The sequence below is a fragment of the Pezoporus wallicus genome, unplaced genomic scaffold (genome assembly GCF_028554395.1).
Source record: "Pezoporus wallicus isolate ANWC-B61680 ecotype Strahan unplaced genomic scaffold, APGP_CSIRO_Pwel_v1 contig_6789, whole genome shotgun sequence".
In the NCBI taxonomy this organism is placed as follows: domain Eukaryota; kingdom Metazoa; phylum Chordata; class Aves; order Psittaciformes; family Psittacidae; genus Pezoporus; species Pezoporus wallicus.
The window spans coordinates 1,905,435-3,058,867 of NW_026637361.1; the positions used below are offsets into that span (position 1 = coordinate 1,905,435).

General features: G+C 39.6%; 5 protein-coding genes across 30 annotated transcripts; 1 reads left to right on the forward strand and 4 right to left on the reverse strand.

Moving 5' to 3' along the window:
- Window positions 1-261,502: 261,502 nt before the first annotated feature.
- SOX5 (SRY-box transcription factor 5) lies at window positions 261,503-905,410 on the reverse strand. Of its 23 annotated transcripts, none has more exons than XM_057405224.1 (19): window positions 905,215-905,410; window positions 744,507-744,593; window positions 711,693-711,755; window positions 611,736-611,903; window positions 598,762-598,905; window positions 514,938-515,169; window positions 481,735-481,945; window positions 421,775-421,861; window positions 408,173-408,345; window positions 405,665-405,733; window positions 361,616-361,739; window positions 349,453-349,538; window positions 318,972-319,118; window positions 295,362-295,539; window positions 290,338-290,510; window positions 274,572-274,680; window positions 273,504-273,677; window positions 265,551-265,767; window positions 261,503-262,176 (listed from the first exon to the last, which is right to left on the reverse strand). In XM_057405224.1, the coding sequence occupies exons 6-19, from the start codon at window positions 515,166-515,168 to the stop codon at window positions 261,873-261,875; spliced, it is 2,283 nt and encodes a 760-aa protein (XP_057261207.1). In that variant the 5' UTR covers window position 515,169; window positions 598,762-598,905; window positions 611,736-611,903; window positions 711,693-711,755; window positions 744,507-744,593; window positions 905,215-905,410; the 3' UTR covers window positions 261,503-261,872. The 23 variants fall into 23 exon arrangements, with proteins under 23 accessions (XP_057261207.1, XP_057261209.1, XP_057261210.1 ...); XM_057405226.1 differs by lacking the exon at window positions 905,215-905,410 and adding an exon at window positions 904,794-904,903; XM_057405227.1 differs by lacking the exon at window positions 905,215-905,410 and adding an exon at window positions 904,816-904,839.
- A 106,945-nt stretch (window positions 905,411-1,012,355) lies between these two features.
- On the reverse strand, window positions 1,012,356-1,070,369 carry BCAT1 (branched chain amino acid transaminase 1). 2 transcript variants are annotated; one of them, XM_057405241.1, is made up of 12 exons: window positions 1,070,244-1,070,369; window positions 1,053,231-1,053,302; window positions 1,037,925-1,038,125; window positions 1,036,382-1,036,438; window positions 1,034,206-1,034,316; window positions 1,033,189-1,033,308; window positions 1,028,884-1,029,047; window positions 1,027,232-1,027,374; window positions 1,021,739-1,021,824; window positions 1,019,464-1,019,604; window positions 1,018,216-1,018,290; window positions 1,012,356-1,012,680 (listed from the first exon to the last, which is right to left on the reverse strand). In XM_057405241.1, the coding sequence occupies exons 1-12, from the start codon at window positions 1,070,250-1,070,252 to the stop codon at window positions 1,012,639-1,012,641; spliced, it is 1,221 nt and encodes a 406-aa protein (XP_057261224.1). In that variant the 5' UTR covers window positions 1,070,253-1,070,369; the 3' UTR covers window positions 1,012,356-1,012,638. The 2 variants fall into 2 exon arrangements, with proteins under 2 accessions (XP_057261224.1, XP_057261225.1); XM_057405242.1 differs by lacking the exons at window positions 1,036,382-1,036,438; window positions 1,070,244-1,070,369.
- Window positions 1,070,370-1,084,279: 13,910 nt separating this feature from the next.
- GOLT1B (golgi transport 1B) lies at window positions 1,084,280-1,097,149 on the reverse strand. Of its 2 annotated transcripts, XM_057405244.1 has the most exons (6): window positions 1,096,936-1,097,149; window positions 1,092,462-1,092,553; window positions 1,090,549-1,090,727; window positions 1,088,273-1,088,354; window positions 1,087,257-1,087,290; window positions 1,084,280-1,086,902 (listed from the first exon to the last, which is right to left on the reverse strand). In XM_057405244.1, exons 1-5 carry the CDS (start codon window positions 1,096,958-1,096,960, stop codon window positions 1,087,282-1,087,284), a joined length of 387 nt encoding a protein of 128 aa, XP_057261227.1. In that variant the 5' UTR covers window positions 1,096,961-1,097,149; the 3' UTR covers window positions 1,084,280-1,086,902; window positions 1,087,257-1,087,281. The 2 variants fall into 2 exon arrangements, with proteins under 2 accessions (XP_057261227.1, XP_057261226.1); XM_057405243.1 differs by lacking the exon at window positions 1,087,257-1,087,290 and having other exon boundaries at window positions 1,096,936-1,097,144.
- A 1,050-nt stretch (window positions 1,097,150-1,098,199) lies between these two features.
- On the forward strand, window positions 1,098,200-1,114,884 carry RECQL (RecQ like helicase). Of its 2 annotated transcripts, none has more exons than XM_057405246.1 (15): window positions 1,098,200-1,098,285; window positions 1,099,467-1,099,542; window positions 1,100,911-1,101,108; window positions 1,102,929-1,103,108; window positions 1,103,962-1,104,068; window positions 1,105,012-1,105,210; window positions 1,106,342-1,106,508; window positions 1,106,995-1,107,076; window positions 1,108,139-1,108,287; window positions 1,108,373-1,108,490; window positions 1,110,075-1,110,213; window positions 1,111,086-1,111,177; window positions 1,113,346-1,113,565; window positions 1,114,249-1,114,378; window positions 1,114,611-1,114,884. In XM_057405246.1, exons 2-15 carry the CDS (start codon window positions 1,099,527-1,099,529, stop codon window positions 1,114,797-1,114,799), a joined length of 1,986 nt encoding a protein of 661 aa, XP_057261229.1. In that variant the 5' UTR covers window positions 1,098,200-1,098,285; window positions 1,099,467-1,099,526; the 3' UTR covers window positions 1,114,800-1,114,884. The 2 variants fall into 2 exon arrangements, with proteins under 2 accessions (XP_057261229.1, XP_057261228.1); XM_057405245.1 differs by lacking the exon at window positions 1,098,200-1,098,285 and adding an exon at window positions 1,098,336-1,098,510.
- Window positions 1,114,885-1,119,455: 4,571 nt separating this feature from the next.
- Window positions 1,119,456-1,137,230, reverse strand: PYROXD1 (pyridine nucleotide-disulphide oxidoreductase domain 1). Its single transcript, XM_057405247.1, has 12 exons — window positions 1,137,112-1,137,230; window positions 1,133,681-1,133,761; window positions 1,131,506-1,131,625; window positions 1,129,984-1,130,112; window positions 1,128,019-1,128,092; window positions 1,126,922-1,127,082; window positions 1,125,902-1,126,002; window positions 1,124,498-1,124,627; window positions 1,123,448-1,123,560; window positions 1,120,609-1,120,731; window positions 1,120,251-1,120,388; window positions 1,119,456-1,119,745 (listed from the first exon to the last, which is right to left on the reverse strand). The coding sequence occupies exons 1-12, from the start codon at window positions 1,137,190-1,137,192 to the stop codon at window positions 1,119,497-1,119,499; spliced, it is 1,500 nt and encodes a 499-aa protein (XP_057261230.1). The 5' UTR covers window positions 1,137,193-1,137,230; the 3' UTR covers window positions 1,119,456-1,119,496.
- Between the last annotated feature and the right edge of the window lie 16,203 nt (window positions 1,137,231-1,153,433).

The following is a 1,153,433-nucleotide window of genomic DNA, read 5'->3' on the forward strand; positions in this document are numbered from 1 at the left end:
TAGAAAGTTGATTTCAGTTATATAGGATATATATAGGTTTATAGGTTAATAGCTATATTAAATATAAGGCTTTATTTCTATTGTCAAGCTGCACAAGAGTGTCCTGGAATCTCATACACATATCCATGAGTGTGCACTGCCAACAGTCTCCCTTCAGAGTCAGTACTTGCTCCTGAACAGGTGGAGAACGGTTTGTCTTGTAAAGTGTGCTTTACTGGTGACACATAGCAGCAAAATCACCTGTTTGATTGGAAACTGGTTTTGAGACAGTTGCATAAACCTCTTGTTGCATGCTCTTTCAGATGCCTTCCTTGAGACTCCAGACCAAAGCTGCTGACCATAGCATGTTCCCTGTTAACATTTTCTGTGATTCATCTGCAGTCCATCCTCATCCTGGTATCTTCCTTTGCTCTTTAGAGTAAAGCTGCTCATCTGGTTTTTAAATTTTTAGGAGTGTGAAAGAAGCAATGCATTAAATTGTTAAAATAATAGCAGTCACCTGACAGGCCAAAGATGGTGTCTACTTCAAATGACTCTATGACTAACCAGGGTAAGTCGGAAGCGCAGCTCTTAATTAGTTATTATTTTCTATTGATACCTTTATTTCTCTGTGCCCTGGGAAATAGAGCAGGATGATCTGTGGGAGATGTCCCTGCCAGTGGCAGGAGGGGTGGAACTAGATGACCTTAAGGTCCTTTCCAACCTAAAGCGTTCTATGATTCTGACAGACTCCAGCACTTGCTCGCAGGTGGCAATGGAACCGAAGACTGTGTCTCATTGTTGAAGAAGCTGTTTCAAGACGGCTTCTTTTTGTAGTACAGCATGTTGCACATTGAGTTAAACAGGAAAAAGGGTATTCTTTTATCTCTCAATGAGTTGCAGCCAAGATCTGTAATTGCCTGGCTCTTAATATTGCGTAACTGTTAGCAAGATTCAAGCCAAGTATTAATGAATTTCATCAGAACTTAATTTTTTAATGAGCATCATTAATCGTTAGTCATGTGTGCTACAACCTACACTTCTGTAAAGTGAGGGTTTGCCAGTCGTGTTGCACTATAAAAACAGCAACATGTTCTCCCCAGATTTTATCAGTAAAATAACAAGAAAAGTCTGTGGAGGGAGTGAAACCAAAAAAGCTCATTTATTTGACCTTTTAAGTATTTAAGATGCTCTCTGAAAGTTGGTCCGAAACCTCATCCTGTGAGCAGCTGCTGCCCCACTTTTCTCTGGGCTGTGGTCCTACTATGAGAGATCACCTCTGTGATGTGGTCATACTGTGAGATTTCACATACTGTGAAATCGATCTCACCTACCAAACCTGCGTTGTTACAAGGTACATTGCTGATCTGGCCTCTTAAGATGGACTAACTGGGATAACTCCGGTTCATGCCACAAAATTCAGTTAAGCTTTTAAAGTAGAAATGGTGACTAGTAATCTACTGGTTAGTCTTTACTTTTTGGGTTGTGCAACTGGATGTGTCTGAAAGATACAGAAGGAGCATCAGGCTCCTTGTCTGGATTCAGCAATTCCAGTAACTAGGCAGTAGTGATGTTTTATCTACGCCAAGCTGTCGTGCGGTTCATACTTCCTTGGTATAAAATGGAGCTGGCTAACTCACAGAGATTGTCTTGCAGGTGTCACGCTGGCAAAGTTTTACAAGAAACAAAAGCTTTTCCCTGTAGTGTGTATCAGAGACACTTGACGCCTCATAACTCTGGCCCAAATAGGGGAGTGTCTCACTGCGGATGCTGTTTGGTACCAGATTTGTCTAATAATATTGCACAACAATGAAGAAGTATTTTCTCTAATTATGCCCTAGACCAAGAAAATGTTTTACCCATGATCGGGTAAAATGATCGGAACCTACGTCAATACTCACGTTCATGGTTAAAATGGGAGCTGTCTAAGGAAGCGGTAAATAGGAGGAAGAGTAAAAGAAGGGATCTTCATTTGCAAGGATCAGAAATCAGAGTGTGCCTCTGATGAGAGGAGGAGGAGGTGCTAGCACCATGGAGGAGAAAGACAAGGAAAGGATTATGGGAAAAGAGAATGGAAGAAAGTGATTAATGAAAAGGTGTGTTGACATGGGGGATGGTGGGCTAAAAAGTGGGGACGTGAAATAAAGGTGGAGCACTGAAGCTGAGAAGGTACTGAATTGAGTGTCAAGAATAACTCAGAGCTTTGCTGCAAACAATTGGTTGCAGCTGAGAAAAAATATTGACACCTCCTTATAAAGGTGTCGTAGTAAATTGACTTTATGGTTTCTCTGGCATATAATTTCAAAAGCAGTAGTGACTTTGGATATTGTTGTTTGAATGTTTTGTTTGAATTGGAGATCCGGCAGTGTGCAGGGCAGCTTGCTACAGTGTCCCAAACCCATGTCTGCTTGCAAGATCTGAGCTTTATGTTTTGGAAGCATCACTTCTACTGCTTAGGATTCTATAGGACAAAAAATTGAGAGTCAAAAGTAAAAATCATAGAATCCCAGGTTGGAAGAGACCTCAAGGATCATCTGGGCCAACCTTTCTAGGCAAAGCATAGCCTAGATGTCCCTTCACCCTGCCAGCAAAAGGAAATGAAAGGTAGAAGAAAATTCTCCAGTGTGAGTGCACATTTAGTCCAAGCACTACTCCTTGGATAAAACTCAACTGCTGCTATTTATGTTGTGTTAGCATGAATCTGAAGGTCTATACTCAACCTTTACCTAGCCCAGCCAATGATGCTTGCATCATTGAGGAGGAAATGGAGTTTGAGGAGGAAAGGCAGAAAGTAACTTCATAGGTCACCTCAAATAAGACTATTTGGGGTAAAAGGGTTTCTTTAAGTGTTTAGCTGGTTTTGGCTTGAAGTGCAGGGGAGCATTGCAGAATTCCTCCTAGCCTGTTTTCTATGGCTAAGATTGGAAAAACCTGCTGCAGTTGGCTTTTGTGTTGTGAATCAGACTGAAATTTGTTGGTTAATACTTTTTCTGGAGGGGTTGTGAGAGAGATGTAAATATCACCTCTTACTTTGTATAACCTGGTCCTCAACAAAGGAGACTAGAGAAAACTGGCAGGGGGAGATGGCAGAGAAATTCAGCTTATAAGAAATAATATATGGATTGCATCAAAGGATTGGTGAGGTGGAGGCTACTGAGATCACTTCTTTGCACCGAAGTTTTGTAGGCAGTGTCATTCACTATCATGATTTATGGCTGTTCCACCTGAGAAGTACGTGCTTGTGTTAGGATATTGAAGGTGGAGAATTACTTTAAGTGGCAAAAATAAGTCGTATGTTAAACTTTGCCATTGAGTAATGTTATTGTTATTATGTATGTTTCATAATGCTGGAATAAATAGGGTGTTACTGTTGCTTCAAATCTTCCTTTGGGCTGTGAACATACATATTAAGAGCTGGGTTCACTAGCAGAAGTATGTATTTCTCTGAGCAACTGATTCAACTGAGCAACTGATTAATACCTTGCTCTGCCACTAACCTGTTAACTAACCTGAATTGGGCCCATCTTGTTTTCTTTTTTTTTCTGCCATATTTTGTGCATTTAGATTTGCCAAGGTCCTAGATTTGTCCTAGATACTGGCAAATAATGGCTGGCATCCCCTGTGTAATAGATGCAAACAGCTATTACTGTCACAATTAAAACAAGCAAATCCCTTAATATATAATTCTATATAAAAATATAACAAAAATTGATAAATGTAAACATACATACCTATAAATACATTAAATACTATTAAACTATTAATATATAGAATAGAATATATATTATTTTGCATGATACACTATTAGTATGCATTGTATTTTGCATAATGTTGTGTATTATAATAACATGTAGTTAAATTTATTAAAAGCTATCTTACTCTAAAAGCAAAACAAAGACTTCTAAAACTGAAAAGCATGATTAGGTTTTAGAAACTGAAAATACCAGAAGCTGATACATAATTTTCTATCATTGTATCAGTTATAAGGCTTAGTTTTGAAGAATGTTCTAGTAAAAACATCAGTTCTAACCAGTATGTATCATGTGTACATTAAAGTGAGCAAAAAACTCAGCTGGCTGGCAAATGTAATTTCCTTGCCATGGGAAATGATCTGAAATTGCAAAATGTTATCTTACTGTCACATTGTTCTGCAAAGAAACACATGGCATACAATAATTCCCTTCCTTCAGATAGTTCATTATTTTATTTAAATATATAATATTCAAGTAGTGGATGGCAGATAATATCTGTAAGTTGCACTTTCTAACTGTTGACTATATTTTTTAAATAGAGCAGTAGAAGGACAGACATTCTCTATGCTACAAATGAGTTGAAAACCCAGAGCTGTTTTGCTATTTATTTTGCATGTAAATACACACTAAGACACAGTCTTCTCCCCAAGGACCTTACAATAGAAATAAAGGTAGAAGAAGGTCATTTGCCATTTTACAAGTAGAGAAGAATATAATAGAAATATAAATTACAAACCTAGCTTCACACAATGAGTTTTGTAGCATGAGCAGGAATTAAACATAGATATTAAATTGACCAAGCTTTTCAAATACATCTTATTTTCCCCCTAAGAAAATGGTGCTTGCTGAGAATAATAAGGTTCTCTATGCTGAAAATTTCCTGAGATCTTGGGCAATGTCTGAGCCACCATGGAAGCTTTGAGTTGGGAAGGAAAGCAGGTATTTCTTGCATCTGCATGAGGCCGCAGGGCAGTGATTCTAGATAGACTCTCTTCCTCACCTAAAATGAAGGTTAAAAACTCAGTCTTGTTAGAGATAGTGCCAAAATTTTGAAAGTTGGAAATGCTTTCGTGAAAGGATGTCCTGGACAGTATTTAAACCGAAACATTTGTCTGCCTTGTATTCCTTTTTGTAACTCTCTGCTTAAAAAAAATGACCTTTTAACCTCATTTTTCCCCCCTTCACCTTCCAGTTGCTTTTCTGACAGGCAAAACAATGACACACACTAACTCAGCTTATACTTTCCTCATCACACTTTTCCATGCTTACGGTTTTACATTGCTGGTACCAGAGCGGGACGCCATATTCCACTATTGGTCCTGTCTCAGTATCCTGCTTGTTTCTCCCCTGCTTTCTTTCACTGCTTAGTTATTTATCAGTTAAAACTCATCGATCCCTTCCTGCCAAGGCAGAGTTGCTGTCAGGCAGCAGTCAGCATCTTTGCTTGTGGGGGCAAGGTCTAGATTTTCCTAGATGAATATGGTGCGATGTTTGAGTCGCCAGTCCCCCAAGGTGGTCCCCATCACACTGCCATGGCCACTCTGCCAAGCTCCTTATTACCTAGAATTTTTTCAAAAGAATTTTTATATTCATTTCAGGATCACATATGCTAATATTAAATAGCACTGGGCAGAGAACTGATCCCGTTCACCATGGATCTGGCACACGGTAATAATTTACCACTGACAACTATTTTTTGAGCTCTGTGAGTTAGCCAGTTTTTAATTAGAGCTCAGTGAAACAATTCTTCAGTAAAAAAGAATTCTGTTTGTCAAAATCCAAATGTTTTGCAAGAATGTGTCAATTCTGACAAATATTTTTAACGAGAAAAAGTCAAAACATTTCATTTTTACTTTCTTGATTTAATAATATCAAAAGATTTTGTTTTGATATAAGATAAAATTGTTTTGACTTTATCATGTTTGCATTTCATTTTCTTTCTATATTAAAATATCTTTAACATGCTTCATATTAAATATACCAGCTAACACATCATACTTAAGAGAAGCTCAAACGAGATGGATAAACGTTATCCAAATGAACTATTGGAAACATGTTGGTGGTTCTAAATCAAATTGGATGCAACTTTTAATCCAAGTCACAAAATTTTGCTCTGATTTGGAAACGTTTTCAGCCCCTCTCCACAGCTTTGCATTTTCTGTAAGGTCAGTTTGCATTCTGGATCTATTTAACATCCATTCTATAAATGAAAAGCAGTAAGAGTGTTTTAATTATAAAAATAATATAATTGCTTCGGTTACTAAAGTCAGCCCATTTTGTCACTCTAAATGGAAAAATATGTATTCTAAAGGGGTGGATTTTTTGAGTTTTATCTATGCAAGCTGTCTTCCTAGAGTTCTTGGCCTGGGAAGATCATGGTTTAAGATGGTTGGAGCTGAGGCCTCACACAGTATAATTACAGACCAAGCGTTGCAAAACTGGAGCCATTTCAATGAAACACAGCAATAAGATGGGGGAGTTCTCTTTCAAATCTCCTGCCAAATGCATGAACAATGTGCAGCAAAGGCTAGAGCTGTGCTGCTCACAATTTCACTGCGAAGACCTCAGTATCAATGTAGCCTCATGTGTACAGTGGGGTACCTGGTGAATGAGCCTGAGCAGGAATAGCCTGACCCCAAAAGTCAGCTTTCAGGAGTGCTTAATTTTCAGCCAGGGCATTTTCTTAACCTGACTTATGGTGTGGCTGTGGGACCGAACATGCAGGAAGGGCACACTGTGAGACTGGCATCCACAGTGGGACCAAGGCTTTGTTTTTGGTCAGCAGCCTGCAGCTAATGTTGGGCTGTAAGTCTTGGTGGTGGCTGCCATGCTGCAGCAGCTTTCTGGCTTATTTTGTAAAATACCTAAATATTCCAAGAAAAGCCTCTGTTTGCCTAGTAAATAGCAACAGCTAGAACCAAGCTGATGCTGTCTCTTGGTCCATCTACCCAGGTGTATAGCTGTGGCTGGCCCAGTGCACGCCCATCATGGGCAGGATTCAGAAATACTGTAGTGCCCATGACATCTCAGAGTACCTCACCTATCTAAACATCTGTGTATTTTCAAAGTAACAAATGAAAGCCTTCCAAATCAGTAGGGATGTTAAAAGCTATTCCCTTTACCTGGAGGTTAGATAGCATTTATCATTTTGTGGTTAGTGTATGGGTAAAGAGAGGCACAAAAGGTAGGTGGTTTGCCAAAGCTCACTCCATGAAGAAGTACAAACTAAAAGACAAATTCTGGCACAATGGGGAGCCCATGGCAAAACTCCAGATAACTTTAGGCAGGCTGGCTCACCTGACATCCCCTTGCAGTCCCTTCCCTCCTCTTTGGATGTCTTCCCTTTCCTTAGGCCTAACAGAGCACAATCATTTTTGTAATGAAGGGCCAGGTCTTCAGCTTGTGTTCAGCCACTAAGCTGCAGAGAAATCACTGGAGATTGGTAGGCTTTGTACCAGCTGAAGCTCCAATACCTGTCATTTCAGGCCCAGTGCTCCTGAAATGAGAGGAGTTGGAGCTTCAGCTGATACAAAGCAGCTGGAGACCAGTGTTGCTGGTTGGAAGGCTAAGCAGGAGTAAAACATGGTGATTTGCAATGTTCTCTCCATCCCATGACTGGCTCAGCTTATAAGCCGGCACAGTATCCTTACCCAAACAACCCATCGGATTCTTGTCAGCCAATTTAAAAATAGACTGTCAGGCACAATCCTGCCTTTTCCTGCAGTTTCTGGCTTGCATATAGGTTCTTTATTTCAACCTCTCTTTCCCCCACTGTCTTTTCTCTTCTGCTCCCTTCTTCCTGTCCCTGCTCAGTGTGGCTGAATATCTGCCCATGTGCAAGAGAATAATTCCATTATTCTGTCCACATAGGATGGTGGCATCCAAATCCGTCCCTGCACAGCTGGTGCTGGCAGGCAGCCACTCAACAGCCTCCCGGGTGCAGTCGGTGCACAAAGAACCCCAGTCACCTCTTTTCCTACCTCTGTGCAACATGGCTGGAAAAAGTCAGGTGAAGCCACTTGTGGGATAGCTGACTTGTTACACATGGTCCCATAGCTGTCGAAAAGCACAGTGAGAAGAGAGGCAGCACAGTACCTGCTTTTCTATAGTAAATGGCACTTTACATGACCAAGTGGCATTAGGAATTGAGTGAAGATTTTGCTCATGCATGCAGAGGAGCTGAAGGCATCTGCTTGCTAATAAATGTGTGGAGGAAACTTATATCTAATTGTGGTGGAAGACAGCACTCTTTAAAACCAGTAAGTTGTAAATGAGCCTTGAGTGAAGAATTTTTTTGTCCCCAGCAACTAGCAGGCAGGTGCCTAACCCCAATGAGGTGGGAGCAGGTAGGACTGCTGTAGCTCCAGCCCAAGGTGGGTATAATATAAAGAAAAAGAAAGGATAATAGAACTAATAGAAAAGTGGTCATAAAAATCCTCCCCCACCTTGTGTGTAGAAAAACAACTGCTTGGTAAAAATGGAAAATTTGATGAAATGGCCATTCCTAAGGGAAATGTCTGTTTTCAATTTTGTATCATGCACAAAGACTTAAATCTGTTGCTGCTTTGGTTTTCTCAACAAAAAATATTTTCTTAAGAAAGTGCTTTTAAAAAAAAACAAAACATTTTCTTTCCAAAGTACAGCTAAACTTTTAAACTTTTTAATAATAATAATTTTGTATCCAACCTGGTAAAATATTTGGCTAAAAAATTACACGCTATTTTCAGCTTTAGCTTTTCAGTTTGTACATGTCCAAACCTTTATGGTCTGAGATTTCGGACAAGGGAATATTTAAGAAAAACTATTGAAATGAGTTTGTCTTCCCTGTCAACATTTCTTCTGAAAAAAATATTGAAGAAATCTTTTACCACATCTATGCAACTGCAGTCCCTGTGTAGCAGGAAGTAACTTTATACCCAAAAATATACTTTCCGTATTGTACAGTGGTGATGTTACTGGCAATGACTAATCTAGCTAGAACTCAAAGTCCTTTCTCCATCTGTAAAACCCAGATGTCACCCCTTAAGGAGAAATAATCTTAACCCAGGGTACTTTTGAAATACAAACACAGTGTTCCTAAACTCCTTGCAGGCTTACATGCTTACATTTAAAGTGCCATTTTACTTCATTAAATAACTACTTAATTAAACTAACAAAACTCCCCTTTCTTAACTAGTAGATCTTCTGTCTCTTATTCTGAGTCATATTTCCAGTGACAAAAAGTTACTGCTTTTTCTCTCATTAACACTGCATAGAAATAGTATGCTGAACTAGATGCTCAGGAAAAGAATTTTACTAAACTTTATTCTATTTCTTTCAAGCAAATTCTGTAAACCCCTTTTTTAACAGAGAACCTATTTTTGCTTGAAGAACCTTTAATGTTAGTGGTGCGTAAGGAAGATGATTTGCTTGCAGCACTCGGGACAGTAAAAAACACTGATAGGACAGGGTAAGTGGTTACATTTTGATTCAGGTTGGGATAGGTTCCTGAATGCTTGGTCCTTTGTGTTTAAGATAACATCTTTAGGCCTGACAGCAGTATGCGTGAGCTGACACATGCTGACAAACTCTGCGCAATTTATAAATACACAATACTGTTTCTTTCTTTGTTTTACAGAAGAGAAGTATACTTTTAGTACAAATCATGAACATGACAAGGGAGAAAAACATTTTGCTGAGAAATGTGTGGGGTAGATATGTGGAAAAAGATATAGTACAGATGTATGGAAAAGTATTTTATGTATGTGGACTATAGTACGTATAGTATGGATGTTAAGAGAATTGGAGAGTATCTCATGTTGGAAGGGACCCATAAGGATCATCAAGCCAACTCCCTGCTCTTTGCAAGACTACCCAAAACTAAACCATAGGACTAAGAACATCATCCAAGATCTCCTTGAGGTCTGACAGGCTTGGTGGCATGACCACTTCCCAAGGAGCCTGTTCCTGTGACCGACCATCCTCTCAGTAAACAGCCTTTTCCTAATATCCAATCTGAACTTCCCCAGATGGCAGCTTCATTGCATTTCCTTGTGTCCTATCGCTGGTCACCAGAGAGAGCAGATCAGTACCTCCTCCTTGTCTGTCCCCTTGAGGAAGGTCACTCAAACCTTTTCTTCTCCAGGCTGAAAAAGGCAAGGATTCCAGCCCCTCCTTGTAAGTCTTGCCATAGAGGTCTTTCACCATCTTGGCCACCCTCCTCTGGACACCACTGTTAGTAGTTTGATGTCCTTATATTGAGGTGCCCAAAGCTGCACACAGTACTTGAGGTGGAGTCACACCAGTGCAGTGTAGAGTGGGACAGTCACCACCCTGAACTAGCTAGCTATGCTGTGCTTGATGCACCCCAGGACACAGTTGTCCCTTTTGGCTGTAGGGCGCATTGTTCACTCATATTCAACTTGCTATCAACCCAACCCCCAGATCATTTTTTGCAGAGCTGATCTCTGGCCTCTCATTCCCCAATTTGTATGTATAACCATAAGATGATAAGTCTGTATAACATCTTCACAACTGATCTTTGGTTATTTTTCACTTTTCTGGTATATATTTTATGCCCTGTCTGGAAGTATTTTTCTGGCTTGTATTCAAGTTCAATAAAATGTTGACTAAGAGTTTTTCATTCCTTCGACTAAATTAAGTTTGTACCCAGACTTTGGAGTTCTTTAACAGGTAGCTCCTATATCTGAAGAGGATGCAAGCTCTGCTTTTCAAGCCATGTGTTACAGAAATAGATAAAAATATATTTCACAATATTTCCTGCTTTTTTTTTTGTGTCCCATAAAGCAATGCCTAATATAAATTGAGGAGAAGTAAAGAGTGAAGGGGTTAAAAAACCCCACAACCTAAACAAAGCAAGCCTCTCAATAGGTACTGAAGAAATGCATCAGAAAATAAGTGCCAGCAGCAAGATAACATCAACATCTGGAGGTGTTACACCTATGAAACCAGTGTGTATTATCCAGCTTGTGCTTTAGTATAACTTGAGCACGTAGATATCGTTTTCTTGTTCTATTCAGGAAAAGAGGTTGCTGTTCTATAGCAAGGCCTTCATGGGTGGCCATGATTCCATTCAGTTCACTACTCCATCACCGAAGACCCAATAGGCAGCCTGTGGTGACGCTGTTATCTATCAGTTGTACACTTAGAAACAGTGATTCTGCTGCCTTTAAGCCTATTGAACCTGTTCTAGGAGAGCAAAAAAGTGTGAAACAGTAATATAAAATTAATTCTAAACAGTAAATCTGCCAGATGCTCCCTGAGGTCTCTGGGCAGTTTAAGAACAGAATTGTTTTCAGACGGACACAGAAGAGTTACAAATCAGAAGACATTTTCAGTTTAATCAGTCTGAAATGTTGACCACATCTGCATTCAGAACACTGTGATTGTGTGAGACATGAATACATATGGAGAGCTGGTGTGCAAAGCAGCTGGTTTCAGAGTGTTCTTATATATGCTGAGGGCTGCACATAAGAACTAAAGCTTTTTGAGCTTGGGCATGGTGTGTGCATGCTGCATAACTGACAATGTGCTGACCTCACCTGGTTCCAGCTATAGTTACCAGGTCTAAGAGAGATAGGTGAGCAGCAATCTCAGCAAAGGAAATACTCATTTACTGTACAGTATGTCTACCTCTCTTGTTAGCCTCCATGGCTTGGCAATATATTGGTTGGTGTCCACCAGAGAAAATGGGTTTAACACCCATGAATGAGAGGACCGGTTGCATCTGCCTGAGGTAGGTTTGAAAACCTGGCTTCATCTATAACCCCCTCATTTCAAATGTGCCTAACTTTCTCAAACTTTCACTGTTTGGACTGGAATTTTCCTTGCCAGCTTTGCATCCAAAGGCAATTAGATATTTTTGAATATTGTTATAATCAAAGAAAAGGAGATGTTTTTCTGTTTGTTTGATTGTGTTTTGGTTTTTTTTAAGAGATACTAGATTACTTTTACTTTTTGAGTCGATAGCTCTGTTCTCTGAGGAAGAACACTACATTGTTCTCCCTCTACACGCAGACTTTTCTGGAGTTATGTTTTTCACAGCCTCTCACTGCTAAAGCTGGTTCAATGTGATGATTAGTTCAATGTACTCTAGGAGAATATAGGACTAAAATCGGATGCAGACTGGCTGCACCCCTAAACTTCTGCAACACTGAGACAGGATTCTTTCTTTCTACCTAATTTAGGATGTGACTCTGAATGTGCTTCTCAGATGAATCTTTTATTCTACTCTGCATATGATCTGATACTGGTGTGTGTCCTGTGGTGGTTTGAACGGCATGTAGGAGGACTGTGCTGGGCTAATACTCCCCTGTATTCATTTTCTCATGTGGCTTATTCACATTTCTTACCTATCATCCACATGCCTTTTAACTGGAAGCCTCCAGAGTATGCTGAACTTATGCATAGCAAGTGGCACAGCAAGGTCCCTTCTCAATTATTCTTTTGCACGTTCATTGTTATAGTTGAAAGTTATATGGAAACACAATCAAAAATATAACGGTCTGATGCCTTTCCACAGTAGTTTCTGTGGGGTGTTAACTAATTGCTGTTGTCACATATGCTTTTTTTTGGTAAGTCCATTTCCTCTGTGAAGTTGACTGCAGCCACTTCAGTGGCTTTTTGGCCAGTGTCACAATATTGATGATAGGTTTACTCATGACATACACATTAAATGTGTAGCCCCTCCTCTTTAGCTACTATGCTTTTTAATAGATTTTGTTCTTCCTCTGAAATATCATGCTCTGCTAGATTGCTTCAGAATGAAGTTGTGTCCTTTAGGTATCTATGGCAAAAAAACATTCATTCAGAACATCATATGAAAAATTACCTAAGTCTGATTTTTAAAATTTGTTGTAAATTTTCAGAAAAAAAGGTTTTTCTGATGCAAAATACAACCTTAAAAAATTAGGAAAATATTAATATTGCAAAAGAAGTTGAAAACCATCAAAATATGGTTTTAGCTGGTTTGATCCAAGTGGAAACAGTTAATGCACAACATTACAAAGAAAGTTTACCTTTTTTCCTGCAATAAAAATCTAAACTATATTTCTCTTTCAGCACATTGTCTTATTGAGACTTTTGAACTCTCTTCTATTTTATGAGCAAAGCTTCCTAGAGGACCACATGTCCCACAACATAATACTTTCCTGTGACAAAGCTAGCTGGTGAATGACAAGCAGGTAAACCCCATGAGGAAAATGGAGGCACTGGGCTCCTGAACAATTCTCGTGTAGACACTGAGCCAAAGAAGGCAAACACTGAATACCCCAATTTGCCTCAGAATGACAGGTCATTACAGGTCAGCTGAATGAAGTGAAATGAAACAGTTGATATGGAGTAAGTCAGAAAAACTGTGATTTGTTTCTAAAGACATATGAAACCACTGGAATTTTCTTGGGTGTATTTATTCTACATAACCATCAGCTTTGCTCTGACTCCTTTTCTTTGGACTTGGGTTCTAAGAAGTGCAACTCGCTCAGTGTTGCTTGATCAATCTCCCCAACTCCTTTGCTCTGACAGACACGTTCCCGGCAGCCTTTATTCTTGAACTTCATATAACTATAAGGGGCTTGATAGACATAATTTTTCCTGTGTTTTCCCTTGTGTTACTTCAGACCATGAGTCAGAGTTTTCAATAGGGATTTTAATTTGGCTTATTGCAAAGCACCTCTCTTTCTCACAGTAATTTCTTGTTTGCCATTTCCCTGTAACAGTGTGAGCAACCTTCCTTGTGAAAGACAGAAAAATCTTTGTATAACTGAGATATAAAAGACACACAGCATATCCTGCAGAGCAATGGGGACAGGTATGTCTGGAAGTGAGTTATAAATAGGAGGTACAAATTTTTTTCCAACAGGTCCCTCAGGGTACAACCTGCAATACATCTGGGTCTCAGGACAGTCCAGCAGCCTGGCACAAGGTAATTCATGAATATTGGGACAGCAGTGTGATGTCAGAACAGATGACACTTCCTGCCTCCTGTGGCAGTTTAAAAAGGGAGGGCAGGAAGAGGTCTAATGTGTCATGAAACTTTCCTCCCTCCTGTTGCTCGGGAACTTTCTGAGCTGGAGACTTCTGGCTTTGTGTTCAACAACCCTTGATAGATTTTCCTCCATGAATTTGTCAAATTATGTTTTAAACCAATTTATACTTTTGGCTTCCAGAGTTATCTGTACTTGAGCTTAATTATGTGTCGCATGGAAAAGTGCTTCCTCCGCTCATTCCAGTTCCGTTGCAAGATTAATTCATTTAATGTCCTTAGGTCTTAAGATGCTGAGAAGGAGGTATGAATTTTACCCTCCCACCCTTTGCTGCAGCCACCAGGACTTTGAAGACCAAGTTCTTTCTTCTCCAGGCTGGAGGGTCATAGGGCAGCTCTCTGTTCCCCTCACAGATGCTGCCCTATAACTGTGATTGTCGCTGTTGCCCTCTTTCTATGGCCTTTGTGTCATTTTTGAGAGGAATGACAGGGACTTGAAGAGATGCAGTCACAGTGTGCAATTCTCCTTTCTGTTCTGTTTTCTCTTCCTTCCCTCATGGTTCCCAGTCTCCTATTTGCCTTTTCGATCATTATGAAGCATGGCCTTGTTGTTCCTGTAGCACTATCTGCAGTGATGCCAAATTCTTTCCTTAGCGATAATTAGTGACTCCATGCCTGAGCACAGTTCTTTGCTTTTCTTAATGTTTATGTGCTTTTCCTGGCTACCTTATCACCTACTCACCCAATAACTTTCTCCCACATATGGACCTTTGGATTTCAGAGATGCTGCCTGTGCCAAATAGTTGTGCTGCTGGCTTCTGTCACAGTCCCAGCGTGGGAGCTTCACTTGAGATGTTTGGGAGCTAAACTTGGCTTCCACTGCCCTAAAAGAAGTTTCCACTCTGTTTTCACTCTTAGTTTTGAAATGAATCTCAAATATTTCTTAAACCCCCTAGGCACCAAGTAAGTTCTTATATGTGCCTCCTTGCTGTTTCCTCCCTCACAGCTCTCCTGCTACGGTAAGAAGACTTTTTCACAGTCTTCTGTATTGTCTCCTTTGATAAAGCATGGCTGTTTGTTTTGTGTTTGCTTAGGTCTGAGTGGTTTCCTTTTCATGGCACAAATTAGCAAGCTGACTTATATTCCTTGATTGGTGAGTTAAGCTTAGCCAAGATTCAAAACTCAGTCTTGAACAGAACTGAACTTTGACATTTTTTTTCCAGCTGCTTCTCTGAGTTCAAAATGCCATGCTACCATAAAGAAGAGTTCCAGAATAGAACTGGTTTCTTCTAATGCTAAACATGACACTTTACTAACACAGGAAGAAATGGTGGTATTTGTAAAATTCCTCTTTCTGTCCTTCAGGGTAAAATACTCCACAGACTCCTCTGTGCAGCAGTGGATTACTCTGCCAGGCAAACACTGTGTGAAGCCTTGGGCAGAGACAGCAGAAGTTGTCGTGCCCATGTGTGAAAGATTATGTCTGAACTCTCCATATCCGTTAGTGCTCACAAATACGCAGAATCACTTGCACTGTAATATCAGAGTAGCATGTACTTTAGTTGTCTTACCCCATGGCATGATGATTGAAAGGAAGGCACTGGGGAACTGAAGTCAGGATGTTTTCTGTTACTACCTGCCATCACATCTCATGGGGACACACAGATAGGACAATGACTATTTTTATCCTGTGGCCTCCTTTTCAAAAAAGAAAGAAGTGGTACCCATAGAGTTGTTTTTGTTTTGATCCACAAAACCTTAGACTTAGGTGCTGCCCACCTAATACTGAAGGTACAGTGTACAAGTTACTGGGGATCTTGCACTTCCTTAACCTACGTGCAAAACCAGACTCCCTTAAAGAACAAAAAAGTCGTAACGATTAATTCACTGCAGCTGTAATGTAAAAAATCCTACTCTATGTGTTAAGCTCATGGCGTGCCTCTGCTATTGCTGGTTTCCCACATTCCAAAAACAATATAACAGTCTGTCTTCTTGTTAAGCACAATAACGGTGCAACGTTGCCATGACTAGGAGCAATTGTCAAACAGATCTCCTTATTACATATAATTGCCTCACTGTCTAAGCAAACAGCCACACAGAGCAGCTTAATTTTTCTTAAATTTAATTGAAACCTGACAGTATTACAAACCGTAGAAGCATGTAACAAAGGGACTTGGTATTCATAAAGTAATTTGTTGCTAATTTTGTTCAGTGCTTTAAAAGGTTGCTGGAAGTAGAGGACCACAAAAGCGAATGTACTGCTCTAAGCTGGGATTTTTATCACTTTCTAAATGACACAGTGAATGACAGGGAAAAGCTGCACGATAGTGGCTGAGTGGGTATTGATGGCTGCTGCAGCGCTAAATGATGCATTGGCACTGAAATACAGTGAAAGAACAAATCATCACTGATTTTTCTATTTTATTCTTTCAGGAAGAAAACCCCACATCAAGAATTGCAAAACCTGAATTAGATTTGTTAAAAAAAAATTAGCTAAAGAAAACACGCAGCAGACAAGCCTGGTTGTGTGCCCACACTCTCACCCATAGCTACAGCAGCACAATAGGCAGGGGGCTCTGACATCTGAAAAGTGCAAGAACAGTGTTCAGGAGATCCAGGTTGTGCTTTTCACAAATCTGACAGGCTCTGGAGCATGGCTGGAAAACTGCTGCAGGGAAAAAAAACCCAAACAACAGAAAAAATTCATAGGAAGAGGACAGGATTCCTTCTGCCCACCTTTACGCACCCAGCTCTGGAGCCTATACTGAAAAGCTTCCTCATCTATGGATGGGGACAAACTCTTCCAGCTGCTTATACAGAGCAGGCAGGAAAACCAGCTCCTTCTGATCTCTGCTGTCCAAACCAGAATGCAATGCATGCTCCATAATAAGCATAGTACCTGGTAGTTTGTCTAATGGTAGGGCAGTGAACTGAGGACCTCCCAGAACACTACACAGGTATTTCTCCATTTCACGTTAATACAGTTTGGGTCTGAGAAGTGTGACTGATCTACTTGCCGTGTGGTTTATGCACCCAGAGGCACCTAACCCACACTAACCAGACACTACCAGTGCATTCACTGGTGTTTGTGGTTCAGATTCCCAGGCTGGCCAAGTTCAGCCTTGTAGTGCATCAACAGCACAAAATGTGCAGGGAGTAGGCGGATCTAGATTTCTCTTTAAGCAGAGAGGGTCCAGGGACTTATAAACATTGTCAGCTGGGGGGGCGGGCTGGACCAATGAGTGGTCAGAAATTCCTGACACTCTGAACCCCTTGGCTGGCAGGGCTGAGCTCTGTTCCTGCTAAAACCACAGCATTTGTGCTCCAAAAGTACGAAGAGTGTAGGATTAGAAAGGAGATGACCTCACTGATGAGATCTGGACTCCACCCTCCTTTCTCCATGGGGGGGGATAGCTGCCGTGTGAATGACTGCAAGTTCCCTGCATCCCAATGCGGTCTGGACATGATCAGTGACCTCATGGGCTTGTTACTGCTTCTTACTTCACTTGCATTTTTTCACTTGAGTTTCTCATTTACCCATCCAATATTTTAATTTTCTCAGTATTTCTTAAGCCACCCTTGGGTCCTATTATCAGAAAAAAAAAAAAAAAAAGGGGATCTAAGAATAATTTTGCTTACACTGCTAGGGTAGAGGTCAGTCTTTGGCAGCAGAGATGTTTGTGGTTCCACTAATACAAAAATTACTTCAAAAAAGAAAAAAGGCAATAAATCAGATCTCATATGTCCTAAACAATATGGGAGTTCATCTCTAACAGCCCCTGTCTAAACAGGTCTGTTTCCTGGCAGACCTTTGAAGGGACATCACGGCTTGCTGTGAGAATGGTCATAGACTACATGTGGGGAAGAGCCAAAAAAATCTATCAATCAGTCCCTATATTCCAGGCTGTCCTTGGGGCAGCAGCTAGAGTGATGTCTGAAGTAGTCTAAGGAGCAACACTGATACAATGCGTACACTGTTAGTAGCAGCAAACTGAGAGATGTAAATGAGTATATCCAGGCAAGCACTACATTGCTGCCTGTGCTCTGTGTAGCAGAACCATTTGGACAACTGTGGAACACATTCAGCCAACAGGAATGAATGGGAATAATGCATGGAGAGAAAAAGAACTACTTCTGTAGTACAGCTATGACTAGAGAAATGAGTTCTAGAAATTGGTTGCTTCTACAGGGTACTCTGTTTCAATTAGGCTCAGTTAACCAATGTCCTCACAACAGAAATTCAGGGTACACGTCAATAAAAATGAACAAACACCTACAACTTGGGTAGGTCCATAAACCTTTCATAGATAAATCACTGGAGTTGCTTCAGTAGCATGTAGCAGCTCAGATGCTTAAAAAGCAAAATGCTTTGCTTTTAAGAGGTACACAGACAAAGGAGCCATTGACAACCCAGGAATGCATGAACCAACTGCATTAATAAAAAGTACTTAGCGCCCTTAGCCAAGTCAATGCATATCAGAACAGTGTACCTCAGGTCTGTCTTTTCATGCCTCTTCCTGTGTTGTGAGGACACCAGAACTCTGCATTTGTGAGACCAGCATGCCTGTCTGGGAGAATAGGTGTGCAGTCACAGGATATTTCTGTCTTTTACTGGGTTTACATTTTTTAGATAACTTTTTAACTTCATACTTTCTTATTCAAACGCTAAAAGGGATAGATTTACCCTGAAAGTGAGTTTTCTGCCCTGCAGTTAGTACCATGCAGTTGTAAGGCAGCAAGGGCTCATAGCTGCCATACCCTGCCCACAGCAATGAAGGGGTAACTTAAGGGATGAGAAGTGGAGCATTTAGGAATCATGAGTGTGCCTCCTTTCCTTGTTTCCTAGTGAATTCGTCATCACAGAATCTGTAACTAGCAAGTCGATTCAGTAAGCAAAACAAAAATGAGTCAAAGCTGTTGGATGGCGGTGCCACCATCTTGGCTCCAGCTAGAGGAAGACTTGACTCTAAAAAAAACAACACCCTCACTTTCCAGAAAAGAGAACAACAACAACAAAAAAAGAAGTAACACGTAAGTTAGAAATTAAATACCCCCACGCCACAAACACATATTCGTGAGGCTAAAAGCCTGACACATGGGTAGCAGGGCAGAGCACTGCACCCCCTGGGTTCTTCAGGTATACACGCTAATACTGAGGGGCTGTATGTGTGAGGTGAAACAGATGATGGCATTTAGAGGCTGCTTCAGGGAGCAGTGGGGAAGGAGAGGTTTTATGTAGGTTGTAGTGTGGTCTTTCAGATACCACACACCAAATCAGCTCTCTCAGGGCTGCCACCAGGAGCCTTCCTCTGAAAAGCCTGTGCATAGGTTCTTGAGGTAATACGTGTACCTGTGAGGGTATGGCTGCTGCTTTGCTTCCAGAGAGGGGGTGTTAGGCCGGCCTGGCATAGGTGAAGCTGCTGGGGAGAAGCAGCAGGAGGCAGGCGTGTGTCAATCAGCGGCTGGCATTGCAGTATCATTAGGCAGAAGAGGTTAAAAATAGGATTTTGCAATCTAGTGAGCGGAAATATCAACCAGATGGCAGAGGAAGGAAAGAGATGCTATTCCCACCTCTAGGTAAGGATTTCTGTTAAATTATTAAGTATCAAAAAGCTGGAGAGGATGAAGGCACCACGCAGCCCTGTGCCAGAGCAGCATGGGGGTAGGAAGGTCCATAAGCCTGAGCTCTCTGGTGGGCTTGATGTCTGTCTGTTGTCTGCAGTGTGGCTCATGGAGAGTACTGTGGTCCTACTGAATGTTGTGGTAGAGGTGTGAGATGCAGCAAGCAACTTCTGCCCACTGAGGTGGGGTGTTGCGTCTGCTGTGAACGGCAGCTGGCGGCAGCTGTGCTGAGGGAAGCAAATAGTGTCCACTGCTTGCTTGGTATCTGTGGGCACTGCGCTCAGGGTTGAAGCTTTGGCTTCCACCTCAGGTGTGTGTGTACCTTCTTAGCCAAATACTAATAGACCTGAGGTTGCTCGGGTCAGGTGCCGTTCATGTTATGTGCTGTGTACTGATACATACAGAGAAAGGCTTACCTGGGGAGCCCCAGTGCCAGGCCTCTTCCCACTAGCAGGATGAGCTTTTGGCCAACCGAATGTGCATGAGAGAAACCTCGTGTTGATCTTTGTATTGCCAAGTTGATAGCATCTTATTCTGTGGCAGAGGATCAGCTGCTGTTATTGATGGTGCTGTTGGGTTATGGCAGTGTCATGAGACTGTTCCGTCTTGCTGTGAGGAACGGGGTCTGGCCTGCTTCCATGCTCCAGCTGGGATAGCCTGTTGCTTTGCTCTGGGCTGAATGAGTATGGTGGCCTAACTGCCTGGCTGAAATTAAACCTATGACTGCTGCCATGGAGAGGGACAGGGTTTCTGTGTCCATGGCCCCTTCTTCCTTCTGACCCTGCTCCTGGCCCTGAGGCCTCACCTTCTCAGCTGCAGTGCTTCCTGCTAAGCAGACAGTAAGTATATTCAAAAAACTATTGTAGCAGGAGGGTCACTTTCTTATCCAGTCTGATTTGTGCTTTAAATTAAGATTCTCAGGTGAAACTTTGGACCTAGTGTTTACTTAAAATCCTTGGGATAAGGAAGCTCTTTTTATAGTAGGAAAAGTTGAAAAAGGAAATTGCTAGGTGTTAACTCCTACAGCTTTATAAGATGCTGTATCTCTACATCATTCAGACACTTGACTCTCACTTCCCCCACCACCCCTCCAGTATGAAATAACGTATATGGTCATGATGTGAACTGCTGAGATAGTGGGGGATGAGGCTGTTCTGGGACTTGTTAGTTGTGCAAAAGGGTGGCAGTCAGAACGATAAATTAGCTTATATTTTGAATGTACTTCTTATGGCTTTCTTTTAATTTATAATGGATTCTCTCCATACAAATAAAACTGTATAGCTGTGTGTGAAAAGGTGTTCTGATGAAATGAGTGTTTCCTAATAGAATCAATACAAAAAATATCTGATACTAAATTTCTAGCTACTATGATGGAAAATTGTGGAAGGAGAAGGCATTCTTTTGCAGATGGGCAAACCCTTTGACTCCCTTAGTTATCCCCCACTTAAAAGCTATCAATTTAGAGCTGTCCTGTGTATTGCCCTGTGAATTGAACAAGTCTTTTCAGTCTTTAATTAAGGGTGACAAACTCTTTGAACATCACAGCATTCATCTGTTCATGTGTGGAAAGCCTGGTGTAACAAAAGAATTTAATCAAACTACAAGCCTAATAAAGACTACATTGCCTGAACTAAATGATGTTATTGCTGCTGCAGCTCATAGTTTTACATTTAAAAAAGCGGGTCAGAGTGTTCATTCATCTTGATTAGCAATGCCAACCTAATTACTTCTGGAGGAAACAGTAATTAGCTGGAGTCTCACCTCATTAATCATGACATTCTTCTAGCAGACTATTTTTATCTGATAAATGGCTTGGATTGGAACAAGGTGTATATTTGAATTCTAGTTAATTGTACACAGCTTGCTGCATAACATTTCACATTTTTATCATTTAACTGCTTCCTTCCTGTGAACTTCTCAGCCATTTTTGCAGGCTGTTCATGTTGAATAAAAGGTGAATGGCCCACATAAGATATGTCAGCTTTAATTATGTATAGAATTAACTGAAGGTGTGTTCCAACAGCAGGGGAATGGTGGAGTCCCTGCCTGCAGAGGAGACTAAAGGAATAATTTCTCAGACAGAAACTGGTGCACAGCTACTGTTGCATAATGGCTGATGCTGGTTACTCTCAACAAAAGACTGGACCAAGATTTTCAGTGGGGACTGGTGATTAAAAAAATAGTTTCTCCTAAAGCCAAGTTCTTGGTGGTGTCTCTAGGCACCTTGAAGTAGGCACACTTAAGTTGACAGTCACTTTCTGACAATGTTGACTACTATACGGTTTCAAAACGTGTATTTTAGAAAGCTTTGCTTTTATTAAAAGCAATGAAGAAGCACATACAGGTTTTTTGGGGGGAGGATGTTTTTTTGAGCAGTTACTTCAAGTAATAGAGATGCTTCTTAATTTTACAAAGCATGATTGCCTTATTTATTCGAAGTGGAAGGACTGGAAAAGAGGAAGAATCTGGAAGCCAGATTCAGTTTTCTAATAAAACTAACAGGTTCTAATTTTCTAGGGAGGATGATAACGAGTGTGTTAATCTGGGAACATCAGATTTCAGAAGCAGTAAAACAAATGGATCTTTGGATGCATGCTTTAAAACCTGTGTTCAGTGTATCCTTATTACTGGTCTACCATGAAGACAGTTCTGCATAATGTATTGTTTCATATATTTAAAAAACAATGAAATAAAGGATTTATGCTTTCGTTAGCCACAATCTTTTGCTTTTAACAAGCAATATGTTAACCTGAAACAATGACAGAAGATTGATAGAGAAACATAGGAAAAGTTATTCTTTCATTTTAAGTAACAGATATTAAGTTTATACTTGGCATTAGTTTATACAATGTTTTACGTTTTCAAAGCATGCAAATGTTAACATCATCTTTTCATTTGCTTTGAGTAAGTAGATAAATTGGCTGTATTTTGGGAGTTGATCTGTGCTCTAGAAGTAGCTTGTTTTCCATAATCAAGTAAGTTTGCTTTTACTGGTAACAATTGAAAGTACTAGCTATTTCTGAATGCTTCCTACAGGAATCTTTAGCTATAGCTGCCCCACTGACTGAGTGGTAACCCACCAGCCCTTGAAGTACTGTTGGAACTTCCCAATAGAGAACAAATATTGTTGAAAATTTTTGAGAAACCATCAACTTATGTCTAATAATTGAGTACTCAGCACTTTTATGCAAACGTGTTTTTAAAAAGGGTTATTTTGGTGCTCATTCCCTGTTTTCAACTACAAAAAGGAAATTGAAAAAAACCTGAGTAGAAAATTCAGTATCCGTAAAATTAAAATCACAGCACCCCCCCACCCAAAACCCTGAAAAAAAATTTATAAAAACATGTTCAATGTGTATTTTTATCTCCCAGGGGAGGGGAAAAAAGAATAAAAAAAATAAATTATGGAAGACACAACTTCTATTCAAAAGAGATGTCGCATTACAATCAGCTTCACACAGTCCTGATATAACAAAAAGCTTCTTAACTTCTCTGGTAGAAGAACACATACTTTTTGTAGATGTGAAATATCTGCAGAAAAGATAAGTATTATATCTGCTACATGTAAGTGACTTTGATATTCAAATTATTAATTTAAAAGCCTGTTTCAATAACTGGTATTGTTTCTAATCATTAACTTTGTTATTAGGATCCATTATGCTCTAGGCTGATGTCTTTGATTGTAGGTCCCAGTTACAGTGTAACGCTAGAGGCAGTACTTGTCAGATGTTAGAAATGTAGGAGTTTTGCTAATGAGTATATACTTACAAATTAATGCAACCTTAGTAAATCTCTAATGAAAATCATAAACTTGTTTGCCTGCATATGAGACATTAGTGTAGATAACACTAATGTCTCATAACTTCAGTCACAGGTCTTCTAGATGGTTCTGCATATTTAGAGAAAATGACTTTCTGACTTCTACTAGTGAAGGAATTCTTACTAAACTCTTAATATTTAAGCAGTACTTCTTCAGTCCCTTGCAAGTTATGTTCTTTCTGGGAGGCCTGCAGTACAAAACACTCCTATCATCCTAGTAATCTGTCAGTTACAGCATACAAGTGCCATCTTTCGGTATATTATTTGGGACATAGTAAGTTTTGCATCTATCATTATCTCAGTTATAGTGTCTCATTCAAAAGGTGGTCCAGGCTCAGGTATTGCAGTCTCACATAGGCTTTGCCAGCATCTCATCCTCTGTTTGTCTTGAAAGGTTCTTTAGAATATCTGCAGGGGAAACATTTAAAACTCCAAATTCAATTACAAACTCCATAAAAATGTTCCATGTTACTACTGATTGGTATCTGAAAGACAAAAGCAAATACAGAGTTTCTAGTTGTCAAGAGAGAAAGAATGAGTCTGGACTCAGAAATAAAGGCAGGGGACATGTGTGGCATATTTTGTATCACTGTCTATACCCTAAGATAGTGCTCTTTTTCAGACTAAAACTGACTACATGGCCATTGAAGGATTCTTGCAGGTCCTTACTCTTGCTCATTTCCATAGCTGTCCAGAAAGCCAGCCAAAGCTAGAGCAAACTTTTGCACAATTTCCTTGTTTTAAATTTAATAAAAAACCCAAACTGTTGCTCTTCTGTTGTTTTTTTTTTTTTTTTTCTAGCAGCATAAGGTGGATGAAATATGGCACAGAGCAGCTGACTTGTTAGAAAAACAAATCACAGTGTAGAGGCAGCATGACTACACATTAAGAATGTGGATGTTCTTCAGGTAAAGCTGTACATTGGCATGATGATAATCAGACTTTCAGTATGAGACGCTCTTCTGGAAATGGCAAGTTATGTCATATTTCTGCTTGCTGAAGACTAACTTGTGTATCCTAATCTTGTATTAGTTTTAAGTTATCTAACCCACATCACAAAATACACATAGTAAAACAGATATATAAAAAGTTTCTAACACATTTTAAAATAAAATCTAAGGCACAACCTTATGATTGAAAGATTAAATCCTGCCCTAGGCAGTAAAAATAGACTAAAAAAAGTGCAACTATTTTAAGCACAGTGTTGGCTGTACTAGACAATTTTAGTTAGGTCTATGTCTCAGTCTTGTCAAAGATTAGCATAGTCCAGAAGGCTGCAGTCAGTACACCAAAAAAAATCATAACAACAAGGCTGATAAAAAAGTATTAAAAAAATAATAGAAAGCCAATGTCTATAAATAAAAGGAGACAGTAAACCTGTACCTGGAATCCAGAAGTGAGGTAAAGATAAACCTTGGAAACTTGTCGCAGATGGAAAATAGATGAAACTCTCAAGGACAGCATCCAGGCCTGTTGAATGCAGTGGGAATTCTGCTGCTTACATCTTCTGGGCTAGTTTTAATTTTTTTTTTTTTTTCATAAAGAATAGGCCCCCAGCTGGCACACACTGTTCCAGTTTGGTGGTTTTCCATGGAATTATTGTTTTTAACAATATGAAATAGACTTGTTTTGAGGCTTTCCACCTTCTGCAGTCAATGTGAGGAAGTTCAATCAGTGAAAATTTTACAGAAGGGAAAAATTGACATCCCCTTGTTGCTGTATTGGCTTTCACTGGCAGCAAAAAAAAAAAACAAAACCAACAAAAAACTAGGCTAAGCTTTGAATGCTCGTTACTCTTATTTTTCCTCTTTTAATTTTGCTTGTTTGCTTTTATGTATGTGATTTAAAAGAAACCCACTAATTTGTGAAGAATTTGCAAGTGATCTCCGATGTCTTGTTAACCACTAATGGTATCCAAACTGAAAATATTGCCGCATGAGAGCATGCATGTTGTAATAGACTAATCTGTAAGTAGATCCTTATGGTGTACACACTTAGGAAACAAATGTGGTCTCAGTCCCAAAGTCTTGACAGTTGCAGTCCAAGAGTAGAGGCAAGGATGTGTCCAAATAGTTTGCAAGGGCAGAAAAACTCAATATGAGGTTAGATGTATTCAGCTGAGACCACAGTCAGAATTAATTGATTTTTTTAAATAGTGGCATTGAGAATATACAGCAGTTTGAGAAAAATTTTGCAATCCAGACTTGTGAAATCCTGAAGAGCTGTTGCCACTGATTTCTGCTGTTGCACCATTCTTGAGGACAAATATATTCATTTTGATTCAGACATTAATTGTGGAGGGCATGTTGTCACAGCACAAACTGTCAGGACAATTCCTGCTGACTGTTTCTCTTTGTGTTTCTCTTTGTAGTAGTATATCTTGGCTTAGGCTTTCTCTATGAAATTAGGTGTATTTTCAGTTTTTCCAGGAGAGGTAAGGGATAGTGATTCTGCTGCTTTTTACTTGGCTTAAATGCAAAACTCTTCCATATGTCTTTGCTCTTTCTGACTTAGAAGCACCTCAGAGCCTCTGCCACAAGTTGGAATTTGGCTTGATTTGGTTATTCTGTTCACTTGTAGACAGTATACTGTGATTATTCTTTGCCCAGGGGTTTGTTTGTACTGAGTCACTGAAGCTGAATAGCTCTTCCTTATGCATATTTCTTTGCAGATATAATTTACTCACTTGATTTATTAGCATGTTTATGCTACTTATGTTTGATTTTGATTATAAAAAAAGCTCTCATTGTTGTCCTGAGTTGTAGATAATGCTTGGCATCCATTAACCAGCTTAATTTAAAGTGTAATTTTAGACTGATCTAGTAAATAGATAGAAGAGGTGGTGTAGTCTCAAGTGAACACCTTTTGCTTGGGATTTAGCACACTAAAGAACATGCACATGACCAGTACTCTCATGCTGTTGGATTAGCTACTGCTTGTTAACTTGTTTGCTGTTGACTGTATGTTTGAACCATAAAAACACTTGGTAAGGAATGAGTGGGACAGAAGATCTAAAGGAAACCACGTTTTACTCTGTACACTGGGTAGTCCTACAGGGCTTTGCACTTGTTTAAACTGTATTGCAAAAATTTGGTCTTAGGCTGTGATTTAATGGGCAGCTTTGTTTGCATCTGCTAGCAGGAGGCCTTGGTGCCCACAGCTGCTGCTATGCCTTTACCCCACAGCATCTCCCAGTGAACATATGCTCTTGCCTTTTCTTCCTGCTGTGTCTGGGGCTCATGAGAGCTCACTATCCTGCAGAAAGCTTTGTCTTTTGGCCAAGTTATTTTTCTTTCAGATAAGTGATGTACTTTGGATCCTGGAAGAGGTCTGAGCATCTATGTAAGTAAATGGGAGATGGGCAACAACACCTGAGAGTGGGGAAGAAAGGTCAGTAACACTTTTGGGTGGAAGCTCATCCTCTCACTCTGGCAGCAGCAAGCTACTGGATCAGCTCAGTGTGTTGCCCCTGTAACTTCATCCCAAGTTAGTGCTGGGCTGGATCAGCAGGTGCTCAGCACCTAGTCAAGGCTGGTGGTACATCGCCGATTCAAATTCTGGCACTGTGAAAGGATCACTAGGGACAGGAAGATGAGGCTCAGACTACTGGAGTCCAGCACTGGGAGTTATTCACCTCTGAGAGAACTCTACTGAGTTACAGGAGCAAACTTGACCTGGCAAATTGGTCTCTTGTGTGCAGTAATGCTGCCTCACACAGCTGTGGCCTCTTTGCAGGGCTGGAGAAGCAGGAAATGAAGAGGAGCAAAAATGAGGATAAGGCTCAGTGTGTACAGATTTGTGTATCTTTGTACACATCTGGTATAACTAAATCTTTGTGTGCAAGGCACATATGATTTTGAAGTGTCATTTTTACTTTGGGTAACATTCAATAATCTCTTTTTATTCCCTTTTAATATCCGGCTTAATTAAAATGTACAGAATGTTCCCACAATGAGTATTGTTTCTAAGCTGTGTGTCTCTTCCAAATTCCCAGTATAAACAATCGTGTAAATAGGTAATTAAAGCCATCTGCCTCTTGATAACCCAGTTACCTTTGCGGCATCATTTATATTTTTCTACCTTTTAACTCAGGGAATTAAACTGCCATAAATTCTTACTTTAGTAGATAGATCATCACAAAATAATGCTTGTGGCACATAATTTGTCAAGAAGGAAGAGGTAATTTAATTGAAAATGTCTTTTCAAATAAATTGTTCTTCATGGCCACACAAAAAAGTGCCTTCAGATGATGGACATACCCATAAAATTTAATCCTGCACAAGATACGTAAAACAATGCAGTTACTGTCTGCAATCTTATATTCCTCCTTTTCTGTGAAAACACTGATTTTTATCTTGTTGCCAAGGATAAGTATTGATGTTTATGAAGCTATTTGGAGCTAAAGATCAAGCTGAGGTTTTAGACCCATTTCACAGAGAAGTAAACAAACCCAAATTTTGAAATCATTCCTTGACTCTGGTTTTACCCATTCTGCTTCTCAGTCACCTCTTTTCAAATGAGAGAGAATGAACCTAGTTCGCAGCAATTCACTGATAACCATAGAATCACAGAGTGGTTTGGGTTGGAAAGGACCTTAAGATCAGCTAGTTCCAACAACCCTGCCATGGGCAGTGATATGTTCCACTAGACCAGATTCCTCAAAGCACCATCCAACCTGACCTTTAACACTTCCAGGGGTGGGGCAGCCACAGCTTCTCTGGGAAACCTGTGCCAGTGTCTCACCACTCTCACAGTGAGGAATTTCTTCCTTTTATCTAATCTAAATCTCTCCTGTTTAAGTCTGAACCCATTACCCCTTGTCTGATCAATACAGTTCCTGATGCAGAGACCCTCTCCGGGTTGTAGCCTCCCTTCAGATACTGGAAGGCTGCTATGAGGTCTCCACGTAGCCTACTCTTCTCCAGGCTGAATAGCCCCAACTTTCTCAGCCTGTCTTCACACAGGAGGTGCTCCAGTCCTCTGATTATCCTTGTGGCCCTCCTCTGGACTTGTTCCAAAAGTTCTATGTCCTTCTTATGTTGAGGACACCAGAACACATTTCTCCAGGTGGGGTCTCATGTGAGCCAAGTAGAAGGGCAGGATCACCTCCTTCCACCTGCTGGTCACGCTCCTTTTGATGCAGCCCAGGATACTCTTGGTTTCTGGATTGTGAATGCACACTGCCAGCTCATGTTCAATTTCTCATCAACCAGCACCCCGAAGTCCTTCTCTGCAGGGCTGCTCTGAACCACTTCTCTGCCCAACCTGTAGCTGTGCCTGGTTGTAGCATTTAAGTGCTCTGAGGTAGCTGCAGTCCCAGAGGTGCTTACTGAGGCCCTGAAAAAATATGTGCTCGTCAGCATGGATGTGTGGACATAGAAGCACACTGTGCTGATGCGACCATACTGGTCTTTATGGTGAGCTAGTTGTTGGAGGTTAGTGCTAATATTAAGCTGTGTTGCTAGCAAAGCAGTTTTTTATTTTTCTTAGACCATGTAGGACCTGTGTTATGTGACAGGACTTAGTGAGTGGGACAAGCGCCATATCCTTGTCGGATTGATTTTTGTTGGGCAGGCTTAAGTAACTGAAGACAGAAACAAGGCTGCCCTAGTTCCTATTGGCTCATGGCTTAAGGGAAATGAAAGGGAGAAGAGCTCTGGTCTCCTGTCCCCTAAGGAGGTGGAAACAGAGGTTGAGGAGACAGAGGAACTTCGTAATGCTCTAGCTAAAAACATCACGAGGAGGTATTTGCACCCTCTGAATGGGTGTTTTGAGTTGCTTTCTCCCAATAGCTGAAGAGGAGAAAAAAGAAGTTTATTTCTGAGTGTTCTCCATGTTATTTGGGAACTTCTGTGCCTTATTTCTCTGAGAGGAGAAATGTTCTCTTCTCCCCGCCCCCTGGCTTCAAAATAGCAAGTTCACTGCTAATTATTCACTTGTAAATTCTGGATTGACACTGTAAACAGTGGGACATTGCCATAACTCCATCTGACTGATATGTTTAAGAAGCAGAGTCTGCTTAAAATGGAGCAGAGTCCACTTGTCATCACAACCCATGCAGAAACCTGGTAATTAACCCTCAATGTCTCAATGGCACTTCCTGAAACCAGCGTGCAACAGCCCAATGCACTTTCAACCGCAAAGGAGAGTTATTTGAGCTCTTTAGTTACTTCTTTTAGAGAACAAAGAAAGGTATGTTGTTGCAACACTTGCTATTAAGAAGGTTTATTTAAGCAAATAACATTGTTGCAACATTTGCATTAATTGTGATTTATTGTGAAACCGGGGCGGGGGGGTGGGGGTGGGGGGAAGGGGGGAAGCCCCAGTGAGAGCAACAAGGTTCTGCTGAACTTGGGTTTTCTTTAAAGTCAAGGTGAATCTTGCTGGTAAAGGGAGCTGGTTGTGTGTATGTGGAACAAATAACTTATTGCCAGTCTAGGGGAAGGCAACAGTGGGGAAAACAGTATCAAATGTCTGTGGGATTTAGGAAAACCATAAATCACAGAATGGTTGAAGCTGGAAGGGACCTCAAAGATTTTTCTAGTCCAGTCTCCATGGTCAAAGAGGAGCCAGCTATAAAATTGCTTGGTACTGTGTTCAGTCAGATTTTGAATATCTCCCTCTGGAAACCTCTTCCAGTGTTCGATTATGCTCATATTGGAAAAACAACAGCAAAAAATCGCTTATGTTTAAATGGAATTTCCTGTATTTCATCACACCCATTGCTTCTTGCCTCTTTTTCACCGGCTGCTACTGCAAAAAGCCTGACTCAGTTTTCTTTACTCACCTCCTCAGGTACTTGCACAGACTGATTATACCCACTCCTTCAAGCCACCTTTTCTTCAGAGGGAATAGTCTGGAACAGGGGGAACAGGACTGGAACCAGTGCTCCAGATATAAGGCTACGTGTGGCCTTATATCTGGGTTCTGAACTGAGGGGGAAGGATCACTTCCCTCCATCTGCCAACAACATTCTGCTTAATGCAGCCCAGGATACTGTTGTTGCTTTTTGCAAATGTATGTTCATTGCTGGCTCCTGGTAAATTTGTCCACCAGGGTCCCAGGCCTGTTTCTGCAGATCTGCTTTCCACACTGTTGGTCCTTACTCTGTACTGGTGCATGGGGTTATTTCTCCTTAGGTGCTGGAAGACTTTGCATTTCCCTATGTACTTCATGGGACTCCTCTTTGCCCATGTCTCTTGCTTGAGGTCTTTCTGAATGGTACCACTACCATCTGGTGTATCAACCACTCCTCCCGGTTCTGTATCAACCGCAAGCTTGCTGAGAGCAGCGTGCCCTATCATCCAGGTCATTAATGAGGAGGTTAAATTGTATTAGCCTCAGTAGTGACCTCCCTTGGACACAGCCCTAGCAACTGGTCTCCATCTGGATTTTTGAGTTGCTAACTCCTTGAGCCCGACAGTTTGACCAATTTTCAGTCCACCTCACTGTCTGTTTATGTAGCCTGTACTTCATAAATTTGCCCAAAGATTTTATGGGACACACTAAAAGCTCTATGATGAAGTGACTTTCCTTTTTCATTCAGTATGTTCTTTAACAAAAGGAGACGCCTGTTCTTTATAAAGTATGAATAATCCACTTCACCCAGGAACTAAGATGGGAGTACTCAGACTCTAATAAGCAAATAGAACGTCACTTCCTATGAACATATAAGGGGGAACTGGGTGGGTTGGCTGCAGGAATAGAACTACCATTCGGTGAGGATCTAAAATATTGTATTTGATGTTATTTGAATTTTTTCACTTTTCTGAATTTTTTTTTTTTTTTTTTAGCCTGCAAGGCTTATTTCCTGACTCAGTCATTTCGCAAAGTTGTGCAGATCAGAGTCCTTACCAGGTTAGACCAACATCACAGATGGAAGTGAGCAGGACCCTTGCTCTGGTGGTGTGTGTTGGGTCCCTGCTAGTGCCTAGATTCCTATATGCTGTGAGTCCATTTCAGGCTCAGCCTTCCACATGAGACATGTGTATGGTTTACTCTGTGCTCCATGGTTACTCTCTTAGGTATCTATTGCCTTCTGTAATAGATTGTTGGCATAAGTTATCAAAGACTTTGCTAATTACGTAGCCTCAGCTCAAAGTCCCTCACTTTCTCCATGCCTAGGGGCATACAAGGTTTGTCTGTGATTTCTATCAGTCTTTTTCTTTGGCCCAGATGTAATCCAAAAAAGCATGAAGTTAATGTCACTTACATAGCAAAGTTCATCTCATGCTTGCTTTTCCAGCTCATACCAGCTTAGTCTAGTCAGCTAGAGCTGAGTTTATTCAGCCAAGGTCTCATTTGCTTGGGAAGCACTTTTGGGTATGCAATGCTCTGTAATGGTCTGTAAGTCAGAATGTGCTGCTGCGGTACCTGTGGTGTCTATACATCTGGAATGATAAAGTTTGAAAAGTTGTCTTTCAGAATTAGGTCCTTACCACAAGATTTGTGTAGCAGAGTCAGTAAAGTAGAAAATACACCATGCATTAATTCAGTGGTGGTACCATGCGTGCACTTGAAACATTGCAGTGTTGTTGCAATCCTCTCTCTAACAATGAGGGTTAAAGTCTTCCAATTTTTCTCTTGCCTGTTTGTTTTCAAGCCATGATTTTGCGAGCAATATTCTGGGTCACCTTGGCCCATGCCCCCTTCATGTTCCCTCTGTTTCTGTGTCTGTAAGTTGGATATAATGATGATTTCTGCTGTTATGAATTCCTTTGACATCTCTGTGTTAAAAGTGCTAATTAAACAGTAGGTGTTACTAATAATCTTTCTAGTATTTTAGAAACCAAAGCATGACATACTCTGGTTTTAATTATTTCATGCTGTAGTTTGTTAATGGTATGCTTCAAATGAGTTTTTGGTTTTATTCAGTAACTACTTAAGGCACCTAAAATGTGATAGTGGGTGAATACCTCTAGGAAAAGAACTTAGTAATGCTAATTATAGTTATTGTCGTAGGACGGTGACACGAGCAGGCAAGCTGAATACTTATAGTCTTAATCCTGAGTTAGTAAAACATTCTTTTAAAGAACAAAATTGGGAAACTATGGTTAATTATTTCTATTAAATAAGGAATCCCATAACAACCTTTTTATGGGTTTACGTAGTTGCATCACTGAGAGATTTTAAAACACGTGTAGCGCATTATTGTATGAATGAGCCATTAATCCAGCATTGTACAATAATATTCTGTATTTGGTGGGTTTTTTTTTTTTTGTTTTTGACCAGTTGATATTAGAATTATTCTTTGCTTGTTATGCAGGTAATGCAAACATAGTTTCTGGATTTGCATTTTAAGAGCTTGTTCAGAAATTTTTAGTCTGGCAGTCTTTCTGTTCCATATACTATTTTCTGTAAAAATATATTGTCTTGTTCTTTTAAAGAAACTTGATCTTCCTCAGTTCCAATGGTTATGGTTTAGCTTAGGAATAGGTGGGGAAGAAAAAGCTCACCAGGCTAAAAAAGAAATGCAAATGCTTTTGACATTTAACTATAACAGGGAGAATGATTAGTAGAGGGTGGAGTTTTGCCCAGGAGAACAGGCCCATCGTTGGCCTTTGCTTGTGCAAGGATCAATTGCAGGGTGGGAGAGAGAGGAAAGCGGGGGCAGAGCTGAGCTGGCTCAGAGGTTCTGAGGAGGAGCCTCCTCTGAGAAGGAATAGTGCCACAGACTGTTAACAGCTCTTGAAACGCATGCAGGCGAAAGGATACTTATTCCACACCCTCCACATCCCCCCTCCCCACAATTTTAGGATCCATGTCCTTGAAACATAATCTGTATTAAGAGAGAAGAGCTGCTTTTACTGGCAGTACAGATAAAGAATTTGTAATGAGGGACTGAGGGGTGCTCTCTCAATGAACGCCACCTCTGCTGGAGAAGATGTGTTGGGACTCTAGAAAAGAGCAAGTAGAGCGGAGGCTAGGTGCTAGAGGTGTGATCTTTAAAAAATCAGGAAACAGTGTTCTTGATTAACAGGGAGGAATTTGTGTACATTTGCATATGTAAACACACTTTTATTTTTGTCAGGCCTGGCAACATCTTCCTTTTATATTCAAAGATGAGAGAACACTGGAAATGTAACCAGGTCTTTAGTTACTTCAGGGTTATTGGGAGAAGTTCATAAAACACTCTGAAAGTTCTTTTGTAAATCCTATCTCCATTGCTCTCCTCACCAAGAATGCTGCTGAGATTGCTGTCCAGATCTTCAACTCCTAAACACCATCAGAGCTATGTGCTTTCCAGTGAAGCTACTTTTGATTTGCATCTGCAAAAGATCAGGCTTCCTTGATTCAGTGATGCTGGAAGCTTCCTTTGACCCATTGCTGTTTAAAAGCTTTCTCTTGGATTTATAGCCAAAGAATTTGTTTTGTTCATGATATATGCAAAAATATATGGGCAATATCCTGCCTTTATGTTACCCCACTGCGAATCATAGTCATTGTATTGCTGTCAGTAGATTTCATCTGCTGTCCAGCTGTGTTGCTGAAGAGAGCTTGATCCTGTTTGCAGAGTTTCCAGTGTGGGCTTCTGCAAACATTTTTGCTTTGTAGCCAGAGAGCATTTGCACATTGGTTCACTAACCCTGACTCCAGTAGGGTTATGTCTGTTTACAGTTACTTGCATCAAACTTGTGTAAAGATTCTCGATATTTTATAAACATAAATGAGTAGGTTTTATAACTAGAAAAGGGATAAATTAAGATTTCTTACATGGGAGCCCTGGCTTCTTTGGTGTGGGAGTTATATGATTAAACTCACTAGTATAAATTGTATTGTCTTCTGTATGTAAGAGAAAGAGACACTTTTTCTGACAGTTCATATTCAACATAATTTTCCACTAAGGAGACTGCAGCAGCTTGCCAGAGTTGTCACACGCCTTGATGTCTTTGAACTTCTTCCTTGGAAGCTGCTGAAATCCTTCATGCAACTGCTCCACTTGGGCACAATCCAGGAAGAGCTTTCTCCAGCTGCTTTGGTTTATTATGTATCCGCTCCCAGAATTTGAGATCACAAGTCAAGCAAAAAGGCTAAATGTAGATGCATACAGAACAGCCGGCACTCTGAGTCTGTGCTCCAGGAAACCCCCATGACCTGTTCTCAATGCTAACGCTCCTCAAGTTGCTTTCAAGACTCCTCGGATTTTGGCTGTTGATGATAACAGACCAACAAATGTCATGCTACATTTACAGGACAAAGGAAAAGCAAGCAGTCAAACCCCCTCCTTTTCCTCCATATTCACTGTATGGGGAAAGGAGCCCATTCTACATATCCTCCCTCTCAAGCTAGAAATGAAGTGCTAAAGCTAAAATCTTGGGACTTAGGAAAACAGGAAAGAAGGCCGAGGTCCAACACAGTGAGATCTTTGACTATGCATGCTATAAGTCTATACCTGCTATTGCTTTCAGTCATGAATATCCATTTGAATGCTTTTATAGTTTTCTGTTCTGCAAATTCAGGACATTAAAGCTTATCAAAGCTTCCTTATAGGAGGGAAGCTCCTTCTTTCAATTTGGTAAGAAAGAGTAGCTTATTCCAATAGCAGAACTGTTAGGTGAAGAAGTACAGCTGGGGTAAATAAGGTTTATCCAGGTCTGAGTGGGCTCCCTGTTGCTGTAGCTAAGGTATAGTGGCTGTATGTCTCCAGTCCCCTACTGGCAATGCAGGAGGTATTTTCTACCAGGCTATGGCATCTTCCAGCCTCCAGGTGCTGGCATTCACGTCTGCCTCAGCTTTGCCATCTGAGATAAAGGTTAGTTAGTCTGGATTTTATTTCTCTCTCTCCATTTCTGCCTCCTCTGTTTTGCAGTGGAATGTTGTGGGATCCACCAGGTGAAAAATAAATAGTTGAGAGCTATGACTGATATTTATTCTTCATTGCATCAGTAATCCAAGCCTGAGGTAGTACAGAGAAATGTAACTGAAAGGCTAAAGTTGGGATGGCGATGTCTGGGTGTGGGAGTCTCAGAAGGGAAGCACAGCAGGGAAAGGCTCTACTGGTGGCTTGTAGGCCAGCAGCTGGTTAAGGCTCCACCATATCTACCTGCAGATGTACATTCATGCTGGTAAAGAGCTGTGAACGAATCCCAATGACTTGCAGAGGTGGGACAGGATGGAGACTGATCACTTTCAGCTCTGGAAGGGTACAAAAAGGAACAAACCCTGCATGCACATGATTGCCCACCTGAGAAGAAACCTGGAGGCAGAGGGAGGGCTTAGCTGTCCCTTGTCCTCCCTCACATTACAATGGATTCTGGACCTAATAGCTGGATACCACTTCCTGGCACTATCCACCCTCTTGTGTTTCTGAGTGTGAGAGAGTGAAAACTGTTTCACTTCAGTATTCATAATAAAAGAAATCATCTTACCCTCCTATATTGCTGATACAGTTACAGCAGTATTTCCTGCAAGATAAGGACCATCAGGAATGGAAGATCTCAGGATTACAGAGCCCCAGGACTCCAGCCTAGTCCAGCTAAGTGTTTAGGCAGATGCCTATTGCAGAAATGAATAATCCCAATTAATTAAGAAGATTCTGAAGTGCTTTCCCGAAATGCATCCTGCAGGATCAAATACACTTTCTTCCTGGAGCTCTGATTTTCTTTTTTCATTTTATTCTATCTTTTATGATTTAAGAACAACACTTGAAAAACAGCTGCTGTGAAGACTTAAAGATTCTCTATAATTCACATGTTCTAAACTCAGCAATCCTAGGTTACTTACGTTCTTTTACAAAGCAGGGGGAGGAAAGGACATGCAAAAATCTTTAAGTTGCTATTTAAAAAGAAGACTTCAGAAGAAAAGGGAAAGTTTTATCCTTTCATAGCTTGGAAAAATATGCTGGATTTATGCAGATAATCAGACACCTTCTCCGCACTTTTATTTTTTAAGATATCAGACTGTGACTTCCTCTTTCAGTAACATCTGAACACTTTCTAACTTGAAAAGCTATTGTCATGTTTTATATGTATCATGGGGAAGCTTAGGAGAGTTAGCCTTAAATGGTGTATGTATACTTTATAACTAAACAGTATAACATCTCATATAACAAAGTCAGTGGCTGTCAATTGTGCTCTTCAGTGAATGGTATTTTAAGTGCAACTGACAAAAGGGACAAGTCATGCATAATCTTGCAAAAAATATTTTTATTGAGTGGAATTGGGGAACTTTATATATAGTATTTTTATTTATTTATTTATTTATTTTTTGTATAGTAAGTGAAGCAGTTCTGTCTTTGGGAAAATACCTGCTTTGGGAATGGTAGTATTTTCTGACTGTAAACAAGAGTTTTGTATGGGCCATCTCTGCATCCTAGTCTGACCTGCTACCTATTGCAGTTCTGCTGCGCCTAGGAGCTCACATACAAATTGCATGCCTACCACGCATCCTAGTTCCCTATTTGTCAGCAGCAGCAGCAGCTCTGGAAGAACTGGGCAGTACTGTCTCAGAAGAAGGGAGGTGAATGTGACTGGAGGTGGGAGAGAGAGGAAGGGTGATTAAGGATGATGTAAACCCTGTCTTCATGGGCATGCCCTCCAATTGCCAGGGAAGATACCTGTGCTTAACTCTGGCAGGGAAGCTTAAAAAACAATATGATTGAACAAGTCCTTTTTTTATCATCTTCCCAAAAGAGGGAGCTGCAAAACATACTATCGTGCTAATGTTGACTCTGGGGAGGTCAATGGGAGTTTTGCAGAGGCTTCTTTAGAACTAATTTTTGTCCTTTCTGTGTACTTGTCTGACAGTATTTTCTTTGAGACTTATATATCCACAGTTACACATTTGTGACGGTAGCTCATGTGTTGCAAAGTAGTTTAAATTTTCTCACTTTGTAGTTATTAAAGTACTGCCTAGAATTTGGAAATTTGAACTTCTCTGCTGAAGATATTTTCTCATATATCACACCAGGGACAGACAGTATTTTTTTCTACTTGACAGTTATGTTGAAGAGCAGCAGGTCAAAAACCCAAAAACCCAAGTCCATTTATCAGCTAAATAATCTCTTAGTTGTCCCTTGTGCTTGTCCCACTGACAGTGTGACACAGATCTGGCATCTAAGGACAATGAAGAAAGACGTCTTTCTATATCTGAACTTCTTTCATCACTTCTGATTTTGATATTTGCATCCTTGATCAGATGAAAAGACTTTGCCCCTGGGTAAATAATATCTTGCTGCTAACTGATGATTCTCACTCAGTGTCAACATTGCTTTTTTGTTTCTGTTTGCAGTTGTTCCGCTTCTTTTCCTATAATTATTTTTCTCTGTTTATGGGGTTGAGTTATCTTCTTGTAACTAATATCTCACAAGCTCATATGGTAATGTAAATGTGCTAGCTATTGTTTTTTTCCTACTTTACTTTACAAGATAAGGCCATACCTCTCATCTTTTTTCAAACTATGCTCAAAGCACATTCTGTGTTGATGTGTGCTTAGTTTTTTTAAAACACTTTACATTTATGAGAAATACCACAATGTAGAGGACAAGCACAGATTCTGAACAGGTGAATACCCACATTTCCACCAGTCTTGCTGCTGATGGACTATTGCATCTTTGGCAGTTTTAGATCTCTGTCATGATTGTTTTATGTGGAAAAGGCTTCAGATTTATAAGCTGCCCAGGGTCCTATAAACACTGATTTCTATACTTATTTATGCTTCACTTCAATGTGTGGAGACAGTGTGCACCAATCATGGAATTTATCATTCCTTAAGTTTAAAATCACTGTATGTTGTTACTGAACTTCATTGTTACAGGATTGAAACATTTATCTTATGTTCTTTAAAATAATTTTAAACATAGATTATTTGAAATGGACACCTGTTTTTTTATTTATTCAACACTTACATAATCAGACTCAGACCTTTTCCAGTACACTTGAATCCAGTGCATAGGGTGGTTAATATGTGTTTTAGCTGTTAGTTTTGCTTTCCAAATCACTTATTGGTTTCGCATGTTCCAATACAGAAACAGAAGATACTTTTAAGGTTGCTCTGGGCTCACTAATACTTCTCTGCATAGAGGCTCCTGGAAGCGGGAATTTTGCACCTGTTTTGCTATATGTTCAAATATTTCAAGATGCATCTCAGAACACACTTGTGCCAGTTCTGCAATGAGGGTTTCAAATTATGAGGATTAAAAGCTAACTGTGAACACCTTATTTACTGTTCCCTGCTTTATTTGCTAAAGTTGGTTCAACTTTTGCCTTCACCTTGAACACTACTTTTACCTGTGCTTATGCAACCAATCCTTTTCTTCCACGTGGTTGGCAGAATAACTAAAAAGTATAATGCTGCTGTATATTAAGACAGTTGTTTCCAGGGAGGTACTTGTAGCATTCCCTTGTTGTCATTCTTGATGAGACTGTCTTTGGGGCTGGAAATTCTTTCTATCTTTAGTGTAACTAGCTGAAGTGGAACAAGCATCATATGCTGTATTTAGTTTAAAAAAGTTCTTGGTGTGTTATCTTTGTCACTATTCCTTCTGTAGCGTATTTTAAATGTAAAATTGTATTAGGAAATCAGAAGGACTGAAGAGTCCATAAAGATAGAAGAACTGTTGCCAGAAGCAATGAGGAAAGCCTTGTGGGTGAGGCTTTGCAAACCCTGGCCCTGTGAACTTTCATCTTTCTTTAGATGACAATAGAGGATGAAACTCATGCTATCTGACTACCTGGGGACCCAGGGAAAGAATCCATTGCCAAGGGATAGAGCTGGAGTGGGCTAAACAAAAAATACTTTAGCTGAAACTAGTTGTAGTTAGCAGTTAGCTTTTCTCTTTTGGCTTGGGCCTAAAGGTGTGATTCTGTACATAAAATTTGCTTGCCTTGTGGGTAAAAAAATAAAACAAAGATGTTTGATGTCCATTAATAATGGATAATGTTCAGCTCCCTGGCTTGTGAAAATGTTATGCAAAACATTTCCTGTTTTCTGACTAGCTCTAGTTCTGAGCTTGGAGAAAGCTTTTGGCACTCCTCATCTGAGGAATTCAAACAGCTTCCCAGCATGCTTTTATGACCTGCTTAATACACAGGGACTTGGAAGCAAAAGTGGATGTAAACCAGGTTTTAGGGAACATGGTTTTACATATTATTTTTTTTTTCTTTTTTTATTGCTTAGTTTGCCTGAATTTCAACAACTGATGTGCTTTCCAGAGTCTGTTACTGCTTAGGTCTTGTATTGGCTGCTGTTGATGGTAGCATACTCTCCTCCATTTCAAACAGAGGTTTCAGGTATCTCTAGTACAGCTCTCAGAAAATAAGGGATATCCTACCTCCTCCTTCAAGTAATTTTGAAAATAAGACACCTAGCCACTGAATGAGTTGGGATTATGGTGTGTATATGTGCACTTTTAAAGAGTTCTTTAGCTTGTCCCTTATCACTATACAGCAACTTTTTGTGATACAGTAATTCTAGCCCTACTTGAACCACAAGAACAGAAAATCCCAGTCTTATAAGAAATGAAGGTTTGCAGTATTCCTGCGTTGATTTCTAGAAGAAAGCTGATGTCAAGAACATGCTCCATTAAGCTTTTAGGTGAGTATTCAAGAAATTAGGAACATTCATGCTTGGTTCTGACCAGCAGTCCATTCATTCTGGGGTGCTGCCATGGCAGGGCAAGAACTAGGCATTTCAGCAGCAATTCCAGAAACTCCTAAAGAGAGAGTTGTTACACAGTCTTGCCCAGAACAAACTGCATCTCTTCTTCCTTACTTGTGAGTGATGGATGGCATAAACCACAAGACTTTACTTACTCATACTGGTTTTAACATCTGCGCCTCAGTAACACTCATGGCAATGAACCCTGCAGAATAATGAAGTATTTTCTTCTGCTTACTTTACTGTCTGGGTGCTTTGCCACACCAAACCAAACATGTGGTTCAGCCCCATGTAAGACTTGCAGATGTGACTCACTGAGATGCTTTCAGCTGTGGTGAACCAGAGGTGAGTTTTGAGGCTGCACACGTTGTTCAGGAGGCCAGAGAAAATAAGCTACTAAAAGCTTTCTAGGATAAGTATGAATCTTGGGCTGAAATTAAGACTTGGAAACAATGCAAATCATTTCAAGTTGAAAATGAAGAAGGCAAAAGTAGCACAAGCTAGTGATGGATACAGTACATATTCCTGCAGCTGTGCTCTAGCTGATTGCAGGTTATTCTCTTTGTGTAATTTTCTAATCTTATTACACAGCTGACCTATCAAGCCAGAGTGATCAGTTAGAGCTGATGCATGGATCCTAAAAGTGGTTTAAAAACAAACCAAAGGAAAGAGCTTACACTGTAGTTTTATTGTAATGGGCCGGAAAAGAGGAGTGCATGTGGGTGTGCAGTGGGAAAACTGACACTGAAGGTGTAGGTTGCTGTTGCAGTGCAGTCCTTCTTCCAGCTCCCTCAGAGCTTCTTCAGTCTCCCACAGAGACCCTAGTATTAATTTGCATAGTTCAAAAGAAGTATGATCTATTCCACGCTACCCATTACTCCTGAATTTGGCCCCTTGAATCACAGAATCACAGAATCCCAAGGTTGGAAGGGACCTCAAAAGATCATCTAGTCCAGCCCCCCTGCAAGAGCGGGGTAACCTAGAGTACATCACACAGAAACTTGTCCAGGCGGGCCTTGAATATCTCCAACGTAGGAGACTCCACAACCCCCCCTGGGCAACCAGTTCCAGTGCTCTGTCACTCTCACAGTAAAGAAATGTTTCCTGATGTTCACATGAAACCTCCTATGCTCCAGTTTACACCCATTGCCCCTTGTCCTATCACTGGACATCACCGAAAAAAACCTAGCTCCATCATCCTGACACTCACCCTTTACATATTTGTAAACATTGATGAGGTCACCCCTCAGTCTCCTCTTCTCCAAGCTAAAGAGACCCAGCTCTCTCAGCCTCTCCTCATAAGGGAGATGTTCCGCTCCCTTAATTATCTTTGCTGCTCTGCGCTGGACTCTGTCAATCAATTCCCTGTCCTTCTGGAACTGTGGGGCCCAGAACTGGACACAATGTTCCAGATGCGGCCTCACCAAGGCACAGTAGAGGGGGAGGAGAACCTCTCTTGACCTGCTAACTACACCCTTTCTAATGCACCCTAGGATGCCACTGGCCTTCTTGGCCACAAGGGCACATTGCTGGCTCATGGTCATCTTCCTATCCACCAGGACCCCCAGGTCCCTTTTCCCTTCACTACTGTCCAGCAGGTCAGCCCCAACCTGTACTGGTACATGGGGTTGTTCTTCCCCAGATGCAGGACTCTACACTTGCCCTTGTTGAATTTCATCAAGTTTCTCCCCGCCCAACTCTCCAGCCTGTCCAGGTCTCGCTGAATGGCAACACAGCCTTCTGGCGTGTCAGCCACTCCTCCCAGTTTAGTATCAGTCCTTCTAAGAGCTTTGATTTATAGGGATGACTGCTGCAAAGAGGCTATTTCTCCTTCTGTGGAAGCTGTCCCATGCATGGCACACTGTGCAACAGAGCTCAGTGCCCTACAGTGGCTAAAGCAGGGACAAGTGGGGAAATCTTTCCCCAGTTCTGCTAAATCTATTGTTAAAAAACACGCTGTGACAGCCCTTCTCAGACATATATGCACACTGGGGATACAGGCTGATCCTGTGGGTTGCTTTACTCTTTATGGAAAGTTATTGCCATTCTGTCACATTTTAATCTTTATTAGTATTCTCTGTTTATGATTTTTAAATGCATATTATTAAGGCTAGGACTCTCTCACACCAGCCTGTGCTTTCACCCGGAAAGACTGGCATAGGCAGAGAAGTGTGTCACAAGCTGCCTGAAAACGAATGGCCCCCATTGCCTCTGCCAGGCTAGGGGTAGGGGTCCTCAGGGAGGCCCAGAGGATGTCCTGATAGCTTGATCATCAGTATAAATATGGTTTTTAGAAGTTAGTGTTCAAGTGATGAACATGATAAATTATGAAATATCAATGGAGTCAGCAGAGAGCAAAAGTTCTTAGGACAGGTATGAGCTAAAACCTTGCAAAAATCATTCATGAAAACATTGCAAAGTAGACGGGTTGCTGTTCCTGGGGATCATTTTCAGCAGCATGTGAGTAGCTGTAAACAAATCTTGGTGGCTAGAGCAGATAGACTCTTGTTTAAGAGCAGTATAACATTAGCAATTATAATCCATGCCTCTGCCTGGTAAGGGGCCTCTGGGACTTGTAAAACTGTTTTCTGAATGTTGCATGAGAAAAATCATAAATCAGCTGTGCTGGTGTAAGATGACTGTTACAAGTCATGAGATGTTTTTATAAAATTACAAGCATGGAGTTTTCCTCATTTGCCCTTTGAACTTGAAATGTTGCTATTCATAGTGGGCTTAGCATCTTCCCATTTAACTTTCTGATCATGGAGTGCGAGGGGGGAGTGTGTGTGTGTGTTTTCTTGTAGCCCCTGCTATTCCCCCCCCAAAATCTTGATATGTTGCATGCTGGGGCTTCAGGATGAACACCCCCATGTAAGGTTTATTATAAAATTGAAGGAAAAGGCAGTATTTCAAAGTCCTTTGAGACGATAGACTTTAAAAGCTCTTATTTTTGTGTAAGATTCCTTTTAAGAGGCTTCTCCAGTGACCTCTTAAGAGGCTGGGATATGTATTATGGTTTAGTTTTTGACAGTGAATTTTCAGTTATTAAAATACTGATTTTTTTAAGGTCATTGTAGTCTGCTGTAGAAATGCTAGTTTGGAGTTTAAATGAAAACTCAGAGTGGCAGCGAAGTACCCATCAGGCAGCTGCCTGATTTCTGGCCACTTGGAAACCCCACTCTTTCTACCTTAATTTTTCTTGCAACTCCATATATATGTGTGAGTTTTACTTTACTGAAGTTCAGCTTTCTAGCATCCAGTCTAAGATGGTCAACTGGATTCCCTCTGTAGTTAATAGAAAAGGATAAGCACCTCCAGGTGAGATAAATCAGCTTTTGGAGATGCGTATCCCTTCCCATTGACAATAGAGGAATCCTAGAGAGGTAGTTCAGACTTGATGTCTATCTGTTGATGGCTGAAGTTATGCGGGATGTTTACTACTTGGGTGTTTTTGAATTGAACTTTCTAGCTAAGGACTGATAGTTAACAAGGGAAGCAGTTCCTCTAACCCAGTACCTTGGCAAACTATTGACCCTGAGTGAAGCTGCAGGTGTTTCTGCAAAGGCTGTCTGAGCTGTAAAGTGGGCTGGGAGGCTTGCTGTGAGCAACAGCTTACCAGAGGAAAGGAAGATGTTCTCATGACTGCAGCACTGGTTTAGAGAAATGTGTGTTCAGCTCCACTGTGCAATTCCAACCTGACCTGGGGCTCAAGTCCCACATCATTGCCCAGGTGGACAGTAATATTTTCCCTTTCTGAAAGAGTTTTTTGAGGAGTTAAGACTCTGAGGTGCTAAGAGCCCATAAAACTGGGAAGAGCATAAGTAACTGGAGAGGCAGAAATAGGAGTACTGTGAGTGGGCAGGAGCTGTGTGTCGCTAGCCGAGACTTGCAGATGCTTTTTAATAGCAGGGATCACATCCTTATAGAAATGAGAGCCTCCCCAACCCATTTATAGCCCACCCCTATTACAGCTAGAGATTGCTTGCAGCGAAATTAAGAAAAGATGACTTTGAAGCTGCCCATAATGGGAGGCAGCCACAGTTGACAGCAGGTTGCATGTGGCGCTTTGCATCAGATCTCCATAGGCACTGGGCATGTACCCCCTTGGCTACCACCCCTCAGTGCCTGCACTGATCTCGTGCCCAGTTATCTCTGTGTGTGCCACGAGGGAGTGTGTTAGCCTGAGAATGCTGCGCAAGTGATTATTTTTTTAATTTTTTTTTTTTTATTATTTCTTAGTGGAGAAATAAACACAGGCTTTTCTTCTTAAGGATATAATAAGATCAGAATACATAGAAAAATAAGTGTGTGAGTACGTAAAGATTACTACCGTATATGCATCTGCTCCCATTTTCTCTTATGGTTGAAGATTATCAGCTCTATATCCCATGACATTATACAGTAGAAAGAACATTTTCACACATTATTTTTTCATGTATTCTTTTTATCATCAGGACCCCTGTAAGCCAACGAAGCTGCTGGAAACAGATAGATTCTTTACAACTTCTATATATTATTCTGTAGTCACAGGAAATAAAGGGAGGGGAAAAAAGTGAAAGCAAGAATGTTTTAAAGACTGCTTCTTCATTTTTATTAACGTTAAAGCAAGACTAACTGCCTTGTAGAGTATTAAAAAAGCAAAACGAAATCCAAACAACCCCCCCCCCACTACAAACAAACAACATCCCCCTTCCGCACCCTCTCCCAATCTATCATCCTGCATTATCCAGTAATGCCTTTTGCTTCTCTGTAGATAATTTAAGGGTATCCTTGACATTCAAGAGGTGTGTTTTCTGAGGAGGGGCAAGTGCAAAAGATTAAAGAATCTCAAAAATGAGAGAGTCTAAAGGCTGGATCTCAGACCATTTAAAGGTGTTTCCAAACTCAATATAATGTGAGAGAAATGCCATTTTTTGCACTAATCTTGACAAATATACAAAAATGTGCAGTAAGAAATTAGTAAATTCAATATGTAAGAGCAAAAAATGTCTAACATGACTGGCAAGAAGAGTATGCAAAAATACTCAGTCTAAAATTCTGGATCACATCACTAATAGCATACCAGCCAAAATCACAACTCCTTCTTTGTAATTAAAATACCTAAGTGATACCGGTGTAATCCACTTTTTCTGTACTAGCAGGAGATAACACAGAGCGAGCATTTATGGGGATATCAAACCAGTGGCAATAAGTACAACTGCCCACTAGATGTCACTCCTAACCCGGCAAAACAGCTGCCACTGCCGAGCCTCTAGGCAGCATGCTATTAATTTATAATAAAAGGTATCTGACAGCTTTATTCTGATGAATTATGGGAATCTAAAGCATAATTCCTAGTCTTTGGTTTATAAATTGTCGTTGATTTTAATGTTCTTTGTAAAGTTGTGGCACGCAACAAATTTTCCTGCCAAAACCTGTTAAATAAAGTCATCCTTTGCTCCGAATAGTATATTGAACTTGTTAAAGTGATGAGCAGAACGAATTGACGGTTGTCCATAAACCATTTATGACAGAATGCACAGCAGCAATTCAAACAATTACTGAATGCATTTATTATAGTGTTGTGTTTTGTTGTTTTTTTTTTTTAATGCTAAACTGAACCGAGAGGAAAGGCACAGGTAATAGACAATGGCAATTCCACACTGTTCTTTGCTTGATGCTTCGTCTTGAATGACACGTGGCTGGGGCTGCCGCGGGATTTCTGAGCAGCACATCTGCCTCCTCCTTGGGTTTGTCTTGTTTCCCGGCATAGGAGATCTGGCACTATTAAAGTGCACTTCACACCCGCTGCAGACAGACTGTTATTGTAAAGACAAGCTTATTTTCCTTTCTGAACATTAACTACAAACTTTGTATTTTCTTGAAAAGCTTACAAAATTTATAATATTTACAGTTAATTTTTAACTCAAATTTCTATTTTTTTGGACAATGTTATCTGTTACATTCCACAGCCAAGGCTGTGGAAAATGTACTTTTTCTTATGTAATATCCATCATTTAACCTAGCAATCACACAAATTTACCTATGGGGGAAGAACACCCCGACAAATCACCAACAAATGCATTTCCAAACCTTTAGCCTTTATTTATCCCTGAAATGAGACCAAATTCTTCTCAGTGAGTTGAACAGCTAGCAAGTGTGCAAGCAGTTTGGACATGGAAAGACATGAAGACTGTTTTAAAAACAAAAATCAGGTTGCTTACATGATACTGCTGTCCAAAAATAGAAGCTGGAGGTGCTAGAAATCTTGCAAGTAAGCCTGGTAAAGTTTTGCAGCACCATTTTGTAGAGACAGGGACAGATCCCTAGATTATATAAATCGATACAGTTCAGACTTACGGAAAAGAAATAGTTTACAGAGTTGAACAGAGGGAGCTAAGTATGTTTTATCAGTTCACTAAAGCTATACGTACACATTCTGCTATGCTTGATTAAAGGAATTATAATCTTAAACTTTGAGAACTATGTCCCTGTTTTCTGAAATTGTGGCAAGGTTTCAGTTTGTATGTGGAAAACCAGATGAAGCAGTTCTTGCCTGGTATTTTTGCTTTTTGCAAAAGCATAACCGAACAAGGAATTTTCTGAGTTTTACTTATTCACAGAACTGCCATTTACAGATATACAATATCAGCCTTAAATTTGAATGTGTTTGGTCCGAGAAGCTGCCACAATGTAAGTAATATGTACCAATTTTTTTTTCTGAAGAAAGTATAACGAAAAGGTGGGAACAGAAATAAAGGAAAAATTAGGAAGTTTTTATAAAGCTGACTCCTACTGACAGCTTCTCTGGAAGCATTGAGGTCTGACATATAAACACTGTGTTTACCAACATTTCAGAATGCAGCCTATAATCCATGTATAGTTGTTATTTTAATAATGCTTTTTATTGCAAGTTACAGACAAACAGACAAATGCTTGAATGAAGGCTACACAATGTGGCTCGTCGGTATGGACAGATGTTGATACACTTCAAAAGCTTTTAGTTGTATAGCTTCAAAATACATTTGGATTTCAGTTCTGCCACACTACAGCAGTGAGGGGGAAAGATTTGTCAGTATACATTTATGCAAATTTTTAGTGTATGGGAGGTTTTGGTAGATATGTATTAGAACTGAAGTTTTTGAATGCACTGTTACTGAAGGCTGCTTGCCTTTTTCTGGTGCAAATCCTAGTTCTAGCCCTCAGCAGGTACCTCTGAGCACTGGAAGGTACTGCAGTGCCGGGAAAAGGGAGACGCTTTGTTGTTCTGGGGAGAGGGGAAAGTTTGCGCTAACTCCGAATGCTTTGCCAGTAATTCTTCTGCACTCGGAATTGCAACAGAGGGTAGGTTTGTGCAAACCCTTTCTGAAATCCCTGCAAGAAAATACAGCTGATTCTCCAAATTTAACATCTGAAAACTAAATAAACAGAACCTTCAAATCCTTAGACATCTAACCATCGCTGGCAAAATAAACAAAACCCACTAAGCAGACAGGTTGAGTGAGACACGTTTTCTAGAATCTGTGTCTCTGAGGAGTACTTGGAAGTATTAGATCTCACTTCACTGTGCAGCTTTTAAAGGAAATGGCTAGGGCAAGATCAGCTGGTGGTGTAAATCATCTTTGTTTCTTACATACTGGTGGAGCTAGGATGATTTACTCCAGCCAAAGCTCTGGTTTCCCTGAATACAGTCAGATTTGTTTGTAAAGTCTTTTAAGTTAAGGACCAAAAAAAAAAAACAACTTAGAATCTTTTTATACGTGTTTTTCTATTGCATGTGGAAAAAAGGGAGAAAAAAAAAAATGAAAGGACCCTCTAACCCCCCAAAAAACCTGAAAAAATGTTCCACACAATTTTTATGGGACCTCTGAGGACCTTGAATTTTTAAGTAATCTTTTTTGATGATTTTAGACAGACCATTAAGCTGAGGATAAAAGTCCCTCTGTTCAATATCTGGATACATTAAGCATTAGGCTTAAAATTTACAGCTTTCATTTTGACAAGGAAAATGGCACGTTTGGTCTCAAGTGCTACCTTGAACTGTTTTTCAACATTAAGACAGGTTGTCAGTCCGAGGGGAGGTTTGTGCACCAGTGGCAGCTGCTGCTGCTCTTGCTGTGTGTACATGCAGAGATAGAGAGATGTGGCATCGCTGCCCGTCAAGAGCTGCAACTTGAGAATGCTTTGTATTTTTTAAAGAAAAAAAATTATGCTGATACAGGGGAAGGCAGAAAGCAAATGGGGCGTCATTCTGACTGCAAAATGAGCTCTTCGTCCAAACATTTGAAAGAATCAAAGACAGAGGAAAAGGAAAATCAAGAATCATATTTCTGAGAAAGCTGTGGGGATTAGAGTAATGAGGAGTTTGACTTCCAGTTTTCCTGGTGCTGTTATTCCAGAACTACTTTCTCTTCCTAACGTCTGTGAGGGTATTTTACCAAGCAGAAACTGTTTTCAATTTTGTCCTCTGACTGAAAAAGAGACATAAAAGCAGGCACATTTATTGGAGGTGTCTTCAGTTTGTTAATCGGGAAGATTCATCAAAATCTGGTTAGGAATTGCAGAGGGATACTTCTACTGCATTATATAAGACACAACTCTATACAGCTGGTTTTAGTAGTATTTCACATGGGGAGAAAAGCTCGCCAGGCCACTCAGTAATGGAGGACCACATTTGCTGTCTGTATTTCTTCTTCTGAGGTTTACCAAGTACTTTTGGTTTGGAAGATTACTAGGACCTTGAATAATCTCACTAATTTTACTGAAGGAACAGGGAAGTAGTGTCCATTCCATGTGATGGTAACCCCATGCAGGATCACATACTTGCCTTCGGAGAGGAGCAAGTGTCTCTGTTGAGGAGTGTGCCCACCTTGCATGCAGGTGGCAAGCCAGGCTTGGTAGACAACATCACAGTATGATGACTTTTTCTGTTTTAGTGAGGCAAGTTTTGAAGCAAGTTTCCAAAAAGTTTAGGTATTTGATGGTACTGGTGAAAAGAAGAGTCTGTTCCAAGAAGAGATTAGCCTTTCATCACTTGGCTGAAGTCAGTGGGTTTAAGCGAACAGAAATGCATCCATTGAGTGACCTCCATCCAAATGAAAGTAGAACTTGAAAGTAAAGTAACTGTGAAAATCGCCTCTGGGGTTTTCCCGTGTGAATAGAACTAGCAACAATGGCCAGCATATATGTTCTGGTAGTGGTCACAAATCTCAGGGCAAAAGCCCTTTGATAACCACAGTATCTCGGAAAGATCTCCAGTACCTACAGAACTGCATCTTATTTAGCTGCAGGAGGCAACACATGATGAGGCCACAAAAGCAAGAAGCATATGACTGGTTTGCTGGTATTACTCTGGTTTTATTGTCCCTGTGTCTTGTGATATAACCAATACTTGAAAAGAAGGGCAGGGAACAAAAGGGGTGGTTGTTTGTTTATTTGTTTTTATTTTTTTTTCTTCAAGGCAGTGAAATATTAACTCAGTACAAGTACACTAGGCTGTTGTCTGTGATTCTTCACACAGTCAAGAAAGAGCTGACCTACCACCACAAACACCACTCACATGTTTTTCAAAGACATTAAATAGGAAAATATAATCTCTCAAGTCACAAGAGAGCTGAGAAAGCGAGCCATAACAGGGTCATTAAACAGGCTAATTACGATGGAACTTGTGAGCGCTTGCCACCCTTTGGGTTCAGGCTTGCAGTCCAATTCAGGATTGCAGATTGGGTCAGATGTGTGAATACTTCCATGCAAAAACTGCGATTTGATGATCAATAATTCAATGTAAAGATCACTTGCTGTGTTTCCTTTATTTCTAAAACACGTGAGAAAATATCTAAATGTTTTTAAAGTCAGCTGGGCTTGATGGACTTCTTCCTGGGATGGGTGAAGTAGTCTCAGGGCTATCACTATCTTGTCTTTGAGAACTGGATGAGACACCGAAGTCTTGGGGCAGCCATGTGCTGTGTCAGTGTTTTCATGGGAAGAGTAAAATTGCTAGAGCATTTTGGTCCTGTTGTCTTTCATCTAACTCCCAGAAAAATTCTGGAACCAATAACCAATGAAATTGTAAGCACAGTGAAGTTAACAAGATGAATAGACACCAATGGATTTGTCAAGAACAAATCATGTCAAACCAATCTAATTTCCTTTTGTGAGAGAGTATCAGATCCTGTAGAAAAATGAAAAACAGCAGATGTCACATTTTCACTTTTGTTAAGCTTTTGACACTCTTGCTTGTGACATTTTGATAAGTAAGCTAGGGAAATCTAATATTGGTAAAATTACTGTAGATTGGGCACAGCATCAATTAGAAAGCTGAATGCAGAGAACTATCAGGGGCTTGCTGTCAAAATAAAAAGGTGAATTGAAGGTGTTCTGCAGGAGTCTGTCCTGAGTTCAGGACTATTCAATATTTCAATTGCAATTTGGGTGACAAAACAGAACATGCTTATTAAATTCCCAGATGACGTGGTGCTAAGGGAGACTAAGAGTACTTTGGGGAAATGGATTAGAATTAAAAAATAACTCCCATCAAAATGGATTCATAGTTTGAGAGAAATTAATTGCCTTTGATAGAAGTTCTACAGAACAGGATCCGAGATACACGGTAGAGCATAAGCCAAACAGAAGCCAACACCGTTATGCTGTTGTGAAAAAGGCAAACGTCACAGTCAGATGCATAGAGGAGTAAAGCCTACGTGACCTATGAAATTTTCCTGCTTTATTTAGCATCCATAACACCTCAGCTTTATTGCTGTTTTTGCCTTTAAGTAGTGTAGTTCAAGAAAGTTGTAGACTGACTGGAGAAAATCCAGAAGAGTACAGTGATAGTGATCAGAGGTCCAGGAAATGTGACTGGCAAAGAAAGAGTAGATGAATTCTTTTCTAAAATGAAACAAGGATTTGGGGTGCATGTCAAGTGTATGGAACTACATAAAAGCAGAGGGAGCATGCAGGAGATGTGGAAACTCCACCATTTGGTCTCTTACAGAAAAGTTAGGCAAACATCAGGAATGATACGGGAGGAGCAGACCCTGACTTGAGACAAGAAAAGGAGCAAGATGACCCTGCAAGGTCCCTTCCAGCTCTGCTCCTCCATGATTCTTTGAAAATGAGCATGGCATAGTCAGGAAATTCAGAGTCAGAGTTAAGTAAAAAAGGAAGCAAAGATATGGAGAAAGAAGAATATTCTGAGCAAAATCATGATGACCGAAGGCGCTGGGAGAATGGCAGGAAAGGAAAGGGCAGTTTAATGGGTGCCATCATGGCTTTAAGTAAATTGGAGCTTTCCAAGGTCAGCCAAGATTTTGCCCTCTGTCAATGATTGCTCTAACTCAGAAGACAATAGCTGATATTACAGCTTTTTTTTTAAGGCTTACACAGGTCTCGTATCATGCTGCCACTGCTGAATTCCTTTTCTGTTAACACTATTTGAAATGTAAGTAACCTTTTTTCTTCTGGGTGTATCCATTCTTCAGACACACACAGGTTCATACTTCTCTTTTTGCTAGGTAGAAGATACTTGTCTGACTTCAAAATATGTGTAAGATGAAGCATGACTCATTTTGCTTTTTCTCCCACAAGCAATTGTTATCCTTTTTTTTTTTTAACATTCAAATTTCAGCTACATCTGAAAGCTGTTTTGTACATTGTTTTTTGTTTTGTTTTGTTTGCTTTTTTTCTTATTCTGTAAATCTTCATACATCACATAGGAGCTAGCTTCTCATCACTATCTCACCCCAAACAGTAAAATTAGTATGGAACACCTGAGATAATCAACAGGATATGGATTTGGGGCAAGCCTACGTCATTTCCCTCAGACTTACTTTGGCACTTAGGTTCAGACCAGAACAAGGTGTTTTTCCCTGTCTAGGGATTTTTGTCATGAGCCCTCTCCTGCTGCTTGCTGGAACTTTGCCAGCCTTTTTGTTTAGCAGATTCAAAAAGGGATTAGACGAACACGTGGGCACCAGGTCTTTAAACATATGCACAAGGAAATGGTCTGGTAAGTTCCTTCTAACCTTGTTGGTACAGTAGTTAGCAGTGCCAGGAGAGTGCAAGGAGTGTGGGTGGCAGTAGTGGCCCAGCTGGCATGCTCTCCCTAAACAACATCTACTCCTGCTGCTGTCCGGGGTTTCATGGACCACAGGGGGTCCCAGCAAGTCATTTCTTAGGCTCTCATATCTCACCATCCTTGAAAATTCAAGGGAGACCCTCCTTCTCTCCCACATTTCCTCAGCACACAAGCTGCAGAATGAATTAGAGCACTGAGCATGGCTGAGATGAACTGAATCTCAGTAGCTATATTAACTGCGAATATAGTTCTATAGAAGACACAAAGGTGGCTTTCCTGCAGCTCAGCAGCAGAGTGTTTATCCCGGTTGTCTTAGGTAGCTTGATTTGGTGATTATGCTCTTAGGAGATCTGCAAGCATGGGACCTCCATGTGAAATAGGCATGTTCCCTGGCAAAGGCTAGGGACTACAGCATTAGATGGAAGCCTCGTAGAGACAGGATTTCAGTTATGTCTAATTGTTGGTCATTTTAGTATTTAGAAAACCTTTGGATTGACTCATTTGAGGATGACCCAAGTTCACACAGGTAATGCAATAGGAGTCATTATGTACCACTGAAAAATCAGGGGCACAGTGACATATAAGACACACAGGGGCTAACAGTAATCTATTATTTCTAGAAAGAAACCTTTAGGTCTGGCAGGTCTCTATCTAAAAGCAGAGTTTGGAAGTTTTAATTTAGCACATTTAATTATTGCAGAGTGCAAAATACTATTGAGTAATGTTGATATTATTGACTGTGCAATTGTGGTCATGGGTCTGTCCTACTCTCTGATTATGAGCAAGGACAGAAAAATAGGATCCCTAATCCAAAGAGGGTAATATTTAAAAAAAACCAACTTCCTAAATTCTGTTTTCAAAAGTGAGTCAGGTGCTTAGGAACCTACACTCCATTGAATTTCAACTCCCTTCTGAAAGCAGGATGGAGATGTATTATCATCTTATAATGTATTGCAAACAGTGGGAATAAGTTCAAACACTCCATTTAAAAGCAAGTGCTTAGGTGTCCGGAAGTTTGTATTTGCCATCCTATTCCAGACTGACAGTTGCAGGAGAATAAAATAATAGAGAGTGTTAGATAGAAGATGAGCCTGAGTGCTCTAAATCACCAAAATCAGTGACGTAAAACAAAAAGTATGAGTAGTTATTACTGTCCAGCTACCTATGCTTTACTGTTTGACAGTTTTGTTCCAGACAGTGTTAAGACAAGTGGCCTCACAGGGAAAGGCAACTGGAGAGGCTGGAAAAGATTTCTAGATCCCAAAGGATATTTCATAAGAAAAGACAGGCTTGGAGATAAAGCTAAGCAAAAACTGGCAGAAATGGTAAACTAAACTGGGTGTAAGGAGGGCAGGGTATGACAATGCTGAGAGCTGAAGGATCATGATTTTCTTTTAACTGTGGGTCTCCATCATGGTAAACCTTTCCATGCTGTAAAGGACAGGAAAACAGGGGCAGGGGAAATGGCCTGTAAGTGAGAATGGACATAGAAATGGTAGAGTCAGAAAAGCAAAGACAGATTTTTCAAGGGACAAGAATACAAAGAAAGTGGGAAGCTGAGATTTTTACCTAGAGCTGATTATGTTGAGATGGAAAAAGAATTTGAGAAAATTAAAGAGGAGGAGAGAACTTAGAAAAAGAAGGGAGGTTTATGGGAAAGTCAAGAGGAGAGGAACTTGGAGCTGAATAATTAAGTATTGGAAACATGTAAGTTAAAATGATTGACATATAACTCAGTGAGTCAATCCTTGTCTACCTTCACTGGGGTTTAAATATATCATGACACATGTCCTTCCTGTATTCTATTACCGTTGTCTCTTCATTTGATGAATTGAACTGCTGTGATTATTCTAAAATTTGACCAACGCCAGATTATTAAAACCAGAAAATAAATATCTGTCTCACTTACAAGCATGGCAGCTTGTAAGACTGTTCTTACAGCAACCAGCATGAAACCCTGATGCTTTTTAGGAGATGTTTACAGTACAGATTTGTGGCAACTCTGGACAAGACAGCAGAAACAACAGCACATACCCTCTAACTTGCATTTGCACAGTTGGTAACTACCACCCTGAGCAAAGCATTTGCTTGCTTTTCTCTGTGGCTTTATTTATTTTTTTTTATAATGATTTCATTGAATACAATATGTTTGTGCTTTGGACAAAAAGCTGGGGTCAGTTGGAGAAGTTTTAGTGGGCTGACCATCATAGCATAGAAAAATAGCATAGATAAATAGCAAAGAAAAATCAACTTCAAAGCAAAATGCATTTCGATAAAAAATTAAGAGGAAAGACATGAAGAGTTTACTGAGGAGGTAGAATGGGAGAGAGAAATAGCTAAAGTTAACAATGCATTGTTTGTGGTGTTTTCCAGTAGGTAAATCCAAAGTGTGGGAAACTGAAGTTTTTAGAAGCTGTGTCCTTAATTAGTGGGAAATCATTATTATACAAGCTGAGCAATTTAGAGCGCTATTACGTGATGCAGGTCTCCATCTTAGTGATTGGCTTAACTCCAGGTGATTATGTGAGGAAAACACGACCTCACATATTGTAACTAATTAAACTTTACAGTATAATTCTGAAGGAATAGAAAAAAATGTATTTATTTTAGGTGTGTACGAACTAAGGAAACACACTTGTATATTGCCTGTGGTTGCACAGTGATTCAGACAAAGAGTCCTGAATGGAAATTAATAATGGTGACTGCTCTATGATCCTCTTCCAGTCACTAAGCAGTTTTGCCTCTCACTAGTGCTATGTAGTATCTTCAAACAAATCCCAGTTTTGAATATTATAATAGGATTTTCAAAGAAATTTGTAGGAGTTAAGCATTCATAACCCAAAGAAATTAAAAGACTCTGGCAGCTTTGAAATTCCAGCTCTCACTCCTGAAGACAGCAGCTATGTCATTCTTTCTTTTAAAATGCTAAATGGGAGTTTGTGAATCTGGGTAGTGCACCAGGCTGATAGACTATTTGAACCACTTGTTTGTAAGCGTTTCTGCCCACTAAAGGGGCAGGGCTTTTATATCTTTTGAGGAAAATTTTTATTAGCTCAATACTTTTTATATTGCATTAGTACTTTCACTGGTGCTATTGGATCTTTAATATTACCCATTTCATTGTTTTAGTGACACGGTGAATCTCTTCTGATGGAAATGATAACAGGAAAGATAACAGCTTGTACTGCAAGGGACATATTTAATGATTCAGAGAGTCTCTCCCAGATCAGTTTAGTGCCTTATTGGTGGGTGCAAAGCAGAGTAGTGTATGTGAGTTGATACTATTTATAATGGCTCATGTCGATGTATTCAGAAGCTGGAGATGTCAGCTTTTCAACAGATGAAAGGTGGGTCTGTATATGTATATATATGTATATATATTTCTGTTTGGCTCAGTAAGAATATAAATGCACTGCTTTTTATTCTAGACTTTGGACAGCAGTAATAGAGAAACCTTAAACAAAACAGAGCCTTTGCTTGATGGCAAACACTGCTCCTGGAAGCATGACTTGCCTGAAGAAGGACAGAGAAGGAAAAAAGTTGCTTCTGTAGGAGCAATGAAAGAGAGATGAGTGAAGGGATGAGTCTCCTGCAACCCAGAGAAGGCTCCTAAGTAGCCTTTTTAAGGAATTAATCATTGGCAAGCTGGTACACATGCTGTTTGAGGCAAAAGAGTTGGTGGGAGAAACTAATGTCATAAATAGGTTGCTTGTAGAAAGCTCCAGCGGAAAAAATTATGTGGAGCAGGAAGAGGCAATAACTATGGACACTCTGAAGGAGCACACAAAGGCCGTGCTCTGGTAAGGAGCAGCAAGCCTACCTGCACAAGTTCAACATTTGTGTACTTCTCATTTCCTGTGCATGCAGCTGTCTTTAATGACACATTTATGACTCATTCTTCTTTGGCATTGGCACCTACACTGATTGCTCCAAAATCTTATTCGTGAGAGATAGTTTTCCAGGTCGTGTGTTGTTCTAACTTTACACCCCTACCTGCAGTAAATGTTTCTAAATTGGGCTTCCTGCTAAGGAGCAGAAAGTACAGATAGGTAGCTAACAAGTTTTGCAGGTGGTTTACAGGTCAACCTTGGTATTGCTCGTGTTTCATCTCACTGGTTGGCATATCTTTCTCTTCCATTTTTCCCTTACATGAAAATATTTAAGTGACTTTTTATCTTCAAGCAGGTTGAACACTGTAATATCGTTTCTGTTCATGGACCAGTGAGCACTCCAGCTTGTCAGTATTCAAATTACTATCAAACTGTTTAGTACCTGTCTAATTAAAACAGAACTCACTTGCTGATCTCTTCATGCTAGACCAAATTAAATCCTAATAGGAAAAGTGATATATCACTTAGATCAAAAGAAAATGAATAACTATAACATAACCATCTCTTTTCTACCTTGTTTCCTCTCTTTTTCTAGAAGTGGGGGAGGGGAATGGCAGGCAATTCCTGTTTTCAGATAAAAACATATGTACTGTTGCAGTCTTCTTATGATTCCCTGTACTAGCAAAATCCTTGCATTTTACTTTAGAGAGATGGAAATTTCCATAGCTGAAATGAAGCAGAGTTCTAGGGTTGGAGCATGGGGGGTGAGAAAAGGAGGTGGCTGGCAAGTAGAGGAAAAGAGCATACTGGGGAAAGGGAATGTGCCCCTAGAATATTTTCAGCCAAATGGGGGGGACAGCTTTTGCAATTGTTTTGTCAATTAAAGCAGGACCGATGCTCTGTGGAAGTCCCCGGTTCTCTAATTTGGTTCTATTAAATTGTTCAATTATCCTAGGGGAAGGGGCTGTCCTAGTCTGTCAGATACTCTTGGGTTATTGATAAAAATAGAATCGAAAATATCTCTGTGTTTTCAGTCTATTTGCACAGCTTTTCCTAGAGCAGAATTGTCTGTTCTTCTTCCATCAACAAAGGGACCACTTGTCTCGGGGTACTGACTTGTTCTATGAGGCCTTCAATTCTTTTCCCTTCTTTTTACTTTTTTCTTTTTCCCTTTCCCTGACCCTTCCTCTCACTGAGTTGTAGCACACTTGCCTCTGGCTAGGAATATTAATGAGCATTTTTTTTTCAAGAGCTTATGCAGATTCCACTCTGTGAATCAGCTGGCAAGAGGTGCTGTCCAAGTAACTTACCCAGAGTAGTGCCCAGGGGCAGAGTGTATGAGTCCATGGCATGCCTCATTCCCAGCCTGAGAATAAAAGGTCAAAGAGTCGACTTTCAATGTGGGGTGCCTTGTACAGTATGGATGGCTCAGACAGAGCCCTTCATACAACAAAGGTTATTTAAATAACTATAAATTAGGAATGGCTCCTAAAAATGTAAATTTGCATCAGGGCAGGGAACTGAGTGGCTCAGGTGGTTCATTATTAACTGTATGAGCCTTTTTCTTTTGCTAGTTCAGATCTGCTCAAAGTCAGAAAAGACACAGTGTTAAAACTGTCTGTGTAGGGTTCACTAGCAGGCATGATATTAATTTACTTGGCTAAATGGGAATGCATTTGCCAGTAGAAGACTCTTGATCACATTGCACACTTCCACTGTAGGTAGATAAACTCAGTTAATGAAAATTTAAAAATCCTGAGCAGCCTAGATGACAGAAATGGAACTCCTAGATAAGATGGACCACTTGAGATGAGGGATGTCAGGGTGTGAAATGTACACTGCTTTGTATTTGAATACAAGTTGCTCTCTGTTCTCTATTGACATAAAGCCATGCTTACTGTCCTCTGGATCCTCGTGTAATCTTGAGCTTGGTGGTGGTATCTCAGAGCATCAGTCTCTATGTTACAGACCTTTTCTCAGGCGGTGGCTTCTGCTAACAAGACTCAGACTTAAATTTAATGAGATTTCTCCTAATATGTTATTTCAAGCCCTATACTGAAACCAGTAAAAATTAAACTTCTGGTACTAAATGAGTTAATTTTTCCCAACTCACAACCATGAGTTGTTTGGAGGGGAGGAAAGAGAACTTTGTGAAATCTTTGTAGCCCAGCGCTGGAAGCTATTGTCCGTTTGGATGACCACTCCTCGGGCACATTCACACAAAATTTCTTGACCTAAAGCTCATTGCACTTTTACAGTTAGCAGGCTTGCTTCAATTCATGGCATGTCTCCTTCTGTCAGAAATGCCTCTCTGGTCCTTTCCACTATTTCTCCATCACTTTATGAGCTGGCAGCACAGGGCTCCTCTGATTTTGGGAATCTTTGCTCTGGGCTCCTTCCTGGGCTTTATGGTTACACTGGGCCTTAGTTGCTTTCACCGCCTACTCACAGTAAAGGCTTTGTGGCTGGATGCTTGGGACATAGGGGCATCCAACTTTGCTAGGATGAGTATGTGAATAGATGACTTTTTTGTTCTCGTAGAGGCATCTTTGATGAGTTACTTGGATTCCCTTCTGTTTCTGCATTTCTAAAATGAGGGAAAAGTTTTCACAGTTTGTCACAGTGCTTTGCTGGGATTTTCTGCCATTCCCATATTCTAGAAATGAAAACTATCATTATCTCAGTATTTTAATAAAATTTACCAAATAGCCTGGATAGACACAGCTTTTAAAATAGTAAATATTTAGAAAATATTCAGTAGCCATGTCTTTTGTGGAGAATAAGTTTTTAAAATGCCTTTAGTGTTAGTTTAATGTTCTGACTTTTGCTGGAGCAGGGCTAAGCTAACATAAAGAACTGATTACACTAAAGAAAAATAATTTCTGGATTGTAGCTATAATAGAAGGTACAACAAAAATGTAAGCAAAGTGACTTAAAAAACACAGTGGGAGTTCAGTGCAGCATGTAAAATTTGGATGTCTGCTGGAAAGGTAGAGATTAAACATATAAGTAGTAAGACTATGGGAGAAATATCCTTGATGTAACTAGCCCTTTCCTAAGCTGATTTTGTTCTTGTTGTACTTGAAAACCTCAAACTTCCTTCCCTGACTTCAGGACGTAGTTCTCTAAGGAAAATGGTTTCTTTACTCCTACCCCAGATTCTTCAGTCTATGATTCAGTTAGTCTTTGTGGAGTGCCAGGAGCATCTTAACTGAAAGGCACTTTTGTAGGTGCTATGGATTTTAGCTGTCAGTGTAACATACCAGAATGGAATGACTCTAAAAATATTTCTTAGCATGACATAAATATACTGTAACTGATCATGGCACTTGGGTCTCTGAAGTTACTGTTACTTTCTGCCAGGGTCTCTGAAGTTACTGTTACTTTCTGCCAGGGTCTCTGAAGTTACTGTTACTTTCTGCCATTTTGCTGAAAAGCAGTAACAAGAAAACTGACCACTCCGATGTCTGGAAACATTTAAGGGTTGTATTTTATTTTGATTCACACCCTAATGCCAATTAATTTCAGCTGAATCATACAAGTTAGAGACAGAAAGCACCTATTGGATAATGGCAGGGCATGACTGTTCTCCCAGTGAATTCTCAAGTGCTTTGTCTCATCTAGTTTTAAATTACTCAAGCAATTGAGGTGTCTCTGGGGAGGCTATTCCACAGCCTAACATACCTTGCCATTAAGAAATATTCCATACTATTCAGACTAAACTTTTCCTTTTCTTATCATATTGCTGCTAATTCACCCCTTGCTGTTGCTAAACTATTCCCATTCCTCTCATGAGTTTACTCTTTTCAGATTCCAGTCCACAAGCAAACATTCCCATCCTTATATGCCCATATTCCCACCTACATTTCTTTCCTTTTGTGTCATATCATAATACAGATTATCTTCTTCTGGGACCTCTTTCTGATGTCAAGCACCCCAAACTGAAATGGTGGTTGTAGGGGCAGTGTCATCAGTGCTCTGCATAGACAATCATAGTTTGTGGTGAGATGCCATTCTGACTGATGCTTGCATTGCTTGCTCTCTTATCGCTGCTGAACATAGGGTCTGTTCCATTCCCTGCTGGTCATACACTGAAGGACCCTGATGCACTGTTGTTAGACATATGTGAGGAAGAATAAGTATTTTATAATTTTATGGAGGATGTAGGGTTGGTGACTCAAACTGTACAGCTGAGGTGATGAACAGGATAGACATCTCTACAGCTCCTTTCGCTGAAAAAAACTCAAGCTATTTAAAGCATAAATCAGTTGTGAAATAGTTCAAATGTTCTCACGAAAGAATTAAGCATAATTGTGTAGAGATTTCTGCCAGTGTTTGCAAAGAGACTAGAAATATTAGGTGGCTGATTGTCTGCATGCTGAACTTGTCTTGGTCTAGACACCTAGAAGTATTCTGAAGCTCATTTGTCTGACACCATCAAAGATAAGGAGTGGGATTCAGTGCTGGATTAACCCTAAACTGTCTACATTGTACAACACATAGGGATAATAAGCTGGCTTCTGTAACTGAAAGACAGCCTCTCTTTGCAACCCAATGAGGCTATGCTAGCATGGCAGAGTAGCTGCACCACACACAGGGCTCTGCGCTGGCCATCTCTTTCTTCAGAGTGCTGTGTTACGCAGGAACCATCTGTTTCATTCCTGAAGGCTTTACTGAGCTCTCCTGCTCCCCCTTGTCCCCAGTGATAACACCTTTAATTCTTTACTATTAATTCTTTAAAATGCAACCAACCTTCAGATTCAGGGTGGGAATCTTGAACCAGCTGTCTCTGTGATTAGAAGAGACTGTAGTCAGCCCCTGATGTGACAGCTAAAGCTAAACAGCAGGTTAGGGCTATTTTTTATTAACCTTTTTGTTAATGCAGGATACATGTTTGTGAGTCATATTTCTTAGTTCCCTAGATCCCAGAGAAGGTTAGTACTTAGCTGATTAAAAAAAAATAAAAAATATCCAGGATAAAAAAAGGAGTAGTAGATATTTTGTCCCACTTTTCTCATGGTAAGAAGGAATGTTCTGTCCTACATTCTTTGTCTGACTTGTCTGTTCATCATTCTGTCTTTCAGAGTGAGCAAGATTCTTCTGGACCTATGAAACAGATACTATGTTGTCCTTAAAATATTAAGGCTGGGTAAATGCTTGTGTGCATTGTCTGCTAGTCTTTTAATCTTTTACATATGCAAAACTCCTCTAAAGTTAAGAAAGAAATTATTATATATATTTAAAAAAATGGATCTCTTTATCTTTTTTCTTTTTCACTAACTTTATTTCCTAAGAATGTCAGCCAGTTAGAACATTTCTAAGGAAGATCTCAAATGCTTTCTCAGGCCATAAGGCCACAGTGGTGGTGTAAAGTCTGACACCTGCATTGGTGGTGGTGAAGCATTGCTGTTATGGGGCCTCCGAAGTTCTTCACCCTGGGGCAAGAGCATGGTGGGAGGCTGTGGGGACCTGCTGCTCAAACCTTCAGTGGGCGGTGGCTCCACAGGAGCGACACCGGGGGAGCTGGGCTGGAGGAACTTGCGCCTTTTCTGACCACCTGGACAAGGAAATTCTGCTTCAAGAAAAGGGATGGGGAAGAGTTGTAAAGGGTATAAAATTGTGTGTTTTGCTTGTGCATAGGATGAAGAACACTTTTGGTTTTTGTCCTCTGACTAGATGCTGGAAAAGGTCTGGAAAAGTCTGCGTTTATAGCAAAAGGTGACTACCAGGGTTGAATGCGTACAGTTTACTTTATTAAAGGAGAACAAATGAATCTTCATTAATTTAAATTTCTATCTGAATGCAGGTACCTTCCTGCAGATCTTGAGAAACTCTTATGACAAGTAGAGTGTTTTGCTCATTGTTGTGCTTAATTTAGAAAGAGTATTTCATGACTCTCAACAATAGTAACTTCAGCTAAATGTAAAATTCCTCAAGAACAGGAAGAGGCTCAAATAAAGTGAATGAGCTCTGGATAAATAAATTCACTTCTAGTTTATGACCCAAGCCTACCGCCATCTCTGACCCCTCTAGATTTGTTTATCACTTGTTCTTACATTTCAGAATTAAAGGGTCTTAAATTATGTTTGTTGGCCTGGTTTTTGGTTCAGGCAGATATGACTGTGTGCAGTGTTGCTAACTTCAATACTGTAGAGTTAATGGAGAAAGAATCCACATTGTTCCCTGCTCTTGGTTTGCACTTCACGTACTTCATGTGCTGTGTGGAGACTATATCTAAATTCTGCATCAAGGCCCTCTTATTCCTGGAACACCCTGGGGAATCCTGTTATAAAATGGGAGTTCTGTGGCAGCTACAAATAAATTCAAGTTCAGTTCTTTTTCACTGAATTAAATATGTACATGAATAATACAATTGGTACAGTAATCCTTGTAGTTTACATTATCAAATGCACTTTTTTTAATGTGTTCCCTACATTTGCAACACACCACCAAACTTTGTTATGGTAATGTATGTCTGCACAGTAAAAGTTTTCACCAGAAAAAAAATCAAGGTTTTGTGCAGAATATGTTTCAGGTTCATTACCTCCAGTTTGTGACATAACTTGGGGTTTGGACACCTGGCACATGTCCTCTCCCCCTCTTTCATTTGCTTTAGGCCAAAAGCTACTTGTGTGGGTCTGCATGAATTTATGAAACCCAAATGTTCCAGCTGCAGCATTCAATACTGCATCTTGAATCAACAGTTTTCTAACTGTTCCTGAAGGTGAAAATAGTTAGTCCTGACGTTCAAATAGCCATAGTTCACTTATGGACCTAACACTATCTGTATTTTGCAGGGTTTTTCAGAGACTATTGATACAATGCTATGCAGTGTAACATGCTGATACCATACAGAACTCAAGTCAGGGTAGACCTTGATCCCAGGAGTGAACCATGGATAAACTCACTTCCTATAGACAGTTTGTGTGGAAAAGAGAAGTAATGAGAAACACAATGACTTTTCCACAGCTGAGCAGAAACAGAGGTGACTAGGCAGAGCTGGTGGTTTCAGAGGCTTTCAACGTGCAGTAGAGTGATACATCCTTTCTTGGATGGTTGCTGCTCCCCACCCACACTTTTTTTAAGAATAGGTGATGTCTTTTACAATTACTTCATTAAGGATAATTCTAGAACATGTTTTGCAATGTAAATTGCAAAATACATAGGAATATGCTTAAAAACTATCAAAGTATCTTTGTGTATTTCCTAGTGAAGCAGATACTTAATATCTTCTGAGCTTAGTGGGTGGCCATGTAATTAATGAAATCTTTCCAGGACTTTGTAATGGGGTCTATGATTTTCTTTCTGCTTAATAAGAAAATGAATGAGCTTACAATAAATTCGGCTGGTGACCTCTGAAACTGAAAGGCAGTTTTGAGTCCTCTTTTAATGTAAGCATGAGTTTCAATGAAATGCAAAAGCAGAATGTGTCAGTCCCAGCAATGTGGTTAGTGTTTTGCCTTGATCTTTTAAGCATTAGACTAGTGTCATTCTGGTCCTAATTCTTATTCCAGGGCAAATTACCCGTTTAGGTTTCATTGTTCAGTTTTCTAGTACCTTGGAAACTAGAAATGTAGTTGGTTCAGGTCCAATTGTTCATCCTTCTTAATGTGAGTAGTAGTTTTTATGGTGGATGTCATACTTGTGTAAAGAAATCAGCCTCTTTTTTTTTTTTTGTGTATCTTTTTTTTTTATATTACCATTTAAAATGTATCTTTAATTATTAGAATTAAATTTAAAGAATGAATACAGATGGAGTGTTGAACACTCCAAACAGAAAAGAGGAAAATTTCTTTTTTTTTCAAACAGAAAGCAGGAATGGAATATTGTTTGATGTATCAAACAATATCATGGATGTCTATATCAGGGTTACATGTATTCTGGTCAGGATGCCTGGGGTCCTACCCTGGTGGTGCTGTGAGTCACTGGCTTTATACATATAGCTAGTTTGAGCAGCAGCAACCTTTATCACTGGGGGCAAATTCATCCTTCTTCTCAGTGGGTGGAACCTCCTATGATTTCAGCAGGAGTGCCCCATGCCTGTGAGTGCATTTCCTTCTTGGAGAGGAAGTTCTGGCACAGAGTTTCAAAAGTGGTTTCTTAACAGAGCTTGAATAACATTTTAAAACTCATTTCCCAACATAAAAGATGATGCTAGGCAATGGTACTGGCAGGACTTGCTTACACAGATGCTACTGGTAGTTTAGATAAACAGTAACACCTAGGATGCCAGATGTTGTGATTCATCCCTGGCTCTTGCCAAAGTGTAATTCATACTACATTAGGGGCTACTGCTTATTTATTTTTCAGCCCACTAGAAGTCTAATTGACTAATCCTCCACTTCTTTTTTGCCCCTTCTCCCTCTACTCTTTCTTCCTTTCATTTACTTTTCTTCCACCTGCGTTAATACTCATTTTGGCCTGAAGCATGGAGAGATCCTATTGGTCACCCAGGGATCAGGTACCCAAGGCCAGAGTTATCCTAGTTTTACCTAATGGTGAGTGATGGCATCCAAATAATTTCCCATTTTCCTATTGAGAGGTGGGTGAGGGGAAAAGCTGAAAACCTTTGCCAAGAAGCACTCTGTGGTGGATACTAAAATAAGTCAGGTAGCAGATGTCCAATCCAAACTTTGGTGGGTAATTAGCTGATTCAATATCCAAAAGAAGCAGGTAATTGTTGTGATTTGTGAATCCTCTGCCAGGGCAGATAGTTTACAGCTTGCAGATATTTCTCTAATGAGGGAGGATATAGTGAGCTCTGAGCAGTAAAATACTGTTTTCTTAGTATTCAAAAAGAATGGCTGTTTTTTTTCTCTTTAGGGATGTTCTTGGCATAGACTGTTCTTGTTCTTTTCTTTGTTATTTCTTGGAAGTCTTCTGAAAACTATTGATGCAGTATGCAAATTCAATGCAGGAAATGTAACGTTATATAAGTGTAATTGGCTTTTTATTCAAAGGCGTTTTTATTCCTCCCTGCATATTTTAGTCCTTTCTTAAAAAAAAAAAAAAGAGAGAGAGAAAAGGATGAAGTTTAAATGCAATCATATTTTTTTTTGTTTTTGTATTTTTTATTTTTTTTTAAATTGAGAGGAAGATGCTATAAGAATCAGACCATAAAAAGAAATTGAGAAATTAGAGAAACAAAAACACAGAAATCATTGGCAATGCACAGAATGGGACTGTTTCAGGAATTAAAAAAAGTGTCTGACTGTTGCCATTCTAGGAGAACTAGGCAGGGAAAGAAGAGAATGGAAAATAAGAGCAAAGCTCTAAAGCCATCTCTCCTCCCTTCTCCTTTTCAGCGTCATTTCATATGTAGTGGGGGGGAAAGGGAGAAGTAAGGGAAAGGGGGCCAGGAATCCTAGCAACCAAAATACTAGAGATGCAAACACCTCAGAAATGTGCAACTGATAGCAAAAGTTTAAGAGGGTAGGTTCACTACTTCCATTCCTGAATAGACCCATGTATGCTAACAACAGCATTGCAAGTCTCATTTCTTCCACTTCCTAAAATGGAAAGCTATTGTTTCCATGTTTGCAGTATTTTGATATACAGAAGTGCTTAGGCAGTGTTGGGAAATTAAAAGAAAAACAACCAAACAACAACATTACCTAGGGAATATTGCTTGGATGGAGTTAGTTTACAGAAACAGCTGGAGCAGAACATGAGAGAGGGAAACAGCATCTTGGGTTATTTTTTTATAATATCAGGATTTCCTTTTCCTTTCTAAACTTTATGTACTGTCTTCCACTTTTTTTTTTTCTTTCTGTGAACCTCTCATTATTTTCTTTAAAAACAAAGGTCTGAACAGAAGTAACTCCACTGAAGTCAGTGGACTTTCTGCGGTGTAAGAGATCAGATTTCCTTTGTTCTTCATCGTTCTTGTTCAATCTGCCCCATTTCTTTCTGTCCACACATGGCATTCCTTACTGAACTACTTCTCCCTTCTCTTTTTTCATTCTTTCTCTGTCTTTTTTTCCTCTCAGCACTTTCCAGCTAGCATCTCTGCTCGTTACTGTGAACACAAGTGACAAGCAACTGTTTATTCCTTCCATTCACCAACAGGAGGCACATTTTACAGAGCCAAAACCTAACCAAACAAGAAGCCCTCGGATGAAATAATGGCCGTCATAAGCACCAGTGACAGTGAGCATCATGCCAGGTATCCAAAGTGGTGGACTTGGAAGGAAAATGCTAAGCCATAGTTCATCACTTGATTTCAACCTGACACATCTGGCCCCATAAATTTCTTTACTGGGGCCAGTATTTTAGTAATGGAGCAATAACATATTGTTGTCTGTAGCTGTGCAGAAGAAGCTAAGCTATACATACATTGAAAATGGATATTGTAATTGTTGCTTACTTTAAACAGGGCTCCAATTGTACTTGTATAAATGAAATGACAGTAGCAGATTTATGTGCAAATCATTCCAGTTCTGTGTGAATGTTGATTTACTGAGGCTAATAAGAGTTCAGCAGATTGTAACAAAGAATAATGGAAGAAATTTCTCCTGGAATGACAAAATTGAAATCTGCTCTAAGCCTTCTAAGGTTGTGTAAGCAATATTTGCCATATCGCTAAGCTCCTCACATAATCTTCCAATCTGAATCCTAAAATTTCTTATAGAACCGAAACCCTATTTCACTCCTAGTAATGCTCTTATATTCTCTAATTGCAGAAAAACACAAAAACCACAGAACTCCAGTCACTATATAAATTAATCCACATGTTTAATGCAACTCACCTATCTAACACTTAGGTAAGTTATTTAGTGTTTGTGCAGTATTATTCAGTGAATGATCTGAAGAAAAGGACAAGTAGTCTTAGCTGAGGTGTCCTACTGCCCTCCAGTCTATTGCAAACAAAAGTTTACCAAAAGCTAATTTTGGGAAAGTTGCATTAGAGAAGAAAGTGATGGTATTATTGGAGGCTGTCTGCTTTCCTTGCTTTTCTGCCCCCTGTGCAGAAAGGTCTTCTGCATGTCACTCAGGGAAGGTTAAAAAATTACTGCATTTTGCCTAAACCAGCAGTGAAGGGATAATATTGCAGAAAAGAAACATTGTGGACAACATTAAAATCTAACAGGACTAAGGAGAAATGAGCAGACTGAAAATAGATGAAATGCAGGTGTGGATTTAGAGTCAGCCATACTTTTGTCTTGTGACATACTTATTGATAAAAGCCTCAGCTTTCCATTTTTTATCCATTCAAAGTGCCTGGGAAAGAGGAGTTGTAAATCAACTGCAGCACAGTCGACATCTTGAAGGCACAATGCCTCCCAAATAGGTTCCATTGCTGGGAACTGTGAAATACTTGCAGCTTTTAGTTCAACCCCAGAATCAGCAAAACAATTTTAAGAAAACAAATGCAAAATTTTGGGTTCCTTTTTGATTTTCAGAGTGCAGAAAAAGAGGGCAAAGCAGCTCTGGGTTAATACCGGGTCTGCAGAATAAAGGTGTTAAAAAGAAGAGGAGAAAAAAGGGGTTTTGATGCTATTTTTCTCCAAAAGTGAGTATTTCCATCACTAGCCTTCTATGTGGAAGATACTTTTCAAACTGTGATGCACTAAAATACTCTAAGGGTATCAGCAGGATGGAGTTACTCAAAAGCAAGCCAATTTTGTGTCTGGGGGAGTTGAAAAGTAGAATAGGGGATGAGGGGAGTTGATAAACCCTCTATTGACAAGCTTTGCCAGGACAGTCTGAGGCTGCAGGGGAAAGCCAGAGCACCAACACCATGGAAGAGCTTCCTGTTCCCCTAACTCACCTATAGAGGTAGAAGTGTGCTTTTCAAACAGCTTTCTTGGCTCAGCGATCATTGCTCCCCTAAGAATGCATATCAAAAATCAAGACAAAACTGTGCTAACATAATTTTCAGTTACAAGCATAGATTTAGTCCACACTGGGCATAAACCTTATTAAATTGCATTGTGTACCCATAATCAAGTCGTAGCATGGTTTCTAAAGCACTGACAATCTTCCTTATGTAGATCAGATCTTTGAAGTTGAAGTGTAGCTGACAGATATTTCTATGTACACAGTTATTATGTGCATGATGAGCATGATTACTGCTTGGATACACTGTTTGCATTTTGCAGTGCTATGTGTAGGATTTACAAAGCCCAGACTATCTCATGCATAGCCAAAGTCCAAATAAACTTTGGTTTCTCTGTTTCTGAAGAAAGAACTTTGACAATAGAAGAAACAATTGCTTAGAAACAGTATACACTTTCTAAAAGATGTGCTGACATGCGAAAGAATATTTTTTAAAGTTTACACTGCTTTTACAATGCTTTTGATATTTTATGCAAGCTGTCATCTAATGGAAATAATGACCTCAGGGACATGTGTTTATCTTGGTTTTAGCCCACTTAAAATACATTTAGCCTTTAGCTTTTCCTTGGGCCAAAACCACATCAAATGGGCCAAAGATGGAATAAACACGCAGACACTCCTGAGGTTATTATCACTTCATTGTCGTTTTGCAGAAGAAAAGGAAAACAAACTCTGTCTCTTTGCATTACTTTTGAGACTCAGCATGCTCAAGTGATGGTGTATACACCATTTTATAAATGTTTTCTTTCTCGGGATGTGCTTCACTTCTCTTTGTGCCCCTGCGATTTATTAACTGTAAACTCTTTAGACTTTAAATTAATCTCTAAAACTCTGGAAAGCTGGAATTGTAGAAATTAGAGCTGTAGTTGCCAGAGTACGGTATTAGTAACTGGCATTCTCCATGAGCAGAGATTCATAGATGGAAATATTTTAAGATGCAGAAGAGGAGTTAACATTGAGAGTCTATTCCTTTTATAAAGGGAGTCCTGGAATACTGCATCAGTAGGTCATAGATGGAGTTTTGTTTGTGAAACAGTAAATGAACTCTGCACCTCAATGCCACCAGTGAGTTACTGACTAGTTCAAAATATACAGCTCAATGCTTTTCCTACTACTCTCCAAAAAATGGTAGTAACAAACTCTGCCAACTTACTGTGTGAAAAAGGTCACTTTTTGTTTTGTCAAGCACTATTTTTAACATGAATGTCATATAGCTCACTTCTGTCATATTCGGACATAGTGGCTATGGACTAGACGTGGTAATAAAATTTTGCTTTTATTTTCAGAAGCTGTAGTTTTTTTCCTAACATTTGGTTAGGAGGGGAGAGAAAAAAAGATTTCTCTCTGAAGAATGAAACTTAAAAACAAAACCCCAAATATTTGTTCACTTAAAATCACTGATAATTAAAAAAACATCTTTAACATGGTGAGGACTTAATCCTAAACCCAAATGCTGTAAAACAGAAGTTGTTTGTGGAATATTTCAAACCTTGTCTCTGCAAAGCCACCCTGAACTACCAAAGGTTTTGACGGAAATGAATTTCAAATGTGCTAAGCTTAATCACACACTTTAGGTTAATAACATGTTTAAGTGATTTCCAGTTTTGGAGGTTTAAAGGTGGAAATAACATGATTTGAATTCTGGGCAGAGAAGGTGATCCTGGCAGAGTGCTTTAAATGGAAAGGATGTGCTGTGTGCACATGTTGGTGCTCATGGTTGACACAAATGAAGTATCTCTGAAGCTCTGTGCTGAAGAGGCCAGTAAGTTACTGATACATATGCCGAGGGACCAAAAGCTGCAGGGAGGTGGGGACGTCTCTCCAGGAAGAGCCTAGAAGCAGCACAGAGGAATTTGAACCAGAGTCACTGCGAGGTTGCACCTATTGTAATCCTAGTCGCTTTGAGGAAACACACACCAGTAGCAAATACGCCAGCTGGTTTCTCTTGCTGGTAATTGCTTGTCAAAAGAGAAGGCTGCATTCAAAGGGCAAGGGGCAAGGATTTACCAAGAGAAGCCCAAAACAGCTGTTTGTCCTTATCCATGCATGCAGAAATAGCTGTTGTTCTTTCTCATTGCCCTCATGTGGTGATGACAAGAGTTCAGGCAATCTTGGCTTGAGTCTCTCTTTCTGGGTGTTTTAGACTTGCAAGCTGTTTCCTGCATTGCCTTAGCCTCAGGTCTGCTGCTATCATTTCCTCCAGTGATGAAATTGTGAGCATAAAAGAATTCCTTGAGAGCTAATACCCAGTTTAATGTGAAATGTTCAAATTCATAATAGGAATGCTGGAATCAGGCAATGTGTGGTCTGTGGAGTACAGACAGCAGAGGTTGTATGCAGTGCTGTGCTTACCTGGATGGGAAAAGACTTCCAAGCGAACTTTTCTTCCCTTCTAAAAATCAGGCAACATATACTTTTGTAGTGGGTTTACATGAGTTTGCACATAAACCCAGTGCAATTTTTTAGTTACTATGTATTGCTGATATCATAATTTTATTTGTAGAGGAGCTTCCCATTTGATTTGAAAACAATGTGACTAATGTGGTAGGTAAAGGAACAAGCAGGTCCGTGAGTAGAAACAAATAGAAGTACATGGGTGGAAACCCCAGCTCTTTTTTTTCCCCCAAAGTCATATACTGCAGAACCATGGGTCTGGCTGTCCCACTTGGTGTCCATATGGGGCAGCTCCTTCCCCTGTGGGCACCCTCTGCTCCCCATCTGCATAACCAGAGCTGGTCTCCATCCCTCTGCTTTCTGCCTCTCATTTGACCATGGGTCTCTTATCTCCCTCCTTCACCCACCTTTGTTTTTCAAGGCCACCTGTGCCAGGCTTGCAATGGACAAGAAGAGGGTGCTGGCCAGGCAGGCAAAAAGGGCTTGTCCTCCTGGATGACAGATGGAGGGAGAGACCACAGTGTGCAGACGCAGCTGAGGAGGGGAATCGGGGACTCGGCCTGCAGAGCTGCTTGGAGCTGTGGGAGGGTTTGAAAATGTCTTTACACATTGGGCTCATTTTCATTTCCAAAATTCAGTGTTTCTGGCAGTACTTATTTTTAGTTTGAAGTTCTATTTAACAGTTTTCAAGATTGGGCAGTGTAGTAATTTAGCAGCCCTTATGTGAAGGAGAGAAGGCTGCAGCTTCTGTGCCACTTTTAATATTTGTTTACCATTTCAATTTTGTAGCAGGCCGACATTTAAATGTTCTGTTTGCTGTCATTTTGACACCTTCCCTTTATTTGCTTATTTTTAATCTGTGAAAGTTAATACTTAGTGCTTGCTATTTAGGATCTGGGAATTAGAGTTGAATTAACTTTGAGAGTAGGGTTGAAGGTACCTGTAATCTGGGTGAAAAAAATGGGCTGGATATAGTTGGAGATACCTTCTTAGAGGTGATCAGTCGGTATTTTCTTCCTTCTAGCTAAAATGCATTTCAAGAACAACTTCTCCTCTAGCACTTTGTTTGAGTTTCTCTGGTATAAAAGAGAAAATCAAGTAAAAATTATCGTTGTCCTGTAATAATTAAAGGCTTTCAAAAACCGTGAATAAGTAGACAAACAATTTTGTCCTAAAATAATTAATTTATACTTGAGAACTCCTCTTACTTGACACAAACCCTAATATATTATTTACACAGAACCCTGTAATACTTTGACAGTAGTACATGAAACCACATACCAATAGAAACCTGAATCTCAACCTGAATCTTAAAAAATATTTACAAGCTATAGAGCTTGGTGTAGTTTTGGTTTAGGTTATACAATTCCAAGTGAGACCAGGTAACCTTCAGAAGAGGAAAATTAGTTTTCTTCATGATTTTTTAAAATCAAAATTCAAAGCAAAATTCAGAAGCCTGAAGCTCACTAAAAATCTTATGGTGAAGAAAATATTTACAGAGTTCCCCAGAATGATCTGAAAGCAGAATTATGCAGAACTGTGTTTGTGAAAAGCTAATGACAGGATCTTTAAAGGCTACCAGGTATATTACCCTACAGGTAGGGAAAAACCCAGAAGACCATCTTTTTCATTATTTGTTTCATTTTTTCCTCTTGACATACATTTTTCTGTGGAAATCATTACTATGTTATCACTTTTTGTTGATTTCAGTGTTTTATAACGGCTCATCCATGAGCCATCTCTGCCTTCTTTCAGAGAAAATCTCCCTTATGTTCAAGCACTGTTATAACCTACATCTGCCGCATATGAACAAATGAGTGTGAGCAAGCACAGTAGTGTGGTCTGGCAGGATTGCAGTGCCTCATAACAGGCTATATCAGTGCACATCTTTTATGTGGTATTTAGCCATAGCTGCAAAATTATTGCATACAAACCCTAGTTTCCTATCCTGCACAGAAAGTTTGTTAGAGTGATGAAGTAATTTTTTGGTCTGTGGCCTGTAACTTAAAAACATGATTTCCTCTTCCCAGAGAAATTCTGGTGCACAGAAAAGAATGATCCTCTGTGAAAGGATGATGGATGTTACTGTAACTTTTATGATTTTATGAAAATGAATTTTAATGCTATATGGTTTTCCACAAGGCAGTCCACATCTTTAACACCAAGATCAGCTGACACCTTTAATCTTCTTTAGGGATATGTCGTCAAAGATTCACTTGGGGTTTTAGCTGTGTGGCCAGTGAAGAGACAATAGGATCTGTACAGTTAGATCAGCTTGCTGCTTTGAAAATTTACCCTGTCTTGTTTTAAACTATGGTGTCTCATTACACAGAAATGAAGAGGATTTTTCTGATACCTTATTGAGATAGCAGATGTGGGGTTTTGTGTATTTTTGTTTTTACTGCATCTTCTTTTGATTAGCTGCCTATTTCTTGTTAAGCAATAATAGGAAAACATTTCTTCAGGTTTTTTTTTTTCTTTTTTCAGCTTCAGTTTTCTCTGTGAAAGTACAAGAGGAAGAATTTTAAAGATCTGTCCTGTGAAACTGTTATCTCTTTGATTATCATTCAAAATTCTGCTGCTTGGTTTATCAAATCAATGTAACTTTGAAGAAAGGAAAAAGGCAATACTGATTTGTAATAATATATTTTAATTAGGATGAGTGTTTGAGTCTCAGGAGTCTGTCCCTTGCGCATTTTCAGATCTCTCATCCTCCCAGTGTCAGAACTTTAATTACCACCCATACAGACCAACTTGTATTTGGAAGATATCAGAAAATACATCATGAAAGATTCGTCTTTTTAATTGCATCCTTATACCCCCTGCTATATGGTTTCTATTTCCATCAATATGCCTCCACTGCTGCTTCTGTGTTTTTACTTCCTTTGTTACAGGTGAGCCTGTTGGGTTGCATTTGAGAGAGGATCTGCGTTTAAGTCTCTATCTGTTCTCCTTCAGCGTCTAACAGAATTTAAATTGTCAGACTCCCTGTGTAATGCCTGACACACATAAGGCATTAGATCAGTATAATCCAGCCTTGGCAGCAACAGGGGCCATCTCGGAGTATGTAACTCATTGCAGGTTAGCACTGAGTACCTCAGACGTGGCTGCTCCTTGCCTCCCATAGTAGCAGCTCGCATGGACAGCGCTCACCCCAGCACCAAGTGCCAAAATCCTTGCCTCTTGGTCACTATGGTTAGTGCAGCAGGAAGAGGGTAGGAAAGGAGGGCTGGTGATCTCCAGTGAGGTAGCTGGGATGAACGAAAAACTCGACACAGACCCAAGGGCTTGTGCCCCAGATCAGATAGGCCAGGGTCTGTTGGGGGTTTCTCCCTCTGTTGTGCAGTCACAGTTTTGGAAGCACAGAACTTAAGACTCAGTTGCTTGAGGCATTAGTAGATATTTTTCATCCTGAATAAATGTTTGGGACAATTGTCTGTTGGTGTTCCTTCCTCCATTTTCCTTTCCCATTCAGAAGCAGGCTCAGCACCATGGTGCACTGGGAAACCTTTCATTGATGACTACAGAAATTTACTATTAACAGCTTTTGGTTAAGCTCCGAGTGAGAAAGTCTGGGTCAGCAAGGAGTTGGAATTAAATTCACCCCTTCACATGCCGAAGCAGAAATGCCCTGGATATCATGTTCAAGTCTGAATAAGTGATATCAGTCCTACTTTGTTGCCTCACGCTCACACTGCTCTGCTGTTTTCACAGCAGCATCTACCATCACAGCTAGACTTAAAGTGCCCATCAGAGTGGGCTCTCTCTGAGTAGACAGGCTTGGAGCATGCAGCTCTCCACTTTTGCTTGTGTGGTGCTATTCGTTGCCAGTCCAACATGTAGGGTGAGCTGGCTTCAGAGCTAAGCAGGCAAGTCTGTTAATTTCTTGAGAGGTTTTTAGCTCTGCATATAGATTTAGTACCTTGTAAAGTCCATCTACTGACACTTCAGTGCCTGCATTCATTTTTTAAATGAATCTCATTGATAATGAGGCTCATTAGCTGGAGAGGCTTGTTATTTAACAGTTTTCACCTGACGTCCAGAATCTCAGATGATAAGGGATAGTATCTGTGAGAGATGTTCATACTGCCAATTGTCATTAATTTCAGAGCTGGGTGAGATGTATTGACATGAAGTCCCATGCTTCTCTTACTAAGAATTTCAGTAGATGCAGAAGGGTAAGCCTACACTAAGCCACATTTATTTTCAGCAGCACAATGTAGAAAATTAATGATGCTGGATAAACTCTTAATTTCCTTTCAAAAGCAAATGAGGATGTCTGAAAGAAGTGAAATTATTGGTTTAGTTTGATCCTTGTCTGCAGTGCTATGATCAGCAAAACTTGACGGTAACAAGGAGTACACTGCCTACACTACAGTGCAGGATCCTGAGCTCCTTAGTGGGCTCTGTGACAGGGATGTGGCCACATTCACTAACCCGCTTTTGCTAAGGACTAGAGTGGCTGCAGATTCAGTATCCTTGAATTTGTTTCCTGGTTAGAAACTCTTAGAATATAGCTGAATGCCAGAAAATTCCTAACATCCATTTTGTGAAAGTCAGTCATCTTTTAGAAGTCTTAAAATGGGCTGGACAAGAGCTAAAATCTATTGTTAACTATTAGCAGCTAGAAAAACTTGAGTTCATACCTGAAAAATCTTGGACCATGTTATTGAGACACTTAATAGGAAACTAGAAAGTGTAATTTTAAGAGAAATAAAGTTTTCTTTTTTTTTTTTAAATCATAGTATTTAGATGCTAGATGTACTTTTAAATGCCTTAAGTAATGCAACTACGGTAGTTAAACTTTCAGTATGTTTTGTTGGAGGTTATTTTGCCTTTTAAGGCTGATGTCAGTAAATACTAATGTAATTTCAATATGTAAAAATTCAGAAAGATTTTAGTTGCAAACTTGATAATGAAAAGTTTTGGTTTTTTTTTTTTTGTTTTTTCTTCTTGAAAAGCGTTTACAGAACAATCATGTCAAGGGTGGCTATTTTTTTGTACAAAAATAGAAGCGCAGGCACTTTCCTGGATAATAAGCTTCAGGAAGAAAGTCCTCCCATCAGTCCTCTGCAGCAGCCCTGACTGCTTACCAGCATCCACAGAGCATCCCAAAAGGAAGAACCTGAAAATATAATATAAAAGAGTTTTAGAAAAGACAGAACTGATAAGCTTTCTTATTTAAGGCAGGCAAAGATCTTTATTTCATTTTATATCTGTATAAACTAACTAACCCAAATATACAGTTTACAAAACCTCTTAGTAGCTTCCTTTCCACAGGTTTTTTGACTAAATATATTTCTCAGACCCAGGGACCATCTAATGCTCCCCAGAATCAACAGGAATACCATGGAGTTTGCTAATCATTTGTCTTGCTTTCAGTAAACTCCTTAGAAAAAAAAAAAGTTCATCTGTTTTCCTTTAACATAAGTTCTACTTTTCTCTGGTATAATCACCTAATATCCATAATGCTTCTCATATGCTTCACTGGGAGTTGCACTTTGTTATCTAGAGGCAAAATCTGGCTCTTAATTACTGCACCACATACCTGCCATAGTAATCTAGTAACCCAGAACAGGACCAGTTGTGCATATTTAATTCCTCATGTTGAAAATCATGTTGGGGAAGATCATTTTTCAATACAGAGAAAATAAAACTTTATGATTTTCTTAAGTTATTTCTAGCAGTCAATATTTGTGCTTAAGAAGTAGCCTATAAGGTTTTAATTCATTTATTACATATTGAAATGTTGCAAATCTGTCATGTGCTTTGGTTTTCTGACAATGTCTATTTTCTGTGCATTTAATGATATCTCAAAACTGCTATGATAGTTAAATACCTTTTGATTCATATGGAGTTTTCCTTTCTGTCTAGATCAATATGGTTTTCAGAATATCTTTTTCTTAAATAGGAATTCTTGGGGTTTTATTGATTTTTGTATCCAGTGTTTTGGGGACTTTTTTCTTAGTACCTTAGTTAACAGGGAGTCGGGACTGCACAGTTTTGGTATTGGGGTGATGACAGTGATCTCAGCCAGCCTACCTAGTCCCTAGGAAGAAAACAACACATTAACTTTTTAAGTGCTGGCAGCCCTTAAGGACTTGCTATTTCCGTACTTTCTCATAGCCTGCCAAAGAGAAGAGTAGGGAACGAAATTGTCCATCTGAGTAGATTAGGAACACTGAAAGGTCAGAGTGAATCAGGTGAAGTGCCGTTTTTCACAGAAAGAAAGAAGGATTTAAAAACCTTACTCTAGAGGAAAGGATTGTAAGAAGGACAGGAAATGGCACAAGATTTGAATCTTGAGATAAGGTTTGTAAGAGGAGATTTAAAAAAAAAAGATGAAACATCACAGGCAAAGACCAGCAATGTGTGTCTAACGGCATTTCAGAATTGGCACAGTATAATCAATTTTATGTTGGTTGGTAGGAGAAGCCCAGCTTTTTCATTTGAATTGATAACTAGAAAGTGGCAGTGACCGCATTGCTTCCTCCATATACGCTGAACTGTGTTGTAACAAAACAGTAAAGTTATATGTGAACTTCTTACCATGTATTCTTGTTCTGTAAGAATATCTAGGTATGATTTACTTACTAGAAGATCTATGATAATCACAATCCTTGGACTTTTTTCAATGTGTGATTATTAGTTCTTAGGTGACTATGATTCAGATTTCCACATACCATTTACAAGTGGATGCATTTCAAATCTACGGATCAATTTCAGTAACTTACCTGAAGTCTGTATTTGGCACAGAGAGGAATTATTCTATAGACTTGAGAGAACTTCGTATCAGTTTTGGAATTCTAATGAGGGCCATGGATATATATAGAAATAGATAAACACACAAACATACATATGTACACACATACATATATATTTATGTTTTTAGCTGTAATATTGACTTGCTACCTGGAGGATGTTGTACAGATTCTCTTATTGGACTTCCCCAGAGAAGCAGTTTTTCATAAGTAGGATTATTCAAGTCACTTACTGAACTGAGAATGCAGAATTGCTCAATATAAATTGAAAAATTGGCAGACTCTAGTGGCAATGATCTATGTACACCTCAAGCCAATGTGGAAGAAATGCACTTTAAATTCTTGGCCTTAGTGGAAGTCAAAGGCTCTAGCTAGCATAGAAGCCTGCCTTCAGAAAATGTTAATTAAAATTCCCTAAATGAAAATTACAAGAAGGACATTGAAAGTATTCATGTCACATTGTTTTCCAAGCTAAAATTCATTCAGATGTCTGTTTTCAAGGGAAATAATTCACAACAGGTTTGACTAATGATTCAGTTATATGAGCTCCCCACATTTTACATTGTCAGCTGCCATGTTAGTCTTATTTTGTAGATAGCAGGGAAGAAACAGCTCTTATAGCATGCTATGAACAGCACCAAGCACTTTAAACATGCCTAATGCAGTTTGTTCCTCTAGTGACAAACCTCCATTGCACGAAGGAGCTGGGCATGTCTGAAGAAGCCAAAATGGAGAAAGGGGAGAATTTTTAAATTCTCTTACGAAGGACCAATATACCTGACACACTTAGGTGGGTGCTGAAGAAATGGAGGACTGAATCTGGAGAAAAGGACACTGTAGTCTCATCACAGAGCTTCAGAGACTTTATTTTCTACCAAGGTTGCTTTGTTAGGTCTGTACATTGTGCCAAAATAAGCCATCAGAGATACTTTTACTGAATGAGCAAATGACTTTATTCATTATATCATAGAATCATACAATCATAGAATAGTTAGGGTTGGAAAGGACCTTCAGATCATCTAGTTCCAACCCCCCTGCCATGGGCAGGGGCACCCCATACTAAACCATATCACCCAAGGCCTCGTCCAACCTGGTCTTGAACACCACCAGGGATGGAGCATTCACAACCTCCCTGGGCAGCCTATTCCAGTTCCTCACCACCCTAACAGGAAAGAATTTCCTCTTTATATCGAATCTAAACTTCCCCTGTTTAAGTTTTAACCCATTACTCCTTGTTCTATCACTACAGTCTCTAATGAAGAGTCCCTCCCCAGCATCCCTATAGGCCCCCTTCAGATACTGGAAGGCTGCTATGAGGTCTCCACGCAGCCTTCTCTTCTCCGGGCTGAACAGCCCCAACTTCCTCAGCCTGTCTTCATACGGGAGGTGCTCCAGTCCCCTGATCATCCTCGTGGCCCTCCTCTGGACTTGTTCCAACAGTTCCATGTCCTTTTTATGTTGAGGACACCAGAACTGTACAAATACTCCAGTGAGGTCTCACAAGAACAGAGTAAAGGGGCAGGATCACCTCCTTCGACCTGCTGGTCACGTTCCTTTTGATGCAGCCCAGGATATGGTTGGCTTTCTGGGCTGCAAGCGCACACTGCTGGCCCATGTTCATTTTCTCATTGACCAACACCCCCAAGTCCTTCTCCACAGGGCTGCTCTGAATCTCTTCTCTGCCCAACCTGTAGCTGTGCCTGGGATTGCTCCAACCCAGGTGCAGGACCTTGCACTTGGCATGGTTAAACTTCATGAGGTTGGCATCAGCCCACCTCACAAGCGTGTCGAGGTCCCTCTGGATGGCATTCCTTCCCTCCATGGTATCAACTCAACCACACAGCTTGGTGTCATCAGCAAACTTGCTGACAGCGCACTCAATCCCACTGTCCATGTCAGCAATGAAGATGTTGAACAAGACCGGTCCCAACACCGATCCCCGAGGGACACCACTCGTTGCTGGTCTCCAGCTGGACATTGAGCCTTTGACCACAACTCTTTGTGTGCGGCCATCCAGCCAGTTCTTTATCTACTGAGTGGTCCATCCATCAAATTGATGTCTCTCCAATTTAGAGACAAGGATGTCGTGTGGGACAGTGTCAAACGCTTTACACAAGTCCAGGTAGACGACATCAACTGCTCTACCCCTGTCCATCAGTTCCGCAGCCCCGTCATAGAAGACCACCAAATTGGTCAGGCAGGATTTCCCCTTAGTGAAGCCATGCTGGCTGTCACCAAGCACCTTGTTGTTTTTCATGTGCCTTAGCATGCCTTCCAGGAGAATCTGCTCCAAGATTTTGCCAGGCGCAGAGGTGAGACTGACTGGTCTGTAATTCCCCAGGTCATCCATTTTCCCCTTCTTGAAAATGGGGGTTAGATTTCTCTCTTTCCAGTCATCGGGAACTTCACCTGACTGCCATGATTTCTCAAATATGATGGCCAGCAGCTTTGCAATTTCATTTGCCATCTCCTTCAGGACCTGCGGATGGATTTCATCAGGTCCTCTCCTTGTCGGCTCTGCTATTACTTGCAGAAGGAAGTTGTCTTCCACACAGTCGAGGAACCTCCTGGATTGCTTGTGCCGGGCCGTACCGTCCTTCCAACAGATGTCAGGGTGGTTGAAGTCACTCATGAGAACAAGGGCCTGTGAGCATGATGCTTTTCCTATCTGTCTATGGAGTGCTTCATCCTCAGGTTCTCCTTGATCAGGTGGTCTGTAACAGATCCCCACAGTAATGTCTCCCATCGCTATATTCCCTTTAATCCTGACCCACAAACTCTCTGTGGACTGCTCACCTGTCCCCAGACACAGTTCCACACTCTCCAGCCTATCCCTAACATAAAGGGCAACTCCCCCTCCCCGCCTGCCAGGCCTGTCTTTTCTAAAGAGCCCGTAACCTTCCATTCCAACACTCCAGTCACAGGAGCCATCCCACCATGTTTCAGTGATGCCTATTATATCATACCCCCATAGATGTGCACACATCTCTAATTCCCCTTGTTTGTTCCCCATGCTACGGGCATTTGTATAGAGGCATCTGAGCTGAGCTCCAACTGAAGCTGGCTCATCAGCTGGAGCAGCTGGGATATCTCTACATTGCTCCAAGCATTGTTATAGGTGCTGGCAACTGACTGGGTGTGTTGGGATGGAATGATGCCCCCCTCCCCCAGCACAACTAGTTTAAAGCCTCCTTGACCAATGTGGCAAGCCTCCTACCAAAACTGCTCTTTCCCTTCTTTATCAGATCAGCTCCACCAGCCCCCACTAGACCTGGCCTACAATGTCCTTTTACTGCAATTTTTTCTGACTGCCTTGTTGGATTAAGTTCTATGAGAACTTCCAAATGAGACATACAGATTTCTGGGCTTGCCAGTAAGAATTTCTTGCACAAACATAGTATTTTCATAGATGAAGTCAAAGTATTGAGCCATGTGGGACATTTCTGAAGTTCTCCCTACATCTCCAGGAGGTCGATGTACATGTCAGACTCTTGAAATTAAGAGGTATGCTGAATACTAAACAAAATTTAATAGCTATGATAAGGCAACGTATGTGCTTCATCAAGTATTTCAGAGAGTAATGAGCTGCTAATACCCACTGGACTTGATTCCTTTTAATTTTTTATTCTCCCACTAACAGAAAGTAAATGCATTTTTTTTATTTATTAATCCTCCTTTCAAAAGGATCCTTTTGAAAGGATCTTTTACCTTCTGCAAAAGTTTTTTGTCCTTTCACTTTTTTATTGACTGAAAAAACAAGAAGCTGCTACATTTACCTTGAGGAGTCAAAACCAAGCATTGAGGTCAACAGAATTACAGAAAAGATGCACTTTCCCTAATATGTTGGTAGTTTTTTCTGTTATCTGATTTGACCATATTGATATCACCCATTTATGGATGTACTTGTTAAGTAAGAGTATATCCACAATTTTAGAGCCTTTATAAGAAGCAGAAACAGCTGTGTTTCAGATTTAAGCATTTTTATCTCTATAGCTTCAGAATTTGAAACGTACTATCAAATGGTTGTCTAATTTATTGACTTCAGAGTTCTGTTGATAAGGAAATTTTCTACTTCTTGGTGTTATTTTGTTGTGTTGGGACTTTCACAGGAAGTTTGAAAGGGGAATGTTCCGTAAAATCAGAGGTGGAGTGGAGAGTTCCTAGTATTAATTAAAGTAGTGTGCCTCAGTTTGGCTCTTGTTTTCATATAGTCTAAGATACTACACAGATGGTACTGGCCACTATCCAAACTGGCTATTGCTTGAGTCCCTCTGGCAGATGCTGGAGGGGTATCTCTAGGATGGTATTCTTTCTGTCTCCTTTTCTGTCTTACATTCCATGCCTTTCTCTCCACTTCAAATATTTTTTTGGCAGATCATGTCCAACATAATTAATAATATTGTTTATGTCATGCCTAAACTTTTTCTTTGATTCGGTGTTTCATCTTTTGAAGGGTCTTATGTCTATCCAGTGGCTTTATTTGGCAAATCTCACTGCCAAGAAGATGACTGAATGTCACCTCTTACCCATAAGGCCCGAAGGGCATCTCTGAAACTTAGCTATGTAAGGAACTGAGATATGCCAAGAGTGCCACAAAATTCCAGTAAATTCAGTTTTATGATCAGTAGGTTTTTTACTTCCAGGCTTTTAACAAACTTGTTTCAAGATGTTTTTTGTAATCTCTTACTGTGTTATACTCTTGCTTCCTAGACTAATTAATAAAGATAACTTGGAGCTTTGAAAGTTATTTTCTGTTTGGCTAAAAAAAAAGGTGACATGGAGTCAGTATATTTTCTTAGTATAAATGCCATATATTTAAAATGTAGGGAGAGTCTGATCCTCTGAACAGAAGCAGCACATTTAGCTCACAGATGGTTTTCTTTTTGCCAAAGCCTCGGGCTAGGCATCTTTCCCTTATCCTACCAGACCTATGCTGCCTATCTTGCCTTGCTTTCTCTCCAGAATCCATGCAGGCCATGTGAAAAAAGTGTATTTGGTGATTGTTCACATAGCAGTGTTTGAACCTTGGGAAACTCAATTAGATTTGCTTTCCCTCCAATCCGTGTGCTCATTCCAAACATCAAAAATTTACCTGCTTATTGATTTACAGCTTTATTCAGATAGGCCTACAATCCCTTCTGCTGTCAAGAAGACCTCAAAGTGCAAAAATTCTTTTATATGAAAATTCATCCCTTTAAGGAAGCATGGGACAGTTGGCATATTCAAGAGCACTTGATGCATTGCCAGTATTTTTGCCTATATGACTTTTTGACCTGCAAACCAACACAGCATTAGTTGTTTTGAAATAAATAAAATCATCTCCATTCCAAAAAGCTCTTGGCATTGTATCTTGATTTTATTTATGTTTTTATGCTAACTTGGACTGTTTTACTCTTGTAACTTGGGAATTATCTGTTTGTTTCATTGTAAAATGTCTAAGATACTAGATAAGTGAAAGATAAATATTATTATCATAGATCTTTGTGTATTTCTGAGTGCAAACTCGAGCTTGCATTTGACAAAGAGCATTTTGTTCTATCTTCTTATGCTATTTGTTAGTATTTTCTGTATATAGAATTTTGTAAGAACAGTTAACTCCTAGTTATTACACAAATATTAGTGAATCATAACAATGCTGGCACATGCATATAATTTAGGGTGAGATAGCTTAGGTAAAACTAAATCCTCTTCCAAAACTTGAACTAGGTTTTGCTTTAAGTTCAGAAATGTGTATGACAACACTGTTTTCCTTAGTGCATGCTTCTGTATCATTGGGTAATGATTGGACGGAGAGAGAACCTTGATTAGAGACATTAAGACCGCTTGAACTTAAAATGCCCATGTAGTCTGTGAGGTTTTGTATTACCAGTTATTTCTATCTTTTTTTCTGTTTTCCCAAAAAGCCCCTACTTTGAATCATAGAAAATGGTTTGGATTGGAAGAGACCTTAAAGATCGCTCAGTTCCAACACCCCTGCCATGGGCAGGGACACCTTCCACTAGAACAGGTTATTCAAAGCCCCATCCAACCTGGCCTTGAGCACTTCCAAGGATGGGGCATCCGCAACTTCTTTGGGCAACCTGTTCCAGTGTCTCACCAACCTCACATCTACCTCTTACTACACTTTAGCTAATTACCTCATTCACTACAACTGAGTGCAATCTGCTGGAGAATCTGTGGAGGTGCATGGCCTGTGGAGGTCACCTTGTGCACCTCCAAGGGGCAGCTCATCTGCCAGTGCAGCTCTCTGGTGCTCCCCAGAGATCTGAGACGCAGACAGGTCAGTGCATGAAAGGGTGAAAATATAATGAAGTTTTCAGATTTATTTTTGTTCAACAACTTTAATTGTACCAACAGTGAACCCTCAAAGCTGCTAATGTCTGGGTGTCACCAGTCAGCATCACTTGTTACTCTGTGGTGTCACAGTGGTGCACCATAACTTAAGAGGCTTTGCCAGAAGATACATAGATGAATTTCAGTATAGAGTCTCATCAGAAGGTAGTAATCACTTTACGTTTTTCCTGGAAACCACATGAATGAACCTCAAATCCAGCCTGATTTTCACTTTTGTTAACTTGGAGAAGTTTTCAAAGTTGAATTTGCTAAAAATAGTGACACCTAAGAGTACCTGGAACTAATTCATGCTGTTCATTTTACTGGTAACCAGGGGAGAGATACAGGGAAGTATTGCCCCTCAGTTACACAATAATTCAGTGTAACTAGAAAATCTGTTATTTAGGAGATAATTTTAGTTTGCCGTTGAGGTTATAAGGCAATAAACGGGTCCTTCTTGTATCCTCAGATTTTACCCAGGACATTTATGAGGCTATTTGTTGCCCAGTGTACTTAGAACCAAGTTAAAATATCACTACTGTATCAAATCTACATTAAACCCCCCCAACATTTTCATTCATCCTTTCCTTTATTTCTTTAATTTCTCTTTCCTTGCCAGATATAGCAGAGAGCTTTTTCTGTATTGCTTTTTCAAATAGAATTAGAGCAAATCATATTAAAAGGGCAAAACATTTTGCATGTTAATTGCTGCTGGATTTTATTAGTTCCTTGATTTTAATTGGTTAAAATTTCGTAGGTCTTTTTTTCTTTTCCTTAGGGAGAAAAATGTGTTCTTGCCACAATCAATTTTGTTAAAAGGATAATTAATTGCTCTAGTATATAAAATGAAGTGGTTCACTTACTAAAATGCTCAGTTTTGGATCACAACCAACTTATAAAATCCTATTTATATGAAAATTATCCAAACTTAAGATTCCCTTATGATAGTGGAAAATATTGTTCTAGAAGTCCACATATCTTCGCTTTCTCTGAAGTTGGATAAACACTGATACAGTGTAGGAAGGGTTGGGAAACTTTTTGAATTGTACTGTTACAACAAGTTTCTTATGTAATTTGAAAAATATTTTCTATATTTTTTTTCTACTGTGTGGTACAATCATCTGATCGGATTTGTATAAGTGTACTTATGCTTCTGCTTGCATACCATAGATTTACAATTTCAGCTTACTTGGTGTCATAGAATCATAGAACGATTTGGGTTGGAAAGGACTTTAAGGTCATTTAGTTCCACCTCCCTGCCATGGGAAGGGGCACCTAACACTAAATCATGTCACCCAAGGCTCTAACCAATCTGGCCTTGAGCACTGCCAGGGAGTGTCCCACCTATTTGCTCCTTATTTTACATGCCTTTTAAGAAGGCTGCCTGAAACATGCATATCTAACATATCCAATAGATACCCAAAATATAACTAATTTTGACAGGTGTTACAGAGCAAGCTGTCAATTCTGTCCCAGCCACAAAGCTGTGTATATGGTCTCTGCCATCCTCTAGGGCAGACCACATACTCAGAGAGAACCAGCAGCCAGGAATTCTGTGTTTTAATTGTCATTTAATTGTAAAGCTGAAGATCAGGACACCAGGAAAGCTGTGGGAGTGCTAACATCCATGAGGGACAGAAACAAAAGAAACTAGAAAGCATGTAGTGTTGAGCAAGTTTTGTGGCTTGTGATAAATCCTGCTGTAGGATCCTGGCCTTTGGGTCCAGACTCATTTTCTTCTGGACTGGAATGTCAGTGTTGCTTCTGGCAGAATGCAGCACACGTATCAAATCATACCCTCACCAAGGAGCCTGTCTACAGGGCTTTTTGTTAAACATATGCATGTGGCATATCCAACACTTCCGTTTAATTTCTTCTTTCCATCCTCTGAGGTTTCTCATGAAGCAAGAGTGATGGGCATTAGAGCAGTGCCATGGCAGTATATTGAAGTGCTTCATGAGTATAATGCCAAAGCTATCAGGTACTGGTAGGATCACAGTAGTCATGGTGCTGCTTTCATTCTCTGCTCTGCCCCTAGTCAAATTCCTTTTCATTTATGGAGTCCTGTGTATCTTCCTACTTCCCTTCCCTTTCACAGCCCATACCTTCTCTACCCAAGTCAGCATTCCTTCTTCTTTTCAGCAATGTATTTAGAGCTGAGAAGAGCTCTGGGGGCATCCCTGGGCCCCAGGCAGTGTATGAGAAAGCTGGCTGGTCTGAGATGGCAGGACCTGGGCACCAGGGAAATGAGAATCCTAGCAACTGCCGTGGGAAGAAAAGCCCAGGAAGGCTGGTCTCTCACTAGCAAGGTTTCATGATCTTCTGTGTAAAATGAACTCCCAGCAACAATCCTCATGTCTTGTCCTCTTCCTTGTTTATCTGTAATGTTTCCCAAAGTGTTGTTACTGTGAAAAATACATCTGGGATCAGTCATCTCTAAGTCATAACCTTTTATTTAGGAGTATACCAGACCTCGCTACCTTTCTCTGAAGGCAAAAATATTATGCTGGCTTTTTTTTTAATTTTTAAAATTTATTTAAATACTTTCATTTTTAATTTTGAAAAAAATAAAAAATTTTAAAAAATACCTCCTCCTTATCATCTTCCTAAATCAGTTCACATCTGTAAGTGATTGCAGCAGAGCTGCAGCTGAAACCCTGACACCTTAGAAGCCTCCAGCCTGTTTTAAAGCAGCTCTTAACTGAGTTGGATGATGATGATCTTGACTTTCGTAATATACTCCTCACATTCAGTAAGTTCCGGCAACTAATTTGTAAAAATAGGTCCTTTTTAAAAGTCTGGTATTTAAAGTAACACACTGTAATTACACATCAGGTGGAAACAAGAATCAGGCACAGGCTTTCAGGTACTTCAGTGCAAAATATAGAAGCTCTTTCCAAGGGGATCTGAGATGAAGTATGTCAGTGCCACCTTCCCAATTTCCAGATGCTGCCTATATTGTCACTCATGGTTACAGATGTTTTTTGTGTGCCCATTTCTTTAGGTAAGAGCATAGTGACTTGAATTTAGTAAATTTGCCTTCATAGTTTGCGGACTATGACAACTGCAACATTAAACAGATGTGATATATTTTGAACATCATTGATATGCCACTGGGATATGTTCCTAATGTGAATATGTGTTGTCAAATACTCTAACTGTTAAAGTGCTCATAGACACAGCTAATGTGAACTCTCTGTGTGGGAGGGCATTTCTGTTCAGATATAGAAGAGAATAAACTGAAAACACAGCAAGGATGCTATGTCGGCACGTTATAACCTCTCTATTTTAATAACACTGACCAGCTAATATCAGACATACACTCTATAGTGTGCCTATGGAACAGACACAGCTTTAATCACAGTATGTGATTTGGAGGCATGTGTTAGCAATTATATTATCTCATTAGACTGCAATATAACTTTAGCAACAATTCAAATTTATGTGAAGAGTAATTTGTTTTTTTTTTTAAGGGAAGTGAAGAAATTCTGATTTGTAGAAGATTCATTGAAGGGAACAGTGGACTTTGTCAGGGTTACTAACCCATATTCTCCCATTGTCCAATCTTCTGGATAAAAAAGACTTTCTCTTAAGCACCTCAAATATAAGATGAAGATTTTTCTCATTTCAAAACAGCTGAAGAAAGGATGATGCGGCTATCCAGGAAGACATATACGGTAATTGTTTTAAATTCTCCAGCAAGATCTTCCCTAAATTTCCAAAAGCGATGTCAAAATCTGCTGGAAAAATTTTTCTTAGAAACATTTCTATTTTCATGATAAAGAGGCACAAAAAGGCAAACAGTGGCTATGATTTAGGAAGTAACTTCAGAGCATTGTATATACAAGCTTAGTGATATTTTCAGAATTGCTAACAAAGATTGCTTTGATGCAGAGTTTATTGTTATTGCATAAGCAAAAAATGGGTGTTTCTTGGTTGTAAGTGCAATACCCTCAGCTCAGGGATTGTCAGGATGGTAGATCTCTCCTTCCTCAGTATTTTCATGTTACTAGTCAAGGGTAACATGATACTGGCAGTTGACTTTAGCACATAACTGTTTGCTAAAAGGATGTTTCGGTCGATACTCTGGCAGTGTTTTTTTGTAGTCTAGTTATTGCAGAGGAAATGGGCGATTCTCTATTGGTTATAATATGGAGTTGGCAGAAAAGGAGGAGAAGCCATTTCAGGATACCTTTGGGCTCCTTCAGAGGGGCCCAGCTTAATGTCTGGGAGTCATTCCCATCAGGCACTATGTTACTATCACCAAGGCATATATATTAGCATGATGGCAGTCCTGGGGTAATGGTTGGACTTGATCTTAAAGCTATTTTCCAACTTAGTTGAGTCTATGCTTCTATAGATCCTACTATGGACCTGCCTGAAAGAGCAGCCTACTAATTGTTTACAATAATCCCTTGATTTACATGGTGTTTTACAGAAGAAAAAGGAGACTAATGGCAATGTCTCTGTACCAGCGCTTTAAAATATATCCAGTAGGGTGGCTTTGAATTCTTTTCTGGGACCATAAAGAGGAGATCCTAATTTGCAGTAAGTTTGTGCAACTCTGATGATGTTAATCAGGTCAGGCTTGCAGGATCCCATCATTCCTACTTAGTAGGAGCGGGATATTCTCAGATTCTGGGGATGTGGATCACCTAGACAGTGAATAAAAGATCTTCAGAATTGCTAACAGGCAGCAGAGTATGCAGCTGGCTGCATACTCGGTTCCTACTCCATTTCTTAAAAAATGGGTGTGATTAAGAGAAAGCGTAACTGCAGGAAGACTTTCAGCAGCCAGTGGTGGCTGGAGAGGCTGCATTCCAGAACACAGGCATGGAGTTTTTGTCATGTCCCTGTACTCTGTACTTAAATTTTCACTGAATTGCTGAGTCTGACTATTATAATATAATCACTTACAACTCTCGCATGTAATTTATTAGAACAATAATGAGTTCCGGTGAACAGGCTCCCCACCAGTGATGAACTCTGAATGATTTCTATGATAAAAACTCATTTGAAAGGGTGGCAGATGTAAGGCAGACCATGGTATGCTCAAGATCTGTGCACACCTATGTATAAATAATAGATACATCTCAGGCAAATGTAAAATGTTGCAGCATTTTGTGAAGTCACTTGGAGAGGAGCTTTAATGCATATCAGTACTTTAAAACAAGAGCTGCCTCAACACTCAAGCTGTTTACATTTGTGCATATGTTATTTACTTTGCCACAGCTTTTGATAACAAGATTTTCAACAACCATGGAGCCAACTCTATAGTCTTCATCTGGATTTTCAGATAACAAATCCTGTAACGGACGCAGAACTTACCAGGTGGACTGACTGCCTTGCTTGCAGCTCCCCCATCCTGTTATCTTTCCTCTAGTGTACCAGTTTCCCATGACTGTTGTTACCTGGGTTCTATGCTCCCCAAAAGTAAGGAGTTCAGCAGCCTGCCATCTGGGCAAGCAGAGCCAAAAAATCTGATAAACACTTTTCTGTTCAGATTTTTCCTACCTTGGGAACTTTTTTGAATTTCCAAACTGAAGCTGTCTTGAGCAGGGGCAGAGGAGGAGTAAAAAAGGAAAAAAAAGAAGTGTTTGGCTTTTCAGCACTTTTCCTGAATTGAGAGTTCCATTTTTATGCAATCTCTGTGGTTTAATTATTAATGCCTTGGCAACGCAAACTTAGGAAAAGATCAAGAATGAAAACTACAAGAACAGTAATTTTTTTTTTTTCATCTGGTCCTCTTTGATTTTGCCCATAAAGTACAAATGAACTATTTTGTAAAATAGGTGATGTTGCGGAAGATAATCTCTCTAACACATTTTTAAAGTTTCTCTGAAAATCCCGAATTTGAAAGCTAGGAATGTATACATTTATAGGTTTTTCTACAGAAAAATTTGAGTTTTGTTCTCTGCCTTGACTTGATTCCATCAAAATATAGTGAATATTAACCACATAATGACAGTCTCATAACGCAGAGATCTGTCTTTCTAAAGGATTATGAAGTCCCATAAAACCCTAAGAGCAGACATCAATTGAAGAACATACATCACTTCTGTTTTCATAGTCTGTGTTTCAAGATGACAGACAACTTACCGTATTGCTTCCAATATTTGGGGGCAAAATAAATGTTGAATGAAGCTGGAATACTGCACCCTGTATTTAGAGGGGACTGGATTAAATCCCTGTGCCAGCATCTGTCCCCAAAAGATTTAGCTCATGTTCTCAAGCAAAACCAGAGAGTGCACATTTTCTCCTTATAGTTTCAAAATAGGTATTGCTTCTTATGTGTTGTTATTGATTACTAGCTTTTGCACAACAAAGTGAACATTAAGATATAAGGGTGTTGCTGATGATAGTGTAGAAAACAGGAACTATGTTACCAACCATGAGATGAAGGAAAGGAAGCGTTTTGAGGCAACTTTTAAAACACTTCTCTATCCTACAAAGAAATGCTGTATTACTTTGTGGCTTGTGTGTTGGAAGTTTCATGATGCTATCAAAAGGTAAGTTTCTAAAGCTAGTAGTGTTGGCGCTGCATCCAAGTTGTGACATTCCTAATGTCCCAATCCTAATTCCATATTCTGACAGATAAAGATGAATTGATCACTGGACGAGATGGTTGCCTAGGTGCAAGCAATCATGATCTAATTTTATTTGTTTTGTGTAAACAGTATTATATTCTTGGTGCTTTAAAAAGGCCAATTTCCCAAAGCAGAAAACAATCGTGCAAAATTGAGTGGGAGGAAAAATTTAAACACAAGAATGTGCATGATAATTAGGAATTGTTTAGGAATGCTTTATTAGATGCTAAAAAAAAGCCAACTCTGCAATCAAGAGAGGTTTCTATGGTTGAAAAAAATATTGCTAGAAAAGGAAGACAGTTAAAAACACCCTCTGAAAATAAAGAAATAACCCTACAAAACAAACATGTAACAAACAAAGAAAGGAGAATCTCATGGCACTGAGGATAAACCAACATTTAGGAAATAAAAGCAATAAATAGAGAAAATTAAATACAAAAAAAAAGTCTCTGCCGAAGAGAGTACCAAAACCAGGAAAACATTTCTAAAGCACATGAAGAACAAATCAAATCTTAGTATTGATATATGTCCGATATAGGATAAAGATAAATTTTTCCAGCAATATACATAATAAGAAGAAAGAAGCAGGATTATATTTTAGCATGATACTAATACATGATACAGCTAATACTGGGGAGATTATACAGTAATGGTTTAAATGAAATATTTCCAAATCTACCAATTCTATTAAACAATTTGCCAAGAGGTGCCTTAAAGTACAATTGTGGAGATAATCTTTAAAGGCTGGCAAAATGCCAGAGTACTGGGAAAAAGAAAATGTCATTCCAATATTTAAAAAAAAAAAGAAAAAAAAAAGTTCGAATACCTGAGCAGGCTACTTAAGATAGGGATTCTGGAGCAAAATATGGAAAAGTAGAAGTGGGTATTTCCATTGAAGAGTGGAATGAGGGATGCCTTATACTGCCTGTTGGAATGATTGTACAAAACAAAATGTTTTCTCAAGCGTACTTGATGTTCTCTTATTTTGTTGTATATTAATACAATGTAGCTGTGTCAATATTATAAGTATTTGACATAGTCCTGCAGAAAAAATAGAGCAAATACTTGAAATATATCAAGTTAAATTAATTGCATCTACATTAATTATAATCTCATAAAATTGGTTCAAAAGGAATTGTAAGTGGAAATTATGTCAAGAAGACATTTATAACGTCAGATCTGGTTAGTCAGTATCTTTTGTCTGGAAAACACACAACTCTTGGCTGACTTAATTTTGTGAAGTGAAAAGCTTTAATAGAAGCAGATCACCTGTTACACTGGATTGCCTGACATAATGGGCACATTTAAACAAACATACCTTTTAACACTGTTAAATATATGTTCATTTGTCTAAAACTAATGTAAACCATGTTTGTAATTTAAAGGTTTGTGTGCAGGATTGAATAGGAATAAGAAGTCTTTAGAACTGAAAATTTGCTCCTAGTATGAAACTTGAGTAAAGAGGACAAAGTGATTTTTGGCTGCATGTGCTGAAACTGTTAGGTAAAAGTAGGAACGTAAAATTGCCATTGAGTTCAGAATTAGTGAAGCTATTTAAAGAAAACTGTGTGAACAGGAACACTAAAACTGGAAAAAAAAACCCAACCTAAAATGTGGTCTGGAAATCATGCCTCTTAGTTTATGCTTCTGAAGTTTCTATCAGGTTATTTCACACAAGGCTAGGGGTGATTGTTGGCTCTAAGCATCTGCATAAGGAAAAGACTTCCAGGAGATAACTGTTTAAGCTAGTACACCAAAACACAGAACCAGAACACAATATACAGCAAGATCCAGTAGCTAGAAAATTCAAACCTAATATTGAAGAGGTTTTTATGGTTAGAGGGTCAGCCATTGCAACAGTTTACATAAGGATGTAGTAGTTCACCACCTGAAGTTTTCCAGTCAAAAATGTCTTTATACTTGCAGGTTATAGTTAAGGTTTACTGAACAAGTTTCTATGATCTGCGTAATCCCAGAGGTCATGGTAATATCTTCTCTCCATTAAAATATAACAAGACTGTATCTTGAAAAAATTTGGCTTTGTTCCAAAACCTTGTGGAAGTCTAATCCTAACATGAACTTTGCACTAATTTCATGGATCATGCAAACCTTAGGGAAACAATGCACACTCACATATGGAATTAAATGGAGTTCTTTATCTGGTTTCTTTAGTACACACCTCTTTTATCTTTGTAACTCCAGTGACTATCATGAGTTTCAGCTTAGAACTTGAGCTCACCAAAATGAGGAAGCTGTCAGACAAAATTTCCTTTTGCAGCTATTCTGCAGGTAGAAGAGAGAAACAAAAGCAAGGCAATGATTTGTTTGCCTTATCTCCATCTAGCCAGGAGCTGCTCCAATATTGTGACTGCATAAAAAATTATGTAAATGTTAAAAATCATGTATGGGTTGCTCTTGTATGTAGCTATGTTTTTGTGGCCAAGTATAAAGGCAGTTAAGGTGATGCTGAAAGAAACAACTCCTGAGGTATCAGAAGTCTTGATGAACAAGCCTGCTGATACAGAAATGTTATCATTATAGTTATCCTGTGCAGAAATGGAGCATATTCTTCTGGGCAGAGCTTTGATCTGTTTGCTGCCCAGTGGAGTTCACAAAACCTTGTTCTGATGTCCCTGCACAGTGCAGATCTGAGGGTAGCTTAAACATACAGGAATTATGAAGCTTTTTTTTTGCAATACACTATTCTATAATATACAGATTTTTCAGGACTGAGAGTGAAAACAGAGACAAGTGAAAAAAATATAATTTGGTGACAAGAGTACAAATCAGTTTAATATTTTCTCACTCTACAAAGCTTTTCTACAGCAGCATATTATAAGAATTTACTTTCCTTACAAAAGATATGATTTTCTCATTATGTGTCTGGGCAGTGCATATCCTGCATTTTTCTATGAATTTCCCTGGAAGTGATATGTCACGTGACTGCCAGCAGGGATTATCCTGTAGTCTGTCTCCACCACTCTCATCAATGTGAACATTCGTAGTTAATAGTGTCTTCATATGAAATCAAGCCACATGCTTCTTTTGACTGTGGCAAAGTCCCATTATCTTATTTCATGTTCATTTATGTATTGAGTGAACATGAAAACATATCGATTGACTTCTTTCTGTCCTTCCCTGCTAGTCTACTGTCTGCCAGTTACTGTTATATCCATTTGAACCTTGGTCTTGCAACTAGGAAAGCAATTCATGCTGAATCCATGGAGGTTTTTGCACAAAGAGTTCTTGCGCATACTTACCAACATGACTAAGACTTCAAACAACATAATTCTTAAATACCTGCCCATGTTTTACCAGGTATTAAATTATCGAAGCCACCAGACTGCTAGGCTTACATGTAAGGACTGAAATTCATCACACTGATGGTCTCTCCTAGTTCCTGTGAAGTCAGAGGGACAAAGATGCTTGCATGAAATTAATCACAAATACATGTTTAAATGCTTTGTTGAACTTAAATAATGAGCAGTTAGGGAAGGAATTTGTTATTATTTAAAATTTCTAGTGTTTCACTCATCTCTATGAGTCTGCAGTGCACCTCCAAGAAATAGCAATAGAGTATACTCTATTCTGTAGACTGCTGGTATGTTTATAAGAGTCTGGTCAGATTTCCATTATTTTAGAAAAAATACCGAAGCAGATCCATAGGCCTAGGAGTTTCTGGTCTATTTAGTTAACTGAAAGCCAGAACTTTACTAAGAAAAATCAAGACAGAACTTTACTAAGAAAAATCAAGAAATAAAGCAAGCAATGAAAAAACCTTTTTTTTGCACTGAATTCCCATAGATTTTGTAAAACCAAAGAGTTGAGAACTAAAGATCCATTTTAGGAACTCCTTCTTTAGCTTCTATGTCAAATAGATCTTTTGATAATATTCAGAGAGCTTTTAAACTCTTTTATTTTCCTTTCAGGTCAATGTAAGTTTTGCCTAGTGGTCAGCTTTCTAAGATATTGCACTTCATATTTAAATGTGAACATAATGATCATTACATTGCAATTGGCACACATTAGGGTTCCCTGATATTCTACCACCAGTTGAGATTTTAGAGATTTTTGAGCTGATCAGGAGTTGAAAAGAAACCCAAAAAAATCATTTTATCTAGCTGAAGATAACTGATTTTTTTCCACAGGAAAGGTAAATGAAAAGTATGCATTTTGCATAATGAAACAGGTGACAAACTGGGCAATCTGATCTATTAATGAGCTTCCTGTAAAGCAAGAATGCAGGAGAGTGAGCAAGGAGCAGATAGAATCCCTCTGATCTTAAAATATAACAACCACTTCTAATCAAACCAACTTCTAGGATATGTGAATTCTTCAACTCCCTCCAATGGCCAGCACTATTTAAGTTAAAAAAGACATGGTAAGGTTAAAACGTAAACCTCATTACAAGCAGCTTATTCAGGTATGCGATATTATTATTTGGAGGAAAATTTATCTGTCAGGTGTCAAAATACTGTGATTTAGAGATGGCAATTTGCAATGCTAAGAAAGAAATGAGGGCATGAAACAGTGAATCTGATTGATCTGGCTACACGAAATACTGTGTTCCTTCCTCCTTTGAGTGTTTATTGTTTTTGTGACAGTTCTTTGACATTTGCCTTACTATAAGCTATCTCTAAAAACTGAGCCAAAAACTGCTGAAATGAATAGGGGTCTTGCCCATTAGTCACGTGGGCTTTGCATCAGGTCTGTATCATTTTAACTTGTAATCCTGTCCTTTAATGAGTGCTTTTATGGAAGCTTCTTTAAATGCTGGTGCTGTTTTCTCTTGGCTGGGGCAGGGAGCACTCTGCCTTTCATCCTGTGGGGGATGTGCAAGACCATGTCTTCAGCAGGGGACTGTATGTGTTCAGTGTTGGACTGTGAGCCTGTGGGCATATATTTGCAAACACCCTTTGCTTATGGAGCAGCTGTACTTAGCTTTGCTCTTTGCACCAAAACCAGCTGGAGCTGCATGCCAGCTTTGAGCCCTTTTGATTTCATGGTGAGCTGTCACTTCAAGAGGAGTTTGCTGGTAGATGTGTACTGATGGCCAGTTATAAACTACTTCTCATCTAGGGTCTGAGGTCCCAGTGTTGCTGGCAACCCACTGTGCTCTGCGCTGCAGAAATATATGGTAAATGATATTTTGTGGCAATGATATTGCAACAGGGAACTTAAAACCATTTAAATAGCCATGATACTCCCATCCCTATGGCATCCGAGGATCATCTAGAAAATAAGGCTATTGAGCTGATAAATGTAATCATCAGCTTCCTTTAGAAGAGTGGGAAAACCTAATACTAGAAATTCCTGACACAGAAGTTAAGTTTAAATACAGAATGGGCCGTTACTGGAAATACAGACATTAGAGAGCTTGATTCTTTGGGAAATTGTACAAGCAAATTAAGTATCAAATAATGAAGACTATAACAAAGATCAATATCTTTAAAATACTTCCCAGTATGTTGTTGCCCAAGTCAGCTACCAGTCTGTCCATAGAAGCAGTAAATGCAATGTGAAAATTAAGAAAGGAAGGAAGAAGTCAGGTAATGCTGTTTTTAACTTACAGCTATATGCTGTGTTGGCTGCAGTTTTCACCCCAGATGTGGCCTTCTGAATCCTTCGTGAATACAATCTGGATTTATTTGGGCTGATATTTGATCTATATGTTAATGCTTTTATTTCTCTGTTTTTTTACACTGATAAGGTCTTCCATGCGTACTTCACAATATTTATAGCAATATGAAATATCCCAGATTTCCCAATGGCACCCAAGTTTGTGCCCTGCTCTGCATGATTAGACAGCCAAAAAAAGCAGCTTATTTAGGGTCACTCAGCAACTACAAACTCCCTTTACCTATTTCTCTGCAAGTGATGCTACTAGAGGGAGCAGAATATAACCCATGATTCAAGTAGAGAGCATGGAGTTTCTATTGACCAGAGCAGGAGTCTAAGGAAGCAGGAGAGGGTAGATAATTTGAAGGTTAGTGATAACAAGGACAACGAAGCCCAGCCGTGTTTGATGTTATACCTGTGTGGCAGTGTAATAGTGAATTTTAACTGAAGATTTTTGCCATTGGAAGAAGAGCTATGCAGATTATTCCTTCCATTTAGAAAGAAAAACAACAGTGGAAATGGCAGGATATCTTTGCAGAACCATCTGCTCTATTGGAGCTTTTGCATAAGGTGAGAAGAGGGGGAAAGGCTTTGGCCATGCATCTTCCCAGAATGAGATTTTGAGAATTCTCACAGGAGGCAAAAAAAGCCCCAGAGCAGCCCCAAAGCTCATATCCTGTCCTTAAAGCACCTTGAAAGCAAATGAGAGCCTTTCAATTTAAAACCAAACTGCATATAGAGGGTAAAATAGAATATTTCTACCTCTTATACAAACACATATGTATGTAACCTTAAATTCTACCAGTTTAAATATTTAACTTAAAAACTCAGTGGGGAACTGCATATCCTCAGATGCGGAGTGGTCACATCTAAAATCTGGATGTGTTCCTAAGTCTTCTTAAAATGGCACACCTTTCGTTGTGCTTTCCTTGCATGTACATATAATCTTTGGATTAAAATTGAAGCCATTGTTAGACAAAAGGGATATGATATAAATAATTTGTAATATAGGCTGAGATTTTACTCCACAATATCTTGAGGGTCAGATATTAGAAAACTGTGAAGAAAAAAACATATTAGTACTAGTTGGTGTACTAATAATTCAGTAGTAAATATTGTATTGGTGTTTACCTTGTGGTATAGTCTGTTATAGGGGAATGAGGGGACATAGTATCATGTTAATAAGAGAAAGTAGTTGCTTAGAGGGACACGATAGTTCAGCTCATTTTTATTTACTGGTTACATCCAGAAGATACAATAATTTTTCTTCTTGGTCCAGTTAACTTCCAGAAAAGAGGTGAGGTATGAATAGTTTCTAGTATTCAGATAGGATTTGGGTGGTTTTTTTAATAAGCAACTGCATTTTTGTTGACTGAAGGGTAAACAACAGCAGCAACAATAATAATTTTTAGTACTAGAAAACTAAAAGCCATTGTTTTTTCCATTACCCAATATTGATTCTGCTAATAACTATCCCTTTGTAAGTGCAATGCTAACTTAGACAGTAGGTGCTCCTGTACACTGCAGGGAAATTCTAGCATATTTACAAAACTGTGAAGGATTACAACATCAGATGCAGTTCAGGTTTCATGCTGGTTTTAGTGTGGATTTGAAGAAGTACTGCTGTTCATGATTAAAACGGAAATGGAAATATGGTTCATAACTAGCTGAAGTTAGATTGTGTTTAGCCAACAACATGCCAAACATGATTTTTCCGTACCTATATGAGCAAAGTCATACTCATGCCATGTATATTGTCCTTATACAAAAGGGAATGCATTCCCTGCTCACATATCTTTGAGTGTTTACTTCAGAAAAACCAGAGTCAACTAAGCAAATTTCAAAAAAGTTCAGCTTTTGATTTCCTTTAAGTTTTGGTGGTGGGATTCTTTTTATTTGTGCTTGTGTGCATGTGTTTGGTTTCTGTTTTGTTTTATTCAGTTTTTCCAGTTTCCTTTAAGCTCTCCACAGAAAATCAATTGACTTTTTTTTTCCTTAGAGTGAATTTTATGTCTGCACACTTACATATACTAAAATATTCTTATTAGAGAATTATTATTTTTAGAATTATAATGCAAATTGAATCTCAGTTTGGTCTGAGCCTCTAGCATAGCTGCATATTGAATGAAATGCCTCTGCTTGCAGTACCGCATTTGAATATATCTTAAGCTTTGTATGCGTTTAATTCTGCATAGGGAAGACCTTGTTGCTTGAGGGTGAAAGTAAATCAATTTTTACAGTGTTTCCTTCATTAAAGACAGATTTATCAGAGGTCATTCTAGATCCATGTGCTGTCATTGTTTATTCATGGGAGATAAGGTAGTTCTTAAGTTAGGAGAGAAATTTTCCATTAGGACTTAATGCAGCAGCTCAAGATATAAAAGCCTGGTGTCTTAGTGCACTCTGGGAAAGTGGGGAATTTAAGTCATACAGAATCACAGCAAGGTCTTCAGGGCCTCTGTCACAATGACTTGGCGTCATCTGAGGTAAAATGGGAAACAATCGTTCAGGGAAGAACAAAAGAAATTAAACTCTTGTTACCAATCTATACTATCAAACATTAATGGAAAGTACAGATGAGGAACTCTGGCCCAGCTCATCCTTTGAACCTCAGTGGAGTAATTCTATTTCTAAAATCTGATTTTTTCTTTTATTCTCTCCTATTCTTTATATCTTGTTGTTTTGTTTTTACACTTACAGAAAAATTAAAAAAAAAAAAGCTACAACAACTCTTTCCAGTCTATTTGAAATAGCACACAGGTCATAGACCAAGGAGCTTTATTGTTTCATTATTGCTGAATCTTATGAAAATTAATTGAAAAACTACTTGAAATGAAATAAATAAGGTAGAACTTGCTATGAGGTTTCTAAAGAGGAAATCTTACAGCTAGCAGTGACTTTGAAGTTTTATTTCCTATTTTTTATTACTATTATTCTGTGCTGATATGCTGGTGTTCGTAGTCCATGACCTACGTACAGTCCCTTGAGGATGTCAGAGATCTGAGAGCCATTGCTGTGAATGTCTTCACTAGGTAAGAAGAAAAAGATACTGATCTAAATGCAATGGAATGTCAAACTACTCCAGATTTTGCTTTTGTTGCTGTTAAGGACAGAGAAAAAAACAGAGTTGGTAAATTTCTGTGCTTTGTTTCTGCAGAATAAAATTACCTATCTTTGCTGAATTACTTTGCTGAAAAATTCAGAAACCAGCTGTTTTTTTGGGGGATTGATGTCAATAGCATTAAAAAACATGTAAATGAAAAAAAAACATATTGAAATATAATGACTCTTAGGAAAGTCCATGGCAAAACTAAAAATATTTTAGGAAAACACAGGCTGGACCTAATTGTTGTTGTTTGTAACGATACCTTTCAAATATTCAGTGTTGTACAGTAACTTATCTAGAAAAGGTCCCTGGATATAATCATACAGGACTGTTATTGGTATTTCTGCTAATTTCCCCCTTTTTTTAGGCATAATATACAGATAAAATTGTAGACAATATGTGCCTCAAAGGACATAAATCTAAGTGGATATGACAAATGGAGGGAGTATGATTATCCTTAGATTCCAGCTATAAATGTGAGAGATAAAGAAAGACTCTGCCACGAAAAACAATGTGTGAGATCACCACCCACAGTCCTCAATGGTATTTAGGTATGTGCTCAGTTCACACAGAGATAAATGGAAATTTGGTGTCATTGAAGTGTTTTGGACACTTACATAACAGATTCAGGAGCACACAGGGACAGAAAGAGGTCATTTTGCCTTGTAATTTGTATTAGCTACATGGGTTTACCCACAGGTCTGTCTGAGTGCCCCAGCTCCCAAGCAAGCCACAGTTTTTGGTTTGGAGTGCTTTCAGCCAATTAAGGGAAATTTACTTACATTTTTCAACTGTGTGATATGCATCATAAGCACTGATATTTGAATATCTGTCTAGCTCACTGTCTTCTAACTCCTTTGGATGCACTTATTTCTTATGTTGCTCATTAAAATAAAATAATCCCAATTACTCAATGTAAACAAATGAAGAGGAAGTGCTGCGCTTCAATACAATTTACTTGAACAGAAGGTAGGAAACATTAGTATTGACGCATTCCAGGACTTGCTAGCAAAGCACAACTAAATTTAGCAGCCAGAGATGTTGATTTGATTAAAAATGGTTTAAGACTTGTAAATGTCACTGGAACTTAGCAAAATGAACATTATTAAATCCTTCTGGTGATGGGGAAAACTAACAAAGGGATTTGCAGCGGTTTCTGTAATTAATTGCTCTGTCATGATTTATATTAACTTACAGTACAACTCCATTAGCTCAGACCTGTCATCTCTGCTCAAGGAACCACCAAGTAATCACTACCACATTAAAGAATAAATTAGTTTTTGGCTTGGAGCCTAGTTGTAGAATGTTTCATTTGTGTCTGCTGTAGGCATATGTACCTAATAAAGTTGGGAAGCATGAGTTAAAGTATGTATATATCAATGTCTGCTGACTGTATTTTAGAGATGATATGATCAGCATTGTTCATTAGGCCTAATGAATCACTTAATTTCTGTTGCTTGCCTCTTGTTTTGGTGAACACTTTTTGAAGAACTGTGAAGCAGGATATGACTGAAAATACGTAGGTCTCCGGAGATCCTCCTTCTTTCACATTCTGCAACCTCTGGTTGTAGTAATAACTTCATATGGTTTTTGTTAGCACTTCATTACCCCAGACTTGGATAAATTATCCTCCTGCTTCTTCCCCAGTTGCAGACACATGGGTGAAGCCAAAGTCTTAGCTACTGCTTACAGTAGATTATGGGATTTGTGAGCTCCTATCAAATCATCTCTGACTTTGATAGTGTGAAGATGTTTGAAGTGGTTTTTCTGTTGGTGTGTTACAGCTTGCGCAAGAAGTTGTTTTACATTTCCACATATGCTGTAATGATCTTAGGAGTCTGCAAGTTAAGTTTTCAACCAATTTCTCTTTTTTTTTGTTTTTTTTCTATTTTCAATTTTTTTTATTTGTCCCTGGATCCTGGATAAACCCCCTCAGTATGCTTGAGGCATGTCAGTGCATGGCCAGGAAGGCAGCAGTGGCACTTTGAACATGCAGCTGGCTGTTCTACTGAAGTGTCATGTCGTTAAGCAAGTGTTCTGGGCAGACTTTGTGACTTGTGAATGTGCATCATGTGTAAACCCTCAAAGGGTTTGTCATGCTCTTGAAGCTTTCTGTCATTTGACTAGGTACTGAAATGCAAAATGTGTCCTTTATTAGCTCTGTTGTTTGAACTAGTACATTATCCCCACCCTTTAACCAGCAATGGAAGCCACACTGACAGCCTTGCTGGTTTTACTATTTCTTAGTATTTATGGGGTGTTGAATGGTCTCAGTGCTCCTCCCTGACCTCAGTGAGAGTGTTGCTCTTGGAATCAAAATAAGGACCCGTGTGTCAAAACAGTAAGCAGGACATGCATCTGCTACCAATGATGCTACTAGGTCCTAGACGCTTTTGTAGCTGGGAGCAGTTTGGACCTAAGCTGGTCAAGAATACCTGCCACACCTGCAAGCAAGCTAGAGTCAGGACAGGGGGTAATAGCTTTAAACTGAAAAGGGTAGATTTACCCTTTCTTTCTATAAGGAAGAAATTCATCACTGTGAGGGTGGTGAGGTACTGAGCAGGTTGCCCAGAGAAGCTGCAGAGGCCCCATCCCTGTCAGTATTCAAGGCCAGGTTGGATGGGGCTTTGAGCAACATGGTCTAGTGGAAGGTGTCCCTGTCCATGGCAGGGGGGTTGGAACTAAATGATCTGTAAGGTCCCTTCCAACACAAGTCATTCTATGATTCCATGAATATGCACAAGCTTTGGAGCAGGAGATGAGTCAGCATGGCAACACAAGCAGACAGAATAAACTGACCAGAAAGCAGAGATGTGAGCTATTAAGTGGGTATTTTGATGAACAGTCATGGATGCCTGTCATGGATGCAACTGATGGCTTGAAGTGATGTTGTGGTGTTCCCTATCAGCTGCAACTTGAGATAGTTACAGATGCAGTAGGGTCAGCCACAGGGCGCATATACACTGAAAGCGCTTCTAAAATATGCAGTGTTTTCACAGGTTCCACTGGACACTGATTATAGGTAATTTTAAACAATTATATATTTTTATATAAATGGTAATTTCCTAGTGTCCCAGAGAAAAAGCAAAAGCTATGCCTGGCATGTTCACAGAAGTGGTCAGGGCACAGATTTTTGTGAGCCCTCCATCTGTTGATGCCAACACAAGGACAAGAAGGAGTGTGAGTTTCATACCTCCTTTCTACAGAGGGGTCTATGCCACCCCCTCACTGTTTTTAGTAGATACCTACAGTAAAATGTAGCATTTTTAACAAAATCTGTGAGTTTATCAGATCTCTTGGCATGATGTGTGCTATGCCTTTATTTGAATACCATAGCACAAGCATTAGGTTCAGTGGCAAGAGACATTGTCATTTGTAGTGTCCCAGACTGCTAATCTTCAAATATTGTTGCATCAGCCAGCTCTTTTCTACACATGCCATCATGACTGGCAGTGCCAATCTACTATTTATGTGGATTATGTTCAAACCATCTGTTTTAAAATAATAGTAATGATCTCTTGAATAGAAATATGTATGTTGACGTAAAACTACAGGGCAGTGTTAGAGAAGCATTATAAAACGGATGGACATTAATTTATAAATACACAGGGGTGGAATAGATGTATATCTATTAAGTAGTCCCAAGAGGAAGAAGAAAATAGGCCAGTAACACCTCCCCTGCCCCCCATTATTTTGTTGGATGTAACTTGGATCAGAGCATGTTGCAGTATTTGCAGAGAAGCCTAGTTTTAGTTTTCAGTTCAGACCTACTGGGGTTTATTCAAAGCAGAGCACTTGTGATCCTAATACCCCCCACAAAGTTGCAGAAAGTATGGATCACTATCCAAACTTTGTGGTTGGTTCTCACGTTTCTTATGCAAGTTTTCAAAACCAACCATGAAATGAGATAGTGCTTTTGTACAAACTTGATGGAAACTGGGAGGTAGAAAATCTCAAAGGAATATCAGTTGTCAGGAGATTTCGGTATATTCTGAATTTAGCAGGAATAGAAAATCTGTGACAATAGCTTTTCTTTTAAAGATCGATCTAAACCTCTAGCTTTAAATCTAGTCTTCTAGACTTCTGGCTCAGACCCATCACAAAATATTTTAGCGCTTCCTTTCCTTGTGCCAGGCAAAATCAGGCACTGTTGTCTAATTTGCATTTCTAAAGAACCTATAACTGCAGTCTCTACAGTGAGTGTTGAAGTGCAGAGACATACAAAAACAATTTTTTTTTTTTTTTTTTAACAGATCTGAGACAATATCATGATCTAGTTTTGGTCACTTCTTACTTTATGTGAACATACTCATTTCTTAAGCCAACATGGTTCTTGGCTGTACTTTTTTATTGCTAAAGCTAGCTGTTTAAGTTTGGGAACATACTTGCTAAATTAGTGACCAATATATTCATAACAAGCCAAGGAGCTATATTCTCCTCTTAGATATCTTCCATTAGTATCAGAGCATTTCTTCAAGTCAAGGGAAGCTTTACCTGAAGAGGGACTAAATAATGACCAAAGGCTTTGTCTGTGGTAATTTATAGTAATTTAAACTGTTTGAGGTAGAGGATGTACTTAGGCTCACCATGCTGTGTAGTCAACTCTCTCCTGCTGTTGTGACTCTTCATGTTACCTTGGAAGATTTCCTACAAAAGCAGGTTCCCATTAGCCTGGAATGATTAACTTACCTTTTTACCTCTCATGACAGCACTGGGCCAAATGGTGGGTAGTAAGAAGGGGACAGGACCAACAAATACCTAAAGTTTCTAGTATGCAGGGGTAAAGTGTTGCTGCTCCCCATTCTCTCTGCATTGCAATAATCTGTTGCAAAGACAAATCTTTCTTTTGAGTTTTCAGAGGTCAAAAGGAGGCTTCTCTTTCTGTTGCTTGTCAGGACTGTTCCACTTTCATCTTCCCTAGGACTGTCTATATATGGGGATATGGCAAAATCTTATATGGGTAGCTATTTTATTCAAGCTTTCCTTCAAAATCATAAGGATTGAAATTAAGGAGAATGAAATGTGAGACGGTGAAATGACTAAACCTGCTGAAATGACAGTGCCTTTGACCCCTACACTTAAGCAAGAAACTCTTAATAGGTGTCTTGGTTTATGTGTTAGGTCTTTCGCATCAACTGTCCTTGGGAAAAAACCCACAGCTTTCTCAGCATTCAGAAATATCTGTGCTAAATGTGTGGTCAAACAAAGGTATGTTTTAATGTTAACAGCAAGAACGAAAAATATCCTAGCGAATTATCCATACGTGCATCTGTTTTGCCCATTGCTCTGAAAACAGGATTTAGTTTGTTCTCTGGGAATCTGTTGCATTATTTTACCCATCCAAAGTTCTTTTTTGGATTCTCTCCCTCTGCAGTCTTGCTCTAATTCCAGCTTAGTTACTGGTAGTGAACCAACACAATGTTGAATTTAGTGTAGTTAGTGGTAAAATTTCAAAATGAGTAATATTTACATTGGCAGAAGTGTAGCTAGATAGGACTATAGAAAGCTTTTACCCCTTTCATATATGCTAGTGCTTGAGTCTTTGCAAACACAGTCTTAAGTAAAAGAGCATATACTCTTAGTTCTTACCTCTCACATTCATGTTTTAGTGTGAGAATTGTTCTTATAGGCAGAATAATTGATATTAATACTGCTATTATAAATTATTATTCTACAATCATTGCCTTTGAAGAATGGGCTGATGATTTATGCTTTCCATATAAGCATGGGTTTCTTTAAATGAAAACAGTCAGTGAAAGTCAATCAGATTTTGAACATATAAATTTATCACTCATTACACAGTAATTGATAATCTCACACATAAATATGTCATATTACCTGTTCAAAGATGCAAAGTACATATGGCAAAAGAAATAGAATCCACATATGGAGCTTTTAAAAATTAATTGAGATTTTAAATATTCCTCAATGATCCTACAGTCCAATAAAATCTCTGGCCATAACCTGACACCAGATCCTTTTCTCTCTAGAGATTGCTCATTAATGGAGCTTAATAGTTTTTGCTACATGATACTGAAATACGTTATAAGTCTTGTTGGATGCTTCCTCCCTTCGAAGACCAGTATCCTAATAGCTCAGAGATGAAGATGTTGCTACTTGCCCAGAGCTCTGTCGTCTATTTCAATCGCTTCTTGAAATGACATTGTGTTTCCACCTTCCTCATTTTACTTCATAAAACCAAGCTTTACTCCTAAGAAAATAAAATCCATGTGTCATCTCAATTAATTCCTTTTGCCATTCCCTGTTCCCCCAACTGTTTCTCCAGTTCTACTTAATGAGTAGAGACAATTTACTGTCCTTAATTAATTATATGGATCTGTTAAGTGTCTAATCTTGATCGGAGGATCTCAGCAGCTAGAGAGCTTGGGGATATGGTGCACAGTTTCAGAGTAGCAGAACTAGAAAGGGTACACCCATATGGCTCGGTGCAGAGCATTTGGAAAGCAACATTACCGGCAGCAGTGTTAATTCACCTTACTCTATACCACTCCAATGTATCATAGAATCATAAAATAGTTAGGGTTGGAAAGGACCTAAAGATCAGCTAGTTCCAACCCCCTTCCATGGGCAGGGACACCTCACACTAGACTACGTCACCCAAGACTCTGTCCAACCTGGCCTTGAACACTGCCAGGGATGCCAAGGCATTTACCACTTCTTTGGGCAATTATCATCATCACTTCTGGTGCTCAGTTTGTCTCATGGTCTTATAAAACTTTCTAATGTACAGTCTAGGTAACCTTGCTACCTCTCAGCCTCATTGGTCTGTCTTCAGGCTAGCACATCTTCTTTCTTTAGGGGCTTGAATTAGTTATTGCACAGACCCAAACACTCCTGCATGTTCTATGTACTTCTATGTGCTGAGTAATCTGTTTTCTGGGGATACCACTACCTCTCCATTCTTTAAAGAACTAGTCTAGTTCTTTGCACTGAGAAGATGGCAGGTCTCTGCCATAAAGAGCTGTCAGTCATTTTAGAAAAAACAGCTGGGGTCAAATGCTTAGATCCCAGCATTTCCAAACTTTGAACTAAACAGGGAACAAAAGCTGTAAATCACGCAGACACTCCTGAGTTTTGTGGAGGCATTTCTGCAGTGTTCTACCAGAGCCTGTCAGATCAGATATTTTTGGACTCGATCTTGGAAAAATGAACTTAAAAAAATATTATAGTAACCCAGGACAGAAGCCTAAAGCTAAAATAACTGGGAACACGATGGCAAGGAGGACTTTTAACGGTGTGTTTTAACATTGCTTTATATGGATAATCTTTGGCTGGTAAAGTACAAGGGAAAAAAAGTTGATGCTGAGAGGCATGTACATAACCAAAGCACAGAATCTCTGCAGAGCAAGTAAGAAAAAAAAGCTACAAGTGGTTTGGCAAGTGATTGGGCAGCAAAGCAGTGGCAAAATTATGTGAGATGAATTCTGGAAGGCCAGAGGGAAATCAGTAAGTGGGGAGAAGCTGTGCCCTTCCAAAGCAGCAGCAGACACAGATACAATGGTACTGGGAAAAATCATAATAAGTTTGAGAGACTGTGGCTGCTTCTGCTGCGTGGAAAATAGTAGCTGTCTGGGAAAGACATCTGTGAGCAGAGAGTAAAGGGCAGGAGACTGACAGAGTTGTAGCCAGCAAAGATAAACTGACACTTACAGTATTGTGGGAGCTATTGAACCAAGAAAGCTGTGGCAGACTAGGAAACAGCTCTGTGTTGATTAGGTTGCATTGAGGATACAGAGAAAAAAGTATATTTTTTTGGAAGTATGCAAAAAAATGTGTGCATTACCTACTGAACACTTGTTTAGCGTACACACTTCTGTGTAAAAGAGGTGGGTGCACCAAAGCTCTAGGAGCTCATTTTTGCCCACATAAATGCTGACCAGGTAAGTCCTCACAGTTCTGGCTTGGATTTGCAAAGGAACAGGTAACACCCTCTACTTCAGGGGTACAATATGTGTGTGTGTACACCAGCACCCCTAGGACCAGATGACAGGGGAAGACGGGAATATCACAGGAAAATGCACATGCAGTGCTGTAAACCTCCTGCATTCATTGTGATATGCTGCTCTTTCTTACTGCTTTTATTGAAAACAAGCATACTCTTTACTAGCAGAAGAATAAGGGCAGCATATGCTACAACTTTTTCTGATGTGGTTTTTTGGTGTGAGGCATTGCTAACTCTAGAAATCAGAGCTGCAAGTCAGGACTAGAAACTGACTCACCTAAACATTTCAAGGCCAGTTTAAAAGTTATGGGTATTTACAGTGCTGGTTAGCTTGGGAATTTTGTGTATTTGTCATTTTTTGTCTTTTACCCTTCCACATATTTGCAGATCACACTTGTAACCTTTTGGTCATCTCAGGGCTAAAAATCCAGCTCATAAGAAACTGGAAGTATAGGTCTTCATATCACCCCTCAACTCCAGGCCTTGGAGCTTGAAATTCTGCAACATTGAAAGTAGTCAGCCAAGCTTATGCACTTCCTGGGGATGTTCCTGCTTGCCTCTGCCACCCTTCTCTGTGGCTTAGGGCTGACAGAGGCTGGTGGCAGCTGGTTGAGCTCTGTTTGGAGCTTCCCAGTTGTGGCTGTGTCTCACAGGGTGACGCTTGTGGACAGGGCAGAGGTAGCAGGGTAGCACCATCTGCCTCTGGGTCCTACATCTGCGCTGGGTGTCTTCTCCCCCACACTGACAGCCAACCAGACAACCATTTGCCCAGATACCTTGGGAAAATAATAGTGCAACTTCCTAAACCAGATTTTGGGGCTTTTTAGTTTTTCTTTTTCCTCCATGTTACAGTAAGAATGAGTGGACTCAAATGACTCATACTGCCTTTATCAGCAGCCATACAGTTCTTGGAGGGCATGTTTCTGAGCCCCCCAAAACTGGCGCATTAGGCCTGTTTTAGTTTCAAGTAGCAGTACCGACTTGTCCCTTCCTCTGTCTCCTGGCCAGCACAGACATATTTTCTGCTGTCTCCTTGCCCCTGCCAGATCATTTTTTAACTGTGGGGCTCCCTTGGCCGGGGCAGCTCCAAGCTCTCTTTTTGGCTGTCCCAAAGGGCAGGGCCATCTCCCTTGGGCTGGCCATGTCCCACTCTTGCCCAGCCCCACTGCGGCTCCAAACATGGGCAGAGGAGGCCAGGGGCGGCTTTCTGGGTACAGACACCCTGCAGAAGTGTGTGCCCACTCCAGGGAGACACGGGGGTGTTCTGCGGTTTGTGGCTGGCCCCCCTCCACGCCGGACGACGCCAGGGAAGGATGGGGAGCCAGAGGTGTGCCTCTGAGTCACTGTGTCCTCTGGTCTCCTTGGGGCTGGCACAGCTTAGTCACCACCGCTTGCCTGGAGCCGTGCCCCAGCTTCCCCCTCAGCTGTTGGCATCACTCATGTCTGCTTTCCCCAGCAAACGTCATGTCATGTCGTTGTGTCTCGGGCCGGGTGGTGGCACAACTGTGGGCCTCAGCGAGCAGCCCTCTGATTTCAGCCATCCTCGTGCAAGCCCGCCATGGCCTGAGGGGTTCGCTGGGAAGGCCTAGGAGGCCATCCCCACCTCACTGCCCAGGCCCTCCTCGGGTGCCAGCCAGTGGGGTGGGGGGAGCCCAGCCTCGGCTTCCTGCTTGAATACCCCGTGCATCGTGCTAAAAGCGTATCTTGTCAGGAAACTTGTAGCAAGCCGTGGGAGAACTTGGCACTGGGTATTGGAGTGGAAAATATTAACAGCCTGTAAGAAAGTCTGGCTTGTGCTGCTGCGGGGAAATCAGCAACTGGCGGGGGTACAATTAGTGTAGGAAACTCCTGAGCTCCTCTGTTAGAGGGCTGCACTCACACTGTGCATCGGGATGGGAGTTATTGCAAAATAATGTTAGCTTTTGTATCACCCAGAGACACTGGCTGGAGCCAAGTTGCAAAAGAGCACTACGCTAACTGTTTCTCTGGTCCAAAAAAGTCACATTAAAAATAATATCAAAGTAAAGCAGAAAAAAAAACAAAAGGGGAAAAAAAAAAAAAAAAAAAAAAGGAGGGAAAGAAAGCCCAGCTCTGTAAAGATGGCACCTTAGAAAATCATGTTAGCAAACTGGCGCTGCAGTGGTCAATCTAAATGTAAACCACTGCTCTTCTCCCACCACAGCCCTGCTCAGCATGTGTGAAGGGCAGGTTTTCAGAGGTGTTTGACTTTGGCCTAATTTTGCTCCTACTGGTTGCATGAAGTCTTAGAAGGATTTTTGTTTTAATGGGAAGTTAAACCAACACAGCATGTTTTTAAAGAATCCCGCTCAGAATTATTTGGACCATAAACCATCCATTAAAAAGCTTAAGGCAAGAGTGCTCAGTGTGACAGAGACTGTGGTACTGTTAGATGTCTGGCTGGCTGCATTCGCTCCAGGGCTCTGATCAAGCAGCTTGGCTGGATGTGGCTGTGTCAGCAAAAGACCATCACTCCCCAGTTATGTCCCTTACCTCTGTGGGAGGTCACCTCCACAGTGGCTGAACTGGGAGAAAGAACCCTGTCTTTGCCACTTCTCCATGCATAGAAGTAAAAGGAAGATTATGGCATTTTCCATTCATACACCTGGCAGTGACCTGCCGTGGGTGAAAAGAGTGTACCCTGAAGGTTCCTCACTGGCTGGTGACCTTTGGCGCTGAGTATGTCTGACAGTGATGGCAATTGCTTCAGCTGCATCCAGGCCAAAAAAAACTGTGATAATTTTTTTCCTATGGTGCTGTTCTGAGGAAGAACTTAGAGCTGTTGCTGTTTAGCTCTGACCACCATCAGCAAGCTGCTCCTAAAAGAGGGAACAATGCAGACTCAGACTTTTGTACTTTTTGAAAAACTTAGTAAATTGACCTAGGAACTCTGGGTTTGGCATATTGTTTTCTCCCTCCTAATGCTAAATGCTATCAATATATGCAAAATGTTGAGTCAAATATTTGAGTTATTTGGCTCTTTTCATTCTGTTGCACATCCATTGCAGTTACTAAAGTTTGTTTCCTGGTTATGGATTACTTTGTAATTATAAAAGTGCTAATCAATGGATGATTCAAGACAAGAAGAGTTTTTGAAGTCCTCATGTGACCTAGTGGTTTGCGAGTCCTTCAAAAACGCCTTCAAAGTACATACTGTATATGAATACCAATCTATAATATGTTTTTGCTGATGTGAAGACATTGTTTTCACATACTGTTATAAAAGTTGCCCTCAAAACAGAGTCCCAGTTAAGAACTTTATTAAAATAAACTTCAGGTTCTACATAGACCGTTGGTGCACAGTGACATTCTAGTGTTGCATTAGATGCATAATATATACCTGAAAATTGGAAAATATTAGTGCTAAAGTTAAAAGTCAACAACCCAAAACTGTTAGCAGGAAAGCTGGGACGTCGACTAAAAAAAAATTGTCTGGCAATAGTCACTTGAAATGCAAACATGAACTTTAACAGTACTTGCAATTCTAGCCTAATTAAGATTTTGTTAGGTAATGCTAATAGGCACTGAGCCAATAACTTCATTTATCTAAGTGGGACACTGCAGTTATCCAATGTAAGTTACACTCTTGTAACTTCAAATAAAGTCTGAGGGAAAAAGCCAAGCCTGGAGTGCTGCTGTACTCCAGTGACTACTGGATGTTTTAAATTGTCCTGGAGTCTGGAGCATGTATCTCTTGAAGTCCAGGGACTAAGTAGGGCATCATGACGTACAGATACTTTTGTCTTCCCTCTCATTTCTGTGAAAGGTATCTCATGTTTGATACCTACGGAGAAGTGTCATGGCCTGGATGATATCCAATCCATACTCTCTGCACCCTTTTTTCCCTCTGGAAAATAAAGCTGTAGATACTCATTTTGTAAACATCTGTCTGGTGAATATGTTATGGGCTTTCTAGGTGCTTCAGAGGCTGCCTACCAGCTGTGAGCTCTCACTTTCACAGTCTTGCCAGGAGAAGCCAATGTGCAAATGCACCCTGGTCAGCCTCAGTGCAGACTCAGCAAGGTCAGCTCAATCTGTCTTCATTAGTAGATTAAACTAATCTGTCTAATTCTGTGCTGAAACAAATGAAAACCTCTCATAGATTCCCTACCACTAGGCCTGCTGTGGGGTTTGTCACCACCAGAAAAATGATAGCAAGAAGAGAGGAAGTATTCATGTCCTAAGTGTCGCTGACTGATAAACTGGGTGTATACCAACAACCTAAAAATCTCTTTATGACAGCTGGTATGTAGTGGTGACTCTCAGGTCTCTGAGTATGTACAATTTAATGTGGATTATGCCATCTGCCTACTCCACCTGCCCCTTTGCAATCCCCCTATCCCATATATAAGGAAAATTGTCAGAGTCAGGAACAGATCCAGGGCTTCTTACTCTCCTGCTGACAAATCTATAGATTAAGTAAAAAAATGTGTGTTCTTCACCAGCCACTCTTCTTCACTTGCACAGAAATAACAGCTCATGGAAGTGAAAAAGCAATTTCTATTACTATTACTGATGAAGAAAATTTATGGATAACGTTCAGATCACATGTTATTAATTCTGAATGATCCAAGGACCTGTCTGAATGTACTATTGAAAGCTCACACTTTTTTATGACACATACTTGCACATTCACAAGGATTTTAATGATTTGGTTTGGTCCAGTCTGCAAGACTGTCATGATCTAGGAATAACTCACAGATATGACTAGCTGAATATGTTTAAATAGTCTACTTGAATTTAAAGGGAGTATTTAATTTCTGTGCCAAAACCTTTCCAAAGTGGTGTTTATATTTGTTTTCATTCTAGCAATTATAGAATAACAGATCAACTACTAGTTTGAAGATCAAATCTTTGGAATAATGATGAAGTTTAGTTATAACAATACATTGGGAGAAAGATTGTTTCTTTCAACAAAATTTGCTGAACGCCTGAGAATTGATACTTATACCTGAGAGGAACAGGGTGGTAGAAAACTTGCAAACCCTTGCAAAGTGTAACCATGAGTTGATAGATAAGTGAAGGTTCGAAGGTTCAGTCCAAAAAGACAAACTAATTAATATAGCTTTTTAAATTATTTGGGCTTAGAAACTATGGATTTCAATGCAAAATAAATTTAGACTCTAATCCACATTTCATTGTATCTCAGCAAAAAAAGGAAACATCATCTGACAAAATAAAAAAAAAAAAACAAAAGAAAAAAGTGCCCACTACTGTGGAGTAGAAATAAGCACAAAACCTAGGAGGAATGAAAAAGTAGAATGAATGGCTACAAAAATGATATCTAAAAGTTAGGAACTGCATTGATAAAGCAAGAATTGCCAGTTGCAAAGCTACGGTATGGTTTGCAAAGAACATTAAAACAAATAGTAATTTTTTTTTTTACCTAAGCTTAGAAATAGGAAGAGACTAAGTGAAGACAAAACAGTTATTCCACAGTAGGATGGGATAGAAATGAAAAATAGTATAAGGCCCCAAAAGGAAGAAAAAGAAAAAATTGTATTTTGTCATTAACCTAGTAATATTTAATATGGAAAGCAAAGGTAGGTCAGCTGTTAGGAACAAAGGTATGAAAATGAAAGGGAAGATTATCACATAGAAGGTGACAAGACTCAAAGAGTTTAACCTGTTCAAGTCTTGGGGAACCAGATAACTTGCTCTCCAGTACTCTGAAGAAATGACATCTAATTTCTCATGTGTTATGGCAGAAGCAGCTGACAAGTCAGGACAGTACTATGTGAAAAGAGAATAACTATGTATGCATATGCATACAAGCATATGCACATATCTATTTACATACAGATTTGTAATACACATGTATACTTAAGAGTAAGAAAAAGAGTATCTGGACAATCATAAGCTCAGTTGCCTGGCATCAGTTGTGAGTCAGGCTTTAAATCAAAATTTGTGGAATAGAGTAAAAATGTAGGTAAATAGAAAATGAGATAGAATACAACATGAGTTTACAAAAGATGGTTTACGCCAGACTAAGCTAATAGCTTTCTTTCATAAAATAGCTGGTGTTCCAAGGAAAGGAATAGTGATATATTCAATCTATCTGGACTGATGTATGGTACTGCAGTACCTAATGCTGGCATAATTTAATCTCTCCTGGTAAAATTCTGGTGTTTCCATTCAGGAAAAACTAACTCAAACCGGAGAACGTGCTCAATCAAACTGAGACTCTGTCTTAAAAGGCACTTGCCTGTTTTGCTTAGAGAAACAAAGGCCAAGAAGAAAGATTTTTCTTGCTGAGCCATCACATCAGGAAGTGTAATGTCAGGGAGGAAAAGGAATTGCTTGAAACCCTAAGTTAGCACACATGCAGGTGATACAAACTGACTGTGACTAAGTGCTTGAAAGAAACTTAAGGATGACAAAGAAATGTAAGCACAAGGAAGCTTGTAAGTACTGATAAGCAGAGGCACCTGAAATTGCTGTGCTATAGAACAGTTGAAACTGGTGGGACTGGATGGAAGAGTGCAGTGTAGGGAAACATCCAGCAGCTTTTCAAAGAATGCCCTACAGTCCCAGCATCTTTTGAAAAGAGAAAGGTTTGATATCTTTCCTGCCTAACAGGCTTTGCTTTGAGGTAGTGTTTTTTTTTTTCCTTTGGCGAAAATAATGTGGCCATTTCTGGTTATGTGAAAGAAATAAGGAATAACGTAGAATTCACTGTTTCATTAGGAGAAAAAAAAGTATACCTAGGTGTGATTCAGTAGATAAGACCTGGATGGAGAGATTCATGCCCTTTTTCTTTGTTTTCATTTAAGATGTAAATATTTTAAGTGGGTGGTTTTGATTTATTTACATTTTTTAATTAAAAGAAAATTGCAGATAAAAGATGCTATAGCAATCATCCCCCTACAAAAGCAAAATATTGCAACATAATTAAAAGGAGTCCTCAAATTATAATTAGATTTGAAATTTAATTATGACTAGAATACTTCATCCCTATGAGCAACTGACACCTTATTGATATGTAACCTTTATTGTAATTTTATTACATTTCTGTGGAGATCTTAATCTATGGACTAAATAAGATCATCAGATTTCCGTAAAGGCTTAGATTTAGGTGAAGAAAGCAACACAATATTTTCTTCTCTATATTATAGTGTAGTTTTGTATTTGCGTATTTCTGTTGGATCAAATTCCTTGTTTTTCACTTGGGCTCAGCTCCTCCAGACAAAGAATTGGCCCCTGGTGTTCAATAACTGCAGTACTCTGCCTTCAGCTACAAACTAAAAAAATAAGGAAGAAATGGCAGCTGAGATGAAACTGGTTTAGCTCCTCTCCCGCCTAACTCCTTACCATTTGTTTTGCTGCCTCCTGTGGTTAAATCTCATTGTCACAATGTGTCTACATCTGCTCCACACACATTTTTCTTGCTCAAATTCTTTAAAATCCACACTGTCTGTAATCATCTCCACATATGAGGTCTTGTATTCATTGTCAAACGTGTCTTCTGCTGGGAAGAGCAGTGCAAGCTGTTGAGTAGACAACTCTCAGGTGGTTTCTGATGTCTTCTAATTTTGCTCAGAATTATATCCATATTAAAGATTATTCTTATGTTAGCAATTAATTAAACCAGAAATGAAGGGCCCTGGCAATCAATTAGATGTCCAGTTTGGGCAACTGAAAACACAGCATGCGAGAATGTCTCTTCTCATCAGTACAGCAGTCAAACTGAGGATCCCTGGATCTCAGTAGCTCCAGAAGGAAAAAAAGCTGTTCAGTGGAAGAGATTACAGTCCCAGTGTATGTCCCTCATTCTCCACTAACAACTTACAATTTGTTTTAGCATCCTTTTAATCAGCTTTTGAATTGACAATTAGTTTACTTTTATTGAAGAGTCTGTTCATTTGAATAGAAAGTATTGAAAGTGCCTATTAAATAACATTCAGCTACAAATTTTGGAGTAAATACAGGTGCATATTCATTAGTTAAACACCACAATCAAAACATGTCTGAGGAACATGAAGTGAAATAGAGCTGGTTGATAGGCTAAATTTATAAGCCTTTCTCCCTCAGTTAAATTTAGTACAGATTAACAGTATCCGGAGAAAAAAAACATGTCTGATAATCTGGTTAGGTATGTCATGTTCTTTGGGTGGTATGTTGGAGCTTGTCCTCGTGTAGACAGATATACTGTGTTTGGAAGGGTAGCCATAGTCATGGGCACATGGAAGCATGGACCTCTGTTTGGATAAGCACATGAGTTGGAGCAGGTTACTAACCCTTGCTTATCTTGTGCAAAAAATTGTGACACTATCTCTACATTAGTCACTATCTAAAAGAAGTTTAGTAAGAAAAGACTTCAGCATGTCAAGTAGTAACTACCTATTCAATCATACCATCTCTCAATTTAAAGTAAAAGCTATCCACTTTCTTGTCTTACTCATAGACATTAGTATTTCTTATGACTACCAAACGCAACACTGACAACTGAAGCAGCATAACTCCTGCCACATTAAATATAATAGAAAATTGTTAATATGATTAATAAGTTGATACTGTAATAATGTAAACATAATTTATTGCTAACTAACACAGGATTTTACTTTCTATTGTCTGTGTTATTAGCATTTTCTTCATCAAATATAACACCTATGGTAAATTATAATAATTTGTATCTATTTTTATGTGTATCTTATTCAGATATGGAAAGGTAACTTTTTAATGATATCTAGCTAATATTCAACAGTTGCGACTAACACTGTAAGGAGTTTCTTTTCTAATACTATTATTCCATGTTTCTTCCTTAAGCTAAATTATTAGCTATAAATATCAATTTTATTTTCTTTTTGTCCAATCATATGGATGCAAAAGTGAAATATAGCTGTGTTCAGCAGTAGATCTGAAAGAATTTTATGTAACTGGGTTTTATTTCTTTAATCCATTTACAAACTGGGGAGCATAAGACAAAGACCACCAGCTGTCAGGTCCATGGTAGAGTAGGAAGAAGTTCTATTGAACACTAGACACAGCCTGAGTGCTCAAGGACCAGCACGCTCCTGGGATATTATTGCAATCCTGTGCCCAGGAACTATGGCAACAGTCACACTGGTAGTGATAATAACTCTATTCCAGTATATCAGGGGCAATTACCACTTTATAAAAAAAGCCCAATAGCTTCATATATAGCTGTATGAAGAAACTTGTTAAGAAAGTTATTAAGCCTGAGTAGAAAGAAATCACAGGATAGTTGGCTAAAGAGCCATTAGATCCTCCAGTGAACCCTCTATGGGCCACCACAGAATGATTCCCAGGAATACACTCTCCATTACTGTACTTTGTCTAGGACCAAGCAATGACTCTGCTCCTTTTGAAGAACTCTTCATATGTTTAGTAAATATATCTCACTGTCATGAAAAGTCACTGACATATAAGAAAATTTGTCCTTCCTGGTCCTTTATCTTCTTTGCCTCATGGTTGGTTGGTATCATTATGAGCCTCTGGAGAACTGAGGATCCCATATCTGCAACTCTGCCCATTTGTTTGCTCTATGCTCAAGACCACCATCCCTCTGTGAAAACAACTTAGTTTGAATATGAGGGGTGACAGAAGGAGCAGTATGATTTTAGACAAAGTCTCATTTAAAGACTGGCAACTTGCCCCTCTGAGGGGAATGTGAAAACATTGAGCCTTAGCTTCTGCCATGCTACAGTTTAGAAGGATTATGCTTTTTTTAAAAAACAACATAAAAACTCTCATTGTTGAAGTTACCTGATGGAAAGTTGTGAAAAATTACTGTTGTTATACATTGACAAAATAAATTTCAGTATTACTGTTTCCGTTATATCAGAGTGAAGTATGCTACCAGATTTTTAATTTAATTTAATTCAAGTTTGGATACTGATGCAAAAGGCTTTGTACACCTTTTACACTAAGGACTTTCAGGTTACAAGATGGTTACAGAATGTAATTCCTGGGTAGCCATGCTAATCCCTTCACACTTGGTTTAGTTTGTCCAGCCATCTCAATTCTCATTAATCTCTTTCAAGTAATCCAGAAAGCAGAAGCAAATGTATTTTGGGAGACCAACCACTATAAATATTGAATAGCAAACTGTAAAAAGTAATACGCTCAGCAAAAAGCCCCCAGAAGATAGACTGAAACATATTTTTCACAACTTATTCATCAGACAGCATCAAATAACAAACACATAAATGAAAAATCATTCAATGGCAATTTGCAAACAGAAGAAAGCGTGACATTTACCAAACATACTATTTACAATAGTGAGTTCTCCCTGCTCCACACAGAGAACATTCTCTATACACTCAGCTTGATTGGACTCAAGGGCTGAATCTAAACTGTTAAATAAAACAGGCCACAATGCTAATAGGAAGTAGTCCTTCCACATGCTATGTCATAAGGTATACCTAGGTATCAAATGGAACATGCTAGTGGGACAAAGCTGTGGTAGGGAGTACGGTAACAGAAGACCATGTTGTCTGATTTTTGAACATGCCTTTGCACTATTTCCTAGCAGAGGTGCAGCCTTGGTGACCCAGGAGCATTTCATTTCTAATGAGCAAGCTGCTCCTAATCACAAACAGTTGATGTGGGAAGAGGCCTTTACTCCTTTTCACCCCAGCCAGTGTCACCCAGCTGATCTTGTATTCCTCCCTTCCCATATGAAAAGCTTTTCTTTTTTTCTTTTTTCAACAAAGCGAAAGAGCTGACGTTTTAATCTTCTGTCTTCTACATTCCTGTTGTATCTGATAACACCTGTATGCTTAACTTTACTTTGCCTTACATAAGGCTCATTAAAACGTCCTTTCAGTCAACTGTACTGCAGTGGAGAAACTGAGTCTCCAAAAAAAGTGGCTTCATTGATCTTAGCCCACCTTTTAGTCAGTGTGCTAGCCATGGGGAGCATTACCCTTTGTTATTTTAAACGCTTTCTGTAGGCTTTTCTCAAACCTGTTGCTGGATCTTTATCATAATATCTGCTTTATAATTCGGGATAACCAACCATTAGAAATGATACTGCCCTAATTATAATCTATTTGTTTTCTCTTTTTTCTTCCAATTGCTCAAAAATTAATGAGTGTTCCTTTCAAAGATAATATATTGACCTTATTTTAGTCATGTTTTTTGGCCTGCTGCATTGCTCTTTTCAAGGTAACCTTGGTATTGTTATAGACATATATTCTAATTTTTTATGCTCGAACTATCTACATTGATTTGACTGTGGCCTTTATTCCAATAAATCACAACATATTGCTACCTATGTTTCCCTCAATTTGGCTGAGTTTAACTACAGTAGAATAGTTTTCGGGCTACATTAGAAAGCAAACACTAGTAATTTTTTTAATGGTGCTGAATCTGAGGTGAAAATGTTACATGAGAAGTTACCTCAGGAGCTAATTAGAGGGCTTTTAATTTTGCAGTTTTTATTAATGACCTGTCGACACTGTATAGTTCACGAAGTATTCTGTACATCTACATGCTGATGATGTGACCTTGTACACAGTAAGAGCACAGATAAGGTATCAGACCTTGACTGTTCTAACTCAGAATTTATGGAGTGATTTTCACAATTTAAAGATACAGTCTTTCTGCAGAAATAAATTGGTTTAGAATATTAGAAAAATATAAAACATGTAATTAGAGGGGTTGTCTCTTGTACTACAAATTGACCTAGGTGAGCCAGTGTGGAAAATAAGATTTCTCTCACCTCAGAAAATAAATCAACCACTGAAAAAGCCAAAGCTACCTTTTACCCCTCCTCAAAGGAAATACAAATAAAGCTGGAAGGATCTTAATGTTTCTAAAGACTGTGGTCCTCGAGATCTATGAATATCTCTCTACCTACTACATGGATGGTAGTTACTACACAATAAATACCTAAATACAAAATATATTAAACCTCAGGAGTGCAGAGTAAGGCTGAAGTCTCAGCCTTCAAAATGTTTAAATAATTTAATTTTGTGCCCAAACTTTGGTTCAAATTCAGTTCCAAGCTATAATGCTGTTACCATAATAGTTCAGATAGCCCCAGCTGGGCAGTGTTTTAGATCAGAATTTGCTTTATGCATTTTGGAGATATCCAGTGTAATGCAATTTACCTATTTTGACACCAGCAGATACTTTGCTGTTGACTTTAAGGCGTCAATCAACTTGCTTAAACGGTCATTTAATGCCATTTTAGATATTCTTGGTTTTCCTGTTAGACCTCCACCTGCCATTGAAGAGGCAGGTGGGTCTCCTATGTCATATCCTTTCCTATGATAGCTTCAATAAACAAGCATGTCTCAAAAAGCTGTGGTGACAGTGACACATTATGAGAAATGTTACAAGGACCAAAAAGACAAAAGTGGATATTTAAGTGTGTAAGAAGGAATAATAAAAAGGATTGCTATACCTTGTAGCCTTCCTGATTGATGCTTTTCAAGTTGTAACTCCTCTTTTTTTTGTTGCATAAATTACATTATACAACATAAGGTTGCAATATAATCATAGCCAAAGGTCAGCTATGAACCAGACCTGAATTTGGCCTGGCTCTGTTTGCCATTATAGCAACAGTTGTGACCACAGAAAACAGCCAAGCACATGCTTGCAAAATTGTTTTCAAATCAGCCACATTTTAGTGTTAGAGGATTTTGTTTGTTTTGTGTGGGGTTTGGTTTTGTTTTTGTTTTGCTTTTTTTTAAATATAAAAATCTGTAGTGGCAGCATTATCAGTATTTGGCTATTCTGTTTTCAAGAATGCCAATGATTTAGCTTGTCTTCTTGCAATATTTGTTTCATTGTTTTTAGACAGTAACATTGGAAAGTTCCTTATTAACAAAACCCATAGTCTTTCATTCTTGGCCTAAACTATGTACTATGCAAAGAATCCATTATGTAGATAGGGGAGGATCATGTGCTCCCCATGTTTGAGAATGGTACTTGGAGTTCCAAACTCATTTTGTGAAACTTGTGTGGAAGCTGGATCGTTCTTTAAATCTGCTGATGAGCAAATCGTTTAACCATGCCAGGTTGATTCCTCTCCTCTTTCTTTCTGCCATTCTTCCTTTCCCCTGCTCATCTGTTTTTGGTTTGGTTGTTTTTTTTTTTTTTTCAGAACGTTAAATACTTGCTTCTCTAGATTGAGATAGAGTTATTTATTTTGTCTCCGAGAGTGTTTGAAATTGAACATGTGCATATGTTTTTCCTTAAGCATTCAGAACCTCTGGTTGCATTTTCTGGCTAAACAATTTAGGAAAGTACATTTTTAAATGATACTTTTCAGTTGGACTTGTATTCCAAAGACACTTTAGCAATTTTGAGAATTGTGTTTGATAGCTGCTTGTACAAGCCTGTACTGCTGATGAAGGGAATTCTTTATTTAAAAAACAATAGGCCAGTTCATATCTTCTCATCAAGGGATGAATTACTAACTTTCCCATCTCTCCCTGGCCACTTGGATTATGTATAAAACTATACTGCTTTATATGACTGCAACCCAGGATTCCTGTTGCAGGCAGTTTGTAGGCTCAGACAGGCAGAGAAGGGAGAGAGGAACACCAGGCAGAAGTGCTGGAAAGTAGCACTTGAGGAATGGGAGAATGGAAGCCTAACAATTATCTCTTTTTCATTGACAAAAAAGCTCATCCTCTAATATTTTCAAATTACTCAGCAGGTCTTGTTGAGATATCCTCAACTTCAGCCCGCATTTTTTCCAGCATCACAAGTGAAAGAATATACTTTTATCTACTGACATGATCTTGGACACACAGTCTTCTGTGACTTTCAGACTGCAGTTCAGTCCCAAACAATGGGAACTCCAAAAAAGTTTTCTTTATTCCAGGAAAGTGTTATCTTGTCACATTGGCAGTACTAACTTTCAAGAACTTTAGAGGGTGAAAACCACTTCTTTGCCTTACAAAGTGCTCATTCCCAGAGCTGCTGTTAAAAAGAAAAAGAAAAAAAGGTGGGGGAGGAAGAAGAGGAGAAAGCATATTGAGGATGTGGTTTAGGTACTAAAGAAGATGAGGGAGGGGAAAAAACCTGTAGGAAAGGAAAGAGCAAGATGTAAATGTGTAAGTCAAATACATGGTCAAAATGACTGAGTAGAGAGAAACATTTGACCTCTGAACAACCTGATAATGTGTTATCAGCTCTTGAGAAGCACACTACAGCAGGGAGCTGTCATAAGGACAGAGATCAGTTCACTTCAGGAATAGTGCATCTGGCTCTTCACAAAACATCTTTTTTATGTTGCGTTATTTCTTGTAGTTACTCACTCCATGGCAGTAAATCCTAGAAGCTCTGTTCTGGATAAAACCTCTAAATGCTACATGGATGCATGAAAAAACCCAGGTTTTGCTTCAAACACAGTTCAACTTGTAAAGCTCCAGACACATGATTAAGTTGCAGTGGTCTTACAAGTTGCCACAGTGACTCACTGCATGCAAACTCTTAGTTGTTGTGATGTAAACTTAATGTTCTTAAACCCATTTCACTGAGGTTTAAGTTAGTGCATTTTAACTTGCATGTGCTGTGGCTTTAAACTAGGAAAATTACTACTTTGGCTCAGCTAACACGTGGTAGTCATTAAGCTGTGGCAATTTGATTATGCATCTGAGCCCAAGACAAGAGACAACATGTGGCTGCAGACATAACTGAGGGTACTTCAGGAAAACCAAGGTACAATATAGGTCAGCATGGTAGATGGTGGTCTCAGCACACTGTCGGTTTAACCACTGACAAGTTTTTCCAGATTTCAGGGAGAAAAAGTGATTTAAGGAGAAGTTTGAAGAAGAACACTGAAATTATATTTATTTATGACCATGAAAACCTTTTGTTTTGAAGACTGTGAGGACAACCTATGAGACTAACCATGAAAGCGTTTGTTTGAAATTTTAGTAGGCCAGACAGGAGTAAACAACTCATTAAGGAAAAAAAGTGTGAGTGAGATCAGCTATGATGTTCCTTTAAAATAGCAAGTAGTTTCATATTTGATGTAGTAAGGAAAGGATGCCAACAGAAGAACATGAAAAGAGGGAGTGAAATGGTTAAAAGAAACAAGCTAGAAAATCATTTTTGCCAGGCATATTCTTAATGGACATGAGGGTGATTGCTTTTGTCAAGGCCAGAGAAAAGTATGTTTCAGTAATCATGATGTGCTGTGATTAGTGGATGGGAAGAGCTATATATTAGAGCTCTTATGCAGCAAGAATCTACTGGATAGAGACATGACCCAAAGGGGTGGTTTAGAGGAAGATTCAGCTCTAGAATGAAGCCATCTAATAGAAGTTTAAATTTACAGGTAAAATATAGGTTTGTATTTATGCTGGCTGTCCTAACAATCCTGATAAATCTTAGTTTAATATGCAACAGATATTTTTTCCTGGTCAAACCTGAGTTTTGCCCTTAGGTTAACCAAAAATAGAGCATGTCAAAGTTTATTTCTCTATTTTTTCCTTGCTTCCTTTGTCTCTTTATAAACATCTGTTTCTCCTTTTATCATAAATTACAAGGAAATTTTCTTTGATGCTGCTCCTTTAATATCAGTCATGTTGTGTTAAACACGTGATGTGTGCAGCAGTGCTAACTACCTGAAGTGTAACCCTCCTAGCGTGGGTGAGCTCAGGTTCACCCTTAGGACGGCGTAACACATACAAGAGGTTTGGATTTATGGTTGCAGGGCACCTCTTCCCAGCAAGCTGCTTTGTCGCAGGTCTGGCAGGATGCAAAGGGTAATCTGTCTGCATTCCACATACCAGCTGCTACATGATAAATACAGTCAGATCATGATAACTACAGTCATGCACAGCCTGTGTGCTGAAGCTACCACTTATCAGTTGCCCCCAACTTGTTGTTGCCTCTATCACTATTTAAAATAGTGATACTCTTCTTTCAAGTGAGGCTGTTGGGCTAGTGGAGGGAGATTTTGGGAGGAAGAGGTGTGAGACAGAGAGAAAGATGAAGCTGGTGGAGGGAGCTGTGGAGCTGTCAGGAAGAGTGAGGAGGGATGGAGATACACAAGGGCTTGAGTGGGGCACCAGTTTATTGTGAGAAGAAATGGGCCGTGTGTGGGGAAACCCCATCAAAGATGGGCCTTAGTTGGCTCCCAGATGACAGAAAAGGAAACTAAAACATTAAAAAAAAAAAAAATGAGATTTCTGCACTAAAACTAGTTTAAGGCTCTGATGGAACTGGTGAGAGAGGCATGTATAAGTTGCACTAGGATTGGGACAGCAGAGTGTGCTGTTAGGGTTTCACAGCTCTCGAGACCCATAGCCAAAAGTCAGCCACTTGGAGATTTTTGACACAGCTCTCAGCACTTTTTACTCTCAATTTCTTCAGTGTGGATATCCACATAAATGCTTTTTTAAGTGTGTCTTGATTTCATTTATAGCTCTTCGGAAGAAATTGTGTGGGGAAGCTCATGCAGTACACAGAGACCAAATGTCAGTCCTGGTCCCTTTCCTGTGAAGATCACCAATGCTCACAAGGACAAGCTGTGCCTCTCAGTTCATTGTGCTAGTCACATATAACAGGGGTGTTATTAAACATTCAAGCTGTAACTTTCTCTGACTCCAGGAGCCAGAAATATGCAGAAATCATTTGTAGCAGGGCAGTTTGAACAGATCTGTTTTAGGTAGCACTGCTGAGAAGCTTATCTTCCTAGAACTGGAATAAAAGCACCAGTGTGGCCAGAGCAGGAACTAATTTCAGCACAAATGTGGAAGAGCTGTGTAACATTTAACATACTGAAATTCAATGAAAACATGAAATCATGAAATGTAAAGAATACCCTAAAATTACACAATTAAATGAAGCAAAGGTTTAGTTCTCTAGAATTTAATTGCTAACATCAGAGGCCTAGAACCACTTCTCATGCTTGATAGGGATTACTTTCCATGAATCAGACAAGCAGGATTTCAGCCCATGAGGGTGAAAACCAAACTGTATAACCATAAAAATGTGTAGGACTACTTATTTATAGATATGCATATTAGAAATGCAATAAAAAAATCACAGTGCAAACTTAGTAGACAGGCTTCAAACACCAAAAATGGCCAGCAATATGTTGTTTCTGAATTATGGTGAGCCCTAAAGACAGCCTAAATCCAATTAACTTTTTTAAAAAAAAAAAACAAACCCTCTTTTTATGTTTTAAAAATGACCAAAGAGATCTCTTTGAAAATATATTGCCAAAAAAAAAAAAAAAAAGGCTCCTGGAATTAAACCTTTTGTGAGAAGCTTCAGCCTGGAGCAAAATTTAATGGCTGAGCTATAAAGCACTGAAAACTTTCATAAAGGGGTTCATAAAGAAACACCAACTGACCCTGAACCCAAGGAGGTCTTGCAAGCTCCACTGTAATAAACACAGTGCCTAGTTAATTTTCACTTAAGGGGTGCATGACATTTGAGTAAAATACTTTATGTTCACTTTCAGCACATATGTCCAATAGATATAAATGACAGAGGGATATACCGCAGTCAAGAGGTCTACTGTAAGTTAAACCTAAATGAGGTTATAAACTCCGTTAGCCAGGGACTTTGCCTTTTCATGTGTTTGTAAGGTGCCTAGTTTGACTGGACAGTCTGACCCTTTTTATCTACATTTCCTACTTCTGTGCCTCTCTAGACTAGAAATAGACTGTGTGGGATGTGTGTACAGCTCATTGCCAGAGCAGTTGCATTAAAACATAAGAACTCCTGTTGTATCTGCTTCATCACTTTAATGTTCATCACATGGGAACTGCCAAAATCTAGACCATGCTATATCCTTACCTGATTAATTGATTTAAGTTAGATGTAACATTTAAAAAGAAATTTCCATAATTTGGATTAAATACAGGTAACTGTATACCTGTCGACTCTCTCTTGAAATCCATATGTTATCTGTTTGGAAATACTCTATTCCTGTGTTCTTTTGCATAAACACATGCAATGTACAAGGCATGAGTATGAGGCAGAGAAATCCATTGTCTGTAATTGCTCAGATATCATCTGTACTTTTATAACACATTTTCTTACATCTCAAAGTGTTTTTTTGCTACTGGTGGCTTCAGGATTAGTATTTCATTCAGAAGAGAGGCAAAATCTACTCTAGGTCATTGCCTCCTCTTGGCCAGCGAGGGATGCTCTTGCACTAACAAGACACCCATGCAGGGGTTTAGTCTCATCTCCTTTCATCTCCACCCCTCTCCCCTTCACCTCCTTCTTCTCCCCTTCCAACCTCAGACACTGTTAGCCTACAGGCTAGATCTCCCAGTGCAAGTATGATAAAGCTTAAAAAAAGATACAACTTTTCAAGCATCCTACATTTAATTTTAAATTCATCATCTTAGCACTGGTCAGAATTCGTTCCAAAAACAGACAGGAAAGTGAAGGAAAGGCAGATGTTTGTCAAAGCTATATTTAGGAAGCCATTGCTTAAATGTGAAAATCAGTTATACTTTAACCATGAGTGAGAAGTACAAAAAGTATATTCTTTCCTCTACATGTGTTTGCAGAACACTTTTCTTCACCTGCAATAATGATACGTTCCTTTACATTCTGCCTCTATTTCATTATCAGTAATGTATTGTGGGTCTAACAATGGTGCCTGTTTTCACAATACTTTGTGGAATAATGCCATCCATCCCCATGGATTCATGAAGGTATTGCTGAAAGGTTGGATAGATTTGCTCAACTTTTCAGCATAATATTGCTATTGTTCACTGCTAGGGCATGCATAACGAATGGCCTTTAGTGTAAACAGCTCAACCATTGAGCATAGTGATTACTATGAGGGGTCTGTTTGAGGTGGGTATTTCTAGTTCTTTGATATAGGACTCATTAAACCCACTCTATGTAAGTATTGTTTACAGTGCTTGCTGTGCTGGTAGCTTGCATCTGAGTACTTGCATTTAATTTGAAAGGTATTTTGCCTACACTTAGAAAAAGTCTATAAGTGCCTAAACCACTCTTACATTTTTCATTATAAGCCGTGTGCAGAGGAGTGGGAAGGGGCTGGGAGTTTCTTATAACAAGAGAAATGATCCTTTGTCTTTACAGACTTCCCTCTGAACTCACTAACCTCCTGTCAACACAAAGCAAACAGTAGGATAATAGTCTCTTCTCAATTTCTCTAGCCTTTTGTCCTCCCCAAGATGCAATGGTTAGCTTTGCTTCTGGGTGCTTGCCTTGCTAATAGGAGGCAGAGCTTGGAAATATAACTACAGAAGACTATCATGGCCTAAGTTTATTACATATCCTAAGTTCATATTAACTCTTGTGCTTTGACACCTGCACTAAAATAATCTAAATTACAGATTGCCATTTTTTTTAAATGGGCTGTGATTCCACAGGCCCATTGCTTTTACTCAGGATCCAAACTGTTCAGATCATGATGGAGCTGTAACAACAGAAGAATCCATTTAATTGGTGCCTTGTTGAAATACACTCTTCTGTCTGTGACATGATTGCTGTGGAGCAGAGCCTGCACCATTGATTTAATTCCAGCAATCAATGGGCAAATGGCACACCTAGTCAGTTTTAAGTGGCATGCTTGTTGTATATATTTTATTTACAGTGGTTAACAGCAATGAATCAATGGCTGCTACAATAAACTTCTCTTAGCTTGGCCTTTACTAGTTTCATTCTGCTATTTTACTTGAGCACACCTTTAATGTTGCCTTTGCAGTCACTATTTTTATAAGTTTAAAAAGTGGATTGTTGTCTAGGATAGCGAGTAAAAACATTAAAGGAAGGTGGAATGGTTGAAGACAAAGAGTAGAAATCATATTAGAAGGTCTAGTTCAGTTTCTGTCTTTCGTGGTCATGCTACTGGACATAGATTTGATCCTGGAATACCTACCTTCTGTACTGCCTCCTACCCTGATTCTGATTTCAAGGCTAGTAAATGAAGCCCTGGAGGAGTCCTCCTGCTTTGCACATCTTTACTAGAGACAAATTCCTTTACCATTCCCCAGTTCAAAGAATATATCCAGCTACATAAGAGGTAAGACCATCCTTGCTTCCTTTGAGACACAGTTCTTGGAACAAGCCCATCTTCACTTACAGCAGAGAGCTGACTTCTCTACCTTGGATTAAGTCCAGGTCTCTGTCCCCTGTTTTCTTCTCTATGTATGCACCCTTCTACTCTTCACTTGTGTGCAGTTTTTGTGGTCATTGAGCTGGAGGTACTTTCAGAGCAAGGATAAGAAGAAAATTTTATCTTGCACACGACATTGTTCTATCAGTCTCTAAAACAGGACAGATGCTTCTTGTAAGCGTTGTAGAAAATTTATAATCACTGGATAGAAGAGATGTCATGAGTTCAAGATATTTTTAAGTGTTTTGTATTCTTCAATACTGCATAGATTTTAGAAAGCTTGAATATTCTTTCACTGATATGTTTGTTTCCTAGACAAAACATTTATGAGTTCTTCTTTATATCACTCATACTAAATGAACATATTTGTACATTTGTGATAGTTTCTTCCCTCCCAATTTTATTTTCTCGCCTGAAATTATTGAATAGCTTGAAAGGTTCCATATAGGAATTAGATATTATTAACACTATGTTTGTATACCAGTGTAAGCATTTTTATTATGATGATTTACTGTTGCAACTAGTCACAAAGGCCCCTGTTCAGGTAACTTGGGAATAACCTGTTGAAACTTTGGCTAATAACTCCAATACATCTGGAAAATTTGTCAGCATGGATTAATTGTTGTTCAGGAGAATTGTTAGCCAAACAGAGCACACAATTTGAGGGAACATTCAGAAGATAAAACCTCGCCTTAAAATAAGTTTATGTTTTCCAGCCTTAAAATCTACAAACTTCTGAAACCCTTTTTTAAGTTGAATCTTGTATATCATTACTAACTTACCTTGCTTGCATTTCTGATGAAGTTAATATGCATTAACATTGTTATCAAAGCAGTAGTTCTTAGGAGTGAAAGATTTTTTGCACAGCAGTTCCTGGGCACAGGTCATAAACAGGGCACTGTTTGCGTGAGTCTCTGTGTGAGAACTGTCACCTGTGACTGAGCATGCCAGTTGTCACTGGACAATCCCCATTTGTTTGTCATTAATGCTATTTTATTTTATATTATATATTATATTATATTAATATTATAAATTACCTATTCTGGGACTTTCCAGTGCCCTGAGTTAATACAGGATGGATAAAACTGTATGAGACAGGTTTCTAGGTTGCTTCATCACTATAGAGCAATGCTTACTATTTTTATAGCCAGAAATAGTTAAAACAGGTCAGACAACATTTTTTTTTTTTTTCATTTGAATGCAGATGAACTCATTGAAGTTCAAAGGCTTCCCAGAGGTGAACTGTAAATTCTAATGAAGCCCAGGTTAAATTCTATCTTGGATGTCTTGCTGGGATTTTTGTTCTTCTTTTAATTTTGCCACTTCTGTGCAGTGTTCCTCAACAGTCTGCTCCTGAATCAGGAATAACAGAGTTCCTAGGATTTAATTCCTCCTCCTCATACAGAATTTATGGGTTTTCACGGGTTTTGTTTCAAATTTTTGCAGAAAAGAAATGTTGAGTTCTCAAATTCTGCCTGAACCACATTTACTTTTCTGTGGTCAACTTGAATTATTACTCAGCCTAGGTAGAATACCTGTTTATCAATACTGTTATGCAAAAGTTGGGATGCAAAAACATGAATCTATGAATAGTAGTTGTAGTATGTAGCTGTATAACAATAACACCTAGAGACTCAGCACTTCATTCTTTATCATGTCACAGCCTGTAGACGCACAACAGCAGTCTCTGTTGCAAGGACATTGCAGGAAAATTTTCAGGCAAGAACAGGGGACATATCTAAGGCAGGTGGACACAAAGAGGTGTTTTAGGATTACTACAGAGTAAACAATGCATAGAAAATATTTATTACTGATAGAAGTTTACATAATCACTTTTATTCATTAAATATTTAGATGGTCTGTGTCATGCAGTTTTCTCTGTTTTCTGGTTTGAGAAGTACATAAGTGGTGAATGCACATCAAGATAATTCCATCAGCTATTTTGTCCATTTTATTGGAAGATGAGATACAGAGGAGGTTGTGACATACAGAATAATGAAGACTCAGAGCAGAATATAGCAACCAAGATGCATATTTTCTTGCTCTCGCACCAAGATGCACATCCTTCAGGGATTTGTCTTTGTGCTTTCATGTTCGGTTGGCCAGAAACACTCAAAGACGCCTACATGGTAGACTGCCAGAGTGTAAGCAAGCAACAGAGAAGAAGATGGTTCTTCTTGTGGTCATCAGTAATAAACTGATGAGCTCTTGAGCCCCACTCTCAAAGAGAGCAAATTGTCTGTACTGGAGTTCATCAGGTCAGCAGGGGTGGTGGGCACCCGTTGTTCTGCAGTTTGTTCTGAGTTCAGAGTAGGTCCCATATTTATTCTGTTATGGCTTATGGTGGCAAGAGATTGGTGCTTGATAACCTTTGGTAAGACTTGGTAACCCTACGGACCTCTTAGAGTTTCTGTATTGCTAATGGATTTGTGTCTGCAGTTCCCTTGTACTGGCAGAAAAGCCAAATCACCTTGTTTCACTGCAAACTATAAATCAGAAGCTGTCTCTATGGAGGTTTGTGTCATTGTTTTACTTTATTTTTCCATGGCTTTCCCTTTTATTTTTGTTTTGCTACCACTGAATAATATGCAGTCCCACAGCCATGGCACAGAGAACCTGATGAAAGTGAGCATATAAGAAAAATATTAGTGGCTGCACTCTTCATTGCAGAGGTAATGGCCACCGACATTAATGGGAATTATGCATGTGTGGAAGAAGAGTATGGCCCCTTTACTTAATAGAGCCCTTAATATGTTTTAGTGAGGCATGGTGGTCTAAATATCATGAAACCCAAAGGAGATAGAGAAAACAGCCTCTAGCACTGATGAGCTGGATTCATTGCTCAGAGGTAGATGGCTTTTCAGGAATATCCTTGTTTCTTCTCCTCTGGATATAGTTGTGCATGCACTATTCATTGACATAGAGGAAAAATGTAAGGAGAGCAGATAGAAAACTGGGAAAGGAAATAAAAAGTGATCCAAGTTGTCAGATGTCGGACTGTCACATAAAACCATAGAAGTCTGAAATTAAGCATGATACTCTCACACACATGTATATATAATTTTACGCATACAATATTTTTGTCTGCTTTTTATTCAAATGCTGGTCTAGCCCTGCATTACACTATGTTCTGTTTTGTGAAAGTAAAATGTGAAAATCTACTGATAAGCCAAAATAATAAAAACTTTATGGCATGTCAGGGCTATTTTTTTATTATTATTTTTTAACCTTGATCGTGTTATAATAGTGAACATATGTATCCTTGGCCTTAATCACCTTGTCGAGTTAAAGTGTATATTCAACTTCATTTACATGACATATGATCTAATGCTGGAGAACAACAATACCATTGTAGCGTTAATTGAAAACTGTGAGCTGAGAGCCAGAAGAAACCACTGGTCTGATTGCTGAGGGTCCCAGGGAAAGGGATTTATTCCCACACCTGCAGTTGGTCCATAACACTAACATTGTTACCAACATCTGGGTCTAATCAGCACAGAGGCCTTGATATGCTGCTCCTGTGGCACATAAATTTAGCATTATATTCATTTTAAAGGCCCCCTCTTTCAGTTTTTTAAGGACAAGATAGATTCATGGCTCCACAGAGTCTAACAAAGTAGAAACCACAAGCAGAGTAAGTTACTGCTAGGTTTCTTAGGCCATACCTACCTAGTATATGCCACTTAAATAATGGAATTTTATGCTCAGCTCTGGTTTTCAAAAATGCATCTCCATAGAATTCAAAGTTCAGCTGAAAAACCATATTTAAGGTAAAAAGCAAACACTGCCAATTTGCATATATCAGTTTTTACTGTGACATCTGAGCTAAATCAGACACAGGGATGGCTACAGAATCAGTGATGGCCCCGGTGGGTATTAGGAAAAAGCACAGCACTGCTTCCATTAGTGTCCACCCCCTGGCCCAGGGAGAGGCCGCTGCCTGAGCCAGCACTGTCCCTGTGGGAAAGGGTACCACGGTCTTTCCAAGTGTCAGTCTGGTTCAGAGCAAGACAAATTGAATTCCCTGTCTGCAGCTGGGATCTCAGGCTCATTTTTACAAACAGTGAAATGCCTTTGTGATACCATCTTCCTGAATGTGGCCTTGTGCATACGACAGGCATTGGGGAGTGCAAAGGCAAGATGCTGCTGGAACACTCTTGAAGGCTCAGCTGGGCACTGATGGTTCACTCCTCTCACACGTGATAACCCGTGGTACTCTTGAGCTGCAAGAGATCATAGAATCATAGAATGGTTTGGGTCGGAAAGGACGTTAAGGTCATCAAGTTCTGACCCCCCTGCCATGGGCCTTACACTAGACAAGTTTTTTCAAGACCCTATCCAGCCTGGCCTTGAACACTGTCAGGGTTGGAACATTCATAACTTCCTTGGGCAACCTGTTTCAGTGTCTCAGCACTTTCACAATAAAGAATTTCTTCCTTATATCTAACCTAAATCTCCCGTGTCTAAGTTTGAACCAATTACCCCTTGTCCTCTCACTACAGTCCTCGACGAAGAGCCCTTTGCTGTCATCCTTGTGGCCATCTTCATGTACTGGAAAGTTGCTATGAGGTCTTCAAGCAGGTTTCTCTTCTCCAGGGTTAATAGCCTCACCTTTCTCAGGCTGTCAAATATGGTCTTGTGCACAGAATTCTGCTTTGGCATGCAATAAAACTGGGTCTCTTGCAACTCAGCTTCTGTGATTTAAGCTTGAAAATATACTGTGCCTTACTTTCTTAATTCTGAAAGCAGGCTTGCTTTACAGGCTACTGTGAAGTTAAAACCCCATTCATAAAAGTGATGGAAATATCCAGAGCAAATGGAAACTCTACAAAATTGAGAGAGAGAAAACATAAGACTGAAAGCCAGGCTGCCTAGGCCAAAGACCAAAATTTAATTCTTCATTTGGTGAGGATAACCAGTCATTATTTTTGCTAATGCATCCCTTGGCTGTCTCTATAACTCTATCACTAACTGGCTGTTTGCCTTTGCATCTTCATGTATTTTCCTGGAAGATCTATACAGACAATGGAACAGACATGGATACCATTACAGAAGGCAGGTATTTTCTTCTGTCATTTTTCAGTATCAACATATCTTTAGTATCTGTAAATCGTGATTTACACATAAATAATGACACAGAGAAATTTTGTTAGCAGATCCATAAATCTGAGACTTTTGATCCTATCTTTGGCACTGATCTTTTGTAGCAGCAGGCATTTCATTTAACTGTTGCCTCTCCTACCTACTGTTTATCTAAGCTTTCAAGGTAGAAAAATGCCACAGGGGCATAATGGAGGCTTAACATTGTACCACTGACTAAAGTGTAATTACATAAGTTGGCTGAAACATAAGGTTTCCTCTTGGTCACTCTACTGTCAAGAAGAATGTCTGTTTCACGAGGAAACCTGTTTATTATAAAGCCACAAAATCTGTAGGTTTGAAACCTCCACAGGCTTCTCAATACCAGCAGGATGGTGGAAGAGAGAGGAATTTTCTTTTGTTACTAATAACTCCAGGTGGAATTTTTAAACTGAGGCATCATAACTTAAAACCAGAAGATGTCAATGCAGATATTAACGCACTGAACTAGATTCTCAGCCACTATAAATCCAGGTAGTGCTATTAATTTTGGTAGAACTACATTTCACCCCACTTGAGGAGAAGGTACTTTATTTATGGTATGACTGCAAAATCTGTCACTTGATTTACCATAAAAATGTGTTCTGGCACTAGCAATTGGTTTTGGTAGTATGCCAGTTTGCTGGCTTTGAAGGATTTCCAGTAGCCAAAGGGGAATTTTAGCACTCACCATTGCCCTACCCCTGTGCTCCATTTCTGTGGGTCCACAGTGGATTTGTTCTCTTCCCTTTCCAGCTGCATCAATCTGTTGTCAAGTTCCACTGTTGTTCAGCATGATGCTTGTGAATCCACATGCCTGCAGCCCATGGAGCTGCTGAGTCTCACCTAATGCAATCAGCAAAAGCTGCACTTGCGGGGTCAGGGATGCCATTCAGAAAACTGCAAGGTAGACTTGTTAGAGACTTTCAGTTTGTACTCTACCTTGTCATTCTTGTTTGCCACGAGAAGAGCAAATGCCTTCTATACTGTTTTTCTGTACTCCTGACCAACTTTGTGACCAGAATGACAAATCTGAATTGCAATACCTGTGGTCTAACCACAGCTTCCACATGCAGGAAAACCTCCCATGCTACCCATGAGAGATACACTGGAGAAAAAAATGAGATTGAGGTCTCCCACTGCCTGTGTGAAAGGCTCACTTTCTGCTGCTGTTTTGACTTTTTAATTTCTCTGCATTGTTGTAAAATGCAAAGTGAAACTTAAATGAATTAAACACTAACTGTTTTAAGAATTAACTGGTCGATTACCTTATAAATGAGTGGAGTATGGCAAAGTTAACAAAACAAAAAACGTCAGAGTAGTGTAATTTGCTGGTGTGGCTTTTTTAATACAGCACCTAAGCCACACAGAAATCTCACGTTTGTGTTGAACATAGTAAAAATGCATAGGCATACACCCAGGTAATGTAACTGCATGGCCACTGTGTGGACATTATAGAGTCCAGGCTTGTATTTTCAAGAACCTTACAGCCACATTACTGAAAGGGTATTGTATCTGACTTCATTACATATTCTTCACGATGATGCAAGGAAGATACAACATGTGTATTAGAGAAATTTTAAATAATAATCAGACTATGGAGAAGGCATCTCAAGTCATTTCATGTTTCTCAATCAAAGTGTAATTGGTGGTTTGTCACACGTAGAAAAAAAAAGGAGTTAAGCTTATGCCATTGGAATGTCCTGATCAGTCATATTTATTTTGATGTGCGAAATGCAAAAATATGATCAAATACAGGTATGTTATTATTTCAATCATAATATCTTCCTGCATTTTATGTAGTTCCGTCTAATGTGATACCAGCAGATATAATGAGCTGTTTAGGTTTTTTTTCATTTCAAAGCATGACCTCCTAAAAACCAGGATATTTCTTTCATCCAGGATCATTTTGTTGAAAACTGCCCAACTTTTCAAATATTAACATATATTTGATGTCGAAAGAGACATTGGACATATCACAACAAATGAAACAACTTCATTGTAAAATTCATCTATAAAATGAAGAAAAATTCACAAATATTGTTCTGATACATTCTCAAAGCACTTGTGACGGCAGTATACAGCTAAGCCCGAGTTCTGCAAGTCATAATATGAGAGTCTGCTGGGCACAGTAGTATACCCATATGGTGCTGCTTGCAAACCTGAAGACTTTTCCCTGAGGTGTTTTCTAAAAATCATATTTTTTTCATTATAACTAAATTATCCATCCTTTTTTTTCTATTTATGAATCATTCATAAGCTGAGGCTAGTTTCTGTGGCTCTGTTATGTGCAACTGATATAAAAAAGTTAATGTGAAGAAATATTTTACTATATTATGTTCATAAGTTGTATATTTCAGTTATTCAGTGTGGCCAGGTCTTCAAAAGGAATGGGGATCATTGCAGGAATGTTGCTGGTTTATTATATATCACCCTTTGAATTAGGAACCTGCTGCTATCACCTATTTGCCCTTGAAGAACAGAGACTGTTGTGCACAACTGTGATGATTCACCTAAAACACGTGATTCGGCTTCTTAACCCTCCTCAGTGGATGACTGAAATATTTTAAGCATTGAAATCAGGAACAGGAAGAAAAAAAAAAAACAGTGAAGTTTGAATATTCAAGTAAGGCATTCAGCCCTTACTAAATACTGGGATGCTCAGGCATCCAGTTCCTCTAGATTTTTGAAAATCCTAGTTGCACTGTTGATATTGCAGTGGGCCATCTTTAGACTCCAAACATTAGTGCAAAGAAAAGCAAATGACAGAAGTTTTAGAAGTAAATGTTAAGAGGTATAAGTATGAGCCTCATTCAAATATCCAAATACAAGTTCAGACACAGTTTTTGCAGGTATTTACCCACTTCTAAACTTTTCATAAAGGGGATATCTATATTTATGTTCTTTACAGCTCAGTGTCTGTTCTGCTTCACAAGATTGTAAACTTCTTACATTACTTACCACTATTCTGTTATCTACAGCCTTACTTTTCCTGGAGTATTCCAACAGGTACTTTTTTTTTAATACAGAAAATGACACATTGTCTTAATTTGCACTGTCAGTCTTCTTCAAAATTCCACGCTTTCAAGATGAGCAGATGATTAAAGGCTGAAAGACCATAATGAATAAGATCTGCACTATATGATTTTTGTGTTCCTCAGAATGGTGTATAATGTGTAAATGATGGCTGATCTAATATATTGATAGAAGCAGAAGAAAACACATGTTTCCATGTGACAATAATTCTTAAAAATGTTTTGCAGTACCTCAAAAAGCCCATGCATCAGAGCTTTCATTGGGGTGGGTTATAGGAAATGTTGCATGCTTTTATTGCCAGTTTATTATGTAGCAGTTTTACTTGCATCATATGTTTAATTACCACATTAAATCATGGTTTCTAAATATCAGTTCACAGCAGGATCCTTCTCTGAAATCTTTTCTTCTTTTTGCTTTAACAATGTAACCAATAACAAAAAAGGTTTACTCCTTTTCCCTTTATAATTTACATTCCCATTTTGTGTCTGCAACACTATCCCTGCTTAATGCAGCAACTCACAACTTAAAAGAGCACAGAAGGAAAAGTCCTTTTTTTCCTTGAATGTGCATATTCCTGGTGGAGCTTAAAAACTTCCATAAATCAATAAAGTAATTGCTGCATAATGACCTATTGTTGGTGAGCGTGCCCAGAATGATGTCATTGGGGGGTAATGGAGCTACTGAATCAAAAAAATGGCAGCTGTTTCCAATTTATTTGAGAGTCAGTTGGACAGAAAATTAAATAAACACATAGACAAGCAGGACAAGGGCAAGTCCTTGCATTATTCTTATGATAGTTTTAATTCAATCGCAGAAGTCAGCAGGCAGCTGATATTGTGGCCCAGAGTTTCAGTAATTGCCTGTCTCCGATCTCAGTCAGACCGCACATGCTCATTTCATCATTTTAAGCTTTTGTGACTCAGATTAAAAAAAAAAAAGACCAATGAAACAAAGATGAAACTTAGCTCTTTTTTTAATTCCGTCCTCTCCTCTCCCTTCGCAGCATATCAGGCTATCTAGGAGATGTATTAATAGAGAGAAATTTTCATTTCTTCCTCCATCTGCCTCTATGGGGCCTCTACCCTCCTTTCCCTAGGATATGAAGGAGAGTTTTCCTTTTTTTTTAATCACTCATATGTCCTTTGGGAAGCCTCCTAAAGTTTCATACTCACTGGGGAGAAAAAAAATGCCACCCGGCTTCACACTCTCTTCTCCGCTGTGAATAACAGCTTTGATGTGCTCCTTTGAAGTTACTGGCTCGAGGCTGCATTAGGAAAGCATCAAATACAGCCTTAGCACTCTGTGTGGAAGCTGGTAGCATGTAGTGTTTGCACACTGGACTTGGGGGCACCTAACGTGCTCGTGGCAGCCAAATGAATGCAGGGGATCACAACAGCAGGTCTCCATCACAGTGTACTCTTTTCTTTTGCAGCCCTTCTTCCCATTTCCTACTGTCAATGCACTGAGAACACATCAACATCCTTGATATTTTCCAGTTCTTACAGCTTCTCATGACACACTTGTACCCTTTAGAAGCCCTCGTATGGGTCATAGGATTGGAACCTCACATGTAACTTTAGTCAGATGCAGGGAAAATTTGGGTTTGGTTCTCTGTTTATTACTTCAGGGCAATATTACTTGAAATCCTGCTTCAACTATTGTTGTTGCATTAAAATAAAGTGATTTCTTTTGATACTAAAAGAAATTTGGGTAAATGATCAGTTATTTGGCTTATGGTAAGAATTAAAAGGTTTATTTCTTAGTATTTGGACTCTTAACATGATGGTCTTCACATTTTTAAGCAAAGTGTGGGTTTTTAAAATCCTTCTTCTTTCTTCACTTACAGATGGATTTGTGTGTGTGTGTGTGTTTTCTGTGTCTGCATAACCAGGCATAGTGAAGTTGATGTTCGTCTCCAAGATGGAGAAGTGCTTTTCCATATTTGTCATCACAGATCTCTTCAGATCAGACATCTCTTTGATCATTTTAACTGTGTGTTATATGCTTCATAATTTCCTTATTGAGTACCTTATGTTGCATGTTACTTTATAAATCAATAAATAATGGCAATAATTTAAAGGGTGTTCTGTAGTAGGGAACTAGATGAAAAAATAGGTTATTCCATTAACCTTTTACCTCTGGAGACAGGAATTTCAAATTTGTGTTAGGTCACACGAGCAAATCAGTTGGTCTCCTGTGAACTTCAGTCCACATCACTAACCACTGCATCACTTCTCACAGACCCTCTTGATTGACAGCTTTAGTCTGAAAGAATAACAGATCTTTTGCAGCTTGTAAGACTGAGATGCGATGGCAACGCCAGCACCCACGCTTACTGTGCCTTGTTCTGCAGAGAACCATTTGTGAAAAAAAAAACCTTCCAATGCCTGTTGTCCCTACATACAGCTTGAATAAGCTAAGCTAATACTTAACTATCAAAATTGTAAATGGTAGAAGTAGAATTTAACTTGTGCAAGTAGGAAGGTTGTGTTTTGGAGAGGGTTTTTTTGTGTGTGTGAGCACGAGTTTAGTTGGTTGTTTTTAATTGTTTGGTTTTGTTTAGTTTCAATCCTGTCCTAAAAAATAGCTCTCAGAGAACACAAAAACTTTAGCAAAAGAAAATTTAGGGGGAGTTGATAATGGTGTGTCATTGTATACCCAAGTGTAGGCAACATATGTATTAGAGAAGTGAAGAGATGCCAATTCCGTCAAAGATCTGACTGACTATATGAACTAACAAACAAAACTTTAGATTATCATTACTCTCCTCTCCTTTTCCAATTCTGCCTTCCACCATCAGTTCTTGAAGAAACTGTTGTATATACTCTGAGGAAAATAAATGAGTTGTAAATCAAACAAATACTGAAAATTCACAATTAGATAGTATCACAATTAGATAGTATCACAATGCGACAGATTTTTTTGTGAATTACTCTGATACCAGGAAGGCAAAGTATTAAGTGGAATCTCAGTTTTAAGATGGAAGCCCAGTTTAAAAATTGAAGGTAGCACAAATTTGTGAAGAATGTTTTTTGTGTTAGAAAACCTGCGTTTATGCAATCTGCTTGTTTGTTATAGACAGAAAGAATTCAAAAAGCATATTTTTTCTGTTATTTATGTCATTTGATAATAAAAGGATGTAAATTATATTTTTCATTAAAAAATGGAGGAATTCTAAAAATTCCAACAATGCTAAAAATTTTATTTTTTGGCCAAGCTACTCCAGCCATACCTACTTTGAACAGTATTCACTGCCAATTCTCATTCTTTGTCATTGTTCCTCAATTCTTTTTTCACTAAAATGCCTTGGGTAGCTATTCTGTGTTGTAGGTGAGACTGCTTTTGTTGAATAAAGGTGTTCCTGATATTACAAGCAGTATTAAGATGATATTTTCATTAACCTGGACCTTGTAATCTATATGTATGAGCCATTACACATGGTGTTTCCTGAGCTTTAAAAATTTGTATGAATTTTCTTTTTCCTGCATTCCTGGAATTATCTGTTTTTTTTTTTTTTTCCAGTTTTATGTAAATTGAAAATGGAAAATTACTGAAATGTTATCAGTACAATACCTTCAGTGACTTAATCTCTTCCTCCTATCTGTAGTTCCTATTTTGCATGTATGACAATGAACTGGGAAGGCCTTCCAAGGACACTATTTTATGGCTTATGTTGTTGGACACTCCGATGGTATTCTTAGCAGAAACCAATCTTAGAAGACTTAGTAGACAAAATCAATAAAAATAGACTTTCTATGTTTCAGTCCTCAGCATTGAAACATTGACTGAAATAAGCATACAAAGATGTTTATGCTGGGAGGAGAGTCTGGGTGTGTTGTTGGAGGTTTAAGTAACGACTAACAGGGATGTGAAAGGAGAAGGAAGTACCGAGATGTAAATATGGAAGTTGATAGAAAAGCATGTTTAGGAGTAGGAAAACAAGCAAGTGTGGCTATGAAGCTTGACTGTTGTACCTTCACAAAAAGTTTTTTCCTAAGAAAGCAGTATCAGTTTTCTCATAGTGTTACGCAGGAACACAAAACACCCCTTAGAGGGGAAAGACTTTTTCAGAAGAAAGATTTCCAGCATTCCTTAAGATGGTCAGGTGCTGGATAACACAGATATTTCTGGAAACTGGCTTCATAAGTGGTCTTTACGAGAATATATTTTTTTATGTTGTTCTGTGCTTCATGATCTGCATTGCTGCAGAGGGATGCATCTACCAGTTTGGTTCAGAGGTCAAATTTCATGTGTGCATGAAATTTGACGTGAAATATGCATGTGAGTCATGCTTTTGAGGGCTGAGACCAGAGCATTAAACAAGCATTAGAAACCAACCACAGGTGGCAGTTGCAGTTGATAGGAGAGTAGACTTGGCATAGCTTGGCATGCGGATAAGGTAGGCAGCTCCTTCTCCTTCCTGGAGAAAATGTGGTGCTATTTTCATTTTCGGCTTCAGTCACAACACCGAAGTTACTGATAGAAATCCATCCTAGAGAAAGGTGATGCCAGAGTCTCCCAGGGGAGACTCTTCACACTTCTCATCCTGATTGAAGGTATTCCTGGATATCCGATCCCCACGTTTAGTAGTGAGCCAAATGCGCCCTGTGGCTTTAGACCCTCCAGTGAGCGGAGAAATAAATGACTTCAGTAAAGACATTATTTTGTAGCTCTTCACAGCACTTCCATTTCTGAGCAGAGTGGCACCAGTCTTGTGTAGATTCAGTTCTGTTTTGCTTCATCATCCAGACATTATTGTCAAGCCCTAAGGATGTCAGAAACTTACTGATGACTCTTTTCATATGTAGTTTGGGGAGCAAGGGGAAACTGCAAATGGAGCAGTAATGAAAAAGGGTCTGGTGAGTGTAATTTCCTTTCGAAGAGTGTTTCTGAGAGAAGCGCAACCTGTTCCCCTTACTGATGTAGGTTGTTGTTCTTTGCTACCTTTTGTCAGGCACATAGGTATATAGAGGGTAACTGCAATATATTTCAGTATTTTTCAAGGATTCTTAAGCTTCGTGATGTGGCTTACATTCAGCCATACATGATGGGGCAGACAATACATTTTATTTGCAGCTGGGATTTTCTTTCCCAATTAGTTCCATATGTATTCAGCTGACCTAATCAGTGAAGCACATTGACAGATGTTCATAACAGCTGATAATGTGTATCAGCTTAGTATCAACTAACAGTTGATACAAAGTCTATCACTTTGGTTTTGAAGTCTAGGTTGATTAGTCTGGGTCTTTGTGTGAAATAGGTCTGTTGCATTGATTGTAGAACAGCATGAGGTTTATATTGCCTCCTTTCTGGAGTCGTGTGGTGCTCTAAGTATTGGTCCTGAATCTAGTGGTGAAACACAGAGTTTCATCCCTGCAGACTTCTCTGTGCACAAGGTTTATATACTGCAGTCTATCTATGAGCTCTTCTTTTTGCCATGGCTGCTTATTTTCTTTCAAGGTTAAAAATATGTACATTTAAACCAAAGTTTCTCTTTAGCTTAAAATTATAAATCCTGCATGTGAGATTTCCCATTTGTCAGCCGTGCCAACATTTTCCTGAAGAACTTGTGAAAAGTAAGTGCGTACTGTTTTGCATAAAGACAGGCCCATTTGTGGGGGGTAACTCCTCAACCAAAGCTGCTCATGAAACCTTTAACAGTAGCTTAATTTTCAGCTGAACCTGAAACTGGAAGAAAAGGTTTTCCTTCAGATAGAAACCTGGTAAAGTAGCGATGGGTATCTTCCCTGGACTCTTTTGCAGTACTTGTGTAGAAAAGGCATCTTGACATCACTAACTTCTGACACTACCAAGCACTGGAAGGACAGTCACAGAGATATTTTGACAGACCAGTGCTGGTGCTGGGGATCTTGCTCTTCTTCTCTCCTTGGTCCTCTCTACAGCTCCCCTTAGGGCCTCACCCTGGAAATCCTTACCCTGGCCCTAAAGCAGAAGTGGCAGTGAGAAGTGTGAGACCTCCTGCTGTTCCTTCCCTGTTGGGTTTGAGATGTCCATGTACTAGCACAAATGCTATCCAGGCTGATTCCTTGTACCCTACGGTGGATACAGGCAGCTGTTCTGCTCTGGGGCAGCAAATTCAGGAAGAGAGGGAGCAGCACTGTTGGCTGGAGATGGGGAATGGGAAGTGTTTCCCTCAGCTCCTCCTCTCTCCTTCTCTTTCTTGGAGCAGAAAGACTCAGCAGGGAGCACTCTTCCATTCTCCAGGAAGAACTGGAAGAGAGAGAAGGAGGTGGAGCAGCACACAGAAATATTTTTATGGTTACTGTATTTTTGTGGCTAATGTGGTTGCACATATTGGCGTCACATTATGTATGCTCAGTTTACTGGCCGTTACAATTAATGAGATGGAGAAAAGTCACCAGAGAACACGAGTATCAGTCAAAAACTAGGAACTGCCACACAAGCTAAAAAAAAAGGAGAAATGGGGGTTAGAGGCAGAGCGGCATTAAGGAATCACAGAAATCACACAGTGTCACTGAAACACTGAGGCTGGAAGGGACCTCTGGAGGTCATCTGGTCCAACCTCCCTGCTCAAACAAGGTCTCCTAGAACCAATTGCCAGGGTTCATGTCCAGACAAGTTTTGAATATCTCCAGTGATGGAGACTCCATAACATGTGACAGCATTCAGTCACCTCACATAAACAAACTAAAGGGCAATCTGAGACCATCTCTCCTTTCCTATGCCTTGGGGAAATCAAAGTGCCATGGCCATGGCATTACCAAGGATACTGGGAAAGGCTGCTCAGGAAAAAGTGTGCTGAGACAAAATCTGATGATGATGACAAGGAGCCAAGAATCTAAAGATTTTATAAGGATGTCAGAGAAAATCTCTAGCTAGAGGCAAGCCCCTGGGACACTTACCCTGACAAAAAAGCTATGAAGCATCTGAATTTCTGACTCACCCCTGAGCCAGGATTTGGTGAGGTGCATTTGGATAGCTTTCCACACTTTAGTACCATTCTCCTCCAGGTATACACATGTCTGGGGTGACAGTTTCCCAGTCCTTCATGCATACAAGATAGGAAAACCTGGTAAGCAAACGTTCAGCGCAGTAATTGTGCAGCTAGAAAGCAATTGGAATGGAAATGGGGACCCATTCACTGATTTTAGCAGACATTTCCTGTAGGTCTTCAGTTTGGGATTTTTCATTTCCTTTCTTATTCTGTGTGTTCTTTCATTTAGGATTACAGCATCTCTTCCATTGCTGCAAGGAGGTTATAAACATAAAATTTACTGAGCAAATAAGGCCCTGCAATCAAGATATAGCTAAGACAAGGGACTTTTAAAAAAATCATACCAAGTTATCTTATGGATAACTGTGAACTCGAGCATACCATTTAAAGCCTTTAGTTACGTGTTAAAAATAGTCAGATTTCCTTGAAAAGACATTTTAAGAGTAATACTGTGTGTAATCACCCCACATACGATACATCATCCGGAAGTTTCGAAAACTCTTTGGTCGAATTTTTAACAGCTCTGCTTAATACTAAACAGCAAATACTTTCCAGAAATACCATCCAGTGTAAACCTGTCAGACTATTACTTAGTTATTAACCTTTCTCGATGAAATTGTAATAGTGATGCTTAAAAGAATGCTGAATATCAGAAACATTTCAGTAATACATAACAGATGGATACCATATCCAGAAATATTTGTACTGTAAACCAAAGCACTTAGCAGTTTTACGCTGAGAGGTCAAAGATGGGCAGGAAACAGTTTTCCCATCCCACAAGAATTTTAGTTTTCATATTTTCCTACTCGAATATACAGAATATTAAAGAAGCTGGAGTTTCTCATAATAGAGTAAACAAGGCCTAATTTTTCTAAGCTTTTATTTGTTTGCTTTTTAATCCAAGCACATTACACACTTATCTAACTTATCCACTATGCATGTTACATATTTGTGTTTTACACATCTTTCTTGGGTACAAACATCCTGCCCTTAGAGGGCTTCAGATTCAACAGCCGTAGCTTTTCTTTTTCATCTCCATCATCTCCATTTCCTTGACTGAAAAGTATTTTCCTAGTAGGTTAAAAGACTAAAAGAAAGTGTTGGAGCAAAACTGTGACCTAACTGAAATACAGATTCCATATGTCACATACCTTTTATAACTCTCCCTGTGTGAGATTAACTGGTTTTTCCATCCTGTTTACATGGCTGATTTCACTGTTGGACTTGGTCCTGGGTGTAACCTTTATTTTTAAATAAATGAAGTTTGGGAAAACTTGGAGTTGCTGATTTCCAACCAGTTTTATGTATGGGGAGGGGGACACCAGCATTTGGAAAATCATTGTGAAGATGTGCTTTTTTTTTCATCTCGTATAATAGTTATACCTGTGGCTTTAGCTGACAATCATGTTCTTATAAAAGGATGGAATGTATTTCCAAACAGTGTCTTAGTTCAAAGTAGTTGGGCACTTCTTCTGAAATGTAACTGCAGCTGAAAAAAAGTACACTGTCTTCCATTTAAGAACTAGTAGACACCCTGCTAGAAGATTATGTCATTGAGCCTGAAGATTTGGATGTAACAGAGAACAAACTATTATCATGTGTCTATCTGTAATATGCGAAAGTAGTATATTTTATGATTTATTTTTAATGACCATGAAGCAGTATTTTCAGAAAATTTTGATTTGGTACAATGAAAGCAGAAACCTTATGTTCAAAAAAGGTTTCACCCTTCTATTATGCGAATCTGATGTAGCCGAGATGTTTTAGCAATGATTTTCTACCACTGGCAGTTTGTGCAGAGTATCTTTCCCGATAGTAAGAAGAATGCATTGCCTTGATTTTTTTCTTTTTTTTTTTAATTACCATGATAACTTCCCTTCCAGATTTACAACCAGGACTTTTCATTAATTAAAGTAAAATTTCATGTAAATTTTCTTTCTTCTAAATGAAGAACTGTGTCTTTTCTACCCCTGTTTTTCATGAGGTGTAAATTCTACTTCGTGAGCACTGAAATGATGAAGCAAGAGGTGTTTGTAACTTTTCTGTTAATTAAATGCTTTAAATCCAGATGGGCATCTTTATAAATATATCTATACATTTGCATAGATATATATTTGACTTCATTTGTACCTTCTATATTTTGATTCAAGAATCGCTACATAAAATTATATTGCCTATATTATTCCGTCAGTCAGTCTAGTTTTCCTCAATAATCCCTAAAGTTACGAATTCATGTTAAGATATTTTACATTTTTGTGTAACTGGCTTGCCTCTATTAATTATTTACTACTTGTACTATTAATTAGCTGTAGGGATGTAATTTGGTTAAAGTTGTTCTTTAACATTTTGGTTTTGACTTTTTTTTTCTTAAACCTGATTTTTTCAGTGACAAGAAACATTCAAAATTGCCATAGAGACTGTTCAGCATTTTAAACTAAAGCAGCCCTGGATACATTATTTCAATAGCCAAAAAAAACCAACCAAACAAACAACAAACAAACAAATGAAAAAACAAACAAACAAAACTATTTAAATTGAAATTTAAAATGTTTCAAAAATTTTGCCTGGGGAAAAAAAGCTATTTAGAGACACTACTTCCCCACCACTGCCCTGCAACATAAAGAACTCTTACAAAATTCTTTGTGAAGACATTTAAACTTAAACAAGAATATATTTTCTTCAGATTATTTTACCACAGTAGGCACTGTTATAAAGAGTCAACCTACTGAGAAAAGGTTGTTTTAAAGCTGAAAAGCTATTCCATAGTAGGTTGTAGGGTTTTTATTATTTTTATTCTTATTGCACGCTTTTATTTCATAATAAAAACACCCTTGGCAGAAATACTTAATTAGATATACTTTCATCAGCTTTGTTCATGGTGGTGCACAGTAGTTGTGTCCACATGTGCTGATGGTGTAGAGTTGCTGTTTCACAGTAACAGCCAGGAAACGCTCATTCAGGTTGAACACTCAACATTCACGGGGACATGCTCTGGGATTACAGTGCCTCAGAAGCTGTCTTAGCCACCATTAAAACTGTGCCTGATTTATGTTAACTGAAATTTAGACATAATTCCCTCTTGCTGATTGAAGCTACCACTTAGTTTTGTTATTCCTTATGATCTTTTCCTGCACTTTTGGATGGGATCTTCACATGTGAGTGGGAAATGTACCAGTCATATAAAACCTTTGCAACAATCTCTAAATTTTTCTAGCAAATTGTGGGTGCATTTTCTGCAACTCCACAAAGTTGTTTTTCTGAGATTTGTTGGTTTTCTGCCTTACCTAGTTCAGCTATCTTAAATGCATATCAATGTATTGTATTTTCCCCCCTTACCACACCCAAGTGCATTCATCCCCGACATCCCCAAATCTCTTCAAGTATGAGCTCCTCAGTTTCCAGGCTGCCTCTCTCCCCTCCTGCTGGGGTGGTTGCCTCACCTCCCACTTTGCTCTCCCCAGAGCTCACCCTTCCCTGACCACCTCTCTTTTCCCACAAGAGACTTTATAACCTCTTCATTTATTAGGTTCCAACATGGAGAGAACATCACACAATGGCTGGGATAGACAAGGAGAGATAAGGTTGTATATGTAACCTTGGTGGTTTTTAGGAGGTTGCTTGTGTGTAGCTGATTTTGTTGCTTCCTTCCTTGATTTTCTTCCCTAGTTTTCTGTTAAGAAGCAAGTATACATTTATACAGGGAAGTTTTGCAATTATTTTCCCTACTTCCGTAGCAAAACATTAACAAAATGCTAACACAGCATGATCCATAAAATTGCCAGTAGTTGCAAGCTTTTAATCTGATGTTGTAACAGATATTGGTCCTGCCAATTCCAGCTAATTTGCACTTTGCATGTTTCCAGTATTTATGAACACAAGGAATGCTCTGCCATGCTTTTCTATCACAATGGATAAGGCCTTGTGATAAATCCATGCTGAAACACGTCTGTATGCTGTATTGTAATTGAATAGCCAAGAAAGATTTTAGCTGTTCCTGGCCAGCCTTGTTACCTATGTTAATCTGGATGGCAGCCTAAGAAGGTCTCAGATTCTTGAATGTGGGTCACTTTTAAGGCAAGTTTTCTTTGTAAATGAAGAACGAAGTGCACAATCTCTTTGCAGCAGCATGGATTGCTAATTCCTTTTTTTTTCATGTACATACATAATTTCTCTCATGCTTGTGAGTGCGTACACACACAGACACTGTAAGCTTTTTATAGTTAATAGGGCCCTTGGCATTTTTAAGCCTTAGTCTTGACTAGACTAATTTGTTTTATTCTGCTTTCCTTCTGTTGCAGTTTGGTAAGCATTTGGGCTTAGTTTAAGTGAAGTTCCTTGTGATCATTCTGCATGAAGGGCACCACAGAAGTAACACAACAATGACTGAATTGATTGAAAGAATATACTCCTTCCTGCTATGTTCTCTTCATTGATATTTAAAAGGAAGAGGAATGGAGAGCTTTGTAAACATTATTTGGAATGCATATTTTTTGTTGTGTGGTCTTTCTACCATTTCTGTAGTTAAAGCATTAAAATATTTAACCAATGGAGTCATCATGAAGCATCACCTATCTGTTATTTTACAGCTTATTTTTGAATTGGAGAGAAACCACCACAAAAGTAAAGGGAGTATCCTTAATGATCTTTCTCAGGACATCGTGTAGTGGGTCACTATAATCTGACAGGAGAAGACAAAGGTGAATGATGGTCAATCAAATCTTCCCATAGCTCCCTAAGCTCCAGGAAATGTCTTTTATATGTACCTATAGACTCCAGTAAACCAAACGCAAGAGACTGAGCACGGCTGTATTCTCAGGGCAATATGGGCAGCAAGAAGAATAAGTGGGCTCTTGCCAAGTAGCCCAAAGGAGATAAGGACATATTAGCGTGACTGCAAATGTATAAGACCTTACCTGATGAGGTCAATCACATTCAAGAAAGGAGAACTCAAAGCAAAGGCATGTTCAGAGGACCATCAAGAGAGAAGCAGAGTACCTATATTTTGAGAGAATACTAAAACCAACCTGCATTTTATACCCTAGGAGAGGAATGTCTACGAACGTACTAGGAAAGCATATGCCAGGGAGGGAGAAGAGATAGTTAAACTCAGTATCAAAATGAAAGATTAAATGCATTTAAGTAGTTACAAAAACTGCAGGAGGTCAGAAGACAAAAGAAAGTCCCAAAACATTAAATTATTGAGGCTTTGAATGGCATCTTCAGAAACATAGTGGGAATAAAAATGAAACTGCTCATGAAACACAGTTCAGTCAATCTCTGTATAAGAGATGATGTGATGTGATTGCTTATGATTCTTGGATAGTTGTCTGGCCTTGATGACTCAAGAGGTCCCTTTCAATCTTACATTAATGGACACATAAAAGAAATCTATTTCATAAAATTGGTCCCATTTGGAGTAATAGAACAAATGGAACCTTCACATTTATTGACAAATTATGCATTTTTTATCCAGATACTATTAGACTGTTAAAATTATGCTTTGAATATTATTAACTCTGATTAAAAGTTATGTTCAAAACATTTACAACTAACTGAACACCTCTAGACTTCTTCTGGCATCCATCATACTGTTCTAGGTGGTTATCCCATCTGAACTCGTAAACGGACCAATTTTGAATGAAGGTTGAAGTTGGATAATGGACATAGAGAATTGCCAAGTGAATCCTTGGCCTGCCTTCTAAATCAGTAATAAACAAATGTTTTGCTGAACAAGTTATATCAATGGATCTGCAACTGCCAAGAAGGTACATTTCCAAGAAAAACATAAAATGGACTTCTGTTTTTTTTATGGTTATTGGAAATCATGGGATGCTGGGACTTCCTACCAACCTGGTCAGACTCTGTCTTAGGAAATATTATTCTGTGTATGTTCATGTAGTTTCAACTGTAAGGTATTCCTCCTTGTTCTTCTCCTAAGCCTGTGGCTCTCAAGTTTTTCGGACTGGTGCGTCACTTCTCAGCCTTGGTAATGCTTCAAGCACTTACCTGCATTAAACACATTTTCCATTTTTAAAATACCACCAGGGTAACTATGGGTCTGTACACTGCTTGTATACCACTTTAAGAGTCAGTGTTAGCTGTTTTGTCGCATTGCTGGAACTATTAAGAAACAGTTATTTTCTTTCACAAGGTGACTATAATTTGTGATTGGCTGCAGTAGTCATACAGTCAATAATTTTTGCTATTTTTTGGTATAAGTTTACATACAGTGTTTGTTGCTTATTCTCTTATTTTTATAAATATGTTCATTATCTTTGTTGCTGCTGGTTTTATTGCACCATTCGATTAGGTGGCATCTTTGGGATTGCTCACAAATACAGTCTGTTTTGTCTGTGGTCTTTCCTACCTTGGTGAGCAGGGCCATTTTTATGGCTTGGCACTGTTCTTTTCTCCAGCAGGCTGAGTATAACTGCATAAAGACAAGTAAGGCACAGTTCGGTCCTCAGACCTTTGATATGCTAAAAAAAGAAAGGGAAAGTTTCTGGCATTAATGAACCAGGTCTGTGAGAGCAGAGAATACTTAGTACCTATTTTTAAATTGTCTTTTCCTGTCTACTTGAATCAGGCTTTGCCAAACACACCACTGTTAGAAATATTAGGCTATTGTAACACCAGAGACTGTGGTCAGATGTAAAATTAATTTTCTCTCACCTCATTCAAAGTAATTTTCTATGATGCATGCGTGTAGTTTCCCTGCCACAAAGGGTTAGGCCAAATCCTTGCCTGGTGTATTTAATTTCCTCAATTAGGTAGGTTTTGTGTGGTCCTCACCATGAAGGTGCGGTCACATACTAGTGTCAGTCGAATTCAGTTGTAGCTGCAGACCATAGCGATTTTAACTGTTAACGCTGTTATTAAGCAACATGTGCCGCTGTATAGTCACTGATATTTCAGACTGCCACATGCATTCAATAGATTTCCTCAGCTTTCTGCCCTTCTTATTTAGCACAGAACTTGTGGCAAAATGTTAGTGTCGGTACAGAAACACTCTCAGGAAATGCATATTTAGACATAGAGATGAGTCTGTGCCTAGTCAGGCTCTGAGTAATGTGAAGGGATCCCTCAGGATCTTTCATAAGTACAAGCTATTAATGCAATACTAAGATCCATCAAATTTGCACTTCTAAGACAATAATGATGATAGTTTAAAAATAAAAGTGAGTACTATATAGTAAGTCTATTATTTCCTAACCAATATTTAAAATTGATTCGAAGGACTCATTTCTCAGTAAGCATATTTTTATTAAAGAAAAACAATAATGACTGAGAACAGTCTGGTTCTAGAAAGATAATCATGGACCACCCAGGCATAGTTTTTACAAGGCCAAATTTACTAAGGAGTGCCAGAATGTTATCTCCTGGGGTCATTGAAGAAGAAATTAGTGTCTGTGCAGTAGAGGCTGTTTCTTAAGTTATAATTTCAAATGAAAAAAAAAGGGGTGGAGAGTGGGGAATGAAGGATGGCAAATTAATATTATTATAGTTAAACTATGATTCTAAATTGCCTTTGCCAAAATCTTTTATGGAAAGTGCAGTGTTACAAATAAAAATGCAGTCAGTAGAAAAAGCCACGCTACCATGAGTATACCCATATGGCATGTTGCAGTATAGGCAAATACATAGATCTTACTGAAAAAAAAACCAAACCACAGAAGCTGAATGATACAAGAGGCAAAGCTTATTCTTCTGTAAGGATATATTCTGAGAATCAGCTATCCAAACAATGATGCTGCCACAGATGTTTATGAGGTAATTGACAGTCATGATGCACAAATGATACTTAAATGGTATTACAGAGTAAGGATAGAAGTGGCCTTTTAAACTTGCATGGCACTGAAGCAGGGAAGCAGGCAGTGCAGAAGAACAGACGGGATTTCTTACTGCTGCATTTTACTTGCAGCAGTGGCTTCTCTGGTGAAATTTTATGAGCTTTCGTGCTGCAGTAATGCTGACAAAGAGCTGGAGAGGGTATTTATTATTTTTGTTTGGCATTAATTTGGAGTTTTTTTCTTTGTTTGTTTATAAATAAAACTCCCATACATTTATGAGTATCCACCCTGCCCTGCCTGTGCTTAACGGACTGAGGAATAGCTTTCCTATGCCTGGTTTGCAGTTAGACAGTGCCTCCCAACCCCATCAAGTATCTGACAGATTTCTCTGGAGTGGCTTTCTTCCACATGGGGTGTCCCAACATGTTTCAGGCAGTTGCACAGTCTGATAAATGGCTGCTTCGAAAAATAATCTTTTTGAATTCGTAATAGAAAGTGGCTTGCTTTTTTTTTCTTTTTTATTCTCATGTCAACAACTGCCCGGCTTATAAAAAAAATTCCTTTTGAGGTACAACCATTTCCTGGAAAATTTGCACATTACAAGTGTAATGCTGAATAAGTTATGAATGACGGAAAACCAGGAGTTCTACTGAAAACTCTTTGACAGCTTTAACACCAGCAGTAACTAGCATCTTAGTTATGTATAGTCCTCTACTGTATCAAGAACTGGGTCTGCTGGTACAGTAATAATAGCCTATAAGCACCTGCATCCAACTTCTCATAAAATACCAATCACGGAGCATTATCTAGTACATTGTTCAAGGCACACAAATGAAAGAATGACAATGAAAGCCAAAAAAATCAACCCCCAAACCAAACTATACCTTTCCAGTCACTGTCCAGTTTAAAACATTCATTACAGAGAATGCAGCCAGCTCTACAAGAGCATGCACAGAACACACTCCTCCCTGCAATAACCTCCACCAAAGTTTTATTACTACCCTGTGCAGAATTAAAAAACAAGAAGAGAAAAAACTACACAGCAAACTTAAAGAGCACAGGGATCAGTCTCATTAAGGAAGAAAGGAAAAGTTTATGAACTATATTTACAGAAAAGAAGGCGAGAAAAGGAAGAAAAGAGTACTGTACCAACTCCACTAGGGAAATAAAAGAGACGACCAGCCTTATACCAACAGAAAGAGGCATAGAATTACTAGAAAAACAACTATAAAGACATCGTAAATCAAACAGCATAGAGTTTAGAACATCAAAAAAGCAGAAATTTTCATCTATTATTAATTATGATAAAAAATTCTATCTCAGAATATTTTACACAGCAGCTGTTGCCAAGAAAATCTACATCTTCTTGAGCTGAGAAACTTTAAAATCAGAAGCAAATCTTTGCATAACCAGTGGAGATAGCATAGATATTAACACAGTATTTCAATATCTTCTTTCAATTTTTATGTCAATTAAAAATACATATATGAAATACAAAAACTCTATTAATTTTTTTTTTATTTTATTTAAATATCTAACTGAGCCCCAATATCCTGGTGTCTATTTTGTGTGTGCATGCATCAGGAAAATCTGGTCATGTCTCTGAAATTGAGTTATGGCTGTTAATCCATGTGGGTAAGTAGTTCTAGAAAGTAATTTACTAGTTTTATTTTTTTTCTTGTGGTAATTTGGATGAGGTTGGGAGCCACTTTTGAAGATGGTGTCAGAGTTGGGATACAACAGATTTGCTCCCTGAGTTTGCTTCACTAATAGTATTGGTTCAGGACTTGGATTCGAAGTGTAGATGCTTGACTACATTTTCTGCAGCAGGACTTTGACAAGGGATGGGATTGCATTTAACGCAGCTTGAGACTTTGGCCTCTGTAAACCACTGCAGCTCTTCACATGTTTTTTTTGTCTGTTAATTTAGATTGCAAGTTCCTTGGGCCAGGAACCACATCAGTGTTTGTGTGCTATAGGTATTAGCAATACTTAAAAAAATACATGGAATAGACTATTTCAGTAGGAAAGGACCTACAATGATCATCTAGTCTGACTGCCTGATCAATTCAGGGTTGACCAAGTTAAAGCATGTTAAGAGCATTGTCCAAATTCCTCTTAAACACTGACAGACTTGGGGCATCAACTGCATTCCCTGTTTCTTCTCAAACCAAACTGCAAATAGCAGAAATTAAGCTATATATAGGTATAAGTGAAATGTCCATGTTACCCTGTCCATCTGTTTCAGTGTGGAGTAAAAGGATCAGTTTTAATGGTAGGAGACATTCTAGCCTCCATATGCACTCAGTGCTTGGCTTCTTGTCAGGGAATCATTTACAGCCATTTAAGTGGCAAATTATGGTTCTTGAAACTGATTAGTTCTTATTTGTCTAGATAAAAGGTAAGACATACAAAAACATTATTAAAAACTAACTTGATAAAACAGAATACTCCATTTGATGGGTGGGAGGAGAATTTTTCAGGGGAAATACCAATTACAGCAAAAAGCAATAGCCAAGTCAACTCTCATGGTTAGTATTTGTCAACAGTGTAACACATTTACATCAGTCAGGAAAGTCATCGAAGCTGTTCACTTGGAAGAATTGCAGTCTCTTGTTCTTGAAGCAGCAGCGAAATGACAACCTATAAAATGCTTGCAAAGAGTTGAAAGGAAACATTTCAGGCACTGCCTAGAAAACGTGTGACTAAGGCTGTGAGAATAATTGTTTTTTTTCAGCTAGAGTGCCGAACCTAAAAAAGAGGGAGAGAAAATAAGTTAGAGTCAAACCAAATGGAACTTCGTTTTTTGTTTTTCTTGCCAAAATGGAAATCTGAAAACATTTATTTAGTGTAAAATGCAAACATACATTCCACTTCATCCAAAACAAAAATGTTCATTTTGAAGCATGAGGAGGAAAAGCAAAGGAAATAAAAGGCTGGGATGTGCCAGGTTTTAAGAGGTGGCAGTGCTTTTTACCTAGCAGCCGGTATGGGGAATATTGTATATACATATGACTTATTTGAAAAATGACCCCCCAGCTCATTATGTGACCTTAGCACAGGGACAGAAAGCGCAGGCTTTTGCAGGGACAAAAGGCTCTTCCCTAGCTATTTTTATGCCCACAACACAGTAGGGAGAGGGTAAGGTTCCTTCCATACCTAATGTAAACCTAGATATCCTGTGAGCACCCCTGCTTCACCTGGCTACTAGCTCTTGTGAAAGCAGGAGTGCTTCACGCTCTGTGTGTGCATCTCTTCTTTTTCATGTTGGAGACTGTGTGGAGCTGGATGTTGAATGGAGATGCCTCAGCCATGAGGCTAAAACATATTTTTCTCCATAGCTCTCTTGCTTTTTGCCACAGTGATTATTTAAGTACTTGGTAATACTTCAGCTTCATAATAACGTGCAACAGTTCTCTTGAGATGGATTTAGAGCAAATTAAGCTAAACAAGAAGAGGTGGTTTGTCCTAGAGCACACAAGAGGTCAGTTGTGCAACCAAGAATAAAACTCAAGTCATCTTAATCTCAGTCCAGTCCATGACCTAAATTAAGTATGTCTAATTTTCAGTGAAAGTTAACTTTTAGTCAAGTATTTTGTAGCTGGAAGAAGAAAAAAAACCACCAAAATATGGACCATGTGGCACATTCCCAGCAACCACTAACAGCCAACATATTTGGAGAATGCTTATGTTAAATCAGTGAACATTTCTTTTTAGAAATAAATGGCCAGCGTCACTTGATCTTTACATTTCCTAAACTGCAAATGGCTTAAAAGCTTTGAAAGTTACACTCAGGTTGTGATAACAATAAAGAATAGAAGGATCACTTTTTGTGGTTGTAGAAGGAATGAAGTGTGATGTGTAACTGCCAGCACATATCTAACACAGAACTCGATTTGTGTAAGCAATTGTTAACCTTAATACCTTAAAGTTCAAGAGCATGATCTTTGCTAGTGAGGTGGGAAGCCAACAGATCAGAGAAACAAAAGAGAAAATATGCTTAATGCGCTAGAGTGACAGACTGCTGTTGATCCCCACAGGTGGACTCAGATTTTCAGCAGAACTCTTTTGGCCCAGCAATTATTTTGTGAGGTTTGGGGCCTTACTTGTGAGAAAACTATGCCTTGTTTTCTTGTCCCTTTTGAAGATCTGACAACTTCTTTTTTTGTTGTTGATTTGTGGGTGGGTGCTCTTAAAAATTTGTCCTAAGGAGACCACTGAAAACTGACTCCTGACTGATATCAGGAGGATGAAACATATTTTATACAGGAATACAACTTGTATTGGAAAGTACTGCTGCTTTCCCAAAGAACAAGACACAAACAGTCCTTCCTTGGTGGGTCTAAGCTCCTGTTTGAATGAAGCCTTTAAGAAGGAATTTTCATAGCTGTTGAGTTTCACGCATGAGGAGTAATGGCTATCTTATGTAACCTTTGGGCCTATTGTGACACCACAGCCAAAGAGGCAGAGGATTTGCAGTTGGACTTTTTCAGTGAGCTGTAACGTTTGAGTGACGGATGCACTGAAGTCCAGGAAGAATTTCCAGTCAATTTAGTATGTTAAGAATTCATCTCTACCATCTATCTTTTAAGCCTTTATTTACTTGTTTGTTTGCTTATTTATTTATAGCAGGTAGCTCATAAAATAACTGCATATTAGATCAGATTAGTGTGGTCACATACTTATCCTATTATTTAGTGATCATGAGAGCTTCCATTACACATAAAAATTTCCCAAAACTCTAGTGAAAAGCAGTCTCCCTGTACCTTGGGCTGGTAGAAACATGTTATCTCAGATCAAGATTGTTTCCCAAACTTTTGAAAACTAAGTTCTGCTATATTAAGAGAAAAATGATTTTGCTTCTCTGCTATATATCACATGTTGTTAAATACACACCCATTTTAATGTATTCATCTTCTGTGACCCATTGTTAGCTCTTCAAACGCCACAAGGGGATATGTCTCAGACTTTAGGAAACAATGATCTGTTTTGACTCATCTTCTTAAACATTTTCTTCATTGTTTTCCATCACACAGTTAACCAGTTGCTATATATTTTTTGTTGGCATTAATAATAATTGAATAAATAGTAGCTTATGATGGGTTAAGCCATAAAAAATTCAGCGGTTTGAATGGCTTTCAGTAGACATCTGAAACCTACTTACTGCTATAGGTAGGACATCAAAAAGGGATCTGTAGATTATATGTATAAAACTAGAACAGTCCTGATTGCAGCAGGAATGGAAATTTGAAAACTGGTTACCTAATTCCTCCCACCCACATAGAAATACAGTTACTACTTCTTAGCTTCTTACCTTCTTTTTCTTAGGAGTGAGGCAGAGGGAGAATTATAGAAAGAGAAGGTAAAAAAATTGGAGAGAGTGAATATTGGAAATAGATATACAGAAATACCCTGAAGAATGTTTTTGGTATTTCAAATCTTCCATAACTGAGAGCCATTAGAAATGTCATTCATCAGTCTGTTCATGCAAGGATTCCCACTCAGTCTGAAGAAGAAGAAGTTTTACAAGTTTGAAGAGCACTAGAACAGGTACTGTCCTACCTCAGTGTCTGTGAAATTTCATTGCTACTGAAGTTGCAGAAGGTATAAGTCAAACCAGGACTTGGCCCACTTTCTTGATGGTAAACCAAAGCTTTCTATGATCTTATCATTATGCAGAAAGAAAAGATTGGAGCGGGTTTCAAACCACCCATGCAAACTTTCAGTGAAACACATGAGCGACTGGTTAAATGATCAGCCTTTTAGCACCAGCATTTTTGCTATGCAAAACAGTATTTTGGAACAAAGTCTACATTTCCCTGCAAATGTTTCTAATTCCAATATTCATGAATTCTGACTTTATTCTTAGCATTTAACACTGTTTTTGGTAGCGTCTGAAGACTAGCAGGGTCAGAGACCCAATCCACACTGTGCAGTTCTGTAGTAAGTTACTCTCCTTCCCATATGCAGATTCACAGAACAGTTTAGATTGAAAGAGACCCCCAGAGTCCATCTAGTCCAATGTCTCACTCAAAGCACTTCTGTTTAGAACAGATTGCTCAGGAGTGTGCCCAACAGAGTTTTGAATATCTCAAAAGATGGAGATCCCACAGCCTCTCTGGCCAGGAGTTCCAGTGGCTAGTCACTTCCATTTTGAAAAAGTTTTTCCTTAAATCGGACTGGAATTTCCTATGTTTTACCTTGTGTCCAGTAACTGTCTACCTACCACAGCTGCGAAAAGTCTAGATCATTTTTAAAATGACTGGAATAATGAAAATGTCTGTAGTTAAGCCCAACAAAGCTACTGCTTATCTAATGAATCCTGCATGTGAAATCAAGTGAAAATCCTTTGCAATTGGCGGCAAAACTTCTGTAGATCTCAGGAAGGCTGAAATTTTGTTCAGTCACATTTGTGGCAAACCAGGTTTGGGTTTTTTTTTATGATCTCTTTGAATTTTATGATTTCTGAATCATCAAAGTAGCTGTGAAAAATGTGCTGGATTCTAACTTTGTATTTTGACCCTTTTTCAACATCAGTACATGTATGAACATGAGTGGAAAAAAAAATCAGAAAGAAACTGGTCTGAAATTCAACACCCCTAGTAAATGTGAGCTGCTAAAGAAAGATAGGTGTGCAGAAAGAGGGATTTTTGTTGCAAAGTCTTTGGTAGAGAATGAATATGTCTCTCCCCGTCGTCATCATTAGAGGTACCTTTCCTTCACTGTAACCTCTTCTGGAGTAGCTTTCATTTCATTATCGTAAATGCCCTTATGATAATGGCATGCACCAGACATGAGTCTCTAAATAACCGTTTGTGCTGTGGAAAATTATTAAGAGAAAATCTAATTCTGTCAGATTGGTATTTTGCTTATCAAAGAAATTAAATATGGAAAAGACTTGTCAGATCATTAAGCCATTCCTGTTGCAAAGTGGATACAATCCCCAGCAGAGAATGTCTCTAATTTTCAGATGAAAATGCCTTTGCAGGAGTGAGTGCTCTAGGACTCTTTCTCTTGGAAAGCTGGCAAGCCTCATGGGCTTAAAAGAGGGCTCTGGCTGGGGAAGTGGAGACAGGAGACTGACAGCCACTGGGAAGCCTTTTGGCAGTGCAGTGAGGAGTGTGCAAATAATGCCACATCCTTCCCTGAGTGCTCCAGCACTCCCCTGAAGCAAGGCAAGGCAGTAAATCTTGTCTTTGTGTTGTAGCCCATATAATTTCTAACTTCACTGTCTTTCCGTGCTTGTCCAGCTTTTACTGAGTCTTTCCTCAGTTTTCATGCTCTTCTAGTTTTTTTTCTTTAGTCTTCCACTGTGCAGCTGCTGGGCTTGTGGGCCCACTTATACAGCTCTTCGCAGTGAACTTCTCCCTCTTTTCCTGGTCCTAGTCACAAAAACAAAGGAAGATGAGGCGAAGCAGGCTTGTTGCTAAGCCCACTCTTCTGTTGCAGAGGTCTGATGTCTGAGGTGTTAATCTTGTTCTTTTGATCTGAGGAAGGATAATAGGTCGTTTTTCAATATTGTTTCTGTTTCATTAATATGTATGTTGTCTGCTCCTTTATTTTTTCCCCCCAGAAAACCCTTTGAAGATACCTTTGTAGCCTCTCTTCTGCTGCAGGCCTGACTTTGACTTTTCCGCTGTTCATTGTTTTCCTCTGCGTTTCATGTTCTCACTCTATTACAGCCACTTGTCTGTTGCAGCCAGGGCTGAAGCATCATCCTTCTGCTTTCTTTCCATCTAATGCAACAGCACCTTCTGCTGCAACCTCATTATGTGTAGAAAACTACATCAGGACAGAATTGGTCCTAGAAATAACACTGATGTCTCAGGAGGTATCACTCTTTTTTCATATTCTCTCATCCCAGATGAGAACTGAGGATACAGTGAAGCAGCTAGGGCCAAAGGGCCTGAGACTCTCACTATAATGATGGCTGAGAAAGCAAGATGCTAGCATGCAGTGTTTTTTTTAATAGGGTACGTAAGACCTATTGCACTCATGCACCACAGTGTATCTCTTCCAAGCACAAAGGACTCCAAACAGCATGTAAGGTAGCCTTTAGTTCCCCTGATACATGGTGCAATTCCTCTGGGACTCGCTATGTGTGAGTGCTGCCTAAGTCCCCCTGGTTTCTGCATGTGGCCCTGGTGAAGCAGATGTCAATAAACAGACTAAAATAGGAGCCCATTGCTGCCAGGCAATGATGCCTTTTAGGCATCCATGTTTCTCCCAGCAGTGAGTATTGGACAAACCATCCTTCATTTACTGTGCTGGTACTGTTTTCAGGCACATTTAAATAGTTGTCATACTGAACCCCATGAAAGGGTGAAACAATCACTATCTAGTTTTGAAGGCTGCTTGTGATGAAAAGAGCATTAGATCACTTGATTGCTATGTTTCTTTGGAATACATCCTCCTACTCATCACCCTGTGGGCATCTATACTCTCTTTTGTTGAAGTTGTTTCTGTTCACATGATTTCATGTGCTTTGGGGCATTTCAGTATTCCTACTGATAATTTTTTTCTGCTTGCCTTTTCTTCCTCTGTACCTTCTCCATATTTTTGTGGTATATTTGGCAAAGCTGTGGGTTACACCCATGTTTCATCTTGTTTTTGTCATTTATTCACCAACTGAGCTCAGAGGAATGATTTGTTTTTCAGTAAAATCTGGGGACTTTTTGTTTTTTGTCTTTTAATAATTTTATAGTTCTGTTGACTAAATCAAGAGAAAATTGAACGACTTGTCCATGGTCACACAGTGAGTCATTGCTTCTGTCAAAATAAGAATCTGCTTAGAGCTGCCATAGTTTGCGTCTCTTCATGCCAGCCATTAGAGAAACTCAGCTCTTCTGTGAATTTGTCACAGATCTAAATGCAAGCTATTTTTTACATCACCTGTTTCTATGGCACTGAATAAGTTTCACAGGCGTATCTATCGACCACACCGTGTGGTAGACAGTAGCAATATGAAGCTCTGAGATAAAACAGATGCTGGTTCCTGACCTCCAAATAATAGATAAATAAAGACCTGCAAAGACTCCTGTGAGAAAAAGTCCAGGACAATGAAGGAAGGGGTTATGGAGGTCTCGAAATTTTGCATTTATCCTAAATATTCACATCTTGTCACAGCCCAAGACCGGAGTTCCTGCACGTGGTGTGAGCCAGAGCTGCTCCCTCCACTCACTATCAGGCTTTGGGGAGCTGAGCCCTAAATGGAGACAGAATTTACTAGTAATCACTGCTTCAATGCTACTTGTAGCAGCAAATAAGAGAACCACATTGCCTGCAGAGACAGAAGAAACTCTGTAGAAACAGTATCTGAGTTTATGGTTTTATAAAATAAACAGGGAATACTGGGTGGGAAACATTACCCATATTCCCACTACTCCATCACATTACTGGCTGGGAATGCAGTCACAGAAAAATTAAAACTATCTTCAGGCACAGAAGGCTATTTAACAGGAGGACTTTTTTTTTTTTTCTTTTTTTTGACAATTTAGCTCTGTTCAGAGTCCTCCAGTGATTTTCCAGTGATGGTGCTGCTTTTGTACAACCTGACAGTATATTTGTCTTTCTTCATTAACTGTCATAGACACTCTGACCCTCAGGGGTCCACAAACCACAGTTTGATGGTGCCTGCTTCAGAGGGGTTGGACCTGAGGAAGAATAACCATCTGCACTCAGTGTAGTCCTTTGCTGCTACCTCCTAAGGCAGCTGAGAACGTCTGCAACTGAGCTAAGAGCTAAACCCACCACCTCTGACTACCATTTCAGTGTAAACCCGTAAATGTTTACAATATTTAACAATGAAAGCCAAAAAAGCCCACCCTGAAGTGGAAAAGAGTACCAATGTCCTCACCTTTTTTTATAGGCTGAAAAATAATCAGTCTCCAGTACTCCTAGTCACACCTCTTGGTGGTGAAGAACTGCAGGAAGACAAGACAAAGAAACTAGAATAAGGCAGCACAGATAATAGAATTACCATGGGCCAAATGAAAGACTAATTTAAGTCTTATTTATAGACTGTGAATAACATTCAAATTTCACTTCATCTTCTTTAAGCCTTTTATTCACTAATTCTTTGAAAGGAAGACTAATTAAGAAAAGGATCCACTTGGCAACTTATTAGTTTTAAAATCCTTCTTCTTTACAGCTTTGGTCACGACTGCTTCCATAGTCTTTTGGAAATTTTTCTTCAGTTTATTGAAGAGACTTCAGTTGCCTCAAACCTTTTTATTTGAGCTCATTTAAATATATCAGCTAGTTTCAAGACTTGATAAAGATGAATGCAATTAAGCTTAGAGGCCTCATAAATGCTAGGCAAAGAGCTTTTATTTTGACAAGACGGCAGAGCCAAATTAAAATAATATCTGGTAACCCTCTGAAAATACAAATGTAGGAATTTTTGACTGTAATTAATTTTGTATGGGGATTATAATGACTTACATTTACGTACAACAAGTAATGTTAAAGAACTGATGCAACAGAATTGTGTGAGTCTGTATTTGTGTGTGCATACATATGTAATGCAATATTATAATGCGGCAGTGTATGTTTTATTATTTAGTTTGGTGCTGAGTTTCCATTGTCTCTATCCACCCTTACAATACTACAGAAGAAGTGAACACTAGCAATAAAACTAGTAGGCAAGCTAAACCCTGCACACACTTTTCCAGCTGAACATGAGGTTGGCTGTAATGGCAGATCCAAAATTGTCATATTCCATGAGACAATACCTCTGTGAAGTTGGTTTTTCAACACCAAATTCAAGCTGCTGTGTAACGCAGTTCATTAGTATTGTACCAAAGAGGAAAAATGGAATAGCAGAGGTAGAAACAGAACCTGCAATCTTTTAAGCCAGAACCTTTCATTCGTACCCACCTAGAAAGCCACACTACCTCCTAACCCAAGTTTTCCTCAAACAAAGCCAATCAACTGGTCGCTGATTTTGCACTCTCAGCCACCTGAGAGGGAGGAAAAAGCAGAAAAGAGGATTGAAGTGGGGGGATAGGCGTCAATGGGCTTCATTAACTGAAGTTTGAGGAACTTCATTAACCGATGTTTGAAGGGCAAAGATGATTTCGGTATACTCTGATTTTTGAAATCAAAACGTTTTTGAGAACCAAACTATGAAATAGCATTCATAATCAGAAGTGCCAGAAATAGTAGATGTAATCTGATGGCGACCTACTTCATTTTATTTATTTTATTTTAATTATTTTATCAAGTTTTTATTATCATTGAATTATTTTTATTATTTTATTTTTATTAGGAAATAATGTCTATAGCAGTTTGGTTAAGACAAAACAGAAAGACAGTGGTCTTTTTTTTTGGTTTCTTTTAGAAATAAAGGACAGTTTTCTCAAGAAAAATATGCTTTTCTTTTGACAACATCTGGTCAGAATTCACAATATAAAGTAATAATTAGGAAGACTTTCCTCATTGGAAGAAATTATGAAATCAGGAAGTCTCATCAAACTTGGGTGGGAACATCTGTCCCTTGACAAGCCCAAATTGGATTATAAAAAGACCTAGAGTCTGACTTGTTGGTTATTTTTTCTGCCTCCTATGAGTTTCAAGTGGCTTATGATCCAGTCTGAGCTTGTTAAGAGTAAAGCCTTATAGAAAAAGGGCTCTTTGGGGCCTGAAGAGCATCCTTAAGCTAAATTGCTGTTCACTAGCTTTCACACAATTTGTTAAGCACATAGTATAAGTATTATGGGAACAGTAGTAGTAATGTCCGGCAACTAGAGAGGAGAGGACTGAAAGCCAGGGGCTGTATGCTGTTTTCTCTACTCTGCTGCTCAATAACTTTGATTGTAAGTCAAATCAATTCTTTTCCACACCTCAAGTTCTGTAAGTCTGATCCTCCTGACATACATCACAAACTTGCACCTCTGTCTCTGCAGTTATACCAGTAAAATTACATCTTCCCCCATCTTCTGCGAGCATGCATCCATTTCAGAGCCCTGTTGATACAGGGGCTTAAGTCATTGGCCTACTTTTGCAGATGCTCATTCAGGTCCATGAATGTAGGGTGCTACCTTTTCAGAGGAACACGACAGCAGCATGAAGCATTAGGATTTTTTCTGTTTGCCATTTGCCTGCTTATTTGCTTGCCTTGACTTCACAAATTAGCAACTTGATTTATAACTGAAATATGAAAACTCGGGGAGGGAGGTTGCTGGACCAGAGTGCGGAGCAGATCTGACCTTGAATGAGACATGCCAGCCCTGCAGAGAGCATACAAATGTGTTACACTGTATAATATGCAGAAAGGTCCTGAGGTCGCTCCCCTCTCTTTAAACATCAAAGGTGGGAATAATGTGTTTTCATCCTTCAACATTAAACATTCTGTAACAGTCTTGGCAAAGGCGGAGAATTGTCTCCGGGATCTGCAGCCACTGGAGGTCACAAGGTCAAACAGTATGGCTGGATTTGAAAATGGAGAGGAATAATTTTGTGACCAGTAATAAAATGTGTAGCTACACACACTAAAATAATGATAGGGCCATAACCTGAATGCAGAGAGATTCAGGGAGGAATTCCCCTCTGTGCCACATGGAAGCACATGTAAGCTGGTGGATTTGGGGGTGAAGGGGTGGTGTCACCTTGTCTTGAGGTAGCAGATAAATCAGACTTGATGGACAAGACCACTTCTAATTTCTGAGAATATTTGTCTTAAAGTGGAAAAGTGCAAAATAAGAGCTCCTGGTAAAGATTTGCAATGAAGATGTCCCCAGGGACAAAAATTGCTTTTGTAAGAGCAGGACATTTCAGGGGGGTGGACTGAAGGTTTGATTGTTTTCTGTGGATGTATAACAATTCTGAAATGCTTACTATTGCGTCTGGATGTTTGTTAGAAATCAGGAGGTGGGAGTGAATTCTTGGCTTTACAACTTTATGAAAGAGTTTGGCTGACTTACATCATATCCAAGTTAGAGAAGCATGGAAAAATTGTTTCTTTTCGACAGAGAATTGAAATGAGATGGCTATATGGTGAAAAAGAACTGCATGCTTGAGGAAAAGGGGCATTTGCAAAAAACATTGCTATTCAGTTTTGTAAATCCATGTAGCCGCATGCTAAATAAGCAGTGATGACTCCATCAGGCACTTTGCTGAGTGTGGCCAGGAAAGGATTTTGCTGCTCAAGGCAGGGTGGTGGCCATGAGTGGGAGTGGACAGTGTTGATCTCTTGTTCCAAACTACATCCCAAGTGAAGCTTTTCTATTGTTTTCCTTCCAGACCTGTTGGCAGCAACTCTAGCAGCTTTATGCCCTGACATAATAGTGATCACATCTTCTCCTTGAGCTGAAGTAAGTTCTTCTCCTGTCCGCTGGGATTCAGTACTAGATATTTTGTCAGTCTGATAGTGTTACCATACATTTTTAGACCTTAATTTCTTGGAGGGCTGCTTCCAAGAGCTGTAACATTCTGTAATTGTTCGGCACACCTGTTTCCAAATACCTCAGTGTGAAACTATTTGTTTTTTCCTGTGAGAAGACTATAGTACAAGTTCTGTTAAGTCTTTGACACCTAGCCAAAAAATACACCATTCATTTAAACTTGAGCATTAAAGGCTCTATTCACACACATACAAAAAAGGATATTTCACACTTTTCCAGTAGAATTTTAAATGGAAATGAGTGCATTAAAATATCACCTAGTCCAGCACTGCAATAGGTAACTATGGGATAATGTGTTGAAACTCAATGCACAGAAGATGGAAGAAAACGAATATTGTATGTATAATATTTATTCTGTATAGCTTTAGAAAAAGTGACATGAAATATGAGGACAAGACTGTAGCCTTAAGCCTCTGTCTGTACTCAGGGAATACAAAGAAGAGTAAAGTATCTTTCAGTGACAACTTCTAAAACCACTATAGTGGCTTGTGGTCTGGGAAAGATCACACAATATTACCTCCCCATCACAAAGAAAGTCCTGCTGTACAGGTTATAGAGTAGCACTAGTGTCTCCATTAAGTGCCAGGCTTGCTGTGCATCTAATGGAGTCTTCCTTTTACACACCAGGGTTGCCTCAGAAAAGTTCAGTGATAAGTGAAATTATCCTTATATGCATATTGGGAAGTTTTTAGATCCTCCCATGCAAAAGATTTCACTTAAACATAAGGTGGCTATTAGTAGTAGCAATACTCATAAAGTTATCCAGCCTTTTCAATATTCAATCGTGCTGTTTCGTTTTATCACCTCCTAATATAACAAGAAAAACTGTATCTGAGAGGATTACAATTACAGTTTCTCCAATGTTAGGCATGCTGATGGCCCAAGGACACTAAAGGGGTTAAATACCTGCCCATATTTGCTCCTTCAACATGAAAGAAATGTGAGCTAATTGGCTACCAACATTGCTTAATAGCAGGAGTTGTTTGTGCAGCAGAAGCTAAACCAGGTTGCATCTGTAATGTGCTTGTTAAACACATGCATTTCTTCTGGCTGAGAGGGTGACTGTGTATATGATGCATATTTATATGTGCCCTGAAGCTCGTCCTCTTGCATAGGGGGGTATCTTGTAAGCCATCCTAAACCCAGTTACTTCACCCTGGGGGAATTAGTTTTTCCTCTATGTTCAGTAAACATATTGATATTTCAGTCAGTTTTTGAAGACATCAAACATAAAAGGAATGAGGAGCTGAAGATCTTCTGTCTTCTTAGAGCATAGACACTCTACTGTTAGGTACATAAAGAGCACAATACATATAGCATCACTTGAAGTGACCTTTCTTTTAGGCTGAGAACAGAAAAAAAAACCCAAACTGAAAGAAAAAGAGTATAAATGTAAAACTTCTGGGAAAGAGTATAAGTATACATCTTTTGCAGTCCATGTTGAGCTTTGAGAATAAAATGGCTTCCCAACTGATTAGAATTGCAGTGCATAAATACAGAAACCAAAAGGTGTCACAATCTGACAACTACATAATCCTTTATGTATAAAGAGAATCAGCTCAGGTTATGAACCAAAATGTAATAGAATAGCTCAGTCTGATTTGGGCATTATACTGTATAAATGTTTAGAATTTTCCTAATAGATATGTGCCTGCCAGCCAAATTTCATTTTCAGGTGTTAGTAAAGTCAGCACACCCCCATTGTAGCATAACCTCTCAAGATTATGGCTGCACCCCAAAACTTCAGCTCATTTTTCATGTATCTTGAAAGTAGTGTGGTTGGGTTTGGTTGCAAAGAAAACCATGTAGAATTTGAATTGAGTGTAACCAATGTGGAGTTGAGCTTTAAGAGAGATTAGAATGTGTTTTACATTTCTATCCATGAGGTTTTAGCTCAGATGATCAGTACGTTAAAAATATCTCATTGATAACGAGGTCATATCTTTTATAAGAAATTAGAGGGATGATTGCAGACTTGCATAACATATTGCGCCTGGAGTTATTTTATGATACAAGAAGCTGGGGGAAGGGCAGATCTGAGACATTGTGCAATTATTTTCTTGACTAAACAAGAAGGAGTCAAGCTCATGGAAAATATAAGAGGGGACCAGATTCAGGGGACTCAGGGCAAAGTTTCCAGCAGTACTAACTGCACAGCCTGAAATTTGGTGGGTGCATTGCATATGTCTATACAATGTGGATGCAGCTTACTTTTCAGAACTAACTCCTCCTTTTTACATTTTTGCACCCAGGAGAGTCTCAAATACTAATAAAAAGATCATATTTACTAGTCCAAATCAGCATCTTCACTCTCTTCTGCCATATTTTTTAACCCATTCTTAAAATATTTTGAGGTTAGAAAATACAAACTCACTCCTAATAGCATGTATTTCACAGCAGTGCTTTTCAGAAACAGTCCATCCCAAACAAATCTCCAGTAGGGTGGAAGCCATTTAAGGGTAATTAAAGCCAGGCTGCATTTTGTGAAAGGGTCCTGTGCCTGCTTCCAAAAATTCAGTGAGAAAGCATAAGGGAAGTGGGAATCTTTTAGACCCCAAATGCTGCTGGAGATAATTCCCAGTCTTCTCTTACATGTCCCCCTGTTTTCTAAATAAGTGTAAAAACTACAGCTGGAAAGAACGCAGTTTTCTTAACAAAACTTTACAATCTTTATTAAAAAAAAAACAGAAAGAAAAAAGAAAAGAGTAAGTCTTGAAAAGTTTTGGCATGAAAGTGATGAAAACTGAAGTCATTTGTTTAGCCCCAGAACAGGTATGGTACTGCTCCAAGAGCATACCTCACTTCTGAGCTGGAAGGACCACCTGTGGGGATGAAAGGGCACTTCAGGACCCAGGTCCATTCGGCCCTTGGCATCCCCACTGAGAATTCCTATATGGGTGCCAGTGAGTGCCAGTCAAGCTAGAGATTTTATGATGTGGACAGGCATCCAGCAGGAACTTGACTGAGTTAATATTGTTTTAATAACATTCTTCTGGTATATAAAACTCTACTAAAACCTCACAGTGCTATGGAATCAGCACTTTGAGTCTTGATGGGTCTGTGGAGAAATGAGTGTTAGTACAATAGGAAAATAAGCTGCAGTCTGCTGATAATCTGCCCAACTTAGGATCAAATTGTCTGCTCTACACCTTTATCAGATGAAACTTACATAAATTCAATATGTTTTCACATTGAAGCAGGTAATTTCTTATATGAGAAAGGCCATTAAGTCATCTTGCCATTACCAAATGACAATACTTTGTGATGCAGCAGGAGACAGGAAAAAAAGATGAAACAATAGAGCAGTTGGGAGGAAAAAAATGATTCTTCCCAAACTCTAAAACAATCAACACATACCCTATAGCGTGGACTTGTCTTGACTTCTGTCAAAAACTAAAGTTGGTTATCAGAAAATGCCTTCCTCCCACATAATACAAAGTTCATAACTATTCCAGAATTCTACTCAATTCCATTAGCTTGCAGTAATCCTAAATAATACTACTCAGCATTTTTCATCTTTGACTTATTAGTAAACAATTGTTCCTTTGTCTTGATATGATGTGTGTATTCTTATATCCAGTAGGGAAACTGAGGCATATCAGTTGTCATTCCAGAGGGAAAAAAATCATAGAGAAGAGTCAGAATTTAATGCTTATCCATCTCCCCTAATTCTCTCTGAAAAGCAGTGATTACAGGAACACAACAAGATTTGAGCATTTTACTGCAATGACACTGAATTGATTTAAATTCCATTGTTCCAACTGGATGCCTGTATAATTTCAGTCAGATCACCAAATTTAGCCCTGCTGCGAGCTTGTGCAACTCCCACATAAGTCACTGGGAGTTATGGCTGGGTTATACCAGGCCTAGACTTGGCACCGAGAAAACATCCCTCATGATAATGAAGCGAACTGATTTCAAGCGAATGCTAAAAATTCCTGGCAAAGTAATGTTTCTCTCCTCCTGCCAAGCGTCATCAACATAATTTTTTTGGGTGGATTCAAATCTCTGAGAGCAGAGTTTTCCATTACACTTTCCTAATTGTTAAAAATTGGGCCTGCTATAATACTTGAGAACTAGTCTGTTTAGTTGTACTTGTTACCATAACACCAGGGTGAAATACTGCTTTTCTCTCAGCTGGTTAAGCTGCAGAATACAGTAGCAGCCATCCTAGCAATGTCAAGGCATTAGAGGAAGGCAAAGCAATCCACAGTTAACAGAATGAATGGAACAATTCACACTGTTGTACATAGATATAGAGGTTAAACCCAAACACATGAAAAAGTGATGCTGGAAGCACTTGGGAACAGCTGGGCCAGATGAATAACTCAATTGGATGCCATGAGGAACAAATTAAACAACTGACTGGAGACCAGGCTGCTCCTGTGACAGACACTTTAATCAGGAAGTCAAAAGCTGATTGACAAGATGAAAAGCTGGATGACATGAAAAATGGAAACAGAAGGAACAACACAAGAAAAGGGCACCCTGGGTCAGCATGCTGACAAAAATAATCAAGTACGACAGGCCATAATCCAATCTTCGAATGTTTGGCATGGTGCTAGTTATGAAAGTCTGCAGCCAAGAGGAAAGAAAACTATTATTAAGTGAAGGAAATTATCTGCCTTTCTAGAACTCACTAGTATGTGCTCATCAGAGATTCGCTTTCTACCCACAATATATTATAAATATATACTAGAAACAGCTTGAGTTGAATAACATGAAATAAAATGAAAAGAAATCATTTATGTAGAAATAAATTACTTTTTCAGCAATATTAAAGTAAGTCATTGTTTTTTCAAAAACCTTCAGCTAAACAGGTGTTGACACTGAGTAGGTGCGAAAAGTGAAGGTTATCACAGTCTATGGGCTTTTTTTTTTTTTTTTCCCTACAGCTGAATGTAAATCTATTGCTTTCAATTTTCTGTAGGGACCTGTTCTGACTAAAGCTTTGAGACTGGCTGTGTCTGGTGTTATACCTGCAAAACGGAGGGAAATTCAAAACACCACAATTGTGTACACTTAAGAAGATGCTCAGCACATGCAGTTGAGTTATGTGCCTCCCAAGACCAAGGGGCTGCAGTGTGATAATCAAAGGTAAAATTTAGTATTCACTGGCTCAAGACCCAGAAGAAGAGCATCCTGAAGCTGGTGTCATGAATGTATAATTTGTTACTTAAAAATGTGGTTTTTTTTTTTTCCAAAATTGCCAAAGAGTTTGTGGCAAAAAGCAATTTTGTGTTGGTGGTACTTCTGGAAATAAGGTTACTTAGGAACCTTGTCTTGCGCACATATTTTCTCCCCCAGAGCCTCCAGCTATAGAAGGTTTGTGTTAATTGCTTTGAGGGTATATAGACTCAGATTCTGTCATAAACAGGATAAATCCCAGTGAGTTTACACAGGTATGAGAGGCGAGAAGGTGACAACTTCAGTGTGACTTCTCTCAAAATCAGGATGAAGAGAGCTTCTATGAGGGAGTATTAGATATTGCGCTCTAATATTGAAAATGGGGAACCAGATGTCAGATTAGGTGGCCTTGGCAAAGAGAGCTTCTGTACATCGTTGTACACAGAGGCTTGTGTATATTTGCAAATAAAGAAACAATAACCACAGGAGGGCATGTCTTGGTAGGTTCTTTTATATTGTTTTCGCTTCTTGCCTTTTGTCTTCTAATTGAGCTAATGACATAGCCTTTTGTTACTGAAGTACATCTCCCTGTTTTAAAGCACAGTATTGAAACAATACTCTGTCAGGCTGAACATGGAGAACCTTCTGCTTGAAAGAAAACTACCAGTAAAAAACCCTGCCACCACCAAAAAAATGGTCAAAAAGGAAAATTCTGAATTGGAGATTAACTTTGCATGTGTAGGTCTTTCTTCTCCTATCTGCTTCCTCTTTCTTGCCTGTGTGTTTGGGATTTTTGTTACACTTTTGTGGCCTTTTGTGTCTCTACCTTTTTCTTTACTTTCCTTTTTTTAACACTTGTCTTCTGTTTCAGAGACCGCATAGATCCAGGTCCTGGTTTCCTCAGTTCCCCATTTGTTTTCCTATACAATGGCAACAATCGACAGAACAACAGATCTTCTAGTGATATTGAGCTGTGATGAGGTTGATGTTTACCACAAAACAATGGCATAAAGATTCCTGGAATTCCCAAAACTGCTGTTGAAAGAGATAAATCTATGTTTTAGAGGGTGTGGTAGGCTTAATGTTCTATTTTCTTTATTCTTGTCAGCTCTTATCCCAGAATCTGCCTTTGTGATGTCTTTAAGGCTTTTTATTCTGGCCTTTTGTGTAATGTGTTGCAGAAGCAGGACATGCTGTGCTCTCCTCTAGGAACTTGTATTTGTTCTTTTCTTGTTTTGCTGCTCTCTTACTTGAAGATAAAGGTCATACTGACAGGAAGCATAGTATATGTTTGCTGCTAGTGTTGGTAGAACTTGTGATAAATGAGCTTTGTTCCTGATTCAAATTCTGGTAGACAGATGTTTCTGCATTAAAGAGTCCCACTGTACTCAAGACAAGATTTTTTCCTTTCTGCATGAAGAAATTAAAGACTTCATATATAGAGGGCGTGAAATAAGCTGTTAGCCCCTACAAGCAGATCTCTGAATGCATGTCCATAGTATAAGAGAAGGGATTGTGAAGTGTTGTGCTATATATGCAAGGTGAAAGAAGACTGTAGGAAGACTTTTGAAAGCAGGGTTTATCAGCCTGTAACATATCCTTATGAGACAAACACAGCAGATTTTTAAACGAGGTATACATAAAATTATTTTGGCCAAATGTCTGGTAAGTTTATGCTGTAATAAAAAATAATACATTGGCTGGACAGAGGGCAGAATGTCAAACTCCCATTTCACAGGGGTTAGGGTTATGAGTCCTGTAGCTTAAATCATCATAAAATTTGCATTTTAAAAAAGTGAAGTCGGGGGGTATGTGTGTGTATATATGTGCTCCTGAAAGAGAAGGAGGGAAGGTGTTTGTGAAGTTCTCACAATTCATCCAAGGCTTATTCACAAGAAAGAAAGGCTCCTCACTACGATGACTTCAGGTTAGGTCACGCAGCTGATTTTATCCAGTTAAAAAGACCTATTTTATATGAGTGCTATATTCCAGTATTTTTACTGTATGAATAGTTGTATTAGATGAAAGTGAATAAGTTCTTAATATATGATGATATTTTAAAGTCATTTCCAAAAGAGAGGAGAGGTTTTATTAAATTTTGGTTTATAATACATTTACTAAAATGCATGTTTCACATACAAGTAAGTTGTATAAAGGATGCAGATCCAATGACAATCCAGGCTTAGTCCATAACTGAAATCCTTGCAGCATGGCCTAAGTGCAGGATCAGAACCAGAGAAGTGACCCAGAGCCAGGAGACAAACCAGTGCTCAAAGCACACAGAATCTGTGACCAGCTCAGATTAGCACTGAGCTTGCAACCAGCTGTGTTGTTAGCAAGCCACCGGTGTTCACACAGCAAGCAGGTGAAAATGTGACAGTCAGAGAAGAGATGAGGTGTCAGGGCAGCACAGCCCTGCACATCTTTCCTTTGATTTACAGGTGTTAGGGGCAGCATCCCCAAGTCTAACTCAGCCGACATGTAATGAAAAATGTTCTAGAGATCAACATTCTCTGAAGTGAGAAAACAGTATTATCCTCTAAAGACAGAGATAGTTTGATATCTTAAGATCTTTTTTACATTTTGAAAAATATGCAGAAGCCCGTATTAAGCAATGGATGGAGAATTATTGCAAGAGTTGTTGCAAAAATTGAAGTTTTAAGTAATCATGTTTAATTACAAAAGATGTCTCCCTCTCTGTCTATCTATCTATAGATCCTTGCTGGCATTAGGCAGTGTTGTTAACATTAACCATGAAGGATGTAGGAAGACATATGTTTTCCCCCATAAGAAAACAGACACCTCTTTGTTAGACTGTATTCACAGCAGGGCTGATTCATAGCTCTCACACAGCTTAGAAATGAAATAGAAAAGTGTGTGGTATCTAAGCTAAGGGAAATACAAATAGCCTTTGCCCTAGCTGCAGTTTGTTCAAGACCTCATTTTTACAGTTTTTAAAGGAAGTTATAGTGTCTGTTTGAAGAGACCTTGTGGCCAGACCCCCAAAAGTTTAATGTTTTCAGAGAGCAACCAGTATTCATCCCTGCTTCTAATTTCAGCTGTCTGGTCTAGATACCAGGTACTAGATACTAGGAGCAACCTCTATTCTTCCTTTCTGATAATGGGCATCTACAATCTGGCTACCACAGCATCTGGCCTAGGTGCTTGCTGTAATGCCCCATACCCCATCACAATCGCTTACATGCTGGATGTTCCAAAAACTCCAAAAGGTGTGAACCTTTTGATATAGTCTCTCTTAACTAAAACAAAGTAGATACAAAGAAACAAAACCTGCAGATTTTACAGAATAGTCATGTGTACCACTTACTCTGCTTTTGGCAATGCAAGAAATATATCGATGGTTATGTTTTACCACCTCTAGCCCTGCAACATGACAGGGTATTTTTTAAGCTGAAGATAGCACTGATGGGGTGCCTTTATATTCTATTGCAGAGCACTATTGGCTGATAAATAAAACTTGCCTTTAGTTCTGCATACTTGACTTAACGCCTGGTTTTATTCTCTTGACTTTTATGTTCATCTTGCATGGCCTTTGTCCTGCAAGTCATTTATTTTAAAGCCACACACGTTCTGCTCTTTGTAACTATCACAAATGCATAATAACTAGTCCACCTGCGTTCAGTTGTTCCTGCCATACCTGTGTCTGTTTGTCCATGCAAGGTGAAAGACTGGATAGTTTTCAGACTGACAACCTTGAAAAGTCAATCATGATTCATAAGCTGCATGATTATAGATACCCCTCCCTAAAACATTACAACCACTATGAAATAATTTTGAAACTCCTAGCAACATTATCACTTCAATTTTCCTCTGAACTCGCCCATCTGCTTATTAGATAGGCACAGATCTGCCTAACTTGAGAAGTCAAAGAAAAAGAAAGTATGGGCCAGAATTTAGGACTTTGCTTGGCTTAACAGAGTCGTCTTTAGCAGGTAGCTTTGAGTTGGATGCGGGAAAGACCTCAGGCAACATAGGATCCAATGTTAATTCAATGTAATGGCATCTACAGTTTTGCATTAGGTTCCTAGGTGGCCCGTGCAGTACTGCCCATACACTTGGGAGGAGACTTAGGTGTTTGAGGATGGGAACCATGAATACCAGCTCACATTGCAAGGCTGTCTGGTAGGTACTGCTGAGGAGAAAGCATGGTGGTGAGAATTTCATCTCTCATTGACCCAGAGTCACTCAATCCATAGAGTGCTAACCACCAGGTTATAGGAGACTGCAGGGCCTGAAATCCTATCAAGAACTTTTCACTTTGGCTGGAATAATTAAATGTTAATTGGCCAGAGCAAGTGAGCGTGAGAAAACAAGTATGACTTCATAGTCCAGCAACTATAACACCCCCTGAAGACGAGGTTAGCGGAAGAAATCTGGGTCCTGGGTCCCAGATCCCACATTAATGACTATTTCACATTTTCTTTACGTACATGTATGTGGATGTAATATAAAGTATATTGATATAATATGGTATAATCTAATGATATAACATTAAATAGCCATTAGAGCAGGGACAAAACTTATGTTTCCTCCCTTGGGGAATGTTCTAATCACAAGGCAATGGAGTCATGCTTATTCTCTCACTTGTATTCTCTGTAGCCCAATGAATACTTCATTAGTATGAGTACACTGGAACTGCTTCAAAAGAAGTTTGCAACAGCCCTCCTTGTGTATACAATCTGGTCCCATGGTTAGAGAATTCACAATGGGAGATGTGGGTTCCAGTCTTCACAAACAGAATATGGAATTAAATCTAAACCTACTAAAGCCCTGGTGGATTCCCCTAACCACTGAGTTATGGGGTGTTTGGGGAAAGGTCAGACAGGGTTTTCTTTTGAGCCTTCCTTGGCGTTGTGTGGGAAGGCTTAATCTGAGAGGAGTGCTCCAACATGCCATTCCAATTCAAATCTTGAAGGGCAGGGCAAGGAGGTGTTCTTTAGCCCTCAATCCCATAAGGGGACTGATTATTTGCTGCTGTGAAAACTTGGAAGTCCTAAGCAAGTCTAAAGCAGACTTTCAGATACCTGGTAGGTTTTCTGGGAAAAAAACATAGGCACCCTGTGTGCCTTCAAATTGCATAAGGACTAGTAGCCAACAGGAGATGGGATAGAGACTTCATCATTCACAGAGGAAATGAGGCAAGATTTAAGCAGCTTAAGTCTATTGAAAGTCTACCATTATGCCATGGACAGGGATTAATTTAGCAAAAAACTGTGTGCTTTAACAGATTGCATCATTCACCTGTGCACTTTTTCTCTGTGCCACTGTTACCACCCTGATTAGTTTCTGTGAGCCCTTCTTAATCTGGAATAGGTAAAATTAAAATTGTAGAGCTTTAAGAAGTGGTTTCAGATAGTGTGACTGAGCTTAAATGCCATAGGAAGTATGAACAACCAATCATCCAGTAGTAACTTAGTAGTTTAGTGTGTTAGAGCACCTGAGGTACGGGGTTAAACCACATTCAAATCAGAAGGAAGCTGTCTGTCTAGAGCCTAACTCTGTCTCTTAAGATCTTTCTTCGCAGAACAGGATAATAGATCTTTCTGATTTCTTTTCCTTTTGATAGGTGTTAGAATAAGTAAAGTAAGAATTTTATGGCAATAATGGAGACCAATTTTTAGGACAAAAATGGATTATACACTTCAGGCCAGCGTGGAAGGAGATATTTTCCATTGGGAATAGCTTTGTATATTGTGGAGTCTTGTGCCCTCTGTGTAGAACAGTTACAACACAGGCATCAGTAGGACAAGCTTTCCCCACCTAAATTGCCACTGCAGTTCAAAAGTTTAGTCTAGGAATCCCTTCTGAGATGCTTAAAACAGTTCAGCACATTGCTTCTTCTATCACAGTGCCTGCTTACAGCCAGCCTAGCTGCTGACGAAGTGCCTAGTGAGACCAGGAACAAGGGAGCTGTTTGTTTCTGATGGGCTCCCAGAACTGCTAAATGACTGAGATTTTCAGTCACTTTGAAATAATACCAGCAAATGTGGAGAAGTTCCCTGGCAGAGCTGTTCTGGAAAAGCTTCCTCTGCAAATGTGCTATACTGAAATAGGCCTGACTTTCTTCTGGAATAATGACTCCACCTGAGGAGCTAAATATAGCAGAATATGTGAATAGTCTCAATAACCTTGTAAAGTCAATGTCCTAAATGAAAAAAAATCTTTTTCTCTGATAATATTTTGAATAGACACATCATCTCATTAAAATGGAGAAGCATGTGGCCATTGATTTCAATGAAGGATCTTGTGTTTTGCCTATATTATGAATTAGCATTAGCAAAAGTTCTGGCTGATGCAGAATGGTTACAGGAAATGCTACTGGATGTTAAACAGAGTTCTGCATTATTTTAGGCATTTGCTGTGATGATTTTATAGTCTTTTGATCTTAAATGGAACTAACTGAAACACAGGGCACAAGGGTAAGAGAAGAAGTACTCCAAAGGTGATATGAATGCTAGCTTAATGAGCTGCCTTGACAAGTTTCCTTTGTTACTGTTGCTGCACCTTCTCTATACAGAGGACTGCTTCACTCATTCTGTTTTACAATAATAGATTACTGGAGAAACTTGTGTATTTTTAAGAAAAAAAAAAAGATCAGAAATTATTTCTGCTTTGGAAGGACCAGCTTGAGATACATTGGGCTTGATTTTGAAAGTGCAGAGATCCCATCAGTCCCCACAGTCACGTATGAGCAGTGCAGGATGAGGCCCTCAAGAGATAATTATCTCTTGGGCTTTTACCTCTCCTGAAACTACAATACTGCAAAATCGTGGTAACCTTTGAGATTTTTGCAACAAACTGACAAATTAAAGGATTGCTGAATGAAATCAAGCCAAATTACTATATTACTTACTCTCCAAAGCGGTCTGAACACGCAAGGAAGATGAAACTGCTTTGGTCCTAGTTCTGAAAACAGGTTTCTTAGTTATCCATTGCAATGGAGTCACTATTTAATTAGGTCAGATAAAAGTAACACTATATAGTTTAGGAGAATGAATATAAAATTTAAATTGAAGGAACAATGAGTGTGGGAAGGCAAAGGAAACAATCTGAAGTGGAATTTTGGTGAGGACAGCTTAAGCTAACAGCTCTTTTCTTGTGAAAAAATACCACAGGACTTCTAATTACTATTGTTGGGAGGAAGGTGATGGGATGAAGTACTCATAATCTTGTGCCTGTTCCAAATCAAGACATATCCACCCTGTTAGCATTATGCTAGGGTAATGGATCAATACCGACTCAGGCATTACAACATCAGTCAGCACTTGAGGGCCTATATGCCAGCCTGACAGACAGTTCTCTCTTGCTTCAGACTGTCAACAAGAGCTATGTGTTACTGTGCTTGAAAAGTTTTTGCAGAAAATCACAAGTAGTGCAACACGCATTGGGAATGCAGCTTAACCACAAGATGTGCAGTGTTTTTTTCAGGAAAAGGTGCTGGGCAGATGCTGTAGCTGGGAGTGGTGGCTGTGCAACATTTACCTCCCTTGTCACTGCCTGAAACAGCACCTATGATGCTTTTGTGACATTACAAGTATGTCAGGAGAGGTACACTGGACCAGTGACTGTTTTGCATCTTCTGACAGGGTTGGAGTAGTGTTGCTGCCATGGCTCGCAGAAGAAAACTTTTGCCAAAGTTTCAGCTCAAGCAGAAGTTCCAACTTGTCAACACATCCTGTTTCTGTATGCCTGTGAGGGAATATTTATGAAAACAACCATTCAGGAGTTTTCCAGTTATAAGATGGCCTAAAAGTTACTTATGCAGTTCAAGAAGCTTTCTGACTTCAGCAGCTATGCAAGGCCTATTTATTTTTTACTTTTTAACACAGATTTGGCAGTTGATTTGCTCATCAGATAGTATGGTCTTTTATAGGCACTCTTAAACATTTTCTTAGTGTAAACCACCCCTACCAGACAAAAATGTACAAGCCACTTCCTCCCACAGCAGTTGTTTACATAGAAAGGGAACATTAGGAAAGTATTTAAGGTATTTTTAGCTGCCTTTTAATACAGTTTAGAAGCTGGAAACAAGGAGCACTGTGGTCTAGCTATATAATGTTGTGAGCTGATGTATAGCCATGCAGCTGCAAGTAGGCGGAGATGGCCAAGGTCCTTGGGCAAGTCTCATCTCCAGTTATTTGTTAGCAAAGCAGTTTCCAAGTGGTGAGGCAGCTCACTAGGGAAGCGTGAGCACACTCCAGTGGGTGCATGGGGCAGGACCTGCAGCTGGGATGAGCCTGGGTCTTGCCCACGGCTCCCTGAAGGGGACCAGGGTGCCGGCTCGCCCAAGCAGCTCCAGAGGATATCACTGTGGTCTGGGTGGGTACATTTGGTCTGGTTCAGCTCTAGAGCTCTCTGAGCAGACCGCAGATCTCATAAGAGTGAAGGGAGGTGATGAGCATCCCAGGGAAGAGGGAAAAGGCAGTCACAGTGGCATGTTCAGAGTCTATGAGGAAGGGAAGAGAGCTGAAGCAGTCAATCCATTCAGCTTTTTTGCCTAGTGAGGCCTAGCTACATATCACTCATCTGCATGTAATTTGCATTGGGGAAGTTTAGCTGTAGCAAAATCACGGGGATTTCTTAGCAAATGTAAGTGATCAGAATATATACATATGGAGGAGAAGAAGAAAGGTAGACAAGTCCAAAGCTAAGAAACCAATTTGCGCATTAATCTGAATGCAACTCCACCTCCACATCTTCCCCAGCACTTTACAGTAAAACAGTAGAACATACTAGAAGGGAAAGAAAGACACAACAGAAACTGAAAATGGGTATTATATTGGCAAATGGAATTGCCTGTGCTGGAACTGACTCATAAGACTCATAAAATGACTCATAAGATGTTTTTTTCCAATTCTCACCACAGCAGCTGTGACATCCTTTTGTCATGGTGGCAAGCTCCGGCTGCATTGTTTCACATCCCAGAACATTGCCAAAGGTGTTCAAATTTTTAAGTTGGTTTCTGATGAGTTGGGAGAAAAGCTTAGTGATGATGGAGTAATCCAAATGGCTCACCCAATATGTATTATTCTTTTGTTGTTGTTGAATCTCACAAGTTTTGAGATCAACTGCACAAATTGGAGGAAGCTAAGCCTGTCTTTTTTGAATTCATGACCGTACTCATAGAAGCTAAGTGCATTTGTTTTTCTGTTCTTCTTAGACAATACTAGCAGCCTGACATTTAATTCACTCATGTCAAACGTTACTGAGAACATCGTCATGGTGCTATTTAAGCTTCCTAGCACAGTCCAAGGGATTTTTATTCAAATGCAAGAAATGTTAATGTTTACTAAATCACCAACACCCCTCACTGTGACCCCCGAGGTACCTCAGAGTCTCCTCACCAGCTTAGCTGTGGAACTTTGCTAGGATAGCAGCATATGGGGGTAATGGGCTCAGAAACGCCTGCCTTAATGCTTATGAGCAAGCATTACAGGTACCACTGCTCTGTATAACACAGTGTCTGAAACAACAAAGCTTTAGTATCGATATAAGCCTTCTATGAGAAATGGAAAGTTATACCACCCAGAATTTACATCTGTGGTCTTTTTTCATGGAAGTTTTCTATCGTTTTCAAAGTAAGAGCTGTTTTCAAAGGAAAGAAGTGCGCTACTCTTAAAATCATATGAAGGCTGAAAGCTCTTGAAGGACCTGCTACAAGGTGTATACAAAGAGACGTTTCCTGGGGGTTTCCCTGCCAATAATCTGTGCAGAAGCGAAGCACAGTCAAGCGGCAGCTTTTATGTTAGAACAAGTACCTCATTATTGTAAACTCTGGCACTGAAATTATAGGAGTTGATAGATCAACAACTTTTATCAAGCTGCAACAGCTTTTTCTATGGCTGTCTGAAATGTGATCAACACGAATTGCATGGGGAGGGTGGGATCACATATTCCAACAAGTTAAATTTGTCAGCCTGTAATGCACATAAATGACATAAAATATAATTGCTTTTGAATTTGGGCCCCTTCAGGCTTCATGTTGATTGAAGAAAAAAGAACCAGATGTTTCTTCAGCAGGAATCACAGAGGCAAGATAAATATTCTCTGGTCCATGACGTTTTATAGAGTTTCCAAAAGAAACCAATTCATTATTTAATTATCGGGTGTGTTGATCATGTAAAATATAATTGGCCTGGGGCAAATAGCAGTACAACCCTGGGAGCTGGCTGACTGAGCTTGTATAATATACTTTTTGCCAACTTTTTTTTCTGCTGTGAAAACATTGTAAGACAAATTAATGCTACTTAATCTTTCTTCCAGTGTTTCATAAATAAAAAAGGCCCAAAGCACAGACTTTCCTCCTTTCCGATCACCACCTTGCACTAGCAAGTAACTTGGAGACAGAAGAGCTAGTAGCAAGCATAAATATTGTGATAGGAAATGATAGCTTTGTTTAACTAACATCACTTTAAAGAAAAAGCAATCTGTTTAAAACAGCCACATTTAATCCTCAGCTCTGTGAGGAATTCCTCACGGTACAGACAGCAAAGAACCAGTTCTTCCCCTGTCAGCACCAGTGGGGTGGGTCTGGAAAAAAGAACGCAGTACAGGATTTACTGGAGCGGTATGAATATCCAGGTAATTGAACCTATTGCGTTGAGTCGAATTAGCAAGCTGACATAGAGTTTTCTTTTTATCATGTTTTATAAGCAAATATACAGGAAATAATATGTAATTTCTTTAAATCAGCAGCTACTTCTTAAATATCTGTTGTGTTCCAAGCTTTCTTTCCGTCTATGGATGTTCCTGTACTTACTCTGTGGTAACTATTTTCCTGTTACGGGGCAGGAAGTAATTGAAATGAGGATTGAAAGAAATTCATGACTCATGTCCTCATGACTCTACCATCCTAGCTTTCTTTTGTGCTTGTTCAGCAGCTTCTGACATCTGGGAGAGGCACGCTGCTTCCACTGGGCTTGCTATGATCAGATCTTCAGGCAGACTGCAGGGGGAAATCCACTTGTCCAGACAGTGGGGAAAGAAAAAGTGAGAAAATGTAAACTGTGACCCCTGTAAAAAGCACTTTTCTTTGCTATTCCTGCCAGAAATACCCCGAGTACTCTTTCTTTTCCTGGTAAGAGGTCAAATCATTCCCTTACCTTTCTTCCAGTATCCTTTCCATATCCAGTGGTTCTTGCTGGATTAGATTTGTTCTGTATTAAAGAAAGGTGCAAAGCTGCAACTGTTTTAAAACAAATCAGCAGTCCCTACCAAATAAAGGATTGGCTTCTGAGCTCCCCCTAAGACAGACAGAAAGCATTATCTGCCTGACTTTGCCCACCTCATGCCCATTCTTGATGTAATCTTGTGGCTGATTTCAGCAGCCCTAAACTGAAAGCCAGATCTAGTTATTCATCTGTACCCAGGGCAAATGCCGGCATTTTTCTCAAAGCACTTCAGCTTGGAGGAGGTTGAAGACAAAGGATTTAGACCAACTGAGGGCTTAGATGCTCAGCTACAACCCGAGGGCCAAAACTGAGACCTTCAAAATCCCCACTTCATACTGGAATATGCACAAATACTTTCCTCCCAACACCTGGAGTCACACACAGAGATGACACAGACTGAAGACCTACATTTTCTCATTGACGGGCACTTCTATTCCCCCACCACTACTTTTAACATTCTGATCCTCCCCAGAGTCAGGGCACTCACAAGTTGGAGGGACTAATGCCAAACCTAAATCCCATTTGTGAAGCAAGCCCAGGGATTTTCAATTTACTTGCACTGTTTCTTCACAGTAGCCCCTTCACTATGAATATGCAAGTACAGTGTTTTCGGTGGAAGACCTCTTTCAGAATGCATTAAAATGTGAAGTTCTGCCTTCCACAAGACTGAACTTTACATCTCAAATAGCTTTCATTGGCCATGCAAATAAAATGCTTCCAGTGTAACAGCTTTTTTCAGAACATATAAACAAGATGGAAGCCTGCCTTTTACGTGACTGAATTTTATTCTCCACCTAAAATGGCTATCATTGACTACATCATCTGCAGCTATATTGAGGAAGGAGCTGCTCCTCATTTCACCCTATATATCACCTTACAGGGACATTTTCTTAGCTGGAAATTGCTTGGTGATTCGCCAGCAGACAAATCAGTGCAGGAAAGGGATAAATTGATCACATTCATCCAGCTCTGGAGGTAAAACTCAGATCTCGGCCAGAGTCCTGTTCACATTAAAAACTTGTCTGTCCACCCGGTAAAAATGTGTCTGAAGGAGCAAAGCATATGAGAGTGGGGTGGATAAAAAATATAATTCATATTGCTATAGCTAATCTTCCTCCTTAAATTATAGGTCCAGCAGAAGATATTTATGAGTTTTAAGCAATAGTTCATGGCACTGGGCCAATTTTCTTCTTTTCTACAAATCCTTCTTCAGAAACCTCAAAGAAATGACACTGAGTTTACTAACTCAATGCCTCTCTGTACAACTGGACAGTAGGCACAGAGCCAGATAGAAATAATAGCTGTCTGTAGTCATTTAACTGAAAATGAAAGTTCAACCAGTTTGAGGATAAAAGAAAGGTATCAGGTTTAAAAATCGTAGGTGGTGTTACCATTCACAAGTAATAGTTTTTCAGTCAGGCTTTGGTCACTAAAATTCACTAAAGTTAAGAAAAAAGGCAGTAATTTAAAGGAGAATCTGTATCACAAATTGTAGCTGCACCTGGTCTACTTTCTGATGCTTTGTGCTGATTCAAACAGTCTTGTTAGTAATTAATGCTTCTGAGGGATTTTGCAAATGTAATTCATTATTACTAGTCCTCTGCACAGTGGGTAAAATGCATTGAGTCCAACTGGCATGCAATTACACCGAGGAACAGTGAAGTTCAATGATTTGCACGCAGTCCAACAGAAGAGATACTTCTAGAAGGCAATTATTCCTAGGCTTCACCAGTGATGGTAAAATTTGTTACTATTAGTAGGTCTCTAATCACTTTATACAGTTTCATCATCACAAGTGTTCAAGCGCAGAAGCTGAGCCAATTTGCAAGGAAAAGAGAGGTCTAAAATTGCTGTAGTCCAGGGACAAAGCCAGGCCAGGAGCTGAACGCTCCCAAATCTCAGCTCGGTGCTTTGTCAACATTTCTTTACAAAACTCCTTTAGCTGCTAGATTAATATGCTTTTCTGGAAAAGTTCGGCGTATGAGATTTGCATGGTCTCAGCAAAGCTTTAAATCTTGTGTTTCTGCGGTAGTTGGGGATGCAGTGATTTTCCAGTGGTTAAAGGGTTTATTTGCAAAACAGCCTGTTGGAAAGAATGGTTCTGGTTCTTCAGCTTGCTGCCGGTGTTGTGTGGGTTAGCTGTGACTCTCCTGGCATCACGGGAGTTTTGCCGGTGTACATTCACCATAATACAGTCCAGGATCAGGCCCTGGAGCATTCAGTAAAACAAACTGATAACAATTACCAAATCAACATGGCTTCACTTGAGCAAATTGAGCAAGTAATCTATTTGAACTGGGAATTAAAAGAAGTTATTAAAACATTCCCTCTGGTATTTTTATTTTGTTTACTCATGAGACCTGGCTCATGCCCCTCCGCCTTGCATTGAGTCCATATTTGGAGAACTCTGCACTCGTTAGCATACTTCTGCTCAGGCAAATTTTAGAAATTTTTTTTTTTTTATACACAGTGTACTTTTCTTACTATTTTTCATTTTTCTTAAACAATTCAACTCAGAAGGTTACCCCTTTTGTTTCACTTTCAAAACATGACCAAAAACGGATTGAACTGCTTGTTTCAAATACTTGAAGCTAACATTTCTCTCCTACTTGTTATTGCTCCCTGGCTATCACATCCTATCCCACCCCACATCTTCTCTCAAAAGGAAGAAGCCCATGCTGCCCTCAAGCTGCACTGGGATGGGGGAACCTCAAAAGCTTGAATTTGGGTCAGTTCAAAGGAGCAGCCTGCAGCCTGGATGCTGCAGTGAGATGCAGTCCCATGGGGCTGGGCAGCAGGTCTCTAGGGAGGATGCCGGGTACGTTTCCAGGACTTTCTATTAAGGCCCCAGGGGTGACTAGCCGAAGCTGCCACTTTCATCCAGCAACGAGCCTCCCTGTATGGAAGAAAGGAAAATTAAGAATTCTGCTGGATTTTTTTTGCTCTGGTGTGATGACACAGCTCTAGTTACCTTCTGTGACCTCAGTGTTACAGCTGATAATGCCTCATGCAAGCTATTCCCAACTGTTGAAGATACCACAACTGTATTCAACCTGAATAAATTTAGGATCTAAATCAATAGGCTTCCTTAAGAGGTAAGCAAACTGCTTCATGTGAGTGTATGGGCAGGGCTATTGTGACTGCAGTGCCAGAGTGGCATTGTCCTGCAGTCAAGAAGGTAAGTCACAGGCCCCATAACCTGCCTCCTGCACAGATATTTTCCCAACCTGCCTCCTCCATGGTAGGGGAAAGGAAAAAAGAGGTTTTGGAGGTGCAGCTGGCAGGTGTTGCTCAGGAGTGAGCTGATGTGACTCAGTCAGCACTCATCTCTCAGCTGTCCTGAGCAGTGCAAAGGGCCATTCAGGCAGGAGGGACCTGTAAGTCTCCTGCCCAGAAGATGAGATGGGGCTTCAGCATCACCAGTGTAAAATCCTGCCTGTCACCACCACTGAGGCCCTGGAGGAGAAGGTTGAGCTAGGGAGCTGATAGAGGGGCTTACCTTACCCTGCAGGCACCAAAACTCTGCAACCAAGTGCCATCTGGGTAGGGTACAAGGGAAAGGGATAAGCATCAGCTGATTGCCTTTCTAGGAGCCAGCAAACCTTGTTACAACATGAGATATGGGTACATCTCAATCTCATTGACACATCTATGCACAAGAATTACCTAGGGACATAGATACCCTCAGTAAGATCTTGACATTTACTAAGCTCTCACTTAGCTGCCACTAATCTCAGATGTAGCCCTGGAAGCACCTTTGTTTTCATCATTGACCTTCATATGTCCAAATTTAGCTTCTTCTCAGGCCCAGACACTCCTGAGTTTGGACTGGGCTTACTTGCTTAGTACCTATTTGTCCTGAGTTCAGCAGTAGCAGTCATTTTTCTCCTTCTTAGTAGCTGGTGCAGTGCTGTGTTTTTGACTTTCAGCCTGGGAACAGAGCTGATAACACCGATGTTTTTAGTTGCTGCCCAGTAATGTTTACTCTGACCAAGGACTTTCTGAGTCTCATGCTCTGTCAGGGAGGAGGAGAAGCTGGGAGGTATCAGAGACAGGACACCTGACCCAAATTAACCAAAGAGGTATTCCATACCACAGTACATCATGCCCACTCTATAAACTGGGGACAGTTACCCAGAAGGGTTAGATCACTGCTCAGGTCAGGCTGGGTATCGGTTGGTGGGTGGTGAGCAGTTGTAGTCTTTTCCCTTGTTATTTCCCTTACCATTATTATTATTGGTGGTAGCAGTAGTGTTTTGTGTTATACCTTAGTTACTAAACTGTTCTTATCTCTACCCGTGGGAGTTACATTCTTTTGATTCTCCTCCCCATCCCTCCAGGAGCAGGGGAGAGGAAGAGGGGAGAGTGAGAGAGTGACTGCGTGGTTCTGAGTTACCAGCTGGACTTAAACCATGGCACTATTTCATTCCTAAACTGAGACCAGAGTGCCTGCCAGAGGTGTGTGTAGAGATGCTCCCAGCAAGCAGCTGGGGATGTGAGCTGAGTGCAGAGCACAGCCATGGAGGCTGCTCTCATCAAATGCCAGTAAAGGAAATGCCTTCCCCCTTCCCCCTTCCACTCCCCAGGTCAGGATCTAGAGCACTCAATCATGGGATGGGAAACTTATTTTCATTTTTGTTGTTATTCTTAAGGGATTTGAGCTCAAGCTCTCACTTCTAAGGAGAGGTCCTGCCTTATTATCAGGGGCACATTTGTGGGCAGTTTAAAGCTAGCAAGGGAATAATAAAAATAAAAGCAACTGGGAAACAGAGAATGACTCTCAATAAGCAGTGCACTATACATATATTTTTATATATCTATCAAAGAGAATAAGAGTATATATGAGAATTTACCCTAAAGGTTAGGATGTTTGGCTGGAAGGAACAAATCCTGCCTCCAGGAATAGTTCTTTATTCAATATTAGATAATGTGTTTCTGCAAAAATGCTTGGAGTAGGGGCTTCAATCCAGAAGCTCCTGTCTGCTTGTCTAGAGGGTTGAAATCCTTCCTTCCTTCTCTTACTGTGTGACCCAATGGATCTTCAACTACAGGGAACAGTGTGAAAACTCCAGCAAGATCAACCTGATGAGTTTGTCTTATTCCCATATATCTTTCTAGAGCTCTGGTATTCAGAGGTCTCTCTCGGCCCGTATAGACACGAGTCCCTACAGGCAAGGGGCTGTAGGCAGCTGCCCTGGCTTTTCCTCCTTAAGCAGTGCAACTCCTAAAGAGAGGTAAGCCTTCCTCCTCCTTCACTGTGTCTCCCCTTGCCCCTTTTTTGGATGAAGAGGCCAGTGTGCATGCCTTACTCCAGGGCAGGAGCCCAGGTTATGAGCTGGAAAGGTGTGTTGCTGCCTAGCCTCTTATTCAAAACAACTCCTGGTGTAGCTGGTGTGTTGATACTGGATAAAAGAAGAAAGGTGAGTGCTAGAACCATCTACATTCTCCTGCTGTGTTTGTGGACAGCATAATACCTCACCTCCTTTGAAAATGCTATCTAAAGTGTCCCAGGTATTCTGGAAAGCAGAATTTGACCTCCAGAGTTTTTACTATTCTTCAGCTGAACTTTTTTATCTGTAGGGAAGAAGAGCATGCGTAACTGCTAATAGCAAGTAATTTTTAAAATTTATTTCTCTATAGAGAAAATTTAAGCTCTTAGGTATAGAGGAGCTGATCACTTAAGCTGTTCAATTACATACGGATATATAAATACAAGCAAGGCACCTCCTCCATACTGTTAGTATAAGGTAGCATCACACTTGGTCCAAGCAAAGAATGTGCATATCGTATTTTCAGATGTGTTTTAATAGACTTTACAGCTAAGACTGTTACAGCTTAGACTGGTTATTTAATTTGGTACTTATATATTGTCATTACAGTAATCTCTGTTTACCTCACAGTTTTGAGTATGTTGTTCTTTTTGTTCTGCAGAAAGCATTTATGACTTCTTATAAAGCTCATGAGGTTTCCCTTTACCTAGTCTGCTGCAGTCAAGAACGAAAACGTCTGAAATATTCCTATCTATCTTCTTGTCTAGGACTAAAGATGGAAAGAGACTATGATCAGTCATAAACAAAGTTTCTGAAAGAGTAGGGTATGAATTCAGCTCTTCGGAGTTTACACTAGTCTGCTAGGGTGAGCTGAGCCATTTTCTTTTTTTCCTCTTCCAGTTTTTTTCTGTGATGTATAAAAAAATCTGATTAATACTCTTTAATGGAGTGTTCTGAATGATTTAATAAGTATTGTTTCTACAGCATCTAAAATAATGTAAGTGACTCAAAGGGTAAGGAATGGCAGAAAATCATGAAGATACAGATGTAGATACGAAACTTGTCATCCTATCTGTCTCTGGAGTGCATAAAAACTGGGAACTGGAAGTTGCTTTTTTTTTTTTTTTTTTATAGCCTGGCATCTGAATGTCATCCAAGGAGAAAAGGAAGGAATTAGAGAAGGAGATAAATTTTCACTGCCACATTCATGCTTTGTTTCCTTCTTGTTGAAAACAGGGCAGGACTGTAAGTGAAAAAATCATAATGAGAAGGGAAAGGGTTAAAACTACCAATGAAACCCTTCCTTCACTGTTCACTCAGTCTTTCTCCACTTTTATCCTTTTTCCTTTCTTAGAGCAATACAGAGGAACATGTCCCAGTGTGACTTTTAGCACAGTAGTGTGGGAGAAAGAGAAGTTTGTTGTATTATCATACTGAATCAGTACAGGATTTAACCTGTCTATTGCCTAGTGCCTTTGTTTTCAAGGGAAACTTGAAATTACTTATGTCATGGAAGCTTTCATCCCTCCTCTGAAATTGTGTTTTGGATGGTCTAAGTTATTTTTCTAAGTTGTTCTTGCCATTACAGCCGCATTTCATTTAGGTTTTGGCCACCGTTGTCCTAAGCCAATAACTTAGTCAAATCCCTACATGGTCTTAAAACTGAAGTAGGTCAAGTAAGTCTGACCAAAAAGTGGTGAAAATTATTCCCTGTAGGAATTGAAATGTGCAAATTTTTGTACTGATAGTGGTGCAGAAAGGCTGTTTGTACTTGTGCACACCTCTTACTGCATCAAGCTGTATTGCCAAATGTTCATCATATTGTGCGTGGCAAGCTATTGCTTTGGCATGTATTTTACTGGGGACCCTGTTGTGTTGTATGATGCTCAGAACACACAACACAAATTATGAGGCGCTAAGGTAAGTGCTCCAAGCCCTTATATCATTTTCCTTTCCTTCATCATTTTATAAAGCTGCTTAAACCCAGGTTTAGAAGAATTCTGAGCTGTGCAAAGATACAATAGGTGTCTAATAGATATTAGGCTAAACACCAGTTCCCATAACTTTCAATGGAAGTTAGGCATCTCCCATACTGCTTCTTTCTGTAAATCTGACTAGACAATTATTTGCACTTTTAGGCATATATGATATGTAAAATTTCATTTAAATAACTTGGGAGCTTTAACAGCAATTTGAATCAGACAGATGCTTTTGCAAATGCTACCTACTGTCAGATAAAAATAGACAAGGTGCATTAGTAAAGATCAAAGTATTGTTACAAAATAGTATTAACTGACTAATTCCCCACACATACTCAAGGGATCCTGACTGGTTTCACCAAAACTATTCTATAAATTAGCATTATAAAAGTGGAAGGGGCTATACTGTACTGTGATCATGTGAGGCAAGGACCACCTTTCTTTTGTGTTTCTGAAGTGTCATAATACAGCTGAGCGAGAGTTCCTACATTTTTGAGGTCTGCATTATGCTTCAGAGGACCCTAACATTTAAAGCTAAAGCATTTAAAATGTAGATTTGCATGATAAGGTGATATAAAAAATCAATGCCTAATAAAATCACTTACAGAGCTTTAGTACAGCAGAAAACCGTGATTTCAAAACAAAACTTCAATTAAGGATAAAAATAATTCTGCAAATAATACTGTATTTGCATGGGAAATATGCAAAATAGCATCATGCAATTCTTAATCAACCAGAGAGCTGTCAGACATACAAACATAAGTTAATTCTGCTGTTGATATTGCTGCACGTTATACATATTAATTGAATGCCATTCAACATTAGTTTCATTATTGTTGAGCAACTATTTTAACTCTCCCCACCTTTTAAATTGTCAAATAATTGGCTTTCTTCTGCTCACGTCTGTTCTCAATAAGTGGATTAATGTTGGGAAAAAAAAAAGGAAAGATCATATAAAACAACTTAAAGCACCAAATAATTATTTTTCTAAACACACTGTGAGACTGCCCTTTTTACCTAAGTTTGATAAACTGTGAGGCAAAGTTTTGGACTGCTGGTCAACCTCAGTCTGGCTCTAAGCATCCTTCTGTAGCGAGGAAAGTATCTGTCACCCTGCGCACCTACTGTATATCATGGGCACTCTGACCAAAATTCGTGAAATGCCTGCAGAAAGCTGACAGACTGCCTGTGGGAGAAACTGTCTGGTTTTCTCATTAGCAAGAGCTAAAGGGTCTGTATCAGGGCCTTTCATGTGGTAAAAAGAACTCATTAATTGCTTAATTTTGTGGTTGCTATTTATGTCATTATTTATTAATATTCTAGATTCTGACACTGGGGCAAATTCTAGTCTTAGTTAAATTAGTAATTTAATAGTAAATTTAAAAAGTGGCTTGATTCACTATTGTTCTTTTGGATTTCTTCTAATTAAAATAAAATTTTAGCCCATTATATGGTTTCTTCCCCACTATCACAAGTGCATGTATCCCTTTTTGTGTAAGCACAGTATTACATTGCACTGCTATAGTGCAAATTCCTTTACAGATATTAATGGCTTTGTATTGAAGCAGAATGTGAGCTTGAGGAATACAAATCCATTTTACAGATACAAAGATGAATGTACCTAGATAGTAAGTTTGCACATTAGAAGGCACCATATTGAGCCTGTGCAGAACCTAGAAAATAAACCAGAATACCAGCCCTTGCTGTAATCACCAATGCATTTTCTTCATCACTGAGTTTCATTAGCTCCTCAGCATTGATAGTCGCATAGACCAGCCTTGTACAGTGGTAAACAACTTGCGTCTTATTTCAAGCACATGGAAAATATGATTCAGGTTATGTATGTTTCTATGTCACTGAGACATCCGGTCATCACCTTAAAGTATGGGTTACATTTGTACAACAGTTCAATCAGTTGTTCTTAGACCTCTAGAGACTTAATCCAAAGTGTTGAAAAAAAATGGACACGTTAAGAACAACCACATGTGAGTCAGTTGGTGTGAGGTTAGTTGGTCCCTTGTCTCCAAGTAACAAGCAGAAATCATGCTTTAGGCAAACACATGTTGTTGAGTGCCACACAAGAGTAACTAGATGAAAACATGGTACAGACTAGTGGTCTTGTTGTTTCTTTCCCCCTTCAAAATCATGAATTGATTTTGCTTTTGCTCTATGAATCTGAGAATAGAGATTAACACATAGTTACACATTAAAAAAAAATCAGTGCTTTTACCTTTACTTATTTGTTTCATCTAAGTTCTTTCACCATTATAGTAAAATATGTAAGTAGCAGAGGGACAAAGGCTAAGGATCCCCAGGCTCAATGAACTGGCTTCTCTAGAAAATCAGGCAATCAATTTCCAGGAACTGTTTAAAAAATGTACCTGGAGTCTCACTGCTCTAAGAGTTAATAATATCTTCCCATTTTCAGCCCCAAACTATTCAGGCCAGACTATAGCAACTTTCCACTGTATCAGTTTTATCATTTACCTAATGAGCTCTTCTCTCTCCTAGTGTTTATCTTCAGACTTAGGCAGAAAGGAGTCATCACCCTTACAGAATTACTTTGCTATACAAAAAGAATTAAGATGTTAGTGTCTGTTCATATGGTGTTCTCTTCATTTCCCTCACCTTCCTGGCAGTCTTTCTGTGCTTGTACTTTGGTTCATTTTTGTAGACCTTTGATGGCCAAAAGATGTGTCCTGTATTCCTGATGGAGCCTTCTACAATGGCAATGATAATTTACTATCTCTCCTGGAATTCACTCCCCTCCCTGACACATCCAGTGATTATGTTCACTGTCCATCACCTTGCACATGTTGTCAGTCACAACCTGCTGTTTTTCTTACAAGTTGGGATGGGATTATATGGTAACACCAGCTGCCTTGTTAGGACAGTAAACACCCTTTTGAGTGGCTGCCAAGGTTCAGCACAGTAACAAAGTCTGACAGGATTTCAGATGGTCATTTTATATTTCTTTAAAGACAATACAGGCACATGCATGGAAAGGTAAGCACAAGAGAAGGAAGGAGAGCAGTTGATGCCTGATTAACAAAAGTTACTTGTCAGAGAAACTGAGCGGTACAGAAATTGATAGGTATCTTCTCTCCTGAACTGTCAGCCCTTGCTTGAATGACACACTGATTATTATTTTAAGCACAGATGGGTATGGATGGCTGCTTCAGGGATGAGCAGGCTGTGGTGAGCAGCAGTGTATGTAGTGTGCACAGTGGTATTAGCACGGAATTGGACCAATGGAGGCATAGTGCTTCTGCGAGCAAAGTTATAGCACTTTCAGAAAGATGTTTAAAACACACAGAGGTATTTCTTACACGTATCTATTTGTACATCTATAAGTCATTCACTGTGCAGCTCTCTGTGTAGTGTGCTCAGTGGCTGCAAGAGTTAAAGGTCCATGTGACCAGCATGTTTGTCAATTACAAACTGAAGACTTTGTCTCCTTCTCTAAAAACAAGAACAGAGAAACTATAGTTAAGGCAACAAAAATAAACACCTCAGCAACTGCACAGTTTTCATCATTAGTTCTACCAAAGCACAATGCTACTTTGTGCATATATTTTACTATTCACTGGCTTGTGCTTTCATCCTCTAACACGCAACGGGAGTGCAAACTGGTGAATGTTAACTTCAGCAGCCACCCTAGCTGCCAGCGTTATCTGAGCACTGGCTGACCAGTGCATGCCCAGCACAGAGACCTTCCCTGATGAAAGGTACACCCAGATCAGGGTGTATTGGTGCCACATAAATGCCAGAAGGTTTCTTCTTGAGGATTCATGTAGAAACCCTGATTTGGGAGACACGTAGTGATGAGGATGGTGAGGGAATGTCTGAGTTAACTGCAGCAAACAGCACTGAGAAATAATCTGAGTAATACAGAGACCTGGAGGAAATTTAGAAATGCTACCAGTAATGTAAATATCCCACAGAGCAGTGTGGATTTCAGTGGGATAGATAGTCCTCTTCAGAAGTTCTTCATTTTCTCGGGGCTTCTATACTTACAGAAGTGAGGCACAGATGCCATTCTTACTTTGCAGGTAAAGGTATCAAATACACAGAAAACCCCCAACAATCTGGAAAAAAAAAAGAAATTAAATGAAAAGACAATAAGATGCCTATTTAAACCTTCTCTGTACTAGTTATTGTGGAATCAGATTTGCCTTAGATTTGAGGTCCTTGAGCTTTTGTTTTGCTTGTGGTTGACCCTGAGCATCAGCATGAATCTCTCCAGATGAGCTGGTCTAAAGCCGAGTGAGCGGGACATGGCACATATCCCAGCAAGGCCTGGCAAGGCTTGCGAAATGCCTCTTCCCTTTCTGAGGGTGCTCGGGTGGGAACAGCTGGTAGTGAGACTCCCAAGCCCTGATGCCACAGCCTGCCCTTTTAAAGCATCAGGATGTGCCATGTGCCCTTGCCTGGGTGCTGTTCTCAGAAACAAAGTATGCCTGACGCCAGAGCCAGATCCATACTTGGAGTCATAAAAGAAGAAAAGAGTCAACGAACAAGCTCAGAATGTTTTTCTTTATGGAGAAACATCATTGATCTCCATTGCTTGTGGCAGGGGAAGAGGGGGGAAAGCCAACGTGGGATCGGCATATGGTGACATGAAGCAACAAATAAAAAAGCTGTTGATGTACTGGGGAACTATTCTCTCAACTCCCAGTTAAGGACAATGAAATTTTATTTTGCTTGCTTTAGCTCCTTGTATTTTTTTCCATCACACACTTGTTAGCAATATTTGCAAAAACTTTAAGGCAATATCGCTACAAATACATATTTAAGATTTGATTACTCATTCTCATCCACTATCATGTGCCAGACATGCAGCCTACTCTAACAGATTACTGTTTTTAAAGTTGTTACAGGAAGGTTAAATAAAATGTTACTTTTATGACACTGAATATCTTTATGTTGTTTTAGCTAAATCATAGGCTGTTTGGTAATGCCACAGATGTGCCAGGTATTAAGATCAAACTGGCAAAATATCATCAGTCCTTCCCTCAAGCTATCATGTCTCTGATCTCGTAAACACCTGCCATTTGCTGTGATTACCTCAGGAGCCTGTCCCTGCCACACATCCTCCTGCACATTTAAGGACACAAAGCAAAACCAAAACATGCCAAAACTGCTCCAATAGTAAGATCAAAGTCTGAACTGAAGCCACCAAAAGTCTTGATTTTTCGAATTCCCCTCTGCTGTGGTTATTAGCCATCCCCTTTCAGGTGCCCCTTCACAAAGTTATGTCACTTTTGAATTCTTGTAAAAACTTGGATTACTGTCCTAAAGTGGTAGCTAAGGAGATATATATATATATATATATATATATGTATGTATATAATATATGGAGAAAAATTAAAAGTAAAAGATGTAGCTTCCAAGGCAAAAGTAGTACCATAAAAAGGATGACCAATGCTGCAATCTTTATGTAAGAACAGGAAAAAGCAGAAAAAGAGATGGAGAGTTCAAAATCTCAGTATTACATCATTTACCTTTGAATAATGTCAGTAAGAAATTACAAAGAAAATACTTTAAGGAGTTTTAGGTCTCAACAAGTTTTGCAGAGTAATTCAAGCGCAAAGAAAACGAACTGTTTTTAAATATTTTGAGATCTTGATTTTTTCAGTATTGCAATCTATTTTTCAGCACATTTGAAAAGTTTCAAGAGATGAAAGCATCTCATTTTTAAATCATTCAGATTCTTGTGCCAACCTCTTTTTTTTTTTTTTTTCAGGACTTAAAGGAAAGCCTGGGCTGAAGCTAGCCAGCTATTTAAAAAACCATGTTACGAAGGTACCAATAAAAAAAAGAGAGATTTCAAAGTGGTTTGATATACATTATTTAGAGAAGAATTGTCAATGTATGCATAGATTGCAAAGGTCTTGGACCCATTTTCAACCCCTTTCCTTTGATGTACTGGTGTGAATTGGCCCCAGTATGGACTAAAAAACAGGTCAAAGATATTTATTTGCCAGCCTTAACTTAGTCACCTCTGTTGTACTGCCATCAACTATTTGTGATTGACCCACAGTATGTACTTTCTTCCGCCAAATAATACAGAAATATACTTGAAGCAAAAAGTTGAAAGGGGAGAAACATTTTCTACCTGCTGCACTGAAGTTACACCCAAATCACTCATTAATGTTAATGCCAGTTGTGCAGCTAACTTTTCACATGGCACCTTGTAAATCTGCTTTTAAGACTCCAGAAAAGAGAGAGGAAGCCTCTCTTTTATAGGACTTCTGCCAAATTTAGAGCAGCGGAGCAGAGCAAGGTTAATCATGCTTCATGTTTCAGAGTAGAAGAAAATTGCCTCACAGTCTCAAGACCATGCTTTTTCCCCTCAGGTATTGCACATTTGAGCAGCAACATTATGGATTTCTTTCTCTGAAGTGCTAAGTACTTGAGAGGTGGGCACCATGCAAACCACAATGGGGAGTTGACAGACCAAGGTGAAAGCCTCAACTTCTGAATATTTGAAGGCTGTTTTTTTTCTTGGTTTGCATGGAGAAATAGCCCCAAACATCTTTTTCCTGGATATGACCAGCTGTCCTGAGTCACCCAGGACACCCGCTTCATTTCTGGCAGATGGCTGCAGAGGGTCATGTGCCAGCTTAACTCCCTACCCATCTACAAAACTGCAAAAATCCTTTTAAAGGGTATTTCATTGTTTTTACTCCAGCTAAGAAAAAAGATGTGGGCAGGCGGAGCCCCCTTCCTCTTGCAAACCAGGAAAAAGCTTTCCACTGAGTACAGTCTGAGGGGCAAGTGAACACTGACAGCTTCATCACCATTGGAAGCTTTACCTAAATGACAATGCTGCAATATGGAAACTATTTCTGGTTAAATAATGGGTGATCTACTTTTCCATTATGTAATCAAATTGGTGTTCAAGTTGCTAGTGGCTGCAAGTTGGAACTAGATAATCTTAAGGTCCTTTCCAACCCTAAGTATTCTATGATTCTATGTTTCTATGATTCTATGATACTTGTTTTCACAGAGGATCTTTACATTTAAATAAAATTAAGAGAGAGAAAATCCAGTAATGAGGTGTTAAAATTCAGTCTTAAACTGCTTGGAATTAACAAACCTATGAATTTGAGATGTACTGAAGATTCTATCTGCATATCAGAAAACTCTTTTTTTACTGTGTGGGTGGCTGAGCACAGGAACAGTTTGTCCAAAGAGGTCATGGAGTCTTCATTCTTAGACATACTCAAAAGCTGTTAGGACATGGTCCAGTCAACTGATTTAGAGTGGCCCTGCTTGAGCAGATGGTTTGGACCAGATAGCATTCAGAGGTCCACTCCAAACCTCCTTCTGTAATTCTATACATGTCACAGCAATGCTTAGAAATGATTTTGATATTGTTCTAGGTTTCAACTAGTGTATTTCTGTACATAGAGTAGGCTTTAGTGATTTGGTCTTCTCTTTACTTTTTTCCATTTTGATTATCTTTTGTTTTGACTTTACATTAGAAATCCATGTTTTAAATAACTAAAATGCTAGAACATCAATGTGAAGGTCCAATTTATGGGAGAGAACTTCTGGCTTCTCTTGTTATATTTGTATTGCACCCCCATTGAACTTTATGACCGCAGATCTTGTGAGTTTACGTTCAGTCTCACAGAATTCCCAAACTAATTTTAAAAAAGAAAAATATGAAGAAAAAAAAAAGCTATCTTCAGTTAACTATGAAGTATAACCTCTTGCTTTTTCAGAAGGGGCAAATAACTGCCTCTTGCTCTAATACAACAAAGATGCATATTCATAGCTACCATCAGAATGACAAAAAAAGGAGATGAGGAGAGGTAAGGCTGCTGAAGCAGACATCCTTTGTTATTTGCAAGCAAATTTTCTCAATTTTCAGCATCTCACACTGCATTATTAACTAGAAAAGACTTAGAAAAACCACAGCTATAACAGATAATACTTTGTACTTAGAGCCTTTCATCCGAGACTATCAAAACACTTCAGAAAGGCAGGCTTTGTTACCACCAGAACACAGAGGAGGAAACCGAGTCACACAATTTATGTGGCTTGATCTTGAGTGTAACATAAACTCAACCATAAATTGATGAATCTTTAGAGTTTTTTGGTTTCCAACCTACCTGACTTATCTTCATGGTGTAACTGTATTTATACCGACACTAGTATGTAGATTTAGGGCTTGCTGAATATCTAACATAGTATCTAATGAATAGGAAATTATCTGTTGAATTACAAACAGTGGATACAATAATAAATGGTAGTTAATTATGTGTATTAGATCTGATCATTTATTACTACAGGATGTCAGTAATATAAATAATTTTAAAAAGCTAATCAACTTCATAATCTTACAAAACAAAGCATATTAGCTATCCATTACTTCCCTTTCATGTTCTCTTATTAATTTTCTGTTGTTATCTGAATGCAGGACACATCATAACACACAAACCATTCTTTTCCATTTAGAAAATGGCCTTGAGTTTCAGGTAGGTACCTGATTATTGAATATTACTAAACAGAATGAATTTTCAGTGATTTTCCAGAACAAACGAAAACACTGAAATAAAGGGGAAGGGAAAATGGAAATCAAAAACAAGAAAAAACCCAAGAATCACCAATAAGTGATTAAAAACAAGTGGAAAGCAATGTAATATGCAGTATCTCATTGTCTTCCAAAGAATCATTTGTGCTATAAATCCAGCAGATGGATTTTCATTTTCACTTCAATCCTGTAAACTTCTTGGGTCAAAATTATACTTACCTGAGGATGCCCTTAGTCAGGAAGCTAGAAACCGATCTGCTTGTAGGCAAGAAATGAGGTCTGAAAACTGCAGATTCTCCAGGTCTCTAGAATCACTGTCCAAAGATGTCAGCTGAGTCAGAAATTTGGGTCAAATCAGCAGTTGTCTTTCTACCTCTTCAGCAGTAGACATTTGTTAAATGCAGTACTACCAGTCTATGAGTGCTTTTTCCCCTCTTTTTTTATTATTTTTATTTTTATTTTTCATTTTAATAATGTCTGACAGCTTTTGTTACAGAGTTTTTCAAACAGGAGTTCAAATTTGCTGTGATTTATAGCAAATAGGACTAATAAAGTGGTGTGAATTTACCCAAAGAGCTGCCATTTTATGTTGAATATCTCTGGTTGTCCATAAACACTTGGAAATGAATTTAGGGAGACCTATGAATGAGACAGCAACTAATAGTGTAGACCTGCCCTATGCTGGCTTGAATCACCTGATTAAGTGCTTTTTACTTTATAGTGTTTCAAGTGAAAAATGTGTTGGTCACAAAATTTGGACAGTTTTCCCATTTATGATAGAAATCCTATTAAAATTAGTCAGCCTGTCAATTTAAAACATCCTGATAAAAATTTAAATCATGAAAATGCTATGCTACATTTAAACTATTATTCAGTTAGCTCATTAATGAGATCAAAAGTTACCACTTTTTGTGACACTTGGTCATTTGAAAGCATGTCAAGAACTTAAATCAAAGACCTTTCAAATGCAGTACATTTCTATGGAAATAGTCATATCTGAACCAAATTTAATACCTTCTTTCTCAAACTGGTGCATTTGTCCAGAAAATAAAATACTGAATGGAACAGAAACTAATTCTTCACCCCAAATCCACAAGCGCTCAGCACAATGAATATATGGCCTGAAAGTTATACACAGTTTAAAACAAGCACATCTGGAGCACAGCTCCTAATCAGGTCTGGTTCTATAAAGAGATTCAAATGCTTTTTCTCTTACATAACACATTTACTATCACAATACTATGTGACTACCACAATACTCATGTGTAGTAGCCATCATTATAGGGGTAATTAGATGGTTTCACTATGAGGAACAATCAGAGGTTACTAATAAAAGTCTTCCTAATCAAATGATAATAATAACTTTATACCTCATTGTCAAATATCTTACTTCTGTTATCAGTCTTCTATTTTGTCATATCTCCCTGAGAGTTTCACCCTACTTATTCCCTATTTAAAATGCATTCACTACTAAAAAATTCTGCTCTGCTTCAAAAAGTTCTTTATTTATTGATTAAGCAGCAGTTAAAATGTATCACTTAAAGTGTGTATAGGTGCCAAACTCTGATCCAGATGAATATCGACATTGCACTGCTGTGAATATCTTTTAATGAAAATCCAAACCAGAGATTAGTTTTTCAGTTAGGGGCATCAGTTTTCACATTATTCTACTCTCAATGAAGTACCAGTTTGTGTATATCATTGCACTTGGGTTTGGTTACCATTTAGTATTTGTGGGGCAGAACTAGGTTTCCTGGCAGCCAAGGTCCTCCAGACTTGAGTAAAGTTGATCAAGGGGTATAATTTCCTCAACCTGCCTCCTTATTTTCCCTCTACCTGGGTGGTGAGAGGTAGAAGAGCCCCAAAAAGGAGGAAACAGAAGCCTGTGGGAAAAGTAGGGGCCAGGAAAGCCTAGGGGGGACATCAGCCCCATGGTAGAGACGACACAGGGACACTCAGGGACTTGCTGACCAGGGAAGCAGATCCCTTATGACAGGCAGGTTGAGCATCTGCTTATCACCTGTAAGAAAACCTCACTCTTGTCCCCATCCCTCTGGTCATGATGCAGCGATGGACCAGGTTCCTGAAAGCCAGTAGGACCTGCAAGCCAGGTTATAAGGGCACAGCAGGCTGTCTTCACAGGCCAGAGGAACCCATCACTGAGCTGTTAGGGTAAAAAGAGGGAGGTGTGAAAACCAATAGCATTGCCCAGTATCTGGGTTTTCCAACCTGTAGATAGATCTTTAACGTTTTCTGTCATAAGTATGCAGTGAAGCCTTATTCACTGTCTGCAGGGCACCCTCGGATTCTTCGAAGTAATGCAAAATACTATTTCTGGGAAGAATCAGAGTGTTCACATCCTAAAAGAAAAACCAAAAAAACAACAAGCTACAAAATATGCTATAATTTTGACAAGAAATCACTAAAACCATGCATTTGTCTTGGTTTCCCTCTGGAACACCTTACAAGAAACAAAATATGCAGCTGATTCCTAAAATGCAGGCTCGTACCAGAGCCATGTTGTTCAGTAGGTTTGTTTATCTTGGGTTCAGTTGATTTGTTGCAGAAATATGCTAGACCCTTAATCCCAGTAGGAAACTGAAACTGTGAGAAAGACAAAGTCTGGCTGACCCCCTACAAGAACAAGCAGCAAATCCTGCTGAGAAACAGCAGTAGCAAAAACAGAGGGTATTACCAGAGAGTTTTGTCTTGGAGGATGACAACTGTTTAAAAAATGCAATGACTGAAGAAGTAATTCTTCTACACCCTCCCACTTTGTCTGTATTAAGCATGTAACAAATGGTGAATTGAAATCTATACTGGTAATAGTGTCAATGAGGGATCAGGATTATACATGATACTTCCGCAATTTGCTATGCCTCATTAGCATTGTGGCTTATTGCAGAGAACGACACAGTTCCCAGGCATTCCCTCATGGCCTGTCCTGATGGATAATGGAAATAAAGAAAGGCAAGGCACGGGTGACACACTGCTCTCATAACATTCATCAGAGACATAGTTAGCTGGGTTAGGTATGCCTCACATTCTCCGTCAGAGTCACATATTGATCTGAATTAATAGTTGTGCTCGTTTGGTACTTTTCCAAGGAGCACCCTGTGTGGAAGGGGCCATGGTGCTAATGAATACACAAGTTTATTCTCGGAAAAAATATTTATGGTGCCACGAGAAAAAACAGCAAACATGGTTCTTTGCATCAGACCTGCAAACTCCCCTTTGTTTAAGCTCTTCCCACTGCCCTGGTTTCACCAGAGGCAAAATTTCTGCTTGCATGCAAATTAAACAAATATATTTGTCTTATCTGAGCTTAAACTTTAAGAATGGTTAAATGATCATTTTAAAAGATGGGTTTTTTGCAGCTCATGTGGAAAACAGATTTAATTTCTGTAGCTAGTCTTTGCCACGCCTTGGCGCATGAGCTAAAAACCAGCCTCCGTAAACATATTTTCAATCATGAAGATTTCAAGCGAAATGTCAATTTTAGGAAGAAGTCAGGGATGGAAGTCCTTCATCAAACAGAATGATGCTGAAAACTAACTCGAGGTGTGTTCACACCATTAATTAGGACCAGGCTTCTGTCCAAATGAGAACCTGAGTTTTCTGACCACCCAAACTGCTCTGATTGTCTCCCAGGTTGCTCCCTCTGCTTGGAAATCCATCAGGAGGTTGCCCAGCCTTCCCAGAAAAGCACCAGCAGCATCACAGGGAAACTCCCTCCACTGATATACTGCACTTCGCAGTCTCTTTCTGTTCTTCAGCTGAGATGAATGCCCAACTGTATGAGCATTTATCCTTCTCTCCTTTGCTCCAGCACAAAGCTAAACAGTGTAAACTCTGGTCAGAGAAGCATGGCTCCAGCTGCTGGGATCAACTGGCAGGTAGCTTTAAAGTCATCTTGCATCCTATCTTCTTCTTCTCAGACGAGAAGTCTGCTCAATTTCATTGGAATGCAATCCTAATTGCATCCTAGCTTTTTCCTAGTGGAAGTGAGCCGAGACCTTAATTTAGGGCTGGGCCAACCATGCAGGTGATAACTGAAGGTCTTAAGAACTGCTGAAAATAAGGTTTAGGGCTGGATTTCTTTTGGTATTAGTTATGCCAGTAGAATAATTTTATGCCTCTGATTTTTGTAATGTTAGCTAAAGTGACTATCATAGGCATAATAGCAAGCTAGGACAAGATTTCCTATTTGAGTTTAGCACTTTTAATGCCAGACCCAGATATTAATGAGTCAAGCCACTCTCAGAAAATGTACTTTGCCTTCTAGCTAAGGTTGTGGTATATACTATTTTAATAGCAAGTTACAATGCAAAGGATTGAGGTTTAGGAGAAAGGCAATTTCATCTGCCTTCTCAAGATTTTGGGGAGAACCAAAACTTGAAGCTCTTAATTATTAAAATGAGTCAGAGGAAAAAAAAAACCAAATTAACGAAAAGAACAGGTTCATTAATTAATGCTAGCTACCAGTAGACATCATGTAAGAGAAATAAAGTGGTAAGCAGTTTTTGCCTGTATCTGTCAAGAAGGCAAAGAACAAGACTGGTACAAAAGTCACTCTGGAGCAACAGAAACCAACCAAAAAAAAAAAAAAGAAACCCCCCCTTTCATTGGCACACAGCCTGTAAGGGAAAGAATGGAAACAAATTGAATGTATATGACAAGTGGGTACAAAAAGGACCTGTGCTCAGGTTGTTCCACAGGATGGTTGTTTGACATGTAGAAACCTCTCTTTTAACTAGGTTTTCAATACTCAGATTTCACTTCTATTTTTTTAACAACCAAGAAAATTGTGATATGTTCTTCTGATGTCAGTGAGATCTTAGTACTGATGATACAAATGTCAGAACTATTATCTGTTCTTTACTTCAGTGAAGCAAAGGGTAGGCATTTGGGGAACACCATCAGTGAAAAAGACCAGTCCTTAGTTAAAGACATATATGTATTTAATGTCCAGCTACTTAAGAGCTGAGCTTAACCTTAAGTAGATATACAATCATAGCTCTACAGGGACTCTGGGGATGCTGCTTCTTTTCAATGACCTTCGTGGGTGAAGCTCAAGTAGCAGAAGATGCTCAAAGTGCAACAAATCCACCCATCCCATCATTCATGAGCTTTGCTGAGGCACCAAATGCTTGAGGTACTTCAGCAGTTCAGCTGATTACTTACACCACATGCCTTTTGATGTCAACATCTCCTACAACCCTGAATACAGGTTGGGATATTATTATTTCTGGGCTAGGGTGTTTGCAGTTTTCCTTTTGAGACACCTTAGAGCAACACCTGAATCTTTGCGACAGCAAACCACATGTTCTTGGCACTGACCGTACCCTGGGAGTTGGTCTGCCAGCAGCTGGGCTGTGCTTCTATGATCCAAACTGCAAAGTTTCAGAAAAGGTAATTAAAAAAATCCCAACTAAAATCGGAAAATGTGGACAGTGAAAAATCTTTATTGTGCTAGAATCATCATTCAAAGCCAGTTCTAAAAGTAGCAAGAATAGCATTAAATGTATATCTATATATCTTTTTAACCTTTATACAGACAGCAGGAACACTGCAAGCTAAATTTGCATTTCATAGTGGGAAACAAAACCATCCCACAAAGATATGATAAATCATCAGAGGAACAACGAGGTGCCCTGACACATGCATATTTTTTTTCTAAAATCACACAGAATGAAGATAAGAGACACACAACCCAATCTCCATCTCAGAGGTTTATTAACTATAACCAAGCCTGACTACCTCAAGAGCAGTCTCACTGAAATTTGAAATACAGATCTGTTTCAAACACTTATTTCCTTTTTCTTTTTCATTATTATTTTTTGGACAATTAACTGACCTAATTTTCAAATCACAGGAATTCTTCAGACAGCCTTTTTTATATAGGTGCAATGGCAACACAGATTTACTTCCTGTGACATTTTTGATACAGGGAGGAAAAAAAGGTTGTCATTCCTGCAAAGCATGTCATGTAAGAGGATTATTCATCCTAGTTAAACTTTTTGGACTTCCATAAATCTATAGGAGGTACAAGTTTGGACAAATAAGTTTTTAAAGTGAAATGAAATGAAAAATTTCTATAGAAATGTTATTTTGAAGGAAGAAGCAAATTCTACAAGAGAAACATACACTGAAAAATTTGCAGGTGAGAATTCCAACTCATATTTTGAAAGTCTATTTTTTCCTATAGAAAATAAAAAGGAAACATTTCAGTTTGGCTTTGTTTGACCCAAATTAGAGTACTGGGGAGAGGGGGTTGAAAACCAAGCCAGATTGTTTTAAATCAACTGACTTGGCATAAAACTGCATTTCCTACCAACGTATTTACTTTGCCAATCATAGTTTCAGTCCCCCATTTCTTTTGGGCTAGCCTTCCTAGAAGACCACATATCCTATGAAGTAATAAACGGATTTCACTGACACATGGCTTGTCTACAAGATAATTAATTCTCAGTAAGCAAGAATATGAATTTACAGTGTACTAGCTATGCTGCACTGACTCTCCATATGGACGTCCTAATTGCATTGTGGCTTACTCTATCTAAAGCACATTAAGGATGTAACTACACAGACTTGTTACTGGGAAGAAAGCGAGGATAAGGGTTTAATACTCTTCTATGGCATTAGCTGATACACTTGAATTGCTTTGGTGAGCTCTCCTTTCTTGCAGTAATGCAAGAGAGCACTGAGTGTCCAAGCTGGACTTATTGCAAACTATCTAATACACTACAAATTCACATACTGACTCTCTCTGACTTCATCAGCTCTTCACTGAAGTGCTGATCTGTGTGATGCATCACACTCCAAATCTTCAAATAGATTACTTGGTCTGCACACTTTGAATTCCCTCCTGTGTGGCAACATATGGAAGAGAGACATCCATACAGCATCCCTTGTCAAGATGCAATTCTGTATGTGCGCGCCACCCAGTATTTTCATTTTATCAGCATGTACCGCATGAGGGCTGTGTTCACCACTAATGCCTTTAGTCCTTACTATGGTTTGATCTTGGGTATAATGTTAATGCCAAAACTATTTTGAGCAAACCTCAAAAGAGAACTGATTAGGTAATTCAGCCTGGATACCATATACTGACATTACTCCAGGCTTCACAGCTGCCCTTTTTTCCATCTGAGTTGATGTAGGGAGGTGGTAATTGCCAGCAGGTTTGGTAAGTGGCATGTACCCATCAAGCTCAGGACTTTCACCACTGCAAGCACAGCTGTAGAAGCTTAGGATCCAAATGCCAGGTTATATATTGGCACTGTTCTTTCTCTAACAGTTAGTGTTTGGCTGTGTGACTGGTTTGTGCTGTTGATGTCATCTTATTCCACCTCCCCTGAGGAGGGGTAGAGGGCCATTGTACAGGGGAATCCAGCTCACCTGTACATTTCAGACTATCTGCAGTTATTACTGAATTGTTTTAGCTTTTTATGACTGCTGTATCTGTTTCTTGTGAGACTTCAACAAATAATGGATTTCAGCCAGGACTAAACCATTCAGGAGCAGACTTTATTGCCATTGAAGCCCACAGCTGCTGCAGAGAGTTCAGAGGTGTTAAAAATGGGGAAGTGTCACCTATTGCCACCTTTATTGTGAGCCAAGGAACAACAAAACCCAGAATTTGAAAGGTCTGTGTCTACCCCCTTGTGTTCCTTCCCTTCTAAACATGGAGTCTCCCCTGATCTCCAGGAACTGCCCCTATTGTCCAAATGCCTCCAGACAGGCTGCAAACATCTGTGCCACAAGGATATCTTTATTCCATGCACGTTTTCCTTTCTCTTGCTCAGATACACATTAATGTCCACAGTTACTTCCAGGCCTCCTCCGTGTCTGTTTTTCCCTGACACTTAAAGGGCTGTGGTGTTGGATCAAGTTTGAAGCTTGCTTTCCTGTATGTGTGTCACTCTTTGCCTTGCTAGCCTTACCATGCTATTTGTGGCATGGAAAAGTGAAGTGTTTGCTGTATCTGGTAGTCAGCGATAGCTCCTTTTACCCCACTCCTGATTTTCACTATCACAAGATCTTTAAGACTTTTGACAGATTAGCCTGACAGGAGGTAACATGTTCAAAACTTATTGGGTAAAGATGTGGGGGTAGTGACAGACAAACAGCAGAACAGATTCACATATGGGACAATGCAATAAGCCCCATTTTCCTAGAAAATTAGATCAAAAGTTTCCTTGTTCGTTCCATGTGACTTTCTTTGTACATGCTAGGCACTTTCAGAATTATGTGCTTAGTTCAAGGGCATTTTTATTTCTAGCCAGCAATTGACATACACTATCCATGTAAGGAAAATGGACAAATAGCCCATTGAAGTGTATTTACAGTGAGTGGATAGCCTAAACATACAGTTAGACTCCAGCAAATACGAATTTGCAAGGTGCTTTAAATCTAAAATTAGATCTGAATTTTATAAATGTGTATATGTATGTCTGTATGTGTGTGTGTATATGTAAGTGTGTGTATACATATCTATATAAGTAATACCTACTGTCAATTTATGAATAGCATAAACCAGCATTTCCAAACTTTAGGTCAGCAGCCTGGTATTGAAAAAATAAAATAAAAAAAAAACGAAAAAGATCTGCAGCCAAATTCCTTGGCATGAATTCATCTCAGATTTAGACCACCTAAAGCGTGCAACACAATGCTGGGGAGACTTGATCAGATGTAGTCATTTGATACAGCAGAGGTATGATATCTAATCTTAAGTTTTCTACTGTAAGTAGACACTTTTAGTTGTAATGGATTGTAATGCTGCGTTGTTTTATGGGAATAGCCTACATAGGGACTATTGTACTTAAAAGTTAGGATTTAAACTAAGAGATTCTCAGAAATTAAAATGTTTTATTGTTTGGTGTTGGGTTTTGTTGTTTTTTTTTTTTTTCTTTTTCTTTTTTTTTCTTGCAAAATTTGGCTCTTCAGTTTTTCAGGCTGAGGAGAGAAAAGGAGCCTCCAGGAATTAATTTCTAATGCACTTGAAGAAATTTCTGTTCATGATTCATTCATAGCGAAAGAAAGAGTGAAAACCTTTTTCCACATCCACTTGCAACTCCATTCATATTTATCAACCAGTTCTTAATCCATTTAATCCAGCCAGAGTGCCTGTGAAAAGGAGAGAGGTATGGTGTGAAATGTGACAGCCACCAGAGCAGCAGGAGGAATCTGTTATTTCATACCCATCCTTCCATGCCGCAGTAGTTTTGCAGCTCCCAGAGAGGAGTTGGGTAGGCGCCTGCACAGCAGCAGTTCCCAGGGAGCTTGTGTCTGTCTGCAGCCACACCTCAGCGCTGCTTTCTCCATCGCTTCACCTACAGTTTTCTGCCCCAGGTGCGGAGGCAATGACAGGCATGGGGCAGGTGGAGGGTGGATGCTTGGAGTCAAGAAACATTTGCTTTCATTAATTTGTTTTTTTTTGTTTTTACTCAGGGTTGCTACTTCCCTTACCTTTTGACTTTGGAGGTTTAAGGGGATGGGTTTGTCCCTCTGCCTGTCCCATGACCTTTACAATGACATACCTGTACAAATCGGTTTGAAGGGTGGGCTTGATGTGAGCAAAGGACAGTTGCAGATTCTAAATTTCACAGCTTTTGAATTTTACGGATGTGTATATTTGAAGCACTTGTGTTAATAATGTGTTTGAATCATGAGCCTCATCTCAAGCTGTAATGCTGCTGTGCTTGGCTCTGTGTTTTGATGGCACTGCAAGTTTCATTCTAGCCTCTTAGCTGCAGTAGCTATTTTCTTGGCATTAAATGTGTGAACAAATTTTGGATTTGGTGGGATTTTTTTGGTGGAGAGGTGAACTTCCTCGGTAAGAGAGGAAAAGCTAAAAGTGACACTTGCTAATAATGGAAACTCATTAAATTTGGATGTTTGCTGTGGAATTTTGGATTAAACTTTCAATTCTCCAAGGCGGGGCAGGGGGGGAGGAAGGAGAGGGTGGAAAGTTATTCTCAGCCGTTCAGATTCTAGTCATGGCTAGCATGTAGAGTTGGTAAATGCTTATCACAATGGTACAAAATAGTTGCAGTGTATGGGCTATGCCAGGCACACAAGACACAAGTGCATACAGCACAGAGGAAGAAGCTCTTACTGATTTTTTTTTCCAGTTGATTTTTCTAATCCCCAAACCTCACAGCAGAGCTCCTTGGGACACCAGGGTTAACCCTCCCACCCTTCCCACTCCTCTTATCTCCTCTTTTGATGGATCCCTTTGCTGTCCTGCTTCTGGTCCACCATGGAGGAGAGGACACTGGATCCCCAGGCAGAGAGGGAAAGCCATTGCTTTGCCTTCCCCCAGTCCTCTGCCTCAAAATTGGCCCATGAAAAGGGGTAGCAGAAGGAAAAAGGTAAAAACTGGGCCAAAAAAAGTGGAGGAAAGGGAGAGGTTATATGGGCAGCCTGAGCTCAGCAACGAAGGTGAAGGGAGCTGCACCTGGAAGGAAAACATGCATTTTTATCTCCTACTTGGTGGCAATAACTTCTGAGGTGTGGACACTTACAAGAGAGACTTCATTTCATGCAGGTGTGCAATGTCTAATGCTGGTTTTACAGAATTATGTGTAAACTCCATGCAAATATGCCTTCAGCTTTTCTGTGGCCTCACACAGGCAGCTCTTCCTCCCTCATTTCAATGTTTAGCTACTTACATTTTACTAAAAGACATAGATGAATTGGTTTATCCAAACTCACTGTCAACTGATTTCAGTGCACAACTAAATTTTGTTTTACATGCGAGCAAAAGATACACAGGTGCTTGAAATTTTCACCTGGGCTGCTCTTCCACTAGTACCAGAAGGCTTAAGTGAGAACCACTGCTTGCAGCAAAGAGCCAGAATGATTCCAAGTGCTCCTGACTTACTTCAATTAGCTAGCCTAATAACAAACCCTCACTGAACATTTCTGATCTTCAAGGTGTCACATTTGCAAGAAAGCGAGAGTCAAGAGGAGGTATCTTTGCTTGGCAGATTAAAGAAACTAATTAGATTAAGCATTTTTTAGTACTTAAAAAACAAGAAGTGGGTGTTACTTCCATGTCGTGCTGCAAAACATCAACATGGTGACCTCATTTAATTATTTCCCTTGTTCGCACAGCTCCTAGATCTGCAAGACTTCTTGCATTTCACAGGGACAATGGAATACTCCAAAGACAAAAGATGATATGTAAAAAGAAAATAAATAATTAGATGTCAAAGCTTTACTTTAAAAATGCTCAGTGGAAAGTTAGTGAATGATTTTTTTTTCTCAGATGCAAACAGGAAGTATATCCTATTAATTGCATACTTCCAATCAATATATCCACTCAGAATGTAGTCATTTCACCTATGAGCCAGGCAGGATTGCATTAAGTGGGGTTCAAAGTCCAAGTCAGGGATATATATTTGTATGGCTTACCATACCATTTTTTTATTTGTGGTAACTTTTCTGCATGAGTAGCTTTCCTAGGATGATTTCTGAAATGAAAATTTGATACCACACTATCAATCATTCTGTATGTCTGCCACTAGTGCTTCTACTTCCTTAATGCTGCTGAAGTTTTGTTTGTAATGCAAACATTCATGCAGTTTTCATTAGAGCTCTGAAGCAAAGGTAGAGAGAACTGGAAAATAAGAGGGTACCAGTCAGCACCTTTCCAAGCAAGCACATGCACTATGTGTAATTCAAAATCTTAGTAAGACCCGAGTGCCAATCTAATATCATTTTAAGGCATAACATCATGGTACAGTTTTCCTTAATATTCAACACGTACTTATGGAGGAAACTTAAATGCTGATGAAGTGCCACATATCAGCAGTTCTGCAGCATAGTTAGAAGGAAAACCTTTTGCATATTATTACATCAAAAGAGCAAACCAGCAGCTTCCGGATTCAAAAAAGACACTCTAGGAAGTCACCAAGAAAATCTCCAAGTGGAGGAACAACATATAGCTTGAATAGTATCTCTTTCAGGGAAAAAACAACAACAACAACAAAAACCCACAACCCAAACCAAAATATAACAAGTGCTTGAGACTAAGGACTTGTGAAGTGCTGGTAATACACTACATGCAGATTCAAAAGTGCAAAATGCTACTAGGTAGAAGATGATGACAGATCTTTGCTCTTGTCAGCAGAGAGACAGTGACTATAGCAAGTCATTATCACCCAAGTTGTTACTGTGAAGTGTAAATAAAACAAAAATAACAGTGCAGAAGATTGTAAGATTGTTGATCCAGATTCTGGGTATTTGAAACCAGCAACAGAAGATTCAACCAAGAAGCACCTTCTTCATAAACTGGAAGCAGAGTTTAGAAGAGTGCTATGTTTTACCATGAAAAGAAAAATCATCCTGTATCCAGACAGCTTGTGATAAACCTGACACAGATAATCTAGCACTAAAGACAGTCTAAAGCAGCCAATTCAAAAGAAAAATACCTTCAAGTGGTTCTGAGTAGAACAGCTTTACAGATGAGAGATGACATCAAAGTAGAAACTGTGAAAGAGTTGTTGTCTTCTTGAAGCTGAGAATTCAATCATGGTTCACTAATTATACCTATTTCAGTCACAGTCTTTCCTGCACAGCATTAGCAGAAGAAAGATTTAAGCCCATCAACCGTAATACTTCACTCACTTGAAGTTATACTGCCAAGATTTAGTTTATGCAGTTACCTGCTGAAAGAAATCCATCCACCAAAGCACGTTTTGCTGCTATTTATTGTTCTGTCTTTAAGCGGCAATGTGGAGCTTATTTGACTCTGCTATGGCAAATTTCAAATGAAGGAGGGTGATACAGCCCTTTTTTTCTATAAGCTAGGAGCAGCCTCACAAGGGGAGCTGGTACAGTCACCATACATTGTCTGCCATGTGTATGATGTACTGGCTTGTGATCATGTTGATAGACTTGAGGAGACAGTGCACAGAGATGATACATCACTGCTTCTCATGCTCTATTCACTAGGTAACAGCAAGAAAAGCCCCTGGGTAATGCTTTCAAGAGCAGCAAAGAACAATTGCCATTGCTTTGAGAGACAGTATTGTCAGGTGAAGGACAATGACTGCAGTGCTTGAAGAGCCTAGTTTGGATGCTTCCTTGCTCACACACTAAAACAGCCTTCGAACACTGACACTACCTTGAAATGCTGTTTGTACACATGCACTTTTATGTATGCTTGTTGATCTACCATGGACAAGTGAGTCTTCTGTTTATTTGCTATTCATTTATCCATCTTTACCACAAAAGTGGAGATTTCTTGGTTTAGGCTGGCTCCCTAACACTCGGGGGGGGGGGGGGGGGGGGGGGGGGGGGAAGCAACAGTATACTAGATCTTTAAGGAGAAATAAATAAAGATACTCAGATTCACTACTAAATCAAGGGCAGTCAGTGAGTACAAAAACAGAGAAACATAGCACAACTTTATAATTGCAATTCAACTCAAGCTTATTTTTAGACACCTAAGGTTCACTGAGACTGAGTAGATGATTGTTGTGGTTTAAACCCAGCCAGACAGCTTTTTCACTCACTCCCCCCCAGCCCCCTTCTTGTCCTCCCCCTACTCCCAGAGGGACGGAGAGGAGAATCAAAAAGAATGCAACTCCCGCAGGTTGAGATAAGAACAGCTTAGTAACTAAGGTATAACACAAATCACTACTGCTACCACCAATGTTAATAATGATAAAAGAAATAACAAGGGAACAGAATACAACACCTCACCACCAGCCAACCAGTAACTCGCCCCCCCTCCTCCCAGCCCGACCAAGCTCCGACCGATACCTCCTCCAACCCTGCAGTCTCCCAGCCCTTCTGGCTAACTCCCAGTTACATCCTGGGCATGACATGCTGTGGTATGGAATACCTCTTTGGCTAGCTTGGGTCAGGTGTCCTGTCTCTGCTTCCTCCCAGCTTCCCCTCCTCCCTGGCAGAGCATGAGGCTCACAAAGTCCTTGGCCAAACCAAAACATCATTGTTATCAGCTCTGTTCCCAAGCCAAAAGTCAAAACACAGCACTGCACCAGGTACCAAGAAGGAGAAAAAGGACTGCTACTGCTGAACCCAGGACAATGATGAATGTGTATTTGTGTTCTTGAGGATAGTTGCATTATGCACAGATCATGTTAATTGGAAAGGTTTAGTTTGTCTCTCAGCTGGTCAGCTGGCTTGCAAAATACAGTCGGTAGCCTACAGATAGCTACTGACAGCACAGAGAGAAGCAAACATAAACTGATTTGAAGAAAAGACTGCATTAATAATTGCTTGTCTTCATAGAAATGTTATGATCAGTTGTCCAAACAGTAATTTTAAATGTTTCAGACATCAATGGTGAGAAATGTATTACTAAGATCTCAGGAGAGGCACACATCTTCTGAGCAGACAGGAATTCATCTTGCAACTTGACTGTTGCTCAAAGCAGAGGATTAGAGACCAGAGAAGTACTGTCATGCCCATGTAGACCCTGTTCCCTGAAAGCTGGTAATATGGAAGAACTATGAAAAAACAAGTGCAGCAACTTAGGTACAGAGGAAAAAACCAAAATGTGGACCCTACTGAAACAATCCTCAGGCCATCTCTCTGTGTTTCAGTGAAATGAATGGTTAATATGACATTTGCAGATCATGTCCCATGATTAGCTGTCCCTGGCAGTGCAGAAAGCTATGGAGTGGATGCACTTTTTGTTATATCCTGGAAGATACTACAAAAGGTCTGAGATAAACAGCAGAGGATCCAGCATAAGAATTAAAATGAAGGATATAAAGCTGGGCACAGTATCCAACAGGAGGAAGTCTTTGGTAGGGCATCAGTAGTAATTCTTTGCTAAAGAATGACAGAAAAAAGATTGCAAAGGTAAGCTGCCCCACAAATGTTGTCCCTTTCCCATGAGATCTGTATTCCAGATATACTCTATGTTTCAAATGACGAGGACAAATAAGACATAATCGTTTCTGAAGACAAATCTCTTTGTACTCCTGCTTCCACAGACAGCTTTATCCTCTCTGATACATGAGCAGGTTGGACCTCGGGTGTAAACAAGTCCTGCTTCACTCAGCAAAACACAGTACAACACTGAAACAAGTATGTAAAAACCTATGCACAAAGTCTGAGCACCTTTTCAATGCTTTTACTATTTTTAGTGGCAGGGGAGAGGTGGAATTCTTAAATCAGCTGCAAAGAGAATATAATTATTAACAAATCTCTAAGCTTAGCCAAGCACAGGAGAAACAGATTTTTGCTACAGTTAAAAAATTCATGTGCTATCTGTCTGTCCCTAGAAACACAACAAGCAATACTAGTGAATGTTGTTACCGATATTTCAGTGCCAACTGGGGTTAAACTCTTTCCAGCCAGCTTCCCAATGTGTTCACTCTTCTCCAAAAGGCTCTGTGTGCATATTCTCAAGCAGGAATTTAAGATAATCTCATTTAACCCCCTTGTGTTGTGCTCAGCAGCACTGGCCAGACAACTGCCGTAGGGAAACAGAACCATTCAAAGATGTCCTGAAGTCTAGGGAATGGAAGTCCATTCTTGTCCATGTCACACCAAAGCATGCAAAGTGCTTGAGCTGTGCGCTTATTGAAGCTATACTAAAGGTTGAAGAAGAGCTCTAGAAAGTTGTTTTAATTAAGGTTTAAATGAGGAAGGAACAAGTGCCTTCAGGAGTACACATCCATTGTCTGGTGTGCTCCTTGCACTACATCTGGTATTCTTTATCTAGGGTAAAGACTCTTTCTTCATGACAATTTTACAAAAAGTGTTCCCAAATAATAAATAGGTGAAGTCTCACCATGCAAAATTAATTATAAATACATATGTAATTTCTGGATGGTCATTAAGAACAACATTGCAACTACAGAGGTACCAGTCACAGATTATCATACTTAAATGAAAGTAAATGGCTATAGATAACTTCAAAAAATATTAGAATTTGCCACCTTACATGGCAACAGCAACATGCAACAAGAATCTCAGCTTTTTTCAAAAGCTTACTTAGCAGAGAATTTTTAATGACAATTGCATACATAGAGTAGTTAAAAGACATGAATATCCCTAAGTCAGGAAAAAGTAATGTTGATGTTTTGAAGACAGAGCAGAACTAAGGAGAGAGGTATACCATACCTACGCAGTAGCCTCAGAAGAGTTTGAATTAAAAGTAATTTAATTTCTTGAAACACGGAGGGGTTTCAAGATTTGTGTTCAAAATAAAATGAAGACACTTTGAATTTAAAATACACCTATATTTGCAAGAGACTGTCATAGCTCCTAGTAGCAACACACCCGATGGCTAGATTTGAAACCTGAACTTTGGCATCCTATATCCCTGAATAATACTCCAATAGCTAGCATGACAGTTGCTGTCAAGAAGGGTTTGAGGCTTTTTCCCTTCTCTCTGCCTGTCCTCTTCTCCTTTTTCTGTATCTTGGCCTAAGGAAAACTTCTCCTTGGATGTTTTGTCTAAACTGAAGTGGTTTGGTATTAAAACATACTCCCTCTCAATAAAACTCTTCTACAACTCATATGCCTCTTGCCAGTTTTGGATGACCAGAGACTTAGGCAGAGCCTGGAGCCAGGTGGCTCTGCAATGCTTTGAAATGCTGGAATAGCCTCTTCTCGCTCGAGAAAGGCCTGGCTGAGGTTTTGTCCATTGCTCATCCAAAGGCCAGCAGTACCTTCACTAACATTACTCTACACTTCACAGTTCCTCAATGTTCATACCACAGACAGTGATTCCAGGTGATTCTTCCTGGATGAAACAATGAAAATGTTTTCTGAAATGGAGCAGACAGTGAAAACCTGCTTTCACATTTTGGAGTGACATTCAAATCCATGTTTTTAAATTTTTCACAGATTTGTGACTTAGTTCTGGTCATGGCAAAGTTTGCTAGATTTGAACAGCCAACCTAGTGATAAAAAGATTGTTTGCTCCTTTTAGTACATTCCTGGTTTATCTTGAGCATCAACTATGATTACCTATAAAAATTAAGATGGAAATAAAAGATTTATGCTATATTATGAATCAAATCCCAAGTAATAGAGAAGTCTGACCAGGCCAGTTCAGTGGTAATACCACCAATTTCAACACTGAAAAAGTCAGAGGTAGGAGTGCAGGAAAGGAACATTCTACATTAATTTCTAACCTGCAGTAATGCCACTATGAATGAATTTTGAAACCTCTAGAAATTCAGGTCAAAAGTAATAAACCAAAGTTTTGTCATTGAGAATGGTCTGCAAGCAAAATTATTGTAGAGGTAGTTTAATACAGTAGAAGTAGTCAAATATAGAAACTAACTTTTTTTTTTAAGTCCTATTCAGTCTAATTCAAGACTTTCTGCATTTCTCCTAGACAATCCTTTGAACTACTATAAAGTATATTTACTTGGAATTTCTTCAGATTTTGCTGTGCCTGAAACCAAAGGAAAGTGAACTTTCTGGGTTTTATTTTGTATTTCTTTCAAAGAAAACTTTTACAGTCTAATGTATCTTCATTGAAAAATGTGTTGCAAAGAAAAACAGCTATCAAGTCCTACTCTCCTCTAATTACTTTCTCCAGCAGCTGGTGAGGTTATTGTCTTCTGTAACATTATCTACTATAAACTACAAATAGCACAGTTGTAACTTAATATGACATGAACATTAGCACTCTCTCCTGATGTTCTGATTATTTTTTTTCTTTTAATAACTGTAAGAGTAGGGGACAATAGAGTCAGGAGCATAAAGTTTAGTTTACTAGCTACATAGCTGAGATAGTTTACTTCATGCATCGTACATATGCAGCTCATTAGCCTACATATTAGAGTATTAACAGTGTATATTATAATTTCTTACTTTAGGGTAAACAAGTGAATGGAATGTATGATCCCAAGTTACAGTCCCTTCATGTGATTTCAAGTTAACGTTCCAAACCTACAAATATTACATCTAGAGTAACTTCCTTTCAGAAACCTCAAAGTCAGTAAGATGATCTTTGTCCCCAGAGTTACATATAGATAGAAACCCCAAGAACTTCTGAACATGTCTAACTTGATATCCCTGGCACTTTTTGGGCTTTGCAAATGGGATGTGAGCTTTTTGTTTAAATGGTAATTATTCATAATAACAGAGCAGATTTTAAACTGATTTACGGCTCAGCACTTCAACACTAGATCTGGTGTTGAACCATCAAACAACCATGACAGCAAAAAGAGATACAAGGGTGCAGTGGGAAGATGAAAGTATCTGTTGAAAAACTTAACTCTCTCTCTCTCTCTTACGAAGGGCATATTCCAACTTTGGCCAGCCAAAATCAGTTACGAAGTTCCTATTTTAAATGATACAGCTTCTTACTGTATTGCAGTAAAAGAATTGCACTGACTGGGGTGTTCAAAATCATCAAAGCTCTTTAAAAAATGTTGAAGAATACTCAGTAACTTAAGCACGCAGACAAGCAAGTTCCTAGCCTCATTGTTTATGAAGGACACAGCTGTGAAATTCTCTAGAAGATACTAATGGAAAGTTGTAGTAATTGCATCAAAATTAATCATTGGTTACAACTGCAAACTTCATTCAAAGACCATCATAAAGGATGTAAAGTCAAATATTAAAAAGCTAGGAGATGCCAGAATTAAGGCTGTCCGTGTAACCTCAGTTTAGCCCCCATGATGAACACACCATATAATGCAATCTGCAATTATGTGATAATGCATCATTTTCTGTAGGATCACTGCCTCATTCAGTTCACAGCAAGGATTAAGTACGTGAGAAAACCAAAAGGAATAGGATTTGAGATCTTTCAGAACTTGGTCCTGCTTCAGTTGAACTCAATGACGAAACTTCAAGATTTCACCCCAGAAATGTTCTTAACGGGACTGTTAATTTCGCTGTGGAAGCACAGCTAGCAATCATTTGGAAAAAAAACAAACAAACAGACACTGAAGGAGGGACACTGCCTGTTATCCTTCTCCCTCTGCTGTTTTTGTGTCCCCTCTGCTGGAGTTGTCTCCTCAATTAAAATGAGCTTTATTTGACATTGGGCCCATGGAGGAGGCAAAAGCTTTGGAGGAAGTGCAGGGGCACGTGGCTGGAGGTGGGGACCTGCAAGAGTCAGTTTGGCTGTTCTGCCAAGCGAGGAGCTCCTCCTACATCAGCAGGCAGCAAGCATCCCCTCTCCCCATCAGCCACTCATTTCCTGACCTCTTCCTCCCTGACAAGGTTTTCACACTCTCAGTCATGCCAAACGTAAATCATCTGTTTGTGTAGCTGCAGTCTATTGTTGTGGCATCATCTTGCCGCAGTAGGAATGAGCAGCTGGGGCCTGGAGCTAGGCTGTAACCTCTCTAAATAATAATGCAAATAGTCTACTTTGTAAAAACAATAATCAGTAGACTAATTGCTATTTCACACTGCTTTCAGCTACCACAAATTTCAGAAATGCAAGTTCAGAAATGCAAATGTTGCTGTTGTATTGCACTTTTGGAACAGTACACCAGGAAATATGGTGCATTGGCTTGCACTGGTACAGGTAGGACATCAGACTTGACTGCTAAAAATAAATCTATCTTGTAAAGAGTGAATCTTGTCTATAAAAAGCAGCATGGCATTTTTTTAAAGGAGATAACGCTGTGAGCAAATAGAGGTGAAGTTTTGCTCATAATCTGCTTGGATTATGAAGATTAAATGGCATTTGACATACTTCTGCATCTTACACTGGCACATAAGGTCAGGAAGTGCAGGACAGAGAGCACTGTCCTTGTCTGCTTGCAAAACTGCCCAGAGACAGATCTCCCTGATTAAAGAGTTAAGAGTTAATAACCCAAAGAAAGCCAGGGACAGAAGTGGCACAGTTAAATACTGGTTGGCAAATTTTGCAAGTACCTCTTTGCCAGGGTGGACGGGAAACAGCAACTCACCACCAGAAAACCAGCTGGGAAGGCATGACAGCATGATGTGCTGTCATTGTGGTCAATGTTTGGGAATAAGTAACCTGTTTGTGAGGAGCTGGCCTCATGGGAGTATGCTAGCAAATGCTGCACCAAATGCCAGACAGGACATCTCCCATTGTAGTAGCAGTGTCTGGCAGAGGAGTGGCTGTCGTATCCCTCCAGCTGCACTACATCGACAGAGGGCATTTGTCTCTCCATGGGCTACAGAAAATTCCCACCAGGCTGAATACAAACCTACTCAATGGCTAAAATACCCTTACTCTTTACTTCCCACCCTTTTGTTCCAACCACCCAACACCTTTGTGCTCCTCTGAAGACTCCTCAAGACATAGAAAAAGCTGCAGTGTATGTTGTACAGCTTAGTGGATTTCTTTGCATTCAGAGGAAGAGCAAATTATTCCAGAGAAAGGGATTAGATCTTGAAATACTTAAACAATGAAGTCAAACCACTCATAGGTTTCATTACCTCCATGCAAGTGGGATATTATATGGTTAGGAAGGGGATCTGAAAGGCAGACAGTGTATCTGCTATACGATTGCGAAGAGATTTCCAGCAACTAGAGAGAAGAAAGCCCCTTAGAATGACAGGAAGAACAATGTGAAATCAAGGAAAATTAAGGGAAAATATAGGGATATCAGAAAATGTGCCCTGTTTCCTAAGGGAAACCATAAATAATGCTCTACACTCATCCTGGGCTGTTGCTCTAGCTGACAGTGTCTGTCTCATAAGTCAGGTACATGCCAGTGTTATGAAGGAGGTGGATCTCCTGCAGGCTGCTGGACCACAGAAAAAGCTATGACAAAAATTTTGCAAGTGGAAGCTTTAAATTGGATTTACCATTAATCCTCAGACCAGCACAAGCAGTGAGAGGCAGTGAGAATGCAGCTGCCCGAGGCAGCACGTAGGCACCCAACAGGTTTTCAGAAGGTCTACATCTCCATGGTTTTCCCCCAGAGCATGCTGGAAGCTGGCAGATACCCAGCTCTTGTGAAAAATCAGGCTGCTTCTTAAAAGTGTAAGAAACTAATTTTAAGTGGCCATTTTTAGTAATTTGGCCTTTGTTTCTCCACCAGTTTTTCATTTCCTCATACATCTTTAACAACAAAATATGTTTAGCAGCAAGAAAGAAAAAGATTCTCAGCAGTAGATGGGGATTTTTCCAAGATCATTTCAGTGACAACTATGTATAGTCCTAAACAGTATGAGGGCATGATTCAGTGATCCAAACAAACTTTTGGGTTGAGACCAGCTGCTACGAATACTTTTTTGCTCTTTTTAGGAATAAAAAGAATCTATGTGTATATTACACTCGGGCTGAGACTTGAGCTGCTTCTTTGCTTTTCATCATGTTCATGCTTATTCTCATTGTTATTGTATTGCTTTCATCTTCCATAAACAGAGGATTTTTTTTTAAAAAAGCCCAACGCCTCTTGTATCTGTAATTCAAGATTCCTTATGACTTGGCATAGCTCAAAGAACTGCAGTCTACATCGCTGACCTACCTCAGATCTGCCTGCTTTCTGGTTGCTGCTTGTATTTTTCAGTGGTAGGAAAGTGATAGTGATATATATAACCTGAGTTAATGTGTAGCTTTTTCATTCTGCTCTGATAGTTGAGCTACCAAACAGTGAGTGACGGGGAGCAAACAAAGCTAACAAAGGAAAGAAGGTATGGCATAAAGTAATAAGAAATGAAAAAATATGAAATTCAGGCAAAAATAATAAAAGCAAATCCTAAAATAAATGGCAGGATTTGATTTTGCCGTGCTGGCTTACAGCCAGGTAACTGTCTGAAAAGTAAAACAAGTGAAGCAGATACACCTAAGGTAAAAATAATGTGTGTATTCTTTTGAGAGGGAGTTGAACTAGAAGAAAATAAAAAGACCCATCAAGAATGATAGAATTGTGTGACTTTAACCCCCTCAGCTCCACTCTGTCAAAGAGCTGCTTCCAGTTCTCCCTGTTGCTTTTGAAAGGGGCAAATCAGCAATAGCATGAAAACAGTAGTATGTTGTAAACAGGGGGAGGAGCTGGAAAAATTTGAAGTTTGATCCTACCTCCTTTTGTGCCCTTCTATGATTTACTGTGAGGCATGTCCTCCCAGTTCTGCTCCAGCTCTGACTCCTCTGGTCCTCTCAATCTGGTCACAGGCCTTGTGGAAACATTTCAGAAGGTCAGATGAAAAAAGATCTGCTCTTCTACAACTCAAGTACTTTCTCCTTCTTCCAGGAAGCCACATAAAACAAAATGTCTGCTGAACTGGATCATATCAGCGCTCTCAATTACATGGGTGAAAACAGAATCCGTCCTCATAACAGCAGGAGCCATTTCAGAGGATTTTTCACCCACAAACTTTCAGTAGTAACTTGTATGAATTTTAGCACAAATACTTTAATTTTAATCTTAATTCCTTCCATCCCACAGGGATTTTATTTATTTATTTATTTACCACTTGACTGGGAGCTGTATTTCCATGACTACACTTCTTGCAACGCTTTTAAAAGTGTTTGAAATTAAATGGTCCTCATGATTTTTCTAGTAAAAGCCAATACTACCAGGATTGATTTCTACGGCTGGGAGAATTCCTCTCCTCTAATCCCTGGAAGATGTGAATTTTCCTGCTGGTACTGTCAGCTGTCAACTGACAGGAGTAGACTGTCTAGAAGGAAGAAGGTAAAGATGAATAAGGTATTCTTCAGTCATAAACTCATCCTTTATGTACATGTCAATAGAAATAGAAACCATCATTCTCAACAGTAAGTTTTAACTCTTATGTTCTGGGTGATGGCTGGCCACAGCTTTTATGCACAACAGACACAAATCCCAAATGAAGTCCTCCCCTGAAGGAGCCTATACAAATACCCTTCTGCAATGAACTCTGCCTGTCATTTTTTTTTACAGAGATAACAGAGGCCAAAAGAACTCTTACAGTCTTGTTAAGCTTATATGAAATAAAAGCTACTTATATGTCTCTGAAACCATTTCATAGCAAAGATGGGTAAACATTGGCTTTTTTATGGTTACTGCTTTATACGTTTTTCCCCTTACCTTAATGCAGATTCTCAGCATATCAGTGTATAAATAAAGGCAACCTATCCATTTCCCTTCCAGACTTCCAAGAAAAGTTACAAGCCAATTAGCTTTGTATCATAAGCTTTATTGGCAGCAGAAAGCCAGAATCACAGGAACATTTGGTTCACAGGAATTTGGATCTCATAAGAGAGGGCCAGTGCCAACACTAACCAGAGTGTCTGCCAGTTGTTGTTCTTCACAGCTACAGCTGGCTGCCATTTCCAGCAATGCTGTAGATTAAAGATCAATACCTGATCAGATTCACTTTCTGAGAGACATAGCATCAGTGGGACATAAGGCTGTTTATGAGAAAAAGAGGTGACAGCCACTCCACAGCCCTCTAAGGACAGAATTTAGAGATGAGCAATACTCCAAAACCTAGAGGGGATGGTGAATTTGAAGGCAGGATTGCAGGGTCCCCTGGCAAATGATGATCTGTAATGTATATTTGTAATGTACAGATCATGAAAATATATTAATTTGTTGGAAATGAGATCATGGTGTACTCGAGAATGAATCCTGCACAATTTGCATCCTTCTACCCTTATCTCAGGATCCTTTCTTCCTCCCTCTAGTCTTATTTTCTCACAATCAGAGTGATATTTCTGAGGCTGTCTTAGCCCTGAAACATGTCAGAACATTATTGCTGTAATAACTGCATCTCAATATTCCTCCTGTGCTGTCTCCCAGGATATAGAAAATACTGTCTAGAAATCCTTATTTATGTCTCTAAAGCAAAAGGGCAAGGTTACAGCTTGGATACACGAAGCACCCTTCTCCTTTTGCCTTTAGCGTCCCCAGCAATTGCCTTAATAGAGAAGCAGAATAAAACATTAAAGAAATATGAATGACCTTGGTCTTGTTAAACTTTTTTGGTCACTCTTTGTAATATCGTTATATTCAAGAGAGCATTCATCTTTGGTCCATGAGGCCCCCTCCAGCCTTGCACTGCCTGAGTAATTGGTGTCTCTCATCTGTGAAAAGGGGGTAGTAACTATTCTCCAACTCACAGCAATGTTGCAAGGGAAAACGTATGTGGCATACTCTGAACACAAAGATCTTTGTGGAAGCTGAAGATTATTAGTATGTGAGGATATTGTTGTTCCACGACACAGTGCTGGTCTGAAAGAAAGCATTTTTGTTTGTTTCCATAGTTCATTTACTGCCAGACACAGCTAAGACAATCCAGCCAAGTGGCATTTGAGTTGTGCAGTTTAATGCAGATTTTAGGAGGCCTTACTTATCACTCCTTCAAGCTGGGTTACTTCAGTGACTTCCAGGGATCCCATCTGCCTCTGTAGCATGGTTTTCTAAATCTCTCCTTGAGCAGCCAGGCCACCGGCATGGAGCAGGGAGCAGAAGAAGCATGCCATTTCCCAAATGCAGTAATTGATTTAGCAGCAGTTTAGAACAATGTTGAGCATTGTCAAGGATGTTCCTTTGTGGCACTAAATCAAGTTCCTCAAGATGGATTACATACTAACCACATACTATCTAAAAATCTCAAGGGCTGTTTACTGTTCAACAATTTATGATAGCCTTGTTAGAGTACTGCATATCAGGTATCTCTGGAGTATAAGAAGAAACAGAGACAAATAGCATACAAACTATATTGAAAAATTCATTACATTATATTGTCGAAACCTAAGCACAGCATGCAGATAACCCTTTTATGCATGCTGCCTTATTGAACAATAATCACTCTGTAATGTTTCAGATATTTAAATCATATTTATAATCACACAATTTAATGCAACATCCCTCATAAAGTTCTCAAGGCATTTTACAGGATGCATAAAGCATGGAAAAATACAAAATTTTAAAATGCAGATTCACCTACCGCAGGCCCTGAAGGCAGGCTAATGAGGTAGATATACAAAACTCAAAGCTGACAGTTTAACTGTTTAAGTAGTGTATATAATAATTCAAACATGTTTTAAGATATCCTTAGTTATAAACCTGTTCTTTAACTAAATATTTGGGCTAGGTTGTATAAGTGCTTATTTTCAGTTTACAATTATGGTGAGAAACAACAACATTTTTTGGTTCCTTATTTAGCATCTTCTCCTTAAAAGCCTTCACGGATAGCAAGCTGAAACATAAATTACTGGGGGAGGTTTCCAGTGTATTTGCTGAGCTGTGTTGTATGTAACAACTCTTCCCCAAAGTGGACAAAAACCCTTGGCTTACTCCATGGGCCACAGGACTGAGAGTCACATCTTCACAGCAGCACCTCCATTAGTTATGCCCTGCCCTGGCTGAAGCACATCATCCTGTGCCTCAGTTTACCAGAGTATTTAAACAGATTTATCGATGCCTCTGTTTCAAGCTTTTGATACACCTGTGTGTATGTGTGCATGGAGCATTCCATATTCATGGTCATTGATGCTATTCAGCCAAGGCTCCAATTCATTTTTGTCTAAAACAGCACTTCAGGGTGCTTTCTTGAACTGCTGACCAGCACAGCTGGTGCTATACTGAATATGTGAAACATGTAGTCAGACAATGATCTTTAATGCTCCACAGCATACAGGCACCTGAGGTGGACTTGGTTTGCCAATGATATTTCGTTCATATTCTAGAAGTGCTGTTCTACCTACCAGGGCAGGTAATAGCAGGACTAATAGCAAATTAATTCCTTCTTGCTTATTTACATTCCTTTTGAGAGATCAAGGCTTCTAAAAGTCAAGGTTGGATTAAGGGACTGTCATGGAAGATTTTCTGAGCAAGATTTGTTTTAAGTCTGTGCATCTGCCTGTAGAAAATTCTGGAGGTACTTCCAACTTCATAGGGTTTTTTTTTTTGTTTGGGTTTTTTTGTTGTTGTTGGGTTGGTTTTTTTAATTATTTTACATATTTCACTATGACCAGAATTATTTTTTAATATGTTGTAATGTGCAAGAAGTGTGGGAGGGCTGGTATATTTTCCTTGATGGCACTCTGTGCATGTGTCTGTATTCTCATGCCATATTTGTGGCTTGGATTCAAACTATAGATCAGTTCTCATGTCTCTACTTCCAGACGTTTCCCCCTTCTTTTAAGCTAGCACTTAAAAATAAGGATCAAATGGCAGGGTACTTTAAATAAAAATGTATGGTATTCTGATGTTTAAAGATCTTGAAAACAGTACCTCATAGTTTGATGGGAGATAATTAAACAAATAAAAAGAGAGGAGCCAAAATCCCTATGGGAGAAATAGAGAGTGAAACCCCGAAGTGGAAAAAGACCTGGCTAATCAACACCTATGAAGAGGAGCAAATTTGGAAGATTTTTGATTCTTTGTGATTTTTAAAAGATTTTAATTCTATTTTTGCAAACCCAATGAGTTATGGGACATGTGTTTTTTGCTAAGATCCAAAGGACAGCACCTACCCCTGGCTACTTTCACAGCTGGACAGTCAGTGGGGAAGGCAGCAGCCAAGAGCAGAAGGTGAGGAAAGCTGGTCAAAGCTTTTTCTAGTTTACTACAAGCTCCTGAGTCAGGCATGAAGAGCAGTGGTACACAGCATTGAGCCACACTGCCACATTTTCATCTTGAACTTCAGCATGTACCTTGTTTGTTTTGGAAAAGTCTTGTGTCTAGTGTAACAGAACAAACTCAGCAGGAGTCACTGCTGTGCACCCAGGCCAGGTACATTCAGTCAGCAGCTTGCACTGGTTTCCTGCAAGCCCTGTCAAGCTTGGGAGACGCTATCTTTCACAAGGATAAAACCAATCCAGTCTGCAAACAGTAGTGCAAACTGTTACCGCCTAGAGAGACAGCAACCCTGGCCCACAGGTCTTCACGTATTCAAAGCTCAGCAGCAGCCGGGATCCCCAGTCAGGGTTGTAACTTCTACTTATGCCTCAGCCTTTTCCAAAGGCAGGGTTATAACCTATCTGCATTCCACTTCAAATGCTGTTTCAGAGAAGCATTTTATCATCCTTTCAAAACATCTGTATTCAAGCATATAGTGGAGAGAGAGAGAGAGAATATCAACTGAGTGAGAACTCAGTGGCACCCAAGAAAGCAAGCTCATGCCCTTGGATCACATCAGCTCAGGATATCCTGAACTTGCCCATGCTTAAGAATCCCTATAAAAATGCATAAATGATGTTGTGTTACAGACAGCAAAAAAGGGCCGGAACGACTGTTTCTCTGTCGGCATGAAGGTACAGCTGGAACTAAAACACAGAGCACTAGTCATGAGCAGGGACAAACTACAGAGAGTCTCAGATGACTTTCCACATCATTGTGCTGACACTTCCTCATTTCTATCTGAGTCAAAAAAATATTGCTCTTTTGGATACAAACCTATATTGAGCTTTCTCTCCTACTTTTCTACAAGTTTTTGTTGTATCTTTTCTTGTCTAGTCATAATTTTCACCAAAAACAACATGTGAAGATCAGTTTTAGTTAGTGGCTTGAGCACATGGTAGGTTATAGAACTGCGAGCAGTCAGAGACTGTCAGCCTTACCTAATAGAATAACAGATAGAGGGTGAGAATAATAGCTCCCTTGTCTGGTAGTCTATTAATAGAGGAACCATCAATATTGCAAAATGACTGGTAATAAGAATATTTTAAGGAGGGGGGTGAACCTTGGAAATAAATGAACTTTCATTGCTAGCAGGATTGTTACAGCATAAATTAAACGCTTTGAGAATAGTTTGCTTGGTTACTGGGCAGAAATATAGGATCAAATGTTAGTAATTGTTGTTATTTTTTATTATTCTGCTTTTTTAATGTTTAGTCATTCTTTTTTCCCTTTAGCATCCATGTCCAAAAAATACATAGAACTTCTGACCTAGGAGTATATTTATACAACATCACAAAGCTTTTCCATGGCAACAGCCCTTGTCAAGCTGTCACAAACACCATAATGACAGATTTCCAAGCAGTTCCCAAATAAACATGATCCTAGCTTGCAAATGGAGAAAAATGCTTTTCCTAAGTGACATGTAGTTCGAATCACCTGGGCCCTGAGGTAGGGTGCAGGTAGAAGAGTTAAGAGCCAATAAAACACAATGAAAACTAGTAGGAGATTCAGTATTCAATTAAGAGTAAGGCTTATACATTTGCAAAACAAAGGAGAATAAGGCATGTTCTTGAGACCTTTTGTCACAAAACCAAACATAACCGACCTCAGTCAAGGGGACTTCTCAAATGATTAAAGACCACTTCTCAAGAGCTGAAGGACTGGTCCCTGCCAAGTGAAGAAAGACCGCACTGGCTCTTAAGTGCATAGATCTTCAAAAGTCCCCAGAGAAGTCAAGGAATTCAGGAATGGGCACTCTGATCTAAAAAATAAGCTGGAAGTCAGGTTATGACTCTTAGATGTTTTCTGCTTCTTGCTGAATTCCATCCTGTCAGCAGTACCAGTAGGAAAAAGGACCTTGGGAAAAAAATTGTTTTGAAATGAGCTCCAGCTATTACTTATGAGAAGCGGGTTTAGGCTGTCCCTCCCTGTGACATTTTATGAGCACCTGCATTTAAATAAGATGTCTCTTAAGGAGGCATACTGTCATCCACCTATCTGTCAACTGAGTACTGGAGCATCCCAAGGGAAGCCAGATGATATTCTATGTATTATTTTAACTTAATGATCATAGCAGTGGAACTCTGATACTGTTTTTGCTTTGTTCTTTTTTATACTACTGTACGTGTCTTCTTCCATCTGCCTTCTCATAACACCCTCCAATAGCCTTACCTTGCTCTTTTCCTCCCTCTACTCACTCTCAGCTTTATGCCCTCACTTGTGCTGCTTCCTAACACATTAAACAGTCTCCATGACCTCATGCGTCAAACACCCTTTTATTCACATCCAAAAATCTCTCAAAACCCACCTCTTCCAGTAAGAAAGTTTTCTCCTTTTATCATTTATACTTCTGTCTCTTTTTTTTTCTTCTTGTCTCTCTTTATTTTTCACGTTGCAACAGACAGAGCTGGTAGTATCATCAGTAGCTAAAATTGCCTGACATTTCCCATTACAAGATTTTGGTTTTAGTTGCTTATAATTTTGCAGCTTTAAATTACTTGGACTGAATTTTTCCATGCCAGGTGTCTCAAGCAAAATTTTTCTGGAAAGTTTCAGCTAGACTAGTTTAGACAGTTCTGAAAATGCAATTAAGGGAAAATGCCATGGTGTAGCCACTTGAAAGAATTCTTATAGGCAGTTGGCTCAAAAGCACTAGCAACTCCATGTTTTGGTGTAGAGATTTCAAGGATTCAGTGAATCCCTTTCTTCTTTCCTGGGGTCCATCTTTGTCCGCACCCCCAGAAAAATAACAGCCAGTGGCCCTTCCCAAAAAACTCATTTAAACTTGTGCTTAGTGGAGAATTGTGAGACTTTGGAGGCTAAATTCTCTAAAGCAGTAGAGGCTGGAGTGGAAAAAGTTAGAAAATTCTAGACTTCAGGCTGTTTTGGTAGCTGTAATTAGACCCCCACTTTGTGTGTAAGCCTTAGCATAAGATATTTTATGGCACAAATCACATACAGATTTTTTTTTCCCCGCTGGATCCAGTCTTATTCTGGACACAGGATGGGCCTGTACAGCCCATAGTGAAGATGGGCTGATTTGTTGTCTGAATCTAAAAGGCAACCACTCAAGAGGAGTAGACATGGGAATTAAGAAATGCTTGTACTTTGCATAGCTGAACCCTTCTTGGAGATTTGGATGTTGCCTCTGTCCCTGCCAAAAGAGGGAAGATTTTAAGAGGTATTTAGCTGGGTAGCTCCATGGAAAATATTCAGTACCTACTGCTCAGTGAATGAAGTAGGGATTTTAGAAAAACTGGAATCTGATTATATATATGAAGACAATATAAATGTATACACCGGAAAGAGGTCTGAATAAAGACTGCAGAGGCTTATTATCCAGGTTTTGCACGTTATGCTTTATAACCTTCACCCTTCTTTTCAATTACAATAATGTGTATTACACTGTTAACCCTCCACAGCAAGTTAGACTGGGACTCTACCTCTCTAATCCTGGTCAAAGTAAATCAGGTAAAAGCTGCATTTCTGAATGACAGTTTCACTAGTGGGGCAGCTCACACACCCAACATATGCACAGGGATTATTATTTTCAGGATCTGGACCATGTTTATGATGAACTCCCACAGCTGGTATTCAGAAAGCAGATCATCACAAACAGCAGATAACTTCATCATTTTCACACAGAATTAAGGGCAGAGAGGGAGGTATCAAGATGTCACAGAGATTGAAATTAAAGGCTCATTCTCACCTGGGCAAATCCAGCTCTGGCTGTGGAAAGGGATGCTGAGGTGCCGTGGTATTGCAAGGACAGTGGGATGAAGCCTTTTTTTGTAAATGGGAAACTGTGCCATAGACACAAAAATGTTCATTTCAATAAAACACTTGGGAAAAGAAATAAGGGAGATGCTTGGCACAATGGACGAGTTTTATCAAACTACAAAATTTGTCAAAGTTTTCTGTGAGTCCCTGGGTGTGCTGCATATGCAGTAAAAGAAAAAAACAGCTCATGATGTTTGGTCAGAGCAATAGCTATATCTCAGTAGATACCAATTCATTGCCAAAACCCTGCTATATATATATGGCAGAGGTTAAAATAGCTCAGAAGGTTTTATTTCTGAAGCTGGTCTCTTTATAACATAATTTATTACTCATATCCAGTTAACACTTCCTTAGAAGGGAACTCAACATCATCACATTAGGAGCTGAGAGCAAAAAGGATAATTAAGCAAACAACTACGCAGTTTCCCACAATTGTTGTTCAAATTCTTAATAAAGGATTTATGCTTCTTGAAACACAGTCAAAGCCTTTTATCTTGAAGTATTTTTTTTTTATGGAAAAGTAGCACAAAAAGCTTCTATATGGGTCAGAATCATTGCACTGAAGTCAGCTCCTCATTTTAGGAAAACGTGGGGATTGATATACCCCTCAGTCACCTTTCTGTACACATGAAGGCAGAAGAGCTCACTTTGAATTAAGAAAAGGTAAGCCTTATTCATGAAGGCAGAAGTTTTATAAATCTTTGAATTTATTTCATAAATATTTTCTCTGTAATTCTTTTTAAGGATTTCAAAGACAAAAGAAAGTCTTAAAGTATCCCCTGAAACTCCATCATCAAATCAACTCAGAACTGCAGGTTTGCTGTAGAACAAATATCCCTTATAAATACTAGACATTTTGAGAGGGGCAGGTCTTGTAAGGAAATTATTCTTACTGTGCTTAATATGACCTTTTCTTGGCCAACATTTTTTCTTGCATCTTATGCTTGTTTTCATGAACCTCTCCTGTGCAGTCTGAGAGCTCAGTATAGGCTGAGCAATGCCTTACACTCTGCAGTCTTCCAAAGTTTCTAACTAGGTTAAACATGTTCACCCACCCTTGTTCTGAATTGCCATATGCCTGCAGCTTCAGTGAGCTTTGATGGATATAGCTGTGAGGAGGCATTTCATAAAGACTCTCAGATCTTATGTTCAGCTAATTCCCCACCAACGACCACACTGTTTACCCACACAGCATTTTGCAGTTATTGAGAATTTTTGATCAACTGTGTTAAAACTCCTGGAAATTTTGTTCATTATCCCCATAAGCAGGGGATGGGAAGTAAAAAAATACATTACCCGTGCTTTACAAGTGACAAGAGTAAGATGCAAGCAAATTAAAAGTCGTGTGCAGAACCATGTAGTGAATCCTTTTTGCCATCACCCCCAAGACTTTGGACTTTCAGGACTAGACTTCAGGACTGCTACATAATCGCATATTGCAACTTGTGTCTGTCCTTTTATCAAGGTAAACTAGCACTCCTGGCAAGCACAGATTTTGTTCCTGTATTCTTTTTCTCCAAAGATGACACAGAAATGAGGTATTCTAATTCCAGCTGTGACAAACACCTGTTTGTGCAGGAGAACCCAAGGTAAAAGCAGTTAATCCAAAAGATGGTTTCACAATCTTGGATTATGAGCACATGGTGCTTTTGGATAATGGATTATTTCAGACGATGTTTTTAAAAAAATGTTCCATATGACACAGGGACCAAAGTTCACATAACCCCTTCTCTGGATGCTTCTGTCTATCACATCACGTTTGTTGTCACCATAGTGTCTAGGGGAAAGTGGTAGACGCTGCGGTGTTTTGTGGAGCATTGCATGCATGTCGGGGAGGAGAAGAGAATGTGACACAGCTCATGTCTCTTTGTCTGTGGTGGCTTATGCACAACTATTGCTTTACCTAAGGGGTGGAACATTTTTTCTGCCTGACACAGTCTTCCTTTCAACAGATTTCAAGACAGTAGAAACCGCATTTGTGCTGTGAGCTAAAAGTGCCAGGCTTTTGCCTGGGTAGATATTCTCTAGGAGATTTCTGCAATCCATGCATCATTTCTGCCTCCTTATCTGGAATGCAGAAGAGTCTGGAGATGCCACATTTCCATGAAGCATAAGAAATAGGCTATTAAGGGCTTGCCTCACATGAGCTATGTGGAAAGGATTTTGACTTTAATGAATCAAGGCAAAGCATGAATAGCTGAAGATCTAAGTCGCTGCATGACATGCCCTCTAATACTTCTGCCCATGTCCTCAACAAGTACACTATTCTATAGAGTCAAACAACCATCTTAAACCCTACCTCTGCAAGCCTCCAGATATTCATGGTGAACTCTCTCACAGGACTCGGAGATCAAGGGCTGTGAAGTTTCTGTAAGGCCTATACACTGACCCCAGACGGTGCTTTAAACATGAGTGCCTCTTCTCATCTATGAAGATGCCTCTTGCATGCCCATAGAAAAGCTGATTTGCCTGTCATGCTTCAGGGATAAAATGCAAATGCTGTGAAAATTGTTTTCCTCAATAGAGTGAATATTTTCAGTAAGATTATGATGAAAGATATCACAAAACAGTGGTGGGAGATGCTGTGCTACCAAAGATGACATCCTCTGTGCCATAAAAGTTGTGTCCCATCCATGGGCTGCTTGTGCATTGTACTTTTAGCACATGTCCTCCTACAGCCCCATCCACCTGTGAGCAGATGCCTTTTCAAATATCTTTGCCAGTAAAATGCCCCCTCACATTTGTGCTTTTGTGTCCAACATCGCTGCGTGGTATCACCGAGCTCCTCCAAGCCACACTCAATAATTACAAATCAGCGTCTTGTCTTCAGCAAACACTGACTAGATGTGTGTCAAAATGCAGCCATGTATGCTAATAGATACACCCCTGCTCTCCTCTTTCTGCCCAGCCCCATGCTGGCCCCATGGGGTGAGCCTGGACCAAGCCCCAGGTGCAGCTCTGCAGCACCTTCAGGTCTGCCTCCCCTCCCCATCCAGTCCTGCTGCCTGCTGCTATTCAGGCAACATTTGTGATTGTTTCTGGGATTTTTATGCTAGTATGCTTGTAGAAAAAGGTTTTGTGGGGTGATTTTTTTGAGTGTCTGCCTTTTTTTTTCATTTTCAACAAGACCTTTCTTTATGCCTCTGCAACCTCCAAAGGACAGGCTGGTCCTTTAAGTGGACATGGTTAGGCAAGTGCCTCTCCCCTTTGGTGCTGCACCCAAGCAGACACATTCTACTTTCTGCCTAGTCTGGGATGGTCTGTGGTCTTTTCCCAGCCAATTTTAGTGTGGAAAAAAAGTTTTTTTCACATTTTCAAGGCATTCACCAGGAGAGGAATTCCATCCTAAATTTAAGCATGAAATACAATTGGGCACTGGCAGAAGACATACATACCACAAATATAGTTTTGAAACTGACATCCATTTCTTATTTTTTGTAATGGTCTGGAAAACATGCCACATATGGACCACAGTTACCTTAAAAATATACATGTGCATGATGTATTTTAAACCCAAACAGCCTTCTCTGCAGAGTGAGCTCTGATGAATGTCCTTCCTATATCCTCAGACAGATGGATCATTGTGCTTTCTGGATACTCCTGGAGCATCACTGGAGGTGGACACTTGTCACCAGCTGTCTTCTGCTTGCCCCCTCCTCCTGCCCTAGCAGGGTCCTGCAGGGTCCAAACCCCCATGGGGATACAGGGACAGCCCCTGTCCTGAGCCCTCCATCAGCAGCGCTGGAAAGGGGTAAGTGTGATAGGATGGGGAGTCCCTCCAACAGAAAAGCAGCAGTGGATACTGCTGGGTCTTATACTCCCCAGGAGAACTATGTCGGGAACCACTGCATACAAAATAGCCAAGCTGGAGGCTCCACACAGAAGAAACACATATTTAATATATATATTCTTTACTGTAGAATTCTTCTGTATTAATGCACAATATATTGACATTTAGTGTGAGAATTCATGCTTCATAAACACGGAATCATTCTGTTTTCTCAATTTGTGCCAGTTTCCTATAAATACAGAAATTAGGTAGTTATCCCTAAAGCTATCTGATAGAATTCAAAAATAGATAAATAAAAAATAGCAATGCAATTCAGGCATTAAAATTAAAAAAAAAAAAACAAACAAAAAATATATCTGCCCATTATCCTTTTGACGAATTTGGCCTCTTGCCTCAAACCCACTACCAATTTCAGCTGGCATAAGAGGCACATTTTATGAATACTACCCAATGTTCATTGCACTGAACTGGAAATGCTAGTCAATAACAGCTCATTATCATTATCCAGATGAGAGGCAAATTAAGCATGGGAACACTATGCTAATGTAATGTAAAGGCTGAAATGCAAAGCAGCAAAAGCAAGAAAAATTTGGGCTAAGATTCTTTACACAATGACTTAAGGACTACTGTGGCTGGATCTGCGTTTGTGTTTCTTTTTTTACCACACTGGAGCATTCTTGCTCCAGATATAGGTGGAGCACCAGATGTATTCCTGCAGAATTTATATTTTCCAAAGAATGCTGATTATCAAAGTAAAAATGTTTTGCAGGAAAGATGGAATACAGTCAAGGCTCTGTCTAAAATTGGCCTTCTTCCTCGATAATTTACCGTCCCACTGCTTAAGCAGCCTACTTGAATGGCCTAGTTTCCAAGATTGTATCAAGCCCTCCTAACAGTTATTGCTGAGATGCTGTCAGTTTTGCACTTAATGACTCAGTAGACCTCAGTCCCTATACCAGCCAAGCTTTCAAAAGTCTAATTTTTCAGCCTTTCAGGTGAGAGAAGAAGGAGCCAGTTTGCATCTCCCCAGAAATTTGCTCTTCTGCTGCTTTGAAGAGCTTATGCTCCAGATCTACAAAGACGCCTCTGCATTAAAAAGCCCAAGTTTGGAGACTGGTGGTCCAACATAAGTGCACCAGGTAAGTCAACTTTGTGACTCTTTTTCTCCACAATTTCAAAATCCTAATTTGGAGTCATCATGGAACTGGCTATTTTTAAAAATAATCTTTGAAATGGAGGCTGCACCTACTTCTGTGTATTGAGTCAGAGTAGTAGCACTGATACTCAAAGCAAATTCCCCATTTTCCCCTATGTGCTGCATATTGGTTAGGTTCACAGCACTGCCAAATGTCTGTGTGGAATCCCATGGGGAAGCAGTTAACCTAGATGACCCTTTCAGGTCTGTGCAACAAATGTTAGTGTCAAAATTGTGACTTTTGGGAAGTCAAAATCCCACAGATGCAAACAAGAAAGTGGGCTGTGGAAAGGCTGTGAGCCACACACATGAAAGAGTCACTTGTCAAAGGGGATCAGACTAAATCTCATCCAAAGGGAAAATATCCACCACATATAGCATAGCTGCATGGATCTCACCATTGGCTGCTTCAGTCCACTGATCTGCACTGATTACCCCAAATTACCTGCTCATACAGGTGTAGGTAGACTTGCCGGTGGCCAGAACCAAAACATTCTTAAGAAGGGAACACTGAATGCAATAATGTCAGCTGTAACTGGGCTGAAGAAGGCACAGAGCTTCAGTGCTGTCCTTGATTGATTATAATTTAGGTAATTACATATTATATTTTAAAGCCTTTCATCAATAAGTACAGATACTCTGCTTTGCAAAGTAGGGTTTGTGGGGAAATTTAACCTTTAGAGCACTGGGGCTGCTGGAAGTTGAAGTGAGCTGTGGTTTAGTGAAGAGGGCAGGCTGGGCCCAAAATACACAGGAAACATTTCATTTCCTTAAGCAGCTGAAACATCACTGTCCTAACAGAAACTACCTGATAGGATGTGAAGGTTTGACTGACATTAGGAAGACTGTAGAGAAAACTAGAAAGTACTTAGACCCAAAGTCTAAGAATGCTATACTTCAGAAAAATAAGGAAATATATATAAATTAAATTAATTTGGATGTAAGGCCATATTTTACAGAAGTGTAAATCTTGTGAGGTCACAACTGGAGCTTTTTTAGGCAGAAATGCCATACAATTATAAAAAAAAAATTAAAATTGATCTACTTGTCCCTCAGTAACATTATTTCCCCTGATCAGAGGTGATTAGAATTCTGCCTGGGCACACATGTGTGCATATGTATATCCATGTATTCTATAGGCAATTTTGTTTTATTTCTCTCTGTGAAATTCAGTAACAGGATAGGCATCCAGTTCTTGGAACTGCTAATTCTAGTGTGGATATGGCTGGTGTTCTTTCACTGGGGATTTTGGTTCAAATTTGGTTTTCTTTTACACAAAAATAATCTAAAGGTAAATAAGTCAATGGCAATGGGTTCACTTATGGCAAGTAAAGGAAGTGTAAATGTGGGAAAAATTCCAGATTAGACTATAACTCTAAATGAAAAAAGACAGTCAGTGTAAAAAATGACAACACATCACTGTGGAAGATGGGAATCAATGCAGTTATTTTACATGACAGATTTTCTATTCAGACTAAATATATTCTTTCTTGAGCATATTGTGTATTGCCCTGACATCGTTTTGCCTTTATTCACATACTGTAGTAATGCTATCTACAGCACATAGACTCCCATTGACAGCATTTTGCCTTTCCTCAAATCATAACATTGTCTATGCAGACATCCACTGACACTGTTTTGCCTCTATTTTCCACTATAGACTCACAGTGACATTGTGTGGGATTTCATTATGTTACACCTCAGCAGGATTCTGCAGGATTTTACACCAATTATTAGAAGCTGTTTCAGGCCCTGGAGTGCCCTAATAACATAAGTTGGCTTCCGCTTCTTTTGAAGGATCACAGAATGGTGCTTTCTCAGGTATTTATAGGTTTCCTAATTTTTAGACAGTGAAGGAAGTAGGTCCCACATGAGGAACTGGAACTTCTTATCCTCTGGATGAAGAGAGTGGCCTTCTCTGCTGAGTATTGCTTCAGGTGCTTGCTGTCATAATCCCTACACTGCTTGAATTACCGAAATACAGGTGCCAGGCAGGGCATCTGCTGTGACACCGCTCTCATGTCCCCAGATTGGGAACAGGAAATTAGTAGCCAAATGAATGCATTTTTAGACAGGGGTCTGCAGGTGGAGAGTCTTACTGGTTTCTGTGCATTTCCCTGTGGCAGTCAGGTGAGCTGGGGCAGGTGAGTCCCATTAAGGCTGGGGGCTGCAGACCCCAGCATGCTTCTCTTCTCTGCCTGACTGGGCAAAAGCCACTGCTGCACGACACAGGCTGCTTAGATAGACAGGGACTCTCTCTATTTGGTGGCACCAATACTGATTACATTTCTACTTTTAAATATAGAATTTTCCAGGTGCTTGAAAGTGTTTTGCTTATTTAGGAGCACTTTAACAGTACAGTTAATGTGACCATCAAAATATTGCTAGTTCAGATGGAGTTAATACATATATAACTGTGCTCTTATTTAATAAATTTCAACTTTTATTGGTGTACGCCTAGGCAAAAGAAAAAATTACCAGCACAGACTGAGTAACAACAGTGAAACTCTGGTGTCTGCTGGTACGTACCCTGTGGGATGACAGCTCTTCTGCCAGCTATCTAGGCATACCTGTCCATGCAAATAGATGCAATGTAGACCTAGTTTCAATCTGTAACAGGTGTGCAAACACTGAATGTAAAATAAGGAATAAGATTAATACTGTGGCACATCCTTGTGTCCTGATGTTTCTGACATCACTGGAATCCCTTGTGACGTACTGTGTGTAAATGAAGCAAAATGGGGAATATGAATTTAGTGGAGGCAATGCAATATTTTCAACTTGCCCTATTTTTATTTTGTAATACACATGAAGTATTATCATGTTTCAGAGATGTGTGTATCCATGGGTTAAAGAAAAGCTAAAATAATTTTATTTTGAAAAGACTTCTAGGGTTCTATAATGCACTCATTCTATGTATCTGGTAAAGAGCAAAGCGGTGTTACTTCTTTTTATTTTCTCTAAGTAGGGAGGCCTTTCCAAGGTATAGAAACCATTTATCTGTTTTAGTCACGCTGATTTCCATACCAAGGCCATTGTCCCTCAAATGAAACTTTGATTATGTGGAAGGTAGTTGTGTGTGTGCATGTCTGTATACCTTCATATTGTTTCCAGAAAAAATTAATGAAAAAGCCCACAGTGAATACAATGAAATTCATTCATTGAAGGCAGCATTAGTATCTACCTAAAATTTTAATAAATTACGGGGCTGTGTGAAAGCTGTACCTGTCCATCGTTTGCTGAGCCAGTATGGCCTTCATTATGCTTCATTATGCATTTGCTCCCATAAAATGCAATGTAGTTTGAGACGCTACCATCATCAGTAGCAAAATAAAAACTTGTCATGTACAATACTGATGGCAAAATGGAAATGCTTGGAAAAGACTATTGTCTATTGAAATATATATTCCAGAGGGCAAATGTTCATTCAAAACATTGACAACAAACACGTAACGTCTTTTATGAAGGCTGTCTTTCCAGTTCTCTCTGTGTCTTTGAATATCTCAGCATATATATGGGGCACTTATTTCATCTATCAATTCAAATCCTGAGCCAGTGGCACGTGCCATTGTTCTTCAGAGCTTGTGAATGCAACTGTCTGACAGTGGTTAATGACAGTGCCTGGTGTTTGTGTCCTGCAGGATACAAACTTTTAATTTCTAATCTAAACTTAATGTTAGAATTAAATTTGTTTTGCTGCTTGCTTGTTTTTCCTAAGAACACTGCCATTATCGAGACAGTGCCCTTTTAGTTCTCTCTCTAACTTGGACTGGAAAGTTTTTAAATGAATTTTTCCACACAGTAGCATGAGGGCCAGGAGAAGAAACATTGTGCAGTAGTATTTTTTTTATTACTTTTTTTTAGTGCAGCCACATGTGACTGTGGCAGAAAAATTTTAAACAAAGTGAAACTGTCAGACTTTAAATTGGGATTTAATTTCTTCATGAGCTTTGTCTATCATCTGATTTGTAATTATTTTATTTCATACTCTCATCTTATGAGAACTTGTCAAAAAGCTTTTGAAATCCTAATAAGTAGGTTCACACGGTCTTCTTTAGCCACAGTTTTGCTAACCTTTTCAAAGAAGACAGAAAGCCTTAAATTAAACTGATCTGCAGGCAGCTAATTTTTCTAGCATCAAAAAATCATCGACTTCTGTAGTTTGGGTTATTCTTTCATATATAAACATTAGAAAAACAAAACTGAAACAGTTTTTAATGCAATCTGTGTTTCCTAATACAAGCTAAGAAAATCACATAATGTTAGTTTGTATTGTGCTAATGAGTATTACATTATGCTATATGAATGTTATATTAATTGAATCTATACCTCACTGTAGCACTTGCTGCAGTGGAAGAACAGAGGAAGAACAGTTCTTGACTGCTAATACAGTAGATTTACCAAAGCTGTAAAAACCTCTGGAGACACAAAAATATGAAAGAGGTATTGAAGAGGTTTTTTTGCTTTGCTTGTTATTGCATTACATTAATTTGAATTCTGTGTTACCTATTTGGGAGGTCCTAGAGACACTTTCATGTAGCTCCTAGGAGCAAAATCTACCCCTCAACCTGACATAGAATCATAGAATCATAGTATAGTTAGGGTTGGAAAGGACCTTAAGATCATCTAGTTCTAAACCCCCTGCCATGGGCAGAGGCACCTCATACTAAACCATATCACCCAAGGCCTCATCCAACCTGGTCTTGAACACTGCCAGGGATGGAGCATTCACAGCCTCCCTGGGCAACCCATTCCGGTGCCTCACCACCCTAACAGGAAAGAATTTCCTCCTTATATCCAACCTAAACTTCCCCTGTTTAAGTTTTAACCCGTTATCCCTTGTCCTATCACTACAGTCTCTAATGAAGAGTCCCTCCCCAGCATCCCTATAGGCCCCCTTCAGATACTGGAAGGCTGCTAGGAGGTCTCTACGCAGCCTTCTCTTCTCCAGGCTGAACAGCCCCAACTTCCTCAGCCTATCTTCATACAGGAGGTGCTCCAGTCCCTGATCATCCTCGTGGCCCTTCTCTGGACTTGTTCTAACAGTTCCATGTCCTTTTTATGTTGAGGACACCAGAACTGTACTCAATACTTCAGGTGAGGTCTCACAAGAGCAGAGTAAAGGGGCAAGATCACCTTTCATCACGGTGAAAAGGTGGGAGCAAAGACAATGATTGTCCTTTTGACTTTTATATATGTATGTATGTATGTATGTATACACACACCCCCACATGTATATAGAATAAAAAATATATGTATAATATATATAATGTGTAGAAATATATGTATGGATGCATAATCTCCTGTATGTATATATCATATGTCATATGTGCATATGTTTATACACACGTGAATATACATATGTACATAGATACATATATATATATATATACACACATGATGTGTCTATGGCCAAATATCATTTAGTCTTGCCAGCTTGGGTACTGTAAACAGAAAAACTGCTAGAAACCACAAGCTCAGCGCAGGCTGCAAAACCCTCAAGAAGGGGTGGAAAATACATTGACATCTTCTCCATTCTGGGTGGGATGCTCCTGCAAGTCCTCAGTTATTATTCCCCAAAAGAACTAGTGTAAATTGAGATGAGCTCTACTTTGGTGAGCTGCAGTGCTTTGAGGATAGAAATGTCCCATGGCTCTGTTCATCTTTGTCCTCAGATTTGGGGCAATAACAGAGGGATACTGAGATTTTACAATGACCCCCTAACATGAATAAGAGGATTTACTCTTCCTTAGATGAAAAGGAGAGCAGGACAAAAAGGTTCAATTTGAAAATTTCTCAGCACATAGATCTCTCAAAACTCTGACTGCAAGCTTTAGCTGCATTTCGGGTGCTATAGTCAGAAAGAAACAAGTTGAAGGAATAAAGAGCTGGGCCAGGCGTAAAATTATCTCAGTCATTAACATAGCCTTCAACCCATCAGATAAAACTTAAGCACCATAACAATTATATTTGCATTGAAGCTTGGCAAGGACAGATTGAACCTAGGGCAAGAGATGAGTTCAGATTAAGCTTAATAGGAAGGTAGTTACCTTATAGCATCATTTTTTTCAAGCTATGTGCTGGAGAAGCAGCAATGGGCCAGGAGAAAGAGGTGAGAGTCGAGTGCCACTGCAGGCTTCTGTGTAGAGCAGAGAAGCTGGTGAGGGCCAGAGGTGGACTTCAAAATATCACCTCCATAGGGAATCTCAATTTATCATTGCAAGAATAATTTAAAAAGAAAGAAGGAACAAACCTCTTGCACTTTCTCATCTTTCTGAAGGAAAAATTGGAAAAAAAACCAATAATCTAAAATCCGATGCAGCAAAATAATGATTGTTACCTCAAAATAAATCAGTGTTCACCTCCCAGTAGCAAAGGGCAGAGGGAAACTTTGTACATCAAAATTTAAAGACTATGGAGTTGACTTAAATCTGTTTTATAACCCCTGCTGAATTTCTATACTGTTTCTGTTTTGTGGGTTTTGAGCAGCAATAGTTAAGTAGGCTTTTCTGAAATTCAGTATGAGTCTCATTTAAATGCAATGTTGCACTGAACAGGGTTTGAGAGCTCCTGAAAACCTACGATGGCAATGATGTAACCTGACCTATTACCTTAATAATTTTATGTATGTGCCCCATGATGCAATTCATGTATGGAATCAGTAGCAACAATTACAGGAACATCGGGTGAGATATAAAATGATGCAACATGACAGCTAAATGGTAATTTTGTTTATTATCGTGAAGAGTTTTTATTGAAAAAAACAGGCTTTCCAGTTTCGTTGTGCCTAGAGCAGTTGTGACACTCAGCATCCACTTGGATCCATGCTTTGACCTGGATCTTTAGCTGTGTAGTGGCTGCCTGACATGTTTGACATATCTCAGAACTTAAAATGGGCGTTGGTTTTACCCTGTTATCTTACTGGCAATACTCTGCTGTAATGACTCCATTTTAGTTCACAGGTAGTTTTACTGGGTGGCTTCCTGTCTTGGTTTAAACCCTGTGGCAAATCAGCCACACAGTTTCTCACCCTTTTTTCCCTCCCCTTGCTCCCGGAGGGATGGGGAAGAAAATCAAAAGAATGCAACTCCCGCAGGTTGAGATAAGAACAGTTTAGTAACTAAGGTATAACACAAATCACTACTGCTACCACCAATAATAATAATGATAAAGGAAATAACAAGCGAAGGGAATACAACACCTCAGCACCCGCCGACTGATAACTCACCCCACCTAGCCCAACCGAGCACTGACTGATACCTAAGCCAACCCCGCAGTTCACTCACCCTTCCGGGTAATTCTCAGTTACATGCTGGGCATGACATGCTGTGGTACGGAATACCTCTTTGGTCAGTTAGGGTCAGGTGTCCTGTCTCTGCTTCCTCCCAGCTTCCCCTTCTCCCTAGCAGAGCATGAGGTTCAGAATATCCTTGGTCAGGATAAATATTTGAGCAGTAACTAAAAACATCGGTGTTATCAGCACTGTTCCCAGGCCGAAAGTCAAAAACACAGCAATGCCCCAGCTACTAAGAAGGAGAAAAAATGACTGCTACTGCTGAACCCAGGACACTTCCTGCCAACTGTTTAATCTTACATCTGGAACACAAGATTGGCAATATATATCAAGGTGTGCAGTTCATTGATTAACTCCACAGCTGTGTAGTATTCTCCTGTAATTCTATCTAAATATTTAAAGAAAAGGAATAGCATGCCACCTTTTACACTTTCTAGATACTGTCTTCAAGAGTATTTAACCAACATTTATATTTTGTTTCAGGTCACAGGCAAACTCCACTACTTTTTTATTACCTCCTTCTAGGGTCCCGGAATGTTGTCATGCTTGAAAGACATACAAGCTCCCGACTCAAGACGTCTGCGGAAGACAGCTCTACATGAAACAGGACAAATATGTATTGTTGAGATTCCTGGATGGACAAATGTCCCTATGTACAATGAGCCCATTTCTGGTAGATGTCAGACTCGCCGCACTTGTACCACCAAGTTATCTTCATAGGCACATTAATCTTAGTGAGCCTGTGTGTTGTCAGATTTACCACACCACACCACAGCAGCACTGTTTGTTACTTCTCTTGAAGAGTCCAGCTTCCTGAACAGGTGTAGTAGGGTCGCCTCGCACACCTGGGACCTCTGAATAGTCAGCAGTGCAGTGGGAACAACTGTTCTGGCCAAGCTGATGGACAGCCATGTGAAACCCTAGAATGCTAATATAACACAAGTTTACAGTAAGTCAAAAGGAAGCACCGTGACTACGAAGCCCATCTATGTGACAGGCCTGAACTGTATGGCACAGTGCTTTCACAAATCCAAAGTCCACATTCTGGGGTATCAAAATATTTTAGCCACCTTCAATAAGCACAAATTCCTACACCCCAGAAAACCATTATTAGAAAGATAAGTATGTCTAAATACCTCCAAATATCTACTATTATTTTTTAATTGCTTCAGTTTCTCCTCCCCTTTTGGCAAGAATGCTGTAATGCAGTGCTAGCAGATAAGGATTTGGCATCTCCAGTGATAAAACACAGACCTTTTCTAATTCTGTTTAGCTGTATATTATTTGGTGAAGAGTAAATTGATTTTGCAGCTCCAGATCAGAGATCAGATGAGTGGCAGTAAGGAAACCACAGAATCTTTAAATCAAGGAATTATTTTTCTTTAAATATGTACTCTATGAAAAATACAAATGCTACCTTCAGAATGGTGATTCACACTTATCCAGATGTCCTTATATGTATCAGAAAATATGACTTTCCTCCCAACCACACTAGCTATTTACTGTGTGCATTTTATGGCCTGGGTCCTGGTACTGGAACTGTTATGGGGAAAAGAGGTAACCCATAGGCAAGCACTGATGAATTTGCATTAAAAAACAGGATGGAGCCTAAACTTCTTCTCCACACACATCAGTGTGCATCAATCAACTTTGTTTCTCTAGTGTGAATATGTGTGTGTTCAAGTTGGGCACTTCAAGTATACTCAGCATCTGTAATGTTCCTTCTTTTAAACAAGCTTAGGCAGGAAACAAAATTGTCCTTTACTTTTGAAGCTATCATGGTTGTATTCAAGGGTCATACCAGGAAGCAAAAACTGTACCCAATAGATGGATAAATAATAATATGGAAAATTGCCAAGTAATAGCTGATTAATAAGCAGAGGGATTTATTCTGCAGCTGCTGGGCACATACAACTTCCATGAATATCGATGAGAAACGCATGCATGGAGCCATGGTAGTGCTGTGAGCAGAGCCCCCACTCTCCAGCACTGATAGTCCTTCCAGACTGCTAGCACAAATTTTTATCTCTCCAAAAGATACATTCTTTTAGCTCTCTCAATCATAAGTTCAAGACACACATTGCTCAATCTCCCTTCCAGAAAATATTAATTCCAAAGTGGTTTGTTTTGTTTCTTTTTTTTTTTTTTTTTTAATGAAAAGAAAAAAATAAAAGGAACATTGGCTGTGGACCAATGAGAGCAAGTGAGCTAAATTAATTTGAGAAACAAATTGTGTTAAGGGGGGGAGCTGATAGATAAGCAGTCATGGGAAATCTATCTAGAGGGAGGACAAACGAGCACAACTTGACTTTCATGTAACCCTTAATCTATTTATAGGAAGAAGAATCGGGAAATGAAGTACCTCTCAACAGCAGTTTAAGTCAACAGCTAAAATTAATTGCCTTCACTTTCAAACTACAGTACTTGTGCAGGCTGCACATGAACAGCCAATTTCACACTCCCAGACTCCGGCAAAACGTTGACAAAACAGCCTCCCTTCAGAAACGGAGAAAGTCAGCCCTGCCTTTCCTAGCCTTTAATAAGCCTCCTGTTTGTCAAAGGGTGCAGAAAGTGATCTTGTGCTGCAAAGGCAGGAGACCATCATTAAAATCTATCCAGTTTTGCCTCTGCAGCTGGAGGATACAAAGTGCAAATGTTTGCTCATACCAGTTTGTACAGAAGGTCATGTTAGCTTTATGCCAGCGTGACGCTGCACACCTCACACCTGAGAAGCCCAGCAATGCCAAAGGAGTGGCTGGGAACGTAACTTTGACCCTGCCCATCGTGAAAACATGTGGGCCCCAGCCCACATTCCCATCCTCTGGTGAGGTGTTGGCGTGCTGGGCTACCCAACCTCTGCACCTAATCCTGACACTGGAGGGCTCTGGCCAGCACGGGTCAGACCACTCCTCTCTGGGAAGCTCCAGCCCTTGTCTTTGGGCTGTGATTCCTCTACCAGCTCCCACAAGCCTCAGGTCTGCTGCAGGCAATCTCTGAGCTGTGGCTGGAGCCATGCAGCTGGCAGCTCTGCTTTGCCTGAGGTCACCTGCCTCGTGCTAGGCCAGCCCCTTGCTGCCTGCCAGCCCTCAGCACCCCGGCACCCACCTGCAGGGCAAAGCATGACTCAAATCAGTTCATTAGTCTCACTGCCTTCGGTGGATCTGATTTAATAAAAGCAGATTTGTACTATATACCCCTCAGTATTATTATTATTTTTCTTCGTTTTTATTTTGGACTGAGCGTTGGGACAGTCACTAACTTTTTGGATTTTTCTGTCTTTGCATAGCCTGATGGCATATCCACTCTGTCTGCATGCTCATCCCACTGTTGTTGAGGGTATTTCTCATTCACAGTGATATTTGTCTCTTCCAAACATTTCAGGTAACAAACAGGTAAGCTGAAAGCACAGCAGTCAGCAGCCCAGACCCTTGGTGCTGCTGCTTACCTACTGCCTAACCTTGGCCAAATCGCTTAAAGCTCTGTGCTTCATTTACGACAAATGAAGACTGAGGCTTGGTCATGTTAGTACTGCTCTTGAACCCAATTTTTATACTGTGTGCATTTATTTCTGCAGGCTGAGGAAACACAAGCTGGGTGTAAAATAAGACCTTTTTCATTTGGCTGTTAGATGAGATCTTTTTGATGCACCCACAATCTGCAATGGTAAGAAAAAGCTTGTCTGTCAGCTTTAGCCCACCTCAGATCTACTAAGTAACTCTTAAAATAAATGGTAGTAAATATGGGGTATGTATATGCTTATTTATATGCTGTGTTTACAAGAAGCTTTGAATTCCATCCCATTGTTTGTAAATATTCTATATAACTCATCTGTTTTTATGTATTAATTTGTATGTGTTCATTTATTTTTGGTAGCAACCTGTTTTATGGAAATATTTTAATAAAAATCTGTGAACATGAGGAAAAGTAGAGCACAATACAGATGCACAAACAAACACTCGCTGCATGACTCTGAGGAAAAAAAAAGTGTACATGGAATTCACACATCATCTAAATAGAGAAACGTATAAAATAGAAATGCAGAATGAACTGAGCGTGTAAATAAGGGCTAAACAGGACCCTTGGCAGCCCTGCTTTCTTGCTGGTCTATTATGCCACAGAAAGAAAGGGTGGGGAGCCAGCAAGAGAGAGGCAGGTGTGGGTCTCTATGCTGCCAGGTAAACGCCTGTGAGAAGCAGGCAGGACGGCAAGCAGCTGAGTGCTGGGTCTGGCCCAGCACTTAGAATTCTGGGAAAGCATCATTGGGCAGAGAGAGGCTTCCCCAGGAGCCACATCAGAGGGACATGGTGGTGATACTCTGGCAGTGCACTGTTCCAACCCAACAGCCTTGCTGCTGCGCCACTGCCATCCAACATGCTTTGATTTGTCAGTTTGGCTGGGTTTAATATGGCTGTCATAATATTTCCAGACTCACTGGGCATCATGTGTCTTTATTAAAGTTTGCTGAGCATTTTGAGATCCTTTGATGAACAATGCTAAATGCCAGGTGTTATTTTCACTTTTCCCCAGTAGTAGTTAATACAGTTGTCTGCTGTTTTGCTGATTGCTACAGTTACCGCAGATATAAATACGTGCTAAGTAATAAGGCTATCGATCAACTGATGCATGGAAAAGCTCAAGGGGTGCTTCAAAAAGTACCAGAGACCGTTTCTGAATTTGCTATGACTTAACCTGACACGTGAGGAGAGACAAGAGGTAGCAGCTGGCTTCCTTTGTGCTGCAAGCAAGTGGCATGTGAAGCTCCCAGAATGTGTGGCTGGCCTCAGGATGGCTTTACCTCTCCATGTGGTATCCTGCCCTTGGCCTTCGACCTTGGATTTGGATCACATCAGTTCTATTTAGCAGGACTCCTGCCTCCTTTCTGTCTCTGCCCATCCCTCACACTCCTGCGGGACCCCCGGAAAGCTCTTGGAAAGCCTTGAAGGGCAAAGGAGGGCCATCTGACCCAGAAGAGGCATTTGCTCTTTTTTTGTTCCTATTCAGCAGCATGATGTGGAAATCCTGCTCCGGATTTCCTCAAATGAAGCCCTGTTGCCAAACTGTAAAGCTGGGTGCAATTTCTGGAGTGCTGACTCCTGTGGTTTCAACATCTCCCTTTCCCATCTCTGGTGCAATGGAGGAGGCTCCACCTGGAGTGGAGTGACCTTCAAGTTTATAGTAAGGAGTGTTTTGGAGCACAATGGTGAAATTTTGCAATGAAATGCCAGAGCTGTTTACACTTCAGAGAGGATTTTTGACCAAGTTCCACATCCAAGATTAATAATAATATTTTGGATGCAGGAGTTATGGAATAAGTAAAGAGCTGGCTCAGAAATTAATGATGAAGAATGGGAAAACAAAGAAAAAAAAGTGATATGAGATGAATTATAACAGAGGGAACTGTAAACTAGACCAGAAACTAATGCATGGAGATACAGAAGATTGCAATCACATTAAGGCTAACAGATAAATATGAGTCCTTCAGCATGCTTGTTTGACATTAGCCTGTGTGTGCCATGAAGCACTGGAGGGGGAAAAAAAGAAGTTAAACAGTCAGGACTATGGCTTCTGTCAGTATAAGTATATATCTGTTTAAAAAAAATCTATTTGAACCTTTGCCCAGAACTTAGAATAAACCCATCTGCAACATTTGTGAGCTTCATGCAGTTAGGTAATATTTTTGTTTTGTTTTTCAGTTCCTGGGTGATAACAGAGGTGATAAATGAAGTGGTCTACATCACTAATGAAGAGGGGTGCTCTGGCTGCTGGCATTAAACAGAGAATGCGATACCAGGTCAGCTGAGTGTTTCTGCCTCCCCTGAAACCACCAGCTGTGGACACCTACATGTTTCTTGATATTTGGCCGCTGATGTCCTTCTAACTACATTTCAGGTCCCCTTGGAAAGTTCAGTTAGTTTTGTTCTGTGCTGAAGTGCTGAGATAACCCAGTATCAGCAGACACAAAAGTACTTAATGCTAACAGAGAGAAGTGGGATGTGCCTACAAACTTATGTGTGAGTGCAGATACACAAGCACAGGCAAAGGCATGTAAAGGCATGAGACTATACTCATGGTATAGCAAAATCCCTTTGCTATACCAGAATGCAATCTCCCTTTTTAAGAGCATTCAGATGATGATACAGGTAACACTGTAAGCTTATCCCAAAGATTTGCAATTTTTCACCTACTGCTGCAGTTCCCCATGGTTGTGGTTTCTAATAAGTGCCAGTTTTCCCCTTCAAAGAGATGCATTGCCTGAAGTTGAAACCTGTGTGAGCTGGCTGCTAACGCAAGGTCACAGGTGGGATCAGGGGAAGAGGCTGTGCTGACTGGGTACAGAAAACGTAGATCCTCCTATGCAACTCTGCTACTTCAATAACATGAACTCCTCTCTTTTTAGAAATTCTTTGTAAAAATAGTAAGCTACATCTTGGAGGAGGTGATCATCCAAAAAAAACAGGAGTTGTGAAAAATGATTTTTTAAAAAGTTAGCATTGAAAGGTAGAATAGGCAGATGGTTGAAAACAGAAAGCCCAATTTCTACATTAACCAAGCAGTTAAGAATTTGACAAGAAAAATAGTAACTGAGAATTTAAAAGATTTTGTTTACCATCACATGGTAAGCATTTCTTGCCTATGCAGTCCTAGGCTTGCTATTTTTGTGATTTTATTAATGAGCTTCAATCTCTGTAGGCCAAGACATATGTTCTGTAGTAGCTTTCTGTCTATACTGGTCTAATTCACTGTGGAACTGGAAACTCTGGCAACATCAATCATGAAGGCATGGGATGGTTAAAAGACTAAAAGCAGATGATGCTTTCCCACACCATGCTCAGGTGGGACAACCTAAGCCACTTTTCCATGTTACCAAGTTATGGTAACTTTTGAAGCAACATGGGTTTTTTTGCACTGAAAATCCCTGTAAAGACATTTCTTTTTAATGCAGAAATAACCTTTAGGAAGATACCTCTTGGAAGGGCAGAATTGTATGTTTCAAAACTACATACCTTTTTTCTTTCTTTCTTTCTTCCAGAAGAATGACTTACAACACACAGTCACCTTTCAGCCACCTTTCACTTGGGAAGGCTGTGGCCTGCAGCATGTATCACTTACAGCAGGGTTAATCAGGAGCTACTCTACTGATGTTGGTACTTACATTGGTGTAAATCCCGTATAAGTAAGGCTGAAGTGATTTCAGAGTAACAAAGAATGTGACAACAGCAGCTTTCACCCAGTGCCTACTGGTGGCCCCTACCACATGGGTTTTTGGGAATGAAAGCCCGGTGTGTTTGAACCTGTGTCAACTTGGTAAAATAAAGCAGCCTTTCTAGTCTGTTTCCCAGCATGATAATGCTACCACAGTATTACTCTAAGGTCTTCTGAGTAGCTGCATTTAATAATGCTTTACAGTAAGGTTCCATTTATAAACACTTCATTATTAATAAAGCATGGCAATTTGTAGCATGCATAAAAATTATTTATATTCATGTGCTAACCAAGCCCATAGATTTAATAATATTGACGTCTTATAACACGCGTTGTAACAGCTTGTCACAGCATCATCTGTTAAGCATTTCTTACTAATGCATTTCATACCATGCCTTATAATAATTTGTTAAAGGATGCAGCTGCATCTATTAAGCCTTTCATAAATATGAATAGCACATTTTCTAAAATGGCACTATATATTAAATTATTACTGGATGTTCTAACTGGAAACAGAAATTCTCTTTCTCACTTTCCCTCTTTCCTGATTTCCTTCTTTCCTTTTCTGTCTCTGTCTCCCTGCTCCCCCTGCCCCAGTCTGTCCGTCTGTGTCTCTGTTTCTTTCTTAATTCAGCTAAAACCTCAGTTTTCAAAGCCTGACTTTCTCCTTATGTGTGGTGGGGAGCTGTTTCAGCTTAGTAGGGTTTTCTTATCTGCTGTACCATATAATTTGGGCACCTCTGTTTGAAAGCAGCATGGGGGCAACTTCAAAAAAACAGTGAAGTCCATGGAGGTACCATACCTCACTGGGACCAACAAGAGACCCAGCTGCAAAAGGAGATGAACAGCCCTGATTTTCTTGCAGATGTGGGATCCTGGCCTGCTCCTGAGCCAGGAAGTAAATGAGAAAAATCAGTATCAGTGATTCCTTTTTGTTTCACCAATGCTTAGCCACAGAATAATTTCATGAAGAAAATAATAATGGAATTAAAAATTAGTATGATAATAAATTAATATAATAATAAATCAACTGGCTATCATGAAAGTCCAAGCCCAGATGTCTGTGATTTTCTCAGCAACAACAGGGTCCTGTGCCTCCCTGGGTTTTAAGTAGCAGCAAGAACACAGTGCATAGCAGGACCTTGTGTGGCTGCTTGGGGTAGCTGGCCTGTGAAAATACTTGTTTGGTTCCAGAGGTTCCCTGGTGCCTCTTAGGTAGAAACTTCCACCCAAGCTTCTTACCCCAGCTCTGACCGTGGTCTGTTGCCTTTTGTTCCTGATGAAATCTTGTTAAATGCTGCTATGCAGCACTTGCCCATATTGCTATGCACAAGTGTACAAAATGCCAGGTTATGCTTTGCAGCAGTTCACGTCTGCATATTATTTCTGTTCAGGTAATACACCTTTCCTTTTGTTTCCCCCTTTTTTCCTTCTGTGATATAATCTAAAAATGTGGCACCCTGCAATGTTATTAGAGATTAAATTCTTAATTATGAATTTCCTTGCTTTTGTGAGTTTGCCTCAGATCCTTAACACTTTTAATGTCATTTTTATGCGAATTTCCATGCTATTTTAATTCATTAGTCATGGGCTATCATTTTTCGATGTAATTACTGTAATTTCATCAAGTGACATAATTACAGTAAATACTTCGAGTAATTACTATTCATATGGAAAAAGATATCTGGAGGTGTAATAATGTCATATAATAAAATATTTATGATGTGTAAAGACAAATTATGATCACATATTTACATCACGTAATGGCATGACAGCATTTCATATTTTCCTTGGGTGAGGATAATGACATAAAAATAAGTTTCAGTGACATCATCTGTTGGTAACAATTACAAAGAGTTGTGCAGCATCCAGGTACAGAAAATTCAACAACTCTTGCCTTTAAAAATAAATAACATTCCCTCACCCCCAGAAACCCCACAAAAAGCCAGTGGGTTGATTTACTCCCAGTGGAGGTCAAAGGAAGGATTTATGCTGACGCTGACATTCGATGGTACGGTGCTGGGCTGGGAGATTTTTCTGTTGAAGGGCAACTGTCTGCCACTTGCAGCAAATGTAGGTGTATAGGAGACATTTTGAGATTAAAAAAGAAAACTAACATCAAAATATTCAAACACAGCATGAGGAGTGCGCACGGATATTTGTGGGTACGTATGATATTTCCAGGTTGCGTAGAGATGTTAAAAAGCCCTATGAAGCTCAGCAGGCCAGGCCTTCTGCAGTTAGGAAATACCAGGTTTTATTGATAAAGGTTCAATGTAACATTTAATCCACAACTTCTATTGAGTGCTAGCAGGATGACATCTTGTTTCACTGCAGTTGCCCTGCCTTGCTCAGAGACTGCTTCAGCTGAGCAGTGAAGGAGTTACCTTTCAGTGAGACCGCTGCCTCCTGTATTGCAGAGTGTGGTCACAGTACGGTTTAAAAAGCAAAGAAGACCTTCAACAAGTGAAAGAATAAAGAAATAGACATCTGAATTCTCTACTTACCTGGGCTATTATTGACAAAAAAGTCACAATTTGCCACTGGTTGTATAGTACCCATTTTCTGATCTGCCTGGTGGAAAAGTTCGGTGCTTCGGGTAGCAACTGAAGGTCAAAGAAATGAGGCTGATACTCCTAAACTGCTCTAACCAAGAGGCAGGTTTGGGGCTTATTCACTTCAATTCTTAAAATTAGTTGAGTTATTTGATCTTAAATTCATTATGCCTTTGCTGTTCATCAACAAAACAATGCTTATCCTACCCTCTGACCTTCCAGAGATCTGGTGAAGACAACAAACAATGGAGAAGAATGCAAATAATGCAGTGGTGCCTGCCAAATGCAGTTAACACATCTGCCTTCGTGGCAGAGCTCACACAGTGGGCTGGGAGGCACAGTCAGCGCAGTGAGCTTCAAGGAAATACTGGCTTTGGGTCTATGTTGAAGTCAGTTTATCTTTTGCTTTGTACCAAGCTGAGACCCAAGGAAGAAGAAAAGACAAATAATCATATAGTTGGAGACTAGAGCATACTACATAAGTGTCCTGGGTTCAGCCATTGGCCTCTAAGGAGGCCTACATGAGGTTGCACAGATAGTCCAAGTTTTGAAGCTTGACTTTTGTCATTGTAGGCCTATCCTCACAGTAGCATGGTTGGGGCACTATGCGCACCTCATGTGCATGCAGCACAGTGATATTTGATTTTACAATAGCTTGTCTGTACATATGCGGCACTCCTCTGCATGTGCTACAGTTGTCTCCCTTTTACACAGTGGTTGCATGGGACATGACTCCTGGGACAACTTAGTTTGATGACATATAAGCCACTCTGTGTGGCATCCTGCTTATATCTCAGTCCAGGGCCTGTGAGCAGCATACACAATTTGATATTGAGGATTAATAAAGTATCATGGAGGCCGAAAGCTTAATAACGAAAGAACCATTTACTGATATATTGCAAATTACAGCAGCCTTCATTTTCCTCTGTGGGTTACAGATGACTTTTCCTGCTCTGCTGGGTTAGATCTTAGTGGGACCTTACTGTAAAACAATATTTTTTCTTCTTGATCTGGAAGAAACACCCTAAAATTGGTGTTATCCTTTGCACATCTGTGAGTCCTCATAAAGACCCTTGGGACAAAAGAAAAAAAAAAGGAGGGGGAAGTGGGTTTGGGAGCAGAGCAATTCTTCAGGAAATCAGCCGGAATTAACACTGATGCTGTACTGTAGGTATTTGGGATTTGCCATGTGTTAGCATCTGTTGTCAGCAGTGTTACTCCCTTTCAGAGCAGAGAAGCATAGGGCCTGGCTGCTAAGGTCAAAACAAAAAAAAAAAGTCTGCTGTAAGAATATTAAGTCTAAGGACCTGATAGACTTTTAGAGTCTGATAGATGTCTTACTATGGCTTTAACTTGGTAAGTCTAAATGCTATTATGCCAAACGGCAAATACTTCATGTCACTTAAATGTAAGTGCATGCATGTCATATACACGCGTTACCATAAATACATGCAATTTGTGTTTGCATACATTAACAAAACCAGACCTTTTTTATTTATGGAGAATGAACCACTGCTTGATTTACAAACTTGCAGAGGTTTTGAAAGGTGTCAATAAACTTCAGTGCTCTGTAGACAATGTTAAATTGCCTGCCAAAGCCCCAGGCTAAGTTGGTTTTGTAAAGCTTAAAACTGATCATTGGAACTTGCAGTTAAATCTAAAGACAAAAAAAAAGAAAAAAGAAAAAGGAAAAAAAGATTAGAAATCAGATGCTCAAGAGAGAATATTCTTGCCAGTAACATGACAGAGTCAAGTTAATTCAAAGTGATTCAAACAAGACAATTTTTTTTTTTTTTCCTTTTTATGATATTGCTGGCCAGTTCTGCATCCTGAATCTGATTGACATATGATACTACTAGGCTGAACGAAGACATTTTGCACATGTTTTTGCTTTAAAGAGCAATTGCTAGGGGTAACACTGATTAGTTACAACGTGGAGACATGCCAAACTGTTCTGAGTGAGAGTGGATTGCTGGCTATCTTGTGCTTCAAGGTTTGTAGGGCTGGGTGGATAATTAAGCATTCCTAACATTGCCATGTGGTCACAGAAACTCAGAGGGTTGGAGAAATTGATGTGGAAGCTCAGGTTCCTATCGGGTGTGCTGTCGAGTTCTGTAAAAGGGGATTTCCACTACAATAAGTTGAATGAACTCCACAGTAGACTTTATGGAAATATCTGACTATTATTGAATATTTGCCACAGAAATTAATGGTTTAATGTAATTTTTTGACAGGGCTTTTTGGACTTTTTTTTCTCCTAATGACCTTCTCTTTCCAGTGTGGCCTTTAAATCTATTCACCAACCTTGCCACAGAGATAGATATATTATTTTTTAACAATCTATAGCTTCCAGAATATAGTTTCCATATTTGCAGGTTTTGGCAAGATTTTTCTGAATGAAAGCTCTTCTGCCCCACAAAGTGTTGATACATCATTGCGAGCAATAGCAAATTAGCTCATTAATTCTTAACAGAAGTCTGAGCCTGCAGAAGCAAGCTTGGGTGGGAAAGTCCGTAAATCTCTGTCATCATTTAAACTCTTTGTTTTGTTTGCTTGGTTTTCAGCCACCATGGTTAATCCTCCTGTTAGAGCGCCTGTTCACACTTTTGAGAAGCTTCAGTTTTTCCCAGCCTGTGTATTTTGCATCAAATAATTCAGCAACAAAATGCTTCCCAAGTTCTGTTTAAAAGAAACCAACAAAACAACCAACCATAAATCAAAACTGAGATGATGCTACTTGAGTTTCATAGAATCACAGAATAGTTTGGGTTAGAAGGGACCTTCAACAGTCATCTAATCCAACCCCCTGCAATGAACAGAGATGTCTTCAACTAGATCAGGTTGCCCAGAACCTCATCCAGCCTGGCCTTGAACGTCTGGATGGCGCATCCACCACCTCCTGGGCAACCTGTTCCAGTAATTTACCATCCTCATTGTAAATAATTTCTTCCTTAAATTCAGCCTGAATCTCTCCTCTTTCAGTTTAAAACCATCACCCCTCATCCTGTCACAACAGGCCCTGCTAAAAAATCTCTTCCTGTATTCCTTATTGACCCCTTTTAAGAACTGAAAGGCTGCAACAAGGTTTTCTTGGAGTCTTCTCCAGTCTGAACAACCCCAAATCTCTCAGCCTTTCCTCACACGAAAATTTCCATCTTATTACACATAATATACCACAAGTTTATTCCCAATCAAGAAAGCAGAATCTAAATTTCCGAAATAACCACTTTCCTGAGGATTACATAGCATTAGCACAGAGAGTGAGTGGGAGAAAAACCACACAAACTAGAACAGCTGGCTCTAACGTCACCTGACAAACCCACTAATGTCTGAGACTAGTTAATCTAAGTTTCCAGTGTTCAGAATGGAAATTTTCTAGCCTTTTCCAGCCACTGATTTTATGTTATAGTGGACAACTCAAGCTCTGAGTTATGAATCCATATTTTCTGCAGTGGATATTCAGCTTTACGCTGTTTTGTTAGACATTACTTATATTTGATCACTCTGTGTACTCACGCATGCTAGTGCATCCTCTATTTTTTCCAGGGTAAATTGAGAAACACTCCCAGCGCTTCTGAGATCAGGCCACGGCCCAACATCTCCAAGGGATTATTTGCCTCAGCATACACAATGTGTCAAAGCATCATGTCTTAATCTGGTGAGTGCAGTGACAGGGCTCACGATGTGACAAGGCAGATCAGTTGATGCTGCAGATGTCTTGCCAGTAGTGGCTAACCGGGGTAACAAACACAGAGGGGGATGAAGAAAAAACAGGATGGAGAAATAAAGATATCCCTTCAGCACCCCAACTTGTGCCCACTGTGTAGACACTACCAAGCGGCTTGGAAATATATCCACATTTTAGCAGTGGATAGTGCCCATCAGGCCATTAACACTTATCTCTAGTCTATTCCAAGTTGCAGTTTGTTAACTAGCAACTAGAATTTAAAGTAAAAAAGTCTAAACATCTATAATTGAAATAAGTCAGCACTATAACTGAAATAAGTCAATAAACTTAAAATGTGGAATTGCATTTATTTTTTAGTATTGTCTTTCATGAAGGCATTTGCTTCCAGACTGTATTAACAAAATACGCTGTTTGACAGATATTATCTAAACAGACAGGTTGCCTAATCTGTTTTATTGACAAATTGACTTATTATTTGATCAACTTGAATATAGTCTTCAAGACATATTTCTATTATAAAAAAGTAGATGGAACAGAGAATAATGTGTTTAGTCCATCATCGTCTTTCAGCTGTCATTTAAACACTGGTGTGTCTGTAAGAAAAGAAAAGAAAAGTTATACAGTTGTTTTGATCATGCTGTCAGAATTGTCTTTATTGTCTGTGGGGGAATCACCTATGTAATTTTTTCTTCCTTGATACGATAATATATTGACCTCCATCATTCAGTCAGAAGAAAGCAGGTTACGATGGCTCTACCCACCACCTACATGAAGTTTCATATTCTATCAGAAGCGAAACAAAGCATCTCTGGGAACCAGAATCATACTTCACTTCCCCTGTTCTCTCTTTCAATGGGACCTGGAAACAAAGTGAAGTTAAAAGGTTTTCCTCACTAAAGTCAGAAATGCTTTAAAATAAAAACCCAAAATAAATTTTAGGCTGTTCTGTTACAGTCTTTTCCATAAGGGGGGGGGGGAGGGTGGGGGGGGTTGGTTATGCTTATTTTTAAGTCAGTAAGTTGCACTTAAAAAGTTTCAGAGATATACAGACTATGAAAACCTTAAAATCTGGATTAATTTGGTGAACAAGGTAAATGTGACAGCTTTAACATTGCTCTTCAGATGATTGTTTTAGGAACCTTGCTTGCACCCTCACCATTCTGCCTGGTTTTGACGGGAGAAATCCCATACACCCCTGTCCTGGGGAGCTACATTGAGCCTCAAATTAATGCATAGTGGCTGCCACCACATAAGGTGAATGGTAAGATCAGGCATGATTTAAATCTGGACCTACAGAAAAAACCTGCTGTCTTTATTTGTTTGCTTTTAAAACTTAGCATCAGAAAGAAATTGATACTTGGGACCAAGGCACTCATAAGAAGTTTCCTTCCATTTAGTCCATTTGTGGATGTCCATTGCAATTTGTCCATCTGTAATTGTGCTAATAGTAGGTGGATCAGCTCTATGGGGAGTAGATAAAAGGCCCTGATTTGTGTGTTGTGAATCCCTCTGGATTCAAAATAATTGCCAATGATGAAAATTTTACCTCTTTTAAATCCAATGGAATAGAGTTTTCATTGGGAAAATAAATGCTCAAATGGAATTAAAAAAAAATATGTGGTCGATGCAAGGCAGTATTATTTTCTTCTTCTCCTTGTTTAATTCTGTGGGTAAATACATCCTTAGGGGGAAGTTGTACAAGCTTTTCAGCCACAAAGTTGGGATTTTGCTAAAAAGAAGCCCTAAATCAAAATACTTACGTTTGCAATATATAAGCTCTAGCAGTGAGAGCGAAACTGGGTCTCGAGCTGTACCACCTCTGGCCTTGGTTTAGCAAAGCACAGACCTGTCTCATGGAAACCTGGTCACAGAAAAAAAACAAAACCCAAACCACCCACATTTTGCCCATCTTTGGTTGCTTTTTTTTTCTTACTATTTTTTTTAAACCACAGACATTTAATGCCATGCTTGCTTGAGAGCTTTTTCCTGTAGCTAATAATACTTCGCACTGCTGTAGTGCCTTTAATCCAAAGATCTCAAAGTACTTTGCAGGCATTAATGAATTAAGCCTCCTAACACCCCCTTTGAAGTAGGTATTATTATAGGAGTCTTAGAGATGGGCTGAATAATTTTCCTGAAGTTGTAGAACAAGCCTTTGACAGAGTCAGGAATAGCCTGACGAAGTCCCTGTGTTGCAGCAGCTTCTCTCACCACCACACCATTCTCCCACACTAAGTCTCTTAAATAATTTTAATTTTAAATAATTACTTTGATTTACTTACTGTATTTAAGTCATATCTCTGTTAAATACAAGGGGAGGCATTGATTTATCCTTGGTGGGTTAAGCATTCAGTGCCCGTGAAAGTTGGGCTGATAACATGAAGTTAAACCGACACAAATCCCTGTGTGGGGATGCTCTTGCGGGGGGATAGGAGGAGCTTTGCAAGGCTTAGTTTGAGCCCCTGTCTTCACACACTTAGTACTGTACAGCTACATCAGTGCGGCTGACACCACCCTAGTTGATGGTGCACCAGCACAGCTGCATGAAATTACCAATGGCATCTTCTATGGGCAGTAATTTGCACTGTAAATGGTGCTTCATATGGCTAGAACAGTACCTATGCGAGCAGTTTACATTATTTGATAGACCAGCCCTCATCCCTCCTTCCTCACATTGTTAACTAAGACTAAGCATATAGTCAGAACTCAAACCAATTCCAACTTACCTCAAAAAGCCAGCTTGAATTGCCACAAAGGGCTGGCAGAGTTTTAACTAAAACTTAAACTTGTGCTTTTAATTGCATTTTCAATTATGCATGTACCATCCTAGTTCAATTAAGACCCAGCTCTACAGAGAGGCTCTGTGCTTTAAGTATGTTAGATTTTGTGGAGGGGTGCATTTTAGTGTTTTAACCTTTTCCTAGTTGACTTGGTCTCCACAGGGACGGGGGAAGGGGGAAGACTGATTCTTGGCACAAGCAGTTTTCCGGACTGCCTCTGGCAGCAATTTTAGAAGTGTCCAAACACAGTAAATTGGTGCAAGCCTGCAAACAACCAAATCCATAATCAGTAACTTCATAATCTCATGCCAAGCACTTTGTTTTAATTAGGTTAATGGGTCAGGAATGGCCATTCCTTGGCAGCACTGTCATGTGCCCTTCAGCTGTATGGTGGTGGTGGTGACATCTGAGTTTCCTGGGTGTACAGCTGAATCTGGTCTGAGGTGGAGGAGGACTCTGTGTGCTGGGTGCTCTCCCCTCTGCCCCAGCCCCAGGCCCCTGCTATGGTCCAACAAGGCTGATTCACCAGTAGGGAAAAATCAAACCCCAAAAAACCCCAAACCAATAAGCACTGGCTAATCCCTCAAAGCGTCATATGCAGATAGTCAGTTCCCAGTGTTAGGTTTTTGAGTAGCCATGCCAGACATGGCATGGAATGAGCAAGGGTGGGAAGGAAGCTGGAATGGGGAAGTGAGGCTGCCACCCCCTGCCTTGTATAGTCACGTTAGCATGAAGGTGTTGCAGCTGGAGTGTAGCCGATGCTCAGAGAGCTGCCAACACCACCAGCCTTTCTGAATGATGCCAATGATGCTGGGATGCAATTTTCTTTTTCCTGTCCTCAGCAGCCTCTGATTTCAGCGCATGGCCATCAGTACTACCATAACACCAACAGATATACGAGTGTAAGCCTGCCAGGGACTGAAATTAGCTACTCCAACCATCTCAAGACCACCAGTCTCAGGCACTAGATTAGTCTGGTAAATACGTTCACAAGTCTTTCTGTACCTTTTCAGTATGTGCTCTCCACTGGTTGGCCTGACAGACACTGCATATTCTTCTCCCACGTTGCTTTCCTACAGTATTGCTGAATATTTATTAACTGAAAGCTTATTGACAAGCTCCCATGCACTCTTTCTCACTGATGCCAAAGTCACAGCACTGTGCTTCCTCGTGAGGCACATACGCTTTCCATAACCTTTCATGGCTTCTGTGGGGGGTCTTTTCACTTTCCTACACACATATAGCTCTGTATGTTACTTTCTTGGTAGGAATGCGCTAATTGTCACACGTCTTTCTTTTTTAAATAGATTAATGTCATAATTATCCTCATTTTCTTCCTTCCTGCTACAGGCAATTGCTGGAATGCTTTAGTATTTTTTTGCAAAAAAAAAAAACAACCAACCACCAAACCCCAACCTCCACAACTTGTCTAGGGAAAGAATTGTCACCATTCCCAAGTGTAGGCCATAAGATCACTTAAGCACTCTAGAAACCTCTTCTTTTACATCAGCTGCACACTTAGGGTTTAACTGGTTTTTGAAAAACTCAGCCTGGTCCACTCAAATTACAGTTTAGATACATCTTTAGCATAGATTGTCTCATGTTGTCCTAGATGCTTTTTCCCCACTGGTTTAGGTAACATTGGTGCTCCTGTTAAGTCCCAGCCCAGCCACAAAGAAAGAAGATACCTTATGTCCCTTGATCTCAGTGTAGGGCAGTGAGAAGGCCTACATGTTCAGTGATGCCTCAGGACCGGGTGGGCACTGTGTGCCATGCAAGCTAAGGTGTAAGCAGGGTTTTGGCAGTGGTATACCTTGTCTTAGAGTCATATTTGTTAAAAGGGCAAAAGAAACAATATACTTTACTTGGCTTAAGTTGCAGGTAAGGGGTCAGGCACACTGACTGCAAATTACACCCTCATTTGACAGCCACATTGCCCAGTGCGATCGTGTTTGTTTCCTGGCCTTTCACGTAGACTGGCGCTTCCTTCATCACATCTTGATGACAGTAATGGATAAAGGGATTTTAAAAGGTTAAAGGATGCTGACATATATTGGCTTAAGTGTCACATTATGTGGTTCTGCTCAGGTTCATTTCTACTTCCACTGGACAGGTGCTATATAGGTGCTATAAGCTTTGTCAGGAAGCTGCCAAAATAGACCTCTGGTTTGCTGATGGGCTGTTTCAGGTATCACCCTGCTCTCAGGAAGGGCACAGAGGACAATCTGGCAAGCAAGATGAGCACAGGCAGGTTCGTAGGACCACCAGCAGCTACCTCCTGCTTTCCCAAATATTGCCTTTTCCCTTTAGGAAATCTGGAACCATAAAATGGCATCTGTCAAGCCGTAGGCACTTGAGAGTAAGCACCCATCAGAATAACTTACTGTCAAAAACAGGTACAAATTCATTTCATCCCACTTTGTGCCATATGCTGCTGTCAAAACTTCATGAACTGTTTAGGCAGCATGTTGGGACATTTTGACTAACTATGAGCAGAGCTTTTTTTTTCATAGCTTTGTGTCATCAGCGTTTATAATTGGGTATTTCCCTGAATATGTTTTCATCTCCAAACAGATAAGGCTGTGGAAAGTGAATGTAACCCGGGAAGATGGGGACCAGCCAAACCTCTGGATTCAGCCATTCCCATTTATGAGGTTCCCCAACTCTGAACTGGAAATTGCACTATACTACACTGCTCAAGGAGAAACTTCTTCTGTTTTAATGCTGGTATTTTAAATAAAGGTGAATTTTTTCTTCTGTGATTTGATGAAAACCTTGAATTTTGAAGCAGACTGGTAAGCTGAATCTAAATCTCATTTTCTGCTCCCTGAGCCCAGCCGCTTTGTTCTCCTGACAAGAAAATTAACTAGCACACCCTTTGCTATAATAAGTGGGAAGCAGACCACAGGATAGGTAAAGAACACATTTGCTGTTTTATTGGTGCCTTGCAGGGCAATAATACTGAAAAAGGGGAATGCAAAAGAAACAAAAAAACAAAAACCGAAACCAAAAACCCAGGATGGTGGCAACCCACATTGTATTTTTTTTAAAGAGTACATCAACTCCTGTTTTTTTTTATTTATTGTGGCATGAATGATAACATAAAACCAAAACATGAAAATATACAACTTATATTACACTATGTGTTATGAACAAAATATAAATCTATAACTCTATGTTATATTTACATAATTATTTATTTTATTAAATTTCAAGTGAGATGGTAGGTTGCACATACTTTGTTTTAAGCTCCAGGCATTTGATTGTCTCTATTTCTTTTCTATTTTCATTTCACTTGTAAAATCCAAAACGTTAGAAGGAGTAAGAGCTTTAGAGCCAATGGAGCTATATAAATACTGTTTCAGCAAACCAGTGACAAAAACACTGGGGAGTAGAGAAATCAGTCAGTAGAAAAAACGAACTTGACATGTTCTTCAATCTGGGAAACTGACAAGTTAAGATAAAGTCGAAAAAATGTAAATATAAACCAAGCTAAACAGCCAGCCCATGCCCTGTGAATTGAGGATACACTTGAATCCACATCTAGCCAATTGCACACAGTTCTTTGCAAAACTGAAGGTATGTTTCTATCCAGAACCGGGCAGACAAAAGTACTTCCTATCCGATACATCATGCCCTTGAACATACGAGATACCAATATAGTTGCCATTCATTCTAGCAGATGAATTCTGGCTAAGTAAGGTCTACATTTCCATGGAGTAGAATAATTTTTGATGTTAGGAATGTGATGTCAGAGGCTTCTTCGGGGACAATAACAGCTCATCTCTTTGGATTAAAAAGAAAAAGCTCTGAAAATGTGCTGTAAAAAGGTTAAAGACAATTTACTTTCTAAAAAATGATTTAATTAAAGAGAGAGTCTACTGCAGTAACCAAATCTTTGAAATAATGTCTTCGAAGAAAGAATTTCTTCCATATGCATTCGTAATAAGAGGATTTGGTTACAAAACTAATTAAATGCTATAATAATAGCTAGTGTTCTTTTCTGGGGGCCTGATTAATATAGCGGAACGGTTAAATAAAGATGTTAAATGCACTTAAAAATCCTATTTTACTAATATAAGGCATGAATAAATTGAAAAAGGATATACTCTGTGTTATTTAATCGAGCTTAGAAGCAAGTGCCTCAGCTTTTTTTTTCCCTTTCCCCCACTGCTGGTGGTGTTCTTTTGTAACCTCACGAGATGCAGCATAAGCAGCTCCCCCAGTTTACGAGGAGATGGCTCATATGCCCCCCCCCGGTAGCTCCCCAAAACCATCCTCACTCGCCAGGTCCCCAGGGAAGAGGGTAATAAGAGGGTAATGAAGCCCACCTTGGCATCAGGGCCTTGGTGCACTTTTAGTTTAATATGATCCTAATCTCTTCTAACCTGGCTTTTCTACATGCTTCAGGGCACAGAACCCAGGTAAAAAAAAAAAAGAAACAACACAAAAAGATCTTTTTATAAATGTAGGTTTTGTTTGTTTGTTTTGTTGTTTTTTTTTTTTCCCTAGGAAATTAAAGAAGGACAAACAGGGCCTCATTTTCAAATCTGGTCTTCTACTACCAAAGGATATATGGGTGCTCATCCTTGGACCCAACAAAAAATTAGCACAGGCGTTAAGTATTTTTTTTTTATCATTTTTTGCCTTTTTTCTTTTTAACATTGCTGCATCGGTTTCAACATCCAAATGCAGGACGTGGGTAGTCTGCTAAAGCTACTCATTTGCAAAGCCTGGTTGAACCCCAGGCTTTAGTGTAGTCTCTCAGACAGAAAGTGTATGGTAACATAATTAGCGTTCATGTGAGCCCTAGTCCAGACCAAGGCAGTGAGCAATGCAGAGCACTCCCAGAGAAGGGCTCTGTTGTGCTGTGCGCTGCCAAGAGCAGAGCTTGGTCCTGCAGCCCCGGCACAGGTGCTCCTCTGGCACAGGACAGACCCTGCCCATGAGATGGGGCTACCTCCAGGAGCATATCCTGCACTGCAGCCCGTAGCTTGGGGCTGAAATTCGGTCACGCTGAAGTCAATGGGCCTTTTTGCCATTGACCTCCCCGAGGCCGGCTTTCCAGCCCATGCCTCTATGACTTGCTCCAACCACGCCTGCTGCAGTGGCACCTACCTGGAGCTAAAACAAAGTATTCTGGTAGTCCAAAGTGACACAATTATTAAACCAGAGAGTCTCTTTAACGTGGTGGAAATCAAGCATCCAGCAAATGTGAGGTGAACCCACAAGAGTCAGAAGTAATTTGTTCACAAAGACAGGGAACAAATTTAAAAGTTAAAAAAAAAGGAGCAAATATCTGTTTTCACATTGTACATAATAATGATATAAAAACAATTGTCTATTTTTTTTCCTTCTTATCCAAACAGAGTGCTTCAAAAAAAATTGGCTCTAGATGACTGGTGTAATTAAATAACTAAAATGAGTGATGAGAGAGCAGAAGTTAATTAAGATTGAAAACAACACTCCCATTAATTCACTCCATCATAATAAACATCAGAAGTTGACATGGCTGGGGCCAAAAATAAAATAAAAGAAAGAGAAATGGTGTGAGCAGAAGAAGAAGCAATTTGTTTTCATATGTATATATATATATTTATATATATATAAAAAGGCAAGGTGGGGAGGGGTATCCATTTTAAATAGCCTAACAGCTTCATTTGCTGCACTGCCGAATTAGAACAGAATAAAATAAAGTTAAAAAAAGGGGGGGGGGGGAATAAAATAAATTATACATAATTTACTAATCTGGGAACAGCTGACCATTATTATTATTATTATTATTATTATTATAATTACCATTACAACACTAGCAAGAAGAGGCAGTTCAACTGAAAAAAAACCTCAACACAGTCATAAAATACAAACAAAAAGAACCCTCTCTGACATGGAGGGTATGATCAGCTACTCCAAGCATAACTTCAGAGCAAATCTTTTGAGAGAGAGAAAATAGGAATTTTTTGAGGCAGAGGCAGAAATCAAGAAAGGGAAAAGAGGAGAACAAAACAGATGTTTCAGGGTAAAACTATCACACGTCCAAACCGCTCATTGGAGTATTGTCTTAAGTCTTCAATGGCATTTGCTTGTTTGCTTTCCACAAGGTCTGCAGAGGTCAAGTTATACTTCAAGTAGGATTTCAAGAGCAAAAGAAAGACCCCCCCCCCCCCCCACATACTCCTTCCCAGTCTCTCCTCCTACCTGCCCCTTTCATTCTGCACCTGGGCTCCTTACATGGCTGATTGCAACAACAGCTAAATTTTTCAGAATAAGGGACCATTTCCAAAATCAATGTTGCCAGGGCTATTTTTTCAAGTTAAAACAAGAGCAATGAGTTTCTCTCTAAGAATAGGAATTTACCAGGGAGCAATATAAATATAAGGGTGGCATACTCAGTCAGAAGACCAACTCAAGAGGAAGGCATTTGTCTCAGTATGATCCTAAGACTTTCTTTCCCAGGCCAGAAAGCAACTCCTGGATAGCTGCTGTTTGAAATTAGGGATAGCCTTTTTAGTTGGTTGGTTGGTTTAAATGTAGTGCTTCTGTCTTGCTACACAAATCTGGGTCCTTTCCTCCTACAGGAAGAGTGAGGAGATGAAAAGAGACTTTTTGATTCACTTGTATTTACATTCTTTTTTTTTTTTCTGAAGTGAAACATTCAGGTACCTTACTGCAAATGCAAGAAGCTAACTTCTACTCAGGTTTATGCTCGTGTAAAATCACCTTCCTTGCTGGTTGCTGTTTCCCAAGGAAGGCAAAACTGCCCAACGAACATATCTAAGTGCTCTAGAACAACACAGAAAGTATTTAGCTCAGGAGAAAAATTTTTCACTTGCGAGAGGCAGCAGAAAGGGAAACTTGGTTTGGGTTCTTACTGCCCACTTTGACTATAGAAATCTCTTCATAGCTATTAGTCTTCCTTCCTACACAAACATCCCATTGATAAAAATGGATTTCTGCAAGTGCAAAGGAGAAAAAAAAAGTCAGTTTAAAACAAATCGTGTTCTGAATCAGAGATCAGTACTCAGCCACCCTGAAAGGATGAGTTCATCAAAAGTAGACATCATGGTAACCTAATTACACTCAGTGAGGAGGTAACATTTCCAGTTGCTCTGTCCTGTGCAGAACAAATCACGTTTTGTGATGCTGCCACTTGAAGTGTAAATTAAAAGCAAAGGTTCCTTACAGACCAAGTCATTTGGAGGGTGCGGGACTTAATTCTGGAACATGCTTTTTTGCTCACAATAGTCCAATATTATTCTTATTAGTACCATAAACACGCACACATGAAAATCCAAGACCATAAAATATTTTTTCTCTAGATTTCTTATGTCTTTCTCTCTCTCTTTTTTTCACCTGAGAACGGCACCTACAGTTTCCTTTAAAAAGCAAAACCAAACCCAAAAAATATATGTCTAATCTCACCAGCTGCTGGTATATCAGGTTCTTCAAGGGATTGTCTAAGATACAACACTGTCCTAACTTAAGACAGAGCAGGAAGCAAAAGAAAAGCAAAAGAAAAACAGAAAAAGAAGAGACTAACCAAAAGAAAAAAAAAAAAGCAAATTGGACTAGTTCAGCGCTTTAGTACAAATTTGGCACTTGCTCAAAGACTCAGTATGGTGTGCAACTGATGAAGAGAAGTCCTCTCTTGAAAGGAAATAATTGCTTGTTGGGGTTAACAGAAACAGACTCCCCACTTCCTTCCTTGCCAGCCACGCGCACAGGCACGCATGCACACACACACACACTTCTGACCCAGATTTGCCAGGGAGGAGGAGGAGGAGGAGACAGAGGGGACAAAAGGAATTTTATCTTTTTTCTTTCCTGTCAGGTGCATTACCAAAAAAAAAAAACCAAAAAAGGAAACTAAAAAAAAAAGAAAAAGAAAAAATTATTTCTCTTTAAACTGTAGCACAAAACAACAAAACACATTCACAAGCCACTTGTTGGCACTGTGTACCTGAGTGAGAATTTCTAGAACATTGTAGAACAAACAGCCATAAAGTTTATTTGAAAAAAAAAAATAATAATAATAAAAGGTCGACGGGTAAGACTTCAGTGCTTGGGTATAGCAGCTGAATTACTGGCATTATTTTACCCATAGCTTATATCATTCTGTTGTTGTTATCGTTGTCTTTGTTTCCTTTCTTTTGAGCCTTTTTTCTTTTGATGCAGGCTGATGTCTATTAGTCAGCTGATGTCCCAACTAGTTAAGACTAACAGTTAAAGTAACAGTCAGTGTATGAGAAAGTTAATGTGCTTGGCCACTGGCAAAGATAAACCAGGTGGGGCTTTATTTATTTTTTCTTTTTTCCTTGAAGTCCTGTAGGTCAAGAGATATTTGGACCCTGATCAGTTGGCTTGCCCCGCAATGTGATTTTCACTGTCACTGCCATAGTCCGCATCAGGGTCATCCTCTTCCTCATCGTATTCATCGTAGATTTCTCCATTGACATCATCGGTCTGCATCTCTTCCTTGATATGAGGCTCCTCACCTTTGATGCCGTAAGTGCTCTGGATGACGGGCATCCCAGGCTCCGGGCTGCTGGACACACTTGAGTGCTCGGAGGGCAGATGTGGGGAAGGCATTCCTGCCATGGCAATGGCTCCTGGATAAACTACACCCGCAGTGGCAATGGGAATCTGTGCTTGTTGCCTGTCACAGAGAAAAAGTAAAAGGACAGCTGAATATAGGAAAGAATAAAGGGAGCACAAATACAACAGCAGTTTGCAAGACCATAGCATATGCTCTTGGGCAGGCAGAAGAAGCACCTAGCTGGCCCATGCATGGTAACATTTACAACAATATTTCAGACTCTCCAACTGATGCCCTTGAAATGAACATCAAGCCCAAACCAATTTAACTGATAAGAAAACCCAATCTCTTTAAAAATCTCTAGCTGCACCCAAACTACACTGCTCCAGCTTGCCTGCTTGCGATGCATCCTTTTTACTGGGTAAACTGGGTGTCCCATCCGCTGCTAGCCAAAAAATAAACATCCTTTCAACTGTGGTCCAACTTAAAAACCATGTATTTTGAAAATTTTGCTTTTAAATAACCCAAGCTGCTGGCAGGACTAGATATAAAAGTAACACATTGCCAACAGGAGAGATGCAGTGAGCGCTGGTTAGTTTGCACAGCAATGGGGAGGTGCTGTACAGGTAGATGAGGATAAAGCAAGGTAGGTCTCTCCAAAGGGGCAATGTTTACTCCATATTCACCCAGAGACGTGGCCATTACTAGGGAGAGGAACAGTGGGCTTTCTGGGGCCAAGAAGGGCTTATAGGATGATCACTAAGGGCCTCCTACTGGAAGGTGATAGTTTCCACAGCAAGCGGCATTTGTGAAAAGCAGAACCTTTGAAGGAAGATGGATAAAACTGGAAAAAGGCAGACTTAAAACGGAAGCATGCATTATTTAAAAATAAATAAAAAAGCAAGCAAGCAACATGAGCATTTGAGAAAATCCTCTACAGGATGCCTTTATACGGCTTCTAAGCCTTGGAAACCTGTCTGCAGTAATGAAAGAGGAATTATTCCAGGCTATAGAAATTCCCTTTGCATCAAGAACACTAGCTGTGTTATACTAGTGTTTGTTTCCCTGAGAAGCTTCAGGGTCCCAACAAGCCTAGAGGTTTAAAATTCATGCTCCTTTTGTTTCCTTGCTGCATGAAGTAATTCCATTGCAGTAATACTCTTCAGTACATGCTGCACATTGTAATGTCATCAGCGGTGTGTCCATCTGCACGGAAAAGCCTTGCCACAGGAGACAGGGCTGAGTCTCTTGAGATGAACATTCTTAATTAAGAATGAAACCCTTCCCTGTTCTCCTGCCTGCCTATGCCCTGGCTGTACAGTAAGCCTTGCACAGTACAGTGATCCTGAAAGACTTTCCTCTGCCAAACAGCTTTACATTTGTTTGGAATTGCTTGCTGCATTTTCAGATACTTCCTGCCTGCCATTCGAGGGAGGCCTCCCTCTGCATACAGTCCTTATTTCCCTATTTCTGAAGCAAGCAGAAGTTGTCTCAGCTGAAGATATAGCTCTTAAAGTAGGGAGCGGATCTAATTTGCATTTTATTCTTAATTCAGTAGGAAGGCTTTTGTTTTCTGGAGTCAGCATTTCTGTAACAAGATTCAGCACACTTAAATTGCTTTTAATATTTAACAATAGGAACATTTTGCACTTAAATGGTGCTTTTCAGAGGGGTTTTCAGATATTAAATAATTTAAGAATAGTGTTCTTCCACTTCTATAGGATGTCCACTCCAGAGCATCTCAAAGAAATGTATTAGGGCTCTCAGCAGCCCAGTGAGGTGAGCTTGCCACCCTACCATTAAAGATGAGGACACTGAGACAGGGAACCATTAAGTCCAGAAGTTGCAAAAGAAGCCAGATCCTTCCCATTGTGATGTCTTCAGACACACTTTCAGCATGCCCAAGAGCTGGCATAGCCACAGCTCTTGTAAACACCATCACATGTTTGGTGGTCAAGCAGGAGCTGGACTGGTGTTTAGAAATATAGCCTTAAATGACCTGTACCAAGTGATGCAGCAAATGGGGGACTAAAACCAGGAATGCAACTGCAGTGCTGTGGCTGCCAGCATCAAACACTGACCCCACCACAGTCATCGGCTGCACTGTCAGTAAATTCTACTATGATTTCACCCCAGGTTCTGCGCTCTAATGCCCCAGTGCAAATCATCTCTAGAAGTGTCTTGATTTCAATGTCAACCTTGTCTGGAAAGCTAAATAATATGCAGAATGTTACAAGGTTAATTTCTTTCCCCATGATGAAGCATGCATGTTAACCAGATAAGCAGTGTTTTGGGGGCTCTGTAGCCACCTATTCTTTTTCCAGAAGGCCCCCCTCCTCTTTTTTAATCTCTTGATGCCAAATGTTGGCTGACTTCCCTGTGTTTGTTTCAGTGCTTACCATAGGGATCACTGGACCTGCCAGCACCACAGGGTTAAGCAGCTCAAATTTCTCTGCTGAGCGGCTTATTATAACAATGCACACTATAGCTGTTTAAAACACAGTCTGATGACACTTAACAGTTGCTGGACAGATATTCTCTCCTTTATTACTCCTTCTAGCCATTAATTAGAGAGATGTGCAACTCAGTTAATATTAAAACGATTCCAAATTCAGATGAAACAGAAAAGAAATTCCATTGTTTCTGAGGGTTGTTCTTGCTGCTGGTTTTGTTTTTTTAAAGAGTACTGCGTAGCTTTTAATTTTCTGAAGTGAATACAGAAATATCACAGAATATTTGATTACTTCCAATTCTTCCGATCTGCTGCAACCAAATCCAAGGAGTCTTTGCAGAAGGAAAATACATGCAAGTTTTCTAGGCAGATTTTAATCTAATCGCATCAAGCTGATCTATTAGCCGTTTATCAGAACCAGTCTTCTTGAAATTTATGCTCAACACAAAGCATTAGCTTAATGTACTGGAAGACACTCCCTAGCATGACAAATGCTGTCACAATGAACAATGCAGACAACTTCATGCCTGATATGAATTAACTGAGCCGAGTTCATATTCCAGCTCAAGTTCAGTATGTTCAGCAGTCCCTTTGCAAACCATATGCCACACATCGTTCCGAGGGCAAACTTGTATTTTTTGCTTCTAGATTAAGAGGCAGTACTATAGATTCATTCAGATATATACTCTCTGAGACCTCATAATACTTACTAGTATCAAGGCTCTATCAGAATGACTGTGTTTCATTGGAAAATCTTAAGTTTGTTTTTTTGACCTGTGCATAATCAGAGTGGAAGTGAGACAGTTGGCCAAACCTGTAAGATGAGTACATAGCAGAGACAACAAAAAAAATCCTTAACTGCCTAACTTCCTCCTGAACCACACTGTTTCAAAGTATAAGATTCATATTCTGTTAGCATATATATTATGCTTTTGCCAATAAAATATAACATTTACCACATTGAAATAAGAATTCTCCCTGAAAAGTTTGGTTGTTTTTTTTTTTTTTCTGATATGAGCAGTAGTTTTTAAAGGTCCCATACCCAACATTAAAATACTGCCTCATCTCCTGGCGTCTGTTGCGCATGATAGCCTTGTACTCGCCAATGCGCAATTTTTTGCCATCTACAAGGCAGGTGCGCTTCGGCCTTGGCTTGTATTTGTAGTCTGGGTATTTCTCCAGGTGCTGTTTGCTGAGTCGGGCCTGCTCCTCATAGTATGGCTGCTTCTCTAGGTTTGTCATAGCTTTCCAGCGAGATCCTGTCACAGAAAGAAAAAAAAAAACAAAAAAGAATGAGAAATGGGTTTCTACTCATCCACAAACACTGAAAGGCAGAGAAACAAGTAGGTCACCCAGAACAAGATACCTACGGTCACATCGCTTTGGGCTGGGAATCTGTCAGAGCTTCCACAGAGGGGTCAGGTCTTGTTTGTATTTGACTAGTAAACCTCTTGGGCCAAGAGGCAGAGAGAGATGATACTGGAAGTTCTGACTCAATATCTTACTGAAACTTATCTACATTATAATGTCTTTCAAGTGGGAAGTAAACCCATCATCCTGATAATGAGCAATCCCTGACATTTTGTTTCAGTGAACAAGGCAATGTATTTTAATGGAATGGCCAAAGACCCTTAGACACACAGAGTCTGCTTTGCTATGTCTCCCCACTTTCTTTCGACCATGGACCTGTTTCCAAAGGAAACACCCATGCACTGTGATCTAGTCATTGTGCTTCACCGTTACTGGACCAAGGCATATGCTCTGGACAGGCATGTGACTACAGCTTAATCTTTCTAGCTTCCAAGTTTGTGAGAAGCAGAATATGAGCTGATCGTAAACGCTATGATGCTGGGTACAGGAGCCTGCAAAGACCCTGAAGCAATGCCTCTAAAAGCTATAAACTATCCCATATGTCTCCGTGGGGTTTTAACTTCAAGACCAAGTCCTGGTGAACAGTGCCAGCTCCATCTTAAAGAATTTAGTGTGTGTCATGAAGGGAAGAGTTCTGGGATACAGGCACACCTCTCCACGGAGTTGCACTGGGGCTTCATTGCCAGCAGCCTTGTTTCTAACACTCTCCCTTTGTTAGTGCAGATGTTTGAGCTAGGGAAATAATGAAGACTTTACAACTGTTTTCAAATACCTCCTGAAATTTATATATTATTATTTCTTAAAGGACATAATATGGGAGCAGAAAGTAAAATTTCTTGAATCAGTTACCCTATTTTATTTTTCCATGAACTATGTAAGTGCTTCAGGGTAAGATACATTTCAAATAACAGGAATGGTCCAAGCTCTGAAACATGTGGCTTAGAAGGAAAACTTTATTGGAAAATAGTAAATTTTCCCATTGGAAAAAAAGTTCAAATAGTTTCTCAATTTAATGGCTTCATAATGTCATATGTCATTCTTGACTTCCTCTTGTTCTTCATTTTTTATGGTTACTCATACTGTACTTAGCTCATGCTATTACTCAGGCTGGTCTTAGCTCAAGACTTGCCCCTAAGACTTGCAATATAGAGAGTGCAGTTAAGGAAAGAAAAGTCCCAGGAAAGAAAACAGTCTGCTTCCTTCTAGAAAGGCCCCTTCTGATTATTGACACCATTTTCCCCATTGCTCTTTGAATCCTTATTCCAAGCTGCAGTTCAGACTTCTGCAGTTCAGGGCTAACAGGCTGCTACAGGCTGACCTCACACCTAGAGATAATCCATTTGTAAACAACGGCGTCTTTGCTCTGAAGAGGAGCAACGGACATCCATTTTTAGAAACATTACTTTGGAGTCAAACCGATCATTTTTCATGACGTTTATAACACGTAACATGCAGAGATCCTCCAGATAGTTCTAGAATGGGAAACAGTTTAATGACATTGTTACTAGCTTAGGTGCAGCACCATATTGATGCAACTAGATGGTTTCTATGATCTCCACTAAGCTCTTGTGCGGCACTTTGTATGTCATCCAGAGGTAGCGTCTGTGCATGGGGATCTGTGGCAGATTCACTGTGTTACATAGAATCCTGGTCAGCAGCTTTGTCTCCTGCAGAGAAATTATTCAAGCTTTTATAGGCAAAGACAGTGGCTACTAAAACTGACACAAACTTTCCAGACATACTGGCCTCCTGGATTTCGGGCTAAATGACACAGTGATAAACATGTGGAGACTGCCAAAACACTCAACACCTATTAATGTTCCAATAAACGGAAACACAGAGCCTGTGTTGAACAATGTTAAGAATTCAGGGTATAAAGCATATGAGCCCTACTGAAGATGCCCAGATGCAGGTTTACTTTCAAATTCTACTTCATAGTCACAAGCACACTGGTATTTTAGCATATGAAGAAAATCTTAAAGTTAGTCTAAATCTATAGCTGTCTACAGACCTGCTGTAGCCCCAGTCCCACTTCTGGCTGATGAATCCAGTCTTATTTATGAATAATAAAGTTGAAAATCTCAGTCTTTAAACAAATCTTGACATTTGATTTACATGCTGTAAGAGAACTTGCAATGTAGGAACTCGGATATACTTTGAGACAGATGGACAGACAGAAATGTAGAAATTAAAATCACTTGTTGCAGAATTGCCATGAAAATGCTCTATCCCAGCACAATTCCTCTTTCACTGTGTTAGTGTACTTGCTGCAACCCTACAGTCAGATGTGGGCAAGAATATTCCTACCCCCTCATGTGAAAAGATCTGTAAATAGTGGGGGAAGTTATGGAAACACATAAGTCTTTGCAGGATCAAGGCCACAAAACCTGAAATTTTGAGGCACAGTATTCATACATACAGATACACATACAATATCTATACATAAATGTAATTTGTTATGTTTTTCCTTCCTAAGCTGCAAACTCAGTACAATAAAAATCCTGGCAGTCTCACCTCTCTTCCTAGCAATTTTTTAATAGCTGCCTTCTGCAGTGATACCTCCTCTTACTCTGACTTTACCATTTTTACAAAATATACTAAATACAATTTACTAGTATGTTTTGAAGTATCATAAATAATGAAACAAGCAATGCTGTCAAACTAAATTTTAAAAAAGGGCACATTTTCTGATGATAAACCTTTGGTTTTTACAGTTCATAATTCTCACTTGTTTTCTTAGTAATATTCAAAATTCAAACAGCTCTCTGGTCTTAATTTGAAATTCTGAAAGTCTGAAGAATATAGAACTCTGATCTTTGGATGTGCACCCACAGGCAAGCTAATAAGCTATGAATGAGTATTGTCAATCAACATAATGAAACTCATTAAAAATACCTTTTGTTTGGACAAACGTAATACTTTATATGCCATTGTTTTTTGTGTCTATAAACACACACAGGCAGTCGTGGGTACCTATGCGCAGTGCCAAGCCCAAGCCCAAACAAGGTGCGACTGAAGAATCTTGAAAAATCTTTCTTTTTAAGGCAAGATTTACACTCTTGGGTGAGCTTTCTGCTCACCATCTGTGTTAGAAAGATTTGAGTGGGTCAAGTACACAAGGCTTTTCTCCTTGACTATGAAAACAAGAACCCATTCCCCTCCCTAGATGCATACAAAATGACAAGCAGGATTCCTGCACAATTCTTCCTGATCTGGTGGCTGAAGTATTTAGAAAATAAAATAAATGAGAAAACTATAAGATTTTGCAGCACCGCAGCACCTAACAGGCCTCCTGCCTTCAAACTGGGCTAGGGCAGTTAGAGCCATGCCTACACAATGACTGTGAACACAGTTAGCTGTAAGTACAAAGCAGAAAAGAGATGTCCCTATGTGTGCCCCAGCACTTGCATGCATTAGATGGGGTTAAGAGCTCTGCTCACAGATAATTTTAAGTCAAATTTCTCTGACAAGAATTTTCAGCTGTTTGTAATATTGCCTAACTTTTAGTCCATTAGACTGACATTTTTCTATCCATGTACCTGAATCAAGTGGATTTTTAATTTAAAAAATACTCTCACATACACAAACACTTGTATAATACATAGGTATGTGAATAGGGTTTTACTGACACACTGACACATCCATGAGAGAATTTCTGAAAGCAGTATCTAAATTAATCTTTTCCTAATTTCTTTATGTAGATTCATCAGTGAAATGAATTAAAATATTTACAAAAATATCTAAACAATGCATTATTAAATTGATAGGGTCCAGCAGACCCATTTTAGCACTTTTTTAACAATTTACTAAAAAAAAAAAATCATTATCCACAAGTTGCAATGAACAGATGGATGACAAACGTATGCACAGATGAATTTAGTGACAAATCCATGTATCTAATTTTTATGCTCAAAACATAATACCACAGTGTCAAACATAATCCCTAGAGAATTTTAGTGCTGCGAAGGGCACCTCCTCTCATTTTACTATGAAAATGTCCCTTGAGCAGTGACAACTCTATCACTCTATCTAAGCTACTCTCCATGACAAAGAGCTCCCTGACCTCAGTGTGTAGCACTGCTGCTAAAAAACTGGTAAGGGAAAATTGCGGCTTTCAAATAAGGAGACCCTAATACCTGGGTAACAGTAAGCTTCCAGTTGCTCACCCTATGCCAGTTAACAGAAAGCTCCCTGCTGACTTCAAAGACTGGCCTTTTGCAATTGAGGGAAGACCTTTGTAACGTTCCTGTCAAGAAAGATGTCAGGACATCCCTCTCCATTGCATAGGTGGAATAAAAACTTAAATGTGATGCTACGAAGAAATAGAAACATCATCTCTTACTGCCTTGAACCTTGCTTTTCCCCATATCTGGCAGCAAAACAGAAAGAGTTTGGAGTCAGCTATACTGTCTGTCACCTCAACAGGATCTGTAATGAATTTGCACATTTTACTCCAACTACTGTATATCTAATCAGAAAAAGATGTCCCCATATCTCCCTGATCTAGCGCCAAATAGTAAAAGGTGATTCCTTATGTTAACAATTTCAGCAGAATGGCTTATTAAAACCAGATTTTAGGGTATTATAAAATGCTTAGAAGCCCTTTAAAATGTCAACCAGGATCCCCAGAGACTGCGTAAAATGTCAGCCCAGCTCAAGCGCCTGTTTTAAGCAGAATGAATTAGCAGCGTGCTGTCGGAGGTTGTTATCCAAAACAATCAGTTAAGAAGGAAAACATCAAGCTCTCTTTGTACTTTCTATATGAAAAGGGCCATTCAGAATGATCTTGTAGATTTCTGAAGCTGATTATTTAAAAACAGGTTTAACCAGGTCTCCTCTCAATTTAGAAACAGACCAAAACTATTATCACCCTGTCCTCAGTCTAACCATATCACACGCTTCTGACCAGTATAATCCCTTTTAACCTGTATAAGGTTATTTTATCATCAACATAACCAATTTAACTTTCTAATCCTGTTCCCATAACTAATCTAATAATTTCATACCACCCTTTTAATCATGGGTTAATATTGTCACATCTGCCATCCACAGCCGATATATTCTGCCTCTCCCACCAATTTACCTCATTTCCACTTGCCCCCTGCTAACATTTCATGATACCAAGCTAAACCTCAAACTTCTGACCAGCTTAAACCCTGCACAATTTACCAGCCCTGCAGCTGGTTAATGCTGCCATTACAATTGCACTACATCTCTCGAGCTGTCAGCAAAACCGAGACCTGCAGCCCAAGTAAACATGTCCCCTATTTAAGCATTTACCCACTGGCCTGAGGGACACTTAGCTCCTATAATGCAGCCTTTATCAGTAAAAATGCAACATCTCCAATTTGGTAACAGGTTATTTTTTTTTCTTTCCTGCAGAATAGTAATTCATTGGCCTCATAGATCCTCACTATTCACCTCTTGTATCATTCAGCATGTCACAGAGGAGTAACCTGGGACGGAATGTGGTCCTGAGAATTTGAGCAAGTAGGGAAAATTTGGAAGACTATGGCATGAAATTCAGTAGATTATGCTCCTGACAAATACTCCTTGGGCTGTGAAGAGTAGAGGATATGAAAATGATGTTTCTTTTTCTGATTTCAAGATTCTTTTTAGAATATCGAACAATGAAGAACTGTCCACTGTTAGGAGAAGCTCAGTTTCAAGATCATCTAAGGAACCTGAAGGTGCACAAATCTATGGGACCTAATGAGATGCATCCACGGGTCCTGAGGGAACTGGCAGATGAAGTTGCTATGCCACTGTGCATATTTGAGAAGATGTGGCAGTCAGGTCAACTTTGTGATGACTGAAAAAGGGGAAACATACCCCCCTTTTTTGAAAATGGGAAAAAGGAAGACCCACGGAACTACAGGCCAGTCAGTCTCACCTCAGTGCCTGGCAATATCAAGGAGCAGATCGTCCTGGAAACTATACTAAGGCACATGGAAAATAAGGATGTGATTGGTGACAGCATGGCTTCAATAAGGGCAAACTGTGCCTGCCAAATCTGATGGCCTTCTATGATGGGATTAAAGGCTGGTGGATAAGGGAAGAGCAACTGATATAATCTACTTGTACTTGTGCAAGGCATTTGACAACATCCTGCACAGCATCCTTGTCTCTAAACAGAACTGGCTGGATGATTGTACTCAAAAGAATTGCAGTCAATGGCTCAATATTCAAGTAGAAACGAGTGACAAGTGATGTTCCTCAAGGGCTGGTATTGGGACTGTCACTCTTTTAACATCTTTGTCGGCAACACAGACAGTGGAACTGATGCACCCTCAGCAAGTTTGCCAGTGATAACAAGCTGTGTGGTGCAGTCAACACACTGGAGGGAAGGGATGCCGTCCAGAGGGACCCTGACAGGGTGGAGAGGTAGGCCTTGTGTGAATCTCATGAGGTTCAAGAAGGCCAAGTGCAAGGTCCTGCACATTGGTCAGGGCAATCCCAAGCACAACTACAGGCTGGGCAGAGACTGGATTGAGAGCAGATCTGAGAAAAAAGACTTGGGGTTGTTGCTTGATGAAAAGCTCAGTGTGAGCCAGCCACGTGTGCTTGCAGCTTAGAAAGCCAATAGTATTCTGGGCTGCATAAAAAGCAGCATGACCAGCAGATCAAAGGAGGTGATCGTCCCCCTCTACTCCGCTCTTGTGAGACCCCACCTGAAGTGCTGCATCCAGCTCTGGGGCCCCTAACACAAGAAAGACATGGACCTTCTTGGAAGGACATGGAGTGAGTCCAGAGGAGGCCACACAGATGCTTGGAGCTCTGGAGCTCCTCTCCTAGCAGGACAGGCTGAGAGCTGGGGCTGTTCAGCCTGGGGAACAGAAGGCTCTAGGGAGACCTTAGAGCAGCCTCCCAGTACCTAAAAGGGCCTAGAAGAAATCTGGAGAGGGACTTCTTATAAGGGCATGTAGAAATAGGACAAGGAGTAATGGCTTTAAACTGAAAGAGTGTAGATTTAGATCACATATTAGGAATAAATTCTTTACTGTGAGGGTGGTGAGACACTGGCACAAGTTGCCCAGGAAAGTTGTGGATGCCCATCCCTGGAGGTGTTCAAGGCCAGGTTGGATATGGTTTTGAGCAACCTGGTCTAGTGGAAGATATCCCTTCCCACGGCAGGGCAGTTGGAGCTAGATGATCACTAAGGTCCCTTCCAACCCAAACCATTCTAAGAGTGGGATTTTAGGATCTTTTCTCTATGATCACTGATTTGAACAGAAACTGCTATGGCAGAAATCAAATACTGTGGTGTGCTACCCAACAGAATCTAGTTAGATGAAGCACATGCACAATTAAACAACAGCAGTCATTTTGTGCTTGTTCAACAGCCTAATGAAATGAACTGGTTTTGTCTATTCAGTTCATGTTTTCATACCAAAACTACCACCACAATCTCAGTAATTATAAAGACACAGGAATATTTCAGGTTATGGTTAATGTATACTGCTGGGCAGCACAGTGGAAGCTTGTATAACTGTTGTCCTCGGTGCAGCCATAAAGTAACAAAACGGATGTTTTAGAGACAGTAATTCTGCTGTGTCAGGTGTTCAGCCCTATTAAGTCGAAGTTTTTTTAGTTTAGCTACTGAAAGAAGCTTTATCATTCTTACCTAGTATCTTGCTGATATTGGAGTTGTGCATGTCAGGGAAGGCTTGAAGGATCTTCCTCCGTTCATCTTTAGCCCACACCATGAATGCATTCATTGGGCGCTTGATATGGGGCTCATTGCTACCACGCCCTCTTGATTCCCGGTAAATTCTAGACTCTGAAACTCCTGCACTTCCTACAAAGAAAGAGAAAAACATTCCCAGCTTGTGTTTCGTTATGCAGCTTCTTCTGCAGTCAGTAACCTATCTACGGTGCTGCACATTCAGTCAGTGTTCACAATAGGTTAATGGTGCTTCTTTCTACTTGAAGCATTAGGAAATACCATCTATTGTACAGTCTAGTTTTTAGCAGTTCTGTTGAGTCAGTATCACATAGTGTAGTCTTGATAAAGTTTCAACTGTTTTTTTTTTTCAACAAAAAGCTTTTATAAACCACCTTTCACTACTTAATAATGTAAACCCAACACTTATCAATGTAGATTTTCCTTTTACCTTCTTCCTTTCTTGCTTACAGAATTCTGGCCATATTGTGTTACCTATCTTCTACCTTCTTTGTGATGGGAAGGGGATGATAAACAGCAAGACCAGGCATTTCTTCTTAAGCAATTCTCTAACTAACAAGTGAACTTTACAAATCTGCCTGTTTTTGTGCTGTTTACAACAACAGCAATAACAGAGAAAGAAATGGATATTAAGCTTGCTTCTTCAAACCAAGTAAGTTCCTACAGGTGCAGAGCGTGCAACACCTATGGATGATCAGGACTATAAATCATGGACTCACTCTGTGAACTCACTCATCCCACATCTATTTGCCTCCTCTATTCCTTTCACCATCAGAAATACATTCTTGGTCCAGTCTTAAGAACTGCAGCATACAGAAAAGAAGGCTAAAAATCACCTTGAGACTTTAAACACCACACAGTGAATCATTTTTTCCTGCCTTGTTTCATAGCCACTTATTGCTAATCGCTCTTACTCCTCATGGGCCTCCAAAGCACTTGGATTTTCCTCCACATCCCATTGATACGTTCACACAAACCTAGAAATAAGGATAAGCCATTTGTACTGACCGTCAGAATCTCCACTCATGTTGAAATCCATCATTGCATGGCTAAACTTCCCGTCTTCACTCTGTTTTACTGCCAGTTGCTGAGTCAGGGTCTCCAGTGTTGTTTTGTCCTATACGGACAAGATGATAAGATTTGGATCAGGAAAATAATTAAACATTGTAACTGAAAAGTCCATAGGTAATTCAGAAGGTTGATAGTGAAGCTGGGTAACAATGCACTCAGAAGAGTTTACTAAGCCAGGTATTTAGGAATATATATACTATTTTTTCTGGAAGGGATATGGCTGCAGATGCTACCAAGTCTTTTTTGAAACATGCTTATTAGCTAGTGATGAGCAAAATTCATAACTGGTTTAGTTAAGAAGATAAAATTGGCTGCATATCTGAAGAATACTTCAACTCTTTATGTCCCTGTGACCACAAAACTGGACTGGAAGTTTAGATGATACATGCTCTTTTGCAATATATTTATTGGTTTACTCTACTTCCAGCCTGCAATCAAATTGCAGAGACATGGGTGACTGTCCTTTTTCTTTTTAAAAAGGCAGCATTTTAGAAAACAGCCCATAAGGAAAAAAAAAATAAACCCATGCCTGTACTTCAAACTTATTCAAGCCTTGGGAAAGGGTCAGCCTGAATTAAGCATGATATTTGGGCAGCAGTTTGTGTTCCTGTCCAGACTGTTTTGCCCAAACTAACTAACACCCCATCCGTCATTCACCTACTCAGAACTATCTGTGAACCCTGGATTGCAACAGGCTAGTGCGTGCTGCCAATTAATCTGTCAGGCTGCAGCGGTGTCTAAAGACACTGCCAGAACAACATGCCAGGGCCATTAATTCCAATGTTCTCTTCAAACCACCTCGCTTCCCCCTGAATTGTTTGACTTTACAAATACAAAGGTGTTCCATTTTCCAACTGTTTTTGTTTTCCCGATGACTTTTACCCATAAACATTCTATCTTCCTGACAATCATATGTTTAAAAATAAATCTTTCAGGAAAGCAATACTAACATTTCAAAATGTTAGGCACTGTGCCTTCTGCAAAGCTAAGAAAATGACATGATATGGCATGATAATAAAGTGGCTCCAGTTGAAACAATTCTTTTGAGCTTCTTCCTGAAAGAAAGACTGCTGTTTTGTTGCTCTATTCCACTCCTGATGACTGTAAAAGATCAATAAACTAAAAAAAAAAACAACTTTCAGATTTCACATGGCAACTGGAGACTTTACACTATTCTATGTAGCCCAATAATGTCACTGGGTTGTATTATAGAAGAAAACAGAAAAGAGAACAATGTGAATACAGAAACGCTTCCTGCAATGTGATGTGCCCGCATCTGCAATTCAAAGAATAGTTCAAATTCATGTAAGCCATTTCACAAAGATCTTCTTGAGAGAGTTAGCAACAAAGCTAACCTGCTCAACTTCATATGCTCACACAGTTTAGGGAACATTAGGTTAACTTTCCTACTCCTCACATTCATTTCCACTGTGGATCCCTTTTGTGCTCCTGGTGCGTGGTCTGTAACCAGACACATCACCACCAAAAGAATGCAGGATGAGTTATCCGCTGATTTTTCAGGAAAAGCTGATGCAGCAGGGTCCGCCTATCACAAGCAAAAAGTTTTCTGCAACGTTACCAAGCACAGCAGATCCAGAAAGCTTGGAGAAGCTTTGAATAAGCACCTGAACTATTCAGGCATTTAGCTTTACCAAAGTCTTTTATCTACCAGTTTTAACTCGGCTTTCATTTCCAAAGCAGCCTGTCAGCAGACAGAAAGTCAGGAGTAAGTTCTTCTTCAGGAGTAGTTCTGCAAAATGGATCTCAGATATATAGTGGAAATCAACAGTTTTTCCTTGGAAAAAGATTTATTGTCATCTTCATAATGATAAGAGTTCAAAATTTTTATGCCAGAAATCAGTTAAAAATGCTGCCACCAACCTAAAAGATAACAGAACATCTCCTCTTGTTGGGTGTATTATGGGGGAGGGGAGTTATTCTGTTGCTGACTTTTCTTGAATCATGTATAAACCTCTTAGAGAAACAGAGCTGAGAGCACAAAGGGCACAGGCTTAACAGCTTCTTCTTTATGCCGTAAACGCAGCTCTTGAAGTTAGAGGCAGTTACATTCAGAACCACACTCTGCCAACATGATCTGATTGAGTCTTAAGGTCAGCGAATACTCCAGCATGCTGTCTGCGAGGTACACACCGGCCATGGCTCGTTTATCAGAGTTTGACTTAACAAGCTTACAGATGCTCTGCCGCTATCCCTCTTGGGCAAAGTTTTGCATTTTGAGGTAAAGCCACATTAGAAGTAGTGAGAATCTGTGAGGGAATGCCAGATGAGTGCTGAGCTCCTGGGCTGCCCTGCCACTTGGAGGTGGCTCTCTGGACAGCTGAAACATGGGTGAGTGGGGACACCACCCTTCCAACATAGCGACAATTTACTCCCTGCTACTTGAATGTAGAGAATCATAGAATCATAGAATCGTTAGGGTTGGAAAGGACCTTAAGATCATCTAGTTCCAACCCCCTGCTGTGGGCAGGGACACCTCACGCTAAATCATATCACCCAAGGCCTCGTCCAACCTGGCCTTGAACACTGCCAGGGATGGAGCATTCACAACCTCCCTGGGCAACCCATTCCAGTGCCTCACCACCCTAACAGGAAAGAATTTCCTTCTTATATCCAACCTAAACTTCCCCTGTTTAAGTTTTAACCCGTTACCCCTTGTCCTGTCACTACAGTCTCTAATGAAGAGTTCCTCCCCAGCATCCCTATAGGCCCCCTTCAGATACTAGAAGGCTGCTATGAGGTCTCCACAATGTAATGACAATGTAAATCGATCAGCAATGAGAAGGGGGCAGTTAGAAAGAACTTCTGCATGATGTTGCTTTTGAAACAAGATGTCAGAACTGCCAGCTGTACTCTTCTGTGTTAATGTTTAGAAACGTTTAATAAGTACTCAGGCAAAAGTAGGACTAAGGCCTGCTCATTCATAAGCTTCTGCAACAGTCTTAGGAGAGCAGAAAGAGATCCTGCAAAAGCCTGACTACACCTAAGTAGTGTTCCTATTTCCCATCCCACGCTCCTCCCATTAAACACATGACAGCAATCCTGGCCTACAGAAATGCTTTTACAATTACAAAATATTCAAAAGGGGCTATAGATTATTCCCATCTTGTTTTTCTTGAAAGCATTCATTTGATGACTTGCTGCTTTTGGTTTGATGGAAGCATCTTTATTTTTCCTACAATCTTTCAGTTTATGGAGAAAATATGTATGGAAGATCCAAAGAAACAAATGAAAAAAATCCTTTCTTATCTGACACCAAACAAACTGTCAACCTGCTAGCCCAGCCTTCTCTTACAGAACCTATTTAAGAACTTCAGACAAGAGGTCCACAATGGTTTCAAATTTCTACAAAAATAGCACCTATTTATCATCATAATCTTATTTCAACAGCAAACTACTCATTCTCAAAACTGCTACCACTCTGATGTGTTGGATTAGATGTGTTAACAGTAGCAAGATGTGGCACCATTCAGTCACAACAGGTGGAGCACATGCTTGCTGGGCTCAGCAGTACAATCTAATAAGGCAGTTGTGATACAGAGCTAGAATTCAGGAGGCAGTAGCATATTTCTGCACACTATGTTGGACTATGCCTTAATCTTATTTTATCATTTTATCAAGCTCTACATCCAATTGTCTTGCCAGGAAGAAAGTTCAGCTGATGAAATTATACATGCTTTCAGGTTTTTAAAGCTACAAGAAAAAGAACCAGAGTAATAAACCCTTAATTTAAAATGTGTCCCATATCCCAAAGTTATAAAATGCTATTAATCCTATAAGCAATCAACTGAGTGGCATCAACTGCAGACCAATACTGCCAAGAACAGGCGAGGCTGGTCCAAATCTGGGGAAGTGGTGCAAAGAACTGGTTGTGAGACCTGCTAAAAATTAAACTGCACAAAGCAGTGAAAACAAATGCAAGGAAAGATTCTGCTCTTGCAGTAGAAGAAACATAGGGACCTTGCTAAAGATGAAGTGATTATTTTTCTTTTAAATTTCTGAATTTTGAATGACGCCCAAGAAGACTGAAAGACATTTCATAAACATCTTTTTCCTCTGTGAAGAACTTCAGCAGAAGATTGAAAAGGTATCTTAATGGCAATTTCTACTGGACTGTAGGAGATACTCTCCTTGGGTACTAAGAGCTAAACTGTCTGGATCGTTTACAATTGTAATGGGCAAACAAGAGAAGATAATACTGTAGAGAGCAATCAATCCCACAATAGCCCACAATAGTTGTTCAAAGTATAAATAGAGAGGTTTCATCAATAGCCATAATGTGATGAGAAGTTTCTAAAACTTTATTAATCAAAGAAAGTAATCTGCTGGAGAAGATTAATTTTTACCACAGCTCTTAGCAATGCTCTAGTTATATTGAAAAGAACAATGAAAAACACATACACACATGGAATGTGTCATGTAGAGAAAATATATATAAAAACTGACTAAGCACTGCAAATCAGACTCAGTTTTGCGGTCAGCTGCAAAAGTTACTTGGCTTTCTGTCATGGATAGCTGTCGTAGTTTAACAAAACATTGATCTAAAAATGACAAGAACTTGGTTGCAGGCTCTTTCATAGAAGAAACATAAAACAAGAAGAGTCAAAACATATGTAGAACAGCCTGATAATATTTGCCAGAACTCCTCCCACTACTGTACAAACGTGAAGCAAAATCTTGGAAGGTTTGAGAAATAAAGACATTCTGATATATTTGCCTACCCCCCTCGGACTTCACTTCCTGTCTTGTGTTAGATCATGGTACCAACACACAGCGTGTACCTGAGACCATGCACATGCTTCCACTCCTGAAGGCCTCCACAGTTCTTCCAGAACACTGTGAATGATGGGCATATGGCAACGGATCCCTCCTCCCCCTCTTTGAGACATCCTTTTGGCTGGGGCATTTGGCAAACACCGACAGTACTCTGAACTCCGTCAGAATTGTATTTTGGCAAGAGCTGTTTTTCCGATTGCATAATTCAAGGTTAGCAGTTTTACTGACGCAGTTCACTCTTCACTTTTCTACTCCCCTATCCCTACCTCCATTTCCTCCACTATGAGTATTTTTCCTCTCAGTTTGATGCCTGCAGAGATACAGCCAGTATAGAACACCAGAGGAGGAGCATTCAGGCATATCTCTTCGCATTCCTGCTTTTCTTATTCCATGTGAATTGAAAGGCCAGGTGAAAATAATGCTTTTGTAGAGGAGGTGGAAAGAATCAAACATGGTTACCTATGGACTATGGACTGCAAGGAGAAACTCATCGGTTCTAGCACCTAAGAATTATAAATATACTGACAGACAGAGTGCCTGCTACCTTTGTTCCCTTCAGTGTCAGTATGTAAAAAGAAACAGATGGCTGCCTGTTATTGTCCTTTTTAATGTTCCCCCCTCCCTCTCCAAATGCAGTTTGTCCAGCTATCTATCATCCAGCTCTGCAGGAAAAATTCCCATATCTAAACTCTAAAGGTGGCATTTTCAAATAGATTGAGCTTTGATAAGCTAGTTTTTATCTTAGATTGTTGAGAAGGGCCTCAGATGTGACAGCATCTAATGCAGTTTTTGGTGATGAGACAGAAGTCTTCTCTCAGCAAACTCCAGCAAATATCAACCATTCCGACAAATACCTTGGTCAATATGCACCAAATCTTAAAGCACTTGGCAAATTAGCTGCTAGATTATGATCCCGCAATGAAAGTTAACTTCTGCTTATTACAGAAAAACATCTTTAATCATCAGACACAATGGTGGTGCCAGGTGTCATCCATTTAACATTATATTTTCCTTAGCTCTCCAAAAAATGAAGTCTTATCCTATATCTGACATGAATGAAGACTTTGTAAAAGTAATCTTTCTGTGCAATTCCTCTGCCTCTTGCAATAATAAACATCAGAAAGCTTGTGTTACAAAATCTTAACCCACAGTCTTTCAAAATGTGGAAAACATGAGGCAGGTAGGCATTATGGATGACAGAGAGCTGGAAGAACTTGGAGGAACCACTGGCAGTCGTGAGAGGTGTGCCCAGAGGTTTGCACATGATGAATTATTTGCAGTCCAGGCTCTACTCCTGCATATTAATGCCATGGTACTTCAAAACAGGTACTGTGCATACTGTGCATGTAACCATGTTACAGTCCAGATCCTGTTACAACTATAACTGCTGCAAGAGAATTTCCATCTCTCTTCAGAGAGACCTTCTACTTAGACTTAGGTTTTCCTGTGTAACAGATCACATTGCCCAAGTGTTCTGCACTCATCAGTGAATTTAAACCATGAAATTTCACAAAGAAAGGCAGTATTGTTAACTGTTTACCAGAGTCACATATGATGCGACTTGCCAAAGGCTCCTTAGTAAGGCTGGTAGTTTTAGGAACAGAAACTAGTATTCCTGAATCTTACCTAAATATAATAACCTCAAGCTTGTAATTTCTTTGAGAGTGTGGAATTGTGGCTCTTGCTGGTGGCACGTTACAAGAATAAAACAAAATAAAGCGCAGTTAGAGATTCGCCATTACAACGGACCTCGCTTAAGTAATGCTTGCAGGGCTCGAAAACTCATAAAAAGCCCATGCATAAAATGATAAAATAGAGTGAGACTTTCAAATGTTGACTCAGTAATTGTTAAACCCCTTCTGGCTGCACAATTTTATAGTCTTCTACTGTACTAATGAAAAGGGAGGAAACAACAAAGAAGGGTTTTAGCCTTCCAATTATATAAACTCCGTGGACCACCAAAGAAGATGAAAGATTATTTATAATGTAACAGCAATTTATCATTTGGGAGAGTTTTTTTGTTGTTGTTGCATCAAAGTTGAGTATGAAGCAACAATGCATTCACCACCCCCTCAGCTCTTTCAGTCCTGCTTATCTGAGATCTCTCTTTTCCATGGAATAATCCACCCACAGAACCTAAAAGCAATGTTAGAAGCAGAAAAATGAAAGAACATTCTTTATTTGTGGTTCTTCCTGATTTTATGGTGCTTTTTTCAGAATTATTATATTCAGTCTTAGTTGGGGCTACATCACTTGGTAAAGGAACTGTATCTTCTGGATTACAGTATATACTGAAATCCAGATTGGTTTAATACTGCTTAGAAATCATTGCATTTGATTTGCAATCTATATGAAGTGCTATTTGGAGTCAGCAAAGAGGTGCCTTGTGAGGTGTTACAGGATAAAATCAGATGGATCAAGTAAAACCAGACATTTAACTACTTTCCTCTTCACAACAGGCATCCAGTCACAGGGGGAATTTGCTGAAATTTGTATAGTCATTTTCTTTACTGTATATTGTGGACATAGGTCTTTGATTTCTAAGGGCTCTCAAGTCAGTATCTTTCAAAGCACTGAAGGCAAGACAGAGTCCACAGAAGAATAACTCAGTAACTTGGCAGGGCTTAGGTCCCTAGGTTGTTGGGCTTTTTTAAAATTCTTTATTTGAATAATAATGACTCCCTCAGTAAAATGTATTATTTTACTTGGAAACAAACTGATGGGAAGTACCAACTCTAGAGGAAAAGAGGACACTTAAGGTCCTCTCTTGTTAGGAGCTCTGAGAAATAATGCAACTCAGGATTTTGAAATTAAAATGTAGGTAGGACTAGCCCAGCCCATTACTTTAAAGAAGAAGTAAAAAGAAAATAAAAAGCAAAGCAGAATGATGAGACACTGCTTCCTTTCTAAAGTTTTTACAGTGTGGACATAGGTATTGACCTAAACCAGGTCCAGCTGTAATCAATCCCCTGACTGCAGCAGACTAAGAGTTACATGACACAGTTTCTCATCTGGACTTCTTTCTGGGCTGACATGGCCTGTATCTTTGTATTAATTGTTCAGTCACTGCATCTTAGTTTCCCCAACTAAGCAGGAAGGAGATCGTGACATTTTCCTATCATTGTGAAGTTTTGAGATCTCTGGTTGAAAACTGCCACATTAATGAAGGATTTCACAGTGAGAAAGAGCTGCTTCAGCTGACCAGTGAGGAAAGGTTAACTGCAGAAGAGAGGTGGCACACCAAAAATGAAACATGAAAATCACAACCCACGCAGGATATCCTAGGAAAAAGCTTCTTCACACTCTTACAGAAAAGCAAGAACAGAGTCTCTGTTTTCCTGGTTATTAAACAACTGGTGACTCAACTGCACAGCAGCAGTGCAGATACGCAGACTATCATCTTCCATTTTTCTCTAGAAGGTATTCAAATTATGAATGCTGTTGCACCTTTGAGAACATTTCTTCCAGCCCTAATGAGGAAGTTGACATTCTGTCTGGGCTATCTCCTAAGAAACAAACTATTACATTTTTCCAGTCATGAAGTAAGGCCTAGCTTGCCTACTCCCTACTCCCCATCGTCACCATCAACACAAATAAAGGTGAAGTTTAGCACCCTCAGAACACATTAGAGGCTGTTTGTCACTCAGAAGTCAACACCTGCATAATAGGATGGGCAGAAAAAGATTGGCTGATCCCCCAGGAGACTAAATGGACACAATTCACAGAAGAATCAGGCTCAGGCTGTATAACTGAAGAGAAGTATAGCACTGATGATGGTGTCCGTGAATGTGCTGCAAGCCCTACCTATTGGAGGCTTGTGATTATGTAAAAATAATAAAAAAAATCTCAGGAAGTAATTATCCACCATGGCTGTAGGGCACAGCTTAGAACTTCAACCTGAAGACTCAAAAAGCCGTAACAAAAACTCCAAATCAACTTTCAGGAGGAAGCTGATCCATCTTTATTGGGCTTAATAAAATTTCCGCTAAGGTATAAACAGCTGCAGTCCTCCGTGATCCCCGCTAGCCTGTGAATGTTTCCAATCTCTGCCCTTTGGATTGAATGAAGACTTAAATTCCCATTCAGACTTTCAGCAGCTGCAGGAATCCAGGGTTCTTCCCTGCCTGTTGTTCAACTTGACTTCAATGGGAGTTTTATGCACACATCTGTGGGCAGAATTTGTTCCTCCCTCTGTATATTTCACTTCTATTAACTAACCCTGACCATGCATTCTATCCCTGCTATAATGATGCACTAAAACCACATACAAATATACACAATTTTTCTTTGAAAAATGTATTTGAGCATTTAATAGATGATGGCCAATCAGGGGGAAGCAAAGAGGGCATTTTAAAAGAGCAAGCTAAAATCCTTGGAAGAACAGAAAAATACCCTCATTGCAGAATCTCTTCCTCCCGTGCACAGGCACTTGCTAACTGAGAGTAGTGGCATTGTGACAAAAGTAGCAAAACCAAAGGCAGACTTTACTAAAAGAAAAGGGGGAGGGGAAGTCTTCCACTGGCCATCTGTGAAAACAAGGCATGTGGCCATTAAATGCAGAGGCTGTAAATATAAATATACAGAAGCTCCACAAAGAAATGGTAAAAAAAAAAGGGGGGGGGAGGGGAGAGAATAGAGATGAAAAAGGAATAAACTTTCAGCTGAAGCAAATCAAAACATTTAATGCTTTGTTACAAATGCTGGGCAAAACCAATTCTGGTCTTTTCAGTGTGCAAACTTGACATGTGTGGTTAATTAAATTTGAGGAAAGTTTCAGGAGAAATGACAATGGATAGAATAGCCCTGTCGAACAGAGGACTCTCTGGATATGAATGATCCTGTTGAGTGTGCTGACTGGACTTACTGAAAAGGCTGCCATACAGGGTGATGGGTGGGTGATGACATAATACCTGCTCACCTTCTTGTCATGCTTTTTGAAAACTGTCTGCTCTGTGTTGATAGCATTAACAAAGAGGACTGCAACCCTCATACAAGAACTCCTGCTGGCAAAGAACCTCAGAGAGACAAAATTAGGAAGATGGTAAAAAAAAGGGTAATAAGAAGTGGTTATACAATTGTTAGGATGTAAACTTTTGTGTTGTGGGACTGTTATAGTCCGTTGTCTGCAAGAAACTCCCTGGTCCTCAACACTGTACAATTCCAAAAGGATCTCTACTCACACTGTGCAGATAGAACAAAAAATGTTATACTGATCATCTTCCTTTGGGCTTTACAGGCTGGTGAGGAATAGAGGGGGCTACAAATTGCAGGACATATCTATTAGTGGTCTGCTAAACTTGAAGGGATAAATGCGAGTATATGGAACGTCTGTGGGTAAGGTAGCCTCTGCTAGTCACAAAAAATGCTAAATTATTTTTCCATTAAAATACTATGGAGATTATGAAAATGGGCAGGTTTCAACTCTTACAAACTGATTTGGTTTATGATGTTAGACTTATTTCCAGGGGGTTTCTCCCATTTGGGCAGCCTGGCTTGCCCCAGGTCCTGTTCTTCCCAGTTTCAATCATTACAAGTTACAGAACCCAGTCTGACCCAGGAACTATCACTATCTGCAGGCAGCACAGGATCAGAATTTGTTTTACCACCCCTTCTCTTGCCCTTCTCTCCTTGTTTTTTGTTTTGTTTTGTTTTTTTTCTTGATTTTCTGGTTCAAATCTAACCATTAGGGGAAAAAAAAAAAAGTTATTGAAGGAAAATTCTCTACTGCAAGATAAATTTAAATCCCATGTGTTAAACCAGCTACTCCTTATGCCTTTAGTAAAGTGAGCGCCAGTGTTTTATTTCTCAAAGGCAGCAGGATCTGCAGGTTTGAGATTCTTAATATCCCCCTCCTCCCCTAGGGGAGAGCAGGGACAGAATTCATTTCAGCTCAGCAGATCACAGCAGTTTCTTAAGGGTTAACTCTGCTATCCCCATCCATCAGGCAGCCAGCGAGGCATCAGGAACGAATGATGGATGTAAAATTATTACAGGGCTGCCACCCGATACACTTACTGCCATTTGTAACTAACGCTGGAACTGACACACTTTTTTCATTATTAAACATTCACATTAAGTCAACATTGGTCACTGTCATTTCATGTTTGGCACTCTCTTAAGGGGAAGAGGGGGAGGTGGGAGGATGCTGGGAGGAGGGGTGGGTGGGAATGGGAGGAAAGACATCCTGAACCCAGTGTTCCATGAGCATGAGTAATAAATAGGCTCCTGCTTACAATGCTGGAATAAATATTGTTACAAATAGCTCTTTAGTTACAGCCCAGCAGACAAGTACATGTCAGGGTCTTTTAAAAGGACGCACTCCAAGCAATAACAGGGAGAACTTGCATCACAGGTTAAGAAACACTCAGCACAGGAGGTACACGTATTCGGATACGCTCATCTCAAGTGTGCTATGAGGAAGACTGTGTCTGTACTCATCTGAAATGCTTGTGTGGCTATGTATACTTACACAAGTGTCCCAGCCACCAGCATCTTCAGCAGGTGCCAGCATCTGGAAACCAGTATTTGTGATTGCACCAGCGTGCGCAGACACATGATCAAATACCTGCTTGTATTCCTCCTTTTTTACAGCCACCAGGGTACATGCAGGAATGCTTGAGAGTCTGCCTATAGTCAGAAAATTACTGGCTAGCTCAGTTCGTGTTTGTGCTGTGCATCTCTGAAAGAGTGCTCTGTAGGCTTGTATGCATGCACACACATGCTGGCTCTTTGTGTTTGTGTACATCTCCTTTGCAGAGGAACAGGCAGTTTTGGGGCAGAACAACCAGAGCAGAGTCCACTTGCTGATGTTGCCCACTTGTTGCATTTGCACTAGGTGACAATCTGCGCTCTAAACTACATGTCTAAAAGGGAACACTGTTTATGCATAGTACCTATCAAGCTATAATTAACTGTAGATGACAATTACAAATAAAACTATGCTCCCGGGTTTCCAAGAAACCAGAAAAACATACACACACTTTTCATTTATACACGGAAATGTTTCCAAGAAAAGTAATGTAAAAATATGTTTTATTGCATTTGCAATTAAAATAGGTTTTAGTAAAATCCATGGTCATCATGATGCTCACAGTTTTTACTGCAATCCTCTGAAAATCAAATCAGTCAAGATAGTCCAAGTTGGATGCCCATAAAGTGACTCACACAAATCATCCTAGCCATTTTCTAAAAAGCTCTTAGCTCTTTTCATTTATGACTCGCTTTATACAGTTTCTCTAAAATACCACAAAATTCCTGTCTGACTACTGCCTTACAGCTGGCAGGTCTGGCTGTCCTCAGGGATCAATCCATCTGGGAACACAAGCCAGATAACAGGTCACGCACATGCATGGAGGAAAGCCCCAAGAGCTTTAATAGAGACTCACAAAGATGATTTCCAGCCTTGAGCCTGCCCAGCTACTTCTGGCAGATGAATCCCTATCAGGGGTCTAACACATGTGTTCAGAACTGCACAGACACTACCTTTACTGGTAGGCTGCAGCAGAAATTAATGAAGAAAAAAACTCAGCATGTCTCAGAGAGTTGTAGGTCTCCATAACTATGCTAGCCACTGCAGGAAAGAGAGGAAAATTTGGGATAGCTCTAGTCAAGTGTCTGTTGCCCATACAGACTGAGATCACTCTACAGGAAGGAGAGCATTTCTTCTGTACATAATTATGGTCAAAATGTGCATTTCTAAGCATGGATATGCCCATGGACACATAGCTACATTAGGCTAACCCTCTTTTAATTCCTTCCTCTGCCTCAAAATCTCCCTATCAGGAAGCAACCAGGGAGCAAAGGAAATATCCCAAATATCAGGGAGCTGCCTCTAAGTCCCCTGATAGGACCCTGAGCTTCTGCAAAGAAACCCTCAGTGGTAACACTGCAGCAGTCTGTTCCACAAAACCCGCCTTCCCAACTATCTCTTTTTCTTTCCACTGAAAATAGGGAAAAACAGAATAAAATTTAACTCAAAAAGGCAACATTTGTCTTCCTATCAAACCTTGCTCTTAATACGAGAGAAAACTTTAAAGTCCTAGATCGAATGGACCCAAGCTTCACAGCTGCATAGTTGGTGGATGGCCTAGAGCACATATGGGGAAGGAGAACAAGTATCTGAACTTTACAGCCTATGCCTTGTCCTCTGTTGGGTCAAAGGCAAGAGACAGCTCAAGAGACCCTACAAGTTAAAATGTGTAAGCTCTTAACTAGTGCTTAGTGGCTTAACTGGTCACCCTAGCAACCCAAATGCTATTATAGTCTAGAGAGCTCAGATTCGGTTCTGTCCTTTCCTGTCTCCCATTTAAAAATAAAATAAAATAATGGATAAATAAATGAAAATTGATGTGCCCTGATAAAGTTTTGGCATTTATTGTATCAAAAGCCCCAAACCCTACAACTGCTTAAGAAAAATTTCCCATTGATTTTTTTCTTCCTGCTACCTTGTAAAAGAACTTCTCACTGCCCTCCATGAGCCTACCAGGCGGCATGAATTAGAGAGGAAAATAAACTTCAACTAGGGTTGAGGGTGAGAAGTGAAAACAGAAGGGGTAAGGAGAATCCCAACAATAGGAAAGTAATAGAATAAAGTGAATACAGATGGTTCCACTCCTGTTGCTTAATCAAAAGGCTGTGCAGAGTCACTAGAGCCAGCATAAAGTCATGTGTTAGAACAACAGCTGATCTGTATTAAAGAAGATTAACTCGCAATGCCATGGTGGAGGGCCTGGGATTATTTTATGTGCTTCCATTGCTGAACAAGCCGTCAGCACAATTACTGCCCTCCGATGTGAATGACTGATCTGTAACCACAGCTAAACAGCATGCTGCTTAGGGGCCTGGGTGCTTCATGAAGATGAATTTCCATACCATCAAAGTGCTTTTAACGGGCTTCCTGATCCAACCACAAGGCCTGCTTTGCAAGTATATAGAACTCAGGATGAAGGCTTCCTGTCCAAAAGGATTTGGCCGGTTGTCACTTGACAATTCCCAGCCAGCACAAGGGAGGAGAGGGGGGAGATAGGTAGAGTTGTCTCTGCTTTGGAGGATTAAAAAAAAAAAAAAAAAAGGAAAAAAAGAAGAAAAAGAAAAGGGTACAGATGCTTTCTGAATGCAACCAACTGCTGTATCCACAGCTGAATTCAATGCGCTTAACAAATAACGGCAATTTAGCTATGCTTGCGAGGAATAGCTTGAGTCACTTTGCATTAGCATCTGGCTGAGTGTTAAAGTCATTTCTACATGGGGAGCAGAGAAAAGAAATTTCTGCTCCGAGCATCCTTTCAAGAATGCTTAAATATTTGAATATAAATTCCTTTGTGCTTGTGATCACTTCTTCTTATATCTGACACTCTGCTCTTCCCTTTTCCCTTCTGGTACTCTTCTATGTGAAATGCCATAAACATGCTTCATCCCTCTCTTTCTCTCTCCCCATACCAGCGCTCTTACTCTTCTTAGAGAGGTTGTATGTACTGCCAGATACCTATTACACTGACCTCTTTTTCCTTCCCCTTCCTCTTAAGAAAGTGCATGAAATTGGAGTAATTTCTACATCACTTACACCCAGGATAGCCTGATGAAAAAAAGTACAGTAGTGAGAGACTCACACGTACATTTAACATTCATTACCCAGACTGCTGGCTTCTCACAGCTTATTGATCAAACTCCATCTAAAAATGGGGAAAATGGAAAGCTATCCAAATTAGCAATCTGCTCATTCTGGACAATATTGTTTGACTCACAAGCTTCCTAGGATGACTGACTTTCAAGTTTCTGCTAAATAGCTGATCATTTTTATTCATCTTATTTATCTACCTCTTTCAGTGATTCACACAAGGCCTTACAGTGAAAAGCCACTAGAAGCGGTTTCAATAAAATTCAGTTTATACCAAATGCAACTATGATCACCTTTGTTGTACTACATGACGAAGGCTGTCTCACCTCAGAAAATATTGCAGGGGAAGAGAAGAATGAGGAAAAAGTCTTGCTAAGCATATGATGTCGAGACGCACACAAGAGTTTGGATGTACATCTTAGGTGGCAGTATTATAAGAACAGCTCACTATAAATGTGTCAGCAAGGACTGGCAGGTCTATTTATCCTCCGTAAGCCAGGGCAGTGCATGGAAAGAGATCACGTATTTCCAGAGAAAAGCAGCAAATCTCAACCTCTTTGACATACATGACTGTTAACAGTACATACCAATTTTACTAGAGAATATTCACTTTGTCAATATTTTGTTATAACAGAGCTTCATAGGCCAGTTCAAAAGTAGAATGTGGTAAGGCACATACGTTCCCGCTGCCTTGAAGTTCCACTCCAAATATTTGGTGCAGTTTGTGTTGTCAATTCTCCATATCTTCAATTTTGTTAAGTCATCTAATGTGACATGGCAGTGCTACATTGCAATGGTCACAAAATATCACATATGACAACCTCACAAGGCTAAATACCCAGAAGCTGAGCCTGAGTATCAGCAAAGCTTATGTTCCTAAAGAAGCTTGATTATTTTCAAATCCAGCTCATCTCGCAAACACATGTAAGCATTTCCATAAAGCAAGATTTCCACTTAGACCCACAGATTTCCAAGATCACCTTCTCGTAATACACACTGACAGGCTGGAACAGAGAATTAGCGGCCTCCAAAGTTCTCATAAGGGCTTTAACTATCTCTGCCTCCATCCCACTCTCCCCCCAAGGGTCTCCGGATCTCTGTCTCGTGTCATCTTTTGGTTGTGCTTTTCATTTTATCTTTCCCCTTTTTAAAAAAAACCTCTTCTGTTTAAAAATGTGGAAGAAGAAAACAAAGCAAGAAAAAGGAGGAAAAAAAGGAGGAAGGACCTATGTATCTGTAGGAAGAGCCTAATGCAACCTCAGAACCTTCGCAAAGGAAGTCTCAGAAACTCACCTTTTCTGTCCTGCAGTTATTGAGACCCAGGCTATTTACAACAGCCACCTTCCCGTCCAGCACCTGTTGTTCCCTCCGAAGTTGCTCCTTCATCTGTCGGGCCTCCTGGATTGCCTTCGTAACAGCATCATGGTCATTTAAATAACCTGACGACGTGATAGAAGAAAGGATATCTTAAAAAAAGAAAGTTACAAGAAAACACTTTAGCTTTCATTGATTAAATGGACCAATAGTTCATCATTATTAACGAGAAAGAGCTAGAAGATAATGCCCATAAACCCATCCGTGCTTTGGAATTCTGTTACTGTTATGATAGAGCCACCTGGACAGAAAACATGAAAAACCTCAGTGCCAAAATCCTTGTCCTGATATGTGATCCCATTAGTTTCAATATTTCCCTGACTCGGCAGAGGTTAGCCCTGTGGTTTGTAGGGGCAGCAGGATGTAACCGGATATGAGTTAGGGGAAGCTTTGATCATACCAGAAATCCCAAACTCTTAAAAATAGACCACTTCATTCTTCCTCTTCTTAAAACTTGTGAATATATTAAAATAAACCACAGGTGGCGGTGGTTTGCTATAGATATGAAATGCATAATGGCTGGGAAGAGAAACCTCATCCACTGAATGCTCCCCACCACCACCTGTCATTCAGAAATGTATAAGAAACCACAGCTACATGGACCTACATTCCCACTCCTATTCATGCTGCTAATAGTAGGTCAAATGTCCACTGTTTTGCTGCAAATTCACAGCCTAGGGCTTAGCCTTAGTAGTCACTGAATTATTTCCTTTTAAAATGTTACAAGCATCACCCGCACAGCTAATACTATTTAATTTTGAATGTGACACTTTGTCATTTTTTTCCTTTAGCGTACTGTAGATTATACTTATTATGATCTGCATGTGATTTGCAGGATAGAATACTGATGGGAGACTCCAAGCCCCAGTCTATTTTTCAAACATTAAAGGAGAGGCTAATATCTATCAATCTCCCTCCCCCTCTCCACATCCCCACACGCGTGCGCACACACACACACTCCTTTCTGTCTTTTAACTAGGGCATAAAAATGGCATAAAATGAATCTGTAATATGAAATTGCCCAGAAAAGGGACTTCTGTTTGTGACATGAGGCTAAATCTAACCAGATCCATTGGTGAATTGTGACAGATGGAGGGACTGTGAGACAGAAGGCAAGCACTAATCACACACAAAATGACCGGCTTGCCTCAACATGTTCCATGGATTCCAGCAAACTTTACACCCTAATCCATTTTTAGAACAAAAAACATCTGGGCCATAAATCCTCTAATCTGCCAAAACACGCTATTAAATCCCATGATTTGTTGAAAAACACTAAGATTAAAGAAAGGAAATATAAAATGGCTAACTGCCGTGTTAGGAAAGTGTTATTAATACTCTTTCTTTGTCTCAATTATGAATGTTCTGTTCCTAAAGAGCCTTGTCTAATCATGTCAGATTACACATCCTTGTTGTATTGCTAGACTCTTCTATCTGATCTGCTGATTGCCAAAAAACGTAGGATATTGTCTTGCTGCTTAAAACATTTCAGGGGAAGAAGCTGATGTCAGATTAGTTCAGTGCTGTGCTGCTGTCAGGATTTTAGTTTGGTTTGGGTTTTGTTGTTTTTTTTAGACTGCAGGCAGAATAGGACTGGTGTTCTCATCTTCCTCACTGCACAAAAACTAGAAAGAAAAGTTCTGTGTGGTTTGACTGCTGTTAATTGTACTAACAGTTAGCTTTTGGCTACATACCCAGAAACCCTGAGATTTTTGTATGAAATAACTTGATCCACATTGCTTTTATCAAATGACCCAGTTCAGTAATTCCCAGCCAATGGAATTCCAGCAATTCCAGCCTTCCCAGCATAAGGAAGGATATATTCTGCACCAGCACAGTGCTACCAGCTGATTATTTTAATTTTTTTACCTCCATTTTATCAACTTGCTTGGTTTCTTCTCCACTTTGCATCTGTTACTGATCAAGCTTGCATGTAGTCAGAATAAATTAAAAAGGAAGCAAATAAACAAACAGTAGTATTACTGCTGGTTCTGCTCTTGATTAGGCTAGGTACAGTACTTTCAACTGTAATACAGACAAATTTGCCTAGGAACTGGAATTCATGCCCTTCTCCAGACTATTTGGCTTTTCCTGAATACTGCTATCTTTGAGACAGTTTGGCACATGACAGTGAATAAAAGCAAGCACTCCTTATGTTTTTCAGTAGCTGCCAAGATGCTGGTGTGCAGGGAAATGATTAATATAGAAGCGAGTTGAATGTAAATTATTGTTGTTTAGGGTAGGTGGTGAATTATTGACAGAGAGGGGAACTGCATTACATAAAATGCACTTAGTTAAAAGGATTGCCAAACTAGCATAGAGATGTTGCAGATAATGGCAAAGGGCAGAGAGAAGTTGTTTCTGTTTTTAGTTCACGGACATATGCCTGTTCCCAAAAAGAAATGCTTGGATTTAAAGTCATGCATGAAGCCACGACATTTGTGACTGCTCAGTCTGTAGCATAATTTATACACTATAAGGATAGCTCTAAAAAAGCACTGATCTGTATGCCCGAATGCTGCTTTACTGTTAATCACAGGAGGCTGTAAGTTTGCATCCTCCAAAAATAACTGAACAATACATGAGCATTTCTCATGCCATGGGATCCAAGAAGCCTGAAGAACTGCTTTCAGAGAACAGTTTTAATTTGAAGCTAGAGGTGGTGCAAAGTGACAGCTCAACTGCACCCCAGCAAGATGGGCTGCGCACACCTACCACAGACAACCTGTGCCTTGCACTGACAGCTCCAATCATTCCAATGGTCAAAGCAACTGTATGGCAAATTACTGCATGTTTCCCAGTGACTTTTTGTAGAGGGATTAATCTCTCGAGATAAAGAAGCGATACAGTTTCTCTATCATTTTTAGGGCCTTAGTACCTTTGATAAAATGCTATCCTTTTTTATTTATTTATTTTTTTTTTTGTCATAGCTCCTACTAGAGGGTGACTTGAAACTTCATGCTCACTTTCTTAAGACCACCAAATGGTTTCAACATGGTAATGAGTTTCACTTGCTGTAACTTTGGTTGGATCTGACCTAGCAGTTAGCAGAAAATACTCCATAGAGCGTTCACCAGTCTTTCATTCTTCTAGAACTCTACTAAAGAATAAACCTTTGTTAGAAGTAGGCTATGTCTGCCCAGCCCTTGCACCAGTTAAAGACTGCTTATCTTATATATACAGTATGCACCATGGTATTGCTCAGCAACCTCAAAAAGTCACTTTCTATATTTGTAGCTAAGAGATATGCAGCAGAGAAGTCTGTGTCATTAACAATAACTTAAGTATGTTATCTTTTGCTCCACAGTTTTCCATGGTTTATTAATGGTATAACACATTAATTCTTCTTATAAGAGTGACCTTTAAAGCTCCATTCATCCTCACAGCTTTTATCCAATTACATTATCACTCATTACAGGTACAGCATTTCAAAATCTGCATCTTGTTAAAAGAAGTAAATTGCAGGGGTCTCAAACCTACGAAAAATATCAGGTGTGTAAGGAAAGAAAATTGGACAGGAGAGAATAAGAGATGTCCTGACACCGAGATGCAGGGCAGATGTTTAACTCCACATCTAAATGTGATGCTCACTCTATCAAGGATAAAAAATTTAATATGAAAAAAATTGAAACTCGATGCATTGTACATGGAGAGCAGTAGGGCCAAGCAGATTAAAGATAAGAGTGTAGGGTTAATAATAATACATGTATTAACAATTAACAATGTGATATTTACAAAATATTTATATAATTGGGACATACCATACCAAATAAAGTTATTTTCTTTTCTAATAGTCATAGAAGCATATTCTCTGTCTGATACACATAACTCTCATCAACATTAACAATAATCATGTATGCAGAGTGAGATGGTAATTTGGTGGGAGCCAGACCTGTTCCAATCTTTGGACATAACTATGGTTCTTCCTGGTGTCTATGTAGGTAGAATATGGACTACAATGAGCTTGGGAGAAACCCATGAAGACACAAAAAGATTTTACGATGTAGCTACGATGTAGCACTGAGATTTCACAGAAAAGGCTTCTGACAGGTTTGACATATGGCTTTTTTTGGCTTTTGGGTCATCCCTGAAGGTGGCCAGCAGGAGATGCTTTAGGAGCAGTAAGACAGAGTAGCAGAGTAGGTGCAACTACCTGCCTCACTTAATTCCTTAAACAAAGCTTGATTTGCATGCTGAAATCTTAATTCAGGTTATATTCAATCGCACTTCATGGTATAAAATTTTTCTGTTACAAGGATGATGAATGAGGTGTGCATACATTTTACTTATACACACAAAGAGCAGTCCCTTTAACACATCAGACTTGCAAAATCACTTAGACCGTTATTATTTAGATGATCTTTAGGCAAAGGGGTGATTTTGCCAGGAGGAAGAATTAACACTATTTTCTGACAATGTTAAAAGCAGACCATCAAGAGTTTTTGCAAGATACATCAAATCTGGTGATTGATTTATTTATTAAAGAGAAATAATGCTCCATGCAGCTTTTCAGCAGACTCAGGATTAAACCTGTAATCTTGCAAAAATGCATTTGCATATGTAGACTTTTAACTTAAACGGATTTTTATTTTAATTTATCCATCACTTTTAGATAGCATAGTACAACATCACAGGTCTTTAATGCCCGCCATTAGATAGGTCACTGTCTTTAATGTATGCCATGAAACAAACAGAATTTATTCACTTTTATTGATAAAGCAGTATCTGAACTAGAACAGGTCTTTGTTTTCTGAGTCTGTAAAAGTTAAGATACTCCTGAAATGGTAAATCTGTGGGAGTTTCTCTACTGACATCAACAAATGTAGTATTATGGTCAACCCGTGACAGCTCATAGACCAGTGTCAGCCACTGGCTGATAAATGCCTACTTTCCATTAACATCTATTAATTGTTATAAAGAGGGACAGGTAAAACTGAGCTTACCTATTGTGTTAGCTCTGGCTGAAGGACTAGCTAATGTTGCTGGCACGGAGGACTTTAGTGAACTGGCCCCACTATTTATTCTCAGAGTTGGCATATGAGGAGAGGTGGGTGATGTGGGAGACTTGCCATCAGATGTCTTGGGTTTGGCTGAAAGGTTCAGAGGCTGGGCCACTTCATCCTACAGTGAGCAAAAGAGAAAAAAATGTTATGAAAAAACTGCTGTTGGCACAACACCATCCAAGCAAAGACAGTTGTTTTCAGCTCATGTGAACTTCTAAACCTGAAAGGTTGTGTGATATATATTAAGATCAAATGTGATATCATCTTGTCATTCCAGTCTGGAACTGAAGTGACTGATAAACTGGGAAGTTAGCATGACATGATCAGAGAACATCCTCCATTTGCAGTTCATGTGTAAGAATTGTCTCTGCAGAAATTATTCACATCAACAAGATATATGCTTCTATGATGAAAATAAAGAGCAATTGTAAGGTTGTATTTTTGTTATTTTAAACTTGGTATGGATAAATTAAATAAGACCTGAAAAGCATTTTCACTTAAAATTCAACCACCACCAATCAAACTGGGCAAATGTGTTTGAGTGAATGGGTGCTTTCCTCTGAACTTCCCAGGCTTAGAATTCCAAGCACAAAAAATATCACAGGAAATAAATGCTTCTCTTCCACTACCACAAGAAAGCAGGGAGAACCTGCCTTTTCATTCCACAAAATTTGAAACATCTGGATGATTGTGCGTAAGGCCCTAGATTTCTTCATATTCTGTGGAGCTGGACTTCCATATTTAGGTAATTATTATTATGCAAAAATAGAAAAATGTGTGACATTTTTTTCAGGGTAACTGGAGTTATTTCTAAGCCTGGCTTGATTACACACAGTAACAGACAGGGCTATAAAGGACATAAAATTCTAACTGAAGTATTTTAGTTTGAACAAAATAAAAAAGAGAAAAAAAATCAAACCAAAACAAAAAAACAGGGAAAGGAAAAAAAAGCTTTTCAACAAGCAGCATATTTTAGAAGTGATCTTAACTGACTTTTAAGGGGATATGGCATTAGATCCAACCATCGCACATTAGCTTAGCTCTGCTCTGACACTGTGACTTAGGAAAGCCGTCCTTTAGCTACAGGAAGTGTTGTATCACGCAACCGGGTTTCAGCTCTAGGCACCAAAGAAGCTGATTCTGATCTCCCTGAGTTGTAAGTACATTCAGTTTTATAGAATTATTCTTGACTTACAGCAATGCAAAGCTACTGGAATTAGACTCATAATGTTTGAGTGTTTTACTGTTACCACTAAGGTATCTGTAACTACTATCATATAATACTGATTCTTTTCCACAGAGGATGGTGTGCTGCAGTAAAGAAGGAATTTTATAGTTGCCCGTCACTTGTGGAAGTATGATGTAGATGTATGTCTCCAAACACAGGACAATTCTGCAAAGCACTGTCATATAACTTTTCCATTACCTGGAAGAAGCAACCTCTGAGCAAAGCACTTTTGTTATAATTGATTATTTCTACATTTTTGTACTAGTCACAGTTAAAAATAAAATAAAGCTTAGCAGACAAATACAACAGAGACACCACAGACAAAGCTGTCATCCTTAAAGAGTTATTTAAACTGTCCTAGATGTAACTTGTGTATAAAATAACAGGGCAAAAAAATCGATGCTTAAAATTGTCTTAGGAGCCTAAATTCTGTATTCTCAGAAGCAACTTAGGCACCTAGAAGGCAGTTCTGTTATCTTCTAGGAAATTTAGGACTCAGGGTTTAAAATGCCATGCAGTTCAACCAGCATTTGACATTTTATGAAGGTATTTGTTACTTTATACAAATCATTTATAAATCCATTTGTATTAGAACAAAATAAATTAACCTACTATGGAAAAGGAATTGCTCTGTTGTTCTACCAATTTAAATTAAAAAAAAAAAAATAAAATCCCACGACAGTGCAATGATAGTATTGTAAAATCAATACTGAGTTAGTGGCATAAAAATGTAAGTACAAACTAGCCAACCAACCAACCACAGGGACCCTGTGCCAGACAAGGATCCCTGAAGAGCAAAGTCATCTGTTTGGAAGACAGCATCAGAAGCAAAGCAAACCTGCCCACAGACTTGTTTTGGCTCAATACAAGAGGGGTTGGCTTCCATGTATATTCAATACTTGACCTCTGCTGTAAGTCTCAACAAAAGGGAATGATTAGTTTCAGGTATGGTACTAAAAGCTGCAGTGTGCTATCTGGCCACTGGAAACTGACCAAGAGCAGCACTTCAGCGCATACAGAGCAGCAACCAGCCCCTGATGGTAATGGCTCTCACTCCCTGCAAAATCAGCCTTGATGACAACCTGCATCCTTGTGCTGAAAGGGTTTTTTCATTCTTGCCCTCTTGACTCAATCCTTTGGCTATCCTGCCCCTATAAAGTTTATTTCCTTCCCTTCTCTTGCTCATTCTCCCTTTTCTCAGTTCTTCAGTTCCCTTTTTTTAAGTCTGGTGTAAGCAAGGCCATGTGCAAGTCCACTACAGAACAGTGGTTTTGGTCTCATTTAATGCAAGTTAAAAATGAGGGAGGTGATTTTTTCCCATCGCAGGCATCCAGCAATGGAGCTGTCTGTGCTGTAACTATTCTTGATAGTAAGAATGCTCTTCTTCATTCAAGTCAGCACAGCCTTCTCTGGAGCCAAGGAGTATAAGGCCTTGTGGAAATAATAGAAGTCGACAGTTCCAGAGCTGATAAATGTCATTCCAAATTGCCCCTTTACTCACTTTCATTGTGTGTTTAGGCTAATGGTAAATTAATCTGAGGTCACAGAAGCTTGTTTCTCATAAAGGAGGATAAGTAAACAATTTTCAGCTATTATATGTATTTACAAAATTACTTCACTGTTTGGTCTTTGCAACATTTTTACTTATGGTATTTCAAAGAGCACTTGCTGGAAGTGAAATATATTAAAAATGCAGTCAGAGAGTTTAGAAATCCTACATTGCATCATGAGTTAATAATAATTTAAGTAATTTCCTTTACCACAGTGGAACTACACTGATTTATTCCATGGGAGTCTAAAAACTATCTGGGAGACAGGTAATAATATACAATTGTGTTAAGTGTGAAGATGACTGTTAGGATCTCCACTCCTATAGTCACTGAGCCATTTTACTCTTTTTTCCTATCTGCAGACATAAATTCAAAATTCTCTGATCTTCCAGTTTAAATTAAGAGCTGTACTGTCTTCATTATTGATTTGTGGCTGCATAACCATGAGAAGAGTTAAATGTGGCCCTTACTTTATTTTTTAACTATACAATCTCCCAGCTGACATTCTGACACATTATAGATTAGGAGGCTTCACTCTCAATCATATCAAGGCTGTGTATAAGTGCAGCGTGACACCCAGTGAAAATAAAAGTAATAAAGAAAAAAAAATAGATGTAGCATGTTCACTCCAGGTAGATGGTTGTCTTTCAACAGCCAGGAGATTCGATTTTATACAATGGCATCACAGAATTTAGAACTGCTCCCTGCATTTAGTTTTTATTAGAGAGAGGTCAGTATTGATTGGTCTCTGTCTTTTTTTCTGACATGCAGTTATTCTAAGCCATTGATAAGGGTGATTTTTTTCAAGTCAGTATTTTTCAAAGAGTTAAACAAAGTCAAACATTTATTTATATATCAGCCAAAACGATTAATGCTTGGACCAGAGGATGTAAAGACCCAAAAGGCTTGTAATAACATAAACACAGATGTGATGAAAGTAAAATATGATCTTGATTAAAGGTTATGAAATGTTTCCTTTAAAGTAGCACATTTGTCTAGCAAAACGAAATACACACACACACAAAAAAAATAAATGTAGAGAATAAAGCATAAGCGAAAACACATGACAAAGGGCTAATAAAATGAAGCACCCACTGCAAGAGCAAGGCATTGTAAAGAGTTTCCCCATCACCTGTATCAGAGTACTGTCAGAATAGACACTATTTTAGGGAGAGCTGGTGGTCTGCTTCCCAGCATTGGAAGACTGCCACTAACCAAAACTTTGGAGCTCGAGGAACCTGAAATCCCTGAATTGCTCTATTTTATTTATTTTTTTTTTCCAGATGATCTTTAGACATACAAGGGAAGAAAGAAGAACGCTTCATCTACACTAGAATCTGGGGAGTAAACAAAATCCTCAAGAGCTGCATTTTGTAGCTTCACTTAATCTGGATTTGTGTAACTTTGAGCTTTTATATTTAGGTATCAGACATTGTAAATCTCCAAGTATAAGTGCCTGAGAAGCAACACTTAAACATGCTGATAAGTGGAGTGTGCATCACACTGCTTTTATAAGGCTTGTATGGCCCTTTGAAAAGGTAAAATGCTAGGTAAAAACAAACTGCTTATTAATATGGGAGGAAAAAATGAAAGAGAGAGAAAAGGAAAGGATTTGGCCACAGTCACACAGTAACATAGCAGCAGAGTTTCAAACCCAGGAATTCTGACTCACAGCTGCCAACATTGCAAATAGTTGGCTGAAATGGTGTATTTTCTAATTTTTCAATCACATTGTCTCTATTTACTTCCTAAGATAAAAGGTTAGTTTACCTCTAAGGAGAAGGTATATGGAAAAAGAAGAGAATAAAATCTGATTTTGATAATCTTTCTAAACTATTTATTAAAAATGGCACTATTTCAACATCAGAAGCTGAATAAAAGACTGATAGCCCAGATGAATGAACCAGTCTCAGAGAAAGAAAAAAATGGGGCATGGTAGGGAAGAACCCAGACAATTAATTCGGATTTCATAATCTCACTTCTTTTCACATTATTTTTAAGATTAGTACACTATTAAAATACAGTTACTGAATTACTGCACTGTCATTTAAATCCAAGCGCTGTATCCCACTGTGGCACACACTGACGGTCCAGGTTGCACAGTTTATTACAAAATCATGAACTGCTCTGTGTATCATCTGACTGGCAATAGAAATGTGCTTAAATGACCTGGCGTAAGCACAGCCTAGCATGCTGTACTAAAGAGGCTTTTCAGGACCTCTGGGAACACATCCGCCACATCTTGCTGCCTATTTAAATGACCTTGACAGTAGAAATTACAGCCAAATGAGTTAGAAATGAGAAGCCAGAAAGGAGTTTTCTAAAACAATGCCTCTGCCACCTCACCAGAAACAAAACCTCCTTCCCCCACCCTGGTTCTGTTCCATGGAGATCTTAGTTTCAACAGAAATGCAAAATATGGAGCACTTACTGGCATGTCTGGGCAGAAGACAATGATGCTATTGTTGCCCACTGAACAATGCAGCCAGTCAGTGGCTTATCCATTCAGTCTCGTGCTTATCCAGAAATGCCTAACCAAAATATATCAGAAATCGAGGTGCAACAGCATATATGCAAAGAAAATCCTTTGGCATCACTCTCCCTCAAGACTACAGTTGTCCACGCAGACAAAGATACTGGTAGCTTCCTTCACATCCCCTCCCCTTCCTCTGAAGCCACTCATGGTGAAATTATCAGTAGTGATAAGAAGCTAAGAGGTAAAGGCAGTTGTGAAACATGTATAAATGAATCATGCTGCTGATATTATCCTCACTGATGAAATAATTGTATTAAATTAAGCAAGGATGTTCACATGACAGGATGGGTGAATTAGATAATGCTCATCTGCAGCTGTACCTCCTCCTGCCACATTCTCAAGTTTTGATTAAGAATAATGCATCCCTTCCTGAAAAGGTGGAAATTTCTCTAACTACATAGAAAAAGAGATGAAGACATAAAAACAGGCTTCTTGGTTAGGATATGATAATAAACACAACAGAATTATTCTTCAGGTTCAAAGAAATCAGTTTGTTCTACTTTTACCCATGAGTTTTTGCATCAAAAGGTACAAACTTCTTTTGTTGCACAAGAAAGCATGATTACACTAGTTAGAAAGGAAAAGGCACCAAAGACAAGGCAGAGGGCAAATATTAGGAAGAAGTGCTTGCTTTCTTGATACTACAATGGGCACAGATGTTTCCTTCTGTGATAGATGCAGAAACATCTCAATCTGGATTTCTATCCATACTCAGAGCAGATATTTTATGGTGTTCCTTTGCTGAGTATCTTCTTCTGAATGTGCTGCTCTCAGAAGACAGATACTTTCTGGACTCAGCACATGTAACCCAACCAAAGTTAGTATTTCCAGGCTTTAAGGATATTGGGCAAATACTCTTAATTCATGGGACTCAAAACAAAGGGGGGAAATGAGCTGCTTTATATTTGTGACAAATATTCTTTTTGTTCTCTCATCTGCTTCTTTCAGGGGAGTACTCACGGAATAAATTACTCCCAAATGCCGATTTACACAGCGGGAGTATTCTTGCATATCGCCGTTACTGTTCATTCGGAAGACTAGTGCAGGAACACACCAACTTAAACTGTTTTTTAGTACCAAGGACAGACAGGATTTTTCCCCAACAATACTATTCCCCAGTTTTTACAACACTAGGGGCTCTCAGTGCAGACATTCTCTGGAGACTGTATCCTTTCAGAAAGATCCCTAACATCTCCCCCTTTCATTTTTCTTTACAGGAAGCCTAGCTGCCAGGAAAGAAGACTGCAGTTATAAGACTAATTTGCTGCCCTGGAAACCCCAAGCTTTGATTTTTCCTAGTCCACATGTTGTCACAGTAAAATAAGAGAGCCACTGGGTGGTTTTCCATTGTATTTAGCACTGTTGTTTCCTAAAATTGTACACAGGATTCACAAACACATATTGGAAGAACAAAAGAGGAGTGTGGACAACCTGTCTATAAACACGTAAGGCCCTAGGAGCTGGATGTCTTACCCTGCTCCCCATAACCTTTTTATCTGGTGCACAGCGCTTATTATGTAGTACTGCTCAATTCTATGAGCCACAGAATACTGAAATAGCAAAGGGCCAAATGTCAAATACGTCAGAATCATTTTAGTCCTCCAGCTAGCACAGACATGGAAGGGTGTGGGCTGTTTCAGCTTCAGGACAGCCTAGAAGTGGTTGTCTGCGGAGAGAGCTATGTAACACCTCTTCAAAGTCTACATCCAATGATGACCTGGGGCAAAAGCCTTAATTTTTTTGTAGCAATTGAGCAGACCTCCACACACAGAGCCCTAAAAGAAACTCCTTAAAAGTCTTCAGGAAAGGCAAGTGCTGCACTGGGATCTAGCCCTTTGGGGTTTCATGGAGCACAAGGCAGGATGTTGGCCAACAGAATACACATGGGCATGCAGCTTAGCAAAATGAGCAGACTGGTATGTGTTTACCCAAAATTCATTCATTTAGTTTCACAAATCCTCAGAGAAGCATCCTCCAAACCATACTTGCAGCTTCTGGCTGGCTTTGGACTGCCAAAACGCCCACCATCCTTGTGAAGTCTCCTGGTAATCTCCACAGACAAACAGCACAGTGTGTTTTGAGGAAAGCGGCTGCTATGAGATTTCTAGGCTATTTTTGCTTGATCATGAGTTTTCAGTCACACCAGCCTCTAGGGAAACCTGACTACTTATTGATTCTTAACCCAACCCAGATCCAAATTTCAGACATTCATTTTCATCTATACCAAAGTAACTGACAAACTCCTATTGCCATTATTCTGCTGTTTGGGCATTTGCTCTTCTGTTAGGCTGAAACAAGAAGAAGTATGAGTTGCTCACCACACTGCTGAGGACCCAGTATGTGAATTTTCAGTACAGCATGAAACAAAACTGCAGGAACAAAGTGCTTTTAGCATTTGCTTGCACCTCATAATGAAAAAGCTCCTTCTCATTCTGCATCTCTGAGTGAGTGAAAATTTAACTCAGTAGCCTCATTTACAAAAAAAAAACTTCAGTGAAGCTTGTTCTGAACAAATCCTGCCAAGTTTGGCTTGAAATGAGAAGGGTCCATGTTGAATAAAGATAAAATGTGAACCCGTGAAGAGAAACTAGCCACTTGGGATTCTGCTAGTCTACACTTTATGCAAAACTTAAGTCCTGTTGTTAGTTTTTACTCTTAATAATTATTATCCAGTTGTATTTCTCACTTCACTCCTGTACCTATTTATTTGGTACAAGGCTATTAATGAAGTGCTTCTCTAGGAAGGTTCAAGTCAGCTGCCAAGCAGGAAGAGTGACTTAGGCCCAGCCATCAGTGACTGATGCAGATACTGTGAATCTCCAGGGGAAGACAACAACTGATTTTTCATGCTTTTAACCACGCAAATCACTTTAACATGAGGTAAAAATCGTTAGAGAAGATCACAAAATTGTGGGGGACAAGAGGGGAAAGGATTCTTCCTAGAAAGAATGCTTCTTCTAAACTGCCCCCACTGAAATATATGGCAAAGAGTAAAGTGCAAGAGAAAAAAAATCACTTCTCCAGTGTACCACAGGAATATTAATTAATTAAAGCTCATAATTACTCTGACAGCTTTTGTCTTATTTTACAAATGGGAAGAATAAAGCACAAAGTGACTAAATGATTTGCCTAATCTCACACAGAGAGTAAACAGCTGAGTCATAAGGAAAACTAGAGCAATTGCCACTCTTAGTCAGACCAACAGTTTGGGCTTGTTTTGAACTGAGCCTCCTAAAATGTCCATCTGCTTTGAAAGAACTTGCAAGAAAAAGCAGATAGTTGTTTGATCTGTCTCATGTATTCCTGAACTTGTGCTCAGTAGAAACTGGAGTGGCCTGTGTGCCGAAGCATGATGCCTTGTAGCTTGGGTCTTGGTTAGATTATTTATTTTTTTTTTTTAAACCTTGCTACATAATTCCGTTCAAATAAAACCCTGAAGTCTAAACATGAGGCAGCATGTTCTTAATAATGCACTCTCCCACCCATAACAAGACTGTTTAAAATATGGAAATAGCCATCAGACTGGATATTGTTTGCTGCCTAAATTGAACTTGGAGTTGCTACCTTCCAACAAATAATCGCCAGTAAATGTTTAGCAGAATGAACAGCAATGAAAACAACAAAACCTGAAAGGATGAGGAAGGACTTGGAAGGAAATAAAACAAGGACCTGCAAAGCCAAACAGCATTATAAACTGGTACATTTTAAATGAACAACAAGAAAACAGAAGCCACACTGATCAAAGCCTCCCACCTCCTCTCTGTGGTGGATGACACCTTCGCTGGGAGCACACCACCACCTCTAACCCCACACCTGCAAAAGGAATTAATTTCAAAAAGAATACAGACCAAAGCGTACCATATCAAAACAAATTAGCAACAGACCGCTCCTCCTGCTGCGGTCAGGCAGGAGAAGCAAAGATGCTGCATGGATTCTAAGATTCAGGGGGAACAAAAAAAACAAAACCAAACCAAACCAAAAAAACCCAGCTGTTGAAAACTTTAGAAGAAACAAGTCAGAAGAGCTTGAAAGAAAAGGGATTTCAAACAGCTTGGACACCTGGCAGTGGGCTAAGAAATTCCTTTTCAAAAAACACCTGTGCTTTCTCTGACTTTGGGTATCTATGTAGTCTAGGTAAATTTTTCACTAAGAGAGGCAGAAATGCATGCAGCGCTACAAATAAAAAGTGCAAAGATAACGTGTACTGGTTTTATTCATAGATACACACAACTGTAAGAAAAATGTCAAAATATATTTTGTAACTGTAGATATGACCTGCTTGACAATTTGTTTTTCCAATTAATAGCTTTCCAAAGGGAAACACAAAACTCATCTGTCTTTAATGCTTGCATGCTGTTAACAACACCCCAGATCACTAAAATGAAAATGATTTCACAACTCTTGTCTTGCTGGATATTTTTTTCGTTTCACCTCCTTTTAGCAGTAAGATGAAATCTAATCAGCAGTTCCATAAACTGGAGGGAGTTTAACGTACTGTAGGGAATGTTCAAAGCAGATACATGCTACATCACTGAGTACTGCACTCATAGGAGAAGAATTTATTACATATTTATCCATAATCACATACAGGGGGTTAACTGCTTGCAAGCACACCTGTTGGGAAGGGCTGTTCCTTTTCCTAAGCCACAGTCATGCCTTTTTTTGTTGTGGATTCCTTGGGTCATGTCAAAGAGACTTCTGTTCAGTTCCTGACTTTTCAACAAACTTCCTCTGCGAACTTGAATGAGTCACTTATTCTCCAATCTTCTGCCCACGGTCACTGACATCTTCGCAAAGTTAACATGAAATATTATCAAATAGAAACTTTATTTTTTTGCACAAATGCAAATGGTTGCAGAAAGTAAAGGGCCACCTCTTTTGTCTCAAATCTCTACTTACAAAATTGGAGAAAATACATCCTTTCAACTATGAAAAGGGTTTCTTCTAAGCACACTGGGCATACAACATATATATGTTTATCTAACTGCATGGGGACACCACCGTTTACAACCCTTTAAGTTAATAAGTACTACTGATATTATATAATTATCCCAATGAACATATTAATCAACCATAATAATCATAATTAAAATCAAAATATATTGTAGTTCCTTTTTTTTAAATTTGTTGCTGTCAGTACTGAATGCAGATTACAAGCAGAACAGCGTTGAAGATGTATTCAGCCCCCCTTGGTGAATAGACTTCAGATCTTATTCCTGATTCACACCAGCAAAAATGAAATCACCATCAGGACCGCTATCGGGGCCAAATTGCTGGCAGGCACAATGAACCACTAATTGCTGGATTCATTAGCAAGGCTCATAGTTTGTCCCCATGAGATGCTGAACACTTTCAGCTCCTTTTAAAACCTAGCATCTTAGAAATTAAAATTAACAACTGCAACTAGTATTTGTGTTATACTGTAGAAACTCAGCATGAATTTGAAGTCAGATCACAAGAATGCCAAAAATCTATTATGCAAAATTAGGCAGATTTTTGTCTACCATTTTTCTGTTAATTCTGTAGAACATGCACGCATCCACACACAATAGATATTCCATGGTGTTCCTCAAGCCTAAACAATTGGTTAAAACAGTTTTTGTAAAGCTGAAAGAAGACAACTGCCTTAAAAATACCTTTCAAATAGTCCCAGCATCGCAGTGTTAAGATTGGCCTATTCTTTTCAGACATAAAACAAATGTCTATTTAAGAACACATCCAAATGCATTTCCATCACTCAGCCAGAACACATTCACTTCCCAGAAACTAACACTGTAAGAGATGGAAAGAGAGAAGGAGAGAGAGAGGAGACCTTTAGTCCACCTACTAGCTTCACTGAAGGCAATGAATCCAGCCCTAGCTCATTTCAAGTAGGTTCAATTGTGTCAGAGGTTACCCATAAGCTATTTCTTGATGATTTATAGCTGATGTCTACAGATCTCCTTTTATTTTAATGATGACTCCAATACAGATGTTAAGATATTCTTTGTCTTCACAGAAGTATAGGAGAGAGAAGTTGACATCTTAAAAAAAATTCCAAGAGGCTTATTCGCTATTTCTGAACAGGCCAGCTCTGGGCAGTTTTTATATCTCATCCAGAAGGAAAAATGGGAGGGGAAAAAAAGCTCCCTTCATCCTTTTCTCCCATACTAAACCTGCTATGTTTTTGTGACTTATTCTGGGCACAAATCCTAGAGCACTGACTCAACATGTATGTCACCAGTTAATTATGATCAAGACAAGACACTGGGATACTTGGTAAGCACAAGATAATTTTATCGCTTCTCCAGTAATAACATGTATTTATATATCATTATTTTGCTCTGTTTGAGCCCAGAGCAATTTACAAAGTGAGTCCCAAATGATACTATCATGGGAATCCTTCCACCCAGCACTGAACTGTAATCATTTGGGGGTGAAGAACAACAGAGCAGGAAAAGCAGCAGCAAGACATACTGCATCATTTGAAATTTAAAATGTCATGCCAGTAAAACCCATGAGAGTTGTCCAAATGTGAGATTGTTTCAGCCTCAAAATTAGTCTCTGTATGTGCATGTATGTGAGTGTCCACGAGATCTATGTGGATGTATCTATGTATGTTTGGCAATCTTCATCTCTATGGACATTTTGAGGCACTGGCCAGCCTCCATCAAGTTTGATGAAGTCCTCAAATGTCCCATATCATTTGTGTAAAAGGACAATAGGGTGTGTGGGGGGTCACGCTCTAAGCCTTTCCCCTCAGGAGAAGACTCCAGTGCTTACCCACACTTTAATGGACACCAGGGGATCCCTTGGAAAGAGGTACTCTACATTTCCAAATATTGTGAGACTTCAAAAATGAAACTTCTGGCACTCTTGGAGCACCTTGCTCATTTTAAAATGAACGCAGAAGAGAAAGTATCTATTCCGTTTGTTTTGCTCTTCAGGTCTTGGAATATCTGTTCTTTCTGCTCATCATTAGGCTAGCCAAAATGATGCGGCCGTTGTTTTCCTCACCCACTAGCCCCAATAAACTCTAGTTGTTTGGTACAGTAGTGATTTTCTCATCTGTTACACCACCACATCATTCTGCCTATAAGCTGCAGATTACTGGAAGGACTCATTTAGTGTAAAGAAATTGGTATTTCTAAGGCTTTGAAATTACAAACTGTAAATCCAGATAGGAAATGTAATGGGCAAAAGTCATGTGACACCATTTTTACTTCCAATATCATGAATAAAATGCTACTTGACATGCATTTCCCAGCCAAATGTATGTGCTGAATTTCCCTGACCCCAAATTAGGTCTGTGCCTTTTATAGCAAATGTTGAAAGCACAGGCTATTCACACAAATATGATGAATAATAAGCAAACAGAGATGAATGAATACTTCCTAGAGTTTTAATTGCAGATTCTATTTTCAGTGGGCATCAGAAACTAGGATAGGAGTATCCAGAAAGGGAAAGAAAATAACTTCAGAGAAGACTAAGAGTATTGGAAATGGGCACAAAAGGAGTCATTCTGATCTGCAAGCAAAGCAGAAAACCCAACAGAATTTAGACTAGAAGGACTCAAAATTTATTGAGGCAACCAACTGCTAAATTCAAAATATGTTAATTTACAGCTGTAACCTGAAGCCCATACAGTTCTTAGCATGGCTCAAGATAAAAATAATCATTGATCTGGAATGACTAAAGCCCTGAGACAGCTACCTTTGGGAAGAAATTCACAAGAACCCAACACAACAAAAACACTCTCCAGTTTGTTATATACTTATATTTTCTTCCTAATTGTACACTGAATTAAAGTTGCTTTAGTAATTCTGTCACTACATTGCTCCCTTTTCCAGTACACTACTTCGTAGTTTTCTCTGAAGCATTCTGGAGACGAATAAATGTACCCCTGAAACCCAAATTTAAGAAGCTTTTTGTGCCAGTTTTCCCATGGATATGTCATGTTGGGTTGTGCTTGTCACTATGTAACTCCTGTTGTGTTCTGTTAGCTTGAAATCACATAACACGATGTGGCTGATTCATGACGTGACATGTCACTGCCTGGCATGTAAGCTGAAAGCCTGGACGAACCCATGTGCTACATCTCCATACACACATAGCTGTCTGAAATGACCACCTATTTTAAATCTACAAGCAGGTGCTGGCACATTCACTCAAAAAAGTTTAAGAAACACCAGTAACTCATGAAATACTCAAAGTTATATCCTTTCAGTAACATCATGATTGGAAATCGAAAAGCCTCCTCTCCAGTGTTCCCATTAGAGAATGGGAGTCTTCCCCTCCATGCACTCCACATGCCAAGATACTGAGCAATCTTTTTATCAAAGACTTTTTTCCTAATATTTCTCCCCCTCCCCCAGATACTAGTCATGGCATTAGCTTATCTTTCCTTTAAAAGCAGCAAGGAAAAATGTACGAACTGAAATGAAGCAAACAGAAACTAAAATCATTCATTAGCACTAAAAGTACACATTTTAATTCAGTCTGTCAGTATTAGTGGATAAAGGCACATGATCAAGATCAAAATTTTTAATTGGTTTCATATACTAAACCCTGTTGAATTACATGAAAAACCAAAATGGTTTGTTCTGTTAGTTTGCCTGCCTCTGCTGTTCTTGGGATGCTCTTGACTGTTCTCTCTGGATACAACTGAAGTACTTTTACAGATACATTATAGTGAAAAGTCCAATTTTGCTGAGAAATATTTATGCTGTAGCAGAATTGCCAACACGAAGTCTTACTGTGACTTGAGACTGAAAATTAATCCCGCTTAATTAAAACAGTACCTCACAGGTTCATTTTGTTACCTGTTTTCTAAACCTTTGAGATACATTTATATCAATCTGTAAGCTCCAGCCATGACAGCCTGAAGCTTTTTGTTTAAATAAGATTCTCACATAGTCACATGACTCTAGGATCTGGGACTTTAAGGAAGCTATCCATTATAAAATCACAAGATGTAGTCACGCTGCTTTGAAAAAAGCGTGTGAAATGATGAATTCCACATAATTTCTCTGAAACCCTTTTTTGCACCAGTTCATTTTACACTAAACAATTTAAACTGCATTCTGCACAACATATGGGCAGTTCTGAGAATATTGACTTATTTGCCAAAGACTTCATATAACTCTGGAGTTAATACTAACCTACAAGAAACCGTCTCTTTGAATTTGAAAATAAAATAGATTTATTCTCCATTCTGCTGCTTACATGTTGCTCCTCTCCAGCTATCCACAGCTACCAGGGATTACAGAATAAAATGATTCAGATTAAAAAATTTGTAGAGCTCCCTTGTTAAATGATAATGATTCAGCTATGGGAACAGGAATACTTACTGCAAAATATATTTCTTTGATGCTTAGTTTGAACTGCATTCTGCCTGAATGTGTCAAGAGGAGCTAATTTCAAATCTAGCATGTAATGTGGAAGCAAACCACACTGCTGCAGACAAAGCAAGCAGTTTCTGGAAGCCGCTAGACTAATCGCATTAGAATTTGATTCAATCACCTCAGAAATTTACTTTCTATGTTGAAAAAAAGTTCTACATTTGGTAAAAGATGGCTCCGTTGCTGTCTAGTATACAGCCCTGCCAACGCAGCCTATGCACTTTACTTTTGATTATTAACACATGCCACAAAATGCCCAAACACTTCAGATGAAGCTGCAAAAGGGAACATTTAATACCTGAATTACCTGTCTCCTTTCTGGAAATACGCAACAGAATGAGAGTCCTCTGCTCCATTTCAAGCTGACTCCTAATGCCTAGAACAGGTACGTCACTACAACACTATTATTTTGCACAAGCTCCTGGAATAAACACATTCCTTGATTTAGAGAGGCAAACAGCTCTGAGTCTAAAAACTATATCCCTGGAATAAAGCATGACCTTATTTTAGAGAAATTTTATATTATGAAGGAAACTAGAAATTAAACTTATACTGGTACAACTGGGTGGTTTGTTATCTTTATTTAACTTAGAGCTCATATTAGTCCATCTTTGCAGTACTGTGATACACGGAAGCCCTCAGTAAAGAATGTTATATATTTCTCCTCATGGCTTTTTCCCCTTCCTCAGCAGAAAGACCCTCTCCTAAGTGTTTTCCAACTCCCCTCACAAACAAGCCCAACCAAAAGTGAGGAGGATCAAAGAAACCCCCAAAACAACAAAACCAAACCCTGCAACAAGGAACATCTAATTTTTCACTGTTTCATTATGCAGCTCCAGATTCCATGTTCTCCTAAAGTCCCTTTACTGCTCTTCTTATGACTGTGCGACCAATTTGCAACATCAGCTCAACAGCTATCTCAGTGTCACTAAAAAACCTTGACTTTGTGACACATTTTTTCTTGCTTGGGACTCTTCCATTTCCTTCTTCCAAAATGCCGCTCCTTCTCATTAAAGCTTTTTTTCCAAGTGACACTACATGGGCAGTTTTGTCAAAAAATCTTCTGCAATGGTCAATGCATAGGCATTTCTAAGTAACAGAGTAAGATGTAGAGCAGAAACAAAATGTCAGGGGCCAGCATACCTGAATACTGAGGAATTCTGTAACTGGACCTGGCTTTAGTAGCTACCTCCTGAAATTAAGAGTGCCTGGTGTAATAACTTGGTCTATCAGCCTAAAGCCAATGCTGTGGATCATTTACCTAGAAAGAATGAAAATTACTGCCTGCTGCCCATGTCACCAAGTTTGTCACTTAGGAAAACATGGTTATTCGATTTAGTCATACCACGTAAGGAAGGTACTAGCACTAAGGAACAGTAGAGAACTACTAAGAAGAATACACTATGTTTGTCATTACCACTTTGCTTTATGTCTCCGTTATTCCCTGATCTCTGAAGACCTCTCTTTCAGAAATGCAGTGGTCTTGCTTAAACATATCTCACTTTTGTTTTGTAATCACAGGTTTCCGAGAGTTTCCCCTCCTCCCTCTCTTTTTGTTATGTTTTCTTCTGAGTTTTCATTCTAAAACATGCCGACTGAGCCTGACAAGGACAGACTTCCTGGAAACTCTGCTTGAGAGGCAGGTTCCTGTCAGAGAGACATGGTATCAGGAAACAGAACTGTGGAGAGTTAATGTGAAAATGCACCCTAGGAGCCCCTCCATGTATCTAATTCCTTTTTAGAAAGGAGGGAGGGGTGGGAGACAGGCAGAATGCTGTGCAAGTCCCTACTGCTGCTGCTTTTTAGATATATTAACACTGTTTTTATTGTTTGAAAAATATTCTCTATTTCTAGTTCTACTGAGCTCTAGAAAATTGTTTAAAAAGTCACTGTTTATATGCCTGGATGTCATACATAGGAAGAAGAGTAAGAGATAGGAAAATAGTTTCAAAGGTTGTGTCACCAACTCCATATTTTACTGCTTGCGATTAAAAGCATGAGCAGCAAAGGAAAAACGCTTCCAAGTACAGTTATAATTAGCTACAGGGTCTCCATTAAGAATGGACAGGGATACTAAAGAAGTGGCATAGCACCAAGTCGCATAGCAGAGATAAGGCAGATGAGGTCTCGATTTTTTTTATACTTCCTATACACTCATAGAATGGTTCGGGTTGGAAAGTACCTTAAGATCATCTAGTTTCCAACCCCTCTGCCATGGGCAGGGAGGCCTCACACTAGACTATCCCTGCATCCATACAGGGATTTTATCCCTATATACATCTGTAAACTTTTCCTTAATTATCTTACCACCATTTCTAACCTGTCTGATGCACTGACAAGGGGATTGGGAAATGCAAGCACTGAAAAATGTTTTGAATTTAATTATATTCTAGTGATAAGCATTACTATGATGCTGAAGAGTTTAATAGATTAATTTACAAGACTTTTTTTTGCTTTTTTTTTTTTTTTTTTTATATCAGTGGCATATAAAGAATTGTGTCCAGCTTGGAAATTCTCCAACATAAAAGAGCCTTGCAAATCTTGGAGACAAACTTTCTGTAAACATTGCCTTGATGTTCTAACAGGGATTATGCATCTTACATTATCTTAATAAGAACTCTCGTTCTTCACTCTAAATACCAAAGTACTCTCCTTAATAAAAATAAGGATGCCTTAATTTTCTGCTGCTTGGATAGATGTTCAGCATCTGCTGACCTCTTCAACCAAAAGAGGACAGTAACTGCCATTAATATATGGGGCCTAACATGTGCAGTGGGTTGGTTTCAGATAGGTTCTTCTTCTCTATCCTTCAGGAAAAAAAAATGGCAAACACAACCAGTCCTGCCCTTTGATCACCTGTATACAGCCATGATCAGTCTTCTTTATCAGACAGCTGTCCTTTTTATACCTGAAATACTTTCCAGTGCTGTGCAGAACAATTAGCTCATGTTTCAAAAAATATTTGGTATTACTGAATAAAAAGTGCTATGAAGTGGGATACACCAGTATCTTTCTGCATTTGCATAGCAATGCATCTAATCATCTTTACAGCTGAAAATAAATACTTTCCTTTAACATGTTAAAAAAAACGGCAGCTCTGAGGTACAAGGAAACTATATCTCCACTTACCAGCTAGGCTTCTCTGATACTCATTGCTTGATGTGATAAGCAACCTGATGCAGCTATGTACACAGTGAAGATTAATGTTTTCCCCAAGACCCCACCAGCATTACATTCTGAGCTATCATACAATAGAGAAAACTGAGGGAAATGGAAACAAATATATGCAAGCTAACAGGGTGGCTTAGGGTAGTCACCTACAATGAAGCTCAAGTCAATAATTTGCCTGCAGTAGAATGAGAAATATCATCTAGGTGGATTTTCTTATTACCAGGCCATTTTAGAGACTTTTTCTTTCTCCTTCCCTTCAGATGCTTTTCCATATCTTTTTTTCTTTTTTTTTTATCATGCAGGATAAAAATCATAGAATCATAGAATAGTTAGGGTTGGAAAGGACCTTAAGATCATCTAGTTCCAAGCCCCCCTGCCATGGGCAGGGACACCTCACACTAAACCACATCACCCAAGACCTTGTCCAACCTGGTCTTGAACACTGCCAGGGATGGAGCATTCACAACTTCCCTGGGCAACCCATTCCGGTGCCTCACCACCCTAACAGGAAAGAATTTCCTCCTTATATCCAATCTAAACTTCCCCTGTTTAAGTTTTAACCCGTTATCCCTTGTCCTGTCACTACAGTCTCTAATGAAGAGTCCCTCCCCAGCATTCCTATAGGCCCCCTTCAGATACTGGAAGGCTGCTATGTGGTCTCCACGCAGCCTTCTCTTCTCCAGGCTGAACTGCCCCAACTTCCTCAGCCTGTCTTCGTACGGGAGATGCTCCAGTCCCCTGATCATCCTCGTGGCCCTCCTCTGGACTTGTTCCAACAGTTCCATGTCCTTTTTATGTTGAGGACACCAGAACTGCACATGATACTCCAGGTGAGGTCTCACCAACACTAACTATTCTGTGATTCTATGATTTTTATCCTGAGTCAAGAAAGTTTTCCTAGTGAAACTGGGAAGTATAGTCCCATCATCAGTTTTGACTGGAAGAGGAAAATCCCCAACCAGCTCCCCATAGTATATAGTTTACTTATTTTCCCTAATAACACAGCCCATGGTGTGTCTGAATTAAAGTTCCCATTTCCAAAGACCCTTTTTCTTTCTTTTGTCCCTGGTATCAGATGTACTTTGAAAGGAAGTCGACAGTGACTCAGTTGTAGTTTCATACCCAGGCTTGCCTTGCCTAGGTGAGAACAGAACAAGCACACTGTTGGTCCTCTTTCTACCCTTCGTATACTATAAACAGGATGCAAGACACAGGTGGTGCATGTGGCAGCAACTGTAGCATTATCAGCAGATATTTCTCAAAAATGGAAGGATTTCCCCTGGAGAGTCTCTGGCCATTTTAAGGTCAGTCTGTCCTGGCAGAGAGGCAAGCTTTAAGTCGTTCAAGGGTGATTCTATTGCTGACTATAGGCAATATGAGAAACTTTCAATTCGATGTTTACTTTGGTGATCAGAGGATCAAATAACGTGAAATAAGGTACCATACTCGGTTAAGGATTCTCACTGATATTTATCTAGATATTGTAGTTGAGGAGAATTTGATTGTGTATATCCAACTTCTTAGTGCTGTTTCTGGCCTGTCTGAAACACATTTTCTTTCCTTGTCACAACTCCCAGGTGCTACTGCTGAGCAAATAGTAGTATCACTGCCAGAAGTATTTGAAAAGAACAAAAAAAATTGATTTGAACAATCTGCGTGCTGTTGCCATTGATGGAAACACAACTGTGAGTAGGGTTACGGCTGAGGTCATAAGAAGGTTAAAAGAAAAGTGCCCAGGAATCCTCTCCTGTCACATTTCACACTGAATTGCTCCTGTTTTTCAGCAGATGCTACAGACAATGCACTGCGCTCTATTAAATATGGGGAATCATTTAGGTACATTTACAAGCTACATTGAAAATTCACTCCAGAATTACTGTACTTGAAGGGCTACATAGAAAGGGCTAGAATATTGCATCAAGCTGGCACCAGATGCTATATTTATAAGTACTACACAAAAAGAACAAAGGCAGGATGAACAGGGCCCTGGCTGTTTACAAGTGAGGGCAATGTAGCCATCCTTATTCAAGAGTGTAATGCACCTCATCTGAAGTCAGCGAAGACTGTAGCTATCAGGTGATAATCTTGGTAGCACAGTATAGGTCACAGTTCAGATAAAAGTATTCTCTGTAACACTGCTTTTTCAATCGCCTGCATGGCACTGCCCAAGCAAGAGGCTTGAATCACAAGATGGACTGGTAGGTTATTCTGCCTAGTTCTTATCTGCACCTGTGCCTGTTCTCTCCTACTTACTTGGGAGCATGTAACTACCTTGAACACCCAACAGAGCAGCATGCAAGCTTTTGCACGATCAAAGGTAAAATGTGCTTAAGACAGACTTTGGAAATCCAGCACAATTTGGCAAACTTCAAAGATAGTTGCCTTTCAAATGGGTTGTGGAGGAGGCCTTGGTAAATTTGAATGGTATGATTAGCATACCGGCTGTTTTTAAAACTGCTCAAGAAGAAGCTGTGTTAAAATCCATTTCCGCAAGACACACGCATTTTCTTTTGGACAGGCTCCACTAGCTCTGTTTCTTAAATCAATTTTTCTGGCACCGACTTCTTCTTGGAAGAATGTACGACACCAGCTCAGTTTCCTAACCAAAACTTGACAGAATGTGTGCAGCACAGCATAATGGCATCTCTACTTCATGGTTTCCTAAAAGTTACAGTACAGAAACCCAGGAAGTGAATTTGACTATTCCAGGTCACATCTGTTGAAAGTCGAGTAAGACAACAGAAGATGCCAGGGTAGTCTGCCCAGCACAGTGTTCAAACACTGGTGAGGGCCACTGATAAAAGGTTTGCCAAAACAGGAGTTGCCAAGGTCTTAGAGGAGTTTCAGGGATGTGTTCAAGTCTTACTAGATTTAAAGGATGATCCTTGGCAAACTCCCCCTGATGCTTCTCAGCATTTCTAGAGCCAACAGTTGTTCCATCTGCTGCTGAGGCCGACTTTGAAGAATCCTTGCAAAGAGCAGCACACTAACTTTAACACTATACAATAAGGAAAAATACACAGCTTTTCAGAAGTGACCTAGATGTTTGCCAGTAGCTTGACACACTCTCAGGTAAGGCTGTCTCCTTGTCTCCAAACACTTGAGTGTATTACCAAAGCTGCGCTAGTGTAAACTGTGGGCTGAAAACAGAGATTTAGCAAACAGTATTTATTGAAAGATTGTCCAAGACATTAGCTGTTCATCTGCGGAAGTCTGACGTACAGTAGCAGTGAGAAAGACCACCACGCACTAACTTCAAGAACCAAGTTACTGCTGGGGGATTCAAAAAAGAGAAAACTAAAAAATGGTTGTGAAACTCAAGACAGACACTCCTTGACAACAGTTAAAAAAATTAAATTAAAATCAGCAAACACAGCAAACTTTTGGAGCTGCTGAACACAAACAAGCTTTGAAAAAGGAAAGGAAGGTCCACACAGACACGAAGGTGTTTCATTTCAACATTTAAGCTTCAGTTTCTGCCGCTGTGATAGATTTGCCAGCGTGTTTTCTGAGCGAGGCCACTGCACTATTGTATAAGCTTTATTCTAATTACTGTAGGCTGTATAAAGGTTTCTTTATCATTTAGTATTATAAATAATTGTGCTTCCAGGCTGGAGTTCAAAGCTCAGTACAGCATTCGCACAACAGCACAGGCAGGTCAGATGACCTTTCTCCAATTCTCCTCTCTGGTGCTGAGGACAGACAAAGTGGTATGTCTGTCATACGCCATTACCATTAGAACAGAATCTTGTTCTTTTATTACAACTGAACTCTGCCGGATTTCTCAGCAGGAATGCTAAGCGAAATCAATGTCTTGGATTTCCAGGCTGAGCTTGGAGGTCACAGCCACTCTATCATTTCTCAGCATTACCCCTTCTCTTTCTCTCACTCTCTCTCTGAGCCTCCAACTGGCACACAGCAGATTGAAAACAGCATGCATCACAGGGCTCACGCTGCACAATTTTACAGCCTTTTGGAGCCCCCTTCCTTTCCTTTTGGCCCACTTTTTTTCCTTGTTTTTTTTTTGTTTTTGTTTTTTTTTTCAATTTGCAAATAAGTTTTGTTTGTGTCCTACAGATCTGCAAGCCAAAGGCATTGGAACACCTACAAATACGAAAAAGCAGTAACACACACAGGAGAATAGAGCTGATCCTGACAGTTGCCAGTAAGATGGTTATCCTTGATGTTACCAGTAGATATGGCAGACCTTCTAATTCCATGATCGCCACAAAATAAATACAGTATCCCCTTAGATCTCAGCAGACATTCTGCTTGCGCACAGAGATCCAAAAACACTGGGATTTTAAGTATAGTGGATCTTGCAAGCTGCCAGCCACACACAAAAAGACCCTTGTAAAATGCACAAAAATCTCTTATTAACCACAGACATGACTTTTTTCTGGGGGGAAAAAAAACCCCGAACCATCAACAAAAAAGAAAACCAAAAAAAACCAAACTATCATTCAGCACTGCATGGCTTTGTGATTCATTGCTCCATACTATATAAAAGAAGAGGCCAAGCCAAGAATAAACTTTGGGAAGTCAGGAAGTGAGAAGAAAGAAAATGTAGACCCAGAACTTGATGCTCTAGCACAACAGCTACGAGTTTCACACCACTTATTCTGTACTTTGAACATGCATCTCACTGAGCTGACAATGGTTTTATTTATTTGTCTGGTTATTTTTAATCTGTGCTGTTTTACTGTTAGGGTAAAAACAAGACACTGCTGTCAACTCAAGGAATCTTTTCTGATGTGATAAAGGACACGGACAGCATGCTAGAGGACACTAACAAAAAGAAAGGATACATTTTTATCAAGCTCTGTCACCTAAATGGGACTGCCTTTTCCCTTCATCCCTTAGCTAAATTGTTCCCTCATGTTTTTTAACACCTAAGATGTGCCATTCAGTCTTGACCCATTGCTTTTGCTCAGCTGTGGCATAAGCTGAGCTCACCTTATTCTGGTGAGCTCAGCTTATGCCACAGCTGAGAAAAGTATGTGCTACCAGACATATTCTGTGTGTTTTTTTCTATGTATAACTTGTGTACTGGTTGCATTATACAGCTGAACTACAAGCTGTTAGCTTGATCTCTTAAATGAGTACAGACCTAATTGCCCAGCTATGACCAAAATTGCTAACCAGAGCCCATCACTTGATGGACAGAATCCAGCCTTGTTCTATCACACAACAGACATTCCTTTGGAGACTTGCTCCCCCACAGACTCCCACTGAACCCCAGGAGAGGACCTGGTCACAAATGAGATAGACGTCCTACTGCTTCCCATCTCTCACTGACACACTGCTAACCTGACTCCGGTCTAGAGTTCTGAGAGAAAAGGCCAGCTGTGTGCTAGAAAAGAAGATGATCACCTCAGCCTGCCACCCGTTACTGAAGATGGAAGAAACAGCAGCGTGATAGCTAGGACACTGCAAAGGAACCATGGGTTCTCAGCTGAGGTGGTGTGTGCTACTGTCACTGTTCATAAATGGTTGTTTGGTTTTTCTGTGCTGGGGTTCTCCCACTGGAAAAACTGCACTACAGGCATCCTCCCATTTCAGGAAACCATCCTGAGAACAAAGCTGCCTGTGTCTGACATGCACACACACACCCTTGAGAAAAAAAACACACATGCAAGTACCCTCACTGTGAGGAACACAGCGCTGCAGGGCCCCGTACAGTACCTTGCTTTTGGGTGGAGGGCTGTTTGTGCTCTTGTCTGTGTGGATGCTGGTAGGGGATACAGCAGCACCAAGGTTACCCTGGGGTATGCCAGGTATCTTGCCTCCTGGAGACACTTGCATTGCAGCAAGTTGGGCAGCATACAACTGCTGTAAAAACAAACAACAAATGCGGGGGTGGGGGGGAGAAGAGAGGAGAGACATCATCAGTAAATAAATAATTTTCCCAGAAATTCTTCTGCTGCAGATAATATATTTTCCTTCTGATGGGTATTCTTTTAATTGAGCACGCTGGTATATTTCAAAACAAGAATGTCAACATGAGAAATGTCCCAGCTTCCCTGTGTGTCCAGGGATTCAAAACAAGGAACAAAACATCATCTTCATGGTTTCTGTGAGCCACTGGGCAATCTTGCTTTTCCTGAGACTACTTAAGCATTAAGAGCATCTCCACTGATCATATGCATTGACCCCTGTGAAATTCACATAATGTTTGATATGATGATCTCTGTGCTACCACTTTATGTTTCTTTATTTTACTTGCTATATTTTTCTTGTTTGTACAGGCCGTAAGTTGTTCAGGACAGGAATGCCAAAATTTTGTTTAGCACTTACTGTGAGAGTCCACTTTCAGTTGGGTTCTGGGAACCACTACAGTCAATATAAATACATACAAATGGATGGTAATGTACTGTCCATTAGCAACTAGAAGCTCCAATTAGACTAAGAACCCTTTCTGTGGAACAGGTATTTCAGTATTAGCATGTGAATACTTATAATCACAGTCATCTGTTTAAAGTAAAGCACTACAGTAAGAGTATAATTGACAGAGGTCAAAAGCAGAGAGAAAACAGGCAAACTGGCAGTGCCTGGAAGCTCCCCTGACCTGCAAAAAAAAAGTGAAGAAAATAAATACGGTGGGCAGGACAAGCAGCAACTGCTGCTATTCTGCAAACAGAGGAATTTAGGTGAAGCCTAACAGAAGTCAGATGCCTGAGAAAGCAGGTAATGTAGTAAAAAAGGCTTTACCTCCCCGGTCACAATATCAGTTTCAAAGACCGATGCGACATATTATTTGTGCTGTACAGTACATGTGTAATGTGTAACACTGCATGATGGTGCTCTCTGCCTGCAGGTGCTAACAGAGCTTCTGAGACCGGATAACACGCAGGAACATGGTACTGGATGTGAAAAAAACAAGGAGGCTTCAATATGACTAGTCCAAGGAGTCTTGTTAGTGGTGCCTAGTTGCTTTGCTTCTGTTTGTTTAGTTAACTGCATATGCTGATAAAAGAACAAAGGTCAGGCACCAGACTGGAGGGCACGAAGAAATGCTAATACAAACCAACAAGTTTTAAAGAGGAGAATGGGGATTTGTATTCAACACGGAGCTGTGTAAAAGGTAGAGAGACACTGTTAATGTGAGTTCAGAGTATATAAACCCTGTAGCATACACTTAACTTGATCAAATGGGCAAGATCTACTGCTCTGATCTTGGACAACCCCAAACATTGTCCCGTGGCTCCCTGTACAAACTCTTCCCTTCACTGGTGCACAGTCCTAGCCCTTTCACATAATTAAAAGTAACCTATTTCTGTTCTTTCAGGTGTAATCAGGCACCAAGTTCTTACTTATTTCTCTTTTACTCTTTCTATTCTTTTCAGTTTTGAATCCTTTTTATTTCTTTTCTCTACTTTGATCACTGCTTGTTCCTTATTTTTCTGTACTTCTTAATCACCATTTATCTATCCCTTTCTGTTTAGTCTCCCTCTCTTTCCCCATCATCCATTCATTCACCTGTTTTGTCCTTGCCTCTCCCTCAAATTTATTTATTCATTTATTCTATGTGTTACCCCCAGCGAGTCTGAGCCAATAGATGCAAATCAACTACAGATAAAAGTCATCAAAAACAATCCAGCCACAAATCAGTCACAGATTCAAATGTATGTATTTATCAGTTGAAGTTCATATCCATTCATTCTTTCAAAAGACTAAATCCAGCAGGGAGAAAGGAACAAGGGTCTGTGTCAACCAGAGAAGAACTGCAGCAGGCAGTTCAAGGAAAACCAAGCCAGATTCACGTATGAATTAATACATCAGAAGGGCAATAGTTGTTTAAGAAATAGGATCCATGTCTAGGGAACAGCTCAAACATAATCGGACTTTGGTAATGACACAACAGATCTAGGAAACGCTTTTTCTTTTATTTTGCTCCCTAATAAAAAAAAAAAAAATGGCAAAAGACATCCAGGCAATTATGGGAAAAAGACAAAAGAAAGTCAAATAACCACTGAGCAGGAAAGGTTCAAGCCTGCTGCTAAACCGTAGATTACCTATCAGAGAATATGCCTAGTCCACACATAAAGGTAAAAATAACGTAGCCAGTTTGGACACGTAGCAGTCCTGAACCAACTGGAGATCACTGACAGGCCATACAGGAGGCCACCTGTGGAGGACTGAACCTCCCAGAAATTTCTGTGAGCCTTTGAGAAAGACTTTTCAAACAGAATCCTTGGGAATGGAAACAGAATGAGAAGAGAGAGAAATCTCTACCTCAAACATTGTTCTCAACCTTCTGTTGAGGTCCAAAGAGTAAAACAAAAGAACTAGACTATATGCAGAACATGGTGTCTAAGAATGTGTAGCATCTAACACCCATTTAGTGGTCACTGCGAAACGTGTTGGAAGTCATGGCTCTTCCTTACAGTATTGTTATCAATCATCTTTTTGGCACTGCATCCGAAGTAGATGATGACTAAATAAGCAAGGGGAATGAATTTCCCTATGCAACAGCTCTGGTGAAAGCCATTTTTAAGTAATAAATGGAATATATGGAATTTCAAATGTTTGCCTTGCACTCAGTTCAGGGACAGATACACCTCAAGAGAGTGAAGCACAAAGTATAGTGTGCATTAAACTGTAAGGAGGGGTCTAAGGCTATAAAGCCTTCATTCATGCTTTGTAAAAACTTATGTTCTCCTGTTATCAGATTTAACATATCACCTCTTATTTAATTCATTTTGAGAGTTATAAACAAACATCAAATAAAATCTTATGAGAAGCCCCTTGTTAGAGTACCCTCTTAAAAAGTCCCTTCTTGCAACAGAAACCAACTATTCTATGAAAAGCAAAATCAGGCACAGCTCTAAAATGAAAACCATGTAGCTTATGAACTTGCAAGAGTCTGAATCCTATTTAACAAGCAAGATTGTTCCTGCATTTCCCCTCTATTTCTAAAAATGGGCAGAAATATACAACATGCAGCACATTTCTCAGACTGTCAATATGTTTGTGTTTTGACATTACTGAACTTGTCTATTCTTATTTAGTTGTTTTAGGACATGACGACCTTTAGATTATACCCAAGGAAAGGGCAATGGTGTGACCAAGTGCTGTGAAATCAAGACAGCTAAATGACAACAAATTATGTATTCATTTCACAGACAAACTCAACTCCAACAAAAGAACATTTCTACCCCTGCTTTCCCAACAGAGTTTCAAATTCTAGGACAGTGTATGAATTGACGCAGTTTAAACAGTAAACCATCACCTAAAATGCACCCTTATACTTTTCACAGTAATGAAACACAGACCTCAAAAAGTGCCATTTAAAATGTTACTCTGTATCATTGCTGTAATACACTGTTCTTGAGCCTTTTAATTTGTACCCCAAACACAGACTCCTGAATTCTTGCTATCTCTAACCTAAAGGCTCAACCTCAAATTCTAGTACTCAAGTTCATTTTGCTGCACTACAACTCATACAAGAATTTCAACCCATACGGTTTTGACTGGTTTATTGTGACCAAGGCACTCACTTGAAATCAATGAAGCACTACAGCTTTAGACAAGTTTATTTTTGCTATACATGATAAATAAGTGCAATATTCTAAATTTAGTAAGAAGGTAGAACAGGCTTCTGAAAAAAAACAATTAAAAAGTAACATCTATTGTTTGTTTATAACTAAAGGACTATTACAGTTTATAACTAAATGACTATAAATAGTTTCAGCTACCCTGCCCATGTGCAATATTGCATGCCTTTTTAATGTTTTGTCATTAACCTTTTATGAAAACCTCTATGGAAGCAAAATCCTCAGAACTAAAGCACAATATGATACACTTTTAAATGAGCAGGAGGTATAGTTATTTTTTTAATGTTGCTCCCCTGTTCTTAAGCTATTAAACAAAAATTCCCCTCCTCCCTAGGTCATCACCTAAACCACTTACAATTCTTCCGATATATTAAGCAGAAGTATTCAGCTGAACTCTCCAAATGGACTAGCTCTAACAGCTCTTGACTTGATGACTCTGTACTACATCAATAGCAAAGCCTTAAGGTTAGACCAGCTTTGAAAACCTTCCCCTTGGGCATTGTTGTTACATGTTAACAATGCTCATTACTGCTTTGAGGGTACACTAAAAATGAATTCTTGTTCTATTAATATCGAAAATGAGAATGAGATTTAATAGCAATTTTAAAAAGGGTTGAACAAATTGTTAGCAATTACATACGCAGAGATAGTTGATTCAAACATCTACAGGCATTTTGATTAAAGTATTATTTCTTTTTAAAATACTTTTATTAGTGAACAATAGAGACTAAGAGCTGTTATTAAAAAAAACAGAGAGAGATAGAGACAGGTGAGACTGGAGACTGAATTGGTTATTGCAATAAATTTGTTTCTGACATAAACTAGTTTTTCAGTGGAGTTACCACAGCGATGAATTTACAAACCACTGTGTCTAAATGTCTGAACTGTTGACTGATCCAACACTTCAATTTCTTTGTCATTTTGAGACCCATCATTAAAAATATACACATGAATGGCCCTGTTCTTTGATTTTTTGCATAATCTGGGGGGAGAAAACGGTATAAATTGAGATTCTCTCATTCAGAATACATTAATTGCATTTTCTTTACCTCAAAATTTATGCTTATATAAGGCATGCAAAGTGCTTGATTACAGCAGAAAGAATTAATTTTGGATCTGTTCATTTAAAAGCAGGACACAAGGGATTGGAAAGAAAAAGGAATTCACTTAAAACAAACATTTGACATGTATCTGTCATGGTTTAAATCCAGCTGGTAACACAGAACCACGCAGCCGCTTGCTCACTCCCCCCATTTTTATTTCCCCCCTGTCCCTGGCGGGATGGGGAGGAGAACTGAAAGAATGTAATTCCCACAGGTTGAGATAAGAACAGTCCAGTAACGAAGGTATAACACAAACCCACTACTGCTACCATCAATAATAATAATGATAAGGGGAATAACATGGGGAGAGAATACAACCGCTCACCAGCCGCCGACTGATGCCCAGCCTGACCTGAGCAACAACTGGTCCTTTCCGGTAACTCCCCCCAATTTATATACTGGGCATGATGTGCTGGGGTATGGAATACCCCTTTGGCCAATTTGGGTCAGGTGTCCTGTCTCTGTTTCCTCCCGGCTTCTTGTGCCTCTCCTCACTGGCAGAGCATGACAGACTGGAGTCCTTGATAAGGGTAAAGGTTACTTAGCAATAACTAAAAATATCGGTGTGTTACCAGCATTGTTCTCAGACTAAAGTTGAATACACAGCATTGCACCAGCTACTAGGAAGGAGAAAAATGACTGTTACGGCTGAACCCAGGACAACATCCTACTGTAGGATTATTTTTTAAAGGTAGTGGCAACATAGATAAAAACTACAGAAATCAGAATTCATGCTGCCCTCCTTAGCGATTAATGGCAATGCTTTCTAGATCTACCATGAAAAAAGTTCTTCATTTAACTCTTCATTACATATCTGAAAGGTTGAAATGCCAGATTTTTAATTTTTTTTAAGTTTCCTTCAAAGATAGTCAAACATTTCAAAGGGACTCACTAATTTGTACATTCAAAACTTCAGCAAAGCCTTTAAAGTTCCATTTGTTTGCACCAACTGGGGGATTTTCAGAAAACAAAGATAATATGTGAACAGAAATTCAAACAGCTCCTTTAAAACTGTGCCCAAAGGTAATTTTATTCAGCTGCAGTGCTGAAGTTTGCTAGCTTTCACTTTGGGCCAATTTCAGGTAAGGACACTATAGTTTAAGATCCTGAGATGCACTTAAGAGTATTTTGGTTTATTTTGGGTTTATTTTATTTTAATTTTTTTGCTTAGAATTCTGAACACAGTTGGATAATTATTACTGATCTACCTACCGTATGTCCTTATCACACCCAATTCCTAAAAGAAATTGACTTGACTCCCAGTGCTGAGGTACGCATATGTCCCACAGACACTCTTTCTGGAAGGGAACCTTGCCTGAACTAGCTTTTCCTTTATTCCCCAAGCAAAAAATAGCATGCTGGATGAATTCACCCCCAAATTGTGGACCACACAGAGACTAGACAAGATACATTAAATGTTGAAAAGCTACACTGTTCTTTCCCATGGCCACAGAAACCAGCTAACCTCCTTTGAAAACTCTCATCCTAGCTTTGCTCTGTATTTAGCCCAAGGGAGAAAACCAGGTAAGTGTATCATGAATCAAGGAACAATTACAAGTATTTGAAAGTTAAGACTGAGCAAATTAATAGATATGCAATATGCTGCTTTCAATCAGAGGACATTGGTAAATCAGAGAGCATTGGTAACACTCGGAGGAACTTCCCAGAGAAACTGTGGCTTTTGATTCATGGTGTTTCAGTCAAGATCAGATGTGTTTCTGGAATACGTGCTTTAAACAAAGAGTTCATTATGCCAAATAATTTATTTTACATCTTGTTTTGTCAGACTAGACAACCTAGTAGTCTCTCTAGCCTTTAAAACCCTAAGCCTTAGAAAGAAACATTAAGAAAAACAAGTTCTCAATTAGAAAAACTGTAAAGCATTCACGAACAAAATAAGGCTACATTTATATATTTCTTGCATGCAGGTTACAAGCACAGCCTTGTAATCACCATCTCTCTCGTATTAGAAAAACATCACTTTTAGAATCAGTAACCACAAGTCTCCATAAAATATGATTCTGGTAGCTGATCTTGAGGGTTCCAGGCTCGCAGGCCTTATTCCTGAGAATAATCTCACTGTAGTCAACAGGACAGCTTTGCCTGTGCCAGGCTGAATGCACTAGTTCTTTCCTCATTTGGAACTTGTATGCTATGACCAACTGGGGATCCTTGGCATCCAGAAACAAGGCTGGAGTCCAGATCACTGAAAACCTAAATGAGCTTTAAGTCTGCATTTGAAATAATAAAGACTTCTATCGTCCACAGTACAGCCACATCAATGCTTGCTTTGCTTGTAGAACAGTGAATAAAGTAAAATCTGTAGGTACAATTTATGGTAGCTCTGAATTTTGTCAGAAACTAGTGCACTTTCAATGGATAGGACAATGACTTTAGCTGGAGTACAACTATGTTTTAATTTATAGAGGTGTCTATAGGAAACACGCTAACCATAACACTCTACAATGTTAAGAAATTCAGTTTTCCCTGAAAAGCAGTCTTTAATTCTGCCAATGGATAAATGCTATTCAAATATTAGCAAGGTGAGAATCAGCACCCCTGACATCAACTGACTGTTCCTGGTGAAACAGGAAGACTGTAAGAAACTCCTGATTAGAACCTAGACCTCACGGCTCCTTTGTCCCATGCCTTAACAAGAAGACAATCCTTCTACAGGATGCAACTGTGGGAACTTATCAATAGACACTTCCTATCAGAGGCTAGTAAGATCTGTTAGTTTCTGTGATAAAATACCATTGTAAACTGTGTATTTAAGATTGCCTCCTCTTTACAAATGAAGAGTCTTTAACTGGAAAACTGCCCAACTGGCCTACATATCCATACATACCATATTCACACCATATGACAGTAATTGAAATAGAGTGACTATATGGAAAGCATATTGGAGGGGAAACTTGATAATGGCTTCTGGAAAAAGCTTGTTGGATGAAATGTTGCAGATGAACAGTGTCCCCTTCAAGGAAAGTAATTAATATTGTACATATTTTAAAAAAAATATAATTTGGCAACCATTTATTCCTATAGTTTGTTGTGCAGCACCAGAATATAAAGTATTTTTGTCACCATTACTGTTATTTATTTTTATGCCAATGGAACTTCTTTTGTTAGAAAAAAATATAGATTAAAATCTTTAAAGTAAGGACATACTTTTGACAGCATACTCTTTAAGAAGTATACAGTAAGACAAGCAGTCATAATGCAGAAGACCACCAAAAACAGGGATGTGTAACTTAAGAGTGGGCATTTGTTTTGTAAGCTGCATTCGCTTTATCACTGACTATTCTGTAATAAAGAACAGAGCTGACTATTATGTAATGAAGTGTTTGTATGAAAGTTCCATGTGGAGACTTTTGTCGCAGTACAGCTTCTCCACATCAGAAGCCTGAAGTTAGTAAAGTGGCCCAGACATTATATTCTTGTAGGAAAAAGCTCACTACTGCCTATTTGTTTACCACAAGTATGTTTCCCAGGAGCTTGTTTTTTGACATATCCAGATTTTTGGCAACTAGCTCAGAGCACCTGACTCCAGTAAGTGTAATTTCCCATTTGAGAGAACAAAATTCTATGAGTGGCCATTTGACAAAACACTTATTTCGTATTACATTGCTTTACTTGACTGGTACTGTATATAATCATTCATTGTTATCCATTAAGTGACTAGAGTAGTTAATAAGCGAACCCTTGCAGCAGAATTACTGTAAATAAGGTTCTATATATTTCAGATTGCTGAGCTATAATTAAGGCATTTCACTATTTTATACACATCTCCTCAAGCGATTCTTTCTCCAGTTCTTATTTATAGATTTTCTGTTTGCATTTTAAGTTGTTTTATTCAACAGGAAATTAAGTCAGGGAAACTCTGTGTCTGCTTGAGGACTGATACTGAATTAATTATTTCAAATCTGAATACTCTGTTTCTCCTGAAGTGCAGAGCTCATAGTAGAAAGATTAAGGTCAACTGAATTTCTTATTTTGAGAGCATGGATTTGTTCACTTGAATGACGATACTGGAGAGACATCAATTTGATGGATGCACCACTTGGCGGATAAAGAACCGGCTGGATGGCCGCACGCAAAGAGTTGTGGTCAATGGCTCAATGTCTGGCTGGAGACCAGTAACAAGTGGTATCCCTCAGGGATTGGTGTTGGGACCGGTCTTGTTCAACATCTTTGTCGCTGACATGGACAGTGGGATTGAGTGCGCCCTCAGCAAGTTTGCCGATGACACCAAGCTGTGGTGGGAAGGAATGCCATCCAGAGGGACCTTGACACGCTTGTGAGGTGGGCTGATGCCAACCTCATGAAGTTTAACCATGACAACTGCAAGGTCCTGCACCTGGGTCGGAGCAATCCCAGGCACAGCTACAGGTTGGGCAGAGAAGAGATTCAGAGCAGCTTGTGGAGAAGGACTTGGGGGTGCTGGTAGATGAGAAAATGAACATGGGCTGGCAGTGTGCGCTTGCAGCCCAGAAAGCCAACCGTATCCTGGGCTGCATCAAAAGGAGCGTGACTGGCAGGTCGAAGGAGGTGATACTGCCCCTTTACTCTGCTCTCGTGAGACCTCACTTGGAGTATTGTGCTCAGTTCTGGTGTCCTCAACATAAAAAGGACATGGAACTGTTGGAACAAGTCCAAAGAAGGGCCACAAGGATGATCAGGGGACTGGAGCACCTCCCGTATGAAGACAGGCTGAGAAAGTTGGGGCTGTTGAGCCTGGAGAAGAGAAGGCTGCATGAAGACCTCATAGCAGCCTTCCAGTACCTGAAGAGGGCCTATAGGTATGCTGGGGAGGGACTCTTCATTAGAGACTGTAGTGATAGGACAAAGGGTAACGGGTTAAAACTTAAACAGGGGAAGTTTAGATTGGATATAAGAAGGAAATTCTTTCCTGTTAGGGTGGTGAGGCACTGGAATGGGCTGCCCAGGGAGGTTGTGAATGCTCCATCCCTGGCAGTGTTCAAGGCCAGGTTGGACGAGGCCTTGGGTGATATGATTTAGTGTGAGGTGTCCCTGCCCACAGCAGGGGGGTTGGAACTAGATGATCTTAAGGTCCTTTCCAACCCTAACTATTCTATGATTCTATGATTCTATGATACGGTATCAGGCTCTTGATGATGGTAAGATTCCTTGGTGACTTGTCCCTCTTCTTCTTCAGGAATATAGTGAAACAGGTACTCAGCAGTACATGTGGACCACAGCACCCAGCCTGCTCTAGAAACCCTGACGTGACAAGCTGCAATAACAACCGAGCTCTAAAATATTGAAGTTCCTTCTTAAAGATCGCAGGAGAACGGTAACCACCTACCAGAAGCAAGTATCATATTACCAAATTATAGTGTGTGGGAGGGGACAAGAAATAAACTAAACAAGAAAATAAGTTGAAAAAATTTCACTTGGATATTTTTCCCAGAGTATTTCCTAAAACTCCCAAATGTTTATATCTTCATTTCTTAATTATAATCTCAAACAGTGAAATGAGAAACATATTCTTTCTAGTCTGGTTCCCTCTTGACATTAGGAGTATTTCTGAAGCTGAAGTACCATGCAATTGTATCTGTTGTCCTTGGAACTACAAATTAACATTGTTCCTTGGTTATCTGACATGTACAGGAGCTCAGTGACATCTACTCAGCTCATTCAAAAGCTTAATTTGCTCTTTGAACTGAGTTGTATTATGTGGTAAAGGGTCTGGATAAAGGCACAGGAGACAGAGTGACAAACTCTTAGTCCATCGTAAGCGACTTTCAACAGAGCTCACATTCACAGGCTGAGAGCCACTTAGGGCAGAGAGGAAAGAATGTGACATTGGTGCCTTCAAGGGGAACTAAGGACTGCATTTGAGCTGCTTCCCTTGTGCCAAGCCTCCCTGAAAAGAACACATAAAGGAGGAAATACAGGCAGAAGAGTACTGAAACGGAGAGACCAGTGATGGATAGACCATCAGAGCTGCAGAAGAAAACATTCTGAGAGCTAAACTAAACCAAACTGATTCCTAGAACAGTTCTGAAGAGGTTTTTTCCTGTTCCCTTTTTCCTTAGCTAGGAGTACTAATAAGATGTGACACATGGCATCTTTATTTAGCTGCAGCAGTTGTTTTATTTTATTTTTGGGGGTGGAGAAAGTAGAGCAAGCTTCGTGTTTTGAGGGAGAAGAATGTCAGTCATGCAGTGCTAGTTTTCCCGTTTAAGGGTTTCTATACTGCAGAAAACTTTCCAACAAGTTCTATCAGAGTTCAACAGCAACTGGTTTACCTCTCATGTAATGGCTGTTCGTGATCATTGCCTTACATGGTCATTACTCAGGTCCTACAGAAAGCTAACAAGTCCTGTCTTGTCCTATGGGATCCCATTGTGAAGTCATTATATCAATACAAGACATCAGTTCTCCTTCCCAGCAGCACACTGTGATCCCTTTCCATAAGAGCAAGAATACACAAGAACTGAGGAAAGCTCCATCTCACATGTACTCTTCCTTTGGCTTTTACTCACAAGGAATCCTTTCTTCTTCTAAAACAGTGTTTGTGTTTTAGGTATTAGTAAGACAAAGCTTGTAGAAAAGGTTGAAGTCAACCAGACCTGGGGAAACTGTAATTCCAACCAAGGACACAGAAGTTGGCCCAACTTTGATCTAGAACATTTTGAGCCCCACTGAATCAGAGCAAATTTCATCTGTCTTCCAAACCAGCAATCAGCTGAGTTTCACTCTGTTCAGGCTCCTCCTAATGTTTTCAACATTCAGTCTCATCCCCTTTAAACTCAAAGAAGTCCCTCACTTTAAACTAGCCCCTATCCTATAAGCTAGATAACTTAGATGCTTAAAAAAACAAATGCATCTTTCTTGAATTGTGATGCTTTGTAACAGGCTACAAAGAGGAGACGTTAGAGTACATGGAGGAGAGTGCCATTACTTGTTAACAAAATTGCGGAGGAGACTTGAGAAAGTAGAAAACTACTCAATTAATTTCATTATTTTGGAGTCTGCTTCATTATATAAAAGTCCCTCTTTAACAAAATGACAGCAGAAACAACTCAATAGCTGTTCAGGCTTTTTATTCTGTGATTTTACAATAAAAATGGGTGTGGTCTGTAAAACTCCCCCTCCAATTGACTCTATAAAGCTCCAGAGAGCCTGAAACCTCTGTGAAGCTTTGGCAAACTTCTCAGGAAATAATATAAGCTGCTTTCTGGTTCTTCTCATTATTTCCATGCTTACACTGATGTAATGGGAAGAGTGACACTTTGCATATTCCATTAGGACATACACAGAAGTTTAATTCTTAATTCTTAGAGACTTTGTTCCCCCAAAAGTGGTCCCTGAAAACATCTAAAATCCCTCAGGATTTAGTTTTTGACTCTTACTACAATGAAACCGCAAACACTAAGCTCCAATGGCACCACATGGTCAGACTTCAGCCCACGCATAAAAAGCCCCAAATCTACCCTGAAACTCACGCCAAAATCCCTCGCTTGGCACATGCTGTACTCAAGGCTTAGGAAGCTGTAGGCACAGTAACATGATTGAAGGTCACACGCTATGCATCACCCAAGCACAAGAAGAGCTTATACAGTGAACTTTGGAACTTTCCATTCAGCTAAGAGGAACATGATGGCTGCTTGTAGTTTTACCAGTCCAAACATATAACAGAGAGCTGAGCTTTCTACCTTTTAGTAGAAAGTAGTAGTAGTGACGAAGGAAAATGCAACCTCCTCCATTTTTGTCCACTGCCACCTTTCTGTCTGCATTAAAGTTGTGATATCCCACACTCTTCCAGCTTGTCTGGCGATCCAATGGAAGTGTCCACTCGCTCCTTTAACTCTTCATCATTTTGCTCTTAGGTATAGATTGGGTGAATGCAGAAATACATCTCTCTGAACTTCTGTTTCTCAGGCAAAAAGGATGCCATTCACTGGCAACAGGGCTGCAACCTCTTAACTCATCTCTTAAAGGATTCTACATAGCCACATATTCTAAACCAGTGATGTGCACTATATTAAGACTATTTAAGCAGTCACAAGCTTTATAATCCATTACTACATCTGCTCTGTGACTATGTATTAAAGTTCATTTTCACAATTTTTGAGGCATTGAGTAAATGTTTTTAAAAAGACATTAAAAATGTAGACTACTAAGTGAAAAGAGTGCTTTTCAAAAAATGGCCCTTCCCACTGATTTTCAGTATGAATGTTTTTATAACATAAAGGTGGATCCGTTTGTCCAAAACCATGAAATACTGAAATTACTGTACATGCTTAGGAGACATTTTTCAATTATTCATAATGTGGCTGAGTTATAAAAAGAGCTAATCCGTATTTTCAATTGTTCATCTGGAAATTCGGATCAGGAGGGAAAAAAAACATCAATTTTTATGTTTAGAAAGCAGTATCAAGACACAACTCTTTTCAGTTCAAAACAACAGCCAAAATTGATGTAAAATCAAATTTTAAACTGTTTCTGGCTGAGTAGTTGTCTGCAAGGCCGAAGGGGTGGAAGTACCAAAGAGTTTGCAGTGGAAGTATTGAGAAGTTCTTAACTGTAGTCACGCTAACAAAAGCTGCTATCATGAAGTAGCAACGTTATCCAGAAATCTTTGTTCATTACCTCATTCCTAATGCCATCTCATTTTACTTGAGTTACTTCGGTCTGACGATGGGGTTAACGAGCGAGGAGGTGTTTGAGTGGGTGTGAATTAGGGGCACTGCTAAAATAGAAACTATTTTAACAGTTCTGTGTTTAATATAATCTGAAACTCTGTAATTCTTTTTTTCAGGTAAATTACTCACACATTCCAACGCTAACACTGACTTTGGCAGAGCACAGATAATACCTAGACGTAGCCATATTACATGTAGTATTACAGAGGGACTTATGCATCTACTCCTTTTTGCCTCCATCATTTTACCCACAAGACTAAAGTAGCGGGAACGTTAACACTTTGATTCCTGCCTTCAGAAGTTGTCCTCAAAAATCTGGATACTTACAGTGACCATGACAGAAAACATTGCTGATAGCTTCCCTCCCCCATCCCTGTACTCCACAAGCCATCTTCACATACCACACAGCAATCCATTACAATATGTTCTAACATCTGCCTCCTCATATGATGTACGACCTATCTGACTGACCCTTTTTATGCTGCTCCAAGACTGCCTGTTCATTACAGTGGGAGGGTGAACAGTACTCACTGCTTCTTCAGCTAGGAATTGGTAAATAGATTTCCATTTCAGGAAAGAATGGGAATGTCAAGCAGGGATCCTCTTCACTTCCCTTCATAAAGCAACAATCCACTCCATACATTGCCTTCCTTTATTGCTAATTATTTGTCATATCTCAGTCCAAACAGGGAAGGTCTCTGGTGGGCACTCCCATCTATCGCTAATATATTAAACATTTCTGACGATTAGATTTTTCCATGACAAGTACTAACATTACCCAACGTTTGTGACTCCAGCGTGGGAAGCATGAATAATGCAAGAAACAGTACAGTCCTCCATTACGCAGGGACACATCTTGTTTTTGCCAAAGTCAGCAACTGTAAAATATCTCTCAACTTCTCCAGTTAATATCATAGCATAGCATAGGCTTCTGGTCAAAGTAATCATATTCACTACAATAAAAAGAGCATCTAAGGTAACATTAAAGCACTTCCAATATCACAGACATTAAATACAATCCTTATTCTCACCATCCATCTTTCCATCATGTATTTAACAACATTAACATATTTCAGGATCACTGTCTATTGTCCGAAGTTATCTGGCATGAAATAGCATGAATACAGCTATGAAAACACAGAAAAGCAATGCACTGACCAACACAATGGGTACCTGGCCAGGATGGAAAACTCAATTGACCCAGGGAAGATACAACTGATGGTTAAAAAGCTGCTTACACTGACTCCAACTGTGTCTTTCACAAATTCCAGTCTCTACAGAAACACAAAGTCAGTGGTCTAGAGTCTCCATGTCCCATCAGCAACAGAAATATTCTGACTTTATTATCCACTTTTTACTTGCTTAGTCACTGGAACTGCCTGGGCAAATGAAAAAGGAAACTGGAACACAGTAGGAAAGTGACATGAAGTGGAACTATGCACAGAATCCACCTGACTAGGTCTGAAATAATCACCCTCCGTTCCTTTTATAAAAACTGGTATGGAACCTGCAAATTTAGGCCAGATGAATTATATATATGTTAGACATCCATGGCTAAAGATGTTTATCATCCCACCATCCTGAGTATAAACCAGGAAAAAAAAAATAGGTAGTCTGTGCTCAGCATATCTCTATAATTTTTTAAATTTTGTGTTAGCAGCTGAATCTTTTAAAGTGAAATATATCTGTCCTCTCTGAACTTCATGAAAAATACAAATTTCCTTTTTTCTTGTTACACAAGTAAGATGGAAAGTGACTTTGTCTTCCTCAAAGCTGCACAACTGGTTAAGGCATACAGCTACATTTTCAGCAGAGAACATGTGGGAAAGGGCATATAACTCTCCCAAAGTTGCCTTCAAATTACTTTGGATTTGTGTGGAGAACATATATGTTAACATAAAGTAGAGTGTGAACCCAAGGAAAATGAAGACAAACACTGACAGCTGGCCAATCTTGCCCTTCTTTACTGTGTTTGCCTCAAATATAGTATGTTTGTAAGAATGTGTGAAATACTTCTGAAAATAACAGTTATTCTCCATTTAGTTTTAACAAGCAAAGGAACACAGAATTTACAATCCTCTTCAGAAGGATCTGATTTACAAAAATTCATGGAGAGACATCAGCAAATTCCCAGGAGGAGTTAAACATCCAACTTATTCAATATCTTGCAAATTATGGCACACAGGTGTTATGTGATTTTTTTCTCATATGTCCAAAGTTACAATGATTTTATATAATCATTTCTTTAAAAGATTAAAAGATTATCTTCAATTTAATGTTCCAAAATTAACCAGACCAATGCTTATAGCATACTTCCTAACTTTCTTCCAACAGTGGGGTGTTGTCAGAAGGACAACGATCACCAACTACAATTTATTTTTCCAACCAAGCTATAATATAGAAGAAGGAATCTTTGCTGCCTGCATCCCAGTAGTGACTGGCAGACAGCCTCTCTCATCCTCTTTCTTAGGGAATTCTGAGAAGGAGATTCACACCATGAGGATATAATGGACATATGCTGCCGGGCTCATCCCCAATTAAGACAGACCAATTATAAGTTAGATCTTTGTCCTTCAAATATACTTCCATTATGCAACTCTGAGCCCTGTCCCAAATATTTAATATACTGCAAGAATAGGAAGGATGCACTGGAGCTTCCCATTGCAAAACTAAGGACTATGACTGGAAGACAACAGTTATCCTGAAAGGCCTTTTGCTTCAATTTACTGTGTACAGGATTATACCAAATATAATGAGCTTAGGCTAATGTCCTGGAGGATGTACATCATAGATTTTCTCATAAGACTGAAAATATCTTACCTTCCAGTATTATTTATAATTACTATCATTGGCCAAATTCCCTTAGAATCATTGTTCTTATAGCTGTTATCACTGACAGCTTTTTAGTCTTTTGATTCTCCTTGGAAGTAAAGAGAAACTGCAAATTGTTTTTACTAACGAGACTGGTAACATGTATGAAATGCTCATGGATGGTGTAATATGTACCAGCAGGATTACATGGTATTTGCAGACACAGGGGGAATCACTTGTTTTAGACTTCCACAGTTAACTGTAACCTCTTTAAACTGAATTGCCATTTCTGCAATAGCAGAAACAAGCAATCCCAAAGATAGTTATCTATTAGCACTGGCCTAGAGGAAATCTAAGAAGTTGCCAGTGGCATTATCCTTCTTCTTTCTCTTCCCTCTACCCACTGCTTGTCTTTCGTATTCTGATGGCTGTTTATGAGCTCAGCTGTCATTCTTTGCACCAGGGAAAGATAGATGGGACACACCAACCCCAACTTAAGTGACCTTTGGATGTGACAAGATTTTTAGGTCAGTCCCACTAAATGGAAGCCTTGGTGTATAGAGGCTTGCCTCAGGGTGAAATTTCCAGTGAATTTATTATCTCCCAATGCCCTTTGGACTGCTTCCCACCATCAAACACCATGGCAGCACTCGGAACAGGAAGAAATACATTAACTGGAATCTGATCGTTTTAAAAGGTTACAGCTGCCCAAATATAATTTAATTTCATACTTGCCCTTTGAGGGTTTGGTGTATATTTTCATTTTATGACTGCAAATGATAAAGCTCTTAAGATTCCAGGCAATAAAGAGGAAAAGGGGGGAGAAAGTATTTTAAGGGTTAGAAGTCTATTCAGTTCATAGCCAATGAGCAAAATGACAAATCAGCTTTTTTTTAATCTAATATTTCCCCATTTTTTTAGTATTGATTTCTTTCTATACTTGATGGTGAACAATACCTTTTAGTGAAATCAAACCTGTAATGCCACCCAGTGTGATATGGAAGAAACATGTGACATGCAAGCACCTACCTATCCTACATCCTTTAAGGACCTGATTCAGAGCAGGAATGAATGTGAAGTGAAATGAAGTTATCTATCTGAATGAACTTAAAATCAATCTACTTAAAGTCAATCACACTTAAGAAAAGGCGCACTGCAAGTATAATACTTTGAGTTTTGACTGGGTAGGCCATGGCTTCTTTTAGAATATCATCTTAACTTCTGTCTAAGCTCAGGTCATGAATACCAAGTTCATCTACCCATGTCCACATAGTATGATAAAAATCAGTTACCCAACACTGCTTCTGGGGAAGTCCAACACTTGTACAATAATGAGATTCCAATGCATAAGTATATGGGATATGACATCCTAGTACAGAACACAAAATGCTGGGAAATTACGCTCATTCTCACTTTTTCCCCACTTCAAGTGAAAGCAAGCACTACACACTGAAACACAAGCTACCACACAAATGATAGCTTGGCCACCCTGGACTAGAGGTAGGAAATGTTGAGTACTCATGTATTTCATTGCACCCAACAAAAACTGAGTTCCTAAATGAAAGTCACCTCACCATCAAGCATTTTGATACAATTCTGATTACCTTCTTCCTTTCCACAAGAGAAATCATGGGAAAAAATAAAACAGCTGTGGAAAGGAGGAAGGATTAAGTGTGAATGTTGCATATCCTATATTTAAAGCCACCACAAGAAAGTAATTATTGATGGGCTCCTAAATCCCTTCAGCCCTCTTTAAAAATCTTATCCAAACTTACATTGATATATACTGTCCAAATTGCTTTTGCCACATCAGACCAGTGTGCAGCAAGAAGCAAGACTGCCATGATAATGGGAATGGGATAAGTAGTGTTGATTTGCCTAAAAGGAATTATATTCCAAGCAGCTATTAGTAACAAGCAGGACAGTGAGTTAAACATGAGCTATACATAGCATACTGCTTACCCCAAACATCAATAAACTCCGAGTTTGCAAAGTAAATACTGGAATATTGAACAAACACCGATAGCAACAGATACTTAAAATTCAACCTACTACAAAATGTAGCACACCTATTCATGTTTCTATTGTGAATTTTCTCATTTTCAAAAGTTCAGAGTTTAATGGCAAAATCAACATCAGAGATAAAATAGGACTTCAGCCACGTTATTTTGCCAAATTCAACTAGATCCATTTGGTTCCCTTAATGAAATAAATATGCTGCTGTATTCTACGGTAATGGCCCAAAACACTTTAATAACACTATCACAATCTGTAATGTTTTGGTGCATTAACAGAGAACACACTGTTGTAATTTGTAGAGTGTTTTGAGCCATGAAAGGGATAAGAAAAATTAGGAAAAGAAAAAGACAACACTTTGTTGCCAGATGTTATTTTCACACTCCCACATGGAGAGGAGTATAACCTGCAGAGTAGACGCTCCAACTTCAGAAGGGCAGTGAGCTGCTGGCCCTGATGCTGAGGTGTGCTGGGGACAGCTGGCCTTCCCCAAAACAGCACCCATGGGGAGGCATGTGGAGATGCTGCTTTTTGGGCGCCTGAGCGCATCAGGCAGGGAAACATATACAACCCCTAGTGGCACCTCACATCTCTGAGGGATTAACTTCATTCCCTTGCACACAAACTGGCAGTCCCAGATTCCTTTGGGAGAAACAGACACTGTACCTATAGGAAGGATCTGAAAAAAAAAAAAGAAGCCACTCCACAGCAGTCCCCAAAGACAATTTAACTCCTTCAATATGCCACAAACAGATTGGCCCTGTCAGGCGCCGCTGGTGCAGTATGTGGCACAGCTGTGGCTGCTAGACCGAAGTACAGTTCACAATACGGCTACAAGATTCTGCTGTAGTGCAGATTTTAAACAGAGAGAGCAATCACTTTTAACAGCAACACACAGAGGTGCAGATATAGCTGCAAAATGCTTTTCTAAATCTCAGTTTCTGCTACCACGGGAGCATCTGAAACTTCCTTACTGCTTTCCTGTTGTATTGATAATCATAGGATACTTAAAAACACACACTGACTTTTTTTTTTCTTGTATCCATGCTTCTGATTTTGGTATTTTGCTTTTTAGTTTGATTTGTGTGTTTGTCCATTAGGGAAAGACAGTAGTTTGCTGACAGCCCTTCTCTCTGCAATTCTACAGTTTCTCAGTTTCTGAGATAGATGACTTTAAAAATAAGCAGTATACTTCTGGTTGAGTAACTCATCTGTGATGTGACCAGTGTCCATGGCTAAAGAGTCAAAGAATCTAAATCCTAAATCTAAAGTAGTCTGCAATAATCTTTCTCCTTAGCTATCTAATGAATGGACAGGAACAGAAACAGGCCATTGGTAAAAATGGCAAACAAATGAGTTATGCAAAGTGAAAGGGAATACGCAGAAGCCAGCCTCAGGATTAAGACTCTAACTCAAGACACCAACAGACCTCACATAGGTTACAAACTTAAAAGCTAGTGTTGTAGTAGGAGCTACAGGTACTGTTGCCTCCAAATTTTCTTGTTCAGATTCATTTGACAAAGCCCACTGTAGCGGAAAACATTAAGCATCTCTGAAAGGAGAAAAGGAATTTGAAGAAACTCAGCCTAGATACTGGTAAATCACTGCATTCTGACTTAAATCTCAGGAACAGGCTTATGCTATCCAGGCACAACAGAATAATTAAGTTTAACACTTAATGTAAATTAATGTAAAAAAGTTACATCTCCAGATACTATGGTATTTTCTATTGAGCTTGGTTCAACTGATGACTTTGGAAAGAAAACCAACAGAACAAGCATTCTGACCTCAGCAGTTTGTTGTCTAATGCTTAGATTTATAGTTTATAGTAACTAGGTATTTCACAGTTTCAAACTGTGCCTAATATTAGCCTCCATTCATAAAAGGTGCTTGAATATCCTGGCTGGTAACAGTTAACCATAACAAGGAATCGGACATAAGAACGACAGGATGAGAATAAGAGCACAAAAACTTTTAACGGCTTCCACTGTTTTTGCCACATGCAACCTATATCAACAGCCAGTGATACTGCCCCCATGTACAGATTTACTTGCTCTTTATTTCTGTCCTATTCTATCTTGTGAATTGGAAATAACCTAAACATTTGGAGAAAAAAAGGATATAAACAAGACTGAAGTAAGAAATAAGACATAAATCAAAATTCTTAGACCAATCTGCATCTGAGAACAAACCATGTCATATGACCTAGGTACAACAAAGCAGCATGATTTCAAGGGAGATTCTCTTGTGCTAACTTTTGGGATGCATGCAATGATTTGTGGACCTACAGGAGTGAGTGTCAGTAAGCAGTTTTGTGCAAATCTCCTCTCCTCACCGTTGTTATTTGTTATTTGTAGCATTGTTCTGCAAGCTCTGAAGAGTGTGCATGTTAGTGATTTGCAGTTTTCCTGTGTGTTTGTCACAACGTTCTGCTGAGGCACACTGTAAATACACACTATTGGCAGAGCTCAGCATGAAGACAATGAATTCCAAAAATATCTAGAAAAAAATCACTAGTATGACTGCAGCTTTCATGTTTTATAGGAGGCCCATAAGTCCCCAGTTTATGGCTTCAGAGCAAGTCCCCCTGCAACCAGCCAAGCCCCACTCAGTGTGGTTTCCTGTCCCCGTCTGTCCCCATCCTCCATCCCCACCTCCCCAGACGGTTTGCTCAGGATTATACAATCTTATTTGCATGATTATATAATCTTCTTTTCAGCAACATCCCTCTAAAAGAGCAAACAACGTAATAGGAAAACCAGCAACATAAGCCAACTATTTCAAAACCCAGTGTCTGGAATGCACAAAGGGCACAAAATGTGTGTGTGGGGAAGTTGTTTTGGTTTGTTTTGTTATTTTCATACAGACCTTTACAGGGAGAATTAATTCCAAACAAATATAAGCCACCAAACACCTCGTTCTGTGAAACAGAAACACTTCACAGGTTTGCTCTGTTGCAGGTGCAGGGAGGAAGGCATTGTTCCGGTTATTGCAAAGTTTATGTACAAAGGCGGTTTTTTACTTCTTTCTCAATAGAAGCTACTTCAGGGCAGCCTAAGTTAATTCTCAGGTGTTTTCCCCACCTGGTTTAAGACTCTGGCAGACAGGTGTTGCCATTGCTGCTACTTTTGACGCTGACTTTGTCCCGCAGCTAGTCAAACTCGTAACATTGACACCACCATTCCAACTATCCAAAGGCCCGGTTATATCACACAGAAGAATAAACAAAATCTTAGCTGATATATATGCCTCTGCTCCTCGAGTTTTCTTTCATACACTTCAGGCTTTGACCTAGACAGGACGTTGTGTAAGTGAAGACTGTCATACTCCAATCTACAAACAGGCTCTTCTGCTGGCTGCTAAAACTACTTATGATGTCAGTTACCTCAGCAATATTCATCTAAAATTAATGCCTTATAAATAATCAAGGAGTAATCTGCTTCCGTCTGTCAGGCTAACCCCAGAAAAAAAGAAGTGTAACATTTTTGCAAGAGAAAAGAAATTAAGGATGACCTGACCTCTCAAGTATGCTTGCCAGACAGTTGTGCACTCTTTCTTGCATGACCTATTTTTCCCTCCTCACACCACAGAGACATTTCAAACAAAAGGCCAGTAAAGTAATTCAGACTACCAGAAACACAGAGGGTTGAACACAGAGGGTTGCCACCCAAACAAGACAGTTGGGCATCTTAAGGGCTTTGTCAGGTTTTGTCAGGTTTCCAAAAGGTTTAGTGACTTGTTATCTCTTCAAGTAGAAATAGAGCTCTGTTTACCTACTCCATGAAACACAGTGTCTAATGTCACGCTTTTCCAGAAATAAGTGCAGTGGGTATGGGCCATAGCCTAATATTCTGCTGTGTATCACACTGTGCGAATGGCTCACGTGAAGAAGTACACCGAGTACATATACCTAGTATACCTAGTTTTTAGTTGTAACTAACATAAGGAATAGCTTATTGCCAAAGAAACTGTTTATAATTTAAGTAAGCCTTCATATTGCCTTAGTTCCAATGCTGGAAATACTTTCAACATGCTTTTGAAAGACACTTAAAACTACTGCCTATTAAATTCCCACGAGATTTAGAGAACATCTGTTTCTACTACTAGAATCGGATTCTGTACCAGTTCGTATCTATAATATGAACCTATAGTATGAACTGTGATTTTCAACCTTTTCAGTCTGAAAACTCCACAACCTTCTTAACAGAGATGAAGACCAATGTATCATAATATAAAAGCCTACCTACAACAGGTTAGCTATTCTGAGTCACTGAATTATACTATTATCTGATATTTAAGGTCACTACAAGAAAAAGGCACAGAAATGTCCATCTTTTGCTAATCACAGAAGTTAAGAAGACAAAAAAATTACAGAATGTTTTTTGTTGGAAGAGACCTTAAAGATCATGTAGTTCCACCCCTGCTGCCATGGGCAGGGACACCTTCCAGTAGACAACGTTGCTCAAAGTCTCATCCAACCTGGCCTTGAAAAAGAGATTAAGAGAAAGGTTGAGATAAGAGAAAGACAACAGAAAATGGAAACAACACAAAAGATCAGATGAAAGAAAAATAAAATAAATGTGTGCATATGGAAGATGAGGTGAAGGACTGGGTTTCTTCACGCTGTGGCTTATATGTAAAGAGACAACAGTATGAAGCTGAAGGCTTCATGTTATACAAAATAACATGGAAAAGACACTACTTGCACTATTCCCACTGTCCAAATGTCAAACGCCCCCTGGGAACCCTGGGGGTGGAGGGAGGAGTAATAGCTGTATAAGCATTTTGTAACACGTTCTTCTTACAGGGGATTTCTTGAAAACTGCTAGGCTCTGATGCTAGCCCATATGGGGTCAGGAAGGCTGGAGAAAATGCTGGCTGCACTTTTTCCAGGCTATTTGCATATGTTCTTTAGTATGCAGAATGTCTCTGTATGTAATTGAATTGTTGTTTTTTCCTCTATTAATACATATGCAAATGAGTCACTACTGCAGCTGTGCTGTATTAATCATATGTGTGCTTCTGTCTGTCTGCCCTGCAGGCTCAGGGTCGGAGGGAGGAGGAAGAGGGAATTCAGTCTCTTTAACCTACAAGGAAACTCACTCATACAGACAGAGGTCTGCTAGCAAACAGCAGGCCCAAGTTACAACTGGAAGGAAGATAGGCTGATCATTTTTCAGTCTTTTTCATCTTTCATAGATATGGATGGAATCTGAAAGTTATGCAGAAAGAACTGTTAATCTAGATAAAACAAATATGTTATCACTGCTAAATCTTTCCCCTGGAGGCTGAGGAGAGAGTTATAATCTGACAACCCACAGTGTAGCCATGATATTGTTTTACCATGTGTATTTAATGCCTGCAAATGTCCACTGTGCGTACGTTTAGACACTCACAGTACTCAATAAAATACAAAGCATTTATATATAGTCTCTCATAATGACTGTCTTTCGTAAATTGAACGGATTCCGATAAAATGACGTGATCAAGCTTTTCATTCAAATCTATTTTGATAGAATATATTGAGTTTACCCATAACATTGTATAAGATTATATCAAAGGCAAGTACGGGCTACTTAGATGCCAACTACAAATCATATTTACCCACCATGAACAAGATTTATTTGAGCTGATATGTTCAGTGGTTCATGCTTTTACACAATCTATCACAATCTCTAGCTCTCAGCAGGTAACCAGAAAGTGAGGACTAGTTGCATCGTGGTGTTGTGAAGCTTGCTTTTGAGGGAGGAGCTTTTTACATTTAAAAACATAGGGATTGCTCAAAAATGCTCTTGGCAACCTAGGGCCCTTCACCCCACACCTTACTTACCTACTTTGACAAATATTTTTAAATCATCATTAAGACTTTATAATAAATAAGAAATCTTGGAAAGTTCAAGTGTTTGAAGACAACTTACCCCACACTCACACAGAGATCTTCACCCTGTTTAGATAGTTGTAGCTACACTAATATGAAGAGTACTATGCCCCTTTTTTTCAGATGAAGAACTGGACCTTGGTCTTCAGCGATCTCTTTTAAAACTCTCATCTTGGCTACTTATTTGCAGAACAGGTGGTGAATATCTAGTGGCCAACACATTCACTCACAAAGCCAGGAACAAGTGGTGGACAGAAGGAGGGAACACACAATCTGCATAACATAGCAATTTTAAAAGCTATTTAAAAGGGCATCCAACAAAAATGTATACATATTATGTTGTTTTATTACTCCTATTATTATCATTATTTGTGATGGCCATCAGAAACAGCATAGCAATACACTGAGCTAACAGCAGATGGACAACTGCCATCTTTTGGTTATGCTAATGAGAAATGTCACTTTTCGCATAGTTGGCTGTTTTATTCCCCAGATGTGTGCGCTCACAGTGAAAAACTAATTCTACTTTTTTATGCTTAAGTGGATTGCACAAGTATTATAATACCGTAATTAAACTATGCACTAATGATTTATTCCTTACAAATTAAGTCAGGGTCCTCTTAATGAGAACAGGTAAAGTAGAAATGCAAATAGTGAAAGGATGCCGACTCTCACTGCTGAAAAGCTATTTCATATGGTATTTAAAGGTAAACACTGCCCAGCAATAGAAGGAAGACCACTGCACTGCTAAGAAATGGTTTGCCTTCTTGTAGGCAAAGAATTGGTTACAGTAATATCTCAAAGAAGTCATGAATGTAGATTGCAGAGTAAATGAATAATGGATAAAGTATTGCCATCTCTTGGCCACATTCTGTAGAGGCAATACTGGGGCATCAGACTTTTTTTCCCAATCAGAAATACTTAATACAGCTCTGGCAAATTGGCTCTCCCATACAAAGAAAGAATTAATCTTGCATTATTCAGATGTATCACTACCATATCCATAGAGTTTTTTCAGGGTGTTCTTTCACAGATTTGAGGCATTGTAACACTGGAATGCCAACTGTTTAATCTGGTCAAAACTGCTTATGTCTACACATTATAGCAAGAAATCAGAAAGAGATACTCCAAGGCAAAAGAAAAAGTGCTTGACAATTAAAGCACGAAAATACAGTGCCATTTATTCAAGAGGAAGAGAAAGTTCTGTCATCAGCAACATTTCAAATGAAACTTAAGGAGACACTTCAGAGAAAGAACCTGAACTGGCAAGTGGAGAGATGTAGCTCATTCCCACAGTGGCACAGAAGCCAAAAGGATGCTAGTATGCAAGGAAAAAAAAAAAAAGTATCTGACTGAGCAGGCAGTCCTCATGCTTTACTTTAATTTCATAGGCAACAGATGTTTTATGTAATAATAGTAGTATGGCCATTGGAACAGTCTATCTTCTGATCAGTCACTGTATGCTTGTTAAATAGATCTATCCTTCCCATTTCCTTAAAGTAAAACAAACATGGAGACCACAGATGATTACGTGACCCTTAAGATATCTAGAAGCAAGGTTTTCCAAAGGAAAATTTGTAATGAGTCAGACACCTAAATAATAGCAAGATGACAATTTTCAGAAGCGCTCAAAATCCAAGTGGGATTAACTTTTCTCAAAATCTAGCCACTTATGTCAGTGCCTGCATGTGGCTCAAATTCTTCTAAAAATGTGGTCCAGACTATGTGTGCTGAATTCCACTGAAATTCAGTCCTTGGTATGCATTTACCACACCACTGAAAAGAGTAGGTTTGTAGTATGAAAAAAAAATAAATTACCTAAGTACTTAACAGAAAAAGGGCAGATTAAAAAACCTGATCAAATTATTTTTTCTGATATGTTTGAGGGCCAAATCTGCTCATCATCTTGATACAAATAGCCAAAGAGAATCAATCAGGATTCTTCAAATGTCTGGTCTTCAGAAGTGAGACCCAGTTAAAATGCTTTCATACTCGTATGCTGACATGAGGTTCTCTTGATCTGTATAGTGACAGGTTTGGTCATAATGCTGAATGTAACCACCCCACCAATAGCCATAATGTCCTGTTTCATGCTAAGATGAGAAGGGAAGAAATTTTGAACGTGGGCACTCAAAACCTTCTGGGGTGTTTTTCCAAGAGCAGATGTTTGCAGGTTGTCTGTATTACATCAGACTGCTGTACTGTTTTGACAGTACACAAAATGTCCATATAGTAACACTACACGGGCAGCTGTCTTTATACATCCAGCATCATCTTTCAATACAGTTATGGTTGTACACAGCATTTGTATTACTGCCAATTAATCAGTCATTGTCACTATCTGGTTATCAAACAAACAGTCTGGGAGATCTGAATCATTTGCACTCGCAATGGTGCGGATTCCTCTAAGATCAGGTGATAAAGTTCTTTGTTTCCTAGTGGTCAGAAAGCACTCCGGAATTGTTTTTCTCAGAAAATAAATTACCAGATATCATTTTATAATGAATTTTCTCAGACTTCTGGAACCACCTACTTCGTACTAGGTATGCCCAAAATGACCAGTATTAGAATAATCACTTCAGTTTTACTTCATGTAAAGCTTGTTACATGATATCTATGCTTACAGCTTTGAATGCTGATCTTCAAGATGGAGGAGTTTAAAATCCCTTATCTGCTGATAAATAAAACCTCAAACATCATCTTCATTCTCTGGAAGTGTTTCAGGTCAGGTCAGCTGAGGCTTTGAGCAACCTGATCTAGCATAAGTTGTACCTGCCTGTGGCAGGGGGTTTGGAACTACATGACCTTTAAGGTCCCTTCCAAATCTAACCATTCTATATAAGGCAGGTAGCACCACTTTCAGTTCATTAGCCTTATTCATAAACACAGCAGCTACGTTCGGTTTTGTTCTCCTTTACTTGAAACAGAATCACCATGTTGCATCACTACTGAAGAGTAAGACCATATGAAAGTTACACGAGTACAAAAACAATTTAGGAAACTCATGTGGTAACCATTAACAGAGGAAAGCTAAAACCTTTTTTTTTTCAGTTGGCATTTATGTCATTAAACGTGGGTATGTCTGAATATGCAGAATGGTGAATATGTATCAGACATGACCAAATATGCATCTTGTTAGTTCCAGGTTCTCCAATATGGCTCCATCCATCCACTCCTTCTGTGACATCTAAGAATGTCAGTTTTAGTTTCCATTCTTACTGAGTCCTCAGTCTCTCTGTAGATACTGGAAATAAAGGCAATTACGTATGGCTAATTGTGGCAGATATCAGATGACACAATCTGTATATCCCAGTGGGGATTCTAAGGCAGGGAGAGAAACAGAGGGCCTCAGATTATGAACCCGTCAGTTGAAATCACAGTGGATTTCTAACTGAGAGATTACATTTTCACTGACAGAGTATCTTTGCCACAGGAAAACAATCAGGTGTTAGTTGTTCCTTTATAAATACAGTGTGCAGTTCATTTACAAAATAAAAATTCAATTTTGACAACCAGGGATAAAAAAAGTACTTCCTGTTGATCTCCCAGTAAAAAGCCATGCCCGACTTCAAATTCTCTAATGAAATAACAAAGACATGTTTATCGCTATACAAACAAACAAGAAAAATTCCTTGGCTTTGTCTTTACTAAGATAATGCTGTGTACCAAATTCTGCTGGGAGCAACAAACTGAGCATTGTGTTAGATTCTTTGATCTCCCTTGAAAACTATTGCTTTTAGTATACAAAGCCTGAAAGATGAGTGACAGGAAGGACAGAAAAAGAAAAGAAAGAATGTTCTACTTTTCTGACCTTCTACTGCCTGATGACCAGATGATACAGGCTTTGTAGGGAACTCTATCTGTAACTAAGTGGAATGTCTGAAGGAAGAAGAGGTCCTCCCTGAAAGAGACTGAAATGGCTGCACATTCACTCATGCCACTTGAAGGTGGTTTTGGACCAGTTCTTCACAACAATCATCCTTAATGTTTCTTCATAACCAAAAAAAAAAAAAGTCATCACTGAGCTAAACTTCATTTGGAGCTAAACAGAGTTTGAAAGGCACAATTCTTCTAGGCTGGCAGCTACGCTAGATTCAGCTCCACTCATGGGAGCATGGGTGAGAGTCCATTCCGAGTACTGTATCATAAAACCTTTCTCAAAGGACATCTAACCTATCTGACTCTCAAATTTCAATTTTTTTCCAGCATATACGTACCCTTAAAGACCAAGTCTGAAAGATTCGAAGGAGTTTACAGAGTTAGTAATTTGAACCAATCCCACTGACTGGCTGCCAAACACTCCCTTTAACTCCAGACTAAATAACTTGTAGCAAAACAACATACGTGAATTTGGCCAATACTTCCTTTTTAATGTTCTACTTCATACAGAAACAAGAGGCCTTTGAGGTTTTCAAATTTTCCACAATCTAAGCTCATCTTAAGACATTTATGAAGTCAGTCACATTTGCACAAAGCGCATCTTTATATAAGAAAACTGTCACTGTGATAACGCCTATTTTAATCAGAATGCTTCAGCCCACCACATGCAGAGATACAGCCCAAAGCTGGTCCTGAAATGAAAGTAAACCATCCTTCCATCTTTCTGGAGCACTGATGCATTATTTTAGGACCAGCTTGAATGACCATAAACATAAGGAGAATTAGAGTCATGCCTCTATTTTCTCATTGCTAGCTAGCTCCAGTTTTTTTTGTTTACCCTCCTTCTTCCATATGTGTGTTCATGTGTGTTTGGCTATTATAAGCACTTTATCAATACCACTATTGACTCAAAATTCATTTCAGAGGGATGATTTTTATGGCTTCCATGATTCTTAAGCTGCCTGTGGTATTTGTAACTTACAGAATCAGAAACTAACACACAGACAGTGTAGCTTTTCATACAAAGGCACAATAGGAATGAATGTATTAACCTCTGTGGTGCATGGAATGTGTCAGCTTACACACTGGCTGCTATTTCTGTGAAACTCAGTTAACTTCCTCTGCTGTGTTAAAATAAAAAAATTAGAAAACTCTTCCCCAGAACTATGTCCCACGCTCTCGTATGCTGGCCAAACAACTGAAATATCTGATGCTGCAGAGAGTCTACTTCCTACTGATGCTGGCCAAACTGAATTTCAAAATGCACTTTACATGTACTGTTTATAAATGCCAAGCTTTTCTAAGCAGGTATAAAGCTCTGCTGTTCCATGTGACTTGGCAAATATTAATGAGCAGGGAGACGAATTAGCAATGGAGAGTATGGGATTATTTTGCTTGTTTTTACAAAAGAGTGTCAATCCAGGTTTTGCAGAACCAGAGATGATTTGGATCTTAGTCCCAGATTCTAGCCAGCTTCATCCTACCAGCAAAGCATATACGGCAGGTAACAAAATTCAAACTCTGGAGATGAACATCACGTTTTCTTAATTCCAGTGATTTGACAAGGGTTCTGGGGCTGGTCAGGAGCACCTGAGGAACATTTACAACTCTATCATTAAGACACATGAACACCATAATACCTCCAAAACTTAGTGATATTGGAAGCTTTGAATCAGATACATCTGGCAACCAGGCCAATGCTTTTTTACATAGCCCAAAAAAGATTCTTTATTATCTTTCCACCTGTTTTCTAATTGCCTATGTTAAATTAGTATAATCGCTAATTATCTGCACTACAGCAGTGCCTAAGATGTGCCGGGTACCATAAAACACTGTAGGAGGGGGTGGTCATTGCTCTGAAGAGCTTACAGCCTAAAAGGACATAATCATGTTAAGGATTTTTAAGTAGTTTAAAAGTGCTTGTCAGGACAGAGCTTGTCTGCCCAGCAACATGTTTCCTTTTGCTGGTTTACACCTAGACAGCCTTTACAGCCTGATTCAGAGCTAGCTAATGGGAAAGACAAGCAAACACACTGCTCTGAGGAAATGTGAAGTAAAATTGACAATAAAGGCACAAAATGTAACAAAAAGTTCCCGCAAGGAGAAAAGAAAATGCGTATGATTTGATGATTGTTTTGCTTCAGATGCAAATTGTAAGCGAACAGACTTTGCATTGTGTTCAAATGGAAGAGAAAACTGGTTTTCATATTTACTTAACCTTTGCCTCTTCTACATTGTTTTCCGACTTACCTGCAGTTGGAGCGGGCCTAAGCCTGGTGTTGCTGCGGCAGCAGCTGCCATGGTAGTTGGGATCAGCTGAACGGGGTAAGGGTCACCTAAGTAAGAGAATAATAGAGGCGTCAGCACCTTTTATCTACTCTCCACCTGCAAATTAAAGTCCTGCATTCACTCTTTCCAAAAGCCTTCTTTTGTGTGCCTTGTTGAGGCCTAATGAAAAGCTCTATTGTGCAGCCTTTTACTAACACTCTTTTCACAATTCTGGCTGAGAGAGGAATGTGAATAAAAGGCACAAGCAATTAAGGCGGAAACCTCATCCTTTTTCATGATGTATTTAGGGAAATGGAAAAAAAAAGTGCACATTGATCAGAAGGCTGCACTTCAATTAAAAAAAAAAAAAAAGAAAAAGGAAAGAAAGAAGATGGGGGTGGAGGAGAAGAAAAGGAAAAAGGAAAACAGTACAACCTTGATAAGATCACAGCATCAGAAGGGGACAAATTTACAAGCTTGTCCAGAATATGAAGTTAACCAAACTCTGCTCACTGTTAGTAAACTGAGCCTCACACAGATCAGAAATGGCACTCCCCTGACTACAGTGTTTTCTTTTAGGTGAGAAAAAAATATCTTGCTTTAGTTTCAGGGTTTGATCCTACAACAGCAAAAAGCATGTGAAGTTAAGTAGATCAGATATAAGCCTCCAAAATCTCTGTGCCAACTCCACTTCATAACTTGTGATTCAATTTTGCTGCTGAGGGAAAACTACTTCACTTCTAGTAAGAACTGCATTGCGCTGAATGAGATAAAGGGACATGGTAAAGGTTTAAGAAAAAGTCGCAGGCAAAAAAGGTCTATCTAAATGCTCCTGTACATTTCATTAGAGAGGCAGATTAGAAGTTTTCCTCCTTTATTGTGCAATTTTTTTGGAAAAAAGACAAATTAAGAAGGCAATGCAGGCTGTTCTGACAATTATTGTTAATTACTATTGGATTTAAATCTTTAATGCTATCAAGCCTAAGTTACAGGAAACAGAAAACAAAGAAAGTTCTCTCGTGTTTTTGAAATGTTACAAATAAGCTATGTTGGTGTATACATGTTCAGGAAACCTGGTAACATTTATTTTTCCCATTTATAATGCAACCTTGTTTAGAGAGATCTCTTCATTCATGAATTTTGATCTCCTGTTAAGTACTGTAACTTCTAGAAATGTTATGGCCAGAAAAAAACTGGGCTGGCAAAGCATCTTAACAGATATTTAACTTCAAGGAATGTGCCTGCTTATTTTTGAGAACATCTTAAATAATGCTTTGCCGACTGAAGTCTTACAGTCTTTCAAGGCTGGCCAGCCAAGCAATGGGACTCCAAAGATCTACCCAGGCATTCCCCATTCTTTGCACCAGCACAAGGTTACAACTTCTCTATTTATTTCTTTCTTGTCAGTGGGCAACACATTTCCTGACTTGCTTGGTTGTTGTTTTTTTTTTATCCCAAAGGATGTGATTGTTTCACTTTTTCCAATGTTCCTTTGCCCACTTTTTCTATTTCATATCATCGACTGAACTAGAAATTTTTGGACAGTTATCTTGTGACCCAAGCAGTGGGCCTTAAACATGTGAAGGCACAGAGAAGAAAGACAGTGGTTCAAAGACTCAGGGTCAATGGTATTTAACTGCTTCCATGCCACTAGCAGCTCAAAAACTAATCCCAGTATCATTCTGAAAGACTCCTATCTAGAAGAAGATATTTTGTTCAAGAACCAGCCATGAAATGAATAATTTCTAAATGCAAAGAAAAGAACAGGGTTTCATTAAAAGAAAGGCTTTCACTAGAGTGTTGATTCTACAGCCCCTTAAAGCTTTTAGTTATGAATTACCTGTATTAAAATGAAGATATTGAAAGTTTAAGTTCCACACACTGTCCTACATTCCTCTTCTCTCCACATACATGTATAAATCTCAGCCCATCTTCTCACAACCTCATGCCAATTCATAAATCCCACTATTCTGAACTTCCTAACCAGCCAGGCAGATTCTCATACTCTCAGCTGTTGTGGTAATTCCCACCCTGTAATGTTGTTTTGGTAGATGTATCAAGGAGACACTTGTGAGAGAACATGCTGAAATCCATGGCCACCTGCGTACCCCATGGCCATGTGCATGGTCACAACCACTGGCTTTCGTGGTGTAGGTAATGCCTCTGGGGCTGTTTAGGAGACACCATATTAGAAAGCAACTACTACAGCAATATGTGCTAATATTTTTCAGAATTCTAAGGAAATAACTCTGTTTCATCCTAAAAACAGATTCTAGTTGCGCAGAGCTAAGCTGTCCTGTTTACCGGGCTGGCTTTTCGTTAGCTCATTCTTTAATGGGTTTTACATTTTTCTAGTGCTCCAACATACTTTTAACGAAAAAAAACAAAATTGAAAGGCATGTGTAACCCATCATGAATCTTTGCATTGTGATGCTTTGGTAATACCCTCTGTTATCTTCTGCTTATCTTAGGGGTTTAGCAAAGTTCACCCTGCCTCTGCTGCTACTCTTTCACAAGGGCTACTCATAGACAGCATACCCACATTACTACTCCTATAGTACAGACAAGGCAGAAGCCTTGTTGCAGTTGTTGAAAAAGTTAGAGGAAGGTACAACAAGCAGAGACACCATCAGGGTTAGCAGTATGCTGGGTTTGCCCTGGAACAAATGTGTAACTAAAGATCACCTCTGTCTGGATGTGCTTACTGTCCACAGGAGACAAAACACAAGAAAGCAAGGAATACACTCAAACTCCATGCCATGCCCCAGGTCACTCAACAGGACAGTGGAAGAGCCAAGATTACAGCCCACAGACAGCTCCTTGGGCAGTGCCCTTCCCAGGCCCTGTACCGGAGAGGAGGTCAAGCACGTATGTACTCACATCACATGGTGCAGGAACAACTGCCACCCCTCAAAATACTAAGAAAGGTCAGAAGTCTCCTTCGATAAAAATATACCTGCTCATTCGTTGTTGTTAAATCTAGAACATGAAGCATTTTCCTACTGTCCTTCAATTTATTGCTGTATCAGACTGAAGGTTTAGTTAGTTCTGAAGTCTAGGAAATGCAGGTCTTAACTATTTTATTACTTCTTCAGTAAATATCTTATTTTCAGACATAAAAAGTCGCTACATTTTCTTCCCAAACTCTAGGAACATCTCAGGAATGTAAGGCAAGATATACAGTTATTAGAAATAGATATTTCCCAAGCCATTAAAAGTTTGTATCACTGAAAACACCAATATATTCTCAAACAACTATATTACATTCCAATTTACAGAATTCACTATTAATCTTCTAATCCATGCAGGCAGGATTGTAGCTCCCTGCATTTTTCAGCTACCAAAAGAAACATTTTGTGCTGTCCTTTCATGTTACAAACTGTCTCTGGTTATGTCTGGGCTTTTCTTATAAACAAAGCGTCAGAAAGGTTTTGTTGTTGCTGCGTTTCTTTAGTACACTATATAGTAAAATCTGGAGCAGGTCAAAGGTTGGGATTTTTATTGAGAGAACAAGGTAGAAATTATTTCCTTAGCTGACATATTCTTCTCTAAAATATAATTATTCCCAGAGACTTGGTGACATCATTCTGAAGAACAGAAGTACTTAAGACTGACTACAGAAGGACGTGCTACAGCACCTAAAGAAGTGAAAGGGACATGTCAGCCTGGCGGAGCTGATGAGGTATATTAGAGGTGTCAGTGCACGGTGTGAGCAAAGGAGAGCACCAGTGACTCAGGAAAGAAGGAAGGCAAGGCTGAGCCCTCAATATGCCAACTCAATAAAAAATGCCAATTCTTTATTTCTCTACCCTTCTTTTGGTCCGTCTTTCACAGACATACCCAGAACCTCTTTCTTGATAATTTATGCGCTGCAACTTCTTTCAATTTCAAATCACACCTTCATCTTTGCCCAAAATAATCTTCCAAGATCTTGCTTACAAGAGGATTTTTCATGAAGTACATTCACTTTTAAACCACTCTTTCTATGAACTCTCCCTATCAGCCTCCACTGAAAACACTTTTCTGTGAAAGTAAGTCATGGTACAGAGCCAAGTGGACATCCTGTCCCAAAACACAAAATAACAACCCTGTGTTTAGGAACCTGGTTTTCAACTGACTAGCTACCAGGCTCGTGTATATTAAATGACTGTATGCTTGTGGAAATACAACAGTGGCTCTTAAACCGTTTATATGTTTTGCAAAATTTTATCAAAGGACTTCAGTAAGTTAAAAAACATTAAAACTTCTTTTTAAAAGAGAAAAGGAAACATAGGAGCTAACATTATGTGTGTTACAACATTCATCTAAACTCACAAGATGTTTTTTGTATTCCTTTTTCTGTCACTCATCTCATTTATTTCCCTTCATGGTGTAATCCCCCCTAGCGTCTTGTCTTGTCTCCTGACAGGCTGCAAGCTCTTCAGAGCAGGCACAATTGTCTTACTTGCTATATAAATCAAGTTACATGCTAATGTTAAATTATAATGTTTTGACAGGAATTTTAAGATGAACCTGATTATATGAAACAATAGAACACGCTGATATTTTTCCTGAAATTTTCTTCTTTTAAACAAAAAAGATAACAGAAGAGGCAAAGTAAGGGGTTTATTTCCTATGATTTTTTTAAACTTATTGTATCCTCAAGCCTGTCTTTCAAGGACAGCAAATGAAAAAAGTTGGAGGTCATGAAAGAAGAAGAAAAAAACAGTGCACAGACTATAAAGAGTAGAAAACAAAAACAAATTCTTAAATTATAATTTCTAAAACCAGTATGCTAAACTAAATTCCATGAAAAATACAGGAATAAACATTTCCTTACAGTAGATTCTGCTGAATGAAAAGGAATTCTACATTATTTTCCCCCCATTTTTGACAAGCTCTAGAAAAAGCCACAATAATTTTACACTCAATTTATCACTTAAGTGTATTTAAAATGAATAATCACAGCTGATGGCTGACAGGTAAGCCACTGCATCTCTTCACTCATTCATTCTCATGCTCATTACCCCTTCCCTTTCGTTTTCTTTGGTGTGATGGTGGATATGTAATAAGAGTAACGGGAGACTGTGAAAGACATAATAAGTGTTTCCTGACATCTGGCTCTAGGCTTTAGAGATTTAGATAAAGTATGAAAAAGATAACCACCACTGGCTTCCAAAACTAAATCTAAACTGGTTCCCCGATTATCTCCGAGGATAGTTCTGGACAGCATCGACCTAGAAGGGATTAGCCTATTTAGTATTTTAGAGAAACAATTCAGTCTACAGAAGGGATGGCTTTGGAGGGACCTAATAGCAATGTTCCAATTCCTATAAGGATGTGAGCAAGACAGGGCCATACTGCTCAGTGTTAAGTTGGAGGATAAAAGCCAGTGGACATGAAGTGAATCAGGACAGTATCAAGATTTTCCCCATGTGGACAGCCAGATGTTGAAACACAGTCATATTGTCTTTGTCCTCAGAGGTTTTCAAGCCCTGACTGAATAAAGCCCTGAGTAACGTAGTCTTCTTTCCTAGATGATCCTGCTCAGAGGATCAGGTTGGACTACAGACCTTCTGAAATCCCTTCCAACCAGAATAACTGTATTATTTCCAGGGTGCCTTTTATACATAGATGGACAGATAGATAGATAGACAGACAGACAGAGAGACAGACACACACACACCCTTATACACACCTGCTGAATCACAGACTCATAGAATAGCCAGGGTTGGAAAGGACTTTAAGATCATCTAAAGGACTTTAAGACCATTGGAATAGATTACAGTTATTCAAAAGCTCTGAGTACCAAGGAAAGACAATGTATTTCCAGAGAGGTTTGTACATGCTCATGAATTTAAAAATTGGGAATTTTATTTAGTTGCCCAGCTGTGCATAACAGTGCCATAACATTAGACATCTTTTATAGCCTAGAAACGGAACTGAAATGATCAGCCTGTTTTCACAAGAACCCATTATTTTGCTTATCTATTTTGGTTTTATTAGCATTATTGTGAGAAGTCACACATAGATCAGGGGCTATGAGATTTTTTCAGTTAAAAACAGTCCTTAGTTGTGTTGCTATTTTTTTGCAGTCTTGATGCCTTCCGTTGCATTTGCAGCATTACAGAAGTGACATTCTCAAGTATGCTAAAAAGCAAAGTTGTTACCAAAAATTCCTCTTTCTTGCTGTTTCTATCCACAATGCTATTACTCTTTTCTTATCCTGGGGGGAACATGAGCGTTTAGTCATATGCTCATTCTTTATCAAGTCATAAACAGTAGCCCTGAAAGATGACTAGCATCTTTATAAAGAAGCTACAGTATGTGGTCCTCACAACACATGGTTCCTATTTTTGTCATTCTGATAAAAGCATAGCAATGTCAATATTTTTTTCTTGTGATTTGGTGATTGTCAGTGACCTGTATGTCAGCTGATACAGCTGACACAGTTAAATCACAAATTAGAGCTCAGTTTCTTTAGAAGCCAGACACATGAACACCAAGCACAAGAAAAATTATAAGACAGTCCACATGATACTCCATTAAACAATGAAACATGTGACTGACTGAAAAACAGAGATACATCAGCAACTTTCCCTGAGGAAGTTTATGGTATTTAATTCCTAAACATTAATTTTATTGTACTGTATGAGGAACCAATTAACTGAGAGTTTCATTTTTATCAGGCATCAGAATTACTGTTCAGAATATAGACGAATAGTAAGTTCAGCATATTTTAATTTTACAAGGCTTGGCTTGTTCATCTCACACATTTTTGCCAATTTTAAAAGGTAATTAGATATTTCATCAATAACTCTGTGTGCATTATTTTATTTAGAAGACTTCCAGCAGTAATGAGCTGATATGTAAGACACGTACAATGTACCTATTGTATTTTCAGATTCCCCCCCCAATTGGATATGGTTGAAATAGCGATTAAAGCGCTTTCAAAAAACCTTGTGTTGATGACATCTGACTGGGAACACAATATCATTTGTTACTACAGATTATTCACATGGGAGAGGAGAAATGGGCAAAGAAAAGCAATTCTTGTTCCCAAATTTTGGCACAAATCCACAAAAATAACACAGGTATCAGCAAATAAAGGACTATGCAGAAGCTTTCCAGAGAATATGTGAATAACCTGGAAAATATATTTGGGCTAAATCTCACTTCCAGAAACACAGACTTGGTAACTACTGTTATCTGAGTAAAGTAAACAAATTCAATCTCTTGCACACCTCTGTTTAGAAAACAAAGTATGTTGTTCTTCATAGAATTACAGAATAGTTATGGTTGAAAAGGATCTTAAGTTCATCTAGTTCCACCACCCCCCTGCCATGGGCAGGGACACCACACGCTAAACCATGTCACCCAATTCAACAGCTTCAATCATATTGAAAAACCTCAGGACCAAGACATCATACTACTGTAAAGCGGCTAATCAACATTTCATTTCCTTTTTAATACGATCGTTAAATGGTTAAAGAAGAGATGGAATGCAGTTTCCAAAATGAATCTCAGCACTGTTAATTGGGGAGGACCCATCTTCTTTATGAAGTTTGGGCTATTCAGTGACTTTTAATGGAAAACTAACTGTAAAACAGTGCTGCAATTGTAGAATAGAAGCAGCATGAGGGAGCATTCTGTGCTGGTGCATTCTGATACTTACATTGTAGAAGAAGACCACTCCTCTCAGCCTAACTCCTTCTGCCTTTTCCATAAAAAGAACCCCAGAAACAGCCCTTTTTGCTTTCACAAATCTTTCTTTCATTCCCTTTATTAACTCTTACACAGGAGAGACAACCATGCCTTAATATTCCACATACAAATCTGTACATATGTGCATTAATAAAAGGATCACACTACCTACAACTGAAGAGCAGCCTCCTCTGAGGTGGAACTAGGCAGTTTTTTAAGGGCACAATAGAAAATTTCTTCTCTTCTTCACTTACACTGTTTTTTATACTTTCAAAGCACTTCACAAATATTAATTAGTTCTAAATAAATTCTAATTATTTCTAAGAGTGGCCCTAGCGATCTGTATCATCTGGTGTGAAATCTTACTTCAGTGAAGTCAACAGCAACAGCTCCTCAGACCTCAACAGAACTGACATTTCACTTGCTATTGCTAAAATGCTGAGAGTCATGTATATTATCTTGCAAGTACCACAAGAGGAGCTGAACTAGTAATAGTAGTAGCAAATGACAGGATTAAGGAATGCTGCTGAGAATAAAAGAAGGAGGGTTAAATGACCTGAGCCAATTTGCATAGGCTAAATGTGGGAGAAGCTTTGCCACAGTTTGGGAAATGCAGTATCAGGCTCTGGTTGGTTTCAACGTCAGCTGAAACAGAAGGCACTCACCTGCTGCTAAAACCAATTCATATACCTGGGATACTGGGCTCAACTCCTAGCACCAACTCATGCCAGAGGTCACCAACTTAATTAACACTCCATTCCAAAACATCAACTCCTTATAAAGAGATTTGCATTATACAGCTATAAAAATATTACATATTATATATATAATAAAATACATATAAAGAGACTTGCACAAAAATCAAAATACTTAAATCCCAAATAGCACTTAGTGAATGGATAATGAGGTATATAGCAAATAAGTAGGTAATCAGTACTCTTCTTGCTAATTGTGGACAATATAGTCCATGACATATTGCCAACTTACTTTTCTCATGTGAAAAATACACTCTGGTTGCAAATAATAGTATTAAATATTTTACACACCATGCAATTATATCTAGGTGTGGGGTTAAAAATCAATCACAGATTATGAATCTTTTTCTCAAATAGATATGTAATCCTAATAGAAGTTCCTCCCTCTTTCTCTGCCAACTTTACCACCACACAATATGCCATAGAGAAAAGAGGGGAAGTGTCAACTTGTGTAAATTGTCCCTTATGTAATGCAAACCATCTGTTTTAAAAAAACAAAACAAAATGAAAAAACAAGCCACTCCCAAGCATGATCCGCTATGAAGAAAAAGAAAGAAAAAGAAATTTACTTCATCAAATCGGAAGCCAGAGACCATGACCTGGCATGTTAACTACGGAGAAAATATTTACCCCTGCCCTCCCTGTATTTACCTGATTTTGAAAATTTTTTGAGAAGTGTCAGTGGATAATTTCCTCTGCACATATTAGAAACTGATACCGCTGTATTCTTTTGAGCATTTCAGGTGCTTAGAATGTTTCCAATCAAGTAGGAATCCAAACAGAGAAACCTCCTTGTTTTTAGTAACAGACAGAATAGCTCTCACCACAGTGATGCCATCAATGGGGCAGAAGGTCCCTGAGTCCCCAGCCACTCAAACCTGGCAAAGTGAGGGGAGATAAAGTATCCGTATATTCTTTCCCTGTTCTTCTACTCTTCTTTAGGTGTCTGTCATGACAGGAATCTAAACGGACCCCTGCTATGAACTGTTATGATTATTTTTGTGTTATCTTCATTCAAATCCTCATAAAAGGAAGTATGTGTAGAGAAAGCAGTACTCTTCCTTTCCACAGTCTCTCTCTGGATTAAGTCATTAGTCCACTAGAAGCATTGGCTGAGGAACCCTAGCACATACACTCTCTGAAACCACTAGGAGATATACATTTGATCCTCTGTTGCTCTAACGCAGACAGGTGAATCAGAAAGCACTGAATAAGATTGGTTTCATTATCTAAGCTGAATGAAAGAAAAACAGCAGTATAACCAGGTACTCATCATTTAACTCATCATTTTTTCTCTTTCACTGACCTCATGACTTGATCACACATTCCCTTCCAGCTGCAGCTGTGCTGGCTGAAGAGGCCACCATCTCCAACCACAGCCTGTTGCCAAAAGTTACCACTGTGACCAAGCTGCTTATTTAATCACTTCCCAACATGTTTCCATTAAAATGAGCCAGTTCAGTTTAAGCAATTTTAACAGAAAGTCTTTTCTATCCCAGCCTGGGCAGAAGCAAGTTAGGGAGAGCTTAATCAAGAATCTCGGCCACCATGTCAGAAGCTAGAGGCAAAGTCATGAGCAACTGAACGGTTCTCTCTACAGCTACTTGGCATGCAGACAGAAGGTGGCAAGTAACCCAGTCATCAGGTGTGACCAACAGCGCAAATGACGAGGGATCTAGTTACCTATTGCAGTGCTATGCTGGTAGCCATTTAAGCTCAGTTCAAGCAAGCATATAAAGTTTACCATACAAACATTTGCTAAATATCCCTGAGGCTTAGATCCTAGTGCTTTTGTCACTCTTCAGTGAAGCCTTAGTCTCCTAAATCACTCAGGTGCTTTAGAAAATTTTATCCAGAGCTCTAGTTTACAGTCTACCACATCTTTGCCAAGCGGACTGATACACAGAAGCGCAAGCAGAAAACTGGGAGAAGTATGTTTTAATGGCCTCTCAAAAACATTACTTGATGTTATAGATTTAGGGCAGCTATGTCTTTCATTGCTACAAGCTTTCTAGGTGTAGCTAAATCTGTATATGCTTTTTTGTTTATACTAAACTGTGAGTGAAAAGAAAAAATCCTTTGGACTACTTATCACTTTTCCTCAGCTTCTCAGTTAAATTCAGTCAAACATGCCAGGGAATCACCAAACACAGAGCTGTCTTTTTCCCCCGGCTTCTGCTCAGCCCTAGACCTTTTCATGCTGTTGATTCCAAGCCTTACTGCCAGGAGCAGCGGCAACTTTACTCTCTTTCATTTTCAAGGTTACACGAACACGCAAGGTCATATATACTTCATGGATGCGAGGAACTACAGGACTGTCTTACGGTTAATGTACAAGCAGCAAAAAGAAGGGAAAAAACCAACCTCAACTCTTTCTGTACAAACCAGACTTCAGTAACATGGAACTAATTTCATCTGCCGGATACATCAAACAGGGTGCTTTCCTGACCTTTTCCAGGCCTACAGTTATGGTAGCATTCATATTCAGTGTGGCTTTCAGTTAAACATTCTGTAATGTGAATCATTACTTCTCCCATCTGAAGGAGACTGAGTGTGAAATCACTGGAAGAACTGAATGAGCCTATGCTTTGGCACTGCAGCTGCTGAGGGATGTTAGGTGTTTTGAAGACTAATTTTCAGCAGTGGTGCCAGCCTATAAAATATTAGGAAAAGGGATCAGTGGCCAAAGAAACTCAAGTTTGCATTCAAGTACTGTATCTACAACGTTACAAAAACTGAAGAAATCTGAAATCGTGGGTTAAGCCAGTTTAACTAAAGGAATCTTCGTGTTCTAATTTTATGAAACTGCTGCAGCAGCAAGTGCTCAGTACCTCAAGAAACCTGATGAATTCATGAGTTAGTCAACAGTACAGATGGATACACTGACATGGACATAATAAAGCTAAACATCCACGCCAGAGACAGAGAAGAGTAGAATAAGTGACTCCTAAATAACTCAGTTCAAAACTGATGTCAGAAGACTTATACAAGCACAAATGCAAGAAAACAAGGCTATGGAATTCATGCTCTTAGTGAAATCTATTCATGGAAATAGAGTTCCCTGTTTATTCCTTAACTTGTATTTATTATCATCCTGATGACAGCAACATTAAATACTATATAAGGCTTAAATAAAATTTAAAAAAATCTGGGCAAGGTGGAGAACAATACAAATCTTTCAAAGATTAAAAAAGTAGATGCTATATTTTTTAGTGTTAGGCTCTCATAAATATAGTTTGTGTTAGTCCATCATACTGAAAGGCATATGCTATCTTTGATCTCTGTGCAGAACCCCCGTTGAGATTAATGTGAGTTTTGTGTGAAGAAAGAGACAAGAATAGGCCCTCAGTTCACAAATAGTAAGCAGGCTGCTTCAGGAAAAAACATGCTTTTTCTTACAACAGTGTTGAAATTTATTGGGAAGTTTCAAATAGCTTCTTTTCTGATGTATGTATGCATGTGTGGTCATGAGCATGTTCACTTGTCAAAAAGATCTGTCAGAAAGAAGGTGCACAAATCTACTTGTTCTGAGATTACTTTGAAACACAAACTTTATCTCTGACAACCTTTTCTCATACAATAATGACTAATCCTCTATTTTACAGTTATCTCTGCAAGTTCATTGGGCTAGAGGTTATATCTTTAAACAGATGGGCATGAAATTGTACCCTATACCCACTTCCAGCTAAAAAATCTACAGCACTTACTGCATCCCGCTTTGTAGCTGAAACCAGGAGGAAGAAGAAATCCTTGCTGTGCAGCTGCTGCTAGGGTTCGTTGGTCTGGAGGGAATACGGGAATCATTAATGGAGGCAGCTGACCCTGGACCTGCTGAACAGGAGAGGGAAAATCAAACACAGAATTTTTTTCTGGGGGAAAATGTCTGCTTAAATGATTTCTCTTACTTCCGGGCTGAGAGCTTAGGTTTGAATACGCTCCTCCATAATGGGGTGTTCCAATATCATCAACTTTTCAAACTCATTCTAAATACCAAAGCACTTCATATGAATTACATTAGCCCAAAATAGATCAAAATATGCCACTAATGCATATCCCAATTAATGATTTCCCCTGTGATTCCATAATGCCTCACTTCTTTTTGACTGCAGGGTGGCTTTTTTCTTGCACTGTGTAACAGTATCTCTGTCTCAGACAGTACCTTTCACCCTGACTGAGCCCGAACACAAAGATCCACACACTCAGAAGTACAAATAAGTATGTGCATAAGTACATTCGGTACTATTTTTCTGCCCATATGCATGCATGCACTTGTACATGTGAAAAGAGAAGTCTCTGAGATGGTAAGAAAAATGCTGAGACACTTTATTCACAAGTAAAACACAGCTATGTCTGAAGTGTTAGCTGTTCAACTTTGCACAGCAACTGTACACAACCATTCAAGTCAGGAAATGGAAAATATTATATTGTAAGTGGATACTACAGGGGACTTAAGACATGCAGAAATTAGTCATCAAAACTGGAAGCTGGCCATGGCAAAATGTCTAATACTGTTGCTTTTACCCAGTTCTGTTGGCGTTTTAATTGCTAGCAATGGACATCGACTTTGCATTTCACGCAGATGAGAAAAAAAAAGTTGGCAAGATTAAAATGTTAAATGGGTAGTTTTAATTAAAAAAAAAAAACACTGTACTGACCATATCAATCAGTGAAGGGAGACTGACTCAGTTTCTGAGAGGTCATCTAGATTTTTAATGGCACTGTAACACTGAGGCATCAGGGGTAGTGTTATCAAAGACTAAAATTCAGTTTGTGCTCTGTAGCTTTGAGGAACGTGAAGAATTAGGGTATTGATAGACAACCTTTTTTTTTTGCCAGAGGTGTAAGAAGGTATTGCTCCCTTTATTATTGCCCGCATTGCAGAATTGGCAAAGGAGAACCTGTGCCACCTCCTTGGCTGCCACAGTTCAGAACACAGCATCTTTAATCTCCTGAAGATCCAGCAGATGTCTTGATTCACCCAACGCTGTTACAGAGCAGAAGGGTGATAAAAAATTTGTGCTGGTAACCTCTTAACTTATGCCAGGACCTGTCAACACCTGTGTGAATGCTGACTGCAGCCCTGTTGCTGGAAATTCTTACAGTGGAAAATTAAGACTGGGACTGAAGCTAGAGTAGATGTAGCTCCATTCACTGAAATAAGTTGATCCATTTGTTTTTACTTCAGTATTCTCCTTTCTATTCTGACCCTGTTAACAAGAAGACATACGTACTTTTAATTGACTCGCTGGAGAAATAAGAACATGTAAAATTTGATCTGTTCTCTACCCCTACTCTTTCACCCTAGAACTGCCCAATGTTTGTTTTTTCTTCATGTGTGTGTTGTGGGGTTTTTTTTGGTTGTTTTTTTTTTTGTTTGTTGGGCTTTTTTTTTTTGTTTAGGTTTTTTTTTTTAAAAGACAAAGACAAAGTAACTGTATTCTTTTAGAACAAAAATGAACAGCCGTGTGGAATTTTTGCATAGTACTCTTCTTCGGCAAAAAGCCACAGAACTTTTTTTTTTAAATGGTTTCCAAGGATGAAAGTGACTTTGCCAAGCAAAGAAGCTTCAAAACAGGACTCAAAAACACTAATAGAAAGACAGATGGTTCTACTAAGAGCTTTGCTGCCAAAAAAAATGTTAAAAAAAAAAAAGTGAAAAAAATGGAGTGATGTTATTGAAGCTGACTGCAAAGTTCTCTGATGACTGCAAATACTCTTGTCCCACTGCAAGTGTTAACTCTGCCTCCAGGGCTAATATAACTAAAGCACCACACACACACAAATTGTCATTGCCAAGCCCACAATGTAGCACAAGTCTGCACTTGATTCCAAGTGACTGCCAAATACATGAGCAAAACACCACACTGAAAAATTCCCATTTAGGAAAACATTTACCAGGAAAATGCCCTTTCTTCTTAACTCTGACTGCTGCATTTCATTTTTTCAAATCATTGCCTCTCTTTATTGCTCCAAGGGGCCTTATACCCACTAATTTCAAATGACACAACCCCGGTCACGTTAAAGAGGTAAGAACTATAGAGTGATGAGGATGGTTTGCATGGATACAGAAATAACGCAGTCAAAACAATGCGATTTTCATTCCAGGATGGAATGTATGTAGCACCAGTCAAACAGCTACACTTTGTTTTCTCCCAAATACAAATAAGTGCAAACATTAGTTTATTTTAATCCGATAACCTGACACAATACGATACAAATTATGGACTCTTCATTTTTATGGCTCATTTAACTACTGTATCTTAACTCTCATTATGTTTATTATTATTACCTAGAATTGCTAGGATACAACTGTTTCAAGTGGCACAGAATGCAGGCCCTCTTTCTGAGTTTTACACGAAGGGTTTTTTCCTCTTTTTTTTCCTTTATTTTTTTAATCTATTACTATGTAAGTTACACCTCTCACAAATGTTTTATGCTATATAATTTGCATACCTTCCAATGTTTTCTTGACAGTAACTTCTTGATACTGAATTCCTAATTTGATCATAATGGACTGCAATTCAGAGCTACTTTTTCAGATCCTTCAATTTGTTGTGCTAATGGACATAGATGTGTCCATAGAAAGAAATGCACCTTTAACAATCTAAAAATGCATATAGCTGTCAAGATTCTCCACTTGCCAGTCTCTCTGCATGAGTACCCCCTTTTAGCTGTAATTTCCTAAAGGTGAAAATTGTAGCTTAAATCCTCACAGAATTCCCAATGGAATTAATGAGCTACAGTTTCACCTTGCAACTTCTTACCCACTTTATAATGTTAGTCTGGATGATACAGATACAATCTTCCAAGGGCCTGTTTTTTCACTACACATACTATTGCCACGATGTCAACAGACCACACGGTTCCTTCAACTTTCTTTTAATTTGAATGTTGGCACCACATACAGGTTAACCAGAAGTATTCTTGCACTGTATGACAAACTGCAGCAGCATGGTATGCAAAAAAAGGCATACAACATACATAAACCAGCAAAGAAACAAAGTGAATGTCATGAGAGCCATAATATTCTATACAATCAATTCACTAGGTAAGGAATTCATACTTCCATTCACATATCTCTGAAAAGTAATGTGGGGTAAGAGGGAAGCCTTTGCTGCAAAGGCATAAAGCCTTAGCATTTAGTTTATGAGAAACAACTCCCCTTAAGGAAGCAGATACACAAGAGTTCAAACAGTCCAAGAAAGTAAAGGTTCCCTAATACATAATGAGGACAGTAAGTCGCCTTCTGTAATGGAAGAAATTGCAACAAAATTTAACCTAGAGTCCAAACCAAAATCTGGGACCCTTTATACTTGGCACTGAAAATCCATAAAGGAGATTAGCCTTAAAGAACTTATCAAGATAAAAAACCAATATGAGTACATGAGAAACAACTAATCTACTGTCCAAGTGGGAAACTGAGGCATCCAGAGTTGCCCATAAAGATTTTCAATTTTGGGAAGTGCCTCACTGTATCTTTACTTTTTTCAGTGCCTTTGAAAAATCTGCCCCTAGAGGACTTATCAAAAGAAAATTTGTTAGTAAATTTGGAACTGATTCAAGTTGTTAAAGCCTGGGCCAGCATCTTCACAAATCTGTGCATGTCCTTTATGACTTAACCATAACAAATCCAACTGCACAAAGATGTGCATTCAGTGTAGTCACAGCTAGATTCCCAGCTTCATTATAATTGTAGTACATCCGCCTAAATTCTGGTCTCCTACCTACTTTTAGGAACATACTATGGTTTCCACAGCTACCTAAGCACTAGCAGTATGTTTTTTGCAGTTACCCCTACTGTTTGCTACTAGCTCCTGCTATGACATATAAATTTAGATTGCAAACACTTCACAACTACAGTTCTACTCTTATTTTCCGTGAAATGTCACGTGAGCTTTTGGTCACTATATTAACAAAGACAAAATAGTTTAAGGTTGCAGAGTTAGGAACTGCCAGAATCAGGGTAACATATGTGACCTTATTTTGGTCCTTTATGCCCATGCATCCTGACAGAGTCTTCAATTAAAAGTTCACAATTCTTGCTTAAGCTAGCAGGCTTATAGTATTTCTCAAGTAACATAAACCCATGCTTTCAACAAATCTAAGCCCCTAATATAGCAGCTGCTACCAGTTTTATTTATTTTCTCTTTATACCCTTCCACCAATTTAATTTCTGTAGTTGCTCATTACATGTTTACTAGCATAAACTTTTACGTAAGTTTTCCTCTCTCCAAGGTAAGTATCTAAATGCATTTCCCAGTATCCATATATATACCACTTTCCACTGAGGGGTGAATACTGCTCTTCCACCCACCTCTAGTTCTTCAGAAGCAATTCTATCCCTTTCAGTGAGACTGGTGACAGAGTAACAAATTACTCAGTGTGAATAAGAATGGCTGCTAAAAGCAACACTCTCTTCTCTGCAAACTGACAAAACCCCGAGCAGTACTTTACTCTTGAACTCTTTAGAAGATGCCCTTCAAGAGCTGTATGCGCATCCTTGCTGAAATGATCTCTTACATGGCTTCTTCACGTAGAAGTGTGGCTAATTTTTATTTTCATTTGAGTTATTCTCAGCTGCCTCAAAGAAGTTCAGATTTCACAATCCGAGAACAGTGGATGCACACAAACGATTCGATCAATTTCAAACTGTTGTATGAATATCTTCTTGCCTGCAACTTGTTTATAAGTTAAGCATCTCTTCTACTGCATATGAAAGACTGTAATGTACATTAAACATGCAATAACATAAATCTGTCCCTCAAAAATGACATGTTTAATTGCATCAGACCCCCTTCCTCCAGAAACATTTGGCTCATGGTGGCACACACAATGCTGAAGGACTGGATTCTTTAATTAGAATATGTGTTGGCCATCTCTTTCTCTCTCCCTTATTCCCCCCCCCCCCCATCTATCTTAAGGGAAATAAAAATATATGTCCTCATATAACTACAATCTGCTATTTTCCCTTACAGTGACGTTTAAAATAAGAAAATGTTGTTCTCATTTTCTTCCCTACATCAGTTCCCTAACTGATATAAGTGGGTCCTAAATCTATATGCAAGGGAGCCCCGCCTATTTCAGTAATGCAATGATCACTCTCCTCCTGAATCTGAGGTAGTTTTTAATGGGGTGCTGAGTGAGCGCTTAAGACACAAAAGAGAAGGTGGATGCCAAGAAGCAGAGAGGAAGACACGGATGAGACAGACAGCAGACCCATTCCACCCTATGCTCTGACCGAACTTTGCTTTTATTACTGAGAAATGCACTCCCTTGCCAGACATACTGGTATATGGGATCCTGGCAAAGTATTTTGTGAATGCTTTTTCTTCCTCATCTCTACCTGAAGATTCTTCTGCAGTGGATGATTTTGGCCCCAAATATTATTTTTCCCTTTGCTGCACTGGAGGCTTATACAATTCATACCAGTACTTACCAAAATTTATCCTGTCTGAACACTTCAGCTCATGCAATAGTAGTGTTTGTAAACAGGATACCAATTGTAGAAAACATGCTCTATAGCGGCAATCTTTTAAGAAAATAAAAAAGGCTATTTAGGGAGACACCCTCATCCCCTACCCTCCCCATTACAATTCCACTAGCGTCAGAGAGCTCAACTCGGAGTGACAATCTGAAAAAAAAAAAAAGACGGAATATGGAGATAACCCTTAACAGGTAATAGCTGGCATGTATGCCACTTGGCTTATGGAAAACACAAGAAAAAAACTTTCAGGGAAATTGAAATGCACCTCAGGGAATTACATAAACATTTTTCATAAAAAAAAAAAAAAGCAAGGCTTTTCAGGCTGGAAATTTTCTTTCTTTGCTCAGTCCTTCAAGAGTATTCAGGAGTCATACCAGCACTGATCTCAAATTCATCTCATCATGAAGTTTGGAACCAAACACAACACATAGAATAGAATGGAATGGAATAGAATGGAATAGAATAGAATAGAATAATTAGGGTTGGAAAGGACCTCAAGATCATCTAGTTCCAACACCCCTGCCATGGTCAGGGACACCTTACGCTAAATCATATCACCCAAGGCCTCCTCCAACCTGGCCTTGAACACTGCCAGGGATGGAGCATTCACAACCTCCCTGGGCAACCTATTCCAGTGCCTCACCACCCTAACAGGAAAGAATTTCCTTCTTATATCCAATCTAAACTTCCCCTGTTTAAGTTTTAACCCGTTACCCCTTGTCCTATCACTACAGTCTCTAATGAAGAGTCCCTCTCCAGCATGCTTAGCCTTTTTAACTAAAGTGCAGAGAAGTGCCTTGAACTGCCAAATAATACAGACACTAGCTGTTTCCACGTTGACAACTTGCTTACAAAGGCTCCCCTCCTCCATTTTATACTACAGAAGATAATGCACTGGTGAGAGACACCTCCAGCAGCGCTTTGAAGGAACGACATAACCCAAAAGGACCTTTTGCATTAAGGAACACCTCTCCAGTACTTCTAAAGGTAAAAAAAAACCCAAAACAGTATTACTTATCCATTTATGAACTAAAATAAAGAACTTTAAAACACTTATATTTTATATGACATAGAAAAAGCATACAGAGGAGGGAAAAGCAGTAAGATTACTTTTTCCTATTTGGGATGATGTGTAACAAGACGCATTCAGGCTTGTGCCACTTAGCTTTTAAGTTACCTACAGGGCAATTTTGCCACAAAGGCATTTGAACAAATAGCCGAACTGGAAAGCAAGAGACAGCCTGAAATAAAAAGCACATAAACTGGAATTCATTCCAATATGCAGCTGGTTTAAGTCAAAAGCATTAGACTTCATGCAGGAATGGCAGTTCCAGACTACACAACACCCCAGTGTGTGGAGTCCTCTGGCAAAACCAGGACTTTCAAAGCAAGCTACTGTAATTCAGGTAAGAGCTACACTGGAATGCTGAAGTGCACTCTCAAAAGAGCCTTTTCTAATCCAAGCCTAAGAGCAACACTCAAAATAATTTGTCCTTTCCTTTTTGTAGAAGAAAAAGATCTGCTGTTTCGTTGATTGAGCCATTTGTTTTATGAAGAGGATAAAGCTAGCAGAGGCCACAAAATTGACATCTGAGGTATGCTGACCAGTGTTGGGCCAAACTGACTTATTTCACCTTACTTAATATTCACACAAATACTATGATTCTATATACTAAGTTGTCTCTGAAAATTTTATTATTAATCAATGGGTAGACTATAAGAACAAGCAGGAATGGGAAGCAAGGCTCAACACTAGTGTGAGATGTAGGAAGGCAGGGAATCATCCTAAAAAAGTGACTTCAAGAACTGTGAATGCTCCAAGTCAACAGACTGATGTAAGGAAATAAATTGTAGTATTACATGTCACCACAGGCAGCAAGTCTGGCTCTTTTCTGACTGATGAATTCTGTGATCTGGGAGAAAGGCTCCACCTTCCTCTCTTCAGCCCCTTTGAGGTGCCTTTGGGCTCACCCGGGCACTTACATACTCTTGTGCATGTTTTCATGCAAGGATGCAAACAGGATTATCAAATGCTTGGCTACAAACCTGCCCAAGATGGTTTTCAGGTTGAGAATGCAGCTTAGGTGAAGAAACATACTTATTTTGATTGTGGTTCCTCTGCCTATGTAGACTCAATTGATGCAGCTTTTGGGATACGAATCTACTCACTAAGGATTTCTTTGGTGCATTTGCCCCAAAAGATCAAGAAATGGGTGGCAAAAGCAAGGCTGACACCATTATACTTAAGCAAGGATGACTGGTATTTTTTGTCATATACAGAGGTATCTGTGTTAAGGCAAGCAGCTACAACTCCCCCTTTACTCACTGTTGATTTTTCTATAACTTATTCAAACACTAGTAACTATAATCACTTTGATATATAAATTGCAGTAAAATTTATCCTCTCTACTGTTACAAAAAGAGAAGTTTTTAACCTCTGAAATGAGGAGAACAGTTCCAATATGGAAACAATTGCATTTAAGATGGTATATAAAGAAAGTGGCATGAGCTCATTTTAGACACAATGGTAAAGTCTAAATTCATTAATAGATCAATATCTAAGGCCTAAACTACTAATATGGACTGTCTTCTTTAAGAGACCTTTTATTTTACTAAGGACTCCAAGGCACTCCTGGAGAAAAACTCTGCATCAAGTGTAGTACACCTTCATTGTTCAAATCCTGCTTGATGAAATGAGGGACCATAAAGTAAGAGAAGACGAAATATGAAGGAAGAGGGTATACTGTGGTACTTCAGTGGAAAGTAAAACGATTGCAAAGCAAGCCCATCTCTCATCCTGGTCTTCCTTCATCCCCACCATGGTAGGCATAGTAGGTACCAGTAAGGGAAAGTGACAGCTCCCTAAAGCTTTCCTCCATCCTTGAAGCGATACCACCCACTCTAACACTTGCATTGCAGTATCATCGCAATCTGGCCTTCTATTTCAACTCTTCCACCGCCACTCACTATGAGCCACCCATGACACGTTGCTTGTAACGATTCTGTACATAATTACAGTAAAATACTTAAGTCTCATCAACTAATATGAAACCATTCTTTCATAACCCTTGACATGGAAATCTTGTTTACTAAAATTAGTTGACACAGAAGTCAAGGAGATCTTCAGAATTTTGCCTTATAATAACTATTTCTTGGTTTGGTTTGGTTTTTTTTTTGGTGCAAATTCCTTTAATGCGATTTAAGGTAATATTACTATATGCAGAGGAAGGGGTATTCTTTCGAACAAAACCCTAAGGTTTCGAGATGGATTTTTCACTCTGTATCTCTTTGACAAATGGAGTATCATTAATTAAAACAAACACAACAATTTTAATGTGTAGGCGGTGGGCAAGAAACAGGGGTTATTTAATATCATGTAGTGGGAAGAAATTAAAAACCCATTCGGCTGTTGAACAGTGCAATGCTATAAAAAAAATGAAAGTCTTATCAAAGTAATCCACTTAAAAATATACTATGTATAGGAATCTCTCTCAGAAGAGAGAGAAAAGACAGACATACAGGAGTCAGAAAAATATCACAGTAAAAGTCTGTACCTCCTCTTGCTTTCTTTAAATTGAAATTTGGAGGGATACAATTAATAAAACTATAAACAATCTAATATAGAGAAAGAAACATTTTTCGCAGTGTGATCATTGTAGACTTTGGCAGAATTGGGTCTGCTCAGAAAATCTTAGACTTAAATCCACCAATTAGACTCTCTGAATGCCTTCTCTTTCTCCCAATTTTACTATTATCACACCAGATACATGTTTAGTATAAGTCTTGTCTCCAGTGACATCAGTTTCAGAGCACTAGTTGTTACAACAATTCAACGCAACTCTTTCCTGAAGACAGTATTATTATTATTATTATTTTCTACTGAGTTTTATTGCTTTCTACATTATCTTAAAAACCTCTGCACTTAAACATGACGGACAAATGTCCAGGAAAACTAAGACCAAATGTTAGTAGAAACCTCTGTGGAAAACACATTTCTAATACTGGATAGCCTCTAATTACTGCCCAGGGAAATGCACAATAAAGACCTCTTTTCAATCTTTCAGCTGTTCAGACTTGTTTCTGACTGTCCCTTTTCCAGTGGAATTGTTCCTCAATGAAGTTCAGTTTTACCATCACAAGTTCAGTTTTAAAAGTGAAATGGATTCAAGTTGCAGAAAAAAGACTATTTAAATAGATACACAGCTACTCTTCCATTCATGTCCTGATGCTTTTTTTTTCCTTTGCTACCAAAATCCTCATACAAAAATGTTTTTCACAAGTTTTGTCTGGGAACATTTTTTTAATAGGACTGAAGACAGTCTCTCATTTTGTGCCTACAATTTGGTGACAGCAATACAGTTGAAGCACAATTAACTGTTGATACAGGGAAAAAAGTTTAGACATCTCATCATCTGATTTCTGTGTACAGCCAGGTAGCAGCTATCCAAATCCTGCACTTTGTTACTGCATTGAATTGCAGGCACAAAACTTTTGATCGCCGTAAACGTTTTGTCTTTATTTTTTAATTTACTGCCTCCTTCAGTTCTTGCCTCCTCCTCCTTTATTGTTTAAAATATGAGAATAAACAACAAAAGAGAAAAAAAAAATGCAGACTAAATGTAATTGTTCCTTTAACACTTCCAGATATGGACCATGCAATGGAGCAGAAAATGGTCTACTTCACAAGAAAACACCATAGATCAGTTTTTAATTTTACTGGTGGATTACAGCAATCAGCTAAATATTTGGTATGTGCCTTGCCTGTATATTGCTCTTTGAATCGGTTTGGCACAAGATTTAGTTAGGTGTAGGAGTCCTATGTACCTTATACCTCCCAGTATGGAGGTATGTGGTCAGGCAAAATATAACAGCATTCACAAAGCAGAATACACACATAATATATGAAGTACAGGGATCTCACAAGAGGGGGAAAAGCACAACATAATGAAAATGAATAATTTTGGGGCATTTTCTTCCTAGTCTGAAGTAGTTCTTAAATGTACAATCTTATTTTTTTCTGGCTTGACTGCCTTTAAATATACACATACCATACTCCCAATTCAGTTTTTTAGCCACTATAGGTATAGGTATTAGAGGACTACTTACACGTGATTTGCATTTTTTTTTCTGTGCCTGTGGTTTTGGTATGTCTTCCAAACCTAATGACTGTTCTTTTGGCCAGCAACATAAATGCTGTAATCACACAATTATTGTGCTGGGAACAGTTTAATTCAGCATTTTGTTCTCAACCACAGAACAATTACTCAACAATTTTGGTTAACCATACTAGCTCACTGCCTGGAAAGGAAGCAGAATATTCACAAGATCTATTGTCTCACATAAAGGCAGTCAGTAGATTCTTATCTATTACAACTTTCCAGCATCACTTTCCTCTTTCGGGTACCTCCACAGACTCCCAGTTGATGAAAATAAATGACTAGCAGCACACTGGATTAGCTTATTCATCTCTATCTGTTGAATGCTTTTAATTGTGCATTTGCATACTAAATAGCAAGGTAGATGTGATGTGTCTGAGAGAGAGGGATATAACAGAGCACTGTAAAAAGCTCTGAAAATAGTACGGTGATGGTATCCATCTACTCTATGCTAAGCATAACCCATGGTCATTTAGGATTTATTCTTAAGTTCTGCTCTTCAGCCACTCATTTCTCTTTAGCAATAAAAGGAATCTTCTGATAAATTGATTTATTCCTATTTATACAGAATTTATTCTTGTTTATACAGAAACACTTGTGGGCATACAGTACTCCTGATGTTTCTTTAAGCACCATTTAAGACAGAGAACAAAGTTTAAATCCAGAACATGGTCTCTGGGGTTGGATGCTTGGTGCAACTGAAAATCAGAGCCTTACTAATGCAAAACAGCAATTTTATTTTATGCTAGTATGGGACAGGCCCAGCCCCAGTGTAACGGTGGGAACTGGTGAGGTTCATGGCTCTCACCATGTCAATGAGTTTGGTTGAAGGGAGAGCTAGAAAGGGCCTTATTTGAAACCCCTGATATTTCTGCCAGATAAACAATTTTGCAAATGTTCATTGGAAGTGGGTGCCTCATTTTGTTTTTTTCTTTGTTGGGTTTTTTTTTTCTTTTTTTATTTAGGCACTAACACTTAGCATGCTTTGTCTTGTAGACCAAATAAGTGAATGAAAGTTCTGACTGCAGAAATCTATTTGCTAAGAATAGATTTAAGCTAGTTGACTAAGTATCAGGATCCTTACATATTTTCTGCTCCAAAATTCAGTTCTGGAAGCATTTTACCTAAGCAAATACAAACATTTTAGTAATTCCTTTTCCACTTTTGTTTTTCTTTCATCTTGCCAGTCACAAGAAATATTTTCATTCAGAGCTGTGAATCTGAAAAGTACAACTCTGGCAATGCTGCTGAACAAGTGAAATTAATTAAACAAAGCTGACTCAGTAAACAGGTTGATAGTAAGAGAGATCACAAAGGAAACCACCAGGAAACATGATGAAAACATAAAGTAACATTTGGGGAGTTTTAAATGCCTTTAGCTTTTAAGCAGTATTTAGCTCAGAAAAGGGACTTAGTATTAATCAGTATTTTCCTGAGGGCAAAATTTGACCTGTAGGAACTTTATGTTGAGTCCATGCTCTGCTGAAGTCAATACAAATTGACCTCAGTGGTACTTGGCAGAAATTACTTAATTAAAAAAAACAAAATAGCTGTAATTAAAAAAACAAACCACAAGGCATCAGTGGAGCAGAACACAAGCTCAAATGTCATCGTCAGGACAGTGAGTAATGACGCTTCTTTTGCTCCATTTATGAAATGAACAGTATGTCTCTTGTTGCTTGAAGCCCAGTTTCAGCAGATGTGGAGACACACCTTGTCCCTCCTGAGATGTAGGAGACACAATGTGGATTGCATTAAGGAAACAAGTCCCAATACAGTTCTTTCCATTTCTTAGGCAACTGTTAAGCTGCCACCAGGTTACTACACATAAAAGAAAAAGGAAGGACTATCCCTTCTTTAACTGCTGCATATTGAAAGGTAAGCAGCTATATTTTACAATCCTCACTGTGCTTTGCTCACCATGGCTGATGGTTGCCTTTTAGGTGATGCCAATGCTGCTCAGCCTTGTTTCTGAATTGTGATGACCCTTAGGCAGAGGCTAAGCATTTAGGTGTTCAGAGCAGTTTCAGGGCATGCACAGAAGGAGAAATACAGAAACTCTCAGACCACATCAGCAGGTGCTATGGATGCTTAGATACTCCCAAAGCTTCAGATCTCATATTTGAAGTAAGACTCTTAAGGGGGGCTGTCTAAATGATGGCAGGACAGGATGTGCATATTATCTTGCAAGCACTCTTGGCTACCTCAATTTAGGTGTTTCCAAAGGCTATCTAAGTCCTGTTATCAGAGAGTAAATCCCCCCCCCCCCCTTTTTTTTACGTGACCCTAAGCCACATCCAGTTAAGAATTCTACAGAAAATGACTTTACCAAACAATGTTGCAACTACATTAGAGGTCCTAATACTGTTCTCATATTCTTTGCAGACAAGGAAATAAAGACAGCAGTGCTATACAACAACACGTTGCTTGTATAAGTGCATGGACATCATTAATGAAAAACAGCTGCATTCCTGAAGCCAAATGGTTTTGAATAAAACAATCATGGGGCTCCTTGGCACCTAAAGGAATGATTTAGGACATAAATTGCTGGGCTATGGAGTGGCCTTGAGACCTGTTATGTTTATACAAGCACATTAGTAACACTTTAACATCCCGTAACAAATCAGTAACTACAAATACGTCTAACATGTGGTAAAGGCAAATGAAAACCCATCTAAAGTCTTTGGGTACAACACCTTTTTCCAAAAAGAAAAGGATTATACTAACAGTTCAAACCCAAAATATTTTGCCAGCACGTTTGTTCATTAAAATGGGATCCATTCTGAACACATCAGGTTCCTTTAAGACTAAAAGTCAGAGCTGTGTGCTCCAAGCCTTTTCATCAAGATGATTCATTCATTCATGGGAAGCATGGATTGTATGGCTGGCTTACGGTAGCGCTCTAAATTAGTACTCACACAATGGAGAGCTTATACAATTGCAGTAGTCCATATCCAGTAAAACTGCCTTAGTGCCTTGAATAATGGGCCTTGCTAAGTCTCTAACAGTTCTGTAAGAGCCTCTAAACAGCTGCACACAACACATGACCTGTGCCATCTTTACAATGCCTGCTAACCATGAAAGCAAGCTTTGGGAACTATTTCCTCTGCACCCTTACCATTGGACAGCATCAATTCTTTTGCTTTTTAGAGAACAAGGGGGTTTTATTTTTTTCCTCCTGTTTCTTTCTTCTTTTTTTTTTTTCTTTTCCTTTCCAATCAGCTCTCCACTGATCATCCTTCACACTTTAGCCTCTGCCCCAGAATACTCTGGACAATAGTACTGATTCCATCTGTGCTCTCCATTAAAGCCCTCATAATCCTTCTCCAAACAGCTGGACGCTCAGACTCCACACACAGACACTCCTTCTGTAGAACCGTTTGGCTACAATTATGCTGAGGCTGTGCTTATTTCAAGTTTCTGACTGCAAATGCCTTTCTTAGGGTCCCCTGGGGCTGCACTGCAGAATGTCCTGATGCAACAAATTTAACAATACTTTGAGCCAGACCCAGGCTCAGGCGATAACACGATGCTCAGCCACCTCAGTGCCAAGCAGCACTTAGAAGGTATTTTTTAGACAAATGACAATATTAATGACAAGCTTCAAACTCCATGTCATTAAGCAATCATGAAGATGCATCTTCAGTTAATCAAATAGTTTTCATACCTTTATTTTAATATCAGAAGCGCTTCAATGTCTGCGTTTTGCTTAGAAGCCTTTTTCAAGAGCTGCAGCAATATGGCTCTCTTCAGCAACAGCACATTCACAGAATGATCTGACAGTGTCCACCATGGCTTGACGCAAGTGACTATCAGGAAGGGACCAACAGAGTACACCCACAGGCCAGTCTAGCTGGGTACCTTGATTTTTCCAGGGACTTAACTTTCCTCAGACTCAACCAGTGGATTAAGTTCATTACATCTCACTTCAGACAAGAAATACATCAAACATGTATTCAAAAAAATTCAAGAGTAACTCTCAATTAACTATTTTTACAAGGAGTCTTTGCTGATACTCTAAAGTCAACGGTAAGTCCTACAGATCTAAGTGCATCTAATGCATTACAATGTGAATGTATGTCTGCGTCTGTATATACACACATGCATCATCTGTGCCCATACAGAACTACAAACACACATTTTTTCCAGTAGATGTGTGTGCACACGTCTCACACAGCACACAAGCAAATGAGGAAAGCTATCTATAAATCTCATTTCTGGTATTTATTTTAAAATGTAAATGTGTGTGTATGTGCACATGTACTGATATTTACACATATATTTATACACACAGTACCCACGAAACAGATGCCCCACACACGGGAGTCCACACGCATATGCAAGCATATAGGCATGCACCATACAAGAGATAGTGATACCCAAGGGAAAATTTAAAACAGAATGCAAACAGTATTTATCACACACCTCTGACAGTTTCACTTGCATAGCACACACTCTCCTGTCTGAACAGGGACAGAATTGTATAACCCTCAATCTCTCAGAAGTATATTTTCTCTGCAGCCAATTGTCAGACACATGCCTTTTCCTCCCCAACTCTTCACATGATATTACTGAGCTGCCATGTTACCCATACTCAGTCCTAGGCCTGAGGGACTTCTGAACTTCTCTATTTTGGAACTGATGAGGACTAAAATAAAAGGGGTTTTATTAATAGAAGTGGAGGACTCACAGTTTCCTAATACGTACCACAACACCTGTGTGTAGCCTTGAATCAGCTCACCATATTAGACTCAAATTTATGGAATATTTATTGAAAAGAAACTTCAAGTGAGTTTTATGTGCTTATTTGACCTACAGAATGAAGCAGTTTTACAGGTTGAGTGGCTTAAAAATGTTCCAGAAAGTATTTAAACAGATTTTTAAAAATATGTTGCTTTCATAAAATATGTTACAGTCTAAGGTATGATAAAGGTTGCGCTGCTATTAGTTGAAGGTATCAAGCATAATGCACAAGTGGTAAGTAGCATACCTCTCCTAAACAAGTCAATAAACACTGCCTACTGCATCAGTCCAGTACTTATTTACTGCTCTCCCACATGCATTATGTCCATAGTTAAAACTAAGATTGGCTTTTTGTTGTAAACCCAAGAATTCAAAGTACATGGTTCAAAGCACAGATAAATACCTAGATTAGATACTTTTTGATGAGTTCCCCCCATCTCAAGAGAGGTCATTTATTCTCCAAAGTCTTTACAGGTGGTCAACTATCAAAAGAACATACTTTCAGCTGAATTACAGGTGATTTGGCCAAGATCCTTTTGTGATATGCGATTTAGAAATAGGTGCTAATTGTATTTTAAAAGTTCTTCTAGGGCTCCTTCATGCCACATTGCTGTGTCCTAGAAACTTATGAGGTTTATCCAAAAGATCTTGGCAAGATCTAGCATAAGGAAAGGCATGTTTGGGAAGTAACTCTCAGGTGTATTAAGAACGTCAGAATAGTTCGTCAGGCTCCAGCAGATTTTAAGGAGTGCCAAGTATCTGAGGAGGAACCAAGCTTTTATTAAAAAAGAAAAAAAAAAAAAAAGTGCTCTCTCACAGTTTTCCTCAAGGAAACAGCATTAAAGATATAAACAAGTTCTTAAAGGTTTTGTTACAGCATTTTTGCTGGATATCTTTTCTTAATTGCTTTTTTTTTTTCTCGTCTGTCCTAATCACCTCTGCCAGACAGTCCCCATTTCACCAGACATAAAAAAACCCTGATAAAATAACCTGCAACCTTCCTCTTTTTGATCACACTCACTGATCAGATGGACACCAATACTTACATTACCTCCAGAAATCCCCATTTACTCTCACTTCCACTATATTCAATAACTAGTTGTCAAACTTCATAACAAGTAGTTATGGGAAGGGTGTGGAAATGTAAATTTCAATTTAGTCACATAGAAGGAGCCGTTAGGAAGCAAAAGGCAGAATGATTGGCTTTCTTCTATCTTCATTTACCTGCTCTGAAATACCATTCCAAATCCTGGAAAACTCACTTGAAGATCAATGTAACCACCTACAAAGCCTCTCCAGGTTGACCTTTCCATTGCTCTTAAAAATAATGGAAAGCCTGAATGAAATGGAATGCTCTGTAATACTAAAAGGGCTTCTCAGAACAGGTTCTTCAGTCATGACCCGCTCTAGTTCCTTGGATAAAAAATATTTTGTTGCTAGGTGGTACAGCTATTTTAGTAATGTTTTAAGTCTACCCAGAAAGTAGAAGGCCACCAAGGTAGAAACTGAATAGTGTCTGAGCAGTGATACCAAGCTCTCTTAATACAGGTCTAAATCATAAAGTTCAAGTCTCAATCCAATCTCTACAATGAATTCAGATCTGGTATTATGCTTAGCCTTTCATAAAAACAGGCGAAGGTCAGCTCCCAAGAATGTTGTACCACAGTCTTAAGGTTTTGGTTCAAACCTCTTCTAAACATAACAACAGTGTCTTTCATTTCAGTATGATGTGTTTAGTAACTACAACATCCCACACTCCCCCTCATTTTAAGTGAGCTGGAATTTCACTGGACGGTGCACCAAACAGTCAGCTCCAAGGCTGCTGCTGAAAATAAGCTTTTAGACATCATACAGAGTTTCTTTCCAACTGAAAACCAACCTTTGACCTAGTAAACCACTGTCAGATTTACTCTACATGCTCTACTCATGTAACACAGCCACTGACTGCATGAACTGTGTGCCAGGAGCAGAATTTGGATTTTTTCCTCTCCCACCTTTTGTGTACCATTTATCTCCATGGCTCTAAATCACTTCAGGATAGGATAAATTCCTCCCTGACTCCCCCAAGCCCTGACCTCTGTATAATGTTGACTGGACATCATAACATACAGTCACAATTACAGTATTTTTACTAAACAATACTCTGATTTTTTTAGCCCAAGAAATACCAGAAGTTAAAAAATCTGTAACGATCATGTATTATGGCTCAATTAAAGGTCTGTTTACATTGGTTTACTAAGAACTGTATTCAAACTGTTTATTGAAATCACTGGAGTTGCACTGAATTAGAACTGAAGCAACACAGGAAGCTATCCAGTCTAATGCTCTGACACAGTAAAACGGGATGCCAAAGGAAACAATACTTTTATTTCAAGTAAATCTTTTCTTTCAGTTTCAGGTGTCCTGCTTTTTCTCCCCTACATTATGACCAAACTCTGGACTGCGGTATACAAAACCAGCTCACACTGACACCGGAAGAAGTACACATGCACAGGAGAGGAAAGATTTAGTCTTTCCCAATTATGAAATAACCTTAATTAACTCATCCACATTCTCTTCAATACAACAACTAGAATGGAGATAAATCCTAATGTGTGTAATATGCACGGCAAGATGATGATATGGCCAAATAGCAGTTTTCTGCATGTATGTTTTCTAATAAAGTTAGCTAGATGACAACTTAAAACAAAACTTGCATTTGTAATGTCAGGGTAGCTCAAAATTTCATGGAATTCAAAGCTTTTAGCTCATGAGGAGACAGAAATAGATTTTTTTTTTTTTTTGATATAGACTGAATTCCTGGAAGATTTCAGTCTTCTCTTTCTACTGATAAAAATGAATGGGATTTCACATATGTTCACCTTATCTTGAATAAAAATTGTTTCTTTAAGAACTCCACAAAATGTCAGATCAGTTTACCAGATAGTGGAAAAGCACTTATGCTGATATACACTAGACAATGATCTGCCACAGGACTCTTAAGAGTCACGGTTGAAACAGTCAGCTCTGTAACATCCCATACTGCATATACAGCATTAATGAGGATCAGACATCATTTGCCTTTGATTCCCATGTAGATCTTCAGTTGTTAGTCATAAAATTCTTCATGCAAATCAGGGAAAGAATTTTATCTTTAGAAGACACCACATTTCTCTGGGTTTTATGAGAATATGCACTATTCTAGAGTGTGAAAAAGGATCACTAAGAATTCTGGAAAGATGTAATAGACCAAATCCCATGAAATATGTGTTTCAGGCTGCAAATCTAAATGATCTGATTTGCTGTACTTCTGTTGAGCCCAGGACAAATCAGTGAATCCATCCACACAAAGCTCATTGAAGGTTTAGGCCCTTAGACATTGAAAGCACAGAGAAACAAAACCAACAGCAAGCATCCCCGATCAGGCACTGAAAAGGCCTTGGGACTCTCAGTAGGAAAGTTAAGAGTGACGAAATAGGCAAGGTGCTGGAACGGGGTGGGGGAAGGAGAACTATTAAAATCCCTTTTGGTAAATGGCCTTATAGTTCAAATTACAAATGAATTTAGGATCCATTTATCAGAAAAGATCTCACTGAAGCTCTGAGAAATGTTTTAAGAAAACCAGGAACTCCTTGTAAAATTGCAGTTGTCCATGAGTAACCAAGTATGCATCTGAATTCCTGAAGGAGTGAATCTTGTGAAGAGAACAAGATAGGTCCATATTAAAACTTTTAATGACTTTAGTTAAAAAAAAAAAAAAAAAAAAGGAAAAAAAAAAAGGTAAAAAAAAAAAAAAGGTGGAACTTTGCAGCCAGCTGGCTCCATACCGAAAGCCAGGCTGCACAGCTTGAACTTAAAGCTATCTTAACATAATGAATAAGTGCCAATAATTAGCATATGTAGTGTGAACAGGTTTGCTGGCACAAGCAAGTGAAAAACTCCAAGGTAAAGTTATTATTAGGGAGTAATTAGCTCTGTGAAGTAAATGAGTGAAACAATAGCTGCCAGCACTGACAATATGGCTAACATCTGACTATGTGGAAGATAACATTGTAAAGTATTGCTCCCTGAGCTAGAATCTGTTAATAACCATATGTTAGTGTAATTAATGCAGAGTCTTTCTGACCTGTTGTCACATAAGAACAATACTTTCTTGGAAACATTCAAACAGGCAGCCCTACACTCATGGATGGCAAAAAATAATTTGGGAAGTTGCTTACAAACACCTTTTATTCTGCATTTCTTTAAAAAGAACTAAAAAACAGCAAAGGGGGTGTGGGGGGAGATAAGAAAAAAACCCAACACTTATGAACTGACTGCTTTCAAGGTTGATGGCAAAGATTTCAAACCCTGGACCAGGGCTTTCCAGACCAACTAAATCAAGCCCTAAAGGATACTCCTGGATTTTAGGGTGCTTGTAATCCAAGCCCAGACCAAAGTCTGTAATTTGATTATTTACACAGAATGGCTTAAACCCTTTATCCAAAATTTCCTTGAACTGCAGAGTGTTCAAATCCGAGTCTGGGTTCTGAATTTTTTGGCTTCAGCCCATTTCTAAATTGAATAGATCCCTCCAGGTGTCTGACATCCATCAGACATTCTGCCAAGGTCTTAATATATTGCTAGATACAGAGGGTCTCCACTTGTCCCCCACACACGACATTTTCACCTCCAAATTAAAGGATTCTGTGTCTACAATGTGCAAGGCCAAAGATAATTTCTCTTGAGAAGGTACTAAAAATCATGCCCAGAACTTCTGAATTATCATAATAAATGGCACTGATGCAGTATTTTCCTCCCTTCATATCGACAACTCAGAATGTTTCAATGAGGTCTAGTAAACAGAGCTTGCTCAACAAGCCTTACATAATTACTGTATTTTCAAGTCATCATACTGACGTAGTGTATTCTACAGAGTACGCATATCTCATAAAAAGCATCCTGTCTCTGAAGCTCTCTGATACAAAGACCTTTGTAATTTAATTTGAACATATCTCTGTTCCAATTGAGCATCTCATATGCACCTCGTTAGAGCACGTATACTCATTGGCTCACAGCAACAGTTTTATAGAGAGGGCAAATTGTGGTCATGCATCCCAAAAGAATAGCCTTCATTTCCTGAAGAAAAAGTTTAACAACTTTAAGGACCTGGCCATATTTAATTTCAATTAAAAACCAACCAAACAAAAAATCCAAAATTTCATGCAAGCTTGTTAGTAGTTTCCTTTTTCACTTTTTAGAGGGGCATATACAAAAAAAACAAAACCACCACCACCAAATGAAACAAAAAAAAAAAAAAAAGGGGGGGGGGGGGGGGGGGGGTGTTAATGCTTCACAGCCTATTATGGCCAGGCAAAGGAGCTCTGCATGTTTGAGATCTCACACATTCATCTTCTCACTAAACATCTGTTTAAGGCTTGTGTGATCTACCTGTCAGCACCAGTGATCCATAAAGTGTTTGAACCTCCTGTCACAAACCTCAATGCTGGTTTGATCAGAGGCTTTGTGCACACTAATCACCCCCTTTATCTTTTCTAATGTTAGGAGAAAAAAAAAAAACACAGCAAGGCTGTCTTCCAACCTGACTGTAATTAATCTTTCCATGGGGGAACCTGCCTGGTTTGAAAAAGCAAGATCTGATGGGCTGCTGCTCTTTTTCTGCAAGGGCCTAATTTTTCCTACCAGGCATCTTTACACTTGAGTGGTACCCTTTACAAAATACTTTAACTATATCCCAGTGACAGTGAAACAACCTTCAAGATCATCTTGTGAATGAAACCACTGGTAACTTTGCTGAGAAAAAGAGACCAATGAAAGGAGTTTGACAGAAGCATGTTTAAACTATTCTCTCTTTTTAAATGCATGGGAAAAAAGGGAATCAGAATAAGAACTGGTCTCCTTTTCATGTCTCTCCTAAGCTGCTCTCTTCACTAATAATCCCACTGCTACCTTTCTTCTACTCAGCTGCACAGAAACGTACTGAAAGCTGCAGGAGTTCCCAAGAGGGAACAGATAACATCAGGTGCTTTTTCATTTTATTACAGCTTGCCTTTTGCCACTATTTGCTTTCTGTGACATAAGGGGAATGAATGCTGTGCATGATACAGACTGCAATTCAAAGTGCATTTTCGATGAGGCCCATACTGAATGGAAATGAGACAAATAAGTGTAAATTTACTTACATCTTTTCTGACAAAGGAAGCTTACTTTGCTCTTCAGCATCCTGAGTCCAGGCATTAGCAGCAACTTACAAGTCTAGTGAGCAGACAGTAGGAAGCAGAAAAACTGCTGCTGCAAAACCAAATTTGAGTATGTATTTCATGGTAATCCTCAACCTAAATGTCAAAAGCCTTGACATGGACAGAACCATCTATACGTAGGTAGAGTTCATTTGGATCATTATCGACTCAGAAGGAAAAATCTTAGGGCTTCATGCAGTAAAGCAGCAAGTAATTGGTGGGAGGTGACTACTGCAATCACACTGATGCCCCATATCAGCCAAGGCTCTTCAACACAAGGCTGTGTCACACAAAATCAGTAACTCTCAGAATCCAGGTGAATTCAGACAGGGAAGTAAGTAAAGTTAGGTGAATCTTTCTATTATTGTCATCATTTCTTAGTTATATTGTGAGAAAGTTCAAAGGACTCCAGAGGTCCAACATCTGACTGTGTATGATCAAAGAGAGTCCTGCGTATTCTTGTATCTTTTTTTGAGACAAGATACCACAAGCATGAAACACTATGAGGTAGAAAGGAGTAAATGTCTACCAACATTACATAGGCTGCTGTGCTTAGCTCCAGTCTAGATTTCATGGATTTGCTAATTGCTTGCAGGTAACAGCAGCATTAAAATATGAGGAATAATGTGGGCAATACGAAGACTTGAACCATTCTGGAGAGGTTGGTTCAGATCCTCTGAACTCTACATATTTGGGGCACTTTGGAATAATGCGTAAGACAGGATAGGAAAAGTGAACAAATAATACAATGAGAAGACTGTCACCAACAGAACAGATCAGGATTAGAATAAACTATAGGAGAAAAAATACAAGTGACAGATCTCTGAATAACCTTGGAAAAACGACACCAAACTTTAGTTTCATGTTATGGAAAACAAGGAGCTAATGCCTAGGCTGAAAGAAGGACTTGGGTCCAATAGTATCAACAGAAGTGAAGGGATGACGGTAAATCCTGCCAGGGAAGCAGGAAAGCAATGGAAATGTAACGACAATAGAAGACTCGGCAATCAAATCATGAGATTGATAAAGATATGATTAAGTTTTAGGCAGAAGAAAAGAAAAAGTTGGATTTGAAATGTGATACCAAAATAATCAAGAAGATTTGGGACAAGAGACAATGGAAGAAAGAGTCAGAATGGTTTCTTGAAATATGAATCTGCTTGATAGAGAGGAAGATGATGTTGCTGCCAATAATAAAGAACAGAGAAAGGAAAGAAGCTTTGAGAAGACAGATGATCAATTCATCTGATGTTACTGTTTCTGTCCAAGACTGATGTCTCCTCTAGCTAGAGATTAAGGCACTTGAACCACAACTTATTTACCACCTATTTTCTGGCTAGGAAGAAACACCTGGTATTCCAGACTGGTGCCCTATATTGAAGCTTGACAGCAAATTGTGTATACAGTCCATTTAAATTTGATAAAGCACACAGGTCAACATCCAGATAAACTCTGTACCATACATACTTTGATTATAGAGTGAGGACAGGACTAAACCAGTATCTTATCCAGTACACAATCATATTGGTTTAAATCAAAATCTCTTTGAGTAACTAATCGTTCAGAAGATCTGAGATTCTATAAAAGATATAATGTGATGTAAACAGTATCTTAGGCATGGATAGGATTACAATAACATTAAAGAACAATTGAACCATCCTATATAAGGAAGAAAGGGAAGATATATCAATTTTTTACAATGTCATTAAAAAGCAGTGATGTAACTAACAGAAGGATTTTTCTTTGCTTTTGCCGCTTATCCTTCTAATACTTATACCCCATAGCATCATGGTATGATCATATTGCTTGACAAAAAGGAAAGACGTGGTCTTCTCTTACTTAGCTGTAAGAATTAGATTTCTACATTTTAACTTAAAACATGATGACTAACTACTCCAAACTTCACCTTCCCATATGTATAATGAGAATAATGCTTATGGCCAGGGATGTCCTGGGATGTTAAAAATAGTTTTTAAAAGTTAAAAATAAACTTTGCAGGTTGTGTGCATGTGCGCACACACCACTTGAAGACCACAGGGTTCTCTTGCTGATTCTCCTGAGGTTTATTGGCTTTGGAGGTGTACCTGTAAGCACTTACCCAAAACTCACATCCAAGTTTGTATTCATTAACTTAAAGCCTGCTCTCCCATATTTCTAAGAACTGCTTGGGAGAGCTGCCTTGAAACCTTGTCTTCAGCAGTACAAATAACCAGCTGAACTGTATCATATAGCAGCAGTAGCAGCAGTACAAAAAGAAGACACCTTCCCTGCAGAGTTCAGTGGATAAAGAAGTTACAGCACTGGTCCTTCCACTGGATTTGCCTTCTTCAGATCATTCACACCTCTTCCAGTCCCCTGCAGCGGAAATACTGCAAGAAGGCATTCAGCAGCACTATCATATCCAAGAAAGATGTGAACAAAACCAACTATAGTTTTATTATGCTACAATCTAAAGAAAAAACACAAACAAAACCACACTTGAAAATTATTACAATTAAAACCACTTCTCTCCTAGTGGTTTGTTGAATTGTCAGTGCTGACTTACACATGCACACAAACAAAACGTTTAGTGTAGAGATGTCAGACCAGCTGAAAAAAAACCCAACACATTATGCTGGTGACATTTACTTTTTCCAGTGGCAGCTATGAATAAAGCACTCATGAGTGAATCTCGAAAGGCTGGAAATTTCAGTAAACATCTAAGCCTCCTCTAAAATCAAACAGGAGGCAGTCTAAGAAGATCCCAACTTCTTTCATATGCCTAGCTGCTTCTGACACCAACTGAACAAGAAATTAATTCTCATCCTGTTTTTCCTCTGAAGCCCAAGAGCACTTTCATCCCTCTCATAGCATATGAGGATGCTAAGTAAAATCAGTGTACGTTGTAAAGTAACTTAAGTGAACTCCAGAAAGGCAGAGAAATATGTTTGTGAGTATATGTATATTGAGGAGAAGGCAAAGGGCATTCAAAGGATATTAAAGAAAGTAATAACCTTTAAGGAACACCCAAAGGCTTGTCTTGACCACTTGTCTTACTGAAATTTACCCTCTGAAAACAATGCCTGCTAAAGACAAAGGATTTTATTACTGCTTTTAATGGGTGCTCTAACAATTCCCTGCTTTCTAAGACTTCATGTATAAGATGCTTATGAGAAAAGATCCTGGTCTTTCACTAAATAAAAAGAAAAAAAGTTTAAACAAAAATTTTATCAGTTCCATAAGTTTCACTGCTTTAGTCTATTTATTGCCCCATTTTAAAACAGATACTGAACCCTTCATTTCCTGCACAAATTCAGTGAAATGTATTTTTCCCTATAACTTGATACTTCCAAAAGTAGCAAGAAAGGAATAGCTGTCTTGTGGAAAGATCTGCCTACCCTATGAACATCTATTTCCCATGGATGCAGGAGATTAGAAAAACTGTGGAAAATGGAAACAAATGGGGAAGAAAGGCAGAGTCCATTATATTCTTTCATTCCAGAGGGTTAACAGTTACACTTAACAGCTTTACCTGCATCTATGGCTGCCTTTTCTGATCAGTGTTTTTTGCCGTATTTGGTAGAGATACAATTACTCAGTTCTCTTAAAAAAGGGTATCTTTCTTTCACTTTCATACTTTAGAACTTTAACAAGGGCTGTCAACATTGTTTCTGCATATGCATCTTCTGAAATACTAGCTAGCATCCTCTACTAAAGGTAGTTTCTTGTTTGTCAAATGCTGTGTCCCTTTCTAGAAAAGCGGCATATGGAGCAGGTAGAGAGGTTGAAAAGTAAAAAAGGACAAAGCAGAAAGTACTGTGTCAACCTCAATAACCATTCCACAAGGCTGGAACAACTATTTTATTTTATTTGCCATTGAACAGCCTAACTCCAAATAGGTGCTTAATTAACTCAGAGTGCCAGTCTAAACGTTTAGCCTGAAGCAGCCTGACAAAGAAAAAAGTATCTCCATACTGCATTTGCAGATGTAGAGCATCAGGCACCAGAAGAAACTGTTAATTACAAAATGCAGGGAATTGGTATGATACACACATCCAAGCGTAAAGATAGAACTCCCAATACAGCAAAGTTTCTGCTATGACAAAACTTTATGCAAGGGTAAAGAGCCTTAAGGACAGAAAATGAGGGCATTTATGGCTGAATCCTATTTCCACAAAATAAAATTCTACCAGATATGAGGCAACTGATTTATTAAAAAAAAAAAGAAGAAGACAAATCTAGGAAAACACTTTTTAAAAAATGTAAGCACAATATGCTCAGAGGAGGATAAACAAGATTGAGGATTTATAAAACTCAATCCAAAACACCTCAATATTGGTTTAAGAAAGCATAAAGGCTCACAGTCGCATAACAGATGACAGAAGAAACAAGAAGGGCAACATACGTCTTGCCCCCAATACTTGACATCCTATTCAGTGGCAGAAGCACAGATTTAGACAGTCTCCCCTCTTGTTTCCTGGGGACTTGACAAGGGACTACACCAAATTAGAAGGAAAGGAATGCTCTGGCAGCTGACTTACTCTTTTGTGTATTTGACTTCTTGCCCACCACCCTATAAAACAGGTATATTTCTGGCATGCAGCAATACACAGTGACCCTTAAAATTAGATGGTCCTCAAATATTTTCTGTTAAGGTATACTCAAAGCCTTGGCAATGCAATAATCTGCCTCCCTCTTTATTATATGAAAAGACGCCATGCTGTGACTGTTTTAATCACTGAATAAACAAAGTGCCCAGCACCTGTCCTACCTTTTATTATCATAAAAATCCTGTTTTGTTTTGTAATTCTAAAACATCAGCAACTCACCCTTAGGTGAGCATGTGTTTATGCTGCCCCTACTGTTGCCTTTGTGGTTTCATTATTAGCAAGCCATTAAATGAAAAACAGAAGAAGGGGAGAGGAGAGAAAAGCAGGCCTGAGGCACAGCCATTTGTGCCTATTAAATAGGACAAGTCGGCCTTAGGTAACCAGGGCCCTGAGACTGGCATGAAAGCCAGTTAAGTATCCCGAAACTGAAAAGAAAGCAAGTTAGTGAATGAACCACTCTGAGCGGGAGCAGATAAATCCAGGACAAAAAACACATGGACAGACATCCCACTGACATTTAGCACAGCTTAGCACAGCCGGAATGGAATAAAAACCCAGCAGTGGCCAAGGTGAGGAGAGGGTTCATGCATAATGACTGGTAAGTGCCTTACACTCTGGTTTGTTTAGGCAGTTTTCATGGAATCAAGGGATGCTTGAAAAAGAAATGTATGTACTGACAGTCTTGGCTTTGTTACGATGAATGGATCTAGAAAAATTTAAGCACAGAAAATGTTAAAAATGCAAAGAAAAAGGTGTCCTCACCTTGAAGAGGAAAGAAATTTACCCTCACAAACTTTTTACCACTTATTCACTAACACTTTACTGATGGATTGGAGCAGACTTTCGGCGTTAAACTCTACTAACATGATTCAGTGTAATGGCACCAACACAGATCTGACTTTAAAACTAAAAAGGATTGTTTTCTGCATGTTTCTCTGCCTCATTCTCCTCTCACAACCACTACCAAATTCTGTAGAAAAACAGTAAAAATAGAGGCAGAAGATAAAAACCTAGAAGGCCTGAATCTCTGATCACTCTGCACTTCAGTTCACATTTTATATCGTGGCCCAATGGGAGAAGACTGACAATCTGGGTTCTGTTCCTGGTGCTGGCAATGAGCTACAGTCTAACAATGTGCAAGCTGCTTCCCCTCTGTCCTCAATTCCCCTGGTCTGAAAAACAGGATGCTTAAAAAATAAATAAAATAAAACAAATTAAAAAAAAAAAAAAAGAGAAAGAAAGGGTAAAAAAAAAAGATTCCAAGATCCTGCTATGCCAGTACTGCATAAGATCTGGATCATACAGTAATATCCATGCAAACAGACTGTGAAATGGAAGTAAAATTTAGAAAACTTAGTGATTGAATGCTATTTTGTAGAGCTGCAAGTAACCACAAGGGCTGAAAAGGCCAAGAAGAATCACACGTGGCAGTTATGAAATGCAGGATGATGCTTCTAGATCAAAGTTTCCATGCACATAGAGTAACATCTGAATTTTAAGTCACAAGAGTATTCTGACATCTCTTTCTACTACTCAATAGGCAGTAACAACGATTTACCATAGTTTCTCTAAGATATGTAAAACAAAAATAGCCAAGCATTGTGGGAAATCTATATTGCCAAAGCTTTCTGAAATAACCTGAGTAAAGACAAATCATGAGTTCAAGAAAGTGTCCTTCATGTAAGTATTTCAGTTTCCTTCTGAAGCAGTAAGAACCTTAGAGATAAGGACCAAACTTCCTACCCTAATCTTTATTTCTAAAAAAAGGGATTGGGCAAATAGGCTCAACATCTTAAGGCCCACTTTTCCCAGGGACTGGATAGAATTAGATCTGAGTAGGTTTATCTCAATCGAACTAGGATAGTTTTTTATTGAAAAAATAAAAATCCGTATTTTAACCAGCAAAGTTTAATCCCTTCTTTTCCTGTGAAAACTCAGATAAGTTTGATTTTGTGCCTCTCGCTGTCTCCATATTCCAGGTATTATGTCATTGCACATTAGACTGTGTCAACACACCGTGACTTCGTCCCTGCTAATGCAAAACCTCAGAAAACATGGAGCCAGGAGATAATTTCAGAGAGCTTTTTTTTCTCTTTTTAATGTAACTCGGTATTTATCCTCCCATATTTCTGACATTTCCATTGAGTGATAGTCCCAAAACGAAGAAAATCAGTCTTTTGCATGCAAAGCCGTCTTAAAGCAGGCTGTTGAGTAGCAATCTTTCTGGGAAGGTGAGTTTCACATATGTCTCAGGAAGCATCACTGCCTTGCAAAATCCAAGAACACCAATGACAGGCTTCCAAGGAAGCCTCCTCAAGTCCCCTTCTGGTGGAAAGAAGGCTTAACCTCCTATAAAAGCACACCTCCTGAAGGAATGGGGATATGATGCCTGAAGGAAAAATGGGTGCAAGGCTCTTAGAAAATGCACCCATATTCTTAGAAGAGCCACCCGTGAGTGAAGTTTGCATGCCAGAACATAAGAAAGAGCTGCTTTCAGAATAGTCTGCTTGTTTAAAACAGTCTATTTTTTTTTTTTAAATTGAAGCATTAAAACAGTGGCTTAACATAAAGAAAATTAATACAGAGAAGGAGCTGTGTGGAACCTGATGAAATTGTTACATCATGTTAGTTTCTTCTGCATTTTGTCCATAAATTTCAGCACAAAGTGTCTCTAAATGCTCATGTTCTGATTTTATTATGTTTTACACTTGCACAGGAAAAGGGAATTCCAGGCCCCTGCCAGTGATGTATTAAGAAAAAATAAAATAAAACTTCATGGGTTTTGAGTCAAATAATGAAATGAACTGGTTTTGTTGCACTAGGTAACTAAACACTAACAAATCCAGACAACACATTCCAACAGAAAGAACTGATTTAGGAAACTACATCATATAGCCTTATTAAAGTCCCATCTTCCACTGTTAACTACTGCATTCTAAACCAAACGTCAGCTTGGGGGGGGGGGGGGGGAGGGAGGGTAACGTTTCTAAATTAAACACCCTTCAAACACACTTTCTGACAGCTATCTTCATATTTTCCACAGATGCTGCCACTGCCACAAAGTTAGGCACTAAAATAGATGCAATGCTAGTGTCACGTCTAAGCTGTGCTGATACCCCTGCCTCTGTAACTGCCGGTTGGTCTGCACCAGGAGGAAAAACACACTTTATATAGAGAGGATCTCAAAGGCACTGCAGATGACATTTGGGAAGGTCTAACTGATCAAAGCAACAGAAAATCATCAGAAGGAGGAATGCCTCAGACTGAAAACAAGAGTCCATCCATATTCATTCCCTAGATATGCATTATCTCTGTTAGGTTGAAATGATGTAAGTTATTCGACTTCTGGAGATTCACAGGGTAGACTGTACATCTGTAGCATTCTCTGAGGTTTTGCTTACCCTGTAAATCATTATGCCTATATTCTTAATTGTTTGGCACAGCTCCCAGGACATCCATTACATCTCTTCTAACTAATGCATATTTGTATCTGTTCACCCCCACAGCTTCTAACCAATAAATCTCCTGGCATAAAGAGAAGAGCATGAAAATAACGCATTATGGGTGAGTAATATTCCATCAGGATACTTAAACAGTGTGGGCCAACTAACCACTCAAAACCATGGTCCAGCCTCTTACCCCTCTTTGGTTTGCATTGCTTCTCTGGCTGTATTAACCTATAGAGAGTCAAGAATATAATACTAGAGCCCTATTCTAAACAAAAAATAGACTATTAAATGTAAGTTGATAGCATGGGGTACTGATTTACACATACCTTTTTTTATCTACAACACACCTAAGCTCTTGCCACAACCAGCGAGAGCTCCCTGAAATACTCCCATACCTAAGCCAGGAAACCCAGCTTAATAGCACTGGGTCTTCATTAACAGCAGGTATGACTGTGTGAAAGAAAAATGTAAGACAGGTAGGAATATACCTGCGCTACCTATAACCCAATGGACTGAGATGCGCTCCAGTAGATGCAGAAAAAGGGCCTAGTTTCTAACCCTTGGTTCCCCCTTGAGAAACTCTGAGGAAGGCTCTCCCAACCAACAGTCAATGGTATTTGTGGAGGCAGCAACAGGAAACACAGGGAAAAGGGAGCTCTTTTTGCAGAAACAGTTTGCTCTTTTTGAAGCATTCCCATGGCTGCATCCAGGCTCTGAGGGGAGTACAGTATCACAAAGGTAAAAATGAACCAGCTCTGGGGTGAAAGACAGGAGAAAAGGCAAACACATCCATACTAGAAGAGAGACAGACTTCAGCAATGAGAGCAGAGGGATGGAGGGCATTTGTGCAAATACAGATTACATGTGCAATTCATTTAGAGGCAGTGGCATTTTTATCACAAAGAAGAGTTTAATCAAAGTCTCAAGAGATCTGCCATAAAGGAAGCCCTTGCCTTGCTGCCTTGGCTGCTTGAAAGAAACACCTGTTATGTGCAACAAAAAAAAAAAAAGACAAAACAAACAATAGGTATAGAAAGGAGGCCATGGTTCAAACAATGCGGAACGGAGAAGCACAGTTTTCTCTAAACGAAGGGCTAGAATCCTATCAAATGAACAGCTGGGAAAAGCGTAATTCTTTATATTTGCAGGGAAGTTGCACAGATTACATGATGGCAACAAATACAATATACGTATCTGAGCTCTGCTTCCTAGGTACCAGAAAGGACAGGAACCTCCTAAGATATCCCTGAGTGGAAGAATAAATTTGCTTGAGCCCAGCTCCAGGAAAAAAAGATAGCCAGCTTTCAAATGAACACAATGGACAATTTTCCTCCCATGGGGCCTTTTTGTAAGAGTTTCTGCTGAAAGGATACAGAGCTCAAACAACCCTCTCAAAAGATGCAGAAAGCAAACTTGTGATTTCAACAAATCCAGAGGGGATGTGAATAACACCTGTAATAACTTAGGATATTATTAACACAGAAATCAGAATTCTGTGTCAGTAAGTTGATTACAGTTTTAATTTCTTTTTTCTGGTTGTACCAAAAAGACAGGAATTCTTAACTGTGCTATAACAAGTAATACAAGGGAAGCAGACATAAGTAACACCCTGAACGTGTAACACAGAAAGATGAAAATCTTGAAAAATAGTATTTCAAATCTGCCTTTCAGGTCAAGTAAAGAAGAGATGCAAGATACAGAGCATAAACTAGAATGTATCAGATGTCCACAGTTTTGCTTCCTGCCACAATGGCAAAGAAACTCATGGATCCATCATGTATCTGGGAGCTATCCTACACCAGGAAACATCCTGCTGCCAGAACTGGGCTCTGTGGAAGAACAGGGGCAATCTTTATAAGGAAGGGGTGTTTATGACTATAAAGCTACCCAAAGAATTACAGAAAGGGAAAAGAAGTAAGGTTGAAAGTTTTATTTCCTTAAAGTTGTCTAATTTCAAACAATTTGAGTCTATTTCCGCTTACTGTGCAACTCCCATTAGGCTGTCTGTATCACTGGGAAATACTGCAATCTAAAGTAAGGGTTCTCCCTATTTGACATGATTTCAGCTGAAGAGGAACTGTCAGCAGCGCTGAAGAACTCATAGTGCCTTGAACAATCCACATCTAAGATCAGCTATAATTTGGTAAGCATTCACAACTCGGGGTCAAGAATGGAAAACAATCCTATTCCTTCCTGCTAAAATCCTTCAGTAACATTAAAGAATTATGTCCAGAAAAATAATAATGTTTGTAACTGATACCTGAACTGGGGCACTCCCAATTTCAAAATGTGTGCCTATGTGCATGTAAGGCGGCTTACTTCTGTGTATAACATAAGAACATAATCAATCAGCAGTTTAATATATGCTTACTTATTCACGGACTACAGATTCAGACTCCAGGGTTAAAAAAACTGGAAATGATGCTTAATTTAGCCATACATGATTCTTAAGGATTTTAAGAACTTAAAACTCATTACACATGGTATATAAAACAGCCCCTCTTGCTGACACACTGGAGCTCAGTAACGCTTAAACAGCAGACAAGATTCTACACGCAGCATGCAAGATGAGAAAGCATATTCATGTCACACACAGATTTAAAGGGCCAAATGCTTAAACAGGCTTCCATCAAATGCTCAAAGCCAAGAGACTCCTTAACTAAAAGACCGGTGGCTTTGCAATTTGTACCTTCAGCCTTGGTTTTCTTGCTAAAGCATAGAGAGTGTGGCAAATTAGGAAGGAAGAATCGATTAGTATCAACTTGTGATTACAGCCAATCTGGTCCCAACCCCAGTGAGGGAGAAAAGAAGGAGCACATGGAAGGTGCTGAAAAGAAAGACTCAAGCTCAATTTTCAACACAGCCAACCCGAATTCAACAAAGACACTCAAGTGATCTATCTCCCTTTCCAAGGGCAGCAACAGCAAAAACAGTCTTCTCTATCCCGATGGAGAAAAAGAAAATGAGAAAGCAAGAAAATAGGATACAGAAAGAAAGGCGCTTCATGGTACAGGCTCCTATCCACCACAGCCAGAAAACTCTCACTAGCCCAGGAGAACAGAGCACTTCTCCTGTAACTCCGGGGATGCTTGGCACCTCTCCCATGCTGACATTTCAGGGTTCAAGCTGTGTTCACAACACACTATAGGTGGTTGGTATATCAGTATTATGTGCTTTTATAGTCATCAAAACCACATAAAAACACAGTTAAAATAATGCTCTTTGGATGAAAAGTCAAGGACTTGAACATTAGGGAATGCCAGAATTAAGACTGTCAACATCATTTTAATTTTCCCTCTTGTGAATACAGTCTACAATTACATTATCACATAATTCTGCTCCCCCAGGGTATCATTTTTTATTCAATATGTATGACAGAGATACATGGGAATAAAATAAAGAATCCTATTTAACTTAATTCTGTCACTTGTAACTTTCAAATGTCTCACTTCATTACCTAACTAATGTATTACTATGTATACAAAAGTGTACAAAAAAAAGTGTACAGGTGTACAAAAGTATAGAAATCTCATGATTATTTCTGTCCAAATCCATTTAAAATTGAGATTTATGAACAATTTTGTTGAAACTACCCAAGTTTCACCTTTAATTTGCTGAATACAATCAACTATCATCTTTCAAACCGGATAAAAACTATTTTGTGATATGAACATTTTAAAAGTAGTTTCCTCGCTGTGTCAAATGATTATAAACTCCAAGTACTGTGAATTAAATTTGTCCAATTTTACTGTTACTATTACCTTTCATATAAGTCTTCATTTTAGTTTCTAGAATTCTACTATGCTTATCTTGAAAGTTAAACTCTTTCATTTACCTTCTAGATACAAGAAACTGACGTATATTTCTTAGCCTTTTCAAAGCATACTTAAACCAATTTGAACAAAAATCTGAACTGTTTCCTTGCAATTATTTTCCTATTACACATTTTATTCAACTTTCGCATGTGGAAGTTGAACTTAAATGTATACTACATGCAGTATGCAAAATAAAGGCAGCTGGCCTGAAACCTGTAACTCTCCAGTTCCTCTTTGCTCAACAGAAACTTCCAAGACACAACTCTACCTTTCCCTGTCTTTCTCCAGACTTCTAAGTCAGGCTTGACCCACACTGCCCCTTCAATCACTACCCTTCAAGGGATTAAACTATTTCATTTACTCTTCTTACAAATATCAAGCACAATTAATTGACCTACACTTTAATTTACACAATATAATTCAGTAAGAGATAAGCAACAGAACAAAAATGAAACTGTTTCACTTGGCCTCTTGCATGATATTACCATCAATGGTGAGCTCATCTTGCCTCCTAAACTATGGAGGGTAAGGCATCATCAGCTTTCGGATGCCAGATGTCTGAGGAAAATCCAAGGTGGTGAAGACACTGGTGTTGATTCAGTAGGTGGAACCATACTTTTCCCTCTGAATCATTTTTAGCCATTATTCCAGCAGTGTTTGAAGTAGTCTATTTTGAATGAGCCATCAAAATGAAGTCGTGACCACTTATGATGGCAAGAGATGAATCAGAAAAGAAAGTCATTGCCAGTAGAAATTAAATGATCCCCGAAATTCTCTCTCTTGATACAGGTATGGGTGCTGGTGGCAATTCTGGAATGCCAGTGCCAAATATAACCTGTACTTCAAATATAGATGTTTTGGTTAGAAAAATAACCATTTTAGAACAAGATGGACAGAATTTAATGCCCAGATGCAGTGCTCAGGATCCTAGCAAAAGATAATGGTCCCTATACAGTAACACTCCCAATGATGCTAGGATAAGAGGTACAAACCTGACAGCAGTTTTTTGAAGTACTACTAGTGGACACAGATTAACATTATGCATCTCCTGTCCAAATTCCAGTTTGAGAAATTATACACTACTTGCTTCTATCTCCTTGTTCTCCCATTTTAGGTGAAGCCCCACACCACGTCGCAGCTCTGAGTATGTGTGCTTGTATTTCTACACAATGTCTGCAGGGAGAACTCTACCAGGTTAACTCCCGTGATGCTTGCTAAGGCAGCCTGAAATATTACCACTGACAGTGGAACAACCCAACCTGCACTGGCTGTTACTGGTATCATTAGAGAGTCAGTACACAAAAATGCACCCTCACACCTCAGATCCTGCAGGTCAGAATCTCCTAATGTAAGTATCACTAAATAGTATCACCAACAAACACGTACCAAAAAAAAAAGTTCCATCTTCTATTCATGCTACATTTCACTACAAAGCACAACTCCTACATAACCTTAAAAAGCATTTTGTGAGTTTAGTTAAAGCCAGGCAATCCCACACATATTCCATAATACTGAAAAAAGAAATAAATGATATCCAAATTTGGCTTAAGAGTTTCATTCTCTTTGGAATCCTTCAGGATGTCACATGCTACATAACCCAAGTATTACCTGGTCAACAGAGATGAAAACCCCCAAATTCAGAGAAATCACCAGACTGATACAGTTATGAATTTTTGATTCATTTATTTTTCTGGAAGGTAAGACCCCACAATAAATGCTCTCAAATTATGCAGCTATCTGAGTCATTTTGCAACTGGTGACCCTTATAATGATGTTCTCATTTTCAGAGCCAATGCGATGCCACACAGTGATTTGTCTGTTAAATTGAATCTTTGCCTCTAGATAGATAGATAGATATAAAGTTTATTTTGAAATGTCTCCTAGTGCCTCTGAGTCTGACTGATGTGAGATGTTATTTTGAACATGCCAAAGCATCTGAACGGCTCCAGTCCTTTCTTTTCAGCGTGCATTCCTTGATAAGTGGCAAAGCTTCCCACTTATCAGTCACTCAAAGTGACTGTGGCTGTCAGTTGTGTACAAAGCGCAATCAGTTTGGAAGCAGAGACACCAGCATTTTTCTTCTCAGCTTGAAGCAAACACGTTTTGACTGCTAGTCATTCAATTTTAAAGCATCTTCAATTAGGGGTGGATGAAGATATAAAGAAAACACATCCTAAACACCTCCACCAGCCAGCAGTAAAAAATTTATTGTTATCTCCTGCTTTACCTTACTGCAGAGGCAGCAGTAGCAGGTTTTTTTTGGCTGCACAACAAAAGTACTCATGACTACACACGCTCCATACAGACAAGAACACAGCCATAAAGAGTTCATATACAGCTTCTCAAGCCATTTACACAACCTACCGTGGTAGCTTCTGCTCCTGTACCTCTGCTGCCTGCTGTGTAAACACCTGCACAGGTACACAAAACGTGTACAGCTCACATGCACACAGGTACACCACCCCACATATTTTGAACAAACACATTCACAAAATGACATATGCACAGTCTATAGCAAATAAAACGCTGAGCAGAACCATTAAAAAGACCATGGAAATAATGACAAGGAGGGAAAAGAAAAGAGAGGGCTGGCAGAAAGGAGGAGTTGATGTGGGAAAGGGTGGGCATCTGTGTAAGGTAGATTGCTCGGTACCGCAGTGTCACGGAGCTGGAAGTAGCCAAAGTTGTGGGGTGCCTCAGAGAGATGCATAAATTGGAGAGGGGATCTGAAGACAAAAGTCAAGACAGGGCCCTGGAATGCAAGTTCTCTGAGAGGGTGCTTGTGGAGGGCAGAGAGACCCAGGTGAGGCCTTGGAGTACTACGTTGCCAGCTGCGATGACTCTATTTAACTGCTGGCGTTTTTCTTGCAGTCCAAGTTGCTGGATTATTATGTGTGTTTCAGCATTCTGTTTTGGTTTTTTAATAAAAATATGTTTCCTGCCCTCCCTTGTGATTGTGTGAGAGAACTGGAAAATGGGAACACTGAAAGCTCTGTAACAAAAAGGAAATTAAGAAAAGATGCTAAAATTGTGAGAAAAGAGTCATGAAGTTCAAAACAATCTCATAATTTTAGAACATTTGGACTGGTAACACTGGAGAAAGCTTCATTATCAGTAAGTGCTGTTGGAAACATGCAGCTCAGCATAGTCAAAAAAAACCTGATTTATCTCATGAAAACATGCCCTTGCTATCTCAATAAATTCAAGTCATACAAGTCTCAAGCAGATTCTCCTTGTTTGCATTGGTGCAACTACACCAGTCAGCACATTTGGATTGTGTAAGAGTGCCAAGAAAGGCTTGAGATCGTATTACCTGCTCTTTGGAAGTAAAATCATGGTACACTGGTGCAAAGTGTTGCTTTGCACAGAAATAAGTTCAGATAAACACCTCACCAATCTGCAATCTTTTACATAACTTCACTTCTATGGAAGTGTTCAAGGCTAGGCTGGATGTGGAAGGGGGCTTGGAACTAGACAATCTCTAAGGTCCCTTCAACCTAAACCATTCTGTGATTACACAAGAAAAGGAAGCAAAGACCCACAGATTACCCTAAAGAACATATGTCAGACCCTTCAGCCAAATACACGCTATTTACTGAACTTGAGAGGACAGAAAGCAATTAGCTCATCCTGACTGCCAGCCTAGATTTTTCTTTCACTCCTCCCTTTCCCTATTTCCTCCCCCAACCTTGCCTTTTTTTTCTTTTTTTGTGTGCAGTTTGTTTTTTTTGGTTTTTTTTTTCTGGTTGTTTTCTTGAATAATTAATTTCCCAGGGGCTTTTCACTACTCAAGGGACAGGCGAGTTATTCTGATAACTGATACGACATCAGCTGCAGAGCTTTTGTGAGAAACAATTGTTTTGCCTCTTTGCCGGCAACCTCAGTTGTTTGGGAAGAGGTTGCAAAGTCATGGGAAAGGCTGCAGTGTGACTCCTTCTTGGGCCTGTCTCACTGAATCCAGTATGCCCATGTTTATAACTTACAGGAAAACAGCTGCTCCTGACACATGATGAATTTGGACAAAATGTCCCCAGTCTATGAGCCTGTTCAGTTTGACTGCGCAGTCACAGCTTGTCATATCCACACAGGCAAAAACAAAACAAAAAACAAACCATCTCAGTGGATGGAGCCTGTTCTGAAAACATTTTGCAGAGTGAGAAGGAAGATACTTTCTCAGAGTTTTCTACAGAAGAAAGGTCTCATTAAACTCCCACTAATATGAATAAGAGCCTTTTCACTATGTTCAGTGGGAGCTGGATCAGGCCCTCACTTCAACGGCTTTATTGTCTACCAAGGAAACCTTTTGTCCTCACCTCTCTCTGATATGCAAAGAGAACTCTAATTACAGAAGAACTAATACTCTTCTGTTGTGCAATGGCTTGCAAAGGGGTCACAGGACCATGAAGCACTGCTCTCCTGTCACTGAATTCTTAGAAAATCAGAACTCCCAGGGAAAACGGCAATAGAGAAGCAACAGAAATCATCTAAATCTGTAACCAAGCACTTGTGTGGTGGTTGCTCATTTCTACATCTCAAGTGAAGGATTCATCCTCTACAGCCATTTAAAGCCTCCTAGAGAACTCTGGGTTACAGGCATGCAAGAAGCTGTGGACCAGGAAAGAAATGCCACAAGTCCTTGTGCTTGTACTGAGGAGATACCACCAGGGCAAGGATTAAGGGTAAGGACCTCTACCCTCCTTATTATTCACAGAGAGTATCCCAAGTACTTAGCTTACATAGTGGCATGCTGGAGTTTGCTTTCCAGCAGGAGACAGAAAACGAAAGGATGAGCTGTGTTGGAAGTATTGGAGTGCAAACGTGCAGGGGCAGGGAACAAATCTTCATATTTCTTTATGTACAGTCAAATGGTCAGTGACTTCTCGCAACAAGAAACTGGCACTTTTTACAACTAAGCTTCATCTGAAATAGGTCAATCAAAATCTCAATGTTTTCTCAAAGAGAACACGAACAGGCCAAAACATCATTCAGCCAGTTACAGATAACAGATGATTGCTCACCTGAGGAGTTCAAAAGCAACAACAAATCTAAATAACAACAACAAAAATTATCACCATAGATGACTATGCTGGTAAATTATGATACCTAAAGCACTGTGGGAGCAGGTCTCTTTACCAGTGTTTTGGAAGACTGGAATCAACCCAGAGCCTCTTGGTGCTTGGAAAGTTTTAACAATAACAACTGTATCATTTCAAAACTTTACACGCTAAGCTTAAGAAATATTTTTCTGAACTTCTGCCGTAACTCAGAAACCAAATCCCTCTTTCCTCCCTAAAAATACAGCTAGATTTTGAAAAAAAACAGATCTGGCTACAAAAAGGACCAACCGTCCTGCAGGAAATTCCAAGTGTTCAAGATTTTATTACATTCCAAATTGGAACAACACCTTAAACCTCAGAACTTAATGAGAATGGGAATATTCTGATTTGGGAACATAGTCGTGTAGCCAGGCCTCTCCATCTACCAACACAACTCATGTGGAAAGGGACACAGCCAGCTGACAGAGGGTGGGGAGGATGGTAACCTGTATCCAGGCTCACAAAGGAAAGTCTGATTTGGAGCCAGGAGGACACCTAGAGCAGCTGAGGGATTTAGGAAAGCCAGGAAGCCTGTATTCCAAAGGGGCATGGAGGCTGCAGAGCCATGATGCCCACACTGCCTACCAGACAAAAGGGTCTGCAAAGCTTGAAGCCAGAGGCCACCATAAGCTTTTCACCTGGAAGCAGGACCTGCTAAGGTCCCACCAGGCTCTGAAGCTGCCTCTACCATCAAGCCAGGCACCAGGCAGAAGTCAGATCCCATCTGGCAGCGGGAGGAGTTGAGCGGCATGACTCTTTAGCTTTGCATGAGAACTTAGTCAGGATCCTCTTGTTCTTCAGAGGTCCAAACTTTCTTACAGAAAAGGTGTCCTGCTAGAACACGTGCTGACAAGTCTCTAGCTCTGAAGAAGAAAGAAACCCCTCTATTAAAACATACAGAATCATCAAATGGTTGCTGCCTGGCAGGAACTGCTCTTAATTCCAGTATTTGTGCTAAGTACATCACTCAGAAATGAATACAAATTAGTAACCAAGTACAGGCAGTATTAAACTAGAAAGTCAAAAGAAACTAAGACCCAAATGTTAGAGACATTGTAAAGCAGTGCTGTTGCTTCTTGCTGCTTTGAGATCTTAGTTTTACATTACTGGCAACCTGAAGTGTTCCAAGATCTTGAGCTGGGCTCTCCAAAAAAAATTTTGACTAAAAATCAGAACAGTTTAAAAAACAACATTTGGCCTCTGTTTTGTTTGCCTTCTAATTTTGGAACTTGTAGTGCTCATGGTTTCAGATTTGCCTGGAAATATGAGAGCTGGAAGTTTACATTTTGAAGAAATGAAAGCTGGCATTTTTGTCATCACATGACTCCAAGAGCTGGGGCTTGAGAGAAAAACATAAAACATTGTCAGGCTTTCTACAAAATTGTGAGATTAGCAGCATTGGTTTTATCACAATTTAGGCTGCAAGGTTGACCTATTTTATCAACAGTGCCCTGCTGAATATGAATTGCTTTATGAATTTTAACAACCATATTTCATTTTAAATATAGTTCCATTAAAGTGACATTTGTCACTGAGCTTCAAAGCGAACTATTCAATCATCAACCTGGGCTAAACTTTTTGTCTGAGCAAGTGGAAGTTGTAAACTACACCAACTTTGCATCCCAGAGACACTCCTCAAGGCAGAACACCTCATATGCTCATTGCCTGTCCTGGGGACTATCTCAGCATCAAGAAAAAGGAGCATCTAGCCTTCAAGTTTCTTTTGCTCTCTGTCCAACCAACGTGACAGCTACAGAGCCCCAGACTTCACCATGTTATAGAGCAAAGACACTAGGAAGTAGTGTATGGCCTCACAAAAGATGAGGAGGTCACCATGAGATCTCCCTTGAGGCCCTGAAGGGCAGAACTAGATTTAGCCCAAGAACTTGCTGAGCTGCACTTGGTGTCTGCACGCTCTTTCCTCAGCCTGTTTCACAGCTGCAGATCACTACGGAGCTGTTCTGAAACACAACCTGAGATCTTCAAGGCTGTTGATGCACTAGAGTTGACAGAACACGCATTTCTTTCATTTCTGGTAAAATAGCAAGTCTGAAGTTTGCAAAGGAGAAGAGCCCAAATACTCAGCAGGCAGAAATGGTTAAAGTGAAAACCTTTTCAGTAACATACATACAAAGATTAAGCAGAACAGAAAGCATGTGCATGGGAGGGTGCATTCCAAAGTGGCATAAAATAACATGGAGGGAGGTTTAGTTAATTATTCAAAGAAACTCAAACCTCTTCACAAATTAGGTCTAGAATATCCTGAAAAGCAGAAAAATTATAAACATTTCCCAAAACACAAAATCCTATCTAGATCACATTTTAGCATTTTGAGGTCATACAGATTCTTTAATCTAATCTGCAACTCTTCTCCAGTTTAGTATTATCTCCTTGCTTAACTCTCTATATGAAGCCAAGCTGTTTGTCTTCTGCATTAGTGACATCTCCTTCCTGTTAATTCAGAAAAGATGGACTTGAAATGCCTATTAGAGATTCAAGCGCCAGGTACATTTTTCTAAGCTCAAGTAGCTAACACATCTTTCTTCAGCATCACAGAAGTGGCTAGTTTAATTGAGCTGTAGTTATACTCTGCATTTGCAGTCCTCTAAGGGGGAAAAACATGTCACAGCCTCTCCCTGCTTATGCATTGTGTGTCTATCAGTGACTGTATACTGGGGTAAGGAGAGAAGGAACTGTTTCCAAGTTAGCACACTTAGAAAAAGGAGTCATAAATCATGGGGTCAGTCAGGTTGTGCTTTTTTTTAACCTTAGGGTATTATGTTTTCAATACAATATTTCAATAGCTTTTTTCTGCGTAATAATTTATCTGGAATTACGGCAACTCTTGCAAGCTTAGAAAAAATTGGCTCAAGTAAAATGAATCCTTTGCCATAAATAGGTTGTGTTCATAACTGCAGCCTAATCATTCAGTTGCACGTAAGTCAAATAGTTATCCAGACTTTGTAGGAATATTTCCCTGTCAATAAATCTAATGCTATTTAAAAACTCTGAGCCAATGTGACAGAAGCCTGTTAGATTAATTAGGGCAAGGTCATAAAAGCTGAACTCACATCTACATTCATGTCAGTTTTGTTCCACCTACCATAACCTGATTGTAAACTCACAGACTGTTTTAAACATGGGCATGTTAAGGTGACTTCATTGTCTTCATTTGTATACAAAGGAAGATTTCTTCAGGAATTGTTTCTTCTAACAGTCAACTAAGCACGCGATTGCTTAGTTGAAGAAACGTTTTGCTTTGTATTCACTGTCAATAAGGATTTTCTTAGTTTTAAACCTTTTTTCCTGTCAGTGACTTCACAGTGATTGGACTACATTCAGGGTTTGTGAAACTTCAGGACCATGCAGACCACAGAACTGTCAATAGGCAGGCAGTAAAATCAGAATCTCCCCACAAACTGATCATCTCTGTGGGAGTGAGAGGACGGTATTGTCTCTCTGCCTGTTCAATTCTTGACCTTTACCATGTGACTATCCAAAAGGAGGGTGTCCCAAATCTGATGGGTTTTGTGTGAAGTGGACCCTGTAGGTGAAATTCTGACCTTAGCAGGGTCAGTATTTCATTCAAAATCCCTTGAGACAGATCTCCAAATCATTTCTTAGGTTTGCAGCTTGTATCAGATGGTAGCTAGCTGACTTTCATTTACTACTGACTCAGGTCAAACTTGGACCAGGGATCAAGAGATGAAAGGCTTTATGCCTCATTATCAATAATCAGTGTTCTCTACTACCCTAAAAACGACATACTTCATTCTTATCTACAAGGCCTTAAAACTTAAAAGGGTTGGGGTCAAATTATGTTACTTCCATTTATTTTCATTCACTACTTATGAAAAAACTTCCTCTCTCACCACCACAGCTAAATGCTAAAAATATAAATACTTTCCTTGATATTGCAGAGGTTCTATTATCGTTTTTCTTTTAAGGTCTTATTACACATACAGCAAGAAAAAAATCCTTCCCATATACAAATTTAAAGAATAAAATCCTACAAAAAACAACCCCCCAAAAAACACCCAGAGGCCAAGACTAAGCCAGGCTTTATCCATCTCAAAATTATTTTCAGTAAAGCACATCTTGTATAGAAGTTGCCTTACAACAGAAGGGTGGAGCTTCCCCAGAAGTTTTCCATAGTTACGCAAGTCCTGATACTGACAGAATATCCTCCGAAACTATAAAGGAGGTTTTTCTTCTAGCATGAAGCCATACAACTCCTCTGATTTTGCTGGAATTAAGTTTTCTTAGATGAGTTATAGGTATTTAGGAGATTAATTCTGAAACACTAAAGAGCTGGTCTGGAAAGAAAATCTGCTGTTACTGAACTAACAGAACATAGCATCCACTTCCACAGCAACTTGCACTGCTCTACACATAACTGCATACTTAAACAGACAGAGATTTCACCATGATTCTAGATACCTGTGAAATGTCAAATCCCTCCTTTGTTATTCTGTGAAACCTTCACGGGCAAACTAATCTGCATTATTCCCCAAGCAGGGGCATGCATATATACACATGGAAGAAAAGTGATGAAAACAGTCAATGGCATGAAAGAAACTTCTGAATAATTTAAGGCAAAAAGAGGTTAAATCAAGTTTACTAGTTATGCTGGGTTAACAACTTTTTTCTACGACTAGGAATAAACCTGCAGATATCTAGGACCTACACAGTTGTTCTCCTAAACCTAAGCAACATTTTGACCAGTTTCTCATTTAGGCAATACTTCACCCAAAGACCTGAAAATTTCCAGACTTTCAACACCTGGGGCAGCAGGAAGGAGGTGCACTTGATTACAGATCACTGAAGAGAACTGCTTCCACAAAACTTCAAGGAAGAGTCATAGGAGACCCATTCCAATCCAACTCTTTCTGGCAACACTTTTGCCACTCCTGAGTCTATAGCTGAAAGAGGATTTGGTCCTGCAAACCCTTGCTCACATGGCCAGTTCCCCTCACATCTGGGTCCTGATCCTACAGGAGCTGTGTTATCATGATATGCCTTCCAAGAAACTGACCTTTTTTGCTTAATGACAGATAACATCTTTGTGTGTTTCCACAAGTAAGATGTGAGCCATCTGCAGAGATTCTTAAAGAAACTATGACAATAATGGCTGAGGGAAAGCGTGGGGAAATGAAAGGAGAAAAAGAGATATAAGAGGGGCATGGGTGGAAACGCGGTCTCTGACCTGGATCTGTTGCTGAAGAAGGTTAATTTTGTGTTGCTGCTGCAGGAGCTGCTGCTGCTGTCTTGCGATCTGTGAAGAAATTGCACAGAAGATATGTGAGATATGTATCATCATTCCTGGAGTCGGTACATAGGAAACTTCCACTCTGGCTCTTTAAAATGCTCTATTAAGCTAAGAAACCTTTGAGTGTGGGTAACAGCAGCCTGGACAGCTGTTGAAGCAAGGGGCTTATGTTCAGGAACAATTCATAGCTAATACTAGTGTGAAAGGAAATCTTTTGGAAAATGTTGTGCTGGATAGCGAGAGAGACTGATGCAAAAATGTCCTCTCTCACTATCTGAAATGGTACTGCTAAAATCCCCCAAAAGTGAGCACTGATTTGCTCCAATTTGCTGGAGAAAGAACAATGATGGCAGAGAAAATGGAAAATAGTAGGAAAAGACAGGAAAGGCAAAGTAAGTTGGATGGACAGCAATATCCTTTTTATGTTTGGCATCACTTATTCAAAAAATAAAAAAAGCAAAGAAAAAAAGGAAATCTGACATTCAGGAGGAAAGTGTTAGTGTGTGTATTTCCTTCACGCAGAAACACACAAAGAGACTGGGTTTGGGACACAAGGAACTGTGTTTTGGGAAAATCGCTAAAAGGGAATAAGGAGGCAGTGCAAGGCTACACAGCTCAACACTCAAACTGATTTGCAGAAGCTGATGGAGTCATCATTATGTCTCCTCTCAAAGTCATGTGGGTTTCCCATAAGGACTTCCATCCTTTCACTCCATTGACTAAAAGATTGGGAACCTTACTGTAGATACATTTTATATACAGTAATGGAACCAAATTAAGAGTTCTTAGAGAACTGATGGAGATAAGCCATTATATACCTCAAACTTGAAAAGCAAACTTGAAAAACTTTTGTTTAAGCCATAACAAAGGCTCTGCTCTCACGAACAGCTAGCACAGCAGTACAAACATTAGACTGAGTATTGCTCTTCCCCTGTGGTATGTGTACACATCGCAGGGTCAGATGGGAACTTACACATACTTACTGGGAGGAATTTTGCGCATTCTTCCCCTTAGGTATTTTCTTTCACTGCTATTATTAAACTATTAGCATAACACTCACTCACAGTTAATCTCACATCCAAAAGATTAAATAAGGGTTTTCTTTCTACAGCCTCTCTTTAAGCAAGCAAACATTTTTTTCAATACTTTTCTTTTTTAAAGTTTGGTTATTATAATTTCTATATAACACAGAATTTCTTGAATTAAAAGAAATCCTTCAGGATTTCTAACTGCCTTTTTCCATTCTCTCCATTTTCTTTTTCACTTTCAGATCATCCAGCCATCCTGTAGCAATAGCAACTTTCAAAGGTAGGGCAAGGGAGATAGCTCCTGCAGGATGTCTCTTGTGGAAGAATCTCAGCAGTTCCACCTTCACACCTTCATCTACCTTCTCCATGCAAACAGAAGTGTGACACAAATTCTCTAGTTTAATAGATAAGCCACTTCTCCTGTTCTCCCTATGTGCTATTTCAGGTGTGAAGCCAAAATACACAGTATTTAAGATCAGGTTTTTAAATAATCAAAACCAGGGAAAACCAAGGCTAAAATGTCTGAGTGGATTAAAAACTTCAGACTTGCTTGGTACAACATAACCACTGAAGTATAACAATTACAACAGATTTCAAAGAATTCTGTGAGCTTAATAAAATTCACATAACTGCAATTCTATTATATAAACTCAAATTTCATTACAAGCTGAAATTAAGGGTCAGGCAGACCAAAATGCTTTCAGATAAGAAGTACCAGGATGGACTTTTCACAAAATTTTAAACCAGATGTCTATTCTCTGCTCATGTTGAGGCACAAAAACGGACATTCATTTCTGTTAAAACTTGCATGGCGTAGACTTATAAGAAAAGTTATGTTCTTGTATAAAATGTTATGTATCCATGTATGCACACTGGAACTGTTCACATGTAAAAACATTTGCATTTTCAGTGGAAGGCATTATCTGCAAGAGCTGAAAATCAAGCCTCTTGCATGTAGAAGAAAAAAGTCACACTTGTTCACCGACTTTATATTCTTCCCCCCCACTTTTTTTCCAGAGTTGGCAAAACCAGCATTTCATTTCTCACATTACAATCCAAGTGCTGCATTTTGTTCCTTTTATACCTGTTCAGCATCACTGAATTCAAGCAACACTGAAAGGTTATTCAGGAGGGATAAATTTGCATGCTTATTTGCGCTTATTAAAAAAAAAAAAAAAAAAATTGGAAGAGAAGAGCTCCAAAATGGAAGGTCTATCTTTATAAAACAAAGAGCATCATTTTATATATTGCAAATTAAAGCATTCTTCCAATCAGTTTTTGTTCAAACTTCTTCACCTAAAAAAATAAATGGGAAAAAAAATTTGGGGGGAGAGCAAACTTGATAGTATCAGCCCTAAAAGATAAACTACTGGGAAGAAAATTATTTAAGCTGAAAGCCACTCTAATAATCACTCACCTGTTCTTGCTGCTGCTTAGCCAGCTCCATTTGTTGGCGTTGTTTCTCAATCTGTGATGCAGCCAGTTTCTTCTGTTCATCATGAGCTGCTAGCAGCTGTTCTCGCAAACTGGTCAGCTGATTGATCATACCCATGAGCTGCCTTTCTTTCTCAGCGAGGCTTTCTGGAGTCCCTGGGCATCATATGGTGAAAAGAGAAAAAAAAAAAAAATGGTAAAGAGAAGAGAGGAAATTTAGAGGTAGCCAGGTTTTTATTCTGCAGCTTCACCATGAGCAAAGTTTTATTAGAACCAAAATACAGCAGCATACTGCAAGACACTGTGCATTAAGACCTGTCCCTCTACAGGAAACTGAGGCATGGAGGATAATTCTGTACACAGGCTCTGATCTGGTGCTGCCCTTCAATGCTGCTTTGACCCTTCATCTATTTTTTTTGCCTTTTTATCAGATTACTGGGGGGGGGGGGAATCCTGCCTCTTTTGTAAGAGTTTCAAATTTTAAACATTGTTTACCTTTCATGGGGATCAAAATCAACACTTCCTGCTTTGAAAAGCAATTACACTTTTGTCAGAAACTGATGACAAAGACTCATCAATGCTTTTGATGCCTACAGAAACTGTAAGGTGTGTATTAACATCAATCAAGGGGAAGAAGAGAAGTCTCCCGAGTACAGAGTAACTCTCCCGCTCCCTACGCCCAGCCTTCTCACTGTTACCAGCACAGCACACAACAGCTGTCAGGACGCTCACTACCTGCTATATCATCTACAGCTGCCCTGATTAGGATAAAATTATATAGTATTTGAATTGCCAATAACTACTATGGCTGTTGCTGCCACTGCTGAGTATTTTTAAAGGAAAAAGCCTGGCATAAACATACCAGAAAAACTGAGTTAAACACAACTCATCTCCTCTCTCATTTGTACAATCATTAGATGGTTTTTACAGGAGAGTTCAGCAGACAGAGTAACTGACTACCTCGCTCTCATAATCACTCTGTAAAAAATTCTCCTTCTACCCAGAAGGACAGTGGTTGCAAGGGAAGGGAAGAAAAAATTCCAGGAAAAATCAATGAGCTATGAATCATACACTAGAACAAAAAATGGCACTGTTAGTATATCCAGGATCATTTGATTTTGAATTTATAAAACCAGAAAGTATGTCTAGCAGCTAATCCACAGATACCTCCAGTACCACCACACCCTCTCACATGAGTCAGATCCTATGAAACCCTTTCTAAAAAAGCTTTAGGGAAGGATTCAGGCTGCCAGTGTCTATTCCTCCTCTGAAAATAGCCTGCTTTTGGGACAACCCTGCCACACAAACCTTTCTCTAACACAGGAAGCATTCTTCTGCCAATGTCACCAGTGCTCTCCAAGTGAAAAAAAAAAAGGAAAAAAAAGAGAAAAATTGGCGACCACACTAAACATCTTCCTAGCCAACTATCAGTCAGACATGGAAAAGAGCTACTGGTAATAGCTCATTTAGTCTACCCCCCTGCCAGTGCAGGAATGTTCCCTACAATATATTTACTACAGCTTTCTAGATTGGATTGAAATGTCTGAAATGGTGAATCATCTACTGCTTTCTTTGGAAGACTGTACCATAGCCTTAGAGGTGGCAATGTTAGGGCTCTCTGCTTGATACTTTAATTTAGATTCAATTAATTTCAACCTTGCACTCCCAAGCAACATCCCATTTGCTATTTTAGCCAAGCCCAAGCCCTTAAGTCCATTTATAGACAGCCATATACAAGTGGGAAAACACAAAGAATCAGTATTTTCACATAAAGGAAATGCAACTCAATTAACTTTATATTAAGATGCTAGAGATTTATGTGAAAACGTTCTCACCATATAACAAAGAACTACAACAGAATATTCTCAGATGCAGTATCAAAAATAAAACCTGAGGTACAAGCTGGAAACTTGAGAAACACACTGAAACAGAACTTTAAACCTGTTCTGTTAAAAGCTGTGAGAAAGAATGGAAGATAGTGCTAAAATATTAACACTGCTGAAGAAAACACTTTTAACTTAGATTTTTATTTCAGACATTGGAGACACAGAACTGCTACAAGTAGTGCATTTGCCACCTGGCCATACAATTAACCAAAAATATCTATGCCACTCTTCCATGCTTCCTTTGTTTTTCCCTAGGAAAAAGGGTGAGGTGTTTCCAAGTGGCATAGAAGAATTACTGTAGAAGGCAGTCTCTTCCCTGTCCTGTCTGTGGCTAGCATGGTGGTTCACTGTAATGTTCCCCTAATGAAGACTATCAGTATACTGATACTGGCAGTGTAACATGCTGAGCACACTGAAACATCTGAAAATTAAATATTTACTCAGCAGATATTTTATTCCAAACTTTTAAGAGAACGAGGGGAGTAGGACTTAGAGAAGGTACACACAGGGCTTAGTCCTAAAGTTAGAGTAAGCAAAAAGAAATCACTGTCAAATGAACTGTTCGACAAATACACTGACACACATCAAAGATCTTCAGCCAGTACTGGTTCATCAGTGTCTTTTGAGCTCCTACAGTAGCTTTCAGTTGGGAATCAAAAAGCACTTTGTAAAGTTAAATTAATCCCTACCACACCTTTGAAAGGTGGAAAAATATTTCCATATGTGTAAACTGACAGACAAAGGGGTCACAGAGTTACCGACAGCACCAAAAAAAAGAGATGTTGATATCCAGCCCTGCACTGCAAAGCTCAGGCTGCGCCTCTAAAGAGAGCACAGAATACGCCACCGCCCTGACCGCGACACAGATCACCTGCACGCCCGCGGGGCCACCCGCCTAATGCGGCTCCTTAGCCAGTACCATTTACCGAGAGAGGAGCAAAAACCTTCTTCCCCAGGAAAACAACAGCTTTGTTTGAATTGCAGGAATGAGAGCGAAGGCTGGGTGAACTAAGAGCAAGCGGTCAGGGCAATGAAGCACTGCTGCAGGTGCTGGAGGTCAAGGCACACCACAACTGTGCTGCTTGGGACAAATCTACCAGACTCAGTTTTTAAAGAAAATTTGAGAGGTCCAAAGGGGATGTGCTTTAAATACTAATTTAGTAAGTAGAATCCATAATTCCCTTAGCTTAAAAAAACTGAGTGGAAAGAGTCTGACAAAAGGCAGCCACCTTGCATTGTATTTTGTAAGTAATTTCAGTTTGCTAATAACCCAAAAGGGAGAATTTATCAATGTCAACTTGAAAAAAATATCTGGTGTTGGAGAATAATTTCTGGAAAACATGGCTTAGTAGCTACATTATTTTCATGTGATTAGCCCATCCTTCCAATATTTCAATTCTCTAAGATATCAAGACATCCTTCCAATGATTTCAATTCTTTAAGATACCATTCCTTGCTAACTAAGTACTCGAACAGCCATAATCTCAAGTGGCCTGCACAAAACCAGAGGCAAGAGAGATCAGATGCGTAGGTCTACTGGGAGACAGTGAGTTTTGGGGTAGATTTCCCCTTGCTTTACCCACACAGTTGTATAAGCCCCACTGACAATGAACTACAAATAGATTTGAGGTTTCTTGCAGACAACTGGTGGCTTATAAAAGCATGAAGACTAAAACCAAGTACTTGCATGAGACTATCTTGATCATAATGCAAAGCGTGTGCATTTAGGGTAAGTTTGGTATTTTTTATGTTACCCCTATTACCTAGCACACCTTTTGTTTCATGAAAAAGGCCAACAAAACTGCCATTTCACAGCTGCCATTCATAAGTTACTTAGTTTACATAACAAATGAAGGCCAAATGGTACTGGATGCTATTTATTTAATGGTCAGCTGAGGGCAAGAGCTTGGTCACCACACAAGTACACTCAGTGACAGGAGTTTTTTCCGGTGTACTAAAACAAGCTGCAGTTAGAGCACCAGTTGACATTTTTGTATTCCTTTCTAGGTGCTGTAGATTGTGGGCAGGCAAGGATGGTGGACTTTTGTGCTATTAGCATTATTTTCTCTCTGTTAATCCTCATGAGATCTAAACCTTTATTACCATGTGAAGTGTCTTGGCAGCTAAGAGATTTCCATTTTAAGAATCCTGCAGCTTATAGGGCAAAAAGCATCAGTATTTTAAATAGCTACACCATCAACCTCATAAAGACAGTAGTTTAAATTATGCTACTCAGGAATTAATGAACTATCCATATGACTGCTAAGACTGCTAGAATTTGGGATGGGGTGTAAATCTCAGTGAGTAAAAGCCACCAGCCCCAGCAGCTACCTTCAGCCACTTCACTATTAAACTCACTTAGAGCTTCTTTGAGTAGTACAGAGTTGGGAATGGTTCTGAAGGTGGCCTGTACTCTACATGCACTGTCCGTACAGTTGCAGCATGGCTGGGAGAAAGAACAAGTGCCCATTATTGTAGTGTACAACTTGACAGCAAGCTAGACTGCTTCACACTGGTATTGAGTGAGGAGCAAAAGCGGAGTGGCTTACATTAATGGCTGCCTCAAAAATTACTCTTAATTATCATCAGATCCACAACAAACAGATATTGCACATTTTATGTTTAACAAATCCTTTAACCACCAAGCCACCTGACTTTCAGAAGACTGCTGTAGGTGCTCATGCTGTTTTTTCTATATTCCATCACTGCATCAAAGTATACACTACAGGCTGACATAGTGAATGGCCCAAGAAAAAATGCTTTCCAGATGCATCAGTTTATTCTCCATCACCACAAAAAGAGATTCAGAAAGAAAAAAAAAAAACCAACATGTTTGTGGATGCAACACCCACAGCAGATGGCAATAAAAGAAGACTCAAATTAGTGGCATTCTGTATCGCCAAACCTAAACTTCATCTCAGATCAACACTATCCATAATAGTGTTTAAGTAGTAAAAGAAATTTACTCAAATGTGAAATAAACTATTACACATTCTTAGTTCTGATTCACAGTCTCAGACTGGCAGTGACAGTAACATTTTAATAAACATTAGAATGAAGACACCAATATGACCAAATGACACACTTAAAGTGAGAAAACGAACAGGAGAAACCTTGGCATATCCACCCAAAACAGAACCAAAGCAAAAAAAAAGGCAGAGAAACCGCTTTTGCGATCAAAACAGTAAATACTTTATTATAATTTATTAGACAGAATGAGAATGTAAATGAGAAATTAGGAAAGCCAATATTTTCTTTAACAGGCATTTTAAGCTTTTGCTGCAAATGCTCAAGCAATGAGAGTGTCTGCTTGCAGCCAGCCTACAGATCCACTCGCAGCTGCACGGCACCCAGCGTATTCTGCAAGAGGCAGAGACGTGGTGAGGCTCTGTTCAATCCCTCTGACAGGTCTCAATTAAACTGCTAGGAATGCTACCAACTGGGGTGCTCACGTGCACACTCACGCACACCCAAAAAGGGAAATTTATCCCCCAAGTCAGTTTACTATCAGAGTAATTGCATAAATAACTTTTGAACTGTCAGCATCTGTCTTTCAAAGAAAAAGCAAAGAAAACAATGTGCGAGTACAAAGCCTGGAAGAGACAATAATATTGTTTTACGTCTGTATCATTAACTATGGTTACAAAAGAAGAAAAATCCTCCTGTATCTACAAAGCTTCTAGGGGAAAAAAAATGGAAATAAGAGTATTCTGAAGTTCTCTGTATTCAAATAACATCAAGATATATAATAGCAACTAGAGCATGCAATATAGAGCATTTTTAATTTCAAAGCATTAGCTAGTTGATCTTCTCAAAGACTGTGAGCAGGCAGAAAGGCAGGGGTCTCTGTTACTTTTTTAAAGAGAAAAGAGAGGTGTGAAGTTTTTAGACACTTGCCTAAAGCTATTAACTTTACTCACTGTAAGCTGTTGCTCAAATCACCAGCAGAACTACTTCAGCAAGGCCAAGAATTTCCCCACTGACTTTAGCAGGACACGTGTTAAATACATAATTAAAAGTTTGCTTGACCTAGTTTGGTAACAGGTAAGGTTCTAGACAAAAGAGACCCTATGAATAAAGCAATTATTGATGCCATCCATCTCACCAAGCAACAGAACTATGCCACAATACAGTTTCTGTGCAACTTTGGTGTAACAGTGTGATGAGGTCATAGCTACAACCTATACATCAGCTAAAAACTGAGCCACCTCCAAGCATTTCATGCAGAGGTGTGGTTTTTTTCAGTGTGATTTTTAAGCTAGGGACTTAACAGCTTTGATACAAAACTGAAAAAGAGCTGAGAAGGAGGCTTTTCAAACTGAACAGCCTATTCACTAAACTGACCTCAGCAGAACTAAACTGCTACCAGCATTAACATTACCCTATCCAAAGAATAAATAAAAATATCAGCAGTTAAAAAAGAAAAAAAAAAACCCAAGTATCTTTTCTTGAGGGTTTTATTCTAGTACCTTTTCTTGAGAGCTTCATTCTCATCCCCTTATCAACTGTTTTTCCTTCTCCACTCCCCACCCTGGTTTTAACTTTGCCACATCACAAATCCAAACGCAACATTACTCTGCTCAGTAAGTAAATCAGGAAAGTAAAACAGACAGGTCACCTAGTCATCTACTTAAAAGAAAACTAATCTTTGTCATGCTCCCCCTAAAATATATATATGTATTTATAACATGATACTTTTAAAGAGGAGTATTCTCCCCTTGCCGCACAGCCAGCTGTGCTGCTGACGTCGCCCGAAATCATACACGTGAGGCAATGGGGAGCTGATGTTACATGCCTTCAGGAAACATAGTCTGATAAACAGATCTAACTGGCTGAGGTAAGTTCAGAATTTAAACTCTTATTTCCTCTGTCTTTGAAAAGAAATATCAAATGTTTATGACCAAGTAATGAGTTTATACTTTAAATTATGTACTTGCTGCTATGTATTGGTGGGTGGATTTGGTATGGGCTTGTGCACGTGTGCAAACTCACTTGATGCTTCCCTAATCAATACTTCAGAAAGTGTTTTATTATGGACTGGCACATAGCTTTTCAGGTCAGTAAATCTTAGAGCTGTCAGGACATAAACATCTAAAACGTGGCATTTTTCATTACGTATTTAAGCCAACTTTACTACACAATGACTGCCATCACTTACAACTACCTACCTTACTAAATTAAATTACTTCATCTGATTGATACGAGAAGTCAGCATAATAAAAGAAGACTTTCTGACTGCTTTTTACTCAGCAAGCCAGAGCCACCAGAAAAAGAAACAAGTAAAGAAAAAGCCCAGAATTCAAACTGATTTATGCAATGAATCTTCTCTGACAAATAAAAATCCTTTTTAGAACAGCAAGTGAGCAGGAAATTCCTTATTTCAGTATACGGACAGCCTTAATCATTTAGGTTTCAGCGGAAGGCTTTGCAGAATTAATAAAAACAAATGATGAATAATTACCATCTTTTGCCATTACTACCCTCAAGAACTAATATTCTGTGGGGACAACAACTTAGTGGTCTGCCTGTAACAGACCAGCACATCACTATTTCGCAACACTGGAAAGAAGTTGTCACCAAGCATTCTTTATTTGCTGTCAGTAGACTGCAAATAAAGCTTGGTATTCAACCTGGTTAGTAACTTATTGTCAAGGTTACAAAAGGAATAGACAGTATTTTTATTGGGACTAGTTCTCAGAGGTTATTCATTGTTTTACTGTCTAGACAACAAGCTAGAACTAGGCTAGAGAAACAGCATTGCTGCTGGAATTTCATGCAGCAGCAGGAAAAACAGTAAAAAATATGTTCGTGTAAGTGTATTTGTTTTGCTTTGACAAACTGGTAGTTGTAGCTCAGCAACATTCATCTCTATCAGCACATCTTTCAAGTACTCTTAGTACAAAGAGTAACTGCTTTAGGTCCCTTTTGTAATCCAATCCAATGGTCAATTTTAAAATATAGTCGTTTCACCTCCTATGTTCAAACAAAGTAAAGCCACTGGTATTTGCTACTTTGATTAGTTCAATTTTATTCCATTTTTCCTATTAATAATCATTTCCTAAAAATAAAAGTTGCTAATATTGAACCTGTGTTTTTTGTCTGATTAGGTACCTTTGTGTAAAAAAAAAAAAAAATAAATCCAAAACAGCCCAAATTTCCTGCTTTGCCATAAATTCTTTTTTTTTTTTTTTTGCATTTTTGATGCTTTAAAAAAGATTCCTCCAACCCCCCTTCCATTACCTTCAACTAACCTCCCGTTCTAGGGTCAAATGGAAGCAGCTCCATCCAGCCAAAATCTCCATTTCAGGCTTTCATTTGGCCTGAAGGAAGTTCTGTGTTGATGTGGCTCAATTGGCACTGTCTACTTCTCTGCAGACTGAGAGTATCACATTGCATTATGATCAACCTCCACTATTTATTTGGCAGCTGCCAAATTTCCTCTCAAAACTTAGGTTTCCCTGTGCGCCACTGGGAAGGCTCCCCTCCCCCCACTTTTGAAATATTAACAAAGGACTAAAGCTCACTGTCAGCAATTTGCTACTATTAAACACCCCCAAAAATAAACAGAGAAGATGATACTAAGTAGATTGAAATAAATATTGAATTTATCACAGTCAGAAGCTGACAACCAGACATATCTTACCTCCTTCACTTATGACTCTCACCCTCCTTCTCTCCGCACTCCAAATACAATACTACCCACAAAAAATAATGCAAAACATCCACATCTGACACAAGTTTGCAAACATTTTTCAACCATTAATTTGCAAATGCAAAATTCACACAGCTTGTAAGAAAGTGTGCAGCTTTCACACATCTCCTGGGGATCTGTGCTGTATTAGTCAAAGGTTTAAACCCAGTGTATTCCCCATGAATAATCTCTCTCCCTTTCCCCCTCCTTCCTCCTGTCCACATCTAAATGCAGAATCCCCAGCTTTCTTCTCTTCAGTTTACAGATTATGTGATCCAAAGTGTCACTCACTGGATTACTGCACATAACCTGAGCACTACCCGAAGCTTACTTGTCTTCAACTTGTCCAGCATTACTTAAATGGAATTATCCGTCACAATCCATATACCGAATCTGCATAGCCCACTTATCTCAAGATTCTGTGTGTCACCTACCAGATTATCCATTTTAATCCATACATTGAATCAACACAACATATGTCTTTAATTCATGGGCTCTGATGAGCTATAGTATCGCTGAATGGATTATTGCTCTTTATCCATTATTGGCAGTTGTAAGACTGTTCACTGCCTACTCTCTCATGCCCCATCTTCTGAGCATAGAAGCAAAATCAGTTTTCAGCAAACACAGCTTTATCGCACATCAAACACAGCTTGATATAATACCTGCAGTGATACTTCACATAACTTGGAACCCAGTTTCTTCCACACAACAAATGTGTGTGTTACTATGCATTAAAGATTAGAATTGGTAGGCTAATCTTGCTTTCAATTACATTCATAAATCACTGGTTGCTCCAGAACAGTCTTTGGAGTCACCTAGATTTAAGTGGATACAACACAGAGCTGATTTTACCCTAATGAGGATCCCTTTCACGGTAAGTGCAGAAAACTGTTCACCTCAGTTGTTTACGAACTAACCTGTACAATAGGAAAGGATTTTCAAACAACAACAAAAAAAAAAATCAGGTTCAGGCTTGCCTGGTCTTTCTTGACAGACTCAGGCACAATCGCTATTAACAATGCTTTCACTTCAACAGAAAACCACCTCAGACAGATTGGAAACAAAAGTCAGTTTAGCCTTTTGTTTCACACACCTATTCAAAATTAGCTGAGTGGAGAACATATAAAATACGTGTTATTGTTTCTTGACAACTCCTGATAAGCAAGAGATGGACAAGATTAGTAGAAAGGCTTTGTGTACACAGGGCAGGTTTTAAAAAGCATTCTCATAATGGTTAAAGCTGCCTTACTCACATCGGCGCTAGCTAGACTGTGCACCTCATAGTGCACCTGGGGGGCCAGAACCATTCTGTGAAGTCTGCTCAGAGGAGGCCCAACCCCAGTGTAAGAGAAGTTTCGTGTTAATTTTCCAAGTATAGGGATGGACACAGTCACTGAAGAGTATGGAAACAGGCTTCTTACACCTTTTCCTATCCATGGCCTGCCCTACACGCTGCATCTGCTGCAGTCGGTAACATTGCTTTGGAGGAAAGCAACCACTTTCACCCTGTGATGCATACGTATCAGGCAGCTATGCTGAAAGCAGAAAGGGGGTTCTCTCTGCTCCACTGAATCCCATAAACTGCATTATCCATGAATAATCCAGAGGCCTTTTGAGCCCTGTTCTTGAATATGACAGATATAAGTAAGTTTGAACAGGCTTTAACCAATTCAATACACAGTTTTACAGCTTTATTTTAAAATATTTCTATTTGAAGGCACGTTTTGGGGGGTTTATTATAGACTGACTTGTTCTGAACTGAGTAAAAATTCCATAGATTTAAAACCAAAATTTCTTAAGAAATCTCCAGTGCCAAACTTGTTTTATTTATTTAGCCCCAGGCTACCTCTCTAAATAAAACAGAGGCCTTTGACCTAAACTTTCTACAGCTATGAAAGGATTTAGAATTTGTCCGATTTTAAATGTAAGAGTATTCCTTTGCACTACCTTTCAGTCCAGCCCTGGAATGAAATATAGATCCTGGTAACTGTGATTCTGAAGCTTGCACCTAGGCCTCTGCAGATACTCGGTAATGGTTCTCCCATTTTACAGACATGCAAATGAAGAATGGGAGGCTTAAAGTAGCTGCCCAAAGTAACAAAGCCACTAAAAGGAACAACTGAATACAAACCATAGGAGTCTGGTTACTTCCAGCCATTCACTAACTCACCTCTTTAATAAAATATTACTGCTCTCTAATTTAAAGGAAACAACACTAACAGAAAATAAGGTCTTCCACTCCATCTCCCTTTCTTTTAATCTCTCCCCTAGAATAAACTCAGTAACACAAACCTGGGCACTAACAATACGTAGCCTAGTGCAGAGACTTTAGCACATGACGGACTAAAACTCCCCCAGATCTAATGCAAAACACAATGAAGTTTTGAACGGTTAAATGGAAAAAACGATTCAGTGCATAAGACAGTTGGGCAGCACAGCTTCTAGTGCTGTCCACATTCCGGGGGTATTAATAAGACACTACTTGTGCGGGGTTTCCAAATATCACTAACAGAGAAATGGGAGAGGAAGGGGTAAATGCAGCTGCCAGGCCAAATATAGAGGCAAGTTAATTAAAAAATCACAACTGGAAAACTTAATAAATCCACATTCCTACAGAAGAACAAAAACCATTTTCTAGCATAATATATGTGTGTTTGTACATGCATTTGCGAGTATAAAGCAGCTCAACTTGCACACCTTTCATGCTGCCTCACTAAATACAGCTGCAATACAGCTGAGCCATTGTTTGTTGGCTGCTCATGGCTGGCGGTGCCATGAAAACCGCATTCCTGGGCACTAAATAATCAGCCTGCCTGACCCCCCAAGAACCTGTAAGTCAAATTCATTTACCCCCAGAGGGCAATGCTCTATTGTATCCTCCCTCCTTTCTAGCCACCTAGGAACAATGGACAATAATTGCAACTGTCACGGCAGTCAGTAGGAAAAATAAACCAGTGCCTGTTTTCACAGCTTACTGCCAAACCTGATCCAAACACCTAATAACCATGCCCCCGACCACAGAACCACAGTTGCACTAAAAAGCCTCAGATGTGAGGCTTTTCAACAGAGCTGCAGAACAATAACTCGACTTGTGTTCAAAATATGAAGCTAAAACCCAAAAAATTAAAGCAAAGAAAACTCTTCTTTGAGGCTGTACTGTTGCTCCCCATCCTCCCCCTGGGCAAGACTGAAAGGACTGTTGAATTTCTTTCGTTCTAGCTTATAGCTGCTGCTGCTGCTTTCAAGTTTAGCTTGTGAAAGGGAAAGAGAGGGAGGGAGAAAAAAAGATTGCCCTCCAACAGAACAAGATCATAGGGACTGGGAACAGACTGCCTCCTCAGAGCAGCTTTACTGAGTCCAAAGGCAGAGGAGAATCATTGGAGTCTTTCTACAGGCTCTGGCATATCAAGAGTTAAAGAGGCTCCAGACAACACAGAAGACCTGTTGAACTACACACCCAAAAGTGGGTATGAAAGCTGCCTGTATACTTTTGGCCTGAAACATCTTAAAGATTCATCAGTTCATGGCAGACAATGATGGTATTTTAAAACAATAAGCTTGTCAAAACCAGAACTCAGAGATAAGCCCAGTGGCTACCCTACCTCCTTATGGCCTGTTCCTTTATGTGCTTGGAGCAAGCGTGCTCAGTGGGAAGAAAGAACCCAAGGTTTTGCCCTCTGTTATGTAATAATAGTAATAATAGTATTTCAGCCTATTCGGGGCCAAAGCACTACATTCTGTTATAAAGTTATTCTACATATGTAATGAATATATATTTTTGAATTACAGCCTCTTAGGGAGAAGCAAGAGGAAGCAAGTGACATACTTTCCTACTTGTGTAAGTCTGGACTAGTGCAAGCTAATGCTAGTGGCTTATCGGTGATAAGTGGGAAGGCATGTCTAATCAAAATACTACTATCTTCGCACATGTAGCAATACACTAACCTCTGAGAGCATGTCATGTATACTTTACTGAATAATGCCTACCTTTTGTACAGAAGGGCCTTAAACCTTGTCAGGGACAAGGCTTGGGAGCCTCACTAAATGAGGATCTAGCAATCAAGGACAACATCAGTAAGCAAACAAACCAAAAATAATGGATAGAAATGAAATCTAGTAAAAGAAGGGTTTAATTTTAATCTCATTCTACTTTCACATTTTCAGAACAACACTGGCTTCAATTTTGCTACTCCAGATGTACACTGATATAAATGGGAGAAGATTCAGAGTCACTGTTTCCTTTCAGAGTGGTAATGGCTGCCCTGAAAACTAAAATTTTTGACACACATGTATTTTGAGTCAGTTCCTCATCACGAGCACTGAGAAAGAATTATAAAGATATTAAATTGCATGAAAACAAACACTACAGGTTCCCTAAAATAACCTCACATATATAAAATGGGGAAATATCTTGGCAAAGCAAAAGCTACTGCTGCTGGAGAGTGGTCAAATTTTGTCATTTTCCTTCTGGAGTACGGCTTTAAAAGAACATGCTTTAGTGCACAGCTGTTGTACGCTGTGTTTTAAAATCTGCACTGACTAATTTTGGTACCTAGAGGTATCACTACACAAACTTTGCTCTTTTTATTTTTTTTTTTCCTCTTACGTGCATAGAAGTAAAAAAAAATAAAAAAGTACATCACCAAAATCTGTCCAGAAATTAAAAAAAAGGACTTCTGATCAGACTCAGATTTCAGAAGCTGAGCTCTGCTATACTCTGATAGTGTTTGATTTGTGAATTGACTTTTTTTTCCCGAATCCTGCAATAGGACATGTCCTCTTATAACACAGAACGATATATGCAACAAAAGCTTTAAGTTCATTCACTTAGGGTAATATACCATTTCATTTATTTCTATTAGCACAGATGGAGAGCATACATTTCATTTAAGGCCCAAATGACGATGTTCCAAGGGGAGGGGAAGAGGAGCAAACAAAGTTCCATTAAAGCCAGTGATATATGTATATTCATTCTCAAATTGCTTTAGCACGGAAACAGCATTACCTTTTATTTCTCCAAAGTTCCCTGATCCCATGGCAAGAAGCTTGTCTTTCCAGTCCTTTGATAGTAGCTTTTCAATACTGGGTGTTTCTGAGCGAAGGGGGGGGGGGGAAAGAAATGGAAGCAAATCAACATGAGTGTCTTCACAATAGAACTCATTAAAAGTCTATCTGCTAAAAATAAGGCCAACCCTATTCTGGGCCCCAGTTCATAATGACTTCATCAACAAACTGATAAGAAGGGAGGGGAAAAAAAAAAAAAAAAAAAAAGAAGTGTTTTGTCACCTGCTGTTTCAAAACCATTAGCTTTTTCCTCTTATGGAACAAAGCCCCGGTAATTCTGTATGACAATGGGCACATATAAACCTGCAGTTCATTGTTTTTCAATTTGGTGAACAAGTTGCTGCCTATAATGGATGCCTGTCAATGTCTTGGTGTTAGTCTGCAGTCAAAAAATAATTATGTTGATAAAATGCAGAGTAAAGAGAGAGGGAGAGAGAAAGAGAGAGAGAAGCAAAGAATTAGCTCCTAAATCTGCTACATGTAATTATATCCCTCTGAGCCTTTACAATCACATCCACTTTATAATGTGTGTTTAAACATCGTGTGGTGGTAAGCATACTGTGGAAAGATTTTCCGGTAACACGCACATTATAAATAATAATAAAAAGTTGGGAATGAAAAAAGCTTTAAAAGATTGCAAAATCCAGAGGGAGAAAAGGCACTGCTTAGAATGGAAACCCATTATTTGCTCATTTCAGATTCTATCGCTCCCTTTAAAAATAAAATAAAATAAAATAAATTTGTTCAGCATTTTCAGGCAAAATGAAGCGAGGGTGTGGATAGGTCTGATATTTATAACTCTTGTATTTTGACCCCTCTTTGTATGGAATTTTAATGCATAAGTAAATATAAATGCTAATAAAATTCAGAGAACATTAAACTCAATTCCAAACAATGTAATTGTATATTCTTGTCAGCATTTAGATGGGTACACAATTACAATAGCTTTCAATCCCACGATTAGCACTGCATTCAGTTCGAAAATGGAGTGTACTAAAAGATAAGTGTCCCAGTATGCGCCATCTAAATAACAATACCCACACTTATTATCTGGATCTAAGACATATACTGCTATTCTCCACATTGGTGTTTATGTGTATTTGTATTTGTTCCGGCATTTGTTTACCCCCTACCAGGAGCATAAAGGGAGTACATGTTAACTTATCAAAGGGAGCGTCTGGCCTAGAGACCATACAATTATTAGCAACTGGTTAATCTTCCCCACACTAAAAACCATTACGAGCAACCTTCATTATCTTCTTTGGCTAATTCCGCCTCCCTTTTCTGAAGCCACACCTTGAAGCTCCGCCGAGGCTTTCCGAGGGGGGGGTACATGTTTGAGAGGTTCGCCGGGTCCCGCCCGCAGTCACGGCCTTTCTCTCGCTCTGCAAAGCATCTCTCACACCCGAAGGAGCCCAAACTCCCGTTAAACCAGCCTCACGCAGTGTTATAGTAACACATAACTAACTACAGCGGCGGGGGCACGCTTTCCAGCACACACACACACACACACACACACACACACACACACACACACACACACACACACCCCGCTCATTTGCCGGCGTTGCAATAGCGGGTCCCATTGGCAGCAGGGGAGATTCCCCCCTCCCCTAACATTGTTATACACGTTGCAACCCTCCAATTTCCTCCTATACAAGCGTGTGCTCCTGCTCTGCGAGCGGCAGGCTCTCGCAGGACTGGTTGCTCCGTGAGCTCACCGCGCACCCGATCACCGGGATTGACTACCTGAGCGCAAGTTTTCTGTTAGAACCTCTATACTGCCATTGAAGCCGAAGGAATGGGATGGGAGAACAGCGGTGCAATGAACATCTCCGTGCCGGGGCTGGACATGCGGAGATGCTCCCGTGCTCTCGGCACTTGCACAACTCAAGTTTGTACGTCCCCGGCGAGCCTTTATGAAGGGAGCCGTTCTTCCAAACCTATATGACTACGTCAAATAAACGCCGCCACTTGCCCCCTTTTTTATTATTCTTTCCTTATATTTTCTTCTTGCGCTTTTCTACAAAATTCTCGACTAGCCTGTAAACAGGCCAGAGCAAATGCGGCATTTGCGGCTGAGGGCTGTCAGTCAGGAAAAGCTAACAAACCTTTGCAAAGCAGGAATGCGGCCATAGAAATCCACTGGGGGCTGACAATAGGCTCCAGAGCCTCCGGGCACCAAAAGCAGCCCGCCTTACTTTTAAGTCTATTGTCAGCAAAGCCCGCGACAAAGCTTTTCCCCTGCAGCTAGACAAAATATTCGCCGTGGTGCGCTCGTAAAGAACAGAAGTCTTCTGTCCAACTTGCCCCGTTAAAGCAACAGTAGCCGCTCGCCGGGGCTGCCAGGGCCCTGCTGCGCCGGGGCTGATTCCCTGCCTGCTTCCCTGCCTCCTTGCCTGCCCCCGCCCCGCCGCGGCCGGACCGCGCCGAGCCACCGCTGCTGCCACTCGGGGAGCGGCGCCGGGCCGGGGCTCGGGGTTACTTTAGCGAGGTGTAGAGGGGAAAAGGGGGGTGACAGTAGCTTTGTCAGTGGCAAGTCGCCGCCTTAGCGGCAAGAGTTCCCAGCCGCGGGACTCGAGTTACAAATGAGTGTCCCTGCAACCTGAGTCCGCCGGTGATGGTGCCGGGAGAGCTGCTGCGGCAAACGAGCGGAGAGTAATGAACGCGGCGGACGACCGTGTATCAATGCCTTGAATTTCTGCGAGAACGGTAAAGATCTCAGTAGGAAATCATGATTAGAGATGTGAAAGGCCAAATGGCAAAATCCCAATAGTAACAATGCATCTGTTCATTAATGTGTGAATATGAGTAATATGAAAATTTAACACAATTATAAGCCCCTCAGCAATCCTGGTGGCAGAAAATAGATTGTAGTGATCTAATCAGAGCTTCCCCTGTTGAAATACTGTATGTTAACTATTTTCAATAATATTATATAGATTTTTGTCTTTAGAAAAGGCCATGTAATCATATTTAATCGATGTCCTAACTTAGTTTCAAACCTCCCCTGAGTTGGACTGCAATTTTTACATAAAGCACTTCAACAGAATTTTGATACAGAATGAACAGTAATTGTCCTTCTGCTAATACTTAAAAATGACTTTAATTCTGTAAGACAATAGCTTCCCCACCCCTCTAGCTTTACAGAGCTAAAGAGCTGTATTAAATTACAGCTTGTTTAATTCTATTACATACTGTGTTAGCATATTATACTTACATACTTACATACTTACATAAAATATGCTATTCGTATACCCCACCTATCACATTGCAGTAACTGCTTCTGAAGTACATTATGCACACTATTGTGGAAACAGACATTTATTATGTCATTTATGTACACCATTAAAAAAAAAGATTTGAAATTTACACATCTTAAATAACTGTTTATAAGGTTACAACTGCAGAGCTTTCATGAATTATACAGAAACAAAGTCATCTTTTGTTCAGGTTTTCTTTTAGACTTCATTGGGAAGATAATGCTCCCAAATTAAGAAAAGAAATAAACACTGTATCTTGTTTGCAAAACACTTGTTCTCCGGATGCATTAGGAAGTCAGTAAAACTTTTAATGCTTGCACATATAATGTGCAGCTTGAAACTGGGAAAAGTGGCCTGCACACAGGAACTGCTATTTCTGATCCCTTCTCCAACAACTTACTCTCCTCTTGGATTCACCAGAACAACATTCTTGTGTCCAAACTCTGAGCTATACTGTGACAGATTTTGGATATGCATCAGGACAGCTATGTATTATGATAATCTGTATTTGTATGTCCAAAAAAGCTATACATGAGAGTGCTCTGCCATTCTGAGTATCACAATTATTCAGAATGTCTCCTAATTCAGTCTTTGAGAGGAGCCCAAGATTAGCCCCGTTTCTTCTTCTGAGCCCCACTTGAGCTAAGAATACCCCCCATTACTTATTGGCAACACCGGTCCTAAGGCACACAGTAAAACAATTCCAAGTCTATCCACAGCACAGTATGAATGCATCTACAAAAGAGTTGTTCAGGGCTTGTTTGTGAACAGTAATTCATTAATGTTTGGGAAACATTTTTGTTCCAGCAACACTATGAAAAGTGTTAAGTGTTGTTACAGAAGAGGATTACGGGTAGGATACCAAAGAGAAAAAGAATGAGATGGAAAGAGTAACAGGAATCATTAAGTAAATGCTGAAGAGGAGAATGACTGAATTAATAGATACAAATTAATCGACAAAAATTGTTTCTGCCATCTCTATTCAACCTATTTATCAGTCATTAGCTCTTTCCAAAGATATTTAGGATGCGTTTTGTTTTCCTCGTATCACCCTTGCTTCTGTTGCTTGCATGTGCTGCTTTGCACTACTGCGTATGGCAGCAGCACCCACTGGTGAACAGCCCCCCAAGTGTACCAGCAGCATGCTGGCTCCTTGGGGCCCACCGGCCCTGTCACTCTTCCTCTCTCCCCACTCCTTTCCCTCCTTCCCTACCTCCCATGCCAAGCACCACGGAGGCTGACTCCCTCATCTACAACAATAAGGCCTGGAGACTGATGCCAGCAGCCAGTAATTCTCATGCAGGCCTTCAGCGCATGGAATTAAACCACCTTCTCCGTGGTGTCATAGTCCCATGTTAGCTGCTCTGATCTGCACATGTGCATCAATCTGTGCGTGGCTGGGCATGCATCTACATATACTGAATTGCTCTGACTACTGGAAAGCAAATCATCTATGTAAATGAAAATAAAATCGCTTTTGAATCTAAGTTTTTGTATGCTAACAAGCATGCCACTGTCCCTCTACTTATGCATTTGATGTTTAAATACAGCTTCATTGACTTATTTCCTTCAAAGATGGAAAGTTTTCACACTGAGAAAGAAGCGGTTTGTTTCCAGGAAGTGACCAAGGCTACAAAGCCGTGGTAAGAGGCACCATTTTTAGCACTGTCTGCTAGACTTCTATTTAATTTAGTCTACTTCCAGAAGTTGTGTTAATTTTTCAGGCATTGTAACTCCCCTTTGGGAGTGACCTAATCCTACTTTCAATTCAGTGGCAGTCCAGATGCACATGTACCTGAACCTGCCTCGGCAGCCTTCCAAAAACCGCAGTACCACAGCACAGCGTTCCCTGCAGGCCTAACCTCTCTGGTAGCACTTTTCAATCCATGCTCCAGGGTCACAGTCCTAGAAATCCACTTATAAAAGCTTAGAATGGTCTTCACTGCCAAATCTCTTCCTATTACCTCTTTCTGCTCCTGCTGATTATTTACTGACAGCAAACCCCAGCCTCATGCAGCTGCCTGCTTCCAGAGAAAGGCATGTAACGCAGTCAAGCTGTAACAAGGTGCGGGATGGGGGCTCTTCACATGAGGCATTTCCAGAAGAGACATATTTGAAAAGGAAAGGGAAAAGAGAAGCTCTGACATTACAAAGAAGAGAAAACTATGATAAAAGGGAAGGAGGCTGACATAAGTCAGCCACAAGTTAGAGGAACAATGAGTCCCAGAGCCTCCCACTTGCATGGTGTCCGGATGTCTGAGCATGGGTGCTCTCTCAAGGAGATGCCTGAAGTGCTCCCTTCCCTGTGACTACGGTGAATAGCTTTGTCCTGGGATGAAAGACTTCTTAGAACAAAGTAAAAGAAAGATGTTTGGCCTCAGCAAGGATGATGACATGAAGTGTAGCAGAGTGGAGAGAAGCCAGGAGTTGCTTAATACACAGCCAGACCACCAGACATTCCCTGCCAACACATGTCATTCCTAGAGGAAGGAGTATTTGGTCGGCAGAAACAATCATGAATAAACTTTAGCACTGGCTGATATACCTTCCACTTCTAGCAAGCACCTTCCCTTATATTATGAAAGAGCTGGCAAATACTGAGCTGGCATCCAATATTCACCCTTTTCTTCTGCCACGGTCATAAGTACATTACACCTGTTGGCCACAACTACACTCACTGTTTCTACAACCCTCACCCATCAACATGCCACCCCACTGGCACTCTATTCTGTGCTCATGCACCATAATAAACCCTTTCTGGTTTAAATCAGGAAACAAGATTAAGGGCAGATTTCCACTCTTCCTTTAAAAGAGCAGACAAGCACATACACAAACACAAGAAATTTCTCTTTTTATGCACCCACTTTTTATTACAAAGGTCTTATCTATACAAAATCAGAAACAATTTTCATAGCAAAGAAAATAAAGCAACTATTATGAAGAAATGGTTGGTATCAGCAGGTTACATAGACACACAGCATCTGCATACGCATATGGTTCTCCATCAACAGAATCATGCTTTTAGGGAACTACTTGCAGCTAGGCAAGACACTATGAATCATGAGCAGGCACAACACAGAATGTATTTAAATTTGGAAATCAAAGACCACACAACATACATTTTTCTCTTGCCTTCCAGGAAGTACTGCAATTTTTCACCAGTCTAAAAGCATTCTAAACTTTCAGAGAAGACACAAGAAAACACCTCTGTAAAATGTAAATATCGTTCAAATGTAGGACATAGTTGCTTGGGTGTGATATACAAAAATGTGGTGCTAAGTGCAGACCTACAGGGGCTTCTCTGACTGGTCAGGAAGCAGAGCTGCTGGGTTTTTAAGTTTTGTTGTTTGGTTTTTTTTTTAATACTTGGTCTTTGGGCACAAACTCACGAAGCCAAATGAAATAGTCAAGTTTCAATGAAACATTAGGATGCTGTGCTGCTCTGGCTAGCACATCATAGTATGACTCTTACTATACCGCTCCATCACAACCACTGTGCAGAAAACAGCTGGGCTACATATGTTCATGCGTGGCTTCTAAACCTACTAAAAAGCTCCTTTCTCTGGCAGGGATAACCAGCCTTCCTGCTCTTTGAATCTCCAGTTCTACCCCAGCCACATGTTAGCTCCCACAGCATTTTATTTCAGAGGACAAAATCAACTTCTGTATCCACAGATGACCATGGTTATACCTGTGGTGCACAATGACATCAGGTTACTATAGTATTCTTGTCGCACATACTTGCATAGTTTTGTGTATGCTTAATAATACAACAGTTGTTTTCAAGTTTGCTGGCTCTCTTTTGCAATACCCATCATGCTGCATTAATGAAGTATACACTGTATGAATGATAAGACATTTTTATTGTGATTTCTGGCACAAGCATACTGCTTCTTGTGCTAAAAAAAATAATTCACATAGCCAGAAAAGATTCCATAGCACGATAAATAAATTATCCAAGATTTTAAAATCAAAATCAGCAATCTGTGAATGCCACTGAAAACATTTTACTCTATCTACAAATATACAAGCAGTTATTTTTACAACTGCTTACCAATGCATACTGCCAGTCTTACAAGAAAGTTACCTAACAAGGGTGTTTATTAGGAAGAAAAGGCTTGAGTAGTCTTCAGATACACTATACTACCAGTTGTTGAACTAATTATCCCTTAGGATGTAAGCGAGGAGCCAGCAAACCACAGCACAAGGCAGGACCACATGGCTAAGCAGGACAGGAGGAGGGCATGGGGACTTCTTAAGCTAGGTTTGTGGCCAAAACCAGCATCTCATTCAGCTACACCCTCAGGAACAGTCAGGCTATTGTCTGAAATTTTTATAGTTTCCATCACCTGAATGCACTGGCACTGGCACCGTTAGCTGTGTACTTTTCAGTCTGTCTTGTTTCCACAAATGGTCACCTACTCCAGAAGCAGTCAGTCTCACATTCCAGATATGACATGTACAATGCAAAGAAATCAAGCCTGTCATGTTATACTTTCTGCCAGTCCTTCAGTCCCCCAGCAGCAGAGTCTGTGTTCATTCTGGGTTTACACAGGCAACAGTCAAGGTTTTTTCTGCCTCCATTCCCTTTATTTCAGCTTCGGTACAGAATCTGCCTTCAGAACATGAAAAGTTCTGTTATTTCTGAAAGTGTGTCTGTCATACACTCTTCTGGACTGACAACGTCTACATCAATAAAATGTCCACAAAGCCCTTCTGAAGCCTGCACACCCAACAAAACCACTTCTTTTACAAACATAGTGTTGAGTCAGGGAACGAGACTGCATCCCTGCTCTCACCTCAGAAACAACAGGGAATTCCAGTTCAATTTCTGTTATTTCCAGCACGCTAACTTGTAGAGTACATACTCCATTGCCTTACATACCCTAGTGACAACAGACTCCATGAAGGCTACTAAGTGTACATTGATTACCCTCTAAACAATAATAATCTTGATTTGCAAGCTCATATATGGCAGTTGCCTCCTGTTCCACTCTTCGGGGGGTGGCATTCATAGTTGTGTGCCAGGGCAGCTGGACAGTGGTGTCCTCCACTCACATCTCCATGAATGTGGCCTTCCACATCAAGTCTGGAGCCACTGCTGATTGCTGCAGGTTTGTATGGAGATGGGGCTGCCTTAATTGCAGCCCCCTTAATTATTCTAAAGAAACACCAGAACAGCATAGTTTGTAGCCACTGCTCAGCTACCCTCCATCTAAATCCTTGTCCTTGCAAACAGATAGTAGTGTATGGCCAGTTCGAGAATTGACTCAATATCTGCCGCCTTTCCCATTTCTGCAGCGGAGTTACTATGTGTGTCTCCCAGAGAAGGGCATGCTGAGACACTATGAATGGCACTGGATGCCATGCCCAGGACAATATATTTTTTGTCACTGAAATTTGTTGGGACTCAGTGCTCTGGATTCCCAAAGGCATTTAGGAGCATAAATCTCATTCTGGAAAGGAATTGGGCTCTGACTGCCTTTGGAGATCCAGGCCAGTGAGTTGGCTGAAAGAGAAGATGATGAACGCATTCTGCCAAATGCAGCATTTCACTGGCACAACTGTTGCTGGAACATCTTTTCCAGCATACACGATCACTAGAATGATCCCAAGTTTCCGCTACCACTGTCTTCTTCACCCCTAATTAAATTAACAACAACAACCTAAGCTATTTAACCTTACCAAGCTTAAAAAAAGGTATGTTAAATTTCAAAAATGTCCCCAGGCTTTCCTGATACTAAAAAAAAATAATAATAAAATAAATAAATAAAATTAACACATAAAATGGAGTAACTCACTTTCAAACGCCTGAGCAGCAACCTTTTCCTTTTACATTGATACTATACCAGTAGGAATCCTTATGAAAAGAAGGGTAACAGTAAAATAAATAACCCTTCTCTTACGCCTGAAAAAATGAATTTTGTCAATCTCTGTTCTGCAACTTCCTAATGCCTCTTTAATTCCAGGCAACTCTAAATGAAAGAAGGAATTGATTTTCTCAGGAGTGGTCCATCCAGCAAAAAAAACCTGTCAGTTGACAGAAGGAGGCACTATACCAAGCCTGAGCTTCACTGAAATTCTGAAACCACAAAGATGTTTTAATATTTCCAGAGACTATTTCAAGAGTAACAACATAAAAACAGAGACATCTGGAATTAAATACCATTACATTTCACTTCAGTTTTATTTTTCTGTCTCAGTTGGACAGAGATACTCCTCTAGAACATACTCCCTTGAAATACATTCTTGTATTAGTGCTGCCAGCAGTGCCAGTTTCTAATTAAAGGGCAATAATATCTTGTTAATATTAACAGAGGGCAATGTTTTTGGTTTGCTAATTTTCATAGAATCATAGAATAGTTAGGGTTGGAAAGGACCTTAAGTTAAGATCATCAAGTTCCAACCCCCCTGCCATGGGCAGGAAAACCTCACACTAAACCATGTCACCCAAGGCTCTATCCAACCTGGCCTTGAACACCGCCAGGGATGGAGCATTCACAACTTCCCTGGGCAGCCCATTCCAGTGCCTCACCACCCTTACAGTAAAGAGCTTCTTCCTTATATCCAATCTTCAGCACATCCTTAATAAGCAAGAGGGCTTAAAAAAAGCATTAAATGAGACGACTATACAATAACTTTTTATGGGCATTGACACATCATTAAAGATGTTCTAGAGAGAGTCCATGGTTTATCCTTTGACAGAAAAGATCTTTTGTGCTGACCTGTCTCTTTTTTAAGTAATTAAATGCTTTCTCAAGAACAACCTAAAGCAAAACCCAAGAGAGCAAAGAAGTCTATAATCTAAATAACCATAAAACATAAACTGAGAACTACAGTGTTTGGCTAGAATTTCAAGGAAATCCTTCTGAATCTCAACCACTCCACTTCTTAAATCCTAAATTCAACAGCAACAATGTAACCCTTCACATGCAATTACTACAGCATTCTTACCCAAAAATCTCAAAGCAACTTTTTTTTTTTTAAATGGAAAAAAAATGAGTCCTGAAGTGATCATCATTTTCCTGAAAATGACAAAAGCAAGCACTGTATGTGATGAAGCTGAGGAGACAATCTTCTAAATAGCCTATCTTTCAGCCCTTGCCACAGTCATTATTTCCCACCACCAGAAAGTACACAGCTCTGGCCTTCAGATGATCAGCTGCAAAGGGAGCTGTTGATAACCTAGGGCTCCTTACTTCTTGGCTCTCCTTACATGTGGCCTTTACCTTGACAAAGAGGGAAGAGAAGACTTACTTATTAACACAAGATAGCAATAAAAAGAGAACAAAGCAGCAAGTGAAACAAGCACTTGTGGCACAAAGCCACAACTTCCACTGCTGAAGCCTGGTTTAGGGTTTGGGGTTTTCTTGGGTAACTATCACTGCCCTCAGAACAGGCACCCATGGGCCAGCACTGGGGCTCTTCCGGTGCCTGGGTGAGCTGCCTGGGGGTGGAAGACACTTCCAAATGGAAATCATGACATGTCCTGCTGCAGCTGCACTGAAGTGCATGTTACTTAACTAACCATCAGTTTCCACCCTTCTCCCCCACCCTGGGTTTGGGTTTTTTTCCTGTTTTTTTTTTTGTTGTTTTCTTTTTTTTCTTCTTTTTTTTTTTTGACAGCTGTCTTCCTATCTTCCCAACAGGTGCTATTAGGCCCTGAACAATGGCAAAGGCTTTTAAGCCACTGCTGTTGACAAGTGAAAGGGAACAACAAATGGCTTGGTAGTGCTCTTCTCCCCGGGTCACTCAACCAATGGTAATAGTTATTATTTTTATTTATTAGCTCTGTGGCACTGTCCTCCATTGTACCTCTTCCAACCTCCCCTTTCCGTGACAGCAAGGAGCTTTTTAACTGTTAATAAAAATGGGCGAGTGCTTAGCTCCTGAGCTGGCTCTTTCTGTAAAGTGCACAGCTAATGAATGTTGTCCATTTAGATCTGGATAATTTATGATGTCAGCAAGAGCGGAGGTGGGGAGGGCTGGCTCCAGATATGGCCATTAGTTACACTGCCAGGAGTGACAGAGAGAGTAAGGGGAAGTGGAAGTTGGGCAGAAAGAAGAGGTTCGCTCCTCCCGCCCCTCGTATTTGTTTTTGCAGGATAATTACAAGGTTAAGCCATAAATAAGACATTCCCTCCTTTGAGGTTAACATAATTTTTCTTTAACCTTCTTAGCATTTCATTGACCATATTACAATCCTCTTTAGAGAACAATGGCAGATGGAAGAAAAGTTAATTTTCCCTTAAATGAAAATGACTGCACCCATTTAAATGATGCGTTCAGACCTGTTAGTGCTAGGAGAAAAAAAATTGTGCCAAAATCTTTTCTGATCCTAATAATGAATACACATATATCTACTAGTTGAGGTTACTCAATTAATAAACCACATATAACAAACAAACTCAATCAAATGCAAACCCCGTATTTCAACTGTCCTGGCAAACCAGGTAAATATGAAGGCAAATCAGGAATTCCACATCCAAACAAAATCAGTAAACCAGCCAGTAAGTCACCTGGAAGTGCAAATACACTTGAAAGTTGAAAATATAATACTAAAGACCATAAAAATATTGACATATCATGGAACTGGTTGGTTTAGAGTCATATGTTATCAATCAAATTGAGGTAAGACCATGTATGTCTTTCAATCATCTGAAGCTATTTATTTAAATTGTAAGTTGACATAATTTTGTAGTGAAAGGGCTACAGTCATGAGCTTGTCTGTGTACTTCCTAGAGTACATGTGTCCTATTATAATTTGAACCTAATGATAACATTGAAAGAACTATAAAAATACTCATCTGGGATGTTAATAAAACCATTAAAAGGGTTTAAAAAATTGAAGTAGAAAACTGAAAAGGATATCCCCCTGAAACAAACACGAAACACACAGTAGGCTCTGATTTCTATTCTCTTTAAAAATATGACAGACTGTTTTACCACTGGAAGTGAGAATTAAAGCACATACGCCTGATGCTAAACAACTACACATCCTGAACTCCTCTTGCGCAACATATGTGAAAACAAAATCTCAATCATCGATTGCCAGATGCCAGAAAGATATGAAAAATAATAATAACAAAAAAAACAAGATGTACACTATAAATCAAAGCTTCCGAAGTGCAGGTAGTTTCACAGTAAATCAGTCTGCTAGTTCTGATGTAAATGATATTTGCATAGAATCATTATGTCAAATTAAGTAGAAATTATTAAAGCTAATGTCATCTTTGGACTTGCTTAAAATAATAATCTTCCACGATTTGCACATAGGCTTCTCCACCGAAGTACGGCATTCCATCTGCCTTGACAACTTGTTCTGTTTGTTCTCACTTGTCTCCATTCATGGATTTTTTGGACTCTGTTATGTTCAGCGTAAATAGGGAGAGAAAATACACTGGGTTTCCTTTTGATCGAGCATTTTTCTTCCTGAGTTAGGGACTAACATCAAGATAGACGTGTGGTTCAGCCATGTAACAGCTCTGACAGGTAATCTCCAAATAAGCAAAATCAGAGAAAGTCTATTATGCATAGCTTTTTAACATGATAGTTCTAGACAAGGGGAAAGAAAAGTCAGAAAGTAAAAGCAGTAAAGTCAAAGAGGGGGAACAAGACAAAGAAAACAATACTGAGAACAAGGAAAGAACAAGACCAAGAAAGGGGACTCATATGCCAAAATCTGAAATGTACTTACATTGCACAATGCACTGAAGGGGTACAAGAGCTGGGGCAACTGTGCAGCCACTCCCTGACTACTGAAAATGGTCACAAACACTGAGCTCCCCTATGCCGCAGATATCCAATAGATATCCAACTGCAGCAGCCTGGGCAAACTTGAAAGAGAGGAGATACAGAGCTGTACATGAACTTCTGCTATCAGAAAAGACAACAGGATTTAGATTCAAGCATAAACTATGCCTTCAAATCATTGCCAGAACTCTAAAGGGACAAATTTTTTTCTTTTTTATCAGAGAGGGATCTTGCTCATACCCTGCAGCAGAACTTTTTCAGACTATTTGAGAAAACTTATGACTTCTCCATTCACTTCAGGATGGTAAAACCTCCTCTGCAAATAGCTGTCCAGATCCACAAGAAAGATCATCTGCATTCAGGATGGCTTCATGAATCACCAAGGACCAGCAAGGTGAATGCAGAGCAGGAACAGAACACCTTCACCAAGAATTAAGGTCATAAACTGAGCAGCTCTTTACACTGAGCACTTTTTACACAATGATGACAATCAAGAGACACTACATTCTCCCTGGTAAAAAGAACACAGACCCCAGAAATACAGGTAATGTCAACATTTCCTCTGATGAAGGGAAGTTACTTTAAAACAAGAAACAGTACCCTCACCTCTGTGCTACCAATCTCATTAACTCTCTCCTTAGAGCTAGCTTTCTCCTACTTGGTCTGACGAATTCATCCTTGTTGCTCTAAGACCTAGTTTGTTCTATTCAAAAACAAGGGAGGAGTGTTCATCCTCACAGATTTCTTAAACCATGTATTTGAGAAGGCCTGGCTCTAGTGCTTGGGGGTGACTGAAATGAGGGCTTTCCCATAAACAAAGATCAGTGCTTTTTTGCAATTCCAAAGCATTCACCTGGACAGACTTACAAAATCAGTGAAGAGAAGGCTTAATCTGAACTGAAGCAGGAAAAAAGTTCAGATGAAGAACCACTTGGAAGGGACCACCTCCTCTGCAACATCTTTAGCTCAGGACCTTATTAAGTCTTCACTTCTTAAGTGCGGTGGTAAGAGACATCTGGCTTTGCAAATGGGCAGAAGCTGCACTTCATTTTATCACACACATCTGGCACTAGTGAGCATCACATCTGTGTTCTCATCTTGAGTATTTCTACCTCCCACGGTTACAAAAGAAGCAAGGCATCTTCCAAAAGGCTCAGACTGGTACAGAAAGCAGCAAATCACCAAGGTGAACAACACGGGTCTTCATGAATCTGAAGTTCTAATCACTGCCTTGTCTCTCCTAAGACTCTGCCCTCATATTCAAAACTCTCAGTGGGACCACATTTACCTTTCGAAAGAAAAAAACAAACCAAAACTTCCCTCTATGACTACAGTCTCAAGCACTGACTGGTTATAACTGACTAAAGGAACGGGATCATAACACGATCTGAGAATCATTATAAGGATCTGGACCTATACTCAGGAGTGCAATCTTGCAGGACTCAAAAATGATCCTCCTGACAGTAAAAGTCACTGACATGTCTAAAATATGTTAATGAACTCTGTCTGAATAATACCATTATCAAACTGTTCTATGGAATCATATCTTTCATGATCTAATTTTGTGACGAACACTAACCTCTCATGTATGATACCTACTTGTCTTTGCACACACAGTGCTCAGCAATATGCATTTAACGCACAGATTTTTTTTGTGTCTAAAAAGAGATGTTTGGAAAAAGAACCGCATGCAGTTCAGATTTTGTTTGTCAACACTGAGATAAAACTGAGGCTGAGAATGAAATCCTTTCCTTGAAATCTACCTTTCTCTGAATAAAGTAGAGAGGTCTTGAATAAACATATATTAAATGCTTCTCTGGTATTCAGGTATGAAGGAGAGTCATACCAAACATGTGCGAGTACACCAAGCACAGAAAGGACTCAGATTCAGTATCAAAAGTGGCATGGGGAAACAGAGGGATGTGGGTCTCCTGTGGAGTGAGGCAAATGACAAGTGCAAATTCCCAGATTGCTTGAGAACAGGGGGTCTGGGAAGGTGGGGTGTGGAGTAATTGCAGAATGGTGTAACAGGGAATTTAATAGATCAGAAAAGGCTGAATAGGACAACAGGCCCATTGTTCAGAAAGTTCTCTTTTGTGATCAGGCTTTAAGAGAATGCCAGAGCAACAAATGACTTAATCCTGGGGGGATGCTATGGCACAAATGAAAGCAGTCTATACCTTGAAAGCCAATGGAATAAATTTCTGTATCACATAACCACACAGACGACTGCAGCTTTCAGCAAACTCTTAAGAGTTGCAATTGGCAAAAACCACACAATCATGCCCTCCTATGTTCCTCTTTCCTTCTTCAACGGCATTTTTCAATGTACTTGGGGGGAATAAGCCACGTGAATGACAAACAGACATGGTCAAATGCCACCTAAAATACAATGGTTACAGGGAAGAAGAGAAGAGAAAGAAAGAGTTATTCTGTGCTGGCTTCCCTTCTCTCCTAACCACTAAACTAAACTTGGAGCCTCCTGGTTATATGAACACAGCCATTAAGCATTATACCACTGATTTACAGAGCTTCCCGATCCCTTGCTAAAGAAATAGAAGTGCCTTAACAGACACGCAGTGTAAAATGGAGGCTAACCTTCCAAGTCTGCCACATGGCATCATAAATCTTTGGAAAACCTTCCCATTTGCTCACGCATTTCTTGAGCCCTGTTATAGCAGATGATGGAGCTGGAGGGTCCCATCTAATTCCCGATACATCAAAGACAGCATCTTTCCAATTGTTTCAACACGAGCTGAATCAGGAATACAGAAAAGGCAGCCTGATTAAAAAAGTAAAGGTCACACTCTAGGGCATAATATAGAATATGTTACGTCTATCCTCACAAGGATGGCAGGGTAGGTAGTGGAAAATGGAAGTGCTAAAAATGGCACCATCAGATTTTGCTTTATATGTAACAGAAGAGCTAGGATATTATTTATTATATCACTAGGGGATTAAGGAAAATATGGAATTACTGTTTTTTCAGAAAAAAGGTGGAAATATGCGTTTTTCAAACAACTGTGATTTCTTCATGGAAGCAATAGATTCTTATTTTAAAACTATAATTCTGATCTCATTTTAACTCGGAGAAGTGAAATGCAGAGCCATAACACAGCAATCCAAAAATCAAACTTTTCCCAGATCTTTATGAAACTTGGCCTCTAAATTTCCAAATTCCTACTATAACTAGATGGAACCTATTAGTGGGTTCTACATTTATCAACATAAATTCTTCAATTCTCAGGGAATCTGTGAATGATATTCAATTTTAAAACAACTGGTTGAGGAAAATTACTTTGCTTTCCATGAATTCAGAGTTGAAGTGTAGCTCAGCTGTGATTAGTAGCTTACTTGGTAGCAGTGTGTTGTACTTCCCATCCTTCTTCCCCCTCCCATTTAATTTTTGCTAGAGAAAAAAAAAAAATAGAAGTACCATAGGTGTGCATTGCTAGAGCATTCTGCACAAAAGCCAGGCTTCTGTAAAGCCCTGATAGGAGTTTAACTAGCTTCCATATGTACTTCAGATACTTTCTGTAAGTTTAAAACACATAACAGTAGCTATCACCACTTGGAATATTTCTAAGTCAGGAAAAATAAAGGAATAGAAATTTTCCTACATTCTGTTTAAATTACATTTGGTAGTTCTCCCTGGGTTACTACAAAATCCTTTCAGCCCACTAGTCTCTTAGATACATTAAATTAATAAGGCATCTCGAACATTCAGTCTTCTACAGAAGAGCATGGACTCTCAGTCAGACACCTAAAATTCACTAAATTGGAAACACTGACCTAAGGGAGACATCAGTGCATTATCCTTGCAGACAATATGGCATTGAAATGTAAAACACAGATAATATTTGGGGGAATTAAGAAGGTGAGGTGTATGCTGAGTGGATTTTTCATCAGTAAGAATAGGCTTCAATGGACTCAGTGCAATTCTGATGGCTAAACCATTCTAGTTTCACCAGGATGCAGTTCTATGTCCTTCTTCGTATAAACATCCCAAGCACCCAAATTCCAAGAGTCCCTACTACAGTCCTGCTACTCCAGACAATACTTCAATTAAGGCTGAGCTACATTAACTATGATTATCAAAAACCATATATTTCCATAATGCCATTCCTTCTCCACTGTTGTAACTCTTCACTCCCAAAGCTATGTTTATAATGAGATGGTGTGGTGTATTTTCCATTAAAAGACTTGGCAGGAATTTCTGTAGTTTTCCCATGTATCTCAAGTTCAATACTCTTTCTGCATTTGCTTCACAATAACCAGTCCATTTCCAAGTGATTAATTTTCTATTCTAAAACAATGCATTCCTTTCCCCTCTCATTTTGCTGGTGTTTTCTTTTTTTTTGTTTGGTTTTGTTGTTTTTTTTTTTTGGTTTGGTTTTTTTTTTTTCTTTTCTTACCAAAGGGAAAAAAAAATTCTTTTCCAGTGACATCATGGTATAAACTTTTCAATGCAGGTTTTAGCAGGAGATATGCAGATTGCTTTGAAAAGTTACCCTCATAAATAACAACAAAGTACTGAATTATCAAGGCTGTAACTCAGTCAAGAGGTGCTGTAACCATTTATATTATATGACCTCAGCAGAACCTCTTGATTGAATTGCAGCCTTTCATTAAATCAGGCACTCTGTATTATTTTCTCTGAACTGGAGTAAATCAGAATGGCAAAGAGATTAGCCCCCAAGCCCATCTCTTTGTGATCTAGAGGCATATAATTATTAACCATTACCTCGATTTTATTTTGTAACTTAAAAAGGTTGTGCACAGTCTACTCTGTCAATAATTCTCTTCTTTCTCAGGTGCTATATTTTGATGACATGACAAAAATATTACTGAGTAACCTAGGTACATCAAGAAACTGTCCTGCTTGTAAAGGAGCAAGATCCCACTACTAAAAGCTAAAGAAAAGTGGGGGAAAAAAAAGAGGAAAAAGAGAAACTGCAGATTCATAGCACTGCAGATTCATTCACAAAAAGCTGGAAACCAGAAGGGACCATTAGCTCATCTAGGCTCATCTTCTATATATATTACTGAATATTCATTATTTCATCAACCAAAATCAAACCTTCTTCTGATTTATTTCTAACTACCATTTTACTAGAAGAGAAACAGCTGGCCTCTGAGTCAGGACATTCCATAAATATCTTCCTGCTTTTACTGGAAAGTTGTGTGTGTAGGGATGAGGGTGGAGGGAACCAGGATACTTGTATCACACTCTCTGTTCATCTCCAGCTGGCTTATACAATGCTGCCTCCATAATGGAGAGACAACCGCCATACCAGCGGTTCTCAAACAAACCCATGACAACAATATCAACACTTTTTAACTTTGTATGGAGTAGGCTCATGCAGAAGCTCTTGGGCTCGCACAAATGGCCACCACAGCAGGCCCGCAGGAACTGCTTCTCCAGAGAGTGCTTCCCAGGCTGCTCGGCACAGGCTGGGAGACAAATGCACATGCAGGGGCGAGTATTTCAAAAGGGAGCGGAACACTGCTCTGGATGCACAGTTTGTGTCTCACACGGTTTAAGAGAATTCAGTTTTCCCCAGGGTACGTATCATAGATTGGAAGAACATGGCGCTTTCCTTATCTGGCCATAACATTTCACAACATGCTTCAGTTTTCCTTATTGCTTGGACTTTGCCTCCTTTTCAAAGCCCCTACATTTAACTCAGAAAGAGAAAAGCTACAGTAAGTCCCTTTTCCTATTTTCTTATATTTGTGTAGCTGTTAGACATTTTGCAAAGGAGGGGAGTACCAGCCAGCCTTTCACAACAAAAGGGCTACTGTCACCACGCCAGTCCCAGACATGGTGGAAACCAGCCCACAGGAAAAGGCCTGGCTCCAGTGTTAGGCCCCGGCCGAGTACAGTCACTGCATTCACTCAAATTGGCAACAGGTCTCAGTGTTCCTGGCTTTGAGCTGTGAACAAGGGTCGGGATTGAATAACCAATTATACAACCGCTGACTGAGTTTATCCAAGGTTTGCAAACTGCTATAATAGCCCAGTATTCACTGACTGTTTTATCCTTTTCCAGATATAGTGTCATATCTCCCCTTGTGCTCCATTTACATGTCACTTTATTACATACATCCATTAAAAAGGTTAATACAATGTCACAGTCAATGCCTAAATGTTGCCATTCAGTATCCTCGCCTTGCTCCCCAGTACATTTCACATAGGCACATTTCTTTCTCTCCCCCTCTCCTGCACTCTCCCGCGTGCTCCCTTGCTTGCTCACGCGCTCACGCACACATGCATACACACTCATTCCTGCTGCAAGTTAAAACAATTTGCTGTCAGGAATACAGAGCAGCACACGAACAAAACAGTAGCCAAGAGTCAATAGAGCAAAAACTCCCTGAAGTTGCCAGTCACGGTGAACGTATTCTGCTGCTAGTGATGGGAATAACCTTTAAAATTTTGAAAGTTCAGATAATTACTCAAAATTGTGGACATTGTTGAGACTCCCGAACCACCTGGGTCTCTCAAACTATCAGGAAAGTTCACTCACTAGAAGTCTTTTGAATGGCTTTTCTTACTTTCAGATATACGTTAAACATACCAAAAATTGTTCTTCTCTGATTTTTAACACTTCCCAACTTCACCCCACCTATAACCTAGGCATGTAGAAAGCTTGAAAAGATTAGAAAAGATTAGAACCAATATCTCCTATACTGTCTTGTGAATGAATGATGCAGGTCTCGCTTAAAGTTTTTTTGTTTGTTCTGTTTTTCTGTAAAAGACTATTTTCTCTGATCAAATTGATCATCTCTGTATAGCCTGTTTCTGAAAAGAGCAAGAAAACTCCTCAAAATCTTCTACAGCTTCACTTTTTGAGATAAAGAGAATCCTGTTGATTTTTTTGTATATCTGTTTCCTACTGCCCTATGAACACAAAAAGGTACGAGAAACCAAGGTCAAAATTTTGCTTTTTGATTTCATACCATAGAGCCTACAAAAGCTGTTTGGTTCAGAGTGAAGGCATTTTATGAGTGCTCAGCCTGTACCTCCAGGCACACACTCTTGCAAAGGGCTGTACAACAGCAACATGAATCACTGCTGTCTGCCTATACAATGTCACTGGGAGAAAGGTACAACTTTTGAGTTGAGCAGTGTGACAGGAGATCTCCAATGGTACCACAGTGAAGCTACATTTATTTGACAAATTGCCATTTGATTTCTGATCACAAAAGCAGATTTTTATTACTTTTTAAAAATCCACATTGTGGCTTCTTACAAATAGGAATAGGGCAGTTCAGATAAAAGACTTAGAGCCTGACAAGTAAAAAGCTTGAGTATGTGTTTTTGAGTATGTGTTTTTTCTCCCTCACTTTCCCGGGGTTTCAGACTTCCATTTGTTCTGGTCCAGACCAATGTACTAAAGCACAACAAAACCACACCTATTTCTCTGGCATTTCTGACCATGCCAGTCAAAGGACACAGACAAAATATTTTTAAAGAGACTATTTTTGTGGAATCTACTTGTTTATTTATAGATTAACACAGTCAAGAAAAAGTGCAGAAATACTTGGATATCATCTAAACTGAGGGTTATACCAACTCGTCATCATTATGTGAAGCAGCAGTGAAAACCAGAAAATTTTTCTCAATATGCCCCGCTTCAAAAGAACGTGAAATGTATTCTTCATGCAAATTGTACACTAGTCCTAGAGGGAACGAACACATTCAGTCAAGAGAAATTATTCACTGGGGTAAGACTTAAAAAAAAATGTTTCAGTTAGCTTTTTTGGAAAAAAAAAAAAATTAGAAAAAAGAACGACACAAGCTTTGGATAATCTGTATTTCCCTTCCAATGAGTGCTAATGCTTCTAAAACCAACCTCTGATATTTACACATGTGATGGTACCAAACTGTGAGGCAGGAAGATTAAATGATCCTATTGTCTCATTCCCTGGTTTGGGAAAAATTAGGGGTATGTAAAGCACTGAGATGAAACATTAGATGCGCACAACAGCCCTGATTTACTGAATGGAGAGACACTCCACGTAATTTCTTTGTCAATAAAAACTGAAAATCTTCATGAAGCTCTCTTACTCAATTTAGGATTCTAACCAAGAAAATTATAACCAAAATCTATTTCCAGTGAATCACTTTACTATCTAAATCCCTGTATGTAAAGTTCTTTCTTTCTTTTGAAACAAATACAATGCAACTGCCCACTTTTGCATCATAAAAGATCTGTAGGCACCACGTTGTTCGGCTATCTGTAATAGACTATTGATTGAGCTGGACTCTGAATGACACATAGTAGCAGCAAATGATAAAAAGAGTGACTGGAGAAAAACCCTCCCCTCAATTTACTCCTAAACCAATTACCTGCAAGCTATCTGCACCATGAAATTCTATTAGAAACAAATTATATTAGCACTGCTTATGAAAGCTATGTGAAGTTGTTACCCAGAAATGTGAATTACCTCTGAACAGAAAAGAGGAATGGGACAATTCTTTTGGCAAGTGCAGACTGGCATTTTTCCTTCTGTTTCCTTTTCTTGTCTAATTGTTCTAAATTGTCTAATTGTTCTAAATAAAAAATAAATAAATAAATTGAGGCTGGATTTTGATACCAATTTTTATAGCTTCTTACATCTTCAAAACCTGACTAAGGCTGAAGCAAGGAACTTCAGAATTATTAAAGAAAGAGCAACTCAGCTGAGCGCCTTTGGAAAAGGGCATTCTCCAGACTCGACTTCTTTTTCCTGCTCATTCAAGCACAAAAAGCAGAAAATGGGGCTGGAATTTCTGTGCCCAAAACCAAAACAACAGAACAGGACATGACACACTTTGGCAGGTTTACAGGCTTTCAGACAGAAAAGGATGCAAAACTGCATCATATTTGGATAAACGCTTGCAACAAAGAAAGGCCTAACTTGAAAATACTGTTACAAAAATGTTCTTTTCTCTGCCAGGAAATTTTGAAAGTGAAACTTCCTACCTATCACCTGTTTTTATTCACAAATTAGCATCTTGCAAGTCTCCACAGCTCTGGTCACCACACAAGATACTCGCAGACACACTATTCTGTAGGATGATTTACTACCTCTGTGACATCTTAGTGTTACTTTAGCAGTATTAGGATCTCATGCATCAGAAGGTGACAGTCTACAGCTCTGTAATGTACCTATAGCAGTCTGTGCTTCTGTATTTGGAGGAATCTGGCATTTCCTGAAAGATGATGAGCCTCTCAAGTAAAACCATCATAATACTGATTTGTGGAGCGATGTTTTCCTTCCACTGCTAAGCGGCTTCTTGAAAACACTTCAGTTATGTATAACTGCAGAAAGAAGACCCAGCAATACTTACTTATTGCTGACTAATATTTTTATCTCAAACCTCAAAGGAGCTCTCTCAAATGATGAATATGAACAATTCGGATTTCACGAATTTGAACACTAATCTACACATATCACTAACCCAGCATGTCCCACAGTCCACAGATCCTGAAGGAGTGGTGAAGACTAGTGAGTAATCATCAAAGTACTTTGTTATGATATTTAAAAAAAAAAAATCTTAAAAATAAGTTTCACTTCCTTCTAAGTTTGAAGAGTAAATCTGACTGGATAGTTTCTAAATTTCTCATTGCTCTTCCTTCATAGATGTCCTTATTGTGATCACACAAATAATTTTCATTAATATTCCAAGTGAGATAATAATTAATATCTAGCTATTCAATCCTTGGCAGAAGAGAAGTAAAAATCAGAGTTCAATTTACTGACTCTCAGGGGAACTAAAGAAATTCAGAGACTAGAATAAATTGTATCTTATGGAACTCATGGTCACTCTGGAGTTCTTCCATTTATAATCGTACCTTTTGGTATTCCTGCTACTTCCCTGCTCCCATCAAAAGAGAAATACAAAGAAGCAAGTGTGAGGGCAAATTTTTTCTTCCATCAGTTCTGACAGCTAGATGCCCTAATACAGCACACTTTTATTTCTACTGCAGTTCACATCTTATCCTAGAATTAGCAATAGCCACTTTTAAGGCAGGTTCAGTAATTCTAGCCTGCTAATTGGTTATTTCAGAATCATATTATTATTATACTCAAGAATCAGAATGCTACTGCTTTCATCAATCTTTGTTTAAAAAACCCAAAGATATGAATTTCCACCTCTTCAATTTTGAGACTGCAGTGAAGTGCTGAGTTGCCAGTGGTTGGTAGATAGCTTCTATTTCAAACACATATTTATCTGTGTTAGCTGCAAAATGATAGGGCTGTACAGAAGTGAAGATTCACTTGTTTCATGTACTTAATCTTCTGCTGAACATCCCTTCATAACTTGACTATAAAGGGACGGATTTATTTGAATTTTATTTGTGATGTCATGCAGATTTAAGAGCATTCCTAAATATATAAAATACAAGAAAACCTTTGAAAACTTTTCTCTCTGAACATGCAATAGGTATAATGAAACTGCCAGGAACGGTGAAACTTATGATAAATGTAACTTAAAATCTATCAGACTATTAACGTTTTAACCACCCTCAGTCATATTCATGTTGTTACATTTTCAAGTTATTTTCCCTTTACAAGAAACATAAACATAAGTTTCTTTGATATTTTAAACCACAACTTAGAAACTGTTTTACGCTCCCTCCGTCCAAGTGTTAACTGACTAATAGCTCTGCAGCTGTGGAAGAAAACATCTCTCATCTCCCCCACGGTCCAGCACCTTCCATTTATGGCTAGAATGATTTCATTATGTTTTACCACTGCTGGCTGCCATATTTTTCCCCTAGCTCTCTCCCCAGCTCAGTGCTAACTGTTATAAACCTTAGAAAGGATTTGGGAAGCTATCACTCAGAGCACCACTGAGCAAGAGCCAATCCCCAAGGCAAGGGAAGCCTTCTTACCTAAACAAACCATTATCGGCTCATCTCATGTCTTTGTACTCTTTTTTTGCTATTACCTCACGGGATTAATTTTTATCTCTAATCTCTGCTCTGGCCAACTGTCAGGGAGCCTAAAAGCTGCCTGTCTTTTAATCTGTGTGTAATAATACTGCTGTTACTAACAGATAACTGTGAAACAACATGGAGGGAAGGAAAACACACAAACACACAAGGGCTGATTGTTAAAAACTGCTGCGCTAGCTCCTACCTGAAAGAAGTGCAAGATCACGCATGATGCCCATATTGCATTCCCTTCATTTTCTCTTTCAAGTTTTCCTTTTCAATCCAAACCTCACTGAAGTGCTTTAATTTGGGGGATCTGTTCTGATTAACCAGTTTATCTGCTGTTCAAGTTGACATGACCAGGTTTTTAGGACTCTGAGAAAACCCTCACCTACTTGTAACATGCCATTAAGCAAGCAAAAAAAATCAGGATGGTGAACATGACAGAAAATAAATAAATAAAACAAAAATTAATGATCCTACAGTAAAGGAAGATATCCAAAGCTTCAAAACAGTCAACATTTTAAAACTTGCCTTGAAATAAGTAAGTCTCTTACTGGGTGGCATGTTTACCAGGCAGTCAGACTTTACTTTACTTGAAGTTAATTCTTTTATAAGCTACCCCTAATACTATATTACACCATGTTTGGTAAAACAAGGCTAAGACTGAAAGAAAAAGACTACTTAATTATGGCCAGGTGCATAGGGAAGCAGTACTCACAGAATATGGGGTCTTGTGGGGTTAGAGCAGGGAGGCAAATCCTCATAAAAACTGCTTGTGTTGGGGTGTTGGTGGCTTTTTCTTTCTTTTTTTTTTTTTTATATTTTATTAAAAGCTTATTAAAGTCAAAGGCCTTTTGATTTAAATCTAGTCCTTGAAAGAGTCTGAAAATCAACAGGAGAGAGGAATAAAAAAGGCATACCAAAGAATCTCAGCAGGAGAGTTATGGATACAGTATTTTAAGGAAATGGTTGTAAGGACAGAAAGGATGCAAGTCTTATACACAGTAACAACTAAACCAAGAGTGTTAGTGATAAACGTATTCTAACTATTGCACCATGTAAGTCCTAGGATTCCAGCTTATTATCTTACTATACTTCTACAAACCTAAAAACCAAAACAGTACACTCCAATCACTCTCCTGATATGACAACTTAAGAATTAGGCCTTGCACCATACCTTTAATAATCAGCAAACTCAGGGAAGCTGGGAGATGTAAACCGGCACATGTCAAAATCTCCTCCTGGCAGGTCCAAGACAATTCCTTTGAGGGCTGTTACTCTGAGGATCCCAATTAGAATTTATCAGGCAGTTTATATTGTGCTTTGCATCATTAGATCTCAGTGCTTTACAAAATAGGTCATTATCATTACAGTAGTAGCCTCATAGCTGCCTGGTCTATGATTATATGGCTGAAAAAAGATGTGGGGAAAAACAGAGAACTTCATTAGATCAGCTTGATATTGACAATGTTTGCTTGCCTGTGTCAAATCTGATGAAGACTTTGTATGTCCTAACAGTTGTGTCATTTTCAGATCTGAGCTGAGGAATATTGTTATTTAGTTGGAAAGACATCGTTATTCCCAAATGGGGAAAATAAGGCAGAAAAAGAAATGGCTTGCCCAGGTCACCCAAGAAGGTCCAAAGGTCTTCTATTCTAAAGCTGAGCCAGGTGCCAAATTAATCAGGCTGTCACTCTCCAGCACCTGGTTGAGCTGCACCTGGGAATGAACAAGAAGCCAGTGAAGGTGTCAAAAAGCAGGTCCAGTGTGTCCCCTGTGGATAATGTCATCCATAAGAAATCAGAAAGGTATTGTGCAGGAGTGATTATCTTCTGTGTAGTGTCTAAATATCAGCCCTCTGCACAGTGTGTTATAATAATCACAGTTACAAGCCACAGTGAGAAAGATTACAGTGGTAGGGTCAAGATATGAAAGGCAAGGCTGCAATCTTCCAGCCAATCACTAACAAGCAAAGGGATTTTTTAGCTACTAAAGCCACCTAAAACTCCAAGAACAGACAACAGATTAGGGACTGTCCCAAATATTCACTTATCGGCAAAGGACAGAAAAAGACCATTGTGAATGGGAGTGGAGGGACTGGAATAACCCTTCATCACACCTGAATCTTTTCCTAATATTTGGCGCTACTCTCTCATCTGAACTGGTTTTGGGGGCTTTGTTCTTAATTCCATATGCTGCCTGACCAAAAACGGAGATCTCCCAGCAGCCAGATCAAGCTGTCCTTTTATTGGAATTCAAGCTCACTCAAGTAATCGTTCCAGACAGTATTCTGAATTCCAGGGAAGAAAAGCAGGAAAAATACAATGAATTACCTCATTCACTAATATGTTGATGACCTCTGTCTGCATATTGTGTGCATATCATATACTACCTATCTCCAAATCGTTTCCCAGGAACTGTGAATAGATAACAAGGAGGAAACTCATGGCCTCTTTTGCCAAATGAACAACTGACCACAACTGTCTGGGATTGTTTAGAAAAGAAAATAGAGGAGCACCCAAGAGTGATATCATCCACCTTGGGAAGGGATCACAGATGATATAACAATGTTTGCTGCTTGAGTATCAAAAGCTGCTGCTAGATCTAAACATAGACTATGCTGGTAAAAGAAATCCCCAAAAAGCAAGGCAAGGAACATTCCCTTTCATTCTACATCTTGATACTAAAGAGGGACAAGAAAATCTCAGGAAGCCAAGTTGTTCAAAATCCTGTCCCTCCCACCTGTTTCACCTGACAACATGAATTCTGAAGACTTGCCCATCTCATCCTGATAGGTTTATACCCAGCCCCAAAATACAGGATCTTTACAAGTATTACAATATTTATTCCTCAGCTCAGATCTGAAAACGAAAACAAAACACTATATCCTCTCACTGCCACCTTTGAAATTCTTCATACCACTGTCAGTGCTGGTCCTCCATTTCATTTCATCAGAGTAAAAATCTACATCTGTTCTACATTTAAGAGACAACATGCATAGTTTTTCAGACTGCCAGCAGCAAAACTTAACCAAATTCTAATCAGTGACAGAGATGCACCTACACTTGCTGCCCACTCCCACTAAAATAAGGAATCGGGGACACGAACACTAGCTTTGACCCAACTGCCCAGATTAGCAACCTCCCACTTGCCTCCCCCCCCTCCCCAGCAATCAATATATTGCTGCATTTAAAAAATGGTTTGCTGAAAACTTCTCAGAAGCAGCCTGGTGAGGGTGACTATCTGAGGATCTTAAGTGAGGCTTTAATAAGGTTCTACTGTATACAGTACATCTAAAAAAAAGCCCACTAAAAATAACAATGAGGAGATGATTGTAGAGGATCTCACTCTCTCAGCATCATTTCTAGCTTGTACCCACATGACTACAGTAAAGATATCTTGTCAGGCCATGAGGGCTTGACAGGCCTAATCAATAGCTGTTATTTTTTCACAAGTGCCAACAAAAGAAAAACATAATTTATGCCACACAAGATGCTGAAAATAATTCATACTAATTGGACTGCCTAAAATTCCCCTTCTGTCCTCCTGTTTTCAATTGCTTTTAACTTTGCAAACTTCAACTGTCCACACTAAAATGCTTAGCCTCCGAGCTAGGGAAAAAATGAAAACACAGGATTAACAAGGGCATTATTACTTTCTTGCTATCTGACAGTTTAAGCTGCCATTTCTAAGCAAAATTTGCACTGCATTTTAGTGTCTAACTTCCTTCAACTGTTTTGTAAAAGACAGCCATACTGCACGAGAACACAGAATTTTGTCAAGTGAAAACTGAGTGCAGACATCTTTCAGTATTGTTTTCAGAGAAAGTTACAAGAATGCAGACAGCTGTGACACACTTTAATATTTGTAATACATATTTTAATATTTTATATTCTTATTAATCCCTGGGACTTGTAATAGCCCTTGGAAGAACACATAGTACATCTCATGGCTTGTTGAGTTTTTACTCTTCATCACTACATACAAATATTACATAGCACTACAGCACTGCAAGAGGCTTTCCAGGTTACCCGGTTTGTCCCTCCAATACTACAGGCAGCACATCATGTGATGCTTTTCATTAACTTCCAGAGCTCTTCTGTAAAAATAGTTTGGTTTCTTTTTTTTTTTCTCCAACATGCTTCTCCAGAACCCCACTGTTCTAATGATTAAAAACCTTCTATTTTCCAGATCACTTTTATTCACAGCCATTCTTTCTTGTTTTAGGGCCACTGCTATGCTATGTCCAATAAAAACTGATGCTTGCCTATGCCTCCTGAAAACACGCAGAATTTGGGATAGCATTTCTTAACTTCTAAGTTACTCCAATGATGAATTTGGCTTACTAGAAGACCAACAGTTGAGTCTCAGGCAGAATTTGTCCTATGTTTGCTTTGGAGCACACTTCCTGTAGCTGACAAACACCACTTCCTGAAACTAAGCTCACCGGACACATCATTATCCCTTACTCAGGGAACATTTGGAAAAAAGCTAACATAGCAATTAAAAGCCATTAATAGCAATTAAAAGTCATTAATAAAGACTCCGCTACATAATAGAATATTTCAGAAAAAAAATCCTCCAGTACTCTTTGTCTACTAAACTATAAAATGTACTTTCATGAACTGTATATTCCAATTAAACACCAAACAAAATAACTACCAATAACTATTATTGTTATCATAGTAAAAGATTAGTTTCCATTCTCTGGAGAATTTTGGATCAGTGCATAGCTGTCCAATAAGGGCAGCAATGTTGAGTGTTCAGTTTTACCCAGCATTTTACTAGGTATTTACAATAGCTATTGTTACCACAGGTAACTGTGGTAACACAAAGAAAAGGTTGGATGATCTCCCAAAACAAATGAAGATGCATTCCAAACTTTCTACTACAATGACCTGAAAATTCACACAGGGCAAATAGATCATACTACTTTGAACAAGGAAGAATCTTAGAAAAAAAAATTATGACTGAAAATATTCTTTTGTAGCTTCATGGAATTATTCTACCTGACTTTGTGATGGAATAAAAAACTCCTAGAGATAGACAGGCAGGTGATCAGTTAAACTCACACATCAGGAATGGGTTGACTATTAGTTCAGTTCCCACCCAAACACTGAACTGCCTTCTACAATGGGACAACTGGCTGGATACATATGGGGAGACCAGTGGATGTTGTCTGTCTGGACTTCAGCAAGGCTTGTGACACTGTCTCCCACAGCGTCCTCACAGGCAAGCTCAAGAAGTGCAGGCTGGACAAGTGGATGGTGAGATGGATTGAGATCTGCCTGATTGGCAGGTCTCAGAGAGTTATGATCCATGGCACAGAGTCTAATTGTAGACTTGTAGCTAGCAGCGCGTCCCAAGGGTCAATACTGGGTCCAGTATTGTTTAACTCACTCATCAATGACTTGGATGAAGGGACAGAGTACCTCCTCAGCAAGTTCACTGATGATATAGGACTGGGAGAAGTAGCTGATAGCCCCGAATGCTGTGCTGTCATTCAGAAGGATCTAGACAGGCTGGAGAGATGGGCAGAAAGGAACCTTTTGAAATCCAACTATAGCAAGTGCAGGGTCCTGCACCTGGGGAGGAATAACGCCATGTTCCAGTACAGGCTGGACACTGACCTGCTGGAAAGGATTTCTGTGGAGAAGGCTCTGGGTGTCCTGGTGGCTAACAATTCATTAGTGAGTCAGCAATGTGCCTTCATGGCCAAGAAGGCCAATGGTATCCTGGGCTGCATTAGGAAAAGCACTGACAGCAGGTCGAGGGAGGTAATTCTTCCTCTCTGCTCAGCCCTGGTGAAGCCTCACCTAGAGTACTGTGTCCAGTTCTGGGCTCCATGGTATGAGAGAGACATGCAGATCCTGAAGCAAGCCCAACGAAGGGCTACTAGAATGATTAAGGGTCTGAAGTTATCTCTCATATAAGGAAAGACTGAGGAAGCTGGACCTGTTCAGCCAAGAGAAGAGAAGGCTTGGGGCATCTGATCAATGTATGCAAGTATTTGAAAGAAGGGTGTCAAGAGGATGGGGCCAGACTTTTCTTGGTGGTACCAGGTGACAGGATGAGAGGCAAGAGGCATAAACTAAAATGCAGGAAGTCCAACCTGAAGAGGAAGAACTTCTTCACTGTGAGGGTGGCTGAGCATTGGAATAGGTTGCCCAGGGAGGTTGTGGAGTCTCTTTTTCTGAAGGTATTCAAAAGCCACCTGGACACAATCCTGAGTTATGTGTAGGTGACCCTACTTGAGCAGGGAAGTTGGACTTAGATGACCTCCAGTGGTCCCTTCCAGGCTCAACCATTCTGTGATTCCGTGAATGCTGTGTCACAATTTCTGCTTTGTCAGTTCCATTAAATACATTTAGGTAAGTGATAGATTTGTGTACATGAAGAGAGTGTCATTATTAATGCAGGATCACAGAACTCTTTAAGAATCCTTGTACAGGTACTGTGTTGATTTTGCCAGTCACTGTTAGAATCACAGGTTGATTTACCTAAGGAGAAAATCAACTGTCAAAAGATTCAAGAAAGAAAATTGTATTTACAAATGTGCCAGCTCCAATTTCAAGGTCTACAAGACTGCAGAAAAATATAATAAAAACAGAGGATCATTTTTTCTGTTCTTTCAACAGACACAGCAAATCAAATCTTCCAGATCTAGACAGAGCTATAGATATGTATGAGAATGAAAATAAGAAAGATAACCACATACGTTGAAGAACAGATAAGAATCATCAAATGCACTACCATAGTTTTGAACAATGACAAAAATTGCACTTGAGTGAGATATTACCCTCCGGCTTCATCACACTCAATGACACATTTAATGTCAGAGTAAAATTTATAGGATATTAAAGCCAACAAAACAATTTAAGCAATGCTAATGTTACTTTGGTGTTTACACACAAACCACCAGAAGTTTGCAAATTTCAACTTGACACATAGGCCTTAATCTGTTTTATAAACACAAACAGCAAAATTGTTGTACAGAGTGTATGAATCTTGGGTGCAGCTTTTAATTTTGTGCATGGATTTAAACACATCTTTTCAGTTCCTTGTCTAGATTGTTAGGCACTACAACCTTATTTCTACTGACAAGATACTACAAAGTAAAATACTGCAGCTGTGAGGCTACCCAGAAGATCTAGAAACCTTGATGGCCAAGAATAATATTCAGGGGTATGTGTGCTAACTTAAAAGTGATCAAGTCATACATTTTCAACATAAAGCAATTCCTTTCAAGGAACAGGTTGGATTTCCTCCCACTAACACAAAACAGAGCATGTATGTCTATGTAGGAGCATCAAGCATTTATTTCATTATCTTCTTTTCCCCTCCATTTTTCTTTTTGGAATATCTCCCTTTGGGTTATCTCCCTGCTGATCGCCTCTTACCAGGTATTACCACAGGCAAAAGACACGTGTAAAGGATAACCAATTTCAATACGGTAAATCTATTATTTCCAAAACTAAAGTAAGTCCAACAAAGTCGTCTTTTGAATGTAACACCTGAAGCAGGGGCATTGTACATTTCAAAGTGAATAGCTTGGGTTTTAATTCTTCAGCATCATCTACACCATATGAAAATACCTACCACCAATCTATCTTATTATTGCCCCAAGTATATGTAGCCCTAATTCAGAAAGTCATTTAGTATGTGTTGAATTTAATATATTTGCTTGAATTCAGCTTTGTAAAAGATTTACTGAGTGCCTCCAGTTTACTGAATTTCATGCTAAGCTAATACTGTCAAAAAAGTGGGTTTTTTAGAACAAAAATACTGATAAATCTGGTTATTACAAAAGTGGTGTGAAAAGCACTATTCTAGTATTTTAAGAAGTGCCTCCTCTAAAAGTGTTGTATGTTTGTGAAAAAGAATTCAGGGAATTTAAATAAACACTCTTAAAAAAGCTAAGCCTTATTTACAGAAATAAAAAAAAAATAGAGAGAGAAATTATATGAATGGGTTTTCCAGTCCATCCTATCAAGAAGTCAGGCAAATGCTGCTTTTTTTTTCTTTTTGTTAAATACTTCTTTCTGTTGACTCTAAATGGGACTACTGGAGTAAACAAGAATTGATATGTGCCATTTTATGCCCATAATTCCACAGTCCAACCCTTGTTTCATTACCTAAATACCACAGACAAAAGGATTTTATAAGAAAAATGGGATCTACAACTAAGTCTGGCATTAAATTATTCAATGTGCATTGCTCTCTTACTCGTCTTAGATTCCAACCACATCAAAGACATGAATGAGAGTTGCTTTTGTCACTTCTCACAAAAACTTGGTTAATTAGCATAGCATGAAGTGATGCCCCTGGTACACATGTGACAATATACACCCCCACACTAATTCATCTTGCCACATTCAAACTTAATTAGGTGTCGGCCCAAGCCAAGAGGTTCAAATCTGTACCTGGAAATGCACTCTGTTGGCTAGAGTATGGGAGTGAGCTTGAGGAGATTCAAATTCAGGTGCCCACTCTTTTCTGTCCCCTGGCTCATATTTACTGTCAGACTAGTCTGTGGTCTCTGAGGCAAGAAATGCTTTTACAGTTTGCTGAACCCTAGCACATGGGATCCCAGCCTGAGTTTGCACCTCACAGGGTTACTGCACCTGGTATTAAATAAAAATACTGACAATCCTGGGCTCAGGTGACAGTTGTCTCTTCCACAAGAAGGAACACTGTAGACCTGAAACACAGCAGTAGTCCAGAATATATGCTATTACTGGCTAATTAGTAAAGTGATAGAACCACTTTTCTAGAATACTGCTGATTTTTAAAAGTGGGAGGGTTTAATAGACATTTAACAATATTAATTTTGTTTATTTTTCAATGTAAGTGACAGACAAGCAGGGCTGCATTCTGCTTGAAACAAATATTAAAGAACTATTAGAAAGGCACATTTGAACATTTAAATCATGTGGGAGACTAAGTCCAATTTTAAGGTATAGTAGATACTACTGGGTCTGAGTTACCCTGAAAGTTGAAATGGCTTCATTATGCCCATCAGCCTCATCTGAAAACTGGACATAGCCTTTTAAATCATTAGCTCCTTTCAAAAAGCTAAATCAACATCACCTTAGGGTTTGGGTTTGTTTTTTTTTTTTTCCCTTATCTGTGAGATTTGAGGTGGGTTTTGTGGGGTTTATTTATCTTTTTTTCCTTTCTCTGAGGGTAAAAACATTGCATTATATTCTTTGTTCTTTCAGGTGGAAATGTCACTCTGCTGCAAACTGATGATGAGTCTTTCTGTGCATGTATGCATCAACATGGTATCAACACAGTCCCACAACTTGCATGTGTCTGCACAACACACAGTGCAAGGAGAATCTACGTCTGTATAAGCTGTCCTGATGATTTAGTGCTCAAACAAGGAACACTTACAGGAAACCAGCACTGGCCAATTTTCTTTCCCAGAACTGCTTGAAAGGAGAAGGTGGCCATTCAACCTGTGGGCTGCATTGCTTCCAGTATCAGCAGGATAAAGTGGATCAGACCTGGAAGTTTTGCTACTGGCAGATACTCAGCAAAGAACGTATCAGCCCCAACATATACGCCATTGGGACTTCCTGCACTGCAGAAATAGCGAGAGATCAAACGAAAAAGAAAAAATCCCAAGAAAAATCAAAAAGAAACACTGAATTGTTTGTGATATACCACTGGACTGAAGCTTCCTTCTCCTGAAATCATTCTGGAGAAAGATTCACTTTGGCATCAGAACTGCTGAGATGGACAGCAAAGAAACAGAAAGGAAAATACTCTAGAAACTGAGAAAAGAGTGCTAGCAAGGAGTGCAGTTTAACAGCCTGAAGCTGTCTAATACACAGTCAGAGCATAACCACATTAAAGGAAACCTTGCAAACCACCAAACTGTTAGCTATCTGTACCAAGCGGCACACCAAATCCTTTTAACTACAACTCATTTTGGCTGAACCCTGTCAAGGCAAAATTAGCCCAATGTTGTTTACAACTAAAATTACACACTAGCGTTCCAATCAACACTTTCTTGCTCAAGGTCTTGCCTAGCACATTTTTTGCATTTAGGGTTTTTTCCAAAGTGTGGTTGTCCAGAAATTGCTTCAGAACTCTACTGACTGGATCTGGTCAGGTTTGAAAATTTATGCATAGTATTATTTTTAGGATGATTATGTCTTAGCATCACCCCCGAAGTCTGTCCACCTCACCAAACAAGCACTTCTCCTCAGCAGGCTTTACACAGGTGTAATGCCATTACTCCATGAGCTATGCACTGGCTGAAGGCTCTAACCCTGACACAGAGAAAATACTTCCAAAGACAGGAAAAAGCTTAAACCAGTTAAACAATATTGGAGTCCTTCATGCAACACAAGAGAGTTTCAGCAGGAGATACAGCCTGGGCTTCTGATGGAAGTTCACCAACTTCCATCAACTTCAGCAGGCTTAGAAAATCACTCAATAAGATCACAGGTAATAAATTTGGTTTTGCTGAATTCCTGAAAGCATTGAAGAATGAAATTCTCTACTTACCCAGAAGAACCAACTTAATACCAGTGTAATTTCTCAGAGCAGCTAAGGGGAGGACACAACACAGTATTCCTAGCCCATTTCCTCCCCCTTTTCTGCTGAGTGTGCCAACAAATGTGCCAATTAGGGTGGATTGTTCAGGTTTTCTTTAACATGGTTACTTCCTTTAGTGCCATGAGCCAGCATGATGCCATCATTCAATGCAATACAGTCTATGGCTCATCTGTTTCTTTGTGACTCTATAAAAAACACAAGAAACCCCCAACCAAAACAACAACAACAAAATCCCTCCTAAAGTACCAACTGTTCTCCTAAGAAAAGAAAGGATCCACCAAAAGTCAATGCAACCACCTTCCTATGCCCTCTGGTAGCTCAAGGGCAAGTCTATTTAGTCTTCTGTGGTTCTTTTAACTCTGTGAATAGTTAACAAATTAGCTGAAATGACCTATTACAGAAGATATTGTTCATAACAATATTGTTCATGTTCACACACACACCGAAAAGATATTTTCTTGATTCTCGACTGCTATTTTCTATCAAGCAGGCTCACTATGTCCCCCAAATATTCACTTCATATCACCATCTCCAGGGAAAGGTAGGGTTAGTAAAGAAAAAAGCCTGGGAATCTAGGAATCCAACTGAAAAGTCAGATGCTCTAGCACTCATAGTGCAGCCTGGAGATACTAGTGAGTAGTAGCTGTAGTGCTCTGCTTTCTGAAGCACTGCCAGCCTCGCCTTTGGCTTTAAGGAGATTGGGTGATTGCGTCCTGCAACTACCATTTGATATGTGGGAGGGGAAGTTGTACCATGTTGAGTTTGCCCTGCAGGCGAAACTTAAAAGTCAAGCTGTCTGCGTCATAATATTGTCTCACTGTATCACAATGAAATGTCATGGCACAATGCATTACACTGACTCTGAAAATGCTTCTGAAAAAGATCTCTTATTTCCTCTTGGCCAAGATTATCTAGTCTGCCTGATGCAATCTGCATTTGCCACACATATGTAAGGCAAAATCAAAGCTTAGAATTAGTTATGGTACATAACAGTTGGCTAGCTGGAGAGAAGTGAGTTTGGGCTATTTACTTGAGACTCCTTCGTGTGTCTAAGCTGGTTTCCAGGCATTTCAAGCTGTGTAGTTAAGGGTTGAGTTTCCCATGGAGTTGAAGTGGGACAGGTGTTGCCAGAGCTTAAATTAGCCCACCTAAGTTAAATACCTAGCAGTATAAATATCCTTCTTAAAACATGGAAGAGAAACAGTAAATCAGCATTGTTTCATGAAGTATCTTCCTTTTTGTAATACAGATTTTTGTGTTTCAGCAAAGAGGTTTAGTGGCTTCTCTTGAACCACAGAAGCCATTACCAATACTTTGATTCAATATAATGGAAGTGAGGAAAAAGAGAGAAGGTACAGGGCAGGGGCAGTTCTGCATGAAGGATCTTAGGTCTAGAAAAAGGCTTGGAATTAGGCTTTTTTTATTTATCATTAAATTTCTTTCAGCTAAGTCCAAAAAAAAATGGGGAAGGGGTTTTTATAAGATAGTTTGCAAACTGCTAAACAGTTCTGGGAATATGATCAAAGTAAAATTCCTATATTTTACTGTTTGTATTTCCTGTATTTTAGTTTCACATGAACCTTCTTGTTCACATGAGTTTTCCTTCCACTGAAACTCCTCAAAAGCACTGGCAGAAATCTCTAAGCAGAGCAATTCACTATGCTTCCTAAAACTATCTCGTAGCCACACTCCCTATAGCTGTAAGAACATAAAAATGTTCTCAGAAAGTTCAATGAGCACTTTTAAAAACAAAGATGTGACAACTGTAAAAAGTACTGACAAAAGGAAATGGGTACAGGTTACTCCAAGTGAGATTCTGGTTGGATACAAGAGAAAAATATTTCAAAATGAGAACAATCAGCCATTGGAACTGGAATTATCTCCTCCAGGAAATGGTGGATTTCCCTAAGTTGGGAGATTTTAAGATATGGCTAGACAGAGTGCTGGCATGTCTAGTTTAGGTCATGCTTTGCCTAGAATGGTTGGACCACGTGATGCTTGAGGTCCCTCCCAACCGGATATTCTATGAGTCTATGAAATAATTTATACAAGAGAACTAAACTAACTGACTGGTTCTCTAGCAGGAAAAACAAACAAAAAAGAACTGAATAGTGTGCATTAAAGAAAAGTAGCATTAATTCTGAAAAGCTCATTTTGGTTGACTTGCTAGGATAACAGCTTGTATCAGTATGACACAGCAACCTCAAAAGAAAATACCCCTAAAGCAGCTAAGGACCTGGTCCAAATTAAAAACATCCGAGTATCTTCCTGTAAGACAGGCTGCAGTATGACCTTGCATATCACTGGCCACTCATTGGTTGTACAACTGCTTGTACACCCACTCTTATTCCACAGGATACCTGCTAACGTGCGATCAATGAAAGATGACAGCATTCTACATCAGTTTACAATGGGTAAAGACAAATTATGCAGGAAATAACTAGAAGCAGTTGACAAGTTGCAATTCTTATCTTTAGTGTACCTCATGATAACTTGCTCATGACCATACTCTGAAACTGCAGAAAAATGCAACAATTACACATTAGTCTTGTTTTAAAGTGGTTTAGCTCAACAGGGAAAAAGCTGCACTTATTTTTCTACCTTAACGTAAAAGTGTCTGCTCTAATTGTTCTAACTTGAGGTGAAGGACTTAAGCCATTTCTCTTACTGAAAAATATTCTATGGGTAAGTCCAGAGCTTTTGACTGTGGAGAAAGGTGGACAGAAATGGGGTAGGAGAAGAGTCACTTACAATTATATATTTTGTGGGTTCTTCACAACTTGAAAATAAAATCCATTTAAAAAGACAACATCCAAGATAAAAATCCATTTCTTCTTTGTCACATCAACTGGTCAGGAAATGCTAAGATTTTGGAAATTCTAAAGCAAAATTGTTAAGGAAATGACAAAGATATATTGTCTTTACTAGTATACATTATGTGAGGTGAGCTATTTTTTTAAAATACGTTATAGTTACCAGTAAAGAAAACAGAAAGTGTGCCTGGTCTTTGCCTCAATGAGTTTATAACATATCGAGTTTTTAAAAACAGTGTGTCAGGCTTTGCCTTTCCTGTCCTCCACAGAAAAGCATAAACAGGCATCAGTTTACATTAGCTTCTCACAGGAACATCAACACATGCACATGTGTATGCCACACAGCGACATATACAGTCCTAATCTTATTGTTTGTGACAGCCCACCAATGCCACATGAATGTGCTTATCTCCTGTGTTTTTCTGAAAGTGCTGGAAATTGTCATCTTCCATGACCCAGATGGAATTAGAAGCTAGACCCATGACCACTGACAAGCAGTTCACCTGAAAAGGACAGAAATACTTAATTGTATCATCCAGAACACCCATCTACAGTGGATAAAGCAAGTTTTGCGCGAAGATACCAAAACAACCACTTTATTATGGAAAGCAAACCCCATCTCTTTTCTCATGTTGGAAGCAAATCCCCTTGGTGCCACTGAAAACAGGTGCAGCTATTTGAATGCTTTCTTTGAGTTATGTCTATCAAAGATAGCTGGCAATAGTAATTTGCACACAGAATTTTTTGCTTGTTTACTTGGGGAAGTTTTATCAATTTAAGCAATACATTTACCATTATAGCTTTGATGCAAGTGAGTATTTTTTTCAGCTTAGCTTATAGTCCTTCCTAGACGGTAAAATTAAACTGAAAATATCACTCTTTCACCAAAATAAGAACAACCACACAGTGGGTCATGGCAATATACTGATAATTTTAAATTTACGCTTTTAGTTTTATGAATGTAAGAACTTCAGAAGCATAGCTTACTATATATTGGGGTTAGAGTTCTGTAAGAACAGCCAAGAACTGCATTTAATATCTCATCTAACAGAAATCACTGCTTAATTAAGAGCCTAGCAATATTCTACACTACATTGACATTGCAATGCAGTTTACATAGTCATGTCCTGTTGATATCAAATTTTCACTATTAATTTTGCTATTACTGTTGCTTTTCTTACTTGCCTTGGAGATGTTCGTTCATGCTCATCAAATCTAGTTAATGGATGTCAATGAACTCTTTTAAGAATACAAGTGTGAAGATCAGAAAAGCAGGTAAGAAGGGAAAATAAGATGGAACTGAAAGAAAAGAGGAATAAATAACAAGAGCCTCTTTTCCTCATGTTATACATTTTTTCTGTCAATGGTGAAAAAAGCGATGAAACAATCTCTCCTCGGAAAAAAACACATCTCGGATAGATCTTCCTCTACTTACTCCAGTTACACAAAAGAGAAACAAATGGATGGGCAAACCCCAGTATCACAGGTCCACTGTGTTGTGGGCCATTAAAGGGCTTCCTTAGTCCCTTATGGTGGGGACAAATATTTGTGTGCCTGCAGACTCCTCAGCCAGGCTAGAGCATTCCACAGCCCCCACCCTTTGTATGTGTGTTCTGTCTATCTTCTGAGAGATAATAGCATATGTAGATATCTCTTACACCTTTGGATTGTCAAACATAAACCAGTTGGCCAAAACTACTAAATGCAAAGTCAAAGAAATTTAAATATTGACTCAAGTTGCAAAATTCAGATTTTGAATGGCCCTAAATTTAGATGTAGGGTCAACAGTTTAGGTTCAGTCCCTCACCCAAGGGGAAGCCAGCTGAAAAATGTGCTTACCTGTTAACTGCCAGAATCATTAGTGTGAATTGACAAGGTTTTACTACATATAGATAAGATTAATGGAACCTTTCAAGTTGCACAAAATCCTCAACAGTTTGGAAGTACCTTTTAATTTAAGTAAGCAAAGTAGACATATATTTTGCATGTTGAAGATACTGGACTCAGATTCAGTCTCAGTTCAATTTTACACATAGATAATTTCACTAAGATCACTGAAATTACTTGGTTTTTACAATATTGTCATGCCAAAGGAGATTCAAGCTATGTGTCTGCAAGGAAAGGAACTCGCAAGAGAGAAAAGGCAATGAGAAAATATGTGTAAGGTACCCTTTCTGGCATTAAGTTAATCACCACCTAATTTTAAGAAATGCCATACCTTTAACAGTATTTGGCACCAAGGAGATGGTGACAGCTTTTTGCAGAAGCCATGAGTCAACATCAGTTCTGGTGGTGGAGACAAGTGGAGACGGAAGGAATAAGAAGCAGAAGTCCACCTCAGGAACCATAAGAATGTCTGGCTTCAAAGTTCAGTCTTTTTTCAAACAACTAGGGTTGTATGCAAAGCAGAAACTAAACCTATGTTGATAAATTTTAGTAAGCAAGAACATTCGACAATACATCTTCGAGCAGGGCTTGATGCAGGTTTAAACACTGAAGTATCACATACATTATAAATAATGAAATGAAACTGTATTAGAGTCTGAACTCTTTTATCTCCCTAAAACAAAATGCTTGGATTTGGGATAGATGAAGGCTGCCATCAGAGTGCATCTTTTCTTTATTTGAATTTTCAATTGCTTCAGTTTGCTTTTAAAAAAAAACCCAGTTATTTTATAGGAAGTACTTGCTTTGATCTAACAAGATTCCTTCCCAATAGCAGCTTCTGCAAAATCAGAATTTTAGATTAGTATGTTATTGATTAAATTCTTACATTAAGAAATTTATGTTAGATTCTCTACTAAAATGTGTCTGGTTCCGCTGTAGCTCCAGCATTCATTCATGCAGTATGAGAGACAGAATTCAAGTTCAGCTACCACAGCCCCTGCTAATGCTAGTAGCAGTAACAGCTGTGTGTATGTATGTATGTATTTATGCGTATATGTAATTTGGTTCTACATATCCAGAGCATCCTGTGCACAGAGGCATACTTTATAATTAGTATTCCAGATTTTACTACTAAAATGGGGCCTTCAGTAATAATTTCACGTTTAACTGAAAAATACTAGAATTGTTTACTAAGGGATGGGAAATTTGATGAAGATGCTTCATTTCCTACTTTTAAATGGTAGCACTGTTTCAGAAGAAAGATAATAATGATGGCTCACCCAAAGAATAATGCATGTGAATACTTATTTCATAAAGAATTTAAAACTTCTCTAGGAAGACATTAATGTGGGAGCTTTCAAAAACAGGCACAACTGTACTGGAATTTAGGATGCTGCTCAGATAGCTGCAATTCTGTACTACAGGGTGAATGTGCCAAAAGCAGAAATGTATTTTAAAGGTGGAAATGAGATCAGCACCTGCCTTGCTGAATTAGACAGCACTTCAGCATCTAACTTTTCCTTTTTATCTTTCATATAGTTACTAAACTTTTTAGCTTCTTTTCTTTCCTTACAAAATAAAATTCTTCATCTAAGCGTAAGAATGAAGAGCGAAAGGAAATGAATTATACTGGTATTATTTGGGAAGTATTTCCTATTTTAACTGAATTTTCTTGAAGAAATTAAAAAATAAAAGATAATGCAAATCTTAGGAAATGAGGTTTCAAATCTGAAATCTTAATTTTACTACAAGACACAGAAGCAGCACTCTTATTTATGTAGAAGAAAGACAATAAAAGCATGATTTTTAAAGGATCCCTTTTATTTGGCTACCTGATACTTGTAATCATCTGTGGTTTTCTGAGAAGTACATTACCTATAGGCACTTTCTAAATACCTGCTTTTCCTAGGAACATGCAAAAGAACACCTGAAAAATCCTCTTCCAGTGTTTTAAGGATGGCTTGCAATGTAAGTCAAGGGAGCAGTCTCAGTTCTATACCAGCTGAAAATCTGGCCAGACAACTGTAATGAATGGAAACCTTAAAGGCATAGAAAGCCTTCCTTGTCTGGATTCAGATCTGTGTAATCCACAAGTGCTATCTGACTCTGCAGCACTGGTAATGGACTTATAGATCCTGACCACATAGGAATAAGTCACATTAGAGAGTGTCTACTGAAATCAATAACATGTATCCAATTTATGGTGGTTTTGTTTTTTTTTTTCCTTACAGTTCTTAAGGCTACCATGCCTATGTTATTAACAATTGAAAGGTATTTTAAATATTTTCATCACAAGGTACCTCCTCTAATACTTGTTGTAAAAATTAAATGCACATTGAGGCAAAATGGAAAAGAGAGCAGTGCTTCTAAAAAGGAGGTTTTATTTTTGGCAATAAAAATTTAGAGCCCCCCCTATTCCTCCCTCCCAAACCCTCAGGTTGATTCATCTCTCATTCAAATTTAAAATGCACAGAGAGGCTGCAACAAATCCGCAGAAGATTGATATGCACCACACTCCACACATGGTTTAGCTCTTTATTCCAAAGTCTGGCATGATGGTGTTGGGTTTTGTGATATTATTATTTCAATATATAATAAACAGGGTTTGGTACAAAAACAGTGCAATGCAAGTCCCCTTTAAAAAAAATACGAATTGTTACTATAGCGCTTTGAGAGAAAGGGAGTGAGAGATTCACAATGCAGGCTCAGAACTTGGCAACCTGTAAAAGTGCCCAGTCGAAAATTACTAACAGCTGGAGATGACAGTTGTTTTAACAGCTGAGCTGACAGGATTAATTTAAATGCACTGAAATCAAAAGTAGCTAACACCTGTTTAGTCTTCCAGGGCCATTCGACAAGGTAGGCCAAAGGAAAAAAGCAGAGCCAGGGCTTTCTGTGTGAGCATGTGTGCCTGCATGTATGTATGTACGTATGCACGTATGTGTGTTCACTTGTGTGCCTCTCCCCCCCTGTCTCCCCCTTCCTCTGTGGAGGACAGAAGGACTTTGGAGAAGAATGACATACTTTTAAAAGCTGGGTGTGCGGGGGAGATCGGTAGCTTGTCACACAATAACAGAGAGGCCAACCCCCATCAGCCTGAAACATCTGGTTCCCATTGTGCCCACCCTCCTGCTCACCCTTCTTCCCCCTTCTCTTATCCAAGGTCTTTGACCCAAACCCAACAATGGATAAAGATCACCGGATCTTAAAGCTGCAGTTTCTCACTCCTGCATCCCAGTGATCCTCCTGGGTTAATTAATGCATTCTCTTTGAGCTCCAAGTCACTAAAGCTCCCACACGCTCCCTCCCACCCGCCTCTTCCCCACACTAAAAACAAAACAAAAAAATTCCTCGCCTTCTTGCCATGCCAAAGCTTGTAACTCGCATGTCCATAAAATAATTAAATAAATTCTACAAGGCATGTGAGAAAAAGCGTGTGAAACAGAAATTTTTTATGTGGCAGGCAAGGAGGGAATGATTTTCTGTTTGCCACTATGGTTACAATCCTACTCTCCAGCACATGTGCGTGGTGTCCTGGACTACGAGGACTGCAAGCCCAGAGGACTGCAGCTTGATGTCCCAGTACAGCCCTTGCTCCAGGTAAGAGCACCAAGAGATTCAACAAGAATTGTCTGGTCCAGGAAAGGAGGATCTAGAAGGAGGTATGGAAACCAAATCTTTGCCTACTGCACAAAGCCACAGTGCCAGCTTCACATTGCACAACAACCCTACAGGCCCAGCTGCAGCTGCTCCACTTGCAGAAATCCCATTGAGGCAAAGATGAGCTCTGCCGATGAGGAAGCTACTGAATTCAGGCCAAAGCGTTCCAAACTCAACCTGCTATCTCATTTCTGGCTAGGTAAATGGGGCTGTAACAGACCCATTTACAGTCTCAGACCTGTGTCTTCTCCTTGTAAGCAGGACCACTGTCAGGCTACATACCCCAAGTAGCAATTAAATTTCACCACTGTGAAGTACACAGTTACTAGTATCAACCATGCTTTAAAAACGCAGAACTCAGACACAGTGAAAAAAAACAAACCAAACCAAACCAACACCCAGAATAAATAGTATTTTTGGCTCTTCTCTGGGCTTTTAGCCACAGGACCAATCTTTCTTCCTTGTATTCCATGAGGGATGAAAAAGTAGCCCTACAGTTGGTACAATGATGTTGCAGTGGTATACCTCATACAATAAAAGGCTGCGTCCAACTCTTCCTTCTTGCTCCACAACTTGCCAACAGGACAAAGGTGAACTGAGAAGCTCATGTGCTAACTTCGGCTAACTGCAAGCCTACCCACCGCTGTCACATCAATATCAAAGTGTGGTTGGCACCATCAGTTTTTGTAGTTGAAAAAAAAAAAAAAAAAGAAAAAAAGCATTCAATAGAATGGCTCAGAAAATGTTTGATTCATTGGTATCAAAAGCTGAAGAATCACAGGTATTCTCAGTTACAGCATTATCCCTTGCCAGGAAGAGGAAAAGAAAGAAAACCATCCATGGTAGCTTTCTCTCTGCCGCAGGTTTCAGCGTACTCAGCTTGTGTTCTCTTTGCATTTCCAGCCACTAAAGCTCCCACATGCTCCCTCCCACCTTCCTCTTCCCCAAACAGCACAGAGCTTCATATAGGCTAATTCCTCATGCCAAGAAAAACAGAACAATTCTTAACTAAGATGCATCTATATTTACTCATTTCAGAATTTTAAGCTCTCTTTTAGAATTTATTGTCCAGGTAAAACTTTTTATCTGAACAAATGTAAATTTCTGACAGGAGAAAGAAGACCCAACTGCACCTCTCAGGTGTGGACCATGTATGCAACAAATCTAGGTAAAACCACAGTCAGTACAGGTTTACAGAGGTGAGTTCAAGTCTGGGTCTAAAACTGTCTTCAGCTGTTTTTTTCTTTCCACAAGAAAATGCCAAGACTTTTTAAAACTCAAGCCACATGAACCTTTCTCTAGAGAGTACACTTTGGATACTAAATTAATTTTAATGAAGCTGCGAGTGCTTTGTGATGGACTGTACCTGAGTTTACTACTGCAGCCTGTACGTGAGAGGACTCACTGCACAGTGCCGTGTTGCCCATCTTGCCAGCTTTGTATCCAGGGCAGGAGAGCTACACTAAAAGATGGACACTGCCACCAGTTCTCACCTACTCCTGGGTAGGAAAGAGAACTGTAGTCTAATGAAATAGAAAACCTTCTTACTCGCTGAAGCATTGAACTTCTCCAGCAAATGAACCTAGAGATTCCCAATACGTTACTAAAATACGGGCTAATACCAGAGGGCTTTTTCTCTGTTATTTTTCACATCCACGAACCTCTGCATGTCTGGATTCTGGCCAAGTCTGGAAACAGAAGTGCCAAGGAACATGTGAAAGGCTGTTCTCCTGACAATTCCAATTTGGCTGGTTTCTGGAAGTGACAGAAATCCCCAGAGAAAACCAGCACTAACAACAGTTCATTGCCCAATATGCAGATATAAGATCCTGACTGTCTACCATAAAAAACAAAAACCAACCAACCAAACGAAACAGCCCAAAACCCCTAACCAAATAAAAAGGTCAGCAAATACTGAAAAAATAGGGGAAAAATGGGAATGAAATTGAGAAAACTTGTATTTTAAAAAATAAAGAAATCCTCTACTCCTTATGAGCACGCATCAAAGTAGCAGCAGTGGTAGTTGTAGGTGCCAGTAATAACGATGATACTGATGTAAGGAAGTTGCGATCACCACTGTCCGTTTTCATAGTTCATTCTTACAAATTTTATAAAATCTATCTGCACTTCTACATCCGTAATTTCTATTAATATTTACAGGGAAAAAAAAATCTTCCTTTTTAAAGGGTTTTTCAAAGTTTTCAGTCTACTGGGCACGCAATGATAATTGCTGTTCTGTTCCGCTTAATGATAGAGTCCTTTCCCTGTATAAAATAAGAAGCAGTTTCTTCTCCGGTTTTTACATAACTCAGAGGCTCAAAGAAGATAATTACAAACAATGCCTGAAGAATGGTTCAGTTAATGTTAATTTATACAACAAACTAATTACTACCAAATGGTAAAAAATCACATGTGGAAGTTCCTGTCTCCCACGCACACAACTAAACCAGCAACCATCTGTCTCAGCCTGGGAGCTCTCAGTGACAATCGAGGAAAGCAAGGCAAAGGATGAATCCAGATACACTAGCTGCTTCTTCTGACACAAAATCATGGCATTTAAACACTACGCTCTGTATGGTGATCTTAACTGTAGTGTTCTTCCCCCTTTTCATTTCTAAAACAAACAAACAAAATACTGGCATCTATAACTACCGCTCTATAAAAAATTCATCTCAATCCCAAGAACTTAAGATAAGGTCTAAAATACCTCCATCTATCAGCTGTAATTCTTCCTCCTGGCAAATTCTATACAATACTCCGCTATAATGTCCCTAACATACTGCCTATGAGAAAGCATGACATGAGACAGTCTTTGAATCTGCTTACAGTGTGTTAGACATCATGATGGATGTGCTTTTTTGGTTTCAACATTATTTTTTTTTTTGCAACCTGAGAAAGCAATTTTCTCCAAGCCCTTGAAAAATCAAAGTCAGTACAATTGTTAAACACTTTTATGGGATGCTCATTAAAAGCTGACAGGGAGAAAATAGCTGGGGACAAATCCTGAAGCATTTGTTAGATTTAAATTCTCACTGAATTCCACTTGAGTGTTACTTTATTGAGGACTTCAATACCAGATCTTTTACATGAATAAGGACCTTGGCATTCTGATTATTAATTATTCTTTGATTAGCCTGCATCTTGTGAAACAAACTAAACACAATATTATCCCCTAAGCTCTGTTCAAGAAATCTCAACTCCAATATTCTCCTCTCCCTGTGAGATCAGAACTCCAACAGTCATCAAAGAAAGTGCTGTACATGAATAGGAGCAAAGCATCAGAGTTTAGATTCACAGATTTCAGAGAAGTTTTTTTTTCCTAACAATAAGAACTAAAAATCTTTCTATTTTTTGAATAGAAGGCAAAATTCTCGTATTGCAGAATGGGTGCTATGTATCTTATTTAGACCAGGACCGCCTCTTACGTCTATATGAATTCCACACCATCGACAAATTGTAGCCTTATGACTTTATTAGAAAGAGACAAGCCGGGATAAGGTAGAAACTGAAGATCTTTTAGTAAAGCTAAATGCCTATGAACTTGTGTTTCTGACTATCTTTTCACAAAGAAGAGTATGTTTCAGATAGCCTGAAATGATCACAGAAGAGGAACAACTGCTCGAGCAATTTAAAACAAGGTCCCTGTAATCTTATATTCATGAAGTAACACAGTCATCATTTCTACATGGCAAGAACAGTGTCGACAGTTTAAATGAAGTAAACAAGAAAGAATCACAAGAGAATCTACATAACCAAACAATAATGTCTAATTATTCCTCATTCAAGGTCTTTAACAGAATTATAATATATATAAAATTACCCCAAAATGATTCTTGCATACAGCTAAAAGCATACATTTTTACATAGTAAAATATATTCACTGAAGTGAAGGAGGAAGAAAGGAAGAAGCAATTTTCTTGTCGCTCAGCCCTATTTCGCCTCATCTCTTTTTTACCATTCGGTTACATCATCAAGAGCTGCTCTCTGTGAATGGAAACTTGGAATCCTTCATGAGGATTTCACTTTGTTTCACAAAATTTTTATTTTTTTAGGTGCATATTGCAAAAGATTAGCTACTATTTAAGTTTTCATACCACTTTTAAAGCGAGGAAAGATAAAACAATCACAATCCCTTTATACCAAGAACTGGACTTTGCTCTAACAAGTGAACTATGAAAGCTTTTGACAAGGAGCCCACCCCACCATCAAGTGCTTTATCAGTGAGTGGGATGAGACAGAAAAGGAAGGGTCATTCACTAAAGTCTGTGCTGCAGGAAAACCCGTGTCTGAGGGGATGTTCTGGACATCTTGCAGTCCTTGGGCTGTTACTGACGTCAGGCCTCTCCCCTCCTCTTTCACCCCAAGTACCCTCAAGCAGCTCTCTCAGCCAAAAGTCTGCCTCTAATTTTAGTTCCTACTCCTGGCACATGTTGTGTCCTAGATCCCTGAAAGCCTTGAATTAATACACTAAGACCCAGTATTAAGCTAAAGAACTGACAGATTTATGGAATGCATTCAGCCTGAGAGGAAAGCTACCTGGGATTGCCTGAAGAATCCCAATGTCCTCTTCTAGTAGGAACAAGATTTTTTAATAAATAAATAAATTGATCAAACAAACAAATCCCCTCTAGTATTCTCACTACCCCAAGATTAACCAGATTGCAAAGGTGCATCCTAAGGAAGAAGAGATGGTCTGCAGAATACTACAGCACATCTTTTAATCTCCCTTAGGGAGTTTTATTGGAAAGCTTACAAAAATTGTCTCCCTATTTCATTTTCCCATATTGGTGCCTGTTTATGCAAATGCAGAAGCCACTGTCATGTCCACAGAAACCTGTCTACTATAAAAGCTGAAGCAGGTGAGTTAAAAAAACAGCCGTATACTGTGTCTTGCTTGTTCCTGAAAATACTTAGGAGTGTCGTGGTTGGTAGAGTTATTCTGATTTCTGGTGAACATTTATAATTTCCAATATTAGCAGATCAATTGTTAGCAAGGACACGTGAGGAACCAAGGATGAAATGTAACTAGCAGCTAAACTCACTTCAGCACTTTAATGGCAGTTTGCTGCACGCTATGTTTAAGGCACAAGGCCAGGACAAAACCAACAACCAACAAAAGGAGTTCATAGAGAATTTGGGAAAATTTTGCAGTCTGGCAATGTAAGAAAGTACTTCTAATTATGCTTTTTCTCTTCCGTGGGGACCATTACTTTAAAACACTGGATCATGCATACCATATAACATCCACTGGATACTTGCGTTCTCCCATTCAGTAACACGTCTAGCAATAAAATACTGGTAAAATGGTAATGTAATAACATGATCATCTTGAAAGGACTACATTTTTTTCCTTTTCAGTAGAAGGAACAGGTTATTGCCTATGTCACGTGTATTCATCTAATAATTTTATGGTTAGTTACAGAATGATTCCCAAAGACAGCTTCTTAATTCCTCAGAACTCACATAGAATTGACTTCCCAAACCTGCAAAAGAAGAATGCATTTTGGATATGCATCCTATACCCCAAAGCTTCACAGGAGCTGTGAATCAATTAGATGACACAGCAAGAGGAAATGCATAAAAAAGACTTAAAATAAAATAATCTTCAGTGAACTGTCTCCATATTTAGTTAACCAGCATTGCTGATTAAGGCTGTACATGAGCTCAGTGTGGAATCCAGAAATGTTGCAGCTGAAAATCATTAGCAAAAGCCTGCTGTCCTCTAGTTTCATTTTCATATATATTAATATCACATACAAAGAAAGGGAACGATTTGGAAATACATTGCTTTATTTATTATATAGACATCCCAGCAAAAATACATTAATGTGCTTCAGACTTTGCAGCAAGACAGTGATCTTACAGGACTGAGTGAATGCATGGTAATATCTACAGTTGAAACTACTTTTCTGGTTAGCTGTTGACTTATTTGACTGCCCCCCAGCCCCACCCCGGTGCCGGACTCTGTGGGAGATAGGATGCTCAGTTACTGAAATGGGGTATGTGTTGTGGGCAAAACAGAAAAGGAAAAAAGAAAGGGTTCAGCAAAAAAGGATCAAGGATGCATAAGAAGCTGAGAGGCTTACTTCCTCCATATGATCTTTGTCTCTAGACTATTTACCTTGAGATTGTATGGGCTAATCTACAGTACAAAACTAGCGCAACATTCCAAACTCTACTGGAAAAACAGGACACTTGGATAACCACTTCCAAATCATGAGAGACACCTTCCTTTCTGATAAAGTTCTTGGACACCAGTTGTAACTTCGGGGCTTTATAAATCTTTAGCCGTGGTCATTTTTGCTTATTGGCAGTGCAATACAATAAATGTTTGGTTTTTTTTTTTTTAAGTGAGAAGGAAATTTCCCCTTGGGCATATGGGCTGGGCCTTTGCGACTACATGTCCTAGCTATTTAGAAGATTTGGAAGGAACGGCCAAGTAGAATATCCCATACATAACCAACTGCCTGTGATTGCAGGCACAGATAAAAACACTGCTGGACTTCAGATCCTCTTCCAGCTGTCATCTCCTGTGCTTCTATTATTTATTCAGAGATTCAATAATTTAATTAATTATGGCTAAAAGGCTCAGATGAACAACTGAGGTGCATATTCTTCCCTGCATGCTGCAGTGTATAAACATGCATGCTAAACTGATACTTCTGACAGGGAGAATCTGACTCCCTGTGTCACACATCTGTGGCTCTTCTTCCTTGTGCTGTGTAATTTGGTATTTTCTATCCCTTCGATAGGCAAGCCTGGGTGCTAATTCCTCATGTACTGTATTACTTGGATACAAGTATCTCACCTCCTAGGAAATACAAGTCTCTAACAATTAATGACTGCACAGACTTTGTTGTTGTTACCTTTCAGTTCTTTTAATATACTCTTTCTAGGAACAGGCCTAATCCCTGCCTGTATAGGGATAAAAACCCAATTCATTTGGGTTCTTTACAAATCTTGTATTGGGTCAAATGTTGACTTCTTAAAGCTCTTGCGTATTCAACAGGAATTGTGAACTTGAATCTGAGAGCAGAATTTGTCCCACATCATTCTGAAGTGTCTATTAACTCTCCCACACACAGAAATAAATCAAGACGAGATTCCTCTCAAGCACAATGAGCCTAAAATATAAACCATGCTGCTCACAACAGGGAGACCAGGAATTCAACTTCAATCATATGGTTCTCCCTTCCTCCCTCTGACTCGCATCAGTAGAAAGGAGAAGAGGGCAGAAGGCTTGCTGAAACCCAGGGAGAGGGCCTCCAGAGGGCCCAACCAGAGTGCGAGCCCGCAGGAGCCACGAAAGGTGTGTGTGTTCCCTCGTTCCAGAACACCAGAGTTGAAACACAGTGGCACATCTCATTTCCTCTCTGCCCACTTTGGAATCAATCATTTTCCTCCAACCTGTACATTCTTTTCCCCCCAACCCCAATTCTTCCTTGCACAAACTTGGGAGCAACCACTCTATTTACACTGTGCCGCAACCCCGCATTGCCACCTGTCAGTCAGAGCTCCATTTGTCTTTGGAAGGGTGAATAAAGAGGAGGGGGAAGGAAGAAAGCAAGAGGACCTCTGCATTGATCAAAAACGTTTGAGGTGGAAAGGAGGGGGGAGGAAGAGGAGGAGAGAGATGGATATAGATTAGAGGGTAACAAAACTAGAGAGGAAGATAAACAGAGCCAAAAAGAAAAATGTCCTTTGTTCATTTAAATGGCTCTCTGCTCCCAAGCCCTCTGCATGACTAATGCCATGCTGTGGTGTGTAAACCTCTTGGGCACATAACACAAACAAAGCATAACTCGGCCTGAACAAACAAAGGCCTAAGCAACAGTGATTGAATTCATCTTAAAACAACAAATCAATTCTTCCCTATTAATGCCCTAAATACCAGCGTAGGAGCACTGTCCTGTTGTAATAAACAGCCATGTGTTCAATTACCGTCTGTTTTCCCAACTACTGCTCTCTTCAGTAATTACACCATGCAATGCATTCTACATTGACATTATATTAATGTGCTGGGAGGAGAGATCTTAAATACGAATTAAATCAAGGCTAAACATCTCAGAGAGCCTCACCGAGTCACACAAGTGCTAAGAGCGCATTCTTCAGCAGAAAGCACAGACTGATTTTTCTATTCATTCACTTTTCACTTTCATCCCCTGGCTAAATAAATAAATGAGAACACAAGCTTGAAAGAACTCTATTGCCCCAAAGACCGCTGCAGTAAACCTTTCATAAGCTCTCTAAATGTCCACTTCACCTGTACAAGATCATGGCTCAATAAGGAGTGTTTCATAAGTATCAACTTACATCACATCAGCTAAACAGCAACGATTAAACCCTTCAACAACAGGCAGGTGACAACAAAGCAAGGCAAGAAAAACAAAAGCAGAACTTTCTGGACCGAGACAAAAGGAGGAGAATGAAAGTTTAAGAAAAGGTTTCTTACCCTTTTGCAGAACCATCAAATAACTTCTATTGACTACTGAATAGAACACAGCAAACAGACCAAACAAAAGATATGATGAAAGACGTATTTACTTGTACAGGCCTCCTCCCCCCCACCTCAACCTTTCTTTCCATTTCATATACACCCACACTGCACCATTTGTATTGTGTAGCTAAATAACCAATAGCAACCCAGATGAAACAGTGGAAGGGTTTCTATGATGCTGTCAAGCGCCAGACAGATGCTTGGCAGTGTCAATATGGTTCTTTACATTTGGATTGTGCCAATGTTTGAAGTAAAAGATAAGATAGGAAGAATAATAACAATACTCAGAGAGAGGGAGAGAAAGATGGCAACAAGTTAGTGCATGGACATGCAATAAATTTTTAAGTCAATGGAGTGTCATCCTACCTGCTGGGTTTTACTTCAGCGTTTGAATTGTTATGGAAACAGATAAATAAAGTTTTGCTTTTTGCCAGCGTACTGGATTGCAAGACCTTTAATAGAAAGTAAAATCAAATTCTGTGGTGTAATGACTGCAGATTTTTAGGCCTTTTAGAATAGACTCACAGGTTTCTGCTGCAAAGACATGTCAAGTATGTCTAACATATGAACTTCCAAAGTCTGTTTCAAGATAAAATGCCCTAGGTGCTGCAAAACTTTTCTGAGGATTCAGAAGACAGAAATGTGCACATTTGTAGGAAATCAAATTCTGAAAGCTTTTCAAACTAAAATATTATCGTTTACCCTCAAAAGCACAGCATATAACATTCAGATACATTTAAGTGTCTTTATAACAACTGCTTATATGTCCTCCTCAGGTCATTAGACACAAAACTACCCCAAAAACCTCTCCAGGTTTTGAAACTCATTTTTGTTTCACTAGTTTAAATTTTTTCATTTCAGCTGCCAAACCATGTCAGGGGAAAAGCTGTTTCCACCTGACCCAAAATGTTTTATTTAATCCTAATTGAAATGTTTTCATTTCTCTTTCAGATTAATCATCTTAAACATCTACAAACAAAAAATATCATTTCCAATCAAACATTTTGTCTAAAAATATTGACCGTTCCAAATTTTCTACTATTTTTGGCTAAAATCAACTAGTTGAATTGCTAAATGGTATCAGTCCTAATTACTATTTTAACAGGTTTTAAGGTGTCCCACCCCTCCTCTCCTTTACTCTGTTTTTGAGTGTTTTTGGAATTTATACTTTGCAGTATAGTATAGAAATCACACACATATAGCACATTTTCTCCTCAGGCAATGCAGAAACTACAATACAATTAAACTGTATGAGAAGAGAAGATGATCAAATCTTCCCAGTGCAGCTTATTTACACTGCAGGAGAGGCATATAGTTGTGAAAAACTGGCAATGTTCAAACCACCTTAAAAATATCAATGTTAAACAGACACGTAACTAAGAAAAGTAAGCAACAGCTTCAAACTTAAGAGTGTTTTTACTAGGCTACTTCATTAGCTAAACAAGCAAGTGGGAGTTGCTGCAAATGTTGCTCCTTGCCATACTAGAGGCTCTCCCTTGCTTGGTAAACAGAAGACACAAGACAGCCTTGTGAATAGCTCATGGCACAGACTGAGATCTAAAGCTAATCAGACAGGATGACAGGTCATCTTAATCAACTTCAAAAAGCCAATCCACATGCTCATCCCAGCTCCTCGCCTCTCTTTCCCTGATCGCTCTCCCGCTCATTTGGCCATATTTTCCCCTTCCCCCTCCACTTACTTCCCACAAATTGTGCTGTTAAGAAAGAACACAGGGAGCCCTTCAGGTCTCAGCATCCTGGGCGCAGGTGGTGGGGAAAACTTTGAAGTGAGCTCTCCACTAACTCTAGAGCTGGCCGTGCCTCCTCCATAAGCAGCTGTTATTAAAAAAAGGCCAAGTATCCACTAGAACAAAACCAAGCAGGCCTATTTAATTAGGGCAAATGCTTGATATCCACTTCTTCATGTTAAACCACACAGTCACACAAGCCTGGGAGGTCTGATTAATTTTAATATGCACGGTTGTGACAAGCGCCTCGGGGGTAAGACAGAGGGAAAAAAAAATCCCACAAACCCTGCTAGCTCAACAAATAGGTTTCAGCTAAATGTTGTGTACGTTGCTCAGATTAAGATGTTACTATTCAGCAAGGGCTTGAACCTTTAATATGAGGGACAAGAGGCCTGAGAAACAGGTGGCTCGCTCTTCACTCTTGAATAAATGACATCCCCAAAAGCTGTGGCACTTAAGCATACAGAAAGAGCTGGCACACTCCCTTATGTATATTTGTATATTACCAGTCTGGGTCAGAGGTTTTTCTAGCAGTGATCCAAGGACTGAAATAAAGCTCAGAAAGCTAATGGCTTTTCTGGGGGAGGGGAAAATTAAAAATAATAATTAAAAAAATAAAATAAAAGGGCGAGAAAAGAGAGCAAGAAAGAGCAAAAAATGAAGGCAGATCTAGCTGGAATACATTTGAGGGGGGGAACAGGCACATCAAAATTATGCGGGATACACGTGGCAGCAAGTTTAGACAGTCCCAATTGAAATGAATCATGGCTACTGAAGAGTCTGGCTACCTGGGAAATTAGGGGCAGGCAGGAATCTAAATAATTATTTTGCACTGTAAAAGATGGGAAGTGAGAGATCAAGCATTTTGCTTTGCCTGCTGCTTGTCCAATATTACGGAGTGAACATACCCTGGAAGAAAATTTTAATTACGGAGATTCATCAGAGAAGGCTTTCATTCTAAAAACGGAGGGGGAGAGGGAGTGCATCTTCTCTCCAAAAGCGCAAGTTTCCTGAATCTTATTTGACCATAATGCTTTCTTCTATATTTAAGATGCTGTATCAGCACCTCAAATGCCTTTATCGAAAGAGAAAAGAAAAATCCAAAAGCTACAAACCTTTGAGGATGTAAGAAAGAGAGACTTGGAAGGGAATCTAAGGAAATTTTTAAAACATCCACTGAAATAAACCGTGACTATCAGGCTAAACTATTAGGAAGGAAAACACTTAAAAACTGAAGGTAACGAATAAACTACACTTTGAGCCAGTAAATGCTGGCAGGGCTTTAAACTAGGCTACCTCTGTTCTAGAGTTAAAGTTCTTGTTAATAAGGGTTTAAGCTACTGCAGCATTTAACAGTGCCTTCTCTTCTCATAGGCCTGCTTCATAAACTTCACCTTTTTTGTTGTTTTAAACTATTTTTTATTTTTATCAGCAGTATATGAATGCACATTTCCATATGGCAGGGACTTTGAAAGAAGCGCATGGAAGTTTGATAATAGCTTGCTCTACAAGAAAAGATGTATTTTCTGGTGACAGACTGGATAGATGAACACGGAACCACAATGCACTTGAAGCATCCTTCCACAGCAGCAGGAATGTATGAACAAAACTTAAAAGTACCGAACTGCAAAGTATCCTTGTTTGTCCTTCAGCAGAAAAGCATTACAAAGCCTCTTCTACAAGTACTTTGTCAAAGGGACAGTGAAGAACCAAACAAAAGAAATTCTAACCTCAACCAATTAGAGTATCCCTAGGCTTTTCCCGAATCTGTTCACTTTATTTATTCCCATCTCATCAGATGTGATTTGAAAACAAGAGTCTGCATTTCAAAGGCCTCCTTTCTTGTGCCCATTAATGGCCTGCTTTGGAATTTATGGCTTAAGAAGAGGAAAACCTCTTGATTTCTTTAAAAGATATGTTGATTAAAAGTTTGATAACATTAGTAGATATTTTGGGATCTTATTTTAACTAGAGAACCCAAATTCAGTATGTTTCACTTTCACAGACTATAGAACTGCTTAAACAACAGCCATTTAAATTACCACATGAACAGGTGTTATGATTTATAATGTAAACTTAAACATCAAACACAAATAGCCTTTTGGGGATGGTCAGAAGACAAAAATCATGCCTGGGAGGCCTTTCTCATTCCTCTCATTCAAACAAAGTGATTAGTTAGAATATTGCAGCATACTATAATACATGAGGCTCTAGTATTCACATTGCCTGTTAAAGCCCTGCAAACATATGTATTACCTCTTTACTAAACACTTGAGATTAACTGTTCCTGCTCAGAAGACCTAAGGACTACTAGATGGAAATTTCATATAATAGGAACAATATGAAACATATATACACAATTCTTGTGTGTGCATGTTTATATATATATATATATATATATATATATGTATGTCTAAATACATGTATAATACATGCATTCTATAGACACGTATATCTGCGTACATGTATTTATATAAAATTCAAAGTATTAACTTAAGCGGCAAAACTGAATTGAGCTTCCGAGGTCCTTACTATAGAAACACACACCATGCAGATGAATGAGTGCACTCATACATGCACCTGCCCATATTCACAGTCCCTGTGGTCAGGCAGATGCCCGTATGATCCCTTTTATCCAGAAATCGTACAAATTCTGCACAATAACACATATCTGGCCTCAGACGATGAAGCATGTACGTTTTAAAGATAAACAGACAGATCCATAACCTGATCCAAACTTATACTGCCAAAATGGAAAAGGAAGACTGATTCCTGATTAAAAGTTAGGAGATGCAGAAAAAGGGAGTACTCCAGCTTATTCTAAAAATAGGAGAGAATTTATTTATTTGCCTATTTCTTTTTCCAGAAGCCAAGCCATACATTTAGAGGAAAGGCTATACAGATTTCAGAGATCTAATTTTCCAGAAGCGCAGGCCATAAATTAAAATACAGCAATCCAATCCCATTAATAGTGCAAGAAAAAGTTAAGTGGTTGCTTTGGTCTTTGCTTTCATGAACTTGTGTCAAGCTCAGTGACTTCAAAGAGATTTCCATTTCATTTCTACAAATGAGGAGAACAGACAGACAGAGAGTCTCTGCCATCCTCTGATGCCTTAAGAAAACAGAAGAAAAACATGCCTGTATCTCATTCGCCTAATGATTTTAGCTGCAAAAGGAATCCCATGGTCGGCAGATGACCCCCAGGGCAAGGGCTTGAGGTCTGTCACAGTATATAAGGCTTCTCCAAACCCACTCCATTATCTTCATTATTGTATACCAGGAATAAAAGGGGACTGACTCCTCTTCTGAAGTTCAAGTTAGAAAGGACAGAATGTTTCATGTAAAATAACACTGTGTGACTTCAGTAACAGGTTTATGCCTTTGGGGGCCTAATACTAAAGCTGCATATAAGGATTTTCCGCAGAATTTGAGAGAAGAAAAATGAGCACCGTATTAGCAATGAGTAAAATTCCGCAAGTTTTAAACTCACTGAAACACTCTATGTCTCTGTGTCAGCATGACTCATTGTCAATCACATGAATACAGCAAGAGTAAAATGGCAAGTTTAGGGGTAAAAAAACAAAAGAGCATGGCACTTTAGAGCTAAGTATAGACCCCTATGAAAACAAAAACCATACACATTGCAAAAAAAAACAACACATATGCAAGGAAGAAAAGGAAGTGACAAGCTTTTGGGAAGCTCTTTGGAATAAGTAGGTAGCATGCCTTCCTACAGGGGACATTAATCAAGGGCATATATACAACAAATCAACATGGAATCAATTCATGTGAAAAGTGATGCTTCCCTGTCAGTTCATGTTTGGGTACATGTATGTGCTTACATACATGCATACATATATGTGTGCATTCATGAAGCCTGAGCAGTATGCTTCATAACACTGTTTCATAACAATCCTTCTTTACTGACAAAACTTACTAATTTTTACTCTCACTTCCTAAGAAATACAATTTAAGCAAATCATTTATTTTATATAAATGCAATTTGTTAAAAACAGTCAGACCTGTTATCAATATTTTGGAGTATCTCACTTGTCTTCAAAACCCATTTCAGAAAGAGAAGTTCTTTCCCTGACTGACAGGAGGTTTTGACCAAGACCTAAAGTTGTCTACTCAGCCCTTTTTTTTTCCAGTTTTGAAGAAACAGGCCATTTGAAAGGCTGCTTCAAAAGCACATTTCCCACAGTAATTCAGAAGACAATTTCAAACAATAAAAACAAAGCAAACACAGCCCATTGTACAAGTTAAATAATATATAAACTTTTGAGTACATAGAGAAATGGGAATCTGGCTCATATCGGGTCTTCGAAAGATTCACATGAAATTGATTTAATTAAACCTTGGCTACTGGTGCAAATGTTTCCTTTTCTTTCCAAAGGGAAATAAAGTATTGTGCTACTGTTGTTGACATAATGCACTAAGCTTAACCAGATTTCTGGTCTTCTCCTACAAAGCTCCACAAACTATCAGGACTAAAAATTATTACTGAAATACACAGTGATCATGCACTGTTGAATCGTTACCTAGATGTACTACCAAAGATTCCCACTTGTAACTTATCTTATTCATGGAGTAATTCATTAATATGCTAATTACCTGACTACCAACCAGTGATGACTGACAACTTTACTTTAGCACTACATGAAAAAGACATGACAATAAGTAGATTTTCTGCTGGAGTTCAAACAGAGAAGACATTGTGCTTGCAGTAGCACATACATTTTTTAGTGAAAAGGAGTCATATTTGTGGAGGAACTCTAAGAACAGTCTTGCCATCTGCACCCAGAAATATATATTTTTTAATTAGCCACTCTAAAAACAATCATGTCGGCTGAAGGGAAGGGGGAGGGAGACTTGTCAAAATGACGCGTTTGTCCCTCACCACCTTTCAATGCTCTTATGCAAGTCTAATTTTCTTCCTAGCCAGCTCACCTCTCTGGCCTCCTTTTGTTTCATGTCCCATTTCCCATTCTCTTCTAACTTCTCAACTTTTGTTAGCTCGCTTTTAAGGAGAAAGAATAAAACCAACCCAACCCAACCCTTTCCTATTCATTTTTTCCTGGATGGGGAGTAAGCAGAGACATGAATATGGCACCCTCATAATGATTTAACTAGGGCTTAATGAAATTTTCATCACAACCTGCTGTTCATTTTAATGGCCTTTGAAAGACAATAGAACAATGGCTAGAGGGAAGAAAAGATTTTCTGTTGCATGCATTTTCAAAGCCCAACATTCAGTTGCTCCCCCTCCTCTCTCCCAGTCTCTTCACAAAGCTGTACATCTTTTGTTTGTACTGTACATTTTCATTTTAGTAGAGCTGAGATAATGCACAAGCTCTGTAACCATTCTCATATCTATCTGTAGCCTTTCCTTAACGGAGTCTGTGCAGCTTGTACAACCTCATACTCAGGAGTGTACTTATACATTGCCTAGAAACCCTTCTTCTTTCCTCTCATATAAAAAGCCTGATCTCCTTCACCCCACTTCATCCATACATAGGAAAGATCTTTTCCATTCAGAGTCACAAGGGAGGTCATGAAACTGACCATTAAGTCAAACTTTAGTGCAAAATGAAATGTTATGATTATACATAATATTAAAAAAATTGCTAAAACAAAGAATTTGTTTCCCAGCAGACCCTTACTGCATGCTCATTAAAGCAGAGAAGACTAAGTTGCAGTCCTCATGTCATACTCATGTATGTGACAATGTGGCTGTGTTTGTGTCGGTATTTTCATTTCAGCATGCAGGTTGGCCTAAACTTTCTTGAAGGTGCTATCAAGTCATACTTCAACACTGGGGTAGGCTCTGAGGGCCATGCTTTTAGACATTTGAAGTAGATTTCTGTAACAGAATAGGCAAGTATATAAGAAAGTAAAGTCTCACTACTGTGCACTAGGAAACAAGGCTCAGTACATTCACACATCAACTGGCTCACAGTCCCCTGAAAATCTCGCTGTAAATATGTATGCTGAATACCTATAGAGAATATAGTGAGAACTTCAACTTCCAGTCAGGGGTTTGATTGTGCCTCACATAGGCAAGAATGGAAAATCTTACTTAAAGAAAAGCTGTTCTGTGGCTTCTAAGAAGAGAGATGTTCTGCCTTAGTCTTAGCCCACAGAGCACAAGTGGAGCACGACTGAATATACAGTCTCAAAAGAAATGGATTCTCCAGAGACGATACCTATATATGCCAATATTGAAACTTGGTGGCCAGACATAATGCACAGAAAGCCTGTACTGTGCCTGTTTGTATAGTACCTGCACTACAGATAAACAGAGGCTGACGTGATAGCACATTCCATACAGAAGCTTTAACAAATTCCAAATTTAACTTCTTACCTTTCAAATAATGACACGCCTACTAGACGGTTTCTCAAAAACACTGACATTGCTGATAACTCTGCCTTTTGCTTTGGAAATGAGGAAAGAGAGATCAGTGGTGTAAATGACCCCCAGGCTGTTAAAATTACAGTGTTCATGTTGAGGAGGTTGCTGTGTCTATTGCAACTGTGACAAAAAATCCACTATGTCAGACAAAGGCTCTCATTTGGGAACAGCTAAAAATGTTAGCTATGATGGGATATTGATGAAATCTTTAATGTAGACAAGAAATAGGAGTTCTTTACTTCAATTCTGGTATTAAGAAAAAGCAAGCGGAGCAGAAAATGGGAAGATTAAGAAGTATATATATCCAAAGAATCTGGAGAAAAGAAAACAAAACAGAAAATTTTGGCCAGTTTCCTAGGCCTTACCTTCTGGCTCATTTTTGATGAGCTCTTCCATTTTTCTTTGCTTAAGGGTGTCTACAACATCCGCTAGGCTCCCTTTGCGCCTTTCAGGGGTTCCCAGGGCTGTGCTGGACAATGACTCTCCACTCTGACGCCCACCTTCTTCTGCCTTCAAGGGTGAGGTAGATGAGTTGTGCGGGGCAAATGAAGACATCACTTTATTGCCATCAACTTCCTGAAAGGGAAAAAAAAGCCCAAGATGAAACACTCCTTTCTTTTCTTAAAGCAGAAAAAAATAAAGATGGAAAGAAAGAAAAATCCTTTGTTCTTTGAGTTCATTGCTGTTTGTTCTTCTGTTGAAGCCTTTAAAAAGGCATGCAATGCTTCAAAAACACCCAGAACAAAGCCTATCCATAAAGCATAAACTAAGATTACAGGCTCAAGTGAACAAAGATCAGCTTGCAAGAGAAAAACATATATTACAGTTTCTCCCTAATTGAGAAGTGTTGTACTCATGGGTTTCCTAATAACAATGGTATTGATTACCTTTAATTGTTTGTTCTTTTGCAGCTTTCTTTCAAAAAAGTCTTCAATTTTTACAAGGACCATTAATTTCCTGATTTTATAAAGTACTTAATGCCCTGATAGTTAGTTCTTGTGTAAAATGAAGTAGTAACCAATACGAAATGCCTTTCATCATATGACTTCTTTTAACTCACAGTTCAAGGAGTTCTCCATCTATAAAGGGTGAAGCAATTGCTTATTGTTTTCTAATTCTCTTCCTATGCTCCTCTTCCATTTCATACTTTTATTTTTTGTAGAGACATCATTTCTCACAAAGGTGGTTCTAATGACTTTCATTGGTGGCACAGTGGCAAAACTGTGATCTCCTGGAACACAATCCTCCTCACGTGAGAATCCATAGAGATCTACTCATTAATTTTAATGGAAAGCAAAACTGGTCCATTGCCTTCAAACATGCATTCATTAATGTAAGAGCCTTCTACTCCATGCCTCCCACAACATAAAGCAACATTTTCTACACATATTCCTTTTCCCTTTTATGTCACTTTTATACCCTACCTTTCTGTACACATCTCTGAGAACCTGCTAACACACACTGTTTTGCAAAACTTAGGTCAATGTCTTCGAACAAATCTTTCTGCAGAGTACGTACACTCCATAATACAACGCTGTGAACAGGAACATTTTTCACTTTGATCAGATTCTCCAGATTTTTTTTTCATCATCCCATTTCCTTGCATTTTTGTATTTCAGATGCTTAATGAGTATTACTTCTAGAAAAGTCACAGGACCATCTTGTGATCTGATTTACAGACGTGGATAAAAAGGTCTTAATAATTTTTAAATTGTTTTCATTTTATAGAGTATGAAAGCAACAGATATACAGATTTTAGTGATTTGTGCTTATTTTTTTCCTGGGCAATTTTTGGTGTCTCTGGTTTAATAAACCCTAATATTTCAGGAAAAAAAAAAAAAAAAGTGTCTTTTCATAAACAGAACACAAATTGCTAAAAAATTATCTCATTAAACTTAGAATAAAGCAACATGGAAGACAGGAAGTAAGAATGTGTTTGTTCTGCCAAAACAAAGTGTCTATGAAAAAGATTTCCTTTGGTTAAGAAAACTTTTAGTACAAACAGTTTTGAGCAGCTTGAATGTGTTGCACTAGTGGATAAATTCCCTAACAGAATCGGATTTAATTGAGATTACAATCTGGGCCATCATATGCCCCAAAAGCCAAACCCAGTGATGTTAATGAGAGACTTTCTACTGACGTCAATGAGCTTTTGACCAAGCCCTAAAAAATTTTCCGACTCTAGTCAACAGAAATGCTCCTTTTTTCCTTGCAACTCCCTCCATTTCTGTTCTGCACTTGAAAAATTACTAGTTGCTAACATTGGACTTCAAAAATGAGTTGAAGTTACATGTATTTTTTTTTTCCACATACATAGACCTGAAACTGTTTTTTCACACTGACCTAGACAAACAAAAGTGTTAAACTTCAGCATCAGTTCAGATTTTATCTAACATTCAAACCCATTATTACCAAGTGGCAATTTTTTTTCTACAGACAAGGCCAAAAGAGGAAATAATCTGGAAAGCTGCTTTCTTATTCACACTTTGAGGACTGATGAGCCAAATGTCACCCCTACAGTTCTTAAATGCACCTATACCATCTATTATGTATACAAACAGTATCATTCCTTATTTTTCCAGGAACTAGTTTCTTGGTTTTTTTCCAAAGTGGTCCCAAAGACACTCGTGTTTCTGTGTATGTCACACACTGGTCACAGATACAAAGTACTTGAAACAGCTGCTTAAACCTCAGGAATCATCACTGCTCTTACCACATACATTTTGGGTATATGTAAGTGGGTTTATTTGTATAAATACATTATGAGTATGAAACAAGTTTGTTAAAATAGAAGAAGCATAAGAACATAAGGATTGAGTGACACATAAAAGTAATATAAGGTGACTGTCAAAATCACAAATTGCTTGGCATTCAAATAGAGCTCACAAGTATTTTCAAAACTACTAAAATTTCCCTGCCTCTATTTCTGGGGAAAAGGAATCATGAGGGGGAGAGGACAAGAGAGTACTTTGTGAGTAAAACATCATGAACACACTCTGGATATTCAATTCTAGTTTTTTCACATGTTCTGCACAAGCATGGAAAAATTCACTTTTACTTCTGCAGTTTAGTTTACTACCTGCAAAATAAGCACAAAAAGAAGTAACTTTTAACATTATAAAGGCTTTGAAATTATAAATTCATTAATAACCTAGAGGCATCCTGCTGAAAGTGTATCTGCAGTGCCACAGTTAAGACAACTTCATAGCTGGACAAAAAAGCAAAGGGGAGTGCTTTACACAGATTTTTTAAATAGATAAATTATATATTAATATATACATCTAAGTAATAATTCCCAAAACAAAATGTTTCCTTAGACTGCTCTTGTTAGGTGTGCAGTGTTTGCGTATCACATACACGGGCTATTTATACACTTGTGGGGTTTAAGATATACTCCACTTAATCAAAACACATATACAGTAGGGGAACAGCTGCAATCACATCTCAGTGGGCTAAATTACAGTACACCAGTGAATTATTCATTCAAAAAGATCTGCGGCAATCACACATACATTGCGTGATTTGCAATCTAACAGGAATCCTTTCCTTCCCATACCAGCAGATTAAGTGCACGCACCAGCTAGTGCTGTTGATGAGAGTTCAACATGTATCCTCTAGCACACCAGCTCAAGCATGTTTTCCCCACATCTCCACAATCTTTTTATTCTGTCATTCAGAACAACATGAAATGCTCAACTATTATCTTGTCTTCCCTTTTACGTCCCTCTGTTTTATTTTTTCTCTTTCTTATACTATTACTGGGGAAAATGAAAAAAACTTTCAATGGTTCTGGATTTTTACTTTTAGCATGTACAAAGAAAGGGTACTTCCATATAAAAGCTACTCATGTCAATGGTTGTATAAAGCTAAAAAACTTCGAGCGAGGAAAATCCTCTGGTATTACATATGAGAGTTTAACTATCCCTCTGAAAACACTCAAAGAAATCCTTAATGGCAATAAAGATACACGAGCAACACTAAAATTAATCCCCTGAGAAGGAACTTTCCTCCCGATAAGTGAAATTCAGCAGGTTCCTTTTTTGAAAGGCCAAATTCACATGTTTTTTAGTTACTCAGAGAAAAGCAGCAACACTGCAAAGAGTATTAAAGAACCTAAATGCCTACTGCTGACATTTTAAAGTCAAGTCCATCAAGCCACACATAAGACCTATCAGTCACAGAAACAGTGGAAAAACAGTCTTTTACAGAAGAACAGACTCTTAGCTGCATAACCATTTCACCTGTTCCAAGTTTGATTACATTCCAGCCTCTGGCACTGTTAATCCTGGTAACAGTTTTATGCAGTTAGTAGCTGCTTCGTGGATGGGACTCTATTGTTCATTTGCACTGCGAACTGCTCTGCTGATGTGAGCTGGCACCTCTGACTGAACTATGAGCTGGGACTGTACTCACCAACACCTGATGCTGCTGCTTCTTGCTTTTCCCACTTCAGAAAGGCAGACAAGGACCTACACAAATCAAACTGCTGAATCGAACACCCTAGGCTGTTCTTTCCTCCCCAACACCAACAAAACTAAGCACTGGCCCACATTTCACGTCTTCTGCTTCTCTTCCAAGCTAGAATCCACAGGAAGACTTGTTCCTTTACAAGAAAGTTGCCAAACAGCTTTCCACCTATGGAGGAACTACCTCTTCCAAGGTTTAATGATAAAACAGGCTTCTGCCCTTTCAGGATGAGGTCAATAATCTTCCTTTGTTAATCTTGGGCAAGCTTTACGTAATCTAGCCCCCTTGTCACCTTTGTGATTGACAGGAAAAGTCATGTCACCACACAATGGACTTATCCTCACTAAGCAATATCTTTTTTAAAGATTACACAATGTTACAATTGCTCTCATAAAAAGTGCAAACATTTTGCTGTTAAAAGAAACTATTCATTCCAACTGTATCTTTCAAATTGTCTCTCTCCTTTTCCAACCGAAACCTATTTCAGTTCTACAGAGAGACAGTGAAAAGCTAATGAAAAGAAACAGGTTATACTTCGCGAGATTTCCAAAATATCTCTTAGCGCTCTAAATAGATCTCACCTTCTCCTTTCTCATCTAGAGATGCACATTATTCCTGTCTCCAATTAAACTCAAGACAGAAAAGTCTTGTTCCTGTGACATTAAAATTGTGTCCCAAACCAACCAATAATCGAAGCAGAAGAAAACTCAGAACTAAGTCTGAAACTGTTATTACTACCATATGCTATGTAAGGAGGCTGCATCTGCAGAAAAAAAAAAAAAAAAACAAAAACACAAAAACACGATTATGAGAATCAAGCTTCTGGCTCTGCAGCCAGAAACACCTGGAATAAAAAACTTGTGCCTTTAAAACAAGTACTGATATTGTTGGATTGTAAGAAGCCTGTGATCCTAAAAGCAACCTAACAGGTTCTTTTTTTCAAAGCTGGAATTTTGCCCATACTTTGCTCTTTTAGAATGTGTAAAGTAGATACGAAAGCAAATTTTTTGCTCCGCTTTCTACATCAGACATGTAGCCTATCTGTTTTATAGTCTCCATAGTGACCAGGAAGCTGGTGACAGTATGACATAAGAGATAATCAGAAAATCGAATACTTCACAGAATACTTCACACTTCTGAAGACAAACTATTCTTAAGCAGCTTAGCACTGTTTGCAATTTGTTTTTTATTTATTTTACCTAACAAACTTTAAGGAAATTAATATCTATGTTTAAGATTCAACAGCAGAGATACTTCAAGTGAAAAACTGAAAGCTATAAAAACGCTCCCAATGCCTACAGGAGGTCCACTAGCAATTACCAGAAAAAACAAACTTGACATTTCCAGTATTTTTAAAGGTTTAAATGAAACAAAACACACACACGACAGTCACAAAGCAAGAATGATCTTTTACTTAATCTTAACATTTCACTTACAATTTTTGCCATAATTAATGTAATTAACTTACTTTAGGAGCATAAGTGCCATCAGCTTTCAATGGGAATCATATCTTCAAATCACTTAACTGATTTGGAAAACTTTCTACTTCTCCATTCTATGTCATTGGGGCTGTAGGTCAGATATTACCATAAACCTGTGTGGTTTATGGTCGCTATCAACCTGGCACCTTTAGGAAGAGGAAATACATATTCCCTAAGGCTTTCCACTGCTTTTTTTACACGTTAGAATTTCTTTGCGTCTATCTTATATTTAAATAGGTCTTTTGTCTATAGGCTTCCTTTATGGAGCAAAGTTATTCATCAGTAGTGGAAAGGAATGATCACAAGGAGATTCAAAAGAAACATTGGAGGATACAGGGAGAAAACGAGACTATGTAAAACAGCATAGAGAGGGGAAAAAAAACGTGAGAGAGGATAAATACGCCATCAGGAAGTAAGAGCTGACAAGAACACATAATCCAAGGAAGGATAAAAGGGACGCCAAAGGGTGTCACATAAAGAAACCTGGAAAGATGCATATTCATAAGCTATGGTTCTGCAATTAGATCCATGCAAACCAACAGGTATTCTTGCATTCTTACACAGGGTTTTTTGGGGGTTGTTTTTGTTTTTTCTTCTTAGGACTGTGGTTTTAGTGATGACAAGGAACTGAAACGTAATGAGTGAAAAAAGTTGGTGAAGGGATATAGAGAAGCAGCTGAAGAGGTCATCATGGCAGAGAAGTAAGATTTTTACTTGAATTAGGTGAAAACAGGTAACAGGAATGCACATTTTTTTCTCTTCACTAGGATTACATAAAATATATGGAAGTCAAATATTGTTTTGCCGAGATGATGTATTTGGGGCTCCATGATCTACATTTTAGAAGTATTACCAATTATCAGACTTACAGAATCCTGATCACATCTCAGTCTCCCTCTAAAATAAGTGCCCTATCTAATTAATAACCTCTTTTTGATGAAGCAAAAGATACACTGGCAGAGGTTTCAATGGGAAGATTAACAGGTATTTCCAGTGTTTGACATCCATAAATCTAGTTGAAAATGATTTGAAGCTCAGAAAGATGACCATCTGCTCTATGAACTCTGCTACATCAGATACTTTCTTCTACCTTTTTCCTCCATATGTAAAACTGAGAGAACAATAAACATTTCCTGTAGCTTAGGCCATTTTATATAATTGATGTAAAAAGCCTAGAGATTATTGGACAAAAGCCTCATAGTGGTTGTATTTTCATTTTTATTGATGCAATAAATACTCAGCTCTTACTCTGTGGTGCACTACAGCCCAATGATCTGAAACCGGAAATTGGGAACTCTCTCATATATCAAGTGCCACCCCACAATATCTGACAGCAACACTGAAATGTACTTTGTTTTTTTTCTAAATACCACAATACTCAGACTGCTGCCATAAATGCACAAGCGAGAGAAAATTTCAAGCGTTCTCAAGGTTTGGAGATGAGTTGTAAGAAGCTGTTCAGCTGCATTCACACAAAAGGAATAACTTATAATCCGTTTTGCATTGATTTCTAACTTTATCCCCTGTGATTTACAGAACATAGGAGCAGATTTTTCAGGGATTTAAAGTATCTAAAGATATAAGGAGGTGCCTAGTTGGATTTTTGAAAATGCACAGTAATATATATTCATTTAATTCCCACTGATTTCATTATAGGTCCCTGAAAATAAAGAGTTAGAACAAAAACAGTGTGACTGGCTGACTCTCTGTGCTTCTTCAACAGACTATTATCAGCCTATCTACAGTACAGAGCACAATCTGATAACCGATGCTTTAAGGCAAACATTTCTTCTCTTGCTGTTCTGCATTCCAGCCCATCCCCAAACACACAGCACAAGTTTAGTATTTCTAACTGCTTATCCCACCATTTCTACTCAATTTATTACAAATCAAAGAATTATATCCAAAGAATGGATATGCTTGTAGTAAAAAGTACACGAGAAAACGTTGTGAGTGAAAATTTAGAACTTTTTATATTGGACATCTAACAGTGGATTTTTTTAAATAAGTTGGTTTTTTTTTGCTACAGATTTTGGTTTATTTTTAGACCACCTCTTTCTTCCATTTCTTGCAATGAAATGTTCCCCCATATATACAAGTAAATTTCAGATCTTTCTACAGAATATATTTATTAAATACAGTAAAATAGCAATGACTACTTTGTATTGGGTAAATGTGGTCAGTGACATAATTCCTGACACCGATCCTCAGACCAGATCTCTCCTGCTGCTTCTTTCTCCAGTAAAACTCATTTTAAGAATGCAGCATAGGGTTACATCTATTTGCTTTCAAAATACTTAACAAACAAAACCGGCATTTTGAGAGCTCCTAATATGTTAGCTATAACCTGCAAAACAAAGAACATGTTGTACTATAACAGCCTTGTTATCTTCATGCTAGTAATCTTCATGCTTAAAAATAATAAATAAAGCTCTGCAAATGCACTTTTAAGACTTTTATGATCCCTTCCCTGGGGGACTAAAGATCACCCTTAAGACCTTGCTAAACGAAAAATAAGACTACTTATCAAAACAGCTTGGTAGAGTCTTCAGCATACATTAAAGCCTTCTAAAAGTTTGGAAATCATGCAGTATAAAACGATTATCTTTGTAAAAATACAAGCTTACTAACCACATACAAAAAATCTAGTGTTGTAAGTGCAATGAAACCTATGTTGAGTGTCAAAAGCAGTTCAATCACCACTTTCTTACTATGAAACAAACACATTGTCTGTGAAAGAATGGGAGAGGACCATCTGAAGAGAATTTAGGGATACAATAAAAGTAATGCCATAGGCTAGCAATAGCTCCAGAGCTGTTCCCAGCTACCTAGCTTTCATATTACAATTCACCACAGTTTACAGATGAGAAAGGGATGTAAGATCACTCCATCACTTGTCTGGTAACCTACAAAAAGTGGTATCAGACAGACATACTTCACCTCATTCCTTTGTCTGGACAAGCCACTTACAATTTAGTCAAAACTGTGTCCTCTGTTTTAAGGATGATTTAGAGAATATCTTGTCCGAAGCAAACAACCCTCCAAACTGCTTAACAGAAGAAAAGAAAATATACTGTACCCAAAAGGGCCTGGGCTCACGTTCATGCTAAGGCAGTGTGATTTTGCCAAGTACCTAAAGCAGGTATACAGCAAAATGGCACACTCAGCCCTTTGGTGTGGTCCCAGTTGTTTCATTTGGGCTAGAAAAATAGCTCAGGCAATGAGGTTTCCCATTCCCCCTATAAATATTCTACACAGTAAAAAAAAAAAAAAAAAAAAAAAAAGAAAGAAAGATCTGAAACATTGCCTTGCATTTGCTTCCTTTCAACCCAAACCTCTTATACAGCTGCTTCTTCCAGCATTTTGGCACATTCCTATCAGAGCTTGTGCCATTCACACCTTTTTGGACAGTTAGCATATATTTACTTCATTATTACCATATTTAGCCTTTCTTCTTTCTTCCCTCCGAAATCAGCTCCTTCAACTCTTTAATCATTTGTTGCTTGCATTTGAAATCCCTCCAGTTCACTGAGTTCTCTAAGGTGGCCAGAACTGAACACATTATTTCAAATGTAATATTACCAGAGTTACTAGAAGGACAATTACCTTGTTATCATGTTTTTTGCTGCCTTGTTACATGACAAGCTCATATCTAATTTGTTTTAACACACCTAAAGCTTTTTCAGCATTACTGTTTTTCCAAGTTCCTTACTCCCACTGATTATTTGTGGTTTGGATTACTTTATTTCTTTGGTAGTATGGTTTTATTCTCCCTGGTGCACCAACAGCAACTCCAATGGGTGTACTGTAACTCACTTATTCAAACTGCTATAACAATGTATTTATTTCTCCATATTTCTAAAATGTGGCTACAGGCACTCACTGTTCTATGAATCCCATAGAACTAGACAGCCTACAGCAAGCAAAGGACTACCATAACCATACACCTCCCAGTCCGCGTTTTTTTTCCAGCTACCTCAGAATAACACAAGAGAGATGTTGCTATATAAGTAGGAAGCTCTGACAGGTCAGGTTAAGAAAGAAGGTACTAAAATGAAGGACACCTGTGTAGGGTATATTGCTCTAGGAATTTCTGTCTCATTTCTACTGAGGGAATTCCTCTGACAATCTCAGCCACCGTTGCTTCTCAAAGAAAGTATACATCTTTCTCTGATATTCAGTGTATCTGCCTCTTTCTACTAGTTACGTAACATCATATTGTACAACATCATTCTACCCTCCTCTCGACAACTTTTTGGTTTTGGTGTTTTAAGTACTTTACCTGGAGCATTCAAATGAGATGCATAAACACTTGTATAAAGGAAGCTCCTTGCAATGCATGCATATTTATAGACTGAATTGCAAACTTCCAAAAAAATCAACTCTTTTGGAATTATTTGTTCTTTACACTTCGGAAGATCTCAGCCCACGCTTTTAATATTGCGAATGTTGCGCATATGCTACATGAAAGGTAGGTGTGTGGCTAAATCTACTATGCTTTTAAAATAATCTTGCTCTGCTTTATATATGTTGTATATTGTTCATGAGCCTTCTGATTTCACATCTATTTATCTACTTGTACTGTCTATTTGTTCCCTTGCTTTTCAAAGATTACAACTGGACTTACAGGATGATAACTGTTAAAATCATCTTTGCCTCCACAGAGATTAGTATCACTTTATTTCTTTTTCTGAAAGCAATCTTCTGGAAGTTCTCATTTTTCAGAAGGGCCAGAAAACATTACTTTATTAAAATGGAATAGTTAGTTGAGATAGATATAGTCCCATTGTCTCCACTGGAGTTAACTGTAGCATAAGATACCACATTTAGAATATGAATTTTTCAAAATGAATTTTCTTGGTTCAGAAGTATGTTTGTCTCATTCATTTATTTTCAAAATACATGTCATTTACCATGTGGGACTCACGGATCTGCTTTCATGTAAGCTCCCTATTCTTTCACATGCCTTTTATAGACTCCACCAAGTACTTCCTGTCTACTGCTTACTCTCTGACGCTTCTTAAGTAATGGCCACAAAACCAATAATTGATAAGATTTTTCCAAGCAGTAACTGGTTTCACCTTTTTTAACAGTTAAAAGACCTATTTTCCCTCCAAGATTTATTTCACCTGCTCTTCTGTCTTTTATAACTCGATTTTCCTTCTATCAATGACGGCTCCACAATTTTCATGAAATAGAATTTGGAATTCTGGTATAAACCAAAGTAGTTTTCTCAGCTTTGGAGGACAGAGAATGGTGTTTGATAAAGAATGTAAAATATATCAGAACAATTAATAAAAATTAATAAATATGTCACAAGTCAATCCACATAATACTGATCCACCAATATGTGTTAGAGCTACTAAAAAAATTGTTAATTAATCCCTACAAAATCCCTTTCAAATACTGCATATAGGGCAAATTAGGAAATTACATGAACTGTCTCACCAGTTTCCAAAGCAACATAATGGCAGAGCACATTCAGCATCCAAGGTGTACCGAGAACCAATTCTCTTGTTCACTCTTTTGTGTCTTAGTACACCTCAAATGATAATATTATGGTCTGCTCAGGGGAGCAGCATGATGTCATTTTATCATTTAAGTCCCATTTTAAATCTCATTCAAACAGAGCTTAAACAAGATTTAAAATGCATATAGACACTACACACAGGAGCCAGTTTAGACTGCGGTTGAGAGATGCAAAAAAACCAGTGAATTCTAATTTATGTCAGATTCAGAGTTGTTCTCACTCTACAGATCAGTTATTCTTTCTTCTGCTCCTTTAAATTGCAGTCAGTGGCATGCACAGCCTACTACGAAGAGACCTTTGTGATAAGATGATATCAAGGGATGTTGTGACACTCCTGATTAAGAATTACACAGTAAGCAAACTGTACAGAAATGCTAATTTTCCTCCCCTTTCTCATCACTTACCTAAATTATTCTAAGTAATATAAATGATCTTTATTAGCTTTAAAGCAGTTCTCCTATGTGGGTTTGTTTTTTTTTTTTTAAGAAATCTTATTCCTGTGTCTGATTAAGTCCACCATATATTTTCCTTAACAAATAATTTTGTGCACTGTTCTATGTCAAGTTCATAAACAAAAAACCCTGAAGAACATCTATTCTTCTACAGTCATGGCCAACTACCCACCATCAGCAGATGATGAATAATTTTGGCTGGAAATAGCCTTTCTTCTCCAAGCTACTCTTTGAATCACTGATTTCTGAGTATTCCCTGTAGTTTTCAGCCATCATGAAGTGATGCTGAAAAACCCACAGAATTGCCCAACCCAAATAAGAGAGACACAATATTCTTCACTTTGGCTGGAAAGAATATAAGCCTACTTTGTGACAAGGAAGTACTGGTTGACTAATAGAGCATGGTTTTATAAAATCTGACTTTTTCGGATCTTAAATTTATCAAGAGTGAGTCTCAGGATGCGATCCAGAGAGGTGTCACTGTGCCCACCACTACTGAGCTGACTTACAGAAGGTTTCTAACAAAAAGTTCTCTGCAATCCATCCATTACACTTAGCAACATCAAACAGGGAAAAACAATTACAAAGCTCCTGTTGAGCACCTAGAGACCTTGAACACAGACATGGGGTGAACCCAAAGACAGGGTATTTGGTTATAAAAGTCACACATCTTCTTTATATATATATATATGTATGTATGTATTCACACACACTGAAGAAACTGCAGTACATTTTGGAGGGTTTTCTTATTTTCTTCCTTCTATTCTGCTCTATGAGTGTCTACACTCTCAGTATACATATTTAAAAGTACTCAAAAGAGTTACATAAAATTTCTTAAGTTTTTTAATCGTCAGATGTACGCATATATGGAGACTACATATTTGGAAAAGTAAATTGCCTGACTAAATTCAATTACGTGAAGTAAAAGTGAAAATCACATGCAAATGACATTCTAAACAGGAAATATGCTGAGAGCTTATTTGTACTGTATCAGGTACAAGCAGGCAAAAAATAGCTCCTGACATGTAAGACAAGTCCATCTGAACAGCATCCAATCTTCCTTACAGTATCTTTGACAGTACTGGAGGTTTACAGCTTTTACTTACAGATTTATATAATGCTCTTCCCAATACAATTTGACATCACAACTTTGTTATTCAAACATTACATAGTGGCTCATAATTTCAGGTTCAAAGAAACTTTTCAAAATAGAGAGCTGAAAGAAGTTGTTACAGTGACATTAAGCTACAACATCCATACACTTGACCACTGACTGCTTTCTTGAGTAGTTAATGTAATACCTTATAGTCACTTTTCATATTAACAATAGTTATAACATGACCAATTTGTTTCTTTCATTGGTATCAGGTATTAAGTTGGAACCATGTTTGTGTCATTCATAGAAATGTGAAGTCCTTTCTTACTTCCAGCCACACCTTTTGTGAAAGAAAACCCAAACCATTTGGAAGGAGCAAATACATTGCCAGCTGCCCCATCTTTCAACCCAGTTTTACACAACTTTATTGTATCAGTTTTCACTGATTATTTAGGAATCAGACTCATAAAATAAGGAAGTCTTTACATAGTGATTCAAGTTCACCTCAAGCCTATACAAACTGAGATACTGTTAACACATAAGGAGCTGGTAATGTGAGAAGATTAGCTGATCACAGATACCCAAATCAGCTAAAATACCATCTTCGCAGGAAAACACCTGGGTTTGGGAAGGCCCATAGAACAGAACACAGATGTAAAGTTTTATTTTCAGTGACCAAATGTAGAAGTTTTCTGAGAACTATCATCTAAACATCATCCTTTTGTAAACATTTTTCCATTAAGATATTAATTATCAGCCTGCTTTTCCTAATTTCAGTACATATTCTCTAAAGAACCTGGCCGGAATACTGAACAGTTAACAAGAGTTTCAGAAGTTCCCCATCAGCAAATTGCATTTACCTCCACATGTTATTTTCAGCGAAAATGGGATCACTTGTTCAGAAGAATAAACTGTTCTGAAAATCTCATTTCCAGAATACATTTTATTTTAAGCCTTTGTGTGCAAGTTTATTAATTTTCATTATAGCTATTATTCACTTAAATAAGAAGCGGAACTTTCTTCCTTGGAAGTAAAAGAATGAGTCTTAGTACCAGAGGTCAGCTTATGCACAGTGTACACATAATAAAATATGACTAGAATTAGCTCTGAAAATTCCTCAAAAGAACTATTAAGTTTTGTGTTAGATTTTATTCTTTTGCTTAAGCACTGATGAACAGAAATACTCTCTGACAATATCCAGTAACGATACTAATGAAAATAAACTGGGAAAGAGATAGCAACAAACGTGACTGGAAATTGCTAGTCCTTCTTGTGACTGCAAGAGCTGCATTAACTGGAGATTGGCACAGGTAGCAGAAGTTTACATGGAAGCATCTGTTCTCTGCTTCTGTAACAGGTGAACCTCCAACAGTAGATGGTGATAAGCAGAACAGTGGCTTTAAAATGTCATCTTTATTCAATATATTTGCTCCCCATGTAACTCCTGAGTCGTGTGCTTGCTTTATGGAATAATTTTTTTTAACTGCCATTACCACTGAAGTGTCAATACAGCTACAAAAGAAGGAACTGGACTCTGCAGACATATCATCAACAAAATAGTCAGTTAAGAACCATTTGCAATATGTTTATTACTAGGGATGACATGAGGCAAAAAGGACACAGCTTTATTTTCGAACCCCAGGTTAAGTTATAGCATTATAGGCAATTAATAAAAATATCATATTTTTATGCAACTAAATTTGACCTCTAAAGCCACAGCAAGACAGAAAAAATGGGACCCTTTAATGTCATTTTTACGGTCATTTATCTGACTATAACCACACTTTAAAGTGTTAAGGTCAGCTGGTCATGAAGCATGAGCTACACTTCTGACTAGCTTGCACCACATTTGACTTGAGAGTAAATAAGGGACTGACACTCCATTAACCTTCACAAGTACAATTATTTATCAAAACAGTTCAAAAGAGAACTGATAAATCTGGAAGTGAAAAAAGAAACTGTAACAGAACAAACTGATCCTTTGCCAGTGACGAAGAGCTCTTTCCTACCACAATTCCTGGGACAAGTCCTCTGGACAGTTTTCTAACACAGCTATCCTTTTTAAAGGACCATCCCTTAATTCACACTGGCTTTGACAAAATCACAGAGCTTTTCTGTTCTTTTTTTTTTTTTTTCCTATCTTCTTTCTTGGAAATAAAATATGCTAATATCCTTTATTCACAGGAATCTTCAAACAGTTTCTTCAGAAATACACGCAGAAATTTCTGACACATTTGGTCCTATCTACTCTTTTGTGCTTTTGATTTCACCACAAGGACCACACCTGCTCACAATATTCCTGTTTGGTGAGTTGACCACCATCTTCCTACCACAATATAATGTTTGTTTCAATACAGGACTTACGGTGGTTTACAGCCATGTGGTCTTCAAATTTTGTTAATTCTGTAAGTTTTCTGTAATATCCTTATGTTGTGAAATTCTACCAAATTTCTCACTGAAGCATGAGGGTGAGCTGTTCATCAGCAGCTGTCATCTGCCATCAATTACTTGGACTTTCTGACTGCAGAAGCACTCTGCATTTCCAAAGAAGGGGGAGTTTGCTCAAATTTTCCACCAGAAACTGTCAGGAGTGGGAGTGGAAAGTAAAGGGCTTCACCACATGAAGATTCACTCATGATTGACTGGAAATTTCATCCATCATTGCCATCTTGTCTTGCATACTGGTCTTCCTTTGGCAGTAAAGCACATCCCTTTTTCCACCTCACCCTAGACTGATCTCAGCCTCTCTCAGATGCACAGATGGGAACAAATCACTAAGTATTTACCACTGGAGTTGTAGTTATGACAGCAGAGCTCAGAAGAAAGCAGTGGTGCCCAGCAAATTAACTATTGCCCTAGCCTTTGCTCTCCCTTTAAGATCAGTACTTACTTCACTTCTTTGTACAAATGCATCGAGCATAAACAGCTACGGTTTCCATCTGACTCGTACGTATGCCTTCTTTCTGGTGGTCATAAGACAAAATCTCAAATCTCAAAATGTAAAAATAGAGAGACAAGGGAGAAAGAATCATTTGAAGGGGAATGTGGCTTTTTTTCTTACCAAGTAGCCCAAAACACAGTAAAAAAAATAGAACTGTTGACTGATGTCAAGATAAATGCCTACCAAGTGTCTTCTAATAACGTGGAAAGATTGACTGGATAACTCCTTTTAACAGACGATTTATTACATCCATAAAACACAGAAAAGCACAACCATCATTATATCAGTTACCTTATTTCAGCTTGTACAAACAGTGGATTCCTTAAAGATCGTAAAAGAAAATAGATTTTAATTTTAAATCTGTTGCACACTTCACCTTGTGCATATGAAAATAATTACATAAGGAAGACTACGTACTTATTAAAAGCGACTCAGATAATTGATATCATGAGGTCTGATGTTTATTTTTTCCCACTGACTTCCAGATCAAATGTCTAAAATTTAAAATATTTCCTTCCTTCCAACTCCCTGTCTCAGAAACCCACTGTGGACCTGAGACTCAATGTTTCTTCTTCATCCTCCTTGTAAGAAAAGATCCTACACTGTCATTTCTTTTGATATGCAGGAGGCACTATAATCTATTTTGCTATTCCACAGCTATGCAGTCAGAGCCTTGCAAAGCTAAGCAGACCCAAAATTTGTCTTCTGCCAGTGACCCAAGCAAAAGGCAGTGGCACACAAAGCCTTCCTTCCATTACAAAATTTAACTACATCTGACTAGACAGACTCGTACCAGAGAGGATGTAACTGCAATTAATTGAAAAAAAACCAAACAACTACTCAGCACCATTTATGAAAATGGTGACTGAATCACTCTGAGTCTGGTTTACTTTGAATGAGTTCTTTAGTAGCATCTCAGATGCACCTGCTGCAGACATCATTGTCTATTAAGCTGGAGACATAGCTGTTAAAATGTGAATGTTTCTACTATGAGTAGTTTCAGAGAAGAAACAAAACAGTAAAATAATTTTAGAAAAATATGTTGGATACAAGAACTCCACATACTGAAATAAAAGTCTGAGAAGAGGGGATGTGATATCAGTCTTCAAATACAAAGCCATTTGCGCAGAGAAGCACATTTCTTCTTGCAGCAGTGGCTAGGACAAGAGTAAATGAGCTAGAAGGGATGCAGAAAAGACTGGAGTTACACATTAGGAGTGACTTTCTAATGGTAAAGACAGGAATACCCTGGGACAGATAGACTGATGGGTTGCAAGTCCCCTGCAATGAGTATAGTCAGGAAGTTAAGACTATTATCCAACAGAAATGACACTGGTACAGCTGATCCCTGGATTGAATCCGGGACTTGATGACCGATGACCTTTTGCAGTCCCTCTCAGCCCTACAATTCCATAAAGTGCAGGGCTCACCTATGTTGAGAAATAGATGGGCTCATTCAGTAAAGGCTCTATAGATTTATAAGGGACTTACTCACTAAGCTGGATTGGGCTTTTTGGTATGTTTTGCTTTTGATTTTATTTTATTTTTTATTTTTTCAAATAAATCAATAGGCTTGGGCCATTTTCCAAAGATGTGATTTGGTAAACTCCAAGCCAAACCTCTCAAGCTTTACTCATGAGATAAGTGCTAAACAATGAGCCAGATTCATCAAAGCTCTATAGACTTACTTAAAAGAAAAAGAAACTGATTCAGCCAACTCATTTCAAGCCAAATCAGGCAGTTGAAAATCTATTCCTGAGATTTGGAAAATCTGTCTTTTTTAAAGTATTTTAAAAATATGTTTCAAGAGTCCCTCTTTTGCAAGGGCCTCAGGCAACTCTTGTCAAGAATCTGTTTTCTTTCCAGTCTGATTAGAAGCAGTGTATTTCTCATGTCTATAGGAGTTACTGAAAGTATGCATGCTTGTATATATATACACACCTACATATTTTTACATCTATACTTATATAAATAAGGATTAAAGAATTTTCTATCAAGGTTTGGTAATTAAAACAGTGGGTTTGCTTTTCAAGAAGATTAATAATGAATTTGCTTCTTTACTAAAAGGGGAAAAAGAAAATCAATGGTAGCACTGGACACCAATGTACTCTATTAATGCAGAAAGAGAAAAACAGTTCCCTGCTCTCAGATGGGTTATTGAGCCCTAGCACATAAAAATCTACAATGCTTCTTTAGCACTGCCCCTTATAGTACTTCCTAGGGGGAGGGCATTAATTCCCATGTTTCTTCAGCTCTTGGTATCTCCACCAAGAAGGGTAACAACAGGGCCAAATGAGCTAGTTTTTGCGTATACTCTACAAAAATCCTACTGGAATCACCAAAGTGTGAGGGAAGGACACCAGCCTGGTGTTATGTAACCAGGATGGGCCACAGTGTTGACTGTGAATGGGGGGAAGCACACAGTGCCTTGCTTTGCACAGTAATGCAGTGTTTAGCATCCCACATCTGACTGTTGAGCTGTAGAAAACTTGGGCTGAAAATGCCAGGCTGAAAAAGTGCTATGCTGGGAACATAACAGATTTCTGTGCAGAATCAGAGAAGAGGCCTCCATGCTCCTCTTCCTATACATCTCGTAAATCCACTATCAAATTAAACTTCAGCTGCTGAAATTTGTTGGTACATAATGATAGGCACAGACTTAGCCCTGCAGACCATTAGGTAACAGCCCCTCTAGCCCATTATCAAGTATTTACTGTAAACATGTATGTCAAAGCAATGAGAAAATGTTCAAAAACTTGCGATGCTTTCTTTTTCTGTTTTGTCCTTTGCAAGGAAACTACTTTTTCCAAGAACATGGAAAGACCATGTGACTTTGAACTGGAAAACCTGACAGATCAGTGAGCCTACCTGCTAATGAGCAGCTTGCTATTGAAATGAGCTCATTAGCTTTAATTTTTGCTGGCTGCTGATCGATTCATGAGCCACTTACACAGCCTCTGTAAACTGTACATAAATTATCAAATGCATTGATTTCTACAAATAATAAATAAGGAAGTCAGTCCTTTCCGTATCGCTTGTATAAATGCTTAGCTCAATAGCCTTCAAAATTCATCCAAAGAAAACAATGATAACATCAGTGTTCACAGATACATTGCATCTCAAATGGCAAATATTGTGCTGCAAAAATAAGCTTTGCTGGCATTTCAGAGAAGTGAATAAAAGCTTGCCTCTGAAAATGTTACATACAAAATGTACAATACAAAACGCACAGAATTTTGCATGAATCTGTGTAGGTGGCAGCTCAAGAAATTCACAGTAAGGAACAATTGTCTACAGCAAGGAAAAATCCAAGCTAGATGATCTTGAAGTCCTCTTCCATCTCAGATCATTAGAGTTCCACAACCTTCTTCGTATGACCGAAGTAGTTAAAGTCCTATGGGTCAGTGCTGAATTTTTGAAAGAAAAGCTTTTTTTTTCTTGTCAGCCGATAATCTCAACAACACAGGAACAGAACCTGCTAAAAACTAAATCATCAGCAAAGGAAGAGGAAGGGAAGGACTCCTTCACTCAAACAACACAGCCATAAATTTACCATTTTCAGCACATAGCTATCTCCAAAGCTAGGCTGGCCAACCTGACTTCACCTGGCTGCTTATAGAAATTGTATCAAAAATTAGCACTTTGGACATGCGTGCTTACAAATGTCAAAGCACTTCATACCACTGATTTGCGATAATTTGCCTCAGGTCATGTAGGCCTTTATCCAAAACCTATTAAGGACAAAGCAGTCTTCATACTGACTTCAAAGAGCTTTGGATTGGACTCCCAATGAATCACTGCATAGTAAACAGAAAAAAAATAGGAACAAAAAACCTGGTCTAAGGAAGAGATGTCATTCTCTCCTTCATTGCCTCAGTTTACTGAAAAAGACAGGAATGCAAGTTTTATTCACATCACATTGCCAGCCCAATGAAATGGCTACTGTCCTAGTCCCACTTGTGTTTCTTTTAAGTCCCACTTAACTGCATTCTTTAATTCTAAAAATCCTCTGATACAGTCTAACACAAGAGCCCGACAGCATTTCAGAGGCATCTTCATCACCTTGACCCTCAGTAATACCAGCATGGCAGCAGCCCACTGGAGTGCCAGTGGAGAGAGCTAGGACAAGTTGTGCCAGTTGAGGATAGTGCCAGAAGAGCTGGACTGTATGCTTACTCCTTAATAACAGTAAATTTAGGACTAAATGCAATAACAATAAGGAGTTAAAATGTGCAGACGAGAACATTGCTTAATCCCAGTTTACTGAAAGGACTTGTCATTTTTAGAAAGTTGTCCAAACAACTGTCTTAATATTCTACACCAAAGTGGCTATTAATCAAACAACAAAGGCCCAATTAACACATAGCTGTTGTCACCTTGATGTTAAAAGCCTCTCCCTTCCCCCTTCTTTCTTTCTTTTTGTCTTTAATGCTGCACCCTAACCCAAAAATGCCTCAGGGCCCTACAGGGAAAAAAAAGACAAGATAGAGAGAGGGAGAGAGGGAGGGGGAGAGGAAGAGAATGTGGGGAGGGAAGAGAGAGAGAGAAAGAGAGTCTTAAATACCATCTCTCCTCTAGGCAGCAATTTCCACAGATGAAGAGGTCACCACTGTTTAACAGTGTGCTGCCACGTTAATTTAGTATGACAAGATAAAGCAGTAATCTCTGCTCGAAGAGGCTGTAAACCGCCTGCTATCCAGGGACATGCTCGAGTCGATTTGCACTGTATATCACTTTATACAATTGCCGTGACAAAGCCCCCTGAGTTCCCTCATGTAAATCTCTCTCTCTCTCCCTCTCAACTTCCCTGCCAGTCAGACAGCATCGGATATGTGGTAAGCTATGCAAACTTCATGCTTTACGCATGCCAATGGACCCCAAAGCTCCCCCGCCCCCCCAAGAGAAGATGTTTAGGACTTTGATAATCCATTGATCCCACTTCCATATCGGCTTGTATTTTTCAATCTGTCGTGTTAAGTTGTCAGAGAGGGCGATTAAACCGATGTTTCATGTTCCGAGATTTGCGTTCCTGGGAATGATAGTTTTCAAAGCCTTTCTTGCTAGGTTCTGCTTAAAGATTATCCCTAAGAAAGCTGATGTGAATATTATTACTGGCATAAACCTGGTAATAAAACCATAAAGTGTTTTAGGTAAAGACATTTTAGAGATATTCAGGGTTATAAACATTAGAGTTTAAAGCTGGATAGAATTTGGAGTGCTTAAAAAGAAAAAAAGGAAAAAGAAAAAAAAAAAGCGTCCTGTCAGGCTGTGGAGTTTTCTCAGCACGAAGCAAAACAACATATGTAAAAAGGAAAAGGGAACTTACATGTCTATGTAAAATAAATATAACTACAGAATCACAGAAGAGGGCAAAGGAGAACACTGACCTGTGTGGTTAGACAGGAACTAAAAGAAGACGGAGCATGTGTAGCAGTGGTCATGATATTGCCTCAAATAAAATTCAGTGACAGCTATTTCAAGCTAACAGCTAAGAAAGCTGCCTGTGTCTCCAGCAGCCTGCACAGCTGAAAACATGGTCTTCTTGTTGGGGAAATAGGGTGAATTTTTTGCAATATGTTGCAATTCTCATATGCCATACTGCATCTCTAGAACATGCAAGTTTTAAGTTATGTCTCCTCTCTATTTCACATTTAATTTGTGTCGTTTTCCTATGGCCTGCAGGCATGATACAAGTCACAGCACACAATACACCAAATACGGTGCCAAAATGTGAAACTGTGCACATGTATATATACCCACTTTCTGGATTAAACATAGATGAGGACATAAATAGAATTAAAACAAGCACAGCAGACAGGTTTCTACAGAATAAGACTGGGACTTAACTACAGTTTCTTACCTAATATATTGCGAGGTCTATCATCTAAGCCTATGCATGCCACCAGGACTTGTCAGTACTATGATAAAGATGACCGAGCAATGCTAAATCAAATACTTGAGACACAACAGGTTATATACACTGCGTTCTCTTTGATGAATTAAATTTAGTAATAAAATCTGACATTCATTGCAGCTGATAATAAGATTGATGAATGTTTTATCAAGCACATCCGTTTCTGATAGTGATTGAGAATTCCCTAAATTTAAAACGGGGAAAGCCACTGAAATTAATGCCATTTTTCAACAGAGATGATCTCAGAATAGCCTTTTAAAGGCGTGTTGGATTGCTGTTCTCCTATTCGTGTTGCTAACCAACACATTTCAAACTGTACATCTAAGTGTAAAATTTATTATTGGAAGTTAACACTGCTGGCTGGATGCACAACAAAAGGTTTTCTTTTAGGGAATACCCAGTTCTTAAACCCCCACTAAATACCGGCATTACTGGTTAAAAAAGAAGACTGCTAGAATATTCACACACAACCCCCCAAAAATTATGAACATGGCTACTTCTACAAAATACAGAACATTTAGACAGGAATGTGCGTTATTACTTTAATTCCACCGTGTACTGTGAATGGCATTACTCTCACCTAATTTTAGCCTCAAATTAGACATCTAGTCTAAACTAGTCATCAAGGCTCCCTCTATAGTCAATAGACGAGCACTTTCAGAGGGTAATTCATCTTTCTTGTCTTAGATGCTTATTTCAAGATTGGAAAGGTTCTTCTAGGAAGGTGGTTATCTTTCTCCATAAACTGTGAAGAGAGTTCAGACATCTAACTTTTATGTGCCTTAACTTTGGTGAACTGAATCTCAATCTCACTTTACAGCATTCAAGAATCTCCATGAGTTTGAAAACACTAACAGACCACAGATCATCATGGATGAAGGACAAGTATAATTTCCATTATAATAGCATATAAACTAAGGCACAGACAATAGAACTGAATTGCCAATGATAAATCAACAAGTGGGAAGCTGGGAACAGAGTCTAATTTCATCCAGTAAACTGAAAACTTGCCATTTTTGTTAATATTTATGAAATTACAAATATGGAGTCCAACAACTGCTCGTGGTATTTTACAGAGCAAAATATACAGGCCCTAAATATAAAAGCAAGATTTCAGTCAAATTCGTTTATTCACATGGAAAACTAGGGAATTCACTGTGGCCCTGTGTCAATACATTACCCAACACTCATGTTGACAGCTTCAAAACTGAAGCTCTGGTCTCTGCCCAAAAGCTAAGTTTACACTGGCCACAAGCAAACAGGAAAAGTACATCATCTACCACAGACGTATTCTTTGCAGAACTGAATCACACTATTTTCAATTTCGTTTGTAGATACATAAAATTCTAAAAACTGTTTTCCAACAGAATTTAGTAAATTGGTTTGAAAAGAATTTAAATGAGCAATTCACGTAACTATTGTGAATGCTCAATCTTTCTCCCTCATATTCTACATTTGTTACTGTGTCAAGAAAATATATATTTAAGAATAAAAAAAGGGGGGGGAGATGATTTGCAGATTTTACATTTATAGAAGTAAAGATTATAACATGGACATATATACAACATTAGCCACATGCGGGGGACAAACTCAAGTAAGTTGAGTGTTTTGAGCTCTGAGATGCAGAATGCTTTATATTCCCAACAGAGCTAAGCACAGTATAGCAAATACTTATTCACAAAAAAAGAGCAGGCCATTACCTCTTATTCAAAGCTTTTTTGGTCAAGTTATCTAACTACAGATTTCTAAATGACAGGGATCAACAGCTGAACTTATCACCCTAAGCTCCAGTTGTAACCTATGAAGAAAAATAGGCAATTCTAGGGTGTGATTTCTCTGACCTACTTAGAAGCTAAGTTAGTATAAAATGAATCATACCCTGCTCTTCCCTCTTTAATGCCAGTAACCATAAAGTTAAACCTAAAGTTACTAGCTTACCTCTGGACATAACCTCTGTAAACACTGAATCTGACCAGCCCTCACCCTTGAATCCTCACCCCAAAAGTGACATTGTGATTGACATGACAATGCCTTATGTGTTAGCAACCACATTTATGGTAACTTTCTTCCTGTATGAAAGAAAGCCAAAATGATCTCTTACTGCAGCCCTATAATCAACAGAAATTTACTACTGAGAGTGCTGTACCAAAAACAAAACAAAACCCATGGATTTAACTGAAAATTAAAGAAGAAACCAGCTTTCTCCTACAGAGTCCTAAATCCACTAAGCTCTGCATTGTGTACGGTTGTGTTCTGGAGACCCACAGATCCTAGGCAGCTAGATGGTACCCTCAGTGAATGCTACTGCCTTTGAACATCAATGGATCAAAACCTGAGCAACCAACTGCAGGAGTTTAAAATTAAAAGAATGAAAAAGAGGCAAGTTTCACTTACAGTTTCAGAGATGAAACACACACTATAAATTCAATCTGAATATCAACACAAAGAAGGGTCTGAAGCACTGATATTTTATATTATTTCTGGCTAGGAATATTAATAAGCAATGCAAGCTTCTACTACTGATACAACGTAGCGTATAGATACACATACAATCTACTGCAGTAATTCAGACTTGAGATGTCAGAAGGATTTTACCTTTTGCTATAATATTTCTTATTTTGTGTCATCAAACACCAATCCTACAAAAAGCTATGTGCAGCAGGAGTTACAGTCAGTGACCTCTCCTTCCCTCCCTCTCGCTACCTTCAGCATTAGGTTCCAATCAACCGGATTATTTTGCAGAAACAGGGTCATAAGATAAGCATTCTGGGGCAAGAATGTTTCTTTTTTCTGTCTCTATAAAAATAAATCATGTTCTGGGTACAATATAAATAAAGATAATAACAATTTGATTTTCGATTTTATTGGTCTATGTTTCAGACAATGCATATAATTTGCCTGTTGCCTTTACAAAGCACAAAAAGTTAATCTTCATAGCCCTTTTTTTCCTTGGGATGGATTCAGTTTTAAAAGCATAAAAAAAGGATGCTGAAGCAGACTATTTCCACGCATAATTAAAATCTTGTTTACACTGCTCTGGCAAAAATTATGCTTAGTTAAACTGGGCACAAACTCCATTCACCTCTATTCATTGGTTTATCTAGTGATGCTAAATTCACAGGATTCATCAAGTCTACTTCTCCTTTGCAAAGAGCAAAAATGCCTTATCTGGTCACACAACTGTATCTAATCAGGAAAAAGAAACAAAGAACTTAAAACAATGTTAAAAGAGATTTTGCAAATGAGGCTGGCCAAACTATTCAGACAAGCCTGCTGCCCCAGACATAAATGACTCTTTTTAACAAAAAAGTTTGTTTCCTCTGTTGAATTGTCTTGAAACACTTTGGAACATTGGCTGGTGCAGGAACACTGCAGCATGTTGATCTGCTCCGTAGGGAGGTTGCAGCATGTGCTGTAGAAGTTAACCCATCTATGTTAGATGCTCATACTTAAGCAAACACATATTGAAACCTGTAGTCTGTATAGCCATAAGTCCTTCTCCAGCCATGGATCTCCCGAGAAAATTAATAAACCCTTTAATTTCACTGATATACTCAAGACAAGAAGTAGTTACCTCCATGAAAAAAGAAAAACATGACTGGATGACATGACACTCTAAATGCTAGCAACTGCCTGAAGCCACATTTTCATTATCACTCCAACCTTCATTACTTTTGGTGAACCTGCAAAAGCATTAGGAGTGGCAAGAAAAAACAGAGAAAGAAAGCACAGCTTAATCCAATTTAAGTTTTTATAATCTGAGAAAATGTGCAAGGCAAAAAGTATGATGAAGCATTTCACTCAGCCATTAAAAGGACAGAGGAAAAATTGTAATAGGTAACATCCTAACTATGAACACAAACATTTGATAATGAGAGAAGAGACTGTAAAACATAACTGTGAGTACGGAGTGTAGCAGAAGGTTCTGGCACTGTTAGGAGCTGATAATCACAGAGATTCCTTGCAACCCTTAAATTCAAGAAACCATGACCAATACTTCACAATGTATTTCAGTTTTGGTATATCTCTACCGAAAGTAGAGCTGCATATAAAAAAAAACACCATCCTCCAGTTTATTGACATTCTGCCCAAGCAAATAGCACAATGCTTTCTTTTACTGTGCAATATCTTCGTATGAGCTATTTACTAAAAGGCTTTAGAATGGATTTAATCATAAAAATGACTAAGTTAAATATTACTACAAACAGAGTAAGAAAATGGGCAAGGCAGAAAAAGGTTTTCAGAGGACAACTGCAAGCAGACAGAAAGTGATAGAGCAATATTGTTCTTATGAAGCTGGTAATAGAGAAAACAGCTTTCTCACCTGCAGTGAAAAGAAAGGGACAAAACCACATCAGCTGCTTGGAGGAAGTTAAGTGGATATGGAAGCTCTAAAATGAATGGTCAACTACTGAAAGAAAAATTAGTCATGGTGTACAAAAGCAGAAGTTTGCATTATGCAAGGGGCAAGATATAATCAGCTTAGGTTCACACATCCCTTTCCTTGAGGCATGCGCCAGATAGAAGCATGTAAACCTGGTATGCTGGTCTTTATTCTTACAGTTACATTGTCAGCCCAAGGCCACAAACTTCTTAACAGTGCAGAAGCTTGGCCAAAAGAGATAGCATCACTGTTTGAAAGGAAAAGCACGAAAACGTAACTACATTACTTTTGCCTTCTCTTTCCAGAGCCACGGAGAACTGGGGGTTTAAGTGGCAGCAGAGTTTCTGCCTCACTAGAACACTGCAGAGATTCACTATCACCAAAGAAAGGACAGTGCTTCAGAATAAATTTGAACAGAGTGATATAGGTGATGGACCTGAACTGGAGAAACTACATGAAGTCCACAGCTGTTGTTTGAGTTCCAGTAGGATGGAGATAGCATAGATCCTACCTGTACTACGTCACACCTAGGGATTGACTTTTTGAAAGTAAAAGCTATTATCAAGAAGTAGGAGCACTTACATACAGTCTCTTTAAATTGTTGCTGAAAAACTAAACTTGCAGTCCTGCTGGGGCTTTCTCTAAACCCTTGTCCTCATCATTGCTCTTCACACCAGTAGCTTCAAGATTTTGTTTCAGATTTATGGTTATCTCCTACTTCCCTCTGGAAGATATCATTGTCCCAGTCTTCTGGGTACTGTCTGCAATGCAATGTACCACTGTGGGCATGCTGCTACACCTCCAGGCCATGAAAGCTCCATACTTCACTTGGCTGACCTGGCAGAGCTGATGCCAATGCACTCTTTGCAGCAGAGATGTACAATCTTCAGTGAAATTGTCTAGCAGGTCTTAGTAAGGTGTGTAACTGAAAACTGAACTACTTACTGAAGGCAGTCTGGATTGAGATATTAATTTGGAATGAAACCACTGTGTCCAATGTAGAAGTCCTAGGACAGATGACTTTCCTTAGAAAGATGGCGAACTTTTTTTTCTTTTAAAGCTTACATATTTTTTAGGTTTTTTCATTGTAAGAGATACCATCTGGTTCAAATACTCCTACTGACTGTGGCTTTATGGTTTTACCTATATTTTTTCCTGTGGAAGTTTTCAGCTCTTCATTTAAATTATGTTTTACAAGCCTTTTGCAAGAAGCTTAAGTGAAGATATTTTCTAGTATGAAGTCAATGAATTGATTCCTAGGCATATAACCACTTACAAACAATGGATACATACAGTTCCCATCATTTCTATAAAACAAAGGTATTTACTTTTCTTTTGATTATTTTCTGCTTAACTGCATTCAAATGAATCCATTAAAAACGTGACTGCTTCACAGTAAGATGATCTTCAGCAAAAACAAACAACTGCTGTTTCCACTTCTCTCTTTAAAAACTACAGTCATCTGCACACTGTATTTCAGGAAATTTATAGATGCTAAGTCTGGTTTTGATTTGTTAATTTATTGTTTCAAATGTAGTTCCTCCTGCTTGGAAAAAAAATGTTTTCCTACTTCATTACTTATTTATTGTTCCCTAACCAACCTTCAGACCTTTCAGAGTCTGATCAAAATACCAATGGGTCATCTCAAACTTCAGCCTATTGGCTTCAGCTGGAATGATATATCCATTCTGATCCTCCATGTCCACAAGTAAGCAAAACTCACTGTATCAAGAGAGTGGTAGAATAAACCAAGGGAGCTTCCATAAACTAGCATACTGCTCCTGAATTGCACTATAGCTTTGATCCCTGCCTCACGTGAAGAATTAAAACATTCTCTTTATATTTACTTGCCCTATATGGGACCTGCACAACAAGTAGTTTGCACGTGATAGCTAAATATTATAGGTATTACTTACATACATAGATAGGACAGGACTGGAGAACCAGGATAACACAGATCATGGCAAGGACAGGCAGATTATAACGACTTAAATGGCAGATATTTTGTTAGGCAGATATGAGAGGCATCAAAACTTTTTCTAGCTCCACCACCACTGGTTCTTAAGGACTGCAGAGAGTTCTCTAGAGTCTGGACTAAATGACCCAGTAGGCAACTTCTACAGCTGTTTGATCCGTTCTGGCCGATTCTTCTTTATTTGTTCCCTTTCCTAATAGCCCGCAGAGCCATCCTCTGAAACAGAGCAAGTGTAAAGACTGAAAAGATCAAACTCCAATACAAGCCTGAAATTTTATCTGTGGAAACTGCTTTCATGTGCTACTTCTGTGGTGATATTTATAATGCAATGTTTGTAACAATGCAATTTCATCATCTTATAAATATCAATTTACCATTAAGAGAGGAAGGAAAGAACACCAAAAAAAGACAAATGAAAACTTACCACCATTTCTGCTTTGTTTTAATTGAACTAGTCTTGTTCAGATAAGCCTGTCTATCTCTTACAGAAACAACAGTTTATAGTTTAAACTGTGAAATTGTGTGTGTGTGTGTGTTGCAATTACGGTGCCTGCTAACAATTTCATACTGCCACATTGCACATATGGCTTCCAAGCTAGCTTTATCTGAATCTTTGTGAATCTATTCTCCGTGCTATTAAACTGAGCACATTCCACATCGTTCAAAAGTAATTACACTTTTGTCTAGAGTGTAGGAGACTGCTCTCCCCAAACAATGAAATTCTCATTATTAGAGCTGGCACAATAACGGCACTGGTGTTCACAACACTGCGCATTGTACCATCACAATAACTTATCCTAAGCTTGATGCACAAAGGTACACTGGAAATTAAAATTTCTCTAAAACCACTGTGGTTTTTCAGGTTTTTTTAATAGGCATTCTTTAGCTCCATATAATTAGAGTCCTATTTGACTTTTTAAAAAGCTATATGCATTCAGATTTCCATTCTCTTTGCAACTTCTATATAGCAGCTAAGTGCTCTAGCTGCCTGTTTTTCTGATCCAATACTATGCACATGCTGATAAACCCAGACCAATAGGTGAAATACAGGCCAGGATGTATGTGATAAGCGAATTCAGATGCAGCATTAAACAGCCCTTATTTTGGAAAAGTGGAGGAAAAACATGAAGCAATGAGCTGGTAAGCTCTTTGACCACTAGTAGTGCTGTTCTTAATATGAACAAAATGTCTTAATATTATTCCTAAATTACAGAGAAATAACTTAATTACCCACAGAAATGCAACATTTTTTTTAGTGTGAAGCAGTAAAGCTACTTAATGGCACACTGTAATATTTCCTATCAACTAAAGCACTGCTGAAAATGAATTCTAAATCCCACTGGAAGTATAGGACAAATATGGACTAAAATTGCACCTTACCAGTTTGATCTTTTAGTCAGAACTTCCTTTTTTTACCTTTCACACACCCCCCCCCCCCCCCTCCCGAGATCATCATTCCAGTATTTGGTTGATATTCTACAGTTAAGAAGAATGGCTGAACTTGACCACAGCATACCATGCCCTGCCCATAGTGTATTTTAATCAGTGCTTTTAGCCTTGATGTCTTGTTTTCAGAAATTAGCAGAGAGACACCACTGGTGAAATCACTAGTCTTGAGAAGCAGCAAAAGCAACATGGTAAAGCAGACAAACAGAAACAAATTATATAAACCCTCATAACTTGCATGAACTAAAACTATCTGTGCTGTCCAAATACTGCAGCCTGAATAGGTTTCTTCAAACGAGGTACTGACCAATACTGTAATTCCTCAAGTGTTTCCCTGCAAAGCTTAGAGACTTCTATGAATGTCCTAAGGTGCCTCTTAGATATATTTTAGGTCAAATAATTTGTCTTGTATTTTCTACTGAGCCTTCGGTTTAAGTCTAATATATTGTTTCATTTTTATCAATGCAAGAGCTTTCCTACTTACAATAAGCATCTAGTTTCTTCTATCAAAAGGAAGACAGTTTGGGATAGAGTTGTCCCTGCCATTACAGAACCACAGAAGGGTTAAGGTTGGAAGGGACCTCTGGAGGTCACCTAGTCCAACCCCCAATCAAGCAGGGCCACCTAGTCAGTTGCCCAGGACTGTGTCCAGATGGCTTTTGAGTATCTCCAAGAAGGAAGACTCCACAAGCTCCCTGGGCAACCTGTTCTATGGTCAGTCATCCCCACAGCAAAAAGTGTTTCCTCATGCTCAGGCGGAGCCTCCTGCATTTTCAGTTTGCACCCTCTGCACTAACCTTTCTCTGGCTTCAGTTCCAGCATTCTCAGAAATACCCTGTTCATTCTGATAGGAAGTTGGATTTTGTAGTTTTTGCCAATTTCTGGTTAGGTTTTAAGATTTCGTTCTAGGGATTTTGCCCTCCTTAAAAAAAAATAAATTACCCAGCATTCTGAGCAGTGTCTCTAACTTGGCAGTTGTTACAACCTGGTAAAGTGGAACACGGTAAATTTTCAGGCGTCTCAGTTGGATAAACTGTTGAGTTATCACTCTAGTGCAATCAGCCCTTTGCCTTAAGGATCCTATGATGTCCCAGCTGGTCAGACTTGTAAAAGGAAACACAGCTGGAAGTAAACTATGAAACAGAGGGCCAATTAGCAGCTAGGAAAGTGAGGCCAAGAAATTGATTTTCAAGGTTGAAATTGTTTTCCTAACTGCTCCTTCATGACCCAGTGCTGAGAGGCAGAATATGAGGAGTCAAGGATGGCTATGGTAAGAAGAGGAATTCAGCTACACAGCCTACTGGTAAGACAAAGCCGTGTAATTCCGTACCTTTTACAGACCCCTTGGCTGTGGCTTTCTTCTGCCAAGACTGTTCCCTGTAGCTAACACAGAAAGATCTCTCTGGATCTACACCATGTGTATCTAAGAATCCCTTTGGAGAAGAGCCTTAGCCAACAACCATGCACAAAGCAGGATGAGTTTAGAGGAGTGAAGCGGAGTGATGTACTACATGATTTCAGACTGACTACATCTGATCCTGTCTTACTGGACATTGGAGAGACCTATAAAGGTGTACCCTGCTAAGGACAGCATGCGGCTGTGAAATGAGAACTCCACGGTCACTTGCAGACTCGGTCAGTAGGTGTAGTAGCACAGCTGACAAGCTATTAAGAAGTGTGAAACACACTGCTAGAGCTCTATCAATAAAACTGTATTGGACTGCACTGTATGGTGGTGTGCGCACATGTGCATATGACTGGGTTTGCTTCCCAGACACTACAAAATAGCAGAGCATGTCAATCCAAACACAATAAAAATGACCTCTGTAATGCTACCTTTGGGAATGATTTCTGTAACTGCTAATTACTCAAACTGAAGTCATCTAAAAGTTATCCAGCACCAGGTTCAGTTACTTCCTTCTTGTAACTACGTATCACAACAACAGAGGGAGTGATTATATATATATTACTCATTTACACTGATCACTTCCCTCTTTCTGGAGACACACAGGCTACATCCTTTCTCACCTACTTGAATGATGATTTTGACAAGACACTCCTCACTAAAAGAAAGACATTACCAAGATGTCACATTCATACAAACTGACACTTTTCTTAAATATGGATGAAGACAAAACCAGTCCCTGCAACCCCCCAGACACACTTTCGATAAGCCTACAGCATCCCACTACTCCAGCGAAAGTGTCTAAATCATGCAGTAATTCGGTATCTTCTATTAAAAAGAGACAGAACACACTGTTTTGACATCACATTAAATATAGCCTTCATAGCAGCAAGTAACGCTAGATAATCAGCTAACCTTCTCAGTCTTAAAAACTATGAATGAATAAAGAAGTTAGTTAGTTAAAGAGCAGTTAAGTCATTTCAGTGAGGTACACTTAAAATACTCCTGCTGGTCTCCATAAAAGACAACAAAGTTTCATTTCATTAGGGTCTGATTCTATACTCCTAGTGTCATTTCAAGTTTATCTATTGACTTAAATGTTATCAGGAACAACCCTTTATCTTCAGTACATTCTCTTAGAATAGGCCAAAATACAGCAAAGCTCATACACCAGTAACATTACCTAATTTCCCATTGGCTGGAACTGTATAGTAATGAATTTCATCTCCATAAAACATATGATAGAGAATGAGAAGTAACCAAGCTAGTAAAAGATAATGCTGTGTCTGCCTGCAAGTAATTTTTTCAACAATGTTCCTTCTTCATTTAAAGTTGCAATAACAAAGTAAAATTAAATATTCCAAACCACTGTTTGAACTTAAGCATTAGACCAAAAAAGAAGAAAAATGCATTAGGATCAGTGAGTTATTCTGTCTAGGAGAGTGACTACCCAGTGACTTGGTCCTACGAGTAATCATAATCCCTAGGGCTTTTTACTTAGGGCTTGTTACATACGCGTAAGGAGCTCTAAGGGCTTAAATACCGCTACAGAGCTGTTGCAGGCTTTTATGAGAATACACTATCACCTATTTTGCAATGCCTTTTAAAAAGCCTTCAAATATGCAGGTCCATTCATTATCTCCACTTAAAGTGAAATTGTCAGTGCGTTTGACAAAGTGGGGGACTAACAGAAAAGTTACAGTCTATTTGTAAACAGGCAAAAGCTGAGTGTGCTCACACTAGAAAGTTTTGGGGAGGTGCCTAAGCCCTGGGGTTTCAATGCCTCTCTGCACTTTTCCACCTTTGTAAGAATGTATCACAGCACTCTGCATGAAGGGCCCAAGCACATCAGGTTATGATAGTGACACTAGCAAAGAACAAGGGCAATGAATTAAGCGCATGGTGTCATTTGTAAAGTGCACAAAAAGGTGGGAATTCACAAGTGAAAAAGTAGAAGGCTAATTTAATTCCATAAGCACAGCAAATTTACTTGTAGGTATCTGTGGCATGTGAAATACACATCAGACGTGAATTTTTAAAACAAGCAAAATCCAAAGTTGCCTTTTTTACCCTTTATACAGACTTCCGTGCCTTAACTATTGCATAAACTTGGCATTGGGGTGATAGTTCAGACACCATGCCAAACATGACTCTCACTTACAGCATTCCAAAATCATTTACTGTTTGCTGAACACATACACTTCAAATCCACATCGCTGCAGCTAAAAAATCTTAGCACCCTAAATGCCAGTAGGCAAAGGTGAGGAAAAGTAGGGTTTGCACTGTGAGTGATTTAGCGTTTGTAGTGAAGGGTAAAGGCAGTCCAGCTAGGTCAAAACTTTCACATTATTGTAGTGTGTTCTGTATGTGTAACTGTGCATTGTATACTCCATAAAGTACAGATCTTGATGCCAAAGTACTGTAGAGGCAGAATTCAAAGAATGGATGTAAGCACAATAGACCATTAGCAAACCTACCATTGTGCTGTGCTGAGAAGTGGGAGTCCTATGGCCACAGTTCTCTTGCGTCAGCAGAGAAACTGGCTGAAATTCCTCAGAGTGAGGCTTGTTGGGAAAACTCACATGCAAAGGAAGGTGAAAGGCTGGGAGCCCGTCACTCTCCTCTTCTCCCACTTTCTGTCTGCTTGTCACCATGGCTACCTCTCCATCTGCTTCCCCATACGGAGAGGCTGGTCGCTTGGAAGACATCCTGGAAGGAACAAAAGAGAAGAAAATAATGAAACCTCCAAATAAATCCTTAATGCCGTCATTGTGTGGTTAGGGGCCATTGTAACAGAAATGCCTTTTTTGTGCTGGCAGAGAGCAGGAAACCATCCAAATACCACTGCAAAGCATACACAATTGGGAACAATGGCCAAGCAGGTAGCAACAGAACAGTGGCTTGTTTGTTGTGAGAATAATACACTAATATAGCACTCTCTTGTATTCTGGCTTCTTAAACATGAAAATTCACCTAAGAAGACTGTATAATGAAATGCAATTCCTTTAAAAAAGTACCCATCTGGTTTTGCATTTGCAAGAGACTCTAAGAAGATAGAATGTCTCCCGATACAAGCTACTGTCAACTTAGCTTTTCAGGAATAAAAATCTGCACATATTTAACCATAACTGATAAAAAAAAAGAAAAAAAAAGAAGAGAAGAGAAGAGAAGAGAAGAGAAGAGAAGAGAAGAGAAGAGAAGAGAAGAGAAGAGGAAGAGAAAAAAAAAGGAAAAAGAAAAGAAAGGAAAAAGAAAAAATATAAAAGAAAAAAGAAAAGAAAAAAGAAAAGAAGAAAAGAAAAGAAAAGAAAAGAAAAGAAAAGAAAAGAAAAGAAAAGAAAAGAAAAGAAAAGAAAAGAAAAGAAAAGAAAAGAAAAGAAAAGAAAAGAAAAGAAAAGAAAAGAAAAGAGAAAGGGAGAAAAAGGGAGAAAAAAGAGAAAAGGGAAAAAAAAAGAAAAGAAAATGGAATACAATAAAATAACTTGCTATCAAGACAAAACTCATCTTTATAAAACTTCACCCATGTGAACAACAGAGTACTATAGTCATGTTGCAAGAATCTTTTCAGGTTCGCAGATCTGGGATAGTAAAGCAATTAAAAATTTGCACATTATTTGGACAACACAAATTCAGGGTTGTACTAAGTAAATGAGGATTTTTTATCAAAGTACCCTATACTTCCCACCTACAGTCAGATCAGGAAAAGACACATATAAATGTAATATACATTTATTATAGATAATAGATGATATATCTATTTTCTATATAAAAAAGGATACATACAGCAGGCACTGTAAAAATCATGCAAAAATCCTGACTTAAAGCTCAGGCCCACATTCTGAAATTTTTGAGACTTTATGGTAACACTGTTCTGATAGCACATGTATACCTTCAATTTTTTGAAAGACTGAAAGAATCCTTAGTTCATTGGAAAATGCACTTTTCATCCAAATCTGGCAGTGCTGAAGATTTTATAAGACAATCTGCACCCAGAACACTTCCAGCTTCATCTTCAAAATAGAGGGGTCCAGTGGAGTATTAAAAGGCAGACAACTTCTGGGATTAATTACAGCAACATTGTTCATGAAAATCAGGGTATGTGCTTGGATGGCATAATGGGTCACTGTGCTAAGCAGGGGCATCTGTAATAAGGAGTGGATTGAGAAATAAATCTTATAGGCATAGTCAAAAAGAAGAATAAGTAAAAAGGAGAAATATTTTATAGAAAATAGTAAGTTATTATCAGAAAACTGAAGACTATTGTATGTAAAAAGTTAAAAAGACAGGCTAAAGTAATACTGCTCCTCCCCAAAAATCTGGTATTTATGATTCTAATTACCCTATCTTGATTTTCCACTTCACAGTTAAAGGACTGCATTTCAAAAGCCCAGCAGCCTCTTGAACCATGTGTGGGGTTGCTGTGAGGTGGAGCATGTCCATACGATTTGGCATATTGAGCACGAAATGATTCTTAGCAGCAGTCAACTGGGTCTGAAAACAAACAGTGACTTTAAACAGCCCTTTGTTAGGACTTATTTCGCTTCTACTGATCTCATTTTGAGCTTTGCTTCCTAAGTCAAGTTAGGTTATATTTAAAAAAAAAAATCAAAAAACAACCCTCACCACCAAAAACCCAAGGACAACAAAAACTCAGGCAAAAAAAATCCATACCAGAACCTACACTCAGCTGCACACTGCCTGTTCTGAAAACTACCTATTGCCTGTACATAGAGAAGCAATCTGTATTTTCTATTAATGTTTGACTTAGTCCAACAGACTAACACTTCATACATCCTACCTGAATTCTGTCTTCTACGCTTTCCCACCTACGTGTCTGCAGTGAAGCATATGTATAAAGACAGAGATCGCCACATAGACTCTTACTGGCAGTTTTCTACTAGCCCACTGAATTCAGCATTTTGCAGCTATGTTTGATGTGACAGATCCCAAGCTTTTCTTCTGCAGAAACCATGCAACTCCCTCCTGAAGTTAACGTGAATTATTCATATTCTGCATTGCACCCCACCAAGATATACATTTGCTATCGATTTTGAGTGTGACATTTTTGTTACTCATTTCAGTGCTGCCTTAATAGAAACTTGGTTTTTTACAAAATCTCGCTTTCTGAAAATCAGCGCTAAGTAGTTGTCTCTATTTTGGCAAACAAAAAGGGAGGGACACAAAATCATTAGTTGATCATTCCGCAGCAACGTTCTATACTTTAGGACATTTATATTCAATAAGACATATGAAAATATTGTAAACTGTCTACGAAAGTCTCCACGACAATTCACTTTGACAATAAAATACAGAGGATGCCTTGGTTTGTATTGATTATTTGGGTTTTTATATTTGTATATATATATATCTCCAAATTGTATCAAAAACCTCCTACTGCTCTTAACCCAGAATAACCCAAATTCTGTCACATAGCTTCAAAAGAAGAGTTTGACTAGCACGTTGAAATAAAGCTCTTCTGCTAACTTTATTAGTGAATATGTGATTTCCTCTATTGCGCTCAGATAGCGTGCTGTAGATCATCATCGCCTTCTGCTTCTTACTGCTCCAAACAGGGATGAAACCATTTTCTGCAGGGAACTTATAAAAAGAAGCAAGGAAGGCAATACAGGTGACCACCTCCTTGTACTAGTAATAGCAGAGACTATTATGTTTTTGATCTAAAATGAAAACCTATAGGTTGGACTGTAGGCCAATCTAAGCGATAGTAGAGACGAAGAAACTTTTTCCTTCTTCTTGCAGCTTTTTTAAGACCCAGTTTAAATTACAAGCCATGTGCCCATTAGAATTCTAGAAGGCTAACAAATTGCTAAAATGGCTAAGGCAGCAAAGTTGAGGACTATGTTAGTCTTCCAAGTGACTACAACACTCAAAAAAATGGATGCACAACCCTAGGTAAGGATTATAGAGCTCAAATGATGACCACAATTTGTTTTCAGGTACCTCTGTCCATAGTCAGTGCGAGTTAGGCATAATCTGGCCTTTCAGAAATCTCATCATCCCTTTAATCTAAAATACAACCATCAGAGTTTCACAGAAACTTACCCCTTATGAACACACTGGAATTTTCCACCAGAAAATGGAAGATTTAACTAAATAAAGAAATACATATCTTCCTTTAGGAGTGTATTCCAGAAGGACAGTAATTTACAGAGTCTATAGCAGCAAAGGACCAAATCTCTTACAGGTTCATGAGCAGAAAACCACATGATACAAGATAAATTCATTCACAGATGGTCTTTCATTACTTCTACAACTTTATTGATCCCTTTTCTGAATTTGAAATGGTCTTTTTTTTCATTCACCTTCATTTTCCTATTGAGCTAACAGTACATTTTACCAGATTCTGCATCTGAGATGCAAGTAGAGTTCCCGTTATAAACAATAAGGAAAGAGAAACAGCTAAAATTCTGAATAACAATGTTGTCTGAAATGGAGCCCTTTCAAACAGGTCTAGGTCTAAAGAAGGACTGGAATTAACCCATCTTAAGAAAGGATTGCAAACATCCTTGATCTACTCTCAATGATAACATGACAGTTTACAACCTACACAGTTTCAAGATCTTTTCCTCAAATTAGTTTAAACTCAGAAGGGTTTTCAATTACACCCCTCTGAAAGATGGTTTACAATGCAAAAGGAACAATCACTTTCCCCAAACATCAACTTCTGGATAGGATTAAAGAAACCCAAAAAAAACCCAAGATACATCTCTCAGAAAAGTAGCAATATGCTGGACCAGATTCTGAATCTAAAAAGGTACCTCTGCAGATTAAACCTTCTGCAATTTAAAACTGCAAGAAGAGTTAGGTTTTTTTTTAAATGCCATTAACCATCTCTATTGATTATAAATAGCTAAATAGTAATTTCTTAGACAACCTAAACCTACAGAGTTCAGACAGTGGGACACAAGCAGTACTCAGCCTACTGTAGGGACACACTGAAGTTTTGAAGGGTATCCCTACGCTTGATTTTTATCAGTGGTTAGGCTGGAACTTAAGATGAATTCAAATACAACCCTGTTTCTTAAAAAGGGACCCTTTTTTTTCTGTTTTAGAAAGGTTTCTTACTATGCAGAAATTGCAGTAAAAAACATGCTTTTTTGTTAATTTTTCATTAAATAAATGCTTTTCCTGGTAGCAAGAACAATTTTTCTTTTTCCCCAGGGAAGTGGAATCTCTGTCTAACTCACTCTTAGTCCACAAATATTTGATGCGATTCATCTTACAATAGCTTCTCCACGTATTTCTTTAATCACATTCAGTTTACAACAGACTCTTTGTAGGCTTAAACTGATACCCTGTGTCTGTTGATCTCAGTGTTTTTGGACTGACTTCATCATGGCTGGATTTTCCTACTGGAGAGAGCCTGAGCTACACTTTGTCCACACAAATTGTTTCCTCATGCCATCACAATTATTGGTTCCATCCAAATAATTTCAGGGGACCAAATAACCTTTTTTTCTTTTTTTCCCCTTCAGTTCAGTGTCTCACAGAAGTGAGGATCTTTCCACAGCTCTCTTTTTAAATTATTATTAACAGAATCTCATTTAAGTGATCCCACTACAGCGCCATTTGTTCATTTGGTTGAGTTAATTTCATGTAAGATTGTAAACCCAAAATAAATCTAAAATGGTATCCAGTATTCAAGGAGATAGTGCCCTCTAGCATACAACCAGCATCCATCCTGACATGATCGCTCATGCCACAAAATTTCACAAATTTTATGTCATAAAACTCTAATCTTGTTACGTTAAGCAAAATACCTCAGAAACATTTCAGATACCCACAAAAGCTTTTGGAGAAACGGCTTATCCATGTCTTCAAAAGTGACAAACACAGATGTGTCAGGAGAAAAAGATATGAGGCCATAAATCTTAACTTGTTGGGAGTTAATTAAGGGATTCATCAATCACTACACAGCTCACCCTATACATACACAGGCAAAATCCCATCAGCTGCCACAACCCACTGCAATCTACAGGTTAAAAACTCCCAAAGTCCCTCTGTTCTGACTATTTATAAATGACTTCATATAATCTAGCATTAAGACCTGTAATTATAAAGCAGCATTAAAACAGGCCTGCATAGTTATGGATAATTATAGTTGGTACACTTTTTAAGGAAATAAAAAGCTTTTCCATTCAAACACAGGCTTTGCCTTTTTGACAGCTCCAAGTCCACGGGATGTAGAGAGATGATTTAAATTGTATGTCAAATTTTTTTGACTGTGCAAGACTTTTTTTCCCTTTATCAAGAGAGGCATTGTTGTTTTCTCACCATAACTAGGCGTGACAGTGCCTGACTGGAGTCACATAGCCAGTTTCTGAATCGGCATGAAAACGTTCACCTCTTGAGTTTCTCTGGCAGCTATAAACTAAGTCTTTCTCATGGGTAGAGTTTAAATCACTTGGCCCCATACATCGGAGACATGCACAGAGCTACATTCTGAAGAGATGCTCAAGGACAAGAAGAGCAGATCTGATCCTCCAGCAGCAATGTGGAGGGTCGTTCCAGCTACCAGCAGCATCAGGAATTTACTCACTAACGTGGCCTGATTCCAAACCAAATGCTATACACTAAACTAGTCCCAGGAACTTCCACAGGATTCAATCTGACTCTCTTCCCGATCTGCAGGGATATTTCCCTCTAATTAAAGTACATGTCAGAAATCTGCGGACTCTGCTTTTCCACAGGAAATACTTATGATTACAGACAGCACCAATACTGCATATATCTAATGTGAAAGCATATACACATGCATATAGATGTACAAACACAAGCTTATCCAAAATGTCAGCAATACATTTGCCTCATCTCTGATCACATTCAGTACTAACATTCATATTCCCAGGTTTATTGATGCTGTTATCTCTCTACAGACAGTCCAAGCGAAAGGTGCTAGCTAATAGTAATGACTGTCTCCATTTCATTTTGGCCCTAAATTCATTCATTATTTATGTACACTGAATAACTAGTACCTTTAGAAAAAACCAAAACAGCTCTGTTCACTGTGACAAGATTACTTGTGTAATAAGGTATTACTCAACATGAGTAAGGGTGGCAGACTCCCACACTCTGTCCCACTGGGAACTGGAAGCCTGACTTGTTTCTACACATACCACTAAAAACAGACTTCACTTGGCAATATCTTTGAGTCATTTACAGCCTGGTTTGGAATTCTTTACTGAAGTAATTTTACAATTAAAACAAAATAAAATAAAAGAAGCAAACACCTCTAATCTGCTAATCAATAAAAAATGTGCATGAAACATGCTCTCATCTGTCACTCGCACTGAGATGGGATAATCTGCTAATCATTACTTTCTAGATCATATCAATCAGCCATCTTTTAAAATGCATATATGTCACAAGGACGTTGTGTTATTTGCAAAGGGGTTTGGTGAACAAGTCGTAAGTTTGTTAACACAAATAAAGATCTTTATGGCACAACCTGTGTAAAATTCCTGTGCAGCTTTCTATTATTATAGCTGCTGCAAGTAATCCTATGGTTAAGGCCACTCAATAATTTCCATTTTACTCAGCTCACTTCCTCCCTTTGCTTTCCAGATTTTCTTCCCTGTATGTGGCAACTTTAACCAGTTTAGAAGATTCTGACAAAAAATGGGCAGGAAATATGTTATCCCCTATCTATTTTAAAGTTTGCATTTTTATGTATAGTAAAGTATCAGCAGCTTGGATGATAAACCTGATTTCCACATATTGTGGAACTGTTTTTTGAGAAAAGGTACCGTTCAAAATTCCAGTGGTAAACTCTAATTTCAACAAGTTTTGAAACCCTTTAATAGGGAAGTTGTTGGAGATGTCTTTCAATAAAATGTTAACTAAAGCCTTGCAAATTTTTTCTTCTTTTATTAGAGAAAATTGCCAAACTTTCTATAAACTCTATGCTCTTGACCAAAAATATATCATCTACATTTTCTTGCATTTGCAAGGAATTTATGCATGAAAAACCACTGTAAAATCAAGTCTAGTCGAAATATGTTGTGAAAAAAGTTTGTGTTGACTGTTTCTAACCTGCATTACGCGAAGATTTTCATTAACCTTTTGAAGCAGGTAACTGGAAAAGATTCTTTGTGCACAGCTAAGTTATTTAGCCTGAAACAAACCAATCTTCAACTGAACCATAATCTGTGAAATGATCAAGATAGTATATTCTATTACTGCAAAAAGTGTTATCTAATTCTTTTGTAGATCTCATGCAGGACTTTGCATTATTGTCTCTGTTTTGTACAGGAATTAGTATGTGTTAAGCAGGAACATTTAGTGATTTACCCAGAGACATCATACACTCAAAGTAAGCTTTAGCATGAGAACTTGCATCCTGTTTTTGTTTGGTACCTGTCAACTTCATAAGCGTTTTGTTTTTCACTAGTCTGTATGTCAACTAAAAAAAAAAAACAAAATCTAATAGTATATTTATAAACCAGCAACTACGGGATCAGATTTTAGTTCTGCTGAAAAGTGTGTTTCTAAAAGATCAAACTTCAAAACCTGGATTTTCTGAGAACTTCTCAAAGCCAGAACAGACACGTACTGAAAATGTGGTTATGGTACAGGCAACGTAACCGTAATGGTGCAGTGTCAAAGATGATGAGCATCTATCAGCACAAACTCTGAAACAGCAGGATGCAGGCATTGTTGATGTTTCAAGTAAACTGAGCCTGATCACTGGCTTCTTTCATGCAAACGACTCTGCTTGGATGATTTTGAATTAAATCCACAAGCTCATTTATTTTCCAGTGCATCCTCAAATTAACTCTGGCTTCCTTCGCCTCTACCCCCCCAACCTTTCAGAAATCTACCTCCCCCCACTCTTCAGCTCCTCATCTATCTTGCTCTTTTACTTTTTATTAGTATTATTATTTTACATTTGTCCTCACATTGCAGCAGAAATACCAGAGTTTTGGTTTTATTTCCATGCAAAGTTTAAGGAACTGATCACTGCTGAAAGTACTATTGCAATCACTGTGACACTAGGTAATCATTACCCTTCTGCCTGTTGAACTACAAAGAGGAATCTCGTCAAATAATTAGAGATTTCAGGCCTTGAAATTTCACTGTACAAACTAATACTTGAAAATGACAGAAAAGAAGTCAGGCAGTCACCAGACGCTGAGTGGGAGAGCTGTGCTGCATGCTACAAGGGATCCACACATCACTCACAGACGTGCATACCTAATTTCCATTGACATTGAGTGAAATGAAGGCAAAGAGTTGAAAAAGCTTTAAAATTATGACAATTATGAATGACTGACTTATTACAAAGAAATCTAAGGAAGCACAGGCTCATTCTAAAAAAGTTAGTTAATATTAAAACTTTGCAATTTAGGGAGCTTATTCTTGGTCACTCGTAGTCTTTCTCTAATCAAGCTGACATAAAATTTTCTTCAAGCATTATTAAATGATGAATTACTTCCAGTAGAATCAACATTAATAATAAGAATTCTCTCCCAAAAGATGCCCAGAGTTCAGTGCAAGAAGCCATTCTTTTGATTGAGGTCTCAGTAAAATGACACAGCTTTTCCCACTGTTCCATCATGCCACCGCTCAGCAATGAGAGTGCCAAAGAAACAGCTATAGAGCTTGAAGTCCCCTCTCCTTTCCCCCTCAGTTACATTTCAAACTCAACAAACGGATTTATTTATTTCTGTGTATAATTACAAGCAAACCAGAAACAAGGAAATAATTAAAAAAAAACTCTGGGTTTTTTCCCCACTTCATTCTTGATTTCCCTACTGGTAATTTCAGAACAGTAAGTTTATATTGCATGTACATTTGCTTCTAATAAATGTACATATAATTGCACTTACGAAATAATTTCCAATATACCCACTGATGTTTATGCATCTGAACTTACAGTATCATTCTGCCCTTATATAAACTCTTACTCCGATCATTATTCACCTACACATTTGCATCATGTCTATCACTTCATAAAAAATGCAAATAAACACGGGAACACACAAGCATACATGTTCATACCTCTACTACATGTTTCCTGGTAAAACTGATCATGCTAGTGAAGTATACATGCATATCCATTCATAGCTTGAACTTACATCACTGAAATATGAGGCCTTCAAAAAACTTTAGTGGGAGCAGTATTGGAGCCTCAGAGAACCTATGTGTGCCTTTGAGAATTACAGGCATAGTGAAACGTTTTTGTGTCTGTGTGCACATGTGTGTATGAAAAAATATACTCAGGCAGAGCAATGTCTCTAATGGATGTAAGCATTTTCTTTCAAATGGGTTAATTCCAGCTGCTTAGAATTTTTATTATTTTTTCTGCTCATATGTATGTGTGCGCTCCTCCCTTTTCAGAGGGTTTACACACGACAGGTGCATTCTTGGCCCAGGAACCTGGCATTCTGGAGAGTCCGAAAAAAAATAAATGAAACTGATCTTGAAGATAAAGTGACAGGGAATAAATACATTATTGCCTTTTATATGTATTTAAAAAAAGCCAAACCCAAAACCAAACAACACAAAACCACAAAAAGTTTAGAACATTTATAACGTCTAAGCAATTTGAGGTAGAATTTTCAAAGCTGAAAAGAGATTGTTCCAAAGCCCAGATGTTGCCTTTCAAAAACCAGTGAAAATTGCTGCCTCTGAAAATTACTTTGAAAAAGAGTAAACCAAAAATTGTTTCAGTAAAAATAATTTTAGTCAGACATTCTGATATTCCAAAAGAGAAGATGAACTGGTTTTCAGGCAGTTTTGCACTCCTGTCTCCTACTTCAGGTCATCTGCAGAGTCATGCCATCTCTGTTCCAACAGATAACTGCATGAGGGATAAACCAGAAAAGTTTATGGCATGATGTGATGGCTCCTGCTTAACTCACTGTGCATACTGTACTGTGAAGCCTTCTTCAGTCGTCTTGTGAAAGGTTGACAGTTGTTATACTGTTTTCCTACTTTTTATTCATAAAACCACAAGAATTACAAATCTACATTAACAAGTGTGTGGTGTAATCACCCATCATAGCACATGTCTGTTCACTCACAGTAGTAGTGTATAAGCCACTTCCACTCTGTAATCTGATTCCTGAACATGCATGTTCAGTCTAAAGCGCTACTGAACACTTCTCAAAGCTGTTGCTTGCCCATATTAACATACTTCCTCACCACTGTAACGGCACATGCAGGTAAGTGGATTAACTTCAGCTCATCACTGTCTAAAAGCTGACTTTTTTTGCTTTATCTGATTTAAAAAAAAAAAAAAGCTTGTCAAATTTTAAAGACAAGAACAATCATAAACAGCTGATAACTTCGCAGTTTAACAAACGCTAGCCCTAGACATGGTTGGAGCTGTTAGCTATGAAAAACATAGCTATTAGTCATATAACACACGTGTACGCTTGCACAAACATGTATTGCTATACAAAGTAAAAAAAATAATCCACAAATATGAAAATGAGAGACTGTTCTAAACAGACAACATACCTTTAGGACCATAAGGAGTGTCAGATTTTACTTTAGAAAGGCTGCAAGTGGCAGGCAGTGAAACACAGTCACAAAAAGATGTCCACTACAAAAATCTTCAGGAGTTGTAAGGTGGGACAGAAAGGAGGAGAAAACCCCTTAAAATGGTATCTTTCCCTCCAGCAAAATTCATAGGATATCTGCCATGCACCCTTCCATAGGTACTTTGTCTACCTTCATGTCTGTTGTTCAACAGTGATTCCCATCTGGCTCCACAAAGACCCAGCTGTATAAACCAATGCTGTCAAAGAACACAGTTAAGGGATGGATAAAACAGGGAGGGGTGTCTAACATGCTGACCACTGACTGAGCTTGCAAGGATAAAGGAGCCTTGATGGAGAGAAGTAATCATCCATTGCTGTTTGTTTATTTTACCTCCTCCACCACATACTGGAACCTTTTTTGTTTTTTCCATTACCAAAACCATCCCCCACTGAGTGGCCTTCGTGATCTAAAAGGGGCAGAGCCCCTCTTTCTTAACACTGGCAAGTTTATGTAGGCAGATTCATTCAAACACATCTTAAACATTTGGCTCTTCCCCTACATCACGCTGTCCACACACTGCTTTCAAATACACTTAAAAAAAAAAAAAATGACCATTAAAATGCTCTTGCCTACAACTGTTTTTACAAAGAAGTATTAAAACAATTTAGCTGTCTAAGGCACATGGAGGTCCAACTTCAGATGAGAGCTACAGTCTTCTGAAAAAAATAAATGTACATTACAGCAAAGTAAACCTGGCTATTATTGCCATAACAAGTGGCATAATAGCTTTCTTGAAAAGACTTCTCCCATCAAAACCTTCTCCCTGTTGGGGATATACCTAATTATAGGTGAATCTGAATCCAGATGTTCAGATCTAAAATGTATGTCATGAGTATTACAAGGAAGATGGCCAGTGCATGGAGAACAAGTCATTCAAAGGGCACCATTGGCCCTGAAAGATGTGAGCACCTTCAGATTTCTTCGGGCTTAAGAAGTGTAAGTGCTGCGCATTTTTGTTGAACAAAAAAAAAAAAAAAACAAACTTCCTTACTTCCTATGTATTTTACTCTCCCCACATATACACTGCTTTTTTATTTTATTAAGTACATGGATTTGGCACTGAGAACAATTCAAGCATGAATCCCTATAAAAAGACAGTGCACGAGCAACAGAAAGTAGATCTCCCAGAAAGCCTTTCAATGTATCTGAAGATGATGATGATACTGGAAAGAACACTACCTTAACTGGAAGAGGATACCCAGTCACATCATGGGCTACCTACTGCAACCAAATTAATTGATTAACAGTAATTACAGTCACATTAAACTAGGACATTTAGAAAAATTGTAGATTCATTTGTACCAGATGTTAATGAACATTTCAGTATCACAGCCTGATCACAAGCTATGTTTTCAAGGTTATCAGCCTAAACAGGATACTGAACACAACAAGAAAGACCTACTGTCCCATTTTTAATTTCAAAAAGGTAATAAATAGCTTTTGATTTGGGTAAGTAGTCATCTGGCAAGCTCTACAGTTGTCTGAGTGACACCTAAGATAGAGAACTGGTTGACCGAAATGCATCACACAGATTTAATTCTGCAGTACAGTAACATCCTGTGGCATTGATCATTGCCAAAGAAACACACACGTTGAAGCTGTGACCAGGTAGTTTACTGCTGAATACCCTCTACACCACAGTATGGGCTACGAAACAAGGACATAACATAAAGATTTCAGAAGATGGTAACTTCCCCTGTGACCCCACATAACGTTACTGAATCTTCCAGGCTCCCACTTTTTCTACTTCCACATAAGAAGTAAGAATGTTTAACTGCCTTTATAAAAAGCTGTGCAATCTATAATTTCCTTTTCTTAAAGAAAACATTTTACTGGTGATCACTGTTAGTACTACTTGCTTGTATGGTTAATTTACCTGATGGTTCTGTGCATCCTGACACATAAGCAAGGGCAAAAATTAAGTACTTTATTCAGCTACTGCATTTTGAAATTTCAAAACTAAGTTTCTTCATATAGCCCTGCCAACAGATCTTAAGAGTATTTTCTTCTTTTACCTACGGACTATATTTATGCAAAAATCTGTCTATTTTCCGTACAGTTATAATAAAATAAAAAAAAAACAAACAAAAAAACAACTGCCCAAAACAAGCAAACAAAAAACCCAAAATAAAACTCCCTCCCCAGCATTTAGCAGGAGAATGCCACTGAATCCTTTTCAGTACTGCCCAGTTTCACTGGATTGCCTTCTCTGCTCTTCACACAAGATGAAAACTCACTACTTGTCAGACAATGCTATGGTAATTTACGATCACTGAGCACTCTATTCAGAAAAAGAAACTATTTTAAAGGAACCCTACATACATTCATCGTGAAATACTAATGGCAACACCCATTTCAGAGGCATCAGTTTGGTTCATGCCTACCCGCAGGACTGCCCAGTACTGGCACCCAACTGAAAGTCAGAGCTCTAACCTACCCTCTCACAGCACATCTGGGCCAAATTCAGAGAGCAAGCCGCAAACTCTGATTTCCAGTTTCCTCTATTATGCAGGAGCTTTGAGGATAATTCCTCACTACAATGAAAATGAGGCATGCAGCATTCATCAAACACACTATAAAGATAATGATGGAAAGCTAAACCCAGCCTCCTTTCCAACCTCTGCCCTGGACAGCTAATTACAAAGGCATACTAAAAAGCCAACTTCCCAGAGAGGGCACTTTCTGTATTGCTATAACTTGTATTTAGCCACCCATCCCTTCATTCGCAAACAAAGCAAATATCCTTCTGTTTAGTTTTTCTCTCATTGAAATGGCTCACACATGTACCACTCACAGGTGTACCAGATTTTAAACTTTAAAAATGTTAACCATAAAATAAAGTCTCAGAAGATATAAACTCATGCTAAAAGAACATTTTTAACAAACAGCTCATTTCTGGTCCCACTAACCTACTTGCAGCATGGACCAAGCACACAACTGTATGCTGGGATTCCTGGCTGGCATTTCTTAAGAGCCTGCAGAACCCCCTTCTTAAAAGAGCTCATCAGATGCACAAAGTTTGGAGGCTTTTTCCTTCCTCTCTCATTCTCTTCTCACCCCTAACTACATTTTTGCTTCAGAGGGGAAAGATCAGAAACTGAAGCTGTTACCAGGCCTTTACACCCCTATTCCCCTTACCCTCTGCTTCCCCCCCCACCCCATATGTCATGGATATAAAACATGAGCCAGCTTTATAGAAATATTAAAGGGCAAAACCTATGGAATTTCTCTTGCTGTAAGAGATCTTCAAATATGCTCCCAATATTAAGATTCCTGTACATTTCTGAAAATAGGACTACGAGCCCATTTATGTCTCTAAACACCTAGATACCGCTAAAAAAAACTCACCCTACTTCTCTTATTTCTGTTACACAATTTACTAGAGAGCTTTCTATGCTTGCACTACTCTTTTCATCCTTAAAAGCACTTACAAATACTAATTACTCTTCACATATCCCTTCTGTGAATTAAATAAGGATTATTATGCCCTCTGAAGTAAATACAGATTACTAACTCCTTTTTACAGACTGAGAAAATACAAAAGAGGATTTTAAGTGGTCAGCACACAATGTAAAGAGACGATATTGAAGCATGGATTAAGATATAGAACTTCTCCATCCGGTGCTCAGATTATGACAGTCTAGATCTCACCCTTCTATTTGCAAGTGATACTCTTAGCCCAATTGTTTCTATCTGCTGGCTGATGATCAAATATTTAATGTATGCCATAAAATGAAAATATGAACTCCACAGCAGTGCCTCTTATTTGTCATGCCCCATTACTTAGACCGGGTGGTAACATGTGCCCATATGATGGTTTTCAATTTTATTATAGTCTCTATTTGCTCACTCACTTAAGATGTTTAAAGAAGAGTTGTATGGATTATCAGACAGTCTGAAAAGTTCAGTTCAGAGCTCTTCAAACACATTCATTTTCATCTTATTAGCACAAGTAAAGTAAAAGCCTTAGGCAGGTAATTTACCACCCAGTTTATCCAAAGAGACTTCTAAAGGAAAAGTCAACCCTTGTAAATTGTTTGTGATAATCTCCAAATTGATCATTAATTATCAGCTGCTACTAAGCGTTTCTTCCATCAGCGGCACTGTGAAAATAATGCAGTTCTCAGAAAATCTACCATTGTTGTTATTGCCACCTGTGTAATCAGCCATTATTAGAACCAGGGAAGTTACATCGCAGGCAGCAGCCTTGCTAAGCGAATTCTGTCCAGCAGCTCCATTTCCCAGGCAGTTTAAAAATTAGTTATCTAGCAAGAGGAAAGCATTTGTTACTGACGTTATACTTTACATTCTCTATGATTCTCATACATAGTAACAGTTACAATTCAGATACATTCAGCTGCGCTCAATAATGCACGCATTGTTTTGTGCTGCCAAACTCAAGCTGGTGTACAGAAACTTCATTCTCCCTTTTGCAGTTTTCTGATTTTCTTCTACTAGAAGTTTATGCTTACAATCTAACAGTAAATATCGAAAAAGATTCTTCAAGCTTTGTTTGTGAGAAAGAACTTGGGAAGAGATAGCTGCAGGTAAAGAAGATTAGTGTTAGCTGCCCGCAGGTCCACGTCACACAGAAACAGAGGGGGAACCTTTCTGTACAAGAGACTGCTTGTCAAAATGCATTCGAGCCTTGTACAAACATTTTTACCAATGCTTTCTAGAACTGTTGGGCATGATACATACCACACCATTTTTGGAATTTGGGGCAACACTATGACCAACGTATGACTTCTGACATTCTCACAGTTCCTACTTTAGCTGCGTTGAACTTCATGGAGAGTTGCCAGCTAACTTTAGTGGAGCAGCCCTGGATATCACACACCTTGTATCTTCAGTGGGATCAAACACTGACAAATCCTATTTTAAAATCTTGCTTCACTGCCGAGGAAACCCAATCATGACAGCAATAAACTGCAAGCCTGGTGACTGTTTAATTGTGTATTGTCACACACACCATACTTTAAAGAAACAGAGAATTAACATTAGAGAGAAGATACAGGCAGGTAATTAAAATTTTTAGAAATATCCTTGGAAAAGTCTGTATGATTATGAAGCACATATTTTGTTTTTTAATGGTCTACAGATAAAGAAAACCAGGTGAAGTGTCCACCACCATGTGTTGTAGGCATAACACAGCAGCAGCCTTTTACAATTAAGAATGGTAGGCCCAGCAGACCTTTAATATATTTCTCTATTTTTGTAACAGTTGAAATGCAGGATAATTCTATGTGTGTGCAACCACATCATCTTTAACATACACGCATAGAAAAAGAGTTTTGTTTGCAATAAACAGCACTGACTGCTTATTGGGTTCATGACCCAGGTCCATCAACAGAGACTCCAAAGTGAGTCTTGATGATTCCAAATGCAACAGGATTACAGTCATAAAGATGGAAAAGGCAAGAGTACCACAGCTGAAAGAAGAGCCATCCCTCAAAGACAGTTTTGCCCAGGTTCTCTCAAATTTATGTAATTTAGGCTTACAATTGTAGCACAGAATCCTTTAAATGATGTATATGAAATTCCTAGTTCAGCAGGCAGGAAGTCTGAAATGGAATAGTCTCTTACAGATTGATGAGATACAATTCTGCTAAAAAAGAAGGGAATAGACTTGTATTTTCTTCATTGAGATGGTGCCAATGAATGAGCCACTGCTCTTGAGGGATCTTGAGCTTTAAATTCTGCCATCTTTAGGAAAGAAAACAAAGGGATCCAACCTATTAAAGGTCCTGTTCTAGACAGGAGTAACGCTGAATGACACCTCTTCACTAGACAGTCTTGAGCACTGGATGCACTGAGAGTCTTGTACACCTTTTTTTTATTTGATCGTTTTCTAATTCAAGGCTTCTTTGCTACTACTTTCCTAAATCCTGCAGAACCAACTACTCCACAGGCCAGTGAACGGCATTTCATTCTGGTCACATACCACAGAATAATGTACTAATTGCAGAATCAGATATAACCCCTCTGAGATCTGCATAACTTACTTCCAGGATCTATCCTGACCATGAGAGGCACAAAACAAACATTTTGCAGAAAGGCAGGTATCTTCAGAAGAAGAATTTAACCTGCAGAATTTGAATGTTGGTCACCATCCAAGAACATATGAGAACTCAGCCTGACTGTCAGATCCTGGGCTAAACTTGCAGGACTGAAAATTACAAAATGCACTCATAAGTGCAAACAAAACACAATTTAGGGAGAGAAAATAAATACTGTGATGTCATTTATACCTAGTTCTTTTCAGTAGAACTACACCAAGACTCTGAATGCATGCTTAATATTGGAAGCAAGACTTATCATCAGTAAACAGTTTAATAATCTGGTTACATAAACTGTAACAATTCCTTGGCCGGTAATGAACAATATGATATTGAAGTTGTCATCTCTTAAACAGAATTTTGGTTGATTTTGTGTACAGTCACGGTTAATTCAATTGTGTCCTCAGTGTGTTTAGTGCCTGTGTACATACAGGAGAAGAGAGTCTTGCAAAGGTCTCTCTGAGGATTGAGTGAGCTTTGAAATTCTAACTTGGGCGATGTTATATGAAATAGAATCCAGCTCACTTGCCAGGAAGCAATAAAAGCGAACTCATTGAGACTGCTCATGTGAATACATCTTAGCAGAATCAGGGCCTGCTCAAGCCACAAGGGAGGAGAAACTTAAATAAAGCATTTCAGTATAACCATTCTTTCAGCAGTCTTTAGTCTGTATTAGTAGCTAACATCTGAGGAAAGGAAAGGTTTGCTGCTTGGCAATAGTGTGGTGTTAATGTAACACAATCTGTTAAATGAAAAAGCAAAATTAATTCCAATTTGGTGTCTTCACATTTCACACTCAAGAGACTCTTACGGACTGAATGAAAGACAAGAAGGGGTAGGGAAAATTCAGTGCATTTTCCAAACTGAACTATCTATTTCTTTGCATTTCACCTAATTCAGTCAAGAGGCAATCTGAGGGAAAAATTAGAAAGGTGTTATATTTATGTAGGTATTTCTTAACATGCGCCTAGAACAGCATCTCTGTCCATCTTTCACTCCCTAATCCCCTTCTTCCCCTTGTTCTCTCCACAATTCAGATGTTTAGCCTTACTTCATCCACACAGCAAGGAATGGATTAAGCAGAATTACTTACTGCTATGCCAATTAAGGAGGAATTAATTACAACTTTGCCTCCTGTCCCTCTAAGGCTGTAAGTCTGTCTACCAAAACCAACCTGAACGTAGCTCAGTGGAGAGCTGCAAAAACTCAGGCGAATGCAGGTACTAAGTCTTCCTCCTGCTATATTCAAACCTCTCACTGCAGTGGGGTGACTTAATACAAGATCTTCTCTCCAGGCAAAAGCGTTGCACAACTGAGCTGTTGTACTCCTTGGTACTTCAATTCCTGGCATGTAAAGGGAGACAGTAATACCTATTTGTCAGCGGCATTGTGCAAGTTAATCCCTTAATATTTGTAAAGCACCTTGAGATCTTAGCACAGAGGGCACAACAGAAGTGCAAAGTGCTATCACCATTGTAATAAATTGGGGCATGTTCCAATTAGGCTGTTTCTAGTGAACTCTCTCTGGACTTGAACTCAGGACTTCTTTGGCTTCTGAAGTTACATCTATGTGCCGTCCAAACCAAAAATTGGAAAGCTACACAAAACTTTTTTCTTCAGCAAACCATTTCTTTCTTATTTATTTTTTTCTGAAGAAATACTTTGCCATACCACCCACCACTTACATTCACTTCTAGGCTAATTATACTTTGAAAGACAACCACCATAAAGATGATTATAGTATACTGAGTCAAGGGAAGGCCTAGTCAAATAAACAGGGTAACTTCCCTTGGTCCGTCTCTCACTTTTTTCCACTGGATGATGAATCCCCAAACCCCTACAGCCATGCACCTTAGAAAAGACTAAAGCAACCTTTGTTTCCCTTTTCTTCTTCTTTTTTGCCACTCCTGTACATTTCCAGCTACAACCTCCCCAACCTCTAAATTGCCAACAAAATGCTCCTGTTCACCCTGGTCACAGAAAAAAATGAAGCAATTTCAAATGACCCAGTGCTGCTACTTAAATAAATAAATAAATAATAATCAAATGATAAAAACCAAGTGCCCAATATCATGCCGCCATTTACAATTTCCATTACCATATACAATGCAAAAAGTAGGACACAAGGCAGCTACCTGCACCTCTCATACAAGTTTGGCTATGCAAGTAGCTCCATCCACCCCTTCCCTCCCTTACCATTCCTTCTCCCATTCTTTTTTCACCCTAGCACAAGACCGTGGCTGTTCTGCAGACAAGGATTTCATACCAATGCCATATGACCTCAAAGAGTTAAAAGCTCCTTTTGACTTTAGCACCTTCTGAAGTGTGTGAGTAGGATGCCTAACCCTGCAAAGTTCTCAGCATTTCCAGCTGCCACCGATTCCAACAGAAACTTTGGGCACTCTATTTTGAGTGGCATTGAGTAGGATAATAAAATCCTAGTATCTCTTTTTTAATTAATCTGTGGTGATTTCCTATAAACCCATACCTTGGGATTCTAAACAGTTCTGCTTTGTTAGCCTGGTACTACCCAACATATTGTAAAAGGACATTCCTGCACAAACAGAACACAACCCTAAATATCTCTTCCTTGCACAGAATGAATGTAGTGATGCCGATTTGGACAGATCACCATATAAAACAGAAAAAGAGACACCCAGAAAAAGTACCCCTCTGACTCGACTGAAATATCTTTAGAGATTTTCTGATGTAATTGTTCTTAGATTGTGTTTTTCTCATAGTTTAGCTTTTTTAACACACTAGAAAGAGACACTATTTACTTAAAACAAAATATTCTAGTTCAGTTCTTTGCCATTATTTATTCTAGTCCATTTGTCACATCTATATAGCTTATATCATTATTGACAGAGCTATATGAGTAATAACATGTATCATGCCTCTATCCTTCAGTACACAATGCATATAAAGAAGAATAGGATAGTTCAGCCAAATAAATAATTATTAAGGGTGCACTTTCAAAAAACAGAAATCAATTGCTCATCACAGTAATTGACTGTGGTCATTCATTACATCTCTGCTGTAGACCTTGCTCTGCTTTATAAGAGACATGTCACTACAACAGGCATTAGAAAAACATTTTCTGCTTTCTTAAAGATAAGTCTTTTGCAATATGTGATAAAAGATGAAAACTGAGGAAAAAAGAGGACAATGCAAACAATAGTGCTGGTTTGCTGGTATAGGGATGTATTGTTCTAATATACCTCTTCTCAGACTTGTTTCTCATACAATCCGATAACATTTATCACTGGTGCTCTCTTGCAACCAACTCCTACAAAACATTTAGATATTTGGGCTTCATTATCTGAACAAGATGGAAGACACCAAATGCAGTTGAGGCAGAGTTTTTGAACTGACGTACTCACATACCTAGTGGGCGTACAAAATTGTCAATACAGGACAACAAGCAGTTTGATACACCTAGAGTGTCATGGCTGCAATGTGTTCCTTTAATTCTATTCCCTTAATAAACTAAAAAAAAATACAAAAGCCATGATCCAAGCTTTCAGACTTAGCAATGCCCAAGAACTAAAAATGAATTAAAGAAGAAAAATAGGTTGTGTAAACCATGAGGCAATCAAAAATTCAAAAATTAATTCCAGACCTCTCAGTCAGCAGAGCTGGGAAACCCAGGAGCTGAAATCCTTAGCCTGTCCAGATGAAATGTGTGAAGGGACAGTATGAATCTCTCTTTGTTTATTATGCTGAGTGCTTTACCTCAAGATTAGATGTTGAGAAAGTCCGTGGTCCTCTCATCTATCTAGATACTTAGATAGCTTTCAGTGACTACACTATATGAAACCTGTAAGGTATTACCTGAGACCCACTCCTTATTCTACAACAGCATCCAGCAGCAGTATTATCTTTTAGTTAATACTCCCTCTATTTCACAGGACAAAAAGAAAATACAAATTCTAATTTGGATTATTAGCAATGTAAAATACATCCTACTACCAACCAAATGTAACACATAATAGCAGTACCATAAAAACACACCCACCCCCCCCGAAAAAAAAAAACAACCAAAAAAAGAGAGATGCACTATACTAAACTAGCCTAAAACCTATCATTTAATTGATGTCAAGTACACCCATTTCGATTTTGCACAACTGCTTCTTCATTCCCAAAATATGAAATCATTACAAGGGGACTCCAGCTATGCTGTATTTTCCATGTTTCACTTCAATAAAATATTACAAATACGTTACCATGTATCTGGGATTTTTTCTGCCATCATCATAACAAACCAGTGTTTTCATAATGTCGCCACAAACCACAGCTATTACCTCATACAAGAGCACAATGTTTTGGCAGTGAAGTGCAAATAGTAGGAACAACTTCACCATCATCTTCCAAAATAGTTCCCTGAACACATTTCTCAAGAAACAGTAGCAACAAAAGCTTTGCCACTTCATTCCTTCCCTTCATCCTCGTGATGAATAAGAAGCAAGCAGTGAAACAAGCAGTGCCCTCCTATCTCCATGTTCTTAAGAGGCTCTAGATCAGTCATCCACAGCTAAATCACACTGAAGTCACCAGGAAACATCCCAAACTGGAGAAAAACTGCACACATCATTCAACCTGATCACTCCAGAATAAGGCTTAAAAACTGTTTAGTATCTGCCTATAACACATGTCCTAACTAAGTGATGGTGAGGGCTGGAACAACACCTAAATTACATCAAAAACACAAGTAGTACCTCATTTCAATGTGGAAACACTGTCAAAGCCACGCAGAGCCTAACAGAGCTGCCCTTTATTTGTGCGTTCAATCTACCATAGTCCTTCTCAGACTCTACTCAGAATAGTTTCAAGCAATTTACTGTTAACAAGGATTAAACCTACTTAACTGAAGTATCTCCAGAGACCACATCACTATCAGGCCTGATGAATGGGTCTTGAAGTCTACAGCAGCGAGGCTGCACTTCTTATATATTCTAAATATGACTATATATTCACATTCAGTATTCTTTCTCAGTGAAAACCAGTGCATGCAAAATAAATTCCACAGTCCCACATCTTGTATACAAAGGGCATCACACATATCCTGCGATTTAAGCTATTCTCCTGAAATTATCTTAGTCTCACACAATCACACTTCAAACACCCCATATGTCCAGTTTGGTTATTCCTCCTTTGAAAAGCTAATAAATGTAATACTTAGATGCAACTGTATTTCATCTAAAAACAATTATCTGCAGTACTTTGTGCCAGGAAAAGCATCAACAGGAATCATTAACAACACTTCCACTTTATTTTCTTCCATTCTAATGGCCCAATCCAACACCCAAATTAAGTCAGAGTCTTACAATTGTTTTCAGTAGGAGCTGGACAGACCTTATGATCATACATCATGAATGTAGGACTTGTGCAAGGATGCCAAATAACAAGCGTAGCCTCTCTTTATTCACACAATTCTGCAGAGACAGAGGAAGAACAAACTTCTTGTGATGCTCCCACTACCCAGAGCTGCAGAGGAGCCAGTAATCAAAGCTCTAGAGGTGAGGGCAAATGCTGCTCTCTGGATTTACTCGGTCCTTTTCCTCTTTTCTGATGCTACCAATAAGAGGATCAAACTCATTTGCTGAAAATCAGACCGACACAGGCACTTGGTGCCTGGTGAGATGCAACTTTTACCTATTAATGTCCTGAAATTTTTTAAAAATAATAAAAAATCCCCACAATCAAACGAACAAAAAAAAAACACAACCCACAACCCAAAACCACAATACATGACCAACCCTTCATGTGACATATACCCTCCTAGTCAGCAGAGTTATTTTCATCTCAAAGAAAAAACAAGTCATCTGCACAGTAGTTCACAATTACAATGTACATCTATTGCTTTATTGAACTCTAGTTGATAAATGGGTCTAAAAATGTAGATCAATTCATTTCAGCCACTCACTTTGATGTTTCAAACAGATAAAAACAAAGAAAAAGAAAAACAAGCTCTGATTTTCTCCCCAGACACCCTGGAAATGGTACATTTCCAAACAGATTAGATGCACAAGCAAAACTATTAAAAACATTTAATTGCCCAAAAATTCTAAAAGGACTGCAAGTTTTTTGCACTAGGTGACTCACATGCAGTTCTTTCACACACAATTTTTTATTTCTTTACGAAAATCACGCACTCTTCCTACACATGCATTCATTCTTTCCTCCTGCTTTCAGTGTGAAATATAACATCAGAATTTTTGAAAATACAGATGTTATACAGCCTTTGAAAGTAGGAGCCAACTTCATTTTGGAGACTTTAAAAACTGTACTTAGAGCTTCCTGGAAGGCACAAGCAATACATAATACTTCAAGGGATTTCCAAAGTCCTGTACTGACACGTGCCTGACCTCACCTTCCTTCATACACTGGATCTAGACAGCCAAAGAAACTGGCAGGCTGATATTCCATTGCCATTTGGCACCTGCACATTGTAAACCTTGTTTTATTTTGGATTCGGACAGTGACAGGCCACAAAGAGAGTTGAAGTCCATTGAACCTGGTCATTCATATCTGGCTTTAACACAAATGCAACTGTAACCTACCGGTAACATTGAAAGAGCCACACTAGATCTACTAGATGCATCCTCTTCTGCGAACCATCCTCTCTCCATCTCAAGCTTTTCATAAATCAGATGTCTAAACTTAATAGGAAGGGTGACACAATGCGGCAGTTTGTTTAAAACCAACAGAAAGAGACCAGAAAGAGACACAACTAGAATTTTATTGGTGGAATGAAAGAAAAAAAAAAAAAAAGAAAAAAAAAAGGACAAAAAACTAGAAGGGAGAGAGCAAGGTATTTTTTCAGTCTTTATTAACAGCATCAGGGAATTTAGCTTGAATGTGTAAATCAAATTAAACAGTTCAGGGGCCTGGCTTGAAAGCTGCCATTTTAATAAAAAGGGGGACAATTGGCAGGTTGTTTAAAATTGTAGCTATACTCTTGTACCCTCTGCCTCCTCCTTCTCCCAACCCTCCCTCCCACAGCCACCAATAACTGCCGCCTCAAATTTACCTTGCCATGCATTCATGCCGGAACTCCCTACCAACCACAGCAGACTGAAGGAATGCATAGAAAATAAACTGGCAATAAATATGACTATTTTACCTAAAGGGAGGAGGAGGGGAAGCAAAGAAAATGGCCAAATTGTTGACACTGGGCAAGGAGACTTTCCTCTTTGAAATTTCCAAGAACACGAGGACCGAATAGCAAAAGGTTCCATTATGAATCCACTCACAGTGTTTCTTACAGGATTTCTTCCCACCCATCCCTGAATACAGGAGCTCTTTCTTGTGCAATCATTAATGCTGAAAAGCAGATACGCTACTATTTCCCACTCCTGAAGAAACCCATTTTATGGCATGCAACATGAAGAGCTGCTTCACTAATTTTGTTAAGTAATTTCAGTAGAGTTGCTATGGGAAGGCATGGGAACACAGTGGCTGGAGGACTATCCACACCACCACTTCAAGAGCCTCAGAATTTTTTTAAGCTTAATAGATTTATTGTTTTAATCTGTACCTGTGAGAATTACAGGGCTCCCCATAAAAATATAGAAAGCATGCCCAACTGCTGGTGGGTAGAAGGTGAAAGGAGCTGAGGAAGGAAGAAATAGGATGGGAATAATGCAGAGGGCTGCAAGTCTATTAGCTTGTTAGGGCTACAGCCTTAATACCATTAAGGCTTATTTCACACACATGTTTTAAAAAGTCAGATTTTTGCTGTCCACACATTCATCTAAAACTATGCAGCAGGTTTTAAGTTTCCAGTATTATCATAATTTTATCCATAGAGATCCAGCTTTATCTTTCTTTCATCATCTCGGATGTTCTCCACAAAGACAGACACAGACAAATCAAATATAATTATTAAAAGCAGTACTTTCTTGAGACCACAAAAGACAGAGAAATGGAAATCTTCATAAAATGAGAGTGTAAATAACAATTAGTCCTTTTATTCACCCTCCTCCCATCTCAGAAGCAAACAATCCATCCCTACTTTTAAGTGAAAAGTACATTTATTGAGAAAAGCAACCAGCAACATTATGATCTGACATAAGCAGCTCTCTAGACACAGCAGCAAGGAACCTTTAGCCCTGCCCAAAGGTGTTAACAATGCAGTACTAATATGACACGGCACTAAATGGATGGCCAAACATAGAGGCTTTGTTACATGCAGGAGGTTGCATTTTCATCATCTTTTTCCAAATGTGTACCTCAGGGAAAACACTATCAAACCTTTTCAAAGAACAAAAGCAAAGAAGAAACATATTTCTGTCCTGCATATTTTAAGGAATAAATCTAGCAGAGGCAAAGAAACAATACCCAAATTGCTAACAAAGAGTGAAAACTCCCAAGATTTTTCTTATTTTGTACAGTCCATTTTCTTCTGCTTAACCTATTAGGAGTAAAACATGGACTGGTCAGAATATCAAATTACTACATACTCAAACCTCCTAACTTTCAATTTTTTTAATATATTTCATGAATAGGCTTTCACCAAATATTTTAGTCAGCCTTTTTCATTCTGAACCTTTAAGCAGATGAATTGGGTCAAAATGATTGTATTATATCCCTGTAATTTATACTATCAACTTTACTTTCCACCACTGCCACACTAAAAGAAAACTGCAGTCCTGATTTAAAGCTGTAAATTCAGATCAAATGGGAAAGTGTTAAATTCAGAAGGGCTTTTGGTCCATTAACTTCCATGCTGATTTGACACGCTCTGCAGTGCTTGGGCAACAGACTCTGCCATACAGCGTATTCCTAAGCAAACAGTGCTTTGTGTCATAAACCATCTGGGGTGTCAGTTCTAAGGGCCACTCATCTAAACTCCTCTGCTACACTTGGAAATGCTGAGGTGCAGATCAGAAACTTTTCTTTGCTACAAAATCCCTTTTGCAAGGGAAAGGGGATGCTGCCATCGGAGAAATGACAGTAGGCACAAAATTTTGGCTAAGGCAGTTGTTTTCATTATTCCACTGAAGAAACCATTGGATACACAAGCTTTCTAAAAACACTAGGATTTTTCTAAGGTACCAATAAAAGTGATACCATTCATAATCTGGACAGTGCTCCCTTTCATATCAGAGCCTATAGCTGCAAAGCTAAGTGCCAAGCAGATGGTTGAAATCTGTTTTGTATAAAAAGTGTGTGCGCACACGTGGTTTATTTAGATTGAGTTCTTTGTATTCATATTCAGGCCTAGGTTCTAGCCATCAAAACACTGGCACTGAAGCAATCATTAGCAGCATTTTAGACAACTGGCAACTAAGGTATTCACAGTTCTCCACAAAATGTTCAGTTAATATCTCCCAGACGTATAATTAAGGCAAAAGATCATCTTCTTAAATTGTTATCAGTGCTTTGGATGGTCGTTCAATACACCGCACATGTATGTATAAAGCTATTTTATTTATCTTCTCTTTTAAATAATGTTCTAACTTCTGTTGCACTCTGATTTTTTTTTTTATAGCTGCTTTTAAAAAGGCTTCTATGTCAAATTCTAGCCAACTATAACAGCAACAACTTCATTTGTCTTGTCTTCATCTTTCTAATAAACATCGAGAAGGAAATTATATAAAGCATTATAAGCATAAGGCTTTCTTATCTGATAACTGGTTAGTCTAATATGAAAATATACCCTATGCTGCTCTGGATCCACCAGCTCCAGAAGAGGGCAGTGAGCCCTCCCTCCAAAAATCCCCTGATGAATCTGCTGCTTTCACACCAGACAAGCCATGGCAAGTCACCTTAGTTGCAGGTACCTCAGTCAAGTAATTTGTAAGTAGGCTGCAAAACCAGAAATGCTTACCAGCAAGGGGCTCTGCTGTCTCCCTGGGGTTCTCATGGAATCTGGGAACTGGTGACAATGACTTGCCTGGTGACAAATTAATATAGGTCACACTTTTGACAACTGAGGTTCTCAAACAGATGTATATTTGGAAGAATGCATTTTTGTGCAGGAGTTCCGCTTAAGACCTTGGTGGCCGCAACTGCGAATTACTACCTTATAAAACATACAGTTTCAAAACAAGGATTGATTCTGTGCACAGTGCCAAGTCCACAAAGGCCCAGATGTTAGCCCTGGCAGAATTCAGGTATATTTTCATCACCACCGTTCTGATCATTCTAATCTGCCAGGAATACATGTTGTTTAGGAGGAACTGACAGTTAACGTGTCTTTAAAACACATTGACAGAACTTCTGAAATCTACAGATTTGCAGAAGCCTGTAGGAATCTCTCCTGATGCTTTAGAAAGTCAGGAAGCATTGCAACTGATGGAAGTTTGCTCCGCACTAAGGAAAGTCAGGCCCCTGCTCAGTGATCTCCTCGTGAGTCACCATTTCATGCCATCCTGGTTTACTGGGGTGAAAAACATTAGTCTTTTTCATACAGTTGAGCAGAACATTAATTAATTAGGCCTACATTTTTAGGACCTGACACTGAACTTCGGAGCCACTAAGACCAAACACTCAGAATGAATGGGCACTTTTTTAAAGGATGCCTTGACTGGCCCTATCACAAAATAGGCCTTTGTGAACACGCTGCTGAGTAACTACTACTGAAACACTATGGAACATGCCTGATTATAATCCATTATCTTGAAAGTAGTCTCCCTTTTAAAAAGCTTACCAAAGAAAATAACTTAATACTTTAGTCATGACATTCATAGGCTACAGAGATCAAATCCACCAAGACTCTTTAGTTTATGCCCGTTTTCTCAACGGTGTGTAGTAAGAGGCGCAACACAAAGACTAAATCTAAATCTACCTGCAGACTCCAGCAATTCAGCTCTACCCTTACGGAGCATGTGACTGGAAAGGAGGAAAAAATACTAAAACAGATTAGAAGAACATTTAACATGAAGAAAAAAATAATCCCCCCCTTTTAATAAGCCTGTACCTTTTCCTTCATTTTGGATCTCTGTCACACATTTAAAAAACAGATGTCAAAAATGAGGGTAAGAATCGTAGTGCATTTTGTGTTCTGCAACATGGTTTTTGCCTTTAAGCTCGTTGATTTTGCTCACTGTGGCTGCCTACATTGCTGCTTTCAGTAGTCTGTTCCTCACATTAATACTCTCCATGTGAAGAATTTTTTCCTGGACTCCCCTAGCACCTGGTCCTTAGGCTATAAAACACATGACAGCTCTTGTATGTACGGCTGAAGATGTTAATTGTTCTCCAGGATGAAACCTTGACCTGACTGTTAGTAGCACACGGTGTCTCTCAATTTACTGCTTCAACACTGTGGGTGATGCTGCCTAACTTCTGTTCTCTGAACTTGCCTCCAGGTAGGGAGTTACCTTAGAAGCCCACTCAGATAACTGGAAGGGGCTACAGACAGTATTTCCTCACAGCCCTAGCCGACGTGGCTAGGGCTGCAAATATTTCATTACTTTATATTATTAATTATACTCCAAAGTTCCTATTTTACATATTTAAGTAATTTGACTATTATAGTTCATCTTGCTAGAATGAGAGACCTTTAGAAATTATAATTGGACAGACAGAAGCCTAATTTGCAGTTCTTAGGATCTTAAGAAGGAAAAGGAGGGTCTTTAGGTTAAAAAACAGGACTAGCAGTCAGTATCTCTACTTTTTATACCCAGCCATGCAAATGATTTTGTGACACCATCCCTCAGTTTTCTCATCTATAGGTTGAGGCTAATCTTGCTTCTTAATCTAAAGAGCACACAAGCCTTCATGATTTGTATATTAATGCTTTCAAATGCTCTGAATTCCTAATCAAAAGACTTTACAGGAAGTATGCATCTATTATTAATATTAGCGGTACTTCTAACAGTAAAGCAACTTCTACATACGTATGTGTAGAAAACATACAGAGAGTGAATATATATGTACATATAATTCTCAATTTATAAATTCTAAAGCATGGCTTCAGGACGGAAATCTCATTCATGAACCATGCTAGGGATCTCTTACCTACTCTCCATTTCTGAATTTTCCCCATACAAAGACACATTGATATTACTCTAAGCTCTAAGCACAAAGGCTGCTCTGTGGAATGGAAAGAAACCTTCTTTTTTGTGTTTGTACAGTGACGAGCATAATAGGGTCCTGATTCAGGATGCTTGCACTCTACAAAACCACACTAAATCAATGACACTAATACACATGCAGATTATCTATAAAAGAGATGCATGGCATACTTGAGAGTGGCACAGTATTTTTCCCATACTTTGCATAGTATTTCATGCAAACACCATAGCCTAATATGGTTTCCTGACTCACACCTTTAACTTCAGGGTTTAGGCAAGAACAGCAAAAGTGAGCAGAACTTACAAAACATGCGCAAAGGATGAGAGCCTTCCACTGAGAAATTCTGCCAAATTCTAATCTCAGTTGCAAAACCAGAATCAACTTGATGTTCACACGGTGTTGATAAAGATAAGAATCAATAGTCTTCTTTACAATACAAATATCTACTTTAAAGCTCCAAAATCTATGAGCAGAAGACAAACCAAAAGTCTGAGCCTGAAGACAGAAATGTATTTTCATGTCCCAGTGATTTTTAAACTCAAAACCCTGGATACTTTTAACAGACATGGAAAAGAAACCTATTTGGCTTTACACAGCAACTGCACAAGGAAACTACCAAAAGAATAATGTTGCATGTTCTGTTTTCATTTCATTTCATTTAGCCTTCCAGTTCTATTTCAGTTTTGTTCCATTTAGCCTATTCATTTTTTTATTTTTTTTTAAATAATCATCATGTTTTGGTGATTCACATTTCACACTAGCACAGGAACAAGTCATGTAAATACAACACAACAAAATGACTTAGTTTGTTAATAGACATGCCAAAAGGGTAAGAACATCCTTCCCTCCACCCTTACCAACCATCACCTTCCCACACATCTCATTTCTATCCAAAAAAGCCTCTGCCCCAGTGAGGCCACTGCATCAAAATTTAGGAAGAAAACCCTATAAATAGAAACTCCACTAAACCTTTGGAGAAAATGTTTTCAGTCTTGTTTTATAAAGTGAATGTAACAAGGCTGCTAAGGGAATTTATCTGAAAACAGAAGACTTCTCTACAGTCAAATACAGTATGGACAGAACTATAGCAAATCAGTGTTCCCTCCTGGCACAAAGCTCTTCTGAAGTGCCTCAACCCTAACCCAGGCAGGCCTCACCCAAAAGGCGAGAGGACACCACACTTCACACCCTTCAATAAACATTCTCTCTCTTGAAACAAGGGATACACCAAATTTACAAAAATTGTGTACAGAGACGTACTTTTGCCTTTCAGACTGTCATTAATTTTCACTGCATCACTCTATTAATGCTCACTCTCTAGGATTCCCAGCAAACCGAAGACAACACAACTTCATGCAGCCTAGTAAATGGCCATGCCAAACTACGAATGTGTGTATACATATAAGTACACATAACCATCTTGAGATGATTTTACACTCAAGGTTTTAACTGGCAAGAAAAAGTTTGGTGAAATCTCTTCATGTAATTATGGTAAAAAAAAAAAGAAATAACAAAATCAAAAATTGTTCAGAACCACTAACATTTTCCTTATGGTATCTACTGAGCTGGCAATGGCAAGTAACTCCAGCTCACTGTCAGGTACTTTATCTTTGCCCATGCCCAACCTGCAAGATGAATGAATGAAACATAGGGCGTTTTTTCGCTCCCGCATTCTTAAAAAGTCAAGCCCAGCACCAAAGAAACCAAGAGGATGACAAACCCTATGGGCTGCTCTTTACATAATCTACATACCTAGGTCTTCTTTCTCTAGAGCTACAAAGGTTCTTGAAGAACGTTAGATGTAGAAGATGGTCTTAACTATGCAAGACTAGCGCATACCCACACACACACACACAGAGTTCCTCACCACTAGAAAGAACTCTAATTATTCAGACAAGAAAATTAAATTTCTATTAATTCTGCTGATATTTTTGCCCCCTTAAAATTAGTAAGACAGAAACAAATACAAAGTAATATGACTATAATACAACCACACAGAAAAATTAGCACTAAGGTAACAGTTTGTGACATGTTTCGATCAAATAGCATGCAGACAACCATATCCTGGGGATAAAAAAAACAAAACAAAACAACAAAACACAATCTACATGAACTTGAGAAAACACAAAAATGGTAAAACAAAACAAAATGTGATTTATTATAAATCTCAAAGAGCACTTGCCAATATGAATTTCCATACTTGGTCTTTAAAAAAAAAAAAGTATAAAAAGAAAAATCTGGAATACTAAAGATAAATTTTAAAGATAGCAAATATAATTCCAATTTGAGAATTTAGATATGTTACCTGATTAATAATCTTACAATACTTCTAAGGGAAACAAGGTCAAACCATTTCAAACTTTCAGAATGAGCTCAAATCTTTTTCTCTTTTTCACTTCAACTCTCAGAGTTCTACAAGTCAAAAATAGTATCATCATGTTGGAAATTTTTTTTTCTTCCTTTCTTAAACAAGATGGCAAAAGGACAATTTGAAGAGAAGCTCCATGCTGGATCAAAAACAAGGGGTAGCAAGATACCCGCAAATTTCTTTCCAAAGAAACCACCCCACCCCCCCCACCCCCCAATACCATGTGCAGCACCTCCAACACTCCTGAGCTTTGTATTAATATTTGATGATTCTAGCTACCGGAATTCAATCCGCCTTTCTCTTTTCCTTCTTCTGTTAAAAAAAAAGGAAGTAAATTTTCCACCTACCCTAAAAAAAGATAGACAGTTTCTCTGACTTATCACAATTTCCATTCCCTCCTTACATTCTTTTCAAGAACCATGGCCCCTGCAAGCAGCGCTCACCAAAATTCTTCCAAAACCTCGTCTAAATTTGCTCTCTCCCAACAACTACTGCGCGCAGAACTTCACACTGTCACAAGGACATGTGGGCTCAGGAACGATGTTTAGAGGTTTCTGGTTTTCCAGGCTGGCAAAGGCTGGGCTCGGCGCGGAGGTGACAAGTGGCATCTCTCGAGCGGAGGCCACAGCACACAGGGCTCCTCACCGCCCCTCCCTGGGGACCGCAGGCCTGGCCCAGCCCCAGGCGAGGCACAAGCACTTGGACCAAGTCAGCCCCTCAGTAAGGTGGGGAGAGGTGGGACGTGTGGCAGACTGCAGGCCAGCATTGTAACCCTCAGCGAAGGCATGGGTGAAAACTTTACAGCCACTGACGGCAGCGGGGTCTCGCCAGGGGGTCTGCAGGAGGAGACGTAAAAGGTACAAAAGCCATAAATCTCGGTTGCTCGCCCTCTGGCCAAAGCCAAAAACTCAAGAGAAAAACACATCCCGCTTCAAAAGTTCAAGAAAGTAAGTTCTGGTTTAGGTAATACAGTAACGTGGCGAGGATTTGCTTTACTTGCAGCATAGTTTTTAACATAGTCAAATACAACATGATGTTACTTTTTGTAGGAAATACAGGAGACTTCATACACTTTCTAAGTGAGATAAAAATGCAGCGATGCTTTGAAGAAGAGAAGTGCTTTGTTTCTAAGGATGCTACTTGTTAAACAAACTCCTTGCCATCAGCGGAGACGTACTAGAGCTATTGATTAATTGCTGTGAACGCTTCTTTCCTTTTGACTACAGTAGAATTCTCAGGCATTGAATATTTCCAGGGTATGCAGGTACATGACAACATGTTTTTCCCCTTCCACTTTTGAGTTAATTACGCTATAACCAGGCCTGAGCAAAGAAATTTAAAAAAAATAATGATAAAAAAAGAAAGCCAAGAGGATGTCAGACTGACTTGTCCAAGAGTTGTGAAGGCAGAGGTATCTGACATGCAAACATACAGATATCCTACTCAATACTAAGAGCGAGTTTAAGTATAGTATGAAAAGCACGCGAAGAAACTATAAATCTACCTTGGGAGGAGGTACTCTTTTTTCTTGTATAAATACTGTATTTTTATATATATATGTATATCTATTTTATACAGCTACAGATATATCACATTACACAGACACATATGCCTATCCTATCAGGGAGCTTCACATTTAACTAACACAATCAGACACTATATGCCTCCTAAATGATAAAGCCATAAATGCTCGTTAAAAACTCCCTGAGAAGTAGTAAATATTTTGTAAACTAGTTACATATTTAAGATCTCTGGACAGCAAGAGAAGGAAAAACAATTCCTCTCCTATCTAAAGGTACCAATCAAACACACTATGCACATAAACATCGCAAGATGCTTGGTGGGAGAGTGTGTGTATGTGTTTGTGTGTGTTTTAATTAACTCCTTGAATGCATATGATGAGCCAGCCACCCAGAATTAGTAATGCCAAACTCCCGATTTGATTCAAATGCAATGAATACAACAGTTGAATTGTGCAGGCTGGTGTGTCACTCATCAGCTCTCTCATTTGGGCTTTTGCCTTCCAAGTCTAGTTCACAATTTCAGCAACTGGTAAATTATTGAGATGTTCATTAAAAACTATAATCTGTAGCAGTCAACTTCTTCCTCACTAAGCATAAGCACAACAAATTAAATTAGTGCATGCAGGACATTAATGAGTAGTCTGCAAATGCATTAATTCCTTCACCCTTATCTCAGAGAAATAAAATCATGTTAATTTTCATCACTGCGAAAAGCCAGTATCTGAAACTTTTTACTGGCACTGTATTTAGCTTTCAGATCCCAGACCCCTAGAACCACAAACACAAGCAAGAAAGTCCTTTTTTGAAAACACCTCAATGGAAGGTAAAAGCTATTCACAGCCCAATATTAAAGAAATCTTATTGTTTTCTTTAAAATGAGGGAATAATGACTCTTACTTCTACAGGTAGATTTTAGGAGAGTGGGACATCATTCTGAGCAAGCCGGTTAATAGAAAGGTATTATTCTTTCTCCAGAATTCTCAGCAAACGCAGCAGCAGAAGAAAGCTTTTCGGGTAACTTTAGCTAAGAAAAGCACTTAGGAATACGCAAAGTTTCCTTTTAGGAAAATGATTTCTCCATTTGACAGTGTTGGTACAACCCCAAAATAAATTCAGTGGGAGTCTGAAATGACTCGTGCAGTGCAGCAGTGAAGCAGCTAAGTATATTTTTTTCCTCCCAGCAGAGGTTTGCTTTACATCCTTGAGCCCTTCCTTTCTACAAGCTATTCACGAGCACAGAGAACGTTTCAAGTGCACACAACTGGTGACTGTAAATGCTAAACTTGTTCTCCTGTCCCCATCCCCATCGCTCCCATCCATGCCTTTTGTCTTTTCCAGCTCTTCCTTCTTTCATACGGAAGCATTAACCCATCCTTCTTTCTTCCACAAACACCACGTAGCTCTTTGCCTTGAATTGGCATGTTAAAAATAATAACAAAAAAAAAAAATAAGACTAAAACGAAAAAGAAAAGAAGAAAGAATGAAAAAGGGGAAGAGAAAGGATGTCAGTCTGTCTGGAAGCCTAGCATAGCCTCTCTCTCAGTCTACAGAGAAATGTAAATATACAGTAATTAATTTGGGTTTAAGAACATTCCATACACTAGGGACATTGTTAAGCAGTCACTTTATCTATTTTTCATTAATCAGATTTTATTAAGACATTAAAACTTTATGTTGGGCATTTCTGAGATTTTATCATTCTGTAAATTTCATAGCTATCTATGATGGTTCTGGCCACATTGTCCCTATCTTTTCCTTAATGAAGTAAATTTCCTTTCTATTGTGGACATACTTGTTACATTTAAGTATAATAACCCATCTTTAAAAAAAAAGAAAGAAAAAAGAAAACACAGACAACAAAGGAGTTATTCTTTTCAAGATCTTTAAAGCCAATTCAAGTGCCACAGGTACATCACAAAGTACATCCCAGAAGTTATCTTTCTGCTGTGTAACAAATGGAGCAGATTCCAGTTATAATTTCTTCCTACCACATTTCTGCAAGCATCATCCCCCTCGGCATACACATTCTGATGCTCCTCTCAATCAAGCAGCTGAATCGCCACAAACAGAAATAAAGACATGCAAGTAACTTCTCAGGAAAGGACGAAAACCCTCACATTTTAGGTACAGTAATTAATTATACATGCTAATTCACAAAACCTACTGCAATTTACTAGTGATGCTGAATGAATTAATGAATGTTTGTTTGTCTGACACTGAAGATCATTTTCATTCCAAGTGTGTATCGTAAATGCCCCCAGTAATGGCTACAGACACAGAAGAGAAGTACCCTCAATTCAGATCCCTTCAGCTGGGGTGACTGAAAGTTTCCGAACTGTTTGCAGTTTACCAGGACACACTGAAACATCATGGGAGAAACGACAGGGAAAGAAGAACCTCCTGAGATACATACACATGCTCTGAGATCTGAACTGCAAACAACTTTCCCTGATAAATCTTCACCTCCTCATAATTTGCTATTCAAGTTTAAAAAGGAATAGTAGGAGACGGATAGCAATAACAAAACTGAAGTCAGTCACGCAGACACGATATGCTGGACACCAGCAACTGCAGAAATGTGCTCCAAGAGCTGTGTTTACTGAGAACCTGAGAAAATAACTTTCCATAAATGTCTAAAAACCAATCATCTATGCATCATGCATATATATGCACATATGAACTCTGCAAGCGTGTGTCTGCGGGTATGGGCATCACTGTGTGAGAGAAAGCATGCCCTCACGGCTGTTTTCTGATAAACACACATATATTACATGGACAGTATCTACACTCTGTATGTGTGTGTAACTATGGTCAAACACACACAATGTAAACAAATGGTAATGATTAACAGAGATATTGGGCTGTATTACCAATTTCGACTGCAGAGAAAAAATTGCTTAAAAAAAAGAAATTGTATGTCCCAAGGTTTGTTTTTACTGCTTCCCATTTCTACTGCTTGCTATTATCTGCACAGCAAAAGGAGAGCAGCGTATCGATTATTTAACTAGAATGTTTACAAGTGGAAAGCTGGGATCTCTGAAAATGAAATGTACGCGGGGGGGGGGGGGGGGGGAAGAGTAGAGAAGCTCATTCTATTTCTAAGGAAGATGTTTTGTCCAAAATTATTTGTCTATATAACAGATTTATATAAATACATGTTTATAATGCAGAGCAACTTCAGATTGAAAAGGAAGTCCCCCAACAGGGAAAATGAAAGGACTTCATTCGGCTTCACAGAGTTTACAAGTATTCTGTTCATAACAAAGTTCAAAGAATAATCGAAATTGCTTGCTTACCAATTTATATGTATAATCTTAGTGAAGCACATGAAATACTTCAATCCATTAACTGTATGAACAAGTCAAATGGCATGACCATGATGCTGGATCAGATTTAACACCAGAAACAGTAACAGTTTCCTCAGGTACTTGAAATAAGTTACTACAATGCATGTGAACAAAACCAATTTTGTTCTATTATTGTAACAATAACAAACCAAAGAAAAATGCCAAGTATTCCGAGGAAGTCTGGAAAATTAATTGTATTAAAGAGGACCTTGGAGCAGTGAAACTGTGCCAATTCCACTTTCTAGTGGGGAAGTGTTCTAGTTGCGGAACAAGGATTGAAAGTGTTAAAATACTTCTTTTCTGTGTTTCCCAGTTTTATTTTTCCCCTATCTTTTGATTTAAGCATTCTTTCCTGTCCTTTCTCTACACGCGTGTTCTTCAGCCCACTTAAAATGTTTTTATCTTGCCTTCTTTTCCCTGCCTTTACTATCAAATTCAGTAGGTTTGAACGATGAACAGCTTGACTTAGCATATTTTTAACCAGCTGGTCTAGCACCTAGCTTGTATTGCATAGTCAGATACAACCAAATGTTTATACAGGAGGTAGCTCTCACGAAGATGAGAAAAACCTAAGTAACGCGCATCCTGGCTTTCTTTTATTTACCACTTAGAAATGAAAGTTTGGGTTGTTTACTGCAGCCGCACAAGGGACTATTAATAACCCTTAAAAGCTAAGCTGGAGGGAAGGGATGCCGGATCAGCAATGGATGCATGTACAAACGCCTGGGAAAATGCTCCAAAACCTCTCAGGAGCGCCAGATCATCTAAAACAAGGACTAAACTCTTGGAGGTCACAAGCCATCACCAGTGACAGCAAAAAACTTGATTCCAGGCACAGAACGCTCCTACTTCGGGCAGGGGAAGACAGGCGTATCTACGTCATACCCAAACCCCGTTCGTCATACCCCAACCCTGCTCTTGACACTTCGCGAGAGAGGTGACGGCCAAAACTTGCAGTCAAGAGTTTCGCTTTATTCTCCCTTTTTTGTTGTTGGTTTGTTTGTTTGGGGTTTTTTCCTTTCCCCCGCTCAGGCAGAAGGATGTTCTCCTGACAGAGGGCCGGGATGTTAACTTGCCTAAAAATAATCGCTCCTGCTAGATCAACAAAAGGTCATGTGCTCGGCGGAGCGCCTTCCCAAGTTTGACGGGAGGGCGAGGTTGGAAGTTGAACCCCCCGCCTCGCCTCGCCTCGCCCGCCACCGGGCATCCCCAGCCGCTCGGGGACTCCCCGGACAGGGGCGGGGAGAAGCTGCCCGGTAGGGCACCTTACTCGCTCGGGCCGGTGCGGTGTGGAGCGGTGCGGGCTGGAGGAGGAGACGGCTGCCTCCGAGGCGGCGGAACAAAGCTGCGCACCGCCGGGCCGCCCGGGTGAGGGGCGCCCGCCGCGGGCACGGGGCTCCCCCGCCCCGCCCCCACCGCCGCCCGGCTGACACGCCGTTTGAATAGCCAAGGTAACGTTTGCGGAGCCACACACACACACACGGGACCGACGGAGGGGGGAAGCATCTCCCCGGCCTGCCGCCGAGCGCCGGAGTTGCGCGCCCGTCCCCGCGCGTCCGTGCGAGCTCGCACCGCGAGCAGCCGATCCGGGCACACGCGCGCAAACACGCGTGCTCCTATCAATAAATTAAATAATAAAAAATACAACAACAAACAAACCACAAAACAGAACAAAAAAAAAAGGGGGGGGTGGGATGACACCCCCCCATCTTCCCCCCCCCCCCCCCCCCCCCCCCAAGGCGAAAGGCAACGGCCCCCCCCCCGCCCCAAAAACTCGACTCACCTTTCAAACTCCTGAGGTAAATCAGGGTCAGTTAGCATGCTGGAAAAGCACAATTTCCCTTTGTCACAGCAGCCACCTATGGTCGCCTCCAACTGAACCTGTCAAGTGAGTCCAAACCTTCTAAACCGATTGATTTTCTCTCTCTCTCTCTCGCTCGCTCTCCCTCCCTCCCTCTCTCTCCCTCCCTTTCCCTCCCTCCCTCCCTCCCGGCTCGCTCGCTCGCTCGGAGCTAGGACTCCTTGACCAGTCTCTTAAAGGGGCAGCGCGCCTCGCAGCAGGCAGCTCGCGCAGCTCCCCCCACGGAGGCTGCGAGGCACCGGGCGGCCTCGGGGTGCCCGTCCGCTCCCTCTCAGTTCCGCTCCCCCGCTGCCGCCGCCGAACGCGAAAAGTCAACTCGTCCGATGTCCTAAAACCCGGGGGGGAGGGGGGGGGAGGATGGGGGGTGTGTGAATGGATAGCGGGGAGTCAAAAAAAAAAAAAGCCCGACAATCCACCTAAACCAGCAGAGCAAATCTCCTGCGCTGGGGAAGATCAGTGGAGAAAGAAGATAAAACAAGAGCAGACTGATTAAATTGAAACAGTTATCAACTCTCTCGGAGTTGAAATAGGGGAGAAAAGATTAGGCACATAAAAATGTTACCAAAGGCATTTGTGCTCCGAAGAATTTTCATTCCTTGCTCTCTTTCCCCCCTCCCTCTGCGCTCTCTCGCTTTCTCTCTCCCTCTTTCTCTCTCTTTGGGGAGGGGAAAAAAAAAAGAAACAGCACCACCACCAACCACCCCGCACAACAATCAGGCATTGTTCGGAGGGAAGAAAAGCAACTTTGACAGATTGAAATATAGCAGAGGCCCCTTCAAGGAAACCTGTAAACAACTTGTCACTCACTCTGTCGGTCTCACTGTTAGCTCTTGCTTTCCACAAAGTGCTGCGAACCGTCCTGGCAACAAACCCAAAGTTTCCTCAGCTCCCAACTCCATCAAACAGCCCTGTTGTGTGCAAGGGAAAAGGTAGCCGCATGCCAGAAGAGCGGGCGCGCACACACGCGAAACAACAACAAAAATAAACTTTCCTTTAGTCTGCTGGGGCTTATTTTCTCTTTATACCCCCCCTCTTTTTTTGCCTTCCCCCCCCTTTCCCCGGCCGCAACCGAAGTCCCTCCGCTGTGGCTATTTGTGATGCCCCCTGCCCGGGCAGCCCCGGGTAACGAGCCCCTGGGCTGGCTGGCGTCGCGCAGCCTCCGCGGCACTGCCAATTATCCAGACACCAACCGGGCAGGCGGGCAGGTAACGGGCCTTTGACACGCGGGGAAGAAGTGGCAGCAGCCGCCGCCGCGGTGGGGACAGCCCCGCATCCCGGACCGGGGACAGCCGCTCCGCCGCGTCAGGGAGGGCAAGGGAGGGAAGAACTGCACCGCCCGGGCCGAGCAGAGCGGGGAGGTGGGGGGGGGGCAGCGGCTGGGAGAACGCCGCAGCAAACTCCCGTCCGAACCCCCGGGACGAGCGGCGGGCTGCTGTGGAAGCGGAGCGCACGATGCCTCAGCAGCAGTCTGCCGGCCCGTGTGCAGTCCGGCACGGAGCTCGCAGGGAGCAGTGGGGCGGGGAGGGGGGGGAGTGCAAAGAGAATAGAGAAAAAAAACTGTCTCCCTGTTCTTTAGCACACACACCCACACATAACCACTTATCTATACTCCATTCTTTCGAGTTTCCCAGCCCTAATTCCTTTCTCTACTGTTTTTTATTTTGCCTTTTTTTTTTTTTTTCCTCCTTTAATTTGCAGCTGGACAACATTAAGGGCCTTTAAAAACCACGAGGTTTTGACCCCACAACAGTTTCATTAGGTCCGCTGCCCCCTCTCTTCTCTTATACCTCCCTCCCAGTGACACAGAGAAAGCAAGTTTACTTTCTGAAACATATATACGCATTCATGCAGAGCGGCCAGGAGATGCTCAACATTTTCATGCCTGCTGGCTTAAAAAAATTCCAATAGAAAAACTTATTATTTTTATTAATATCCAACGGCTACACTGTTTAGTTCACTCCTTTTCCCACTCAATGCATATGTTACAAACCAGAAAGCTTATACAGGGGCCAGTCAGTCCAGGCTTGGCATAAATGCATCATTGGCTACAAGTCTGGGATGATCATTTTAATCACGAGTAGCAAACCCACTTGCAATTTACGTGCATCACCCCCCAAGAGCATTAGACCATTCACGAAGCAAAATGCCGAAGCTAAGTTTGTAAAGGCGCCGTCACCGTAGTTCATAAAAGAGGATCAGCGAAGGCTGCCTCCAGCCTGCCTTACACCACCACGGCACTCCAAGCCAAGTCGCATGCAATCTGTCAACTTCTGGCATGAGGTAGATCTAATGGCTCCTCACTGTGGGGCATGGTAAACCAACTTCCTCCAGTAGCCCCTAGCAAATAATATTTTCGACAGAGATCCATTCATAGGAGCCTGACAAACCTAGTTAATATGTACAAGGATTTTTCATTTGTTATTTAGTAGCTAGCCCTTTTAGGACAGCTATGAAGTAGACATTGAAAAGGCAGCAGATGATTAAAAAGAACAATTCCAAATACTTTCTCTTTCATCTGAGGGTCTCAAACCATGTTAAGTCTCACATTACTCCTCTGCAGGTAATAAATATAATTAGGGCTGATTCCAAAACTTTATTTGTATTGAAAAGTATCTCACTCTGCAGGGGCTCCATTCAAATCAGCAAATCTCTGTGTGGAGTAGGAGGCTACTTAGTAGGAGAATTTGGCCTCAAATGAGGAAACTGAGATGCAAGCAGGCTTAATAGCTTGCCCAAGTTGACACAGTTAGCCAACTCCAGCAAAAGGATGAGAAACAAAGATCCCATGTGCCTCAAGAGTCGACAACAGTCCTTATGCTGTTGAAAGACTGATATTACAGCTTTTTTTCCACACAGCGGCGTGATTTTTACATCTACTTTTTGGTTAAAACATACTACATTGCTGTATTCACATTTGTAAGGCCCCTTTTCTTGGTCTTTCATTTTCCCCTTGATGCACCATTATCCATCCATAAATGCTCTTCCTTCCCTGCCACTTCTTGCTTTGCTTTCCCTGTTTCCTCACACTTGGCCTTGGGAGAAGTTTGCAGAGAGAAGCCTCTCAGAACCCCCAACTGGGGAAAAATTGAGACCACTATTTAGTAAAAAATATTCCCACAATTATTTTCATCAAAATGGGACTACCATACTTTAATTGCACGTTAGCTCCAATTAGCTCTCTAACCTCATATCCTTTCTTCAACTCAGCTCCACTTCACAACTGCCCTTCTTCTACCAGGTCCCTTCCTCATCTGTTCCCATGTATTTTCTCCTTCCTGCATCATTCCCTGTTTGAACTTTTTCAGGGCAATGATCACGTACTCCTCCAAGCTGGTATTATGACTGCCATTATGAGGCTTGGTGGTTGCTGGCTTTCAGCTAATATGGTTATAAACCAGAGCAGTCACCATAGGCGTCAGGAATTATGGCAGAGGACATTGGCTAAACTACGAAGAAATACAATGAACCAGAATAAAGGGGGGAAATGTCCAGGGGAGGAAACAAAGATAGCTGAGCAAGAGGGAGAGCTGAGAAGGGGAGAGGAAATGGAAGAAAGGAAGGAAGTAGAAATCAATCCCCTAAATGCTTCTGACATGAGCCCTTCTTTTCCCTTAGCCTAGTTTACATTTACTCTTACCCCCAAGTGTTTTGTGCTCAGGTACCTACCCCTTCTTCTTAGTTTCCTTCATTTTACTTTTTCTACAACTACCAATCTCTCTTTCCCACCTGAGCAGAGGGAAACAAAGTGGGGTCCAAAAAGGAGAGAAAAAAAGTTACTGTTGCTATTGTATTAATATTGTGTTAATGTATCATTGGATTGTTATTGGATTATTAACAGTATGTGGTACAGATTTATTGATAAAATTATATTCTCATAGGAAGTTCAACTGCGATCACAAAAGGGAGAAAAAGCAACTTAAATGGTTTGAGGGAATCTTTGAAACCCTTCTACAAATCATTTTATATTAACTGTAAAGCTTGCTTTTTAGAAATTGCCAGGGCATATCACAAGGGCTGCTATCATATCAGAAAGTGGAAAAACTGAGGAATTGGGATAAATAACCACTGATTGAGAAAAAAGAAAATACATGTAATAATATGCAGCTGTCCAGGTTTTAATATATGAAGCTTTATCTTGTCCTGAAACTTCTGACTAGCAATAGCAAGCCCTGATGCCCCTTTTTACTGAGCTAATTACAAAATCCACTTGCAACCTGAGAGATCCACATTGCAATTCTCTCAATTATCTTCTCAAACTGAAAGTTCAGGATATAAGTTCAGATATCTTCAACTGATGAGAAAAATGAAATACACACACAGCCACCCTCCAGCAGATCAGTTAACCTGCATTTCTTTTGCCTTTCTTCCTTTTAGGGGTACCCAGAACAAGTCCAGGTAAAAAAGGACAATTTGGGTTGAAATGAACAAAAAAGCTCTGATTTTCATTTGGGTGCAGGGAAACAACTCAAATCATAAACTCCTGTCTGATTTTTTGTGCTTAACTGATTTTTTTTTTTGTTGCTATTGTGGTTCTCCAGTTCAAGAGGTGAACCAAAAAATCAATTATCCACCCAGCTCAAGTTAGAAATACCATAACTGTGGAACATCACATAGACAGAATCCACAGGTCTTTATACAAGCATATTGGCAGAAGGAAAATCTTAAACAAAACATGAACTGTTTGGGGTTTTTTTAATTAACAAATGATAGCACTTCAGCCTGGTGCCTTTGGCAAATACTGCAATACAGTAAGTAAAAGAAGTGCTGGAAAAAAATAAGAGCTTTTTGGGTTTTGTTGTTTCCACTTTAGGTTTTAATAATAGAGACCTACAAAGTCCAAGGAAATGTAAGATATTCCACAGAATGATTTACTGGAAAATTCTCACAGAAAATATGCAAAACTCTGAAGATCCCAAATGGATTTTCTTTTTCAGGCACACATTCAAAACAACTGCAGCATTAAGAACGAATCCGTAAGATTTCTAATAAAGGGTGTGTGGAACAGGTTACGAGTGAGCAGAGGGAGAACAGACTGGGATTGATGCATTTACTATGAAGAATATCTCACAAATAATGAGTGCTTACTTCAGATTATGGAAATGTTTAGCTACAATGCAGTTTGGATCATATGCTTAGGAACAGATTTTTCCTTTCAGTGTGTATGCCTAGCTGCCATTTCCATTAATGAGAATTAAGTACATGTGTCAAGAGGAGAAGTTAACTCTTAGAAATATAACTAATCTATGCTTTTTTTTTTAAAGAATGTAAATGCCACATCAGGCATGTTCGGTGTTGGCAAAACTGAGTGCTGAATATAGTATAGCAAAATCTGAGAAGGAGAAGGCGGTCTGGAGGACTGAAAATTCTGTGCTATTTAGAGTTTTTCAATTTACTGAATTTCTTCAAGGAAAAGAAAAACCATCACATTTGCAAGTGGGAAGCCCTCATTTATCAACTATTTACTTGCAATTTCAGCAGGGGCCTAACATCTGCAACCCTCCCTGTAAAAGAGAACTGACACTACCCTTACGAAGAAATCTGAACCTTCATCTAAAATTTGAATTCCGACTTGCCTCAGGGTCACTAAATATTACAATAAAGTTCCTAATAATTTTTTTTAACAGAAGTCGGCATCTTTTTGTTCTGCATCAGCCAGGGGAAAGGAACCTCAAAATTAATGCAGGTGTAAACTACAGTATATCAAAAAAAACCCAAAATAGTATATGCAAACACATTAAAAATTATGTTGAATATGTATCTTAGCAAAACCTAACTTCTAATTGTGGAAATGAGAAAAATTAGAGAGAGGGTGCATTCCTGATTTTGTGTCATGTATCTATCCCCCCTCTCCAGTTCCTTTATTTTGGGCACAGCTTGTTTTATTATTTCTCTTTACTGTCACTACAGGATCTCTTTACTGTTTGTCTTAGTAGCCTTGGTCTGCACAGAAGAAGCTTGGATAAATTTTAAATAAAAACAGGAGAGTTTCAAAAAAATAGCCACAAAAATAGAGAGCATATCCATGGATAGGAAGTGTTCCTGAAATGATTTAAGAAACTAACTGGATTTCAAATTTACAGTTTCTCATTAAGGTTCTGAACATAAAATGTTACTAAAATAGGAACCTGTTGCTCTCTTTTTTATCCCCCCCCCCCCCCCCCCCCCATGTTCTTTTTTCAGCACAGTTATTTTGCACAGAACATATCGTCCCAGCCAAAGCCCACAGCCTCACCTTACATGCAGTCTCCCTACTCTGCCTCCATCCTGATCGGGATGATTAATTTCTGAGTGACAGGCCTGTTTACTGTCAGTGCCCATTCGATCTTCAGCCTCTGGGATGACAATGCCAGCAGGAATGCTCCTCCTCCGTGCCATTTTCAATGACTGTTATGAGCACGTAAATGCCTGCCACGATACACCCAACAATGAAGCTAACTCATTTCATACAGATAACCGACTCCCATCAAAAGGAAATTACTCCCTTTTCCCCTGGTGTGTGTGCACAGGAGTGGTTGGTAGAAATCAAGTCTCTTCTGAACAGGCAACCTAAATTTTACAGCCAAATATAAGTTTCTGAGCCTGAGTATACTAAAACCACAATTTCGATCTGTTTGTAAAAGTAGATAATAATTGTTGACTGTTACTCTGAGTGCACTGAATTGGAGATCTTTCTGCTTAACCCAGTGGACCCTTCTGCGTGGCTCTCAATATAATTCCTGCAGGTTTTATCACCACATTCTTGTCACTTCCTCAATAACAATTCTGTCTCTTTTCTTTTTTTTAAGTCATCCACTGAAAAGGGTTAGAGTCATCAGTTTGTCTCTGTATTTCTAATCTGACTGCTTTTCCCACTGTAGTCTGCTCTTACTAACCTATGCACCAAAGACACTGCGTTTAAAACAAACAGATTTGTTTCCATCGATTGTCTGATGTAAAACAAGCATCATGCAATTAAAAGTGCAAGGGTGTTTTGGAGTAATCCACAGCACCTAGTCCTGCATTTTGTGAAGGTATTCCAGCTTTCCTTTTGTGGCTTGCTCCAGTGTTTGCTATTGAAATTCTCTATGCCCACAGATACATCTACTGTCTGCTTCTCTTCACTAGAAGCAGTTGCTTTTTTAGTGTCATTATGATCACCTATTACACTTTTAGCATAGGATTAGAGCCACCTTCAGCTAACCAGATTGAGCTCTTTGGCACTGGGCATGATACAAATACATATAGTTGAATTCATAGTTCTCCATTTTATATACTCCATTGGGTCAGGGAAAATTTAGGAATACAAAATACTCCCAAATAATAATATTATCATTTTCTGTCCACTTGGTACTAGAAGAACGCTGAGTAAGGCCTTTTGTAAGAAATATTCTCTATCTGAACCAGTTTATAATTAGACAAAGAACACAAAAAAAGGTAACATTCTTACATTCTGTAAATTGCTTATCTATTTTATTCCCTTTTAGTCTGTATAGTCATAAGAATGCATGTAATTGCTATCTAGTAAATGTTTCAAAAATATAGATGCTGAGGTGTATGTTTTTTTAAATTCAGAACAAATTTGGAAATATATTCCCTTTCTACCATACCATGCACAAGGTCCCTACATTACATATACAGTCTATGGTAAGATTAATACAAATCAGTGTTTATTAACTGCAATTTACTTATATTAAACTTGTTATACATGTCACTGGGAAGATCAAACTGTAAATTAAGCAATGATTCTAATGACATTAAATACATCTCTGTATGGGAAGGAGTTATAAACCATGTTGCTATCTTATACCTTGCACACTGAAACAGCAATCAACGAGTACACAGAGTTATGTTTCATTTATAAGTTACAAAAGCATACCATACCAATTCATTTATTTTAACGCTGCTCTGATGCAGTTTTATGAGTGATTTTCTACTTCGAGTAAATGAAAAACTAATGCCATTTGGTTCTGCCGAAGCAAAAAGCTGAACTCCCGCTTCCAACACACAAACTCCAATTCAGCCACTATTACAGAGAAATAAATACATAAGTATGGTATAAAACAGACCAATGGCTTGTTGTTATTGCTATTTCTATGGAGGCTTAACTCTTGCTTCTCATCTCTCATTACATGGGACAGCCAGAGGCTAGAAACATTGCTGGGATAGCATGCTAAAGGCCCCTGGGAATGCTTCTGCACCTTGTGTGGGGAAAAACTGAGAAAATATTGCTACAGTATTCTGTAGCATAAGTAAGGGAAAATCAGAATATTCCTAAGGACACTCTTCAAAATCCCTAATGTGTTGACTACCTTCTACTACCAATTATCATGTAAGCAAGACAGATCTTCAACAATTGCCCCTGAGGTATATTGAGAATATAAAATAATCAGGAAACTAAAAAAAAAAAAACAAAAACCAGCACAGAAAAGAAAAAAGAAATAAAGAAGACCACTGGCTTGAGAGAAACATTCACTATGATTAAAATACAAAGAAGTTTCCCAGGAATATTTATCAAAGAAAATTTGTGTAATATATTTTCCTCTTCCTGGAGAAGATCCAATGCTGAGTGTCTCTTCTCTTGCCATATAACATTGTGCTGAGTCCAGACTGCACATTTGCTCACCCACTTTTCCCCTTAAATAACACTTTCTATTTCTGATGTGGCTTTTGTTTTGTTTTACAAAGTTTAATTTCTCTTTCTTTGTTGATGCATTTTCCTTTTGTCATTATTTCAGAGTTGTGTAAAAGTAATTAGCGACACGATGCCAAGGACCGAAACTCACAAGCAACCTAAATATTCTGATTCACTGAGAATGCAGTCCATAATTTACAAAGTGCCTGACCCCTGTCCAATAAATAAAATAAAACAAATTGGGCAACTTCTGCATGTTAACAGCCTGAGGCATACGGAGAAAGATGTCAAAATGCCGAAACAGTGCATGTCATCACATCAGATATCATAGATAGTCTTTTGACACTTGTTTGAGAAACAAAATCACATTCGTACACACCTTTTTAGCATTTGACCCCATGTGATCATTCCTGTCAACCAACTCTCCTGGTATTTGCATGTAGCCACTGTCCTTTCTTGAGAGGCCTGTGGTTCAAAAGCTGGGCAAAGATTTCACCTGAGAATGTCACAGGCGAAACTTGTTTTCTAATGAATTCCGAGCGAGCAATAGAATGGCAGCAGGTGTCTCCACAAGTGCAAATTGAGTGGAAAATAGGAGATTTTTTTAACTGGCCTTGTCTTTTGGTTGTGGGTATTTTTTTTTGTTGTTGTTGTTTATTTTTGCAATGTGCCTAAAATTTCTCAGTCCCAATACTGTCAATACAAAGTTAAAACCTGCTGTATACTGTCTGGGCAGGCCTTTGGCACAAAAGCAACCAGACAGAGCTCTGTGATTACAACCTCTGAGAAGCTCACAGTTTTTAGATTGATTTGTGGGCCATGACACACAGAGCCACTGAAAAAAAAAAATGCCTATGATGTTACTAGGTATTTGTGTTTAATTGCATGAAAAAAGATGTACATCATTTAACAAAAATTTTCTTATGATAGTTCGAAAAATCACCACAGAATTTAAGTGAGGACTCTGCCTCAAATACAGAAACCACAGCCTGGTTCAAAACATGAGACTGTTTGCCACTATGTTATGTCCTAGATGTTTCAAACAAGGTGGGCTCACACTGGACATGCCTCTATAATGAGAGGGAAGTTTACTCCCATCCCTGATCTCCTGCTTAACTCTGGCATGTACATTGCTTCACAGAATTAGTTAGGCTGGAAAAGATCTTTAACATTATCAAGTCCAACCTTTACCCCAGGACTACCAAATCCACCACTAAACCATGTCACTAACAGTCTCGTCTACATTTTCAAACACTTCCATAAAACATGAGCCTAAGTATGAAGTGGCTTAAAATATAAAATAAACCTTTTTTTTTTTTTTTAAGACAGAAAAAAACAGGCAAGCATACTACTGAGTTTGATACCCTCAAATACCAACCAAGATGGACCCATGATTGCACAACACCCCTCAAAGGACCACAGGTGACTGGTGCAGATCCAGGCACACCTGGTTGGAGCCACACAGGCCCAGCTGGATAGAAAGAGCCTAACATGTGCTACAGAACCTTATTTATTAGAGGTGTGGTCTGCAAAGGCAGAGTGAGAACGTGCTTTTACGTGGCTAACTCCAAATATTGTATTTGGACACAATTCAGAGATAAACATGTGAATCTTAGTTCTCTGGTATGGAAATACTCTAGGAATCTGGACCAAATGTGAATTACAAGCTGCATAAAAGACTGTTTCCTATTTTGTATTTGTATGTTTGCATTTTGACCAAATGACTTGTTCTGGTAATAACTGAAGAAGTAAAAAGGAGCAACCAGTCTTCCATTCCTTTATATCAGAAAGTTTTGGTTGTATTATTTATCTTTTCCCTAAGCACTGCCTTAACATTTTCCTCATACAGAAGTCAGTCTATTCAAGATTAAAATTTGCACTGCTTTTCTTTGAATTTTTCCTGTTTCTGTCATTCTTCAGGTAGCCTAGCCCATAAAGAACTCAGTATTACAGGAAAGGGCTTGCTACTGACATACGTCACTTTAGTATTTTCAGCATTATTTCTTATTGTATTTTCAACAACTGGATCTTACCTTTGGATCATTCCACCAACTTCGATTAAGCATTCCATAAGGAAACATAGGTTATCTTCCCTTCAACTCCCAAGTGGTCAGAATTATGCTAGAACAGATCAGTGAGCATCATCACATCCATTTTTCTGCCTGACATGCAGAAAAAACACCACACTGTCAGCACCACACTTGCTTAGACAACCTGCCTGTCTTCCTGCATGGAATTCTCTACCATTTTCTCCAGCCCTGACTTGAATGATTCTGTCTCAGATGCATATGTTTCTGTACAGCTGGTCACAGTTATTTTCAATTCATTTATATATATATATATATATACACATATATATATGTTAAACACCACCTACTACACAGACTTTAGATACCCCTGTTGTAATTTTCCTACAGAAATAATTGATAGTACACTTTTAGTTTTGACTTCCATCCCTCAGAGGACTATCTAATTCTTCAAAGTACTACTATTCCACAACCACTTCTCTAATAGCCCGTTGTGAAGGTCTTTTCCAAAAAATATCTTTAAAGGCAAAAAAAATTAAATCTGATAATTGTATTTTATTATTTGTTGACAAGCTCAAGAAATTAGCATTAGACATTTTTCTTCACAAAGGCTATGCTGATGGATAGCTATAGTATCACAATGCTCATCTATATGTCTCCTAATTTTATTTTTTATTACTATTTCAACCAATTTATCAAGTAAGGGAAGAAAATTCATTAGACTAATTCTCAGCATTAATTCTACTGTTCAATTAAAGGGAAGCAGAAAAATTGCTATCGCCAACCTTACAGGTTAGAAGCCAATATTAAAGGAAAGACTACATATTAAGTTAGCAGCCCTATTTGAGCTCACCATCAATTTCCCGTAGCACTTTTTGATATGTCTAACTTTAGCTGCTGAGCTGTTGCTCTTCATTTGATGAGTTTAGTACCTACTTTTCCTTCACTTTTTACTCTTACACTAGCTAATCCTTAATATTGCAGAAGAATGGCTACAGGTTAGATTTCCCTCTTAAGTCTTCTGTGATAGAATATGACAAGGAAATAATTTGGTTTTTCATCAGACCTGTTATCCTCCTTACCTGTTACTCTGTGTTATAATACTGAGGAAAAAAGATCCTTAACTATTATTCTGTATTACGGCACTGAAGGAAAAATTACTACAAACTTGATGTGGACAGCCTTTTAGAAAACATCTGAACTTACTCCTAATTTCAGCAGACCAACCCATCCTCAAGATACCACACTTCTTTTGGATTGCGTTTCTAGCTTTCTTTTTTGCATTTCTAGCTAGCAATAATTTTAATCCACACCCATTCCAATAGTACACCTCCTTTCCTAATACTGTATACTCAGTGTTCCAAAGCAAGTGTTCGAGCAACTTGAAACCAAACCCACCTCTGGACTAGGTAAGACCTCAGGGGTTGATAAAATTCCACCATTCATTGATTTACTGAGGCAGCCTATAAAATCAAAACCTGTCTTTGTCAAGGCGGTATGAAATGGCAACAGCTCTCTAAAGATAAGGGAACTATAGCTTCCTGTATCAGATACCTGGGCCATGGATTTTGTGAGATTAAGTCACCATGTAGGAGTTTTGATAGTCTCTGCACATGGCTGGACTAGCCCATAAAAAGAGAAATACAGTAATTTTTAGTAATGATCCAAAGACCTTAATTTACAAATCTGATTACAGAGTTTTGCGTGACTACTCTGCAAAGCTGGCACTATTTCCATAGGCAGGAAAGAAAGCATGTGAAAGCAGGATGGAAAAGTTTCAACATTAACCAAAACCTGACAAGTTATTTCTTTTTTTTTTTTTTTTTTTAAAATATATATATTTTGTATAAACCTTACTAAATATTTCCTTGTATTAGAATTTTAGCTGTGTTTTTTTTTCTGTGATTGGTAAATATGCACAGTCTCCCAGCCACTCACTCTGATATCCATACAGGACCTGTAATGTGACCTGTCATCTCTAAAATATAGGATATTCAATTACAACTTCTTAGTACTGCATTTTAAAAGGTTGTTACACACAAAATCTATGTACCACAATTCAGTTATTAATATAACATAACATGAATAAACTACATGGGGAGGACAGCAGAGAGCAAGCCTCTTCGAAACAATCTGTTGGACTATTCAGATTCACAGATTAACCAATAAAGGAGTAAAGGAGGCTCAGCCCCACCTATGTTGGCAGTACAGAGACAACAGACCCCTTATGCATGCTTAACTGAAACCCACATCATGTGGACAGTGAATCCCATGTATCATTGTTGTATTAACCTGGCTGCACAGAGTCACTCTTTGCATAAAGCAGGAGCACCTGTCTAGGATTTTCAGATATTCAGCATTGGTTCCTGAAGAGTCAGATGTTGCTGAGCCATTTCTGGCCATCCACAGATCTCATAGATCACTGCACAAAGCAACAAGGCAGTACATTGTCACTAAAACCATAGCACATTGCCCAGTTCTTTACAGTTTGCATGTCTAGAGAAGCTTTCACGCTTACATTCATTGAGTCAGTTGCAATGCAGAAGATCCCTCTAAGAAACACATGCAGGTCTCATGGCATCATTCTACACTGAAAACTGACACTGACCATTTCCATTTGCATACCAGTGAGTAAAAGTTTCCTCACATTTAGACTATGGACAATTCTTATTTCTGGTGATCTAAAATACATCTATAATATTAGAGGTAATGTCCTTAACAGTGTGACCATACTCCTTGGACTTAGGCCTTTACTCACCATGTAAGTGTCATTGTTTTCTCAGTGTTTAAATAATACACAGAGCTGAATGAAACATTCAAAGAAAACATTCAGTTTATGTACTGTGATCCATTTCAAGCATCAAAAAAAATACAAACCTAATAAAAATAATGAAAAGATAAGTGTGAAGTGCCTTTACAAATATAAAGAATCTATAAAGCCGTCACTAGGTGGGTCCATAGCAATGGATTAGACTTTGAGAGATGTTACGTGCACAACATTAATGCTTAAAACAGATGCAATACAGACAAAAGGAGAGTCTGGAAACAGGAAAGCTAAGTGGGAGACATTCTTTCCTCGAGCTGCAGAGCCATCAGGCCTGGAAACCCAAGGGCTGAGGGGCTGTATTTTGCACTGACTGCCCACCCTTGTAAATGTTTTTGTTAGGAAGGGTACAATTGAAATTATAACAGAAGTTACTCATGTTATCGGATTAGCAACTCCACATGCTCACATAAAAGCGGTATTTCTTCTTTCTGTAGGAGTAAGGTTGAGGATGATGGAAGGTATTTTTATAGACCTAAATCGCTGCATCTTCAAGCCAAAGGAGGAATGTTCCTAAATTCATCCTTGAAAGTATTTCTCTGGGGCAGTGAGTGGAAAGGAAAGTGTCATTTCTTAAATTACTTTCCTCTTGAACTGCCATAAGGATAGGGTGTGGGTTCCAGGCAGAAAACCCATTATTTTTGGTCTGGTCACATTTATTCAGATCTGGACAGATTTTAGCCAAGTAGGAAACTGCCTCATTGTGGCCACCATGACAGCAAGGAAGGAATAACAGGTATTTTCTCATTTCTGTTAAGTAGAAGCCTCTATGAGAAACAAAGATGATGGAAAACGTGGGTGGATTATTTGGTTCCAGCTGGCTTCACGTCACAGAGTAAGGAAATGCCACGATCTTTGACAGGTTCGTATTAGAAAAAATCAAGCAAAAGATTGTGTGAAAGCTTCCCATTCCATTATCAAATAATTTGGGGGAGGGAGAAGGATGGGAAACTAGCAGTTTTTCTTTCTAAGCTCTCAGGAACTGTCTATTTTTATGACCCTTTTAGTGTTGAAAGCATTGTCTGAAATAAAGACTAATCTCAAAGGATGTGAAAGCAAACCTAACGTTAGACTATTCAGAAAATGTAAAGCAGGAAGAAATGAACCATTTTTATCTGGTGGAGCTGCTACATAGCAGGTCTAACTTACTGAGCAGTGATAGGTGCCAAGGCCTGGAGGGCCCCCTTGGCCACCAGTCCCTGCATCAGCAATGCTACAGTAGGGCCTGTCTCCATCTCCCCACAGCTCTGCCCTGACCAGCCATGGGTGTGTCAAGCCAGGCCCACCCATAGCCCCACATCCTGGCCTGGCCTCTGTCTGGCACCATGGAGGTGATGAAGCTGTGGCAGTGCCCCCAGCTGCCCTGCTCCTGTTCAGGGTGGTGAGACTGGTCCTGGCTGCCAGCCCCTGCCCTAACAGCCAGGGGGGAGCGCCCATAGCTCCTGGCCCCCAGGGAGCTGCCAGCCCCTTGTTGGCACCCTGACCATAGGCCGTACATCATCGGTCACCCATAATATACCCAATAACCGAACGCCAGTAACAAAACCTGCCCAATAAACTCCAATATTTAAAGCAAATAAAAATCAAAATCACAAGCATCTTCGTTATGGAGAATATAGTGGGAGCGCACCATTCACATGAGTGCGTTGCTCCCAGTTAACACACATAAGTTGTCTATTTACTATATAGAATTAATTGCCTTAAACACTAGACAGAGACTGATCCATGGCAGTCAGTAAGGAAGCAGTGGGGACAGTATTTAAATAACTCCCGCTGGTGTTTGAATTCACTGCTACCGAGAAGCTGCTCCTTGCCCTCAGGTCTCACAATTCAACTGTATCTTCTACATTTGGATCTTCCCAGGTCATTGCTTTGAGGAGCAGAGAAGAGACTACGTGGTTCCTCTGAACACTGCCAGAACAAAGAAAGGAGGGCAGTGCTTATGGCTCTCTGTGCCCCACACACCTAATAGGTCAATGATAAAGAATGACTGACTGTAGCTGGGAGAATCTGAGGCCAGCTCTCCTCTACCTGAAGGCTACAAATTCATGCCCTGCTCTTCCTAAAGACCTGTTCCAAGTGCCAGACACTAAAGCTGCAGCTACTGACCCGTCAAAATCAATAAGTCTCTCTAGAAGTTGCTACAAGATGCAGAAAACTTGCTTTGATATAGCATGAAAACTTGCTTTAATATAGCATGAAATTGATATTGCATGAAATAGCATGATGATGACCCACTAGCATGGAAGTAAGGTATGCAACTGAGAAAATGGTCCTTCAGCTTCCAGATTCTCTTCTGTGGCCTCTTCCTTCATTTTACTTTCAGTGGCAATGAGTCAAGTATTAAAATTATTTTAATACCTAATTCACTGAACTAGGAGAGAAATCTCCTCCCACAGACAAATTAGCTTTTTATTCTTTCTGAACAGTTTGAACCATTTCATTTAAAGCATAAAAGATCTCGACCAATCCCAGACTCTCCTGCATTCCAGTGGTTGGGCCACTCTCCTCAGAAACACACATCTGACCCCACTCCAGCAAGATGAGAGACTAACCCTCACAGAGCAGCACTTAATTTGTGGATCCAGAGAGATCTCTGAGGAAGATAAGTGCTACACTGTTCGTTTCTACTGAGACAGCAGCACTTCTGAGTCCACTTTAAGTTAAGGATCTCATGCGATTGGGAAGTTTCGGCACAATCAGGGTAGACAGAAGCTAAGAAGAGGTTCTTGGGATCACAAGATTTCATTTAGGCACTTATGCTCTGTCACTGTTCACTTTAAACACTTGCAGATCTGAGCCTTAGCGCAGCTCCAATTAAAGAGAACAAGATATTCCCTATGTAAAGAAAATTGATGTGGTTGGAGTAAAATCCCCAGACAGCAAACAGGCTGGAAATACATGTAAACTCAAGAGTTTGAATCTGGTATTTAGCAACCCCTTAGAATTAGTATTTTTGTTTCTTAAAAATACATGTTTGACACAACTTTAATATCTGCTCATAGCCATTCAAAAGTTCAAGGAGTGGCAACAGTTAATTTTTGTTAAGTATCACTGTCAATCTGCACTAGGATATGTGCAGAACTCATCACATGGTTCTTTCGGTACAGTTAAACAACCCACTCAGATAAGACAACGTAAGATAGCAGCACTATGATATGAACTAAGTACTATTGTATTATCAGGACACTTTCAAATGAACACTCTAAAGACACTTAGTAATTTCTAAGCAATTTTGACTATAAAATTAACCCTTTTCTGATTTCAACATGCATCACCAAAAAATACATATCATGCAATCTCTAGATACAGAAAACATAATTAAGGTAAAGATGTGCTGCCTATAACAGTTTGAACAGCTAACTCGTAAGGTTGGAATTCCCCAATTTATAAAGCCACTACTGGTCCAGTTTCTTTCAGATCTTTAAGGTCTTGTCAACTCTAAGTATCCCAACTCTGAAAAAAAGTATCTTTTTTTTTTGTGGGGCTTCTGAGAGAATTGGGTAGTTAGTTGTTTTTTTTTCACAGCGCTTTCAAAATACAGAGTATTGCATAAGTGCATGGAATTGCTAAAAGAACTGACAATGGAGCTGGAATTTTCCTTTGGTGAAACACTTGCCTCAACAGCTACGGCTTCTCTCATTGAGAGACTGTTTTCTTTGAATCACTGCTAGTATGTTATTAACTTCTGTAATAGATGGCACGGATTTGTGGAAACCAAGTCCAAAGTTCAGAATAGAGATAGATCTCAGCGGGGATATATTCTGCAGCTTCCTTTGGAGTCCTCTCATCAGTCAAATGTTGATAAAAAGGCAGAGATGGCGCAAGGGATGGAATACTACTTACTGGATGATGTGGAAGTGTCATGAACATTTGAGGAAAACAGTATTTGCTCATACTTTGTTGTCATTGTTTTGGATTTATGGCTGTTCTGAAGAGATGAGGCTAACAGTGTCAGCCATTGTAGCTGATACGCTGTTTGGTCTGGTATTTGGATTTTGGTCAACAGAGCATTTTTCTTTATATGCATGTCAAATATCCAAGATCTTGAGGAATGTTGTTAAACCAGAAAACCTTTTGTTGCAAATCTGATATATTTCATGTCAATAATGCTGCAAAAAAAAGCCACTTATTTTGTGTTATATACTATTTGCTTCCAATTAGCCTGAAAAGAGAAGAGCAAGGAAGAAGGTGAAAAGACCAATGAAACTCAGAACTTTTGAAGTTCTTCAGAAAGGTTCTGTTCAAACAGCAGCTCGAAGTATAGTCTGGTTCTTATTTTATCCTAAGTTGGCTTATCCATCTACCATAAGGACTTCTTTAATTCCTGTAAAACAACTGTGTGTTCAGGAGAGTGTCTATTCTGAAAATGTTTCTATTCATAAAAACGGTCTTGCTGAATTCTAGCTCTCCAGTATGTTTGCAACTCAATGTGAGATTTACTGGCTGACAGATAAAAGATGTCTTTTTCAAGCACCAGTCCTGAACACTCAGTAAGGGATCATAAAATCAATCTGGTTACCTAGTGGCTCATCCAGCAACAATAGGAACAGATAATTTGTTCACTGTCAACACATGGACAACTCCATTGCCTTCACTGCCTTCAGTGGGGTTGTACAACCTTGTGGAAGAGCCACATTCAGACTCCTGCTCCTGATGCACAAAACAAAGGAAGTTTCATACCACTGTTCTCTGAAGCTGCTGCTTGTACAGTGTGGAGCAGGGGTCGGCAACCTTCCAACGGAGATGTGCCAGATTGTAATTTTCTTTCCCAAATTAGAGTTTAAGAATGCTGGCAGGAACTTTGCAGGAGCCAACAGACGCTGCCTCTCAAAGAGGCAACACGCTGCCAATCAGCTGATTGGCAGTATCTTGCCTCTGTGTGAGGCAGGGGGCTCTGGGCTCCCAGGGAATTAGGATCTCGGTAGGAACCAGTGCCTCTGAGGGATACCTCCTGCACAGGCCTTCCTATGTGCCATTCTAAAACTGCCCTATGGTGTTCAAGCCAGGAGTGGCCAGCTCCTAGCTTCTACCCTAAAAATCTGTCCAGAATTTGAAGCCATATCCCAGCTTGGGTACAGATTCTAGCATGGAGGCAAAGGACCAAAAGAAAATAGCATTGAAAGCTCCCTGCAGCTTGCAAAGTCATGGGAAATAATACAAACTTCCTGAGTCGTGCGAGTTTATTTGTAAGTCTGAATTTCTTTCCAGGGGCATGTGGGCAATTCCAGTGCCCAAACACACACTTTAGAGAAAAAATCCCTGAAAATAATGTGCCTTTGCACTTGCTTCAGATATATATACCGCTTTCACTTTCAGGGCTCAACAAACATTTTCTATTAGTTAGAGAGTAAATACATGTAAGTGTAACACACTGGTTAGGGTAAAATAGATAACTGCAAGCAACTCTGCATGTTTTAAATTAAAATACATTAGAAAACAAACAGGATTTTTCTCAGTTTTGTGGTGAGACAGTTATCTGAGCTTAACTGGGACACAAAGACTACCAATCTCTACTTTTTTCTTTCAAAAACTGTAAAAGGGGAGAAGAGTCTTCCCACCTCTTCCAGTTTCAGAGTGAGTAGCTATCATGTTTTGAAGACATACAAATCATGCTCATAACCAGAGGCACTGCCATCAGCCACAGTGAAGGGATACAAGGGTGGAACCATGCTTTCCTCAGTTCTCCACTTTGCTGTAAAACTGAGCAGTGACTGAATTGGTAGAGCTGCCACTGTACCCTCTTTGTGGCATTTCAGAATAGCACTACATCCCATCTTCCTAATTCCTTTTCCACACAGGCTGTAGTTCACAATCTTCCTCTAAGAACAGCAGTGTCTCTAACTTCTGTGCCACTGGCAGAACTGCACTGGCTTTTGTTCAGTAAATAGTCTAATTCTGCTGAGTTGGTAGCAGCTGAGATTGTTAGTGATATATTGTTCTAGCACTAAACACACTGTCACCTGGCAGGATGATTGACTAGAGTCTGAATCTTGCCAGAATAGTGTTTTGCAGTTCGTTTGGCATTTCTTTATTAAGTTCAGGTTAGATTCACTTAAGGAATGCGCTTGCCAGCTACGCCATGTTCGACTTCATATCCATCATGATGATTAATGGTCTATTTACAAAGATATTCAGAATGAAATTCTTACCTTCTTTCCCCAGCCCAACATAAAGCACACCTATCATTGTATTCTGTTGAAGTAAGCCAAATTCCATGAGAAACATTTTCAGACATCAGCACAGGATCTTTCCATACTCTGCACAAGTCCAAAACCTTCCAAACCTGAACGTGTATTTTCAGAGATTGAAATTGTTCAAAAAATGATATATTACTAAAAAGAAACCCTACTCTTCCCTTCTTTGTTTCCTTCCCCCCCCCGCCCCCTTTTTTGCCTGTGTTCCTCTAATTCAGTGAGCCATCTAGAATACATGAAATTTTGATCATCTGCCTCTATACCTATGCAATTATCAGAACAGCACTATTATAATGGTAGTGCCTAGGAACCTCAGCTGCCAGTGGATGGTAGTTGCTACATAAACACAGAGAAAATCATAGTTTCTGCCCCAGGCATTTTGCAAGTTATGAAACAAGAGGCAGCAGTTAGACTGCAGCAGTATGGAAGCAATGAAATACATTTGCTCAAGATTATTATGCAGTGGTCTCACAGAGACCTATCAAGCTTTTTTAGATATTAAGACAAACTATCAGTCCAGCCACAGATTCAACAACTTTATACAGCTCATTGTCAAGCACTGCAGACTACCATTGTTTTGTGGTTTATTGCTTAGGAATGGCTCAACTGTAACATTTCACCCTCTGCAGTAATGGACTTCCATCCAGGGCTGTCACTGCTACTTTGAAAGCTGAGAGTACAGACTGAAAGACACATCTGTGCTATGAAGCAGTTATGAAGTAAGGAGTTATTAATCCCTACAAGCATATAAATCACCATGCCCAAAAAGCGATACAGTTTCTCTAGTATATTTTACTCTCCCTCTGAAATACGAATTTCTCTTGCTCAATGTCCCTTATGATATCCGTAGATTTTTTTTTTTTCTTAAGTACCTAGGGCCAGATTCTCAAAAACGCCTGACAATGTAACTAGAAGATCGCTCTGTAGGATTCAAAACTGCTTACAGAAGTAGGGCTTAAGCACTTTTTAAAATCCCATCTGACACTTTGATGAACCTCCCAGCACCTAAATATCTTAGGCACTGACCCACCATGCTAAACAAAAAATCACTCAAAACTTCCTCCTCTTCTCATACACAGCTCAGTACTCTGTGACAATTATAAAACCTGGGTTAAATCTGGTAGCAGCCAAGTTTTCCCCTTAAGTATTTAATTAATCTTATTGCCAAAGTATTCTTCTTGAAACCTTGATAAAGAGCCACTTAGCACTCAGAATTAAAATTTATGGGAAAGAAAGCTCAAATGGGATTTGTCTCACCTAACATTATACATCTTCAGCATAGCTGTTAATATCAGAGCTAGGCTCCATTTGCAGTTAGCGGAAAGATGTACAGTCTCACAGGACAGAATTAATTTGACCCATTCTAACAAAAGGATTTGGTGAGTTGCATCTCAGAAGTGCCTTTATCTCTGCTTTGACCAGAAAGGAAGAACAGATGACTAACTACAGCTTTGAAGATGTCTGAAGTTAGGTGAGATGGATTGCACCACTGTGTCTGAAGTTAAAACAGGATGTTGACAGTCCAGTTTTAGGAATTCCTTTTCTGTCATTAACTCCAAACATAACCATCAGCAAATCATCTAACTTCTCAATGTTTCAGTTTATGTATCTATAAAAAAGGATATTATAGTGGTATTACATTCTAGATCCACTGAAAAGTCAAGGCAAAAGTAGCTCTTGAAAGTGTGCTGAGAACCTCAGAGAGAATATATTAAATACGTGTAAACCATATTAAAGAGACTACTAAAGAATTGGGGAAACAACTGACAAGACTTGGAACAAGGAATAAAAGAGATTAAATTCCACTCGCTGCACATAAATGTGGTGAATAGTCTATCTTACAAATGTTTAGCATGTTGCACATGCTCAAGAGATCTAATATTTCAAGGTGGATTTTCTCCACACCATGAGGAGAAGCAAAGAACTTGGTTAAATTGTCATCTAGAGTTACGGAGCGCATGCATGCTAGCAGAGTTTATTGTGGCGCTAAGCCTTGCAACAGTGTAAATGAAGCTCTTATTGCAGGGTGCTAATCTTCTCAGAATTCTTATTAAAAATGGATGATTGCATGTACTCCCAAACAGCCAGGGCATCAGTTTTTTGTTTACTAAGCCCATAATCATCGATCCCAGTGCATTTTTGCAAGCTTTTTATAAAGAAAAGGCAACATTTTTGAGGGTTAAGATGGTCATTTGCATAGATTATATTTTTTCCCTTTTTCCCACCTAAGAAAGTCTGAAGAAGAAACATGTAAGTTACTAGATAGGACAACAGAGTGAATTTTGTTTCTGGACTTGGCACTCTCCCAGTCTATGTCTTAAAGCAAATGGTTAATGCTCCAACACACAACCAGGGATGCCGTAAAGGAGGGAGGAATTGAGCACCCGAGGTGATTATAGCTGAAAACATGACTCTAATGTAGGGAAATAATTCATATTTAAATAATTGATTATTATCTACAAAGTTATCATTATAATCATGTTTATAATGAATGCATGTTTTACCAATTTGAAATAACTAAGTATTCTAATCTTAGCAAGCTTAAAGTCTGTTAATGAGATAAGAATATTTTCCTTTCTGCATATGTATTAACTGCTCTTTTTTTTTTTTTTGGTTCAGAAAAGATGCTTGCAAATGGATTACTCTGGGATGTATTCTTGCAAATTCACCAGTGTGAGTGCAGGTAGTATTAGGAGTGAACACTGCTGGGAAAAATCTAGGTAGCTGTAGGCTTTAAATTGTGCTTGCTACTTCAAATTGATATGGCCTTTCTCTTCAGTTCAATGGCCTTTCCATTCAGTTCAGTGATGTCTTCACTTCTGTATTTCATTAGTGGCTGAGCCAAATCCCAGTCCTGCGTATCTGTGGAGCATTTTCAACTCCAGGCTGCAGGATATGGAACATCCTTCTTTTAGTAGGAACTGATGATGCTTTTACAGAAGCATATCCTTTGGGTTTCCTCATTGGTATTTATTTTTCATTCTTCCCAGGCAGAGAACAAGCTTTCATTTTGAATGGAACTGTACTATAAATATCAACACTGTAGTCACTTATAAACCTATGCTCATACTGTGTTAGGTGTTAACTTTCACCAAAATCAATGGAATTTAGGAATTTAAATCTCTTTAAGGATTGGGGATTCAGTCTAATATAAGGAACTCTGGAAGTATTATACTTTGAAACCAACTGGCAAATAGAGTCACCAGAGAATATTACTACTTACTTTACAAACCAGACCTCGCATATTCTACATTTTACCTAGGGCTGTTGAATCACCGATGGCATAACAACATCATCTATACACTTATGGTGAACAGCTTGACACGTAGCAGAAAGACACCTTCCCCATGTGCAAACCTCACAGTTGCAGTCAACAGATAGATTCAAATTCAACATATTTGGCTTGGAAAGGTGGAAGAACTGACAACTGGTATTTTCCTGGATGTGTATTCAGACCCCTTCATCTGCTTTCCTAATAGCTTTTATCAGTGCATGGAATTGTTCCCCCTTCAGGTCATGATAATAAAGGGTACCAGTTTTTACCATTTCAAATCAAAAGGAGCATTGCAATATAGAGATCACCCTTTAGGTTACTACCTGTCCAATTAGATAGACTATGATGGATTTTCTGTTGTGTAATTTCAATTATATGAACGTACAGAATTTTGAAGCATTTTAAAATAACCTAAAAATACTGGTTTGCCCATTTTTGCAAGATACACACAACTTAAAATGCTACTGTTTTGCTGCACAGCGAAACACTGATTATCAGTAATAGATTGATCCTTCAAGAAAAGAACATGTCTTTTTACAATACTGCCATTGTTGAGAGACAAGTCCCCTGATAATCATAATCAGCACTTGATGTTCTAATTAACACTACTGAACATAATTTCTTCAGGAGTATGTAAACTGAAATAACACTTTTACTTTTACTAATCACATTGCTTTGCTATTAGGATAAAATTGTGTATTTTAGCTCAAAGCAGAAATCTGGACTAAACTTGCATTTATCAAAATACCAGGAGTTAAGCTCTGGTTGCAAGGTTACACGTCACATGTTTAATTACATGTGTGTGTGCAAGAGAAATTGAAAAGCAATGGGAAACTGGGAAGCAAAGCCATTTCCAGTATCACAGCCATTCTGCCTCTCCTCGTGTCTTTCCTATTTTATGAGCTCCTGGAAAAGGGAAGTCTGGGAACAGGCCTCCTCAAGAAGCAGTGCTGCTTCCTGAGAAGCAGTCCAGAAATACCAGAAACAAAACAGAAGCCCTGGGGTCTAATAAACAACATGCAGTCTCCATGGACTTTCATCCACTTAGAATGATTATTTTAACAGCATCCAAAAGGCTAGTGTATATACTGATATGGGCTACAGTAGCAGGGATCATGCCTTTGCCTCTACAGCGAGCATATGTAGAAGTGGTACCCTTCAGTAAAGTCTGTGTAGACAAAGAGAAGACATGCATTAGACATGTCTCAGGCTCACAGCCAATCCTTCTTCCAACTTGGTAGGGAAGTCAGCTACCCTGTGCTTTCCTTCCGTTTATAGTAATAACTTCTACCGTTTAGTTCTTACACAGCATAAAATAGTTGCTCACACAAAGAGCAGTATAATATCAGTGTCCTGCAGTCTCAGCCCAAATACAGTCTTAGTGGCTGTTAATTGGTAGCTTGTGATCCCAGGCCTTTTCCTAAATAGAATGCTCACCTTCAAATACCCTTAAAATTGTCTTTGAAAATGAGTTCACATTGCTGCCATTGTTAGTTCAGAACATCTATCCAATTCAGGCTTTTCATGTTTATTAATTAAAAGGTGACTGAAAATGACATTATCAAAGCCTACATTAAATTGCTCTCTTTGTTTTATGATGGTTAGAGGTCCCCAAATGTAATAGAAAAGGCCACATGTGTTACAATTATTATTTTTTTTTAAGCAGACACCACTTTGTCATCATATACTAGATTCAAAGCTAGAGGCCACAGTCAAACACACAAAAGAATAGCTGGCTTTTTCTCTTTCAAATTATTGATATGTAAGAGAGAGGACAGACTAATTGTTTAATCACTGGCACATCGCTTTAAATCTAATTCTCAGCACACAGAAAACACAAATGGATGGAAAGGGCACTGAGGCATTTGAGTTGATTGATGGCAGGTCAGTGGCCAATGCACAACAGTTTAGATATAAAAATAGCAAATTAAGAGCATCACATTCCAAAAGCATTATATGAAGCTGATCTCAACCACAGAGATGGTTAATACTATTAAAAGGTGGAAATACTAGCCAATGTGCTCACCCAGCTCAAGTGTGCAAAATTATATAATGGGTTGCACTGGGAAAGAAAAGGTAGGAAATTGAGGATAGGGCATATTTTTGCTACCCTGTAGAGCACTCACTTTGAAGCAATATTTGCTCATCTGAATAAATATTATGCTCCAGAAGCTGACCCTTTCAATTAAAAAAAATGACAATGTTACTCATGAAAAGCAGTCCCAATGGCCTCAAAGAGTACACGCAAGCCATCCAGTTTTCAAGCTAAATTCACATACATTTTAATAGCATGGGGCAAGTCCATCTACCCAGCAGGTAACTTTCTGTATAGCTAATATTTTGTACCTACTTGACATGCACAGCACTCTACTAATCTGGCCAATCCACTTGGTCTCAATGAAAAGACCGGAAGAAAGTCGCCTTGGTTATTACACTCTCTGAGGTTTCCTAACCACTTCACATAATTAGTTCTGAGAAGTTTTAAAATGCCTTTCCTATTCCTGTGATATGCACTAGATGTTTAACTTAAATATTTCATGTTTGCAGATCACTGGAGACCGTACAGCTGAACAGATTATAAAACATTGTAAAGTTTAGAACAACACATAGCAGACTAGTAGCATGCATTCCTAGAGGTTTATGAGGACAACAAGTCCATAGTTTTCTGATCACACCCTGTGGATTTCAATGTGAGAGTAGCATGAAAGAGTAATTGTAAAGTTTTTTAAATTTATTATTAGGCTCTGGGTTGAACATGTACTAGAGGAGAAAGTTGCTGTCAACAGCTGGAGAGTTAGCAACTGACAGAAGAATCAACAGAGCTCTGGAAAACCTCTGGAAGTGCAGCTGGAATCGGGATCGCTTATAGAGCCACTCAAGCTAACTGTGGGAAATTTGGGGATAAACATTTTACATCTTTTTTTATGATGCAAGGTGTTACTGCTTAGGGCTACAGTCCTGGCTACTTTTTATATCCACATGAAACTAACTCTGTGGGCTGCCAGGACTTGAACACTGTTTCAATACTCAGATCTGAGAACTCATAAGGAAGCTATAGGCTTTCAAGCATGTATGAAATGTGAGTTAAGAAGTTCATTCAAGTTAAATTTCTTGTGAATCTGTTTATGTAGATGGAATCAATTTGGCTACTTACCAAAAGTGAATCAGGATCTGCCTTTTGCCAGGCAGAAAAGATCAGGCAGTGTGCTACCTGATCAAGTGATTTATTATGACCCAAATTGTATACTTAGATGTAAATGTTCCCTTTGGATTTGCCTGCAAGGGCACAATTTGACCCTTTTTTTTTTTTTTCTGTTTGTTTTTTCTTTTTTTTTTTTTTTCCCTAGAAAAATGAAATCATGCCTCAGTAACACATCAAAAGAAATAGTAATTTGAAGCTGGCACCATTTAAGGATTAGTATTATCTATTGATATTTCTTTAATTAGATATTCCTCCTGTTCAAGTGATTCAATTTTTTTTTTTTTTTTCAGGAAAAAGAAAAGAAACATAAATTGTGCTGGAAATTAAAAGGGGACTCAGCCTTCAGCTGCAGCTTTTGCTCTTTTCTTGACACTACCTAGCACAAATGACAGGACTGGGAGAAAACCCAGCTAAGAATACCTCTCAACCAGGAAAATGTGCCAAAGCAATATATCACTCTTCGGTTGCTAATTCTGAGTAGTGATTTCAACAGGACTATTGCATGTTTGCAACATTCAGCAAATCATATTCAGGACTGGGACTGATAATCCTGACGTTACCCGAGAAACAAAACAGGCCAAGGGATAAATCATATGGAGAGCTACCTATTTGACTGTAGTGGAAATCCATCATAAAACCAGGGCATTTCTGTAATATAGTGTGGCTGAACTTTGCTGCTGAGTGTGGTATAGCAGCTCTGTGAATGAACAGAGAATTTCAGTCACTAGAGCTCAATTCATTAGCCTACATAAGCATTAACATTATTTCTTTGAAAGAGAGAAAGAATGGAACTATTTCACAGGTATTATTAGCTCTGTATACATGTGCAATATGATAGAACATACTATATTTGTATATTTTTGTTGGAGATATCTGGCTATTAACAGGGAACATTCACAATTAAAAATACATTATCCTCACCTAAAAAGGTCTGTCTTAACAAGTGACAATTGTTTTCATGATGCTTGGATGTTTAATAGCCTCCTAAAATTACCATAGATCAGTAACGTTATCTTCTATGATGGATAACCATTACACTATTTGTTTATGAAAAAATGCTTCTCTTAAGAGCACCACATTTAGGCTACAAGCTGCAGCTTTATTCCCTAGATGCACTGCTTTTCTTTTCAACTGAAACTGCAGAGAAAGTAAATACTGTCAAATCAGACAATGTTCCAAACAGCCATCATGACAACTTCATCTTAGTATGTCAACATACCAAGTGTTTCTCCTAGATACCTCAATGGGCCAGATTCAATGACCCCAGAGCCAGAGTAACTTGCAGCACTAGGAGCAGCTCTTCCTGCTGGCTAGATAAGAATAACAACAATAAAGATGTTCCTTAGAGAAAATAAAGATGACTGAAAGAACCAGTGAAAGAGGAAGACAAACGGACATGCAGAGGGGGATGCTGGAAAGAGGCAAATGGAAAAACAGAAATAAAGTTAAAAAAAAACCCACAGGATGTGTAGATAGGAAGGGAAGACAGGACAAGAATTTGAGCTATGACTGAGTTTATACTTAAAGCCCTCAAATTTGCAGTCTCCTGTTTTATTCAGACTCGTAAATACATGCAGCTTGCTCTGCCATTCTGCATTGCCAAGCAGGACTAACCATTCCCAAAGAGATCTCCTACACTACATAGAGACATTGAAGCCACCAAGACCTTTTGCTGCAGGTCTAACTATCTTCGAGCAGTTTCCTTTCAGACCAGGCCTGTTAGGGTTTGACTTTTTTGTCACACTATTAGATTCCTGCAGTCACTTTGTAGTAACACGCCAGCCAGTACAGGCCACACATAATATGTACAGGAGGGAAGGGGATATGCCAGAAAAAAGTAAGGTAAAACTCCTGCCTTTTTCCAGATGCACATTTAGAGATCCAGGCTAGGTGACTGCATTCATTCCTAGTAGAAAAGCCCCTAGCAGTCAACTCTTGTCAATAAAAACTACTGCAATAAATTTTTTTAAGTGCCACAGATACGGAAAAGCCTAAATGATCAGAAAGCATTTTGGGGTTTTTGTTTGTTAGATCCGAAGAGACAAGCTGCTATTTTATTGCTCTGTGTAGATGCTCCTGCTTTGATGGACAAAACGTCTAGAACAATTGGACCACAAAGTGACATAAATTCCAACAGAACAAAAATATATCCATTACCTACGGTATGTCCAGAATCAATCTCTGTGAGGGATGATTATGGTATTGACCTGGGATCTGTCAGTACATTTTCCTCTGAGAAGTCCCTAGCTCTTGTAGACAGAGCCCCTGTGGGGTTTATCTTTCATGTACACCAATATGAACTGAAAACTAAAAACTCGCCTTGTGTGTGTGCTTTTCTTAGCCAGATTGTAACAGTTAATTCCAGTGAATTACTGGCTGGATACAAGTTGGCTAAAAATGGGCTGTGAAGGAAATTAATATATATGGTAAAAAGGCTCTATATAGAATCATAGAATAGTTAGGGTTGGAAAGGACCTTAAGATCATCTAGTTCCAACACCCCTGCCATGGGCAGGGATGCCTCACACTAGACCATGTCACCCATCATCAAGTCCTCAGTGACTGAGACACTAAGCAAGTCACTCCACAATATAAGCCTTCCCACCTTAGTGCTCAGCCTACCTGGACAAACTCCAGTCAGTATCTGAATAAATTTGGTAATCAGAATGGCAGCAGAAAAGACTCAAAAGCTGAACAGGGGATAATCAACAACAGAAAACCCTTGCTGCCGAATGCATTGTAGCTTCTAATTATTAGAAAGTCCAACCTTCATGTTCATCTGGAATTAATATAATCTTTTTTTCAGACAGTCATTTGGTCTCTGGGGAAAACAGAAAAGAGTTATTGTATCTCCTTTGACAAAGGAAGACACAGTAATTGCAAGTGGACTAACTCCACAGAATTGCCTTCAAAGATCACATCAACACCCAGACCCAAATAACCCATCCAAGCCAAAGAACTAATTCATGTACAAAAGAAGAGCTCTGCTGGAGGGAAGAAACACCTATAGAACACAAACCTTGTCATGTAGCCCAGTGTGATGTAGATATCACCCTCATTGTTCCCCTGGATGCTAACTAAAATAAAGTCAGGAATTTTAATACACTGCTGACTAACGATTGAAACTGACACTTAAGGTTGTCTTGGCAGACTGTTCATCACACAGGAGCAAACCCACCATATGAGAAGCAATGTAACAAGCTGAAAACCATGGGCCAGGGCCTCCATGCAAACAGAATATCTCTATTATCTGGTTTACTCATGCACCCAAGAAAACTGAGGTCAGCTAAACAGCCCACAACAAAGTACTCAAAAGAAATACATGTGCTGCTCCAGTCTTTAAACAGTCAGAATCCCAGCTCTCCTTGAATGTAATAAAATTCAATGTGCTTGTGACACACGTTACTGCTAGGGTGGCTGGTACCTTGCCCCCATGAACCATTCAACAAAACATTTCTCTGGCCGGGATCCTCAGTGCTCATATCACATAGCTTGGGAGCCAAAACAAGGAGATGCTCACAGACAGGAGATGGCAAAGTTCCCCCAGGAATCCCAGTGCTCTACCCCATGTCAGTACAGGGTTGAGCATGTGTCATAATCCCAAAGACACGTGGTAATGCTAGTTTTAGGCTGCTTTCAGACCTCGAGTCAGAATGCACTTGTGGTTGATCTCATGACACAGTTCAGGCTTGGAAGCCGCACTTCAATTTTTCAAGAATCAGGTTAGCCAGCCTTATTCTGTGAAGGAGTACAGCATTTGAGGGACACCAAGTTCTTTTGTATTTGCATTTTTAAAACACTTCAAGTCTTTTACAAAAGGTTTACACTTGCCATAGAGACTAGAACTAGTTCAGAATCAGCATAAACATATTTAGCTGCCTTAAACCCTTATACATGGACAAAGAGTTTTTACCTGGCATTCCACAGACATCTCAAATTTTAGCATTGTAACAGCTTAAAGGATAGGAAATGGATTGCACAGTGTCTGATGCATTCAAAAGGGTTTTTTTTAAAGCCATTTACAGTATATCTGCAGGAGACTACTTTCAAACTGGGACTACCACTACATCAAATTGGAATAAATACATATTTTGCATGCTTATAAACACACAGACACAAGTCCAAATACACACACTGTGTACTTCTCTGCAAGAACTCAAAAAATGTTTCAACATCAGCTGATTAACCAAAGAAAATTACAGAAATGGACACAAATGTTCCCGTTTCCCTCTATATTGGAGTAAAGCAAGGTAAAACACCAACAGTGAGTGAATCCCTGGGTCCCAGACTGTCAGGAATACTGAGTGCCAGTCCTCAGCAAAAGCTCACCGTGGCTTTGCTATAGGGCTTACTTCTGCTCCAGCACTCTAGCTGAAGATCCCACAAAGCACTTACTCATACTTAGTCATGTAAGTACTCTGGCCCTTGTAAGATAAAGCCTCAATGAAATATTTAAGAGGCATGCATACAAAACCAAAGGTAACTGACATCAGAAATAACCAGTTTGTCTACTGGATTACTTTAAAAGAAAGGGTATCTTCATAATGATAAAAAGAGAAAAATCTACTTGAAAAATCAGGTAAATCATTAGAAAAGAAACAGTCTGATGTTTGTGTATTTAAATCTGATATAAGCATGTCCTCAAAACCTGAAATTTTGTGCTACTAACATCATTGCAGAGGACAATTACATGAAAACTTGGGCTGTGGTGCGAAGTGCTGAGGTAACTTCAGCTACAGAAACACAAAGGTTGCTCCTGTTTACCAAGTCCAATATAGATCTCATCAAGCTACTGTTAATTTCAAGAGTGTTTATCACAGCTGGGAAGAATTCATACCATAGAAACCTTGGCTTTACAAAAATAGTGGGTTTTGAAGTATGCTAATTACTTTATAAGTATACAATTACTGAATATACTTTAAAAGTAAACAGAAACAAGTGGATTGAGGCTGTGGCATAAAATGGAGGTGGAAGACTTTTCAGCAGAAGCATGCAAACATTTTCAGCACAGCTTTTGATGGATTAATACAGTATGTTTCCTCTTCTTCCCCCTCCCCACTGCTGCAGTTGCATCAAAATTTAATGAGCAAGAAAATGTAAGGAAAAATAACTATGGAATCATGTAGACAAAAAGATATAGTGGCCATAAAAAATCCTGAAATTGTCATTATTACTATTTATGTTACATTAGCACTCAAAATATAACACACACTTTACAAACACAGAGATATAATCTCCCTCCTAAAAAAAAAAAACAACTTTCTAAAGTCAGTGAGAATGAGGACATGTACTTCCTTGCAACATATAACTTCCTTGGGTGGGTTTCTAGTCAACACCTATGGTTTTATTCACTGTAGCTGGTACAGTGCTGTGCTTTGCATTTAGGATGAGAATAATGCTGATAACACACCGATGTTTTAACTGTTGCTGAGTGATGCTTACCGTAAGACAAGGGTTTTTCAGCTTCTCCAGCGATGAGGCTGGAGGGGTACAAGAAGCTGGGATGGGACACAGCTGGGACAGCTGACCCCAACTGGCCAAAGCGATATTCTATACCTTACGATGTCATGCTCAGCACATAAACTGGGGGGAAAGCTGACTGGAGGGGCCGCTGCTCAGGAGCAGGCTGGGTATCAGAAAGTTGGTGGTGAGCAACTGTTTTTCATTTGCATCACTCGTTTTTCTTGGGGTTTAATTTGCTTTTTGCTATTTTCATTACAATTGATAATAATAATATAATTATTTTTATTTTATTTTATTTCCATTATTAAACTGCTCTTTTACCCTTCCAATTCTCTCCCCTACCCCACTGAGGAGGGGAGTGAGTAAGCGGCTGTGTGGTGCTTAGTTGCTGACTGCGGTTAAACCAAATATGACAAATTCCCTACTCTTCAGCAGCACCTGAAGGAAACTGGAATCAGAGCCACTGCTCAGACACTATGATCTTCAATGTCCAAATAAAAGCCAACATAGAAATTATCCAAGCTACACTACAGGGCATGTTTTCAGCATTTCGGGGGTGTGGGAGGTGATGCTTGGAGATTTAGCTGCAAAACTCCTATTATTAATAGAAATTGCACAACTAGATCCCCATATTCTATATAGCAAAAATAATGCCTTACATTTCTCTCTGGTACCACTCCTGATCTGTGCTGACAGCTCTCTCATCATGAATAACATTATGTCAGGCTGCCCAATGATTCCTGAAACTGTCAACAATGTTTAAAGTCAAGTTCTCCAAACTTTTTAAAACTTAATCATCTTCACTCTGGAAGCATAAAAGTTGAATGCAATAGAAAATGTGCAGATTCATAGCAAGTTTTATTGACTTGCTGGCCAAAGACCTCATCTAGCTGCTGAAACATTTGCATACTACAAAGCACTGTATATAGGAAGACTGTCCTTAAAGGCCAGAATATACATGAGATGGCAGAAAGAGTTGAGAAAATATGGAGAATAGTGCATAGCGCATTTGAATTTTACACTAAATTATCAAAGCCTTCAGTCAATCCAGTGTATGCAATCAGCCTAGTTTGGGAAATTTCATAACATATATAAGCACAGCTGAGAAAGAAAGTCTTGAGAAATCTTAATTTCCTTGTCTTTTTCTGTTTAAATCTGACTCACAATGTCACTTTTTAAAGTGTGTAAGACCATCAATCCTTCCATTTCCCTTCATTTGTTTTTTTTTAATTACTGATCATCAATGTGATGAAAAGTTCCAGACGGAAAGCTTGAAGAAAGAATAATCAATGTATGCAGGTCCACAGGGGGGACTAGTAAAGAAAATACTAGCAAACAATCTTCTGAAAGGAAGCCAATCAATTTGACATTTTCAAACAGCTCAATTAAAAATAAATACATATATAGAACATTTCAAATTGAGTGCCTGATAAATGTTGTATATACTTTAAATGCCCATGTTTTACATTCTTCTTTGTTACTTTGGCACTCCCCTTTTCTTGTCTAGAAGGGTGTTTTCAGCAAGAATGACATTAACTGGTACCCCTGACCTACAAACTACTGACCAACATGCAGCCAAGCACACAACTGAATATTAGCAGGATCAGGAGGAGAATAAAATCTCTCAAAAGTGTATGCAACAAACAGATAGCAATGAATAGAAAAACTGTTTGTTTCCTGCTAAGTCAGTTATTCATTGTACATGAATTATAGCAGGTGCAACATTCCAAGACAGAAGCAAAAATTATTTGCAACTAGAGGAAGGCTCTGTAAACCTGCTCAAGAAGAACCACTCTGAAAGGGGACTTAACAGACCACCATGAAACCCCTACTCCAAAAAATCAACTGACTGCTCCTTTCCTGTTACATCTTTTTTCTTTTGAGTTCATAGTACTTCCATGAAAACCAAACCTTTCTCCTGTCATCATATATCACAGGAAGCATGTGCATGTTGGTAAACAGTAAGCCGGAGACAAAATCCTAGCAGGCTCATAGGAAAAACCATATAAGTGCTTGAATTGAACAGACAGCCACTCGAGATTTCAGGTTTTGATCGAAACTGAACTGACATTCAGAGTCTTATAAAATTCACCCTTCATTATTCACAGATCTCCAGTGTCTGTGCTTCTCTCAAAGTTGCAACTCCTCAAATCAGGTTATCGCATTAGATCATAAGAATTATTAGGGTTGGAAGGGGCCTCTGGAGATCATCCAGTCCAACCCCCTGCCAAGTCAGGGTCACCTAGAGCAGGTTACACAGGAACCCGTCCAGGAGGGTTTTGAATGTCTCCAGAGAAGGAGACTCCACAACAAACCTGGGCAGCCTTTTATTTCACACTGGCTTTCCCTTTTTTAAAATTTGAAATTTAGTGTTAATTCCCAGAATACATTACCTGAATGCACTGAAGAAGTTCAGAAACAAAAAGGATAGAGGGTATATTAGTTTATAACACTGGAACTATTACGCCAAGTTTACATTCTGGGACTTAATTTATGATTTTTGAACAATCTTTCCTGGCAACACTTCTATTTTATTCTATGACTGTTGAACCACAGCATACTAACAAAGCAGCCAATAAAATCTCTGTGCATTTTATTGAAGTCCTCTTCAAAGATCTCTAACATATGTTTCATGAAGAAATAGAGGGTGTATCTGTCAGCTTCTGTCAAGAGCTAATAGAGAACAATTTTTTTTTGCAGAACAAGGCACAGCTATTCTGTTGGTTCCATATTAACCTGGGGAACCCTGTACACCAAGGATATTTCCTCAAAATGTGTTTGTACAGGTCTTTTTCACTTTTGAAGGAGCAGAAAGGTGTTGAAGTAGAATGGAGAAACGGTCTCACAGAGTGCCCACATCATAGGGCCTGTCTTAAAGAAAGCTCTTATCTCAAGGAAATTTATTCAGTCACGAGAATCTAAACATAGCTCCCTGTTCACAGAGAAAATAATGACACACAAAGAAGTAGTCCTCTCATTTTGGCACTGGATAACTATGCATAAAAATAAATTAAGGAAAAAGTAAAAGTGATTAGCTACTGTTTCCTTTAACTCCTTTTCAATTGTCCCCAGTCAAGCCACTGGTGTGGTGTGGTCTATAAAGGGATAAAACAAATTACTATCTACAGCTCAGGTAAATACACTGGCCTCCTAATGTATTTGCTACCTAAGTTACAGAAGAAGGATTTTTGCACTCTCTTTTCCTCCCATCCTATCTCCGCTTTTGTGAGAAAAGAGATGCATTGGTGAGAGAGAGACATAGTTACTTACTAGCACCATGTTCTCCAAAAGCCAGCATGCATCAATACTTTTGCCATTTCAGGGGATCCAGTCATGGTGTGAATCTTCCATGTTTGATAATAATTGCACAAATGTTCCAGTAATTGCATTGTACCATGTAAATTCCCTCTACCAGACAGATAAGAGATTTAACCTTGTCCCGAAAGTATTGAAATCTTTTTAGATACAGCCTATATTATTAAGTTGAACAATAATAACATGCAAATAACCATTACATATATAGAAAAGAATTACTTACAGTTAGGGTGGCACAGTATTGGACCAGGTGCCCTGAACTGAATGAGACCCTGAACAACCTGAACTAATTTCTGAGTTGGTCCTCCTTTCACAGAATCACAGAATCACAGAATCCTAAGGGTTGGAAGGGACCTCAAAAGATCATCTAGTCCAACCCCCCTGCAAGAGTGGGGTAACCTAGAGTACATCACACAGAAACTTGTCCAGGTGGGCCCTGAATATCTCCAACGTAGGAGACTCCACAACCCCCCCTGGGCAACCAGTTCCAGTGCTCTGTCACTCTCACAGTAAAGAAATGTTTCCTGATGTTCACATGGAACCTCCTATGCTCCAGTTTACACCCATTGACCCTTGTCCTGTCACTGGACATCACTGAAAAAAACCTAGCTCCATCATCCTGACACTCACCCTTTACATATTTGTAAACACTGATGAGGTCACCCCTCAGTCTCCTCCAAGCTAAACTATAGAGACCCAGCTCCCTCAGCCTCTCCTCATAAGGGAGATGTTCCACTCCCTTAATCATCTTAGTTGCCCTGCGCTGGACTCTTTCAAGCAATTCCCTGTCCTTCTGGAACTGTGAGGCCCAGAACTGGACACAGTGTTCCAGATGCGGCCTCACCAAGGCACAGTAGAGGGGGAGGAGAACCTCTCTTGACCTGCTAACTACACCCTTTCTAATGCACCCTAGGATGCCACTGGCCTTCTTGGCCACAAGGGCACATTGCTGGCTCATGGTCATCCTCCTATCCACCAGGACCCCCAGGTCCCTTTCCCCTTCACTACTGTCCAGCAGGTCAACCCCAAACCTGTACTGGTACATGGGGTTGTTCTTCCCCAGATGCAAGACTCTACACTTGCCCTTGTTGAATTTCATCAAGTTTCTCCCCGCCCAACTCTCCAGCCTGTCCAGGTCTCGCTGAATGGCAACACAGCCTTCTGGCGTGTCAGCCACTCCTCCCAGTTTAGTATCCTTTGAGTAAAGGGTTGGACCAGATGCCTTTCAGAGGCTCTTTCCAACCTAAATGATGACTCTAACTGTGGTTTAAACAGGCAAACTGTCCACTTCTAGGGGCTAGTTGTGGAGTTGCTTATGTGGCAGACCGGTCGCATGTGTGTAACACATCCTATTCTCCCAGAGAAATTTCTTGTTAAGTCAAAAGAGAAGATAAAACTATCTAAAGAGAGGCTAGACCAAGAAACAGGAACTATTGTATCTTGTCCCTCTGAGTTCTTCGCATCTCCTCAAACTTCTATATGAAAAATAATTACCAATTCTTTACTACAGAATAACACAGAAATAACACAGATCTTGGCCCTTGCAATGATTATTCAGAAATTATTTTGATAAAGGTTTGCCAAGGCAGAATTTATTCAGGGGCTGCTTCAAGCTCTGCTGAATGTTTATATCAACTTTTATGCAATCTGACATTCCCAGAAAGACCTGACAGTTATGAACTGGAAATGCACAGAAACCATTACACAACACAGAAAAAAAGAGTTTCAAATGAAATGGAATTTAAGAGCTGAATTTCTTAAACTGGCTCTGATAGAGGACTGGCCTGAACAGAAGCCCTCTGAGGAACTTCCAGACTAACAGCTCAAGATGACTCTGTGTTGCTCCAAAATGCAACACCAAAATTATGATGTGAGGCTGTAGCAGTATTCCCCTCTGGGTTTTATTTTGTTGTAATTGACAGACCTGAGCAGACTTTACACCAATTAGCAATAAAGACAGACCTTCCAGGGAATCACCAGAGGCCCAAGAGTGAGGTCCTGGCACTCCTCTCTAGAAATCTGTCCCCATCCCATGCTCCAGGCTGATGGTAGGTGGGCAGCAGTCCACTGGTGCCACAGCTTGCTAGACTGCAGGCTGCAGTGCAGAGTATCTCACCTTCACCATCTCAAATACACCAGCTGGTTAGGGCATTAAGAAGTTTCAGCTGTAAACCAGGTCTATCTAGACAGGTATGTAGTATTCCAGACCTTAGCTACAGTGCTAGGACATGAGAGGCAAGAGCGTCTTTTGCAGTTCCCTTCCTAGGAATAAGAGATCTCCTCCATTTCAATAAAATTAAATGGTTCTAAGCATGTACACAGAAGTTCATTCACAGAAACAGAAGTCCTTATTATGACAACAGTGCCACAGAACTGCCAATAAATGCTCCAGCTTTTATACTGGGGCTGAAGCAGATGTTGATCTTTCACGAAACTTTAACAATTCTCCAGGAGGATTCTTCCACCTCTGTAACTTTGGAACTGTCTCTCTCGTAGCTCTTCATACCAGGACAACCCTGTAAATTTTTCCTAAAATAATCCTTTTTTGATTCTTGATTCCTGATCTGCTGAGCTCAAGTGAAACCATATAAGACAAACATCCTCTTGTTTCAACCTAGCAGTCACTTAAACTGACACTGCATTTTCCTTATTTTTCTCTTTCCTTTATAATTCTTAGCTGGAGATAATGCTTTTTGGTGACTAAATGCATGCATAGCACGTCCCAGTATGAGTGACATAACTTTGTTTTTTCACATTATGATGGTTAACAAGTAATCAGCTCCGTCCACACTGTCATTACCAACTGTTTCCACAAGATATAGGAACAGTGTAGGCCAGCAGAAGTTATTTAATGTCCCCTCTCCATGCACCTCTAAGAATAGGAAGGCTGACCCTAGACTGTCTCCAAATTATAATGTAGTTTGAAGTAACATATTTCTCTAACTTGTTATGGGGAGTCATGCTTGGTTCTCTCTAATAGTGGGTGAAGATTTTCAAGCCCCCTACAATTTTTGAGCATTCTTAATGATTCCTTCAAAATGAACAGTGCTACTAAAATACAAAAATGCTATTTAAACAGACTTATAAAATATTCCTTTTCCTTTCTTTACATATTGCTAAGAGTCTCTGCTTACTACTTCAGTCTTCAAATCTTTACCTCCAGCAGTACCAATTGTGTACTGCCCCTTCTCTTTTTTGCACATGGATAATATAACAGCCGTCTTTCCTCTCCTGCCTCATTTTAATATGTTGCAGAATTACTGAGGGCATTTTGGTCAGAGCTTCTAAAATGACAGCTAACACTGGGCTAATTATCTGTGAGATGACAACTGCTCCATCCAAACGTCTGAAAAACATCTCGGCAAGTCTCTTCAATTAACAAAGTCAAGTATGATTGATTTAACTTTCACTTGAGAGTTCTTCTCAGAAGAACTGGTTCAGGTGTACCCAACAAGGCATTTATTGAAACAGAACAGGTAAAGATTAAATGTTCTGCATTTAGACAGAGCCCTGCAACCAAGCATCTCAAACTCTTCATAAGACTCTTCATAAGACCTTAATTAATTAAGACTAAAGTTATCCTCTGTGGTAGAGAAATGCAACTTTGCCTACTTTATAGGTCAAGGTCTGAGGCAGAAATAGGCCAAATGAATTGGCCATGATCCCACTGAAAGCACGTGGCAAAACTGGAAATTCAAATTACTTCAATTCAAAGATGCCTCATGCTCTCCACACAAGAAAGCTGTCTCACCTTCATTCATTCTTTCCTCGTGAATATTTGTAATTTTTTAACATGATGACTGTCATTGCCAGTTGGAGGGAGCAATGCACTGTAACTGAAGCAGCTCTTAGAAGCTTCTTTAGAGGAAGAAAATACAAGCACAGTACTTCAGAGCAATGCAGACTAGGAGGTTTAGGGTTGTTAACCTGATACTTGTTCTGATTTTATCAGCACAGTCCAGATTTGGAAAGCTCAGATAAACTAAAAGTGGTAACTTTGATATTTTTGTGACTTTATGTCATCATCCATAACGCTACCAGATAGCAAAACATTATACATGATGACATAACACCTGGAGAAAGCACTATGCTTATCAAAAGGCTGTGGGTTCAGCCAATTCAGTTCAAGAGCTCATGAGCATTTCTGAGCTTTTAGCCAGGCTCTATCAGCTCTGGTTATTTCCTCTGTCCTTTTTCTGGCAAGCTGCTCCAAAATAAGAAGCAAATAACTTGGCTGCATTTTCTACCCCATGCAAAAGCTGTGTAAGGTATTAACAGTTTGATACAGACCAGGAAGGATACAGGTTGCTGTTGTCTGTTAAACTATGACCTTGTGAAGGTAACTGAAAAGAACTTTAAAAAACCCAATCAGACTGCCCTGCCTTCACAGACCTCTGCCTTTCGTGTAAAGGCAGCTATAAAACATGTGTCAGGGAAGCCACAACACTGCTAAAGAGAGACAGTGGAAGAAAAGTTGTCTCTTTCACTCAGAAACAACCCATCACATCTACTGTAGGCGCTCCTAGTCAGCGACTGTTTAGTCAGAAGTTTTAACCGACTCCTTAAATTCACCATCTCGGGGGCCTTGCTGCTTAATAAAGACTACGGGGTGTTGAGAAGCACAGTATATTATTTCATTAAGTGCTTTTCGGGAGAAGGGGATTTAGAAGCAAAACTGCTGGCTTTGTGTGGCAAGGTTATGACCTTTGACAACTTTGGAGCTTATCTCTTTCATCTTCCCACTCCCCCGAGACCCAGAACTTGCGGAGGGATGGAAGTGGGTAAGCCGGGGCCAGACAGAGTCTAGCATTGTTGTGGGGCTGCCTCCTCTCCCTTTCCCTCTCTCCCCTTCTCTCTCTCTCCCTCCCTCTCCCTCTCTCCCTTTTTTCCCCCTAAACAAAACAGATCTGAACTGAGCCAAGGAAACAAAAATGTATTGTTCCTCGCAGATGGAAGCGAGTGTCGCCTAGGTAACCAGATTAATCTCCTTTTTCTCTCCCTTCCTCTCTTGTAGTGCGGTAATCGGTGGGCTCTTTTCACAAAAAAGCCAGCCTCAAAGCTGGGGCTCTAACTAGGTTCCTAATTAGCTGCAATTTACAATGAAGACAACATGATGAGATAATAGAAATTTGCAAAATAATGACATACCTCAGCAAAATATTCCTCCTCCTAAGAACCATTTTTATACAAAAACAATAAAGAGGGCCCTTCTAAAGCAAAGCTGGAAAATGGTGGTGTATTATGTGACACAGAACATTATTGTTCGCCTCTTGTTCCCCCAATCAACAGCTTATTGTTTGGCATCTTAAATAAAAATGACTCAAATACAGGCCACATAATGATCTCCATTGCGCTAATACACTGTATATACAGAGTAGTCAAAAACGTACCCAAGCCAAGGCCAGTGGGGCTGATAAAGTACCGGGGCTCAGAAAGGTAATTTACAATACAATGCACTAACTATTATTACTGGTCTTAATCACACATATCTTTCTGATTTCTGTCAGGATGCGCTCTGACATCAAAAAAGGACACCCGAACAGGGGGCAGCTAGTTAATGAAATATGATGGATTGCATTTGTTTTCATGTGGTGGTTAGCTCAAACGAAGCAGCCTCCAGACTGTTAGCCAACAGTCGTCTCTTGTGCAACATCAAAGGCTCCCATTGACGGGGGGGAGAGGGAGGGTGCGGGAAGGGGGATCACAGGGAGACAGCACAGAGGGAGGAGCACTGAGCAACTCAAAGGACCATTAATCGTAATCTCTACCTTATGTCCAAAAGGGGAGAGGAGAGAAATATAACAGACCAGGGCCAACATGCCACTGATTTCAAGGAGGAGCGTCAGCACCTCCATGCGCGGTGGAGGAGTGGCACTGCCACTGCTGAAATTGGGCATTTAGCAGCACAAGGATGACTTGTCATTGCAGACATGAGGAGCACATCCCTGCTGGAGTGGAGAGCAGAGGAAAGTTCAGGGCAGTTTTGATCTCAACAGAAATATTTCATAAATAGCAACAGATTGTTTAAAACTGTCAGGAATAACAGCAGCAGCAACAACAGTTATTCCTTATTTATTTGTGGACTCATCACTGTTGACTGCTGCAGCTGCAAATGTTCAACAACTACTGATCAGTGGTTCATCCCTTAAATAAGTGCAACTACAGCCACTTTGGGCAAGGCCAGGAAAGCATTATCATGAACCCTGACCTGGTCTTTTGGTTGCTGAGTATGGCAAGAAGCCTAACTTCCTTTGCAGAGTAATTGAAAGGAATCAGAAATGTTATGTTATACAGAGAGCAAGCCAACTGCTTAAAACTACTGACAGGGTACCTGGCTCTAGCTGTACAACAAGGTCCAGCAAGATAGCTTACATCGAGAGTTAACCAGCCAAAGAAGCATTATAATACTGCTGCCATCTGTTTATACAGCTTCTTTCAGCTTTAAGGATCTCAAGGCACTTAAATGGCATTCTAAGTTTGCTGAAGAGAGCTACTGAATACATTAATGATGAACATTACGCTATACAAAAATAAGGAAAAAAAGCAGATTTTAGAAGTACTCCAAACATACCCATTCTAATGACCACTGCCATGAGATTTTTAAACAGGAGACAGAGCAGACTGGATTTTGGGTTTTAAGATGTTATTCAATACACTCACACAAGAAACACATGGGGGTGCCAATCCATCCTGAGACCCTTTGGAAGTATAATGTGATACCTTTAAATCAATGACAGTAAACCTTCAGACAATAATTAAAAATAAAAAGCATACATATTTAAGACACAGAATGGCACTGAAAATAGGTTTTAATTCTGGAACTGCGTCTGCTATAAACAAACATACCCCATCCTGCAGAGATTTCTAGGAAAAAGAGAACAAGGTGAACAAATGTGCAGGATTCAGTCTTTAAACAGAAATCACCAACAGTGAGTGATTGGTGGTCGTATTCCGATGTGCTTACTCATACTTAATACTACTCTTTCCATGCAAAGTTTGATTTAATAGGAGTATTTGCAGAGTAAGGTGTTATCCAGTGTAAGAGCATCAAAACTGGTTCTGCAAAACAAAATTATGTTTAAGGTACTTGAACTGCCAGTAAGGCAGGCCTACTCCAACAAATGCTGGGCATCTTCTTATCCCAGCACGGGAGCTGGCAATCTATCAGAAGTATCCTGACAAACAGGATCAGGCAGCACCTAAGAAAAGAGCAGGGAAGTCAAGAAAATGGCTTTGAACCTGTGAACCCAATTCAGTGTAAATCCTGTGTTGACATGACTGATCATGGAAAGAAATGGAGTCACTGGTGCTTCTTTGCATCAACTGAAGGCCGGACCTGAAGATTTGTGTGTTAGTTTGTTTTTGTTTCCAGATACTATATACATTTCTGTGGAAGGCTGTATGCATTGCTCGTTCTTTTCAGTCCATATCTAAAGTCTAAAAGCATCTAAAAAGCAGACTCTGTTCACAATTTAGATTTCTAAACATAGAAATAAACATTTACCTGAAGCATTTTTCTCCTTCAGAGTTTTCTCCTTTGGACCCTATTTTCGCTTAATCTATCTAGAGGTTTTGTCTTTGCATTCTTAAATAATCCTGCATGGAACAGCCACCTCACACTGGGAATTCAGAAAAGCAGGAACAGCCTTGCTGCCCTGTATATCCTACACTAGAGTCAGAACTGCAGCTTGGTATCTGTACAGCCTGGTACGATTAACACCATTTTACACAGAAACATTAACGCTTCCAAGCAAGTGCTTTCCCTATCCATCCAGCTCCTTGGATAGATAAAATAACTCAGGAAAAGTTAGTTCCCACAATTACAGAGCTTTATCTGATATTGCAGACACACAGCACAAATTGAATTCAGTGGGATTTCTGTATATTCAGCAGGTTTGGAACCATAAATATTAACCTTTCTCCTCAACAATAATATCCAATGTACTGCACTGTAGGAGACCAAAATACTGGGCCTGATCCTGCAATATGAATCCTGGGTTGTTCATTTTTGGTTGTTTTTTGTTTTTTTTTTTCTTTCCAGGCTAATGGAACTATTTGGGCATATAAATGTTGAAAGATTGGGTGCTCAGTGCATTTTCCGTTCCAGCATCCTGCTTGGCCCGCTCTGAGTTATCCAGCACGAATCTAACTGAGATCATCTACACTGTTCCCCTGTAATAGCACCTGTGCCTTTGTGGCCCCTAACTGCTCTGATAATACAAACTTACAAACAGCTTTTGAAACATGACTCAAACATCCTTCAGCATGAGCAAAATCTGGTAAGTGACACAACTGGCTTGCCTTTATTTTATTATCATTATTACTAGTACCAGGCTTTGGAGAGCTTTATGTCTTTCAACACATTTCTTTGGCATCTCTGATAGCTTTCAATCTTCCTGCATTTTCTACCTTTGATGCACTAGCAAACAGCAAGAAAAACTACATAAACAAGTATGTTCACACAGGATACAAGAAAATCCATGCAGCTAGCATAAGTTTAATGTTCTTCAAGTCTTTTCCCCCTTCCTCTATCCTTGTCCCTGCCCCCCAGGGGAGGTGGGAGGAATGGTTTAAATCAATAACCAAAGGCTTCAATTTTACAAACCCTTGAGCCATTAGAGCTCTGAGTCCTCGGTGCACCCTTCACAACCTCCCCCACCCCTGCGCGCACACTTACACACACGCACATAACACATATATAAAAGAAATACTCCCAGCCTGGCATTAACAATGTTCATTCAGTGCTCTTTACTTAAAGGAAGAAAACAATTAAGTGAAACCTTGAAGTAATCTCATTCTGCCTATTTAGCCTCTTCATCCCTCAATGTGCGGTTAGTAAGTGTTGCAATCAGGGGCTAAGGCCTGCTATCATTCGGCCTTAATTAAAAAAGACACAAGCAGTGGAGCTGTGAATTAGAAATGTAACAACGCACTACCCCTGATTAATTCGAGGCTCATGTTGGATTAATAACTCCAAACAAAGAACAAAAGGAAATTGTTATGCGAATTGCAGTCCTCCCAGGCCAGACAAAGGTCAAATCACAGGATTTCAATTTCATCCGGAGTCGCTTAATCAACTCCCTCGGAAGGAAGACCATATGCAGTCCTGAAAGCTACCCATTGTAGTCGTGTTGTCACTGGACCTGAGAGACAGCACAGAGATAATCCCAACTATTCTCAATCTTTTCTCCTTCTTGGCTGTTTCTTTTCTCATTTGCTTTTCTTTCTCAGTTTCTTTTTTCTTTTCCCTTAAAAAAAAAAAAAAATAAAATGACAAAACCCCTTCATTAGGGCTAATAATTAAGGAATAAGGACACTATTCTGCCAGAAAGCGGCTTTTGTGGCTGCTGCCCTGTGGAAGCACCCTGGCTTTCGCTGCCCATGCAGCTGCAAAGACAGCTCCTTATTTTAAGAGGGGGTCTTCTCTGACAACAGAAGCCACATACTGCTGTGCTTTGGCATCATGCAGTCACTTAAAAGAAACAGCACCGGTGGGGTGGGAGGTGGGTAGAATAGGATGCTTTGCACATATTCAGTGCACTGACTACATCATAATACAGAGGTCCTGTGGGTATGTTAGCTGAGGAAGAAGAATATTACTGCCCTGAAGACCTATCTCTGGCTGAAATTAAGCCACAGAGAATAGAATTGCATTTTTTTCTTGCTGTTCACCCCCAATGAAATGATGATGGAGTAAAGCAGCCCTCAGTTTTCATGATCTAAAATACATTGTTCCTCCAGCAAGCAGAATCGGATCATGTCTCCTGCTCCCACTGAACATGACTTCTCAAGTAACTCGCATGGCAGGGCATTTTACACAGTCCATCCTACATAAAGAAAAATAGGAAGTCCCATGTCTGCCTAGAAACCGGGCACCTCATGCCCGAAAACAAGTATAAAAGTCTACAGCAACTGAAAAGAAGCTAGGAAGAAGCTTCAGGGTGGGGACCTGCAACACAAAGTTCATTCTCGCCTTCACTGACTTCTTGAGAGGCTCTGTCCATCAGCCCGTTAAAGACAGTTTGCCACATACCTGGCTGCAGCTGCACCAGCCTGGATGGTGCAGGTAGTCCCTCTGTCAGCCAGATCCCTACTGTGATCCACAACATTTCAACAGGCATGTTGGAATTTTTCAGGGTTGTGTGGTTTTGGTTTTTGTTTGGTTGGTTGGGGTCTTTTTGGTGTTTTTTTGTGGTTGGTTGTTTAATAGGTATTCTGTAACAGCAGTACAGTTCAGGAACAAATTTACTTTCTTCAGGAATCAGTTCCAATAAAGTACCAACAGCCAGCAGCACTTCACGCCTTGATGTAGACCTTTTGCTTAACTCAAACAAATTTCTCCTGAATAATACGAAATGAGATACAGAGATTTAATTATCAGTCCCCTTTTAGTCTCAAATTCTGGCCCCAAACATATTCTGTATATGCATTAATTACTGTATTATTGCTGACAAATGCTCCATGGCTCTCTAACATAATTTTGCCAAAGGAGATACCTTAAAGCCTGATAAAACTACCAAAACCCTGGTACTGATACCTGGTACTGCATCAAAACATCAAGGCACCTATGAATAAAGGTTAGGAGTCACATATTAAAACACCTTGAGAAATGCAGATTCTGTAGAAACCTCTTACCTGTGTTAGGTGCTGGAATAAAACTGCAGGTCACTCGGTGAACTCAAAAGAAGATCCTGCGATCATCTCCACTCAATTCTGTCACAAACTACACTTGGTCCTCTTGCCAAGGGGCTGCTTACACACCTGCTGTCTCTGAATTAGCTGTTGAAGGGGAATAAGTGGTTTGTGAATTGCCCTGTTCTGAAGCCCTTTCCCACTCAGAAATATATGCCAGCTCTAAATACTAACCCAGTAAATGACTATTCAACTTCTCTGATGCTTTCCTTTTAAGTGTCTGTTCACTTTTGCTTTACATATTGATTTCTTAGCATGCAACCAAAAATTAAGATGAAGTACCTACTGTGCCATGGAAAAGGAGAGTCACATACTCAGAAACTCTTTTGCCTGTGTTACACCAAGTCATTAAACCCAAATTATATGGAATGCAAATTCTGTTATAAGTAAATCTTTCAAATATTCCACCAGCTCCAAAATATAAGCATAATTTTTGAAATCTGTTACTATTAGAAGCTCAGCAACAAATGTTTTTATGTGCATTACAGTTATTGTAGCTAATTTCACTCTTCAGTGCACAAGTAAGACCTAAGCTTTAAATCAACAGCTCCAAAACTTTATCCCACTTACTAGTGTGTAAAAGAAGGCAACCTATGTGCACATCCAGTAAGAAGAAATGAGAGGACAAGTTTCAAGTTTGTCCTTCCCTGTTATTCCTACTACAAGTGCTGTGGAACAGTTCTTCATCTCCTTGTCCCATGACCCTCTTGGATAAATCCTTCTTTATAATAAATTCTTAACCCAAAGTTATTATTATCCTGTGATATGAAACAATAATTCATGTATGTATATATAAACGAGGGTAGCCTTTGAATACAGTCAAAGACAGTCCTTGACTCCATTTTAAAAATCTTCACTGGCGAACAATCTTGAGCACCTTTTTGGAAAACAACGATCTGGTGCTGGCATTCATTCATGTTATTTCTTTAAGGCAAGTAAACAGCTTAGTTCCATAAAATCCAAATAGACTCCCCTCAGGCTGCACCAGCATACTGAAATACTGGTTTACATGAAGCTTCAACTTCTTGCATCAGCTGAACACGGAAGAATTTCAACTTTCATGTTTAAAGCTAGTTAAGGTTGTGTCCTTCAGTCTAACATAGGAAAGACTGGCCATATATTTCCAATGTATTCTAATTACTACTGAACAAATAAGAGACTTTCTCCGACAGTTAGCATGGGCCTAATTTCATAGCCCTGGTCCTCAAGCCCATGAGATGTTGTTATTCAGCATAGGACATGCGCCTCTTGCGGACTGGAGAATGGTGTGCAAATGAATGCAAGGCACTGATGTGTCAAGCAAAAATAGTTGCTGTTAGAATACATATGCAACATATAATACAACATCCACTGCTACTGTAATACAAAAAAACCCACACCCAAGACAGCTCTATTCTGCTTTCTGCAGAAGAAGGCAGAGACAGATAGGTATTGGGGTACCTGCTCCACTCCCACCCCAAATGCCAGCACAGACCAGGTTACCAGCAGCTCCTGTACTTTACATCAGGTGAAAACCAGCTGCAAATCTGCTGAGGATGGTGGGGAGAAGAACTTATTCAAGCGGCTGCAGACCTAATCAGCCCCTAACACCAAGTCTGGCACATGCATGCTGTGTCTTGAAATCAAATTTTGACCATTTTATAGTTCCTGCTATAAAGAAAATCAGCTTCCAAGCAGCTAACTCTTGGCTGGGGACAGACATAGCCTAAAACCTTCCCCATACCACTTCCAGCACAACTGCCACTTCCTCCTCCGATGCAGCTATGCTGAGGCAGGTGGGAAGACAAGGCAAGCCCCAGCTAAGTTACATGTGGGATCTACCAGACTGCCCTATATTTCCATGCAATCACTCAAAATCAAAGGCGTCTAAGAGCCCATCACATTCTCCTTGCTTCTCTCAGCTACCGCTAAAGACTGAAGAGGCCTATGAAATTTTATAAATCCCAAAGAATCAACAGCAGGCAAGCATTTAAAGCTGTTCTGAACTCGACTTGCTCTCTTCAGGAACAATCTCCAAGCTGTGTACCTGTTTCTTTAAGTAAATAAACCAACACATTTCTCTGATTTTACTTGACATTTTTCCAAATCCTCTCCCTTCACTTAGAAGCTGCTTCTTTCTCTTCCCTTCCACTCAAAGAAGCTGCCGGTGAGAGATATTCCTCCTCTGCAGGCCCTACCAAGTGCACAATAGCTTTCATGTATCTCTACCTCACTGACCCTTCATCTCTTTTCAAATCACAGATAAGAAACAACATTTTCTTATCTTGCTAAGAACTGGGAACACTTTCCACTTCTATTACAATATCACCCATCCCTATAGAGCAGTCTAATAGTCTGCATGAGAAACAAAGAAAGACATAAATATGGCAGTTTTCTGCCAGATTCCAAGCAACAACTAGGACTACAGGTGTTTTAGTAGCTAGTACTCCAAACTGTACTGTAAGCAAGCAGCTGTGTCGAAAGATTAAATATGATGGCATGTGCAGAGAAAACCAGTTATGTCAAGCCCATTTGCCTCTCTCTGAAAAACCCAACCCAACCAACCAAAGATAACGTAGGTTCTTCCATTCACCTTACCAAGATGCCACTTTAGTTAGAAAGAGAAAATCAGAACAGAGCAAATTAGGTTTTACTTCTGGATAATTTTTCCAAAGAACCCCAGCACCTTTGCTTAAGCTCAACTTAAAGAATTGCACGCACCATTTGTGAGAGCTGCTGGGCAGCTGCTGCGCTCCCTCTTAGCGGTGGCTGCTCCTGAGTACTGGCTGGCATTAAGCAGGGCAGGATACACAAGAATTTTAATATACATAATTGGTCCCACTGATATCAATAGGAAATAGTATTGTAAAAAAAATGGTGCAGAACATTTACCTTTCTGCAATAAAATCAAACAACATATATACCCAGTCTAAGTACATAGAAGTTACATTCCAAGAAGCCCAAACAATTACTGCCAACATATCCACATGGATTACATGTACTTATTTTGCAGAAAAAATGGAGTAATGTCTTGTATATTTGGTAACATGACCATTGTCTGATTTGTAATTTTTTTTCCTTAATGGAAGAAACAAGCTGAGTGAGAAAATTTTGGGGGAAAAGTTTTTCCTACTTAGAAAAAAAACCAAAGTACAACAAAAAATAAGATTATCACAAAAATATCTCCATTTTGACAAAATTCCCATGACAGCTCCGACAGATAGAAGTCCCAGCAGCTAGAGAGGCTGGAATAAGGCAGAACCTGTTTCTACCATACTACCATTACTACTGTAGCTCCTGGACTGTTCTGGCTTCTTAGGAAATTCACATTTTCCTTGAAAGATACAGTTTTCATTTCTAGACATAAAAATGTTTTATTAAACAATTTTTTGGGGGGGCTTATTCTTTTTTTTTTTTTTCATTTTAGGCAAGTTTTACTGGTAACTACAGAGACTGACAATTACTGTGACAAAACCAGACAGAAAGAAAAGGTTTTCTTTTAAGGTCATTAAAAGCAACATCCTTGTAAAAGAATCTATAATACTCTCACAAGGTGATTTTGAATCTTACCTAATTTGTTGTTACCATGATGAGAAATTACACAAAGGAGCAAGGCCAAGAGTCTACCAATGTTACTTAATAAGAAAGAGCAGGGAAAGAGGTTCCAGAAGTTCTTGACAGAACTGGATCCCATGGAGCCTTATTTCACCTTTGCTTTTTTTTTTTTTTTTTTTTTTTTGTGAAATCTCTCTCCTTTGCTTTGATGTCTTTGATTGAAAGTCATTGTGTAAGTGACTCTCATTTGCGCAGCTCAGAAACATGAGCGCAAACAAAACCCAAAACATACAATTTGGTATATTTGCTTGCTGACTAAACACTTTTTCTTCTATCTTTCTTTGCTTGGAGGGTAAATTGTTAGTTTCGAAGCTTCAGTAAGTTGGGTAGCAGGCTATTGGTACAGTGTGATAATTAAGGGATCTTAGTTCTTAAACAATGCTGATAAAACAGAAATCCCTCTCCCTTTTTTCTGGATTACCTTTAGAACTGAAATCAGAGAGCACTAAATGAATAATAATTTGCACCTTCTGTGAATGATAGAAGATTGAATCAAATTTTAACTAGACTCTATTTGTAAATCCCTCAGGATGACATAATTACTATTCAACACATACATTAATTAGCTGTACACATCTATTTCATAGTATTTAACAGGTTTAAACAGCTTTTATTGTCTGTTGAATGGATATTCTATTTTTATCAAAATTAAAATAATCCTGAATTTCCTAATCTGGAAGAAATTTGCTCACAGAAGTCAAGAAATTACCTAGAAATTACCGTCTCTATAGTTCAAGTAGTTATCTTCTTTTTAGCATTTTTTATTTTGTTTCAAATTCATTGATGTTCAAAGAATTGATAATGCACTGATGTGAATTATTCCTGCTTCTGCTTCTTTCCTTTTGATGAAAAATGATCATAATTGCACTGAACGGTGGAAAAAAAAAATCTACTCAAACTTTAAGATCATCAAGTCCAACTGTTAACCCATCACTGGCAAGTCCACTACTAAACCATGTCCTTAAGTGCCACATCTGCACATCTTTTAAATACCTACAGGGATTTTACCCTTGGTGGGGGGGGGCTTATTTATGAGAAGATGTTTCATGCTTTACAAGCACCTCCTTTTAACCTAAGTTTCCACCTAGCCTTGCTCCGGTCTCAGCTGTAGAAATATTCCCAGCACGAGAAGGTCACTAGATCCCAAACCTTTCTGGAAACCTCACAGGTTAGAGACACGACCTGCAAGTCCACTGTAAGCATCTGAAACTTATTGGAAGTCAGCACAGGCTGGGAGCAACAGGCTGCTCTGCTTCCATCATGCAATCCTGCAAACAAAACCAGGCTGCAATCTCCTACACCAGCATCCTGAGCAGCCTGCAGGTGCCTCCTGGACAGCATGCCACAGTAACCTCATTTTGAGGTGACAAAAAGATGAATCTCATGTTGATGCACTGCATATCTATCTACAAGTCATTACCCTGGAAAAGAGAAAAGCTATTTGTACTCTCCCCAGTAAACTTGCTCTTCTTGATTTTCCTAACATTACAATGAAACTTTCCGGCCTGTCATGTTGGTCACTTGCTTTGTATTGGAAAAACTGCAATTCATGGGGAGAAAAGTGCTGCCATATGCAATTACTGCATAGCATTGGAATAATGCTGGAAACTTTCTAATTGTACACAATACTGTTGACACGCATATAATAAACCCCCCCAAACATATGGATTACTAATATACCATACTGGAAAGAGAAGTAGTTTGAGCTCAGCTGGCTACCCAGGAAAAACTACAGGAGACCAAAGAAGGATTTACAATTCTTTTCCACTTAAATGACATCATCTGTGAGGAAACATGCATTTTGACGGAGTATATTACAGAAGAACAGTGTGAGGGTAAAAAAAAGCATGACAGGAGATCCAGGCAGCAAAACCATGCAATTTTGAGCATCATAAAAAGGATGGTAATACCAGCTCACATGGATCGCATTCGGTCCTTAACTGAATCCTACTGTCTTATAATATTTATTCTACATTATTTATTATTTGCAGTGTACATTATTTGCATTGCAGTATCCCCAGCAAGGCCTCCAGGAAATCCCCATAGGAGTATTTTCCCGTTTGGTTGATTAGTTTTGCATCTGCATAAAAATATCTGTCTTGTTGCCTGAAACCTTGACTTCAGTGAGCAAATACACAAAGAGCAGGAAATAAAACTGATCATTCTGCTTTCCAAGTGAATAAAATGTTTAAATAATTAAATTATAATAATGACAAAGTTAATAATATGAAGAATGTCTTAAAATTACCTTCAGCATATCAATTTTCTCAAAGCACTTCTGCTAAGTTCTGTTGAAGCCCCAAGTAACTAACAAGCTGTTGAGTGTGTACAAGCACCTGAGCCCTCAATGGGCTCATTTCAAATTTTACTTTGTGGAATATATGACAATAAAAATCAACTAAGATAATAGCTGTTGTGCAAGGCTGTGATTTCACCATGAAGGCAGTGGTACTTACATGTGAAATTCATTTTGTGGGTAACACTTAGAAAAAAGAATAAATGCATATGCATCTTCAGAAGAAAACTTGACAGAAGCATCGTTTGCAGTGTTGGCTTTTCTAAACGTGAATTACTGTAAGCAGAGATATTGTCTCTACATAATGCTTGTTGGCACAATCACAGTTCATTCTTGTGTAAATAATTTGGGAAAGCATTATACAATTTGCAAATGTGGCACTTAATTTTATTAAAGAAAACTGATGGTATAGCAGCTACAGCAAAATTGGGATGGTAAATAGGTTAATTTTCATCAAACTTTTCCTTGGGCCTTTCTGACAGTTAATAAAGATACTTTATGGAAGCCATACACTCAGTGACTGCCTAGTTATGCTGATCCAACCAATTTCAACAGGGTCAAAGGAGACTCTACAATCCTGCAGTAGGAAAGACAGATACAACTAAGTCAGTTAAGTGATTAGGCTTTATTATTTCCTTTGAGGGAATCTGAAAGAGGAATTCCTGGACTTTGATTAATTTGGACCTGGAATAACAAGATCATTGGATGGAGAAGTCAGTCAAACATGGAAGAAAGAATGGGATAGATTAATTCTTACAAGCCATTTGCTTTGGTGAGCTTGAGCTGACAGGCATTACCCTATTCTCAATAAATTAAAAAAGCTCCCAGTGGGTGTTGCCATGCAGTAGGAAAAAGCGGCATATTTGGGGTCTGGTAAGCTGAATGTATCTGGAAAAAAGTGTGGTCCTAAGTCTCAAAATATAGCAGATCTGTGCCCTGATTAGCTTACATTCATCCAAACCTCCTCCTGTGCCCTCTGCTTAGATTAGGTTATGCACACAACCTATTTTCTATTTATGCAACATCTGCTCTGCTTTGAGATTGTGAACAAGAACATTTCCAGGCTCCAAAGCAGGATGAGATTACAGACTGGTGAACTGAGCTAGATAAAACAAGGCTGGAGCCTCAAAGGTTTAGGTTCAACTCAGATTATTTAAGATTCAAAAAGTGTCTCCATTTTGCTTTAACGCAAGTGATTTTCTCATTTATACCTCCTTGCAGACTTGAGAAGGAAAGGAAACAGAGTCCTTAATTAGTAGAAGTTCATCTAGTGCTGTTCTCTCACATGTCCAGTGCCAAATCTTGTGGATAACATGTAGTGCCATAATTAAGCCTTCAGCCCTGATTATTCAGAGCTCAGAGAGTCATCTAGACCCTGTCATCCAGACATTGTGATGTTCTACCATTGGAATAAAGAGAATGGGAAGAAAGGGGATTTTCAAGCACAGATGATACTGGTATGAAAAAAGTCCACCTTATGGGAACATTTCAGGGACTAAGAAGGGAAAGAAGCTGCAGTACTGCTGAAGCAGGGGGAGGCAGCAGGGACACCCTGAACAGGATCCCCCTGCAGATGACTAGCTCAAAAGAAGAGGAAGGGGGACTCTTTTTTCCTAAGGAGCAACTAGTGATGTTTGTGGTAACATCTACAGTAAAGTTAACAATGGTTCCTGTAAAAATCATACATGTGGGCAGCAAGACCACAATTTGGTCTGCAGCAGCTACAGAAACTATACATGGAAGATCTATTTAATTTTTTTAATAGCAACAGGCAGAAGGTTAAACATCTGACCAAGATGACCATCTCGGGGCTGTTGGACAGGACAACAGAGCTCTTCCTACCTTCCTGCTGGACTTGGCATCACTGATCTAACTCACATTCACTGGCGAAGCACATGAGAACTAAGGAGATGCTGCTGCTATTGAACTGATAGTTCAATAGCCCCACTGATACTCTGGGAGCCCACAGGCTCACAGCCCCTGCCTCCCCCACTCCCAAGCTCAAATTCACAAGCCATCCAGAAATAGCGGTTTACCAGTTTGATTATCCTAAAACATTCAGCTGCGTTCAGTGGAATAATAGTTCACTGATAGCCTTAAAAATAAATAAATAAATTACTCCCTCTTTACTTGGCCATGATTGAGGGTTTTTCCCCCCCCTTGGAGGAGGCTGCAAGACAAGGAATGCCATTCAGCTAATAGGGACTAGCTGCATCATAAAGCAGCCAGGATTTCTCCCTCTCCCCATTTTTCACCTCCCCAACACAATAGACCTGAAAACAAAAGACAGATTATTAGGTTTAAGTATGTAGCCCATTCTCCACATACCCTTCCCCCCTCCTCCCACCCCTTCTTCGGCACATCTGGTAACCATGTGTGGCAAGTGCTAATGAAGACTTTCCTGAGTGAGCTACAATTAGTTCCGACTGCTGTTCGCCTCTCTCGGCTGTACCGAGGACAAAAACCCAACCCAACACAAAACAAAATCTTCCCTTCACTGTTCCCGAAAACTCCCACTGCCCCTGGGATTCCCCCTCCTCATCATGCTGCTGAAGTTAAAACAAAAAAAAAGTGTAAGCAAATACTTTAAGGCTCTCTTCCGCCTCACTTTTTTTTCCTTTTTTTAAATCAGCATTTTATTCATTTTGATTGAACACGACAGGCAGGCAACAGTGTTTCTATGATCCTGTCTACAATAGAGAATTGTTAAACAGATGTCCATCTCTCCCCCCCCCCCCCCCCCCAGCCTGGCAATATTATACACATAGCAGTTTTATCTGCTTGAGCAGATCAAATTTGTGTGTGTGTGTGTGTGTGAGCGTGTGTGTTGCCATTTGGAGTGATTAGAATAAGCTGCACAGAGTCAAGATGTATTGTGCACAATTAAGCCCATCTCCAGACCTCACATTTTTGTTTACTCTTGGTCTCTTCTCCTCTCCCCAATCAAGCTACTAATAGAGCTGTTTCAAGTTTCAACAAGGACCACATTAACTGCTCATCTCCACATAAAACAGAATGCCAAACCTCAGCCTCTCCCCAAGATCTGAGTGTCAGCCTCCCGTCTTCCATATTTCTCGCTGAAACTGCCATGGACCTCACCTTTGAAATTCCTAATGATTCCCCCTAGTACACACTCTGGGAGCAATGTGAAATTTCACAGTGTGAGACTTTCCTTATTCTTTGTCATTTCTCTCAGCTGTGTCACCCAGCGTGATTGCTACTGACCAACCCCTACTTGAAAGTATGTTCCCACTAAATAAACAATCCAGATAATTGCTGTAGATGTGATGATATCTGCATACATCATACTTCAATTATACCTTATTCACGCAAAAAAATGGCTATGACCCTCCTACGCCTTTTGAAGAGTGCTGTATATTGAAATGCAAAAAACTAAGTTCTAAAAGCAGAACAAAAGCAAAACTGATTCTTTTAAAGGAGTTATTCTCTTAAAATACACATGTATCTACTTGCCAAATGATTTCTCAGAGAAGATGATAGGCTGGAGTAACTCAGGGAGGGAGGAACAAAAGGGGTTTTAATCATGGTTCGGATTAAAGAGTTGTATAACAATCGCTCTCCTTCCAGGCATATATACTGTACACGCTCACTGTAAATGATCAGCATTTAAAGAAACAAAGTGCACCATGAAGCATTTAACATAAAGACAGCTGCGTATACGTTAACACTTTGTTAATCAAAATACACTGGGTATCTTTCTCACTCGTGATACCAGAAAACTTAAGTCACACAGGACCAACAACCAAAGCTGGGCAGGACTGTAGCTTCCCTCATACCCCAATTTTAAGTACATAAAACCCACCCAAAAAAAAGGCAAAAAAAAAAAGATAATATATATAAAGCACAAAAATCTTTCTAATCTGAGGGCCTCTTTTTGGACAAAATATATTGCTTGATCTCCGCATAGTCTTCCTTTCCAAGCAGGGAGTAAAGCAAAGCTGTTACACTCCTAGCAATATTTTTCAATAAAACATAAATTTTGCACTTTGAAAAAAAGGCTAATTTTACTGGTAATGAATACCAGTAATAACTTAATGAGTCACTGCAGTACACACTTTAAGGAGGAGCTGGTGCTAATGCGTGAATAATTATTGACACAATTAAGTGCCCAACACTAGGCCTGTTAAACTGCTTCTGGCACGTGAGGGCTCCTTAATGGCTCCGCTGTATCGTACAATGACCCTAAAAGGTTTTAAAGCACAGAGAGCTCCCCTCTGCTACTGCAAGGGATCCATGGATCTCAAATCCGTTCCCCACCAGACAATACTGAATTGCTCAGGATTTACATCCCATGTGGGGTTTCGCCCTGTTGCCCATCTGAATAATTAGCTATTTGCCGATTCAGTAAACAGTAAGCTCACCCTTTGACCTGCTTTGGTATAGACTGTCTGGTCCCTAACGCTGCTGGGGGCTTCCGCCTGCCTAATGCTCGCTTTGTGAGCAGGGTTGCTGCTGGAAACTCACTGGTCCCTTCCCACTGGTGGCTCCAAAGCACAGGACCCCAGCATCATGATGGCCATCAAATCCTCAACAACTCAGCTCACCTACAAAAAATTGTTTGAAATCGAAAAAGAGTATTCTGCACCAAAAAGGCACTGAATGAAACATCTCCAAGATGCTCTTAGCCCTGTTCCACACACTCAGCTTCTCTCTCTATTTTACAATGTGTGCAAATGTACAGATGTTCCAACTAAACCAAATTTCAAGCCCTGCCACGCATACCATACTTATCTCCAGCAAGTCCTGCAGAATCGCTGGAGATATTTGCAGGTTTCCAGCAGGGATATATGAGAGGCAACATTATCATCAGGAAAGCTGTAAAAAAGTCACCTCTGACAAATAACTCTAAATCATGTTTCACAAGGAGGGCGCTCGCATCCTCTGAATGGACAGGGCTGTCTCTTTAAGTCAAAATGTCCTGCCAAGATGCCTCATCAGTTAGTTGGAGCAACATATGCACTCACACAAAAATTGACCTTTTATTTCTGTCATCCTGAACTCTTTCTGACCTTCCCCAAGCTATTCCGGCATGGGTGTAGGTCCATTAGACAGATAGGCAGACAGACAAGCAAGCAGACAGATCACACTATTTAATGTTAAAATCTGCATGGCCTGAGTACTGCATCTACAGTGTTATCAGTGATGGAGTCCCAAACCTGGGGTTATTGAGAGTGTGTTTAAGCAGTTATTAAGAGTGTGTAATGCTGTGGTCACATGCTGACTGCAAGGCAGCTATCATGTCTGAGACACGTGAAAGGAGAAAAGAGAGGAGCACAGCATTGCCCTCCTGGTCCTGCCAACATAGGGCACCATTAATGGAGAGTCAGAAGCAAGAACAATTACAAGGAAATGAACAATTAAGTGAGTTATAATCAGATTCTGCAAGCGGCTACCCTCTGAGAGACTGTGGCAAACAGCCCGCTAGTCACAACAGCATGCAAGTCTCCTCCACTCCAGAGCTGCTCCAATGGATGGTGATGGTTTGCCGTGCCACAAGCAGGAAGGACAGAGGATATCCACAGGCTGGACAGACAATATCCACAATCAGCGGTCAGAGGATCCTCCTTCCTCCTGCCATGCTTCTCCTGTCTGGCCTGCATAAGCACTTGATCACTCTGTGTTCTCTCATCTGCAAAATCCAAATAAATATGCTACCATCTTTGTAGGATGCCATAAGCACATATTCACTTTAAAACCACTTGTTGTACTGTTCATAACAAACAAGAACAGGAAAACCTGACTGACCTGAAAAAATACATATCCTGCATTAGAAACTACCCAACACACAGTCTAATACTTCCCATACAAGAGAAGGTTTGGGAGATATTCCTTCAAAAAATAAGTGGCTTCATTCATTTCCATTTATCAAATAACTGGAGATATAAATCCCAGTCCTTGTTCCTGATAGACACCACAGGTCAACATCCAGCCGGAGCATAGCTACCAGTTGACCATGTCCCACATGATGATACATTTCCACTTGCACAGTTCCACCAGACCTCCCACAACCCAAGGCTCTATCTGAAACACCAGAGGTGTAAGAACTTCTGAAACTGTAAAGAAATCAATATTTACTGGGGGCCACAGGAAGATAAAGTGGACTTTGTAACAGCTTAACACCCATTCTGAGAGGAGCATCCCCCTCACTGCTCCTTCAAGCAGTGCATGAGGCAGACACTGGATACCTCCTGTTACTACACCTGAGGAAGCAATAAGGAAAGAGACCTCTGTTCCCCTTCACTTAGCAGACAGGCATCTATAGGTCTGGGTTTTACATACACCAAATTTCTTTCAAGGATTTAGTGTCCAGTTTTGCTCATAAAAGCAGGGAGTCATAGAAGCACAGAATGATTTGGGTTGGAACTGACCTTAAAGATCATGTAGTTCCAATGCCTCTGCCACAGGCAAGGACACTTTCCACTAGACCAGGTTGCTCAAAGCCCCATCCAGCCTGGCCTTGAACACTTCCAAGGAGTGGCAATACAAACCCAACAAACCCAAAATGCTGCACAAGCTATTTGACGAAAAAAATCGGTTTTTTTTTTTTTTTGTTTGTTTTGATCAAAGACAAAAAGTTACTGAGTGGCAAAGCAGTAGTGGTCTTTGTCACTTGGAAATCAGTGCGCTGCCCGTGAGAGTTTTACTTGTAGCTATATCATGCCAACTTAATGGTACCAGACTCTTCATAAACGGCTCTCATCCTCTTGCCCTAACCAGAAGACAGCTGCTCTAACAAAAGCGGTCTGCAAAGCCAGCTTGGGAGAGTTTGTGTGGCTGCATTAGGATTTCACCACTGCTCCACTGAGCTGCCGTGTGGAGAGTGCTGCTGAGACCCAGCCCTAAGTAGCTTCCAGGCTGCCCTTTCTCTTCTGTAACAAATTAAATGTGCAAGAAAATATTGCCACATCCCATGAGTATATTGACACAATTGGGACTTCAACCCCAATTTTGCTTTGCGTTTTACAAATGGCTTTATTTATCTTAAGATAAAGCATGTGTACTTTACCAATATGCTTAGGACCTGATACAAGGGCGATCTGTGTTGGGGAAGCGGAGTCAGTGAATCTACTGGGCACTGGGTCGCCTGAGGACGGGGCCCCTCCTGAGGTGCTGACCTATGGCTTTGCTGCAACAGGAGCTGCAGAACCCTGAGACACTTGCAGAATTAGTCCCCCTAAAAAAAGAAAGAGACGATGAATTTTTTATGACTCGCAGCGCTAAACGTATGGTTTGGAGTCAGCTGGTGTGAAAACTGCAGGGAAAATGAATCAAACTTTAGATTGTTGGTCATAGGCTTTTATAACGTGGAACAGAAAAAAACAGACATTGTATTTGCATTCTATTTCTAGGCCTTTTAAGCTGTAACAGCATGAGTGGTATTTGCATCAGGAGTTACCATATATCATCGCAAAGCAACATATGCATAGATGGAAAAAAGATGACGGCAGCAGCAGGTTCAGTGAAATCTCAGGATCTCTCTGTGATAGGGACCTGCTAAAGGTTTGGTTTTATTTAGCGTAGCTTAAAATGTCATTGGCATATGTGTTTCTCAATTAACACCAATTTAATACACTCCAGAAGTGTTCTATTCTGAGAGCAGGCTTTAGAGTTTACAAAGGATCTAACCTGACATTTCAGTACAGGATATCCAGCCCCATTTACAATCAGGAAAGCACATTATGAAGGCTGGATTTTTTTTTTCTCTGACATTGTGTAACATTGCCTGTAATGATAAATACAAAAGTCAGAAAATCCTAGCAAACGGTGTTATAGTATGGAAATTATGAGTCCATCCAACCTCTGTGAGTCACTCATATCCCCCATATGAAATGGTGCCTCACAGGAATTGCAGATACTCAGCAAGTGGATGGTTGGTTTTCCTACTCAGTGCCTCACCGATGCCACAACATTTTGCTTTACAGCTTCCCAAGTGATAAACTGCAACTCACCAATAGAACAGGTTATAAATACATTTAAAAAAAAAAAAAACCAAACAAACAACAAACCCCAAACACAAAAAGAAGTAACAAATAATCCTAAAAACCCTGGGCTTTCTGTCAAAAATTTGAAGAGAGAAAGATTTACTGGTGATGGCTTCCTAAATGACATATACAGATGTCCAACAGGATCCCAGAAACCAACTTCTGAGAAGCTAAAGGATTATTTATTAACCAAAAGGATGAATAAAGAATAGGGAAGTATCATTTCATATGAACTTTACACAGACTATATGAGTGTCTACAATCTATTTAAAAAAGGCACCTGGCATTATTAATATTGATTTTGGAATATACAATTCATTAGATGTAACAGGCCAAATTCAGCCTTGATGAAAACAGTAACTTCAGAGAAGCTGTACGGGACAGAAATATCTCTGTGAAGTGTTTATTCTGAAATCAATAACAACAGAGCGTACATTCCAAAAACACTGGGGGGGGGGATTGTGTGGTGGGGGGACGGAAGGTTAAAGTCAAGCATTTCAAAGTTAGGAAATACCAGTATTCAAATTGCTCATTAATTCTATCCTGTTGTGTCCATTCTCTGTACTGAAGATGGAAAACTAGACCAGGTTCTTGCAGTTCAGAAGTGTATCACAGGGCATTCACACAAGAGGGCAGAAGTGTGATTGGAGGGACAACCTGAATTTGGCTTTAATTGTCCATGTTTGGCTTTGCAATTTGCTTTAAACACTGGTTTTGCATGAACTTTCCTCCTTTTCTAAAGGTGGGGAGAGGGGAAAAGAAAACTAAATACATTACATACAACCACTGAAGCTTTCCAAATCACACCTCCCTGGGAAGGTTTAGCCTCTTCCCCTCTGCACAGAAGTCAACTGTTTGAGCTTCTGGGTATGAGCTGGAGTCTGCAGAAAATAAGGTATTGTCTGGTCTGCAGCCAGGAGACCTCACCACTTTTTCCCATTTCCCAGCTACACTGCTGAGGAAACTCCAGCCAATGCCAGCCTTGGGAGAGAGAGGAAGGGAAAAGCACACGTCCAGGGAGGAGGCTGGGAGAGCACATAACTGCAATCCTGCTACAGCTGCTCTGGAAGGTCCAAGGGTGCCTAATTCAGTATGCGTTTCATGAGTGGAGGTGATTTGGTACCAGCTGAGCTCAGCTCCCTGAGACACCCCGGTCTCGCCCATGTTGTGATACTGTGACACACTTCCTAGACAATGAAAGTGAAATGGTGAGTTTCATAGCCTTGTATCACCACCAGGTTTGAACAGAGCCCCATGGCATGACAAAATTGTACTTCTGAAACCTGGCATTTTTTTCACTAATAAATTTTGAAAATGCCTAAGGCAGAGCAAACATTATGGCTTTATGGTCCAACAGGATATTTCAGAATTCACTGAGGCAGTCTAAATGCAGGGGAGTGCTACTGTCTCTTGCAATAAATAATTTGGAAGAATCTTTCTTTGTAACAACATTCTCACCTACACACTGCCTAGAGCATGTGTGTTTGTATATACCCATATATATAAACACATTCTTGAATACACACAGTTGGAAAGACTTCATCCTGAGCATGACTTGCCAGGAAACCTGGAAAATTCTGATATTTAACAAGTTAATATATTAACAGATGGGCACATTCAAAATGAGAATTTAATCCTGAATTTGATCAGGAATGTGTGTTGAACTCTGCTATAAGGAACACTGAAATTCAAGGTCATTATCCAAGGTCTTCTTTTTTTTTTTTCACTCAGAGGAAATCTTGCGCTTCAGATTCTTCAGTTCCTGGTTCCACTGCAAGCCTAGAGTTTCTCACATTGTTTTGGGTACTTTGAAAACTGAACTCAAAAGACAAAACTCACTCATCAGGCACTCAAGAGGGTATTCATACCACCTAACTTCAGGCATCTAACCATTTATAGAGTCAACAGAGGTTCCTAACATGACAACACTGAAGCCCCCTTTGGGTAAGCCTGCCTGTTTCTATTGAGTGCACAGGCAGCTTTGGCTCCTAATTTAGGTACATAACTTAGATGAGGCTACATGGTGTGATAATTTTGTCCTCAAGCCCTTCTACAGCACACATATATACATGCTAGTCAGCCACAAGCTAACTCAATCCCAAATGAGTGGGGTCTGAGTTAAATTCAGGTTTTAGCTAAAAATTGGCCTTAGTGCAGATCTTGATGTCCACAAGCTCTAAGAATTAAAGGTCCCATTGTAGATGCAAATTTCTCTGACCTACCTACAGCTTCAGCTGGTAACTTGGATTAGTCTCTTCCTAAAAGAAGCTATAAACCCGTTGTCCAATGGTTCTTTAGTTGGTTCATTCTAATGACACAATAATGTTAACATCCTCATTTTTTAGTGTTAGCATTCATTTTGAGTGTTAACCTTCAGTTATCATTACTGAACCTTTTTTATGTTATACTTCATACATGGCAAAGAACTTTCCAGAAGTACAAATACCATGCCTGGCATTTGCATATCACTCCCCATTAAAGCATTACCTCCCTTCCTTTCCCCTGCCCCCCCAGCTCACAACATGCAGCAGTGGGAAATGAGCAGGCAATTAAGTTAAAGCTGCAAAGAAAATCCTACCAGCTCAATGCAGTTATCACACTGAACCAGGCAAAGGGATTGCCTCAGTGCAAGTTCTCCATCTGCACTAGATGTACAGCTTCTGAAAGGGTTAAGAGAGTAGAAGAGCTTTCAGAAATACCCAGAAACAAGGATACCTGCAGGGCGTGCTCAGTTTGTTTTGAAGATGTGTTGTTCTAACACAGTGGTTCACTGGTTGAATATATTGCTATTTGATATCCTGCTAGACAACTCTGTGGCTACAGTTTTGTGTCAGATCAGTTAAGCTTTCTGTCAGGATGTTCACTTCAGCGATGATCAAACCCTGGGCTTGTCTGCACAGGCAAGCCCACACGACAGGCTGTGGTGGGACTCCACTGTGCACAAGCCCTTCTGCATTCTCCCTCCTTGGGCTGCTCAGGTGAGGGGCAGCTCCATGAGCATCCCCGGGAACATGCTGCCCCCCCACGGGGCACGCTCACTGCCTCCACAGAGGACAACAGAGCACAAAGACTCATACACTACACGTTCACGCACTGCTCCTCCTTATTTCTAGCCTAAGGTCAAAAAGCCCCTTTTGTGTCCTTTCATGCTGCCTTCTGGCGGCTTTAATCTTTTATTATTTTTTTAATCTGAAGACAGGTTCACAATATGCTCTTTTTAGGATGATGCCTAACATCCTTCTAGGAGCACAGGAGAAGGAGCTCCATCCTGCAGATCCATCCTGCAGATCCATCCTGCCAGTCTCCTCTGCACCCATTCAACTTTACTCCTGAAAACACAAATTGTCCCAGAGTGATTCACAAATATCCCCCCCCCCCCCCCCCCCCCCGCCCCACTGAACTCATCCAAACATGTTTCATGGTAGGAAATTTTGCCTCTCCAGTATGTTGTCAAGACCCATTTTGAACTGTCAGCACTCTTGACTGAGATGCTCAAATATTACCTTTGTCCATAACAAACCTGACTGCTTTTTGCTTCCTCTCTCTTTGCCGCAAAGGACTTCTTTTACATCCTAAAGTAACTGCATTTTCCTAATGGGCTCCTGTGAGGGACTTTATACAAAGCATTTCAGCACTTAAATAAATCATATCCCAGTTGTTCCCTGGCCACTAGTTTTCAAACTCTTCCTAAGAAGGAGGAAAACCAATCTAATTAGTTAATCTTTACACAGTACTTTGAAGATGAACAGTGATAGGTCTGTTTAAACATTCTTACACCACCCGTTGTGTTGCTTTTGGTTCAGTCTCCCACACTGATCAGGATCCAACACTGACCCCCATGGGAACCATCCCAAATCTCTCCAGCTGCCACCCTTGCTTTCTGCCTTGTTGGGATGCTCCTCAGATGACATCACTCTCTACACACACAAGATCTTTCCCAGGAAGAAAATAAAAAACTCCTTCAAATCCTAACTCTGTAGCTGGGCTGTGTACTACAGACCTTCTTCTATAAATAAACACATGCTCAAAACTGGTTTGGGGACCAGTCCTGAACCCTTCAGTCATATACTTGTTAATATTCACTTGCACCAGCAGTGCTGGATGAACAGCTGATTGTTGGGATAAGGGAGTTGCAGTACAAAACCTACATGATTTTGAAATTTTCACTGCTATGCAAACCAGCTGGAGAGTTACTAAAGCACAACAGAAGTAGCAAAACTCCTAATCAGCGTGTCTCCTTGAGTCTGGAAGGGAGTCTGGTGAAGAAACAAGTCAGAGCAAGATCAGCTCTCTAATATGCAACACAAACCATCAGTTAAATAAATTAACCAAAGGACAACTAGCATCTTGTACAGTAGCAGGTAATTCAGAATCTGCTTGTGCCACACAAGATGGGCTTGGAAGCTGGCTAGACCCCATGTCGTGGAGTTTTGATTGCCGAGGAGCTGGTATTATTTCTCTTTCATCCAATGCTTTTGCTTTTTGTTTTCTGTTTTTAAGTGAGGGTTGCAGTTGTTTCTAACCCATATGTCTCTAGTTTTGAGCTGCGTGGTTTGCCCCCTCTGTCTCTCATCATTGCTTTTGGCCCAGTTTCTTGACAGGAAATGCGAGATTTATTTTATCTGGCCTGAACTACCTTGTTCCTTCCTGACTACTGGTGTTACTTCACTCCAAATAACACTGCTTTGCGCTTACTGCCTGCCCAAGGTCAAAGCCTGAGGGGAACAGCCATATTTAAGAGCAATGGTGAGAGAAGGGGGTAAGGCTTCAGGGCATGAAGAGAAAAGAAAAGGCAGAGGGGAGAGAGAGAAATGGTAAGAAATTCAGAAGTGATTTAAAAAAGTTTTGGTTTGGAGGAGATCCCCTGTTTTCCTTCAGCCAGCAATAAGCTGAACTGCTGCTATCGAGTAACTCTTGGATATGTATTGAAGCCAAGCTAGTAATGCTAATGTTATCAATTGAAGCATGACATTGCCAGGTTAATTTAGATCATGAATTCAAGGAGAAAAACAACTACCAAAATTGATACAAGAATTTAAAAAATACTCCTGAAGATTTTCAGTCTTTCTCTGGTCACTCAGCAGAAAAAGCAGCATAGAAATATGAAATACATCCATGGTTAAGAGGAAAGCAAACTAAATGCAAACAAACATATAATTGCTGAAAACCAAACATAAATTTTTAAATGAATTACGTCTGAGTTCCTCTGATGCTTGTAGAAGGATTTGTAAATCTTTGCCTGGTATCATTGAGTACATAGTAAATTAACTTAAAAAAGGTGTGGCAGGATCTGTGCTAGGCATTGCAGCTCTGCTGAAACCCATGGCATTCCAGCTACCCAAGAGCAGAACAGCCTTGCAGCTGCCAAACTGCTTTTTGACTCATCAAAGGGCTAAAAAAACCCCTTCTCTCCCCATATACCTGACCTAAAATGAATCCAAAGCAACAAACAAAGATAATTCTCCAGCCAGCAGAGGCACGCACCTTGCCAGCATCCCAGCCTGCAGAGCGTTTACTCTGAGCAGGGAATGTAGCTTCAGCCTGCCCACTTACTTGCTTTTATCCTTGAAATTGGACTGAAGTAAGTTGTTCACAGCTTCACAGAAGCACAAGGGTAATGGGTACTTTTGACTAAAACACACCCAAACACTAGAATAAGTACATTTTTCAGAGTGAATTCTTTATCCTGGCCTGATTTAAAATTTTGTCTTGTAAGACACTTCTGACAAAGTCACCCCTCACAGCCTTTTTTACCCATGGTGGTTCAGAAGGAATTAAAATGCCTGCTGAAAGCCAGCAGTCACAAATTAGCTGCTAACTGGCAAAACAAGAGAGGCTGAAACATCTCTGGGTAACTCCTCAAGTTCTGATGTTTTTATGACTTTTTGGTGATACCAGCCAAAACAAATTGTTCAGAATAGGGCTCAGGGCCTGGCAGGAGAAGGGAAGGATGGCTCTTCAAACAACCTGAATAGGCATTAACAACACTGTTAAGTCAATACCAAAATGTGGTACAAGCTCCCTCACAGTAGCCTTTTGCTATGCCAAACACTAAGGCACATTACTGCGTCAGTACCACATATCTGCACCAAGTGCTGGTGGTCTCTGTGTGGTACAGAAAGACACTGCTTTGCCCCATGATGTTCTGATCTGCACAGACAAGATCCTGAGCAACAAGAGGTTGGGACCTCTGCTTCCTGAGCATCACATCAGGCTCCCACATGCAGCCAGCCAGCTTCCTCTCATGTAAGGGAAAATGGTTTTCTGTACCAGCTGGAAGGTGGTGTCTGAGGAGATGGCTCTTGCCCCTCATTCCAGAAACACACAGATTGTGCACACAGTAATTCAAATATCTCTACTTAGTCAAAGCTCAGAGAAGGATCTGAAAAATGTCATAACTGGTACAAGAAAAAGCATGGGACCAAGCGACTGCAAGCAGGGAGGAGTAGGGCTTCCCCTTTCAGCAGTAGGAGGTTATTACATTGGCTCAGTTGAGCACTGAATTGTACCATTACATGATGAAGTTGGTAGAGCAGAGATTGTCCTTTACTTTTTGGGGTGCTACTGTTTAACTGAGGTGTCCAGGTACTGTTTTGCTGCAGCACTAGCACTAGCAACAGCCTGACTTCCTACTGCTTGATGAAGTGTCTCTCTTTTCTATGCCATTATTACCCCAAATTCATTATCCTTATGAAACAGGGAGTTTCTTGGTGTCTTGGCTTAAGAACACATGGTCAAGCCTTATGATCCAGTTCTGTTCTCTTTTGCTGAGGCCTGAAGACTCAAAAGCTTCTCAAATTAAGAATGGCATTTAGTGAAAAATTGATTAAAAACAGAACTATAGTTGGCAAGAGTTTATCAATGGAGTGGTGAGGCAAGTATGCTTAGCGCCATATTCCTGAAGTTCAACCCCATACTCTCAGAGTAAGAGGCTAAAACCTGTCGGTTGTCCTTAACGGTGCTTTGTACCCTTCAGAGTCTACTTACTTCACTGCAGTTAGGTTTAAGTGGTGTTTAGCATTCCACGATTGCCCTACTTTACAGTCCCTTCATTTTCCTAGCTTAAAAAATAGCGATGTTGCAACACTGTAGTGTTTCTGTTGTGATTGTCATGATGGAAGCAGAGCCAATGCAATTTGCCCATGTTTTACTAACCGCCATCTGGCAGGGATATGGTGACATGTTAATCTTCACAGGACTCTTATTTTTCAACTATCTGCTGGACAACTAAGGAGATCACCAGGCTGCTGGGATGAGTGCCAGATGGGAGGCAGGTATGTTTATGAGTTTAAGATTCTTATTTTCTTTCAGTGCTTTCACATGCTGTTCATGTAGTGGCAGGAAAAGTGAAAAGGGGGAGGAGGGGATGAGTCAATGACTAGACTACAACTGTTCAAAATCACTTTGAGGTTCTGCAAAATGTGTTTGTTTCACAGTCCACCTCTTATCTGCTGTTTGCTCACTTGGCCTTGAGGTCTGGATGGGTTCTGTGGGAGTCCTTCTTTCCTGTGCTTTTCCCAGTGTCCCCAGTCTGAAAAGCAAGCACACTGCTGAGCATACACACTGCACTCAATAAAATGGCCATGCTTCCTCCTATGCCTTGTTCTTGGAGCTCTGGTGAGTTTTGGGGTGATGGAAGGACACTCATACCTCAACAGTATTTACCTCAACAGTAATTACAGGCAGCTGACATGGTGCTAGCCGAGCAGCTAAATCCTGCACAGAAATCTCAAGAGTTACGGCAGCTAGGCCAAGAACAAGAGAAGAGTCTGTGCTCATCTCCCTGGACTTCAGGGGTGCTAAAATGGCAAAAATTCTTGTGACAATATGGAGATTGAGTCTTCTGTATGATGGATGCTTAAATAACTCAAAGGATAATGGTGACATCAAACTATATAACTATTTTGAAGTTTACCTAAAAATACCACAAGAAAAAAATCAGCCACTTCTGAATGGTGAAAGGACAACTGAGGACAGCAGATGAAGCGTTCAGAAGATCATTGCTTCCTCAAGTAATTCAGACAGTAAGTTAACTTTGTCTGGAATGTGCTCAGGTCCCAGCTACATGATACCTCTTTAAGATCCCCTCCTAGATCCCATGTCTCTAGGCCTCCTCAGCAAGGGCCACCACTCAATGCTGTGGCTCTCAGCTGGGAGGAGGGTGTGCAGCACCTGTCCAACTCACCAGGGCTGGAGCCAATGCCGTCATTTCAGAAAAAAATCAGCAGGTTCAGCAAATTCATCTAACAAATGCCTTAGTCTGACTCACCTTCTTGTAGCAGGGCCAAAAAACAGAGTCTGGTTTTAGCCACTGTAATGACTAACATTTGTAATGACTAACAAAGAGCTACAGCTAGAAACACAAGCTGCTTTAACTCAAACTAAACAGTCATGGCTCACCAGCTAGGACTGAAAGATTCATGTTCAGCTCAAATGTAGAGGAGTATCTGTGGCACACTCTCACCAACATGTTACATTAACAGAGCTATGCACAATAAATCCTTATTACAGTAGGCTTCTCATACAAAAATTTCTGATGAGGGGGCTGGTTTGGAAGAACCCTGTGTTGCGTCAATTAAGCAAAATAAACAACTCCTCCCAAATTTTCATCCAAACAAAAACCAGAGCAAAAACAAACAAACAAACAAGCCTCACCTGTCACGCTCAGGTTGGAAATCAACTCAAGGTTATTGTCGAGGGTAAAGTATGTGACATACATGCATACCTTCCATTTCTTCCCTCACCCTAGGTAAAGCAATTACTGGGGAAATTATCTGCTCGATTATTAATTAAATATCTATAAATTCACACACTCACAGACAGTCTCTCTCTCAATAGGTCTTGGCATAAGGGAGCACACAGAATTTTGGCAATGAGCTGAAAGTGGAATAGGCGGCACAACCTAGACATGCCCAGCCTTCTTGACACAGGAACAGCTTCTCTTCCCTATGCCAGTGGTTCGCTCAGTGCCAGCTCTGATGCACACCCCCTTCCAGGAATGGCTCTCATCCATGCTGGCAAACAAAATGATAGAGAAGAAAATATGAAATTACTCTTCAAAATGTAAGTGGAAGGATGAGCACAGCGCCAAGTGAGAAGTATCCAAATGTGAGATCCCACACTGCTACATGTCAGTTGGAAAGATGACACACATACAGAAAGTCAAGCAAACAGGTTCGTCCACAAAGGGAAGCTAAAGGAGATAATTTGCATTTTGAATAATAAAATATTTAAAGCAGCACTGCACAGATTATAAATAAAAACACTAACTGCAGTCACCAAGAATGCAAGCATCCTATGTGGAAGCTGGCCAACAAACCCCTTCATTAAATACAATATGATCAGAAAGAAATAGAAAAGTGGCTACAGACCTCCGAAGGCCAGTAGGTAATGCAAGCCAATTGGTTATTCATTTCTAATTAAGGGATCCAATACTTATTTTGGACTACTCACAGAAGAATAAAGCAAGAGTTCAGGGTGAAGTAAAGTCTACTTTATTTAACAATCTGTGACTGATTATAAGGGAGCAGCAAGTTCCAGATGGGTGGGAGTGCTTACAAAAAACCTCTCTTTTCCTACAACTTACAATCAATGCTTTTAGTTTCCATGTATTGTAATGTTGCCACTTAACACGGCAAGAACAGCAGAACAAAGAAATGTGAAACCAGCTTTGCACCAGAATTTGGGGACTGAACAGGACATGCTTTCCCACTCAACAAAGGATGTAGTTCAGGCTTCTAATTTTAGCATCTTAATTCAAGACGATACTGATTTAGAGTGCTCCTCGGTCGAGCCCTCAGCTCTGACCTAACCCTAAGAAACTGTTTAATTCTGTTGTGCAAAATATGCAGGCTTTTGGGGACAGAGATCATGCCTGCTTCTGTGCTGTAGAAAAGTCATCATTCAGATAGTACTTTAAAATACCTTTCACTTTAGCTATTATTTCTTTGCAACTATCTATTTTTAAGAGGTACCGTCATTTTGAAATGAACAATCACTTTGCTTTTTAAATTCATGTCCTCATAACCACTCAGATTTATTATTGCTGCTGTGCAAATCGCATGGAAGCATGGAAATCCCAACAGTTTGCAAAAAATGTAGCTCCTTTTCTGTTATAATTGCAAGTTCAAGAAACTGTTCATTTTTATATTCAGAAAAGGCAACATACTTTAACATTATGATTCCCGTTTTGTGCCTTTGGCCACCCCATACCTAATCCCCACTGTCTTGGCACAGCAGTGGAAAAGCAGCAGGACCATGAGCAATGGTAAAAGCCTAAAACTTAGCAGCCTTAATTGATTCATATTATGTGAAAAGAAAAAGAAAAGGTCTATGTTTGTCTCCTTGCAGAGCTCCTAAGTAAACTCTGCTAGACAGAGTACATGCATTAGGCTCACTTTTTTCACATCTCAGCAGAGCTAGGTAAGAGAATGCAATGCAACTTTCATCCACAAGGATTTCCCTAGGCAGCTGCTGTAAAAGGGTTAATGACTGATGTTGCCATTAAATCCGACCTACCTCTCAGTTTTGCAGTAGCCTGATATAATCCTTGTTTTGCACCTATTTCCATGGGTAAATGGAGTTACTCCATAACAAGTAACACAACCTTCGCTCTAACAAAAGGTCAATTCATTTAAATGGACACACAGAGCATTATTTCTACTTACGTTTAAAACAAACAAACCAGAGCAAAGCCTGCCTACTCACTGCACTGCTACTTACCAAGAATTAAAAGCGCATTCAGAACCTAATGGGACACAGAATACATCTGTAGGCATCCATGTGTACTTTGAACAGAAATCAATACTATCACCTCGCAACGGCCAGCCAGGACAATATTCAGCCTCTCTGTGCTATCCAATCCAAAATGTTGATCATCTCAGCTTTAAACTCTCAATGACCAGTTATAGTCTCCTTCACTGGGAATACATGGTCATCTAAGAAGAGCAGCAACAATAAAAAGCCCTTGAAACCTTTCTTCAGGAAGCTACTTTTTATCTACTTATTTTTAAATCTCTGAATTTATTTTCACCACAAAAAGATTGAGGATGGGTGTCTACAAGGATTGATTATAGGATGTGCATTACTTTGTCCAACTGTTTAAACATACTGAAGATCAAAACAGACTGAATAATGGGATAGGAGCTGGTGATCATAACACACACCCACTAGGAACTGAAGTAACACTGTAAAAATCACCTTTACAAATAATTGTAGTTGACCTTAACTCTGAAAGTCTCAGCTCAGAGACCAAATATAGGAAGATGACTTACTTAGTCTTAGGAGGTGTTTCACCAGATCAGGTCTGGGGCAACACCAGTTAGACAGCACTGTTCAGAAGATGTAGTGAAAAGATCCTGATGGTGAATAGTACATTGTTCAATATTCCGCCATCTATTTCCTAAACATGTTTTACTAGGAAAGTAGTATGCATTAGTGCATTAATATCAGAAATATTTTTTATAGAGCTAAAACATTAATTGCTCAGAAGCTGAAATCAACCCATGTTTCTTAGTTAGGAATGTTCAGGAACTGTCTATTATGCTTTTTTTGACAGAAAAATAATCTTCACTAAATCAAATATTTCTATAAGAAAATTTTGATTATGCTAAAATACTCTAATGAAATAAAATATTTGCAGGCAAGATCAAGGCAATTTGAGTCGATTCAGGATATTTAAGCCACGTGCAAACAGCTGTACCTGATGGCATTTACTGTAAGGCATTTGTGCAAGCAACTGAAACCATTCTGGAGCAGTTAGCATGAAACTTATTAAAAGGCAGGGGAAGTATGGGTTGAAAAGAACAAAACAGTATCTGGCTCGAAAGAAATTAAAATTGGGGGGGATTACAAACTTCAGTTTACCTTCAATACCCAGAAAACCTAGGGGAAAAAAATAGACTTTTTCTAAGAATGAGTGATAACAAGGAGATAAATAATACACATCAGTGTTGATCATTCAAGAAAATATCTTGCTAAATGAATCCCATTTCTTTCTGTTACTTATAGTTCTGTGCAGAGCACCAGAAGTAGTAGTTTGCATACTTGGATTGCGGTTCAGTTTTTGAAACTTTCTGACACTACCTTCACATAAGTAAACTATATGATTTTCAAGAGAGATGGCCTTGATGGAACTATAATAGGGTAGATAGGAAAACAATACATTATTACAAAGAAAACCTTATTAATAGTTCATTACTAAAATAAAAAAATATGTAGGATGGCGTTCTGCAAGGATCTGCCCTAAATCTGGTGCTACTCAATAACTTCACAACTTGGACAACGGAATAAAGACTGTTCTTATGAAATCTACAGATAGCATCAAACTGACAGAGATGGCAAGTAGGAAGACAGAACTGAAATTCAAAATGATCTTGAAAATTGGAGGAGCAGCTTAAAAAGGATGCAACTGGGACAAGAAGATGTAACTATAATTAGGTAGAACAGTTAACTGCATCAATGCAGGATTGGGAGCAACTGATAAGGAAGCACTTCTTTGGGAAAGGATCTGGGCATTACAGTTAATTGCAAGTCAACAACATGATGATGTTGTGAAAATGGCCAGCATCACACTGGAATATGTATGCATGAAGATACACAAAGAAAATCTTTCACTCTGCTCATCACTGGTAAGACCTCTGTAGGGAACTGTTTTGGGGCACTTCTCTTCAAAAGAGATATGGTCTACCTGTAGATGATTTCTAATTTCCCCCCCTAGATTTAATCACTGTAAGTATGAACATCTTTTTTCTTACCCCTTAGCTTAAATTGTTCTTCTCTTTCTGGATGTATATATCTGGTAACTACTTGATCTTGTGAGGTTAAACAAATCAAACCCTTTGTTCTTTTTCATTAAACAGACTCTGTTCCCCAGATAATTTTTTTGGTGGTTATTCTGCAATGTGTTCCAGTTTAAATTGATCTCTTTAAACACACATAAACGGACCTGTACACAACATCCTACATGCTTTGTACGATGGCATTCTTCCCCTTCTGCTGGAGATAGCAGACCTGACACATCCTGCACTCATGTTGTCTTTTGCACATTGTCACATTTAATGTTTCAGAGTAATCCTATGATCACCTAAATGTCCAGGTCTTCCCTCCTCACTCTGAGGAAGGGAGGAGGTGACAAGGTATAGCAAACATTCTTGTCATTAGTCCTTAACCAAATGACCTTGTTGTTTATGCTATGAAATTTTATCTGACTGTTAATCCCCCTGTTCCTCAAACTCATCTAATTTTTCATTATAGCATTCTGATCCTCCCCTAAAATGATAGTGCCCCTCAAATTCGTATGGTTGGTTCCTGTTCAGAACACACTTGTAAGAGCAAGTTTTATTGTTCTTCTGTATTCAGGTATACGAATGATGAAGATCATCTTGTAAATCAGGATTTGCCATTTTCTTTTTTTCTTTCTTTTTTTCTTTTAACCAGAAGCCAACCATAGGATGTTTGAGTCATTAATTCCATAACTGTCACAACCCACCCTCTCAATGCTGAAAGACTAGTAGGTTGTTTATTCCTTTTAACCCCTGTGATAGGTTTATATTGATTGAATGTTTCCAAAGCTGACACTGCAAGGGAGAAGTAAAACAAAAAAATAAAAGCTGAAAATTGCAGTTCCAAATCAGGCAATAGGCTTTGCCAAAGGTCAGCTTAAAACATATATTATTTTCTCCCTAAATAACATGCAAGATACTATTCACAATCTACCATTCCAATCCTTTTCATAGTGCTATAAACCATATTTTTTTTCTATGTAATGGACTACTCATATATATATTGGAACTGACAGAACAGTTCTAAGTTTGATGATAAAATGATAATCTGAAGTTTTATGGCCTGTTGTAAGGAGGAGATTAGGCAGGAACAATGTACAGCTCAGATGACAGTTCCTTCTGGCCCTGCATTGATCTCTACAGCTCCTTATATTCACTTACAGTAACAAGGACAAATGCGTTATCCAAAAGAAATTATACAAACAATATTTGAAACACTACTATTATTATTAAAAGTGTTATAAATGTTAGGCTACTCTTAAAATGAACCAGATATACTTTTATTAATATTTCAATAAAATACACTGTGTGTGTGTGTGTGTGTGTGTGTGTGTGTGTGTGTGTGAAGGGGTGGGATAGGGAAGGTTGGGGCTGACTTATGTAGTAGAGATGCTATTTTTTATAGTCTTGTGATTCGGGCTCTTCTATGAATTTCTGAAGCAAGTATTTCAAATCCGGCTGCTGCACAAACCCGGAAACTAGTTCTCATCACAAGTTTCCTAAGAAGTTTCAGCAGACAGATGGAAACGATACACATGCGCAACAGCCACTCCAACACAATAGAGCCACTGTATCAGCAATGTGGGAAATATAGCATCCCTCCATCCCTGAGCAGGCTTTAATGCACTGGATTGTAACAGCCCCAAAGTGTTTGTGGTCTACTGAGTCAATCATCTGTACATTAAAAAAGTCATAGCTGGCACTATTCTCTCTTTTCCTCAACACTTAACATATCAGTTAAAAACAAAAAATAAAAGGAAGACACCAAAACCACATAAAAGTCAGAGTAATTTAGTTATTTGTGACCAGCAAAGTGCACAAATGCACACTTAGTTTGACTACAGTGCAAGCCAAGACAGGGCTTATGTCTTTTGCTGACTCAGGATCTTAGCACTGAACATTACCTAAAATCACTCTGCTGCTGAACACACTAGGTACGTTCTTAATCTAAAATTGGTATCATACCACATATCCCACTATTGGCAATAACAGAGTAATATCGTCCCCACATACTGAGTAAGATGCACTTTCATATACCCTAATAGCATACCTTTTCCAGAGAGAGCCCCATGTTATATAGGCACCTTAAAAGCAGTTGTTTCTCACGTTTGTGAAAACAGCTGCTAGCAAAACATAGATGAGCTGAAGAGCAGCCCGTTCAGCCAGCATGATCCAATTGTGCACAAATAGACTCTTGAGCAGAACTAAGGTGTACATCAAGTGATTACCAAACTGCAGACTTCAGCTGAACAGCCACCCTAAGTCCCAACACCTACACTGCCCTTGGTTGGGATGGAGATGAGGCACTGCAGTGACCAGGGAAGACATGGAAGCAGAGAGCCACTATCCATGTGCAAACAATGCACAGGGTTAGTGAATAACTGTACACAGAAGCAACCTTTTCCCATTTACATCAGTTACTTTTGGGGATAAAAAATTACTGCTGGAGTTGGTAGGGATTTTTTTTTCCTGCTCACAAGTGTTGCCATGGGATTGAAGGAATGAATGGGGATGGCCTACTCATTGTATCCTTGAACCATGTGTTTGGAGGGAAAGACGATCTGTGCTAGAGAATGGGAGGATTTGTTCTTCCCATTCATTTGAGTAAAGGACATCACAGCAAAAAAGAAAAAGGGAGGAGGGAGGGAAGAGAAGACTAATTTGGATGTCAGAGCAGGGAGGGTGCACACCTCAAAAATACTTCATACTGGTTGTCAGCTTTCCATATATACAATAGCAATAGTAATTACAAAAACAAATAATCAGACATTAGAGTTGACTTAATCCTTGCTTAAGTACTGGAGATGTATAATTCTGAAAGCATGTAGAATGTGATTATAAATAAAAGCTCTGGTCTGTCATTAAATTGAGCTATTTCAGAGTTTTTAGAGTAAAAGATGGCAACTCGGGAATTAACGGTACTGATGCTGTCGCAGTAACATCAACCACCAAACTTCAAGCGCAGTCTGTGCTATATTTCCAGATTTTACATCCACCTACTAAGACTGATTACCTCCTCTTAGTCTCCAAATGGAGAGGGCACTTCAGGATGTGCTTAAATGTATGCGTACAGGACGATACTTAAATGTTTACGCACAGAGGGGCCATTTCTCTGAACTAGGGTCTCAGTTTCTTGGAGCAGAGGCTACCATAGCCTACTAAAAATCTGGATGACGTGACTATTGATTTATGAATATCAAACCCTTAAAAAACATCTCATTTGGGCAGTTTGGGGGTTTTATTTATTAGATATTTATATACACAGACACAGAGAAGTACAGTAACTGACACTTTATATTTGTGCACATTAAATGAAAAAGAAAAAAGTCATTCTGAAACTAAGAATTAAAACATTCCTTGGTTTTAAATAAAAGACAGAACTCTATACAAAATCACCTCTGGGTGCTTTTGTATTTTCCACACAAACTGCATAGGATCAGCAAAACTTGTATAGTCAAGATTTCCTTGGAAAACATTAAGGTCCTTATCCCACTTGAGACATCAAGTCATTACTACTAACCTCTTCCTCCACTGAAAAATTCCATTAGCTTTGAAAAGGATGATTGCTTTAAGGGAAAACAAAGTGCTCGGAGAAAAAAAAGCTCCTGAAAATAAGAGCATTCTCTCCTTGCTGGCAGTGAATACAGACCAGTCTTGTACGCCCATGCCTCTGGAAGTGAGAGGATGTACCTGAAAAACCCCCAGCTTGCTGGGGAGGACTCTGATATCTTCAGACAAGCTGCATGCATGCCCTTTGCCAAGGTTAAAGTCTCAACTATCACATATTATTTGGGAAAAAAAGTTATTTTCACACCTTATCCATCCTGCCTCAGATGGATATGATGAGGAACTGTGTTCAGTGTAGTGAACTGGAGGGCTTTTTTTGAGACAGAAGCTGCAGAGCAGCATGTGGTTGGGGAAAAGCAGCTGTATTGGATAGCAAGATTAGAGAGGAGCTCCAGAGGATCTTGATGCAGTAAAGATGGATTGCGTTCCAGATGTGGTATCAAGGTTATTAAAGTCCTCTCTATCAGATTGTGCAAACACAGAGCCACATATAATTGTTTACATTTCCTTCAAAGATACCTGAAGCTTAGAATCCTGCAAAACATGGAGCAAGAAAGGGTCTTTATTGACTGAACAAGCAGTGACCTGTTACTGAATGCGGTTGTTAGCACTTCCAACGTGACAGTGTGTCTTTAGCCATGGTATGAAATAAAGGGCCCTTTCTGTTAAAGAAAACCCTTCCCTGTCCCAGAATTCATAATAACACTTTTTTTTTCTATAGTTAGGATTCATTACATCTGGCTGTTTTTTTCCTAACCTTCCTGGGTCATTTAGTTGCAAGGCTAAATTCAGGGTACTTTTTGTACCTAAAGGGCAACGAGTTTTCCTTAATATTTTGAAATAGGAATCAAAGGAAAGCTGACTTTTTTTTTTTGCAATTTTTGATGTCTTCAGTGCATAATCCCTTGCTTTGCTTTATTTCCTGTATTGGTTTTTGGTTTTTTTTTTTTAAGTGCCACAACGCTATCAAAGTACAAATTACTGTACATGCTATTATTTGCTGACATTACAAGCTGTGATCTGGCATTGAAAGCAACTTAACTGAGCTGAGATAGTGGCATGTACTCTGTGACAGATTAGTGCACCACCAAAAGGAAAAGCTCTTATTTAGGTAAGACAGCAAGCTTTTGTCCATCATATTACATGTTAATTCAGTGACCTGAAAATCTTGATGATTCCTTGGTAGCTAAGGAGAACTGCTAGCATTCTCATGTTTTTATAGCACTAACTTTCCCTTTCCAATCCCCTTCATCCTTTATTCCTACCTCAATACTTTGCAGCATGAAAAGGATGGAAGCAAAAGTTAACATGCTTTAGCAGTCCCCACAGACTGCTTAAACAAACACTGTGATTGCAATTTAGACAATCTGGAGTCCATTCAATATTAAATCCCCATCCCAGGCTACAACTGCCAAACAAATAAAGGATTCATGGAGTACTTTACACTGTCATTTACTACTACAACCATTGTCACTTGACAATCCAGAGGAGGAGCCTGCAAGGTCTGATACTGCACCAGCTACATCTGTCAACAGGAAGACAGAGAGCTCTGCTAAGCAAACAGGCTTGATCCTGTTTTACAGTCTCCCTTTGTCTTGCCCCAGCTGAGCCTATTCTAATCTTCTCAGGCTATCTTCAGAAGCACAAGCAAGAAGTTCTGCTGGAACCAGGCAGACAAAAGATGCCTTTCTTCACCCCTGTGGACTTTTAAATGTTTATGCCACTCCACTTCTGTTCCCCCACCTTGATCCCACATTCTCAACCACTGCACAACTGGAATGAACACATTATATTATTTGCAACAGCAAATTATACCAGTGTTTGTCATGTCAGAGAGGGAAAAAAACCCAAATCACCTAAAATGATATTATCAAAACAAAAAGTTCAGGGTTGAAATGCATCTGCAAATTATTTCAGTTACTTATTCTGAAGTGGTACCAAGCTCCTATTGTGCTTCTTTGTGTCAAGATGAGGTGGTTTGGTTAGAAAGCTCCCGATTGTCTCCTATAGAAAACTACTGGCATTAGAAATATTCACCACTTCCAAAAATGGAAACCACTTAGAAAATTTAGGTAAAAATTATCAAGGTATGTACTCTGGATGTTCAGGCTGGCAAATAAGTGGTACTGGAAGTCTTGCACTGAGTATCTTTTTTTAATAGCTAGCCATCTTAAATAAATAGTTCATAAGCAGTGTCACCAGGTAAACCCACAGGACACACTCCATCTCAAGGAAAATAAGTGAATGCAAGATTTCCAGCTGTTTCAGCATCAGGAACTGCCATATTCATTCTGGAAGGAGTAAACAACAGATGTAGTTGGATAGCAAGAGTTCATCTGGTTTTCAACCGCACTTAAAATAAAACTCAATTTGCCATTATCATGTCAAAAACACTTGATAGATGTCACGAATTTGGGGAAAATCCTAATGTGTAAACCTCAACTTCCAATTGCTTACCCAGGTTAGAAGGGGCCTCACAGGACAAAATCCTTTATCAACATCTGTAAAAGCAACTATTAGCAAAAAGTGGTTTCTTCAACTTGCGAAATTCACATGAACTGCATCTGGAGTTTTTCCTCCCCCTTTCACTTAGTGATATAACTCCTTAATCTGCATCTTGAACTGCTCCTGCAAGGGACATGCTCCTGCACAAATGTGGGTGAGATGAGTCCCAAAGCCCAGAGCTGAACTGGCAGCGTTTGGGGTGACTGCTTTATAACAACTAGAGATGGGTATTTTCATAAATAAAATGAGCATTAACACAATCCCACCTTCCAGCTGTGCTACGTCCATGGGCAGCAGGGGACACGCAAAACCCACTGCCCGGCACCACAATTCGGTGGGCAATAACTCCCCAAGCCAGCCTTCACAACAAACTAATATTCACTGTGCCACTCTTATACCAGAGAGTTCATCTTACTCTGTTGCCACTTGCTTTGATGATTTCCCTTAAAAATACAATGGAAGAGATTTAAAAGGGATGCGCAACCCAAAGTTACAGTTAGATAACTGTCCACCTCTACTCCATGTCTTGGGGAGATAATGCCTTCTCCCCATGTACATAAACACACGTTTTCTTAGCAGTCAGATTGATGCAGTATATTGGACCTGACTGACAGAAAGATCTGTAGATACACAAGCCCGGGAGATGGGGGGAAGGAAAAAAATGACAGGTGAAATCTAACATAAACAGGCCTGTGCCATGAGTGAATCTAACTGGTTAAATAGATACTAAAATCTGAATATTCCTTTCAATCTCTCATTCATCCCTCCACAAAAAAAAAAAGGAAGAAAGAAATTCCATTATCTCAATAGCATTTGCTGTCAGCAGCATTATTTTCTACTAGTAGGAGAGCCATACAGCTCTCCCCTCACTATGAAGTATACCCCTGACTTTATATCCAATTCTGTTTAACTGTGGTTTTGATTATCTTGTCTCTGTAGCAGTGACTGCTGCATTCCCCCCCCCTCCAGCTTGTGAGTGTATATTGCTTCACACAAATGGATTTGATCCTTGGTTGTACCCAAACACCATTTCCTAACAAATAAATAATTCAGAATAACAATTTACCTCCATTCCCCTCATGCTGTCACTCTCACATTTTAATCCTGTAAGCTTATGGACATCAGAAATACAAAAAATGTAGGCCAAGATTACAATTTATGTATATTCTAAGGCCTCAAATTCCACATTTAATCAAAGCTTTTTGTCTCCCTGCACTTTGGTGTCCTGTCCCTCATTTGAGGTATTTGTCACACATTTTTAAAGGCCCATGTCACGCATGTGGGTCTTGGCAGGTTACGAGTTATAACCAGCAGCCTGCATGACTCTTGTACTTCTACCCCCCATCCAATTTCTTTTCTTCTTCTCTCTTCTTTTCTTCTTGTTCTCCAAATACCATCTTGTCTGCCCCTGCTGAGATATCACAGAAATGTTCTTCATCAACATACAGTGTCATCTAACACATGCAGCCTGCCAAGTTTTCATGTTGTTATATCAGGAAAATATCCCTCAGGGGCAAAGGGAGAGGAAGAGGTCATTTTTCATCTATGGAAGAGTGAGTAACCCTTTTCCTTTGGGACTAAGAGGGTCTTAATTTAACAAACCTTCTTCGCTGTCACACTGCTGCTGCTCACTTGCAGACCACGACAGGCTAGGCAGCAAGAGAGCTGGAGAATAAAGTATACTTGCAGGAAAGTAGCAGTTAAACTTGGTTTGGTGTGCTGGAATTCAAAATAATTAAATGCAGAATGGGAGAGAAGCCAAAAGTACAGGAGTTTCCAGCACAGAGGAGGGAAATTTGTCTGGTTTCCAGGTGTGATGAGCAGTCTTCAGAAGGCTCTCATCAGTTCAAAGAAAGAAGCCCAAAATGTGGGTTCTTCGGTGAACTTCAGTCAAACAGTAAATAGATTTTGAACCTTCAAAAAGAATCAGACCTGGGGATCACTCAGAAACAGGCTTCTCCAGGGACAGAGTGCCTTTAAGAAACAAAACCAAGCCCAAACAAACAATAACAACAAAACTGCTTTGGTATTTTTTATTGTGGCCAAATTTGCAATACCACAGTTAAGCTCTCCATGATAACCTAAACTTTTTTTTTCCTCTGAGGTACTAGTACAAAAAGGGATCCAGTGAATGCCTGGATGTTCATTTTGGCTGTGGACATTTGCTTTAGGACTGGTACTTTATTTACCTTAAGGAGTAGGCTCTCCTGAGCTAAAAGCAGGGTAAGTGAAGCTGCAATACAAAATAAACCTCCAGCAGCTTGATGAAAAGTGGCTGCTGGATAGTTTCATTTTCAGAAGTATCTCTGATGACTCCATGGACAAATCAAGCCCACTGGTACATAGAACATTTTACTAGAAATAGTGTCTGGCAAGTTCTTGAAACATAACCGCAGAAAACTGTTATCCTGCCCACAGCCCACACCCCACAGACTGACACAGAATTAAATCACGGGTTCCCAATGTACAAATTCCTTATTAGCCTATCAAATGTGGACTATATCCGGGACCAGAATGGGTTCGTTTTCCAGCACTTGCATAGACGAGGAGAAAAAAAATGTTCCTTCCATTAAAACTCTTGCTGAAACAGCAGAAATTTAATTAAAACTGTTAGTCCTGAAAACCTTCATTCAGTCCGAGGCAAAAATTCTGCTTTTTTTCATCTCCAAACCAGTTCTGCGATTGCAGCAGTATCAGCTTCTTATCTAAACCAAACCTCCAGCTTTACTTGGATTTGAAATTGTCCTCTTAGCTCATTGCTATGACACAGCCTTGTTTGATTTAGAGACATTAAGCAATAATATCCTGTGAATATTTGCCACTAGTGACCTGTCTATAACGACGATAAGATAGAGCATGCAGAACTATGCAGCCACTGCTTTTTTGCCTCCCCTTTCATTCAAGATAGGCAGCACTCATCAGAAGTGGTAAACACCATATTCCCTCAAACAGGGCTACAGAGGAATGTTTTTGCTTGGTTTTTCCTGTCCCACATACAGGAACTGAAATATCCAGCAAAATGTGACTGAAAATTTCGTGCCAGAGCTCTGAAGCTTTCAAGACTTCTTTCTTTCCCCTTCTGATTTTGAACCATCTTTTATAGTCTTGGAGATGACATGGACAGAAAAAAAGAAAAAGAAAATAATCTCAGTTAGTAGATGGCCTCCAGTTCCTCAGTAACAAGCTGTGCTTTTTGCCTCTCTAATTACACCTGCGCAGGCCCCATGGGACACAAACTGGCCTTCCCGATCCTCTGAGTGGTGCAAAACATGTCTTGCTGAATATTGGATCAAGTCTCTGGGCCTTACTCTGCGGTTCCCCAGCTGTATTTATATGGCAGGACCATTTCATTTGGATGCTCACAGGGTTTCTCAGCCTGAGGAGTTCTAACCAGCCAGTAAGTTAGAAATAGTAAAAAACCACCATCTTCCACTCAAGCCATTTCTTTTTTTCTTCAAAGTACAGGGTAAAGAGCAAAAAACCAGCATAAGCAGCACGTGCACAGATCTTACGTATATGACCCTGCCTGGTCCTGTAATTCCTTTCACAAAAACCCTTATCTTCTGGTACAAGAGGCAAACTCATCTGCATTAATCAGTTTGCCTAGCATTCCTTGAGCATTTTCACCCAAAACACTCAATCCTTGGGTTTTGTTTTTGTTTGTTTTTTTCTTTTTTCTTTTTTAAGTTAGAAGTGCTTACAGGGTGATAAAAATTGGTGGGGTGACTAAAATAGCATATTTCCTCCTCATAACCTCCCAGCCCAAACCTCCTCTTTACCCTTCAGGCAGCATTTTTAGATTATGCCAATCAGGAAAGAAAGCTAATAAGACAGTGAAAATACTCAAAGCCAGTTTTCTGGAGAGAATAACAGAGCAATCAGGTTCAAACTCTGTTGCACCTGCAGGCACATTTTCTTGAAGTGCAGTTTACTGAAAAGCTTGGCGGATTAGAGACCCTTGTTTTCCAGCTCAGCATCATCTGCCCCTAAAATGACTTCACTGACTCCACTCTGTTATCAAAATATTCAAACTGGTGTCTAGGTAGAGTGAGAATACCTCCTCCTTTCATTCATATGTTGTTTGCAGAACAAGCTGTCATCCTACTTCTCTTTCAATGCAGTAAACTCTACATGGGGAATGATTTTATGGGTAGCCTCACACACTTCCAATTCAGTTCAAACTCTCAGAGTAACAGTCCCCTCCACCTATGTATTTGAGAGACGCAGATACACTTAGCCCAAAGATTCATTCAAAATTTGAATCAGTCTTCAGCTGAATTCTCATTGCTACTCTAAGCTGTAGCAACCATGAACAGCACAATGAAGAACCACTTCCTCTTTTTTTTTTTTTTATCAACCACAGCAATAAAAGGAAAACAGCAGCAAATACCTCTTCACTTGCAGATATCCAACAGTTATTCCCAGTCTGCATAAAACCAGAGAATGAAACAGATGGAGATGGAGTAATGGAGCCCATCATCCAAAGGCATTGCAAGACAAGCGCAGGGTAGGAAAGTGCCTGTTTGTGATCTCACATGTTCATCTTCTCACAACGGAAAGCTTAAGTGACTATTTCTGTCCTGGATGTGATTAACAAGTACCAAATTATTAAAAACAAAACAACAAAACAAACAATGAAAACCACAAAACAAATCCTCTTGAAATTTTCAGCCATATTCTATGGACAGAGGATCAACTGATGAGACATCAAGAGATCCTGCTATGCAGATATCCTTTGCGGAGAAATGACCGAAACTTTAAGATTTTCCATTCTACCTAAAGGTGCAACCTGTAGGATGGATTTTCTTACTCTGGGGAGGTGTGGGGTGTGGGGTGTGTGGAGGTGGAGAGGGGAGACAGAGGAAAATGTATCCTTTTCTTTTATATTGAGAATCTCCTTTTTTTACTTTCATTAAGTTAATCCCTTTGAAAAAACAGCTATTGCACATCAAGTGTTAAAACTAAACTATAAAATAAAACCCGGTCCCAAATTATGCTCCTTGAGTACTGGTAATGGGAAAGAAATTATCATGCTCCTGGTACACAAAATACAATATGCATGCTTAATTCTCAGAAAGTCCCACCTTTTAAAAAATATTTAATAAAACATCAAAGCCTCCCATTACTTCAGAAATCCACACCAGATTCAAGCACTGATACGCAATTAAAAGAAAGAGCTAATTTCTGTAAGGAGGTGCTCTACTTTTAAAGACATCTTTATGTAAGCACTATTTTTTCTTCGTCCAAATTCAGACTGTAACTGTGTGTTAAGTGAAGAGTAAAATCTCTAGCTTGGCTTCAAAATAGCAATTTTAAGTCTTAATGACCTTCACATAGCACTTTTGAACATCACATTAAAAAGATAAGCCTTTGAAAACTTTAAAATGTGGGTAAGTAGGAAATATTTGAATAAGTAATTACGAAGGCTAAAGAGGAGAATGATATATATCATCACTAGGCCTTATTCAGAGAAATACATTAGATCTTGGATAATCAGATGTTCTTAAAAAGACCCATATTCATACAAACGTGTGTTGCAGGTAATAAGCATATGCATATATATCATTCCAAGAGCTCCTATAAGGATAATGTTCACAAAACAGTCGTGTTAATGCCTCTGATTGAGCAAAGTGCTTTTGTTTCAGCATAATTAACCATGTGAAGTCCTGTTCAAATCAACTCTGTCACTCAAAGAGTGCTATCAAAAATAACTACACATATATCATAAACAGATCTCAGTGGGGTCAAATCCAATTTTTTTAATCAATATGAATTTTAACATGCTAGCTCTAAGGATTAAGGACCTAGCTAATATGAAGTCATTTTGGAAATAAGAAAATGAATAAGAAGAGTAGTTCAGAGCTGCTTGTGGAATTTTAAATCTAAATTCCCATGTAATTTAAAAAAGGATGATGACCTCAAATTCTCTAAATGACTCTGGATATTTCAGCCACAATTCCTAGAAAGTTAAACTCAATACTGCTACGGTTTATTTTAAGGCACTGGCTGCACTGTGATTTGTTAGACTGGCAAGTCGCTGCCTCCCTAAAATGAGATGTACATGGCATGATATCCTCATAAACTGTATTAAAAACCAGTCCCTGCTGAACAGCATTTTAATTCATAATTTAAGGGTGAAAATGAAAGCAAAGAGGTCCCTTTCTGTTGCAGTTCAAAGCAGAGGCAAATATTTATTTTGGTTCACAAACTACTTTGCTGTTGCTACAGCATGTAACAAGTGTACCAAAAAACATTCCGCATTTCTCAGGGGCTCCCATGAATAGTTGGGTCATTTGGGGTTTTGGTAACAGTAGAACTTTAACAAAGTTAACTAAAGGAGGTTTTAATCGTGACCTCCAGGGATGTCTAAGCCACAGTACCTATCAAGGTTTCCTGTATGTGTTCCTTTCATTTATTTACTTATTTGTTTTATTTCTACAAATTTAAAACTTTTCTGGAAATAATGACTAGATTAAAAAAAAAAAAAAAAGGTGGAGAAGGAAGAATGACGTAGTTATGGTTGATCAATACCTTCCACATGGAAAACTGAGTTCCTACAATATTTATTTTGGGATGCAAATATAGAAAAGCAGTATGAACTCCTGAAAGAAGGATTGTCTATTATCAGCTTACACTCAACCTTATGCCTAAAAATCAAGCCATTTTCTATATCATACAAAAAGCCAAGCAGACAGGATTTCTCTAGTAACCTTAACAAGTTTTGAATGTCTTTATAGCATGGGCTTAAATCTCCTGTACAAACTCTGAGCTTTAAATAAATTTTGATTTGATTTTGGTGTTAGAGATATAGCTGCTTTGAAACGAAGGATTATAAAACAAGAATATTCCATTTAATTTTAACATTTAATGGCTCAAATGTTTTTGATACAGCTCATCTGACTTTATTTGGTGAAATGGGACACGGAATATTTTACTTTCTCAAATTTTTAAAGCTGTCGCCAAGAGCCAGACTCTCCCTTTACACAGAGGGCGCAGTACCTGTTTACTCCAGCTAAACACTATTTTTGAAGATATGAATGAGCTTCTCAGGAAAAAGAATGTGGAGTAGTGAATATAAATTTTGCATGCAGGGACTCGGTTTCTCAATTTGAAGATGTAACAACAAAACTTTGTTCGTAATGTCAGTAATTAATAATTACAGTACAGCCTAACTTCCAGTCTATCTGTTCCAATGTGCCTCAGCTTGGGGGCTGCGGAGGGTTTAAGTCCAGACCAAACCTAAATTTTTCCATTAATAATTAGCATATTAATTAATTTTACCATTTACAGCAAACACAGCGGCATTGCTGAAAATCCTAATTATAGAACCAATAAAAATCACAGCACAATTATTGTCGCCCTCTGTCTGAGCCAAGCCATTCATGGTTTCTCCTATATAATCTCATTGGGTTGCTGAGGCCTCCCTTCAGCCTCTTCTTCTAAATATCTGAGGACCACAGAGGTGAGGTCATTTCATCACTCCTTGGGAGGAAAGGAAAAAAAAAAAGAAAAGAAAAAGGAGGCAAAAAAGGCAAAGCATCTGCTAAAATTTGACTTCATTTGATTTACTCTCCAAGACTGTTTTTTATTAAATATGTTTGACTGCTATCTCTAATTAAATGTAGAATTAATTTTGGCAAACTAACCACAGATGCAGTTTATGTTCAATTTTATCAGACAGATTTATTTATAAGCTGTCAACTTCTTGAAAGACTTCATTTTGGAGCAGTTTTAAATTGCTAACAGTAGTTGTAAATGGGGCTACTGTTCTCTGGGAGACTAAAGGAGAAGTATGCTATAAATGTCCATTCCATCTGTGAGGAATCATAAAACAATCACATTCCTTTATATTTTTTTGCTTCCCTCCCCCCCCCTTCTTAGGACCTTTATTAAATTAGTTCAACTCAATTAAAAATAACTTCAAAAACATTTCAGGGCCCTTTGTTTCACGGAATACTTGGAACTCTCTGCACGGAACGTCACCCTTTTAACTAATCCCTTTTGGGGAGCGGAGCAGAATAGTGGTATTGTGACTTCAGACAGTGCTTTCAAGGGTCTCTACTGTACCGAATTGAGGTCACCGCCAGACAATGCCCAACACCCAATAGCCATTCAGGCGTTCTTCACAACTCTATCAAACGTGTCTTTCTTTCTCGCGCGCGCTTTCTCTCGTGGCAAAGTCACAGGACAATGGAGAAAGCCTCCAGCACCATTTATGGTCACTGTATTTGCACATGACAAAGTCTATTCTTCCTGGTTTGCCAATTCCGTGATAAAAAAGAATGAACGCTGGATAGATTTTCCCACCATTACAGTTGTTCAAACTTAGCTCAGATTAAAAACAGAAAACTCTAAAAACAACAAAAAGCCCGTCTAAGAACAGTAAGTGCTGTTTGCGAGTGTAGCTACTCCAGTCCTTGCTATTTTGGTATATAGGGAGAAGCTGCAGAGACGAAGTGGAAGATTAAATATGCCACATTATAGCCTGCATATGCATGGCTAAGTATATAGTTTAATGCAAAATGGAAACGAAGGATAAAACAGAAGTTATTATTTTTCATCTTATCATTTGCCATTAGCCACGTTAAAAAACTCACTGTTTGAACAACAATGCAGAAGCTCGCAACGCACAATTTGGTTTTGCTTGGAAAGGTTTAACTGCTTCAATGGCAAACAACAGCAGCAGCAAATCAATTACTGCGCATTTGCGCTGGCTACTGCTGCTATTTCTGAAGATGTACCTCAGAAGTTTTACTCCTTCAACAGATGAGGATGAGAGAGAGACAGAGTGAGAATGTTGCACTAGATACGGCGAGCTTGCTGCCAGAAAGATTTTTTATTTTAAATATGTGCTAGAGATACAGTATTCTTCATAACCTAAAAAGATCTGAATGAAAATGTGCTGCTGTTTAAAAAGACTGTTTATAACCAGCACTAACTTGACATTTGCACTGCCTCACCCACGCACCTCCAAAACACACACATCTTTTTTTAGTTAATCAGAAATTATGAACCCGCCACCCCCCTGCCTGACAACAGGGTGCACAGCAACCTAACCTGCAGCCAGTCAAATGCCATTAAACTCATCGTTAGAGAATATTTTCAGAGTATTCACCCTATAAAGAGATGACGTTTTTTCTTCATTTCTATTTCTGACCTTTATGGAGAATTTTTCCCTCCATTTTGCACCATGCTGCTTTCATGGCATTAAGCTCCTGCAGACTCCTGCTTTCTGATCCCAAAACCATGACCCGCAGCCTTATGAGACAAAAGCCACTAGTTTCAGGAGCTGCTCCTACACCAGAAAGCACGTCATGTCCCCTCTCCGCCCCCCCTCACACTGATAAAAGGGAGACAGTTATGTGGAGCAAACCTGAAAGCCATGTGGCAAGGTGAGCTCTAACGCTCTATCTACCCATTTTCAACAGGTCCCACATGCACAATCAGCCATACTTTCAACACAAGCTTACTTGGACAGCAAAGAATTACAGTTTGTTTTTTTTTTCTTCCCCCACTGAGATCAAGTATACTTTAACTGAATTATGATACTGAGCCTCCCTGGAACAGTTACCTCAAAGAACTAGCTTAATGCTGGGGACCAAATTCTGCTTTCACTCACAAGGAAAACAAAAAAGTACTGAAATCCCAACCCACTTTAGGACATCCCATAAGTATGGGCTTAATTGTAAAAACCTCCCCAGTATGAATGTTCATCTGAATCAGAAGCTAAACATCCAATTCAGGCTGAAACCAATGGTGTGTTAATGTCTAAGAGAACCTTGAGATCCATCAAGAATGAGTTACTCACTTAACTGGTAAACCTACACAAGATGATCTATGGATGAAAAGTTCGAGAGAATGATAAACCATATTGTTAATATACAAAAATAACTATGGCACGTCCTATTTAAAAAGCAAAATGTATGTGTTGGAGTACTGACTCATGGCTTCCAGACTTATGGAAAAGACAGCCAATTTTTTTAATACCACTAAGTTCCTTTCCAAATTTGCTCCCCACATTTTGATGGTACATAAACCCAGAAATGAGTGAGTCAGTACCATTAGGGCATTTTTACCTGACAGAGTAAAACTTAACTATCTGATTGTATCATCTATAGGCTGAAAACCAAGGGAAGCCAGTGTCAAGCTGCAGGAACAAATTAAGAAGCCAGGAAAAGGACTTGACTTCTTGATATTTTGTTCCTAAAAACAAACCAAAACAAATACAACACCCACACTCTAAAAAAAAAAAAAAATAAATAAAAATTAAAAAGACTTTCCAATGAAAGAATACAAGGAAAAAAAATGTACTTCAAAACCCTGTTATAACACAGCAATTAACATGCATATTTTAAACCTGCCTTTAAAATTGCTCAGCTAGGTAACTATACATGCTTGTTTTCTTAACGTGTTTTCCTTGGCAATTACTCACTTATGGAAAAAAGAGTCCTAAAAGAAACTTGCACAGCTAAACGCTCCTTTTAGCTATCAGAAAACACAGGGACAATAGAACCAAAATGCAGAAATAGATGGAACACAACTCTAAGCACTCTATAAGTGAGTAATTTCCTTTTTCTTTTCTTTTTTTTTTAAGGCATTTATTTAAAATATCTCAGAAGTAATATGAAAATATTTACTAAAAATATGCAACCAGTACTTTTACAATGAACCCTGGATCACAGCTCTATCTATCCCTTCTTGTTACTAGCAATGATTGAGGGAAAGATAGGCTGACACCCCAGAGAAGAGGTGCTAATTTTCTTAGCAGTTGCTGGTACTGTGCATACTCAGCCCTGAAGATGACTGCAGTCCTCCAGGTGATGGCCTCCTAGTAATGGTTTAATAAGCTGAAATGCTTCATTCTGGAAAGAGCTACTGTTGGGTGGGCTGAGGAAGTACCATTCTCCATGAAACTGCTGAATCTACTGAATCTGGTATTATTTATTTTTATAATCAAAAGAAAACGTGAACCACATTCATATTCAAATCACACATCTTTAAAAAAAGATGCAACAAATTAAAACCAATTACAAGAGAACTAAATAAAGTATACAGCCCCTCATCAAGACTGTAACTGTTTTTAGAACTCAGTTTTAAATTATCTTGTTTCAGACCCAACTCTTCTTTCCATTACATGATAGCACTTAGTAAGTGGGAGGAGGCAGGAGTGAGAAGTCCATCTTTGCCTTCTGGTAGGGTATGTCCCTTAAACATCAGTTTTTGTCACCACCTGAAGTGCACATCATTAACTTAGCAACACAACCGGCTGCTTGAACAAATGTCTGATATGAGGACACAGGGCATTGATGATCTTTAGGCCAAAATTTATAATGTGTTTCTGTAGCTGCACATATGCAGGCCAATTAGAGCATTGCTGGAAATATCCCTCCATCCTTTCCAGCGCATATCCTACAGGTATCTGAAGGACTTCAGGCTGGGTGCTTGTGCGGTTGTTTGTTTTTTTCTTTCAATGGCTGGGGCCAGGCGGCAGCAAGGAAGGTTGCTTCTCTTTCTTTCTTGCTGTGTCCTGGAGGGAAAAGGCATCACCTCTCTAGGGGCATGCTGCAGGGCAGCAAAGGCAGAGGAGGTGAGAGAGAAGATCCTGGACCAATTGTGCCCATGCAGCTCCTGTGGAGTCTCCATCAGAAGAAGCACCCTGGATAGATCAAGGAGATAATGCTCAGCCCAGTCTTGGGTGGTGGAAAGAGACTCTTCTTGGTGTCTCAGATTGGACTGTGGACAGTTTGCTACAAGAGAAGGAGCCACAGCATTGCCAAGCTTAAAACAAGACTGAAGGGGAAAGCCTAAACCACAAGAAGCTATTAGGCAGGAGAAAGATATTCCTAAGTCAGGTTTTATATATAATTTAATCTATTTTTTAGACATTTTTGTCTATTTTAATTTAATTTAAAATACATATATACACACATACGTGCATCAAAGGGAAAGGTCTTTGTTTCTTTAAGAAAAACATGGATGCTGAGTTTAAAAGTTTTTTGTACACTTCTGGGAAGCTCACTAAAGTCAAGACTTCCCCCAGACTCTACCTGAGTCATGGTCCTGTGAGAGGATGGATGCAGGGCATCCATCTGTGATGAGAGGCCTGTGTGGCAACATGGCTGCTCCCTTGTCAGTGACAGCAGTGACAACTCGTGTCGCAGCAGGATGTGGGATTGTTACAGACTTCTCAGAGGCCACCAACAGAAGGGGTGAACTCTGATGTTCTTCCACCAGGTGAAAACTATAGGCACCTGTGTGATCTATAATAGCATTGGAGTATTTCAAGCCACCTGAAATATTAACTAGCACTTGATGTAATACTACTATCTTGATGAAACCACTGTAGGCTGGTTGTTGGGTTTGCAGCAGTGATCACTCCTAGGAGGCAAATATGTGATGGACATAGTTGAAAAGGGCAGCCTCAATAGGAGAACAGCCAATAACGCTTGAAAAATGTCTATTCATGTAGCAGAGGATAACAGGGAGTGAACTACATTTTCCTTTCAGCTGTTCATAATAATCTAGAGACACCTTGGAAAACACTGAAATGGAGTGATTTTTTATTTCCCTTTTAAACTTGGATTAGACTCAAAGTTATGCCTTTATTATTATGGGATTCAGGCACCCATCTTTCTGACACGCTCTCTATGAACAGAGAGGAATAAAGAAGCAAAATAACCCACTGTTTTGCTTAAAACACAGTCAGCGAATCTAAGAGGATGTCAAGCAGCGGCATGAATGATAGACAGGCAGACAAATTGATTGATGGATTTTTTTTCAAGCTGTCTAAATGCACGATGTTATGGAACACTGAGACACCTTTAAAATCACACATGGACGATACAGACCAATACATAAAGTTATCTTCTAAGAAAAACCCTGAAACCATTTTTATGAAGCGAAAAGATTATTTACAAGTGTCAAAGTGCAAATTTAGAAGCGCTTCTGGATATGTCAGTTCACCAGCCAAGCTAGAACACCATGACCTGCAACCCTCCACAATCAGAAGGTAATAAAACTTAAACTCCTTTTACTCCACTGTGTTTCATTATGTTGCAGTTGGAATGGGCTACCACATCCAAACAGGGACCAACAATAACCTTCACTAGACACTGTCTCAGCCTTGGAACCTGTTGAGCTGCAGCAAATCATTTGTGTCTGAGGACTTAAATATTTATGTACACAAACAATAGAGCTTCTCCATCTCAGGGAGAGGAAAGCTTTCAAAGACGCTTGATTTCACTGCTCCCCTGCACTGAAACCACTGAAGCTCCACAAGGGGGGCAGGATCAGCCTCTATTAATACACACAACTTTATCAGGTCATGTTTTGAATCCTGAGGAGAGATTTTTTTTTTTTTTTTTTTTTTTTTTTTTTTTTTTTCTGCTGGATAATACAAGGCAGCACTCATTTCTAGTTTGATAGCATCCAAAGAACTTTTGGACTCACTTTTATGTTTCTGGAAAGCATCTATTATGGAATACCATATAAATATAAATTAATGTGATCCCCTGTAGAGAAAACACACAGGATCATGAGTCCCCTTAATAACACAAAGGGGATGCCTGAACATAAGTATAAAGATATATTAGTGCTATGTTTTCTTTTTTATGAGAACAATTTAGTTTTCCCCTGTCCTTCCAGCCAGACTTGCCTTGTGTGATATTGAGAGAGAAGGATCGTATACTTTCAGAATGGCTGACAGTCTGCTTTAGGCATTATATCTGAAACCAAATCAGCAGCAGCAAGGAAATTGACATTTAGAGAGAGAATAAATTACAAGACATAGAAATATCTGTACTAGAGCTGTAAAAAGTAAGAAAAGAAGGGAAAAAAAAAAAGATCACCTGATATTGGTGGGGGAGGCCAGAGATGGCAAGAGGAAGATGAAAATGAAAAGAAAGTTTTGGTTTATACACCATGCTGAGTCTGAAAAGACAAAATAATATACATGCAAAATGCTTCAAAGGCTTTATAATCTGGTGCTCTAAAGGACACGCAGAATTATAACTGTCTATACAGCCTTTGCTTGGTACCATCATGTTGCTGAATTGCAGTATAATAATTGCATGATCACAGATTATTTTTCCACAGGATGCCTGTACTATTGCACAGAAGAAATCTTCTTTTTGAGTAAATCAAGCATGGGTTGGCAGTGAGGATATGATTTCGGCGTTTTGATTCATTTGTAGCAGATCATGAAGGTGCCTTGTGAACAAGGTGAGGCATAGAAGGAAGGAAACAAAAGCTCACTTTAGCGGACAAGACAAGGTGGATCCTGGTCTGGAGGGCTGGATCCCCTCCCTGCCACAGTCTACTTGAGGCCACCTGTGTAACTGAACTTTCCCAGGTATCCCTAAGAGTCTTCCTCATTTTCTGGGTATGGAACTTAAAACCAATATGCAGAACAACTGAAGGCTCAGAGCTGCAACTTGAATCATTTAATGCATTACTCTAAACATAAGAAGTGCTAGATAAGACCTACTATTGAAAAGGAATGCATAAACTCAGGTAATTTTAGTATCTCAAATTGTCTTGGATTCACCATATTAGCAGACTTTCTGCTCCTTAGTTTCCTGTCTGTAAAATGGAGACATCCCCTTCCTCAGGTTCCCAACACACCTATTGTGAAGATAAAAGTTTGTGATGTACGCACATATATTCTTGAGCAGTGTTGTACAAAAGACTATGAAAAAAAGAAATAATTCTGTATTCAGAGCAAGAACAGTTTGCAACTGAACAGAGGGAGAGTGCTACACACTGTACAATAAGGAATAATGCAAGATTGAACAGTTGCTCACTAATTGACCATCTTCATTCTGTGCGGTCAATGAGGCTCTATGTAGAAGAAAAATTGCACATGATCATATAATTGCAGACTGCATCATATGCACGAATAGAAGAATCCTGAAATGAAATTGCATGGACAACACAGTGTTGAGCAATGCAATTAGAGTGCTTGACTTTCTAAGCAATGTTGTTTTAACAGAGCTTTTGTGCATGTTATTTCCTACATTTTTCAAAATGGCAAACAGAGAGATTTCACGATATTTATCACACTGCCAACAGCATATTCATCATCTGGCTCAGCACCTTCAGTCCACCTCCTGCACCTCTGCTCTTCAGCTAATGGCAGTAACTGAAAGCAAAAATAAACTCATACCTGTGTATCTTTTATACAGTGAATCTTCCACTGAAGTTTCAGAGACATTTGACACCAACAAAAAGGGATCCATTCCAACAAGTACATAAAAGGTACTTGTTCTGCCCTTTTCCCTAACCCTTCACACTTTATCTTTTCTCCACTCCTGTTTCAGTTCAGTTCTAGTCTTCTTGTCGATCAGTATTAACTCACAGTCTTCAACATCCAAGACCAAATATTTCCATTTTACCTACATCTCTACCTCAGCATATCTCAAAAGCACATAAAGTAGACCTATACGGGCATATATTCAAAGCCATAGCAAAGGCACTTCCCTGACTCAGAGACAATCACTTGGGAAACTCTCTTTATTGCTGTGGAGTATTAACACTACTTGAATAGAAGTCTACCAGTTTCTCTCTCCCTCCCTTTTTTTTTTTTTTTTTAATGGGTGAACCAAGTATTTTCTCTGGTATCATCCAATGTAAGAACAGTAAACAAACAAGAATGAGAGTGTGACGTCAGACCAAAGGTCCATCTTGCCCAGCATCTTCCCTATGAGATTGACCAAAGCAGATGTCTAGGGAACAGCAAATTTAAATAAATCAATAAATCCGCCTGAGGCAGATACTCAACACTTTACAGCCTTAAAACAGGAAGTGTTTGACAACTTCAAAAATATTTTTCTTCCCTAGCACCCTAGAAATCTTCGTTACATTCACAAAATTTCACTGGAGAGACCATAGCTGCTGAGACCATATAATGCCATGTAATAGCAGCAAAAAGATTGTTACTCAAGGAATATGAACAATAATGCTTCCGGTACATCACCCACCCTTCCAGACTGTATTTTTTTTTTTTGCTTGTGCAAAAGACACTGGTGAAAAGTTCGCTTTTATCAAAACAAACATTCTCCCTCTGCAAGATACACTATCTTCTACCTCATCTTTCTGCTCCCATACAATTCATGCAGACCTGGTTTTAAAAGAAAGGCCTATTTGTCAAAGAAAAAGGCCTTCTTGTGGTTTTCAATTATGTCATTGTATGTTGAAGATGCAAACACACCCACACTGGTAAAGTGCTATAATTGCAGACCTGAGTGACTATTGCTATTAGGTGGTTCCCAAAGGCCCCAGGTTCTTGGTTAACCTGAAGCGATTTCTGACTGCCCAGCCTGCCCAGCAAAGTGACATATTTTTCAGCATTTGCTTTGAGCTACTGAATCATCTTTAAAATAAATCAAAGTAACAGATATTAGAAATGGAAGGAAATGGAGCAATTAGGGGGCAGGAAGAGAGAAACTATATATAAAATAAAATATATATAATATATATTTTATACATATAATTATATATATATAAATATATATAAAATAAAAGCAGAGTAGTCAGAAGAAAAGCAGAACACCTGAAGTCTCATCAGCACTGTGGACTTCCCCGGCAGCTGCTCCTCCACAGCCGTTCACATAAAGCCCCTGACCTTGTGAGATGTGCCATGGCAGCAGCAGTACGTTGGTGTTTGATACCACACTGCCCAGCAGCGCCATGCTGTTCTGGCTCTTCAGGCGAGAGATGAGTTAGAAATATTCAGAGAGAGAGAAGGAGAGGCTAAGCAGGGCAAAGAGTGTATGTGGGAAAGACAAGTCTCCAGGCATCTTTTTCACTTGTGACTCAGTGTTTTATGGAGACTGTGACTAAACTTATAAAGAAACAGTGAGAAACATCCCATGGAAAAGCAGATTTATGGGGCTTTTTCCCAGCTCTCACCCAGGGCCTGCTGGTATAAAGTCCTGGTTTTTGTGGTTTTTTTTTTCCACAGGGTTCAGGCTCTTGGGGTCAGGATGTCCTCCACGTGGCCACAGTTCTTCCCGTGTCACACTACAGCTCACTGCCCAGCTGTGGGTCCAGATTTGAAGATAATTACAAGTCTCAGCAGGCAAAGGTCAGCTCAAAAATCTGGACTTCATATCTACCAGAGATTCTCGAGTTCTCTTCCATGCACTGGAAATACCGGTCCTTATTTCAGAAAACCAGTACTGTCACAGTACAACTCTACTGACTTCCTTATCAAATTGTATCTCTGAGCATCTAACCCATGTGAGCAGCTGAGAGAGGCTCTGTTTTATGAGGTCTTATCAAAGCAAAGTCTCAGTAGCAACATGTGTTGAATTTTTGTTTAGAGCAGTCAAAACGTAAGGCTCTTCAATCTTGATCTGAATGAAGGTCTCCAGGAACTACAACAGTTTCAAGCCTGTGGCCTGCCATGCATCTTATGAAAAAGTCAAAAAAAAAAATCAATCATGTTGCATTCTGTGAACCTGATGTTGGTCACAGGGTCATTATTATTACTACACTGGCTAACTCCAAATAATTAAACCAAAGGATAGGGAGATAAACAGGAAATGGAGCGAGAGTAACTATTATTTGCTAAAAACAGTAAGGATATCCTGGAGGAAACAGTAGAAGAATTATTAATTGGAGAATGCCTCCTCACTGTCTGAATCTTGGCTGGCAAAGTTTATTCTTTCCAGGACTGAACATGGGATCAAAGGGGATAGTAAAAGTCCACAGCCTTAACAGAGCAGGCAGTCAAGCAGGTATTATTAGATGGGGACAGAGGAAAATGCTTCTCAAGGGTGCTCTGCTTCTCTTGAGCAAAAAAGCAGAGATTCTAGGTCAACCAGGGTTTAGCCCAGACCTTCCCTTTTTGTTTTCATGGTTTTGTCTGCATGTGGCTTACTCTTCTGTTCAAAAATAATGCTTTGTTTTTAGAAAGCTATCCTGATCCACTTTAAACAGAAACTGGAGTTGGAAACAGGAGAAATAGAGGAATATGTAAACAGGACAGTTTCTCGTTTAAAAGAGGTACCTGGACATGTCAATAAATGGTGTACTGAAGAAAAAAACCAAACACAGATCGTTTTGTGAAATAAGACTGTGAAATAAGAAAACTTTATATCAGAGGTTTTTTAGGAGTCTATGCATACTTCTGTTGATTTATATGTACAATAACGACAACATTGAACAAACAAATCCAGGACTGACCTTTACGGTTTTGTCCCATCCCTAAAAGCAAAGCTATGTAGGACCTGAACAACTTTCAGTTTTGCCCATACAAAACTTGAACTTTGTGACGCAAAAGGAGGTCCCAGGGGTTCAGCCAGCCACCTGAACCAAGTGAGTCAGTCTTTTGAGGTTGTCTTTTCTCTGCCTCTCTCACACTCTCAGTTTGTGTTTATCTCAAAACTACCAGAGTCTGTGAGATATCATCTATTTAATAGTGGTTGTGGCCACCAACTTTCTTCTCTATAATTTCTCCCCTCTTTTCCTATGTAAGAGTCTTAAATGAAGTTTGTTCCAGACTATTAACCTATGACACAAGACTGAAGAGATAAGATTTCACTGACATATAGAACAAAGAAAAAGAAAGGGTGTGAAAATTGCAATGACAAGGTTGCCTTGGTAGTTTGAGATGTATGAAATGAAATGAAATAAAATATCTCACAAACGTATGGATAACACAGGTTGGGCACTAATGACTTTGATTGAGTCAATCAGAACTGCATTTAACAGAAAGCACAAAAGATTTCATTTACAAACCCAACTCCTTAACTGTAACATCTAAAATTTATCCAATACTGTGCTGCTTTAAACAATAAATGATACAAAGACGTATGTTTTCAAACTACAACATCTCTAAAACAGGTAAAATAAATATTCCATTACACTGAAACCAATTCAGGTACTATCTAAAAGAAGAAAAGCTATGGCACTGGGAAAGTTACCTGATCAAACTAACCTCACGGGTTAGTCAGGATCAAGCCGTATTTTGACTGTGTGCCAAAAATAATCTTTCACCTTTGGCTAGTCAAAAAGTTTTCTGAAGAAAAGATGGTTTTAAGCTCAAAATGCCACAATTCTGCAGAAAAAGGAGGAAGACTGAAATTAGAGCCAGACTGAAAGGAGTTATTTTCTTACTTGCTGTTGTTGAGCAGGAGCAAAACATCAAAAGTAAAACCAATTTAAAAAAATTAAAGACTTGCTTACAAATATCATCATCTGTGGAGAGTTTTTACTAAAGTGCCTGTGGTAATGCCTAGTTTGACACCAACTTGGCAAAAGTCTAAAGCTGTATTTCCTTCTGCACAGTTTAACTTAACAGAATCGTGCACACACAGACACAAACCCAACAAGGATGGTGTTTACATTTCTCCCAAATTTTTGTGCCCTAAATTCTGACCAGTGACTGACATCCTTCCTGTCTGCTGAAAAGCAGTCTTCAGTTCAAAATTATCTAATTTGCAAGCTAGTGTCGTTCAAGCCTAGCTGGAAACCCTCCTCAGGGGGACCTACTCTGAGGAGCATGCACCAGGAGCGATGGGATGCCTCAGAGACTTGCAGTTCCCTTTAAGGGGCACCAAGATACCTGCACCCCCCTTGCATCCACAGATTTTCAATGCACTCAAACTCCTGCTCTACTTCATATTGTACATTCCAGGCTGCTATACAGCAAATATATGTAACCCCATGAGAAAAGCATATGAAAGTGAAAACAACAAAGAAGCTGCAAAGCGAACCGAGTATGAGAAATAGTACACTGTTTGTTTTTGCTAGAGTCCAAAACACAGTCTTTTGTCTGGGACAAAAAGAAAGGAAAAAAAAACAACAAACTGAAAACTAAATGAATGGGCCTTTCTTTTTCTTTTTTCTATTGTTGTTTATGACCATAATTTAGTAATGCATTTACTAGCTGCTATAATCATCAAACAGGCCTTGACAATTAACAAAGAGACTGTGAAAATGAAAGTAGTGAAATGGAAATAAATCACAGCTTCACTACAGCAGAAAACATCTTTCTGAAGAAAGACAGACTAGAATGAACACTACTGCAAGTAAATTACATATTAATTAAATGAATTAGCAGTGTTACTATTGTCCCACTTGGCTACTCACACGCGTTTTACAAAAGGACCCTTGCAGCTTTATGGGTTTCTGTCTTTTCACCACATACTTGTGTAATGCCTGCTTCCTAACTGGGATTCCTATTTCCAGTAGCTATGGATGACAGTAAATCCCTCCATACATCCCACAGCAAATTAACCTTATGCAGGCAATCTCCAGCAGTTACTCTGAACAGTATCTTTCTGTCATGTCAACCTATGCTGTATTTGGCAGAGGATCTGTATAATACTGCTTCCATACTGACAGGGAACAGGATACTACTTTATGATAGACAAGGAGAGTATGTTACTCTGCCTTTGCTTTGTGGACTCCCTTTTAGACCACAAAAGTGAGGTGGGCCAGCTACACATTGGTGCAGTATTATCAAAGTTCTCAAGACTCCAAAGTGTCCAACAACTTCCCAGTAAATCAGAGAAACAATCTGAACAGCTGTACATGGATATGAGGATCTACTTGTCCAGCAATTGAAAAAAAAGATAAAATTATCAGTTGGGAAAAGCAAAAGCACATCTCCCAAGTTTCCTTCCTCCCTCTGAACGAGACCCTGCACACAGCATGGAGGACCTCTGAAACATCAGGGTACTGTGATGGACATTCATTGTGTTGAAGGTGTGCCAGGAAATAAAGCTGGCTATGTCAGTTGTAAGATGGGGCAGGACCATGGGCTTCAGGAGTCAAACCACTGGATGCAGCGGGTCTGTTAACCCTGTATGGTCTGCTGGTCATACTGATACAGAGCGAATCATCTCAAAAAAGAACTGTAGGTGTGGGTGAGCATGAGGCAGGAGCTGATTACAGATCCGATGTTCAGTGCATGACAAAAACTGGATGCAGAGTTTTAGCTCTATGTGCTTTCACTAGAAATCCATGTTTTACATGACAAGAGTTATATAAAACCAAATTTAATTTCAAGAGTGCAAAACGGGCATTGCGTTTACAAGGACTCTCTGTTTAAATACAGTCAGGTCTATATTTAATGCAGAGTAACAACCTTCTGAAATCCACCAGTAAGCCCCCTTGTATCATTGATAAGGTGCCAAACAGATTCTATGTGGTCTCTGAATACTAGAGTACACTATATTAAAGAATCTGACTTTAGGACCTTTGCACATGACAAAAATCAGATGCTTAACAGGAATGACCTTCAAAAAAATGTAAGAAAACCTGGGGCCCTTGAATAAGCTGAGGCCCTATTTCCTTGATATGCTGTCAACAACTTGTCAACAACAAAGGAAATATCAAACCAGTATTTGGAGGCAAAGGAAATAAATACAACCAAACATATAACTTAGGATAAATTTTCAAGCATTATAGCTTTGCAGTTGACAATTATCAAGAGGAAATTGGCATCCTGATGTTATAGAAATGGGTGGTCCAATTACTAATCTGCTCAAATCATTTTCATTCAAAAATATTGCTAAAAATCACTGTCATAATGGAGCAAACATCTAGCATCAAACAACTTCCAATAAAGCCTCAGAAGCATACAGATGCTCTCCATAGAAAAGGCATGAGAAACCTTGCCCTTCCAGCTACATATCCTGTAAAAAAGGCTTACTGTGGATGAGTTCAAATTAAGACAGAATGTACTGACCTACCAAGCATTTAGTCCTAGCTTAAGCTGGGTCTTACATCCTGAACTTTATTACAGCACACAGCACTTCTCTCTGTGGTCGTGTTCTTGGCATAAATGAAGTCACAAATCACCACTGTTTAAAATTATTAAAGGTCTTTCTGCATCAGTATTATTATTAGCATTTTGGTTTAAATGAATAGTCTGCCATTTTTCAGCTACAGTCAAATAAATGAGACTCCAAATTCTGCTGGGAAAGGAAACCCCACACTGTCTCACTTGAATAGAAGGCCAACATGCATTTTTGGCTGCGCCTGTCAGCTCTCCCTGACTTGATACAGAAAATTCAAATGCCTACAGACAAATTAAAGTGGGAGCATAATGCATTAAAAGATTACTTGTGGGATGCTGACATTCAGATATGAACTTCACACCTTCACTTTATCCTCACGATGCAGCAAAATACAGTCCTACATCCTAAAACTCAGCAAACTCCAGGGAAGCTCACTGGGGCTTGTACTGTGCAGCTCAACACTGCTGTGTAATTTCTGCCTACTTCATATGAAGAAAATCTGTGTGTTGAGAAGCATTTGTTTTAAACACTTATTGAAGCCACATTGCTGGTGCATTTTAAAAAGAACTAAATCTGTTTGCAGGTAACAGAACACCGGCTAGGTAGATTACTGATAGGTCAGTCAGTCTTTTCTTCATCAACCTCAATTCTCAGCTGAGGTTGAGAAGAGCAGAAAGAAAATTTCTGCCTTTCCTTCCAGGAACAAAAAAATATTTAGTAGTATCTAAATGGCTTTGTCTTCCTCTTAGACGACATACACCAAGAACTCCCAAAGAAAGAGTATTTACATGACAGACAAAATGATCCAAACTTCATGGACCAACTGACCTATTCTGTGTTTCTGTTTTACATTTCAATAGACAAAATGGTAAGGAAAGAAGCCATGTGCAGTATACACAAAGCAATTCATGACCCCACATGTAAATCTTGCTTCATCAGATACCTTGGCTCTACAGCTAATTTTTTTTTCTTTTTTTTAGTGTTGTGAATGTATTAGAATGATGCATTTGACATGTATAAATTACCTCCTGCCTTGCAAGGTTATCATGAAAATGAGATCTTGCTCCAACTCAAGCAAGCCCAGAGATAAAGGAGACAACAACAACAAAGAATTTCAGCCCTTCCATATCCCTGTATAAACAGTTTGAACAGTCTCCTGCATTCAAGGGTTCTTGTCACTGATGATCTTTAGGATTTTGTAGCCAAATTCTACACTTCAGCAATGAGGACATCCAGTGGCAATCACCAGTTAACTTACATAATGCAAGTGCTTTCTGCAAGTCTGAGTTTGGTATCTGAGACTATTTTTGTTTCACTTACACCTGCATGGGATGAATAATATCCCTTTTCTTGTTTGGTGACTGTTTTTCCCGAGCTAAATTGCCTATTGACTCTAGCCTGAAGCTAAGAAAAAAGGGCAAATAATACAGTAGAAGCCTTTAAATAATGTATTTTTTGACTATCATTAACATGAATACCATGTGCAATTTCAACCCCTAAAGAAAAGCCATGACAACCTCTCACATTGGCATGCACCAATTGCTGATAAAGACTGACTGCTCTAGCAGGAGTTCTTCTTCATAAAATATTTTATGTGATAAAACACCTGGGCAAAAGACAATTATTTTTTTACAACAGGTGAATGACAATTCTACTGCTATTTTATAAAAGTGAAAACTAAAGCAGATAGCTGAGGCTGCTTTGCAAGCCGAGGGCTGAAGTGAGATTGAAAGGCAGGAGACTTTTCCACAAGTCACATCCATCCCAATCACAACTGCCTTGTCTATTTAGTCAGGATTGTGTTGTACTGAAATGGTGAAAATTGAGGGGAGGTTGGAAGGATACATGCCTATGTTTGTAATCATACAGTTTTCTGGATACCCTGAGCAAATCCCTGCTTAGCACTGTTGCTAGGATTGTTTTTAGCAGAAGAAAGTCAGAAGTTTCCTATCACAGGCAGGAGTATTTGTTCCTCTGCACCTGCCTTGCTAATAGAGAGGAGTGAGTTTAGTCACTCTGAAGCAGTCCCCAAAGGGAGCCTCTGAAAAGAGTTACTGCTTCTTTAACCTAACTGAAGGCAAGACCTTGATAGGAACCAAGGACAGAGCTGCGACTGCTGCTGCGGGAAGAAAAGAATTGAAAACAATTAGCGTGTTGATGTCAGCTTAAAGAGGGTCACCAAGAGATCAGCTTTCCCTGCATCTGTTCTTTAATTAAAAAGAGAAAGGTGGCAGTGTCCACTACTCATCACTATGGTAACATTTAAATACCACGCAGCTGGAACTGACTGCCCTCTTGCTGAGGAGCAGGACCAGCCCACAGCAGAGCAGGTATGGGTCCAGCAAAGGGCAAGTGAGGCCCCTCATCAGCTACTGCGATGCCCGGGAGGGCTTCTCAGCATGTCTGGATGGGAGTGCGTTGCATACCCTGCATTGCTTTGGCTCATAGTTGGCAAGGGGAGCCTTCCCGGGATGAGAGACCAACAATGTCATGTCAGGAGATGGGAGGATGAGGATGCGGGGAGGAGAGAGTGAGGAGGAGTTTCGGCAGGTTTCCGCTATTGTTGCCTGTCAGTCACCCTCTGCTGATTGCTGCATTTGATCATCAGTAGTACACTAATGCTGCCTGTGTGATGGTTGCTTATCTTCATTACTGATTTAAGTTGCTACAAAAATATTTGCCAAAACTATTGTGTGGCTTGTTCTAATAACAGTTATTATATTATTCCTTCAATTAATTACAGACAGCTGCACTCCCTGCTTTTTCTACTTCCCCTTGAAGTACTTGCATTATCAGCACTGACAAGAGTTTTGTCCATAGAGATGTAGGTCCTCCCCACCCTTCCCTTTCTGGTTTCAGTATTTGTGTGATCACTTGCATCTTCTTCAAACTACAGTACTAAGATGACAAAACAAAAATGATTCCAGACCAAATAATATATTACCAGAGTAATTGTCTAATATATTTTGCAAATTAACATACAGCCCTAAAGTTGAGAGCCCATCATGTATTTTTACCTTAGAATTAACAATGTCCAGGTATTCTATTCCTTGAAACCATTCTTATATTTTCATATAGTTTCAACATTTTGCCTTTTAAATATAACAGTACAATAACAAGACTATGGGGATATATATTATCCTTTATTTTGTGAACAAAGCACAAATGATACTCCCTTCAAAAAAGAACCTGTTAAAAGCCCCTAATATACCAGGAGCAGAATCATGAACAATTGAGTTAATGACTATGTAAAGCCTAAGACACATTCTCAGTTAGGCAATGAAATGTCCTATTAACATAGATGTTTTTAATGAGCTATTTTAACTTGTACCTGGCCTCCCTCAGCTTAGATCTCTCTTAGATCTCCCAGTCATTTATCTCTGGTGCTCTTACAAACTCTTGCATCTAATCCTTGATTAGTTCATATTTCTTGGCTGTGGCTATTATAACACATCTAGCCACCAGAATAAATCATTTAACTTTTCATCTGTGCGCATCTCATTATGTTTGAAACATCTAAACTTCCAAACAAAGGTCCATCGGAAGTTGAAACATAAAATAGTTGAATGTTTATTTGCATCTCAAGGGCTGCACTAGCTATAAACTATTGGTGCTTTTCTGACTATACATGCATAGGTCCATTCATAACACTATGCTAAGCAAACTGGTAATTGTAATCCATTGGCAAGGACTTAGAAGAGAATCTTGTTGGAGTTAGAAACACAGTCCTACTGAAACAGATTGCTCTTACGCTTCAGGTTCCCAGCCATTGCTTATGGAAAGAGGAAAAAGTGCAGGGAAAACATACAACGTGACTTCTATTCAAACAAATTAGTTCATATTCAAGCTAAAAGAAAGGACAAAAGAGAGAGAATCTCTATTGACATCAACTGGAAAAAGGTTGCATTTTTTAGCAAGTCTAGTATGTCCACTGTGAAATTATCAAGAGCACAGTAAATGGAAATCCAGTGTTTTTTTTTCAGTAGCTCTGACATTAGATGCTGGTATGGTTGACCCTCATTGTAATATGAATTGTAATATGCCCCTGTGGCCAACCAGCTTCTGGGGCAGTATGATCTGTGAAGTAAACAGAAAAAAGAAAAGTTTATACCACAGCTTTTTGTAGATTGATCACCCCATAAATACTGCTTGAAACGACTGAGCAGGCAACTACAGGATGATCATGAAAGAGCTCTGTTATCAGGACACCAGCAGTGGAGTCTCATACGTATTCACACATTCTTGTTTTTACAGTTTCTTTCCTGTCAAGCCCCCCAAACTGCAAATCGTTAATACTTTCCTGTCTACAAACTAGTAAATTAAAAATACTTTGGATACACGCACGCACTCTAAGCCACTGACATCTTACATAAAATTATAACATGGGAATGATGGTAACAGACCACAGATCTGCTCAGGTCAGTACTGTCATCTGCCTTACGCAGTGCCACAAGAAGGTGGTACGGAAAGAATACAAAAATAAGGCCATCACAGGGCAGCAATTCCTTAGTATATTCTCCTACCCTGCAGCAGCTTTCTGGTGGTAACGTTGGTGTCCTTAATGGATTTTTCTTCCATGAATTTGTCTAACCCCTTTTTTTGACCCATGCCAGCACTTAGTACCCATGACATCTTAGGGCAACAAGATCGACAGTTTAACTACATGTTACAAGCAAAAGCAGTTCCAGCTCTGTGACGTGCTGGATCCTTTTGCTGTCACCTAGCTCTGTATTGGAAGAAAACGTTAACATTCATTTCCTATTCACTTTCTGTGGAGCCACTCACAATTTTAGAGACTGCTATCATTTATCTCCTGCAGGCTTATGGATCTCAATCTACTCTTCTTCATGTGGAAGTCACTTTGCACTGTTGATTTTAGCTGCCATCCACTTTTACATCTTTTCTACATTGGAGATGAGGGGAGAAGGAAGAACAACCAGAAAGGAACACAGCCTTTCATATGTGGCTGAACCATAGATACAACACTATTGACATGATAATAACATACAGCACATAATACTATTCTCTGTTCCTTTCCTAATAACTTTAAGCATACTGTTTGTTTCATTCATTGGTACTAAGCATTGAGCTGACACTCCTGAATGGTAAGCAAGTTTATAGTTCACCACTTTGTATGCAAAATTAGAATTATTTCCCCCCCCATATGTATTACCTCACAATTTATACACACGGATATTTACCTGCCATTAATTTTACTGACCAGTCACTCCCTAACATGAAATCCTTCTCTGCAATCTATTTTAGTTTGAATTCCTTGAATAAGCTATTAGCAGCTGCAAGCCTTTTTTTTTTTTTCAAATTTTCCTTTCTCAGATCACTTATACTACGTTGAGCAATAGATATCCTAGCAGCACAGACATCCTATGAGACTACACCACTGGCTTCCTTACACTGTCAAAACTGTCTATTTATTCCTGCCCTTTGTTTCTTACCCTTTAGCCAATTATTTATCCATAGAGACTCTTACTCCTTATCTCATGACAGCTAAATTTTTCCAGAAGCCTTTGGCAAGGCACCTGTTGAATGCCTTTTCAAATCAAAGTAGATAACACCAGGATCTCTTCTTGACTCCTCTGCAGAACTGGAGCAATCTGTGAAACACAACTTCTGTTAACAGAAACCACATTAATTCTTCAGCAATATAACATATTTATTTTTGTGTTTACTAACCCTATTCCTCGCTGTTGTTTCCTCCAAATGGTCTGTTACGGTGTGCATTTCCCATTTGAATTCCTTTAGAGCTCATGGATGAATACTGTCTGGTCCTGGCAATTTGATACATTTTGTGGATTTATTCTGTCTTTTCCTATTGACACTAGAAGTTATGTCAGATCCCGTGACGCATCCTCCACCTCTCATTTTCCCTGTAAAGAAGGGTTCTGGCAGACAACATCCAGAGTATTTTCTGTCTGCAGTAGAAGCAGATTTGTGTTCATACGATCATCCTGTATAGTCTCATCTGGTGCATCCCACATGCACTTAGATAAACAGACAAGACCCTCCCCAGTACAGACAAACCAAATCTGGGAGCTCAAAATCTGAACCTAGACATAATATTCAAATCTGAACAGTACTCCTCTATTTTGCACAAGCAAACATGTGGTAAGCAAGATACTGGCACTGGTTGGAAAAGCTTAAAACTCTGCAGGTTTTGTCCTGCAGACCCCACCTTGGTACTTTGCACCACCTCTATTTCACGAAGTTCTTCTCTTTTTAACAGAGCACCTACTGCAAAATAACACTGAGCAGACTGTATATTAAAAAGCCATCCCACTCATATTTATAACTAATTTATTCTTCATTTCTTCTGTGTTGAATAATTAAATTACAACAGCGGCTCAGTAACCCCTTTTAGTTTAAGAAAGGGCAGCAGCTTCATTTGAGTAATATTTTAGCCCAATTAGTCCATTAGTCTCCAGTGGAGACCAGAGGAGAATGGAAACCAGCAAAACAAGAGTCCTGCAGGATTCCTTTTAAGTAACAGACCTCTGACTCATCTGATATTATCTGGCAGCCCTCGTGATCCCTTCAAAGATATTTTGTATTTTCCAAGTGCTCCACAGAGACAAGCAGGCATTTGCAAGGAAGACGCAATGTATTAACATAGGCCGGTGTGAATAAACCTGCCTTATAAAAGAGTTTCAAAGTATTTCTGTATTGAAGGAGCTTCCAAATATCTGAGGGTTTTGACTCCTACTCTTTTGCAAACTCTACAGATTGTGTGTTAGTCTCAAAATAGCACCTTGTCTTTCCGCGAGGATGTTGTCTGAGTGGACTTGCTGTGTGTGGTTGTCCAACTCTCTTTTTGAGATGCATTTAACAGAAAAGTAGCCAAAATAAAAGACTCATTTTCCTGTCTGAAAAACAAAACTATTTTAAAACCTGGTTTAGACTCTCTGCCTTGTAATACAAAAGTGGCAACATGAGGCAGTATAAAAACAGATATGAAGACTTAAGATGAAGAATCTGAAGGACTTTTCTGGTTCTATTTGACAACCTGAAAGTTGTCAATTACCTCTTCAACGAATGGAGAAAGCAAGCCTCTGCGAAAACAGGCATCTAAGATAGGTAGGGAAAACTGTTCACTTCATGTACACACCTGTATTTACTCATGATAAAACAAGTTTAAATTATTAGCTTAGCTCAAGAACCTAAAAGAGAAGTGAGAGATGAATCCCACTTGACAAACGACAGTTGACACTTAGGTAGCACTCTGGAATATCTTGTCATTTCTGTCACCTTACAGCAGCATAAACACAAGACCTGTTCATAAAGGACAGAATCTAAAGTCTCTGGAAGCTGAGGAAAAAAGGTGTACCATTTCTAGCAAGACTCCCTTGTAGCATTTCCACCAAACCCAAACACTTTATGGAAAAAAATTCCTGCAGCCCAAGTCATCTGGTCTTAGAAAGCAACCTTAAGTCAGCATGCGTACGCATGTGTACATGTGTAGTCTCACCTGTGGCTGCAAGTTTAATACTCAGCATTGTTCTTTATTATTTTATCACTTCCAAAAGAAAGTTGCCTCTCCATGCCTCAGGCTGCAGCCACACCTACCTTGCTACCAGTGCTGAACTAACAAATTCAAGGCTTGCTCGAATATGTACGCTACTTCAGCTCAGTAACTGAAGATGTGCCTTAGCACAGGATTGTTCTACATTTCTGTGTTTCTGTTCAAGTTACATGCGCAGAGCTTAAATGAGTAGTCACTGGCAAAAGACTGCATTTCACAATAGGAATAAATTTTCAATTGGTCTCATGTTTTATATATATATAATTTAATACTATGGCATATCTTTTCATCTGAACAAATGCAAAGTCTTTTGCAAATATATACAGCACATATACAATCACTGAAATGAAACTCTCAGCTAGCATAAGGAAGAAGAACTGTTAGTCTCCCAAATAAAAATCATCTTTGGTAAAATATCAAGCAGTCTGGTGTCAATGCATGAAAGATGGGACGCTGGTTTTATATCTCTCATCCAAAAGAAACACTAGTTGTAAGCTGCATAATGCTCAATTTATCTGTCTCATAGGGATGGAAGGCTAAACCTATTCTCCTGGGATTTGACTCTGGGATTTTCATGGAGAGTCTATTTATGACTCCCAAATAGCATTTTTGCTACATATTTTGTAATTTTTTTCTTGTTTTGTTGTTTGGCATTGTGGGCAATAAGAAGCAGAGCAACTCTACAAACAAAATCATTCTTATAACTTCTTTTCAGGTATTCATGAGCCGGAACTGCATGTGAAATTTCTTCCCCAGATTCCTGACTTTATGTGACAGCATGAGAGGAAGAAAACACTCAGCCTTCATCTCCCATTCAGCTAAGAGCCGCAAAATAGCAGCTTTAAAGAACAAACCCGCTAATCTAGCTCTAGTCATCAGCTAGGGAGTGTATGGGCTCTGCACCTAAAGTTCCTTGAGACAACAGAATTGATGCTCATTTTACTGGCAGATACATGTGTAGAAAGGACATCTTCAGTCTGAATTTTGTTTAAGAACTTGACCCAAATCTCACTGAAGTTGAAAAAGCTATGTCTGCCCCTGCCACTTGTATTGGCATAGAGAACCTGTTGTTTTATTGTCTTTAAAATGATAAAATTTCATCCTTCTGTGTCACCACTTATCCTAAGGAAATGCAAAACGCTTCGCAGCACTTTACATAATGATGTATAAGTTATCATTTCACCAGCATACTGAGAGGATGCTGCTCTTTACCAGTGGGCTGATACATGAGACTGGAAGAAAGAGGTAACCTTTTATTATAGACAGAACAATTAAGGTATACAGATTACAGTCTGAAAATTAAGATCAAATGCTAAAATTAATAACCTGTACCACAAATGTGCAATGAGCATAAGTAGGATCATGAAGAGAATCTACTGTTCAATTGTATACAACTTCTATTTATACTTGTATGACTTAACAACATCCTTCTTACTGGCTTAGTCATATGCCAGTAAGTAAAAACTACATTAAAACTTTTTTTTTTTCTTAATTAGTATTCTTTATGGAGTTGTGGAAAACTATCAGAAGATTTTCCTCTATTACAAAAGATTTTTAATATGTTAATTTATTTTTACAATTTCTATTCCATAAAGGAGCCTTATCTTTCCTCTCAAAAAAACACTGACAGCTGCCGGCACAATGTGACATTGGTCATCATGTACTTCCAGCTCATCTGAAAGCCTGTCAAGAATTAAACTTCATGTTTCATGTTACCGAGGATATTTGGTAACATCCTTTGGCCACTAGCTGGTCAGTATTTTAGGAGATGTGGGTGTAAGGCTCAAAGCTCCTTCCAAGTGTATCTCCTGATTTACAGATAATTGATTTATAGGCAATAGGCAACTGGACGAGGCAACAGCAATGCACTTCACTGAAGTTGTACATATATAACTTACATTATCTCCCCTCACACACACAGAATGGAAAGGAAGATAGACCGGCTGAAAAACATTTCTTACTGACATAAAAGCCATGAGTGCATTTTACTTTCCTTCTGTATATCCATTAAGGTATCAGGTGCACTTGATAGAAACACCTAAATGAAATCTGACCCTACAGGAACACGTGAGTCCTCATGGGCAAGCAGAGATAATGACCAAACCTGTGTGTTAGGTAGGCATGAGATGATGAAGAACACGCTGGGTAAAAGAGGTGAGTAGGCATGTTAAGGCACATGAAACCGTATATCAATACGGTTTTTAAAATCAGATTAATTTCTACACAATTAACAAGGCTGTTGAAAGATCTGCTTTACAGCTGCTGCTGCTGCCAGGAGATGATGACAACTAAGGAAATGAAAATCAAAGGAGGAAACAATTACAACAATACTCGCTGAAACTATTTAGCATTCTCTTAATAAGTCAGAGAAACAAGTAATTGAAAGAATGTATTTTATTGCTGATTAAGATAATACTTAATTTAGAGCTTATTTTTAAAAAGAGATCAAATTAACAAATCAGGTCTTTCATTCGAGTGCAAGTGAGAACTCAGTGCATTCTCCTCATAATATTCCACAGTGGAGATTCAGAGGGTGGGCACTGGAAAAGAGCAAAAATGAAAAGGAGGTAGGACATATTCAGGGAGAAAGGTCAGCTGGAAAGAGTAAAGTGCCAAAATACAGCTACATGTAAATCATTAACTTTATCCATTTAAAACTAGCAGCACAACAGTAACTATGCCTTTCTTTTCCACACATTAAGTTATACTAGCCTTTTCTCATGCAACCACCATAAAAATGGAAATTACAAACATTTTTAAGCCCAGTATCTAATCTAAACCTATGGAACAAAGGAGGTTTTTAAAATAAAATGCTATATATGCTTTATGAGAAGAAGCATTGCCTGCATCTTCTTTAAACAACCACAACAAAAAATCCGTATATCTTTTCCTCTGAGTTTTAATGATATCGTGTCATATCTCTAGTTAATATAATTGAGAGGTAAGGAAATATAAAACACTTAGAAAAATAAGTAGCCATGACTGCTATTTCTTATAAATGAAGTGGGGTAACCCAGCCAGTTGCCAGATTGGAAGAACAACAGGGGCCACTGCAAATTTTCTCTTAAATTTCAGATTCTGCCCCAGTATCTTGATCCTTTTTTTGAAGGATGAAATAAAATACAAGCTGAAATGTAAACAGGATATGTCAAGGCTTTCTGTTTTGATAAATAAAGGTAGAATTAATAAAAAAAGATGAGAATGGGCTTTTAAACAGTATGTTATAACCTGATAGTGTTTTGAAAAACTCAGACATATAAAAGTTAATCACAAAAACACTGGCAGACTTGTCTTTGAAGGGGAAGGCAGCAAAAAAATTACAGAACAACAGCGCTAGGAGGGTAAGGTAGAAAGAATTGTAAAAAGGTTTAAATGACTAAGATTAAGAAAGCGCATGACAACCATTCTCAAAGACCTGATCTGTGCTAACAAAACCATATCCTATGCTTTTGATGAGACACTCACAAATGATTTAGCAAGAGGTGCTTTTGAATTATACCAGTGCTTTTTGGCAATAAAATGTCTTTTTTTGAGTTTTCATTTGTATCTGCCTTAAGCTGAAAACATCTTGCTAGAAAATAAGATAGGAAATAAGCAAAACCAGGTTGAAGATATTTTTAAAGCAAAATTTCCCTAAAAGGAATTTATTGCAAATGTTAGCAAAATTTGATTAAAATAAATTTACAAACTCAGGAAATACTAAATCTAAACAATCATATATAATGCAAAAGAGGCTCCAGATTGTAAACTATTTAAATCAAGATGGCAAAGCATAGATTTCGATAGAGCTATGAAGCTTATAAAGGCCAAAGTTTTACCTTTACCTTCTGCTAAAATTCAGTGAGTTCACTGCTTTTTTTTAGTGTGTTCTAAAATAGCTGTTTTAGAGTATAAAATGCATGTCTTAAGCTGCACGTTAGTTAAAGTTCAGTCTGTCTTTGACATATAAGCTTCACTCAGTTTACAATTAATTGCTCTGAGGTCTGTTCTCCAGTGTCAGCTAGCTGGCTTATTCAAAGCCTAAGGTCCTGCCGTGCTCTGTAAAATGACATGATCCAGAAAAGTCACTTTGCACCCTACAAAAGTGCAAACTCTACCCTCCTTGGGGAGAACAGAGTGATGATTTTGCTGGCTGTGCCAGCAAAGAAAAAAATTAAGTATTTTCTCAAGAGCAGGGAACTTCTGCGTGGTAGGGTAGAACAGTGGGGAATCTTGCTGGATCTTCAACAACAAAAAACCTGTGGCAGCCCCACTGCAGTCCTAATTCACATCATCATTCACATTTTTTGAAGGAAAGCAGCATGTTCTCCTTCCTACATTTTGTGTCAACACCAAATCCCTAATCCAAATGCTGTAGTGTTAAGAACAAAGTTCCCATTTCTCTTGGCCATCCTGAATCTGGCCGCAAGCTGTTACTAAGTAGACACTGATCTTCGAGAAATATATTTTGCTTTGAAGAAATACACATATTTTTGTCCCACCTCTGAAATCAAATGCTTGCATACAGCAAAGTGTTTCAGTTTTCCCTCTGCCAGGTATCCAAGAAAGAGGGAGGTATGTGATAAACTAATACCTACACTGTGGCCCCACCCAGACAGAAAAATTTCTTTTAAGTAATTAAAAATGTTGCTGCATCTCACTCACTTTCTGGTAATATCCTGAATCCTTCTTCTCTATTTCATAAGACTGCTAAGTTTGAAATTCCATCTCATGTTGAAAACAAATCAAATGAATCGGGACTGGCTCTCACTGAAGCCAGTGGAAAGACTTCACTGAACTTAACAAAAACTTCAGTTAAAAGAGGATACAGGATGCTCAGAGTGAATGAATATGTACGTAAGACAGACAAACAAGCATAACCTGACTATAAACCCAAACCAGTACCTTTTGAAGAAAATATCTATGTGAGGTAAAGAATATCCAAGAATGAAATCATTCCCACTGCTTCTAAATGCCAAAGCATCAGCAAAACACAAATACTGCGTTCCAGGGCAAGAAGGTCTAAAATTAATTAACCATTATACAAATGATTGTATGCGGTGGTTCTCTGTCTGCTGCAACTCCACCTGCCAGCACCACGAGGCTGGGCGCTCCCTGCACACAAGCACAGAGTCCCAACAGCACCCAAAGTCTCTGAACACAAATACAGCACTCATTTTTGCACAGCTCTGCAATACGGCGTATCACTTGTGATGTGCCCAGTTAGTAACTGAGCTGCTGGCCGTGGGGACCGTCCTGCTGCATGTCTATCCATCATGGGGAGGTCAGCCAAAGGCCTGGAAAACAGGGAGCACCTGCTGAATACACAAGGGGCTGCTGGCTCTGTCCCAGCCCAAAACGTCCTTTAGCTGGTGCAGTACACAGCTGGAGTTGGGGGATTATAATATATATTATAATATATATAATTATATATATATGTCTGTGTGCGTGTGTGTTTATGCACACACACCAATTCGGATAAACAGCATTGCCAGATGACAGCCTTGTCTGTTTCCCCCAGCGCTCTGTCCTGATTCAGCCAAAGACAGGTCTTTATCAATTTAAGGTAAATCTGAACTGAGCAGTTTTGGAGGGCCCACAGAAATAAGCTATATTTGATTTAGGATTCCTGATTTTAGACTAGTTTTGATCACCTTGTGCAGTTTTCCACCCTAACCCTAACCCTAACCCTAACCCCGCCACAGAGGCAAGCTAGATGCACATTGGTGTGCTACCACTGGGCCTAACAAAGAAATCATGAAAGCTCCTGCTCATTACACTGCAAGAAATGTTTCCCCAGGAAAGAAACTGTGAGCCATGGAAGATGTTGGTATACACCAATGCTTTTGTTAGGTCAAGACAATCAAGTAAAATAATTAGCAGCAAGATACTGGATCTTCCAGCTCTCAGGAAGTGGTGCGGTTCTGCATGTTGTGCTCCCCAGAGAGGCTGCAACTGTCAGGCACAAAGAAATTAGGAGCCAAGAAAAGAAAAAAAAAAAAAAAAAGAATGTGGAGGATTTCCTTCAAAAATTTCATACTGGATAATTGTTTTATTAATTGTGAAATGAGAAGACATATTAAACACTGCGCGGCCCAGGAGTGAGAAATTCAAGAGTATCTTCTGTATTTAGGGAGATAAAGAGGAGATGACTGCGGTGTGAAATCAGGAGGAATAAGAAACTGGCTTCCCCTTTTAAGAGCAGCATCAATTAAACCCAGGGGAGGCGGGTGCAGTTTACTAGTTAATTAGTCCAGGGATGTGGTCCTTTCATGTGTAATTCAGAACAGGAACACCTGGTGTGCGGCACTTCAAAGCAGGGGAGAGGAAAAAAGCCAAACAATGCAGGATAGGTCACAAAAGAAAGCAACAGCACAAGAACAAAAACTGTTTATATCTGACCTTCACCCTGCTGTAAATAAAACAAGACGGTAGGGCCCCCTCCTCCCCGCCTGGGGAGAACAAACAGCTCTGGGCGCACTGGGGGAGTCACAAAAAAAGAGATGGAGAGGGGGAAGAGAGAGACATGGTGGTAACTAATTGTTTTACAACCTAATTAAAAGGAAAACAGACAGCAAGACATAGATAGGGATATAATGATTTTAATCACGTTCTGATATGCAGAACCAAAAAAGACGGAGAAGGGAAACACGATCCTAGCAGCACTGGGAGTCTGGCAGAAATGCTACCTATCAGCAAGGAAGAGCAAGGTGGGTTCAGTGCACCAACGTCCTAACAAGGCCTGAATTTCAAGGTTTGCGACTGGATAAAAATTTGGGTCAAGCTACAAAGCTTCAGACTAGGATGGAGCCAGGGTGCCTGCTCCTACGTATAAATAGATGAGGATACATAGACCTGCTCCTCCAAACTCAGACCGAATTTCAACAGCATGCTCAAAAGTTTCTCAATCCCTTCCCATACCTTCACTCAGCGAAGGTCCTCTGTAGCATGCCTGAATTGTGCTGAAACTGGAAGCAGATGCACCGTGATAAAACTTTTACAGTGCTTTACCTCATCAAACACAATACAACTCATTAAACCTCGCACACCAAAGAAATAGGTGTCACTTCTGTTTTACAGGAGGAAAACAGAGAGATTAATTTAGCTGCCATAAGCCACAGAACGATCAGCCGTTTACCCAACTTGTTTTTGAGTTTGATGCTCAGTCAGCAAAAACCACCCGAAGACAGCCAAATCTTGCAATATAAATAATACTTTATTGGATGTCATTAGTACAGGAGAGTCTCTGAAGGGGATCACTCCAGAAAACCACAAACATGTGTTTGGCGATACAAGATCTCAGATGAGACTGGCAACTTCAAAATTTATTTTTTTTAAATCTTAATTTAAGAATGTATATATGAACCAGACCTCTTTATTGTATTGGCGATTATTTTATTCACTCATCACTGAGCTTGATCTAGCACAGTAAAGAAAGATGCTGTTATTTTCAAACACTGGACAGCAATTTAAGAAACATGATTTATTCCTTAATCTGCTGCTATCTTTCTGAGAATCCTGGAGTAATTAAGCTCGGAATCTCATTTTGCCATCTGTAAAAGAGAAAAGTGGTGAAGAGAAACTGGGTTTGTGGAAAATGCCCCACAGAAGGGAGGCATTATTACAAATAAAAGCGCACTTATGTTTAAATAGCAATTGCTATGTTTCATGAACTATGGAAAGTTATGAAGCCCCCACATAGCATTCTAAACCACCGTCTGTTCCCCAGATAATTTAAACAAATTAAAAGAAGAAATGCTGCAACCAGGACCATTTTGCAAAACTTGCACTTGTAAGACATAGTTCTGGATAGGATAACAAATAACATTTGAAAACTTTCTAGACATAGCACACTGAACACCAACATGTTAATATCAGGAACACCATATATGCCCTGTGTGGCTAATAATTCAGATAACTATGTGAATAAAAGAAAAATAGTCCTCCTTCTTTCCCCCTCTTTTCCTTCAGAAACAACATAAAAAAGTTTTTTTCTTTTTCAGAAGTAGAAAATGGGCAACATACATGAAAATAGAAGTCAAATGGGCTTGGTGATAGTTAGAATTAAATGAACAAGTAAATAAAATTAAGCACATCTGGTGATTTGCCTTTGCTTACTTCTCTATCATTTCTACCCAGGCTGACAATTACAAATGCGGGAGCATTTTCTAGAATGAGCTTTGCAGAACAGCCTGAAGACCTCAAAATGGTGTTCTTCACCCATGCAGATAGAAAGGGCAATCTGCCCTGTTTTAAGAATAACGTATGCTACATAATGAGCAGTGACCTCTCCAGAAGCTGTGTTTGGCTTAATGAAACAGGGACATCATTCAAGCTGCCACCTAAGTGGAGTTCAATTCTGAAAGATGCTTTGGGGGTATTTTGGGTATACTTCTTTGTTTTTTTTGGGGGGGGTATTCTTGTTTTGGGATGGGAGTGAGTTGAAAAGAAATACCATTCAGCACAAGTCTCATGAGAGTAGTGGTAATAACATGAGATATAAGATGACCAAGGTTTTATTAGGTGAAGCCTTTGACAAAAATCGTGATGGTCTGAGATAGATTTCTCCATAAAACTTCTATACATTAATCCTGTGCACTGCAAGATCAAAACTGCCACAAAATGTATCCTCCTGAATTGGATGCCCATGAGACACACTCCTTTATCACCAATTCTTCCCTCAAATCATTCCGACTCCAATACACCTAGGACACGACTACTATTACCTACTTCTGCTAGCCAACAGAATGGTACAGCAAATGCTCCCTGGGCTCCTAATGCCTCCCAGCAAACAGGGGCACAGCCCAATCACCCTCCTTATTCACATTAGGCAGCACATCTGGCAAAATCATCTGCCAAAGTAAATTCACAGACCTCAAACCCAGCCTCCTCATTCACAGCAAAAAAAGTGGAAAGACTACTAGAAAAAGGGCAGAGCTACCACAGCCCTGCAGTACAACTGCACACCTATTTTTCAGACATGACTGGATGGAGGACCCACTAACCAGCTATTCCATCCTACTGAATAAACCTGTAAATCTGGTCACAAGGGTGTTTTGTTAAGTACATCTGTAATATGGAAGCATTTATAGACTTACAGCATTTATGGACTTTATAAAGGGAATAGGTAAGAGTATGTGGAAAGCAGTAAGCTCCAAGCTAAGTCTGTTCAAAGCATTTTTGCAATCACATAGCTCACAGATATCCTTGGCTAGTCTGTGGGAACCAAGTCATTGGTAAATACTTGGGACTGTTAAACAACACAAACTCCACAGTGGTAGCCCAGCATTTAATTCCAAAGAGGAGCAGGAGGAGAAGGAGAAAGTAAAGTATAAGGGCAGTGAAAACTGAAGGAAACACATTGGAGTTCTCAGCAGCTTGGGACCTCCCCAAGTGATTCTAGCTTAGGTAAGAAGCTAATCAGCAACAGAAATGTATGTATATATACGCTGTATATATTCCATATAGCCAATACATGAATACATCCAGTTGTTAAGATAGAATGGCAGCATATATTTGCCCTCTATTTTTTTTTTTGTTATTTTCTGTTTCCAATTTGCAATGACAGTATTGCTCTTAAGCCTTGCTAAATAAGCCTGGGCTTTGCCTTACTATTAAATTTGTGTCCCATTGTAGTTTGAAATGTACTGGAAGAAAACTGACACCTCTTGATAACTCTTGTCATCCTGAACCAGTGACTAAGTATAGCATGAGAAGAACATGTTCTTAGGAAAAAAAAAAAGAGGTCTGAGCAGCATTTCCGTAAAAGCAGCAAAGAGTGAATAAAAGGACTCAGAGTGCCAGATGATAGCAAGTCAGGAGAGTTTTCTCCAGAGCAGAAATAAACTTCAGCCTTCCCTGGGAGAAAAATTAAGACCTGAAGGCATACCCCAAGAGCTGCATGTGTTTTTGCCAAAGAGTAGTTCTCATAACAAGTTAAAATTTTGGAGGTTATCTATTATGCTGGTGAAAGAGACACTCTATCTTCATGCATTTCTTGACTTGCTGCAACTGGAAAGAAAACCTTTACTGGTTTGAAAAAAAACCACCACAAAACCACAAAAGAGAGGACAGCTTCACAGGGAAGATGTTTGTTGATAAGCCTGCTATGCAGGTCTAAATGAAATAAGTGATAACCCAAGAATTTGGGATCTCTGGGCATGAATTCCCCCAAAGAAATTTGATTTACACCAGTCCCTCTTACAAGCACATTGTTGTACAGGAACTCCATGGACTTAAGATACAAACCCCAAAGCCCCACGTTCCCCAAAGACATTTACTGGGATGAAGTCAGCAGCATTTTCCGCTCCCCCCTATGTGTTTCCAGGTCCCAACTAAGCCCTGCTGTGCCACAGTAGCTGTTAGTATCTTCCCTGAGAGCCACTTACATCTTACCAGGCCAAGGTATCCACTAGACAAAAAAGGGACTCCTGAAACCTTTTTGTAGGTTTGTAGGTAAATGTCTTCTTTCTGTAGGCAAATGCCTACAAAAAATAAGCAGCCATGAACTCACAGGATTTTGCACTACTTACCTAGCTTCAGCAATAACCCAGATCACAAGCAAGACATAAATCAGAGCTAGCACATTACATTTTGGAGAAATAAATATTTCTAAACTGTGGTATCTTCATATGCCAAGTACCCGCAACAACAAAACTTCTTCATTGTCTTACAGGAAAGAGTAGCACCTTCTAAACCATTAGCACTCTTCTAGCTAATGCAACTATGATAGGTCACTGGGAATAAAAGTAAGCACAGTGCTGTTTTATTTGTGACTTCTATTTCCTTTAATGTGTGCCTGATAAAATGCTCTCTAAGCATTGCTATTAGTATGTGTTTATCCCAAAGGGACCATTCCAGGAGGACAAAAAAATAATGCAGCACCCACTACTGCCAGGTTTGCCTTCAAAGCCACTCCATTCACTTGAATAAATTTTCTTTTTATCTAATACAACCAGTGATGCTTCAGGCTTGTGCTTGATGAACATGTCCTACCTTTGAGCAGAAACTCTGAAAGAGAAGTTAAGTTAGCTAAGAACAAAGTTACCTCATGAAAATATTTGTGATGAAAGCTCATGCTTCCACAAGAGGTGTATTTTATTTTTAAATGTTCTCACTGTAAAAGACCACTAACTTTTGGGGAGTTGGTCTCTAGAGGTTGAAAGGTGCTAAGTGCCTCGAACTGCCATTTATTTTGCTGAGAAAGAGGACACACTTTCTCAACAGGATAATTCTGCTTGTGTGCAGCTAAAATAAACACTTTCCCTCCACCTGTATCTTCATTAAAGAGAAAAAATGGGAGGCCAAAGAGTATAAAAAATGTTACCTCACTTTCAGCTTTAACCATTTTCAAAGTAATGAAAAGAGCTCCTTCCTCATTCTCTGACCAAAATAGTTCCTACCTCACCTCCTGACACTGGGTCCACTGCTGTATGCCTCCCCAGCTAGGCAGCAGGTTACACTCCCCACTCCTTTAAAGAGCACCCTGATAATATGCAGGGCTAAAATGTCAGAAGCTATTAGAAACTCTCAGACACACAATATATCTCCATCCCCACGTTTTCCCCTTACACTGTGCAACAACAGACAACAGGCATGCAAACTGCTCAGCTGCAACTGTTCCAAGTCGAATAATTACAACTTGTCAGAAAGAATTAATTTTCCCATTTCTCATAAAGATGTGTAAAAATTACCATGTTATTATACACTGACACTCTCTGGAGGCAGACACAAAATTTAATTTTGAATTCTTTCCGCATATTAAATTAAATCCATAAATAAGAGTTTAGGCATTCACTCGGAAGCATATGTTCATTGGGAGCGAAAGCCAACACGAGCCTGGCTGTAATGGTTGTTGTAATGTTTTAATAGCTCGCTTCTTCTAAGCACCAATAAATTTACATGATCATAACAGTCGTGGGCATACAAGAAGCCCATTACTGTCTGGGCACAGGCAGCAGCGTTAACAGGATGGAAAAATGGAAAAGGGGGGAGGGGAAGGGAGAAGAACCCTTAAATAAAATTAGGCAACTGCACTTGTCAGCTGCTCCATGATTGAATTTTTAATATTGTGGTCAATTGGTCAAAACAAATAATGGGATAAAATATTTTAATGCATTTAAAACCTGCTTCTGTGGTTAACAGTTTATCTATCTCATTCTATATATGACTTCAGACTCGTCAAGCTGCATTTCCATTTTGTGAGGGCACAGACAGGAGGGTGGCTTATTGTCGTGTCTTCTCCCCCAGCTCCCACTGGCACAGCACACCGGACCCTGCCCTGGGGCTCTGCAAAGGGTCTGGGCACAGCCATGCTGCTCCTCGGTACCAAGCTACATAGCCTCAAACCACTTTTGGCCGATGCCAGTGGATGTTAAAATAAAACACACAGGGTGGATGGCAGTCAGTTCCACACACTTCAGGATGATGGGCAGAGCCCGGCAGCCCTGAGGACAAGTGAAGAAGCAAGCCATGTCTCACCATCACCTTTCATCTCCCTATGACAATCCCAGCGTAACCCTGCCAACTGACCCCAAACCTCACTGCAGGCTGGAAACATACAAAACTGACTTAGGTACTCAGCCAAGACTGCCTTTGAGTTACATAAGCACAGAAGAACAGGGTATCTTCCTGACGCACCCTTCTTTTTATATTTCTAATGATTTATCATTTAGATACATTCATAAGTGAACCTGAGTTTCCCAGCAGATGATTAAATGTAATATAAAGGTTAGGTGTAAAGACAGGCTTCTGGAACTAGTTTTTAAATATAGGCTATGAAACAGCTCTGCCCAGTTTAAACTACCTCACACAGTCTCTGCTTTTCTTACGTGTGCATTAAGATGGTTCTTTGAAACCATAATTACTTTATAAAAAGAAAAAGCCAATAGCTCCAAACCTCTTCTCACCACCACCAAAACTGGGAATATACGTCTGTGTGCACACACATGTGCACAGCTGCACACTGCCAATGGATCATACTGCAGGGTGGAAGACAATCCAGCTCCTCAAAACTGCCTGTGTGTTTTACAACTCTTCACAACATTTTCTTTTCTACCAGCATAGGCAATAAATACAGAAGTCAGTATTACCTCTATAATATTTGTTCAAAATAAATTTATAAGGGAAGTAACACTCAGATCCTTACACACAGCACAACATATAGCCACGGAGAGCTAAGCACTTACTAACTGGTATCATGCAACGCTGTAAAAAGAGCACTGAAAACACATCTCCCACTGGTCAATAGAAGACTCTCAGTGGCTGTTGTGGGAGTTGGACAGGTTCCTAAATTCTCAATTATCTGCCCAATACTTCACAGATTTCCAGACCTCCAGCCCAGAGTATTCATGCCTGTGCAACTCAGGCACGAGCCAGCCCTGAAAGGTCGCATCAGACCTGGCTGCCATGGCCCCAGTGAGGAGGCAAAGCAAGCACCAGCACTTGGGCCTCAATCAGGCAGGAAGAGGACAGCAGCCAGCAAAACACAGGCATCCTTCTTCAGTAATATCACTTACTCTACCTTCTCAGAGAGAGTGAATCCAGCTGAAGTCAACAGTAAGCAGAAAAATATTGTGTTTTGAAATCTGCTGGGTGATTTACAGCGCACAACACAAATTGGGGTTGTCAGTCTAATTTCCAGGAGATATCACCATAAATACTGTTGCAAACAGACTGCTACGGGTGATGCTCACATTATCAATGACAGTGTGCTGCCTGGCTTGCAGATGCTCTCACTGCCCAAGTTTACCAGAATTTCACTGCACCAAGTTGAGTCTTTAAACAGCCAGGAGATAATGGGATAGAGCAAAGGAGAGCCCAGAAGCAGTAATCCTGTTTTGGTAAGGTTTAAAACTTCACCAGCAAGCAGTGGTAGCTTTATACAGGTTCCTCAGAGATGATAGAAGTGATTCAGAAAATGAGTATGACAATAAATTTAAAAATAGCTCTTTGAAGCTGAGAAATTTTGGGGGGTTTCTGTGTTGCATTTTGATACACTCTGTATTTTCAGTGCATTGGGGGGGAGACTAAATTCTGACACCAAAACTTTGCAGGAGATTTTGAGAAAGTGTCTTTTGGTGGTGTGTCAGTGCTACTTTAAAAAGAAAAGGCATTGATTTTTCTGATTTTTTACTTTTCATTGACTAATTCCATTCTTACTCAGAGATGCAGTGACTGAACTCCTTGTCACCTCACCAGCTGTGTAGCAGCTTCTTTGAAATGAATTTGCAGCTCCAGTCTAGATCCTAGTGGACAAAAAAACCCCACCCCACAACCCAAAACCCCCTAAAGCATTTGGTATTAATTGGCCATCCTTGCTGGTGGTCTCTGGACAGAGGCCGTGGGCATGGAAAATGAACGAGCTCCTGACCTTCTTCTGATCCTCTCCACGAGGGCTGAGACAATGACTGGGCTATGCACTGCCATTTCCTATTTAATTAAATGGCTAAATGGAAGATTTCCTCTGTGGCTAAATGGGAGGTTTCTTTTTCCAGTGCTGCTCTCAGTCTACTAACTCTCGCAGTCACTTACGTTGACTGTAACATTTAAAGAAAATAATTCCCCCTTTTGATTTTCCCAGCACAAAGGGAAGAATACTGCATCAGTACTGCAGCTCAATTTATGTATGGAGTTTTATACATGTGTCTTTTGATTTGCATCATTCTTTCCTTTTTAAAGGGACAACCCATATCATTATACCCTTTACAATATATGGTACGTTTACCTCTAATCCCACCGTAGAGAGAACTTCTTAAACATGAGAAAAAGTTGTTTCCATGTAAGATTTACAAACTTCAGGTACCTGACGGTGATGATATATGCACATTATATAATACATATATGTGGAAAACAGCCTTGATGTGACAGCTGAGTCCTGAGGCATCGTAGTAGTCGCTCTGCGTTTGAAAGACAGCTTCTCTACCAAACCACTCAAACAGTAAAATGAACACAATATACTCTCCAGCTAGAACTATGCCCTTAAGCTTCAGTTGGAAGAGGAAAAGAAAACTTCTCATTGAAGTCTATTTTAATTAGGACTGCAGAGAACCAGTTTGAATGAAAGCCTGCGCTTTCCCCCCCTTTTTTTTTTTCTTCCTCCCCCCCCCCTTTTTTTTTCCTCTTTGAAACCCAAGCTAGAGTTTAAAAAAATCGTGGGTATGGTGAAAACCAAGTGAAAAGCTGGAGTAAAATTGCATTTGAAGGTCCTTTAGCTGAAGAAATTCCCCACGAAAACTTGGATTTAGGGATGACAAAGAAAGGATGGGTTCTTATATTCAGTCTGCTTCTCCCATATGATCTGCAGACTGGCTCTGTCATAAAAGCTAGAAAACACTAAACAAGTTATACAGCATTTGCTTAACTGACAAAATATTCACTGATTATTACTGCCATTAGCCTGTTCTTTTTGATTTCCCTATGTATTTGTTTCTCAGCATTTTGGATGTTTAGTATCCTGACATGATGTGTCTCCAAAGCTTTGTCAGATGCTATCTTTCTAGATTAAATACATACAGAAGGATATGCTTTGTATTTGACTGTGACAAGCGCCTTGCTTAATGATGGACTTCCAGGAAGGTCACAGAACCCGTGTCCATCTGTGCATGCGATAACAGCTCTGCAGTACCTGACTGTCTCCACTCATGCTAGATTTAATAATTATGAAAATAATTTGAATCACAGCACAAATAGCAGGAAATCAGACACTGTTTGCACCCACCTGCTAGCATTTGTGGTTGCCTGGAATACCCTCAAATGTTTCAAGCAAGGGGGCTTTTCCTATTTCCCTGACTGCCCGGGGTATCAACTTACCCTATGTCTCAGGGTCATATACTGTAACATTAAATACATGAACCTTGCATCAAAGGTTTTGCGTTTGTTTCTGGGCAAGGGGAACACAAAGTCTATTTAAGCAGATGCAGAAATTATTTTGAAACAACAATGCTGCAGAATTCGGTAAGGAGGTGAAACAAGGGAGCTTCAGTACCAATCCAGTGCAGGCATAAGGGAACTGTAATCATATCTAATTAGAGTTAAAATAATGTTTCCCTCTGAAATGCTTAATTAGCTCTGTTTTATTACATAAACATTCTTGGTGCAGAGCATACTGAGCTAGAAGAGTCTGATGAGTTAAACAGTGCAAAGTGCTCAGGCGCCCAGTGTGGGGCAAAACCTGACAAGGAGTGGCTGTTGTTACCAGATGTCTGGACCATCGGTGGAACCATGATGCTTGCTGCAAACAGCAGGCTATCATTTCAACCTTTGTTGCCTCTACTGAAGCCTCCCATCGCGCTTTCAATTTAACAGCATCACAAGGAGACAAAGAAATTTCTTACAATATGCCTTTCAGTTCAGAGACAAATCCCATTTAAACTTGTCCAGCCTCTCATAACGTATTAGTTATTGTTGCCAGTCTGCATGTCCTCTGGCAACACGCTACTTGTTCTGGAGGTGGGAGGGGAAGCTTTTTCTCTCCCCACCCCCCTTTCTGTCTATTTTTTTTTTAATTCTTGCCCTTCAGTTTGATAAAGCAAGACCAGATTTACTGGCAAACTTACAGCATGCTTGTCACAAGCTAGCAACAAATTTAATTAACCTTATTACAAATATGGTTTTCTTGAAGATTACATCACAATCTGGTTTCACATCGCCTGCTGCTGATTCAACATATTCTGTGCTTTGGAGAATATGTTCATTTTCTGAAAAAGGTCAAAATGTTAAAATATCTAAAACTTCAGTGTTTCTTCTGAGTTCCTGTTCAAACGTTGTGGTGCACCCACACTTTGTCTTATGAACAGTGTTGTCCTCTTGCTACATGCCGGTTCTAGACAAGTTTATTTCACAATACAGCTTACATCTCTGTAACAACAGGGATGATCAGATAATGAAAAATTTGCTGCTAGTTTAACCCCTCATTAGCACACTGGGACAGAATCCCTAGCAATGCATAACCAGAATGAGCTTTGGCCAGCAAGCTAGAAACAAGTAAAAGCTACTAGCGTATTTTGGAATATAGGACTGAGTTAAAAGCTTACTTTTGCTCAGGAACACTGACATTGAAGATGCATTAACTGGTTTAGATTAGCAAAATAAATTAACAACTCTTTACAGTCAATATGAGTTTTTAAACCCTGAAATGTTTTATTAAATGATATTTAGGTCTCAGTTTCCAGCAACTGGAACAGGAAATTTCCTGCAACAGAAAATGTTGGCATAAGATTTCTATCAGAATACTTCAAACTCTAAGGAGGTGGATAAAAATCTTTACTGTTTCCTTGAACTATACCTGACTTTAGAATTTTTAACTATTTGCACAGCCTGAGTTAGTCTCCTTGAATGTGCACACTCTCAGATAAAACCCTGGGAGAAAGAAGTTCCCTTACATGTTTATTTTTTCATTTGTCTAGCGGAGGAATGCCCTTGCTCATATTCATAACAAATAACAAAGCAAAACTTCACAGGCTAAAATTCTGTTATGATGTGGGAGGAAACAGAGGAAAAAAGTCACTGCATCTGTACTAAAATCCTCTTTAATAAAGCAGAAAAAGAAGAGGGTGTAAAACAAAGACACCTTTGCTAATCACTAACTCTGTAATTCTATTAGTAAACAGGTGTTATCAGATCAGTGGGCAGTGGAGGTAAGAAACGATTATGCAGAAAAAAACAAAGCAAACATTAGTACAATAGCAGTGGTCTAAAACCTTGGCATATTCAATAATGTTTTGACTCCCACACACCATACAGATAAGGTGGTTGACCAATACAGCACAAGTGCATCAAAGACACTCTATCAAAAGCACCTATGCTCCAGAGAAGATTATCTGCAATAGCAGGGTTACTAGTAGAGGGTCTAAATATGTGGCTATTGTGTATCACCTTTTGTAGGATACCAAGGTGCTGACTCCCACATGACAAAGGATGCTCTTTGCATTTACACCTATGTTTCCATAATATGTATTTGGTATTATTTTACCTTTATATGCTTAAACACAAAGGTTTGAAACCTTAAGCGAGAATACTTGTCAAAGAAAGACAAAAAGGGTTTGCCTACCAAGGTCACATTTTTCCCCTGCAAGAGAAAAACAAAATAAGCAAAACTCTCCATCTTGTTCCAATAACCAAAACCTTTCACACTGTTCTGCTATACTTAATTAATCTGTAGGTCATTCTAACACTGCCATGCATGTAATTCACTTCACAACTAACACAATAAAAATATGAAATCATTTAAACTGAACTAAAATCCTTGATTCTCACAGGAATGTATGTACCATTAGAGGCATGACTTTGAAACTTTCTGCAAAACATCCAAATAACTAATTAAGAAACGGACAAGCCAGCTAAGGAAGATGCTTTGCCGGACTCAGAACTCAAGAAGCAAGAAACGGTTATGGATGTGAAAGAACCCTACCCACAATGACTGTGACATCAGGATTTCAAGCTTCACAGAAGAGTGAAGAGAACATCGTATAACCACTTCCTCGGACTCCAAAAGAGCAGATTTCAGCTTGGTCTGGGATTTGCTTGTCAGGATCTCAGAGCAGCTGCTTGTTTTCCAAACCACAACCTCCTCAAAAACAAATAATATGTACCTATGTGTAGAAGGTCAAGCAAGGCCAGCAGAAGGCCAGCATGGGTGAACAGAAAACTCCTCAGCTATCTCCAACACAAGAAGTCATCTATAGATAACAAAAGAAGGTACACAGGACAAATGGAGACATTGCCTGACCACACAGGGAGGGAGTTAGAAATTCAAGAGCTCAGCTGTAGGTGGAACTATCAAAGGATACGAAAAGCAGTAAGACAAGCTTCTCTGTAAGCATCTTAGCAGCAAAAGAAAGTGTAAATAAGTATGGTCCCACTGCTCAGAGGGGCAGGGGAGTTAGTGACATAGGATGTGGAAAAGATTGAGGTACGCTATGATTTTTTTGCCTCATTTTCACTGGCATGGTTTGCCTTCAGACTTCCCAGGTCTCCATGCCTATTTGCAGTCCGTGAGTGCAATGCAGTGGCTACAGCAGATGAAAGATAAGTTCAGGATTGCTTAAGCAAATGGGACATGTACAGTAGGACCAGACAAGCTCCATCTGAGGGAACTGAGTCATATTACAGCAAGGTCCCACTGTATCATCTCTGATGGGTCAAGGAAACTGGGGGAGGCAGATGGCAAGCTGAGAATAAGCCTGCATGGCCCTGGCAGCAAAGCCAGCTGACAGACTCCTGGGCTGTGCAAACAGGAGTGTCACCAGCAGGCACTTGTGTGACCCCACCTGGAGCATCATGTCCAGATTCAGGCTTCCCAGCACAAAACACTGATACACTGGATCAAGGCCAGTGAAGGTCTGCCAAGGTAGTTGGTCACTGGAGCACACAGTATGCCAGGAGAGGCTTGGGGAATGGGGACTGTTCATCATTAAGAAGAGAAACCAAAGTGAAGCCCAGAGGCAGAGTTGCTGCTTAAAACTACCCAGTGTGAGGGCAGATAGAAGGCAAAGCCAGAGTTTTCTCAAAGCCACACAGCAGTAAGACAGGAGGCAATGGAAATGCCAGTTGTGCATAAGTGAAAGTTTTTTTTTTCAGGAGGATGGTCACCTATGCCAGCATCTGGCCAGAGATGCTGTGGAGTCTTGACCCTTGCAAACACTCCAAATCCAGTGGGTCACAGACCTGAACAGCCTGCTGTAGGAGGTTAGACAAGACTGTCTCCAGAGGTCCCTTCCAGCCTAAGTCATTCTGTAATTCTACAGTTGCACAAAATGTGAATCAAGATTGGTCTCCTGCCACGTACAAAGATCATGAAAATATCACACACTTAATTGAATTGTTTTGGGTTCTTTGCAAAGTTCCTAATAGCTCCAATATTGAGTTATTATAGCATATTTTTACTTCTATTTCTAATAAAGGTTAGACCATCTGATTATTTACTTATATGCCACATGCCCTATATTGGTGCTGTATACCAAACACCCTGTTCAAAATGGGCTAACGTAAACCTGTATACCATTCCAGAATTTCAAACTAATTTACTGTTGCTTGATTTTCATCCATGTGTTGCCCATGCAGGTTATATACCATAAATCTTTATTTAGGAGTCTGTGTCTAAAAACTGGCGGCTCACCAAAGTCCCCCTGCCCCCATTCCTCCTTTTCTGAAAACCCTTAAACATCAGGAGAGAATTCTGCTTTTTACAAGCATTAAATCCTGTTTAGATATATGGATGGTTTTGAGAAGTGTATTTGCTGGAGTGAGTGGTTCTGGCTTTTCCCCTTCATGGTCCCTGCGAATCCACAAAGCTTTATGCCAATGGGATAGGAAGGTGTCTGGAAACTTGAGAGCACATGGGAGTTAACTACATTAATTCTGCTTCCTTTGTGGGGCTTTGAACCCTTCTTCCTCCTTCTCCTTGTTCCATGCCAGGCAGTCTGACAGAGTGAAACATGGCAGAGGGGAATGGAAGCAAGCAGAATAAATTCACTGAAGGAAACTATCACTGCCCACAGGTTTGTGAATCCCTGCCTTCCCCCATTTTTTGGGGGATGTGTTTGAAGTGTGCAGGAAGGGACAAGAAGGCAGACATTTTCTCTCTAATAATTCTATAATGCGCTTTCGGGTGCTATGGAGTGAAAGGTACCACATATTAAGGCTTGATATTATCATAAAAACACTAGCATCACATATGAAAGAAATACTTTAAGATTTACAACATTTCTGAACTCAGCTCTTGGGACACAAATGAAGACCTTTAGGTGACTTGCTCACTACTACTGATACCAAAAATCCTATGAGAAAAGACAAGACCACTACTGATTGCATATGAAATAGCAAAACCTAAAAGCTTTATAGCAGCCAGCTCTCTTATCACAATTATCCATGGACAAAACACTTGTTTATGTAGGCAACAAATGAAAAAAATAATTTCTCTTGTTTAGTAGGTCCGTGTCTTATTAGAGTACGTAAGAGACCTGCACGCAATTTTTCTCAAAATTCTCAGATTTAGCTGAGCTGGAAATAGTTTTCCCATTCCTAAGAAAAACTGCAGTTTTCAAGTTCCAAAATGAAACAATGCCAGCACCAGTAAAAGTACAACGTACCTAAGCAAGTAAATCATCCACATTGACAGCAGTGGTTAGAGCATTCTCTTTGAACATATTCCTACTATAATCAATTTAGAAGAAGGTCTTTACCACCGCCTCTCAGACACTCTGTAAGCATGCTTCCCAACAGGCTACTGGGAGTGTGTGAGTCCCTTGGTCCCTCCTGTTACAGCCAGACAGCCTGACAATAAGAGGTAAAGCAAATATGAGGAAAAAGCTTTCATCTGTTATGAAGAAAACTTAGAAGTTTGACTCAGGTAGGGTAAGAACTTAGCCAGATCAGTAAAGTCACAAGCGAGTTCTAATATATCTGTAAGTTATTCTGATTGGAATTATAGAATCATAGAATAGTTAGGGTTGGAAAGGACCTTAAGATCATCTAGTTCCAATCCCCCTGCCATGGGCAGGGACACCTCACACTAAACCATGTCACCCAAGGCTCTGTCCAACCTGGCCTTGAACACCGCCAGGGATGGAGCATTCACAACCTTCCTGGGCAACCTATTCCAGTGCCTCACCACCCTAACAGGAAAGAACTTCTTCCTTATATCCAATCTAAACTTCCCCTGTTTAAGTTTTAACTCGTTACCCCTGGTCCTTTCACTACAGTCCCTAATGAAGAGTCCCTCCACAGCATCCTTATAGGCCCCCTTCAGATACTGGAAGGCTGCTATGAGGTCTCCACGCAGCCTTCTCTTCTCCAGGCTGAACAGCCCCAACTTCCTCAGCCTGTCTTCATACGGAGGTGCTCCAGTTCCCTGATCATCCTCGTGGCCCTCCTCTGGACTTGTTCCAACAGTTCCATGTGCTTTTTATGTTGAGGACACCAGAACTGCACACAAGACTCCAGGTGAGGTCTCACGAGAGCAGAGTAGAGGGGCAGGATCACCTCCTTCGACCTGCTGGTCACGCTCCTTTTGATGCAGCCCAGGATATGGTTGACTTTCTGGGCTGTGAGTGAACAATGCCGGCTCATGTTCATTTTCTCACCAACCAACACCCCCAAGTCCTTCTCCGCAGGGCTGCTCTGAATCTCTTCTTTGCCCAACCTGTAGCTGTGCCTGGGATTGTTCTGACCCAGGTGTAGGACCTTGCACTTGGCATGGTTAAACTTCATGAGGTTGGCATTCGCCCACCTCACAAGCGTGTCAAGGTCCCTCTGGATGGCATTCCTTCCCTCCAGCGTATCAACCGAACCACACAGCTTGGTGTCATCAGCAAACTTGCTGAGGGCGCACTCAATCCCACTGTCCATGTCAGCGACAAAGATGTTAAACAAGACCGGTCCCAACACTGATCCCTGAGGTACGCCACTTGTTACTGGTCTCCAGCCAGACATTGAGCCGTTGACCACAACTCTGCGTGCGGCCATCCAGCCAGTTCTTTATCCACCGAGTGGTCCATCCATCAAATTGATGTCTCTCCAATTTAGAGACAAGGATGTCGTGTGGGACAGTGTCAAATGTTTTGCACAAGTCCAGGTAGATAACATCACTGCTTTGCCCCTATCCATCAGTTCCGTAGCCTCATCACAGAAGGCCACCAAATTGTTCAGGCAGGATTTCCCCTTAGTGAAGCCATGCTGGCTGTCGCCAAGCACCTTGTTGATTTTCATGTGCCTTAGCATGCCATCCAGGAGAATCTACTTCAAGATTTTGCCAGGCGCAGAGGTGAGACTGACTGGTCTGTAATTCCCCGGGTCATCCATTTTCCCTTTCTTGAAAATGGGGGTTATATTTCCCTTTTTCCAGTTGTTGGGAACTTCACCTGACGGCCATGATTTTTCAAATATGATGGACAAATATGATAATATGATTAAAATAACTTCTAGATTTTCTGGTCTGGGTTTGATGAGAAAATAGAACCTAGAGATAAGAAAACTTTCTTCACAAACAGGTTTCATTGAACTTCACATATTCCAACAAAAACACATGGTTTCATCAGAAAAATTCCAGAGGAAAATAAATTTTATATATGAAAAAAAAAAAAAATAATTTGTGACCGGCTCTAAACTTTATCCTTGAACTGTGGTAGATATGAACTGCAGTGATTATATCTGCACAGACACACAGAAGAAAGAAGAAGTGAAAATTGCTAGGAACTATACAGGCAGGCTTTCAGAACTTTCTAATAGCTAGCTGAAATGAAGGTGAGGAAGAGTTTAATTGGAATTTTCAGTGAGTGTACATAGCAAATTCCAGAAGTATTATTCAAATTCAAGATCATGGACTAGAGACAGGGAACCTCTTTGGTTAAATGCCAGGAGATCAAACACAAAGAGACAATCTCATGCAATGGCTAGCTAGGAAATCTTCTGCCCAAAACTTATCTTCTACAATGGCACAGACCAACCTTGCCACTCTGTAAGTAACAGAGCCTTTCCCGGTAAGGGTAGGGGGGCCATACGCCACACATCTCTTCTGCTGCATGACAGCTACCACCAGCCCAATATGTCATCCAGCCTGCACCCCACCCTTGAAGTAGGCTCAGCATTCACAACAAAGAGGACCATGGATCAGACAAATCATGCATGTGCTCCACAGGCTATAGACTGGTTAAGCCTGCTACAGGAAGAGGAAAACTCTTTCGCAATGGTCACTGTTCCCATTCTCAGGAACAGTGCATGTAAACACAGCTCTGCTATCGTAAGTCAATAGTGTGGGAAATGCCCACACACCCCACTGGGGGAACATTCTAGGTAAAACTTTCCCCCATTTCTTTTGCAACACCTGTGTGTAGCATGAACATGCATTGCTGCCATTCTTGTCTGAATGGTGCCAATGCTTATGGCTTTACTGGTAATTTAAGTAGCAAGAAAACACAGAAATCCTTGACAGTGCTCTCTCATTTGCTTCTCTCATGAGTCACACAGTGCCAGACCCCAGCATTCTTGGATCAAGGAATCCTGATAAAAAGTGGAAGACATTTGTTACACAGAAAATAGTCTAACATCTACTAAAAGGATAACTCAAGAAAAGCACATCACCACCTAGTTAACTTTAATAACTTTTCCATCTAATGGAAATAAACAAAGTGATTGGATGGCTGGAGAAAATTATTTCAGTGACCTCTGTTGCACATAAAAACTAAAGGCTAAAACTGAACATAACCAACATAAAAGTTAACAATGAGAATTGCAAAGTGAACCGCTCAAAATCCAGGAGATGCTGAGCTCTGTGCAACAGTATTTCATTCTGTATGGACAGTGCAGATGTAGCAGAGGAACAAGTGGAAACTGTAAATTATTTAGTATTTTTAACTCCTTTTTAACTACTACCACCTGGGAATGACATGTCTGAGGTTAGGTTACCTACTTGAGCTAGGAGTAAAATGTCTTATGACCTATTGCCTTGGGAGACTGAGTAGAAAAAAATATCCTTGCTGTGCCCCATGCAAGGCTTAAGCAACCTTTGCAAGAATGGATGCACAGGAGGTCAATCTGCAAAATTCTGGAAAACTCTCAAACTTTTTAAATTTATATTTATAGGCTGATTAAATATGGGTTAAAAATGAATTATATGCTCATAAGAGCAGAAGAAGGACTATTTCTGACATAGAAGCTACATATCCACTCAAGACTCACAACTATTACATTTCAGGTTACTGCTTCAAAAAGTAAGGATGACAATTTTGCAAAAATCAAAAGCTTTCAAAAATTGAACATAGAAAACCAAATTATTTTTCTGTATCCCTCCTCTCCACAATGCCTGGGATGAACTTTTCCAAAGAATAATATACACCAAATAAACAAACAAACAAAAAAACCCAACCGAAAAAAAAGTCAAAAAAACCCCCCACACAAAACAAACATAACACCGCCAAGAAACAGAACTGAGGTGGAGAAGAAACAGTTTTACACAAATTTATAAATAATTTCAATCCTTTTTACCTTCTTCACTTCCATTAGTGATTTCATCAAAAAGAGCTAATCCCAATTTTCTCTAAAAATTTAATTATTCTATTTTGACATTTCAACCAGAAAACTATCCTGATGAAGACAGTCATTTTTTAACAGCTTCTCATTTCTATATTCACAATAGTAACAAGAGCAGCAAAATGATTCAAATGTAATTAAAAAGATTGTTTTCATAGTATACATACACAAACAATTCTCTAAAAACTATTTTGTCAGGAAAATCCAATAGCTCCAAGGGAAATACTCCCATCTTAAGTTTTCTGGCCTGGTCCTTCAGGACCGAGAGATTTAAATAGAGTAAATAAGGGTTGAAAATCCATGAGATTACTATCTATTTATAGCAGAGCTCACTAATCTTCAAGCAATTCTCATTAACATGACAGTTACATCACCTGTGATTAATACTTCTGAAATTAATTCTAGTTCTATTTTGTTGAATAAAAATGCAACATCAGTATTACTCCAGATTTATATGACATCTTTCATTGCAAGGTGATTCTAACATGCTTTAAAAATATATATCTATTTTATAAATCGTTATCCACTCAACAATTAAATGAGCCACCTGAATTGGGCAGGTGAACAGCTGAAGCACAACACAATGCATAAATGAAGTGGAAAAATAATGGAAATTTTGGCTGGCATTTAAGCATGACCTCAGTTTTACAGAATAGATCAAATATTTTTTAAATCACCAGAGAACCAAAGCCTCAGCCTGAAAACCTGAGCACAGAGAAAACAAAACAGTTGAGTCACAATTATAAAGGTAAAATACAAGGATGACTCCCACTTCTTGGAAACTGGGTTTTGCTCCAAAAACTTTAGACCTTGCTTTATATTGAGCTCCTGTAACTTAACTCAAGAAAATGGAACTTATTAAAATAAAATAATTAAAAAAATCTTAAAGTCTATCACTGGTATGGAATTAGGAATGGGAATGTTAACATTGCCTAAATAAGTCCTTGATGTACAGGGCTTACTATAACAGTGGCACATACTTTCACTTTTCACTGATTTTAGCAGCCCTCATCCTTTAAAACCACTAGGCAAAGCAATGGACCAAACGTATTATCACAGCAGTGGAAAGGGCTTGGATGAGGCGTTTCAACAGTTACTCAACTACAAGGACAGCATTCAGCCCTTGCCTTGGGAGGCACCAGTTCTGTGATCATGGTTACTGACAAATTCAACCATCAACTGCTCAAGAAGGATTTTTTTAAAGCTTTTTGTCTCTAATGTAGGCAAATGAGGTCTGCAAATATTCACTAGAGTCAGGCATGCTGTGAGCATCGCCTTAATGAGACCATAAGGATGCAAGCAGGAAGAGCTATTTCAGCAGGTCTAAAACGTGATACCCAACAGTTAGATTTCTTAATTTCACATAAGTGTGAGCGACTAAAAAGTAGAGGCAGAAAGCATTTAAAATGAGGACCGAAGCAATACTGTAACTGCCACTGTGGATTTAAAGAAGATAGGACAGCTTGAAAAAGTTGACTGAATCAAGTGAAAAATGCAAAACAAGAATACCCAAAATAATCACTTTGTTTTCTCTTTTCCAAACACTTTGCCTTTAAAATAGTTTTCACTGTTTAAAAAACATACTGAATATTCCCAAACTGTACTATAATGTTTCTTAACAGGCAGAATATTATTTATTCCAGGAATCATATTTGCTAGTCAGCAAAACAAACTACACCAGTAAGTTTCACTGAAGACTTTCTTAAACCTACAGATGTGATGCAGAATAACAAATCTGTACAATTTCCTCTGAAGAGATCACATAATTCCTCTCTGAATAATTTGGGATGGAAGGGACCTCAGGTGGCCTTTAGTCCTCCCTCCTGCACAAAGCAGGGTCAGCTCAGAACCTGCTCAGAGCTTTATCCTGTCAGGTCCTAAAAGCCCCAAGGATAGAGACTGCACAGCCTCTTTTGACAATTTGCCCCATCTCCTGACCGTCCTGTAGGAAGATGTTTTAACTTGTGTCCAGTCTGAACCCCTTTGGTTTCCATTTGTGTCCATTGCCTTTCTTCCTCCTGCCATGCACCTCTCTGAAGACCCTGGCTCGCTCTTCTCAATCCCCTCCCCACAGGACTGGGCAGGCTGCTATTAAGAACTCTAAAGCCATCTCCTCTCCAGGCTGTACCAGCCCAGCTCCCTCAGCATCTCCGCACAGTGCATGTGCTCCAGCACCCAACCACAAGCAGGGCCTTTCACTGAACTCATGCCATTTGTCAATGACAGTCTTGTTCTGTGGGGCCAAAACTTAGCCCTGTATTCTGGGTATGATCTAACAAGTGCTGAGCAGAGGGGATGATTCCTTGCTTCATGCAAGCTGCTGGCCATGTCCCTGTTGATACAGCCCAGGAGGCCATTTGCTGTCTGCTACCAGGGATCTGCTAGCTCATGCCCAGTTTGGTGTCCACCAGGCTGCACATGCAGCCCTTGAAGCTCCTTGCAAATCTTGATTCTGGCTGAGCTTTGTCGTTCCTGATGCCATCTCTGTATGCCCAGGCAATGTCGCATAAGCTACTCTTTTGTAATTCAAAAAATTGGGTTTAACTACACAAGTGATCAGGATGGCTTTATTCTTTTAAAGGCACCTGAAATAATCTTTTTCGGGTTTTTTTAGAATTCAAGATTTGATGAAATGTTCTTCATGATAACATTTTTGTCAAAAAAAAATCCCCCAAATTTGATCTATTTTATGACTAAAATTGAACTAGGAGAAAAAAACCCAAACCCCAAACCTTGAGTTTTTATCTGCAAGATACTCCATCAATCAAATTAGCCACCAATTCTGTGGTGTAATTCATAGTGCACTAACACTACAATCTCTTTCCCATTCAAGGATCCCAGGCATTTTCCAAACAACGCATCATATATTTTGCACTAGGAGTACAGGGAGCAGATGGAAGCATGGGTCTGGCGCAAGGTCACACAGCATGGCTGTGGTCATGCCAGGCATTGGACAAGGGGACAGTCTGCCAAGAGCCAGTTCTGTGACTTAAAGATACTATCATCTTTTTCCAGGGATTATGGCAGGATTTTGATAAAGAATTTTCTACTGAAAGCAGTATTTTATTCAGCCTAATAACTGTATGTACTCATCAATGTCCTTCCATAAATAAAGAATGGCACTGCTGTGCCTGTACAACCAAGATCCCATTTATACTAAAACGTATCAGATTACTATAGGGTCAAAATGTGCACAGTTATCACAGATGAAAGAACAGGTGCTTTCTTGGTGACTTAATTAAAAAAAGGGAACTAGGTAAGGATTTTACCTTAAAAGCAATCCACCACCTGCAGAACTTGGTTTCTGAGAAATTTTAACATATAAATTGAAAATTTTATGTTACGTAATACAAAATAGACAAATATTACCTCTCTTTTCAATTCTGCAGAACTACTGTAATCTTTCACGCAACTATAACAATCAGGAAACAACAGTATGGTAGAACACCTTCATGAAGGGGCATTCAGATTTCATGGTCAAGTACATGAAACCTAGCATGATACCAAGGGCATTGGCAGGTCCTTGCAGAGCACTTACAACAAAGTCTATTTTTCTAAGTTAATTAACTTGGCAAGGCTGAAAACAGAAAATCAACATACAAATTATGCCAGATCAGTAGCTTGCTTTTTATGTGAGTGGCAGCAGAGCAGCAAGTCCTATTTATTCTTTTAACCTATGGATAACTAATTAAAAACAAATTCTTTCTGTTATCAACCTCAAATGGCAAAACCCTGTGACAATTTGTTTCAAAAAGGTTCTTCAACTCCCATACTGTTGGATGCTTATTGGCTTTAAATCACTATTTGAAACTGAATCTAGCTGAGAATCTTCTCACTTGTATTTTAAAATAATACATCCTTTCACCATGGTGCAACTAGGAAATGTATGAACAGAAGAGCAGAAAGTCTTATTTCCTGAATTATAACCAATGTCTAAGAAAAAAAAATACAAGTTTTTGAATATCCAGAATTTTAAAAGTTTCAAACTTACATAAAAAAAAATCTCCTATTACTACTTAACACATAGACAAAATTAACTTAAATTAGATGTTGCCTTGCTAAAGACTTCCCCCCTTCCTTTATTTTTCTCTTTTTTTTTTGGGTGGGGATTGCTTTTTTGGGTTTTTGTTTGTTAAAAAGAACAACATTTTCACTCTCAGTATAAGCCAGTGTTGTCTCTTAACAGCCTCTCAAAGATCACATTTCCCTACAAGGTTACCAGTGGCAAGGGACCACTCAGCCAACGGCTTTGACAACATTACAGTAAATAAAACTATCTGAAAGACGTTAGTAAGTTAAACCTGGGACCTGCCCAATAAACAGCTTTATTCCATCATTACACAGTCAATAAGTCTGCACTGGGTCCATTGTGGTCCTATGTTGCTACGAGCAACCTTTTACCACTTGTTACTTCACCTTCTGCTTAAGCTACTTATATGGCATGTGAAGTAAAAAAAAAAAAAAAAAAATGCATCAGAAGGTTAACCAGGACTAGACAAAAGGCTGCAAAGCTCGATCAAGGCGGGCATGGATCACTGTCTTCTCAATAACGTCTCTGTCTCCCCCCGCCTGCTGCCCATCACTGCCATTGCTGCGCACGCACGAGCTCCAGCTTCGAGCCATAAATCTTACAAAGTCACTCAACTGACAGCCTAATAACATGAAAGAGGTATCTGCAAACAAGATGGTTTCAAACCACTGCTGGTGACCCTGAACAAATCAGGGCCCAGTTTCTTTTGCAGCCTGCGTTTCTCCCCTTCAATCACTTAACTGGGCAGATTGATGTGACACCGCAGAAATAAACTAAGCTCCCTCTTGCACTCCCTCTCCCTCCCCAGCTCTCCTGCTTTCTAGTGTTCACTAATGATAAGATCTGTCTGTCTGTATACACCAAAAGTCCAATGCTCAGAGTCCTCTGGGTGTCAGAAATGCAGCTTCCCAACAACATAGAAAAAAACCAGCCCTCACCACAAAAAACATTTCTTGCCATCTTGTGTTTTCATTTATTATGTAAGATTTTCTTAAAAAAAAAAAAAAAAAGGAAACATGAGAGACAGTAATACCCATCTCTCCATGAACATAATGGCCTAATACCCAGTGAAAACACAATTGCAAATTGCACCCTTTGAGAACATAACCAGAATACCATAGCATTTTGCACGAAGATGGGAGCATTTCCTTCTACCCCTCTGAAGCACTTCTATCTTCCACTGCGCTTTAAGCCACATTAGTATCTGAACCCCTTCTACCCTTTAAAAGGGGTACAAGCACCAAAGTTTGAAGTGATTTTTAGCAACACCCCACCCCCCTCATGACATCAAGTTAAAAAGACATCAAATGATTCAACGATTATGCTTTTTCACAGCACAGAATGACTATCAATCCAGACATCCTAAATCCCAAGGTAATAACTTCTTTGAAGGAGGTGAAAACAAAAATAAATAGCTGGCATGAAGAAAAGCAGATACAGCCACCAAAACAACCTGCAGGTGAGCCTCTGCCTGCTATCCTGTTCAGGCAGACTTTTTCGGAATACTATATAAAAATATGGCAAGAGCAAGTAGAAATACACATATTTATTCATTAAAAATATTTTTGTACTCTTAACATTTATATATTTGTATTATTACTTTTGTTTCCATTATCTCTCTCAACTTTGTTATGGAAGCTTACTAGACAAAGAATTTGAAGACTGAGAACTTTATAAGCAGTGCTCATGACAGAAAAGCCAAACAAAGAAAAGTTGGGAATTTAAAATATTACACTGATAGACTTCAGCCAGTTTCTTTTGTGCTTACACAAAACCTTCTGGTTCTCACTGACAATATTACCACATCTGGGCAGCAGACTAATCTTGGTTTAGGTCAGCATTAAGAAACAGTGGCTTTAACACTGCACCTAGCAGCAACCTATCTGGCCTTCTCTCCAAAGCAACGTGATGGCCATATTTTTGAGGACTAGACCTCAGAAAAGCACAGGGAAAAAAAGCATTCCTACAGATTGATGTCACTGTTTTTTACAGCTGTCTTGACAAGAAAAAGGGCTAGCAATATAATGTTATAAAACAAAGTAAAACCTCAAAACCCATATTAATGCCAACTTTTGGAAGATTCCAGCTTCTGGAGAAAAAGGAGATGCACCCAGCAGCTGACATTTAAGCAACACAGGATTGTTCAAGTTATGCTTTACTGAAGAGTGTAACAGCATTATGCAGAGATGGCCAAACTACACACAAACAGACCAGCTGGAGTACCAGAACTTAGCAGTGGCTAGCCTCCTTACCAAGAACTGTAAGTGTATTTTTATCCATGCCACCAGCAGCAGTAGTTATCTAAAACTGATGGCAAGTTTCATGAGCCTAAAACTGTATCATTTTTATTACTGGCTTGCCATCAGTGATCTCTGAAAACCTTGTAGGATAGCAGGAATCACAAGCTTAAATAAATGTAGGAGTAACCAGCATCCAGAATAACATTTTACAAAACTTATCAGAACCTCTAGAAAGCAGTTTATGATGGGAACAGTCACCTAATCTGCTAAGGTCATAGGGGAAATAAACAAGATGTGTCCAATGCAGCCAGCATCGTCTTAAATCCTTTAATGCCATTGTCCTGGGTTCAGCAGTAGCAGTCATGTTTTTCCTTTGTGGTAGCTGGTGCAGTGCTGTGTTTTGACTTCCAGCCTGGGAACAGTGTTGGTGAAGCTGATGTTTCCGGTTGTTGCTAAGTGATGTTTAACCTGACCAAGGACTTTGTGAGGCTCATGCTCTGCCAGGGAGGAGGGGAAGCCGTGAGGAAGCAGAGATGGGGCGCCTGACCCGGGCTAGCCAGGGAGGTATTCCATACCACAGCACGTCATGCCCAGGGTGGGGGGTAACTGGGAGTTACCCGGAAGGACACGGGCTTCCGGGTGGGACTCGTTTTCTTGGCCGGTGGTATCGTATTCTCTTCCCTTGTTATTTTCCCTTATCATTGTTGATAGTAGCGGTGGTGATTTGTGTTGTACATTGGTTGCTGGACTGTTCTTGTCTCAACCCGTGGGAGTTGCACTCTTTCGATCCTCCTCCCCGCTCCTCCGGGAGCGGGGAAGGGGAGAGCCCCGGTGGGGGGGGGACGGACAGCCCTCGATTTTTGTCAGCTCGGCACCACTCACTGGGAGTGAGTGAACAAGTTACCTGACTGGGTTTAAACCACGACAGCCATCCATGTACAATGAGTTCAGAAACAACAAAACCCACCATTATCTCTCAAAGAGGACTGACTCAAGAAAAGCCATTGTATGCATTTACATTTGTAGCCCAGGAGTATGTAAGTGAGAAGAGACCTGAAACCAATTCAGAACCTGGGTAGGCATGCAAGTGAGGACAAAATCACATTGCCAACGTTTAACTCCTAAATCTAGATAAGAAAGTCAACACACCTAGAGAGGTACTGGGATGATGCCCCATGTTCAAATTCAAGCTTTGCTTTCAGTCTTACACCTGAAAACCTGATGTTTAGGGGCTGGTGTTGCTGAAGATGCAGTACTGGGAAAAAGTTCTTTCTAGCTAACAGCTCTTCTCCAGCAGCCAGTGGCTGAGATGGTTCTCATTGCTTCAACAAGGTTCATACCAGACTGGAAATGATTATTTAATATCTCCTATTGAAATTTCACAAGAATAATATTGGTTGTAAAGCTCATAACATACTGAAATTCCTAAATCTTTTGTCTGAATTGTGTGACATTTCCATTAAAAGGTTTACTAAATTTAGAGCTGATGTGATTCCTATGCAACCCTTATGTCTGGAGAGATTTGCACTTTGGTATTCTCATGCAAGTTTGGAATATTTCTACTGATAAATATTTCAGCATCAAGAGTTTCTCATCTCTCTCTTTCCTTTTGCCTGTTAAAACAGAATACTCAACATACTGATACTTTTTCATTAGAAGTATCCAAACTTACTGTGCTCCTTAGAGTGTGAATTTGACCCACTTATTTACACTCTCAGAGTTTTCTTCTCTTCAGACTGCTTCAGCTGGGTCACGCTGCCTGTTTTACACCACTGTTAGAACATGTTACCAGCCTGCCAGTTAGGGAAGACTGATATCTTTCCCATTTTCCCATATTGTCCTGAGGTTGTTTCTATCCATCCCTCCACCCCAAAACACTCCAATGAAAACAAAACCCAGGAGAAAGCTGTCAAGAGTGGAATAAAAAAAAAAAACAAACAACACAAACAAGCAAACAAAAAAAACAAACCCAAAACCATAAACCCAAAACCAAAATCAAAGCCATTGTAATCAAAGATGTGAACAGAAGAACGTTCTAGTAGCTTCCTGCACACAAAAAAGCTAAGGAAATAACTAAAGAAACATATACTGTATATGTAGCCTGCTGAGAATGCTATTTTTCAAACGTCCTCAGCCCAGGATGGTCTATTTGCTGCTTTGAACTTATTTAATAATATTAAGCAAGAACACTTAACTATCTAAAAGAAGGATCAGTGGCATAAATCAGACATCATTTCACATATTTCAGGATCAAAGCTGTAAGGCAAAATGATTTGTGAGGACGTTTGAACAGCTCTAATATATCACAGTTCCTTTTGAAAGATACTTAGGCATATTAGTTGCCCAAATGATGATTTCTTTGCAGAGTGGTAGCCAAAAAGAAAAGAAAATTGAAACTTTTCATTCACGAATTGGTTTCGTCTATAACCTTGATTTATGTACAGCATCAAACAAAGCAGATGAAGAATACCATGAATTTGAATTATCAAAATTAAAACCAGGAGAGTGAATTGATTTTTTTTTTTTTGCAAATGATCAAGTCTAATCTAAGTGACCAGCACAGAAATTGCATAATCAGTAGCCCATACAAGTTAATAGGAGCTATATCACCAATGTTCAATATTACACTCATATTTCAAACTTTCTAAAATCTGTCGGGATGGAGCATGACCTACAGTACTGTTTGTCTTAAGGATAAGCACTAGCTGTAGTGTTCCATTTTAAAGCATATTTTTCCTCGTTTGCAAAACTGCTTGCCATGGTGGATTGCCCAAGAAATATGTTAGCTTAAAAATCTCTACTGAGAAAGGCTGGACCAGATGATTTTTTGAGATCCCTTTTAACTTCGGCTGTTCTGTCATCCTGTGAAAAATGGCCATCCTAAAACCTCCCCACACACTAATGCTCAAGATCAGAATCAAACTTTTCAAGCTTGTAGGTGTTGAATATATAGTTATAAAAAGGGAATTTCAACTTATTCTAAGCCCTTCCTCCTCCACCACCACTTCCCTTGTCCCCTGTCCCCCGTTCCCCCCCCCCAAAAAAAAAAAAACGCTTATAAAAAACACCAACCCCTTCTTTGGGCAGCTAGTCTAGAAAATGCAATTCAGACTGATGTGTATCAGTCTTTGAAGCTAAAACATTTGTTACTGATTTTCTCTAAAAATCCAATATCATCTGTTGCTCTCTCATCATATGTCTGTACTTGTCTTCAGAGTTTAGAAAAAGCTAGCTCCCAGGTTTGAAAGAGCTAGCTACCAGAAAGACCCAGGCTCACAGCTGCTTGCGTACCACACTCAGGGTTCAGTTATCATCAAGGATATCAGGTTGCTGGGAAGTCATTACCAGGTGGTTCCCTCATCCTAAATCAGTCAACCTGGTGAACATCTACTATTCATGAGAACAGAGGTAAAAGCCATAGAGAGAGGTGAAGAGTATTGCTGAAATCAGGCACTAGAGCAGTCTTGGAAATCACTAACCTCTTTTGAGTGGAGGATGGATCATCACTCAGTTTCAAGCAAAAGCAACATGGAGGCAAGAAAACCAATGGGAAATTAATATTTTCAGAAAAAATTGTTCAACGTTTACAAAACGTCATAGCATTTAATGCTTTATAAAAGTCTGTTTAGTCAGCAAGTTATTTAAATTAGCAAGTCTAGAGTCACAATTCTAATTCCCTGTGAACAGGAATTCCATTTCTTTGTTAAAAAGTAATCCCATATCCTTCTCCCAAGATACGTACTCACAGACAACTTTACCATAAATGGCATCATTCACTAATGACAGCAAAGAAGAAGGTTAAGGAATACCTATTTTCCCTGTGATTTCTGTTCCATTAGCATACAGAACCCATTACATTCAACTAGACACCCAAACATTTTTGCTAAAGAAAACTAAATACTCTTAGGTCCAACATTCTCAATAAACTAATAACAAACTTCTGCAGGAAACAAACAATAATTAGAGCTTATGTAGAATCATTTTGAGAGTATTCTAACTTATATTTAAACGTACTTACAGTTCCCTGCTGTATGTTTTATGCTTCTTCCATAAACTCTTTGACATTGAGTCCACATCATTAAAACAATTACGGATAAGTTTGAGATTCGATATGCACTGAAACCTATGAGAGGACTACTATGCATTGTATGCACCCTGAACCAGGACCTCATAGGCTCATGATGTATTAGACATTCATAGAGACACTCACATGTTCTTGTACTTATGCATACACACACAAACACAGAAATTGGACAACAGACCAAACAGGAGGTATTTATTACAAATACATCAGAAGAACAAGAGATGGGTTTATCAATTATCGATTTACAACCAGCTGATAATTTTAGACATATCCACGTATACTGATGTCATAACAAACTTACTGGGTCAGCTCAAAGTCTGCCTCAAACAGTGTTGGGTAGCAGATGGCCAGAGAGGACGAACATACAGTAATACTCAATATACCATCCACAAGCATGGAGGGATATCTACCACGTGAACTTCCTCAGCAACAGCTTGCATTTCTGTGCTTAACAGTACTTACTGGATTCTTTCAAGAACTTTTATTACATACAATAACTTGTTAACAAAGGCTACTACAGCTTAGGTATGCTCACCTAAACTCTGGTAGGCAACACAAAGATACATACTTCTAAGGGAAAGGAGGTACATAGAGAAACATGATTTACATGCTTAACAAAATAGGAGTACACTGTTTTGGTATTTTTTTAAATAACAGCATTTGAAAAAGCTTCACTTCTATAAATGCTGTAGTTTGAACTCTGCCCTTTGCTAAACATCGTATCTGAAAAGGCCTTACTGTAGTATAAAGCTCAGCTGCATGTTTAAAATGTGCCTGACATATGGGGAAACTTTCCACAGATTAAATGATACTGAAAATAATGACTAAACACTGAGTCAGAAAAAAGTAACAAGGAGATATATGCATCCTTCCCATCCCTCCACTCAGCCACCCCAAGATGTGTAAAGAAAAGATAAATTGCACTATTCCATAAATTAGAAGAATTATAGAAAGGTCAGATATCTAAAAGAGAAATGATATGCTGAGAAATATCTGAAAGAGTGTATAGCTTTAAGAGGACAGTTAATATTTTATGTTACAATAACTCAGAAATATAGGAACCTTAACTTTATCTGGAAATACAACTCTTTGGATTCAAGTAAAATACTGAAAAACCTCATCGATTTGATTTTGTTTCTTTTTGAATGGGATTGGAATGAAGGACAGCCTCTAATGCTCTGTTATCTAATACCCCAGCACATGAGCAGTCTCAGTTGGCAAGAATGCTTGGGAAGTAAAATTCCTCTCAGAAAAACATCTCTGAGAAATCAATTCAGCACATATGTAATGCTAATTGTTATGAGTCAGGGCTCAGAGCAGAAAAAGGTAGTCGAATCAATCCTGAAAGCAGTAAAGCAATATGATGTTCCAAGAACGAAATGGTAGAACTATTGAAAGCAACGGTAGTTTTGTATAGCTTCAAAAGGCGTATTTTTTGGACAGCTTTTAGGAGTAATGAAAATGAAAGCAGAAGAACTTCAATATCTTAATATAATAACTTTAGGCAAACTAATCTGTTAGTGCTAACAACACAAACCTGGAGATGGAGTTAGACAAACATATCAGAAAATGTGTGAACCTTTACAAATACGGGTAAGACCCAAAAAATATTCTCAGCTGAAAAAAACTTCAGTCATTTTAGGATCCCACCTTCAGTGGGCACATGCCTGCTATTTGTGATGCCCAAGGCTGATCACACTGGGCTTGCACAGAGCCCTGAGAATCTCTGAGCCCCAGGCACGTGCAGAGAACAGGGCTTACCCCTGCAGTCAGCGCCCACACTGAGGTGAAGGGACAGTGGTTTTCTGAGCCACTAAATGTGGTGGGAAAGAGAAACAAGGGAATTACTAGATTACTGAAAACAACAGTGGAACGAGGTGCTGAGGGATATCGTCAGGAAAGTGAAAATTCCACAGAATCAGGAGAGGAGGATTTCAGAGCTAGGGTTGATGAATAATGTGAGAAGGTAACTGTGGCTCTTACAGGACAAATGGGAAATATGGAAAACTTGAACTAATAGTCTGGAGGAGCAAGATGAAGACAAGCAGAGACTGTCAGCATCCACTAAAATGTGGAGCCCAGAACCAATTTAGTGCAAAAAAAGCCAGTAAGGTAAGAAGACTATTAAGAGTATAGACAAGCCATGAATTGACTGGTGGAGATGGGTAAACAGGGAAAACAGCTTAGGAAAAAAAAACTGCACTCCTTCCGCAGCACTCTGACAATCCTCCCTCTCTCCAGAGTGATGAGAGGGCAGCAGCCTATAGCTACACTCCTGTAGGCAGAAAGGAGCAGAAATCACTGCAGCTGGATGTGAGGTTCTCACAATGACAACGAGGAGTCAGTATGATGGACAGGGTGACATTTCCCCCCCTTCCCCCATACATAAACTCTTCAGGTTGCAAAGTGAAGCATTGAAAGAGAGAACTGCGGGATTTAAGTTGACTGTGCAATCCTAATTCATTTTTCTTGTGCATACGTATCATGGTAGTTTATAAATATGTCAGTCTTTTTTATCTAAAATGTCACCCGCAGGATATATCCTGCTTGCTTAACAAACAGTCATTTCATATTTTGTTTATTTTCAGCATTTGTTGTGAAAGTCCAGCCTTATTTACTCTGTGTTATTCAGACTCCTTTCTAATAAAGCAGCTCCTTTCTGGCCTTTCTGCAGTCTCCCATTAAGAGAATCTTCATGCTCTATCAAACAGAGCAGTCTACCAACATGCACACCCACAGGAGGACTAAATTAAGGTTGCACAAGTTACCTTAATTGTGCCTTTCCCCTCCACTCCCCCAATTTTTCAGTGGGCTTTCAGTCTTGCTAATCAGCACTGCCTTTTGTGGTTGATACCTGAATATCACTGCAGTGCACTGAAGTCATGGCTTCTTTAGTTACTGTAAATTTTGTTTAAGATAAAAGTTGCACTAAGATACGAAACAGAAAGGATGAATAAAAACAGTAATTAGAAATGTAGATTACATCCTTCCAGTCTACATATGAATAATATTATTATGCCACTGAATAGTCATGATACTTGTTCTAGTCTTTGGAGCATATACCTACAAAGAAATGAAAAAGAAGCACTATGTTTAAGAGTTTAATGATATAAACAGATTAGACTTGCAAAGAATGGGAAGCAAACAGATGGAGAGGAAACTCAAGAAGAAAACCAAACCCCACACACTCCGAAATCCCCCAGAGCAGGTCACTGGCAGAACTAGGTCTCTGCAATCCCTGCCCAGTACCGCCTCCCTGAGACCATGCAGCCCCTCTCTGAATTGTGGGATGGAACCAAAATAATCTGTGGGGCTTCAATGGAAAATCAGGAATACAAATCAAAGTCTCCTTTATTTTAATGTGCTAGTGGTACTAAAATTCACTTTCCATTCTAATGTACTGGTATTAAATTTGCCATTTTATCATTAAGATTACTGTTTCCCTACACATTTGCAATAGCATCCATCATGATAGTATTGAAAGGCTTTCAACATCTCCATTTCAGTTAAATGAATTGCATAAATTCTCTTATTTCTACAGGGGGCAGGAGGCAGAGAGGATAAGAGGCTCTTAGCAGGGCTTCCATAAAGTTAAAGATGCACACATCTGTGGAGTTAAAGGGGCATAGACTTTGCCTAAATCTGATTCATTATCTTCTACCATAATACCAAGCAGCATTATCTACTGTAATATCTAGCATTATCTATCATAATACCAAGCAGCAAGTATTAATGTAAAATCTTTCAAAAAAATCTTTACCAGCAAAGAGGAGTATGTAACTTTGGCTGTTTCTATGGATTTTAATTGATTTTTAATCTGCTGATGGTAGACTGTAAATAACTGCTCAAAGCACACACAAGTGTAAGTCAATAGGAAGTTTTATTAGTTTGCTTGCAGAGAATTATAGCAATGATGGAAGGACTCTGAAGCATGCAGAGGCCCACAGCCTGAATGGTTTCTCTTCTCCTCACAGGCTGTTTGAACACCGCTTCCATAAGGGTTCAATTCAGCCAGAATTTACATTAGACTTCCGCACCACAGAAGCTTGGGATGGCTGCAAAGAAAGTGCTAACATTATTTTAATTTTTTTTCTAGTGTAGAATAGGGCCCTAATTCATTGGCAGGGCAGCCAGTAAAAGCTCTTGTATACAGCACACCTTGTCTATAAATCATTTTACAGAGTTACAGAAAAGGTTCTGAAACAAATTGTCTTTTTTTCCTCTCGTGTACCAAAAGGGAAGGAAAGGGTTGTGCATGTAAAAATTTACTTTTTGCCACTCCTTTTCACCCCTTTAAATGGCCTACTGTTTATATTTTTATACAGGCACACCGGGCAAATGTTCCCAACACCATATCCATGTGTTTTTCTTCACATCAATTGTCTTGCAGACCTTTAGTTTGCACTACCTATGTACAATGGAAAGTTAGGACCCTTGAAATATTCCCCTCAGTTGGCAGCCAAACCTTCCCCCTTTCCACATCCCCCTAATTTCATTCTGTCATTTGAAAAGAGGTCAACAAAGAAATCAAGTTTAAAAGAGCTAAACCAAGAAACATCTTATTTTTAGCGAATCTGGGCTATCAAAGTAGGAGAAGAAACAAGAGAGCGCCTTTCTTCATAACCAGCCTGGGCAACACCTCTGCTTCTACCCCTCCTTCCCAGCAACGCACCCAGTGATAAACAGCTCACAGCAACACATATATGCAACATCAACACCCTTGATGCTTTGAAGAAACCCTGAGAATAGTTATCCCATGCTACACTCTTAGTCCTACAGCTTGGCACTAGATATTTATGTGACTCACCCAGAAGCGGAAAGTAAGAGAACAGTAAGCAGCAGAAGTGCAGCAGAATACACTGTCAGTCCCACCAACCACCACAGACACTTAAGGAAGTTCTTTCAGCATCTTGTTTGCAATTTAAATAGACTACCAAAGAAGTATTTGCATACTCACAGAAAATAAGAAAAAAAAACAAAAAAGCCAAACCACAACCAGAAACAATAGTAGATTTTCTTAGCCAATCTCAGAGTTTGCAAGGAGGTTGGCACCATCACCTTCTGCTCATCTACTCAAACGAAAAAAAAAAAAAAGGAAGCTCTTCACCTAAGTGTAAAACTCGCAACAGCTCAGCATAGAAGAATGAAAGAAAATGGCAAAAAAAGGTCATATAAACTACAAATATATCAATCGCAGGACCTTTCTTTAAGAGGTCTTTAGCAGTTATAAACTATACCCAGAAATTACTCACTTCACTGTCCATTCTTTAGTCAACTCTATCTAATTCTTGGGCCCTGTGCATTATCAAATTTGTGGATTAACTGTATATTAGTGTAAAGATGGCTGAAGTCACCCAGTATTATTTGTAGCACTCATATCGTCAATGATGGAGTAAGTATCTGACTACATATCCCTTGTGGCAGTGGAAGATGACACACATTTTATCACGTTACCAAAAGCACAGGACTCTTCAAGACAAAAAGGAAACCATACCATTGTAGAAAAAGAACAGTAAATGGAAAACCAGAAGCTATTGAGATTAGAATGTTACCCATTTTACCTTCTTTATCAAGATAAATGTGTTACCTAATGACAGAGAAAGACAGTGTCTTGGTTTCATGCCTAATTTGAGAAGAAAATATTTAACATAAATAATATTTATGAAGATACATCTGGCCCAGATTCCATGAGGGTATCATGAGGGTCTTAACACACTTCTAATGTGAACTGCAAAGAGAAGCAGTGACATCTTCATGCACTTAGATAATTTGCCCTGTTGTACTTCTTGAGAATGTCTTTGTAATTGGTCATTGTTAATAGCTCTAACACACAAAATTGAGCCCACAGATTGCTTGCAAAAGTATTTACTTTGGCAATTATCTATGTGTCATGATCAGTCAAGAAATTTTATTTCTGACTCGTGAGAGGTTAGCACATATTTGAGAGAAGAGGAACACCACATACAATGCCAACTGAGATATTTTCCAGGGAAATTCTGATTGTACCAAAGTCCTCAACACTTTTAGGGATGGTAGTTGTTGCAAAGATCACCAGTCTTTAGCTCCCAAAACCCTCCCAAACATTTTGTTCCTTGACTGCACATAAGAAAACCAAAATAACTTCCTAATGACATTCTGCATTATTTGACTCTCAGGTTAATACCATGGATAGATTCATACACATAAAGATGTGCTTCAGCAAGCCAATTATTTTTCTGTTCTGTTTTGACTACAAAATAAATGGTTAAATCCACTAGTCACTGGCTCATAAAACAATTTGTTGAAATAATGAATTCAAATATACTAATAGGATACAGAGGTTCACCGTTAATTGTTTAATCCATAGCTGCGTAATACTGTAGTGAATTATTTCCCCCCTTTTTACCCCTGCTAGGAACTGACACAAGTACAATAATTAAAATAAATTTCAACACAACCATTTGGAAAATTGCCAGCTTTTTCAAGAACTTATAATTTTCTTCCTCCCCCTTTTCCCCACGATAAAATACAGTTTTGACATCTTAGTAAAAAAACAGTTGCAAACTGTTACTTACAATTTAGGGAGCAAAAATAAAAAATAAAAAAGTCACTGTTTTAATCATGACCTTTCATCTGTCCTTGATTTGGAGGGAAGGGGTGGGGAAATTGGCCACTTACAGAAATAATCCCACTGGGCTTTCATCTCAGTGATTGACAGCCTCATGTGGCTAAACACATTCACAATTATAAATAAAAACTACCCCCCTCAAAATGGCAGAACTTACCCTCCATCAAATAAAATGTGCTTGGAGCAAGTATAGCTTTTAGTGGAGATGGTGAAAATAATCTTTAAAATACGCAATAAATATCAGCTCTTCTGTACTGTCCATCTCCAGCCTTGTTTGACAAAAGGATCCTCCCAGTTACTATGCAATGCCCGGAACAGCTAAATACTGGCCATGTTGTTATTACAAGAATGAAAAACATTAATAAAAGCTAGTGTTAATAGTGCAGTAAAAATATATGGCAATAGGCTCTCTTCAACTTAAGATCATATGTAAATATGGGCTATTTGAAGAAAAGTACAGCTACACTATTAGCTGCGGTGTCCTTATAGATAATTCCAAAATGTGACAGGTCACTTTGTGTTTGCTTTTTAAGACTGTACTAAAACAGTGCCTTGTTGGCATCTGTCTGAGCTCACAAGGAACCAGCTCAGTGAGCTAAACCCCCATAAAAAATGCTTCACTGTTTCCCAAAGTCAGTTTTCTGCCTGCTTAAACTTTCTGGTTGGGCTAACAGTGCGGTAGAAGAGCCCAGCACCAAGCAAAGAGGAGCTGCAGGAGCATATGGCCAGGGCAGAAGGGTGGCAGAATAGAGCTGCCCCTTTCTTCAGGCAGCCTCCAGCTGTAAGTGTGGATATGTGCATCACCAAGCCACACACCAGAAGGGGACTTTGGCTCCTGGATATACTGCTGAAACCTTCTGCCACCTCTTTCTCGTGCCTTGGGTTCTTCAAGGGAAAAACAGTTATACTGAACCACACCTCCCTTTCTAAAGGGCTCCAAGACCATCGAAATGGCTAGAGTACCAATAAAGGCCAACCTGGAAACAACAACCAGCTCCCTACTGTAGAAGTTCCTAGCAATTCTGTGAATATTATGCCACTCTGCAAGAGGCAGAGGTGAATGCATTGCAGAGCACAGCCTCTAAGCTGTGAAGGTGACATGTGAATCAAAGAAAGGAGTTGTCAAACAACTATTTCAGACTCCTTCGTTTCCTAGAAACTTATTTCCAAAACCAAAAGTCAAAACCAGAGCAATTTGACAGAACTGCTATGTAATGATCACACAAGCCTCAGTCACTTTGGAAGGGAGAAGACCTTCTCTCTTTCCCCTTTGGTGGACTCCCTATAAACCACTTCTGCTTTTGTACTGGAACCACACCAAAGTCACCAGGTGAGAGGACACACAGAAGCTTCTCGTACATGTGCAACCCTCACAGACACTTTAATCAGGCTTTGTAAATCAATCACTGGGTTACTATAAAATTCCTACAAACACTTTGTTTCAGACAGCTAGTATAAGGTATGAGTTTTACTGTCTTGAAGCAGGCTCAAAACTTTCACAAGCCTTCTGAGAAAAGGGTAGGGGTTTCCCCTCTCCTTCCCACCAGCACACCACCTCCCAAAAGCCGGGGAGGCATCGAGCCGAGCAATTTGGAACAGGACCTGCAGCAGCAGATCGGCCCAGGCAGAAACAGCACTTGTCTGTCTAGGTAAGATCCCTGCCAGCCTTCCCGCTAAAATTAGAAAATGGGCGACAGTACCTTGGCGACTGTCACTTGCTGGAGACAAATCTTTAGCTCTTTCCACAGCCAAGGGGTGGCATTTTGATTTCTGCCTGCCAGCTCCAAGTCGCAGCAGTACCTTCTTATCGGACGGTCTTTTCGGCAGCAAGACCCCTGCCTAGCATTGGCTGCCTGCTCTGCCTTCCACCTCGGCACCATCCTTCTCCCCAGACAGCAGAAATGGGAAAAAGCCGAGTGAGGGGCAGCATGGCTTGAAATGGGTGAAACTTTCCAGAGGGGAGCAACAATTTTTGCTCACCACAGCTATGTCAAGAAGTAAACTCAGCATGGAAAAAGGCATGCCCATAATTCACACAGCTATAGCAATATCACTTTTTAATCAAAAGATCTCAACCCCTTTCACATAGATCACAAACACTAAGCATCACAATATTCCTGTGACGGAGCAATGAATTATTGTGCCTGCTTTTATTAAAAGTATTTAAGTTGATCTATTACCTATGTAAGTTACAGATATATCCTACTGTCACAATCTCAAACACATTGATCCTCACAAATCTTTGCTGAAGTAAGGAAATGCTATTTTCTCCATTTGGGGTAATTGGAAACTCTGGTGCAGACAGACTACAGCCAGATGTAAATGATCTAAAAATCTACCTAATCCCTGGGCCTCCACTTTCAACGGGTTAGGCATTTCTAAAGGCCTAGAGACATCCAATAGGACAACACTAGGTTAGGGATAAGGCAGAACTTAGGCCTAAATTCTGGTTGAAAACTGCCCTTAATGCATTCACGTATCTTTTCTGCTTTACTTCTTGCAGCCAAAGCACACCATAGAGCTCTCTGCTAGAAACTGAGGCTGCAGTCAAGCATCACAGAGGACAGCCCCACATGAGCTCAGCTGCACAATCAGGGCTTCAGACCATCAACTCTCAAAGTAGCAATCCCTCCCTAATCCATAAGTGAAATAGAACACGTACAAATATCTGTAATAAGAATAAAAATAATGGAAAAGTTTTCATTGAAACAAAATGCCTCTCAGGTAAAGGCCTGATACTGAGATGTTACTTCTTCAAGAAAAGAAAAAATTAGTTGCCTTCCTCCCTTAGTTGCTTCATCTTCCTCATAACAAACTATTTTGTGATCATTAAAGAGGTATGCACTGTAGAAGTAATGCTGACAGTAAGAAACATAGAGGCTAAGCTTTTCATTTAGTTTCTGAAAGTGAAAAATCTCTTGGGTAAAAAACACCACCTCTGCTTTTTCTTAGCTAGATATGGGTTGAAGCACTTAGTGTTTGGCTACGTCTGCATGTACATTATAAAATTACCATGCTGTTACAGTTATTGTTGACAAACCTCTTCAAAAGATTGTGTTTTCTGTCAACTGTGAAACGTAGCATGTTTACACAAAACAGAAAATAAGATGCTCCTCACCCTACTGTTTGAAGTCCACACTTTATGAAACTATCATTAGATTGTTACTTTACTATAAAAGGTTTGAAAAAAAATATTGCTCTCAGAAAATTACACAAAACCCATGGGTTTTTTAATATATATATTCAGGTCTCATTTACCCTTATATTTGACACAAATGAAAATAAAACAGCATTTTAGGCTCCTGGAAATGACAATATCATGTCATCTAGATAAGTAACACAAAGCTATTATTGAAATTCTGATAGCATTTGCTTACTGGTAAAGGAAAATTACCTGTAATGCATAGTTTAAATAATTACTTTTAAACAAAAGCTTCTTTTCTACACTGCTTATTTATCTTCTGAGACCAGCTCAGCAGGGTTACGTGTTTTATTAAAATTGCCTTCAGATTGCTAATGGTGGGGTGTGTGTTAACACAGAAGAAAGGATGACCATTTGACTCCTGTTCCTAACACTGGGAGTTGGTCCAGACACTGAAGAGCCAGAAGTCTGCTGTACATTTGAGTATGTTACCAACACTTGGTTTCCTAATGATAACTGGCAATGGTATTTCAGGATGATGGGTCAGACTTAATCTGGAAAGCTTATAATTGTGCTTACAACAGCAGCAACAAAATCTGAAATCCCTTTTACTAACATTTCACTTGATATCCTGTCTTCCGACAGGAAATTATTTTGTAAGCTCTTGCCCAATATTTCTTTGTTCTCCTTCTCTTGCACTCAACCTTGGATGTTCCCCTTGCCATATCAGGAAATGGCATAACAACTGTGAACTACTCTGTGGTGAGTTTATGTGGTGGATAACCAACACAAATCATCCAGATAACTTTCTGGTAGATCTTGCTTCCTCTCAGAGGAAGACACAGTCTAAATGCACTTTGATCCACCAAGTGTAGGCACTGAAATCTGAGGTTCTCCTTCCAGAGAAGCCGTGGAGCAAACACACACCTGCACCAGTGGCTGCAGCTATAAGCCTCAGGTGGAGGTCTTATCAGCCCCATGGGAGCTCAGTTTGAAGCTTGGTTTGGTCACTCTTTCCATCACCATCAAGTTTTTCATGTGAAAAGCATGTGCATCCACATTATCACATCCTTCCATTATGCAAGTTAATTTGCTTGATTAAATCTTTCTATGCTTATATGTGCTTACTTATTCACATAGTTAGATTCCTCTGTGTTTAACATTTTTTTCCTTAAAGTGACTAAAACTCTAGAAATAAAAACCTATGATTTTTCACATGAGCAAACACCACAAATGCTACTTACACTTCAGAACTGAATTTGCTAAATAAGGTGGTCTCTTTTCTCTGTTGAGCAGGTATCTTACTGGAAGCAGAAAAGGAGACAAAACCTTCTTGGAGCTTTGTAAAAGATCACAATACTGGCCAGAGAGAAAGCAGGATTTTTCCATTTCATTGGCCCTGTATTTTGGAGAAGCTTTCCTGAAAGCTGATATTTGCTGGATTGTTAACTAACTTTTAAATGATGCTTAAAGGAAACCATTAAAAATGCTCATTAGCTGATTTTGACAGATTCTGAGGTGCCCACAACACCATGCCAGCTTTAGAAGGAGACTTACTCATGACCTTTGAAAAACAGTCCAGATACACACTGCTTCCAGGTAAACTGGACAAACACCTCCCCGTGGAAAGCAGCATAATTAAACATGCACAGACAGATGGAAAGCTCTTGACCAATTTATTTTTCCTAAATAAAGAGCATTTCCCCTTTCAAAAAAAAAAAAAAAAAAAGAAGAACAAGAAGTTAACACCCACACATAAGCCTCAAAGCCAAAGAAAGGCAAAGCTTTTCAGAAACCCTGCCCTTCAGTGGGCTCAACTACACCAGGGCAGGTGAGATCCTGCAGACCAGGACTGGAAACAGCAACAGGACTTTCCACTGGGAAGCCTGAATGAAATGCTTGAGCTTTTAACACTGATTCACCCCCACTAACCAGTTTTCAGAAAGAAAATAATGCACCTAAAGTGTACTCATGTACAGGACACATATAAAAACCAACTTGTTCATTTAATTTAATTTTGCCAAGACTCTAGTGACACCTTCGCGCTCTCAATCTCATCTCAGCTTCCCTAGCAACACTGCTTTTAGCAAGAGGTCACATTTGATCAGTCATCTGCTATTCCTTAGACACATGATTTTCATTGCTTGTGATGCTTAGGCAAGAGATCTCCACCCATCCCACATAATGTGATACTCAAACCCATCAGGATTACTTTAAAAATATCTGGTCTTGGTTGCATTGAAACTTTTTTAGGAAGAGAAACTTAAACAAATAGTTTTTGGTTGTCAGAATGGGTCATGTGAAAGGACATTTCACACGTTTTCAGGTGCACTCAACTTCTTTAGTTACCCCTTCCTGTTTGATCCCATTTTCATGGATGTATCAGTGGAGGATGCGCATTATTTTAGCTTGTGTAATCTGTGAATAGTCTCCACTGATTCTCAGTTACCTGAGATACTGCTGGGTGCAAAATGAAAGGATAAGAACTTTATCCCAAGTATCTTCAGTGCTATAAATTCATTCTAATTCATTCTTTTAGGTGACTGTTCTTGCAGTTGAAATCCACAAAGACATAATCACCCTCAAATATGAACACTCCAATGAAAAATCACAGTATGTTTGGACTTGCTCCTTTACACCTGGTGAGTCAAATATTCAGTCACACAGAGGTACCCCACTTACCAGCCACTCTTGCAAACAAGTCCTGGTTACAAAAACTAGCACAAAACAAACTATAACTAGAGCCTCCATGCAAATAAAAGAGCCAGATCTCAAAGTTGAGGATGACACAGAAAACAAATGGTGTGCAAGAACAGGGGCTTCCTCCCTCTCACAGCCACACTCAGAAATGTATGCAAATATTGTGAGCTTGCAGATTACCAATTTAGCAGTTGGCTTCATTTTGAGACTTTCTGGAGGGGAAGTAATACAGTAACAGCAATTTCTCCTAGTCCACTTCCCACTGTCGCCATACAAACAGACTCAAATTCTCAGGTTGACCGAAACCAGATCCAGAACAGAAAATGGGAGTATAATGAGAATTTACCAACCTAGAAGCAAGATCTGAGGTGAGCATGCAACCTCAGACAAACTTCGCATTGTTTCATAGAACTACACTCTCAGTGGGTGTCCAAATTGCAGACTACAGATTTAACATGCTTTACCGCATCTGTGCGGAGGAAATTTCTGCAACTGTACCAATACCCACTCTTTCTTATCAAAATCATATAGAGGGGAGTCATAAAAATTCTAACTTTATTTGGGAAAAGGCTGAATAATTTGTTTTTAATGACTAAGACAACCTACCCAGAAAAAATACCATCATCCCCCCTGTTTCGATCTCTGCTTTTCATTTCTATCAGTAAGACACGTTCTGCCACATGGTTCAATTTTTTTTTGAGATTAATCTTTCTACTGTCATTTTTTTTTTTAAATATGAAGTTAAACTGCAGGGGTAAACAAGGATATATACATCTCTACATATATTTGTATATACATGAACATGCTGTTTTTGACAGTTGTCTTCTCCACCTTTCCATGTCACTTGTTACCACTAACTCCAAACTCTTTGTAGGGAAAACCGTGTCTTTCTATTCATACTGCCACTTACAGTCCAAATTTGATCAGAGTTTACAGTAACATAATGGTTATATGCTAAGGAACTGTAATAAGAAATCACTTACTATTCATGCTGCGTGGAAGGGCACAGCTATGAAAATCAAAAGGAGTACATGGGAAAAAAAAAATTGTAAATATTTGAGAGTTGAATGTATCCTGATCAAAGGCAGTGGAAACAGAGGCTGAGCCTGAAGAATTATGTCAAGTCTGCCATACTTTAACTACCAGTTCCTAGCAGACTACTAAACTGTTATGAAATAGCACAGAAACCGAGCTTTAATACTAAACATATGACCCAGCACACATAAGGAGACAGCCTGATTCATTTCACTGGTTTGCTTGGAGATAATGTAACTTCACAGCAAGAAACAGATGCCAGTATATGGTTCTGAAAATTTCAAGAAAGCACTCGCAAATTAAAACAACAGAAACATCCAAACCCAGAAGATAAATTTTTCCAAACCAAACAACTCATCCCTAATCATCTTCATGTAGAGCTTCATAGAGGTCTATTAGTGACATACGCAGTGAAAACACAAATACTTCATTCTCAGACCAAAAGTTTTGCAACTGAAAATCTGTTTTTACAATGCTGCCATTTAGTTAACACTGATAAGTCTTCTCATAAGGGCTAGGGACCAAATTATTTCAGATTAGAAAATGATTTATTGTTTTATCAGCCACGAACTTCTTTTGACCTCCGAGTTTGGGCCAAGCTTGGTCTATGTGCCTGCAAACTCTCAACCACAGGAGTTAGGTATTTCTCATGTGATGTGTTGCTAAAATCCCCCTCCAAAAAGCAGTACAACAGTGCTACGCTAAAGGTTGTGCAGATGAGTAAGGGGGGCACTCGCTGCCACAGACCTTATTATCCCCACGTAAGACAAAGCATGATAGGTGGACCCAGCAGGAAATTTCAAATGGGCAATACTTATTTTGGTGTTATTTACATCTTCTGGAATACTGAATATTAAAATTGAAATGTATTCTCACAAATTTGTAGGAGGGGGAGGAAAATCAAGGGTTCTTGCTACAGCGTGCTATGAAGAGAGGCAGAGAAGCAGAAATACATCAGTCACTGCCTGCTTGGATAAACTCTGTTTTTTAAGACAGTCACAGTGACTCGTACTGCAGTTTCACTCAGGCACATCTTGCGTATCAATAGCTTTGTCTCAGTAAGAATCCAGAAAAGATTGCAGGACAATTTATATAATTGACTGGATCAGTAGCTACACCTGTTATTAAGATTACTTGACACAAGCTATTAAACAACTACCTGCAGTTGTTCATACCCTGCCAATATTTTGCTATTTTGGCTGATTTATCTATGATGCATGAGGGCCGCAGGCTGAGCATTTTGGAAACAGTACAACTTTTTCCAATAAAAAGGTTAAGGAATATTATGTTTAAAATTCTTCAAGCTCTTTCTCTGAAAAAAAGCACTCTGGCACTTCAAGGTTCAGAGGAAGGCTCAAAAACTGGTAGCCTGTTTGTGGCTTTTGTCCCCAGATGTATCTCAAGTAAGCCCCTTGGATCAATCTTTGAAACTGCAGTTCTTAACCGCAATGCTTGGCTTTCCAAAGTTGTTATTGTCCTTTCAGCACAGTTTTTATATGAGAGCAAGTGTTGTATCTTGATTATACTGCATTCCACCTCCACCCTGTTTAAAAACCATGTAGAAGAGGAAACGAGACTAAAGTAATCAAATGAGTCTTCAAAGAAGAGAACACAACAAAGTTACAGATATCACACAAGTACCTTAGTAAAGAATTTCTTGAAGTTATGCAAACACCAGCTCAGCTGCCCACACAACAGTTGTCACCCCTGAACTGGCCAACTTTGTCCAAGTACATGCTGCCACCTATTATTCCAGATTATTATTCTCCAGCCTCTATTGCATTTCTCAATTCACCCTTTCCACGGCAGGGAAGCAGTTCTGCCCTCATTGCAGGTGAGGAACCAACAAAGTGAAGCATTTACCCATGGTTATGCAGAAAGGCTGTGAAGGAAAACAGAACTCAGCCTGACTCTGCAGGTCATGGGCCAGCCTTGTCTCTCAGAGCTGAGCCAGCCCAGCTGGAACCACCTTGCCAGTAAGTAAGAAAACACATGTCTTACCTGCCAAGTCTCCCAGATTAAATTCTCAATTCCTCTTCTTTTTATTTTCTTCTGATTCCAACACTGAAGGCAGGGAGGAGAAAGAAAAGAAAAAATATATCAAAGGAAGAGCCACAACCATCTCATTCAAAACTTTATTCACATTCAGTTTTATCCTGAGAAAAAATCTCAAGGAAGTAAGTGGAGTTTCTCCAATCATTTTTCCACAAATTCAGGTCAGGCCCTTAGCAAAGGTCTCCCTAAAATATGAGATGCTGAACCTTAGAGCAAGACCTGCAGCATGAGGAGGAGAGGGGGGATCTCACTACAGGAAAACTAAACTGAGGGAAGCAAGGAAATACTCTTATTTCCTTGGAAATAAGAAAATTATTTCCTTAGTAAAAAGTATTTCCTAAGGAAATACTCTTATTTCCTTGCTTCCTTAATTTAAGTATTAAGGAAAAGATGGGGATTAGGATCCCAATACAGCAAGGTGCTTATTCACAGAACTGTAGTAATACATGTAACTTTAATTAATTAGAATTCTCTACTTAGACAGACACAAACTCACACAGGAACCTTCAGGGCCTACAGAGGGGGGAAAAAGGAGAGAGAGAGAGAGAAGCAAATGGGAAACTGAACCACAGTTAGCTGAAATCAATAGAAAGACTGACAGCAATTTCAGTGGACTTTGGATCATACCCAAAGCAGCAGAAGAAAAAAAGATGAAGCAGGAACAGGGAGAATAAATGAGAGAGCAGATTAATAACTCCAAGAAATATTATTAGTATAACTTGAGAATAGCTGGGGAATTGCAGGAGGAGGGTTAGATTCTGATCTTCAGGCTCATAAATGCTGGCTTGCTCCATCAAGATCAATGGAGTAGTTTTAGATTTACATCAATGTAACTAAGAACAAAATCAAATTAAGGAGTACAGAGTAACTGGACAAAAACCAAGCATTATTGAGCGTTCCAACACTGGGAGGCACTCAGATACTATAGTGCTGAAGGCCATGTTAGTAGATTGATTAAATGTTTGATCCATCAGTAGGAGATTTATCCAATATGGAGAGGGAACAGAGAGCTCTAAGTCAAGACTTCTAATCAGCTATTATTTTTATTTTCTGCATGCTATAAATATACAAGGAGATGCTTTATAGGATTTGCAGTAATAATAATTCCCAATTGTTTCCCATTCTTGAGATTAGTTTTAATGTATTTCTTCAACATTTTAAAGGTATTTGCAGAAGTATTTTGAAAAAAAGTTTTCATAACAAAATCCTAGACCTTTCATGTTCTCATTTATATCATCTCTCATTTGAATCTTACAGACGGATACCAAACGCTATAAAAACTAAACCCAGAGCCATTTATACTAGGACACATGCACTGTTTTTCTTGGGCAAACAATGGAGACTTTTTCTACACTTCATTGCTCAGCTCATGAGTTTTATATGTGACAGCGTGAAAGTGGCAGTTTCTTTTTAACAGTTTCATGCTTTCACAAACACAGACTAGTTTCATTCAGAAACTTTCACTAGAGCACTGACATTCAGGTCAGGTACCCTCTGCCTCTGTTCTAAAAACACAAACTTTAACAAAATGTAAAGGCTGTGACTTGAGTTAATCTGTCTTACCTTTTATTTATTTTTATTTACTTTTTATTTACTTTTATTTACTCATTTCCTTCTGAAATAACTGCAATTATCACATTGTACCTAAGTCCCTACCACTGGGATTTCAAATAACTTTAATATTACCTGGTTTCACTACAAATAAAAAAATTATTCCATCCAGCCTCCATTTCATTTCCATTCCACAAAATCCACCCATTTCTAATGATATTGGCAACAAAGCTAGTCACATTTTGTGACATCTCTGTCACACACATATGCATGCATCTTTCCACTTTTTAGTAGATAGCCTTCGAGGCACAGAGAAGAGAGAGCTACTACTAGTAACCCAGGTAAATCTATTTAATCTCAAATTGTAGAGATTTATGTTTAAACAAGTGAAACAAGAGGTTCTGTCTAGTTGCTGCTCCTACAGGTAGATTTTGATTAGCAATTACAAATTCAGTCCTTAAATTCCAACTGATAAAACTAAAAGTTTTTTCTTTAAGTTCATAAATGATAAAATAATTTTTTAAAGTCCCTCCGAGGGAGAATACCAATTTCCTTTTGGAGAAGATAATGTCATTGTCTGGATTCTTTTGTAATAGGATCTACCGAGACTTTTCAAAATATAAGGCAACTTTGACGAGAACAAGAGAGAAATTCCCTACAATGCTGTGGAGCAGTAAGCGAAAAGCTACACCTTTCCATATAAAAAGTGAATTTGTTTTTCATATGCACATATGTTTTTCATATATGTGCATTTATAACAGGGTTGTGTTGAACATAGCATGACACACAAAACACTGTCCAACTAACATTCTTCTACTAGTTTGTGTATCACTGATGAGTGAAAAGACTTGGATCCTATTCCAAGACCTAATGATCACAAGTGCAATTAGTCAACCTATTATTATAGCATTTATAGCATTATTTATAGCATTTCCCTGGGAGTTACATGGGTTTTGATTACCAATGCTTGGCTGTAGTGGGATCAGAAAGATATGACACAAAACACTGTGTTAGGGAACCTCAGAAAGTTCCACGTGCATACTGATTTCAGCATGTTTGCTCAACTTTAGTCAGAGATTAGCCTCTTAAGTATATTACAAAAAAAATTCTGCAGAATACAGGTTAGTAAATAGGCCACCAGTGCATGTACCTATGACCAGAACTTAGAGCTTAGTGTCTTGGATGTAGCAGCATTTGTACTTGAGAATTATCATTTGCTACATAGAGGAAATGGAGCAGAAAACTTCTTTGTAAGTCACCATTTCCCTTTCTTCCATCTCCCAAAAATAAACAAATTAAAGATATTGTGAAAGATTTACAGTAAGACCCATGCAAAACTTTCACCACAAAATGTAAAAATCCCTCATGCTTCATTACAAATCTGAAAAACAAGGCAGTATCAGCAAACACCTTTCACACAATGATTAAGTGTCAAAACAGAAACTAAAGAAAAGCTCTGAGATCGTGAAATAATTATGATTTTAAGAAGAAATTATTCAAGGTAGAATGTTTTTATATGTTGTGGCCAAAAGCCCAGGAAAATTAATATTTTCAGAAACTGAAAATCATCTCGATGGCTAAGAACTCTGACATCCCTAATTTATGTTTAGTAGAAGTATATCTTTAGGTGCAAACAAACAACTTGTCTCAACAGTTGAAAAAACTTTATAATTCAAAAGGATTTCTGGGGTTCTGGAAATCTGAAGTTCATCTAGATTTTATTATACAATGGAAAAGAAAAAAAACAAAGCAAGCCACCTATATTAACCATCCACAAAATCAGCATCTGCTTTCCTTCCTCTATTTTGGTGATCAGCAAGACTTTACTCTGGAAGTAGTCCCATCACTTCACCGATTCCCCTCCCAAACAATTCTGGGATTCTCAATTTTGTGTTTTTCAAGTCCTAGATAGTGATCTCTCAAAGGCAGGTACTGCCCTCATGCAAATTGCCCATGAAGTGCCTGCTGCAGTGGATTTTCCAGTTCCCACCTGCAGTTTTAAGATACTGCTACACGAGATGCTACAATACAACACATTAACATCCCTCAAACTTTCACCTTTTTCTCCAGCATTGACGTTATGCATTTAAGGAAAGAAAGTGCAAAGCTAGACACCTAGAATCATAGAATCATTAAGGTTGGAGAAGACTCTTAAAGTTAATACCGGGACTCAATGGTCTAACACTACTGAAGTCCATGACTAAACCAAATCCTATCTACACATCTACATGTCTTTCAAATACCTCCAAGGGTAGAACTCAGCCACTTCTCTGAGCAGCCTATTCCCATGCTCAACAACTCTTTCTGTGAAGGAATTTGGACTTGAACCTATAAAAGCCTGGAAAAGCAACTTGAGAAGTGTAAACTGCTCTGTTCACCTCAGTGAGGTGTTAACACTGATAACCAAAAAATGGCAATAACAGGGTTGAAGTTTAAATTATTACAAGACTTATGTATGAAAACAGCACAGGTTGTACAATACGCTATATGACTTCCCACTCTGATGTTGTAGGCATGTGGCATTTGAAAGATAACCTGTTTAGTCTCCTCCCATTTAACAAGGAGCCAGTCTCACAGAGCTCAGCACAGTACAACTACCACCCAGACAAGAAAGGGTGAATCCAAGTGAGTTCAACAGAGTTCAAAAACAACAACCCACTTAAGTGACCTGCATGAGGGAAGCTGATTTTGTAGGCAACCTCAGAAGGGTTTTTTACCCTTTTCTACCCTTCTCTATTCTCACTACAATACTTGTACTGAAAATGTCTTACATCAAATATGGCAGAACCACTAATAATCCATTTGCACTCTGAGTGAGCTTGGCTAATGAATCCAAATGAGAGCAGAAGAAAGTCACAGAATGACAGATATTTAATATCCTTATATTTTCTAGTAATAGTGATTAATGTTTACTTTCTTGTGTATTTTATTGTTGAGTCTTTAAAGTCCTTGGGGATCCCTTTGGGGTATACAGCACTATATAAATTTGGATATACAGCACTATATAAATATAAGTTGTTATTATCAAATAACAATCATCAGCCATTTAAATTATACAATAGCTACCTGATTAAACTTAACCAAATTAAATCTCTGATAAAAAATGATTATATAGACTCTAAATTAAAGATACTTTTCCCCAGTTCCACCCCCCCAAATTCTTTGCATTGAGTATGCAATTGCCCTACAGCACCTGGAGTTTGATCCTGCAGTACTGAAACCAGTTAGGATTTTTGCCATTGCTTTTGACAGAGAGGCGGTAAGACACTTCGGAAAGGGTTAAATACCTCAACAGTTCTATCCTTCTGAAGCAGCAAATTAAGATTTTGTTTCCCAAAATCATTTGATAGATTAGTTATCCTTACCTCTAGTACTGATCCTGCAATGTCTGTAAGAGTCATTTTGGCTGTTATCGCCAGATACATATATGCTGTGTGTCTGAGCAGTTCTTTCAATATAGCAGAGACATCCCTGAGCTTAGGCTAAAAAACAGTTAACTTGGTGTTGGTGCTACCAAATGGGCACAGTGTGGAACACGAAGAAGGCAAGCAACCCTTCCTCTGTGTGGTCAGGAGTCCCAGCCTCTTCCTCTTCTATGATATATCCACAAGGACACAGCCTTCAAAATATTTACCTTTAGTCTTGTTCATGAAATAGTCCATACAACCATGAGACATATTTTAGGATGCAATAGATTTTGGAAGTACTGTTGTCAAAACCCCCAAATCACAAAATCAGCAACAAGGTACAGTGACAAACTCCTGTACTCCTGTTTGAACAGGACAAACTCCTGTAGGAGACTATTTACTTGGCTTCAAACTGTTCGAAATCACATCTTCAAGCTTTGAATCCACTGGGGAAAAAACTTATGTAGCTGAAAGTTTAACATGACTCCAGGACTTAAGGTTAGAGAAAACTTTGCTTTTGCTCTCTCCTAATAAATACCACCAGGCTGGGGTGTGTATGTGTGGGTGGAACCACATCTTTCCTGGTTCACCTCTGCCAAGTCATTTCCCTTGCTTCAGGTTTCTCCTCTGTGTAACGGGGGTAATGGCATTAACCTTGTTACTGATGAATAGCATTGTAGATGGATCTACATTATATTTCAGTGATAACAGATCATCTTGGGGACCTTTTATTATCGATAAAAAAAAAAAATATTCATTCCAGAGTCAATGACCTGTTGGCAAGTGGTGACTAAACCAACTTAATTCAACTGCATGGGTTAAGAACACAAGTTGGCCCGCGATCGCTCCAGCAGAGATAGACAGACAGCTGTATGGGTTGTAAAGGCCTAGTAGGGGCTGAAACATTTTTGCTGCAAAGCATTTCCCTGTATTAAGTACAAAGGCAGGCTCAGATGACAATGTTCAAATCTAGTGACCTCAGAAAAGTTCCTTACATTAGGTAGGATGAACCTGAAGCCACAACCTTGATTTTAATCAGCTCTGTATTCTTATGATTTTTTGGGGGGGGGAGGGGGAGAGTGGTGAAGGGATGACAAATAATCTAAGGTTTGATCTGCACTTCCCACCTTTTTGTGCTTCCTCCCCAAAGTATTTTTTTTTTTAATTGAGTAATTATAATGGGTTGATTTTTTAAGTCAAAACATCTACTAAAAACCATTGCCCTCAGAAAATAACTCGTTTCCCCCACCAGAAATATAAATATTTTGTTTCAAAGCTTATATTACAAACAACAAAAAAAAAAAAGTTCAATTTTCATGTAAAAAATTTTCATTTTAAATGAAAATAACTGATGGGAGAAAAGAAGGTGTATCTTTGAGAACTGAACGTTAATCCTCTAAGATATGGACTAAGTTCACGCTAGCTAAGATCCCCCTCTCCAGCAATGTAAACAACAACAACGATATACCATAGACCTTTCACATACACTTAATGACTTCAGTGGCACGCAGCCAACTTCCACCAGCTGAGAATCTGGGACAGAAGCCCCAGCTGAAATCAGGGCTCCCTTGTAAGAACCTCTCTATGCACACAAAGCAAGAGACAGCCCTCACAATACAGCTAATATATCAAAAAGACAGCATAACCCAAAGATGAGTAGAAATTATTATTAAAGGGAGCTTAAGTGTCTGTCACAAAAATGACACAGAAATGTGAGGAAAAGTAAGGCATGGATTTCTTGAGTTCTGAGCTCCCAATTAATGCTTCCTGTCTTTAGGCAATTTCTTGCAGTCATAATGGAAGCAGAAATTTAATGAATTAATAATAACTAATACTGTTTAAGTACAGTAGTCACACACCAAAACTCCACATTCGGAAGCTAACTGATTTAAAGTGTTACCCACTGATCTTTCCTGCTTGTTGGAGCATGCTGTTGGTAGAGTTCTTCAGCTTCAGGTGGTGGTGGATGATCACACACGTGGACACACAGGTTTCCCCTGAAGTACAAGTCCTCCATCAGCACTGAGACTGCCTGAGCCACCAGAAAGCACTGTCTTTTATTTGACACATGTCTCCATAATGTGTCAGCAGAAGAGCACAGGGTGCTATCCATCAGTCAAGCCTGACACACCATCCTGACACATCAGTTAGCTAGGAGTTGGAAGGCTAAGTCAGGGGTGATATCTTGAAGTGAGAAAAGGATCTAGGAGGTGAGGAGGTGTGGGGAGGGAAGGAGGGAAGGGCGGAGGTGGTATGAGATCCATATTGTTGTTCCACTGGAAGGACACAGCGTGTCATAACGAATTACCATTAATTTGCACCAGCAGCACAGTTAGACTGAGAACAGCAAGCAATGATGACAAACAGCACTAGCAAGATCACATCATGAGGGGGCAAGGCTGCTTCACTGGAGCCGATTCACTCAAGTAGCGGACAAGGCTTTTAATGCTGCTATGTACAACCAAAGCAATTTTGATTACTTAGAGTTAAGTCTCCCTTTAAAATGAGTCAGAAGCTGAAATGTTGGGGTTTTGTTGTGGGTTTTTTTTTTTTCTTTTAATATAATTTCTCTACAGAGTATTTGAATGGTAATAAGCTATCTGAAAGCTAGACACATTATCCTCTCTATGTGCCTAAATAATATTGAAATACACTTCCAAAAATAAGATCAAAGTAGTATCTATTCTAGCAAACAAATCTGATAAAAATATAGCAAGTAACCAATAGTATGCCAAAAGTGAGGGCCAAATTTTGCTTTTATTCACTGTGATTTAACTCTGAAACTGTGGAAGGGGATTTTGGTAGAACAGCAAGAGTTTCATAACAGCACACTTAGGCCTGGAACAGCAGCATGTTTTGCTCACATCCTCTTGTGTTAGGTTTATAGTTAGTGATTTGATTGATTCTGTTAGCCAAAGACCAAAACTACATCACCTCCTGAGTAGTATATAAAATTTTCTTTGTTCCTTTGTTTAATGTGGGGTTTAGGTGGTTGATATTTAGGAAGTATGATTTGATCCCAAGAAACTCACAAAAACTGAGCAAACTCAGTTAACGTTCGTTAAAAGGTTTCTGAGTTATTTCTACTAGCTCATGTCCAAACCTTAGCTTCCATTGTTCAAAGTGGAGTTGTAGAAACAGCTGTGGCTTAAGGGTATTTTTACTGGGCAAAAAGAAGGTGCTGCCAGCAGTCTAAAAGTAGTTCTTGCTAACAATGTGCTGCTGCCAAACTCTCCTTACCATTGTATCTTACAGATTAAATTACTGACCAAGATCAGGAGCACCAGAATTTAAATAAAACATGATTTGAAGCACAGATCTGTGTGCGTACCACATCCTAGTATCTACCTTAACCAGTAGAACATCATGTTCTGCTTATCAGTAGTACTTTCCAGTCAAAGCTTTGCATAAACACTTAGACATTCGTTGGCAGAGAGAGTGGAATGGAGTTACCTATTTTCACAGAGAGCATCCTGCTCCATGAACGTGTATGCATGTGTGTACATATATACAGCCTAAGAATGTGATGTGAGAAGAGGAAAAACTACATTCAAGACTTTTCAATTTAGGAAGAAAGAAGATAAGAACATGGATCTCCTTTGTGCCTGTGAGTGGTCCTTTTCACTAGGCTGTATAGTTACTGAGCCTTCTTGGAAATCCCATCAAAAAGCTTTTTCACATGTATTGAAATGAATCATTTTGATCTTCAGAATTTTATTTTCATCTTTATTTTGGCTGAAATTACTTATCAGATTTGACCCAAATTCCTGAAGAATTTCAGCTGCCTGGAAACTGAATTTTTGGATGCATAAATTTGTTTCTGTGGAAAAAAACTCTACCCAAATATGCAACATCTCAGTACTTCATCAAGATATCTTAGAAGTGGGTGGAGAAGATTGTGGGGGTGCGGTGCAGTTGAGAGAAAGGGATTCCTTATCATAGAATCAAGAGAGATTGTTTATCACCCACACTTCTCCCTATATCTGATCTAGCAAAAAGCTGTATTTTTCCACCAGCCTCTGAAACACCTGGTAATGCCCAGTTACTGTGGCAGAGTACTCAAATCAACAGACCACACGTCTGATTCCTTAAGGACACAAAGTAGGATGTAGGCTTTGCCTAAAGCACAGAACCAGGAACATTTTAAACTGCTTCATTTCTCAGCTCCAGCGTGTATGTATAATTTATTTAAGATTTGACTCGGCAGGGTGGCTGCATGCAATCAGCGTATTGTTTTTGTGAAGTTTCCCTCCTATTGCCCCTTAGACAGATTTTAACTGTCAGTATATTGGCCTTTTGAATTTTTGTTTTCATAATACCATAAGCTATTTGAACATACATTATTATATACTAATCATTGCTTGTCCGATTTTTTGAGTCTTACAGGCGACAGCAGAAAACAAGAAATGCAGTTTAGATAGAACTTCAAAGCAGTGTTTCGTTACCATCCAAACTGGGGCTCTTTTATGCCTCTCTCACTATTTGGTTTTAAAAGTGAAAGGAAACCAGTTGCTTAAATTTGTTCTTTCAAATTTCCACCCACCTCCTCCCGCTCTCAAAGAAGGGGCTTTATGATAATAGATAGGCTGATCTTGAGATCAATCACAGAGAGAGATATATTTACTGTTCTCAGTCACAGTATTGCTTACATTCACATGAATTAAAGATTGCCTAAATCCTGCCTCCGAACATTTCCAAACTTTAAAAAGATAGAGATCTATATTTGAATTTCATATCTAATTCATATCTCTATAGTGGGATGAACAAAAATACCCAATTCAGTCACACCTGAACTCTATCAAAACTGGATATTCCAAGATTTGATGCCATCCTGTGCACTTATGTACGTAACAAACCAGCCCTGAAAAACTAATGGAGAACAACTCCACTCCACGCTCATCCTTATTCCTTTTCAGGAGTGCCTTTGTATGATTTAGCTTTGCTTTTGAAATGGATTAAGCTAGACTCCATATGGCATTTTTAGTGGTGAAGCAAAGTGCCCACAACAGGAACTAACGCAGAACTGTGTTGTGCTTCAGTGCATGGACAAGCTTTTTTTTTTTAACCTAATACAGGGTAAGCCTGAATAATATGCTTGGGTATAACAAGATGCTTGGTGATCAATGGAAAAATTAGGGTGAAAAAATCGATGGTTTGCATTGCGCAAAAGGTCATATTCCTATAAATATTTAGAATGGCTCCTTTGTAAATTAAAGCCCACAGATTAGGCACATTCTCTTATTTCTAAACTTGAATTCCAGATTTGAATATCCCTATGCTACAGATGCAGTGGAGACAGCATCGTCCTCAGGACAAGCAGGACTGGTGTGATGGACTTCCACCTTTACATAATGGCTCTCCAATCATTACTAGTGGTCCTGGTTCTTCCTTCCTGGTCTTCTTCTTGTCCCTGAGTCCATTCTTTTTGACTATACAGTCCAGCCTGGACACAAGACAGCTTTTATTAAAAACCATTTAGTTCCATGAAAAGAAAAAAAAAACCTTCTAAAAAATGTTTAAAAAGAAAATCAACAAAATCTGACATTTAACTAAGAAACTACCAATAAAAGCAAGAACTACTTTAAAATTTTACACAGAAGGGAAAGTTCACCTGGGTGGAGCAATTGGTAGTGGAGCAGAGAACAAGAAACTGAAAAGGTTAAGGTTTTTCTGTATGAAAATGGTAACTCAAATACACACTTAGGGGGACAGTTATACATATGTTTTTGAACTAAAACTCTAACCTGGCATGATTAATTTTGGCCTTAGTTTTGTCAAAATATTGGAGTCCATATGGCACAAAGCAAATAATTTTACATTTTTATTTTAAACCCCTATGTGTTTTTCTTGTCTATTCCCTTCTCTTCCACCACACACACTGGCAGCCGCTACCAATACACCAAATGCCAAATCAACCCTGCAAGCTGGCTGGCACAAGCACTCTACAATACTGGCACATGCTTCCTTTGCAGGGGGATTCTCTCTGAAACCCTGTGGCGCATCCAAGCATCCCTGCTTAGCAGCTGAGGTCCCTGCCTACCCCAGTCACGTCAGCAACAGGGTGCCTTAACTGTGACTGTGCTGCCCATTTCATTACACTTAAATAAAACAATGATGCTTCACATGGGTGCATTGATTTCCCCCTCCTGCCCCTAAGAAACAGTCAGTGCTTTATAATATCTTTGTATCCAGCAATAGAGAAATATTCCTGCTGTGGAAAGAAAAGATGCAAATCACTGCAACATGAGTAAGAAGGGGAAAAAAAAACAAACAAAACCCAGGAAAAAGAGAAAGACATCACTCAAGTGAGCTGAGCAAACTCCTGCACCTACAGTTGACTCCGTGGAACATAGGTGCCTAAATGGAACAAAAGGATGTTACTCCATCACCTCTTGTCCATAAACCTTCAGTGAGTTGGAGGGAAATCAGGAACATGGAGGACTTTGCTGACCTTCTCAGGATTCAAACTAGTATTTGAGGCTCAAATACTAAATAATTCCTTTTGCTGCCCTTATTTTCTTTTCCTGTGCATGTCGCTCTAACCCATGGAACAATTTAATTTTTTAAATATATATATTTTTAAATATTTTAGTTACCTATTCATTCAGAGTATAAGACAGCAGACTCCTTAAATAAGGAAATGAGTAATACTATTTTTAGACGAAGACCCAGAATGAGCATTGGAAAGTCAAGCATGCTGTATTGAACCAAAGGTGCATATACTAGTTAATATTCTACACTTGTACATTAAGTTCATGGCCAAGGGTGAATCCTGCCTCCCAGTGTGATAAGCATCCTTTGCAGCTACAAGAACTGTGCTCAGGATGTTCATGACAGCCCTGATGGCAAGATCAAAATACCCCTTTTTCACTCATAGCAGAAAATGGTGAATCCTTCATTCATGACAGCCTGTTCTGAAGGAGTTTTGAAGTATTTCTCAGAAAGACCCATTTCTTGGGCTGCATTGTGTTGCAGGCACAAGCTACTGGAATCTATGGGGATGTTGTGCAGCCACAGTTCTTCAGAGGTCCTCATGTCAGCCCAACATCTGCAAACAGAAAATGACCCCATGAAGTGCTCTTCCCTTGAGACACAGTGAGGAGTCCAGGGGACGAGGTGAGTGTACCAGCCATAGCCAGTGACGTTGAGGACACAGCCTGCAAAAATTGATATTACCTGGAGCTCCAAAAGTGTGGGAAGCTGCCTGCCAGGGTATGCCACATTGCCACAGCCCAGCTGAGAGTTGACCGAGGAACAGGGGAGCAACAACTAATGATTTAATTGCTCCCTGCCACAGCGTAATGGTCAATCAAGATCACTTGATTGCAACAAAGCAAAAAACTTTCCTCTGTAATAGCCTCATGGAGAGAGAAGGAAACTTTCGTCTCTCATAGCCACACAATACATCCACAAGACACCAGGCTGGTCTGCCTCTTCCCACATTATCAAGTTTCTGTTGGAGCAGCAACTCCACCTAACAAATGTAACTTTAACAACAGTAAAACAACCTAATAGCTTAGCATGCCAGGGGGCTAATGTGGTGGGCCATTTAACGCTGCACTAAATAGCCCTGGTTTGATTCTCATTGCCAAGTGCTGAACTGAGAATTGCAACTGCAGGAGCAGCTCCTAATTCGTTAGTTAAAGGGGGTCATTGCTCATAGGGAGGGGAAGAGAAAAGAAGGGGGGGGGGAGGAAATATCAGACAACTCTAAACATTCAAAGTCGACAGAAGGTTGCACTCCTGAGAGATGCAGTAGTTAGCTGGAAGCCTGACAAAGCTTTGCAGCTGGGAGGCCTGTGGTGGTTTTACTCAACACTAAAAAAGTTCCAGAAAGATACTTGTAACCTGTATAATAGGCTTGGTGGGAACAGGGAAGCTGAGAATGAAAGGAAGGTGAAAACATCTTGCTAATAACACTGTGGTTTCATTTCAACTGGCCCTCAAAACTGTACACCATGCAGGCTGCCAGCACAGCAAAGCAGCAGCAAAACAAATCAACTGCCTTCCCATCTACACTTCCTAAAAAAAAAAACAAAACCAAAACCAAACCCAGCCCCTCAAAACAGACCTGAATGAAAAGGAGAGCGCTTAAAAACTTGAAATGATACAATGAAACATGCCCAAATTTACAGGGCACCCCTGCAAAAGAAGAGTTTTATTCCTGAATGTTAGAACCCTACAACAACCGTTTCCTCTAATTTCTGCCATCACTCAGATCGGCCTTGAATTACCTCCTGATAGGCCTCCCATGTGCTTGCAGATGAGAGAGTGTAATGGGGATCTGTTAATTAACTAGAAGCAAAGTTGCACGGTGGGGATCAAACACTGGATGCGTCCTAAAACTCCCACAGAGAAGATGAAATGCAGCGCAAACTTTAAAGACTTCCCGTCATTAGCCAAGACCTTGGCTGCTCCTGGCCCAGACCCCTCCTGTTTCAGAGAACAATGAGGACAATGATGGCAGAAATGAAATAGTGCAGCAAGGAACAAAGGAATTAGCTATTTACCCACAGAGAAAGAAAGGAAAAGAGGGGCAGGGGGGGGAAGGGAACTTTTTTTTTTTTTCTAGGGTTTCTGTCTACTTTTAATTAATTTATGGCTGCTAGGGACTTGCATACAGAGCACGCCCAGGAGCATTGCGTTAGAATGCAGTGTTAATACGTGTAACATCTACTGTTTACTCCCAGGCAGGAAGGAGAAAGAGCTGGGGCAGAGGGGCAGTGGGGAAGGAGGATAAGAGATCTTCCCTCTTCACAGCTGCTTGAAAGAGACAGGCAGTGATGAGCAAAAGGTTACACTGATCTCTAACTTCTATTAGCCCACTTCCATGTGCGATATTATTCTTTAAAACAGCTCCAGGTGGGGTAGATCACTGTGGGCACTAGGAAAGGGACACCCAGGTGAGGTGACAGCAACAAGCTCTGCACTTACAGCCCATCAGAAACCAAAGGGCCAGGTTTAACAGGCTGCCTCCAGTGCCCTCAGATCAAGGGAGGAGGTCTCACGATGCAGACCCACAGCCAAATACAGTGCTCCGCAGATATAGCCAGCCTGACATTGCTGTATTTGCAAAGCACTCACCCTGACCTAATAAGGTTGTCTTCACAGCAAGGCTCATTGGGCCAAGCAGAGCTCTGTACTGCCATGACAGCACTAGTACCTAGCTTCTTCAGCAGTTCCATAGATAAACACTGCCCCCAACCTCCCTGAACTGAAAATCCACCTATGGCTAAACTGTGCCTAACCCTTGGACAAAAGGCCGTGGCACCAGACCAGGACCTTACTGGAAAGACAATAGGATGCAAGACAGGCTACCCTAAGCTGGCACTGGAAGCCTATGTTTGAGTGACTCAAGCACCAAATTGTAATTTACTTCATCTTACCTTGTATCTTAAAGAAAACTTTGCCAAATGGCTATTTTCATGAAGCTTAAACCCCAGGATGCAAAGCAGCACTGCATTTCTATTGCAAGCCTAGAGGAAACGCTCAGAGAAGTCACATCATGTGAGAAGAACTCTGCACTAAGATTCTGCAGCTCCACCTACAAAACCACCAGACCTTAAAGAGCATGGCAATGGGTACAGCATGAGGAGCTGAAGGGACCAGCATAATTCTCCTAGTAATTGTTTTGCGAACATTTGCCTGGGCTTTTATTCTCGCTTGGAAAAGGGACAGAAGAAACAGTGGCTCCACTGAAAAATACAAGTCTGCAGTTGATCAGATTTATTCTCAGCCTAGACAATGGCCTTAGTCAGTCCATACTTTGCACATCACTGCTTTGGATAGGGTATGAGAACAGGAAACAAGCCCTAGGTGAGGATGAAGCATTTATAGGATTTTCTGGTTGCTCAGAAGAATTGGGGTAGGGATGTCAGTCTTTTACAAAAGTAAGATCAAATTATACTATTATGTTTTAAAACTAAGAGGCATAAACATACGCTTTCTAGGCTACCTGTTCAGAAGAATCAGCATGTCTTTCACAGTTCAGAAAAAGAGACAAAACCTTCTAGGCTTCTAGTTAACAGAGCAAAACAACAGTTAAAAGTCCATTGCAAATCTGACACATTTGGCTATATAGGGGAAAAGCACAGAAAACTTCCCTGACATTAAGACCAGGGCACCAAGCTTGACTCACCACAGGATAAGAGCAGGGGACAGCGAGGGAAAGTCCTTTGATAACACAACTAGTGCCTCAGCACTGTACTATATTAGCTAACTCCAGAGATAGGAAATAGACATAAGGTGAATTGAGGGATGGAGGATTTTGTATCCTGTTTAGATGCATTATAAAGCCAGCTACACTTTCAAAGGGGAAAGTGATGTCTTTTTCCAGAAGCATCTCATTCCTGTTACAGAGAGTTTTCATGTAACGGACACCATTCTCCAGCATTGCCCACGTACCATCCAATCCTAACTAAATTGAACTAAAATATCTAGGAGTACATCTCACGGCTCTTTCACTCTTTTCCAGCTGCTCTTGTTTCTTCCCCCAAGGACTGCTTCTCACTATTTGGAAAATACTGTCATCACAACTTCTGTGTGTCATTACTCTACCAATGAGGGCCACATACCCACCTGGCACCCCTGAGACAACCACATCATATGTGTCTTGGGCTTTGATGAGTGCTACGGTGATGTGGGCCACAGGTAGTGCACCACCACTTAACATTCCCACCTTCACTGCTCTTAAGTAATGCTCCTATTTATTTTGCAATTAGACACTTGTATGATTTGTCTTGCATTTGGCCAGATGGGAAAGCTGAGCTTCAGATCCATATTAGTACTACTGGGGTGTCCCTATTCCTCTTCACAAATAAGGCTCCTGTGCCTATATTTACAGTTTGGTGGTTCACTTGTTTAAAGCTATGGGGCTTTCCCACGGAGGTGATGGTGATATTTTTTGTGTATGCAGGCACCATTTTCTCCATTCTCTTTGCATTGCTGAATCTCTGGAGATTCTCAGAGAGACCACAAAGACTGACTCATCATAGGGATTGAATGACTTGGTGCAACCGTAAGAAGGTCACTTTGGGTCAGAGCTGAAGCACAGTAAGGTGGCAGTTGGTAATAAACCTGCTCACAACCGTTGTCTTTTTGGGGAGAATAGACATAATCAATTTCTAGAACAAGCATCTCCACACACCACCCCCCCCCCCCAGTGCCTGACTTAGAACCAGATCTCGCTCATCTTGTTTATCCAGGCAAATCTGTTTGAAGTGGAAAAAATCTCTTCAAATTTTATAAAAAGGGAGAGAGAATAAAGGGGACTCACTTTATGAAATTTGTTCAAATCTCAAGCAAAACACACAAGATCATAGCTACAAAGGGAAAACTGCTTTAACGTGGCAAAAATACACAACATTAATCCTTACAAAAGGTCTAAAGTGCAAAGCAACAGCGTCCAGGTTGCAAATTCTTTGCTTTTATGCACCTCTGACAGCAAAATGACTGTGTTAGAACAAGTGATTTTTAAAAATCTGTTTTATTAATTCATTTGGCTTATATCACTGAGAGGAAATCATCTCATCACAAAATCTGCCAGAAGGTTCAGTTATTATTAGCCACTAAGATGCAAGCTAATTGCTTTCTGTGTTTTTCACCAAAACCAGCTGAGATCCCAAGGTTCACAAAAAGGATACTGCACATGCTCAGAATTTTGCCTGTCCTGAAAATTTTTAATTACACATTTGACATTAGTGCTCCCCAGTGCAAAATCTGTTATTTGTTAGGCTTACATCTTACAGAGGCTTCAGCAAGCCTGTAAGATGCACATGTCATTAGTCTTGCTGAAATTGAAGAGTATTCGGATGCATAAACTAACTTGTGAACTTGCCAAGCCTCTGCAAAATCAGAGCCAGACTGTCACAGTGAACACGACAGACCTTGTCACAACCGCCTGAAATTAAATCCATTTTTTGAAAAAATGTATTTAACAGAAATTTCACGGGGAAATTGTTGGGTTTCTCCTGCTCTAAAAAAATTATCAAAGCAGATACCCAAAGACTGTAGTACTGCACAATACCTCGTTTTATGTATCTCCTCCTTCCTTTAAGTTAGTTCAAGCCTAGGGCTAGTCCAAAACAGCCATGTGACTCAACTTCTCCTACAACTCAGTGTCTCTCTGCTGCTATTATGATTTCTTGAGACAACAACATCCTAATACAGTCCGTTTTGAAACAGGCACTCTATGCTTCCTTTTATTCTGGAAGAAGCAGGAAGGAGAATAAGCTTGATGCTAGGTCAAGGGCTGAAGTTCAGCAAGCTGACTTAGCTCGCAGCATAATCAAACAAGCAACAGAGCAGACTCAAATGACAGGCACGGCTCTGTTATATAAGGCAGTTATTTCTCTCTTTCCTAAGCAGGACAAGTGTAAATGGTTTAATCCTGATCATTTCCTTTTAGTCTGATAGCTTCTCTTACAGACATTTGTTGATAAAGAGTTGAAATTAGCTATGTAAGTATGTAACATCTAGTAAAATAGTAATACAACACAGAAGAGATCAGTGGTACAACCAACTTTTCCAGGGAAAAGCTCAGCACTCCTATTCTTAGCAGCATGAGCCTCGGTCTAATGACATCCTCCAAGAATCTGCGGACTCTGTGTCATTCCTCAGCATATGAACCTGAATAGCCAGGCTCTGCATCTGCTTAAGCCACTCAGAGAAATGAGTAGCACACAGAGGAGGAATCGGAAGCAATCACAGTTTATAAAATTAGCAGCATAGAAATCTCTTTCCACCTGTAACAGGACAAATCAGTACGATGTGAGTCTTGCCAATGATACTGCCAGTTTCCAAACTATTTATTCCAGTCACAGCAGTACACCCAAACCTAAGGAGTATCTTTTGCTGTATGATTCGGAAGACAGCCTCTCCTTCCACTTTGTATCTTAAGCCAAAGCAATGATATAAAGGTACCAGTATTGAGACAGCATACTTTATTTTCTTATAGCACAGACAGCAATAGGCCTGAGCTTCCATCTAAGTTTTTAAGGATCCATATATATCAACGTCTTATGTTTCAAAGAGCTGGATGACAAACTTAGAAGAACTGTCCTCTCCTGAAACTAAATAATGAAAATTTCATTAAAGGTGAGCAAACATTGCCAAATGAGAGAGGTTCAGATTTCAGGCTGACTTGCAATTTCACACCCCTTCTCTTCCCCCAAAAACTTCTTTCAAGCCAGCATATCGCCATGAAAAGTTTGTTTTGACAAATACATAAACATATTTTTTAGCAAAAGTATCTGTTTTCTGACTACTTGACAATACTGATTATAAAACATTGCCATACACATTTGCTTCAGCTATGTGTGGGCCTAGAGCTAAATACAGACTTCAGTTTTCAGAGTTGTCAGTGTCCACCACCTCACCCTTTCTTAAACGCGGAGGTGAACATGCACATTAGCATCATGAACCAGCTGATATATGCTGTGTGTGTACTTCATGTATGGGGTACATAGAGTACTCCATAACTCTGGTGATTTGTTCAGGAGCTTAGTATATGTCTCATTTTTATACGGCTGTTGAAACTAAAAAAAGAATAAACACACCAAAAAACCCTCTTACAAGCACAGGGAAAGACTATTAAAAGCAGAGGTCTCTCATATAAGTACAACATGTGATTGGATAACATTGTCTGGATTAGCAGCTTTATAACCTAGCCAAGCCTCAGGGCTACAATTATCTGGTTGCATTAAACTGAAATCACCTGCAAAACCTCACAGTGAATGAGCCCTTGGAAGTGTCTAATCTGCTGGTTCACACTTGCAAGTGAAAGCAAAATTCAGCAATGGTGAAGAGATGAACAAACATCACAGTACGAGGTTTTCAAACTAATGGTTCTAATTTTAGTTCAAAAGGAATGTCTTTCCATTGTTTCTGGCTCATGTTCCAGATGTTTTCCAAATATACCATTATAATAAGCAAAGAGTATGAAGATAAAAGTCACAGTAATAGCTACTACAAATTTGCAGCAGTATAAAACTTCATTTCACTAGTTTTGATGCAGAAAATTAGTGAGGTCTGTTCTAAGGCTGTAGAAGGAACTGGATTAGATGCACACTCCTCTGATTTCATTGACCCCATTTACCAGGAGATTTTGTAGTGGAAAACTGTGAGTTGATGGGTGGAATTATAGTCAAGTTACACAGATAAGGAGGAAACCACAGAACCTAAAAATTGTGAGGTCCTGAAAATTGCCTAAAAGTTTGAAGCTACCCTGCCCTAGAAATAGCAATCACCTGGGGCATGTAAGGAAAATCCTATATTTTAGGATAAGAGACAGACAGAGAACCACCTCTCAGCCTTCTGCATATCTATGAGCAAAAGACACTTCTTCAAAGAATTTTTTTCTAGAAAATCATCAATAAAATCATGTTGATGGACACCTACACTCCTCAGGTAAGTGAGAGTGCTGTGGTTTTGCCACCTATCATAGTATGAGAAGCTCTGCTAAAAAGCCAATAAAGTCAGTAATTACAAAGGAAGTGACATTTGAAGAACTGCTCAGGTACTACTGTGTGGGAATTAATGGTACTATTTTTACTAGTGATGTCTGCAAATCTTCAACTCCTCTAGGCTGGAATATGCAAGTGGGAAGAAACTTCCAACTAAATTAATTTTTATGCAAAGTTTAGAGACAATCTGGAAGATGTTCTTTAAAAACTAACAATGAAATCTGAAATAACTTAAACCGAACTAATTGATTTTGGACTTTATCCACATTGGAAGCTATTTTCTGATGTAGTGGTAGGGAGAAATGTTTAATGTGGATATGACTGGTAAATGCTACTACAATTTAATATGAAAACTTTTTTTTTTTTTGGTTGAAAATTAATTTCTTGCCTGAAAAGGATTAAAATAATTTCCCTTTAAAGGAGACTTCACTAGATCGCTGCTCTATCTATACTGCACCATCCAGTTGTGTATTTATGTCATGACTTGCAAAAGCTTTTCAAGGCACTACTAAATGTGCTTTGAACAGATGGGGAAAGGTAATGCATGCCATTTTGTCAGCACAGACACACGCCGATTCTGACGCAAAAAATGACATAGTACTATACTGATTTTACATACATTTCCATATGCTTAAATAGCTTTAGCCTGTATGTTACTAAAGCATTTATTTTAAGATAACAACACCATTTAGACTTAGTTTTTTGCATTTATCTTCATGTTATCAGAATCTGTATTTCATTCCAAATATAGCTGCTTGGGTATGTAGAAAGAGGAAAAAGAAAAATAAATCAATCAACCTTCCCATCATACAATGTATTGACAAAATAGGTAATTCCTAAACCATATGAGGTTTATTCAGGCATGCATGTCATCACAGCTGACTAGATAATCTTTTCAGTCTTTGCTGTGCTGACGACCTCCTTTCCACAGGTCCACATATTCACAGACTCTGCTTCTTACTCCCCAAAAAAGCATTCCAATTTCCTCACTCTGACTCATTCCTGAAAGGTTCAATGCCTGTCCACAGTAGGGGAAGTCTCAAGCCAGTAATAGGTTCCCATCACCACAGGAAAGAGCCATGCTCCCACTGCTGCGACAAGTTTCATAAGACCTATTTATATACATGCTCCAAACTTTAACAAAAGCAATTGTGTTGTCCTCTGCTTCTGTCAGGCACTTCTTCAGTCTTACTTCTCTTCCACGGTTCAGTACTATCTTTTTCCTTTCATGCTCTCTGTATTTCTGACCTGAACTTTAGGAGGAAAACCCATCTCACCTAGCCTAAAAAGGAACAGTTCAGTGTAGGTCTAGCTTAGCTGGCAGGGCCCTCACCTAACTCTGTGGCTCAAATGCAGCCTGAGCTATAGCTCAGCTGGATATCTTTGCAGCAACAGCATTATCCTCTGCTTAAAACAGAAATAATGATTAGGAAAATGGGCTAAACTAGTCCCAGCTAAGCTCATCCTAACCATTATTCCCACCCTGAAGAGAAAGGCAGCATCAGAGACATATGAGCCAGTGGGTTCACAGCCTGGCAAAGAACTCCATGAGTTAGTTAAACCTGGTTAATTCTATCCCTCAAGAAAGTTACTACTGGATAAACGAAATTTAGCCTTTCAGAGTCTTGTAACTTGGGAGATGAGGTTTCCACTGAGACAGTGGGGAGAATATTTTTAATAAAAGCAAAACAGCTTATTTTTTTCTCTCAGCTTGGGGACAGCTGAGCCATTTTGGCTGATTTTTTTTTCAATTTATTTTTTTAAATGTCTGAGGCAAACATCCAAAATGGAAAATATCAGCCAAAGCTGAAATCATTTGGCAAAGATATAAACAGCTGAAAAGAGAGTTTTAAGATGGAAAGCATCAAGGTATCTTCAACACAGACATACCTTTCCATATCTTCCACTGCCTACTTCTCCACATTCCTGCAATGGTCAGGAGCAGTGGGCTCCCTGCCAACCCTTGTGCTCCTGCATAGGGCAGGTTTCATCCCGAAAGCTCCTCTGCTACACAATGCCACTGAAATTCATGACTAGGCAAGTCAAAGAGAGATAACTACAGATCTATAGAAGCTAGCAAAAACTTTGTATCTATGACAATAAATAAAATCACAGGCAAAATTAATGAGATGATATGCTACCAATATCCATGCTAGGAGGAAGAGCTTGACAATACAGTGGCTATTTCCAGATGCAGGTTCTTAAATAGCCATAAATATGTCAAAAGTTTTAAGAATGCTTCCTAACAGGACATTTCCAAAGGTACATAAAATGCTGTGGAGAATAAGCCAACATTTGTCTGCTAAAGAGGAGTCTCATGGAGGAAGACCAGTTCTTGGGTATAGGGATTTTCCTTTGAACCACCTCTGACACTGTTGAAAAGGGGCTGCTGATCTCAACAGTCACTGGACATGAGTCAGTGTAGCAAAGCCCTCAGCACAAACCATCCAGCAAAAGCAGCCAAACACAACCCCCAAGGATAGAATTCAGCCTCCTGGATCCCACTATTATTTGCAACACATATATACCTATTACAGGTAAAATATGCTTCATTTTTACACTATTTTGCCTTGAGCAAGCATAGCTTACAATCACTGGAGGAAAAGATTTGCTTTGGTGAATTAAAATCATGGGGTTATTTCACTAGAAACTCAAGGAAGCACAAAGCTAAAAAGATTAACAAATAAATATTTTATCTTTCTTCTTTTTAACTCAGTGACATGAAAGCTCACAACCCTTATAAATATCAAATGAGATTTCACAAGTTTGCATGGTTGAGTTTTGAGGAATATTTTGGGGTGCAAGCAATATTAAACCCTCTGTTAAGGAAAAAGGAATTAAAAAGTTGACCACAAGTTGAGGCCTTGACTCCAGCCAGGTGCCTGTTGTTATGAAAGCAAGGTGCTCCACACAATCTAATCATAGCACTAAACCTTGTTACAAGCCCTTTTACAGCTCCAGTATCTGGGTTACATGGAAACACGCTCGAGAGCCTCCTTGTACTATGAAATAAATGTCATTCTGACTGGCATCCTCTCTTCCAGTGAGTAATTTCCCTCCCCTGATAAATCGATACAGCAAAAACAAATGAGAGTGCACAATGGGCACATTGAGGATTACATTTTTATTCATTTCAGAGCCCCTGCAGCAGAGTTTTCTTAAACACAATAGCAGAAAATGATGCACTTGAGCTGGGGCAGGGTGGAGGGCACGCACCTTAGAGAGGAAGAGAGAGTGAAAAAGGCAAGAAAGGAAAAGAAAGAAGGAAAAAGGTGGAGGAAGAAAAATAACTTCAGCATTTAGAATACAATTCTAGATTTGCAAGCCTCTGAAGTTCAGGGTGGTTTTCTGTTCAGTGAACATTTAGTTTGGCTCATTTCTAAGTTTTTGCTATTTGTTACAGCAACAATAATTTGCCTTTCCCCCCACTCCTTTTGCTTTAAATTTTAATCTTAACTATTCCACGTTATGTTTTAAGGAGCAATTCTTACCCTTTCCGTCACAGCAACTGTACTAATGCAAACATGACACCACCAGTACTGCCCACATCTATGTTGTCTCATACCAAAAGGGTTATGTCAAAAGGCATAGATTTCCTATAGAGGAGGTGTAACTATAGGAAAATGCACCAAAACATCTAGACCTCAGGGTTTCAGCTCAAGGAACTGATCCAGCATCCAATGGGCTCAGGAGAGATATTTTCAGTGACCCCAAGGTAAGTGAGACCCAGCCTGGCCACCTTTAATTATACCTCTGAAACTTAAGGCTTCAGTCTTTTATGGCTATGAAGCAGAATTGAAAAGAGCTAAACTGCTTTTTCCTTCAGGCCATTCAGCCAAAGAAGGTGCAGCCATGGATTCACTGAGGAGCAAACCCAGGGACAGGAGCCTAAGGCATTGAGAAACTTCTTGGCCAAACCAGATCAAAATTGAAACTGAAGGGCACGTCAGGACACCAATGATACTGGTGAAACTCTGGGGCTTTGGGTGTTCACCCGCTGCCAGTGAAAGGCCAGACAGATAACTGGAGAAAACATCACATCTACAGGGGATCTGGAACGAAGACAGCCGAGGAGGAGCTTGGCAAGGTGCCTCAAGCTACAGCATAACTCTGACTTGAACACGACCCATGCCAAGGGCAAGAAATCCAGAGAGCATGTAGTCCTTGTCCCTGAAGAGGGATTACCAGCAAATGCCAGCAGGGCTTTCGTTTCTCCACTAGTAACTGGACCAAGGTAACAAAACATTGCACATTTACTCCCATGTGACCCCTGGTTTCTGGCCACTTTTGATAGTGCCATGGTCTAGGTTTGAACCAGCAACATCAAGGTGCGAGAGGCTATTGTATCTCATTACTAGTTCCCTATGCCTCATTAAATTTGCATTTGTTTGGTTCTCACTGTTCGTGGTTCCTACAACAACCAGCAAGAAATTACACAGAAATGTGCCTTTTTTTCTTCCTTTTCGCACTCTCCCCCTTCCCCACTCTTTTTTTTTTTTTAAACCAAAAGGCCGTAACACAACAGAAACATAATGCAAAGTGAAATCCTTTTACAACCCTGGGAAGGCCAAGATGTGTGCCCAATAAATGTAAGCAGACATGATACCCTTTATAATCACAGGAAGATGAAGATGTGAACTGAATAAATGCTTTATAAACATCATAGATTCTATTAGATGCAAAAGATTGAAGCGTTAGGCAGCTTTTAGCTCAACTTTCATTTAATTTACTGCTTGCTGTACTGTAGTCTAAAGGGAGTGAAAAAATCCTCTCTCTAATTTTTTTTTCCTTTTCATGAGCTGACCAAGGAGATGAAATCTGGGTACTTTAATTACCATTCAGAGCCAAAGGCCTGGCCTTTGATATGGAAATCCCACTTCAACTCCAGCTCACTGCTGCCTTTCCCTGTCCCCTTCTCCTTCCAATCTCCCAACATGAATTTTAAGTAGTCTTGTCAACACCTGACCGTGAAAGCTAATAGAAGACTGTGCTGCTAAGTTGATGCTGTTGGTAATTTTAAATACTTTTTTTTTTTTTTTTTTTTTTTTTAGGAGGGAGAAACCAGAGCAGGGAGGGGGAAGTTAGAAATTCAACAAACCTAAATGACTAGATCTCAGTGCCTTCTCATTCCTTGTCTACACACAGCATGGCCAGCTACATGCAGCAGCTCCCATTAAAGGGTAAAAGAAAGAAGAAGCAGGTGAAGGGGGAGGAATGGATGAAAGCTGTCATGTACAGTTACCCTGTTATTGTCATCTGCCTGCTGCATGACTCGCAGCTTTGCTATAATTATTAATTGCACTTGTCAACTGTCATTAATTCCTCTTTAGCATCCCTGTCTTGGAGTAATTAGACAGAACAGCCTCACTGCGCTCATTGTTTTGAGAGGCCCCTGAAAGAGCCCAACGGGCTCTTCGAAGAGACAACCATCATTAATACAATAGAGCACCTCAGCATTAACCCTTTCAAAGGTATGGAAATCAGAAGCTGTTGGCTCTTCTGACTTACAACTTCCAGTTGCTGGACCCCTGTTTCCCTTCTCTTTACAAGGGCTCCCATCTGATGACTCAGGAACAGCTGAAGACTTCAGGTGCTTCTGCTTGGGTCACCTCGAGATGCTGCAAGGAGTAATTTTCCAAGAGTGGGGGCTCAGCACTCCCCAGCTGTCAATCAAGACATTATCTTGTGCCTGACTCTTAAAAGGAAGGCACAAAACACCAGACTGTTTATGAAATTATCATCTTCACATTTTATCTCTTTCATCTAAGTTTACAGAGGTTCACCAAAATGCAGCTGTAGAATGCCGGTATTCGTTGATGTTCATTTCCCCTCTCTTACCTGAGGAAAAGGATGCAGACCTATTGTTCTGACTGTGGCTGCCAGGAATCCAGTGCAGATCCCAAACCCCAGCTTCACTGACTGCTCCCATGCTAGCCCCAACCCAATAGGCTTCCCGTGACTACATTATGCACTACAGCTGTCCTGAAATTCTCAAATCCCAAACACAGCAATCCCCACCACTGTTACAGAGGTATAAGCAACAACCACAGTCTCCCTTACACTTGGCATTTGCTTGGTAGCTGCACAGATGACATATGGCAGGGAGTGGACTCTGTTTATTCTCCCAGATTTGCAATGCTAGAAAGCATAAAAGATCACGCATGTGGAGAAGGTCCAGTAAGAAGGTGTAATTATGAGTATCAGCAACGGACAAAGCAACCAAATGGAATCATACTGTATTTGTATCACAAACTTGAGAACAAAGTCTCACTTTCTATCAGAAACATCAAGTTGCTACTGGGGAAATAGAGGGGGAGAAGAGAGTGTTCACTCATTAAACTTTATTTTACTCTGGTGCCTGACTATATAATGGTGGTTAAAAAAAATGAGAAGGAAATAGAGCAACCTATTGCTGCAACAGGGAAAATATCTCTGCAGTTCTACTCTTAGTTTACTGCTTAGGTTTACCAAACCCTTTGGTTTACCACTGCAGCTAATCCACTCTCCTCATCTTTTTAATTATAATGCTGGAATACAAAGCTCTTACATAAAAAAGGGAAGCTGCTGTTTGGGGACGCTCCAAGGAGCTTCTGGGCAGCTGGACAGACCTGTCTGGTGGCTTGGGAAGACCATACTGCACAATTACACCCTCAGTCCCACAGCTGAGAGTAGAGGGAGTACAGATACCTTTTTTCCCCTCTCAAATCCCAGGAAAGACATGTATTCACACTTTGCAAGCAGTTTTGCCAAACATGTTCACATCAAATAACATCTTCAGCAACAGTATTCCTTAATCAATTTATTTTAAATAAAACTATATATTCCTGGCTTAAAATCAAACACTAGAATACTAAAAATGAAAAGTAACTTTCTTCAGTCGCTAGCTTAACTGCAACATGAGAACTTTGTGGAACGACTTTTTTTTCCCATTAAATTTTGTCTGTCTTTTCAATACTTACCCAACTGAGATCAGAGCCACAAATTAATGAAGTAAATATACTCTAAAACAGGGTTTCAAAGTCATAAAATGTTAAAGAACTTTATTCAGATCTTCACCTTCTTTGGATCTGGCTTAGTAGCGTGTGACTTACTGAAATAACAGAGCACATTGTATAAAGCCATGTGGAATGTATTTATAGTACATATAGAACAAGAAAAATCTTTCATAAGCATATGCATCAGATTTTTGGCACCATGAATCCTGCACCAGAAATAAGAATTTGGCCATAGATCTGATCAGCAAACACTTATCCGCCTTTCTCTATTGTGGCTATAGTCAACCAATGCAAAAATTAGAGTGATTTTCTTTTTTTCAAAACAGGGCTCAATTCAGCTGCATGTTAAGTACCATCACTGATGAAATTCCTTCTGCATTTTTTAAAGATGGATTTCAGTGGCCTACAAAACTGGCTGTCTTTTGTAACACCGCAGTTAATAGCCAAAACTTCTTGTTACCTTATTACTGAGAAGGTCTGCTAAACCACCTTTAAATTGCACACAAGGCCAAACTTATCTAAAGGTCACATTTAATACACCATACGCCTATTCCAACAGATTTCTGAATGGCTGATGATATTAATTCCTCAGGTAAATAAAACAAATAATTCTATTTCGCATTGCTAATGCCAGGTGTTTATTTCACCTTCTTACATGAGTATGCTCCTGGGACAGATGTAAACCAATTCTGATTGCTAGCAATGAAAGCACCCTAGGATAAAGCTGGCTGAACTCACTGATGATTTCAGGTCTTTGCTGTGATCTGCTGAGACATTTCTGGGATTCGGCCAGAAGCTACAGCATTAGTTCCTGTTATTTCAAGAAGGTGAAAAACAGTAGGTGGTTAAGAGCCATTTCAGTGTGAATTCAGATGTTTTCTGTAGTGAACTTCTGCCACCAGTATTTTGATGCATAGTTGGGAAGTTTTGCCAATTTATAAGTGCAGCTCTGCAAAGAATTCTTTATCAAAAGGATTCAGCTGCAAACCCATGCATTCTTCTAAACTTTAATGCCTGACCCCTGTGCAGTGGATATTCCCTAGTCATCCTGAGCCCATGTTTTCTCCTCCCTCCCTTGACAGATCGCATTAGCTAAAAAAGCAATTAACAAGAGTACATACAATATGTGCACGACCTTAAAAACACACCAGTATCATTACAGACAAATTCTCTGTTCCACAGTCTCTCCAATGAAGAGTGTTCAAGTGATGATTAACCACCAAGCTAAGTGTTCAGCTGCAATCTCAGACCATTTTGAACGTTTTTTGCCCAAGGCAAACTAAAGAAGAAGATTAAAAATACCCCTCCCAAATGGATTAAATACCCAGTTAACTGACCATCTTTAAGGTCATTACAGCAATAAATAATATCTGTATATACACATATATATTATATATATAAAGGGAAAAAAAAACCCTCAGACAACCTTCCAGAGGATTACTTCAACATTTTTGACTTCAGAGAGACTGAAACTGATTCTCTTAAGCAACCAGCTTTAGCCTAAATCAGAACTCACATCTCCACCAATCAGAAAGAAGCTTTTTCAAAAACTTATACTTTCCAATAGTTATATGGGCCTTAATCCTCTTGGAAACAGTTTTAGATCACTATTCTGGGAGTTATTAGGTTGGAAAACAGCTTCTAGGCAAATGATGCTATTCACAAACCTTTTACACCAGAAATAATGGTTGGATTATTTCTGCCTCAAAAGTAGTCTTGAGGTCTGATTTCTGATTTTCTTTGTATTTGATGTTCCTGAAAAAAGACACAGCTATTTGCTGTTAAATAATAAAATAATAACAATATAATAATAATGACAACAATAATAATAATAGCAACAGTAATAAATTTTGAATACATAAAAGTAATTTTAAGAATTATAATGGCAGTAACAAGAGCAAGTTTGGTTTTTAAGTGGAAGTGAAAAAATAATATTTTATCTCGTGACTTCCAATGCTCTTCTATGTTTCTAATGCTTTGGTGTTTCCCCGAAATACGAGTTTCAAAGGGCTTTTACAGATCTTAATTTTTTCCTCATGTTTTCTAAAGTGTTATTCCTTTTTCTTATCCACTGGCATCTCACAGCAATAGGAAAATAAAAAAAAGAATAGTATATTGAAGTCTGCTCTTTTGGCAGCAATTGACAGAAGGGTGACTACACACGCGTGAGTCTGGGAGTACGTAATTTCCAGGACCTTTGAGAGCACTTGCTGTTTCCCTCAAAACTTATGCTTTGCTTCCATCTGCCAATGCTCTGTAGAACAGGCTGACCAGGCAGCTGAGCTCACAGAACCATCATCAGGTAATCAAGATATTTGGAAATACAGAATTATCTCAAGACTATCTTTTTTTTTTTTCTAACTTGAGCACAGGAAGTAGATGGGTAATAAGTAGTTCAGTATTTCCTCCACCTCAGATAGTTTTTCTTTTTTTCTTGGAAAAAAAAATAAAAATCATGTAACTTGAATTTTCAGTAAGAATACAGATATTTTAAAACTTCATTAATGACACAAGCCAGCCTTTTCCTCATATTACATTTTTCTCAATGCTTGCACATACAACAACAAAAGAAAGACAACCAGTCATGGAGATATATCAAGTTGATTTTGCAATCCTGCTACTAGTTCCTACTGTTATGCAGGTCTAGATCTCTGACACATGCATCTAATGGAAACTATGGAGTTGGTGCAAGCCCAAAGCAGCCCCAGGAATTGGGAGCCTGCAGCATTCTGAGCACTTCCACAAGCCCCTCCACATCTCCTCTCTGTTTGTTAGCATTAGTGGGGTATAAACAGACACGTTAAGAGTCCAGCCCAAAAGCTCTAAGTCCTAAAGGCTCTCATGAAAAGTTTGCCACTCTTCCATTTCATAGTGAAAGTGTAAAACACACACAAAAAAAAACAAAGCCCAAACCCAACCTAACACATAACCAAAACCTCACCAAGCCCATAAAAATTAATCTGTGCTACACTATGAAGTTTGTTTCCTTAAAGCAGATCAAATACTGACATTTCAATGGCAACTTTTCCCCAAGTAACGACTTCAGGATTTACCCCATCACTTTTACTTATAGCTGTATATTCATGTCAAGTACCCACAATCTTCTTTTTCTCAAAGAAAATAATTTAATTAAAAACTTCAAAACCTGCTTTCTGTAAACTGGTTATTAGTAAATTTTCATCCATTAGTTCTTACCCTGAAGATGGCAATTCTATTCTCTGAGGAACAAGGGGATCATAATGGGAGAGCATCACAAAAACTGAGGCACAAAAAGAGCAGCATCATCTCTGACTAAATGTTTCACTGAGGAAGTGATATCACAGAATACGGTGGGCCAATGCATTCTGTGATATCACTTTCTAAAGTATATTAAAAACTTATTAATTTGCCTAGATGACAACTTCATCATCATTGCTCAGGAAAAATCCAAAAACCTACAGGAAAGGCCTTCTGAGGTTATCAAAAGCCAAAGAGACATAACATAATTAAAAAGAAGAAAAGAAAAAGAATTGTTTCATTTGTTGTTCTTAGTTATATTAGGAATAAAACACAGAACTAATGTAATAATGTATCCCAGCAGTTCAAATCTTCTAATTTATGTAGAATGGATTATTACTTAGACAATCTGACCCTGGGCAAAACTTCCTCAGTTGAGAAGATTTACAATCTAATTATGCAGGAAGTTCTGCTGAGACAGTTTGGGTGCAATAGGCTTCTATTACATTAGCTTAGCTAAAATTGCTGCTTCTTCGCTTGCTTGGTGTTCCAAGTACTCATATGAAAACAGAAAATCTTTCATTCATATCCTTTATTTCCCTTTAGTTTTTATCACCATTACTGTATGCAGAAGCACTCGTTCTCAACCACAAATGGCAGCAAGAGGCTGAGGCTGTTAATGGTAAACTACAAGCTGCCTCTCAGGCTTTTGCTTTGGATTCTGTTTAGTGAACTGACTTTAAAAAAGGACCATCAAAGTGCTTTTCATAATTTTTACAATGATAGTTGCTGGGTTATTACTCCCCTCCCTTATTGCAAATGACCCTGTAGAAAGCCTGAAGCTGAAATCTGTTTCTGTACTCTTTCTTTTTCATCCTGCATACACGAAACTAGTTTATTTTTGTAAGGTGGCTCAAAGATGCTTTGCTGCTGCCTCAGACACCTGAATATTTTTAGCAATTTATTTCATTAGATCAAAAAAAGATCCCTCAACATATACAAAAATAGTGAGAGTTGTAGAGAAAAAGATGGGAAACTTAGGACTAACATAATCCAAGTCTCATTTTTTTTTCTCCTAGATATATTACTGTGTATTGACATAGTTGAATATACAGATTTTCCTATATTAACATAGATGGAGAAATTGGTGCCTTTTATTCTTTACAGTAAGTGTTTTGATTTCAAAAGGCCAAAGGATCATGTCACGGCCTTAAGTCTCGATAATTACCATGTGTAGTAATGCACATTTTTATCTACAGGTGGCAGACCTTTTAAAATCATCTTCAATCAAATTCATTAGACATTTTTGTTGATACCACCACCCACATTAAAAAGTAAGAAACTGAAGCATAAAGTTCTAATTAATGCTGTTCAATTTTGAAGACAGATTTGTCAACGAAGTGGCTGAATTCTCAAAGGCTAGTGACCCCTCTCAGAATGAAAGCCTTAAAAAATAATAATAATGTTAATAAAAAGAAATCAGTTGCCCAGTACATGGTAAGCTTTTATTATTTAAAAATCATTCATTGACTCAGTAAAGGATTTCTTTTTTTCCTCTAAAGTAGTTTTGCTTCCTTGATCATTAAGCACTGGCTAGTGAATTAGTGATTTCTACTTTGATAAGCTTACTTAGAAGAGGGAAAAAATGCAAGAATTTCAACACTGACTTCTGGAAGTTAGTTAGAAAAGTAAATTATAAAATTTGTTTGTATCTGAATCAACCATCTTAAAATACCATGACTTAGACTGTCATCTCTTTTGCGTACCTAAGGCTTCACTATGCAGCAGAAAAGCACTGATTTACACCAAAGTATTATCAGTCAATCATGTAATCCTGCATTCAAACTCAACTGGAAATTTTGTCCCAGTAGGACAGTGGACTAGCCTTCTGCAGTGGAATAGCCTTCTGCATGTGGACAAAATCATGCCTAAATAGAGAAGGCTGTCCCAGGGTTTCATCTAAGCCCAGAAAGCCAACTGTATCCTGGGCTACATCAATAGGAGTGTGACCAGCAGGTCGAAGGAGGTGATCCTGCCCCTCTACTCTGCTCTTGTGAGACCTCACTTGGAGTATTGTGTGCAGTTTTGGTGTCCTCAACATAAAAAGCACATGGAACTGTTGGAACAAGTCCAGAGGAGGGCCACGAGGATGATCAGGGAACTGGAGCACCTCCTGCATGAAGACAGGCTGAGGAAGTTGGGGCTGTTCAGCCTGGAGAAGAGAAGGCTGTGTAGACACCTCATAGCAGCCTTCCAGTATCTGAAGGGGGCCTACAAGGATGATGCAGAGGAACTCTTCATTAGGGACTGTAGTGAAAGGACAAGGGGTAATGGGCTAAAACTTAAACAGGGGAAGTTTAGATTGGATATAAGGAAGAAGTTCTTTCCTGTAAGGGTGGTGAGGCACTGAAATGGGTTGCCTAGGGAAGTTGTGAATGCTCCATCCCTGGCGGTGTTCAAGGCCAGGTTGGACAGAGCCTTGGGTGACATGGTTTAGTGTGAGGTGTCCCTGCCCATGGCAGGGGGTTGGAACTATATGATCTTAAGGTCCCTTCCAACCCTAACTATTCTATGACTCTATGATCTAAGAGCTGCTCCAAAATCCTCAGTAACACTGGCTCTGGCTCTCTACTGGCTTCCACACCTTTTCCTCATTTCCACCCATGAAAATTGGACATAAATGTTACCTATCACTGTGGCTGCACTTCTAATCCTGATGTGGCAGCAACTGCCACTTCTCTTGGACAAATTTTTTATCTTGTCAGTAAATTTTAAAGAAAAAAAAACCACCCTCAAAAATCTTTTGATTTTACTGTTGTTTTTTTTTCTTATAAATTGAAATATAACTGTGAAGCAGCTTCAATGAGTTAACAGAGAAACTTAAAACATTTACACTGGAAATACACACACTGGAGAATATTCTTATTTACTATCCTATATACCCAATCCTCCCCCTCCTACCTAGTCTCAAAGAGTGGGTGAGAAAAATTGTGTACACTAATGTCTTTTGTGGTAACCTAGTAACCTTCTCCTTTTTCTCCACAAGCTCTTCCTTCAAACCACACTCTTCCATGTTGCTAGCCCTCCAGAGTAATTGCTGTATGTCTTTATATGGTTTTATTTTCCTACCCAATGAAGGAAAGTTGGGGTTATTTTCAATCTTCGGAAGCTTGTAAACAGGATCAAACAGGAGCCCGGTCATCAGCAAGAGGAAGGCTAGAAAAATAAAAGCAAATGCATATCAACAATTTGATTTTATAAAGAAAATACACTCAAAACATGAAACAAAAGCCTGGGCTCTGCTAGACATCCCCCTCCCCATTCCTTTTTGTTTAGTTCATGAACTCCTTTTTGCAGAACAGAGGCTGGTGTAAATTAATGTGTGACCCAAAATATGTCACATGGAAAAGCTGCCATAGAAATATGTAATAGCAGAAAAAAAAAGGGATAAAATAGACATTATTAGAACTAAAGTGGCACCTCTTAATAAATCAATACAAAGATTCAACTAGGAGAAAGATGCGACTATATATTCCTGTTTCTTTTGAGTGTTTAAACAGCTAACCTACAATCACCAATTCTATTTTTATAGAACCAGCCTAACTTGCATGTTTAGCCTGTTTAGCACAGTTAATGGTGCGAGCATAGTACCATGAGCAAGAAGTCCTCTGCATCTGCCTCTATTCTCAGCAGTCACCCTGTGAATAGGAGGGTTACTCACACATTTACTCTGTGACTTCAACCCCTGCCTTGAGATTCTCTGAGCTGCACCTCCTGCACAGGTGATAGTGGCAGGTATGACAAAGCACAGAACTTCAATGACTAACATTAGACAGCATGACTTCTCAAACTTCACCTTGTCCTCCACAGTTCAGAAGTGCGATGCACACCACACCACCCTGGACACCCCTCAGTTGTGGCTGCTGCTGTTTTACCCCCAAGCCTTCAGCAGAGAGGGGGAAAGTGTTCTGTGGCACACGGTATACACGCAAGGGATGCACAAGGTAGGAGCTGGGACCCCTTTGCAGAGGCCCCTGACACTATTGCATGGAAGAGAGCAACTGGGCAGCTGGACCCAGGTGGCCCTGCCACAGGCTTTGTGCCTCTATTTATCTGGTTGCAAAACTGGGAAAATAAGTGTTATGTGACTCAAGTACATATAAAGGCAGTGATTCGAGACCAAAAAATCTCTAGTACTAATGTTATTTAGCTGAATCACATGAACACTGTTGCATAAACATATCTGAGACTATACTTGTGACATGACATGCCGAGTTCTCACAAGCCAAAGTCAGCACCATCTCAGGTGTGAAATAACTGCTGTCCTTCCAGTCAGGTTTTCCACCGCTAACCTGTGTTACAACCTATTAATATCAATCTAGTCTAACCAAAACAAATAATTTGCAGTATGAAACACATATTAATAAAAATCAGTAAGAATTTATTTTAAAACTACAAAACATACAGTCAACCAAATTATGAAATCAGTAACATCAATATATAAACCCAGGCACTTTCTCTACTGGTTTAGCTTGATAGAATTTGCCAGCCCTACAGTTCTGAGAGCATTCTGTGAAAAGCAGCAGCATGTAAGACTACAACCAAGTGCAGACTGGTGCATGAGGTTTCAGAAGACAGCCATCCCTGTTCATACTGAGCTCTGCATGCAGGCAAACTATGTGAAGATAAACCTCAATTTCCTATATTATTTTTGAGCAATAGATGGGCAAACAGAAATGTGTTTTGAAGTTTTGTATAGAAATTTCCTCAAACATGAATTGAGAGATGAACATTTCTATAGGCTTTTCCAAATAAATCCATGTTGAAGAAGGGGAAAAAAGTCTTCAGTGAAGATAAGTCATCAAAATTTCCTTTTACAAAAAAAGTCAAGATCTTCAGGTTCTATCAGACTACCTGATTACCAGCATCTCAAAGAACCAGAAAATATTAATTGCTTAACTCTTGTTACTTGGTTATCTTATTAAACATTCATCAACTAACTAGCATAATGTAAAATTTGTCCTTCATCTTCCTTCCCTAACCAACACATCATTAATATAACAGACACACCCCAGGAGCCGAGGAAGGAACCAGACCCACTCAATTCACATCCATAAACCTAGACATTTTTAGATTCTAGATTGCTGAAGAAGCCTTGCTCTCTATCTCCTTGTACTTCCTCAGCTATGGTCTTGAGCAGTGTGACAGAACCAGCAGAAAAAAAAAAAAAGGACTTGTTGCTATGTGAAGAAACCTAGATCCTGCTTGCAATTAAATTCACTTTCATCTTAACTGTTTTCCACAAGATGCACCTAAGAAAAGTTATACTTTTAGCTCTTTCTTTTATTTTCTATTTCCAAAACATGTCCTACAATGTTTTCGTTTCTACAGAAACAGGGTTTGCGGACCTTGGGAAGACTACGCGGGCAGCATTCCAGAAACAGCAAAGACCTCTGTGTACAGGAGTTAAATGAATGGAAAAGCACAAAACAGGAGACTGAAGAAACCCTTTCCAAAAACTATCCCAGTATGAGAGAAAGTTTTAGGTATGAAGAAGTCTGAAAGTGTAGCACATTCTTATGAAGACTTTTACAACACTGTTATAGAGAGCAATACATCATATTCTGTATAATATAACGTGCTAAGTTTTAAGTATTGTATTATATTTTACTATAATGATATTTTTTTAGCTTTCCCTGTATTTTAATAGTGGCAAAAGCAGATCAACAACCTCCAAGACAGAAGTGATATATAACAACCTGTGACAATAACCTGTGACAATAACCCCACCTCAAAGAGGCTTCCACTGATGCAGTCTGCAAGTTCCTTTGTCCTATTCAACCCTTTGTCTCTTTGTTGAGGCCATCAGGAAGAAGTTGGAGAAAAATGTTGTAGTGGCTTTCCTGTGAAGATGTTAGCTTGTGATAGGTTTTTTAGAAAGCAAAGAGAGCAAAGCCACAAAATTACTCTGATCAGCCCTTCCACAGCAGGACTTTCTGAAGGCACAAGGGAAAAGGGCAGGCAGATGCCAGCCTCCATCTTCTGAATGCGGGCAGTCCCATAGTGGTGGTGGGTGGAATTTCATCTCAACTAACTAGGCTGGGTATGCACATAAGGCAATCTCATAACCTAACACAACCTTTGCAAAGTAAAATAAGGCTATTGCAAACATCTGCAGGATCTTTCTCAGGGATGAAAAAATAAAAAATAATAATAATTAAAAAAAATAATCAAATGCCCTGCTCTCCACCCAGTGTGCATAGAAACTGCAACCATTTACGGTCACTGTGACTCATGTCTCTCCACATTTCATCTCTGGTTAAAGCTGCTTCCAGTTATACACAGTGTGGTGCACTATGGTGAACAGGATGAGAGTAACACAGGAACATGATGTTTTCTGCATTTACTTTCATTTTCACAAGAACTTTCTGAGGTTTACAGTTGCTAGTTTTTAACTCTTCAAGTCTTAAGTGTGCCCATTAAGGTTGAGGTGAATCTGTGGAGCAACTAAAAGAAACTGTGTTGCTACATCTTCTGCAGATGAGGTCTTCAGCGTCTTGGGGTATAATCTAGCAAATTTTTAACCACTTTGAAAAAAAAAATAAAATGGTACATGTATAAGAAAAAAGCATAACTGTTTTTGAAAACCTGCTGTCTTCAGAGAAGACATTACCTGCTACTTTCAAACTATGAGCTCTCATTTCACAAGCCAAAATCTGATGCATGTATGGGCCCTTCAGAATATAGCTTTTGACTGCATGAACTAGGAAGAATCACTAGCTGGCTCTGGTTGTCTTTCCCCACTCAAAACTAGTCTGAACAGAGTGGGTTTGAGGTTTTGTTGCTGGTTTTTGTTTTTAAAGTCTCTTTTCTGCTAAAAAAATACCAGCCAGCTTGTGCACAATTACCTCCTCAACATCTACCTGTTCACATGGCTGAGCAATAGAAAAGTCCAGAGGAGTGACGGGTTTTGTTTTTTTCTTATTTCTCTCTTTATCCTTTTTTTCCTTTTTTTTTTTTTTAATCTATTTGCCAACCAGAGTCATTTATCCCCTATTAGATAAAGTATAATAGACTATACCGAAAGGGTCACTGGCCTTCCATTTAATGATATTGCCGGCACCAATCTACATTTTCCCGACAGTGTCCCTCAACACAGAATAAATGGCTGATCTCTTCACAATAACAGCTGATTTCTCTTTATTAAGCTAAAAAGGTCACCATTTTCTACGGCTGGGCCGCCCTGCACTATTGATAATTTTATGCATAAACAAATGGCAAATTTGTGCCACATAAATATGCATTAGCAATTACTTTTTCCTCGGGCAACGCTCGCCGCATGCAAATGTGTCCCTCACAGGGCCTGGTGGCTTTTGTTTTAGCTCTTGAACAGCTAAACAAAAGAGCACAATAAACAGTTTAAAAATTGTTAATCAATCGGAAATGCAAATGCAAAGGTAAATGGCAAGAAACTTGCCCAAACAAATAAAACTAAACCAAAAAAGCAAAACAAAAATCATACATGGAAATATATAAATTGAAAGGACTATCTGTTTCCTCCCCCCACTTGCATCTTCAACTTTGGGTTTTATTTCTTTTCAGTAAAGAGAGATAGCTAAGGTGCTCTTCTTTCAGCTGCAGTGGAGCTGGTGCTAGCATGGTCCCTATATGGGAGCACCCAGAATGTACACATGGTCAACCCATGTGCACACATTAAGCAGGACCCACACCTACATCCAAAGAAAGGAGCCAAAAGAAGGATGACTGAGGAAACTCACAGTGGTTTAGCTTTCTGTGATCACACATTTCCATCGAAGAATTTTAAAGAAAAGTTACATGTGAAAGAATCACTGAAAAAAGCTTAAGCATCTTCTGTAAGCATTGACTTAGGATTTCATTACTGGAAGTGCCCAGAAAATACCAACTTATATGTGCCTACATGGAGATGTCTGTAGCAACAGCCTAATGAATGTTGTCACTTGAGAAAGTTGAACTACATATAATTTCCTTCATCCGGAGGTCAGAAAGCTTGATTTTCCCTTGTCTTACCCTTGGACTACTCATTTCCGACAGCAAGCCATAGTTGCATATAAGGTGCAGGATAAGGGAAAAATCAGGCCCAGATACTAAACTGGTATGAACACAGAAACCAAAACTGACAATTTTAGGAGAACTGATGATTGCTTTGAATTTTCACCTTCAACAGAGAAGCTTCAGCGCTGTAGAAAACCAAACATGACACCGTGATTAGTATCATTCGGAGGCAGGCTATTACACGTGGACAAAGAATCCAAAAGAATCCAGTTCAGTAATGCAGTAACAACACATTGTGCACAAACATATGCAAAGGCCAGTTGTATGACCCATCCAAGCAACCAGCCTTCTTTTCACATAACTTTCTCAGGCAGTAACTCTGTTTTCATGCCCTCACTTTCAGTAAGAAGGCATGAAATGTAGCCAGCAGAGTAAGCTGCAACTTATTGTTCAAATATGTATGAAAAAGCCAAACTTAAAACATGCGGCTTTATCTTTTGGTCAAACATAAATAAATAAATATATTATTTAAACAGAAATTGAACAGATTAATCGTGTACTTCAAGCATTTCTCAGATGGGGGACATAATACAGCAGGTAACCCACATAACACACATACACACATTTCTATGATGTCAGTGTCCAAGGTTGTTATTTTTAACAAATGGGAATGTTCCTGTCAATGCAAACATTCAGCTGCAATCCTACGTTTTTCCCACCCAATCAGCTGTCATGGAATGAAAATTTCACAGAATTAATTTCCATGAATTATACTAAAAATCAACAAGCTGATTTATTTTTTTTCTTTACTAATTAATTCAGTTAATTCCTTGCCTTTCAATTTCCATGGGTTTGCCTTGGATGGCTTTGTAAGACTACTGTACTTTAAGACTTTTGATTCCAACAGAAACTGATACAAGTGTTAACAACTGTAGAGCCAGTGGTACCTGGTTTTAATCATTCTCACCCTCAGAGCACTCTACACATGAAGCAGTATAGTATATTGTCATACACAAGATGACAACACACAAGACAACACACAAGAAAATACACAAGATTGTCATACACAAGACAGGATCTGCCCTCACAAAGCAAAAGTCCTTATTTTAGCCTTTTAACCAAAAGCACTCCCACATCGCAACACATTTCAGCCACAAATCCACAACTTTAAATTTCTCTAAATGATCAATCAACATAATAAATGTGAGATACAGAAAACTCTCCCCTTGACAACAACTTTTCTCTGCTTTGCCCTCTCCATTATCATACACAAAAACCGGATATTGATAGCACCTCCTGCTTCGGGTAATTCAAGCTGGGTGTTGTACACCCAACAATTGTATACCAGTAAGAGAGAGCGCCCTCAGATAAGACATGATGCCTTCTGCCATTGGCATTGGAGCTGCTGAGAAGCTGCTACTCAAGCATGCCCATGCAGTGAAGGGGTATCCACCTGATAGCATACACACTGCAAACCCCAAAGAGCTAAGAAATGACATATCACAGAAATTTGAATACCATTTTGTTAAGTTAAATGTGATTGAAAGACCAATGATTATACACAAAGTTCTCCTAAGGTCGACCACAAAGTGAAAAAAAAAGGCATGAGCAGGTATGCTAAAGCAAGATCAAATAAATTGTTTAAATGTCACTGCAAAGGTAGTTCTCACGGATGTCTCTGTGGCCAGTCTACTGCCATTCACATAGTTAGAAAGTCTGTAATAGGAAGAAAATTATTACTCCATAAAACATTCCTGCAAAGAAACACTACTGCAGAACTGAAATGAAAAGATGTAGCTCAATCTGTTAATGCCCATCCCACATGTGTGAATGTGATGAACATGGGAAAATGAAATGACTGTTAAGTCTCTGTTAACAGAAGCGTATTTTAAATAGTATACATGGATTGGTACCATGTCTTAACAAAATTTGATAGGGTTATTCATGTTAATCTCCCAAACCAGCAGTACCACTACCTAAACAAAACCTCCAAAGAAGATAACAAGGGTTGGTCATTTTCTACAACAGAGGATGGAGTTTTTTTGATGAGAAGTTTGCCACTTGAGAGGATGAAATAGGAATAGAGAAGAAATTATTTTGTCAAATTCAAACCCTCTTTCTCTCTCCCAATGAGCTCAGCTTCTACTCTTCTAACACCAATTTTCAATGAAAGTTATTGTCACTAATGATTCAAAGGCATTTTTTTCTTTAAAAAAGAGAAATGAGCACTCTCACAACTGCAATCTTCATAGAAACACGCTTTTAGTATCTGAGATTTAATTTTTCTTTTTGCTTTGTTTACAGCTTTCCTGGAAAGCTTTAAGACTAAAACTTTCTAATAAAAGTATCCTATTTCTTACATATTCCCAAATGTAAGAGTGAGTTTCTTTAAGAACTTTAATACTGAACAGAGCTATCACTGATAACGTCTAAATACTTGATGTATATATTTTTCTATGCTACGTAGTTGAAAAAAGATAGCTACATGACAATACAGTTGCAGACCCATCTGTATGATAGGCTTTTACAGTGATTTAGTCATATGCCAGTTCCTTCCTTGACACCATAAATAAAATATTATTAGATCATTACACACATGCATACAAACGTATACACACACTGACCTATGAAGACACTCCAAACAAACTAATTTCAGGCATTACAGATTAATCCTGTCCTCCCCCCAGACTAAGTATTAACACTTCAAGCTGTGTTCTTCTAATACAGCTACACCCCTTCTCTTTGATTCTCCATTCTTCTCCCTTCACTTGATTGCTTTCATTTGTTTTGGATTGGGAAACATCAAAAACTGTCAGCAAGAACTTAGCATTGAATTAGTATCAGAAAATTAGTATTTTTCCTAATTAAAGAAAATACGATGTTTTTGTTCTCCCCATCTCCTCCTTCCTCTCCCCTGCCCAACCCAACAATAACCAAAACATGTCTCTGCAATCAATCCAGCATCTGAAAAGCAAGCTGAATTTCTTCTTTCCTGCATTTTCACTACCAGTAATAACTCCATGATTAAGACTCAGCTGACAGTACACATGCCACAGAAGCTGAAAAAAATCCAGCTCACTCCTCCGGTAGCTGACTTGGTCCTGGCGTATGGGGGGAATTGGGGGAGACTTCCATCAGCCACATAAACATGACCAAAGACATTCACAGTAAGGCAACGGTCCCTGCTCAAAGCTACAAAAGGACTCGTCCTGGGCAACTACAGACTCTCAGCAGATAACAGATTTAAGTATTCCACTCGAAATAGTAAGAAAAAATTCTGAAGGTTTCCATATGAACCCAGCAGAATTGACCAAATGTATCCATCTGTTCGCTTTCATATAAGCAATATGTATGCTGCCAGTATTGGACCTCTTCTAGGGCAGGGCCCTGGGACTTAAATTACATCTGCCACTTCCCCGGTTTACAGCAGCCTCATCAGCAAAGCATGAATTTTTTTTAAAGCCTCAAAATAGCATCCTGAGGAAACACACAAGAAAATGACTGCTTCTACATTTTTTCCCTTTTCTACCTGATGACTTTGCCTCAATACCTAATATTAATATCAAATGTGATGTTCTGAGCTGAGAAACATGGAAGCACTTCAAGAAAGACTTTTAGTGTCTCATTTCCATCTCCTTAGCTCTGAAGGGACTATTTCATAAGCAAATTTGAACACCTTCAAGCAACTCATGATGAGAGTATCCAGAATCAAATTAGTTACCTCGCCTCTATTAAAACTGGCAAAGCAGCAAATCCTCATCCCTCCTCACAGTGTATAATCACAGATACAACAGGGTGAGTGGAACCTCAAATATGGCTCCACCTTGCATACCACAAACTTGAATTATAATAGTTTAATACAGATGTTTTTTGAAAATTGATAGTGCTGATGATGTTACTTACTTCATGGTTGCATCTGAAAAAATTGTCATAGCTGAAATTCTGCTTCCTTGAATGCAAAGCAGAATTCCTTACTTTAGCAACTGCAGCCCAAGCAACCAGTCAGCACGAGAAGCAAACCCGTAGTAAAAGGAAACACTAAATTTTGAGTAATGCACTAAATCTCTGTAATAGTCCTCTTCAGAAGGCATAGTTTTCACCAATCAACACCATATATCCTCTGTTACACACTTTGTATTTCTCCACAGGTATCTACTGTAAGTATCGTCAGGAAGCACACCACTACTGGTCAAAACTTCACCACCAGAAATGCCACATTCTTAATTGTGGTTGGCCTAATACAACATATACATATATACATATAAGAAAATAAAAACCAGTGAGTGTAAACATTGAAAAACTGAACTGTTGTGGCTAAATGCATTACCACTTGTGACCTGAGACACACATCTTTTCTTTGGTCACCCTGGCTGTCAACTGACATAGCTTAAGCCATTCTTGGATGATCTTGAAATGTGCCTGGGGGAATGGGATTGTTGTGACTTGCCCTTTGCTACCACCCACCTGAATGTCATCCAAGTCAGGGGATGAAGGAGCTCTCAGTTAGCACATATGCAGGAGAGACCTGATAAAACTCAGTATAACATACTGAATGGACTGGCACATGAGGCATGATCCATCCTACAAAGCTCCTGTGTGCCAGCCCTATTGTGCAAACCTGCTTCACTCTAAAGGCTTCACAAGCTTCTCCTCCAGCAGCTCTTCTGAGCCATCAGAAAACTCCCAGATGTCACAATGGAAAGCACTACAAAGACTGTGAAACCTCACGCTTTTCTGCTTCCAAACTGTAAAGACTGGAGAAGCAACCTGATTCAATATAAAGAGCTAAAGCACAGAAAAAGGAGCACTGATTAAAAGGGGAAAAAAAAAAAAAAAAGAAAAAGGAAAAAAGAGAGAGCAGAAGCATAAGTGAAAATGAGAAAGACAAAAATAAGTTAGAATGCCCCACGGAACACATCAGCACTACCAGAGGACACTACCCCAACAACCTGGAGTAACTGCTGGACTTCTGACTGACTCAACCCATCTGTTGCTGTTCTCAAGTACTTAGCGGAAACACCTCTTAATGGACAGTGCGTGCACCACTAATAGCCTATTACCAGCAATTACTCCACCAGCTCAGGTGGCAGTGCTGCCTACTATCTGTAAATGACAGCTCTCTGATGACCTAAGTGAGAGGGAAAAGGCATTGGTGCTCTACAGGATAATCTTATTTTTCAGCTTTACATTATAAAACTCTGGTTAAAACAGGCTGAATATAAGTGAGCATTCAAGTATTAAGTATTATATATTAAGTATAGTATTTTGTAATTAAGATTGTACAATCATTCCCAATTTAGCCATTGAATGCATGAGCTAAGATTCAGTGTTTGTGCATATGCATTGCGATACTCTCTAATTACATGATCACATTCCAATTTTTTTTTTTTTTCCTAGAAGGATATCACCCAAGAACAGCCAGCTCTGGGAATGAACATGAGTTGCATACTTAAAGACAAAGTTGCCTGCTGGACCATTAACTCTTTTATTTTAGGTACTGCAACATGAGATTTGAAGGCCTCAAATTTGCAAGCCAAAAGAACAGTTTTGCAGGAATCCAAAGTCTTTACAGGAAGCCCTTAGTTATACATGCCCCACTTTCTGACCTGGTACACCTGAACATATACTTGCGGATGCCATATTTTGCAGTTAACTGATGCTATATTTAAAATATGCAAACAGCTATAATAAAGTGAGTACAACACTCTGAAAAGTCAGATCTGACTTCAGAGGAGTACCTCTGAAGACTTGTAGGGAGAAGTCTAGCCAAACAAAACTTTTCATTTCCCTGTCTCTACTAACTGAACAGAGGCCTTCAGAGAGGAGCCTTGCTGCTTAAGCTGGATACCTTCTCTTCAGTTACCATAATGGAAAAACTAAACAAAAAGGCTAACTGTATCTACCTGTGATCAACCACTCCACTGGAAGCCCAGTCCCTCTTACTAGCCTACTCCCAAACCAGCTTGGTGCCTGACTTGCCATGTGGTTGCTGTCTCCTGCATGCACAGTAGCTTCACTTCAGAAGGGTAGAAAGTGTTTTTTGTCAGGGTTCTCCTAAGCCAGGTGGCAAGGGCACTTCTCTGGAATATGTGGGTTCAAACACTTTCAGGTGATCCAGAAACTTCCCAGACAAATAAATATACAGAATTAAGTGACTTAAATAAACTGGATTGCCTCCAGGATTTAGGTTGCCTGTTAACTACATAAGTAGGATTTTGGTGAATTGGACTGTTTTCTTCCCCTTCATAAACTTTTTCTCTTATCTGTAAAATGGATAAGATCCCAACAAGGTGGATGTTGTAAGAATCAATAAACATCTTTACAATATAGATGTAGCAGTAATGAACATCGTAGAGAAGTCCATAGGAAGCTTTTGATTTTCACATGTATTTATTATATCAATAATATTATGAACGTGCAGTATTTAAGAGAGGGTTTGAAAGTGTGCAGAATATGCTGGCCACAGGGCCATACAAACAATAAGGATTAAAAAAAAAAAATTGAATATCTTCTCGTTCTGTCAGCACCATCATTTCAGTGGTCTGATATGCAATCATGTAATTAAAGACAGTATCATAATGTGCATATGCACAAAGGGGCTGAATTAAGGTTGTGCAGACAAATCTAATTCTGGCATTTCGTATGCTTTGAGTGCCTGACTTCACAATCTTTGCGTTCATTTAACAAACAGTTTCTGTGTGTAATACCATACATTATATACACGTGTTGGTAACATCTTCCATATTGCTGCAAATTCTGATTCTGTAAGGTATGTTTACACACATACGAACACACATACTGAAAAAGCAGAACAATATGCAGCCATATTCTGGCCATTGCCCTTTTCTCCTTTGGTAGCATATTCTCACCATTATGTTTATCACCATCAAGAATAAACTTTTCAGGGGTACCAGCAGTTAAAACGTTCGTTTACCTTTTACTTTTAAGTACATGGTATGTGTACCAACACTTCCAGCTTCTTGCCCACTGCTAAAAAACATTTTAAATAGCACCTACCATGCATAAGCCATTTGTGGGTCAGAGCACATGTGCAGAAATATCTGGAGCCCGAACAGAGGTTCTCCTGCTAAGAAGATCTTGCAGAGATGACCACACCTTGGTGTTTTAAGAAGGCAGGATTAGAGCAGACGTTGCTTTTGGCCCTATGCTACACATGGCTCATTAAGCTGCTGATGGGTGCCCAGAAGGGCTTCTGTTCCTAGGGCTGGAGAAAGGACTGCTTTCCATTGGTGCCGGACAGGTAGGCGAATGGCTTGGCCATCTTCTCTCCTAGCTCACTCGGCATAATTCCTACTGATTTAATCATGAGTATGACCAAATTCTTCCTTCTTACATGCTGTAGTTCAGTTTGGTGTAACCATGAGAAAATACACTTTTTTTTTAATCCCCTTTTCCTAATTTCAGCTATTTTTTCTATCTATTTACTGAGCAGAACTTTAATCCCGGTACCTAAAGAATTAGCAGAAAGAGCCCCATTAAAACACTCTGCTGGGCTTTCTTGCTCTGACACTGTTTTGCCTGCAAAGCACTGGTCAGACACTAGTGCTTACTTACCCAGTTACTGGATTTTCCAGCCTGCCATCGTATGCCCTCACAGTTATCACAGTATTGATTCTAACTGGGATCTTTGTGACATAGGTAGTTTTGCCAGCTAGGCCCAGAGGAAGATGTTTCATTCCCAGCTGGAAGAAGATGCATAAACTCCATGCATACTCACCATTTATTCCCTAATCACTGTCCATTGCTTTACAACACTGACATTCACACAACCAACCTTAAATACTACACACTACGTTGCAGTATTACATGTACTGGTCTACTGCTCTCAACCAGAAGTTCTCAAGACACATTTTTGCTACAGCCGATGTGACAAAATGTATCATTTGGTCAGGTTTTAGTATGTGTGCTCTGGTGTACAGTAAATACTGCACTGTTAGACCCCATGAGGCAAGTTAGCGTGCCCTCACAGAGGGGAAAATCACCCTGGTTTGTACTAATGATAGCTACAGTGAACTCTGGGACTTAAATAATGGGAATTTCCTCTTGCACAGTTCCACAAAAACAATGCTGAGCACTCACAGACACTAAACCCACCTTGCATCTGAGCTTCCCGAGAGGCAGTTTGCAGTCTCACACAGTTAACAGTCTAGATCTTTTCCTCCTCCTCACACCAGTTTTCTCTTTCAATTTCATAGAATGCAACCTACAGTTGTCCTAGAATTTCAGAAAGTGATAATTTTCTGTAGAGGTAGTTTATCTGACATTGGGCCTATAGCACAGGAGGGCACTTGTAGCTTCTAATCATCCTCTCCATCTGTTCACCATAAGCAATGTTGATCTTCAAATTACACAACCTACACAATCCTGAAAGAGTCTTTTACTTTCCGGTAGGACAATCTGCTCCTTCCCTTTCCCCGTTTATTGCAATCTGCAGGATCCTTGCGCTGCCGCACATACGGAGAATGAGAACATATCAATCCACCCTAAATGACCTCGCAAAGCTGAATCAGTTAACCAAAATAGGCAGATACTGCAGCTTTCCAGTAGACTTTCCGCCCCTTGAAGTTATTTGTAAATCTCTCTCTCTGCAGCACAGACCCTGCAGTAAGACTCTAATTATAAATGTACATGGTCCCAAACAATGCCAAAATTATTAGGTGTCAGTGCTACTGTGGGGCCCAAAATATGGTTCCTTGCAGCCTGCCCTGAGCCATTCTGGCCAACACAGCCCAGTCCTGCTTCAGGCACGCGGCCTTGGAGCTTGCCTGGCTCGGCATCACACCACCCACACCTCTCTCCATGCCCTGCAAGGTATCTGCAACAGCATCGATGGGCAGGAGGGGACCTAAGCCAGCTGGCAGTGCTGCACTCCTTCATCTGCCCAGAAGACAACAGTTTCAAAGCAGCAATGTGATGGGTGAGGTTTCCAGTCAAGAAAACAGGCAACTGTGTTGAGGAAGGAGAGAACCCAGTCACTCAGGTGCCTGACCACGGGTGCTCCCAGAAGCTCAAATCAAATGAAAAGCAGTTAATGCACAGAAAAGAGAAAGAGAGGAAACAGCTACTCTGTCCTCCAAAGCCTCAAATGACCCCTTCATCTGAAGGATTTATAGTAATAGAGTATATTGGGATACTTTCCTCTGCTCTTCCACCACCATACAGCTGCTGCTCATCACACCCCTCCTGCTAGCAGCAACTGAAAACTGGCCCTTAAAGCACAGTTGAAATACTGGTTCCTTGTCAGCAACACTGTCACCACGGCATCTGGTTTCCATACTACCATTACATACCTTGTGACTTCAATGCAGTGATCCCCAAGCAGGGAGTAGAAGGCAGCTGTCATCTGTGAAACTGGCTGTCACCCACAGCAACCACACTTCACCACCAGCAATGACCCTCCCAGCCCACAGGGAAAGATACAAGATGCTGCTTGTAGCATGCTGCTTGTTTGGTACCATTAGCCATGAGCCAGAAAAAGAGGAGTCCTTAGTGGTAAGTGGCACAAAACCCTGACAAACATGTTTTTTAAAAAAAACAGCAAAAAACCCAAAAGCCACACAAACACCAAAACAGGTCCATCTGCCCTGTAGCCAAAAAATGCTCCACAACATGGCACTCAGCAACACCAGGTAAATTTGCTCAAGTAGGGACAGTAAGGTTATTACTGCTACTTAAGGGCAGATAGTATGTAGCTAAGTGGCTGCCACCGCTTTGGCAACTACTGCACAGCAATGGCTGGTAATGCTGTACATACTACAAGACTATTGTTGATGTTTTAGCACATAAGCCATTGCATCTGCACTTCTTTTAAAGCTCTATCTCTTAGACATCTGTCAATACATCAGAATTCAGCTTGCATTACATTTTCATTAGGTCTCTATCCCTCCTGTTTCTGGGGAAAGCTGGTATAAGCACTACTTAAGGCCTAAAGTAAAACAAAAACATCAAGATGCACTTTGTTTTCATCTTAACATTTATAAATCAATCTTAGATCTACTTTTTTTTTAGACTAAGCACTCAAAAAAACCCCCCGCAAAGCAACAAAACAAACAAACCCTGGCCTATTATATGTATATCTCCAGGTATTTGAGACTTCAGGCATAAAAAAAACAAGGTTACCAGTCATGAGTGCAAAGGGATGACTAGCAGTGCCTTACACCCATGTATGCCCCCAATCTGGCAAGCAGATCTGAAAATGTGACGGTACGACTTTTCCACAGATCTTGATATCATTTGTTAACCATACTACAACATACTATTTGTAGCTGCTTCTGCCTTGTAAACGAAGTCTTTATACACAAGGTCCTGTCAAGAAATTAAAAACATTTCCAAGACAAATATACTTTGGTCTTGGGCAAATTTACTCCAGACATCAGAAGTAGCATATTCTTCTGACACCAGGCAGAGGCAAGGAGCAAGCTGTATGCTATACTAAAGCCCCAAGTCTGTAATTCAATAAACATTGTGATGAGTAAAGACTTCATGTTTTCCTTTCAAAATGTGTATTGCCTGTACTGGTGTTACATACTACCTCTGTCAGCTAATGTGCCTGTGGATCCTTGTAGATTACAACTGAATTTAATCAGCATCAGGTTTGCAAACAAGAAGCAACAGAGATCATACATTTCATTATTCTTTGCTTCTTTGCTTCACATGCATAGATGTTCATGCACTTTATTTGTATGATCAATGGTTACTAAACTACTCTAGCAGCTGTGCAAAGCAATTCTGAATCACGCAATTCAGTGTCAAGATTTTTATGCTGTCAACGTAACTTTTTTAATATCAGGAGGGCTGAAATTCAAAACAGGTCAGGGTGCATTTAGTTTTCTGGGGTGTTAATTTTCAGAAGTAGCAAGCACTGACAGTTGCTATTGTCTTGAAAGGGAGATATGTGGGTACACCATGTTTGCAATCATATTTTAAGCAGCAGTTTGTACCTGTTTGCCAGACTGCACTGAAGCAACAAGAAAATAATAGAGTATCGATGAGCCTCAGCTACGAGGGAACAGGCTCTGCACAGCAGCCTCTTCCGTCCTTTTCCTAGAAAGAGGTGACTGCGATTTTAAGAAGAAACAAGACTTTAATAAATGCACCCTGGCATGGAAATTATCTCCAAAGCACTAGTTGATATTTATGATTTTAAGTTTCAAGAGGCAACATAGCTTTCACAGTGCCTAGAAAAGGTAACTTAGAAGACATCACTGTGATAAGTGCCTTGCCAGTGACCATATCTTCTTCCGGTTACTTCCAAACACGTGCCACACTAAGACCAGCACATTCAAACACAGAAAACTTACAACCCAAGATGCAACACTTTCCAGGGACTGACCCATGCTGTAGCACTCATAAGGTTATCCTCTTTCAGTATTCTTAATTACACATAGGAACAGTTCCAAGCCTCGTAAAACCATAACCTACAAATATTCCTACGCTGTTAGATAGAGCCCAAGTTCCACTGCAAATGGCCATATCTTCGGCCCAGACTGTCAGCACACCCCCTTCTAACTGTGCGAAGCAGAAGTAGAAAGTAATAGGCAAGGACCTGGGGGACACAAATGCTGCTTTTTCACTAAGTAAGAGTGGGCACTGAGGGCAAAACATAAGATATAACAGTAGCAAGATAGGAAATAAGCTCAGAAATAAGTTTAAGAAGCTTGAATGTTGTAACAGAAGCCAGGGGAAACCACTCAGTGTACTGTTAACCATAGTGGAATGCCTCCCGTGTGTCAGGGAGGCTGGTGGCAATGATTAATATTCCAGGTACAAAAGAACAAGTAAGCGGGTATCAGTGTGGTTTTTAACTTGAGACCCTGGGGGGAAGGAATTAGCTCAAACCTGGAACAAATCTCTGGAAACTAATGATAAATCAGACAGAGGGGTCAATGTATGGTAAGGGACACATCTAAAGCCATTATTTTATGAGAGCTGATGGCAATAGCTGCTTGGGAGGGAAAAAATAAAATGCTGATTTTACAGATATTCGGGGGTAGGAATTAACACTCTAGGGGAAAAGAACAGAAAAGACGGCAGGATACAATGGTCCACCAAGATTTATTGAAAACCAGAGGGGAAATGTAAGCTAAGGGAAATGAATGTTCAAAGCACACAAAATAGACACTGAAAAGCACATTAATTAGACAGAATACTAAAGTAGCCTTTATTTTAAAAATAGAAAAATAAATTAAAAAAGTCAACTCACTAACAAAACCAAAAGCATGACTGCAATCAAGAGACAAGGTGCACAGGGCAAGGAACCCTGTGATCCCAACCACAGTTCAGCCATACTGACTAGATATTCCGCCCCTGCCCTTTTTGGTTTCTGACTACCACCGGCTAAGTAATAACTGGCTTAATACATCTAGATATATGCATAAAGAGTACTTAGAAAAGATTGATTTGCCCTGCCCAGCAGCAAACATGAATAGCATGGGAAAAAAAATTAACAAAAAGAAAGTGTTAGAAATCACACAGGCTTCACAAGACATGAAAATGGACAAAAGTACTGGCCTTAGTGACTTTTATTTGAAAACTAAGTCCACTCCCCGAACTTCAGATTACATACCCCTTTGTACCAGAGACAGGATAATAAAATGTTGTGTAGCACAATATTAACGCAAAACTTGCCCAAGAGGAAATCACTGAATGCATAAACAAACTTTTCCATCCTTACATGCCTTGCATACAACACTCTTTAAATACATGCATGAAGCCGAAGAAAACTTATGTGGAGCAGGTTACAACACGTTCATAGGGCACCATACACTATTATTTACTTGTCAAAACACCACATTCACTCAAGAGGGGTTGGCTTTCAGAGAAGTCAGATAATATTCAATGTCAGGATCTAGTTCATAATAAATGGTATCTAAATGCAACAAGCCACTACAGCACTAAGGATAAAAATCTCCTATTCAGTGCTAATCAAAATATAGAAGAGGTGCTAAATCTTGATGCCTGAAAGAAGGATTAATCCATCCCCTGAATACAGGCTTAAGAGTACTGTCACTGCCAGTGTCAACATCCAAATTTTCTCCATTACTCCTCACGTGACAAGGGCTGTGATAATCATCCTAGTGGACTGACTTACTCAGTGGACTGACATAGTGCATTGACATATGCTGACCACAAATGAGAGGAAGATGTCAAGTATCTGCTACTAAACAGCTGTCCACAAAATAAAATCTCAGTCACTCTGTTGATGGGAAGGGAAGGCTCAGCTGCTCATTTAGAGAGTAGTCTTCAACTTTTTTTTTGAGAGAGTGAGCTGAGTAGTACACAGCATGCTCAGAGCTCTCCGGTCCCCTACCTATCATGTACTGCAACTATCCAGGACTTCATCCTAAGCAGCTGTCAACTCAACATTTTCAAGAGCAACAAATTCATTAAAATTGTATAATTATTGCTGAAACTTTCCAAGATATCTAGGACATTTAATCATACAGCTTGGATTCAAATTAACAAAGTCTCAAATACTCCAGTCTTAAAAATCCCAGACTATACATCTATATATTTGTCAAATACCACAAATTATTCAGATTATTAAAAAGGTCTTATCCTTAAATTACTCTTCTACTTGTAAAATTCAGCTCCCATAGTAACAAAACTTCAAGTGAAAAGAATTCAGAAGAACAAAATTAAAATTAACATACACATGCTAAAATGTAGATCTTTCAAGAGAGATTAGATAAATAGCATTGGCAACCAGTCATTGGTAAATTAAAATCAAAATAAGCAAAAATCCCATTAAAACCCAGCAACATTAGTAAGTATGCAGCAGCAGAAATGCTATAGGCCACAAAGGGACACGATTTAAGGGACCAATTTCATTGGAGTTGGCCAAAAGCACAGAACACACACAAGTCAGATGGTAGGAAAATACAAAACAAAGTATACAATCATTTCTTCAAACTTTGCATCCAAATTACAACTTCCAAGCAAATCTCCAACTCCTCACATCCTCTGATTTTGTTTCCCGCAGTATAAAAGCCTGTTTTGCCATCTTCCAAGCACAGGGCACTATTAGAAAAGATGATGGTGGTTCGCATTATTTATCTGCTCTCGAATGCAAGTAGAAATCATTATGTCAAACTTCATATTTGGAAAGATAAAAGATATCGGAGGTAAACTGGGATAAAAAAAACTGGTGGCTACCTGCAGCAGCTCAGAGGTATGCAAAACATTTGGGTAAACATAAGGGATGAAGTTTAATGGGCAAAGTGAAGATGAGACTGCCAAAAGTATGTGAAAAAAATTATCACACAGGGTTTGCAGTATCTCTCATCAGCATCACTGTAGAGCATAGGATATGCACAGGAACAAAAGAGGGCATTACCCCACAGATTCTGTCCTCTGTAATTCCACAACATAACTAAATTTTACCATTCCTTTCTCATTACTATTCTTGTCACAATTAACACAGTGGAAACTATACAGTTGATGTCCCAGTTGTACAGCTTAATGTCAAGTGGTACAGCTTGATATCCCAGTACTTCTTACACAGGTTTTTCCTGGTTGTGAACTGGTTGCAGTACTTTGTCCCTTTCCCTCCCCTCCTTCCATAGGGAGCCTTCATCTCAAGCTAAATCTTACACAGAAGCCACCAGTTTTTCATTTCAATCTGATTATCAATTTGCACCTCAGCAAAGGAAGGCTAGAACTCTATTGTTTTGTTAATTGTCAATTTGCATCTTTGAAAGGTGTTGTGCATTTTCTTTTTTTGGCAGGTTAGGACTAATTCTGTATGTTAACATATATGTAGGTGGTGTGGATAAAAAACGTTTTCTTTAGAATGCAGTCCATTTAAGATGTGCTAGGTTTATTTATTTTCTTCTACTAAGTTGCTTCATTTTCTTGGACAAATCTTGGTCAAAAGCTAGTAGGGACCCCTCTGCCTAAGAAGGGGCTAAAAGGATAAAGCCTCTTTTCCAACAGTTATTTAAACAAAACTCTCAAAAATATTTCAGATTCCAAGCTCTGAATGAGAAGGTGACCAAAGCCACTTCTAGGGTGTAACAGCGCAGACTTTATCTCAGCCATTAATAGGTGTGATATACATGATACCTGATGGTCCTACAAGTCACCATTCGAGGTGGAACTGTGTGGAAGAGATTTTTCAAATCGTCCAAGCTACAAAAAAATAGAAAAAGCCTGAAAAACACTGACACACAGAAGTTTTCTGGATAATGCTGAAGTGAGAAAAGTTAGCAGAAACTCCTGCTAAAATATCAGAGGGTTACCAAGTCAAGCACTCTAGCTGAGACTACAGTCTACCCAAATACAGAAAAGTCAAATGCAATAACTACAGGAAGACTTAGCAAGACAAAAAGCCTTAGCTTCACTTAAGTTCATGTCTTGTTATCATCTTCACGCAAAACTGGATGAAGGATGAGAGTGAGAGGAAAAGAACCAGAAAATTACATATTGTCTTTATACACTTGTCAATGCTCCACTTAAAGTCATGTTACTTTCTTATGTTAGGATTGACCAGTATTAACTTTATCTGCCAGCACATGCAAAGGTTTTCAACTAGGAGTTAATAAAATAAACCAATCCTTTTTAAAACAAAAAATGAAACAAACTGAAAGTCCTGACAACTGGAACTCTGGCTGAGCCACAGATCTCACAGAGCAAGATCAAAAGAGAAATGTCATTAAATCTTCCATTACTAGTCCTAGAGAGATGAATCCAAGCTTTGATGGCAAAAGCATCTCAAATAATAGGCTTCCATATTCTTTAACTCTGTGAACAACTGCAAGTCCTGACCAGCTTTGATTGTTTACAAGCTGCAGAATCTGGACTCAAGTCAGCTGTGCTCTCACAACTTTAAGTTTGATTTCCAAAGAAATCTGGAAAGCAGGTTAAGAGGAACTGGAACCCTGAACGTCTGTTAAAACTATATAAAGGAACAGGAAAGTATTTTATTATCCACATCGGAAAACATTCTTACTTTTACTGACTTCGCTCAGCAAGCTCAGACTTGTTACAATGCCCACCAGCTATATGTTTGTGAACATCAAGGACATTTATACCTATCATACCAGAAGAAATATCTGTGTCCAAAAAAAACAGGAAGAGAAAGAGCCTCTGCCTTCAGGTAAGGCTCTGTAATCAAATCATCCTATTTTACATATAAAAGTATGCCCAAAAGTTAAAGGTCGGTGTACATTTGAGCACTGGGGAGTTGGCGGTGTGAGCAAAACACTGAACTTGGTTCTGTTGAATCACTAGGAAAAATAAAATAATGAAAAAATAAAAACAATTTTAAAAAATCAAAGGTTCAAAATTCATTCTTATTTAAATTATTAAAACTAATTCCTATAACTGGGGTTGCAATATTACAAAATCTGACTCTCATGGAACTCCTAGAACTTCTTGTTTTCTTGTGACAGGAATGACAAAAGCAGGTTCCTATGTAAACTTTGAAGAACACCTGGGTTGAACACAAAAAGATTAGGTCCGGACCTACACTCCATTGCATCATCGAGACTTGACTTACTTTCTTACTTTTACAATGCCCCCTTGTAGAAAACTTCAAAATCAATGGAAATATGGAAAGCCTTCTCTCAAAACTAAAAAAATAAATAGATCAATAACTATGTAATTCAGGCCTTTCGCTGATAAATCCAATCACATAGGCAGATCCAAGCAAACCATCTAAACAAAAGGGCCTATTGCAGAGTTGGCATCCCATTTTGACAGTAAAGGTAGGCAAGGAGAGATGTTTTTTTTATTTAAATTGACTCACCCATCCTTTCATGATGGACAAACAATATAGGATACATTCTAAACAGTTTGAACTTATGCACAAACATGCTTTATTACATAAGGCAGAACTTAGATCTGTTGAGGTTTTGATACATGGGACACAGAGCAGGAGACCCATAAGCTGTATTGTCAGATGTATTCCTTGATATTAAAAATAATTTTTTTCCTATTTGATGGTTGGATGATCAAGTATAGCTCTGCTTTGGGTTTGACCTGAATTTCTCTTAGTTTTACTAAAGTATAAAAACTGGTAAAATGTTTCAGCAATGTGACACGTCTCACGTACATGGACTGAATTATCTCACCTAGTCTCTCTACATTATGCCCTGGCAAAAAGAGGAAAAACTCCTCAACTGGAGCCTAACATTTCAGCCAGTGGCATTCCCTAACAGAGACGTACAGTAAAAACTGCACTTTTTACCACAGTTGTGCACATAGGGATCCTACAATAACTCGTGGATCTACAGTGGCTGAAGATAGACAATGCTCTAACACATATATATACAAGAAACTGTGCCTATTCACAAAAGTAGAGCGGTCATCAATTTCCAAGACATGTAAAAAATCTTTCAAATACTCCACAGATCAACTCAGCACTTCCAGTAGGACATTTAAGTGTCTGGGAACACATCTCCTGACTCAAAAGAGGAAGGATGAACAAAAGACATTAAAAAAAAAAAAACAACTCAACCAATTATAACCTGAGAGGTTTGCTTTTCCCTTCAAACAAACCAAATAATTTTTTCAAAAACACCTCTTTTTTTTTTTTTTTCCCCCTCTCCTTTACTGCTCCAGAGCAGTAGTTCAAGTGTGTTTACTATCCTCTACAATTTACCCTATGCTCCACTCCAGTGCAAGGACCCTGTTGTATTCTCCACTCCTGGAATAAATGCCAACAGACTTCTCCCACAGTGCAGAACACTGCCTGAGACACAGCACATTAGCTGGACACAACACCTCTGGGAATATGACTTGACCTGAGGCAAATGGGAACACTGGACCAGACCACCTATTGAAAGAATCCTGAGAGTCCTCTGAAAGATGAAATTCTGATTTCCTCACTGATATCCAAGTAATAAATTTCTTACAATTTTACTATATCAAGAACTTCACCAGACTAAAACACCACCACCATTTTTATCCTTCAGATACCCAGTAGGGCTTGACAATAATTCTCCAAGCACCAGAACAAAAGGTTAAACGTCGTAAAGCCTAAGAATTTTTATGAGGAAGTGCTTTTAGAAGTGTATCAGTGTACTGACAGATCAGAGACAGGAGAAGCACTTGACTCTGACCTCCGCAGAGCACAAGCTTTCTGGAGCAGAAACTCCCTCTCACATACACACTTCATACTACAGCAATACACCCATCTTTCTGCAGTGTAGTAACAACAATAAATAGGGAGGCAGGATGAGCTCTTCTGCCAAAGCAATTCTGAGTTTAGTAAGGGGATAAAGATAGGAGAGGAAAACAGAAGAACGACAGGATTTACAAAAAGGAATACTCTGCTATTCTATCTACAGCCCTATTAACACTGCAATGGCTTTAAATTGATGCAACTTTAAAAAATAAAAGTCACATCAGCGCAACAGCTCTATTCTAGTACTTCTCCTGGTCCAAACTATCAAACCTGTATCACCCATGATGCTCAGTGGATCAAGACATTTTCAAGATTTGACAGGATGTGTCCAGAACATCAGGACAATCATAGTGCATTTTTATCCTATTAATTTTTGTTCTGTGAAAAGCTCAGTAAAACATTGCTCTGATTACATCCCCAGTCAGAAATTCTAACTTCTGCTGGCATTAAAACAGCCTGTCAAAGCCAGTGGAACTGCCTGCCAGAACATCACTTCCATTGCTTCCTTTCAGAACTACAACAGTGTCTTGTTATTTAGTTTTCAAGTACTTTATGATATTCATGACCTATAGTTAATAAGTTCATTCCTAGCCAAACTCAGCAGCAGGAAATTTTCAGCTTATTCTTCTGATACTTTCCTCTCTTGCCTTCATCCTACTGTGTCTTCGTTAATAGCCTAAGAACGGTCACATTGCAACTCCTTTGATTCATTATCCTGTTTCTGCTTCAGAGAAAGATGAAAGAAATCCTATGCTAACCACCTGGATGTTTGTCCATCCTCTTAAAATGTCCAGTTGTAGCCCAAAATTCATGTGTTATTCTGGGAGGAGCAGACTAGTGCCATACACACTATTTTAAATAAGGATGTACTCCAATTGGTTTCTATGCTATCCTCTTATCCCAGTCTTGGTGCACCTAATCCCTCAGCTACTTCAAATGGCATTCACCCATTGCACATACATCTTAGCTGAGGTTTCAATGATTTCACCTCCCTCTCCCAAATCAGTGAAGCTCATTCAGAACCTTGAAGCTATACAGATACTTTGCATATCTACTCTCTTCAGTGACCATACCCCTCCTTTTTGGTTCTTGATCCTCTTATATGCTTGTCCAACTATTATAACCCTTCTTATTTAACCAGGCTATTCTCAACCTGGAGACTTGCTAGGGACTTGCAGGGCAGAATGTGTTTCCACTGGAGTTCATCTAAGGAACAATCAGCTTTGAGCAGTTGTATTCAAATAGTATTAATGTTTTCAAATCTACTTCCTATTTTCCTACTGGAAACCCTGCCAAACACACTCTTCAACAGACACTAAAATAATTTGGATAGTTGATATGCAATCCAAATTTTTAGTGGAAAACTGCCAGATTCGACATCTGTGAGAAAGTGGGTAATTTTTATTATCCACAGAGAGCATGCACTCAGTCCGATATTTTCTACCTCTACACATCTCTTTCTACTGGAACTGCTTTATGGTTTTACATGATCAATGGGCTGCCAAAAATTATTTAACCCCTTCATTACTACCAGAATTCAAGACCCCACCATCACCACTTTAAGAGTGTAGATCCAGTGGAAGAGTATTTTAAAATGCCTGTTCCAACAGCAGCATGCTCTTATCTGTTACCTCTGACCCCTCCTGTCACAGCAAATGAAGGCTTTGGTGTTTTTTTTGAGGTAATATATTCCGATTGTTATTTGCCAAATACATGGAGCCTAGTCTCTTGTAAGCAAAGGGTTAATTCCCTGGTTCCTCTTATCCCTTCTCTTGATGGAGAGAGGGTCTGTCTGAACAGCTGCTGAGGGAGGCAAGGATGGGAAAATGCCTTTGGGAAAGTAGGCCTTCCTGCTGAGTATCCAGCCCAACCCCAGCCTTGTAAGGTATATTTTTTTTCCCTGCATTTGCTTTTGCTCTGGGCGCCTTCTAATTTATTAATGGTTATAAATATTTGGTTCTGCCTCCACACCACCTAACAGGTCAGATCCTCCAGGCCACTGAGGTGCATGGATGTACGCTGATTTGCACAAGCATACTGTACAGCTTCTTGGTTTATACTACACAGCATCACTTCTGGTTTAGAATGAATTTTACTATCTCATTTGCAAACATTAGGAAAAGCAGAATACAAAAGATACAAAAGAAAAAATACAATACAGATCTTTTACCATGGTAGGGTTTTGTTGTTTGGGATTTTTTTGTGGGATTTTTTGGGGTTTGTGGGGGGTTTTTTTCCGTCACATTTCTTTGTTTGCTTTGTTTGGTTGGGGGGGGGATTTATTTGTTTTGTTTTTAAACATCCTCACGACTTTCTGTTCAAAACTACCTGCTGAGGCTCTTTTAGATAAATGAAAGGAAGTAGTTGCTGGTTGTAGGGGCTATACTAAAGCAGCTCATCCTCTGACTGATTTGTAATGCTGACAAGGTTTATCTACTTCAGTAAAAAGATTATCAAAGTTCACTTTGTAAGTGCACATGTATATTTTATTTATCAAAGACTACCAGTTTTATTCTTATCCCAACTTGTCCTGCTGGGAACAGGTGGCAGAGCTCCTGGCACCAAAGCAGTCTCAAAATATATACAAAACAGGGATAATTTGTTGTTGCTGTTGTCTTAATGATCAAAAAGGAAGCTCCCCTGGCAGTTCTTTTTTTTTTGTTTTGCCTTTTTCTTTTCCCTCCTTTCATTTAAATGCTGTATTTGAGGCCAAATCCAAAGTTAGTGAGTGAGAATCCTTGTGCTACTGTTAGATTTTTATACTGGACAAACACCAGCAGCGGGGTCACAGTGTACAGCCTCTGGTGCAGAAATCCAGTAAGTTCTCACAGTCATTCCAACAAACCTTAGCACCAGGCAGAGCTATCAAGAGATCTTTTGATTTGGGGATTTTTCATTATCAGAAATAAACAGAATGATGTAAAATTATGAACAAGGTAGAAACTGAGAGACATTCTACTGCTGCATTTTCAGTATGCATAAAAAAGAAAAAAAGCACGTTTTTTATGATTTCCCATTGACACTTAAAACCCCTCATATTCTTGCTGTGTTATGTCTAATTCAGATTGCTCACAGCCAGGGTCAAGGACGCTTCATTTGCATTTATCTTATGATCCCAAAACTATGCAAATAGCAGTATTTTTTCATATTTCATAGCTAGGATCTCATAGGATGTAAACACCATTGAATTAAAGGTCTGGTTCAGAAATGTACATGGAGATGGAAAGCTCCCACTGACTTGAGTAGTGTTTGGATCAGCCTGTAAATCTCCAGCAAATTTCAACACAAGTATCACCGTTACCATCTTACAGGTAGATAAATCAAGGGTCAAATAAATAACATGGTGATAGTACAGTAGAAGCAGCACTAGAAACCAGGAGTCTGGAATCCTAGACTTCTGCTTTACTGAAAAAGCTCTCACAGCTGCTGCTTAACTTACTTGTTCAGCCATACCCATGAGAGAAGAGGGAGAGTGCAGAACAGGCTTAAAAACAGCACGCACAGCTGAAACCTAGTACGACAGTCTTCCCAGAAAGGATACTAAGTGTAAGAATTACTATTCTCTGAATATACCCCCTCCCAAGTTTTGAGCGGTAAAGTAGTACAGTGAACTGCAAAAATAAAATGGTGTTAAGGTCTCAGAATGACAACGAATACAAAATTCCAATAAATAAGACATGGTCTAGTGCATGCAATAATAAAAGAAGGTTTTTATTTTCCTGTACGTGATATACTTTCCATTTTGAATTTAAAACACTGCTTGAAGCACAACTAGCAAACTTCATACCTAAGGCAATGAACAAAAACCTGAAAATCCAAATTAAAAATAAATAAGGGTTAAGGTCATCTAGCATTGGTATGCCCTTTGCACCTTTAGAAAAAAAACCATAATCTCACAGATAGCCATTTCTTACCCTAACATGGCACTTAAGGACATGGTTTGGTGGTGGACTTGGCCACATTAGCTGTTGGACTCAATGATCTTAAAGGTTTTTTCTAGCCTGAACTATTCCACGATTCTAAAACACCTGCAGGATAGCCACTATAATGTAAAGCATATAGTCCCTCTGCAAGTTCATCAGAATATTTTAATTGCTTTAGGTGGAAGAAAAATTATTCTTTAATATGACTGTTATTTTTCAGACTTGGGATCTTAGAGAAAGTGTCACCTCTACTGAATTTATCACCCAATGAGATCAATCTCTTGCGGATTAAAAAAAAAAAAACACATGAAAAACTGATTTTAATTTCTAAATTATCCAGGAAATTTGTTAGCATCATCCTGTGATGAATTTCATGATATATTTCCCAACACTTCTGTTCAACACCTTTCAACACTAACAACACTGAGCCAATCACATGAATTCAAGTAAGTTACAGTACAGGATGTTTTTATAACTGCAAAGTACTTAACAGAGTATCTAGGATTTAGTCTTAATGTAAAGACGTCAACATTTCCCAGAAGACTGATAACTTAGTAGCTTCCTATTGCACAAAATTATCCACAGATGTATCTCTGAGAAATTCTAAAGGGTTTTCATCAACTGTGCCTTTTTCTTCAGTCCAAAAAAGAATGTCTTCAAACAACAAAAGTTATTTTCTTTGCAAACTTGTAAATCTTCTACATTAGCAACTTTGGGATGTGGGCACAACATCACAATATTTGTCAAGAACTGCCAGCATGGAGTGCAGTGTTAGACAGCTGACAGCAGACTTCCCCAGCAAAGCCCTCCAGAATTTTCTTGCCACACTGAACTGCTCCATGGAAGTCCCATACAAGCTCTGTAACCTTTCTGTATTTTGGAATTAATAGTATTCAACAGCTGACAGAAGGAAGACACCAAAATGCCACACTCTACATGGACACTCTGTAATACTTAATGCTCTTGCTTCTTCCATTTTGAGGCTGTATAACTGGTTTTACTACACAGGCCAATACTTACTTCTAGGAAGACTGCAAAGTCTTTCAGACACACAGTAGTTGTTCGTGATGTCTCAGCAGTTACATACATCCAGTGCACAGGAATGTATCCTCAGCTCAGAGCTCTTCATTTACTGCCCTTTCATAAGCACTTTTATGAAAAGTTGTCTTTTTCCAAGTATGTTTACACCCATCCAAAGACTCCTCAGTTAACTCAGTTGAATGAGAAAAAACATTCAGCACAATCACAATGAAATGTATTCATGATGTCTATTGAGAAAATTGAAATTTCAATCACAATTCATAGAATATTTGCTTTTGAAGTGAAGGATACTGTCATAAAAATCTCTGGTTTAAAACTAAAAAAACCAACACTCTACCTTAGGAGTATGTAACACCATAAAAATGACACAGAATCAGAACTAATAAGTTTCCTAAAGTTACAAGGCTCCAAGATAGTTTTGAATTTCAAGGGCGAGTTAGTTGTTCTGAATTTTGATTTTTTTTTTTAAATCCTAGGAACCAGCAGAAATGCCAGAAGAAAACCTGCAAACAGTCACAGTTAAGGAAAACTGGGGTTTGTGATGGCAGTTACTTGCATTTAATGACAAACTGCTCTTTATTTTATTTTTTTAAATGTACTGGTAAACAATAGGACTTTAATAATAAAGCACAATTAAAAAGTGTTTTTATTGCAGAATTCTTCTTTCACCTCTATAAAAAGCAAATACCTAAGAACAATGGAACATCAGTCTTGTAGTCGCTATATCCTTACTTCTGAATGCCTAACACTGTGTAGGTATAAAGATTACGTCTGCCTCTTTCTGGAAACTGTAACATTGTCTTTAATTACGCAGTCACCTCCTTCACATATTGAAATAGCATCTTCCTATGAACATCTCTATAAGTAGAATCTTATAATCTTATGTATTTACTTGCACTATGTTTTTGTGATAGTCAAGTATGCACAAGCATGAGAGTTTAAATATATCACAAATACATGTATTCATGCGCAAATATATACACAGACACAGGGTGTGTATACAGATGAAGAATTTCAGTTATATGAGCAACAAGCTGATCCACAAGAATTACTTCTGTGTCCACAGAACTCCATTACCTTCAGGGATATTTCATAAGATCTGTATTTTTGTACTTTTAACAATACTTTTAAAATTACTTTACCAGATACCATCATACTCATACACAGAAATAATGGAAAAGAGCAGTAAGCATGATAAATACATCAGCTAATGGGTAGTAGGCTGTACAGCTCTGCAGAAAGATTATTACAGGCACAGTGTCACAGATTTATTTATGGCTTAAAGCAGTGCATGTCATAAGCATACATAGTTTTAGTAGGTGGAGTCATCTCACCCAGTCTGGCAGAGCTTTCACATGGGAAAGGCAAGGACTCTTCATTACCCATGAATTAATGCTTTTAGTGGCAAAAAGTGTCTCCTGTGTATATTCCTGAATGAGAACAATGTGAAGTAGTTTCCAGTGATTCACGTAAAAAATCCTTCCTTTTGAAAATCTGGCTGACTAGCAAAGTCACTTCCTTTTCAAGTTCTGCTTCAGCTTTTCAGTCCTTCCAGCCATGCAAGCCTGCACATTAGGCTCATTTGTCCATTCTAGCAAAGAGACTCAATTCAAGGGTAAAACACACTTATCATTTAATACTGAGCTCCTATCATAGCTTAACATAGTAAGGTAACTGAAATCTGCATCATGATCACATGTAAAAACTAAATATGCAGATACAGTTACTCATCTCCGCTACTCATCCAGTTCAGATTGACATTAGTAATGCTGCTACAGTTCTGAAATGAAGCATGTGCTTTTTCAATGAACCATGGATTCCACATCTTACTGGAAAGAAAGGCTCACTTGCAGCTGAGTTCTTCCCAGCACAGCAACAGCTGACCCGTTCAGTTAACATATCACTCAGTCACCAGCCCTGCCTGCCCTGAGTCATTGGAAGTGCCTAAGTCAGGTTTTAAGCAGATCCCGTTCTCCTAAACCTGCAGCATCTCCCAAGATCACAGAGCCTGCGGACATGATTGTATATATGGCAAGTAGGGTCCATGGGTTTCATTAAATTTGCACTTTAAAAAAGCATTACAATATTCTGCTAAAATGATGTTTCTGAAGTTTGTGATCAGCTTCAGGCTTTATCATTTTATGATTTTACCCATATGATGACAAAGAAGAGGCAAATAAGTAACATTCTTTCAATGGGTGCTAAACCAGAGCACTTGTAGTACCATGAAGGATTCAGGCTGATTCCAACTACACAGCCACTAAAAAGTTGTTCTAAAGAGATGGCTGCTTCAGTGTCCATGAAAGCAGTCTCTTACTCCTTTTACCACTTGCCACATCAAGAATCATCCTTCTCATCTCTTGCTTTCCTCATTACATACCTTCCTTTGCAATTTTCCTTTGGCTTGCCTTCTCTCTGTTGCAGCAGGTATCTGCTGCTGTTCTGACTTCCAGGGCTCCTCCCTGCCTAATGCCGTCTTACTCTATCCTCTTCAGTTCTGCACAGCCAGCTTGAATGATCACTCAAGGCAGTACCACCCTCCAACACATATTAACCATATTTTCAAAAATGTACACCAGGTATTCCTCATAGCTCCCCTCATAACCAAAACCATCCTGTGAGACTTCACAAAGCTACTACTTTATACTCTTTCAACCCTCTTAAAATTCTCCACCACTGAAATGAAAATATGCAACTTTGACCATTACTATAATAAACCCACTAATCCATGCTGAATAGCATTTTATCACCCTTTCCTTAATTTACCGATTTAACTTCAGAAAATTTTTTAAGAAGCAATAGATAAGCAAAACCATGAACTACAGGATTCAAGTGGCTTTAATGGGAATAATTAATAACCACTGCATATTTGGATAGAACACATACAACATGATAATACGATGACAAAGAAAAATGCATTTTTACCATGCCCAGTTCAAGTTCATACCTTATGATGCTGCATGATATGGTAAGTACCTTCACATGAAAGGTTGTGGCCCAATTACTACTGAGAGGAATAGGCAACGCCCAAAGCTTTCCACCAAAAGAAAACCACATATCCTCAGGTTTAATCCCAACAGTCACTCCCTGTTTCTATACGGGCTCTGCTCTCTGCTGTGATGCACAAAGGGAGGGCTTTTAATTGCTCAAGCCAAGCCACAAGTGTACCGCACATTCCCTATGGAGCGTAGAAAGGTTCAGCTTTGTCATTTATCCAGTCTAGGACAAAAGCTATCTGGGCCCTACACTCCCAAAACACAGTTTGGAAGGTGCTTCATCCGGGTGCATGCAAGCCAACTTCACCTCCCATGGGAGAACAGTAAGCCCTTTTGCTGCCAACCTCTATGATTAACAAGGCAGTGAAAACAAAGTGTCATCTTTGACTGAAGTACTGTTCCATTACCCTCCTCTCTGTGGTTACTGAAATGGTCTTTGAGGTATTGGGGAAAAAAAAATGGAAAGAATTTTTTTACTCTAATTCCATCTCCACGCAATGACAGTAATACAAAATATTGGCTTCGCCTTACAAATACTTCTCTTATTAAAAGCATTCCATTTGTACTGACTTCAGTGGAAGGTACATGGGTGTGCCAGAAAAAAAAGAATTAAGTCCTGAACACTTATAACTCCCTGTATACTTAATAAAGTAACAATTTAAACCTTATTTGTTAGAAAGAAAAAGTCCAGCTACAGACAATTTGTAAAACAACACAAAGAAATTGCCTGAATCCCAAGATCTTAAATTCCAAACAAGCCACAATTCAATCTCCTTCAGTTTGGATTCCACTTCAGCAAGACGCCCAACTTAAGTATGACATGAAGTCCTTCTGAAACACCTTGCCAACTGTGGGCCTAGGTACTTCCACAGCAAAATTAATGCAGCAAAATAAAGTTACCTTGTGCAGCATACATGGACATTCATTATCTCTACAAATTTCTTTGGAGAGCTAGAGGGGAGAGGAGGCTTGAGACAATGGAGGGAGTTTGGACACTTGTGTCCACAGGACCATTATGCTTCAGCACTCTGCTAACCTTTCACAGTTTTCCTTTCTTCCAGATTCCACAGCACCTTTGTTTCCCTCCATTTATCCTCCGCCTTCCCTCCCTTCCCCTCACTCTCTCGGTGGCCATTAACTACGCTGACAGTTTGACAGGCTGAAATAAGGAAATAAAACACTTAAACATTGTTTCCTGATGTATGCATTCATCTCCTCTGCCAAACACAGATATTGAGGAGATACTTCACTCCTCCTGTCAGCTCGCTAAATTATAGCCCAGCTCTCACAATAGCACAACTCTCAGGACTTGTACATTCACTTGATCTGTCTTCCTATCAGTAGGCCATGCAAGGGCCATTTCCATGTCTTTAGCAGGAGCTTCTTCTATTTATACTCTTAGTACCGCACTTTTATATGCCCAGGGTTGAATTTCTGTTAAAAAGCAGAATCTCATGCTGCTTCTACTGAGCGCACTCACATTACCAGGATAGCCCCACTTCTTGCTTGGATTACGATGAAACTACTTCAGGAATAAATTAAACTATATTGCATTAAACTTTGCGCTATTCTCACAACCCGTTACAGCAGCTGAGTAAACCAAACCACAACTTTGCTTTGACCAGGTTTATTAGACTCTTTTATTTAAACATTTTCTCCTGGTTGACAGAAAACATGCTGTTGGAGACTAGAAGTATCTCACCCTTTACATAGAAAACCACTGCTTACAGCATTTGCTTACAGAAGCCAATGTTCAGCTCCCAGGGGGAAAGTTGCAGTGATACTGTCACTGCTCATTACCTCCAGTGGGTGTTGCTGTGAACAAGCCTATGGGAAAATGGGGGGGGGTGTGGGGTGCGGTGGGGGGTGGGTGTAATAAAAAATAAAGTATTACAGGCACTCATAAACATGTCCCGTGTCCAGAAATTTTGCCTGATCCATACACCCTGAAAGAAATGAAAGCTTGTTAAGAAACTAAATAATTATACTTTGCTGCCATTTAACTGGTGTGGACTGTCTTCCACACCAATTAGATAAACAAGCATTTCCTACTTTATCTTCTGTGCGGGTGCAAGGCTGCGATGGAGCCAAGTCATCTTTTTGTAATTTCAGTAGCTCCTGATGTCTATGTAGATAGCACAGTGGTGACGCCATAGCCACTCAGGGGGGCCCTGATGGCCAACTTCCATTACAGTGCAGATTGATCTTACATCTTCACCATCCCAAAATGGCTGAGTTGTGACAAACAGGGTACTAAAAACCCAGATACATGCCATTCCCTCTTGAAAAGTTATAACAAAGAGAAATGTATCAACAGCTCAGAATATACTGACACCCACCCTGGCTGATAGGGAAGGTTAGCTCAGGTTTCGGTTACCATGTGGAAATGCAGAAGTAAGTTGGCACTTTTTGGACCTTTGAAACAAAAGCACAAAGACATCTCTTCACACTCCAATATTATAAATCAACTGCAGACCTTTACTCTCTTCCTGGCCTCCCACTTTCTCATTATTTCAGATACCTGTAATTATGACCCAAAGAAACAGTCTTTGAAGTAACTGCGTAATTCCACTGACAGAGAGATTTAATCAGAGGTAATATAAAAAAAACAACCCAACAACCAACCAAACAGAAAACAACCCAACAATGTCCACATGGAAAAGTCTGTACAAGTGAAACTGCTGAGATTTCATTCTCTAGATCTGCAAGCATCTTTTTCCATTTGTAAAATTTACTATTAAAGAGTAGAAAAGGTTCAAATTCAATCATCCTAAACAGCTAGCAAAGCCCAAGTGGAAAAGTAATTCATTTGCTCATCTAGAGACAGTAAGGGCTTTGCTACTGCCTTCCATTATTGAATGTCCAAGAGCAGTATTTCAACTGGTTACACCCATTCCTTTCGCTATTCTCTGAAGACATATTAATAAAAGCAGAAGACCTGTTATATGCTGTATCTTTAACTGAGAGGTTTTGAATTTCATGAATGAAAATGAAAGAAAACATTGATAAAGCAAGAGGAAATGCAAGTTCCTTACTACTTCCTACATTAGAGGCAATCAACCAAAAAACTACTGTTAACTCTTTACTGACAATATGCACAGAACTTCCTAAAAATATCCAAGATTGACTTTGGTTTCATCACTGGAAATCATAAAGAGCTCCCAGTGCACTGTTGAAAGGCAATCTTCTTCCTATATTGTTATTTCACACTGCCGGAGAAAAGAGGTCCCACCCACTTGAGATCACTGCAAATCCCATGGTATTTTTCAAGAGCATCAGCTACTGATTACTGCATATTGGTGAATTTTCAGTTCAGCTACCTACTACTCCTTGAAGTTTTCTCTGATGTTTCACAGACACAGATGTTTCCATCTCGCAGTTCTCAGCTCAGAATTACTAATTCTATGAACGGTCTTGCATTTCTGTTTACTGACAGATTAAAAGAAAGAATAATCAAGATGAGTAAGAGGTGGAAAAAAAGAGTAAAACAACGTTGGTTTTGCAAGTGTAGTTTTTCAGTTTGCATGAAAGACTTCTGCATTTGGTTAAGTCTTTCAATTTTACATAGTATTCAATTTTAAGTTTTACGAATAGCCATTTTACTCTCTATTTATTAAACTATTAAATAGTCTCTTCCTATTCTTCCCATTAAATCAAAAAATAAAAACATGGAGATAACTCACAAAGGGAAAGAAATCTGCTATACTAAACCGCAAAAATACATAGGAATTGTGAGAAAAAAAATAACAAAACAAACAAAAAAAAACCAAACCCAACACTGAAATACCAGTAAGAGTTTCATTTCCTTCCATAGTTTTTATAGGAACAACTATAATTTTAAATTTTCCTCAGTATATTTTTTTCTTTTTTATTGCTTATTATTTTATCTACTATGGAATAGTAGAATATCAATACTTTATTTTCCTAAACTAACTTGTCCCCTCCCCCCAAAAGTTTACTTTTTGCACCCTACTTACAGAAAGCAAGTCTGCTACTATCACTGAACGTGGAAATACTTCCATTTTAAAACCTGTACACCATACGACAATAATGGTTTGAAACAGTGGACCCTTGCCTAACCTGGAAGCCACAAATGTGTGGTTATCACAATTACCTTGAACTAGAATCTTGAAGAGAAAAGTGTGATCTTTTCAAGAACTATGATCCACCTTATCCAATCAATGCATTCACACTGTAGCGGCAGCATCACCCACAGGTGTGTCCTGCAACTCACCTCTGCACTTAACTCATGCTCCTTTCCTTGTAACAACTGAGACTTTTCTGCTACCGAGAGAGGTCTACCAGGCAGATTTGGAAATGGTGCTGTAAAGCTTGAGACCCATCCAAAACCAGCAACCACTGATAAGTTTTAGCGTGTAAAGCGACAGCAACAGCATATTCACTGGGGATGCAGGCTGAGCCTTTAGCTAGCAATACTGTTCTGCAAAAGGTTACACGCCTGGCTACCACCTTCAACAAACTTTACCATCCAGACTTCCAGGAGGGTACACCCTTCACCGTATACAAAGAAAGGCCTGTACATACACTGCAAGGAGGGTCCCCTACAAGACTTCTGAACAAATTTGTTGTTACCTATGGATATTAAAACGTTGTTATAGGACAGAATTTTCTCTCCAGTTTGTTTGAAAACTCCTGCATGTAGCTGTGTGTGCCTGTGTGTTTGCATACAAGCATGATGCTTTCCTAGGCATACAGTTCTCTGTCAGCATGTTAAAGGAATTTGGAGTTCCAACCTAATTAGTAGGTACTGCATCTGATTATGGTTACCAGGGTTCTTTCACCTCATTGTACCAAAGAGTATTAAAAGAAAAAAATAAATTCTTAAAACATGCTTCTGCAAGACACCATAAAACCTCCTGACCTTAAGATTTTAGCCTAACATTCATTTTTGCCCAAGGTTCTCAAGTGTCATACCCCTTGGTATGAAAACTTCAAGAAAGTGTGAGGTGCACACAACTTATAAAAAAGATATCAAGTTCTCCACTGTTCAAATTCAATTTACATACTAGATATTCACATATGATTATCTTAAGTGGAAATGCAAGGAAATATTGAGCAGTAAATAGAGAAAAAATATGAGATTGGGGAAAAATACACGACATTGTGTAAACCACAAAGGAAAAGATATGTGTTTTTCACATTTCTATTTTAGGAAGGTATCTTCCAGAGGCAAACAAATTCAATACAGCAGCTCTTCAGTCACCTGTAAATTAATGAACCTCAGCTGAAGGATGAACAACTGCTATCCCTATGTATTAAAGGCAATGCAGAAATGTAACATAAAGGTGAGTGCAAGAAGGTAGAAAGTAGCAGGGAGCCATTTCCATGAGGAAGGTAGACTACGTCTCAGGGCAGTGTCATGGGTGGGAGAAGGATTAGAGCTGACCCTAATAAATGATCTTTCACCAAGTCACCTATCACCATGATTCTGTGCCACCATACAGGCACTGCACATCAAAAGCCATTGTGCAGTTTTCCCTTTAATCACAACAACTTTATAGAAAATGCTCAGGAAAGAGAAAGAAAAAAAAAAAGCCTAAAATTTACTTCTCCCCATATGATCCTGTGGTCAAAGAAGTTCTTTCAGATTACTTATGTATCAGTATGTACAATGCTCCGGGAGCAGGGGGAGGGCAAGAAAGGGGGGGAAGTGAGCGAACGAATTGCCTGACTGGGTTTAAACCACTACAATCACAAACAGGCACATGAAGAATGGATAAGGCAGTTGACTAGCTCTCAGCTTATTTTAACCCCTCCGTAAGTGAAGTAACTATTTAAAATATAGCCACTATCTGAAAAAAAAACAAAACCTTATCAGAAAGGGTATTTATTAAAGAACAACAGGTTTTTACTCTGTACAAAGCTCAGCTTCATACCAAAATCTTCCTTTTAACCCAAAATGTGATGCAAACGGCTATCTTCCAGCAGTCAAGATAAGCATGAAGTGGTGGTCCTCCTCCCTGAGCATACCAGCCCCCATCACCTACAAAGGAAGTTCCTACTTAAACATCCTTCCATAAAAAGTAGTTTTATGAGAAAATAATCAAGTATTTCCCTACATGCTTGCAATAAGGGGTTCTTTAAAAAGAAAAAGCCTCAGAAACACAAATTACTGACCTTCCCTTCCTCCAATTTGCAGAAAGCCAAACAAAACTAAACTTGGAACACACTTCCATAGTGTCTCAGTAATACTGTTACTTGCGTGCCTCATGCCTTCCCTGGGATCCTAGATAGACCACGCTTTCCACAATGCATCAAAATCTCATTGTTTGTATTGTTCCTGGTTTTTAGAAGAGCTCCATTTCATATTTTTTTCTAGTTTTGCCTTTACATCAGTAAGAACAAAAGACACTACATCAAAAATAACTAAAACCACAAAAATTATCCATTTAAGATTTGATTAGGAAGAGCTATGAGGAAACTTTTCAGTGACAAGTCATTTTTATAAATCAAATATTAAATTCAGAAAGATCCATTTCTCACAGCCATTAATGCAAAAAAAAGGTCAGCAAAATTGCTCTGTTCACATTATCAATGCCAAATGAATTTTCAAAGCCAAAATAGTAAGTGAACTGAAACAAAGCTCTACAATCCATGTTGAAACCAACATTAATTTTTGCAGCAAACGCCAACAATTCACAGCATTAATCACAACTACCATCACCCCAAAAGACCTGGGAGGACAAAACCCATGCAGTTGGAGGGGTGGGGGGTGGAATAAGAAAAAAGTAACAGTGAGTAAAAAGTAACAGTGAGCGCTCAAAGGTAAGAGAAGTCTTAGATGACAAAGTCTGTGAAACCACAGGAGCTTAACAAGCATATATATTTCTTTCACTTATTCCCTAGGACTTCTCTCAACTGCTTTAACTCCCTTTTTCCACAGCTTACCCCTGCTGCTTCTCTTCTCTTTTCCTTCTATTCCTTTTTATCCCAAGGCTGTTCAAATTGCTGGTCAGAACTGTAAAAAGGCAGGACCAGTTAGCTCCTTCTTACTTTCTTAACATGATAAGTGTTTTGGATGGAGGGAAAAAGCAAACCTTCCAGGTGAAGCCGCTGAGTTTTCTACCAGCCCCTGGAGATCACAGCAGCCAGCAATGGGGATCCACTTGTAGGTTGATGCCTCTAGGGATCTCCTACCTGCAGCAGGACTGCCAGCCCTACTTGTCACAAGAGCTATGAGATCCAGCCTGGACATCTTTAACAGACCCCAGGTCTGCACACTGTGCAGCTGAAGACAGCTGCACACTTCAGAACTGGTTATAAAACAGAAAAATCCAGAGTGTCATAAAAATGTGTATAAATGAAATAAAGAAGTCTCTTGTTCAGAAGCCTGGTTTATATGTTCACAAGTATCTAAATTAATGCATCTGATGGAGTAATGAGCACCAGGTAGAAGATGGCACTTCCCTCAAATACTAGGATAATTAAAAGGGCAAGGTATTAACAAGCTTTGGAAAGAAAAAAGTTATATTGGTTGTTCTGGGGATTACAGTCTTCTCTGGATCCTACCTTCACTAATCATTGCATTTAGTCATTAGACACTTTGCCCATTCCCTGGAATCCATGTCTCCTGATTACTGTTTGCTGATCCACTCTTCAGACACGATTTGAAACACAGGGATACTGCTAAAATGCCCTTTAGAAAGGCCAGATAATGCCGTTCCTAGCTTGCACTACAGGAAAGAGATTATTTCACAGATACTGGTGTCAGCTACATGCTCATCATCTTTTTACTAACTCGCTCCTCATGCACAGTGGCTGCAGATCAGATTTGCCTTGGTCAGTCAAACATGTATTTGCTACTTTTTTTTTAATACTGGAGAAAACATAACACCACCACTCCTTATTAGCATACATTTATCTGAGATGAAGACATGCAAACATGATATGCTTTATACAAATCACATGCAGATCTCAAGGCTTCTGGAAAACTGCCATTACAGCCTTTGGTGAAGCAAAACGTAGGTACTCCTTCTCATAGCCACTATGTTCAATAATATTTCCAAAACTAAGCTGTTGGAGTAAATGAAGTTACACAAATGATGCACCTAGGCCACAGTACATAAGAAAGATAGTATGACAGGACTCTGTGCTATAGTTCAGCAGCTGGTTATGTGTCTAATGTAACCAGTAGGAACAATATCATTTACGTCTTATATTACTCTATGAACAATCCAATTTATAAAATGCCTATTGCGTTTACACACAAGAAACTATCATAAATCCTGAATGTTAAACAGTGTCAATGGATGAAAGCCAACTTTCCCACAATATTTTGCATGCTGAACTTAACATGCTTTTAAAGAAAAGGCAGTCACAAGAGAAAGCTCCTCTGAATTCAACTACTTACTGATGCTGGGAACTGGTGACAGCAGCAAAACACTAAGATATTTGATCTTTCCTCATAACCAAAATACATTCTTAAATTAATCTGTAAGCATGGCACCTATCCAGAAACATTACCATTTTTAACATTACACTTTTTTGCTAGCTTACAGAACAATTAATAGTGGGGAAAATATCCCATGCTAGGAAGAATCCCATTGCATACAACTTCTTGCCTGTCTTTTGCTCTACTGACAGGGAAGGTAGGTCTGTAGTAAATATGTACTTGTCCTTATCTGTCACCCTGGATTAATGGCTTTGGAGAAAAAAGTCCCAGGAAGCAAGTGCAGCCAGATGACTGCATACCCAAACATGCAGATTCGTCTCCACACTGCCAGGAGTACCTGGATGCTGTTACATGGAACCAGCCTCTGCTTTCACCAAATTTGTACAGATTAGCTGCCTTTGCTTTTATTCCCAGAAGCATCCAGAAGCCACCAACTCATCCCAGCTTTAGCAAATGCACAGCCATAGTGTAAAGTGGGTTTTAAAATAAATGAATAAACAAATAAAATCACAGCATTTGGTCCAAATACAAGTTATTGGAACTCAGCCTGCAATGGCACTGACCTAATCACCAGGAACATGTCGCCATTTGAGAAAGCTGGTCCTCAGGGGATTGTTCTCAGAGAAGCAATGGTCTGGCAGTAACACCAGGCAGGGCGAAACACTTTGGACATTTAATGGCAGCATACCTCCAAATTACTAATGGCTATGGTCAGAAAGCTATTTGTCTCTGCTATATCTCTTTCCTGATATTTTCTCAGTACACAAACTTAGAACAATTTAAGGGCCTGGTTCTTTTCTTCTGAGCAATTCAGGTCTCATGTGAGCACCACTTTGATTAGAAACCCAAACCATTCACTGCTGGGCATGGACATTTTCTGTTCCAAGACTTCCTACAGAAAACTGCCTGTCCATTCCCATAGCTCTCTCAACCATCACATCTTCATAACAGAGGAGAGCTTATCAGGACAAGCTCTCTCTCATGAGATTTTAAATATTCTGTCCGTTTCCAGGCCAGAGGCATTGCAAGAGAGGCTGTTCTTGCCCCATGTTAGTATGACAGCTTCTCTTTTGGCCAACACGCTGGGGACTGGACCAGGGATGTCAAAGCATGAGCACAACTACAGCTGAGAGCAAAGAGCAGATACCCCCTTGCTTGGAGGGTGTAACAGCCCGTGTCCTCCCTGATCAGCACAGAGGGTGAGACTTCCAACATACACTGGCCTCTGGGTTGTATTAGTTATTGGATTAATCAATTGTAACATCGGTACCCTTTTTCCTGTTTCTGAACAGCTCCAAATGGAGCAGTATATGTTTAAATGAAAGATTCTGAGTTTTGTTCTTAACTTCATCTATATTTTGACCATATCATAAAGATTCAAGATGCTCATTTAATCAAACAAGTTTACCCACTTCTGGTTTTACACTGTTCTCTGTAGCTGCCTCATCCCAGCAAACTCAAGAAGTTAGAATCCCAAATCGCATATTTTGAGTTCTTCCATGCTTTTTCACTCCCTCCTGAGAAAGATGTTTGCTGCAGTTCTGAGCAAATGCAATTTACTGCACCTAAAGTTGATGGTTCCTGTAGGGAAGATTTGGTGCCACCTGTTTCCTCACAAAAGCAGCAGCAATCAGTATTGAGGACATAATTCTGCCCTCAGTCCACTCAGGCAAGCAGTCTGGGTGGTTCACAAAAAAGAAACAGGACCAGAACAAGCACAACACAACCTCCAAATCCTAAACTACTTTCTGAAATGACTGAAAAAAACCATTTGTAAAACGTTCACTCCGGGCAAAATATCAACATTCTTTAACGAATTTATTTGAACACCTTTGAAGAGCTGTCCAGAAGCCCAGCTTAGAGCCAGGCGACAGGGCCTCTGAGAAGGGACACCATGCTCCCTTCCACTGGGACCCACAAAGCCAGAACTCCATGTGAGCCACTTCACACTAAAAGCAAAGCACCGCTAAGCAGCTGATGGATTGCATCTGGCTTCGGCAAGAGGCAGTGATCCCCAGCACCCACGTATTTTCACAATATGCTCAGTTGTCCTTTGGGTGCTTAACCTGTAATTTGGTGAAGAAAAATACTATGTAGTACCCCATTCTTGAAATATCACTATTTCCATGAAATCCAAGTGCTCCTTTTTTTTTCGTCACAGTGAATCATAGCTTTTGCCCCCATAAAAGAGCACAGCACCCAACTCAGAGGCAGTAACACCCCACATTTTCAGAGTTAATTCACTGCAGACTGCTCCCTGCTCAGTAGGTCTCTCACAGCTCCTCTTTAAGACAATCCACTCCCTCCCGCACTTTCCATGGGCTTCCGGATACCACTGCTCCTCTCATATTTCAGACCTTTCTGAAATTTAGCCCCTAACTTGTGTTATCTGACTTCAAGGATCCTCACTCTGTGCTCTTATTCTTGCACTGATGTCAGCAGTTGTCTTAACTGAGAAATCCAATTACCATCATACTTCTGAAAATAAAGTTTAATTATAGGCAAGTGTGATGAATCTATAAATTATGATGATTATCAGAGTGAACAGTAGCATAACCAATAGCATTAAGAATATATCTCAATATTCTCATAGGGCAGGGTCCAAATCTTTGAAGTTGGTAAAAAGATTCCCATTGATGTTAAAAGTCTTTGGACTTTTATTAATAACAGACAATGATTTAAAGTAATTACTGCAATTGAAATAAATATTTTATCATTGTTACAACTCCTAATAATATTACAATTAAGTGCATTAAGCATTCTTTGAATCAAGATATTAAATCCAAGTAACAAGTGTAATCTAAGAAATACAGTAACATGGTAGTCTAGCATCATAATATTCTGTGAATAATCTTTTGCAACACTAGAAAGTTGACCCAGTTATTTACACAATATTTTCCTACTCATCTTTTTAGACCAGAAAAATTGCAGTAGGAAAAAAGTCAATAAAATATTTAAAGTTTAAAAACAGTCACTTAAAAAAAAAAATATTCCTCAACTAGAATAGCAGCTTTATTTGTATTTATTTGCTTATTTTTACAGTCTAACATTGTGTTCCCATGTTGCTAGTGAAAGCTGCTCCAGCTAAACAAATTCAGTCAAGATTTACTCTCACTCTATTTATTCCCTGAAACATAACTGTAATGTTTGCTGGACAACGAAAAAGAATCCCACACCACCATATCCAAAGGAATGATCTATCTTCTTATTCATCCTGTTTTAGTTAATGAGAAAATGCAACCGTGACTCTATTGAGAGTAAGAGGAGGAGAGGCAGAGAGCCTCTCTCTCAATAAACTGTTGCACAAGGTAAGACTAATAGCATAATGTCTCATAGCCATCATTAGGCTAGCTAGTAAGTAGTACATTATCCTTGTTTTTTTCTTTCTTTCTCCAGGGCACAGTCATGTAGTTACTGCTCCTCATTATCCTTGGAAGCTGTAAATTTAAGTGTAAACTCACCGTCTCTGCAGGGGTTGCAGGTAGAGTAGTGTGTAATGTCATTTACTCCATTTTCTCTACTGAATTTTGCAGAACTGTATTTCCGAAAGATTCTCCTCCCCACAAATCATCTTCACTAACTGCTAACTGTTTGGACCCACACTGTAACCCTCTGGTTTGGCCAGAAACATCACTTACTGCATTCAAGGAACCCACATCTGTGTGGTCCCAAACTGATGTGTGGTCGCTACAGGATCTCGCAATTTAAACGAGGGTGCTCCTGGGCAGTGGTGGGACAGCAGCCAGGCAGCTTCAGGCACGAGAAGAATTTATTCTATCCACTTTTATGACCAGTTGCTCCACCACTGCCTGCAGTTCTTCAATTATGGCTAGCAAGCCTACCTCAAAAGCTAATGAGAGAGGCATGTTCTTTCCTGCTTATGGGAACAGCAAATACATTAAAAAAAAAGAAAATTGACCCATTTATTGACTCAGAAACCAACTCCACAAACCTGAAGCTTCCAGTTCAGATTCTTTGCTTGCTCTTATTATTTAATTAATTTTTGTGGGTAGCCAGCAGAGACCTACATTAAAATATATAATATGGAAGTAATTATGGTATTAGAACACAAGATGCAGAAATATACAGGGCTGGATCATGTCTAGTGGCTTGAGAAGGATTTACAGCCCCTCATCTGACCCATCCACATCTAAATTGAACAAAAGAGGGCTGGAAGGAAACAGAATTTCCACGTATGTGCTGCTCATTTCTACAAAGGTTGGTAGCACAGACGAGGGAAGAGATTCCAGTGCAACTAAACAAACAGGAAAAGAGATGTAAGCTACTGAGTAATACAACCAAAGGTGAACCAAAGAGAAGAGGTTGCAAAAAACTGTCATTCTGTGAAAGACTGAGCTAATGACTAAGTACAGGAGGCCACCTTTGATAGTACAGAAAACTTCAGGAAGGAAGCAAGACTTGCTGACCTGCAACCTGCCATGCAAGAGATGCATATTAACTGAAGACAGAGCATGGTCTCCACCTCATCACCAGCCAAATATACAATGTACCAAACAAAAGCACCTGTAATTCCTAGAGGCAGAGAATGAGGCGACAAAAGACAACCATCCTTCTTCCTCTCTAAGAAATCACAAGTGCTTGTGAATCAAATGAAAGCATATGGCTTCAACTTTACACTTAACTAAAACACTAACCAGTAAACATAGGTATTCTAGCTCTTCTGAGCAACAGACATGTCCACAGTCAGAACAGCCTTATGCTTTATATAACTGGTTCAGAGAAAAATTCATGCATGGTAACAGGACAGTAATAACAATCTTAGAGCCTTCAAAACAGAACAGAGGAGGGAATGAGATTTTTCTGGTGCTGTCAAAGCATGGCAGCATTACAGGAACAATTAACTGGCACTTACTTTGGAAAAGTCAAAAGCAAATTTTGACCTTTTTAATTGCCAATGTACCCATTCCAAAATGTTCATAAAAGCTATTATATTTTTCTATACCTTTTGATGCAACTGTACTTATATAGGGGAAATCAGATTTAGCAATTGTCTCAAATTGAAAAGTTGTCTATAAAAAGTGAAAGTTGTATTATTTTTATGGTTCTAACTTGTGCTTTAACAGTGCAGACATTTTGAGAATTATTAACCAATGGCAGTTTAGATAATTTTAAAGGTGTATTTCTTTAAAGAGAGAAAAACTACTGAAATGGGTAAAAATATTCTAATATGTCCATTTAAAAGCATCCACAAGATCAATAGTACTGTGTGAATATGCTGCTTTGGAAAACAATTAAAAGGCTAACTGTAAAAATATCTTTAAAAATAATTATTCTTGTTTGCTTTTTAAAAAAATTAATCAGGGCAGCATTAGCAGCAATTTTGATATTCAGTCTAGCAAGTATTAAGACTGTTACTAAATATGCTGAATAAATGCTATAAAGGCTGTGAAGCATCAGTGTCAACCAATTGGCATTAGGAAACTCTCATTAAAATGTAACTGATAGCAAATTAGTTACCCTGTTGTATTGTCAAGCTTTAATAGTCTTCCATATTTACCAAACTGATATAGTATGCCTGGGAGAGCCTTATGTTTTGTAAATATTAATCCTTTTGTGGATTCACTGGATTACCTGTATTCAGCATAGCCCAGCTGTACTGCATCTGGCTGCAAACTGGCATTGCTAGCAAGGAAGAGACATGTAGCAATGCTGACTTCTTACCTAATATTTTCTTGGCTGGATTGAAACAAAGAAGAAAACAGCTGCAGGTCATATCAACTGGACAGATTACTGTGGGCAACCCAGAACTTGGTTAGATCATAAAAACTGTCAGTATAGCTTAGTTTAAATCAGGTTCTCATAATCAACTGAATTTGCGGTTCTAAGACTTTCTTAAAAGACTCCCAAATAATTAAATCACATTCTTGCCTGGGCTAAGATATTCAAATTTAGGAACTAATTCCAAAGTTAATTTCCAATTTTAACCAAATGTATCATAGCTGCACTTCTTAAACTTTGCATAATACTTTGGTGATTTCATATGTAAATCCAATCAATCAATAAGACAGCCCTATGAAGTTATATATGTACACAGTACATGACTTAAATCTGTCAGAACTCACTGATATTTATAATGTCTATTTATAATCAACCTGTTAAGATTAAGACTTTTATTCTTAGGATTTTGCAATAAAAATTATTATTAGCCATGTTAATGTTACACCAGTATTTTATTCTTAAAAATTCATCATGCATATAGAAGAAATTAATTGATTACAAGAAAAAAAGTTACGTTTCTCAAGCATTTTACTTCACAGCACTGCATACAGAACAAATACAATACTTCAGGTTACTTGTATAGTCAGATACATACTATAGAAGTGCCAGGGGTAAGATTTTGGAAGGAACTGAGAATCTGATTGACCTGAGAAAGCATGAGTTGTGTCTGGTTTTCAGAGTGATGAGAATCCCTCTGAAATGCCATTTCAGTTCATGAGCTTTCTCTCCACCACCATTTTAATGAAAGGACAGATGTTTTTCAAACCTGTCTGGACCCTGAAATTCAACAGGACTTACTAGGTCCCCATCAGAAGACCCACTGCTGGGTAAATATCATAATATTGAAATTATTGCCTTTTGTCATGATGTGATCAATACCTTTCTTCAAGAAACACAGACCAAGTAAAACATCAGCTAAATGAAATTATATACATTCTGAAATTTTGCAGCTTAGACAATAAATTTCACCAATTAAAAAAAGATTTTACACAGCACTTTTTTGTCCAAAACTATTTTCTTTTCCAACAAGCCAAATTATTCCTAAGTCATTTTTGAAACAGGATTCAGGCTTATAAATCATATTGCACCTTGAAATATGTCATTCTTAGTTCCTCTGCCAAATAATTCATCATTTGATTGAAGCAAAACCAAACAGAAGGGGAAAAAAAAAAAGGACAACTGACCCAGGAGGAGCATCACCATTTGCAAGTAGCCTACCAGCTACAGGTGCTTCTTTTTGAATATGTCAAGCTCAATTACATTTTTATAGCTTTTTGTTTACAGGAATAAAGTTACATTAAGAAAATATAGGTATACATGTTAATGTTATCAAGTCAGTAGGTGTATACTGACATGCCAAAACAGCACACAAACAAAACAAAACCCCAGTCTGCACAAGTCCACATTACCTTCATTCCATACTAAGCAAGGACACTGGGATAAACACCACACTGATGAACTCAGCAGGGTACCAATGCATCCAGTAAAGAGAAGGCTTCGTGTTCATAAATGCAAAGCATTTCCTGGATACTCATACCATAAACTGATTGAGTACAGCACCTTTTTAAAGAGACAGGAAACCACTCTTCTGATTGAAGGGCATTAGCATCCTGTATCCACTGCTCTTCCCAGGTTAAACAACTCAAAAGTACAGGGATAACTGCCCTCAGCCAGAAGCAGTAATGCTCAAACATGCATGGCGCAGAAGTAGCTTATGAAGGAAACATCTGTCTTTTCTGTTGGCAATAGCAGCTTAAGGAATAAATCAATAACATCTCAGGACTACCCTAAAACCACATACTGGAGTTGTAAAAATCACTGACTTTCCCTGAATTTCACAGCATCAAAGGAAAAAAATGGAAAAAAAGAAACAAAGAAACCAGACACCCAAAGCCAAGGCCACTCCTCTTTATTTCTGCCAACACACTCAAGTAGAAAACAGGGTGAAACTAATGATCAGGAAAGCCACCACTCCAGGAAATAAACCAAGTGCTGTAAGAAGTAGGTTGGTTTAGTCCCATTCTTAGTGAGCAACGTTCCACTTGCACTAGCACTTCATCTTGCACAAGCTATAAGGCATGCTGTCAGTGCCAGGAATAAGATAACTGGAGACTTAACTGCAGCCTGACTCCTTTGGTTCTGTGTTGTGTTTGAAATGGTCACTGGACAGACAGGTGACCGGGTCTTGCTCAGTTGAATCTTTGTTTATCCACAAAGCACCAACTTCTAAGGATGTCAGTCAATTAAGTTTTGTTAGCTTCTGGTAGTTTTATACCATCATTTAAGACAGAAGAGGAAAGCTAATAATTCTCAGCCACCTTCAATGATAAGTTTTGATCCCTCCTTTTGAGGAAATTTCTCCTTAGTGTTTCGTTGCTGATGAAAAGCTGAACAGTGATCCTATTTGGATGCACAGACATATAGAATTCTTCCTCAAGGGCAGGCCAACTGAATGGCTATCAAAGTCATACAGACACAATCACTGCTTTGCCTTGGTCACTTCACATCAACAAGTTTCCAGCTTTTCCTACAGCCCTTCAGCTCACACTGCAATACCCAGAAAGCACAGCAGCACTCTCCTTCGGCTTCCCTTTGGCTTTCCTCTCTTTGCACTTTACCCACACTGACCTACAAAACACAGCTCCATTCCGTAGCAGCACATTTCACCTCCTTTATTCAAAAACAAGCTTCAGAACTGAACATGGGTGAAATATCTTGGTGGCTTTCTTGTATCTTCAGGGTATTAATTAAAATCCCTCATTTCTCAAATATCTTGTAACATCTGTGCTTTGTTCTTCCAGGGGAAAACTCGTACCCAAATTTGACCACATCAAAGACCACAGATTCACTGCAAAGTTCAAAAGCGCGTTGCTCCTGCTAGCGGAGGGAGCTCTCTTTGCACAGCACTTATGGAAAGCAATCAGAATTTGGGACTAGAGAGTTCCTACCCTAGCTCCATTTTCAAAATAGTTGCAGGGAAGAAAAGGAACAAACCTCCATTAAAAATACTGTGGTTTGGGTGCCACAGGGCATTTCCGAGCACTGCAGCTCCAAGTATCAGTGTACTTTTGTGTACAGAGAGTAAGGCAGGCCTCTATCTCTGAGGGCATGACAGCCTTGACATAACACTTGGTGAGTGCTCCGAGGACTCTGGATGAAAAAACGCTCTAGAAGGGCAAATCTTGTCTACTGCAAGTTCAACATCAGACCATGCTTTTGACCCTTTTTAATCAGGAATAATATTTCTTTCCATTATTAGTTTAAGCAATGGTTAAGAAGAAAACCTTTTTAAAAAATATATATATATATATAGCATAGAGAAAATTTGCAATTCAAATTGATATTTTTAATCTTAAAAGTATTTTGGTGGGATGGAGTGAAAAATAGAAAGACGAACAAGTCCCATAAATCTGTCACTTGCACAGCACATCACTCACAGCTTTTCCCAGCCCACTGAGGAGGAGAGCCATACAGCTTTAAAATGACTTCATTCCCATATTTACATATTTTTTAATAGGGCTATGATGAATCTCCTTCCGCTTGACTCCTATTTTGAGCTGTGATATTTTAATCTCCATTCTTGCTGCAACTTAGCAGATGAATGTGCAGTGTGACAGAGCTCAGAGGAAATAGTATAAATAAAGCAAAGTGGAGCTATGACATCTCACATTTTATAGCTTTTTTATTGTAGCCTAAGCATAAACAGAGCACAGCTGTGTTATACTTACTGCTGTGAGCACTCCCCCAGCTCCAACCCCCTACTGCTTTTAAAGAGATACTGCCCCTGCTCAGGATCCTCTGCGTACAACCACCGCTGTTGGAGGCATCGCTAACAGAAGCAAACCCTCCTGCACCCATTGCTTCTCTTCCTTTGTTTTTACTTTTCCTCCTTCTACTGGTTTTCCCCCTTGCCTCCCTTTCCCCTCACCTCCCCAGGTTTTCCGGATATGACCCCCCAGTCCCCAGCATGTACAAACAGCCGGCACTGTGCTGCTACCTACTGAAGGATGCCTTTCTTCCCTCGCCATTATAATTTGCTGTTTAAGTACACAGACACACACGCAGAGCACAGAAACAATTTGTAAAAACAACACTTTGATAAAAGCCTTGTAACTAGCTGGAAGTACTCAAAATATTGCTGTCTTTTAACGGTGGGATTTTACAGAAAGGGTTCTCACATTTCTCATCACTTTGTGATAGTTTTTCTTCCCCACAGAAGTCAGTCAAAAAAGAAAGATGGAAAACACACTAACTTTACTCCTGCCTATTTAAAAACAAACTATCATGATGAGTTCCTACACAGCAAAACCTCTTTTCACCTCAGGAATTTATGAGATACCACAAAGGATCTCATCATAATCATCACCACATATTCAGCTGAAAAAGCTCCTATTTGAAGCTTTAGACAAGAAAATCACAAAGCACCTGGACACTTTCATGACTATAAAAACATAAGGGCAAACCCAATAGCCAGCAATTTCCCTCACAGAGTCAAAGAATGCTGTTTATTCTTGTGGCGTGTTGAAAAGCTTTATGGTTGGACTCAATCTTAAAGGTCTTTTCTAAACCAAAATGATTCTATGATTCCACAAAAGTGATTTCTCCATCTCGAATTTCAATGTTACAAACATAGACACATCTAACATGCAATGTTAGACTTCCTTCTGACATCAATTTAAAAATAAATATTTATCAAGGCATTGCAATGGTAACACTGAGCTTAAGAACTGCACCCAACTTTACCAAATACAGGGCCAAGGGACATGCAAGGAAATTGTTTGCTTGAGGAGGATCATGTTGCTTATCTCATGCCACTAACTTCCTACTAACAGCTTCAATAGGGAGGGAAGTTTCAGTGGCCACCAATGCTAATGTATGAGCAGTAGCCTAGTTCTTCTGGCCATCTTCTGCTCTCGCTTTATGCCCCACTGATCCTTGAGAAGATTTGCTACTTCATTGCCACTGGAAACATTTTCTGCAAATAGTTTTCCCCTGTCTGGAGTTCTGTATAATCTGGAATAAAGCATCAAGCAATACTCACGCAAGCAAAAGAAAGTGGTTAAAAATAACAAAATAAAACTATGCTAGATATGCATCAACAATTGTATTTAAAAATAAATTTTAAAAGCCACCCAGAAAGCGTGCTGAAATTGTTTACATATGGGGAGCTGATTAAATTAACAAGTTTTCAAAGTTGGGGTCTCGGAATTCTCAAGTCTGCCCAAAGTCATTCCTCTACTCAACTTGCTGCTTACCAAGACATCAGCCTGATAAAAAGATCTGATTAGAAAACTGCTATTTCAAGAAGATTAGTAGAATTCCTTTGCAGGTGGATTATTTAAAATAAAAAAAAAAAAAGATAAGAAAAAAAGTGTTATTTCATTAAGATTCACTTCTTTATTTCCTGAAATCCCCTTGGAGCTTGTCCAATCCTACTCTGCACTTGCTTAGTATGATCATAGTAAGCACTTGTTCTGTGTGATGTCTTTATTGTAAATAACCTCAGACATTTTCAGAGAAAGGCAGGGGTTGTAAGGAAGAGACAAGTCTGCACTGATGCTTAAGAGACTCGTCATCAGCCAGAGTCACTGTACCCAGGAGGCACTAATGAAAGCCACCCACCCCCAACATCTCACTTGCAAACTTTTCCAGGACCTGGTCTGAGGAAGACCTCATCCCTCCTGGGGTGCAGCAATAGGCAGGAAGTCAGAGAAGGGGTTTGGGAAGCTATTGCTGAAGCTGGCAAGTCCCCCCAGCACTGGGAAGGAAGCAGAACAGACCAACCTCACACCCAAAAGTTCAATAGAGTCCAGCAAAGCCACTGTCAGTACATCCCTAAAAGTTTACCACCGCTACCATCCACTTAGGTAGGAAGCAGTTATGTACACCATGCTGAGCACAAGACCAATCCTATTTAACAGTACAGTCATCATCAAAATATGCTCACACTAAATGAGTGAAGATTGAAGGAGGGAGGCCATAAATTACTCTTCACTGGGAGAGGAAATAGGAGAAAAGATAAAGAAGAGAATATAACACTATAGCCACAAAACATTTTCTCCACTACCTACTAATACCTATTTCCTGTGAAGTTTTAAAATACATTTCTTTCAAATTCACACATGATGTCTTCCATAGCAATAGTACCACCAACTTCACTTCCCCGTGGAAGACTCCTTAGTACTTTTCAAAGTTACTGCAAAGCTCAGTAAATACCGAAGTGTGGTCAGTGCCACTAAAACTCAGTAGAAGTATTAGGATGAAAAAAAAATGAGACACTGCAACAAAGCCTATACATTTCAAACTGCCTTAGAGCCCTTTTACCTATCTTTTCTCTACCTGGAAAAGACCCTGAAGATATTCGTAACCACAATACCAAGCATGTTTTGAATGAGAAGAGTGTGACAACATTATTGTACAGATTTAATGACAACAGTGGGAACTGACCTCTTAGGTACAATATTAAACATCGTTTCTGACAGGGATGCTTAATTTGGAAAGATTAATCCAAGTCAAATAGTCTGCAGCTACAAATTAGACCTCCCCTTTAGAACTGGCCTAAAGGGAAACTATAAACACTATGTGATAAAACTCTTCATGGGCTTCCAGTTAATACTGTTGACCCCAAAATTCCTTTGCACAAACTTCCTACCCCTTGCAGAACTAAAAGTTTGAGTAGCATAATCTTAAATGTCTCAGAAATTTAAAGAAAATCCAAAACCAAACCACCGAACAAAAAATCAACAACAAAACCCACAACAGTCATGGTGCATGCAACAACATGGTATATTAACACACAGATATGGCAATGTCAAGGCACCACTAATTCATTCACAGGCTGATGCAACACTACACAATGATGAAGTAGCTCTCACCTACTGATTTTGAAGGGCAAACATGGCTAAGACCCCAGTTTCAAGAGAAAACTTCTTATGCCCTGAAAGGCATTTTCCTTATAGGCCACTGCATCTCTTGTTGACAGCTTACAGCCAAATCAAACCAAAGAGGCTGCAGGCAGGAGCTGTAGGGTACCTGCTCTGACAAACAAAGAGAGGTAGCGACAGGCTTTTTTTCCTCCTTCTTGTTTAGTTTTCAATCCCAACAAATGAATGAAATGAACCAAAGAAAAGAACTAAGCTGAGAAAAAACAAAGTAAAATTAGTAACAGGCTAACAGCATACACCCACTGCCTGGGGCAACATACGGCTGATGGATGATGACAGCCAACAGACGAAGCCTCATTCCCCGTCTACTAAACAAATTAGTAATCTCATCAATATCATCACTACATTCACCTTCTGCAGCAGCTGCTGCTGCAACACAACTGCTGTTAAGCTTTAGGGGTAAAGCCTGGCTTTGTCTTGTAGTTTGCCAAATCCTATGGGCAGTCAGGGTTGCCACCCTTTGGAAAATGCAGTTAACCTGACAAGATATTTTTGTTGTGTGTTTTAATATTTTTTTTTTTTTTTAAAGCCTGCAGAGCTGTGTATTAAGGCGATGGTCACCTACATGGCAGACTCTGAAGTCCTAGGAATCTGTAGAACTTGCACCTCCAGGGCCTTCCCAGCTGCTGAGTCTCTCCAATTAAAGTCTGAGTTCAGTGACCTTAAGCTTGAAGAGGACACCAGGACTTTTCCTCAGACTGAGATCTTGCTCTACATGCCACTTTCTTCATTACTCTTAAAATTTTTCTCTGAAAGTGACTTCTTTAAGAAAGCCATGACTTTCAAAAATAAAGAGTGACTTTTGGATATCCAACACACCTTGCTTCCTCCCCATCCCCAAACTGTTTCAAGCCCCATATAGCACTGGCACTTCCAACCTTGCCAAAAAGACCCACCATAAATTACCTTCACTTCCAAAAACTCATCAGAAAAATCACCTGATTCAAACACATTCCAATCCAGAAAGATCAAATTTCAACAACACTCAACACAAATCACAACAAATCATTTGTTGTAAGATATCTAGATTACAAAGCATTCCAGCAAACTCACCCAAATACCTACAGCAAATTAAAATAAATATAACTTCACTTGAGCTTGAACTCAGGAAAAGATTAAAAAAAAAAAAAAAAGTTTATAACCTTAGAAAGAAGAGGTAACTCAGAAAGACTACAAGGATGTTGTGAGGCTATGCAGGGAGAAAATTAGAGGGGCCAAAGACCATCTAGAAGTTAATCTGGCTACTGCCATAAAAGACTATAAAAAATGTTCCTATAATTATATTAGCAACAAAAGAAAGGTTAAGGAAAATCTCCATCTTTTATTGGAAGCAGAGGGAAACAGTGACAAAGGATGAGGAAAAGGAAGAGGTACCTAATGTCTTCTTCACCTCAGTCTTAAGTAAGACCAGTTGTTCTCAGGGCACTATGCCCCTGAGCTGAAAGCCAGTGATGAGGAGCACAATTAAGCCCCCATAATCCAAGAGGGAATGGTTAGCAACCTCCCACACACTCATATACACAGAGGAGTATAGGGCTGGATGGGATCCACCCAAGGGTACTGAAGGAGCTGGCAGAAGTGCTCATGAGCCACTTTCCATCATTTATCAGCAGCCCTGGCTAACCAGGGAGGACCCCATTAACTGGAAGTTAGCAAATGTGACACCCATCTATGAGAAGGGCCAGGAGGAGGATTCGGGGACCTTAAGGCCTCTTCAGTCTGACCTCAGTGCCAGGGAAGGTTATGGAGCAGATCACCTTGAGTGCCATCACACAGCACATACAGGACAAAGAGGTGACCAGGCCCTGTCAGCACAGGTTTATGAAAGGCAGATCCTGCTTGACCAACCTGACCTTTTTATGACAAGGTGACCTGCTTAGTGGATGAGTGAAAGGACATAGGTGTTGCCTACCTAGCCTTTTGTAAAGCCTTTGACACTGTTCCACACAGCATTCTCCTAGAGAAACTGGCTGCTCATGGCTTGGACGGGTGTACTCTTCCCTAGGTAAAAAAACTGGCTGGATGGCCAGACCCAAAGAGTTATGGTGAATGGAGTTAAATACAGTTGTTGGCTGGTCACAAGTGGTTCCCCAGGGATCAGTGCTGGGGCCAGTTCTGTTTAATATCTTTATCAGTGATCTGGACAAGGGGACAAAGTGCATCCTCAGTAAGTCTGCAGAGAACACCGAGTTGGGTGGGAATGCTCATCTCCCTGAGATGAAGGCTCTGCAAAAGGATCTGGACAGGCTCGTTTGATGGCTTGAGGCCAATTGTATGAGGTTCAACAGGGCTCCGTGCTGGGTCCTGCACTTGGGCCGCAACAACCCCATGCAATGCTACAGACTTGGAGAAGAGCGTCTGGAAAGCTGCTTGGAGGAAAAGGACCTGGGAGTGCTGACTGATGGCCACTGAACATGCGCCAGCTTGTGCCCAGGGAGCCAAGGCCAATGGCATCCCGGCCTGTATCAGAAAGAGCGTGGCCAGTAGGGCCCAGGAAGCAACCATCCCAGTATGCTCAGCACTGGTGAGGCTGCACCTCAAATCCTGTGCTCAGTTCTGGGCCCCTCACTACAAGGCAGACGTTAAGGTGCTGGAGCAGGTCCAAAGAAGGGCAAAAAACTCTTGAAGGGTCTGGAGCACAAGTCTGATGAGGAACAATTGAGGGAACTGGGGGTGTTTAGTCTGGAGAAGAGAAGGCTCAGGGGGACCTTATCACTCCCTACAACTACCTGAAAGGAGGATGGAGGGAGGTGGGGGTCAGTCTCTTGTCCCAAGTAACAAGCGATAGGACAAGAGGAAATGGCCTCAAATTGCACCAGGGGAAATTTAGATTGGATATTAGGAAATATTTCTTCACCAAAAGGCTAGTCAGGCATTGCTACAATGTGCTGCTCAGGGAAGTGGTTGAGTCCACATCCCTGGAGATATTTATGAATGAATGACATGTAGATGTTGCCCTTAGGGACATGGTTTAGTGGTGGACTTGGCAGTGCTGGGTCCATGGTTGGACTTGATCTTAAAGGTCTATTCCAGTATAAATGATTCTATGGTTCTAAAGAGAAGGAAAAATTAATTTATGCTGTGCAAACAGAAAAAGACATGCAGAGACATAAACTTACTCTCCCTTTTCCTCCATTCAATTCACCTGAATAGGTTTTGCATTTTTTCCATGAAGTCTGATTTTTCTTGAAGGTCTTCAAAGAGTAAAGCTGGTTAAGTCTGTTAATGTCAACAGAATATTTACTTATCAATATCTATTTTTAGATAAAAATATTAGCTATTTATTTCAATTCATCAGTTTCCACTTGAAAACATGCAACACAGAACAACTTTTTTCTGAAGAAACCTGCACTGTATGTATCTGTTTCTGGATCTGTGCACACACCTTAATTACAGGAATTCACCACATACTCACTAGAAATCTTCATAGCTAGAATATTTCCACCCACAAAAGAAATCTTATGATGTAAAGAGTAACAGCTGATGTTTAATCCACTGACTCAGCTTTTCTACTTGTTAACAGCTGAAACCTTAACTGGATGTCAGGAACAGTGTCTTCTCTTGGGGTCAGCTAAACCAACAGAAAATGTGTTTTCTCCTGTTTGCTTCCATAATTGACTCCATGAAAAATTCACAGTGCTTCTTTGTGCTCAAGTACAACATGCAACTTTCTTCTGTATCCTCTAACAGCTGGCACAGGGACATGTTCCTGGAACTCATTTAGTCAAACGGTATATTGCATTTATATTCCAGATCACTAATTCACATGTGTAACAACGAGTTCAAGAATGAAACTTAAAATAATGAAGGATTTTCATCAGCCATACTGAAATATTTGACCATCTTTAACCCTAGCACTCCCATTTAACCATTTTCCAGCATTAAATAAGTTGCTGCCTAAGCAGCCAGTTACTTCTTCCCCTACATAATAATATATAAGTTACCAAACAAAAGTTTCAAACTCTTATCAGGTAGCAACAGAAATAATTTTGCTACTCTATGTGATTTGCTCTGGTTTATTTGATGGGTTTGGGGCTGGTTTTTTTTTTGGGGGGGTGTGGGGGGATTGTTGTCATGTTTGGGGTGGGGTTTTTTTGTTTTGTTTTATGAGTGAGTTTGTTTTTTTTTGTGGGTTGAGGGTTTCTTGCTGGTTTTTTGCTTGGTTGGTTTTCAGGTTTGTGTCCATCCCATCATGCTATGTCATCCCCCCCCCCCCCCCCCATTACTTAGCCATATCATAGGAACATTCCCTTTGGCACTTAATCATCCACCAAAAACATTCTACTGCTTCACAAACTCCATCACAATGAACATAATCCTTTAGTTAAGTGCCAATTAATTATTAAAAACATTCACTGAGGATTAACAATCATGAAATAGATACAATTCTATTATGCAGTTGTTAATCCTCAATAAATCTACTTGTAATAGACAGCAGTTTAGTATGAGCAAGCCTACTTAATCTAATGCTTTATATTTAATTAGATAATTATTGCATGTTAAAAACCACATTTATTAGGTTTAATAACTATGTAATAAGCATACATCTAATAGACAGATTAGTAATCTACAGAAAAGGAGATTTTTTTTTTTTATAATTGCTTGCTTGTATTAGCATCCAAGAGCTACTCTCCAACATGAAGGCCAGTGTGTTACAGCTTCCCTGCTATAGAAATGCAGGCCAAGAAGGGCTTAACACTTTCTGACCACACTTTTGGGCCCCAGGATGAAGACAGGGGAGCCTGAAGTTCACTTACATACAATTCTTATATACCCTTGAAGAACCTGAGATCACACCTCTCCAGGATGCAGTCCAGCCTTTTCTGACCTCAAATGTAGGGCATGGCCAAATAGCAGGCTTGTTTTCAAGACAAAGGACTTGGTCTGGAAGGGAGAAGCAGATCCAACAAGATAAATCTAACAAAGAAAGAACTCATTGGAGCTTCCAGTTACTTGGAATAATGCTAAATGCATAGCCAGCTGTACAGAGATGCATTTCTTGTTATTTTATTTCTCATACTTTTTTTTAGTACCATCTTCAAAAAGCTGTGAGGAGACAGGCATATCCAGTTATTCATCTGGTACCCATCTCCAATTGGGCAACAAAGACAGATAGATACAATGCCTGTTTCTAGGACTGGAACTATGAAAGCTATACATAGCATAAATAGCACTAAGTGGCCTTTTTAGGAAATAAGCTTAATAAAATAATCACCAACCCCTCAGCTGAAGCTGTAAGGGCTCTCCTGAAAAAGTAAGAATATAAATCTATGTCCTGCACCTCTGGAAACCTATTGCTCCAAGCTGATAGGCAGCATCATTACTCAACAAAGGTGACTTGCAAGATGGTGTTTCAGATGACCCTTAAAAATCCCTATAGTCCAATTTCTGTCTGTCTTTTTCCCTTGCACTTCAATGATGAGCTGATTTTAGTGACTACTCTCTTTGAAGAGGTGCTAGTTCTTAAACCAATGCCAGTGCACTGCATTTCAATAGTAGTAGACCTTGTTTTCTGACAGTATAAGGAATGCATCTGTAATTCTGTAAATCTGTGACTGCTTACACTCCCTTCTGGAACCAAAAGTGAGGAAAAAGTAAAGACAGTAGTCAGACAGAAGCAAAAAGCACAGATTTTGGCTACTATTTTAAGACTTGTATTGACACCATAAAGTGATCTGTGTTCCTTCTTTCAAGTGAAGCTACAGCAGCTCAAAGTTAACCAATAGTATGTTTAAAAGAAGTGTCATAGAAGTCCACTTAACTTGGCAACAGTAATTACTCTGTAATATGAAAACAAGAAGTGCTCAGGATTTCAGATACAGGATTTTAGTAACTGCACCTTTATATTTTGATGCAAATATTCATTTTCTCTACTTTAGAAACCTCCTAAATTTTAACATTCAGTAACAGAAGACAGTAAATATTAAATGATGCTATAAGTACCAGCATGTTCTGAATTTTCAGAATAGCAAATGTTCCAACAAGTTTTAGAAAAATTCTTTTAGGATCACTAATTTTTTGTAAATTCTGCTGTTAGCCCAATGATGGGAAAAAAAAAACCTGTTTCTTCTTCAGTAGGACAGAACTAGTCTCCTTCCTTTGTGCAAAAGGATAAAGGGCATATGTTTGTCTTCACGATGGAGAACTAAAATGCATAGAAACTCACAATCCTGCCCAGTTTTTCAAGGCTAACAGCAGGGTCTGATTAACATCTAGGTACCCTATTGTCACGTTGCTTGGCTCAACATGCCAACAAGTTATCCCACACTTCCTTTTTTTATTTTTTTTTAAGATAAGCTTCTAATTAGAGGATGGCAAAACTAGCATAAAAACATCCTATAAAATAACCAGTGAGTAATGTCCATTTGAGCAACTGTTAGCTTAGCACAGCTGTCAAGAAAAGTGAATTTCCCAATAATACCCAAAGGGGAATTGATACCTAGACCTGCCATTGCAGTGCCCTGCCCACTCAGATGAACAGCTGACACTGCACAAACAGCAAGCCTGGGGGAAGGAGGAAAGGAATTAGGAAAGGAGGGAATAACAGAGCTGCCAGAGTGTCTGAGGAAGAAGGTGCTCACGGCTATGCCCATGCTGCTGCCTGGGCAGCCTCAGCATCCATCACAAGGTCCGATGGGAAATGCACAATCACCCCTTGAGGCAAGGTCAGCACTTATACCAGGGTGGAAAGACATTGCATTAACCTCTCTGAGCTTACCTGTGTGAGTGCCACACTACCCCAAATTAAGCCCTCACTCAGTCTTCTCCCACATAGCGAATTATGTGGCGTTTTCCCAACAAGGAGGCCTTTTCCCCTTACAGTTACAGCAGTGGGAAAGGAGGAAGAAGCCAATCCCATCTTCCACATACCCTTCTGGACAGAGCTTCCCAGTTGTGCAGGGGGGACACAAGCATTTAGCTCTGCAGAGAGCCAGTCCCCACAGAACCGGGGGAAGAAGCCAGACTGCAGATACCCCTTTATCTGTGTCTTGTCAAAGGCAAGCCAGAATACAGTATACTCTTCCAGAGGCAGCACACCTCTGAAGTTCAGCAACAGCTTCTTCACACAGAAGCATGTGGCACAGAAGTCTCACCCTGGTGGCACATGGGCTGGGGCCGTAAGGTGGGCACTGCACTGGGACCCCTGCCTCTGCCGAGCAGCATCCTCCATTTTGTGCCAGAAAGCAAGAGCTGCTTTAAGATGAGAGCACACGGAAAGGGGAAGCTTATCGGTTACAACTGTTGGAACAACTGGTAATTGCAGCTGGGGATCCTTCATCTCACGTCATACGGAGTAGGAAAATGGGTCAGATGTAATGCATTTGGTTAAGTATGTAAGATGAAAAGTTACTATTTTCTTTTAAATTATATAGTCTTTACTGGAAGTAAGGTTACCAGTGCAAGGCTTTCTAGCTTTTAAATGTAACAGGGACATGCCCTCTGAGGGTCAGGCTTTCATTTGTTGATGTTAATTCTCAGCTGCCTGTTATTTGTCCTTCATTGTAGCCTCTGTCTTAGCTGGGCACGCTCCCGATTCCCTGCTATACCCAGACGGTCCATGTAAATAGTGTTTATGTTAAGGAAGTCATGTTCTGTGTGACTGGAGCACATAGAAACTGATGTTGTTGTCACTTTAGATTAAGCTCTCATTTTAGCAAAGGAGGCAATTGGAGCAGGCAGCTGAGTGGCCGAATGAAATATTCAGCTCATTTCATTTAAAGCTGCCCCTGTCTCCATTGTTGAGGCTGGCAAGGCTGATTAACCCTTGCTGGTGCCACTGCAACAACAGCTTGCTCTGTCCTCTGCTCCGCCACAAAACCAAGGCCCCAAACAGTCAGGCAGATTTCAAAGGTCAACAAGATGACATTTACTGATTTTGCCCCCAGTTAATGAACTTGAAGGCAAACTAAAATTAACCCTTCAGGCTCCCATCACTTTGTAGATAAGAGAAACAGAGCAGTACTTAGCACGGGTCAAGGATACTCTCTGTGTTTGATGCAAGCAAGAACACAGCTCCCATTAACCACAGTTTGGCACCTAATTCCTCATGCCTGTGAAAGTCCTACTGACCTCGATTTAACCCCGAGCATTCTATGAATTCCTCCTCATGGAGAATTATATACTTTTTTTTTTTTTCCAGAAACTGTTGATAGTAAATAATATGCCAAAATAAACATAAAGTCTAGGTAATATAAAGCAACAGCTAAAGCTGCAGTAAGTGTTCAGCTGTTGCTGTACTGATGCATGCAGACAGTCTCTGGCTGTCTGGAGCACCGCAGCCCAAGGCTTCAAACACTGCTGCCACAGGGATGCCTGCCTACAGCTACTCCCAGACGTACACTGTAAATGCCTTGGACACAGCATTACCACAGCACTGGACCAAGCATAGTCTTTCCTCTCAGGGAAAAACCATAATCAGTTTTCTAAGACGAATGGTTGTTACAGAAGAAATAGTGAATGTTCAAGCATCCAGTGCCTGATATCCCAAAACCAGAGAAGGGTATTACTAACTGGTCTTCCTTTGGCTTGACTTACTGCAAAGCTTGTGTTTATAGAAAGTCCTAACACTATTTCATGACATGCACTTTCAAATCAAGCTCCGCTTGTCCCAGCAAGTGCTGCACTGTGCCACTGCCTTACGCCAGGTGCTTCAGGGAGCTCAGCAGTACCAGCTCTCACCACAGGGCTTGGATTACTTAGCCCAAAACAGATTTAGGAACAAGACACAATATTCTTGGCAAAAGTGTTAGTAGGAGCCCCAAATACTGTAAAATAATACTATTATAAACTGCAATAATGACAGTGATAGCATTTTATTTTTAATGAGAGATTCTTTGGTATTTTAAGACACCACCTCAAGCACAGGAGACAAGTTTTCTTATAACCAAAATGACAAGTACTGTACCAATTTCTCTCTTTGATCTGTATTTTGTATTAAATTGCCAAAAGAAAAAAGTACATTTATTAAAAATATATTAGTTATACAAACTACAGTCATACCAGCAGAAGACAACCATCAAAGTAACTGCTCTTGAGCACTTTACCCCTCCCTGCCAAGAGACTGAATTGTACATATATACTTGTCTGTCTACTGCAAAGGCATTTCTCTAGGATACGACAGAATTGGAAAGTACTGATAAATGGATAAACCTCGTAAAATAATATTTATATTACCTAAATTACTAATTCAAATAGCCTTGCAGCTACATTTTACTGTGACATTTTATAGCATAGTTCATACAAGAATATTCTGTAAGAGCACTTACACTAATACTCTCTAATTGTATACATAGGATAAAATTCCAGCTTCATTGTAATGATTTCGACAGTGTCAAAACCTCATCAATTGTATGTTTGCTTTAGTAGCTCTCTGGATAAATATGCAGCTATCTATGAATGGCTCATGAATGCAGATAATAGTAAGTTAACAGGAGAATGTAAACATTAAACATGGTATCTTGGGTGTAATTATTGTACACACAGTTTAATTACTAGCACTTTTTTTTTTTTTTTTTTCCCTGTTTGCTATCTTGGAGAATATACTTACCCTACTCAAATATTCTATATATCTGCTTACAATTTAAGGCCCAATTTGAGAAGATCCTCGAATGCTCTAAATAAATGCTCTTAACACCATCATAGAAAATATACATCTGTCATAATAAAACAAAGAAGTCCTACATGTTAAAAGACCTATTTCTTTAAAGACTAACCTCTTAAACCTCAGAATCAATGGATGAAATACTCCTTTTCACAATCTTTTTGGACATCTTCCTGAACAAGAAGTCACACAAGAAGAACACAGATGTAGCTCAGCTCGTATAATCAGTCTAAATGCAAGTGGTTGTAAAACCAAGTTTATGTTATGCACGAATATTTTAAACCTACGCACTGGGAACAGTGAAGTGCTTGACATCTGGAGTTAGACAGTGGTGAACTGTGACATGCACACATCATGCTCATCTGCATAAATATCTATTTTCAGAATCATCAGGGCACAAACACCCCCAGTTTTCTGCTAATTTAATTTAAAATCATCACCCCTTTGAAATATTAGGATAAAGCCTGACAGGTAAGTTACCTGCCAAAACTCAGGTTTGGAAGTATTATGGCTCCATATTTCCCCCTCTCTCCCACTTTTTTTTTTTTTTTAATTAAGTCACACAGAAACATATCCTATCACCCCAATTTCTGATCCACCTGTATCTCCAAAAGACCCATATCTCACAATAGGCAAGTATAGAGATGGATGGCCTCTGAAAAAGGGAAGAAATGAAACAAACCCCAGAAAACAAAAGTCCTACAGAAAGCACGACTAATCCAAGAGGTAGTGCTCTCCCCACTGGGCTGTATGAAGCAGTCAGCATGCCAGCATGGTACTGCAGGCACCCTGTGGACAGAGGTGTTGGGTTTGGCATGAGAATCTCAGAGGTCCTAAGGGCTGTGGTCATTAAAACTGCGGCACTTTTTGAAGGAATTGAGTTATTAACCTCTGTGACCCCAGACAAATTTAAACCCGACTAACTGCAGATTTCTCTGAGGAATCAGGGCACATGTTTGTAAATTGCCTGGATATTCAGTGTGATGAAAGATGTTACATAAATGACAGTTATTAATATAATAGTGGCAAATGGGTCAGGAGGAAGATTTCAGTACTGGTTTAGGCTGTTGTTTCTATCCAACATCAAATATCAGCCAAGGTTTGGATACTGATGCCTTACAAGAATAAATATGATCTTCACCTTTTTAAAACTGCAAATCCAACCAGAATTAGAATCACAGAATCAACTAGATTGGAAAAGACCTTTAAGATAATCAAGACCAGCCATTAGACAATTATAAGTTTCTTCTCTGGTTTGAAAAAAAAAAATCTTGGGATAAACTCTTTAAAGAAAGTTTAAATCAAAATGGTACTTATTCATAGAATCATAGAATGGTTTGGGTTGGAAGGGACCTTAAAGATCATCTAATTCCAACCCCCTCTGCCATGGGCAAGGAAAATTCCTTACATTAGGTACAGTAAGACATTAAAGATTTGAGTTTAGATTGTAATATTGTCATCAACTGAATTACTGTCAAAGAAATCCCCCAAACCAGCTTCCCCAAAGCAAAGAGAAGGTGGCTCAGGAGGATGCTCTAAAGATATAAATTAAACTACCATTTTCTGAAAGAAAACAAATAGATAAAAGCAACCCAACACATGCAGCACAAATGACGTTTCCCATACAACCCAGCTAGAAATTTTGTATCCCTATAGAGCATCCCACTGTCATACACGGAGATGCAGAAGGAAAAGCTCACCATCTCAATACACCACTCTTAAAGATCATGTCTGTTATACCCTGATGTTACCAGCTTCATTACAAGTGTTGCTTGGCCAAGTCCAACAACTATATATAAACATACACGCATGAACATACGCATCCACAGACACCAGCCTCCCCGCAATTCAAAGTGCCCAGCAATCATTTACAGATTATGAACAGGCGTCACTTCCCCCCTCCCCCACCAGCTATTTAAGAGGCAGCCTTCTTCTAAAATAGACCATAACAACCAAGCAACAGCACCACTTCACAACAAGAAATGAAGAGAAATTGTTCCCAGATTTGAAGTCAAACAAGATATCAAAAGTAAACAGTATGTAATTACCCAAAGGGCAATTTGCCAGAACACAAACTGCCTGAGCCAGTGACTCCCTTTTCAAAGGTGGAGGCCTTGACAGCTGGGGTCGTAAGCCTAACCAAAGTTAAATCAGAGAAGTTGGGCTCACAAACAGAAGTGTGACTTTTGGGCCCAGAAGAACTGTCAAGAGAGGAAAACTCTGGAAGCTGTTTAAAGGTCCGGCTCTTTATGGATTCAATGCATTTCAACACAGCTTGTGAGAAATAAGGTAGTAAGAGTTTATACACGCAAGAGTGCATGTTTGCTCAATGCTTCTCACAATTATCCGACAATACCTGCAGTCTGGTTACAAGTGACTTTTGTGGGGGGGACGATGAGGAAAGGAGTTGTGAAAAATCAAACTACAAAAGTGATCCTCACTCATATTCTAAAAATTAATTCCCAGAAGATTATGGTACTATTAATGTAAAACTGAACTCCAAGAGATTATACTACTGTTCATGCTATTAACTCCTTCAACAGGTTCCTCCCCTGTTAAAAAGAGAAAAGCAACTCCACAAAAATTAACATATCTACAGCAAAATGTGGAGTGATTCAGAGGGGCATTTGAGAAGAGTCTGCACTTAGCACCCTTCCCATCGCAGGAACATGGCAAGGTATGTTTTTCTGCTTATTGTATCTCTAACAATCCATGCAAGCAAGCAAGAGGCACTTGAGGTAGATGTTTCAGGCCAGTTTAAGCAATTTTATAGGTCAAAATGAAACCCTATGCTCCCAAAAGTCATTCGAGATCCTGAAGAACAGCTCAAAAATTTTGTGACTACACTCAAGCCTGAAAACAGCGTATCAAGATATAAGGAAACCTAAGGAATTCAGTTTTACAGAACATTTTAGTAAGGTTTCAGTAACTTTTTGGTGTATCCAGGCTGAATAGAGAGTGAACCCAGGTCAATTTATGGGTTTTGGCAGAAACTATACAAAACATGGTGGTTTTAGCTGAGTTTTGTTCTGAGGTTTTGGTTTTATTCAAAACCTGAACTCTAAGGGAAACTAAAGGAACATGAAACCATGCAACATAAAACAGAACTATGTTTTGCATGAACACTGAAAAGGAGTCACTGTCGTGAAGCAGGGAGAAGGGCAAAAACCCCAACCAATGAATAGACCAGGGGCTTAAAATTCATCATATGCATAATGATAGTTCTAATCTTCACTATTTCCATCACTGAGGAGTCATTCATCATACTTCACCCAGCTCAGAGATCTGAGGTCTAGAAAAGCTGCTTTTCATTCATGAAACCTTCCATATTTTTAGTTGGAAAAACATTGTTCCATATCATCCATTAATATTTTCAGTCAGGTGCCAAGATAACAGCATTTTATTTTTTCAGCTTTAAATCTACAAACACTTACATCTTCACATATATCCTTCTTTTGAGATGTACCCAGTATCATTATCTTTGACTATGCACAAAAACAACGCATCGTGAATGTATAATAACATCTTCATTTGGTTTGCGGCATGGATTTTTGTCTGGTTAAATGTCTAAATTACTCCCACTTATAGGTTATCCACATATGGACTGAGAGATGAACCCATTTGAGAATTAGCTTTTAACAGCTGACCTGGTGCCTCAGCAAATGTTTTGCCCAGTCTCCTGGGAAAAAGCACATTCATGAGCAAGCCTGGAATCACAAACCTTGCACAAGAAGAGGCCAAGCACGTTAATACTTTTCACAAAACGAGTTCAACTGCCCTACTGCTACACTGCTCAGTGGACAAGTGACAGAACAGCATTAAATATTATTTGCAGAGAGAGCCATCTGCTTGTCATCACACAGGATGGTGAAATCACCTATCAGTAAGCAAGAAAGGAAAGGAATGACAGACTTTAAAATGAGAAATAAAAGGGAGAGAAAAGAGGAAAGCCAGCAAAACAAGCAAAAAGTAAAACAAAAACGAATTACTTAGAGCCACATCTCAGCTTCCAACTGGATCTATTAACATGATATCCCAAATAATTCTGGGGTTTCCTCACCATCCTCACACTGCTACCACATTCTTATAAATTGCTATGTTACATCAAACACTCTGTATTTTTAATGTCCCTGTAGTATCTGCGCAATTATATGCATTATGGTTCTGTATTTTCATATTACTGAAGAATGATGGCTTCAATTCACCACCCCTGTGCTGATGACTCCCACATCTCAGCCTCAACCAATCTTGTTCTATCCAAACACACACTGAAGCCAGTTTTACTTATTTTACAACTGTTAAAACCTTTTTCTGTCTGCTACTGAAGACTCAACCACAGTGACTTCAGATACATTGATGGGACAGCACTTTTTTTTTCACTTGCTTTTAAAAAGAGACAGACTATAAAGCATGTAATGGAATTGCTGGATATCTACAGTTAAAGTCAAAGGCATTAGAAAAGATCATAGCATGCTTCCAGGCTCAGTATGTAACCTCTTCAATGAGTGATTTAGAAAAATCAGTATGGGTTTTAGTAGGAAGAAAAAAAAAAAAAAAACAACAAAAATAAACCCACCATGAAACCCCACTCCTTCCATCTGGCTGGTAAAACTACCTACCAACAAGTTCAGCTCATTATAGGCCAACAGCAAATTTGCACTTCCTACCTAGTAATGGCTATCAAATGGTATATAGCAATTTTAAGAGATCAACTGCAAATTAAAACATGAAAAAGAGCACTAAAGTTAGGTAACTGCAGCCCCTTTCTCTGCTATCATGCACATTCTCCTCCACACCCCCAGTGCACATAACCTACTGAAAGAGCTCACTTACTGCAGAGCCAGTTTTCACTGACCGCTCAGCTCAGGTGTTGGCATTTAGCTAAATCAGCTAAATTTGGAACTGCTGCTCTGATTTTCTCCAGGCTTGCAGAGGTAGCTTGGGGTCACGTACAGAAGGGTAGTGTTTTGTTAAAGGACCCTTGGAAGAAGTGGAACTAAAAGTGGTGAGGGTACAGCCAGCTGTTGAGGCATGTGAAGCTGGAAGAACCTGGAGCAGACAGAAAATCAAAGTGGGTCTCCTTTCCACTATTGCTCTCTGATCCATTGCTAGCATGGGAAATCATGGCCCCAATCAGAAGAGTAATAGTCACCCAGTAAAGAGGAAATGCATCCTCAGTGTAGTATTTTTTTATTTCATCAGTTAATTAGTGCCACCATTGGATCACCATCACTCCATTAGGCGTGCCAGCACTCCAAGGAGGTGTCATACACGATACGTGCCACAGAAGAGTCAGGAGATGTTCCTGTGTAGCTAGTTCTCCCATAGGTCTTCAGTGCTGTGAAATATAGCAGCAGTACTAACCAAAGCATACTAAGTAGCTGCTCAAATTTCAGTTCCTGCCTAAGGAATGCTTATTTTGTTCACCCATCAATTCTGTCATGCACAGCTTGCTTAGGAGTTCACCCTGTTCTCAACCTGTAACTGCGAGGGAAGAACAGACTCAATAAAGGCTCAGAGGTTTTGTTCAAATGGGTGTAAAGAGAGAATTTAACATTCACACATCTTATCTAAACGGTCCAAAACTCCTTCTGGGGAAAAGAGAGAAAGAAATCTAAAACTCTCTGGACTTTCACACAATTTTCCCAGCTCTCCCGTCTGTTACACAGACTAGACATTTTGCAGATTTCTTGGAGAACTTCCTGGCAACCACCAGCAATCACCAGGGCAGGATGCATATGTGTTAAACTGAAATCTTAAACAAAATCCTCTTTTTGAGCTTCAAACATTTTTTTTCTTTTTACTGTGAATTGTGGAAAATGGTTTAGTATTATTTCACTGCAGCAGTGAACCATACCGCACCTTAAGAGCAATGGTGCAGTAAAGGCTTAGGGATTACCACATGGTTTAACTTGGTACTGACTCTATACATATGGCCCTGCTAGGAAGAAATTGTGCAGGTCTTTCTTATTTTCTGGACATCTTGCTATTTCTATGGTGCATTTTCTGGACCTCTTGTTATTTTATGGTGCTTTTTTTTTTTCACTATATGCTGTTATGATTCAGATCTAAACAAAGACCACAACTTGTTTTTTTCAGGCACACCCAGCTAAACAGACAGACTCTTCCTGATTATTAAGTCAAACAACCTGGGATCCATGAGGTCAATAGCTCAGTTTGCTCCAGAGCTGTTAATCAAGCAAGAATTAATACACTAAGCATAGGAAAAATTGTCAGTTAAAAGTCAATAAAAGACTTTGTGAATCCCTAATAGCTTAACAGCTTTCTCTTGAATGGATGGCAGGTACTGTGAAACATCCAAGTGTGACCTCACATCACTGTTAATGTGTAGTTAGTTGTTTTTTATGTTCAAGGACATTGTGGAAGTTCACAGCTTTCACCGGCCTTTCTCCTTTACAAATGATGTGCATCATATAGTGCAGAGCATGCTCACCTTTCTGTAGGCTTAAACAGTGCATGAGGAAAGATTCAGTAATACACCCCACCCCTGGCAGTGTTCAAGGCCAGGCTGGATGGGGCTTTGAGCAACCTGGTCTAGTGGAAGGTGTCCCTGCCTGTGGCAGGTAGTTGGAACTAGATGATCTTTAAGGTCCCTTCAAACCCAAACCATTCTACAATTCTATGATACCGGCAGCATACGCTTACGGCGAATTACGGCAGTGTGGTGGTATGGACCAGCAGTAACTTGTATTGCATAAACTTCCTCCCCTTTCACAGACAGCACCTCACAACTGCTGCCACAAGTAATACAAAATACTTCACAGTGTTGCAAAACCTAGAGCATTATCAAAGTACCTTTTTGTAAAATTACTCAGCATCCTTAATAAACCTGTTAATAATTCATGAAGCAAATCACCTTGAAATCCCCAATTCATTTATGCTTTTGTAATCAATAAAAGTATTCTCAGTATGCTGTTATTCACCCCAGAATATAAGTAGGTAAATAGTGAGGTAATATCACTTCCTTTACTCATAGGGAAGGTGAATTTTAGGTATAGCTACATACTAGATACAGAAAATGAGGAGAGATTAAGCTGCTTGCAGAAAGCGACAGAGGAGCTGATCCCTGTGATGGGGTAAGACCTTGAGTGGTAATTCTGTGCCCCATTCTGGCTGACTGCAGTCCTCCACTTCTCTTGGGAGTCATGCATTAAGTAAAAAAAAAAAAAAAAAAAAAATGGAAGAAGAAGATCTGAAAGTGTTAAAACTAAGTGTAATGAAAACGAGGCTTCAACACTGAGTGGGAGAGCAGTGAACCAAAAACGGAGAAAGCGAGAGTCACCATGAACTTGCTAGAAAGAAGACCAAGGGAAGCACTACAAGAGGGTTTGAAATGGAGTAACACACTATAATGACTTGAAATCTAACCACTAAATCTTTCTTTGCTTTCCAGAGTAAATTGCTGACAGAGGAAGTCAAATTCTGGATTCATGCAGTGACACATCTGTACACTTGATACAAACATACAACTGGGAATGCTGAAGTCAGTGGGAGTTACAAGTGCTCAGCACCTCCTAGGAGATACGTGTTTGGCAATCGGAAGCGTGAGTGCAGCATGTCTGGGCATAATCACGCAAATCTGAATTGCACTACCTCACACAACAACAGCATTCACAGTGCAGAGATCGAGACTTCAGAGAGCCTTTATAAGCACCTTTTCATCCACAAACAAAATTTCTACAAGTATTATGCACTGCAAAGAAAATAAGACTCACACAGAAACAAAAAATTCCCATTGGCAGCCAAATCTTAAACATTACTTCTAACAACCAGGGACAGAGCAAATGCCGTCAGGCCTCTGGCAGATCAAGTAAAAGCTATCGAAGTCTTAAACTAAAAAATACAAATGCTGAGCACTCCTCAATTCCTCTTCAAGGCCAATAATTGGCCAGTAAGTAAACTTTAATAACTAATGGAAATCAAGAAAACTGTAGCAAGCTGCTCAATAATACTTTGCTAAAGGGGAAGAATGATAAAAATAATTTATGTATGGTCTCTGTGATCCTGCTGCAAAAATCTCAGGCAAAATACACAAATCATTATTTTATTTAAAAGAAAGAGGGGACAAAAAGGTAATAATCATAGTTTTTTGATCTAATTATTCCTAAAGGAATCCATAAGAGACTAGAAAATACATAAAAACTACCACACCTGATCTGCTACCTGGGGAGAATAAAAAACATTCTAGTACGAAACATAGGTGAAAAAATAATGAAATTAGCATCTCCAAATTGTTTAAAACAGGATCTTCAGCCTAAAGAGGATCGACAGCATAGCTTTAAGGGTAGATAAATGGCTGCCTCAAGGATCTGTCTTACCTCCTCGTTTTTTTTTTTTAAGTAATACCTTCATTTGCATAGTAATAACCCAATTATTGTAAGATTAGGTGACAGAAATCTCATTATTACTGGTCCTACAAAACAGTCGATATTCCATTCAGTATCTTTTCATGTTACACACCTTAAAACATAATTATTCCAATATATGCTCATTCATCTTTAATGCAATTTCTTTAATAATAATAAAAGAGACTCCTCCTGTAGTTGTTAGGGGTTTTTGGTTGAATATATTAGTGTTAAAACATGATTTTCCTCTTTCAGGCTGCTATAGAAACAAGCAAAGCCAACCAACTGCTTAGGGGCACGCTCCCTCCCCTCTTCCCAAGAGGGAGTCCACCAAGAGGCCTAAAGCACATATGTTAAAATATGTTGCAACAACTCTCTCTCTCTCCATCTCCTCACTCCCTGTTTCTTCCCACGCTGAGAGCTGGTCATAAGACAAGCTTGCAAACAAAATCAAATATATAGTAGCATCAGGCTTCTGAGAGTTATTTGTGTTTAGGGCTTGCTGTTACAGGGACAGGGGGAAGGGTTGTGGTTTTAAGGCTGCAGGACAAAAAATCAGAGCAAGCACACAGAGCCACAGGGCTTACCTGCCACAGGCTTTCTCAGTTTCAATTACAAAGATAATAAATGCGATAAGTGGTCAGTTACCAGATTAACAGCAGAAAGGAAATGGGAAAAGGAGATAGGGCTGGCTCCATCAGAACACAGCACCACACATGTTCCACTTCAAACGGATGTCATGAACAGTTATGGGAGTGGAAACAGCAGCTACTATTTCACCATTTATCTCAGTGTACGCAAGGTGAGATTAGGGACCCTTTTACAGGCAAATCCTCTGTACCACTCCTTCAAATCAAAAAAAAGGCTGGAAACAGCTGAGAGTTGGTACCACCAGATATCTGGTGGGAGCATGTACAAGACCAGTCAGTGCTCCAAGCCCAGTGCTTAGAGGCCAGTGGATTTCACAGTCACTTATAGAGACTGAAAAGAAAAGGACTGCAAACAGTCATTCTATTCATGGACAGATTCCCCCTCCCAATATACCTGAGGCGTGCAGGGCAGCACTGCAGGAGAAGTCGGTGGAAGCCGTTCTTCACATAAACACACAAATTTAGCTTGCTTGGCTTCCAGTTGATCGCTTATCCCACCATCATTAAAAGCAGTAAATACAAGATGCAATTTCACAGGAGTTATTTACTGTTTAATTTTTGTGAAAGCCTTCTGTCAAAATGGCATGAAGGAGAAGTAATTTGGCCAAGCTCCGATTTTTGAAGTCCTTTACAATCAACAAGCCACCGCCGGTCCGATTAAAAAGGGAAAGCTTGCGTAGTTGGAAACCATCCCTGGGTGGAAGAATTCCAGGATTTTTGCAGGGTTGGGAGCACAGCTTGCTGATCTGGGGGGTTAGGCAGCCCACCTCCACCCCCAATAACTACAGGGCTAAATATGAGGGAGAACTGCATGGCTGCCTCTTTACAGTGCCGTGGATTTTACAGAAGGAGAAAATATCACGTGTCAGTGCACAAAGCTGACAGGGAAACAACCATCCCTGGTGCTGCTCACAGGCCTGTGTGGAGGATGACCTCCACTGCAGAATGGTTGGACCTTTTCTCTGAAGATTTTGACCACTTGCCTAATAGTTCTGGTTTTGAAAAGTTTCCAATTATACCATGTTCCACAGAAAGCAAATTAAAATGACCGGTTTTGACTTGAAAAATAAAATAAAGCAGTGAATATGCTAATGATTTTTCCTTACATTCTTATCATCTCATTTCATGCCTTTAAACAGAAAACCTTGTGAATCTTACTATGAAAATTATCAACAAAGAAAAAACAGCCTTCCATCTTACACCAAAACTTGGAGGGCTGAGTTTATACCATCCTGACCCAGTCTGACTGAAATTGAAAACTTTTCCTCTTCCATTAATAGCTTTTCCAATTCAGCAGTTCAAAGCTGCAATCCCTCACAGCCTATGCAAGGATTTGGGATCATTTTATAAATCTGTGTGGCAAATGAACATGAAAGAGAAACTGTCCTTATGGCTGGGAACTATCCTTTAGGGGGGAAAAATGTTATTAGCTTTTTAGAGAGCATTTGCAAGGGTAATTTGCACTACAGCATCTCTTTTTATTGGCCTTGCAAGCAAGTGTTGAAACAATTTGTCTTATCATATATATTCACTTTGAATAGGGACCTTATGTGAAATGCTCCCCTTTAAACAAGGAACAATGGGTTCAAAAATCAACACTGAAAAAGGTCGAGTGTGGCAATTATTTCTTTCAACATGGAAATATTTAAAATGAAGGAGGAAAGGATAAATGAAAAGGGAAAGGAAAAGCTTCTGATTTAGTCTATCATAACTTAAAGCAGCTATGCCAAAGCTCCTAGTTTGGTCCAGCAATTTCATAGGAATTATAACAGGATGGTAAATGCTACTTCTGGACATCATTTGTGTATCATTACTTCTTATGAGTCCTTGACCAAAACCAGGGCCTTACCATGTGAGATTCTACACAAACAAATGGTAAAGAAACACCTTTACCATCCCCAGAGAATTCACAACATCCAGCTGTAAATCAGGATTACCATAACCTCTATAGGACACAGGCAGAGGACGGAGCATTTGATACAAGGAGTATAGAAGTCAGTGGAAATCTTTCCCCTCTTTCAGTGTGCTTTGACTCAAAGCTGCAGACTGCTCCTGAAAAGATCAGTAGTTCTCTTGCACTGAAACCTCCAAGCCATATCACCTTGCTCTGTGGGACAGTTCTTGAACATAAATGACTCTGAGCAAACAGAACTGATCTCTCATTTGGTACAACAAAATGTAGACTGTAGATCTCCAGTTCTGAAAGTGGCATTCCATTCTGCCAGAGCAAACTTCCACTTTAAGGAAGGAAAAAAGTATTAATTACAGGACTAGGAAACAATGCTACATTTGCAGTGAGGTTACTTATCACTTGAAGTGGAAAATCAGGGAAAGTACTTTCTTCCAAGTAAAACCAGAAACAAAAAGATCTATGGAAGTGTAACAAGAAATAATAAAATCAAAGGTTGCCAGTTACATATGTTTCTAGTGCTGATTCCTCCCTACAGCAAAAATTCAATTTGCAAATGACAGGCCTGCAAGGCAGTTTGCTAGTGCAGTTTCCTTCCCCTTCTACTGGAGTTCAAGGGATTCCCAATGGGGTAAGAGTCCATTCCTCAACAGGCTAAAATGATTCACTTCTTCAGCTGTTGTAACTTTTTCTGTCTCCCATCTCAGTGCTGTATGGGATAGACTAACCAGAACTTACCCAGCAATATTACTTACTCACTCTGACTTCTTCAATTAAATGCATTTTAATTGAAAATGTTTCTTAATGGGAAATGTCTAGTTCCAATAGCAAAATGCTCCAGCTCAGCATAACTGAGTTGAAGAAAACAGAACAAAATCCATCCCCCAAAACACTCCACAGGACAGCAGGCAGAGCACTCACCCAATGCTGCTTCAGACGAGAGCCCTAAACCACGACTCCACATGTCTTGTGGGAGTTATGTTAACCTCTCGGCTATGAATTACTTAGAAGTGGTGTCTTTCTCTCAAGGTTAGATTTGACTTTTGGAAGGGTGAGTTCTTTTTTTTTTTTTTTTTTTAAGTGAAAATTCCTGAAAGCTTCCTTTTTCATTCTGAGTCAGAAAAAGACAAGAACAATGGGTTTTCTAAAGGTTACTGAAAAGTATAATGGGCCAGCACTTCAACTTTCACAAATCAACACAGTGGCATTTAAATCAGTGTAACCCTCTTGACTTGACTAGCTTTCAGCTTGACCCAGCAGAAACAGAAATGATGTAGGCTTTTTATGTTCAATGAAAACCAAGAAGTGAAGCTGACCAGCAAAAAAGAGCAATTAATTTCTCACAAAATCCTGCCCAAGATAAGAAAAAAGCAAACAGAAAAAAAACAACATCCAACTTTTTTAAAACATTTGTTCATGCAAGGCTATAGACTCAAGTCCTATGTCCTTAGTTTATTCTCACTGGTTCCTGAGCAACATCTGTAATAGCTTTTCCTCAAATATAAGGACATTTCACTGTACAAATACTGCATCAATAAAAAAAGGCCAAACTGCTTCACTTGCTCATGATGGAATTGCCACTTATTTACTCACAGTAGTAAGGTAAGCCTGTTTGGCCTCATGTCATCAGCTCGAAAGGCAATGAATTTTATACATTGACATCCCCACCAATATTAAGTTCAGAGGTCTTGTCTCTTTCAAAGTGACTCATATAGGAAAACAAAATAAACAACAAAAAATAATGTACAGATAACAGTACAGGAAAATACAGACAGTCTTAGTAAAATAAATAAAACCTCAAACCATTGTACACAGTTCTCACTGATGCTTTGGTCAGCACTCTGAACCATCATCAACTGAACAAAGCCATTTCTGGCAGCTTTGAATAACAATTTAAGTCCAAAGCTTACTTACAATTTATGGAAAAAGTCAAATTAAAGCATCAAAGCACATGACTACACTTTTAACCAAGCCTGGGATATACTATTCTAACTGCATGAACTATTTCCTCTCACTTATCATGGCCGTCATCAAGACTTACTATTTGGCTGCTTTGCAGTACATTGTGGTGTTTCCAAATGAAGATGCATATTATGATGCAGACGATAGATGATATATACCATATATATTATGATTATATACATGATTATGGTATAGATGTAGATATGATATAGATGATACATAGATGCAGCTACTGTACCATCCATCTGATTTCTGCCAACATTACATACTTGTTATATATTGCATTAGTATTTAGTTGCAACATAAACAGTCCCATATTCAGCAAGTGCCCAGCTTTAAACGTTTGAATAAGTGCTTCCTGAATTCCTTAAGGTTAGCCAGGTGTTTAAGTACCAAGCTGAATAAGGGCCAAAGTCAGAATAAGTACTGATATGGTATAATATAAAGGCTAAATATGAAATGAATAATGAGGCCCACACAAAGCTCATTCAGCTGAATTTCACTGTCATTAAGCTACACACACACACATAATTCCTGGCGACATCTGATCTAATGGAACACTAAGGTCAAGCAGAGTGATTGTTCCCATCTATTTCAGTGTGAAAACAAAATTACTGGTTTGTGAATACAGAAGTTCTCTCAGGAGTAAAGCTGTTTGTGACAGACTTGTCCACACATACAACAAGGACTTACTTAAATGTTTATCTAAAAACCTGAACAAAACATTTACCTATGACCCTGACAGACGTGTGATAAAAAAATGTAGAACGATTAATCAAATTGCACATTACACTTCATTTAAATCTGCAAATGAGTTGATAAAAATGTGGCTGTCTTTCTACTATACCTCCCTTCTCAGATAACTTGATCACAATAAAGAAAAAATCGCTTTTCATTAAATGTCTCAATGAAAACTGAATGGCTGATAGAGGAACCTGGGCTCTGACTATTCTGAATGTCCATCATATTTGTAAGATATGGTGTAATATTAACATTCGTTAAGTCTAGCTACTCACATGTGGCTGAAACATTAGAAGTCAAGGTCTGAATCACACAAAGACCAAGTGTTAATGTAATATATATTCCTACCAGTGTGTGGCTTACGTTATGGTCTGGGTAATCTGACATCACACAATGTGTCATTTTCTATAAAATAAAACTTGGGAACTATTGAAGCCATTGTCATTTCATATGACAAAACTATCAATGTTAAATGTGCCTTTAAAACATTTATCAGTCACATGTGTCAAGAAGCAAGAGATGAGGAATATTTCATGTGAGTAAAATGCGGGTAAGTTAACTTGACAAGAACATGTATTCGCTTAAGAATGGGATATGTCCCTCTTGGCATGGACATCATACTGTGCAGAGTCTCCAAGAATTTAATTAGAGATGTAATACAGTAATTAACTACTGTGTATTGAAACCTTCTGTATTTTTTTATTTTATTTTTTTTTTAATAGTGGATGCTGGAAAAAAACAATGGCACAGGAAAACAAAAGCTACTGTAAATCCACAGGCATTAAAAGGTGTGTGGTGGGCTTTGTCATCTCTTTGTTCCATAACTGACTTTGGACCTGACTACTTGTGACACCTTCTCTGAGTTACATAGATGATGCAATAAAGTCTGATTTATTTTTGATAGCCCTCCAGAAATAATTCTACTTTTTTAAAGAAAATCTCATTGCTGCTTTACAAAGTCAAAGGGGTAAATTCCCCCAGTCTCTAAATAGGCATCTTCCACATCTCAACCACTAAATATTGCAGGAGTTATGCATAAAATAAAAATAATTCCAAACCTAGATCCAAACACAAAAATCAAACACTTGAATGCACTGAAAACAATTCCTTTTATAAATGTACATGTCTCTCAGGGCTTCATTTGGCTTCCACTAACATCAATATAGAGCCTTGTGGAGATTTTGTAAATAATCTAGTCCAAGTCAGGAAGTGCTGGTGAGCTTTACCTTAGATCCCTTTTCTTATGCTGAAAGCAGGGCCAAGTACAAGAGAAAAGGTGAAACCACACATTACACATGCCACTTCAGGCGTGTTTACTAGTAGAAGCAGGGGAGAGGGCAGGGCAGACTTAACAAGGCCTGTTACTCATCTCCACCTATGGGAATCTGCAATTCAGCACAGACTCTTGGAGATCTTTAGGTTCACCTCTGATTTCCCTGAAAAATCACCACTGAACTTAGTCCTTTCCTCAGAACTCTTCAAAATTTCATGTTTATGAAAACAGTATCGGGATTCAATGGGTAATATACTTGCCCCAGAGTAAAAACATGCACATGCATTATTCCAGATTGATCTTTGTTTGGGTGTGTGATCTTAACCACTTCTGTTATCATTTCTCCACCCATAAAATAGGAATAATAGTAACTTAACTCTTTGATAAAGTATTTTGAAATCTATGAGTAAAAAGCACTATGAAACAGCTGAGTTTCATAATTAGGTGTTATTATAGTCTAAGCAGCATTTGTAAAAAATAAAGAGAATATAAAAGCATCCAGGCTCTGATTTATCGTTACTTAGTTCCTGGGGGTAGTCTTTCAGACTATCTTTGCCTTCTTCACTCAGCTGTACAAAGCATAAACTCAACATTACAGAGAACGAATGTTAATATGTTCAGGATAAATGCATCTATGAAGCATATGCAGACATGATGGTGAGACACACTTACCACAGCGTAATGAGTTGCCGCATACCAGCTGAGCCATAATTTTCTGTGTAGATGGTCTTAAACCGTTGCAACTGCCTCTGAAAATCTTTTAAACTGTTATAACTCAATCTCTTTGGAAAAGTGGCTCCTGCCTAAGTTTTCAAAAACAGAATCTTCATTGTCTGTGGAATCTTAATCTGTAATTTGTCTGCTGGGATGCGTGTGCTTCAGCCCTTGCACTTGGAAACAACAGACTTTTTGTTGGTTGGTGGAGCAAAGGCAGAGTTAAAAACAAAAATCTTATCCAGTTTCCCCAGGATACTTCCCATGACTCTTCTCACATTTGCTTAAGACTGATTTCCTGGCATTGGAAAAGTAAGCAGCCATCAGTAGGGGGAAAGACATTCACTGCCACTGCATATCAGATTTGAGGCTTGCTACAAGGGACCCCTCTGTTTTCCCCCAAACAGCTCTTCCAACCAGTTGAAACCCCAAGGAAAGGATAAAAGCACACAGAGATAGGCTCTCTGAGGGAAGCTGGAGAAGACATTTGCAGCCCGAGTACCAGCATCATCAGCTACACTTTGGCAAATATGGGCCACGGTCTATGGTTGGCACAACATGGCTTGCAGCCCAATGGCCCAATGTTCCTTCCTCCCCCTACATAGGACAGACTCACCCATGATGTCTCATGGGATGTCTCTGCTTACTGCTACTCAAAAATGAGCTAGGTATTGGCTGTGATGGTGGCCACTGCACACCAACAACCACCACAAACCACGGGCTGTTACTGCTGTCTCCCTTCCTTGCCTTAGCCATGGGGGCTACATCAGCATTATCTAATGAAACAGGCCTTAAAACTAAATCATAGAATCATAGAATCATAGAATCATAGAATAGTTAGGGTTGGAAAGGACCTTAAGATCATCTAGTTCCACCCCCTGCCATGGGCAGGGACACCTCACACTAAACCATATCACCCAAGGCCTCACCCAACCTGGTCTTGAGCACTGCCAGGGATGGAACATTCACAACTTCCCTGGGCAACCTATTCCAGTGCCTCACCACCCTTACAGGAAAGAACTTCTTCCTTATATCCAATCTAAACTTCCCCTGTTTAAGTTTTAACCAGTTACCCCTTGTCCTATCACTACAGTGCCTAAAGAAGAGTCCCTCCCTCCCCAGAATACCTATAGGCCCCTTTCAGATACTGGAAGGCTGCTATGAGGTCTCCACGCAGCCTTCTCTTCTCCAGGCTCAACAGCCCCAACTTCCTCAGCCTGTCTTCATACAGGAGGTGCTCCAGTCCCCTGATCATCCTTGTGGCCCTTCTCTAGACTTGTTCCAACAGTTCCCTGTCCTTTTTATGTTGAGGACACCAGAACTGCACACAATACTCCAGGTGAGGTCTCACTAGAGCAGAGTAAAGGGGCAGGATCACCTCCTTCGACCTGCTTTTGATGCAGCCCAGGATATGGTTTTCTTTCTGGGCTGCAAGCACACACTGCCAGCTCATGTTCATTTTCTCATCGACCAACACCCCCAAGTCCTTCTCCACAGGGCTGCTCTGAATCTCTTCTCTGCCCAACCTGTAGCTGTACCTGGGATTGCTCCGACCCAGGTGTAGGACCTTGCACTTGGCATGGTTAAACTTCATGAGGTTGGCATCAGCCCACCTCACAAGCGTGTCGAGGTCCCTCTGGATGGCATTCCTTCCCTCCAGCGTATCAACCAAACCACACAGCTTGGTGTCATCGGCAAACTTGCTGAGGGCACACTCAATCCCACTGTCCATGTCAGCAACAAAGATGTTAAACAAAACCGGTCCCAACACCGATCCTTGAGGGATACCACTTGTTACTGGTCTCCAGCCAGACATTGAGCCGTTGACCACAACTCTTTGTGTGCGGCCATCCAGCCAGTTCTTTATCCACTGAGTGGTCCATCCATCAAATTTATGTCTCTCCAATTTAGAGACAAGGATGTCGTGTAGGACAGTGTCGAACACTCTGCACAAGTCCGGGTAGATATCAACTGCTCTACCCCTGTCCATCAGTTCTGTAGCCTCATCATAGAAGGCCACCAAATTGGTCAGGCAGGATTTCCCCTTAGTGAAGCCATGCTGGCTGTCACCAAGCACCTTGTTGTTTTTCATGTGCCTTAGCATGCCTTCCAGGAGAATCTGCTCCAAGATTTTGCGAGGCGCAGAGGTGAGACTGACTGGTCTGTAATTCCCCAGGTCATCCATTTTCCCCTTCTTGAAAATGGGGATTATATTCCCCTTTGGAATTTCCAGTCATCGGGAACTTCACCTGACTGCCATGATTTCTCAAATATGATGGCCAGCGGCTTCGCAACTTCATTTGCCAGCTCCTTCAGGACCCGCAGATGGATCTCATCAGGACCCATGGACTTGTGCACGTTCAGATTTTTAAGATGGTCTCGAACCAGATCCTCTCCTACAGCAGGCGCAAGGTCTTCATTCTCACAGTTCCTGCATCTGCTTTCCAAGACTTGGGTGGCTTGGTCAGAGCCTTTGCCAGTGAAGACCGAGGCAAAGAAGTCATTCAGAACCTCGGCCTTCCCCAAATCCTATGTAGCCAGTTCTCCCGAGAGCTTCCTGAGGGGGCCTACATTGTCCCTAGTCTGTTTTTTATTTGCTATGTACCTGTAGAATCCCTTCCTGTTATCCTTAACATCCCTAGCCAAGTTTAATTCGAACTGGGCCTTAGCTTTCCTAACCTGGTCCCTGGCTTCCTGGACAACATCCCCGTGCCCTACCCAGGCTGCATCTCCTTCCTTCCACTTATTATAAGCCTCTTTTTTCATTTGAATTTTCCTCAGCAGCTCCTTATCCATCCAAGGAGGTCTCCTGGCCCTCCTGCTGCACTTCCTTCTGGTTGGGATGCAACACTCCTGAGCTTGCAGCAGGTGATCCTTGAATATCAACCAAGAGTCTTGGGCCCCCCTGCCCTCTAGGGCTGTACCCCATGGAACCTTACTAAGCAGGCTCCTGAAGAGGCCAAAGTCTGCTCTCCTGGAGTCCAGGGCAGTGAGCTTGCTGCACGCTCTTCTCACTGTCCTGAGGATCTCAAATTCGAGCATCTCATGATCACTGCATCCAAGGCTTCCCTGGAGCATCACATTTCCAACCAGCCCCTCCCTGGTGGTGAGCATGAGGTCAGGCATGGCACCTCTCCTTGTTGGCTCCTCTATTACTTGCAGAAGGAAGTTGTCTTCCACACAATCGAGGAACCTCCTGGATTGCTTGTGCCGGGCCGTACCGTCCTTCCAACAGATGTCAGGGTGGTTGAAGTCACCCATGAGAACAAGGGCCTGTGAGCGTGAGGCTTTTCCTATCTGTCTATGGAGTGCTTCATCCGCAGGTTCTCCTTGATCAGGCGGTCTGTAACAGATCCCCACAGTAATGTCTCCCATAGCTATATTCCCTTTAACCCTGACCCACAAACTCTCTGTGGACTGCTCACCTGTCCCCAGACACAGTTCCACACTCTCTAGCCTATCCCTAACATAAAGGGCAACTCCTCCTCCCCACCTACCAGGCCTGTCTTTCCTAAAGAGCCTGTAACCTTCCATTCCAACACTCCAGTCACAGGAGCCATCCCACCATGTTTCTGTGATGCCTATTTTATCATACCCCCATAGATGTGCACACATCTCTAATTCCTCTTGTTTGTTCCTTATGCTACAGGCATTTGTATAGAGGCATCTGAGCCAAGCTCGAAATGAAGCCGGCTCATCGGCTGGAGGGGCTGGAATATCTCTACATTGCTCCAAGCATTTATTATAGGTGCTGGCAACTGACTGGGTGTGTTGGGATGGAATGATGCCCCCCTCCCCCAACACATCTAGTTTAAAGCCTGCTTGACCAGTCTGGCAAGCCCCCTACCAAAACTGCTCTTTCCCTTCTTTATCAGACCAGCTCCACCAGCCCCCACTAGACCTGGCCTACAAACTTGGGTCCTGTGTTCAAGACACCCAACCCCCTGACTATGGCACCACCCTTTTAACCATTTATTAACTTGGTTAATCCTCCTAGCTTTTTTTAGGTCCTCTCCTGTACCCTGGAGAATTGCTGAAAAGACTATCTGAGCTCCAGAGCCCCTAACCACCTCCCCCAGGGCTCTGTAGTCTTTCTTTATGTTCCCCAGGCTACTACTATCTATATCCCTAGCACCCACATGTATCACCAGGAGTGGGTAATAGTCCATAGGACTTACTAGAGCAGGCAGCCTCTCTGCCACACCCCCGATCTGTGCCCCTGGTAGGCAACACACCTCCCTTGAGACTGGGTCAGGCTGACAGACGAGTGCTTCTGTCCCTTTCAAAGTAGAGTCCCCTACTGCTACGACCCACCGCTTTTTCCTGGCAGAATGGCACAACGCTGCTCATCCTGCCCTTACTGAACACCCAAACTGTCCACTGGGAATCATGCCTGCCCTTTGGTGATTCCTACACCCTCTCTGGGCCCTCTTGGTGTAAAGGTTATTTGGCCTGTGCCAAAACCATGCTACCATGCCTTGTTCCAACAAGGTGAAAACAGAGACAGCAGCTTGCAGGGCCCCAGGTTCTTGTCTCATATCACGGCTGGGGCTCACCCTTATGACCCTTTCTGAATTTGCATAGCTCAATCCCTCAGTGCCTCAGCCCCCCTCTCCATCTTCCCCTCAAAGGGCAGTGAATTGCCTTTGCTGAGCCCAGCAGAGGGCCCTGCAGCCTGGGAAGGGGCAGGGAGTACAAAGGCTCCTGAAGCCTCTTCTCCCCACACCACCAGCTGGTCACTCCTCATCAGAGGGCATCCCTAGGAGAGCCAAGTTTCACCTAAACCTACACTCTGGGGCTTCCCTACCTGCTCCCTTGTCTGCTAGATGACCATGAGGACATACCAACCTTAGAGATTAGGATTCCAGGTAGCTCAAGTCACAACTCCAGCCCCGTCCCAGGTCTCTGTTGTAAACCACCTAATGCACCAGCACAATCCAGCCTCCCCACACTATCCCCTGCCTTCCTGCCTCTCTCACAATCCAGCTGTTTTCCACTTCAGAAAAAAATCCAAGCAAACCCTCCTCCTGTAATATATAAAATGAGAGGTACAGGAAGCTAATGTATTTCTGATTTCCTTCTCTAGGGATCAGGACCAGGGCCATTCCCTCATCTTTATATCAAAAGCTAATCCTCCCACTTCCTCCTTGCAGACATGCAAGTTCTCCAGCCTCTTCCTCCTTACATAAGGCACACACATAATTGTTTTCCTCCCACAGAGCATCCAAGAAACACAATTCTCCTCCTCTCCCTCAATCACACCAAGTCTAATCCCAGCACTTCTGACATTACCTGCGGAATAGCCATCAGTACAGTGAGAACAAATGGAATGAAGCACAAACTCTGCACATGGCTTAAACCACATCATCATGACTGATCATTTCAGTTTTCTACACAGTCTTCATGTTCTGCTTTATACCTGCAACTGAAAATTATTTTTCTATTCACATTCAGTCTTTTTTGCCTTTTTTTTATTTTGCTTTTCTTGAGAGATGAGAAGGAGACAGGGTGTTCTTTTATCAGTGAATAGAAGATTTTGGTTTGTTTTGTTGGTGGCATTTTATGGCCATATTTTACAGACAAGTTCATGTTAAGTTCAGAGGAAAGGAATTTTCAAAGAAAATCTAGTACAAAGCATTGTGGGGAATGATATGGAAAGTTGACAAAATTATGATAAACAATGAAAAAATAAATAATTAAGTGTTGTGAAACACTGCATCGGTATTTATCACACTGTTAACTTTTCTCAGGGAAAATGCTTTATTGTCTGCAGTTTCAGAAAGAGATCTTAACCTAGGCTATGGAAGCAGAATCCAGCATATATAATGGTTTTGAAATGTAATTTTTTATATATATAGAAAAAAAAGAAAATGGCAAATATGTCTGTATGAGATAAGGCTTTCAGAACAAAATATAATACATGGAAATCCTTTCTTGAAGTGCTTTGTGGTCTTAAGGAGGTAAGAAACTTGAAACAGTAGTTACAGTAAACACAAGTCCAAACAAGGTGTGAAAAATTGGGGCATAGGCAGAAACAAAAACTCAGAAGAAAGAGGCTAAAAGAATTGAGAGAAGTGATGTCTTATACAAACATGGCTGCTCTATTTACAGCTTTTTAAAAATCCGTTTAAGAACTCAGTTGCAACTAAAAAGAGAAGGTCTATGCCCAGTATTTAGGAAAGGTAGTAAGAAAATGAAGAGTAAGTAGAAAGCTGGGCACTCAAGATTTCTTAGCTCTAATTCCAGTCTGCCTGCATCAAATTGGCTAGGCTGTACCATCTCTCAGACCAGTTTCTTTCAAGGCTAATGGGGTGATAGCATTTTCCTTTTCAGCATGCTATCAAGATGAATTAACTAAATTATATTAACTAAGGCTACCTCACTGTCCTCCTGCAAATCTTCCGTCAATGCTGCTTCCCTGCCTTGATGTCTACAAAGGATATATTGACTGCTGGGCAGCCAGTATATCAAGATATCTGCCTATAATAAGTATGTCTACATTAGCAAGCAATTTGGTACAACAGAGGCAGAGCACTAGATCATAGCAGTAGATACTGGGGTACCTACATCTGTATTATCTGGGGCCCAGGTTTACTATCAGTTAGATTCAGCCTTGTCCTCTGTACTTAATCTTGCATGCGGTTCACATTTATTTCAAGGGACCAACCGTTGGTTTAGATCCTTATATTTCATTTCCATCAGTGCTCACAGCATCTGTGGTGTGTTTCTGGAAAGAGCTTCAGCTTTGTTTTCCTTCAGAGGAATCTAGCTCAACACAAACTAAAACCATTCTTCAAACAAAGCTGACACATGCTAAGTAAAAAAGACCAATGAGATTTTCTTCAAAACCGCACTAGTGCTCCAAACCAAAATGTTAAGACCAGTGCAACCAGTGCTGACTACTATAACTTTTCTTTATGCATTACTTCTATCTCTTTATATAGGAGGTATTATTATCTTTTTTTTTTTTTTTCCTTTTTTCATCTTCAAGATATGTTAAACTTTTACATCATTTAAGGGTTTGGTAGTGAAGTCACTCTATTAAGAATGCTCCTGGACTCACAAACAGCTTCAGTGGCACAAGTGACAAGTGCAAAGGCAGAAAGAAACATCTATTGCTAGATTTTTTAAACCAGTTTCTCCACTGTAGTTTGGAGTGGTCCAAGACAGTTAACTTCTGGATAGTTGCACACAGGTCTCACTTTGTGATATGGTTCCTATCACAGTATCTTTATTCATACAGTGACTCTACTTTAAAGAATTATTTGGCTTAGCATTTGTACTATAAAAATAATTTTCTCAAAAATAATATATTTAAATATCAGTATTTTTATTTTTTTTTCTGGTATAATTTAACTTCTAACTTAATATTCCATCTGAAAGGACATTTCACCTTCCAATACAATCACCTTTTTGCAGGGTTTAACCTATCTGTTGAAGGATCAGATAACATGTATCTGTTCAGAGAGCACTTAGCTATGCTCTCTTTTGTATATGAAACATTTACTTGGAGAGTGACTGTATAAAAGGCATTTGATAAGGACAGTGCTTAGAGTGTTTAGTAAGTACAGAAAAAAGACAACATCTTGATACAGACCAAATAATATTTTATGTATTAAGACTTCTATTTTCCTGTTACTGTGTGTTTAACTGCAAGAGGTGAAGACTTCTATTCTTGTGGAGAAATCAGTCAGGAATCAACAGTAATAAGAGGTATATTCAGAAAGTTTACTTCAAGCACCAGGAAGCTAATCTTTGGTTACTCGTAACTAGTAAAGAGATAAAAGCTTATTCAAGGAATAATTCAGAGCACTTAAGCTAAACGCTGTCTCTGAACCAGCTTCTACCCACATCCTTCCCCACTGAGACAGGAACAGATGAAAGCTAGCCTTAAGTTAGCCTCTCTGAATAACCCCTGTCTGTGAACAGCATTCCCATATACTTTAGATCCTGAATAAGAGGGTTTAAAATACATTGGTTTATTTTGAACTGGGAGTGCTTCAATTTCACCAGCCAAATCCCACTGAAATATTTCAAAATATGAACATTTTATTTGGACTTGCCATTAAAAATACTTCAGTAACTCTTTAAAGTAGAAGCATTTCAGCTTTCAGAGGTATTAATTTGGATCCACTCACAGAATAATAGGATTTATAGATATTCTTGTGGACTCCTGCTACCGATATTTGGTTAAAGTCCTCATATATACCTTTTCAACTTAAAGTAAATCAGAATTGACCTGAAGTTACTACAACTAGATTTCAGTGCTAATTTACTATTATTACTCTGTAGTTTGTTTCAGTGAATAGGCATCCACACAAGTTTACAGTTAAAAAAAAAGTTCTAATACCTTAAAAATGTTCTAATGCCCTAAACAAACACTGTTCTAATAACTTATACCTTAAAGGTAGATATAAACAACAGCAACATCTTAGAGATACTCATGGTGTGAGCACTGTGCAAAAATTTAATAAGCAGCTGGATACTACGCAGTGCAAATGGGACAAGGAAGATCCAGGAGACATTCAGCCATGACTGTATGGTGTTGTGTACAAACTGATGAGGCCATGTACCAAAACAGATTCACTCATCACGAAATCCTAGCTGCTGTGGCCATTAAGAACATCAAGAATTCACAAAATGCTTCTCTCCCAAATTAGTTACACCAAATCTATCTACACCATACTAATTGATGAAGAGATGCTTCAGGTCCAGAGCTGTCGCTGCATGTTTTTGTGCTCCCTAATACAAGTCATACACAACCCACTGCAGATTATTTGCAGCCATATTTGTGCTAAGCCTGTGCCTGCCTTCATTTATACCAAGTCAAAGGATGAGTGGCCCTGTGCTAACAGGGATCTCTCAGCCAACACAGTGATAAACAGACAGAAATACAATGCCTTATAGCCTTGGAAATGTTATTTTTTAGTTTGTTTCAAGCTTTGTGTCAAGTTCTTTTTGTAAATAAGAATAACTTATTGTATTTAAAGTGGACATTAAATTAACCACTATTAATCACCCAGGGACCCAAGAAGTCTTAAAAAGCATAGGCATTAAAAAAAAATCTTTTACTTTCATGCTTCTACTCATTATTGTCTTCCTGCTTCTAAAATCAAACCAGTTTCTCTCATCATTTCTTGGGTTCTCAGAATGAAATATTTGAAGAGACCAAAATCCTTGTGTGACCCAGAAACATCATCACTTTCAAAAAAAATAATACCATGCTAACCTATTAATTCAAACGTGATCCATTACATCTTTTTCACTAAATCACAACAAAATGTTCCATTGTGGCAATCTCATTGATCTTGTTGCCAAACTTTCCTTTATTAGAGACATTCACAAGTAATTAAGCATTAAATAATCTTCTCACTATTGCATGTTTGTTTGTTTTAATCAACTTGTTTGCACTGCTTAAAATGGTTATTGATTCTTCAGGGCATGTTTTTTCAACCTATATTTACCTTAAGTAATACAGGGTCCAGCTGACTTGAATGTCTTCTAAGAGAGTCTCAGCACGATACTGGTTTGCTAAATGTGAGTAAAAATTTAAAAATCTGGCCTTAGGTGTCCAGCTATGTACTTCTTCCCAATGTATCAAACTTTCCCTCCTTTGAATTAATGTCAGAGCTGAGTTTTTAATGCATGGCCTTGCCTTGATTTATGAGTACTTTTAAGGAATGTGAGGTCACTCAAGATAGCAAACCAGCTGGCCTCCATGCAACAGCAAAACAAAAACTTTAGGCAAAATATCTCACTGTAGTTGCTTCAAAGAATGTATAAAATTATCTTTTAAATTTTATTTAAAACCTCATAAAGTTGTATTGTAAGTTTTTAAAATGTAGACCTATTTTAAGTGGCAGCCAGAGATGCACCAGAGGAAACTTTTTTTTTCCCAGTTCTGTCCTCACACAGCAGTACTTAAAAATTGTGGCTACTTTATTCTTACCAGTCTGAAAATCATAGAATCATAGAATCGTTAGGGTTGGAAAGGACCTTAAGATCATGTAGTTCCATGATCACCTAAGGGAAAAAGACTCCCTTTAGATTACAAATGAATAAAACTTTATCAATTATATGATGTAACATGCCATTTGGAATGGACGACAAGAAGTCCTTCCATACAGCTAATACAATATACCAAGTTTTTAATGTTGCTGACTGCAAGGCTTTAGTTAGGTGAATGTTGTACAGACACTGAAGACATGTGCATGTAGTGCACAAACTGTAGCACATCATTTTACTGGCAGTTTGAGAAAAAATCCAGGTTAATCTAAAAAGACCATGGGGCAGACTAGAGAAAGTCATTATCTTTGGGCTCCTTCTGCACTCACTGAGGAAAAAGAAACATGGTATGAAAGGAACATCAGCTTTACACCTTCAATTTACAGATCTGAAGTATTCCAGAGAAGTACAAAAACCTGACAGTAAATTTCCCTTAGTTTTTGCAATACCATCCTAAGACAACCGTCAGAGGCTGCCAGTTTCCTGATAAATCAGCCATACTTGGTCAGCCACTCTGGAGCTATACATTGCATCACAGGGAGATGGTAGAAGAGGTCTAGACAAGCAAGTTTCTCCAGGGACGAAGCACTACAAAGATACATACATATTTACACAGACCTAGGGTTGTCATATATTGTGATTTTATCATGAGATTTGTAACGGGCATTTCTTCTAAAGATCTGCTTTTCTTTTGGACAATATCAGCTCCAATATAACAAAGAAATGGAGCTACTAGCTCTGATGCTCTGGAAAAAAACCCACCATTGAAAGTGTGAACCCTGACAACTCAAAAGCAAGAAAAATATAGGTTGGGGTTTTTTTATCTTACAATTTCTAAATGATTTTGTGGCCTGCTTCAACTGGTAATATTCACAGATAGGTTAAATGTCATTTTGCACTCTGAATTAGCTTCCCTAAAATCTGTTCTCAAAGCCTTGTCACTCACCTGAGTAATCCTACTGGTTTTAAATGGGTCTCCATAAGTGACCAGACTAGTCTACTTCTGCATGCTGCTGAGCGTTACGTAGGAGGTGCTGATACTCCCACATCCCTTTAAAAAGAAGATTAGGCACTAAGATAAGTGAAAACTTCTGTTCAAATTGGCTCAAATCCTTCTCCTATTTAAATTGGTGGCAGAACTCCCACTTACTTCAAAGGTCCAGGACAGGCACACTGTATTAATTAGGACAGTACAAAAACCTCTCATTACAAAAACAAGGCATGTGACATTCACCTGATTTAAACCAAAACCAAAAATACACAGTCTTGGATTTGCATCTCTGTGGACACTGGGCACTACAGACTTTGGTGCAGAAGTCCCAGAGAATTCATACTTTGAACCAAAAATACGTAATAATGAGATACTTTTATTCATTACTCATTTGTTATAAGAGTGAAAGTAGGACCCTTTTACGGCAGGTCTAAATTTGTTAGAATTCATGTAAATGACTAAAACTTGACCAAAGAGTAGGTCATACTTGCCACAGCTCTACTTACAGTGAAGAGGGCTGGGGCTTTTTAATTTTAAAGAAACTTTAGCCTTTGCACCATTCTAATTCAGTGTGCTTCAACAGCAGCTCCTTCAGTGCTAAAGGGAAAGAGTCATCTTAGCATGACTCTATGCTATATTTCAGCTATAAACCTAGTGCTGCATACAGAGCTCCTCTTATAGTAAATTCCCAACTTGGGTCACATAGACTTCATTTAATTTACTCTCCCAGCTCATCCCTGCTCCCTCTTAGAAGATGCTTACATCAGGCTGTCCCACATGAAAATAGCCTCTCTGTTACATCAATTAAACTCAAGAACTGCAATTTGCAATGCAGAGCAATTCCTACTCAGTCCAGACAGTGCAGAGGGTTGAGGCCGAACTTCTGTTACCCAGACCAAGCAGCGACACGTTTGCTCAACATCAAATTCAGCCTCTTTTTTTTTTTGCAGCGATGGGGAAGCGAGCAGGCTAATGTCAGGCTGAATATTTTTAATATTAATAATGAATAAAATTATATGCTTGGAATGCAACCTTCAGCATAACAGCATTAAAAACTAAATTTTTATTTGGATTATATTCATGGTAATAATAAGCAATTCAGGAGGTTTTTTGTGACATAGGTTAAAAAGTCTGCAACCTCTAATTTGACAGTAACTCTATTAGCAGTCTCTGGAAAATTAGACAAGATAGAATATTAAGACATCCAAAAACTGACACAAACAGAAAACTAGGTCTCTCACTTGCTCCTCTTTCTTTAAACAAGGAAGATGATTATATACTGTTTGACATTCCATTTTCAGGGCAACTAAAGAGATGCCGGGAGTCACACTTCATTTATTCTTCCAAATGCCACCACTGAAAAAAAAAAAGTGTTGGTATTTGAAGGCACCATACTCCCACAAACAACGGCCAGAATTAACCTTGTCTTTCTGATGCTTTCATTTGTGAAGTCCCTCAGTTTAGTTTCTCAAGATTAAATTAAATATACCCTCATAGCTGAGTGTAAGCACTTAAAGCATACACACCACATGGTGGGCCAAAACGCCCCAGGGTATAGCCTCGCTGAACTCATTGTATTAGACAAGTCAAGGGGAAATATGTTCTTGTAGAGATTGCCGGCCTCCAGATATTTGGATTTGCTTAAGGTTAGCATCTGAACTTCTTTACATAAGTGTTCAGGCTGAACCTCAAGAAATTTTGAGGTTCACAACCAACTCTGAGCAAAAGAAATTACTGTAACAGCTCTTTCGTGATTCCCAGTAAGATATTTCGCTTTTCAGTGTGAATAAAACAATGTTGTCATACCAGTGAACAAAGGCATAATGTTGCATACATTTCCTCAAATAAACAACCAACCAACCAACCCCCCTTATTTTATGTTGGAATTTTATCAATCCAAAATAAGAAAGAAGAAAATTCATTTTTTAAAATCTACTCAAATCTGACACAAAAAAAAAATCATAAAAAAAAAAAATTAGAGTCATTAGTGAGTTTTTAGTCTGTTCTTACTCAGGCAAAAGTCCCACTGAAATGAAGCCAACATTACTTCAAAATCTGAATACTGTTTCATTCAGCTTTTCAGCACCAAGATGAAACTTTAGTTACAACCATCTGTCATGGGTATAATCTCATAGCACTGATATCCATTTCTTTTAAATATAACCTTTCTTCCTAAACTCTTTATCTACCTCTGGGGTATAGACAATGCTCAAAAAATACAAACAAAAAATTAGTATTTCTGCTATTATTGTACATGAACGATAATAGTACATTGCACTGTAATAAAAAAAAACCATCCCAGATAGCTTAGCTAGGCTGAAACACACACTACAATACAGTATCTTGAAGATGGAGATTAAGACTTGTTTTGGCACATCTTGAAAGACTGTATGAACCAAAGGGATGGTGGAGAGGAGACAATGCTGTATTTCAGGCTCTCAACACATTGTGAGGTTTCTCAAATGGCAGTTCCCTCCACTACCATTAAAAATCTACTTTAAGTGCATTATTGACTATTAATAAGATGAAGTCTACAATGTGCTTTCAAAGGGAAAATTATAGAGGACATGGGAAAATATTATTATAATTGTATCCAATAATAAAATATAATCATCCCTGAGAGCTTGCATTCCTCAGTATCCAAAAATTTCACACTGGCCTTGCTAATGTGTGACAAAAGACTCAAAACTCTGGACAAAATAAGGGAAATGGTGTTGATGACGACTGAAGTGAGGAAACAGCACAGTCTACTGGTTAAGGCATTGAACTAGGTATTATGCCACATGGGGCTGCATTTCTAACTTGGATACTGAGACATTGTTTTGTCTCGGGCCAAAAATGCAGTCAGTCAGGCCAAGCTGAAGACTATACAAATGCCTGTGCAATTCAAGGTGTGAGCAGAGACATTTACTTGCATTCTGAGCTGTTCAACTGAAATCCACCCTGGTCCCTGTGGCCATCTTAACATGATGCACTGTCCACCTGCAGTGCTAGGATACGTTAATTTAGTTTATTGATTTCCAAACTAGTCCGACCATGCCCTTCCCTGCAGACACACCCCTCACTGAAAAATAACAGGTCAAGGTCATACCAGAAATTCTAAGTTGCGTCATATTAAGTGCTGTATTACTTGGTAGGTTTTATTTTCACACAGAAAACCTTAAATAACCTATATCTCTTTCAATGCACCAAAACCTGAAAATCATCACCAACTGCCCAAAACAAAAAGCAGTATAGCTGCTCAGAGAGAAGAAGACTCATGACTTCTGATGTGTCTAAGATTTTTCACTCAAGACAGTTTTTTTTTTCTATCAGGGACATGATCTTTGAAGACCTGGAACAACTATACCCTTAATTAAACTTTTTTTTTCCATCTTAAAGGCCTGCTTTTCATCTTCAGTGACAAGACAATACTAAGTAGCATGTCTTTTCTGGTTGGTTTGGGGTTTTGGAGGTTTTTTTGCAAGGAATGTGATTTATAAACAGCCTAGATATCCCAAACTCCTACTACAAGCAGCAGCAAAAAACTAATCATGTACACAGTGCTTCAATTTTAAAAGTCGGTATTAGGCATTATACACCCCTTGAGGATTCTGGGAACTGTAGTCTCCTAGCTTACTCTTCTCTTAAAATGTAATCAATTTAAGACTAACCATCCATATTGGAAAATATGAGGTAAATATTGCTCCCTGAAATAATCTCCACAACTGAAGGGAAGAAAACCAAGTAAGCCTATTCCTCTAGTGTAAACAGATTATTCCCTTGCTTAAAGTGATGAAGCTGTCTCTCCCTGTTGCACAAATATGTAAAACAATATATCTTATCTATTTGCCAGCATCCTGGGTAATGTCTCCAGGGCTGACTATCAGCTGGTTTAATTGTAAGACAGTTTTATATTAGGCATAGGAAAAGGGAATTTGGTAAGCACTGTGAAGAGGGCGGGAGAAGAAAATAGGTCAGATAGCTTACAAACATGCCAGAAACGGAGACTAATAGTTCTACTTTTTATTCTATAATAAAATTAATGTTGCCCCAGCAGCATGCTCTTTGGCGCATCCATCTAATTTATTAAACAAACAAGAAGACAGAGGATTTGCTGAAGATAGTACTCCTGTGTATTTGTGAACTAGTTTCTTGTAATTAACAAAATTGATGATAAATATAATTTTGTTTTTACTTTCCCTTTGTTTTCACATGCAAACATGCAAAATTATATATCAACTACGATAAAACCTGTTAAACTGATTATGAAACCTACCACTCTGTGATTTATTTATGTTTTGTAACAGCAACCTTTTGCTGGCTCCTTCGCATAGTAAAAATAAAAGGCAAAACAGGAGGAGATATGCATAATTTCACCCACTAGAATTTTACATTAAACCCCGCAATGTGCACACAGCCTAGGCTGCTTGTTCACACACAGCAAAGCAAACAGTGCAAAAAAAACATGAAAGGGGAGAAAACACTGGACAACTCTGAACAAAAGCAATCTCAAGTACAAAGACTTTGAGATCTTTTTAAGATGTTTGCAAGCAAAGAGGAAAATAAGTGCTTCAAAATGGGGGCAAAGTGAAAAGGGTTCTTTAGAAACAAGAACTCGAAGCCTTCAGACATTAAAGATCCATTTTTTAGACTAACACTGTGAACTCCCCTAAATCTCATCTCTCCAAATGCTTGAATTATTTTTTTCTGTTGTTGCTGGGAATTTAGTTTACTTGGTCATCAAATCTGTCAAATTCTCTGCAAAAATTTGAAGCCTTTAGTAGAGTTTGTGAAAGCAGCTCTGCAGAACAGGGCCTTTGGAACCATGTTTGTAAGAGAAGACAGAGGTAAACAGCCCTGCTGCAGCAGGAAGAGTCCTGCAGAGAGGAAGCCCAACAAAAGATGTATTATGCTATTAACAATAAGAAACCAACTCTATGATTTCCTCTTATTTTTAATATTTATATTGGCCAGGTACCCAAAAACCCCAGTAAGTCCTCCTGCATCTCAAAATCTGAATGGAGTTTACAGACTGAATTAAGAAACTGCAGGTAAAACATTTTTTCTCAAAAAATACTATTTCTGGTATTTGAAAGATTTTCTTTTCCCTGCTTTGCCTCACAGGCCCAGTGGACACGTGTGTTCAGTTTAAGATTCCAAAATTTATCATAAATGCTGCAATGACAGCATACTCACATGATGATGGTAGCCAAGATATCAGTGCTGATTCATAGCTGCATGAAACTCTTCAGTTCATAAAATTCTTCTTATCTTTTTGTGAAGTTTGAGGTCTGCTGGAATCTAAAAACTCAAAGTGAAAAACTAACAGCATGTATCTATTCTTGGGTTGAGCTGGAAGAAAAAACTGAGTTCCACAGCTTTCCCCCAAAACAGTAACACATTCAGTTTTATTTATAACTCTCACCTATTCTGGAAATTTTTGTGAACTGGGCTTGACATTCAAATTGGTAAAACTAGGGAAGACTCCTCTCCTTCTGTGCCTCCATACAGACACTTTGAAAAGAATAATACAAACCAGTTACATTAATAGTGTATCATGTCATAATCACATGAATGTCATGAATTACTGAATTCTAAAAAGGAGAGATAAATAGACAAAATCTACTATGAACTGTTTCTGTTAAACAGCAAACAGAAAAAGGAAAAGATAAAGACTGTTTATATGCTGGAGATTATAAAAGGTTTTGAAAACTACAGTATGATTTTGGCATGAGTGACACATGGTTGTGAACACTTTCAAGAAAGTCCCATCAGACCTTGGAGCTAACAATCCTCTATCAAATCTGTCTACTTCTTCCTTTTAATCTTCCTTTTTTGTTGTTTCTGCTTAAGAGAAAACAACAGGGAATGATGCTGTGGGAGAAACGCTAACACTCAGCTCCTGCCGAGAAGAGGAAAGAGTGTCGGAGCTGGAGCTGCTGAATCCTGTTCATTTTGTGCAAAGGAATTAAACAGTGTCTCCCTTCACTGACTACACAGGGCAAGACTGGTTTCCCTCGGTGAGACAGTGTCTTTCACTGATGGTGTAACGTAATGCTCAAAATAAAATGACATAGGTTTGAGGTAGAAAAAGATGTGTCAATTCAACTCCACTGCTGTCATGATCAGCATCCAAGGGAGATAAGAACTGTTCTGTGCTAGGTGGTGAGCCCCTCCACACCTGCCTTGGAGGTAAAGCAGCGCCTTCATGGAGGAGCATCTCGATTGCTCAGACCATGAGTCACAGACAAGCTATTGGTGGCAGAAGGGACATTTGATTTTGCACAAAACAAAACAAAACAAAAAACCCCTAAGGAACTACCCAAATAAATCTGTTTTGTCTCATTTTTTAACAAAGATTTGGGATACTGTATAAAATGGGATTTTCAGAATTTGGCTTTTAACTTTTTGCACCTGCTTCAGTTTTTTTTATGCAGTGTTTATAACTGAGAGGATGACACAGGAGACATCTGAAAGAAACATTTGTTGTCCTTCTGTCTCTGTCACAGAGTGCGGCTGAGAGTTCAGAAAGCTGGTATTCCTACCACATGGCAGAACTGCCAAGAAGAACAAGCACAAAATTCAATATTTAGTTGTAAACACTATTTTCCTAAAAAGAACCACTTCATAAATCACAACAAAAGTTAGCAATACCAACATCGATCATTCACAAACCTCTGAGGTCCTCATATTGCTTTTGCAAAGGAAGCCAAATACCATGATTCATATTAACAAACTAAAACCTAAAGTGCACAAAGAAGCCAACTCTTTTCTCTTAATCTGATGCTTTATCCACAGTCCCACACTTCCTTTATCTCCAAATAAAGACTCAGAGTTTATGTGATTTTGAATTTTGGAGCTTTTGAAACATTACTGCAGAAGAACTCACCTTGCTTGGAAGTCAACAGTGTCTGCATTTATACTCAGAGAATATTAGCATTATGCTGCTTACAAGAATTGATCACCTTCCTCTGAAACTGGTGTCCTTTCCAAACAATGAAAAGCAGAAAAAGTGATAGTAATACCTTGTCAGAAACACACACAGACACACAAAACTGAGAGCTAACGTTTGGGTTTACAAACTCAGGCCAAGACAATAAAGTACTTCCAAAGCTGAGAGCAGGATCCTGATTTTTGGGTCATCTCCACAGTCCAATGTCCAGGCTCAAGTAATGCCAAACTCCTCCCCCTCTGTGGGCAAAAGTATTCAACAGCTGCTGGATTTCACATCCAACTTTGCTCTTCATCCCCAGCCTCAGGGCAAGGCCACAGTAGAAAAGCAAGCAGGTCAGACAGAACCATCCCACAGGCCACCAGCTGGACTGCCCTGAGATATTCCAGCTTTAAGATACACTTTTATCTTACTCTTTGATGGAGGAAGTTGCTTCCTTCTCTCACTCCTTTCCTTCTCTCTCTCCCCAGTTATTCATTTAACTTTCTGGAGGCAAACAGAAAAGGGAGCCAGCATAGCTGGTGCTCTCAGGAAGGACAGGAGGGTGATGAACACACCGTGCAGGCTGTGTCTCCCCTCTAGCAGTCAGCCCACCAGCAATATAAAGCATAGGTAAGGGAGCTAAAGCTCACAGCCAGGTGGCTTGCTCCTCCACCTCAATTACAAATGAAGCCCACAGCTTCCAGGCTGCCATGTCAAGCAGTACCACTCCTCTATGATACTATACATGAGAAAATGTTTTCCATCTTTGCCTTTTCTCCAGTTGAAGCCCTCTCCACCTATGAACCACACAGTGAAAGTAAAGACATGCATCCCCAGGCATCTGCACCCTTCCACACCTGGCCTTGAACACGAGCAGTTACTTCTCCACACCAGCCAATATACAGGCTCTAGAACTGGAGTTTTCTTTACAGACCACCTTTCCAAAAAGAAAGAGACTTAATTTGAAGCTCAGTTCAGTCAGGAATGAAAAACAGGGCTGTTTCAGCTGCAGAGTCTTCCAAGCTGTATGTAGTTCTTTGAGTTTACAGTTCTTCCTTGTATTTTTTACCCTGTAACTGGACAAACATTTTCTCTCCCTTAACCTTTCGAGGCCTCTGCTTCACTAACCCACTTGCTCATACTCACATGCCTGCTTTAATGAGCCTTCCTTTTATCCTTCCCTTCATATCAAGCTGTTTTAATATTTTTGGTTTATTCATTTTTTAATTTCCATCCAACTAAACAAACAAAAATCCAATGACAGAATTATTCTCAGCACTGGTAAGATCAAAAGAAAGTTCCTCAATGTTTTCAAAATGAGCATCTGCTATATTAAAAAAAAAAAAAAGTAATTATGAGACTCTTACCTTAAGTTTTGGCCAAATTACACAGGAGAAATCTTAACTTCAGTTATCTGCAATATGCAAATTTCAATATGATATTTTAGTCGATGGTGAAGCATGTGGCAGAAAACCTGGCTCATAGCAAAAAGCCATCTTGCTGATAAGACTTCTGTGCCTGCTACTACAGAGATGTAGACAAAAGAGGCATCCTAGGTTCTGCAATACCTAAATGAACAGACCTAATTTTCCTAAGTCCTTAACAGCCCCACAGTACAAAGCAGAGGTCTTAAGGCACAGAGAGGGGGAAGTCTTTACATATAAAGCACAATTTTTGCACCTTTGTATTCCACAGATGGCAGTATCACTTTCAAAGGTAGAATGCTTTTGACTAGTACTAAAGAATGCCACAATTGTGCTTTTGTTTGCCATTAATAAAACTGCTTATGTGATCCTTGTTTTTGCTTGGGTCTTCATTGGAGCCTTCCATCCCAGTGCACTGCCATTCTCCATTTTACACTTGTTGCATAATCAGCAAGTACCAACTAAGTAGAAAGAGCCTGCCCACAGGGGAACCCTCTGCACCCAGCTCGCAGCCTCACAGAAGATTTAAGGCAGTTATTATACACCCTGGGGATAACAGAGATTTTGAAAAAGAGATGACTGCCCTCTTCCAGCGCAGTTGCTAATGTTGGGGGTACATTCACTTCTGTTTATCTGGGGGGAGCGTATGTCAGAAAGAAAAAGAGAAACAAATTCCTATTTTTTTAAGCGCTACGAAACTGCATGAGGAAGCTGCAGGTTGCACAGCTTCTAACTGTTGCTGCATCAGTTTTGCTCTTACTGCAGAACACCATGGGGTAAAACCTTATTCTTCCTCTGAAAAAAAAAGCCCTATCTGTATTGATATCAGAAAAGGGTGGGGGAAGAAAAATGACAGCGACTGGCCTGCCCTTTAACCTTTTTAACAGAGCTAGTGGCCACAGTGAAGCTTAATCAATGCAATGAAAGTGACATTTCGCAGTCAGATCAAATTAAATGGAAATGAAAGGAAAATCTGAGGTCCAACCTAAAGGCTGTTCCCTTTTGCACCGAGGTCATTGCCATGGCAACTAAATGCTACAAATGTGTAGAGTAAATCCTTAACAAATCTGCAGAAAGCATGTCCAATTGAATATGATAGTTCCTGTCACTGTACTTTGTACCTTTCAAAAGGGAAAGGGAGAAAATAAAACAAAGCGCATCTTATGGTCTATGTAACAGAAAAGAGGTTCTGCCAGAAACTACACAGCACAGTGTTGTACTTAATCTTTCTTTTCTGCTTGGACATGGAGAAACTGAACAGCTTTACTGTAAGACAGCAAGAGGGTAGCTATGGACAGAGACCATATTAAGTGGATTATGGCATAGTGCGCTACATTTTTCAGTCTTGCTTCAACTGAAGGACTGATGACTGTAAAAACTTCCTTGTATCACTGCAAATACATTTAACTGTGTCTGAGAGCAATTTCTAGTGCAGACTGCCCATGGCTCTGATCATCCCACCCAGCTTTAACATGTACCTCCCTCATGCTTCTGCATTCTCCTGGGGTGGAAAGGCTGCTTTAATAGAGGACTTGGGATGGTGAAGGGCTGGTGAAACCAGCCAAAAACATCTACCTTTGTGTGTGCAGCCCTTTCCCTGTACAACCCCAAGGCTCCCATTGCAATGGCACTGAAGCAAGGTGGGAGCCCCAGCAAAAAGTTCCCATTTAGCTGCCCCCCAGCCTATCCATGGCAGTCCCTGGGCAGTGAGGCTGCTGAGAAAGGGGACAACATTGACACGTTTCACTCCCTATGTGCTCCAACGTCACAGGCAGTCCTCACCCCTTTTCCCTCTGCGTCAGTGCCTACCAACACATTGGCAAACGCCACACTTCTGTGTGCCCCTGTGGAGATAATAATCAATTCCTACTGCCAGTCATGGAGTATATTCCATTCCTCAGCCTAACAGCTTCTGACAATGAAGGGCAATTTAAGAACCACATCAAAATACAACAGCCCCATGCTCACACTCACTCTGCCAAGTGCCTATTTCATTTCAGCATTTCCACCTGTGTAAGCAAAGAAATGGGGGGGAGGTGCCAAGCAGAATATGGGATTTTTCTTGTGAGATGTGGAAGACTTTATATACTGAGCTGTGACCTTCCCCAAACTTGTCACTTATCTGAGCTGCATAAGGTGGCAACTATTATCCTCTCCTTGAACACGGTGAAGTTTTGATTCAGCTGTAGTGATGCAGTCACTGTGCATTACAGAAGATTTCAAGAGATTATATGCCCTGGGCCAGCACAGGCTGGGAGTATTGCAAATCTGATATGAGGTGACATTTTCTACTCAAATACATACAGCTGCAGGACATCACACACCTTCCTCCATGAATAGCAATACACACTAATGAACTAATTTCTGGGGGGAAATTGTTACTTCCCAAGTGGGTGGGGGAGGAGACAACTCTGCCACTTCAACCAGAAGGGATTTTGGTTTTCTTGCAACCTTTTCCAAACAGCACTAATTCACACAGCTATACACAGCATCTTCAGACAAGGCCATCTAATCGGGAGCTCCGTGACGCATCCTACAATACGTACATGAAATCACAGAGCAGCTCATCAGCCTACACGCTCCTCTGCAAAGAAAAAACTCAAGAGTATGCATATGCCCCATTGCATCCATAGGAGAACCTCCATTATACATAAGGAAATAAATTTACTCTGAATTTATTTGGATAAATATTATATTCAATAAATACTGCTGGATATTCTAACTTACGATAGCCATGCCCTCCTTTTTATCACACACAACAGTGATATATACAGATCATTTCACATTTCTTTTACCCTTTAAATGCTGCTGTATGCTTATGCTCATTCACTCATACTCCCATTAGTTAAAAATGTGCTAAAAAAATTCAGCTGGGAGTCCAGGCAAGATGCTTGTGCTGGGAGAGTTGAAGAGACATTTCATTGTAAAATATACATAAGCTCTGACTCAGAAACACAAAAGGCCAAGGAAAAATGCCTTTAAATTACCACTATTGTGGTCTTTCTTGAGCTTCTATGGGAAAAAAAAATGAAAAAAAAATTTCAGAGGACCAGGTAGGTCAGGGAAGTAGTAAATTAATTTATGGAGAGGGAAGATACCAGTACAAAGCTGCAGGCACAAGCACTGGATGATAAGACAAGTGTTTTACCCATGCAAGTGGTTTCTTGAACTTGTCAATTGAAACCTCATGTGCCTCTGTTAATATCAACCCTCAATTTCAGAGGATTTATAATCTAGAAATCTACTCACTCTCATAGCAAGGATCTGTGAAATAGAGCTGGGGTGGCAGTCAGGTGAACAACATCACTCACATCCCATCAGAATATTTTATCATAGTATAATACAATATTCAACCCTTAGGTCTTTAATCTTTGCTTTGGGTTAAAAGAAATAGAGTGGGCTTGACGCAGTATGGAACATTACAGAACAGACCCAGGAACAAAAAGAGCAAGGAAATGTGAAAGCCACTAACTACATAAAGAGATGAAACACTGGCAAGACAGACTAGTATTTCTAACATATGAATACTATTTTACTTACTTGTCCTTACTAAAGAGAAAAGCAAAGTCCTGTAGGAACTAACAGCTAGTGACTGTCCTTCTAAGTGCTTTAGAATCATAAGTAAGAAAACCACTCAACAAAATCTCACCTTTGCTATAAATTGCAGTATTATAAAAAAAAAACTTTATAAAAGTTTCCTGAATTTTTACATAACTGCAGCATCTTACTTATTATGCCTTAGTCTTGACCTGATAAATTAAGGGAGTTTCAAAAAGCAGAACCCGCAACATGATGGGCAATGACAAGCAAATAAGGATTCTAAAACAGTTTTTATGTATTTTTGCAATACTGTTTGATACATATCTTTTCATGTTATTTCTATTATTTTTGAGATCTAGCAACTGCTTTTAATAAGCAACTGTTATTGCAAACATATAATTATACTAGGCCGCAATCCAGCAAAGCACTTAAGAGCACAGATTAAAGACACTGAAAACAATGGGATTATTTATGTCCATAAGGTTAAGCATCTGCTGAAGGACTCAGATGGATCAAAGCCCCATTTCCATTACATCTACAGAAAAAATATTATATATGTTAATTAAACATAAAATATATGTAAATTAACTAGCACATGAAAAATTGCACTTGCATAAATGTTTATACCTCTAAACAATACTAGAATATTCAAGTTAGCCAATACAAAGAATAGCTCCTAATATCAGCAATTTCATCAAAAGCTAAAAAACTCCTGGAACTGAACAATTGCAAAATAACTTGCCATAAGAGACTTCCCTTCATAAAACATTTCCTGGCTAAGCAGTTCATGTTCTGAGGCAAAAAGGAGAAACTAAAGAGCCAGAAAGCACATCTCAGTTATCTTCAGTCTTCAATTATTCATCTAAAAGCTTGATTTGTTAACTTTCATTTTCATGAAACTCAATTCAGTTTTATGAATAAGATCTACAAGTTAGTTGGAGGTAATGCCTAGTAAGCCTATTTTATCAAAATTTCTTCCTTGGTTTTTCATTGACCAATTCTTTGTTCTTGAATTAAAGATGAAACGGACAACAGTGCTTAACTTCCATTCTTTCTAGAATTCCTTACTTTGTTTAACCACATGCCATTCCTTATTCTTCTCTTCATTACTGAAAAAATCTACTAAAAAATTTGCAAATATTTACACTGTAAATTGCTGTTTCACCTGTATTGAACATTTTCACCAGTTTTTATGATATTTTATTTTGAAAAACCTAGAAAAGACCTCTTGATAAGACTAATAATTTTCCATTTTAACCATTAGCCCTAAAAATCTCTAGCTGATATATAAAGACAAATTATCATCTGACAATTTCTTTTACCTGATGCTTCTTTTTTATTTTATGGTTTTAAAACAGAAACGGAACCCCTCATTTGATTTCAATACAACGTTGTAAAACATCAAAACAAAAAACTAGAACTTTCTAAAAATGCTTCTCCCCTAAAAATGTCACATTTCTTTAATTTGCAAATTACAAGCGCAACAGTTATAAAAATGTGAATCTATCAGAAAACTGCTAAAATTTGTTTTCATATTCACTTTCTCTAGTCTTATTGTTTGTTGGTTTGGGGTTTTTCCTTGCCTTGAGTCTACACAGACTGTTTATTCTAAGAAAATATTATTACTACCTTAATCTTCCCCAATAGCAAGTATATTTACTTCAATATTTTTATATTAAATAGTGTATGGTTTAGTACTGAAATATAGGCTGTGAAAAAGTACTAATTGCCTTATGTATTTAAATACGTACTTAGAGAATTATAACCAAGAATTACATTCAATGCAAAGCTTTAAATAAAAGCAAACCCTGTAAAACGGTCTGATGACCCCTTCTTTTAATCAAATTTATGCCAGCTCACTGACTTTGCTCATGACTTGAATTCAATTTTGATTTTCTCTATGCAAATAAGTATTTCAATTGAATCCTTCAATAATGACCAACAGATGAAAAGGCAGAGAAATAATGACATACCTGAATAATCAGCTATTTTGAGAAATATTGGGTCAATTAGGCCTTGTATCAGCATACAGAAGAAGTTAACATCAAAATGGCTTGCTTAGGATGCAGCAGAAACTTCATTGATGGGGGATATCTGAGTTCAAAGGAATGTAAATTCTGGAAACTACACTGCAGTTCCCAGCTCTCAAGTAGTGACAAGAGTAGATGACCTGATCAATGTTCAACTCTACACTTTTGCTAGTTCTGGTCACTGTTTCATTGACAGTTAGACGTTACTACACTGAATACAAAAAACAGACCTTTGAAATTTTTGAAATGAACACCCTTCCTCCACAAATAAGTCACAGTAATAAAAAGAAGGCACCCAGAATTTTCACTTCTTAGTTAAAATGTCTTTTATTTAAAAAAAATTTTTTTTTTTTCATTTAGAAGGACATTCTATCATTCACAATAAGATGTCAGGTCTACGCACATGAGTTAAGATGGATGGGAGTCAAGTTATCACAGCTTTACCACCAATATTCTCGATCTTTTTATTTTCAAAACAAAGCAAGACTGATGGATTGATGTGAGTGTCTTTTTTCCAGACATTACAAATGAACACTGGACAGTGATGGAGGCAAGGCAAAAAATTAAGGAACTGCCCTTATTCTGATTTGAAGGGATGAGAGAATATCCAGCGCCCTCACAGCATTACAGAGTTAGTGCTGAAACATCTGAACACGACTAGAGAAGTGCTTCTCAACTGTTTTGTGTAGCACAGATGTACCGTTTAATTAAGCCATCAAAAAAAAAAAAAAAGAAGGAAAATGGAAACAAGGGGATACAAAAGAGAGGGAAACTTCTTCAGGAAGTTAAAGCACTCTTAATAAGTTACAACATGACATTAGTCATTAAGAAGCAAGAACTCTAAATAATGCATTCAGAACCTACAGATCTAAACCAGAAGATAACAAAGCCTCATAAATCTGTTTGTTCATTAAGTTAAAAAAAAAGCTAGACTTTGTGTTGCTATCATGTCAGCTGGCACCAAACTGTACGCAATTTAGTGCAACTACAAAGTGAAACCCATAGTCTACAATGGCAGGGTTTTTGATCACGCTAATTAACAGCCATTTTGTTTAAAATAAACAGATACGACTCTAATTGCCTTTTTTACATAAGAAAGGGAAGATCTTAAAAGTGAAAGCATGCAAAGGGAAAGATCAGACAGTCGCCTTTCAGACTGATAAGCAAACTCTGTGTGAAATGAGCTCAAATGAAGTTTGAGACACTCTCTAGATTGACAGCAGAGAAACAGCAAAGCAAGAGAAGGAATGGTTTCAAAAGGTGGAAAGGCAGGGCCACAGCTCCTTCCAGCAGGAAAATGGTGCACTTTAGATCCCTATTTTCTTGAGTTTTCCCATCTTCTGAGCACCTGCTTGCAAGGAGTCTCATCTTCTGTGGGGCCAAGTAGGCACCAGTGGCATCCCATTTTGTGAAATCTTCAGATGTCACAGCCTGGTTAGCATCTCTAAACAGAACCTGACAAAAAAGTAAAATGTTGTAGAAAAAGAAGTAAAGAAAACAAGAGAAAGGCTTTCTGACCTTCATACCTGCACTTAACCCTGACACCAGAAGAGGGGCTAGACTGCCCGAGCACTGAACTCCTCGGATATACAGAAAAACCATTCAGGTCCCTGTAAAGTCCTGATGAGTAACATGCAGGGCACGTGCAGGGACACAATCGAGTTTTCTGGCTAACTTCAGTGAGCCTGAAACGCAGCCTGGAGTTGCAGTGAAGACAACGGGTTTCAGAGTTTTGAGTTTTTTGCGTCAATGCTGGCTACTTTAGTCAGACAAACTCAATCTATCACTTTTCAGACATAGCTTCAAAGTTGCTTTTTAACAGCATTAAAACATGTAACATTGCAGACTAAGGCAGTGAAGGAAAAACATCATTCTAGTTACGTGAAAAAGTTCCCTCGCCTTTTTCTCCACTTTTCTCCACTAACGAAATTCATAACCCATCCCTCCCCAAATACTGTGTTTCAGGATACAAAGAAAGAATATCACCATTCAAAAATGCTTCCCTGCACTTCAAGTGTGCAACATCCCTACAAATCTCTCAATAAGAAGCCCTCTGGTACAGCAACTTGCAACATAATTCCTTGGCATCACAAACTCCTGTGTAACAGCATGTCCTGATTCACGTGCATGGGCTTCCATGGTTGGTCGGATATAAGAAAGATCCTTACTTTCAAGGCACTGCACAGACTGCATGTTTTCAGCATATTCAAAATACCATTTGAAGTTCCAAAATCACTTGCTCCACTTACGCACTGCAGGCTTTCATGCCATCATGGTAATACTACAGCAGGAGGCAGAGTTTTGCATGAGCTGGTCAAAAATGTGGCAGCAACTCTCATTGGAATATGGGTCTGTGAAAAACCTCATCATTTCCCATTGCATCTGATGGATGAACTTCTACTTGCTTTTCCTAAGGCTACACTTCACAGTTTGTGTATTTAAAACAACAAAAGAAGCCCCACTCAAAAAGGATCTGTGACTTGTACTGTGCATACAATTCCTCTCAGATGAAGCACAAAGAGGGAGAAGGAAGACTGTAACAGGTATTAGCCACATTAATGCATGTGCTGCTGCAAGAAATTTAGATACTACAGTGGGAAAAGCGGCACAGAGCTGACAGCACAGATTACATCTCCTCAAATGTTCACAGTCCCTCTTTTTCCTGGGACTACAGGAGTGAAGCTGGGTGTTCTGCGATGCACAGGAAAGCCGGGGCACTGAACTCACTGATCTGCATGGTTCCCATAAGGCAACCCAGCAGCATTCACATACAAAGATTTTTCTGCTTTCAGCTGAAACTGCAAAGTGAAAATTAACCTACATAAATTTCTCAGAACTTAGCTTCCCCAAACCAGTTTTAAACGGAACATTTCCAGCCAGCTTTAATGATAACAACATCAGAGAAGAACTTCATCACAGGAGCAATCTCCCTGGCCTTCAAATATTTTGTTAACTTGGAACATCAGACATATTCCCTATCAAAAACAAGCATCAGTTTATATTGTAGTGGAATTTCAGTACTACTGAAACAGTGCAATGTATTGTACTGCTGGCTGGGAATCTCAGACTGAATGACTTCAGCTTTCAGATCAGCAGCCAGAACAGACTACAGCTGGGCTAATTCGATTTAGATGAGGCCATGTTGTTGGTTTTCAAACATTAAAACCCCATAGAGTCATAGAACAGCAATGGTGGTGTTGTCTGAAAAAGGACAGGCAGAAAGCCTTCTTTCCAAGAAGCACAAACCAAGGTTGCCAAGATATGCCTACAAGAATTACACTGTAGGTGAAGTAAGACATAAAAAGGAAAGTAAGTCAGAAAACAAGCTGCGTATTAGCGTTATCCTACTGCTAGCAGCACATCAGCAACCATATTGGAGGGCAATGAGGAATATATATGTGCAGCTGGTTTATCAGCTCACTAGAGCCAAAGCGATACTTTCAAATTCAGACCATATTTATCTATCAACAGGTTATACACTGAATGTTAAAGGCAGTAGTTACTTTAGTACCACTCTTGGTAAAATCTGTTACAGTTTTCATACCCAAAGATTACCCACACAAGGAAACAATAATGTGGCTTGCTTCTGGTCTGTATGAAAACTGTTAAACAGCTAAAATTACAACCACAGCTCTTAATTTTCAAAGTAGCTATTTGACTTTAGAATCAAGAACCTGTTAACATTTAAATTTTGCTTTAATTCCTCCTGCTAAGTTATTTGAAGGGGAAAAAAAGGAAAAAATCCATCAAGTTTTAGCTCTGCAAAACAAAACAGTACTTCATCTGACCTAAAAGGGCCATTTTAGCAAACATAACCGAAGCCCATAAAATAAACACAAAATAAACACACAGCCTTACATATTCTCTCCTTTATGCGTGTGTGTCCAACTTCCCTCTTCTAGATGTTGTGAGGGGCAACCTTGCATTAAAATCAGATGTTAAATTCGAACTGACTACTACTCATTGGTAATGAGGCTTTCAGCAGCAATTTTACACAGCACAATGACATAGACAATTTACCTCCAAAGATCCAACTACCCTTGATAACGATCATACTTCTTCCAAAGGAAACATATAAATAACCCATCATAACAAACGAATTCCTCAATATTGAGTTCTGAAAAAAGTGTGGCAAATCTAGGCATTAAAAGTTTTTTAAAACCAAAACAAAACCAGAAGTATTTTCATTTGAAGAATTTACAATTGAAGTCTCAAGTAAGTAGCACATTTTACTGTAACTATGTGCTAGGAATTCTTGTTAAAAACAAATACATAATTTACCATACTAAGAAGTATGACAATAACCAGGAATGTAATCACAAGGAGGACAAGAGTAAAACAAACTAGAGGCAATCAATACACAATCATGTGGTGGGGATTTTGGAACTTTGCAGAAATTTTGTGTGCTAGAATTTGGAAGTGCTACAGAGTATCACTGAATCCTTCATATTTAATGTTTTCCATTGGGAAAAACATTTGGTTTAGTTTTCATCCAAACCCAAAAGCAGTAAGTCATGTTTTCATTCCAATACCTAAGTAAAAGGGCTTTACTGAATGAGTAACAGTAAATGTGACTTTATGAAGTTACATTACAATACGGTGTTATTTCTGTCAGGTTTTACATTATGACTGAAGACACTGTGCCTGTTTCTGTAATGGCCATTTTCATACTGTTTGAATAAAGCCATCTGGGTGACACATCAATCATAGTACAGTTTCAAAAAGTGGAATAAAACTAATTTAGTGCACTGACTTTTGTCACCAGGAAAACTTACTTTCATATCAAACTACAGCTGAATACTTTCTGAACCATGATGATCTACAACATGCAATTTTTAGTGTTGAGAGACAAGTGAACAAAGAATAACTCCCATCTAGCCTGCTTGCATATCCTGTATTCAGAATTCATTATAAGAAAATACCTGCGTAATAGTACAGCATAAAGCCAAGCCATGCACTGTCTCTAGTTACAGCTTTACAACAGAGTACAACTCTTCCCAGATTAATAAAAAAAGGTAAGTTATCATTGTTTGACTGCGCAAGCACCACACAGTGATTCTATGATTCTGTGATCACACATGGATCCAGCCAAGAGGGATTTTTTCATAGCTCTGATTATCTTCTCACTAATACAAATACTGCAAGACTGCATTGCCACTTGCATTAGTGGAAGTTTACATTACTGGTGGTATTTGCTATCATAAACATGTTTGCTTCAGTTACACCATTCAGGCTGTATTTTCCACTGAACATGAGCTTTTGGCATAGGACAAAAGAAAAGAAGCAGAGAGCTTCAGTTGTACATACTAAACTCTTTCACGACAACAGTGGCAGGATCAGTGACAGAAGCAGCAGGTTTCATTTGCAAACCATGACATTCAGATAAGCAAGTTATGGAAGAGGAAATTTCACTGTAAATCATCTACTGGAGTTATATTTCAGCTCACAACTATTGCTTAGTAAGTAGGCTTTTTTAGGATGGAACCATTCAAAAGTGAACCCCTTTGAAGATGGAGATACTATCTTACACTGAGGAGCAGCGCCCTATCAAAACCTCATTCATAAGCTCACATGCAGCATGTAAAGGGAAAACACATGCTATTCCTGATAGCTGGATTCAGAAAGAATATCACTGAATCAAGCCCAAACTCCATACATAGTTTAATCACTAGCAATTTCTCCTTAGCCTTTAGTGTTCAGAATTACTAGTAAGACACTAAATAGATTCCCCTCCAGTGGTTCCTCTCCAATTAAGCTTACTACAAAAAAGCATCACTATAGCCACTTTTGCTCACAGTGTCCTTTCCCCTTTACAGTCCTCTCCAGCAGTTTGAATTACTTAAGTATAGACCCTGATTGATCTCCTGCTTTTCCAGAGATGCAGCTTCCAATAAGTCAAATCCAGTGTGGAATTTTTTGTTCCCATCACTCAGCCAAGTGAGAAAAAAAGAATCTGAAAACAGAATTTCCCCTGTAGGCCATTCTTTTCTGAAGGAAAACACATACACACACACACACAAAAAAAAAAAAAAAAAAACAAAAAAAAACCAAAAAAAAAACAACAAAACACCAAGAAATCAAACAGCATAGTCAAGGAAGTGCTTTTCGTCAGGAATACATCTGTATGGCCTCTTCTAGGTGGCAGGGCAAGCACCACAGGTATCTTCAGGAAATACTTTGGAAGCAAAACTATTTTTAGTGAAGAGTAACAAGATTAAGCTTTGGAGGGTTTTTTTGTTCATTGTGACTATATAATCTTTTTTTAAACAAAGAATACTTATCCCTCTTACTCATACAATTTGGATTAGAATTCCTAAACATTTTCGCACTTCAGAAATTCTTCATATGGATTAAAAAAACTTAAACATGAATGTCTTAGAAGATTCATATCCTTAGACCACACCATCATGTCACAGAAATAGCTTTCATAGATATGCAGGATCTCTGCCTTGCACAGGATAACTCCAGTAATATTACACATGCCAAAATAATTTGTCTCCATCAGTGTGTGCACATATATATATATATTCACTCACATACATGTATGTGCTATATACAAGCAGGTTTCTTGCACATTCTCCCTTGAGATGTTCAGAAGCTTCAGTAGGTGATTTGCATTTTAAAGTTTTATTAAAATAGGCTTAATCACAGTGCTCTAAAGCTCACCTGAACACACTTAAATAAGCAAATTGAAAATTCATTTTTAAAGCACTTCAGCACAATCTCAAAGGCCTCAGGAAAGATCCTTCCACAGGTCTCAAGCTCTCTCCTTCAAAAGAACTTAGGCATGTAACATAGTAGGACTTTGCAGCATGCGAAGTCACTCATCAGAGCAGACGTTAGTTTAGTTTCCACACTTTCAGTGTACATAAAGCAATAAAAAAGGAGCACACCTTTTGATGGCATGCCACGTAAGCATTGTTTCCTTAATCCACTTCTGGTCCCATGGAAACATTTCTAATATAAAATAGTGAAATTGCACATACTCCTCTTTCTCCTGATCTCATCCCATGCTCATATTAAAAAAGATTAAGTATTTTAACCTAACAAAACATTGATTAGAATTATATATTCCAGCCTACACAATTTTCATAGTGCCTTATCACTGAAAATGCAGCCACTTCTAGAGAGGAATCCAGGAGCTGATCAACAGCACATAACACTGTTACAGCACAGTTCACAGAAAGAAATTAACACATCAGATATAATTAAAAAAATCACAAACTAATTGAAGAGATTCTATGTCCTCATCTCTGAAAAACACAGGAGGCTTTACAAGTAAGCATGCTCACGAAGATAAAACATAGTCCATCATATATGGCTCTATGCCAAGCCACTCTACATGGACTCTGTTTAGCCTCAAACAGCATTTACATACACCCAAAAATTCTCATCCACGTTCTGCGCTTGAATATGTACATGCAGCTCCCACTGAAGTCAATGGCAGCTGTGCCTGCACAGCTGAGGGCAGAATTCAACCTTATGCACTGCTCATTATCAGAGATGCAAAATCAGCTCTTCTGAAAACACAGTCTTGAAACCACCCAAGAAAGCATTCCTCCCCAGAAGAGAGAGACTCCCAAGTATAAAAAGTCGCATTTTAGTCATGTTTTTGATGCTTCTGTGATACAAAAACCAAAAGGAAGGTGCTATGCTCATGCAGTTTGTACTCCTCACAAAGCATCATATGTAGTGCTGTGCCTTATATACGAAAATATATATATATATATGTGTGGGTGTATTATTCTGAGTGGGAATATCCAGTCTCAGCTCTGGAATTACTGACACACACCAGCTACCTCAGACCCTCTACACTCTCAAGCACCATTTATTGTAAGCAATATTAAAATGTGTGGTTTGTACAAAGAGCAGCTTTTTCCTCTTCTCAGTAAAAATACTAATGAAGAGCTAAAAATCTTTCTTCTGGCTCCTCTTTCTCCCTGTATTTATTTATTTCCTGCATTTATTTCTTTCATAGTTAAGCCAAATGGGATGGTAGCTTCTTCTGACTCATTCAAGGTCAAAAAACCCAACAACCTGCAGTGCAAATCAGGTACAGAAAACAGATGTTGTGGTATCCTCATGTGAGGGTACTTTAGCCCACAGGACACAAAAATATTAAGCTTTATGTGGTGAAGACAAGATGTGCAACTGGCTTCCTCCTTACATTCCCCTATCACTAGCCCCTATCTCCCACCTTTGAATCACTGGGCCATAGCCTGTGAACCTGGCACAAGGTCTGTGAACCTGCAGCCAGAAAAATGGTCCCCTAGCAAAGCCCCATCTTCACCAACAGAAAACTCTGCAGCTGGGGCTTTGTCCTGTACATACCCTCTCCACTCAGCACTGGAGAATGCAGGAAGAGGCATACAGTATGTGTCTGCCCAGTGACCTGATGTGACAGCTGTTCCTCTGCAAAGCCACCTTCTTCCTGCTTGGAGTAGTGCTACTTCAGGGAGACACTTGGGGATTCTTTCCAGTGCTGTTAAATTGAGATAATTGGAGAGTACAGCACTAGATCCTCACATGTATGACTAAATACTGCTGCAGCTTGTAGATGCTGTGTAAGTCTAGGATCATCATGTTTCTCTTTGAACACAAACCATAGATCACCATAGGGCATAGGATGTGCAGTTACTGAATGGCACTAGAGCTTCACTGAAGTCTGTGGAATTAGTATGATTTATGCTGGCTATGGGTCTGGATTTTTTTATTTCAATTATTAGAAAATTATGTTTGAGTTGTCCCCATGATGGTAACAGTAATGCTAATATACTCCACTTCTCAGAATTTACCAAGTGGTGGCCTGTTGTCTGTGAATTAACATGAACACATAGAAATAACACCATTTTGGAGCATACTGCAAGTTTTGAATGAATTTTACAGGCTTTCCACTTACACCAGGTAATCAGTATATTAAATTTCTGTCAGCAGCTGCTTATGCCCAGTGGAGACCTAATAGAAGGCATGTTCCTGATCTCTATCATCAGCACTGCATTTTTCTCACATGTAATCCCCACTGCAAACTTCTAGTAACTCAAAAACAAAGTTGAGATAACTGCAAAAATTGACATTGGGCCCAGAGGTTTTGGTGCTCAGCATCCATATTTTAAACAGAGTTGTTGGAGAGGTCTGCATGGGTACTCAAACAAGGCAGAGATTTTTAAGTCCTCTCTATTCTTAAGAGGTCCCATTGTACATATCCACCTACTTGGGATGCTCAGATCTCCAGACATGAAAACCTCGCTTTTCAATCTACCCTCACTGCAGATGCCAGGTATGTTCAAAAGCAGCCAAACTCAAGAACTGTAAGTACCAGGCAAGGAGAGCTGAACACCTTCAATTCATAATGCAGTTAGCACATGCTGACAAAGTTTCTATCTTGTCAGCATATAAAAACTGTACCAATTTATCTTCATTGATATAGTTAAAGCTACATAGATCCATTCCAGATGTCCCACTCATCCATGTTCACCCCTGCAGAATAACAAACACAGTTTTATTCATCCAACCGTCTTCAAACCAGTATCTCATTTCTGCAAGCTCTATATGTATAACCCTCTATAGCGCTACAGGCACATGTGCCACAAGTTGACTTTCCTTAGGACTTGTCGCCTAACCCCATCAGCAAGATGTCACAGCCTTATCCAGAACTGCAATGCAATAACAACTGCACATACGCTTTCAGCATGTCAGAGAACAAGGGTGTGTTCAGGGACAAGAAGTTACATTAATTTGTACCCAAGCCATTTCAGTGTCTTCCTCCAAGGTTATTCTTTAAAATGAGGCAGTTTCTCTTCCTTTCCTTCATGACACCTTTTTCTGGATTAAAGTCCACCAGCCTTCTCCTACCATGCCCCTTCAGTTATTTCTTGAAACAAGGACATGCCTTTCCAGTAAGGCCAAAGCAGAGAAGAGGCACGTGTGAGCGTACCCTTCAACTTCTCGTTTCGGTGCAGATTCTGCACAGCTACTCTGGGACTGCCGGAACTGTGCAGCAGAAAAGCATCAAACATTCAGGGGAATCCCCTTCTGTCACTTTTATTATTCTGGCCAAAAATTAGTGATGATGTGTCTTCTTAGACACGGTACTGGGCAGCAGGGTGTTCTTTATTTTAAGTAAAGGCAGGAAATGAGTAATAGATTTCCTCTGTAGTCAAACTGGGGCTTGAGGCTGGCTGGTTGAGAGAGCTTTAGCTGCTCAATATTTCAACTTTGTGCTAAATGGGGAATAGCAACAATCCTTACTATTTTCATAAGTTTTGGATGTTTCAAGTTCAAAAATATTAACTATCTGTGAGCCTTATCCTGCACCTCTATAAGGAATATGCTGATCTCACCACCTGGGAAATCAAGGCAAAAAGAGGTCTACAGAGACACATAGAAAGGACAGGAAGCCACTGCTTCCTAATGTGGCACTAATTCATTTTCCCTGTCATTTCCCACTATTATGAAAACCACTTCTGTTCCCTCACTGGTAGAAATTATAGGATCACTTTTATATATATATATATATATATATATGCACGTATCTTTGATCAGAACAGGTTCAGATGCCCTTGTGATAAACCCCCCCACAGCCACCTGTGCTTTGTTTACATGAGGCCTTCTCCTACCATTACTCCCACTGATGAAGCTACACAACTGGTAATAAGGTTTTAGTGGGGGAAAATGCTTTTGCAGGCAATGCTGCTGTTAGCTCACAGCACCAGCTCATGTTTGAGACTCCGTTTCACCTGAATGAGAGCAGCCCTGTTCCCATGTGTGTTAATCTTCCAGCAATACTGGCAACGCTGGCTTTTTGCCTAGCAGGCCTGAAGAGCCACACCAGCCAACTTCTCTAGGTAGAAAATCAAGTGAAAGAAAAGAAATAAAGCTAAAGAAGCCATCAACACAAACAGACCACAGAATAAATAACAGACTAAGGAGAATCAGGCGAACAAATTCACAAACAAACAAATTTGGAAAAAAAGTGAAGTTGTTTCAATTTCAAAGGAATTTGAACTATTTAATGAACAAGTATCTTAATTCCATTTGGATAATGGCTGCTTTAAAACAAAATGCAATAAAATTCTACAGTAGAGCAACAGTTAATTTTGACAACATGGATTTGCTACTGTGACTCTACTTAAAATCTCATTCTATTTTATTGCTTGCTGGCAGAACCAAACTTGTCTGTTGGGACTGGATTTGCCCCATTTTCCTCAGAAGGCCAACTCATGCTGGAGAAGACCGTGCCAACTTCTCTTAAGTATTTGTACTGGACATGCTTTCCTGATACTGACTTCCCTTTCCTCAAACTCTGAATTTCAACACACTACCAGTATTTCTACTAAACAAGCATCACAAGCTTTCAGCTTCTTCCCATCATTGAAAAACCTCATGAAGCCCCTCAACTAACCTGTATCTCCTGTTGACCTCATGCTTGCTAACCCCAAAACCTGGCTTACTCCCCCTACGCTAAATGGTGTGGTGAATCTCTGTAGGTTACAGGAGACTATGGGGTCCAGCTACCCTTGCTTTCCAAATTGTACTTTTGGTTCCCTCCTTTTGTAGCTGTCTTAGAAGGTGAATAAACAAACAGAGAGGTCACCCCCATTGATACACCATTTATGTATTTCTTACATTAAGTATTCAGTCACTTTCAATAAGAAAATACAGACATGTGTGCTGTCTCCCATCCACAGCAATGCCATTCTGAAGGGCACAGAGAGATGCAAGGCAGTTACATGGTTTCTGGTGGTCAGAGGCACAAAAGGGAGACTGGTGCCAGAAAAACAAGAGCAAGGGCACATCTATTCCTACATGCACATGCCAACACATGGAACTCCAGTGGACAAAAGCTATTGTTTTGTATGCAGTTTGCACCTCTCTGAATGATTACAATATGCAGAAGCAATGGAGAATGAGGCCTCCCCAGGAGCCCACTTACAAAGTTTCAGTACCTGTTCTTGGTCACTAGTACAAGAAGGTGATCTGTTTCCCCAGCTAAGGAAAGTTCATTCAGGTCCTGTCTCCCTCCTGCCTTCTCTTTCAGCTTTGCATATGCTCACTGCACCATCAGAGTTCAGACAACTCATAAGATTCTACTGCTGAGGCTGTCTCATTGGGTTTTTGTTCAAATCTACACACACTGCCCATACTTCAACATGGCTTTTCTTTTCCCTTAGTCTTCCTGATATCTCTGCTTGGTTCTACATACTTAGATGCCCCAATAGTTCTGAGGAAAACCTGTTCTTCCACTGGCAATGCTCTGCTTTGTGTCAGCTTTCCTCAACTTTGACTTTAGTAGATCTTGTTGCTCTAGGATGGCTCAGAGCTGGAGCTGCCAACCTGCCATTTCCTATGGCACTCTAAAGAGATACCTGCTCCCCAAGCCAATGAACAAAAGCAGACATATTTTTTCTGGATTTTCATCTATAAACCAAATTTCTAAATTCTATTCTATTTCAAATTTCTATTATACTTGCACCCACCATTTCTTAATTTCTTACTCATGGAGGAAAATTAAATTTAATATGTAAGACTTTAGCTCTGCTTAAAACTTCCATAATCTTTTAAGAAAACAAAATTAATACTGTTTTTACTCAGTTATCGCTACCCAACATTATCATACAAAATTGAGGGCTTAAAATAATTCAGCAGTGACCTATAAGAAATTCAGGAATTTCAGATTTTTAACTGAAATTACAGAGACGGAAAGCTGAATTTAATGAAGACATTCAAATGCAAAAATAATGTGTGCTGTGTAAAAAGCAATTCCTAAGAACAAGAACTCATGACTCAGAGACCATGAACAGGTTTACAACCGTTTATGTCCCTTGTGTTGTCCAAGCAAGAACAGAACCACAGAATAACCCCTGAAATACTTGATGTCAATTTCAGTTTCACTAAGTAACGAAATACATGTTGACATCGTCGATACGGGATGAGGATTGTGACTCAGTATGTTATAAAAAAAAACAACAGACCAACCAAGTAGCGCTGACATAATGTGGTAGTGGGGTGCTAGTAAGAGACTGAAATGGTGTCCCCTGCCCAGGTAACTGCAGTACACCTTCTCCATAGCATGGATGCAGTTGGCCCTTGGACATAGTAATCAATAATCATGTCCCTCTCTCTACATATACACCATGGTGGGAAAGAGATAGGGAGAGTGATGGGGAGTGAGACTATGGATCATTTTAATTTTGCCTCATAATTTTTTCTTGTAAATAGATTTGCATAGCCTTGTCTCCACTTCAAAGAGCCCATTTGAAAATCCACATCTAAAACCCATTTGAAAAAAAAGTTAGAAATTACCAGCGAAGCAGAAATCCTCAGTCTCACCACCATGCTGGTGTCATTTCCCCATTTCTACTGCTGACCCAGGTCTTTTGGGTTGTTTTTTTTCTTCCTCCTTCCCACATTGTGAGTGCTTGACTGTGGCTGCTAGTCAAACGTATCCTCCAGGCTCCCAGTGTTGTTTTGTAAAAGGATGAAGAATCAAAAGACAGAGATGAGCAAAACCTGCCCCAGGGGCTCTGCAGGGGCCAGTAAGATGGGTACCTCATTTTAACAGATTAATTTTAAGTGAAATTTAAACAAAAGAAGAAAAGAAAAAGTGAGATTGAGGGATTGCCAGAAGGAATTTTCAGTTTCCAGTAGTCTTGTCTACTAAACAAACACAAGCTGAGCACCAGGAACACACGGTTATAATGTCTGAAGAAAAATCACTCAAAAAAAAACTTTCAAGGCTGATTTCCCTCCGGGGCTAAAGACCAGCATCACAAGGCACATCAACTTTTGTGATTTCTTATCACAAGTCTAGCAAGACTGAGTCTTTTTTTCTTGAGTCCTCAGCTTCTGGAGGCACCTAATTCCATAGAAGTATCAGTTTCCATTAAAAGAAAAAAAAATTGCCTATGGCCTGTAAATGTTTGCAAGATTACGCCTGCAAAATTTAAGTAACACAGGACTTACGCTGTCCCTTCAGAAGTACACTGACCTGAAAGTTTAGGTAGTACCAAGGTCCTGTTTTTTAAAACTACTTTCTTAAGTTCCAAGAACTTTTATATTGTTATATTTTTCTCTTTTTTTGGTTAACTACAGAATTGCAAGCAGCCAGAAACATTAGTAATTCCTAAAAATAGCCATCCTATCCTCCTTCTCAAATTTAGAAATATACGTCATTTCTCAGGAAAATGGAGAATTAAAGCATTCACTAAAATAAAGGTGGAGCATCCTATTTTTGCCTTTTTAGTAAGCACTTTTTTTTTTTCCCTCTTGACTCTCCTTTTTATCTTCATATCCCTAATCCTCATTTCCTCGCGCCTAATTTTCCTCTTGGGAGTAACTGTCACCATCACTCGCATTGTCCAACTCTTTTCAGTTTTCCCTCATTTTCAGTTCATTCATCCATTGCTTCCTTCCACTTCAAGCTCCTTCTCCCCAGCTCAGCTTTTCCCTAATAAAACTGCCTCAGAGAAGCACACTTCTCTAGCTCTATTTAGCTCCCACTTCAATGATCATAAAAGAGCATAACTATATAGCTAGGGAAAAAAATATTGAGACTATTATAGCTGATTGATAAGAAAAAAAATGTGGGTGACTAATTTATGTATAAAATAAGGTCAGACTCAGTTGGCAGCCTGATGCAAAAGAAACAAACATTTCTGGAGATGTAAAAGGGCTACTTTGAAAACTATTTCAGTTTTTCATTTCCAGAGGCCTTGCCTAAAAATTATTTATTAAAACACACCCTCAGTAAGGTTCTCAAGGATTTATGATCCTAAACACAAAAGAAAGCTTTCATTTTTGATTCTGTAAAATAATTTCTGTTCAGCTCAAACAAAAGACCTTACCCCCTAAAAAACCCTTCTCCAAAATGTTTTTATTTGATGTAAAATAACTGTAAACCTCACACCAATCAGCAAACTGAAAAATCTACTTTTGTGTAAAGTGTTCTAGATCCCTCTGGGATGAAGAGCACTGTATCAGCCCTAGAAATAATTAACCAGCATTTAAGGAATGCCAAACGAACCTCTGCATTATGCATTAGATCTTCCTACCTTCCAAACACTATTAATGTTAAGGGAACATCTGTTACTCCAATGGATGGAAAATTACTCCCCTTTTTCTACATATTTCCTTGCCACTGTGCCATCCTTTGATCTGCTATCTGCCCACCAACAACATCTTCTTCCTTCTCCCTGGCATTTTTGTCTTGTGGGACAGTGACATCTTTGCCAACATCCCCTTGACAAAACTCTACCCAGCCCTCTGGAAACATCTTCTGATGCCCACCTCCTTTCTCCACCCTTTCAGGGAAAACACAGCACTACATGGAGGATTGGTGGTACATCCCCACTCATCATTCATTTTCCTCCTCTCCTTCCTCAGGTGTCCTCCTGTGCCACACCAGCACACTGTAGACTTCCTTCCAGCATGGTACCACAACCTGAGCATTCCCAGCAGAAACCCCAGTGTTCCCACAGTCATGCAACCGGTGATGCACTTTCAGGTCCTTCAATGAGTTTGTGCTTTGGCAGCTAGCTTCATGACAACCCAGCCTGGAAACCTCAACTTAAATAAAAATGAGCAGAGTGCTAGCCTTTCATTCCCCTGAACAGTCAACATGCCAGCGTCCATACCTCACACATTTACTGAGGTAAAATCAAATAATTTAAGCTTTAATTTCCAGTCTCATTTCTTACTCTACCTGCTGCCAAAGCTCAGTCGAACAAAAGCTATACTTACCAGGTCCAGCTCTTAATTGTTTGTCCCTTTAAATCCCTTTCCTCTGCTCTTGCAGCAGACATGTCTGGTGATCTGGTTAACTCTCTCCTCCCTCTCTCACAGATACCCTCCACCCAACCCAATTTGAGCAGATGAGTAGAAAATGCTGTCCCTGGACAGAAGGAAATTTATTGTATAGACAGTAATTATAAATTAATATTACCAATCCCATGGAGGGCAAAGAAATCTCTGTTACAAAATCAAAGAATGAGAGTGCAGCCCTTTGTGTAAAAGGGAGGGGTAAAGGTAGTATTTCTAATTGAAAATTAAAGCAAGAAGCACAATACTAGCAAAGTATATTTATTGTGTTAACGTACCATTTGTCTTCTGGGCAAGTTACTAAAGGTCATTTGTTCTTCATGGCAAGTGTTGAAAATAGTTTATGTTGTGGGTCTAACTTAAAGGAACAATGTCAAAACCCTCAGGCCTAAAATGACCTTTTTATGCCAACACAGAGATCTAAATCTCTTACTGAGGATAGTGGTGATGCTTGCATTCCACTCTCTCCCCCTCCCTTCTCCTCCTAGCCCCACTGCCTTCCACATGAAATACCTCACCACAGAAGACAGCATGGACTGCAGAGTTAACATGCTCACTCCACACCTTGTGCTGCGCGTCCCTTGCTCTGCCCATCCTGCCAGACACCCAAGACAAGCAGCTTGCTGATGTGCCTGGTTCCCAAACTGCCATCCAACCTCCCACTTGTGAGGGAGAGAAAAGGGAGGGTATGGTATGAGACCTACCTTCACTTACCAGAAGAAAAGGAGCACAAGCTACGATGTGCTCTACAAGGCAGGACATGACGACATGGTCAGTTCTTGTTTTAAAAACCTAGGAAGAAGATGTTTTCCTGCCTAAACAGGGACTCTTTGGGTCACATCTGCTTCTCTCAGAAGGGGCTGGCTGTAACAGAGGGAGGATCAGTTAAGGTGCTGACGATGAAGTAAAAAAATGCTTGCATGCATGACAGACACACAGAGAGGCAGACAGATATATGTATGGATTTAAATATGAAGTTCAAGGTTCTGAATGGTTGCAGACTGGCAAAATACCTGGAGCCTGATGTGATAATTTAAAATACAGCCCATCTTCACTAATATGCAGGTGCTCTCTCTTAAGTGTAAGATCAAAGCCTTGATCTCCTGCTTGGTGTTGTTGCATTATCCTCAAGTCTATTTAGTCTGGGCATATTGTGAGCTCCTGAAGATGTAGGACCCAAAAAAGACACTAAATAGCACTTTAGAAGAAGGAACTACAATATACGCATTGTGGAAATGTGAACACCATTTCACTTCCAAGGAGACAATCCTGCTGCACTGGGTGAGGCTGCACCACTGCTGCCTGTGTTGCTGCAACTCTTTTGTGAGTGAAGAGAGGCTTTTTGTCTCCACAGCCATCATTCCCATGCTCCTGAGCCATACCTGTGATTTCTGATGTTTGATACATCAATACATGAGACACATGAGAATACAGGCAACATGTCATGTTCTCCTACCCCACACATCCCCCACAGGGTTCTATGGAGAAGATACGCCTTTTCCAGGCTGAATCCCACAAGGTGAACACCTTCCATGAACTAACGCTGAGCAGGCTTAACATAACCTTTCATAAGGCACTCAGCACTTTGCAGGATTTAAATGCAAAAGCCTCAAAAAGGCAAAGCTCATTTTCCTGAATTCCCAGCTCTGGCTGCCATTTGTGACAGACTTCACACATTTATGTGCTGCCCTGTCACATTTGGGTGGCAAAAAAATGGCAAAGTATAGATGCCGTGACAACTAGATGAGACATGTTTTTCCTCTTTAGTGTTCTTAGGCTCAGATTTCCCTTCAACACATAGAGCAAGAGAAAAAACCCTTGGGGCAGACAGAAACAGTTTAAGAGTTTAGTTACTTGGTAATTGTGAAAAGGATTTTAAAAAATTAAAAATTAAAATGTTATGAAATATAGAGCAACCTTGGCCTTGCTGAAATTCTAAGTGGAGACTTTCACATGTGTAATGCAATAAATAAAAATATGCACAGGCATATATTTTAATGCATATTTTTACACATAGATCTTATGAGTGAATTGCTATATTCAATGCATGAGCTATATTAACAGTTCAGACAAGATTATGGCTCCTACCAAAGCCAAAATTTATTTTCCTTAATGTAAGGATCCAAGAGCAAACTAGTTACCTGGCTACCTAATACATCCTCTTGGAAGTTGATGAGAAATCCAGCTATATTTAATACTAGCCATACAAATTTAAAACAACAACAACAAAAATCCCTACAAAACAAACCAACTGTCATGGTTTAAGCCCAGCTGGTAACTCGGTTAGTATTTAGATAGGAGACCACCTGGGAATACTGGGTGCTGTAGGCTTTTGTCACCCAAAGTGGGGCACGAAGGGATGAGATAATAACAGATCTGACCAGAGTGTATCTGATTGTATTTGTGATAAGCATTCATTGTTTCAGAATAATAGTCACTCGTCACAATATTGATTTATTTTCTCTCAGAGTTGTTGGTCTCAGAGTTTCAGCATGTCGTACCTTACTTGCAGGCAGTATTTGCTGTTTTAGCATTTATCGACTTTGGGCCCTGGGCTAAGATTATTGTTCTGCTGTACTTCATGGTAATGACTTGTAATACAATAGAATCATTGATCATGAAGCTGGTCTGGCTTGCATTCCCAGCGTGGTCATCACCTCTATACTATGGGAGGCATATAACAGAATTTTTTATCAATTACACATTTTTTTCTCTCCTCAGGGGATAAACCTACGAAGGAGACATTCCCCCACACCCCATTCCCCCACGAGGCTATTTACAGAAGCATTTGAGAATTCTAAAGGTTTTGGATGTCCTTTGGATACCCTTGAGACCTCCCTGCTGCTTTTGCTGGGGATCAGCATGTTGCCACAAATACTGCATGCATTTTACCCACAGCCATACCACCTCGAGACCAGCCTCAAAAGTTAAGCAGAGTCAGTCCTGGGTCTTGTCTAAGGTTAAACAATGATCTAAGAGGACCACCAAGAAATTTTCCCCAAGGCTGGACAGTCATGAGTGGCAGGGTGTGTGGGATCGTAAGGGCAAGCACCTACGCCAGCGGGTCCCTCCAGTGCTTTGGAACTTCATCCCTGAAGAAATGCAAAATCTGGAAAAACTAGTAACGCACTTAAATGAGTTGTGCTGTCATTCTGGCAATACCAGAGAGGGACAAATCATGGCAACATGCAACGGCTTGGCTTATGCCTACAGAGCCCTGCTCTGCAAGGAGCAGGAAAAAGATGTCTCTGGATCTGATGGCAAAGGACTAGATAACACAGTGACTCAACCCCCAAGCACAGCAGTTACATCAACCCCTACAACAGACAATGCAGCCACTCCAACCCCAGTGAAAGACACTGCAGCTGCTCTGACCCTGTGGTTGAGAGTGGGAGATTTAAGCAGTCTATCATATCTGCATCAAGTCCTGAAGAGTTGTGACTCTTGCTTTGATTTTTCACTTGATGGTGGGTATTAATGTTACAAGAGAAGTATTCTGCTCGCAGATGGAAAATCTCCCAAGGCCCCCACAATGCCTCTACAAGCAAAGACATCACCAGACTTTTCATGGTTCATTGCTTGGCTCACAAATGTATGAAATATTGCCAGGTAAAATACATATAAATAAATAAACCTATAATTACATTTACCACTACCCCTACCTCCACCCCCCCACCCCCCAACACACTGTTTATTTTCTTTTTGCAATGAGTATACGCACTTTAGTTAGCCAAAAGCAAGTATTGACACACAAGATTTAAAGTCAGAGTTACCACTTGGGTGGCATCCCCCTGACTCACACATGTCCCAGGATTTCCTTGAATGGGCGAATTACAGACTTTTTGGCAAATTCTCTCCCACACAGCTGTGGTTAACACCAAGTATCTAATAGTAACTGTGACCTTAATCGTGCTTCAGTATGGAATTTTCATTTTACCTTACTCTCCTGTGTCTGTTTCAAAGCAGAATGCCCAAGTCAAATCGAAGGGCTGAAAATAGGTTATTTTAAATTGTGAGACATTAAATATTCAACTGAAATCCTGGCTCCTTTGAATTCCACAGTAAATATCCCATTTACTTCAATACTGCCAAGATTTTTACCATGGAGAATAGACCGGAATTCAGTTTGTAAAGGTGAAGAAATAAAGAGACTGAATCAACTCCCACTGAAGTCCATGGACGGACTCCTATTCATAGCAATGCAGTGGATCAGACTCTAAGCCCATCTTGGCAGAGGTAGGAGCGTACCCTCACAGATAGTGAAAGAATTGTTGTAAATGCCAGACAGAATTAGGAAATACAAGAACACCCAGTACTTTATACGGCGTTTTACAAGAAGTTCAAAGCTCTAAACTGGACATAAAGTTAAACAAATTGCCATTAGATTAAGAATCAGTCATCTCAATGTATTAAAAACCCAAACCAAGTTTTCCTGTAATGCCTGAAATAGGCAGAGTAGAATAACAATTTACTTAAATTAAATCTGTAAGAGAGAGAGACAAAGACTGAAAATAGAATAATCTTGGGGAGTGGAGGGAACCATAATGGTAAACTAAAGATGTAACTCTAGCTTTCAGTGACAGCTCTACAATTTCATCTGTTTTGGCTTCTATGTACACTGTAGTGAATCATGCTGCATTGAAAAATGAAAAATGCTCACGACTGGATTAGAAAGAATGATTCATAACTCACGTTGCCACGAAAAATGTTTGCAACACAGAATTAGGTTCCTGACCTTGGCCTATTAATTTAATCTAAAACACAGAAACAGCCATCAAGAATATTTCACAGAGATTGGCTTTGCTTGCGAGGGTTTCCCTGTGGCAAAGTAGACTCTGCTGTTGTGTTATTTGTGGGACCTGCTCTTTGATGATATCGGTAGGACTGCATTCAAACCTGACCAAGCAAGTGGCCACATGCTTGGAATTTATTGCTTTTTATCCTACTCTCCATAACAAATTAATTGCTCTGAAAAAATGCATTATAGACAGCAATCGCTACAGTATGTAGGTGACACATGGTAGCAATGAAAGGAAAAAAGACCTGGAAGGAGGATGGATTGAAGAAAGGAAGAGGGGCAAAACACTACGAGTACCAAGTCAATCATTTGTATCTTATTAGGAAATACATGATCCCTATGAAGATCTAACATGCATGTGCAAATAATATTTCTTCCGGATCATGCTGTGAACAGCAAGTAGACTCTTCCAGATGGGATCAGTGTGCTGATCAAAGGCCACAGAGGGACCATAAACTCAAAGCTGTCTGCAAGACAGGGAAAGCAGAGATCCCATGCACTTTGTCTACACTGAACAGCAGTATGATTCACGCAGAGCCCTCTGCAGAAAGACTGGTGAAAGGCAATTCCATCTGATGTGAAGGCAGAGCAAAGGTATAGTACAAGAGAATTTTCCAGGGCCAGCAATATAAACAGGGGTTACACAGTAGGTCCACACATCAGCTTGGGAACTATTCATAGAATCACAGAATATCTCAAGTAGGAAGGGACCCATAAGGATCACTGAGTCCAACCCCCTGCTCCTCCCCTGCTTACCTAAACCTAAACCAGATGACTAGGAGCACTGTCCAGATGCATCTTGAACTCTGACAGGCTTGGTGCTGTGACCACTTCCATGGGAAGTCTGTTCCAGTGACCAATCACCCTCTCAGTGAAGAATCTTTTTGTAATGTCCAATCTGAACCTCCCCTGACATACTGCAACAAAAGAGGAGGCTGTGAATACAATCCAGAGGTTTATTTTATTGTTTCACCCTTTTTGCTGGTAGCTTGGTTTCCAGTTTTGTAATCAAGAACATTACTCATTGCTCCTTAAATTAGAAGGACATGTTCTTCCTGTCAAGCTCATCTAACATTTCAAAGCAAGTGTAGGTCAACCTGGTAATTTGCATACTTTCCTTAAAGGTAAGTACATACAAAGTACTGCCGCAGACAAAAATTTTGAGAGCCTGAAGCATGTGACAAGTGTAGAATCCCAAAAACTCAATACAGCACCACTCAGCTGAGAAACTCAAACAAATGCCCAGAACTATCAAGGATGTTAACATGTAAAGAAGCACACTCCAGCACACTTGCACCAGCAGCCCTGGTTAAGGCAAGGGATAACTTTGTAGCTGGTTTCTCCATGTTAACTCCCTAAGGGAAGAAAGACACAAGCCCAGTTTCCCATGAAAGAGATGACAGTACACACTGGTACCCAGAATGAGACAGATGTAGGCAGCCAAGTATCCCATCTGAAGAATCCACTGAAGGAGAAAAATGAAAAATGTAGAACTCCATAAAAGGAATGTACCATGCTAACAAAGTCAACCAGAAAGGGCATAGGGGAAATTCAAACAGCTAAGAAGGAATCTGAAAAGTACGTGTTTGGAGAGCTTAAAAAAGGAAAGAAAAAGGATAAGCCAGCCTTCAATTAGATTTAAATATTGAAAACATTTCCTTTTCCCAGTGACAAAACAAATTTTAAGAAACAATTGAGTCTAACAATTTTGAATTAAAAAATTGCAAGAGGAAAACGGTAAACTTAATTCAACATGTAAGCAAGATTTTCAATTACAATTGTTTGAAATTCCAACCTCTGGACCTGAAGGAGAGTCTGAATGCATTTTGTGTTCACTTTTCTGAACGCTGATATCCAGGGAAGGCGAGGAAGGGTACTCTCTCATCTGCTAAGTGCACTTGACAAAAAACAAATGAAGACACATAAAAGAAAACAGAAAACTCCTCCCTGTGCATAATGGAAAAGGAAATGGTGAAGGAATAAGTTGTTTATTTGGGGACCTGCATCTTTTGAGCAGCAATCTGGCAGCTGTTGTACTGACTGCTTATATTTGAGACTAACCTCTACTGTGACAGTGGTGGATTGCATATAGGGCTCATCATTACACTTCTAGGCTGAGGATTTCTAGGCATTCAGCCTGTGGCAAAGTTCATCTGCCTCTGAGGTAAGTGAGAGCTTTAGTATTTGAATTCCATGGCAGCAGAGAGAAATCATGAGCGCTTTTAAATCACTATCCCTATTACAAAACAAGACCAGAAACACCCTCTGATAACTGCTCTAAAAAACTGCAGAAAAAAAAAAAAGATGTCTGCATAAAACCATTCAGAGGGACTGGTCCAGGGTTCAAACCATTTCTCTGCTGAAATGGATGTCTAATCTGTCTTCTAAGAGCTCTGGGAGGACACTTCTATAGACCTTCCAGATTTCTAGCTCTATCTGCAGTGGGATCTTATTATCAGACGTGGCTGGGAGAAATGAAAATTATGAAAATATATGAAATGCAATAGAGAGGAAATAAAGGTGAGCTATGCAGGCTCTCCCCACATGTAGTCACTACACATTATTTAAGTTTGAAATAGACTGAATTGCTGGCTATCTGGACATACTCACTGAGCAGCTGCTGAACTACCAACGATATATCTGGAAGAAAGATTTATTTGAAGGATGCTGATTTTAAGCAGGAGCAACTTTGCTGCTTTAACATACAGGGAAATGAAAAGGGAAGAGGAGGACTTTGTTACTGTAAATTTTTGAATTACGAACACATATAAGTATTTTACATGAGCACCCCACCATACAGAGTTGTTTTCTTAGCTCAAAAGCAACAGGAAATGAGGATAGAATCCATTAACAATACCCATTATATATCTCTTTTAGACATACATATTTTATCAGTCTTATTTTCAAAACATATTTTTGCCATAACTAATGTGGGCAGAATGTCTTTTTAATTAATTAGGGGTAAGAAAGTAAGGTCTAGGATGATGCCATCAAAAGCAGTCACAGCCGATTTAGTTCTGCTGGCATGGAAGTCACTGGAGATTTCAACACTGACTGCAGATACAGTGGAATTCAATTAATGGCAAGGACTTTGGGACAGTACAAGAAATAATAGATGCAATAGCACCCAGCCCCCTTTGTAAGCAGTCCTACAGCAGTTAGCAGAGCTAACAGCGAAGTATGGTTCTACTCAGTCTGTATTTCGCTAGCATAGCCTCACTCTGAGTAAATAATACTATATAATAATTCTTGGTTCAGAATTCATTATACTGAAGGTTCCAAATAAAAAAGGGAAAGAGAAAGAAGTCTCTAAAACATAGCCATTTACAGTTGTGCACCATTAAAATCACACCTAGTAAAACTGCATGAGGTAAAGCTAGTAATAATAATAATCTGAATTAAACTAAATAAAATCTGTCAGAATGGAAAGAAAACAAATCAAAGCCTTGACATCAACATAAAACCAGAATTCTGCCCGTTCCCTTCACAATGGTTTTTCTATTGAGCTTAGTTCTGACCTTTTATTACCTTCCCAACACTGAATATGGCTTTTCAAAATTCTTCATGTCTTTGCTACCCCTGCCATTATTCTCATTCCTATTGTTAATGGCTGTTAGCCACTGTTGTTCCAAGGTGCACAATAGTGTTGTACCTTAAAAAAGACGCAAGAACGTAAGTACTTTGAGGGGGAGGAAGGAGATCAAAATGTTTCACACTCTTTCTTCTAAAGACCAGAGCCACATTTTGGTGTAAAATTAAATAATAAAGTAACTAAATGAATAAATAATGGTTTAATAAATATGCTGGGAGATTGAAAAGCATGAAATCAATTTTCTGCTGGAAGGGAGGGAAAAAAGACACTTTTATATGACTTGACTGAACTTAAATAGACATTGTCCTGATCCTGTAATTGTTCCATGCTCAGAACATCTATTGAATTCAATGGGACCTCCAAAGCCAGATCAATTAGAGGATCAGAGTTGTTTGGGAAAGGCCTGCCCATCACTTTTCAAAAACAAACCAGACAGACATTGAAAAAGAATGTAAGCCCATAACTAGTCTACAAGATTAAACAAAACAAGGCTATGCAAATCCTACAGCCCATAAAAAAGCACATAGACGTGCACAACCCTAATGATGCTTCTTAAACCCAAGTCTTGCTCACAGGGCTTTGTCACTAACTTCACTCTGAGAATAAGCTTTAGTATGAGTATGACCAGGCTTCAAGAGGAACAGTAAAAGTGCTGACAGTAAGTTAGGGATACTAATTTAATATGCAGTACATGTTTAAAGACTACTGGATCAGCGTACAGTCCAGAACCAGAGAAGGCCTTTCAGAGCACAAACCTGCCCTTAAGCAGAGGAGAAACTCTGGCTCCAGTCCAGAGCAATGAAGACCAACACACAAACAAAGTCTGCTTCCAGGCTTGCAGCTGGATCCTAGTGGACAAGCCCCTGTGCTGCTGTGGAGCCCTGCTGATTTCAGTCCTGCAAAAGCACAGAGACCTAACTGCAAGATCTGGACCCTTAATTCCTAAGAAATACTGTAAGAGCTATTTTAAAATGGGGATCATAAAGGAGAACTTATGAAAATACTTAGTTTAGCTTTTCTTCTCCTGTTTTTTACACATGACATCCAAACGCACAATCATTAATCCCTTATCAGTATTTCCATGCTGCACAGTCATTTTTGTGGATCAGTTTTATGCAGGAGGAGAGTCTCATAAAGTCTCACCTGGCTTTTTGTTAAGATCTCCAAGGAATGGTACTCATACCCCACATACTGCAGTACAACAGTAAGCAGCCTGATGATAGCCTTTAGCTCTAACTTAAGCAGTCAAGATCTCAATTTGCTTTACAATGACAGCTGGTTCTGCAAATATGTCTAATAATAAAATGCAACAGTGACATTTATCATATTGGTTTTGTTTTTTGAATGTCAGTACAAGTCATCAAGTAGTTCAAAGCTATTTAAACACCAGGAAGCAAATACCACGAAGACAATCATCAGCAGCTACACGCCCCAATACTCACAATCACACAAAACAGATTTTAAAAGGACTTCAAGGGGTTGTCCAAAGAGTCATATGAAGCTACAAAAAACTCCCATCAAGTCACTTCTCTGGCAGTTTTCAGGACCATATACCCAGGGAGAGACTGTAGAAGAGAGTCAGATATAGAGTGATTCTTCCTGTGGTGTATCTTCCCAACTCCTTGCAATTTGCAGGTTACAGACTTCCCAAGTACCCCAAGACAGCGCCTTGAGGTTGTATCTACATCTTTGTATTCAACTGCCTCAGTGGACTTTTCTTCCATCTACTTGTCCGATTGCTTTCTAACACAGTTATACTTTAGACCATCCATAACCTCCTTTGGCAAAGAGTTTCACAGTTCTATCAAAAAATACCCGTCCGTACTGGATCCAACTATACCTGTGCCATTTGAGACAGAATGAACACCCACAAGTGGTTATACAAGTACAATTTGAGTATTTCACTTTTAGTCCACTGATTCTAAGACAGATTAGTAGTTAGCAAAATATGTTCATTACTTTGTAGAAACCTTACAACTTCCCAGCAAAAACTCAGACCCCTGGACAACAAACTCAAGGCTACTGAGAACCACTCGCTTTTCCCAGCTAGCATTCACAGGCACTTTGAAGTAGTCCACAGTCATTCAGCATTCGTTGAAAAGGCTGGAAAAAGGACTCCTGTAACAAGACTGTACCTTGCTGAAATAAAACAATTGGCAGAACTTCCCATTTCAAAAACAATGTTTGCCAGCGGTGCTAGTTGTGATTATTATGTCTTAAAAAGGACAAATTGGAAAGATTCTCTTTCCTCTTACTCCTATACTCAGAAGCGTGGGATACATTTACATGACATCTGGGAAAAAATACTCTGAGGTTCACAGAGGGCATTAATGTGAAATGGTAAATGGTGCAGAGATCATTTACTCATATTTACTTCTTTCCTTAACACAAGACACACAGCTAAATGATATACAATATATTTAAAATTAAAACACTTTTTCAAGAAATATAAAAATATCCAGGCACTCTGCAACATATAATTAACTTGAGAAACTAGCTAAAAGAGCTTGGCAGGACTCAAAAAGATTAATGCATATGTGGATGAAAATATTCATACTTGCATTCAAAATAAAGTCTCCTCCTACAAGTCAGACCTTATATTTCAGCTGTGGAGTCTTTACTCCACAAAATCACTACTGCAAAGCCTGGTACCACTCACCATCAGCTGCAGAGCACATGTGAGACCAGGTGCAGGAAACCCTCAGCCCTTGAGCCCTTGCAGAGAGAGAGTGTGCCAAAGTGTCTCTGCCAACTGAGGAGCTCTCCTTCAGGGTGCCCGTCTGAGGTCTGCATGCTGGAGTTCACATGGCCAGGCTGTGTGGAGAAAATCTGTACAACCATACTTCTGCCTGTTCAGTGCCTAATCCTCAGCAGTGTTTGACATGATTGGTGTCCCAAACAACCTGGTTTAACTTTGAAGTAGGTTCTAGCTTCAAAGCTGGCCTTGGTTTTAGTGTGGGGTTGAGTCATATGCCCTCCACAGGTCCCTAAAATATTGTGATTCTATGAGCATCAAGAAGCCAACAGAAAAAAGGATTATTAAAACAAACAAACTGTACATGCTAAAGCAGGGAACGGAGAATTATTAACTGAAATGTTTGTGACTCACTATTGTATTTCCAGCAAAATACCTATTCCCAGAAGAGGCATAATCTTAGGAAACATTCACAGGTATTCACAGATCTGTTAGAGAGACATAACACAGGAGGGACAATAAGAGATCACCCAAGCCAGCTTTGCAGCTCTCAGAAGCAAATAATATTCACTCAGAAGCAGAAAAGAATAACCTTTATTGCTTAAATAAGTATACTGGACAACAATTCCCTTCAATACTACCAGACACAGAGCAGTGGGAGAATAAACATTAATCTAAAAATATGCACACAGTTTCAAAAGGGAGCGGCTTCTCTTCTCCCCTCTCCAATCACTACTGCTTAGTAGGGTGAATTTAGTTTCCAGTACAAAATGAGAGAGCAAAATCCCTTCAAAAATCACAGTTGGGGTTTCATTTATCTGAGTTTGTATCCACCTTGATGAGTGGATTACAAACCCAAGCAACCTGAGCCTAAAGCTAATCAAAATGCAGTGGAATTGCAATCTAGCTAACCATCACTGCTGTTCCTCTCACTTCTTTTCATTCTGCACTGAAGATAGGATTAAGTGCAGGTGAGAAAGGGGGGAAAAACCCAAACCTGTGACTATTTAAAGAATTAACTTCCAGCATAGCAACTTGCAGAATATCTGTGCTCCTGAGGATGATTATATTACCACCAGTGAGAGAGGGGATGAAAAGAATGAAAGCAGACTATCAGAAGTAAAATTCTGGCATGCAATTGGGTCATCTGAAGTGGTAATCAAGTACCTCAGATTTTGAAATTATTAATATTTATTGTGCACTTCTGCAAAAAAAAAAAACAACACATGAAAATAGTAAAAATAATTTCTGAGAGTATTAGTTCAGGTCAATAATTGCATACTACCTGTAGTAGGCTACACCTCAGCTGCAAGATCAGAATGAGGAAAACTTCAGGTATATGTGGCACCAGAAGGGAACACAACAGAAGACGACACAATGAGGTTTGGGATGGTTAGGTGAGGAGGCTGATATATCAAAATCTGTGCAATAGAAACTCATGCATAATGTCAGCGGTGGTCTAGGGAAGTTTTTCCAGCACGACTGAAGTAATGTTCAAGTTCGTTTAAATATCTGATCCTTCATTCCTTGCTTTGAAGAAATGCTACAAAATTTTAAGTATCTGTCATTATCTCTTAAGTAAATAAGGCAGGTTATTTAGAAAATTATAACAGGCCTGACCACACGCTCTTTTCACAGCTACAAGTATTTTCCTTTAGTCTGCCTCACAAATTGGGCCCTTGGTCTGACAGCCTGTATCGAACTCATCTGAACATAGTAGCATCAACTAAAAAGCAACATGAACTTTTGAAAGAGCATTCACCTTCTCCACAGGCTCCATCATTGCCCATCTCCAACCTATTCACCTTACTCCTGCTTCAATGAGCTCTGCATGAGGCACGCAGCTCAAACCCTCCCACAACTACCAGGATGAAGAGCAAAGAAGCTGTGAGAAGACTACAACTCTTCCAGGCCCCTTAGTTTTATCAACCAAGAGATATCCCCTTCATCTGCTGCTCTGATATGAGTCCCACACATGCTGCTTGCTTTCAGCCCCACTGCTCTTGCTAGCAGCACAGCCAACACCGGGCATCCCCTGGCACCTCCCAACAAGACAAGTGTGAAGGCCGTGGCTACAAATATTTTTTTACTGATGCTAAAATCTGAGGCAGACATTACTTTGCATTCAAGGCAAGTAATGGTACTTTTACTGCAGGTCAGATTATTGTTCCCCAGCTAAGAAATACAGGGACTTGGATGCAGGTTTCTTTCCCACAAAGGTTTTTGCATTTTGGAAAGGGCTGTGGGTCCATCCCAGTCCTGTCAATGAGGCCACATACAAAACACAGCATTTTGCTGTCCTAACAAAAGAAGTACAAACCTTTGAAAGTAGTCATTAAATTATCATACTTTAAATAAAAAGGAAGTGCATTGTTTTTCTCCACTCATGATTTATTAAAAATCAATTTGAACACTGCTTACCCACCGGTGACACATTCTGGCCCAAACATATTTTTGTACGACAGATGACAAAAAGATCAGCAGCAGCTTACCTTCCCCATGACCTTTCTTTACATGCAGTTTAAGAACAATTGGCATGCAATCCTGCAGCTACACAGGTGGTGATGTGAGACAAGGAAATTGTTGTTGCCAGAGTTATTGTGAAGCCAGCTGCCACCACGGGGATCCCGGACAAAATGCAAGCGATGCCACCTTCAGAGCAACCCAGTGGTGACCAGCACACCAAACATTCTCAGGGACCACACAGAGCACAGTGAGTACCAAGTGCCTTCCCTCAGATATTTGCTATGTCTCTGTGTATCACTACCATGTATGTGGTGCAAAGTAAAACAGGAAATTACAGCAGTTGTCCACGCTCTACCAAAGTACAGGGCCACAAAACTTTCTACGTGAGGGCAAAGAAAGGGTAAACATGGCTCAGAAGGATATTCAATTCCATAAGAAAGTTCCAGTCCATGAGCTGTCCCACATATTCCAAGATGAGTACTTACATACTGAAAGTTGGGCGTCTATCTCTGCTTGACTTTATCAGTGCCAAAACCCCAGAGAAACATGGTATACGAAAATCTACCATGTGGTGTACTAAAACCATATGTGGTCGAGACTTGTTAGGACTTACTAAGTTCCAGTGACGTATAATAACGCACATTTAGTATACCAACCTCTTTCAAAAATAAATTCTTTTTAATTCTCTCTTGTTTAGTAATCAGTACTTATGCTAAATTTAAGTTAGACCAGAAAAACAGATTATCTCTTAGCCAAATTTGACTCTTAATGGTAAACTTATTGACTTGAAACAATAAAAAAGAGCCTTGATCTGCAGCAATGTGCCTCGTTTTTCCTTCGGTTTGTGTGGTGCCTTTCAAGTGATACAACTTTTTAAATTAGTCTCATTAAATCATTATGAAATATAATTACATAGTACGAAATAGCTCTTTACCCACCATAAGGTATCCACAGTGGTGGATATATTAAATATTTTATCTTATTGACAGCTTACTATAAAAAGGCATTAACCTTTAGCTGATCTATCCTCACATTTGATTATTATCCACTGTGGTTCATTGCAAGGAGCCAGGGTTTCCCTGTGCACTGCTTTCCTTTCTAAACAACATGCCTCAGACTCCACCTTAGCTCCTCTGCTGTTTTCAGTGTAAATAAATGTGTGAAGCTATTCTAATATGCTCTGAAGTCAACAGCCAATGCAGAAGAATATGAGCCCAATGACTTTAGGGCTGTAGCTCTGTTTCTAGTGTGTTTTTGTTTTAATTGGGCATTTTGGTTTAAATCCTGCTTTCTGACTGATGAATTTTTTGATTAATACAACTCATTTCCAGCTTGGTATTTTGCCTAGTTCCCTTCAAATTGAAGCAATTATAGAAAAAATTAAGTGCTCCAATAATTTTAAACCTCTCTACACTCTGTAATATTATCACTGTACTTCACATTTTTTTTAAAGGTGCAAGCTCTTCAGGAGTGCTTACTATTCAAGCACATACAGTCTATGAACTGATTAAATACTACCAGATAATTTTAAATCTTTATGAGAGCTTTGGCTTTCCAACACTGAAAGCAAATGCTGTGCTGAACTCAGACGCTATGACACGGTACGCCCCAAACAAATACCAAAATTATTTTCAAAGACCATCTCAGGCTTTATATACACAACAGCAGGGAAAAAAAAGCCTCTTCACAACTGAAGGGTGAACTCCTTCTGCTCAGATCATGAGCCAAAGAACTTAGGCCAAAGTCCTGCCAGACATATGTGTAGACGGCTGCATGCAAAGCCTCATCGACTTCCATCCTGCTATGAGAGCACCAGTAAAGGTCCTTCTCTTGCAGAACAACTTGCACAGCTTGGGTTTTAATGAACACATATTTCACTTCAAAGAAAACCTACCAGACGTAGACAGAAACACTCATCTGAGGGGCTGCAGAGATTTGAAATTACTACTGTCTTCGCAGTACAGCATTCAGACTTCTGCCACTCTTCTTCTGTCAGAAGTTCATATGTATGATTAAATGAACTCTGGAGCAGGAAGTCATCTCATCTTACACACTTAAATGCTACCTTAAAGAGTCCACTCTTACAAATCTACTGCACTTAATCATAATTTTAGTGCTCTTTTCATATAAGGTGTTCAGAGTAGATAAAAAAGTAGTAAACCTACACATGGAAACCTTATCATTTCTTTCCACTAGAAGAAGAAACTGAGGCAAGGAGAGTTTGTTTTGTCTAGTCCTGATGAAAGAATAAAACCCAAGGAAATATTCAGAACACAGATCAATGAAATCAATTATTTCAGTGCAAGGCTTGGCTTCTTCCCATATGTTATACTGCATTTATAATCTAAAAAAAAACCAACTATATTATGCATGATGGCACATGACTACTGAAAAATACACTTACTAACTAACTTACCTATACTAAGACTGTTTCACATGATTTTTTAAACCAACTCAGTTAAAAACAGTAACATAACTACAATATGAGAGACTCCTGCCAATGTCAAACATCTCTTATTCCTTGCTTAAAGAGAGAGACAAAAACAACACAGGTTATCTTTTTTTTTTTTTCCCCTCCCTGTTAAGTACCACAAGAACAGACTGTAGGCTCAAGGGTAAGTTTTTGATTCCTCAACAAATGCCATTACATTCCACACAGATTTCTCTTGATTGACCTAAAAAGCAATCCCCTGGAGATGGGGCAAAGGCTGATCAGCCTAATCAGTTTTTTGTCCCACATACCACAATTTTTTCCCCACATATACCATGAGAACACCACTCTATCACAGCACACGAGAATATGTACTGTCAGCCAGACAAAGCTTGCAGCAGTAACTTCTGACCCCATCCTCAGGCATCTATTGCGTAATCCAAAATCAGCATTGTTAGACAAATTCTTTTTACCATATATTTCAATCAAGACTAAACGAATAACCTGTGATAGTGAAAGGAAAAAGGATGGCAAGAGAGGGAGAGATTTCAAATCAGTGTTTACAGCAGCATATGTTTGTATTCTCTCATTTTCAAACCCGTCTTCCCTTTCTTTGCTCTTTGGAGTCATCTTTCAACCTTGACCTTAGCAGAGTGAAAAAGATTAGCTTCAGTGCTAAGATAAGCAAGTCTCAGGTCTAAATAGCCCTTCTATGCACACATGTACTGGCCATTCATGTTAGTGAATGTCAGACACGGATCAAGGGAGAGTAGACACCACAGTGTAAAGGTCTCACCACAGATCAGCCTGTCAAAATGAAAAATACATATTCTGCCTACATCTCATGCCAAATGCATGAACATATTAGTGGTGTCAGGCTTCAGGTGAACCACACAAACTGTAATCCAAAAGGCCAAACTCTTCTCCTTTGCAGCAACTCATGAGGCCTTCAGTAGAACTGCTCTAGATCTTTTTGTGTCAGAGAGGGGGGACAGTAGTAGTAGTGTCATACAAGTAGTAGTGTCATACAAAAGTCCAGTCAAATGTGTAACATTAACAGCTGTCCCAAGCCCCACTGCTGCCTCCCAAGAGCCTCTCTGATAGTTTTGTGGTCTCACAATCACAACTTGTCCTTCTTAAGTACTATTTTCTCCTTCTTGATCTATGTAACACCCACAAAAATATCAGGCAAAACAATGAAACTGACTGTACACTAGGGACGGAGTTATAAAAAAAGCACTTAACATCAGTCTCATTCTGCTGCCATTGACGTCAGCTATAAAATTCCCATTGCCTTCCTGGAAGCCAAGTGTTGCCAGTGTGGATCACTTTTGAAAACAGCAATTCAAGAGCAGTCAAATGCAAAAAGATAGCAAACTGACAGATTTTTCTCCTCCCTCCTGTTACTTCTAATCATAGTTTCATTAAACTGCACCTCGTCATTTACATGCTGTTTCAGGGAGGGGGCCCCCAGGACCGAATGGAGAGGTGAAGGCCCTTTGCAAGTATGCTTAAAATGATGTTGTCTCTCCATCCCAGCTTTCTTTTTTAGCCATCAACTGGAAGGGTGGATGTGTGCATACAGTTGATTTAATTCATTTCCTAGTTTACTCCTGTACTGAGTATTTACACCTGTACTAAGCTGCCCTGATCATCCACAGTAATTTTCTCCCTGGCTCTCTTCAGGAACAAACTGTGAGGACCCTCTAAGGGAAAACAGACTATTTTTTTGCTATGCAAAAGGTATGTCTACGTGTAATGCCACATTTGGCTCCTTCAACCTTTCTTGCAGGCCTCTCATTCTCTAACACCCACAAACCAACAACCCAGAACATGAAACAGACAACCCAATGGTGTGCTATAGAAAAATCAGCCACCACCACCACCACTCTGCTATGCTATTTGCTCAGTATTTCTGGGATTTTGAACTGCCAGAAATGAAAATGTGCCACAAAATCCTCTCAGGGACACCATAAGGACCAAGAAAAAATACAGGCCAAGAGCTCTGCAATACGGAGGGTACTAGTTTAATGCAGAGGGCATTAGCCCTCAGCATAATAGACCTATGCCAATCCACAAAGCTGGTGCCAAGGCCACCCACACTGGAGTACAGATGCAGTAGGATGGTGAAGGAGCCACAGTCTTGATACGGCAAAGTTTAGTCAATAATTACAGGTGGTGGTAAGAGGAACACAGTGATAGCCAAGTTTAAAAGAGGAAAAAATAGTTCTTATCCACATGTATAAAATAGTGGCCCAAGTAAATACTGAACATTTTAACTGGTATTTTACATAGACGAATTCTTATTTATCCTTCCAGCCCTCCCACAAGCTGAAAGGCAGAGAGCTTTACAAACAAAGCTATTTCATAGTTTTATTTACTATCCATCACATTCTTTTCAGGAGTCCTCAGCTACCTCAAACAAGTTGTAGCTCTAAGACACTAATAGTGTGAACACATGACAACATATAGCCACAAATGCTACACCTACAAAATAGCTTTATAAGAAGGAAAGAAAAGAAGGGTTTTCACTTTAAAATGTCACAGTCATGTCTTGATTGGACCTGATTATAAATAGAATATAAAGATGGTGAAGGAACCAGAGCAAGAACTTTAAACAGGAGTGGAGTACAGGAAATTAAGCCTGAAGACTGGATCCCCTGAAACACAGACCTCCGTGGCACTTGAGTCTACGCAGGACCAAAGAAGTGCTAGCTCAGCAATGAAAAAGAGAAAAAAAGACTGCAAGTGTCTGTGTCAATGGATGTTTTCTGAAATAAACAAGTCAAATCCCAAGGGTCAATGAATCCACAGATAATATTCACAGGAATTTACTTGCATTGTTTAAATCACACACCTGCTTTTACAAGAGAAAGATGCTTCTTTCCCTACAGAAACACAATTCTTTGAGTCAAAGAAGCCAGTGCAAACCTGATTTTGGAAGCTTTTTTCAGTATGGTTAAAAGCTGATTTTAGGAACTGACATCTAAGCTCTTAATGTTGACTTTTTAATTTACTGTGATAAAACTTAGATGAGACAAACCTTTTTTCCTTAGTCCACGTGTATGCACCAACAGGAACAGGCACAGCCATAGAATTCTCTATAATGTGGAGATCCTGCTGCAGCTGAGGGCAATGCCAAATGATACAGGCAGGACTGCAACTACTGTCATGTACTAATCTCTGTAACTAGCTAACTGATCAGAAGATCTTTCACACCGCCCTGAAGTTTCTCACGGTCTCTCTCTCATGCTCACAATAAAAATATGGATAAGAAAATCTTCACTCCTCTTTGGGAACATAAAGGACTAAGTCTTACCCAGGCCAAATTTTTTCCCATACTGACAGCTCAAACTTGATTTATCCATCACTAGACCCCTGAACTCCAAAACAAACCAAGGGCTAAAAAAAATCTTTATAATAAGTACTTTTGGGATGGACTTCCCCTCTTCTCTCTCTCTCTTCCCTTCCCCTAAAAACAGGTAGAAGAATGCTTGGAGAGATCACACATTATTCACATGCAGTACTATTTTATGGAATTTTGCAAGGTGTTAATTGAAAGTTTTAATGAATGTTAATCATCTGTCATTTTTCATTGGCAATCTCAACTCTGCCATATGCTTAACTTTTACACCTGTGCAGATTTTCCAACCCGTTCTTTTAAATTGTTTTACTTTTTCAGAGTAGTATTAGTATTAATATTTAGGAAACAAGCCAGCTGAAACCAAGACTGCAATTGTCTGCAGTTTATTTACTACATATAATCCCTAGTCTGGTGAACTGGAGTAAATACATCATCACTGTGCTAGCACTAGTTTTGAAATACTTGTATTAATCCAGTACTTTGAGGAGACATCCATGAAGACCAAATTACTACAGCAGGGCAGGTACAGGACTCATAACATTTGCATAAGCCTCCAAAGACACTCTCCCAGTTTTCGTCCTTTGCTTTCCTCCTCACCCTCACTCTCAATCACCAGGCAGTCAATGTAAACTCCAGCGCTCACATTTCAGTTATGTTCTTTGTAAGTAATGTGGAGATTTGTTCTTGAACGATTTGGACTGAGGAAGCACAAGCATGCAAGTTATGAGTTCTATTTTTGACATGACTGCAAATATTCTGTGTGAACCAAGTCACCCTCGGCACACACGGCACACATTTAAAATGGACATACCTACCTCAGCTTTTATGCTTTTCAACAGAGCTCTCACCCCCTCTACTCTGTAAAACAGTTTGATCTTCAAAACTGGACTCTTTCTTGTTTGTACGTTTTAATCAGTAGTAGTACACCAATATTTATCACTGAGATTTAGCATTAAAATAACAGGGACGTGAATTAATGTAGCTCTAAACTCTTGTCTTTGCTTTTTCATCCGTCACTACAAAATGGTCTCAGTGTTAACACAGATCAGTAAGATCAGAGCAGTGCCACTGTTGCAAAAGTCAGGAAATGGTGAAAAGCACGTTTAAGTTTTTAAACTCCAAACAAATAACAGGCAGGTTACTGTAAATCTTGTTAATTGGGCTGAGGATGAGATGCAACAGAGGTGAAGGAACAGCCTGGCAAGGACAGCAAGCCCAAATGTGACTTCAAACTTTACTAGAAATCACCAGAAAAGGGGTGGGAGTAAATTTGGTGTTATTCCTAGGAGAAACTTATTTGCATACAGAAAATGTTATAGAAAAAGACCAGAGAAAAGTATTTCTGAAAAGACTTGTATCAGAGACTGAGTATTTTAGATAAGTAAAAAAACTCAAAATATAGATGATGCCTTCTCCGTGCTGGGAGGTGAAGAAATTTGCTGGCTGAGCATGGCTGATTTCTGTGGCTCTTGTAAGGCAGGAGACAGGGAAGTAGGAGAGAAGGGTTTGCTGCCTGCCCTACTGATGGTACAAGCAACGAAGCAAAGAGCAGTGGAAGGGGCCAGATTTAGAGCACTGACAGGCAATACTCCTCTCAAAGGCACAGGTCTTCAGTGTCTGTCAAAGCAGCTAAGCAATGTCTAGTTCAGAAATCTGTGCAAATTTGCACCTCTCCTTCAGTTACATTTTGGGGGGAATTATTCTCCTGATAATTTTACCTAAGCAGAAAGAATGATACAATGGTGTTATCTTCACTAAATGCAGCTCGTCGTTCTCAGCATCCCTCTGCTCCCAAACATACTGTATGAAGAATGGGGATATGAGAAGCACAGTCTCACTTTTTTCCTTTGGACATTATGCACCCCGTGAAGCACTACAAGGTGAAAGATCTTCTGTGTGGGAGGAATATAAAACTCGAGTCTTTGTGGCCCCTTTTAATCATGTATTCCAGCAAGTTCCAGGGTTGCAAACACCCACGAACAACTTCTATTGTCTTGGAATACCCAGTGCTTTCCTTAAAGCCTCAATGACTGTGATCATATGAAAATCTCAGCTTCTTTTTTTAAAGCGCTGGATTTTACTGTTGCAATGTTAAAGACCCTGAACTATAAAGGCTGAGAACCAAGGCTAATAAAAAGGAAATCAGAATCTATTACTTTTAAAACCTCACAATGCATGAAGGTTCTGAAGGTAGACTTTTTAACACTGTGGATGGACAAAAATACTATGCAGATGATTTTAGACAAAGGACAGAAAAGACACAAAGAGAACAAAGTGTAGAACAGTATCAGCTAACTGAAAAGTCTGGCTTTCCTCTGATGAACTGAGTCAGAAGTAAAAACCAATAACCTTTCCCTCTATAAAATGGAAAAGCAATACAGTAGGCAATCCAGCAAAGCCCTTTAAAATCTATCCCTTCAAACCACTGCTTCTATAGTATAATCGTTAATAACAGTAACACAGTACCCGAGAAGACTTGAACTGAAACCTGCTATAGAGATACTTTTTTAGGCAGACACTATCATGGAGGTACAGAGTTTAGTACAGCAAAAGAACACTCCTCCTCTTACCATCCCTTGTGAGCCCAGCCTCATTTTCTACGTACCCTAGTTCCTATTTAAACAGCTGATCATCGAAGGAAAACTGTTAAAATCATTTAGAAAGATTTATTGCAAATACTAAACTGCTAGGAATTTCTTAGAAATTTTGCTAAGCAGTAGGACACAAGTTCTTTGTTTTCCACATAATAAGCATAATAACACTGACAAAACCCATGCTCAATACACTACTGCACATTTTACCATATACACTTAAGACTGCTGAAAAAGAAAAACAGATGGAGCAAAACTTCTGAATGCTCTGGAGATCCAGGTGTCCTACACACAGTACTGGTGCCTGAACTGGGATGGACTAATGGGCACATTCTACTTGCTTTTCCAGAAGCAGCTTCCAGAGTATCAAAAGTGGAAGTGATTTTGCATTTGCTCAAATGTAAATAGTTCCAGAGTATCAAAAGTGGAAATGATTTTGCATTTGCTCAAATGTAAATAGTCACTCATGGGAATAAAATCTCTGAAGTTAAGCTTATATATAGCATCACCATGAATCTGAAAGGGATGACATAAAGCCGCCATGTGATACATCCAAGAACGTTTGCTCTCAAAGCCAATACTCCCTCTACAATGATTATTCTTACTTATATTACTACACTCTGCATAGACTATTGCTACACTCCACACAGATAAGGACTCCACTGCACTACATCTTCTGTAAAAGAACAAGAAATATTTTGCTTCCATGCATCAGATTTAAGTATTGCTATGTAAGCAGAAAGTTAATAGCAATGGCATGTTGCAAAATACATGTGTTTAGCAATTTACAATTCTCAGTTCACTTCTGACAAATTCTCCTGGAAAAACTGCTCATCAGTTTTGTACAGAAAGACAACAAAATGTTTATATTTTAGATGATACTCTACTGAGAGCCTGACAATCAGTTTAGGACCAAAGGATAGCATGTTTGCGCTTTGCCACAGCAAGGTCCTTCCTAACTCCCTACTGTATCTTCAAGGCACGTAGGTATGAGTGCTGCCTAAAGGTAACCTTGAAGAACTGGTGGGAAAAAGTAAATATAAATAACTGCTAGGATTCTGAACTCATTTTATACTATTTGACTCATGACTGTACTTTGCCAAAACATTCTCCTGTGTTAACCCTATGATAGGAATAAACATTTCAATCTTAAATGATATAATTCTATGATATCAAGACCTTTATTTTAAGTATTTTGATATCAGTCAACCATTACAACATTTGAAAAAACAGACACAGTAAGTCACTTGATATCCTTTGTGCATATTGTGTATATTTAGGCTCAAGAGCTACTGTTGCCCATAGTGAATCAAGCTCCTGAAACAAGGACATCACCATACAGTTTTTAATAACCTGTACAGCCTTGTAGTGCTTCCTTGAACAAGGAAATGGATGAAAGGCATTGCAGGGAAAGACATTCCCTACACCTTCCTACAATATACTGTGATTGCTCCCCAGAGGAAATGGATCTTGCAGAAGATGCCACAAGATCCTGGATTTTGCCTGTCTGGTATTTTCATGCACTGGGACTGACAACTAGAAATATTTTTACAGTCCCCAAATTGGAAGACACTTCATAAAAATTACCCCTTAACAGATTCAGCACAAGGAACATAATTTGCATTCCTTCCTGACTTCACTCTACTGCAATTTGGCCTTAAAGAAATCCCATTTTCTCACAAGAGCAAAATTTCCCATGGGAATGTTCTCTATTAGCAGACGTGGGGTGCTGAAGGAGTAAATATGAAGTAGACAGCTACTACAGAAGATTTTAAGGACCACCATCTCCTTTGGGGAAACTAAGGCAGAGGTGTGCTAAGGAACACATCTAGGCACTCTGCGGATCAGTGGCAAAGGTGAGATCAGACCAACCACCATGATGTAATGGCAGTTTAGGAAAAGAGAAAACAGAAGAGCTTCAATGCTTCAGATGACAGGAAGAGAATTAATTTTCTGATGTGGTGTTTTGTTGACTATTCGTCTTGTCATGTACAGCAGAATGTTTGTAGGATTAGAGTAAATGCACAGCAAACGACTCCTATGATTATTAAGCATCTCAGCTTCAATTTGATGTTTCATCACCTGCCAACCTTCCACATCAAGAATGATTTTTTGTGTGTATTTGAAACAAAAAATTTACAAACTATCAGCCCAGAATTTAAAACACTTCTTCAACATGTTAGAAAAGTAAATTTAAAATGCCACTGAAGCTAGAAAGAGGTAAAAGCCTGCCCACTGCTCTTATGCAATAATTAATTTTCATCAGGGGTCCTTATTATGCATTAGTTTTTATGGAACAACAAAACACAACTGCATGCTATTGTTTAAACACATTTGCTGCGTAAACCAGAACAGTAAAGGCTGGAAATATGTGTAAATGATAATACCCAAAATGTAGCTAAATGTATTCTATATTATGGATCCATAATACAGAATGCAAATGATTCTGACTAAGCATTCACAGGAGACAGTCTTTAGGGTGCATGCTGTGAATGTATATTATGAATAATGCATAAAACTTGGCTAAATCTTAATGAGTCCATTGACATCCTATGGGGTCCACAGGAGCTTCAGATCCCAAGGCATGTCAGTGGCATATTACTCTCCTCCCCCACTCCATTTAAAAAAATACTTTCTTAAAACAAAGGAAATTAAAACACAAAAGAAACAACCCTTAGGTCTGATTTAACTCCCTTATGATGGCAAATGCAGAGACAATCAAGAACTCCCACTTCCTTCACCCCATCGTGCCTAGATGTTCCATGTTAAAACAGGGCACTATATAGCATTTCTGTAGGGCTGCATCAGCTGTGGGATACCAGTTACTCCTCCTTCCCAAATAATATAATAAAGGTCTTCTCCACATGCAGAGGGAAGAGGACAAGAAGTGATGAGCATCCCTATTATATTTTGCCTCCATGCTCCTTCCCTAATCCCCAGATTCTTTAAGCGCAATAATTAACGCATATGGAGATGGCAGAACATATGGAAAAAAAAAAAAAAAGACATATAGTTTACTAGCTAGTCAGAGCTACTCCAGAGAAGTAAGTCCACACACTAAAGGATGTTGGCAATGGGTGCAGTCATGAGGACAAAGAATCTGACCAAAGAGGAGTTCTGGGTATTTACAGCTTGTAACTACAAAAACACAATGAGAAAAGAACTTCCACCTCCTGAGTGAAACTGTAAGGTTGTACCATTCTATCTGAGTGTACAAGTATACCATATTCACTAGGAAAAAAAAGCATTGGCATCGAGCCCCAGCTCCACTTAGAAGTGTGAAGATAGTTTTTGTGTGTCACGCGGTTGGAAATAAATGAGTGGATTTTTCCTATAGTATAAATATGAAGAAAAATAACTGATTAAGTTCTTGTTTATTTAGGGTTATAAGCCTTCAAACCCGTGCAAATGGTAATTAATTAATTCTTGCAACACCCATGTGTGATGGTAGGCCTGTACGTCCTTAAACACAAGAAAACTGAGGAACAAAAGGTCAAGAGGCTTACCCAGCACACCAGAGCACTTCAGCGGGACAGCACGGCTGCAGCTCGTTCTCTTCATGCTCTCTGCTGTACACTCATCCACTACACTTGGGATGGCGAATGACAGTCTGCTTAAGGACCACTTTAATGCTCAGCCAGGCAACTGCAGGCCAAAGCCAATATATCCTACGAGTACAGTGCTGAAACCAACAGAATAAACCCTACCAGACCCAAGCTGGTTCTGCTCTCTCTGTTCCCACTGCATATAAGGCAGTACACACCACACACGTACCGCCTCACCACCACACTCACCATGCGTCCAACACGGATGACCTACTGACCAGCCAGCTCAGTCTGATGAGGAAAACCTGCACCAGGGATGGGTAGGACTCCAGTCCTCTCCTCACCAGACCCCACCACTGTGCCCAATTAGAACTCACGTGTAAAACATTGTGTCTAAACGCACTGGAGCTGGCAGACCAGCTGAGTGAGCACTTTTCACCCCATCTTCATTTCAGCGCCTGAACCTGCCAGACTAGAGCAACAGGGAACCCTGGGAATTCCTTCATTACAGAGACCAAGCAAAGACAACAGCTTCCCCAACAGCAACTGCCCACCCACCCAAAGTAGAGGTTGGGGAGAGAAGAAGGGGGCATGTGCCTACGGGCCATATAGGAGGCAGGCTGTGAGGCAAGAGCTCCTCCACCCCTGAATCCATCTGCATGGGCAGAAAGAGGAGGACAGGTCTGGGACAAATTTGATATAACCAAATTTCATGCTGACGAGCAGGGGAAAAGAGCAACTGCCAGAAAACACAGAAACACAAGTTTTTTTTAGGTTGTGTTAAAATCTTCCTTCTCCTCCCACATGCACTTCCAATGGAAAATCAGTATCAGGGAGGAAGAAATTAGCTGGGTGTTCAGTAAGCATATCTGATCTCAAAAAAGAAAAAAAGAAGAAAAAAAATAAATCCAGCTTTTGTTTTCCTTGTTCCTACTTTTTACAGCAGCAACAAAAAATCCAAACATGATTTTTTGTATGTGAAAACATTCAACAAACAGATCATTGAGGAAAGTAACTGATGAAAACATTTTAACTGGATCTACAGCAGAACTGTCACGAAACACGCACAGAGAGTGCAAGGACCTTCCAGCGTAGCTGCCTGTGTGTTTAAGCATGAACACACAATTTCACTTTAGTCCATGACAATATTATTTTCTTTTAATGACAGGTGAAATTTTTGCACAGTTACAAAACAAGCCCAACTCTTCGGTTTTGGTTTTGCTTTTTTTTTTTCTTGTTGACATGTAAGCTTGCCCATGTATGAAAACGTATATATTCACACACACACATATGTATTCTAACCAAGAGCAAAGGCCAGGCTTTCACAAACTAACACTGTCAAAGTATTTTACCTTTGCAACCCATCCTGCTACTATTTATACTGAGTCCTACAGATATCAGCAATTGTTTCCTTGCCTCCTCACCCCTCCCGGACACCATGAGAATAACAGAGAACGAAGTCTCTTGGTAGCACTTTCATTCTCAGCAGGAAGCTCAAGCGTTTGTGATATCCATTTTGATACAAAACCTAAATTAGGCCTCTGGAAATAGGTAATGCATAAAAAGAAGCATTTTTGTGCAACAGGATTATTATTACAGGTTACTGTTAACACTTGGGAGATGGAGGTGAGTCCTGCAGCCTCCCACTGGGTTGAATATTTGCTGAGAAATCATAGGCGCTACCTAAGCAGATATTTCAGGTGTGCTTCATGGTACAGAGAATGATCCTGTTGACCCATCATATCCTGATAGCTAGTTTGAGTGCAAAAGCATTGCCAGTTAAACAAAAAGGATCAGCACAGCATGCATATGCTGCAACCCTTTTCCGCCAAGAGATTTAAAAGAGGCTGGATACAAGGACAACTGTGGAATTACTAATGCAGAGATCAAACAAAAAAAATCAGTACTATATTCAGGAACTACCCGAAACGCAGGCGGCCTCCTAGCTCCCTGAAATTCTCCCGTATTGTAAAGTTTCCACTGGGTCACATATTAATGAAAACAAATATACCGTTCAAAAAGAAAATAAAAATCCAAAACTTTAAACAATTCACAGTTTTCAAGTTTCAGATCACTGCAAATTAAAGTATCAGGGCTGGAAATCTGTGTGATTTATCCCAGCTTTACAATTATGAATCATAAAGTTATACAAATCATACATGAACGTTTTTTCTTCAGAACTACCATGATCCCTGAAGTTAGAAGAACTTCAGAATTAGAATACTGAGAATAATTCTGATTTGGTGAACCACACCACCTTGCACTAAAGGTACACCACCTCCTGTTGTGATACAAGTTGGCCCAGCATTACTCATTGCTTCCCTTATTTCCTTAGCAAAACGAGCCATAACACAAACTCAATCTGTTATCTGCCTACACGATTTAATTCAAGTTCAGCTTACTTTTTTCCTTCAAACATGCAGACTTCAAAGGGCTATAAACTGTGATCTTAAATGCAAAAGAAACTGCATGTTAGTAAGTTTTCCCTAAATTTAAATAAATATTTTAGCAAACTCTGGTTGCTACTTGTTAAGCCTGAGAAAAATGGAGCCTTGCCGTAACCTGGAAGACAAATTGGATCTCAGAGCCTCACACATCCTCCCATTCAAATCCCTGTATATTGTATACCTGTGGCAATAAAAAGGAGAATCATTTCAATAACTTTATGTAGTAACAAGGCAGACTGCGGTTCTCCTAATAAATTTAAGCTTTAGAACTCCTTCACTCAAAAAAGCCACATACTTAGCAACTACTACACATCAATGGGGAAGTCCCATGGAACAGGTATTATTTCACAGACTATTTTTGGCATTATGACCAGAGCACCAATGACCAGAGCATAAATCTTTGCACCCACATGTGAGCAACCATTCCCACAAACCTCCTATCAACAGTATAGTTTGCATGAGCTACAACTCACTGCCAGGAATATGGAGCTTTCCGTTTGGCCTACAGATTCACCTACAGCCATGCACAGGGATAGGGAAGAAAAGCCATAAATCCTAGCTGTTACTTCTCCAGTCTAGCCATTAGGTTTGGCATTGTTTTTCCTAGACAGCCCTCTTTGTTTCAGCAGTTCTGACATCTGCACATTGCATTTGCCCTATTGTGCAAGCATGACTATTTCCTAAGAGATAAACAGAGATCACCAAGCTCACAATGCCTGACAGAGTTCAGATTCAAGCTTCCCCGGGTAGCCTAGACCCTGTCCTTTTCACTTGCAAATGTAAAGGGAACTCTGCAAGATCCAAAGGGAAAAAGAAGGAAATAATCTTAAATAAAGGAATGGGAATGAAAAAACTCCTTCACTCTTGCAAGCATTGTTGTTTTTTTTTTAACAGCTATTTGAATCATCCCTGCTCACAGACAGTCCCACTTCTTCAGCAATGGAAAAGCAATACAAGCCTTTTGTCATCTGATCCCCCCAAACATTCTGTAAATTTAATGTGAGTAGGCTCCTCACTGGGCTCTCAGACAAAAGTTTGCCCACATGCTTTTTAAAGTACATACCTGATTTTGCCTTTGTCTGCTAAGTTCCTTTGGCAGCTGCATTCCCATGAAAGTGTTTCTATACCCACTTTCCCCTGTCATTTCTATAGTGTGCTCGGAAGTGGATTCATTGCTGAGTTCCAGCGGTTACATTTCTTCCTCAATTGATGCTTCTTTTTATTTATTCTGAAGTTTCCAACATAAAACAAACAGGAATACCACCTTTCTAAAATTACTACTATCCCACTGTCCTCCAATGTAACATTAACAAGAGGCAATATTCTCCAAAGCTATGAAGCATATACTGCCCTAAATTACATTGCAGTTGCTGCCCTGAGCTCGCACATTTTTTGAATAGGAAGGCTCCCAGGGATCTCTCTCTCTCTGTTCTCACTGCATTTACTGCTTTAAAATATTTTTAACCCAGACACTGAAGTGCCAGCCTAGCAGCCCTTCATGCTAATCCTAGCCTGGGTGGCTGTTCTTAAGGGAAAGCATTCAAAAATCGTAGCAGTGCATCAACTTTGACCCTTTTCACTTAAAATATGAGACCTCTTTTTATTTTTTTTTTAAGGGAAAAAAAAAAATAGATTCCAGAGGGAATCACTGAACTCTGACCTGCTTAAAATTAGTTTTGTTTTAGTGCCTGTGTGGTGACTCAACAGGCCAATTTTCCAGACACTTAAGACTTCTCTGCTCCTGAAGATTCCAGTTCAAGTCCTGGACTCACTGCCTGGGGTTGGACCAGAACACTTTGTTCCATGGCTTCAAGCAGTGAATTCCCAGAGCGCCATACCCTTGCCAGATGCTGGCATGCTTGGTAATCAGTAGGGCTGTAACCAAGCTAATTATTTTTTTCTTTAAATCTGTAAAGAGTTTTGCTTGCAATACATATGCTAGACCAAAGGAATTTCCCTTCAAAATTCAGCAGTCAAGAAATGTTTATATGGCTCTGATAAACATTTCATGATAAGCTGGATTCTTGGCGGGGGGGGAGGGGGAAGATGTGTACTTTGGTCTTAACAGTGCAGCAAATAATTCTCAAATAGGGTCTGGCGGAGTGTATCCGTCTCATTGGGAGTAACTGATTTGTTTTTTTTTAATCTATCACAGGCATTACAAACACCAAATGAGTCACCATAGACTCCTATGCTGCAAAAAATGGCATCACAACACTTCATTTGCTCTTCAACAGAACTTCAAGCAGAGTGCCTGGTATCAAAAAGCCTTGCCAGTTAACAAAAAAATCCCAGGAAATGAAACCCAACACAGTCTCAGACCAAATTATTTCCTGCAGAAAGTTGACACTATCCAGCAAAGCAAAACTCATCTAGGAGCAATAATTTTTCTCAGTCTCAATAGAATTATTCTATTTAATCTTATCATTACTGCTTTTGCATGTACTTAGTATCTTTCATCAAAGGATCTCAAATGATTTAACAAACAGCCTTAGAAATCTCCTGTAAAGTGAGGGAATACTATTATCTCCATTTATAACTAGTCAGGAATTAAATCAAAAAAGATGCTAAGAAACTCTGGCCACGAGGCAATAGAGCCAGACCCAGCAACAGAACCTAGGTGCTGGTCCATATTAAATGGCATCTGTTACATTTCCATCCCTGTTTCACAGTGATTATGGAAAGAAAAGCTATGCCAATGTCTGTAATCACTTATTTGACAGCTGCTAACCTAACGAACACGAAGGCAATTTATACACAGTGCCCTAATCTTCCTGAATTTGATCATGTATGAACACAGCACTAGTACTTGTTCCAACATAATTGTGTTTTTCTTAGAAAGAATGTAGCTTTCTTCCTTTTTCAGAAAGAAAACGAGGCCACTAAAAGACAGAGTTTTAACACGCAGTCATCAATATGCTGTTCTTACAAATACAAAAAATGTAAAACAGTAATAACACAAACAATGACGCACACTTTTCTGTGTCAACAAAATGACTCTGTCTTCTGCCCAGAAAGCCCTCCTTCAACTTATACAGGAAATGTCCCAGGACAGACAGGCCCTAAGAGACACTGCTCAGGACAACCAAAGGGAAAGAAAATTCTGTGACAACAGAAAATGACAACGCTTTATGAGCACCCTCCACATATTTCATTTCAAGATCTGCATGCCTCTGGTGATTATAATTCCTACAATCATGGTTTGGGTTGGAAGGGACCTTAAAGATCATCTAGTTACAAACCCCCTGCCACGGCCAGGGACATCTTCCACAAGACCAGGTTGCTCCAAGCCCCGTCCAGCCTGGCCTTGAACACTTCCAGGGATGGGGCAGACACAGCTTCTCTGGGCAACCTATTCCAGTGCCTCACCACCATCACAGTAAAGTTCTTTCTTATATCTAATTTAAATCTAAATCTCTTTCAGTTTAAAGTCATTCCCCATTGTCCTATCAGTACTTGCGCTCAGAATTGCCATGGGACCTTGAAAATATCCAGCTAGGTTAAAAGTTGTGAGTCTGCTTCACTGGAAGCCAACCTGCTGAGCCATATTAAACAGTAACATCTAATGTAAAGAGGTAACTAGTGCATGGTGGTCCATGACAGATGGCTGACAGTGTGGTTTCTCTGGCTGAGAAAACCAACCAAAGAACCAACAAAGCACCTCTACCTTTGAGCCTGAATATCAATATGCTATTACAAATTACCACCACGCCTTCTCAAACTGGGAGAACTGTCACCGGATTGAAACAATGTGAGCTAACTAGGTTATTCATCACCTGCAAAAAATGATGCTGCTCAGAGTTTTTTGGATACAATGGTGAAGGTGAAGAAGGCTTTCTTCACTGCCTACGCAGCCTGGGCTCAACTCTGCAAAACAAATCTGAGCCGCAGTCAGACTCAATGTCAGACTTTTGCCAGCTGAGCTCCCTCTCACTTCCTCAGTTTCAGGTCATCTGACTACCTTGACAACCTGTGAGGATAAATCAAGCACAGAAGGTGTTTAGAAACTAAACATACACGTCAGGTTTTTCTATAAAGCCTACATGAAGTTACATCAAAGTATCCCAAATTCCAAATCCTTAACAAATGTATCACACATTTTGGAAATGGTGGGCAGCAACTTAAAATACAGCCGTGCTGGTTATAAAAAATGAAAGGAGATGGAGTAAATCTGGGAGGAAAGAAGAAGAGAATGCACATGCTGACATTTTTTCCTCCAGGGAACAGATCAGTTATGTGAAGCTTCCCCTCACTGGGGTCTATTTTTTCAGTAGGTCTAATCTTAAAGCACATTAAGCAACACATTAATACTGGCAGTCACTGACCTCTTCATCTCCAGGCCAGGAAGGACTATTAGGACCTGCCTTGTTAGGACACAAGAACCTCACACAGCAATTCCTACAGTGCACCTGTAACTTCTGGTATAGCACTAATAGATAGCCAGAGCCCATGCAGAGCCCATGCTGGAATAAAAGCCCTGGTCCTCATCTTGTCAGAACATCTACAACAACACATTTTCGCTTTCGCCTTGCCCTTCTTCCCTCAGCCACACCAGCTCAGTACCAATGTACCAGCACCCTGGTGAAGACGCCCATGGCCACAAACCATTCCCACACGTGACACCTGCTGCGGTCACCAGATACACTGCACCGTATGCTGCATGAAAATTGTTTATATTAATGACTGTCTTTCAAGGAATTATTTACAGTGGTTCTTTCATCTTTCTCAAAACTTGCAAAAGTAGAGCTTCAATTAGGCAAAGGGCTTAAAGCATTTGCCAAATTTTAAGTGCTGAAGGAGGCCCACTGGCTAGAGTGGGACTAAAGTGCTTAGAGTCAGGCGCATTCGTACCCACGTCAAGGCCAAAATCCCTCCACAGCCATTCAAAATGCATCCAAGGCTTGCGCTTTGCTTCTGGAAACTTTATTCTCACTTTACATATAGTCAAAACCTGACAAGAGCTCACTGTCGGATTATGCAGGAAATCTGCAAGTTTCACCAAGGTGTGATCTTATGCTTTTTCACACATTATTGTATCATGCTGCGCCAGAACACTAACGTATGCACAGTTCTAAAATAGCTTGCATTATTACAGCCCAGCATGGAGAACAGTGCTGAAAAGCCAACACACAGACCTCCAGAGACTTGATCCTCAGTCACTTGCAAACTGATAAGGGGTCACAATTCCTTTCCTACAAAGGGGGGGGGGGGGAATTTAAAACAAAGAAGAAACAAAGCAAACCAGACTCAGTGTTGCAAAACATTTTCCCCCATTTCTCTTTCTTTGAAATGAAACTGTCAATTGTCAGATTTGTCTTTGGTCATGTAGGGGTGGGAGAATGGGATTTAATAACATTTAACAGACTTCCTATCAAGAAGGAAACATATTTTTCTTCTCTCAAATTTGAAACCAACACTTACTTTTTTTTTTCTTCTGTTGGCCTACTTTCTTTTAAGTTGCTTTTCAATTATTTATGAAAATGCAATAATGCATTGCTTTGCTGTGCAAATGTTTAGAAGAAGGAGATAGTGTCTTTCAAGTAAAACAAAAAAAAAAAAAAAGCCATACATGGTTATATAGGGGTTTATTTAAAAGCATGTTGCAGGTGACACTTTATAAAAAACAATATACTTTCATTTGCCCACACACACCCATCCCCATTTTCTTTAAACTGTGTGTTCGAGTCAATAAAAGAAGTCCACAGCTCCGCAGAAACACGCCACTCATTGCTCTCCAAAGCTGAAGCTGTAACAAACAAACAAAAGCTCTACATGGGAAACTGTACAAGGGGCTGAACCAAAACCTATTAAGACACTGAAAAGAATCCACATTTTCTGAATAGCAAAAAAAGAGCAAAATGTTGTCCCACTAAATAAAGGAAACTAATAGCAAAACTCTCAGTGTTTCAGTCAGATATTTTGAAAGGGTTTCTCGGGGGGGGGGGGGGGGGGTAACAGCTGAGTTTGGAAACAACTGTTCCCAAGCCCATCAAACACCAGTGAATACTGATGGCTGAATTTCTCTCTGCAACTTTGGTAATCCCATCTGGATGCACATTTCAGCTATAGCTTCCAAAGGGTCACCACCTCAGGGTTTTAGCATCAACAGACTACACCAAACAGCGGTCTGCCCTGATGGCAGTAGGTACAAAACCAGGCCCATAATGCTTACCTCCTGTGTCTTAAGCTCTGCCCTCACATGGGCAACTTTAGCCATGTGAGATAAGTTGTCTCTGTTACAGTCAATAGTAAGGCAGAAGTTCTTTCTCTGCAATACTTTCTTCAGGAGCTAGCCTCTCCCTGTTAACAAAGGGAGTCATGAAGGATCAGCTCCACTAGGTTAAAGCCATCCTTTTCGCGTAAACTATAAACAAAGATCCTATATATATTCATATGATCGATCTACTACATCAAGTCAGGGAAAAAAGACCAGAAAGCACCATAAAATGAACACAGATATACTTACCAGCAACATAACACAAACTGAAATATAATCAGAGAAAGACAACACACTAAAAGAAACCAAAAGATGCACAGATAGGTTTTGGTACCTCCATTTATGAAGGTTTTCAAGCCTCAACTGGAAAAACACTATGGCTGACCTGATCTGCTACTAGGACCAACCCTGCGCATGGAGGTGGCCTCCTGAGGTCCAACCTGACCAACATCCCTGCTGCTAAGAAAGAAAAGAAAAACTATACAAGGACTTTGAGAAGCCAATTTCTGCTACTGTTAACCACTTAAAATGCCCTCACTACCATTCTTTAAACAGGAATCCACATAAACCCTGCAGTCTCTGGAGCTTCTGGAAGACACCTCTTACAGTCATCACAGTCCCTGCAGGCCTTCAAAACAGACAATGTTTAACAATGCAATAACTTAGAAAAACAGGTTTTTTCTATTTTTCCCTTTAATTACAGTGACTTAGACACCTGAATCACCCTGCAGGTCAACAGGGCACTATCTGCACTACCTTCAAAAATGGGACTTTGGCTGCATTGAAATCTCACCTTTCTGAGTGCTGCACTTGTGCAAATACATTTTTGCTGAATTTAAACTAAGTAAGCCACATTCCTGAAATTATGCCTATACTCAAATACTGTTTTTACTCAGGCCATAAACCACACCTCCACAACTCACATGCCATATTCTGAGTTATTTGCAACTGGACAATGAAGGCAGAAAAATTTCAAAGTACTTTAGGCTCCAAAGAAGCAAAACTTACAGTGTTGAGAAAAAAAAAATCATAAAAATCTTTATAATTATACAAGTAAATATTTTCCTTTTCCTCAAACATAAAACCACGGAATTTAAAACTAATCAAAGCAAGAAGAAAAATCTTGCATTCTTAAAACTTTACCCTATTGAACAACTGCATTTTTCTTCCAAGTAGCTTCTTACTGCTACTTCTTCATGCTACATTTGTGTGCGATGCAGAGGTGCTTGGGTATGTAACTGCTGCTGCTATTCATGCTGCTGTACCCACACCCTTACCTTCAGTGTGCCTTTAAGCATTAGAATCTCCTGGCTTCTCTATTTTCTACCCCATTTCAACTTGTTACTTCTCACTAGGAGCCGCTTTCTGTACCAACACAATGCATGAGTTATTAAAAGAACAGCAGGACACATAGTAGAAGGTGCAAGACTCCGGTCTTGCTTTCCTCCCCCCTGTTACTCCCCATAAAAACACAGATAACGCGATCATTCAAAGATAATGTCTTACATAAAGCACAATATTGGTCTAATGGCATTTTATGATGGGGGGGAGGAGGTAACCATCCATGTAAAGATCCCAAGCACACATTTTAAATGTGTTAGTAATCTAGCACATACGTGCTTGGAGAATCACATCCACAAGTGTTTTACTGAGCAGGCTCCCTCTTCACCCCAGAGGTGCTACCTGCAGAATACCCCCCAGGTCACACTGGGGATGCACTACACATATTTTTACAGTGATGCTTTCCTCTACAGAACTTTCATGGCAAAGAGAGGCCTTCAATTTCCAGAACTGTCAGTTGCCTTTCAGAAGTACTAAAATCTTGCATACGCATTTGCACCTATTCATCAGCTTTTACTCATTTGTAATCTCTCATAAGAATTAATATTATTCTTCAACAGTGGCAAAACTTTCATCATCCCATGCAGAAAGCTACTTACCTAGGGCAACCCTGTTGATAGGAATGCCTCATTATATATAATTTCAGTTTTCAATTGGAAACTGTTTTACAGAACTGACAAGTACTTCAGCATTTCTGTTCCAGCTCTCTTTTCTATTGGCAGGAGGCACAAAACCGATCTCAGCAACAAGTTTCAGCGAGAACTAAAAAGCTCACCCTATTTGTGCATGTACTGACCAAGTAATCTACGCATGACTTGCAAGCTTGAGCTAATTAACTGTCCTACATTTGTTAATCTCAACCACAACGCACTTAATGCACCATGGTGCCACTAAACAAACTTGCATTCCCAGGAATCAGAACAGATCACTTAGTTTTCTCAGAATCACACTGTCCTGCTTCTGGTGGCCACCTGCATACAATTACAAATCAATCTGAAGCACAGCACAGAGCACAGTGTCTCCTACTAAACACACTCTTCTTCCAGATTTGAATTCGGAAAGCAGTATATTGCGTTAACACATTCACTTTTCTGTGACTGATTATACTTCTTATATATTTTGCATACCCCTCCTAGGAGATGCATTCAATTTATTATTAAACAGAAGTGTAATTGACACATATATTACATTTCTTGTTATTATTTATGCATTTGCCTATATTCTAGCATGAGAAGCATGATCTTTAATACTACAGCATAAGGAACAATCTCATTTCAGTGGTAACACAGATACATGTTACCGGATGCGCATGTAAGGACAGCACACAGAGAGCCACAGCAGCTGCCTTTCCCTGGGAGCCCCAGTATCCCCAGGCTCCTTCCAGAGTCAGTGGAGAAGGAGAGACTCCACCAGCATGTGATTTTCGGGATGAATAAGTTACAGAATAAGTATTTTCTTTGTGTTTGTAAACAATTCTTTCATGCAGAAGTCAGTATCTACCTTCAGTCTGCTCTGAAATCACTCAAAAACTATTAATTTTCTACTTCTCTAATGGTTTCATAACTTTTCTCAATATAAACCCGGTTCATTAGGACTAGTCTCCTACTAGAAGGTCGGTTGTGACATTGAAATGGTGTTCCCACCTAAGAAAAGCAACTCTTCAATTCGCTGAGCAGAGAAACTGACTTAGCCATATAACAGGTATTTTGCTTTCTTTTTTAAAAAATTGACTGTAAAATTAACTTTGAGATCCTTATTCAACAGTTAATTGGTTAGCTGAGGATTGCAGCTGTGTCCCCCAGCCCTTTTCATTACACTGAAAGCTTACTGATACAACAAGGATTGTATAGCAGTGTAAAAGGTAGACTCCATAATCCTAGTTTAGGAATTGAACCAGTTTAATTAAATGTGTCTTTAGACTGCCTGCTACAAAACACAGTATGGCGCTTGAATCAAATTTAAACCTGTTGTATTCACTTACCCCCTATAGTAACTGAAGATACTGCAAGCCATATTTACACCTGTTTCAGAGTCAGCTCAATGCTTCTGAGCAGAGCAAGCTTAACACAGTTTTGTCACCTCTCCTCAAAAGCATGGGCAAAGCAACTTCTTGGAGCAGGAGCCCTTATTGCCCAGCTGTAAGCAGGCAGCTTCATCCTATCCCATGAGTTCTTTGCTGTCCTAGCCTGCTTTTTACCCTGCCTAAGCCAAAAGCCAGTGCTGAAAATCTGGTTTTAAATTAAATACATTAACATCACTGCCACTAAGAGCAGGACCTTAAATACAATTTTACTAATACTCCAGGGTACCGTAAACATCCCCCTAGGCTTTGACTAGCAAAGGCAAATGCTATGTATGCAAACCTTATGTAGCAAATCTAACCCTACTGAACAAGACTTTGTCAGCTTTCCCAAGACTTTTACATTCATTTCAAGTAAAACCTGGACCACCCTGCCAGGGACCAGGAGACTACAGTGGAAATCACTCCTCTATGGGGTATGGTTTTATTTGGATGATGTTCTGTAAAAGATGTTCTGTAAAACGACATTCCTTGCAGACGGTACAAATTGTCATCAAACTGCAGCGGCCAGTTGAGCCTGCTCAGTTTCTCTCAGGACATGCTCACAAACAAAAAAGACAGGTTTAAGTGTTCAGTGTCCTTTATCACACTAGTACAGTGTTAATACAGTGCAGACTCTCCCATGTATTTTAACTACGACCATTCAAAGGATCAAATACTTGTACATAAATGTGTTACTTAGCGAATTTTTTTTTTTGAGATTATTGCAGCAGTGAAGAATACTGCCCTTATAAAATAACTCTGACCTGCAATTTTCAGGCAATTCATTTCATTGAGAGATAGGTAAATCTTTTTCTTTAAACAATAATCACAGAATACACTTTAGCTTTGTCACCAGGATTTCTTTTTATTTAAAAGAACAACAGGAAATGGGGGAAAGAAAAAAATAAAATAAAGACTTCTGTTAAAGGACAATTCACTGAAGAGTCTTTTAGCTGGCAATTGTCAGCACTGCTCAGGGCCAATGGATCAAATTTAACTCTAAAAAGTGCTGATGCTTGTATGAGTCTTCACAGTAGGAGCTGGCACTCTGGGCCACTCAAGTTCAATTTTTGGTGTTACCATGAGGTGTAGGAACTGAGATCTTGGTGAGCAAAGATTTGCTCTGTATTTGATGCACTGGGTAAAGCAGCATTCTTAAAATCACTAGCCTCCCAAGCAGCTAGTAAGCCAGCAGGAGGTTAGTAGGAGGAGAAAGTAATTGTCCTTTGTGCCTCTGAAAATAGCCAAGATTAAAGAATCCTCTTATGTATTACCTGAGTTTCAATCTACACTTGCAGCTCAAAGCAAAAGGGAGAAGCCGGAGAAGACAGAAAATAAAGATGTTAGAAATATTAGAGGAGACCCTCCTCAAGCTGTCATGAAGCGTATATTCTCCTCACCTAGAAACGTGTGCACCTAGAAAGCATGTGTGCTCTGTAAGCAACAAAAACACTTGTTCAGACAATGCGCTTCATGTATGCAGAATGTACTGTGCAAGTGCCTGTGCCTGTGTGTTCACCACGTGCTTGAAGAGACCAGAAACATGAGGAAACATACTGCAAGAATAATCATCTTACACTTAATCTAGGATGTCCATCAGTGGAGCAAGCAGCACTTGGACTTCAGCTACTTTAACAGGCTGTACACAAGGCATGGGAAATCCACTTTACCTGTAGCCTACACTCTCCACACAATGCCCAAAGGTGTTACTGCAACATGACTAGCAGTAGGATGCAAATCTAATGCTTTGATCTTGACCTGAATGCTCTTATCTGTTACTAAATTTCACAAAGAGAAACAGAAATGGCTTGAAATTCCCAGTTTGGTTGTAAGTTTGAAAGGAATTCTCCTAATTGGGTCTGAGCAACCCATGAAATAGGAGGAAGACTCCCACAAGCCCTCAACACTTCAGTGCCACCAAAGAGGAGCTCGACCTTGTTTCAGGCTTCAATTCACTGTCTAAACCAAATTTGATCTGATCCTAACTACATAATACATCAGAAGTGATTAACTGGACCAACTCTAACGCTTGAAAAAATGGAAAAAATTAAGTAAAACATTATAAAAAACCTCCAGGTTTACAGTACAGGAGGCTTTTAGGCTTTCCAAGAGCCATTCTCAAGGCGTAAGGCCCAGCTGCCCACTTCCTCCTCAGCAACACTCCTGCTGCCTCCAGTGCAAGCACAGCTCTGCCTGTTCAGGGAACACGCAAGGATTCTGATGTAGAAAACAGGAAAAAAACCTTCTTTGCTAATAGGAAAAAAATCCTTATAATAATACTAATCTATTTATAATGGTCAAAAAAATATGACAGCTTACAACAGCGTCAGAGCAGCGCTTTGGCAATATTTTAGCATACTGTTGTATTTTTAGAAGGACTGTTCATTTACTTTCTCCTAAATGCCGAATTCTTATTTTTCAACAAACACTCTGTTTTTTGGTGTATCCATATGCCAACATCAGAGTGTTTTATATCAGGGTAAGTATGAACTGCAGGCAGAAACAAAGCTCCTGTACACACGTTGCATTACACCAGCACTGTCAGAGATGCCAAGAAGTCTCAATCTCCTCCCATGCTTTATGCAGCGATAGTTAGCTACGCCACTTGCAAACCTTCTTGGAACGCAATGGTACATTTTTATGATGAGTAACAGAAAACTGCTGTTTCTTCACCCTGAACATGGAAGAATTATCCCATTGTAAACAATACATCTGACAGTTTAATGATATTGCTCAACCTAACTGGTTTTGGCAAGCAGCACATACAATAAAAGTGCAGCAAGATGTATGTTTAAGCATGTTTGTATTTTCTCAGCAAAGAGACCTCAGAAGGGTACCTTATCATTTAAAAATTCATTAGCAAGCTACCTTGCATTCTGAAGTAAAAAACTGTAAGCTCTCTGTTAAGTCTCACCTGGTACTACAAGATCAGGACGATCATAGTCCCTAAGCACTTCTACAGCTGGAGCTCCAGCACATATAGACAAAATTCACAGGCTTTTATTTTCTCTCTGAAAAGCGTGTATTAGCTGCCATCGCTTACAAAAACTTATACTAAATTAACTACATGTGCACCCACATGTTAACTGAATTAACTCAAAACAGTCAATACATCTCAAATGTCCATCTGTTTACATAAGACACTTGCAGCTTTCAAGTCTTGTACTCCTTACAGTGTAACTCAACTGAAACAGTTTAGGTTCAACCAGAAAGCTCTGCTGCCGCATTTCCAGGCATAATGGCTATGTGCTCATTGGGTTTTCGTGTTTCAATCATGTCAGAACAGACATGCTATCCAGTTGCAAAATGCAGCAGATCCATGCCAGCCTCTCCCTCTTCAACTGGAGAAACCTTGTAAACTAAAGCTGGCTGTAACCTAGCAAGATAATACAGCTAAATTAAAAATAAAATGAAATAAAAATCTCCCCTTGCAACCCCAGTTTAATAGTTGTAAATAGTGCATTTTGCAGGATGAAGAATTTGTTTCTGAGGCAATAATGTATCTTCCAGTGCTGGGAAGGATTAAGAGGATATAAAAACAGCAGCAGACACAAGTAGCTGCTCTCAGGTAAGTTTCAGGTGCTAAAATATTTCGATGAAGAACTTTGTACTAGCTCCTCATGTATATGAAGCTGCTTTTTAATCTGAGTGGCTCACTTCAGCAAGGCTGCAGACAGCTAGCTGTATTTAAATTGGGAAGAGAAAAGCCAGGACACATTATCCTGCAGTACTACAGCTGGAATTCAACCTTCTTGTTTAATTTGAACTAATGTTAATATTCTATTATTTGACAGAGACGGACCAATGTGAAGCTCTATTAAAAAAAAAAAAAGATGAAAAAAAGAATAAGAAAAACTTCTCTAATTTTAGGATGGCGTTGGTTTTCCCCTTACGAGAGTTAAGCGGTAGCATTAACGATAAAAGCTACCTGCACCAGCGTGCGAGACTAGCGTCTCAAAGAAAATAGTTGTGCTCAGACACCCTCCTCCTGGACGCCCCTACTGTATTGTTGCGGTTGCTGATGATCGCGATGTTGAACGCCTACAAATCTCCCACGTGCCTATTTCATTGGCCTGCTGGTTTAAAAAATTAATAAATAAATAAAGCTAGAGGCCATTATTCATGAGCAGCAAGAAAACAAATCACTCTTAGACCTACTCTTCTTGCAGATTCCCACACTTATTACCCAAAATCCCACAGCCTGCTATTGGTTCTACCCTTGACCAAAGTACAGGGCTGAGGCAGCATGCCATCCCTAGGGAAAAGCCGATCACGTTCCTCCCGGCAAGGGGCTCCGGTTATTCTAGGATCTCAGGAGGGCTGGAATAAAGTCCCTTAACTTTTCTGAGAAGGCACAGATCCCTCCCATCACCGGTGCCTTGGCCAGCTCGACCGGGCGCCGGCGGGGACGAGCGCGGCCGCGCTCCCCAGCCTGACCGGTACATCATTTTTCCCCGACCCGTCTTCTCTTTGAGGGGAAAGCAGACGAAACGGGTGAACCGAGCCTGCAGCGCCCTACCACTGAGTCACCCTCGGACTCCGGCAGAAGCGAGGCACACGCCTCGTAGAAACATGTGAACAGCCCCTCCCGGTGCCCCCCGTTCCCCGGTGCCCACCGGTGCCCCCCGCGCCCCGCGGCTCGCCTCCCCTAGAGCGGCGCGGACGGCAGCCGCCGCTCGGCACTCACGCACGCACGCACGGAGAGGCAATTACAATAATTTAAAGCTTCCTGTCCGCCGGGATCCCGAGGGCTGAGCCATGCCTGGGCAGGGCGCGGAGCAGCGACTCCCCGCCACACCACACGGGCGTGGGCACCGCGGCCGGCCCGCCCCCAGCCCCGCCGGCGGCAGCAGGAGGAGGAGGAGGAGGAGGAGGAAGGGGGGGGGCGTGACAAGTTGTGCCAAACTTCGGGAGGTGTACGAGCGCCCGGGAGGAAGCCGGCCGCGCTGACAGCCGGCCCCGCCACCGGAGCCCGCCCCTCCGCGCTGCCCCTCGCCGGGTCTCGCCCGCCCGTCCGCCCGCCCGCCCGCCGTCCCCCCGCCGCCCGGGGAGCCCCGCGGGGCGCTGAGCGCCCGCCGGCGAAAGTTAGACCGGCGGCCGACAGGCACCTACCCGCTAACTGCAATGTCTCCTCCGGGCGCGGGGTGCTAAGTGAGACACTGGTGGGGTGGGGAGAGGCAGAGGTGCAGGGAGGGACCGGGAGATGGGTGTTTGGTGATCTCTTCCTTTCTCTTCTCCCCTCCTTCCCCCCCTTCCCCCTTCTCTCTGTCTCTCAAGGACGAGGTGAAATCCCTTTAGTGGTCATGAGGCGGCTTCAGAGACAAACAACACAATGCGAGTGCAAATAACAAAAGGAAAAAAAAAAAACACGAGAGGGAGAGGGAGACCAGGAACAATGGGGGAGGAGAGGCTCGCCGCGCCTGGCCGCCGCCGGCACCCCGGCAGAAGCAGGAGCAGGAGGCAGAGGAAGAAGACGAGGTGGCGGCCGCGGGGAGGGGGCTGCGCGGGGAGTCTCCTCAAGAGCAGTCCCAAGCTCCTGCCCGCCGGCCGCGCACCAGGGCGGCCCTGCGGCTGCGGCGGGGCTGATCACGGTAAGTGACGCGCCCGCCCCAACAGCCATCGCCGCCACCATCATCATCCTCACTGTCCCTCGGGTGGGGAGAAAAGGGGGCTGCTGTCCCCCGGTTGCACGGGAAAGCAGCGGCGGGCACCGAGCCCTTTCCGCCTCTTGTTCCGCCCGGCAACTTCTTCACCGAGCGGGGCTGCCGTGGGTCCCAGGGACGCCGCTACCGTTTTCCTCCCGAGAGGCAGGCAGTCCCCGTCCCGCTCTCCGCTAGGAGTAAACATCCGAGAGTTGCGTGTCCGTGTGCGTGCCCGTTAGCACCTCCCGCACCGTCAGCCCCTATCACACCGGTGCGAGCGCGCACACACACAGCCGCCCGCCGCACCCTTCAGCCACCCCTCTCCTCATTTCGGTGACCCCCTGCCGGGCGCACGACGGGGAAGCAGAAGTTTGGGGTCTCCCGCGAGCTCTCCCCGGGGCCGATGACCAGGCACCGCCCCAAAAAGCCGCTTTGCCGCCGCCGGTGCCGTCCCGCCAGCAGGGTTACCTCAGCGCGGGCGGCCTGAGACGGGGTCCTGGGACGGACGGGCCGGGCAGCACCCGCCGTGTCACCGCTCCCCCAGGCAGGCGGGGAGCAAGCGTTGCGCCTGGCCCCGCAGCCCGGCTTTGCCCCGGACCCCCCGGTTACCTCATCATCATCATCTCCGCCAGCACCCCCCCGCCGCTCCTCTCTCGGCTGAGCGCAGTCGTGTCCCGGGCTGGCCCCGCGGGGACCTGGCTGGTGGGTCACGGGGCTCCGCGTACGGGCTGGGGTACGTCCGTGGGTTTGGGGTTGGAGGAAGGTGGATTGTGTTCTCTCGGCAACCCTTTGCGCTGCCTGTACTTCATACAGCTGACCGGGAGCAAGCACCGCGGTTCCCGGGCGCGGGGGGAAGAAGCGGTGAAACCGGCCGCCGCAGCCTGGGGACAGGCAAGGGGGAGCCCGCCGGTGCTGCTGCTAATAAAGTCACGCTCTGCAAGTAAGAGGTTTCTCTCTCTTGTTTACTTACGGGGTCTTTTTTTAATGGAGAGGTTCGTACACGTGCTGCTGTGGAGCGGTGCAGCCGGCTTAGGCGGGGTGTGCGCCTGGGAGTGGGAAACGCAGCACGAAGCCAAACGGCTCAAAGAAGAGCAAGTTCGGTTATTATTCATCTCCACGAGGGAAGTCTTATCTTCTACAAATATTTGATACTGGGACAAGTCCTATAATTAACAAGAACAATCAAACAATTTCTCTGCCTTCTCGGGGATTTAAAAAGTCGTCATCTGGAATTCATGAGCATTACAACCGGTTTTTTTTTTTCTGCTTGGATGCATTTTTGTATATGATCTTTTCAGTGTGTGTGCGTCCCTAAGTAATTTTACCCTTTGATGCAAAAAGATGCAAACCATTAAGAGCACAGATAATAGTCACAATTGCTGAGTCAGTGAGACTTCAGCCCTCTCCGTAGGAGTGGGGAGAGAGGGTGGTAACCCTGATGGGAAAAAGGACAAACACCACCAAAAAAAAAAAAAAAAAGAGGTGGAGGAGTGTTTCTTTCTTGGCTTCCTCCCTACCTCTGTGGCAGGAACTCCCACGGGCGTCCTGTGGGTGGGATGGGAGCAGCGCAGAGCTAAGGCACGGCTGCCTGGCAGGAGAATGGCCAGTGATGTAAAGGTGCAAGCGTCTGTGCTCCCAGCTGGCCCCGAAACTTCTCTTACCGGAGAAGAAGCCAGACTGGGAAAGGAATGGGAGTACCAAGCTCAGCAGCAGCATTTCTGATGCAGCATGAGCTTGGGGTGTCAGGGAGGCAGTGTGGCTTTCAGGACCTGTAGTGAGCCAAGCAGGCCAGATGTGTAGTGCCCCATGGCCCAGTTGTATCCCCAAAATACCCCAAACCACTCAAGCTTGCCTCATCTGGATCAAATTCAGACATTGAGAAAGATGACCACATGCTGAATGGCAAGAGTTTTACCCTGCACTGCTCCAGTCACCAAATTCTGTCTAAGATCTCACAGTGATAACCAAAGTCACAAGTCCTCAGTCCATGCCTGCTCATGCAACCCTCCAGTCTCATGGCTGGCAGCCCCAGTGCTGGCACAGGTAAGGAAATACATTGGCCGTGGAGCTCCACTCACTCTCAGGTAATCTCAAGCCTCAGGACCTACAGCCAGACTTCTCTGTGATAGGCTGATAGGGGAATGTGTCCCCTCCCCACAACTTTCAGATCTCTTTTCTGTTGATACAATTCCCACCCAATTTTTTCATTCCCTCCAGCCCCCCCCTTCACTTCTTACTTTATGCCAACTTTTACAATCATGATGAAGTTCCTTGCAGTTCAACACAAGAAAGGAATTACAGTAGTTGGGTCCGAAACTAATCTGTAGTGAAGAGAAAAAGCCAAATGCGGGTGCATTTTATTGAAGATCAAAAGCACAATGGTGTGAGATTGTATTATGCTCTCCACAGGAGTTGTATTTTTCTACTACTACAATAGGATTAAGGTGTTCAGTGGAAAAGAGAATTACAAGGGGAAAAAAAAAGCGCCCCATTAGACTGGTACTGGCTGCATTTGAGTTTCTCTTAAATAATGGCAATATTTCATCCCTCAAGAACTCTATCATTCTGTTTCCAAACACTTTAAAACAATAATTGTAAAGGCCAATAATAATTTGATTTCTACTATTTGTTACTGAGGATTCATTCTACCTTTTGAGATATATATCTTTATATAAAGGATGTTACCATGTCTACATTTGCTCATTTCAAAAATTTCAGTCAACCAGATGCTTTTGAGTCAAAACTAAAGACATGCCCTTATTTAGCCCTGCATATTTGAGAGCACAGGATGTTAAATGTTAGTATACACAGGCTGGACACAGCTGGCAGCACAGATTCAAGCCACTTTTCCACCCTGAATAACTAAAGAAAGCACAAAAGAAAATTTTTGGCACGACTTATCCAATGAAAGTTAGTCTCCTGTGCAAAAAACTGCTGCCTGTTTTAAACCAGAAATTTGCAAAGCTTTGGCTAACTTTCAGTTTCCCAATACCAGGGAATTATAGAATGGTTTAGGTTGGAAGGGACCTTATAAATCATCTAGTTCCAACCCTTTCCACTGGACCAGGTTGCTCAAAGCCCCATCCAGGCATGGCTTGAGCCTGGTTCTCTTCCAGTCTTCATGGAACGTGATTGTGTTTAAACAATAGGTATTGCCTCTCCTTTAGAGTGAGCAGCACGCTTAATGAACGTGGTTTATACACAGGTCCGCTTTCACTGAACTGACCCCAGCCCTGTACCACAGGTTCAGCAATCACCATTTTAAGCATGACTCCATAAGATAAAAACACACAAGCAGATATCTTTGCTCGCACAGGGCTGATCTGGTGCCAGCTCTCCCTGGCTTCATCCCTTCAGTACCACTCTTCACGAGTGACTGTGTGTGCCTTCTTGCCTCATCCTCCTAGAAAATTCAGAGCGCTCCAGTGTTCTACTACATTGCAACCTGGAGCACTCATTTTCACAGGAGCTGGTGTAAAATCCTGCCTTTCTCATATGGAAGTGTTTTATTGCTACCTTTCAGAGGTATAAATTACAGCATTGAAGAACAAAGCCTGAGCCCTATAAACCAATATTACCTTTGTGCCAAAGTAATCCAATTAAGGAGGTACTGTGATAACCTTAAAGCCATATCAAAATGAAGAAACCACTTAGGAACTCACAAACATCTGTTTTTTGTATCAGAGTGCATCAGCACAAGAACACCCTTGTGGGGTCCTAATCAGCCAAAGTATCGCTCTTGTCTTCTACATTCAGCATGGCTTATCTGCTTCCCCATAATAAAATCAGGGTGATATTTGCTCTGATTTCTGGTAGCAGGAAAAGCCTCTGCTACTTAAATTGAAGCAATATGCTTCTATGCAGGTCCTGTCTCCTTTGCCCCAGAGGCAAGAGAAAATCCCAGGTATGATATTTCAAAAAGACATCCAAAATAACTTTCTACAAAATATAAACCATGCTGCTGTTGTGTCCCTGGATATGGGTCTCTATCCAGTATAACTGATTCCTCAAACTAAATGATGAGTTGTGTTTCAGCAGAGTAACTGCTAGTCTTAAATGTAGTTTGGATCCCACATTTAGGCCCTATTAACTAAATAAGGAATGTATTTATTTTTAGTAGAAGGTGGGTACAAAATCTGAAAGAAACAGGAAATGCTGATTAAATTAAATGTTGATTTGGTGTTCTGTAATTTAAACTATTGCAGGCATGTGGAACGATTAAAAAAAAAAAAAAAGAAAAAGAAAAAAGGAAGACAGTTAAAGAAGTTAAGATACTTGCTTTTAGTTGTCCATGCTAAGCAAAACTTAAGTATTACGAAAACCTATAAACAGCTTTCAGTTTCAGTAATGGATTAAAGGCCCAAGCAACACTCATCTATCATGCTACCATTAGTAACTCTTAGATTTCAATGAGATTACTCACATATATAAAAATAATCATAATCTACCAGGACACAGAGATTAATAAAGGCAGTCACAAGGATGGATTTAAGAAGCTGGCTGGAACTTCATTAATGCAATATTTTCACTTGTCAAACAGGTGGGCCCAGTGCAGGGATTACAAAGCTACAAATTAGGGCAGATCTTCCCAAATCTCTCTTTTAGAATGAGCTCACATCTGAAACTCATCCCTCAACCCTTCCCCAAGAAGGACCTAGACCCTCCAACACTTCATTTAGCTTTGCTTCTTTCCTACGTACAAATCCAATTGCAAAGTTCCAGTTTTCATTTCAGCCTTAGTCCGCACTGAATGTTACATAAAATTTTCCACAAATTCCAATAGATGAATAAATGTGTACTATCATTTATTCCAAATCCAACTTTTCAGCCTACCTGAGGCTCCATGGTGCCACAAAGGCCATGAAAATGGCCTTTTTATGCCTCCCCCAACTATATTTTAACGGAAGAACATACCTTTCTTGATATCAGATTTCATCAAGTGCCAGCATCCCAAGACCAGAGTTTACATGTCATGACACAGAAAGAGAGGATTAATGTATCCTAAGTCAGCAAGATACCCAAACTCTAGGTTCACTTACATGGCTACCAAAAGCAAGGGAGCCAGTCAAGGATCACAGCTGGTAGTCTCGTGCATATGTTCTGGCCGTCCGCTTTCTTTCTTGGCTGTTTACCACACCACCAGGTTAATTAATAGTGTTTTTCATAGAGCCTCCACTGGAGGTGGAAGAAGCACTTGCAGGATGAGAAACCATGTGGTGATGCTTACTTACATATGGAGACCACTAAGAAAGCATCTTGAGTGGCTCAGCAGGGGTTGCTTAGGACTAATTAGTCAGGGCAGACCATTAGGATAGCACAAGTGTGGTACTTCCAGACCCCCAAGTAGTCCAGGTACGTCAGCATGGCGCAGCATTCTGCACAGCCTGCATGTTAAATTCAAGCAAGGACTGCAACAAGGTTTTCAAAGCGATCAGGAGTATTGGGTGCTCTAGGAATTGGAGAAGTTGTGGTGTCTCAGGCAGCACAGAGTTTTGCAAAAGCAGGTGTCTGAAGTTTTTTAAATCTAGCCCCATTTGTTTACACTGGTGATTGACTGAAAAAGGGAGGTAAACAAAATCATCTGTGACTTCTGAAAAGAGAGGCCAGTTCCTGCGAGTACATTTTTGCAGGACTTAGCACTTAGTGTCTTATCAGTAGCACAGGAACAGGGATTTGTATATACTGTTTTAGTAAGATTGGTATCTCTACAGCGCTCCTTAAATGAAAACAAAATAAAAAAATGCTGTAAAAGGACAGAAAAAAATGACTCAATTTCCCATTATTGCCAAAAGCCTCTAATTTTGGAAATAACCAACCTTTGTGCCACTAGATGGGGGGGGGGGGGGGGGGGTGCTAAATATATCTTTAGGTGCAATAATTAATATTAAAATAAATCAGAAACAAATTGTGACCCTGTTTAAAATTTAGCACAGCTGCTGTATGTTTATTATCCAGCACATACACAGTAAATAGTACCCTCAAGAAAAACAAACAAACATAACAAAATCAAACAAAAATTAAGTAAAGAAGTGGCCAAATCCCCAGTCAAAGACACTGTTCTTTAATTTGTAATCTTTGTTTGAAAAATCATGCAGCGTATACACATTTTGCCACAGCATTCTTCAGGTAAAGTGTTTTCTTGCACTACCGTCTTTTGTGGAGTAACACAGCTCCTAATATCCCCAAATTACTATCATAAAAACAAAAAGGAGAGGAGGTTGCAATGCAATGAAGTGTCATTTTGTATTTGTAACAGAGCAATCATTGATTTAAAATTGGCATTGGAGTTCCTTTTCTGAAATGATTGCTAGGTTAGGAAACAACAGTTTAAACAAGCAAGATCTGAATTTCTGAAGAAAGACTCAGGTTTAGCACACGTCCTAATCTGTGTTTTGACTATTAGACCTGCACGTTTCTCAGTGTGTGCGCGTTCTATTTCTATGGAAGCATCCTATAGTAATGCTCATAAAATCGCTGCCTAGAAGGTCACACATCTTTATATTTCACCTTTAAAGAAAACACAAGTCTTACAATGTCAGATAAATAAAATTCTCTCAGAAACTTAAAGCCAGTTTCACTTCATACACCTGCTTGTGTGGTTACAGGTATGCAGTGAAGGATAAGCAGTGCAAAATATTTTATATTTTGCTTTTACAGTGTGTAGGCATTCAGGCTGTTCACTACAAATGACTGCACAAGGTGAGAGGCACTGGAGAATCAAGCCCCAAAGATTTTCTATACTGGATCAGATCACTGGTGCATTAAGTGTGTCACCTCACAGCTGGATGTTCCAAAATGAACCTAGCTATCTCTGTAGTACTGTGGGAACTACTCTGGCAGTCAGATTGCATCCAGGAGAGGAGACTGGGTTTTGTCTTTTATTTTCTTAGTGTAACTATTCAGAACTGTCCTCATTTGTAATCAAATTGCTCAGACTTCCTTAACAGTTAAACAAGAGTATCTGACTCTTGTGGAACAGGATGTAAGACATGGCATTAGAAATCATAAATGGCATGGCAGGGGGACACACACACAACATGACACAACAAACAAACAAAAAACAAACCCAAACACTACTTTCTCACTATTTTCATGTTTCTGTGGTATAAGAAAATAGTCCACAATATCAGAAACACATTATAACTATGCCATAATTTACATCGTATTTTATACCGCAGAGCTATTTTGTGGAACTTTACAGCTTTGTATAGTTATCCATTTAAGTCAGAAATGTAACTTAATATTACATAAACAATAATTATATACAATGTGTAAATATCACCTAGCTATAGGAGGTACCAGATATCAGCAACATGAAGTAGCAAAAATATGTAAGCCCACAAAGCTGTCTAAATCTCTCAGAGGTTTCATATGCTGAACCTCAGTGAGAATGAGATTGAAGCTCGCTGCTAGTCAAGTCAAAGGCACAGATATTCCTAAAACATTTCAACATGCTGATTTCAGCATCTGAAAAATCCAAAGCCTTCTCCGTGCAGAAGAGCAAACCTTGTAGTGCACATACCTGCTGTCTGAAAGTCAATGGCACTTACATGTGTCCCTAAATAGCTTTTCTGGAGCTCAGTTTCAGCCACCAAAAAAAAAAATAAACCCACAGAGAAAATGCATGTGTGTACAGTCACAGCCCACCCCCCACCCCCCCACCCCCCCTTATGCTACTGGTTTGTATACTATTTTTTTAAGAGTTTCATGTCAAAAATATTTTTAAACACATGCCATATGACTGGTGATCTGGCTTCCCCAGATCACATCACAGCACATGAAAGCTTTCAGGGAGAGCATGTGTCCCACCATCCATTCACTCTTAGTCACTCTGACAGATAAGACTTGATTGCAAATCTTTTGCCAAAAAATAAAGGTCGTTCAGGAAAGTATTTTTTACCTTTGGTTTTGGGTTTGTTGTTTGGTTTTGGGTTTTTTTGACTCTGACAGAACTATTTCTCTCCAGACAAAACAAAGTAAAGAGATGAGTAAACCAATAATCTATTTCTGAAAAATGTTTATGTGAAGATAAACCTAAAATTTCACTAGTAAAAACAGCTTTTGTTTTGGATCGGTTTAGATGGGCTTATTTTCCTTTATGATCATGTAGTTGAAACATCTGATTGTGTGCGATCCACTGCTGTAGGTGAAGAGCCCGGGGCCTGAAGTAGGGTTCAGCACAGCACTGTCACAGCATCTGCTGGAATACAGGGTGAGCCCCTGAACAGTGAGTGTTCCTGGGCAGGGATACCAGAGGTTTAGCCGGCACCAGTTTTGGGGCACTGGGCAGAAGAGTCAAAGCAGGAAAGAAGACCCAGAAGAGAAGATGGCAGGTCATAGGGATGAAATGAAGATGGAAGCAAAAAGTCAGGTGGCTCTCTGGAAACTGCAGAAATGGATTTTAGGCATATCAAAAAAGCCACACACAGAACTCTTGTCAGACCAATAGGGGAGCTCTGCATTAGTGGGGGGTGGGTTGTCTGTATTTTATCTTTTAACTGACCTCAAAACAAACTGAAAAGTTTGGAAAACTCAGGTGGTCTCTGGTATGGACTTTAAACTCTATTATATTCATCCTCCAAGCCAGAAGCAGGGCTGGTATTTGTACACCCAGAGCAGGGATTAGAAGCCAGGTTTGCGGACAAAGAGCAAATCCAAGAGTTCACAGCAAGGGCTCTCCAACTATAATATTCCTGAAGTCCTCACCCAGCTACCAGATGCTTATATCTAGAATATTCTTCTCTTAGATTCATACTGATACTTTAATAGTAAAGACCTTCATGCAGCTGATTAAATTTTCCTTTTGAGAAAGGAGATTTTCAAAACCAAAAGTGACCATGAGATAAACTAGGAGCCAAAAGGAAGCAAAGACTGAATTTTGATCAACAACAGGCATGGGACAAGAGGAAGAGGCACCAAGGAAGACTGGCAGGAGCCCTGAACAGCATCAGTCATTAAATAGTGAGCTTTCACACTGCTTATGGTAGTTAGGCTGCTCCTGCTTTTGGGGTTTTGAAAGGCTTGCCACATTCAGGATGATTAAATAATTAGTATTTGGTTTATAGCAGGTAACAGTGTTTTACTTGGGAACAGTTTACATTTGGTTTATAGCAGGTAACAGTGTTTTACTTGGGAACAGTTTACATCTCTTGAAATACTAAGGAGCTGGAAAAGCTATCTTTTCCTGTTTCAGCTTCCTTTTTTTCACAGTCACAATCTATTTAGTTGTTAAATAGTTGGAATGGCACTGAAAACTAATCACCATCCTACTCTCATGTTACCTTCCTCTAAAACCTGTTTACCCTACTCACCCGCTGTTTCCTAAAAAGCAGCTCACTGATAAGTGGCAGGATTACAATTTCCGTGGTGACACAGAAGAACGCACATAGATGAACGTTATTTTTGTAGCAAAAGGAATGACTTTTTTTGGACAGATTTATTCCACAGAGGTGGTAGGCTCGCGATCCTGCTTGTTACTGTAATTTACAAGCTCACATCTTCACCCCTCTTGGCATAATCAATTCCCTGATGATAAATGTCCAGCCAGTGATAGTGTATGCATGCGTGTGTCATGCAATGAGTGTGCAATAGAGAGCTCAAGCTCCCCCCAGTCTGTGAAGCATGTGAGCATCCTATGACTGAAAATATGCTCCCTTGCATAATCCTGAGATTAGCAAATTTCTAGTAAAGGATGGGAGGAGGAAAAATGCCTAAGGTAAGCACAGAGGAAAACCCAAGGTAGGAAGGTAACCACAGGATTCATGCCCGGTTCCAGCTACATCTCTGTCACTGCTTCCTGTGTGACCTGGAGTGAGAGGCATGTCAGCTCCTCTTGCTTCAAAATCCCTTCTCTGAAAAATGAGAACAGAAGTAGGTGAATCTATTTTAAAGATCCTTGGCTAGTTAGAAGACGTGTTGTATGAGTGCCAATTGGTTATAACCAACTTTTGACAGATAGGGGAGGGAAGGATAGCAGATCAAAAAATATGCTCCACTCAAACTGTAGCATTCATGAAAAATGTCACTGGCTGAAAGTGATTATCATCTTGGCAACTGTGTTCAATGGGATCTGTGATTGCATGGGCAAAACAGCTAAAAGGTGCTAACTGTGCCTTCCTCAGGTATGCTGCTAGCCACTGGTAATTTTAATCTTAAAAGGAGAGAAATTCTCCAGAGATGCCCCTCTAGGAAGGTGCTATTGACATTTTTAAGAGCTGTATTTCCACAGCTAGTGATAGGGCTACCTGGCAGGGAGACAGCTGGAATCCCACACACTATATCTATGTATCTATATCTAATAACTCTTCCCACATGTTTTGTGCAACTGGGAGGCTTCTAGACAGCATGGACAGTGTCTTCCTCATACATAGATATGTCATACCCACTATAAATTGAATCCATAGGCCAAACCCTTGTACTGCAGACTGAGGGTCAAAGTTAAGCTGTTTGGCTGTTTCTTTTTTAATGAAAGATTCGTAAGTTTCAGAGTGACAAAGTAAGTAAGTATACACATAGTCGTGTGATATTTTACTTTACCATTAGCATACTTTTTTTGACAAAACCAGCTGAATGCTATATACAAATGAAGCTATGGGGCTTTTAAGTTCAGGTACTGGTAAAACCATTTGCCATGAAACTATGTTTCCATGTGTGACCAGACAGTGTTTATTTCAATTCGTTCAATGAAACCTACCACCAGAAATGCCCACAGCAGCCTCTGTTGAGTCCAAAAGAGAAATCAAAGTCTGACAGATTTTGAGCTTGATATTGAATTGATTAACAAACCTGGCTACAACTCTATGGCTAACAGGTTGGTTCTGTTGGTTTTATTTCTTGAAGGCAAGTCGGTTCACTGATAGAGGTTCTGCGTTATAAAGAGAGAAAATAATTTCTACTTAGTACATTTGTCTGTCTGTCTATAATCCATACAGTTTGCTACTGTTTAACTGGACCAACGGTTCTTTCATTTTTGATAAACCAGATTTTAAGTTGGGAACAGCAGAGAGGGAGGCAAGCAAGCAACCAAGAAAACGCCTAAGATTAAGCCTTGCCTGGCTCACACAGAAGCGTTTCCCAGAAGGGATGCCCCCTTCACTCCTCTTCCTCCCCAGACATGTTTCTCTGCTAACACTCTGCTTGGGCTCCCCACATAGCAAGAGAAGCGGTGGCTGCCTGGCATCACTGGGGGCAGCTGGGTGCCTACTCGGGGCTTGCTGCTGCCGCGTGAGCTCAGTGCACCCTCCCCTGTGTACCTGGCAACAGACCAAAAATCCATTCTCATCTTTAGCAAAGATTTATTTCTTTTTCCCCCATGATGTTTTGAATCCTTTCCTCAAGCCTTTGTTAGTTGCACTTGGAAGAACTCCAAGCAGTCCAGAAGACAAAACAATGTAATACTTCAAGAAACACAGCTCGTTTGTGTGTCAGTAAGAGTTCACACACATAGTCACTCTGTGAAGGTACGAGGCTATTTCTTTCAAAGCAGTATCTCTCCCCCCATCTCTGCCTTGCTGCTTTGCAACAGGGTGTAACTGAGATGATCATCTGCTGAGGTGATATAAACCCCAGTGTCCCTGAATTCATTACTGCTATTAGTTAAGCAAGAGACAAACAGTCAAGAAAGGACTTTGTACTTATACATACTGTTACTTCATATGTATACACCCTTTGTATGTGGATACAGAACACTGTATATTTACAGACAAAAGTAGTGAAACCTACAAGGGTGCTTAAACCTTGGCTTTTAATGGGTATGATTCTGGTTTCTTTCAAGCTGGAGCATTTATGATTTTAAATCCACATTATCATAACTGTCTGAGTCCTGGTTATTCTTTTCCTGAAGCAAGTTACTTGTTGCAGAAAGAAGTTACTCCATATCATTTTCTTAAAAGATTATTAAAAAAACTTTCTCTTAGCATTTGGGTTGCCAGTTTGAACTGGGTGGCAAATAAGAAGTGGCAAAGTAATTAGCGCCTCAGAAATATAACAGATTAAAAGCGAATATTTCTGTCTCATTTTGAACCCACTCAAACACAATGGATCTGTAAATTCAGCTCAGATTTGGAAGTTGTTGGGAGTGAATTCTGCTGAGAAGAAATTATGTTTGGAGAAGATAGAGGAAGAATTGCAATGAAAACTGAAACTTGATACAGAATGGAAATCTGAGAAAATGGAAAATCTAAATGATTAGATGAAAACTAAACATGGAAAGCTTTTTATAAAAAATACAGCATTACAGGAGCCCAAACTGGTTGAAGTCCTGTTTCAGTACCTAACATAAGCTTTAGTCTTCCTAGAGAAGGAGCTACTACAAGTTAATTATTGTATAAAGGACAGGCTTTACATTACCCAGGAAAAGTCAGAAGCCAGGTGATTTACCCAGTAGTTCACAAGGATCCGATTCTGCAGAGTCATTCTTTGGGTAGTATTACTGCTACACAAAGTGCCAAAGATATGGTGAGAGTCCATATGCATGGAGATACCCCACCCAGGCACAACATAAAACGTGGGAGGTGGAAAAAGCGAGGCTGAGTACAGTCCACACCAGCAGCCTTAAAACTTAGAGCCACAACTGTTCACATATTTGCAAATGAAGATTACACTGTTCTTATCCTTAGAATTCAATAAATAAGTGGAAATACTTAAAATACAAAAGAAAGAGAAGTTTGTATAGCAATTTTCCCTCTCCCTCTGTGCTAGTTTCCCCATTGGTATAACTCAGCCAGCTTTAATGCACGTTATTTCTAATTTGCCATAAAAAAAGGAAAGGCAATCAGCAAAGTTCATGTACTCACATACACTTATACACATGTGTGCATCGATATATCATACATCATTTCTCAAAGTAAATATGTAGTGATTAATTTAATATAAGAAATAATTGCAAACAGCATACTGGGTCATGGGTGACAAATCTAATCACTTACTGAGAGTAATGTATGCAGAAATAAACAAGATATAGCTTATAACCAATGTGTGGGAAGTTAGCTGTGATTCAGGCAAGCGGCTGGATTTCTTGTCTGTGGACAGAAGGTTGAAATTTAAGCACTTAACAGACACCTCTCTAATTTCCTGGTAATTAATGATTTTTGTAATGGTTATTAAGGCCTCAAGTCCTAGTTCTGTCAGCTCATTATTGTATTTGTGAGTTAACTGCATCAGATAAAAATATAGGTGGACAAGAAGCAGCTCCATCTTATCTTGGGCTGTCACAGCATTCTGAACTAGAACATTTAACCCCCTCTAGTGGAAAAAGTGAAAAATGGGAAAGCGGTTCTAAGGAATTGATCACGGTAAGACACGGGCGTCCCTGCTGCCTCTGTGATTGATAAATAAAAATTCCTGTGATCCCTTCAAATGCCCCCTGCTCATAAAGGTGCAGCGTTACCGATATTTTACTGCAGGATGCAGGAAAGTGCTTGTAATAGAACAGAATGAAATGAAGGAAATAAGGTTTGGGCCAAGCATCCTGTTTTAGTCCAACAAGAACACAATTAAGCTGAGCCACCCTAAGAAGTTTCCTTTTAATAAACAGCCACTTCAATTACAAAGTCCTTTAGAATGTGGATGCTGAAACAATGTGATTAACAGAGAAAAAGAGAGAGAAAAAAAGAGGACAGGTATAAACTTAGCCTACCTTTATTTCTTACAACACGTTTTAATGGGATGCATTCCCATCCCAGAGAAGGGATCTGTTTAGTTATTTGAATGGTCACATTCTCCTCTGGAAATGGGAATGAACTGAAACATGTTATTGTTGCATGGTGCTGTGGTTGCATGGTGTGAACACAGATCTATGGGCCTCACAGTCCTGAGCTGGCCAGGACTTCCATCTTTATACAAGCCATTGGCTTTCTCTCATCTCAGTTTCCCCATCTTCAAACTAATGAAAATACTTACCCTCAGAGTTCCTCAAAGGTGAAGTGTATACTCAGCAGCAAAGAAAGTTATTAAGTATATATACACAGCACGAGTGTATAAGCACACAGCATTGGCTACCTGGGTTCCCAGGGTCCCCACTTTTGCATGCAGATGAAAACTGGCCTGAGCACACTAAGAAATGGCATCTTAGCTCTGTGCTCCTTGTCCTGCTCAGGAATTCTTGTCTTGCAAAGACAGCACTCTTTCAACACTGCCACCTCCATCTTTAAATTAAAACAGTCAATAACTTTATAGGCACACTGCACCTCCTTTGGAGGTCTCCCAACCTCCAGAAGAGGTCATTTGTATTTGGGTGAGAGCATGATAATGTATTTTTTCCCATTAGGCAAAACTGTAATGATGAAAGAAAAGCTTTAACAAACCATACTCTGCAAAGTTAGTTTAATCATGTTTTACCTATGCACAACTCAAATGAAGTTAGATCTAGATGGTAGATGGGGAATGGCACAAGTTTGTCACACCAGGTTCCTTGAAGGAGAAAACTGAAGCCCGCTCACAGCTGAGCTCAAGTCTCCAGGAAGTTCCTGAACCTCCTCCTATTCCCTCTGCAGAGCAGTATGGACTTGCTGAATTTTAGGGTGGGATGATGGATCCATATTGCAAATGCAAATAGCAATATGCTATGTTGCCTTGGAGCTGGACAACTGTTTAGACAGGAGGAGCAGAGAGACCTGTTCTTGTCCATTTTTTCTTCTCATGGAAACTGAGAGTAGCGTTTTCCTTTGCACTCTTAAAAACTGTTTTCTCATTTTTTAAGATTAGTATCAGCCATCAGGGTGGTAGTTGTGTGTGTATAATTCTATATTCTTCACTCAGTTTATAACCTCAAAACTCTGTTGATTTACAGACTTCTGAAGTGCTGTTTGCACAATCCTGCCATATGCAAGTATGTATTACACACATTTTTTTTCATTGAAAGGTTTGTGTTTACAGGTAATTTTCCAGTGTTCAGAAAAAGTGGTAGAAGTGGAATTGTGAAACAGTTGTACGATGCTAGAAAGCGTCTTGCCAGATTCTAGAAAAGCTTCTCGGAATCAACACAGCTGGCCAGGAAATACCCCTGCTACAGCCCACATTCAGTTAGCTTTTTGAAAAGGGGTTTTTAAGAGGTTTCGTATTAATGTCACGGCAGATTGCAATGACTTCCAGTAATCAATCCCTAAACCTGATTAATTCCAAGGATGCACTAAAGGGTGTGTTACATAAAAAGAAAAGGGGATTCTACCCTTTTATTATTTGCATAATGATTGAGGACTCCCCTAAGTTGAGTGTTTGCTAATTTGCAAGACAAGAACTGAATGCTCACTTTTAACCTGCACCTAGGTAAGTCCTACTGGAAACCCATGACTGAGACTTCTCTTTGCATTTTTGCATGCAGCTGAACCTGTACCTTCAGAGCATTAAAGTGCTACTAGTGAGATTTTCAAAGCAGCCTGTGAAATTCACTGGGATTTTCACATGCAAGATTCTACTCTAGTTTGAGAAACTGAGAGTACACGCAGGTACAAACAAAGATACTGATATAATTTGTAACTCAGAACCGATATAAAATAATTAATTCAAAGTCATAAATCAAAAGCTTGCTATCTACTGTTTACCTGTTAGTAAAAGGAGAATGGTATAACTTCCTAAACAACTTAAATAGCACATAAAATAACTCATGCTGTGCTAGTGTCATTTGTTACCTGCATTAAAAGTAAACTAATCATATAGGAAGTGACCACTTGATCCTAACAGTAGGTCTCTGCTCAGTACTCTGTGAAAGATCAAAACAGCAAGGCAGTGCTTAGTCCCCTCTCAAGGAGTTCCTTCTGGGACTCAAAGCTGGCACCTGCCTGCAGAAAATCACCGAGGTTAAGTGCCCATCCCCATTGACACTTCAGGCACTATCCTGCTTATTCACAGGACAAGCCAGTTTTGTATCCAGATGCGTTTTTAGCACAATCAGACTTCCTATGTTTCCCACCACTGTTACTTTAACTAGATTTTTCTGTGCTTGGAAGCTTGAATGTTTTGGCAGGCTTTACAAATAGAAGTGCAGCTTTTGACCTCCGGGCATTATCCAAGTCCTCACTACACATTTATAAGCCTGAATGTAGCGTTAGTTTTATGGATGTTTCCTCTATCAATTCATGACAGTTTCTAGTCTGCCCAGTTCTCCTTTCCGAGCAGATGAGCACCTGTTAGTCTCAGGACTGGGCATCCCACATTAACTGTTCAGACACCAGCACAACTTCCGAGATCAGCACTGACAGCACAGTGTACTTTAGCACTCTCAGATTCTGGTTACAAATCCTGTGGTCACACAAGGCTTGCTATCAACACTGAAAAGCTGAAAAAGCAGGTCTACAAATGCAAAAGGCACTGTGCTTAGCCAGTCACCAGCTGCCTTGCTTACATCTGAAAGGGGGCAGGTAACAGCTGTAAAGGAGCACTTCAGAGCAAACGGGGATTATAATATACTTGGCCAAAACAATGCCGGCATTGTTTATTTTCAGCAAACACCATAGAGAACCTCTGGTGCTGAAAGTTCAGCAACAACATGTACAAAAATATATAGGTTTGTGCAGCTCAGCGTGTGTTTTATAAGAACTGGCTCTTGATCTGTCTGTAAAAACCAGGAAGTCTGTGCATGCCTGAGCATCACGCTGCAAGAAAAAAGCTACACAGTCTTGACTGGTATCTGCCCTGCTCCATCAAAGCACAACAGCTAACTTACTTCTTCCCTTGTCTAATCACAGATGCACTGATTTGATTGAAAATATATAATTGTAAATTGAACACCTTCCCCATGTCATCATTACAGCATTTTGGAATGGCCTTGTACACTCAGCATGTAATGTGCTTATGGCCACAGCCTTCCCAGGCTTAGTCAGTGAGTTGGTTCTGTCATCTGCTCCAGATGAACAGTTTACTTTGCTCAGAGGATAGGTCTCTGGACATTCACAAGTGTGCTGGTTTTGGCTGGGATGGAGTTAATTTTCTTCATAGGAGCTAGTATGGGCTGTGTTTTGCATTTGTGCTGGAAAGTGTTAATAACATGGAGATGTTTTAGTCACTGCTGAGCAGTGCTTACACAGAATCAAGGCCTTTTCTGCCTCTTACATCACCCTACCAGTGAGTAGGCTTGGGGCACACAAGAAGTGAGGGGACACAGCTAGGACAGCTGACCCCAGCTGACCAAAGGGATATCCCATATCGTTTAATATCATGCTCAGCAGTATAAGCTGGAGAAAGAAGGAAGGGCGGAACGTTCAGAGTGATGATGTTTGTCTTCCCAAGTAACTGTTACATGTGATGGAGTCCTGCTTTTCTAGAGATGGCTGAACACCTGACTGCTGAAGTGGTGAATGGGAAAGTTGTGAATGAATTCCTTATTTTGCTTTGCTGACCTATTGCTTTTGCTTTACTATTAAACTGTCTTTATCTCAACCCAAAAGTTTTCTTACTTTTACCCTTCCAATTCTCTTCACCTCCCACCAGGGGGTGGTGAACAAGCAGCTGTGGTGCTTAGTGACCAGCTGGGGTTAAACCACGACAGCAAATGAAACATTTCAGTTTACTGCATGGGATAATGTCTCTCTCTAGTGGCTAGGTACAGTCAGTATAGCAGCCTGCTTTACTTGCAGTTTTGACGGCATTTTCTAGTTAAACAATCACTGCAGTAGTCAAATTCTGTGCTAAAGGTCCCAGGTTATTGTACACATCATTGACATGCAGCCCTGACTTCACTAAACCTAATTACCAAATGTTCATCTTGCAGATTTTGTCAGTGGTTTAATTTTATAGAAAGAATGTTGCTTAGAAAGAGGTAAAAGTTGGTGAAAATGCCCAAGGTTTGGGAATTTGTTTCTGGCTAGTAGATCTCAATCAAACTCAAGCTTTTGGCACTGGGAGACTCAGGACACTTCTGAAATCCCAAGGATATACAAAGTTTAAACAGAGGATGAGAATAAACTTTTCTCTCAGCTCCTGATGTATTTCAACTTTTTGTTCTCCTAAAAGCCAACAGTGCTCAAAGGGGGGAGGGGAAATCTAATAAAAAAGTGTGATATTCAAGTGTTAAGAGGCTGTACATGAATATTGATAATAGCCGCCAAACGCTCTTCTTGATATAAGTTCTGTCTTCCTCTATACTTGCTCAAAAACAACAGTTCATTTCAAGTGATTGGTGACCAAAGGCCAGATTTGTAGAGGAAACTAGATGCAAAAGAGATAACAGTTACACACCTAGAAGGGACTTCTAGAATTCTCTGCTGTGCACTGAATGCCTGCCCTTTTGAAAATCCTGTTATACATCCAGTTTTCTCAGAACAGTAGTTGACTTTCACTATTACTGATATGCAGTGGATGCTTGGTAAAAATAAAGGGTTTCAACCCAGCTTTTAGTGTCCAACCACCACTAGGGTCATTGATGTTGACCAGGGTGAGAACTTGTTAGAACAAGTTGCTAAGGGGAAGTCCGTACTGCCACCGTCAGGGTTACTTGCAAAATTAGATTTCCATCTCTAAGTCTGCATGTCTTGCGGTAACACTCAGTAAAGCTTCAGGACTCAAAATCTCATGATGATGTTTCTAATGCAGTTATACCAGCACAGTGTGTCACGCGATCCCTTTGAAGATGTATTCCCAGTGCACCATTCCCAGGACAATTGTGTTGGGTGGTGGAGCACTCAGACTTTTGGCACATTGAGAATTCAGGACAGTTGCCCCCACCCCAGCACTCAGGTAGGGAGGACAGCGAGGCAACAGATGGGAACAAACCCACATTCTACCCTTGTGCTTCTCAATGAAGTGCAACTTTGCTGCACTGAATGGGAGAAACAGGAACAGCATGAAAGAAATGCTGGCTAGGAGAAGAGAAACGTTCCAATGCTAGCAAAAAAACACTGCTTTTGCATATGGCTAAGCCAAGAAGAAAGGAAACTTAGGGATGGGAAACAGCAGGGAAAGCTCTTCCACCAAATTATAAACAAGACAGTAATTGGGGCTGGAGAAATAATAACCTCATGTTCTCCCAAGACTGCAAACGAGTCAGTGGCAGAAAAACAAGATCTAAGATCTCTTTCCAGTTTTCCAGTCCCATTCTGCCTTTTTTTTATTTAAGGCAAAACAAACAAAACCTAACCAACCAACAATAACAACAACAAACAAGAGCTCCTAATCTGAGATGAGCTACAGGCTTTGTATTTGAAAATTAACACATAGCTTGCTGTATCTTGTAGGCTCTGGCACTGCACTTATCTGGGGCAAACAAGGACTTTACCTAGTTCTAAGCCCAGCAAAATGGCAGAGTTTGAACTTTTGCAACTTTCTGAAGTCTCCAGTCTATGTTGAAGCATTGTCACAGGCAGGATGGTTTGCCAGCTTTTTCTCACTAGCCCCAGGACCAGGTAGGTTACAAAGGCAGACCGGAACTGGAGAAGAGCCAGGCTGTCCTCTCCTGGAGCAGGACAGTAGATGCACCCCGAGGATGGTCAGGCATGCCTGACTGCTGCTAACAGGGGTCCATCCCACTCTCTGCAGGTCAAGCCCTGTTGAAGCTAATGGCACATTTCAGCAGGGAATGAGTCCCGTGAATTGCAGCTGTACATGAATATTGATAATAGCCGCCAAACGCTCTTCTTTCTAACTCCCCTCCCAGGAGGGGTGAAGTGCTTTCTCAGCAAGGGTGAGACAGTGGTTCCAGTGAGGCAGGAAGGGGAAAATTGTCTCCCGTTTCTGCTGCCTTAGGGCTTGCTATTGCTTGTATGAAAATGAGTGGTGAAGCTGCCATTTACTTTGGAGGAGGCAGGATCAGACCCTCATTTTTCTGCCAGACAACACACCCTCATAATTATGTATTCACACCATATTTTGATAATGGTTCCTTACAGACTAATTAATATGAATGTTTTAGAAGTCTAGTTTTAATGTTAGGACTGAAGGAGAGACTGCAGTCCTGTGGGAGATTATACATATTTCCCACTGATGAGTACCTTAAATCTTAATGCGTATGGAGAGAAGGGAGCATATGAACCTAGAGAGCATGATACAGACACTTCCTCTATAGGATGGATTTTATACAATTGAAAAAACAGTTTTCCTGGGAGCAGCAGTGAAGATTATTTTTAGTTTCTAATAAATTCACCTCTGTTTGAGGCCTAATAATATGCATACACCAAAGCTTTTCCTGCCATCTGGAGGTGTGGATTCTCTGGTGACTCATAGAGTAAGTTGCCTTTGTGGCATCTCTCACCACAGCACTAACAGGGTCTTTTTCTTTTATCCAGACATCTATTTTCATTAAAATTGCAGGGACTTAGCAACTCTGAAATTGCTTTCTAGCAATTCTGCTTGATGGCCACAGAATTTCCTGAGACAGAAGGATGGGCAAACAAAGATCATCACCACCTAAGACTTATTTCTATAGGAAAACAGCTTAAAAAACAGTTGTAAAATGAAAATATCCTCCTTTCTTAAAAAACAACAACAAAACACCAGAAAACTCAACAGCAGCAAGAGCAATGGAAATTGAAATCAGTGCTAATGATCTGACTCACAGGGGTCTCATCATTAACAGGAACTGACTCATTGCATTTGTTAGAAATTGCCATGATGCTATTTTATCTGCCCTTTGTGTCTTGGGAGCAGAGCTGAGAAGGCCAGAAGAGGCTTAGCATAGTGGCAGGCTTGGCTGGTCCCTTGTAACGTGGCATGGTTCCAGTGGTGAAGCTGTACTTGGCCTTTTTACAAATAAAATAATTTCAAAGCTGATTCAGAACTGTCCCTCATCTGAACACATACTAAGCTAAGGCATATTGTAAGTCCTGAAGGTTACCACTAATACCTGTATCAGTTCAAGGGTAGTTATGACCATCTGAACGGCTTGGCTCAGAGCGTTTGCACAACAGAGGTCTCCTTTGCTTCCTGACATAGAGGAAATAAAAAGCATATCTCAGGTTTTAGTTGTCACTGCATGGGGAAGTCTGCAATATCCATCTGAGCTATATGGTGGTCTGTAGATACATGGTATATGATACTAGCACATGGTACCTGAAAGGATGTCACAGTTGTCCTGGGTTCAGCAGTAGCAGCCATTTATCTCCTTCTTAGTAGCTGGTGCAGTGCTGTGGTTGTGACTTCCGGCCTGGGAACAGCGCTGATAACACAGACGTTTTTAGTTGTTGCTCAGTAATATTTACTCTGACCAAGGACTTTCTGAGTCTCATGCTCTGCTAGGGAGGAGGGGAACCCAGGAGGAAGCAGCGACGGGACACCTGACCCTAACTAACCAAAGAGGTATTCCATACCACAGTACATCATGCCCAGTATATAGACTGGGGACAGTTACCCAGGGTTAGATCACTGCTCAGTAGGACTGGGTATCGGTCGGTGGGTAGTGAGCAGTTGTATCCTCTTCCCTTGTTATTTCCCTTATTATTATTGGTGGCAGCAGCAGTGGTTTGTGTTATACCTTAGTTACTGGACCGTTCTTATCTCAACCCATGGGAGTTACATTCTTTTGATTCTTCTTATCCCTCCAGGAGTGGGGGGGGGGGGGGGGGGGGAAGGGAGGGAGTGAGAGAGTGACTGTGTGATTCTGAATTGTAGCTGGGGTTAAACCACTTCAATACACTGCAGTTAAGCCTTTAAAGCAAGGCACCTTTAAGAACGAGGTGCCACCAGGTGACATGCACCGTGGCCATCATGCTCCACCTCTTCTTTTAGGGCAGGCTCTGCCAGGAAGGCCAGTCAGCCAGCCACAGAACAAGGACCAGGCTCATCCAGTACTGAATATGCACATAACCAGGATAGCAGTGCAAAGGTTTTGCAAAAAAAGATGGAGCCTGATGGTGAACACAGCATTATTTCAGATCCCCTTTACTCCTAATGCAGAAGTAGAGCTCAAGTCACGGTTAGCCATTTTTTCTAGTCCATTTTACCATCTGCTATTCTGTCCTTTGCAACAGCTGACAACAGTGCAAGGACATGAGAGCTTCCATGTGATGGTTGTTTAAAAACAAACACACACTGTATGCTGTTGCCAAATATTTGTATTACTGAAGAAGGAGCCTTGGCCATGGCTGAGAATCCATCGTTTGAGGTGCTACAGCAGCAGAACAAAAGGTTGTTGTCTAATTAATATTAAAACAGAAAGCCTAAATATAACTCCAAAGATAAAAGATGAAGTAGTAAAAGAACACGGTAGGACAACATACCAAACTTCATAAACATTGCAGAAGTCACTTAAGCACAGTCAAGTGTTTTTGTAGGCATTACCACAAAGAATGGTTTTAATCTGGAGCTGGAGAAAGATAAATAATTATAAGAATGTTTAAAGGATGTTCCCTGAGGACTACAGGTCTGGGGGACCACAGAGAGGAACATGGGAAATGACAGGGTAAAGACGGTGGCAACATGGGCTGACCAGAGAAGAAAGTTCACCTTGCTGATTGTAGATGGCTGGCAGCTACATTGAAACCAATGGAAATCACCAGTTACCTCCCTTATCTGACAGGATGTGGAATCACTCCATGCCAAGAAAGTGCAAGTTCTGGTATTACATTCAGCTCACCTAGTCAGTAGTGGGCAGTAACTCAGCAGCCTCTAGAGAAAGGGGAAGCCCCAGCTGAAAGTGGAAAATTAACTACTTTTCCCACCTCTTGAGGTAATCCAGGCAGATCAAAGCTGCAGCACAACAGAAGGCAGCTTGAGGAAATTTAAACTCCTTTACTACTTATCCTTTACTTCTGCAGCTGAGATCTGGGTGGCTGGCAGAGAATTCCCCATGAACACCAGTTCCCTTTGAAATGTGTGCCCCCAGTTAATCTTAGGAAGACCAGATCTAGAGACATTCTTAAAAGGTCCATCTTTTGAAGGGATATCTTTAGAAGGGCAATGCTTCCTGAAAAATGAAAGTTAATATAGGAATAAACCTTCCTTCAGCTTTTTGCTGCAGTCACAGAAGAATGATCTTCCACCTAACACATGAGGTATTGTACAATTTGTAGCTCTACCACTGATTTCCAGCATGGTTTAGGCAAAGCACAATTTCTGCTCATACATTCTTTATACATATAAAAGTCATATAATTATATAATTATGTAATCTATATTATTTTTATATATCGCATTTATGAGACACGTGTTTTATTCCGTTCATGCATTTCATATATATGTTCATAGACATTCTTCTTACCCGTTGTCTTATCTATGTAGCTCCTAATTTCATAAGGATGAAATTCATAAAGACACCCTTAACATAAGGGGTTTCGAATTTAGTTTGCTCTGGAATTGCCACTAAAAACAACAGCAGCTGCTCCTGGCTCTATGCTGTGACATGCCTCAAATCCCACCCTATCTATAGCTGTAACACAGAGCATTTAATCTCTATGAACTGTATGCTGAAAAAGAGGTATCTGTGACTGATTTCATTTCTTTTGCCCAAAACAGTCCACCTCCACAGAGCTGACCTACTTACCCCTTAACCTGTAGCTCTGCAGTCAGGACTGATTAGCCTATCTAGAAGGAGGTCCTAGCCGGCAAACAGCAGAATTTGGAGCTGCTGTGCCTGCTGCATGACACAGTAGTACAACTGCCAGGATATCTATTATATTTCATCCAAAAACCTGCCTGCCTTCAGACAGGTAATGGTGTAAATGAGTAAGTGCCAGGCCTCAAGACTGTGTACATAAAAATGGTAGGGATTCCACCTTTTTCCATTCATCCTTGTAGATTTTATGCATGGCCAAGAGCAATAAACGACTATGAGGTACCCATTTGGGGTTGATAAGTTAAAGAGAATCAATCCTCTAAATAAAGCCAAATTATTTTTTCAAAAGAGCTAGGATTTTCAGGTGCATTTTAACAGTATGGCTAAAAAGGATCAAGTAGCAGAAAAATCACACCTGCAGGGAGAAATTTTAGTGCCTCAGGAAAGACAGAAAGGACATTGCTCAAGCCTTTGTTTTCTTGCCAGGGACTGGTACCAGAGACTGGGGGCTCTTCTTTGTGAAGGATGTGGGGTGTTCATGCAGCAAGGCTCTGACCAATTAACTAAAGCTTGTACACCTCTTGCCTCACACCTGCTTGTTTAATGAAATCTGATATAAAATGAACATACACTGACAGCCAGGAAAAATATGGGTCTAACAGAAGACTCTAGTGACAAATAAAACAACCTTCAGCAGGTATCTACTGGTATCTTCCTTCATATTTTCTTGAAATTAAGGCTCAGACAGTTAAGAATATCCTAATACTTCAGAGCCAAAGCTATTTTGAAAAGGTTTTTTTGAATCCCAAAATACTAATGGCACTGTATATTTCAGCAGTTTAATAACCAAGGAAGACATCAGGAGGTTTCTGCTGTGTATCAGTACATGTCTGGCTGCAAGGTGAATGGTGGACGTCACTTTTCACAGTACAATAGATCTGAACAAAATATTTTCTGAGAGCAAAAGAACTAAAGCAGTATCAAGGTACAGGGTTTCTTGCATTTGTATTAGTCATCTAGACTAGATAATAAGGCCCAGATGCTCAAAAGCACTTAGGCATTATTAACCCACACCAGTTTCAATGAAAAGTTAGCAGTGAGCCCAAGTGACCAAATTATACCTGTCCAATGGGTCCCTTCTGGGCAAGATGAGGTAAATGTAAGGATTTCATTCTGGATCTCATGACATATCGCAAATACTGCTACAAATAAAAGAAATCCTAGGACTGAAGAAAAACTCTCATATTTATGGACAGACAGACATTTTACTTTTTAGTATATGTGTAAAGCTTCATCTCCATTGCTTTAAAATTTTATTTACCTTTTTGTGGTAAACCAACAAATATGCTGTCATAGGTTATTGTATCTAAAAATGTCTTGAGAGAGTTTTGGGGGGTTTTCTTTCACTGTAGTATCACTAATGTATAGGTCTGCATGGAAAGGTAAGCAAAGTCACAACCAAAATCCCATAACTTTAAACCAACAAAACAGTTTACAGTAGTACCCATTTCCAAACAAAACTTCTGCTCTCTTTGCTTCCATTATACCGCACTGTTATCCATAATCACTATCTGTAGGATTGTTAGGCTGACACCTCACAGGATTTATAAACCACTGAGAAAAAAATCCCACCCCACCCCCCAAAAAAACCCACCACAATAAAAGACAACCAAAGAAACTCTAAACCCAAATACCGTGACACTGAAAATTTCCATTTAAGAAACAAGGTGGAGTGAACCTGATATTTGTTTTACATTCAGCTTGTACCTGTTTTATGTGACAGAGGATGTCCCTGTAAGAATCAGCTATAGCCATCACAGCTGTGTATCCAGCTAACAAACACTGAGAATCATATCAAATAAGAATTCTGAATGACACCAAAGCGTCACACTAAATAATTCATTTTTACCTACAGATATGCTTAAGGATGGGTTACCTTTTAAGTAAATGCTGAACTAAATACCTTGAAAGCCTGAAATCCCAAGTTGTATAAATATTTTTCTTTTGATGTCCTTTTTCTTCTAGCAGGCAGTCTTATTTAAAGCACTCTTTTGTTTCTGAGCTTAAGATCATTTGATGATGAAACATTTAGATAAAGTTCTAGGAAAGTGGATATATTACAGCCCTGAAAAGGGTAGATTTTCATTTCAGCTGCACTCATACCACATGTACTGGCATCTCTGCTATCTCTGTATTCATCGTACTTCCTAAAACCTTCCCTTTGACATCTCAAATAATAATATGTCCTCACAATCCCACAAAATTAATAAATATATCCTCCTCATGTTAAGGATATGGGAAATAAGGCATGCAAAATTGAAGGCCTTCTTTCTTTCTGAAAACACTTGCATGTATTGAATATATAATAATTGTATGTATTAGAGTATTCTCACTGAAGTGAGTTTGGTCATCCAGAAAGCATGTGCTTAACAGCTAGCAAGATGAAACTTGTGTGAGGACACTGAGAAAATTAGTGACAGTGTGGGGAGTGGAATCCATTTTTTCCTGCTTTAATCATCCATGAAATATTCTGAAACACTCCTTTGTTCTGTACAATGCAAATAACGACACAGCCTTTTTTTTCAGATATGCTGTATAGTGTGGCCAAGTCCTTAAAATACTGGATATGGCGCCTTAATATCTACCACCTCTCCTAGGACAGGGAATACTGGTGAGTAGGTTCAAGAACAGATGCACTACTCTGTTAGTGTTTGCAGAATCACTATTTACCTCTGCATCTTTTTCTCCCAAATGACTTAAGTAAAATTAAATTGGAAAAAAATAAATAAATAAATGTTAAAAGGTTTTACTGTTAATGAGCAGTAAAATTTTAAAGTAGAGGTCTAAACTTGGAGAAAAATATATTTATAAAAAAGCAGATTTCAGAAGTAAATGTCCAAAATAAGGCATTACCGAAGATGAATGCAACTTTTCTTTTTCTTTCAGTGTCTGAATTACGGTTCTGTTCTTGTCTGCAAAGACAGAGTACTGTCACGAATACATTCCTCTTGAGAGACACATGGTCACATGTTTGAATACACGATATGTTCTTTGTAATGCCTCTAAAAGTGCCAATTCTTCAGGTTCAGTGTAATTGTTAGCCTTCAGATTTCTTTTTTTAAGCTCTTGTCATGAACTGGATTGCTTGTAAAAAAATGTAAACTTGTTCAGTGGTTCAGGCTGAAGTGGACTCCTGTGAGTACTCTGCCAGCTCTTTTTGCAAGCTCCAATTTTGAGAGCTGTTGACAAGAGCTTTGGAAAATATTCTGTCCTGCAATAATCCCGTGAATTCCTGTTCTTCTGCAATGCTTTAAATCAAAGCAAATGCATCCTGAAGAACAGAACCACAGTTCTGGAATACAGCGCTGACCTTCACATCATGTAGTGCTTACCATGGCATTTGCATGTAATTGTTTCACATGTAGCTGTGAAAAGTTGTTGCTGATAGGTTCATGTTATTTTTCCACTGACCATGCCTGCAGAGACTGAATGTCATGCAATATTTGTACCAAATCTTATGTATTTTAAAATAAACATTGGTAGTCCACAGACTTGTAAGTGGAATTCCTTCATTCATTGTGTCTAAACAGAAGAATCAGCAAGCTCCAGCAACAGGATAAAACTTAGCTGGCCATTATGCACCCTTTAAACTTTTGTCACTGAAAGCTAACACATCCCTTGCAACACAGTGGGATTCCTGCCTGATCCCAGCACTTACATGGTGTTTTCATATAGTGTAGTCTCTTTCACTGTACACACCACCAAAAGGCCTTTCCTGTAACAGTCTTTTCAGAAATGATTTGCCAGCTATGTCATGCTGCACACACGCATGCATGTGTGAGCACTCCTAAAGCAACCTCTTTTGGTTTGGCCTTTGTAAAAACAGATTTCTCTCCCCATGGGACTATTGTCCCAAAGAAAAAGGCCTGGAGAGGTATGTATGAAGCAAAACCCAGTCCATCAACTTAAGAAAGGATCAACTACACCTAAAGGATAAATCGGCTTGATTTTTCTAACACCATCATGGCAAAGAAAAGTTGTATCTCTTTGGCCACTCTAATAATGGAGAAGGAACACGTGCTGGCACAAGCATATTTATACGCTGCTACTGTTGAGCTAGAGGAAGCCACTTTGTCATCTGGAAAAAGCATAAAGAGCATAAAAAGCAAATGAGATATGTGTGGAGTGATGTAGCAGAAAGAATGGGGACCACTACCACCAACAACCCCATAGGCAGACAGAAATGCAGAAGCAGCAGGTGAACTGTATGGCTTCCAGGACTTCCCTGAGAAGTGATACAGCAAGTGCTTGAACTGGGGCACTGACAGGCACCCCAAGACACTAACATTTTCCTCATATAAATAGAAGTTGTGGCAAAACAGAGAACTTCAGTCTTTTCCTGTTTTCCTCTGCTTATTCAGGCATTTCACATGCAATGATACTCCTGTTTCAAAAAGTTGTGAAATTGAGGCAGTCATCATTTGAAAGACACTGGGCACATCCACACATGAGAACAGTGACTGTGGTAGAAAGGTTCCCAAGGGGATACACAGAGCCAGGGGAGAGGCTGGCAAAACACCTTGACGATACTGCTGCATTAGGGCTCTGCATGGCACCAACCTCCCCTCACAGGCACCACCACAGCATGTGGTTGAGCCCTCTCTCCTGTTGCACACAGCAGTATTTACAAAAGCCTCCACTGTTTCAGTGGACAACTTTTCCTGTTTCGTTCACCCAATCTCAAAGGCAGAGCTAAGATCACTCACTTTTGATTTTCTAGTGTCAGGTCTTGCTGGTACATCCACATGCAACTGCTAATAAATTCAGATGTGGTGTGCTGGGAAAAGTACTATCCACCATCTGCATTTGCACAGCATCTAGAGGAATATTTGTCCCTGGCAAAGACTCCAAGCAGCATCACAATACAAAGTAAGCTTCTACAGGAATACTGTCTTTAAAAATACGTGCAATGTGGCTGCAATGCACTTGCACATTCAATTTTTAAAGATTGGCAGGTGTGACTAAAGATTGCAAAGTTTTCCCTACTTCACTCCATTGAGAAGACCTCACATTTAACTCTTGTTCTGCTATATATTCACTACACATTTATTCTCCATCCCAGTTCTTTCTTCCAAGTGACACAAACCTTAAAATATGAACATTTTCCTAAAAGCCCTGCTCAAACTAAGGCATTAAATATGTCTACTAATATCTTACCTAATTATTTTACTTATGCCATTAATTCCATTACATAAATACTTCCAAATAGAGACAGATGTTGCTAAAGAGGAAAAAATAAAAAAAAAAACCCAGTGAGATTCAGTTTTATAGTATGATGTCACTGTGAATAAACTTGCCTTTTCTGTGTAACCTTTGTATATAACTCTACTTATGGCATCTTCTTGGCAAAATGAAAACTTTTAAAATGAGGTAAACACCAGCATGTACAGACACATCACTGTATAGTTTGAAGTGTTCTCTTAGCTGGAGGACTAGCTTTAATCTATCCTGCTAGTAAAAGCTGCAATCCCTGTTCCCCTGATTTAAGGAGGAGACTACAATGTAATGTATAGTCTTTGAGACACTGAGCTGCTAGGATTGCTGGGCAATTAGTTAACCTAGACCATTAACGTGCATGACCAGTGGCCAAAGCGTGTCTGACCTACTCTACACTTGATGTATACTTAGTGAAAATGAATTGTTTGAATTCATAAATATAATGACAGGTTTGAATATAAACCTGTCATTATGGACAAGTCGCATGTGGGTTTGAGGCAGGAAATTAAAAGAAAAAAAGAATCCAACCAACACCAACTAGAATCCCACAGGTATTTTTGCAAACCCATAATACACAGCTCGAACATCTCTAGAAATATTCAGATTCCTGTCTGGATATATTTGGGAACAAGAGGTTGTTGTTGCCTTTCTGTGTTTGCCCTAAAAGCTCTTTTTGGTCCTCACTCATTCTTTTCTGTTTATATCACTTCCCCTTTCTTGCTTTTTTTATCCTCAAAGTCTTGCATAATGGTCAATCTGCTGGAAGAGATATGCTGCTCACAACTTTATATAAGAACAATTCCTTTCACCTCCTTGCCTTCATAAACCTTGTATCTATCCACATTGCCCTCACATGCGTCACAGTCCAGTAGGAGAGCAAAGTAAATCAATTGACAACACAGGTTAACTTCATCATGAGCTGCATTAGCAAGACTGCAGCTGGCAGGTCAAAGGGAGTGTTATACCCTTCTGCTTGGTATTTGTGGAACACCTGGAGAGTGGCATCTAGTTTTGTATACCAACAAACTGGAGAGAATTAGCAGAGGGCAACCACGACAGTCAGGTATTGCAGTACCTGCACTGTGAGGAGAGGCTGAGGGAGCCTAGCTGGTTCAGCCTGGGGAAGAGATGTATTCAGGGGTCCTAATAGTAGCCTACGTGGCCTTACAGGCAGGTTACAAAGAAAACTGAGCCAGACTTGTCCCAGAGATGCACAGAAAAAGAACTAGGTGCAATGGATAACAAGTTACAGCAAAGGAAACTCTGACTGGACTAAATGGAAAAGAAAAATGACCCTTCTGAGAGTGATGCGGAACTGTAAAAGTGCAGTGGAGCTGAAGGAACTCCATCCTTGGAGATTTTCAAAACCTAAATACAGTCCTGAAATCCTGATCAAGCTGGCCTTGCATTGAGGAAGAGGTTAGACAAAATAACCTCCAGAGGTCCTTATGACTTGAATTATTAGGATTCTATGACTAATCTGCTCCAAGAAAAATCTATCCCAATTTCCACCCCACCAGCACGCAACAGTTTCTACATCCTAGGCACTGCTTCTTTCTGTCTTACCAGTACATGGCATATGAAAGACATCAAATGAACTGTGACATCTCCAGAAATTACAAGGTACTTGTCACAGCATTATTAGTGCTATTTCAGAGCCACTGCATCTGCGTGCATTGAAACATAACTCCGATGCTCCTCTAAGTTGTTTTTTATCTCTGTTCAGAACAAAATCACTGGGTAAGATGTAATACAAGAGTAGGAGAGTGGAGATTCTCTTTCCAGGTGACTGCAGGTGAAGATGTCTCTGCTTTAAATGACTGTAGGATGGACAGTCAAAGTGTATAAGCATGAGGGGTAGTCAGAGGCAGATTCGGTGACAAGTTGTTTTAATCTGAATCAAACTAAAAAGGAGTCACAAATAGCCATTGGATTTCTGGAACCTGAGTAAATGTCCTTCATTTTCACATATAAGTTAAATTCCTTCATGCATAAAATGGAAAAAAAGCCAGTCTTGACTGAGTCAAGTCGATTTTACTTTCGCAAATACAAAGTCAGCTGAAGAGAAAGGATGACCTTTGTTTGGTGAAAAAATCTTCGATACCCGGTATTCACTAACAGCAGGTGTCTTGATGCTAGCTTTTAAAACAGAAATCCTATTGTCATTTCCACTTGTTTTAATGCTGACATTTTACTTGTAAGCTTCAGTGTTTAGTCCCAGGAAATGAAAGTTCAGTACCTCCCCAGAATTTCATACTGTGTCTTTTCTTGTGGATCCTAATGGTAAGAAGCAATATTTTACTGCAAATAGAGGGAAAGGCAGAGGCCAAGTTTGCTAAATGCATGGACTAGAACAAATACAACACCCTTTAATGTAAACAGCTTTGATTTTCAGTCTGTGTGTAGCTTGGATTCTGAGACCCTCACTGAATAGAAACTATGACCCTCCTTATTCAAATAAGTCCTCTTATTTGGTTTTGGTTTCATGGTCTTATTTTACAGATTAAGCACTTTCCTACCTCAACTGAGTTACAGCATTTGTGCACCACTGTATTAATGCATGGTGTGGCTCAGGATGATCCTGTAGGCTTGCTGATCACCAAATAACACACAAAAATACTTCCTCTGCATCCCTCTTACCCCAGTACGCTTGGCAACCCTGACAGCTGCTTCTGCTTTGGCTGGAGTGTGGCAGGAATGTGACACACTCTGGTTCTGCTGGTACTACAAATAGCAGATTCCTGACAGGAAAATTGAGTTACATTATCTGTAATTACAGTCTCTGGAATTCCATGCCAGGCAAATTAGCTCTCAATGAGAGCGGCTGCTGTTACATGTGAGGGATCTGTTTCCCAGCTACCCAAAGAGGAGTCAAGATGACACATGGTTTCTTGTCAGTGCTCGTAAATAAGCAAATACCTAACTTGACTCAAGGACAGCAAGGCAGTCTATGTATCATGGCTCTCTCCTTTGTTCCTTGCTGGGAATTTATTGCAGAAATTCACTAGGTTTGTGATTGTGAACCCTTATACTACATTACTTCTGTATGCCTACACAGAAAGCTTTGCAAAGACAGCCCATCCCCAGTGTGGTTCCTGCATTTGCTTTGAAATACAGCAGGCTTCGTGTCTTCAAGTATTTTGATGCTTCCTATGAGGTACTGTTGTGTTATCCACCCTCCACTACTAAATTGTCATGCACATTTTAACCCTTTGTTCATTTCTAGAAACCCTATTTTATGTGTTTGAAGTCCAGGGATTCTCCACACTGCTATAAATCTCCCACAAAGAAAATTTTTTAATCTACTAAGGATCCTGGAAGAAATATTTTAGCACATGCTCACGATTTCAAGCAAAGGATTGCAAAGTCACTCTCTTGTGCTCTATACCATAGTATATATATATACTATACACAGTGACAACTTCTTACTTTCTGATGTTTCAGAAATTGCAACACAAAGATACTGACAATACATGGAGTTTGAAATCATGACAACCTGTGTTTGATATCATCCCAGGAGTCGAAATCCATGCCTAGAAAACTGTTTTGTACATTTTCTATTCCAGCACAATTTCAACGTCTTGTAGAAAATAACACAAAATTAAGTGCTGTAAGTGGATTGCTTTGTTATAATGCTACTGCTGTTAACATCATAACGAGAGTACCTTGGCTCAATACCACCAAGACACCAAATATGACATAGATTTTTTCTTTTGCCTGTGATGGTGATTGGAGACTTTGAAGAGAGAAACTCTACCGCAGCATTGAAGTCAATGCTTAAAAATGCTGCAAAATCCAGGCCATGGCAAAGGTGAAGAGAAAAGGTTTGTTAGGTCTGAGATGAATGACCAGTAAATACAGGTTTAAACTGACAAATACAAAATTGTTTGAACTTTCCCAGCATCTGGAAAAGATGTCTGTGAGATACTCTAAGTATAAAAGTACCAGCAAACAGAAGAGGGGGGAGATAGGGTTTTAGTTTGGTTTTGTTTTGGTGTTTTTTTTAAACCACCTAAACAATTTCAAATCATTTTTATTGATTGCACTTACAGGACCTCTCTTTTGCTGTCATTTCCCCTCCTTGCTTGATTTATTTTTGGTATAAGTATCCCTGATATAAAATATCTTTAGCACAGCTATCTTAGCTACCATGAGCTTGACAGATGAGGGAACAAGCTGAGGACCTTCTGAATTAAAACCAAGAGCTGTTACAACTTAATGAAAAGAGCCCTGTCTCCTTAGCTAGGGTTGCAACAACTTATTAGATCAGTACATATGGTACCCTGGGAGTTTGACTACATGAGGCTGTCATGGTGAACACCAATGTCATTTTCAAGAAATACTCTGCACACAGACATTTTTCAGTAACATTCATGCACAACTCCTTCAGCATTTCACATCAGAGAATTTTTGCTCCTGAAGAATGTAACAGTGTAAATACAACTGTCTGAGTACAGATGGGAATTTAGAAGATCATGAAAAAAATGTGTTTCCTTTAAACGAGTTTTACCTGCCAGGAATCTTTAGTGAATATATTAAAAGAAATCTTTATTCAGTAATTTTTGCTCCCCCACAATCCGCCCTGCCCCAATTTAAAAGGGCAGCTTTTCCCCCCTCTCCCCTCCCTTCCAAAAAAAGAAAAAGGGCAGTTTGTAAAATAAAATACTAATAATTTAAAACTTTGAGGAGCAAAGGATTGATTTCACTTATTTAAATCACAGCCCATCACTAATCTAGTCTATAGGGAAGGGATTCCTTTACAAATAACCCACCTGTGTGTCCATATTCCAGCTCCCCCTTTAGTAGGAACTGTCACACTGCCCGATGTTTATATCAGCTTCATTACAGATTTGATTTCCAATTTCTAGACAAATACCTGAACCCTTTAAAAAAAATCTATCATGATATAGTTATTTGTTCCTTTCCCGAGGACAGTAGGTTGAAACTGGTACTGGCAATGTGCATTGCCCTGCTCACCATTTGAGTCCTATTTTGATGAATAATAAAAAACTTCAACTCACTTCAGAGGTACAATTAAAAACCCTTGAAATAAAGCAAACCATAACAGAACAATTAGATTTTTCAGCATGTGGAACAAGGTTTATAGCATGGTTTATAGAAGATGATCTAGCCACCAACAACATAGTCTCATGGATAATATTTATATGATTTATTGAGTAGACTTTATGGAAAATCTAAAATACAAAAGGAAAGATATGTGGGTAGAAAGGTATGTAAGGCTCTTAGCTAGGATTTAAAAGAAAAAGGAAAGTAAGGTGAGGGATGGGGAAGGACAATGCAACATAAAACTAAACACTTCAGAGCTACCACCACAAGTTGAGACGCTGCCTGGCATTTGCAATTGCACTGGACTAACTGCTTCTTTGCCAAAGCCAGCAAATGGTGCAGGACACAAAGATGACATACACAGGGCCACCAGTTCTTACAAATTCTTTATATAAGCAATAGTTAAAATATCGACTTACCCTTTGATAAAATTTCGATCTACAAGCAAACGAGATGGTTGGTAATTTTACCCTGAATACAGGGACACAAGCCAATTGCACATCATCTGGTAAAGCCAACTGACAGAAAAGTAGAAAGCAGTAAATCTTGGTCCTTGCAGGTACAATCTTATCCCCATGAATTTTATGGGTGAATAAGCTAGAAGAGGTGTTAAAAGCAAACACACTAAGCATTCAACAAGGTACACTTGTTAGAGGAACCTAAAAGTAATAAATAGGTGCTAGAATCAAACTTCTAAGGTGACATTTTGGAAGACAGAGTAAAAATTACTAACCATCCTGCAACTCAGATTGCTGGGAAAGACAGAGACTAAAACGAAGAGCTGAATTTGTTCACTGTGAGGAATGATAGAGCAAATAGGAAGAACTGAGGAGGTAAATTCCCTGAAGATCACAGGGAGAAAATGAAGCCTTTCACATACATATAGGACCAAAAAGAATTATATAAATATGTTCCAAAAAGGGAACATTTACTACTACCTGCAAGGGAAAAAGTTTCTGAACAGCTGTAGAGTGCCAAATATTTTCCTATCCTGAAAATGTCAGCAAGGTTCTGGCAGGTGTCTTGGAAAAACAGCCCACTTTTATGCACACTCAGCATGGCCTTTGGGAGACTCCATTTCCATAGGCTGTGCTGGGGTTGTGTTTGGCACCTGAGGTGTTTCACAGGAAACGACAACAAATTTTTGATGGTATAGAGGGTACTATAGTCTAAACAAATGTTTTAGTATGCTGGGGGTAAGGGAGAGAGGAGTGGCTGTGGTAGAAGTCTCTATGCAGGTTCAGAAAGAGCCACAGACTTACTGGCCTAACCCTAAAGAAAGAAAAATAAGTTCTATGTAAAGAACTGACAGATGAAGGATGAAAACTAGAATATCTATGGTGTGCAGGAGTATTCAGCAAGTCCAAAGCCCTCATCAGCATACCTGCCCCAAATAGAAAAGGCAGTAAACCAATGTCATGTGACAGTGAGCCACACTCCAAAACATTGCGTCTTTTGTAGTGTTGCAAACACTTTAAAGGTCCCAGCCCTAAGACTCTGTGACACTAAGTGCAAAAGAAAAGGGAGGGGAGATGATCAATTCTTTAAGTTATTTTACTTGCAGGGCAGGTGGCCCAGAAAGAATAGAAAGAGAAACCTTCGTTCCCTATCACTATATAGACAGGAATTGCTCTATAATCAATTATGACTCATTTACCCCACTCTAATGGTAAAATATTACCATAGGATGTATATGTAGCCTGTATAAAGCTGTAAATTCTGCTGCTACCAACTCAATTAATTTACTCTCAGAGAAGAAATGGACTGGCAAATTACAACCTACCGTACTGGCATTTCACAAATGAGCAAGTGTGTACAGGTGCTTTCTGGAACATTTCCAAAGAGGGGAATGCTGCTACAGTGCATAAAAAGTGAAGAAATTGTGCATTGCCAAGTCTAGGGAAAACTTCACCTTTGTTAAAGCAAATATTTTAATTTAAGCATGAGAGAGGGATGTTGAAATGGGACAAACACACCTGGGCTCCTGAGAAAGCTGGACTGTGTCTGAAGCAAAGAGAGGAGACTAAGGCAGGACAGATTCCTAGAGGCTGGATGGCACCAGAAGCTTCATGATGACACTGTTCTCCAAAACAGGCCTCTTGGGTGAGTGGTCCTCTGGAGCTCCCAGGACTACAAGAATGTGTCTGAAAATCCTGGCTTAAGTATTAGTGTCATTGCACATTAGTAGTCCTGGGTTCAAAAGTGAGCTTCACAATCAAACATGGGCAAGAATAGTGCACCCACTCATAGAAAGGTGAAATTACTTATAGGAGTCTAAGCAACAGTGCAAAAGCGTACATGACTTGGCTCCTCAGTGTTTCCTGATCAGACTAATAAGCATTGAGTTTATACTGTAAATTATAGGAGGTTTTGGATGCAGCTGGGAACACCAAACCCAGATCACTATGGCTGCAGGCAGTTAACACAATTTTCTTCTATAGATATTCAGCATCTTCCTGAAGTTAGATATACCACCTTTCCTTCCTCCTGTGGAGAAATCCTACCTACAGACATACTTACAAATCCTTTAACGTGTGTATCTGTGTGAATTCCCTTACAAATCACTCATTCTGTCAAAAATATTTGAGATGACTTGTGATACTTAAGATGAAGGATCTGAAAGCTCTCAAGTTTTGTAGTTAGATAACTTTGACCCTTTGCTATCTATATTTTGGATTGTGTGTGTGAAGTTCATGGTTTTGAGTGATTTTTCCCCGTAGATAGCTCTCATTCTGCTCCAACAGAAACTAGTAAGAGGGTTTTCCATCAATATCAATGGGTGCAGAATCATATCCTTTAATCTACCACTCAGGAAAGCTTCCATTCAACTTCTGCTCCTGAATTAATTTGGATTATACTTTCTAAGCATCAATAAAAACTGATACGTAATTGCACATGGCCACTAAAACCATACCATGGAAAGTCTTGACATTTGCCTATATGTGAGGTCAAACCTTACACCGAATCTTGGTTTTAGGCTTGTAATTTTTTTATCACTGCATCATGGGACTATTTGTGTGTTAAGAAGACAGGTACGCACGGAAGTGTTTGGAGAAACTTCTTCTAGATGGGACAATGTTCTCTGGCTACATCTGTGTTAGTAAATGTAGCAGTGCCTGGGAACTTTCCCAAGACTGCGAATGTGATCATCTCTGCTATTAAATGGAGAGTGGTGATTTTGTCCCATGCCAGCTGGCACTCTCCCAGAGAATTCCTGGCCACAGTCTGGGAGCTAGCATGGACCATGGACCATTCCCAATGGACACTTTGCATACAGACACCCTGGGCTTTTTTTTAAGCTAAGAGAAGCATGGACAGAATCCACTATCTGCCAGTTGGTCTCAGTGCCCCAGTACAAGCAGAGGAATAGAGCTTAGAATCATAGACATAGGTTTTGTGTCCTTAGGGACCCCTTAACTCAATGTGAAGCAATAAATATAAATTTATAACAGTGTTCTGAGTTCTAATGATTTAAAATGCATTTCCATACCAGTTTGTTGTAACTCAGAATCATTGTAAGCTTATCATTCTCCTTTATTCATTTATTGTTTTTAAAAAGGAACCCAAAACTAACCACATCATCTTCTTTTATTGGCTTAAGTGAGTAATTTTTCAGCTTCGAGTTAAAATCAAGGGGAGAATCAATATGGGCATCGCTGTAATTGAAAACCAGTGGGTGATAATTCTGTACTGAAAACAAGATAATAAGAATAGAGATGAAACACTGGCAGGGGAAAGAAGAAAAGATTAAAGATACAATCTCAATTAAATATCAGCTATTATTAACATTATATTAAAAACTTCCCCGTGTTCTTTTCATATGCTGTATATTTTTTCTCTTTTCGTCTAATGGATGTTAAAGGAAGAATAAATGAAATTATGTGAAAATATTATAAAACAAATTCAGACAGAATCAATCAAGTGTGTCCTTAGATGGTAATTTATTCCTAATATCATTGAATAGCCCCCAAAACATGAATACTTAAATCCAAACAGTTTTTCTTACTGCTCTCTTTACATAGTCTTCCCTTCTACTTCCAGATAACAATTCTAGCAATAACGAATTATCTTTCCATTGCTCTCAATGAAAGAAATAAAGAAGAGAGGATTCAGCTGTATTCCCCTACTCATTTCTAACAGACCTGCTGGTTCCAGTTCTGGACTTTAATACTCAAGAGAAAGGAAGAATTCATTCTCTAAATAAATGCCTAGCAGGCCAACAAAACTATTTTGTCTCTAGTCTAATCTGTATTTCAAACAATCCAGTAATAACAGTTTAAAAGATAACCTGTTTTGCTTTCTGACCTTTCATATTCAAAGCCATACTAAAGGGTGGCCTTCCAAAAGCTCCCTGAGAACAGATGATGATGAGGTCTGAAAATTAGGTGGTTTTTTTTCAAATTAAAAACCAAAAAATTACTATGTGTAAAAATAAAAAGGAAAGGCAAAGAAGAGATTAATTCCATTATTTAATGAGGGAGGAGAACAAACAGTGGGTGACAAAAGTTAGCACATTCTCTTGTCTTTTCTCTCATCTTCATGCAAAGCATTAGTTACGACAAGATGCACTCACAATATCAATAGTAGAATAAGATTAAAGATCAGACTAGGGAAGAAAAGGTTACGGAACATTTAGGTAAATTAGAGGTATTTAAGCCAGCTATCCAGGTGAAGTTTGCTATGACACACGTAAGGATCTCATGACGGTCATGCCTCCTTCGGAGAGATTGTGGAAGGTGGGAAGAAAGAAGAGGGTTGCAGATAGTTGAAAAAGGCCAACACCTTGCCTCTTTCCATTTTCCAAACCTCAAAACCTTTAACGAGAGCTTAATCCTTGGTTCTTTTGCATATATAGCTCACAGTAAATCACAAAAGTTTATTAGCAGCACTGTTAAATTTACACTGTTGCACAAACAGTTGGTAAATCCTTCTGAAGGGCACAAATTTTAGCTAATGAAGTGCCTTTCATCCACAGGCGTCTCCAGGTGTGTCAGTAATAGTTCAGTATAATGACACCAGCAGACTCTGCTCTTGCAAGAACAGTTTGCCATTCAGTCCCAAGCAGGAGAACAATTCCCCAAATCCCTGTCTAGCCACACTGCCTACCCAGATATTGTACGGGTTACAGTGGAAAATGCAGATCTTGTTCTCGCCTTTTGTGCCTTTGTACATGAATGGAGACTATGAGGAATTTTCTCATACCATGCTTGCCAGGAAAACATGGGGGGGAAGGGGGGGGGAGTAAACTTCACCTTTTTTATGTTTTTGTCTGAATTGAAAGAGGGAAATGGGACAGTATTGTGGCTGAGATACATTTCTTTGTCAGCATGCCTTCTGGGACAGCACAATAGCATATCATCCCACATACAGGATTCAGCCTACAGATGCTGAGGTTAGTCTTCAGCAGGAATGACCACTAAATAAGACAATAGTGGTATCAATATATCTGAATATGTTCTTAGGTACTATATAGAGAAAATAATCTTTGAAATAGAGTTCAGGATTTTAAAAATGTACAGTGCATATTACTGATTTTAATTATAGATTCTTTGAAGTCTCTTTCAGTCACTTAAGGTAATCTGTGCCTTTAGAATACTAAAGGCTTATCACTTTGAATATTACTGACAAGATTGCTATTAAAAGTGCAATCAGCTTTTTAATTTTTACAAGTTGTGTCAAAATGGTTTAAGCATATTTGAATTTCTGAGGGTTACCTTAACTCTTCCTCCTACAGCAGTGACACAAAATCAGGTGTCACAATATTATCATGAGAAAAAACTACTGAGCCATTTGAAAAGAGCAATGAGTAGCTACGCAGAACACGTTATGGTTCTAAGCATGCCCAAGGTAAACAAATACCTGTATTAACTTAGCTGAGCGCTACTCTGAGCCCTTGTAGAGTTAATTCAAATGCCACCCCTTCTCCCTAAACAAGCCAGTCTTCAAGTGTAGTTGTCGCCACAATAGTCCAAGCACATAGGTAGATAAAGTTTACAGGAGATAATATGTCCTTTTATGCCAGCTAATACCACTATATATTTTACAAGCTTTTGTTCAGCAAAGTGTAGACCAGAGTTCAGACTCATCACAAGAATCCTCTTTTGAATTTTTGCACCAAAGATATGGCTGTGCAGATATAAAAAGATACTCCCTCCCCTGCAAAGAGTCATAGAAACAAGAACCCATGCAAAGCTCAGAGATACTATTTCACTCCTATCTAAGCTCTTTGCAAATGGCTATGGTAGACTGAGCACTGCAAAGATTTCTGGTTTAGATTATCTCACCAGCAGCACATAGTCTTTTTAAAATTGCCACTGGAATTCATGCTACGTCACTGCAGGAGCACCCTCAGTGCCTTCATCCCCACAATGTCCAGAAGTACAGAGGAATATTTCTGCTCTCTACAAGTGGAAAATGGAGGCTTGAGGTGACACTGGTTTACACCCAAGCACCACACAAGCTGCCTGTGGGACAGAATCTAGACCAATTCGTGATTTATCCCATTCTAGGGGAAGGTGCTCTGCCAGGAGCCCCTCAGACAAGACCTACTTGTGCCTGAAGGATGCTGGGTTCAGCACGCAGCATGGAGTGCAAGGTGTAGAGCTGAGTGCCACAACCCACTGGCACCTTCTCCACTGCAGTTGTTGCCCTCTGCAACTACATCCGCAGGCAGCTGGACATGAGAGATTCCTTTAGGTGAAACAGACTCACATTATTTTTCTTGTTATATATATGAACTACCTGAACACATTTCTGTCACTAAAGGCAACATTTCAAGCCTTGGTGAAAATTCTTTTTCAGTAGTCTGTATTAAAATATTTATTTACTGACATAAAGCTCTCATCTGAACAACTTCTGGTGCAATTTATATAAATAATTTGCTAAAGGATGTTTTAATAATCAATTGCTAGATAATTACTGGTTCCAGGAGGACAATTGCTGTAAATCATGGCATATGGAGCCAATCCCTAACACCTCCCTGTAGTTTCTGTCCATGCTAATGATGTCTGACTGCATTAGCCCTTTCTTCACCATTTATAAACATACATAAATATTATATTATAGAATAAAAATTTTTGCTGACAGAGTAGTGTTGAATTAAGGTGCAGTGTTTTAGAGCTTTTTCTGGTAGAGCAATCTCATTAGCATGGATACAATTATACCTGCATAAAGACACTTGTGTTGATACAGCTTTCTTTCTCACAGTTTCCCTCTGAAAACTGGAATAAGCAATCCAAGCAGTAAGTTGTTTCACTAATATAAGTTTTCCTCTATGTTACATGACAATGTAGACACAGCAGCATCTTTTCCAGGTAAAACTAACCTTCATATATACCCAGAAAGAGGTAAAGTTATTTCCAAGTCTGAAACATCACCCGTGGCCCACAGAACTATGGTGAGCTTCAGTGTCCTCAGCAATTAATTTCACTGTGTGCTCAGATACTTTGGAGTCAGGCAGATCATTACGGACACATACCCTCAGGAAAATCAAGTGAACAGAAGCTTATTTCAGTAATCTTACCTTGCACAAGCTTCCCTCTTTTTTTTATTTTCTTTTTAAAATAATTTTAATTGGAAGGTTTTAAAGTGATATTGGTTGTTTTTAAATGCCTAATTATACCTTTATACAGATAGCACAATATCATCCTTGAAGTGCTGTGCTTGGTGCCCTGTGCTGTTTGTTATTTTGCATTACAATTATCATGGAAAGCATAGAAGGTGAATTTAAGCAGCTCATTTGAAGTGCTCTTTTCTTTAACACAGTATCTTTTTTGTGGCTATTTACATAGATGCATATCTCCTCGTTTAAAAAAAAAAACAAACAAAACAGCCCAATTATAACTACACAAAAGTTTTTATTATGTCTTTAATCCTGAAATGTAAATGGGCCATTGTAAAATCCATGCTGAAATTTTGTGTTTTTATTTGTGTCTGTGGATTAACAAACCATCCTGTCCTGAAATTAATTATACAGATATACGAAATAGTAAGTGATAGCAGAGAATATATGGCAAAATAGCTCAGAGGTTTGAAGAGCTGGAAATTCTTTTTACCTGTATATAATGGCTGCTGAAAAGAAATTCTTGCCTACTGCCCAAACAAAACAAAAACCGCAATCTTGTGCAGCAGATATATATTCCATTTAATGTTGCTTTCAGTTGCCATGGCTATGATAGTCTTAATATTGTAGGCTTACAGCAAGGGTGCAATTAGTATTTGGATTTAGAAGAGGGAAGACAATGATTTCTTATCAAAACTTCTCACTTAATACTCTTATGGACATAAAAATGCATGAGGGTTCCAAACCAGCTATTTCTATGCTAAGAAAACAAAATGAAAGAAAAGAATCTGTATTATATAGCTTTGAACCTAGTACTTCACGGAGTTATTTGGCCCAGCATCTTCAGAAGGCATCTACAGTTCAGTTTACTTATACATATGTATATACATACACATACACATGTATACACATACCCTCACAAGACGGAAGTTTACAGCTTTATTCCTTTGCCTTGTCATAGTTCTGACAAGAAATACTTGATGCTCCAGGTTATGTCTTTTCCTGGTTCTTACTAATCCCTCTCTTAGAGAGTAGTGCACTTATTACTTAAAGTATACCGGCTTAAGGTGCTAGAGTCTGAGGACTATTCCTTCAAACAGCAAGCCCTTATTACCCACTTCAAAGTGGATTCAGTTGACTCAGACCAACAATTTTAGTCTTAGATGCCAGCAGACTGATGTACAAGCTGAGAATAAGCTCTGATGGAGAAGACAAGACCTAATCCTTCTAATGTATGGCCTAAGCAGACCCTTTGGATAAAACCAGTTTACTTTAAACATCTACCATGACTTACCCTTCATGTATGGGATTTTTTCTTTTTTTTCCTGATGCTCACTCTACAAGCTGCTATTTTCGAGCATTAAGCCATTTTGCTGGGTTTTTAGGTTCATACAGAGCTTACAGCAGTACTTCTTTTGCTGTCTCTGACAGCAGGCATACTTTAAAGCTTCAGAGGAAAGGGCAAGGTAAGCCTTGTGGACAATTACAGGAGGGCTTGCCCACAGAAGAAACATCTGCCTGTTTCTGTCTATTTGTGTTTAGACTTCATCTTCACAATGCTGAGTGCAACTCTCCATGGTTCTGTTTTAAATCTTTTTATCTTCCCATCCCTTCAAATATGCCCACTTCTCTTTTTCAAATCCATTAAAATTCAGGGCTCATAGTTATCCCCACAGCAATGACTCCTGTTAGTTGGCTATGGTACATTAAAACTAGCCTTTCCTCTTTTCCTTTTTAATATATTTGAAAAGATGCCATAGATTTTCTCAAAATATTTGGGAGAAAAAGAAAGTAACCTGTTAACCTTCTCGTATCATTTTGAATCTGTCATCCTGCAACTTGCTTGTTGTCCTTCCAGACCGAACACTGAGAGAAAGGATTTCTGACTTTTGAGTAAGTCTGGCAACAGAGATCTCATGCCTATGCCATTACTGTAGGAGTTGTGCTTCGCTGGGGTTGAGGTGGAGCCTAATTCACATTAAGCTCTCCATAAGGATTTATGGCAGAAGTGAAATCTGACCATACACACTTCTGTACAGATGAGCTTATACTATGAGCTGGAGGAACCTGCAGGAGCTGTTCAGTTCCTTGCAGAGTGTTTCCTCTCCTCACTGACTGAAACTCTGTGATGTAAGGTCCTGTTTTTACATGACTACTTATGATGTCCCAAAAGAAAGGAACAAATACTCTAAATCTTTTTCTCCAGGTCATTGCTGTGCTTTCTCCTCTTCTTGCATGATACATCTTTCCTTACCATTCTCCTGCTTTTCATATTGTATTTTTTCTCCTCACCCTTCTAGAAAGGAGCCCTCAGGTCCGAGATCCAATTCTCAGCTCTGTCATATGTCTTCATAGATGGCAGTAGGAGACTCTTGCCCCTGCCCCTGAACTAACTTGCATGGAACTGACCCTTCTCAGAAGTTACTTGGAGGGAAGGTCACAGGTAGATGAATGTCAATTTGGGCAGGAGGGAGAGAGTGGGAGAAAGAACAAATCTTGTTGAACTACATATTTGTAAATATGTTTTGTGAAGTACAGAAATACACTCAGGCTTTCTCTGAACTTGATAAACAGATGTTGCTGGCAGTATGGATGCAGAAGCACAGAGCACATGTGAGGCTGTAAAACCCACCTGCAAATCAGGGTAGACACCTGGGCTCTCCCTGGTACCTGCCATTCCTGAGGAGCATGACATGAAAGATGTCTGTCTGAGAACTACCTTATTTGAGCACAGTCTTACAAAAACCTTGTTCCTGTAAAAAAATGTAAAAGCAACTGTCTGTATATATTTCTGTTAGCTGCCATCAGTAGAAGCTACTGGCAAGTCCTACCTGAAGCTGTTGAAATCTCTCTCTTGTGAGAGGCTTTGAAAATCCTTTCTTTTCTAGACATCCGATTTTTCCACTAACTGCACCTCACGGTAAGTAATACCATTTGCTTCTACTTTTGCTTCATCCAGCTTGAAACAGCATGTAGCTGTGCAGTAGCCATGATCAGATAAACAACTGGATTTCTCCTGCTGTATGCAGTAGCTGATGAGCAGTGGCCACCTATTTAACTCCTGCAGTCAAAAATTTACTTGTCCTCCACACTTACCATTTTCCAGGGATCACCAAATTTGGGTCCTTTGTCCGCTGTAACCTTTTATCTATTGATGTCTCCATACACATAATAGCATCGGCTTAGGGGTAGCTGCCCACACTGGGGATACTAATTGTTGCTAATGGTGACCTTACATGCATTAGCAAATTTTAATTCCTCTTGTGTGGCCTCCCCCTATTCGGACAATTCCATTTGTAGTAGCCTTTGCCTTCACATTTTCTGCAAATGTCATCTGGCCTGTGATTCCTGGGAAACAGTCTCTCTCATCTGACCCATGGGACACCCTTGCACAGATGGAACTTGGCTCGCTTCCAATTTACATTTTTTCCCCCTTAATCCACATCACTAGCAATTGTTTTTTGAAATACCGCATCTGGTATAAAGGAGTCACCCAGAGGCTGGGAATGAACAGCTGATGCTTGTCAAAAAGATGCATAGTCTGATCCACAGGTTATCACTATCTTTGATTCAATCAGCTGTGCCTGTCTCCAAATATGATTCTTCCCATGGCTTGCATTAGGCACAGGTCCTTATCTGCCTTTACCAGGGCCAAGTTTATATTTGGCATAGCAGATTCTCCCTTACTTGAGCTATGTCCAAGGTACATGCTGGAATGAAAGCCTTCATAAACAGTCTCCTCAAGGCTGTTCCTTCCCCCCACTACCATCTGATTTGTTATCTTTGCCATTATTTTAAGAGGGCAAATCTTCTGTCTCCTCAAGAATGGTTATGAAACTAAAACACACACATTTACACGTGTGCAACACAAAAAAGAATTATTTCTATAAATATGTATTTATATTTTTTTAAATAATAATAGTTTAAAAGTGCCTGTAAGGACTAAAATCTGCAGTGAGAAATCGTTGGTAAAGATGCTTTGGTCTTCAGTTAACAGGCACTGCCAGATACCAGAATTTTCTTATCAGTGTAGCCATTTACAGAGAAAGGAGTGCTCAGAGCCACTGTCCCCAGATTCCAGGCCTTTTCTGCACAGCTAGTAAATCTTTCCTCCACTAAATGTGCTTCTGCCATTTTGAATCTACTTCTACCAACTGAAGTAGTTGTCTGCGGATTTCAAGGAGTGATTGAAACATTGAAAATAACACATGCCACTTCCTGCTCTAACTTTGTTAGACAAAATGTAAGAGACCCATGACAGGATAAAACAGGTAATAAGACTATATCCTTGGGGAGAAGCTGTCTGTGCTGCTCCATACCCGTTATTAGGTGCATACCTAATAACCTGGCTTTCAGAGAGATGAGCATTAGAATTTAGGAAGGTAAATACTGAAGAAGTGTACAACATCCCATTTCTAGTTCTTTTTAGCTCTAAAGAAGAAACTGAAGTGTAATTAGCACAGGGTCATCTGCCTAAATGTTTAGACACAGACAGAAAGCAATCTGGCTGTCTACCTACTTTCAAAGCAGACCTATCTCTCCTCTGTTCAAGAGAGATGTGTGCAAAAATTATGGGACTGAAGCTCAGAAAACCCAACCAAACCAACTCGTAACAACTTCCCCCTTTGCCCCTACTGGCACTGTAATGGTGTTAGACACCCATGTCAAATTCTTGCACACAGAATGCTTTACTTTCAGCACAAAGGAATATTTATTGCAATTATTTGGCAAAATAACTTTGTAAAAACAAAAAGCTGAGAGAAAGCTTTGATATACTTGCAGACATTTTATGAAACAAAAGAAAACGTAAATTCTTTGATTAAATCACACATAATGAATTATTCATCCAGCCGTTTTCTGAGTTAATCAGTTAACACAAGGTGATAATATGACTTCAGAAAAAATGAAAACAAAACGTAAGGAACTGTAAGGAAGTAAGCAGAATCTGAAATGTGAACCAGAATAGAGCATGCATAATGAGATAATGAAGACTCCTTTTAAGGCAGGGATAGAGGCAAAGCCAGTATACCTGAACAAAGAACAACAAATTCGTCTTTCATGACCTTGATCATTCCAAATGAGAAGGCATTTCCTGGGGTCATGCAAGAATTCTAAGTCATCTGAAGTTGTCCTGAGAACTACTTTACCTGCACTGTGCTCACAACCACTGCAAAAGAGCATGTTTAGAGTTTGGAGATCCCAGACTAAACCATTTGATCCTGCCCCTTGGAAGAAGGATTCAGCCCTGGGACTGAAAATGGGAAAATAAACCACAAGTTTCATGGTCTAACTAACAGATTCAGAGCAGAATGTCCTTTCTGCATCACTGGAAGGCAGATTTGGACTGAAAAAGTAACAGTCATCCTTTGAGCTAATCAGTCTTTCAGGGCTATGAACCAATACCACTGGACCAGAGAAGGAGCCAGTCTTGCTAACTTATTGTGGGAGCACAGATGACCCAGACCAAAGCAGCACTCCTCAGTGCACCAGTGCACCCACAGAACTGAGATAAATGGGACTAACCACTCTTATATTTTCTATATACTGTGGATTATATGCGACTATTATATATCCACAGGAGTGGAAAATAAAAACCACAGTGGAACTATTTATCAGAAACATGGAACCTGCTAACATGAGAGAGATGAAGCAAGAAAAGGAGGTGTAAGTTTTTACACATCAAACAGCTTGGACCTGGAAGGTAGATAAGGCTTAGACCCAAGTTTCTGCCAAAGCAGACATATATAGCAATACCCAAGTACTTGAGGTGTGTATTCATCACAGAGGTACCGAGGCTTTTAGCACTAGTTGGCATAGCACAGAGTCCCATACCACATGGCAAAATCCATGCACCATTTAGATCAAGGATGTATCTGCTCCTGGTCAGGGTAAGCATTCATTCACAGTGCTCTGTGGGGTGCCCTTTTGAAAGTCAGGACCAGCACAGCACAGTGGAAGCCCTCTCCACCACCGATTGGCTTGCTTTGTAAGTCAATCCTTGCTGCTGAGCAATGGAACAGGAACTCTACTCTGGAGACACAAGCTCCTACAAGGCTTATTTCACCATACATAGCTTCCTCACCCTTCATCATGATAGCAGTGAGACTCCATGTTAGTGCAATGCCCATCGTATCAGCATACAATTCTCAGAAACATAGAAAAACAGTAATGGCTATGTTGAAGTGAGATTTTATATACTAAGAGTACCAACACAATCTCAAGGTAAATAAATTTGTTTCATTTTGTTATCATACATAAAGTTCTTCATATGGATTTAGCACTTCAGGTGCTATCTCTAAAAAAAAAAACCAACCAAAAAAAACAAAACAAAACAAAAGACCACACAAAAAAAGAAAAAAAAAACCCCAAAACAAAAACAAAACCAAACAAGACTTTCATGGAATTTACCATATTGGTGAATATTTATCAGGAATGTTTTATGATTTTCCAGAATCCCTTTTCCTTGGCCCCTAAATGTCTCAGCTTGAACCTGCATGAAATATATGCATACAAAAATACAAAGAGAGTCCAAAGACAGAAAGAGAAGTGGCATTTGGGATTCCAACCTGCTGAGAAATATTTACTCTTACTTCACTTGACTTAAAAGTAGCTGAAGGGAGTTACTCTGAACAGTAATTTTGTGCCTTGTAAAAGCTATCAAAGTTGCACACAGATGCATTTTGCAGAAACTCAAGGAAACACTCACACTTCTTGGCAGGTGAGTTAAGCCTATGGCACTGTCTGGAGACAAGGTTGCAAGGGTGAGTCAAGCAGTCATGAAGATCCAAATCATTACATGAATTTAAACATTTTCTCAGCATCTGTATTCTCCAAGCCACAAGTGTGCTTTTGCTGGTTAAACCTTTCAAAATACTAATGCTCTCTGAACGGCTAGAGCTCTAAATCTTGTGGTGCCCAAATGAGCTCCAACACAAGCTAGTCCGCATACCCAACTAAGCAAAGGCAGGTGATTCCTCTCAGTAAGGTATTAGCCTAAGATCTAGAGGATTATTTCTGGACTAGACAGGAAATATGCTTAAGAACTGTACCTGCTTTTTTAAAAAACAACCGATCAACAACAAAACATAAATACGTCTTTATCTAAATAATGTGGTAGTAGTTGCTAAATTACATTTCTACAAGCTGCAAATACAAATCGCTATATTGATGCAAACCCAGTACATAGCAGTGAAGATGCAAGCCTTGAAAAGAAGATTATTGAAGCCATGCTCTTTTAAAATAGACTAATTTATTTTCACTTTAAAGTCCTACCTCCTGTTACTGTTAATCTGTCCATTCCAAAAGAAGAAACTGTTAGTTGCTAGAAATGGATTTGAATGCACTTGCGGTGAGATGCCATGAATATCGTCACCAGAAATTATGCACTGTGCCTTCTTCCCTACCACCTTTGCCCTTAAGTTTTGTTTTTTTCAACTTGCATTGTAATAGTTTCTTTAATCTGATGCAGCATTATTTTGTGCTTTATTCCTCTGCTGAGTTCCAGAGGTCAGAATTAACCTGTAGCAAGAGAAATAAAATAAATATAGGTCAATCTATTAATTGGATGACCTAGCAAAAGCTCCACAATAAAATCTGAAGGCCAGGATTTTTCAAAAGCAGATGGAAATGAAATTTTTGTGTGGATACTAGTTATTGTAAGAAATCACCACTTTATGTCTGCAATCAGTTCTAACCTTGAGTTTACTTCAGAAATAAATGGATAACAGTAAGCCCAACAATAAGACCTGTATAAATGTCTTTGTTTAATATGAGATGGTCCCTTTTAAAAGGTGGGTGGACAGCAGTAAGTTTTCATGGAGGCAGAATTAAAAAATAATGCTCTTATGTGCTCTTGTGATTCTAACCATCATTGTGTAAGAGAATCAAATGGGTCACTGAAGACCCTTCATAATTAGATGACTGACTCCCAGTAATATCCACAGGAATTACAGGACTAACTGGAAGCAGCATGAGTTAATAGGAAATGTTTCTAAAAAATCCCCTTTTCATTTTCTAAGATGTCAGCCAGGCACTCCTATGCCCAGCTGTATTGCAGATGGTTTGGTTATTCTTTCATAAGTATCAACTCATCTGAAGGTTATATTTAGTTCTATAATGGCATTATATGGAACAATCATGTATCAGAAAAGACAAGACTTATTCTTCAGTTTTGTGACAAAACGTTCCAACCCATGAGAACAACCTAAGGGAGCTGCAGACCTTACCGCAGGAGCCACCATTTATGCTTGGGGCAGAAACAGGAGCATGGCTTGAAGCTTCTGACCTCCATCAGTACCTTCCCTTATCTTAATGGGGGCAGTGATGGTGCTGCACCATTGTCAAATGTTAACTGGCAGCAAGCCATGCAGGTTGGGCCTCCCCTATATGAGCCAGGGGAAAGTCTGATGGGATTCTTCATCAGTCAGAGCTTTGAACTATGTTTTCCCAGAGTTTTTCCTTATAGTGAGTTCCCTAAAGATGACCAAACTAAAAAAAAAAAAAAAAAAAGCCAAATTTAATTAGATTATAAGCTAATTAGCTGGCTCTAAATGGAGAAAACTCAAATGAGGGTAGGTAAAGCAGAGCAGAAATAAAAAAGGTTTATACCCCAGTCTTCCCCTGTTAGCTACATTCTTGCAAGTAGGTCATTGCTTCCAAGCATGGATTCAAACAAATTAATGGCTCAGCTTTGCAGCAAACTACACAGGTACTACAGTCCTCTCTGGTGCCTAGGAACCACTCATTCCCATCGCCATAGGCCTGGCTGTGGGCTTTACACCCTGCTCTCTATAGCATTCTCTTTGCCCTGTGCAAATCAGTCTGAAGCTGCCGCTCTTCGTGCTCACCTTACTTCCTCCTGATCGCTGCAGGCTGGAAACTTTTTTCCCCCTCCCAACTGCTCATCCTAAAAGGAGCAGCCCCGCCCAAGCCACTTCTACCTTAAAGGACGAAAACACCAGCTAGACCCAAAAAAGCCAGCTATTGCCCTTTAAGTCTTTATTCTACAGTCTTCTTAAACAGCCTTCTGCCTATGTAACAACTGACTTTGTCCCACACCCAACACACAAGCCACTCACAGGGACATGCATATTCACCAGACTTGAGATCATTGCTTCAACGTGCTTCTAGTTCAAAGCACTATAAAGGAAATAATGTGGACTGGTTTCTGCCTATGAGTTAGTGCTTTATTTCTCTACTGAATATCTTTACTTGCATTTTGGGAAGTTGTCTTTGAGAAAAGAAGGGCCTTGCAAACTAAAGAAAAAAGCTCTGACCACAGCTTCCTCCTGGGTGCTCGACAATGTAGCTAAGCCATGATCCACAGTTACAAAAAACAGTTGCCTTCCTTCATCTGTCATCTGGCCAAGAGATACCAAGGAGCTTCCTCTGTTTTCATTAACGCCTTATTGTCCACCCTGTTCTTGTCTAATCCCTGGTTTGTAAGAGGTGTCTATGATACCATATAAAGTGGAAATGAAGGCTGGAGATTATCTGCTCGAAAGACACATGATTCCTAACTAAATATCACAGCAAAGTCACAGAGAATACAGGATCTGCCTCTTCACTGAGACAAACTTGAAAGTTTTCAACTAAATCCAAATCTTGACTTCCTTCTGAAAATCAGAAATAAACTCAGCTGTAGCTTCTGAATAAACAGCCAGCAGCTTCTGAATTTGAGTGGTCAACTGGGATTTGAAGAGTTCTGGATTTTTTTATCCTTCCTCTGTATGATTAAATCCAGGCATTTTAATTTGGATCTTTCCTATTCTAGATGGGTATTCTAAAAAGCTACCTTACAGACTATGGTCATGTCTGTTGTGGCATATGGATGCAGAACTACAGATGGGAACAAAGCTGATGAGAGGGACATACTTCAAATTGTTGCATTTTTTTCACATAATTCAAAAGTCATTGATAACACTGGAGACTTGGTCTCACATGTCTAAAGAGCCCCTAATTGCTGAAATGTAGTCAATTACTCTCTGAGAAAATGGGTTATAATTTAATGGATTTAAATTCAGCAGCTCCAAATAGCAGCAGTAGAGAGGGATGCAGAGTGCAAATATTGGAAATACTGGAAAGCTTCCAAATGCTTGGCATTAAAAAAAAACCAGAAAACAATCCACATGGAACAGCAATATAAAGCCTCCTCTCTGTAAGTCAAAAATACAATTTTTTTCAAAGTTGCTTGCAACTATAAAGCTAAAAGCGAAGACTACTAGAGGAAATTGGATAGGTCAGTCCTAGCAAGATCATACACTTTTGGGGTTACAGCTCAGAGAAGGGCAGCTGCCACAAATGGATCTGGCTTCAGTGCCCTCTAAGAAGCTCTGTGGATCCACCCTCCCTTGCTGGATGGATTGTCTACACCAGCTTTGTGGAGGAATTGCAATGTTTTGATGAAAGTGAAGCCATTGCATTACTTTTGATAATGATTCTGAATGTTAGACACTAAAAAGAAACAGAACAAACTGGAAGAAGCCTCCTCTCTAGTATCAGTTTTCCATTTCCTTATCTACATTGACCGTGACAAAGAAGTTTCGGGTTATATGTTGTCTTATTATCTGCTCTCTGAATACTTTCTGCGGTGTCCTGCAATTCCATCATGATTATGCCATCGCAATGGTGTTGCTCTTGTAAACCATATAACAGAGACGTCTTATGTTGATGCTTATCTTCCTACTATATGCTTTCTGTCTGTACATAGGCTGAAGCTCATAACCATAGCAACTGAATTATTCTGGAGTACATCATGTTGACAGAGGGATTCTTCCTGACCTGAACCATTGTATTTTTTGAAAAAGGAAAGAAAGGTAAAACAAAACCTATTCCAAGTTCTGCAATATAGCACAGATAAATTTTCCTTCAGATAGACTGAAAAGCCTAACTATGTTTGCATAAAAAATTGCTCGTGCAAGTAGAGATCCAAGGTCTATTAAAAGAATGTTGGTAGTCACAACAATAAAGCCACCAGATGACCAAAAGAGAAAGTGAATTTAAAACGGTCTGTCCCCCTGTGAGTAGAGGGGAATATTTTAACTACTCCAGGACACTTGGAATACTTCTCAAAATGACCTCTAGAAAGCCAAGCATGTTCCTCTAACATGCATCCTAAGCACAAACCTAAAAAGGCAGCTCTTCAGAATCAGAGGGACTGGTTCTAGCTTCTTCACATGACAGCTGTGGTATATGGCCCATAATTATACAAGACAGACAAGAACAAACATAAAGGACTTTATGTGGCCATTTTTCTGCAAGTGCTAGTATAGATGGCAAGGTGAAGGGGGGCTGGGTACTCTGGATAACCTCTATAAGTGTATTTTAATATCACAGCACCCTTCATGACTGCTTTAAGCTCCTTAAGCCCTGTCTTTGGACCAGAACCCAGAAGACAAATCATTTAGCTTTTTATGCATTTCTTTCCTATCCTTTTTCCTCTGAACTTTACGAAACTATACAAGCCTAGATTGTTACTTCTACTACAAGATTAGCATGAAACGATTTTGAACCTCCTTGTTTAAACTTACAAAAATACACAAAAATAGGTAAAGGGTGAGGGTAAAGGCGAGAAAAATATTTTTCTCTCTGGTGTGACAGCTGCTAGATCATGAGGATAACATTTTAAGACTTCCAAACACAGAATGGATAAATACCATTTCTCTTTACTGTTGTGCTTGTAACAAAAGTTTTTTTGGTACATCAGAAGAGGAGAAAAGCATCTTACAATGCACTGCAAAACACCTTCCTTTGAGTCACAGCCCCAGATGTTGATTGTCCCCTGCAGAGAAGCATAGTGACTGGAGTCCTTCCTTTTTAGCCCCAGTTCTTGTGATATTCTTTGTACTAACAGAAGTGCTTAATCCATTTGCTTAAAAAGAAAGTAAAATCTGTAAGCTATTTGTCTCAGTGTCATCCCACAACAGTCAGTTTTTGAGTATTTGAAGTCCACTCCCGTGCTTCTTTAAAGGGAATCTAAGCAGGAGAAGGGCGAGAAGAAGAATGTCTATAAACATTAACACAGAACTGGCAACAGGATCAACAGGAAAAAGATGGCATGGGTGTATTAAGTATCTTCAGTACTTTTTGTACAGCTATTTTCAGTACTTTTGGTACAGCAACATCTATTATTCATTGTAAAATAATCAGAAGAGATACAGTAACATCACAAGGTATGAGAACAAGGCTTATTCTATTAGGAAAGAATGTGTTGTCATTCTAATTTGGCAGGGTTGCACCTGGACATTTAAAAGGCAACCTTTATAGCAGCTTCTGTAGCTGGATTATACAGTTGAAAGTGTACAGTATATAACCTTCTAGTCAAAGCTGCAACTTGCTAAACTGACATCCCTGTAGTTTTCCAAAGTAACAAAAATAGTCCTACAAAATTAGTCCTAAACCTGCTTCTTTGCTTGCTCAGATTTATACTGGCTGAGCTGTCCAGTTGGCTGCCTTGGTATATGAACATTCAGAAAAGGGTTCTCAAATAGAAGCAAAGCATCCACATACTTAAAGATTATTTAATTTAATTTGATTCTATCTGTCAAATGAGGTGCCTTTTTTGTTTTTCTTTTGAGCTAGACAGCATTTCTCACCACTATATGTCAGTTACATGTATGGTGGTAAGATGATATACGTTGGTATAACTGGTTGAAGGATGTTATAAGACTAGGTACCAAGTCTACATCATTTCAGCACTAAGTGGTGTGATTTTTAAGCACCTAAAGGCAAACTGGTCCTAATTTCCTAGAATAAAATCCCACAGAGAATTGACTATTGATTAACCAATAGAAGAAAATTATTATTATCATTCTTTAAATATGATAGCACTCACTTTCAACCCAAGATAATTTTAAAGTGCTCGTCTTTCAGATGTCAGAACATGGCCCCATTTCTGATAGATTATAGGGTTTATGCATCCCTGCCAGCACCCTTGGAGAGGTTTGGAGGGGATGTTGTTCCTTATGGTAAACGTCTTTAACTATATATGCATTAATTTTTACATGGAGAGTGTTGGCTGGGGTTTGTTTGGGAACAAATTTTTATGAGGTTTGTATGAGTGGGATTTGACCTTGCTAATAAGAGTGGAGGTCACCCACATTGTGTGTGCAGGGGGCTTTGAATGGGGTACAGAGCATGTGCCCAATGTCCCTGCAAGATAACAGCCTTGAGACCTAAAAGCTACGAAGCAGTTTCACAGCTTTATCCTGCAGGCACTTAGGTTTCCTTTTCAGTCTTTTCCTATGTGCACTTTAGACAAGATAGTCTAAAAACCACAAAACAAAATTCCTTGCTTTTCACCTCAAAAATCAGCAGCCAGGTATAAATGTGTCAGAAACTCTGGGCTGATCAAATACTGGCCTGTTTGTGGAGACCAACTTGAAATGGACCCTTTTTTGCATTGAAGCCTCACAGCATACAGCTTTACCACTTTTTAGGCATGTTTCGTAGTAAGTTATTTAAATTTCTCATTAAAATTTGGAGAAACAAAAGTAAATGTCAAAGTATGCATCTTATCTCATTTGCAATGTTGCGCTGAGTTTATTTTTAAAGCCTTGCAACCAGGGAGCTAGAAGAATGCCATGTTCTCTTTGAAGCACATGCAAAGTGCACATATTAAAAGAAAATATTCTGAGTTGTCTCTAGCCAAAAATTATTACTCAAAAAGTTAGCTAAAGACTTTGATAGTCTGAGAATTGTTGAGTTTAGTGTGGCAAGTGACTAAAAGAAATAAAGAAAAAATGACCCATCAAAGGTTACTCTTAATTTTTCACCTCTAGATTGGAGCCTGTAACACTGCATATTTATTTCTGTTGCGCCTCTATAGTGCAGTAGCTAATAACACATATAATTCTACAGGAAACTGGTGTGCCAGACTGTAGATAGCATTAGAAAATCACCCGCTGCTGGACGTCAGTGGTTAGAATTTATTGGGTTTTTAATATTGGTTGAGCTTATCTTTAAAAAATTTACCATTTCATTCAAGAAGTGTTGTTACTGCAAAGCTTAAAACTTGCTCTTACAAGACACCTGTAGTGCAACATTAACTCACAAAACATCTGAAATAGCCATTTGTGTAGTTAAAAATTAGACTTCAGGGCAGGAGACATGTTTTAAAAAATTATGATAGTTTTGAGTGTCCATTGCCTTTGTCTTAGGAACAAGGAAATATAACTCCATTTTCCAGGGAAGTCTACCTCACAGGCATTATCTGGGTGCTTATGGCAAGACTGGGAGTACAGAGGTATGAGTTTCTGCTCCAAGTGACTGAGTAGTGAATGGGAATTCAGCTTCAGTGTTACACAGTCCAGACCTCCAGGAAGCACTCCCTCTGAACCCAAAAGCCACCCGAACAAAGCTTTGCAGAGGCTCACGTTTCCACAAAATGATGTATGTGATGAAGTTTTGCTTCACCAAAGTACTCCAGATGTCTCTCTCGGGAAGCATTAAAGGAATGAAAAGAGTTAACACTCCCAGGAGGTGGAGGATCCACAGGACAGATAGGAGCCTTTTCCCTTTTCCTCTACTATGTGACGTGACTGGTGCCACAGTATCAGAAATGCTGCAGAGCCCCCTAACTCCCACTCCTGTGCTTTAATTGGTGCATACCATTTAAAGATTAGGCTCCCTTCAAGGCCTTTCCTTTTGTAGTGCACAATTTAGTCATGAGTATCCACTAAATCTAGTGTAAGTGTCAGTTTGAGATAGAACAGCCAGGGATCTGCAAATTTCTTTTCAAACAACATAAAGCTGTGCTCCTAGAGGACAGACAGACTGTAGCATTAAAGAAGCTCCTCCACTCTAATCAAGTTTATAAAAATGCAGAGACATATTCCTGTATAACTTTGACCAAGAGCTTTGAGCTCTGTGTGATGAATAGTTTCCCACCCCCACTGCAGATGTAGGCAAGAAAAGAAAGAATTGCTTTACAGACCTGTCACACTAATCTTATCATTTTCATATAATGTAGTCAAATTCAAAAGAGATTTCAAAGCAGACGGTTGGGAACCCAACTATAAAACTTCTTTTTTTTTTTTTTTCATAAGAAATTCCTTAATTGTATTTATAAAAGGGGAAAAAAGACAAAAAAATAAAAACTCAGACCCTTTGTCCTGCCATGCAAACCCCGTCTTTTTAAAGCCCTATTTCTCCATCTCGCTTTGGAAAAACAATAAATACATTCTTTCACACCAGGAGTTAAGAAATATAGTATTTATCGTAGTCAGGAGTTCCTTTCTCGGTATCCTGGATATGAGCTCATGCGGTATCAACAACCAACAACAGCTATTGTTCCTGGAGTTTTAAGGAAGTTTCTGTACTCTGTTTCCTGAACACAGTGTGTAAACTTATACACACAAAAAAGGTGTTTCATATTATTCCAGGTACATTGGGCCCCTCCATGTCAGTCTGCTAGCCATCTTTTTCCCAGAGCTAGAAGAGTAAATGTATACTCGTGTTTATCCATTTGTGGCTGGAAACAGGTACTTCCATCACAAACTATATGAAAACAGAACCCAAAGAAATACAACAACGTGTTTAATTTGGAAAGAGCACTTTCTACCTCTTGGCTATTAACACTGGTTGTCCTGATGGGTTAACTCCTCAGCTAAATCATCGCTTACATAGTATGCTTGACTAAGAAGGCTAAAATCCTCCAGCTTCAAACACATCAGAAAAGTTGATGCTTGTGACCATTCAACAGCAATATCACCCAGCAAAGAAGTTGCAGACTAAAATGAGTGATTGAGCTGTGACCTATTTCTCCACCAGACCTTCATGCCTAATATTCATATATGTAGGTATGTATGTAACACATGTATGCCTTGTTAGAATCATAGAATCACAGAATAGTTAGGGTTGGAAAGGACCTTAAGATCATCTAGTTCCAAACCTCCTGCCATGGGCAGGGACATGTTCTACATGTTTCATGTTCTACATAAAATTTACAGTTGTGCCAGAAAGGTGCAGTGAACATCTCCAGGGTGCACAGAAAACACATGAACCTTCTCAGAATGCAAAACCAGAATATCCCAGCGTGACAAAACAGGGCAGGTCTGCCTTGCACTTTAACCTCTTGCAATACTATTGCATTGCAATATTACATATTTCTGCCAGGGAAGGCAAAATCCATTGGGCTTTTCTTCACCATTACAGAGTCTTCATCTTCTGAAGGAAAGACAAGGCATCCCACTTGCACCAGTGTATCTCAGGTAGTACAGATTACTATCATGTACTTGATGTCCCAAAATGCTAACCAGTCCTCAGGTCAAACAAATTAAGGGTGTTTCTGTGGGTCACAGTGAATGCTTGCAATCTCAAATTGAGTCTGGCAGGCTTTAGTACAAGCAGAGCTCTGCAAATCATTCTGTGGAGTCCCCACACAACTGTCCCCCCTAGGCAGTGTCTCACTAACACATTCAACAGCCATACCATAGTAACAGACGCATGGAAGAGCTGTGGTGGAAAGGCACCACTGAAGATTATCTCACCCAACCCCCTTGCTCAAGCAGGGTCACCTACAGAATGTTGTCCAGGACCATGTCTTGCAGGTTTTTAAGATCTCCAAGGATGGAGACTCAAGAGCTTCTTTGGGCACCCTGTTCTAGTGTTCAACCACCCTTGCAGCAAAAATATGTTCTCTTATGTGCAAGTGGAATTTTCTGTGTTGCATTTTGTGCCCAAAGCCTCTGTCAGTGGGCATAACTGGGAAGAGTCTGGTTTCAGTTTACTAGAGGAAACCGCTACAGTTCTGCCATACACCCATGCATTTCTCCACGGCCTACTGGAGCTCTGCCCCATCACCATAGATGCCATAGAGATGTCCAGTATAAAACACTTCACATTCCAAAGACCCTACCACATTGGTTCAGGTTATTGTGTTACTGGAACACCACAGTGAGCATAGCTTGTGAGAAGGAGAATGGAGGAATGTTCCACAGCACTAGGCTGAGTAGAATACCATAGATGCAAGTCCCTCTTAGTAACATTCCTGTCTTTACTTCAGGGAACTTCATGTAGACCCCTTCTTCCAGGTACCAGTTATCTTGGTAAGTCCCTAGCAGTTTAAGCCCCTACCAGTTTGGTTAGTCCTCCCAGTTTAACCACTGCTATGTTTAGAATATGACTCTCTAGGAAAAGAGGTGTTTTCTGGTGAGGATTGATGACTGTGATCTGAACCCTGAAATGGGACAAGAAATAAAGACATGATAGAGACATTAACAGTGTATGGTTTAATATATCAAAGGTGGGCAAGCCAATTAGGACTGAATAGAAAGTAAGCTAAATCTTTTCCCACAACTCTAATCCTTTCTGTAGAATTTGAAAAAGAATAAAAATCTGCTACTGCTTTAAAAGTTACTTTCATGGTCACTTTTATATTTTTATACTAATACTCATGCTCCTGCCAGGAGCACAAATGAAAGTGCTGAAATACCCCACAGCCTTTCCTGTGAAATTTACAGACTAATTTTACACATCTAACAAGTCTGAATTATTGGGATAGGATTCAAGTTCTAAATTTGGGAGTATCCAATATGAGATCTTTACTATTTGAATTTCCCTCATCCCTATGGGAGCCACAGTATATTGTTGTGCTTCTACTATATGTCCTATTTAAAGGTTTAACACTGGCTCTTAGATCTTTTATTTCCAGGCAATCTGTTCAATTACTAGCAGTGTCCAATTGACTCCTCTGACTGCCTCTATTCTCAGAGCATGAAATTGTAGCGAACTTGAAAGAGCAGAGTGAGGGTAGGCAGAACCTAGGTACAGACCAGTGAAGTCTGGGATGGTTTGTCTGTACTTCAGTTGCACTTCCATTTAAGATTTCAGGGAACTTTAATAACAGTCCACTGATGAGAAAAAAAGAGGAAGGGAAATGAACAAAGGGAGAATCAAACAGAAAGATGAGACCATGTCTCACTGCGGGCAGCCTCTTCAGTCCTGTAACATGGGATTCTCTCTCAAACACCCTTGTGGTAAGAACTATGGATGGGGCCGCAGTCCTTAGAAAAATCCAGGAAGAACATTTTAATGTAAAAAATTACTCTCCCCAGTGTCTAAATTATGCCAAGGATCTTTTTATTCTTCCTATAAATTTGGAAGAACAAAAGGCAACTTAAAGCCCCCTCCATCCTTGAACTTAACTTCTTAGATTAAGCTCATCAGGCGAGTGCTGAATTTTAAATGAAACTTTTAATTGTCCATTTTCTTATTCCACCCAAAAGTGGAAGGAAAAAAATCATCAGTATTAATAATCAAAACCTACACAAAGAGAAAGTTTAATACATATATATGAATTCTGCCCTTGTAGACAAGGTTGCTGCTATCAATTGCTCCCTGGCAATGAATAACGAATTAACCTTCTGATCATCATCAGCTATGATTTTCCTCTGCATAGGTCATGAATTCTCTTCCCAAAGTCAATGGGGACCTGATCCTGAAAACAGTTTGGAATGCTTTAAATTCTGACCCTAAACACGTACTACTTAACCCCCATGATTACATTTTATTTGAGAATAACTTTAATAGAGTAGCTTTTAGAGTATCTGCAAATGTGGGTGTTTGTGGTATTATGTATTGGTGCATGTTAATAGAGATATTTCTCAAGTGTAAAAGTTGAAGTTAAGGAAAAATATTTTTAAAAATTTCTTAGATAGAAATGCAAGGAAAAAAACTATGCCTCATCAGTCTTAATACATCCTTTTCATTGTAGATTTTAAGCATCAAAACCCTTAATCTTATTAATTTAAAATCATGGCTCTTTTTTATTATGATAAAAACATCTTTTGGGAGCCTAAACTTAGAAACCATATTTTTACATAGGCTTTGGAAAGCAAAATCTAAAAACATTCCAAAGGAAAAAGGTTAATGAGTAAATAACTTCTCCATTTTTGCTCTGCTTCCACAAGCCTCACCACCACGTATGTACACACGCACATATACAGGTGCCTGTGCACGCACACACAGAGTTTAAGGACTGACTGGCAGCTGGAAGCAGCTATTCCATCCAAGCAACATTACAATAAGACCCACAGAAAAGAAGACCGCAAGTGAGCTAGAGCTTTCAGCTTAGAAAGGCATTTTAAAATATTTTCCATTCAGTTATTAATATTGTATTAAAAAAAATATAGTTTTAACTCAAATTCCCATGTTTCAAAGCTCACACAGTTCTAACACTGGGGTTATCTTGTTTGGCATGAGAACAGCTCATGTCTACATTAAAGCTGGAAGCTTAGAAGTGACATAAACAGGCCTTTTTCTATAAAGATAAAAGGCTAAGCTTTAAAGAATTTTATATTTATAGATAAACGTTTCCATAGTAATCATTACAGTGAAACTTGCTGGTGTCAGCAATCCTTTGCATACAAAAATGGCTTATATTCAAATTAGTAGGAGCCACAGAATCAGATCCCAGCTTCCACCTGAAAGAAGGGCTTACAGGAGAAGTGTCAATTGGGGGTCTCTGGGGTGGGCAATTGCCCTTATTTTGATCTCCCCTCTGCCCCTTTCTGCCCTATGTGCCGATACATAAAACAGGAGGTAAGTTGTAGGAGGCTACTTCACAGTGCACAAGAACAATTTAGGAGACCCAGGTTTCCTTCTCCGTCTCTAATTTTTAAGCTTCTATGGTATAAATACACACAAATAAAAAAGTATAAGACAGACAACAAGCAGAAAGCTGGGTCAGGTGACAGTGAGGTTTTCCCTTCACCTACTCTCTGAAACTTGGATTCTTTTACAACATGGTACAAATTTAATCTCTGCTTTGGGAAGATGTCCATTTCTTGTTACTTAGGGTGGAATCTCTTTCCCATAGCCCTCAGAGAAGCTAAATTTCCCCCCTTTTTCTCTGCAAAGGCCTGTGTAAGTGTTGTCCCGCTGATGAGCCTTGCTAGGTCAGGACTGCCGTCTTATTCCCTCCCCTGCAACTGGCAGACTAGCATTTAAAATAGTGGAAGTTATTTAAAGCGACAAGGCTACAGTAATCATGTAGGACTCAAACTGCATGTTTCTGGAGGCTTCTACAATGCCCTGAGGTCAAGTAGGCTTTAATTAAAAAATAACAAAAAAATAGTGATATGAAGTCTTTCAGTCTATGAATTTTTAAAGCGCCGCTAGTTAATTAAACAAAGGAAGGAAAATATCACACTCCCTTTTTACAGGTGGCAAGATGAAGGAGAAGAGAGGTGAGGTGGCTTATTCAGGGACAACATGGTAAGTCAGTAGTGCCTGGCAGTGAACCAAGCCTCCTCACTCTGAGATTACATCCTACTCACTCCTTGAAGTCCTGAAGAAGGCAAAAGAAAAATAGCTAAGAGAGCTGTTCAGCTTTGAAATGGGAACGCTGTGTGTGTGAGCCCACAGGCGTATGAACATATGCCGTGAGAGAGATGCAAGTAATACTCCCTGATCAGCAATAATAAAACCCTCCCTCCTCCACCTTTTTTCTTTTTTCTTTTTTTTCTTATTAAAAAAAAAAGGCAATCCAGGGAGCGGGTAAGTCTGAGCGCTTTGCAATTAATATACAAATGTTTCCATTGTAATCAGTGTACTAATACCTGTCACTGTCAGCACCTCTTTCCAGAGAGGTCTCAGTCACTGTTTCCCTTGGCACACGGTGCTCTGACACTCAAAAGAGATTACTTTCATAAGGTGCTCTGTGTGCACATTCAACAGCCATTTTGCCCAGGTTTTTATGGTATCTTTGGAGACGTATATCCAGTTGTTTGGCTCTTGCAAAGCTACTGAAGTCTGGGACTCAGCTGGCTGAAAAGCAGCCTCCAATAAATAATGAAACTCTTTTGGAAGGGGAGATGTTTGTGTTAGCACCCAGCAGAAGGGAGGGAACGGGGCCGGGAAGAGTGGCTGCACTTCAAAGAGGTTGCCCCTGGCAGGCACGGACGCCCCGCAGCCAGCCGGTGCTGCTTGTGGTTGGCAAGCTCTGCTGGAGCCATGGCTGCCTTGGCTGCTAGAGGCTCAGAGGAGATCGGCACAATGGAGCATGGCTGGCCCATGTTCTCAGGTGCTGTCACACAGCATGAGAGCCTGTGTTAAGCAGAGAGTGAGATGGGAAACATTAAAAGAAAGTGGAGGGCTTCTGTTCCACCGACTGGTGCTTTTGCTGGTTTGATGCAGCAGTAGGATCCCATCACTTTGCAGCAGGAAAATACTCCTATCTGAAAACGCTCTTAACTCATTCAGACAGGACATGATAGAAAATATCCTGCCCTGGATACCTCACTTGCAGTACTGTCTCTTTCAAAACTCTTCACATCTGTTTTGGTACACAGGGTCCTTGTGATATAGCTTAGATTTTTATCCTAGTTAGAAGGGTCACAGTGCAGATATGCATAGCAGGCTGCCACCATCTAAATACCAGTTTTTTCTACAAGATGTTCAGCAGCAAACCTGAAACATTTCTTCTCCCCTTTACTCCTTATATTCACTTTGTAACTGAGAAACCAGATACCAGAGAGGCAGGGTAGTATTGCAGTGCAACCGTGGTACTTGAAAATTACTTGACCTGAGCAGAGATCTAGGGAAGTCAGTGGGCCTTGGATCAATTTCTGCCACTGGACAACAATGCTAATTGTATTTTTTGCATTTCTGCAGCACGTGCCATCCCAGAATGCGATGTTTTCAGGCATCAGTTAAGACCCACAAGTTTCTGGTGAGGAAGAAAACCTGTCGTGTTATAGAGGAGGAATACATGCTAAGGCAGATCTGTTGCTCTATGCTGCTCAGGAGATTATAGAGAGAAATCTGGGAATTCTGAATCCTTGCTGCCTTTCCATTCTCAATGGCCATCTATGATGCAAATCCACAGTGGATGTCAAAACGGTCCTCTCTGAAGGCATTCCCTCCTAACACACATATTCTTGGAACTATCCCTCTTCCTGGCTATATCTATGGGTGTATTGTGTATGCACACCAACAGCTTCCAAATTCATACCGCAGATGCAACTGCACACCACCTCTGTGGTGCACATACATTCATAATTTAAAAAATCAGATCTCTGTTCATCAGCCATTATTTATCACAAAGTAGGGTCAGATAGACCACTGATTCCTCTTAATTGCTTTAAACAGGAAATAAATGCAATTACTTGTCCTGTCAGTTGGCAAATGGTGATTTTTTGCATTGTTGTAGTAGTGTATGAATGCACACATGTGTGTGTTACAGGAAGAAGAGCAGGCACTGTAGTTAAATACCCCGAGATTCCACTCTAATCTCTTGTTATTGTGAGGTTTATGAAGTAAATTTTGCACTGAAATTTCCTGTGCATGGTCTCAATGGAAGGTAATATAGAAAGTTTAAGGAAAATTCTGTTTAGACATTTCACACTGTGAGAATATGATGGAAATCAGTTTTGCTGTAAGTTACAAAGGCCTTTTTTTTTAATGGCCAAAATTAGAAAGTTCAAATGCAGTTTCCTTCAGTTTTTATAGCTCCTGTTGAAAAAGCAAAGTCTGAGGCAAATTGGCCAAAGGATTTTTGAATGGCCACATTTGCTGATGTTAAATGAAAAAACTATGCTATTCACATTTCATAATACTTCAGGACTTTCAGACAACAGTGCAAGGAAGTTAAATGGACTTATTTCACTACTGGTTTTTGATGGAGCAACATATAGTTAGGGACAGGATAACAAAACACTTGATTGCTCTGAAATGCCATCTTAAATTATTTGAATAAGAGATGAGCCAATATATAACTTCACGCAGTACTTCATAGTGGCAGAAATGCCAAGAGTATCCCACTCAAATATAGAGAAAGATGCAATCCCCCCTTATGTTCTTTCTATTTCTTGATTTTTCCAGCTCCTTTTTTTTTTCCTCCCTATGAATTGCCTGTCGCCCCCACCATCCTCCTTCACCTTCCCACACAGATCCTTTTTTGTAAGTAACTGTGGAACATTCCAGCTACGCTGTGAGTTAATGCAGTGCGACAGAGGGAGAGGCAACATCAGGGAGTCAGAGATTTGAAAAGTTAAGGGGCTGAGTCTCTGGCTTCAGTTCAATCAATAATCACTGTGCATCTGGCCCCATGTTTCTCTTCACAATTAACTCAGCCACGTTGTGCATACCTTGCCTTTTACATCAATTTGTGAGAAGTAGATTTACTGTTTGCAACACTGACTCCTGATCATGCAGGATGGTGAAAAGAGTCTTACTGATGTCAGTATAGACAAAGAGAAATTCAGTTCAATAGGACCAAAAAGGCCCTGGGTTACAACAGTTTAATTTGCAATGCACCTTGAGATCAGCTAACAGTTGCAGTAGGAGCCTTTTTTCCCTCATATGACAACTTCAGGCCCTGCTGAGAAGAAAATGCCCATCGTCAGCAGGGTTGAAAACTAGGCAAATAATATCAAAATGAGAAGTACAGGATGAGTGGGGCTGGGGTGCTTGGTTTGTTTTTGTTCTGAGAAGCCAACTAATTAGACAAGGTTCAGGCGCTATGCATATGCCATGATAGCTACTTTAGTGGAATAATTGCAGCTGCAAAATAAGTAGTTTTTTCCCACTCCAGAAATGGCCGCAACCCTTACAGATGCACAAATGCTTTGGAAATGGAGGTGCTTTTTATGTCCCCATCTACACAGAGCAGTCTAAAGCAGCATAGGTAGTGTTGGAAGTGCCTGAGGTAGAGGCTTTCCATGCCTGCCCTCCACTTTTCCTTATATCACTAATCTAAATGCCAACCACTCTAAACCCTTATCAGGGCTAAAATTAAAGCAGTACAACTATTTGCACCCAGAAGAACCCGACCAAGTTTAAAAATACACCAATTTCTCAAAATGCTTCCCTGATGGCTCCAAGTCTTACTGCACTCCATGAAACTGCACCAGCGGGAAGTCAGCAAGGCTGAGTAAGTTCCTCCATGCCCGGGGCAGCTTCTCCCTCACTCTTACTGTAAGGTGAGCCACCTGCTGTGGCAGTGCTGGGTTTCCTACAGCCCCCTAGCAGAACAGTGCCACCAGCCCTCCTGTGAGCCATAGGACCAAGCCCAGCATGTGCCAGTGAAGCCACCGTTTTCCAGCACAGCCTGCTATCAGCCTCATGGCACCATCCATGAGAGCTCTGCAGTCCTGGAGCTGCCAAGGCTTGGCTCACTCACGATGCTGTAGGACAAAAGGTTGTTTAAGGATATTTAAACTTGTTTGATTTCATTATCTCTTCACAGCACCAAGAAGTGAGTGGGGAATCTTGGGTTAGCTGACATTTATAGCGTTCTAAATTACATACCCAGCATTAACTTCAATGGTTATCATGATCTATGATGGTAACTCTACCTTCTCTGCTTCTCTACCAACTCAAGGCAAAAAGCTACATAAAGCTTTGCAAGTATAATCCAAAAGCAGGCTGAAGATTTCTTGGTTCTAGCTTGAAATACTAAAAAAATCCACATACAAGTACATATATACATACAACTTGGTTCTTCCTTTCCCTTATTTGTTCCCTCCTTTGCCTTTCACTAAATCAATTCTACTACAAAGGCAAAGATATGATTTACCTGGCTGTGGACACAAGAGTCAGAGTCTATCTCAATAAATCACGGCCTTTCGTCTGAATTTGTTCCTCAATAAATGTTCCTGTACACATTGCAAAATCATATGGAGAAAGATAAAGCAAAGGAAAAGAAGCAGTGAAGTTTATGACGGAAGTGATTTTTTACTTTGCTGACCAAACCAAACACAATTTTTTTCCTCAAATTTACATTCCAGTTTTCCTTCTAATTCTATTCTACCTGAATGAACCCTTCTTTCATTCTGTTAATTATTTTTTAAATTACAAATGTAAATAAAATTTAAGATAACAAAGCAAAGAACTTCAAATAAAAAAGTCAAAACATTTCCTTTTGAAATTCAAATTTTCCTTTTTTTTTTTTTGACAGATTTGTGAATTTGTTTCTTCTGGAGATAAATATACAGAGCTGGAAAGAAGTTTCATTGCAAAAAAGTCTGCCTAGCTCTGAAAAGAAGTGGTTTTGTGTGTGCCTGCATTTTTGCATCGAAAGAGGAGACATTTAGCAAGCAAGGACAATGCTTAGAGCTGCCAGTGCTGCCTCTCTTGATTGCCAGTGCTGGCTACTGTCTGCTGCCTGCCCAGAATCATTTTGCTATGGATCATATAATCTCCTGGTATCGTTGCCAGGATCCACAAGGCTTGGGGGTCAAGAGCTTAGTGCAAGCATGGAACATTTTTCATACTCAGTTTGTACCGGTGAATAGCAGCAACGTTCATTCAGAAAAGGAAAAATATTTCAGACTTGAGAAACAGTCTATCAAATCCCCACTACATTATTTTTCCTCCCTCTCCAGGTAAATGAAACCAAACAAAAACTGATGTTGATCAACTGCGTTCAGAGTCATAGGCCACCTCATCAGCTGATGTGCAGCAGAGCTCTCAGTGCAATGATGGTGATTTATATAAGTGAGGCACATGGCCCACAGTTTATGTTACACATCCTAAAGCCCATTTAGAATTAATTTTGCTATTGCAAGCCTACAGAAATACACAAATTAACACCTTTTAGCATTATTCACTTTGAGTTTGTCAGTTTTTATGCAGTAATCGATTAACAGTTGTTTTCAAGTTAGGGTTTATCTCTTGTTGGCGGGTATATTTATGACACATGGTTACACCTACAAGAATACATTAAAAGTTTTTGGAACTACAAAGGCAGACTAGTGCCTTGCAGTTGCTATAATCTTTGATGTCAGTAGGAGATTGCATTTACCAAAATCAAGCAAGAGAGTTCTGTTTTCTGCGATGAAAGCATTCCAGGTTAAACTTTTAAAGAAGCCAAGCCAAAGCAAGTAACTTTGACGTATGCTTTGGAAATGTTCAGAAATATTAGCAGAGTGCCATGCATAAAACTGTTACCTGTATCTCTCCCCCTTGATTAACTTCTTTTTCTGAAACAGAGAATGCTGTTTCTTATATGGTATCCAGTTGAACAAAGGAGAAACAGAGCCTGAACTGTGTGCTCTGGGCACCAGAATCTGATGCAACTCACTTTCATCTCGGTGTAGCTTATCTGGTAGGCAGACCCAATGGAGGCATGAATTCCTAAGGATAAGTTAAATTATACAGCATGTGACTGGATTCAGCCAACTCACCAGTGATGAATTTGCCTTCTCTTCCAGAGTTTTACTTGCTTTTAAACAGAAACCTTCGCAAACAGAATTCGTCTGTCAGTGTAATCTTTACCATAGTTAGACATGATGCAAAAAAAGGATACAAATATGCAAGTTACAGACCCACAGTCCAGCCTGCGGGTCAAACTAGCCAAACGTGATTGTAGTCACGCATATGTACACATACATAAAACACACATGACCTGAGTGAACTTATCTTTAATGACACACGATTGTTACTCAGGAAAACTGAGTCCAGTTCCCAGCCTTGCTACTGAATTCTTCTATGACTTGAAGTAATACATGTAATCTCTCTCATTCACTCATGTAGACAAAATGGTCCTCTGGGGGCAAGGGCTGTCTTCGCTGCATACTTATATATTGCTAAATGAAATAGCTCTGATGTGAGTTGGAATTTTGTAATGTCACAAATAAGTTACTGATACATCTTTTTTTCAATGCCAAAAATGGATCACAATGAGGGTAGTGTTGGGCAAATACTATAATTAAGGAACAACATGTTTGTAGTTTCAGTTTCTGCTGGTGTAATAAATACTGCAAACACTTGTCTTACAGCACTAGCTCAAAGCATTCCAGGTTGCAGTGAGCTACTTCTCTGTTTGGGGGATATCGGTATAATATATGCTGGTATTTTACAAGGGTTTTCTTCAGACATGCAGAAATTTGAGACCGAATTCATCAACACCTTTTCTCCAACTGCCAACGCAGAGCCGTGGCTGGGAGATGTGGAATATTCTGTAGCAGCTAGGGAACAGAGGACCTAACTGGGGAAAGCAATCAAACCTACATGGCAGTGAACAGACTATAAAGCCCATGGCTGACTCACATCGGCCAGCATTCGTCTAGGCTGCATGTGAGTCAAATGGCGCTACTTTAATATTACTTCTGGAAAAGTAGCAATTTCATTACGTGTGACACTGCACATTATCCACCATCACCCTCATCATCTTCCTCTAGGATACACCCGTACTCCCATGCTACAGAAAGCTGCAGAGCCAACAACCTTCATTACCCATTAACTACCAAGAAGAGACCAAAACACTACTTTCCAAGCTCTGTGTCACGATTATTTACCGTGCAGACCTCTGCTTTTAAATATGTGTTTTAATTTCCTATAATCCCAACTCCTACCATGATTATGTGGAATTCCATTTATTCTATTTGTTCTATTTTAAAAGGGATGAAGTCATCTGTGCTGGAAACTATGACCTGATTGAAAGTTCTGAAATGCTGCAATGTCTCAGACACAGCTCTGGCACATGAAGAAGTATAAATTAAACTCTTCTGCAGACATTTGATCTCTTGCTATGAAAAGGGATATTGTGCTTCCTCTGTTTAACAGTATTCTCTGTCCACTGTGAAAAGAACCCTGTTTGCACTTTTTTCTTTTTTTTTTTTTCTTTTTTTTTTTTAAAGTGTGGCATTTTTTTCCACTCTAAATAGGATTGCAAATTAAGCTTTGGCATGTATACGCACAGAGTCTATATATTACTGACTGCTGTGAACTAAGGGATGCCAATGCCAGATCTCACAGACTTATTAACTGTTTCAATTGTTACCAGTAAACCTAATGCTTCTGAGCTCCAGGACTCTACATAGCTCAAGCACTCCACGATTGCAAACCATTTTTGGTCATGAGTAACAAATCGGCAGAAAGCAAGGCAGAATGTTAATCCAGTCAACCGTCATTGCTTATAGTTATCTACAAAAATTCCAGTAGCCATGCAAACTCTGTCCTTTTTGGCATAAGGTCAACAACTACAGACACCATTTCTTTATTCTGCATACTTCTGTGTTCCTCACAAACTCTAATATAGTTCTGTGCAGAGGGGTCTTCTTAACTCTAGAATCTTAAGTAGATGTATATAAACCTGAGTTTATGCAACATGAGCTATAATTCAGCACATTGTGCAGAAGACAGTTCAGTAAAGTTAACCATCTCATGCTATACATTTGCTGCAGAATTAGCTCAACTTGCCTACTCACCTCTAAAGCTAGGGAAGCTTAAGTGAGAATAGCCATCCTGAAAAATAGTACTTGATTGCTGCAGGGTTAGTAACAGATCAGGTGTATGAACTACGTCAGATCCTCCCTCTTTTCCACAAGAAGCCAGACAACCCATATTGATAGTTAAAGGGGTTTTTATGTCAGTAAGAGTTATGTTAGAGGCAACACTCTTGTAACACTTCAGTTAAAACAAACCCTTTGTGATTTCTGTATCAAATGCTTTCAACTTACAACAATACTGGACAAGATCTCAAAATGCTCGATACTGACCTGCCTTTGATCCCAGGAAATTGAGGGGGAAAAAACTCTCTCAATGCAGGCAGTGGAAGCAGACTAAACACAGTGGAAATATTTCTTTTTATAAATCTCAAGAATCGATATTTTTTTTTAAGTATAAGCCCTACAAAAAGCAGCCTGTGTACTGGTACCTGAGTTATATGTGTGCTGTATGTAGCAATGAGCAATAACATTTTCAAGTGTGGTAGGGACCTATGACCAGGCCCAGCAGAGCTGTGGGGAGCTAGAGACTGGCTGTGCTGCAGCATTGCTGGGGCAGCAAGTGATGGCTCTGGGGGGCTGAAAAGGGATCCTGGGCTATGGGTGGAGAGGAGGAAGTCTGGGCAAGGCTCCTTGAGGCCCTGTCATTAACACTGTGAAAGGGACAAATAAACTGCCTTATGATCTTTTGCAAGGGGCATAATATCCAGATATTCTCTTCTAGCAAACAGTGCCAATAACCTCTTCAGTGAAAGATATCACGTCTTTTGTTTTAATGATAGAAACAACTCAGCCCCTTCCTCAATACAATTTTACATCTTTAGCTAGCCAAAAGATTTCTGTTGATACTTTTATGTTAGAAGACTTATTTTTTGCTACCCCCCATTTTAATAGCTATTAAAATCTTTTTTGTAAGAAAAAAGATTCTTTTTCCTTAAAAAGAATCTGAACTTTGTTGAAACAAAAAGGTTTTGAGTATTTTAGCCGCAAATATTTTGAGGTTACCTCTAGTAGTCTCCACTTTTCCTTATGTTTTCTACCACTAATGGAGTCTGGTTAAAAAAAAAACAAAAACAACCTCTTCACTATGTATTCTCTTCTTTCATTTCACAATAATATGATGTTCAGTCATTGCTCTTTGATGTTCCCTTGTGCTGGGATTTTCAAAGGAAATTAGCTTCCAAAATATGATGGCTCTCAGCAGCAAAAGCTGATTGACTAATTTCAGCGGGTCGCACTGAGCATTCAGGCTCAAGCTTTTATACTGAAAAGACACATGTCATCTGTGACCTAGAGACTGACATCTTTTGTGGCATTTAGCCCTGCCAGAGATACGTGGTAGTGTGGAAGAAATAAATGTCCACTGGAAAACTGCATCATATAATACATCTCTCTTTAGAGGTTGTTTTTTTTTCAGTCAGAGTCCTTATGTAATCTTTGAATGCTTCAATATGAAATAAAAAACCAGTTAATACAATCAAAATACTGTAATACACATTGGCTGTGCAACCTCTGCTTCGTATTTTCAGAGTCATTCCACCAGTCTTTGAACACTATATTTGAGTGATGCTCTTGTGGAACAGCCTTCAGAAATTGTTTGAGTGCCTTCAGTGTGAATGGATTTGTTTTGCTTTGGTAGAAAAAAGCATTCTTAGTAAGCTGAAGCTTTGCAACAGAGGTTCCTTAACAAAGATGAGAGTTAGGACCTGGTCCCCACTCAGGGACCATGTTTTACATGTAGTCAAGGAGAAGGACATTTTTACTGGCGGTCAGAAGGTAGGCGAAACAAATGTACTAATCAGTAAGCTGCTAAGTGAAAAAAAGGGGGTGACAAGCTCGGGCAGACTTCACAAGCCAAATCAGAGTGAATGGGTGTATGGCAAGCATCTGACCCTCAGAGCATCCAACAGGCCAAATCCAGGACACAGGCAGGCTTTCCTGGAAACTGATGTCCTACTTCTCAGCCCAAAACTTCTAGCAACACATGTGAACTGAAGGACTTTACTTAAAATTTAAATGTAAGTAACAGAAGTTATTATCAGAGCAGTTTCCTATGATCCATATTCCATTCAAACTAAAATCAGAGTCCAGTTTCCCATCTTTTCTGTATGTGGCTGGTACAAGTGGCTTCCCCTCAGCACTGCATAAAAGGAGGAGAAATAGTTCATCACTTGTTGAAATACACTCATCTCTTCTTTAGAATTATGAACCCTTGTGAGCTGTAAATTCCTAATTGAAATTTAATAAATCTAATGAATAGATTTCCTGTTTGTTTCCCCAATGCTCTAACATTCCTGCTTGATTAAGACAGCTCCTCCCTTTGCTTATATCTTTGCAATTAACCGTCTAGTCCTCAAGACGGGTACAGCAGCACTGCGTCAAATCATAGTACTGATTTCAGTGTAAAAGCTTCTCTTTGAATGCCTCATTTCCTCCAGTGTCCAGGACATCTTTGAGAACCGTGTGGATGTTCTCCAACAAGCAGTTTGCCAGTTGTTACTGCTACCCCTAGTTATACCACCCTTGTCTCACTCCTGATGCAATGGTGCAGCCAGAATCCCAGCTCTGTCCCCTTTACTGCTAATGGCTGGGAGGCAGGTTGGGAAGTAGTATGTCCATTTTTGACAGCCATGCATCACACTTCACTTGGTATCCTAGAAGGAAGACTGCAGAGGCACTGCCTGAAGATCTCTACAACATATATCTATGGAGAAGGAGCATGAGTCCTCATAGCTGAGAACACTTTCATTACAATTTTCTAGTAACCTTCTGCTTTAATACGGTTTTAGCAATTCAGAGCTCAGAGCCACAGAAATTTCCCAGGGTATATTTTTCCTTCTAACCAGGCAAAGTATCATGTATGTCTCCATGAGGATGAGGAAAAAGCAATAGCCAAGCATTCACACCAAGGATGCTTTGGATTCAGTGTTGCTGAAGACTTCATAGCTTCTTGAGATGGAAAACCTTAATAACCTTAACAATCTCTCTGAATTTCACTGGCATTCATCCCATATGATGTTTGACTCTCTCAAACCAGTGAAAGAACTAATCGCGAAGGTCCATATTTTCAGAACCTCTCTAAATCTCACGTTGTATGTTGCTTTACTCCACCTATGTCCACAGGAGTAACAAAGGGACCACATTTCTCTAGAAAGGATAATCCCATGAAAATATGAGCAAAACCACCTGCAGTAGGTCTGAGACAGTCTGGCTTACTATCCTGTCTCCAACTGTGGCAGTAAGTGGATGCTTGGGAAAGAGTTTAAAAATAGAGAAAGAATGTGATCTTTCTGAAAACTACTCTCAGGTTCCAACAATATCTTACTCAGAAACTTCCTGCTCTGATGAAACCATGTCCCCTTTTCCAAAACACCCAATTTCTCTGTCCTCTCTGCACAGTGCAAAGCCAGCACTGAGCCTAAAAGTTTAGCCCTTCCAGTTCTTACAGTGGGACTACATGTAAGTGTGTCCCTACCAAAGTCTTTCCATATATAGCTGGCTTTCTTCCAGCCACACTACTGATGATGAGCATGAGATTGTGAAAGCCAGAGCCCTCCCACCTCTACTGCTGTCTGTAGTCATTCCTCGCATAAGTCGTTCTTCAGCAGGAATGAAAGAAATTGCATCAAGAGAAGATGAAGGATGTTGTGTCCTCCAATTTCCCTCCCTTCTCAGGAATGATGTGGCAATCAGGTTGGCTTTGCCCAGAAAAACCAAGTAGTTATTAATAGTATTTATTATTCCTCAGTGTTTTTCCACTGTCCCAGCAAAGCTGCTAGCTAGCTGCTCTTGAGAAGTGCATATATAAAAAACTCACCAAACTAACAGAAAACAGTTTAGTATGTAATCTAGACATAGGCACTGTAAAATTTTCATCAAAATCTAGTGTAAACACTTTATTTGTCTTGATATTGATAGCGAGACTTTAACGGATCAAAGTTCAAGCTGTCTTATTATGCACTTATTGACTGAAAAAGACAAGTGACTATTTCCATTCCCCGACTGGCTCAGGTGACCAAGTTTCTGGTGAAAAAGGCCCAAAGAAAGAGAAATTAAAATTCACTTTGGTTAAAAATTCACAGACCCAAGCCTGGAATTCATTTCCTATGAATGCTTATTAAAATTCAGCTCCATGGATGCTCATGAAAAGAGTACAGAGTGGACAAACTCTGACAGTATGGATTACAGTTTCAAATGAATATTAGCCATCCTTTAAACAGCATTCATTAAACCCTATTTTGCAGGACTAATCATAAAGGCCTCTGAGAGATGTCTTTAAGTTCAGTAACTAAATTAATCTATTAATTAATGATGGAATGTATTTACCTTTAAATAAAAATATAATATTCCAGCTACTATTATAATAGACATTATTATTATTTTCTTCTAAAAACGTGTTGTACCTTTTACAGGCACTTCAGTAACCATGTTGTTTCAGGATACAAAGGGCTATAGAGCCTTGCCCACTTTGAATAGGCCTCTGAATGGAGCCTTTGTTTTGTGTGCTGTTTTGGTAGGAAATGGTTGCTATTTAGGTCTCCAAGAGGGAATATAAAACTATGCTCACCTAATCAAACAGGCCAGTAAATACAGCAGTTAATCTGACAACTTCAAATTCCTGAATTGCATTTGGAGAAACAATTTAACACAAACAATCATTTAAAGCGTGCATTAATCATCCACCTTGGGTTACTAAGATGCGTAATTTGTTTTAATTATTGCGAACTCATGGTTCTAAGTGGCATTTCTAGCAGCTGGATATTTTACTAAAACTGAGAGAAAACGTACTGTTAATCTTTTACATGAAGAGTTGTAAAATAGAAGCAGTGTTACCATATGTATCAGACCTGTCATAACTCTATGTCCAGAAAACTGTATCTGTCCTAAGTATTCTATATAAGGGGAATAGAATTGCTTGTGAACTAAATCACCTATTGTTCTCCACTGTGGCAAAATGTTCCTTTCTGAGCAACCCTGCCTGGTAAATGTGAATCTGGATGTACGGCTTGTTTTGCTTGAATTATTAACATAATAGCTGCATAGTTACCTTTAACAGGTTCAGTGGGCACTTCAGAAACAAAGGGGAGAAAAGGAAAAGCATGTGCAACAAAAATTTCCACCTGGCACTTCAGTGCAACACTGAATGGCACTTTAAAACAACAGCAGAAAAAGGCTTTCTCATTTGGATATAGTCAAATGTAAAGATATAACTACTGTATTTACGTCTTGTGCCTCTCAGGACAATCGCAGTAGCAACCTTTTGCTTGCCTGTCCTTGCAATGCTACAAGGTAGTTTGTCCAAAGCTGGCTGTGTTTTTAAAGCATTACACAGACTCTTTCTTCCCTCTTAAAAAAAAAGCCCCTGGCTTTTAAAAGAGCCATTGTCACTTCTGGCTAAATGTTTATTTTACTGTCTCCTGCACAGCAGAGGGCATTCCACCTATAAAGAGCAATTACATAGCACTGGGACAATTTGAATACTCTAATCAATGCTGGTTAAACCACAGATAAATAAACTTTTATAGTGCCAGGGCTCTTACCCTCCATGGAAATTATTGTTAATTTATTGAATCAATAATCTTGCAACAATAAATTATAATGCCTTTTGTTTTACTAAACCCATCTTGCAGCATGTTTAAAAAAGCACAGCTTTATAAATATTGCAACAGGCTAGGGGGATATTTCCAACCATGGCTTTGTGTCTATCCCATTATGCAAAAGATTAAATTGTAAAGGAAAAAAAAAACAAAACCCAACAAAAAAACTTGAAGGTGCAGAGACACTGAAAAAAAGAAATCCTTAAATACAGAAACTGTCTGGGTTGTAGCTCAGCCCTTTTAGGGGCAGTATTTTTTAACTCCTTCATTACCAGCAATACCTTTACCAGTTTATTTTGCATAAAGTGGAAAACACTAGATTTATATGAACTCAGATGTTTTAAAATACAAGACCACAGACTAATCTCCACGACAGCATAACTTTGCAATAGCTCTATCAACTTCAGCAGCACAATTCTGGATATACATCAGTGTAACAGTGATCACAGGCGTACCCAACAACTGCAAATATATTTTCTTTAGAAGCAATTTTACCCCAAAGTATGCCAGTGGAATTAATTTAACCATTAGAAAATATCACATCGTTCAGACTGGTAGATATCATGTAAATAATACTCGCTTCCACCTAAGCTTTCCTACTCTATATTTTTGAAATTGAAAGGAAACCCACATACTTGACTATTAAGGTGCTAGAGTAATACAGTTAATGTTCTTATGGTCTGGACCATGTGAAAACGTTCCATGCATCTGTAGCTCACTGATTCCAGTTTGTATCAGTTTAATAAGAGACTCAAAACACCTTGTGAGGAACTCGGTTTCTATTTACCTTTTCAAGATAAAATGAGTTGGAGTGGGGAATGCTGGCTGTTCTACGCGGGAACAGTTTCAGGACAGGAACCGAGATACACAGCAGCGTCTGTTTTTTACATTGAATAGCTGGTTGTTCTGGGGTAAGGTAAGGGCTTACCTGGTGGTAATGAGAAAATTCCCCCACAATTTAAGGTGTCAAAATTTCATTCCAGTTCTTTTTGACTAGTTACTGTCAAGGTTTCAACACTGGGACACTTATTGATGAGAACCAGTCTTTCAGCAAGGTGTAAATTAACTTAGTTGAGACAGAATTAATGATTTTACACAGATTTGAAGTAGCTGAGCATTTAGCCCAAAGACAGTTAATTCTTTATCTGCACCTAAGAAAAAAACTACATGATTTGCTATCCTGATTCTGATCTCCTATTTTTGCTGAAGGTTTTTGAAGCTGGAGCCACAGTCTCCAGCTTATGTAAGCTTTGCTTATTACACAATGCGCTAAACATAAGTAAAAGTAGGCTGAATCATATGGGGATGCAAACCTGGCCAAATCCCCCAGAAATCTCTGAGGTGGGTGTGAGGAAAATCAGCTGCTGTAATTGTGATGGTGGTTGTGGGGGATAAGGGAGCAGCCAGATTTGGTTGAGTTTAAAGCAGTACTTTCTGATTTACAGACAGGGAGTGTATTTTGACTTGTCTTCAGATTGTTAATTTTTAACTCTTGCTGTTTGCAAGGTTGCCAGTGCCCAGATGGGAAGCATCACTTCAAATTCTGCCTACATCATCAGACAGCATCCGTCCACTGATACTTTTAAGATTACTTTTTTAGTTACTGGCAGGCTGTGGCCATTTTGTCTTAGTACCTCTAACCCAGTTCACCACTGCTCTTTTTCTGCAGCCTGCTGCAAGCCTCTAGGATGCTGAGCTTGAAGCTCCATGGCATGATGCCTTTTTATCCCCATACCATGTGCTTATCCATTCTTTTGCTCTGACTTACCTCATCTACACAAAGGAAGAATTTTCATAGGAGACTTTTACCCTGCATCTTGACATACCCACCTATCTTTCTTTTTTTTTTTTTTATAAACTTGTACACTTGTACACCTGTACACCGTGAGCTCTAAGAATTGCTCACGGTTCTGAACTTCGCTCATGAAATCTGGGACATTTCAGGAATCTTTGCATGAAAGAAACTACATAATGAAAGCAATTTTTAGCAGGAGCAGCACCTATTATTCAGGGCCTTGAAACTGCACCATTAAAATCTATGGGAGTTTTGTCATTGATTTAATCAAGAGGAGGAAGCCCATAGTTGAAAAGCTACATCCAAAATATAAATATCTGTTATTTTGTAGTAAAACGTGTAGGACAATGCCCACTTGCAGTAATGCCTGCAGATAAGAATTTACAGGATAAATAGTGGTCCAAAGCTACTATTCTAATCTTTCCTTATGCTTCAGATTAAGATCCTCTACTGTCTTTGCAGCAACTGTATACAATTATCTTTTCTCCAACAGCATCCTTAAAGCAGATGTAATTAGTGATCTTTGCAGACAGCATATGCATATGTTAATTACAGAACCAATATGGGATACTATTTGTTCCAACATTTACCATTCAAAAATCATAGACATCTAACTTGAGGTACTTACTTTCATGCTAACTTTGATTAGAATGCACTCAGCTAAACTGGTCTCTCTCAGTATGACACTGAGTTACTACCAGGGGAGAGGAGGATCATGCAGCACCCATCCTAGCAATGCTGGGAGAAGACAAAAGACCACGTTTTTCACCACAATGCACACTGAACAATCACTTAGAACCAAGTCAGCATCTAAATTTTACTGGATCAGAGTTGTTCACATGCTCATAGCAGTTGTAAATTAAGTTACTAATTGAAGATGCAAAGTAAGGGAGAAGCAGACCCTTAACCTGAATAATTCAACTATTCAACTTGACTTTCAAAAATGCTGTCAGCAATTTAGTTAGCCTTAGTTAGACAGTGTATTACATGAGAAGATAAACAAAAAAAAGGAGTACGTGGGTTGCTAAGTACAAGATCGCAAACTTTTCTTGTGAGTCAAGAAACTAAAAATATACATCATACTGCATTGAAAGATCACATACATTCATGGGACTGGATCAGTATTTGTGAGCAAAGCAAAATATGGAAAATACTGGATGTGTAACTACTTACTGCTTACAGCATCTGTACTTTTTTTTTTGAGCTGACATGTACAACTTCTCTGGAACTCTTTTTGAATCCTATATTTTCTGTAGAGGAAAGGACAGGACATCTTCATTCCATGGGCCTGCAGAAAAAGACACAGGAAGCAGAAATTCTTCATTTTTAATCTCTGGTCTGAGATTAATCTCCTCACTCTCAATCTCTCCCTGTGAAATCAGGGTTTCCTCAATAGGTGGTATTTGCAAGCATTGTAATTGCATAGCAATTAATAAGCTTCACATATACTTTGCAAATTAAACAAACCATTTTTCCAAATCAAGTGGTCTTCTGCGTAAGTTATTTTTGATAGGAGTTAGTGAACAATAGTAACACCCCCAGCTCATTCTTTCTTAATATAAATGAAGATTTTGTTTTCCAGTTCAAACTCTTTACTTCTCATCATATTGCATATTTAATCTAGATTCTTTTTTAACAGCTTTGCTTTCTTCAGATTCGTAATGCCATTTGTTACAGATCACCTGTGCCTCCCGAGGGACACTGAAAGTCACATATTTATCTTTACTGGTAGAAAGATCAATCGTTTTGGGTATTTAAGTGTGAAAACCAGAGGGCTGCACTACAATAACGTTCACATGTTGATACGACACAGGTATTGCTGTATTTCTTGCATCCTGCTTTAATTTAACAGTAATCTGTGGAGGACAAAGGGCAAATTGACCGCTCCAGTTAAGAGATGAATCAGTGAGTACTCTGGGGGGAGCTGAATCTGTCTTGATTACTTGGCTCAGGCAAGTTATGCTGCCAGTTTTGCCAGTCCTGAAACTCAGATGACCAACTGATCAAGAATAGTTTTGAAATTTCCTTCCACCTCTTCCTCAGAAGAGCAATTGCCTGATAGCTTTCTATGAGGAAGAGACCAGTACTCAGATCTCCTCTCTCATTGAGGGGGTCAAAATGAGGTAAGCTATGTCAAGCTTTTCTTTTAACATACCTTCAGATTAATTGTATGGGGTTTGATAGGGTTTTTTACTGACTGGATTGAGCAAAGCTTTTTCTTACAGAAATTGCATGAGGTCACTTGGATTATTGCTACCCACATTCTACCACGTCACTTACTGGGTAAACAATAAGCATCAAGGTTTAGGATATTTCACTTCAAGATCAGTGGCTGGGCAGAACAAATGGACATGACAACTATAAAACATAATAAAGGGATGTGACAAGAGTAGTTAATCAAAGCAATGTAGTAAATCCCAATATAAATAACATATATAACTATTCTTAATGGTATTACAGAAAAAGAGTAAAATAAAAATGATATAATGCAGTATTTATTCTAACTAAAGAACAATATTACTTTCCGCATCTACTTTATGCCACCCATACCCGTCAGCATATGACTGAAGAAGCAGATAGGAAAGTGACTTGCAAAGGGTCACCTACCAGGACTTCCAGAACCATAACTGGGTGTCGGGGACACAAACTTGCATCTGATACCAAATGATAGCAGCTATAGCCACCCCGAACCGTTCGGCATTTTGTATTTCCAAAAGCACATGCAAATAAAAGTTAAATACTCTGACTGATATCTAAAAGGCAAGAGATAATGATCAGTAAGCACATCTCGCTGCTCAGAGGGGGTGCTGCCAACATGCCTGCATGCTGACTAGGAAAAGCAGAGGAAGACCTGCAGAAGGGAAGTATTGGAAGGGAAGGCGATTTCTCCAGTAACAGGATACAACTGCAGGAACAGCAAGAGCAGTTTGACTGCACTCTAGTTCATTCCCAATTCTTAATCAAAGCCTCAGGGCATTATTGAAATAGAAGCATTAAATAATACTAAGCAATAGTAAAGGACAACTACAATCACAAATAATTTCCTTCCAACTGTGAGGGCAATGCATGTCCCTCAAGTGCCCAGCATCTCACTTTTGACTGACATGGTGGGCTTATCTATGTAAACGCAGAGCATATCCAGCACAGGACTGAGTCTGAGTGCTGCCTAGGCATGTTTAATTGGATGACAACAGCAATCCTCCTCTCTTTTTACCACCTTGGCTGGCAGGAGGAATAGCGTGATTGTTTGGAGACTATTTTCCTATGGCTTATGTTTTTCCTTATTAATATCCTGCACATTTCTCTGATCTGTGGTGGCATACACATATGTTAAAACTTGTCAGTACCAGCTGAATGAGGAAGGGCTTCAGCCTAGTGCAGACTGAATCTGACCTGAATGTAAGGGAGCTAATGCTGGGTGGGTGGGGTCCCTCGTCTTTGTCAGTGGGATCCCCATCTTAGGTTGCTCCCTCAACAAAATCTCTCTCCCTCAGGTAACCATTTCATGACTCAAGCTAAAAGCAGATCCTGTGGCATGCTGGATCACATGAAAGAAGACCATCTTCAGGTACTTCATCAGTCCTTTACTTGTTAGGACTGAGAACTCAGACGGGCAGTGCAGTAATTAATGCCAAATGTCCTACTTGTGCCTTTTGTTTAAGCAGTTAGGTCAAGATATTCTTCACTTTATTTACCAGCCAAAGATGTTTTTCAGGGTCAGCTCAATTCAAAGAGCAGTATGGATTCCTGGTGCACCAAAATTGTGAAAGCCAGCAAAAGGGGCAGTACACTGCCATGCTTTTCAGCTTTCCACTACTTCTGCTTTTAGCAGGTTTCAGCCAACACTTGTGAAGGGGCAAGGGTTTGGGTGGTAGTGGGAAAGGGCCACTTCCCACAGGGCTCTCCCCAGGCTCAGGAAGGCTTTCTCCCCATTGAGATGTGGCACACTGACCATCCTGACCTGCCCCTCGTGCCCTGACTTTTTCACTTCAGCTCTCGGAGCAGGCAAGGAGCAGATGTATACTTCTCCCTGGGTTGCCCCCAGCCCACCCCAGAACACTGCTACGACTTACACACAGTAAGCTCTCCCCAGCCAGACACGCTGAGAAGCCAGAGATGGGCAGGGCTTCTGGCCGTGCATAAGCACCAAGCACAGTGAAGGGGGTTCTGTTGCCTCCTTCCCAGCTGTGCCCTGGCTAAAGGCAACCCCAAAGCTAGTCCTGATTATCAATGTCACTGTGTCAAACATTCCCCTCTAAACCACCTCCAAGGTCTGGTTTTTAATATAGGCTTACATAAAGGGAGGAAGGGGAGAGGGCAAAGTATTAGGAGCTCATGGTGATATTTCTTGCTTAGTATTATTGTGTTAATTTCTTATTTGTCCAGCAGCTGAATCATCTGTGCCTCCTCTGGGACATGGCTCCAGCTGCTGTGAAACCCAGTGGCAAAGGCAGAGCTGATTAACTGTGGGCTCCCCTGCTACTGAATCCAGCCAGCGAGCAACGTATGGGCCATTTCCCCAGCAAAATTTGTCTGTTTATTGAATATCATGGATGGATTTCTTTTTGATTTCCCTTCCTCCTTCCTGCCACAAGGAACGCTCACATAGCCAGGATACTACTTGATACTAGGGTGAGCAACAGTACAAACTGGCTTCCGCCTCTGCCACAAGGGTGTAGGGTAAGGGAGGGAGAGTGATATGGCTCATACATACAGTCTATGAGGAATATGTTTGAAACTGTTGGGGAAAAGCCCCAGAGAGCCCTGTTCAAATCTATATTGCCTGGGGAGTGATAAAGCACGTAGTCTCAAATGACTGGTCAGTAGACAGACACAGAAGCCACAAGCAGCTGGCACTAGGACACACTGAGTTCAGTTGCTAAGTGCGGATGACTGACCAGATTACTCAGTGCTGAAAACCAGAACAAAACAGAACAAAACAAAGCAAAACCTTACAGACTGCTGCTTGATGACTACTACATAGTCTCTCTCATGCATAGGAGAAAAAAAATCCCTGCGTGACGCATTTCCCTTTGGCTTCTATAGCTGATGGCATAACAAGCTTCCTTACCAGATACAGGCTGCACAGAGACAACAGTGACCTGTACTGGTCAAACTGAAGATAAGGGATTGCTCTATTACTGGGCTATTCAAGAGAGCCTGTTTTATTGCTACAGGTAGATCAGAGATTGTTTTGAAATCTGACTGATCCATTGACACAGTAGCCCAGAAGAGGTCTTTGAAATAGCTTGTTGGTTTTTGAGGACAGACTTGCCTGCCCAGGAGAGGTGAGGGGCAGCCTCAGGTCAGAATGGGGTTACTGTCACTTTGTGAAAGTCATTATTTTCAGCTGCCTCATCTTAATCAGACCAAACACCAGGTCAAGAATGCAGCCAGCCACATGAGAGGACTCCGCATTCAGCAAAGACAGTTTTATAGTTTATTATAGTAGGCAAGTAATGCAGAGCCAGGTTGGGGAAAACAGCATCAATGCAGATAGCAGTGTAGTAAAACTGGTTGCAATGTTTTGTCCTGAAGGTTATTTTAGTATTAAAAACTAAACACTTTCTTTTTTTATTTAAAAACATGAGTATTTTGCAAATAACTGTTCTGCTCTTTAAAGAGTCTTCAGTCTTTCAGTTTAAAGCAATTTTGTTAACTGTTTCATTTCCTCCTTTTTATTTTTTCTTTAATTTCTTCAAATTGTCTTGTTTTGGTTTTCATATTGAAAAATAGCTCTTTTCTGTTTGCTTTAAAAAGTGATAAAAATTGACAAAGAAATAAAGGTAGGAAAACCAACCAAATTTCAACCAGCTCGACTTCAGAGACACCAATTGAAACAGCTCAATATCAAACAAGTACACTCTTTCAGTGTTGGGAGAAGCCCCTTTCTGAAGTCTGGTATCTTGTTTCTTGAACTGTATAGTGACAATTTATCTTGTTTGCTATAGCTGAATCCAAAAAACTCAATACTATACAAAGGGGAAAAGGTGAAGTTCTCAATGGTGGGAAAAAGATAATGGCTCATTCCTATTAGCTTAATTGGCTTATGTGCATATATATTATATTATGCTATTTAGTTTGATACTAATGAACACTGTAACAAATATACACCCATCCAGTGACTTCATCTAGTGCACAACTACTCCACAGCAACTGGTAGCATGGAGTGTAGCTCTTGCTTTTTAAGGGTGAGTCTTACAGAGACTGGCCGTTCATGTTTGGCCATTTCAGGGCAGTGCAAGCAGGTCCTGTGCACAAGCATGGGACAAATTAAACATTTCTAAGCCTATCCACTGAAGGCAATTTTTTCATAAGGCCAGTATATTATGATGTACTTTGTATATCTAAAATGCCTAACAAAAAGAAGTGTCTTCTTAGAATGATAGCAGAGAATAACAGTAACAGCTGTTCTTCAGGAAGGCTGGAAATGCCACAGTAACTTGTACATGGAGACGCATCTTTCTGAAACGACCAGCAAAACTGAGGAATTGGTATAGCATCAGGCCTCAGCATCCAAGCAACCATCGTTCAGCTGATGCACAGCAGCTTATTGATCCAGGATGACCTAATAGTACATCTGAAGCATCACATTCAAAGCTGAATTAAGGTTCAGGCTCTAATTCAAGTGCACTGAGATCACATAGCCAAGCAGCTGAAAGTCTGACCCAACAGTAATGCTCATTGTCCTGGGTTCAGCAGTAGCAGTCATGTTTCTCCTCCTTGGTAGCTGGTGCAGTGCAGTGTTTTGACTTTCGATACTCATGATGTCCCTAAAAGTAACAATTTGTGAGGAAACAAACCAAAAAAAAAGAGTAATGTCTGTGTCTCAAAAGGTTGTTTCTAATTTCATGGCAAGACAGTAGGAGACCACTAAAACTAAATTACAGAAAAAAAAACCCATGACTGGAAAAGAGGAATCAGGAACTAATAATTTCTCTTCACATTCTTGTACTGACTTTGTGATTCTTGGATATCTTAGTTTCTCCAACATACTTCTCCATTTTCCAAAGGGGAACAAAATCTTAAATCATACAGTTAATGTTTGCAAAGCACTTTTAGCTAGAGGGAAAATCTTGTCTGGCACTATGGAAGCACAAAGGGACCATAATAATATCTACCTGACTGCTCAAGGTTCCCCTGTTGTGACACAACCTCTGGTGGGTGCAGGTAGCTCTTGTTTGCACTTTTGGCCCCTGGCACTGACAAAATGCCAGCTGGAGAGTTTCTGGAGCATTTCTGGGACATCTTGAATGCCAATTGCATTTGAGCAGTTTGTGCAGAGGCCTCTGTAATACCTGAGACAGAACAAGCACAGATGGCTCCATATACCTGGCAAGTATAGCAGTGGCACAGTGATATCTCAGTCCTTAGGCTCAGGCTGAACACAATCAGACAGGGCTGGAATCAGAAGGCAGTTATTTTTAAGTTGAGTTGTGTGTCACAGGGACAGAGGAGACCAAGTTCATCTCTACTGGATGTGTGGTAGAGGTCTTTTGGTTTTTATATGGGAGGACGGTAAATGTTTTACTCACAAGACCTTTTAATGTTGCTGTGGCCACAGGAAATTGAGAAGTTTAAACAGAGGCCAACAGGAAAAGCAAAGTGTGACATGTTGTATTGCTTATTCAAAGCCAATGAAGATTGGGAGCAACAGTTCCATACAAAGGACTGTTTATATCAACTAATGCATAATTCTAAATTTCCTGCATGAGTCATTTTTTTGGTATCTTTTTGTCCTGCCTCTTTGTCCACTGGACTGACAAACATAAGCACAAGCATGTTAAAAATATTTTTTCCTTTTTAAGGAAATCCTAATGAATCTAGATCCCTGTAAAGCAGCACCACAGTTCACCACTAGCACGCCAGCCACCAAGAGCTGAAGCTGAATGGTCACACTAAAGAATGGTTTTATAAGTTATCTGGGGCTGTGAAAAATAAGGGACTCCCTAGCTCTAAAGGATAATTTAACTCGATACACTCACCCAGACTTAAAGATGCCACGTTTGGGAACATTTCATGTTCTTACACACAGAACTGTTGAACATTCAAAGACACCAACCTGGCTCTAGCAGGAATGGAGCAAGTTCTGCCTCTCTGAAAACCAGCTTGTGCACCCATTTACCACTTGGCTTCTCCCTTAATACTGATAGCAAACAAAGCAACATCCAGGGGACTTCTGTGATGCCTATCTGGTGGGAAAGAGACCTCAAGAAAGTACTTCTGACAGGCAAGCAACACATAGCAGCACAGGAAAACCAATCTTTTCCCTTTACCCACAGCTCTACATCAAGGTGTCACATGCACCCCCAAAATCTCATCTAGAATTCACGTGCTTAGGCTAATGGGTTTGTAAAAAACAAAAATAATCAGGGTTCTTGCCACACAATACTATGAAAATGAATGATTTTCTTCTCAAACACATCTTACTTTTTGTAAGCTTGTGTGAAAAGAGCCCATTATTAAGCCTGAGTTATTTGAGCAATATTGGAAATGCCCCTGCCCTTTTGTTAATTTGCTTGGCTTGGTGCACACATGGCATTTGTTTTATATCATGTGTGGAACTTGCTTCTTTAAAAAGTCTGCAGGTTTCAAATTCCTCCACTTTTGATAGATGTACTGTATGTACTGTTAGGTTTAAAAAAAAGTTACAGGTGGCTGCTATTTTTCCCAATTCAGCCCACAAAAGCCCCTTTATTAAAAGAAGTCCTTAATGAAAAAGAAAAGTAGAGCTACTGTATGTGAGGTTGCAAAGATCTCTGGTGGAAATATTTGGTGTTTACATTTTGCTGAACTATTTATACTGTGGACACATACTACACTAGAGGCTCTTTTTTCTCTGCATAATAGAAATCCTTGTAACTGAATTCTATATACTTAGTATGGCTTACATTTTTTTATCCAGACTTACCACATTTTATTCCACCCTGCTTTCTACACAACTTTGTGTGTCTTTAGCAGAGCTGTATAATAGCAACACCTTCTGGAAGAAGGGAGACACTGGAGAACCATTTCTGCCTCTTGCAGCTAATTGCACTCACCAACCAGTGTACATTACTAATAAGGCAGAAGTTCAGAATAATAATTAGGATACATCACTAACTGTATGTGCATTTATTGCTTCATTTAGCAGTAATTGAAAACTGTGTTTTTTTAATAACTCTTTCAGAGTCTCTTTGCTGAGAGTATTTTTAATAGTTAACAGTCAGTATTTTAATTACACCGGATTTACGGGTCTAAGTCTCTGCTCTATACACCCTTTGTCTGACGATATGAAAAAGCAGAGGATCGCCCCACTGCTCCGTGGCATCAGCCACCTCGTCTCCCCCCAGAACAGCACGAGCTGCCAGCATGAAGACCAGCATTTCCAAACCCTGCTGCCTGCAGCAAATCTCCCAAAGCCACAGACCAGCAATTGAAGTGCAATGGCCTACATTTAACATCAGCCGAGTATCTGAAAGTCTCACCGTCTTAGAAAAGTGCCAAGGCATTCCTAGCGTCTTTGTAAACCAGCCTCTGCCACTGAAGAGCCTTTAAGAGCCTTTGACATTGGTGCTTTTAAGTTTTATCCAAAGAGGACACACAACCCTTTCTGCATGTTGCTAAAAGACAACTCTGCCAGCACAAGTAGAAAACAGTTGGTTGGTGAAAGGAGGACTCCTTTAACTGCTTTTAACTTCAATCTATAGCAATATTTTCTTTCACAAAGTACTACAGAGAGATACTATTGTAGTAGTAGTAGAAATAATAACAAATTCTTATTATATATTATTATAATTCTTATTATAGTAAATAATAATTATTGTTATTGTTATTCCACCTTTGACTAGATCTTTGAACAGAGATATACCCAATCATTTTCATATCACTGTTGTAAGGTGAGTACTGCTAGAGGTACAGGGAGACAGAACTGGAGTCTTTGGTGACTTTATCAAGAGAGGAAGCAAGGACAGGAGCTTCCAAATTTATATATCTAGGCTACACATTGCAAGCATCAAATCCGCTATACTTTCCTTTAGCGGTGCCAAACTTGTGAGTGGACATATTATAAAAGAACAGGCATTATCCAGGAGGTTATTGGGTTCTACAATACTCAGTTGGCTTGGAGGATGCAAGACTGAGTCCGGATGAGCCTCATAAACCTGGATGCCTTTCTTTACACAATGCAAGTCACAGTCTAATTCTTCCTGATAGACAACTGGATCCAGGGTCAGATCTGACAAATCTTGATGATTTTGCAAAGTTAATACAAGATTTCCATTTTTGCTTTTCATTTTCAAATGGTGTGTCTCCAAGCAAAATTTGCCTGTGTTCTGTGCTTTGACACTTTGTCTGGCTTCTGTGCTTGATTCACATCCTTGGTCAGGATTTTATTTCGTGAGCTATTTCTCTTCTTTCTGCACACCCTTACTTGGCTCCAGCAGTGCAAGCTCTTGCCCACCTAATAAAGAACCCTGTGTACTGCAAGGTCTGCAGCCATTATCCATGAGACACTGACTTTTGCTCACTCCATTGTGCAAAACAGCTCTGAGGAGAAGCCTTTGGAGAAATGCAGAGACTTTTCCATAATGGAAAAAGAAAAGCAAGCCCTGAAAGTTAGCTTTAGGTGTGTCTGTGTTGGGGGAAACTGTTCGTGAATGGTCTTCATGTCTCACTTTGGCAAAGTATTCAAGGGCTACCAGTACCCACAACTGCCTAGCAGCATGTAACATATACTCCCAATTAACAGTGGCAAACACAGCCTCCTCTCTCCACTCCATGTGTCTCTAAGTAACATCATGCCTGTACCTCAAAGAGCAGGCATCTCGGGCATGATCCTGTATGAGGGCAGACTGCACAGCATTAAGAAACCCCTGAGAGGTCTTCAGGCAGCTGCTTGGCGAGGCCAGGTGAGGATAGCTAACTGAGCAATATAGAGAAGGCCATATGGCACCAGCTGTGCTCTGGCTCCCAGCAGGACAACCCCTCCTCTTATGAATATAATTTCCGCAGCATGCATGAGACTGAATTGCAATTGCAATAAGCTGTCCTGTCCTTTTCCTCACCTATACCTGTCACCTTCGAGATGCTGAGCTACCACACAAAAGAAAGAGCCAGTGCAACAAAAACTGCAAGAACTGAGCCTCGTACTGTGGAAGTGCTCCTTGCTGCTGCCTGAAAACAACCACAAAATTCAGTAGGGAAGCCTCTTTCCTCTCCCTTCTGCTTCATGTGAGAAACGGCTATGTCTGCTCCCCACACCTGTAAAGTGCCAAGAGCCACGGGGTGATGAGCCAGCAGGACTGCGAGGAAGTTGTTGAAGCCCTTCTCTTCAGTCCTGCCAGTACAGGCTCACTCCAAATGACATAGCTCAAACATATCCCTTGTGCTGAGGAATGGGTTAATCCCAGGACCAGGGGAGTTTGTGACAAACCACCAACTAGACTGAGAATCTCTAGTGGAATTTTAACGCGTCTGGCCTGGGATCCTCAATCGCTGATAATGACAGGCATTACCTGACCCAGCCAGCAAGGGGATCGCGATAGCTGTTCTCAAGAATTTGCAAATCGTTCTCCAGTTCCTGGCTCCTTCCCTTTGACTATCTTGGCAGCCTGTTCTGGCAGCCAGACTATCTCACCTAAGACTTCTCCAGCTGGTGAAGCATCTTGGCACTCCTGCCTCTCTATGCCCACACACTTTCATCAACTTCAGCAGTAACCCTTTTAAGTGTTATCTTGCAGGCCTAATTACTTCAAATACATTTTCTGGCTGACGGCGTTGGACAGGTGGAAATTTAGCGCCATCTATTGCTAAATAATGAAACAGTGGTTTGGGAAGAACGCAAGAAAGGCCCTATTGCAGAGGAAGGCTTGGCTGCAGGATTCCTGCAATCCAGCAGAAGCACCCCCACAGACGCCAGAAACTCTTCTAACTCGGGACTGATGGTTGAAGCCTTGCAGCTTTCTAGAAAATACATCTCTAAGTCTGGGGTGTGACCCTGGCAAATTTCTTCGCCCACAGTACGGGAGTACTGTGAGAACCAGCTTTCTGACAAAATTTGTAAAGTTCGTAAGTCAAGTTTGTCCTGAAATACTACGGCATTAATCTCTCTCTCTCTCTCTCTCTTCCTGTAACCCTACTGGTATTTTGGTAACAATCCCCCTAAACTGTATATCTACCACAGGCAAACTCTAAAGCTGGTCTCTTTATTTACGGTGTGTAAGCATAAACCCTTGTCAACACTGGCTGTAACCCTTTTCCACCTGTGAGCAAATAAAATGGAAGGAGTAATCTCAAAGGCACGTGGCATCCCCCCAGGCTCAGCTGCAGCCATGGAATACCCCAAGAACCTGAGGAGACCAGGTGATCAGCATTGCTGACTGAAGAGGACTATATTTCTGAAGAGACATTAGTGAACCTGAAGGTTATATTCTTGTCAAAAGTCTTGGTACTTTTACCTTCACAGATTTAAATAATTTACAAATACATATCCCTAATAACGTAAGAACCCTGAAAAATCCTGTTAAGAGACCAAGGCTAGAGAGTAAGGGGTGTTGATTACCATGACAGGAGCAAAAGCTGGGTCTTTTCACAGCCCCATATAGAACATTTGAATACAACTGAAGTGATGTGCGGTAGTTCAATGAGATGGTAGCATCCATTCATAGTGCAGTTAATCTCTGCTTGTCACTGGAAGCAACTACTGATACTGCAATCTTTGTCACAAAAAAGTTAAAACTGTTTGTGGTGATGATACTAAAAGTTAGCAGAATAGATGGAAACACTGATTAAACCAAAGTGCTGGTATACACAACCTGCAAAAATCAAAAGCATGCTGTCCCCAACAGAAATAGCTGCAAAGAGTCCTGACAAACTGAGAGGTAAGAGATGACAAAAAAAAGATGAGCAAAGCTATTTCAAAATGTTTGCAGCCATGAAGTTGGGACACCTTAAAACTGTTACAAAAAATACCTGATGCAGTGTAAACAGCTGTCTGTGGTTTACTGCAAGCTCCATAATACTTACTACCCCTACTACCCCTTTTTTTTTTTTTTTTTTTTTTAGGAGCTCTAAACGCTGTAAGCAGGATAAAAAAGGATTTTTAAACATAATTTTTCAGCACATATGATGGAGAGGAAAGGTAGAATATGTGTACTGGGCAGCTTAAAAACAGGAAAGCCAAGAAACAGAGATCCAAATGTTTGGTTTATTTTGCAAAATATGTTTAGGATTTTTAAGGTTGTCTTGAAGGGTTGTCAGACTTGACTGATAATTTTGGGTTAGGCTATACTACTGGTTCTAAAAAGTCAACATAACCTGTGTAGTCATCTTGCTAATGACCTTGCTTTTTGTAAATGGATAAAAACTCTTTTTCATCACAAACAAATAGAAAGGTGAACAAGAAATCAAAATGAGAATTAAATAGTTCAAATTCAGGCATATTCTCCTTGAGACTCTGCCATTCACTTTGCTTAATGTACTGTAGCCCAGATAATTTCTCACTGCTGCCCAGAAGTTAGGAGATCCCTTTCAATTCCACTATGCATTTAGGGAACAGAGCCTTGTTCAAATGACCCTGTCACTGAGCCAGTCCTGACAGCTTTGGCGTTGACCTTCTATTTTATCTCACCTCCTTTCCCGGCTCCCCAGAGCCTTACATCAGCAGTGGCAGCAATCACATTGTCCTGCCAGCACTGCCAAGAGGAGAGAAGGGGAGAGTAAAACCTTACTATGAACCAGATGTGGCCCATCCACTGCCCAGCTTTAATTTGGACCAATATAAATGACAACATGAGACTGACAGTAGGGAAAATATTGTCCAAATCTAGTAGGGGCTGCTACATCTACTCAGGAAATTAGCAGTGCTCCTTAGGCAGAGCCCCCAGTGGGGTGAAGAGTGTGTGCCTGGCAGGACCCCTACACATTCACTCAGCTCTGGCACACAGTATGTACAGCAAAGGTACAAAGATACTTTGCAGATACATCACCCTGTAGGATTCAAGCACAGCAGGTTCACAAGCAGTAACACTGCCATGTGTCTACTAAGGGCATCCTCCCACAGGGAAAATGTAGCAGATCAGCATAAAGACTGAAAAGTGAATGGCATGATGAAATTCAAATAATTAGAAGTTACTTTACTATGAATCTGAATACTACTGGTAATGATCTGTAGCATATAAACGAAAAAGTAGAGAATGTGATGTACAAGATTAAACTTGTAAGGTAATGCTCATGGGATGATGATGATGATTGTGGGTCATTCTTAGGTAAATTGTCCCAAATGCACTCCTTTGTGCATTATTTCAGCATAAGGGAGATTTTATTTCAGTTTTTGTTTGGTTTGGAAGAAAAATAATACTAAAGCTTTTAAATAAGTACAAAACGAATTAATACTGTTGTGGTTTTTGGCAGGACTGATATAGAACGTTTCATTTTGAAGCACACTCTTTACCTCTGTTCTCTATATTTGGTTTTGCTTGCTTTTTTTGAGGACAGGCTGCTGGATGGCAGAGGATGTTTTTTTGTCAGGAGGGTCTATCTTTTTTTTCCTGCACCAGATTTAAAGCCAGGAAGGTAAAAAGATTCAATTTCCCAAACTATTAGCAAACTTCTCCTATCACGTAAGTGGTCATAGGCTAAAGTTAAAATTGTTACAAATTATCTTCTGGAGAAGGCAGTACTGAAATCTGCTCCTGTAAGTAATGTGATAGAAATTATGGGTGAAGGAGGCATATTCTAGTTTGAAACAAATCACAGTACATTACAAAAGCTTTGCAAAAGCCTGTTCTAGCTCACACAAGCTCCCAGGGCTGTCAAGAAAACACCAAAGACCTGAGTCGCCTGGGATCAGTAAGTTTAAAGACAATCTGTTCTTCCTGAGCTATGAGAGTCCTGCGAGACTACAGCTCTGTTCCAAACTTCTGCTAATAGCAATGCCAACTAGAAGCATGGTGAATTGTGATTTCCCCAGCATAGCTGTGCCAACTAAAGCCCCAGATGACTCCACTGTTCTAGCAAAAAATGTGCTTTTCCTGGTATAACTTCTCCTGTGTGGTGCCACGGCCAGGTATGGTACTGTTGTATGAACAAAAAATACATCTTCACTGGTACAGCTGCAGCTGTACGTCTGCACTGACAGAACGCAACTGGGCATAGACATAAGAGCTCAGAATATCACACTTAGGTAATAAGCAGGGTTGGAGGTTGATTATGTACAGCAGGCCTAAAAGTCCATTAGTACCTCACAGAGGCTTTACTGTTCTCTTTTGCAGTATTGTGTTTCCTCAGAGGAAGCTATTTTGAACTGAAAATATGCAAGGCTCTTTCTTTATTTTCCTCTTTTGTGCATGGAAAAGAGCACCACTTCTTACATTCCCTGCAGGTTTCAGGGAAGCAGAGAACTGCACATATCCCTTGACAGACATCTTCAGGTAGGAAGAAAGATCCAATCAGGCATCTCAACTTAAAAGATTAATTTGCTTGGAAAGTTAAAACTGTGATAAACAACCCAGAGTGATTCTGCCACTGGAGATCAGAGAGGTCACAACCTGATTGCTGGAGACAAGGCAGGTTTTAGGTGCAAGCTAAATGAGAAAAACTTGGGAGCACTGTGTTTTATCAGGGAATGAATGTTCCTGCAGTTCAGGCATTCGAAAATCGCATTAACCTGGAAAAGCCAAAGCAGGGACAAGATACAGACATGAATGTAATAAATACTGACTGCAGGGGCTCCAGGGCAGCTGTCAGCTCTTCCTTCTGCAGTGGAGGTCATGGAAGAATCTTTTTGATACTTACTTTTTTTTTTAAACCAGCACTATAGAGTGCATTTAAGCAGCAAAAATATTTCATTTGTGAACAGAAAGGATGAGGCCAAACATGGGTTTTACTTTCTATGTCTCAGCTACCTTACTTCACCTCATACACCCAAAGACTGTCTGGTCAGCTAAATAAATGTGGTGCTACACAAAAGAGTCGGAAGGCAGCTGCAGAATAACCTCCTTGTAGAGGGGACTCACCTGCAGGTATGGAGAGCAAGTCAGCCCCACTGCAGCCTGGCCTGGGCTGGCCTGGCCCAGCAAGAATCCACAATGCTCAATTCTTCACTAGCACACAGAGGCACCAAGGGGGCTTTTGCTGCTATGAACTGCGCAGGCAGCTACACGGCTTTGGAGCAGAAACATTTTGGTTGAGTCACTGAACTGCAACTCAAGCCCATCTTTTCTCTCCTAAGCAATAACCAATGAGTTGGTTTTTCCACAGATAGCTGTGGGGTTTCCTGGTTGTGTGGGCTTGGGTCAAAAATAACACAAAAATAAACACAGTAAATGCTTTAAGTCTCACCTGTGTGGATTCTTTTACTCTATGCTGGTTTGTAACATAAAAGAACTTTGTACCTGCAAAACAGGCGGTCCTCAATTAAGAAAACTCTGTATGCAAAAAAAAAAAGAAAAAAAATGGGCACTAAACACGTAGGCACAGAAAGCTGACTTTCTGGTGCAGTATCCAAAGTCCTTCCTCTTGCAACTTGTCTGCCTCCTCTAGGGTCCAAGTTGTGCTTGGTCTCCATGCACAAAGGGGAAGGGCTTAAATTTTAGGGGCCTGGGCACTCTTTTGCAAAAATACAGCAAAAATCTGTGCCTAGATGCCTGTTGTTGGTATAATTAATCCGCTTTTGAACACTCAAAATCCCAGAAGGTATCACCTGGGATTCAGAGGGGAACATTTAGGCAATGCAAAATCTTCCAAGGTTAGGTGAAAATGAGCTGAGTGTTTATTTGTTTAAACCAGAATCAATACAGTAGACTGACAAGGCAGGGAATTATAGAAGGTTTGGCCATGCATAAGCTTGATTTTCTTGCATTTTAATGTCACTGTCAGCTGTAGGCAATGTTCCAGCTTGTGAAGTTTCGCTGAAATTGGAAGCAACACTGAACTTGGCAGAAATGTGATTGTAAGGTTTAATTGAAAGAATAAGCATGCTATTACAAATTAATGTGTAGAAGGCAGCCATGGTGGGTCCATATGGCCCTCCATTGCTCATTGATCATACACCCTGTCATGCACTTATCCTCACAGGAGTCGCTTAGCTTGCTGAGAGCTATTACCCCCATTTTACAGCTGGAAAATAGGAGCTAGGAGAGTTACCTGTCTTGCTCAAAGGCATAGAAAGTAATTGATCAAGGGGAACTGCTAATCTTTTCTTCCTTTCCAGATTGCTTATAATTTTTCCCTAATGAAAATCACTTCTTATCTGATAAACTTATATTATGCACTGCAAAGGAAACCAAGAGAAGCAGTGTCTTTTAAAAATAAATCATTACAAGCCAACACGGATTTAGCAATTTACTGTAATTGCAGTTTGATTTTCAGTTTTCCCGTGAAAGATCTCAAATTTACCGTCTTAGGACTGAATGAAACAGTAATTGTTAAAATATACTTGTTTGACTCCTGATGATCTGTGGGTCATAATTTTCTTTTTTCCCTGAAAAATTACTTTTAATTTTTTTAAGATGAAAACCATACATTTTCTGGCTATCAGCTCCACACAAACACTGAATTATTTTTCCTGATAATAAATATTTTATCAGAGAAAAAAAAAAAATTAAACAACTCTACACCAGATGAATTTTGCCCTGCACTTAATGTATGACCTGTTGAGAGTTTCACTTGGTCAAACATTGTTGGCTCTCTCTTATGCTGCTTTAATTGTAGTAACAGATAATAAAGCCTTGTTCATGTTGCTTTTTCTTTCCAGGGAAAAGTTGCCACAAAGAGGCTGTGAGGTTTGGCAGAGATATGTATGTGCTCAGAAAATAAAGTTTGTTTTTAAATATGACCTTATCCTACAAAATCTGGGGAATTTCACTTTAGTCAGCCTGAACTTCGGCCTTATTGACACCTTTCTTCCCTTCTGAGTTGATGTTATCTCTTAATGAAAAAGCTTGCCAATATTACACATATGCAAAAATGAGGAAATAGTACAGATGCGGATATCCTTTTTGTTGGAATGTGAAACAAAATGTGGAATAAGGAGTTCTCCTTTGTGTCGTTTGGATGTAGCAGCATGTAGACTAACAAAGGGAATCTTTCCAAGGGACTCTGCAAGTTAAACATCTGTAAGAGGTATAATCAAGCTCTTGAGATTCACCTTAGCAGAGGTAAGGATTTGCAAGGTAGGAACTCCATGAGACTTATCTTTCAAAAACAGAGCAGCCATCTGACTTAAAAAATCTGCTGATTGGTCATGGTTCATATGCATAATGCCAGTATCAGTTACAAGGCTTACACACACATGCTGTTCAATAAGCCTCTACCTAGGGTGACAGACTGTAGTCTGGTCTCCGTGAATAAATAAATCAATAAATAAGTAAAATAGAAATCATACTTTGCCTTTTTGGAGGACATACTGCATGAGAGAGAAAGCACAGCAGCATTTGGGGTTTCACCAGATTCTTTCCATGACAACAAAAATACAAGCAATGTAGTTAGGTAATATTTCTTTAGCCTTTTTATTTTAAATAGAAATTAAGAAAGAAGCCTCATTTAAGAAGAAGCCTCATTTCAGGAGTCTGAAGGAACCAGACAGCAAAAAAGGAAGTTCCTCACTCAGGAATCCTGAAGTGTGCCATGCAAGTAAACACTGCATTCCCAAAACTGGGTTTCTTTGCTCCTTCAGAAAAGCATACACAGCAGTACTTTTCCCTACTCTCCACCTTAGCACACATGAAGGTTACAGACTCTACAGCCTGAAAAGTCCTTGGCACAGCCATTGACAAATCTGAAAATCTTCTGATTAATGACTCACCTGATAGCAGCTGTTAGCACTTCCCAGCTTAACACTATCACCAATGTCAGATGAAGACATCAAAACAGAGCAAGAGAAAATGGCATTTCTCTCAGTAAAGCAACATATCACAGATAACCAACTCTTGTCTCACCTTCACAATCCTAATAATGACTTCGCATGTAAAATGGTGTGAAGATTGCTGCCACCTGAAAGCTAAGTAGGCATTTTGATTACAGCAAATGTAGGACAGGTGAAGTCTGTCCTCAGCAGTGAGCTACTGATCCTACGTCTTCAGGGGAAAAGTCTTTGCAGAAAACTGGTTAAGGAGGATTTCTGACCCTGAGTTTAGCTCAAGCTCAGCTGCTTTTTCCTCAACAGTCATAAAAATATTCCACCTGTAAAAGGAGGGAATAGCAAAGAGAATCAGTATTATGAGTTACGCTTAGAGGTTGGTATTTCTGGGAGTGCATTTTCAAGACAGGAATATAGGCAGCCAATATTAGAAATGCCAGTTTTGAGGGTATATCAATAAAAGTGTTGAATTTGAGGGTTTTTTTGTCCTTTCCATTTTGCTTAGTTTTCTGATACTGTGGCATCAAGCACAGTTTGATGTTCTCTGATTTTCTGTTCTTTGCATGATATAAGTAAGCACAGATTCTGTAGTGCAGGAAGGGAATGATATTAATGTTTATAATGCTTATAAGCATTTAGGAACAACGGGAGCCTTAGCTGGTAGTATCCAAAGCACTGGACTTAAAAGATATTGGGACAGAGCCCGACCTGTGGAAATTTATTTATTTTTTTTTCTAATTCTTATGCAAAGAGATGTCCTAAAAATATAGGAGTATTTTTCACTATCTTCTAATCAGTCTTCAGCCATTTCCTTGTGATGAAAATACAAAATCTTCAGTTCTCTTCTTTTCCAATCTGGGACTTCATGGTAAAGCAAATATCATAGTCTTTGCTCATGCATAAGGCTTGTACAAGCCAAAGGAAGGTAAAAAAAAAAAAAAAAAGAACCAAGAATTCAGCAATGATTTAAGCAAGGTCTGGTGCATAAAAGTTTAAGAGCCATAATAAAAATGGCTAGCACCTGGGAGAAACTCAAATCCTAACATTTCGTAGGAGCATGACTTCTTAACCGGCTTCAGCTCTGTAAAAACTGCCATGGCTAAAAGAGCAGTCCTGACCTCCCTATGTGTGAGGTCTGTAACATGATTTTGCCTTCTTGTGGTCAAGCAGTGATCTGGTCTCTCGGCAACTGCTCTAGTGCCACAAAGGGAAGGTCAGGAACAGAGTAGCTGGAAATAAGAAGAATGGAGCCATTCTTTTCATCATGCTCAGAGTGTGAACATCACCTCAAGTTAGGATCTGAGCTAATACCAGCTGAATTTGAAGTTTCCACTGACATCATTGTTTCTACTGGCTCTGCTTGGTGATGATCTATGTAAACTTCACCTAAAAGGCAGGTAAGTCAGAGTCTTTGTTTTCAGCTTAGTTATGGTACTCTAGATAAATTCATCCCTGTGAAAATGAGAGTCAGAACAGCCCTAGCTGTTTTACAGGTGACAGTGCCTCTGGCAGTGGCAGCCTCCCAGCAGGTATTTAATTTTTGTATCTGTAAAGGATGGGGATAAAATTACCTCCCTTGCACATACAAGCTAGCAAAGCACACTCTTCCATATCATGGCACAGCTTCAGCTGCATAGGCCCCATCTAGACCAGGGTTTTACCTATGTCTGTTTTGGGCAGGCCCAGAGGGGTCTTTGAATACATACTCAGTACTGAAGATGACTGGCCTGATGGTAGAGTAGATCAGTATTGACTCGATCAGCCTTTTGTTTGAAAGGCATTTTTTGTGGAGTATGAATATGAATCCGTGGTTTAGAAATGCAACTGTTCTCTCACCCAATAAGAAGACAATTTAACATATTTAATTATTAATTTCCTTGGATAATATGTAGAGTTTCTAAATTAAAGGTTTTGTGCATTTTACAGTCTGTGGTTAGAACTTATCCATTTTAAACATTAGGTTTTCTGTTTATCCTTTAGATTTAGGTACTTATCTCACAAATACTGAGTTTGCTAGGATACTTTCTTTGTATATGAATTTTTTTTACCTCACTCTAAAAAACGTTAGCCTATACAGCCATCAAAGTAAAGGATAAATGCCTATATGCCACTAAACATCAATTAACCAAGCAGAACCTTTGGAAAGAATTGTTCCATGAGCAAGATGGAAAAAAAAAAAAAGTTAAAAGCAGATGTTGTTCTGAAATCACTTCATGAGAGCATAATTTCCTTTAATGACCAAGATGAGTTTATATGAGTTAAAATAAATTGTTTTGTCTCGCATAACCTGGCAGGTGAAGCAGGGCAAATATTTTCTTACCTGGCATTAAAAATTATTCCCTTGGAAGAGAGAGAAGTAGATACCTTCTGCACTCTTGTATTTTCTTTCACAAGTTCCTCATTGGAGAAGCATCATGGACAACAAAGGTGCTACTACAGAAAATTTTACTCTTCTTGGCAACAGGATAATTCTTTAGCAGCTCTTTTAAATTCACCACTGTGATGCAACGGTATCAGAAAACTAAGCAAAAGGAAAGGAAGAAAAAAACTTGAAATTCAACACTTTTGTTGATATACCCACAAAACTGACATTTCTAATTCTGACTGCCTATATTGGAATCTCCAACTTTTGTTTCCTTGCCCTGTTTATATGTACAGAAGGCAGACTTTTCCTTCTACTTTGTCCTCCCCCCCGTATTATTCTAAACCTGATTATCTTGTCACAGCAACTTTACAAGACTATGTATCCCAGATCAGAGTCCTCAGGATGGATATTCTCCAGCCCCATGGATATCAAGAATACAGTGATGGTGGTGGTGCTGTGAGTGCTTTATTGAACAGAACTATTGCCAGCCACTGAGATATTTCAAAAGGGAGGAATAAAGGGGTCTTTTTAAGTTTTGCTAAAAGGCACAGGTTTGTCTGTCTCTGAAGCCCACTCAGCACCTTCTAGAACTGATCTTCAAGTCATTACTACTTGGGATACACAAGTTTTGAAAGCTGTCTTACTGAAGCTCAAACTAGAGTTACAGTTAAGAAAGGTTCCCTTAGGATGAAAGTGGAGAGGCCAAAATTATAGGAATAAAGCCCGATCCTGACATATTAGGCTCATTCTCCTAGCAGTAACTAACTGTTAGTATTTAACTATCTACAGCTTCATTAAAGTGTCCTGTATCCATGCCGGTTTTCTCTGAAATCACTTAGAACCAAACCAGATGGAAAATTTACCCTGATGTGTACTTTACCACAGCATGGATCAGTACTACCTTTAATCACAGCATTCCCTTCCCTGAAAAGGGGGAATACGTCAAGTATTTTGGTAAATATAGCTACTACACATGGCAAATGTCAAGATTTTAATGACACTCACTTTCAGTGCTTTCCATCTTCAAAGGGCTTCCCACTAGTTGATATACTTTAGAGTAATGACTATTCAGAACTGCCATGTGAAGTGCTCAAAGCATTAAGTTGTTTTCTGGCTTTCTTCTCTCCCTTGAGTTCATTGCCACAAAACCCTTAGAATGGAGGCTGTATTCAATCACTGCTGCACAGTCCTGGCATGTTAAAAACTGTTTCATGACAATATGGCTAGCAGGTAGGTTGTTTTGCTGCTTGATTTGTCCAGTATTCTACTTCAAGTGAAACAACTGGCTCAGGCTCTAGGCTTGGCAGGGTAGGTGCATGTCTGCCATTGTTAAAAACTCATTCTTTCCTTTGAGTGTCATATCCTTAGACTTCAGTGGAAGCCAGAAGGCAGAATACAGGCTTTGCAATTCAGCTGTAGAGTTAACTTCTTTCTTACCGCTTGCATCTTGCTTTGCTGTTCTTAAATGCCAAGCTTCGTTCTTTTTTCTTTTTTTTAATCCAGCTTTCAAGAATGTATTTTATAACAGCCCCTATCTATGGCACAATTATGCTTAGTTAGCTGTACTCAACAGTGATGATTTCATAACATGCCACAAACAGGTGCCCATTAAATTCCTTTATTGGAGACAGAAACATTGCATAATTACAGATTTGATGAGGGAAACTGCAAATAGTATAGACTGTTTCTACTGCCAGCAAAATACAGTTATTACAGGATTTATAGACATACAAATATAAAGTGTTTCTTTCATGCCAGATGGTCCATACATAACAATGCCATTAGGAGCTCTTAATTGTGCTTCTACAAAACCTTTAGAGAAGAATGAGGTAGAGTTTCCTTTAGTTTATCCAGTATTTTTTCACACATCTGTCTTTTACTGGTTTTATATGCTCAGATCCTTGTAAAGTATGCAGTTAACTTTAACATTTGAGAAAACAGAGACCCTTCAGAGGTGTTTACTTCTCCCTCTTTAAGTTGCTAATTTCCCACTGCTTACATGCTATGATCCCAGTAACTACTACTGTACCCTTCTAAATACTTTGAAGGTCCGGTAGACTGGGACATCTGTCTTTCCAAATTGACTGCTTTGACAGAAATTGTTTGCAAATAGCTTCAGATAAAACTCTTGCTTGTCTCCATCATGGCAAAGAACCTTTTACACCCTATCACTCTCTACTGTAGTGGCCAAGCTAAAGTCCAAGCCATCTCCCCAGGAGATGAAGGGAATAGATTCATTCTGTCAACATCCTCTACTATGGAATAGAGTTAATTATATATTTGTCTCCTACTTGCAGTTCTAGTCAACTACTGGGCCATTAGAAATAAGTATAAATCATGGGAACAGAATGGGCCACTGACCTGTAGAAAACAGTCTCTCACTATTAGATGATCTGGAGCATTACTTGTTTGTTCCCATCTAATATTTTATTGTTTCATGACAAATAAGTGTGTTGCAGCTTTCAGTTAATATACTAGGGCACAAATTATGAAAATGTAGGCACAGATGTAGGTATTTAAGCAACTGAATAAGAGCATTCTTAAATAGCAATAATAATTTACTATCCTGAAAGACATTTGGTATACCTGGGTAGTCTCCCTTTTGGACTGAATGAGACTGACCTCCTGTCTTGATGGGTAATTTTACCCTCATTCATTAGCATGCCTGTTCTGGAAACAGAAGACTTTGCTCTGGCATTTGCTGCAGGTATTTAGTACTTCATAAAAACCCAAGAGTGCACTAGGGTACAGTAGAGGAAAAAAACCCTGTTATTTCACCTGAAGAGGCCACAATTCCAGCGGTGACCAAATCACAATGAAGAGGGCATTTGGCATACAGGAAGAAGCTGATTACATAAAGAATGTTTGCTTTCTTCCCATAACCTACTAATAATAGCTCAGTAATACTATATCAGAATTCCAAAATGAAAGTGCAAAATTTAACAGATTCCATATTCCTATCTTGATCACTTTGATCATAAAATGAAAGAAAAACTGTTCCTGCAAGATAGTACCGCCTGAGATAACTTCTGAGTTCCTCCATCTCACACTTAAATGACTGTTCCAAGCATCACAGAATCAGGCCCTATCAAGAGTTAGCATTATTAAGAGAACCAGCTCTTAGAAACTTTCCCAACTCTTGCTTAGAATAAAAGCACTACACTTACTTTATCTACTATTCCCTGCTTACCTCTTTGGTAAAAAACAAAACTGACCAGTACTGGAAAATCATTTAGAACACTGTAGTTAATAACTTCCACAAAGTTGTTGTCTTTTTTTTTTTTTTTTTTACCTTAACTTTCTCCAGCAGATATTTTAAAGACTTTAAAATTCTATATCAAGGTCTTAAAATCTCCTTAAGATCTTCCTATGAACATGAACTTTAAGATTTTTTTTTTTTTTTTAAGATAAAAAATTCAGGACTGTGGTAAAAATGGTAAAAACCAGACACAATAAACTGAGTTTTAAGATAACCAAAGAGTATAAATTCATGTTCAGAGAGAGACATGAGGATCTACCCATGCTATTACTACTAGTAAATTTAAACACCTTTATTTTTAGTAAATTTGGGTGTGGTTGACCCTACTAGTGTGGTTAATAAGAATCTGAGCTACTAATTCCAAAATTTTATTCCAAATCTAAGGATTGACTATTCTAGTTCAGTATTGTTCTCTACCTGCTAAGCCCTAATGTACCTGAAGGTAATAGCTAAGTTAGCTTTGTTTACGGAGCTGGGGATATATTTACCAAGTGTGCTGCAGATGGCAGTCAGATTCTTGCATAGTCAGAGGAAATATCCTGGAATTCCCACTAATAATGATCATGTTTAAAGGAAGGCATGGACAGAAGGATTGCTACAACAGTATTTCTCACTAGTGCAATACCAATACTCTATTTTGCTATTATGACTAAATCTACAAATACTTATTAAGAAGTTACTTAGCTTAAATAATTTAGGACCTACAAATTATTTGTCCAAATCTTGAGGATAGTGACAAAATGCAGTAAAACACAACTCTGACACTTCTTAACTACTAAATACTGCAGTTCAGAAAAACAGTATTCAAGATTGATAGAGGTCTGTCTCAGTGCTGCATGACAAAGCATACCTCTAGAATAGTTGTAATCTAATGCCTCTACATCAAGAGGTACAATACTTCCTTTAAGCACATCACTTTAAAATAAGATAGCTCTGTATGAGAGGTGAAGGTGAATTCTCATTTCAAGATTTTTCTGTATGCTACTTTTTATTCTGAACTATGTATTTTACTTGTTTATAGGTTTATACAGAAAACCTTAAATATATTTCTTATTTGAATAACATTTTTCTTCTGCATAATCAAGATACTGCCACTCTAAAGCAATGCTTCAAATATTGGACGCTACACAGCATCTTTCCGTGCTGCTTAAAAAGCTTTCGGGAAAGATTTGATCTCCAGTAAAATAACTTTCATGTAAAAATCTGGATTGGAGTTAAAAGTGGTAAAAGTGGTAGCACTACTACTCTGCACTTACAAAGACGTTAGACAACTTGCCCAGGGTCACAAAGTCAGTGGCAGTCAGTCTGTTCAGGCATTACATGTGCAGGTGATAAAGTGCAATTCTGACCCCTGAACACCTGCAAGATGATCAAAATGCCTTTCTTTAACTATCACTAATGCTGAAAGCAAAACACAAAGCAAAATTTGCTTTAATAGTCACTTTTAGATAGGAAATGAAGTGGCATCATCATAGGAGGCTGAGGAAAAGGGGCTGCAAGTCTGTGTGGAAGGCAAAGAAAGGCAGCCCACCTCAGGGCACACTCAGCCATCATTTACACCTGCCCACCTCTCAGTATACAAGCCTGCCACTAGAACATTAAAGTTTACCATCAGTAGGATGAACCCCATGCAGAGAGAGACAATGTGCCATATGTAGTCTGGCAGGCTGTGCTACCATCTCCTTATTCTATTTCATGGCAAGGCACTATCAACAGACAGAGGCCACTGAATTCAAAAGGGTTCCTCCTCTAAAGAGGCATCCATGACATCAGTTCCAGCTGTTTTTCAGTCTACCTCCTTGGAAGACCATGTATTAGACATTTCAAATAACTTGCACTCCAAATGAACCTTTCAAATATCACATTTAACCATATCACAGTTCCTCATGCCCAAGGGAAAATAAGTATAAAGTAAGCATACAGGAGGGGATTAATGATATTTCTTTCAATTAGGTAAACCCTAAATAAGAGTTTATCTAGGAAGAGAAGGTCAACTGCTTTTTAGCTTGAGATAGTTGAACAGGTGTAAACAATGGCTGGGCACAGAGAGCTCTCACTATCTTGCTTTTGTCTTATCAGACTTCCCTTCTATATCCCAGAAGAAATAATGTTTGCTTTGCACTTCTATGGACTGATGAGATTATCTACCCTAAGCAGGAAGCTTTATTAGCATTCTCACCAGATCCTGTCACTGTAAGTTCTCAGTGAATTTGCCCTTATTGCAGTTAAGAATCTAGTTAAGTAATACCAGTTGCTGAAGCCATAAGTTTTGGTATCAGAACAGCTTGTATGAAATGCCAGTTTCATGAAAAGTTCTCTCATCTGAAGGACTTTTCCTACACATGAATCATGTTCACTCAACTGAAAATTAAAGACATGCTCAGTACTGAAAATAATCATTAAAAGAATGAAGGGGAGAAGAAAGACCACAAAAAAAATTGGAGTTTGTTATTATCATTTTAAAGTAGCAGTGTTTGTAAAACATAAGCATGTGAAAGGCTGAATCTCATTTGATCAACCCAATTAAACATTAAATAATTGCAGCCAATTATGCAAATATCACACAACAATATTAATTTGTTGATTTTTTTGAATAGTCTCAAATTCTCATAATGCTAGACTATCTTATGTCTTAAATGATCAATTAACAGAGCCATAACTAAGTGATGAAGAATGGATAATTGCCTAGTTATGATGTACCATACTTTTTCTATGTAAATCTGTGGCAATTAAACCAACAGGGCACATGGAGAAAAGATGTGCAGATGTTCTTTTACAAACTGTTATTAGCTTAGGGAATACCATAGTTCTCTCCTAAATTTTACAGGCAAAAATAGGGGAGTGTAATACCAAACACTCACTATTATTTACACATATTATTTCTTTCCTTTGGTTAACAGGATAAAAAAGCAGTGGTAGAATGCAGGGTAGGACAGCATGCAATACCAGAATTTCCTGTATTATACTGACCTGTCAGCTCCCTTATTTAGTTTTTAAAGTTTAAAATCTAGAACCTATTCACCTGGATACTATTTAACTAAGATGTTAAAGACAATGGTTAACGTACAAGTTAAGACACTACATGTTTGCTAGAAAAATCTAAGCATTTCTGTGGGTCATTTCAGTTTCAACTCACATCATTTTGAAGTGTCCATCAGCTTAAAATGTTCATTAAAAGGAAAGGTGTCTCTCGGGTCGATGCAGGAAACAGTGCAAACAACAACAAATGAAACCACCTAGTCTCCTTACATAAAATTACTTGAATCCAATTTATGAAGAGTTTTACATGATGTTTAGGTTTACACCACAGTAAAATAATTCTGGTCCTTATTCATTCTGATTGGTAAACAGATTACTGCTAGTATACCAATGCCTTCAAGGAGATTTTTGATATGTTACCTACCAACTCTATCAACATCCTGAACTGTTAAGGTATGATACAACTACTTTGCCATACATCTTAAGTTAGATATTTCCACTTCTCATTTGCTGCTAAATCTAAGAGGAACACAAGGGGATGTATTATATAGCTCAGTAAAAGCAAGCCACCTGGGGTTGCTCATTCTATAATCTTTAGAGAGCTTCATGCCACACTCTAGTTAAAGGCACTCTTTAGTTATGACTTGTCTCTCATTGGATAAAACTCTCTACCTCACATTGCATCTTGACATATTCCCCATGTTAATTTTTCCACCCATTTAATTAAAGATACCAGCAGTTTATAATAGATAGTAAGGTACTGAACAAAGACCAGCACACAATACAGTTTCAAATGGTCAGAAAAGCCAACACACAATACTATTGCTACTATAAGTGAAATAATATTTTGTGCTTGCAGTTGTATCCTAAAGAGAAAACTATACAAGTTTTAACAATGGTTACATTGTCAGAGAGAACCTTCAACTGTTCTTCATTAAAATATTAGATTGAACTGCAGTGAAAGGTAGTAAAAGGCATGATTTGAGGGAGCAAAAGAAAGTCATGGCTAAGTAGGACTTGTTTTTAAAATCTGACCAAAAATGAACAGAAAAGCCATAAGGCTACATTTTAGCAGTTGTGTAAGGCATGGATGGTCTATTAGAAATAATAGTATGTCTTTTTAAACTGTGTTAATAAATGTCAGTAACTGCAGAGGACTTATAAAGCATGAGAGAGATACTGTTGGGTCTTAAAAAAAATAAAGTGCTAGATATTTCCCTTAATCCAGGTGCATCTCTACTGCAAACTAGGGCAATAAATGTTTCACTTTTACCTCTTACCATTAGTGTCAATAAAGTTCCACCAGTTTTACACTGAAGTAGCACTTTGGAACATTGATACAGAACATGGTGATTCTTTTTGGCAAGAGATATCTTAAAGCTGTTCAACAAAGCTGTGTGCAAAAAGAGAAAACTAATAAATATTACGGTATGACTGTTAGTGAATATTTGCAGAAGTAATTTCCCCAGCTACATGCTCGATATTGCTTCCAAATAGTATCAAGACTGTATGTGAGAAAGTAGTGCTACATGAAGTAGTATATACTTCATCAGAATGAAACCAGGGTTTAAATAAAATCTTTTTCCTTCTTATGCTAAATATTTTCTGTTGATAACATAGCTTGCTCCTTAATAGGAAGGCTCTATTAAAGTACACCTGTGTCAATGGAAGCTAGATGCATTTCACAGTGATTGGTAAAGGGGACAAGAAAAACATTTTGCTGATCTAAATTACGTAACTGGATGATGAAAGAAATTCCTCAAGCCAAAGGTTTGGTTGCTGTGAAGGAGTTCTTCGACTTTCACAGCCACACTTCTCTAATCTTATTTTCTAGACACTCATTTGGAATGTCTGCGGTGCCCAGCTCTGTGCTAGGCCAGACATAGTCACTCTTGTCTCTGCAGGGCCTGACCCAGCCATTCAAAGAAGGATGTATTCAACCACTGAAGAGGTACGCACTGCCCAAGCAGCCACTGCATATCCCCATGGAGGGAAAGGCAGTAGGTCAACAGGGAGCATATTGCAAGCATGATCGACTCAGAGAATTTGGGCCTGGAGGACAGAGCTGTTATTTGACAAAGTATGCATGAAGGGATCAAGAGGTCTATGTGAACTCATGAACTCCACACAAGTAGAGTACAAAAGGAAAGAACATATGGCTAAACTTATTTCCCAAATACAGAGCAAAAGGCAGAATAATGTCAGTGCCCAGCTAACAGGCATCTTTGTGTTATATGGCAAGGTGCTCTGCTGATGATGGCAATCAAAACAAACCAAACTGAAGAGCAGTTGAAGAGCATTTTACAAGTTTTCAGACTGTATATAAGACACAAGGAGGCTCTAAGAAAAACATTAGGAAAGTTCTATTGCTAACATTTAGCACCTCTACCAAGACAGGTGTTTACCAACAGGATTACAGTAGAAATCAAAATGATTGCGTTCACATTCGCTGGATTGTGGAAACAATCCTCCTGGGAGCAAACTGATACAGGAACTATGCTATGCACAGACAGCTACAGAAGTTATCATTATTCATGTCTGCTCTGTCTGGAGGGTCTGAACTCTTCCACCTTCATGACACCAACACTGCCCAGTCGCTGTCTTCTCTTCCATACTGAAACAAAGAAAAATGGAGTTTAAGAATAGAAGTTAAAAGTAGATGTGTATAATTGATAACTTCTTCTCTTTATCCTCAGAAAGTGTAATATTCACCACCCATGGTAGTTTGCATTATTTCTTATGCCTTTACTTCTGTCTTAGAGTTGAGCAAAACCTAAAGGTACCTTGAAGCTTTATCCATCTTCCAATAAAGACTAGGAAGGAGCGATACTGATACTCACTAGAGATGGTACAGAATAGTTCTGCTCCACTAAAGCTTTCCATCAATTTAATACAGTTACTCTGAGGTCAGTTCATTAATCCATTCATAAGTACGTCCCCACCCAAGCTCTAATAAATTAACACATTTGGGTTTATTTCATTTTATTTTTAAGGTGGCTTTTTATTACAGCTTTCTGATTGAATGTGAAATAAAACCCGTCACAAATACCACAGAGTACAATTAGAGAAAATTCTAACACAAATAAAACAAGTAGTCTTTCTATATGCAGACCAGCAGGATCACCAGGCAGAAACAAAGGCAACCTAACACATGGAGCTGTATCCCTTTCAGGGGATGATACAGTCTCAAGGCAGCGCTTTCATTTGTTAAACTGGCTCCGTGTTCTAAAGCTCCTTGTCACCAGGCCTGTAGACAATGCTCCAGAGTGCCCCAAATATGCACATAGGGCTCAAGTATATAAATAAAGTAGAAGTGGACAGACTAGCAGTAAATGAAAGTTGGGAGCCCTTTCCCTCATAGCACCATGTTCAGGGAGTTTGAAAACACTGTTTAGATGCTTAGATGCTTTATGTAGGCTGAAAAGATCAGTTGATGGTTATTTCTCCAGAGAGGATAAAAGGAAGCTACTCCAATCCAGGTCCTGCATTGGCAGGAAAGGAGATAAAAGGACATTAAAGCACGGAAAAGACAGTAGCTCCAAATCAGAATAAGCCATGAAAATACACTTCTAGATCCACAAGAAAAATTATGTTTAGTGTGCTTGTGTTTTACTCTTTACTCCAGCAGGTAAAGCCTCTAAATGACTTTCATATGTCACATCTGCTTTTTCTTTTTTATTACTAGTACTGCTGCTCCTGTCCTGTAGTTTGCAAGGTGTTTGACTAAACACTGGTATGTTGCTACATAGGACCTTGGACAAATTACTTGTTCTAAGGATTCCCAGCATTCCCAGATGCCAGTGTGGTTGCCTTGGGACTTCTACCCACAGAAAAGCAGATGTATCATTAGCATTAGTTTAACCACAAAGAACTGGATTACCCTCATGTGAGAGTTCTGTTGAAGATGGAGGCAAAGGGAAAGAAATAAAAATAACAATCACTGCTTTTCAGAGAAAAGGTGGCATCCCCATTTCCCCAAATAAGAAAGCAGGCAAAGACAGGGAATTATTTGTAAGTTTTGCTGGCTTTAGGTAACATTGTCATCCCATGCTTTGATGTTGACTAGAAATTGCAAGGGCCAGTCTGAGTTGCCATTTGAACCTGCTTCCAGAATTAAAAGGAGAATGAAGATGTCATACCACAATCAAGTGTTTTCATTCCAGAAATAAGAGCTGGTTTAGCTTCCTTTTCTGATTTTGTCGAAGAATTTGTGACCTCAGGCTAATCAGTCCCATCCCTCACTTACCTCCCCACAGGTCCTGCTTTGTAAAAATTAAGACATACTTTCTCCTTCCCTGGTTGTTTTCTCCCAGCCTACCCAGACTGTAAAACTTTGAGAAAGATAAGGGTTTTGTCTAAATATCTGTTCACTGCTGTCTTCACTGCAATGTTAAAATGTGTTTCATACCATGTAGTATAAACAATATATCTTGCCTTCCATTCATCCCTTCCAAGTTGCATCCTGATCTACACTTTAAAGGGTATAGCAAAATCTTGTTTATTCTCAAAGCATGGTATCCCAGTGGTATTTCAGTGAGTGTATTCCCAGAGAAATGAATCTTATCTCTAAATCTGCTAACTCAAGCAGTTACAGAAGACAGTGTACTATGACTAATTCATTAACTCATTCATAAGCACACCATTACTGTATACAACGTAAATTATTTAATCTAAAGTTGTTATCAGCCTTTCGTACAGATGATTTCCACTCAGTGATAGGAAGGGAAATGTATATCCCAGTACTACTACTGTCTCTCTCAATTGGCATGAGAAACGGAATCAGTTCTGCCCATGATTTTCTAATTTGTCACTCTAGCTCTGGTTCCACTGAACAACTGTTCCAATCCAAAGAAATCCTGTTGAACACATAAGACTCCGAAAAGAACAATGAGCAGCATGAAAACAGGCTTGGAAACACAATAATGAAGATAAACTGAAAATGTTAACAAACCATGTATTGTACTTAAGCGAATCACTACAGTGACACCGGATATGGAGCCCTGCACCTCTTGGTCACAGGTTCAACTGCAGGATAATGTGCGTAGTGAGAATTTTTACTTTTTTACAACTGTTCATTGTCCAATGTGAAATAGGTACACCGCCCTAGTTGAGGCAACAGCACAGCACAGAGACCAAAGCCGTGTTTGGCTGTAATTTCCGTTGCATCTTATTCTTCAAAACTTGAAGATTCTCTAGAATAGGAGGCTAAGACTGTCCAAATGACAACACTCCAATGATACTGCAAAGAGATAAGAGATTTTATTCCACCAACCCCGCCCGGTAGAATATATAAAATATCTTTGTGAAAAATCCTGAAAACTCCCCTGACATTTTAAGAACATTACATATTCTATTTTTTTGTGTTGCAGCATTGTTTTCTGTTCGGCAACCTGGGGTCCATTTGGATATAAGCTCATCTTTCCACAGATAGAAAAGTGCGGAAACATAATCAGCAACCACTACTTGACTTTGAAAGCGGAAGCAACCATCATCCTCCTTAAAATCATGTTTTTAACCAAGAAAAGTTCTAACTCTAAAGGCTCTTTTAAAGAAGGAAGAAAACCTAGAAGTACATATGTACATAATAGTCCAGCACTTTCCAGGAGTGATGGATTTACTCTTGGTATGTAACTACTGAACACACTGTATATACATAGTTGAAAGTCAAAAAGGTCCATATTGTTGTAAGGTGAAAAGTTGTAAAGTGAAAAGGTCCAAGACAGTGGTTAGAAGTAATTCACACTTTTGCAGCTTCCACCTGAGCCTTGGTTGGGGATGAAAAAGTAGGGTGATCAGGCAGGGCATGGAAAGAAGCCTCAGGAAGCAGGCTGGATAAATTTTTCTTAATAATACATTCACTATCTTTTGGCCAAGGGAGAAATACACATACTCCAGTGTTGTCTTCTGAAATAGAATTCTGGATTTCACAAGCCATTCTTCCAAAGAAGGCAATTGATTGTCTCATGACACAAACTGCTAAGGCATTACCTATTCCTACATATAACACACAACAAGGTGCTAAAACTGGCCTCAACTCTTTCTGATGCCAGGCTGTTCTATGACTGCAATTAGAAGGGATCAGTGGAGACTCAAACTGATAGTGAATTATTGAAGACCCTAACACATATTGCAAAAGCATTGTCCTGACAGCAGAAGGTAACACAAGAGTTACACAAGTGCTTTTAGCCACTGGAGATAGATATTTGACATACTAACAAGATGGCTTTAATGCAGAGTATAGATCTATGGAAACAGTGGTCAGTGTGTATCACAATGAAAAGCGTGTAGTAAATTTGGACATATGACAACAACAAAAAAAGTGATGAACACCAGTTATTGTTTTAGATAGGTGCATCAGGCACTTGGGATGAGAAAGATGAACTAAAACTGTGGTATGTGGTGGGATTCTGGAGAAGACTACTGTGTATACTCATACAGTAAGATGATAAAAATGTTTCACGTAACTGAGCTGGGAACATGGCATACTAAGCCCCTCCTTCCCCTCAACTAATAATAAAATCTAGAACCAAAGGTGCCTTTGCTTCTTCCTAGTTCTCAGTCCTACTGTTTGAAGAGAAGGACCTGCTATGGTTCGCACCAGCTGAAACAACAGAATTATTATGGGAGAGTGTCTCTTTTTGCCCCAATGAAAGCTGTCTCAGCTACTAACAGAAAATACCAGACTATTAGGAATTCTTTCCTCCCCAGGCTGCACTCAGAAATGTCCAATACCATTCTAAAGAACAAGAGATAATGATCCTATGTCATCTTCCTAGTAAAGAACAGTCAGCTGGTCCTGCTGCATCATTTGAACTACAAGCCTCGGGGGGAGAAAGGGGGTGGTAGTGGTGGGAGAAGTAGCTATTCTGGAGACCAGCAGCTGTGACAGGTAAAAATACGTAGAGAATGAAGAGTACAGAGGAACAGTGAAATATCAGATGGCCTGACTTCTCCTTGTCTAAGACTGCTTCACCCTACTTTAATTAAGCAATGAGAAAAACTCAGTGAGTAGCAATGGATTTAAACTTGGACTACAATATAGCATAAAATATTGAAAAATAATGTTGCATAAGTGAATGTGCTTATCATGGTATTGTGGATGAGTCAACGTATGACATCAGACTGCAATTCACGAGTAGTTTTTGTCTGGGGTCTCATCAGAAGTACCCTGTGTCAAATTATTTCTACACACTAGTAAAGGGCCTGTAAAATAGGAATTTAAAAAAAAAATAAATCAACTTCAGGATTCTTTCTTTAAAAGGTCTGATTATTTGGTGGGATTCAGAATTGCTGTGTAGTGCAGTACATCTCACAATCTTTAAGAATATTCTTAGTTCAGGGCTTACTGGCAAGAAGATGAAAATTTTAGCAGCAAATCTAAGACCATCTTGAGCCAAAAGCTAAGAATGTAGAACAGTAACCATCAGACTTGATTTGAAAAAATCATAATAATGACAAGCAGCTGCTATCAGATCTTAAAGAAAGGAGACTAACTTGCCAAGACCTACTCTTATCCCCAAATCCCCCACATCCTAAACTATGCTAAATAAAGAAAAGAAAGCAGGCAACTAAACCAAGAAGGGCCACAAAGTGCTGTTCATTGACTTCACCTGAAAGGGTATTGACTCCTATGCCTGGACATGGAGGTCAAGCACATATTCCAAATAGACTTTGATATTTAGCAAATCACAGAGGAAGGAACTATTTTAAGAACAAGTGACCATGCAATTGGAAAGATGCTGAGAAACAGAAGTTGGCTGTGCCCAGTGAGTGCTTACTACTTTACCCATCTCTTTAGTAATCAGCCTATATTCATTTGTGATCGTGATTATTAAGATGCTTCATAATGCTATTTTTCCCTTAAAAAGAAACCTAGAACACAGTACTGGATTTCAGTGACAAGAATGATATCTTACAACTCTCATCCAGCTTCCAAGATGAATAGGAGAGTAATACATTACTCTCCATCTGTATCATATTTTCTCAAGGGAAAAAACGTAAAATCAATAGAATAACCACACCAAACTAAAGAGCCTACATTATTACATAATGGTGCCTACAGCAGCAGTATTAAAAAGGCTATTTTCCAATGTTTTCAAATGTCCACCTTTTATTATTTTATCTGGTTAAAGAAGAGGAAGCAGTTTACCTGGATATCACTCAGCTTATTCAGGAAACGGGTTGTTAACTGAGGTCCGTTCTCCATAGTTGGAATGTGCAAGTGCTGACACAGAATAAAGAAGGGAGGGGAGGAAGAGAGAGAATAATATGTAAAAATAGCTTTATATATATGAATACCTTAGGGTCACCAAGAATTTAAATAAATGTCAATAATTTGAATAAATATTTATCAAGTTTTCCAGCCTTCCTTACAAGTAGGCAAGGGTTGTTGTAATGTTTTTTTATAGGAGGGCATGCTGACCCAGTGATAACACAGATTAGTTGAATTGTGCTGTTTTTAAATAAAGGCTAATCTAAGCTTTCCAGTAGATCTGTCCAAAATGGGGGGGGTATGTTGTACAGGCAAGAGTAGCAACTCCATACACAGTATTTAATTTCAAAGTATATTGTGTAGAAACACAACAGGTACATTTATAGTACTTATGACTCAGCACCTTGATATCTCTCATATCTTAGCACCTGATAATATCAATACATTTATTCTGCCTTATTAATTCAAGAAGTATCATCTAACAGATATGTACTGTACTTCTCATGTTTAATGAACAAAGCACATCCATACATGCAGTTGCAATAATCCAGCCTTCTGAACTAACTTTGTGCTAGCTAAATAGCATCAAGTCAGCTTAACAGTCTGAATGCCTGTATAATTCCACCTGTGCAGGAGAAATCTCCCATAAAAGAAGCTGTGTACTCTACTGAACCTCCAGCTCTTCCATTAGAGCTGGGTTCCCTGCAATGAGGGGTGAAGAAGAGATGAAGTTGAGAAGGAAAGAATGCAGTGGTTCAGAAATTTGGTTCCTTGTGAAAGTCACCTCTCCTCATCCTTCCCAGGTGCCTTAGCTTTGAAAATTAAATGTTCAATAAAAGAAACAGATGAGAGTGTATTTTTCTGTATTTTCAAACAGGCTTGGAGATGGGAACTTCTCCTCACCCACAAAAAAAAAAAATTAAAAAAATTTAACTCTTAAAAATACCCTAGAAGAGGGAAAGTTCTCTTCTGATAATATAGCAGTAACTCATTTGGGAAACAAAATACTGACACTGTTCATCTTTCCAGGAGCCTCTGGCAGCATTCCTTTTCTATCTGTTTTTTAATTAAGCTGCAGTTAATTATGATAAAATTCTGAAGAAGGAGAGGAGAGGCAGGAGCTGGGAGGGAAGAGAAGAGGAAAGGAAAAGGAAAAAAATGGGGGAGTAAAACACATTTTCTTACCTTGCCTTTATATAAAATTTTAGAGATAGGACATACAACACAGGCTGTTCCAGCACCAAACATCTCCTTTACTCTGTCCTCTTCCAAGGCAGCTGTCAAGTCACTCATAGTGATGTATCGTTCAGACACTTTGAATTCTCCCTGCATGAGAAGAATCAACCATAAAAATTGTAAAACTTTACAAATGGCTTATACTTTTGTTTTCCATGTTGAAACATCTCTAATAGGACTATTAGCCTCATGGCATTCAGTCAAGTTTTGGCTATGATCCTGTGATCTTTTCAAACCTTCCAGTAGCACATAAGATAGATTCTAATCAAAACAATCACCTTTGAGGAAGCCAGTACTTTGCCAGATATAATGCTGATGAGTAAGTGGCACTCCCCTCTGATTTGGTACAGAATATCAATATTGCATTAAGGCATAACACAGCAGAATTTGTCATGGTTTATGTGACACAGGATCTGACTACTTATAGTCTCAAGCATGCTAGAGTTCATACAAAAATTACTCAATTATGTCAAAAGAGCTTTGATCCCACTCTCAGACAATTCCTAAGCAAAATACATTCTGTTAATTCCACCTCCAATGCCAACTACATGTGATAGATTTCTTTAATCCCTGGTAAAATTTCACACTGTAGCCTGCACACAGCTGTCACATAAAAAATTACTGTACTACAGGTATGAGTAAAGCAATTCACAGTGGACAGTCTTAACATAAGTTGTGTTTTACCTTCCACAAGTGTTAAAGAATGCATAGCAACTGATTGAGGGGTTGTGTTTAAAGAACCGAAATAAACATCAAACTTTGAAATTTTCATTTCATGGATTTATGTGGACTTTATTGTTGCATTAGACCAAATTAAAGCTTAGCCATTGTTTCATATCCAAGTTCTTTAACATGAAACAGATGCTTTTGATTAAAAAAATGATTAGCTCTAGACAGGATAGTATTTGGAAAGAAGAGCAGGGACACCACATAAGCAGAGTTTCAGATAGGTTAGGGAATGGAGGTGAGGAAGAAGAGAATAACCTTTGTGAAGCAGAAGACACATAATTATTCAAGAGGACTAAGATGAGAGTCTGGTATCTCACAAATAAGCCCTATCAACTGGGAATATCTTATAAAGGAGATGAGACTGAGAAGCGTGCATGCGTATCTGTACTCAGGGTGTTCCAATATGAATAAAGATGTGTAAGAGTTCAGTGCAGGTCAACAAGTGGCACATACGTGCTACAAAGTACATGCCTAGCTCTCTTCACTGCAAGTTAGATGTGATACATCAACTGTACTTCAGGAAGTCTTTCAGCTACAGGTGGCTGGAAGCTGAGTTAGTATCAGGGGAAAAGGGCCAAAACCAAGAGACAGGATACTAGGCTTGGTAGGCTTTTGGCTCTATAGTATTCTTACTCAGGCCACAATAAAACCTCTGAATACAGTACAGGCAGAGTGGACAGACAGTTTGCTGCATTTCAAGGTACGAGGTAGTCCCAAGTGTCCAAGTAAGTTCTTGAATGGTTTCATGACAGAACTGGAATTTGGAAGCAGATGACTTCAAAACTGTGGCTGGATTTTAGGCTGCATGCTAGTTATTAGAAATAAGGGTGAAACCATGAGAACTAACTGGAGAAAGAGTGTGCTGATGACTGAAGTATGGCTGCAGTCATGCATGGTAATTGTTTCCTTGATTTAAGTTTCTTGACCAGAGGATTTGATGAGAATTTTCATGTTAAATACTACACGGGGATACTTTAACAAGCTTGGTATTGTTCTGTGTGACAGATGTGGGTATTCTAATGATGTTGCTGGAAATCTGAATTAGCATGCTCTTAGTTCCCACGCAGGTTGAGGGATTCAATATTCACAGGGGCTTACAAGAAAGATAGAGACAAATTTTATCAGGGCCTGTTGCAATAGGACAAGGGGTAACGGTTTTAAACTAAAAGAGAGTAGATTCAGACTAGATAGTTATTTTTTTTTTACAATGAGACAACAGAACAGGTTGCCCAGAGAGGTGGAAGATGCCCCATCCCTCCCTGGAAAACCATTCATGGTCAAGTTGGATGGCACTTTGAGCAACCTGATCTAGTTGAAAACCCCACTGTAGCTGGGATTGGTCCAGATGACCTCTAAGGTCCCTTCCAACCCAAAAATATTCCATGATTTGACCAGATCAGTTGAACATCAAAATACTGAGCACCAGGAATGCTTACTTGCATCAATGTTGTAACACGATAGTTGAAACTATCGCTGCCAGGGTCAAAACACTCACCCAATTGTGTGCCAGATCCAAAATACTTTGTCTTGTCACTCCTGGAAGGATGATGCCATCTAAAGGTGGGGTTGCCAGTTCATTTTCTGTCAAACACAAATGAAATGGAAATACTGGTTGAAAAACAAAGAAACAGAAAAATTTACTCATATTACACCATTAATTAATGAACTTATGAATAAGGGGTTCAGTATCCCTACTTTGTAGCATTAATACGAAACATCTACCAGAAATTTTGAGGCCCATTTACTGAACAAGCAAAACAGTGGAAACCTTGCCAAAAGTATCATGAGAGGAGGCTTCCTTAATGATCTATTGTCTTGGTCTAGACTTCCTTTTTTCCAGTAGTTTTCTCTTTACACAAAAAGAGCAGTCCTAATAAAATTCCAAGTGCCAATAATTCAAATTGTTCAGCTATTGTGGTCTGTTACCTTGTTCTTGTTTGTTTTTGAAAAAAGGTTGTTAGATAAATATTCATCTTACTAGAGAAATGGTAGATAAATGGTAATCCATACATGGTAAGTACTTAAATTACAACAGAGATGTTTGTATGTAGTGTTTGTTCTTCCATCTGACCTTTGCAGCAAATCAAAGCTAAACTTTTTCATTTTAAGCCATTACATAGCACACATTCAGTGTTTCTATTATCAGAGAATACTGAGCATTTACTCTTTCAGATAGCCAGGTTCTTTTAAGACAGTCTCAATTCTTCACTGAGAAATCATGACATCCACAGTCTTTCAGAATTACTCTTCATATTTTTTTCCTAACCATTGTCTCTTCCCAATGAGAATCCATTACCTTTCTTCATCTTATAAAGATACTACCCTGTCCATTAAATCCACAAACCATTAAGGTTTTTGATTCTTTTATACTAGGCCACATAAAAGAAGATACATATTTTCATGTTTTTATTACATCACCCCTTATGACCTGCAAAAGGTCACTGAATCCAGGCCTGTTTGAATCAATCTCAAAGGCAAAATGGTGTTAAAAAATGTTCCTATAGGTCCTGTGAAAACTTGCAGCTGGGTACAAGACAGAATCATGGTATTCACCCTTGGGCTGAGATAGCAGGTTGAGCTCAGCTGCTTAATACTCTGTTGACAGCTAGATAGTCCTGCACACAAACACAGTCTGCCAGCCAGTGCATACACAGCTCCAGACTGACTACAGCATTACTCTGCAAGAGGGGGCTTTAGGAGTTGGGGTGGAGTAGCGGAAATGGAGGATAAATAAATCGAATTGTTCATTGAATCTGCTACTCACTGTCCATTCTCTCAGGAAATGTCTGTTATTAATGCAGCCACCCTGGAATTATTCATTTGGACTTGAAGTTTTTCCTACCTATGCCTCATGTTCCTTTTATGAGGATGCCAAAATGTACACAAAAAAGGCTGCCCTAGAACACTCTACATGTTTTGCTTTGGTTTGACTAACCAATAGTGTGATTCCCTGACCTATCCCAGACTCCTAACCACAGCAGTGGTCTCTTCTTTCTCATACAGTCAGGAAAAATAAGCTTTCTTTCTTTGGAGTCTGTCTAGCATCACTCCTAACATGATGTGTGTCTGGTCCTAATTCTGGCACAACTATCATAAAAAAGAGGATTTAAAAACTTTCCATGAGCCACAGGGCTCACATGAATCTGAACACTGAAGACCTGATACTCTGCACTTGTGACCCAGTCACATACAAATGCATCCCTTTCTTAAACAGAAAAATCCAAATAATTCGTACCTTAATATCAGATTTTGACTACACACCAGCTAATGTTCTCTATTGTGTGATATTGCCACAGATCTTGGCCAGAACCTGCTTGAGCTCAATAACATATATTAATTGATTTGAGCTAGTTTGAAAAGGTGCCAGGCCAAACCAGCCACCAAACAGCACTTGAGTAGACAGGATGTTGGGCGTCTCAAAATGTTTCAAACAGCCTGATCTGTAGAATTTTGTCAACTATACATACTATGCCTACCAGCCTGAGGCCACCCAAAGAACATCTGCTCCCCTGGTATCCAGCAGAGATGATAATGCTATACAACACAGCATGCCAAAAACACTCATCCTCTGTGAATCGATGCCAAACCAGTCTCCGTATGACATCAGTTTGTCCATCTCAAAAAAAACCAAAACCAACCCAGACTGAGCTCACAGACTCCATTTGCCTTCTGAATTATTTTCATGTGCTAGAAGCCTTAAAATGTACAGTACCAAAAAGTGGGGGAAAGGCATCTGAAGGTAAATGTCAGGGTTTCTCTTCAGTTGACTGCTGTTATTGTTACAGTAGTAGCACTGTAAGTCCAGTGTCCCATTAAACCAGGCATGGTATATGCATGCTGTGACAATGGTACTCCATCAGTGTTTACAGGGTTTTTAAAATGAGGTCTTGCATATTACACAGCTTCAATTTTTACATACCTGTATTTATGAACATATAGCAGATAAGATTCCAAGTATGGGATGCCTTCAGTACTGTTCACACTAAAATAATGCTGAGAAATACACCAAAATACATTCTAACAGGAGGGAACTTCAGGGTCAAGGAGAACCCAGGAAACCTTGGCTTCAGTATTATTAACAGGTGACTTTCTCTTCCAGTTTGTTCTGTTTCTATTCCTTTCTCCTTATTCCCCTCAGGCTTTTCTTCTACTCTCCCCTCATGCAATCACCCTTTGTGTCTCTGTCAATTTACTTTATGCAATCATTTTCCTCTCCTTTTCTTTGCCTGTCATCTCATTCATTTGATGCTCTACCCTCCTTGCTATTGCTGTGGCTTTCTATTAGACCAGAAGGTACAATCCTTATTTTGCTAGTAGTCTTCTTGTAAAAGATAATTGTGCAGCACAAATAATCCTCCACATGCAGACCACTAATCAAGCTTGCCTGATATTTTACCTGCCTGTTCTACAAAAAAAAAAAAAAATTTTTCAATTTATGTGAGCTATTTTGTAGTGGGCAATATTAATCCCAATTTTAATAACAGCACAAAAATATTAAGCAATGCCTGAATGCTATTCACAATTCCTTAACATTAAAGCTAGAAGTAGAACCCAGGTGGTTCCAAATCATTCTGAAGAAAGCGAATTTTTGGAAAGTACACAGAGATTTCATAGTTAGCAACCTTCAAGTTGGACACATGTTTAAATTTTAAGGTTTTCCATAAAGTCAAGCCTATATTCTAAGCAAAAGAACAGGCATTATTAAAGGAAATCAGTTTCAATGTCAACAGCTGATGTGCTCTGAAGAGATAGGTGGAAGGGACTGCAGGGTGACCAAACTTTTCACTTTGCGAACATAAACCATAAACAGGGTTTGATGACCAAAATATCACACTCCTAAATTTATGCCAGAGCAGCAGTGGTGATACAAAAGCAGCAGAGACTATGTCATATTATTTTACCAGAAATTGAGAAGTTTCTTCCCCTACTCCCTCCTTGATGTTACAAACAAAACACTTTCCCAAGCTCCTCCTGATGCCCAAGATGACATGTCACGTTTAATCACAGTGCTGTAACTCAAAATACATAGCAAAGGCTTGCAAGAAAAGCCTACTCTCATTGGAAGCACAGATGTCCTTTAGTCTAGGCTTTGGTCTTTGATTTGTTATAAACCAAGGAGTTCAGTTCAGACTATTCTGCAGTGACCTCTGAAAACACAAAGAGGACATTTTCCTTTTGATGATGATCTGTAATTTCTGCCTCACTATTTTTATGTTAGAACCCTCTCTCAGCTGCAGAATTTGCATAACAAAACAAAACCACATTTTAAGTAAGTATCTTTTGTGAAGTGACAGAACATAATGGCAAACACAAATCACAATGTAATGCCATAGGTGTGAGATGACACACTTTGGCAGCTTTTCTTAATCAAAGATATCATAAATTAAGCATTAATCAACACACCAGGGGCCAGCAAAGTGCTCCAATGATGGAGCACTGAAGAAAGCGAATTTTTGGAAAGTGCCACATCGTGTGGAATGGCAGGTTTGCCAGTATACAGTTAGCTTGGGTGGCATGAATTACAAGTTGTTTGCTATGGCCACCTCACAATAGTACTATTCAGTAGTGCTCTGGTCACGTAGTGATTGGCAGATCTTTGGAACAGTACTGTGCTGCAGCTGGATAATTCCAGCATATTCCTGGTTTAAGTACAATGAGAACATTGAATTCTAATTATGTCCCCTCTTCAGTGTCCTTTCCCTGAGCAGAATGAGCCAAAATCTATTTTTGCGTCTTTCCAGAGAAGTTACACAAGGCATGAATTTGCCCATCTAACTATGCTGACAAATCTACTGCTGCTGTAATAACAACAAGATTTCTCATATTTACAGTTTCATTCACAAGACATCACAGACTCATTCAACACTGAATGAGTGTCATTCCTCTTACAAAAGTGGTAATGATTTTGCAGAAAAACAAGTAATGTAACTGGAAATGAAAGTCAGGTAGCTGGATTCCCATTACCCTACACTATCTAAAGCATACTGCTGTCCCCAAAGAACGTTGCCTCTGTACTGCAGCTGAGCACTGCCAGAAAGACGTCAGTGTTCAAAGGTACCCATGGCACTAGGATGAAGTCGGAGTCCAAACCCTACATGTGCTGCCATGCAAAATTCAGTAACACTTAATTTGCACAGAAGACCGGCATTCATGGAAGTCAGATGTCCTTTTATTCACTTGCCTATACAGTGGTTCAACCCTTTAAGGACCAAGAGTTATGTAATCCTCTGAATCAGTTCTCAGGCGCAGCTAATGCTTCTCAAGCTCTGAGTACTTGCATGCCTAATGTCTATTTTTGAGATGACTAGTTGGCTTTTATTAACTAGATAGCTTTCTAATCAGCATATACATTGCTCAGAAATGACTGTGGGTACAAATTGGTAAAAATGGCTTCAAGAATGATGGTATATCTTGAAAACATCTTTTCAGCATGTGGGATGTGGAATGCTGACTGACATGTTTCTCCCTCTCTGCCTCCACTGGACAGAACTTCAACATTCTTCAAAGAAAGAGATGAGTTCTTCATCAGTTGGATGGCAAAATACTTTTGGCTATCCTTTAGGAATATTTGACTTGTCAGAAAGTGACAATGGGAACCACTCATGCCCAGAGTCACAGAGTTTAGAGTTATACAGCCATAAAGTATCTTTAGTGTGTCCCCATATTTTTCTGACCCAACACCTCCTTCAAGATAAAGCATGCTGCTAGAGTTGACACCAAGCCTCCAGTGGGACCTGGCTACACTCTACCCTTATAAGCATGCGGACTGGCCCAACAGTTTAGGATGTTAGTACGTAGTACTCACAGCTGCTCCAGAATCTCCTCTTTCACAATAGTATAACTTAGTTATCTACTAGTTTTCAGAAAAGGATAGACATTTCCTTAATAAATCATCTTTATTTATGATCTGCACTTTTATATAGCTTATTTTGTGTACTAAATTCCCAACTGTTCTACTTAGAATTTTCATGGTTTGTGTTACTATTACCTCCATCTTCATTTATCCAGTAGAGAAACAGATTCATTGTTCCAACTTCAGTTATTTGATGATCTTCTCCATAGAGCCACAAAACCTGCTGGCAGCCAAATTCCAGGGCTTCTTGCTGGGCATAAATAGAAGAACCGTAATTCCTTCCAGAAACAAAAAGAAAGAGCAAACAGTTATAAGTATCTGGTTGGGTATTTTCTCATTTCTGTGCAAGGTTTTATGCACATTTACCTTACAAGCTAGTGCTGTGCACAGTCACTGCTTGTCCCTGGAATATTTTAATTGGAAGTATTCTACTAATATTTTCCTAGACTATTTGTATCTACAACCCCAAAACTTCCCATCCAGTTCATGTGGGGTTTTGTTTTTTTTTTTGTTTTTTTTTTGTTTGGTTTTTCGTTTGTTTTGTTTTTTTTTTGTTTGTGTTTTCTTTTTTAAAAAAAAAAAAACACGAAAACCAAAACCATCTTCCTTATCTCACATATGTCAAATGAACCTCTTGAAATACAAAAATCACCAGAGGCAAGTTATTTCTTTTCTAGCAAAAGACATTCACAGAACTAGTAGCTTCATGAGCTGCAGACAGGCCTCAAATTCCATATCCTCAAGAAGCAACTGTTTTCTCAAAATGCTGCCTACAGTGAACCTGACTACTGAGCTACTCCATAGCTGCTTTGACGGAGGGAAAAAACTCTTTACAGTTTCTGATGTTACCATCAAGACCCAAAGTTAGCAGCCCAAAGTGCTGACCACACTGGAGTTACATTTTCACCTTTGGGCACAAATCAAGTCAGTAGTGATTCCAGACTATTTTTTTTTTTTCACAGCTGAAATATGAAGGATGCACAGGAACCAATTAATGTATTTGTAAAAACAAACAAAACCTATAGTTCTCAGAACATCAGACTGAATGAAGGAAAGCTGTTGAGTAGCATTTGACAGCTACTAACTTCCTGCCTAGAAAAGAAACTCCCAGGTAGAGGCAGTAAGCTTTGTTTAAACCAAAGACCAAGGACATATAATAATTTATTTAGCCACTTCCAAGTTGCTTGCTCCAGTCCAGTCCTAAGCAGCTTCAACTCTACAAGTCAAGTACTTGGATGTTAACAACGATGTGTCTACCTAACTTGTGCTTTGGCCTAGTTCAGCAGAAAACTGCCAGATGATGGGCAAGTCAAGGTAGATAATTGTCTCATGTTTTTCTTTAAACACCTGTACTCCCCTAGTTAACTGCAGATGGCTTGTTGGGACAGCCTGTCAAAGGAGGAGGTCAGCAGTCAATGCCACTCACTGCCCAGTTGGCAGAAGGCTGCTACACTGAATGCTGCATCACAGGAGTCATATCTTTACTGTCAACTTCTGCAGGGGGAATAGCCAAAGTATTATATGGACACCTTCCAGGTCTAATGTCTCAGCCTGAGATGCTGCAAAATTGCCTCTGCAAGTAATCCACTTGACTGTAATATGCAAATAAAAATATGCAACTGAATTGTATACATAATATTTGTGAAGTACAATTTTGAAATCTGTGTTAAAGTAAATTGTTTGTTTCACTGCTACATTTAATACCTCTATTTCTGCTGGATTAGATACTTCACTAAAAACCAAATCTCTGTAAGCTATGTAGAAGATGTAGAATTATGTTTTCTTACGCTCCTAGTTTGCAGTCCCCCGTTCCTCCTTTCCAGGCTCTTACATACTTTGGATCTGCCCATAAGGATATGGGATTAAAGCTTCCACTTGCAAAGTAAGGGCCCACAGGGCTCAGTATGACATACAGTAGGGCTTTAGTTGGCTTCTTCACTCCAAGGGAAGGCTGAAAAAAGGGAATGTAAAAAAATTAAAACTAACTAACATCAGATACTACACAATTAGCTTTTGAACACTGCTTTCAGATGAACTGCTGCAAGAGAGTGCTTTTACCAGGACAATGCAAAGACAATGCAATGAAGAGAAAATATTTATACAACTTCCCCCCTAACCAGAGCAATGTACTACCCTAATTTTATATACTGTCACCATTCATTTACAGCTGCTTCATTTATCTATATATTATTCTAATCTTCACAAGTATTTGTGAAGCCAACCATATCGTGGGCTGCATCAAAAGAAGCGTGACCAGCAGGTTGAAGGAGGTGATCCTGCCCCTTTACTCTGCTCTCGTGAGGCCTCACTTGAAGTACTGTGTACAGTTCTGGTGTCCTCAACATAAGAAGGACATGGAACTGTCAGAATAAGTTCAGAGGAGGGCCACAAGGATGATCAGGGGACTGAAGCACCTCCTGTATGAAGACAGGCTGAGAAAGTTGGGGCTGTTCAGCCTGGAGAAGAGAAGGCTGCATGGAGATCTCATAGCAGCTTTCCAGTATCTGAAGGGGACTATAAGGATGATGTGGAGGGACTCTTTACTAGGGACTGTAGTGGTAAGACAAGGGGTAATGGGTTAAAACTTAAACAGGGGAAGTTTAGATTGGATGTAAGGAAGAAGTTCTTTTCTGTAAGGGTGGTGAGGCACTGGAATGGATTGCCCAGGGAAGCTGTGAATGCTCGAATGCTTGAATGTGAATTGTGAATGCTTGAACACCTGGCGGTGGTCAAGACCAGGCTGGACAGAGCCTTGGGTGACATGGTTTAGTGTGAGGTGTCCCTGCCCATGGCAGGGGGATTGGAACTAGATGACCTTATGGTCCTTCCTTTCCAAGCATAACTATTCTATGATTTTCAAGATTTCAAGAATTCAGAAATTAGCTTAACAGGATTCTATATAATTATATTAATTAATCACAACACAAGCTTGCAAAGCCTTCTAGGGGGAGGAGTGTCAAGGACCACTGCTGGAGGAACTGCTGCCAGCTGCATTAGTGATGACAATTAGCCAAGGTCACTTAGAACTGGTTTGGTAGAGCTGGGTGCTGGCTCTGTGAATGACTGTGTGACAAGCTAAAATGCCCACTGGAAATGGTTCACACAACAGCACAGGAAATAACCTGGAATGTATCACCTTTTACCCCCCACCCCCCTCCTCTCAGACAGATGGCTTCTCACACTTTAAATTATCACCATCAATACTTGAAGGTGGAGATAAAAAGTCTGGCAGTGGTCAGAATCTGAATCCTGTCATAGGAGACTTTGCTTAACTACATGATTCTTTCAAAGCTCAGGACTGACTACAGAATTACAGAAAGCCTGAGGTTGGAAGGCAGCTCTGGAGATCTTCAGATCTTTGTCAAATCCCCCTCCTCAAAAGCAGGGCTATGTCCAGCTGGTTGTCCATGATTCTTGGGATCTTCTATGCAACTGAATGTGTCACTATTTTTTCTCCACTCAGAGAAACCAGTCTTGTAAAAAGAACAAGCTTGTACTTGGTTTCTAAGATTAGGTCTCCATTGAAAAAAAAAGTTATTGAACTTAAATCTTTAGGACCAAAGATTTAAGTAAAATACTGTGCACAAAGTATGTTAAGATAATGTGGGAGGTGGGAGGGAAGCATAATAGTGGAATAATGGAACAACTGAAAAACTCAAATAAGCTTTCTTCAGGTACTTAGAGTGTTATTTTGATTTCTGTATACCTTACTCCTTCAGGAAAACTTCTAACAAGATTAACTGAGATCTTAATATTTTTCCTGATTTTTACTTGATCATTCAAGAGATTCTGCTGACTGGCTTTCCTAATTGTGCTAATTCATAGAATCACAGAATAAATTCATTGAAGACTGGCAGTACATGGAACCTAGAAACAACATATGGCATAGCAGAAAAGCCGGATATGTTGATTAACCTGAATAAAAGTTCAACAGCAAGACAATTAAAGAAGGAAAAAAACAATATTAATTTTTAAAATTAATACTTTACAGTCACTGGGTGGAGATTCTTCTATTTGAAAATCTGCAAGTAGCTCACAAGCATTAAAATTAATGGGGTCCTAGAACATATGTGGAATGTATAATCATAGAATAGTTAGAGTTGGAAAGGACCTTAAGATCATCTAGTTCCAACCCCCATGGCATGGGCAGAGACACCTCCCACTAAACTATGTCACCCAAGGCTCTGTCCAAACTGCCAGGGATGGAGCATTCACAACTTCCCTGGGCAACCTATCCCAGTGCCTCACCACCCTCACAGGAAAGAACTTCTTCCTTATATCCAATCTAAATTTCCCCTGTTTAAGTTTTAACCTGTTACCCCATGTCCTATCACTACAGTCCCTAATGAAGAGTCCCTCCACAGCATCCTTATAGCCCCCCCTTCAGATACTGGAAGGCTGCTATGAGGTCTCCACACAGCCTTCTCTTCTCCAGGCTCAACAGCCCCAACTTTCTCAGCCTGTCTTCATACAGGAGGTGCTCCAGTCCCCTGATCATCCTGGTGGCCCTTCTCTGGACTTGTTCCAACAGTTCCATGTCCTTTTTATGTTGAGGACATCAGAACTGCACACAATACTCCAAGTGAGGTCTCACAAGAGCAGAATAGAGGGGCAGGATCACCTCCTTCGACCTGCTGGTCACACACCTCGTGATGCAGCCAGGGATATGGTTGGCTTTCTGGGCTGCAAGTGCACACTGCCAGCTCATGTTAAGTTTTGCTTTGACCAACAGCCCCAAGTCCTTCTCCGCAGGGCTGCTCTGAATCTCTTCTCTGCCCAACCTGTAGCTGTGCCTGGGATTGCTCCGACCCAGGTGTAGGACCTTGCACTTGGCGTGGTTAAACTTCATGAGACTGGCATCAGCCCACCTCACAAGCATGTTGAGGTCCCTCTGGATGGCATTCCTTCCCTCCAGCGTATCAACCGAACCACACAGCTTGGTGTCATCGGCAAACTTGCTGAGGGCGCACTCAATCCCACTGTCCATGTCAGCGACGAAGATGTTGAACAAGACTGGTCCCAACACCGATCCCTGAGGGACACCACTTGTTACTGGTCTCCAACTGGACATTAAGCCATTGACCACAACTCTTTGCATAAGGCCATCCAGCCAGTTTTTTATACACTGAGTGAGTGGTCCACCTATCAAATTGATATCTCTCCAATATAGAGACAAGGATGTCATGTGGGACAGTGTCAAACGCTTTACACAAGTTCAGGTAGATAACATCAACTGCTCTACCCCATCCATCAGTTCCGTAGCCCCATCATAGAAGGCCACCAAATTTTCAGGCAGGATTTCCTCTTAGTGAAGCCATGTATGGTGCCTACTTACAGATGTGGATTCTGCAGAAGAGTAACTGGCCTAGTTGGGAAACCATACATTCTTTAGCTTATGCTCTACCATTATAGCCTTCTCTCTTACCACTGCGAAAAAACACTAATCTTAAAGTTTTAATTAAAATGAACTCCCTATTTCTAATTTCCTTCATAAATACTACAGGCTTGACTCACACTCATGTGAAACTCAGTAATACCTAGTTGCTAAGGAGTCTCTTGTAAGGTTGGGTTTATCTGGGTTCAAGAATAAACTGACAGAAGAGCTTGGTTTTTGTTCTGTTAAGAGTGTCTCTCAGAAAGGCCATCTTAATTTACTGTGTAGAATCTTCCAAAATCTTCTCACTGAAGTCAGGATGGAGATACAAATTGAAATCACAAAATTACACAACAAATTTCTGTTCCTTCACAATTTCTTTAGATTATTAGTATTTTAAATGCATACATTACTGTGTGACAAATAACTATCCTTTTAGTACAAACCCAAAGTTAATCTAGATTTTGCTGTTGCCACTCAGATAGTTTACTGTCTGAGACCTAAATCAATGTGTCCACTAGGTGGTGGTGTGGTCAACATAAATTTGTGAAGTAGAGCTGCAGGTGAGTAACCTGGAAGTAAAAACATAAAACCGATTTGCCGCTGAACTGCAATACTGTTGTCTACTGACTGCTGTATATTTCCCTTTATGGATGGAGGCTTTTCCTTTGTGCTTAAGTACCCAAAAGTTATGAGGAGAAAGAAAAATGGTTTTTACCTCAGTTCCAATTAAGGTAGGACGGATGTAAAGGCTGGCAGTGGTTGAGTATGGGACCCACTCCTTTTCCACTTCCACAAGCTTCCGGATGCACTCTAGAAGCTCATTCTGGTCAAAATGCTGGGAAGGAAAAGCAAAGGGTGAAAAGCAAACAGAGAAATACAGCCTAAACACTCTGTGGTCTTTATAGATCTGTATGCTAAGGGGAACACTTCATCAGGATAAGTAACAGTGACAGCCCATAGAGGTTCATAGGACTACACTATCTTCCTTGATTTCATTTCTCACAGAATTCAGAAGTCCCATGGCTTTTGCTACTGTGACTTTTTATCGGTATCCTGGATGTCCTCGTCTGCAACAAAGTATCCTTCTGAGATAGCAAAAAGGAGCCACTGACCCTTCTTGCCTCCAAACCATATAGGAAGAACAGCCTGCGCAGCCCTCACCGTCACTTGGCACACTGCAAGCTATGGCACCACCTCTTCTGCAGAAAGAGTGATTTGTGTTGTAACACTGAGGGACCCACCAAGTCTCCCAGTTTCATGAAATTGCAATTTTTTTACAGTAATAAAGCTAATAAGCATGGGAGGAGATTCACTGGTCAATATCCAGTTGTTAAAAGCCACATTAAGTTGCTAGCATGACTGAAAATTAAGGCACTCAGAGGCTGAAGGACTTAACTGAAGTAGAAAGAAGAAAAGGAAGAACATTACTGCCAGAAAAATTTAATCAGCTCTCCGCATGCAAATATCTGCAGAACAGCTCATATCCCTCAGAACTAGACTGTGTACATTTGAAGCAGTAGAGAGACAATGAAGAAAGCAAAATACTGTGGTGATTTAAAGGAAAAACGTATTTCGAACAGTTCACTGAATAAGGTCTCTTAAAGTTTATCTGAACTATTCAAGAGTTAGAGTGTTTGATAAATGTTACAATACTGTAAAGTTTCAGAGATTTGCATTTTGAAAATGAAAATATGCTCTGACTTAAGGAGAACATGACATCTTAACTACATACTGGCAGAGTTGCTCGTCTTGCTGATCGTGCCATCCTCTCCATGTTGAGGGTTGGCCGGAACAGGCGGATTTTGCCATCCACTCCTCGGTAAGCTTTCATTCCTTCAAACAACTACCAAACCAAAAAGGAGGAAAAAGAAAACAAATAATAATTGAGACATTTTATCCCCTGATGATCTGTGCTAAAGCAACAAACATGCTTTGGAAATCAAAGAACTACACAGTACTCAAGGCATAAGTGCCAACTAGTTAATGGTTGCAACACACTCCTTTGAGGTAGTTTTATGACATTTATATTGCAAAGGTGACCTGCCTATGCTTCAGATAAATCTTTATCTGTCAGAGAACTTAATAACAACCATTTTTTTCACAACTTGGTTGCAGCAATTAAAATCTGTAGCATGTGTTTGAATTAACTATTCACTCACATCCTGACTGATACATAAGGCTGATCTAAATCAGTATTATCCCCTAAGGAAAAGATCTATAGAATTTAATTATATATGTTAAACGTTTTTAGGGCTCTGTCAAAAAAAATTCATTTCAGTAGGAAGCATGGAATAAGGTAATTAAGGGAACTCTGTTGCAGTTCTTGTTGTAGTTGCAGCAAAATCTTGGTCACTTAGTTCTCCCATACAACCCTACGCTGTGGAAAGGGGTTTAGCTAGCATGAGAGACAGAGGCAACAGCCTTACACTAGAGGGAGAATGCATGAAAATGTTTTACCTATACTTAACAGGAAACTTAAATTAGCCATAGCTATCCCATCAAACTGCACAATCCAGATGACTGGTGTTGACAATCAATTTACCAAAAATATTATTCCATCAGTGCCCTACCAGCAGAATGTTCTACAGCATCTCCTAATCATGGCAAACAATATACCCACAAAATATCCATAGTTTTCAGTTACAGATTGGTAATTTCTAGTTATAGCCAGCAAACAATAATTTTGTATATATAATTATATAAAATTAAATTAAAAAAAAACCTATTTATTATGTAAGTTCACATCAATATAAATATATACAGGTATTTAGATTAAGTATTAAAGGACCACTCATGTAAATAGACAAGAATTTTAGAATTCATTTTTTAAAGCACATTAAATTTCAGCATAAGTTCTATGAATTTAACTGCATCACTTCTTTCAGTCTCCTCAGACTTCTCCTCCTGACTGCTCCACACAAAATGTCTGGAAGTACATTCTTTGCACTTGAAGTCTACATATGCAGGGGTTTTATTTGGAAAAAAAAGAATCTTGTATTTGTGTGTAAGTAATTTTAGTAGAATACTCAAGGTTTCATTATTATTAAATTCTGTAACATTTCCCCAGAAGGATCAGTGAAGTGTAATGTCTAGAAAAGTTTTGTGAGGTCCCATGATAGAGCTAGTCCTTCCACATGACAAATTTTAACTGGTTTGTAACTGGGGTGCAGGAATCCCAACAATATTCCTTTGGCTACATGCTAACTATGTAGCAGAACTAAAATTAGAACCCAGAACATTTTGCCTTCAAAATTTATATTATTCCTATGGCAATGCCAACCTTATTAAAAGGTTTGTGTGCAGTTTGGAAAAAGAAACAGTTCCTGGGACAGATGTTGTAGCTATAAGAAAAGAAACGTTTTTAATAAAGGGTGGCATAGCTGGTTATATGGTGATACTTTGATATGATTTTTATTGGGCCAGTTACTAGCTAATACCACATTGCTGTAATGCTTCTATCTTATCACAGAACAGTTGTTTCCCCCCACCCTCCTCCCCAACACACTCACAGAATTTTTAATGAGAGGGAAGAGAAAGGAATGTTGCTACTAAGATCTGATCAATGGTTTGAGAGAAGAATCACATCATTACTGAAACACAAAGCCTTCTCAAGCTGTTAAATCTTTTTCTCCAAAGAGAAATACTTAACTTTCCAGAGCTCAGTAAAACCTTACACTCATTCAAAAGGGAGACAGTGATGTGTTCCAGAAATGCTCACATGAATAAAAGCAACTGCTGTGGTTGCTTGACGGTTGGTTGCTGCGGTGGTGTGCAAACAATATTATCTGACATCTGTACATCACAGGAGCTGGATCTGGAGTTCAGCAGATCCAGACTACCACAGTGCATCATGGAGGGCAAGGAGAAAGGGGAGGGAATGCCAAATTCATCATGTTTATTATACCCACTGTGTATTCATTGAGCCACAGCATTGGCACCAGATTCTCCTCTGTCTGTCCTCTTGGCTAGAGGAATCGTGATGCAATAAGGGTAAAAGAATAAAAATATGGGGGGGAAAAAAAGAAAAAAAAAAAAAAAAAAAGAAGAGCATATTCATATTAGCAATGACTTCAGACTAGGCCAGAGGCTGAGCATTAAAGCAATATGCTACTAAGAGTGAAATATAGATCCAGGACTCCAGCGTGGTTTCTTACTTCTTGGGCAGATCAAGAGCTGCAGCGTTAGTCACAGGGGCCTGCTGTAATTTACAGAGGGCCTTTGGAGGCCCAGTGACTAGATGGGGAAAAAACAGCAACAACAAAAAATGGTGAAGGCAGGAGCTCAGGGACAACAAGCAAGGAAAAGCTGAAAAGCTTGATCCTTCCTTTATCCTAGTGGTTAAAAAAAAAAAAAAGAGAAGAAATGGACAAAGAAATAATAAAAAAAGCACAAGCAACTCCACTAACTTCAGTGGAGACACTCCCACCTACCTAGAAGTGGGAGGAGAAACAGATTTCCATTTCACCATATGTGCCCTGCTGAGGCTTTCACACAAATGTGAGTACAGCTGAAGCTGCTCTGGAAACACAAAAGGCAGCTTTAGCCAGTAAGCAGCTAAGCACGGAAACTGTTAACCACGCTGGTTTCCAACTTAACATTTCACTTTCCAAAATTCCTTGCTCTATGTTTTCTGCTTAAATGCACTTGTATATGCTGAATACATCAGATCTAGTTTGGAGCTCTTCAGACTTGCTTGGAGTTGCAAACAAACATCTATCTAGCCTGTCCTGCAATCCAAGATATGAACCTTTACAACAGCTTAAAATAGCTCTCACAAAGTGCATGTTCAGTCCCCAAATTAAAGTTACTCTTGGAATTTCAGAGTTTTATCCAGTGCTTCATTAAGTTACAGCAACTGGACAGTAACTGTCAGTGAACTAGAACACTTTTACAAATGAATTTGTCATCATGTAAGCATTATAGAATAACAGAATGGTTTGGGTCGGAAAAGACCTTAAGGTCATCTAGTTCCAACCCCACGGCAGGGATGCCTCCCACCAGACCATGTTGCCCAAGGCTCTGTCCAGCATGGCCTTGAACACTGCCAGGGATGGAGCATTTATCATTTTGGGGGGCAACCTGTTCCAGTGCCTCACTACCCTTACATCAGAGAGCTTCTTCCTTATATCTAACCTGAAATTCCCCTGTTTAAGTTTAACCCCATTACCCCTTGTCCTATCACTACAGTGCCTGATGAAGAAAGGGTCTCCTTCACTAGCCTAGAAATTTAAGTGAACTGGAATCCACAGGTCAGAGTTCCTTCTGAGTTATACTAACATAAATATAATCTTGTTGTAAATAATGGAATTATTCTGGAAGGACATCAGCTATCAAAACAAAATGTAACTCAATACTAATGAACTTCAGACAGTAATAGTCCATGTATTACAAAGGTATGGGTTCAAGAGCTAATGAAACAAAATAGCAGTTTCCAAATAATTCAGTACTCACTTCTACAGCATAATGCAGAGATGAGGAAGCTGGATGCAATGAAAGGTTCTCAAGTGGCTTAATATAAGGTTTCTCCCATCCTGAAGCCAAGGACCATTCAATTATCAGCATATTATCAGTGAACACGGTTCCAAACACCAAACCATTGGGGTCTGGTTTTTCCTTCAAAGTCGTAGCTGGGGTGATAACCAAGTCTGAAGCCTGAAGGAACATGAAGACAAAAATGAAGTGTATAAAAATGATCAACTCAGACTGACTTAAAAGTTATTCTCCATCAGTGAACATGGACAAATGTGATATTTTATCTGCGAGGATGTTTAATAACAGAATGCTTAAAGGCAGCTAACCTCTAAGTAGCTGGCAAAGTCCTCATACTGTGTATGCACACATATACACAGTGCTGCTTATACCAGAAGTACTTGGCATATTTTGAAGAACTGTTAAGTGGAGGAAGCAGTACAAAGTGTAAAACCAGAAAATCAGCAGATGAAAATTTCTTGGGCACTCAGATTAACGTATGCATACAAATTCCAGAAACACTCAACTGCTGTATCTCAGAACATAAACTGATCATAAGAAATTAATCCCTCTCACAGCTAAGTAGATACATTATGATGATTTGCCTTCAATCCATAAAACCAACGTGAGAGATCAGAGCCTGCAGTCAGCAGATTACTTGGGTCACACCAGCTTGTTCATTCATATCCATATTTTCCTAGAAAGGTTCCGTTAGCAAAGAAGGTAAAATGTTTCCTTGCATGATAAACTGTAGAGACTTTATTTTACAAGCTGGATTAGCTCCAGAAATGCAAAATAGGGATTTTTGTACTGGTTTTGGCTGGGAGAGAGTTAATTTTCTCTATGGTAGCTCATATGGTGTGAATCATCCTAAAGAACGCAGGGGAAGGAAAGCAGGATCACTGGCAGGTCACTCTCTTTTATACACAGATAGGGACTAAACAACTAGAAAGGGCTATGAAGGGGGCAGTCTCGATCCACACTCTCCATTCTCTTTCTGTACCATCTGAGCATTTAAACTGCTGGTCAGAAGCAAAAAAGAATTCAACAAAGAATTGTATTCAAAGGGCCATTTCCCTTCCTAACATGACTCAGAAAGCACTGACCCTTATTACAAACCCCCCTACCCAAGTAAGATCTTACTTCTTTATGCTGGGTACATATAAAGTAGACTGGAACGCAGGTAGTTCAGACTATTGTTCAAATCAGTTGTACGGGCACTAAAAAGGCATGTTTTGCAAGAGGTACCACTGATGTCTCAGACTCATTTTGCAAAATAAGAAGAAAATAGTCTCAAGCTTTTGAAAAAGAACACATGCACTCCTGTCTCTGTAAACAACCTGATTTTCAAGATGCCTTTAATGTACAATGGCCTGGTTTTATGGGTCAGTTGATTTTTGTTTGGGTTTTTGTTGGTTGGGTTTGTTTGGGGTTTTTTTGCTTAATGGCTTAGATGTGAAATTAACTGAGAGCTGGAACACATGAACAGATAAAAGTTTGTTTTAAACAATCCAGTTATAGGGCTTGACTACATATTAAAGTGCATTAGCCTGACTGAACTAATACCTAATCTGATGAAACAACAATTACTCTTCTTAAATCTTTAGAGTAACCTTTATCTTGCTGACAATGAATGCTCCAATGGGAAAAGCACTACTCAATGATGTCCTGAAAATAAAAATGAGTTTTACCTGACAGCCTTTTATCATGCACTTGGGGGGGGGGGGAACAACAACAAACCAAACCAAGAAACAAACAAACAAAAACAACAAAAAAAAAAACAACCCAAACAACAACAAAAAAAACCACAAAACCAACCCCCCCCCCCCCCCGAGCGTGGATCAAATTAAAAGCCACAAAGGAGTGTTTGTAATTATCCACAATGGAAGACAGCTCAGGAAAACACTTATGCAGGAGCAGGATGTGAATGGGACTTAAGCAAGGATGTAGAATGCAGTTATATCCTTGCCTTTATCTCTGGACAGAATCACAACTTCTAAAGAAGGTCTACTGCCAGTGATATTAACAGCTCTCCCTGAAGCCATGGCTTATGTCTCATCTCAGGTGATTTTCATTAAGGTAATTAAATTTACAATAAAGTGGCCTGGGGACCAGAGCTATCATATGGAGTCTCATCCCCTAGAACTCCCATCACTGTGCTGATTTCTGCTTTTATGCCTCAGTTTTTCACTCCCACAGCTGTGGAAGCACAGTAGCTGAAAGGCAGCACTACAAAACAGTTTGTTAGCCTTATCAGGGTTAACAAATAGCTTTTACTTTAAGGATGGAAAAGATTTTACCTTGGCTCTTCTCACAGGTCCACAAGCACACGTAGAAAGCGCAGCAAGCTGCAGCCACAAGTGAAGAAACATGCTCACTTGGGAGCATTTGGGTTTTCTTTGACCCAGTTTTGTCACTTAAGTTATTTCTCCAGATTTGGACAGTTCAAGAGACAGTTCAGAGTGTCTGTCATGTGAGTGCTAATTTAATAAAACTATGCTGATCAAATACAAACACTCTGTTGCACTCTAATGGTTAATAGAAAGAGGGTCCTAGATCCAGAGTCACTTCTATGCTGGTTCATTAGTGATAAGAGGTGGGCCACATGCTCACTTCTGCAAGTTCAATAAAATGGGTACTCCTCTGTGATGGGTGGTCACACAGCAGTGCCTATGGCTCAAAAAAGGAGCCCACACTGGTTAGCTTTCAGCCCCAAGGACTGGGGACTTCCTGCAGTCACAAACACAAATCACTGGGCTGGATTTCAGGTTGAGTGACTTGAAGGCAGAAAGCCTACAGAGGTAGGTAGCTGTGATGCTTATCCAGAAAAAAAGCAAATAGTTTCTGGACCACAGAGCTTTCTGGAGCTGCACACACTGAACAAGGAGCCTACCTGCTGTTTCTCACCTCCTTCAGCTTTTAGTGAAACTAGCCTTCATTCAGGCATTTTGCAAACACCTGACTCAACAATACCAGGTGTGACACTTGACCCACAACACTTCTTTCAAACAACAGTAGGAATACCCTGCAGAAGACTTCAAACATAGGCTAAACTGCACAGACCATTAAGGCAACAATCATTAAAAAGGCAAGTTTCCTTATCCTTATGATCCTGTTAAGGCCCCCTGAGATGCATTTAAGATTTTTTGGGGGCCATTACTTTCTTAGGGTCTTTCCCCTTACCCATTCTCTTGTACATTTGTCCGTCTTTTTTTTTCCCCAAGAAGCAAGTAGTGCAAGTTAACAGTGTGCAAAATCACCTGAATCTTTCAGAATCCCAATGCTTTTTATGTCAAGATCCCATCAAGTGCTGAAACACATTCAATCTTTTTTTCCCATAGAAGAGGACTGAGTAGGCATTGGAGAACCCATCCTTGCAGTACTCTCTCCCACAATGTGGTCTGCAGCATGAAGTATTGCACTCAGCCTCTTCTAGGTCCCTGAACAATAAAACCTCCTACACAACATCTCACCTGTCCAAGCATTTTGTGGTGCTGTTCAAACAGCACCAGCAGGAGGGAAAACAAACACTTAGAAGAACCCACACAAAAAGAGCAGAGCAAGGCCAGGTGACTAACACTAGAAATACTGATTAAGTATTAATGCCTACTACTTTAATATCGCTCATTAAAAAACTATTGCTGTGCTACCATGGTATCACCTATGACCTTTATAAAACAGCAATTTATTTCTTTCCTTTGTCAACAATTGCTCAGCCCTCAAAGTAATATATTAAGGATGCATTAGGGATTGGCATTAACACTCATTCAGATCTCCACTGTGTGTACTGCCAATACAAAGGGTGATTTTCAATTAGGTTTGTGTTTTGCTTGCTTTGTTTACCAACCTGCTCTCAAGCACCTTCTGATGCTGCTGCCTAAATAATAAAACCATTAAAGTGGAAGAAAACCAGATAAATGCAGGAACAAAAAAAGATTAAGGGGGATAAAGAAGGAAAGAAGCCTGTGGCACACAGTCTAGTGAGTGCAGCTATTTGGCCCCTGTTTCCTAGAGTAAAATTACAAGGACAGTTCCATCCTTGCAAACTCTCCATGTTGCAGCAATACAGTATGTACAAGATACATGTTCCTAGGTCCCAGCCCAGGGCACCTGAGTAAGAAATAGGAAGAACCAGATTGCTCTGCCTATGGTAGGCTAAAGGTGGTGGTGGGAAAGACAGCTGGATACTGTTGATTTTCAGGCTTGTATAGCAGCACTGCACCTGTAAAAAGCTACTCTCTTGACAAGATGCATTTTTTTTTAATAGCCTCTCCTCTGAAAAGTGCCTGCTGATTCCAATGCAACTTCTTCCAGGGCAAAGCTTTACCCAAACCAAGTAAAGAAGATACATTGTGGCCTCTTGAAACTGAAATTCATCATTTGATCAATCAGATCTTTTCAATTATGAGCTACCCAAATTAAAAATTACATGCTGGTCTGTGTCAATTTTAACCAAAGCTGTAGCAAGACATTCTGGTGCCCCTAGCCGAAATGTCAGTTTAATGCTTATTCTACCCAACCTTTGCTATAGCCTGAAGTAGAATTGGAGCTGACAGCAGCTTCTGGCCAAAGCTGTTACTCTCATTACTATATTCCTACCTTTCTGACCCTAGAGAACTATCTTGGATAGGTGCAGAAGGCAAGGGCATATTTTTATTTTACCAACACCTTCCCAAGTGATCCTTGGTTGCAGTTATTTTCACTGCACTGAAACTGCTAGACCATAATGAATAGGTTGAGCAGCTTTAACAGGTGCAATTCACTTGACATACCCAAACTTCTCTGAACGCTTTGCTGGGCCAAGCGTTTCTATCACTTCCTTGAGTAAAAACAGAGCTGACAGCCTCAGCTGCAAAATAGCTTACATGTTACTTAACTGTAACAACAAGTTTCAGCAGAGATACTCAAAATACTAACATCCACTCAGTGAGACTGACTGCAGTCTACTCTGATGAAACAAGTAACCTCCCCTACTTCTTGTCAAAGTGATTCATTCAAGATGACAAAGCAACTGCAATTATTATTTTTCATTACTTATACTGAGTTTGTAAGCATATCCTAGGAAAGATCAGGGCCTTCTGATGCAATAACAGACACAAAGTATAGGCAAAATTGAGTAACTTGTTTTGCCCTTACATTTGTGAACAGCAAAATGCGGTTGCAGTAGAAGAGCAGATTTTGAGGAGACTAATTACAAAGAGCATGAGGAATTACTATAAGGGGGGAAGGTAAAGTGTAGCTGGGGCAGTTGGAGAGAACTGGGCTAGGACTAAACAGAAAGGTTTTGAGGAGGACTCGAGGGATAAGGATATTGGTTTCCTGCCATTCAGTCCTCATCACTGCTTTTCAGGACCTCCCCAGCACACACATCTATCCCAAGAAGCCATTCATTCTGCTGGAGCACAAATTTTGCCTCACAGCACCTTCTGCCTGGCTCTTCCTACATGACAAACTGAGAAGAGGTTTGCACTGCCAAAGAAAAGCAGTTATGGGGAACTTAGTTGAGGATACTAACTAGACTGAAGAAAGTGGATTGGTCATTCACCTTTGGAAACTGAAACTCTTCTCTAAAACAAGTTTTCTTTGGTCTTGCAGCCAAAGATCAAGCTATCACCTTTTTCCTATAAATCATTCAGCTCTTTTACTTTCCAGAGTCAAGCTGCAGGTGGCAGAGGATTGCCCTGTTTTCTTGCTGACCTGAGCAGTGATCTTAGATGCCTGGAGAAGCTCATATATTAGATATCCCAGCCCAGCAGCACCATACAACAGGGCTCAGGCTTCTGTATGTTGCAAATAATTACTCCTGTAGAACACTTCCTACAAGAAGCCCTGTTCCTAAACCCTGTCTTAGAAACAAAAATGCTGGATAGTGCTACAGTAAATGAAACCAAGTGCACATCTTTTCCAGCAGGTATTATTTTTGTCTAGTTTATCTGACTTACTCCCTCTCAGCTCTATCCACTACCCACTAGCTGACACCATCGCAGCATCTATTTGAGTGAAAAAGAGATCTATGTCCCACAGGCCTTGGGTAAATCAAGGTCTCTAGGTTCATTTCTTTTCCCATCCCCACCTTCTTTGGAAAAGGCTGCTACTGTTGTGGAGCAGAGACCATCTCTTTCTCTTAGCTCAGCGCTAAGCCGTGTGGTTCTGCTCACAATAATAAAGTCTATAGTAGAAATAGTAAGAACAACAAATGTTCTATCCACTCAGAATAAGACACAGTTAAATAAATTCTTAGAAATCTCTAACTAGCTTGTAAAGTATAAAAAGTAACATTAAAGTAAGTAATCCTATAATCTTTTTACCATCATTACTGTCTTAAATTTACAGCAGAGCCTGAGGCTTGAGAATGGAAAGTGTGCCAAGATGTAGTAACATTTAAGCAGGAAGAAAGCCCTAATTTTCCTAATATAAAAAAAATAGAGAAACAAAATATAACAAAACATCTTCTTCAATGTCGGGAGACTACCCAGAAATCTTTCAACATAAAGCTTCCCTGGGACTTCATCTGAGAATATGTTAGCACATGTAATTGAACTAGGCCCTGGAATCATTGCATCCGGTTGACTGTACACTGGGTAACAGACCACAGGACAAATGACAAAGCAAAAGGGAGTCAAGGGTCTGAATCAGCTGTGAGTCTGGCATGGAAACAGCAGAAAATATGGCTGGACTTTTGTCTAGTCCATCCTCTGTAAGGCATCCAACCTAAACTATTCATAATAGATATTTACCAAATATTTTTCAAACCAAATAATTAGCTTATGCTACACTCTGAAAGCAATGGGAAGAAACAACACGTTGGCTTCTTTAAACTTTCCCCTGACCTGATGGATGCTCCAGCTCTGATGCAGGAATGTTTGATTTGGAGCAATAGGCAGTGATGCAAACCTGCTCTGACAAGACAACAGATAAGTGGTTGGAATTGACATAAACTCCTTGCCTTAGAAAATGAAAAGGGCATCTAAGGCAGCAGCAGAGCTGAAAATGCAGTCTGCAGCTCCCAAGATGCTCAAAAAGGGAAAGGAAGATGCTGGAAAGATACAGTCCAGCTAGACTAGAGAAAGCACTGAGGAAAACAATCTTGCTCTACAAAACACTAAAGCATGCGGGTAAAGCATATCATCACCAATTTTGTTGGAACTAACTATATTTTAAGAGTTTTTCTATATGTTGCTGAAATGCTACCCTGCACTCAAATCAGATCCCACTGATTTGATCCATAGCCCATTAAAGTTAATCAAGACCCTTCCTGCAGCTTTGTAGGAATTTGGATTGTAAGGGAGGCAAAACTATCCGAATGTTTATAGCCTCATACATTTCTACTGTTTCAGGAAAATTAAATGGATTAGTAAAGGTTTTGGGGTGGGGTTGTGGTGTTGGGGTTTGAGGGGGGGGGTGGGGGGGGTTGGGTTTTGGTTGCTTTTGGGGGGGCAGGAGGGGTGTTTCATCCCTTACTCATTAGTCTATTCTCCACTGACACAAGTTTCAGAAGATGTATATTTTTAAAAGTTAAAGATGATGAAATGGGGTTCCTACAGATGCTAAGGAAACCTCCTACCTGATATTAAGGAAATCTTAAGGAAAGCAGCTGGTTTATTTTAACGGGTTCTGTCTCCTTTACTCCAGCTGATGGTATTTTCAGATTATGAAAAATAGTCATCTAATATCTCATCTATTGAAGAATTATATAAAACATTTTCCATATAAAACCTTTTTAAATCATAAACCACCAGGATGCTGGTAAACTATTAAATATAGGAACAGAACCTGGACACACTGTTGCATTTTGGTTCTATAAACTGTTTCTGTTTGCTAAGAGCTATTCTAGTTAACTGAATGATAAGAAAGCGTGAAGAGGGAAGCAGTATGAGCAGGCTTTAATGCAATCTTTGCACTGGACTGAAAACCACACTGCTGTAGCTCACTGCTACTGCTGCTCAAGTTAGCTATAAAAAAAAAAATATTCTCTTCAGACATGCAACTGCACTTCTTGTCTGCAGTGCAGATACAAGTGGGCTTTAGATTGGAAAGATCTGACAGCCTGCTTAATGCAATTCCTGATGCTGTGCTGCTTCTTGCCTCACAACCACTGTATTTCTGCATTACAGCATAAACACAATGTTCCATTTTTAGAAAGAGTTTGCCTGGGAGAATGTTTGAGCCTAACACAAGCTGAGGGCTCATACAGAAAACTGGAATAGAGAAGTCTCTGACATTTAACTGATACCACATCTTTGTGCAGTTGACCGGTATTTTACATGTTCAAATAATGCTGTATTAAAGCAAAACTTATAAATCTGGTCCACAAAAACTTGAGACACTACTGTTTCCTGGTTTGGGAAACATCATTTCTACTTCTAAAAAAAAGTAGTCATACTGAAAGAAGAAATGAACTGCAAACCTAAATTTCAGACAAACAAGTTGGAAATATTTCACCTAAGTAGCCTGGCCAGTCACAAACATGTTATGTGGAGTATCCAAGAATAGAATCATAATCTCACATGTCCAAGTCCTGAGCAGTTACAATTAAATCTCCTTACCCTGAGTTTAATAAGCTTGTAGCCATGTAGGGAAGTGGATTTACAGAATGAAGGTATTCAGAATTCATAGTTTTATGTGGAATTTCAAGAACGTTGAGGAATATTAAATGTTTTCATGGCACAGTCTTTTACATTGAAGTTACAGGAATAATTTCAAATATTCAGTTAACCACACCTGCCTTTTTCTCTTATCTCCCTTCTCACAGTGGTAGACAGAAGATAAAATTACAAATTCTTGGGAATAGGTATGGACACCATGGGTCTTATAAGTTTTGGAGTCCATTTCTTTTGGAAATCATTGGCTGGCACTATAGTTCTGCCTTTTAAAAGCAATTCTTCACCTTGGAAAAATAAATCCAGAAAATTATACAAACTAAATGGAATTTCCGAAATTCTAGTACACTTTCTGTGCTTTTACAGACATCGACTTTATCTTAAGCTCCTAGTTAAACAGAAGATAAAGCATCGCTTTCTTTGTACTATAAATCAACTCAGCCAAACTGCCCCCGGCTTTTTTTCCCTAGCAACTTCTTTTTATCTCGGCTAAAAGCTTCAGTTATTTGCTTAAGACAATTAATGTTATTTGCAAATCCTACAGCTTCGGGTAATGGGACAATCAGTTCCCCTACTACAGCTTAGAAAACCTATTTGCTAAAAGCCTGCAGCTATATGCAGGACATCACCCACCTGAAGAGAAACACAGAACTACTTGCCACTAAGCTAAAACTGAAGAGAACTGCCACATATCTCAAATGCTACATCATAGGTAAGGTTCCTGATGGCATGCAGACTGCTGGGAAATCATCCCTTAGCATGTCACAGGAGGACCATGGTGAATTATTTTCACAGCATTAAAAAATCGTCATTGCTCAGTAGCATTTTTTGGCTACTACAGCCCTGAAGCAATGACACTACTGCTGTTACTCTCCGAGAACAAGCTTGATTAGAAACATTTACGTGCCAAGTAGAGCCATCCACAATACTAAGCTGCATTAATGTGCTCTCCACCTGTGCGTGCAACTTGCATGGTCTCCTTCAGAAAAGCCACTTTCTTCCAGGGACCAACAATCACCAAAACATTCATTTACACATATTGGGGTTCATTTCTTCTCTCTTTCATCAAAACAGAATGCTCAGCTGCAAGTGCACTGTGTGTTGATCACTACTGTGACCTAGACCCATTCTGGCCTAATAACTGTAGTGAAAGCAGCAGATGAGTAAGTCAGTCTTGCCCTGCTATTATTAGCAATATTCAGAAGAGTTTGTGCAATGCCTGTATGGATGCAGAATACTGCAGAAACCACCCAGCACTCAATATTCTCTGTGCTATAGCTGGTTTCCCTCTTGGCAGGTGAAGGTGAAAGAATGGATTTGATTGTAAATCACCTGTAATAATTCTGCCACATATACGTGCTTGCTAGGAGGCATAATCAAGTGATTTAATAACATTGTTACTCACAATTTATTTTTTTTTTATTCAACACATGTAAAAAGCAAATCATTTTATTGTCACTGACGAAAAAGCTAACACAAATAAATTCAGCTGAAATCATGATGAAAATCAGACTGACCTTTTCTAAAGCAGTACTCTGCTTGCAAATGCTATATACTGTTAGGACAACAGAGAATTGGCCTTGGCATCCTGATCTTACAGTGGCTACAGCTATGTACTTCTATAGGAATGATACGGAGAGCACCTACCAAATGGTAACTGACATAGTTTTAGCTTAGGAGGTTCAGACTGGACATCAGAACAAAACCATTTTCTTAGAGAATAGCACAGCACTACATTCAACAGACAGAGCCACAGATGACCTGGTCTGGTGCTGATTAAAGTCACACTTTCAGTGGAAGGATGGACTAGATTGCCTATGGTTCTAAGACAAAAAATACTTGGAGATGCTTTATTATATAATGTTATATACACACACAAATGTAGATAGATATACAACTGGTCATCTTTTATTGCTTCAAGACAGTTTATATAAAAGCAGCTTTCTGATATAGAAACATTTAGGGGAGCTACTGCTCTTTATCTTTAATGCAATTGCATTCTTTGTCAAGAACATAAAAGGAGGCAGAGTGCTAGCATCAGCACAGTATGTTTTGCATAGAGCCAACCAAGTTCACAGTCATTTCATGCAAAGGCTGCATGTTTTAAAATACACAACTAAAGGTCCTACGACAAGGAACAATTACATTTGTGTGAACAGACCTCTAAGGACAAGATCAATGTCTGTAAAACTTCCACTGGTAATCTCTCAATTTGAACCACAAATGCCTGCACTGGAAATAAGGTAAATAAGAGGTAAAATACAGAGCAGTTTTTGAGGCAGTGGGAAAACTGGTTGTTTATTGGTAGGTTATACCTATAGTGTGGAAGTAATCTTTACCTTCTAATTTAAAGTCTGAGTTAGTTCAGTGCTTGGGCTCTAAAACGTTATAGCAATGAAAGAAACAAATACTGAAACATGTATTTGCTAGATGTGAGCCAAGTTTGAACTGGAAGCCATACAAACATATTAGCATAGCACTGTATTCAGTCTAGCAAGTCCAAAATCTCAACAGGGATTATTAGTTTAAGCACAGCACTGCACTAAACTGCGCGTATAGCTTCCAGTCTGCCATGGGCTCACATCCCACTGGCTCAGAGCCTGGGCAGGCTGGGTCTGCCTGCAGAAGACTATGTAGAAGTACTCAGTTATTTAGAGTAGAATGAGGAGACACTGAGATACAGAAGCTCCACTTAAACGTTTTTCATTCCACTACCATGAGTCTTCATATTAACAAGTCAATCCAGATAGACTTGTAAACTACAGCTACTTTATTCTGCTTTATTCTGGGTATATGTATATGGTTTGCACTATTCTGGTACACAAAACAGGCCATAAAAAAAAAAAATCAAACAAAAAAAAACAAAATAACTTAATTTTTCACCATTAAGATGCCCAACTAATTCTGCATAGCTTCAGGTCATTAAAACACAAATAAATATAAACACCTTCTCAAAGTGTCCCAGTCTCTCAAAGAGAAAATGTATTCCATGACAAAAAGTTATGCAACTAAAATCATCTCTCTGAATATGGATTAATAACATGAGGGTAAGAAAAGGCATAGATGCCTTTAGTTGCTTAAGACCAAGCATTAGTCAGAGCTAAAATACATCCATACATACAACATTCAATCTTGTCAGTACAATAAGAATGTTAATCATAAAAATTTAGTGCCTAAGACATAACTGCGTGCTATTTCATGGTATTACTGAATGCAAAGAAACTTGTATAACAGCAAAACTAGATATGTACATTTCTTGCTTCAACATTCCAAAATATATTCAGTGGTACAGAGGATGACTCCACTTCCCATTACTGGTTTCATACTCCCTTCCTAGAGATCCAGTGCTGACAACAAGCAATCAACTAGGTTGAAAAAGACCTTTAAGATCATCAAGTCCAACCATTACTTCAGGACTGCCAAGTCCACCACTAAACCATATCACTAAGGGCCTAAACTACACGTTTTTTTGAACGCTTCCAGGGATGCTGATTCCACCACTTTCCTGTGGAGCCTGTTCCAATGTCTGACTACCTTTCCAGTGAATAACTTATTTCCTATATATCCATCTAAACCTCCCCTGGTGCAGCTTCTTAGGTTAGGGTCACAAACCACAGCCAGTTATTTAAATAAATAAATAAATAAATAAACGTGTCGATACAACAGTTAGGGGAGAGGAAAATTTCAATCTAGTGGAAGGAGCTGGGTAGATAAATCCTGGATATTTGACATTTTCTACAATACAGGAAATTAGCATAATCACTACTTCCTTCCATGTTTCTTATCTGTTGCAAGATCACCGGTCACATGTCAACTCTAAATGCCATACCTTAAGTATCTTGTAAATCACAGACCTGTCAGGATGAGATTTTTAACTGCAGGAGTCCAGTTAAGGTAGTTCAGTAGCAGTTAAAACAAACATGCTACTTCTTAGCTACTGACTTAAGAGAAGCCCATGAGAACTGAAAACAGTGAGCAGCCAGCAGAGAAAGGTCAAAGTAGCATTCATTCCTTCCCTCCCAGCATATAGGGACTTTGAGTCTACATTTCCAACTCAAGCAGAAATACAGTAAAATTCAAAGGAGCACACCCCACCTAAAAAGCACAGCACTGCATTCCAAAAAGAAATGTCTTCAGAGAGCTAGTCTGGCATTCAAATGTTGGACACCATCCCCTGTAAACAATATGTTTTATGTAAGCATAAACCAAAACCATACCCTTTTTTCTACATTCCCACAATCTTGGATTACTTGGGTTACTGGCACAAAATCACAGTTTTCTTCAGCACAGTCAGCCCCATGGGTCAGCTTGATGCTTTGAAATATTATTAGCTATAGTTTCTTAAATTGTAACGTAACTGCCTTCCACAGATATGTTTGTGAAGTTCCCTAGAATGAATCCAGGCCATTTTATTCGCCATTGTCTGGTGTTATTTTTCCTTCATTCAGAACGATTTTCTTTTTAATTTGATAATGAAGTTAAAGAGACTGCAAGTAATTCATATCATTCAATCAGTACCTGTATCCCCATTGTAAACTTTCATACACACAAAAACACTCAGCACAATATTTTCTAAAAAGAAAATGAACCCCTTTCTGGTGACTGCAGCTAATCTTCAGAAACAGAGCCATAAGGCAGCAATAGACTTACAAATCAGATTTCAGCCTGAGCCAGCTGTTTTTTTCTAGTATTATTCCCTTTATGATCATCTGTCCCACCTGTTAATGTGTTTTACCCCTCACATGGCCTCTCCACTACAACGATTTGCATTTTGGCTGACATACAAGTATCAATGGAAAGGAAACTGGATTAAATCCAACTTTGTGCCACCTAGTATTCAGAGAACCTGCTTGACTGCTGGGGTAATTAAATCTGCCTTCAGTCTCCTTCAGTTTATGCCCAGTTCACCTACAAACCAAACACTGTTAGAGCTTGTTGACACTTTATCTATCTTCCTTCTGGACTAACTCAACCAGTGGAAGGAAACAGTACATTGTGGTTACACAAGAGTGTTCTCTCTGTAAAGCAATTTTTGATCTAATACACTAGCACACTCTACTGAATGAATCTATTGCGATCTATCTTGCCTATTTATTAAAGGTGAGGTCACAAAACTCCACACTTGTGAATTCCCAGGCTTTCAAAACTGATTGGATGCCTGGTTTTGTCAACATTTTCCAAATCAGTTCTGGCTGAACAGTCATCCCAAATCTTCCTTCTTGGGCAGAACTGCCAGAGACAAACAACGCAAAAAAATGAGGAAGAGAAGAACTGGGAAGGGCTGAGAATTGGGAAAAAGGAATTAAGTGACATGCTGCTACATGGTGAAATTCTTTAGACATAGACTCAAGAATTCTTTGCTGTTTTCAGTAAGACCAGCATCAAAATAAATCTTATCAAGGAGTCCAACACATTTATTTTCCATATCTGGATAAAGGCTGTCAAATAAAATGGAAATAACTACTTAAGCATAGTTCAGAGGACAGTCACAGCAGTGACACTGCCCAAAAACATCAGGAAGAACATGACAGTTACAAAACATATCTTTATAATGTCATCTCATGTACTGCTGACAATAGCAATAACAGGAAAGGAACTGCTGAAAAAGCACAAGTGAAGTCACCTTTTTCTGGGTACTATTTTTAAACATTGCAAAATATAGATGAGGCTTTTAAAGACTGTAAAACAAGGAAAGAGAGGGGAAAGAGAAAGAAGTAGGCAGATGTGTGACACAAAGAATAAAGGTAAAAGAAATATAAAAGAGAGGCAGGCAAAAAAAAGGGAATGAGGACAGGAAGTAGAATTCAAAGGAGCACATAGTAATGGGCTTTACATTTACAACAGAAAATTAAACATTGACATCTGCGTCCATATAGGCTTCAAGTGGAACTCACAACTACTAGCACTGCATTCAGGAAGGAGGCAGAGAAAAAGAGTTACATCCTGAGCTCAGTTCTAAGCATAAGATAAAAATTAAAAAAATGATGGGTTCAGTTTCATGCGAGTTCCTGGCAGCTGCTCAGCACTGCTTATTATCATAGCCCTATTTGCTTGTTGAATGCTGATAATGTGCCAGGGTTGTGGTGTGCTTTGGAGTCCTTCTGAGATCCTTAGCTCTGCAACTTTTGAGACCAGATGGAAAAACATACTTTTGGACACCATTCCTAATGCGAAAGTTTAAGAAATAATAGTGCAACATAGACTTTGGGAAAAACAGTTAATGGAGGAATCAGTCTTCATTTCTATTATTTTTAAAGCAGGTAACAGTTAGAAGTAAAATCACCTATATCATTTTATTTTTCCTTTAATGACTACTAACCTTTTAAACACTACCTGAAACTATAACAAAGCTCTTTTTGTAACACTCTAAATTTCTACATTGAAAATATTTTCAGCTATTTACAGAGTTATTTACAGAATTATGACATTTAAGCATGTCAGTAGCTATGAATGCCTGCACGACCATCACTACCATGTTATGTGTGAACAGGTTGCCCAGGGAGGTTGTGAATGCTCCATCCCTGGCAGCGTTCAAGACCAGGTTGGACGAGGCCTTGGGTGATATGATTTAGCATAAGGTGTCCCTGCCCACAGCAGGGGGGTTGGAACTAGATGATCTTAAGGTCCTTTTCAACCCTAACGATTCTATGAAATGCTTCAGACACTCATCTTTTAACAAACAACATACCTTGAAAGAGTCAGCCATTTCCTTTCCTGTTTCTCCCAAACATCCTCCAGCTGTGCACTCATTCTGACAGCCCTGGGAGAAACAAAAACAGTGGAAATCAAATTCAGTGCACATTGCAGAAAAGTTGATACCCATTCAGTTAATTCTATTTAGGGACAGATTGTATTGGATGATCACTCAGCCTTTGTCATCAGTATATACATATTATCAAGAACTTTTTGGAAGCTTCTTAGCACAACTTTTCACCTTTTACTTCAGTTGCATTATTTTGTAACTGTATTTCAGGGGTTTATAAGAAGAGAAAACATCTCAGATTAGATCATTGCTCTGAAGTGCAGAACAGTACGCACAGCATCACAAGTCCTTCATTCAAAGCTGAATAAATAAACTGTGGTTTTAAACAGTTCCATCAGATGTCATTTTCTCTATGAAATCATCCATGTAATAGATTTGCTTTTACCTTTTCTCAGAGGAGCCTGACTAGGCAGAATGGAAGGGGAAAAAACTGGTTCTGTTACATCTGTCATTAAATGAAGACAAAGAATGCCCACCTATATAAACACATTATCAGAATATTTTTCATTATCCAGTATGTTGAATCTAAGGCTTCTGCCACTGATCATGCTTGAAAGGAACTAAAAGAGAAGGAGTGACTGTTCTATGCATCCTTCTGTTCAGAAACAGAGGGATAACACATACAGGAGCAAGCCATCTACTTAAAAGCAAGATCCCCAGTTCCCACAGCATTAGGCTAGCATCTTTGAGGACCCTCTTCCACTAGGTGAGTTGCCAGTGCTGTCAGGCTTTTAACCCTACAAGGGAAAAGCCCTAGCAGGAGCCTGCACCGGCTGTTTACCACTTGGTGGCTTTCTCTCACCCTGTCACCCTGAGCCTTGCTGCATTTTGGGTTGGATAGTCCCAGCCCAGGTGGGAAAGTTCGAAGTTAAGGATATAATTCCCTGAAGGAAAGAGGTGCACAGGAAATCTTTCATGGTTAGCCTGTGAGATCCCACCCCAAGCTCTTAACCAGGGAGCAGCTCTAACCCTACAAAGAGGGCTGTGCGTAGGTAGATGGCAGTGCCAGAGAGACATCACAGTCCTGCAGCAGCCACCAAACTGTGGGGCCAGGACTCGGGACACAGGCTCACAGGCTGTGAAACATGACACACACAAAGCAAATAAGATTATTTTTTCCCTTTTTGCAGATCTTGGGGATATGGTAGCCAGGTAAGGGGGAAAAAAAATAAAATAAATAAAGCAGGTCTTCAGTGGGTCTGCAAGGGATAGCAGTCTTGTTACCAACAAAAGAAATAGCAAACTCCCAGCCACAGCAGATTTCACTTCCTCTCCCCTCCCCCCTAACGCCCCAGGGAGGCCGTAACATCCCTCTTGCCTTTTCTCACCATCAGCTTTAACCCTTTTGTTCCTCTCTTTTCATAGTGCTCTACAGCAAGATGTAATCACAGTTACAGCCCCCTTCCTATCAACTGAAAGGGGACTAAGTCCTGTATACTAGGTCCTTGTTTTTCCTGTAATTCTTCAAATACTTCCAAATGCAGTGGTAAAACCCTGGAAGGCCTTCATGACACCACCAGTTTTTATATTTAGTATTCTGCAGATGAATTAAACCAACTAATTTCTCTTCGAAGTGCAGTGAATTACGATGAAGAGCATGCTGGATACCAGCTAGTAGGATAGTAACTGCCAGCTGTGGAGCAAGAATTTCTCAAGCATCTCCAGCTCCATTGCTGGCTTTTGTCTAATATCTAGTATGCAAAGTTGGATTTTCTAGTAATAATTACTGGTGACAGAAAATACTGACAAACACTCAACCATTATGCTTCAGTTACTTCTCATCTCTGCTTTATGAAGTTGCCCTAAAGCAAGTGTTGGCATCAACACAGAGAGGACCAAAGCTGGATATAGTTTAATATTCTCTTTCATGATCTTTAAAAAAGGATACACAGCTTGTATGTGAATTTTGAGTGTGGACCACCTACAGAAACAGGCCCTAGGGGCTCCATCGCACTGCTCTTCATTTCAAAGTTTCCACTCAGTTCAGTGAAGTCAACAGCCAATTTTTTGGGCATATGCAATAGGGCCAGTCCTGTTCTCCATGAAGTCATTATGTTTCGCACATTTAACACACATTTAAAGCAAGTAGCTAACTGCCTTTGTTAACAACATTGAGATGAAATTGAGTTAATCCCTCAGCACTACGAAAGGCATACCACAATTACTTTCTAATTGATAGAGTCATATTTTAATAGCTCCATAGCTTTTAAAACTGAAATATGTTGTTAAATGCAATAGGGAATAATCAGTCTCTGGTTTAGTGCCAACACTGCCAAGGGACCTATGCCAAGCATAAATTTGCCCTTTGTGTTTAATAGCATGGTAGATTTAAAACCACATCCGTTAAAACACCAATGTTATCCTAAAATTACATTTGAGCCATTGGGTCAATGTCTCCTCAAAATCACTCAAGTCTGTATACAGTTCCTGTGCAATTACACGAAGCACGGCAGTACTTCCAGTGCTGTGTTACAGAGCTAACAACATTTTCAAGTTAGAATAGTTAGGGTTGGAAAGGACGTTAAAATCATCTAGTTCCAACCCCCTGCCGTGGGCAGGGACACCTCCCACTAAACCATGCCACCCAAGGCTCTGTCTAAACTGGCCTTGAACACTGCCAGGAATGGAGCATTCACAACTTCCCTGGGCAACCCATTCCAGTGCCTCACCACCCTCACAGGAAAGAACTTCTTCCTTATATCCAATCTAAAATTCCCCTGTTTAAGTTTTAACCTGTTACCCCATGTCCTATCACTACAGTCCCTAATGAAGAGTCCCTCCCCAGCATTCCTATAGGCCCCCTTCAGATACTGGAAGGCTGCTATGAGGTCTCCACACAGCCTTCTCTTCTCCAGGCTCAACAGCCCCAACTTTCTCAGCCTACCTTCATACAGGAGGTGCTCCAGTCCCCTGATCATTCTCGTGGGCCTCCTCTGGGCATGAGTCCAACAGTTCCATGTCCTTTTTATGTTGAGGACATCAGAACTGCACACAATACTCCAAGCGAGGTCTCACAAGAGCAGAGTAAAGGGGCAGGATCACCTCCTTTGACCTGCTGGTCACGCTCCTTTTGATGCAGCCCAGGATACGGTTGGCTTTCTGGGCTGCAAGAGCACACTGCCAGCTCATGTTAAGTTTTGCGTTGACCAACAGCCCCAAGTCCTTCTCTTCAGGGCTGCTCTGAATCTCTTCTCTGTCTGCCCAACCTGTAGCTGTGCCTGGGATTGCCCCGACCCAGTGCAGGACCTTGCACTTGGCATGGTTAAACTTCATGAGGTCGGCATCAGCCCACCTCACAAGCGTGTTGAGGTCCCTCTGGATGGCATTCCTTCCCTCCAGCGTATCAACCGAACCACACAGCTTGGTGTCATCGGCAAACTTGCAAAAACAAGATGTTGAACAAAGATGTTGAACAAGATCGGTCCCAGCACCGATCCCTGTGGGACACCACTCGTTACTGGTCTCCAGCTGGACATTGAGCCATTGACCACAACTCTTTGCATGTGGCCATCCAGCCAGTTCTTTATGCACCGAGTGAGAGGTCCACCTATCAAATTGATGTCTCTCCAATTTTGAGACAAGGATGTCATGTGGGACAGTGTCAAACGCTTTGCACAAGTCCTGGTAGACGACATCAACTGCTCTACCCCTGTCCATCAGTTCCATAGCCCTATCACAGAAGGCCACCAAATTTTTCAGGAAGGATTTCCCCTTAGTGAACCCATAATGGCTGTCACCAAGCACCTCATTGTTTTTCATCTGCCTTAGTATGCCTTCCAGGAGAATCTGCTCCAAGATATTGCCAGGCACAGAGGTGAGACTAACTGGTCTGTGATTCCCTGGGTCATCCATTTTCCTCTTCTTGAAAATGGGGGTTAGATTTCTCTTTTTCCAGTCATCGGGAACTTCACCTCACTGCCATGATTTTTCAAATACGATGGACAGTGGCTTAGCAACTTTATTTGCCAGCTCCTTCAGGACCCACGGATGGATTTCCATCAGGTCCCATGGACTTGTGTATGTTCAGGTTCTTAAGATGGTCTCAAACCAGATCCTCTCCTGTATGTAACTATTTTATCTGAACTGGCAAGAAGACAGTATTTCACATTTCTTCCTTCAAAAATATTGAAATTACACATTGAACTTATCATTACTGTAAGGCCTGTATGAGAAAAGAGTATAGAGTATTACACTAGATTAAAGTTTGTTTAAAAACTTTGTTAATGTGTCATTGTATCACTAAGAAACACTACTAATATGAAGACCTGGTGATAAGTAATTCTTACTTTACTTCTATAAAAGATTTCAATGCTATAATAACCACTGCATATCCTTTAGCTTTACAAAAGTAATCACAGTTGGATAACAATGCTCCCTTACATTAGTACTTACTTCTAATCTAACTTATGCAAAGAAGATGTATCCTTAGGGGGTTAGTCTCTCAGCATGTGGTGGACCACTGCATGTGTAACACTTACTAGCACTTTTATACAGTTGTCACCTGCACTTCCACTAGAGCTTTCCCAAATCTGAACATTCAGCTCATGTATTCGGTCTTCAAACTGTATTAGACATGTATTTTCAATATCTTTTAGCATCAAGATGCTCCAATCAATGCCTCTTGGTTTTCTTTGCTGTCTTTGTCACACCTTCTCTGACTGCTATTCTGCTGCAGGTGTGAGACCCTGTAGATCATTTAGGGTATCCTGCATCTCACAGCTTCTTCAAAACAGACAATCTACCTCTTTTATGCAGATCACTCATCCTTCAGCTAAAAGGACTGTCTGCCACAAAAATGGATGCATCGCCTCCCTAGACTCCCTAACCTACATGAGCTTGCCCGACTCTTAAAATGTATTTCTAGTCACTTAGCAAGCCAGAGATCTTTGAGGTATTTTTGCTAGGCTGGAGCACTCTCTATGTATTTGCTTGACAGTCTTCAATAATGGGTTCAAAGAACTTGTGCAACACAAATTCCAGAGCAGCTCCAATGATACACCTCAATGTACACACAGATCAGCACTGGGGGGGGGGGGGGAATCAAACAACCAAACCCCAAAATTAAGAAAAAAAAAAAAAAAAGGACAATTTGGCATGTGCTGTTTCAATGCTTTGCTTTTTACTTAGTTCACCAAGAATTCTCATAAAGAGCTCTCATTTGTGTTGATTTGCACTTCCCTAATATATATGCCCTAATGCCTTGTCAGCTGGGTGTTATCACATTTCTGTGGCTGCTTGTTCAACCTTGAGCTGGCACTAACGTTGGTTAGACAGTGAGGCAGTGTAATAACAATACACAACAAAGAAAAGAAATAAAGCAACCAGCATAGCAGAAAAAGAAAGCTTCCTCGTTATTTAATGATAATTTTGCATCAGAGCAAAAGCTTCAGGGCTTAGAATGAGCAAGAGTTTATTAACCTAAGATACCCGCACTGCACAAAGTGAGGTTACATTTAAATAGATTATCATTAAGCTAGTCCAAAAGATTATGCAGGCATTAATCTTTTGGCCTGAGTAGCTCATTTGGTTTAATTTAAAGCAATTTAAGTAGTTCTGATAAAACTGAAATATGCTCCTCCTAAAAAAAGCATCACTGTTTTTATAATGTTTACATGAAAGACGATTCAGATTACATGAGCACAACTTATTGGTTAGAAAAACCTTAAAACACAGAACAAAAAGAAATGGAATTATTCAGCTAGTCCATCCAAGATTCATATTTAGCAACATTTATAGCTATATCACAAGTCTGAAAGCAGACCAAATAGGTTTCAGAAGATCAAATAAATGCAGGACAATGTTGCCAAAGTAAAGTCACTGCAGCCAGCACTCATGTGAGAAACCTCTCTAGTACACAATGCAATTTTTTTAACTCGTGCTTAAATTAGTATTTGAATGAGTTCAGTAATGCCTAACGTGTTGTACAAGAAAGCCTGTATCAGTTCACCTGCAAGGTAGCAAGGCTAGGCAAGGTAAAGGATAACTACTGAAATCCAAATAGAACATGTGCTTGACAAATTTGATTATCAAGACACTAAATGAGAGAGTTCAGCAGCAACAGAAAATAGATTATTTTCAACAGAAAATTTATTTTAACTAACTCTAAGAAGAACCTGACATAGGATCTATTCAGCTTCAGGTTAAAATTATTCCAGAGAATTTACAAGATGAGCTGTGAATTACACTTACACAACACGGAGTCTAAAGCGTGATCCTTCCCAACTGAAGGATGTTGAAAACCTGCCACTAGCCTCATCAGGATAAAGGGACATAAAGCAGCTGTACATCTCTGTGTGGTGTCCCTTTATTCAGTAGTTGAATCTGTCTTAATACAGTTACGGCACAGCGATAAAATCCTCCTTCCCATTTTCTTTACAGAAATAGGCAAGTACTGTGAAAGAAATCCTCTTCACAAATGACCTCCAAATGCAAAGTGCTTTAGCCTTGATTTCTAAGCCCAGTGCTAACACTGTTCTTGTTTCTTTTCCTTCCTATGACCCTCCTGTGGCTCTGTCACTCCCCCATGCCATTTCCTTTATCTTTATTACCAATTCTTCCCTTCTGATAGAGGAAAACAGCCTTGAACTATTTGGAGAGCAGGCAGATGACCTAATGGAGCTCTTCCATCTCTCACTCCTATGAACAGTGCCTCTAAGTACCTCTTTTGTTGGTTTGTTTGTCTGCTCTAGCATTAATTAGGTTTTTAACAAGTGCATTGTTTGCTAGAATTGCAGAAAGAAAAACATGTTAAAACAACCAGCTGGATCTAGTTGACCTATAAATTCATCTGCCTGTTTTCTAACTAGATAGTGTCTCATGGCTATGGGATATAGTTATTACTCAAACAAGATAAATGAAAATCCTGAAAGTTGCCTGGTTTTATTGTTTAGGCCTAGCTCTTGATATGAGATTTTTTTTTTTTTTTTTTTTTTTTTACACCAAACTGGCAACAAGAAAGGGAATAAATACTAATACATACTTTCCCCTACACTGTAAAAGGGCTTTGCTGTTAACCACAAGGAAACCTGTGTTCATTACATTTTCTCTAACATTTCTCTTTGCTCATGTATTCTATAACGCTGGGTATTAAATTAGCATTTTAAGATTTCATAGTAAAGTTAAACACGTATCCCGTAACTTTGGTCAACTGCACTGTTATACCAGCAAAGATGAGCCTAAGCACTATAAAAGATATTTTGCTAATTTGCTCAGCGATTCAGTTGTCCTGGCTATATATTTTTTTTTATTCTGAGACAACTGTACAGATAAAGTACAGATCTGATTTAAAGATGAATAAAATATAACTTACAATTTATTTATAAAATTCCCTGATGGTAGAAACTACATACAAATCCTGCAGCTGAAGATCAAGGCAACTGTCTTGATGCAGTTACCAAATGATACTGTAAATAACATGAATCAGTACACAGCAGAAACAAAAAATCATTGTCTGAAAAGTTGCTGAGGGCTTAGAAGGGGAAGCATACAGTTTAGTGCAGGAGACCAAAGCTTCTGCAGTTTGCAAATAAGACATTGTAGACTCCTAGGAGAAACTAAAAGGAAAAAAAACAAACTACAGCAGAGACAGTGGTGGATTCCAAAATGAGAACTGACATGCTTAAAGAAAAGAGCTAGCAGACAAGAACCTTTATTTAGAGACATACTCCTGTTTACAACCTTCCTCATAACTACAGTGGAACCAGAAGAAACACAGGGTTAGGTCTGAATCACTGGCCTGTATAAGGGGTCATTTGTAGCTATTCTCAGAGCGCTCAGACCGTGTCCCATTTAAGTCCATTTTGCACTGGAATAAAGGTTTACATAAGATGCTGAGCAATGATGAATCACACACTGAAAACAAAAGCTGTGGTGGAAGGGAAAAAAAAAAAAAAAAAAAGCAGCTTTTGGGGGATAAAGGAGTTACTTTTTTCACCACAAGTCCTGTATACAGTCCCACTATAAATAATAAATCAGTAACTTATACAACTGGCTCTCAAATAACACCGAGTACAATGAAACATTATGCAACTGTGGTTGCTGGTCTGTAAAGGGCAGACATATGCTGGCTTCATATCACATCTACCCTTGATAACTTTGCATGGCTTATTTAATTCTCCACTGGGTATCAAATGCCACTGGTACAAAAGCACAAGGGGTATGACTTTCTGTTTTGTGTTAGGCTGTTACTGCAGTTCCCTGCTTCCCAAAAGGTTTGTTTAGCTGTTTAATGTCCAACAGATGAAGCTGATAAAGCATGGCAGCAGCTATCTAACCTGGGGATCTCAAGGGGTTCAGTTCTTCTGGTGCACTCTGCCTGGCTAGATAGGAGTACTCCTTATAAACATGCTTCTCTACCATGTTGAGCATAGTCACATTTTTTTTTGCTCACAGGCAGAACTGTATGCACAAGGACCCAGACACAAAGTTTCCTGGCTTACAGTGGACTGAGTGATCTAGTAGCTCTCTCTAAATGGGTGATGCAAGCCATCTAGATGTGTAGCAAAAACTGTACTTTCTCCTTAATTCTAATGGAGAGCTGATCTGCATGATGCTTGCATTTATCTTACTGTTTGTTCCAGATGAAGAATGGAGACCTTCATTATTTATAAGCTTTAAATGAATCTTCTAATTGTAATACCTGGAAACCTTAAAATACTGGCTCTACAGTCACAACACCTAAGTGAAGGAAGGTACAAATATCCATTTCCTCTACAGACAGGAAATGTAGACATAGATTTTCCCACTGGCATACCTCTGGTTGGTATACATAAAACACCGGCTGGCAGTTGCTTCACAGAATTGCCTGGAGGTCGACAGGTGCCAGAATAGAGTGTGCGTGACTCTTGAGTTAGTAAATCTATAGTTCCTCTTCCTTATAGAGACATGCCCATCATATCCATTACAGGTCTTCTCAAGGAAGAATAAGTGTAAATGATTGATGTGGTTTCGGCTGTGCACTCTACTCACAGCTATGCCTTATGGGAGCTTCTTGCATAACAGCACACGGGTGATGGCTGCAGAAGACCTGCCTATACTAGCTCCAGTGGGTTTTAAAACATGATTAGTTTGAAGTAATGGGAGATTTCTCCCTGGATTTTACCAAAGCCGGGGTTACAACCTTGTGACGTGTCCTATGCTGTATGTTCAAACACTGCCTTAATTTGATTTAACTGGACACATTTCAACAAAGAGAGGAAGTTGGAGCTTTCCCCTTGAAGTAAAAGGCACTAGGAACAAGCAAACCCACAGAGAAAATCCTTGGAACCTGTTTGAAGACAGAACCTACAATGATGTCTGTGGTTTTGTTCAAATTAACAAACTGGAGAGAGGAAACATATTTGCATGATGGATGTCCATCTCAGAATATGCTAGGAACTTCTCTTGCTTTGTAGTCTTTATGAGCTTCACTGGGTGCAGTGAAAAGTAGTAAACATAATCCACCACACCAGGCAAATGTAAATAATCCCATGGAAGCTTACTAACAAGCCAAGAAAAGCAGAGCACAACTACAGTGTCACTATACAGAGTCACACATTACTCCCTTGGACGTAAAAACCTCCAAGATAGCACCCACAAGAAGCTTCTTTTCTTGACAATGTTTGCTTAAAAGTGGTAAAACATTTTAAACTAGTGACAAAGCAGATACTCCACCTACTTGGTATATATTCAACTGTGTAACAGCTCGATGACAGGGAAAAATCACACATTGTAACACTCAAAATTTTGGAGTTGCATTAAAGTTACCCTATGTGTCTTTTCTAAACACCCTGTGAGCAAGCCCTTCATCTGAAATCCCCAATCATTTGTTGACAGCGCCCAGAGCAAACTGGATTTCTGCCCAGGGAATTTAAGAGCAAAATAGCACTCAGCACATTAAAAGTGGCCTTGGAAAAGTATGCTCACAGATGAGGTATTTGTAGAGGTGTCAGCATTAAGCACACAAAGCAAACAGAGGCCCTTTGCTAGAATGATAGCATAGTAAAAGACCATCATAAGAGTGATACAGTCTCTATTAGCAAAATGATAGCTTTGAAATACTAAGAAATAGCACTAGTAATGAAGACAATAAACAGGCCTATAGTAAGTAATGTAGGCTTGTCCTCTTACAGCTCAAAATCTGTATCAACGATCAACCAGCCCCGATCAGCTCAATAAATCCAAATTAACAAATTAGCTACTTGTAATATCCCCAGGAATCAAGGGTTTTGCCCAGCTTCAACCCACGTGAATATCAATGCTCTTGACTAGAATATATCTCTCACTTCTGAAATTATGAAGCTAAACTTAAACATCTTAAAACAGTTTAGAATTGGATACAATTTTTCCACTGTTGCAATCCAGTTCACCTGAAAGTGGCAGGACAGAACATTAATTTCATATGTATGTCACAATAAATATTTTGCCCGATTGACATGATTAAAATGTTGTTGGCTACAACAAAAAACACATAAAAGATGATTCAAAAGGAAAAAAAAATGTGAATGAGCATTTTCAGCTCTGTGGAGAACCAGAAAGGAATGTTATTGAACTTCTGCCTCCACGCATCAAGAGAATCAACCTGTAAATGCCAAAAATCATCTCTAAAAAGGTAAAGAAAGGATAATATTTCAAGATGAAGCTATTCTAATGGCAGAGACATTTGTCAATATGAAAAAAAAAAAAAAGAGAAAGAAAGACTACAGAACTGAAACCTGGGCCATGGACCGGGTTACAGCACAGGATCAGATTTAGACAAAGGCACAACTAGGTCAGAAGGATAAAGAAAGAAGAAAAATTGAACTGAACCAAATACAGTCTAATGATCCAATGGACTCCCTTTATGGTTAAAGAAACAAACCACTTTCAGGCATGGGAAACTGTTTCATTCATCTCCCAAACTGCACTTCTTTTTCTAAAGAGAGTTTAAGTTTAAACTCAAGTTTAGGGCAGAATTTGCAATTTAGTTCCCATGCACATATAAATAGGATACAGCATATCTAACCACCATTCTTACTTACAAAACAAATGATGTACTGATGATGGATAAATGCCCAAAATATATGAGAACACGGATACAATACGATTTTTGTTTTCTGTGCGCATAAATGTATATATGCAGCTGTACAGATGTGGTAAAAATTGTGCCTGTGTAGTAACCATATGCTATAATACCCTAAGCTACAGCTGCTATTTTGTGTTGTGCAAGGAATAAACTTGGCTCACATGACACTTTCATACTAGTATACAACTACTTTTCTTATAGGTTTCACCCAGTATACTTCAGGCAATAGGTTCTAGCAATAAGGAAGTGGGGTTTTGAGTCTGTAAGTAGGCACTGTCACAGCACAGGGCAGGATTCACAGGGGTTTGACCCTTAACAGTAGCACTGACTGTGGCCTTGATACTTTGATGATTTTAATAAATCTTGATGGCTTATTCTTTAACATTAGCGTGGTACTTCTGAATGTTTTAAAACTATAGACCCTACTAAAAAAGTAACTTATGCTTTTATTCATCCAGGATCAAAACCTTAACCTCTGCATATGTTGAAGATACTGCAAGTGTTAAAACTTGCTATCAAGTTCTCCTCCCCTTGTTGTTTTGATTAAGAATTTCCTTTATTTTTTACTAGAGGGTAAGAAATTCCATGCATCAACAGAAATTATATTACTACTGCTGATTTTAAGAGGACTTTACGTGATTCTTCAATTAATTGCATGACAATATGCAGCTGTATAAAACCTTGTGAATTAATAATTTTGTTGTAAGAGTAGGATGTGCACTTCTGTATGGTGTATTTATATATTATATTTAAGATGCAGTCATTTAAAGTTCACATTCCAGAAAATCAAAATGATATCCTTTTTCCACAGTGCTTCATACAGTTTTGCCAGTGTTTTATTTTTCACATATCTAAGGGAAAATTACACAATTTAGACAATTCAGCATCAAATATTACAGACAGAACCTTTTCAAAAGTTGTAAGAACTCTTAACAGTGCATTGAAATTCACTTGCAGCCAGTTGCACTGAAAAGAAGTAAAAAGACCACCTTATGAATTCATTTCAAAACAAGAAGCTGCTCTTTTTAAAAAAGACAGCAATATTATAAAAGACACAACCTTCAGAAAAAAAGTGTTTGAATCCCTGACATATCCCCATAACCTTCCCCTTGTAACTAATGTAACTAGGAGTTTTGACATACCTCTTCCCTTCCCATGGCCAGTGTCTACTGATACAATAATTCTCGTTTAAAGAATTATTCTTCAAATACATGCTAAGAAAAGAAAGAAAAAAAGAAGTCCAGCAAAGCCAGGATGTACTCTGATGATGAGAAGTAGTACTAGCTTAGGTCTCTGATGCTGATGGTGAAAGAAAGTACAATACTTAAAGGGAAGGTGTTGAGAGAGTAGGAAGGAGGTACAGTCCTCTCTCCTGACTCAGTGGTAGGCACTCTGATGGAATTCTGATAAACCTTACCATGGATCCTAACGAAGTAAGTAAAGAACCAAGGCAACAACCCCTCCTTCCCCAACGCCCCCCCCCCCCCCCCCCCCCAAAAAACACAAACTCAAAAATGTCCAAGTAAAGTAGCATTCTTGTGAAGAAACTTGCACCACTGCTGTTCAACCTCTTCTGTTCAGCACTTAAGAGCTCCTCAAGACACTAGAGAAGAAAAAAAAATATTACTACTATACTGACCTGTTAAGGAAATTACCTTCTGCAAAGAAATCTGCTTGTACTTGTAACTTTAAAGAGCATCTTTGCACGGAACTCTTCATACTGTAAAAAGCCTAGCAAGCATAGCCCTGGGACAACATGTACTAATCCTATGTCAAAGCCTCAGGAGGTTCAACCTCCTGCTCAAAGCAGGGTCAGCTCAGCTCAGACCAGGTTTTTCAAGGCTTTATCCAGTTGGGTTTTGAGAGCTCCCACGATGGAGATTGCACAGCCTCTCTTGGCAACACATTCCATTTCCCTGACTGTCCTTGTGGGGAGAATTTTTCCTATATCCAGTCTGAACCTCTCTGGCTTCAATTTATGGCACTGCCTCCTGTCTTCCTACTGTACATGATCACTGAGCCCAGTCCCATCTCCTTGATTTTCCTCAGATTCCTTTAGGAAGGCTGCTGTTGCGTCACCCCAAAAGCCTCCTCCAGACTGAACAAACCCAGTTCCCTGAGCCTCCCAGCATTAAGTTTAAAAAAGGTCATTCTCAGTAAGGACAATGCAATCTCAAGCATTTATTACAGAAGTGATGACTCCTCAGACAACAGTCCAAATATAATTTAGCAAGTGGACATGATTTGTGCAGCACCAATCTCTCTGAATGCTGGGGGAAATTCATACAATCAGAACCTTGTGGAATTAAACCCAATTCATATACCACGAGAAACCAATGTTTTCTGTGCTTACTAAGACTGCTTTTATCAAGTATTAGGTGAAATGCTCTTATAAGCAAACTGAATTAGCAATAGCTGTGTACCTACTGAGAAGTCATATGTTTCACTTCATTAATGCATTAGATATACTCCAAAATAAAACTTGGAGCAAACTGCAGACCTCAAGAGAAGAAAATAAATGAGTAACTCTGTTGAAGAGTATTATGACATTAGTTTGTAAAAACAATAATAAACTATGGGCCAATATGCACAAAAGACAAACACATAAAACTTCTTGATAATTTTAAATATAGTTTCAACTATTTTGTTCACATTAACCTTGTGAATCATTTGATACACACACCAAAGGGCAATATTAGGTCTTTCCATAAGCATAACACTGGATTTTCATCTGCAACAGCATTTTGTCATAGATCCTAAATTGCCCTTCTACAGCAAATGCTCTACTTCATGAGGTAATATTATCTCTTCTTTAATTTTTAAAATCATAAAGTAATGAAATTCTTTCAAAGATAAATGGGACAACCCATTCACTTCACCCTATGTAAGAACTGGAGGTATAAACCTGCAAGTATGTGAGTGACTATGAATAAGAAATTAGGGTTACATGCTACTTTGATTTATGCCCAAGTATCACTGAAATTCAGACGTTCAAGTTGGAGGCTGTTCACTAAATCTTTGCATTACAGCCATCATGGCAGGTGGATAGCCACAATTTACTATCAAAAGCCACAAACAGTACTGAGCAGCTTGAGCTCATGGAAGTCTCTGATGAGCTGATCTAGGACTGTGAAGTACACCGTATGTCACTGTAGTGACATGAAGATATCAGTCCTCACATGTGCAAGTTTTCCAAACAGAACTTACCCCTTAGGTCCTTCATTCTAACAGTGAGCCTTTAACTTTTTTAGTCTAACAGTAAAGGTCCTGCTTCCAAACCTACTGATAATCTGCCGTTTGCTGTACATTCAGCTGAGATTATTCATTTAAGGAAAAAGCGTAACATAAGGAAGCAATGAAAGTAATGTCTGTTTTGATTTGTTTGCATAGCCGCACCAAATAAATTGTTTTAAAATGGCTGAACAAATTCAGAGTAACTGAGTGCTTACATGAATAATGAGCTCCTTTCCTAACATTGCTCTCCCAGGGATACATTAATCACTAGTGAATTCCATTTGAATTATTTTCATCTATCAAACTGAAACAAGGATACAGCCTACAGACCGTGTTAAAGCTACCTAATGATCTTTCAGTCTTCCTTTTTACCTATGACTTTGCAGCAGATTTTAATACTCAATTTCCATGGGAAAAAAAATCAAAATATCCAGGGCATCACACAGTGCTAGGCCTGTCATTAACAACTGGTGCAATAGATGAACAAGGCAGGACTGCAGAAACCAGAGGCATAATTCATTTCTTATATGTAACATTCATTTAAACAGGCAAGAAAGACAAGGTTGAGGTTGGGCTGGAAATGCTTCAAGGAGAAAAGGAGTGTCGTGACTAAAAGCAGGAAATGAAGGGGGAAATGAAGGGATAACAAGCTGTAATAGTGCTGTTGCTTACTGATACCTTTAGAAATTTATTGGGTTTTGCATGAGTATAGTGATAATTAAATGGCAATTTTCTGCACCTTTGATGCATGCTCTACAAATACACAGTGACAGCCATAACCCTGAAGAGCTTGCAGTCTGAACAAATGGTGTAAAAAAAGGATAAAAGGCTCAGACAGAACCAAGATGCCCAAGGCTACACCACTTGCAAGTGACAAGAGTGTACTTTTACTGCTGTAGCTATTGCTTCATCCTGTCTTCTCTACTGTAGAAGTATAAAGCAGTTAGGTTTTGTGAAGAGAAGAACCCAATGAGAATCATAAAATCAACTCGGTTGGAAAAGACCTTTAAGATCATCAAATCCAATCATTACTCCACGACTGCCAAGTCCACCACTAAACCATGTCACCAGGGGCATCTACACGTTTTTTGAATGCTTCCAGGGATGGTGATTCCACCACTGCCCTGGGCAGCCTGTCCAATGCCTAACTACCCTTTCGGTGAAGAACTTTTTCCTACTATCCAGTCTAAACCTACTCTGCCGCAGCTTGAGGCTGTTACCTTGTCCTACCACTTGTTACCTGGGAGATGTCAGCCCTGCTTTGAGCAGACAGGCAGGTAGGTCTGTGGCTTGCCTGCCACTTGTTTTTCTGCATGGACATGCCAGAGCATTACTGCCAGCTGCTGGGTAACACCCTGGAGACCAGGTTCATGCCCATTTGCCTAGAGAGACAACAGTACAGCAAAAATGGTATAAGACATGACAGTGTGTCTCACTCCTTGGCTCACCTGAATTCTGTCCCTGAGCATTCTGGCTGGGGTAGCTGCTAGGTATTTCCCCTGAGCAGTTTCAGATCCATTTTCTGCTATTCTGGTCTGAGACTCCTCAGTTGAAGAAAATGAAAATGGAACTAATGAGAGCCTCCTCCGGAGCACTCCCCCCTTCTAGCTCTACCATCATCAACAGCACCTGCACCACTGCTAGACCCACCCAGGGGAGAACGTTGATAAGACCTAGGACGGAATAAGAGTAACACTTGTTATCAGTGGTGGGAAGAAGCTAGTCACATACCTGCTGTGCCCGTATTCCACCTGTTACAGTTACCCAAGGAGAGCAAACAACTCAGTCTTGTTTTATCTCAGCTGCTAACTTTAGCATCAGGCTGCAGCTGTGAAGTTCACAGTCAGCCCAGCACAGACATTCTTCAAAACCCATGAATTATTCTTAGTGCAGCTGTTCCACAGGGTACAAGATTGCTGTGATGTTCCTTCAATCTAATTGAAAACCACCTGTGCTATCTCCATGCTCTCTGTCTTGACAAGGAAGACTTCTTTTTAATCCCCAGATCAGCCTCAGTAAGCAGAAGAACATAAACATGACATCTACGAAAGGTTAGTTCCCACAGATCTCATCTCTCATGTTAGTGTTTACCACAGACAACTTGTCTTTCACCATTTAAAGTTATTTCTCAAATTACTCAAAACCTCTAAATACATGTCACTGGATTTTACCCAGACTATTTTATTACAATGGCAGACATTAGGCCTACAATAAACTCACATGCATAAAAACCCATAATGCCTGCCAGCAGACCATATCCTTTGCAACTTTTTTCTTTCTGAACATTAAGAGTCCCATGTTAACAAATAAACAGTAAGAAATATCCTCCCCCCCCCCCCTTCCCGAGGAAATTATACACCTTCCCTTCCCCCCCTTCTCCCTTCCGACTCACTATTTTTTTTTCACACATGCTATCTGCAATGAAAGAACATGGAAAGAGGTAGAAGAATCACACACATCCTGCTTCTAAATCTCAAGCAATAAATCTCTCGGGCGTAGAAATCTCCTTCGCAAAGCGTAAACAGCAAACTAGAGCATTCAAATCTGTAAATACAAACAGTATACTACAGCTTTCCTTGTGTGCGAAGGAGAAGCCCCTCTGCTACTTCGCATCCCCCGAAGGATGGACGAGAAGATTTTGGCAGGAAACCCGCTTCGCTTACCTTGATCATGATGGCAAACGGACGGTACCTCCCTGGCGCGGCTAAGCGGACACTCAGCGGACCGCCGCTCGTTTCGTGCAGCGCTCCTGATGAAGCCCCAGTGATCGCTGAGCCTCCGCTGCAGCGACGGCTGCTGCACACTGCGCGGGCTCAGGGCCGGCCGATCCGCCTGCGGGCTCCACCGAGGCGGCGGCGGCTGCGGCGGCTGCTGCTGCTCCCGCTGCTGCTGCTGCTCCCGCTGCCGCCGTGGCCACTGCAGCCGCTTGCGGGCTCCGATTGCATCAGCGGGGGAGGGCGGTGCGCACGGCGGACGCCAACGGGGAAAGCGGCGAGGGGCTGCGGGTGCCCCTCCTCGCCCCTCCCGGCGGGCAGGCACACCTCCGGCCACCGCCCCCCGCCTCCCCCCTCCGCCTCGCCCTTGGGAACCACCGGCAGCGCCCCAGCCGGGGACGAGGCTGGCGGGAGCTAGACCTTCGCGCGCACCGATCCGCAGGGCCAGGTCGTCTAGAGGGGTCAGTCCTGGTCCATGGCTCGTCCCTCAGATGGCCCCACATCATACGCTGTGCCTAGCAGCCAGAGACAGTTAAATGCTTGTGCTATAATTTATACCGAGGACAACACGTTCTTCTTACCCCTCTGTCTTAGCAAGCATTAAGAAACTCATCATTTTCAGTCCCTGAGTCACTTCCTCCTTCTTGCATCCAAGTTGTCTGACACATCAAACACCTCACAGTTTATCCCTCCCATCACTACCAAGCTCTCCAGCTGCAAGACAGGTTTTCCCCAGGCCTTCTGCCTTCCACCACTACATGCACAACTTGTGCCGTCAGCACTGGCAACGAACACAGGAGGGGCCCACACAACCGTTCTATTTGGAGCTGGCTGGGATTGCCAGATGTTTCACAACGGCCCTCTGGGTCCTCCCCCTGCTAACCAGTGCCTAGTCCATGCTGAAGCCCATGTAGCTACAACTCTGCAGCTATTCAGACCTCAGGAGGCTGTCTTGGGGCCAGCTGTATCTCTGATTTCACTGAACAGGTACCTGGCAAGCAGGTGACCCGCACCTGAAGCGGAAAGCATAAACATCAAGGACCAGTCTACTCCACTACTACCATCACTGCTGCCAGTGAAACTGCACAGTATTTTTACAAGATGCTCCCAGTATACCCACTGTATGACATTCACAGTATGCTTACTTTCATCTTTATTGCATTTATAGTTGTTTTCTTCTTTTACTATTGTTTTTGTAAATGTTTTCCCCTTCCGATCTGCTTGAGAGTAGTTGTAGGAAGCTGTTTCATCTCAACGCTACTGTCACAAGTGCCAGGTTCTGCTTTCCATGATGTACGCGAATTATTCTCTCTCCTACAGTGCCAGAGACTGGTTACATAAACAGATACCTGTTCCTGACACTCTTCAGCCATGTATAAAACCACTATTTAATGGAATTTTACAAAAATTTGGACTCCAAAGAAATGACGCTACCTAAACTAAAAGTCCATGTGAACAGTGATGTTGTAGTGGCTATTTAGGAGAGAAGAAAGATGGAGCAAAAACCAGGAGGCAGAAAGGCAGCAAAGAAGCATCAGAGAGAGGCATAATTCATCATCAGTGAACTACTACTCAGTGCTCATGAGAGCAATCCGATCAATTCCTGATGAATTAGGATAATTATTCTTATTTAGATTACAAACACAGCATAGGACCAACCATACCGGATAATTCAGGATCCTGCCTCTGACAGTCGACAATAATGACGCCTACAGAAGATTTACAAGAACAGAATAAGCACATAGGAGCACACCTGATGTGCTCTTCTAGCTTCAAGGGCTTTGTACCACAGCAGTTTCCCAAAAGATGAATTATTTAGGCTTAACAGTTAATGGAATTTTTGTTCCTTGAATTTATTGTTCCTTGAACCCATGCAAAATTTGGCATCCCTAAGATCTTGTGCTGATGAGTTTCCATAGAACAATTTAGCTTTGTTCTATGGAAAAATAGATAATTATGGTTTATTTTGAACCTGCCACTTAAAAATTTCACTTCATGTTCCCTTCTGATACTGTGAAACTGTAAACACAAATGAAGGTCACAATATTCACCCCATCTATGTCATTTATGATTTTAAAGACTGTTGAACTGTCAGCCATTCCCTTTTTCTAGATGAAGAGTCCTAATCTTTTTACTCCTAATATAGGAACAGTTCCATACCCTTGATCATCCTGGATTTAGAACAGGGACATGAAGTACACAAGACTCCCAAAATGCAGGTTGCCATATTTACTTTTAATTTGCTTTTTTGTCCTGTTTCTTTTCCTAAGAATGCCTCCTGCTCTCTTTCCTAGTTTGACTGTTCCTGTACTAAACTGAACTGATGTTTTTACAAACTATCTAATTCCAGAATTTCCCTCCTGCAAGGCAACAGGTCATTCATAATCCATCACTATACATAGCTTTAGCTTTCTTCCCCTCCCCCCCCATGTGCAACACTTCATACTTGCAGACATTATTATATGTTATTTTGGCAACTGTGTACTCAATTTCATAAGGTCCTTCTACAGCTTTTTGCAGGTAGCTCTAGTTTGGCTGAACTGTTTAACACCATTACCCTGACGGTTTTAATCTCATCAGCAAACTTTGTCCTTTCTCTATTTGCCTCCATTTCCCTACCATTTTCTCAACTGCACAACCTCTCTCTTCTATTTCTTATCTTTTAACCAATTGAGAGCAACATAAAAGCATCTTCACATGGGAGCTTATTTTTTACAAGCCTTTGGTAAGGGACTGTGTCAAGTCCTTTGGAAATCCAAGTGGATCAAATCAATTGGTTCTCTACCATCTGCATGTTCACAGAATCCTTCAAAGAAGCTTCTAGATAGGCAGGTCAGCATTTCCTTTCAGACAAGTTATGTTGAGTCTGCCCTTTAATGTGTGATTTATTCATGTATATTTTGCATTCTTTAGTACAGGTTCTACAGTTTCTTCAGACTTGCTCCAGTATCCTGAATCCCTCTAGAACAAAAGCTGTTTGAATGCTGTTTCATTGTTCCCAGACCTCGGCTTGCCAGTCTGCACAGCATTGTGCTTGAGCCTTTTTTCTTTCTAAGTTGTCTGTTTCATGCTCCAACATAGAGATGTATTTCAAGTTATCCTCAAACTAGTACCAACTACTGACAACGGCAGAATCCATAGCCTGGACACAGCTAAGAAACAGGAGAAGGAAAGGGAAAGGGGGAATATTATCAGAACTACAGAGGATTTATGCAAAGCCAAACCACCAAGTTATCTAGGATATCTATTAAAACAAGATATTTTTATTGATAGTCAAGCTGACCCCGAACTTGGAAATAAAAGTTGGAAAAAGGAGACCAAAATTCAGAGAAGCTACAGAACTTACCTCAAAACTTGCATCTTTCTGTAACACCCCAAAACCTGAAGCTACCATTAGTAAATGTGCCATATAGACTTATTTTTGCAGCATTGGCTTGCACTGCTTCAATGTAGTTACACTTTCTTATGTAACGCTCCAGATTTTACAATGCAAGGGACATTGACTTTCCTTTTACCTCTACCTCAATCAGTTGTATTGATCCATCAGTCAGACCATACATTTTCTACATTCTGAATATTTCATTTTCATAAAGCAGGTAATTGCTCATTTCTATGCTAGATTTTCAATTGACACAAAGTATTCAGTGAATGCCTGACAGCACTGGTAAACTTTAGAAGTTTTAATGAGTAAGTTTTACACAGCTATGATAGAATTAAGTAATTTACGTGCTTAGAGTCCAAAGTGTTTCTGGTTCCACAAGTTCTAGAGATTCACAAGGTGAATAGGAGTTGTGATACCTGGGGCTGTAGGAGCAGATTATGTTTGTAAAGGTACCACAAACCCAGTGATTAGTATGTTTCATGCTTTTTGTTGGTCTGCACAGAAACACAGCATTCCTTCTGCTTGCTCTGGGCTCTTGAGAGAAATTTTTGCAGAAGACCAAAGGGGTTTCAGTCATGCACATTATCCAGACCAGAACTGAACAAACTTATATTTTAGCCACAGAAATATGAGGAACTACAGTTGGGAAAATGAAAAGGCTCTATGATATAAAGCCAAATGGGGCATTTTGAAAGAGGAAGCTTGTATAATTCCATAATTCTACAAGGAATAGGGGCAGAAACCCATAGCTTGGTACACTTTCAAAGGCTCCCTTTTCTAATCCCATCTGCACAAAGTGGATAGGGTGAACACAGGCAGAAACCAGGTTTTCCATTTAAGAGAAAGGTGGGATTCTGTGATTTTTCATTCATCAAGTTTGCCAAAGACACCAAGCTGTGTGGTGCAGTCAACATGCTGGAGGAAAGGGATGCCATCCAGAGGGACCTAGACACACTTGTGAGGTGGGCCAATACCAACCTCATGAAGTTTAACCATGCCAAGTGCAAGGTCCTACACCCACATCGGGGCAATCCCAGGCACAGCTACAGGTTGGGCAGAGAAGAGATTCAGAGCAGCCCTGAAGAGAAGGACTTGGGGGTGTTGGTCAATGAGAAATGGAACATGAGCCAGCCTCAGAGTGTGCTTGCAGCCCAGAAACCAACTATATCCTGGGCTGCATCAAAAGGAGCATGACCAGCAGGTCAAAGGAGGTGATCCTGCCCCTTTACTCTGCTCTTGTGAGAGCTCACTTGGAGTACTGTGTACAGTCCTCAGCAAAAGAAGGACATGGAGCTGTTGGAGCAAGTCCAGAGGAGGGCCACAAGGATGCTCAGAGGGCTGGAGCACCTCTCCTATAAAGACAGGCTGAGACAGTTGTGGTGGTTCAGCCTGGAAAAGAGAAGGCTACGTGGAGACCTCATAACAGCCTTCCAGTACCTAAAAGGGCCAACAAGAAACGTGGAGAGGGACTTTTTACAAGAACATGGAGTGACAGGATAAGGGGAAATGGCTTTAAGAAGAAAGAGGGTAGGTTTAGATTAGACGTTAGGAAGAAGTTCTTCACTATGAGGGTGGTGAGACACTGGAATAGGTTGCCCGGAGAAGCTGTTGATGCTCTATCACTGGCAGTGTTCAAGGCCAGGTTGGATGAGGGCTTTGAGCAACCTGGTCCAGTGGAAGGTATCCCTGCCCATGGCAGAGGGGTTGGAACTGGATGTTCTTTAAGGTCCCTTCCAACCCAAACCATTCTGTGATTCTATGATCTTGACAAAATCTGTGCTTCAATTTGATTTTGATCTTTCAATATTTTCAAAGCCTTTTTGAAATGTGTTCCAAAGTTAAAAAAAAAAAAAAAATATATCCAAAAGAGAGCATCTCTTCTAAAAATATCAGAATGCTATATTTTGATCTTTCTGGAAAAACTTTGTTTCTACTTAGCTTCTGTACTAAAACCCAATCTCTTAGTTTCTACAACTGCATGAAAGCGCATTGGCACAAAAACTTAAAATAAGGAAACATCAACTTTCACCCAAAATATTCTTCACAGAAACCCTGTGACTGATCTCAGTCACAAAACTAAAATTCTTCATAATAATTAAGAAGGTAATTTCAGGACATGATTTCCATATAGCTGCCTTGCAGAACTGGGAATACAATTGTAGAAAGTTTTAAAATGAGGGAAAGTAAAACCCTTTGGATAAGAATCAGGTTGGTGTTGTAGAAATATCCTAACAGGAAAAAAAAAAAACACATAAAAAACTATAATGTTCAAAACTATTAGTTAAAAAAGCTATTAATTTCAAATTATTATGTTTAAATATTATATGCATATGTGTGTTCATATAAGTATAAAATATTAGGGTAAGTTTTTTTTTTTAATTCTTTTAATTTCAGAGTAGGATAAGTCATTTAAAGTCTGGTCATTTCGGGCTACAACAAAATGATGGCAGAAGCTGAAATAATAAGCCTTATACACAGAAAGTGATGGCTGCAATTACTAGTCTTCATTTTGAAAAAAAAGAGAAGAAACAGTTAAGATTCTTTGTAGAAACAAAGAAGCCACAGTGACCTCTCTTGCAGTCACAGGCACATGTCAACATTCCAACTCAAGCCAATGGCTCAAGTGAGATGTAAGGTTTCAGTGAATGTCATTTTCAGAGAAGCAAAACAGCAGTATCGTTTTTGAGGGAACACCTTCTCCTGGTGCTCACTTCCTCTTTTTCATCCTCGTGCCAGCTCTGCTGTGTGTGGGCTCTGATGTAAAATGGATTGAGTCATGTGGGTTTAAAAACCCAGATAAAAACATGGGAGTAGGAAGTAACTGTTGTAGGTGCTAAAAGGCAGGAAGTGTCTGACCTGGCATCCTCACAAAGAAGTACAGGCTATATAATTACACTCTCAGAAAGGAACATTGAAAAAACAGGAGTAAAAGATAAAGAACAAGAGCAAAGATACAGGACAAAGCAGTAGCACCTGACAACCAGAAGAACACTAGAAAGAGGCTGAAAGGAAAACGTCTGCATGGGTGAGGGTAACTGGAACAAAATAAACACATCTCCTCCCCTTTCATCACTACCCATTCAGTGAAACAGCATTTTGCATATTCTTCCTAAAGAAGCATTTTGTGAATGCGTCACTTATTTTTGCCTTGAAAGGCAAGAAAAACATTATGCTGCGTGAATTAACCAGGAACAATTTGTTTGCTACATTTCTGTCAGACTTCAGTTTTATAGCCACTCACCAATCACCTGTCCCTTTTCCTTCTCCTTCATCCCCATCCTCCTCATGGCCTCCTCAGGCAGGGCAGGGGCAGGCAGAGAGCTACTCCTCACAGGCCTCTCCCAGAAGGTTCTGGGCCACCGCGGCTGCCTCGCCTCGCCTCGCCTCACCTCACAGCCCTGCCAGAATGGGGCTGGCTTCCTTCCCGTGTGTCAGTCATGCTACTGAGGCAAGGCCCTCCAGAGGCACTGAAAAAGAGTTTAGGTGCACCACAGGTGGGAATGGGGAGATGTTACATGTGGCAACAGCACCTGAGGGGATGAGTCAGCAGCAGAGCTACCCCCCTCCACTCTCCCCTCTGGCTGGCTCCATCTGAGGCTGTAGCACCCAGGGCGCTTAAGCCCTGAGTTCTCATCAAAATCAACCCACTCCTTCACCTTTTAAGGGAAGCACCATAATCCCTTGCCAGCCCATTTTCACATCCAAGGTAACTCCCAAGGTTTCATGACGGCTAAGTGGCTTCTTTCTCCCTCGCTCAGACCTACTTAAAAAATGGCAGAAAAGTAAGAAACAGGAGCACCTGGTATTTTGTGCTGTTGTGTTTTCTTCTGCGCAGGTTAAGCAAGTTGAAGCTATGTAAGTTCATAGAATCATAGAACCACACAATCATTTAGGTTGGAAAAAAAAAGTTAAAATCACTAAGTCCAACCATTAACCCAGCACTGCCATGTCCACTCCTAAACCATGTCTCTAAGCACCATATCTACATGTCATTTAAGTACCTCTAGGGACTGGGTCTCAGCCACTTCCCTGGGCAGCCTGTTCCAGTGCCTGGCTACCACTTTTGGTGAAGAAATTTTTCCTAATATCCAATCTAAATCTCCCCTGGCACAGTTTGAGGCCATTTCCTCTTGTCCTATCGCTTTTTACTTGAGAGAAGAGACTGATCCCCACCTCCTTCCATCCTCCTTTCAGGTAGTTGCAGAGAGTGATAAGGTCGCCCCGAGCCTTCTCTTTCCAGACTAAACAACCCCAGCTCCCTCAGCTGTTCCTCATCAGACTTGTGCTCCAGACCCTTCAACAGCTTTGTTGCTTTTTTGAACATGAGAAGTTAAGATGGTTAATGAAAAAAGCCACTCAGCTAGGCCACCTGGAAGAAGACTTGCTGCCCAACTGCTTCATTTCAATATGGAAACTAAATCAATACTTAAAGACTGACCTAATTTTTTTTCTAGGGGGTGGTATAAAATATTTTGGTCCAAAAATACCTTTTATTTCAAAGCAGTAGAATTAAATTGTGGGAATCAGTGCAAGGTCTCATTTTCTCTGATGTCACTAGAAGAGGTTTTGAGTGCCTGAAGGAAAGGAGGCAGTGAGGCAGCTGGCCTGTGGCACGTGGAAAACCCGGTTTCCCAATCTCCAAATTCCAACTCAAATCCTGCCAGCTAAGAGAGGGACCAGCTGACATGCAGCATTTTGACACAAAAGGCTTTTTATAGAAAACTCAACATTCACTTCATGTTTTAAAGCCATATTGCAGCTCCCCAGTTTAAATGAAATCAAGCTTAAAGGGACTCCAGAAGAGCAGAGTAGCCCAGACAGAAGTTTTCAAGACCTGTTAGACCCCGGACTGCTGGCTCATTGCATGGCCAATTTGAAAAGGAAACAATACAAAGCACCTTCTGTCTTTTGAGTTCGCCACATGAGGTACCACCGTTTCATCTCCCCTGCCCGGCTTTGCAGCCCCTCCGCTGGTTGCCCCCCGGTGTTTCACTTCCTCCTGGCTCCCCCCGGTGGCCGCGGGGAGACCTATTTATTTCTGCAGGAGGCCCACCACACTCCCCAGCACCAGCGGTACTACAGCTTCAATGAAAAACGGTGCCTGCTGGAAAGCGTGCATGAACACACATGCTTTTCAACACGTATAATATCAGACATTTGCCACCTCTCATAACAGTTTAGATAATGAATTCCACACCAAATTGCTACACATCAGTCCTGTTATTTTTCTGTAAAATGACACATATTTGAGGATGCTTTATCATAAAATAATTGTCCTGAAATTAGGTTTAGAGTTAGAGTTACGGTTAGGGTTAGGAGTTAGGGTTACAGGTTAGGATTGGGGTTGGGGTTAGGGGTTGGGGTTAGGGTTGGGGTTAGGGTTAGGTTTAGGGGTTAAGGTTAGTTTAAGGGTTAGGTTTAGGGGTTAGGGTTAGGGGTATGTGTTGGGGTTGGTTTTGGGTTTAGGGCTATGGTTAGGGTTAAGGTCAGGGGTTAGCGTTTGTGTTCGGGTTGGAGTTCGACTTAAATTTAGGGTTAGGGATTAGGGTTAGTGTTAGGGTTAGGTTTAGTTTTATGGGTTAGGTTTAGGGTTTAGGGTTAGGGTTATGTGTTAGGGTTGGTGTTAAGTTTAAGGGTTAGGGTTGGGATTAGGGTTAGGGTTGGGATTAGGTTTAGGGTTTGGATTAGGGGTTGGGGTTTTGGGTTTGGATTAGCTTCAGGCCTTATGGTTAGTGTTAGGGGATGCGGCTGGTTTTGACAATTGTTTTAATGTTAAGGGCTGGGGTTGGTCTTAGGTTTAGTGGTACGGTCAGGTGTTAGGTTTTGGCTTGGGGTTGGTGCTGGTGTTAGAGTTAGGGTTAGGTGTTAGTGTTATTGGTTAAGTTTAGGTTTTGGGGTTAGAGTTGGGCTTGGGGTTCGGGTTGTGGTTAAGGTTAGGGTTAGGGTCAGGGTTAGGGTTAGATTTAGGATTAGGGTTATGTTCAGGCTTACCTTTATGGGTTGGTGTTAGGGTTAGGGGTAAGCGTTAGGGTTAGGTTTAGTGTTAGGTTTAGCGTCAGGGTTAGGGTTAGGCGTTAGGTTTGGAGTTGGGGTCAGTTTGAGGGTTAAGGGTTAGTTTTAGGGATATGGTTAGTTTTATGGGTTAGTTTTAGGGTTACGTTTATGGTTTAGGGTTAGGGTTATGTTTAGGGGTTAGGGTTATGGTTTGGTGTGGTTGTTATGTTTCAGGTTGGGGTTGGGTTGGGGTTTGGGTTTTGTTCAGGGTTAGGGGTTAGGTTTAGCGTCAGGGTTAGGTTTAGGCGTTAGGTTTGGAGTTGGGGTCAGTTTGAGGGTTAAGGGTTAGTTTTAGGATTATGGTTAGTTTTATGGGTTAGTTTTAGGGTTACGTTTATGGTTTAGGGTTAGGGTTATGTTTAGGGGTTAGGGTTATGGTTTGGGGTGGTTGTTATGTTTCAGGTTGGGGTTGGGTTGGGGTTTGGGTTTTGTTCAGGGTTAGGGGTTAAGTTTGGGGTTGGGCTTGGGTTTAGGGGTTAGGGTTTGGGTTTAGGTTTAGGAATTAGGGTTAGGTTTTGGAGTTGGGGTTGTGATTAGGGTTTAGGGTAAGGGTTAGTATTTAGCGTTTTGGTTGGGTTTTGGCTTCGGTTCGGGGTTAAATTTTAGGGTTATGTTTAGGGGTTGGGTTTTTGTTTGGGTTTGGGCTTGGTTTTGTGTTGAGGGGTTAGTGTTATTGTTATGGTTATGATTAGGGTTTTGGGTTGGTGTTATGGTTTAAGGTTAGGGTTAGGTGTTATCGTTGGGGATGGGGTTGGGTTTGGGTTTGTGTTCGTCGTTAGTGTCAGGGTTAGGGTTTTGGGTTGGTGTTATGGTTTAAGGTTAGGCTTAGGGGTTATCTTTGGGGATGGGGTTGGGTTTGGGTGTTTGTCATTAGGGTCAGGGTTAGGGCTTAGGGTTGATGTTGGGGTTGGTGTTGGGGTTTGGATTAGGGTTAGGTCTTAGAGTTAGGGTTAGGGTTAAGGGTTATGGTTGGGGTTGGGGTTAGGGTTTGGGCTCGTTTTAGGTGTTAGATTTGGGGTTGAGTTTGGGTTTGGGGTTGTTTTTAGGTTTTCGGTTGGGGTTGGGTTGGGTTTGGGGTTTGTTTAGGGTTAGGGGTTAGGTTTGGGGTAGGGGTTGGGTTTAGGGTTTTGGTTTGGGATTAGGTTGGTATTGGTGTAGGGGTTAGGGTTGGTTTGGGGATTTGGTTGGGGTTTGTGTAGGGGTTAGGGCTTGGGGTTAGTTTTAGGAATTAGGGATAGTGTTTGGGGTTGGGTTTAGTGTTTAGGTTGAGGGTTAGGATTTATGGTTTTGGTTTTGTTTTGGGTTCTTGTGAAGGTTAAATTTTAGGGTTATGGTTAGGCGTTAGGGTTTGGGTTAGGGTTGTGTTTCCGGTTAGGGTTTAGGATTAGGGTTAGGGGTTAGGGATGGGGTTTGGGTTTTGCGTTACGGTTAGGGTTGGGGTTGTGTTTATTTTTAGGGTTAGTGTTAAGGTTAGGGGTTGGTTTTGGGCATGGGTTTGGGGTTAGTTTTAGGGGTGAGGGTTAGGGTTGGGGGTGGATTTGGGGTTAGGAGTAGGGGCTAGGGTTGTGTTTGGGGTTGCAGTTGGGGTAAGTGTTAGGGTTAGGTGTTAGGGTTAGTGGTTGTCTTTGGGGCTAGGGTTCGCGTTTAGGGTTAGTTTTAGGGTTTGTGGTTGGGTTTAGTACTTAGTGTTAGGGGTAACGGGAGTGTTTTGGGTTAGTGTTTGTTTTGGATTGAGGTTAGGGGTTAATGTTAGGGCTAGGGTTTGGGTTTAATGTTGGGGTTGGTGTTAGGCATTAGGGTTATGGTTAGTGGCTGAGGTTGTGGTTGTGCTTGGGTTTGGGTTCAGGGGTTAGCGGTTATTGTTAGGTTCAGGATTAGGGTTTGGGTTTTGGGTTAGGGTTTAGGGCTGGGGATGTGTTTGGCATTAGGTTTATGGGTTACGGTTGGGGTTAGGGGTTGATGTTAGGATTTGGGTTAGAGTCAGGGGTTGGTGTTAGGGTTAAAGTTAGGGTTAGGGATTAGGGTAGGGTTATGTTTAGTTCTAGGGATTATGGTTAGGGGTTAGGTTTAGGCGTTTGTGTTGGGGTTGGTGTTGGCGTTTTGGTTACGGTTATGGCTATAGTTAGGGTTAGGGGTTGGTGTTGGAGTTGGGGATGCGGTTAGGCTTTAGGGTTAGAGTTAGGGTTTAGAGTTAGGGTTTAGGGTTGGGGTTAGGGGTGGGGTTAGGGTTAGTGGTTGGGGTTCGGGTTTTGATTAGGCTTAGGGTTTGGGGTTAGTGTTAGGGGATGGCGTTGGGTTTGACATTGGGGTTAAGGTTATGGGTTAGGGTTAGGTGTTGGGTTTGGGCTTGGGTGTTAGGGCTGGGGCTGCTGCTTGGTTAGGTGTGGGGTTGGGTTAGGTTTGGGATTAGTGTCCTGTTAGAGTTAGGGGTGAGGGTGAGCGTTAGTGTTTGGGGTTAGGGTTGCGGTTGGCGTTGGGGTTGGGTGTTAGGGTTAGGGCTGGGGCTGCTGTTTGGTTAGGTGTGGGGTTGGGTTAAGGTTGCAATTTGTGTCAGGGTTAGAGTTTGGGGTTAGGGTTGTGGTTGGCGTTGGGGTTGTTGTTGGGTTTGGGGTTAGGGTTAGGTTTTGTGTTGGAGTTGTGGTTAGGGTCAGGTGTTGGGGTTGGAGTTGTGGATGGGGTAGGCGTTAGGGTTAGGGTTTATTGTTAGGGCCAGGGTTAGGGTTGGGGTTTGGTTTGGGGTTGGGTTTAGCGATTAGGTTTAGGAGTTGACGGGGTTAGTGTTTAGGGTTAGGGTTTACGGTTGGTGTTGGGTTTAGGGTTATGGTTAGGGGTTGGGTTTGTGGCTGGGCTTCAGTTTGGGGTGAGTGGTTAAGGGTATTTTTAGGATTAGGGGGTTTGGTTAGTGTTAGGTGTTAGTGTTGGGGTTAGTGCTGAGGTTGTGGTTAGGGTTGGGGTTTATGGTTGTAGTGGTTTGGGGTTATGGTTAGTGCTTGTTTTGGTGTGAGGGGTAGGGGTTATGGTTGGAGTTAGGTTTAGGTTTATGGTTTAGGGGTGGGGTTAGGGGTAGGTTTTTTGGTTGGTGTTAGGGGTCAGGTATTAGGGTTAGGGTTTAGGATTGGGATTGGTGTTAAAGTAAGGGGTTGGGATTAGGTTTTAGCATTAGGGGTTGTGGTTAGGTTTAGGGCTAAGAGCTAGTTTTGGTCTTGGGATTGGGTTTGGGGTTAGTGGTGCGGGTTGGTGTTAAGGGTTGAGGTTCAGGTTTGGGTTTGTGGTTAGGGGCTAGCTTCAGGTTTAAGGGTTGGGGTGAGGTTTAGGGCTAGGGTTAGGGGTAAGGGTTAGGGTTTGCACTGGGGGTAGAGTTAAGTGTTAGCATTATGGGTTAGGGTTGGGGGTTAAGGGTTAGGGGTTCGGAATTATAGCAGCTGCAAAATCTCTTTGTTGGAATGAGCATAAGATCCAAGTGTTCTGAAAGATACTTTAGTATGACAAGACCCATTAGAACAAATGGTTCTGAAAAGCCAAATTCTGCTGGGTAAGATAGTCTGCCATTACGAGCTCTGACACTAGGGCTATCAGAGCTCATAATGGCAATGAGAAGGGTAGAAGTATTGGCCAAAACAAGCCACGACATGCAGGCACAGACAGGATATAAATATTGGCAGTGACATCTTAAGAGACAGCTAGGAGATACACATACTTCATTCAGTTTAGGGACATGGTCTCTACTTTCCAGCCTGATAATCGAGTGAATGAGAAAGGCAACAACTAGATGAATCTGGTAACAATTTTAAAATAATCCAGTGAAACCTTGCCTTTGACTTCTACCATAGAGACAAGATACCTTTCTTTACAATGTTTATGACTTAACTCTAAAATACAGTGGTGCCATATTGTGGGCAATAACAAAGTCAAAGTATTCCTGCTTAATAAATGGCAATCATTCACTAAAAGTAACTGGTCACAGAGGTTTAACATTATATCTCTCACAGTTAAACAAATACAACTATACATAGCTGGGATTTTTTTCCTTTTAAATTAGGAAGTGCCAATTCTTTGGAATTCTTAAGATAGAACCAACTTTTTGTAAAAGTCAGTTGAGAGGCTGGAACTCTAGTGAAAGGAAGAAGCATTGAAACTTGCACACATCTACATGAGATAAACTGAAAGCACAGGGGCCAGAAGCTACTCTATGTTCTAGACATACACCTTTTTTCTCCTGCAACTTTCAGTTCATATTTCCTCAGAAAGGAGAGTAGGTAATTTCACAAATAAACTATTTCCTGTGTAATTTACATATTTTTTGTGTTGTGTTTGAAATTGGAACCTGGATAACTAGAGGGATGTTTACATGAAAGGTTTATTGTAAAAAAAAATAAAATAATCAGGAAACATTTCAATTTAAGATTAATCAAAGACACTATTTACTATGAAAGTCAGAGCAACATAAGGTAGTCGAGCAGTAACAGCATGCACTCCCTATCCTTTGGAAAGGAAAACTTGTCAAAATACTTTCTTAAAACATGCACATAGAGACACAAATAAAAATAATAAAAAAGGTACCCATTTATTCAAGGTATGACAAGGATATTTACAGTATTCATTTGCTCGGAGTAAGATCCATCTTATGATTTTTAAAGCAGCAATTATAAATTACATTAAAAAGGGGAACGTTCCAAGCATGTTTCTGATAGAGATATTTTTACAATGACAGAAACACTTAAGGCTAAGTTGCTTTGACCTTTGCTGCCACCCACATTTATCTTGGCAAAACTGCCTCAAAGACAACGTTACCTTGAGAGATAAAGGCTGTGCTAAATTCAACATACAATTTTGTTCCCTCAGATGCTTTTCACAACAGTTCACATCTGACAAAAACTGACTTTTGTTTTAAAAGAATTAATTAAATATAAGCGAGATGAATTGCCTGCATCCCAGCATTTCAGAGGTCTAAAAGATCATAGACAGCAACACATTCATCACCTCTGAGAGATACCATCAGCTTTCCTGTTGATGAAGATACTTCAGCTTCCCAAGCAATTTGCTTTCAGTCAGAGCTCCATAGTCATGTGGTGCAATCCACCTTTCCCATCACATCACTTTTCAAAAGGCAAGAACAAAAAACTTTGGACAGCTGGCTTCTAACATTAAGTGATGAAGACTGCCTGCTTTAAACAGTACTTGATTCCCCCAGTAGACTAGTGTTCTACCAAAGCAAACAAGAGGAACTTGCTAAACTGCTGTAGTTTTATTCTCTAGCCATTTTAACACACAACAGATCTACAGGAGCAGTTAAAATTGGTTTATCTCGTGAGGTAGAAGCCACAAGTCCTGTCTGTAAACTGTAACACACATGCCATCAGACAAATATAGATATTTTAAAAAATTATTGAAAAATAAACCCACTGATTTTTCATGTTATTCATTTTAAGTATAATGGCATTTTTTTCACTGAATCATTTTGTGCCTGTTTGAGAAGGAAGCAAATTAAACATTGAGAATGGTAGATTGTGGCTATTTATACAGTTGTCATTTAAACAGGTCTCACAGAAATAAACTTCATAGCAACTTCCAAAAAGGTCGGTGTATGAAGAGTCTTCTTAAAAGTTATTTTGGAAAATACCAATTTTAACTGCATAATAAAGGTGTGGGGGGGAGGAGTGGAACAAAACCAAAATCACCTACAACTGAAAAAAACCCCCACCAAAACCCAGTCATTACACCTTTAAGGCTACATAGCTACTTGAAATACTACCACTGCATTTTGGTAATTCTCTTAGGATTACATTTAAGGGAAAAAAAAAGTTACACAGAAAAGAAACCCTCAAAGCCTGCACAAATACAATTTACCTAATGATCACATTTTGTTAGGTGAAGACACTACATAAACTAAATCTATTGAAAGTGCACAATGTTTAACATTCAAATGGAAGCAGAAATGCAGCCCTTGCATTTAGTAGGGGACATGTATTCCACGTTAGCTAAGAACCTCTGTCAGAGCAAAGTTGTTGCTGTGGCTGACAGAAGTTTTAAGTTATCTGAAGACAGCCCAAGCAACAAGTTACAAAACATATGAAGCTTGGCACTTGATCTTAGTTAGCCCCATTAGTTCAATCTTTGCCCCAGAGACTCACATACACAGAAATTTTAAGTTTTCATTTTATTACTGTAAAAAATAAGTCAATTTGTGGTTCCAGAGTAAACAAAAAAACCTTAGCTTCAAACTATTTAAAAACAAAGGTTCAATTTTTGATAAGATACATTTCACAGGGTTCATGTCAGCACCTTAACCAAATGCATTTTGTAAATTAAGCATATTTCACCAAGTTTTCATGTTAATGGGAAGGGCCTACATTCTCATCCAGATGCGCATGTAACAAGACTCGAGGAGAACAAACTGGAAGGAGTGCAAGTCAGTTTCCAGAGTTCCCAGTTGAGCTCTAAATGTTTGGAACCAACATTTAAGACTGAAGATTGACCTTCTGCATATCCCGAAATGGAAGGCAAATACAATCAACTTACATTTGGCTTTGAAACATTAAGATAATGTTTTATCTCAGCCACATATTTACAGAAATGTTTATAACAGAACCATGTAGGGCTTCCTTTTTTTGTCATAATACATTTAAAGTTCAACAGTCATCTGAACCTTCATGCAAAGACGCATCTCTTGTTACACAAGAAGTTCTCCGTTTGGTTTTTTTCTTTTGCACTCTGAGGACAGCAAGGAGAGGGTTGGGTATGTTTGGGTCACCCTTAAAAACATAGGCCTGTTTGCTCTACTGCACCTTCAAAATAAGAAGGCAAAGTACAGGCACCATTAATTCCACAAGGGTTCACTGCCTCTAGCATGTTTTCCAAAACCAACAGAAAGAGTCTTGAACAGTGGTAACATGGGTTATTCCATGACTTTCACCTCTTCAGTTTACTTCCTGAACTCTGCAGTTATTTTCCTAGAAGCATACTTGCTGAGCTTCTTTTCTAATGTATATTGTTGACTATACATTTTAAATTAAACTGTTATGTAAAGAATGTAACACGCTTTTCCTTTGTACACAACTTTGTGCTGAGTATTCTTCAAAAGGATTTTATAAATAATACCGTAAATTTAGAATCAGTCTTCTGCCCTCTTGTCATTATACCATGTTGTTGCTTTCTCCAACTTTATCTACAAGCTGTAGAAAAGAAGACAAAAAGCTTTTAAGCTGCATGACATATGTGCAGTGAAGTTATTCCCAAATATTACTTGCTACTTACACAGTTAGTATGCAACTGAAAATGAGAGTCAAATAGTACTCACCAAGGTCTCATGACTTAAGTTTGTGAAAATTAAAAATCTTACATTGCAATTGTGTCTCTGCATGACATGTTTTTCTCATATAGACATTAACAGTGCAACATGAAGATGCAACAGAATGAAAAAGGAAATAGAAGAATGCAGATAACACTGCTAGCTTAATGATTAAAACAAAACAATACAGTATCAGCCACACATGCATTAGTAGACCAAGTAAGATATTTCAACTGACCATTACTGTGGGTTCTCTTCTGAGCCTACGTAGGCTTTGAATAAAACATTAACAATTATCTTTTAAAAACAAGATTTAACCCCATTATGATCAAATTAAATATGGCTAAGTAAGATCAATTGACAAATGAAACATTCAATTGATCATGAATTATGAGCCAGAACTTGGCCTAACTCTAAGACTGGAACAGATGATCTTGAACACTAATTTTTAAAAAAACAGTTGGTATACATCTAAGTTACACCCTCCCTTAATTTTTTAGTAGTAGCTATTAAAACTATTGCATTCAAAACTAGGGTTAAAAATGCTTGTGTTAAAACACATACTTAAATTAGCACAGTAAAAGTAGTTGACTGAAACATCCTAGATTACCATATTTCTGCCACCTCTTAATTTTCTTCAGATCCCTGGCTATTTGGATAAGAAAATGTACAACTGCATTTGAAAAAATATAAATCTTAGTAAATAGCAAGACAGAGTCTGGTGCAGTGGGCCTTAATAAATATACCTGATGAATGATTATGCATCATGAGTTTCTAGATTCACCACACAAGCTACAACTTAACATTGACCTACACAGTTTGCTTTTACAGGCCACTTTTCATGAACATATCCAAATATCATCTGAAGAAAAACAGTGGTCTCCTTGTCATACAGCTAGGAGAAGCAGCACAGAATAGTGGCATGATTCACCTGTCTGGTCTTCTAAGGCCAACAGTGAAGCAGGAAGCAGAACCCCATCACTGAATCCCAGTCCAGGGCTCTTCCCACTTCACAGTGCCTAAGTAGGGGCAGCTTCTCCAAAGGTGTCCTTTTGTTCCTTTTACATCTATAAGTCTCCTACTGGGAATGAATGCAGTCTGTATTGTGCAAGAACTAGTAGGGGAATACACTCAAAGTCACTGCTCTAAAGTTATGTTTGCTTCATTTCCAATGGATTTCTATTATCGCTTTAACAATGGAATAAAAAAGAACAGTACAAGCTTCAAATTTTGCATGAAGTACCAAACACTTACCGAACTTATACCAGGTAAATTCAAGAGATAGCCAAGAACTGGAACTCTTCTAATAAAGCCGACCACCACAGGAAAGAACCCCCTTTAGGTAAGATATCAGAAGGTTGTATTAGTTTTTATAATTAAACTATTCTTATATTGCTGTAAAGTGAAGAAATAAGAGATGTTTTTAAACCAAGATTACATAAAATCTTGCAGCTTGTTAGCAGCACAGTAATTGTACCAAATACATCAACATACATTCAGCAGAGAAAGGAGAAAACCAGGAAACAACCACCTTATTTTTAAATGGACTTATTTCTTCATAGCTGGCAACTCTCAATCAGCTCTTCAAAATGGAAAGAAAAAAAAAAAACAACTGAAGAAAGAATACCCAATTTAGTCAACAGAACTCATACTCCCAACTCATTTCTCAAAATTACCATACATATTTAGAGACAGCTTCTTTTCACATTATAAGAAATATATTCTTGCAATACTCAATGTAAAAACAATTGAAGCTAATTATGAATAATTCCCTTTGATACTATATATGGTACTCTTTACATTAACTAAAGAAAATTAAACATGACAGCTGCATATTACTTATTTCACAGATTATGTAAAGTCAGAGAATTGAATCACAAGGCGGTGTGTTGCCTAGCACAGTTGCTATGGTGTAGCCCCCTGCACTGTCCACTTGGTCTGTGCAGCAGGAAAACAAGTTTTCTGTGGCAATACCTCAGCTGTTTGCGGTCAATCACAGCAATTCAGCTGGTGGTGGCATTCTGAGCTCTCTCTTGTTCAGCTATACATTCTCTGCATAGAATAAGTATTAATGTGTAATGATATTTCAGCCACAATGAAACAGTGAAGTTTCACAAGTCATCATCCTCTTCACTGCACTGGCTAAGAATGCTTTGCTGGGTAATATCAATGCCAGTAATTTTTTTCCTGGAGATTTTGTTTTTCTTTTTTTTAGAGACTACATCATTTCAGAGGTCCAGTAAATTGTGATGCAGGGCACACAAACCAGTTGTAACAGATTAAAACAACTGCTGTAGCAAAAAATAAGGAATAATCAGTATAGGAAGGATAATATTGTTAGCCATAACCTTGGATGCCTGTAATCTGAACAGGGGCCCAAAAGCAGCTCAGAGTACCTTGACACGCTTGTGAGGTGGGCTGATGCCAGCCTCATGAAGTTTAACCACGCCAAGTGCAAGGTCCTACACCTGGGTTGGAGCAATCCCAGGCACAGCTACAGGTTGGGCAGAGAAGAGATTCAGAGCAGCCCTGAAGAGAAGGACTTGGGGGTGTTGGTTGATGAGAAAATGAACATGAGCCGGCTTCAATGTGCACTTGCAGCTCAGAAAGCCAACCATACCCTGGGCTGCATCAAAAGGAGCATGACCAGCAGGTCAAAGGAGGTGATCCTGCCCCTTTACTCTGCTCTTGTGAGACCTCACCTGGAGTATTGTGTGCAGTTCTGGTGTCCTCAACATAAAAAGGACATGGAACTGTTGGAACAAGCCCAGAGAAGGGCCATGAGGTTGATCAGGGGACTGGAGCACCTCCTGTATGAAGACAGGCTGAGGAAGTTGGGGCTGTTGAGCCTGGAGAAGAGAAGGCTGCGTGGAGACCTCATAGCAGCCTTCCAGTATCTGAAGGGGGCCTATAGGGATGCTGGGGAGGGACTCTTCATTAGGGACTGTAGTGACAGGACAAGGGGTAACGGGTTCAAACTTAAACAGGGGAAGTTTAGATTGGATATAAGGAGGAAATTCTTTTCTGTAAGGGTGGTGAGGCACTGGGATAGGTTGCCCAGGGAGGTTGTGAATGCTCCATCCGTGGCAGTGTTCAAGACCAGGTTGGACGAGGCCTTGGGTGATATAGTTTAGCGTAAGGTGTCCCTGCCCACGGCAGGGGGGTTGGAACTAGATGACCTTAAGGTCCTTTCCAACTCTAATTATTCTATGATTCTGTGATTCTATAATAGCCTTCTCTAGTGAATGCAACCTGAGCATGTGAAAGAAAGCACTGGTAAAAGACTAAACCTCTGATGGGAAACTTGTGGCTTAAAGATTAGAAGGGAGAGATACTCTAGATTTAAACCAGAGTAAATTATTAATTGTGTGTGTCTCACTTCAGTCAGATGCATCCTTCAGAAAAACCAACCAAAACCAAACCCAAACGACAACAAAACCCCAACAAACAACAACATAAAAACCACGGCAATCCTGTCATATATTTATTCCTAGATACACCAATACAGAAAAGTATTCTGAAAGTCTTACCTGAATAACAGGAAGAACCCATAAATTTCAAGGATCATTCCTATTAAAGGCCAACCAATGAGAACTATGAGCACACCACCAAGGAAAAAACCTGTTGCTTTCATTTTGTGTTTTTGAAAGAAGAATCTAAATGTTCTTTCTAAACCAATAACAAAAGATAAGCCAGCCACAAACAAAACCTAGAAAAGAAAAAAAAAAGCTAATTATATTCCTAAGTTTAGGATGTACACATATATACAAAAAATAATTCTTCAAAATCAACTGCATTTCTTGCACAACTTGTCTTAATACCAAGAGATGCTCAAGAAGAATTTACTATTAATCTTCTTTTGTCAAGTCAGTCCTAAAGCTAACATTCAGAACTCTTCTCTCAGCTGCTCAAAAAGGAAAAGAGTCTACTTTTGTGGTCTCCGAGAAATACAGTCATGTCAAAAGACCTGGTGACAACAGTTCTGTCCTACAATACAAGTACAATCATTATCCACAAGCAGTGCTGAAGTTTAGCACCGCTGACAGCAAAGGTTCATAAAGACTGAGAACAGACATGCTACAGAAGCATCTCTGTTCTGTCACAAAAGACATCGTCAACATCTTGTACTAATCTACCAAATAGTGAAAAGCCAAAAAATGAAAACAACTGAAGGGCATTATCAGTTACCTTTATTTTTTTTTCCTCTTGTATACTGTTTACTAGGTCCAGTACATTCTGAACACTTCCACTAATCCCAACTAGTTAGAGCTACTTTTAGTGTCTTTTATCAGCAGGACTTGCAATTATTTCAGTTGCAAGCATACACCTAGGTAACATTTTCAGTGAGATTTTACTTGATATTATGGATAAACTGTAAATTTTGGATGTTATTTAATAAAACCACTTTCTTACCACCTCTTCCTCTTTCTGATACGTATATTGCTTTTTAAGTATCTGGTAAGGATATGGTAAGTTTTCTTGCATAATCTGTCATAACCTGTCATTGTCTATTCCTACCTATGTTTTCATCATTTTTCCTAAACAGCATCTTGTATTTCCACCTTATGTTAGGAAAAGGAAAAATAAGCTATATTTTTGACTCTTCCACTATATGCTTTATTGACAGTTCAGAATAATCCTTCAACTAATGTACTCAAATTCAAATATACATTTTTTTTAATCTTCCTTCAGGGAATCTCAGTATTTGATTATGCTGCTACAGAATTAAACTGACTAATTTTGACCACAGACTAAGGCATCAGAAAAAGAGGATGCAAATCTCTACCAGGCTGTGCTCTTGGCTGGTTGGTGAAGCTGAAAACAGCAGAGGCACAGAGATTATCACATTCCGAAAATATACTGTCATTTTCTATTTGCTTTGGATTGGGAATTTTGTGTACCAGAACTAGGATTTATTTTCTAGGCTTAAGTGAAAATTTTGATTTGGTAAAAATGAAAGATATTAAATGAAGGGTGACTGGTTCTTCTAAATCCAAATTATCAGCAAGTCATACTCCTTTCTTTCGCCGTAAAGCACAATAAAGCTAAATTTGCTGCCATATACAGAATACTACTCTTACCCAAATATATTCGTAAGTTTGACAGTTACCTTACAAGATCACAAAAAAGAAAGCATTAGTAATCACAGCCAATCCAAAAGTCATATTTGCAGCAGCGTAACAACTGTGGAAGAAGCTGCTTCTCGTCTGACCAATATACTACGCGCCTGACCTGGAGGTATGACATTTAAATTCATGTGAACTGTTCTAACTTTAATCAGGAAAAATGATTCACTCTTATCACTGAGCATAACTCTTCCTTTATACCAAACTGCCACAGTATTTTTTGTGATCCAGTTTCAAATTGACAAAATGTTTTTTTAACATATCATATACTTTATTCTAAGCAGTGCAAAATCTAAAACTAAACAGAAGGTACTTACATTTCCAATAGCCAAAAGAGCTTTGTCAAAGAAGAGTATCATTCCAAAGAAAAGGAAAAACACTCCAAAGCCTGTTAGTCCCATTCCAATCTCTGAAAAAGGAACAGATTTAGGTGTATAACAAAACACAGTACCAGGAAAAACTCACGCATAAAAATTGTGAAAACCTTACATCATTCACTCTACAGACATTTTAAGTTTATAGAAAAACTCAACCTATTTTATGACCACCTAAAACGTTCCAGAATGTACAAATATAGTAAGTCTTGTAGACACCAATTACTTCAAAAGCAGCTTCCAAAGGTCTTTCTGATAACCAAAAAAGGATGTATTTGGCAGTATGAACTGAATCAAATGCTACCAAAAAAGCATGCGCGCATATATACACACACATAAAGACATCCCTTTTGCTTTACTGCTGGTCTGAAGGAAAGAATTGTTTCATGAACAGATAATGAAACTTTGCTTTCCATTTGCAACTCTTATCCCATTACTTTTACCACAGTAACATATGTACCCCAGTCCTTTCCATCCTCCTGAGATCTCACATTCCACCTCCCACAATCTTGCATAGAAGTCCTACAGCCCCCAACTTCTGGCTTGAACACAACTCAGATTAATGCTGTAGGCTGTTTCCAAGTTACACCTGCACTGACAGCAATAAAATACTAGCCTGGCTCTGCAGCCAGTTGAGAGTTTTCACAAAACTAGTAGACATGAGCACCTTTGAATTCTGCCTGTCTGTAAAGGTTGCTCCAGAAACACTGGGAGGGCAAAGTAGGATGGAAGGCTTGTCTAAGAAACTGGGCTAAAAAACATCAAGCTATGATTAAAACTACCATTTGACATTAGCCTCTAAAGGTATCTTGAAGATCATACTTAAATATATACCTTACTTTTAAAATTAAACCTCTAAGGCCTTTGACTTTCACAAAGACTGTATGGGAGTGAAGTTAACAGGAACAACAGCAACAACAGCAACATGGCTACAACAGCCTTTGCATTTATACATGCACTTACACTGCTACCCCAGTCAGAGAATTTAGAAACCTGTAAGACACAAAATCGGCCATAATACTACAGGCAGCTTGCTAGCCCAGTTTGTCTGTGCATATATATCTTTTGAAGATTCCAGTAGTTTTGTATTGCCTAGCCTGAACCAAACAAAAAACCCCACTCACACTATCATAGCCTTCACTGCTACTGTCTTTTGAAAGATTGTATTTTCAAATGTATTTTGGTTGCACTTTTGATTGCAATTTAGACCTAGTTGATCATTCACTGTTGCTTGAAGAGCTCAGGAGTATCATTCTGCCTGTTTCAGAACTTCCCTTTAGTTATAGCAAAAAATTTTCAAAACAGCTCAAAGAAATTTGTTACAGCACCATTCAAGTTCCCTAACTTCTGTAAGGGCTCATCTTTCACCAAGGCTGCAGACAACACAGTATTAAATCTGTAGTTCTACAGTACTGTCTGCCACTTTAAGCTTTTGCTATGAGCATTTTAACCACCCAGAATTAGAAATACTGAGTAACCTGCCACAGTTGATTTACTACAGACACTCTCAATACTTATTTACAATGAAAAATGGAATTGCAAATTGTATTTTCAATGAATCTGCTGACTGAAGGCAAGATAGCAATTGCAGCCTGCCCTTTTCTCTAGTACTCTTTACTTCAGAAGAGCAGAAACAATCTGTATTCTGGGAGAAAAACACTTGGAGGCAGAACTCCAAGGGAATTACCAGCCGCCAATAAGATAAATATACGGTCATAGGAAGTGAGTATTCATTCCCTCAGCAGACATGGCACAAAGTAGACATCTAGCAAGAAGGCAGAGGCCAACTACCAACAGCTGCTGCAATTACTGCTCTGACACTTCTCCCGTATTCACTTGAAACATGTTTGCAATCACCTACTGCTACAACAGATTCAGTTTCAAGTACTGCTGAAAAACGAAGTGGTCCAGGATGATTATTCCCAATCTCTCAATAGATGGTATATTGGTTTATATCAGAATTTGGAAATATATTTGACTAGCATTCTTAAAGGCGGGGGGAAGCACTGACATATCATACCTAATCTTTGCAACAGCGTGAACCATTTATAAATGCTTTTTCCAGCACCAGAAGAGCCTTCCTGTATTACTCAAATACAACATTTCAATGCCTAGAAATGCAGAAACACATACTACCCACATGACTTTTGATCTGGATTGTTTAAAAGTGATTTTGATGTACTGAGAGGAGAGAGCAATGCTGTCTGAACCTTTCTGCAGAAACCCTGTAATCTCTGCAAGCTTATGGCAGCACTGTACCAAAACAGCTTAGTAAATAGTAAGGCTTAAAATGAAGACACATTGCTTGTGAAAGTTCAGGGAAGACAATGCAAATCCTTTATCTCTTGTGTACAAAATAATGGGATTGTGCACTATGGGCTCTCAGAAGAAAAACATTAAAGCGGTTTATAGGCTATATGAAGTTCCCATTTTTAATTATTATTTTTCTAGCTGTACTTTTTAGTTTTCCCCAAATTGTTTTTTCAATACTAAGTGCATTCTTTTGCAATTACTGGTGATTTATACACCATTCCATGAATCACTTAAGAAGTTCTAGACTACAAATGCAAATTTAACTTTTCAAGTATCATCTAACAGTGGTCCTCTTCAGGTATTAATCACACTACGACACAAGTGACTCGATGGCTAGCTCCAAATTTTTCTAAACAGCAGCAAGTTTAAAAATACCTAGTGAAATATCTGTAGAATTTGGGAAAAACAGTAGAAAACCCAAACACTTAAACACCCTAAATTCTGCAGTATTTTACTTCCTACTCTTGGCTCTGCCAGTTAAAACCAACACTCAGCACTGGAGTTAGCTGAAGGTCTCAAATGAGGAATTTTTCTCCCCCAGAATACTCTAGGCAAGAGAACAGGGGAATGGGCAAAAGCAAAGTCCACAAGGGTTTAATCAATCAGAAATCTAAAAATAAACCCCAAGGGTTAGTACCCATCCCATTAACAGAGCAAAAAACCTCATTTTCTCAAGAAATCACTGACCTTGAATGCTGCTAGCTAGCCTGCTTTTCTGCCCATCTTCATCCTTGGCCTTGAATGGCTCTCCAACACCTCCATTCCCACTTTCCTACCATCCAGTTAAACTTATTTCTTTTAATTTCCATTAAAAAGCTTTCATTAAAAGTCTTTTGCACTTACCCTCCTTAATAACCGATACTATGGCGCTTATCAAGCAGATTCATCTCCTTTCATGGCAACTGTGCCAAAAATGCACCATATGCAAGATGTTAATTTAAATCAAAGGCCAAACATTCTTCTTTAACTTGCAGTTTAAGCTCTTGGGAACCTCTTCACTTTGATTTATTTGTATTCCCTTTCAGTATCTCTGTTAGCAAAACTACAGCTACATACAAGTACTTCTTCAAAGCCAGGCTGGACAAGGCTTTGAGCAACCTGGTCTAATGGAAGGTGTCTCTGCCTGTGGCAGAGGGATTGGGAACTAGATGGTCTTTAAGGGCTCTTCGAAGTCAAATCACTTTATGATTCTGATTCTTTCTTGCACTTCATACTGAGTATCTTTTCTTCACTTTCAACCCCCCTCTGTCACCTTCCAACATCCAGCATTATAACAGGAAGGCAAGAGGAACACAATCAAGCCAGAAACATACAATTAAGTGATTCAAAGCCACCAATGTCCACACGGAGGCATAGTAGAAGATTTCAGCTAACTGCTACTTTTGCTTACCGTTCATCTTTCATTCATTCTTGCCATCCTCACACCATAGCATCCCTTCCAGCACCCAGGAGCTCGCAGCCCAAGACAAATGCCAGCAGTGGCGGCGCTGATGCTGCTGCTCTCCTAAGGATGGTGCAGCCGGTTCCGCAGGGGGCTTCGCTGTACCCCTCTATCCTGTTTTACCCACGACTCACGGTGCCGCTGCTAGCCCCAAGGCCGGCACCAGCGCGGGTTTTGACAGCCCTCACAAAGCAGCGGTACCGACAAGGGCAGTCAGGTAAGCCCCGCCTGCACCCTCAGGTTTGCAAACCTGCACTCAGATTTGCTTGTTTCCAACCGGTGCTCATCGGGAACCACCGCGGGGTGACAAACGAGCGTACCGACGGCCCTCCATCACCTGCACAAGCCGGACACCGCCTCAGTGACTCCCCTCCCAGAGCCGCGCCCAGCCCGTACCCCGAGCGGGCGTGGGCCGAGGAAGAACCGCGTTTCGCCACCCGGGCCGGCGCCCTCAGCCCCAGGCACTCCAACGGTTGCAACCGACGCGCCGCGGAGGCGCGAACCACAAGTGAGGGCCCAGTAGGCTCTGGGAGCGCCCGCCCCAAGATGCGCGGCCACCTCCACAGCCCCCATCTCCCCGCTCCGGGACACAGCAGCTCCTAGCCCCACAGCGGGCAACCCGCCTCCCGCCGCGGGCTACCGGTAGCGAGGTACGGCGCTTACTCTGGGTGTCCGAGAGGGAAATCATAGCGGCGGCAGGACTGGTAGCGGGGCACAGAAGCGGCGACGGCCACGTCTTCCGGAAACACGCAGCCCCCTTCTCCTCGCCGCCGGCTGAAAGGGGGCCGCCGATTGGAGGAGCCGGCACCAATCAGTACCCGCGTTGTTCGAGCGGCATGCCGTCGCTATGCCCGCCTCTCTGCTTTCATTACCTCTGACGGAAGCCTCGCAGCGTGGCCACCCTTGTGCCAGCACCCTCCTGGCGATTGGCTAGAGGGAAGCCGGCAGTGGAAGAAGCGGAAGCAGGAGGGGGTATGGTCTGCGAGCGGGCGGTACAGGTGCGAATGGGGAGCAGCCACGGTGCTGGTGCGCGGGAGCGGAGAGGGTGGTGCGCGCTCCGGCACTGACCGCTCGTACAGGGGGGAGGGAGCGCTGCGCTCGCCAGGGCTGACACCGTCGCGCGGGAGGAAGCGGTGTGAGCCGAGGCCGTTGGCAGCCCCCTTGCCGCCCGCTTCACCTGCACGGTGGCTAGGGAACCAGAGCGGTTTGGGCTGGAAAGGACCTAAAGACCATCTGGTTCCAAACCCCCTGACGTGGGCAGAGACACCTTCCACTAGACCAGGTTGCTCAAAGCCCCGTCCAGCCTGGCCTTGAACACTGCCAGGGGTGGGGCAGCTTCTCTGGGCATCTTGTGCCAGTGCCTCACCACCCTCACAGGGAAGAATTCTCTATAGTTAATCTGAACTTCCCCTCTTTAAGTTTAAACCCATTACCCCTTGTCCTATCGCTACAGTCCCTGATGAAGAGTCCCTTCTCCACATTTCCTGTAGGCCCTCTTTAGCTACTGGAAGGTTGCTCTAAGGTCTCCCCTGAACCTTCTCCAGGCTGAACAGCCCCAGCTTTCTCAGCCTGGTTTAGTATGGGAGGTGTTCCAGCCCCTTATTATCCCTATGGCCCTCCTCTAGATACCTCTGATTAAACTACTGCTAAGGTGACACATCTTGCTTGTGCAAGTATTGTTGGGTTTTTCTTTTTTTCGCCCTAAGTTGTGATTTCTTGGTTTGGTAATGATCTGTTAATGTGACTTCTTAGAATGGAGACTGAAGAGGGCTATTTTGGACTCTGGGCAGAAGATGTTGTGAGAAAGCTTCCAGTGCTGGGACACTGATTTAAATCTGTGCAGAAGGGAAAGTGATGCTGGTTACTAACCTGTCTGGTTTAGGCACAGCCATCACGTATCTGCTTAGAGGTCTCTTCCCTCAGATGGTGGGCTATTAAGAAAAAGGCTGTAATGGGATGAATTCACAGGAATTCCGCTGGTTTTTACAGAGGTAAAACTGTTGGATGGACAAGGTACTTCCACTTGCCTTTTGTCCACTATGGTTTATAAGCAATGTGTTAATTTTTATTCAATTTCTTAGGAGCTGCATTTTTGAGGAATCAAATTGTAATTGGGGCTCTTTGTTGGCAGTGGTGTTACAGAATAAATTATAAGGTACACTGCACTACTTCTTCCAGAGACAGAAGCCAAATTAAAGACTTATGGAATTTCAGCAGCACATAGGGAAACATTCATAGGTAATTTTCATTCTCTATACACTCCTTGGATAAGAAAATGGATTCTGTCTCCTGAGCTGTCAGCCTAATGGTATTTGTGAGGTTTGTGTTTACTAGAAGTGTGCATTCACAGTGTGTCTGTTCCAGACCTACTGCTTTTTCTGGAATGGCCCTGCTCGCTCTGTACTTTGGGGAGACTCATATTTACAAATACATTTGTGCAGGTGGCAGGTGGTATGAAGGCAGAACTGTGTAACTCGAATTATGTGACCTGGACGCTGCTGAGTTGAATTACACAACAATCATCTTCTTTCTGAAGTGTGGGCCTTTAACTTATAACTAAAAAATAACCTCTTCTGGCAAAGTCAGTGTTTTATTCACACATTCTTTTTTGTATATATTTTCCCCTCATTTACTGGAATGCAGTAAAATATTTGTTATGGTAGAATCTGCTTATAGTGACGGTCAGCTGAATTTGTTCCCTTTCACTTTCTCTCAGATATGACTCCCATGTATATGATAAATAGTTCAGAATTCAGCAAGAGTGAGAGAATATCAAGTTTCTTGGGGTTTGTATTGTTAACCTATAATATGAAAACATTGCTCAAAAAATAAATTCTAAGTCTTTGAAGAGACAAAAAAACCCTGCAGTATGTCAAAAGTAGGTGAATGACTGGTCTGTATTAGACAGTGCCTCTCACAGAAAATATATGACTTGGTCAAAATTAACTTGGTTTCATTTAGCCTGGAGCCTGAGGAATTGGTTGTGAGTTGGTATCTGTCCCTTTCGCAGCAGGAAAAAAGCATGTTTTCATCTAGTTAGGAATATTTATATAGGCAGATTAAGGAATTAGTGCTTAAACTGTTAACACCTTGTCTATTAATGGAAAATCTCATAGTAAATTTCTTTGAAGTTTAGAAGGATTACTCATGGAATAACATTTATTTATTTATTTATTTATTTATTTTATTCTTAGTGATAGTTGTTCAGTTAAATAAAGTCTCCTAAGGATAACAACATTCTCCAACCTCCAAAGATGGCAGCTGTTGAAGGTAATCCAAAATTAGTATTCAATATGTTCGTTTTGCTATATTTCAGCTAACAGACACAATCACCTGATGTTATTACTATTTATATGAATTTGATATATGCAGAAAGGAGTGTGTGGAGTCTAAGCTATTATATTTCAGATTTAAAGAAAAAGTTCTTTTACTGGATAACTTTTTATTGCTTAGATAAAAAGTAAAACAAAAGCAGGTTAGTCAAGGAAATTACTTGGTTTTCAATAATTTGAAAATATGCTTAATATTTTAAGACACTTTCAGCTCTTTCCTGCTGTGCAATAGTGGGCATTTAGGAAGACAAAACATCCCCATTTTTTGCCATTTGTAAAGAGGGTATCTTTTTCTGTATCATACATTTTTGCTTCCATAAGCACATTATCATATCTGCTATGCTTGGACAAAAATGTTGTATTTTGTGGGGAGGAAAATGCTGCTTCTTATGCTTTTCTGACCTGGCTCTGAAATAGTGGCACCTGCTTGGCATACTGTGATATGTGTTAATTACTCTTTTTAAACCCTGGGGACTGGATTCTAGAACACGGTCCGTAATTCATACACATGCATATTAGGATGTAAAGAGGCAAATTCCCACCAAAGATTCACTTGTGTAACCCAAGCTTTTGGGGAGTATTTGCCTCAGGATTTTCAGATGTGAAGAATGGCTTGTCTTTGAAAAAGCATTTATCCTCTGTGTTCAAACCTTGACATTCAGCAGATTCTCTGGTTCTGCATAGGAGGGAGATCTTGAGTGCATAAAATGTAGTTTTTTGCTAACATCGCTATTTCTGCCTTCAGAAAACCTTTACTTGCTGAGGTTCATGGGGCTTCTCACATGTAAATGCTTTCTATTAAAGATCTTCTAATGTGCTCACCTTGGAATTGGCTGGAGTACCCATTTTCATTGTAGTACAGCTTTAATATGAGGGCTTATGCAATGTGCTTTTCAGTGCTTAACATTCATCTGCAGAAAAGAAAATAATTTCAAGTGTTTCTCTGGAGAGGCACTGCTTTTGGGAAATTGGATTGTAATATACTTTATTTACTAATGCAGGTGATGGTAGTGTGCATATCTCTAATACATCATATCGGAGATGACAATTTATAGCACAGCTGTGTATATATGACCTACCAATATAAGAAATATGTTGTTAAGTCTTGCTCAGTATTTTTACATGGCATATGCAATATTAGATGCTATAATGTCATTAGTGGGCCTGTCAGGCTTTCTTGTTTCTCTAGATGTATTTGGTTTGTTTTTAATTTTTATCTCAACAAATCAAATAAAATACCATTTAAAACTGAGATTAACATGTTACTGTAGTCTCTGTACTGCCTTTAACTTGCTTTTCCCTTCAGTGCTGGAGGAGGTACTGGTTTCCGTTGAAAATGAGCTGCAAGCAGTGGAGATGCAAATTCAGGAGCTTGTAGATAAACAGCAAGAACTCATCGAAAAGAAGATGAGAATAAAGAGTCTGATAAAGCAGTCCTCAGGAGACTCGGAGGCAGGTGGAAGTAAAGACACTGAAACCTCAGCCGAGGCATGGAACAAAAAAGGTTTGCAGAGACAAATTCAAATATTCTAAGATAAAAATAAACTGATTCAGTAGGGGAAAAAATGTGTTCATACAGAATTTTGTGTGGGTAATGGTATTGTCCTATTTCATTTTGTTCAGCTGGGTGACCTGCCATCTTAATTACGCAGGGTAGTGTTTGTATGTAACTCCCTGGACATTCTTAAATATTAATCTGAGTTCTTCTGGGCAGAATTATCATAAGAATGGCCTGTTATAACTACTTTTATTCTTTTATTGCTGCAAAGTCACAACTTGATTGGATTTGCTGTAAGAATCCCAGCATAAATTTGGATATACTGCCATACTTGTATTCCCTGTTTATCTTCTAAAAATAATTACTCTGGATCTTTTCAGGATTTTATAATAACAGTTTTGCTTTATCAAAGTTGCTTCTTGCTGTCTTTGTGTTTCTTGCTTGAGTGGGTAGGACATTGGTTGTGTTTGCCATGGGTCATGTAGTTTCATTGTGTTACCAAATTAATGCAAATTAGATGGATGCTGACTTCCAAAAGTAATGTAGAATACATTAGTGTGGTAGAGTTAGTCCAAGTGGCAAGTGCCTCATGGTGGTGTGAGGGCTCCTGTTCTTTTGGAAGTGGTGTCTTTCAAGTTAAACATTAACTGAACTCCTGGATAGTTGGTGGCTCTTGACCATGTTATGCCTAACCAAATTAAATTCAGTTCCTTTTACTATTTTTCCCTCTCTTCTATTTCACTTGCAATTTGGAAACACATTGTTAGCTTCTGCCTCTATCTATTGTGTGTATTCTTTTTTCTTTTTTAAAAATTAAATTAATTTTCTAGTCTAATCCATATTTGTCTGTGCTTGAGAAAAGTGTTCTGCATATGTAAGAATACTGACACTTTATAATTGCAGAATAATGCTATTGAACATATAAATTTGTTTGGATAGCTTTGTGCCTAAATCTCTCCTCCTATGCTTTGAAAACTAACATCTTTGCAATCGGATGCTGTGTACATGTTGAATAAGAGCTGTTGCTAAATTTGGTCCCAGCATAAGGCTGAGTGAAGTCAGTGGGAGGCTTTTCTTGGTTCCAGAGAGCTTTGGATCTCAACTGTGCTCTTTGGAACCTCAGGTCCCAGAGTTAATGCTTGCGCTGCACATGGTGTAGCCTGGAGTTTCCACAGTTGTTCTGCATTTTAATTTTAATAATATGAAAATGGTTAATACTGTTCTTGATGCATCATTTAAGTTTTTACAGTATTACCTCTTAAATGAAGGAGTCTTTAATGAAGAAAAAGAATGTTGGGGTCATTATTTTGGGGATGATTAAATTTCTCCTTTCCCCCTTTTAAAATAAGTGCAAAAATGGTAGCCCTGTTTTCATCACACTATTTGTATTCACTGCATATGTATAAGGGACACCTTCAGGCAACTATTGCAGATCTCAGTCTCTGGTTTTATTTATTTTCAGGGTGGGCTTCTGATTTCCATTTAGTTGTGGACTAAGCAGTTAACTTGATCATTAGCACTTTGAAGTGCTTCATCTGCTTGTGGGTGTTTCACACTAGTTCACACTAGTGAATGAGAACATTTAGTCTGGAGGTGGATTGTATTTACATTTTATAGGGTTTTCAAAGGTCCACCTTAGAAACTGGTTTATACAGACTCGGGTTATGTGTGGCTTTTTGTGTACCATTATTGAATCTCTGAACACTTTTCCAGATCTCAAATTGTGTTGCTTCCAGATTTAGTTATTGTATATGTAAATTGTCCTTCCTTCTTGTATTTTAACTTGTTATGAAACGTGTTTTGCTTTCTTTTTTTTCCCTTAACAGATTTTCCATGGTATGAGAAGCTAAACACAGCATTGCAGGGCAAATTTAAACTCCAGAAGTTTAGGTCCTTGCAACTTGAAACAGTAAACGCTTCAATGGCAGGAAAGGATATATTTCTTGTCATGCCTACAGGTGGTGGAAAGAGCCTTTGTTATCAGTTACCAGCTGTCTGTTCTGAAGGTATGTAAGGGAAGAAAAGATCGTATGTAGACAACTGTATTTATTTTCTCCTTTTTGTAGTTCTTTGGAGAATGAACATTATATTGGTGTGTAGTATCACTGTATGAGAAAAAACAGCAAAGATTGACTAGAAACACTTGTTTTTCTCTCTCAGTTCATTTTTTCTGAATGAGCAATAGTAGCTTTAAAATAATGTGCCTTTTATGTATGGTTTAGATTTAAGTAATTTATCTATGTTCCTCTAAACACTGAAAAAACTTTTTAAACATTTGTTACTTTTCCTTTCTTTCTCTTTTGATCAATGTACTGACTGTAAGTTATCAAAGTATGAATATCTGTTATTTGTCTTTTCCATTCTAAAGTTTTAGCTTCAGATTATTTAGAAGAGCCTTTGTATATTCATTTTAAAAAATAAGTATCCAGTTTTGGACTTTAAAATTATTTTTTTTTTAATAACCCATCCAGTTGCATGGAATTTTACTTATTTACAAATACATAATTTATCAACACCTAGCATTGCTTAGTTATACAGTAAATTAGCACCTCATGACACAGATGTGAATTCAACTTTGTTTTGTATATTAGTTCTTTCTCTGTTTATTGCAGCTCAGATGTCTGTGGTCTAGATTCTAAGAGAAGGTGCATGTCATGGCCACCTGATAAGAAGTATCCCCATGTGGCCTAGCAGTCACTTATCAGCTATATAGGAATGGAATGTGCTACTGGGTGTATGAAGCTTAGGCTCACGTTTGGCAGTTCCTTCAGAACAGGGCTGATGCATTAGTAAAACCTGTTACAGGAGATATTTGTGACATCTCAACTGTTCAGTTTACACAATGACTGATTCTTACAGGTTTCACACTTGTGATATGTCCTTTGATATCACTTATGGAAGATCAGCTCATGGTTTTGGAACAGCTTGGTATTTCTGCAACTTTATTAAATGCCTCAAGCAGTAAGGTATGTTTAACTGCCACATCTTCGTGGGTTTTGTGGTGTATGTGCTGGCATTGTGCCTCTGTGCATGTTGTTTATGACTACTGAATGAATGGCACGATTTCATCAAGTATTGCCATTCTATCAACTGTGCTAAGATTCTTAAGAGGTTATTAACAATTCATAAGGGGTGGTAAACTGTTACCTAGTATTTACCACTACTATAAGTCTTTGTAGAAGATCACTATATATAAAATATTAATTTTAACACTTGGAAAATCTATCACAGAACTTTGAAAAAGCAGACCATTGAATATTTGTCTTTCCTTCATCATGTGGTATCAGTATTTTTCCAATAAACTATAATGTACCAAACACACCTGTGGTAATACAAGTGTAAAATAATTTCTTGTACACGACTGTAGTATTTATTACTGAGTTTTTAACATATTCTACCTTAAAGCAGGCTCCAAGTTTGGCACCTTGCATCAAGCCACTAAACTATCAAAGTCAGCGTCATGTAGAAGTTAATGACCATGGCCTTCTGCTAGTCAGGAAAATTTGTAAAAAGTAACTGACTTACTTTAAAAAGTAATTGACTAATAGCAGACTGGGAAATAAGTTGCTTCCTGGTCTCTGGATCAAACAGCTTCCTATCCTAAAGTATGATAATTATATTTAAAAGCCTGCACTGTTCAATATGTTACTAATGGACAAAAAGGTCACCTACTCCAGTCTTTTAAGTCTAGAAACAGTAAAAATCTACAACATGCACCAGCTAAAGGGACTTTACATCCTCTAAATAGCCCCATGAAATCTATTTATTCCATTAAAGGTGTTGGTTTAATGTGTTCTTGTTATTAAAACAAGAACAGAAGACACTTATTCACATTATCTGTATCACAGCACATAGGTGGCGAATTGTCCTAGTTTCTTAGCCCCTGATTTCTCCTTTTGTTTCTAACAGGAACATGTGAAGTGGGTTCATACCGAAATGCTAAACAGAAATTCCCAACTGAAGCTCATTTATGTGACCCCGGAGAAGATTGCGAAAAGCAAAATGTTCATGTCAAAGCTAGAGAAGGCTTATCAAGCAGGGTGCCTTGCTCGCATTGCTGTAGATGAGGTCCACTGCTGTAGTCAATGGGGCCACGACTTCAGGCCTGGTATGCTCATTAGAAATCCAGTTTCTAGTTTGCAGTTTCAGGCATCAATACTGAATGAGGCCTGAAATAAAGCCACAGGTGCTTTCTTCATGTGTGAAGCAAATACTTAGTGTAATGCTAGCACCTGGGTTAGCTCAAGAACTTTAATGCACAAATGACTGTGTCCCTATCCAGGAGTTAAGTTCATGCAAATGGAGGGTGGTGCCAATGTAGATTTTTCTGTCAGTATTCTGAAAAACTCCTAATTCAGTTTATTTTAATTGGAGCTTAATAAAATGAAAGTTTTTGGCTGCCATCTTTAATATGGGCAATACAATCAGCTTTAATGCTACATGTAAAATAATTTATTCTGTACACCGCTTTGTAATACTGTGGGTGACAAGAGCTAGAGCATTCTGTAAATTCATGAGCTATGCTTTGATCACTTCTAAATGCCCTTGACTTGCAAGGGAAAAAAAGAAGTGCACTTCAGTATGTTTCCTGTCTTGCCTGTTGTAGAAGACTTACTTACTGGTTATTCTTCCTTTGCCTTTGAAAGAAAACCTGATTTGAATCAATAGTGATGTAAAGTCAACCTTTGCAGGTTTATTAAAAAGTGATGTCTGAGCAAAGAGCCATGCTGGTAAACAGGCAATGTGGAATTTGTATCACTGGCTGCATTTCTCTTCTAAGGCAGCAAGTGATTGTCAGCACTGAGCCTTTAGAATCTTTCCTTAGTACATTCTGGTCTGTGTATCCAAATTCCATATTGACTGTTTACTAGCAGAGCTGTGTTTACTGAAAAGCTGTTTGTAAAAACAGACCTGCAAAATAACCTGAATGTTTGTTAATGCCATGACACTTAATTTTTTCTAACTTTTTAAGGACTCATATTTCAATATGCTTTGCCTTTTGAATTGGGGCAGCTTCTGTAAAACTCAATTAGAAGATAAAGCATCTGTTTTGATAAGTGCAGCCTTCTTATTACTTCATTTGGGTGTATAAATTGATTCTGTAGTAAACTGATCAATAATAACATTTATTGCAGTATTACCCCATTGAATACTATCTACCTGAATTACATTAATATCTTTTTTAAGTTTGACTCTGTGGTATGTGAAATTCTTTTTCTCTTTCTGTTTTCTTGCTTAGACTACAAGTCTCTTGGTATCTTGAAAAGACAGTTTCCAAATACTCCCTTGATTGGATTGACAGCAACTGCTACAAATCATGTTTTAAAAGATGCTCAGAAAATTTTGCATGTTCAAAAGTGCATTACCTTTACTGCTTCTTTCAACCGGCCCAATCTTTACTATGAGGTATGTCTTAATTTTCAATTATACATTTTAATAATAAATAGGTTTTCAACTGAGCGATGGTGTCCTTTCATCTCGTCATCTTGCTGAACTTGCTGTCATCTGCAGAGGACCTTGGGCTGCTTTGTCTCTATGGGCAAAGCTTAGCAGATAGAACTGTGTACGGGGGAGAGGTAGGTAACAGACTTAGACTACTGCAGCCTGTTGGAAAATATGTCATATGATTGCAAAACGTTGTGATTCATTGTGTTTTCAGTTTGGCCACAGGTTCTTTTATTGCTCTTCATGGGAAAACTTGTGGTTTTGGTTTTATTTTTTTCTGTGGACTTTTGAGATGTAATCTGACTGTGCACAAAAAGGATATAATAATTTTGGTTAAATGCAGAACAGTTGTTTTTATTGTGCTGGAAGAAGTAGAATAAATATGATTGTTTGGCAGACTGTGTACCCACTTGAAGAACTCCAATGTGTGTATGTTGTATTTTTGAGGTTCGGCATAAGCCTTCAAATAATGAAGATTTCATTGAGGACATTGTTAAGATGATTAATGGAAGATACAAAGGACTTTCAGGTAAAAAGTGTTGGTTTTGTTTTTTTTTTTAAAAAGGTATATTATTTTTTTATAATCTTCAGTGTTACAGGAATGTTTTTGAGTAATCCTGAAACTTGTAGATAAACTTTAGTTTCACCATACCTTAAAAATCCAGCATTAGAAGAAATGAAATTTAGTAAGATCTGTACCTCGAATGATTACTCATCTCATTCATTAGTGTTTAAATGTCTTTACATTTTGCTTATATATTCTGAAGTATTGAAATATAATGTTGATGTATATAGAGCAACGTTTGCATAATAATAGCAATTTTTAAGTTTGTAAAAACAAGGCTCAGAAAAGGTTACGTATATGTTCTTAAATCATAAGTTATGTTATTTAGTATCTGTGTGTCAGGATACTTACTTATCTTTAGCACTTCTTTTTCACATTTGATCGCAAGATTCATGTATTATCCAGTGCCCAGAATGGGTGTGTGGTGGGGAGAATTGCATTGATTGATGAAAGCAGAACTGTAAAAGTTGGACTTTATGTAATCAATGAATTATGTAGTGCAAATAAAAGAGGAGAGCCATATTACAAAGGCACCAGAACCCAGTTTTCCAGGGCAGCAGTCTGTCCCTGCTGTTGAGCTCTTGTGTCTGTGATGAGCAACTCCCTGAGGACAAACTGTGCTAAAATGATCACAAATCATGTGGCTTTGTGTGTAATCTTTGACTTAGCCCAGGCTGACTAATGACAAAAAATGGATATATCTGAAACCTCAGGTGAGACATCATAATGAACAGCACCTCTTTACATAAGCATTATTAACCATTGTCCTCCTTGAACATAGAATACTTCTATAATTATGTGGATTGCTATCCATATTTTCTCTTTAGCCTACAAGTCAAAGCCGATAATTGAAGTTTCTTTCATGGCTACCATACTGGAGACTGAATAGACACAAAGATTGTTTGCTGGGTTTTATTTATTTATTTGTAAGTTAATAAAACTTTCCAAGTTGTTTTTAAGTATTGGGGATTGTTTGTTGTGAGTTTTTTGAGACATTACAATAAGGCATCTCTCACTTTTGTGCAGGAATTGTTTACTGTTTTTCTCAGAAGGATTCTGAGCAAGTTACTATGAGTTTGCAGAAACTGGGAATCAAGGCAGGGACTTACCATGCAAACATGGATGCTAAATATAAGAGCAAAGTTCATAAAGGATGGGCAGCAAATCAGATCCAGGTTAAGTAGATATTTCTCATAGACTTATGTTTTATTTAAACAAATTGTGGTTTGATACCTTGATGGTTTCTTAATCTTTTTTCAGGTTGTAGTGGCAACTGTTGCTTTTGGCATGGGAATTGATAAACCTGATGTGAGGTTTGTAATTCATCATTCTATGAGCAAATCCATGGAGAACTACTACCAAGAAAGTGGACGTGCAGGTATTGTAGGAAATGGCTTTTGCAAAGCTGCCATTTCCATTCATTAAACCAAAAAAAAAATTGCACTTTGATTTTAGTCATTTGTGTGAAGTGTCTTGTCTTTGAGACAGGTTCCAGAGTGTGTAATGCCACTCTGCTTCTGTGAAGAGGCTTTGAAGCAAACTACCCAGCCGTTTACTCAGCATTTGTTTTAATTACTTAATTTTTGTGGCATCTGTGGCTTACCAGAGTAATTTCATAACGTGACATTGACTGATCAGATGTGTTATAGAAAGGATTTTTTTTTTTTCTTTGCATAGCAGCGGGGCTATGTGATCTGCTCAGATTGATTCTAGATATCTAATTGCTGTATTAATTTCAGTAGCCACAGAAACACAAGTAGGATGGGGAGTCTGGAGCAGGGAATTTTAAGGACTGATCAGTGTATAGCAGCACTAAATAGCTTTTGTGGCTAAAAAAAGTTTTGGGGTATTTTGGTTTTTCTTTCAACCTTGTGCATTATTTTTCAAAGACAGATTAAATCTATGTGGAGGAAAGCTTTTTAAGAATCTTGAGGGGCAGCTGGTAGAAATTCTAACTATGGCTCTGTGATAGAAACTGGCCTTAACACTGGCCTAAGAAGTACAGCAGTCATCAAAGTCTGTGGGAGTTTGCATCTGCTTATGCTATAGACTGGTTACCTCTAGGTAGTGCTAGAGGTGATGGGAAGTGTAAGCAATGAAGTGGTGAGAAAAGGGCCATATAGGTGCTGCACCTGTTGTTTCACAATGTTTATCAATTTGGGATTAAAGCAAGCTTTTGTGTTTCTTATTCATTACTATTTAAATGAGATTCTTTTGGGAGGGATTAATTAAGCACTGCTACTCATTTGCATGAATGTACTACTTAGCTTATGAAACCTTCCTTTTTCCCTTTGACTGCTTATCCATGTGAAGTAGTTCTCTTAAATGTGAAACCTTTTTAGAAGTTTAGGGGTTTTTAGGCCTTTTCTGCTCTCTGGATCTTGTAAACAGTGGGTTGGCACCCATCAGCACATCACTGGGAGGGGTGGGCAGCAGGAAGGAAGAGATGATCTAAATTCAGGTATAGGAGGCACAGTTGGTTTTAAATGGAATATCAACAACCTAATTGTTTCTTCATTTATTACCATTAATACCTAATAAGGTATTTGAAGCTCACACTGTGTTTTAAATAAGTAAGAATTAGGCTTCAAGATGTATTTGGCTAGGATTTTCCAAGAGGTGTTAGGGTGAGAAAATAGTGATTTCCCTGACTTTCTGTATGATGCTAATATTTTATTTTGGTTGTTAAAAAGTCAAAATCTCCATTGTGATGTATTTTCAATTTGCTTGAATCTGTGTTTGTAGAAGACTGTTCTATTTTATTTCTAGTCTGTATCATGCTATGTTCTGTTGCCTAGTGTGTTATGCTTGATACTCCATTACAGTCATGTCCTCTCTACATAGGGGCTGCAGAAACCCATGCAGGTAAGAGTGGTATTTGTACCAAAAAAAAGCTGTACTTTAAATAAACATCTTCTAATTTTATATTTTTGTGGTTGTTATTCTTTTTAATGCATTGCAGGTAGAGATGACCAAAAAGCTGACTGCATTTTATATTATGGTTTTGGAGATATATTCAGAATCAGCTCAATGGTAGTGATGGAAAATGTAGGGCAAGAGAAGCTGTATAATATGGTGTCCTACTGCCAGAATCTGAAGAAGTAAGTTACTGTGGTGGTTTGGTTGCTTAGTTTGTAAATAGACCAGTTAGTGAGGTTTTATAGAGGGCATTTGAAAACAAAAAAGCCATTTAAAACACCCAAACAAAACAGTAAAAGCCAACAATAAATCAAAGAAACTCTTCCCTCCCTCCCCTCTCAGAACAGAGAGGGGGAGGGTTTTTTTTGCCTGTTGTACCAGAGTCTTGAGTTTGGAGTTTGTGGTTTAGCTGCTCAATACATGTACTGTTGCACATAACTGACTGTTGATGTGTTGGTTGCCAGCTTCAGATAAAATTCTGGAAGAAGTTATGTTGAGGTGAAATGTCTATTGACAAACACTGTTTTAATTTCAAATCCCATTCAGAGTGAAAACTGGAATGCTTTGGGTTTTACTCTCAAGGTACCAGTATTCAGTGGCCATACAGGAATCACATGTGCTTCATCTGCTGCACTGTGCTACTTGGAATACTTAATGGAAAAACACTTGTATCTATGTTGTGGGTAACTTGTGCATTCAGTGTAGCCTTTGTTGGCTTCAGGCTAAGAATTAGTCCATATTCTTGTGATTTTTTTCATTCTATAGAAATTGCAGACCTTTCTGCTTTAACCAGTCTGTTCCTACAGTGGTGCGCACTATTATTAAAAGCTGCTGGTTATTCCTCTTAGCACAGCAGACAGGGGATACTGTGTAGCAGTATTTGTTTTCTGATTTTTCGTGAGACAGTCCCTCATGCTTGTTTTAAGACATGAGATGACCCAAGGGACCTTCTTTTTGCCAGGTGATTTATGGCACAGGTGTATTTATGGCATATGATTTATAACACAGGTGTATACACTTATGTTCTATAGTCATTTGCTCTCTGCTCTTTCAGATGTCGCCGAGTCCTCATAGCCCATCATTTTGATGAAGTATGGGATTCTGCAAACTGCAACAAAATGTGTGATAACTGCTGTAGGGAGAGCCGTAAGTAAATTGTTTTTATAACCAGGGATGGTGACCATGGAGAAGGTTGGCTTAAAGAAATACCTACATTAGAGAAAGTGTGAGCAACTTCTGTGAAGTGTGCTCATAATACTGCCTGTTTCCATTGTGCAAATTTTGTTCTGAACATCAGGTTTTGGTGACTTAATATTGCTGAGTTCAGGGTGTTTAGTAGGATCATTTCTGCTTCTTGCTTGAGGCCAGACACTTTGGTATCTTGCAGGCTCAGCCAGTCACCTGTTCCCAGAAGCGAAGCTGGGGCAAGGGGGAGTTTGGCTCACCTGTTTTAAAACTATTTCGGCATGTGTCGGGGTTTGTTTCAGGATTTGTTTGGGTGTTAAAGATTTATTTTGAGAGGGAGCCTCTTGCTCTCAGCATGTGGAACTGTTCACACTTAGGCTGTGAGAATGCACAGTTTGCACGTGTCCTCTTACAGCTTGCCTGGTAAAACCTCTGAGCATTTCAGTGCTGCATGCTCATGGGACATACCTGTGCAGAACAGCTGAGCACTCTAATTCAAGATTTGGCCGTGTGTTAGCCTTAACTGCTCACTGTCTGTCTGGTGTGCACTCTTCCTTTGAAAGAAAGTTGGGATCATAAGAGGGAAGGCATATGGGCTAGACATAGAGGGAACTGGGAAGATGAACAGAAACAAGATCTGCTGCATGGTAAAGGAGGGTGGTTTCAAGCAGAATGTGGTTCTGGGACATAAGTTCTTTTGCTGCTTTGACCACAACTGTCCTGGGCAGTGTTGGGTAGCTAGCTTAAACTACACTTTCATGGGTGATCACTGCCTGCTTTAACTGTCATTTTTTGGTACTCATCCAGAAAGCCGTAAGTTTCTGAAGATGCATAAAGTATCTCTTGCTGGACTTCCTAAGTGTGAGCTGTGATTTAGACATAGGAATCCCCATCTAAATCTAGAAAACTCTGGAAGGAGTGCTGGGAAGAAGTTGATCTTGAGCATCTGTAACTGAATACACAAAACCACCTTAAATTTCTTTGAGGACCAGGTGAATTCTTGTAATATGTAAAAAATACCATCTCCTCATACCACATACCTGTTGTGAAGCGTTCGGATAATCTAGAGATCAATGCTTCAGCAGCTGAGGAACACCTCTATATTCAAAGCTGTTCTCATAACTAGACTTTATTTCCCTGTACGCTTTTTGGAGGGGCAAGGTAAACAAAGATGTTGAGCTTCTTTTTTCTTTATACAGTTAACTATACATCTGTATAATAAACCTGTTTTGCAAATTCATGTAAGTAACAATGTCTTGTTCGAGTTGGAAATAGGGCTTAGTTAAACTTTATACTGGGATCAGAGGTTGAGAAGAGTATGGAACTGGCTTGTACCCAAGACTCACAGGAACCATGTGACGAAATATAGTTGAAATATGTCCTGTTAACTGCTAGTTTTACCCCCAGGGTCTCTTGATATCTAAGTGAGGTCTGAGGAAACCTAGCAGTTGTACTGGGTGTTCAGTACTTAATTCTTAGTATTGGATGAGGCAGTTGGGTAATTCTGTGCCATAATCTGATCATGAAGTAGAAGCATGATCATTATGTACTACATGGATGTGTTGGAGCTCAGAATAATTATTCATGATGAAGCTTATTTGTACAAAATTAGTACATTTTTGGTCTTATTTTGTCCATAACTGTCTTGAGAGAAGAAATGTCTCACTTGCAGTCTTCAGTTCCTTTTTACTCTCTAATATTTCATAATAAATACTATGGGTGAAGAAAAGGAATCCAGCTGCAGAGTAACATAGAAGCTACCTTAGAAATTTTACAGTTTGTAAATGCTTCTTTGAAATAATTTGTGTGGTTTGTAATGGTAAATACATATAAAAACATTTGCAGGACTGGAGTTTTAATAATGAAGTAGAAACATAAATACAAGTTTGAGTACAAACAAATCCTAATTTGACAGAGGGACAGTTATAGCTTTTATTTGTTAAGTTATAGTTTGAAAACAAAACCAAAAAAAATTACTATTATATGGCACAATGATATGTATTTATAGATATATGTACATATCTATGAATATATAAAAGGGCATATATATGTATATACCTAGTGTATATATGGGTACTATCTAAATAACTCTAAATAATTTGCTATTTAAATATTACTTTTATCTGTAGCATGTGAGAAAATGGATATAACAGGATACTGCAGGGATCTAATCAAGATACTTGAGCAGGCTGAACACATGAGTGAGAAGCTAACCCCACTGAAATTAATCGATGCGTGGTCCGGGAAAGGTGTAGCAAAACTGAGGGTGCCTGAAGTTCCTCCACCCAAGCACCCTCGAGAGGAGCTGGAGAGAATTATTGCCCATTTACTGCTGCATCAGTATCTGAAGTATGTGAGATGACTACTTCCTTTTTTATTTTTTTTTAATCTCTACTAGTCATTTGTCATTACTCTGGCGTTAGGTCCACATAGTATTATTGCATATGTTCTGTAGTCTCAGTTTTAGCCGTTATTTCAGATGCATTTAATGTATTCAGAAAATCTCAAAAGATTACTGTATTTCAGCTTCAGAATGTTAAAACAGAAGTTGGAGGAGCATTTGAAATACTCCATCTCTTGCAGTTTTAAAAAACTGGGGTCTTCTGTATTCAGGTGGAACCTTTAATCTGCAGCAGGCTTCATTTTGGAGAGGTCTGCTATTTATATGGAGTGTCATTTACATTCCATGTATAAGCAGAGTAACTGGGGCTGCCCAGATAAAGTCTTAAGTTAGAACAGGCTGGCTAATGCAGGCTTATTGCATCTTTTTTTCCTCATTTTCCTCCATGTATTCCGACATATTGACATGTGCGTGTATCCCTGTGTATGTAAAGTTCCACAAACTGAATGATGTTAAGTGTTGACTAGAGTCACTCTAAATTAACTGGCTGTCCACTTGGAAAGAGAAAGAAAAGCCAAGCTGCTATTTGGAACATCCCTCAGAAGGTTTAATGCATCCCATTTCCCCCCTGCATGGTTTAGCCTGTCTTTGTCTCCAGCCTTCCCTCATAACACTGTTTTTGTTTATGCAGGGAAGACTTCAGCTTCACAGCATTTGCGACAATATCCTACCTGAAGATAGGACCAAAGGCAGGCCTGCTGAAAAACGAGGCACATGTCATAACTATAGAAGGGATAACAAACAAGAAAAGTGTTTACAGGGTATTTATATATATATATATTTCTATATACATATTTATATCTGTACTGACTTGCTATATAGGTATCTTTCCATTGTAATTTGATAGTTTGGTATCCGCTCAATGTATTTTTCATAGTAATGCAATCAACTGGATTTAAAACAGACCTCATAAATATCTTCTCTCTTGTGTGGGAATGCTGAAAAGAAGGAAAGCAATGCTAGAATTTGAACAGATCTGTTTATCACTTACAGGCCAAACCAACTCAATCTTCGAATTCGAAAGGAAGCAGAGAAACTGCTCGGACTGTTTCAAAGACTGTCCAAGATTCAGTGGTGAAGTCGTCACAGGAACATAAACGGCCTAACTCTGGTTCTGACTTAAAAGCAAAGAGGCTTAAGCTTCAGGCAGGTGGAGATGATCAACCAGTAGTTATTGACTGAGTTTCACAGGCTATGTTTAGGATTTAATCATGTTCGTTTCTCCATGGACAATGCAGTGTGTAAGTTCAGTTTGTTTTAGCGATTTTATTTTTTTCCTTTTTTTTAAATAAAAAAACAGGGAAACAAGTATCTTTAAACCCCTCAAATCTAGAGAAAGTCTAGTAGTCAAGGGAAAAGTGCTACATAGCAAAATCATTGGTGCATATCTTACGATAATTACTGTATAATTATGTAAATAATTACCATGTTGTCTTGTTAACTCTTTTGGAAGTGTAGTGTATAGTAACACTATAGTAGAATCACACAGGCTGGGAGGGACTTGCAGAGATCACCTAGTCCAGTGTCCTCCTCAAAGCAGGTTCAGTTGAAACAGGGTGCTCAGGGCTGTGTCCAGTGAAGTTTTGACTGTCTCTAAGGATGGATATTCCCTAACCCCTCTCAGCATCTGTTCCACCATTTGACCACTTTCATAACTACCCCACTTCCCCCCCACCCCCAAAAAAAGGGCATTTCTTAGAGCTAATCGTTAATTCCTGTATTGCAACTTGTCTGTTGCCTCTTGTCCTACCACTGTGCTCTTCTGAGAAGAGCCTGGTACCACTGCTGTTACGCTCTTCCATTAGTTGAAGCCAACAGCCAGTTCACAACAATCATACCCTTTCTTTCTCCTTGGCTTGCTTCTTCCTTAATCTGGAAAGATTAAGAACTAGCTTCCTCAGCATCCCTCTGTGCAGCCCATCCAGTCCTGTGGATTTGTGAATGGGCAACTGGCTTAAGTGATCTGTAACTCTACCTTTCTGTACTGTTAGTAGGACCCCTCAGGAACCTGGGAGGTCTGAGGGAAAACCATACCAGTGAAAACGGGGCAAAAAGTACTTCAATCTTTTCCATGTCCTGTGTCACTAGCTCCCCTGCCCCTCTGAGGAGTGGGACCATACTTTCCTTACCCTTCCTTTTGCTCCTAAGGTACTTAGAGAATCTCATTTTACTGCTTTTTGCATCCTTTGCTAGTTCCACCTTCAGCTGAGCTCTTGCATTTCTAACTCCCTGTGTACTCAGGCAATATCTCTATGTATTCTGGATATCCTGTACCTTCTACTTCCTTTCTGTGTTGGAGCTAGCTGAGTTTTCTGTTCACCCATGCTGGCATTCTGCCATGCTTGCTTGACCTTCTTCTGCACATAGGAATAAACTATTTGTGTTCTGAGGAGGTTATGGTTTGGAAACCAAACAGCCCTCCTGAGCACCCTTGCCTTCCAGGGCAGTGTCCCCAGCATACTGACAAGCAGATCCCTGCACAAGCTGAAAAACTGCTCTTCTGAGGTCCAAGGCAATGGTTCTGTGATGTGTTCCTAACTCCTGAAACTTAAAATCCTGAATCACACAATCACTGAGCAACATCTGGGATCTGGGCACCCAGTACGAAACACCTGTCAATTTGTCCCAGTCAGGTAGGCAGTGAGGGCCTCTGTCCCGCCTGGAGGGATTCCCTGGTAACTCTGATCTTCCTTTTCTTCATTGTGTGAACACTTGGCTTGGCTTCAGCTGGCATCGATGCATCCCTTGGTGTGGAGTTAGTCATCCTCATCTTTCTCAGGGTTCTGCATCTACTCTGCAACAACAGAGCTGCAGGTGAAAAATGAGCCATTTTGTGTTGCTGGAAGCAAGACGTTTCCAGCCTTCCCTCCTGTGGGTGTCTTCAGCCATTGCTCCTGTGAGGTAATCTCTAGGTTCTTCCCTCCTTTGCTGCACAGGACTTGCTCTTTAGCTCTGTAGTGTCTCTGTGAAGACCTTGTCTCCTCCTGTTCCTCCTCCTGGCTACGCTGGTGGCTCACCTCCACCTGCTGCACCTTCACCAGGAGCTCAGCTCTGCAGTCGGAGTGAGCTCCCGCTGGTGAGGCTGCTGGTGCCAGCTCCAGGGAGAGACATCAGACATCCAGAGACACAGGCTGCTGGAGCATCCATCCTTCCTCTGGAGCTACATGGGGGGTCAGTCTCTGCTGTGCAGGGGGCTGTTGCCCTGGCCCACATGGACATCACCCATCACTGCAACTTTAAGCAGAGCAATGTGGCCCCTTTCTGCAGTACTTACACCTGCTACCGCATATTGTTGAGTTTCAACACAGCATTGTTACAAGACTGCATTACTTCTGACTTACAGAGATTTTTGTGAAATATTGTATGTTTATCCTTCTAAAATACACCTGTTGCTCTTAGAATTGGATTTCTCCAGCTTGTTACTCAAATAGAAAATTACCACTTGTGTGATTTTCAGAAGTACCTAGATTTATGTTTAGAAACAAGGTTACTTTTCTTACTCTCAGCTCTTTCCTTTGTAAAAGACAGATTTTTTGGGGGAAATACAGAAAAAAAGAAAAAATAAGCTACTCAAGAAATACTTCTCTCTCTTCTTTGTGCCTGCCTTCCCCTGTTGCATTGGCTCATTCTAGCTACAGGTGTGTTTTCTTACAAGGTGAATCTGGTTGTCCTAAGAAATGTCATTCTGTTCTGTAAGCAATAGATTGTGACTTCATTCATGCAATTATAGAATAGTTTGGGCTGGAACAGACCATCAGAGGTCAGAGTCCAGCTCCTCTACATTGAAAGCTGCTACTTTAAGCTCTAACAGTGGGCTACATTAAACTTAAATCTTTGGGAGATTTCTACAGTCTAGTCTCTTAACTCTGCTACCCCACTTATCCCTTTGCTTACATTCCTGTTGTTTGTGGAAGAAAACCGTATTGCTGCTTGCCTGTGGCTTAAAGTAACACATCTGCACCATTTTAAAGAGCAACCTGTCTCTTTTCCTTTCATTACCAGGTTGTGGTTCTGTCAAAAAGCTTCAGCTACAGGATTTGCATGCTTCCATTTTCAGCAGTAGAAATACATATCTGTTGCCTTCCCTTGATGAACATCAGCATTTTCAGAAACAGCTAACTGCTCACAGAGTGGGAAAGACCCACCAGCTGCTGCTGACCTCAGGCAGTGCTTGGGAACACACGAGGTTCAATGCCAGATTTGAGTTTTTGTTTTTTTTCTGAGGATCTTGGCAGCCCATGATCAGTAAGGCAAGTTCCAACTCATTATAAGCTGAACTTCTGGTAGGTTTCATGTTGGATCTGCCCCTCAACTCCCAGACGTGCATATGTATGCCAACTTAAATATGAAACAAACATGATTAAGAACATGCTCTTCATCTTTATTTTCTGGTAGAATCTCATCAGTGACTAAAGCTTAATATTTCACCCATCGTTTACCTCAAACCTTTGCCAACAGCAGAATTAATTCATTTAAACAGTCATTCTCTTAAAAAAAAAAAAAAGAGTGATTTTCTGGGAGAAGTCTCAGTATGTGCTGTCAACAAACATCTTAAACCTCCATTTGCAATTTAATAGTAGATCCTTTGTCACTAGTTACAAGTCAAATTTATAGTTTAGTACCTGCAGAAATTCCCTCCTGGATATCCAGGAGGCATAACAGTGGGAACTGGGAGCAGGCAGGCAGGAGCAAAGACACACAAGTCCCTATGAATGGTTTTGTTAAGTGACTGTAATAGCTGTCTATTAAGAATCATGTCAGATACAGGACTCACATTCAAAATGGCACTGATACCATCTACCACATTAGCTGGATCCACCAGCTTGTGGGGCAGGCTGCTGTGACAGGGAACGCTGCTGTGCGTGGTGTCCAGCAGTGCTGTTGTGTTAGCCTCTCCTGCAGCACACTGCACATGGATCCTGTTGGAGATTACACTACATGCACCAGGGCAGCTCTACCACGATAACCTCGGCAGCTAAAGTGACAAGCAGTAGAAGACCTGCTCTCAACTGACAGCTCATCCTGGCTTCAGCATTCAGAGTTTTTGTGTCCTGTACTTAGCTGAGTAGAAAACACGTTTCAGAGATAAACTTCTGTGGGAGGATAAGATAAAGCATCCATCTTGCCACATCTTTGCCAAGCACTTCCCAGGCAGTGAGAGCTCCAAATGCTCTGTACCCTACAGCTGCCCTGTTTATCTGAACCAGCTGGGAGAGATTAGCTGGAACAGGAGCCTTGAAACTCTGAGCGCTGCAGGGTGCCAGTGGGATGGCAACACACTGTACGACTGCCTTGTAAATGTTCACCTGAACAGGTGGTTTTAGGATGCAGGACTTTCTGCCCTAGCCAACTTTGGAGGAAGCTTTGAGCAGGTCAGGCCCCACCGTCATACCACATCACAGCATCCTGGCTGGCTGAGATGAGGAATGTGCCTAGTGGTAAACTATGGTGACATTGGGCTCTCGTAACCTGGGCAGGTGAGTCTTGCCTGGTTTGGGGAAGAAGAGACCTATGAGGCAGGCATAGGATTTAACACATTTCACTCAGTTCTAAAAAGTGAGAGCTACCTTGCATTCAAGTGAATGTGGTGCCACCTTAACAGCACAGTGAAGCCCACTTGTTAAGACTGTTACAGCCTTCTTTTCATACACTCCATTTAACCCAGATGAAAACTCTTTGCCAACACTAATTCACTTGCTTTTGTTGCTGCATTTTGAAACTGATTAATTTGTCAGTCAGTATTTTGACAAGATCAATACAAAACCTTATTAAGAAACTGCATTTATCCCTGGTACATTTTTGCTAATCCTGTGGAAACAGTTTTACAAGACATATTACTCAGTATCAAAAGTTTATACAAAATGGAAATGGGGTTTTGTTCAATCAAAATAATCTTCTATATCAATATCTGGATTCAGGAGATCTTCACCATAGGCTGAAAGATCCATTTGATTTAAAATTAAGTTTTCAAAGGTTTCTTCCAAGTCCGTGTCACCGATCAGCACAGCTCCCACCATTCGGCCACTCTGCATCACTACTTTCACGTACTCCTGTCCCTTGGTACACCTCAGCATCAGTTCATGGTCTGTACCCAAGCCTTGAGCATTGTACTTTCCCAAAACCACCACCTAGCAGAAAGAAAAAGAGAGAGCACTCAGAAGAGCATTGCAGTGGCTTTTAGTACTTCTGCCAGTACTGTTCTAAGCTTCAAAAGACTGATGCAAACAGGGAAATATTTGTCCTGGGGGAACCTCCCCCCTTCACAGGTTAAAAATCTTCACCTTGAACTATCATACGCAGAACCCAGTAACGAACCAGCTACCATGCTGAACTCTGGCTGACGTTATCCAAGGACAGAAACCTAGTGAAACGGAATGTGTGCGCAGAGACGCAGAGTAGAGCAGTTGTCAGTCACCAATTGGAAGTTGTAACACATCTGTAAAGATCATTGCCCTCTTCCGTTTCAGCATTCAAAGTTAGCATGAATGGAGAAAATCTAAACTAAGATTAATTATTACAGAGAGAAGACCGTTTTGTCAATATTAAAGCATCTGCTCAGTGTCAGCAAGTGAAGATAAGTAAGCGACTTGTGTTACTCAGTGGTTGAAGGCTATCAGACTGTGTTTACTTTACCTTGTAATTGAAAAATTTTGTAACATGAGCAAATAGTTCAAAGCTGAAATCCAGATCGATTGATTCCCCTAACGTATCTGCTGCCATGCATTTGGCTGCATACCATCCCATCTGCCTGGCTTGAGTCCACAGCCTCATCTAAAACCAAAGAAAAATAAATTTAAAGACTGAAGACATGTAAGAATGTCTCTGGGCAATGACCTGTTCTCACCAATACATACGGTAGATTTACTACACATAGCAAGGCTGAACGGCTTCTCTTCCAGCCACCTAGATAAAATCATCTGTCACCAACACATGAGGATTATCTATTACAATCAGACTGATGCTGAGCACACACTCATACAATTTGATTTACCTGATGCCACACTGGACTTGGTTTCCAGGACGCTGTGCATATATCTCCAGCTGCATATATGTCTGTCAGGGATGTGTGCATGTGCTTATCCACCTTGAGACCTCCATCTTCACCTAGAGCAAACTAAAGCATTCGCACAACTCAGCAATAACAAAATTAGTAATTTAAACAAAGTAATTCAACTTTATCTGTGTTAAGCAGCCATCTCATTTGTTACTTTTTAACAGCAGACTCCTAAAAAAGTCCAGTAAATTCATTATTCTGTTTAATCAAAACATTTGCAGGTCTAAAATGATATGAATAAACACTATGGGAAGCCAGCAAAGTGCTCTTCTGGGTGCCATGTAGCAGAGAGAAAGGTCATTCAGAGTGAATAATTTATGGCTACTTATTGTCCCATCTAATCTGACTCTATTAGGAAAGCATGACACCACAACAGAAACATATGTTTCAAACCTCTCCATCTCAATGCTCCTTCACCATCAAGGGAAGAAAATGGATCCCCTGAAAAGTGAGTGCCACAGTGAAGTATGTTTCACAACTACCTACGTATCAAGTATTACTTCTTCACATGGAAATGCAACCCTGCCCCCTGCAGAGCTTTTCCTGAATCGTATCAAACCAAGAACCCTTCTAATAAGCAAAGAGAAAACTGGCCTACAAAAGCAGAATTTCCCAGCAATCTCTGCATTCTTTTCTCACTGAGTTTAACAGCAGATCAGTGCTGCATTTTACAACTGATCTTCAAATATCCTTTAAAATCTATGTATGAAAACCAAAGCTTAGAAAAGCATTACATACTGAATAAAATTGTTTAACATGAAACTATGCAGAGTGGTTGGACATCCATGGTAAGATACAAAGCATTAAGCATTATTTCTAGAACACAGTGTGGGTTTTCAAAACATTATTACTGATGCCCCAGGCAGGGGATTAACACAGCTTGCCAAATTTCCAACTGTACTATGTGTGTTACAGGGACACCTCATCTTGAGAGTTCATTTTGTATTTTTACCAAGGCCAGAGAATACATTGCAAACACTTAATTCCTAATCGAACTTCGTAACAGAGGCCTTGAAATATTTAACAGCTCAACATCAGATGTATGTGTCATGGTTTAAGCCCAGCCAGTAACTCAGAACCATGCAGCTGCTCACTCACTTCCCCCCCTTTCTGCCCCCACTCCCAGAGAGATGGGGAGGAGAATGAAAGAATGTAACTGCCACTGGTTGAGATAAGAACGGTTTAGTAACTAAGGTATAACACAAACCACTACTGCTGCCACCAATAATAATAATGATAAGGGAAATAACAAGGGAAGAGAATACAACACCTCACCACTCACCGACTGATACCCAGCCTGACCCAAGCAGCGATTTGGGCCTTGCGTGTAACTCCCCCCCCAGGTTATATACTGGTCATAATGGGTTGTGGTATGGAACACCCCTTTGGCTAGTTTGGGTCAGGTGTCCTGTCTCTGCTTCCTCCTGGCTTCTTGTGCCCTTCCTCACTGGCAGAGCATGAGACTGAAAAGTCCTTGATCAGAGTAAGTGTTACTTAGCAACAACTAAAAACTTCTGTGTGTTATCAGCACTGTTCTCAGGCTAAAGCCAAAATACAGCACTGCACCAGCTACTAGGATGGAGAAAAATTACTGTTACGGCTGAACCCAGGAGAGTATGTTTTCAAAATTTTCTTCGTCTTTATTCATAGGACAGCATTTCTCTTTCTGATCGGAGGAACCACAGAACACCAAATACCCCAACGTGATGGTTTTGCCTGTAACAGAGTTAATTTTCTTCACAGCAGCCTGTATGGTGCTGTGTTTTGGATTTGTGATAAGAAATGTGTTGGTAACACAGGGATGTTTTAAGTGTGCCTGAGCAGTGCTTACACAGTCAAGCCCCCTCTGCTTCTCATCCTGCCCCGCCAGCAGCAAGACTGGGAGTGCACAAGAGCTGGGAGGGGACTCAGCCAGGGCAGCTGATCCCCACTGACCAAAGGGACAGCCCAAGCGTATGATGGTGTGCTCAGCAAGAAAAGCTGAGGGGAAGAAGGAGGAAAGGGGGATGTTTTTAATTAATGGCATTTGTCTTCCCAGGTTACCATTAACACCTGTAAACCTGTTTTCCTGGAGATGTCCAAACCTCTCACTGCTCATGGGAAATAGTGAATGAATTCCTTATTTTGCTTCGCCTGAATTGTCTTTATCTCAAACCACGAGTTTTCTCACTTTTCCAACTTTTCTTTCCAACTCTCTTCCCCATCCCACTGCCAGCCAAAGTTAAACCATATACCCATCATGGAGACAGAATGATCACAAGGCCTGAAAATTCCCAGGGCAGCTATGAACTTCATAATCAGCATCCACGTCGGGATGTTGATTTAAAGCACGACTTCTCTCAATGAAATGATCACATTTATAGCTCTGTTTCCCAGATTCAGGATATTGAAAGTAAATGCTTCCTTCCCAGGAGAAAAATGTGAAGACTTTTAAGATAAGAAATGGTGAAGCATTAACACAAAAATTATTCTAAATATTTGCCACATTAACCAATTATACAAGTGTTTTTCTCTCTTTGTATAGGCTTAATCGTAACAGTGTATATTGTATGTGTACTGTCTACCAGATATGAGGAGCAACATAATAAGCCAAGACAGCAAATGAAATCCATTTTATATTTCCAACATCAGCATACCTGCCTTATTTTGAAATGATGTACACTGGAAACCTGTAGCAATCCATGTCAGAACAAAAGCACAAACCAGCTGAAAAAAGCTTAGCTCACCTTACTTAAACAAACAAAACAACTTTAACTTCAAAAGAAATCATACTTACATTATTGCCAGCAAGAAATGGTGTAACATTTGGCACAACTCCAGTTGCACTGACAATGAAATTGCATCCATAAATTTTTCCATTAGTTAATTCCACATATACAGGCCAAAGCACTGAAAAAGGGGAAAGTTTTGCCCTGAGAATGTAACCAACAGGCGTTATTTTATTAATTATTTTATTAATTATGTCTTCTAATAAGAGATGAAATAAAAAGGAAAAAAAAATAATCTACTGAGACATCTAACTGATTAGGTAGGGAAAAATAAAAAGAAAAAAGATGTAATTAGAGGTTACCTGTAACCTTTCTGACCTTCACTACAAAAACCTATGAGATTTTGGAGTTTAGCTCCAAGTCCTACTATTAACTTTATCTGGATTTTTTCTGAATCAAAGCCCTTGTTTATAGGGGGAAAATACTGTGTCTTGACATTTGCCACTTCTTCAGACCCATGAGATGTTCTCTGAAGTATCTGGCAACTGCCAAGAATTATCCTATATATAAGTTTCCTGATGCACAGGAAATGCCTCAAAAGCAAAAAGAATGTCAGAGATTTGACTTCCTAGAATTTTATGCCAGAAGTAACTGGCTATTAAAAAAGTATTTTAAATATTAATTTCAATTCAGTGGAATTTATAGACAGATTCATGAAGTAAATGATATTTTCTTCTGTTTTCTTTGAAGAATTATTTCAGTTTTGACACTCAATGTTGTTCTGTTGGAGGTTTTACCTCCTACCTCCGCTATTTTACCTGCTTTACCTCCACTATTAAAATATTATTTTATTGGACTGTTACAAGGTGGCACTACTCTACATACAGGATTTAGGCAACTTTGTGGTAAAAGGGTCTTATCCATAACATTTTGTAATTTAATTGTAGCCCATAAATCAAATTTTCAACTACTGTAAATTGCTAGAGCACCATTTGATTTATAAAGGATTTATTTTCCTATTTCCAAATCTGTATTTGCCCTAAAACAGCAAACAGTATCAAACATGCTCCAATACTCCAATCTTCAACACGTTATTTCTGCTCAGTACTGGCACCTACCTTCATCTGGTTCCATGTTCTTCTCTTCTTTAGGAAAAGCCAAAGAAGTCTGTTGCAGCTGTAGAAATTCTTTCTGTAAGTGAATTTTCTTTACTTCACATAGTACTTCAATATGTACTTTATGAGAAAACTGAAGAAAGATTGCCAAAATTGATTATAATCAAAATATGATCTCAAACATGATCAGCAAAAGCAACATTTTTAATAGCAAGTGTACCTTCACCTAAAATGACTTTAGTAAACTGGGAAAAAAACCAAACAAACCAAAAATCAAACCATATACCTCATTCTAAAGCACGACACATTAGCCGAGTTCCCACACTTGTTCCTTTTTTGGCACAGATCTAACCACAGCAAATGGCAGTTTATCTGCTTTTCCAGCAGACACCTAATGTTCCCTGAAATTTCACAAGAACCTAGATTTTTCTGGCACACCAGAAAACATCCTCAAGTTCCCCTGAGTTCACATTAGAAGAATTCAGAACTTAACAGAAAAAAGTAAACTTATCTTTCCTGTCTTTCAGGATTTCAAATCCTTCATTTTTCTGTCATGCATTCAATTCATAATTGCGTATTTCATAAACTTAATACTGATAACAACATTAAGTTTATGTTCTAAATGCTGTAAAAACGAAATATATCCTGTTCCACCGACCCATGTTTCAGCCACTTCTCCTGTTCTGAGGTTGAGACAAACTCAGAAAGTTACCTGTTTCTCTTTTGTGGATTCTGGCCTTAAATGGTTTTATTCTTCACTACCCCAACATGTCTCCATGACCTTCAACAGCCAAAACTCCACTGATTAATCTGCTGAATATCCTAAATATCCTTCAGCTGGCATTGTAAAGCTATTTCGGTAGATACTATGACTGTTTAAGAGGTCTGTTTTCTAATGTGTGATGCAAATGCCTAACAGCCAAGAGATTAATAAATACAAAACTGACCAAAAAATAAAAGGATTTTTACTCTTCACGATGTTCATCCCCACTACCGATTTTATATTGCATTATCTGCTGTGAAAGCAGACTGATGTTCCCTGTACCTTTGTACAAATCCTACTGTAAGTATGGCAGCTAAAATGAAACAGAGGCCCCACTGCTGCTGTTTAAAGCGAAGATTGACACCAGTCCTACAGAAACCTACAAACCAACATTTATATTTCAATCTGAAGAGCAAATTGCTAAAACCATGCCAGTGGAGCTGATTAGCCACCTTCTTCCTGAAGCAGAATATTACTTTATCTGTATTAACATGCTTTCCTGTTAAATTCTGATGGAACAGGAGAATCAGTTAGAGCATTATTTTATTTTTCTAATAATCCTGAATGTGACATTGCATGTTCTGTCATCCTTACCCACTTAAAGCAACATTTAAACAAATACATAAGTAAGATGATGACCATACCTCTTGAGTCCCTTTAAGACTTAAACCCTCATGCCAATCAGGGCCTAAGGCACTGCCCAGTTTGTCAGACGCTGCTGTAGGTCTTTCTTTTTCCTCACTTCCTGAGGGAAAGAGATGAAGATATCAGATTTAGCATGCATACTTCACGGCCTGCAGGTCTGGTTACTAAAAGGAAAGACAAAAGCGTGTAATCCAAAACCTGTTACTTTGCAGGCAAATCAGACTCCAAGCCAGTATTTTTAACACCTTGCAACTTTACACCTTTCATTACTTCACACATCTCCAAACCAACCATGCCCCTGCTGGATGCCTGTATGGACCCTTAAAAGCCAGCCAGACACCACAGCACCACAGTTCTGGAGACCCACAGTAGACTTAGTTGCTTAATATCACTGCTAATCACTGTTTGCTAGCAAATGTGCACTGGCCCCTCTTTTGCATGAAAGTGAAAGTTTTAGCATAGCATGATACATATGATGAACACTGGGTGCCATTTGGTGATGTTCTGGCTGACTCTTTTACAATTTATTCTTCTGACTTAGAACCATGGTTTTGTTTTTTTTTATTATTATTCTAGTCATATACATGTTTGTGTAATGTTCGTTCATTCAGTTCTAGTTGACTGTTGTTATTAAGATTGCAGTTTCACTGCATCAGTAATAACAACCTGAGGGGTTTCATCTGGTCCTCCAACAGCTTATTATGGGAGAGTTCCTTCCTACATAATGCTGCCATGTATTACAAGTATTACAGAAAACAGAACAAGTTCTTCAGCAGGTGGAATACAGGAAATTGAATGAGAACTTGGCACCGATATAAAAGAGCACTTTTACATGCTGCCATGTCTCTACATATATTCTGAATGGGGTTTTATATCTCTTTTTTACTTTTTTTTTTTTTTAAAGAAGGGAGTGCTACTAATAACAGCAATCCTTATTTATGACCTGCTATATTAACTCATCTTAAGACTGTTAACATTAAAAACTGCTGCTGCAGTGTTAGAAGACCAAAACACCATACCTTCCATTGTGTACTTGGTTCTTTTACATTCAATTGGAGTCTCTTGTTTTTCAGCAGACAGCTTTGGAATGAGAAATTCGGCTGCTCCTGCATCAAAGAAAGTGTTCCCAATGGCTTTGTCTTTGATAGCCCAGATCACTTCACAGCCTTGAATTTCATACCTGCAGACATTTAAACAATGGATAAAGTCACAAACTACCTGAAAAGGACCTGACTCTTAGCAATGCAACTAGAAGTGTGACAGGTTTAGTTCCAAAACCTAGAAATAAGGGATCCAAGACATTTAAACCTATCAAATCCACCACTGCTTCTAAGTATTTTCATAAGGAACCCATTACAAAAAAGAGATTAAAATCTCTTCAAGCTGACAGGTCAAACTTTCTCATCAGCACAACCTCAGCTGCACCAGGGTGGAGGGTAAGGGGAGGTAGATCAAATTTATGATATTACTACTTAGTATTTCCTGCTCCCCACAATTTAAAAAATGTGCATTTTTCCAGACTGCCCACTGCTAAGCAGCGGCATTTGGATCTTGTTTGTACTACCTGGAACATGAACTGGTAGAGACATGCAGAAAACAATTTGGTGAAAGTGGAAAAGTGATTCCCTGCAACACAAAACAAGACCATATACTGGCATAATATAGGTGGTTTTGTAACGTAGCAGACTGAAGGACCACATGGTTCAGTAGCCTACCTGTGACAAAGGCCACATCAGACACTTCAAAATCTCTGTCAGATTAGATTCGGGTGGGTGCAAGATAAACTGCCTCTTTATTCCCATTACACCTTCTGTTTCCAGAAGTCAGACAAGTTTTATAACTTAAATATTGCCCTTATTAGCCTTAACAGAAATCTCTGTTGGTGCCAATTCAGGCACTGTACATTCTTGGTATCTATGTGCCAAAGCTTCTTCTGAAGCTTGCTGAATTTTATGTGACAGTAAGCACCACTACACTGCAAAAAAAAATTTTAATCAATTTTGCTACTAAATTCTTTAAGCGCTACGATTTTATAAGCCAACCTTTTCCCAAACTCATGCACACCAGAAAAGATTTTATTTGCACATCTATCTTTAAAACGTAGTCATTTACTTACACTAATTCAAGTGCAATCCCGCCATTTCCTACCACTACTATTCTCTCAGCTTGAGCCAAATTCTTCTGGAAAGCCTGCATTAAGAAAGGAAAAAAGTCTATTACAACTTAGGTCATATGTTCCCTCACACTGATCCCTTATACGCTTTTCAGTATTTTCTTGCTCTGCTAGTCTCTTATTTTGATCTTCTCAGATTAATGATACACATTTACTTACACCAAGATCTGGTACAAACACTCATGAAACCTGTGAAGTTCTAACACTGAGGGATGAAGTTACTGGTAAAGCCTTACAACTCTCAAATTGAGACAGGAGAAGTCAAATAATTACATTTAAGCCACTTAGAGACCTTAATAGAATCCAGGAGACTTTTCTCCATCCTAGAGACCATTAGCATTGTGATATCTATTAATCCAGTTTTATCACAACTTGCATAACTTTCACAGCAATCTGCATAACATTAAAAAGGCAAAGATACAGAAATTTGGGAGTTTAAAAAATTCCGATCAGAAATCAGGAACTTAAAAAAATATTTGTAGCAAATCTGAGAACCAATTTTATTTTGCAAAAAGCTTTCAGAAAGAAATGAGTCTCCAAATAATATCTTAGTGGCAAGAGAAATTGAAAAAAAAATGAAAGACAATACAGCCCAGTGTTTTTTTAGATCATAGTCATGATTCTTGATTTGTCTGAAACAAAATACTTGAAGTGGCTCAGACCAACTACTGCAACTATACAAAAATCTGTTCATCCATACTTCCAGTTTACCTGACTAATTGTGTCAGAGAACCTGAACTGTAAAGACCAGGAAAACTGCAGTTCTTTAATCCCTTCAGAGAAGGATGCTCAAGTTGTACCAGAAGGAATTAGTGAACTCAAGCAATCATCATTTAAACAACAACAAAACCCAACCACAAAACAAAACAAAATCCCAACAAATCCAACCCCAGAAACAAGCATTTTCAGCCTTATTCGAAGTTCAACATCAGCTTTGATGTGAGCTCAGTCTACTGTCTCCCACTGGCAGACAGTGGATACACATGGAAGACCATAAGGCAACAAGCACCAAGCACATGATACTATCCTGCAACATCCTCACAGGTTCTAGACACCACTGGTGCCACTCAAGTGGCATCTTTCTCTTCAATTTAGACAAGGTAAATGCATTGAGGGCTGTCTTTTTTGTGGTTTGTTGTTTGGGTTTTTTTTCCCTTCTATTTCTTTCTTTTTTTTCCTTTTTTTTTTATCTCAGCTAAAGTTTTAATATCTAAACCAACCAACAACAATTTCATAGTTTCACAGCAGTTTACTTGAAAAAGTACCTCCTTTTTTATTCTCAATGTCAAACTTTATTTGATGAATTACAGTTCTTATGTTGTGAAGAAGCAGCGTTCACGTTCACCTTGCCTCCAATTCTGAAGACCTACAGCACTGAAACCTCAGTTTCTACTTCTAAGCTGAAGTTTTAGTCTATTAAGTTATTCCTCAAGTGAAAACTTTCCCACATCTTTTACTGTAACTGTAACTTTTTATGTACAATGAGGACAAGCCACAGTAAAACTAGGAAGACAAAAAAAAGCCATTCACTAACTTTTCACTGTGAGAAGTAGCCCTTCATATCATGTACCAGGTACACCTCCTCACAGGAGTTTCTAGTAGTGCTTACTTCCTGTTTATGTTTTCAGATTGGCTTCTGCCTGAAGGGCAAAAGATTCCATTAATTCTAGATTACCATGTTAGAAATACCATCTATGAAATATCTATAAACTTAATAAATTTACTGACTAATTAAATAGCCTTAAAATACCACTAAATAAATTAGCTGCTACTGAAAGTCTTCTTACGTAAGGATATATGACAACAAACATCACCTTATGTTTTACCATTTCACTCCACATTCATCTTTATTATTTTCCATCAGAATCAGGAATATATTTTATACTTATATGTCCAAACCACATTTACCTGTGCACTGTCAGTATCCCGGATTCCTAATACATACGGGTTTCCCTCAAAAATCAATTTTGGTTTTGCTCCAGCACACAGGCAAATTTTGTCATACATATATTCTTTCCCATCTTCAGTGAAAATTTTCTGTTAAAAGAAAAAATAAAAACCTATTGGAGACATCTAACAGAACATCAGCATTTCTTCTCCTTCATAGCACAGTATTCTGCAGATATTAAATGCTGTAACTGTCTTCTTAAAGAGCAAGCCTTCATACTCTCATTGTGTGTCATTTATCTGCATTACATTCACCACACCCTTACAAGCCTAAGTGTATGCCCTCGTACGACTGGTGAAACCGAAAGCGGACACAGTGTTCTCAAAGAAATGTGAAATACAAAGATTACCAGTTGGTGGCACTCTGTACTTACTAGCTGTGCTACGGAACAGGTTTTCCACGTGACGAATATCCTCCCCACTCCAGCAACAGATGTATGTCTATGCACTATTATATAGTAGCAATTAAGATTCTCATTCAAAACCTTTCAACAATGGTAGACCTGTGTTAACCAGGCAGAGGCCAGAATACAGTTTAGAAAGGCGGCAATTTCTGTCCTTTGCTAAAGAAAAAAGGTAGGCACTAAACCAGCTACATCATTCTGCAACAAAGCAGTACTTACATTTCACTGTTTTATGACTTTTATGTGTTCCTTTCCAAACTAGAAGCTAACCAGTTTACAGAGGTTTTGCATAACGAGAGTTGCTACAGGTTTTAGACAAAAGATCCTCCAAATTATAGTAATGATCTAAGTAGAATTAGATTCAGAGTATTCATAGAATCTAACTGGGATCATACCTCTGTGACTTAAAATGAGCATAGTGCGGTTTGGATTTGAATGTGAATTTGTGATAAATGCATGCTGAAGTGAAAAGTAGTATGTGAAGCTGACACAGACACTATCAAGGATCTGGACCTGCTCATACTTGTAACACATTTCCTGATTAAAAAAATGAAAGCAGGAAAGGTGAAAACATTGCTTCTTTCAGGACTTCTTTTTTTTTTTTTTTTTTGTAACACAAAATTGTTAATATTGGGTCTCAGTAGCAACAAGCAGTAACTCAGGAATTGGCCAGGTTTGCAATCAAGGATTACAGAAATGTTCAGACACCTGGATTCATTCAGACACCTGGATTCACATACAGTTTTGGTTTCACTGACTGGGTTCTCTTTGATTCCAATCAGGTTTTCAATGATCTCTCTCTAAGGTGTCAAATATTTCAATCTAAAACATATCGTTTCTTAATTTACAAGTAATTTCTGATCTACAGTATTGTCCTCTGTATGTATTTCTACTTGAACAACAGTGTGAGTGATAAATGAAATTAAAGTTAAGAAGTTTTTTCTTGTAATTTTGGTAACTTAACACTTTAGTACTCAGTGTTCTTGAATAGAATTTCACACCCTAAACTTTCAACCATTTCTTTTTTTTTTTTTATAAATAATTTGAAAAGCCACATAAAAGACAACACACTAGCTTACATGCTCATTGCTTCTCAATTGTTTCACTCCAGACTGTATAACTTTAATATTGGGATATCGTTTTTCTAATAGGGAACTCGGCTGCTCTTCCACATCAAATTCCTCAAGTGTTTTAGAGACCTGTAGAAAGAAGAGAGGTATTTAAAAATGTGCATTATTTATCTCCTTTTTCTGAAGCTTGTAACAAAATATGTTATGTTCACTTCCAGTAAAGGAATCACAACATAAAGCCCATACTGTCTCAAAACATGTTATCATGTTACTACTAAAGGCTCCTTTTTATATACAGAATCTTTTCATGCCTGTTCCTGGTATTCTCTTTAAAATAAAATATAATCTGGTGACATTGTCTTCAAAAAACTCTTGCTGCAGGTAGTTGGCCCTCATGTCGGGAAAAGGGCTTACTGTTCTTCAGCTTGTATGCAGGACATAAGGCAAGTGTTCAGGCAAAACAGATTCAAGATTACCTCAATACATTTACTCAGCATCTCGTCCATAGTCACTATTTGGTGTTTCAGAGACCGGGGTGGGGGGGGCTGGGGGTGGGAAAATAGAATCTGGGAAACATTCTAAGTTATGCTGATTTTCTGGGTTTCTTCCAGAAGGGGGCCTCCAGGCCTTCAACTTTACAGAATATTCAAAGAGTCTGGCTCACAGCTAGGAACCAGAAAAGACACCACGCTTGCAATTCAGAGAGAAATTAAGATGCTTGTGTCCAAAACTTAAGATTCTGCTACCTTCAAATAGTGTTTAGCTCCTCCCTTACTCTTCAGATGCTGAAACTTGTGCCAATGTGAATTACAGACTTTACACTTTTGCATGTTTAATGTCTTTCCTGGATACTCATGACCCTACTGTCAAATCTCTCAAGCTCAGAAGGTATTTTTTAGTTTCATATTACTCTACCAGTCTCACAGAGAGCTCCAAGTCTCTCAGCTATCTTCTGAGCATTCCATTCCTGGACAAAAAACAGAGTTGGAAAAGGAAGGGATGCTGACAGCCAATTACAGGTACTAAATGCAAAGACCTGCTTTTCAAATCTCTTTCTGCTTTATTCTCCCCTGTAGTGATCTGAATTAGGCATTCATACACCAGGAAGAATTACGATAAAACTAGGCTGTCAGACAAACTGCAGAGTGACCTTTCTCTACTTGTAGCGAGATATGCCACGCCTGCTAGATACCATGTTTCAAAACCATGGTATTTTTATGGGTTTAAACTTAAACAGGGGAAGTTCAGGTTAGATAGAAGGAAGAAGTTCTTTACTGTGGGGGTGCTCCACCCCTGGCAGTGGTCAAGGCCAGGCTGCAATGAGCCTTCAGCAACATGGTCTAGTGTGAGGTGTCCCTACACGTCAGGAGGGTTGAAATTAGATGATCTTTAAGGTCCTTTCCAACCCTGACCATTCTATGATTCTATGAAAAAGAGAGTCATGACAATAAATACCAGGTGCAAGTCCAGCTCTTGGTGTCCTTTCTCTGAGAGGTAAACCAAACTTCTTACCAGCTGGCAGCTTTGCATCCCAAGTTATATGCAATACAGTCTGCAACTCTTTCCATGGCTCAGCATAAAGTTCCCTCAGAGAGGGAAAAACAGCAGTGCTTTCTAAGATCTGGGTACCTCTGTGAAACCAGCTTAATGAACCCACAGACAGAAATCTGAACTCATGTATGGATTTAGTTTTCTTCTTCAAACTAGCAGGAAAGAAGTCACCGAATCACCATCTGCTGGACATGTAGATAAAGCTGAAGGCAATTCCACAGAAATTTCCCTTTGTTACTTGTCAGAAGCCTGTTTCTGCACGAAATTCAAACATACTACCGTATATGAGAATCGCTAGTGAGACTATGTTTCTTCAGCAATTTATACCAAAGACATCATTTCAGTGCTTGAAATGAAGCACCCCTTAGCAAATCAGTGAAATAATGCTCCAGTAACTTGGAAAACACTTCCACTACGTAAGTATCCTTTGCTCGAATGGTGTGAATATATTCACAATTACTGATGATTAGGAATCACTATAATGTATCTCAGTCCTACTAACACCACGGAAGTCACACTGATGTGAAAGCAAGTTTAAATTTGTAAGCATTTTCAGCTCTAGGTTCTAAATTACATGTACATACGCAAACTTCTGAAAAGGTCTTACCGTAAGAAAAATTAAATTGTTCTTACCTGTCTGAAATTCGTTACTGCTTTTATAACTGGAGAAGCTGTCATTAAAAAAATGTCTTCTGATGGGAATTCCATGGCCAGCTTGTAAAGAAACAGAAATAATGATGAGTGAGTACAATCAATAGATTTTGACTTTAATACAAAAAAAGTATTACCAAAAAGTAATATGTATTACTACACTACTTTAATCTAGTGGAATCCTATTGGATAAACGCTACTTCAAGAGTGTTTAAGTACTATCCATAAGAGTGATAACAACTGAAAAAAACAGAATTTGGAGACCCAGGATCTTAATTCTTTCCACACAAATACATCTTCATGAACTGCAGCCATGGTATATGGGACTACACAAATGACTATTTTTCGCAGTATTCTAAAGGCCAACTGTAGGAGCAGACTATGACCATGTGCTTTCTGGAGACACCCAGTTGCTGGACATACTTTTTTTTACTCATATAGAAGTGAATAATTGTCCCTAACATATGCTTCACACATTGTAGCTGTACGTGTTGTATTGACAGACAATAAGAAGAAAGATTGACATGTAGCACACTGTGCTGCAGCAGCTGCTCTCAGCTGTACCAAATATGACTCAGAAAAACTACAGAATGCTGTAGAAAACACAGGATCATATTCGGCATCTTTATTAATGACAGACAATGGAATTGAGTGCACCCTCAGCAAGCCTACAGATAGTACAAAGCTGTTGTGATGTAGTTGACATGCTGAGGGAAGGAATGCCATCCAGAAGGACCTTGACAGGTTTGAGGAGTGTGCTCATGTGAGCCTCATGAAGTTCAGCAAGACCAAGTGCAAGGTCCCACACCTGGGCTGGGGCAATCAACAGTATCAGCACAGCTTGGGTGGTGAATGGATTGAGAGCAGCCCTGCAGAGAAGACTTTGGGGTACTGGTGGATGAAAAATCAGATAAGGGCTGTCAACATGTGACTGCAGTCCAGAACACCATTCATATCTTGGGCTGCATAAAAAGAATTGTGGGCAGCAGTTCAAGGAACTCCACCTGGAGTAGATTAGGTTTAAGTAAGAAATTCTTTAGTGTGAGACACTGGAACAGGTTGCCTGGAGAAGCTGTGGATGCTCCATCCCTGGAAGAGTTCAAGGCCAGGCTGGACAGGGCTTTGAGCGACCTGACCTAGTGGAAGGAGTTCCTGCCCTTGGCAGGGTGTTGGAACTGGATGATCTTTAAGGTCCCTTCCAACCCAAACCATTCCGTGATTCTATGTAATAATCATCAGATGTATCCTGTGATTCAAAATTTTAAGACTGATATAATGTACTTTGCATCACTTACATATGCTCAAATGCTTACCCCTGCCCTCTTATTAAGATTTAATGGTTGTTTCAAACTTTCATTTGGTCATATTAAGTTTGTTGCATTTCTTTACCTTCTAAAATACTAGGATTAGAAATCTGCCACACAGAATATATATCCATACATATGGAAATATATAAGTCATCACAATCCACAAAGAAATGTTGCAATATAAGCATGAAAGGCAGAAATTACGTAAGACATGAAACATTTACGACAGAGAAAATAAATCTAACTCAAACTCAGCTTCTAAGACATTTTGTTGGAATATTTCAAAATTTACTTAAAATGTAAGTAACTCTGTATTAATTCTTTTGAGACATGACATGACGCAATGATTGTTCTCAGATAGCTGCCTAAGAAGTCTGAACTACAAGACATCATATAATGAATACCCAAAATGCAACATGATGGACAAGTTGTTTATTGCCACTGTGCTCCACAGAACCATACTTGCTCAAAATCGGGACTGAGAAAAATTGTGTCCAATCCTCTTATTTCAAGTTTACCCCCAGCTATGGATGTACAATGCAGAAATCCGTCTAAAACACACAGCACCACTTTTAGTGGTCTTGGTGAACCAAAACATTGGCCAGGAGACCACTAATGCTCACTGACAAAGGGCTTCCTGCATTACTAAGATGAGAAAAACAGGCAAGTCTCTGTCAACACATAACAATCTGATTTGGGTTTTTCCAGGTTAAAAAGTAAGGGTGAGGGAAAGAAAAGGAGTGTAAGAGAAGAGGTGGAATCACAGCAGTAACCGGCACTCTGTGAGCTTTGGAAGAAAACAAAAGAAACTCTGTGGCACTAAAACAGCAAAAGGCATCTTCAAAAAACCAATAAATTTAGGCCCTTTTATAGCAATCTTAAACACTGCAGGCATCCAATGTATACTGGAAATAAGCGTGTTGTGAAACAGGATCATAACAATTGGAGACAATTCTAAATTACTTCCAGGAAAGCAAGTCTCTGGGAATATTAAATGTTGACCTAAATCTTATTCTTACAAGCACATAAGGATATACAAAAGCCTTAATTATGTGAATGGTTTAACAAACTTTTAAGGGATTAATTCATACAAATACAGGATTTAAGTGTCTATAGTACAGAGACCACACGTTACAATAACCATGAATAAAAAGAAAAATCCCCTCAAACTAATAAATGGCAGAATCAACCCAGATGCATAAAGATGGAGAACAGTATCAATATTTTCTTTAATCAGCATGTAGTTTATACAACGTCAGAAATGAAATAGTATCACTCCATCCACAGACAATAGATGGTTGAAACACAGTCTTTAGACTGCTTTGTAGTTTCAACAGCTAAATATTTTTCAACTGAACTGTAATCTGCATCATTCTGTTCTACATTATAGGTACAAAACTATGTACAAAATTGCCTCCAATTACTGATACTTTTAAAATACCCTGAAATTAGAAATCAGACAAATTTGTTTCAGAGTTTGAACTCATGGAAAACTGCTGAGATTGGCACACAGGTGTACAGCCCTAAACATGGATCCAAGAAAGACATAAAAAGGCACACATCACAGCAGCGTTCACCTTAGTTGCAGTACGAGCCTTTATGCCTGTAAATAAGGCATGCAGTGCTCCTTTCTGACCTCTTGACTAGCATACAGAATGCCAGCCTTCTCAAAGTTTTTATCCTTTTATGAAGTGGTCCTAAGCCTTGATGAGGTTATTAGCAGTTCAGTTTTAATCTCTCAGCATTTCTAGACAGATAAACATTATTATAGTACAACACCGTTCCCCTGGAACTGTGGTTTTTTTTAAGAGGAATAACGAATTTCTTAAAAAATGGGGCAATTACTAACTTAATGAGACTACTTATGCAGTTACTATATAAATGTAAAGAACTGTTCTCTATAGAGGTTCCTACGCTGGCTCTGGTCGGAATTAGGGAGTGCTAGGTCGACGCTGCTGCCCGTGACCAACACGTCACCCGCCGTCTGAGGTGCCCATACCCCGCTGTCCCCCCGCAGCCGCGGGCCGTCGTCTACCAGCGGCGGGGGCGGGGGAGGTGGGGAAAGCGCGCATGCGTGAGGCGGGTAGAGGGGCCCCGGCCTTTTACCTTCTCCGCGCAGGTCACCCCTGCAATTCCTCCGCCCACCACCACGAATCGAGTCCGCGCACCGCTATAGGCCGCCGCCATTTCCCCGCTTGCTCCCCGGAGCGCCGGGCCTCGGAGAAAGGAAGACGGTGTTCGAGACCGGCTTCTCGCTGCCGCCTCTTCGCTAGGGTGCGGGACGCGGCGGCGCAGCTCCGCCTACGGTGCGCGGCAGCGCCCAAAATTGCTCCGCTGGCGGCGCGGAACTTCCCGCAGAGCAAGGGCTGTCTCTCTTCGGACGCCAACCCCAACCCATCCCTTTCCACTGTTTTTTATTTCTTTTCTTACTATTTTTTTTTTTTTTTTAATTTGGAGTTTACTTTCTCCACTTCCTATTACAATACCTTCATAGGTCTGAACGCTGAAGGGTTTTGATGGACTTTGTCAAGGGACCAAAGAGAACAGATAGCAAATAGTTACGATAAAAGTTAAAAAATACATTTAGGCCTTTTGTCATTTCCTTAATAGGAAGTCAAGAGAACAAAACATGGCAATATGGGAGACTGTGTTTTCCCTAGGCTTACCTTTTCCCCATCAGCTTTAGACACAATATTAAAAGTATAATTTAGCATGAAGTGTGGAGAGGAACATGAAGCTGATGTTCCTGAGGTGCTCCTCTACCCTCTCTGTAACCCTCCCTTCATGAGGCATAATTGTACTGTGCAGAAAGGATGCAGCACGCAGAGCCTGGTTTTGGTGGTGGTCAGTCATTGGAGCAAATGACTTTGCTGTTTACTTCCTTTGGTTTTGAGTAGGATAAAACCTGCTGCTGTAATACGATATACTCCAACACTGGACGCTTAAGATTAGGCTGGACAAGGTACTGGGACATCTAGTCTGGGCCATGCTTTGCTAGGAAAGGTTGGACCAGATGATCGTTGAGGTCACTTCTGACCTTGGATTCTATGAAGTGTGATAAATTAAGGGAATAAATTGATATATGTGGTAAACTGCTCAGTGATGCCTAGAGTTTGAGATGAACTGCTTAAAATGAGTTCGAGCTTTTGCACTCTGGTTTACCTTAGAATTTTCTGCATATTAATAAGTGTAATTTTCATTCCAACGCTGAAGTTCAATGTTTTTTTCCTCTTGGAGGAAGGGCTAAGCTATGAAAAATAAAACTACTGAGTGCATGCACCACAGAAAATGACCCTGGTTTATGGCCAGCGTCTGTTCAGGCAGTCCTGTAGCTATCAGGACATCAATCACATTCTTTAAAACAGTCACTTTCTGATGGCAGTTATTTTTAAATGCTTTCATTTTGCCTTTTTCTAAGAAGTAACTTTTTTTTTTGCTGGCATTGAAGGTAATTTTACAGTCAAGGCTATTGTTGGCCATTTTGGTCATAAACTAAATTCTGTCCTCTGAACACATTCTGTTGCACTGTAAATTACCTGAGTAAGTGACCTGACCTAAACAGTGCAAGAAATTGGATAGACTTGCGTCATCAAGTACACTAATGTCTTCCAAGGATTTTAATCTGCAGTATATGACAAATGACAGGAGAAATTCTTATTTTACTTGGAGCATTTGCTTGCACAAACTACAAGAAGTTGTTACTGCCTCCATTCACAAAAAAATATAAAAACCCATTTTGGACATGATGGGGCAAATTAAGACCATGAAAATAGTTGCTTGCAATTACAGCATACCTTCCTAGTTCCTTTGTCAGCAAAGAGATGATAAGTACACATCTGTAAAAACTTTTCCAGATTAATAACATGTCATTTGTGTAGGAATGTAATGGATTCAAACTCATTCCTGACACACTGCAAATTCATTCCTGATACTTCTTACCAAGCTTAGTGCACATGCATTGGAAAGGAGTAGCAAAGGATGTGAGATCATGCAAGTCGATGGCAGTCTAAGGAAAGTAGGTTTTATTCTGTGTTAATTTAAATGAGACCTTTTAATATTCTCTGAGGAGCTCTGAAAATCACTGTGCACCCATCATGGTGCCTGTGTCACTTATATCAGTTGTGTGCATGATGTTCAATGCATTGACTTTGCTTATCTGACACTGACAATCTAAACACAAATGTGACTCTCATAACCACCCCAAACTCCAGTAGCCAAATCCTTGTCCATAGATGGAGTGGGTATTGACTACAGAACTTCTGGAAAAAAGACACTTGCCTATAAAGCATAATAATTTTTCTGTGAAAAAAAAAAAAGCCAACAGGTTGACTGGGTCTCTGCTATGCTGTATACTCTTGTAAATGGCCACAGTGCTTCGGTACAGAGCAAGACCTTCCTAATCATGGCTCTGTTGTGAAAATCTTAACTGCCCTACTTGCCAGTAGTGATGTACTTTGCATTTCTGTTACCCTTTTCTGCAAATGTGTTTGGACCCTTTACATGTCTGTAGGCCTGTCCTGGGTTCAGCAGTAGCAGTCATGTTTTTTCCTTTGTGGTAGCTGGTGCAGTGCTGTGTTTTGACTTCCATCCTGAGAACAGTGTTGGTGAAGCCGATGTTTTCGGTTGTTGCTAAGTGATGTTTACCCTGACCAAGGACTTTGTGAGGCTCATGCTCTGCCAGGGGGGAGGGGAAGCTGTGAGGAAGCAGAGACGGGGCGCCTGACCTGGGCTAGCCAGGGAGGTATTCCATACCACAGCACGTCATGGCCAGGGTGAGGGGTAACTGGGAGTTACCTGGAAGGACACGGGCTTCTGGGTGGAACTCATTTTCTTGGCCGGTGGTATCGTATTCTCTTCCCTTGTTATTTTCCCTTATCATTGTTGTAGTTGATAGTAGCGGTGGTGATTTGTGTTGTACATTGGTTGCTGAACTGTTCTTGTCTCGACCCGTAGGAGTTGCACTCTTTCGATCCTCCTTCCCGTTCCTCCGGGAGCGGGGAAGGGGAGAGCCCCGGTGGGGGGGGGTACGGACCTCGATTGTTGTCAGCTCGGCACCACTCACTGGGAGTGAGTGAACAAGTTACCTGACTGGGTTTAAACCACGACAGTTCTTTTTGGCGCCCAACGTGGGGCACGAGGGGTTGAGATAAGAACAGATCTGACTGGATTGATAGTCACTCGTCACAATGCTGATTTATTGGCTCTCAAGGTTGTTCCTCTTGATCTCACAGTTTCAGTATATCGTATCTTACGTCCATCCGGTATTTGCTGTATTAGTGTTTTTCAAGTGTGGGGCTTGGGCTAAGGTTTTTGTCCCATTGTACTTTATGGTAATGACTTGTAATACAATAGAATCATTGATCATGAAACTGATCTGGCTTATGTTCCCAGTGTGGTCACCACCTTTATGCTTTGGGAGGTATATGATGGAGGTGCTTAGCAATTACACATCTTTTTTCTCCTTCTCAGGTGCTCAACCTGTGAAGGAGACATCCTTTTAGCCTCCCAGTTGTCCCCCCAGACCATTTACATTTGAGAGTTTTGAATTTTTTGAATGGCCTTTTAATGCTGTTGAGACTTGCTTGCTGATGGTGATGGGAATCACCATGTTAACACGCATACAGAGTGTGTTTTGCCCACTACTGATTTCAGGAGTTAAGCAGAGTCAGGTTTGGGTCTTGTCTGGGGTCAAACGACGATGTAGGAGGACCAAGAGATTTTCCCTGAGGCTGGACAGCCATGAGTGGCAGGGTGTGTGGGATAGTATGGGCAAGTATCTAGGTCAGTGGGCCCCTCCAGTACTTTGGAATTTCACTACCGAACAACTGCAAAATCCAGAAGAATTAGTAAAACACTTAAATGAGGTGTGTGGTCATTCTGGCCATACCAGAGATGGACAAATCATGGCAACGTGCTGGGGCTTGGCCTATGCTTACAGGGCCTTGTCCAACACTATCCAGCACCTTCAAAAGGAAAAGAATGTTGGCAGATCTGAGGGCAAAGCAACAGTCGCTACTCAAACTTTGGCTGCAATGAACAGCGCAGCTACCCCAGCGGCAAGTACAGCAGCTGCTCAAACTTCAACTGCAACAGACAGCGCGGTTACCCCAGCTCCAAGCACAGCAGCTGCACCAACCCCAGCGACAAGTACAGTCGCTACTCAAACTTTGGCCTCAATGAACAGAGCAGCTACCCCAGTGGCAAGTACAGCAGCTGCTCAAACTTAAACTGCAACAGACAGCGCGGTTACCCCAGCTCCAAGCACAGCAGCTACACCACCCCCAGCAACAAGTACAGTCGCTACTCAAACCACAGTGATAATCACTGCAGCCAAACCAGAGGACCAATTCGTACCAATATCGGTTGCCCCTGTACGCAAGAGAACAAGCAAAAATGAGGCAAAAAGGGTGAAGCGAGATGAAGAACCAATGAATTCACCACCCGGTCCAGAATCTGATCAGGAGTCATCATCACATGACGAAGAAGAAGAAGAAGAGGTAACTTCTCGACCTTGGACCTCAACTGAGCTGCGGAATATGCGAAAAGATTTTACCCGTCAACCAGGGGAGCACATCATCACCTGGTTACTCCGATGCTGGGACAATGGGGCCGATGGTCACGAACTAGAAGGTACAGAAGCCAAGCAGCTGGGATCACTTGCTAGAGAAGGGGGAATTGACAAAGCAATTGCAAGAGAGAAAAAGTCCCTCAGCCTTTGGAGGAGGCTCTTGGCAGCTGTGAAAGAAAGGTTTCCGTACAAGGACGATGTTATGAGTTGTTCGGCCAAGTGGGCTGCTATAGACAAAGGCATCCAGTCTCTGAGGGAATCAGCCATCGTAGAGATGCTCTATCACATCAAGCCGAATAATGGGGATACACCTATAGATCCAGATGAAGTTGAATGTACACGACCCATGTGGTGAAAACTTACACGGAATGCACCGTCATCATATGGCCATTCATTGGCAACAGTAACCTGGAATGACATAGTACCACTAACAGTGGATGAAATGGTTCATAAACTCCGAGAGTTCGAAGACAATCTCACCCCTTCCATCATCTCAGCTGTGAAAAAACTGTCCCAGGACCTCGAACAATTGAGGGACGATCTATCTGATTTATCCAGCTCCTCACATGTACCAACACACGTCTCAGCTATTAACAAAAGGCGTCCTATTGTTCAAGAGAGGAGATATAGGAGGTATACGCCATGGGCTACCCTATAGTTTTACCTACTGAGTCACGGAGAAGACATGACAAAGTGGGATGGAAAACCTACTTCAGCTTTGGAGGAACGGGTGAGTGAACTGAAGAGGGGAGCAAGGGCCAAGACTGATCGTCCCATGAGAGCTACGGCTTCAGTCTCTGGTGAGCAGTTTCCCAGATGGAATGGAAGAGCTGATTTTACTCCAGCTCCTGTGATAACAAAGAATAATCCCTTTCACCACGACTTAAGTGTCCAATGCTGTGATGACCATTAGAGGGGCCCTGCCTCCAGCCAGGTGGAGGTAGGGGACAATCGGATTTACTGGACTGTGTGGATCAGATGGCCTGGCACATCAGTCCCACAGAAGTATAAGGCTCTAGTAGATACCGGTGCACAATGTACCCTGATGCCATCAAGCTGTCAAGGGGTGGAACCCATCTATATTTCTGGAGTAACAGGAGGATCCCAAGAGTTGACTGTGCTGGAGGCTGAAATCAGCCTGACTGGGAGGGAATGGCAAAAGCACCCTATTGTGACTGGTCCAGAGGCTCCATGCATCCTCGGCATAGACTACCTCAAGAGAGGGTACTTCAAAGACCCAAAAGGGTACCGGTGGGCTTTTGGTATTGCTGCTTTGGAGACTGAGGAAATTGAGCAGCTGTCCACCTTGCCTGGTCTCTCAGAAGATCCCTCTGCTGTGGGGTTGCTGAAAGTTGAAGAACAACTTGAAGAACAAATTGCGACCACAACAGTGCACCTGCGGCAATATCGCACCAACCGAGACTCCCTGATTCCCATCCATCAGCTGATCCGTAGACTAGAGAGTCAGAGGGTGATCAGCAGGACCCGCTCACCCTTTAATAGCCCCATATGGCCAGTGCGAAAGTCTAATGGAGAATGGAGACTAACAGTAGACTATCGTGGCCTGAATGAAGTCACACCACCATTGAGTGCTGCCGTACCGGACATGCTAGAGCTTCAGTATGAACTAGAGTCAAAGGCAGCCAAGTGGTATGCCACGATTGATATTGCCAATGCATTTTTCTCAATTCCTTTGGCAGCAGAGTGCAGGCCACAGTTTGCTTTTACTTGGAGGGGTGTCCAGTTCACTTGGAACCGACTGCCCCAGGGGTGGAAACACAGCCCTACCATTTGCCACGACTGATCCAGACTGCACTGGAACAGGGGCAAGCTCCAGAACACCTGCAGTACATTGATGACATTATTGTGTGTGGCAGGGTGATACAGCAGAAGAAGTCTTTGAGAAAGGGAGGAAAATAATCCAAATCCTGCTGAAAGCTGGTTTTGCCATAAAACGGAGTAAGGTCAAGGGACCTGCACAGGAGATTCAATTTTGGGGAATAAAATGGCAAGATGGACGTAGACAGATCCCCACAGATGTGATCAACAAGATAACAGCAATGTCTCCACCAACTAAGAAGAAACAAACGCCAGCTTTCTTGGGAGCAGTGGGGTTCTGGAGAATGCACATCCCAAATTACAGTTCGATTGTAAGCCCTCTCTATCATGTGACCTGGAAGAAGAATGATTTTAAATGGGGCTCTGAGCAGCACCAAGCCTTTGAGCAAATTAAACGTGAGATAGTTCATGCAGTAGCCCTTGGACCAGTCCGGACCAGGCCAGATGTAAAAAATGTACTGTACACTGCAGCTGGGGAGAACGGTCCTACCTGGAGCCTCTGGCAGAAAGCTCCAGGGGAGACTCGAGGTCGACCCCTCGGCTTTTGGAGTCGGGGATACAAAGGATCTGAGGCCAGCTATACCCCAACTGAGAAAGAGATACTGGCAGCCTGTGAAGGGGTTCGAGCTGCTTCGGAAGTGATTGGCACTGAAGCACAGCTCCTCCTGGCACCCCGGTTGCCCGTGCTGGGCTGGATGTTCAAAGGCAGGGTCTCCTCTACACATCATGCAACTGATGCTACATGGAGTAAATGGGCTGCACTAATTACACAACGAACTCGAACAGGAAATCTCAGCTGTCCAGGCATTCTAGAAGTCATCATGGACTGGCCAGAGGGCAAAGATTTTGGAATGTCACCAAAGGAGGAGGTGGTGCGCGCTGAAGAGGCCCCACCATATAATAAACTGTCAGAAAGTGAAAAGCAGTATGCCTTGTTTACTGATGGCTCTTGCCGGATTGTGGGAAAGCATCGGAGATGAAAGGCAGCTGTATGGAGTCCTGGACGACAAGTTGCAGAAACTGCTGAAGGAGAGGGTGAATCGAGTCAGTTTGCTGAGGTGAAAGCCATCCAGCTGGCCCTGGACATTGCTGAACGAGAAAAGTGGCCAGTACTTTATACTGACTCATGGATGGTGGCAAATGCCCTGTGGGGGTGGTTGAAGCAATGGAAGCAGAGCAACTGGCAACGCAGAGGTAAACCCATCTGGGCTGCTGCACTGTGGAAAGATATTGCTGCCAGGGTGCAGAACCTGGTGGTGAAGGTACGTCATGTAGATGCCCATGTACCCAAGAGTCGGGCCACTGAGGAACACCAGAACAACCAACAAGTGGATAAAGCGGCTAAGATTGAAGTGGCTCAGATGGACTTAGATTGGCAACATAAAGGTGAATTATTTTTGGCCCGGTGGGCCCATGACACTTCAGGCCATCAGGGCAGAGATGCAACATATAGATGGGCCCGTGATCGAGGGATGGACTTAACAATGGACACTATTGCCCAGGTTATTCATGAGTGTGAAACATGTGCCGCAATTAAACAAGCCAAGCGGTTAAAGCCTCTTTGGTATGGAGGACGATGGTTGAAGTATAAATATGGGGAGGCCTGGCAGATTGACTATATCACACTGCCACCAACCCGCCAAGGCAAGCGCCATGTGCTTACCATGGTGGAAGCAACCACCGGGTGGCTGGAAACATACACGGTGCCCCATGCCACTGCCCGGAACACTATCCTGGGCCTTGAGAAACAGATTTTGTGGCGACACGGCACCCCAGAGAGAATTGAGTCAGACAATGGGACTCATTTCCGAAATAACCTTATAGATATTTGGGCCAAAGAGCATGGCATTGAGTGGGTATATCACATCCCCTGCCATGCACCAGCCTCTGGGAAAATTGAACGGTACAATGGGCTGTTAAAAACTACACTGAGAGCAACGGGTGGGGGAAGTTTCAAGCATTGGGATACACACTTACCAAAGGCCACCTGGTTGGTCAACACCAGAGGATCTGCCAACAGGGCTGGCCCAGCCCAGTCAGAACTTTTACATATTGTAGAGGGGGACAAAGTTCCCGTGGTGCATATGAAGAATTTGCTGGGGAAGACAGTCTGGGTAATTCCTGCTTCAGGTAAAGGCAAACCCACTCGTGGGATTGCTTTTGCTCAGGGACCTGGATATACTTGGTGGGTAATGCAGGAAGATGGGGAAGTCCGATGAGGATCAAATCCTCAAGGGGATTTGATTTTAGGGGAAAACAGCCAGTGAACTCAATTGTATGCTGTTGCCTGCTGTGTAATGCTTTTATAGCCCATCAACTAGATGTCTCCAGGTCACCAGCGACTGGCCCTGACTTCCCTCCAGCCATCATCCCAACAGAGAATGAACTTTGAACATCATGGACCGAATGGACTCGGCAGCATTATACGGATTGGTCCATGCACTAAGAAAATGATCTTTTCCTCTTGGTCTGTATGTATACGGATGTATATATGTGGGAGAGCGATGGTGTATTGAAAATGTGGGATCTGAGCACGACGTGAATGGTATGGAATAAGGGGTGGATAATGTCCTGGGTTCAGCAGTAGTACCTTTGTGCTAGCTGGTGCAGTGCTGTGTTTTGACTTCCAGCCTGAGAACAATGTTGGTGAAGCCGATGTTTTCAGTTGTTGCTAAGTGATGTTTACCCTGACCAAGGACTTTGTGAGGCTCATGCTCTGCCAGGGGGGAGGGGAAGCTGTGAGGAAGCAGAGACGGGGCGCCTGACCTGGGCTAGCCAGGGAGGTATTCCATACCACAGCACGTCATGGCCGGGGTGAGGGGTAACTGGGAGTTACCCAGAAGGACATGGGCTTCCGGGTGGAACTAGTTTTCTTGGCCGGTGGTATCGTATTCTCTTCCCTTGTTATTTTCCCTTATCATTGTTGTAGTTGATAGTAGCGGTGGTGATTTGTGTTGTACATTGGTTGCTGGACTGTTCTTGTCTCGACCCGTAGGAGTTGCACTCTTTCGATCCTCCTCCCCGTTCCTCCGGGAGCGGGGAAGAGGAGAGCCCCGGTGGGGGGGGGGGGATGGGGACGGACGGACCTCGATTGTTGTCAGCTCGGCACCACTCACTGGGAGTGAGTGAACAAGTTACCTGACTGGGTTTAAACCACAAAAAGGCCTTTCTGGATTTGGGTCGAGATGTCAGGTTTTATCTGGGAATGAGTAATGTATTACTCATGAATAAAGAATGAATGTACAGAATATGACAATAAACCCTATATAGGGATAAATACTACAAGGAATTCTTTTTCTGTCACTGTCTTCCATTCGTGAAGAAGGTGGAAAAAATGATCAGTGCTAGCAGAGGGAGACAAGAGGTGCCTGATTCACTGATTGAATAATACAGATGATCTGAAAATTACATACTATTTGATTGGCCTTTGGAAGGGATCAGAAAAGTGATAAAGCCTTAAAAGAGCACAAAACATTTTACAGGCTGAGTGACATTAAAGATTCTGAGATTTATTTGTCAGGTAGTACTTGGTTCACATAAAGGCAGAAGGTGCAATATTGTTGTGGTTAATCTGAATGATTTTTAAAGCTACATACTTGCTTCTGGAAAAACACCTGCATGTTTTGACACCAGGAGGCGATAATCACCAGTACTGAATGGGGATAACAGTAGGCTCCTTGATAGCAATTAGCTGGCTGAGTTTGTCCTGCAGCCAAGGGGTGTGTGCAGCATGGCATGGCCTGAAGTATGCCAGGCCGTATATGCAGCACTGCACAACCACCACTGCCTTGGGCCAACACAGCTCAGCTGTTTTGTGGATCACTAACTCCTCGATGTACAATGATCTTCCAGTCAGGTTGTCTAACTTCTACATATCATTGGCTTTTCCTACAGATACCATAAATTGCAGATTTTATCTGTAAAGTGGGTTTTTTTTTTGGCTACTAGAAAGATTATTTTACAAAAAAAAAAAAGAAGAAAACAAAACCAACAACACGCCAATTACTAATTTCAATAATACAAGAATAATAAACCAGATTATGATTGTGAGAATAAGTCTAGGATAGCAGTCACATTGGAGGTAGGACCATGTCTTGACCTGTCTCTTGTCCCATAGAGACCAGGACATGGTGGTGAAAATTTCACCAAACAGTCGTTATGTGATGTAATAGATGAAGAGGAGCTTTGGTGCTTCTGGAGAGGTGTCCAGCACTTCATGTTCACTGATGAATATGCGGAATCAAAAGCAATACTTCCTAACCCCTATGGCTCAGATCACATTGTAACATTATAAGGGGGGTTTCCTTGAACCCTTTATATTTGATCAGCTTGTCAGTGTCCCAAGACAGACGAGACCCTTGTGTCCGACCAGCCTGTCTGCATCCCATTGCGGGAACCGTACTGGACAGCCCACTGTATCGGAGGGTGATTCGACTAACCTATTCAGGGACCCACACTGACAGCATCACTGAATCAAATCCCTTATGTGCTGTTGACAGCACACTGGCTGGAAAACAAGCTTGAAGCAATACACAACAAAACTGTAGTCACTAATAACAGCTAGAGTAAGTTAATTATTTACCATGCATAACGTTCTTATCCAATAGGTGTCCCTACGGGGAGAAGGCAGATTCAGCTGATCAACTGATCCCAGAAGTTCCAATGGACTTCTCCCCTCCTTTATTCACTTTTACAGATGTTTTTACATTTAGGTGGAGCTTGAGTGACTCTAGTCATACATACTTTTGTTACTGATTGGTGTAAAATTCTCTCACTTTTGTTTTGAAGATAGAGTCAATAAAATGCAGAGTGCATGGTCAGTGAGGGGTGGTCATACCTTGGAGGTGGGTAACTTTGGGATGGAGGTATTGTGCACTGCTGTTAAAATGAGATTATAATAAGCAAGGTTCATCTGAGGAAAGCGATTGCACCACAGTTGCTGGCTAAGCAACGGACATCTTCTGTTTTCCATTTGACAGCTGCTATGCGGTTTATCAGCTGCATAGTACCATCAAGTTCCCATTCTTGCAGGGAGTACAACAGAGCCTGGCCACGGTGTCTCCACGCCGCTCCACCCTCCGTTACTCCTTTTAGCATGTGCTAAGATTGCAGGTTGTGCTGCCTAGGGAACTGTGGTGGAGTAGATTCTGTGCATGCCAGCCAAACTGTATTTCACCTTAAAAAAGTTTCCTTAATACTGCAACTTCTGTTGGGCCACAGTTTTCTCTGATTTCTCCCCCACCCAAGTAATTTTCCCATATAATCCACCCTGTGACTGTGGTCACTCAAGCTTCACACAAGGGTGTTTAGGTGTCAGTATTGCACAGACTATCAGGCGCATATATATTGGGAATATAAAATGCATGTTAAACAGGGATCGCAAGTAGGATAATTGCTTCATCATACTCCAGATTTTTACATTCATTGTGATCATCAAGATAAAAAGTGAAAGGGTTAATACCAATAAAACAACAGGACGAAACACTCTCTTTAGACTTCCTGTAGCTGTTGGTGACCATCTGAAGAGTGTCCCACCATTGATGTTCTCTGTCTTTCTTCACTCTTTCCAGAATTTGGTGTATCTTTCCCGCAGCATGGTGGACATCAGTCAGAGTCTTTCATGCATTTTCTTGAACTTGCTTCAATAGCTATTTCAGATATTCATGTTGTATCAAGTTTCTTGTCAAGTTGAGATTCATTCCAATGGGAGTAGGCAGCAGATCTCAAATTAACATGTAATTAGACTTTAACAATTTGTCAGTAGGAGCTGAATAATTAGAATCATATCCCATCATCTCGACAAAATTACAAACACAAATGTTAGAGTGGTTACTTGTATCTATGGTAATGTTGTCTACAACTAAAAAATCACAGAGGGTTCTCTTACAAGAGCATCCTTTACCAATATATACAAGTACAGTTTCAGGATTTTTGTCAGGATGCGTTTCCAAATGACAGACATTTTGCCCAGTGTCAAGACGAATGTCTTGAGCTCTGATAGTATTACTTTCACAAATAAACCCTTGTTCTTGCACAATGCATGTTGACATCAACAGTTTCCCATTTGTCTCCATTTTGTTGGCCCATACTCTAACAGACAGAGTACAGTTCTGTTGCGATTCAGTCCTAACACAACAATTTGGCATATGGTATATACTGAAGCACTGCGTATAATCAAAAATACTGATTTGTATTGATAATTCTATTCTTTTGAGGGACCATGATGGTTTAAACAATACCTGCTCTTGGCCTGTGTTCTTGGTCACGTATGGTCCAGACTTAGAAATGCGTGGAGACAAAAACTGTTTCACTGGCAGACTTGCGGGTTTGGGGCCTGGTGTGGAGGAGCCTGGTGCTGAGGCCAACGCCAGTGCCTTTTCACACTTTACAAGTCCAAGCCCACTTCACCTTGAAAGTCCCTAAAGTGTCCTTGGACTTGTAATGCAATGGTGTGGTTTGCAGTTCAATAGATTACTATTAATTTCCTTTACAACTATGAGGTCCTTATCAGTACTGCAGCAGCACCAGGTAAAATTTTGAGAATCTCTCTTGTTGGTTAAATTAAACCAAACAACAGACTCCAAACTACTCTGTGTAAAGAAATTGGTGTCTCCTTTATCCATCAATTTAATACTGATAGTTGCTGCTCTTGCATGGTAAATGGTCCATGGAGCAGGCATAGTTGGATCAGGTTTGAAAACTTCTGTTTTGAACCTAAATGCTAGTTCTATACTACAGTGAGTGAGAAGCAATCTACAAAAATAAGTTTAACCAAGATAAAATTGTACCAACTATTCAATTGCTTAGAGGCACAGGGTTTCATATCTTTTACTCTTGGGCCTGATGTACTATTGGATACTGTAATTTTAGTGGCTTTCTTGTGTGTAGATATGGTCAATTGCTGAGGTGAGTAGATTGCGAGAGGACGCCTTCAACACCTGAGCAGGGGGAAGCGCAGTGCCCAGGAGCCTCAATTCAGGGCGGCAAGAGCCATCGAGGGAGCCTCAAGTCCTCAACAGGACCTGCCGAGGAGCCGGCAGCTCGGCTGACGCGAGCAGCTGACTCACACGGGGCGGAGCCAGGAGGAGCGGAGCAGTGCCAGCCCTGACTGGTGAAAAAAAAAACACCCCAGGGAGCTTATTTTGCGCGGCAGTTTCCGCGGACAGTTGAGTGGTATGGTGAGCGCTCACCTCATGACCAGGGCCCGGTTTGGGAGCTCTGCTCTGGCTGCCCCAGCGGTGCCCAGCGTAGGCACCCAGACAGAGCCCATGAGAGGGGAGACTGCAGTGCAGAGCTCGGGGTGTAGAGAGTGCCTGCACTGGTCTGGTGAGGGAATGGTGCACAATGGGCAGGGCTACACTCGTTGCTCCCTGGTGGAGGTCCTCCTGCAGCAGGGGCTGAGCTGTGGGATGCTGTCAATAGGTTGAAAGATGTCAGGGAAGCTGGGAGGAAGCAGGACTGCTTGCTACAGGCCCAAACTGTGCGGGCGCCTCAAGCATCCATTGTAGACCATACAGGAAAGAAGGAGGCTGTTAACATGGGAAGCTGGGAAATAGTAAAAAAAAAAAAAAGAGGACAGTTAACAGCAAGGGGCTTCCTCCTAAATCTGATGTCCCCACCCAGAACCACTTTGCAGTTCTGCAGGGGGCTAACAAGGAAGCACACACATCACAACATGAAAAAACAGCTGATGCACTAGCAAAGAAGATCACTACTGGTGGTTCCAGGAAAAAGCAGTGGGTCATAGCAGTAGGGGACTCTTCGTTGAAAGGAACAGAGGCACCCATCTGTCGGCCTGACCCAGTCTCAAGGGAGGTGTGTTGCCTACCAGGGGCTTGAGTCAAGGTGTTGCAGAGAGGCTGCCTGGACTACTGAGTCCCGCTGACTATTACCCACTTCTAGTGGTCCATGTGGATGCTAGTAATACAGATACCAGTAGCTTTGAGGACATTAAGGACTACAGAGACCTTGGAGAGGTGGTTAAGGGCACCTCTCCACGGTACAGGGGAGGACCTAAAAAAAGCTAGGAGGAGTAATAAATGGTTAGAACAGTGGTGCCATAGTCAGGGGTGTGGTTATTTACAACATGGGACTCGATTTGGGAGGCCAGGACTACTGGAGGTTGGTGGAACTGGTCTGAGCTCGGTTTTGGTAGGAGGCTTGCCAGGATGGTTAAGAAACCTTTAAACTACATGTGTTGGGGGGAGGGGAGCATCATTCCGTCCCAACACACCCAGTCAGTTGCCAGCACCTACAACAAGTGCTCAGAGCAATGCAGAGATATTTCAGCCACTGCAGCCAATGAGCTGGCTTCTTCTGGAGCTCTGCTCTGATGCCTCTATACAAATGCCTGTAGCATCGGGAACAAACAAGAGGAATTAGAGATGTGTGCACGTCTACAGGGGTATGATATAATAGGAATTGCAGAAACATGGTGGGATGGCTCCTATGCCTGGAGTGTTGGAATGGAAAGCTACAGGCTCTTTAGAAAAGACAGACCTGGCATACGTGGAGGGGGAGTTGCCCTTTATGTTAGGGATAGGCTGGAGAGTGTGGAACTGTGTCTGGGGCAGGTGAGCAGTCAACAGAGTTTGTGAGTCAGGGTTAAAGGGAAAACAGGTATGGGAGACATTACTCTGGGGATCTGTTACAGACCACCTGATCAAGAAGACTGTGTGGATGAAGCACTCTACAGGCAGATAGGAACAGCCTCACGCTCACAGGCCCTTGTTCCTGTGAGGGACTTCAACCACCCTGACATCTGTTGGAAGGACGGTACAGCCCGGCATAATCAATCCAGGAGGTTCCTCAATTGTGTGGAAGACAAATTCTTTCTGCAAGTAAGAGAGGAGCCAACAAGGAGAGCTGCCATGCTTGACCTTGTGCTCACCACCAGGGAGGGACTGGTTGGAAGTGTGATGCTCCAGGGCAGCCTTGGATGCTGCGATCATGAGATGGTCGAATTTGAGATCCTCAGGACAGTGAGAAGAGCGTGCAGCAAGCTCACTGCCCTGGACTTCAAGAGAGCCTCTTCAGGAACCTGCTTAGTAAGGTTCCATGGGATATAGCCCTAGAGGGCAGGGGGGGCCCAAGACTCTTGGTTGATATTCAAGGATCACCTACTGCAAGCTCAGGAGTGTTGCATCCCAACTAGAAGGAAGTGCAGCAGGAGGAACAGGAGACCTCCTTGGGTGGATAAGGAGCTGCTGAGGAAAATTCAAAGGAAAAAAGAGGGTCATAAAAGGTGGAAGCAAGGAGAGGTGGCCTGGGAAGAGTATAGGGGTGTTGTCTGGGAAGCTAGGGACCAGATTAGGAGAGCTAAGGCCCAGTTAGAATTAAACTTGGCTAGGGATGTTAAAGATAACAGGAAGGGATTCTATAGGTAGCACCATTCTATAGGCAGCACCATGCTGCCCTTGTTGCCCACACAGAAGCAACTCTGCAGCGCTTAACATCTTGCTTTGCAGAGGCAGCTGAGATTTTTGGGCTGGAAGTCAGCCTGAAGAAGATAGTAGTTCTCTACCAACCTGCACCACAAGAAGATTACCATCACCCCCCACATTGCCGTTGGTGAGTCAGAGCTTAAGTCAGTTCAGCAGTTCTGCTATCTGGAAAGCATTATTTCCTTGGATGCCATGATTGACAAAGAGATAGATAACAGAATAGCAAAGGCATATAGAGACTTTGGAAAACTCCATAAAAGAGTCTGGTGCAATAAACACCTGAAGAAAAGTACAAAGATTAGTGTCTACAGAGCCATTGTACTGTCTACTCTTTTATATGGGTCTGAATCATGGGTTATCTACAGCCATCACCTACGACTTCTCAAATGATTCAATCAGCGCTGCCTCTGTACAGTTCTAAACATCATTGGACTATGTGTCAAATGTTACTGTCCTTGAACAGGCAGGGGTCACCAGTATTGAGGCCATATTGCTGAAATCGCAGCTGCGCTGGGCAGGGCATGTCTCCAGGATGGAGGATCACTGCCTCCCTAAGATTGTATTTTATGGTGAACTCG

Coding starts and splice junctions, on each gene's coding strand:
- SOX5 (XM_057405216.1), bottom strand. CDS start 554,113: ATGGAGTTGGGAGCTGAGGAAACTTTGGGTTTGTTGCCAGGACGGTTC. Junction 421,862..481,734: donor CATCAAAAATGAGCCAGAAG/GTAAGGCCTAGG, acceptor CCCTTCGCTCAG/AAACACCCAGTATTGAAAAG. Junction 273,678..274,571: donor CATGAGTGGAGATTCTGACG/GTCAGTACAAAT, acceptor CTTTCTTTGTAG/GAAGTGCAGGAGTTTCAGAG.
- PYROXD1 (XM_057405247.1), bottom strand. CDS start 1,137,192: ATGGCGGCGGCCTATAGCGGTGCGCGGACTCGATTCGTGGTGGTGGGC. Junction 1,126,003..1,126,921: donor AACCAAGTACACAATGGAAG/GTATGGTGTTTT, acceptor TCTTTCCCTCAG/GAAGTGAGGAAAAAGAAAGA. Junction 1,120,389..1,120,608: donor CAAGTCCAGTGTGGCATCAG/GTAAATCAAATT, acceptor CTTTGGTTTTAG/ATGAGGCTGTGGACTCAAGC.
- BCAT1 (XM_057405241.1), bottom strand. Junction 1,036,439..1,037,924: donor CTCTGCATTATGCTGTAGAA/GTGAGTACTGAA, acceptor CGATTCCTCTAG/CCAAGAGGACAGACAGAGGA. Junction 1,033,309..1,034,205: donor CAAGACGAGCAACTCTGCCA/GTATGTAGTTAA, acceptor TTTCCTTCCCAG/CATTTTGACCAGAATGAGCT.
- RECQL (XM_057405246.1), top strand. Junction 1,111,178..1,113,345: donor TAACTGCTGTAGGGAGAGCC/GTAAGTAAATTG, acceptor TTTTATCTGTAG/CATGTGAGAAAATGGATATA. Junction 1,113,566..1,114,248: donor CTGCTGCATCAGTATCTGAA/GTATGTGAGATG, acceptor TTGTTTATGCAG/GGAAGACTTCAGCTTCACAG.
- GOLT1B (XM_057405243.1), bottom strand. CDS start 1,096,960: ATGATTTCCCTCTCGGACACCCAGA. Junction 1,092,554..1,096,935: donor TTCCCTCTCGGACACCCAGA/GTAAGCGCCGTA, acceptor TTCCTTTTTCAG/AGATTGGAATGGGACTAACA. Junction 1,088,355..1,090,548: donor GGGTTCTTCCTGTTATTCAG/GTAAGACTTTCA, acceptor TCTTACCTAAAG/GGGGTTCTTTCCTGTGGTGG.